Raw genomic sequence first — 1041691 nt, 5'->3', positions numbered from 1 at the left:
ACATTCTAGCTAAGCTAAGCTTCCTTCTGTTTCCCAAAAACTGAAAACACTTTCTCCAGTCCATTGAAATGGTATGTGTTTCTTCCTCAGAGCACAACTCCCCCAATTACATGATGTCTGATTTCATCAAAGTGTCCGTATACCAAGTGATGCTAACCTTACAGGCTTTTTTAATTTTCTTATAACTCTGCCTTTTTTTCAACCACTGAAAAGTCATTTTGTGAAGTATTGGAAAATTGCATACAATTTGGAAATATTTGTGCTTAAATGCTGCTTCTTTTAGCCAACTATCCAACTGAATGCTGATATGTGATCTGATGTTACAGTAAACACAAAACAAAAAAATTTAAAAACATTTAAAAAAACTGCCATTCGGGCTAGGTGCTTTGAAACCTAAGTCAAAGCTAAAGTGACAACAGACAGTACTATGGGTGACTGCCTGGGTAAAGAAATATGCAAAGAATACCAGGACACTTACACTTGGTGCTGTGACTCCGAGCGCCACAATGGACGAGTACAAGATGCCTTGTGCTACCAACAAGTGCAGAGCATGAAGTAGTGGACGCGAAGGAGGAAGCAAACTGGTAAACAAGTGTGGCAAAAGTACTGCCATCTGTTGACGGGAAGAAGAATGTGGGGCTACTAGTCAGACTGTTCACAATTTGAATTAGTGATTTACATTTAAAATGAAGAATGAAAAAGAAAGAAACATTACATAGAAAGTTACATTAAAAACGTTAAAAGAGCATTATGTGTGGTAAAGGAATATGTTGAACAGGGCAGTACAAAACTGTAGTAAAACTGAGTGGAAACTGCAATGTAAAATTTATGTATAAACTGTAAAATGCAATGAAACTGTTCCCTTTACACAAGTGGCATGCAAGTTTTAAATTTAGTGGGGATACATGTTTCACAGCACCTAGCCCAACTGGCAGTTTTTTAAAGGTTTCAAAATTTTTCTGGGTTTTTGTTTTTTGTGTGTATTGCTGTGTGTAAAAAAAAAGTTATCTTCTGTCTCTTGCTATTTTCAGTACAACACCTGAAGATGGGCGTATAAGAGCCCAAAAATGTTTGTGTGTTAAATTAAAGAACCTTAAAGCTGTAGTAGTATTTTGAACCTCTGGTATAATGCTCAGTTCTGGATATTCCTCTGACAGGATTGTTTGATTTGGTCATATGATGTGATTCATTGTGGCATCTTGATAGACCCCTGGTTTGCAAAGACCAGAATCCTTCTTTACTGAATCCAGTAGTGTCAAAGGCTTGGGGGTTGGGCAAAACATGCATTTGTCTTTGTGTAACTCCAGAACTCTACTGACGATGCACACTAACGATTTGAGGTCCCTTCCCCCCCCCCCCCCCTTCCTCTCTCTCTCTCTCTCTCTCTCTCTCTCTCTCTCTCCCCCCCCCCCCTCCCTCTCCCCTCCCCCTCTCCACCCCCCATCCCTCTCCACCACCACTGCCACCTGCACCACGGTACCACTAAAGGACACCAGTGAAATGAAAATAGGATGGCAAGCTGGGTGACAGCATATACAGAAAGCCTACATACATTTATTTGTATTTACTGCCTACAGTAATCACAACTCCCCTTGTGAAGGTATTTCCCCACACTGGCTCACGGGGTGTGATCTATCTCCAACTAGACAGTCTTCCAACTGAGCAAAAGGACCTGGAGACAACATTCCAAAGAAATGGGTATGGCAGCAAGCAAATAAGATGTGCCTTCAAACAGGTTGTACCTAGACAACAGCAGTGAAAAAAGAGGAGCTCAGATCCCTAGATCCCGTTTGTCAGCAATGTCTTCAGAAAAGTCAGCAGAATTTTGGAATGACAAAATGTTAAAATTCTTTTTTGCCATCCTTGAAGATCTTGACACCACAGTAGTCTAGTTGGAGTAAGCATGTCCCTGAAAGTTATAAGCACTGTTGTCAGCTTTCAGTAGCATAGCACTTACAGCTGCAGACGAAAGCAGCAGTCGTCTATACAACTGCAACAACAGTGAGGCGTTGCCATAGAGATGTTATGTTTACAAAATCATGTTATGTGATTGGTTGAGGTAGACATGCAAAGCTGCAGTGCCTACCCATTGCAACTGCAAGGAATAATTTTTTGCCAACTCAACTGTCGATTCGGTAAAGGATGACCCAGGCCTTTGCAAACTAGGAGTCTACCAAATCCCTTGCCAATGTGGCAAAGTGTTAGCAGAGTAATTTACGGGTGGTTTCTGATTGGAACAATTTATCAATACATTAAGCAAGTTACATGAATTACACACATAAAGCTCAATACACAGAATAAAATAAATCATAGCATCCGTGGTTGCCCATAACAACACAAAAGATATTCACACACCAGAGAGGCATAGATTCTAAAATCCCACACCCCCACTAGAATTATGCCTGCAAAAAAGATATGCACACACAACAAAAAAACTACATTCTCAGTCAAAAGTCTTGCAGTAGCAGATGATAGCGTGCCTTCGTCAGAGATTTTGTCATCATATCTGCCAGCATTTGGTCTGAAGGTATGTGCTCCACAGTAATTTGTGCTGATTCTATTTTTCCACTTGTGAAGTGGTGTCTTGTATCTATATGTCTGGTTTGACTGTTATAGCCACTAGTCTTAGACATATCAATTGCTGCCTTGTTGTCACATAATAGTTTGACAGTGTCTTTTTTGGGGTTTGGTGATATTTCATTGCATAGCCTTTGAAGCCATAGTGTCTCGTGACATGCTGAGGTCAGAGCCATATTCTGCCTCAGTTGTAGATAAGGCCACTGTTGGCTGTTTCTTGCACTGCCAAGATATCACTGCTCCTTGAGATTTAATGAGATGTCCAGTTGTTGATTTTCTGTCTACAGAATCTCCAGCCCAATCTGCATCACAGTAACCTACTATGTGGCAGTCCTCTGATTTAGAAAACAAAAGTTTCATATCCTTAGTACCTTTTAGATATCTGAAGATTCTTTTGACTGCTTGCCAGTGCAGTATGCCTGGATTATTGCAAAAACGACTAACAATTCCTATCGCAAATGCTAGGTCTGGCCTTGTTCCCAATTGAACATACATTAAACTACCCATTGCTTCATGTTAGGGTATGTTCTTCATCACTTCTTGCTCTTGTTCTGTCAGTTTTCATACACATCATGAGTGAACATCTGATTACTGTCCAGTGGTGTACATATGGGGTTACACTCTTTCATATTAAATCTGTTGAGAATTTGTTCCACATAGTGTGTCTGATCCACCCACAAATAATCTTCTTTGCAGTTCCTAGTAATTAGGATGCCTAAACTGTTTGTAACTTCACCCAGATCTTTCACTTAAATTTTTCTCTGTGTTTGTTTTTTAAAAAGCATCTCTGTCTTGTGAATTGTTAGTAAAAATGAGCATATAGTCCACATAACCAGCAGCTATTAAAATATCTGAACCTTGATTTTTATGATAGATACATGAATCAGCTGTTGACCTTTTTGAAGTTTAAATTCGATAGTGTACCATCTAATTTCAAGTTCCAGCCAGCTGCCACCTCGCTTCAATCCATATACTGCGTTTTTCAGTCTTTTTACATCATCTTTCACTGTCTTTGTAACTGGATCTACTTCTCGAACTTTCACATAAATCTCTTCATATAAGTCACCTTGTAAGAAAGCTGTGACAACATCTAAGTGATCAATGTCAAGATCATATTTAGCAGCCATAGAAAATAAATACCTTAATGAGTTATATCTTATGACTGGCGCATATGTTCCATCATAGTCCAGGCCTTGCTTCTGAGCACAAAGTTTTTTCACTAGCCGTGCTTTATAGCATACAATGAGACCTTTCATATCTTTCTTTCTTTTAAATGCCCATTTTGCTTTTAATGGCTTTTCATCTGAAGGTAAATCAGCGGACTCCCATGTGTGGTGCTCTTTGTGAGATTGTAACTTGTCTTTTATTGCCTTCAGCCAGTTTTCAGCGTTGTCTGACAACATCGCTTCTTCTAATGTCAAGGGATAGGAGTCAATTGACTGTTTAGAGATAAGTTACAAAGTCATGCAGTTTCTTTGGCTTTGGAATTCTCAATGACCTTCATATTTGCTGCAGTTGCTCATTATGATTAACTGGGTTGTCTGAACTTGTTTCGTCATTGCTGCTAGTATTCATTGAACTACTACTTGATGTTACACTCTCAGGTTTATGTTCAATTTCTTCTAATTCAGTTGTAGTTGCTTCATCTTGCTTCTTCTCTGTCAGTAGGAGAAACAGTCGACAGTTTGATTCAGTTCCCTCTTTACACTGTTTCGAAGTATCTTCATCAAAAATCACATCTCTCGTTTTTATGATTCTCTGACAGTTAGGTTCAAAAAGTCTGTATGCTTTTGAATCTTCACAGTATCCTTTTAAAATACAATCAACACTTTTTTTGTCCCATTTTCGTCTGTTGGCTCTTGGAATGTGAGCCTTACTTCCAAATATTTTAAGATGCTTAAGATTCGGCTTCTTGTTTGTCCAAGCTTCCTCTGGGGTCTTGTTCTTTAGTGCATTAGTCGGGGACCTGTTAATTAAATAAACAACAGTGGAGACTGTTTCTGCCCAGAATTTATTTGGCAAATTTGCTTCAAAGAGCAGGCATCTTGCTTTTTCTACTATTGTACAGTTGTAATGCTCAGCCACTCCATTTTGCTCTGTTGTATATGGTGCTGTAGTCTGATGTCGGATTCCTTCCTTTCTGAAAAATGTTATCAGATTATCATTCACATATTCTGCACCATTATCGGTGTGTAGAGTGCAGATCCTTTTTCCAGTTTGCCTTTCTACTAGATTTTTGAATTCTTGTATCAGTTGTGCTAACTGACGTTTATTTCTGAGGAAATATACAAATACTTTCCTGGAATAATCATCAGTTAGAGTAAGAAAGTATTTGGCTCCTCCAGTTGACCTAGTTTGCATCGGCCCACACAAATCTGAATGAACTAGCTCGAGAATTTCTGTGGTTCTTGAGCTAGATCATGGAAAAGGAAGTGTTGTTTGTTTTCCCTCTAAGCAAATTGCACAGGGAGTATTTATTGTTCCCTTATATGAAATTCCACTAGCCAGGCCATTACAAAGTGCATCCATAGCTTCAGAATGTAGATGTCCTAGTCTTTTATGCCACAAGTCTGCACTATTTGCCTGCAATACGGATTTTGCATCAAAATTTTGATCGTATGTTTGGTCTAGTTGGTACATTCTATTTGCTAATGACACAGTAGCAACCACATTTTTGCATGCGTCGTAAATACGACAACCTTGTTTGTCAAATAAAATCAAATGACCTTTTTCTACTATTTTACTAACAGAAAGTAGATACCGGTATGTGCTTAGCTGAGGCACATACAGAATATCCTCTACTTTTATTCTAGCTTTCTTGTTACCAGTGAGAACATATACAAATGAAGGTCCTATACCTTTTACGGGTAAGTTTTCATTATTTGCTATTAAAACTTGCGAGCCTGTCAATGCTTCAACACTTCTTTCATTACAAGGATATTTAGACAAGTGCGCTGATGCACCTGAGTCTACGTACCATTTTGTCCGTGTATCTGTACCTGCTGCAGCTGCTGTTGTGAGAAATGTCTGGTAGCTGGCTGTCTTGGCCGAAGTTGTTTCATCGTTTTTCTTCTTGCTGGAACAGTTTCTAGCCAGATGCCTGTACTTGTTGCAGTTATAGCACCTAGGAACCTTTTTGAATATCACATTGCTCTTTTTCTTGTTGACTCACAGAGCAGTATCGCTAATCAGTTGTTTATTACAATCTTCATCATTTATTTCTTGCAGTAGTTCATTTTTTATGGAGTCTCCTGTGATCAGCACATTTGAATTTTCTAAGTTCATAACCATAGGCTTACATTCATCTGGTAATCCTGCAAGCAGAATACACCCAATCCATTCTTCTTTAACTTCAAAATTCAAGCCATTTAATTTTTGTGATGCAGAAATTATCTTTGACACATACTCTTCAACTGACGAACAATTCTCCAGTCTGGTTGACAGAACGTTTTTAATAACCATATCCTTCTTAAGAAACTAAAATCTTCGTAGACTTGTTTTAGCTTGTCCCATGCTTCTTTTGTTGTAGATGTATGTTGCAAGTGAACATATATCGATGGGTGGACGGAGAGTATAATTTTGGCTCTTGCTGTACAAACTTTAGTTGCATCCTGTACTTCACCACTGACGCATCCCCACAATTGTGTATGTTCTAAATATGTTTGCATAGCAAACTGCCAGGTACTGTAGTTATCTTTCCCATCAGTTTTTCGATTGTAGGCAGCGAATTGGTATTTACTGGCACCATGATTTTAGCGATTATGTCATTTCAAATTACCGTGTGCTGCTGCTAATTTTCCCGAGCCGGTGATCTCATACTTTTTTTAGAATATTAAGCTGATTTATAATTCTGGGCCCATAACCTGTTAGCAGAGTAATTTACGAGCGGTTTCCGATTGGAACAATTTATTAATACATTAAGCAAGATCCATGATTACACACACAAAGCTCAATACATGGAATAAAATAAATAGTAGCATCCGTTGTTGCCCATAGCAACAAAAAAGATATTCACACACCAGGGAGGCATGGATTCTAAAATCCCACACAAAGCATACATTGGAGAAACAGTACAGTATTGGAAAAACTCTATGCACAATAGAAGAGAGGTCCCTGACCACAGATGCCACATTGAAATTTGCTGGACCACCAAATCAGTACTAGCCAACCATAATGTAAAAACTGGCTGTATTATAGGTCATAACAAAACCAACATATTTGGACAATCTTCTTCGTTCTGGGATTGCATGATTAAGGAGGCCACTGAAATTTGATTCCAAGATGATTTGCTTAACAGAGAAATACAATCCTGCACTGATCCAAGAAAAAGAAAACCATTCCCTTACAGTGAGATCCACATCTAATGATGGTAGCATGGGCCCTAGAGACCACAGTTCGCAGTTGGATGTCACCACCCACACCACCACCACCACCACCACCACCACCACCACCACCTACACAGATAGCAACGAGAGCAGAATGATGGAGGGGATAACGGACCATGTCTACAGGACACCAGTGATATCAAAGCAGCAGTCACCAAGAGCCAGCTGAAGATTGCAACGAGTCTGTTTACTGAAATATGAAGAACTTGGGACATGGCCTGGTTGGACACCCAAGAATTCTACAGTTGAATGGTGATGGAAATAGCTTCTGAAGGAACTCCTACAGTTCATACGTGTTTCTGTTATTCTGCTGGGAGTTTTTATCAAACTTTTCCTCATATAACATATACTTTGGTTTATATAAAAGCATTTCTCTTATATTGCCTCACCTATTTTTGCTATAAAATAATATTTAATGTGAGCTGGATGGAAATTAAAAGGAATGACATAAAGTTAACTTTAGTAAGATCGGAGACTTTCAAAATCATTATATTTAAAACCATGAAAATTGCTAAAATATTTCCTACATAGGTTGGATAGTTTTCAATATTGGCAGCCTTTATAATATATATGTAAAATCAAGAAACAGTCTTCTCAACAATAACTTGATAGTCTTATTGCTTCACGGCATGGACTTGGCTGCACAAGTCTTTGTTGGCTTTTGTTTCTATACCGTAAATCAAATAGGTGAGAGAGAGTAAGCAATTTGAAAAGGGTTATTTTCAAAATTTCTGTTAAACTGAACAAATGAATTCTACAAAGCAAATTCAATGAAAGCATTTTGCTTGTTATGCACATTCTCCAGTAACATCACATTTCCAAAGCTGTTATTCTCTTGCCTGAACTGTTTATCATCAACCATACAAGGCTACACTCCAGACAGATCCTTTCATAAAATACTTCATAACATTTAAATTTATATTCAGTGCTAACAAGTTTATCTTTTTTAGAAATACTTTTCATCCTATTGCCTGTCTGAAATTTTTTCCCCCTCTACTTGGGTCATTGTCACTTATTTTGCTACCCAAATAACAAGACTCATCTTCCATTTTTATTGTCTCATTTCCTAATCTAATACCCCTTCATAACCAGTAAATTATGATCTGAGTTCATATCTGCCCGTTGAAAGTATCTTACAGCTTAAAATCTTGTTTCAAAATCCTTATCAATGTACAGGGTGTCCCACATAAAACCAGTATGCCCCCCTGCGGGTCCGGGGTAAGAATAGGCCCGAGGTATTCCTGCCTGTCGTAAGAGGTGACTAAAAGGAGTCCCTCCCCCTCAAGGGGGTAGTTAGCGCCTGCGTCCGGAGACGGACGGTTCCACGACCTCTATTTGCGGTCATTTTGCTTTTTCACTTCTCGTTTCTTCCTTCCTTTGGTTGGTTCCTTTCTTTGCTCTTCTCCACCTCACTGTCTTCCTTACTCTTTCCCCTGCATAATCTCCTTGCCTTCTCATTGCCTTCTTCTCCTTGCCTTCTCATTGCCTTCTTCTCCTTGCCTTCTCTGGTCTCCGCCTCGGCGTTTGAGACACTGTCCTCTCTCTCTCTCTCTCTCTCTCTCTCTCTCTCTCTCTCTCTCTCTCTCTCTCTCTCTCTCCTTTTTCCTCTTCTGCCTTCCTCCCTGTGCGCGCCTGAAGGCCGACCCACGTGTTCGCACGCGTAGCCGGTGACGGGGTAACGCGTAATTCCCCGCCCTGGGTAGACATGTAAGGCACGCGCGTACCCCCTGGTAAAGGCCAGGCCCGGGGAGGGGTGATTGCCTGAGCTGATACCTTCTGACCATGCCGATTGGTCCCTCTGTCTGTTTCTCGGGAGGTGTGACCTGAGGTGTAAACATTCACCTAAGGCGGGAGTGCCCTCTGAGAGGGTCCCCACAAGGAAGGAGCGTGCCATCGGAGACGCTGGCAATCATGGGGGATTCCTCCGCAATGGATTTCACTCCATCTCTCTCGACTTCTGCCCAAAAACGGAAACGTGACCAGCTACCAGTGACAAAAGTACTACCGCCTGCCCCACAGTTCCTCATCGTTTCTCGATCTGAGGACGGAAAGGATTTTTCCTCTGTCAACCCTTTCGTTATCCAGAAGGGCGTCGATGCCATAGCCGTATCTGTCAAATCTTGTACCAGGTTGCGTAACGGTACCTTATTACTCGAAACTGAGAGCGCCTTTCAGGCACAAAAACTGCTTCGGGCCACACTCCTGTACACATTCCCTGTCCGGGTGGAGGCTCACCGAACTTTGAATTCGTCTCGTGGTGTGGTCTATACTAGATCCCTCGACAGCTTGACTGACGAGGAGATTCAATCTTTCCTCGCTGAGCAGAGCGTGACGGGTGTCCATAGGGTCATGAAAAAGGTCAACAATGACCTTGTACCGACCCGGACACTTTTCTTGACCTTCGATAGTGTTCAGCTGCCATCGCGCATCAAAGCGGGCTACGAGGTTATTTCTGTTCGCCCCTATGTCCCGACACCTACGCGCTGCTACCAGTGTCAGCGTTTGAATCACACTCGCCAGTCTTGTTCCAATGCGGCTAAATGTGTCACTTGTGGCAGGGATGCCCATGAGGGTGACTGTCCACCTCCGTCTCCTCGTTGTGTGAACTGTCAGGGTGACCATGCCGCATCCTCCCGCGACTGTCCTGTCTATAAGGAAGAACGCTGTATCCAAGAAATTCGGGTCAAAGAGAAAGTGTCCACCTCGGCTGCTCGCAAGCTATTGGCTAGTAGGAAGCCCACGCTGTTCCCAGCGGGGAAATACAGTACTGTCCTCGCCTCTCCTCGGACTACCAGGGAGATGGCAACCCAGACATGCGATCTGACCTTCAGCACCACGGTCGTCCGTTCGGCCAGTGCTAAGATCGCGCGGTCGACGTCTCCTCTTCCTCCCATCACCCCACAGACACCAGCCCCTTCATCAGCTTCTGCTAAGACGAAGACCCAGAAGTCAGATGCACGGGCCTTCAAGAAGGAACCGTCCCGTGCAGACTTCCTACGTACCTCGACCTCCCAGCCTTCGACCGGTACTTCCACCAAACGACCTTCCAAGAAGGCTAATAGGAAGCACAGTTCTCCTTCTCCGCCACGGCGCATTTCTTCTCCTGCGCCACCCAGCGGTTGCCGCCCCAGGCCGTCATCCGTTTCGCCTGGCCGCACCGCTGGTAGCCGAACATCTGGCCGTTCACCGGCGGAGGAAGCTCCCCCTCCCGGCCATCTTCCCAAGATGGCCGATGAACCTATAGACCCAATGGACGCTGACTGTCCGCCTACTGATAGCGGCGGCAGTGCTCGCTCGAAGCCAGGCCCTCAGCGGCCTTCGAGGTGACCCCTTCTTTCATCTTCCCTTTTTTTTTTTCTTTTTTCTTACGATGGCACTTATTCACTGGAATATTCGCAGCATTCGCTCCAACCGAGAGGACTTGAAGTTGCTGCTCCGCTTGCACCGTCCGCTCGTCGTAGCCCTCCAGGAAACGAAGCTACGCCCATGCGATCAAATTGCCTTGGCACACTACACCTCTGTGCGTTTTGACCTACCCCCTGTGGTAGGTATCCCAGCTCATGGAGGGGTTATGTTGCTGGTCCGGGATGATATTTACTACGATCCCATCACGTTGCACACCGGCCTGCAGGCAGTTGCCATCCGCATTACTCCCCCCACTTTTCCATTTTCCATTTGTACCGTTTACACTCCATCGTCGTCTGCCGTTACCAGGGCAGACATGATGCAACTTATTGCTCAGCTACCTGCACCATTTTTGTTAACTGGAGACTTCAATGCCCACCATCCCCTTTGGGGCTCTCCAGCATCCTGCCCGAGGGGCTCCCTGTTAGCAGACCTTTTCAACCAGCTCAATCTTGTCTGCCTCAATACTGGCACCCCTACTTTTCTTTCGGACACATCTCACACCTATTCCCATTTAGATCTCTCTATATGTACTCCCCAACTTGCACGCCGGTTCGAGTGGTATGCACTTTCTGATACATATTCGAGCGACCACTTCCCATGTGTTATCCATCTCCTGCAGCATACCCCCTCTCCGTGCTCATCTAGTTGGAACATCTCCAAAGCAGACTGGGGGCTCTTCTCTTCCAGGGCGACCTTTCAGGATCAAACATTCCCAAGCTGTGATAGTCAGGTCACACACCTCACGGAAGTCATTCTCACTGCTGCTGAATATTCCATCCCTCACCCTACTTCTTCTCCACGTCGCGTACCGGTCCCCTGGTGGACCGCAGCATGTAGAGACGCTTTACGTGCTCGTCGACGTGCTTTACGCACCTTTAAACGCCACCCTACAGTGGCGAATTGTATCAATTATAAACGATTACGTGCACAGTGTCGTCGTATTATTAAAGAAAGCAAGAAAGCCAGCTGGGCTGCTTTCACAAGCACCTTCAACAGTTTTACTCCTTCTTCTGTTGTCTGGGGTAGCCTGCGCCGGCTATCTGGCACTAAGGTCCACTCACCAGTTTCTGGCTTGACGGTCGTGAATTACGTCCTTGTGGCCCCTGAGGCTGTCTCCAATGCCTTCGGCCGCTTTTTCGCAGAGGTTTCGAGCTCCGCTCATTACCACCCTGCCTTCCTCCCCCGCAAACAGGCGGAGGAGGCTAGGCCACCTAACTTCCGCTCCTCGAATCGTGAAAGTTATAATGCCCCATTCACCATGTGGGAACTCGAAAACGCACTTGGCCGATCACGGTCCTCCGCTCCAGGGCCTGATTCTATTCATATTCAGATGCTGAAGAACCTTTCTCCTGCGGGTAAAGGTTTTCTTCTTCGTACTTACAATCGCATCTGGATTGAGGGACATGTTCCCGCATGCTGGCGCGAGTCTATTGTTGTCCCGATTCCTAAGCCGGGGAAGGACAAGCACTTGCCTTCCAGTTATCGACCCATCTCGCTTACCAGCTGTGTCTGTAAAGTGATGGAGCGAATGGTTAACTCTCGATTGGTTTGGCTGCTCGAGTCTCGACGCCTCCTTACCAATGTACAATGTGGATTTCGTAGGCGCCGGTCTGCTGTTGACCATCTGGTTACCTTGTCGACCTTCATTATGAATAACTTCTTGCGGAAGCGCCCAGCCGCGGCTGTGTTCTTTGATTTGGAGAAGGCTTACGACACCTGTTGGAGGGCGGGCATTCTCCGCACCATGCATACATGGGGCCTTCGCGGTTGCCTCCCTCTTTTTATTCGTTCCTTTTTAATGGATCGACAGTTCAGGGTACGTGTGGGTTCTGTCCTGTCAGACACCTTTCGCCAGGAGAATGGGGTGCCACAGGGCTCAGTTTTCAGCGTCGCTCTCTTCGCCATAGCGATCAATCCAATAATGGATTGCCTCCCAGCTGATGTATCAGGCTCCCTTTTCGTGGACGATTTTACCATCTATTGCAGCGCGCAGTGTACGTGTTTCCTGGAGCGCTGTCTTCAGCGTTCTCTTGACCGTCTTTACTCCTGGAGTGTCGCCAATGGCTTCCGTTTTTCTGCCGAGAAGACGGTCTGTATTAACTTCTGGCGCTACAAAGAGTTTCTCCCACCGTCCTTACGACTCGGTCCCGTTGCTCTCCCATTCGTGGAGACAACAAAATTTTTAGGTCTTACATTTGACAGGAAACTTAGTTGGTCTCCACATGTGTCTTATTTGGCTGCCCGTTGTACCCGTTCTCTCAATGTCCTCCGTGTTCTCAGTGGTATGTCGTGGGGAGCGGATCGAACCGTCCTACTTCGCCTATATCGGTCGATCGTCCGCTCCAAGCTGGATTATGGGAGCTTCGTATACTCCTCTGCACGGCCATCCATCTTACGCCGCCTCAACTCCATACAACATCGGGGTTTACGACTTGCTATCGGAGCGTTTTATACTAGTCCCGTCGAGAGTCTTCATGCTGACGCTGGTGAGTTGCCACTCACCTACCGGCGCGATATACTGCTTTGTCGGTATGCCTGTCGGCTACTGGCAATGCCCGACCACCCGTCTTATCGCTCCTTTTTTGATGACTCTCTCGACAGTCAATACGGGTTGTATGTCTCCGCCCTGCTACCCCCTGGAGTTCGCTTTCGTCGCCTCCTTCAACACCTTAATTTTTCACTCCCTGCCACCTTTCGAGTGGGCGAGAGCCACACGCCACCTTGGCTCCAGGCTCAGGTTCGCGTCCACCTTGACGTCTGCTCGCTCTCGAAGGAGGTTACCCCCGGTTCAGTCTACCACTTCCGTTTTGTTGAACTTCGTTCGAAGTTCATTAATATGACCTTCATTTATACAGATGGCTCTAAGACCAATGACGGGGTCGGGTGTTCTTTTATTGTCGGGGCACAAAGTTTCCAATATCGGCTCCATGGCCATTGTTCGGTCTTCACAGCTGAGCTCTTTGCCCTCTACCAGGCTGTCCTTTACATCTGCCGCCACCGACATTCTGCATATGTCATCTGCTCCGATTCCCTGAGCGCTATCCAGAGCCTCGGTGATCCGTACCCGGTTCACCCTTTCGTGCACCGGATCCAACGCTCTCTTCAGCAGCTGGTGGATGTCGGTTCTCCGGTTAGCTTTATGTGGGTTCCTGGCCATGTCGGTATCCCTGGGAACGAAGCTGCAGATGCCGCGGCCAAGGCTGCGGTCCTCCAGCCTCGGACAGCTTCTTGTTGTGTCCCTTCGTCAGATTGTAGCAGGGTAATTTGTCGGCGCATTGTATCGCTGTGGCATGCCGATTGGGCTCCACTTCCAGACAACAAGCTTCGGGCCTTGAAAGCTCTTCCCGTGGCTTGGACGTCCTCCTCATGCCCTTCTTGGTGGGAGGAGGTAGTTTTGGCCCGGTTGCGAATTGGCCACTGCCGGTTCAGCCATCGCCATCTGCTGACGGCTGCGCCGGCGCCGTTCTGCCCATGTGGGCAATTGCTGACGGTCCGCCACATTTTAACGTCGTGTCCGGATTTTAACACCCTGCGTCTCGATCTTGGCCTGCCATGTACTGTAGAAGCCATTTTAGCGGATGACCCACGAGCGGCTGCTCGCGTTCTTCGTTTTATCAATTTGACAACCCTCTCAAAGGACATTTGATTATGCTGTTTTCTTTTTTAATCCTATGCCTGTCAGTATGTCTTTCATCGTGTTTTCCGTTTCGTTGCTGTTTTAAACTTGTGACTCGCGGTGCATTCCTAAAGTAGTCTGGGCGCTAATGACTGTTGACGTTGTGCGCCCTAAAAAAAAAAAAAAAAAAAAAAAAAAAAAAAAAAAAAAAAAAAAAAAACACCAGTATGCCTCAAGTAGCCTGCCGGTTAATCACCTCTAATAGAGTTACTTGTGAAGTGGCAATATTGTCTCAAAAGCAGGCTACACTGCAGAGTTTTGGAAAACTGAGTGCAGCTGTGTGTTCGTGGGTCACTGTTGTGAGAAGCTCATATTGTTGAATTGTTACAGAAATGGGGCAGTTTGCCTTAGAACAGCAAATTGGTATTGTAGAGTGTTACATGAAGACAGGCTACATCATGAAATGTAAATAAATGCTCCAAGCGAAGTATCCTGGTAGGGAACTCCCCATGACCAGCAGTATTCAGGATCTGCACAAGAAATGAAAGGCTGTTGGGTCCATTCATAATGTGCAGAGAAATTGCAACCGACGTTGGGGAACCCCTGAAACTATAGATAGAATTGGCATGGTCATTATGAGAAGTCCCCGCAAGTTCGAAGGGAGTTCACCACAGGAAATGGTGTATCTTGTACATCATACTGAAAGATATGGAATTAAAAGCCTATCACGTTAGTGTGGTGCAAGAGTTGAACTTTTAAGATTGAGGGTAAAAAGTTCTGTATTGTAACTGGCTGTTAACATCAGATGCTAACGATTGTTTTGATACCTTGCTTTACTTCATGTCAAATGAGGCATGGTTTCATTTGTCAGGTTATGTAAACTCCCAGAATTGCAGATACTGGTTGTAGGACAACCCACATATTCTGCATGAATAACCTCTCGACCCAGAGAAAATAGGTGTTAGGTGTAGATTGCACACAGTGTGCACATTATTGGCTCCACATTTTTCAATTACTCCTTAAACAGTGCTGGATATCTAGAAATCTTTGACTCTTTTTACTAGATGCAAAAAAGCTGTATGCAGTATTCCAACAAGATGGAGCAACCACTCACACATCCAACCAAAGTATGGCCCACACCACTAACATGTTCCCTGAAGACAGACTTGTCAGTAGAGGCCTCTGGCTCTCAAGATCCACGGACTTAACATCATATGATTTTTATTTGTGAGGCACACTAAAAAGCAAAGTATATACTGACAATCCCCATACAATAGACAATTTTAAATGGAATGTTACTAGAGAAATTAACATCACCACACTTGCAGAATTATCACACGGAGTCAGCAATGAACACACACTGACTATTCTAAGTAAGAATAACCACAACCAGAATCGAACTGGCACACTAGGGATGCAGAGAAGCATTACATTTCTCAGCTGTATGGGTTTTTGTGAAGGTGCACTTGTATACTATTGCTGTGTTATTAGAGTGAGAAGAAAAGCGCAGGCTTAAGGTGGCATGTTAATAAGGTGAGAAACTGATTGAAATTGTAAGGGTCAGAGGAGTTAGATACTGGAAAATAACACAGATGAAAAGCCAAATATTACTGGCCAAGCAAGCAGAATTATTGTCCATCTACACATATGATCCCAAAGAAACTGTTCAGTGTACAGCAGAAGGTACTTTGTACCAATATTAGCAACTTTCTGCCCTAATCCATTGGCATGTGAAGCAAAGGAAAATATTACCATCTTCGTGCCTTGGTATGGTCCCTTGTCTCTCTTATCTTTACACTAGATATATGGATGGAGACAGAAGAATTCTTGCACAGAATTCTTGAGTACAGGTCCCTAAATTTACTTGAAAAGGTTTCACGAAAACAAAATCACCTTTCTTCCAAATGTTCTCATTAAATGCTGAAGTGACATGTCATAGAATACCTCCTAATACCGTGTTGGACCTCCTTTTCCTCAGTGTAGTACAGCAACTAGATGTGGCATGGACTCGAAAGTCATTGGAAGTCCCTGCAGAAACACTGAGCTATGCTGACTATATAGCTGACTGTAATTGTGTAAGTGAGCTGGTGCAGGATTTTGTGCATGAACTGACATTTCGAATATGTCCCATAAATATTCAATGGGATCCATGTCGGGCACTCAAATTGTCCAGAATGTTCTTCAAACTAATAGCAAACAATTGTGGCCCAATGACATAGCGCATTCTCAGTCACAAAAATTCCATCATTGTTTGTGAACATGAAGTAATTACCAGTCAGTGATCAGTTCACGTGGACTAGAGGACCCAGTCTATTCCATGTAAATACAGCCCCCACATCATTATGGAACCACCACTAGCTTCCACAGTGCCTTGGGTCCATGGCTTCGTGGAGTCTGCACCACATTCAAACCCCACCATCAGCTCTAATGAAATGAAATTGGGACTCTTGACCAGCTGCAGTTTTCCTGCCGTGTAGGGTGCAACATATACATGGTCATGAGCCCAAGAGGTGTTCCAGACTATCTCATGCTGTTGGCAAAGGCATTCGCATTGGTCGTCTGCAGCCATAGCTCATTAATGCCAAATTTTGCCACACTGTCCTAAAGGATATGTTCAATGTATGTGCCACACACAGTGTTGCTCATCTGTTTGCACTGACAACTCTATGCAAATGCTGCTGTTCTCGGTTGTTAAGCGAAGGCTACTGGCCACTGCATTGTCCATGATGAGGGGTAATGCCTCAAATGTGTGTTCCCTGCACACTCATGACTGTGGATCTTGAAATATTGAATTCCCTAATGATTTCCAAAATGGAATGTCCCACGCATCTAGCTCCAACTACCATTCTGCATTGAAAGTCTGTTAATTCCCATCATACAGCCATAATCACACCAGAAACCTTTTCACATGAATCACCCGAGTACAAATGACAGAGATACCAATGCATTGCCCTGTTAAACCTTGTGTACTTGATACTACTGCCATCTGTATATGTGCCTAGCACTGTCCCATGACTTTTGTTACTTTAATGTAAATGTTTTTTATTTATATTACAATTAATATTGTTAATTTGTAAATATTATTAGTGTTGCCTTTAATTTAGCTTTAAGTTGTATATTGCCATACTAGCGATTTAAGAATGAAAGGAAAAAAACAGTATCTATATTATGAAAAGGATAGACTGCTACTCACCATATAGCAGATATGTTGAGCTGCAGATAGGCACAACAAAAAGACTGTCAAACAAGTAAGCTTTTGGACAGAAGCTTACTTGTTTGGCAGTCTTTTCATTGTGCCTTTCTGTGACTCAACATCTCCACTACATGGCAAGTAGCACTGTCAAACAAGTAAGCTTTCGGCCAAAAGCTTACTTGCCTGACAGACTTTTCATTGTACCTACCTGTGACTCAACATCTCTGCTACATGGTGAGTAGCAAGCTATCCTTTTCATAATATTGTCATTATTCCATCTTGGATTTTCCATTATTTAAAAAAGAGTAACTGATAGAAGAAAAAAAGTGTCATCTATTCCCAATGGATATCATTCTACATCTACCACATACCCACTATAAAATGAATAGAAGATTGTTCTGCCCATTGTATCACACATGATATTTCTTCCCATGTTCCATTTGTATATAGAGCCTGGAAAGAATGACTGCATAAATGCTTCTCATGATTAGACTAATCTTTTCTTCATGGCCCTTACAGGATTGTAGTATATTCATACATTTCTCTCTTAATGCTAGTTCCTGCAACTTTGTAAGCAATTTATTGCAGGATCATTGGTGTTTTCCTCGAAGCATCTGCCAGTTTAGATTTATAAGTATTTCCATTGTATTCTTCTATGAATCAACCTAACCTGTGAGTACTTGTGCTGTTGTCCTTTCCATATGTTTTGTAACCGAAAATTGTCCTACTTGGTATGACACCCATGCACTTGAGCAGTATTTTAGAGTATGTCACATGGGTGTCTTATAAGTAATGTCCTTTGTAGAATTACTGCATTTTCCAACAAGTTACCAATGAACTGAAGTCTGTCACCTGTTTTATCTATTACTGAGCCTACACTATTATTTCATTTTATACCACCACAGATTGTTATACCCAGATATTTATACAAAATGGCTGATTCCAGTTGTGACTGTTAGATATTGCAGAAATAGGAATACTAAATTTTTGCAATTTATGAACTACACAGTTTTTTTTAAACATTTGAGGCAAGTTTCAATTATTTGCACCATTTTGAAATCTTAACATTTGGCCAGATATTGGTGCAATTGTCTTCAGATAGTACTTCATTATTGAGTCTATGCTTTTTAGAAGTCAAGAAATACTGCATCTACTTGAGCCTTGAGCCATAGATGTCAGGACATCATGCGAGACAAGCAAAGGTGATATTTTGCATGAACAATGTTTTTGAAAACCATACTAGTTGGTGTGAAAAAGGTCTTTCCATTTGAGATAAGCCATTACCTTTGAGCTCAGAATATGTTCTAAGATTCTACAATGAATGGATGTCAGTGATATGGGACAGTTTATAGATCACTTCTGATACCCTGTTTGTAGAGGAGTGTGTCCTGTGTTTTCTACCAGATATTAAGCCCAGTTTTTTATTCAAGTGATTTGCTGCTGTTGTCTTCAGTTCAAATACTGGTCTGATACATGTCTCCATGCTAGTATATCCTGTACAAATCTCAGCGTCTGTGCAACCTACACCCATTAGACCTTGCTAACTGTACTCATCCCTTGGTCTCTTCCTACAATTTTTATCCCCCCCTCCCCCCATTAGTTCATTAATTACTCAATCTACTCATTTAACATTCAGAAGCTCCTGTTCCCTTATTTTTGACAATGAGATGTATGCATGTTGGAGGATTCTGCAGTCTGATGTGTGCTGAAGCAAAATCTTTTGCAGTATCACTTGAAAATGCAGTATAAAAATAAATACTTTCTACAATCAACAGTGAATATGATGTTCTTTAAATAATTCTACATGACTATGAACCCGACAATGAGAAGTTTTCTCTTCTTGTCTGAATTTCTTATTGTTTATGTTTCACTTCCATACAAGGCTATACTCCAAATACTTTGAGAAATGACTTCCTATACATTCATTAATATTCAACATTAACCAATTACTCTTTTTTTCCAAAACACTTTTATTGCTCTAGCCAGTCTGCATTTTATATCCTCTCTACTTCAGCCTCATCAGTTATTTTGCTGCCTAAATAGCACTTATGATACAGCTATCTGTATTGTTGAAGCATGCAAACCATCCCTCCTTGGCTTGGTCCAAGGTCCGTGGTTCATGGTACATTATGGTTGAAACGGGAGCTAACTCAGCTGCAAAAATCTGTATAGAACCTGATACGGATTCCATCTAATCCTAGGGCCTACGTGTTTCAGTTGCTTTTAAATACCACTGACACTAATATCCCCATTACTCATCTTATCAAGAGTGCGAGAATTTAACTGATACAGTACTTCTGGATCTTCCTTTCTAAAGTAACAGTTGAAAATAGAATTCAGCACTTCTGCTTATTTTTGCAATCCTCAGTTTCAGTTCATGTCGTGCATGAGTTTCTGGACACTTACTTTAGCACCACTAACAGCCTTAACATATAACTAGATTTTTTTTAGAAGTTTTTTAAAGGTAGCACTCATTGCCCTTTTGACAGACAACTGTGTTTCATTCAGCATTTTCTACGATTTCCCAAATACGCTCCAGCAAATACTGGGGTGTTTTCCTTTGAAAGCGCTGGCTGAGCTTTTTTTTTCATTCATAACGAAAACAATCCAATCATGTGCTCTATCTCTAACAACCCTGTTGATGGGACATTAAACTCTAATCTTCCTTCTTTCTTTACAGTGACTGGGAGAGTCCCTCCATTCATGAACTTTTCTGCTATGTACATACAGGGGGTGGACAAAAATATGGAAACACCAAAAATACAACACATTACCACACCTAATATGGTGTAGAAAAACTGTTGGCTTTCAAAATAGCTTCCAGTCACCTCACAATGGATAAATACAGGTCACTTGTGGTTACCAAGGGAATCTTATCACTTGCTCTTCTCTCCAAAGTATGCTCAATAATACTGAGAGCTGGGTACTGTGGTGGCCAGGGGAGATGTTACAGTTCAGCCTTGTGCTCTCGAGATCAGTCCTGGATGATGTGAGCTGTGTGAACAGGGGCCATATTGTCTTTGAACACGGCATCACTATTTGGAAACAAAGATTTTACCATGGGATGGACCTGATCAGTCAAAATGATCAAATAATACATGGCAGTAATGTGACCTTGCAGAGTAACCATGGGTCTCATGGAACACCATGCTTCCTTCATGTTGTTTTGGTTCCGATGGTGTTCATGAGTGCAACATTCAGTTGTGCAGTGACTTTTGCAGCTGTCGTTCTCTCATTGTTCATCACAATCCTTTTCAATAATCATCTATCACAATCACTTCACACACACATTTGTCTCCATTGTGACTTAGTGGATGATGGTTTTCTGCTTTCCATGTATGCGGTATAAATCTTCCATACTATGCCTCTTGAAACACCAAAACTTCAGCTAACCCTGTTATGGAAACACCCACCATATGAGCACCAACAATTTGCCCACATTTGAATTCTTACCTCCAACATAATGTACCTCGACTGACACTTTGAACATGTTAAGGGCACTGCACAGTTATCATTCGTGGTCAAACACAACAGTGTAACCTGCAGGTTTGGCTAGCATCTGCATTTATGTTCAAGGATACATTTCTTATGTTGTTTCCATATTTTTGTCCAATCCCTGTATTTATACAATGCTTGTTCAATTGTTCTTATAGACTTGTAATTCTCCATAGCAAACTTTTTCAAGTCCCTGTTTGTGAAATGACTCTACAGTCTCTTTATCTAGTTTACTGAACATGTAAATCTGAAACTTTCTGGCAGATTAAAACAGAGTGCTGGACCAGGATTCGAAACTAGGATCTTTGCCTTTCTCAGGCAAGTGCTGTACAGGCTGAACTATCCAGGCACAACTCATGACCCACACTCACAGCTGTACTTCAGCCAGTATCTTGCCTCTCACCTTCCAAACTTCACATATGTTCTCCTGCATACCTTGCTGCACTAGCACTCATTGAAATAATGATATTGTGGGGACATGGCTTAGACACAGCTTGGCAGATTGTTTTCATTCTTGGAACCTATAAGTCTTTGTGTTAGTTGCGCTTTGTACTTTGATGATAATTGTTGGAACAGCTGCCACATGATCACTGACAACATTTTGTGTGTATACACATCTATGCTTCGTAACCCTCCTTATGGTGTATCCATTTGTGTACCGCTGTCACTCCCCTCCCCCCCTCCCCCAAAATTTTCCTGTTCCATTTGTGAATAGCGTGTGGGAACAGCAATTGTTGGTAAGCCCCCATGTGAGCTCAAAGATCTCTAATCTTGCTTGCCAGGTACTTTTGTGAGATATTCTCATATACAGGAGCAAGCAATACGAGCTGTGGGTATAAAACGGGACTGATGCTGTCACAAAGTAAGTTTGCAAACGCCAAAGATGAACGACTAATAGCTGTGAAGTGTGAAGTCTTCTCAGTCAAATGCAGCAACTCTGGTGTCTATAGACAGAGCAGCTTGGCTGTGGCGTTTGTATGTGTAAGAACTGTTATTTTGCTTTGTCAGAAAACTTATAAGTGTAATACCAGAGAAATGAATTGTCTTGAAGTTGCACATGGAACACGGAGAAACTGCTATTGAAACTTATTGTTTACTAAAAGACATGTATGGTGAAAATTGTTTATCACATACACAAGTGTTTCCAAGGTAGCCGAGTAGATGCTGAAGATGAGTCACACCCGGAGCACCCTTCAACTCAAATGAATGAAAGTATCAAAAAAGTAGGTAATCAGATTCAATCTGACCATTGATTGAGTATTTGATTGATTGCTGAAACTGTAGGAACTGACAAAGAATGCATGAGGCAAATTATACGTAAACAACTTAACATGAGAAACTGGAGCCAAAAATTCTCACGATTGAACAAAAAGAAACTCGTGAAAATGTTTGTACTGGCACTTTGAAAACCACTGAAAATGATCCTAATTTCTTGAAGGGAATGATAACATGTGAAAAATCTTGGTTTTTCACTTATTACGCAGAACAGCGCCAATCCGTGCATTGCAAAGGCCCAACTTCATTGAGAACAAAAAACCTCGAGTGAACAAATCAAGTTTCAATGCAATATTTATGGAATTTGGTATCTCCACTGGATGTCTGAAGGTCAAACTATTAATCAACATTGGTACCTTGCTCAACTCAAAGAGAATATAATAAAAAAACAGCCTGAACTGCAGAAGAACAAGTCGTGGGTTCTGCATCAAGATAATGCACCAGCTCATACTCTTTGTTAAGGGGATAGACCAGGGTGACATTCAATTTTGGAATCAATATTCATTATTTTTTTCAATAAAATAACAAATTACAAAACTGACTTTAGTGTACACTCATAAGATGGCTTTGTAAAATAATAATAATAATAATAATAATAATAATTTGCACCCAGACAGAGCTGTACTGTGGTGGTCCTGCGTCCTTGGCAGAACTGCCAGGGCTGGGTCGCCCCCTGCCCCCTTGCCATACAACCAACCATAAAAATATCTTTCTGCAATTTTTTCTACATAGATTTGGGCTATGTTGTAACTTGTAATGTAGGTTTGAAAAAAATTAAGTGTTATTGAAAAGCATTTTTAAATGACCTGTGTATTAGGGCAGTCAAATGAATACAAGACAGATAGACAAAAAAGGAAGTAAACTGTTTAATATTTCAAAATTAATGACCATAACTGTTAATACATTTACCTCCCACTGTGAAATGTGGCTGGACCCACATAGTGCCACGACCGTTTTGACTACGCTGCAGAAGTTTCTTTAGTAAGCTCTTACACATCCTCCGTACAGTTTCGATCTCTCCCCATGCCATTTCCACATTTTTGGAGCCCTAAAGAAAGGTGTGTGGCCGTTGATTTGCTTTGGATGAAGAGATGCATGGCTAGGTGCAACCATGATTCCATAGACAACCACAAACATTTTTCCATGGAGCCATTGACTGTCGTCTCTCAGAGTGGGATAAATTTATTAAGTAATAGTGATTACTTTTGAAATAATAAATAGTTTATGTACTCTTTTTCCCACCTGTCTTGTTTTCATTTGACTGCCCCTTATATTAGTGTTGTAAAAAGAAGAAACAAGCTGGAGGCTGTAAAATTAAAACCACTGAAGAGATCGTAATATCATAATGCCACTGCCTATGGAAGAAGCTGTGGTCCCTGCACAAGGGCCGAGGCCCCTAACTTGCCATTGGAGGGAAACAAGCACACACCCACGTAATGACAGAGTGAGTACTTGCACACTTCACCTGTCCACTGGACTCAGCAGTGTGTGATGAGATTCTGTTGGCTTCAAAAGAAGAGCAAATGAGTGTCAGGTTTCTTTACAAAAGAAGGAGTGTGGAGAATGGATATTCAGTGAAGAATGACACATATGTATGAAGTGCACTGTATGTCCATTGCAATCATCAAGTCATAATACAAGCAACTTGAGGAACAATTGATGTTGTTAGCTAGTGATGGACAATCTAGAACATTACATTGCATTGCCTTTACCATCATCCAGCAGGTGGATGCCCTCATTATTGAAGAACAGGATGGTATTGTGGCAGCCATTGTTCCAGAAGTGCAGGTGAGTGTGGGAACTGCAGGGGACATTTTCAGTGCTCTCTGTTGACTTGTGCCATTCTTTGATGCATTTCCACTCTCAGTAAATGCACTACATACCTTTGTTCTTTCTTGGAAGCTTCCATTTCTCTGTTTTCAGGACTACTGAGTGCAGTGGATGCTCGATGCATGCACTAGCTCATGCTGTCGTCACATGGGTGTGTGCTCAAATACCTGTAGCAGTGAGTTTGGTGCCTCAGCACTCTTACAGCAACCACACCTTTTGACATAGGCAGTGGCATTACAATCCCTTTACTGGTTTTCAGTTTACAACCTTCAGCTCATTTCTTTTCAAATGGCTCTAATAGATGAAACTATGCAGATAACCATAACACAGGAGCAACCAGAACAGAGGACTATCTATGAAGAGACCTGACTAACTTGTGGTTCATGGAGAGGGGTAGCAGCCTTTTCAGTAATTGCAGGGAAAACAGTGTATGTGACTGACAGATCTGACCTTGTAACATCAACCAAAACGGCCTTGCTGTACTGGTACTGTGAATGGCTGAATGCAAGGGGAAACTACAGCCATTCCTTTTTTCTGAGGACATGCTGTTCTTCTGTGGTTAAATGATGACGGCATCCTCTTGGGTAAAATCTTTCAGAGATAGAATAGTACAACATTCAGATCTCTGAATGGGAGTGCTCTAGACCTATAACTGTAACTACATGACTGTGCTGCATTTTATACATAAGTGCCTTGCAGAGGGTTCATTGAACCACTTTCAAGCTATTCTGCTACTGTTACACTCCTGAACAGTGCACGGAAAAAACAAACATAAAATCTTTCCATCGAGCATTGATTTCCCTTATTTTATTACGATTGTTATTTCTCCCTATGTAGGTGGGTACAAACAAGATACATATATCAAACAAGAGTCCTGGAACCTGTACAGAAAATTGGAATACAGATCAACATAAACATCAGTTCTCCCCTTTTTAATGCTCATGAAAACCACACATTGCATGTTGTACCATCATACAACGAGACCTTCAGAGGTGGTGGTCAAGATTGCTGTACACTCCGGTACTTCTAATAGCCAGTAGCACGTCTATTGATGCATGCCTGTATTCATCATGGCATACTATCTACAAGTTCATCAAGACACTGTTGGTCCAAATTGCCCAACTTCTCAATGTTGATTCTGTGTACATCCCTCAGAGTGGTTGGTGGGTCACGTCATCCATAAACAGCCCTTTTCAATCTATCCCAGGCATGTTCGATAGGGTTCATGTCTGGAGAACATGCTGGCCACTCTGGTCAAGCGATGTCGTTGTCCTGAAAGAAGTCATTCACAAGATGTGCACGATGGGGGCGCGAACTGTCATCCATGAAGACGAATGCCTTGCTAATATGTTGCTGATATTATTGCACTCTTGGGCGGCGTGAGCGAGGCATGTCATGAACAGTTCTTGTCTCTCTGTATCTCCTCCATATCCGAACAACATCGCTTTGGTTCACTCCAAGATGCCTGGACACTTCCCTTCTTGAGAGCCCTTCCTGGCACAAAGTAACAATGTGGACATGATCTAACTGCAATATTGACCGTCTAGGCATGGTTGAACCACAGACAACATGAGCCGTGTACCTCCTTCCGGTGGAATGACTGGAACTGATCAGCTGTCAGACCCCCTCCATCTAATAAGTGCTGCTCATGCATGGTTGTTTACATCTTTGGGCGGGTTTAGTGACATCTCTGAACAGTCAAAGGGACTGTGTCTGTGATACGATATGCACAGTCAACATCTATCTTCAGAAGTTCTGAGCACCGGGATGATGCAAAACCTTTTTTGATGTGTATATTTTCACATCGGAGGAGAAAGTCACTAATTCAAATTTTGAAAAGATATCGCAACAAAGAAAAAACATTTTTTTTAAACTGAGAAATGGTGGCGCAATGATTAGGACACCGGCTTAAACCTGCTTCTGGCCATCCTGATTTGGGTTTCCCATGTTTTTTCTAGTACACTTCAGGCAAGTGCTAGAATGTTTCCTTTGAAAGGGCATGGCCGATTTCCTTCCCCATCCTTTTCTAATCTGAGCTTATGCTCCATCTCTAATGACCTCATTGTTGACAGGTCATTAAACACTCATATCTTCCTCCTCCTTTCTTTTGATGATTTGTCACCCCAACTCGTGTAACATAGTCATGACACTTTCTCCCCTATTTGGCAATAAGATGAAATGAGCTGCCATCCTTTGGACTCTTTCAATGTCATTCATCAGTCCTACGTGATACGGATCCCATACCAGACAGCCATACTCGAAGAGGTCATACAAGTGTAGTACCCTGATATTTTATGAGGCAGATTGTGGAATGTTAGATCCATTACTCAGGTAGCTAGGTTAGAGAATTTAAAAAGGGAAATGTATAGTTTGAAGAGAGATACAATGGAAATTAGCGAAGTGAAGCAGCAGGAGAATTATGTGCAGAGCATAATTTAGTCATTGCCAGCACTTGTTCAAGAATCTTGTAAGACATTTGTATATGTGAAGAGACCTGGGGACACAATACATTACATAATGGTAAGACAGAGACTTAGAAACTAGATTTTAAGCTGTAAGAAATTTCCAATGACAGGTGGGGATTCTGACAATAATGTATTTGTTTTGAACTGTACACTAAAGCTGAAGAATATATTAGGACATTAAGTTGAAGCAACCAGAGGCTGTTGAGAATTTCAGAGGGAGCATTAGACAACATTTGGCTGACACGGGGGGAATGAATAGTATAGGACATGATCGGGTAGCTTTAAGAGATGAAACAGTGTAGGCAGCAGGTAATTGCATAGGTAAAAGACAAGACCTAGTAGTAATCTTTGTATATCATGGGAGATGATGAAAAGAACAAATATAAAATAGCAGCAAAAGAAACAGGTGAAAGGGAATACAGACATCCAAAAATTGATATTGATAGGAAGTGCTTAAATATTAAGGAAGTGGTAGAGAATAAATGTAGAGACATGGATAAGTAGAGGAAAGATATGTGCTGCCTACAAGAAAATTAATGGTACCTTGGAGACTCAGCTGTATGAACATCAAGAACTCATATAGCAAAACTGAGCTAAGTGAAGAATGGAAAGGTGAAATATTGGAGGAATATACATAGGATCTGTAGAAAGGAAATGAACTTGTTGACAGTATTTTAGAAGAGGAACGGGAAGTAGATGAAGATAAGATTCGAGATATGATACTGGGATATGAATTTGACAGAGTACTGAAAGAGAAGTGGAGTTGTGGACTAACGACATTCCCTCAGAATTTCTGAGATTTTTTGGGAGAGCCAGCCATGATGGAATTATTCTAACTGGTGTGCAAGACATATGACTCAGGTTAAATATACCCAGGCTTCAGGAAGAATGTAATAATTAAAATCCCTGACAGGTGTGAATACTACAAGGGTCAGCTGATGGAGTTGCCAGGCTATGCAAGTGGCAGTGGCGATGAGGCATGTAGTTCTGCAGCTAGTGGAGGCAGTGCCTAGTAGCTGTAGACCAAATGAACTACATCAGGTCAGTGACAATTGTGAAGTACCTCTCAGAGATAGCTGTAGAATGATGACAGATACTACCTAGCTGTAGTGGCAGTGTATATGATCACTCAGCCACCCCTTGTTTGACAGGACATTATTCATGATGACAAAGGCTCTGGAACCGGTGCAGCACTGGGCTCGGTTTTGGTGTAATCTAGGTCACCACTATGATGTTTGTGCCCCTGTACTATGCTGCACTGACGATACTCCAGACCCCAGAATCAGCAGACAGTGGGGATCCCATGAAGGAAAACCTGAAGGGACATGGAACAAAAGTCAAGCAGATCATAGAAACTTAATCTGTATAAGTATTAACAATAAACTGTCACTGTATTGCTTAACGCTATTCATGCACATTTCAGCCAAATTTAAGCAAGTAAATTAGAATTAAAGCATCTGCATTCAGAAAAACTGCTGTCTCTGCATTTATGTTAAATGACTGCTGTTTATCTTCTGTTGGTAGCTTACTATTTACTCCCTGACTTTTTGCAGGGCATCTTCTTACTTGATCACTGCATCAGACTTTCAACATGCTCCAAAGGCTGTTAATCATTTCATTTCTGTCTTCCACGTTGTTTTATGTTTTGCACCCACATAGAGATGCACTCTAAACATAGCTTTACATGAATATTTCTCTGGTCTCGGTGTTTATATTTTTCAGTGTTAGCAGTTTCTTTTCATTGAAAGTCCTTGTTACTATGTTGTTATTGCAACTTCCTTCTTCATCTGTTCATTTTCCAAGATGGCAAAATTTGTACATCTCTTCTAGAACGTCTAGTCAAAGTTTAATATTTAGCTCTCTACCATGTCCAATTGCTGAAGCAGGGTGTATACGTGGACGAGGAAAAAAAATTCCGGGATTTTTCCCGGTTAAAAATACACTTTCTCCTTGATGAAAATACACTTTCTTAAGTAACGCCATATTCTTCCTCGGAAATGTAAAACTTATCAATTATTTCAATGGTTGTGGTTTTATATACCGGCGTAGAATTTCCCTGCACTTTAGAAAACTCAGGGGAAAAAACATCTTTTGAAAAGTTGTCTGATGTGGAGCAACATGTACACCGCATATTTTCATATTACGAAAGTATAAATTCGAACTCGAGATTGCGATGCGCCTTTTGAAGCCAGTCGCAGCTCATGTCAAGCGATCCCGCCAGCCGATGACAGAGGATATTCAGAGCATAGGACACGTGATGTAGTCAGCCAATAGCAACATCACTGTTAAGTAGCGCGAACACACAAATAGGAAAAGGTAATGGTTTAACTTAATATACATAGTGTTGCCTCTACCTGGCACTTAAGTGTGAATTGCAGAGTATCCATGTAGATGTATAATATTGGTCTGTAAGATTAATAAGCTGCAAGAGAAGCTAAGCTTTCACACATAATGTTGATATTTTTTGTGCGTGTTACGCTTTAAGATACATCATACAAATGTGCTAGTAAAACGACATAAATGTCTGATCTTCTGGGCTCGAAAATGTTCTAAATGGTCGTCCTCAAAGATTTGATTTTTGAATGAGAGTCAAACGCTCTGTGATTTAAGTAATTCATCGGACATCACAGCGTTCATCTTGCGTAAAACGACCATTCGGAATATTTTACCGCGACCTGTTAGAAACAGATTCGCTTCAGCAGTTGCCACAGCGTCGCCGCGCTTGCGCAGTTACGATGGCGTAGGAAGCCCGTATGTTCATACGTCTAAAACGTTAAAACATCTTACATTATGTCATAAAAGAAACAAGACATTAGAGGGTACTCCAAGAGCATGGGAATTTTGTGGACCATACTAAAATGCACAATTCGGCTTAAAGTGCACATTCGTATGTCCAGATTCAGATGTAAATTTTCTTGGAGTACCAGTATTGTGTTCTCATGTCTGGTTCTTTATTATGGCATAATGACATGCGTGCTAGATGATGAAAACGTGGACTTGAAATACAGCAAACAGTTAAAACTAGCCAATAGTGTGGAATTAAACACTTCGTTTCAATAAATTGACTGCCTCAGCGGAAAAGATTAATAAAAGTCAAATTTCTTTAAAAAAACCGACAAAAATAACTTCATTGTTCTGCAAGGCGATTAACGCTTGACTGTCAGAAAGGTGGAAACAAAATAAAATCTGAAACTAATAACATATTTTGATGATGATGATGATGTCCCATACTCTGAGGAACGTAGGGGACGATGCAGGAGACCCTTCAATAATTATGTGAATGTATTTTAATTCACTTGATAGCTCCCGGCCACAGAAATCGGTTTTGTTTTCATTTGACGTGAGAACAAGAAACGAAGAGGAAACAACAAAACCACTTAACGTAAACACGGGCCATGTAGAGACTACCACCTCCCCACTACAACTCAGACTGCTCTGTGCATCACCTCCAGATCTACGTTATTTCCGAACCGCGGCTGTATTAGATAGTGGCGCTCCCCCTCCCTCGAGCGTTCGAGGCAGGATGCCAAAAATTTAAAAAATCGACTTTTCAAAAATATCTTCATTCTGTAGCTCACATCTTTTTGAAGAGTCTGATACATAAAACATATATGTTCGAGGGAACGTAAGACACGTTATTTGGTCGTAAGTGTGCCGAAGTGCAGTGCCACGCCTCTTCACACAGCATTGTTCCATCGCACGCCTCTGTATTTCGCTCGGTGGAACTCAAACGTGTAATTGTAATGGGTGCCATCAAACAATATTCAAGCCAGTGGAACTTAAAATCTGCTGTGGTGCCTCTCCTGCTCCCAGTCGGCCGGTTCGACAGCCTGCCCCTCTCTTAAAATCTTGCAATTAATAGTGAATGGGATTATTTGTAATCGGGAGAACAAGAACTCTTCAGAAAATTTGCACTTTTTACTGCCTATTATCTAATAACTTGCTGTTTTGTGTGACATAAAATTAAATGTAGGATACATAAAACGAGTAAAGACAAGAGACAAGCACGACAGTATACATTTCTTCAATCTTTTTTTTAGCTTTTTTTTTCTCTCTCTAATCTTGCCACAGCTTTATGTGGCGTACTTTCCTTTCTGGGAAAGAATCTATTAGGCCCTACCTCATCAAAGTTCGTGAACGTTTTGCTACATAAAAAAACGAAATGTTGTTTTCTAATACTAGAAAAGCTGTTAATACAAATAGTACCCAAGACTGGTGTGGTTTTCCGATCTGATTACGTGTATTTGGTCACTGTCTGCTAGATAAAACGAAATAAGCCCGCTTAATATTGCAACAATTGTTACACACACCAAATAAACGAGACTGTTTTGTCATAAATCGTCATTTTTATAACACAACAGAATATAATTCACGAAGTACCAATATCATATGCCTATTAGGCCTACTAAAAGCAAAAAGTCTTATGTTAGGAAATACTCTCTAGCTTCTGAAGCATGAGATCGAAGAGTAGCAGTACGAAATTTTTGTATAAATTCGGAATCGTCATATTCTTCCGAAATTTGTGTGAGTCCCCGTTTCTTCTCCTTCCTCTGTCTAACAATCAATCTTGTCATCACTAATTCTGTAACTATTCCCGCCAGTGTCAAAACTCTGGTTAACTTCACTAACCCTGCCACAATCACCGGTTCAGTATCCCGCATTTATTCTCCGATTAGGCGTTATTACCTGTTCGTACAACGCGTTTTCCGCGCTACTCCCAGAATAGAACTTTAGCGGCTGCTAGGCGGGGACTGTATAACTGGCCCTTAGTAGTGTAGCGGTCTGGCCAAAAATTTCCTGTCAAAATTTCATTCTCTTGGATACACGGAGAAGACAATACGCAATACGTATTCCTGTTAGTCGTTTATTTCCACTCTGTTAGTCTGAATCTATGGATTTCGCTAGTAATTATAACAACGCTGATCATTTGCAAACCCAGTCAACCACAAACTGCGATTGGCATTCACCCGTTCAGCTTTATTCTGCTCAGCTCGTATAGACCTGTCCACTTTTGTCTGCAGGTAAATTTACTTCTAGATGCGACGGGGATTCCCCTGCCAGAGACATCACGTACACTATGAACGCATTCAACAATCAACTTATGATTCATTCAGAAATCAACTTACAATTTGTTCAAAAACCAACAGGGATGCGTTCAAAATCATATGAGTAAATAGACCAACGTACTCTGGATGCTAGGCGCTTTGTGAAACAATGTCTTTTTCCTCAATAATATGAATTTCCCCGCCGAAACGCCTGGGGCAGATACCCCGGTTTGCCCCCGCCCCCCTCCCCCTACTTCCGGGCCTGTTGCGCATACGTGAATCTGACGGCTTAGGCGCACCAGTGAAATTTTTCCGGATAGCATCTGGCTGCTTGCTGCTTTTGCTTATACAGCTAACTGCCACACTTCTGTAGCCAGAAGCGGGAGAAAGTACTACCACAGTCTATGTTAGACTGTGGTACTACTCATACGCGACTAAACTGCACATGCGCATAAGCTCGCTCGCAACCACTCAAAGGAATCTAATGTAAACAGTTGTGACGTCACGCTCATCGGAGGAAATTTGTTGTTATGAAGCATTGCATTGCCTTGATAAAGCCTTTGACACATTTTGCTGTTGGCAGACGCTTGTATGAGCACTGTGTTTTGTTGTTGTATATGGTGCATTTCCTTTGCAACTTAAGTTTTATTTTGGTTCTTTTTTTTCTCTCGTTCTTCTTTCATTGCTGCAGTATTATTCTGCAGTAGCGAGATACAGTAGTATTATTTGTTATAGTATTGGTTCTTGCCAGTCAGTTACAAAAATTTAACTGAAGACTAAAACAATGAAAAATTCCCGGGATTTTCCCAGTTTTCTCCCGGATGAAAAAATTCCCGTGTTTTTCCCGTATCTCCTGGTTGTCCCGGGTCGTATACACCCTGTGAAGACATCATTACTTTAGTTTTCTTTTTGTTTGTGTGCATATTGTAACTATCAGCTAGAATGTGTTCCACTCCATTAAGCACCTAAATCTATTGCTGCTCAGTTTCTGGACTTAGTGCTATATCATCAGCAAATTGTATCATGCTGAGCTACAGTCTATGACCTTTACATGACAATGGGGGTGGCCTGATTTTGGCCTCATTCTATTAGCGCTGACTATTTGGATCTAATTTGCACAAGATAAAGAATTACGCTTTTATGTTTAAGACTTAAGTAACAGTTTTTTTTTGTTTTTTTTTTTTTTAAGCCCTCTCCAAATCCATGAATGTGATGTATATTTTGTTGTTTTCCCTCCCTTGCATCTATCCTCTATTAATTCCCCCTCAAATGCTTCTACTTCTTGTAAAACCACACTGGTCCTCTTGTAATTCACCTTCAGTGTTCCATTACACTCTTGCAAAAGTAAATTACATATAAATCCACTCTTGTTTTCTTCAGAAGTGTATTTGTTATATTATTTTTAAAATTTCATGGAACTTCCCCAGTTATATTCAAAAGCTTGTACAGCTCTTTCTCTGTCCTTTGACCTATGCTGCCAAGATTTCTATTGTTATTTCACCAATATCTGAGCAACTGATTCTTCTGAGTTCGTACATACGAGGATGGTTTGAAAAGTTCTCGGAACAGAGTAGAAAAAAAGTACTTACATCAATGAAACTTTATTTTCCAATGTAGTCTCCTTGTAGATTAATGCACGTGGTCCAACGATGTTCCAGTGCCTTGATCCCATCTCGAAAGTGAGTTTCCTCTAGGCCTGCAAAATAGTTGTCAACTCTGGCTATCAATTCTTCGTTCGAAGTGAATCCTTGTCCACCAAGAAAAATTTTCAGTTTTAGGAAGAAATGGAAGTCTAACGGAGCCATATCAGGTGAATAAAGCGGGTGTGGCAACAATTCATACCTTAGTGTAATTTTGCCATGGCAATGACCTAAACATAAGCAATGACAGCAGTAAAATATTTCAATTTGCTGAAGATTCGAGTGTCCTAATTACAGGAAACTCAGAAGAAACTGTTGTAAAAAACATAAGAGAAGCCACTGACAGGCTAACATGTTACTTTGATAACAATGACTTAATAATAGACACTGGAAAAACTGTAGCTATGGACATACACACAGCACAAACAAAAAATCTGATATCACCCAATCTAGAGCTATATGGACAGACAATTACCAAAACAGCCTGTGCCAAATTTCTTGGACTTCATCTACAAGACAACTTGAAATGGAAAGCACATATTGAGCAAATGAACAAAAAATTAAGTACTTCTTGTTTTGTGTTACATACCGTACATTAAAAAATTGCACCAGCTACAACACTCTTCAGTGTGTATATTATGCAGTTGTACACTCTCACCTCCGTTGTGGGATTATGTTCTGGGGAAATTCTGGAGATGCCATCAAAACATTCGAAATTAAAAAAAAAATTATAAGAATAACAGAAGGGGTAGATAATCGCAAATCATGTTTAAAAAAGGTGATCCTGCTACTTCCTTGCAAATATATACTTGTAAATATAATGTACTTAAAGCAAAACTTACATACAAAAAGATCCATCATCACTCAAATTCACACAATACACAACTATGATACAAGACAAAAATTGGATGTATGTGTTCAAACAAACACAAAGTTATTTCAAAACGGTCTTATCCATCCTAATATCAAACTATACAATGCCTTACCGGATACCATTAAACACATACAAAACATTGCTCACTTCAAATCTAAATTGAAGTCATACTGATTTTGTACAAAGGTATATTATATGTAAAACTGATAATATTAACATAAAAATCCAAATATCTCTTGCACATTGTGCAGCTGTAGATGAAATTGGATCAATAAATCAAATAAATAAAAAAAACATGCATGCTGGCACACATCGAGTCGCGACACCCATTTTGCAGTTAATTTTTCATTTCTAATTCTTCAGATAAAATGTGATATACCCTTTCAGATGGAAATGATCATACGGCATTGTTGGCCAGGAGGCCCTATTCATGGAAGATCGGCCGCCGTATTGCAATTCCTTTTTATGTGATGCCACGTCGGCGACTTGCGAGTCAGTGATGATGAAAATGATGAGTGTCACACAACACCCACTCCCCTGCCAGGAATCGAACGCGGGCCCCCGGCGTGGTATGCGGTAACGCTACCGCTACGCTACGGAGGCGGACACCCTTTCAGATGACATTCGGCAAGCACGAGCACTTTCACACACTTTCAGTCGGGGATCTTCCACGACCATTTTGTGCAATTTTGCAATGATTTCTGGAGTAGTGACACATCTTGGCTGACCACTGCACAGATCATCATCAAAGATCTCCCGACCAAATTTAAATTCATTTATCCACTTGGCAAGAGTTGAATATGAAGGAACGGAGCCCCCAGTGCATTCTGGAAATTGGCATGAATGTCCTTTGCTTTCATACCTTTCTTTACAAAGTACTTAATCACTGCTTGAATCTTGAATTGTTTTTTTCCCATCTTCATAAATCACTATGCGGGAACAACAACAAAGCAATGTAACCACCACAGCTCTCTTCCAAGAGCACTGATGTGACACATGTTTACATACAGGCCACAGTCCAGTGAATATCACATGAACAACTCATTGTGCTAGCGCTGGCCTCTGGTGGTGATTCCGAGAACTGTTCAAATCACCCTCGTAGCTTACTGAAGTAAGTATTGAAGTAAATACCATCATCTTGTTACACTGTGTCCTCATTTCCATTGGCCTAATTTGTCTCTGGTGACTATAATGTTTCTCCAGAGATTATTACCTTCTGTCTTTTTATATCTATTCTCTATCGATTCTTCTTTGGCTTTTTGTACATTTCTGGTTACTTTAATTTCTAAGTGATCTTTATTGCTGCTTCCATTTAGAACATTCTTTTATTTTCACTTTTTATTTATTACTTCCAGTGCTAGTATCTTATCTGTTATACAGCTATCTGTTTCCTGCCTTTTCCAATCCCAGTACATTTTTGGTGTGTGTGTGTACACACAGCATTTTCTGTCCAACAGAGTACGCCACAATCTGGGAGATTCTTGGATGAATAAGTAAAGAAATTTAATATGTCAACAAAAAAGCGAGTTGTATAAACTTTGTGATTTGTGACACCAAGCACTGTTTAAATTGTGGATTATATGCAGGTGTGATGTGGCAGCTGAAATTAGTTATTTGAAATACCTACATCAACGAATATAATAAGTTTCTAAAACCTAGGAGGAGTGGCATGTCAGTAGATGATATTTACAGGTCAGCTGTTGGCTTGGCATAGCAAACAGCATTTTCATCTCCGAGTGATATTTTGACTATAAATGTGTTTGTGGCCCCCGATATATCCCTGGCTGAAATCTATTTTCGGATTCAACATTGGGTTTGCAAGCTGTGGCGCCACATTAGTTGCGTGTGTGATCCCGGCTTTAAGTCCCTTATTTTTTGCATTTATCCCTTATTTTCACTTCTGTTATACACTATTATCTCTTACCTCCAGTTTAAAGAGTTGGCAACCCTATTTCGTTACCGAATTTGTATCGGGATCACGACACCTAGAGGCCTGAACACATTAAACTGGATTCATGCATGCAACAAAAGCGTTGCTCCAGCTAGGGCATACTACAGTTGCATGTGTGAACTCCCAGTTTTCTTTGGGGACTTAAGATATGCTATGTTTAAGTTTCTCTCTCTCTCTCTCTCTCTCTCTCTCTCTGTGTGTGTGTGTGTGTGTGTGTGTGCGTGTGTGTGCGATTGTTATTTCTTTTATATGTTTGTCGCCTATGATTTGTCCCTGAGAGAAATATTTTCGGGTCCAACACAGCGTTTTGTGTTCCTAGTATTTAACTCTTGTCACGGCTCTAATGCCATAACCTGTACTTTAACAGTAGTACCCACCCATATAATTTCAGTGGCCACTATGTTGAAAGCTGTGCAACTACGTAGAATTCTTGGCATCGTGTGTCAGTGGAAGCTCATAGTGCCACTACAGAAAGCCACAAGATGTGACGTCACATTAGTCATGCGTGTGAACGCAGGTTAGCAATACCGTGGCAACAGAGACATCTATCGGTGACTTTGGGAGTCCAGTGTGCCTTTCCTGCTAGGACTAGACATTAGTCTAACAAGCCTATAGACGACCAATTTTATTGCTCAATATTTCTGGACGTGCAGTAATATTGAATGAGTGTGGGTTATGTTGAGAGATTGTGCAGTGATACCGAGCCGATCAAAAACATTTTAAATGTTGTTATTGTGGTCTTCAGTCCTGAGACTGGTTTGATGCAGCTCTCCATGCTACTCTATCCTGTGCAAGCTCCTTCATCTCCCAGTACCTACTGCAGCCTACATCCTTCTGAATCTGCTTAGTGTATTCATCTCTTGGTCTCCCTCTACGATTTTTACCCTCCACACTGCCCTCCAGTACCAAATTGGTGATCCCTTGATGCCTCAGAACATGTCCTACCAACTGATCCCTTCTTCTAGTCAAGTTCTGTCACAAACTCCTCTTCTCCCCAATTCTATTCAATACCTCCTCATTAGTTATGTGATCTACCCATCTAATCTTCAGCATTCTTCTGTAGCACCACATTTCAAAAGCTTCTATTTTCTTCTTGTCTAAACTATTTATCGTCCATGTTTCTCTTCCATACATGACTACACTCCATACAAATACTTTCAGAAACGACTTCCTGACACTTAAATCAATACTCGATGTTAACAAATTTTCTCTTCTTCAGAAACGCTTTCTTTGCCATTGCCAGTCTACATTTTATATCCTCTCTACTTCGACCATCATCAGTTATTTTACTCCCCAAATAGCAAAACTCCTTTACTACTTTAAGTGTCTCATTTCCTAATCTAATTCCCTCAGCATCACCTGATTTAATTCGACTACATTCAATTATCCTCGTTTTTCTTTTGTTGAAGTTCATCTTATACCCTCCTTTCAAGACACTATCCATTCCGTTCAACTGCTCTTCCAAGTCCTTTGCTGTCTCTGACAGAATTACAATGTCATCGGCAAACCTCTAAAGTTTTTATTTCTTCTCCATGGATTTTAATACCTACTCCCAAATTTTCTTTTGTTTTCTTTACTGCTTGCTCAATATACAGATTGAATAGCATTTGGGAGAGGCTACAACCCTGTCTCACTCCCTTCCCAACCACTGCTTCCCTTTCATGTCCCTCGACTCTTATAACTGCCATCTGGTTTCTGTACAAATTGTAAATAGCCTTTCGCTCCCTGTATTTTACCCCTGCCACCTTTAGAATTTGAAAGAGAGTATTCCAGTCAACATTGTCAAAAGCTTTCTCTAAGTCTACAAATGCTAGAAACGTAGGTTTGCCTTTCCTTAATCTTTCTTCTATGATATGTTGTAGGGTCAGTATTGCCTCACGTGTTCCAACATTTCTACGGAATCCAAACTGATCTTCCCCGAGGACAGCTTCTACCAGTTTTTCCATTCGTCTGTCAAGAATTCGCGTTAGTATTTTGCAGCTGTGACTTATTAAACTGATAGTTCGGTAATTTTAACATCTGTCAACACCTGCTTTCTTTGGGATTGGAATTACTATATTCTTCTTGAAGTCTGAGGGAATTTCGCCTGTGTCATACATCTTGCTCACCAGATGGTAGAGTTTTGTTAGGTCTGGCTCTCCCAAGGCTGTCAGTAGTTCTAATGGAATGTTGTCTACTCCCGGGGCCTTGTTTCGACTTAGGTCTTTCAGTGCTCTGTCAAGCTCTTCACGCAGTATCATATCTCCCATTTCATCTTCATGTACCTGCTCTTCCATTTCCATAATATTGTCCTCAAGAACATCACCCCTGTATAGACCCTCTATATACTCCTTCCACCTTTCTGCTTTCCCTTCTTTGCTTAGAACTGGGATTCCATCTGAGCTCTTGATATTCATGCTAGTGGTTCTCTTTTCTCCAAAGGTCTCTCTAATTTTCCTGTAGGCAGTATCTATCTTACCCCTAGTGAGATAAGCCTCTACATCCTTACATTTGTCCTCTAGCCATCCCTGCTTAGCCATTTTGTACTTCCTGTCGATCTCATTTTTGAGCGTTTGTATTCCTTTTTGCTGCTTCACTTACTGCATTTTTGTATTTTCTCCGTTCATCAATTAGATTCAGTGTCTCTTCTGTTACCCATTTCTACTAGCCCTCGTCTTTTTACCTAATTAATCCTCTGCTGCCTTCACTATTTCATTCCTGTTCCCTTATGCTTTCCCTGAAACTCTGTACAACCTCTGGTTCTTTCGGTTTATCCAGACCCCATCTCCTTAAATCTATCTGAAACCTTTTAGTATCTCCAGGGTTCTTCCATGTATACAACCTTCTTTCATGATTCTTGAACCAAGTGTTAGCTATGATTAAGTTATGCTCTGTGCAAAATTCTACCAGACGGCTTCCTCTTTCATTTCTTACCCCCAATCCATATTCACCTACTACGTTTCCTTCTCTTCCTTTTCCTACTATCGAATTCCAGTCACCCATGACTATTAAATTTTAGTCTCCCTTCACTACCTGAATAATTTCTTTTATCTCATCATACATTTCATCAATTTCTTCATCATCTTCAGAGCTAGTTGGCATATAAACTTGTACTACTGTAGTAGGCGTGGGCTTCGTCTCTATCTTTTAAATACACACATCAAAAAAAGTTTTGCATCACCCCAGTTCCTAGAACTCCTGAAGACAGACATTGACTGTGGATATTGTATTACAGACACAGTCCATTTGTGTGTTCAGAGAAGTCACTAAACCCCCCAAACATGTAAACAACCATACATGAGCACCGCCTATTGGAGGAAGGGGTCCGACAGTCGTTCCACCAGGAAGGAGGTACACCGCTCATGTTACCTGTAGTTCAATAATGACTAGACTGTCAGTACCGCGGTTCGATCGCTTCCGCATTGTTACTTTGTGCCAGGAAGGGCTCTCAACAAGGGAAGTGTCCAGGCATCTCTGAGTGAACAAAAGTGATGTTGTTCGGAAATGCAGGACATACAGAGAGACAGGAACTGTCGATTACATGCCTCGCTCAGGCCGCGCAAGGGCTACTACTGCAGCAGATGGACGCTACCAATGGATTACGACTCGGAGGAAACCTGACAGCAACGCCACCATGTTGAGTAGTGCTTTTTGTGCAGCCACAGGACATCGTGTTAGGACTCTAAACTGTGCACAATAGGCTGCATGATGCACAACTTCACTCCTGACGTCCATGGCGAGGTCCATCTTTGCAACAACGACACCATGCAGCACGGTACAGTGAGGCCCAGCAACATGTCGAATGGACCACTCAAGATTGGCATCACGTTCTCTTCATCGATGAGTGTCGCATATACCTTCAACCCGACAATCATCAAAGACATGTTTGGAGGCAACCTGTTCAGGCTCAACGCCTTAGACACCCAGTCCAGTGAGTGCAGCAAGGTGGAGGTTCCCTGCTGTTTTGGGGTGGCATTATGTGGGGCTGACATTCACCGCAGGTGGTCATTGAAGGCGCCGTTAACAGCTGTACAATACATGAATGCCAGCTTCCGACCAATAGTGCAACCATATCGGAAGCATATTGGCGAGGTATTCATCTTCATGGAGGGCAATTCGCACCCTCATTATGCATATCTTGTGAATGACTTCCTTCAGGATAACGACATCGCTCGACTATAGTGGCCAGATTGTTCTGCAGACATGAGCCCTATCGAATATGCCTGGGATAGATTGAAAAGTGCTAATTATGGACGACGTGACCCACCAATCACTCTGAGGGATCTACGCCGAATCGCCATTAAGTTGTGGGGCAATCTGGACCAACAGTGCCTTGATGAACTTGTGAATAGTATTCCATGGCGAATACAGGCATGCATCAGTGCAACAGGACGTGCTATTGGGTATTAGAGGTACCAGTGTGTACAGCAATCTGGACCACCACCTCTGAAGGTCTCGCTGCATGGTGCTACAACATGCAAAGTGTGGTTTTCATGAGCAATAAGAAGGGCAGAAATGATGTTTATGTCGATCTCTATTTCAGTTTCTGTACAGGTTCCGAAACCGAAGTGATGCAAAACTTTTTTCATGTGTGTATATTGCTCTACCTGAGAAATATTAAGCCAGGTTTCAACAGGCATGAATTTCTTAAGGCGCTTGTCTGCTAGCAAGTGACTTCGCAAGTACCTTCAGAAAGTGCTCGCTGAGGAATTTGCATTAGAAGAGACATGACTTGTACTTTTCATACTGGAGAAGACTGTAACATTTGCTGATTGGAACTACCCTAGATTTCGGGCTATGGTACAGATCAGTCTGTCATCACAACCAAAATTTCAGGAGGGGGAGGGGGGCAATATTAGACTCTAGCTAAACATTTACATACTGTATCTTCTTTCCGTTTCATAATCAACATCTAAACGACATCAAAAGGTAATGCCAAGATAAAAATCTATGTGTTGCTTATTTATCCACCAGTGTATTTCACTACAGTTTACCACAACAGATCGTACTAAATGACGCCTTCTGAAGATATCTTAAAAGTAGTTTATGTTAGCTTCGCTGCATGCTGAATGTTTTTGGTATTTTAGTTTCCAAGCTTCAAATGTTTACTGTTTTGTTGGCTCAAAATCCAGCGTTTATTAGTTCACGTGAAGAACAGTGATGTGAAGTCACGGATCTTGTGCTGCGATTGGCTGAAATGGGCAATCCAAAGAACAGTGTATATGTCATATTTATACCACAGTCTAACATAACAGTCGCGACACTCTCTGCTGTAACAATTGTTACTATTTGACAGCTGGAGCGACGATCTAAGTGAAGAGAAAGGAGAACTTAAAAGCGTCGTAAGTATTACGTTTGTTTTGCATCCCTTTCCTACATGATTTACGAAATATTTAATTTTTTTGCCTCCAAAAGTTTGTATAATATCAGAAGACATAGATGTTTCAAAATTTGATTCTGGAATACGTGCAAGTAGGGATAAAAAGCACGAATCCAGTGGCAAGTTACAGTACATTCATGAAGAAACACTTATGACGTTGGATAGAACTGCAGCTCACCACATTGATATCAACAGAATATAAACACATAGATTCGCACATAAGAAGCACAGACTTGTACCTCTACATACAAAAGCGATCGACACCCCATCTGTCGTTCCGTAGCCCTACGGTGTTTTAGTCATTGTCGCCTGTTGCCACAAGTACGACCTTCATCTTTATGTTATTGTAAGCCCGACAAGCAACAGCCAAATAGTGGGAGAAATATACTGTGTGTGTATACCCGAAGTCCTCACAGCCAATAATACTGTAATAAGTGTTGTCATATGTTAAATTTGCCATTAGAGACTTTTTATCCAATGACATATGCGCTATTTTATCAGTATCAGAGAAATGCTGTACCTTCTGCTTCAAAAGGTGGAATATATTGTCACTTATCCCATATTTTATTTGTATGCCTTCCACATACCTCTGTAATGTACCCACTGATGGAAACATAAAACATTCTGACAAAACCTGTATGCTTGAGTGCTATAATACAATAAACTTAGAGCACACACCTTATTTTCGTCTTTACATCTTGCAGATGGTATGCTAATCTGTGTTAACAACAAGTCAAGGGCATCTTTTTTTAAAATATCAATATCCTATAGTCTTCAAAATTTGTTTGTCCTTTTTCACCTGATCCTTATGATACAGTTTTTGCTGCTGTCTGTACTTAAAATGATAGGCACTCTCCTTGTCCCGTGACAGTTTTGCACGAAGTCTATCGATCTGCACATTCTGATACTCCACACGCTTTTTCTAGACACGAATACCTGCGCTTAATTTAACCCTGTTCAAAGCAGGCCGGTGTCGACGATCCAGATGTATCTGGCACTGATATATGGAGAGTTGAACTGGCTGCTTCTGCGCCACAGGAGTGTTTTACAGGTTTATACGGATTGTCGAACCTTTGTGGCAGTTTCCTCTTCATCGTCAGTTGCGGTGGCTTATTTAGAATCTGAAACAATGTAGTTAACTGCGTTCCACACGAGTTTATTCTTGTCTTCATTTATAAACTGGTTTTGTTCGACGTGTAGCGGACAAAATTTAACATTATTATAAGGGTAAACAAGGTCTTTTTTTCGTAAGATCTTCTCGTCTGCTATTCACTAGCCATTGTCTCCTCCTACAACAAAACATTAATCATCAATACACATGTAGTTTGCAAGTGAATCCTGACGATACAGTTTAGTAACATAATGGTATATACCTCTCAGGGTCCTTAGGAAACTTGAAATGGAAATGCCGTGTGGCAAGGGCCTCCCGTCGGGTAGACCGTTCGCCTGGTGCAAGTCTTTCGAGTTGACGCCACTTCGGCGACTTGCGTGTCGATGGGGATGAAATGATGATGAAAGACACACAACACCCAGTCATCACGAGGCAGAGAAAATCCCTGGCCCCGCCAGGAATCGAACCCGGGACCCTGTGCGCGGGAAGCGAGAACGCTACCGCAAGACCACGGGCTGCGGACTAGGAAACTTGAAAAAAAAAAGACAGATCTTGTATCTTCTTCTTTTTGATGCTGCAATCTATTGCGCTACGCTACGCTCCCATTTGTAATCTCACTGTACAAACAAAATAAACAACTACTATTCGTCTTCACGATTCCGCCGATTTCAACAGTTTAACTCACTGGCCGCTTGGCACGCAGCTGGCGCAGTAGGTGACAAAATCGAGACAAAGAGTCACGACTGTTCCGTTAGATTGTGTTTATATTTGTGTATTGCAAAAATATGCATTTTAAGTGACAAAGTGCACTCACCTACTCAGCTGCATTGTACATTGCTCTTTTGAAATCGCGTGTATACACTTGCTTGGATTTACACAAATTTTGTTCTTGATTAATTTTTGCTTTGGGTCTGGGCGCACCAAGTTCATTTCCTTTCATTCTAACCGCAGTTCCCAAATTTTATCAGAGAAATTGCACAGTGAATTCATATTGTATTGTTTTCGAACTTGTTGTATGTTTCTGTTAATCACAAGAACGCTATACTCACTAAGCCTATGCATAATACACTCACATAAAGAAATTTGTTAATAATGCACATTACCCAAAGTCAGCAAGAAAGGAAACTAAAGTAATGGGACATATTTCATTCAGAAGATATGTTTTGCGCACTGTTTCCTTTAATTATTTATGAATCTGTTGCTAGGTGGTGATATTAAATGCGCAACGAAGTTGACACTTGGTGCACTGGCTGATGGAAGCGGCTGATTTATGTTACCGTGCTCTTATGCACTCTGGCGAGTCTTTTCAAATTTATTCCAATGATGGATAGAATAGCCAATGGCAGGAACAACAAACTGTCTAAAACACTACAAGAAAAAAGTATTAAACGTTGATTGATGACGCAGTTAAGCATAATAGGGATATACAGAGACATAGATTCGATAGTGAAGTTTCAGTAACTCTGGTCATTCCCTTTTGATGTAAACAGTGGAAATATCTGAGACTTTATAGTTACAAATAGGCCAGACCTTATCGACAATGTCAGTATAGAAACGAGGATTAGCGATCATGATGTTGTTATAGCAACTACAGTTACAAAAGGTAATAAATCAGTCAAGAAGGCTAGGAGAGTGTTTCTGCTAGAAGGATCAAATAATCTATTGTTACCATTTCAATTACAGAGCAAACTGACATCACTTAGTTCCAGTACGTTAGACGTAGCGGAATTGTACTCAAAGTTTAAGCAGATTGTAAGTTGTGGTTTGGCGAATTATGTGCCTAGTAAGTGGATTAAGTATGGGAAATACTCACCATGTTTTAATAACGAGATTCAGGAAATGCTGAGGAACCAGAGGGTGTTGCACTCTCCGTTCAAAAGAGAAGGCACAAATGATGACATGCAAAGGTTACCAGAGATTCATGCGTCTCTGAAAACATCTATGCCCACAGCATACAATTATTAACACTGTCATATTTTAGCAAAAGATGTGGTAGAGAACCTGAGAAAATTCCAGTCCTATGTAAAATCGCTAAGTGGGTCTAAGACTTCCATCGAGTCACTTGTTGACCAGTCTGGTGTGACAGTTCAAGATAGCAAAACGAAAGTCAAAGTTTTGAATTTCACGTTCAGGAAATTGTTCATGCATGAGAATCCTCCAAACATACTGTAGTTTGACCATCAAACAGACTTTCGTATGGACGACATAGTAATAACCATCCCTGGCGTAGAGAAACAACTGAAGGAGTTGAAAAATAAGTCACCAGGTCCATATGTAATTCCAATTCGGGTTTCAAAAGAGTTCGCTACGGCATTGGCCTCTTACTTGAATCTCTAGCCCAGTGCAAATTCCCAAGCGACTGGCAAAAAGTGCAAGTGACTCTTGTGCATTAGAAGGACAAGAGAAAGCATCCGCAAAATTACCAATCAATATCCCTGAAATTGGTTTGCTACAGAATCTTTGAACATATACTCAGTTCGAATATAATAAACTTTCTTGAGACAGAGAAGCTTATATGTACGTATCAGCACGGTTTTAGGGGGCATTATTCATGCGAAATTCAGTTTGCCCTTTCCTCACATAATATACTGCGAACTGTGAATTAAAGGTAACAGGCAGATATCTTATTTCTAGATTTCTGGAAAGCGGTTGGCGCTGTGCCCCATTGCAGGCCTTTAAAGAAGGTATGAGCACATGGGATAGATTCACAGATATGTGAGTGGCTTCAGACTTACTAAGTATGATGCCCTCGATGGCGAGTGTTCATTAGAGACAAGGATAATGTCAGGAGTGCCACAGGGAAGTGTGATAGGACTGCTATTATTCTCTACATACATAAATGATTTGGTGCACAGGGTGGGCAACAATCTGCAGTTGTTTGCTGAAGATACTGTGGTGTGTGGTAAGGTGTCGAAGTTGAGCGACTGTAGGGGGATACAGACACAATTTCTAGTTGATGTGATGAATGGCAGCTAGCACTAAATGTAGAAAAATGTAAGTTAATGTGGATGAGCAGGAAAAACAAACCTGTAATATTTGGATACAACATTAGTAGTGTCCTGCTTGACAAGGTCACATTGTTTATAATATCTGGGTGTAGTGTTGGAAAGTGATATGAAATGGAACGACCATGTGAGGATTATGCCCCCTCAGGAGACCCCACCTTAACGAAACTCTGTCTGTGTGGGTGAGAGGGTTTGTGTGATCCAGTGAAATGGAGGGCTATACTGGCGGTAGTCTAACTACTGGCAGGGCCTTGCAAGCTGGACAGGTCTCCATAGAGGATCCAGACAAAGTGTGTCTCACAACATCCCACCTACTGTCCTGCCCCGCCCCATCCTGCCCCACTCCACCCTGCCCCGCCCCATCCTCTCTCTTCCTTTCCTTTGCCTCTCTGTGATTGGGTGGCTGCAGGCACAGTCCCTTTTTGTGGACAGAAGATCCTTGGACACCAGAACAACAGTGATGCACATAGGCCTTACTGCGAAGGGATGGATTGTGTAGTTGGAATGAAGACAAGCTGTCTAACGGCTAAGGCTCTGAAATAAAACCTTATCAGGTGTCCAGGCCATGAGGTGGCAGCCCCACCAAGACACTCGGGGGCTGTGAGCTGATAACCCGAACCATTAAAAAACACATATCACAGAAACTAAAAGGAGAAACAGCTGGACGAATCTAAAGAATATGACCTTTGGCCTGAAAGGAAAACCCATATTGTCTTTTGGTATGTAAGGACGTTGAGAGGGGCAGGAAGGCTAAGACAGGTCGAAAAAGAGATGGAGAACTACCGACTAGATGTAGTGGGACTAAGCGAAATAAGGGGGCCAGAATCTGGGTAATTCCAAATGCAAAATGGTGGAGTGCTGCTGTATGCGGGTCAGACAGGTCAGGACATGATGCATAGGTTTGGTATAGGGCTCTTACTATCTAAAAGCAGCAAGAGGAGCTTAATGGAGTGGAAACCAGTCTTAGAACGGATAATAGCTGTACACTTTAAAGCAAATGTGAGATATGTCACTGTAATTCAATGTTATGCACCTACTGAAATAGCTAAAGGAAAATTAAGAGAGGCATTTTATACAGACCTTAATGGAGTCCTTAGACAAATAAATTCTAGTGACATAAAAATTTTAATTAGTGACCTAAATGCAAAGGTTGGTTCAGAAAATGAAGGGCTTGAAAGTATCATAGGTATGCATGGCATGGAGATCAGAAATGTAAATGATAGAAATGTGTGCTGAACATGACCTAGTCATTGGAGGCACATTGTTTCCATATTATAGCTGCCATAAGATAATGTGGGTTTCTTGAGACCACAATACTGAAAATCAAATAGACCGCAAGCTTCGACACTCTCTGTTAGATGTCAGAAATAGAAGAGGAGCAGATGTTGGAAGTGATCACCACCTAGTTTTGGCGAAATTCAGACTGAAGATAGTGGAAAACAGAACCAAGCTCAATCAGGGGAGCAATAAAATAGATGTGGCAAAACATTTGCCCTAGAACTACAAAATAGATTCCAGGTTCTCTCTGAAGAAAACTTTATCGAAGAAGATATTGAAACAGGTCAGCAAAAAATCAGGGACAGTTATTTAGATGTGGGAGAAAAAAATCTTAGGATTTAAGGCACATCAAAGGAAGGAATGGATCTCCTATGCTACATGGAATGAAATCAGCCACAGGAAAGAACTAAAACTTAAATCTTTCTAAGACAAGAGCGCAGAAGAGCGAAGTGCATAAAGAATACACGGAGGCGAACAAAAAAGTGAAAATATGGCTATGTCGAGATATAAGGAAATGGATAGTTGAGCAAGCAAAATTAGCGGAAGAGGCAGCAAGACAAGGAAATATGAAAGAGCTGTTCAATATAACCAAATGGTTGTTAATGAAGAAATTCAAACATGAAGGACCAGTGAAGAACAAAGGTGGAGTTATGCTCACAAGTCAACAGGAGCGGCTACAGAGATGGGAAGAACACTTCAAGGAACTCTTAAATTATGAAGGCAACCAAGAGGATCAGGTAAAAGATGATCCAGAGGAAGTCGAAGGAGATCAAGATATAAATGTGCAGTGCCCCACAATGGGCGAAATTAAGATTGATTTGAAAACCCTAAAGAGCGCAAAGGCTCCAGGCCTAGGCAACATAGCACTGGAGCTCTTAAAAGCCAATATTGAAAGTACTGTTAAAATGCTCTATCCCTTGCTGAAGCATATTTGGCTTGAAGAGCTATCTCCAAAGGAGTGGAAAAACGGTTTGGTGGTTAAGCTCACAAACAAGGGAAATTTTTTCAGACTGTAACAACTGCCATGGTATTACACTGTTGTCGGTGCCCAGCAAGATCCTCACCAGAATTATTTTAAATAGAATTAAAGAATCTCTTGAAGATCGACTGCATAAAGAATGGAACCGCTCGGCCACCAGAGGCATAACACAGATGCACTCGCCTCATACTAACCAGGAGTTATGGCAAATATAAAACAGAGATACCAAGAGCTCGCAAAAAAAGAATTATAGAGACAGCCTGCCGGAGTGGCCGTGCGGTTCGAGGCGCTACAGTCTGGAACCGAGCGACCGCTACGGTCGCAGGTTCGAATCCTGCCTCAGGCATGGATGTGTGTGATGTCCTTAGGTTAGTTACGTTTAATTAGTTCTAAGTTCTAGGCGACTGATGACCTCAGAAGTTAAGTCGCATAGTGCTCAGAGCCATTTGAACCTTTTTTTTTATAGAGACACTGGTGTATAAACATCATTGTTAAGTTATTTATTTCTCAACTGACACATACAACATTTCAAACGCTTTGAAAGAGTTCTGCAATAACGTGAGTCTCAGCAAGTTCACACTGTTCGGTAAAATAACTTTTAATGCATTTCGTCACTTCAAATAATTCTGTGTTACTCTGTTAAAAATAAATAATTATAAAGAATTGCTGAATGCCAGTAAGTTGTTCGTATCACACTGTTTAAGGACATTTTGCCACTTTAGAAAATGTTTATTTACTTGGTTGAAGACTAAGCCCATTACTCTCACATGACGCTATGTTTCCATGTACATAAACAAACGGTCCAGGTGTGTACTCTCGAACGACCCAGAGCAAAATGAGAGCAGATCCACGTTTCGGCAGTTGCTGAAGCTCATAGCCGATGGTGGGGGGAGCGACATCGCGCAAGAAAGTAGAACGCAAACTCGTTGGGTAAAAAACAAGCATCAAATGATTTGCCTACCGACCGACCGACGAAATTTCGCTGTCGGGATGTTGGGCGCATAGAGCCACCCAATAGCCGACCCCTCACTACTACTCCAGCCAACAAACAGTACCATTTACAGCGCTGCCGTGTAAACCGCCCGACATTTCGAGTTTTGCACTGCACACAAAATTAAATACTGTTCTGATACATGTGACAGGATGAGAGGAAAGCGAGATTTTAAGGAGAGAGTTTCTGAAGTAATGTAAGGTTTACAGAAGTTTATGTGACATGTCATGTGAGGAGTATAGCAATATCGATGCAAGAAATGAAGCACTTTTTTTCATTTTTTAAAGATTTGTAATGGTTTCAGGTGGCATACAGAAAGAACAAAAGTCCATCGACATTCTGTATTTCTGTTTTTAGATTTTATTTCCGATACTTATTGTTAATGAAATCTAAAAACCGAAATATTGACATTCAATGGACGTTAGTTCATAGCATAAGTTACAAGCGCTATTAAAAGTCCAGTCCATATCCAAGCCCTCTGCGATGAAGAACAAAAGGTAAGATATTTTAGTTTACTTCAAACACTTCAAGCTAAATGCTTCATCTCATATGTATCTGTTGTTGTATTTATTGAATGATATTCGCCATAACCGTGTGTAGTCTTTCTTCTTCAAAGCTGAAATTAGTTTCTTGAACTCACAGGTCATCTTTTATGCTAATATATAAACATATTAATAATGTTTACATGAAAGTCTTCTGTTTTATTCATTTTACTCTATCAGTATGTATTTCCTAAGTCAAGTATGAATCACATCACAGGTCTCAAGAATCATTTTAGTTAGTAATTGTGGGGTACAACAGCCATGAATTTGAGGTCCTCTAAATTTCAGCCACTGGCTACAAATGGTAGCTAACAGCCTGTAATAACAGCTTATAGCCTCTTTCATAACTATACATTTTCGTTAAGAATTGTTTCATGATGTTCAGCAGCTCTGGACTACAAGATTCATTTATTCTTAAATAATTACGAAAATCATAGGTTCCCTGCTTTTCAAGTGACAGAAAGTAGGTAAATTCTTTGCTTGCATTAGCCATATCTTTGCCCAAAGCTTCCTCTCAGGTCTTTTTTGCCTTGTTTTCTGTAAAGCAGCCAAGGCAATCCCCGATTTTTCTGTGTAAAACGAAGTATGATCCCATAGAACATAACCTCAAGAAACATAATATAAACAGTTCACAACAGGGTGGCGCTGTAATCTGTAAATCAGTTTCGATCAGTCTACTCTTAAGTTGTCACACACTGGACATGTGTCAGTTCTGGGGTATCCAAATTTGTGCTGTAGTTAGACACAAAAATAAGATGATGATGTTGGTATGACACAAGATTTGAAGAATTTTTCTATGGGTATAACAGGTGTAACTTTTTAATATAAAGTAGTTCTGGTAAATATAATCATTTGCTATCGTGAATACTACAATTAGGTTTGTGGCTTTTCAGTGATTGTACGTGTTTATGTTGATCCACTTTAGATACAGTTTCTACTTTAAGTTTATTAGATCTAGTGTTATGTTTTCCTCTAATCTGCACATGTGATTGGCTTGTAGTAGCCAATGACTTTTTAAGAGTGATAGAACATCTGCTGGTGATGCCAAAAGTACTAGCTGACATATCTGAACATCCAGTGTTTGTTCATATCTATTCACATGCACCTCACGGATCTTCTTTGATCACGGGTTTTACACTTATGAGCTCAATCCAGACAATTTTGTGTAGCACAAGAAGCCATTTGACTGAATTCCTTCATTAAAATATTCCTTTCTATTAATGGAACATTCTGAAAACATCTCATTTGTAAGCATTTACAATCATCACCTCTAATGTGATTTGAAGACTTAAGCCCGGTCCACACGCAACGATCTGTCTGCGCAGACATCGGCGCAGATATCTGTACATGCAAAAGATCGCTGCAAATGTGGTGTGTTCACACGACACAAACCCCAATCTACTACTCGCCCGCCATCTGTCGGTGTAGAAATGAAATATCAGTGGCAAGCGACTACGCTCCCCGTAAACGTCGAAATTTAATTCAGTTATTTTGAAATATAGAAATGGAGGAAGTTCTGTTGTGGTCTGTGTTCGCAACTTGTGTTGCAAAAAAACATTCAGACCAACCGCAGGAAACAGAGAAAGCGGTCAAAATGGTGTGGACAGTGGCTGCTAAAGCGAAAGCAGTTTTCTCACGTAAATTTACTGCGAGAGTTGCAGGGCGAACCAGTTTTGTTTTACTTTACATCGTGTTCCATTTCCTCGCACATTGACACTCCAATTTCATCTTCAATTGTATTCCTGCTTGGTCTTGGCGTTTCTTGATCACTAAGAAAGACAAGCAGATCAAAATACCATAACGTTGGCTGGTATACTTGATCTACTCCTACACCAGATCTTCTAGATTTCTGAACTTTGGATAACTCTTTTCGGTAAACAATTCGCTGACAGACTTAATTCACTTGACTTGCCTTCATGAACTCATCCTTCAGGAAAGCGTAAATAGCTTCACATCTGTTGGGTATTATTTCACTCATTGCTTGTTTCGATATTGCAGATGAAAATTCCAAATCCTTGTAGCTCCTTCCTGTTGCTAGGAATCTTAATGTTACCGCCAGCCGTTCATGAGGAGAAATTGCCCTTCTCACACAAGTATTTTTTCTCATAATATGAGGGGTTACAAGCTTTAAGAGATAATTATAAGTTTCGACATCCATCCGCAAATAATTTCGCCAATTCGCAACGAAATTATTTTTTTATTATCGTTTCTCTGCTTGCCGAGGCGTCAACTGCCCGCAGTTTTTCAATTAGAGCATTGTATGCTGCTGTCTTTTTGTCTCGGTCACTATATTCTTTACTTTTAATCTTCCACAAACTTGGGTGGTTTCTGTATATTTCGATGAATTCACTTACAAACTCTCGACAACACTGACGAGTATTAGCCATTTTAATGCTCTGTGCGTACAAATACAAACACTAGACTGAGCAAACAGCTGTTTCGCACCAGATTTGCGGCGATCTCCTGTCCACACGCTCCAACTTGTCTGCGCAGATGTGGTTTGAACCTACAGATTTGAGAGGTTTCGCTCAAACCTCCAATTCCAACTTCCAGGTTTGCACACACCTCAGGTTGGTGCAAATCTTCTGTCCACACGCAACGATCTGTCTGCGCACATGTGATGTGCGCAGACATTTGCGCAGACAGATCGTTGCGTGTGGACGGGCCTTTAGAAGTATGCCCCAACACATTTCTTTTCCTTGTTCTTGTATTCTGCACAGGACTGGAATTTCACATTTATTCTGTAACATACCTGATGCCTACATTTCACTTCAGAAATAATTTTATGTACAATATTGCCCAACTTACCAAACTTTATCTCTTTTTACTTACTATCGCCTGGGGATGCCCAATGTGGTACATTTTTATATCGGTCTTTGCTTTATTACTAAATAATGTAACAGTTCGAATTTTGTGTACAGTATATGAATGACTGGCAAGTACTGTTGCAAAGCCGATTCTTGAAAATTAGGTCTTCATCGTTTTTTCTCAGCATTGCATGGATCTTAATCGTCTTTCTCAAGTACATCAAAACTTTATTACAGATTTTCGAGCACCTCCAACTTTTGTAAAGCCTTTCCACATTATAGTACTTCCTTTAATATATAAAATAGCATTATGAACTCAATTTTAATTTTGATGGACATTAATCATTATTCCCACGTGCATTTTACACACACACACACACACACACACACACACACACACACACACACTCTTAGGCGCCCAAGAAACTGGTATGTGTATTCAAATAAAGAGATACGTAAACAGGCAGAATACAGCGCTGCGGTAGGTAATGCGTATAAGACAACAAGTTTCTGGTGCACTTGTTAGATCGGTTACTGCTACTACAATGGCAGTTTGTCAAGATTTAAGTGAGTTTTAACGTAGTGTTACAGGCGGCGCACGAGCGATGGGACACAGCATCATCGAGGTAGCGATGAAATGGAGATTTTCCCGTACCGCCATTTCACAAGTGTACCATGAATATCAGGAAAGCGGTAAAACATCAAATCTCCGACATTGCTGCAGCCAGAAAAATTTCTGTAAGAACAGAACCAACGACGACGAATAAAATTGTTCAATGTGACAGAAGTGCAGCCCTTCTGCAAATTGCTGCAGAATTCAGTGTTGGGCCACCAACAAGTGTCAGCGTGTGAACATTGTCGATATGGGCTTTCAGAGCTTAAGGACCACTCGTGTACCCTTGATAACCATATGTCACAAAGCTTTACGCCTCGCGTGGGCTCATAAACACCAACATTGAACTGTAAACATGTTGTGTAATCCAACAAGTCTCATGTCAAATTGTATCGAGCAGATGGACGTGTACGGGAACGGAGACAACCTCATGAATCCATGGACCTTGCCTGCCGACAGGGGACCGTTCAAGCTGGTGGAGACTGCAATGGTGTGGGGCGTGTGCAGCTGGAGTGATATGGAACCCCTGATATGTCTAGATACGACTCTGACAGGTGACACATACGTAAGCATCATGTCTGGTCACCCACATGCATTCATGTCCATTGTGCATCCCGACCGACTTGGGCAATTCCAGGACAACAATGTGACATCCCAGACATCCACAATTGCTACAGAGTGGCTCCGGGAACACTCTTCTGAGTTTAAACACTTCCACTGGCCACCAAACTCCCCAGACATGAACCTTATTGAGCATATCTGGGATGCCTTGCAATGTGTGTTCTCCACCCTCTTGTACTCTTGCAGATTTATGGGGAGCCCTGCACGATTCATGGTGTCAGTTCCCCCAGCACTACTTCAGACATGTGTTGCGGCACTTCTGTGTGCTTGCAGGGGCCCTACACGATATTAAGCAGGTGTAACACTTTCTTTGACTCTTCAATGCATATATACATCTTATTGTACACACTTATGTTCGTGATTGTATCTGACAAGTGAACTGAACCAAATTTGAATTTCTGTGTGATGGCCAAATGAATTAATAAAAGCAATAGTTGCATAGCATCCCAGTATTATTATTGGACTGTCACAGAGCTTGGTGTAAAATGATGCAGGTTATTCCTGAAAAACTGACATACAAGAGTCTTGACAAGAAATACTCTAGAAAAAGAATCGAATTCGCTACTGCTAAAAAGATGCAATAATATGTTGTGAAAACCAAGTGTGAAACTACAATCTATTAATTAAATGTTCATCTACATGCATGTCTACATCGATACACTGCAAATCACACTAAAGTGCTTGGCAGAGGGTTCATCAGTCCAGAGACTGGTTTGATGCAGCTCTCTGTGCTACTCTAGCCTGTGCAAGCTTCTTCGTCTCCCAGTACCTACTGCAACCTACATCCTTCTGAATCTGTTTAGTGTATTCATCTCTTGGTCTTCCTCTACGATTTTTACCGTCCACACTGCCCTACAATAATAAATTGATGATCCCTTGATGCCTCAGAATATGCCCTACCAGCTGATCCCTTCTTCTACTCCAGTAGTGCCACAAATTTCTCATCTCTTCAATTCTATTCAATACCAATTCTACCCATCTAATCCTCAGCATTCTTTTGCAACACCACATTTCGAAATCTTCTATTCTCTTCTTGTCTAAACTATTTGTCGTTCATGTTTCACTTGCATACATGGCTACAATCCATACAAATACTTTCAGAAACGATTTCCTGACACTTAAATCTATACTTGATGTTAACGAATTTCTCTACTTCAGAAACACTTTCCTTGACATTGCCAGTCTACAATTTATATACTCTCTGCTTCGACCATCATCAGTTATCTTGCTTCCCAAATAGCAAAACTCATTTACTACTTTAAGCGTCTCATTTCCTAATCTAATTCCTGCAGCATCACCCGATTTAATTCGACTACATACCATTATTCTCGTTTTGCTTTTGTTGATGTTCATCTTATACCCTCCTTTCAAGACGATGTCTCTTTTCTGCAAAGGTCTCTAATTTTCCTGTAGGCAGTATCTATCTTACCCCTCGTGAGATAAGCCTCTACATCGTTACATTTGTCCTCCAGCCATCCCTGCTTAGCCATTTTGCACTTCCTGTCGATCTCATTTTTGAGATGTTTGTATATCTTTTTTCCTGCTTCACTTACTACATTTTTGTATTTTGTCCTTTCATCCATTAAATTCTGTTACCCAAGGATTTCTACTAGCTCTCGTCTTTTTACCTACTTGATCCTCTGCTGCCTTCACTATTTCATTAGTCAAAGCTACCCATTCTTCTTCTACTGTATTTCTTTCCCCCATTCCTGTCAACTGTTCCCTTATGCTCTCCCTGAAACTCTTTACAAACTCTTCTTCAGTTTTAAACTACAGTTCATAACCATCAGATTGTGGTCAGAGTCCACATCTGCCCCTGGAAATGTCTTACTATTTAAAACTTGGTTCCTAAATCTCTGTCTAAACATTATATAATCTATCTGAAACCTTATAATATCTCCAGGGTTCTTCCATGTATACAAAATTCTTTCATGATTCTTGAACCAAGTGTTAGCTATGATTACGTTATGTTCTGCGCAAAACCTTACCATGTGGCTTCCTCTTTCATTACTTACTCCCATTACATATTCACCTAATACGTTTCCTTCTCTTCCTTTTCCTGCTATCGAGTTCCAGTCACCCATGGCTATTAAATTTTTGTCTCCCTTCACAACCTGAATAATTTCTTTTTATCTCATCATACATTTCATCACTTTCTTCATCATCTGCCGAGCTAGTTGGCATATAAATTTGTATTACTGTAGTAAGCATGGGCTTCGTGTCTATCTTGGCCACAATAATGCGTTCACTATGCTGTTTGTAGTAGCTTACCTGCACTCATATTTTTTTATTCATTATTAAACCTACTCCTCCATTACCCCTATTTGATTTTGTATTTATAACCCTGTACTCACCTGACCAAAAGTCTTGTTCCTCCTGCCACCGAACTTCACTAATTCCCACTATATATAACTTTAACATATCCATTTACCTTTTTAAATTTTCTAACCTACCTGCCTGATTAAGGGATCTGACATTCCACACTCCAATCCGTAGAACGCCATTTTTATTGAAACTACCTGGCAGATTAAAACTGTGTGCCCGACCGAGACTCGAACTCGGGACCTTTGCCTTTCACGGGCAAGTGCTCTACCAACTGAGCTACCGAAGCATGACTCACGCCCGGTACTCACAGCTTTACTTCTGCCAGTAAAGCTGTGAGTACCGGGCGTGAGTCATGCTTCGGTAGCTCAGTTGGTAGAGCACTTGCCCGCGAAAGGCAAAGGTCCCGAGTTCGAGTCTCGGTTGGGCACACAGTTTTAATCTGCCAGGAAGTTTCATATCAGCGCACACTCCGCTGCAGAGTGAAAATCTCATTCTGGCCATTTTTATTTCTCCTGATAACGACGTCCTCCTGAGTAGTCCCCGCCAGGAGATCTGAATGGGGGACTATTTTACCTCCAGAATACTTTACCCAAGAGGACGCTATCATCATTTAATTATTGCATGGGGGCTTAATTATCAAAGAAAAAGAATGCAAATAATTTTAATTTTAGTAGCTGTCTGTCCGGTTACACAGTCTCGTAAATGGTTGGCCCTGACTAGTTTTAGTACGCAATCTGACTGCATAGAATAACAATAAAGAATGAAAGAAAATTTCCGTTAACACAATTAATTAATGAAGTCCCCAGCAACTATAAAACCTACGAAACCAAAGCACAAGTGGAACTGTTCTCTGTGTGGAAGTATGATTCAACATACACATCTGGCACGGTTCTTCTTCAATAAGACAAGAAATTTTAAATACCATTTATACTGAAGTAATTTAAAAAATAGAAATACTATAATTGCGCAAGAAAACCAGAATTACACTCTAATACAAGAACACAAGCCAGATGCTTTGTTGACTGAACCTGTAATGACGCATTATTTAAGACATTGAAATAATAAAAAGAAATGGGAATTTTTTACCTTCATATATATTGACGAAAAGCACTCTGATCATTACAATATCTCCATTCGAACAACATCCGCTGTCTAGCCCATCAAACAACTGCATAAAACATGGAACAAGCACTCCCTATTACAACATCTCAACACCGACTCACTACTACCACATCTCGATAAGCACTCTCCACCACGACTTCTCGACAAGAACTGCCAGTGGAGGCGGCTGAATAATACTCTTTGACGCAATCTCTGGCGCTGTGGCTCAGTGTAGCCACCTTTCGTATGCCCTTCCTGCACGGGCCAGAATTTGATGGTATTTTTGCCAGCATTGGTGGTGAAAATACCACCAAATTCGTCCACAAAAATACAGACAAAAATAAAAGCGTAAATATCACATAATTAGATATAATTTTGGCTTTGCACTGACCTTTCAAAAACCTAATATATAAAATACAGTAAGCAATACAAATTCTTTCATATATGTGACTTTACATAATAGTTTACACAATACACAAAAATCAGTTTATACAAATGTTCACATAAAATCTTGTCAATATATCACAGGTGCAAACACCAACGAGTGACATTATTTCAGTAGAAACAGTTCCATCAGTGGCACCCAGCAATGTTGAACAGGTGCAGACACCAACAAGTGACATCATTCAGCAGAAGCAGTTCCATCACTGGCACCCAGTAATGTTGAGCAGGTGCAGACACCAACAAGTGACATCATTTCAGTAGAAGCAGCCCATCAGTGGCACCCAGCATTGTGGAACAGGTGCAGGCAGCAACAAGTGACAACATTTCAGTAGAAGCAGTTCCATCTGTGGCACCCAGTAATGTTGAACAGGTGCAGACACCAACAAGTGACATCATTCAGCAGAAACAGTTCCATTAGTGGCACCCAGCAATGTTGAGTAGGTGCAGACACCAATAAGTGACAACATTTCAGTAGAAGCAGTTCCATCTGTGCCACCCAGTAATGTTGAACAGGTGCAGACAGCAAGAAGTAACATCATTTCAGTAGAAACAGTTCCAACAGTGGCACCCAGCAATGTTGAGTAGGTGCAGACACCGACAAGTGACATCATTTCAACAGAAGCAGTTCCATCAGTTGCACCCAGCAATGTTGAACAGGTGCAGACACCAACAAGTGACATTATGTCAGTAGAAGCAGTTCCATTAGTGGCACCCAGCAATGTTGAACAGGTGCAGACACCAACAAGTGACATTATCTCAGTAGAAGCAGTCCATTAGTGGCACCCAGTAATGTTGAGCAGGTGCAGACAGCAGTCCATAATATTCACTATCACTAATCACACTGTTCATCAGCAGAAATTAAACATTTCTAAGTGTCACACATCAATGTTGAACAGGTGCAGGTGTGAACAACAGTTTGAATGCACACACAATTGCTTTTACAAAATTATTATCAATGCTCTTACACTAAACATACAAATTATAATAAACACACAAATGATATCAGATAATTGTCATATTAAATATTACAAATACACAAATATCAGTAAACCTATAATATTTATGGGTGTCAGCGCAAGCCACAACAAACAAGTAAAATAATATTTAGGAGATAGGTCGGTACCAATTATTTGGGATTAGGAAAGGAAACCACACAAAACACAATCACTCATTTTTCATCCACATTTAAGTACTACTGTGTAATTGAATAGTGTTAACTGTGTAAATGCAATTCTGTCCAAAATTTTATGTTCAACTTGTGTATCAAGTAGTAGTGGCAGCAATGTATAACAGTCAATAATAGTTAGTCAACGTCATAGTCATCATGTCAAGACCAATGTTTGCCAAGCCAAATCAAAATGTACGGTTGCTGAACAACTGTCAGTGAGCCAAAATATGCAAATACTTCCTCTCTCCAAAAAAAAAAAGTATATACTGCTTAGTGATTTAACAAAGTGTGTGTGTAGACAATCTTCCTTCTACTTGAGTGTTCTAGTCTGCCATCTTCATCCTCCTTGTTCCGTATAAACCAACAAAAAAAATATGCTCGTCGCTTACTTTACCTCTTATCCACCAAAACTCCAATAATCATCAGCATCACATAATCTCAATACTTCAATAATACCTCTTACGTCTATACATATAAACATCATCAATATCATTTACCTTATCTCTTGTCCACCAAAACTGCAATAATCATCAACTTCACATAATTTCAATACCTCAATAATACTTCTTCAATACGTCGATACATATAAACCTTATCACCAATATCATTTCACTTCCATAACAACTCTTTCCTCTAGTCAGTCTCCTCAAACAAGTACACATAAAATCCTATTGCAAACTTCAGTTCATCATCCCATACACTCCGAAGACATAATGTCCACACACAACCTCTGTGCAATCCTTCTGACCCAAATCTTCTACTCATTATGAATCATAAAATACATTTTGGTTACCTTGTCCATCATTAAATAAAAGAAATTCATACATGACCTCTAACAGCCTTCAGTTTGAATAACTTTCAGTAAGTAGGTCCGAGTACGTAGTATGAAAGATCACATAAGACTTTGAGCGAATAAATCGTAATATTTCACAGTGTGTACACCACTTCAAGAATCATGGCAAAACAGAAGCAAACATGTGGAGTATTTTTTGTGTCAAGTGTCACTTGCTATTTCAATTGCTCACGAAGAATGCAGTGTAATAACTGTCAATGGTCTAAACCTAGTGTTGGTATGTCATGTCGTTAGCTTCCTTCCTAGTAACATAAATGTATACAACTTTCATAAAACCTCCAGCTCATGTGACTTCAATGAAGTTTCTTGTACTAATGTCGTTCGTAGAATTATAACAGTTCATTTTCTTATCTTAAAATATAAGGCACTGAGCGTAAGCAAAACATGCAATAGCGAGTGAATGTATCAGTAGAGAACAGAATGTCAAGCACAATCCCTACCACGAGGCTCTGCCAAGCAAACAATCTATAATTAATACCATAGTGTGACCTAAACTCTATGTTCGTACACAGTATATCAGCATTTCTATATATCAAATTAAAGAGTAGTTATGACAACAAACAGAAATGTATAATATGCAATCCATACGCAAAGCAGCAAATATATATCTTACATAATAAACAGGTCATTATCATCATATCAGCATAAGCAAATAAATGATCGTATGTAATCTTAATAAGTTAACACGAAGGCGCAAGCAGATAAATCACAAAGTATAACTTACATGCATAACCACAGCCAGCACAGTTAATCAGGTGACAATTATAATTTAAATAAATAAGCACAGCAGGCACATAATAAAAAAAAGTGACATCAGTGAAAAAGCAGTGCAGCCAAGCGATGCATAATATCCATAAGTAACAATCCTGTTCATTAATCAAACATTGTCAACATCAGCAAATGTACGCAAGCACGTCGCCTCACAAGTAATTTCATAGAACATGAGATTTAGCACAAAGTATGAATCACGTAATCGCGAGCAGCAAATTACGTCTAAAGTACGTACCTAAGTGGAAATATGTTACCTGAAAAATAAACTCAATTAATAGTTACCTTCTTAGTTTATTAGTTTCTTCTTCGAAATTACATTCTTCCTGAAAATTTTCTCGATAGCAAGTCCTCTTAACGTCGGACACACACAGACTTTACCTGAAGTTCTTAAATATTTTATACAACCGTATCCTTCATATATATTGACGAAAAGCACTCTGATCATTACAATATCTCCATTCGAACAACATCTGCTGTCTAGCCCATCAAACAACTACATAAAACATGGAACAAGCACTCCCTATTACAACATCTCAACACCGACTCACTACTACCACATCTCGATAAGTACTGTCCACCACGACTTCTCGACAAGAACTGCCAGTGGAGGCGGCTCAATAATACTCTTTGGCGCAATCTCTGGCGCTGTGGCTCAGTGTAGCCACCTTTCATTATACAGTAAAGATGCATGCCGTCGGGAAAAATTAGGGCTGTAGTTTCCCCTTGCTGTCAGCCGTTCGCAGTACCACAACAGCAAGGCCGTTTTGGTTAGTGTTACAGGGTCAGATCAGTTAATCATCCGAACTGTTGCCCCTGCAACTACTGAAAAGGCTGCTGCCCCTCTTCAGGAACCACACGTTTGTCTGGCCTCTCAACAGATACCCCTCCGTTGTGGTTGCACCTACGGTACGGCTATCTGTGTCATTGAGGCACACAAGCCTCCCCACCAATGGCAAGGTCCGTGATTCATGGGTGGAGAAGGGGGGGGGATACAGGGATATAAATTCAAAATGAAGTAGTAGTAATGCAGGAGTAGGTTTAATAATGAATAGGGAAACAGGAATGTGGGTAAGCCACTACAAACAGCAAAGTGAAAGCATTATTGTTACCAAGATAGATACGAAGCCCACGCCAACTATAGTAGTAGAAGTTTATATGCCAACTAGCTCCGCAGATGACGAAGAAATTGATGATATATATGACGAGACAAAAAAAAATTATTCAGATAGTGAAGGGAGACAGAAATTTAATAGTCATGGGTGACTGGAACTCGATAGCATGAAAAGGAAGAGAAGGAAACGTAGCAGGTGAATATGGAGTGGGAGTAAGTAATGAAAGAGGAAGCCACCTGGTAGAATTTGGCGAAGAACGTAACTTAATCATAGCTAACACTTGGTTCAAGAATCATGAAACGAGGTTGTATACATGGAAGAAGCCTGGAGATACTGGGAGGTCTCAGATAGATTATACAATGGTAAGACAGAGATTCAGGAACGAGGTTTTAAATTGTAAGACATTTCCAAGGGCAGATGTGGACTCTGACCACAATCTATTGGTTATGAACTGTAGATTAAAACGGAAGAAACTGCAAAAAGGTGGGAATTTGAGAGATGGGACCTGGATAAACTGAAAGAACCAGAGGTTGTAGAGAGCTTCAGGGAGAGTATTAGGGAATCATTGACAACAATGGGGGAAAGCAATACAGTAGAAGGAGAATGGGTAGCTTTGAGAGATGAAATAGTGAAGGTAGCAGAGGATAAAGTAGATAAAAAGACAAGGGCTAATACAAATCTCTCACTAGGGGTAAGATAGATACTGCCTACAGGAAAATTAGAGAGACCTTTGGAGAAAAGAGAACCACTTGCATGAAAATCAAGAGCTCAGATGGAATCCCAGTTCTAAGCAAAGAAGGGAAAGCAGAAAGGTAGAAGGAGTATATAGAGGGTCTATACAGGGTCGATGTTCTTGAGGACAATACTATGGAAATGGAAGAGGAGGTACATGAAGATGAAATGGGAGATATGATACTGCGTGAAGAGTTGACAGAGCACTGAAAGACCTAAGTCGAAACAAGGCCCCGGGAGTAGACAACATTCCATTAGAACTACTGACAGCCTTGGGAGAGCCAGGCCTAACAAAACTCTACCATCTGGTGAGCAAGATGTATGACACAGGCGAAATTCCCTCAGACGTCAAGAAGAATATAGTAATTCCAATCCCAAAGAAAGCAGGTGTTGACAGATGTTAAAATTACCGAACTATCAGTTTAATAAGTCACACCTGCAAAATACTAACATGATTCTTTTCAGACAAATGGAAAAACTGGTAGAAGCTGACCTTGGGGAAGATCAGTTTGGATTCCGTACAAATGTTCGAATACATGATGTAATACTGACCCTACGACTTATCTTAGAAGAAATATTAAGAAAAGGCAAACCTACGTTTCTAGCATTTGTAGACTTAGAGAAAGCTTTTGACAATGTTGAATGGAATACTCTTTTTCAAATTCTGATGGTGACAGGGGTAAAATACAGGGAGCGAAAGGTTATTTACAATTTGTAAAGAAAGTAGATGGCAGTTATAAGAGTCGAGGGGCATGAAAGGGAAGCAGTGGTTGGGAAGGGAGTGAGATAGGGTTGTAGCCTCTCCCCGATGCTATTCAATTTGTATATTGAGCAAGCAGTAAAGGGTAAAGGAAACAAAAGGAAAAAACAAAGTAGGAATTAAAATCCATGGAGAAGAAATAAAAACTTTAAGGTTCGCCGATGACATTGTAATTCTCTCAGAGACAGCAAAGGACTTGGAAGAGCAGATGAATGGAATGGACAGTGTCTTGAAAGGAGGGTATAAGATGAACATCAACAAAAGCAAAACGAGGATAATTGAATGTAGTCGAATTAAGGAAATGAGACACTTAAAGTAGTAAAGGAGTTTTGCTATTTGGGGAGCAAAACAACTGATGATGGTCGAAGTAGAGAGGATACAAAATGTAGACTGGCAATGGCAAGGAAAGCGTTTCTGAAGAAGAGAAAATTTGTTAGCATCGAGTATTGATTTAAGTGTCAGGAAGTCGTTTCTGAAAGTATTTGTATGGAGTGTAGCCATGTATGGAAGAGAAACATGGACGATAAATATATTCGACAAAAAGAGAATAGAAGCTTTCGAAATGTGGTGCTACAGAAGAATGCTGAAGATTAGATGGGTAGATCACGTAACTAATGAGGAGGTATTGAATAGAATTGGGAAGAAGAGGAGTTTGTGGCAGAACTTGACTAGAAGAAGGGATCAGTTGGTAGGACATGTTCTGAGGCATCAAGAAATCACAAATTTAGTAGTGGAGAGCATCGTGGAGAGTAAAAATCGTAGAGGGAGACCAAGAGATCAATACACTAAGCAGATTAAGAGGGATGTAGGCTGCAGAAGATACTGGGAGATGAAGAAGTTTGCACAGGATAGAGTAGCATGGAGAGCTGCATCAAACCAGTCTCAGAACTGAAGACCATAACAACAACAACAACAACAACAACCCTGTATTCACCTGACCAGAAGTCCTGTTCCTCCTGCCACCGAACGTCACTAGTTCCCACTAATTCTAACTTTAACCTATCCATTTCCCTTTTTAAATTTTCTGACCTACTTGCCCGATTAAGGGATCTGACATTCAATGCTTCAATCCCTAGAACATCAGTTTTCTTTCTCCTGATAACAACATCCTCCTGAGTAGTTCCCGCTCGGAGATCTGAATTTTACCTCTGGAATATTTTACCCAAGAGGACGCCATCATCATTTAAGGGGGTAGGACGTCAAACGAGCCGACTTGGAGCAGGAGAAGCACCACAGGACGTTTTATTTTCTACTGTCTATACTTTTAGAAATAAATTCATAAAACGTTTGTCAGCATGACCAGGAAGGATTTAGGATTCACACTCATAGCAGTGGAAGTGTAAAAATATAACAAAATAATATTTTTTTTAGATATGAAATTTCATCATTTTTTCACTTACTGTTGGCTGCATTTGTTGCTATATGTACATTTTTCTTCACGAGTAAGAGAGATTCTTTGACGAATTTTCCACAGCATACAAACCGTAGTTACAGGTGTATGAAACTCTAGAATTTTCGAAATGTATTAAAAACTATGGTAAAAATTGAGATAATTAGCTACAAAATTTGATATTTTTCTAAACATAAAGTTTAAAACGTAACAGCTCATTTATTTTTTTTCATAAATTAAATGGATTCTAGAGTTTTAGACACCTGTAAGTATGGTTTGTATGCTGTGCAAAATTCATCGAACAGTCTCTCTTACTTATGAAGAAAAGTGTACCTATGGCAACAAATGCAGCCAATAGTAAGTGAAAAATTGATGAAATTTCACATGTAAAAAAAATTATTTTGTTATGTTTTTGAACTTCCGCTGCTACGAGTGTGAATCCTGAATCCTTCCTGGTCATGCTGACAAAGTTTTATGAATTTACTTGTAAAAGTACCGACAGCTGAAATTAAAATGTCTTCTGGTTCGTCTCCTGCTGCAAGTCAGCCGATTTGACGTCCTACCCCCTTAACCATACAGTAAAGCTGCATACCCTCAGGAAAAACTATGGCTGTAGTTTCCCCTTGTTTTCAGCCATTCGCAGTACCAGCACAGCAAAGCCATTTTGGTTAGTGTTACAAGGCCAGATCAGTCAATCATCCTGACTGTTGCCCCTGCAACTACTGAAAAGGCTTCTGCCCCTCTTCAGGAACCACACGCTTGTCTGGCCTCTCAACAGATACACCTCCATTGTGGTTGCACCTACGGTATGGGTATCTGTATCGCTGAGGCACACAAGCCTCCCCCCCAACGGCAAGGTACCTGGTTCATGGGGGGGGGAGGGGGGAGGAACCTTCACTGTAATTCTCTATTATTCCAATCTTGTGCAGTGTGCGGAAAAAGCGAACACATATATCTTTCCTTGTGAGCTCTGATTTGCCTTCTTTTGTTATGATGATCTTTTCTCCCTATGTAGGTTGTCGTCAACAAAATATTTTCGCATCTGGAGGAGAAAATTGGTGATTGAAACTTCATGAGAAGATTTTGCCGCAACGAAAAACGCTTTGGTTTACTGATGTCCACCCCAAAACCTGTATCGTTTCAGTAAAACTCTCTCCCCAATTTTGAGATAATACAAAACGTGCTGCTCTTCTTTGAACTTTCTCGATTACTCTGTCAATCCTATCTGTAAGGCTCAAATGGTTCAAATGGCTCTGAGCACTATGGGACTATCTGTAAGGATCCCCCATTCCATACAGCAGTATTTTAAAAGAGGATTGTTTATTAAAATATATGTGAAACACTTGTTTGAGAAGCATGTACGTGTTATGAAGGCAAGGCTATCCCTTATACAGGATCTAGGCTACTGAGATCATTGTTTTATTCACAATGCCCTTTTTTGCATTAATTAGTACAGGAAGTATTATTTTAAATTCTCATTAATACCCTCAGAACTGCCTACTGGTGACATATAGCGAATTTCAAATTGCTAGAACATGCTTTCAGTTATGAATTTCCTTTTTTGCTATTATTAGTCACGCACTGTATGGCACTTCATTAGTATGATTTAAAAGTAATAAGATGTGTAAACGACAATAAAACTGATACACAGGCAGTTTAATAAAACAAGAACTCAGTTGTGTATGGAGATATACTTCCATACAGCCCTATTCCTTCGAAATTTCAAGAATGTTTCACTTTGTTGACATCCAAAAGTCATTTATGGGCGAGCAAAAAAATGTAGGTAAGTTTTTTTGCAAATGTTAACATTAAACATGTAGTACACATAATGTGATAGTTGAAAAAGTAGCTGGTAAGAATCAGTGCCAGTAAACAAACAAGACTTGTTTTAGAGTTCTAGCTTCAGCAACTATCGACGCAAATATAGTAGAAGTCTGTTTAAATAGATTACAAAAGCATCTTTTTCATATGATATACTTCTCTTCTTCATTATTTGAAATTTGTAAACAAAAGGAGGTTACATTTACGTCATATAACTGGATGAAATGCGCATTAAGACCACAAAAATGTTTTAAAATGCCTTCCTGCCAATGCTATTAGCGTAAACATTGTACATTTACTATTTAAAACAACTGTCCTTCGCACATAGCTCAAATTACGAACAAAAAGCAATTACCGAACGAGGTGGCGCAGTGGTTAGCACACTGGACTGGCATTCGGGTCACGATGGTTCAATCCCGCACCCGGCCACCCTGATTTAGGTTTTCTGTGATTCCCTAAATGGCTTCGGGCAAATGCCAGGATGGTTCCTTTGAAAGGACATGTCCAACTTCCTTGCCTATCCTTCCCTGATCTGATGAGACTGATTACCTCGCAGTTTTGTCTCCTTCCCCCCCCCCCCCAAATGAACCCAACCTCCAACAAAAAACAATCGTAAAAATCTCCAAGTAAACAATACTCTGCTAAATAAAGTTAAAACACGATGTGCCCCTGGGATCCATAATAGGGCACCTGTCGTTATTAATGATTGTTGATCACATAGGTTCTGGTGGGCACACTTTGCAGTTTGCAATTGATACAACTTCTTTTTCAGAAATGGAGTGTCTATTTCAGGCTGTGCAACAAGCAGAAATCCCATTCAGTGAGGCCAAGGCTTCCTTCATCATGAACAAGATGAAAATTAGTGAAGACAAAACACAGAGGTTGATATGCAGCTGTAGTGATTGTTTCGTACGTTTGGTGTGTGTACAGGGTATTAATTATTGAACTATACGAAAAAAGTAAATTAGTTACCAACTACAGCATGCACACACTTTATTCAACATGTAGACGATACTAAGATATTCGGATTTAGGTTATGACATGTTCGATATGCCTGCCATCATTGGCGATGATGTGGCGCAAACGAATAGCGAAATTCTGCATTACCCACTGAAGTGTCGGAATGTTGATTCTGTCGGTGATCTCCTGAATGTCTGTTTTCAGTTCAACAATGGTTATGGAGTTATTACTGTATACCATGTCTTTAATATAGCACCACAAAAACGAGTCGCATGTGGTCAGATCCGGAGAATATGGTGACCAATAGAGACCCATGCCAGTGGCCTCTGTGTACCCCAGGACCAGAGTGTTGTCCTCAAAATGTTCTGATAGGACATCAAACATCCTCCTGCTTTGATGGGGTCGAGCCTACGTCTTGAATGAACCACATCTCGTCGAAATCGAGGTCACTTTGGATAATGGGGTTCTCATCTTTCAAAACCTTCACATACCATTTGGTAGTCGCTATGCCATCAAGGAATATCACCAATTATTCCGTGACTGGACATTGCAAACCACGTAGTCACCTGTTGAGGGTGAAGAGGCTTCTCGATAGTGAAATTCGGATTCTCAGTCCCCGAAATGCAGCAATTTTGCTTATTAACGAACCCATCCAAAAGAAGGTGGGCTTTGTTGCTAGTACCTATCATCACATGCGGCCAGCCGTGCAGTTTGAACGTCCTAACTCAAGCTGTTGAGAAAATATGACGATTTTATTCCATATAGTTCAATAATTGTCACCCTGTATGTGTGTGTGTGTGTGTGTGTGTGTGTGTGTGTGTATACTAGTGCTGTTAATACTACATTGTAAGATCACACAAGGCCACACACATCATATTCACTACAACTTCTTATCATGGGCGAGTATCATTATTTTTGATATTGTTAAGACTTTCTGTATTTTCAGAAATACGTTAAAAGATACATATGTATCCATCCACATCGTTCTCAGATGAAGATTCGGACCAGAGTAAGATAATTATGAAAATCTACTTCTATTGTTTTCATTGTTCTCCAAACATAGATTACCCTGAGATATCGATACTGCTTCTCATATACATCACAGTAACATAATCAATATTGTTACATATTCTTTTGCACATGGGGTAACAGTTCATTTAAACATTTTGTGGCAACCATTAATCCCCCCTGGGATCAGTACACAGCCTAAGTGACACTGGTCACTGGGTGACAGCAGCTGTTAAGCTTCTGAGCTTTTTCATTGATCCTATGTTAATCTGCCAACAGTAAACTATGTATGTATGTTCCAAATTCTCACTGGCTCTGTACCTCTTGTAGAAACTAAAACGTGTTATATCACAACAGAAATTACTAACAGCATACTGTGCAATGCTCCACAGCCACATCAGCTATGGGCTGTTACAGTGGGGTCATTCTGCAGGTTGCAAGCATTTACGTTTCTTGCAAAAGAAAGCAATGAGGATTATTACCTCAAACAAAAAACTGACCACTGTAAACCAGTTTTTCCAGATTAGCCAATGTATTTTCAGTTGCCTTGTCACGTAAAGACAGATCATGAGATCTACAGAAAGAGAAATGAAGTTCACCAACATAGCACTCACTATGGAGACGGTATAGACAGGTCAAGATGTCGATTAACAGTGACACAGAATAGCTTTCCAAAGGTGGGCCCAAAATTATTTAATGCTCTTCCTAATGATATTCAGTCAGTACCTATCGAATAATACAGAACTAAAATCTTGGGTATGTTAAAAGAACAACCTTTGTACAGCATTGAAGAATACTTCTCCGGTGACAGAACACTGTTTACTTGAGCTGCAACTTAGTACCAATGAAAATAGCAGCAATTCTGCTATTTTACTATGATGTGTTCTGATATTGACTGACTTATTATTGTAAAGTATGGGGTGATTATAATTAAAGTTAAACATTCAAAATGTTGTAGAGATAGCACCACTGGGCAGAATGACGTCAAATTGCAACGGAATATTATCGGAGAAGGGGGTGAACGCATAACAGAAGAAAATAATAGTGTTAAAATGGATAAATAGATGGCGCTGAATGTGTTGTAATATGTAAATGAAAACACCTGACATGCACACGAGCCACTGAAGTTGCTATAAGCACACTGGATACAAGGCTTTTCCTCATTTCGTATCTGTGACATTCGCCATGACTGTCTCAATGAACGATCGCGCTCTGCTTGTAAAGCTGTATTACAAGACTGATGACTGCAGAAGTTCCAGACACTGAAGGATCTGTAAAAGGATCTGGAGAAAATGATTCGGAAATGTGAAAAGATGGGTTCTTTTACTTTGCAACCTGGTAGAGGGAGGAAACGAACTGATTCGACGTCACTGGACTCAGTGGCCACAGCAATGCAGGAGGAGACGAGTGATGTGTGCAAACGTGTTGTGTATGGAGAATTGTCCAAACATTGGACTTACCTGTGAGCGCAGTGCGTAAAATCCTACGAAACATCCTTCTTTGCTATCCATTCTAAGCAGCTCGTGGTCATGCGGTAGCATTCTCGCTTCCCACACCCGGGTTCCTGGGTTCGATTCCCAGCGGGGTCAGGGATTTTCTCTGCCTCGTGATGACTGGGTGTTGTGTGATGTCCTTAGGTTAGTTAGGTTTAAGTAGTTCTAGGGGACTGATGACCATAGATGTTAAGTCCCATAGTGCTCAGAGCCATTTGAACCATTTTTTTTATCCATTCAAAATCACCCATGTGCACAATTTTCTTCCTGTTGACTTCGCAGTGAGAGAGACCTTTGCTTTAGAATGTCTTGCTTGCATGGAAGTGAACAATGATTGGCCATGGAAGATTTTGTGGACAGACGAAGCCCACTTTCATGTGACAGGATATTTCAGTACACAGTATTGTCGAATATGGTCAAAGGAAAATTCATACGCAAATCAACAAGTACCACTTCATCCTGAAAATGTCCCATTCATCATAGGGCCATATTTTCACGAAGAGACAGGTGTTTCCAGTCCTGTTACCTGTACCATCACGGGAAGCGCTATGAGTGTCTTTTGTGCAACCACGTCATTCCAGCCCTCCAATAGCGTGGATGGGATCATTTTTATGCAAGATGGCGCATCTCTGCACATTGCAGATCTAGCTAAGCAGCTGCTGAAGCGCCATTTAGGAAATACTAGAATTATCAGCTCCCATTTCCCTACAGCCTGGCCATCCTGATCTTAATCCATGTAACATCTGACTATGGGGTTATCTGAAAGTTGTTGTGTTCAGTGTTCTGACTGCAAACTCAGCTGCATTGGAGGCACACATTGCGCAAGAGATTCTGAACGTGATCCCGGGACATGCTGTTTCTCGATTTCGACTTGTTGCAGAAATCGGTGGACAGCATATTGAACATGTTTTGCGCCAGTCAAACAGAAATTAATAATCCGATTTGAGTTTGATTGATGCTTTTCATGCGGTTTTTGGCCTCAGGGCAATTAAAAACCGATGTGATTGATGCTTTTTATACATTTTTAGCCTCAGGACAATTAAAAACCGATTTTTCCCATTCGATGTGATATGACCTTGCCATGGTGGATGGACTTACGTAACTAACAGTATCAGAACTGTTCACTCATGCTCACTGAGTAGTACAGTTCCTTTAATGTCAAACGTACTCCTTAGGTATTGTTGTATGATTCATTCATCATTTGTAGTCGACCACTATTAAATTACGATGCATACAGCGCCATCTATTGCTACATTTTGTAACTATTTATTTTTCTTCTCCCATACGTTTTCCATTGCAATTTGATGTCATTCTGACCACTGGCGTTATTTCTACAGCGGTTTGACAGTTTATTTTATAATAATCACTCTTTATTATGTATCATATTTCTTAACTTTATGTTTAACAGTACCCATTTTAGTATCATAGATTAAACTGCAATATTGTATTCATTTTATTGTAGTAATATTATTGTAAACTTGACGCCATCTATCCAGCCATGGCTCGAATGATGTAGAATTGGTAATAAAGTAATAATGTTTTGGGTCGTCGAATTTGGTGGCTTCAGTATACTCTTGCATCCTGCCCCACCTTTGCCCTTACATGCCCGTTATCATTTCCGCATGCCTGAGGTAGAAACGCTGCTTACGCGACTTTATTCATTGTGCAGCTTTTAGCCGAAGTGCTTATAATGACACTGACAAGAAAAAGATGGACCCACAGAGGTTTGATGTGGAAATGAGGATCTTGTAGTAATCGTCTGGGAACATCAAATACTTTAAAAAGGGAGTTATCTGTAGAGGACAACATTTCGCTCAAAAATCATTTTCGAATGAGTAAAATCAGTTTTTAAATCTTTTTGCCTCTGTACAAAAGTATATACAGGTATGTGAGATGTTATGCCAACTCACATTATAATTACACATAACGTACTGATTGTATTCTCACGAGCACTGTTTCTAAGTTTTTGTGTTATCTACAATATATTGAAGATACATCAGAAAGTTGGTTTCTTATATCATTAGAGGACCTGTAAATGTACGTTTGTTTCACCAGTACTGTACTTAATTTTGTAACCAAACTTTGTATTGCAGAGCAGAACAGTCATTCCTCAACGATTGGGCCAATATGAAGACTGTTACATTTTTGTAGGTTTAACCGCTAAAGCCACAAATAAATTTCCATTTCATGATAATATTTACAGTCAAAGACTAAAGCGAGAAATTACCATCATCATACTGATTTAAAAAGCACTTTTCAGTACTGACTGTTCTGCAGTAATCCAGACAGTAGCAAGTTCACACTCTCAGTTTCAATATTTTTTACTCCATTTTGGAACATAAAATGATGGTGTGTTACTCTATTACAAATAACAGGTAAGAGATTGCAGAATGCTAGAATGAAATTCCTGTTGTACTGTTAAGGAACATTTTGCCAGTTTGGAAAGCATTGGTTTGTTTTCGGCATGACACTAACTTTCCCTGCACGTAAACAAATGCTTTTAGATCTGTGTTGTCGGAGAAACGGGAGCAGAATGAAAGGCTGTGAGGAGTTCCTCCTACTGGCAGTTCCTGAAGCTTATACGTGATGCTGGGTGAAGCGACATCATGCAAGAAAAGAGGAACAGCTTTCAACTTTCGTGAATTATGCATGACAAGAAAGGGTGCAAATACGTTGTTTCCACACGTAAGGTGACTTATACAAGTGATGGTAGAGGGATGTTCTTGTAAGAATTTCATACCTGTGGAAACCTGGCTTTATACTGTCTGTGTGCAGTATCGATACATTCCTTGCCGATCTCTCATGTCTCTGGGCTTCAGTTTTCGCTGGAATGTTCATATAAAATGGATTCAAATTAAGAAGAAAGATCATACCAGAACCAGAAAATTAAGATACTCTTTAAAAAATATATTTTTTAAGAACGAAACTGCGAATTTTTTCGCTACCTCTTCTAATTTTTCAATCAAATTCTTTCCTTTTGCTTGTAATAACGTAGACCGATTACCACAGCAGCGGTGGGTCGATCATCCGACATTTCATATCAGATTAAAAAAGTATAAAAACTCTGTAAAAATCGAGCTTATAAATGTAGTAGAGGGCAAGTAATTTACTTCTCTCATGTCGTACTGTTCAGACTGCTATCTGTCGTCATTTATTATAAATTTTAACGAAATAAATAACGAAACGAAACATTTTATAGTAAATCACGAACAAAAACAATTGATATCAAACACGAAAACCATGATGAATCGAAATATGGAGTACTGCTCACGGCTGTGTAATGGGATTCGTGAGGAGATGAGCTGGTGAGTGACGTGATCAGCAACGGACGGATGAGTCAGCCGTCAAAACTTTCCTCCAGAGAAATCTTGACGGTTCCATGACGTGACGTGACGGCTAGTGTGGATGCCGCCATTTGAAATACATTGCTGAATTTGACTTTTCATACTTTCCCGACGGATCTGTTGCAAATACGCTTCTCGGGTTTGGATATTGCTGAATGTTTTGAGGGGACGGAACGTAATATGACGTGATGTGACGTGACGGCCGGTGTGGATTGCCGTTTACTGATATGCCTATCTTAATTTCTATCACCCTACAACTACAGTACTAGTTGCGTTTCTTTTCTAAAAGTTGAAATTTGTTTACTTTTTACCTCACAAAATTCGAATCGTTGACTGGTTTACGTAATTGTATTGTGAAGGCTAGACGTAACCAATGTCATATCTTCGCTGAAATTGTTTGGTTTGGTGTAATCAGGAGTTCGAATACAATACAAAAGAAGATTCTGTTTAACTCAGGTTTGACGTTGCAAATTAGAAGTGATTGCATTTGAGGTCTATTTGTGATTTGTTAGCGAACCGTTATACACAGGTTTGTGGTTGCGTAAGACATTTTTATATATTTTTTTTGTGGAATTAGTGGATAACATGTAGCCCTCTGTCGATCGTTTCATAGTACTATGTTTCCAAGCGGTCAATCTGTTTACCCGGACAACGGTCTCTACTGTCTAGAAAACGAATGGCTGGTAGAAGAAAGTAACATATAGCAATTTAAGTGGCACAACCGTTGAAAACGTCATTAGCATCCTGCGAAATACCTTTCCTAATTATTACAACTTTACAGCGGAAAAGCTTGAATCAAAGTACCTAAATAGCAGTTAATGTTGACTTCGAGCTTAGAGATAAAGTAATGGCTAACACAATGTGGCCTCATTCCGGAGAACGGCCCAATGTTCCTGTGGAATAGACTGTTCTGTACGAACAGGCACCAGAGCATTTAAGCTTAAAGGCAGTAAGCTGCGTAACTGCAAGACCAGGAATTCTGATATTCGCAGGTAATACGAATATTTCATCAAAACGTTCAGTATGCTTCAAAGGCCGAGAAGATAAAAGTCTTACTTGCTGCAGAGGTACCAAATATATTCATAATGACTGACCTGGGATGACTGAAAAATGAAATAAAGTAAGTTATAACGGAATGTCATATTTGTGAAGAACTGAGTATAAAAGTGGTACGGTAGAATTGTGTGTGGATAGCAGTATAAGTAATGTGTTTCATGACCAACCACAAACTGTAGAGAAAACGTGTTTTGAAGCAACAGCAGTTCAAACAAATTTTCATAAGGACGAACGTCTAATGTTGGGTATATATTGCTCTCCAAGCTCTAGGATAAAAGATTTACTAATTGAACTTGGTGTACCCACTTCAGAAATCTGTTAAAGAATTCCCATGTTTAATAGTGGCTGGTGATCTCTAATTATACATACTTTGAAACAGAGCAGCTGTACAAAAAGTGTTGATGATGATGTAAATACATGTAATATAAAGCTGCTTGTGAATGGCCCAGCTAGAAACACTGAAACATCATACAATAGGAGATCATGTTTTTACAATTATATCTTTAAATAAACTGAAAGTACGCACAATGGAAGATCTAGGATGGAATAATGACAGTCGAATGAAAGGAATAGTTACTACTCACCGTACAATGGAGATGCTCAATCACAGACAGGCACAACAAAAAGAATGTCAAACAAAGCTTTCTGCCAATTAAGCAGAGACTGTGTGTGTGTGTGTGTGTGTGTGTGTGTGTGTGTGTTTGTTTGTTTTTGATGAAGGCCTGTTTGGCCAAAGCTTGCTATTGTGCCTATCTGTGACTCAGAATCTCTGCTATATGATGAGTAGCAGCTATCCTTTTCGTAATATTGTCAAATCCTAGACACAGTAAGACAGCTACCATGAATGCTAGAGAAGATTTGAAAGATATAGCAAATGTGATAGTGAAGTAGACTGAAATGAAATTTACAGATATCAGGAGAAAGAATATAACAAGATAAGGCAAATAAAATCGAGATTATATCAGCATCAAACAGGGAGCTTCATCAAATATTTCTAAGGGAGTCTGGTCACACACAAATACAATCAAGAATGCATCAGATACGACAAACTGTGAACATAATACTTACAGCACAAAGGAAAGGAATGATTCACATGAGGTATGTTCCACTGTAAACCAGTATTATGTAAATTAGTTCAGAAGCTAATGAAACAAATGAAGCATTTGCTAAAAAGGGTATAGCTTCACCATAAATAACAGAATTTCTATTCCTATTTGGAACAGATGAAACAGAAGGTACTGCCAGATAATGGAAAAACGAAGACACAGATGGCATAGATAGAATATCTGCATTAAATAATCATACACTGCTCACGGTACCTAGTTAAGCCTCTGACATTACTAGTAAACTTGGTGATGGAGAAGGGACCATTGCTACATCTCTGTAAAAGAGTAAATTTACAAAGTCAGTCATACCAGGGATCCTAGAAACTAGACCTATAATAATTATACCCACTGGCTCAGAAATTGTAGAAATAGTTATAAGACTATAGTAATAAAATTCATACAAAAACAAAGTATCCTGGATGAAACATAGCATCGATTTAGGAAAGACAAGTATACAAAAGCAGCACTGGCACTTTTCATGACACGCATAGTCAGAGCTTTGGAAAACAAAAAGAATTTTTAGTGCCTTTCTTCATCTCTCAAAAGTCTGTGGTTGTGTTTGCCATTCTATTCTGTTAGACAAACTGCGTAGATATGGTATCAGGGGGAATGCTGCCAGTCTAACAATATCATTTATAAAAAAAAAAAAAAAAAAAAAAACACGGTGAACAAAGTGTAGAAATAAGTACAATATAAGCAATGAGATTGAAACTTTTCAATCTAATTTTCCAATGGTGAAGTATGCGATAGCACAAGGCTCAGTACTCGATCCCCTAATAATTTTTATATTGTATGTAAATGACGTGGTAAAAGAAAATGTGATCATGTATGCAAATGATACATCCCTCATTTTAAGTAGTAACTCAGTAAATGATTTAGAAACAGGGACTACTGTGGCCATAGAAAGGGCAAATGAATATTTAAGTGAAAACAATCTGTTTGTAAATCAAAAGAAAATAGTCCAATGGAAATACTTGCAAAGAAAACAAAAAATGAAGAGAAACTAAATATAAGACTTAGGGGCACAAAGCTAACAGAAGGTGACAGTTGCAAGTTCCTATGATGGACTGTGGACAGACTTATGATTAGGGAAAGTCATATAGAAAAGATCAGCTCAAAATGAGGAGCAATGTATTTTTAACGAAGAAAATGTGCCACACATTTGATATAGATACACTGTAGACCAAATTCACCCAAATTTATCATACTGTATAATAATATACTATGTGATAAAAAGTATCTGGACACCCCCAAAAAACATACGTTTTTCATATTAGGTGCGTTGTGCTGCCACCTACTGCGAAGTACTCCATATCAGTGACCTCAGTAGCCATTAAGACATTGTCAGACAGCAGAATGGGGCGCTCTGCGGAAGTCACGGATTTCGAACGTGGTCAGGTTATTGGGTGTCATTTGTGTCAGACGTCTGCACGCAAGACTTCCACACTCCTGAACATCCCTAGGTCCACTGTTTCCAGTGTGATAGTGAAGTGGAAATGTGAAGGGATATGTACCTGACCTCCTCTGTTGACTGACAGAGACTGCTGACAGTTGAAGAGGGTCGTAATGTGTAACAGGTAAACATTTACCCAGACCATCTCACAGGAATTCCAAACTGCATTAGGATCCACTGCAAGTATTATGACAATTAGGTGGGAGGTGCGAAAACTTGGATTTTATGGTCTAGCGGCTTCTCATAAGCCAAACATCACGCCGGTAAATGCCAAACGACGCCTCGCTTGGTGTAAGGAGCATAAACAGTGGACAATTGAACAGTGCAAAAATGTTGTGTGTAGTGATGAATCACGGTAAAATTCGAAGGCGGTGGTGGTATGGTGTGATCGTGTTTTTCATGGAGGAGGCTTACAACCCCTGTTATTTTGCATGGCACTATCACAGCACAGGCCTACATTGATGCTTTAAGCACCTTCTTGCTTCCCACTGTTGAAGAGCAATTAGGGAATGGCAATTGCATCTTTCAACACAATCAAGCACTTGTTCATAATGCATGGCCTGTGGCAGAGTGGTTACACGACAATAACATCCCTATAATGGACTGGCCTGCACAGAGTCCTGACCTGAATCCTATAGAACACCTTTGGGATGTTTTGGAACACAGACTTCGCACCAGGCCTCACCAGCCAACATCAGTACCTCTCCTCAGTGCAGCACACCGTGAAGAACGGGCTGCCATTCCCCAAGAAATCTTCAGTACCTGATTGAATGTATGCACGTGAGAGTGGAAGCTGTCATCAAGGCTAAGGGTAGGCCAACACCATATTGAAATCCAGCATTACCAATGGAGGGTGCCACAAACTTGTAAGACATTTTCCGCCAGGTGTCCGGATACTTTTGGTCACATAATGTGTGTGGGGTAGGGCAGTAATTGTGTGTATGAGCAGACTGCATAAAAAAGGGGGGGGAGGGGGAGATGGTATCATATGTATGGGAAGGCAACATCTCCAGAACCATGCTACATAAACTTGTGTGAATGAAACATATTTGCTTGTCCTTTGATCACTGTTTAGAACTTTGCTCAGCACAATACTACTACACAGAAGTGTACATGAAAAGACAGTTGGATATTGTAACAATATTATGAGAAGGAAAGTTGCTACTCACCATATAGCAGAGATGCTGAGTCACAGCCTTCGTCAACAATAGATACACACACTCATGCAATCGCAACACACGCGCATGACTACAGTCTCAGGCAACTGAAACTGCCCTGCGAGCAGTAGCACCGGTGCGTGATAGGAGTGGAAACTGAGTGGGGGTAATGAGGGGGCTGGGGTGGGGAAGGATAGTATTGTGGGGGTGGCGGACAGTGAAGCGCTGCAGGTTAGATTGTGGGCAGAGGAGAGGTGGGGGGGGGGGCAGCGATAAAAGAGAGAAATAAAAAGACTGGGTGTGGTGGTGGAATGATGACTGTAGGGCTGGAATGGGAACAAAGAAGGAGCTGAATGGGTGAGGACAGTGACTCGTCGTTGTGGCTATCTGCAACTCAGCATCTCTGGTATATGGTGAGTAGCAACATTCCTTAATATTGCTACATTCCGTCCTGGATTTTCCACAGATGAACACTGAACGTAGGTTAATGTTATTGCAGTATGATTTCCATGCAGAAATAAACAAAGCAACACAAGAAATCCTTTGCTTGGCCTATACAAATTAAGTAATATATTCATCCTGACAGTCTTCATTAAATCAAGTGTAGATGATTGTATCACTGTCATCTTCAGTTGTGAATGTAAAAGTAACATAATCAGCATGTTCATGTTGTGTATTAAACTTACTCGGTTTTTAATACTTCGCTTCAGGTTTTGGAATGAATAGCATTGGAGAAACTTGTAATGATTTAAAGAAGGAGTATGATGCCTGCTTCTTGACATGGTTCTCAGAGAAGTTTTTAAAGGGTGAAACAAATGATGACATGTGTGCCCCATATTTCAAAGTGTATCAGGAATGTGTGAAGGTACAGTAGCTTCATGTGCCTATGATTATAGTATAGATGTATCTTTGTATAATTAAATGTTGTTGAGCATTTATCTTGCTATGGTGGTATGTGAGGACTTGTCATTCCAGGGTCAGAGGTTGTATATAATTACTTGCATGGGCATTCTTGATCTCCTTGGTGTGTCAACCACTGTTCAAAGTACACTGGGTGTGCAGTTGCTAACACGGGATTCAGTGCAAAACTAAGCCAATAACACTTAACCATGTTGAAAATATTGTAATTATTTTTTATTTCGGTTGATTACACTCTCAACAGCTGTTGGCTGTCTGAAAACCTGATGTTTTCAAAATAAATCAAATCTTTCTTTTTGATGCTATGCTCTTCCATCAGTGTTTTGTGTCCCAGCTGCACATGTCAAGTATGTGTGACATAGCACTGCAAGATAAGGTACTGTTTCCCAGATGATGTATTGGTGGCCACATTCACATGTGCTGCAATATGTTCCTGGTAGTGGGTACCTTGCTGAGTCAAGTGTAACTTTCATCTTTGATGGTGGTTGGAACAGAGTTTTACTGTAGTATTTTTCCAGCAACCTTATGATATTACCTTGATGTATGCAGTAGATGATTCTGTCTTTAATATGTGAGTGAGTGAAGATGGGTGTGTCCTTGTCATGTGGTATCTTTTACACCCTGATTCATAATTGTGCACCCAGGATTTGTTTCGTATAAAAGTTTGATTGAGAAATTCATCTCATGGCCCAATTTCTCTTACTAAACCTGGTAGTACAGTGGTTACAGCAGAGGAAAAGCACCCAGATGTATTTCCTTGGTTTTTCCAAGATCAGTCTTGACCTATTAAAGTTTATGCTTCATCTCTAATGAATCATTGTCAAAGGGGCGTTAAACACTACCTTCCTTCCATCCTCAAAGTACTCCTCAGAAGTGACGCTTTTCATTAATTGGCTTCTTTTCTTATTTTGATTTGGTCTTGTGTGTAGTGAGATGTGTGCAGGTAACTAAAAAATTAATTTCTGATTGGATGGTAATACCTGTATATAAATGCATTGTTCCTTGGTGTCAGGCACAGTATATAGTTAACTATTGTGTTATCAGCAGTTAATTTTGTGTTACCCAGATTTTCTTCTTTTCAGAAAGCAATTAAGGATCATAATATAGATCTGAAGGAGATTGAAAAAAACCATCTTGGTTCTAATGAAGAACAGAAGGTTCCACCACCAAAAAATAGCTGACACATAATGAGGAGCCTCTGCAGTTTACTTTCTCCTTGTTCTGTTCTGCAGTGGGTGCCACAGCGTAAGATACAATTTGGCTGTAGCAACGAGATTGCTGAGAGCCAATGGCATAGTGATGTTACAGACGTTTGAGATATACAGGTTAAATTATAAGGAAGCTGTATTAATGTCTTTACCTTTCACTTTGCAGTAAATATTGTGTAGAATGTTTTAGCATTTTTGATCATATACCAATATATGTTTAAAAAGGCAGCGAGTTATACATGCAATCATGCCACAAAATACTCCATATTGTTTTCAGTGTGATTGTTATGCAGAAGCAAACTCAGAACGTAATTATCACAAAGGATCTCCCAAAATAAATTATCTTTTTGCAGTCAGCTTTGAGAGTTAATATCAGATACCTATAAAATTTGCTTCCGTCATATAGATATAGTCGCTTTTGCTGTTTTGTAAATAATAAGGGTGTATGTGCTATCATCAGTATCAATTTTCCTAATAAGATGATTTTTCTATCAAAGCAGCATCTGTGCACTTTTGGTCTGCTACAAAATTCTGTTTCATATATTTGTGTGCTAATACCTCAATACATAGTTTTTCGTAGTCATTTCATATGTAAGAAATGGAGGTAGTATGATTAGACTGAAGCTGTTCCTGGTAATGGAAACTTATTTATGATATGCAGATGTTTACTCATGTTGAGGAAATGGGACCATAAAGCTTTCTATTATGAACCACTGCACATGCTGGGTTGCTTTCGGTAGCATATCTTCTGCTTCGGCTGTATCTGTTTCCAACAGTCCTTTATTAATGTCACTGTAATTCTGTGGGCCACATTAATTCATGCAATTTTTCTTTTATTTATTTTAAATGTATATAAAAAGTGTTCAGTAGAATTAGACAGTAATTCATTGTTACCTAGATGTGTAGTAATAGATTTATTTTTACAAATATAAATATGTAGATGTGTATTGCAAGTGCTTAAAAACTTTGTTTTTCCTTCTTCAATGAGCTGTGATATGTATATATGCTTTACACTTTCTTGGAACAGTTACACCAAAAAGAATAAAATAAATTAGCCAATTGTGTTGTGTGGACTTCCACTTTATTTATTGAAAGAAGACTTATTCATTAAATTGTTGAAGACTTTTTTCCCCCCCACAGAAAGACCTTTATTTGTGCCCATGTGATAAATAACATTTCAAATTACCATGTAAGCTATATGTGTAGATAAAACAAATGTTCCTGCCCTACAGTTTTTATGCAGTAAAGCTGCAGTGTGATAATTTGGAGAATCATACCTCAAGAATGTGCCTCAATTTCTTTTTGTGTGTGTGTGTGTGTGTGTGTGTGTGTGTTCCCCCCCCCCCCCCCCCCCCAACTATTGTTAGACTTAGGATGTAAAATTTCAGAACCATACTTCCAAGTCAACATTTGAATTCTGCAGTTCAGCTACCAACACAGCCTATGAGTATAGAGATGGGCCAAACAGTTATTCTGTAGTAACTTATCACAGTTTCAGTTATTTTTAAGTTATAAATAACTATCAAGTTATTTTTCACTTCTGAATTCGGTCGGGGTTACAGTTAAATAACAATGTAGGTGGAAACCATCAGTTTAGTTATCAATATAACTGTGGGTAGGGTGAAATGGCAGGAATGTGTGAATCATGACAACTTCAGCTAATTAACTGTGGGTACATTTTATTTGATGTTTGAACAATTATTAGTGTTTCACATTATATGTATGTAGGGTATCGGTCACTATTAGAAATATCCTCACAGCTGCAACAGAAAGTGTACCGAACTTCGCCACAGCACTGTTTACGTAATATGTAAGCTGAATACTGTAGATTAAATTCAAAGTTTAATTTCTTGTGATGTTCACTTAACAGAATAAGTGCACGTACAGCCTTGTAATACGACACAAATATATACATCATTTGTAATTCATTTACTCCTGTACAAGATAGTCCTATTGGGGAAAGTGTGAGTATGCTAATCCAAGTTTTGAGATTTGGAAAACTGCTAGATTTCTCCAGCTACAGCATGTGCATAACGTATGAAGACATGCAGATCGAAATGGTTGAGTGTTAAATTTCAGGGATTAGTAGGAGACATAAATATAAAAAAAAAACTTATACATTCATTCTATTATGTCATAAGGGATCATATTTTGGGGTAACGCAAACAGCAAAAGTTTTTAGCATGTAAAAAAAAAAAACTTTGTGGCATAAATTCAAGAACATCGTATTCTAACCACTGCTTCCTAGTATATTTATTCCTTAATGAAATTTGTTGCAAGTACTTCCAACCAATAGCTCGATACATTATATCAATACTAGGAATAAGAACAACAATCTACATAAAGACCTAAAATCACTTACCTTGGTCCAAAAAGGGGTCTAATATCCAGGAATACATGTTTTCAATAAATTTGCCACCAAGTTAGCAACCAAGCACTGTTCGAAGAGTTTGAAAGACTTTGATAGGCAACTCCTACTCTATTTAACATCGTAACAGGGACTGTTAGACCCACTTAAGCAAAAATTCTGCAATATGTCCGTTTTGACAGCACTTGGTTACAACAGTTAAGATCAGGTATTCTGTATATGATAAATTTATTAAAAGTGTATAACTATGTTTTATTCTGGTTACCTGTAGAGATAGCCTGTTAACTGCCAGAGAAAGAGAACTGTGAGCGAATAACAGTAACTGCCAGAGGAAAATACCTACCTCCGACAGTTATTTTGACGATTGAATTCCTTATGTACTACTCGCCCCAAACTAAATTGACCTCTGACATTGTTTGTGCTGTAAGTAGCGAAGGTGCACAAAATAGTACATAGTTTTCTATCAACAGATGGCACAGTCTCATAGTTATTTCCATGGCGTATAGAACGCCCTTCAAATGGACTATCCCTCTCCTTCATAGCCAGATCTGATGAGTTGACATGAAAGCGTAGTACAATCTTCAGTCAACAGATGGCACAAGACACTGTTGGCAGTTATTGCAATAACTGCCAATATCAGAGAAGCAATTATCTCAATAACCAGTTATTTCTATTAGTTCCGTTAATTTTTGCCACCTCTATTCGAGTACCAGATGGAACTGAATTGTGTGTGGGGCATGTCTAGCCATATAATCATTATTTCTTTATAGACAACTTTCCCTGGAAATCTGCTTCATTTTTGATTGGACAAAATGTATGCAGCTCCTGTGAAAGTTATTCATATGATGTAAACCTATTCTGATTTACCTCTATAAAGCCACCCAGCCTTGACACTTGCTGCTTTGGATATCTTCTTGCTGACTCAAAAATTAAACCAATCTGTAATTTGTTCAAATGTGTGTGAAATCTTATGGGACTTAACTGCTAAGGTCATCAGTCCCTAAGCTTGCACACTACTTAACCTAAATTATCCTTAGGACAAACACACACACCCATGCCCGAGGGAGGACTCGAACCTCCGCTGGGATCAGCCGCACAGTCCATGACTTCAGCGCCCTAGACCGCGCGGCAATTTGTTCCCTGTTTGATTTTTTTAATAGCATGCAGATAATAAAATGGCTCTGAGCACTATGCGACTTAACTTCTGAGATCATCAGTCGCCTAGAACTTAGAACTAATTAAACCTAACTAACCTAAGGACATCACACACATCCATGCCCGAGGCAGGATTCGAACCTGCGACCGTAGCGGTCACGCGGTTCCAGACTGAAGCGCCTTTAACCGCACGGCCACACCGGCCGGCTGCCGATAATACCATTTTACCATACGGAAAGGGGGGGGGGGGGAGTATTATACTTGGGTTAAAATAACTGACAGACTGCAGTGGCGGGGAGCAATATTGACAAGGCGGCACAGGATGCATGTAGTGCTCTATAAAGAACTAAACTGGCTAGCAGCTCGCCTTTTCCATATGACTCCCTGAAGTGTCAATCAATATAGAACGTCATGGCTGCTTTTAGTCCAGCTTCCTAGTGTCGTATATAAGTAAACAAGATGTGCTGGCTACATGTCACATAGATCCTTGAGCTGGCATTGTTGCTGAGTTTGGACCAATCCTACTTGCTCTCAGGCTTAGCAACTTGCAACGGCTCATATATATATATATATATATATATAGGGAAACATTCCACATAGGAAAAATATATCTAAAAAACAAAGATGATGTGACTTACCAAATGAAAGTGCTGGCAGGTCGACAGACACACAAAAAAACACAAAATTCAAGCTTTCCCAACAAACTGTTGCCTCATCAGGAAAGAGGGAAGGAGAGGGAAAGACGAAAGGATGTGGGTTTTAAGGGAGAGGGTAAGGAGTCATTCCAATCCCGGGAGCGGAAAGACTAACCTTAGGGGGAAAAAAGGACGGGTATACACTCGCGCGCACACACACACACACACACACACACACACATACATACAGACACAAGCAGACATTTATTTTTATATATATATATATATATATATATATATATATATATATATATATATATATATATATATATGTCCTTTTTTCCCCCTAAGGTAAGTCTTTCCACTCCCGGGACTGGAATGACTCCTTACCCTCTCCCTTAAAACCCACATCCTTTCGTCTTTCCCTCTTTCCTGATGAGGCAACAGTTTGATGCGAAAGCTTGAATTTTGTGTGTCTGTCGACCTGCCAGCACTTTCATTTGGTAAGTCACATCATCTTTGTTTTTACACTACCTGACTCATGAAATGGCACCAAGTACACATGCACTCAGAACATGTAGCTGAGTGGGGGTCCTTGTCAAACAAGTTGGGACTTCTATTTTATTCACAAATCGAGGAAATGGTGCAGATTGTGGCACACATTGAAGCAAACAATGCTTGCAGTCAGGGTTCAGAGATTATACATGGATCAAGCCATTGACTGTGGAAATGACCAGTCTTACTTGAACTTTCAACAAAGGTCACAATCTGCAGTATTATTCTCAGAACTGATTGTGCTACAAACCCTCTCACCCCTCATCGTTCTGATTTGAATGAGTAGCTTGGAGTGTAAACTTTGAAATTTCATGGCATGCTGGACTGCAACTTGCACAAAGGGCTAAGAAATGTATTCTCCCTAAATATGGCAGGGGTATATTACTCACCTCAGAATGCTACCTTTGTGGGTAACTTTGTGTGGGGATGCACACACAGAGGTTTTTGGATTATCTGACTCTGCATACAGTACAGATAATTATTACAGCTGTAGGAGAACCTGCAGTACTGAAGTGTTAATAACACACAAAGAAGTGGGCTTAATAACAAGTTACCCAGCTGGAAGATGCCGATGTCTGGGAAAACATCAAAGCATGAAGGGGATCCACAGTAAAGTTCACATAGTCCACAGCTGTCACAGTGCCTTAGTTTACCACGAGTCCTACAGGATGCCCATGTGAAATGGCCTTCAGAGCATAATGTTATACCCATCTACCGGTAACTCTGGCATACTGTATATTTCAAGGAGCCATTTACCTGAACAATGGGGTATTCGGACCATCAAACTGTTCCAACAAGAAACATGATTCATTCAACATGGCAACAATCCCACTGATCCGTGGTCCAGTCCTATTAATCAAGTGGCCACAACAGTCTCAATTAGCATGGGAACACACACACAGTCACCCATGTTCGACAATGGGTGCCGAGTGGTGTGATCTGGAATACTTACAACTGCATCTACGGCTTCAAATCTGCCACCTATTCTCCTTCAGTGGGCATGCCTCTGACCTGCACATTCTGTAATGCATGGATATCCAACACCTTTTAACCCACTCATGGTTTCACCATCCTCTACCCACTCTACAGATGTTCACAACAGACAAGAAAACAGCTGACTACTTTTTACATTTGTCTGCTGGGCCATAACAATTTGTCCTTCATGGGTGTTACTTGTGTCAGTGAATGGTTCAAATGGCTCTGAGCACTATGGGACTTAACATCTGTGGTCATCAGTCCCCTAGAACTTAGAACTACTTAAACCTCACTAACCTAAGGACATCACACACATCCATGCCCGAGGCAGGATTCGAACCCGCGACCGTAGCAGTCGCGCGGTTCCGGACTGAGCGCCTAGAACCGCGAGACCACCGCGGCCGGCTGTGTCAGTGAATTTCCCCATTTGTGGTCAATGTCTTCACAGGAAAAATTCCCCATTTGTCTTGCCTATGTTTACACGCATTTCTACCGTGTACATGTGCCAACCCCACCAGGCCATAACATTGTGCACTTGCTGTTGAACCTTAGTGCATTTTTTGAGCTCAGACAAAATGACATCCTCAGTGCCAACTCGCATGGATTCCGAAAACATCAGTCCTTCAAAATCTGTCTTGCATTTTGCTCACACCGCATTCTGGAAACCATGGATCAACAGTCAGGTGGATGCTGTATTTTTAGTTTGTTAAAACATTGCTGGAAGTATGGCCATACAGTATATCAAAATTTGCTACAGGTTTGAAGGTTTCTTGGTTTAGATGATGCAGCATGTAATCTTGGATGCAGAGTCATTGACTGCAGTAAATTTTGGCATTCCTCAGGCAAGTTATAAGGGGCCAAGCTGTTCATTATTAATGACCTGGTGGTCAAAGTTAATAATAACTTCAGACTTGCCGATTACTTTCATACATCAGTTCCTTGAGGGGGGGAAAAAAAGCTCCTTGAGAAGAAGACAAATCTGGCATAAACAGGGTGAAGTGGTAGGAGTCCACTGGTGCCATTATTGCTGGAAAATGGAAGGGCAGAATGGAAGTATTCTGTCAACAAAGCATGTGTTAGATGCTGTTTCATTGGGCAGAGGCTGATCGGCAAATGAAAATCTGAAACTAGCAGTCATTATTGAACATAACTTAAGGAAACAAGGTACAGAAATTCCATACCAAATGGGCAGTTATTTCTCACCATAAAAAAGGTATTTAGTGGTACTACAAAATCATCTTTGGATTTCTATAGAAACATCAATGATAACTGCTTTAATATTGTGTTGGGAACTAGCTATAAATGATGTGAAATAAGAACTTCTGGGCAGAAATTACAAAACAGGCCTACCCCTGTGACTATCCCATTGCAGTGAGATCTGTCCTATGCACCCTTCTATCACCAGCTTTTTTCGGTCTCGGCATTTCTTCAGAGTAACTATTCCTTTCTTCAGTCCCTTTAGTTTTCTATGTATCTTAATTTCTCATCTGGAAATTATCCCCCATACATATACAGGAGGAGGAGATTAGTGTTTAACGTCCCGTCGACAACGAGGTCATTAGAGACGGAGCGCAAGCTCGGGTGAGGGAAGGATGGGGAAGGAAATCGGCCGTGCCCTTTCAAAGGAACCATCCCGGCATTTGCCTGAAGCGATTTAGGGAAATCACGGAAAACCTATATCAGGATGGCCGGAGATGGGTTTGAACCGTCGTCCTCCCAAATGCGAGTCCAGTGTGCTAACATACATATACAGTGTACTTAGGTTTCCACTCTTAACTCTTGCACAATATTGTGTCAGTAATCTGTGTCTTGCTCGTTACCATATCTTTCACCTATAAGCTATCAGGTTTTCAAACCTCAGATGATGCAATCCCAACAATGAGCTTTTCCTTCTCATCTCATCCAGCAAGTTTCCCCTGACTCAGGGTTTTGGGCAACTATTCCAAACTCTCCCCAGTTCCTAAATCTTGCCAGTCCTTTTTCTTCATCCATCTTCCTTCCCCTTCAACCCTTCTGCCACAACGTTGTATAAGGGTGTTTTCATGCCAATGCATGGTGAGTAGATTTTTAATCTCTCCAGTTACATTACATTTTTAAAAACATTTGTTTGGAGTGTCAACTAAATAAAAATTGTTACAAGGTTCTAACAGTCAAAGGTGGCACAATCTCATGGACCAATTTAGGAAGTACAGAACACTGTGCTTTAAAGTTACACAAGAAGCAGGCAACAGAAATACGCAAGTGCCAAACTTGCGCCAGGATTGTTACTTTATTTCACTCTCTTAGAAAAATCCACATCTTTGGAATTAGTGAAGAAGATAGTCACACACACACTCTGTAGCCAACAACAAATAGCTTGGATCAGGCAGTTATTCACAAATGCTCTTATTATTTATGATTTTTACACTATGTTATCAAAAATATCCACATTATCTCACATTAATATGGAGTGTGTCCACCCTTTGCCTTTATGACACTAACCTGTCTGCAGATGCTTTCAGTGAGGTGTCTGAGGGGCTGGAGGAATGACAACCTAGTCTTCTTCAGAAATCAGAGTAGGTATTGATGGACACTGGGGTCTGGAGGGAAGTCCATTGTTCTAACTCATCCCAAAAGTGTTCCCTTGGATTCACATCAGGACTCTGGGCTGGGCTGGGCTGGGCAGTCCATTTCAGGAGTGTTATTGCCCACAAACCATTGCCTCACAAATGCTGCTTTATGACAGTGCATAGTCAAGCTGATATAATCATTGTTTCCAAATTGTTCCTTTATTGTAAGCAGTACACAATGCCATAGAACTTGATATCATCTTCCAGACTTATTCATTTTCTTCAGTGCAATAAGGGAATCACACCTTAACCACAAATAGCGTCTCCATGCTGCACCAGCACCTCAGCCTGTATTTCATCCATCATGGCAGGTAACATTCCAGGCATTTGCCAAATGCCAACCATTGCCTTGGATTGCAATAGGATGTAGTGGGATTTCCATTTTAGCGGCCTCCTCCATTAATTGATCAGCCAGCTTGTTCCTCAAAATCCCAACATAAGTTGGGGTCCACCTATTCCTAATACCATGAAGGGCAGTGAGAAGACTGATTGTGGCTGAAACCATTTAGTTCTGAGGTTAGCATTGGCTTGTGGCATGTAGACTGCTTAGAGAACAATGACAGATTAAGAAATTTCCATCAAATCGAGTGCAAATATAACAAAGGCCTTGGGTAATGGCCTATGATGCTGCTATAAAAATAGTGAACTACACAGTACACATTTTTCATGACTCCTAGAATGTGTGAGGGTACAGCAAATGTTATTGACGACCTTTGAGCCATCAGCACAGATGACTTTTGGACCAGGAAATTTGCCAAGACCAGATGAGTAAATGCTGACACACAAAGGAGGTCTACTGTTTCCTTCGGTCTGTAAGACAGGTCCCGGCAATCTACATGAGGGATGGGAGATGGCTGCAAAGATGACCCGACAAAGGTTCACTGGAGGAAGGCACTGGGTAGTGAGGCACTGTTGGTTTGCTGAATGGGTCAGAGAAAGGTAAGCCTCTGCTGTGGGATGCCAGTTGAGTAATACTCTTACAGGGGGAGAGGAACTGACATCTTCAATGCAGTTGTAGCAGGCACAAAGGAGGGTCCCAGTCACAAATTGATAGATTTGGATATTATCAAGTTGTGCGACACCCAATTCCACCCTGCACCAGGACCGACTTTGCTATGCACCCACACACACTTCCTGAAGTCTTCACCTCCCCAATTCTGTCATCCCTCTCACAGTTTGCTCCCCCACATCATCATTGTGCACTCCACCTTCCCAACCATCATCTGCAGTTCTTCCCACACCCTGTTTCCATGCGAAAACATTTGGACGGAGTGTGCATATACATGCGACTCTGTGCCTGATTATCTTCCTTTATTCAGTGTACAATGACGATGTTTAGAAGCAAATTGTGAGTGGGATGAAAAAATTGCTAAAGTGAAGACTGCGAGGAAGAGTGGACAGGATCAGCGAAGTTAAAAAGAGTACTGGGCAGGATGGAAGTGGGTGCCCAACAACTTGTTTGCCATTCAGATACATCACATTGTGATGTGTGTGCACATGCATTCCGACATGCACACTCATTCGTTCTAAATGGTGCAGATAATTTCCATTACCTTAACATACGTGTTTATTCTTGAACTGTTGATTTTAAATTATACGAAAAGTTAGGTGACACGATAGTCACACGTAAGACACCTCTCGCTGAAACATAACTGGGGTCATTTCAGCCTTAACTTAGTCACCACTGATAATATTTTTCTTTACTATTAACAGTCTAATGAGAGGAATTATTATTTTCCTCTCAGACATCTGTGAATTTAAGGATTACAGCTTGCCATTTGTATCTTTCTTGATCAGACGCTTAACATGCCTGTAACACATAAGCTATTCAGTAACTCCATTACTTTACTACTTTCCTAAATTTCATCTCTATTGCAAATAACGCTAACTGGAGTTAGTTATTTCTAACAATGTGTAATTTTGCGCAAGGGAATATATGTGTGCTTTTGTATAAATGTGGATGGACTGCTAAATATTATATATAAAGGAGGAGGCACATTCTCACAAACATGCCTCTTTTTACACAAGTCGGACAACAGCTACTTGCAGAACAGTAAATGTATTATAAGGCAGTAGTCCTTCTTCACTCCACAGAAAGGTCTGATGCAGCCCTCCATGCTACTCTATCCTGTGCAAGCTGCTTCATCTCCCAGTACCTACTGCAACCTACATCCTTCTGAATCTGCTTAGTGTATTCATCTCTTGGTCTCCCTCTACGATTTTTACCCCCACACTGCCCTCCAATACTAAATTGGTGATCCCTTGATGCCTCAGAACATGTCCTATCAACTGATCCCTTCTTCTACTTAAGTTGTACTACAAATTCCTCTTCTCCCCAATTCTATACAGTACCTCTTCATTGCTTACATGATCTTCAAATCTAATCTGCAGCATTCTTCTGTAGCACCACATTTCAAAAGCTTCTATTCTCTTCTTGTCCAAACTATTTATTGTCCATGTTTCACTTCCATACATGGCTACACTCCAAACACTTTCAGAAAAGACTTCCTGACAATTCTATACTCAGTGTTAAATTTCTCTTCTTCAAAAACACTTTCCCTACCATGGCCAGTCTACATTTTATATCCTGTTTACTTCAACCATCATCAGTTATTTTGCTCCCTAAATAGCAAAAGTCATCTACTACTTTAAGTGTACCATTTCCTAATCAAATTCCCTCAGCATCACCTGATTTAATTAGACTATTTCATTATCCTCGTTTTGCTTTTGTTGATGTTCATCTTATATCCTCATTTCAAGACACTGTCCATTGTGTTCAGCTGCTCTTCCAGGTTCTTTGCTGTCTAACAGAATTACAATGTCATCAGCAAACCTCAGACTATTTCTCCTTTGTGGGTTTTAATCCCTTCTTCAAATTTTCCTTTTGTTTCCTTCACTGCTTGTTCAATATACAAAGTGAATAACATCGGGGATAGGCTACAACCCTGTCTCACTCCCTTCCCAACCACTGCTTCCCTTTCATGTCATTCAACTCTTATAACTGCCATCTGGTTTCTGTACAAATTGTAAATAGCTTTTCGCTCCCTGTATTTGATCCCTGCCATCTTCAGAATTTGAAAGAGTATTCCAATCAACATTGCCAAAAGCCTTCTCTATGTCTACAGATGCTAGAAACATAGGTTTGCCTTTCATTAACCAATCTTCTAAGATAAGTCGTAGGGTCAGTATTGCATCATGTATTAGAACATTTCTACAGAATCCAAACTGATCTTCCCCAGGGTCAGCTTCTACCAGTTTTTCCATGTGTCTGCAAAGAATCATTTTAGTATTTTGAAGCCATGACTTATTAAACTGATAGTTCGGTAATTTTCACACCTGTCGACACCTATCTTTGGGATTGGAGTTGTTATATTCTTGAAGTCTGAGGGTATTTAGCCTGTCTCATACATCTTTCTCACCAGATGGTAAAGCTTTATCAGGGCTGGCTCTCTCAAGGCTCTAATGAAATGTTTTCTACTCCTGGGGCCTTGTTTCGACTTAGTTCTTTCAGTGCTCTGTCAAACTCTTCACGCAGTAACGTACCTCCCATTTCATCTTCATTTCTTCAATTTCCATAATATCGCCCTCAAGTGCATCTCCCTTATATAGACCCTCTGTATACTCCTTCCACCTTTCTGCTTTCCATTCTTTGCTTAGAACTGGTTCTCCATCTGAGCTCTTGATATTCATACACATGGTTCTTTTCTCCAAAGGTGTGTCTAATTTTCCTATAGGCAATATTTATCTTACCCCTAGTGATATACGCCTCTACATCCTTACATTTGTCCTCTAGCCATACCTGTTCAGCCATTTTGCACTTCCTGTCAACCTCATTTTTGAGACATTTGTATTCCTTTTCGCCTACTTCATTTACTGCAGTTTTATATTTTCTCCATTCATCAATTATGTTCTATACCTCTTCTGTTACCCACGAGTTCTACTAGCCCTCTTCTTTTTACCTACTTGATCCTCTGCTGCCTTTAAAATTTCATCTTTCAAAGCTACCCATTCTCGTCCATCATTCCTTAATGCTTTCTCTGAAACACTCAACAAATTCTGGTTCTTTCAGTTTATCCAGATCCCATCTCCTTAAATCCCCACCTTTTTGCATTTTCTTCAGTTTTAATCATAACGAATAGATTGCAGTCAGAGTGCACATCTGCGCCTGAAATGTCTTAAAATTTAAAACCTGGTTCCAAAATCTATCTCCCCATTATATAATATCTATCTGAAACCTTACCGTGTCTCCATGCCTCTTCCATGTCTAAAACCATCTTTCATGATTTTTAAACCAAGTGTTAGCTATGATTAAGTTACACTCTGTGCAAAATTCAACCAGGTGGCTTCCTCTTTCATTCCTTATCCCCATTCCATATTCACCTACAACTTTTCCTTCTATCAAACTCCAGTCCCCCCCCCCCCCCCCATGACTTAAAATTTTCGTCTCCCTTCACTATCTGAATAATTTCTTTTATCTCTTCATACATTTCTTAAATCTCTTCGTTGTCTGCAGAGCTAGTTGGCATATAAACTTTCACTACTGTGGTAGGTGTGGGCTTCATGTATATCTAGGTTACAATAATGCATTCACTATGCTGTTTTTAGTAGCTTACCTGCACTCCTATTTTTTTATTCATTACTAAACCTATTCCTGCATTACCCTTATTTGATTTTTTATTTATAACCTTGTATTCACCCGACCAGAAATCTTGTTCCTCCTGCCACCGAACTTCACTAATTCCTACGATATCTAACTTTAACCTATCCATTTCCCTTTTTAAATTTTCTAAGCTCCTGCCTGATTAAGGGATCTGAGCTTCACACTCCAATCCATAGAACACCAGTTTTCTTTCTCCTGGTAATGATGTCCTCCTGCGTAGTCCCCGCCCGGAGATCCCAATGGGGGCCTATTTTACCTCCGGAATGTTTTACCCAAGAGGACGCCATCGCCATTTAACCATACAGTGAAGCTGTATGTCCTCAGGAAAAATTGCAGCTGTAGTTTCCCCTTGCTTTCAGCTGTTTGCAGTACCAGGACAGTAAGGCTATTTTGGTTAATGTTACAAGGCCAGATCAGTAGTACAACCATTTAAAAATGGTGAAATGTGAGATTGCATCTGGAAAATTAGAATATTTCACAATATGTGGCCTAAGAGCTCACTTGTTCTGAACACATGAAGTAGTACCATCACAGCTGATCATCAGTTACCTGTTGAAATCCTTCAGGGAGAAAAACTAATTCTGGTAAGCTTCAAGCATTAACACAGTTGTGTTATGGGTCAACACATACATAGTAATCATAAAATTTTAAAAAATACTATGAGACTAATCTGATAAGAACTGATTAAAACTCTTTAAAAATCACAGTGGTTTCTAATTACATACAAGGCTACAATTTTTGATTTCAGCTGCAGTACGTAGATTCATCTTCTTTGCAGGGGAAAATACACCGGAGCAGTATTATCTCTGTGCAACACATAAGTAAAATTTGATAAACATGTTATGTGGATTATCCAAACCAAATGCACCTCACATATCACTTCTGGGAAATTTTCATGTAAATCACCAATCAAAAAGCTGATACAATAAAAAATGAACTTCACTTTACTTGTGTGTATTGACTGTCTTAATAAGGATACACATGCTTAATTCATCACAGTCTCACTTCTCAACTATATTATATTAGCATAAAAAATTTTCTTTGAAGATATGCATCCAACAAATGCACAACAGTCTGCAGTCCACAACTGTGTTTGGAGCGGTAAAAGTAGCACAGAATGAATGCACCTTCTTCAGCTTTGGTGCTCATTTGCCACAAGAAAACTTCTGCAAACTTTCCAAAAATGCGATGTATGTATTGTGTTCATAAGCCGTGCTGAATTCTGATAACTTTTCCACAAATTCATTGGAGATACCTTTCTCCTCCAAAAGAGTCATCAGCAAGTCATATAGATACTGAAACAAAAAGTCACCATGTATCAGAAACCAACACTGAAATTAAAAGTAATAATTACAGACATTATTCCAAATAATAATGGTATCAAGTATTTATCTGACAAAGGCCTTGTTGGCCAAAAGCTCGCTTTCTGACAGTCTTTCTTGTGCCTATCTGCAACTCAGCATCTCGGTTATATGTTGAGTAGCAACTATATTTTTCATAATGTTGTTACCACATGTAATTGCATATTTAACTACAACAGCAAAAGCCATTTGTGGGGCTTTCTTCTGGATTTTGAATTAAAATCAAGAAAGAAACTCTACAGATGTACAAACAAAGCTAGGCATTAAGGCCATAAATCAACACAACAGGTCTTGGGGGGGGGGGGGGGACAACTCAAGAGTGGAACAACTATGGGTTGCATATCAACCCTGTACAGATGCAATTTAAAAAGGGGCCTACTCACTCCAGCATATATATTACAGGCAGCCAGACTACATCAAGCACATCTACGATGGGGGGAGGGGGTGTAAGGCAGGACTATCAGAACAGTCAAGAGCACACACACAAAAGGGTTTATGTTTTACAAGCTTTTGGAGCCAGTGGCTCCTCCTCCTGGCAGAAGAATTGAAGGGGAAGGAAGAGGCATGAAAGAAAAGGACTGGATAAGTTTAAAAAAAGGGATAAATTTCAGAAAAGTCACCCAGAACCATGGGTCTGGGGAGACTTATCAGAGGGGATAAGAAGGAAAGACCGAATGTTGTGGATTGCATTGGATGAGATTTGAAAACCTGAGCTTAAAGGTGGAAGACCGGATAATATGCAAGACAGAGGTTACCAGTAAAACATTGTGCACAAGTGAATAAGAGTGAAAAGCCAAGTGCATTGTACATAACAGAGGTGGGAGGGGGCGGTGAAAACAAGACTGGTAAGACATTGAAAGATGTAGATAACTGAAACAGAGAAGATATGAAGACATGCAGCGACAGAATAAATTAATGTACATTAAGGCCAGAGAGAAACTGGTGTCTAGGGCAAGAATCCAAATGGCACTTGTGGTGAAAGAGGCACCGAGGTCTGACTGTCATGTTGTATGGCATGCTCTGCAACAGGGTATTGTGTACTGCCTGTATACACCCTCTGCCTATGCCCATTCATCCAGACTGATAACTGGGTGATAGTATGCCAATGTAAAAGGCCAAACAATGTTTACATAACAGCTGGCATATGCCATGTATTGTTTCACATGTGGCTCTCCCTTTGATAGTATGTTTTTCCAGTTACAGAGCTGAAATAGGTGGTGCTAGGAAGATGCAAAGAGCAAGCCTTGCAGCGGGGACGATCACAGGGCATGAGCCATAGCGTAGGATATGGGTGCAGAAGAAGCATAGGATCTGACAAGGATATTGCGAAGATTGGGAGAGTGACAAGCTATTCTGTGTGTGATGGGCAAAATCTCAGATAAAACAGATCTCATTTCAGGGCATTATTTTAGGAAGTCATGACATTGTCAAAATAGCTGATTAATACATTCAAGAACAGGATAATATTGGGTGACAAGTGGTGTGCTCCAAAGTTGCTTTGCTGAGAGATCAGCAGTACCAGGACTGGAATTGATGGCCCAGGAAATTTGCTTTTAAACTAGGCTATTGGGATAATTACATTCGGTAAAGGCTTAAGTGAGAGTGGTGGTGGTGTATTGCTGTAAAGAGTTTGCATCCGAACAAATAGATTTGCCTCTAATGCCAAGGTTGTATGGGAGGGAATGTTTGACATGGAAAGGATGGCAACTGGAATCTCTAAATACCTTCTCACAATTAAATTTCTCATGGTCCTATTCTGAATCGGGTTGACAGAAGCGTCCGATCCCACGCGTCGTCTTTGACCCGTGACGTAAGGGTGTTGTGTGTGACGTCATGACGGCGCGGAGTTTGGTTTGAGTGTGGCTGTCTCCAGTTCTGTTTTATCTTACTTTATTTACTTTTCTGATCTGTTCGTTCTATCTTGTGAGATTTTTTTTAAATTTAAAAACACTTATTACTTATTTTAATTATCTGTTTCCTCCAATTTCTGTTTTAGTTTATTATATTTATCTTTCTGATCTGTTCGTTCTATCCCGTGATATTTTTTTTTAAAGACAAAAAACACTAATCAGCTACTGAAGCATCTTTATCTTCTATGGGTTGCAGGGGTTACGACCCCTGGGGAGGTGGGTGGGTATTCATGCATGGCTGTCTTCACTTACACGTTGTAGCTACGCAAGGCGTCTAAATTTGTTTATATTTAGTTTGCCCCCACCCAAAACACCCCATTTCCCGCACTTGTCCCGTTAGTGTCATTAGGCTTCTTGTGGAAAGTGTGCGTGTTTGTTTTTGTTTCCGCCACATTTGTGACGCCATGGGTCAAAGCAGACGGACGGGATCGGATGCTTCCATATTTCCTCTGAATCCCATGCCACTTTCCTTGATGTTGATCTCATCCTCACCAAAGACCAGTTACACACTTCTGCCCACATCAAATCTACTAACAATAGTACTTACATTTTGACAGTTGTTACAATACTGGTGTAATGCCCCCCCCCCCCCCCCCCACACACACACACAAGAATTTATGAAAATTTGCCAGTAATTTCACATCACTTACTATCTGCTTTCATTCAACTGGTTTTATGTTATAAAATTATTACTGTACTGTTATTAGAAAATCCCATAAATTACTTACGCCATCTAGTATTTCTCCAGATACAGCATAGGTTTTCTCAGACCATTCTCCTTCATACAATGTAACTTCATCAATTGCAAAAATATCATCTGCAAAAACAAAGATGATACAAGTCGATGTCAATCAAAATATAGACAAGCACATTAATAATCAGTAAAGTACATGATTTCATTTAAATTAATTTACAACAAGAATAGAAATAATGCAGAATTTTTTTCATTCAGGACAAACTGCAACACAATGGTGTATTAAACACTGATGTTGGCCCCACCTAATGGATTAAAACTTAATTTCAGATTTCATTGGCACACAAACTAGGAGCCAAGTCATTAGATATGCTGAAATCTATTAGATGGTAGAACAATGACAAAACATAATTAAGACAATTTCCAAGTACATTGCACCTGTGGTTTTTATCACTTAAGTCTGCCATTATTGGTGAACAATATTTAAGAAGTTAAGTTGCAAACTAATACTAGGCATTATTAGGGATGGGCATAAAACTTTAACTGGATCCTTCTATAGCCCACCAGAGAGACTCGTCTCACGATGTAACCAAAAACTTTACAGAAAAGCACAGTTCACTTATACGTAAGCTCCCCACTCATACTGTAATCATTGGCGGAGAATAATCATCCCACAGTCAACTGGGAAAATTACAGTTTAGTTTGTGGTGGTACAGTGCTAAATAGCTTCTCTGAAAACTACCTAGAACAGATAGATAGGAACCACACTTACAATGGAAATATATTGGGTCTAATGGCAACAAACAGACCTGACCTCTTGAGGATGTGCACATCGGAACTGGTATCAGTGACCATGACGCAGTTGTGGCAACAATGGTTACCAAAGTACAAAGGACAACTAAAACAAGCACAAAGATACATATGTTTAATAAACCAGATAAAAACTCAGTAGCGTCATATCTCAATGTGGAATTTTTCGGCACACGGCAGGAGCAAGTAAAGGAACTCTGGCACAATGCGTTGACTTCAATGGCTACTGTAGCAGAATACTGCCAAGCGATCTTTCATAGAACCCAAAGATATTCTAGTCATGCATAAAGGTTGTTTGTGGCACCAAAGTCAGCATTCAGTCCCTAGAGACAGACAGGAACTGAAATTGAGGATGGTAAAGCACAAGCTGGAATGCTTAATTCTGTTTTCAAATGTTCCTTTACAGAGGAAAACCCATGAGAATTGACCCAATTTAATCCTCTTGCCACCGAAAAGATGAATGAAGTAAGTATTAGTATAACAGGTGTTGAGAAACAACTGAAATCATTAAAAATTAACAAATCTCCAAGGGCCAATGGAATACTTGTCAGATTCTATCCCAAGTTTGAGGCTGAGTTAGCCCCTTGTCCGACTGAATTCTTGTCAGATTCTACACTGAGTTTGCAGCTGAGTTAGCCCCTCTTTCTAACTATAAACTATCTTAGACCCCTTTAACCTGTCTACAAGAAGGGTAGTAGAAGTGATCCACAAAACTACTGTCCACTGTACTGGAATCAATTTGTTGACGCATCTTAGAACATATTCTGAGCTCAAGCATAATGAGGTATTTTGAACAGAATGACCACCTTAATGCCAACCCGGCATGAATTTCTAAAACACCATTCATGTGAAACCCAACTCGCACTTTTCTCACACATTTTGATTATGGCAATCAGAGTATTTCTTGATTTCTGAGAAACATTTGACTCAGTACCACACCTAGGTTTATTGTCAAAAGTACAGTCATATGTGGTATCAAATGAAATTTGTGACTGGACTGAGGATTTTTTGGCAGGGAGGACGCAACATGCTATCTTGGGTGGAGAGTCATCAGATGTAGAAATCACGTCTGCCCCAAATCTACGGTTAAGTACTATCTGAAAGAAGCTGCACAAATATTCTGTCAGATATTGGTAATCCAATACCTGGTTGAACACCTTGTAGGAATATGAAATGGAATGGAATGACAACATAGGTTCAATCCAGGGTAAAGAAGGTGAGACTTCGGTACATTGGTAGAATACTAGGGAAGTGCAATCATTCTACAGAGTTGATTGCTTGCAAATCTCTTGCGTGACCCGTTCTAGAATATTGCTCCTTTGTGTGGGACTCGTACTAGATAGGACTAACATGAGACATTGAATGTAGACAGAGAAGGGCAGCTCAAATACTCACATGTTTAATCCATGGGAGAGTATCACAGAGAGACTGAAGGAAATGAACTGGAGCACTCTTTACAATAGTGTACATGAACTATCCCAAGAAAGACAAAGCTTCAAGAACCAGCTTTAAATGATTAATAATACACTGCAAGGCCCTACGTATAACTCACGTAGGGTTTTGAAGTTAGAATAATTACTGCACACACACACACACACACACACACACACACACACACACACACACACACACACACACAGGCATTCACACACACAGGCATTCACACAACCATTCTTCCCACTCTCCGAACACGAATGGAATGGGAAGAAACCCTAATGACTGGTACAATGGGGCATACCATCTGCCATGCACCTCACGCTTGTTTGCAGGGTACAGATGTAGAACGAACCCTCTAATGGCTCAAATGGTAGAGCCGTGTTTATGACAGGCAAATATTGGAGATCCTCATTTATGCCCAGGTCATATTTTAATTAGCGAGTAGGGTTAGGATTACACATTTTCAATACAACAGGGAAAATTTCATTGTAAGATCATTGGTTGCTGACTTACATAGCAGCAGCATGTCAATTGCCACTGTTTGGTTTGCTTATTGTGAATCAAAGGTGGTCACGAGAGTACAGAAATGAAAATTTTAATAATAAAAATGGGAACTCCAGGTTAGGAGGACAGATTGCTACTCAGTGTAAAGATGACCAGTTGAGTTGGACACAGGCACAACAAATACTGTTACACATTAACAGTCTTCCACTAACACCTTCTTCAGCAAAGAAAACACATGCACATGCACATTAACACAAAACAAGCACACCTTACACATGCTCCACTACCACTGGTAGCTCTGTTCCATTCAGAGCCAAAAGCTATTATCTGTAAGTCTTTTCACTGTGCCTGTGATGATCTTTACAGTGAGTAGCAATCTAACCTTTTCATAATATTGTTAAAATTATAATTAACATGTGGTACTAAATGTTCTTTGTCACAAAGAAGTGTCAGCTTCTGCAAATCTCTGCCTGAACCACGTAAATACTGTTTTAACATCCTTTGCGGTTACGTTTGGCATAGCAGCACACAAGAAAACCATTGACTGTTGATTTAGTTGTGGTTACATACTGATTTGCAGCATAAAACATCTATGTTAGGGGAAAGGGTGACAAGTGGTGAAATCAACAAAAGTTATTGCATGAAAGTAAGTATAATACCTGTTATGGCATTTATTTTAAGCAAGACCGATTTTGAAAAGTGTTTTGTCAGCCATTTTTAAGATGTAATGAGTCAAAACAGATCAGTAGTTTCAATATTTCCTGCAACATGTTCAATGGAGGAAAATAATTACACCTTGCTCTAACAGTATACTGAAATGAATCGGTTATTTAAGTAGAGTGTGTTCATGTACTGATTCTCCTCCAAGTATGATTGTAAGCATAATTATCTGCAGACTTTTGAGTCAGTTCTAAGAAAGGATAATTTGCAGATGAACTAGTAAAAACCAGTTACTTTCCCGGTGTAAGTCCAAACACAGGCCAAGGCTAGCAACATTCCTTTTCAAAAAAACAGCCATCAAACAATAGTTTCAAGTAATGAATGAGACGTGAAAAAAAATGTATTTAGAGAACACACATTGAAACAATCAGTGTTCTTTGCACATTATTTGTGGTTATTTTGCCTCAAAAGTTGCCTTAAATTGTTGCCATATTTCATATTTTCCTTTCCTTGGAAATTTGTGGTAACTGACTGACCTGTAACCTAGCTGAAGGCCTAGATGAGCTTATTTGTTTCAAAATGTGTGATGAAGCAATTATGGGTTCTTCATGGGAGATACAAAGGGCTTTTCAGAGAAATTTTGTCTGAATACGGATTGAAACGAGAAAAATAATAATGTCTCAAAATAAAAATCGATGTCCCAGAACATTAATTTCGAGAATTGAAATGGAATTTGCAGTTCAATAAGTTCCATTACAGGAAGGGACTTTCAAAAAAGTGCTCAGAACCTTTATTTCCATGTGTTACTAGTACTTCCATACTGATAATGGCTAAAGAGGAATATTTGATACAAGTATTTGACTATGACCAGTGATGTACGAAACATGCAACAAATGCTGTAAGGGACGTGGCAACTGTATTGTGATATCACTGATTTCTCTCAGTCTAAACTACAGATAAGTTTGTCACTACAACATTTTTTTCCCCTTCTTCCCTCTCCACTGGAGTCACCAACTTGCAAACCTACAAATCAGTCTCAACAATTTTTTTTTCCATCAACTACTAACAAAACTGAATATACTCTCACAGCAGCATAAATACTAAGATATTGGTCAAAACTGAAGAATCTCGTCATATATTCCTCTTGTCCCAGATACTCAATACAAGCACACAACACACTTGTAAACCATCCTCGTGAGATGCAAGTAAAGCTTTTTCCTCCATATCACTCCTCCCCCCAAAAAGTAGTCTATGGTTGGTTGGTGTTGGGGAAGGAGACCAGACAGCAAGGTCATCGGTCTCATCGGATTAGGGAAGGACGGGGAAGGAAGTCGGCCGTGTCCTTTGAAAGGAACCATCCCGGCATTTGCCTGGAGCGATTTAGGGAAATCACGGAAAACCTAAATCAGGATGGCCGGACACGGGATTGAACCGTCGTCCTCCCGAATGCGAGTCCAGTGTCTAACCACTGCGCCACCTCGCTCGGTAAAGTAGTCTATGTTGTGGGCAAAGTTTATTTCTTATACTCTCAGAACCTCGCCCTGCACACAATCAGGAAAAGCTCAATAAATACTTCTGATTTATTATACTCTCAGAAATAGTTGTACAACATCTGGGATTTGTGAGAGCACTGCAGCTGATACATGGTAACCGACAATCTGCATTTATAAAATGCATGCTGTTGTATCAAAAGGGAACCAATATGTATGTGGTTTGCGACTGCCTGATGGAGTTGGAAGGTTTGCAGGATGATGCGAAATGGTCAAAAAGAAGATACGATCACATTTAAGGTAGGGACAGCATTTAATGAACATAGTATCTGACTTCTAAATACATAACTTTCAGATAGTCATTATCCAGTAATGAATAGGAATTATTTCACTACCATAGTAACACTGCCTACCGCAGACATAGTTGTTAACAGATGAGACTGGTATGTCTGTATCATAAAATTTCATTTCAACCAATCCAGGCTTATCGTCTGGGATCAATCGAGTAACTATAGTTGAGGAGGGAATAGTGAGGTGGAATGGCTTAACCAAGTTATTAAAACAGTTATCTAACAGATGAAAAACTATCATCATATTTGCACAAACCAGTACCTTTATTAAAGCAGTACTATGGCGATTTATTCAGGTTACACTATGTTCACTTACTATAGCCCTCTTCAGAGTCTTGTTGGCCAGATGTAAAAGAGCATGTGAAGCCAAGGGTCTTTGATCCACGACGTATATCCACCTCAAAGGTTGGCTTTGATTTCATTTCCCCAAACTCTGGTTTATCCATATTAGGATTTACTTCTGGTTCAGTATCAGCGTCCACTGTGTGATTTATATTGAAATTTACTTCAATTCTGAAAAAAAAAAACAACGAAATACATTACCATTCTGCAATCTAAACCCTCAATAAACAATATTTTACACGATATAACATTACTGACTCTTCATCACCCAGTTTTTTGGTCATTGTTACTTCAGATTCATCCAATTTAACTTTAAAACCATCTATTTCTGTGGGGATTGTCTTCAACTTCTGCGCTTTCCTCTCGTTTGCTATTTCTTCTGTAAGAAACTCCACAAGCTCTTTCTCTCCTATAAGGAAATGATGGTTTTGGAGATTAGTTCATAATTCAAAGGCAACTATCTTGCACAGTTGCTCCAGTAATCAATTTATTACACCGTCCTTAGAATTATGGTTGAACAGAAAAGTGTGAATTTATTCCACAAATAGGTTAAATAATTACAAGTAACCGAATTCTTCAACTTCTTAGCCGTGCCTCTAAGGAATCTTTTAACTGACTGAAAATGTGTGACGCATCTTAAAGTGATGATTTATGGAAAGTACATTACACTTTTGTATATTCGAACGTGCAAAAACGAATTTCCATTTCATGTAACTTCTAAATATATACCTTTCGTATGTAGCCTTTGCATTCCACAACCACAACTGCATAAATTACTGTGTGGAGTTTGTTTGTAGTTGGCAAGTAAACCCGTCCCGTCGGTAGAACCACCAGAACGCATATACCACAGCGTTCTTGTAAACTGCCTCGTGTTTGCATTCAAGACGCCACATGACCGTTTCACTGGATTCAAAAGATATTTATACGAAGAGAATCCAGAAGCCGCTTTCAAAATTCCATTCATTTTCATATTTTATTTTCAGACTGTAACTGAAGATATAACTACTTCTAATCTGCGCGATTTATCCGCACCTCTCATTAGCCGGCCGCCTACCACAACCACAAGCTCCAGCCAAAGTGTCTTCGTATCAAATCCATCGCAATGCTCTTGCCAACTGCACATTCGCTCTTGGCTTCCCAAGTGGGTTCCTATCAGTGGCGCCAACATGTGATTATTTTTTTCGACAAACCAACACCTAAAAATCCGTCAAAATGAAATATCTCCACATCTTCTTGCAAAAATAAAGAAAAAATTCTATTTATTTCAAAACATTATACTCATTACTTTGTTTATGCAATGAGCAAACATTTTAAAATCGATCAAAATCAGATATGTCCTTATTATTTTCTTGTAAATAAATAGACGAAATTAAATTTTATTTTAAACATTATACTCATACCTAGTTTACGAGACGGACAACCACTTAAAAATCCGCCCAACTCACCCAGAACATCAAATATATATTATTATATAACTACATCACATTTTAATAGAACAGTAACAAACAAATTTAAATACGCTCCATTAAATTTCGGGCATGCAACCGCACACATTCAGGTTCTACTTCTAATACTGTGGCTGTATAGCGTCCAGTCGTCTTCAGAATGAGCCGACAGACAGATATCTGAACAGTACACAGCCGAAATATTTGAAAAAGAACCCGGTATCATGCGCAGAACGCCCGAAATTTAAAGCAGCAGTCATTGCGCCACGAAAACGTAAATGTACACAAATTTAAAGATATTTATCACCTATGTTGACTAAAGTAATAACAGTTCATCCGCATTGTACTCCGCCTCTTCTTCAGTTGATGTGTTGGATTGTTGGTCTCCTCGGTACGCAACCATTGTGCCAATTTGTTTCAAAGCATACTCTGGCAAGACGTATTTATGACAGCACAGTGAGAATTGCTCTTACCATACTGGTTTTAAGTCTAGTCCTGAGGAAGGTTTTCACATTGTTTAGTATTCTAAATCCTCTTTCGACCTCAGCAATTGACCAAGGCAACATCAAAAGCTTCATTTCGGAAATGAATTTTAGGAACTAGCGTCTTTATATGATTCGATCTCTTGTCAAAGTTCTACAGTATTGTCGACATTTTTCCATTGAGCAGTAGCTAATTTTGACCACTAAAAATCAGTTTTTGTCAGTTCTGTGCTAGCATGATTATACTTTCTTTCACCATCCTCAAACACTGTTCTGGAGCAATTAGACACACTCTTTGCAAAACCTTGACATTGTTCTGCAGTCGCCTCTGGAGCTTCTCTGCAAAGCAAATCAGAAAATTTTCGCATCTACCGCGAAAACTTTTCCGCTTTCTGCGTTAATTTTATGTTCTTTCAACATATTCACCAATGAAACCTCTACTTCATGCCCAAGATAAATATTGGGGATTTGTATTTTGTAACATCTACCGTTAGCAAATCCTCCTTATAACTAGGAACAACAATCCGCTTTGTAAGACCTACAATAAGAAGAACTAAGCCTTGCAGTAGCTTTGAATGGTCTGCTGTACTTGACTGGAATGATTTATTGACCTTTTGAGGTGGCCTAAGAAACAGAAGATAAAGCTTATAGATGGCATCAGAGTACATACTATACAACAGTTCAGCTGTGTAGCACTCCGTCTGACATCTGGATAATTCAAAATTTGTCTGTAGTTCAAGCCTCTGACTTAAAATGCGACTACCAGCAACGTCGATCGATAGCCACCTTGTGTCTGATTAGTGTATAATTTTAAGGGGTTCGGCTCCATCATTTATTTCTTTAAACAATTTCCTATACATTGCTTGTCGAGAAGAGGATTCAGAAAACCAAGAATAAGTTTCACATATTAACAACTCAAGATTCCCTGGTAGCATTTGGACAGCAAAGGACCCTGCTAACTGGACTGACGGACAAACATGGTGGATCAGTACAAGATTAGGGACCTCACATTTCAGTTCCTGGTAAACCCCATTGTTAACACTCATCATTACTAAGGCATTATCTGTACCAATTTCTCTCATATGTTTAATGTCTAGAGCATAATCTGAAAGTAATAACTTTACTGCAGTAACAATACATACAGCTTTCCCCTAGTCTACTTCAAGAATTCCTAAAAAGGTGGAAATATCTCTACTGTTGTTCTGAAAAATATACAATGCACACAGCCAACAATTTGGTGACGGAAATGTCTGTTGGTTCATCTGTAAGGAGACTGAAATGTCCATTACTAACATTGTTTTGTAGTTCTGACTTAAAAGTGCCGAAAGAGAATGTTCCTGATCAAAGCACTACTCTTCCTACGGTGTAGCTGTAAAAGAGATTCATGGTTAGCACTTTGAAAAAATACCTGCTTAGATCTGAAAGATGGTCAACGGTTCTAATTGCACAGTGATTAACTACAAACAATGCATGAGCAGCTTAAACAGCTGCACGTTCATATGTATATTTGATGGACTGAAATGGCAATGTTGACTATCGTGTAAATGAAAAAGGTTCGGCTGCTTTTAAATGTTTCTTAGTTTTTGCACGCAGATCTAATTCTAAAAAAATGCATATTCACGTTGCATTGGCAATACTTAACACCGCACCTACTAGGTTCCTCAGGCACCTCTAACAACCGATTCTTTAACTGTTTATCACTGAAAGACTCTTTTCTAAAATATCAAACATACCACTTGACATTCTTTGCAATCATGTTCAGTCAGTCGTAAAAACAAACAAACACAGCACTAGACACTAGTTGTTAAATACACAGTAGCTCACTACAAGACTGTAGTCTGTATCCTGGTACGCAGCTCCCCAGTTGTGATTGGTAACAGTCGGCAACAGCAGGGAGAATTCGTGCCCTAGTGATTAGCAGATGTTCATTGCCAACAGCACACCCTACCACTAGCCAGTGTTGACTGCACTGTCGTGTCGTTTGTTGCTGACCTGAGTTGTCTGTCGTTGCCTGTCTTTTGTTGCGCTATATTCATTGTGATTTTTACGAAAATTAGTGATGAAGACCTTGCTGGCTCATCAAGGGACTATTTTATACTACATTTTGGAGAAAGCCAGATATCAGGAGCTCATGGAAGCTCAAAGCACAGGTTTCTGTTGCCTGCACTGATTACTTATAGTAGAAAGTGGTGGAGCTTGTTCCCCCCGCCCCCTCCCTCCTCCCCACGCAACCCATCACTTCACGCAGCATATCTTCTCCGCTCTGTCCTCTGCCCACAAACTACAATCGACAGATGCCAAGTCACAATTCGCGAGAAGTACCGTACACTAATGTCTTCCGCTCACTATACACGGCATTAACCCATAGAGCAAAGCATATTTTTCTTAGTGAGCTGCTGGTGCTAGAGGCATATACCATATATTTAAAGCCAGTTTGAATCTTGGTGGTGGATGATACTTTCACTGCCAGTATTTGGCCAGCCAGAGGAGGAGAGATTGTAGTTTAAACTTCCTGATCGCCAGTTTTTGTGCCAATGCCATGGATTAAATTCCAAACCTCTCCACAATCTCTCATGAAGAGAGACACGTGACACTCTTGATGGTGATTAGTCCATCAGATGGGATTGTTAAACTCAGTGGCCCCCTTGATGCTTTTCAAGAGAATTACACTGTGTGCCAGCACCGAGTTTCAACTTTTCTCTCCTCATTCATAAAAACAAACACGCCACCACACAGTACCAGCACTCATAACAGTCATCCCCTATGTACAAAAACATGCTCGAAACTTTGTAACAGGTCGGAGGAGGGCAACGGCAAACCACCTCCACTCGGACCCTTGCCAGGATGGCGTTTCAGGATTCCTGCTTCTGCTCCCAACGCTCAGTTCATGAGTATGGGTCTCTTACTTGCCATTGTATCTTTGCTTACTACAGGAATTAGAGCCATTTGTCACTGCATTGTGTTTGCTTTGCTCAGTTTGCCCTTCAGCAGAGATGTTTGATATTATTAGTTAAAAAATGGCCATGCACATTGCTCAATAGGAAGGAAATCTAAGGAGTTAATTTCAGTTCAGTTTTCGGTTATATCCTACATATATTTAATTTGAATGAACAAATCAGAAATACAGCCCGTTTTTGTAACACACTGAGAGAAACTTAGAGTTTTAGTGCAATACATCCATGGCACAGTCTTGCAAGTGCACAAAGATTTGCATTTGTAATAGTTTTATCAAAGAAAATATTTTTTTAAAAATTAAATGCAACAGAAAAATCCGTCAAAAAAGGCCCAGATGTAGACATGTCCTATTTGCGCTCGTAAATAGTATAGCATGGCAAAATACTTGTTTGGGGAGAGATATTTTACCAAGTAAACAGCTGATTGCGACGATTCCTGGTAACAAGTAGGAGTTACAAAGACTTCGAATTTTCGACAGCAGTGTACAAGAGAGCAACATTAAGCAAAGTACAAGGTGTTTATAAATTAGTAATACTAAAGTAACCTTTAATTGTGGAAAGGGTAAATATCTTACAGAAATATCTCATACAACACTCAGTGCCGTACATCTTCAAGTTTTACCCCCCCGTCAAACACTCTTAGTTCCCGAGGTTCCCGTTAGGTGACATACGTGAATAAGTTATTCCAGTACTTATCATGGAGTCGTATAAGGGTGCAGAGTATGCGCAGTGTTGTGTATAGCTTCATTAATCCAAATCCATTACTACAGTTCAGAGACAGTTCAAGACTTAATATCACAAGCCACCACCTCAAAGACAAGCAGCTATTAATTGGTACAATCGTTCCACAGAAACTGGCTTTGTATCACGTAGGATGCTGGGTCAGGGTCAGCCAGCAATCTCGGATGCAGCAACTGAATAATTTCGGCAGTCTTACATTCAAAGCCCACGTTAATCAACGAAAAAATGCCAGCTTAGAATTGAATAAGCCTAGTGTTACAATGTGGAAAATATTATGGAAACGCCTGTCATTCAAACTCTACAAACTATAACTGTTGTATGCCTTAAGAGAAAGTGACAGAGAAAAATGAGCTGAGTTTTGTGTAGAAATATTTAACAAAATGCAGACTGAAGATGATTTTCTTAATAAAATTGTGTTCAGTGATGAAGCCACCTCCCATACGTGCAGTGAAGCGAATCGACATAGTGTTTGGATATGGGATGAGCAGAAACAATGTCATGTAATGTAATATGCGCAGGACTCACCTGAGGTAAACGTTTTAAGTGATGTGAGCTGTAACAAGATTTATGGTCCTTCCATTTTTGCTGTGTCAAATGTAACTGTCATATCGTACCTGGATATGCATGAACATTATGTAATGCCTCAGCTGCAACAGGATAAGGACACAGAAATTATTTTCCAATAAAATGGCGCGCCACCATATTATCATCATGAAGTAGTTGCGCATCTCCATTGGCATGTATCGACTTGGACTGGAAGTGGTGGAACAATGTCCTGGCCGCTACAGTCATCTGATTTAACCCCAATGGACATCAGTGTATGGGGTTACATTACAGAGAAAATGTTTGTTCGCTGCTTCTGGGAAACATTGACAAGATGCATCAATGGATAACACAAGCAGTTGCCACCATACAACAAGACTTATTTCATAGGATTTGGCACAGAACTGATAACAGATGGGATATTTTGATGTTGCAAAAGGCAGCCACGTTGAACATTTGTAAATAAAACTTGAAGATATACTCCATTCAGCGGTGTATCAAACATTTCTGTAAGACATTTGCCCTTTTCACAATTCAACGTTGCTTATGAGAACTAATTTACAAACATTCTGTAATACCTGATTCATTGGAGGCTATGTACACTTTCCTGCAGAAGGATTTCATGAAGACAAGTGAATTACCTCAATTATGCAGCAAATAAATTCTGAAATATTACAGATAACATTTTTTAAATTTAGATTTCTTTTGAAATTCACATATTCTGATAAATTATAGGTGTGCTCAATGAGGTATCCTTTACTTTGTTTCAGAGTATAAGGGGATTTCAGTTCACTGTCTAAAGTCTACCAACAATCTGTTATAAACTCTCACACCAGAATATAAAATTCCATTCTGCCTTGTAGATAAGGATTCATAGACTATTGGAAAGTTTTACATTAATTATTGTGTTAGTGAACTATACAGTTTACCTTTAATTGACTCTTTGTTATGAACGAAATATCCCATTGGGGAGTAAATGTATCAACATGAATGTGTATGAATCCCTGTGCTCTTGGAGACAACACTGCAAGATATTCCTTCATCAACTGAACACTATATGCTGACTCTACTCTTCTATAGAATAAATATGTTTATTTTATTTATCCTACCACAAAAGTTTACGATGTAGTATAGCATTAAGCAAATTTAATTTTATTTAAGTCTCCAAAGATTTTAAACATTAGTTTCTCCCTAATCATGGGGCCAACTGCTCTTGTTTCGAATATTAACGATTAATTAACAATCGCTTTTTTTTATCTAGATCACTGTAAACCTTTGCCTAAACTTTCCTCAAACGTATGTAACTGCTGTATATTTCAATAAATTCAGCAGTGACTCCCCTAAAGCACTGACACATATTAAACATTTTAGATTACACAGTATACACACAGACGAAAAACATTAGCCCGAACAAACAGCTGACTCAAATATGTTTCACATGCCACATTTGTAGCAATCTCCTGTTCCATACTATGCCTATGGAGATGCGAATTGCGTCCATAGATTTGAGCTACTTTGTTCAAACTTCCAATCCCAACTTCCAGGGTTGCACACAACTCATATCGGCACACATCTCCTGCCTGCATGCTACATTCTGTGACACATATAGTTGCTAGTGTACCAGCCCTCGAGACTTCATCACTTGCCATATGTACTTTAAATTAAGAGCAAACTGTTCATTTTGTATTAAAGGCTATCCACATGAACTGAATAAGCCTAGTGTTACAGTGTGGAATATATTATGGAAACGCCTGTCATTCAAACTCTACAAACTATAACTGTTGTATGCCTTAAGAGAAAGTGACAGAGAAAAATGGATCAGAAATTTGTACAGATGGATATGTTCACAATATGTCATGCATATGTTTAAAAAAGTGAAAACAAAGGGATGAAAGTAAGAAGGTTGAAGTTGTGAAGAAATTTGTCATTTTGACATACAAAGGGCATGTATAAGAAAGAACTGACAAATTCTTCCAGAAAACATATCAGAATGAAGAGCAAATGGTGCACAGATTAAGGCACAAATCAAACTTGACAGAAAAGAACAAATGTAATAATTGTGAGTTGACAGTATTAAACATGCATTATGTTCTAAATATTGAATATCAAACTCTTTTAAAGTTATAATAAAAATAATTTATAAATTTTAATATACAGGGTGTTACAAAAAGGCATGGCCAAACTTTCAGGAAACATTCCTCACACACAAAGAAAGAAAATATGTGTTGTGGACATGTGTCCGGAAACGCTTACTTTCCATGTTAGAGCTCATTTTATTACTTCTCTTGAAATCACATTAATCATGGAATGGAAAAACACAGCAACAGAATGTACCAGCGTGACTTCAAACACTTTGTTACTGGAAATATTCAAATTGTCCTCCGTTAGCGAGGATAGATGCATCCACCCTCCATTGCATGGAATCCCTGATGTGCTGATGCAGCCCTGGAGAATGGCGTATTGTAACACAGCCGTCCACAATACGAGCACGACGAGCCTCTACATTTGGTACTGGGGTTGCGTAGATAAGAGCTTTCAAATGCCCCCACAAATGAAAGTCAACAGGGTTGAGGTCAGGAGAGCGTGAAGGCCATGGAATTGGCCCGCCTCTACCATACCATCGGTCACCGAATCTGTTGTTGAGAAGTGTCCGAACACTTCGACTGAAATGTGCAGGAGCTCCATCGTGCATGAACCACATGTTGTGCCGTACTTGTAAAGGCACATGTTCTAGCAGCACAGGTAGAGTATCCCGTATGAAATCATGATAACGTGCTCCATTGAGCGTAGGTGTAAGAACATACTGACGAAACTAAAATGAGCTCTAACATGGAAATTAAGCGTTTCCGGACACATGTCCACATAACATCTTTTCTTTATTTATGTGTGAGGAATGTTTCCCGGAAGTTTGGCCATACCTTTTTGTAACACCCTGTATATGGAAATCTCAGAAGTCCCCATCACTGTTTGATATGCAATAATTAAGAATGTTTATACATGAATTAATTTAGTATTTTATTTTAAATGTACTGGTATGGGCAGAGGTCACTCTTTAATGTTGTAGGCGTTTGCAACAATCAAATTTCGTTTAAAATCTTAATATAAAGTGACAATATACAAGTGTGATTATAGTAAATGACAGTCAACTGACTGTTCCATTAGGACAGGACGACATCTGGTACATTGGACAAATTTTGCATTGTAATTAGATTACAAAATTTTTTAAGCTTTGTAAGCACAGAATTAGAACCCAGTTGTAATTTTTTTTTGTTTAACAGGTATGAAGATGGGCAACTTTACCCAAATCTGATCATTTTGAAATTAAAAAACAGTAATCAACGGACAAAAAATATGCTTATTTTGTACAAGAAAGCGTTGCAGATAACTCCCTTTGAAAGATTTGTCCATTTTTGATTATCTTATTTAATCTTCTTGCGAAAATAATGAGATTAAAAAAGCCACAGGATTACAATAAAGATATGCCAGCCCACTCCAAATACCTTCCTTCTTACCATATGTAATCAGAAAAAAATTACTTTATAACACATGGCATGCATTTGAATAAAAGGGGAAAATCACTATGCTATCTGAGAATTAATTCTAAAAATGAGAGCAATTATGGTATTACACTGATGACACAAAAGAAGACCTGAACACCATCATGTACAACTAAGGTCAGCAGAGTAACAGAAAGCCTTCCCCTACATTTTATTCAAACAGTAGCAACAATACTAGAACATGCAGTTACATAATCTACAGAGGAAATTGTTAAGATAGCATCTCAGCACCACCAGCAGCAGTGGAAAACTCAGAAGTAATGTCTGCATAGGTAGAGCAAACTGTAACACAATATACAGTTTTTGACGAGAAAGCTGGTCAATACCCAGCTGCCAAAAGCAACTTCAGTCGTGTACTTCCGACAGTAACAAGCTTATCCACTTCTCAGAATCCAAAGGCCGACCATCTTTATGAATTGGCTACTCTGTAGGTTGCAGAAGTTGCCACAGGAAGTGTTATTCTGCTTTATCTGTTCTGTTGTTGTGTCTGTTCATGGTATAGTGGTAAGCAGTCAATGCACTATCGAAGCTTCGTAGATATCTTTCACTTCCTAACCTAACACTAACAGCAAACGATTTTTCAAAAAAAAAAAAAAAAGTGACAAAGGGACTCGAAGCTGATAGTTCAGGGACAACAATATCTGCACAAAAGGCTTTCCCTTGTGAGATGAAGAATACTGGAAAAATTTATTAGAAAAATATAGGTTGGTGTGTAAGTCCCAGCTTTGTTTGTTGGAAATACATTCAGTACTCTTCACTTTTATTTAAGGTTTAGTATTACTCTTGCTGTGACATCATGAATACGTACATTTGAAGCTAATGAGGAGTGTAGTTTAAGTGTTACAAAATGTAGCATCGAAAGCAAAATGTTTATCATTTTCGACGTTCAATTCGCACTTGGATTAGATAAAGGTGTCACTGAGGTGACAAAAGTAATAGGATAACTCGTAATGTCAATTGGGATCTCCTCTTGCATGGCGTAGTGCGACAGCTCGATGTGGCATGGACTCAACAAGTCGTCTAAAGTGCCCTGCAGAAACACTGAGCCATGTTGCCTCTATAGTCATCGATAATTACGAAAGTGTACCCGATGCAGGATTCTGTGCACGAACTGACCTCTCATTTAACTCCCATAAACGTTCAATGGAATTCATGTTGCGCTATCAGGGTGGCCCAATCACTCACTCGAATTGTGCAGAATGTTCTTCAAACCAATTGCAAACAACTGTGGCTTGGTGTCATGATGCACTGTCATCCATAAAAATTCAATCTCTGTTTGGGAACATGAAGTCCATGATTGGCCAATAATGGTCTCCAAGTAGCTGAAAATAACCATTTTCAATCAATGATTGATTCAGTTGGACCGAAGGATCCAGTTGTTTCCATGTAAACACAGTTCACATCATTATGGAGTCACCACCAACTTCCACAGTGCATTGTTAACAACTTGGGCCCATAACTTCATGGGATCTGCACCACACTGACCAGGTAACGATTTTACGTCTAGGGTCCAACCGATATAATCACAAGCCCACGAGAGGCGCTGCAGGCGATCTCATACTGTTCGCAAAGGCATCTGCAACAGTCGTCTGCTGCCATTGCCCATTAACCCTAAATTTCGATGCACTGTCCTAACAGATATGTTCGTCATACATCTTACAATGAATGATCTCTGCGGTTTTTCAAGCAACGCTGCTTGTCTGTTAGCACTGACAACTCTATGCAGAGGTCATTGCTCTCGGTTGTTAAGTGAAGGCTGTCAGCTGCTGCATTGTCCATGGTGAAAGGTAATGTCTGATATTTAGTATTCTTGGCACACTCTTGACACTGTGGATCTCGCAATATTCAATCCCAAAACGATTTTTGAAACTGAAAATCACATTCATCTAGCCCCAACTACCATTATGTACTCAAAGTCTGTTAATTCCCCCTGTGCAGACATAATGGCGTCGGACACCTTTTCTGCTTGACTGCAAATGTCAGCTCCGCCAATTTGCTGCCCTTTTCTTCGTCTACATCTACATCTAACTCTACAAACCACCGTGAACTGCATTGCAGAGGGTACATCCCATTGTACCAGTTATTAGGGTTTCTTCCCACTCCATTCATGTGTGGAATGCAGTAAGAATAATTATTTGAATGATTCTGTGCTTGCAGTAATTAATGCAATCTTATCCTCATGATCCCTATATGAGCGATACATTGGGAGTTGTAGTATAATATTCCTAAAGGCAGCACTTAAAGTTATTTTGTTAATAGACTTTCTTGGGATAGTTTATGTCTATCTTCAGGAGTCTGCCATATCAGTTCCTTGAGTACTCCTGTGACACTCTCCCATGGATTATACAAACCTTTTACTATTTGTGCTGCTCTTCTCTGTATATGTTCAATATCACCTGTTAATCCTAACTGGTATGGGCCCAACACACTTGAGCAGTATTCCAGAACCAGCTGCACGAGTGATTTTTAATATTGTCCACTAGGCCATTTATATACAAAATGAGCAGCAAGGGTCCCAACATACTTCCCTGCGGCACACCCGAAGTTGCATCTATGTCTGACAATGATTCTCCATTCAAGATAACATGCTGTATCTTCCCTACCAAAAGTCCTCAATCAAGTCACAAATTTCACTTGATGCACCATATGATCATACTTTTGACAATAAGTTTAGATGTGGTACTAACTCATATGCTTTTTGGAAATCGAGAAATTCTGCCTTGATCCAAAGTTGTCAGTATGTTATGGGAGAAAAGTGTGATGGTGTTTCAGATGATCAATGTTTTCGGAATCCTTGCTGGTTGAAATGGTGGAGGTCATTCTGTTCAAGATACATCATTATGATTGAGCTCAGAATATGTTCTAAGAATCTACAACCAATCGATGTAAAGGCTATAGGATGGTAGGTTTTGTATCACTTCTACTATCCTCCTTATAGACAAATGTGATTTGGGATTTTTTCCATGAACTGGGCACAGTTTTCAGTTCAAGGGATCTACTAAATTTATAGTTAGGAGAGGGGCGAACTCAGCCGCAAATATAGTGTAGTATTTGACAAGGATTCCATCAGGCCCTGGAGCTTTGTTCAATTTTACCGATTTCAGCTGTTTCTCAAAACCACTGACACTAATACTTACTTCATTCATCGTTTCAGTGGTATGAAGATTAAATTGCAGCAATTCTCCTGGGTTTTCCTTTGTAAAGGAACATTTCGAAACGGAATTAAGCATTTCAGTTTCTGCTTTACTACTCTCAAGAGTCAGTTGCTGTCTCATTCTCTAGGGACTGGACACTAACTTTGGTGCATCTAACAGCCTTTACATACAACCAGAATTTCTTTGTGTTCTGTGAAAGATCACTTGACAATATTCTGCCACAGTAGTCACAGAAGACATTGCATAATGCTCTCTTGACAGCCAAATGTATTTCATTCAGCACCTCTCTACCTGTATACCCATACCTTGCTTTACATCTATTATGCAGTAATTTCTGTTTCTTTGTACCAAGAAAGTTCCCTCCAATTATGAACTGTTCTACTGGGTGCATATCTGTCCAGTGCATGATCAACTATTCTTTTAAACTTGAGCCATAGTTCCTCTACATGCTCCTGCCCTGTGCTGAAAGCTTTAAGTTCGTCATTGAGATATGACGCTACTGATTTTTGTTGAGTTGTCCTTTGTTCTTCGACAATCATTGTTGCCACAACTGCGTCATGGTCACTGATACAATTTTCGATGAAGGCATCCTCAAAAAGATCAGGTATATTTTTTTCCATTAGATGCAGCGTATTGCTATCGTGACTGGAGCTCCTAACTGGCACTTGTCTACACTTTATGTACATGATACTACCGCCATCTGTATTTGGGGATATCGCTATCCCATGGCTTTTGTCACCTCAGTGTACGAAGCTAATGAAAATAGTTTTTCCATTTCAAATAGGAACACTGAGATTTGATGAAGAAAACTTTTAGGATGCCGCCATGTTCAATGTTAATGTATTCAACAATCTACAGTTGTGGTGAATAGCGACCATTTAACCTTTGAGCAACATTTCCATTCAATGAGCAAGGTTGAAAAGTAAAGGAAGCAGAAATGGAAGGAAGGTTAGGGTTAAATGTCATGTCGACAACAAGGTCACAAGAGATGGAGCACAAATACAGATCGAGAAGGTTGGGGAAGGACACTGGCCAAGACTTTGAAAGGAAACATCCTAGCATTTGCCTTAAGAGATTTAGGTATATGATGGAAACCTGGAATAGGATGACCAAATAGGGATTTGGACCACCATATTCATGTAAAAACAGCCAGGTGCAGGGGTTACTGCATGATCAGTTTCAAAGCAACGATAATCAGTGGATGACTATATACGCATTATTGCTAGAACAATATCGCTTGACTCATCAAGCATGCCTGTGAAATATCTTTACTATTCATGTGAAATAGTGCCATGAATTAACTTAATGTTTTATGTTATGGACTGTTGCCAGGGTATGTCTATCACATTTGGCATTTATCAGCGACAAGTAAGATGTCTTGTGTCACAATATAAGAAAAACGACCAAAAGGACCACAGTAAGTGTTACTACTGTTTAATAGTATCAGTACCTATTCAGCTGATTTCACAACATAAATTATCTAGCAGCGTGGTTGGAAAGTCGCCCTTCACCATACATATTCTTCTGTTCTTGTGTCCGTATTGTTTGTCTTTCTCACTCCTTATCAGACAAGCATCAAGGAAATTCACCTCTGTACACAAATTCACATCCAAGTTCACTTTATGACATCTCTAAGTGTGAACCAGGCGTGGAATTACATAAACGTTTGTTTTAGCTTATGTAACAGAATGTATTGTTGATGATTAACTTGTCTCCTGACATAATTAACGAGAAATGCACAGTGCATCTGGGGGATGGGGCCAAGGTTGCGGTGCTGACAATATACAGACTGCTTCTAGGTATAGAAAAGAACTATATAAACGATATTAAATACCAACCGAAGGGCTCATTGTGCTGAGTTATTAAAAATGCTAGAAGTTCTAACTTTACTGTGTGAATATGCCTTTCAGAATATTATGTACAGTCGTGGACAAAACGAGCGAGACCCCTCGCCTTTTCGTTATGCTGATCCGCACGGCTTTAAAGTCTGCTACACAGCATAACAGGCAAGGCGACGAAGTGCTACCAACATACTATGCGCAGGCGTGAAATTGACAAACTATCTGAACTTTTTTAGACTGTATTCCATAATTTCTAAGACTATATTAATGCTGATTAGTGTGTTAAATACAACACGTAAACATAAGACAGAACTGAAAGAAGAAACGCTAATTTGTATGAAACGGACGAATAAAAATGAATTTCAGCTTATCCAGATAACAGACCAAGAACCCCAGACCGTTACGAATTAGCAAAATATTATCCGCATTCGCCCGCGAAACGGTCTGTGTCAACGTTCAGACCAGTCATACTGGATTACCATTGCTGACCTACCATGAAAGTGTGCAAATTTAGCAATGCGTGAAGATTCATAACGAAATTCACTTAAACATCATTCAGTGCCACACTTAAGTCAATTCCATTATTGACAGAAGCGGAAAAAGGAGGCAGTATCATGTATGAAATTCTACAAGAGTGTCATATTGACATCCACAGAGCGCCAGTACAGAATAAAGGTAGCGATAAATCGTATTGGGTGCGCGAGAATTTCTTAAAATTGCTTTACTGATATTCTACCTGCCTCCATAGAGATTAGAACCGAAAACAAACCAGACCTTCCTTTCACTATGCTAGCAGACAACCTAGGCAAACAGCCCTCTATTATTACCCCAGACATGAACAAGCCGGCAATTTCGCAATAAAAATCTGCAGTTTCTGTTGCATAGAGCTTTCTGGACTCAAAAACATGAATTTTCTTCCTTTATGTCACCACTTATGCGACAATCATTCGGGATGATTATCGAAATAACAAATTACTGTTATTAGAGAGTAAATTTTGTAGGATAATTCTGCACCACCCCAGGAAATAAACGGCTACATAGCTGCCAAACGTATTCTGCATTGTTTCGAATTCTCCACTAGACTCGCCACAGCCAGAAAACGTTCATTAGCAGAAGTGTTTCTTAAGCTAGCTAGCAATGAGAATGTTCGTACTTCTAAAACGCGGTGGCATTAATACTGGGATGTGAATTACCACGTGTATAGGCAAATACATTCTATTTGCATTCCTGTAAACGTGATTTGGATCGAAAACGTAGCTACGACTAATATGCTTATGTATCGACAGCAACTAGAACATTTCGAATAAAGAGTAGCGGGTGTTATTTATGCGGCCCTCATCTTCAGTGTTTTCGTTGTTAGGATTTCGTCACCTAAACCGGTAAAAACGGAACCCTACTAGTCTCACTTTCTTGACCGTCTATCGGTCTACCCAACCCTTAAAACCCGTTTACCTCCAGAACGGGTGGACATAATAAGCGGAAATGTATCGCACTTCTTGCTGTAACCGGTCCCTTGCTGGTGTAAAAAAGTGAGCTTCTATGTCAACGCAATCAAAAGATACGACGGTTTATGTAAAGAAAATTTACGCGAAAGGTCAAAAAATGGCTTCAAGAACTATGCGACCTAACTGCTTAGGTCATCAGCCCCTAGACCTAGAACTACTTAAACCTAGCTAGCCTAAGGGCATCACAGACATCTATGCCCGAGGTAGAATTCCAACCTGCGACTGAAGCAGCCGTGCGGTTCGTCACTGAAGCGCCTGGAACCGCTCGGCCACCGCAACGCGGCGAAACCCTACTCACCTCATGTATAATGATAATATATACTGTCTAGTGAGGATAAACTGTATTCTCCAGCAACTCAGATCGTTTGATCACGGAACTTTTACGAAGCTACATTCAAACTTTGTCGAAGTCGTCTGCAATATCCATTACAAACACCCTAGGAACTTCGTATGCGATATCCACTTCTGAATACGCTGGCAGATAATGCAGTACTATAACAAGTAGGTGGGAACTTATTGTTATTGGTCCATGCATGACACTTTATTTCAATATCACTTTAACGCGCCTAGGTGTTCGTATATGGCTGAAATTAATGAACAAAAAGTAAATAAACAGTAAACAACTTCGATGTTCAGATCAAGTGAAAGTCACATGTCGTAATTACAACATAATTTCGTTGTTACATCTACATGACTACATCAACAGGATTTCTTTGCAATCCGGACTTACGTGCCTGGCAGAAGGTTCGGATTATTTCTCTACCGTCCCACTCATTAACAGTGTGCGGGAAAAGGGACTACTTAAATCTTTTCTTGCGAGCCTTGAATTACATTATTACTATGGTTTCTTCTTGTGTAAGTACCCTAGGAAATAATGTTTTGGCATTCAGAACATATGCTGGTGATTGAAATTTCGTGAAAAGATCTCGTGGCAACGAAAAACGCATATGTTTTCATGAATGTTACCCCAACTCGATTATCAAATCTGGGATCCTCTCTCCCCTATTTCGTGACATTACAAAGCGTGCTACCGTTCCTTGGACGTTTTTGCGTGCACAGTCAATCACGTCTGTCAAGGATATTATAGCAGTGGACGGACAAACGTAGTGTAGGCAGTGTTTTCAGTTGGCCTGTTGCGTATTCTTAGTGTGCGGCCAATAAAACGCAGTCATTCGTTTGCCTTCCCCACAAAAGTATGTTTTCGATCTTTCCAGTTTAAGTTTTACTGGGTACTGAGATGAACTGACAGTGCTTCCACTTGTGTTTTGTCATGTAACCGAAAGTTAATTATTGTTATTGGACGCAGCTTTCGTGTTCAATGTATTCCTCAGTCAACAACAGTAGACTCCTCGTACACCACACATAACTGTTTCAAAGTATTAAATTGTTACTGATCTTACCATGTTGCAGTGGTCATCTTAACTTGCCGTTTTGAAAAAAAGGAAAATATTTTAGCGAAATGTAGCAACTAAGAAGCGGAGTATCCAAACAAACAAACGTTTCCGGTTTAAGTAGTTGCAGTAGGTCTACTACACAGTAACGTAAATTAGGAGCAAAGTCCATAAGTAGATCCTCATCAGGAAAACCAGCCCTCATAATGCAAAGTGCAACTACAACAAAGAAAGTTTCCAAACATGTCAATGAGTAGTCGAGGAAAGTGGACGCATTCTGTCTACTGAATCCCAACGCACGCAATTTACGAGGGGGCACGCCAAGTGTCAGACCCCGATCTTGCTTTTAACTACGCTCATTGAAAGAGGGGACAAAATAAGCTTAAACTCTACCGCTTCTGAGAAAACGACGGTCAAAGTGTTCAATGCGTTGTTGCTATAGTGTAGATACCGCTTAGCGGTTAAGGATTCAACTGAAGCGGTGGCTCTGCGGCTACCATAGCGACTTCGGAACTTTGCGCTGCGAGTTCGAAACCCGGTTTTTCCTTTTTTCCCCCCTCACTCTCTGAATTATCTACGAATGTTTATTCCAATTTATGATGAAACACTGTTGTCGTTATTCGTCAGTTAATTTACTGTGTAAAGAAATAAGTTAAAAAGGGAACACACAGTGCGTAGTGGGGCGATCACTCTGTTGTAGAAATAATTCAGAAGCCAAGATCGCTTAAATACTGTCTACTGGATAACCGGTTTCAACACACTAAAGGTGCCATTATCGGATCTAAATGTAGATTAACATTGATAAACCATTTGGATATAACGATACATGAGGCAGACGAGATGATTTTATATCAGCTTGTCTCATTCGTTTATTATTTTTTTAATTCATTAATTACACATAAAGTTAATTGTCGAGTAATGACAACATTATTTCAACATAAATTAGAAAAAAAACATTCGAAGATAATTCTGATAGAGAGGCAGGAAAATAAAATAATTAAAAAACCCAATATGGTCTCGAACACGGGAATCAATGCTAAGAAGGAACGACGGTAGCCACTGAGCCACCGCTTCAATTGCGTTCTCGGCTGCAGAAGGTATCTACACTAGAGCAACAGCGCGTTGATAACTTTGGCCGTCGTTTTCTCGGAAACGATCGAGTGTCTGCAGATAAGCCGAAACACAAGTTCGCTTATTTTGTCCTCTCCTTCACTGACAAGGGGAGGCCGCCAATTGTGAAATTCAGATTCGATTCATACTGCGCATAATAAAAGCTCATGGCCAGAGGTGTAATGTGGCAAAGCACCAAGATGCACTTCTCAGCCGTTGTCGAGAAAATCGAGTTAGAAGAAACCGCTGCGGTGAAATACTCTCTACGATTCATAATTTTCTACAGCGTCGTGGCGCAGCGGTAAGCGCTCGAGTTCGTAATCCGAAGGTCGGCGGATCGAATCTCGCTCCATGCAACTTTTTTTTTTAGTATTTGTTTTTTGTAATTCAAATGTGTGTATAAACACACACACACACACACACACACACACACACACACACACATATATATATATATATATATATATATAATTCCCGGCAACAGGTTGCAACAATTATGCATATAATAAGTTGTTGAAAGTCGTTTGTCGTGGAAAAACTGGCGACTTCGAACATCATTATGTTTTCCGCAAACAAATTTGTATTTCACAAATGTTATTAATTGTCTTCATAATGTTAACCACGTATACTTAGCGGAAGACGTAGAAACGATATTCCGAAACGAATACGTATAGCGTAAGTCAAACGTTCGAATTAGAATAGAAACCCCACGAACACAAATTTGCTGTGGCAGGTATGAAATATAAACTCCGTTAATCGCTCGTTACACTTGAAGGACAGATGTTGAATGGGCCGAAACGAGCCGCCGCATAACAGCGTAGTTGCCTGCTAACTTCGAAAGAAGGTAGATGCGGTCCCTAGCACAACTTATAACACCGTCGAAAATCAGTGCGGACGTGAGAGCTTTGGTACACCCTGTTAAACAAACGGTAAAATGGAGGCGGTACAATTGGAGAGCGATCCGCCTTCACCAACATGCATAAGCAATTCATTAATAGTTTATATATATATATATATATATATATATATATATATATATATATATATATATATATTTGAATTACAAAAAAATAATAATAATAAAAAAATGTTGCATGGTGTGAGATTCGATCCGGCGACCTTCGGATTACGAACTCGAGCGCTGACCGCTGCGCCACGACGCTGTAGAAAATTATTAATCGTAGAGAGTATTTCACCGCAACGGTTTCTTCTAACTGTCGATTTTCTCGACAACAGCTGAGAAGTGCATCTTGGTGCTTTGCCACATTACACCTCTGGCCATGAGCTTTTATCATGCGCAGTATGAATCGAATCTGAATTTCACATTTGGCGGCCTCCCCTTGTGAGCAAAGTTTCGGGACAATCAGCCTATGACACTTGGCGAGTTCCCCTCGCTCGTCGAGTCGCTTCTTACGCCCGGCGAGAATTATGTATGCCTCCGAGTAAACTGCGCCACCTGGAAACACGGCGAGCGGGGATAAACACGTTTTCCTTCTTATAAGGCAACCCTCTACAGATAAAATTCATGAAGTGTTCTTCAGGTTGCCTCAGATATTTCAGAAATGTTTCTTGCGTCAGGCCTGCCGCATATGCAAAACGTAAACATTTCATTTCATGTAATATTTGTCAGGATAAGACATGACAAGAGTGGACCAGTCCCTTCTGAGAAAAATTAGAGATTTTAAGTTGCTCCACTATGTAATGACACGGGTATGGGCTTGCGATCTCTCTTTTATGCCATCGATTTCCGTGTTACACATACTTGGCCACTGCGTTGTGGCTGCCATCGTGGAGGAGGCAGTCTGTTTCCTGCCAGCGCTGTTTCCGCAGCCAATATTAACCGCGACGAATCATTCAGTCAACGCTAAATGGCCCATCTGGCTGAGGGAGACAAGGGCGCTATAATAGAACTCCATGCAGAGGGATCTTCAAATGCCGACATAGCAAGAACTATGGGTCTTCACAAGTCGACGGTAGCCAGGTGGATCAGACGAAAGGAAGAGAGTGGTAACTTGAATGGGAGGCCTCATGGCCGTCGCCGCAAAACAACAGCAGCTCAGGATCAGCAGATACGCCGTTTCAGTGAGAACCACCCATTTGTCAACGCACGACAAATTCAGCAAACTTTGGGTCTCAATGTTAGCAGTAAGACCGTCACTCCTCGTGTAAGGGAAGGTGGACTGAGAGCAAGAAGCGCTGCTGTGAAAGAGACATTGACTGTTTCCCAAAGAGAAGCTTGCCTTGCTTTTGCTACTGAAAATGGCGACAAACCTCTCCAGTTTTGGAGGCGAGTGATTTTCAAATGGTTCAAATGGCTCTGAGCACTATGGGACTCAACTGCTGAGGTCATTAGTCCCCTAGAACTTAGAACTAGTTAAACCTAACTAACCTAAGGACATCACAAACATCCATGCCCGAGGCAGGATTCGAACCTGCGACCGTAGCGGTCTTGCGGTTCCAGACTGCAGCGCCTTTAACCGCACGGCCACTTCGGCCGGCTGAGTGATTTTCACGCACCAAAAAGTTTTCTCTACGGCATCATCCGGAAAAGTACTAGTTTACCGGCCTAAATGTGCTAGGTATAATCGAAAATATATTTACAGTTGCCGAAGGAGTGGCAGGTTGTCGGTGCCGGCCGGTGTGGCCGTGCGGTTCGAGGCGCTTCAGTCTGGAACCGCGTGACCGCTACGGTCGCAGGTTCGAATCCTGCCTCGCGCATGGATGTGTGTGATGTCCTTAGGTTAGTTAGGTTTAAGTAGTTCTACGTTCTAGGGGACTGATGACCACAGATGTTAAGTCCCACAGTGCTCAGAGCCATTTGTAGTCGGTAACGGTATGGGCGTGGATATCGGCCGAAGGGTGTGGGCTGCTGTGGGAAGTGGAAGGAAGATTCGATGCGCGCAATTACATATCAATTCTGGAGAACGTGATGTTGCCTGCTGTGGCAGCAAGATTTGGCGATGATCAGATCATGTTCCAACAAGATCGCTCGTCTATTCATATGGCACGTGTGGTTAAGAGGCGGGTCGACGACCATAGTAATATTACTGTAACGGAATGGCCACCTAAAGGAGCTGACACGAATCCCATTGAGAATATCTGGGCAGAAATGGTCAGAGTAATACGAGAAAAGGGCAGTCACCGTCGACTCGCCGACAGCTTTCTGATGTGATTCATGACGCTTGGAATGAGTTACTTGAATCTCCTAGTTATGTGGCTCGAGTTGTGGGCTCAATGCCCAACAGACTTCGAGCTGTTGTGGAAGCCAAAGGAGGCTTCACCAATCAGCTGTTTCAAGCTTTGTTTCTTTCTTCGTCACAGTTTATAGATCAGGAACCTAATCCAACTGCCTTTAATTTTATTTTCACGGATGACATTGAGACAGTAAATAACAAGAGAAATAAGAAAACTCTCAGAATCAATATAGAGAATTCAAGTATCATGTGAATTCAAAAGTTTGCTATAATAGCGATTAATTGCTTTTTACAGACCCCTTCATGCCTACGTTTTCCGTCAGACAGACAATGTTTGAAACTAGGACTAACGAGGTAAAAAAATTTTCCACAAATTGTCAAATTGGAAGTCGGAGAGCCAGTTACATAAATTACGATGACAACAAACGTTTTTCAAGTAAACTGATCACAGGAGGCATCCAACGCATTTATTGTGAGTTACATGCACAGTATGTAAACTGGCAACGCCACCAACGCACAATACCACTAACAAGGGAACATCCCCATCGCACCGCCCTCAGATTTAGTTATAAGTTGATACAGGGGATAGGCCTTGAAAAACTGAACACAGATCAATCGAGAAAACAGGAAGAAGTTGTGTGGAAGTATGAAAAAAATAAGCAAAATATACAAACTGAGTAGTCCATGCGCAAGATAGGCAACATCAAGGATAGGGTGAGCTCAGGAGCGCCGTGATCCCGTGGTTAGCGCACGCAGCTGCGGAACGAGAGGTCCTTCCGTCAAATTTTCCCAGGAGTGAAAAGTTTAATTTTTATTTTCAGACAATTATTATCTGTCCGTCCGTCCGTCCGATGCGAGGTAACCGCGCCGTAGTATGATGACGCTACACCTAAAAAACATCGAAAGACATGACGTCAGTCGACTATAGCGCACGGAAGAGAGAGTATTCCTGCTAATGAGGCTCCCTGGCTGGCAGTTAACTGTTCGCTACTTTGGACGAGAGTGCATTAAATACGTGCGATGCATTGCGTGGGCAATATGAATCCAGCAAATATAGCTCGTGACTCCAATAACAATGTCAATCAACTTATAACTAAATCTGAGGGCGGTGCGATGGGGATGTTCCCTTGTTAGTGGTATTGTGTGTTGGTGGCGTTGCCAGTTTACATACTGTGCATGTAACTCACAATAAATGCGTTGGATTCCTCCTGTGATCAGTTTACTTGAAAAACGTTTGTTGTCATCGTAATTTGTGTAACTGTCTCTCCGACTTCCAATTTGACAATTTGTGGAAAAATTGTTTACCTTCTTAGTCCTAGTTTCAAACATTGTCTGATAGAAAATGTAGGCATGAAGGAGTCTGTAAAAGCAATTAATCGCTATTATAGCAAACTTTTGAATCCACTGGACACTTGAATTCTATATATTGATTCTGAGAGTTTTGTTATTTCTCTTGTTATTTACTGTCCCAAAGTCATCCGTGAGAATAAAATTAAAGGCAGTTGGATTAGGTTCCTGATCTATAAACTGTGATTTAATATTCTGCGCTGCTAAATAAATTTTGAAGGTTGTATTCTTTACGTAAAACAGAGTATCGATGTCAGTCCTAGGATTGACGATAAACTTCAGAAATACAATTACGGAAAAGTGACATATCGATTACGGCTACTCACCATCAACAATAGTTGTTACCCATTGTTTAGTATTTGCTATTTTACCGTCGTTACCCTTTAGAGGCCAACCTGATCTTTCCACAGTGCCATTTTTACTTGCTTCTTAATATGTCCTATAACTACAGATTTGTTGAAAATATGAACTGTTAAATACGCTATTCCACAAATTAAAAACTTCCAGTTATTCTTCATATCTTGAAACTTACTACCGTTGACTTTCACTGAAGGAAAGATACGTAATAATAAAATGAAATCAAAGATTAGAATGTCGAAGCATAGTGTGAATGGTTAAAATGAAATGAACTAAAAATCATCTTCTTGTCTAAAACACTTTACTCTTCCAGAGAACTTCGGTACCTCTCAAAATTTTTTCAGCTCTGATGTTTAGCCACATGTGGAAAAATAGCGGGTCTCATGATGCAGCACTGTTTAGCCGTCACAAAATAAAGCCTCAAAAATCAGTAAATAAAACTATTCTTGTACAGTTGCTCCGAATCGCATATACCAACCGCCCTTTGCTGCGACAACTACTCAAAGGCTATTGGGTATTTGATTTTGTTCTGCTTTTTCGGGCCTCCTTACCTCTCCTTCTAGCCCAACCTTTGTTCTGCAATTACGTCTTCATCGGGGAGCTTCTCCTCAACATTTTTATTTTGTGCTGAACTGTTTTGTACCCTTCTTGCATACACACGTGTGTCACGTATTTTATAGAGACTGAATGAATATATAAGGTGAGTATTTCTTCTCTTATCAAATTAAATATTACATATCTTGCTGTGAATTAATTTGTTTGTCCCCATTCCACTTATTGCGTTTCCTTGAAATTATATAAAACATAAGTCTGTAAAAAAAAATCGCGTATAGCCTCCTTTGGCTTCCACAACAGCTGGAAGTCTGTTGGGCATTGAGCCCACAACTCGAGCCACAGAACTAGGAGATTCAAGTAACTCATTCCAAGCTTCATGAATTTGCTGATTTGTCGTGCGTTGACAAATGGGTGGTTCTCACTGAAACGGCGTATCTGCTGATCCTGAGCTTGCGTTGTTTTGCGGCGACGGCCATGAGGCCTCCCATTCAAGTTACCACTCTCTTCCTTTCGTCTGATCCACCTGGCTACCGTCGACTTGTGAAGACCCATAGTTCTCGCTATGTCGGCATTTGAAGATCCCTCTGCATGGAGTATTATAGCGCCCTTGTCTGCCTCAGCCAGATTGGCCATTTAGCGTTGACTGAATGATTCGTCGCGGTTAATATTGGCTGCGGAAACAGCGCTGGCAGGAAACAGACTGCCTCCTCCAAGATGGCAGCCGCAACGCAGTGGCCAAGTATGTGTAACACGGAAATCGATGGCATAAAAGACAGATCGCAAGCTCGTGCCCGTGTCATTACATAGTGGAGCAACTTAGAATCTCTAATTTTTCTCAGAAGTGACTGGTCCACTCTTGTCATGTCTTATCCTGATAAATATTACATGAAATGAAATGTTTACGTTTTGCATATGCGGCAGGCCTGAGGCAAGAAACATTTCTGAAATATCTGAGGCAACCTGAAGAACACTTCGTGAATATTATCTGTAGAAGGTTGCCTTATAAGAAGGAAAACGTGTTTATCCCCGCTCGCCGTGTTTCCAGGTGGCGCAGTTTACTCGGAGGCATACATAATTCTCGCCGGGCGTAAGAAGCGACTCGACGAGCGAGGGGAACTCGCCAAATGTCATAGGCTGATTGTCCCGAAACTTTGCTCAGTGAAGGAGAGGACAAAATAAGCGAACATGTGTTTCGGCTTATCTGCAGACACTCGACCGTTTCCGAGAAAACGACGGTCAAAGTTATCAACGCGCTGTTGCTCTAGTGTAGATACCTTCTGCAGCCGAGAACGCAATTGAAGCGGTGGCTACCGTCGTTCCTTCTTAACACTGATTCCCGTGTTCGATACCATATTGGGTTTTTTAATTATTTTATTTTCCTGCCTCTCTATCAGAATTATCTACGAATGTTTTTTTCTAAGTTATGTTGAAATAATGTTGTCATTATTCGCCAATTAACTTTATGTGTAATTAATGAATTAAAAAGTAATAAACGAATGAGACAAGCTGATCTAACATCATCTGGGCTGCCTCATGTATCGTTATAACCAAATATTTTATAAATGTTAATCTACATTCAGATCCGATGATGGCACCTTTAGTGTGTTGAAACCGGTTATCCAGTAAACAATATTTAAGCGATCTTGGCTTCTGAATTATTTCTACAACAGAGTGATCGCCCCACTACGCACTGTGTGTTCCCTTTTTAACTTATTTCTTTACACAGTAAATTAACTGACGAATAACGACAACAGTGTTTCAACATAAATTGGAATAAACATTCGTAAATAATTCAGAGAGTGAGGGGAAAAAAAAGAAAAACCGGGTTTCGAACTCGCAGCGCAAAGTTCAGAAATCGCTATGGTAGCCGCAGAGCCACCGCTCCAGTTGAATGCTTACCCGCTAAGAGGTGTCTACACTATAGTAACAGCGCATTGAAAACTTTGACCGTCGTTTTCTCAGAAGCGGTAGAGTGTAAGCAGATAAGCCGAGACACGTGTTCGCTTATTTTGTCCCCGCTTTCACTGAGCGAAGTTTCAGCAAGATCGGGGTATTTCCTCGGGAACACAGGAAGAAACCATAGTAATAATGTAATTCAAGGCTCGCAAGAAAAGATTTAAGTGGTCCTTTTTCCCGCACACTGTTAATGAGTGGGACGGTAGAGAAATAACCCTAACCTTCTGCCAGGCACGTAAGTCCGGATTGCCAAGAAATCCTGTTGATGTAGTCATGTAGATGTAACGACGAAATTATGTTTTAATTACGACATGTGACTTTCATTTGATTGAAACATCGAAGTTGTTTGCTGTTTCAAAATGGTTCAAATGCCTCTGAGCACTATGGGACTCAACTGCTGTGGTCATAAGTCCCCTAGAACTTAGAACTACTTAAACCTAACTAACCTAAGGACATCACACACATCCATGCCCCAGGCAGGATTCGAACCAGCGACCGTAGCAGTCGCACGGTTCCGGACTGCGCGCCTAGAACCGCGAGCCCACCGCGGCCGGCTCGTTTGTTGTTTATTTACTTTTTGTTCAATAGTTTCAGGCATATACAAACACCTAGGCGCGTTAAATTGATATTGAAATAAAGTGTCATGCGTGGACCAATAACAATAAATTCCCACCTACTTGTTATAGTACTGCAGTATCTGCCAGCGTCTTCAGAAGTGGATATCGCATACGAAGTTCCTAGGGTGTTTGTAATGGATATTGCAGACGACTTCGACAAAGTTTGAATGTAGCTTCGTAAAAGTTTCGTGAGCAAACGATCTGAGTTGCTGGCGAATACAGTTTATCCTCACTAGACAGTATATATTATCATTATACATGAGGTGAGTAGGGTTTCGCCGCGTTGCGGTGGCCGAGCGGTTCCAGGCGCTTCAGTGACGAACCGCACGGCTGCTTCAGTCGCAGGTTGGAATTCTACCTCGGGCATAGATGTCTGTGATGCCCTTAGGCTAGCTAGGTTTAAGTAGTTCTAGGTCTAGGGGCTGATGACCTAAGCAGTTAGGTCGCATAGTTCTTGAAGCCATTTTTTGACCTTTCGCGTAAATTTTCTTTACATAAACCGTCGTATCTTTTGATTGCGTTGACATAGAAGCTCACTTTTTTACACCAGCATGGGACCGGTTACAGCAAGAAGTGCGATACATTTCCGCTTATTATGTCCACCCGTTCTGGAGGTAAACGGGTTTTAAGGGTTGGGTAGACCGATAGACGGTCAAGAAAGTGAGACTAGTAGGGTTCCGTTTTTACCGGTTTAGGTGACGAAATCCTAACAACGAAAACACTGAAGATGAGGGCCGCATAAATAACACCCGCTACTCTTTATTCGAAATGTTCTAGTTGCTGTCGATACATAAGCATATTAGTCGTAGCTACGTTTTCGATCCAAATCACGTTTACAGGAATGCAAATAGAATGTATTTGCCTATACACGTGGTAATTCACATCCCAGTATTAATGCCACCGCGTTTTAGAAGTACGAACATTCTCATTGCTAGCTAGCTTAAGAAACACTTCTGCTAATGAACGTTTTCTGGCTGTGGCGAGTCTAGTGGAGAATTCGAAACAATGCAGAATACGTTTGGCAGCTATGTAGCCGTTTATTTCCTGGGGTGGTGCAGAATTATCCTACAAAATTTACTCTCTAATAACAGTAATTTGTTATTTCGATAAACATCCCGAATGATTGTCACATAAGTGGTGACATAAAGGAAGAAAATTCATGTTTTTGAGTCCAGAAAGCTCTATGCAACAGAAACTGCAGATTTTCATTTCGAAATTGCCTGCTTGTTCATGTCTGGGGTAATAATAGAGGGCTGTTTGCCTAGGTTGTCTGCTAGCATAGTGAAAGGAAGGTCTGGTTTGTTTTCGGTTCTAATCTCTGTGGAGGCAGGTAGAATATCAGTAAAGCAATTTTAAGAAATTCTCGCGCACCCAATACGTTTTATCGCTACCTTTATTCTGTACTGGCGCCCTGTGCATGTCAATATGACACTCTTGTAGAATTTCATACATGTTACTGCCTACTTTTTCCGCTTCTGTCAATAATGGAATTGACTTAAGTGTGGCACTGAATGATTTTTAACTGAATTTCGTTATGAATCTTCACGCATTGCTAAATTTGCACACTTTCATGGTAGGTCAGCAACGGTAATCCAGTATGACTGGTCTGAACGTTGACACAGACCGTTTCGCGGCCGAATGCGGATAATATTTTGCTACTTCGTAACGATCTGGGGTTCTTTGTCTTACTGAAACAGTTAAGTCATCTCGATAAGTTGAAATTCATTTTTATTTGTCCAGTTCATACCAATTATCGTTTGTTCTTTCAGTTCTGTCTTATATTTACGTGTTGTATTTAACACACTAATCAGCATTAATATAGTCTTACAAATTATGGAATACAGTCTAAAAAAGTTCAGATAGTTTGTCAATTTCACGCCTGCGCATAGTATGTTGGTAGCACTTCGTCGCCTTGCCTGTTATGCTGTGTAGCAGACTTTAAAGCCGTGCGGATCAGCATAACGAAAAGGCGAGGGGTCTCGCTCGTTTTGTCCACGACTGTACATAAGGAAAAATCTTCAGCTTTATCTCACAAATAGCTCCATATATAACTAATGTACCACACTGAGTAACTACTTGCACATAATCAGGAAAACAATTGAGGTTTATAGTTTTCAAAGTCGACATCTGAAATTTTGTCTCGAAAATAAGGTACAACCATTCCTATTTACTTTTCTTGAAATATATCTAAAAACATCAGTGTACTCTCCAAAACCCTTCTTCTCTTTTATAAAATGAGCATTGAAATTCAGAGTTATTTCCAAAACTCGACCCGTTATCTTAAGATAAGGTTCGAAAATGACACATGCTGTTAGTTCCAAAGTCAGACATTTGCATTTACATCCTGAACCTCAGTAGCATGTAATTTTACAGAACATGGCATCTTTTCACATGAGTTTTGCGGTTTTAAAGTACATGATGTTTATTTTACACAAGCTTCTAACACTACACCTTTATCACAAGCTTTTTACTGGAGGGAAAGTTAACAGTGCAGCATTAGCTCAATGTCATATTATTATGCTGCGTTATCACCACATCTGCACTTGCCTTTCGTTTCTCAAAGTGACTTGGTGAGTTATCCTCAGCTTATAAAATGGAATCTCATGCACAAGAGGTGTCACCAGTAGAGACCTGGAAGGACGAGAGTCCATGATACCATTAAATGGACAAAATACAGAAAACAAATAAATAGAAAAGTGACAGGTATTTTGTATTATTGTATTTTTTGATACCACTAAATGGACAAAAACCAGAAACCAAATAGAAAGGTAAGTGCCAGTTATTTTGTATTATTGTATTTTTTGTACTGTTTACTTATGACTGCTACACTGCATGTTTGTGTATGTTCTAATTGTGTTTTTATTCATTATTATAGGCATTCAGCGAAAAGCTGTCCCAGAGCTCCAATCTGTAATCATAAAACAGACGCTTTCCAATGCAGTCTCTTATCCCTACATGATATACAGCATTTTTATGAAGTGTTTCATAGTGTTCCTAAAAAGATGATTCTGAAATATACAGCAGGTGATCATCTAAGAAGACAGAAGAGAGACATTATAGGTAAGAAAAAGCGTTTTGTAAAAGGAGCAGTGGGACATTCACAAACCTATCACTTGTTGACTCTTTGTGCTGGCACACTTTCTCATAAGTCTTGCAGTCAAAGGCTCAGATAGTGCTTGTCTGCAAGTGGTATTTAGAAACTGGGCTATCACCAGTACAAAAAAGAGGAGGTGATATATATAGCAAGAAATATGATATCAAAATGGTGGTTATGAAACATTTCATCGAACAGTTAGGTAATGCAAGCGAATTCCATTACTGGAGAGGTCAGATTAAAAACCACAGTACTTGCAAAGTGGTCTCAATATTGTGAAACTCTAGAGAACGTTTAATGAATTGGTTGCTCCTGATGTTAGAGTACACAAGGCTTATTTCCAACATTAGTTTTATGAATTACAATGCAGGCATTGGAAGTCCATCAACTGATGTTTGTTCTTTCTGTTTGATGCTGAAAGAAAAGTAAAGCACTGTAAAACACCCCAAGACAAATTAGAAGTGATAACTATGCAAAGACTATTTAAGTTAAGAGCCTAAGCTTTCTACATTTTACGAAAGGAAGAGACTGATGAACTCATTCTTAGATATGATTACTAAAAAAAATTGGTATTGCCAAATATTTTTGATCAGACTGCTTATTACTCCTGGCAATTGTGCTTGTAAAATTTCACTATTTGTATTGATTCATCTCATGGTCACCAATATAGTAACAATACTTTCATGTATGTTTGGTTAGAATCATGTTGCTCTGAAGCATCCAACAAAATTGCTTTGCACTTTATCACTGATATCATGATGATTTTCAGGTATGTAATTACAAACCTGAAAATCTTCATAAAGGAAGTTAATTAAAATGAAATTAATTAAAAATTAAAATAAAACTAATTTAATTAATTTGTCAAAAAACGGTTGCATTAAAAACATACCAAGTTCACTCAATGTAGGTACCCACTTGCTACTACCTACTTAAGTCTATTACACTTCTGAGCACACTTGAATTAATATTATTTTGACAATGTTTTGATTGCTAATGATATTCTATATTTTATTTATGAAGATTTTCACATGGGTAGATATTTACTCAATTTGAATAATATTATCTTCTTCGAAATTATTGAAATATATAGGAAGAATATTAACAAAATTTCAAAAAAGTAGAAAAAACCCCCACATTGCCATCCACACAACGTGTGTGAGTTTTGGACTCCTCTGACCCTATGTACATGGCGCTAGATGGAGACTAACTTGCAAATTAACAGAAGCACTCCATTTATTTGGACTGCTATTAAGTAGATAGGTGAGGGTGTTGGTTGCTTTGGCCAAATGGCAGCACTCTCTATACACTAAGTTCTGCTGACCTCCGGCAATGAACAGTCCCTTCGGTCAGTGCATGTAGCATAGTTTGGCTGAAACAAAGAGTCTCGAATGTTATATATATAACTGGTGCCAGAGAGACAAACGTGGTGCAAATTAAGTCTTTTCATCAGTTTATTTTCAGTGGAAATAAATTATTTTCTTGAGAGTATTTTATTTTACTTGAAGAGGCTAAATGTAGACAAGATGTAATGTCAATTATAGTACTAAATTAACATTTAGAAAAGAATAATTTGTGTTTAAAACCAGGATGTTCCCCTACTAATTTAAATGGATCTTACCTCAACAATATCTGTTGAGAGATTTTTGCACCACTATAGCTCGGACTCTTTCAGAGGCGCCAAATTTAAAGTGTGTGAAATTTGTTTTTGTTATAACTTCTTTATTTTTAGAGATAAATAAATACTGATTGCATTTTTGGATAGAATCCTTGCCTCTGAAAAACCACAAGCTGCAGTACAAGGAGGTAAGATGGATTGTGTTGTGTGCAGGCGCAAGGGGCAAAATTCTCTTTTGATAATTTCTCCGCTAATTATTCACCAATTTAAAAAATTCAAAATGCTAACTTAATCTATATGGACTATCCCAAAAAATATAATGAATAAAATCGGATATCATCTTCTAGTTAAAAATTTTCAGTAAGTATTCTGTCTTGAGAATCCCATGAAAAATTTTTCTTGCCGTACATGACTATATAGAGAAGTATGTCTTTTGGTACCTCATTAAATGTCCCCACCAGTTTCATCATTGTCTTTTGACTGGTAACCATATTTTTTCCATGTATCATGTTAGTCACGTATATAGGATAATTTGTTATGAAATTAAAAGGATTTGTATCAAAATCTCCTTTCAGTTGAGTAACTCGTTTAAAATCGAGAAAAGCATAATAAGTTTCCAGAGTCTATGCTTGGCCACATATTCTCTGGATCCCGCCTTTTATTACATGGCACCTAGGTCGTCTTGGGACGCAATACACAAGAAAATGAAGTGCAGCACTGAATTATTGAACGATGCTGACGTGCTTTTTTTCTTTGTGCAAGGGATCCTTGGGGAATTTGCCAATCTGTGCATAGGTACATGTAGGCAAATAACCTGCAGATGGGTGACAGGTTGAACACATCCCTTGATTCGAGTTATGTAATGTAACTGGATGTAAATAACTTACATGTGCACGCATTGCAGCAATCACTGCCAATTAGTGGGTTTTTATGGGTGCTGGAAGATGAATGCAAGGGATTAGTTGGAAAAATCATGGGGGGGGGGGGGTATGGCAGCTGATTCTGGTGTAGTGTATGTGGTGGAGGCAGAACTCAAATACCCTATTAGTTTGCATGATGCACTCGCCAATTTGCCACTATGTCCACTGATTCCATGAGGAGGCTCCATGCCAAAACTGACGACAATGCTGGGGAATAAGTGGAGATACATATTCATTATCGTTATCTCCAGCAGTGTCTCAGCTTGGGTATGGAGCTGGTTAGAATCACCCAGGCTATCTCCTTTAAGCAGACCCCCTGGCGGAAGGAGCACATTGATCTGACTATTAGACAGAGAGCTTCTGCGACGTGGCTTTGAAAAATATTTTTACAAATTAATCAATCATTCAATGTTCGGTAAAACAATGGAGAATTTGAGGTAGTGACTTGAAATTTTGAGTAGAACCGAATGGGGTGGACGTTATGGGGTAAGAAAACGCATTGCCAGACCAAATTTTAAGTGGGTCACCAATTTCAGTAAGAACTTTGCTGCTGTGGAGATGGTGAAGACTGCAGTAGAGTTAACGAAACCTATTTATGTGGTGATGCGCGTACTCGACCTATCCAAACTCCACATTTAACACTTTCGTTAAGAGATCGCGAAAACTCATTTCACAGATCCTAAATTACTTTATATGAATACAAATAGCTTCATCTATTAGGTGAAGAACAGTGATCCAGATGAAGTAATGAGGTACCATGGCAATGAATTCGACACGTCGTCATACACGGCCGATAATCCTTATGGAATTGTTCCACAGCACAAGAAGGTTATCGACCTTATGCAGGACGAGGCGAATGGATTGTTGATTGTAGAATTTATAGGTGTGCAATCAAAAATGTATGAGTATCACACATTGGAAGGTGCCACCCAGAGGCAGGCTAAGGGTGTGTGTTGTATGGCATCGAGAGCCCTCTCTATTGAAGACTATTTGCAATGCCTGTACAGCGATGTTTGCAGTGCTGCACTGCAGCCACCGCTTATGGTTCGGCATGTCGCCTCATGATGATAAAAAGGTTATTTTTGATGACAGGATTTAAAATCTTCCATTCTCACACTACTCACTTGTAGCGAGAGAAGGGATGGGGAACTCTGATTGAGTGAGACTGAGAGAACGAGAGAGAGAGAGAGAGAGAGAGAGAGAGAGAGAGAGAGAGAGAGAGGGAGAGGGGGAGAGAGAGTGTGTGCCAGCAGAGTAGTAGTATGGACCTTTTAGCATAGTGTAAGTAATTTTGTATGTATGTGTGTGTGTTGCGTAAATATTTATGTATAGTATTCATGTGTTTACATACATACACATAGACCATGCGAGGAAAAAAATAAAATAAAAAAGTAAAAGGAAGAATGTATGTGTATGCACCACATTTTTTGTGAAAGAAAAAAGTTTTAAAAACATAAACAAAAAACATTATAAAAGCATAAAGAGAAAAAATATTCGTACATTTATTTATTTGTTCATGCACAACATATGTGTGGTCTGTAAATATATATATATATATATATGCACCATGTGCGTCTTGTAAATAGAATAGTTTTTCACCTGCCACTAGCCATCCAAGTCAGAGTAGTTTTTAAGAGTATATATATATATATATATATATATATATATATATATATATATCAGTCCATCAGAAGTATTGTAAAAGCTATGCTACTGGGGCTGTGTAATTCAGGTATAGTAAAAAAAGTATCTCAACTTCAGTTTTTAGCGTAGATTTATAAAAAAAAAATCCGACCAGTGTTACTGTTGTAGCATGTAAGTTAAAAATATCTCTGCATTGGAATAGCAGAGTCAATTTGTACCTAAAGAATAGTCCTGTGCTTCAGGAAAATCACAGACATAGCTTCTCATTAAAACTGTAGACTGTCAAAGTGGGAACAGGGTTGAAAAACATATAGGTTGTGAGGTAAAAATTCATTTGTTTCTCATCCAACTTAAACATAATTTTACGTTTTCGTAAGCAGACACAGCAACACTATTTTCACACATCTTCTTCTTCCTCTTCTTCTTCTTGAGTCAATGGAGAGCAGGACACCTGTCGAATTCCAGATCTTGAATAGTAGCAATCTTGAAGATTCGACATATCCATTAGCTCTTCCTCTTCCCCTTCACATAGATGGTGGTATCTGTTTGGTCGCATAATTGAAGTGACGTCAGCATATCTTTATAGGGTATCCAGGATCATCCCAGTGAACTCCATGGTAGAAATGTGTTAACCACTTTGCACTATTCTTTGTCTTATCACACTTCACATACTTCAAAGACCTTGACGAGATTGTCTCTATTATTCCTGCATCTTCTGTGTACACTATGAATGCAAAATCTTTAAATATGAACTGTCTACGCTCTCCATCATAGAAACCCTTATCGTCTGCAATGATGTTCGCACCTTGAGATGTCATTGTGCAATGCTCTAGGTATGGAGCAGCACCTGTTCATTTATACAGCTCGTTGCACAACACCGGTGGGCGGGCAGTAGTTGATCACATGTTCATGCAGAACTACAGCATACACGGCAGTGTGTTCTGGGAAATTTGTCGAAGATTCAAACTCAATTCATAGGTCCAGACTTAATTATCTCATTCTGTTTCGAGCAGTCTCTAACGATGATTGGCGATAGTTCCTTGAACTTCTGTGGACTGAGTAAACACCCCCCTCCTTCTTCTTCACCACTTTTACAGCAAGAAGCACGAAACCTCACATACATGTCATATGCTAGACTGTACACATTTTCCTCCCATTGTAGGTTTAAATTGTCATATGGGTAAAATTCTGAATTCAGGTAGACTTTGGCACTAGTTAACTTACAGTTGTCGAACACAGTGGAATCATTTCCTATATTCTCTCTTCTATTAGTCTGAAACGCAATTATGATGAATATATGTGTCTCTAGCTGCAAAGAGTTTTAATAGCCCATGTTTGCCTGCTTGTAGTTGGTAGCACTGTGTAATTGAAAATCTCCCACGAGCAAAATGTTAGTGATAGAAATGTATCGGAATTCAGAACTTTTAAAGCTTCAAACGCTCCTCATCTGACACACTGATGTGAGGCATTTTCCACATTATCTTGCTGATTGTGATCACATTGCCCTCTTGAGCTCCTTGAATGTGTGAGTTGTTATCCGTCGCACTCTGTACCAGAACGATTCCCTGTTTAGCATTCATAACAATCTACCTCATGTCCTCAAAGTAGCCCATAAGAATTTTTAGAGGTATGCATGAAGTAAATCGCTTGAACTCTGCAACTATTCTATCCTCCGGATCTTCTATGAACCATCTCGCATTTCGAAAACCATTCAGATCCGTGGATGATGCAGAGACATATGTTTTAAGGATTGATGTTATGCCAACATTGGGTGCATGATCGATCTCAGATCCACTGAGTTCATAGCATATCTCTTGAAACAGGAATGCTAGAGCGTCATGTGTAAGCTTGGATACCACTGTATTGCTGCCGTCAGTTTTCTTCAATGACCCCTCTAATTATGTGAACTCTTGCATGGAAGCGCCAGCACGTCTTGGTGCTGGACGACAATCCTAATTTCATGATTCTTGTTAAATGTGATTCAAGCATTAAGGTTTACGTGAGAAGTATTCCTGATGTATAATTTGCTCATCATACCCTACTGGATTGGTTATATTGAGTGAGGACGTCATTACAAGGTTTCAAGTCAACTGATTTAAGAAACTTCTAATTCGCAAATATTATCACTTTGCGGTTTGGCAGCGAAGTGACGTGCTGTGGATTGCGCGCACTTGTTTTATATCATATGCCCATCCTGCCTTAGACGTAATTGTACAATGATGACCTCACCACGAAAGTCAACAAGTTGATTATTCTCTTACACAATACGCAACTCCAAATAGTTCAGTGTGTGAACTGTCGTTGGATTGCATTTGTAGGAGTCTCAATAATCTTATACCATGTTGCAACTGAGTGAAGAAACTGTATGAATCAGACTGTCATGGAAATAGGAGTTCGTTGCAATGTTACACTCGACTCAGATTGTGGTGATGGGAAGTATGTCTACAGTCTGATCTGACTTGTAAAGTGTACTAGGATCCTTCTTCGAAACCTGCCCTTTTGTGAAACCCAGTAGGCGCCCTGTTGAACTTTTCTGCTTAAAGTCAATCGTTGCATTTACAGTCCTTCTTTCAGGTTTAAGTGTGTTGATGTTTGCACATAGCTGAATACCTTTTCCAGACTGTTTTAAGACTTTGTTTAAATCGTATTGTCGTATGGACCTGGTTCTATTTCCACAATGTTTTTTTCACCATTAATATGCAGATGCAGTTTGTTGTTAGTGTCAGTGATCTTGGGATGCTGTTGTACATTTCTAGTCCAATCAATGCAGTACTCCATTCACCAATGCTCAAATCAATTGGCGGGGAATAATTTGCATGCAATATAGATGATTGTTCTTTTTGCGACAAAGTGTATGACATTGTATCTTAACCTCAACTGATGAAGGAATGTTTAGAGCTCCTCCTTTATATCCTGCTCCTTTTTCTTCTTCTTCTTCTTCTTCCTCTTCTTCTTTGTAAACGTCAAGAGAAACATGAGGTATAGATGTCAGCAGTCGTGTGTATTAATGTCCTGATAGCACCGAAAGTTGCAGAACACATGTCTTCCACGAGTTAAGTATCGTATTTCATCTGGCGGTTGCAGGTCACCAAATGAGTCGAAATAGTGGATGGTATCCACATTTTTCATAACATATGAAACTCAGTGGGTGCCAGGACCTCCGGCAACATCTAACTTCACAATACCACATTCAACAGTTTTGCACATCTTTTGTCTTCGGTAGTGCACCACAATAAACACACCATGGAATCATGGAATGTTGGATTTTCTTATAACAAACTTAAGAAGATCTGTATTTGTGAGTGGTTGATCTGGTAGGACCGCTAATGGACATTTTTTTAAATTTATGAACGGATCAAGCCCTTTCCTGTACGGTTTCTAGTATAAGACCTTTTCCGATGGCTGCGGCTTCCATCATGCAGTTACGTCTTCTGGCATCTTCTAACTGCACTTGGGAGTTTATCGCGTTCTTGACTGTTTAAGCAATAGCTGTAGCACTATAAGCGAGGGACCCTACCGCTGAGTGCGCGGAGAGGGCTGGGATGAAGAATGGAAGAAAACCACCAGATGTCTTGGGTACTGATAGAACTCGAGGTGCCTTACTGATCCTCCTCCTCTTCTTCTTCTTCTTCTTCCCACGCCGTTCTGCTTCAGAGCGTTTTTAGCTGCATACATCACTGACAGGATACAGTTCTTCAAACGGCTCTACTTCCCACACTTCTCCTTCTTGCTTAGTGCACAACGAGCAGCATTCATAAATCACTTGGAATTCGATACTCTTAAACCCAACTTTATTTTTCCACACATGATTTTATCAACTGCAAATGCTGCAAAGCGTTGAAATATACCAATATCCTTTCTTCTGTGTATCACCTTAGCTGTATCAGCTAAAATCCATCTGCAATGTGACAGCTTGAGAGATCTTTATTTGCAGGGTATTCATGGTCGTGTTCCATACATGCTTTGTCGAGCAGATTAACCCCCTTATCACCTCGTGCCAAGTGTTTCTAAAGCTTTGTTCCAGGTCCACAGTATTTATATCCCGGAATGTGTAATTCCACTGGCAGTTTGTCTAGAACACCACCATCTCCTCTACTCCATTTCCTAGCATGCATCTTATGCTACTGCGGTGGTTGTGGACTGTGCGCCCCCATTATATAGCAAATCGTTAGCATTAATGCAAATGTTTTGTGCTGCAGGAAAATCAAGCCATTTTACTAGCGTTCTGTTTCCCCGACATCTTATGACTCTCTCCACAAGAAACACATCCGGTTTGAGCTTTTCTGCAACTCCTCAGTGCAGGAGCAGCCTGGAGTTTCTTCGTCTTTACTATCCTTCAAGGTATAAGTTCTCGATCTTTTCAGTTGAGTCGGTTACTTTCATACAGATTTCATGAACTAACTCATTTAATGCATTGACCATACTCAGAAGAGTCTGATAATATGTCTGTAGTTCACTGAGCATACCTCTAACTTTTTGCACAGTACTTTGAATTTTTGCATCCATGTACAAGTGAATGTTCTGTCAGTGTACATCTTTTCTGTATGCTTGAGAGCTAGACATGCACGCTAATTTCTCCATGGTGCAGCGTATACTGATGTGCTCACCTCCCTTACCAGGCTATACAGGGTGCTCCATTGATCATGACCAGGCCAAATATCTCACGAAATAACGTCAAACAAAGAAACCACAAAGAACGAAACTTGTCTAGCTTGAAGGGGGGAAAACAGATGGCGCTATGGTTGGCCCGCTAGATGGTGCTGCCATAGATCAAACAGATATCAACTGCGTTTTTTTAAATATGAACCCGCATTTTTTATTACATATTCGTGTAGTATGTAAGGAAATATGAATGTTTTAGTTGGACCACTTTTTTCCCTTCCATTTGTGGTAGATGGCGCTGTAACAGTCAAAAACATATGGCTCACAATTTTAGATGAACAGTTGGTAACAGGTAGATTTTTTAAATTAAAATACAGAACGTAGGTACGTTTGAACATTTTATTTCGGTTGTTCCAATGTACCTTTGTGAACTTATCAATTCTGAGAATGCATGCTGTTACAGCGTGATTACCTGTAAATACAACATTAATGCAATAAATGCTCAAAATGATGTCCGTCAACCTCAATGCATTTGGTAATACGTGTAACGACATTCCTCTCAACAGCGAGTATTTCGCCTTCGGTACTGTTCGCACATGCATTGACAATGCACTGATGCATGTTGTCAGGCGTTGTTGGTGGATCACGATAGCAAATATTCTTCAACTTTCCCCACAGAAAGAAATCCGGGGATGTCAGATCTGGTGAACGTGCGGGCTGTGGTATGGTGCTTCGACGACCAATCCACCTGTCATGAAATATGCTATTCAATAGCACTTCAACTGCATGCGAGCTATGTGCCGGATATCCATGTTGGAAATACATCGCCATTGTCATGCAGTGAAACATCTTTTAGTGACATTGGTAGAACATTTCATAGGAAATCAGCATACATTGCACCATTTAGATTGCCATCGATAAAATGGGGGCCAATTATCCTTCCTCCCACAATGCCGCACCATACATTAACCCGCCAAGGTCGCTGATGTTCCACCTATGGAACATCAGCGACTTTGCCCAATAGTGCAAATTATGTAGGTTTACGTTACCGCTATTGGTGAATGACGCTTCGTCGCTAAATAGAACGCGTGCAAAAAATCTGTCATCGTCCCGTAATTTCTCTTGTGCCCAATGGCAGAACTGTACACGACGTTCAAAGTCGTCGCCAAGCAATTCCTGGTGCATAGAAACATGGTACGGGTGCAATAGATGTTGATGTAGCATTCTCAACACCGACGTTTTTGAGATTCCCGGTTCTCGCGCAATTTGTCTGCTACTGATGTGCGGATTAGTCGCGACAGTACCTAAAACGCCTACTTCGGCATCATCATTTGTTGCAGATCGTGGTTGACGTTTCACATGTGGCTGAACACTTCCAGTTTCCTTAAATAATCTAATTATCCTGCGAACGGTCCGGACACTTGGATGATGTCGTCCAGGATACCGATCAGAATACATAGCACACGCCCGTTGGGCATTTTGATCACAATAGCCATACATCAACACGATATCGACCTTTTCCGCAATTGGTAAGCAGACCATTTTAACACGGGTAATGTATCCCGAAGCAAATACAGTCCCCACTGGCGGAATGTTACGTGATACTACGTACTTATACGTTTGTGACTACTGCAGCGCCATCTACCACAAAGCGAAAAAAGTGGCCCAACTAAAACATTCATATTTCTTCACATACTACACGAATATGTAATAAAAATGGGGGTTCCTATTTTAAAAAACGCAGTTGATATCCGTTTGACCTATGGCAGCGCCATCTAATGGGCGAACCATAGCGCCATCTGGTTTCCCCCTTCAAGCTAGACGAGTTTCGTTCTTTGTAGTTTTTTCGTTTGATGCTTATTTCGTGAGATATTTGGCCGGTCACTATCAATGGACCACCCTACATTTACAGAATATATTTGAAAGTACGGCCTGTACCTACTGTCATTCAGTTTTCGTGTTTTATCAATAACGAGAAACCCATTCTGTGAATGATTCCAGCAATCAGTTCATATATTTACAAAATCACTGAACGGCATGTCAGTTCCTACATGTGCTTAGTAAATGTGTTTTAAATTGAGATTGTCTTGTTTGAAGGCTATAATGAGGTATGCGTTTCCCTAACCAACTGTTTCAGGATTCTAGAATATGTTTGGCTTAGACAAAATACATCAGCACCCATATGACAACCGAAACAGAAATATTTTCGACTTTGGTCTTGGTTTTCCACAGTAACATAGTCAAATATGAAGACAGTGTTGGGCTTTGCTTTTTCTGGTGAGGGGATATCATCGCTTTCACTGAATGTCCTGTATGTGACACCCTTTAAACCGTGCAATATCTCCTGTACTAGCTGATACTTGGACTGAAACAGTGTATTTGAGAATACACAAACATGTTCAAATCAGACTTCATCTACGTGTGTAGCAACGCCATGAGGACATTAGCCTTGCCACAATTGGGTGGACCGACAAAAACTTCTCGTATATTATCAGGAAGGAGTATTCCGTTCTTCTTCTTCAGGTCTTCTTTTGCGTCTTCACAGGACCAGTCACCGACAACAAAGTCCTTATGATGAGGATGTTTCACCCACCACTACTGCCAAGTAGTTGGCATATATGAAGAAGTACACTTGAAGGGACGGTAATAGTATGTGTAGCCACTAAAGCTCCATCACTTAACCAACTGAGCCATATTGGTTACACAGAGAAATCAGCTATGTGTATTTTACCCATGAAGAGTAACTTCTTCATTCATTTTGTCACTGACTGGTGAGGAGATGTTGGGGCAACTGTCTGCTGCTGCATCATTATAGGTGTAACATTGAAATATCATGATATTAATAAGTGAGGTACTTGGACTAGAATGAGAGAGGTATGAAATAAAACACAAAAAGTTTGTGATTATATGTACATAGATTTTTATTTAAATATCGTACATTGGATGTAGTATTTAAAAAAAATCATCAGACTCTTTCTTTAATATCTTCTTTGCACCTGTACAGTATTTCTCAAACAAAGCTTCTTGGTATGCAATAAATTCCACGCGTAACTCCCTCAAGCAAGTAGATGCCTCACACTACTCGTGTATTTCACACGCACATTTAATCTGTTTCTGTTTTGGTGCTGTGTTCATGTGCAAATAAAGGTACGCTCCAAATCATCAGCTTGTACACTATGCACATTTAGGAAGTTTACAATATCATTATTTGAAGAGTCTATGCTTGTCAACCAACGACTCAATCTCTCCAAAGCAAGACGTAGTGCAGTATCCAAATCGTATAAGTTCATAACTGAGGCATGCCATAGATAAATACACTTGTCACCCGATTTCACACATAGAGCTGAGTCACCATACACTGTTCTAATAGATAATATCACACCAGTAAGGCGAATGTCTGGCAGGGTACAAATTGGATAATACTCTGTAGTCATCTGCTGATTGATGTAGCACTCTGAACGACATATTTCGTCCCAGTCGAACTCAGACATAGGCCCTTTAACACCCTTCGATGCATTTTCAATTTTTATTCTCGCATGCAAGCCCCAATCATGATGTGCTGCCGTACCCATGTTTACAAGTTTCATTCCACTGAGAGTGAAACTGAGTGTAGAATTGAGAAGCATAGGTACACTTGATACCTTCTTATCTGTATCATTTGCACTCTATGCCTGCACTAGCACAGGGATATTCTGCTGGGATGGGCCGTATGTCAGTGACCAGTACAGTCCTCCTACTTGCTGTTGTTTAGGACCACGAGCAGCATTCAATGTATTGGGATCAGACTGCGTGTCCTCATCGCAAAAATCGATGAATGGGACACGATAACAGCTCCTTGTCCTGCTCCAGAAAGTGGGTTATGTGTGCTACAAGATCCCAGGTGGTAGATACAGGTTCAGACATGCTGGAGGTTGTTGCTACTGCAGGTCTTGACAAGATGGCAGCCAAGGTTGCTGCAGGTCCGGAGGCAGCAGAAGTCGTCATGTTGGCTCTCGCACCTGCAGGCTTGGACGTATCGAGGGCTTCTCCTGAACAAAGAGGAAGAAGCATTACATATGGACCAAGAAGTGAAAACAACCAATAATAATAATGCTGTCTGCAGACAAAGATGTGGTATGGGATACTTATTTTTCTGTTCCTTCCTGTCCTGCAGGGCTGTGCTGGATCGGGACTGTTGTTGACGCTTTATGGTTCTTCTTCTTCTTCTTCTGCTGCAGTTGGCTGGCTGTGCAAGACTGAGGCCACAGAGCTGCTGAGCTTGCTCTATACCCTCTCCAATGATGTTACCAGACACTGCCATGCTACTGGCTGAAGTCTAATACATGACTAGGTTCAGTGGTCCTTTTGGTTCCTGCCATTTTTCCGCAGAATACCATCTTGGATTACATCATGGCAGGGACCACAGCACCCTCTGATTGCGGTAGTGTGTACTAGATCAGTTGGACTCCAGACCTCATGGTGAACACACTGAATGGAGCTACTGCCTATGACAACTCAAATGTTTAAATAAAAAATGCATGCAAAATAAAGACTTACGTTCATCCTATCCAGCAGCCCAGCACAGGCTGAGTCGTTTTCCCACCAATTCCAGGGAAGAGTTAGTGGTTGGATGACTTAGGTTAGTGCCCAAGTGATCTTTTTCCCACCAAAATTTTCCCTCCATTTTCTGGGTGGGAGGGGAGCGGGTTAGGCTAGTGGAGGTTTTACGCCAAAGTTTGAACTTTCTGTGATGACGTCACTGTGATGTTGCCACATCTATCTATCTATCCGCCACCTTTAATAAATTTGGCATCAATGAGAGTGGGGTGATGTGCTTGTTGCCCCACTACTCCCATATGGGTGATGTTGTTTTTTAGTAGTGGTAAGTTCCTGTGGGCGAAACTGCTGTGGTCATCGGTGCCTAGGCTTACACACTAGTTAATCTAACTTAAACTAACTTATGCTAAGGACAACACACACACCCAAGGGAGGATTCGAGTCTCCGACAGTGGGAGACATGCGAACTGTGGGAAAGCGCCCCAGACTGCGTGGCTACCTTGAATGGCAGTAATGTCTTTCCAACCGTTTCGCCTGCAGGAGCTTTGTTGATTATCATATAGTGCCAGACACCTGTGCTTTGTAACACTTGTTTCAGAGAGTCTTTGCAGGATGCAGCACCTTCTGGAAGTGCTGACTTGAAAACTTAAACAGCAAATAATTTCCTACAAGTGAAGAGAATCATGACACATAGCTGGTGTGAGTGTAGCTATATCGTAATTTTTTCCGATGCTGTACGTATATAAACTCTAACTGCACTTCTTGTCTGAACAGTGTATATTTTGCATTGTAATGTTACTGTGGCTTATGTTCCGGTATGTCCAGAGAAAATGGCTGTGTGTCCTGTCGTGAGGGTGGTATAGATTCAGCACATCGATATCTGTAAGCGTATGAGAGAAATTTTATGTGGAAAATTATGTGCGCTTTAGATATTGAGATTCGTTCCAGAACCGTGGCCGTTAAGAGGAGGTTTTTCCTGTACATTGCTCAGTGTCAGACTGCACCAGCAACTGTAATATTTAATTGTAGTTACACTGATAAATATATGGCTGGTTGCCAATATTCTTGTGATTCTGGAGATAGCCATAGGAAACATAGCAGCCAGCAAGCAGGTTGGGGCCAGAAACAGTATCTCAGTGGATCTTTTTTCCAGGTTGTGGCTTGCCCATCCTTTGTACACTGATTCAGAGATGCCGAGAAAGCTTCCAGCTTAGGACAATTTGGCTCATGCCTTCCCCTGGACAGTTGAATAGTGAACTAATACCCAGTTTGCGTTGAGTTGCCTTCGGAACTGCGTGTGTCGCGTATATACTCCATGGGAATTTGAGAAGATTCAATATAATAAGTGTTTGTGCTTGGAATATTTGTAGCATTCGAGCTCCTACCACTCAGGTTCTCGTCGGTTGGGGACTCCCCACAGCCGGCAGGCTTCCCTCTGCCTGGCACGCGCTTCTGTAGCTTTGGTCATGGCCCGTGTTTATGGTCAGTCTCTAGTGCTGACGCTCTACTACAGCATGGTGCATGTGGGTGTCCTGGATGTGAGTATGTGGGATGTAAGAGTATTTTCAACTATCTCAGTCGTCTAGCCGTGAATGGATGTTGTTTCTCAATACATCGCGGCGGTATTTGTTGATGTTGTTATTATCCTATCACACGGTAAACCCTTTCCTCCCTCCTTCTTCGTCCTGGTGTTGTTGAGAGAACCAGTCAAATTAGGAATTCTATAGTACTTTTAAAAATGAAAATATACTTAGAAGATCTGTAGTGGTCAGGAATTCTATAACCAATTTCGAATAGTTTTAAACTGTGTGGAGCAAATTGTTCGAATGCCATATTAACGATTTAATTAATACTTCCCATGGCATGTCTTCTGAAGCAACATTTGTGACATCATCAAGATGTGATGCAGTTCGTGAAATGCAATACAAGAAAAGTGCACTGGATGGCTGGGGCAGTTAAGAGTCCATGTCGGAAGTAAATATCTTATGCTAGTTCCTCAGTCATCTGCAAAGCAAATTACAGCTCCCTCTCTCTTTGTATGTAGTGATCTTTATTAAAAGTGTATTCAAGTCAGCTGGCTACTAGTTTTGTGTCATCGTGTGTTTGAGATAACTACCGCGTCTGCCTTATATTCCCTATATCACGATCACATGAGCAGAAATTGATTGCTTATTAACTTCAGCCATATTACTGAATCGATTCTCAGTCAGGCATTTGCGTTCGAAGGAAGGTGTCAAGCATGCGTCGGTATTCCACAGGGGTTTGGTTCAAATGGCTCTGAGAACTATGCGACTTAACTTCTGAGGTCATCAGTCGCCTAGAACTTAGAACTAATTAAACCTAACTAACCTAAGGACATCACACACATCCATGCCCGAGGCACGATTCGAACCTGCGACCGTAGCGATCGTTCGGTTCCAGACTGGAGCGCCCAGAACCGCACGGCCACTCCGGTCGGCCGCAGGGGTTTACTGGCTAAATGGTGCTCTGTTTGCAGTTTAGTCAGAGCACAACCTACAGCATGTGCAGGCCCGGCATTGACAGGCGACAGGACGAGAGAGAGAGAGAGAGAGAGAGCAGGTGTTTCGACAGGAATTGCTCTGGTAAAAATGTCGTGTGACTAGGGCCTCCCGTCGGGTAGGCCATCCGGCGGGTGCAAGTCTTTCGATTTGGCGCCACTTCGGCGACTTGCGCGTCGATGAGGATGAAATGATGGTGATTAGGACAACACAACCCCCAGTCCCTGATCAGAGAAAATTTCCGACCCAGCCGGGAATCGAACTCGGGCCCTGAGGATTGACATTCTGTCGCCCTGAGTACTTAGCTACCGGGGGCGGACACTGCTCAGGTGTCAAGTATGAAATGGTTGCCGCCACCTGGTGCTTTTATTCGGGAATTAGCGTGACATCCAGTCTGTCAGCAGCGCGGCCCGAGCAGGCACTGTTGGACATCGGCGAGTGGCACAGCTTCTGATGGGCATATCGTTTCACACGGGAGGGCAGTGCACCCTGATTCCGGGTGGCCTGTGTGGGTGGTGTCCTGTGTGGGCCAGTGAACTGCGCCTGCTTCACGACTAAACGATTTTTAACATTGTAATTACATGTGATGACTGTTTCATGACGGTATTCTATGTGTGGTCGGAATAAAAAATGCGTTCGCTTTAATTATTTCTTTTCGATGTACTTTACAGGAGCTGCATCTTCCCAAACAGTAGAGAATGATGAGCAAGTGAGATACAGCCCCTGCAAACCGCATTTTTAAAATAATTAAAGAATACACCTTCTGCTTTGTAACTGAATTTCCTGTCATAAGATCCTCTCTCTCCACCACAGAGCCGCCAATTTCCAAGTAGGGGAGGGAGAGAGGGGAGGGGAGGGTTGGGGGTTTACAAGAGGGGGGGTTGATTAATTGATCAATTTAATTAAGTAGTCAATCAAATTGATAGTGTGGGAGGGGGCTATTTGAATAACTCTGGTCTGAAAGTGTACCTTATAGCAGCTCCACCTTCTTTGTTTTTTAGTTTGTTGTCCTCAGTGTCGATGTACTGCATTGCTACACTCTTTGAAAAATGTGGTTTGGAAGTAAACACTGACTACTTTGAATGATGTAGCCTACAGATGCACATTTGCGTTTCACATTTGTTTACTTTCACTTTCCACAGCCCCCCATATACGCATTTAATATGGACACTGCACTATTGTTTAACTTTCAATAAGCCTCATTAATAGTTTTCAGGCGAACATCGACATACTGCTACAATAGTTCACTATTGAACATCTACGAGCAGTAAAAACCTAACCACAAAGTTCACAGTTCTTGAAGAATAGAAAGATATGTATGGAGCAGACTCTGTCGTTGATTCAACACACTGCCTATTGGTGTAACACTTATTTCACAGTTAAGCTGATGCATTGTTGTCTTTATAACCAACACTGGTTCCTTGTCTGGAACTCGGCCATGGACTGACGTCTCAGGACCTGAAATTGGGCCTTTATATATAATCACAATACTAGGAGCAGAAACTACACATTGTTTGAGATTTAATTTACAGAAATTACAATTAAAACTTAAGTCATTAAATTAACTGAATACATCGAAAAATTAGTTCATTGTAACAGTTTCTTCTACTACAAGGTTTAGGCTGAATTATTAGTTTAAATGATGAGATTAACATATATCACCACATAAACAATACTTTTAAAAAACTGTTAATTACTTTGGAATTAATGAAGGGCTAGTTTTGTTAACATGTTTTCGAATAGAGCCAAATAGATAATTTAAGATTACTAGGATGAAATACTTCAAGATTACTAGTATTTCGTCTTCCAAACGTTTATAATTAGTATAGACTTTATATTTGTTTATACATCAACAACAGAATTTAAGTTATGAAACAATTACTGATTTCGCCCTATAAAAAAGATACTAACTAGTAATAGTCAAAATAAATTAGAAAATCAATTATGTACATAAAACTAAGCACAAAATTAGATCTGGTGTTATATTCTTTAAGACTAAGGGCCAACCTTTCTCTTTTAAGAAAATGCAGATTATATTCGCGTAAGTTAATGGTAAACAGTTTAAATCGGGAAAATAAGGAATTTTAAGGAGGCAGATGTCAAAACAAGAGGGAAGGTAAAAATATGTCAACTTGCTTCGTCACAACCTGCATTAGCAAGGGGGACGGGGGAGGGTTGGGGGTCTCTTCAGCAACTGGGAAAAGGATGGGGAGGAGGAGAAGTGGGGGAACAATAGGTTAAGGACCTGTCAGTCAAAAGGGAGGATTATCCACAGGGAGTCATAACCCAATTAGCAGAAAAAATAGATTAAGGATCTGTCAGTGGCAAGAAAACAACATATTTGCCCCTGAATGTATACCTGCACCTGATGTAGGCAACCTGCAGTAATAAAATGCACCAGCAGCCCTGTTGCCCCCCTACTTATATCAATACTTTGCTCAACTCTAGTTATTCAACAAAAATAAGTGTTCATTTAGCTTACCACTTAGTCCTCAAATATTCTGCTGCAATAAGGATAACTGATTTTGTCCACTGGCTGCATTACAACTGGATGAACCTAATTTTCCTGTCAATTTTAATATCTCTAGCTTCAATCAAAACCCGTCTGCTCAAATTGTGTAAATTAAAATTTGCTTTCTTGCTGCCTATTTTATCAATACGAATGTCATTTTCAGCATGTCTCTGAACATCTTTTGTTTCCGCACTTCCTACCTGAAAAAACTTTTGTTCAGTCGCTTATAACCACTGATACTTTACTACTTGTGATAGTGCACCCCTTAAGTTATTTGCTATTAGCCCAGACAGTATTCCCTTCTCTCTCCTGCTGAGGTGAACGCCATGCCTAGTATAGTCCTATCTGCTGATAAATTCAACAAGAGCCACACCAATATGAGACCCCATACCTGATCGAAGTAACCATTCGCCCTCTAAATTAACTCTTCTAACATAAGAGTTGGAATGAGGCCAATTATGGTTCCTCAGAAGAGACACAAGGCCAACACCAATATGTCTCATTGCCGAAACTATCTTTACCAGGTCTCTCTCAGTTGAATAATTAGAGTTCCTGTCTATGCTGTTCCCCAGCCCAACCACTTTTACCACTGTGTCTTCCTTTCTGAAGCCTTTACAAAGTGAAACTACATTCTCTTATCACCGCACCCAGACTTGCACTAGATCTTTTTTTTAAAAAAAGAAAACCTTGTGACCTGGTAACCTGACCCTAGTTCATCATGCAACATTTGGCCAACGCCTCTACCGTGTGACCTATTTAACAACAAAACTTTCTTCTCTTTCACAACTTTTTCTGTCTTCTTACTTTTTAAAACTTTGTTGTGTCTTGTCTGCTTTACATCTACTTGTGGATCATCAGTTTCCAACTGTGACAACAGACCAGACATGTTTTCCTCATTCATAACAACACTGTCTGGGGAAATCCTGTTACTATTTCTTCTATAACCTGTTGTTACTTCCCATCTCTCATTACCTTTCTCCCCTTTACCTTTTCAGATCTTGTTTTGATTTATCTAGTTCCACCTGAAAGGCAGCTATCTGTTCCATTATCTTCCTATCTCTACTGCAAATTCTACATAACCAAAGAGCCTTGTTTTTTCTCCAACTCGTGCACTGCTACAATCGCCCACATGAAAGAAACTGCAACAACCCTCACACCAAACCCCAGAAGTAACAATTCTGTGGCAAGTCATACACTTCCCACTCATGGCAAACAAATTTTAGCTTTAGTCTAAGATAAACAAGAATAACTTCCCGTACTACTTAATTAATATACTAAATTCTCTAGAAAGTTTAAGGCTAAAGTTCGGATACTAATTCGAAACTTCTGGAGAAACAGGAACCATTAAACCTGTTTTGTTTGTGTGATGAAGCTAAAGTAAACAAAGAACTGAACCTACACTATATGAACCTTTCAGTTATTTTGGAGCTTTTCACTTTGGATATCAAATGGATAGCAGGTAAGAATACACAACAACACAAACTCTACGTTATTAAAATAATTACGTAACTTACAGTATATGATAACATAAACAAATCCTGTTGCAAAATTCGCGCTTATGAAATGTTTTCTTTTCCTGGAAAATACGCAAAAAATGTGAAAACTTCAACTGATAGCTTACAATAGGTATCAATTGACTTATTTACGATGTAATATTGCCTTAATTAATTGTTATTAATCAATTAAACACTTATCTTTATGAGCCCTGAATGTACACCAGATATTTTGTTAATTGAAATCTGACTTTTCCTACTAAATGCGATACTCACCAGATACGTCCTCATGTTTGTACCGCTCTACCCTGCTGGTGGTGCTGCAGGTAACCTACCACATGGGCAAGGAAAACCACCTTGTGGGACTGCCATCACGGTTTATCAACCAAGCTCCACAACCTGGACTAGCACTCTGGATGTGGTCCAGTCCTGGAAGGTGTTAGTGACTTGCAATCACACTTCCCTTCCCACCACACCACAGTCTTCTACTAGACGTAATCACCGACTCTCTTCATCTGGTTTAAGTTGCACACAGTGTACATTCAGTTCATAGCAGTGCAAGTTCCATAGAATGGCTACTGCTGATTTACCTAAGAGCTACTTCATATTATGCTGCACCTGCCACGTGATTAAATGCTTCCCTGAAGGTAAGAATCATCGTTATTATGCACTTTGCAACACTAGTTTGTTCACTGTTTTCACAGACTAGTTCTGTTGCAAAGTTTTGTTTATTTGCATACAAAGCTCTTGTACTATGGCTTTCTCTGTAAATCTTTAAGGGGACGGTCCCTGAATGCCATGGGAAACCTTGTAAAAACTGTTTTCTAAACAGTGTGACTCAAAGAGTAAGATTTGTAATATAATGCTTACCATCTTTTAAGACATCTTTTGGAAACATTATTATGTATGAACCACAGCTTTAACTCTCACCTTTTTTTAAACTGTATTTTTTTGTTGCAATGAAAATAATTCATGATAATTATTTATGTACATCATAGGTACACATTAGTGAAAATACAAACAAAATAGAAGCTTTATCTTCTTCCTGTCAGTTCTTTATACTATTATCTTTGAAGCAGACTACTGAAAAGATGGTTCTGTCATAAACTCTGGCAGAAACAAACTTTAAGTATGATTATAAAAATTTTTGGAAATGAATTCAGGGTTTTTCTTCAAAGAAGATTTTATTTTCAAAGTTACATCTCAAGAGTAGTCTACTTTTTAGTTAAGCATGTTTTAAGATAGTATACCAAATTTCAGCTCTCTATATTTAATAGTTTTCAGCCAAAGTGTATCAAAGCATGAAATAATTTAACTATTGGGAAATTCAAGTATTTCTATTATCCTTGCATGGCACCAATGCATCCCAGGTCTTGTTTCCTGTTCTTTCCTCCTCTTTTTCACACTTCTCCTTATTATTATTGCTTCTTTGGTGGTTTCCAACACTGATTTTTCTGCTTCAAAGGGTCTCCTTCAGTGAATGGCTATTAGAGCTCTATGCACTTTTAGTCCACCAGTCACTCCCATCAGTTCCATACATTAAGCATTGACACTGCACTGTAACTGAAACACAAAACAGCATCTAGCACACCGATTTTCAAAGTATTTAGTCCTACTAGAACAGTTTTTGGTATCTATTCCCATACACAATTGTTGAAACTTTCATTTAGATTTTGAGTCCTAGTATGTAAACATTTCTCTAATAATCTTGTGTCACTAAGACCCTATATATAGGTTTTATAACATCCATTATAGCAAATGGCAAAGAATGTTTATGGTTTTAGGTCTCACCTTGAGTAACAACCCTCTGGTTGCCACACCATGAATCATTGCTCGCTGGTGAGAGTGCATGACATGGGTTGTCTATCATCTGTGGATTATTTATGAAAGAATGTAGCGCACACTGCCTTTTTCATTCCCTCAAGGTCATTTTTTTATTATGTCTTCTAATGCACTTACCATCAGTTAATTTTTTTCTCTTCAAATACCTCTTCAAGTTCCTCAGTCCTGTACCTAATCTTTTCTGGACATATCCAACACATTCCATTTTCTCCAATTTTTGTGTCAGCATGAGGTTTGGATTCACAAACTTTTTGGTACCCTTTTGAGTCTCCATCTTCTAAGTAAGTTGCATACATCGCATCGTATTTCTCCACGGACCTACGAAATAGCTTCACAACACCTTCAGATTCCATCCCTCCACTAAAAGTAATCAAACGTTTATGATTTTCAGTTTCACTAGTGCAGCCATGATAGTTCTTGATAATACATTCCACATCAATGACATCACCATTGTTCATGGAGGTAGCTACATACATGTATTGCTGTCAATCATGCCTACACTTTCCGAAAACCATTTTTGATAGTATCATTTGCTACTTCTTCTAAAGTCTGTAGAATAACTTTGCTCTACCTTTCAAATCTTGTAGAGGCAGGTAAGTCCATAAGAGAAGAGAAAATTTGTGTACTTCTGTACCCAATGCCTATACACCTCACAGCATAAGCAAGTTTAATATTTTTGTTATACACTCTCTGTTTAGTTATGCAAGAAGTATACCACATCTGCATAAATCACAAAAATTACAAACAATTCTCGATTTTGAAGCACAACCTCTTCTATCATGCATCCCCTCAATTACCTTCACATCACTATTACCACATTCCTTCACTGCATATCTTTATTTATTGGTTCAGATAGAGCAGACAGTTCGATAATAACAAACCTGAATCAGTAGTTGTCGTTTCAGTTCTAGGTTCAAAGCACTTGGAGCAGTTGAAGCTGATTCAAGTGTTGTATCGCTTTGTATTTCCATGTCAGCGAAGTTTATACGTTTGGTGAACCGATTCCTGTAAAATTCACTTTGTTTAACACCAAAATTCTTAATTCGTACCATTGCTTTCAAGTGGAGTAAGAAACTCACAGACACAATAAGAAACTCACTTCACTGTAAACGAAATATTCGTGCCAAAACAACAGCAAACAATGACTACACTCTCTGATTAAAGGAAAGATTAGCATCTATAAAACATTTGCAGGTTATCCAACTTAAGTGATTAAAAAGTCATAAAAACGAAAAAAATGAAAGCAAAACCTTATCTTTAAAGTTTTCTTTAATTTTTGTAGTTTCTGTGGTGCCTTTTTCTGGAAGTAAACTTTTTCTCATTCATATACTACAGAGAATTTTTTACGACAAAAATTAAAAAATCCAATTTTTGACAGTCATTCACTTACAAGGCCCCTTAAGTAGCAATGACTTTGGTATTCTTTGTGTTATTCGTTTACAATTACATACAGTGTACTGTGTCAACTTACACTGATATTAAAGCTATGCATTTAATCTAACGTTCAGAATTGCTAGTTTGTTCGCTGTGTGCAGAATTGTTTGATACAACATCACTTTACACTACTAGTTTAATATTTACATTGGAACATGGTTGTACATGAACATTAATTATATCAGTTTTTGCAGTATCTTTGGAAATTCGCAATGCGAACTATGTTTGGCCATCATTTTATGTGCTGTGCAGCTGTGCTTTACATGTATGTGTTCTGTTTGCATATTGAACCTAGTTTATTTCTTTATTCCAAGGAAAATCCAGTTGAAGGGCCATTGCCAATGTTATACCACTGAAATGAGAATGCACACAAATTACTCTACAATGCAAAACTAATGTATGAGGACATCAGTAAGTGCCAAAATCAGCACATAGTTTAAGCGCAAAATAGATGACCTGAGCCCACTTGCCTGCTGGATAATGCATTGATACATGACATCATCCTATAAAAAATATGTACTTCAGTATTTATGCACATGGGTACATATACTATTATTCAATACTTTTATCTTGAGCCTGTGGGAGATGTCCTTCTGACATTAATAGTGCTCAGTTATTTACAACTAACCACATACTTTGGAGCCAAAGCATAAATGAATAATCTTAAAAATAACACACTATCTCCAAATTCTGGTTAGAAAACTTTGCTACCATTTTCAATTTATGACGTAAGACGTCTTTATAAGACAGGTTTTGGCTTTAGAAGAAAAATGGAGTTCTAGCAAAGTCAGTTTTAATGCGCTTTAAATGCATTTCATCTTTCCTTTACAATATCCATATAATTGCTTTGAGACTTCTCCTCTCACAACTAATTCCTCTATGTACATGAAAATAGAAATGAAATATCTACACACACACACACACACACACACACATATATATATATATACATATATATATATATATATATATATATATATATATATATATATATATATATATATATATATATATATGAGGTGTTCAAAAAGTCTCTCTGCAGTGCCGTATGATTGTTAGTCACGCTGCAGTGAATATACGTAAATGAAACTCAGTGAAACACAAGTTATTAATTTCTTGAATATTCATTTTTACTTACAAATTTTCACACTAAATGTTGAAAGTGTCCCTCCTGTTGTTGAATACACAATTCAATTCGTCTAATCATGTTTCCAAACACAAGCTGTAACATTTCTTCTGTAACAGAAGCAGTGAAAGTGGATATTGCAGTTTTCAATTCATCGATGGATTTTGGACGGTTTTTAGAGACAGTTGCTTTCGCTGCACCCCAGAAGAAAGAGTCAGGTGGTGTTAGGTCAGGCGATTGTCGAGGCCGAAGTCCCTCACTGCAGTATCGTCGTGCGTTGATTGTTTCGTTTTAAAATATGGGACCCACAATCCGACGTTTAGAAATTGCAGTCCAAACTCCTATTTTCACAGAATTAAGTGGTTCCTCACGAATACACAATGGATCTGCAGTACTCTACATAAGAGAATCTTGCGAGTTTATGTACCCGGATAAATGAAACCACACCTCATCAGTGAAAAACTTTTCATTAAGAATATCCCTTCCATTTTGTTGAACGAAAGTTTTGAACCATTGACAATAATGCAGTCTCTTGCCATGATCAGTATTTTTCAGTTCTTGCATGACTGTCACTTTGTATGGGAAAAGTTCTAATTTTTTCGTTACAGCTGTGTAGGCCACACTAACATCGATTTCCTGGGCGAGTTTTCTTACTGACTTGTTCGGACTCATCGACATAGTATCGTAAATATCGAGTAGTTTATCCTCAGACAAAAAGCTAGGACGACCACTTCTCGGTGCATCTGTCACTCAACCCGTACTTCGAAATTTGTTAATCATATCTCACACAGTATCGCGATTTGGGAGTGTCGTCTCCGGGAAAACTGAATTAAATGTTTGACGAACTGAAACTGTGTATTTACCGCCAGCTTTGAACACTTGTTCGACTAAAAACACACGTTCTTCAATGGTTAGCATTTTAACAGTGACAAAAACAAAACAAACGAACAAAGGAACTAAACTTAAACGTTCACATCAACACATAACGACACACCAACGATACTACTGCCACTGGCTGAGATAAACGAAACAGTGGTATGTTGGGAGAGTCCACTTGAAGGGAAGTAACCCAGGCAAGCGAACAGTCATATGGCACTTGCAGCTAACAATCATATGACACTGCGGAGAGACTTTTTGAACACATTGTACAATACAAATGTCATATTTATGAAATAAATTTCTTGAGATATTTGTGCGGATATACAGCCCTAATTTTATTTTATAGCATGTTTCTACTATTCCCTGTTCTAGCATTGTCTTAATTTCTTTTTTATGTCCTCTTTCTTGGTCCAGGGAACTGAGTAGGTTGTGTGACGATACGTCTCATGAAGCTTAACTTGCACGTGATATATGTATCCTTTTACCGCAAAGACTTGTAGGCATAGATCATTTCTCTGCTGCTTACGTAAGTAATCTGATTCTAAAATCTTGTCTGGTAATGATGCTTGTTGTTGTTGTCAACATTAGCACACTTGGTTAGAAGCAACTGAGCTTCCACTTGTCAGTAGAGGTTCAATCCTGACAAACTCGATTTTCACTCGCTGGTAGAATTTGCAATGGCGAGCTTTTGTTTTGAGTGAATCCAGTTTACAGTTTCTCCATCAACTGTAATACAGTATTTGCCTACCGAGAAGTCGATTTTTGCACCATTCTCTTGAAAAAATCCTTCGCCAATACTGCAGTTGACTGACAATTACTCAACCACCAGGATAGTGCAGTAAAATGCTCCATTTCCTGTCAATATTCAATGTTTTCAACTGTGTCTGCCAACAAATATTCTTCGACATGGTGCCCATTGCATCAATAATTCGACAATTCTGCACTGGTAATGTTTGAGGTGTACCCTGCTCAAATATTCGTTTAAACAAATTATAAGAAATAACTTTGCAGATGGACCGGTGTCAATTATTACTACCTACTTCAGCTTCAATTGTGGATTGTACCAGTGTATTGTTTTCCTCTCTGCAGGAAGTTTCTCCAGAGAATAATTAATAACATTTATCAACACTGTTATTATAACCGATTAGATTGATCTGTTTTTTATATTGCCCCTACACTATTCCACGACCACTATCTGAGGGCTTGACATGATTGAAATTAGTTTGTTGGCAAGCTACTTGTAATTGAAAGAGTTTCATGATGATTTCTCCATTGGCAAAAGATTCTGCAATAGTCCCCCATCCAGATCTCTGGGAGGGGATTGCCAAGGGGGAGATAACCACGAGAAAAAGATTGAATAACCAACAAGAGGGTAACGTTCTACAGGTCAGGGAATGGAATGTCAGTCGCTTGACGTGGTATGGAAGCTTGAAAACTTGAAAAGGGAAATGCAAAGGCTCAATCTAGATGTAGTGGGCATCAGTGAAGTGAAATGGAAAGAAGACAAGGATTTCTGGTCAGACGAGTGTGGGATAATACCAACAGCAGCGAATATGGTGTAATGGGAGTAGAAATCGTTATGAATAGGAACACAGGGCAGAGAGTGTGTTACTGTGAACAGTTCAGTGATAGGGTTGTTTTTATCAGAATCGAAAGCTAACCAACACCAACGATGTTAGTTCAGGTATACATGCCGACACTGCAAGCTGAAGATGAAGAGAAAGTCTATGAGGATATTTAAATGGTAATACAGTACGTAAAGGGAATGCTAATCTAGTAGTCGTGGGGGACTGGAATGCAGTTGTAAGGGAAGGACTAGAAGAAAAGGTTGCAGGAGAATATGCGCTTGCTACAAGGAATTTAGAGGGGAGAAAGACTAATTGAGTTCTGTAATAAATTTCAGCTAGTAATAACGAATACTCTGTTCTAGAATCACAAGAGGAGGAGGTATACTTATAAAAGGATGGGCGATACGGGAAAATTTCAGTTGGATTACATCATGGTCAGGCAGAGATTCCAAAATCAGATACTGGTTTGTAGGGCATACCCAGGAGTAGGTATAGACTCAGATCATAATGTAACAGTGATAAAGAGTAGGCTGAAATTTAAGAGATGAGTCCAGAAGAATCAATACACAAAGAAGCGGGATATGAAAGTACCAAGAAATGACAAGATATGCTTGAAGTTCTCTAAGGCTACAGATACAGCAATAAAGAATTGTCCAGTAGGCCAGCGTTTCCCAACGTGTGGTCTGCGGACCCCTTAGGGGTCCGCCAGCTCTTTCTAGGGGGTCCGTAGACACCTTTCACCAAATCGTGTAAAATAATGAGTAAAATTATTGAATAAAAATGTGAAAATCAAATTCATCACTATTTTTTTTTCGTATGAAAAACATGTGTACTTTTACTTCAGGTCGTGTTCCCAAGCAGCCTTTGCAGTTCCTAAGTGAGAGCGCATACACAGTTTAGTGCTGGAGAATGCGGCTTCTCTGATCGACTGTTTCGCAACAATACGGGGGTCGTTTGTACTCGGGCTCACGGCGCTAGATGCGCTGAAATCTTTTACGCTTACTCGGAGCGAGGTTTGTCGGCCAATCATAGCGCTCGCTGGCACGTATGCGGCCCCAGGCATCATTAAATGTAAAACTTGCTTTGTCAGTGCACTACCTATTTCATAAGTCGATATTTGACCGGTTTATTACTTCTAACATGGGTCGGTGGCTGAAGTAAGAATCATTGAAGAAGTGTGCAGTTTCTCCATCGCCTTTACAACAAGGGAAGTTTCCAGTTGAAATGAATGAGGGGGGGGGGGGAGGCGACCAAAGGAAGAACAACCACAAGAAGCTCCACAGCCGGATTTATTATGTGTAAACGCTGCAAGTACTCCATTTGTTGAAATATCCTGTGGAAGTGGAATAACCAAGAAGCTAACCATAACGAAAGATATTTAGAAATGGGCTTTAAGGAGACAAAGGAGGGTAAAGCTCAGTGTGTAATTTGTGCGCGAGTCCTTCCGAACAGTTCAATGGTTCCAGTTAAATTGCGACGTCATTTTGAAGGTACTCACCCGGATTTCCAGACTAAAGACATCGATTTTTTTCAAAAGGAAGAGTGCTGAACTAGCTGCTTCTCAGCATTGCATGAAAACTCATGCAAAAACAGTTAATGAAAATTCATTAAAAGCTTATTTCTTGGTTAGTTATCGAGTGACAAAAACAGGCAAAGCTCATACCATTGCTGAAAATCTCATAAAGCCGTGTGTTAATGATATTATTTCTTGCATGCTAGACGAAAAGGCAGCAAAGCTTGTATCTTCGGTACCATTATCAAACAATACTGTCAAGAGACGCATTGTTGACATGTCAAATGATGTGAAAGACACTCTTGTTTCTAGCATCCAACACAATTCATTTTCTCTGCAGATAGATGAATCGACTGATGTTGCAGGATTTGCGATTTTATTGGCTTTTGTCCGTTATGAATATTCTGGATGTTTTGAGGAGGACCTCTTATTGTGCAGAACACTACCTGCCAACACAACAGGTGCTGAAATATTCCTTCTATTGTATGATTTTTTGAGGACTACCGAAGTTTCATGGTCTAATTGCATAGATGTGTCCACAGATGGTGCAAAAGCCATGACGGGCCCTACAGTTGGAGCAATAACGAAAATAAAAGAAAACGCCAAGAATTGCAGCAGTAGTCGTTGTGCTTTCCACAGATATGCTTTAGCTACAAATGCCTGTTTAGTTCAACAAAGTTTTAGACGAATCCATTCAAATCATTAACTATATAAAATCAACGCTGTTGAAGTCAAGACGTTTCACAATACTGTATGAAGATATGAAAAGCCTTCATCGTTCCCTGCTTCTGCACATAGAAGTGAGGTGGCTCTCACGTGTGAACATGGCACTTGTATTAAGAAGCTTTCAGTTCCCATGGATTTCGCTCTGAAATTTAAAGTTACTGTGATTTTGACTGACTAGGTGTCCGCCATGGACTTTCGACTGAAGAAGGGGTCCGCCAGCTGAAAATGTTGGGAAGCCCTGCAGTAGGCTATACAGTTGAAGAGGAATAGACACCTGTAAGAAGGGCAATCATAGAAGTTGGAAAGAAAAATATAGGCACAAGAAAGGTAACCGCAAAGAAACCATGGGTAACTGAAGAAATATTTCGGCTGATCGATGAAAGAATAAAGTACAAAAACGTTGAGGGACATTCAGGAATACAGGAATACAAGTCACTAATGAATGAAATGCATAGAAAGTGCAGGGAAGCAAAGACGAAACAGCTGCATAAATTGAAGAAATCGAAAAAGAAATGATTGTCGGAAGGATTGGTTCAGCAAACAGAAAATTCAAAATAAGCTTCGGTGAAATTAAAAGCAAGTGTTCTAACATATCAGTAAATTAACCTATTATGCCTATTTTCATTTACTGCTTTCATATGGCATCATGTTTTGCGGTAATTCGTCATTAAGAGAGAAAGTATTCACTGCACAAAAGCGTGTAATCAGAATAATAACTGGAGCCCACCCAAGATCATCTTTCAGGCATTTATTTAAGCAACATGGGGTATTCACAGTAACTTCGCAATACATATATTCCCTTGTGAAATTTGTCATTAATAACCCATCCCAGTTCAAAAATAACATCGAGGTGCATAGCCACAACATTAGAAGAAAGGATGATCTTCACTATTCTGGATTAAATCTCACTTTGGCACAGAAATGGGTGAATTATGCTGCTAGAAAAATATTTGGTCATTTGCCAAATAGTATTAAAAGTCTGCCAGATAGCCCACCAACATTTAAAAGCAAATGAAAAGAATTTCTGAATGACAACTCCTTCTACTCAATAGATGAATTCTTAAATATGGAGAAGTAACTGTAAAAAAAAAGACATTGTGTAAAGCAAAGTTATGTTAAAGTGACACGTTCCACATCATTACGAAGTGTTGTATACATGATCTATGGAACAAGGATTAATGTATGCATGTATGTACATTAAGAGTGGAATGAGAATTCCACTGTTGAATACAGAGGAGAGAGCGAAGAGGTGGGAAGAGTACATTGAAGGCCTCTATGAGGGGAGGTTTGTCTGATGTGATAGAACAAGAAACAGCAGTCGATATTGAAGAGATAGCGGATCCAGTATTAGAATCAGAATTTAAGAGAGCTTTGGAAGACTTAAGATCCAATAAGGCAGAAGACATAGCTAACATTTAATCAGAATTTTAAAAATCGTTGGAGAAGTGCAACAAAACGACTATTCACATTGGTGAGTAGATTGTATGAGTCTGGCGATGCAGCATCTGACTTTTGGAAAAATATCATCCACACAATTCTGAATAGTGCAAGACCCGACAAGTGCGAGGATTATCGCACAATCAGCTTAGCAGCTCATGCTTCCAAACTGCTTACAAGAATAATATACAAAAGAATGAAAAAGAAAAGTGAGGATGTGTTAGATGATGGATCAGTTGGGCTTTAGGAAAGATAAAGGCACCACAGAAGCAATTTTGACGTTGTGGTTGATAATGGAAGCAAGACTAAATAAAAATCAAGACACGTTCATAGGATATGTCGTCCTGGAATGGCGCAAGATGTTCGAAATTCTGAGGCAAATAGGTGTAAGCTACAGGCGGAGACAGGTAATACACAATATGTACAAGAGCCAAGAGGAAACAATAGGAGTGAACGACCAAGAACGAAGTGCTCGGATAAAAATAGTGTAATACAGGGTTGTTGTCTTTTGCCCCTACTGTTTAATCTCTTCTCTGTATTCAACAGTGGAATTCCCCGAATGAGATATTCACTCTGCAGCGGAGTGTGCGCTGTTATGAAACTTTCCTGGCAGATGAAAACTGTGTGCCGGACCGAGACTCGAACTTCCGAGTTCGAGTCTCGGTCCAGTACACAGTTTTAATCTGCCGGGAAAGCTTCAGTGGAATTCCCGTTGTACTCTTAACGTTACAACACTTGCTTTTAATTTCACCCAAGGTTATTTTGAATTTTCGGTACACTGAGTCAGTCCTTCCGACAATCATTTTTTTTCGATTTTTTCACATTTATGCAGCCGTTTCATCTTTGCTTCACTGCACGTTCTACTATTTTCATTCGTCAGTGTCTTGTATTCCTGAATTACCCTGAACGTTTTAGTACTTTATTCTTTCATCGATCAGCGGACGTATTTCTTCTGGTGCCCATGGTTTCTTCGCAGTTACCTTCTTTGTGCCTATGTTTTTCTTTCCAACTTCAGTGATTGTCCTTCATACAGGTGTCCATTCCTCTTCAGCTGTACTGCCTACTGGACTATTCTTTATTGCTGTATCTGTAGCCCCAGAGAACTTCAAAGTACCTCGTTATTCCTCGGTACTTCTGTGTCCCACTTCTTTGTGTATTGACTCTTCCCGACTAATCTCTTAAATTTCGGAGGATGCTAAGTTCACCGGACTTGGATACGATGTGACGTCATTATGACGTATACACGCTACATCGAAAACGATAGAAACCGTATATCGACTATTCGACCTTTGTGAACTTTCGAGAGATTGTGACAGGGTAGTGCTGTGCTCTGCGCCATTCGTCTAAATGTGTTTTGCGTTCCTTGCGTTTAAATCGTGTATTGTACTGTGTTTGTGTCCTGTGCGTTGTTTTTCGTTTGCTCGTCTCTAATTATGTGTTCAGCATTCGAGAGACTAATGAGAGGAAACCTTACCACCATGGAATGCTTTGACAGTAACATACCACCATGGAATGCTTTGACACTGCATTCAATCATTTCATACGTCAATCAGTACTAGACATTAACCTTTGCTTAAGATTACATTGAGAAATCCACTTCCCCTCGTATTTCATCTCCGGTTGACGATTTTTCTTCAACAATGCCTCACATTTTTCTTTTTAAGTTCGAAATTCAGTAATTCTACACATCAGTCATTACTGGACACTAAGGTACTTGTCTCTGCGGTCCGAGTGTAAAATTACTTGGAATTATGGTTGATAAAAGACTATCTTGGGATGGACATATAAATTACTTAGCTAACAAACTTGCATGAGTTCTCTTTCAGCTATATAAATTAAGAAAAAAAGTCGGCAAGAGTATGCTGCTACAATCTAATATGTAATGACAAGACCAATTGTATGAAACCATACTAAAATGTTGATAATAAATAAATGTTATTTTCGGCGTAAGCATCCAATACAACAATCACACAATCTAATCTGGTCGGGACATAAGAAGACTTCATTTTTTTACGTGAAGTTTTCAAGGCCACGGTCACGAATATTTCTATTAGTATCCAGCTCTTTTATTTTGGCGAAATACATATACGCTGCCACACTGAGCTGTTTTCAGAATCGCACGTATCAAAACAAACCACTAGCTAACGACAGTTTAGAATCTCGAACGTTCGTAAAAGTCGATAGGTGTGTTAATCGACTAAAGCGTATATACGTCATAATGACGTCACATCATATCCAGGTTGGGTGAACTTAGCATCCTCCTTAAATTTCAGCCTGCTCTTTATCACTACTACCGTTATGATCTGAGTCTATATCTCGATTCGATTAGATTAGTTTTTCGTTCCATAGATCCGTACTGAGGAGAGCCTCGTGGATGTGGAACATGTCAATTTTTTTTAAAAATGACATAACAATACTAAGAGTATAAATATACACAATACATCATTTGTTTCTATTAAAAAATTCATCAATGGAGTAGAAGGAGTTGGCCACTAGTAAGTCTTTCAGGCTCCTTTTAAACTGATCTTTACTTGTAACTAAATTTTTTATGTTTGCTGGCAAATTATTGAAAATGAGTGTTCCTGAGTAGTGGACCCCTTTTTGAACTAAAGTAAGTGTTTTAAGTCCTTGTGCAGATCAGTTTTGTTCCTGGTATTGTATGTATGAACTGAGCTGTTTGTTGGAAAAAGAGATATATTATTTAGGACAAATTTCATTAAGGAGTAAATATACTGAGAGGCAGTAGTTAGTATAACCAGTTCTTTGAACAGGTTTCTACAGGACGTCCGTGAATTTACTCCACAAATAATACGTATTACACGCTTTTGGACTCTGAAAACTTTTGTTTGACTTGAAGAGTTACCCCAAAATATTATACCATATGACATTACGGAATCAAAGTATGCAAGCCTTTTCATTTATATGTCGCCTATGTCTCCTAACACTTGGATTGCAAATACAGATTTGTTAAGGCGTTTCTGCAGTTCTGTGGTGTGCTTCTAGTCAATCATTTGGATAATGTCTGTTTTTGACTACAGCATTTAGCAACTGTCAAAAGATTCGTTTGATCTTTTATCGACGACCCGTAATCAGAATTAAATTTGTTTTCCTTAAATATAACATCCACACATAGTAAAAGTGATCTGATAATTAGTCAAAATAGATAGGAATACAACTGTCACTGTCCAAATGCGTCCGCCGTCTTGTATTAGGAAAACATGAATGCAAAATTAGTCCGTAGACTCAGCTTTTAGACGCCTGAAGTTACTGTCATATTAGAGTATTGAAATATTTGATATAGAGTACTTTTTTGAACTGTGTTTATTGCAATATCGCTGAACTACATTTCTATTCACGCTGTGTCCTTGAAAATGATCACCAATTTTTTGTTGTTAAGTTGGCAGTTGATGTATGCAGTAAGCATTGTCTCGTTGTATTGATATTGAAACATAAGATGGCGTATTGGTGTGGATAATAGTCAAACTGTTGTAATGTGTTCGTCAGTCTAATATTGATTACATTGTTTCGTGTTTCGGTTAAAGTGTACATTTGTGTATGAGGTAAGACGAATATTTTTTGTGACTTCTGTTACGTGAAAGGTAATTTGGTGTTGCCAGTGTTTGTAATGTTAAGAAAGTGTGTTGTTGAAAATAGCAAGAAGTTATGTGCGGAACAATTTTGCCAGACAGTGTCAGCCGAATTTTGCAAAGAATACATTAGTGTCTTATTGCAGAAGTTTGTGTTGTGCAATGTTGTTCGGAAACGAACTGTTAGACTTTTAATATGGAATAGTTGTATGCCAAGTGGACCTAATTTGAAAGAAATTTTAAACAGACATTACTTACAGGATGTAACTACACAATGCCAACTTTGAATAGAAGTTTCAGGAAATTAAAGGTTTTGATACGCTTTCAGTGATGGGGCTGCAAAAATATCAACCGAGCTTTCCGTCAGTGTTGGAGAAATTACAGAGGGCTTACGATAAAACTAGTAGTAATGTAATGCCGAGGTTATTTTGGTTAGGTGTACAGCTTATCGTGCTCTATACGCTGTCAAAATCTCAGTGCTCTGCTATTCACAATTTTCCTACAAAATAATGTCAAAATTAACGAAGGAAACACTTGCAACATTTCAACTTTTCTTAACAGCAATTTTATAGCTAGGTTCTTCTCAATGCTTTGCATACTGTCACAGTCTAGTCCAGTGGTAGACAACCTTTTTCATCTACCACTCACTTTTGTATCTCTGTAGCAAAATTTCCTTTCTGCCCATAGGTTCCAAGTAATGGTGATTTTACAAGGTAGGGAAGTAAGTTCATAAAGTTTACAAAACAGTTACAGCGAGCTAAAGCATATAATAATACTAATAGTAAATTGTCACGTACTTTGTCAAAATTTTGTGAAAACATGCAGAATTCTTTCTTAAAGACCCTACCAACTATTACCCACCATGAAAGCTGGAACACCCACTAGTGGGTGCTATGAACCAGATTGAATACCACTGGTGTAGTCCAGTGCTGATCATTAAATCTTTCCTTTATCTACATCTACACCTATACCGTGCAAACCAATTGAAGTGCATGGCAGAGGGTATGTCCCATTGTACCAGTTATTAGGGTTTTGTCTCTTTCCTTTCATGTATCGGGCGCAGGAAGAATGATCGTTTCAATGCCTATGCTATATTTAGTCTAATCTTGCGCTTGTGATTCCCTGTTAGTGGGCACTAGGTACCAGATTGAGTACCACTGGCTCAGTCCTTTGCTCTTCATTAAGTTTGCTTTATCTACATCTACAGCCATACTCTACAAAGTGCGTGGCAGAAGATACATTTCATTGTAACAGTTATTAGGTTTTCTTCCCATTCCATTCACACATATCTGGTGCATCCCTGCCTACAAATTTCATTGTGTTTTAGAAGATGTGGTAATCTTGAGTTTGATGCATTCCACAGTTTCTGTAGGTTGAGGAGAATGACAAATCATTGTGAATCTCATTCTGGCTCATTTATCATAATTTTTAGCGTGATTTGTTTTTGTAAAACGATTGCAACAATGCTTTGCAAACTCAAAACTGATGGACGCAAATTATTTGATGTGTTATAAGGTCATGGCCAAAGATAAAATTACATATCCCCCCCCCCCCAAATCCCCCAAAATTGGTTGTGGCGACAGACTAATGTGTAGCACAGCTAGAGACCTAGATTATACTGGAAGGTGACAATTTGGTTGTGAGTTGGCGAAGCCAGTGAATTTTAAAGCGGAAAATCTGGTTGTGGGAGCAAATTAACCAGTAGTGAAGCTAATGGTTCTGTCTGTGGCCAGAGTGTAATTTTCAGTCACCTTTTAACACAAGACAAGTATTATAGTTAGAAACTGAAAGGGAAAAAAGTTTATCGTTTACTATATTATTGCTGTTCATGCAGTTAAATATCAGCATCAGTCATGACATTTTAATTTATTACTTCTGAACTACTGACACTATTCACAACATAGTTTGCAAACTGTATCCAGGTATACCACTGAATGTACTTGCAAAATTGTATCACTGTAGGACACACAATTCAGGAGATATGAAGTCATAAACTTTGAGATGGGTGAAAGACTTGATTTTGTGTAAAATGGAGCACAGCTGATCCAGACTATATTCTGTAGTGTTTGATGATTATAACACTGAGTTACTTCCAGCAAACTCCAATCATAATTTCAAACATTTTCTAAACTTTTTCTCATTTACATGCTTAAAGTCAAACATTTAACACATTAAATGATTTGTAAACTAATCAGATGTTTGAAGCTGTTTTATACAATTTTGCCGATGATACAAGTATAGCTATCACACCCAACAGACAAGAATTAACTGGTGAAATTGTAAATGATGTTTTTCAGAAAATCATTAAGTGGTTCTCTGCAAATTGGCTCTCTTTAAACTTTGACAAAACACAGTATATAGGGCCTACAGTTCCACACAGTAAATGGAATGGCATAATTGATAAATATAGACTTCGACCAGAAATCGGTATCTAAGGTAGAATATTCAAAATTTCTAGGTGTATGCATTGATGAGGGATTGAACTGGAAAAAACACATCAAGGATCTGCTGAAACGTTTGAGTTCAGCTACTTATGCTATTAGGGTCATAGCAAATTTTGGCGATATACATCTGAGTAAATTAAATTAACATGCCTATTTTCATTCTCTGCTTTCGTATGGCATCATATTCTTGGGTAACTCATCATTGAGTAAAAGTGTTCATTGCACAAAAGCGTGTAATCAGAATAATTGCTGGAGCTCATCCAAGATCATCCTGCAGACACTTATTTAAAGAGTTAGAGATCTTCATTGTAGCCTCACAATATATATATTCACTTATGAAATTTGTTATTAACAATCCAAATGAATGCAAAAGTAATAGCAGTGTACATGGCTACAACACTAGGAGAAAGGATGATCTTCACTACTCAAGGTTAAATCTAACTTTGGCTCAGAAGGGGGTAAATTATGCTGCCACGAAAGTTTTTGGTCACTTACCTAATAGCATCAGAAAGTCTGACAGATAGCCATATAGCATTTAAAAGGAAATTAAAAGAATTTCTTAATGGCAACTCCTTGTACTCATTAGATGAATTTTTTGATATAGTAAGTGGGTAATTTCCCCAACCACCACAAAAGTCATGTAATATTTTGTGTAATGTAATATCTTGTATAGACACCTTTTATTAACCTGACATGCTCCACATCATTACGAAGTGTCGTATTCATGATCTATGGAACAAGTACTAATCTATTCTATACATGAGAGTTTGATTGTTATAGGTGGTTTATTATAATTAGGCTGGCTTGTGCTAATAACACTTTGAAGCTGTGTAGTAAACAAAACAAAGTAGTACTTATTGGCTGCTAGATTCTATTAAAGTGGCAATAAATGGTTCTGTGTCTCCTTGGGAACTAATACTGTCTTGGTGGCAGCCTTCCCAGTGACTCGCTGCCACCAACAATTAAACTTGGAGCATATTGGCCATTGTTTATCTGTAAATGAGTGATTGGAAGTTGTGCATTTCTACAGTTATCTGTAGGTGAACATTACCATATTCCCATTTTAGAATTATTTCCACTGTCATAATTTATTGTTTGTAATAAGAATGGATATAAAGTAGAAATATTAGCAAATATACAAAATTACAAAACCTGAAGAAACTAAAATTTACCAAACATTGAATATAACTAATTTATGTAAGCCTTAGTTATATTTTCAAACTCATTTTGCAGTGTATGTGTGGTCGGAAAAAAAGCACACTAACAATTTGCATGCCAAAAAAATCTGCTTTTGCAAATGAAACAAAAATATGGTCAAACTTACTGGTTTCTGTTAAAAGCCAACATCAAATTGGCCAAAACTGACTCTCACCGAAAGCCGTGAATCTTTTGTACATTGGGCACAAGTTTTACTTAATATAGTTTCATTATGTAGGCAATGTAAATTTCTTTCAAATTGGATCATTCCTCAATAGGTCCACTTTGTATGGACTCACCCTATGAACAGAATGAAAAAACTGTGCATTTACTCTTATTGAAGGCAGGTTGTGTGTGTGTGTGTGTGTGTGTGTGTATGTGTGTGTTTTAATTGTAGCTCTGGTAAAATTTCTATTTTACAGTCAGTATGGCGATACCGCCATATATTTTGGGGCCACATCCATGGGCCACGATGATGGCCCAGCAGCAAGCGGCACATGCTCAGCTAGCAGCTGCTGCACAGGCCCAGGCAGCTCATGTGCAGGCAGCACATGTTCAAGCTGCTCACGCTCAGGCTGCCCATGCCCAGGCAGCACACGCCCATGCACAGGCAGCACACGCTCATGCTCATGCGCAAGCTGCCGCACAGGCACAAGCTGCCCAGGCTGCGCAGCAAGCAGCACAAATGCAGGCAGCAGCAGCAGTTCAACAACAAGTCCATCCACAGGTTCACCATCATCCTCCACCTCCTGTGGTTCCACCCCCACATAAGCAAATTGAAATTATAACAGAGGAAAAACTGCAAGAAAAAGGTAAGTATTTGCTGTTAATTGCTTTGGTATCTTAGTAATGCATTCTTCAATGTGTGTTATGTACTTGTCATAACATTGTCAAGTGTACAGTTAAAATTGTTCTCTGAATTGTTATTATATTAAACAATAAGGTGGTGTCAATGTTGCATTACGATTAAATTGTAAGTAGGTGACTTACTGCTCCTGTGTGAAATCTTCCCTGGAGTAGTGTGCTATTATGGATCGCTGGAAGTTGCAGATTCCTCAGTGAGAATTGGGCATTGAAATTGTAACCATCACATTTTGTATGGTGGATAGGAGACTACATCATGATGCTGTTACTGATTCTTCTACCTGTTCCATTTGTTGGTGATACATGCATAGCATCTGCCTTTTATTAGAGTATGAATCCTGATTGGGTGTGTGATTTTATAATTTTGGTCATTGTGTGGTGCATATTTTGGAAAAGCGTAACATTGACTAATCATATTGCCTTGTTGGATATTTTACTGGATTTTTTTGAACATCTGTGTAATGCTCTGATGGCTGCCAGCCTCACAAAAGCTGCAGCTTATTTTGTACCAATGAGCTGTGTATTGAACACACCAGATTTCTGTGGTTTACTCTAATTTTACATTCACATTGTAAATTAGTTTGTGCATATAGTTAGATTCTGAAAATTTCAAAGTGTTTTCTTTCCAAAAATAAAAAAAAAGATATATGTTATGAGCTACTAAGTCCTAACCACCACCTTTTAGTGTCCCTGGTACTCTCACTAATATAACATAGTTTTTTGATCAAATATCACCCTGATATACTATTATATATACATCCATTTGAATATCGCAGGATCATCTGCTTTGTTTTTGAATCTTTCAGCATTGAGTTTCTTATCTTTTTTAGGCTGTCAGTCATGGTTTAATCTTAATTTTTTACAAATCTTGTGGAATTAGTAATTTTCTGTAGACTATGTTTGGTAAAATCTAATAGGACCAGTACTGTTGTGTATTTTGTTGAGCAAACAATAATTGTTGCACTTTCCACTAAGTCTGATAGGAGTAACGAATGACACCTGGTTTTAATTACTTGAAGGAAGAAAGAAGCAGATAATCATAGTTCTTCGTGACAATAAATTTAAACACTTAATTTCTCATATCTCAATTTAATTATGGTCTTGTGGTGTGTAGTATGTCAGGATGGGGGGGGGGGGGGGGGATGTGATCACCAATCTGTGACTGGTGCTGTAGACCTAAACATATTTGAAAAAGTTATGACTCGCCACCAAAAGCTGCTCATAAAAAAATTTTCTTAATTATACAACCAGTTTCAGTCCACAGACCGTCATCAGGTATCATAAAAGAGTTAGAACAATGTACAATTTGATATAAAAACAATGCCGTCAAAAATATAAAATTCCTAATTTGTCAGTATTGGCTAATACTAATATAAAATACATTGTCAGTATTAAAGATTTACCAGACACAATGTAACATGAAGGAGAGCAGTAGCGCAGTGGTTAGACACTGGACTCGCATTCGGGAGGACGATGGTTCAATCCCGCGTCCGGCCATCCTGATTTAGGTTTTTCGTGATTTCCCTAAATCGCTCACAGGCAAATGCCGGGATGGTTCCTTTGAAAGGGCACGGCCGACTTCCTTCCCTAATCCGATGAGACCGATGACCTTGCTGTCTGGTCTCCTTCCCCAAACAACCCCAAGGAGAGCAGTATGTGGTACATTTTTACTAATGATGACGTAACTCGGTTTTTTGGCAGTGTGAAACTGCACTTACGGTGTCCACGGCTCTTGCATTGTGTTCGGTAATTCGTTTCTATAGGCAGAAGATGCAAATGGATTACAATTGTTTTCGGTATGGACTATGGGAGGAATTGTAGGTCTGCTGACAGACCAGTAGTATAGGCCGAAGCTTAGGTTAGGATGGAATGTGACAGTTCACTTGTGAGTTGGTGAAGTGACCAAATGTCAGTATGAAAGGACAGTTGCCACGATTGATTTGCTTCGTAGCATTGCCCGAGATAAGTGTTTGTCACTGCAGGAACCTACCTGTATTTTGCTGAAAATTTGGATGATGTGGTTAGATTCTGACGTAATAGAACAAAATACCAGTTTACTTTATTTATTAACTGTAAGAAATTACCGATGAACATTGTCATTGGCTACTGACAACCAAGTTACAGAACAAGATTGTCACTCTGCAACGGAGTGTGCACTAATATGAAACTTCATGGCAGATGAAAACTGTGTGCTGGACTGAGGCTCACTTAGTTCTGCAAGGTATGCAGGAGAGCTTCTGTGAAGTTTGGATGGTAGGAGACGAGGTACTGGCAGAATTAAAGGTGTGAGGCCGGGTCTTGAGTCATGCTTGGGTAGCTCAGATGGTAGAGCACTTGCCTGCGAAAGGCAAAGGTTTCGAGTTTGTCTCGGTCCGGCACACAGTTTTAATCTGTCAGGAAGTTTCATAACCAAATTACAATTCATCACATTCAGTTCCTGTTGTTCATCATACATGTTCTTACCAACATTGGCACGTAACACACAACAGCTGTGGATACGTTACGTGCAATTCTTCAGGCTTTCTCGGCAATATGTTGACATGTTGAATACTTAGGTCTTCTACCAGTTGTTCGTGTCATTCTCGCACAGTATTTAGATGGCGTGACTTGCTATCTGCTTTAGGTGCTCCCTGAGACTTTCTTAGTCTCGGGGAGCACCTGAGGAAGACAGCAAGTCATGCTGTAGAAATATCGTGTGAGAACAATGGGATCAACTGGCAGAATACATAATTATTCAACTGTAAGTGTGGTTTCACTGGAATTTTTATTAAGCTCTCGTGTCAACCAAACAACTCAGGTGAACTGCAGTAGTGAAAAATGCTGTAATGTTACCTTTTCTTGCATTTAGTTGAATAAATAATTTTATTCTAAATATTTCTGAGCAGGTAAGCCTTAAGTAAATAGATTAATAGGTTTTCCAGACAGTATTCTTTGGGCTTCTCCTTCACTGCCTATTTATGCAATCCTTTACCCCTCTTATTTCAGAGCACAGGGAAAATCAAATGCTGTCCCATGTCCCTTCTCTGACGTTCCGATAGCCTCTCGTATTTGCCTGTTCATGCATCAATTGGTTATTGATTGAGTGTTCATTTTTATTGTGCCACAGCTCAAAAATGGCAGCAGCTCCAATCAAAAAGATTCTCTGAGAAGCGGAAATTTGGTTTTGTTGATGCACAGAAGGAAGATATGCCTCCAGAGCACATTAGGAAAATAATTCGTGACCATGGCGATATGAGTAGCCGCAAGTACAGACATGACAAGAGGGTGTATTTAGGGTAGGTACTCTAAATATTGTGCATCGGTACATTTTAAATGAGGAAATTATTTCTCTAATTGTTTTTATATAATTGCAGAGCTTTGAAATACATGCCACATGCAGTCATGAAGCTACTAGAAAATATGCCAATGCCCTGGGAGCAGATTAGAGATGTGAAAGTGTTATATCACATAACAGGAGCCATAACATTTGTAAATGAAATTCCGTGGGTAATTGAACCAGTGTACATAGCACAGTGGGGGTAAGTAGTAATTATATACAGGTATTGTTGTCATGCTTTGTAACTCTGTAATACTACATTAATTTGATTCAGTGGCGATGGTATGATGATAATTGTGTTATGTCCAACATCGTGTACAAATCAACCTGTTTTTATCAGAACAATGTGGATTATGATGCGTCGGGAGAAGAGAGACCGTCGACATTTCAAGAGAATGCGGTTTCCTCCGTTTGACGATGAAGAGCCTCCATTAGATTATGCTGACAATGTGCTAGATGTTGAACCATTAGAAGCTATACAGATTGAGTTAGACATTGAAGAGGATGCTGCTGTGTACAAATGGTTTTATGATCACAAGCCTCTGGTTGGAACTAAGTAAGTATTATGGATACTTTTGGAATTGGTTTTATTTTGCATCTTATAGATCATCCATTAATGAACCCTATTTTCTATCCTATGGTAGGCATGTGAATGGCCCGACATACAGGCGTTGGAATCTAACTTTACCACAGATGGCAACATTGTATCGCCTGGCTAACCAACTGCTGACAGACTTGGTCGATACAAACTTTTTTTATTTATTTGATCATAAGTCATTTTTTACCGCAAAGGCTCTAAATATGGCAATTCCTGGTGGCCCTAAATTTGAGCCATTAATAAAGGATTCTAATCCAGCGTAAGTATTTGTTATCAAAATGTAAAAGTTGTAGTGTGTTTTCACAGAATTTATTTGTGCTTATTAAACTTAGAAACCGTACATCATCATCATTTTTACACTGTTTATTGTGTTTTTCATGGTTAACAGTGACGAGGATTGGAATGAGTTCAATGACATAAATAAAATAATCATTCGACAACCCATTCGTACAGAATACAGGATTGCATTTCCATATCTCTACAATAACATGCCACATTATGTTCACTTGTCATGGTAAGTACCACATTATACTGAATTTTTAAATTTAGTGTGGCACGCAACTGAAGTCATGTTAAACTAAAATAAATATGCCAGTTGGAAAGAAGGAATAAGTTTCCTTTTCATGTGCTGTAAAGAATTTATGTTAAGAGTTTATTTTACAGTTACTTGAAATGTCTTTCCTGTCCTATATTTAAATTTTTGGGATGTAAGTACTGGCCAGCTATTGTCTCTCTGTAATTTTAGCAGTTTTCGTAGTTGAATTCTCATTAATCTTATGGTTAATTTGATCCAGAAGACTGATAATTATCTCCCATTACCTAACACATACAAAATTAAGGGCTGATGCAGAAGTTTTGCTTCACATACTTTCTCATTGTCAGAATTTTTCAGTTTGTCACTAATTGATTGTTTTAAATGATCATGGGAAATTCTGCAGCTGTAATAGACAGTATCATAAATGCAAAATTTTTCCTTTCTGGTGTATTGTTGTATAAAACCTGAGTTTCAGAAAGGTTGTTCTGAGTTAGTAGTATTTTGTCACGTCATGGCAGTGTTGTTATGTCACAAATACATGTCTGTCACATAGTATTTATCTTCTATTTTCTTACTTAATTGTTCACTTAACTAGATTAGAGAGTGCCTTCTCTATTGTTGTCTTTCATGGCCATGTAACACATTGTCATGTGACCAGCAGCAGCCACAGCAGGTGGCTCTCCTGTGCTGGCATGGCAATCAACATATTTTTAACCTCAGCCCAATTTAATTTTTACACCTGCTTTGTGTTTGGCAAATTGAGTTATCATTTTAAATTTTGTTAACATTTACCATGTTACCTGGACTTAAGGTTCTGTGATATCATTCTGTGGCTGATCACAAATTACCTGCAAATGGTAATTCCTTTGTGTTGTCTTGGTATTCAACCTGATTTGAGTGCCCAGCTAAAAATTAATAGCTCCAGCAAAATTATATCATTTATTACACCAATTGCAAGTGCTTACTTAGTGTTTCGTAATGTCTCAACTACATAAAAAATGATAGAATTCGTGACATTCTTAAATTAAGGGTGTTCACTTGCAGTACGCTTACGGAAGAAAGCAAACATTTCATTCAGTAAATGGTGTAAATTTGAAATGTTACATATATTGCTGACAATTATTAATTTTGGGCTATCTTCTTACAACAGTATAAAACAAATTTTTTTTCTTGCCATATGTATTTAACCCTTGTTATTTGCAACGCATCTTTGGTGGCATGGAATATGTACATATTCGTGTTTAAACTATTTCAATTTATATTGTGGGCTAAATTTATTGATGTTACGAGCAGTTCTGGCACTTTCTGCTTATCTATGATGTAGTGATAGCATACATTTCTACTTACAAATTATGTAGATGCTGGTCTCCATTTATTCTTTCTCTTGTTTTGCAGCTGTTCATTGTCTCCTTATTGCCACACAAAATTTTGTTTTCACAGCACTAGGAACTGAGCATTTGTTAACTTGATTCTGAGATATCTGTAATGTCCAGTATTCTTTTTATTCATATAATCTCTGTCACCTTATGATGTTAAATATATGTTTGTGGTGGTGTTTCCTCGTGTGTCCACAACTATTGTTTTTTTAATATAAATTTTTCTTGTAAAATGTACATGAATTTCCATGGGAGAGGGAGGTTGGTTGATCTGCTGCTGTGATGAGGCCTGTGCTTCTGGATATTAGAAGGATGTAGAAGACAGTTTTGTCAAATATTATAGTTCTTACAAAGAAAGGTTGGTGATACTCATTATGAAAATCGATTTGATGGGTATGTTCCCACACAAGTTTTAGAGGCATATGTAAGCAATATATGTCTGTACTAGCAGTGTGGTAGAATAATTGTGACTGTTATTGATTACTGTTTGGAGGAATTGAGTAATCGCTGAGGTCACATACATACAATTCTTAGGAGATTCTTCCTGTAGTTGTCATGAATATTCCTTTTTTAATTACTATTTTTTAATCTCTTTGCAGGTATCATACACCTAATGTTGTGTACATTAAAACTGAAGATCCTGATCTACCAGCATTCTATTTCGACCCTCTCATTAATCCAATTTCACATAGACATTCAATGAAGGTAAGTGTACTAGTTTAAAGCCGGTATTACCCTATCTAATTTCTTTGTCAGAGATTTGATCAAAGATATGATCAAATATTTGTCAATATTTATTTGACAAAGATCTTTGATGTGGCGCTAAAAAGGTGTATTACACCGTCATCATATTTTTCGTCAAACTTCAAGATGGCTGACAACAACTTGTTATTAGCTGCAGCAGTTGCTTTTTCCACAATTGCATTGTGTGCACATGTGGAAGAGAAGCAGGGGGAAAAAAGGAAATGTGCCTGGGTGAAGCCGTGGGTTTTACGACGAGATGATAAAAGCATTCAACAGAACTTGTTACGTGAGCATGTAGTGGAGTATGTCAAGTTGTACATAAATTAAGAATGGATGATCATACATTTCAGTATTTGCTCAGTGAAATGTATCCTCATATCACAGAGCACAATACTCACTTAAGAACTGCTATATCTGCTTCGACAGGCTCACTGTAACACTCAGATTCCTTGCTGGAGGAGGGGGTCGGGTCGGGTCTGGTCAGGTCTGGTCTGGTCTCCAATCTTCTTAATCTATTTTTTTATTTGGGGTAACTCACATTGTAAAGCACCTCATCAGCTTCATACATCTCTGTTAATTTTGTAGTTGTTGCTACACACCAATTGTATTTACCGACCATGTTTATAAACACACTACAGATGACAGAACGCTGCAGCAACGCTAGTGCTCCACGTGGTAACATGTCACATTGCAATGAACAGAAGACAGGTGACTCTTATGATCAAACCTACAGCGAGGCCCTAGATTTGACCAAATTTATTTGACGACAGACGAGATTTGACAAAGTGCCCTATTACGCCATCAAACTACTTTGACAAAAATATTTTACATATCAACTTTGACAAAGAAATTGTAGAGTGTAATACTGGCTTAAGGGAGTTCCGGTAGCATCATATTTCTTTTCTAGTCTAATGTTATTGGCTTATCAGCAGCTGCATAAATTTTATGAAATTTGTATATTGTTAGTGGTACTTCAACCAAGATTGTCTTAATAACATTTTATGGGCAAGTTTGTAGAGGGTGAAGTTGTATGTTGGTCGTTAGTCATGTACCTCCTTGGCAGTGTTATTAAAAAGGTTTATCTAAAATTATTGTTTGATTTTATATTGTTATATTTCAGTTAATACTGAATTTAAAATATGAAGCATATGAAAGAGGGTAGTTTGATGTTCCAGCATTGGTATTTGATAGCAGTTGAGGTGTGTGTCAATATTGACAATCAGTGTTATCTGCTGATGACAACTACTGTTGAATATTTGATGAAACAATTGACTGTTCTTTGAGCTGACCTTTCTTTAGTAGGTAATTTGGATATCATTGTCTTATTACGCTGTCAATCTGAAATGGTATAATTAATTTTTGTGCAGAGGATGCACATACCTTGAAGGAAAATGGTACACTGGCAGAGAAAGTATAAGTGACAGCGTTCTTTGTGAATTTGAAGCTGTTAGTTGTAGAAAAAATGCTATGGAATGTGTTCACTCCCGTGGAAACTATGCCATGAAATTTTTTGCTCATCTGAGTCTGTAATGTGCTGTAGTGTGATTAGGTGCTAGAGTTGAATGCTACTGCCCCATGAACATCCATTCTATACAATTTACTGAAATATATTCATCATCAAAAAGTGAAAGGAACACAAGAATGCAGATGGGGAGAGAAAATTGATGACCATTTCAGTAAAATTTTTGCGCATTGATTTCATATTGTGTTGGTTTTAGCCTTACACTATGCTGCTGTTATTCGCAGAGATAACAACAGTTACTAGAACTCGGGCACAAAACACTCATAGAAAGAAACAAAGTGAAAACAATAATGGGACATGGGACATCTTTCACACCTCTGTCATACATTCGTGAAACTCTCACTATGACACACACACACACACACACACACACACACACACACACACACACGAATTTTAGCATTGATTACATTAGGCATTGCCAGTGATGGAATATATTTAAAATATGTTATAAGCTTAAAATATGTAATCGTATGGACCATGGACCTTGCCGTTGGTGGGGAGGCTTGCATGCCTCAGCGATACAGATAGCTGTACCGTAGGTGAAACCACAACGGAGGGGTATCTGTTGAGAGGCCAGACGAACGTGTGGTTCTGAAGGAGGGCAGCAGCCTTTTCAGTAGCTGCAGGGGCAACAGTCTGGATGATTGACTGATCTGGCCTTGTAACACTAACCAAAATGGCCTTGCTGTGCTGGTACTGCGAACGGCTGAAAGCAAAGGGAAACTACGGCCGTAATTTTTCCCGAGGGCATGCAGCTTTACTGTATGGGTAAATGATGATGGCGTCCTCTTGGCTAAAATATTCCGGAGGTAAAATAGTCCCCCATTTGGATCTCCGGGTGGGTACTACTCAGGAGGAAGTCGTTACCAGGAGAAAGAAAACTGGCATTCTACGGATCAGAGCGTGGAATGTCAGATCCCTTAAGCGGGCAGGTAGGTTAGAAAATTTAAAAAGGTAAATGGATAGGTTAAAGTTAGATATAGTGGGAATTAATGAAGTTGGTGGCAGGAGGAACAAGACTTTTGGTCTGGTGAATACAGGGGTATAAATACAAAATCAAATAGGAGTAATGCAGGAGTAGGTTTAATAATGAATAGGAATGTGGGTAAGCTACTACAAACAGCATAGTGATGCATTATTGTGATCAAGATAGATACGAAGCCCACGCCTACCACATAGTTTATATGCCAACTAGCTCCACAGATGACAAAGAGATTGATTCAATAGTGAAGGGAGATGAAAATTTAATTGTCTTGGGTGACTGGAACTCGATAGTAGGAAAAGGGAGAGAGGGAAATGTAGTAGGTGAATATGGAATGGGATTAAGGAATGAAAGAGGAAGCTGCCTGGTAGAATTTTGCACAGAGCATAAGTTAATGGGTAGCTTTGAGGAATGAAATAGTGAAGGCAGCAGAAGATCAAGTAGGTAAAAAGACGAGGGCTAGTAGAAATCCTTCGTTAACAGAAGAAATATTGAATTTAATTGATGAAAGGAGAAAATATAAAAATGCAGTAATGAAGCAGGCAGAAAGGAATGCAAACGTCTCAAAAATGAGATCAACAGGAAGTGCGAAATGGCTAAGCAGGGATGGCTAGTGGACAAATGTAGGGATGTAGAGGTGCATATTACTAGGGGTAAGATAGATACTGCCTACAGGAAAATTAGAGAGACCTTTGGAGAAAAGAGAAGTACTTGCATGAATATCAAGAGCTCAGATGGAAAACCAGTTTGAAGCAAAGAAGGGAAAGCAGAAAGGTGGAAGGAGTATATAAAAGGTCTATAGAAGGGCGATGTTCTTGAGGACAATATTATAGAAATGCAATAGGATGTAGGTGAAGACGAAATAGGAGATATGGTACTGCGTGAAGAGTTTGACAGAGCACTGAAAGACCTAAGTCGAAACAAGGCCCCGGGAATAGACATCATTCCCTTAGAAATACTGACAGCCTTTGGAGAGCCAGGCCTCACAAAACTCTACCATCTAGTGAGCAAGATGTATGAGACAGGGGAAATACCCTCAGACTTCAAGAATATAATAATTCCAATCCCAAAGAAAGCTGGTGTTGACAGATGTGAAAATTGCCGAACTATTAGTTTAATACGCCACGGCTGCAAAATACTAACACAAATTCATTACAGACGAATGGAAAAATTTGCAGAGGCTGACCTCTTGGAAGATCAGTTTGCATTCCATAGAAATGTTGGAACACGTGAAGCAGTACTGACCCTACGACTTATCTTAGAAAATAGATTAAGGAAAGGCAAACCTACGTTTCTAGCATTTGTAGACTTAGAGAAAGCTTTTGACAGTGTTGACTGGAATACTCTCTTTCAAATTCTGAAGGTGGCAGGGGTAAAATACAGGGAATGAAATGCTATTTACAATTTGTACAGAAACCAGATGGCAGTTATAAGAGTAGAGGGGCATGAAAGGGAAGCAGTGGCTGGGAAGGGAGTGAGAGAGGGTTGTAGCCTATCCTCGATGTTATTCAATCTGTATATTGAGCAAGCAGTGAAGGAAACAAAAGAAAAATTCGGAGTAGAAATTAAAATCCATGGAGAAGAAATAAAAGCTTTGAGGTTTGCTGATGACATTGTAGTTCTGTCAGAGACAGCAAAGGACATGGAAAAGCAGCTGAACGGAATGGACAGTGTCTTGAAAGGAGTATATAAGATGAACATCAACAAAAGCAAAATGAGGATAATGGAATGTAGTCGAATTATGTCAGGTGATGCTGAGGGTATTAGATTAGGAAATGAGACGCTTAAAGTAGTAAAGTAGTTTTGCTATTTGGGGAGCAAAATAACTGATGATGGTCGAAGTAGAGAGGATATAAAATGTAGACTGGCACGGAAAGCGTTTCTGAAGAAGAGAACTTTTTTAACATCGTGTATAGATTTAAGTGTCAGGAAGTCGTTCCTGAAAGTTTTTGTATGGAGTGTAGCCTTGTGTGGAAGTGAAACGTGGACGGTAAATAGTTGAGACAAGAAGAGAATAGAAGCTTTCGAAATGTGTTACAGAAGAATGCTGAAGATTAGATGGGTAGATCACATAACTAATGAGGAGGTATTGAATAGGATTGGAGAGAAGAGGAGTTTGTGGCACAACTTGACTAGAAGAAGGGATTGGTTGGTAGGGCATATTCTGAGACATCAAGGGATCACCAATTTAGTGTTGGAGGGAAGTGTGGAGGGTAAAAATCATATAGGGAGACCAAGAGATGAATACACTAAACAGATTCAGAAGGATGTAGGCTGCAGTAGGAACTGGGAGATGAAGATGCTTTGCACAGGATAGAGTAGCATGGAGAGCTGCATCAAACCAGTCTCTGGACTGAAGACCATAACAACAACAATGACATCAGAAATAGATTGCTTAATGGGTTACTAAAAGTTAATTTTCATTCATTGTGAAACCTGCTACAGTGCTACAATATATGTATTTAATTGAACGAAATATGTTGTATGAAGGAAAAAAAAAACTGCATTATTATGAGGCCAAAGATGAATACTTGAGGTATTACTAATTTTTAATGCAGTTGCAGACAGTCATACAAAAAAAATTAATTAGTAGCAGTAATTAATACTTCACTGTAAGAAGTCTTCACTGTTTGACATAAATGGCCTGTTTTCAGCAAGATTTATAAGGTAGGGTTCTATAATTGTGTCCCTGCTAATTTCTCTACTGTAATCTTCATGCTGCAGTTTTTCTGCATGCTCCATGCAAGCTGCCCATGCAGATATTGAGATGCTGTCTATTGCCTTGTGTGTAAGTCTCTCAACATATGCAATTCTAAATACAGCTTCGTGAATATCGTCTGAATGACCCCCAGACTAATAGCATAGGCTTCAGCTGTCTGCTCCTGGTATTTGGTAACAGTGCAACAAGTGCCTTGTACCAGAGTGGATTCAGTGGAAAACTGTCTTTCGAAGTATTGATACACACGAAATATTCTTCCTCTTGTTCATTTGTGCAACACATGGTGTAATTTCTTACCATCATTCATAATGAACAGTATGAGGGCAAAATAATCACTCAGCATGGAACGCTATGACTGAAATAAACCGCATGCTTTAAGAACACAGATTGCCACGTGCAGAATGAAGGCAAGAATGTCGCTGATGCTCGATTGGCTGAGAGTCACATTGTACATTTCCGCATGCTTCTGTGTATCTGACCTTGACCCACCTCTATAGCTGGACTCCATTTTAGTACACTGAGAGACATTTACAAACTCATTTCTAGAGCAGATGGATTTGCCTAGTCCAGAAACAAAAAACCATTTACAACAGTATCAAAACATTAATACTAAACATCAGTTAATTACATGTTAAAGCATAATATAGAGACATACTTAATAGCGAAGTTTCAGCCACTCTGTTCATTCGTTTTGCTGTAAGCAGCAGAATCGTGTGGGAGTTGGTAAGGACACCATTAGGCTCGTAACGGCTGTACTCTATAGAAGCTATGCTCCCGCACCCCTACTACATAGAGCTAACTGGTATTCGCAAGTCAAATCCGTAAGACTACAACCTACCTGTTCAAAAAAGTAACTTGATATTAACAGTTCCAGAAATGTTTAGCGTTATTATTCATGTGTGAAATGTTCAAAATGTGTCGTGATAATTTGTTATGTAATATGTAGCCGCAGCATGATTTTAGGCATCATGCTTTAACCTCTTACTGTTGTAGAATCAACATGGGATGTCCTGAAAGAATGTTTCATAGCACAATCTCATGAGAAATTAGGCACTACAAAACCCAGTTGACATAAAATTGATTGCCAGACAGGGCCATGGGCTTATAGTTGAAGAAAGCTGTGTGTTTTAAAAGGTAGCAATATCAAAAGTTTCTTTCTTTAAATACAGATGAAATTGGACGGATTACTGGGAAATTAGGAGTGTAGCAAAGAAAACATTTGTAACAGCAAAATTAGGCCACTTCAGCAAAGTTGGTGATAAACCTGGAAACATCAGCTAGAGAGTAAGAAATCTACAGACTTGCGAAGCAGTGTCGGCAGCAGACAGAGAGAAATTTTGTGGGATCAGTGATGAAGACAAACTTGCGTTCAGTAGGTAGAAAACAGTGAAGCAGTGGTGGCAATATTTCGGAAAATTTGCCTTGAGGGATTTCGAAGTGCTCCAATTCCAGTGTCGCGGCATCTGTGCAGGGTCCCATTAGACTACACCAATCGCCAAGGATGAGGTGGTTGAGGGAGGGGGGGGGGGGTGTAAAATGGAAAGGCAATGTAACCAGATGATTGACCTGAAAATCTGTGAAAATTAAAGCATTGGTATTTGGCTGAATGGTTATCAGATTTCGCCAACAAAATTGTTAAAGAGGGAACAATTGCAGCTGATCCGACATGTAATCAAACAGTTCCAATTTGTAAGCAGAAGGGTAGCCTAGCTGAATGCAGCAACTATCACCCAGTACGGCTTCTATCACTCACAGTGAAGGTCTTTGAATGCACCACTGATAAAAGGATCTGACTAATAGGGTGATCAGACATTTCTGCCATGATCCGAAGAGCCAGGTACAATAAGCTGCTGGATTATTAGGCGATTTTTCTGTTTTGGTAGGAGTATCTTAGGGACCTGCTCTGTTGCCTTCTTTTCATCATAGTCATGGGTACAGTCACAAGATATCTACAGGAAACTGCACCTTGGATGTACCTGTCAAGTGAAAGCTTGAAATGATCTGCGTGTGGAAGTAGATTTGTTACTGTACATAAAGAAAATACAGTACCACATCACAGATCTAAATTACTTGGATACCATCAGAATTAGTGATGCTGACCTCCCAACAGCAAGGACTTTTTAAGTACATAGGCTCCACATTTGCTGCTGATGGAAATCTCTGTGGAGAAACCTCTTACTGCCGGAGTAGCTTGTGGTTCAAGTGGTGTTCTTTGAACTCTGCACTCTGTGACAGGAAGATTCCAGACAGGCTCAAGTCAAAAGTATACAGATCTTTAATCTGTTTAGTTCCATTGTATGGTGCCGAATGATGGCCTTTAACAAAAGAAGTGGGATGACAACTTGCCGCCATGGAAATATAAATGCTCAAGTGGACATCTATATCAATACTGCACAGTCATGCCACAAATGGCGAAGTTTGAGATTTATATGGAGCAGTACCAATGATAGGAAGGATGAGAGAAAGCAGTGTGCAATGCAAGAGCATGTTCTTAGAACATATGCAACAACAGTGGCAAAGAATGGCTTTAGTTGAGTGTAAATGGTAAACAGCCATTAGGAACACGTAGACAGTGATGGCTTTGACATGCCTCACGAATATATCAAGGTGTGAGGTGGCCAGCATCCTGATTTAATGCAAGATCAGATAAAATCGCGACAACCAAAAATGCGGATTCTGCCATAATGTGGGACAAATGCTGTAGAAGAGGAGGAGGGAGAAGAAGAATAAGATTACAAAATGAAAGGAAGTTTTTGTTTCTTCAGACTCAGGGCCAGAAACAAAGGAGATGAAATAAACTATTTATCAGTAAAAATTGCCAGTCAACCATAAGTTGAAGGTGAATGCAAAATTGTGAGAAAATAAGTAAGAAGTTGAGAATCACATTTCAGGACCTTTGTTCGACATTGACGCCTCTTTGGCAATGTGTGATTGTTTTAAAGTGACAGGTCTAAGCCACTCTTTCTGTACACAAGATGTGATGAGAAAGATTGCATTTAAGCATGAGGTACTTGTTTAGGGGCTTGCTCTAAATCCTCAGACTAATTTGTCTGCATTCAGGTAGTCTCTTATCTGGTTAAGTGCAGTAAATGTATTCAGTTCTAAATTGCAATTGGTTCAATAATTTTATTAGCTCATATATACTCATTCGTCCTCTGCTTGTTTCTTTTATCTTACCTATTAACTCGATAGTCATCATAACACTAGATTCTAATGCAGTCTAGAGCTTTTTCAGAAATAAGCTTCTTAATAAGAGTTACATTTAATGTGTGATAGGCAACAGAACCCTTACCGGATGATGATGAGGAGTTTGAACTACCGGAAGAAGTGCAGCCATTCCTTCAAGAGACACCATTGTACACAGACAACACAGCAAATGGTATTGCTCTCTTGTGGGCACCACGACCATTTAATATACGATCAGGTAATATTAATTTCTAGTCTGGTTTCAAGAAGCTGTCAAAAACTGTTCTGTGACTTACTTTCTCTAATGGATTAAAATTAAAATTAAATAATTACAAAATTTATTAGCAACTACAGACTAGTTGCACTGATATTTATTATATAATTTGCAGGAAGAACACGTAGAGCAATTGATGTGCCTTTGGTTAAATCGTGGTATCGTGAACATTGCCCACCAGGACAACCGGTAAAAGTCAGAGTCAGTTACCAGAAGTTATTGAAATACTTTGTACTTAATGCTTTGAAGCATCGACCACCAAAACCACAAAAGAAAAGGCAAGATAATCCTTATCTGTAAAAACCATTTTCATTTTAGCATTAGCCTTTTTTTAACCTTTGACATAAACAAGCTTGTTTTTAGTAATGATGACAACCATTGTATTACTTTCATTTTATCACATAAATCTCATAACAGTGTTTTTAGATTTTTACAGCCCATCTTATTGAGAAAGTTTTATTGTTGAAAAGATCTAGTTGTAATCACCATATTTTGGGGTATTGGAAGTTAATCCATTGTAGAGCTAATTTTGTGTGTGTGTGTGTGTGTGTGTGTGTGTGTGTGTGTGTGTGTGAGAGAGAGAGAGAGAGAGAGAGAGAGAGAGAGAGAGAGAGAGAGTGTCTTACATTGCTTGGCCATCAGTATGCAGCAAAATGTTGTATAAAATTAAGTTTGGTTTGAAGAATTGTGAGATTACATATTAGTAATTTTAAAAATTGTAGTATTTTGATTATAAAATTTTACACATGTATCTCATTGTTGAAAGGGAGGAAAATTCTGATTAGTTATGAAGGGAGGGGAAAAAAAATTGACCTTTACAATTAAAGAAGTGTGGTTTTAAACAGATGATTGCTGATACTACTTGGCCTAATCAGTTTGTTAACACACTGGATTTCCCTTTGAGAGGACTGGGGTTAAAGTTGCCATCCAGATTCACATTTCCGTGGTTTTTCTAATTGGCCCAAGAGAAATTTTGTATATCTTTATTTGTTTTATTAACATAGCTTATTTCCATTCTTGAACCCTTTGAGAGGACTGGGGTTAAAGTTGCCATCCAGATTCACATTTCCGTGGTTTTTCTAATTGGCCCAAGAGAAATTTTGTATATCTTTATTTGTTTTATTAACATAGCTTATTTCCATTCTTGAACTTAACCAATCTGAGCTTGTGTTTATGTGCCTAAACCAATATGCGCATGTGTTTTTGTCTAATGACCTTACAGTCAACTGGTAACTGAGCTGCTTCAGTTTCACAATCTTGTACAATCAAGCCAAAACTGAATTGCTTCCTTAAACAGCTCCACTGGATGAGCAGCATATTTTAATATGATTTATCACTCAGTTGTTCTGGGTTTTTAGTTTAAAAAGGAAACTGAATAAATAAAGGACACCTATGAAACAATTGTGCCTTTACAATGTTGCCGTTCCTGTATTATTCCAAATTATTATGCAATGTTCCTTCAAACATGCATGCATGCAATAAGAGGGAAATCTGGGTTCGAGTCCCAGTCTGACACAAATTTTCATTGTTGTCATTCCATTATACAGCTGATGGTTGTCCATATTCACAGTTGCAAATATGTCATGTAATTGTGCATTTCATGTTAAATAATACCTTGGAACAGAATGAGTGAGAATGTATAGATTAAATTAAAGAATGTATATTCATTGTGGAATTTTTATTTGATTATTTCCATTTACTTGGGAATCATTCATAGTGTACAAAAAAAGCATATACAGAGATGCAAGTATACATGTACTTCTGTAGCAAGAATTCAGAGAGTACAAACACATCTGTTACATGAGAAATTTAATGATAGAAAATGTAACTTTTATGGTTATGTAAGGTTGATATGTTTTCCTTCCACCTTTTCTCTAAATGGGGTTAGAGGTTTCAATTGTATGTACTTGTTTCGGTAATTAGTGTGTATGTAAATCTTATAGACATGGAACAGTTAAATTGATACTTTTACTAAACAACTTTTCACTGTGAAAATGCTAGCAATATTGTATGATTAACATATTTCTGTTCCTGTACCTCGTTTTTCAGATATCTTTTCAGATCCTTCAAGTCCACAAAATTCTTTCAGACAACAACACTTGATTGGGTTGAAGCTGGTTTACAAGTTTGTCGCCAGGGATATAATATGCTCAACCTCCTAATCCACCGAAAAAATCTGAACTATCTTCACTTGGATTATAATTTCAATCTCAAACCTGTCAAAACATTGACGACAAAAGAGAGAAAAAAGTCCAGATTCGGAAATGGTAAGTGTGTGAAATGAAGGCAGCACTAACATTTTATTACTTTGTAATATGTTGCAGTTAAGCTGGCTATCTTATATTTTTTAATGGTAGTAAAAACATCTGTGCCTTTGAAGTTTTTTATGTGTTTGTTTGTTTACAGCATTCCATTTATGCCGAGAAATACTAAGGTTGACTAAATTGATAGTGGACTCTCACGTTCAGTATCGTCTAAATAATGTTGATGCATTCCAGTTGGCGGATGGCATACAATACATATTTGCACATGTTGGCCAGTTAACGGGAATGTACAGGTATAAATATAAACTCATGAGACAAATAAGAATGTGTAAAGACTTGAAACATCTGATCTACTACAGGTTCAACACTGTAAGTTCCACTTCTCTTATGTTGTATATTTATTAGTGAAGTGTCGTCTTTTCTGTTGCGTGGATTTAAAATGTACAGTGGCTGTAAAATAGTAGAAAGTTTTGCTGTATTATAACAGTGTGATTACATCATACAATGCAGTGATTGTAGTGACATAGTCTAACAATAAATGACTGTGATAAACTAGACTTCAGTAGAATTTACAAGCAGAAAAGTCTTAACCATCAAAAACCGTATTCCTTCAAGTAGCAACAGAGGCAAGGTAAACAGATATGAAGTGCTGGGAGGGTGGATGGGTGGGAAAATTAATCTGATTTGATTATGGCAATTAGGGAGACTCATATATGAAGCATTCTCCTTTATGTTGTCAGATATATATCTTCAGGAGCTTTTATGTGTGTCAAAAGCATCAAATTTCAACATACAAGATACATACAATTATTGAACTACACGAAAAATGGAAATTAATTACAAACTACAGTGTGCACAAACTTTGTTCAACATGTTTACATCATTACAGATATTTGGATTTAGGTTATGACATGTTCGATATGCCTACCATCATTGGCGATGATGTGGGGCTGACAAAATTCTGCATGACCCACTGAAGTGTTGAAACATTGATGCTGTCAATGACCTCCTGAATGGCTGTTTTCAGATCAGCAATGGTTTTTGGGGTTATTGTTGTACACCTTTTCTTTAATGTAGCCCCACAAGGAGGGGTCTCATGTGTTAGGGTCCGGAGAATACGGCGGCACATCGAGGCCCATGCCAGTGACCTCTAGATACACCAGAGCCAGAATGCGGTCCCCGAACTGCCCCTCTAGAACATCAAACACAGCCCTGCTTCAATGGGGTCAAGCTCCATCTTGCATGAACCACATCTTGTCGAAATTAGGGTCACTTTGGGTAATTGGTGATGAAATCATCTTCCATAGCCTTCATGTACCATTTGGTAGTCACTGTTCCATCAAGGAATATTGCACCAATTATTCCATGATGGGACATTGCACACCACACTCACTCATTGAGGGTGAAGAGACTTCTTGATTGTAAAATGCCGATGACCAGTATCCCAAATGCGCCAATTTTGCTCATTGGAGAACCCATACAAATTAAAGTGGGCTTAGTCGCTAAACCAGACCATATGTGCATACTAATAGCCCTGCGGCCAACCGTGCAGTTTGAACATCCTAGCGCAAACCGTTCACAAGTTAAGACGATTTTCTTTCATATAGTTCAATAATTGTCACCCTGTACATGTAAATACATAATAGCACTTGTCAACTAATTGCCAATTTAAAATTTAAAGACAAATGTTACATCTTGCAGGAGTAGTCTGAAGTGCTACTTGTATTCCATTAAATGTCTTTAAGAATGTAGCAAGGCAATATGCCGCCCCCCCCTCCCTATTACTTCTTGATTCAGTGTTACTGTGCAAATATAGTGTGGGAAATTACTTGTGTTCTGGTGTATTTTGAAATGACCATGATTATACAATTTATAATACTTGAAACTAAAGAAGAAAATATTGCAAAAGTATGTTACATTACCTTATTTTTTCAGAAATTATAAGGCATAATGGTATGTAAGTACTCACAAATCTTGCAATGCTTCGCAGTTGCTAAATATATATGGGAGTTGGATACACATCCTAATCCCCTTGTTCCTGATCTCTCTGTCCATCTCTTCTCCCCTGTTTCTATTTATCTCCACCTTCCCCCACCCCCCTACCTCTATCAGCTCCTCACCTCCCTTCCATTTCCCTTTCCTCCTTCCCCCGACCTTGAGCCTTGTTTATTGTTGTAGCCAATTAAACCCTGATTGGAAATTGAAGTTCCTTAAAAATAAATGCATGAATTGGTTGGGACCATTGTTATATGGGTATGAGAGACCTCTCCTACTGCTGGGTCTATGCAGATAATAGTATCAGTGGCAATATTTCAAGTAGTTTTAAATGTAAAGAGAAAAAAATTATAGCCCAAGTACGTCTGAATGTTTATTAGTGTCTTGTATAAAATTTTGAAGTCAGTCAGTCAAGAACTTTTTGAGACTTTTGCTAAAAATTTTCCATAGCCTCTGTTTGCCCTAAAGTTTATTAAAATGTCACAAACTCAACCTTTATTAGAGTATTGTGTAAAGAGTGTGTGTGTGTGTGTGTGTGTGTGTGTGTGTGTGTGTGTGTGTGTTTTGGGGGGGAGGTACAGTCATTTTCCACTTCAAGGTTAAATTTACTTTTCATTAGCAATCAAAAATTGCTTGGCAGTGGAAGGGGGTCACTTTAATTACAAACAACACACAGTGCTCTTAAAACTGCAACACATTAGTTTCCATGCAGTGTCATGGAAACTGGGCCTATAGTCTGATGTAGTGCATCTTTATTGCGTCATGCAATGTTCTAGAATTATCCAGAAAGTGAGTTTACTTAGACTTCTAAATATATTTGAAAATATACAATAATGATGTAACCACTTCTTAAAATATTTTGTCATTGGGGGTGTTTGTGTGGGCTCAACTTTCATATTCATATTCGTATTTTAAAAATATGCTGCTTGTGGTTGCCATTGCTGTTTGATTTCCATTTGCACCTCTTTATTGATATGAAAGTGTTAATTTCATTACTTTTGAATACATTATGGGCACAGCAGTGATCAATGTCTTATAAATAATTACTATTAAAAACAGTCTTGATCACGATTTATTATCGTGATCAAGACTGTTTTTAATAGTAATTATGTTAATTTCATGTTTATGCTATGATGAGTAGCGTAGGGGTCCTGAAATCAGCCGTTCTGTGGGCTGACATTTCATTTGGTTGTGCAGTAATGTATCTGAGATCATTTCTGCAGCCATATGGATTGGACTGACGCTAAGCTGAGCTGAAAATTGTACAAAATACAGTTACTGTAGACTACAAAGAACACCGTAATATATTTATTATTTAGCAAAAAAAAAAAATTGTCGTGTTCAGTTGACAGTTTCCATGTCATTATTAACGTCTTCTTGCCTTTGGAAAGCCACACTCATCACTTTATCTGATATATAGGCACTGTTGTTAGAAAGCAAAGAGCCTTAGTGAAGTTAAGAAACCCTTTTGGAATTGTTTAGGAAGGTGAAGGACTGTACACATGTAGGAATTGCATTTTATCAAACTTACTCTAGAGTTGCATTCTCCTTGTGCAGGCTGTATTGGGAGTGTATCGACTTCTGTAATGGTGGCTAATGTGAGGTTGTTGGCTGCTGTTAGGGCATTTTTGACTTAGAGGCACAAATTTTGTGTGGACTGATTTGTGGTACAAGAGTAATGCGTTTATATTATGACAGTCAGTAGATGAAGCTGGTAACTATGTAAATGTTCACCTCAATCAATTTATTGAAATTTTCTGGATTTCAAACCAGTGTTTTGCATGCCTTCCATTCAAATTTCATCACCCTGGTGGGATGTCTAATTTACTGGTAATCAAGAGCTGGTCTTTTACATGCATCAGGATTTGGACACACTACAGAAAAGGGAGTGTAATTCCATGCTCATAAAGAATCTGTTGTCCATAATGTGCTACTGCATCTTTTCATCTGCAGCAACATTATCACAAAAGACCGGAAATAGCCAATGAACTCATAGACCCCCCCCTTATCATTGCAAGTCCTGTTGTTTTTAGGGGGTTTGGGGAGCTTACTTTGTGGGTAAAATGTGCAAAACTAACTATTTAGATTAACCTTAAAGATACAAGTGGGTAATAAAGTTGAAGAATTTGTGGCTCATGTTGTCTTTCCACTCCAAGGTAGGTACTAAATGTAACAAATTAGATAGAAGTTTAGAACCAGAGAAATAAAAAGCAGGAATGAAGAAAATCTTTACATTTTCCAGTGGAGACGTGTTAAAGGTGACACAATGACACAATACTGGGGGTGTTTTAATGAGATATTTATAACATAAAGTTTCTTGCATGAAAATGTATTGATGAAGAGCAGTATTATATGAAATTTCCAAAGAGATTAAAACTGCATACTGGATAGGACTTTATTTTTATGTTCTTACATCCTTAGCTAGCTAGCTGAGGTTCCTGACCTACCTTCACAGCTTCAGTTTTGCCGGCTTTTCTCTCCTAATGAAGCTGTGGGGGGAATATCACGAGTATTAACTGGATTGCTCAGTCATGTGAATATAGCTCATGAAAGCCAAGATTTTGGTTTCAAGTCTCAATCCAATCAGCAGGAACTTTCTACAGTGCATAGTGGAAGATTCATTCTAGAAGTAAATTTTCTAATTACGATTGAAATAAAAAAAATATTTTATACAATGATATGTGATAGTATTTTATGTTCACTATTTTTGTTACTTAACATTCTTATATTGAACTTGAGTGAGAACTTTTCTGTACATTGCCAATGATGACATGAACAGATTACAGAATACAGGCTAAAATGTCAGCTTGTAACCCAACTCAGCTGGTTTGAGAATCATCTCCCCTGGTTGGATAGATATTTACACTGCTGAGGCACTGTTATTTAGTTGTTGCAAGTTTACGGTGCTTATAGTTAGTGTGTTGTAAATATTACAGTTCATACTCAGCTACAAAAAAGATTAATGTGTTTTTGTATATTTTAAAATTTTACAGGGTCCTGTTGGGAAGGGACCTGGATGTGGATTTTGGGCACCAGGATGGCGTGTATGGTTGTTCTTTATGCGTGGTATAACACCTCTGCTGGAGCGTTGGTTGGGAAACCTGCTCTCCAGGCAGTTCGAGGGTAGACATTCTAAAGGTGTTGCCAAAACTGTCACAAAGCAAAGAGTTGAAAGCCACTTTGATCTTGAACTGCGTGCATCTGTGAGTTCTTTGTCTACTTCCTGTTATTATTATTATTATTATTATTATTATTATTATTGCTATGATGAGTAGCGTAGGGGTCCAGAATTCAGCTGTTCTGTGGGCTGACATTTCATTTGGTTGTGCAGAAATGCATCTGAGATTGTTTCTGCAGCCATTTGGAGTGGACTGACGCTAAGCTGAGCTGATATTGTGTGAAATACAGCTATCATAGAAAACAAAGAAGACTGTTTAATCATAATGTGAATATTCTGTTGAATGGTAGAAAGTTAGGATTTGTTTTTAATAAGTTGTATTATTTCTGAGCTCATGACTGGCAGGTTCTTTAATGTTGTACACAATCCTTGATGGCTTGTGGATTAAATATTTGTGTAGATAAATGCATCACAGTGTGATTCAGTGTAATTTGGCATTGTAGTTCTGCCAAGGGGTTATTAAAATCAGGGTTTTTCATAAACTGAAGTGTTTGGCATCTAGAGAAATAATCATCTTGATATCTTGTATATGATAATTACAGCAGTTTATTAATGATGTGCATGTTTATAATGTCTGCTTTTGTGCAAACTACCTCATTTTTTCCTGTAAATTTAAAAGTCTAATCTATATTATTGAGGAGTAAACCTTGTTTCACAAAGCGCCTAGTATCCAGCGCATGTTGGTCTCTGGATTATTCATATGATCTTGAAATGCACCCCTGTTGATTTTCTTTTTTTAACATTTTTGAGCACATTCTAAATTGATTTCTGAATGAATCAGAAGTTGATTTTTCAGTGCATGCATAGTGTACGTGATGTGTGTGCCAGAGGAATCCCAGTTTCATCTAGAAATAAACTTTCTTGCAAACAAAAGGGGATGGGGCTATACGAGCTGAGCGGAATAAAGCTGAATGGGTGAATGCCAATCACTGTTCGTCATGTGGTTGACTGCATTTGCGAATGATCAGCTTTCTTATAATTACTAGCGAAATCCATATATTCAGACTACCAGAGTGGAAATAAACGACAAACAGGAATAACATATCTATGTATTTTCTTCTTGGTGTATCCAAGAAAATGAAATTTTGACAGAAAAGATTTGGCCAGATCGCTATACTAGGAAGGGTCAATTGCACAGTCCCCGGCTAGCAGCCGCTGAAGTTCAGTTCTGGGAGTAGTGCGGGAAATGCGTTGTATGAACACGTAATAACGCCTAACTGGAGAATAAATGCGAAATAACTAAACCGGTGATTGTGGCAGGATTAGTGAAGTTAACCAGCGAATAAGTCTTGACACTGGCAGGAATAGTTACAGAATTAGTGATGACAAGATTGTTTGTTAGAACAAGGAAGGAGAAGAAACGAGGACATCACACAAATTATCGAAGAATGGACGATTCCAAATTTATACAAAATTTTCATACTACTGCTTTTCGATATCATGCTTGGCTTCTGGAGCATACGAATAAAATGTGAAAGTATTTCCTAACATAAAGTTTTTTGCTTTTAATAAGCCTAATAGGCATTTGATATTGGTACTTCATGAATTATATTCTGTCATGCTATGAAAATGATCATTTGTGCCAAAACAATCTCGTTTATTTGGCGTGTGTTAAAATTGCTGCAATATTAGACAGGCCTGTTTTGTTTCATCTAGCAGACAGTGACAGAGTAGACGTAATCAAATCGAGAAATCACACCAGTCTTGGGGTACTATTCGTATATGGCACTCTCTGGCAATTGCTGAAATTGACCTATTTCTAACAGGTTGAGGGAAAAGTATTTTGAATGGTAGTTTGAAAAGTGTTGAGCATAGTTTACATGACGACATTGGGTTGTGTCACTTGTTGCATGGAATGAGTTACATGCAAATGGCGACACCAGTACACTTCAGTTTTGTCATTTTGTGAGTTCCTGAGTCATGTCTGAAATGAAAATTTCAGCAATTGCATGTTGCACTAGTTGTGATGGAGTTAAAGCTTGTTGTGTACAATCGCTGCATAAGAAAAAATAAGAAACGTGTTCTGTTTCGTGACTGGATGAAGAAAAGACGTCAGCTCTGTTGCTCAGCAACCTTGCTGAAATAATTTATAATTGAAGACCCAAGAAGATCTTTTAATTATCATAGAATGTCACCAGAACCGTTCATGTTTCTTCTAAATAGAGTTAATCATGCCATAAGGAAAAATACTGTAATGCCTGAAGCACTGTCACCAGAACTGAAATTACATATCACATTGCGTGCATTACAATCGAGAATACTTGGCATGCTAGAAGATGCAGTTTTAGTTGGTGGTGATGCTTTTTCATTAACACCAATAATTATTAACAGTAACAGCAATAATTATTTGAAGCAGGCTGCATTAAGAAGAGAATGGTTTTCAAACTACTGTCTTGAAGATAGATCTGTAGTGGCAATATTTCAAAATTCAAACATATGTAAATGGGGAGCGCTGCTGCGACATTTTGAGTAAATGAATATTGAATAAAGAATGCAGCTTCTTGATTTAAGTAGCCTTCCCTCCTGTCAACAATAATTGTTTTAAAAAAAGTCAGCCAACTAGAACGATGGGATTTTAGTCTTGTAGACGAGAGCATTTCAACAGCTGGAATTGTATTTGCTTGTATTTTTCTTAATTCAGTTATATATGTGCTCCTAATTGAATAAATTTTTCCCTGCAGCTCAGATATTGTGAAACCATCTATTTTCTGATCTCACATGACGGTCTCAGGAGCAGCAATATGTTGCTTATTTTTGTAATCAGCATTGCTGAAATCCCACAAACACCTATGCAAAGCATACATATAAAAAAAGTGAACATTATCGTCCGTTCCCCACTTCATATTTCAGTTTGTCCACACACTACGAACACAAGTAACCTCAAAATTCATGCAACTAGTGTTGCCAAAGCTGGAACATGCCGAAAGTGTTTAGTTTCACCAAGTTGGCCAAACCTGCGGCACATATGTGCAGTGGCCGGTAGCGCAGTTGCTTGCAACCTAGTGTCGTAGTGTAAACTAGGCTTTAGTTATGAAGTAAGTTTCCTTTTAAGCAAGATGAACTATGTGCGAGAATGTACAATGAATTTTGTGTTACAGAGCGTCTGACTCTCATTCAAAAATAAACTCTTCAAGGACGAGCCATTTAGAAGAATTTCGAGCCCAGAAGATCAGACATTTATGTTGTTATTAAACATTTCACTGACACATTTGTGTCATGTATCTTAAAGTGGAACACGCAAAAAAGATCAAAAGAAAGCTTAGTTTCTCTTGCAGCTTATTAATCTATAGGTAGTGGGGAGTGAGCGTAGTAATTATGACAATAAATAATCACTTGCACTCCGGTCGCTTACTATGAATACTTTTATTCTCGGTGCATATACACAATGTGTGTAGCATAGAGCGCGTACTACAGAGAAATGATCTGGCAAAGATACAGTTGTTCTCGCTGCGATAGGGTAGCGATATTATTGGGGGGTGAGCCAGTGGTTCTACGTCTCCACAAATCTTCGAGACCAATATTATACGTGAAATCTTCTCTTTCCTTATACCAACTGTATATTAATGTAAACCATGAATTTTTCTTATTTGTGTGTTCGCGCTACTTGACAGTGATGTTGTTATTGGCTGACTGCATCATGTGTTGTATACTCTGAATATCAGCCGGTGAGATCACATGGCAATTAGCTGTGACTGGCTTACAAAAGCGCATTGCAATCTCGATTTCAATCTTTCAGAAAGTAACATGTGGTGTCTGGTGGAATTCGCATTTATACCTTCATAATCCGAGAAATTCTATGCCGCTGTATAAAACCATAGCCATTCAAAGGACTGATAACTTTTACAGTCCCGAGGTAAAGTGTACTGTCACTTAACATGGAAAAGGTGTATTTTCAAGGTGAAAGGATATCAATGATAACATTGCTATCCTGAATGAGAGTGAAGAAGAATTACATGATCTGCTAAACGGAATGAACAGTCTAATCAGTACAGAGTATGGACTGAGAGTAAATTGAAGAAAGATGAAGGTAGTGAGAAGTAGTAGAAATGAGAACATCTAGAAACTTGAACTTCAGTATTGATGGTCATGAAGCAGATGAAGTTAAGGAATTCTGCTACCTAGGCAGTAAAATAACCAATGACAGACTGAGCAAGGAGGACATCAAAAGCAGACTAGGAGTGCAAATATCAGCCTTAATCTGAGGAAGAAATTTCTGAGAATGTACGCCTGGAGTACAGCATTGTATGGTAGTGAAACATGAACTGTGGGAAAAGTGGAACAGAAGAGAGAGTTGAAGCATTTGAGATGTGGTGCTACAGATGAATGTTGAAAATTATGTTGACTGATAAGGTAAGGAATGATGAGGTTCTGCACAGACTTGAAAGGAAAGTAATATGTGGAAAACACTGATAAAGAGAAGGGACAGGATGATAGGACATTGGTTAAGACAGGGATTCCCAATCTTTTCACCTGTTGGACCCCTTCTTCAGTCAAACATCCATGGCGGACCCCTAGTCAGTCAAGAGCACAGTAACTTTAAATTTCAAAGTGAAACCCATAGGAACTGAAAGCTTCTTAAGTGCCATGTTTCCAATTGCTGCCCCCCCCCCCCCCCCCCCCCCCCCGAAGTATCAGAAATTAACGATCCAATTTGAATTCCCACTGTATCCAGATACTTACTAGTGGATTTACTCCCTTTGTTCAACACACTATAGCCTGATTAAAATTACTTGGTAATTGACATCTCACACGTTGGAGCTGCCTTCCTCGAAGAGCAATCAACGTCGCATCCAAACTGTTTGCTGTTGACAAGCTGCCCCTTGTGGCCTGTTCACTTCTACTGTTTGGCTACTGTTGTGTGAGGAGCATGCATATTTCGTAACAGTCGTGTGTGTGTGTTTTTAACTTCCACTAAGGACAACACACACACACACACACACACACACACACACACACACACACACACGCCCGACGGAGGACTCGAACCTCCGGCGGGAGCGGCCGCGCAATCCATGACTACATGGCGCCTTAGACTGCTCGGCCATTCCGCGCGGCTGTGTAAGAAAAGAGGCAGACCCATGATTCGGGATACAAACACATCTCGAAAGGAAAGAGGCCAAGGAATTGCCTTTAAAGGACTATTGTGACATCTGTTGTGCAGTGTGTGAGAATACATTCACCCAGTTTACATGAGTTTCCAAAACCGGATTTCGTAAGCCGATGTCCCAGTTCCGGTTTTGGTTGGTCAGGTAAACACTTCAAAATCGATTCTGGAAATCTGCTTTTATAAAGCCATTTTCCAGTTCCACAATCTGTTTTCGTGCCCATGTAAACAGCTCGGAAAGTCTAGTTATTTTTACGTCTTTGCGTATCTTCTGAACAGGAGCTGTAAGTCCATAGCCAGCAGCTAGCAGGCGGCGTTGTAACAGTGTACTGTCAGTTGGTAGCTGGCAACTGGCAGGCGGCGTGGCAACAGTTCAGCCACAGCTAACTTCAACTACTACTTGAACACTATATCGTGGCAGTCAGCTTCGACTGTAAACAAATTAGGAAAACAAACAAACAGACTCTCTTATTTCTATATAAGAAGACAAAGCATTTCACAGAACGTAGGACTTTTTTTCTCAAAGGAAACAATTCTGGTAGAGGAGGTCATTATCACATAACAAATCCGGCTGTGGAGCTTCTTGTGATTGTTCTTCCTTTGGTCGTCATCCCTCCTCATTCATTTCAACTGGAAACTTCCCTTGTTGTGAAGGCGATGGAGAAACTGCACCCTTCTTCAATGATCCTGACTTCAGCCACCGATCCATGTTAGAAGTAATAAACTGATCAAAAATCGACTTATGAAAGAGGTAGTGCACTGACAAAGCAAGTTTAACATTTAATCATGCCTGGGGCCGCATACGTGCCAGCGAGCGCTGTGATTGGTCGACAAAGATTGCTCCACGCATGTGCAACAGGTTTCAGCGCATCTAGCGCCGTGAGCCGGCGCACAAACGACCCCTGTATTGTTGCGAATCAGTCGATCAGAGAAGCCGCATTCTGTGGCACTAAACTGTGTATGCATGAATTTGATTTTCACGTTTTTATTCAATAATTTTACTCATTATTTTACACGATTTGGTGAAAGGTGGCCGCGGACCCTCTAGAATGAGCCGGCGTACCCCTAAGGGGTCCGCGGACCACACGTTGGGAAGCCCTGGGTTAAGATATGAGGGAATGACTTCCATGGTACTAGACAGAGCTTTAGAGGGCAAAAACTGTAGAGGAAGACAGACTGGAATACATCCAGCAAATAATTGAAGATGTAGGTTGCAAGTGCTACTCTGAGATGAAGAGGTTAGCACAGGAAAGGAATTCGTGGCGGGCTGCATCAAACCAGTCAGAACACTGATGACCAAAAAATTAAAAGAATGTGTTCAGGTCTGGAGAATGTGGTGGTCAATCGAGGCCCATGCCAGTGGCCTCTGGGTACCCCAGAGCCAAAATGCATGAACCCATGTTGTTGAAATCAGGGTCACTTTGAATAATGGAGATGAAATCATCTTCCAAAACCTTCATGTACTGTTTGGTAGTCACCGTGACATCAAGGGGTATAGCACCAATTCTTCCATGACTGGAAGTTGCACACCACACAGTCACCCATTGAGAGTGAAGAGACTTCTCAATTGCAAAATGTGGATTCTCAGTCCTCCAAATGCATTAACTTTGCTTATTGGTGAACCCATCCAAATGAAAGAGGGCTTTGTCGCTAAACCAAACCATGAATGCGCATACTAATTCCCTTCATGCCCCGCGGCCAACCGTGCGGTTTGAACAGCCTAGTGCAAACCATTCAGAAACTATGACGATTTTATTTCGTATAGTTCAATAATAGTCACCCTGTACTTTAATTTCAATTGCTACCTGTCATCAGGAGATTTGAGTTGTAAATTGTTACGACACGAGTGTGTTATTCATCTGCTCAGAGTAACGCTGCTGAGAAACCATGGCGAGAATTGGCCATAAATTTCTTAATAAAACAGTGGTAATAGGAAGAGTTTCAGTTTAGTAACAGTAGATTCTCAAACGCATGCTTATACATAGCTCCCGGGGACAAAGTTTTATCATTACATTGTACTAAACATTGTGTAAGAACTGTCCTTAGCAGTTAGTTAGTGCACTCTTGATAGCAACATCTCAGATCTCCTGACAACAGACAGCACTTAATTTAAGAGTATTTAAATATAAGGGCAATAATGAGAGAACACAAGTGTTTGGTGTTGAAAGATTTGTTGAAAAATGTCAAATATTTTTCCTCATCAAATGTGACAAGAAATGGGAAATTTGAAAATAAATATTTATCTTACAAGGCCGTTCCTTAAGCATTATTCAGATGGTTGGATTTAATGCCTCTGAATCACTTTTAACTCTCCTAGGAGTCATATTGTTAGATAAATGAGGCTCTTTCATGGCTTACAAATATGGTTCAAAACACAGGGCAGTTGTTGTCATAATGCAGAAATGAGTGATTTCTCTGATGACAAATAAGGGCATAAACATTGACTTTCGAGCCATGGGTGGAAGCATTTCTGAAATGGTTATATTTGTGACTTTTTTGTGTGCTGCCATGGTTAAAGTATAATCTGCATAGCAAAATGACACTAGCCAAAACTGGCGCCGAGACAACTGTGGTGTCTCATGGGCCATAGATGATCAGTCGACTGCAACTGTGAAGATGTGTACAAGTGGATAGATATGTGACTATTGAGCATATGACTGCCCAGATGAACCAAGGGGCTACCAGCAGTATCTCCTCGATGAATGTTGCTGCTTTTGGATCTTCACAGCAGGCTCCTGGCTCATCCACCCATGCTTGACTGCTGTTCATCGGCGACAAAGGCTGGAATTTGCTTGCCAGCACAACAACTGGATATCCATAGGTTGAATTTCCAGATGAATCATGTTTTATGCTCCTTCAGTCAGGTGGCCGTTGATGTGTATGTCGTGCAACATGTGAAAGCAAGCACCCTGCAACTATTGTTAGAAGGGTCCAGACCAGAAGAGGGAGCGTTATGGTCTGGGTTTTTTTTCCCCATCCCCTAGGTGATCTCATCATTCTAGTTGGTACAGTGGATCAACACAAGTATGCATGTATCCTTGGGGACTGTGTCGTCCTGTATGTGCAGTTTGTTTTTCCTTGATATGATGGCATTTACCAGCAGAACAATGCAACAAGTCACAAAGCTTGAAGCGTACATGCCTGGTCTGAGTAGCATAAGTTTACTTTACTTCCCTGTCCACCAAACTCCCTGGATTTAAACCCAATCAAGAAACTGTGGGACAACCTCGATCTGGCTGGTTGCATCATTGATCCTAAACTGAGGAAACTAGTGCAACAGGTCGTAACACTGGGGTCAGCATGACTCCACATCCCTGTTGGTACTTTCCAAAACCTCATTGACACTCTTCCTGCATGTCTCACAACAGTCTGCACTGTTATTCAGGCTTTTCACAGGGGTTACATTAAGGGGGGTAGGATGTCAAACGGGCCGACTTGTAGCAGGAGAGTTACCACAGGACATTTTAATTTCTACTGTCTATACTTTTACAAATAAATTCATAAAACTTTGTCACCATGACCAGGAAGGATTGAGGACTCACACTTATCGCAGTGGAAGTTCAAAAACATAGCAAAATACCTTTTTTTACATGTGAAATTTCATCATTTTTTCATTTATTACTGGCTGCTTTTGTTGCTGTAGTTACAGGTGTATAAAACTCTAGAATTTTCCAAATCTATTAAAAAACTGTGGAAAAATTGAGATAATTAACTATAAAACTTGAATTTTTTCTAAACATGAAGTTTAAAATGTAACTGTTCATTCATTTTTTCATAAATTAAATAACTTCTAGAGTTTCATACACCTGTAACTATGGTTTGTATGCTGTGCAAAAGTCATCGAAGAATCTCTCTTACTTAGGAAGAAAAGTGTACCTATAGCAACAAATGCAGCCAGTAGTAAGTGGAAAAAATGATGAAATTTCACATGTAAAAAAAAAGTGTTTTGTTAAGTTTTTGAGCTTCCACTGCTATGAGTATGAATCCTGAATCCTTCCTGGTCATGCTGTTAAAGTTTTATGAATTTATTTGTAAAAGTATAGACAGAGGAAATTAAAATGTCCTGTGGTGCCTCTCCTGTTCCAAGTCGGCCCGTTTGATGTCCTACCCCCCTTAATGTGACTGTGCAGTGTAATAAACCTCAAGTGGCAGGTATAAGAGAAAAGCTGGAATATTTTACAAAATGGTATATTTTCTATGTATTTCTTAGAACATGGGGTCGCACCGTTTTTAGAATGTACGAAGCAGTTGCCCTTTATTAATTATGAATGTCTAAAAATACTATTTTTAATAAGATAGTTGTGTCGTTTGATCCAGATCCTTCAAATTTCTCATTCTTTCTGCTCTGTGGAATACAATTAATTGGCAGTTGTCTTTTCATTTTGACACATTGAACTGTTGCAGAATCAAAATAAAAGATTCAAATATTAATTTTGATATGGCTGTAACTGCAGTGTTAAGGTGGATGGCATATTCTATGTTACTGAAACAAATGATTTTGTTCCTTGAAAGTTACAAAAATGGTATTAATATCAGAGAATGAGTGTTAAAAATATTTGGTTGAGGGTAACCCAGTTTAGTGCATTGGAAATTGAACCATTTCCTTCGTATTTCAAGATATGTATTTATATTTAAATAACTATTGCATGCGTACATATATCAGCAAATTCTTATTGCTGCTGTATTTTATATTAGATTTTGAAAGTTATATTACACTTGTATAGTTTTTTGCCTTGATCGGCACCAGTAGATTGTATCAAGTTAAATGCAAACATCACAAGCTGTACCTATAACTTTGACATGTAATCTATGGTTATTTATCACTGACGATATATGTGGCTCTAGCATATGACACATTGTCAAGTTATGTTCCAAACTTGACAGTGCAGTTCTGTACACCGGGGCTACATATGTACACGGTGATAAACAACCGTGAACTCTAGTTCAAAATTTTATACATACGATATTCACTACTGAAAAAATTTCAAAAGTTCTGCCAGATGATAACCTCAAGGTTGGAACAAATTGAAAAATAATAAAACTAAGAAATTAATGGCTTGTGGTTTTGCTTTTTAAAAATCCAACAGAATTTCTTTTATGAAAGCTGGTAGCTGTTTGGCGCAATTTTAAGGTTATTTAAATGCAATGTTATAACTGTTAATGACTTCTTTTACTTCACTCAGGTGATGCACGATATTGTTGACATGATGCCCGAAGGAATTAAGCAGAATAAAGCCAGAACCATACTTCAGCATCTGTCGGAAGCATGGAGATGTTGGAAGGCCAATATACCATGGAAGGTCAGTTAATATGACAAACTTAATCTGCCATTATTCAGAATGAATGACATAGTCATTTTTGGGGAAGAGTTCCTTGCAAAGAATTCTGTAATGAAAGCAGTGTGTGATGCTCCATCTAGAACCTCTCTGCTCAACTGGGCATTCTGATTACAGCCTCACACTACATTTCTCTCGTGGGATGTTTGTTTGTCAACACTCACAGTTCTAAAATTAACATTCATAAATAAAAGACTAGAAAGAGAAATGACTTAACAGTTCAAGGTGTTTATAAATGAATATCAGGGTTTTAACGCTTTATAATATTTATTATATTAAACTTACAGTTATAAATGACATGTCAAATGAAAGAGCAACTCACAGTTTTTCCAAGAACCATATAAATGTTCAATGTGAGCACCATTTGTCACACGGCACACGTCAAGTCTATGGCAGAGATAAGTGACTGTAGCAACAGCTGCTTCAATCCGGTTTCTTAATTCATGGAGGTCTTCTGGTAGCGGAGGCACGTACACACGATCTTGATGAAGCCCCAAAGGAAAAAATCGCATGGCGTTAGGTCGGATGAACGTGGAGGCCATGCAAAGCAAGCCCTGTCATTGGGCCTCTTGCGGCCTATCCAGCACTTGGGCACAGTGAAGTTCAACCAATGTGTAGTGGATTGCAGCGGAAATATTGCGCGCTGCGCATGCGCGCTGGTGCCAAACACAACTGTTTGAGTTGCTCTTTCATGTGACATATCATTTATAACTGTAAGTTTAATGTAATAAATATTATAAAGCATTAAAACCCCGATATTCATTTATAAACACCCTGTATTTATCACATAGTCTTGTTGTAATACAGAAAGGAGTGACACATCCAGCCATGAAAATGCAGTTGAACATTAACAACAGTAGGTTGTAGTGCAAGATCAACTACGAGTCAAAGTTGAAGTTGATTTATTTGAGACATGACCGTTTTCAGGCTGGAGCCCATCTTCAGGTAATTATACATTCATTTACCTGTTTCCATATTCAGTGTTGGAGTTCAGCGTGTAGTAAAACCCAGATTACAGGTTGTTGATTAAATACACACAACTGAAAGAACAAGAAGTGTCGAAATAATTTGTTAAAAATGTTAGCATACTTGTATATAAGTGGAGTATCCAAATTGTAATTACACATTCGTCACATTTTTTACGATATTCCTTTTTATGAACGTTATTGTTAGAAGTGAAATAATATTGTGGCAGTTCTAGCAGTTCAGTGAGGGAATGTATCCCAGCCTTGGATAATTTTTTTATGCTATAATGGAGTGTTTTTAATTATCTGAATTATGTCATGAATAGGTTTGTTGGTGTAGAAGTTTATTATGTCCATGGAAGCAAATTTTGCACTCTCTGGTAATGGTATGTCTTTGACATCATCTATAAAATCATAGCTATCTTCATTTCATAAGTATAAAAAATACTGTGAATGTCTTTAAGCTTCCCAGCAACAAAATACGCAGGACCATTTATTGAGTTAATCATATGATGTAGAGGACAAACTGGTTTATGGATTTTTGGCTGCAAACATGCATTTAGTGCAGCTGGGTTCATGACAAGGCGTTGTAGGACATTGAAGTCAGATGACAGGAAATCATAAAAGCTGGGCTTGAAATTTGGGTATGGAGTTAATCTGTTTTTCATGTGTATTGTTTATGTAAAAATTCCAGAGTTTTGCTGATATATTAAATGTAAATAACTGCTGAGTTCCCTTCATCAGCTTTCATTGCCAGAGCTTTATTTGGGGATAGTTTTCTATTAATATTCCTGAGCAGTTTGGAGTCAGTTTTTTCACAGTTGTGTTTTTTTGTTTTGTAAATTTTTGTGTGTGATATTCTTAATTTTAAGAGAATACTAATATGCTCGTACTGTTCATTTTAGCTGAGCCACGTGCCACTTTAGAGCAGTCAGTTAAATTCTTGATACTGTTATTATTGAGCAGCAGTAGTGGAATATTTTGTTTGAGACCTTTCTCAAGTAACTCAGATTTATCTTTCTTAAATGTGATGTTGGCGGAGTTTTATCACCCTGTCATAGAAAATTTGTTCTGGTTGTTGTCTTTCATCAGAATTGAAAGCAAGTAATTTCTGATTATGTCTAGTTAGCACAACTAATTGTTCTTTGCTCACCTGCTTGCTAATTTTATCTAGAGTATACATGAATTGTGTGTGTGTGTGTGTGTCAACGAGTTGCTTAGTGTGAAATGCAGCCTGACTATTTGCTTGGTAAAGGAAACTCTGCTTTTGTGTAATGAGATTTTAGTCAGATAATTTCACATATTGTAATAAATGAAAAGCACCAGTTTGCTTTTGTTCTACAATATTACTTTTATTGTTAACCGGTTTTCGGCTTAAAAGGCCATCTTCAGACATTCACACTTTGTCTTTGCAATTTTGGCTGAGCGAGTGTGGTTCCTAACATTAATTTTAATGTAATTAAGTATTACTTTAGACAAAAGACAGTTTTTGCTAAATTTGATTGTTTGAATGGTTATAATCATCTTGATTTTAATGTTCTGAAAACAGTGACAGTTCATAATGCCTGACTAGGCAACATTAAGTGAATTTTATCCATAATGCGTATTGTTGAACTTCATGATTGTTCTTGTATAGGGTGTAGAATAATTGAAGGTGATTTATTTAAGAGACAAATGATGTCAGGCTTGTGCTCATATTCAGATGATTACACATTCATTCTCAAGTTTCCACATTCATTACATGGTATTGACTAAATAGACACAAGTGAAAAAATTTGAACCACTTGAAGTTTGGCACAAGCCTGAAACGAGTGTGTCTTAAATAAATTGCATTCAGTTGTGATGAATAGTAGATCGTATTCTACATCCTATAAAGAAACAGGGTTAAGGATAAAATTCACTTAAACAACAGTGTTTCTTATTCTTTATTACACTCGTGTATATAGTAATCGTGCTGGTATATTTTAAAAGTTTACTATAATTGTAAAACTGACTTACTCCACATCAGAAGGACCTTGTCACAGTTCTAATACATGGAACATGCAAATAACTGAATAGAAAAGTTTCAATTTACTTTCTTGATGCTGGCTAAAATATTTGTAACAGTGTTGTTATTAATTGTGTGTTTTCAGATATCTTTCAAAATAACAAGTGCTGAGATCAACTGACTGTTACATTATTTATAAAATATGATATTTTTTTCTTCTAGGTTCCTGGGCTTCCTACACCAATTGAGAATATGATTTTACGTTATGTTAAAATGAAAGCTGACTGGTGGACTAATACTGCACATTACAATAGAGAACGTATTAGGCGTGGAGCTACAGTTGATAAAACAGTTTGTAAAAAGAATCTTGGTAGACTTACAAGACTTTACTTAAAAGCTGAACAAGAAAGACAACACAACTATCTGAAGGTGAATGCATTTTCCACTTTCCTTATTATAATTCCAACATTTTATAACACTTTTTAATTCACTTAATTACATTTTAGGATGGGCCATATATATCTCCTGAGGAAGCTGTTGCTATATACACAACAACAGTGCACTGGTTAGAGTCCCGAAGATTTGCCCCAATTCCATTTCCACCATTGTCATACAAACACGATACAAAGCTGCTGATATTGTCTCTTGAAAGGTTGAAGGAAGCTTACAGGTAATTCATAACTTTTTATAGAATTGTATAATACATGTTCAATAATCAAAATTGTCAGTGTTATTACAATAATTATAGTATGTTTTAACAAACTTTCTGCAAGCAGGAAAGCTAGAGAATGCAAAACAGAGATGAAAAGGAACATATTAGATGCCCTCAGTTTGTGTGAAATGAGATGGGGAGAGAATTGGGAGATAGAAAGTGGAGACTATAAACTCTTTTACTTAGGGGAAATCAAGAGTGGTGAAAACAGAGTAGGAATATTGATAGGGCAAAAGTTGAAAAATAAGGTAATGAAGGTACAATATATTGATGGAAGACTGTTAATGATACGACTGAGGGGTAGTTCAAAAGATTTGGTGTTAATACAGGTATATATGCCAACCAGCCAGCATAGAGATGGGGAAGTCGAAGAATATTATCTGAAAATACAAGAACTCATCAGTAAAGAAAATAGAAATGCCTGCATTGTCATAATGGGGGACTGGAATGCAGTGATGGGTGAAGGAAGAGATTAAAATGCAGTAGGAAAATTTGGATTAGGAATAAGAAATGAGAGAGGTGAACGACTAATTAGTGTCTGTAGAGAAAATTCATTGGCAGTGGGTAACACATTATTTGAACACCACAAAAGGAGATGTTACACATGGATATCAAATTTGAATAGGGAAAGATATCAGTTGGACTACATCCTGATACAAAAAAAGGTTTAGGAACTGTTTGAAGAATGCTAAAGCTGATATAAATTCAGACCACAACCTAGTAATGGGAGATATGCAAGTGAAGTTGAAAAGAGGGAAGGGCTCATGGACTCTGCCAAAGAAGTACTAGGAATTAGAGTATCCCAAAGCACCAGGAAAAGGTGGAAGAGCGGAGAAAGTGGAAAAGTGTAGAAAATGAAGAAGGCAAAAAGAAATACAAGAAACTGAATAATGAATTAAGAAGAGAAACTGAAGAAGCGAGGGAAAAATGGATGAAACAGAAATGCGACAAAATAGAGAAAATGGAGAAAGGGGGGAAAGTATGAAATGATGTCTAGACTGGCTAGTGAGATAGTTTTGAATGTATGCGACAAAATAGAGAAAATGGAGAAAGGGGGGAAAGTATGAAATGATGTCTAGAGTGGCTAGTGAGATAGTTTTGAATGTAAAAGAAAGAGGAATAACATGGAAATAGAAAGAACGGATGGTACTCTAGCAGAACAACCACATGAGGTTTCGAACAGATGGCAAGAATATATTGAATGTCTGTATAAGGCGGATGAAATGCAAAGCGAAATTAAGGTTGAAGAGGAGCAATATGTGCCGGAAGATGGAAAGGAATTCACAATCTTGGAAGCAGAAGTAGAAAAGGTGCTGAAGGAGATGAAGAATAGGAAGGCATGTGGAATTGATGATTTACCATCAGAACTGTTGAAGAGTCCGGGAATCTAGGCAAGAAAAGAAATAGTCTACCTCTAGCGAGATATATGACAAAGGGGAATGGCCTGAGGACTTCCTTGCAACAGTTTTGATACCAATAGAGAAAAAGTAAAACACTAAAAAATGTGAAGAGCATCGGACCATCAGTCGTATTTCTCATGCAGCTGAAGTCTTGCTGAGAGTGTTGAATAGAAGGCTATATGCCAAGCTGGATAGAGGGATTGCAGAGGAGCAGTTCAGATTTAGAAGAGGAAAAGGAACACGAGATGCTATTGGCCTTATAAGAACTGGAGGGGAAAGATATATGGAAAAAGATAGAGAAACCTTTGTTGTTTTTATAGATTTAGGAAAGGCTTTTGACAGAGTTCAGTGGAACAAGCTGATGGATATTTTGAAGAGGAAAGGAGTAGATTGGAAACAGAGACGACTGGTACAGAATCTATATTTACATCAGAAAGTAAGGATAAGGATTGGAAATGAAATGTCAGAAGGACGTAGCATTCGACAAGGTGTTAGACAAGGTTGTTGCCTTTCCCCACTGTTGTTTAACGCATACCTTGGAGAGATTATTGCAAAAGGCTTACATGGGAAAAGAGGAACATGTATTGGTGGAAAGGGAATAGAATTTATAAGATTTGCTGATGACATGGTATTAGTGGCAGAAAGTGAGTGGATAGTGAATAACATGCTGAAAGATCTGAATTAAGCTTGTGTGGAATGTGGGATGCAAATAAACACAGTGAAAACAAACAGTATGATCATCAGTACAAGACACAGACTGTCCAATATTAAAATAGGACAATCTACCATTAGCCAGGTAAGTGCATTTAAATATCTTGGAAGCACAATAACTGAAGACTTGAGATGTCACCATGAAGTGAAAACTCGAATTGCAAAGGTCTAAGGAAAAGGCTTGGCAAAAGTTTTGTCATGAGGCAGAAACATGGACACTCAGACGAGAGGATGAAAAAAGGTTAGAAGCATTGGAGATGTGGATGTAGAGGAGCATGGAGAGAATAAGCTGGATGGAAAGATTGAGTAATGAAAGAGTATTGGAAAGGGTTGGTGAGAGAAGATGTCTGCTGAAGGTTGTAAGAGAAAGGAAAAAGAACTGGTTGGGACATTATTGAGAAGGGAGTGCTTGCTAGCAGATGCTTTGGAAGGATTGGTTTGTGGGAGAAGACTGAGAGGAAGAAGGAGATACAAGATGATAGACAACATAAAGGGAAGAGGAAATTATGCAGACCTGAACAGGATGGCAGAAGACCAGACAGCCTGGAGAACTACCGTGTGAAAACCTCCCTTTTGGCAGAACACTGATGGTAATTAACAAACTGTGCAGGTCTACAGTGTGATGTTAAGGAAACTTAATGAATTGCACTCAGTGAAATCTTTAATGTAACTTGTTTTTTGAATAAGTTTTAAATGTGTTCCGTTAACAATCACGAGAATTGATTTACGTCATGAAATTCAGGTTGTTGACCTAGTTCCTTATAGACTTGTTCACGTGGTTCATTGATGCCCAAGATGTTAAAACCACATAGTAAATTGATGCTCCAAAATTTGTGTAAACTTGTGCACTAAAAATTCTAGAAACATGCCCTAAATTCAGAAAATATGTAATGCAATATGAGGAATATACATTAAAATGACATAAACAGGCACTCAAAGGAACAAACCAGGACCAAGTAGAAATTTCTTACAGACTCAATTTTGTTAGCCGTTTCAATCATAAAAGGTACTAGTTTCATCTTGCTAATGGCTATTTGTTGTATGTGTTGCCGTACATTAGTAAATATTTTTCCAAAATCTCTGAAATAAATGTCTTTCTCTTGATTTGAAAGATGTTTGAAATTATCGCCTGTTTGTATCAAACAATGGAAACTCCATGTAGGAATATCAACATTTTAGAAAAAGACAGATTGCTACTTACCATAAAGAAGAGACGCTGTTTGTATGTCATTGCATAACAGTCATTGTAGTCATTGCACAAAGATGTTGTCTGGAACACCCAAGTTAAAGACCATTTTGCGAGAGAAATATTCATACTCTTCGATAGTATGACTGGATCTCAGATGATTTGCTTTTTGTGTTACAACCATACTCTGAAGAATAACTTCTTCCTGAATGTAGGCCGCAATAATTCTTTTGGTTTGAAATAATGAAAAGTAGTATATTTTCTGTACTTTACAAATTTGTAATATTGTATTAAGAATACAGAAAATTCCTTTTGATATACACTGGTGGGAAAAAAACCAGAACACTGAGCAGGAGTTGTGCGACATATATTGTGGATGACTGTTTACTCTTTCAGAATACATTTTGGTAAAATTTCAGATGTTTTGAGTTCTTTAGGCACTTACGCACGTGCATTTTTTAACAAATTTTCATGTAGCATAGAATTACTTTAATCATTGTTTTTCGGTTAATTATTGCCATGTAATGTTTTTTTTTCCAATGTATAATTTTAATTTATTTTATAGGGTGTAATATGCTTACATGTACATATTTCCAGTGTAACATTGTGTACTTGCATCAGTTGTAGGGAAATATTGCATGTAAAAAATCAGTGTGTGTGTTCTTGAGGAAGGAAATGAATGATTTCAGTATGATACTACACAATTCATATTAGTCATTCAATTATTGTAATTTTTACAACGGAATTTCAAATAACGCAATGGAGTCATAGATCTTAATCGCTGAATCACTGAGTGGCGGGATCTTCTTGAGATTGTTGGCTGTTGGTTGGTTGTGACAATAGTCAGCACAATTTGTATGGCAATTGCAGCAGGATACTGTTGTCAGAATGTTGAGTCACTTGTATGCTCAGCATGAAACAAAAGTAAAAAGACATTAATTAAGCCTATGTTTTACATATTTTAACACACAAATGCAAGTATTTGAATATCCTTTAAATAATTTTTAATACATATTAAATTACTACTAAATCTTCTCACTCGTGACCTGCCTCGGTGGAAATTATAGCAGTGTAAGAACTCCTGTATCTTGTCACTGTGCAACATGTGCTAAGTCTTGCGTAAGTTGAGGCAAAATGAGGACACATCCCAGGCAAACAATGTACAACGTTTTTATTGAAAAGGACATAAATAAAAAAGCTTCTCGTTTGGAGACAAGTTAATCACCACAATTTTGTGATTAGTGCTGTATTTTATAATAAAAGTCCAGCTTATGTTGAAGACCTTAATGATGAAACAGTCAAAATTAATGTTCACTCCAAAGTAGAACAAAATAATGTAGTTTTAGTGCCGCTACCCAGTCTTTGGACATTGACAGCCATGGGCCAGTAGCCGCTAGTGTGGCGACATATTGGACCCAATAACAGACATAGCAATTTATTGCGGAGCAAGGATAACAGAGCGTAGCAGTAAACAGCAGCGCACAGTGGTAACCGTGTAGCAAGTGGGGCGATTTCACCACACCAAGCCAAGTCTCATGTTATGGCTACGTGACTAGGCATCAGGCTTTAGCGAAGCAAGTGGGCACCGGAGGATATAAATGAGAGTGGATTTTAAGGCAGGGATGAATTCTCATTGCTGGAAATGAGTAATGTCGGGACACCAGAGCTACACCAGACAGCAGGATGACTGTGATCACCCAGCAGTAGCCGTGGGCTTGAAACTGGCCCTAAGTTCTTCAAGGGACTTGGTGCCACTGCTCTGTTGGCCTGCTGTCTGTGCCTGCCACCACCAGTGCTGAGTTCCTGGTGGGACACGATGCCACAGCGCTAGCTGTCTTCTGACCCCTATCTGAGGGCAGTAGGCAGAACCCAGCACACATCAGACTCCACACGCCAATACCGTGGCCTCGTGCATAGTCGAGGAACCATTCTCTGAGTGGAATGCTGTCCCAGAACGGCACATAGCTGTGCTGATGTTAGGAGCTGTGGCATCCAAAGGTTGCTGGCCTCAGTAATACTGGGCACCAGCTCATCAGCTGCAAGTGGAAGCTGGTGCCTGTTTATCAGCACCAGCCGGGAACAATGGGGAAAAGCATGGCTGCCTCACTACCTCATGCATTGAAGTGACTCAAAGTGATTTGTAACTGTTAACAGTATTTCACCAGAGCCTACTGGCTTGTCACCACAGTTCACTCATTCCTCAACAAACACAGCTGATAGCAACTTTTTGACATCTCTGATGCAGAGGCCAAGTCCTAGCAATAGTGAAGGCAGGAACTGGCGACTCTTCAGTAACTGTGGTGTGGCATTGTACTTAGTGAAGGTTTCGATTGAGGCTCTGATTGTGGAACTGCAGGTGTAGTAGGCGCCCGGCCCAGAACTTTTCGGAATGTGCCTTGGAGCAGCTTTGTGATGCACTAAATGCCCAGGCCAAGTAGAGATACTAAAGGAACTATTTGCAATTGCGTGGCCTGTGGAGGCAAACAGGTCTATGAGGTCAGTGACTTATGGCTGGCACTCACAATGCTACCTGCTGGCCTAAGTAATGTGCATGGTTGAACTCTGTTGTCTGCAGATGTAACCCTTGAAGGTTAGACCACTTGCTATACCAATACTGTGAGAAGGGTTGCCAGTTTGTAGGGCATACAGTCCCTACACAGCATCCCTCCTCCTCTCAAAGGATGAGGTGGTGTAGTAATTCTTGATATTTGAGGACCCTGAACCTTCTTCGTTGGCTACCTTTGGAAGAGGTGACCCCAGCTGGCTGAGGCATCTGGCCAAACAAAGTATCTGTGAGCGGGTGCTGCCTGTTGCTTTGGCAGGTTTAGCATGGCACTGCCATGTTGGCAATATTTGCATTGATGACTTGCCAATACATGAGTTGATGTGTCAGCCTCCTCGTGAGCACAAATCCCCAGTGGCACTAATGTAGGAGGGTCAGAATGTGGTGCCACAAGGCCAATGGGATCGCGATGGAGAAATCATGTCACCTGTGCCAGAATGCTTGGACTTCCTGATGAGCCAACAGTTTCCAGACCTTCAGCCACCAGTGCACCAGATGGAGTAATACCCAAGTAACAGAGTCCTCCAAGTAAAGGCGGGCTATGGCTTCTTCCACTTCTGTTTCTATGTGGCAACAGACCTCTGGTTCCGAATCTAATTGTTTCTTGCCCTAATGGTAACATGGGTTGAATGAATGTCAGTGTCGGCACATTGAAGTGTTGACTGATACCTGATGTCCCATAAGTACCTAGACAAAAAACAATGCCCATCTCTGGAGATGACACTCCAGTTTGGTCAGAATGTTGGAGACTGCCTTGAATAACAGTAAAAAGGGTTTTATGGGTAGTCAGTAATGTGAACCATCATTCATACATGTTATCATGGGATTTGATGAGTGCTAACACAATAGCCGGAGCTGCCTCTTGAATTTGGCTGTTGCATTGCAACTGCATTAGAGTTCTGGATATGAGTGCAACAGGACATTCCAGACCATCTACTTTGTAAGATAACACTGCGCCCAAGCCGTAGTCAGAAGTGTCAGCTGCTCATTTAGAGGCATGTTAGACGGAGCAGGGATTACTTGATATATCTGGAGGCTCTATTGCAGGTGGTACCGTATTTACTCGAATCTAAGCTGCACCTGAAAAATGAGACTCGAAATCAAGGAAAAAAAAATTTCCCGAATCTAAGCCGCACCTGAAATTTGAGACTCGAAATTCAAGGGCGGAGAAAAGTTTTAGGCCGCACCTCCAAATCGAAACAAAGTTTGTCCATTGTAATATGAGACACAATTTAGGCCGAATGAATGACTATATAGCTACAGTAGTTTGGTTTGAGTCGTAAGTTTAGCAGTTAAGCTTTACCAGGTAGCCATTGCTATGCGTCAGGCGATCCGTCCATATTTATACGGGTACCCTTCCTTTTACACGTGCTTCGTCTCGTTTGAATTGATTGCTTATTTTTCTTTGATCTGATAAGTGCCATTCTCTTTGTTATAGGTGTTTACGTCACTCTAAGCTGAAGATGCATTACTGTACTGTGTCATGCATTGTTTGTCACGTTTTGATATTGAGTGTTTACAGCCTGTCACCGCTCGCGCCATGGCTTGCTTTTGTGCATGCTACCACCGCTTACAATTAAAAAACGAGAGGAATCGTCTCATTAGCGAAACAATGGCAAGAGACTGCTATTTGTTGTTACTTACACTGCTGCTTTCTTTGATAATGATCAACAAGAACCAAATAATAGACTGCGTATGATAGAACATGTTCTAAACGAGAGTTAGGCGAAAATTTTTCTCCGTTTGAAAATCTTTGCGGCCGCTTCTTTAGTATGTCAAATTCTGCACAGAAATTAGAGTCGTCTTAGATTTAAAAATCTAGTCAATTGCGGTGCTTCATTTCTGACTGTATCGTTACTAGGCATAAGACTAATACGAATATAAACATGACATGATATGTATATTCTTTCGCGTTTGCTGTTGTCTCACTCTAGTTTCGTAGTTTATTAGGCAGACAGGATTTAAATGAGATAGCAGCAAACACGAAAGAATACATGGCAAAATGTTTATATTCGTATTATACTTATAGTGAAGAGAATATTGCATGTGATTAATAAAAGTTCATATTAGCAACCATCTCTTCTCATAGGTAGGAAAAAATTCAGAACGTAGAGTTGGCCATATTGACAAACATCGCAAACAGTCTTTCCAGTCGTATTTTTGTTTGTAGTACATTGAAATGCTGCTACATTCGAAGATTAACAATACAGAATTTGTATTTACTTCGTTGGATAATGCATGAAAATGCAGTGGTCGAAAATTGAGGCGGAGAAAAAAGTTTATCTTCCACCTTTTTATTATTATTATTATTATTATTATTATTATTATTATTTACTGACGCAGAGGTTTTGGCGCCAGTATCTATCTTTGTGCCTGCAAAGCATGCCTGTGTAGCGCTACATATATTCTACGGCAGAAGTTAGTTGTGGCGGCACCTACCAACATTTTTCAGAACTTCCACGTACTTTGCACTCTATTCTAAGCCGCAGGCTGTTTTTTGGCTTACAAAAAAAAAAAAAGGGGGGGGGGGCTTAGATTCAAGTAAATATGGTAGTCCAATTCCAATTCACGTTTCTGTGTAACAACTGATGGAATGGTTCCACTATTGCCATGGCATGTGCAGTGAACTACCGATAATAAATAAGTTGACCGAGCACATGTTGTAGTTGCTTTATGTCCGTTCAGACAGTAAGTTGTTGGATGGCTTGGTCATATTGTGCTGTAGGTCGTATTCCTGAAGTACTGACAAGGGGAACCCCATCGCAACCCACTCAGAATTAGTGGTAAGATGGCACAGTGGATAGCCCGTCAAAAACTGAACACGGATACAGCTTGAAAACTGGAATAAGGTATACTGAACTGTGGAAAAAAAGGCAAAATAAAAACAACTAACAGTCCAAGCTCAAGATGAACATCATCAGGTGAATTTGAGTTACCACGGCTTGATGGTTATGTGGTGAGGGGTGTTGGACTGCGAAAGGGGAGATCAATGTACAAATCTTTCTAGTGCCGTGTTGCCCCTCCCCCCAAACCCAAAAAATTAAAAATAAAATTTAATGAACTGTCCATCCTGTCATTGACGTATCTGTTCACTCTATTCAAATTTGTGCCTGTGTCGTGTGTAACGTCTGTTTGCAACAGTGAGGTGTAAGGAAGGTACCACCAGCCATACATCCCTTTTATTTGTACAACATTTTATGACTTTTGTATTCCTTTTTGGAAGTTTTGACTCTTGAATTCCTTTGTTGTAATATAGTTCACACTCATTTTGTTGTATATTTTCACTTTTCTTGCCCGCTCTCACTATACATCATATTTACGTGTGGCAGTAATATATTCTTAATACATGATTCATATTCTACAATCAATTTATAGTATGACAATTGCTGATACTATACGAAGAGAACAGACATGTCAATGACCAGATGGAAAGTTTGTAATTTTGTGAAGAAAAAAAAAGCACGAGTGAGATTTGAACACAGATCTCCTGCTTTGCAGTTAAATACCATGACTACAGAACCACGACATTGTGATTGTTGCAGTTCGCTCGATGTTTCACTCTTTGAGGTTGGGCCATTCACTGTTTCTATTTTGCTTCTTTTTTCACGGTTCAGTACATCTTCTTCCTGATTTCATGCTTGATCTGTGTTCAGGTGTTGACAGACTGTCCACTGGGCCATTTTACCACCAAATCTGAAGGGAGTGTGATGGGGAGTTTCCCTTATGAGAACATGACCAAGATATACCACCTAATGGATGAAAATTCGCATTTGTCCATGTTACCCTTAAAATTATCTCGTTGGAGAGCAGCAAAAGGTGCATCAAGGTTGTCCACTAACTCCAGGGCATCTATACAGTGATGAGAATGTTGTCCAGCTAGTTTGCTGCGCTAGGCACTTCCCCCATACCTGTTCAAAGTACCATTGAAAAATAGCCAGAGCGGCAATACCGAAATATAGCTGTCGTAGTGGATGGCTTGTTAATGCCCAGATTGTTCCATGATGCCATGTCCAGAGGAAGCTAACAGTAAGCTTCCTGCAAATTAGCCTTGGTGAAAATCTTGGCTCCTGCAAGCTGTACCATAATATTATCCACTTTTGGTATTGGTTAGCTGTCAGTGATGGACTGCGCATTGATCGAGGCCTTGAAATCACCACAAATGTAAAGTGACCCACAATAATGGTGGGGGGTAGTAGCTCACTGACTGTTAGTGACTGCGATGAGAATGCCTTCCTCTTGGAGGTGTTAGAGTTCAGACCGCAGTTTATCTTTGGGCACGAATGCAACATCTTAGCTTTAAAGAAGTGGACTGTGGCTGTTGGAAGCAGGGCGACATGAGCTTCAAAACCAATGATGCCAATAGTAGGATGGAAAAAAATGCTGACTCTTACTTGGAGCAAGTAGGAGGTAGCCGTTGATGGCTGAATGCTGCTGGAGAAGCTCCAAAACAAGGATGTTGGTAGCTTCTTAAGTTTGTTTTTTTTTTTTTTAAATACAGATGCATGCCATGAAGACAGTGTTGTTGTTGTTGTTGTTGTTGTTGTTGTGGTGGTGGTCTTCAGTCCTGAGACTGGTTTGATGCAGCTCTCCATGCTACTCTATCCTGTGCAAGCTTCTTCATCTCCCAGTACCTACTGCAACCTACATCCTTCTGAATCTGCTTGGTGTATTCATCTCTTGTTCTCCCTCTACGATTTTTACCCTCCACACAGCCTTTCAATACTAAATAGGTGATCCCTTGATGCCTCAGAACATGTCCTACCAACCGATCCCTTCTTCTAGTCAAATTGTGCCACAAACTTCTCTTCTCCCCAATCCTATTCAACACCACCTCATTAGTTATGTAATCTACCCATCTAATCTTCGGCATTCGTCTGTAGCACCACATTTCGAAAGCTTCTATTCTCTTCTTGTCCAAACTATTTATCGTCCATGTTTCACTTCCATACATGGCTACACTCCATACAAATACTTTCAGAAAAGACTTCCTGACACTTAAATCTATACTCGATGTTAACAAATTTCTCTTCTTCAGCAACGCTTTCCTTGCCATTGCCAGTCTACATTTTATATCCTCCCTACTTAGACCATCATCAGTTATTTTGCTCCCCAAATAGCAAAACTCCTTTACTACTTTAAGTGTCTCATTTCCTAATCTAATAACCTCAGCATCACCTGAATTAATTAGACTACATTCCATTATCCTCATTTTGCTTTTGTTAATGTTCATCTTACATCCTCCTCTCAAGACACTATCCATTCTGTTCAACTGCTCTTCAAAGTCCTTTGCTGTCTCTGACAGAATTACAATGTCATCAGCGAACCTCAAAGTTTTTATTTCTTCTCAATGGATTTAAATACCTACTCTGAATTTTTCTTTTGTTTCCTTCACTGCTTGCTCAATATACAGATTGAATAACATCGGGGAGAGGCTACAACCCTGTCTCACTCCCTTCCCAACCACTGCTTCCCTTTCATGCCCCTCTACTCTTATAACTGCCATTTGGTTTCTGTACAAATTGTAAATAGCCGTTTGCTCCCTGTATTTTACCCCTGCCACCTTCAGAATTTGAAAGAGAGTATTCCAGTCAACATTGTCAAAAGCTTTCTCTAAGTCTACAAATGCTAGAAACGTAGGTTCGCTTTTCGTTAATCTAGCTTCTAAGATATGTCGTGGGGTCAGTATTGCCTCACGTGTTCCAATATTTCTTCAGAATCCAAACTTATCTTCCCCTAGGTCGGCTTCTACTGGTTTTTCCATTTGTCTGTAAAGAATTCGCGTTAGTATTTTGCAACCGTGACTTATTAAACTGATAGTTCGGTAATTTTCACATCTGTCAACACCTGCTTTCTTCGGGATTGGAATTATTATATTCTTCTTGAAGTCTGAGTGTATTTCGCCTGTCTCATACATCTTGCTCACTAGATGGTAGAGTTTTGTTAGGTCTGGCTCTCCCAAGGCTGTCAGTATTTCTAAGGGAATGATGTCTATTCCCGGGGCCTTGTTGCGACTTAGGTCTTTCAGTGCTCTGTCAAACTCTTCACGCAGTATCATATCTCCTATTTCATCTTCACCTACATCTTCTTGCATTTCTATAATATTGTCCTCAAGAACATCGCCCTTCTATAGACCTTTTATATACTCCTTCCACCTTTCTGCTTTCCCTTCTTTGCTTCAAACTGGTTTTCCATCTGAGCTCTTGATATTCATGCAAGTGCTTCTCTTTTCTCCAAAGGTCTCTCTAATTTTCCTGTAGGCAGTATCTATCTTACCCCTAGTGATATGCACCTCTACATCCTTACATTTGCCCACTAGCCATCCCTGCTTAGCCATTTCGCACTTCCTGTCGATCTCATTTTTGAGACGTTTGTATTCCTTTTTGCCTGCTTCATTACTGCATTTTTATATTTTCTCCTTTCATCAATTAAATTCAATATTTCTTCTGTTAACGAAGGATTTCTACTAGCCCTCATCTTTTTACCTACTTGATCCTCTGCTGCCTTCACTACTTCATCCCTCAAAGCTACCCATTCTTCATCTACTGTATTGCTTTCCCCCAGTCCTGCCATTTGTTCTCTTACACTCTCCCTGAAACTCTGTACAACCTGTGGTTTAGTCAGTTTATCCAGATCCCATCTCCTTAAATTCCCACCTTTTTGCAGTTTCTTCAGTTTTAATCTACAGTTCATAACCAATAGATTGTGTCAGAGTCCACATCTGATCTCCAGGGTTCTTCCATGTATACAACCTTCTTTCATGATTTTTGAACCAAGTGTTAGCTATGATTAAGTTGTGCTCTGTGCAAAATTCTACCAGGCAGCTTCCTCTTTCATTTCTTAGCCCCAATCCATATTCACCTACTACGTTTCCTTTTCTCCCTTTTCCTACTACCAAATTCCAGTCACCCATGACTATTAAATTTTCGTCACCCTTCACTATCTGAATAATTTCTTTTATTCCATCATACATTTCTTCAATTTCTTCGTCATCTGCAGAGCTAGTTGGCATATAAACTTATACTACTGTAGTAGGCATGGGCTTCGTATCTATCTTGGCCGCAGTAATGCGTTCACTATGCTGTTTCTAGTAGCTTACCCGCATTCCTATTTTCCTATTCATTATTAAACCTGCTCCTGCATTACCCCTATTTGATTTTGTGTTTATAACCGTGTAGTCACCTGACCAGAAGTCTTGTTCCTCCTGCCACCGAACTTCACTAATTCCCACTATATCTAACTTTAACCTATCCATTTCCCTTTTTAAATTTTCTAACCTACCTGCCCGATTAAGGGATCTGACATTCCAAGCTCCGATCTGTAGAACGCCAGTTTTCTTTCTCCCGATAACGACGTCCTCTTGAGTAGTCCCCGCCCGGAGATCCAAATGGGGGACTATTTTACCTCCGGAATGTTTTACCCAAGAGGACGCCATCATCATTAACCATACAGCAAAGCTGCATGTCCTCGGGAAAAATAACGGCTGTAGTTCCCCCTTGCTTTCAACCGTTCGCAGTACCAGCACAGCGAGGCTGTTTTGATAGTGTTACAAGGTCAGATCAGTCAATCATCCAGACTGTTGCCCCTGCAACTACTGAAAAGGCTGCTGCCCCTCTGCAGGAATCACACATTTGTCTGGCCTCTCAACAGATACCCCTCTGTTGTGGTTGCACCTACGGTACGGCTATCTGTATCGCTGAGGCACGCGAGCCTCCCCACCAACGGCAAGGTCCATGGTTCATGGGGGGGAGGGAAGACAGTGTAACAATACTGAATGCGAGTTGTTAATTGTCCTTTCACTTCCATAATATCATTCTGGAGAATTCTTGTAGCTGAATGAGTCTGAATGATGATAAGTCTCCCAAATTACGATAGGCTTGGAAGAACTCATACTGGTCTGGAAATCCACTGGTATGGAGTTGACAGTGAGGTTAAAAAGTTGACCACATATGGGAAACATAGTGTGAACATGTAAAATGTTCTGGCCACAGGCATCGCGCACATCCGCAACTCCCTAGGAGGGGGGTCGATGCAGGCCTAATGTACATTCATTTTGAGGGAAAATTGGCAAACTTCCGCCTTGTGTCCTGTCTTGCTGCAGGAAGAATATTTAACGTGGCGACAACAATACTGTTGCTGTGAGTGGGTGATAAAACAGCTGCTGCATGAGGTTAACTGCTGCAGGTGGCGCACAGAGGGCTTGCCAGCCCCAGAAAGCAGAATGTAGTGCAGACAATAGTTGTGTTTGTGCTGAACGACGAGAAGGGCAGGCTGCAAGGGTTGTGTAATGTTGCCTGTTCGAAATACCTAGTCATGGGGAGGTAGCACTCTAATGCATGGTCCTTTAATTTCAGATCATTATGAAGTTCTTAGTCTGGTGAACGTACAAGAATCATGTCTCGTGACAAGGGAAGTTGTGGAGGACTGTTTATGTTGAGATTAATACACTGGAACATTGCAGTTTGATTGTTCACTGAAACACTACAGTTTGGCTATTCATCCTCTGTAAGTGTCCTCTAAGCTTGTGGCAAATAAGTAATTTATGGTAGGCCACTGCAATTTGTACTTCTGAGTCAAAATATGCTAGTAAACAAGTCTTTAAGCGATCGTATGTGAGGGCATTAGGCTCCAATTCAGGATTAAGCTGCTGTAGTAAATGGTAAAATTCCAAGCCTTCATAGGCAAGGAAGAACACTTGTTGCTGCATATCATTTGTTGTAACATGGGCTGGGAAGTGTTGTTCCAGTTTGGCCATGTAGTTCACCCAGGGCTTGATCTTCCAGTCAAACGCATGGAATGGTGGCAGTGCACTCCTAAATCCTTTAACCAGTGAGTTGATATGGGACAGCTGGTTCTACAGCTCCAGGTTGGATATGGTGATTGCCACCATCTTGTCTGCCATTGCGTGCATGGCATGTCCTATTCTCTGGAGTAGCAGCAACGCTTGGGCAGTAAGACCGAAGGGCTGGGTATGGTGAGTCAAAAAATCACTTTCAAGTTTTTCACAACGTAGGAGTCACACACACCAGACACTGTCTACTTGGATCATAAAATGCACGAAAGTTTTAGTTCATAGAAAAGTTTCTTGTCACCACTTGCTAAGTCTTGTGGTGGTTGAGACACAAGGAGAACACAGCCAAGGTAAACAATGTATAACAGTTTTATTGAAAAGTACGGATACCAAAAGCCTCCTATTTTGGAGAAAAGTTAACCATTACAAAATTGTGATTAGCACTAAATTTTTAAGTCCAATGTAGGTTGAAGGTCGTACTTCTGAAACAGTCAAAGTTAATGTTCACTTGGAAGGAGAACAAAAAAGCGTAGTGAAGATGATGGGTAGTACCATGTTCCTAGACATCTTCTATTTGGAGGCCAGTTCCCAGTGATAGTGAAAGCAAGTGCTGAGGGTTCTGATGATCAGTAGTGTTTGATGTGCCACAGCATCATATGAAGTAAAGGTTCTGATTGAGACTCTGGTTATGAAACAGCAGAGGCAGTTGGCACCTGGCCCATAGCTTGATAGAATGTTCCTTGGAGTGGCTTTGTGCCTAAATACCCAGACCATGTAGAGGTACTAGAGGAAATTTTGGTGATCATGTGACCTGTGGAGGCAGACAGGTCTGCGAGACCATTGACCTCTAGCAGCAATTGCACTGCTGCCTGCTGGCCTAGGCAGATTGCGTGATTGAGCTCCGTCATCTGCCAATGTAACCTCTTCAAGATTAGGCTACTTGGGATATCATTGGTGTGGTAAGGGTTGCCAGTCCGCAGGGTGTACAGCCCATTCATAGCAACTCAAAGTTTATTTTTGAATTTTCAGAATGACGTTTTGGGGCCTGTGCATAAATCTTAAAAACCTGTAATGTTTATGTGTTTGTTATATTCTGAATTTCTATGTGAATGCATTGGTCCTTTTTGTCAACTTTGTGTTGTATGTGGACATAGAAGAGTCCCATTTTACACCTACTAAAGTTAATAAAAGTTGCTGCACAGGGATGACATTGTGGGTCTTGCATTGAGCACAGAGCTACAGATGCATATACTAGCACTATTTTGCTTCATTGAACACCACCAAAATACATTAAACAGTTACGAGAAAAATAGCAAAAAAGTGGTATTTTGTAGTGTGTTTCATCAGAGAAGGAAGAATCTTTGTTAATTGAAGAATTTCAGGGTTTATTTGTATTTGATTGCCATGCAGTTCCTCTTGAAATAAATGATGACTAACTGACAACCTCAGCTGCTGACAGGTGTTGTTGTTATACCTCGATGTGGACAGCTGAAAATGTGTGCCCCGACCGGGACTCGAACCCGGGACCTCCTGCTTACATGGCAGACGCTCTATCAAATTCTGAAGGTGGCAGGGGTAAAATACAGGGAGTGAAAAGCTATTTACAATTTGTACAGAACAGTCGAGGGACATGAAAGGGAAGCAGTGGTTGGGAAGGGAGTGAGACAGGGTTGTAGCCTCTCTCCGATGCTATTCAATCTGTATATTGAGCAAGCAGTAAAGGAAACAAAAGAAAAATTTGGATTAGGTATTAAAATCCATGGAGAAGAAATAAAAACTTTGAGGTTCGCCGATGACATTCTAATTCTGTCAGAGACAGCAAAGGACTTGGAAGAGCAGTTGAACGGAATGGACAGTGTCTTGAAAGGAAGATATAAGATTAACATCAACAAAAGCAAAATGAGGATAATGGAATGTAGTTGAATTAACTCAGGTGATGCTGAGGGAATTAGATTAGGAAATGAGACACTTAAAGTAGTAAAGTAGTTTTGCTATTTGGGGAGCAAAATAACTGATGATGGTCGAAGCAGAGAGGATATAAAATGTAGACTGGCAATGGGAAGGAAAGTGTTTCTGAAGAAGAGAAATTGTTAACATCGAGTATAGATTTAAGTGTCAGGACGTTGTTTCTGAAAGTATTTGTATGGAGTGTATGGAAGTGAAACATGGACGATAAATAGTTTGGACAAGAAGAGAATAGTAGCTTTCAAAATGTGGTGCTACATAAGAATGCTGAAGATTAGATTGGTAGATCACATAACTAATGAGGAGGTATTGAATAGAATTGGGGAGAAGAGGAGCTTGTGGCACAACTTGACAAGAAGAAGGGACCAGTTGGTAGGACATGTTCTGAGACATCAAGGGATCACAAATTTAGCATTGGAGGGCAATGTGGAGGGAAAAAATCGTAGAGAGAGACAAAGAGATGAATACACTAAGCAGATTCAGAAGGATGTAGGTTGCAGTAAGTACTGGGAGATGAAGAAACTTGCACAGGATAGAGTAGCATGGAGAGCTGCATCAAACCAGTCTCAGGACTGAAGACCACAACAACATTTCTCTTTTAGGAAAAGGACACAAAACATACATTAAATGAGTGCTCCTAACACGTTTTAGTTCCATGCAGACCGTAGTTGAAAAGTGCTCTTAGTGACATCACATGCAACTTGCTGTGATAAACATTTTCGTTATACAACATTTCTACTGGAGGAGTGGGGGACGCCGTAACGCATATCAGGATAGGCAACGTGCCATGTTACGTTACTCATAATTAAGGCTCTCAAAGAATGTTATGCCAGTTTTTATTGTGCTATTTCTACACAAGAAGTCTATGTAGCTAAGTATTTGTAATCAAATCTTAATCCATGGCTGGGCAGTATTTATTTATTTTTGTTTGTTTCAGTGTGAAGTCTCGCTTGAATCAGAGCCAACGTGAGGAACTCGGTTTGATTGAACAAGCATATGACAATCCCCATGAGGCACTGTCTAGAATAAAACGACACTTGTTAACACAGAGGGCTTTTAAAGAGGTGAGACATTGATTTCCTACTTTATCAGAGGGATGAACAGCTATCTGTTTTTTGATAATTTGGAAGCACATTAATAGTAGTTATTTTATTACTATGTTGACTAATTTCTATGTTATTGCCTAGAAAATGAACAGAATCTGCTAGGATAAGACTGTGAGTTAACTAGGTCACTCCTGCATAAATATGAAGTTGCAGAAAACTTTGTAGACTGCCTTGAGAAGGAATGTGAATATTTGGAAGTTGAGTTTGAGTGTAAAAGACTGAATGGTCATGTGTAAGAAATGGAATAGGGCAGATGTAATGAAGTTACAGAGAAAAGAAGTTAGTGTTTGTGGAAGGACATATGTAATGAAGTTACAGAGAAAAGAAGTTAGCATTTGTCCAATGACATATGTAGAGAAAGTGATAGCACAAGTCAGCTAATTGAAGAAATATTACAAAATATGACAATGTATGTATTAATTACCTGAAATTAGTACCCATGCTGTAGAGGTCAGTGAGTATTAGAAGACTTACGTTTTTCCGGAAATAAGAGAACAAAATTATCACAATTGGAATATAAAGTAAAAGTACAGTGAATGGAAGACTTTGCAAGATGAAGTAAACAGTAAATTTGAAGATTGGCTTGGGTATCAGTGTTGTATTAGATGAATTCGTACTGGAAGCATTATGCTTTCTTTTCATTGTGACCTACAACCTATTTTGTCAAGATAAAAATCCTTACTCTGTTTCATGTGCAAGAGTATTGCCCTACGTGAGACATTAAATAGCAAAAATGAATGGTTTTGGCAAAGCTGTGAATTTTCATTACTAATATGACATGTGACCAGTTGATTAACAAAGCTTATTTAGTAAGTTTTGGGCAAGGTGGAGGGAAGACTCTTCCGTTATGGCGATTGTTGCTTAGTTTCTGCATCATAGCCATAAATCCGAGCAGTTGTTTAATTTCCGTGCAGCCACAAACCCGATGTTGTTTCTGATCATTATGAAACAATCTGGGCACAAACTTTAGTGCAGTCCTTCTCATTTTCAATTCTTCTGATAGAATATGTTTATATGTACCACACTGTATGCACAAGGTGATGTCTGGTCGATCTTTCAGAGTCAGGTCATTCACTTTCCGAACATACTCTTGTATGGTACCATGCATATCCAGCCAGAACTGCCTTCATTATTAGTCAATGTTCATCCAATTGTGAAACATATTTCCTAGATGTAAATCTTTTGCTTCAAGCATTGTTTCCAAAACTTGCTTTAACATTAAATATGTTTCTGTAGCGATTTTCACAAGCTTGGAACAACTTTATGCGGAGATTTTAGGTCAGCTGTTGCAAACTTGTGGAAATGCAACATTGGAAATATACTCACCAGCAGCTAACCAAATCATTCAGCTCAGAGACTTGTGACATTGTTTCAGAGCTCTTGTGTTGGAAGACACCTAGCACTTTTTCAGTGTACTCACAACAATTTGAGTGCAACATTCGAACTTCAGGAGCTTCTGTATACCACCTTGTAATTTGCAGACTTTGTCCGGAGAGGAACTAAACTTATATTCTAAGAAATTGGTTTAAATAGTAAAGTATTTGTGGCAGAAATAAACACAGAAGTAAGTAAAATATTTTTGTTCCAGGTTGGTATAGAATTCATGGATCTCTACAGTCACTTGGTACCTGTTTATGATGTGGAACCCTTAGAGAAAATAACTGATGCTTACCTAGACCAGTACCTCTGGTATGAAGCTGATAAGAGAAGATTATTCCCACCGTGGGTGAAGCCGTCAGACACTGAGCCACCACCCCTCCTTGTCTATAAGTGGTGCCAGGGTATGTTTGCAGGTTTTTGGTGGAATCAGTATTTTAATTTCTATTTGCTAGAACTTTTTTTTTTATGTTTGCACCAGGTATACAGTATAATCCCGCTTTTACGTTCCCAGAATTAATGCTTTCTCGCTGTTTACACCATTTTTTTTTATCGTTCTCATCCAGTTTCCTATGTACATGATGTTAATTCACACCCAATTTGGCGTTAACATATTTATAATTTTCTGGTGATTTATGCTTTATGAAAAAATGTTCATCAAGAAATGGACTGACGTAATTCACATTAAATTACGCTGGTATGGCATTGGCCGTCAAGTAGTGTTTAAAAACTTTACATGGTTAAATTTCTTGACATCAGGGTGCTCTTCTCAGCAGATCTGAACTGGAAACTGGTAAGTCAGAACAATTTGTGCTTCATCTCCTGCCGCTACCATGAGCTTCTCGGCGTGGTGGCTAATAGAAGTAACTAGGTTCATTCGAATAAAAGTATAATGACCAATCAAAACCATTTCCAAACTGTCTGTAGTATGCTTGCGCAGCTTCGTAATTGTTGTGATTGTCTTGATCTGTGTTATTTGAACCATATTTAATGTGTTTCATTGTTTGGTCACGTTTAGCACTAGTTGACACATTTCTATACCTTGCTACCGAGCGAGGTGGCGCAGTGGTTAGCACGCTGGACTCGCATTCGGGAGGACGATGGTTCAATCCCGTCTCCAGCCATCCTGATTTAGGTTTTCCGTGATTTCCGTAAATCGTTTCAGGCAAATGCCGGGATGGTTCCTTTGAAAGGGCACGGCCGATTTCCTTCCCCATCCTTCGCTAACCCGAGCTTGCGCTCCGTCTCTAATGACCTTGTTGTCGACGGGACGTTAAACAACACTAACCGTACCTTCCTGCAAATGGCTTTGATTTAAATACAGCACCAGTTAGGTATTTTTATTCGTACTTAGCAACATGTGTTCCGAAAGTTTGTTCTCATTGTCAGGTGCAAATGTTAACACAAGTATTTTTGCGATGTTTTGCACACAAACATTGTGAGTGATAGTGTGCGTGTGTGTGGTTTTGTATATAATTGAGGAGGCACAGTACCTAATAACCTCAAAAAGATGATTACAGTGCAAGAGACGCTGAACAACACACATGCAGGTATCACACAAAATACTTAAATAAATATTTGCAGTTGACAACAAGAATAAATTCTCGAAATATGTAGTGCTGAGCATGAAAAAATACATAACTGGTGTAATCATTCATTATTTATGTAATGAATGTCATTGCAGCCTTTCCAGAAACATCTATCCTTTACATAACTTTAAATGCTTAAAACTTTATTTCCTGCATTTTACACCATTTTTTGTAATCCCTTTAAAAGCGTAAAAGTGGGGTTTCACTGTATTTGGTATTGGATTCTTATACAAATGAATGGTTAGGATTCTGTCATATTATATTCTGTTATTTCTAACTCAAAAGAATACCATATATTTAAGTATGCTTAAAATTTATTTCATAATTAAGAAGGTTTGACACGAGTCGTTTTGTCAGAACAAAGTCGTTCTAGTAATTGTAGTTATTTTACTCAGTGATTTCTCTTTATTGTGTTATAGAGTTTGTTCTTGGATTTTAAGATATGACCATGAAACTAATTGTATGTATCTTGTAGGAATCAACAATCTGCAGGATGTTTGGGATGTCACTGAAGGAGAATGTAATGTACTACTGGAATCAAAGTTTGAGAAAATGTATGAGAAAATAGATTTGACACTCCTTAACAGGCTGTTGAGACTAATCGTTGATCACAATATTGCTGATTATATGACAGCAAAAAATAATGTTGTCATTAATTATAAGGTTGGTTACACAAAATTTATTTAAATACAATAGTTAATCTATACAACTATATAAGTTTATTTTTCATAACTTCAAGTAACAGTGTAAAAAATTATGATGTTTTTCATGTAGTTTAACAAGCAGTGATGATGCCTGTGGCATTATTAACAGTATATAAAAATTCCTCTAGAGACTTAAATTCTCTATTGAAAATTTATTTTTATTTTTGGGAAAAAATTTATCATTGCTGTGGCAGGTGTGTTTGATTTGTAAACTGTTGTGATTAATCACTCCTTGTAATGTATACTGGGTGGTTGTGATTAAACTACAGCTACCGTTAAAGCATTAATGTGGAACAAATTTACTCAGAAAAAATTAGTTCACATTTTGGCCACCAGGTGCAAATATGGCACTGTGAATGCAAGGAAGATGTATAGAAATGTTTCTATGCATAATGAATTAGAAACAGCAGAAAAGGTAAAACAAGTGGGAATGCCATAATGTTTGTTTTGTTATTAACCTCTGCTTACATAATTTGTTAAAATTGAGCATTGGAGACGTTGACGAGATGCTGCATCCGTAAAACAATGTGATCAACAGTTGCTCGCATCAGTTCTAATGGTGTCTGAGGAATGTTTTCCTGTTTATTGGCCTTCAGATCAGGTAGAGACCAAACATATCCTTGGTAAGCATGTTCTTTTAGATATCCTCAGAGCCAAAAGTCTCGTGGATTCAATTCAGGTGATCTTGCAGGCTGTGCATCTGGAAAACCTCTTGAGATAATGCATTCATGAAAGGTTGCATTAAGCAGATCTTACACTGAACAAGTGGCACGAAATGTTGCCCCACTTTCCATGAAAACAGTGATTTCCACAAAGTTGTGCTTTTCTAAAGCAGGAAGTGACAGGGAAATGTCAGTAATGTGCATATGTCACGCTACAGTTGACAGGCCTTCTGGGTATATTCGCTTCAAAGAAGAATGGGCCAAGAATAAAGAGGCATGTGAATCCACACCACACAGTCCCAAACAAAGAGTGCAGTGGCTCTTCGCGCACAATGCACGTTTCCCAAATTTGGCAGTTCTGTGTATTCACAGCACCCTGTAGTGTAAAATGTGCCTCATCACTCTGTAGACTATTGCCTGGTCGTGTCATCAACTTTGGTCTCTGTCAGAAACCAAGGAGCAAATTCAGAACATTGCTGTGAATTGTGAGGTTTCAGCTGGAGCACAGTCTAGATCTTGTACTGGTACCAGTGTAAAATAGACCACAAAACTTTCTGTACTGTTGCTCATGGGATAGACAATTCTCATGACACTGCACAAGCACTGGTACTTAAACTACCTGGGTTATGTGCTGCATGGTAATTTACAGGTATAGCAACTCATCAATAACTTCCCGTGAGATAGGACACCTTCCTCTTGCAGGTGCCACCCTAAGCCCACCATCCTTTTCAAATTTCAGTATTGTATTCTGTAAACCATTTAATGACATTGGGCAACCCCTCAGCCCTTTCAGTCAGCAATACTCTCTCAGTGCATAACTGTATTTGGTACCTTTCACATAAAACAGTTTTCACCTCAGTGCACAGTATCTATTCTCAATAGCCATGCTGTTCAAGTTATGGCTTGTCAGATGACAGTGTGAATGTTGTACCATCATACAACCAGTATATGGTGCGTGATTCACACCCTGTGGCAAAAATTGTAACTAATCGGTTTCGCATTAATGCATTAGCATACCAAGTTTCGATCTCCATGAGTAGCTACCCTTATTAATTATAACTGCCCTGTACTTCTGTGTAACTAGGGGGGGGGGTAGCAATGTGACCCATGTCCTCTTTGAGGGTGGTAGACAACATTAAACTTTTGACAGTAATGTGTGACTCAGTCTTAATTAACTAGGATTTTTCAGTTTCCAAGCTCTACATAAATCTTTCCAAGTCATGTGGTATTAATTAAATTAAAATCAATTGAAGCATTAATATTTTGCTATTATTTTTCTAGGATATGAATCATACCAACAGTTATGGCATAATAAGAGGGCTTCAGTTTGCTTCATTTATAGTCCAATATTATGGGCTTGTGTTGGACTTGCTGGTGTTAGGGCTTCAGAGAGCTTCTGAGATGGCAGGACCTCCACAAATGCCAAATGATTTCCTCACATTTCAGGATGTTGCAACAGAATGTGCACATCCCATCAGGCTGTATTGCCGTTATGTTGACAGGATTCACATATTTTTCAGGTAAGATTTTAAGTTTACAGAAGCTGAAATTACTTAAATTGTTACTGGTTTAGTAAGTTGTGGATAGTTCATTCTGACTGTTTGAGCTGATAACTTCATTGAATCTAGCTTTATGTAAATTTGAGAAATGTACTTTCCACTTTACTTTCAGAGGTAATTTTTAATGAAAATAATCAATTTTTAAAATTTAATTTAATTGGATAAATAAAAAATCTATTCACAAAGCAGCAGCTGGAGAACTCGCTATAAAGGTATAAAAATTTGCAAGCTTCCAAGCAGTGCCTCCTGCTTCTGGTAGAAGGGCTGAAGGGGAACATCTGGTAAGACTCCCCTGACCCTTGGTTCTGGGTGACTTCCCCAAACTCTCCTCATTTCCTATATTTCATCAGTCCTTTTTATTCACTCCTCTTCCTTCCCCTTCAACTCTTCTGCCAGAAGATGAAGCCACTGCCTCCAAAACCTTACACATTTCTGTGCCTTTGTACGGGTGCTCTCCTGTTGCTGCTTTGTGAATAGATATTACATCTATCCAATTATGTTATAGAAGTAATTTGTTGACAGAGTGATGCACACGTTTTTAGAGATTTCTATCCCTTGTCCCTCCATCCACCTGTAAGTTATTGGTACAGGAAAGGAATCACGATTGTTGTAGTTGTATATTTTGGCAAAAAATGGCATCAAAGAAAGGAATGCGAAGAGAGTTTATAAACTACCGTAGGAGAAAAATAAACAACTATTTAACGTGGAGATGATTTTGTAGCTTCACCTTTTACATAAACTTAGGTCATTATATTGTTCACCAACCCTGAGAGTCACAATTTGAACAATTTAAGGCACGTGCCTGACCCCCCCCCCTCCCCCTCCCTCCCTCCGGGTCGCTCGCTCGCTCACGCCCCCCCCCCCCCCCCCCACACACACACACACGCAGAGAGAGAGAGAGAGAGAGAGAGAGAGAGAGAGAGAGAGAGATTCTCTTTGCGTGCTCCCATTCCTGTGTTTCTCTCCTTATGATGTTTTGTCTTAACAAAATTCTCTCCTGACCCAAGATATTGTGTACTAATGTTTACTTCTTATTTTGAATTAAATTTAAAACATGAAATTGATGTTGCATGTAAGTATATGATATAGGTATAGGAATAGATATAGAAGTGTATTCATGTAAAAATGTGCTGTTGGAAAATTAGTATGGGGGAGAGAGTCTTGTATTTGAAGAAGCTGTTACCTTATTCTGAGTAGGGTTATGAACTTGTAGAATTAGAATTCTATGCTAACAGTTTACGTAAAATTTTCTTAGTTACTTTACTTTCCAGAGTAGTCTTGAATGTAAAACTGTAACTTCAACGCAAAATATTTGATCATGTGAACATTCGCAACTGAGGAACACATTTATAGAATAAAAATCTGCTTCAGTTAGCAGTAATTTTCTTAATTTATTCCACAACTGGTTCCAAAGCTTAAAGCTTCATCTTCATGTGCCACCAAATAATCATGGTAACAAAAACGTGTGACGGTCAGACCAGTCAGTCGTGGGGGATCACACCCATGTCAAACAAATGCATGGGAGCGAAAGACCAGGAACTACAGTGCCAGCCAGTCCAATTTATAAATATAACTTCAGTAATTGGGTGTTGAATTTTCTTAACAAATTTGGCGAATTCTTACTTTCTGAAAGTGCAGTGATGATGATAGGAACAATTAAAGTAATCCTAATTTTCAGAAGTAAGTGTTGTGTATTCTGGGAGAAAAGAGGGGCAGGTCACTCAAGCTTAAAGAGAGGATCACAGCTGTTCTGAAGAAAGTGAATTTGTTTAATATGTATATTTATAGGTCTTACAGTGTCCAGTGCCTATTGTACTTTACTATGTTGTAAACTTTTCATAAATAAAATGTACAGTTGACATTCTCTCATTGCACAGAAAAATTGCAATTTTAATTTTTTTCTTTTGTCTCAAAATGTGAAAAATATAATTCCAGGTTCAGTGCTGAAGAAGCTAGAGATCTTATACAGAGATATTTGACAGAGCATCCAGATCCAAATAACGAAAATATTGTAGGATACAATAACAAGAAATGTTGGCCCCGTGATGCAAGAATGAGACTTATGAAGCATGATGTCAATCTGTGAGTATGACATAGTAAAAATATTTAACTGTGATTGATGTCTTCAGTTTATTTATTATGGCATTTTGTTTGTGTTTAAGTGGCCGAGCTGTTTTCTGGGACATCAAGAATCGTCTTCCACGTTCTACGACGACAATTCAGTGGGAGAACAGCTTTGTTAGTGTTTATTCCAAGGATAATCCAAATTTACTTTTTAACATGAGTGGGTTTGAATGCAGAATTTTACCAAAGGTGAGTATGTTTTGTGGTTGTGATTTTAAATAATTAACATTTTGTTGTATACATAGTTACGATAATGTTAGATTACAAAAGTTTTGAGACTATAGAACAGCCTGTTCTAATGCTGTCCCATAGGTTTGTGGTGCCCCTCAGGTTGCCCTCAGGCAGGCACAACTAGCATAGATTCATAAGTTAATCACCAGATGGTCCTGTTTCATGTGTTTTATGCAAGTGCTAAACACACCTCTGTGCACTCAACCAGTGCATTACAATTAAATACACTAGAGCGGGCTACCTGAGTGCCTGTCTGCACAACAGCTATTTGTCCACCTCTGTCTGTAGACAACCAGGTGTCTGTGAGTGGGCAATTGAGCTGGAACAGCCTATACTATAGAGACTGAAATTCTGGGCCGTAGACTTCATATATGTTTAAATTTCTATTTCCATTTCATTTTAGCAATATCTGAGATAAAATTTTGTTTTATAATGCAAATAGCAGTCATTTCAGAGAAATAAATATTTTGTGGTGCTATAGTGTACTGATAAAAGTAGTCATTTCTAATGATGTCAGAATGAGAATTGATAATATTCATTTATTATAGTGCCGAACAACCCACGAAGAATTTACACATCGGGATGGTGTGTGGAACCTACAGAATGAAGTAACGAAAGAAAGAACAGCTCAGTGCTTTTTAAGAGTTGATGAAGAATCGTTGCAACGTTTCCATAACAGAGTCAGGCAGATATTAATGGCTAGTGGATCAACAACATTTACCAAGGTAGGTTGAGTATGTACAAAAATGAATGCATTTTCATGGATGTGTATCAGAAAACATTAGCAAATGTTATACGAGAAAAATGTAATGTTCTAGTTGTGTTGAGAAAGCTTACTAGTGCTCTATTTATCAGTATAATAACATTATTATTTTGTTTACTTGGTCATTTTTCCAAAAATGTTTAAAACTTGGAAAGGGATTTCCACTTACATAAAAGGTAAAAATTCTTCAGAAAATAGCTATTCTCAAATTCCTTGCAGAGAGACAGCTATTTTTAAGGATAGCAGTTGTATCTAGTTAATTCAGCATTTGGTTTTTAAGCTGTAGCACAACTGTGTTTACAGACAAAAATTATTGGATTTCAGGTCTGCCTATTATCCTGTCGGTTGTTTGCTTAGGCTGACCAGGAATCTGATGATTTTTATCTCGTAGTGAATGTCAGATCATTGTGGTTCTGGAAATGAAATGTCCTTTATAGAGGCCATAGTGAATAAAATTCTTAAGGCAAGTGAGATGATATATGATCTGCCATATCTTGTCAGTTTTTCCTAAAGAAAAACCTTGAAAAATGTTTGTATCCTATTACACTTACTGGAATGACGAGTAATAATTTAAACAATTAATAGTAAAATAGGGAGAATAGAATTGCAGGTTCAGTTTTTGTAAATATGTTAAGCATACCATTCTTCAGGGTTGGTGAGTAATTCATAAATGAAACATGGTATCCACATCCACAGCAGCAACTAATTGTTTTATTCCACTACTAGTACAGGCAGCAGTTGTATTTCATAAAATTATATAATGTAATAGTTACACATCAAATTCTGAAATAGCGTTTGCTATAGTACAACAATAATGTTGCATTGTTGTGAGATGATAAAATTGTGTTGCTAAGATTTCGGAGATTATGAAAAACCCAAACCACATTATCAGTCAACTCATACAAATCCTTAGGTATAACAATTTGTGGGGACATGAGGTAGAATAATCACATAGGCTCCGTTGACGGTAAAGCAGATGGCAGACTTCAGTTTATGGGTAGAATGATGGGAAAATGAAAAGCCTTCAGAGGAGAGTGATTAAATAACTCGTGAGCAATCAATTGTAGAGTATTGCTAAAGTGTGTGGGGCCCTTACCAGATAGGGCTGATAGGGCGGGACTGGCAGTATGAATGGTCACAGCTTCATTTGATCTGTGAGAGGGTATAATGGAAAAGCCTGAACTGACACTCTCTTGATGATAGATATCAGCTGTCCCAAAAAAGCCTGCTTAAAAAGTTTCAAGAACCACTGTAAGTGAGGAATGTGCAGCTGCCTTTCCATATAGCTCCCATAGGGATCACAACTGCCCACCCCCCACCCGAAGAAACCTGGAACTTGCCATTGGTGGAGAGGATTGTCTACCTCAGCGATGCAGATAGCTGTACTGTAGGTGCAATGACAACAGAGGGGTATCTGTTAAGAGGCAAGACAAATGTGGGGTTCCTGAAGAGGGGCAGCAGCCTTTACAGTAGTTGCTGGGGCAACAGTCGGGATGATTGACTGAACTTTCGTAACATCAACCAAAACAGCATTGCTGTGCTGGTACTAAGAATGGTTGAAAGCAAGGATAAATTACAGCCATCATTTTTCCTGGGGGTATGCAGCTTTTCTGTGTGGTTAAATGATGATGATGTCCTCTTGGGTAAAATATTCTGGAGGTAAAATAATCCCCCATACGGGCCTCCGGGTGGGAACTACTCAAGAGGACGTCATTATCAGGAGAAACAAAACTGGCGTTCTACGGATCGGAGCTTGGAATGTGAGAGCCCTTAATCAGATAGGTAGGTTAGAAAATTTAAAAAGGGAAATGGATAGTTTAAAATTAGATATTGTGGGAATTAGTTAAGTTCGGTGGCAGGAGGAACAGGATTTGTGGTCAGATGAATACAGGTTTATAAATACAAAATCAAATAAGGGTAATGCAGGAGTAGCTTTAATAATGAATAAAAAAAAGTGCATAAGCTACTGTGGACAGCATAGTGAAAACATTATTGTAGCCAAGACAGGCATGAAACCCACACCCACTACAGTAGTACAATTTTATATGCCAACAAGCTCCGCAGATGGTGAAGAGATTAAAGAAATGCATTACGAGATAAAAGAAATGTTTCATGTAGTTAAGGGAGATGAAAATTTAATAGTCATGGGGGACAGGAATTCGATGTTAGGAAAAGGAATAGAAGGGAAAGTAGAAGCTGAATATGGACTGGTGGTAAGGAATGAAAGAGGAAACCGCCTGGTAGAATGTTGCACAGAACATAATGTAATCAATGCTAACATTTGGTTTAAGAATCAGGAAAAATTGTATATGTGGAAGAGACCTGGAGACACTGGAAGGTTTGAGATTGATTATGTAATGGTAAGACAGAGATTTAGGAACCAGGTTTTAAATTGTAAGACATTTCCTGCGGCAGATGTGGACTCTGACCACAATTTACTGATTATGAACTATAGATTGAAACTGCGGAAAGGTAGGAATTTATGGAGATGGGACCTGGATAAACTGAAAGAAATAAAAGTTGTAGAGTGTTTCAGAGGGAGCATTAGGGATCGAATGACAAGGACAGGGGAAAGTAATACAGTAGAAGAATGAGTAGCTTTGAGAGATGAAATAGTGAATGCAGCAGAGAAAACAAGTACGTAAAATGATGAGGGCTAGTAGAAATCCTTGGGTAACAGAAGAGATATTGAATTTAATTGATTAAAGTAGAAAATATAAAAATGCAGTAAATGAAGCAGGCGAAAAGGAATAAAAGCATCTCAAAAATGAGATTGACAGCAAGTGCAAAATGGCTAAGTGGGAATAGTTAGAGAACAAATATAAGGATGTAGAAACATTTATCGCAAGGGGTAAGATAGATGCTGCCTACAGAAAAATAAGAGAACCACCTGTGTGAATACCAAAGAGCTCAGATGGTGAACTCAGTCTCAAGCAAAAAAGGGAAAACCAAAAGGTGGAATGAGTATGTAGAGGGTCTATACAAGGGCGATGCACTTAAAAACAATATTATGGAAAGTGAAGAGGCCGTAGATGAACATGAGATGGGAGATATGATATGGTGTGAAGAATTGGACAGACCACTGAAAGAAAGACCTAAGTAGAAACAAGGCCTTGGGATTAGACAACATTCCGTTAGAACTACTGATAGCCTTGGGAGAGCCAGCCATGACCAAAATCTTCCATCTGGTGGTCAAGATCTATGAGACAGGCGAAATACTCTCGGACTTCAAGAAGAATATAGGAATTCAAATTCCAAAGAAAGCAAGTGTTGGCAGGTTTGAAAATTACTGAACTATCATTTTAATAAGTCACCGTTGCAAAATACTAACACGAATTCTTTACAGATGAATGGAAAAACTGGTATAAGCTGGCCATGGGGAAGATCAGTTTGTATACCGTAAAAATGTTGGAACATGCGGGACAATACTGTCCGCATGACTTATCTTAGAAGCTAGATTAAAAAAAGGCAAACCTACGTTTATAGCATTTGTAGACTTGGAGAAAGCTTTTGACAGTGCTGACTGGAGTACTGTCTTTCAAATTCTGAAGGTGGCAGGGATAAAATACAGGGAGTGACAGGCTATAGCCAATTTGTAGAGAGACCAGATGGCAGTTAAGAGAGTCGAGGCGCACGATTGGGAAGCAATGATTGAGAAGGGAGTGAGACAGGATTGTAGCCTATCCCTTGTGTTACTTAATCTATACATTGAACAAGCACTAAAGAAAACCAAAGAAGAAATAAAAACCTTGAGATTTGCCAGTGACATTTTAGTTTTATTACAGGCAGCAAAGGACTTTTAAGAACAGTTGAACGGAATGGACAGTGTCTTGAAAGGTGGATATAAGATGAACATCAATAAAAGCAAAACGAGGATAATTGAATGTAGTTAGATTAAATCAGGTGTTGCTGAGGGAATTTGATTAGCATGGAGAGCTGCATCAAACCAGTGTTTGGACTGAAGACGACAACAACAACAACAACAACTACAACAGAGATCACAAAAAATGAAACTAATTAATTATCTTAAGTGAACATAGTGCTCAATTTTTGAGTTACCAAATTTTAAAACCTTAAGTTGAAATGTACCGTTCCTGTGTTGTGTGTGTGTGTGTGTGTGTGTGTGTGTGTAAAAATTGGTGTAATTAATTATGCAGGGTTAATATGTCAACATAAATATTCAATTTTTGACAATATGATGTAATTGTATGGATAAAAAATTTACTCGCCAAGTCGCGGCAGGAGAAAATGTATCTTAAAGTTAAGGAAATTTGCAAGCTTTCAGAGCCAGTGGCTCTTTCTTCTGATAGAAGGGTTGAAGCGGGAGGACGAAGGCTGAAAGGAAAAGACTGGCAAGGTTTAGCAAGTGGGGGTGGGGGGTTGCTGGACAACTTCCTGTAACTCTCCCCATTTCCTGAGCCTTGCCAGACCTTTACCTTCATTCCTCTTCCTTCCTGTTGAACCCATCTGCCAGAAGAAAGATTAGCTGACTCTGAAAGCTCTTTAATTTTGGTGTATGTTTTCTCCTGCCACCACTTAGTGAGTAGATTTTTTATCAATCCAATCCTATTATAATTATGCAGGGTGTTATGGATAATGACTAATTACATAAACTGTATTTGACACTGACTCATTTCACCTTTTCATTTATAATCTGTACACAGATTGTGAACAAATGGAACACAGCATTGATTGGGCTTATGACATACTTCAGAGAAGCAGTAGTAAACACTCAGGAGCTGCTTGATCTTCTTGTGAAATGTGAAAATAAAATTCAGACCCGTATAAAAATTGGTCTCAACTCAAAAATGCCTTCAAGGTTTCCCCCTGTTGTGTTCTACACTCCAAAGGAGTTGGGTGGCCTTGGAATGCTGTCCATGGGGCATGTTCTGATACCACAGGTAAGCATTATCTCTCAGCACTGATGTATTACAAGAATTTCACAACCTACAGGATTTTGCAAACTTTGCTAAAAATAGTGGACTGGATGAATGAGAAATTGCTGTTGCAGTTTTAAATGTGGATATGCAACCAATTGATGAATGGAACATAGACGTGTAACAGTGCTACTTACATACTTTCTATTTTTTTGTATATTGTTAAATAATTTAGGTTTCATAAAATAAAGAAAGGCAATGACACACCTATAGTGAATCAATGCTTGGAGCATAGAAACACATAACAGAAAACAGCAGCTACACTAGCTTTCAAGCACTAGCTCTTTTTCTAGTAATAGTACACACTTAACCACAAATACACCCAAATGCAAGCCTTGCTTTGGCCATGTGTGTGTGTGTGTGTGTGTGTGTGTGTGTGTGCGTGTGCGTGTGCGTGCGTGCGTGCGTGCGTGCGCGCACGCGCTCATGAATGTGTGTGCTTTTGCTAGAAAAAGAGCTGTTGCGAATGTTGTTTCCTGTTGTGTTTCTATGCTTCCACTCATCATCCACAATAGGTGAGTGGTTGCCTTTCCTATATTTTTTTTATTTATGAGTATTTATATCATGTTCCATGTGTCCGTATAGTAACGAGTTCACAATGGATGTGTAATGTGTCAAAATTGTTTACATGAATATTAAATTACAATTTGACTCGGCAGATTATTTATTTCACTCCTCAGTAGTGACATGTTTATAACAGTTAACAGATGTGGTGGTTGTCCTACTACATGGCAGTCAGTTCAGTGATAGTTTCAATAAAAATGCATGCAAGGGCTGTTCAAAAAGTATTGAACTTTTATTTACAAAATCAATCTTTATTCAGGTACAATTGTTGTGACCCTAGTCACCTTCAGAATAGTCCCCTATAGCATCTGCAAACATTTCCCAATGCTGCTGCCATAGTGGGAAGCATCGGTGGTAAGCCTCTTTTGGTATGGTGCACAGCTGCTCCGTCAAATTCTGCACAATGTCTTTCCTGTTTCGCAATCTGGTCCTTTCAGAATCTTTTACAGTTTAGGAAAAGCCAGAAGTCACTCATTGCTAGGTCACGAGACTAGTGTGGCGGACAAACCATATCTGTGTCGTGTTTGGCCAAAAAACTCAGAACTAATTGAGAATGATTAGTAGGTGTGTTACCTTAGTGAAGAGACCAACAGCTTGCTGCCTTTGAGTCTGGGCATTCACATCTCACTGCTTCATAAAAGCAAAACAGAATCTCTTGGTAGTATTCCTTATTGACATCAGTACCTTCTGAGGCATACTTGTGATGGCCCGCACCATGGAGTCGAAAACAAGACAGTCAGCATGTTGTTGTTGTGGTCTTCAGTCCTGAGACTGCTTTTGATGCAGCTCTCCATGCTACTCTATCCTGTGCAAGCTTCTTCATCTCCCAGTACCTACTGCAACCTACATCCTTTTGAATCTGCTTAGTGTACTGATCTCTTGGTCTCCCTCTACGATTTTTAGCCTCCACGCTGCCCTCCAATACTAATTTGGTGATCCCTTGATGCCTCAGAACATGTCCTACCAATCGATCCCTTCTTCTAGTCAAGTTGAGCCACAAACTTCTCTTCTCCCCAATCCTATTCAATACCTCCTCATTAGTTATGTGATCTACCCATCTAATCTTCAGAATTCTTCTGTAGCACCACATTTAAAAAGCTTCTATTCTCTTCTTGTCCAAACTAGTTATTGTCCATTTTCACTTCCATACATGGCTACACTCCATACAAATACTTTCAGAAAAGACTTCCTGACACTTAAATCTATACTCGATGTTAACAAATTTCTCTTCTTCAGCAACGCTTTCCTTGCCATTGCCAGTCTACATTTTATATCCTCCCTACTTAGACCATCATCAGTTATTTTGCTCCCCAAATAGCAAAACTCCTTTACTACTTTAAGTGTCTCATTTCCTAATCTAATAACCTCAGCATCACCTGAATTAATTAGACTACATTCCATTATCCTCATTTTGCTTTTGTTAATGTTCATCTTACATCCTCCTTTCAAGACACTATCCATTCTGTTCAACTGCTCTTCAAAGTCCTTTGCTGTCTCTGACAGAATTACAATGTCATCAGCGAACCTCAAAGTTTTTATTTCTTCTCCATGGATTTTAATACCTACACTGAATTTTTCTTTTGTTTCTTTCACTGCTTGCTCAATATAAAGATTGAATAACATCGGTGATAGGCTACAACCCTGTCTTACTCCCTTCCCGACCACTGCTTCCCTTTCATGCCCCTCGACTATTATAACTGCCATATGGTTTCTGTACAAATTGTAAATAGCCTTTCGCTCCCTGTATTTTACCCCTGCCACCTTCAGAATTTGAAAGAGAGTATTCCAGTCAACATTGTCAAAAGCTTTCTCTAAGTCTACAAATGCTAGAAACGTTGGTTTGCCTTTCCTTAATCTAGCTTTCAAGATAAGTCATAGGGTCTGTATTGCCTCACGTGTTGCAACATTTCTACAGAATCCAAACTGATCTTCCCCGAGGTCGGCTTCTACTAGCTTTTCCATTCGTCTGTAAAGAATTCGCGTTAGTATTTTGCAACCGTGACTTATTAAACTGATAGTTCGGTAATTTTCACATCTGTCAACACCTGCTTTCTTTGGGATTGGAATTATTATATTCTTCTTGAAGTCTGAGGGAATTTCGCCTGTCTCATACATCTTGCTCACCAGATGGTAGAGTTTTGTCAGGACTGGCTCTCCCAAGGCTGTCAGTAGTTCTAATGGAATGAGGTCTACTCCTGGGGCCTTGTTTCGACTTAGGTCTTTCAGTGCTCTGTCAAACTCTTCACGCAGTATCATATCTCCCATTTCATCTTCATCTACCTCCTCTTCCATTTCCATAATATTGTCCTCAAGAATATCGCCCCTGTATAGACCCTCTATATATTCCTTCCACCTTTCTGCTTTCCCTTCTTTGCTTAGAACTGGGTTTCCATCTGAGCTCTTGATATTCATGCAAGTGGTTCTCTTTTCTCCAAAGGTCTCTTTAATTTTCCTGTAAGCAGTATCTATCTTACCCCTCATGAGATAAGCCTCTACATCCTTACATTTGTCCTCTAGCCATCCCTGCTTAGCCAATTTGCGCTTCCTGTTGTTCTCATTTTTGAGACGTTTGTATTCCTTTTTGCCTGCTTCATTACTGCATTTTTATATTTTCTCCTTTCATCAATTAAATTCAATATTTCTTCTGTTAACGAAGGATTTCTACTAGCCCTCATCTTTTTACCTACTTGATCCTCTGCTGCCTTCACTACTTCATCCCTCAAAGCTACCCATTCTTCCTCTACTGTATTGCTTTCCCCCAGTCCTGCCATTTGTTCCCTTACACTCTCCCTGAAACTCTGTAGAACCTGTGGTTTAGTCAGTTTATCCAGATCCCATCTCCTTAAATTCCCACCTTTTTGCAGTTTCTTCAGTTTTAATCTACAGTTCATAACCAATAGATTGTGGTCAGAGTCCACATCTGCCCCTGCAAATGTCTTACAATTTAAAACCTGGTTCCTAAATATCTGTCTTACCATTATATAATCTATCTGAAACCTGTCAGTATCTCCAGGGTTCTTCCATGAATACAACCTTCTTTCATGATTCTTGAACCAAGTGTTAGCTATGATTAAGTTGTGCTCTGTGCAAAATTCTACCAAGCGGCTTCCTCTTTCATTTCTTAGTCCCAATCCATATTCACCTACTACGTTTCCCTCTCTCCCTTTTCCTACTACCGAATTCCAGTCTCCCATCACTATTAAATTTTCGTCTCCCTTCATTATCTGAATAATTTCTTTTATTTCATCATAAATTTCTTCAATTTTTTCGTAATCTGCAGAACTAGTTGGCATATAAACTTGTACTACTGTAGTAGGCGTGGGCTTCGTGTCTATCTTGGTGACAATAATGCGTTCACTATGCTGTTTGTAGTAGCTTACCCGCACTCCTATTTTCCTATTCATTATTAAAGCTACTCCTGCATTACCCCTATTTGATTTTGTATTTATGATCCTGTATTCGCCTGACCAAAAGTCTTGTCCCACTATATCTAACTTCAACCTATCCATTTCCCTTTTTAAATTTTCTAACCTACCTGCCCTATTAAGGGATCTGACATTCCACGCTCCGATCCGTAGAATGCCAGTTTCCTTTCTCCTGATGACGACGTCCTCTTGAGTAGTCCCCGCCCGGATATCCGAATGGGGGACTATTTTACCTCCGGAATATTTTACCCAAGAGGACACCATCATCATTTAACCATACAGTAAAGCTGCATGCCGACGGGAAAAATTATGGCTGTAGTTTCCCCTTGCTTTCAGCATAATTTTCACATTTCTGCATACCTGCCTCAGTTTTTTGGGTCTTGACTATGGTGGATGCTTCCACTGCAATGACTGGAACTTTGTTCCTAGTTCATACCTACAAACCCTGGACTCATTACCAGTGATCACTGTGTTAAGAAAGTTGGTCACAGTGTCTAGCATGTCCTGTTTGAACAAAGTTTCTTATGTTCAGTTGTTAGCTGAGATCCTCCTGAGGTTCAACTGTTTTGTTAAAATGGTGTGAGTGGATCCATTACTAATTTCAACCGTCAAGTGAGTGCGCCTATGTATAAAGTGCACCAACCACAAATAGAATGGTTTTGCACGGTTCCGTTGTTGTTTCACAGTTGCAAGCCCATATTTATTCCTTCAGTATTAGTTGAGCAAACAATGATAAATTGTTTTGTCATACGTCCAAGTGAGCAGCAGTAACACAAAATACAAAACTAGCTAGGCAAGAAAATATTATTAATCGGTGCAAAAAAATGACCCAGATCATGAGCTAACAGCACAATCCCACAATGGGGCAGTTGTCTCCGAAATACACTCCTGGAAATGGAAAAAAGAACACACCATACTTGCTCCGGACACTGCGAGAGGGCTGTACAAGCAATGATCACACGCACGGCACAGCGGACACACCAGGAACCGCGGTGTTGGCCGTTGAATGGCGCTAGCTGCGCAGCATTTGTGCACCGCCGCCGTCAGTGTCAGCCAGTTTGCCGTGGCATACGGAGCTCCATCGCAGTCTTTAACACTGGTAGCATGCCGCGACAGCGTGGACGTGAACCGTATGTGCAGTTGACGGACTTTGAGCGAGGGCGTATAGTGGGCATGCGGGAGGCTGGGTGGACGTACCGCCGAATTGCTCAACACGTGGGGCGTGAGGTCTCCACAGTACATCGATGTTGTCTCCAGTGGTCGGCGGAAGGTGCACGTGCCCGTCGACCTGGGACCGGACCGCAGCGACGCACGGATGCACGCCAAGACCGTAGGATCCTACGCAGTGCCGTAGGGGACCGCACCGCCACTTCCCAGCAAATTAGGGACACTGTTGCTCCTGGGGTATCGGCGAGGACCATTCGCAACCGTCTCCATGAAGCCGGGCTACGGTCCCGCACACCGTTAGGCCGTCTTCCGCTCACGCCCCAACATCGTGCAGCCCGCCTCCAGTGGTGTCGCGACAGGCGTGAATGGAGGGACGAATGGAGACATGTCGTCTTCAGCGATGAGAGTCGCTTCTGCCTTGGTGCCAATGATGGTCGTATGCGTGTTTGGCGCCGTGCAGGTGAGCGCCACAATCAGGACTGCATACGACCGAGGCACACAGGGCCAACACCCGGCATCATGGTGTGGGGAGCGATCTCCTACACTGGCCGTACAGCAATGGTGATCGTCGAGGGGACACTGAATAGTGCACGGTACATCCAAACCGTCATCGAACCCATCGTTCTACCATTCCTAGACCGGCAAGGGAACTTGCTGTTCCAACAGGACAATGCACGTCCGCATGTATCCCGTGCCACCGAACGTGCTCTAGAAGGTGTAAGTCAACTACCCTGGCCAGCAAGATCTCCGGATCTGTCCCCCATTGAGCATGTTTGGGACTGGATGAAGCGTCGTCTCACGCGGTCTGCACGTCCAGCACGAACGCTGGTCCAACTGAGGCGCCAGGTGGAAATGGCATGGCAAGCCGTTCCACAGGACTACATCCAGCATCTTTACGATCGTCTCCATGGGAGAATAGCAGCCTGCATTGCTGCGAAAGGTGGATATACACTGTACTAGAGCCGACATTGTGCATGCTCTGTTGCCTGTGTCTATGTGCCTGTGGTTCTGTCAGTGTGATCATGTGATGTATCTGACCCCAGGACTGTGTCAATAAAGTTTCCCCTTCCTGGGACAATGAATTCACGGTGTTCTTATTTCAATTTCCAGGAGTGTAGTTAGTAATTGAATAAGTGGTTGGCTGGGATCTTAAGTAACTGCAGTATTTAATGCTTTGAATGGGCCATTACTGTCTCGGTAACACCTGTCCAAGGCAACAGAATGATATGATGGAAGTTTATTTCATTATTGTTTAATAAAACAGTGCTTAAGCTCAAATTATGTAAGTTTATTCTATTGTTGTCTAATGAAACTAATATTAAACTGTGATTTTGCTTGTACATGTTTATCTTGGTAACATAAAAGCTGCTAATCTTTACACCATGTGCTTGCTCGTGTTATGAAAAACAGCATGTGCACTCATGGGTTAACATTGTCAGCAAGTTTTGTGATCATGATTTGTCTATCCTGCATCACCAAGGTCCTTACATGATCAATAAAAACTCATTAGCAGATGTTGTGGACCTACCTAAAAGTGCTTCTCTCTTCATTAATGAATATCCATTTTTGAAGTGTTTGTACCACTCCTTTATCCATTGTTTCGTCTCCAAACACTTGTCAAATCTTGTGTAGTGTTCTACTTGAGAATCGTCTAGCTTAAAACAAAATTTGATGCACTGTGTGTGCCTACAAAGGTAGAGCGCGTAAGAACACCAGCACCATTGTTGGTTTCAACAGTAAAAAATGTTGGATACTTTTTGAACAGCCCTTATATACACACGCTGCGCAACACCTAAATGAATGGAATCTAACATTATCTACATAAAATACCTATATTAATATTTAATCAGTTATCATCTTCACTCTTCAGTAGTAATATGTCCAGAACAGTTTGGCAGGCACAGTCATTTTCATACTATTGGCATAGCTGGGCATAAGACAGTTAATCCATTAATCAATAATCAACAAAGTTAACTCTGAGTAGCAGATTAATTTTTAAGGTAATTTAAAAAAAATTAATGGACTGTTTAACTTGCATGAACTTTTGTGTGTCTGTTAATCATTGCTTAGGTACCTAATATTTGTCAAAAATGATGCCGCACCACCTGCCTAAATCATGTTCTAACATGTTCGGGTCATGTTGGTGTCTGGGTTATTGTTGTTTGTTTATTGACTTCCCGTTAAGTACTACATTTTTTTAGTAGATTGACTGTGGAAACTAGATCATGGAATCGGGTTGTAGCTCTACAGCTGATGAAAATCAATGGCCACATTTAAGTGATTACGTTAATTTTGTGTCCGGATCAGGAGAACAAATACTTTTCCACTGTAAACTGTGCTTGCCAAAAAAATCAACAATTGGGCTCATACTTCAAGCCTTAACAAATTAAAACAGCTCATAGGGAGGCCACATGAATTTCAGTATGTATTGTTTAAAGAAATAGTATCAGCAGTGGCTGGCCAAGGAAAGCCGAAAAGAGAAATGAAACTAGTCCATTCAGTTATCGACAGTGTAGCTAGTAGCAGTAATCCAATTAAAATAATATGACAGAGAAGCACTGGAGAGTGTTTTGGCATTGCAGTGATTGGCAGTGGTGTCTCTCAAGCTGGAGCAGGTAATATGTTTGATTCACTTGCTCATTTCACTACATCCACAACATAAAGTTTACTCTCATGAGTTAATGATTAACTTTAGCTTCTGATAAATCTACTGTGAAGTATCAGTTTAACATTTAACGACGTTAACATTTTTAGTAATGGATTAATGATAAGTGAAGTTAATTTTTTGATTAATATTGCCCTGCTATAACTATCGGGCAGTTAACGTCAACAATTCATATATGATAAAAATATGTATCAGCCCTACACAAAGAATGATCAAAATAGCTTATTCTATTTGCAACGCTTGTATTAACTTTTGACAATTGTCAAACTGTTTAGCTATATCTTATCTTAGGTAATCTTCTTTCACAAATTCCTCAAGAAATAATAACGAGTGAATCAAGAGAAACTGATGTACCGTATTTACTCGAGTCTAAGCCGCACTCGAATCTAAGCCGCACCTGAAAAATGAGACTCGAAATCAAGGAAAAAAATTTTCCCGAATCTAAGCCGCACCTGAAATTTGAGACTCGAAATTCAAGGGGAGAGAAAAGTTTTAGGCCGCGTCTCCAAATCGAAACAAAGTTGGTCCACTGTAATATGAGACAATTTAGGTCGAATGAATGACGATACAGCTACAGTAGTTTGGTTCGAGTCGTAAGCTTAGCAGTTAAGCTTTACCAGGTAGCCATTGCTATGCGTCAGGCGCTCCGTCCGTATTTATACGGGTACCCTTCCTTTTTCACATGCTTCGCCTGCATTGAATTGATTGCTTATTTTTCTTTGATCTGATAAGCACAGTTTTCTTTGTTATAGGTGTTTACGTCACTCTACGCTGAAAATGCATTACTGTACTGTGTCATGCATTGTTTGTCGTACTCTGATACTGCGTGTTTACGGCCTGTCGCCGCTCGCGGCATGGCTTGCTTTTGTGCACGCCACCGCCGCTTACAATAATAAAAAAAAAGAGAGAGGAATCGTCTCATTAGCGAAACAATGGCAAGAGACAGCTACTCGTTGTTACTTACACTGCTGCTTTCTTTGATAATGATCAACAAGAACCAAATAATAGACTGCGTATGATAGAAGATGTTCTGAACGAGAGTTTAGCGAAAATTTTTCTCCGTTTGAAAATCTTTGCAGGCGCCTCTTTAGTACATTACATTCTGCACAGAAATTAGTCATCTTAGATTTAAAAATCTAGTCAATTGCCTCGCTTCATTTCTTACTGTATCACTGTTTAGCATAAGAATAATACGAATATAAACATGACATGATATGTATATTCTTCCGCGTTTGCTGTTGTCTCACTCTAGTTTTGTGGTTTATTACGCAGACAGGATTTAAATGAGATAGCGGCAAAAATGGTTCAAATGGCTCTGAGCACTATGGGACTTAACATCTGCGGTCATCAGTCCCCTAGAACTTAGAACTACTTAAACCTAACTAACCTAAGGACATCACACACATCCATGCCCGAGGCAGGATTCGAACCTGCGACCGTAGCAGTCGCGCGGTTCCGGACTGCGCGACTAGAACCGCTAGACCACCGCGGCCGGCAGATAACAGCAAACACGAAACAATACATGGCAAAATGTTTATATTCGTATTATTCTTATGGTGACGAGAATACTGCATGTGATTCACAATTTATAAAAGTTCCTATTAGCAACCATCTCTTCTCACAGATAGGAAAAAATTTAGAACGTAGAGTTGGCCATATTGACAAACATCCTAAACATTCTTGCCAGTCGGGTTTTCGTAGTACATTGAAATGCTGCTACATTCGAAGATGAACAATACGGAATTTGTGTTTACTTCGTTGGATAATGTATGAAAATGCAGTGGTCGAAACTCGGCGCGGAGAAAAAAAGCTTGTCTTACACCTTTTTTTAATTTATTTACGGGCGCAGAGGTTTTGGCGCCAGTATTTATCTTTGTGCCTACAAAGCATGCGCTACATATATTCGATGGCAGAACTAAGTTGTGGCGGCACCCACCGACATTTTTAAGAACTTCCGCTAGCTTTGCACTCGATTCTAAGCCGCAGGCGGTTTTTTGGATTACAAAAACCGGAAAAAAAGTGCGGCTTAGATTCGAGTAAATACGGTAGTTCAGTTTTGAAGGGAGTCACTATTCTGTAAGGTTTTGATCTCAGTGGGAAGAAGGTGAAACCCTTTTGCATCTGCGTACTGGACAGCTCTCTGCAGCAGGCACAGATTGTTTAATTGATAGTGTATGCCATTATTGTTGCAGTGTCATGCATGTGAACTGCTGAATTGTTTACAAAGAGAACAGGGTTCTCTATTAAGAGAACGTTAGAAGAAAAGATGTATTGACAAGCAGTAGTAAGTATTCCCAGCTGCCTAAGTTGTTCGCGACAGGACTGTGGTGGCTTTTTTTCTGGGTTGGGGGGGGGGGGGGGGAGTAAGAAGAGTGTTCCCCAGATAGTAGCAAAATAAGCTGCATTATGACCATTTGTCTCCAATACGAGAAAGCATTCGTAATGTGAAAATAAATAAATATATAAAAATAAAAAATGTTGTTGTAATTTGAATTTAAGCTATTGGTTCTCTTTTTGTTTATTTCTAGTCGGATTTGAGATGGTCTAAGCAGACTGATGTTGGAATTACACATTTCCGTTCTGGAATGAGCCATGATGAAGACCAACTTATCCCTAATTTATACAGATACATCCAGCCTTGGGAGTCTGAATTTATTGATTCACAGCGAGTGTGGGCTGAATATGCATTGAAGAGACAGGAAGCAAATGCCCAGAACAGAAGGCTTACTCTTGAGGATCTTGAAGACAGTTGGGATAGAGGAATTCCTCGCATAAATACTCTTTTCCAGAAAGATAGGCATACTCTTGCTTATGACAAAGGCTGGAGAATAAGAACTGAATTCAAGCAGTACCAGGTAAGAATGTTAACAGTAAAAAGTTACAAACTTCAAAATGATAATATTATAATGTGTCACACAATGCTGATTGCAATAAACATTTTTCTAGGTTTTGAAGCAAAACCCATTTTGGTGGACACATCAGCGGCATGATGGTAAATTGTGGAATCTAAATAACTACCGGACTGATATGATTCAAGCTTTGGGGGGAGTTGAAGGAATCTTGGAACATACACTTTTCAAGGGCACTTACTTCCCAACATGGGAAGGTCTTTTTTGGTAAGTAATACTGAACGGTGGATCTCGGTTTTGTTGAATACTGAAAATTTACTGGATAGATCAGTGGTTTATAGCTTTTGTTGCCTTTGTCTCATTCAGGGAAAAGGCTTCAGGATTTGAAGAATCCATGAAGTACAAAAAACTAACAAATGCCCAGAGATCTGGTCTCAACCAGATACCAAATCGACGATTCACACTCTGGTGGTCACCCACAATCAACAGGGCAAATGTTTATGTTGGTTTCCAGGTGAGTTAATGGTTCAGATGTATGTGGTAAATATTTATTGTTAAAAGTTTGGTATTCTATTTTATCTTGGAATTCTTTTTTAGGTCCAACTTGATTTGACTGGAATTTTCATGCATGGCAAAATTCCAACATTGAAGATTTCACTTATTCAAATCTTCCGTGCTCACTTGTGGCAGAAGGTCCACGAGTCCATTGTTATGGATCTTTGTCAGGTAATTGTTAATTCTTTTTAGTCTTGGTAGCTGTCACATTTTTCTGTACTATTGGAAATCATGTGGGAAATAACATCACCCTTTCAACTGCGAAGTCTGAGTGTTGTTACTGATCTGCAGTAACTTACCCAGGTCAGTGGTTTAGCGCTCCATATGTGTAACATCAGTATAAATGACCAATCTGTTAACAGTACCATCTTTTATTATATAGACTGATAATGCCATCAAGGCATAAAGAACTAGGAAATATAATATAGTAATAAAAAAATCTAATTCCCTCACAAGCATTCTTCCGAGCTATCTACGTACACCATGTAATCAAAAGTATCCGGACACCTGACTGAAAATGACTTAAAAGTTCATGGTGCCCTCCATCGGTAATGCTGGATTTCAATATAGTGTTGGCCCACCCTTAGCCTTGATGACAGCTTCTACTCTCGCAAGCATACGTTCAGTCAGGTGCTGGAAGGTTTCTTGGGGAATGACAGCCCATTCTTCACGGAGTGCTGCACGTAGGAGAGGTATCGATGTCAGTCGGTGAGGCCTGGTATGAAGCCTGCGTTCCAAAACATCCCAGAGGTGTTCTATAGGATTCAGGTCAGGACTCTGTGCAGGCCAGTCCATTACAGGGATGTTACTGTCGTGTAACCACTCCACCACAGGCCGTGCATTATGAACATCGTGTTGAAAGAGCAATCGCCATCCCCAAATCGCTCTTCAAAAGTGGGAAGCAAGAAGGTGCTTAAAACATCATTGTAGGCCTGTGTTGTGATAGTGCCACACAAAACAGGGGTGCAAGCCCCTTCCATGAAAAACACGACCACACCATAACACCACCGCCTCTGAATTTTACTGTTGGCACCACACATGCTGGCAGGTGACGTTCCCCGGGCATTTGCCACACCAACACTTTGCCATTGGTTTTCCACATTGTGTACCATTATTCGTCACTCCACACATCGTTTTTCTACTATTCGATCGTCCAATGTTTACGCTCCTTACACCAAGCAAGGTGTCATTTGGCATTTACCACCGTGATGTGTGGCCTATGGGCAGCCCCTTGACCATGAAATTCAAGTTTTCTCACCTCCCGTCTAACTGTCAGAGTACTTGCAGTGGATCCTGATGCAGTTTGGAAAACCTGTGTGATGGTCTGGATAGATGTCTGCCTATTACACATTATGACCTCCTTCATCTGTAGGCAGTCTCTGTCGGTCAACAAACAAGATCTCCTGTATGATTTTGAGCTGTATGTGTCCCTTCACATTTCCACTTCATTATTACATCAGAAACAGTGGACCTAGGGGTGTTTAGGAGTGTGGAAATTTCATGTGCAGATGTATGACACAAGTGTCACCCAATCAGCTGACCACGTTCGAAGTCCGTGAGTTCTGCGGAGTGCCCCTTTCTGCTCTCTCACGATGGGTGACTACTGAGGTGGCTGATATGGAGTACCTAGGCAGTAGGTGGCAGCACATTGCACCTAATATGAAAAACGTATGTTTTTGGGGGTTTCCGGATACTTTTGATCACATAGTGTACAAGTACTTTCCAATAGCATGGACTGATTGAAGACTAGCATAATCTTATTTCTCAGAAGTTCTTCACACTGTGTTATGCAGTACAGAAGCATTGTTTGGAATCTATCAGGCTATTTCATACTGAGGATGTTGATATTTGTTACTAGGTGGTATCTCAGATTTTTCTACTTCACCATAGCTCATGTCTCTCGGAAGTCAAGATATCCACACTAGTGTTCCAGTAGAATTTTTGGTGTCACTTGCTTTCAATTCAGGAAATACCTTCAACATTTGCTCAATAGATTTTGTGTGGTGGTTGCCAAGGTCTAAAAAAGAGCCCTTTTCGTAATTCATCCTTTCTTAAAGGGAATTGGAACGCCCTATCCCGACAATGCTAAATTTAGTGACTTAGCTTCCCTGTATTTCAGGAACCACTGTAGCCATTGACATGAAACTTTTACAGGACATTGAACTGTGTGTTCTGAGTCTACTGAACTACATTAATTGCATTTGAGCCACTGCTTTTTAAAATACAATTTTTAACTACACAGTTAAAATATTGGGTACTTTTAGGATATGTATGTAATTACCCCCTGAAAATTTGAACACTCTACTCGAAGTGGTTTCTGAGATTTAGGGAAAAATGCAACAGAAAATTTAAATTTTCAGGAATGGCTTCTAAAGTTTCAAAAGACTGTAACTCACTTAATATATGCTTTTTTTTTTTAATTTTTAGTCACTCAGAAGCTCCATGCACCATACTGTATATCATCCTCTTGATATTTTTCCAAGTTTTTTCTTCTTTCTGGACTGGCCAACTGTGGTGCAAACTCTGCTTTATCAATGCGAATCTTGTCCATCTATTCAAGTTCTGTGATGCAGTTTGCTCCAGGATTAGTTCCTGTATGCTGTAGCACTTTCGCTCTACCAGTGTTGCCATCATTAAAAGCAATAACAGCATCACTGACACCCCCCCCCCCCCCCCACTTTAGTGTCTTCATTCCAACTAAAACCTTTTTTGGTGAGTGAGTAAATGTAACATTATTGAACAGCTCATTGGTATTTTGAGTCTGACCATGCAGACACCTCTGAGTAATTCATGATTTGCCAGATTTCTGCAAATAGCTTTTGTGATATCTGTGACTGCTGCTGGGATGGAATGTTTATGGCTGTATGAACTGTTTGAGTATTGGGCTTTGTGGTAATTGCACCACGAGTCAGGTCCAGGAGGGCAAAGGTGGTATACTGGTTCTTCATCAGTTGACAGTCTGTGGAAGAAGGTAGCCCATACTGTCTGCTTCATTTTCCTCAAATCCTCACTATTATTTCTAATGGCCATCCCATAATACTGCTGTAGTTCATCAATCATTTTGTCTATCAGCCTGCTTTGTATGGTTTTACCATCAGAAAGTTCCTTGCCTCTCAAACTTTGTTTCAACTTCCTCAACTTGGTGCCCATCCTCTTCTGGACATTACAAATACAAACAAGCAATTTAACCTTTATAACACAGCAGTCCACAACCTTCCATATAAAAAAAATTAACGATTTTAATAGATCTTGAAATAATGCACATAAAATTTTTAACGTTTTCAATCGGTGTCTATTATATTTTAAAAAATAAAATAAAGTACTTCCCATGTGGGTTTATAAGTGATATATATAACATTTTATTCAGAAAATTGTAAATTTTGTAATGAGATAAAAATCTGAAAATGTCGAAAAAAAATATTTTTTTTCCCCGTTCTAACTCCCCTTAAGTTATGCTATTAATACTGCGCATTCTGTGAAATTTGGTGAGATTGGATAAGTTCCAGTTGTCTATCGAATATCGGCCATTACCTTTTGATTAATACATTTGAAGGCATTTATAAATCATTGCACATGTGATCTGTCATCATAAATTTAATACCATTAAAAATTACAACTAAACCTTGGACATAAGTTGTGCATCCAGAAGATACTCAAATTAACTGTGAAGAATTGGGCTTGAAATGTTAACATTGTGATGCTCTTGGGCATTTGATTCAGTCTTGTGCTAATAATGCATATTTTTCTTTGTAACATTTGTTATCACTCCTGTCAGATTTCCTATATTCACAAAGTTAATTTGCACTCATTTATGGATTAATGTAGTTATAATTTTCCCCATGATTTACATTTTATGGAATGATGCTTGTGGCAAAAAAGTGATCCAATTGACATAAAATGACACTGGCATGGGGTTGGCTTTAAAGTACTGTTTGCATACTTGAGGCAGTTAAGTTTTGGACACCTAGGCGCTCTGCTCAGTAGATCTGAATCAGGCAGTTGGTAAAAGGGGAGTAATTTATACCTTTCCTCCTGCCGCTGCCAATTTCGACTTGGCGTGGTGGCTGATGAGAATAATTAGGTTTGTTCGAGTAACTGTATCATCACTGATCACAACCATTTACAAACTGTGTCTACTGGTGTGTGCAGTGCAGCTTCATGATCATCATAACATGTTTGCATTTCTCGAACGCATGTTTAGAGTTCGACCACTTGTAGCACTAGTTGAAACCTCTGCTCTCATTGTGTTGCTCAAATGTTTGTGATTTAAATAATGAAACACGGCACCAGTTACTTATCTTTCCATGTTTAACACAACATGTTTCGAGAATTTATTCTTATTGTCAACTGCAAATGTTTATGTAAGTATTTTTTGTGATGTTTCTAAACAAACTGTTAAGAGTGATGGTTTGTGTGTGTGGTTTTCTGCATAATAGAGGAGGCATAGTGTACCGTATAACAGTGACGCATGATTACAGCGCAAGAGGGGCAAAACGACCAACACACACAGACATAACACAAAATAGTTCTGTAAATATATGCGCTTGACAGTAAAAATAAATTCTCCCAATGTGTCGTGATAAGCCTGAAAACATTTGTAACTGATGCAGTGTTGCATCATTTAAATGATAAATAACATAGTTGTAGGCTCTCCAGAAACATTCATTATGAGAAATGAAATTAAGTCAAACGTTTCTACTTCCCGTGCAGTTACCAGTTCTAGTTCCATCAGTGGCTAAGCATAGTACAAAATTCAGATGAGTTTCATTAGATAATAAACAAGTCCTCGGCAAGTATTTTGATGCCTATTATGTACATATATCATACATAAACTACGAAAGTGGGAGAGGGAATTGTATATGTAATTTCTATTGTTTAAAAAGTTATTTCCCACATTTTACATTTTCCTCACATTTTATGCCATTTTTTAAAGTATACACTGGAATCCCACTTCCACACTTTTCAATATAATAAATGAAATAAAGTGGTAATTATAATGTTTTATTTGTTGATATTTTGATAGTTTGTTTTTGAATAATTGTAGTTTGTCAGGTGTATTCACTATTCATGCTGATGTGCAGGCAAATCATTTGATAATGGTGCTGTGCAATCATGTTAGCCTTGAGCTATCTATGTGAACATTATAATATTACACACTTACCTTTTGGATTTCAAATTTTAAGTCCTCGCCAATCCATGTTTAGCTCTTATTGCCAACAGCACTGTGCAAAAGGCTACCTAAAATTAATACGTTTACAGTGGGCATGATACTAATTGTGAAGTAGATTGTATTTTCCTGCAATCAAAATATGTTACATAATATACATTTAACAAGTTCTTCTCGGATGCTTTCCTGTCAACAGAGCCACTTGGAGAGCTGTTCGGTTTTTGTTAACTTGATAAATATTCTCAGCTTTTCCATATTTGTGTACATCATGTGTTCTGTTTCAAAGTAAGCTAATATTTTTGTATGCAATAATTCCTTTAACTTTTGATAATTCATGCTGTGGTGTATCATGTTTATCTTAGAGTATGTAACAAGTTTTATAGTCAGTACATAGTTGAGTTGAACAATATCACTTAAGAACTTAAGCTTATTTAATATTAATTTTAATAAGTTCAGCTATATGCATGAATGTCAGGAAGTACATGTGAGTGATAAGACAATTTCTTACTGTCTCCTAAGTATCTTTCATCTTGTAATAGCTTGTACTTTGTGAAACTTGTTTTAGTAGCACAGTTTTAACTTACTTGCATTATAAATAATTTGTTATATGCAGGTATTTGATCAAGAGCTCGATGCATTAGAAATTGAGACTGTTCAGAAGGAGACTATTCATCCTCGTAAGTCTTACAAGATGAATTCATCTTGCGCTGATATTCTGCTCTTTGCTGCATACAAATGGAATGTTTCAAGGCCATCGCTTCTTGCTGATTCAAAGTAAGAATGATTCGTTTTTAATTTAACATGTACATATTTCTGAATCACTGAGTGTCCTTGTATGTACATTATATTTTTAATTTTTAGAGATACGATGGACAATACAACAACTCAGAAGTACTGGATTGATGTCCAGCTGCGGTGGGGTGATTACGACTCGCATGATATTGAAAGATACGCCCGTGCAAAGTTCTTGGATTACACAACTGACAACATGTCAATATATCCCTCACCTACAGGGTTATTGATTGCAATTGACTTGGCATACAATCTCCACAGGTATATTATTATTTTCTTTTATTGTACAATTAAAGTGAAACAGGCTGTTATTTTAGACGGTAAAGAAAGATTATAGTTATCTACACATATTTATAAGAAAAGGATCATATAAAAAGCTAAAAATTTGTAATTTTCTTCAGCGCCTATGGAAACTGGTACCCAGGATGCAAGCCTCTGATACAGCAGGCTATGGCCAAAATTATGAAAGCAAACCCTGCCCTTTATGTACTACGGGAGCGTATCAGAAAAGCACTTCAGTTGTATTCATCAGAACCCACAGAGCCATACTTGTCATCGCAGAATTATGGAGAGCTCTTCTCAAACCAGATCATTTGGTGAGTGATGTTACTACTGTTGTACTAGTACAACAATAAATGCAATACTTAACATCGTTATCCACTGATATTAACTTTATGATCAGCACACCTGATTTCATATGAGTGGGCACGCCGCAGCATTTACAGAATGATTTTGCCTTCACATAATTTCTATTTTTAGGCAAACCAGGGGATAAAATTGAAGTAAAACGGCTTGTCATTCAAATAACTTCCGGACTGAATTCCCGGAAGTTATTTGAAAGTTGTATACGCCAGGAGAAACTCAGGCTTGTCATTATTAATTATTTATTTTGTAAATAAACAAGGAAGTAACTGTAAAAATAGGCAAAAAGCAGCCACATTAAAGTGGTTTACATCAATAAAAAGTTTCAGTCAGAACAAATCTCCATCTCCTGGTCACTAGTGTCACAGGAGAAATGTAATGTTCTGATGAGAATGCCTTTTCCAGACATTGTTTACACAGTTTTTGCATGATGTCAGTTGCAACAAATCCAAAGACATTAAAGCGAGCAATAAAGTTAATTACAAATTTTTGGTAAAACTCATTAAGAGGTGCCAATTTATCTGTAGATTTTCATTCAATTCTGGTTTCGATATTCTCAAACCTAATTGCTCTAAGAAGAAGTGGTTTGTTTGGTTTGTGGGGTGCTCAACTGCGCAGTCATCAGTGCAAGAAGGGGAAGGGGGAATTGTTTATAATTGAAAAGTGTCCATAAGGTAATCCTACCAGTACCATTAAATGCCCACTGCTCACTTCAATTTTGCGTACTTTGCTTTCTTTATGCCAATTAAAACCAGTGCCCCAAAAAAGAACATAAATGTCTTCTACTGTAGGGCCTTTACAATCTTTAGCTCTAATACAGTTGTTATCGCTGTGTTTTCCCAAATCCCACCTGTTTATATAAGCTGTGGTGTCTTGTCATGTTTTCAGTGATAAATAGATAAAATGCATATAAATATGTATGTGCATTTTCAGCAGTCCCTTTCGGACCACGAAAAATTCCTGTAATGCTTTTACCACTTTTTTCTTGCGGTTAGTGACTGTGTAATCCATAAATTTCCATTGTCTTTTCCAGTATAAAATGTGTAGTTATCTGCTGTAACATTATGTGCAGCAATTTCCTTAATGTCATCTACCACCTGTGACTGTTCAGATTCACTATTGTGGTTGACAGGTTCAATAATACCCTGTTCCAAATTTCCACTCGTTTCTGTAGGATCACTTCAGGATCCCCCACAGTATCACTTTCCCTGCAAATAAATATACCCATAACATAACCAATTAAAACAAAGTTTGGGTAAATATGTGCAACAAATTGTAAACATATAAAGTTGAGGAAATACTTATGACTAGGAACTTGATGGCTTCCGCAGAGGCAAATTTGGAGTTAACAGTGATGTTGCAACTAAACAGTGCCCAGATCTGTTGGACTGGGACTGCAGTGTTGCCGATGAGAAGTGACAGTTGCAGTACGCTCATACATGTGCTTTGTGTTTCAAGAAAGTATGTCTCTTGCTTGCCTATGCAGAATTTGTCACTACCACCGTCAGCTATGACAGCCTGCAACAAGTGGAATAAAAGTTCACCAAATAACGAACTATGATCACGTGTAGTGCTCACATTGCTTACGACATTCACAGCTTTGCACTCGTAACACTACTGAACACTTATTGATTGTCGGAGAATGTGTGACGTAGGTGCACAGAAAAAGTCTAAACTCTTATTGATTGGCGACTCCATGGCGTGTTGTGTGCACCACGACCAAATAGTGGATAGAATTGGAAGGAAAATCAGCATTGGCCGTATTTTGTTGTTTTATTGTCAGCAAACTCGATTTTCGGTCACTTAGTGACCATCCTCAGTGCTGTAATATACAATTAAAATTGGTAGGCACTGGTATCAAGCTCTAACGACAAGCTTAGAGCGATCACATAAACTTATATTACAGCACTGAGGATGGTCACTAAGTGACCAAAAATAGATTTTGCTGACAATAAAACAACAAACTACGGCCAATGCTGATTTTCCTTCCAAGTCTAAACTCGGTCGCCATCAAAACTGACGGATAACAAATAACAAAATATTGAACTAAATTTTTCATATTACCAATTTTTTATTTTATTTATTTATTTTCAATTTAGAACATTGCTTGTATATGTAATGTCCTTAGCAGCTAAGCTTCATCGAGTCAAATATAAAATTTTAACATTCAACAAACATCACATTTAAGAAAACTGACTGCCAGGATTATGATTGTGCTCCCTTCAAATAGGTATAGGGTGAGAAATTTCTGAAATATAACAAACTGGTTTGTCAGTTTGAATACCTTAAAAAATCAGGAGCATGGAAACTGCTACACACCCACTACCGGACCCCAGACCAATCAACAGAGCGAACAGTGACATGGCCACTTCTCCTTTTATTGTCAGCAGAATTTGTCGCTTACCACCGTCAGCTATGACAGCCTGCAACAAGTGGAATAAAAGTTCACCAAATAACGAACTATGATCACGTGTAGTGCTCACACTGAATGTTTCTCAATTTTTGCAGCTGTGTTTATGTGATACAATTGTTCATTGTTCTGCCATAATGAGTATTTGCATTACCTTTGACCCATACATAACCTGTTAAGATTCAGTGGTTAATGTCCAGGGAAATGGAAAAACTATGATCATCTAGGTTGTCTTCAACCCAGTGACATTGTATTTGACTGCTGTGAAATCACATTTAATACAGATCGGCTATTATGATTGTTTTACACATCATCTATTACAATGCATATAGTAGAGCTAAACAGTCTTATGAGTGTAGAGCAATAACATATTTTTACACTGCCACGCACTTTCTCTTCTTTTTCCTTCATGACTACAGCACATTGTCTGATTGTCTGATGCAATATGGTGAATAATGTTAAGTATATTGACTGAAGCAATTAGTTAAGTTTGTACCTTTTCTCAATAGCTCCACACTTTCCTATTTAGTGGTGCACTGTGCTGCTAGAGATGTCAGTGGGAGTTTTTGTAGCACATTAGATACTCATTTACTTTCTTCATAGACTTCTAAGTAGTGAATGTATGTTAAATGTACTTGGCACATGAAGTATGTATAAATTAAACAATGTGGAAGTTAATTGTGTTCAGTTGCAATCATCTGTTGACGTTTTAATTGGCAATACATGTACAGGGTGTATCATAATTAATGGCGTAAACACACACAGTTGAAAGTACGCGATACTATAAGCAAAAAAGTCTGAGTAAACATAGGGTTGAAAATGCATACCTTAAGAGCTACGAGCAATTTTTGATCTTAGATACTGTGAAGCAAATATCTTCTACTGCAAGCTCTTTGCTATCCACATTTTGGGAAGTAGTAGTATGGACCAAAACAAGGAAAAAAGTCGCATAAACATTTGCTCTAAAAAGCATACCTTAACTTATGAGCAATTGTTCATTAGAAGAGTTGTGTTTCCAAGTAGTGAAGATGAGCATGTGCTCGTAGCTCTTAAGGTGTGCATTTTAGAGCACATGTTTACTGGACATTTTTTTCTTGTTTTGGTCCATACTACTACTTCCCAAAATGTGGAAAGCAAAGAGCTTGCAGTAGAAGAGATTTGTTACACAGTATAGAAGATAAAAAATTGCTCATAGCTCTTAAGGTATTTATTTTCAACCCTATGTTTACTTAGACCCTTTGCTTCTAGTATCGTGTACTTTCAACTGCATGCGTTTACGCCATTAATTATGATACACCCTGTATATGTAGCACAACATATTGCTTAAGGAGACAACAGATCATCAAAATGGGATGCAAATAACATTTGATCTAAAATTCATTTTTACAGGTTTGTTGATGACACTAACGTGTATCGTGTAACCATTCACAAGACATTTGAAGGCAATTTAACAACAAAGCCAATCAATGGGGCAATTTTCATATTTAATCCCCGCACAGGCCAGTTGTTCCTGAAAATAATTCATACATCAGTTTGGGCAGGGCAGAAACGATTGGGCCAGTTGGCAAAATGGAAGACTGCTGAAGAAGTTGCTGCTCTTATTCGATCATTACCTGTTGAAGAGCAGCCAAAGCAAATTATTGTTACTAGGAAGGGAATGTTGGATCCCCTTGAGGTAAAAAGAGGATAAAAGCTTTCTAAGAATTATAGTTCAGCTTATATAGTTGAATGTGTTGACTCAGACTTTAACTTCTTTGTAGGTACACTTATTGGATTTTCCAAACATAGTAATCAAAGGTTCTGAGCTGCAGCTACCATTTCAAGCATGCCTTAAAGTAGAGAAATTTGGTGATTTAATCTTGAAGGCAACAGAACCTCAGATGGTTTTATTTAATTTGTATGATGACTGGTTAAAAACTATTTCATCGTATACTGTAAGTACACAGTGTAATTTTTTGATATGAAAATAACATGATTTATGATCATTCTCAGTTTTGTACTAAATTGTGATGATACTGATATGCTATTTCAACTTCAGGCGTTTTCACGGTTGATTTTGATCCTTCGAGCTCTTCATGTCAACACTGAAAGAACAAAGGTCATTTTGAAACCAGACAAAACTACTATTACAGAACCTCATCATATTTGGCCAACCCTCACTGATGAAGAATGGATAAAGGTTGAAGTACAGCTGAAGGATCTAATCTTGGCAGATTATGGCAAGAAAAACAAGTAAGCTCTGAAGTGTTAATTTTCCTAATACTTGTATCTTCAAAAATTATCTGACACCGTTAATAATTTTCAATTTTTTTTGTATCAATGATCTCAGATCTTTGCCTGCCAGACTTTCTAAATATTCTCCATTTTCCTATGTAGCGTGAATGTTGCGTCTCTCACACAGTCTGAAATTAGAGACATAATTTTGGGCATGGAAATCAGTGCACCTTCAGCTCAGCGACAACAGATAGCAGAGATTGAAAAACAAACTAAAGAGCAGTCTCAGCTGACAGCGACGACGACACGCACTGTAAATAAACATGGAGATGAGATCATCACATCGACCACCTCAAACTATGAAACCCAGACCTTCAGGTATCTGAGAAATTTTTAAAATATTATGGAAAGGATAGATCGCTGCTAAACTGTAAAGATGACACATTGATTTGCAGACAGGCACAATGAAAAGTAGGTTACACATTCAGCTTTTGGCCCAAGGCTTCAACCAAAGGGAAACAAATACATTCATACAGCAAGCACATGTCAGGCACGTATGACCGCTATCTCTGGCCGGACTGCAACTGTATAATGTAGACAGAAGCAGAAATGTGGGGAGAGCCGTGTAAGGGGGAGGGATAGCAGGGTATGGGTGTGGAGAGAAGTTGGTGCAGTCTGGCAGTGTGTGTTGGGTCTTAGATGGTGGCAAGAGAAGGTTACTAAGTGTAGCATTGGGAGGTTATGGGAAAGGGAGGGGGAAAGGGAGTGGAAAAGAAGAGGAACAGAGATGGGGAAAAGACCGGTGGGTGCATTGGCAAAGAGTGACACATAATGAGGATGAAGGGATATTAATTGGGAGGAAATAATAGGACAAAATGGGGTGGAAATCATTGGTGGAGAATGTGGAGGTAGTAGGTTACCACAGGTTGAGGCCAGGATGATTTCATGAGCAGAGAATGTTGTGTAACGATAACTCCCACCTGTGCAGTTCAGAAAAGCTGGTGGTGGAGGGCAGGAGCCAGATGGCTCGTGTTGTGAAGCAGCCATTAAAATCAAGTATGCTATGTTCAGCTGCATGTTGTGCCACAGTATGGTCCACTTTGTTCTTGGCCAAATTTGGTGGTGGCCATTCATCGTAGTGGACCATAACATGAATACAAAAAGCTGTGCAATGATTGCAACAGAACTGCTATATGACACAGCTGCTTTCACAGCTGCCCCAGCCTCTGATGGGGTAAGATACACATGTGACACAACTGGAATGGGAAGTACTGGGTGGGTGGATTGGGCTGGTATTGCACCAGGGTTTCCCACAGGACCAAGGGCTGAGATCAAGAGTAGCATAGGGCGTACTAGGGTGTTGGAATCCTCATTTCTTCACAACCTTAACACAGTGTCTCCCATCCGCTTCACCTGGTCCTCCTCAACTCAGTGTGTCACCTTCCTGGATGTTGATTTCCTTGTCTGTATGATTGCCCACATCCACATCCCTATCCGCATTAAACCCACTAACAACCAACAGTATCTGAATTTTGACAGTGCTGCCATTCATTCCATACTGAAAGATCCCTCCCATACAGTCTGGCCACCTGGGGCAGCATATCAGCATGTGACAAGAACTTCCTTATCTGGTGTGCTGAAGGTCTCACAAAGGCCTTCACACACACACACACACACACACACACACACACACACACACAGGCCCTCAGAATGTGTCTGCAAACATATTCTCATGCCATATCTCCACATACCTCAATCCTCTCACCACTCCAAAGAATCAGATACAAAGGAGCACCCCCTTCATCACCAAATACCACCCCAGGCTGGAACAAGTGAACCAGATCGATTGTCAGGTCTTCGATTATCTATCGTCATGCCCTTAAATGTGGGACATAATACTCAAAATCCTTCCCCCTTCTTAAAATGATGTTTGGTCGCCCACTCAACTGCCACGTCATTCTGATCCATCCCTATGCCACTCCCAGTCTAAATCCCTTGCCATAGAGATCATATCCCTGTGGGAAACTGGAAAACCCAGGTACAAGTCCTACCCAATCCACCCACCCAGCACTTTCTATTCCAGTCCTCTCACTGGCTTATGCTACACAATCAGAGTTCAGACCACTTGTAAAAGTAGCCATGTCTTGCTCTGCTGCAGTCATACCACAATTTTTTGTATTGGTGTGACTTCAAACCAGCTGTCCACCAGAATGCATGATCACCACCAGAATGTGGCCAAGAGCAAAGTAGACCAGCTTGTAGCACAACATGCAGCTGAACATAAGATGATTGATTTCAATGGCTACTTCACACCTTCCACCACTAGCTTTTCTGAACAGCGCAAGATGGGAGTTATCCTTACAACATATTTGCCACTCCCAAAATCACCCCGGCCTCAACATACAGTAATGTATTGTCCCCATACCCTTCATCCAGCGATTTCCGACCCCTCTATCGTATCAGTTCCTCTCAGTTCACTTCCTCTTGCACTTATTGTGCACTGCTCTCTGCCAGTGCACCTACCCATTTTTCCCCCTCTGTGTTCCTCTCCTTTCTCGCTCCCTGTTCCCACTTCCGCCCCCACAGCTTCCCGTCACTGTGCCTGGCTGTCTTGTTTTGTCGCCATCTAGTCCCTGCATGCTCCACCAGGCTGCACTGATTTCTCCCCCACAACCGTACCCTGCTATCCCTCTCTCTTCTTCACTCACTCCAGATTGCTGCTTCCATTGAAGCCACACAGTTGCATTCTGGCTGGAGCAGCCCAAGTTAGGTCATGTTTGCGTGATATGTACTTGCATGTGTGTGTGTGTGTGTGTGTGTGTGTGTGTGTGTGTGTGTGTGTGTGTGTGTTTCTCCTTTCGCAAGAATGCTTTGGCTGGAATCTCAATGTGTAACAGTCCTTTTGTTGTGCCTGCATTTATGGTGAGTAGCCATCTACACTTTTCATAATATTGTTGATACTCCAAACTGGACTTTCCATTTTATGAGAAATCTTTATTTTATACTCATCCAAAGATAATTGTGATATGATGGATTAGTTATTAGACGACTTTTTACTACATTTGTAAATTTGTGTCGTATACAACCTAATTTATCACCATTTCAGCTCAAAGACTGAATGGAGAGTGCGAGCAATATCAGCAACCAACCTGCATTTGCGTACAAATCACATTTATGTTTCATCAGATGATATAAAAGAAACTGGATATACATACATTCTTCCAAAGAATGTTCTGAAGAAATTTGTTACAATCTCAGACTTGCGAGCTCAGGTAGGTGACCATATTCTGCAGTGTATAATCAGTATGAAGTATTAATCTATTTTTCAGCAAGTGTGTGTTAATGTTTCTTAACGTAATTTATGCTGATAATCTCGTCATTTTTGTTTTGTTGTTCTTCAGGTTATGTCATATTTTACTGGATAAAATCCGCTCCAACTGTAATAGCCTGATCTTTCTCTATGACAGTCATCCTTTTTGAAGACGATAAAACTTACGGTGTTGAGTGAATGTCAACACTGGAGAGGAGGGGAGAGCAGATACTTGTTTTTAAAATGATCCTCATTATGGACCTGATTATAAGACAATCCTAAATATGAGATGAAATGGGGGCGGCAGGGGGGCAGACACCCTGAGGAAATTTTATTTTTAACGTATTCTATCAAATGAGACTTACAAATTATATTATTGATAGATAGTATATACTTGAAAAAGTTAATGTTATACATATTTCAGATTTCTGCTATTTATTATGTAAAAGAGAAAGGGCAACTTTTAAACTATAGTGGACTGATGTTTGGAGCATAGAAACATGTGACAGGAAACAACATTCACACTAACTTTTGAACTCGTTCTGCTAGTAAATCCATATGCAACACACACACACACATACACACACATCCAAACATACACACCCACGGTGCCTGGGCTAATGGTGGGGGGAGGTGGTAGGGAAGGATGCACAAGGCAAGGAGAGGGTAGCAGGATAGAGTGAGACATGTTTTTTGACAGACGACTCAGTTGCTACACAATGATGAAAGGAGTTCAGAGGGTAGACCATATAAGAGATGTACACTGAGGGAGAGAGGGAAAAGGGAGGAAGGAAAAAAACTGGGAAAGGTGGAAATGAAAAGGGAGTTGGAGAGGGTGGGAAAGCGGGGGTAGAAAGAGGGTGCCTTCATGGGGAGGAAGAAGAGATGGTAGAAGGCAGTATACAATCGGGACACGATAGCCGTGCTGTGTACAGAAGAGGGAATGGGAAAGGTGAGTTGAAGCAGTGGGAAACAGGTTAGTGAAGATTTAGTCCAGAGGGATTGCAAGAGTGCAAGATATACTGACGAGACAGTTCCCGTCTGTGTAGTTCAGAGAAACTTGTGCTGCAAGGTAGTATCCAAGTACCTGCATAGGGAAGCAGCTATTGAAGTGATCTGTGTTTTGGTGTGCAGCATGCTTGACAGTTGGATGATCTAGTTTGCAGTTCACTACGGTTTAGCGGTAGCTTTTCATGTGAGTAGATGGTTACCCATATCGAATTCTTTTTAGCAGTTGCAGCATAGATGATGCATAACATTGCTGTTTTCACACTTGGCCCTGCCTTTCAATGGGAAGAAATATCTGTGACTGGTATGCAGTAGGAGATGATGGGTGAATGTATGGAACAAGCCTTACACCTGGGCCGATGACAAGGGAATGAGCCTAGGCATGCATAATTCGGAGCACGATAGGAACAAGGACGGGCAAAGATATTCTGTAGTTCGGATGTGTGGTGAAACACTGCTTTGGATGATGTGGATAGGATATCCCAAATCTCAGGGCACAATGAGAGGTCATCAAAGCTCCATCGAAGGATGTAGTTGAGCTTTTCAATGCCAGGGTGATACGGGATGATGGGGGGGGGGGAGCACTGTTCATCGGCTGTTCACGGGTTTACTGGTGTCAGGGCATGGGAGATCTGTTTATGGAATAGCTAGGTAGCGTGTTGTCGGTCAGTAAAGGCTCCAACCATGATCCCCTTCCACCCAGTCATCCCCTGGTAATCTTTCAGGAATTCCTCACTTCTAACCTGGCCTCACCTTCATTTCCCAAATCCCTCCCATTAAGTCCATCATGACACCTATGAAAGACACAGATGTCCGTAACCTGAAAATCAAATGAGACCTTATCGTCCTTCCCACGGACAAAGGTTCCTCCACAGTGCTCATGAATCATAGTGACTATGTGGTTAATGGTCTCCGTCAATTCGCAGAAGTCCAACATGACCTCAAGCTGCTCCTCACTCAACCTCTTAGGTTCTTCCAGAAACCTGACACCTGGACCAATCTCTGTGTCCACACCATCAACTTCCTGCACTCCTACCTTTGGCCAACTCCCCAAATCCAACCCCATTGGTCTCTGTATTGGTTGTCCCACTGTAGCTGGTTACAGAGCTCCCACAGAATGAACTTCTGCCTGTCTCTCCATAGTTCTCCAATCACCACCAGACTGTTGGTCACTGCAGATGTGACACAATTGTATATCAACGTCCCCCATGCCAATGGCATTGTCGCCATGGAACACAACCTTTCCCATCATTATCCTGATAAAAAACCCACCACCTCTTTCCTAATCTTCTTCCTCAACCACACCCTCACCCACATTTATTTCATGTATTGAAGGCCCTCTTGTTCTGTCCTGCCCGGTGTTGCTCTGCACCTGTCTCCCCTTCGCTTTGCCCTTCCCCCCGCCCTGTGGCTTCTACAAGATTGCTCAACACCGTACTTTCGCCCCCCCCCCCCCCTTCCTGCTGTCTCCCCGTGTGCCCCCTACCCCATGACCCCCCCCCATATCCCCTTGCACTGTCACGGCCCTCCCTTGCTGTCTCCCCCTGCCGCCCCCCCCCCCCACCATCATACCCCTCTCCTGGTTGGTCTCAGCATCAATAGTTGAGTCTGTGAATGTAAGATTACATTGTATTTTTCATAAGATTATGTTGTATTTTTTGATTGAGCAATATGGGGAAAAAACTTGTCCTATAATCGGGTAAATATGGTATACTGCTAACATCGAAATCCATGCTTACATTGAGAGAGAGGCTTTGTACAGTGCCAAACATCAAATCCCAAGCTCTCAGTTTCATTACCCGGTTGATCTCTCTCTCTCTTTTTTTTTTTTTTTCTGCGGTTCGGCGTCTATGTTAACTGGCTGGATAAGCCAGTCCAAAGGTCAGAGGCAATGGTATACTACCTCCAACAAGTACATGTGTAGCACTGTAGTGTTCAAAATAGTCTTCAGATTGATGACAACTATACTTCCTAAGTCAAATAATATAGTATTATGGAGATGCTATGTCTTTCTTCATGTGTTCATTTTTCAATGGATTAGGGACAAATGTGTTAAGCAATGAAATTAAATTTTGTTGTTGATGTAAGTAACACATCATGAAAGGAGAAAGTTTTGAATATTATGAAACTCTGATAAAGTTTCTTATTTATGTTAATCTGTCCCTATGATTGAAATTGTATCAGACTTGCATAATCCAGCATGTATATAACAAATTTTACCTTTATTTGTATTTCAGATTGCTGGATATCTGTATGGAATTAGTCCTCCAGATAACCCACAGGTGAAAGAGATTCGCTGCATTGTTATGCCGCCGCAGTGGGGTACTCACCAGACAGTTCATCTTCCAAATATGTTACCACAGCATCAGTACTTGAAGGAGATGGAGCCTTTGGGATGGATACATACTCAACCTAATGAATTGCCACAGCTGTCACCACAAGATATAACAACACATGCCAAGGTTATGGCAGATAATACCTCATGGGATGGAGAGAAAACTATCATAATAACTTGCAGTTTCACACCTGGCTCTTGTTCCCTAACTGCATATAAACTGACACCAAGGTACTTCATGTTGACATAGTGAACTCTCTGTAAAGTCTTAATTGCTATTGTTGCAAAACATGAAAATTTGTATTCTTACTCTGCTAGGTACATTTCAACATTAACTTAGACCTTCAAATTTGAGGACTGTGATACCTTTTCATTAGCATTTATTTTTCCTTTTCTTTTTTCTCCTATGATTAATTAGTATGTGATACTTTACTTCCAGTGGTTATGAGTGGGGTCGCTTGAACACAGATAAAGGTAATAATCCGAAAGGGTACTTACCAAGCCACTATGAGAAAGTTCAAATGCTGTTGTCAGATCGCTTTCTGGGATTCTTTATGGTCCCCACACAGGGATCTTGGAACTACAATTTCATGGGTGAGTAGAGACATATGTAGTGATTGCTTGCAGTTATTACTTGTTTCTAAGAGTTATTGCCTTTTCTTCACAAAAAGACAGAATGGGTATCACTCTCCATAAATGAAAAATCAGTGAATGATCTATTGCGTATCTCATTTTGTCTTCAGCTAATTCATGAACAACAGTGAGCATTTGTATTAAAGATCCTTTTGGTTGCTAAAGCTGGGGTGAAAGCTGGGGTGTGGTGAGTGCTTCCAAGTATCTGCAACTAGAAGCAGCTCTGGGCATGCTTCATGTAAATGCCATGCAATATTGGTTGAATGCTGTTGGTCACACAGAATAAGATGTGGATCCAAAATTTTCAGGGTTAAATTTAAGATGTGCTATGTGCTGATGGGATGCTTGGCTGTTACTTTGGAAGGTTTGGGAATACTTACTGCATCTCTGTTGTTTCAGTTTGCTCAGGTTTGTTGGATTCTGTCTGAGTCTGCCTCTGTTTCCATAGATGCGAGTGTGACTTCATTGGATTATAGCACACAAACTAACACCACTCCAACAGAATATGCGTACAGTTAGCAAAAAGACACTCCCAAGGACACTCCCAAGAATGAAAGTGCTTAAGAAATCAACCAACATGTAGCAGAACTAGAATCTTATCACAGAATGTTGTTCTTATATTAAAGCAGGAAGATGGTACATTCGAAACAGTCTCACTTTTTACACTGACTAGCCAGAGAAACTGGTACACCTCCTAATATCGTTATAGGGTGTCCGTGAGCATGCAGAAGTACCACAGCATGACATGGCATGGACTTGACTAATGTCTGAAGTAGTGCTGGAGGGAACTGACAGCATGAATCCTGCAGGGCTGTCCATGAACTTGTAAGAATGCGAGGAGGTGGAGATCTCTTCTGAACAGCCCATTGCAAGCCATCCCTGATATGTTCAGTAATGTTCATGTCTGGGGAGTTTGGTGGCAAGCAGAATGTCCTGTTGGAATTGCCCAAGTCTGTCAGAATGTACAATGGACATGAATGGATGCAGGTGATCAGACAGCATGCTTACGTATGTGTCACCTGTCAGAGTCATATCTAGAAGTATCCGGGGTACCATATCACTCCACCTGCACACGCCCTCACCATTACAGAGCTTCCACCTGCTTGAACAGTCCCCTGCTGACATGCAGGGTCTATGGATTCATGAGGTCGTCTCCATAACCATCCCGTCCATTCCCTTGATACAATTTAAAATGAGACTCGTCCAATGAGGCAACATGTTTCCATTCATCAGCAGTCCAGTGTCAGTGTTGATGGACCCAGGTGAGGTGTAAAGCTTTTTGTCATGCAGTCATCAAGGGAAACAAGTGGGCCTTCGGCTTTGAAAGCCCATATCAATGATTTGTTGCTGATGGTCCAGCATTGAAATCTGCAGCAGTTTCCAGAAGGGTTGCACTTTTGTCACATTGAACAATTCTCTTCAGTCGTTGTTGGTCCCTTTCTTGCAGGATCTTTTACCGTGCCACATCGATTTCGGGGATTTGATGTTTTACAGGATTCCTGATACTCGCGGTACACCCGTGAAAAGGTCATACGGGAAAATCCTCACGTCTTCACTACCTCGGAGATGCTGTGTCCCATCACTCATGCACCAGCTATAACACCATGTTCAGACTCACTTAATTCTTGATAACCTGCCATTGTAGCAGCAATAACCAATCTAACAACTGCACCAGACACTTATTGTCTTGTATAGGTATTGCCGACTGTAGTACCATATTCCCTGTTTACATATCTCCGTATTTGAAAATGCATGCCTATACCAGTTTCTTTGGTGCTTCAGTGTGTATTCCAAAGCTTTGGAAATTATAGCAGGAACCATTAGCCTTTTAAACATTAAAATGGTTTATCCAGCACGACAATGAAATACTAGGTATGTACTCTTTGGGAAAAATAATCAGAAACACTGCTCATTTTATTTGTACTAACTACACCCAGCCACGTGTTGCTGCGGCCCAGTCCAGCAAACACTGTATATAAGTACATACAAAGTGGTCAGAAACAGTCTGAGCAGGTTTTAAGGGTGTTGCAGGGCAGGTTGTGCCAAGGAATAGGTTTTAAGAGTGTTGCAGGACAGGTTGTGCCCTAAAACAAAAAGCAGTCTCCTACATTATCATCTGCACCGTGAGGAAAACTTGATACTAATTTATCGAGTAGTTCGCTTGAATTTGCATGCACAATAGCCTGATGGGCTAACTTATGCTAATTAACTCAGAAATGGCAAAAGCTATTGAATTTTTTTTCTTAACAGTTATTTCTCAGCACAACTTATCCTGCAACACCCTTACACAAGCTATTAAGACTGTTACTGATGTGTGTGTGTGTGTGTGTGTGTGTGTGTGTGTGTGTGTGTGTGTGTGTGTGTGCGCGCGCGCACGCACGTCCGAAAGAACAGGCACCATATCCATATAACTATATAGTTCTGGCAACATTGGCCATGACCTCCTCCTCCTGTGTGGACGCACACACATTCCCCGAACTGTTACGGGACTTGATAAGAATGTCTTCCACGAGTAATGAGTGTGTTGGGGTGGGACACTATGAATGTAGTGTGCGGACATAGAAGGTGAGAATGTGGGTGTCGTGGGAGGCTTGCGTGAGATTGTCCTTGCAGTTGCACTATCCTCAGTGGCTCAGATGGATAGAGCGTCTGCCATGTAAGCAGGAGATCCTGGGTTCGAGTCCCGGTCGGGACACACACACACACACACACACACACACACACACACACACACACACACACACACACATATATATATATATATATATATATATATGATGTGACTTACCGAACGAAAGCGCTGGCAGGTCAATAGACACACACACAAAATTCAAGCTTTCGCAACAAACTGTTGCCTCATCAGGAAAGAGGGAAGGAGAGGGAAAGACGAAAGGATGTGGGTTTTAAGGGAGAGGGTAAGGAGTCATTCCAATCCCGGGAGCGGAAAGACTTACCTTAGGGGGAAAAAAGGACGGGTATACACTCGCGCGCACACACACATATCCATCCACACATATACAGACACAAGCAGACATCTCACAAGCAGACATATTTAAAGACAAAGGATATGTGTGTGTGTGCGAGTGTATACCCGTCCTTTTTTCCCCCTAAGGTAAGTCTTTCCGCTCCCGGGATTGGAATGACTCCTTACCCTCTCCCTTAAAACCCACATCCTTTCGTCTTTCCCTCTCCTTCCCTCTTTCCTGATGAGGCAACAGTTTGTTGCGAAAGCTTGAATTTTGTGTGTGTGTTTGTGTTTGTTTGTGTGTCTATCGACCTGCCAGCGCTTTCGTTCGGTAAGTCACATTATCTTTGTTTTTACATATATTTTTCCCACGTGGAATGTTTCCCTCTATTATATATATATACCCTCCACCTCAAAAAACTATCCAATCTCCTGGTTTCCCACCTCCGGAAAGGCAACTCACTCACCCTTCACAACCTTTCCAACAAACCTCACCCTCCTCTCATTGCACACAAACCCAGTCTCTCCCATCTACTCAATCTCCCACTTCCAGCCCCACTCCCTCCAAAACCTCAAAATTCCAATCAACACAATCTGGAACCACAACACCCTAATTCAGTAGTTAACCTTTCCTCCAAACCTCTCTCCCAATCCGAAACCTCTGTCCTATCCAAAGGCCTCACCTTCAGCCCCACTCCCAGATTCAACCAAACAGCCCTCGTCAAAGATTTACTGTCCTACACTCGTACTCTCTGCTGGAAGTATCACTTTGCCACGAAGAAAAATGATCCTAACCCCACTCCTAATGATCCAACTCCCCAAGACACTATCCAAATTGAACCCTGCCTGGAACAGTTTCGTCCTCCGTCACAGCGGGACCCACCTCCTCTTCCTCAAAATCACCCTCTCCAAACCTTCCAGGAATTTCTGACTTCCAGCCTTGCCTCTCAATCCTTCTTAAAAAACCTTAATCCTACTCCCAGCATCACCACTGCTGAAGCCCAAGCTATCCGTGATCTGAAGGCTGACCGATCCATCGTCATTCTTCCGGCGGACAAGGGTTCCACGACCGTGGTACTTGATCGTTGGGAGTATGTGGCTGAGGGGCTGCGTCAGCTTTCAGACAACACCACATACAAAGTTTACCAAGGTAATCCCATTCCTGATGTCCAGGCGGAGCTTCAAGGAATACTCAGAACCTTAGGCCTCCTACAAAACCTTTCACCTGAATCCATCAACCTCCTGACGCCACCGACACCCCGCACCCCTACCTTCTACCTTCTTCCCAAAATTCATAAACCCAACCATCCCGGCCGCCCCATTGTAGCTGGTTACCAAGCCCCCACAGAGTGTATCTCTGCCTGCGTAGATCAACACCTTCAACCCATTACATGTAGTCTCCCATCCTTCATCAAAGACACCAACCACTTTCTCGAACGCCTGGAATCCTTACCCAATCTGTTACCCCCGGAAACCATCCTTGTAACCATTGATGCCACTTCCTTATACACAAATATTCCACACGTCCAGGGCCTCGCTGCGATGGAGCACTTCCTTTCACGCCGATCACCTGCCACCCTACCTAAAACCTCTTTCCTCATTACCTTAGCCAGCTTCATCCTGACCCATAACTTCTTCACTTTTGAAGGCCAGACATACCAACAATTAAAGGGAACAGCCATGGGTACCAGGATGGCCCCTCGTACGCCAACCTATTCATGGGTCACTTAGAGGAAGCCTTCTTGGTTACCCAGGCCTGCCAACCCAAAGTTTGGTACAGATTTATTGATGACATCTTCATGATCTGGACTCACAGTGAAGAAGAACTCCAGAATTTCCTCTCCAACCTCAACTCCTTTGGTTCCATCAGATTCACCTGGTCCTACTCCAAATCCCACGCCACTTTCCTTGACGTTGACCTCCATCTGTCCAATGGCCAGCTTCACATGTCCGTCCACATCAAACCCACCAACAAGCAACAGTACCTGCATTATGACAGCTGCCACCCATTCCACATCAAACGGTCCCTTCCCTACAGCCTAGGTGTTCGTGGCAAACGAATCTGCTCCAGCCCGGAATCCCTGAACCATTACACCAACAACCTGACAACAGCTTTCGCATCCCGTAACTACCCTCCCGACCTGGTACAGAAGCAAATAACCAGAGCCACTTCCTCATCCCCTCAAACCCAGAACCGCCCACAGAAGAACCACAAAAGTGCCCCACTTGTGACAGGATACTTTCCGGGACTGGACCAGACTCTAAATGTGGCTCTCCAGCAGGGATACGACTTCCTCAAATCCTGCCCTGAAATGAGATCCATCCTTCATGAAATCCTCCCCACTCCACCAAGAGTGTCTTTCCGCCGTCCACCTAACCTTCGCAACCTGTTAGTCCCGGAAGGTGTACACGATCAAAGGCAGAGCCGCGTGTGAAAGCACCCATGTGATTTACCAACTGACCTGCCTACACTGTGATGCATTCTATGTGGGAATGACCAGCAACAAACTGTCCATTTGCATGAATGGACACAGGCAGACAGTGTTTGTTGGTAATGAGGATCACCCTGTGGCTAAACATGCCTTGGTGCACGACCAGCACATTTTGGCACAGTGTTACACCGTCCGGGTTATCTAGATACTTTCCACTAACACCAACCTGTCAGAACTCCGGAGATGGGAACTTGCTCTTCAATATATCCTCTCTTCCCATTACCCACCAGGCCTCAATCTCCGCTAATTTCAAGTTGCCGCCACACATATCTCACCTGTCATTCAACATCATCTTTGCCTCTTCACTTCCGCCTCGACTGACATCTCTGCCCAAACTCTTTGTCTTTAAATATGTCTGCTTGTGTCTGTATATGTGTGGATGGATATGTGTGTGTGTGCGAGTGTACAGGTATACCCGTCCTTTTTTCCCCTTAAGGTAAGTCTTTCCGCTCCCGGGATTGGAATGACTCCTTACCCTCTCCCTTAAAACCCACATCCTTTCGTCTTTCCCTCTCCTTCCCTCTTTCCTGATGAGGCAACAGTTTGTTGCAAAAGCTTGAATTTTGTGTGTGTGTTTGTTTGTGTGTCTGTCGACCTGCCAGCACTTTCATTTGGTAAGCCACTCATTTGGTAAGTCACATCATCTTTGTTTTTAGATATATTTTTCCTACGTGGAATGTTTCCCTCTATAAAACAGAGATGATGTGACTTACCAAATGAAAGTGCTGGCAGGTCGAACAAACACAAACATACACACAAAATTCAAGCTTTCGCAACAAACTGTTGCCTCATCAGGAAAGAGGGAAGGAGAGGGAAAGACGAAAGGATGTGGGTTTTAAGGGAGAGGGTAAGGAGTCATTCCAATCCCGGGAGCGGAAAGACTTACCTTAGGCGGAAAAAAGGACGGGTATACACTCGCGCACACACACACACACATCCATCTACACATATACAGACACAAGCAGACATATTTAAAGACCGTATTACGGTAAAAAGGGGAAGGTGAATACAAAGTGAGACTACTGGTAAAAACAGAAAGAGAAAATAAGACGACAGGAAAGATTTCGAAATGCAACAGCGACAATAACAAACGTAATTGTTTAAATATGTCTGCTTGTGTCTGTATATGTGTGGATGGATGTGTGTGTGTGTGTGTGTGTGTGTGTGTGTGTGTGTGTGCGCGCGAGTGTATACCCGTCCTTTTTTCCCCCTAAGGTAAGTCTTTACGCTCCCGGGATTGGAATGACTCCTTACCCTCTCCCTTAAAACCCACATCCTTTCGTCTTTCCCTCTCCTTCCCTCTTTCCTGATGAGGCAACAGTTTGTTGCGAAAGCTTGAATTTTGTGTGTATGTTTGTGTTTGTTTGTGTGTCTGTCGACCTGCCAGCACTTTCGTTTGGTAAGTCACATCATCTTTGTTTTTAGATACATTTTTCCTATGTGGAATGTTTCCCTCTATTATAATCATATATATATAATGAAAGTGCTGGCAGGTCGACAGACACACAAACATACACACAAAATTCAGTGGCTAGAAAAAAACCGGACTAGTACTGGTGAAACAATAAAACGAATGCTATAAGGCTGAAAGTCGCGTGGCCTGTCACGTGACTCTCGCTCCGCCTACTGCTCGAGTTTCATCTGCCTCCTGCACTCAGTCTGCCCGTGGCATCTGTTTTAAGTAGTTGACGTTTTGTCTGTGCGTCGGAAAATGTTGAGTGTACAGAAAGAACAGCGTGTTAACATCAAATTTTGTTTCAAACTAGGAAAATCTGCAAGTGAAACGTTTGTAATGTTACAACAAGTGTACGGCGATGATTGTTTATCGCGAACACAAGTGTTTGAGTGGTTTAAACGATTTAAAGATGGCCGCGAAGACACCAGTGATGACACTCGCACTGGCAGACCATTGTATATGGACCCCGGGACACGTTGGGATTGCGGGAAACGAACACGTCGACAAGTTAGCTAAAGAAGCTACCCGCAAACTGCCGTTGGAGATCGGCCTCCCGGCCACTGATCTCCGATCGGTGTTACGCCGTCGGGTCTTTGGAATGTGGGCAGACGAATGGCGCACTCTGTCTGTACCCAACAAGCTGCGGCGTGTAAAGGAGACCACGACCGTGTGGGGTTCCTCCATGCGGGCCTCTCGCAGGGATTCTGTTATTCTCTGTAGGCTCCGCATTGGTCACTCCTGGCTGACGCATGGTCATCTGCTGCGTCGAGAGGACCCCCCTCGTTGTCGTTGTGGTGCAACCATGACGGTGGCCCATCTGTTGTTGGAATGTCGTCTTTTAACCGCTCTCAGGCGTGCTTTTAATCTCCAGGGTGATTTATCGTCTCTTTTAGGTGACAATGTCTCTATGGCAGATCGGGTTTTAAGTTTTATTCGCGCAAGCGGCTTTTATAGGTCCATTTAATTTTATTATATCACCCTCTTTTGTGCTGTATCTTTTACTTTTTGTGTTGTAATTCGACTCCACCCTAATCTTTTAGGCTGGAGGTTTTAACGTGTTGCAGAGTGGCTGGCTCATCCTATTATTTTCGTGATCAGCCAGCCACAGTCCTCTGCTGTGCAGTTTTAATTCCTTCTGCCTTTCTTCTCTGCGTTGTTTTTGTTGCTGTGCTCCGTTTTCCATGTTTCTTTATTATTGACCTTGGGGATTTTCTTCCCCTGGCATTTTATTTTGTGCTTAGAATGAATAATGGATGGTTTCCCTGTGCTCTGTGTGTTTATGAAACAAGGGACCGATGACCTCTGCAGTTTGGTCCCTTTCATCCTCAAACCAACCAACCAACCAACCAGCAGACCATTGTCAGCAAAAACTGATGCAAACATTGAAAAAATCGGTAAACTTGTTCGACAAGATCGCCGTTTAACAATCAGAGCAGTGTCTGAGTTAACAGGAGTTGACAAAGAAAGTGTTAGGCAGATTCTTCATGAAAGTTTCAACATGAACAAAGTGTGTTCAAAAATGGTTCCAAAGTGTCTCACAATTGAACAGAAGGAACGCCGAAGAATGATTTGTTCTGACATCCTGGAAAACATTGAAAGTGATCCCACCTTCTTACAAAATGTTATTACTTGCGATGAATCGTGGTTTTTTACTTACAATCCCGAAACTAAACGCCAATCGATGCATTGGAAAACTCCTGGTTCTCCACGACAAAAAAAAGCACGAATGTCAAAATCGAAATTCAAGGCAGTGATGATTGTTTTTTTTTTTTTTTTTACATCAAAGGGATTGTGCACATTGATTGGGTACCAGAGGGACAAACAGTGAATCAGCATTACTACATTAGCGTCCTGGCTACCCTACGTGAGCGAGTACGAAGAAAACGGAACGATTTGTGGAGAAAAAAGTCCTGGATCCTTCACCAAGACAATGCCCCAGCTCACAGTGCGTTGTCAGTGAAGACGTTTTTGGCAAAACACAACATTCCCATCTTAGATCATCCACCCTACTCACCTGATTTGGGCCCCTGTGACTTTTTTCTTTTCCCTAAAGTCAAGTCAGCTTTGAAAGGAACTAGATTTGAGACTGTTGAAGCAGTAAAAGAAAAAGCGACGGAAGTAATGTATGGACTTACCGAAAATGATCTGCAGCATTGCTATGAACAGTGGAAAATTCGTATGGAGCGGTGTAGAGACCGAGGAGGAGAGTACATTGAAGGAGATAACATGAAATTGTAAATAATTGTACATAAATGTTTTTTCCAGCATCAGTCCGGTTTTTTTCTAGCTGCAACATTCCACGTAGGAAAAATATATCTAAAAACAAAGATGATGTGACTTACCAAATGAAAGTCCTGGCAGGTCGACAGACACGCAAACAAACACAAACATACACACAAAATTCAAGCTTTCGCAACAAACTGTTGCCTCATCAGGAAAGAGGGAAGGAGAGGGAAAGACGAAAGGATGTGAGTTTTAAGGGAGAGGGTAAGGAGTCATTCCAATCCCGGGAGCGGAAAGACTTACCTTAGGGGGGAAAAAGGACGGGTATACACTCGCGCACACACACACACACACACATATCCATCCACACATATACAGACACAAGCAGACACATTTAAAGACAATTAAATGTGTCTGCTTGTGTCTGTATATGTGGATGGATATGTGTGTGTGTGCGAGTGTATACCCGTCCTTTTTTCCCCCCTAAAGTAAGTCTTTCCGCTCCCGGGATTGGAATGATTCCTTACCCTCTCCCTTAAAACCCACATCCTTTCGTCTTTCCCTCTCCTTCCCTCTTTCCTGATGAGGCAACAGTTTGTTGCGAAAACTTGAATTTTGTGTGTATGTTTGTGTTTGTTTGTGTGTCTGTCGACCTGCCAGGACTTTCATTTGGTAAGTCACTATATACATACCTGTCAGCAGCTGAAGGTATTAATATAATTGTAATTTCGTTCTAGACAACTGCATGTCATCAATGGTGCCTGTGTTCTTTCGGACATGTCCGAGTATATAATTCTCTGACCATCCTGTGTACCCTGTGCTCTTCGCCAATGGAGGACGTCTCCCTCCTAACACCTGCCCACGAATGGGATTGCCGGTTGGCATGGATCTCACTTCCCTCCATCTCCACTCACTGGGCTGCATCCCATGTCTTTCCTCTCATACCCCCTCCCAGCACCAGATGGTGCCTAGACTCCAGATTAGGACTGATATATTCCAGGGTCCTAAGGTCTCTGTTGCTCCTATGGTTTACTGGCATCTTGTATGTGCCATCTTTGCAGAGTTCCCGGGTGCCGCCATGTTTTACAGTGGTGGTTCTAAGACTATTGATAAGGTGCGATACGCTTTCACATCTCCTACTGGCTTCGAGCATTATGTAGTATGTTCACAGCAGAGCTTCTAGCCATTCACAGGGCCCTCCTTTTTTTTTCCTCAGGCCTTTCTCCACAGTGTTTTCATTTGTTCAGATTCCACGAGCAGCCTTCAGGCTATCGATCAATGCTACTCTCGTCACCCTTTGATCTCTGCTGTCCATGGTCTCTCTGCCCTTGAGCATGCTACCTGTTCAGTCTTCTGTCTCTGGGTCCCAAGTCATGTGGGCATCCCAGGGAATGAATTGGCTGACCGTTTGACCAGAGAAGCAGATACTTACCCCCTTTTCCTTTCACGATTCCAGCTGTGGATATGCGGATCTACGTCAAATCTCTCTTTGCCCAATAGTGGAATGCCATCTGGAGCACTACTGCTCATAATAATAAACTCTGCACAATCAAGGAGTCTACTGCAGTTTGACACCCGTCTTTCCGCTCCTCTCAGAAGTCCAATGTTTTATGTCATTTATGCATTGGTCATACCCGGCTCACCTGTTGTTTCCTCCTACATAACAACCCACCTCCACAATGTGGTTTTGGAGCCAGACTGACAATATCTCGCATATTGGTGGAATGTCCCCTTCTTTTGGCCCTTCATGTTAAGTATAGTCTTCCCAATTCCTTAAATTTAATATTAGCAGACAATCCAAGGATGGTTGACCTGGTTCTCGGTTTCCTCTGTGAAAAGTGGCTGTTATAAGGTTCTCCTTTAGTCTTGGAGCAGGGGCAGGTTGGTTGTGGTTAGGACTTCTTTTGCAGTCTTCTCGGTCTGTGACCCCATGACTGCCCCCCTTTTTTTCAGTTTTTAGATTTGGTCTCACCTTTTATGCTTTTACTGTGTGTGTTTAATGTTCATTAGTTTATGATTTGACTCCCCTGACTGGGTCTGTCCACTTTTAGCAGACCCTCTTTCTTCTGTAACTCCCTTTGGAATTGCAGGACTGATGACCTCACAGTTTGGTTCCATACCCCTCTCAATTAATCATTCAACCCAAGCCATCACAGAGCTGTTCACCTTTTCCATAAACATAGGCCTAGTTACAGGTTTTTCTTCACTCCTTTCCACACAGAAACATGTACAAAATTTCATGCAGATGATATAGTTCGGTGGTTTTAAAAGTTTATCGTGATTCAGCGTCTTTAATGCAACTGTCTGTGAGGCAAGATTTTGAAGTTGACATTTATTTATTTATTTTTTAATATCATAGATTGTTCAAGAACCAACGTATGTTTTTTCGTAGACTTTGTCAATCTGATTAATGATGACAAGCTTTCTGGTTTCATAAGCATAACATGTTTACTTTTCACTTCCACTTTATTTTGAGAGGTGCTTTAATGAGAAAATGTTCTCTCAGCAATATGCAGCACTACTGTAATTGTGATATAGAACAGCACCAATCGCAATAACACTTTAAAACACCACTTTTTAATCGCTGTAAACAACTGGTGCACAACAGAAGCTGTCTGACAGATGACTGAAACAATTTTTGGCTTTACATGACTTAAAATTGTGGACCAGTACTGAGTACGACCGAATTCTGCCAAACACATCTGAAATATGTAATATGTATCTAACAATGTTGGATTATTGAAGGTATCAGACAGTTGGATACCAGACTAACAGACATTCACTGAATAAAGGTGTCATGTACTGTGAATTGCTTCCTGGGAATGTGCCAAAAACTGCTGCTATTTATTACCAACTACTCAGATGCCAAGCAACCACAATTTAAAAATTAAGGAAAAAACTGTATCGACTTCTGATTAAAAATGGTAATACACGTTAATATGTTAGAATATGATAGCAGCTCCTCCTCTCTCTCTCTCTCTCTCTCTCTCTCTCTCTCTCTCTCCCTCTCCCTCTCCTCCCTCTTCCCCCCTCCCTCTTCCCCCCTCCCTCTTCCCCCCTCCCTCTTCCCCCCTCCCTCTCTCCCCCCTCCCTTTTTTTTTTAACCACTCATTTAGTGTTGCAAGAGATGTGTGGATAAGGAAGGAGAATATATTACTTATTATTTCCTGTGTGATGTTCATAAAAAATAATTTATTATACAAGCAAAGAGAACTTTTCCATTTAGTAAAACTTCTTACAGCTACATCATCGCTCTAAATTTAACTATTTTCTCCTTCATTTTAATTTTTTTCTATAAAACTTTGGTCCTACATTTTATTATTATTGTTTTTTTTTTTTTTTTTTTTTTCCTTCAGAGTATCACTTCAGACTGCATTTCAAGAATTATTCATTCTCATGTCATTGAATTGTGTATACTTTTCTTTTACAGATAATGTAAGCATTCAGCCTTCATAATCATGTGAAATGAAATGATCCATTTGTGCAGTCTTTGTACATTATCTTCACCTGCCTCTATACATTATGATACATAGATGTTAAACAACGAAGTACCTTAATTGATTACATTATTTATGATATCACAAGACGTACTCGGTAGTCACTGTTGTTGATTCACAAATTCTTATCCATTGAACATAAAGCCAAACTAACATGCAAAGAATGTGTATGATATGGATTCACTAACTATTTACACTTGACGTTAATAAATTTACTCTGCCACAACTTCAAAAGACTCATTTCACTCAAATCTACGTTCTCTAAAAGCTATGTTTGGTTCTCGCTTTCAGGTGTTCGCCATGATCCCAACATGAAATATGAACTGCAGTTATGCAATCCGAAAGAATTTTACCACGAGGTGCACCGACCGGCTCATTTCCTCAATTTTTCCTCTCTTGAAGATGGGGACGGTGTTGGTGCAGATCGTGAGGATGTTTATGCTTAAATAATTTCAGTAACTGACAAATGTATATAGTGTAAATAAGACACTGTTGTGTGCACTTCAGAGAGCTCAAGATGTACATATATATAATCGTGTGCTATAACATATTTTTTGTAAGAACACGGCTTCCTCCCAGAAGTATGTCATTTCATAAATACTGGGTGGATGGAGTTTTTTCAACTCTCCAGTTTTTATTTCTTTTCCTTTCATAAATACTTGTTAATGCTTACTGCAAGCAAAATATTTTCTGTAATTACAGACAGGCAGAAGTCCTATATTTAGATTTTTATAATTTTTAAACGAGACGAAGTCAGTTACGGTTTCTCTGGGTAAGAGATATGCATGTGGCAATTGAATGAACCTAACTCTCAGTGGTAACTAAGTAAATTCTACTGGAATGAAAATAATAAGAATTAAATAATAGCCTGTCAATTCCTGCTACTGAGGGGAGAATTGTAAGAGATGTTACAGTGTGAACATGGAGTGGCATGTAATGTTTTCGAAACATTTGTGGTATTTGTGTACACATGCATGTGTCAGAAAAATCTGTTACTAATTGTGTTCACACATTCACTACTGCCATGTAGAAAACTGTGTGTGTGTGTGTGTGTGTGTGTGTGTGTGTGTGTGTTAATAATTTGACTGGCTCCTGTGGTAGTCAGTTTGTCAGGAAAATTAAAATATTGTTACGTGTTGTGTTATTATCAGACTTTTTACACTTTACGGTATAGCGTAATTAAACATATTGTCTCTGATGTATTACTGTGCCCTTTGTAAATTATAAAATAAACAGTGTACCTGAAGGTTTAATTTTTGTGTTTTTATTGTTCCCAAACAAATTTTAGCTTGTTTTATTCGGACAGTGATAGAGATCTTTGTAACATTAATTGTTTTATTGCTGTTGGCACATAATCAGTTTACAGGGAAACGAATATTTTGTCCATAAGGGGTGGCATTATGAGCGCCGCTTTTGATAAATACTAGCAAATAAAAATTTCTGAGTCAGTCATGTGTTTATTTTGCCACAATGCATTTTGATGGTTCGTGCAATCATCTTCAGGTGGGGAAATTGTTTATTTACAGGGCTAATGTTGTTGAAGAGTACAGACGTAATGTGCAGTGGAGAGGGCATACATCGGACAGCAATATTTACCACTCTACTATCCCTAAAAAGACGCAAAATAAGCTGCCCTTAGTCTGCTACTATGGAGGGACATCTGTTCTCTTCACCAACAACAGATATGTAAATAAACAATTCTCCACCTGAAGAGGATGGTGTGAACCATTCAAACATGTAGAGGCCAAATAAACAAGTGGCTGATGCAGAAACTGTTTGTTGTATCTACAGTCATTCCTTCACTGACTGTCAAAGTAGATAGGCAGCAGTGTAGAAATCTTTGTTTTGAGTTGCTATGACAACACTATAACCAGCCATTTTGATTGATAAAATTGTTTCACTTGTCATTTATTTTTTAATTTTCTACTGTAATTGAGAAACTTTACCTGAATGCATCATTATCTCAGATGTATGACTTGGTTTCACAGAAATTCTCATGCCTTTATATAATTTGTCCTTACTCAGATTTTTTTAAATAAAATGTAGGTGACATCCTTCTGGCAAATAGTATTCCCGAAAACTATATTATGCATGTGTCTTGGATGTAACATTGTCAGAAAGAATTTTATTAAGTGCTTTTTATTGGTAGACTATTTTGTTACCTGTTGCTCCTCTTAAGATGATGGCTAGTGAAGTGGAATGGGTGATTGACATGGTAGGGGAGTCAATAGCAATAAGAAAATTGTGATTGTCATAATCCTGCTTATATGTTAAAGTTACACAATTAGTGAGAGGAGTGAAGCTAACCATTTATCATAGTTGAGTGACTGACAGGTTCATTAACAAGACTGAAACATGGTGTATACAACCCGGGACAACCGGGAGATCCAGGAAAGCCCGGAAATTTTTTTTAATCCGGGAGAAAACTGGGAATTTTTTAGATTTCAGAATTTTTTTAGTTTTCAGTTAAATTTTTGTTAGTTTTCAGTTAAATTTTTGTTATTTTGAGTGGTAAGAAATAATACTCCAACAAAGGATATTACTGTATCCTTCTACTGCAGAATAATACTGCTATAATAAAACATGAACGATAGGAAAAAACTAAAATAAAACTTAAGTTGCAAAGGAAATGCACCATGTACAACAACAAAACACAGTGCTCATACAAGCATCTGCCAGCAGCAAAATGTGTCAAAGGCTTTAGGAAGACTATGCAATGCTTCATAAGAGAGAATTGCCTCCGATGAGCGTGACATCACAACTGTTTACATTAGAACCGTGCGAGCGGACCCATGCGCATGTGCAGTTGAGTCGCACATTTATAGTACCTTCTGCCACTTATGGCTACAAAAGTGAGGCTGTCTGCTGTATAAGCAGTAGCAGCAAGCTGCTACCCAAAAAAAAGTTACTGGCACGCGCAAGCTGCCATATTCACTGCGAGCGAACCAGGGTATCTGCCCCAGGCGGCAATTTCAGTCAAGCATTAATTGCCTTGCAGAACAATGAAGTTATTTTTGTCGGTTTGCTAAAGAAATGTGGTTTTTATTAATCTTTTCCGCTGAGGCAGTCAATTTATTTGTAACAAAGTGTTTAATTCCACACTATTGTCTAGTTTCAACTGTTCTCTGCATTTCAAAAGAGCATGTTTTCATCTTCTAGCGAGTATGGCATTATGCCATAATAAAGAACCAAAAATGAAATGATACGTACTGGTACTCCAAGAAAATTTACAACCGAATTTGAACATATGAATGTGCACCTTAAATCGAATTATTCGTTTTAGTATGGTTCATGAAATTCTGATGCTCTTTGAATATCCTCTGATGTCTTGTTTCTTTTATGACATAATGTAAGATCTTTCAATGTTTTACATGTACGAACATACGGGCTTCCTGCGTGATCTTAGCTGCGAAAGTGCGGTGACGCCTATTATCTGACGCTCTCTGGCAACTGCTGAAACGAACCTCTTTCTGACAGGTTGCGGGAAAATATTGCAAATGATTGATCGAAAAGCATTACTTTCTAAGTAAATTTCCTTACATTTAAAAATCAACTCTTTGAGGAGGATCATTTAGAAATTATTTCGAGCGCAGAAGATGAGACATTTATGTTGTTATTAAAAATTTTACTGGCACATATATGTGATGTATCTTAAAGTGTAACATATGCAAAGATGATCAACATTATATGTGAAAGTTTAGCTTCTCTTGCAGCTTATTAATCGTTGATACCAATATTATGTGTGAAAGCTTTGCTTTTCTTGTAGCAACACTGTGGCATTTATTTTTGGAGCATGTGCACATGTTCCTGACATTGCAGCTTAATCAATGTGTGGCATAGAGTGGTCAGCAGAATTATGTGAAAAGTTTGGAAGAGGGAGGGTCAATGAAATTCGTGTCTTGATATATAAGTGAACAGTCTCTTTCTCAGTTTGATTTCCGTAGTTAATACTTAAGAGAAGTCTGTAAGCTAAATCAGGCACCTTATGCTGCTCAACTTTGTGTCATCTTCTTAAGATTTTGTCTTGATCAAATCATAATACACTGTTGTGGAACTTAACATCATTTTCTAGTGAAGCCATACTCCTGGCTAGTATCGTGCCTGAACTGAAGGAGACTGGGGTAATTGCCATGAGAACAGCATTGAGTTCTGAATGTGAATTCACCTATTTCAGCAATCATGAAGACCTAAAATCATTATTATTCACTAATGAGCCAAAACATAATGACCACCTGCTTAATAGTATGTTGGTCCACCTTCGGAATGAAGTACAGCAGTGAAATTGCTGTGCACATGTTTGACAAGTTCTTTGCAACTTTCCAGAGGTATGTGGCACCAGAAGTGTATTAACAGGTTGTGCAATTCATGTAAATTATAAGCCAGTGGTTTATGGGCATGGAGCTGGTGCCAGTTGTGTTCTACCAGGTTCATAACAGGTGAACTTGGTGACAGACAGTCACCATGAATTCGCTATTGTGTTCCTCAAACCACTGTAGCTTATCGCCTGCTCATGGCTTCACCATCCTTCCATCCTAGATGCTCACAACAGTAGCACGTGAACAGCTGACCGCATCACAATTCCCAAGATGGTCATTCCTGGGCACTGAGCAAGAAAAATCTGCCCTTTGTGGCTTGGATGGTTATCGCACTGGAAGATGCCATCTCCACAAGGGAAGACAGCAATTACAAAGGCATGCAGGTGTGCTAGTGCGTGTGATTACTACTACTGCTCCATGGAAGCCCAGGTGAATGTCACCACATAGCATAATACTGCCCCTACCACGGCGTGGTGCATGTTTGAAGCTGCCAGTCATCTGAATGACTGTGTATCTGGACATAATTAACAATCTGGTGTAACAATAACTGATTTGTTTGCATTAATCCATGGTCTAATCTCAATGATCCTATGCCTACTGCAGTCATAATTGATGAAATTGTTGGGGTGGTATGAGAAAACACATGGGTTGTCTGCTGTGGAGACGCACTTTCAACAATGTGCACTGAACAGTATGCTCTGAAACACTAGTGCCTGCTACAGCGCTGTACTGTATCGTAAAATGTACCACAGATCATGGCCTATCTGGCTTTACATAGCAAGCAAGCCCCCGACATCCATATTCTTTGATGAGATGTGGACATCCAGCAGCTTGTCGCCTACTCATGGCTTCACCACCCTTCCATCACTTGCATAGATGCTCACAACAGTAGCACGTGAACAGCTGAGCGTGTCACAGTGTCCAAGATGATCATTCCTGGGCACTGAGCGAGAAAAATCTGCCCTTTGTTAAAGTTGCTTATGTTAGTCGATTTCCTCATTTGTGGCCCATGCCATTGCTTGAATGGTTTCCCATTCATTTGTGACCTGCTTGTGTACATTCCATACATCATGAGCCCAAAGAGATACCAGGCAGCATTTAATCTGTTGGTGGGTGGTGATCATAATGTTTATTCTACAATATTTCCTTGAGGCAATTGCTTGACATCATTGGTTGGTGGCTATTTGTTACTGCTGTTTAGTAGCAACTCGACAATGTCGAGCAGTTCCGTTGAAATATTGTGGGTTTCCCAAAACGCGATCCAGTGGCAGACCTGAAAGTTATTACATATCTACCAAGAAAGCTGGGAGAATTACATCTAAAGTGCTGTTAACGAAGACTGTGTAATTAGTGATGGGACAGCAGGCTGATTTTGACAAGTCATTTGCTTTTTTCATTTGGTCAGTTCTTTCAGTCGAATGAAATTAATTTGTGGGCCCATGTCAGCTATGTAAATTTTTTTCATTCACTCTCGGGTCTTGAGTTTCACTTACATACTTTTTCAGCCTTTATGGTTACACTTGAACCATAACTAGGGTGGACAACATATAAGAAGCAAATAGTGTATACTTCAAGGTGAGGTGAATAAAATGCATTAGTTTGTCGGGAAAAAAGTCTTTTATGTGATCAGGAACTCTCAGCAGATCATTACTGGATGCTGTAGGAGCTGCGAACACCAACAGGTGGGCTGAGAGCCACTTCATTTGAGATTGCTACTTATATTAACCCCCCTTCGCTGCTAGATCTCCTCCGCCTCGAGCAACTTGTGCGCAGAACAAGAGTGCAGTCGGTCTCCAGGTCTGCCAGGAGAGCAGATGAACACCGGAGGTACTAAGTGCCTGCTGTTAACAGGCAGTTGTAGCCAGTGGACCATAAGCATCACCTCTCCACGGCTCCTACTGCCACGGGTGGAAACGCAGGTGATGTGACATGTATCTTGTCACACCCAGTGATCCAGACAGGTGTGAGCATGGTGTCACTGTTTACAGTAACAGATTAACTGTGAAACAAGATACGAATGTAAATAGCACTTCATCACCGTGGAATACTAATACTTTGCAAAGGTTGTAAAATGGAAACTTGTTTGTGTGCACGATTATGATTTGTATGTACGTAGCTGCTAACAGAATTTTATGATTTACCTTCCATACAAATAAATCGCGGAATAAAGAATTTAAGGGTTGCATTCAAATGGTTCTCAATGCTCATTATCACACCTTTTCATAAAATGGAATGTAAATGGCCACTAAAACTTGCTAATGTTCCTTTCTTCTTCATGTGCGCTTAGGGAACTTTCATGCTCAGCTTCGTAGCTAAGTTACATGTGACTTGCATCTAGAACTGCTTAATCCACAGTAATATATTAATGTTTTAAATGATGAAAAGAAGAACTAGTCTACTTAGTATGTAAGGAAATGAACATGTGTAATTTTTGTTTTAAATTTGGTGTACCCCTGCTGTGCACTACTACTGTAGTTCAACTAATGAAAGTACTACAGACTGGTTTCATTTAGAAAAATGAATGGATAATTCAGCCAACCAAAACATTAAAGAGTGATTGCAGTTGAAAGAGCAAATACATATTTCAACCGATACATAGAACTGCAACTGAGATAGTATATTGTTTTCCAACCACTGACTGAATCAGTTGTTTCCATTTACTTGTTCCCATCACTACAGATAATGTTGGCTGAAGCTACAAGTAATGTGCTCAACCATTAAGAAAGGGTGTTGGTGAAGATTTGCAGTACACCTTAATTTCATTCTTCAGACCAAAGATCCATATCATCTCTTGATAGTGTATATAGGAAAATGCCTTGTCACACTCTTATTCCACTGTAACATTTGTTAATACTAACCGATAAACATCTGTAGCAAAACTAACAGGAGAAATTTGAATTTGTCACTACTGTACATGTATAGACAACACTAAATGTGCACAGAAACAAATGTGACTTGTTCAGTTGGAGTTTCACATTGTGAAACTTTCATAGTGTCCTGTGTACACTCAGGATCTTGTATTCAAGAATGCTGAGAAGGCTTGTGTATGGTTGTCAGTAGTTAACTCTAGTTTTCTGGGAATGGAAATAATTTTGTTAGTGCTACACTGGGAGAACTCTCACTGTTTTGCTGTACATATGACAAGTCAGATTTTTCTTGCTTATCATGATTCCACGCAGGTAAATTTTTGAGGCACTTTGGCTAAAACAAAGTAAGTTCCTTTTGCAGCAGAAAACTGATATTATACAGTGGTAGTTATTACACTGATAACCGCATCAATAATCTTTGTTTTTTAAAAACTTTGGTAACCCCCATCATTCTTAGTGCGAAACTGTCCCAAAAAAAGAGGAAAGTGAAAATACACTATCCATATGATGGTACACACGAGCAATTTTATTTCTGAAACTCAGAGCAGAGTTTAGTATTATGGCCAAATTTGGTTTGTAACTAGCAATTGACAGATGTAAGACAAGAGGAGAGGAATCTACACTCTCTTTTACAATATGATGATAAACCTGAAAGTAATGGCTGTTCATGTAGTAATGTAATGCGGTGGTTGGTTGTGAACTTAGATGTAGCATGTGACAAGTGTTGCATGTTTGATTTTGTCTGTGCATCAACTGAAATTTGTCGTAATGGCTATTTGTTAGCCACACATGGACATCTGAAAAACTCACCATTCCTGTGATACCTGTTTATGTGGTGGTTGTTTCCAGTTAGCAGTCCATCACAACCTACACTATAATCCTATTTTCTCTATGCGGAGTTGAGAGAATAATGTCTTCATATTAAGACACATTACATATCTTGTGTATCAAATTGACTAAGTGTATTCAGTTAATTAAGAGTTGCATGGTTAACAATATTCTGGTTTATGTGACTATGTATACTCATTTTGCGAAGTCCGCAACTCATGGTCTAGTGGCTAGCGTTGCTGCCTCTGGATCACGGGGTCCCGGGTTCGATTCTTGGCTGAATTGGGGATTTTCTCTGCACGGGGTCTGGGCGTTTGTGTTGTCCTCATCATCATCATTCATGTCAGTGGTTAGATTGGACTGTGTAAAAATTGGGACTTTGTAAGGGTGTTGATGGTTGCACAGTTGAGCGCCCCACAAACCAAATATCATCATCATTATTATTTTGTGAAAGTTCTGTGGTCAAATGTTTGGTATATCTGTGTAACTTAGTCATGTATTTGCAGACACATTTTATATTCAATAAAATTTGTCTAGGCATGTGACTGAATTGTTGGGTTGTTTTATAGACCAATGTTGTGGGACTATGTTGCGTGTAGCTTTTATCAAGCTGGTGAAAATGCAGACACAAACTCAACAAAAAATTTCATGATCAAAAAGAGAACATCATTTCCTACCTATGTTTTCTAGTTCTACAAATACATATCACACAAGGAAACTTCATATTAAAATATTTCATCTTGTAATACGGCTATTAGCTGTTGGGGTGGTGCAATTTTAGAACAAATAGCTGCTAAATATGTATGCAATTTGAGTATTTGTAGTGGTAATGATGTCTATTAGTAGTGCAGAGTTCATTGGAATAGTTTACTGAACAACAATAAGTTAAAATTTGGAGTGGTACTAGATAAAACTTTAACTGTGGTAAAAGCTAGATTGAGGGGAAAATTTGTTAAATAATAGAGGAAAGTTGTGGCGAACATAATCTGTTCATTTCACTTGAGTTTGGTTGGAAAAAATTAAAAAAATAGTTTTCAAAACAGAACGGTTACATGATCTAAATGGTAGATCCACTATTGACTCAGCCAACTGCAGAAAGAGTTAGCCTCCATAGTTTGGGCTTTCTGGGTATGGAAATATTGTAGGTAGCTAGGAATTATTACAAAAGGTTACTTTGTTTACTTTAAACCATGTGAAAGATTGGATGGATGGATAAATGTGGAAGCACTGGACAAAGGTTGTTGCCATGAATACATCTGAGAAGGAAGGAGTGGAAGGACAGATCACTGTTCAAACATCTACAAAGTTTTCAGAAATGATGTTCAAAATTAGATGCTTTATTTGATCAAAAAATTACAAATGGTTCCCCGGTTTAAAAATGGCCAGGCAGAAATTAAAGACGAGCCTCATTGAGGACGTTTTTCGATGTGTACCAACGGCACTCATGTCAGGAACATAAATGAAATTGTGCAAGCCAATTGATGACTGACTGGTTGAGAGATTGCAGAAGAGTGTAAAATTTTGGTTGGATCATGTCGTAAATCCTAACGCTGCATCTTGGAATGCATCGCATTGCTGCCAAGTTCGTCCCATGGCTCATGAGTCAAGACCAGAAAAACCTTTGCCTCGCAATCTGTGAAGAGCTTTTAGATCGCACAAATAAGAACAAGATGTTGCTTAAGAGAATCATAACTGGTGATAAGACATGGGTCTATGATTTATGATGTTGAGACCAAGGTTCAATCTTCACAGTGGGTTGGGAAAGGTTCCCCAATACTAAAGAAAGTTTGTCAGATCAGGTCAGAGTCATGCTGATGGTTTTCTTTGAGTTTGAAGGATTAGTTTATCAATAATTCATGTCACAGGGATAAACTGGCAATTGATGATACTATAGGAACATGTTGCGACACCTGCGAGAAAATGTGAGAAGGAAACTTCCGACAATTCATGGCTCTTGCATAATGATAATGCACTGCACTTTCATCCCTGTTGGTGCATCACTATTGCACAAAAAACGAAATCGCTGTCTGCCTCATCCTCCGTACTCTCCAGGTGTGGCCCAAGTGGACTTTTTTTTTTTCTTCCAAAGTTGAAAACCACTTTAAAAATATAAAGATTTCCAACACTAGATGAGATAAAAGAAAATTCGTAAATGGCACTTCATGTGATCCTAAAAGAGGCATACCAAGATTACTTCCAGAAGTGAGAACAGTGTTAAGAGCAGTGTGTCAATTATGGAGCAGAGTATTTTGAAGGATACCATGCACAACAAGAAAAGGTAAGCATAGAAATATTTTGTGGACAAAGTTCCGGAATTTTTTGTACAGACCTTGTATTTAGTTACAATGACTGTGATATTATTTAAGAAAAATTTCTGTCTATTAAGCCCTCACTTAATACTGCAGTACAGGAGCAAGCTGAAAAGCTCCAAATCCATTCAGCAAGGTGAGTTATGAAGTAGTAACACATTACAGTTCATCTAGTTTGTGAGCTGATGTTAATTATAGGATTCAAGGATCTGGAAACAGGGGAGTCAAGTTGGGAAAAAAATTAAATAACTTCAAATGGGCTGTAGTACCATTATCAAAAGTGTGTCAGAAAAAGCAGAGACCAAATTATGAGAGGCACTGGGAAGTGATTTACAATTGCATTGTTTTATAGACACCACTGAAACTACAGATACCACCTCTTGTAGGACAACAGACTGATTATAGTACACCACGGACTGATTATAGTAAACCTTGTGGATGCTAAATGCCAGTTGTTAACAGTGTGTATAGTGAAAGGACAGTGCTTGTTTGTTGTAAGAGGCAGCTACGGACAAGATAGAAAGTGACTATAGTGGGAAAAGATGGACAGTATGGTTTTTGTGGAAGGAGTAGTCAAAACAAGAGATATTCATAAATGTTTAACTGTGGTGTGTGGTCAAGAATTCCTGCACAAATGATTATTTACATCTAGATTGCTGGATTTGCTAGTAGAAGGGAATCTGCATGCAAGAAGATGAGTATTGGTCGTTGGTCAACATCGCAGTCTCCACAGAACATTGAGGTCGTGTTTCAATTGATTATAGCCGATAGGTGCACGACTTTTGATGCAGAATTCAACAAAGATGATTGGGAAAGTGATTGAAAGGAGTGTTACTCCAGCATGACCCAACATCAGCAATGCCCCAACTGCAAAGTTGACATCACTAGGGTTCATTGTTGTGCCACATTCACCATGCTCACCAGGTCTTGTTCCAGCTGATTATGCTTTATTTGATAACATGAAGGATGTGCTGTGAGGTAAGAGTTCAGCAACATCAAATAACTGCAGGCTGCTGTCCACAAGTGGATGTGTGGTATCCCCAAACAATGGCTCCGTGGTGACATTGCCAAGCAGATGGCAGGGGTGTGTTGTCTGCTGGAGGGAGGGGGGGGGGGCAGAGGGAGTATATTGAGAGGTCACATGTACATAGACACATGTTCACTAATAAATAAGGTACAAAAAATTACTATGGAGGAACAGAGTAGGGAGGCAATTCAAGTGTGGTCTTTATTGTGAACAAGGGGAAAAGTATACCTTCCCAGTTTGAATGCAAAGTTGCCTCCATACTCTGTATACTGTATAATTTTACTGTCCAGTTAACATTTGAATTTATCTGCTGAAGCAACTATGCTCCTTCTAATTTGAATGAGATATGGCATATGTGAATATTAGCAGTGAAACTCTTTCTAAAAGCACTCGGAAAAGTAGGCTACATGTGCAGCAAAATCAGCTACAACATCTGGTTTCAGCTCCGTCTTATTGTAAACAAAGCCTAAAGTTCTTGAAACTACTAGTCCTGCCAGACATAACCTTCACTTTAAACATAGTTCATTATTTTAAAAGATTATCTGTGATAATTGACACTAATTTGTACTGTTATGCTCCTCATTTATTGAGATATTGAATACTGCAACAACTAATTATGTACACTTATGTAACAAATCCTTGCTTTTGTATCTCTGTAGACAAAAAAGTTAAGCATACAAACCACACAGTTAAATAACGTCATTTGCAAACAACTCTTTTTGAACCAGTTATGAAATATTAGAGGTATTGTGCCATATACGATTTAACATATGAATGAGACAGAAAGACTACTACTAGATATAAATTCTTTTGTAGAACATCTGAAGTAATCTTATCTCAGTGAAGTACTATCACCACAATTTTGGAACATTTTTATCCAGTTCTGCAAAAGTATAAGTATTTTTGTATCCATGGGGGGCCATCAACAGTCATTTGTGGAAAAACATAAAAAATAAATAAATTTAGAAATTTATTATTTTTTACCTTTATACAAAAACTATAATAGAACAAAAGTTGTACACTTTATTTAGATGTGCTTGTTTAATTATTTCATAATAATATGATCAATCACTTTAATGTATCTTGTAAATAACTTAAAATACTGGCAATTCAAACATGAACATATTTAACTCTATAAATAAAAATCGGAGATCTCTCTCTCTCTCTCTCTCTCTCTCTCTCTCTCTCTCTCTCTCTCTCTCTAACACACACACACACAAACAAGTTCCTTATATTGTCTTAGGTAACCGTACCTACACATGCCATAAACTTGTATTTTCATCAATATTTCTAAATTAAAAACTCATGCCTTCTATGCATTTAAAATGTTTTGCAAAATAAGGAACAGTTTCACTGACTAGTATTTCAATAATGTCATGTTGGAATGACACTTTGTTTAGAACAGAAAGAAATTGGTAGCTTGTACCCAAATTTTTATTACACTGAAATGACAGTTTTTAACTTACTAAACAAGCACAGAATTACATTGATTAGCTGGTAAAAGTGTCATCTTAGATGATTGCTGACAATGAATGTTGATCAACAAGCTGTAATAGTGGTAAAATACAAGCAGCTTGCCAGACTGCATACATACACACAACTGCAGTGTCATATATACATTAATATTTTTCACTATGTGACTTTTTGCCAGTTACATTTCTGAATTATATGTTTCTTAAAATAGTTTGCATTTAGCTCTACATATCATAAACTTTGTTGTTTTTCAATTTATAAGTCCAGCATTTGTAACTGCTTTTTCTCATTCGCTTGTGACTGCTGATAGCTGTTGTTGTACCTTTCTTTGCTTAACTTAATACACTTTAGCATGAAATGTGAATACATGTCACAAAAATGCAATGCTGCTGAAAAGCCCTGTGAATTACCGTTAGACCCAAGTACTTTGCTTCATAAAATACATATGTAAAAGATACTTGGTTACACACACACACACACACACACACACACACACACACACATATATATATATTGCCTTTCACCTTAAGCATAATTAATTTGTACATTACATGCACCTGCTTGGTTCGTAAAGGGATTTTGTATAGCATTTGTCAGCATTAGCATACATCTTTTACTTCTATGTTTTATCTTTGAATAATGCAGTGTATTAGGAAAATAGATTTGACTGTTGAATGATCGTTGCAAATTATCAGCAGTGATGAATACACAAATGGTGCACAATAGATGCTTCATAAACATTAACACATGTAAATAAGTCAGTGTTCCTGTTTACAACTGCATGCACATAAATATAAGAATGTTTATTTTGTTTCTCTACAAATGCAGACAGGTCATAATCCCAATATTATCGCAAACACTGTAGTGATAGTAACTGATAGTGGAGTCCTTAGATCTTTTCCTCCATATGAAGGGAGGAATAATTAATGATCTACTTGGATTTACAATGAATGAATGAATTTCCCTGTAGAGGTAGTTATAACTTGCTGTACTCCTTTCATAATTAAAAGAAAAGAAAATTAATTTCAATCCTTAAGCAAGATTTTAAGTGTTTAGGATTAATAAATTTTCATTTAGTGATTTCAATTTGTACAATTATTGTTGAAACAAAAAATTAACATTTGTGAGGAATGTTTCACAATTTATGCATGGATTCTTTTATTGACCAACAGTTTGTTTTTCCTTACTTAGAGAATTAGTTTCTCCACTTTTTCACAGTCGCCTTTCTTACAAGAACCTGTCAGTAGCAACATTTCATCATTGCAAAAATCCCAGAATTGCAAATATAGGCACCACTGCAATTATTTATTCAGCCTTTTACTTTCAGGGCACATCACTGTCATCGGAGATGGGTGTAATAGCTGTGATTTTTACATCTCCATTGCTGTTGTCTGTAACTTTATTGTTCAGTACTCCATGTGACAAGCGAGATGGGCTGGCTCTTGTTGAGTAGGTCACGACAGTTGACTTGCTGAGTTTAGTTGAAGCCCTCTTTGGACAGAATTTTTCCATAAGCATACGACGAATACGGTCTTTCCAGACGAATATAACAAATATGAGCACACCCTGCAGTGTGTTGCAGATGTCAGTTACATACCACACGTATTCAGGGCCACCAACCAACCCTGATATTACTTCCATTGACCAATTCACACCCATGACGAGGAAAAGCTTCAGGTACAAATTAAACCTGGGGAAGAAGCACATGAAGGTCAGTCTTATTACAATAAATAAATATCATTTACAGTGTAAAGAACTACTCTGTTTAACTGGTTTAACAGAACACAGTTTAATGAAACATTAGTCTTGACAATAAATATAATTACATTGATGGATGATAGTAGTGAACACATAACAACAACTTTTGAACCAAGTTCCTTTCTCCTGATTATTATTTTAGTACACACACTTTAGGTTTTGTTTACATACATTGTAAACAAATTAATTCATCCATTTTTGTTTACGAAGGCACATATTACACTGTCAAAGATCTTTGAGAAATATTTTATCAAATCTAGACCACACTAATTTTTATAAAAGGTTTCATAACAGTACCCCAGTATGCCATCAGAAACATTATAAAACATCTTATAAAAGATATTTGACAATGTTTCTTTAGACCTACCCAGATAGCCATGCCTACTGATGCATCGCTTCTGGCATTCAGGGAGGTGAGTCTGCACCATATTGAATCCACCTCATGGATTAAAAATGAGGCGGGTGAGCTGGCCAGCCTGGATATGACTTTTAGGGAGTTTCTCACATCTAGCAAGGTACATACTGGGCTGGTTCCGATGTTCCACTTCATATATGAGCTTCTCAGACATTTAGAAACCATTTCCACACTTGCAAATGAGCTTATTCTAGATGCCGAGAGTTGAGGTACACAGATTCTGCCCTGGGGGGAAGTGATGGCATCAGGAAGAGCATTAGGCCACTGTCATTAACATTGCCACAATCCATGTAACAATGCCAAAAGATAAGGAAGAAGAAGAAGAAGAAGAAGAAGAAGAAGAAGATGATGATTATTATTTGACAACGTGCTTTTACAGCACAACATGGGCTTATGAATTTGTTAGCTTGGTTCTCTCTCTCTCTCTCTCTCTCTCTCTCTCTCTCTCTCTCACACACACACACACACACACAATGAATAATGATGATGACAGAGAAAATCTCTGATCCAGCCAGGAATTAAATCCGGTTGGCATTCAGCCACATTGACCTTGCAGCTACTGAGATGTACAGGTTGGGTTAGCAACATTTGTGGGTTTAGACCTGCTCTTTGTTTACGTGTGTTTTATGATGACTGTACAATATCTTGTTAACAGTATTGTCTCTTCCACAAATTCTCATATAGGCAAATATTATACTTGAATATTTACTATATAGGCTGCAAAAATTCATCTGTTCTGTGGCCTTCCTCTTTAACAAGTAATTTTCTCTGTATGGGGCATTGTGTATATGGCGAAGGATTGTGCACTGTAATGTAGTCTTTTGCCCCAGAACTTGATGTTGCAGATGGGGAAGCATTTGATACTAAATTCTTTTTTTATAGAAGACTCATTTATCATTGCATGCTGCTTGTAGTTATATAGTTGTCCTGTGTCTATAGACTGATGTGAGATACGCAAACTAAACACCAGTGCCCACGAATCAATCTCCAAGCTTTTGTTCCCCACCAAATACATATGAGTGCAACACAAATGACATTCAAATCAATCATCATAATTGTCATGGGGTAATGCTCTTAATGAACTTGATTGCTCTTGTTTCTAGCCTCATTTCAGGCTTATATACGGGTGAGGCACACACACGCATATTAAAATGGTTCTGTGATAGTACAGTTCATAGTTGTATGGTGTACGATTGGCGGTACTGTTCCTTCTTGAAAGATGCATTATGGGTAAAGATTATTGGGGGATTTTTGTGACAAACTGCTTTCTGTGGTGCATATAACATTCCATAACATTGATTACGAGCTGCTGATTGCACCTCTACATCTGCATGATTACTCTGCAATTCACAATTAAGTGCCTGGCAGAGGGGTCATTGAATCACCTTCAAGCTATTTCTTTACTGTTCCAATCTTGAAAAGAGCGTAGAAAAAATGAACACTTAAATCTTTCTACGTGATCTCTGATTTCTCTTATTTTATTTTGATGATCGTTCCTCCTCATGTAGGTGGGCACCAACAAAATATTTTCACACTCTGAGGAGAAAGTTTGTGATTGAAATTTCATGAGAAGATCTTGCCTTTGTTTTAATGATTGCCACGCCAATTACGTATCATCAAATTCATGATAGCACAAAATGAGCTGCCCTTCTTTGAACTTTTTCAGTGTCCCCCATTGATCCTATCTGATGATTGCTAAATGTGGAGCTATTGTATTAGCATACTCTTCTGGCTGGTAAACCATCAGGACCAGAAGCCTTGCCTTTATTAAGTGATTTAAGCTGATTTGCTGTACCAAAGATATCTGTTTGTAAGTTACTCATGTTGGCAGTTGTTCTTGGTTCAAATTCTGGAATATTTACTTCATCTTTAAAGGTGCTCATAAAATGTTAAGTCTCTCCTTAACTGTGCATGTCTGTCCATCTGTCCTCTCTTTTAGTCTCTACCCACATCCTTCTCACTTAATACCATTAACTTCTGAATAAAGACACCGCATCTTAACCTTTTGACACTACATGCTCTACAATGATTTCTTCTTTAGGCTGACATTTATTTTAACACTGGTAAATAAAATACATTTTTCTCTTAATCATTTATGCTTATTGACTTAACACTAATGAAGAAATATAATTACACCCACCTCTGTCTGTTGTCATCATCATGTCGTCTTGAATCAGTGCCTTTCAGCATAGCTGTTTCTCTTTTGAGCTGTGCAATTCTGATGGCAGTTAAAATGAACAAGATAATGTTACACAGAACCAGCACCCCAACAGGTCCATAAAAGTATGCCAGGATTGTAATGTCTGCAAATTGAAACAAACGTTTTACAGTTCATTCACTAGGTCAAGTTGTTGAACACTGCTATTATCAAACAGTTACAATGGTTGAAAAATGAATGTGTAATACATTAAATCCCAAATGAAAATAGGCAAGACTTGATGTGTTAATTATAACAAATTATTCCCAAATAATTATGTAGTACATACGATGAGGGATGAGCTAAACTAAATGATTATGTTTCCTCACATGATCATCAGTTATGGCAGAGGTAGCCAGATGTAAATTGTAATTTAATGTTTAAACCATTTGTTCCATTGTCAACCAGGCTGATAAATCTCTTCCCACAGAAGTTATTACTCCACTTATAGGACTTAAGTCACGTCTAATTCCAAGCAGCTCTCGTTCATTGCAAAACTGTTTCCAGGACAGTTTTTATTCAGTCTGCCAAATGAGTGAAAGTTCACACATGAGAATATTTATGTTGTGTGTCCTTGGAATCCTCGCAAATGGAGCTATTATTTTTAGTGCCAATAAATTTATAAACTGGTGAGGGGTACATGTCATGTATTTGGCCACAACACTTACAATGTTCTAAAGCCGAAATGTTTCCTAATATGGGTATATGTTTCCATTTTTTTAATACAAGAAAATTATGGAAATTGCTTAATGGTGAATGAAAATATATGTTATTAGGGACTATAGTGGTACAGTAGCCCACTTATATTTATGAGATGAATATTAATCATTTTTTATCAGCTAGAAATGTAAGAACAATTATTCAGCATCTCAAAAGTCCCCTCTCTAAAATATTTTGGCATCTGATTTGTTTTCATTGCATTGTTCATGTTATAAATGACCATACAACTCAAAGGAAGAAATAAGCTGTGTTTCATTTGTGAGAAATTATTAAATATAATGTGCAAGTTATCAGAAATGTTTACTATCTGCCAGTATTCATTATACTACAGCTGTACTTTCACTCGCTTTTAAAATACATTTTGCTATAAAACACTGTTTTTACTGTTTCTGTATTGGCTACTGGCACACAGCCTGCAGTTTACTCATCTCCGACTTTTGCCACTTAGTTTTATGAACAGTTTTTCTGCATAACAGAACCTAGTATTTCCTAAAAACTTTTACAGACATTTAGGGAGTTGAAGGATGACTAGTTCTTAGAATTCCTCTTGTTGTGACACTCAGATCATGTCATGAGTTCTTCCTGTCCATTGCATTAAGCAGATTCAATCTGTGATTAGTTTTTCTCCAGATTTTTCAGAATATCGGAAACTCCTATGATATTGGTGTCTCATGATGTATTATCTTACAATTCGAGTGTCAAATTGTGGATTGAACCTTGAATTCGTACTGCACATCTTGGTAGCTGTATATTAAGACTGATTGTGATTTGATTAAAATTTAATATTCTTTTGTAACAATACATCAGATACCTGAAAATGATAGCATATTATGAGAAATTTTACTTCAATCCTTTCTCTTCAAGACTTTTTTTCACATGATTAATCACAATAAATGAATGCTTATGGGGATGAAAACAGCATTATTAACTTCATTTTCATCACTAAAACTACAATGAGTAACTGAAAGAGCATAACTTGCAATGACGGAGTAACAATTTGCTTAATTTTCTTAGGGTGGAACTAATGTTCACCAACCAGCTGCATAACTTGTAGCACCTGTTGTCATTCTACATATTGAAAATTACTATTAAATTGGCTGTTTATTGAATGACTGTGCTGCCTTCGGCATGGTAACACTCCTTGAAGATAATTTCTACAGCATGGATCTCCATTACTTGCTGGTATGTATGTTACTATGCTTGCTTTTATGGGAGGTTCTTGTAAGGAAAGACAAGTAATCACTTAAAATGAGCACTGTGTGATGTAACTGACACTCTCTGCTGCTTCACTGACAATCTTCTCTCCCATTATGAAGTTTTACTAATGATTCTTGATCACAAAAAATACTGACTTACGTTTCTTCAAACAATTTCAGAGCTCCTCTGAGAATAGCTACACTTTCTCTTAGTGATAAACTGACCCAGTATAAGAGTCCCTTGTGCCCATTAGAAAAATTCAGTATGTATTTTGTGAAAAAGTGGTGTTTTAATTTTATCATAACATTGTAATTTGTAGTTAAGCCAACTAAATTTTTATATCTTTCAAGTATGGCTGCTTTCTTCATGACCAACCCACAAAACAGTTCTTTCATTACCAGTCTATCAGTCCCCATCGAAAATGGTACACATTATCATCTTGAGTGCATATTTAATCAGTTTTCATGCAAAAAAGTAAATGATGCTCAAATTGTTGAGAATTAATACCCCCTCTAGGTGATTGTTGTTCATTAAATTACCCTGATATCAGCTAATGTATTTTTCATAACTTCATTTTGCTTGACTCAGACAACCAGACTGAATATTCTGCGTATCTGATGAAACAGTAGTAATACCTACCATCAGGAAACCAACATCTCTTCACACCAAACTGTGGTCTCAGTAAACCATCAGGAATGTCATTGTGGAACTGCATAACAAGTGTCACACTCAGCAAAATTAGAGGGCAGCCCCATGAGTATATAGAATAGATGATGAATTTCTTGTGCTCCCTTTCTCTGGCTGTCCCACGCAATGACCGGAATCCACTGCAAAACAGGAACAGAAACATAAGTAAACCCGATTTTTATATTAAAAAAACTGGACAGCCACTCACTCACAGCTCAATGGAATGGTGAATTATATTTAGGCACACATAAAGCTATAACATAGCATCTTAAAAAAACACACACACACATTTTATTTTATTTTTATGTATGAATTTGGCCAGCTATGGACCGCATACAACTTAAGACTTATGGTGTTTCTTTTTCTTCCATTCTTCCCAGTACTTCTTCATTTTCTCGCCAACTGCTCGTCTCTGCTTATCTGTCCACACTCACGTGGGTCCAGGTTTTGGCTCATCTTCTTCATAGTTTGCATTTTCTATCAGTAGCCTGAAGTGATTCCTGTCACGTTATTTCTTCTGTAACACCTATTTTGTTGGCATCTTTCTTTACTGCTTCTATCCGTCCTACAGTTTTTTTCAGCTTACTAATGTAATTAAAAATTTTCTTTGTAATCCGTGTTTCTTCCATTCTTTTTAAATATTCATAAAATTTTAGCTGTCTCTTCCTCATTGTATCTGTGATCTTTTCTGTATTTTTGTATAAGTCTTCATTTCTCCTTTTAATCTACCTATTTTCCTTGTTTTTCTCAGGACCTAGAATTTTTCTTAGTATTTTTCTCTCTCTTTTTTCTAGTTCTCTTAATTCACCTTTCTTATTCAATGTTAGGCACTCTGATCCACACGTTACTTGTGTCCTAATAACTGAATTATAATGTCTAATCTTTGCCTGTATGGATATTGATTTCTTATTGTAGTAGTTTTGTGTTAATTTATATGAAAATCCTAACTTTTTTATTCTTTCTTTATTTGTTGTGTTATCCAGTCCATTGGCTTGGATCCACTCCCCCAGGTATTTGAATTTATCAACTCTCTTAATTTTTCCATACTTTGTTTTCATATACTTTTCTGTATTATGTTTGTGTTCTATATACTCGGTTTTTTCATAGGATATTTTAAGCCCAGTCTTTTCAGCAATCTTGTGCAACAGATCAAGCATAACTATTGCGTATGTTCGGTTTTCAGTTATCAATGCCATATCATCTGCAAAGGCTAAACATTTCACTTCAAATTTGTTCTTTCCTTGGCCTTATACCCTTTGTGCCTCTGTTTTTTAATGTGCTTTCCCATGTTTTTACTATTTTATCTAAAACCAAGTGAAAGAGAATTGGGGACAGTCCATCTCCTTGCCGAACTCCTGTTTTGATTTTGAATGGTTCAGAAATTTCGCCTTGAAACTTAATTCTTGATGTTGTATCTGTGAGTGTTTGTTCAACAAGTCTTCTGGTGTTTCCATCTACCCCTGATTCATAAAGTATCTGTAATAGTGTCTGTCAGTCAACTGAGTTGTAGGCCTTCTTGAAGTCTACGAAAGTAACTACTGTATTTTTATTTTGTATAGCTCTCACTCTAAAAATTGTTTTTAAATTAAGAATCTGTTGTGCACGTGATCTACCTTTTATAAATCCTGCTTGATGATCTCCTTTATTATCCTGCTTGTTCCTCTATTCTATTTAAAAGTGCTTTAGAAAGTATTTTGTATGTCACTGGTAACAAGGATATGCCCCTATAGTTGTTGGTGTCTGTTTTATCTCCTTTTTTATGGAGAGGATGGATCAATGCTTGTTTCCACATTTCTGCTACTATCCCATCCTCTCCTGGTGCTTTGTTATTCTTCAATGCTTTGATAATCTTTTCTATTTCTTCTACTGTAGGTGGTTCCGATGGTGGATTTCCATGTTGTGGTTTTTGAAATTGTAATCTATCATTAGGCTCCTCACAATTTAATAGATTTTCAAAGTATTCAGCTAAAATTTGACAGTTCTCTTTATTTCTTAAAACCATTTTTTCATTTTTATCTTTAAAATGTAAAATTGATGACTGGAACCCCATTAAAACTTCTCTGAAAGTCTTATATAAGTCTCTAGCGTTGTTCCTTTTAAAGTCTGAATACATTTCTTCAAATCCGTCTTTGTCATATTTTCTTTTCACTGATCTGATGATTTTTGCTGTCTTTTTTCCTTTCTTCTTTAAATCCTTCCCGGTATTCATGTTTCTTATTACTGTTCCATTGCTTCCATGCCTTTAGTCGATTGTCAATTGCTTCATCACACAGCTCGTTCCACCATCTGTCTCTTGGTATTCTTCGTGGTTGTCCCGTTTCTTTAAGTGTTTCTTTTATTTCGTCCCAATCATCCATTTTTCTTGTGTTTAGTATAGCACAGAATTTGTCCTGATTTTGCATGAGAAATTTAGGGTTTACTCTCAGAAATCTTCTTGGTTTTGGTTTAAGTTTGTTCGGTTGGAACATGGTCTTTATTTCAGTCAGATAATGGTCTGAGTCTATGTTTAGGCCCTTCCTCACTCTGACATCCAAGATTTCCTTGTAGCTGCGAGTCGTTATTGCTTCATGATCAAACTGATATTCACCTTGATTTAGATTAGGTGATACCCACATTTTTTATTTTCTTGCAAGTTTCCTGAAACATGTCGACATAAGTTTTAGATTAAATTGTTTACAGAAATCTGTGAGTCTTTCCCCGTTTCTGTTGGTTCTTGCATGTGCTGGATAATCTCCAACTACTGATTTAAATTTTATTTCTTTGCCAACTTGTGCATTAAAGTCACCCAGTATAATTTTTATGTGTTATATGTACACTACAGGCCATTAAAACTGCTACACGAAGATGACGTGCTACAGACGCGAAATTTAACCGACAGGAAGAAGATGCTGTGATTTGCAACTGGTTAGCTTTTCAGAGCATTCACACCAGGTTGGCGCCGGTGGCGACACCTACAACGTGCTGACATGAGGAAAGTTTCCAACTGATTTCTCATACACAAACAGCAGTTGACCAGCGTTGCCTGGTGAAACGTTGTTTTGATGCCTCATATAAGGAGGAGAAATGCGTGCCATCATGTTTCCGACTTTGATAAAGGTCGGATTGTAGCCTATCGCGATTGCGGTTTATCGTATCGTGACATTGCTGCTCCCGTTGGTTGAGTTCCAATGACTGTTAGCAGAATATGGAATTGGTGGGTTCAGAAGGGTAATACAGAATGCCGTGCTAGATCCAAATGGCCTCGTATCACTAGCAGTCGAGATGACAGGCATCTTATTCGCATAGCTGTAACGGATTGTGCAGCCACGTCTCGATCCCTGAGTCAACAGATGTGGACGTTTGCAAGACAACAACCATCTGCATGAACAGTTCAATGACGTTTGCAGCAGCATGGACTATCAGCTTGGAGACCATGGCTGCGGTTACCCTTGATGCTGCATCACAGACAGGAGTGCCTGTGATGGTGTACTCAATGATGAATCTGGGTGCACGAATGGCAAAACGTCATTTTTTCTGATAAATCCAGGTTCTGTTTACAGCATCATGATGGTCACATCCGTGTTTGGCAATATCGCGGTAAACGCACATTGGAAGCGTTTATTCGTCATCGCCATACTGGCGTATCACCCGGCGTGATGGTATGGGGTGCCATTGGTTACACGTCTCGGTCACCTCTTGTTCGCGTTGACGGCACTTTGAACAGTGGACGTTACATTTCAGATGTGTTACGACCCGTGGCTCTACCCTTCATTCGATCCCTGCGAAACCCTACATTTCAGCAGGATAATGCACGACCGCATGTTGCAGGTCCTGTACGGGCCTTTCTGGATACAGAAAATGTTCGACTGCTGCCCTGGCCAGCACATTCTCCAGATCTCTCACCAATTGAAAATATCTGGTCAATGGTGGCTGAGCCACTGGCTCGTCACAATACACCAGTCACTACTCTTGATTAACTGTGGTATCGTGTTGAAGCTGCATGGGCAGCTGTATGTGTACACGCCATCCAAGCTCTGTTTGACTCAATGCCCAGGCATATCAAGGCCGTTATTACGGCCAGAGGTGGTTGATTTCTCAGGATCTATGCACCCAAATTGCGTGAAAATGTAATCACATGTCAGTTGTAGTATAATATATATGTCCAATTAATACCCATTTATCATCTGCATTTCTTCTTGGTGTAGCAATTTTAATGGCCAGTAGTGTATACAAGGCTCAAAAATGTTTATATGCACTACTATTTAAGCTAATGATGTGACATTAGTTCTTCTGCACCCCTTTCTGTGTACAGAGCCATACATTCCTCAAACTTTTACCAGATGTTGTGTGTTCTGTACATAATAACATAAAATTGTTGTAATAATTGGAGCACTAGCAATGAAATATGGTACTGATTTGCTTGGTATGTTATGAAGATGTTGTATGCCAGTTCTTTCATTGCCATGAACAATTAAGACACATTCTCATTTGTGTGCAAATATGTCATCAGTATTTCTACAATATTGCTCAGGGATTTTTTCTTGGGGAGGTATTGCATCATGTTATTCCACTAATGCAATGCTTGTTGAAGACCACTGGGAGCCCAGGTAATTGTGCTGTGTGGTCATGGACAAATTAATAGTTGGGAAGGTTTGCCTAAGAATGTGCATGACATCTCATAGATGTCCACAGGGGTTGGTACACCAAGAGGAAGCACTTATCCTAGGCACTTATATTCCACATGAATCTGAAATAGAAACTATTTATTGCAGAATTTCCATGCATTTCTAGAATTATAGTCCGTTTTCGATTAAGCCAAAGGATCAACTGGCATTATATAGCCAATAGTGAATTCTGTGTCTTTAGCATTCACTACGTATACTTAGGTTTGTTTCCTCCTCACAACATTCATGAGAATTTATGCAACCTACTTTGTCACAAACTAGGTTTTGACACTGTCCTATAGTCAAGGCAACCTTTACAGGTCATTGTCAAATACAGTCATCAATTTTTTCAATGTCACTTCTGTGTCTCTTGGCAATTCTTGGAGCACTCCTCTTTTCTCTCATCAGCACAACATAAATATGGCTATTTTATACGTACATTTGACCGAGTCCTAAGAGATCCCCCCCCCCCCCCCCCCCCACAGACACACACACAAAATTTATCATCACAGCAGAGCAGCATAGTTATTTATTTAAATATTCTGTTGGTTCTTTTATGCGTGTTAAAGAATATATAAATGTAGATTACATCAAACATAGTACAGTTATTTTACAAACACAATTTCAGGAAAAATAAATAAATACAAGTAAAATGTAACAGAAGCAAAGTGATAAAAGACATCATACAAGGATTAATATATGTTGCACAATACCTAACAAACACACTGTAAAAATATATGCATAAAAGGTCTATATTTATCTGTTGAAAAATTCATCTAAGAATAAAAAAATTTTTCAAGTTAATATGTCTTTAATTTATTTTTAAATAATGCAATATTATTATGTTGATCTTTGATGTAGCTTGCCAGTAAATTTGATATTGTAATAGTAGAATGCTGTACACCTTTCTGTACCTGAGTCAGATTTTTGATTGATTGGTTGGTTGGTTTGGGGGAGGGGACCAAACAGCAAGGTCATCAGTTCCATTGGATTAGGGATTGATGAGGAAGGAAATCAGCCATGCCCTTTCATTAGGAACCATCCTGGCATTTGCCTGAAGCGATTTAGGGAAATCGCGGAAAACCTAAATCAGGATGGCTGGATGCAAGTATTAACCTTTGTCCTCCCTAATGTGAGTGCAATGTGCTAATCGCTGCACCACCTTTCTCAGTCACATTTTTAATTTTCTTGTATAGTGGTAATGGTACATTTAATTGGTTCCTTAGTGCACAGGATTGTCATCTATGAAACAAATAATCAAATAAATACACTCCTGGAAATTGAAATAAGAACACCGTGAATTCATTGTCCCAGGAAGGGGAAACTTTATTGACACATTCCTGGGGTCAGATACATCACATGATCACACTGACAGAACCACAGGCACATAGACACAGGCAACAGAGCATGCACAATGTCGGCACTAGTACAGTGTATATCCACCTTTCGCAGCAATGCAGGCTGCTATTCTCCCATGGAGACGATCGTAGAGATGCTGGATGTAGTCCTGTGGAACGGCTTGCCATGCCATTTCCACCTGGCGCCTCAGTTGTACCAGCGTTCGTGCTGGACGTGCAGACCGCGTGAGACGACGCTTCATCCAGTCCCAAACATGCTCAATGGGGGACAGATCCGGAGATCTTGCTGGCCAGGGTAGTTGACTTACACCTTCTAGAGCACGTTGGGTGGCACGGGATACATGCAGACGTGCATTGTCCTGTTGGAACAGCAAGTTCCCTTGCCGGTCTAGGAATGGTAGAACGATGGGTTCGATGACGGTTTGGATGTACCGTGCACTATTCAGTGTCCCCTCGACGATCACCAGTGGTGTACGGCCAGTGTAGGAGATCGCTCCCCACACCATGATGCCGGGTGTTGGCCCTGTGTGCCTCGGTCGTATGCAGTCCTGATTGTGGCGCTCACCTGCACGGCGCCAAACACGCATACGACCATCATTGGCACCAAGGCAGAAGCGACTCTCATCGCTGAAGACGACACGTCTCCATTCGTCCCTCCATTCACGCCTGTCGCGACACCACTGGAGGCGGGCTGCACGATGTTGGGGCGTGAGCGGAAGACGGCCTAACGGTGTGCGGGACCGTAGCCCAGCTTCATGGAGACGGTTGCGAATGGTCCTCGCCGATACCCCAGGAGCAACAGTGTCCCTAATTTGCTGGGAAGTGGCGGTGCGGTCCCCTACGGCACTGCGTAGGATCCTACGGTCTTGGCGTGCATCCGTGCGTCGCTGCGGTCCGGTCCCAGGTCGACGGGCACGTGCACCTTCCGCCGACCACTGGCGACAACATCGATGTACTGTGGAGACCTCACGCCCCACGTGTTGAGCAATTCGGTGGTACGTCCACCCGGCCTCCCGCATGCCCACTATACGCCCTCGCTCAAAGTCCGTCAACTGCACATACGGTTCACGTCCACGCTGTCGCGGCATGCTACCAGTGTTAAAGACTGCCGATGGAGCTCCGTATGCCACGGCAAACTGGCTGACACTGACGGCGGCGGTGCACAAATGCTGCGCAGCTAGCGCCATTCGACGGCCAACACCGCGGTTCCTGGTGTGTCCGCTGTGCTGTGCGTGTGATCATTGCTTGTACAGCCCTCTCGCAGTGTCCAGAGCAAGTATGGTGGGTCTGACACACCGGTGTCAATGTGTTCTTTTTTCCATTTCCAGGAGTGTATCTTGGAAAATGGTACTAAGTATCCCAAGTTCCTTAAAGAGATTATGACAGGAGGGTCTCAGAGGTACTCTGCACATAAATCACACAATGTTCTACTGCAGAAAGAAATTTTTTTATGTATGTGAATTGCCCCAGAAGACAATTCCATGACAAAGAATAGACTGGAAGTACCCAAAGTATATGGACTTTGTGACACTGATATCTCCAAATTGTGAAATTTTCATAGTGGAAAAAGTAGCCGAAGACAATCTTTTTTATGGCCTGGGAGAACATGATTTCCTTAGCCAGCCCTACTGCCTATGTGGAGGCCTAAGGATTTGGTGTAGTGTACCGTTTATATTTGCTGACTGTCATGTACAACAGATATCCTCTATGGAAACTTGCAAATATAGTTGAATTGCATGTAATTGCTCAGGTTTTACTGTTAGTGAGTTTACTTTGAATTAAGGAATTGTGAAAGTAATTTGTTGGTAGCAGTCTCTAGATCAGTGCACTGTTTGTTGTTTATCACAATGCTAGTATTGTCAGAAACCTTAGTGACCTTGCATGTTTTGTTTTATAGTATGACCTTTCCTTGTCTGAACTGACAGTTCAGTACATCTGTGTCAAACTACTAACAATGGTTATAATATATATTGGCAGTGCACTATGGATTGACCAATGATCATTGAGTATCATACCATCATTGTGTGTGCTGCTTATTTTTAGGTATGAAGTTTTTTGACATATTCATGTATACTCTCCAAAATACGGAAAAGTCACCCAGAACCCCAGGTCAAGGGAGACTTACTGGACAGGATGAGAAGGAGCCTTTCCTGACCCCTGACCCAGGGTTCTGGCTCCAAAAGCTTGCAAGCTGTAATACCTTTTTATATGTGCATTCTCCTGCCATTGCTTGGCGAGTAGATTTATTATTTATTCAGTTAATTATAATTTCAAAAATTGATTTTATATTTTAAAAAATTGATTATTTTTGTTGTTATACTAGTAAACACTAAGAAAAATATGTATACATTTTAGGGATGAAAGTAATTTTTCTGCACACAACAATATGAAAAGGATAGATTGCTACTCACTGCATAGAGCAGGTGTTGAGCGGCAGACAGGCACAATGAAAAAGACTCCAATACTATATTATCAAGCTGTTGTCCATAGTCACACACAGACAAAACAAAACACCTGTCTACATCTGATGAAAAACTCAGTCCAATAGCTGAATATTATTTAATGGTCTTCTTTATTGTGCCCATCTGCCACTCAAGACCACCACTACATGGTGAGTAGCATTCTGTCCTTTTCATATGTTTTGTTATTCAATCGTAGATTTTCCATTTTTTGAACTCATAAACTCAGCCATATAAGAATGACAATTTTATAATCTTATTCTCTCAGGTAGAAAGTAGCAGCCATGTAATGAAGCATAGCCAAAAAACTTGAAGATCAGTGGAGCACTTCTGTCAGTGGAGCACTTCCTTCAGTGCGAGGTTAGATGTCAACACAATAATGCAGACTGGTATAAAATGTGTGTCCTCTTTAGTGTTTTAAAATAATCCAGGAGATATGGTGAAAAATGAAGGTATTATTCTACAAGGACAAACTTGAACACAAGCATTTATTAAGATGTCCTGAAACCAAATGCTTGTTTGTTCATTTCATAGACCATATGTGGCCCCATTGATACATTTCCCTTTCTGAAAACAAAATAAATAATTCCTGGGGATTGTTACAGAGTCTCTAGAACCATGTGAGTTCATCAAGTTCCAGTACGTGGTCTTTGAAGATGTATTAAGGCATGCAACTTGGATCTTTATAGACGTGAAGGCAAGTCTTAAAAAAAGACTACCCTCTGTGTTACTTTCTTGTAGTTTTTAGTAATCCTTGAAATAGCTGGTTCATCATTCATTTAGCAACTGATAAACATGTTGGACTTATGTAGGTTTATTTCCTTGGAAATGGTAGGGAATAAGAAAGAAATAGGACCTCTGATCGGAATACTTGACATGCCACATCATTCATTTGCTTCTTTGAATGCAGGAGTGATGATTTTCAGCCCTTGTCATATACATTTTGCACATTTAAGGCTGCTATTTATGCTTCTTGGTGAAACCATGTTCCATTGGTAAGCCAGGTGAAATTTGAAGTTTAAAGATTGTGGTCCATGTACATCCTCCAACTAGCTACTGGTATGATTCAGAACACAGAACTGTGAACAATGAATGGAAAGAAGATTATGATTTAGGATTTCATCACCAATGAAGTCATCAGAGCTGGAGCAAAAGCTTAAACCAGACAACTATAGGGCAGGTAACTGGTTGACCTCTTTTAAAAGAAACCATCCCAGAATTTGCCAGAAGTATGGTAATGGACAGAAACAGTAAAACCTAAATCTGAATGAGCAGACGAGGACTTGTGCACATTTATTTCAGATGAGCAATATCTTAATCAATGCACCACCTAATTCAGTACCAAGATACAGAAATCACAAGAAGAATCCATGTACTTGCTGAAGGATGGTGCAGTTTTAAGTTGTTACTCATGCTGTATATTAATTTTCACACCATTAAGTAAATTACATAAGTTTCACAGACAATGATTTTGGACCTTCAGGAAGGAAAATCTTCACACTTAAAAAAGGAAAGTTGTGAATTTCGTTTCTACTAGAATATGTAAATTTATATACCTTCACCTGTGCATACATTTAACATAGTCACTGCATAGATTTGAAACACAAAACATGGTAAAGTGAAACTTCAATTTTACATTCTGATTTTACATTTTTCATGATTCTACACCATAAATTCTTAACCCCTGTGAAAAACCCACAACATAAATGCTAAAAATTCCTTGATTTTACATTTTTTCTTAGTAAGGTTTACCTTGATTCTAAGTTCTTATTCAACATCTCGCTTGGCTTCATCCCATTTTCTTCCTTTTGACATTCAATGTGACTGAATGAGTTATAAGTGGCACAAAACACAAATGGTTTGCAACATGGGTGGTGGCAGAGTTAAGGGAATATTTTAGGCTGTTGTGGAGAGGGGAGACATGAGGGAGGAAACACTGACATAATCCACAATCAGTGTTGCCTACACAACTTTCAACATTTAGCTTCACCACCAATTATGATACAACTACTGCTAGGTTGCAGCGGTAATGGAAAAAAAAAGACAGTCGACGCAAAGTGTTCTGGACCAAGTCAATAAATGACAAAGGGGCCCAGACACCATCTTTTCTTGTGCTACTTATAAGCCAGTCTCATCTTTTTGCATGTATTTCTGATGTACTGTATTCAGCAACAATATCAATCATCAACCTTTTAAATTCAAACACTGAGTCCCAAAAATATGCTTGGTCATAAATGAAGAAACATTGCCCATTTCTGGTTAGTGAACTCTTATTGTACAGCCACCACACCACATTAACACATGTAAAATGAGCTCACCCTCTGGTTGTGTAGAGAGGAGGTGTGGCCCTTCAATGACCGGAATGCGGGTGGGTATGAAAGCATTTTGTGAAGTGCTGAAAATATACTTTTCATGCAGATGATGTGCTATGACAGAGATGTCACATGGAAATAGAACAAAGGTTTTGCAATAGCACATTTTAAAGACTTCCATTTTCAAATCTGACATGATACAGTTGCAACAACTACATACACTACTCAGGTGTATACTTTGCACCACACACTGTAGATTGTAAAGATTGAAAGCAGTGATAGAGGGCATGAAGCAAAATTGTAGCACCTGAGTTTTCTTTCAAATTTACAGTTTACACAGTGTATAGAAATTCACCGTGCCCACTTCTAATAAGCTTGTAACATCAGTTGCGGAAGTAAACTCATTTTTTTATGTCTCTGTTTCTCTCATCAAGCCTAAAATAACACTTTAACAGTTGTGAGCATATGAAGTGTGGCTTGTAAGAAAAAATTAAACAATAACTGCAATGGTGACAAAATTTATCATTAAGCACATGTCCACATTTATGCTTATGGTTAACAACCACTTAGCTGCTGTGATGTTTTTGCTTAATTAAACATGTTCATCAATTTTTGCCTTTTTCTGGCTGAGCACAAAGGATGATCTCTCAAAAACATGTGTTTTGAACATATAATTTGTGGTCACAGCATGTCGCAGAACAACTTGATTGCCTTGTACCCAAACACAAATTTCAATTTTTTAATGTGTTTTTACTTGCTGTTACACATCTGTGATTTTTTTAAGAACATGAAATCCATCACCACAAATTATTGTATATTGTACATTTAATTTCCTTCACTTATGAAGGTTTTATTCAAAGTATTGGAGAGAATTGCAATTTTTAATCATATATGCCAAGTACAGGTATTTTTGCATATATTTTGGGGGTTTTAACATTTTCCTCAATTCTGCATTTTCATCAATTTTTCGTTTTTAAAATCAAGACCACACAAAAACGTAAGATAGGGGTTTTCAATGTATCTGCATGGCAGTCATCAGCTTATTTGCTCCTTATGATAAGGAACTCTTAAATAAATGGTGGTCCATGGTACTAACAGCATCCATAGCATGAGAGAAATGCAGCAACTATCTTCCTCAGCATCTTGCTGGTGAACACAATTTCTTTCAAAATGTTTATATCTGTGAAATGTAGGAGTGCAAAAAACTGCAATTTCAGACATGAAAAGGATGTAGATTTTATAACCCCACAGCATGTCCAATAGTGCCACTTGTGGATTCATTAGAATCTTAACTTGTTAGACAAGTCTCAGAACATTTCGTGATGATATTCAGTACATACTGATCCCAAAAAAGAAGAAATCTTGATAAAAATGGCCTGACTGGATCCTCATACCCCACTGTCTTCTTTTCAGTAATTATGTGGAATAGTTTAATTATTAGTTTTTGGCAGACATTCATTCAGCACATATTATTATTCATTTATTTATGAATATGACACAGAATTAATTCAATCATACATTCGATACATCCTGTTATAAGGAAGAATCCTCAGAGATATAGAATCGAAGTATGCATCACCAAAGAGAGGCAAATGCTATTTGTAAAACTTTTTTGTCACTGAGCGTAGTGGAGTTTTGTTATGCTGTTGGTTTGTATGTTTCTACAAGCATGATGAAGTAGGTGTTATTATTAATAATGAACATGTCAGTAGGCATTTTCTTAATTTTTTTGTATAGCAACACTTTGTGATTAAACCTTAGTCTATTCCCTCCTTTGCACCCTGACCCCCCCCCCCCCCTCCTCTTCCTTCCACTTCATTCCTTTCGCTCATGGCAGTAAGCGTAGTGGGCTAAACTTGCTTCCTCTGTACCCACCACCATTTGGCTTTAGTGATCAGGTACAATCTGACACATAATGTGTGCGGTAATCACATGGTTAATTTCTTATTTGTTTGTAGCTAAATGTTTATAATGTTGGTATGCACTGAAATCCCCATGCCACAGTGCTGATGTCCTCAGAGAAAAAAATAAATAAAAATTAAGTGGCAGACTTTCTTTGAAGAACCAGGAATTGCAAGAAAGCTGGAATCCCTAGTACCCAAAGTCTGGTATATAACAATTGAGATGTTGGTGGAAAAAGTGAAAATTAGTCACGGATCAGTTTTTGACATTTAGCACAATGTTTTAAGCAAGGCAAATAATGACAGCCACTGGGTTCCACAACTGCTGACATGCATTCAAAATGTCTGCCAAACCGAGGCAACAGTTGCTATGTTGCAACTGTGTCAGGCCAATTCAGATGAATTCTCTAGCTGCCTAATCACCATGGATGAATGATGGATGTATTACTATGACCCTGAGACATAGGAGAAAAGCAAGGAGTGAAAACATGTGGATTCACCATTGCCGAAAAAAGGTGAAACCCCATCCATCATTGGCCAAGGTGACACTGAGTACTTTTTGACACTGACATGGTGTACTGCTAACAGATTATGCTCTTAAGGGGCAAATTGTCAGAGGAACATGGCCAAAATCTGCTGAAGTTACAGGAGGCAGTCAAGATGAAGTGTCGTACAAAGCTGTCCAAGGAGGTGTTTTTATACATTTTAATACCCCAGTTCACTGTGCACAGGACACACTCACACATGCTGCTCCTTCGGGCTATCAAATTTTGCCTCACCTCACACATTCTTCTAATCTTCCTCTTTTGTACAATCAAGAAACCATTGAATGGCAAGCATTTCCAGAGTTATAGAGAGGTGGAATGTTTTCTGAAATGCTGAAATGCATACTTTACTCCTGAGATCTTCACCAAGTCATCCATCATTGAGAAAAATGTTACATTGTAGGGTTAATGTGTGGAGAAGGACTAAGTTTCATGGTTGCTGCTTGATCTTTTTTGAGGTGGTAGGTAAAACTTTGTGACTTACCCTCAAATGATGAATTAATTCTGTAGATTATGTTAATGACCGTAGTTAAATGTGGCTAGTATACTTCACCACACTGCTTCCTGTAATGCTCACAGTGTGGCCCTACTGAACAATCCTACAGTCACTAAGGAAGAGGCTTCCCTCAGAATTGGTATAATGCAGTGGACCTTTTGTGTTACTTTCAAGTAATCACGAAAGATCTTGCAGATGTTACACAAAATAATTTTATTGTGAATTTGTGCCATGAATAAAGAGTTTACTTCAACCTGGGAATCATCATTCACTACTACATGCATCACCCAACAAAGGTCCTAACAGTGGTGATGAAGAATTTAATATTGGTGAAAGGGATAAAAACAGGACTTAACAGTGAGAATGAGGATAGAAACATGCCTTATGCTACACTTTTGTCTCATTACAAGAGACATTGCCTTATTAGTCAGGTTGCATACTTTGCTTGAGTCATGACTTCATGCTTTGTGTACATCTCCTGCACTTCTGTGAACTGCATGGACTTGAATCTCATGGGTGTGTTTGCTATTCCAACTGCGTTTCTAGGGGGTCACTGATGATGATGAAACAATGTCACATGGGATGGTTCATCATTGCTGTAAGTGTCTGTGGAAAAATAATGCAACGAGGGATGACTTGTCACGGGTATGAGACTTAGCATCAGTACCTCCCCTGGCTCCAGTGCCTTCACTGGCTCTTGTGCCATCTCCTCGTCTCGTCCAGTGCCTGTCCGCCACACACCTCCAGCCTTGACTGATACTGCTCTGCACATTGCAGCCACGATCAGCGTTTCTCTCAAGACTGGCATTGCCTGGAAGTACAGTGGCAATTAGGTATGAGTCCGCATGCTGCAGCTCCGGGGTCATCAGCCATTGTCGTCCCGCCCAGCCATTACATACCCTCCCATCGGCCCTTTGCTCCCCTGCCATTTCGTGCCTTTGCCGTGAAGATGTAGTCACGACTGACTCTTCTCATGAGGGTTTCACAGCCGAGAACGCATCACTGGTTCCTCAGATGCCCCTCCAGTCTCACTGCACCTGACCTCACCCACTACCCACTCTCCGCCCCCTCTGGCCGTAAGCCTAACACTGCTTTTGTTGTCCTGCACCTGTACCATGAGGGTGCAGCCACGGCTATTGTCCCTTGTGAGGGTGTAGCACTGCTTCTTCTGGTGCCAAGGGCCCCCAAGTACATTCCCTCCCATCGTGCCTCGAGCTGCGTGTCCATGACAACTAGCCACGGTCAACTCTCTGCTCATAGCACCATGATTTAGTTTCCATTCAACCACTCCCATTTCCTAGCTGCGCTCGATGCTGCTCATTTTCCACACCTTTGCCTTGGTGCAGCTGTGGCTGGTCTCATTCCAGGCTGGCAGTACATCTTCACTAATTCAGAATGTACAATTTGCAGTCCCAGTCTCATCTCCCAAGTCCACTACAGCTGAAACCAATACTGTTCTCCCACAGGAAAGCCCACCATTGTGCACAGCTGCATTCAGCTGCTGCAGTCGTGGTCAACTTAATTCTCTCATGGACAGCGCAGCACTACGTGCCTCTGCTTCGCTGCACCATACATTCTTCTTTGCAGTGTAGATTCCTCTTCTTCCTGGGCGCTTCTGTGCCGTGGCCCTCCCTGGCCAGGTTCTTCCAGTTCCCTTCTGCAGCCCACATTTAGCAACAACCTTTTCCACTGCCCTAGTCTCTCCTCTTCTTGGACCTTTCTTTTCTTTTTGTAGTATCTCTCCTGCTCTCACAGCCAGTGACTACTGTTCACAGGTACGTCAGTGCCCAATGCTGCTACATCTGTTGTTGTCAGTGCCACACTGCTGGAGTAGCATTGGTTGAACCCTGTCTCCCAGTGTTCCAGCACCTATATCACCACTGCTGCCATTCTGTGGCAACTAGCGCCTTCGTGCCTCATAAGGAGTCACCATTGGGTCACCAGACCTGCCTCCATGGGCCACTGGGCAGCTCACATCTGGCTGCAATTTACACTAATGATAATTCTCCTATATTTTCTCTTCACAGTACTGCCAGGCCAGCCACAACCTGGACAGTGTCTGCTTCACAACTTTGGTCCAGTGTTCCTGGGATGGGGTTGCACCTGCTCTGGACACGCTGTTCTGTTCAAATTCTCACATCACCCAAGGGAAGCTCCAATGCAGAATTTGTGTCCTCAGCCAAGTTGGCTTCACCAAATTCTCAAGACGTTAGGGGTTTTCAAATCAGGTTTTCAAATCAGCTGTAGGCTGACTATGTTACTCTTGCAGCACAATGTCTTTGCCCTGTGCATTGCTTACCTTTGGCCTGCAGGTGTCTGTCCTCCAAAGACTATTTATAAATACCACAGGTTCTTTGCATATTGTGGACACAATACAGTCTACAAACAGTCTGTTGATACTCTGCTTATTACAGGCGCCGCTAGGGGGCACCAGCCATTCTTCTGAGCTGCGCATTTATCTGGAAAATGGTGGCAGTGCCATAGAGGAAACATGTACCATCCACTCGCCATGTGGTTGTGGACATACTTCCACCTGCTGGATATTTAAGGAGAAGCACAGCCTCCAGAGGCAGCATTCAGTTGCTCACTCAGTCCCGGGCCAGGGACAGGCTACATCGTGTAGCCTCTCAATTGGAACTCACCGAGACCAGCTCCAGACTCTCTGTTCTACATCGCACCATCTCTGTACTGCTTTACAGTATATCACACAGCACAGCCCTCCTGGATGCCATTCCTCCACCCACTCGGGATGAGGCTTCCCTCGGAATTTGTATCAGGCCAGTGGACTTTGTTTTTGTCACTTTTAAGTGATCACAATCAATCTTCCACTGGTTATCCAACCGATGTTTTGAATGAAGGGTTCTTTGTTTCAACCAGGGAATCATCATTCACTACAGTGTGCTTCAGTCAAGTGTCTTAACAGTGGTGATGAAGGATTTGACAACGACATTCCCTTTCACAATTAAGAGAGGCTGCAAATTAATGTCCTACAGACTAAAAGGCACCACTATAAAAGGAAAAGGCTGCTGCTTTTACTAATTATACCATTCAGCCACTGTTCATCTACTACAGCATACTTAAGAATGCCAAAGCCTGTTACTGTAAAATTATTCAAATAATGAAACTCAAGAAATAGGTAGAAACTAGACTTTGGTACAACAAATACAGCATAATCTGAAAATTGGAAAAGCCACACTCTAGATTAGACTAAATGCTTTTGTTCAACTTCAGTAAGCATGTTTACAGCTATAGGTTATTTAAGCATGAATAAATTCAGTCTGCATTTCCCGTGACCACTGAGTGACATCCCAATAATGTACTGTAGAGAACTCTTTAAACAGCTTCATATATTGAAAGCTGTTCATGACACACATACTCATTACTGTCCTTCGTATTGTGTTTCTTTAAAATAAACATAAATATCCCTTCCCACCATGTTAACACATATTTCAAGTTTAAGGAACAAATTATTTAGAAAATTTACAGACTATATAAGACTTTATTTTGATTTAATCATTCTGCAGATTTCAAATTCCAATGTTTCTATGAACATATCAAATTTTCTTCTTTTAAATGATGAATATAGTACTGCAAGGCTTTACCTGAATGTCCAAAAGATGTCGAAGCACATTACATTGAGCCAGAAGAAACTTGCCAGGAATGAAAAGTAGATGATGAAGGCTGTAACAAGGAAAGAACAGTGCCGTTAAAACACTCAAAATGACTTCCACCCAGAGTAAAAGAAATCTATAATTTACATTGAAAAAGCAAATCAGCATTTCCTTGATTTAATTTTCAATGGTTGTCAGTATTTAACTTTGAACAAACTTTCAGTCAGAAATGGCAGGTGTTTCAGATATTTCAGATGGTTTGCATCAGATGGACATGTCATTTGAGAAGAAGTTTTTATAAACTATAGTATCCTGGCAGAGTACAAAATTTTTCATTTTCTATAGGATATTGTGCAGTACAATCCTTGATGTCATGAAGAGTAGCATCAACGAATGTACTTCTTAAGCCAATTAAAAAGAGTCTGTGGTCTATTGAAATTCATAGGGGAAACGTTTCTCATGTGAGTGAGCATATGGTCGTGGGTCTTTTGCTTTCTGCGCTCAGATTTCCTTATTGTCCTGTCTCACTGCCAAGAAGCATCACATGACGTGTAGCAGACACTACTTCAAGGGTCGTTTCATGTTCTTTAATCAATAAAAAGTGAAGAGACTATAGACATAGAGAAATAGATAATCAGTATTTATATCAGACAGTGGCAAACGTATTCCTGTAAATTAGTTATACTACACATATCTGTGGCCAAAATGAATCTGTTGCTTTAACACTGTATTGTGCATTGACTCTGAAGTAGTCAGTTTGAACCATGGAGGAAAAAATCATCATCAAAATTTATCCTATTACTTGGTGTGAGTACATACAGTTTCCATTACCAGTATTGTCCTGATAATAGCATTTACGCACTTCATACTGTAAGCCAATTTGGTTATACAACTATTCCCATCTGGTTTTTACAGGTTCACAGACATACATTTACATCTTATAAACATTCAAGAAGCGGGGCAGTCCTGACCATAAGCAGCACGTCATACGACATTAATGCGATTTTGACTTCTATGACGTTTACTGTTCCTATAAAATGCAAAGAACGAGTGAGGAATTTGATGACTGGTATTGATTGGTTAATTGATTTGGGGGACAGGAACAAACATCAACATCATCGGTCCCATCGGGTTAGAGAAGGATGGGGAAGAAAGTCGGCCGTGAGGTTTCGAAGGAACTATCCTGGCATCTGCCTGAAGCGATTTAGGGAAACCTAAATCAGGATGGCCGAACGCAGGTTTGAACCGTCATCCTCCCAAATGCGAGTCCAGTGTGCTAACCACTGCGCCACCTCGCTCGGGGCTCGTATTATAACATGCAGAAAACCAAAGATAACGGCAAAACATCTTCATTCACCTGTTAGCTAAGTTATAAGCAAATGATGTTATTAACTAACAAAAGAAATTTGATGAGAAATGGACGAGCAGTGTTGTTGACAAACGCAAAACACAACGGCAGAAATTTGCTTTTTTACATTAAAGAGGAAGGGTGTGCGGTCTTTTCTTATGGATAAAACTTACATGCCAGTAATAACGATCAACTTCGATAACAAATACCGCATACGGTAGAGTAGTTCGTAACAAATAACGTCTCGAGTGTATTAGATAAAATGTGACACCTGTCCGAAACCGTACATTCATCAAACGAACAGATCTTCTGATGCCCTGGTTAAAGAACAGTGCAGTTGGAACACTGAAAATGACTTCCAATCAGAGTAAAAGAAATCTCTATCAAAAGGCAAATCAGTATTTCCTTGACTTAATTTGTAATAGTTGTTTGTATTTTACAGTAATGAAACAGCATTTGGTTCTCATTTTAAAAAATCCAAACATAAAGTCGGCTGCATAGGTTCACGTCTAGGGCCTGTCATTATGTTCTTGAGGAGGCCATTTGGAGAGCTTGAAAATGTTATTAATTAAAATACTATCCGTAGGTGCAGGTGAACAAAGCGATTTCCATAACAAAAACGTTGTAGAAGTATTTTATGACCTGTTGGGATGCTTCTTCTCCCTGTTTTTTGCACTTCCCTTTGTTGGATTTCCGTTTTCTGCCTACTCACACTTTGATTTAATAGTTGTTTCATTACAGTTATTTCGCGTGCATTTGTGATCACAACTACCAGTTCGCCAATCGCGAATCGATTCTGCAGGCTTGATTCTACTGTACTTTTTGTTTATCTACACTTGTAGTTACATATTTCTCACTTGTTTTCACTTTGAGACGGCTTTCTCTCCCTACCAATTTTATATTGTGGATTTTTTTAAATCGAATATTTGCGATTTAAGAGTTACCAACTTTGTGTTATCACGTATTTAACAGAACGAAGGTATGTCCACATTTTGATGGCCTTTCCTAGATTGTTCAGTTGACAGGTCATTGTATATTGTACATTCATGTATAGAAGTTAGTTTGGTCTGATTGCCATGCAGCAGGCCTGGTTTCGATTCCTGGCCGGGTCTGAATTTTTTTCCACTCGGGGACTGGGTTGTCATCATCACCATTTCATCATGATCGACATACAAGTCGTCCATTGTGTCGTCAGCTGAAAAGACTTGCAACTCGGCGGTCCAACTTCCCCAAGTGGGGACTCCTGGCCATCAATGTCATACGATCATTTAATTTAAGTTTCCTAGTATTTTACTATCCTTATTTTTCTTTCTTTTTAAACAGATTCTCGGATTATGATTTTGGAAGAAGCCCTAACTGCTGGTGACGCTATTTGTAGGGCCCGAGGCTGAGAAATGCCGTAACAGGATTTTTGTAGTTTAGGGTACTTTTATGCTGCAGCCGCCCTGCTGACACATTGCTTTTCGCAGGGAGTCTTGTGGCTGTCACAATGTAGCATTCTGCTTGCACATCGCTGCTTGCTGGTCGCGTAGGCCGTAGGCATTTCGCTTCTCGCCGAGGATGTTTACCGCGCATCTGTAAACATGGCTAGTTCAGTAGATCAGCTGCAGTGCGTCAACTAAAACAATACTGTCAGCATCATGTGAGGACGTAATAGTGGTCTTTCAAGTCAAACATGTAGTTATTAAAAAGAAGAAACAAGAAGAGATATGAATCCAACGTTTGAACGTATACGGTCCACACTGCAGATACTTTCAAATTTTCTGTCAAGAGCTCAAAAATTATTCGGAACACTTATTCAAACAGTTTATTTTAAATAATATTAGACCAGAATAGTTAAAGAAGTGAAGATTCGACCCAACATTATAAACGTATTTTCTGTGGAAGACTGATCTGTAGGCCAACCCACACTGGAGTAATAATTCGTCAGTTTTCATCTACATCTACTTCATGTACTACACCTGCCACTTACAGATTTTTGTGCTGATATTCTATCGAAAAAAAAGAAAACGATAAATTAGCTGAAACAGAGAAACTAATTTCAAAAAATTATTACTCCTAAAGTTATCCATCATGAAGAGCTTGTGATAATCTCTACGCCAAGTGTCACAGATAGCTCCGCGTTCAAAAACAGGCTGAAATACGTGCCTTTTCAAAATGATTCAAATGGCTCTGAGCACTATGGGACTTAACATCTGAGGTCATCAGTCCCCTAGAACTTAAAACTACTTAAACCTGCAACCGTAGCAATCGCGCGGTTCCGAACTGAAGGGCCTAGAACCGCTCGGCCACAACGGCCGGCGCCTTTTCAAAATGGTAATTTGCACATCTTATTCTTGTAATTAAAAGCTCACAACAAGCACTACCGTCTGTGTATGGAGGTTTCATTAATATAGGATACTGTGAAAAAACAGTCTACAGTGGACATTGCTTACAAAACACCATCTTGGAATATTCCTCAAGTGTGTGGCATCCATACGAAATAGCGGATATGAAAAGTGTAGAGGGAAGGACAACATCAATAGTCGCATGTTTGTTACAGCCACGAGACTGTCACGGAACTGCAGGAAAAGCTGACGTGGGAGAGGCTTGAAGGAGACGAGAACCATTTCTCATAACGTAACAAAGCTTCAAGTATCAGTAACAAACAAGGAATCTAGGCATATACTACAGCTCCCTACATATCGATCTTGCAGTGATCGCAAGGACAATATTAATCTAATTACGGCTTGTACAGTGGTATTAACACTGAAGCTCCAAAGTAACTGGTATAGGCAGGCGTATTCAAGAACAGAGATATGTAAACAGGCAGAATACGGTGCTGCCGTTGGCAACGCCTATGTAAGTGTTTGACGTAGTTGTTAGATCGGTTACTGCTGCTTCAGTGGTATGTTATCAAGATTTAAGTGAGTTTTAATGTGGTGTTATAGTCAGCACACGAGCGATGGGACACAGCATCTCCGAGGTAGCAATGAAGTGGGGATTTTCCCGTGCAACCATTTCACGAGTGTACCGTGAATATCAGGAACTCGGTAAAACATCAAATCTCCGACATCGATGCGGCCGGGAAAAGATCCTGCAAGAACAGGACCTAAAACAAGTGAAGAGACTCGTTCAACGTGACGCAAATTGCTGCAGATTTCAGTGTCGGGCCATCAACAAGTGTCAGCGTGCGAGCCACTGAACGAAACATCATCGATATGGGCTTTCGGAGCCGAAGGCCGACCTGTGTACCCTTGATGACTGCAAGACAGAAAGTGGGCCTCAACACCGGTATTGGACTGTTGATGAATGGAAACATGTTACCTGGTCGGACGAGTCTCGTTTCAAATTGCGTCGAGCGGATGGACGTGTACGGGTATGGAGACAACCTGATGAATCCATGGACCCTTCATGTCACCAGGGGACTTTTCTAGCTGGTGGAGGCTCTGTAATGGGGGTGGTGTGTGCATTTGGAGTGATATGGGACCCCAGATACGTCTAGATACGAGTCTGACAGGTGACACGTACGTAAGCATCCTGTCTGATGACCTGCATCCATTCATGTCCATAGTGCATTCCGACGGGCTTGGTCAATTCCAGCAGGACAATGCGACTCCCCGTACGTCCAGAATTGCTACAGAGTGGCTCCAGTACGAACACTCTTCTGAGTTTAAACACTTCCGCTGGCCACCAAACTCCCCAGACATGAACATGCTATGCCTTGCAACGTGGTGGGAAGAGATCTGAACCCCATCGTACTCTTACGGATTTATGGACAGCCTTGCACGATTCATGGTGTCAGTTCCCTGAAGCACTACTTCAGACATTAGTCGAGTCCATGATATTAGGCAGGTATACCAGTTCCTTTAGCTCTTCAGTGTAAAAAGTCACTTCTCGTTCGCCTCATAACTAATATGTGGACAATGGGAAGTACCTTCTGCCACGCGCTTCACAGTAGTTCGCAGAGTATGGAGGTCTGGAAGCTATGTACACTGTGCGAGAAACTGCGCTCCGAGGAAGAGCCAAACACGGCACTGACTGAGTGACCCTAGGTAAGACAACAAGTGTTTGGCTTAGTTGTTAGATCAGTTACTGCTACATCAGTGGTAGAATATTAAGATTTAAGTGAGTTTTAATGTGGTGTTATAGTCATCTGCTGGCAAGGTATGTAGTGAACAGCGGGGTGAGCAGCGATGGTGCAGGTTAAATGGGCCAGTTACACTCAGTGAGCGCGTTTCATCGTCGCCGGGCCGAAATGTTATCAATACCATTGTTCTGATCTGGGATTGTTTGATCATTAAGAATTTCCTGAAAAACGCATTTGTTAGGTCTTCAAATATTGCTAAAACACATATCTGGACCTTCTAGCAGTCAAAGTGGAATCACCCTAGAATCAACAAGACGAGCCATAACAACTTCGACGAAATCTACGTGGGAATCCATTCAAGATAAGTGCCAAAATTAACGACTTTTTTACAGTGACTTCATTATTTCCATTCTGACGATACCATCCACATTCAATAACTTTGTTGTTGCCCGATAAAGCGAACATATGCTACGTGAGCAACATTATTAATCTGATTTCTAACCTACGTTGCAAGTGGTGGTATTGTTAGAGTAGGCTACCGCAAACATTTTTCCAAGAAGGCATTGATCATCTTGTCTCGCAGTGGGATAAATGTATCAACAGATGTGGTGAATACTTTTCAAATAATAAATAGTTTACTCACGTTTTTCTATTTGTCTTGTTTTAAATTCACTGCCACTTATAGATACCTGCGTCACCAGCAAAAAGTCTGAAGCTGCTATTAATACTGTGTGCGGGTCATTAATGTTCTACACGCACAGCAAGGTTCTCAACGTAATTCCCTGGCGCTCACGTACAGTTACTTCTGCACCTGTCTATGACTCTCCATCCAATATAACATGTTGCGTGCAGGCTGTCAATAAATTCTCAGTCCAGTCACTTTTGTTTTGTGTCTCTTACCATCGTTCTTGCCTAAATAGAAGAAGACCGGGAAAATAAACTTATAAAAAGGTCTTACGATCATATAAAATATATCGTAGTGAAGAGATGGAGTATGTTACAGGGGCTTGATATAAATTGTTGTTCCAATCTGGGTATATGGCAGCAGTGCCAGATGAGAGAAGGGCGTACCCGTCGATGACACGGTTCCCGTTTTTCCCTTATCAGCAACAATGACAGCGGCGTCATTCCGCTTTACAAGCAACACCACTCAGCGCTTACGAAACCAACGACGCGCGGTTGTCACAGAGGACGCCGGACTGCGCCACATAATTTATCCGGCGGTGCGATCCGTCACGGGAAGACAGCGTCACGCGACACACAGCGACAGCTCTGATAACGCTACACTTGTACTGGCAAAATTAACCATATGCGCAGCCCCAACAAGAAATGGACCAAGGCGTCTAATGTGGAAGTATCTCGTTTTTCTGCAACAGCTTTGCGAATTTTGATCTGGTTCCGAGCGCTGTCTTAGGCGTGGCGTGGACGTCTGGTGCCGTAGGGTCGGGGACGTGGCGCGGTCGGGACGTGAGTCATTCGCAGTGAAGAGGCCCTGTCAGAGAGACGTGGGACGGTCGTGCTACGAATGGATCACAACATGTCATCTTCCTCAGACGAAGCTATTGGTCCACTGCACGTCTCTTAAGTCGTTAACGTTGAACAGCGATCAAGATATTGGGTACATCCGTTATGGGTGAAAAAAGGAAAGAAATGTGGCACATTCTACGTAATGAAGGAACTGAACATGTATCCCGAGCGTTCCAGCATTTTCAGAGAATGTCTCAAAAGTGTTTCTACATTACGTTAGTTAAAGTGAAGGACAGCATTCGGAGAAAAACAACGAAACTGGAATGTTGTGATCAGAATACTTATTTTTCATAATACGAGGGTGAGTCAAATAAAAACCTTAAATATTTTTTAAAATATTATTTATTGTGCAGAAGTGGTACACAACTGTATCACTTTTCAACATAATCTCCCCCACACTTAATGCAAGTCCTCCAGCGCTTACAAAATGCATAAATTCCGTAAGAAAAAAATTCTTTTGGCAGTCCACTCAACCACTCGTGCATCGCGTGGCGTACCTCTTCATCAGAACGGAACTTCTTTCCTCCCATTGCATCTTTGAGTGGTCCAAACATATGGAAATCACTTGGGGCAAGGTCTGGTGAGTATGGTGGATGAGGAAGACACTCGAAATGCAGGCCTGTGATTGTTGCAACTGTTGTACGGGCAGTGTGGGGCCTTGCATTGTCATGTTGCAAAAGGACACCTGCTGACAGCAATTTAGGAGATCTGTGTTTGATGCAATGGTGACAGTAGTCCCTCTAGGCATGTAATGCCCCAAAATGACGCCTTTTTCGTCCGAAACGAGAGTCAGCATAACCTTCCCTGCTGATGGTTCTGCTCGAAACTTCTTTGGTTTTGGTGATGAGGAATGGCGCCATTCCTTGCTCGATCTCTTCGTTTCCGGTTGGTGGAAGTGAACCCAGGTTTCGTCCCCAGTAACGATTCTTGCAAGGAAGCCAACACCTTCTCGTTCAAAGCGCCGAAGAAGTTCTTCACAAGCATCAACACGTCGTTCTCTCATTTCAGGAGTCTGCTGCCATGGCACCCATCTTGCAGACACTTTGTGAAACTGGAGCAAATCATGCCCAATGTGGTGTGCTGACCCATGACTAATCTGTAAAGATGCTGCAATGTCATTCAGTGTCACTCAGCGGTTTTCCTTCACTGTGCCTTCAAACTGCTGCAATGTTCTGTGGAGTCACAACTCGTTGTGCCTGACCTGGACGAGGAGCGTCTTCACTGAAGTCACACCATTTGCGAACTTCCTACTCCATTCGTAGACTTGCTGCTGTGACAAACATGTATCACTGTGCTGAACCTTCATTCGTCGATGAATTTCAATAGGTTTCACACCTTCACTATGCAATAACCGAATAATAGAACGCTGTTCTTCTCTGGTGCAAGTCGCAAGTGGGGCGGCCACCTTTATACTGATACTGCGACAATATGTGTGCATCTGCACTATTATGCCACCTACAGCCCATTCTGCACGCTGTTTGTAGCAAGCTTACCAACTTACAGGTTAGCGGCGCGAAATTTCGATTTATTATTACAAATTTAAGGTTTTCATTTGAACGTAAGCCTACACATTGCTGATTTTTGTGGTAGATGTTCAAAATATTACAACTCTTTTGCCGTAGACTTCAAATTCCTCGTTACAGGGCATAGTTCCCTATCATGTGATAGACATTTTGCCCTTGTAGAGAGGGTCAAAATATCCTTCCACACCGGAATACTTGATTTCAGTCATTGACAACGCCAAGGACAACGTATCCTTCTGTGAGAGATGGATGCAGACGATTTCACGGATTTTTACGCACTATAACAAGGCTTTCACAGAGGCTCATTCAGAATAACTGCGTTTCGTTACACAATTCATCATTTTTTTCGCACATCGGATGACTCCGGATTAATGAAAACAGTAGCGCACCACTTAGGCTTCTCTGCCAAGCGTCCCTCGTCGGCAGACGAACGTGTCGCGGACCACGAAGCGACGCGTCGCCGCCACGCCATCTCTGTGTAAAATAGTTGTTATTGAGAAAAATAAACAATTGATCTGTCGCACAACACAATGGCCAGTGTATTGTCATCAGCGGAGGACAATGCGCGCGACAGGAATGCACAAGGTACCCATCTGTGCCTTGTGCGCCTAGTTAAAAAAACATTGTCACGAAAGTAGATCTGCCTTTGTCAGCAGTACATTTCAACAAATTAAATATATCTAATCATGACACTCTTTTAGGATCTTCCTATTTTCGTAATAATACCGACCATTTTCTTCACTTGTGTAGTCTGTTGAATAATTAGTTTATTAATGCTGATAATGTGCATGCAACAATTTAAATGCTTTTTCTCATCACGGCGAACCAATTAAAACTTTGTTATTTGTGACTGCTTTTCGACTCTTTCTAGCTTGCAGTGAAAATGTGATGTTCACATGCGTCTAGTAAAGTGTGTCAAAAAAATGGTTCAAATGGCTCTGAGCACTGTGGGACTCAACATCTGAGGTCATCAGTCCCCTAGAACTTAGAACTACTTAAACCTAACTAACCTAAGGACAACACAAACATCCATGCCCGAGGCAGGATTCGAACCTGCGACCGTAGCGGTCGCGCGGTTCCAGACTGTAGCGCCAGAACCGCTCGGCCACCAGCGGCCGGCAATACGTAACATGTGGTCGGGCCAGTCAGTGCAAGAATTCCAATCATTGCATGTTGGCGGACTGTCGCACGCATGGAACGCCAACCATTACTATGTGGAGGGCCACGCCGGAGGTTTGGAAGCGCTTTTTTTTTTTTTTTATCGAACATTGAACTAACTGGAGTTCGTGAAAGAGAGAGCTATCTTGAAATCCGGTACTTAATTGTGGCAAAGAATATCAAATTAAATTAAAGCTGTTGTAATACGACGCAATAAGTAGACGGAAAAATAGCAATTACCGTTAGATTGTTGGGACTGTCAGCAGTCCGATACGTAGTGGCAGTCGACACGATGAGTGCTAAGCTGTAACTACATGCGCCGATCACAAAGAACGCAGAGAAGCTCAGCCTCCAAACGAAAAGGTATATGTTAATGAAGTGGTGCTTACATTACTGCAATTATAAATTATTACCTTCACAAAGAATTTAGATTTTTCGGTAAAACTCTTGGCGTGTTATCCAGAACTGTGATCGCAACTGTCATCAGAACGCTAGTGCGATTTCGTATATTTTCTGTATAGGAAAATGGGCCCCTCATTATTGCAATTAGCACATAAACTATTAATTACATAAATATATGAATAAGATTTTCTGTAGAGCTCTTGGGGAACTATTAAGGATTGTGATCACAATTTTATTTTCGCAAATTGGCGAACAATTTTTTCACAACATTAAAATTTTCCCGATTACTGGTGTTTTCTTCGCGATACTCTGCAGAACTATTCAAATTTAGTAAAGAGAACTCTAGAACTATAGCATATCTACCAAGAACTCTGAAAAAAATGTATATTTCTCGGAAGTCGGGCGCCAACTTCACAAGACTAGCTGCCCAACGTCCATCGATCGTAGGTAGAAGGCTTGTGGACAGCATCTAATGCACCCACTGTGGGGTTCTTTTTCTCAGAACGACAGTCACTGAAAGGAAAATCCCAAAAGAGCAGATAGGTACATTTTTCACAGTTCGATGGACCAGTCGGGTAAAGGAAGTGAACTAAAAAGCTAGCTTGGAAATTAGTGGAGGGAATGGTTGTTTTGCAAGTGCGCGCCTGCCCTTCGACCGCAGCGCCGCGGTGGCGGAGCGCGCGACCACTTCCTGCGGCAGCCTCCCGCGGAAGCAGCCGTTGCACCGTGCGTACTCGGAATCTGCAGGCAGTGTTGCGTGCCCAGTAAAACGCATAGCCGTGCTGACGTTTCGGACCGGAAATTAACGTTACCTTACTCTGGTTCCCAGTTCGTGAAGAATGAAACCACTGTTCTACCTGCGCCTGTTCTACCGTTCTGAAAGATGTGTGCTATACTCGTACTTGCCTAATTCCATATCACTTGGTTACTCTCTCATTTCGCTCTCTTTCTTTGTTGTTTCTTGTTTTTTTTTTTAATTTTTTTCCTATTCTCTGCTGGAATTTCCTTATATTTTTATAAGCTCTGAAAGAGCTGAATACAGTAAGCAGGTTGAAAATGATGTAAACTGCAGCAGGTTATACGGAGATGAAGCTTGCGCGGAGTAGAGTAGTGTGGGGAGCTACATCAAACCAACCTTCGAACTGAAAACGACAATAACAACATTGTTATATTCGTGATTGTCACTGTTTAAATAGTCTGCTATTCCTTGCCCATTACGTTAGTTAAAAAAAAAAAAAAGAAAACGAGAGTCTCCATCATGTAAAAACCTTGTGAAGGTAGAATACCTAAACACTGAAACAGGGGCTTACAGAAGTTTCTAGGTTTACATCCTTCATGATTCTAATGGCCTTTTTTGTATTGTAAAAACTAGTTTAGCTGCTGTCAAATTGCACCAAATATGACCCCATATTCAAGGTGGGGAAGGAAGTAGGCATAGTAGGTACTCTTAATTGTTGTTTTCGCATGACATCCGTATTTTAAATGACATTTTTACATTTTCCATCACCAGCTCAGTGACAGAGTGAATAAGTACGCTCTGTCAGAAGGCTAGTCATGCACTTACATCTGAAACTGAAATGTTAGGTACACCCCTAGCAGGCATAAAGCAAGGTATTGAAAGTTGTTTCATGCTTCACAAATTGGGAACCATTGTAGGTGGAAACAGTTACTTTCTTCTGTTAAAATTTTCTTCTTTGTATTAGTCTCTGTGGAAAGTATGCTGTACACTAACAGTATTCTCGTGGGAAAAGATAACACCCAGAGCTACCAAAGGAATAATGAATATGTGACGGAATCATATAGGCCACCCTTCGCAGTCATTTACATCGTAAATTGCACTGCCATTGTACGCTAAGAAAAATGCATTATTCGAAAAGCAAAAAAGATTGGGTGAGTCATTATCACAGAGACGTGCTGTACACAGAATGATCATACATATGGTAGTAATCTAGATTTCGCTTTTAGAATGAGTAAATATTAATGTTTTTAACGGTGCTGGTTTGGAGATGTCAATTAACTACTTTTCCCGGTGATACATACGCGTAGAAAAATATGACAGTTTCGTGTCATACGCCAAACGTTAACAGAAAAATGTTTAAGAAATTTGAAGATTTTTTTATTTGGTTAGACAAATAACTATACAGCGGTAAGGTAATTTATGACACAGAGTAATAATTACGTTTAAAATGTGTCTATAAATTTATTTAAAATTATCCCTAATGTGCCGGTAGCGCATGGTATGGTCTTGTACTAATTTTGTGAGAAACTCTTCAAACCCGTAACTTGACGATTTACGTTACAACAAATGTTGCCTACTGTTTAATCTTGAGTATACTTCTACAAGAACAGCAATCATACGCCTTCTTCCTGTCAGGCGAAAGTTCTTGAGCACTGAAATGTAATTAGCACCGTTAATAGCAGTCAGTCGTTTTAGTATACTCGCTAACATGTTTAGTGCGTGGAGATAACGGAGGGATCAAAATGACGAAAAGTACACACATTTTATAGCTGCGAATGTACAATCAAATTCTAGTCGATCGTAGGATTCCGCTTCAGATGTTGATCTATCGTTGCAGACAGGCGTGTACAGCAACTACTCACGCGATGCCTCTTTCCAGATTGAAACGTTGACGCAGCCAGGTGTTTCACTTTCTAGACACTCCCGAACCTGCACCAACACTTTGTGAACGTCCTCGGCACAGCCTGAAGACAGCTGTCCGAGCTGTCGCGTCGTAATCAGTTTCCTCCTCCTTCCTGTTCAGCGTTAAGTTGCGCCGCGTCAGAGTTCTCTATAATGAAGGGGAAATCTCACGCCCATAGCTCGGCAATTATTTTATTTTAATACTGATGCCGGATGCAGTTACTTCCGTTACATTCGTCAGTAGCGCCAAGGGAGGAAAACTGTGCATACCTCCAGTCAGTAAATAGTGTGTATCTGGTTCTGCCTGTGTTCTTATTTTAACTGTATCGTCTTTTCGTGGGTGGAAAATAGGGAACTAGCCATGTGCCTACACGAGAGTGCAACACCGCCTAGAAACTGCACTCAGACTGCGCGGGTCAGAGCAAAGGTCTCTTGTCTGTAGAGGAAACACAGATGAGACATTAGTGAGAAGACAGCTATTGAAAAATGGTTCAAATGGCTCTGAGCACTATGGGACTCAACTGCTGAGGTCATTAGTCCCCTAGAACTTAGAACTAGTTAAACCTAACTAACCTAAGGACATCACAAACATCCATGCCCGAGGCAGGATTCGAACCTGCGACCGTAGCGGTCTTGCGGTTCCAGACTGCAGCGCCTTTAACCGCACGGCCACTTCGGCCGGCACAGCTATTGAACTAATGATGATCATTTTTCCTTAAACATTGAATTCACACGGCCATAAACAATAAAAGGGAAACTAACTGATAGAACTATTGGGAGAGACATGCTGTTATGAAGACTACAAAACGTGTTACGATCTTCAGCGACTCACAAAAAAAGTGAAGCGCCCAGAAGAAGAGGATGAAACTGAATTCTGGTTTCGCAGGACAGAGCGGATCAGGTTGTGGAAAGGGGCCAAGGTTAATTACTGTTAGTTATACAAGAACACATACAACTTTATTCCTCACACCAATGCACAGCTTTCTCTTTAAAACAACAAAGCTCAATTCACGGCTGAGGGCCCAAGTAACTTCTCCTGAATAAGTTTAAATGACTGCTTTTAAAACACCAGGATTTAGAGTAACGGCTGAAGGCCTTACTTAAGCAAAATTGCAATATCTTCTCGGCTAAAGGCCGAAATAATATTTCAGATCGGCTAAGGAAATTCTTTAAAAGCCAAGCATTTACAAATTTCAGCTAAAGGCCATAATAAGGAAATTCAAAATAATTCTTCGGCTGAAAGCCCAAATAAAAAATATCTTTGAAACTTTACTGACAAGGATTTACATATTAAAGCCACAGGTTCTGAAACAAACGCGGCTGAAGGCCTAAATACAGAGCAACAAGAATTTTAAATGAAACACGGCTGAAGGCCTAATATTAAAATAGTTGTCATGAAGGTCGGCTGAAGGCCATTTACTTAACATAAACAGACAATATTAATACACGGCTGAAGGCCTGGCGCAGTACCTGCGACCAAATAAAATGACAGTCACAAACAACAAACAGTGGTACTCAGAAGTGTTCCAAGGGTCGGCCTGGGGAGGAAACTCTAACCACAGTTTAGGTAAGACAGGGAGCCAAGATTAACACTGAACAGTCGGGTGACAACACGACCTAGGGACGACTGAGGAACCAACCAACAGCCAAATCAATTCCCTTCCACCTGACACACTCGCTGCTCTGCTTCAACCAACCGACTGATTACTCCAGTATGCAGACAGCATTCATCTGCTCAGTGGAAATCACAAAAGCTACACACGGTTCCACATAAACACACTTCCACAAGAACCCGAACAATCGAAAAAACAATCACTGTGGAACAACAAGGACGAATCAGTTCGACACACAGAGTTTCCACGAGCGGTCAGCGACCAAATAAACGTCGTCCGATGAGACGACCGAATGAACGACCAACCCACGTCGTTCCCACTCAAGTTACGTTTGTCGGCAACGGTCGGGCGAGCCTTGGCTGTCCGAAGCTGACTGCAGCTCCAACCCGACTCAACTCCATGTCTTTTCGGAACTCGGAGACACGGCGACCCAGGCACACTGGCTTGGACCCATCCATACAGAGGTGGCTCTTGCCCATTGGCCACGACATCTATGCACAAGGAAGGAACCAAAAAGAAACCGACCCACGTCCGGCACGATGATCAAGTGGCGAGGCCCAGAAACAGTCAAAAGATCAAATACACGTCACCCGATGAGACGACCAACCGAACGACCTACCAACGGTCGTCCCGCTCCAATCTCCTTCCGTCGGACAGTTCATGTGTGTCGCCAGCGGTCGGCGAGCACTGGCTGTCCACACTTCACTGGCGCTCCGTCGCCGACTCACTGCTGCTGCTGCGACCTGACTTCACTGCTGCTGCGCTCCGACTGAGCTCCCGACTGAACCCCAGACACACGATGAAATACTATCGGTCGCTCCAGAGATGGTACGACAGTGGACTTATCGATAAGCACTGCTGCTGCCACTCACGGGCAGGTAAGGCAGAAAGTTAGTGACGGCAGTAAATGGAATAAGAAAACGAGGCGGCAGTACCGTAAGAGAAGATGACAAACAATAAACGGGATGAACACGAGATGCGCACGGCTCAGAAACGAAATGAAACTTCATGGGTTGGAGTGTATATCATTTTACGAGTGTTTCACTGATTGAAAAATTGATTCAAATTTGCTAATAACTTGGCAGTATGAGCCCACTTATCATTATGATGTTGCATCCGCTCTGGCCTGGATGCATGCAGTGATTCTGTGCGGAAAAGCGTGTGATAAAGTCGTTGTATCCTCTCCTGTGGCAAACTGGCCCACAACTGTAGTAACTGGTCCTCGATTTTGTCACTAGGACAGAGCTGACTTCCGAGCAGGTCTCGCACATGTTCTATCGGTGACAGATCCCTCAATCTTGCTGGCCACACGAGTACCTCGACATCACGCAAATAGTTCATAGCGGCACGTTCCAGATGGGGACGAGTGTTGTCCTGTTCAGAAAAGGCACCACGACTATGTAGCCTGAGAGCTAACACATGAGGGTGTTCGGGACGTACCGTGTTGCCATCGGAGTTCTCTCAGTCAGTACCAGCTGCGACTTGAAGTCATATCCGAGAGCTCTCCATTGTGGCCCACGAGAAATACGGGCACCGCAACGAACGTGTGACGTCACTCTAGTCGCCTTGTTCGCCATACTTCTTGAACGCTCAGCAGTACGCGCTGCATCCTCCTCTGGGTCTCACTCTACACACCATGGTGCCAGGAGTAACCGTTACGCCTCTCAAAGACATTGGAAGGACGGGACCTCTCCCCATGTCGCCGCCACACTCTGTGACGACGGTCATCTGAGGTAGTGCAGGAACGCGAGTCATCACTGAACGTAATGAGACGCCGTTCATCAACATTCCATGTTCCTGGTCATTGCACTGCTCCAAACGCAGCCACTTGTGTTATGGTGTTTACAGCAGCCTACGCTTAAGACGGTAATTCCCACGTCCGGCTGCTGCTAGTGTCTGACCGATGGCGCAGCTCGTGGTCGTGCGGTAGCGTTCTCGCTTCCCGCGCCCGGGTTCCCGGGTTCGCTTCCAGGCGGGGTCAGGGATTTTCTCTGCCTCGTGATGACTGGGTGTTATGTGATGTCCTTAGGTTAGTTAGGTTTAAGTAGTTCTAAGTTCTAGGGGACTGATGACCATAGATGTTAAGTCCCATAGTGCTCAGAGCCAATGACTAAGGATGTTGGAGGAAGTCCATTACTTGTCCTGGGATAGCAGATGTGAAGCGGTTACAACGTGCTTGATGCACAATACGGCTGGCCTCCCTTGTGACGGGCTGACGGAGTCGGAAAATTGACGACGAGTATGCCTATCTTCTCGTTCCCACGCATTTCGACATCGGGCTGCTGTCACATCTGAATGTCGCACAACGCTTAACTTGCCGCTCTGTAGATCTATGTCAGCTGAGATCTGCTGGCTGACTGACTTACTAAACGAACGGACGGTTCTCTTCAAAACAAAATAATAGAGGAATTACTGCGCTACAGACTCAAGGATTTTACACTTACAAAAACGTGAGATTAACCCAAAAAAAAATAAAAAAATAAAAATAAAAACACGAAATTTAATAATATATTTCACGAAAACATAGAAAAAGATAAACACTTAACTTGCAGCTCTGTAGATATACACTGAAGCGCCAAAGAAACTGGTTTAGGCATGCGTATTGAAATAAAGAGATATATAAAAAGGCAGAATACGGTGCTGCGGTCGACAACGCCTATATACGACAAGTGTCTGGAGCAGCTGTTAGATCGGTTACTGCTGCTACAACGGCATGTTATAAAGACTTAAGTGAGTTTGAGCGTGTGGTAATAGTCGGTGAACGACGAACAGCATTTCCGAGGTAGCAATGAAGTGGGGATTTTCCCGTACTAACATTTCACGAGCGTAACGTGAATATCAGGAATCGGGTAAAATATCAAATTTCCGACATCGCTGCGGCCGGAGAAAGATCCTGCAAGAACGGGACCAACGACGACTGAAGAGAATCGTTCAACGGGACAGAAGTGCAACGCTTCCGCCAGTTGCTGCAGATTTCAGTGTTGGGCCATCAACAAGTGTCAGCGTGCGAATCATTCAACGAAACATCATCGATATGGGCATTCGGAGCCGAAGGCGCGCTCATGTATCCTTGATGACTGCACGATACAAAGCTCGTGAGCACCGGCATTGGATTGTTGCCTGATCTCGTTTCGAATTGAATCCAGCGGATGGACCTGTACGGATATGAAGACAACCTCATGAATCCATGAATCCTATTCAGGCTGATGGGGGCTCTGTAATGGTGTGAGGCGTGTGCAGCTGGAGTGATATGGGACCCCTGATACGTCTAGATACAACTCTGACAGGTGACAAGTACATAAGCATCCTGTCTGATCACCTGCATCCGTTCGGGTCCATTGTGCATTCCGACGGACTTGGGCAATTCCAGCAAGACAATGCGACATCCCACACGTCCAGGATTGCTACAGAGTGACTCCAGGCACACTCTTCTGAGTTTAAACACTCCAGCTGGACACCAAACTCCCCAGGCATGAACATTATTGAGCATGTTCGGGATGCCTTGCAATGTGCTGTTCAGAAGAGATCTGCACCCCTCGTACTCTAACGGGTTTATGGACAGCCCAGCAGGATTCATGGTGTCAGTTCCCTCCAGCACGACTTCAGACATTAGTCGAGTCCATGCCACGTCGTGTTGCGGCGTCCGCACCTCGTGGTCGTGCGGTAGCGTTCTCGCTTCCCACGCCCGGGTTCCCGGGTTCGATTCCCGGCGGGGTCAGGGATTTTCTCTGCCTCGTGATGACTGGGTGTTGTGTGATGTCCTTAGGTTAGTTAGGTTTAAGTAGTTCTAAGTTCTAGGGGACTGATGACCATAGATGTTAAGTCCCATAGTGCTCAGAGCCATTTTTTTGTCGTGTTGCGGCACTCCTGCGTCCTCGCGGAGGCCCTCCACGATATTATGCAGGTGTACCAATTTGTTTGGCTCTTCAGTGCATGCCAGCTGAGAGCTGCTGTCTGACAGGCTTACTAAACGAACGGACGGTTCTCTTTAAAACAAAACAAATGAGGAATTACTGCGCTACAGACAGAATAAATTTGCACTTACAAAAATATGAGATTAAACCTCTTAAACAGAAAAATCCACACGAAACTTAATAAATATACTTCTTGAAAACACAGAAAAAGATAAACACGTAACTTGCTGCTCTTTAGATATGTGTCAGCCTGGACATAGTGCGATCCGACCAGCCGGCCAAATGAGCCTCTTTCAAACACCTGTGAGGTGCTGATAACGCTGGTTTGCAGGAGTACGTGGCATCTCAGGGGCGTTCAAAATGCTGACTCGACGTCTGACACTGTTCACGCCCCTTATATACTCTACCAGGCCTGCTAACAGTACTAAACACGAACAACACTAATGCATACAGGTAGGAGTCCTATCGGTCACAGAGAAATGCAAGTGAAATCATTTACATATCCATCAATGGTGTCTGCGTGTACGAAGTTACACTGACATCTGACCATGTCTGCTAGGTGCTACACTTGTTCTTTCAGAGAATGTGGTTAGCTGTCCGGTCGCGAATATTGTCCAGGAAGATCGAGTGTTGGTATGTCTCACTGTGCGCTCGAATCTCTCTAATTTTACCTTCAAGGTCTTTTCGTGAGATGGTATGTAGGAGAAAGCAATATATTGGTTGACTCTTCTACATAGTTGCATTCGGAATCTCGACAGGAAACCACAGCTTCATGCAGAACGCTTCTCTCGCTGCGTCTGCCGCTGGAGTTGGGTGAGCGTCTCCAAGACGCTTTCGTGCTTACTAAATGAACCTGGAACGAAATGTGCTCTTCTTTAGATCTTTTCTATTTCCAGTACCAATCCTACCTGGTATAGATCCCCGACTAGCCGGCCGGTGTGGCCGTGCGGTTCTAGGCGCTTCAGTCTGGAACCGCGTGACCGCTACGGTCGCAGGTTCGAATCCTGCCTCGGGCATGGATGTGTGTGATGTCCTTAGGTTAGTTAGGTTTAAGTAGTTCTAAGTTCTAGGGGACTGATGACCACAGATGTTAAGTCCCATAGTGCTCAGAGCCATTTGAACCATTTTTGATCCCCGACTGACGAACAATATTCAAGTATTGGCCGAACGAGGGTTTTGTGAGCTACTTTCCTTTGTTGGTGGGCTAACTTCCCAAGGATTCTTCCAATGAATCTCAATTTGGTATCTACCTTTCCTGCTATTACTTTTATGTGGTTTTACTATTTTAAATCGCTCCGTAACCATACTGTCGTATATTTAATGGACGGGACTGCCTCCTGTGAGTGTTCGGCAATTGTGTAAACGTAGAATAGACCAGTGTCGCAACTGCAGCATATCAATGACCGGATTGATGGCTGGAGCTGTTGAAGATGGTTGGTCTCGAAAGGAGCGACTCCCCAAGAAGAGACACCTTGTTGGGGTCGGGCGGATCCAAACTCCAGAGCTGTATCTGCAGGAGAACAGTGTTGGGGAGCGCAGCGACAGGTTGTACGGTAACGATCCCCAGAGTGCTCAGTTCGCCCTGCTTAACCACGCCCTCGGCGACCTCATTCAGCGCTAATGTAATAAGCGGCTTGTCCGCCCACGTGCGCCTCATCTCCTGGGACTGCCCACCTCGCCTAATTGGTAGCGGCATCGCCTCCACCATTAAGTCACGGCAACAAATCGTTAAAGCCTCTAATATCTTCCTGTCTTGGCATTCGCTGACCATTTATGAATGCTTTTAAACTGAGTACGCAGTTTTGCGACTGAGCGACCAGACTGTTTGACAAGGAACCCCTTGAGTGCGGGCTCGCTAAATGCCAATGATGTTTATGACATTCGACACTCCACATATTGTCTGCCATGCAAAGGCAATATTGGCTGCTAATAGTAACAGGGGGTAGGGCAGGAGGTATCCAATGGTGATCATAGCATGAGGCTACGGAGCGTAACTGAACTGCTTAGTCGACAAGTAACTCATAAGAGTGCTACAGTGCTAGTAGTGTTGAAACAAAGCAGAGTAATAGCAACGATAAACGAAGGAAATACAGAGGGGTCCAAAAAAATGTATCCACTGTTTAAAAGTCCATAACTGGCAAACTAATTGACGGAGTTGTCTCATATTTGGTAGTGTAATAGTTTGTAGTTCCGGCAATCGCCACACAAGCGTTGTATTGCATTGTTTTGTTTTGTCAGATGACAGTCGCCAGATAGTCAGTGTTTTGTTTTTAGTTGCACTTAGTTACTCGAGTAAACATGGCTGGCGCAAGGCTTACATTCGATGAAAGGACGTCAGTTTTGAAGTGGTATTTTAAATACGAAAACATTAATGAGGTTCAACGGCAATGGCGAAATGAGTATCAAACAGAGCCACCGACACGTTTGACGATTCGTCGCATTCGAGACAAATTTGAAGCCGAAGGCTGTGTTAAAGATGTACACAAACAACGATATGGACGACCTGTAACAGTAAAAAGTCCAGCTAAGTCCCGTCGTGTGTTACAACAATTCACTCGCTCACCACGGAAGTCTGTGAGACAGTGTGCCCGTGAAACTGGAATGAGTCGTTCAAGTGTTCGGCGAATTTTGAAGACAGCAAAGTGGAATTGCTACATCCCACGATTGCTACATGCAATGAACGTGACAACCCAGATCGTAGAATGGAGTACTGCGAGTGGTTTACTAACATGGTGCGCAACGATGATGAGTTTGCGGAGATGATTGTGTGGTCTGATGAGGCACAGTTCAAACTCAATGGTACAGTAAATCGCCACAATTGCATCTACTGGGCCGCCGACAATTATAACGTCCATGTAGACAAAGCCTTGAATTTGCCAGGAGTAAATGTGTGGTGTGGGTTGTTTTACCTGGGCTTGATTGGGCCATTCTTCTTTGACGGCACAGTTACCGGTGAGGTGTACCTTCAGAAGCTTCAGACATCCATTTTACCGGCCAACCGAGACTTGTATGGAGACGGAAGAGTTTACTTTCAACAAGATGGTGCCCAGCCCTCTACCAAAACCGTGTTACGTCATATCTCGACGAAAATCTACCAGGAAGATGGATAGGCCATAGAGGTGCTGTGGAGTATCCATCAGGTTCCCCAGACTTAACTCCTCTGGACTTTTACCTGTGGGGAACACTAAAGGACGTCGTTTATCAACAAAAGCCACGCACATTGGGCGAACTTCGAGAATCCATCGTACATTCATCTGCAAATATCCAACTGAACACGTTGCAGTCAGTAGTTCGTGCTGCAGTTCGGCGGCATCGTTTGTGTGTGGATGTTAATGGTGACCATTTCGAACACCTACAGTGATATCTTTAAGTTGGACTTTAAGCTACACTTTCACAAAAAATGAGACAACTCCGTTAATTAGTTTGCAAGTTATGGACTTTAAAACAGTGGATACATTTTTTGGACCCCTCTGTATTGCATTATATCTACAGCACCAGCTGCCGAAGTTGACATTTCGTCAGAAAACAACTCAAGGCAGATTAAATATAAGTGTTTCTGCAAGATGAGTCTGTGGAATGTGTGGTGTCATACATGCTCGACTGTCCAGACAATGTACATGAGGAATACAATGACGACAATACGTGCTTAAGAGTGAAAGTGATTCTCAAGAAGGTGTCGAGTCATGCAGTCCATCATCCTTGACTGACAGGGAGCCACAAATCCCGCCTCCAGTGAAACGTAGTAAAGGACAGTCGTTAGCCAACGAGCCGCTACTAAACATAATTACATTCGTGGAAGATGATCAGCAGCATAGTAAAAAAACCATTATGAACAGATTTCGAGTAAGTCCTCAGCAATATGACCGTGCAGTGCATAAGAAAAACTACGGATATTCAAGGGTGGACTAGGCACAGTTGTTGCAAAAAGTGGTGTTTGCGCGATACAATTTACAGGATGTGCATGATACTGACCTACTACGTTATAGGCATCGAACTGCGAGCGACATAGATTACAGTGATTTCAAGGGAAGCAGTGGATGACTGTATAATTACAAACAATGCTACAGAATTCGAATAGGTAAGATAACAGAATTTCAGACAAAGCGTCACCTAGACGGTGCACAGCAAACTGCAGAATCGGCCCGAAAATTTTTAGATGGGATAAACAAACGTATCCCGTCGTTCAGTACGAAATTAGTTTCCAACTCCGACCATTCGGGATTTGAAGAAAGGAAACCTGGAAATAATACGTATCAAGAGAGCTGTATCAAGATCAACTAACAACAGTGCCTTAACGCATTCGTATACAATTATGTCGAATGTTAAATGTGGATGGTAAATTGGCTGGAAAGTTATTTATTGTGCTGTAAGAAGTTAGAGGTGTTCTGCGCCCCACGATTGCTTCTCGTGTGCATGATACTGCAAGGGCAGTTGGGAATATTTACGTCACAGCAAGCAACAATGGGAAAATGAGCGCAAGAGAACTAGAACAATGGTATGAGCAATGCTTTTGGCCAATAGCTGGTCAAAATAACTTGCTTCTGCTGGATTCCTGATCTGTGTATAAAAATCATACTGCCTTAGAGCAAACTATCCTCGTGAAAAGTGTGTGTCATTGTAATTCGCACCACCTGGCACCACTGGACAATTCAGCCTCAGGGACGTTTGTTTTTTCCGTGCCTATAAAACATATTATCGGACTATCTGCAGTTACACTTTAAAAAATAGCCGGTTTCACGACAGACTGTTTCACGTTCGGTTGCATGTCATCACATTCCATCAGTTATCACCCCGTTACACCAATATGATTCTACATGCATTCTGTAAGAGGGCATATCTAGGTGAATATCCTGCACGCTTTGCAATTTCCAGGGCGTTCTCCTTCGATCTTGTTAGTACGAACCTCTGTGATCACTGTGGGGCGCCGTTTTTGGCTGGCTCTGAGCACTATGGGACTTAACAGCTGTGGTCATCAGTCGTCTAGAACTTAGAACTACTTAAACCTAACTAACCTAAGGACATCACACACATCCATGCCCGAGGCAGGATTCGAACCTGCGACCGTAGCAGTCGCACGGTTCCGGACTGCGCGCCTAGAACCGCGAGACCACCGCGGCCGGCGCGCCGTTTTTCATTCGACGTTCATGGTGCCGGTTAGGGGTTTATTTTGAACATTTCTTGAACGCCAATGACGTCCCGGACACAAATTTTCTGTCGCCCTGCTGATGCATATGGTGAGTCATTACCAGCTAATATTTTTTCTATCATTATTGTTAACAAAACGCTTTCAATTGAGTCTTACTAAAGATTGAACTTGAAACTTCGCGCTCAAGGTCTTCCTTGTTAGGTGTGTGGTATAAAGCATGTGTGTAGTGGGTAGACTATTCGAGGAAGATGACATTCATACATTCGTTTCACAAGCTGTAACCTCCACAACATTGTGTCAAGCGTTAATGATAGTATCTGAAATAGAAAGATAATATAATTGTTGGTAACATACTTAATGAAATCACGTCTTACGAAGTAGTGGTGATAGTAATGTTCTTTTAACAGTAATTTATTTTTGGCGTTGAAACACAGTTGAACGAACCCATTGTTTTTACTTCGCAGAAATTTATATGTTACACTTCATGGGGTAATTATCTCCTCGCTGAGAGACTGTGACTTAGGGGGATAATGTGGTCAGTGCCATCGCAACAGTGTCCCATGTTCGTTGCCCAGATTTCAGGACACATTTTCTAGGCATCTCGATGCCCAGGCTTGCTGGCCCACCAGCCTTCGCCGTTTAATTCGCCAATCGGATTCGATCCCGGGTTGGCTCGCTTCCCCGAATCCCGGAACGGCGCATTCACGTGCTCGGCTGTCTGGGAGGGTCCGCTTCATTACACAGCTGGGGCTGAGGCACTGCCGTTACAGTGTAAGTCAGAGGAAAAAAAATACATATTGATACTCATCCGACCTTCTGAGGAGGGTAGTACTTCGAATTTTTGTAAATTGAATAATAATCATGTCGAAACGTCCAGTGGGTTCAAAAAATTGTAGTTTTAGGTTGTCTTAAATGAATTTATTTCATACAACTGGTTTGCTCGCGAAAAATTACAGACAACTCGCTAAAATTCTGTACAGCTTGCTGTTAAATGTTATCATCATTGTGAGCTCTAGTGAATTCCCTGTCTTCTTCCCTGCCATAATATTGTCTCCCTTCCGTATGGTTCAGAGCCTACTGTCTTGCGGCATTTGTTCTTTCTGTTTCAATTAGTATGCTACCGTAATAATAGTAATAATACTAATAGCAATAAAACAAACGACATATACGGTGAAATTGCGAAGAGCGTCTAGTTAGGTGTATAGGTGTCGGGAGTGACTGAAATCCTTGTCTATTAGCATGAATGAATAGAGTCAACAACTATCTGCTATCAGTCGTCTTGGGTGTGGATTTTAGGCAGGTTTATGTCCTCGCTCATGCAAATTTGCGTAGCTGATCACTCTTGTCCTGAGGGATTTTTGAAGAGGGACGCTAGGAGAACTCTCTTAGTTAGCAGCATGGGTAAAGGCATCAAGTTTAGAGCTGTGCTCTGTTAAGAAAACTAAAATCTGTCTTTAACTGACAATCTGAGTAGTAAAGAGCAGCCTTACGAATCGGGTTAGCTACGGAGCTGGCAATAGGAACTGGTTGATGGTACAAAATAATCTATGGAAGAATGACTCAATGTCACATAATGGGATGGATGAACTCTTGTGATCAATAAAGTAGTTCTATTTAATCCGGTCATTACTCTGCGTTTCGCGACCCAGTGGAAATGGTGAGGTGTGATACTGGAGTTTGACTGCTGTTGCGTTACAGGGAATACACTCCTGGAAATGGAAAAAAGAACACATTGACACCGGTGTGTCAGACCCACCATACTTGCTCCGGACACTGCGAGAGGGCTGTACAAGCAATGATCACACGCACGGCACAGCGGACACACCAGGAACCGCGGTGTTGGCCGTCGAATGGCGCTAGCTGCGCAGCATTTGTGCACCGCCGCCGTCAGTGTCAGCCAGTTTGCCGTGGCATACGGAGCTCCATCGCAGTCTTTAACACTGGTAGCATGCCGCGACAGCGTGGACGTGAACCGTATGTGCAGTTGACGGACTTTGAGCGAGGGCGTATAGTGGGCATGCGGGAGGCCGGGTGGACGTACCGCCGAATTGCTCAACACGTGGGGCGTGAGGTCTCCACAGTACATCGATGTTGTCGCCAGTGGTCGGCGGAAGGTGCACGTGCCCGTCGACCTGGGACCGGACCGCAGCGACGCACGGATGCACGCCAAGACCGTAGGATCCTACGCAGTGCCGTAGGGGACCGCACCGCCACTTCCCAGCAAATTAGGGACACTGTTGCTCCTGGGGTATCGGCGAGGACCATTCGCAACCGTCTCCATGAAGCTGGGCTACGCTCCCGCACACCGTTAGGCCGTCTTCCGCTCACGCCCCAACATCGTGCAGCCCGCCTCCAGTGGTGTCGCGACAGGCGTGAATGGAGGGACGAATGGAGACGTGTCGTCTTCAGCGATGAGAGTCGCTTCTGCCTTGGTGCCAATGATGGTCGTATGCGTGTTTGGCGCCGTGCAGGTGAGCGCCACAATCAGGACTGCATACGACCGAGGCACACAGGGCCAACACCCGGCATCATGGTGTGCGGAGCGATCTCCTACACTGGCCGTACACCACTGGTTATCGTCGAGGGGACACTGAATAGTGCACGGTACATCCAAACCGTCATCGAACCCATCGTTCTACCATTCCTAGACCGGCAAGGGAACTTGCTGTTCCAACAGGACAATGCACGTCCGCATGTATCCCGTGCCACCCAACGTGCTCTAGAAGGTGTAAGTCAACTACCCTGTCCAGCAAGATCTCCGGATCTGTCCCCCATTGAGCATGTTTGGGACTGGATGAAGCGTCGTCTCACGCGGTCTGCACGTCCAGCACGAACGCTGGTCCAACTGAGGCGCCAGGTGGAAATGGCATGGCAAGCCGTTCCACAGGACTACATCCAGCATCTCTACGATCGTCTCCATGGGAGAATAGCAGCCTGCATTGCTGCGAAAGGTGGATATACACTGTACTAGTGCCGACATTGTGCATGCTCTGTTGCCTGTGTCTATGTGCCTGTGGTTCTGTCAGTGTGATCATGTGATGTATCTGACCCCAGGAATGTGTCAATAAAGTTTCCCCTTCCTGGGACAATGAATTCACGGTGTTCTTATTTCAATTTCCAGGAGTGTAGAAGTGAAAAGTGGAGGCATTCATTTTGTACGTACGCGATCTTCCTACAACCTCTGTTGTTAGCAATAACATTCATGCTAACTTACTCACTGGCTTCCAGCTTCATTCCGCAAGCCACCCGTAACGGAATTCCTACATAACAGTTGGGGACGTTTCGCATTATTTCTTCCGTCTTGGATCCGCATGACGTTGTACGGACTATTAGGGCATTAGACGCAAGGTTTGTATGTAAACCTGTCTTCTGTTTTTAATTAAGATGCGAAGAATGTCAAGAGCTTTTCATGTGAACTCAAAACATATCGAAGGAAGGAAGAAAGACCGGGTTTAACGCTTCGTATAGACCGCGGTCCTTAGAGACAGAGCATACGCCCGGATTGTGTCAAGGGTGGGGAAGGAAATCGGCGTGCCCTGTCAAAGGAACCGTCCCGGCATTTGCCTGGAGCGATTTAGGGAAATCACGGGAAAGCTAAATCTGGATGGCCAGACGCAGGTTTATACCGTCGTCCTCCCGAATGCGAGTCCAGTGTGCTAACCACTGCGCCATCTCCCTCGACAAAACACATCGACCCTGTTACGCCACATTTAGGTTGTTCAGACAGCCATCTAAAATAAAGTACTTTTCATTTTGAATTTCTTATGTGTACTGCAATCATTGTGTTTTGCATCCTTAAATATTGGCATTTTGAGTTACTTTTTATCATTAAACTTCTGTTGTACTTCTTTATTGTTAATGTATTCTAGCCAACAATTTCTGCTACAGAATAAAAGCTTTCCATAGACTCCCTGAAGTTTCAAAAACACTTCCTAGTCTCGGAAGAAGGTTTCCGACAAGAGACAATACGTAACATGACTAGTACTTGCTGTTTAGCCAAGACTAAAACTTATTTCATGTATGGAAGTATTCAACTACTACATATACTTCCCTCAGTGTCATTCAATAGCATTTGTGTAGAGAAATGTTACGATAAAGGCTTGTTTGTATCTCAAGGGAAACGGTTTGCGAAAAATAGGAAGGAAATGTGCACAAAGTGAAGGCGGAAATAGCATGAACTTTCAAACGTAGCGGCGGCGGATTTGGAAAATTAATAACTGTCAAAAATGTCAGTTTCGATACGTACCATTACAAAATCAGTTCTTACCCTTAACAAACGTGTTGAAGAGAGGGAGAACTGACACCCTCTCCCAATATTCTGCAGCCCCTGGTAACTCCATACTGGGAGAGAAAAAGAGGAATTAATCTTAGTATTCTGTTTTCAGATGTACTATAGGAATATTCAGGATCTCGGTCCTTTATACAAAGAAGAAGACTTTACAGGGTGACAATTAATGTGCAAATTGCATATACACGAGATGTGTGGGAGGAAACAGTAAAATTCTTGCTTCGTCCGGAATGCCCGCTATTGACACTTAAAAAGAGTGGCTCTATGATTAACAAATCAAATTTTTATCATTTTGGTTAAAGCAATTTCGCAAGGACCTCAGAATGAGGACTAGGGCGGAGGAGGATTTTGTTATCGTACAAATCGTTAGATTTTTTCAATGAAGTTTAGTTGGTAAGTCCTGGTGACTGCACATTACAGACTTTTTCAGCAATGTGAAGGCGTTCTCAGAGAAAAAAATGTGGTAAAAGAACCGTATAAATGATAATTATGTTATTAATCCGTAATGAGTCACCAGGGACCATGAGTCCCTTGTGCCAAAATACTCGTAAAATATCACTGAACAACGTCCAAAATTTCATTCACCCTGCACATAAAAACGGGTATTATCATCCAGACAATGCTTGTGTGCACCGTGCTCTCAGCTACTTTAAATTTTTTGTTGAGTTTAAGATGCTGTAGACGATTGAATTTTCACGCGGGCAACAGCGGCAGTATCCAACAGAAAACCAACTAGAAGTCCAGTTTTTGGACGACACTGTCATATTTGAGTATGCCAATGGAACCTCTGCGTCTTAGTCCACATCAGTTACACTGTTTAGCTAATTAACAACGAAATCGACATCCATACTTTACGTAACTCGCGCTTAACGAACGTAACGAATTATCGTGTAACTCGGTGAAGAGGTTTGCTTATACGAGCTGCGTCCAGTAAGTATGTTTGGTAACTAAAACAAAACGAGTAAATCTACATCTACATAGAGACGCCGAAAGCCACCGTTTGGCGGCCGTTCGGTTCTAGGCGCAACAGTCTGGAACCGCGCGGCCGCTACGGTCGCAGGTTCGAATCCTGCCTAGGGCATGGATGCGTGTGATATCCTTAGGTTAGTTAGGTTTAAGTAGTTCTAAGTTCTAGGGGACTGATGACCTCGGAAGTTAAGCCCGGAGTGCTCAGAGCCATTTTTGAGCCACCGTGTGGCACATGGAGAAGCGTACCCCGTACCAGTACTAGTCGTTTCCTTTCCTGTATCACTAGCAAATAGAGAGAGGGAAAGACAACTGTCTATACGCTTCCGTATGAGCTCTAATTTCTCGTATCTTATCTTCGCGGTCCTTACGTGCACTGTATGTTGGCGGCAGTAGAATTTTTCTGCAGTCAGCATCAAATGCCGGATCTCTAAATTTTCTCAATAGTGTTCCTCGAAAACTACGTCGCCTTTCCGCCAGTAATTCCTATTTAAGTTCCCCAACCATCTCCGTAACGTTTGCGTGTTGCTCGAACTTACCAGTAACAAATCTAGCAACTCACCTCTGATTGCTGCAATGTCTTCCTTTAATCCGACCTGGTACGGATCCCAAACACTCGAACAGTACTCAAGAATAGGTCACACCAGCGTCCTATATGCGGTCTCCTTTACAGATGAAGCATACTTTTGTAAAATTCTCTCAATAAATCGAATTCGACGATTCGCCTTCCCTACGAGAATTGTTATGTGCACGTTCCATTTCATATCGCTTTCCATAGATATTTAATCGACGTGATTGTGTCAAGCAGGACACTACTAATTGTCTATCCAAACGTTAGGAGTTTGTTTTTCTTACTCATCCGCATTAGATTACCAAAAAATGGTTCAAATGGCTCTGAGCACTCTGGGACTTAACATCTGAGGTCATCAGTCCCCTTGAACTTAGAACTACTTAAACCTAACTAACCTAAGGACATCACACACATCCATGCCCGAGGCAGGATTCGAACCTGCGACCTTAGCAGTCGCGCGGTTCCGGACTGAAGCGCCTAGAACGGCTCGGCCACCGCGGCCGGCATTAGATTACATTTTTCTATATTTAGAGCTAGCTGCTATTCATCACACCAACTAGAAATTTTGTCTACGTCCTCTAGTATCCTTCGACACCTTACCGTACACCACAGCATCATCAGCAAACAACGGAAGATTGCTGCCCAGCCCGTCCGCCAATCACTTATGTACATAGAGAACAACAGTGGTCCTATCACACTTCCCTGCGGCGCTCCTGACGATACACTTGTGTCTAACGAACATTCGCCGCCGTGGAAAACTTATTGAAGTCTATAACTTAAGAAGACACACTGAGTTGGACCCGGATACAGGAAGGTAGAGGAAAACTATTTACGGCAAAAGAACTACTAATCTTATAATGTCTCTTTGCAAAGTTTCCACCATTTTGTGGGCACTTGTCATGGCAAGGCACAAGTTTGTGTATGCCTTCTTCATAAAACGTTACCGCCTGCGCATTAGGTCACAAGTTCTTTGATATTGCCATCGTTGTTGAATTTTTGACTATCAAGGAATGTTTTCAGGAGCAAAAAGAGATGGAAGTCCTAGGGGCTGGATTAGGGCTTTATAGAAAAACAAATACGAGCGGAACTTACTTTCAGGACGTACCTTACATTTTGTCATCAAATGACTCCGAGCGACTTCTACGAGTCGCGCACGACTTTTTCTTTTAAGATGGTGAGTAAGTAGCTACTTCCTGCTCGCCCTTCGGTCAAGGTAACCGATGATAATGGCGACTGCAAGCTAAGGGGAATTTTTGCAACGGCCGGACGCAGCGATTTTCGTGACAACTCGGACGTGCAGCTGGACGTGACGCGCCGTGCTACCTCGTCACGCTTCCGCGGCGCCGTCTGCTGCCAGCCTCCGATTCCACGAAAGTGCGTCACCGGAGCGATGCGTACCCCCTGCGGTCGCCGTGCGTGCCGCTGCCGTTAGAACAGCTCACGGAGGACACGCTTTGTCCAGCGGTACGCTCAAGCTTCTACCCAGATGCCTTCTTCCAATTGGGCTTCCAAACAAACTGTGCAGTGCTTTCGTACGAACCCTCCTAGATCACCTTCGGTGAAATAGGGACGCAGGGAGCGAAGCAAAGGTTTCTAAAATATCCTGAGCACGTCAAAGCCTATGAAAAAAAAAAAACCTTAAGATAAGTCGGAGATGGAATCTACGAGTAGTAACCACAAAATTTTAATTCTCGTTGTTTGATGTCGCTCTCCACGCTACTCTATCCTTTGCAGGCGTCTTTATCTCTGAAAAACTACTGCAGCCTATTTCCATTTGAACTTGCTTGCTTACGAGGTAGCCGCGGGGTCTAAGACGCTTTGTCATGGTCCGCGCGGCTCCCCCCGTCGGAGGTTCGAGTCCTCCCTTGGGCATGGGTGTGTGTGTTCTCCTTAGCGTAGGTTAGTTTAAGTTTGGCTAGGCAGTGTGTAGGCTTAGGGACCGATAACCTCAGCAGTTTGGTCCCATAAGACCTCACCACAATTTCCAATTTTTTTTTTTTTTTTTTTTTTTTGCTTACGAGATGTGTGAGAGAAGTAATGAGACTGATTATTTATCTACCAAAGTTTTATTTTTTTCAGACACCAATATTGTGCCCTTCACAGCAGTTGTCTTTCGCAGCTATACACCCCGGCGGAGTCGTTCCAAGTCTTGGTAGAAGCGCTGAAAGGCTTCAACTGATAGGGCCTTTACCATGTTGGTCGCATTCTTTTGAATGTTCCCCAGAGTCCCAAAAGGACGTTCTTTCAAGACTTTTTCAATTTTGGGGAGTCACGAGGACTCAGATCAGGTGAACTGGGGGGCGGGGAAGCTGTGGAACAACAAGAATGTCTCTTGAGGTCAAAAATTCTCTGAGGGAAGCGGCGATGCGAATAAAGCGTTGTCGTGAAACAGCATCTACTTGTCTGCAATGACTGGTCTCACTGGATGCACCCTTTATGAAACACCTGGGCGAGAGTTTGTCTTGGAGGATCAATCTCACAAGAGCACGCACACATTCAACTTTTTTTGAAGTTGAAGGTCTCTGTGAGCAAGGTTCATCTGGTCTCGGCCTACCAAAAACAATTTGTCCCAGCGAAAAACTTTGCTGTTGATAAGGGTTATTCCCCAAAGGCCTGTTTCAACTTTTCAAAGATCACACTCGCGGATTCCCAGATGTAACACAAAACTTGATCGCATACCGTTGCTCTAAATTTCGCTGTTCCATTTCCGTAACACACAACAAAAACACAACTTCACTGATGGCTGTACGTAGCTCAAGCTCGAACTGAGTGTGTGAAAGAGATGAACACACTGGTCTACATAAGTAGAACAACACAGCACTGCCACGCTGCTCGCAGTGTTGCCAATCTCATTACTTTCCTCACACACTTTTTTCTCGTATTCGTTCCTCGGTCTTTGTCTACAACTTTTAGTCCCCCTCTCCCCTCCCCGCCGCAACACACACACACACACACAAACACACACACATTATGTACGAAAGTGATGAATCATTCACACCCCTGATCCCTTGTTTTACTCAACTTTGCCATAAATTGCGTTATTCCCTAGTTCGATTCAGTATCTCTTCATTAGTTACTCGATCCACCTATTTAATCTTCAATATTCTTCTGTATAACCACATTTCAAAAGCTTTTGCCCTAATTATCTTCTTGACTGAACGACTCATTGTCCATGTTTCACTTTTGAGAAAGGCTACACTAGGGACGAAAGACTTATACTTAAATTTTGTATTAGATATTAACATATTCTTCTATTTCAGAAATGCTTTTGGTGCTATAGCCAGTATACATTTTGTATCCTCTCTTCTTCGGCCATCATCAATTTTGGCGCCCAAACAGCAAATTTTACCTAATACTTTTAGAGTTGGGAAGCAGAATTAGGACAAATTGTATGGTAAGAAATGGAAATAGCTGTGAAGAAGATGAATGGGAGGAAAGCCCCAGAACCTGATGAAGTATCAGTGTACATGATAAGAGCAGCAGGTCCAGTAGGAATGCAGAGGCTGTATAGAGGACTGTCAAGCGTGTGGAGAAATAGTACACTACCCGACGACTGGAGAAGAGGAGACATTGTTCCCATCTTCAAAAAAGGCATAAAAGACCTTGTAAAAACTACAGAGGAATAACCCTTAGGAGTCATACAGCCAAGATTTTTGAAAGAATTTTACTAAATCGAATAAGTGAAAAGATAGAAAAGGAGCTGAGTGAAGAACAGCATGGGTTTAGGAAAGGAAGAAGCACGATCGACCTGATATTTTCCATCTGTCAACTGATGGAAAATAGTTGGGAATATAACAAATGGGTGATAATGGTTTTCATAGACAAAGAAAAGGCATATGACTCAGTTAAAAGGGAAAGACTCTGGGAAGAAATGAAGAAGATAGGTATAGAAGATGGATACAGTAATGTAATAAAGACAATGTACAGAGGACACAATTGTAGAATTAGAACACCACTGGGGAACTTTGAGTACTTCGAAATAAGACAAGGACTTAAACAAGGAAGTATTATATCTCCAGTGTTTTTTAATGTTGTGATGAAGGGAATCAATAGGTCAGTTAAAGATACAGTAAAAGAAAAAGACAAAAAGATGATTTTTGCAGATATGGTAATATGGGACGATAAAAAGGTAGATGTACAGGTACAACTTGATGCGTAGAAGGATTAAAAATAAATAAAGGTAAGAGTGAAGTAATGGTATTTGGAAGAGACAAAGGGATGAAAGCGAATATTACTTTGAATGGAGAACCCCTCAAAGTGGTAGACAGTTTCACCTATTTAGGGAGTGACATATCTAGTAATGGAAGAATAACCAACTACACTCCTGGAAATGGAAAAAAGAACACCATGAATTCATTGTCCCAGGAAGGGGAAACTTTATTGACACATTCCTGGGGTCAGATACATCACATGATCACACTGACAGAACCACAGGCACATAGACACAGGCAACAGAGCATGCACAATGTCGGCACTAGTACAGTGTATATCCACCTTTCGCAGCAATGCAGGCTGCTATTCTCCCATGGAGACGATCGTAGAGATGCTGGATGTAGTCCTGTGGAACGGCTTGCCATGCCATTTCCACCTGGCGCCTCAGTTGGACCAGCGTTCGTGCTGGACGTGCAGACCGCGTGAGACGACGCTTCATCCAGTCCCAAACATGCTCAATGGGGGACAGATCCGGAGATCTTGCTGGCCAGGGTAGTTGACTTACACCTTCTAGAGCACGTTGGGTGGCACGGGATACATGCGGACGTGCATTGTCCTGTTGGAACAGCAAGTTCCCTTGCCGGCCTAGGAATGGTAGAACGATGGGTTCGATGACGGCTTGGATGTACCGTGCACTATTCAGTGTCCCCTCTACGATCACCAGTGGTGTACGGCCAGTGTAGGAGATCGCTCCCCACACCATGATGCCGGGTGTTGGCCCTGTGTGCCTCGGTCGTATGCAGTCCTGATTGTGGCACTCACCTACACGGCGCCAAACACGCATACGACCATCATTGGCACCAAGGCAGAAGCGACTCTCATCGCTGAAGACGACACGTCTCCATTCGTCCCTCCATTCACGCCTGTCGCGACACCACTGGAGGCGGGCTGCATGATGTTGGGGCGTGAGCGGAAGACGGCTTAACGGTGTGCGGGACCGTAGCCCAGCTTCATGGAGACGGTTGCGAATGGTCCTCGCCGATACCCCAGGAGCAACAGTGTCCCTAATTTGCTGGGAAGTGGCGGTGCGGTCCCCTACGGCACTGCGTAGGATCCTACGGTCTTGGCGTGCATCCGTGCGTCGCTGCGGTCCGGTCCCAGGTCGACGGGCACGTGCACCTTCCGCCGACCACTGGCGACAACATCGATGTACTGTGGAGACCTCACGCCCCACGTGTTGAGCAATTCGGCGGTACGTCCACCCGGCCTCCCGCATGCCCACTATACGCCCTCGCTCAAAGTCCGTCAACTGCACATACGGTTCACGTCCACGCTGTCGCGGCATGCTACCAGTGTTAAAGACTGCGATGGAGCTCCGTATGCCACGGCAAACTGGCTGACACTGACGGCGGCGGTGCACAAATGCTGCGCAGCTAGCGCCATTCGACGGCCAACACCGCGGTTCCTGGTGTGTCCGCTGTGCCGTGCGTGTGATCATTGCTTGTACAGCCCTCTCGCAGTGTCCGGAGCAAGTATGGTGGGTCTGACACACCGGTGTCAATGTGTTCTTTTTTCCATTTCCAGGAGTGTAAATTAATTAGAGGTTACAGAAGGGAGGAAATTTCTGCCAAACAATAGAACACCTGATTTAGAATAAGGAAGTTTCAGAAAAAGCAAAACTCCTTATGTTTAAGAGTTATTACTTCCCTATTGTCACCTATGGAGGAGAAACATGGACAATGACAGAAAGGGACTGGAGCAGACTGGAGGCAGGGGAAATGAAATTTCCCAGAGCAGTTAAGGGGAAAACAAGAATGGACAGAGTAAGGAATGTAGATTTTAGAAAGGATCTTAAACAAGAAAGTATGAGAGAAAAAAGCGAAGAAAAGAGATTAAGATGGTGTGGGCATGTTAAGAATGTTATGGAAGAACTAAAGATGGATGGAAAAAGATCTAGAGGGCGCCCAAGAGCACGGTGGAATACGGGAGTGAGAATATCTGTGGAAAGGAGAGGTGTGGCCTGGCAGCAAGTGGAGGAAGAAAAGTGGTGGGAGGACCGAGCCAAATGGAGAGGACTCATCAGCACCCAGACCCGGCAGTAGCTGGAGCGGTATCCGGATGCAACAACAACAACTTTTAGAGTCTAATTTCCTAATCTAATTCCCTCAGTAGTGTCTGATTTAATTCGACTATGTACCATTATCTCTGTTTTCCTGATGTTGATGTCTGTCTTGTAACCTCCATTCCGATCAACTGGTAATCCACGTCCTTTGCTCTGGCTGACAGAAGTACGGTGTCATTGGCAAACAGCAATCTCCGCGCCACAATACCGTAGCACACAGCTAGATGAGCAAAAACAAAATGACGCAGCCCATTGACAAAGTGGAGTATCGTGTGGTAGTTCGTTTTCTGCTCTTGAAGAGGGACAACTCTGCAAAGATCTATGCTGAGTTCAGAGAAGTGTACGGCAACAATGCACCATAATATGCCCTGGTATTTAGTAGGTATGGGAAAAACCTGTCGTTTAAAACCAATACCGGTATTTTAGTTATGAATAATTGGTATTTTCGGTATTTATTTGCTCTCGGTTATAGCAGGCTTTTTTTCATTTTTTACTAATAATCGGTTAAAAATCCGGCATATCAATTTTCCATAGCAGCAGTAATAAAATGTTTTGTTTTTAAATAAAAGTTTTTCAAAAAATGAATAATCTATATTCGTAAAATTTCCACTGCTTTGAAATACTGGGTTACTATAGAAAATTGGAAAAAGCTAGAAACGAGAAATAAACATATGAAATAAGTATCGGTACAGCGCTGCTAAGACAGCAATGTACTTTCTGCCGCGCGACGTGAACTATTACACGGTACGCGTGTACGTGCAGTGTGCAGTACTTAGCTGCTCTGGTCTATACGGTAGTTTCTCGTAGTCGTCCTCGGATATCGGTAGCATTGTAAAATGCTATCATCTCTAGTTTAGAAGTGTTTTACAAAGTGCGGTAGCAATTAAGTACAATGCTCCATTTGCTTTAAAAGAATGAAAACGGGAGGATGCACAACAACCTTACATCATTTAAGGTCAAAACATCCAAAGTGTTCCCTGGAAGAGAAGGTAAAATTAATTGATACACCTATAATTTTATTGATTTTCTATAAACTTGGGCTAGTAACTGAACCTTTAATTTTGTGATTACTTCAGACTGAAAAATTGATACCATCCAAAAGTGATGATGCAGGAAAGACATCTACTTGTGATCTTTCGCTCTCGCCATCGCCGCAGCCGTCTCTTTCATCTTCGTCATATCTGCTGGAAACACTGAGATCGATTTCTACCACAGCCTTACCCAATATCGATCGAAATCTCCTACTCATTCACGTTCATTACATTTCTCAATCTTTGTTTGAATTGTACGTCTACTACAGAAAAGAAACCGGTTATTTTGAGCGGATTCATGTTTTACTGGAGACGAAAGAACAGGTATAACCGAAAACTGGTTGTTTCATCGATAACCGCATCCCTAGTGTTTAGGTGGCGCAGACGCTTCCAGTGTGCAAAACAAGTCTGAATGACGAATAACGAAGTGGAATCGCAGGATAAGTGCCAAAGCCATTTTCCAGAAAACGACCGTTCTGCCCCGTACCTGCCGATACTGCGTCGTTTGGCGAGATATTTTGATGTTTCCACCTCGTGAGATGGCTCTTCAGTGACTGAGCTTTGCGTAGCACTGACTTTCTGTCCATACAAGAGAGGGCGCTGCTGAGATACAAGCACGCGATTTCTCTCCAGTATTAACCACATTTTGCTTGATCACTTTTACAAACAGTTTCCAGGTTATGATTCATTCGAAACATTATTTCCGGATGTTATACTTTTCACAAACGCTACTCCAGATATGGGTGTTAATCAAAGATAACGATCACGGTGAAAAGCCGTTTACTCCCACAAGAAATATGCTGAAGGTTGTTACCGAAACTCGATAGACTACTGCACTTAGTATTCGTTTGCTGGGCACGGGCTTGGCGACCCCGGGGTTCGTGAGCTGGGGACTGGCAAGCGGCGCCAGTCCTCTGTCATCGTAAGCTTCAGCGACCACCGTGCGGCGCGGCGGTGGAACGTTGTGTGTCACAGGGAACGGGGATCTTGGCTTGACTGCCCAGATAGCGAGGATGGAATGAACGGCAACCTCTGGGGGACTTGATGCTCCTCACTTGTACAAGGCTTACCTAGGCACGTGGGGCTCTGTCTAGGTGGACCTGTATTTCCCTAGCTCCTCGTAGAACCAAGATGGATCCTTAGAAATATGCCCTACCTCCTCCCAGCGGAAAGGGTGAGCCGCTGGAAGGTGACAACACCCTGTCTAACAAGAGCGCTTGGGTAGCCAATCCTCATGACTCAGCCACTTGTTGAAGAACACATGCTGTTTCTCAGAATGTGGTCCTAATAGTTAAAAGAAAACAGGTCAGTAGCAACAAAATTTCACCATTTTATATACAACAAGGATTGGAGGACATTATTGGAACATTAAAATCTGTCAAGCACTGGCGAAATGGGACCCTGTTGGTCGAAACGTCAAGTTACCAACAAGAGAAGAACCTCGAAAAAGCTCAAGGTTTCGGGGAATACGCTATTGAAACTGAACTGTACAACACCTTGAACTACAGGAAAGGTGTTGTGACTTGCAGAGATCTGGTTGTCATTCCTCGAGAAGGACTGAAAGCTGAATGGTCCCAGGAAGGTTCTGTTGACGTGCAAAAGTGTGGGTGGCAATCTAATGAAATTAGACTCGTTTATATTGACTTTTAGCAGCACGAAACTTCCAGAGCACGTTAAGGTTGGCTTCCTTTGCCTTAGCATGTAGCCTTACTTCTCGAACTCAATGTGCTGTTTTAAGTGCCAGCGCTTTGGATACACTATTGTCGGATGTAAGGGAGAAGCCACTTGTGACAAATGTAGGCAGGCTGCCCATCCATGAAGGAGTTGGTTATTCGTCTCCTGTGAAGAGTGTCAACTACTTAGGGATCACCCTGTCTGGATTAGGGACTCCAGTGTCTTTCTCGAATAAAGGAAGGTACAGGAAGTAAAAACAATTAAACATCTCGTATGGAGAGGCCAAAAAGATCTATAAGGCCACGCAGCCCCGGACATTTGCTACCTCTACATCTACATCTACATTTATACTCCGCAAGCCACCCAACGGTGTGTGGCGGACGGCACTTTACGTGCCACTGTCATTACCTCCGTTTTCTGTTCCAGTCGCGTATGGTTCGCGGGAAGAATGACTGTCTGAAAGCCTCTGTGCGCGCTCGAATCTCTCTAATTTTACATTCGTGATCTCCTCGGGAGGTATAAGTAGGGGGAAGCAATATATTCGACACCGCATCCAGAAACGCATCCTCTCGAAACCTGGCGAGCAAGCTACACCGCGATGCAGAGCGCCTCTCTTGCAGAATCTGCCACTTGAGTTTGCTAAACATCTCCATAACGCATCACGGTTACCAAATAACCCTGTGACGAAACGCGCCGCTCTTCTTTGGATCTTCTCTATCTCCTCCGTCAACCCGATCTGGTACGGATCCCACACTGATGAGCAATACTCAAGTATAGGTCGAACGAGTGTTTTGTAAGCCACATCCTTTGTTGATGGACTACATTTTCTAAAGACTCTCCCAATGAATCTCAACCTGGTACCCGCCTTACCAACAATTAATTTTATATGATCATTCCACTTCAAATCGTTCCGCACGCATACTCCCAGATATTTTACAGAAGTAACTGCTACCAGTGTTTGTTCCGCTATCATATAATCATACAGTAAAGGATCCTTCTTTCTATGTATTCGCAATACATTACATTTGTCTATGTTAAGGGTCAGTTGCCACTCCCTGCACCAAGTGCCTATCCGCTGCAGATCTTCCTGCATTTCGCTACAATTTTCTAATGCTGCAACTTCTCTGTATACTACAACATCATCCGCGAAAAGCCGCATGGAACTTCCGACACTATCTACTAGGTCATTTATATATACTGTGAAAAGCATTGGTCCCATAACACTCCCTTGTGGCACGCCAGAGGTTACTTTAACGTCTGTAGACGTCTCTCCATTGATAACAGTATGCTGTGTTCTGTTTGCTAAAAACTCTTCAATCCAGCCACACAGCTGGTCTGATATTCCGTAGGCTCTTACTTTGTTTATCAGGCGACAGTGCGGAACTGTATCGAATGCCTTCCGGAAGTCAAGGAAAATAGCATCTACCTGGGAGCCTGTATCTAATATTTTCTGGGTCTCATGAACAAATAAAGCGAGTTGGGTCTCACACGATCGCTTTTTACGGAATCCATGTTGATTCCTACAGAGTAGATTCTGGGTTTCCAAAAACGTCATGATACTCGAGCAAAAAACATGTTCTAAAATTCTATAACAGATCGACGTCAGAGATATAGGTCTATAGTTTTGCGCATCTGCTCGACGACCCTTCTTGAAGACTGGGACTACCTGTGCTCTTTTCCAATCATTTGGAACCTTCCGTTCCTCTAGAGACTTGCGTTACACGGCTGTTAGAAGGGGGGAAAGTTCTTTCGCGTACCCTGTGTAGAATCGAATTGGTATCCCGTCAGGTCCAGTGGACTTTCCTATGTTGAGTGATTCTAGTTGCTTTTGTATTCCTTGGACACTTATTTCGATGTCAGCCATTTTTTCGCTTGTGCGAGGATTTAGAGAAGGAACTGCAGTGCGGTCTTCCTCTGTGAAACAGCTTTGGAAAAAGGTGTTTAGTATTTCAGCTTTACGCGTGTCATCTTCTATTTGAATGCCATCATCATCCCGGAGTGTCTGGATATGCTGTTTCGAGCCACTTACTGATTTAACGTAAGACCAGAACTTCCTAGGATTTTCTGTCAAGTCGGTACATAGAATTTTACTTTCGAATTCACTGAACGCTTCACGCATAGCCCTCCTTACGCTAACTTTGACATCGTTTAGCTTCTGTTTGTCTGAGAGGTTTTGGCAGCGTTTAAACTTGCAGTGAAGCTCTCTTTGCTTTTGCAGTAGTTTCCTAACTTTGTTGTTGAACCACGGTGGGTTTTTCCCGTCCCTCACAGTTTTACTCGGCACGTACCTGTCTAAAACGCATTTTACGATTGCCTTGAACTTTTTCCATAAACACTCAACATTGTCAGTGTCGGAACAGAAATTCTCGTTTTGATCTGTTAGGTAGTCTGAAATCTGCCTTCTATTACTCTTGCTAAACAGATAAACCTTCCTCCCTTTTTTATATTCCTATTAACTTCCATATTCAGGGACGAGTACCTAAAACGGATGCTGCAATACAAACGGAAGTTGCCAGTGTCAGCACTAGTACCTGCGTCTGCCAGTGCGCTTGTTCTTTTGCAGTTATTTCGAAGCCCATACCTCCACCCAGGACTTTAGACAAGGCTGTGGTTTCAGCTGTTGCGGAGCTCCCTGCCCATCCAAAGGTTTAGCCTGGTACACAGTCCAGTGCTGCTACTACCACAGCCCACTCAGGGCAAAAGATCCAAGATAAAGCGTCAACCACTGACATAGCCGAGAGGTAACTGTCCGATGATGTTGAACTCATCCTCTCTGATGTATCTTTTGGTTCTTCATTAGAGCTAATGGAACTTGATGTCGGACTGGGACAATCATCTCGCCCTAAAGCTGAGCCTCCTCATGTGGTAGGCTCCTCCCCGAGGCAGATAGACAGGGTGAAAGCGCAACCTCCGTGATAAATGAATCCATCCTCCAGTGGAACGTTAATGGGTTCAGGACACATGTGAAGGAACTGAAGCTCCTAGGACAGGAACACCCAGTGTTTATCCGTATGTAGGAACCGCATTTTAAACGCCTAACGCCCCTGTCCTACAAGTCTATGCAGTCTATCACAAGTATAACCTGTTTGGGGAAAGGGTCAAGGAAGACGTTGCTGTGTTTGTAAATAACGCACAGCACTCCGTTGCTCTCCCCCTGGCTTCTGACCTGCAAACAGTTGCAGCTGAAATTCACACATGTTGGAGGATCAAAGTTTGCTTGATATATTTACCTCCGTCTTGTGCAGTAGACTCTGGGGTTCTCACAGATCTTATGGAATAGCTCTACCAGCCATTTCTCCTCTTGGAAGACTTCAATGTTCATCGTGTCTTGTGTGGCTCGACCTCCACTTGCTCTCAGGGTCGGATTGTGAAAGGCCTCATGATGTCCCAGAAGATGTGCACCCTAAACACTGGTACAGCATGAAATCGTTGATGACCCACTCCGCAGTAACCCGCTGGATGGAGGATTGCTTCAACAGAACCCACAAAAATGGTTGGTCAACAGGGCTAATTGGACGCTGTTTATCCAACTGGCTGTATCTGAACATCACAACAGCGTCCAGGAATAGGTGGACCACATCATACGAGTGATCAATCGTGCCATTAACTTATCCATCCCAAAGTCATCAGGTCATCTTACGAGGCGACCTGTACCTTAGTGGACAGATGAGTACCGTTCAGCAATCTGGAACAGGCGTGCGGCTCTTCGACGATTTAAATGCCGCCCTTCAGCAGACAACCTCATAGTCTTTCCAGTCGCGAGAGCCAAGGTTCGACGCGTAATTAAGGAGAGCAAGGAAAGATCATGGCAAGCGTTCCTGGACTCTATAAACTGTTCCACTTGTTCTAAGAAAGTAAGGGAAGCCATCCGGAGGAATTCTAGTAAGCACAGTCGTTTACCAATAGGAGCAGTACTGAAACAGGGGTGTCTCCAAAACACACCTGGAGAATTGCTCACTCGCTAGCAGCGAATTTTTCAAACATACTGCCAATGCAAGTCAGGATCCGGCGTTTCGTCACTACCGTGCGACTGTTGAGAGGGGAAAGTTGTACTTCAGACCCAACTATCCTGAGTCCTACTATTCCCTTTCTCGACGTGGGAGCTGGAATTGGCACTGTCCGAGACTCGTGACACTGCACCCGGCCACGAACAAATCTAGTACTACATGCTTCGACATTTGCCAGCGACGTCCAAGGAAATCGTCCTCGAATGTTTTAATCTTATATGGCATACAGGCAACTTCCCCGGCTCGTGGGGGAGGCAATTCTGATACCTCTCCTCAAACCAGGAGAAGACCGCACATCTCCCAGTAGTTACAGGAGAATCGCTTTAACGAGCTGGAGCGAATGGTTAACCGTCGTCTGGTCTGGTTGTCAGAGACCAGGCAACTCGTTAGCTGCTCTCAGTGTGGATTCCAGAGATTTCGGTCCACTGTCGACAATCTGACCCTGCTAGAGGTGGCTGTTCATCAGTCTTTCCTGCGTAAACATCACTTTATTTTTATCTTCTTTGATATCAATAAGATACATGACACTACTTGGAGACACAGTATTCTCGTGCAACTGCATCCAAGCTGCTTTCCTAACCACTTCCTTATCTTCATACGGTCTTTCCTGTCTCAGTGGTCTTTTAGGAGCCGAGTTGGTGACATGCGTCAGATCGAATTGAGCAGGAGAATGGTGTCCCTCAGGGCAATGTTTTAAGTGTTACCCTCTTTGCCATAGCCATAAACAATACCACGTCTATGGTAAGGAGTCCTGTACAGTGCTCCTTATTTGTGGACAATTTTGTTGTTTTCTGTTCCTCCTCCAGTCTTGCAACAGCAAGCCGTCAGTTGTAACTTACAGTGTGGTGGTTAGAGGAGTGGGCTGTAAACATGGGATTTCAGTTGTCTGCAGATAAGTGTATGTGTGTGTTCATTTTAATTGTTCTCGTTCTTTTTTTTAATTGACCTAATTTACGTATGTGGAACACCATCCTACATTTTACAGACTCACTGAGGTTTCTGGGCCTCATTTTTGACTCCAAATTGTCGTGGCTGCCACACACGAGAGAGCTGAAAGCCAAATCTCTCAAGGCAGTAAACATAATAAATTGTCTTAGCCACAGGTCTTCGGGAGTGGACAGGGCGCGCTTGGACTAAGGGTACTGCAACTACTGCGGAAGGAGGTGTCTGGATGCCTGGGCATGCGGCACTTGCACGGAACGAAACGGCGGATCTAGCAGCCAAAGATGCTTGTCGTGATCCTCAGGTCTTTCAGTGTGCCATCCCCCTCACTGTCGGTGGAAGGATGAGTGGCTGGAAGTGACAGAGAATAAGCTCCGTTTAACAAAGCCCACAACGCGGTCCGTGGCGTACCTCCTTCCAGCCACGTCGACGTGACGAGGCCCTCCTTACTTGTCATCGCATGGACCACAGTCCTATGACGCATCGGTTCTTGCTCCGGCGAGACGACTCTCCAATGTGTGTTGCTTGTGGCGTACAGTTAACAGCGCGCCACATTTTATTGGGTTATGTTTTATTTTTCGACCAGCGGGCCGCGGCAGATTTGCCGACGGACCTGCCTTCTCTTTTAAGTAATGTTCAAACGAATATGGTACGAGTTTTAAAGTTTTGTGAATTATCCAACATTTTTTCCAAGATCTTAGGTCGATGGGTTTAACGTGTTAACAGGGTAATTGTCTCACCCTTGTTTTTTGTAAATGATCAGCCAGTTACACTTGCTTGTGCCTTTCTTTTCACAAGCAAAGGCAAGTGGTGATGAGCTATCTTTTATAATTTGTTGAAGCCGAAACGAAGTTCGGTATTACTCGCTACATTTAAGAGAACTAGGCTGGTCACTGCTACCGCATGTAGGCAAGGGGGATAGGAAAGAGAAGCCGCAGATGGAAGAACGATGCAGACGACCTGCTTGCAACACGAGCACTTCCTTACAAACACTAACCGGCCTCGACGCTACGAGCTGCGTATTTGTGCGCTACGAACGACAGCCCTGGTGCACCCCAAGGCCAGAACACCATTAGTGCATAGAGAATGCCAAAACTCCAATCAAAGCTCAACTTAATGTCAAACGACTACACGGCAGACACACGAGATTACTCTAGCAACTAATAAAACCATATATGTATATACGAGGGTTGGAACTTCAATAGAGGCAACTATTTATTTACAGCTCGTACAAAATAGATACGTGTTTCAAAGTTTTACTGACCTTCAAAGTGGTCACCAGCATTGCGTATAACCCGTTTCCAGCGATGTGGAAGTCATAGGATACTCTTAGCAGTGCCAGTTGTGTTGACAGTTCGAGCGGCACGGTCTGTTGTCCGAAGAATTTGTAGCAGTTCTGAAGCGAATGCCGTGAAGTGTTTCCTTCAGTTTAGGTTCAAATGGCTCTGAACACTATGGGGTTTAACATATATGGTCGTCAGTCCCCTAGAACTTAGAACTACTTAAACCTAACTAACCTAAGGACATCAGTTTAGGAATCGAGTTGAACTCACGAGGTCTTAAATCAGGGGAGTGCAGTAGGTGATACAGCACTTAGCAGCCCCATCAGTCAAACAAATCAGTAACAGCTTGTACTGTACGTGCTTGAGCATTGTCCGGGCAAAATGATGGTCAAGTCCTGCAGAAAGTATCATCACTTCTGTTTCTAAGCTGGTCGTAAGTTGTGCCAAAAACGAACAGCATAGAGACAGAAGTGATGACACTTTATCCAGGACCTTACCATCATTTTGCCCGGACAGTGCTCAATCACATACAGTACAAGCTGTTACTGATTTGTTTGAATGATGTGGCTGCTAAGAGCTATACCACCTACTGGACTCCCCTGAGTAAAGCCATCGATTTCTAAACTGGAGGAAACACTTCACGGCATTCGCTTCAGAACTGTTACAGATTCGTCGGACAATAGACCGCACCGCTAGAACTGTCAACACAACTGGCACTGCTAAGAGTATCTTACGACTTCCTCACCACTGGCTACGGGTTATACACAATGCTGGTTACTACTTTGAAGGTCAGTAAAACTTTGAAACACGTATTTGTTTTGTACGAGCTGTAAATAAATAGTTATTACTATTAAAGTTTCAACCCTCGTATATTGCTCTGATATAAGCAATGTCCAAAGATATTCCTCAGTATTGCGGTAATTCAGAATATATTATACATGCGGTGTTCTGAATGCACATATTGAATATACGAGGTCTATTGAGAAAATAACTGAACTTTATAATTAATTTTACAGATAATTGGTCCCTGTCCCCTTCAAAGTACTCCCCTCTCCTGTTCACAGCCTTTTACCAGCTGTATTTCCATTTCGCGAAACAGTCCACGATAACTTCATTCTATAAGATATTTAAGGTCTCTGATGGACTTGCTTTGATGTCGTCGATACTCTGAAAACGGCTTCCTTTCAGCACCGATTTTAATTTCGGAGGTAAGAAGAAATCGCAAGGACCCAGGTCTGGCGGCTAAGCAGGTTGCGAAAGGACAGTCATCTGGATTTGGGCACAAAACTGACGAACTGATAAAGCTTAGAGTGCGGCAGCATTATCGTGGTGCAACAACCATGCTTTTTCTCGCCATAGTTTTGGTCTCTTTTTGCAGATTTTTTTTAATAGTTGCAAAACGTCTTGATAGTACACACGGTTCACTGTTACACCTTACCTGAAAGTGTGAGTCATCATTTCTCCTGTGCAAATAATTTGTTAATATGGGAAAAAACTAAATTTTAGTGTAGTTTGGAATTCACGTTAATATTTAGGTTGGGTAAGCCATTGCTAAGATCCGATGAAGGGAACATCATACTTAGAGTTTTAAAACTACCGTAGGCTACCCTAGACTATCACAAGTAGGCGCAGACTGCGATAGGTTTGGTCAGTTAATATCGTAACCTCGTCACCTGTACATTAGGTTTGTTGCATACCTATCGGGCGTTAAGTCATTTCGACTGCTTTGTGTATGCGATCAGTTTCTTGCTATTTTCCCATAGGAACCTGAAGCGATGAACCGTCTAGAAACTGAGTGAGGATATTAAAGGGCCGCATAACCTACGGAACACACATTATTATCCTCCTGTCTGTCACTTGCAAATAAACAGTATTTATAGCAAAACTGAAGTTGTTAATATTTAATTCAAGTTTTATTCTAAAATTGTTGATTTGTAACGTGAAAATAGGGACGATGTAATAAAAATAAAAAATACATTTATTATATAGTGCTAGAAAACACAATTCTTCAAAAAAAGGAAAAATTAAAGAAAACGCAAAACAAAAACATATCTTGTATGTAAAACATGGTTCTGTTGTTCATAAACAATCATATCAATAACAACAGGAAACTCTTGTCTTTGATGATGATGAAGAACGTTCTATTGAGTGCCAAAAATAACAACAATAATATAGATATTTTATGTTTGTGCATGTAAACTAATTGTATCAAAAATAATTCTTTCGGTTTCATGGAAGCGCAGCAGCTATGGAATAATTTACTTTTTATTACATATGAAATGGAATTTATGTTTTGTAAGCATATGGAATTCACTAGCACTGGGCGATGTGCGGTTTTAATTATGTGCAAAGAAAACAAACAAACAAGAAACAAAGAGAAGTCGTCGGCTCCTAATTTGTCTGTCAGACATTCATTTATATTTCTTTCCCTGCCAGTGCTACCAATGCTACCGTTAATTCTACCACTTACTGCGTCATTTACGCATTGTACGCAAACGACCGTGCCTTAGTTTAGGTAGGGCGCAAGTCTAATTACACCACATTCAAGAGGACCGTGCCTAGCGGAAAACTGCAAGTTCAGACCAACCTTCGGGCTGAGGACAACTTAAAGTATCCTTAAGCGTTCTGGGTTTCTTGTCATATCAAACATGTTACAGTGTAGCTGAATATCGGTGGGGTGACAGTCAGTAGTGTAGAAGATGACTGTTGTCGTGTAAAGTTCAGCCCATGTCACAAGTTTAGTGCGTGACAGCTCGCTACTTGGAAGAAGACCGGAGCTTGCTTATTACCATCACCATCTCTTATCTTCCAGGGTGGAAATGCGACAGTGCCGTCACCATGGGGGCCACATCAGTTTCGTAAAAAACTCTTGCCGGAGCAAAAAGGCCTTTCTGTTAGTGGTTGCAACCCCAACTGGGTTAGCACATCGTGACACTCCCTCCCCTATTTCGCGATAATACAAAATTACATGCTCTTTTTTGTACTTTTTCGATGCCGTTTGTGAGTCATATCTGATAAGGGTCTAATACCGCGCAGAAATGCTGCATACGGTTACTGTCAAGCATAGTATAGGCAGTCTTTTCGTAGACTTGTTGCATCTTCTAAGTGTTCTGCCAATAAGAACGCAGTCTTTGGTTCGCATTTTCTATGTGATGGTTCCATTTTAAGTTGTTCGTAATTATAATCCCCAAATATTTAGCTGAATCGGCAACCGTTATATTTGAGTGATTAAACGTGTAATCGAAACTTATAGGAATTTGTGTAGTATTCAAGTGGAAGACCTCACTCTTTTGTTGTTTGAGATCAGTTGCCACTTTTTACACCACGCAGATATCTTGTCTAAATCATTTGACAGTTCGTTTTGATCTTCTGAAGATATAACTAGACAGTAAACGACAGCGTGATCTGCAAGTAATCTAAGAGGGCTACTCAGATTGTCTCCTAAATCGATTATAAATATTAAGAACAGTAGAGGGCGCAAATACTTCTTTGAGGAACCTCAGACATTACTACGGTTTCACTGCATGGCTCCCCGTTATTTACCGTGAACTGTGGTCTTTTTGACAGGGAATCGTGAATCCAGTCGCACAACTGAAACGATATTCCATAGGCACACAATGATTTGAAGCCGCCTGTGAAAAAAGGCGCCAAAAATCTTCTTGAAACCTAGAAATATGGAGTCAACTTCAGAACCCCAGTCGATAGCACTAATTGCTTCAGAATAAAACAGTGTTCCGGACCGGGACATGAACATGAGATCTTTGCCTTTTGACAAGGTTCGCAGGAGAACTTCTGTGAAATTCTGAAGGTAGGAGAGAGGTACTGGAAGAAGAGTAAAACTGTGAGGAGGGAGGAGGGTCGTGAGCTGTGCTTGGAGAGCGCAGTTGGTAGAGCACTTGCCCACGAAAGGAAAAGGTCGCAGGTTCAAGTCCCGGCTAGATGCATAGTTTTAATCTGTGGGGAAGTTTCAAATCAGCACACACATTCCGCTGTAGAGTGACAATTGATCCTGAGAACAAGAAATTGAATATCCGTTTCCGAGCAACACTGCCTTATTTCAGAGGATGTATTTTATCTGTATTAGGACTTTTTCATATTCCCCGTTCCATTCATGTTTTATGTGCGGGAAGAATGCTTGCTAAAATATCTGTGTGCGTTCTATAATTTGTCTTGACCTCGCGATACCTACAGGAGCGGTAAGAAGGGGGTTATAGAATATTCATAGATACATTATTTAAAGGTGGTTCTTGAAACTTTGAAAGTGATTTCTCTTTAGACTTTACGTCTATCTTCAACCATTTGCCCGTTCAGTTTTTTCACTTCTCCGTGACACCCTCCCATGGGTTGAATAAACCTGTGACTGTTCGTTTTGCCCTTCTCTAAATACGTGGTAAGGGTTCCACACATCCGAGCTGTGGTCTAGGATGCGTCAAACGAGTATTTTGCAAGCGATCTACTTTGTAGAGTGACTACATTTCCCTACTATTGTACCAACGAACCACAGTCTGTCACCTACTTTACCTATGACTGAGCCTGTGTGATCGTACTTCATTGTAGATAACTGCATCATCTGCGAAAAGTCTGGGGCTACAATTAATCTTCAACATGGACATCAAGGTTCCCAACACGTTTCACTAGTGCACACCTGAAAGTCCTTTCACATCTGTCGATGACTCTGCTCCCAAGACAACATTCTGCGTCCTCCCAACGAAAAAGTCCTCAATCCAGCCACAAATTTCCTTTGATGCCCCATATGATCGTACTTTTGATTATAATGGTCCTCTACCATCTGTATAACGTCAGTCCACCTCCGTAGCTGAGTGGTATTAACACTGAGTGGTATTAACATTGGTGGTTAAATCTTTGCCGAGGGTAGAGTCGAGGAAATTTAACAAAATCTTTTTTTTACGAAGTTGTTTTGAATCAGGCTATGCAATGCACGCCAAAATAGAATTTCAGCTTGTGACGGGAACTGCTGCGGAATGCCTTAGCATTCCCTTGACCTTGCATAAGGAACCTGGAATAGACAATGAAGATCGGAAAGTGTTAAAATGCATTTTCAAGATTAATGGAGGTACAGACCAAGACTACAGGAAAAGTCCGCAAGGATGCACAGATAATGGCACGTATGTCACAGAAGTAAATGTTACAAAAGCTAAATCAGGCCTTTGGATGCATGACAAAATATTGCAGTGAAGTAGACATGACTTCACAATGGCTACTTATAAGACAGCTGTGGATTACATAAAGAAACCTCGAGTACTGAATTTACTGGTTGCAAGGAAAGGTGTGACATCTACTTGATTGAATTACTTCATCAGACAGCCCAAGCCAGTGGAATCGTAATTATCATTTTGTGTACCTGCTTTCACTTTGTCGATGATCTTAATTTAATAGGGTTGTATTAAAGTGCAAATGTGAAACGAAGTCTTTCGACGCCAACCCCTGCTAGCAAGGAGGGAAGGAGCAGAATATGTAAAGAAACAACCGTAAGTAACTTGCAGACCAACTTTATAAACAAAGCGCTGTTTTCAACCTAAAACGACCAAAAATGTACAGACGTATGTATCCAATTTGCAGAATAACCACGGAAGATGCTTTATAAATAAAAGTTTAACGCGTCTGGTGTAATTATTTTTAATTATATTGCAGTCAGCTCAAGACAGATAACCTATAGTAAGAGATCATAATTTATTTTGTCGGTAACTTGATGACTCATAATAGGCTGGTTAACTTATGACTATGTGCACAGCATGCCAAATATTTTATGATTTTTGCTTTGCAACTTGCCAAGCTATTAAAACTTGAATTCACCATACCATATAATTCTATAAAAGTAAAGGCGCTTGCAACAAGTCTCACTATTCCAGTATAATAGGTTATTAGAAAAATATTTACTATTACATTTAACAGTTTGATTGTTATTTTGGCGGATTTTGCTTGTTATGCACACAAATTTTCTGTAATATCGAAAGTAATGTAAGTAAGCACGATTCCAGGTCACGAAAGCTGACAACGGGTAGAAAAGAGCCGTAGTGCCTCCAATGACGCCATTGAGGGGGGGGGGGGGGATGGCACGACGGCGGTCGATCTGTGCCAGTAAGGAGCTCACGTTATCGTCTGTACAATACTGACCGTGAAGATTTAGAACACCCGACATCTGTGAAGAACGTTCGGATCATTGACAATGGACGAAACCAAATTGGAGGGAAGTGTTGTTGCCGTCGAGCGGAGCGCGCGGCTGCCCGTACCTGCGGTGAGGCAGAAGGCCATGCTCACGTATCCCAAACTGATCTGGACGGCTGCGAGCAGCGCGTAGGCAACGAAGAGGGCGGCCACGTAGCACATGAGCGCCGTGCCCACCCGGTTGCGGAGCTCCTCGAAGAGCGCGTACACGACGAACGTGGCGGCCAGAAAGGGCAGCGACAGCACCGTGCCCGCCGGGTAGAAGAAGAGCGCGTCCTTCTCCTCCAGAGGGCACTCCGTCTCGGGGAAGCACAGGTACAGTGTCAGGTTGCCGCCCACCGTCTCGTCCAAGCAGTAGTCGCTCGCCGGCACCATGAACGACTCGAACGTCAGCGTGCCGTTGTCTAGCATCTCGAACGCGTCGTCGACTTCGTACCGGTTGCAGGGGCACGCCGTGCCGTACAGGACGAACATATCCCGCAGCGGTGCCTGCGTCTTGTCGGCTATCAGGGACAGCAGCGTCTCGACAGCGCCGGGGACGCGCTCCTTACCGTCAACGACTTCCGTATTATTCTCAGAGAGTTCCGTTGAAATGTTCGCAAGAGATTCTTTCAGTTCGTCGACAAGATCACCGACTCCTGCACTATCTGCGGCGGCGGAGGTCGGGTAAACATTACTCAGTTCAGTCGACAGCGCCCTCACGGCTTCTCGCAGTCGGACAGTCGACAGCTGCCCGTCGGCTGTCGTGGAGAGGCGCCTCTTACCAGAATCGGCATCGGGAGCGGCAGGAAGACACTTTAGTAATGCGCTCGAAACGTTCCTGATCACTTCATCTGTTCGGACACCTCCCGAGCTATCCAATGGCGTGCTAAGATTGCCGCCGGAACTGTTCTGCAACCGCTCCACGAGTGAAACCAGTTTCGGAACGAACGCATCCAGTCTGGCCAGATGTTTGTCGGAAGACTGGCGATCCTGAGCGGGCGTCAGAGGGAGGCGGCTGGATGTGGAGTTGCTGGATACTGGGACGCAGTCGCCCCATATGTCGGAGACGTACCCCGCGGGGCAGCACTTGCGAATGCAGCCGCGCTGCAGGCAGGGGCACGCCCTGGAGCCGTCGCTCCACAGCAGCGCCTCGAACGACGACCCGTCGGGCATTGTGAGTGTGCGGTTGGAGCCGCGCACTGGCGCGGACAGCCCGACCGGGCACGGCTGGTCGGCTGCGGCGGCGGTGGTCGTCGCGAGCGCCAGCAAGAAAGCGACCTGTAGCCGCAGCGTCATGGCCGCTGTGAGGAGTCGAGACGCACTGACCAGGCGGCTGGGCCGCACCGCTCTCTGGGCCCCGGCGCTGCTCCCACCTCCAGCCACCCGGCCGCCGGCCGTCCACTTCCCGTCCCGCCGTGATTGCCGAGAAGCCACCGATTTATCGTAGCCGACTCACGTCTGCTGCCGCTGTTGCAAATCGCGCAAGGCGGCAGCTGCTGCGATTTTGCCGGTGTTAAAGGTCGGTCCGTCACTGACACGCTGGTTTGTCCGTTACCAATCATTACGTTCACATGACGGAAAGCCGACGCGCGTTTTCGAATCGCGCGTTTAAACAGCTAACATTCGACTTACAGCCGCTCACATGAGTGCTCGAAGTCTTTAGACGCAGGCAAGCCAGCACGACAAACGCGCGTTGACGCGCTGTTACAAAGATACACTGAGGTTACTAAAGTATGGGATAGCGATAGGAACATATACAGATGGCAGTAGTATCGCCTACACAAGGTATAAAACGGAAAGGCTTTGGCGGAGCTGTCATTTGTACTCAGATGAAAATGGTTCAAATGGCTCTGAACACTATGGGACTTAACATCTGAGGTCATCAGTCCCCTAGATCTTCGAACTACTTAAACCTAACTAACCTAAGGACATCACACACATCCATGCCTGAGGCAGGATTCGAACCTGCGGCCGTACCAATCGCGCGGTTCCGGACTAAAGCGCCTAGAACCGCTCGGCCACCGCGGCCGGCTACTCAGATGATTCATGTGGAAAGGTTTCTGATGTAATTATGGCCGCACGATGGGACTTAACAGCTTCTGAACGTGGAATGATTGCTAGAGCTAGAAGCATGGAACATTCTATTTTGGAAATCGTTAGGAATTTCAATATTCCGAGATCCACAGTTTCAAGAGCGTGCCGAGAACACAAAAATTCAGGCGTTATCTCTCACCACGGAATCGCAGTGGCTGACGGACTTCATTTAACGACCGAGAGCATCGGCGTTTGCGTAGAGTTATCAGTGATAACACACTATCAACGCTGAGTGAAATAACCCCAGAAATCAATGTGAGATGTATGACGAACGTATCCTTTAGGACAGTGCGGCCCATCAATGTGAGATGTATGACGAACGTATCCTTTAGGACAGTGCGGCCCAATTTGACGCCAGTCTATGTGACCGAGCGTTTCTAGGCGCTTAGGTCTGGAACCGCGCGGCCGCTACGGTCGCAGGTTCGAATCCTGCCTCGGGCGTGGATGTGTGTGATGTCCGTAGTTTAGATAGGTTTAAATAGTTCTAAGTTCTAGGGGACTGATGACCTCAGAAGTTAAGTCCCACAGTGCTCAGAGCCATTTGAACCATTTTGAACCCAATTTGGCGTCGGTGGGCTATGTCAGCAGACGACCGACGCGAGTGCTTTGCTAACAGCACGAGACAGCCTGCAGTGCCTCTCCTACGCTCGTGACCATATTGGTTGGACCCTAGACGACAAGAAAACTGTGGCCTGACCAGGTAGACCCTATTTCAGTTGGTAAGAGCTGATGGTAGGGTTCGAGCGTGGTGCAGATCGCACAAAGCCATGGACCCAAGTTGTCAACAAGGTACTTTGCAAGCTGTTGATTGCTCCATAGCGGTGTGGTCTGTGTTTATATGGAATGCACTGGGTCCTCTGGTCAAACTAAACCGATCATTGACTTGAAATGGTTATGTTCGGCTACTTGGGGATCATTTGCAGTCTTTGATGGACTTCATGTTCCCAAACAACGATGGAATTTTTATGGATGACAATGCGCCACGTCACCGGGCCATTGTTAAACGCGATTGTTTTGAAGAACGTTCTGGACAATTCAAGCGAATGATTTGGCCACCCAGATCGCCCGACATGAGTGCCATTGAACATTTATGGGACATAATCGACAGGTCAGTTCGTGCAATTATGGACTTTCGCAATTATGGACGGCCATAGAGGCAGCTTGGCTCAGTATTTTTGCACGTGATTTCCATCGACTGGTTGGGTCCATGCCACGTCGAGTTGCTGTACTACGCCGAGGAGAAAGTGGTCTGACACGATATTGGGAAATATCCCATGGCTTTTGCCACCTCAATGCACAATGCGCCCTTGTGATGATCATTTGACCGCGCGCTTCCGTTGTGACCATACGTATTTTTTGTGTGGTTTTGTTACTTTTGTTTGCTGGACGCTGCGAAAAAATAGTGAAACCGAAGTCGACAATATTGGCATCGATCTGCTTGTACTAAATGACAAAGTAGAAAAATGGCCTGGAATTTGGAATATAGAGTCGCAATCTTATATAAATAAAATTTTGAGATGGCGAGCCTGGGAAGAATTTGTTTTGAACGACTGTGAGGGAACACTCTCAAAAAACCATAGGTAAGAAAAACTTTATCGTTAACAAGTACACTTTCGTTCGTATCATACGGTTTGCATATTCAAGTGTATCTTCATTAACAAAATAGCTGGTGAATTAAGTCCGAACGTTATCCGCTGATGAAGTGGGTGTTTCATTTTAGGTAGCATTTATACGATGGCTATTCGGAAATTAAGGAACGATAGGTCTCGAAATGGAAACCACAGTGAAAATCAAAACTGTTTTATTTGAAACTGTTAGCTACAACTTCCAGCTACTTATCTCCACAGTCGCCGATCCGACTCAGACGTTTGTCGTAGCGTTGTACCAACTTTCCAGTAGCCTCGTTATAGAAGGCAGCCGCCAATGCTTTCCACCAATTCTCTAAGTTGGCCTAAAGCTCGTTGTCTTGTGCCGAAATGTTGTCTTCATAGCCAGCGGTTCATGTGATCAGAGATGAAACTCAGAGGGAGGCAATTACGGGCTGTGTTGTGGGTAATAAAACATTTCCAATTGAAAACGATGAAGGAGCATCTTCATTGCTCCTGTGGAATGCGGCTGAGAATTGTCTTGAAGAAGAAAACGCGCGAGAGTTATGTAATGTGGCTGCATAGCTTCAGGCGATATTTCTCACCAGGCCCTCGTATTTGGCGGGAGATACTATTGTTCTAGGTTTCTTTAAGTGCTCCCTGTGTGCTCAGAACTAAAAAGAACGACGTAACGTGATCGACGGGCAAACTAGAGACACTGCTCAACACACCTGTGCAAAACTTCATCAGGTTTCACTGTGGTTTCCATTTCGCGACCGATCGTTCCTTACTTTCCGAATAACCCTCGTACTTGTCAGATTTTCTTCTAAGATGTCTTCGTGTTTAAATCCATCTCCGTAGTGAAGTACAGTAATCGCTTTTACAATGTGTTCGGCACAATCCAAACTGATATCTAATGGGCGATGTACAATTCTCCACTTATTACATGCCTTACCAAAAATATACGTGCTAAAGTTAGCCGATAATCAAATAATAGTTCGTTCGTAAGTCGGGTGCTTCACACTGTAGATTTTTCCGTCGGCACAAATAAAAAATGGTTCAAATGGCTCTGAGCACTATGGGACTTAACATCTGAGGTCATCAGTCCCCTAGAACTTAGAACTACTTAAATCTAACTAACCTAAGGACAGCACACACATCCATGCCCGAGGTAGGATTCGAACCTGCGACCGTAGTGGTCACGAGGTTCCAGACAAGCGCCAAGAACCGCTCGGCCACACCGGCCGGCTTGGCACAAATAACTCGTCACCTACGATCACGCAAAGAAGTTCCATGTCGTGGTATTCTGTTAACGTTTTTTTTTTTTTTTTTTTGGGTATGTCCTAAGATTTTCCAGTCTGTCCTTCATATACAACGGAATATCTTAAAATTTCTGAGTCGTTGTCTTCTCCATAAGTGCGAATGTCTACACACGTAAGGCGATAGTCAGACTCACTTAGCTGCAACACCACTAGGGAAAAATGTTTGTAAGTGAAGAAGTATGAGTAAAATATTCTGCATTTTATATTCTGACATATTTACCATCGAGAGCTCCGATGCAATGACGATACAGCGTTAACCTTAGGTAGATGAGTTCGGCCGGTGTACATCGGCATGTTTCACTAAAGTCTTTAGAGAGTGAAGAGTCTCCTCTGTCACTGAAATTCAGGATTTTATTAGGTAGAGTAATTAGACGAAACTTCGAGAGGAAAAGACAGGTAAAGTTCTTGGTTATTACGCTTTTAAATAAGTGATTACATCAACACCCATCTCCTTATATCTTCAAATAAACTCTAGTACCTTTGTACACTGCTCTGCAAAACTTGACGACGAGATAGATAATGTAACATGACATCTTAAAAAGAGAAAAAATGAATGAAAGTGGGGGAGCATGTTGTCAGAGGTCTCCCAGTCGTGCACAGAAACCTGGACGTCAGGCGTGACTACAGCGGCAAACGGGGCTGGCACCGCGACACGAGACAGTTGAAAGAACAGGAAAAGACGCTGTGTGTGTGTGTGTGGGTGTGTGTTTGTGTGTGTGTGTTTGTGTGTGTCAGCCAGCGATCAGTTACGGTGCACTGCTTTGTTCTTTACATTATGATCCGGAGAGGAAATCTGGATCGCCCGACACGTGGAAGAACCATTAGGAAACTAGGAAGAGGACTAAGTGTGACGAATGTGGCCCAGGAGTTTGGTATTCTTCACACCATTGTTTCACGTGCAAGACGAGCGTTCCTTACCACAGGCACTGCTGTCGTAGGAGAGGAGATGGTCAGTCACGGTGAAATACAGCAGCGGATGACCATCACATTGTGCAATAGGCAAGAAGGGCCCCACGTCAAAGAGCGGGTGCAATTGCAACCATACTTAACAGGACTGCAAGGCATCCAATCTTACATTCCACTGTGGAAAGGCGACTACATTGGGGTGGTTTCTTTGCCCGATGACCATTACCTTGTGTTCTGACGACAACACCACATCAGCGGCACCGTTTGCGATGGTGACAAGACCAAATGGACCGGACCAGCGAGGAATTGGGTCGCGTGCTCTTCTCGGAGAAGCAGATTCAGTCTCAGGAGTGATTTTGATCTTACCCTCATATGGCGAGAGTTGGAACACGTTACGCACCCAGGAACATAGTCGAACCCGTTAGCTTTTCTGGCCAAGATGTTACAGAGTGGGGAGACATAATGTTGCGTGGGCGTACTGACCTCCAACTTTTGTAACACGATACGCTCACCGGGCGACGTTATTGTGGCACTGTACTCCTTCCAGATGCGCGTCTTTTCAGGGGTGCGTTCGGCCCTGCCTGCACGACCTCATCGAACTGCCTTGAAACGAGAGGGTATTCAGCGAATGGACCGGCCTGCGCCTTTCTCCACTCAGATGCAATTGAGGATTTGTGGAGAGACGCATAGAAGCACATCCACATGCACCGACGACCAGCTGGCAGATGCCGACTGCGCTGGTGGAGGTATGGAACGCCCACCTCAAGAACTCCTCACCAACCTTGTGATCAGTGGGGAAGTACGTTGCAGATCATGCACTGCCGCCAGCGACGATCACACACCGCATTAAGAACCACACTTCGTTTCAGCAGCTGTCTGCCGTCACAAGGAGGAAACACAATGCATTCGTCGCGATCGTGAGTTGTTAGGCCTACATTATTTTCGAATCCGTGACGTGGACTGCTAGGATAGCGACACGATCATTCGGAAAGTACGAAAATACCATTTATCTTTATGATAAAATGATTAAATTACACGGAAAGAGCGACAAGCGGATAATAAATGTTCTGCAGTATACGAAAGATTCTTTCGGTTTTCGTTCAGTGTGCTCCGTAGGAGTCAGAAAAGCCAAATACAGAATGCATGTTTGAAAAAGAATTAATATGTATTGGATTAGTATTAATTATACAGACTCTGTGCTAAATAACTCTCAAGGGTGCCGAACAAATAAAAAAAGAAGGTGTTTTCATTTGCAAACTAATGCAATGTAGAAGCAGTTGGCTATCAGTAAATGCTCAAGGCCCCTCTGGAAAAGTTGTTTGTTAATAACTACCGGTAAATTTTGTGGTTGCCGACAAATTACGGAAAAATGTGTGCTTCTCGCCGGCCGAAGTGGCCGTGCGGTTAAAGGCGCTGCAGTCTGGAACCGCAAGACTGCTACGGTCGCAGGTTCGAATCCTGCCTCAGGCATGGATGTTTGTGATGTCCTTAGGTTAGTTAGGTTTAACTAGTTCTAAGTTCTAGGGGACTAATGACCTCAGCAGTCGAGTCCCATAGTGCTCAGAGCCATTTGAACCATTTTGTGTGCTTCTCAATAACTGACACCTTTTTGGGAGAAAAGGTAGTGCCCTCGAGTCTTTATCTAAACTTTTATTATTCCTACAATTTATTTTTTAACTGAGCCGATGGCTACAAAAATGACCATATTAAATATGAGAAATTTTATTACGGAATAAATTACCAGACACTCTGAGAAACAGCAGTTACGACAGCCGGTTCTTTGAACAGACTATCGCAGGACGTTCTTCTGGGTACAGCGTGGAAACTCACTCCTGTGGCAGTAACCTATTTAATATATCGTGCGTGCTGCCTGTGGGGAATGTGGTCAACCTGGGACGCTGGGCAGGCGAGATAGCCTTCAGAGCAGGAAGGAGCGGGAGGGGAAGAGCTGAGGGGAGAGCAGGAGGGAACAGGTTTCGACCAGACATCTCTCGCCTGCAGAGCACCACAGTCAAATAATATTATCCTAGAAAGGCGCTTACACACATCAAACATAACTGACGGGTGGCTGTCGGATAGTGGTTTTGTATTTGCAACTGAGCAGACAACTGAGCTCTAATTATCAAATACTTTATTTTTGCAACTGAGCTCTAATTATCAAATACTTTATTATATTTAAATGCGAACATTTTAGTTTAGGCTTTACCGTGACTGTTATTGACAGTAAATGAAACAACAAGCTTACTGTTACCAGTCACTGTTTATTTACCTCCACGACGATGGTTCAAATGGCTCTGAGCACTATGGGACTCAACATCTGTGGTCATAAGTCCCGTAGAACTTAGAACTACTTAAACCTAACTAACCTAAGGACATGACACACATCCATGCCCGAGGCAGGATTCGAACCTGCGACCGTAGCGGTCGCGCGGTTCCGGACTGTGCGCCTAGAACCTCCACGACGAGCTTCAAAGGTTTAAATCTCCACCATCAGGTGGATTTACATTTGTTAGTACGACGTGTATGTATGTTGTGTTATATATATATATATATATATATATATATATATATATATATATATATATATATATATATATATATTTTAAGGAGCTTATGGCACTGTCTCCAGTGGTCACAGGTTCCTTTCACTGTCGTAACACATCACTGCTATATTTTGTAAACAAATACATACTTGTTTACAAAATGTGACAGTGAAAGGAACCTGCGACCACTGGAGACAATGCCATAAGGTCCTTCAAAAAAAAAATCGTAATACAACACACACATACGCACATGCCATATTAACAAATGTAAATCCGCCTCATCTGATGATGGAGGTTTAAACCTTTCAAACGCGGAGATAAATAAACAGTGACTGATAACAGTAAACTTGTTGTTTCATGTAACTTTATTATGTTTTGGTCTATCATGACTGTAGTTCTGTAAGCGGCAGTCAAATGAAGATGAGACAGATGGAAAAAAGTAAGTAAACTGTTTATTATTTGAAAAATAATCCCTGTAACTGTTGACACATTTACCCCGCTGTGAGACAAGATGGTCAGTGCCTTCATGGAAAAATGTTTGCGTTCGTCTACGAAATCATCATCGTATCCAGATGTGCACCTCTTCGTCCGAAGAAAATAGATGGCCACGTATGTAGTTCTTCAGGGCACCAAAAACATGAAAATCGCAAGGGGAGAGATCGGGACTGTACGGAGGACGAGTAAGGGCTTCCCAGCGAAACATTTGCAATGCTCTCGAACGAAACTTGGCTACATGTGGGGGCCCCACATGTTTCGACTACACTGTAGAAGCTCCACTGGGAAACCCTTATACATCTTCCATACAAACGTCCGCCCCCGGTAGCTGAGTGGTCGCCAGCACGGTAGCTCAGCGTGTTCGGTCAGAGGGTTAGCAGCCCTCTGTAATAAAAAAACTGAGCTTATCGATCAACAACGAACCTAAACGGCTGTATTACGACGTCCGCCCCGAGCAGATGCAACGAACAAAAGCGAACAAAATGAGATTTAAGAAAAAAAAATGGAAATCTTCGTGCATTCTGAGATTATATAAAAAAAAAGTGGTCAGCGTGACAGACTGTCAATCCTAAGGGCCCGGGTTCGATTCCCGGCTGGGTCGGAGATTTTCTCCGCTCAGGGACTGGGTGTTGTGTTGTCCTAATCATCATCATTTCATCCCCATCGACGCGCAGGTCGCCGAAGTGGCGTCAAATCGAAAGACCTGCACCAGGCGAACGGTCTACCCGACGGGAGGCCCTAGCCACACGACATTTCCATTTTTCCATACAGACCAGACCCCTCCCCATGCGATTTATAAATTTTTAGTGCCATGAGGAGAGATATTCGTGGCCGTTGATGTGCTTCGGACGAAGAGGTGCAAACCTGGTTACTATCATTGCTCTATAGACAACCGCAAACATTTTTCCATGAAGGCGTTGACCGTTTTGTCTCCCAGTGTAAGAAATGTGTTATGTTTGAAATAATAAATAGTTCATTTCTTTTTTTTACAGCTGTCTCGTTTTCATTTGACTGTCCTTTGTAGCCGACCGAGCTGGCCGAGCGGTTTTAGGCGCTACAGTCTGGAACCGCGCGACCGCTACGGTCGCAGATTCGAATCCTGCCTCGGGCATGGATGTGAGTGATGTTCTTAGGTTAGTTAGGTTTAAGTAGTTCTAAGTTCTAGGGGACTGATGACCTCAGATGTTAAGTCGCTTAGTGCTCAGAGCTATTTGAACCATATGTCCTTTGTTAATGTTATTCGATGCATTTAGAGGTTTGGAACTTACCTTCAAGCATTATTCACAACCAGAGCTTAGGTAAGTTGACTAACGCAGTTTGAAGCGCCATGTCACGGATTGCGCAGCCACTCCCGCCGGAGGTTCGAGTCCTCCTTCGGGCATGGATGTGTGTGTTGTACTTAGCATAAGTTACTTTAATTGAGTTTAACTTGTGTGTAAGTCTAGGAACCGATGACCTCAGCAGTTTAGTCCCTTAGGACACGTTCGAACACTTATTTTGACTAACGCTCAACGTACGTAGTGCTGTCGATAAAACTGTTAATATGATGGAAGTACCAATGTGTGGGTCAGAGACTTGGACTCTAAACGAAGCAGGAGGACTGAAGCAGCAGAGACGAGACACCTAAGACCACTAGCTTGTTACAAAGTCATAGATCGAAAAAAGGATAGTGAGAGTGGAAATGAACTAGGCGTGAGAACCACACTTCAGAATATAGAGGAGTGCACCAAGAAATGGCATGAACAAATTCAAAGGATACCGGAATATCTAAATTAATAACCAAATATACACCTCAATGGAAAAAAAAGTTGGACATCCGAATAAGAGATGGAAAGATCAGATGCAGTCTGTTTGAAACTGGAACAGGCAAGGGTACCTAAACCAAAACTGGATATATTATGGATAGAGCTGAACTATATAATATGAAGATAGTAATACACTGAAAGACCAAAGAAACTGATACACCTGCCTGGTACGGGGTAGCGCCCTCGTGAGCACGCAGAAGCGCGCAACACGACGTGGTATGGACTCGACTAATGTCTGAAGTAGTGTTGGAGGGAACTGACACCATGAAGCCTGCAGGGCTGATCATAAATCCGTAAGTGTACGACGCTGTGGAGATCTCTTCTGAACAGCGTGTTGTAAAGCATACCAGATATGCTCAATAATCTTCAGGTCTGGGGAGTTTGGTGACCAGCGGAAGTGTTTAAATTCAGAAGAGTGTTCCTGGAGCCACTTTGTAGCACTTCTGGACTTGTGGGATGTCGCATGTCCTGCTGGAATTCCCCAAGTCCGTCGTAATGCCTAATGGACATGAATGGATGCAGGTGATCAGGCAGAACGCATACGTACGTGACACCTGTCAGTGTCGTATCTAGACGTGTCAGGAGTCCCATATCACTCCAACTGTACACGCCCCACACCATTATAGAGCCTCCACCAACTTAAACAGTCCCCTGCTAACATGAAGGGTCCATGAATTCATGAGGTTGTGTCCATACCCGTACACGTCCAACCGCTCACTACTATTTGAAACGAGACTCGTCCGACTAGGCAACATGTTTACAGTCATCAATTGACAATTGAACAATGTCGGTGTTGACGGGCCCAGGCGAGACGTAAAGCCTTGTGCCGTGTGTCATCAATGGTACACGAGTGGGCCTTCGGCCCCGAAAGCCCCTTCGACGGAGTTTCGTTGAATGGCTCGCACTCTGACACTTGTTGATAGCCCAGCATCGAAAGCTGCAGCAATTTGCGGAAGGGTTGCACTTGGGTCACGTTGAACGATTCTCTTCAGCCGTCGCTGGTCCCGTTCTTGCAGAATCTTTTTCCGGCCACAGCGATGTCGGACGTTTGATGTTTTACCGGATTCCTGATATTCACGGTACGCTCGTGAAATGGTTGTACAGGAAAATCCCCACTTCATCGCTACTTCGCTCGTGCGCCGACTTAAATCTTGATAACCCGCCACTGTAACAGCGTAACCGATTTAACAACAGCGCCAGACACTTGTCTTATATAGGCTTTGCCGATAGCAGCGCCATATTCTACCTGTTTATATACGTATCTCTGTACTTAAATACGCATGCCTGAACCAGTTTCTTTGGCACTTCAGTGTATATTTAAAGCTGTACTAATTAGTACAATGTGTAATCAGTGTCTAGATAAACATCAAGCCAAAGCAACTACATCGTGTGTGAGCACGACTCAAACACACTCGGTATTTATAACAATATTAACTTGTCGTTTATTTTTCAGTTCAAATGGTTCAAATGGCTCTGAGCACTATGGGACTCAACTGCTGAGGTCATTAGTCCCCTAGAACTTAGAACTAGTTAAACCTAACTAACCTAAGGACATCACAAACATCCATGCCCGAGGCAGGATTCGAACCTGCGACCGTAGCGGTCTTGCGGTTCCAGACTGCAGCGCCTTTAACCGCACGGCCACTGCGGCCGGCTATTTTTCAGTTGCAGGTGAACATATTTTTATGCAGTATGACTAGCTCCGATCTCTCTGGATCATCTTCAGATCCATGTATTCGCGTCAGTATTCTGTCCCGATACGGACAGGGCGGAATGCTGACGCAACCACGCAGATCTGAAGATAATCCAGGGAGATCGGAACTAGTCTCACCGTTTAAAAAGAATGAGACTTAAAAATATGGACAGGTAAAAAATATCTAATTCGTAAACGGTCTAATGGATACAAGATTCAGTACTACAATGGGATTGAATCCATAGAAATGTTTCTTACGTCCTGTATCCCGTCCCCCATTCTTGAAGTTAGCTGCAAGCAACACGTAATATAGAAAGTTTGGAAAGTAGGAGACGAGGTACTGTCGGAAGTAAAACTGTGAGGACGGGGCGTGAGTCGTGCTTGGGTAGCTCAGATGGTTGAGCACTTGCCCGCGAAAGGCAAAGGTCCCGAGTTCGAGTCTCGGTCTGGCACACAGTTTTAATCTGCCAGGAAGTTTCAACACGTAATATAAGTCGGGGAAACTCCCACATGCCACGTGCGTAATTAGCCAGGGAATCTTCAAGAAAACTGTCCACGGTGGTGTTTATTCTATGAAATAATCTGCAACGGCGCACAAGATTAGAGGCACACGAACGGATCGCCTCAAGCAACACAACGGTAACACAGAGAATACTCCCGTGGTATTCGACTGAACAGTCCCTTATTTAATCGTCACATGTGACCAGGACACAGAATGCCGACAACGTTACAGCAACACATGGTGGATTCGAGATGGAAGCGGAAACTTAACGCGGAAACAGATGTTCACCTATCCCAACAACCAGACGTGGCGAGCCCCCTGAGACGTCCACAGCAGGAAAGTAAACATCAACAGATTCAGGAAGCCGCACGCCAGGCAACAACACTGGAACAGCTGAGTGCAACCACAACAGTTGTTACTGAATCATGTAAAGAGGAAAGTAAATTGGAAGTACGTGCGGAAACATAGACTCAACGAAACACGCTGTAACGGCAGCGAAGGGAAGGAGCAGTAACCAGAAGGATACAAAACCTCAAGATGCTGCGAAGGCACCAAGCGGGAAGTCAAACCCAATCGAAATGTAGGACATAGAAAAAATAAGAAGGAAGATGATAATGATGATGATGTTGGTTTGTGGGGCGCTCAACATCGAGGTCATCAGCGCCCGTACAAGTTCACAATCTTTTCAGTTCCAATCTCGCCACTCCCCGAATGATAATGAGAGGATAAGGACAACACAAACACCCAGTCCCCGTACGGAGAAAATCCCCGATCAGGCCGGGAATAAGAAGGAAGCGGAGAGTGAATATAAAATGATGAGAAAGGAGAAACAGAAAGTGAGCCTGTTAGAAACGATTCCGGTCAAGAAAATTAGATTGGGGTATAAGGAGGAAATTCAAAACCGAAGAAAAATCTTGCAATGAACGATACGATAGTGGTGACTCTCCTCACGCTTGGATGTTACTATGAACGTAGATGAACGACAGGAACAATCGATGGCAGCAACACATAAGTAAAACGCAAAAACAATTTAGTCTGTTCAGAGAGCTTTCGTTAACGGACATGTGCATACTGTAGTATAAAATGGCGACTGTCAACATCAACCGAATTCAGTCAGACGTAAAATTAAAATGCTTAATCCATTATTTATATCTCGCAGATGTATACGTAGCTCTTATCCAAGAAGTGACCATGCTAAAGATTTCAGATTTATTTGATTTTGATGCGATATTTAATGTTGGTGAAGAATGTGGAACAGTGATTCTATACGTGAAGCGCATACTTTGTACAGTTCAAGGATGCCTGTAGTCGGGAAGAGGCATTGCTGTCCTGATAGAGGATTTGTTCCACCTCAACATATTTACTCCAGCGGGTACAAATGCTAGGAGAGCGAGAAGTGGATAATTTCGAGACGGAACAAGAGTCCTTCTTATTAGTGGACGTCAAAATACGAGGTGTGGCTAGAAAAAAAACCGGACTAGTATTGGTGAAACAATAAAACGAATGCAATAAGGCTGAAAGTCGCGTGGCCTGTCACGTGACTCTCGCTCCGCCTACTGCTCGAGTTTCATCTGCCTCCTGCACTCAGTCTGCCCGTGGCGTCTGTTTTAAGTAGTTGACGTTTTGTCTGTGCGTCGGAAAATGTTGAGTGTACAGAAAGAACAGCGTGTTAACATCAAATTTTGTTTCAAACTAGGAAAATCTGCAAGTGAAACGTTTGTAATGTTACAACAAGTGTACGGCGATGATTGTTTATCGCGAACACAAGTGTTTGAGTGGTTTAAACGATTTAAAGATGGCCGCGAAGACACCAGTGATGACACTCGCACTGGCAGACCATTGACAGCAAAAACTGATGCAAACATTGAAAAAATCGGTAAACTTGTTCGACAAGATCACCGTTTAACAATCAGAGCAGTGTCTGAGTTAACAGGAATTGACAAGGAAAGTGTCGAACAAGTTTACCGATTTTTTCAATGTTTGCATCAGTTTTTGCTGACAATGGTCTGCCAGTGCGAGTGTCATCACTGGTGTCTTCGCGGCCATCTTTAAATCGTTTAAACCACTCAAACACTTGTGTTCGCGATAAACAATCATCGCCGTACACTTGTTGTAACATTACAAACGTTTCACTTGCAGATTTTCCTAGTTTGAAACAAAATTTGATGTTAACACGCTGTTCTTTCTGTACACTCAACATTTTCCGACGCACAGACAAAACGTCAACTACTTAAAATAGACGCCACGGGCAGACTGAGTGCAGGAGGCAGATGAAACTCGAGCAGTAGGCGGAGCGAGAGTCACGTGACAGGCCACGCGACTTTCAGCCTTATTGCATTCGTTTTATTGTTTCACCAGTACTAGTCCGGGTTTTTTCTAGCCACACCTCGTATAATACTAGGGCGTGGTAAGGAAAGAAGGCCAGGACCCAAACCATAACTTCTGCCCAGAGTTAAAAACTTTAATGGGTGGCTTAGACCTCAAAGACGCCTCGATCCATACACACCCTAAGCTTACACGCTACACGTACGTGAGAAACCAGTCCGCCAGGAGGCTAGATGGAATCAGTATCCGCAAAGGCATGTTAAATACATTAGAATATAGTGAGATATGATTACTGAACTTTTCTGACCGTTGCGTTTTACGCATACCACACAGAAAACTTTTAAGGGCGTGGTGTGTTGTAATTGAACATGTCGGTACTCGATAACAATACGTGTTTAAATAGTTGGGGCAGATAACGAGAACGAGTGCTGTGGTGGACGAACTGGGCAAAGCCGCAAATATAGAAACGCATCACCCGGTTTGCACGGAATAAAGAGAAATACTCTGGAACAATACTTTACAGTTTTACGAAAACTATACAATCAGCCGGCTGCTATAACGGACAACCTAAGAGAATTAAAACACAAATAACAGCACGAATACGCGAAACTTTATCTGGGATTTAAGTACGGGCTGCAGGTATTGATGACATCAGCCATGAAACTGCATCCGTCTATCGTATAATAAGAGAAACAAAAAAGGTCAAACAAAAAATGATAAAGCTTGTAGATGATGGCGGACAAAGCACGATCAAGGAATACGTTGTCAACTGTTATAAAGATCTTTACTTAACACCGAAAGTAGAAGAGGCATCGGCAGATTACTTTTCGCACAGTATTACGTCGTGTCTTAACTCATGTGATAACGAAGAACTAATCACTAGGATAAAAAATGAGGACGTCAAACGTATCATTGACGCTCCCAAGAAGAAAGCTGGTAGATTAGCTGGATTACCTTTCGAAATTTACGAACAGTTTTGGTGTATCGTAGGAGAAGAACTCACCGAGACGTACAATGAATTCTTAGTAAATCACATCTTCCCCTCACAATTCACGGAGTAAATGATAGTTCTCATACCACAGATTTCCAAGAGTAATGGGTGAAAATTTCCTTCCTCTTACGTTAAAATTCTCATGCGCCTTGTAAAATATAGAATCAGACAAATATTCCGTAAAGTAATTGCTCCGTACCAGGCCAGTGCATCTACAGGGCGGTCAAAAATAAATCTTTTAGCCGAGTATAGAGATGTTATACATTTAACATGGATATGCAATCCAAGATCAGTAATAGCTTTTGTAGATTTTAATAAAAACTTTGGCAGAGTTTATCACCAATTTTTAGTTCAGACAACGGAGAAAACGGGTTCTAGTGAGCCAATCAAAAATTTAATAAATAGCTGCGTAACCGGCAGAGGATCGAGCCCGAAGATCAATGGATAACTGATAGCCGATGTCGATTAAGCAAGGAATACGTCGGGATGCTCCCTGTCAATGTCGCTGTTCGCCATAGTAATAGATCTTTACTGAATGAACTGCGTAGTCCCCTACAAGGCCGTTAGGCACTTAATATTTAAGCAGTATGCCAAGATTACGCGGTTGATGTGAGTGTAATCGTCAGCTCCGGAGAAGATTTTGACGCAGTTAGGTGAATAATAACAAAATATGCAGATGTAAACGGAGCCAAACTCAGATCCAACAAATCAAAACTAATGCACCTATGTTTTCAAACAGTATAGGTTGACCAAACCTGGCTAGAGGGCAATAAAGAGTTTAAACGTTTAGGTATCACGTTGGCCCGGAATCCGAAGGGCTTGATCAAAACGAATTGGGAAATGAAACATACCGCACTATGGCATACGGTCAAAGGGCACACTATAATGAAGTCTAGCCGAATACAGAGAGTCACCTTCCTCCATACGTACGTATTTAACAGAATTGCCACATGGCTGCGATGCTTTCCATTACAACGAATATAGCAGAATAAAATATTAGCCATCGCTTGTTGCTACAGTGTGACAATTACTGAATTGTATGAAAAAAAAAGTAAATTAGTTACAAACTGCAGACACTTTATTCAACATGTAAACATCTCTACAGATATTCCTATTTAGGTTATGACATGTTGTATATGCCTGCTATCATTGGCGATGACATGGCGCAGACGAATAGTGAAATTCTGCATGACCCGCTGAAGTGTCGGAACGTCGATGCTGTCGATGACCTCCTGAATGGCTGCTTACAGCTCACCAATGGTTTTGGAGTTATTGCTGTGCACCTTGTCTTTAATATAGCCCCACAAAAAGGAGTCGCATGTGTTCAAATCCGGAGAATATCGCGGCCAATCAAGGCCAATGCCGGTGGCCTTTGTGTATCCTAGAGCCTTTGTGTATCCTCCAGGACATCAAACACACTCCTGCATCGATGGGGTCGAGCTCCGTCTTGCGTGAACCACATCTTGTCGAAATCAGGGTCACTTTGGATAATTAGCATGGAATAATCTTCCGAAACCTTCATGTACCGTTCGGTAGTCACCGTGTCATCAAGGAACAGCACACCGATTATTCCGTGACCGTACATTGCACACTGCACAGTTGCCCGTTGAGGGTGAAGAGACTTCTCGATGGTGAAATGCGGATTCTCAGTCCCCCAAATGCGCGAATTTTGCTCATTGACAAACACATGCTAGTGAAAGTGGGCATCGTCACTAAACCAAACCATATACACTTCAAAGTCCTGTTCGTCAATTCTATAAACAATAGTGTTGGCGAAACACAATCGCTGTTCAATGACCCTGGGGCTTAATGGCTGATGGGTTTGAATTCTGTATGGGGGGTGATGCAGGTCTTCAACAACATTTCGTCGCAGTTTCTCCCGGTTGATACCCACCTGTTGTGCAGCTCTTCTGATCGATTTGCTGGGGCTGGTTTTCAGGCGTTTTTACCCTTTTTGGACGACCGACATTGCCAACACTGCCATCACGAACACTACTCTTTCTCTCAAACTTGTAAATCAAATTCTTGATTGTTACCACTCTTGGACCGGTTGCCGTCAGCTTGAACTCTGTTGCAAACTTCCATTGAGCCGCATTGAGCTGTTAATGCTCTCGCACTCGGCCTTCAAATGCGCTATACGCTCAGGCACGCTGTACCATGACATTTTCACGCCAAAATGGCTGACAACAATAAGCCGCGTGCGCATGCGCATACTGATTCCCATCATGCCCCACGACCACCGTGCAGTTTGAACGTCCTAACGCAAACAGTTTAGAAGTTATGACGATTTCATTTCATATAGTTCAATAACTGTCACCCTGCATATCTGGAAAACGGATATAAAGTCAGCTACAAGATAACAGTCTTAGGGCGACTCAAAAGCATTCAATCACAATGTACAGCAATCGTCATTAAGAGAAGAGCTAGAATACTGCAAGTCAACCAGCAAAGCATTAAAAAAAAATTATTAGCTCTAGTTTAGTTTCCAACGACAGGACTCTACTAATGAACAACGACCACATCAACTCAGGATTGGAATATTATTCATCGATTATTTCACGAAAATCAGTTACATGCCAAACAGCCCACGACAGCTTAATACCAGCCAGATTTACAGTCTCATCCCAAATTCACGGACGATTAAATACATCGAAGAGCAGCACCCTCACAGGAATGGAAATTCATGTGGGACAATATTAACAATTCCACACTAAGTTCTAGTGTGAGTGCACTATGGTACGACGTAGTAAACTAAGTAGTTTCCAGGAGAAAATAATTTGTAACATAAATCGCAAGCCGAACCCGTGACCCGCGGAAAGCATCACCACGTCGCTACGATAGGACACACTTTCATACGTGGAGTGGCTGTAATTAAATTTTCGCTACTTGAGCCAGCGTAGCCGGAAAACTATGTTCGTATGCGTACCCTACTTTATAGCAATGGTGTTCAGACTGTGTGCTGCAGGATTTGCGTTGTTAGAAGTGTTAGTGCCATGACTTGCCGTTAGGCGCCGTACTGATACGGCGACGTATGGCTGAAACACAAGCATCAGTGTACATTACAGGTGCAGACTGTCAAAATGGGTTAGACAAGGTGAGCAAGCCCGTAACACTTTTTTATCAAAGCAAAAGCAACAGTGCTGCTGCCCTTCGCAAGTAACGGCGCATTAAAGGAATACGTAGAGGTTCTTCTTCCGCACCGGCGTTGAAGAACGTGATTCGGAAGTTCGGATTAACTGGTGATTTGGGAATTGCTGCAGGGAGAGGTCGACACGCGATTGCGTTACAAATTGTTGAAGAAGTTACTGTTGCCATGGCTGGGAATGCTGGACGCAGTGTGCGATCTTCAGGCAATGGCCGAGCTGTGTCACTACAGCTGAATGTTGCATGGCCATCGTGGGTGCAGATGGTTGTCACGCTGAGCAACGTTTCAAATTTGGAATGTAAACATGGTTCGCAATTAACAGATGTTACCCTCTCACTTGGAAATTAAAAGTTGTTTTCTTTCAGTGGTTTAATCGTTATTTGTCTTCCACATGTCCTTACAAATGTTTCCACAAAGTTGCATTGCCCTACGACAACTTGTTTTTCATGGGGAGTTCTCTCAAGTACCGAAAGTTTAATTATAACCGCCATGTACAGTGTTCGGAATCACATATGGAAGTAATATAGCAAAAAATTGGCAGTCATTAATAGGACATCGGAGACATCGATAATGGTGGAAGATATTATACGAAAACCCGACTGGAAATTATACCCTACTACAAAGAATAACATTTACATCTGCATCGTAGGTCAGTATGTTTATTATGTGATGACAAAAGAAGAGCTGACATCTTGGAGGGTCACCACGTACAGCCAAACATCCGAAATACCACAATGGTTTCGGAAATATTCTTTGTTTTGCTATCACAAAAGGGAGAACATGGTTTTCTTATTACTTAGATCAAAAAGAACTGGTCAATTGCATTACATAAGAATTGGGTGATGGAGTTTACTTCATAGAGTCATGACAACTATTACAATTTTAGTTTCTAAGTTATTTATTTGATAAAACAGCAAGAACTATATTTTGTGCAACCTATCTATGTTAAGCTATACTGACTTAAATAATGTAGTCTACGGAATGGATGACAAGGGACTCATTATTAAGTCATTGGTTATCTATTTAACATAAATAAGATTTTTAATTTGAAAGGACACTCAATTTATTTTATACAAAGGATGAAGGCAACTTCTAAAGAGATGTCTTTGGAAGGAAAATATTGAAAAACTTAAATGAATGCCTTATAAATCAAAGAATAACATCCTCTTAAGAAGAAAATGTTTTGATTTTAAGAAAGAGAAGTATTCATTTAATTTTAAGAAGAATAATTTAGTTAATTGAAGAAAATACGAATATAGGTAAAGGCCGCTAGCCGATTAAGCCGATATCTGGCGAGCGCAAGGACGGGCTGTAGGGGTGGGTGGAGGCCCGAGAGATAGGGGTGGAAAAGACAAAATAAATAAGAAATAATAATCGGTAGAACATTCGACTGGAGATAGACAAGTCCCCATTTCAAACCCAGGTGGTTTGATATTCCCTAAATGTCACGTATCGTGCGGTATTTACGTAGTTTCGCTTCAGACGTCGTGTAGCTCGGACGTGTTCTACCTCCGCAACGCCGTAGCGTTTGGAAGCCGCGAATATTGGTTTATCACTCTGTGTCCTGTATAGATGTTCAGTGTCTACTCACTGTCGTTCTGTTATAGCCGTTCTGTGTTCTTTGTCAGTGATTTAGGACGTTTCGTAGTTACAATAATGTCAAGAATGTTTCCCAAGAAAGGCACATTATGTTTGGAATTCGACAAGACAACACGAAATGTTAAAAAAAAAAATAGGTCACTAACGTACGCCAGTGAGAAAGCGTCGACTCGGAGGTAAGTTGGTTCGTGTTATGGCGGTAGATGAAATCATGACTGCTAGTATTTTGCCGGAAATGGGTGGAGAAGTGGTGGCATAAAGTCCCTGATCACCGATCTTTGCGCCAGTGTCCTGGATTAAATTCCAAGCCTCTCCGCAGTGTGTCACGAAGTGGGGGCTAAGTGACATTGTTGGTGGCGATCCGTCCGTCAAATGGGGAGCTTAACCTCAGTGGTCCCCTTGGTGCTATTCAAGAGGAGCCGGCTATGTGGCTCTCTCTTCTCTCAGTGTCATCGTACAACGCAAACATAACACTACACTATACATGCAAGCGTTACACTCGTCTGCTCTCTGCTCTCCGCCCGATACAGGCCATGAACGCCCAACGTTACCGACCGGCCGCTGTGTAATCCTCAGCCCACAGGCGTCACTCGACGGTTCAATTCCGCGTCCGGCCATCCTGATTTAGGTTTTCCGTGATTTCCCTAAATCGCTCCAGGCAAATGCCGGGATGGTTCTTTTGAAAGGGCACGGCCGACTTCCTTCCCCGTCCTTCCCTAATCCGATGAGACTGATGACCTCGCTGTCTGGTCTCCTTCCCAAAGAACCCAACCCAACAGGCGTCACTGGATGTGGATATGGAGGGCCATGTGGTCAGCACACCGCTCTCCCGGCCGTATGTCACTTTCCCAGACCGGAGGAGCTACTTCTCAATCAAGTAGCTCCTCAGTTTGCCTCACAAGGGCTGAGTGCACCCCGCTTGCCAACAGCGTTCGGCAGACCGGATGGTCAGCCATCCAAGTTCTAGCCCAGCCCGACAGCGCATAACTTCGGTGATCTGACGGGAACCGGTGTTACCACTGCGGCAAGGCCGTTGGCATTACACTCGTATACACTCCACAAATACACATACGACACAACTCTCACAAGGAAAGGGATCAGTGGCACAGAGGAAGAACATTCCTTTCGACAGGTGGCTGAACCTACCCCGTGGGGTATACTAGCCAACGGTGTCACATCGCCTTCACATTTTTTAGTGCATTACAAATACCAAATAATAAGTTAAATGAATAGTCATAATTTTTTCGTCAAACAAAATGCGTTTCGCGGACAAACACGTACATGAGGTTGCAACATATTGCCCTCCGCCGTGTGAAGCCATTTACGAATTATTTTGTTGCGAGAAATAGTCTCTGCTAATTGTTTGGCAATCATACGTGACGACAAATGGTTGGTTCAAATGGCTCTGAGCACTATTGGACTTAACATCTACGGTCATCAGTCCCCTAGAACTTAGAACTACTTAAACCTAACTAACCTAAGGACAGCACACAACACCCAGCCATCACGAGGCAGAGAAAATCCCTGACCCCGCCGGGAATCGAACCCGGGAACCCGGGCGTGGGAAGCGAGAACGCTACCGCACGACCACGAGATGCGGGCGTGTGACGACAAATGCAAGTTTCTTCCTGCGGAAGGTGACCTACTACAGGCATGTAGTTACACAGCGCCGACGGCCTCGAGACGGTTTGCAGAGAGAAACGGCCAGAACAGAAAGGGAAAAGCCCATGCAGAGTGGACCGTCCACTTTCTACACTGAAGGCCCTGTTCACAAACTACCGCCAGTGACGAGCGGGATAGATATTGCGAAAAATATGAATCTGCTTGTACGCATGCGAGTAGTGTCCTCGCTCCATGTTGTGCCTGGGATTTCTAACAGATCTTTCGCAATTCTGAAATGAGCTCGGCTTTCCTCTCTGAAGACGATATAAAGCTTATACAAACTTTTCAGAGGAAGTATTTAGCATATTGCGCAATGTGAATGCGCAATCCCAAGTGGGACAGCGGAGAAACTTTCGAAGCGTACTTGTGAGAAGCAGTCTGCTAGCTCCAGAGAGTGCTGATCGCTGTCCTTTTAAGTACACTTATATTTGTGAAAAATGCAACTACCAGAAACAAAAACCCGACTAAATACAAATATGGAGATGAGTATAAGTGCGTATCAGCAATCAGTGATTAATATTGCAGAGAGGGAGCTTAAGCATGTGCCTAGCAGGGTCTCTCTTGTGTGGCTGGACAGGTTAGTCTTACACCGACCTCAATCTATGAAAATCATCAAAGGAATTTGCAATGTAAAAGCAAGTATCATCATCAAGGGTTCACTCGGTGAGGGACAGGGGAGGGAATCTGCATCTGAAAGCTGTACTCCCCCACCTCCCCCCCCCCTTTTTTTTTTTTACAGAAACCGATCTCCCATGCTATTCCGCCACGCAGGCAGCTCTATTAGCGCAGCATCAGTTTCAAGAAAGCCAGAACATTTAATGCATGCTGACTAGTAATAATTGATGCCATTTTCCATGACTTCCGGAAGGCGTTCGATACAGTTCCGCCGGCCGCGGTGGTCTAGCGGTTCTAGGCGCTCAGTCAGGAACCGCGCGACTGCTACGGTCGCAGGTTCGAATCCTGCCTCGGGCATGAATGTGTGTGATGTCCTTAGGTTAGTTAGGTTTAAGTAGTTCTAAGTTCTAGGGGACTTATGACCACAGATGTTGAGTCCCATAGTGCTCAGAGCCATTTTTTGATACAGTTCCGCACTGTCGCCTTATAAACAAAGTAAGAGCCTACGGAATATCAGACCAGCTGCGTGGCTGGATTGAAGAGTTTTTAGCAGACAGAACACAGCATGTTGCTCTCAATGGAGAGACGTCTACAGACGTTAAAGTAACCTCTGGCGTACCACGGGGGAGTGTAATGGAACCATTGCTTTTCACAACATATATAAATGATCTAGTAGATAGTGTCGGAAGTTCCATGCAGCTTTTCGCGGATGATGCTGTAGTATAAAGAGAAGTTGCAGCATTAGAAAATTGTAGCGAAATGCAGGAAGATCTGCAGCGGATAGGCACTTGGTGCAGGGAGTGGCAACTGACCCTTAACATAGACAAATGTAATGTATTGCGAATACATAGAAAGAAGGATCCTTTATTGTATGATTATATGATAGCAGACAAACACTGGTAGCAATTACTTCTGTAAAATATCTGGGAGTAAGCGTACGAAACGATTTGAAGTGGAATGATCATACAAAATTAATTGTTGGTAAGGCGGGTGCCCGGTTGAGATTCATTGGGAGAGTCCTTAGAAAATGTAGTCCATCAACATAGGAGGTGGCTTACAAAACACTCGTTCGACCTATACTTGAGTATTGCCCATCAGTGTGGAATCCGTACCAGGTCGGGTTGACGGAGGAGATAGAGAAGATCCAAAGAAGAGCGGCGCGTTTCGTCACAGGGTTATTTGGTAAGCGTGAGAGCGTTACGGAGATGTTTAGCAAACTCAAGTGGCAGACTCTGCAAGAGAGGCGCTCTGCATCGCGGATTAGCTTGCTTGTTGTTGGGTTGTTTTTGGGGAAGGAGACCAGACAGCGAGGTCATCGGTCTCATCGGATTAGGGAAGGAAGTCGGCCGTGCCCTTTCAGAGGAAACATCCCGGCATTTGCCTGGAATGATTTAGGGAAATCACGGAAAACCTAAATCAGGATGGCCGGACGTGGGATTGAACCGTCGTCCTCCCGAATGCGAGTCCAGTGTCTAACCACGGTGTGGCTTGCTGTCCAGGTTTCGATAGGGTGTGTTTCTGGATGAGGTATCGAATATATTGCTTCCTCCTACTTATACCTCCCGAAGAGATCACGAATGTAAAATTGGAGAGATTCGAGCGCGTACGGAGGCTTTCCGGCAGTCGTTCTTCCCGCGAACCATACGCGACTGGAACAGGAAAGGGAGGTAATGAATGTGGCAAGTAAGGTGCCCTCCGCCACACACCGTTGGGTTGCTTGCGGAGTATAAATGTAGATGTAGATGTAGATGTAACTATAGCCATTTGCCGTTTAATCTCAAAACCATTTCGGCTTTCACCGCTATTTTACTTGCAATTCCATATGCCCGATGGTTGTGGGTTCTAAAAGCTTTCAGTGTCATTATACCTTCATTACGTGTTTATTTTTCTCATGTTACCAGTCAAAGACAAAAACTAGTAAAAATGTGAATATGGAATTTATTCGCATGCTTCTATATGTTACCTGCCTGACAGCGAAGTAATATATATAAATCTCTCACAAAATTCGTGGTATGCCTTCCAATATCGCGTCGGACCTCCTTTTGCTCGGCGTAGTTCAACATCTCAACGTGGCATGGGCTGAACAAGTCGTTGGAAGTCCCCTGTTGGAATATTAAGCCAAGTTACCGTATTTGCGAAAGTGTTGCCATTGCAGGATTTTGTGCGCGAACTGACCTCTCGATTATGTCCCACAAATGTTCGAAAGAATCCGTGTCGGGCGACGTTCGCTCGAATTGTCCAGAATGTTCTTCGAACCAATCGCGAATAATTGTTGGCCGATCACTTGATATCGTTATTTGGGAACACGAAGTCCATGAATGGCTGCAACAAGTCTCCAACTAGCCTATACTAGCCGTCGCCTTTGAGAAGTGATGTAATGTACGACTAATGACGTAATGTTCGACTAGTGACGTAATGTTTGACTAGTGCCGTAATTTTTGACTCATGATGTAATGATAATGGCTGCAGCGAAGTCAATTCTTGGTGCGTATTTTGAATTGCTTTTCCTTATAGAGGTATTTGTGGTCACATTTCCATTGAATTCGATAGAAATTATTTTTTAATCGGTGTTGCACATGAGAAACAAAATACTGTTTCTTTCGACAGGAATTTTATTAGTTCACTATTTTATAATTGCAGTAAATAGTTTTATTTTTTTAAATTCGTATCGTACGTCATGGCGTCCATTACACCTGTATATCTTGTTACGACATTCGATTCTTTTGGTTTTAAATAAATCGTTAAAGTTTTTGGTAAAGCGCACGGTTCAGGCCACTAGTTGGCTTTGACCAGTGGCGTTCTGTATGACGTTATTAGTTTACGACACGAAGGAAGAAAGAAGCCTTTCATTACATGTTATGTGTGGTTGTCTATCTACTTATCCCAAATATTTCGTGATTTACGAGGGTGTGGTTACGCAGGAACCTAAGAGCACAGCTTAAATTGTTGCTTGAGAAACGAGTAGCGATCGTATTTGGTTCTCACAAATATTTGGCTGTCTGTCTCCGAATGTGGCACTATTTCAGAAGTTAAGTTTATACAGGAACCTAAGAACACAGCATAAATTGTTGCGAATGAAACGATTAGTGATCATATCTACAATCTTGATTGTTACAAATATTTTGCTGTTTTTTCCGAATGTGATGTCGTCGGCGTATTTGAAATTGGTCGTTTTTGTAAGAGACGTGCTGTTAACAGTGACGGACTCTTGTGGTGGTTGTTTGTGTTTGTGATTTGGTTTGTAGCAATAGTTCGGCTGAATGGGATCGAGTCTGTGATTGATAGTTACTGATTATTTATTTGTTTTTGATTTATGAGCCCTTAATTTTTTTGTAGTTTGCTGTTGGTTTTAGATTTAATGTTGCTTGTTTGTCGTTTGTTTGTAAGGAGTTCTGCCTTGAAGTTGTGTTTGAATATTTTGTTTTTTGTAGTACTGTTTTTGTGTGTGTAATTTGTACTATGTGTTTCGGCCAGCCTTGATTAATAAGGAATTATCTGAGTTGTCTGCAGTTTGTAAGTGCGTTTTATGATTTATTTTATTCACTATGAGATTGTAGTTTGTTGTAAAAGCGAAATTCCTTTGAAATTAGGGTTTTTAGAATTTGGGTTTGATTAATTTTACACTCCTGGAAATTGAAATAAGAACACCGTGAATTCATTGTCCCAGGAAGGGGAAACTTTATTGACACATTCCTGGGGTCAGATACATCACATGATCACACTGGCAGAACCACAGGCACATAGACACAGGCAACAGAGCATGCACAATGTCGGCACTAGTACAGTGTATATCCACCTTTCGCAGCAATGCAGGCTGCTATTCTCCCATGGAGACGATCGTAGAGATGCTGGATGTAGTCCTGTGGAACGGCTTGCCATGCCATTTCCACCTGGCGCCTCAGTTGGACCAGCGTTCGTGCTGGACGTGCAGACCGCGTGAGACGATGCTTCATCCAGTCCCAAACATGCTCAATGGGGGACAGATCCGGAGATCTTGCTGGCCAGGGTAGTTGACTTACACCTTCTAGAGCACGTTGGGTGGCACGGGATACATGCGGACGTGCATTGTCCTGTTGGAACAGCAAGTTCCCTTGCCGGTCTAGGAATGGTAGAACGATGGGTTCGATGACGGTTTGGATGTACCGTGCACTATTCAGTGTCCCCTCGACGATCACCAGTGGTGTACGGCCAGTGTAGGAGATCGCTCCCCACACCATGATGCCGGGTGTTGGCCCTGTGTGCCTCGGTCGTATGCAGTCCTGATTGTGGCGCTCACCTGCACGGCGCCAAACACGCGTACGACCATCATTGGCACCAAGGCAGAAGCGACTCTCATCGCTGAAGACGACACGTCTCCATTCGTCCCTCCATTCACGCCTGTCGCGACACCACTGGAGGCGGGCTGCACGATGTTGGGGCGTGAGCGGAAGACGGCCTAACGGTGTGCGGGACCGTAGCCCAGCTTCATGGAGACGGTTGCGAATGGTCCTCGCCGATACCCCAGGAGCAACAGTGTCCCTAATTTGCTGGGAAGTGGCGGTGCGGTCCCCTACGGCACTGCGTAGGATCCTACGGTCTTGGCGTGCATCCGTGCGTCGCTGCGGTCCGGTCCCAGGTCGACGGGCACGTGCACCTTCCGCCGACCACTGGCGACAACATCGATGTACTGTGGAGACCTCACGCCCCACGTGTTGAGCAATTCGGCGGTACGTCCACCCGGCCTCCCGCATGCCCACTATACGCCCTCGCTCAAAGTCCGTCAACTGAACATACGGTTCACGTCCACGCTGTCGCGGCATGCTACCAGTGTTAAAGACTGCGATGGAGCTCCGTATGCCACGGCAAACTGGCTGACACTGACGGCGGCGGTGCACAAATGCTGCGCAGCTAGCGCCATTCGACGGCCAACACCGCGGTTCCTGGTGTGTCCGCTGTGCCGTGCGTGTGATCATTGCTTGTACAGCCCTCTCGCAGTGTCCGGAGCAAGTATGGTGGGTCTGACACACCGGTGTCAATGTGTTCTTTTTTCCATTTCCAGGAGTGTATTTGGGGTGCGCTTTCGTATCGACGTCTGCGTTTGAGCTATATAGGTCTAGTGAAAATTGTGATACTGATAATTATGGTTATGAGTGGAATTTTTAGTATCGCTGTCTTCTTTGAGGTCAAGTGAATTATTCGAGTCCAGTTCCGTGTTTTTTTATTTTTTGTTCGCTTTATTCCGCAGGAATATGTGTGTCTTATTTTTCGATTATGTGGTTGTCTTGGAATGATGTTAGCCTGTTTTAGTATTTATAGTTTGTCCCGGCCCAAAAACCCCTAATTCCCTAGATTGTCCCGTCAGTTTCATTTCATTAGGTGACTGAATTACACTCCTGGAAATTGAAATAAGAACACCGTGAATTCATTGTCCCAGGAAGGGGAAACTTTATTGACACATTCCTGGGGTCAGATACATCACATGATCACACTGACACAACCACAGGCACATAGACACAGGCAACAGAGCATGCACAATGTCGGCACTAGTACAGTGTATATCCACCTTTCGCAGCAATGCAGGCTGCTATTCTCCCACGGAGACGATCGTAGAGATGATGGATGTAGTCCTGTGGAACGGCTTGCCATGCCATTTCCACCTGGCGCCTCAGTTGGACCAGCGTTCGTGCTGGACGTGCAGACCGCGTGAGACGACGCTTCATCCAGTCCCAAACATGCTCAATGGGGGACAGATCCGGAGATCTTGCTGGCCAGGGTAGTTGACTTACACCTTCTAGAGCACGTTGGGTGGCACGGGATACATGCGGACGTGCATTGTCCTGTTGGAACAGCAAGTTCCCTTGCCGGTCTAGGAATGGTAGAACGATGGGTTCGATGACGGTTTGGATGTACCGTGCACTATTCAGTGTCCCCTCGACGATCACCAGTGGTGTACGGCCAGTGTAGGAGATCGCTCCCCACACCATGATGCCGGGTGTTGGCCCTGTGTGCCTCGGTCGTATGCAGTCCTGATTGTGGCGCTCACCTGCACGGCGCCAAACACGCATACGACCATCATTGGCACCAAGGCAGAAGCGACTCTCATCGCTGAAGACGACACGTCTCCATTCGTCCCTCCATTCACGCCTGTCGCGACACCACTGGAGGCGGGCTGCACGATGTTGGGGCGTGAGCGGAAGACGGCCTAACGGTGTGCGGGACCGTAGCCCAGCTTCATGGAGACGGTTGCGAATGGTCCTCGCCGATACCCCAGGAGCAACAGTGTCCCTAATTTGCTGGGAAGTGGCGGTGCGGTCCCCTACGGCACTGCGTAGGATCCTACGGTCTTGGCGTGCATCCGTGCGTCGCTGCGGTCCGGTCCCAGGTCGACGGGCACGTGCACCTTCCGCCGACCACTGGCGACAACATCGATGTACTGTGGAGACCTCACGCCCCACGTGTTGAGCAATTCGGCGGTACGTCCACCCGGCCTCCCGCATGCCCACTATACGCCCTCGCTCCAAGTCCGTCAACTGCACATACGGTTCACGTCCACGCTGTCGCGGCATGCTACCAGTGTTAAAGACTGCGATGGAGCTCCGTATGCCACGGCAAACTGGCTGACACTGACGGCGGCGGTGCACAAATGCTGCGCAGCTAGCGCCATTCGACGGCCAACACCGCGGTTCCTGGTGTGTGCGCTGTGCCGTGCGTGTGATCATTGCTTGTACAGCCCTCTCGCAGTGTCCGGAGCAAGTATGGTGGGTCTGACACACCGGTGTCAATGTGTTCTTTTTTCCATTTCCAGGAGTGTATTTCGCATGTTTCTTATGCTCGTTTGCGATCGTAATGGTGGTCGCTATGTAAGTAGGCTGTTTGTTTTCTTATTGGCAACGTTACGTAGCGCTCTGTATGAAAATCACTGGCTGTGCTGTGTGCAGTCTGTGGCTAGTTTGCATTGTTGTCTGCCATTGTAGTGTTGGGCAGCGGCAGCTGGATGTTAACAGCGCGTAGCGTTGCGCAGTTGGAGGTGAGCCGCCAGCAGTGGTGGATGTGGGGAGAGAAATGGCAGAGTTTTGAAATTTGTAAGACTGGATGTCATTAACTGCTATGTATATTATGAGTTTTCAACACTATTAAGGTAAATACATTGTTTGTTCTCTATTAAAATCTTTCATATGCTAACTATCCCTATCAGTAGTTAGTGCCTTCCGTAGTTAGAATCTTTTATTTAGTTGGCAGTAGTGGCGCTCGCTGTGTTGCAGTAGTTCGAGTAACCAAGATTTTTGTGAGATAAGCGATTTGTGAAACGTATAGGTTAATGTTAGTCAGGGCCATTCTTTTGTAGGGATTTCTGAAAGTCAGATTGCGTTGCGCTAAAAATATTGTGTGTCAGTTTAAGCACAGTCCTGTATAATTGTTTAAAGGGGACGTGCAGCTATTTTGAAACATGTAATCGGACTGTTATTAAATGTTATCTGTAGTTGTCTTAGTAACTGGTGTAAACTATGCTCTTTATTCAAAATATGTCATGAGTAACAGTGTAGTGGTAGAATCGGCCCGTACGCTAATCACAACGTCTTTCTTAGTCAACAGTTTCAATGTACTACTGATAGCCCCACATATTAGTAAATGCATACCGCAGTCTTCACTTTTGCTATACAGCTAAAGTATACTTTGCTATACCAGCCTCGTTTGATTTACGATAAATTGTTTTTTTAAAATTCGTGATGAGTTTTGTGGTACCCATTATCTCTCTTTTACTCTGTTTTTATTTAATTTTAGATGCGGTAAGCCTTTTTTTTTCTGTGGCGCCGATTTTACTTTTTTTCGGAACGCTTCTACTGACAGCAGTCCGATGAAGGTAAGGCCTTAAGGATTCCCTATGCTAGATATTAGCTGTTGACGAAAGAACCCATTGAACAAGTCTGTATGTTTTCTCCCAGAGAGTGAGTTCTATTCATATCTTTAACACTTTGAGTATAACGGATCGGGTGTGGGACGGACGCGCATCCTAAATCCCGAGGGATACTTGTCTGCTCCCACGCACCAAATGATCGTATTGTTTCCCCCAACTTACTTTGCTACTGTCAGTCCTACTGCTGCTCATTAGTATTTTCAGTCATTTCTCTATCTCTATTACGCATCTCTCGACTAGAGAGAATTATTTATTCGTTGCTAACTCACCATGCATCGGGTCGGCAAGGAATCAGACGGAGTGATTCCAGCCGCGGATGACCCCTGGGGCAGTTCTCGACTGCTCCCTGCACTGCAGACCGGTTCCATCACTGTACTTGTACCTTTTTTAAAATATTTCTCTTCTCTGGCTTCAATATTGATTTCATTGCGTCGATTTTACCATTCCTACAACGCAGTTCGATCAAATTTCTGGCTGAATCCATTAATTCCAGACGGAATTTGGACGAGGGACTGACCGATGATCTCGCTGTTTAGTCTTTTAACCCCCCTCTCTTTTTTCCAACCAATCGGTAGATCTTGGCTAAATTGTGAACATACTAATGGAAAATAAAAATTCTGAAAAATCTGTAGGAGTTAAGATAGCAATGAACGTAATGCGTATAAACAGCCAGTCAGATGTTTTATCCGTGTACTCCGTCAGTACTCAACTCGCGACGTAGTAGGACATGAAGCATGATCTGTTACCGACACGTCGGGGGCGGTCATACAAATATCACCCGACACTGCAGATGCAAGTTACTCAGGACGGTAGTTCCGTGGGTCAGTGAAGAACCAGGCAGAAATATAGCGATTAACACGGACATCGGTGACGGGAGGTAACGGGGCGCACTTGAGATGAAATACTGCCCGGACGAGAGGTAATCGCAGCAGAGTACAGCGTAGTGCATTTCTCCTTTCGCCCACGGCAGCAAACATGTTGCGGCCGGAAGGCCGCTAGAAGAAAGGTAGGCCGTTTACGGGCTACGCTTGGTGTGTAACACACAACGGAAGCGGACGGCGCCATCTTGTTCCTGCCCTATCAGATGGAGTCAGTTTGTGGTTTCCTCTCCGACACCTTACGACAGATATAATTGAAGGCGCCTGCTCAAAAATATACGTCTCGGGTTAGGCTTAGCTGTATACACACGGCCTAAAGGGAACCAGGGACTATCAGATATACCCGATTTTACAATATTGCGCGTGCCGGAAGATTTAACGGATATTTCGACGAGCTACTGTTACAGAATTGTTGCGCGCTCTTTAAAAAAAACCAGACATATGTAGTTTCTCGGCAACATTCACTTTCTCAGTTTATTATTAAATAATGAGGGCGAGTCTACAGTGCAGTGCATGACATAACTAACTAAATAGCCCGTAAATTGAAAACCTACTGTACAAACCAATTGTATTTCACTTATTAGGAAACAGAGGCTGCTCCTGTACCTGTATAGTGCGTTACTCACGTATCGAAATTTGAGTTGTGCACATTCTAGAATCATATATTAATGTGCATAATCAGAACATTTATCAGACCTGCTAAGACTCAATACGATCACCTAAAAGAATTAAATGTCTAGAACTTAAATTTGCTTTCGTTTTGTTATGTTACTGGCATCGGTTGTGTTAAACCATATTTTCATTGTGCACGAGTAGACTACAGTCTGGCATGGTAGATTAGTTTTAACGATGATTCTGGCTCCACAAGTTCGTAACTGCATGGGATATTCTTAATTCTTCCTCTCTCCCACCTCCAAAATAATAGTGTGTGGGCTGCATTAAGTAAATTCGTTGTCCTTTGCTATCTATAAACCTCCAAAGTAATCCTGTAAAACTTGCGAAGCCTTATTAAGAAATAAGAAATTAGACAAAAAGGTATTCTGAGATTGCAGTCAGTATTCCCTCCTGTAAGAATGCAGTCTCTGGTGACGGTAACGTTGAATAAAATTTTGTCAGGCTGCCAACCGCGTCAAGTGGTTACAACGTCACGAGCTTTCGACCAGGTCTTCCCTGGTTACTGTCAGGCGGAATGACCAGTGACGCGGCTGTAAGCCCCAGAGAATTTAACTACACATTCCCTTTCGTTTCTTGTGCACTAAGCCTCGCACCGGTCTTCTTTTTTGTCTGAGTCAGTCGTCATGGACACAAAAGTGCTTAGAATGGAGCACTATCTATTGTTTTTAATAATGCGAGGACAGCTGATATGGAAACTATCGGCGAGAAAAGATTGTAGACATTAGTGCGCTTTTGCTAGAAAAAGTAGACGTTCAGCGGGCTTGTGATGTCAAGGTCAATAGAAATGGAGTGCTAAATACAGGGTTATTACAAATGATTGAAGCGATTTCATAAATTCACTGCAGCTTCATTCATTGACATATGGTCACGACACACTATAGATACGTAGAAAAACTCATAAAGTTTTGTTCGGCTGAAGCCGCACTTCAGGTTTCTGCCGCCAGAGCGCTCGAGAGCGCAGTGAGACAAAATGGCGACAGGAGCCGAGAAAGCGTATGTCGTGCTTGAAATGCACTCACATCAGTCAGTCATAACAGTGCAACGACACTTCAGGACGAAGTTCAACAAAGATCCACCAACTGCTAACTCCATTCGGCGATGGTATGCGCAGTTTAAAGCTTCTGGATGCCTCTCTAAGGGGAAATCAACGGGTCGGCCTGCAGTGAGCGAAGAAACGGTTGAACGCGTGCGGGCAAGTTTCACGCGTAGCCCGCGGAAATCGACGAACAAAGCAAGCAGGGAGCTAAACGTACCACAGCCGACGGTTTGGAAAATCTTACGGAAAAGGCTAAAGCAGAAGCCTTGCCGTTTACAATTGCTACAAGCCCTGACATCCGATGACAAAGTCAAACGCTTTGAATTTTCGGCGCGGTTGCAACAGCTCATGGAAGAGGATGCGTTCAGTGCGAAACTTGTTTTCAGTGATGAAGCAATATTTTTTCTTAATGGTGAAGTGAACAGACACAATGTGCGAATCTGGGCGGTAGAGACTCCTCACGCATTCGTGCAGCAAATTCGCAGTTCACCAAAAGTTAACATGTTTTGTGCAATCTCACGGTTTAAAGTTTACAGCCCCTTTTTCTTCTGCGAAAAAAACGTTACAGGACACGTGTATCTGGACATGCTGGAAAATTGGCTTCTGCCACAACTGGAGACCGACAGCGCCGACTTCATCTTTCAACAGGATGATGCTCCACCGCACTTCCATCATGATGTTCGGCATTTCTTAAACAGGAGATTGGAAAACCGATGGATGGGTCGTGGTGGAGATCATGATCAGCAATTCATGTCATGGCCTCCACGCTCTCCCTACTTAACCCCATGCGATTTCTTTCTGTGGGGTTATGTGAAAGATTCAGTGTTTAAACCTCCTCTACCAAGAAACGTGCCAAAACTGCGAGCTCGCATCAACGATGCTTTCAAACTCATTGATGGGGACATTCTGCGCCGAGTGTGGGAGGAACTTGATTATCGGCTTGATGTCTGACGAATCACTAAAGGGGCATATATAGAACATTTGTGAATGCCTAAAAAAACTTTTTGAGTTTTTGTATGTGTGTGCAAAGCAATGTGAAAATAACTCAAATAATAAAGTTGTTGTAGAGCTGTGAAATCGCTTCAATCATTTGTAATAACCCTGCATATTATACTGCTATACTGAAAGGATTCTAAGATGCCTTCAGAGAGCACCACCCCAGCATTCGTGATAGGAAGTTGCAGTATCTTTAAACCGCGTGATCGGACGAGGATTTCAACCTAGCTTATTACTAACGCAAATCGAAAGTCTTCTACATATACATCATTAGTCTGAAAATCAGAACAAAGTTCATGGTAGAGCGCACTCTTCATTGCACCATACACTAAGGTTTCTTGCTGTTACGCTCACGGATGTCCGCCCCCAGTAGCTGAGTGGTGCCGGCACGGTAGCTCAGCGTGTTCGGTGAGAGGGTTAGCTGCCCTCCGTAATAAATAAAGTGAGTGAATGGATCAATAACGAACTTCAATGGGCGTCAGGTGACGTCCGCCACGAACAATTGAAACGAATAAAATAAGATATAAAAAAAAAGTGCGACAGAATGTCAATCCTAAGGGCCCGGGTTCGATTCCCGGCTGGGTCGGGGATTTTCTCCGCTGAGGGACTGGGTGTTGCGTTGTCCTAATCATCATCATTTCATCCTCAATGACGCGCAAGTCGCCGAAGTGGCGTCAAATTGCAAGACTTGCACCAGGCGAACGGTCTACCCGACGGGAGGCCCTAGTCACACGACATTATTTTATTACGCTCACGGATGAAGTGTGACCCTCGCGATTCTTAACTTAGTGATACCTCACCCGGATGTACGGCTAAGTCTACCCATTAAATTTCGTATATTTGTTGAAGGCCGCCACGTCTGTGTTCACTGTATGCAAATAAACATCTGAGACAGCTGTATATCGGGCAACGCCCCTTCAACATGACGTTTGTCCTTTCAGAATATTTATCGCTGCGGCGCTATCAACAGCAGGCGAGTGAGAGTGAAGCACTTAGCTGAAAAGCAGTCGGAGTAGTGGTTCGGAGAAGCGGCTTGTGCAGCAGCGGTACTGCGCACACCATATGGTGCTTTACGTGCTGCGATTCCGCTGTTTCCGCTGGAAATTTCGAGATCCAGTGTTCGTCACTCGCGCTGTTGAAATTCTGTGCCACATTTGTTGCACGTGATACCGGCACAGTAAGGATTGGAGCAATGTTCGATCGTGGTTTGTCAGCACTGTACAAAGAAGTATACCCTGAGACCCTGCAATTGCGATGTAGTATTCTTTTTCTACTTCTAATGTGCGACGTGGTTTTAGCGACACAGAGCAACTGATTCGGGAGAACTGGAGTTCAAATCCTTCTCCAGCTGTCTGTGGTTTCCCTGGATAGTTTGGACCTACCGTACTGGGCGCTGGCTTCGACCAGTGACGTAATACGTGCGCAAACTGAGATACGACAGAACACTAATAATACTTATTTTGCTTCTCTATTAGTTTTTGGTGACAGACTGATCTGTAGAGTGGCCAGAGGCCAACGTTAGATTGAGTAGTTAGCTTGTGAGTAGTTGACATATGAATTTGATATCATGAAAATAACTATAATTATTATTATGACACGTATTTTAAACATATTGGATTGGTATGATTGTTTAATGTTCGCGAGTCATACGGGTGATATTGATAGATTCAATATTTCCGTTTCTCTAAATCGCCGCAGATTTATTTGGGGCTCATTGTCTCTAATAACGTTGACGCCAACAAGATTTAAACTCCAGCTGTTCACCTTCCCCTGCTTCTATTTTTCCTAGAAGAGTTAATGGAACGATATGTAGCTCTTTAAATTTCTCCCCTCGAGTCTAGTAAATTCATGCACCGGTTAACTGATATGCCCAAATGAGATACACCAGAGTACATGCACAGAAAGATACTGAAGATAGCAGTTTTGAGATATACTGAAAAAACTGTATAATCTTGAACGGTATCATTGCCTAGCGTTATAGTTACTCCCACATGCTCCTCTGGAAGCATGCAGTTGCCGGCCGAAGTGGCCGAGCGGTTCTAGGCGCTACAGTCTGGAACCGCGCGACCGCTACGGTTGCAGGTTCGAATCCTGCCTGGGGCATGGATGTGTGTGATGTCCTTAGGTTAGTTAGGTTTAAGTAGTTCTAAGTTCTAGGGGACTGATGACCTCCGAAGTTAAGTCCCATAGTGCTCAGAGCCATTTGAACCATTTTTGAAGCATGCAGTCTTATAACAAAATCTGTAATCATAGAATACAGCAAATAATAGAAAACGGTAATAGAAAGTGACTGACATATCCCCTTTTTGATTTAAACAACATTCATTCTATCATAAGTATCGTTTAACTTAAAAAATAGCATTTTTCGAAGCAGAATATTCTTTTTAATAATTTGAAAATGATCATATACAATCTTATTACTTGCATAAACATTCATAATTGAACAATAAGTATCAAAATAGACAAAATAATGGAAATCTGTATTTTTTTTAGCGTCTTGGCTTCTAACATGGGAATGTTAATTCCAAATTCTTCAATTAATAAACAAACCTGTTTATTTTGACGAACACATATGTTCATAAGCTTATTACTCTTTGCCATTGACCCTAATTCTACTTCCAGATTAATTGTCTTCCTCTACATCTACATATCTATATCTACATATATACTCCGCTAGCCACCGAGCGGTGTGTGGCGGAGGGCACTATTCGATCCAAGGTCATATTCGCGGATCGCGAGAGGGAAAAACGACTGTCTGAACGCCTCAGTACGGGCTCTAATCTCCATTACCTTTGAATGGTGATCATTGCGTGATTTGAAAGTTTGAGATAATAACATATGCTCTACATCCACGGCGAATATCGGATTTTGGAATTTAGTGAACAGCCCATTCCGTTTATCGCGTCGTCTATCTGCAAGTGTGTCCCACTTCAAACTTTCTATGAGATTTGTAACGCTCTCGCGATGGATAAATATACCAGCCACGAATCTTGCCGCTCTTCTTTGGGCCTTCTTAATCTCTTGAATCAGACCCAACTGGTAAGGGTCCCATACAGATGAGCAATACTCCAAGACTGAACGATTTAAGTATTGTAAGCAATTTCCTTTCTTGAAGGACTGCACGCTTCAGGATTCTACCAATAAACCGCAATCTAGAGTTCGCCTTACCCGTTACTTGTGTAATCTGATGGTTCCATTTGAGATCATTTCGTATAGTCACACCCAGATACTTGAAGGATGTTACCGCTTCCAAAACTGGGCATTTATCTTGTACTTGTACATTAATGGGAATTTTCGCTTTGTTATACGCAGTAGGTTACACTTACTAATACCGAAAGATAACTGCCAGTCATTACACCACTCATTTATTTTCTGCAAATCCTCATTGGTTTGTTCACAACTTTCGTTTGATACTACTTTCCTGTAGATTACAGCATCATTGGCAAACAGTCTAATGCCGCTGTCAATATCATGAACCAGATCAGTTATGTAAATCGTAAAAAGCAGTCACCTTATTAACAACACATTTCTTTAGAATGTTATCAAAATACTCAAGAAATTGCAAAGGAATAACGTCAGTCATGCGTGAAACATCTTGTAGTTTCATAGGTTTCAGAGGAATGACGCCCATATATGCTCTCAGCACATTGTGAAAATGTGGCTCCAAATGGTTCAAATGGCTCTGAGCACTATGGGACTTAACATCTGAGATCATCAGTCCCCTATAACTTAGAACTACTTAAACCTAACTAACCTAAGGACATCACACACATCCATGCCCGAGGCAGGATTCGAACCTGCGACCGTAGCGGTCGCGCGGTCCCAGACTGAAGCGCCGAGAACCGCTCGGCCATTTCGGCCGGCGAAAATGTGGGACTATTCCAGTCTCAACCAGAGGAAATTGATACTTCACCATTCCACTGCTACTGACCGAAACAGAGCGCATGTTGACTGAATAGTGTACACACATATTTTTTATTGTGTAACAGTCTATTTTTGTCCTTTCACAGTTATAGACGTTTTAAAAATGAATCTAGATGTTTAAGAAATGCGTCTTGTGTGCACAGTGCAACATGCGTGTATTTCCTTGCTTTCTGTAGTACTGTGAATCATTGGTGGGGAGTATACTCTGTGTTCTGTTTCCTTTTTCGTAATCCCAGACTTGCACAGTGCAACATGCGTGTATTTCCTTGCTTTCTGTAGTACTGTGAATCATTGGTGGGGAGTATACTCTGTGTTCTGTTTCCTTTTTCGTAATCCCAGACTTGCAAAATCCCTTCACAGCATGAATATCCACAGGCTTGAGAACGTGTGAAAAACGTTTGATAATCTACCACTATGAACTTAAGTGTACCAAAACTGAACGATTGTGCGATTCCTCTTCTTTCCTGTACAGGTATCTGAAGATTCAAAGTTTTCCCACTAGGTGTCTCATCTGTCCTTATGAAATCCATAAGGAGAGAAAGAACTGCGTTAGGACCCTTCCTTGCGGTTACCGTTCATCGCACATATAGAAGAAAGCTTTATTATTATAAACTCTATGAATACCAATATAAATAAGCATGGCTGCCGCAAATAGAACATTTGAGTTACCGATTTGTTTCTTCCTTCTAAATTCATGTAAATAGTCTTCGGACTGATCTGACGGTTTACTGGATCCCGCTACAGTGCTGCCATCACGCCTCAAGTGCTTTCGTGCAATACAGGGACTAATCTCCGTGACAAGTCCTCTTTCTGCACGAAACGAAATTTCAACGCTAATTTAAACAGGGAAAAAAATCGCTGAACAAGTCCCATTTTAGAACCAACAGATGCAGAACCGTGTCAAAATAACAACTACAATAATAACTCATTTACCCCAAAAATGATGACCCGTTTTTTATCTCAACGCCTCAACTGATGCCTGAATTATTATTGCATGTGCACCACGAGTTTCGTTGCAAATCTTACAAGTAGCTGTTTAAAGTTCCAGTCAAAGATTTTCGGGACGATTTGTACAGGGTTAGGGATCTGTATGGGACTGGGAGACATATTTTATACTTTTTAGTCCGACGTAAAAACGTGGGATATTAATTTTATTTAAACAATTATTCTTCTGTGTAACATTTCCTTTGTTACAGATGAGTACTAAATGACATAACGGAGAAGATGAAAGAGCCCTGTCTTCTAAGGGGGAAAACCAAGATTAACATCACCATTCCACTGACCGATAATTCCCAATATTGTGACAATCCTAGTCCACAGGGAACTAAGCAGATGTTTTTAATTTAATGCAGTATTTTCCCACATAGTCTGGTGGTCAGAAGGTGACTTTTCTTCTACCAAGTTATTTCTTCTACTACAAGGATCCGAAACGCCAACCTCCGGATAAGTTCCATAACTCTAACGCGATGCAGTGACATCGGCTACAATGGCAGGTTATAAATCTCTGTTGTTTTTCTAAAAATGAACGTCCGTGTTCGCTAAGTGTTCACAATTGAAAAGCCTGACTAATAAAAAGCAGGATGCAACAAAGTACTTGCTATAAAAATACTTACAAAATTTTCTGACTTTTATTGTGATTTAATGTTGCGGAAGTACGGGTATAAAAATTTGCTGGCCATGCCTTTTCACGGTCCCAGTATTACTGAAAATAAAACAACAATATTGCTGTTACATTAATTTTCAGTCCGCCTACACAATCAGTTGTCTGGAAATATCTTCCACTCCTCCTTAACATTTGATTGGTTGTAGTGGATCGTTTGTCGATAGAAGATCGAAGGAGTACTGCAGTAATTTGCCTAGCATATATTATATTTTCAAAAACCGAGTTGATATTCGTGCGACGCTGGCGAATAAAATCGATAATGCATATTCTTATGTATGGCTGAGGTCGTATATTACTACAGTCTCTGACAGATATTCTGAAATTTTCCCCAGAATAGTTGAAGCATTTTTCTGGGTATGCCGTCACGTAAAAGTTCCTTCTCATACGCCACACTAATAATAGGACACAGTAAGTAGGTCACTGTGTTGATGACATGTATACCTTTGGTAAGAAATCATCATACTGACCTGTAAACAATACAAAATTGTTAAGGCTTTCGTGGCCACTTGTTGACAAACTGTCTTTTGGCTTCTGTCTCGGGTTCTTCGGCCGACGTTCGTCTGATGAGAGGCAGAAGCCAATAGGCAGTTTGTCAACAAGTGGCCACGAAAGCCTTAACAATTTTGTATTTAAACAATACTCTTTATGCGCCAAAGATATTGAATGATTTCTCGGTTTACCTATTGATTGCAAATGGGTTAGATATACTTCTTATTTCATGGATCCATAGTGAGGAAACACTCAAGGATGTAGTACATGTCAAAAATACTGCATACAGAAGTTAGTTGGAGCAGTCTTTTAATTTGAGCGAGCTACGAATTCTTGAATTTGTTTCATTTTAGGCTCAATTAACATCCACAAACTGTTCAGAAAAAAAGGCATGGGTAATAGCTAAGTCTAGACGTACGAAAAGGTAAGCAGAAAAAAGCCACTGCACAGTTCCACGTACCAATGTGAATTAGAGAAAAAAATTGGCTTCTACACTCCTGGAAATTGAAATAAGAACACCGTGAATTCATTGTCCCAGGAAGGGGAAACTTTATTGACACATTCCTGGGGTCAGATACATCACATGATCACACTGACAGAACCACAGGCACATAGACACAGGCAACAGAGCATGCACAATGTCGGCACTAGTACAGTGTATATCCACCTTTCGCAGCAATGCAGGCAGCTATTCTCCCATGGAGACGATCGTAGAGATGCTGGATGTAGTCCTGTGGAACGGCTTGCCATGCCATTTCCACCTGGCGCCTCAGTTGGACCAGTGTTCGTGCTGGACGTGCAGACCGCGTGAGACGACGCTTCATCCAGTCCCAAACATGCTCAATGGGGGACAGATCCGGAGATCTTGCTGGCCAGGGTAGTTGACTTACACCTTCTAGAGCACGTTGGGTGGCACGGGATACATGCGGACGTGCATTGTCCTGTTGGAACAGCAAGTTCCCTTGCCGGTCTAGGAATGGTAGAACGATGGGTTCGATGACGGTTTGGATGTACCGTGCACTATTCAGTGTCCCCTCGACGATCACCAGTGGTGTACGGCCAGTGTAGGAGATCGCTCCCCACACCATGATGCCGGGTGTTGGCCCTGTGTGCCTCGGTCGTATGCAGTCCTGATTGTGGCGCTCACCTGCACGGCGCCAAACACGCATACGACCATCATTGGCACCAAGGCAGAAGCGACTCTCATCGCTGAAGACGACACGTCTCCATTCGTCCCTCCATTCACGCCTGTCGCGACACCACTGGAGGCGGGCTGCACGATGTTGGGGCGTGAGCGGAAGACGGCCTAACGGTGTGCGGGACCGTAGCCCAGCTTCATGGAGACGGTTGCGAATGGTCCTCGCCGATACCCCAGGAGCAACAGTGTCCCTAATTTGCTGGGAAGTGGCGGTGCGGTCCCCTACAGCCGGCCGAAGTGGCCGTGCGGTTAAAGGCGCTGCAGTCTGGAACCGCAGGACCGCTACGGTCGCAGGTTCGAATCCTGCCTCGGGCATGGATGTTTGTGATGTCCTTAGGTTAGTTAGGTTTAACTAGTTCTAAGTTCTAGGGGACTAATGACCTCAGCAGTTGAGTCCCATAGTGCTCAGAGCCATTTGAACCATTTTTTGGTCCCCTACAGCACTGTGTAGGATCCTACGGTCTTGGCGTGCATCCGTGCGTCGCTGCGGTCCGGTCCCAGGTCGACGGGCACGTGCACCTTCCGCCGACCACTGGCGACAACATCGATGTACTGTGGAGACCTCACGCCCCACGTGTTGAGCAATTCGGCGGTACGTCCACCCGGCCTCCCGCATGCCCACTATACGCCCTCGCTCAAAGTCCGTCAACTGCACATACGGTTCACGTCCACGCTGTCGCGGCATGCTACCAGTGTTAAAGACTGCTTTGGAGCTCCGTATGCCACGGCAAACTGGCTGACACTGACGGCGGCGGTGCACAAATGCTGCGCAGCTAGCGCCATTCGACGGCCAACACCGCGGTTCCTGGTGTGTCCGCTGTGCCGTGCGTGTGATCATTGCTTGTACAGCCCTCTCGCAGTGTCCGGAGCAAGTATGGTGGGTCTGACACACCGGTGTCAATGTGTTCTTTTTTCCATTTCCAGGAGTGTAAAAACGCTGCTAATGCAAATGTCAAGACGCACACTTCACACCGATGTCGTGAAGACCGTTGTTCAATGTAAGTAACGTGATTTGTCATTTCCTTGATTTTCTATTAAGCGCGTAACGTACGCCTACTGCAAAAATATGTTTGTCTGCTATGTCTTGCTGGATATGCCAGTGGACTGACATTTTCTTGACACGTAATTTAGCACGCTATTTTGGATTAAGTCTTCAGTCAACATAAAGAACTTAGGCAAACGTGATACTGTCGCTTCATGTTACGTAATAATGACTTGGAATGTAATACTAATTACTACCTAATACTTTTCCAGATTAGGGATTAATCAATCTTTCTCAGAGGCGGCACAAATGTCCTGTCAGATCATAAGCAAAATTTCACTCTGATGTACAGTCTGATGTAAGATTGGTAACTATCTGTTAGTATAAAAAAATAATGTGCAGTCCACTAAATTTAAATTTCAGTTGCTCTGAATGACAGTTGAGGATAGTGAGGAGCTTGTCTTCAACTAAAGAAGATAGTTTATAAATTTCTTTCTTGTAATACACAAGGAGTTTAAAAATATAATGTTGCTCAAAACTATAAGAAAAGGTCCGGTAATTATATGTCCGGAACCAAATGCCTGTTGAGAATGGGCTATTTAACTTGTGAGAAGTAATGTATAGTATAGCCCTTCCGGCTAGCCGTGCGGTCTAACACGCTGCTTCCCGAGCGGGAAGGCGAGCCGGTCCCTGGCACGAATCCGCCTGGCGGATTAGTGTCGAGGTCCGGTGTGCCGGCCAGCCTGTGGATGGTTTTTAAGGCGGTTTTCCATCTGCCTCGGCGAATACGGGCTGGATTCCCTTGTCCAGCCCCAGTTACACTATGTCGCCGATTGCTGCGCAAACACCGTCCCACGTACGTGTATACCGTAATTATTATACCACACAAACATTTGGGGCCTTAAGTTTTCTAAAGGGATGTTTAACAATAAACTGGTAGCCAAGATCGCAAGAATTCTTTTTATTCCATGATTACCGGTTTCGGCGAAACTAAAGCCGCCATCATCGGATCTTAGGACACACACAGGTTACAACATCAAGGCAGGCAATGGTGATATTAATAGTTGCTTACAATACGCATGCTTTACAAAATTGTCATACGTAGCACATAGGCGTCCAAGAGAGATGACATTCTAAATGTTAAGTGTCCCCATCACACACAAGCGCAAGCTAGGTACCTACAAAAATGTAACGTGATAAAAAGGGGTAATAATCACACGAATTGCAAAACTAAATGGAAAGAATTCTGTCTCTTCGGGTGATAATATTACAGACTCCTTCTGTTAAGAGTCTGCATCTTTTGAGTAAACTGATTTTCCGAAAACGGATAGTCTCTCTAAATATCTTAAGAGCAAGAATATACGTAATGTTTTGCTAACAAGGTTTATCTCGCGTTGCACTCCATTAGGCTCTAGTGCTGCCTTATCTGCTACGTGCTTTACCGCTAGTCAAGTGGATAATTCGCGATTCCAGTTTCCGCCCAGTTTATCCAATTACGCTCTATTTTTGTGTAGTGTGTGACATAACTACCGTTATCTTTTGATTTTAATGCGCAAAAGAGCGATTGCACTACGCGGTCTGCTACTGACCCGTCCCTGAAGACTTGCTACCAGGCAATATGGGATCCGAGGAAATAAGCAAGCTGACATGATAGTAAAGGACGCATGCAAAGACTGTAAAGCACTACACCTTACTGTCCCCTTAAGTTCTGTTACTTTGGTGTTGAGGAGGAAGGTTATGTGTCAATAGGAAAATGTGTTATTTAAAAAACAACTTAAGGCTTGTGCAGACTGCAGTTTTACAGCGTTCCAGACGCACAGGTGGAAATAAGCAGGTTTAACACGACTGAGAATAAGGCGCTGTCTGATAGGACCCACCAGTGAGCACTGCTCGTGGCTTACCAGTTTCGATGTTTCACATCTTAGTTCACTGGAGTTTATATTGGTTTGTCCACTGTTTTGAATAACAATGAGAAGAGTGTGGAACGGGTTTTAAGAATCTGTGTGTTGTGCAGACTCCTGCCCAATAACTGGGTAGAGCGAGCGAGGTGGCGCAGTGGTTAGCAGACTGGACTCGCATTCGGGAGGACGACGGTTCAATCCCGCGTCCGGCCATCCTGATTTAGGTTTTCCGTGATTTCCCTAAATCACTCCAGGCAAATGCCGGGATGGTTCCTCTGAAAGGGTACGGCCGACTTCCTTCCCCATCCTTCCCTAATCCGATGAGACCGATGACCTCGCTGTCTGGTCTCCTTCCCCAAAAACAACAACAATTACTGGGTAGGTTATTTTAATATGTTTCACAGTGGCAGGTTCATCCTTTTTTTTATCGTCGATCAAGGCAACCGAGATTGTCTGATTCAGTTTTACAACTTTAACTGCGATCAATTTCTCTTTTATTACACACTTTGACACTGCGCCTCTGGTTTTTATTTAAGGACTTAACATCCATGTGTTGAACTGTTAACCAACATTGACGTGTTGAACCGTTGTGGCCGTTTCCTAGTTTTATTGCGGTCGGGCAGCCAGCCACGTGTCATAGGAAATAACTTTTAGCACTTCTTTCAGCTTGTTCTCGCTTTATTTAGTATTTTAGGTCATTAATACATCATACTTTTATTTAAGCATAGTGAAAGTGCATGAACGGGTACAAGGGCATTCGCCACTGACTATGGTGCATTTTCGTAGCGTTTTTCAAGTTTCTAATGTGTGTCCATGAAACATTGTCCCAAGAAGATAGCTTGATTTGATTTGATCTGACGTTATCAGGGAAGCAAGAAAAAAAAACATTTGTCAAGCCAGCTGTTGCCCGCACCGAAACAGAGATTATTGTGTGTCCCTAGTAAAGCCAACCAATTCCCTTGGACAGTGCAAGGAGATCCCTTAAGAGTGTTCTGCTAGACACAGTTTCTTCAGGCATGGTTGATCCTAATATTCTGTGTCTTTTAATCTCCAGTGCCTCGCATACGAAGATCAAATGTGATGCAGTTTCCTCGCCCACACCGCAGGTCCTACATTTGGCGTCTTCTTCTATTATCCCCGTTGTATGTAGGTGTTTTTTTGACATTCCCATGGCCTGTAAATAGTCCAACCATGAGTTTCATTTCTCCCCTCTTCAAGCCCAGGATTGAAAGACTTCTCTTAGAAAATAGCTTACAACGAAAGACTTTATTCTCACTACGCATTTAGTTCATATTCTACAAAGCTGCTGTCAACCAAGCCGTCGGAAACTTCGAAACCAATATGATCATCATCTGAAATGTCTTTGGCTGTTTAATACACAGGCTGTAACAAGTACATCAGGTCGTAAAGTTCGTGTAGTGTTTGTGGGAAGACAGTTCGACGCCGAGAAGAAACAACCAGTATACTGATGTGTGTACATATTAAGGTATCACATATAAACATACTGCATTTATACCAGTTACACCCTGTATATATTAAAGTGTGTGATAGTGAAGTTGACGATAGACCGTCAATATCCAGTTTAGGGTCCGCCTCTGTAGCTGTACAGTCAGCGCAGCGGACGGGTAAGCGGCGTGGCCCGGGTTCGATTACCGACCTGGTCTGAGGTATTCTCCGGTAGGAGATTGGGTGTTATGTTGTCCTTACATACATGTCACCATAACTGACAATTTCTGTTGAGATAGCTGTACGGGAGTTAAAAAAAATTGTGTAGGTGTCTGGTGCTATCTTTGGTTCGCTAGTTGCGCGCTTCAGTGGTTGTGCGGTGGTAGCTATTGTGGATGTGGAGATATGAGTGAGTGAAGTGGATGCCAACATATCGTGCTGGTCACCAGGACACCTTCTCTCTCTCTTTCAAATGTGTGTATTTTTAAGGGAACCATTCAAGACCGTTCTATATGTTCTCGACGTTGTATGAATATTCTCGAATGTTTTCGAACAGTCTAGAATTTTCTCGAATCTTCTAGACTACCACTGTCAAACGGAACAAATGACACTGATCTACGTTCCTGAAAAATCGTCTTAGCCTATGAGTTGTGGGACGTAATAAACAAAGGGGAACAACTTATCGAAAAATTATATCCGCTTACGGATAGCAACAACGTAAACAAAGAATGGTTGTGTGAACGAAAAAACTTTAAAAGGTCCCAGTTTCCGTTAAGATTAGTGTACACTATGACTGGCAATAAACATAATGACAGACATTCCAGTTTCAGAAAACATATTAGTAGGATAGCAGTACAGTCGGTGAAGCATCACATCCAGAAGTATTTCAGGGATTGTAAAAAGAGCAGGCGTAACTAGCTGTATAATATCTGTTGGGGACTATAGCGAAGGGTATAACACCGAATGGATAAAATTCTCTCCAAAAATGAAAGTGCCGTTACTTTTTGAAAAGGTTAGGCAGCCATTCTGAAACGCTACAGCCTAACTGTCGCCCACAATTCCCAGAGATCAGAGGTACGCACATATTTTTGTGTGGGATCCAATGTACTTAACATGATCGATCTCACGTGTCCTTTGTCTGAGGGGAAGGGGGGGGGCGGCAGAGGGAGAAGAGGAGGGGGGCGGTGGGAGCATAGGCACCCATTCTGACAATTCGGAAACGATGCTGTAGTGCATTGTGTTTATATCGGTGCAGATCGCCAGCGGAGAACAAAGGTATCCAAATAGTCCAATTGTAGCTTTCTGTTTCGCTCGCTGGTGAGACGTGGGAGACAGACCAGGGGCACAGTTTCATTCCTTACATACAGGACGATTCTTATTAACGTTTAAAAATCTCCGAAGCGGTGTTGATGATGCTGAGACAAGTAATTTAATATAAGACACATGGGGCTGCAAATGTCGGGAAATACTCCAAAAGTGGATGACAAATGAACATGTGACGTCACCCGATGACATACCTCGCCGAAGGTACAGCGGTTGGGCGTATCTGCCTGTCGCAGTAGATCATCCCAACCCAAGTCAAATATACACGTCAGTGTGTTCTGGGCCTATGTGCGCAACTTTCGCACGTGAGGCTCACGATTCGAATCTTGCTTCTGGCAGGTAGTATTTTTGTCATTGCATTAGGCAGTTACGTATTTACATTGAGGTAAGATTCATTATTTTATATGTCAGTCTTGCGGTCTCCACTGGTTTACTGCAAAGCACAGTACAGCAGAAACGTACTGTATTGCGTCACAAGTAAAAATGAGTATAAGCTTCCAAATTTCGTAGTTACCAGTACACGACCTGCGTTTTCGTTACTAAATCATCATCATTTTCGTGGGCCTTTGTCCCACTTCAACGTGGGGTTGGCCTTGTTACTATGGATTTACCGATGTTAATGTCGGAGGGTGGCCAGATGCCCTTCCTGTCGCCCCCCTTACCCTCTGGGATGGAATGAGTGTACTCCAGCTGTCTAGTGTAAGCCATGAAATAGTGCGAACGTTTTCAGATGTCTGCGAGTCGTTTTACTGAGGCGGGACATAGGGACCAGCCCGGTATTCACCTAGTGGGATGTGGGAAACCGCCTAAAAATCGCATTCAGGCTGGCCGGCACACCGGCTCTCGACCTTAATCTGCCGGGGCCGGCACGTCTATTGGAATACAGGAAGCAGCGCATTAGCGACCGCGGCTAACCTGGCGGGTCGTTTCCGTTAAAAAAAAGAAAAGAAAAGAAAGGACAAAAGAAAAGAAATATAAAATAAAAACATCTTTGCTTGGTTACAGTGGGGACAGTAATTTTATTACTTCTACGTTTACAATAGACCACATTTACTAAAGCGTTCATAATTTGCAGCGACGTACTGCTCCCTGCCGGAGAGTGCAGGATCGATAGGCCCAAGTACGTCATCTGCTGATGTCACTTGTTCAACATTCGTCATCCGCTTTTGGGGTAATTCCCGACATTTTCGGCCCAATGTGTCTTAAATTAATTGTCATAGCGATGTCTAAGCGACTTCGAGTGTTTTTAAACGTTAATAAGAATCGCCCTGCACATACCCACACGGGAATAAAAAAATGGTTCAAATGGCTCTGAGCACTATGGGACTTAACATCTATGGTCATCAGTCCCCTAGAACTTAGAACTACTTAAACCTAACTAACCTAAGGACATCACACACAACACCCAGCCATTACGAGGCAGAGAAAATCTCTGACCCCGCCGGGAATCCAACCCGGGAACCCGGGCGTGGGAAGCGAGAACGCTACCGCACGACCACGAGATGCGGGCACACGCGGGAATACCATTCGACAATTCGAGCACCATTGGTGATGTACTTGGCAGTCAGACTCAAAACCGCCCGTGTACAGACGCTCAGAACTATTGGAAGGTACAAATTATTTGCTGTGAGCGAGTATTACTCCTACAGAGGCAAGACAAATTCCTTCCAAACTAGGTATGACAAACAAATAAGAAGCGAACAGCAAATATGTGGAACACACACTGGTCACGCAACCTAATTCTAAAAGCACTTCATCAGAAATATTGGTCGAAACTCGAGCCATCCTACACAGCAGGGTGTTACAATAAATGTGCATCAAGAGTCTGCAACGAGAGCATTGTATTCCTAAGCACACGTGTAGCAGATGAACACCCATCTAAAGGACTACGAACCTTTTGCTAAACGTACCCAGTTGCTGCAACGGTGTGTGCTGATACTTAGCTGCAAGACACAGTTGGTTTTCGCAGCTGACGTCAGAAACGCAGGCCTGGAGCACAACGTGTAAACAAGTATAAAGTTAAGCGGCTTTGACAGAAGTTTTGGGGCACCGCTGTAAAATATATCCGTGTGTTGCTCCAGACCAAACATTTACCCCTTCTGGCTATTTATGAAGTTTTGACCGCTCGACAAACCGCAGAAATGCCAATTGGCTAATATCAGCTGGGAGTCGTTGACGTGCTCGCCTCTGAATTGCCTTGCGTAGCCCTCACCGTAGCGCAGATACTGAATGTCTGCGTCACATGAGCCACTGCCGCCTAGGGTCACGCTTCAGATTAGTTCGTGCTCTTCACTTCCGCTATTTGTAAAAGATTTTTCCTGTTTTCACCAGGTGTGAGAAGATGCTGTACCTGTGCGAAATTTATAATCTGTTTACTTTCTACAAGCTGGTTTTTATTTACCAGCCCGGCTAACCGCAAGTGTCAGCATACCGCTTTCTGGATTCGGGCGTCCAACCTGGATCGAATCCGCCCGATGGATTAATGACGAAGGCCGGCATTCCCGCCACCCTGGATGTGGTTTTTAGGCGATTTCTCACATCCGAATATTTAGATACAGGGGTGGTTGCAAAGTCCCGCCTTAGTTACACGTTTTGTAAACATTTAGAAACCTTTCGCACTCTTACACATGGATAACACTACACTCAGACTGTTGGGGTACACATATCTCTGCTTGGTTGGATGGTTTGTGGGGGTTGAAGGAACCAGACTACAAAGGCCATCGGTCCCACACATATCTCTCCTAGGGATAACGGGATAGGGACAGAAAAGGGCCGGCCGGAGTGGCCCTGCGGTTCTAGGCGCTACAGTCTGGAACCGAGCGACCGCTACGGTCGCAGGTTCGAATCCTGCCTCGGGCATGGATGTGTGTGATGTCTTAGGTTAGTTAGGTTTCATTAGTTCTAAGTTCTAGGCAACTGATGACCTCAGAAGTTAAGTCGCGTAGTGCTCAGAGCCATTTGAACCAGTTGACAGAAAAGGCATCCGGCAGCTCCCTAAATTAACCTTGCCAAATCCATTAGTAACCTTGCTGACCCCGCGTAGATGTACGGCAAAGGCACAAGAGACAGATGGTATTTGTTTGCCAACGGCGTACCCGTTGTCGGAGTTACATGATGTACAATCAGTGTAAGAGATATTCGGAAACTTGATAGATTCCATACGAGTGTGTGCGGCGGAGAATCTTTGCTAACTTATGACCAATTCGCAGACTGGCAGTTTTGCATCGTGACGTTTATTTTGTAAAAGAATTACAAAGGAGTATCGTAAACGTACAAGGCAGGCATACTGTGTGACGAATAACGGGAACTCTCAACAGTCGACAATTCATGGCGTCTCCAGGTGAAAATAACTGGGATAATGCTAACGAAGTGCAGGATAAGTCGGAACTATACCGACCAATTTTCAGAGATTCATCCGAGTTATTTGTTGATAGTTTTGATGCAAAACATTAATTTGCAGTCGACTCTCGACAATTCGAAGTTCAAGAGAACTAATAAAAAGTTCAGATAACTGAGAGTTCTATTTAAAGCGAGTCTGACTGATCAAGGTGCAGTCAGAAAAAAGTCTAAATATGAGTAAAAGTTTAAAAAATTATATTGACAATTCAGTAACATACTTAATCATTTACGAAGTGAAGCAGAAAGTACAACTGTAACTCATAGTTACTTTTTAACAGCTTTTATATTTTTATTTATTTTAGTATTTCAAAAGAGAAGTACACACACATTTCCAAGAAAACGTAAGGAAACTTAATTTCATTCATTTCCCCATGCTGAAATAAATATGCCATCAGCGCCTGCATTTACTCAAACATAATCTTAAAAACCGAAGTCAAATCTTTTTTATAAAAAAAAATTAGTGAGCCACTCGTCACTTATGGCGAACCCTTCAATGCCGAGACTACTCTGCGTTCGTTTCCTCACTGCTTACGGTACTTTTCAACAATCTTATCTTTTGGCTTAACGACGGTCGACAACTTGGGTGAGAAAATCCCGAAACCTTTCATCGCATATTTCTTTTCATTCCACACACTACGAGCATACTAACTTACTTTTTTCTCCACGAATGTCGAAAGCCTGCATTTCGTTATACATTGTGGTAAGCTATCGATTGTTTAGAAAACAAAGGAGTGTCACGAAGAGTTGAATGTCGAAACATTTACCTGTACGATTCGAATTACCGAGAGTTAGATATCCGCTGAATTCGAATTATAATGTGTTTGGAATGCAGTCTATCATTATAATTGGTTCGATGTATCGAGTCTACCAAAACACGTATGATTTCTTCGAGATATTGATTTATTTTAGAGGGACTTGACAACGAGAACAATTTATCGGAAAATTCGAATTATCGAAGTACGAATTGAAATGGACTGTTTACGAATTTACAGAAATAATTGTTTGGCTTCAGTAGTCTTTCACGCTGGGTATCAACAAACAACAATGATTTCGAAAAACATTTCTCCCGCCAGTTGCGAAGAGGGAGTTGCAGTTCGAGTCTTTTGTGAAAAAGGATTTAGAATGGCTCCAGTACATGATGAGTTATGCTAGTTTTTGTTGAAAGCCCACCATATACGACCCAGAATATACAGAGTAAAAAAAACAAAAACTGGTTTTCTAATACTGTATATTTGTTTTAACTTACTTCTCTTTAATATAGTTTTATCTTCCTTTCCCAATTAACACCATCAGCGCCCAAACCATTTCCTCAGTTTGGTTCAAAAATGGCTCTGAGCACTATGGGACTTAACATCTGAGGTCATCAGTCCCCTAGAACTTAAAACTACTTAAACCTAACCTAAGGACAGCACACACATCCATGCCCGAGGCAGGATTCGAGCCTGCGACCGTAGCGGTCTCGCGGTTCCAGACTGAAGCGCCTAGAACCGCTCGGCCACACCGGCCCGCCCTCAGTTTGGGAAAGAGTACTTTATTTCAGTGTGGAAACCAATCCGTCTGTTCTGTCCAGCACCCATCGCCTGAATCACGCCATTATCTGCAGAAACGTTTCCAACCCCTGCACTCCGTCAACTTTGGAAACAAGAGGGAGAAAGTTGGTGCGGTGTCTGCTTACTATAGACGAACTCGCACAACGCGCCTGATGCACTACAATAGTTTTTATGTTCCAAGCGCGGGCAAGCGTTGTCACCCGGTAAACACATTCTCCCTGGCTGCGTTACTTGCAGTCTACGTTGAAGGACGGATGTGCTATTTTTTATCTCTCGCAGTAGATGTCATCACTGATACAATAATCTCGAGAATAAAACTTATATCTAAAATTCGTTTGCTATACTTTTCTACGTGTATATTCTGAAAACAACTGTGACGTGCGGGGCAAAGGTTACGGTCATTATAACAGTTATAAGGGTTTTGCCTTTCCATTCACGTGTGGAGCGAGGGAAGAATTACTGTTTAAATGGTTTTGTGCGTGCTGTAATTAATCTAATTTTGTCGTCACGAACCCTTTGTGAACGATATGTAGGGGGGGGGGGGGTTATAGTATATTTCTAGAATCATCACTCAAAGCCAGTTCTCAAGACTTCGTAAGTAGTTTGCCACGGGATAGTTATATTCAAGAGCCTGCCAGTTCAATTTTTTTCAATACCTCTCTCATGCTCTCCTGCGAGTCAAACAAATAAGAGACCATTCGTGCTGCCCTTCTCTTTATACGTTCTATAGCCCCTGTTAATCCTGTTTGATAGTGGCTCTACATGTTCTAGCGATCTTTCTCTTTTGCAAAGAGAATAATCGTATGGTTCAGTGGTGTTTTACTCCTGTACTTATCTATTTTCTCCCAGTGTTCGTCTACGCTATGTCTGGTTTTCTTCTGGTTTTAGTCACCCGTTGCACTATGAACATTTAAAATTGTATTCACGTTTGTACATTTGAATGTTAACGAGGACATCCTCACGTTAACTGGGCCGCAGCTCCCCATTGAGTCAATTATTCTATTAGAAATGATGAGACCACTGCCGAAAGTGTGTGACCCTTTAATATCATGCTATTGGATATGCTCTCCAAAAGAATGTTTTTTTTTTCTTTCTTTATTGTCATTTCATTCTCCTCGCCCCACAAGGACGTGTGTTGGGCTGTCAGCGAATACAATTCGGCGCACTTCACCTGTATGAAAACAAAAAGGTTTGAAACATAGTATAAAACTGGACATGCCAGTTGCCAAAATGAACGTTTGACATAATAAAAAGGCATGGATTCCGTTACATAATTTAAAATATAAAAGGCGGATTAGTTGATTTAATTAAAAGACTGACACAGATGAAGTGGCAACAGAATGTTTCACGAAAGATAAAAGACAAAGGGACAGGAGCATAAGTTAAAAGCAGTAAAATGTCAGTGTGAAGTAATGAGTGGACCTAGACTGCCAGGAAGAGGGGTATCGTGGGGATGTAACAGTTGGGGAAGTGCTTAAGAGGCTGTCTGTGCGAGCGGATGGATGGAGGAGGAATTTGGGAGAGTGAAGAGGCATGCTATACCAGAACGTGAGGATCAGAGTTGATAGGAAGGATAAATGGAGGGAGAGAGGGCATCATCCGGGAGGGGGAGTTGACGGAAGCCACCTTGGGAAAGGAGATGGAGGGTGTAGAGATGGAGGGTAGGGGGGACACAACGGTGAAGACGTGGCAGGGGGCGGGGATGGGAGAGGAGAGGAGCAACCAGGGGGTGAGGGGGTTCAAGACGGCGGGAGGTGTAGAGGATGCGGATATGTTCGAGGAATAGGAGCAGATGGGGGAAAGGAATGAGATCATAGAGGATCCGCGTGGGGGACGGGAGGCGGATACGGAAGGCGAGGCATAGTGCATAAAAAAAGACTGCGTGGACAAGTAGTATGTTTGTATAGGATCATCGCTGGATACATTACGAGTACAGGATTGTTAATAACCTGATATAAGTTATGAAAGAAAAACTAAAGCGCTGTGGCTGTCACACTGAGATTACATTTTTCTGTTTAACGGAAAATAATCGCAGGTGCTAACGCAGTTTGTACTTAATATTTCACTATTCGCGAATATCTCAGCGAAGGAGTAGGCGTAACAGGAAGAGGACGCAAAGTTCTTGCGCGTCCCCGTCACAGCGCCATCTATTTCGGCGCGTGTTTAGCGCACAGTGACGACGTCGTGTTTGGAGGCTCTTTCCTCAGCTGACGAGCTACTGGACGTCATTTTCGGTCGCATTCCCTTGGTGCTGTATGGTGATTTTTGTATTACGTAATATCTCATCAGAAAACTAGTACAGAAAACGACAAGAACATATTCTTAGTTTTTTTAATTACAGAAGTATTCTGCTCGTGTATGACTAGTGATGATGGGCTTTCTATATCACCAGTTTCAGAGTACGTTGGGAATGTGCGAAGTGCAATTAAATAAGAACAAACAATGTTTCTTCTCCTATTCACCCGAAGAGCCGAGCGTGTTAACGTGGCAATTCGGAGATACGAGCCGCGCCGGATCGAATCTGCCTCACGGATTAACGACGAGGGCTGACGAGCAGGGCAGCATGGATTTGGTGTTTACGCGGTTTCCCACACCCAGATAAGTAAAGCGGAGTTAGTAAGCACGTTTCGCCTCAGATATATGCTACGCAAACGTTAGAAAACGTTCACCCACTTGAACATGAGATCTACTTTAGATGCATACTTGGGGCACATACCGGGTGATTAAAATGTAGCTACTCGCGGAGGTACAGTGTGGTTTGTAAGTACTGTATGGCAGCGAAACTTCGTAGATATGCTAATGCGCCAATGCGTAATCTATTTACGCTGTAAATAAAAAAAATAGTTTCAATTTTGGCCACCAGGTGCAAATCTGGCGCTGTACAGGATATTGTCGACGTCTCCGGTACTCATACTGGACAAATTGTGTAAGCGGCGGTTAGTAATAAAATCATCATTATGCTTCTCTCGCTTGTTTCACCTTTTCTGCTCACATCCCTATCCTGATTCATTATATAGAGAAACATTTCTACGTTTTCTTGCACTGACAGCGACAACTTTACGCCTGGTGGCAAAAATCGGAACTAATTTTTTCCAGCGTAAATCGGTTACTCATTTGCGCATTAGAAGGCCTACCAAGTTTCGCTGCCATACAACGATTGCAGCCCACACTGTATCTCTGTGAGTAGCTGCACTTTAATTACAACCACCCAATATATACCGTTCCGGGTGGAGTGGTGGCGTCAGAAAAGGCGTCCGGCCACCCAGCCTGTCGTTAACATTGCCATAACCAATATAGCAAGGGCGATCTTATTCAGAAATGGGAACAGGCAAGTTACAATTAGAAGAAAGAATTTTCCTTATGCTTCTCTCCTGCGCGGCGCCAATAAAGTTTCTTGGAAACATAGGTAGTGGTGCTTTCAGTTTATTGGTGCCTAATGTAATGGCGGCCGACAAAGCCTGATATAAAGAGTTACACTCATTGTGTCAACGGCCTTGCCAAAGATCGCGCAGAAGCGGACATAGGTTCATAGGTTTGCCCTTGGTGCAAAAATAGCTAGTATAAGGTGGAAGAATTAGCAATGATCATCGGCTTTAGGGTGCAAAATGCAATGGAAACCACTGCATTAAAGACACTCAATGTGTATTCTGTGGGCTTGTGACGTGTAACTGAAGAAGTTCCACAATGATTCTCTACTAGCAAAATATTCTGGATTAACTCCCATTCTGATCTCAGTAAGGGGACTGCTTAGGTGGACGTAACCATGAGAAAAAGACTGAATAACCAGCGAAAGGGTAGCATTATTATACTGCATGGTTATGTCAGAAGTTTGAGCGTCGTAAGGAAGCTAGAAAATTAGTAACATAAAATGTAAAGGCTCAGCCCAAATAGAGTGTGGGTCTGTGAAGTGGAATGGAAAGAAGATAAGGATTTCTTGTTGGCGGTATATAAGGTTATATCAACAACAGCAGAAAACAGTAGACCGGGAGTAGGATTCGGTACTAACAGTAACTGTGAATAGTTTAGTGACAGAGTTGTTCTCATCAGAATTGACAATATGCCAACTCCAACAACAATAGTTCAGGTGTACAGCATTTGTGGACATAATAAGCAGGAGATGAAGAGATAGAGAATATATGTGAGGGTACTAAACGAGTAATTCAGTGTGTTAAGGGAGACGATAATCTAATGATGATAGGGGATTGGAACGCGGTTCAAAAATGGTTCAAATGGCTCTGAGCACTATGGGACTTAACATCTATGTTCATCAGTCCCCTAGAACCTAGAACTACTTAAACCTAACTAACCTAAGGACATCACACAACACCCAGCCATCACGAGGCAGAGAAAATCCCTGACCCCGCCGGGAATCGAACCCGGGAACCCTGGCGTGGGAAGCGAGAACGCTACCGCACGACCACGAGATGCGGGCTTGGAACGCGGTAGTAGGGTAGGAACAGAAGTTAGAATTATGGGAGAATATGGGTTTAGTAGTAGGAATGAGAAAGGAGAAACATTAATTTAGTTCTTCAATAAATTTCACCTCGTAACAGCGGATACAGTGTTCAAAAAGAGGAGGTATACCAAAAGAAGGCTCCAAGAGACAGGGAAATTCCAGCTGGATTGCATCATGACCAGACTGATTCCGAAATGAGCTATTGGATTGTTAGGTGTACCCAGGAGCAGATATACACTCAGGTTACAATTTAGTATTGAAGAAGAATAGACTGAAGTTTAAGAGAATCGTCCGGAAGAAGCAATGAGGAAAGATATGTGATTCTGAAGTACTGCCAAATGATGAAGTGCGTTTGAAATTCCAAAAGACTGTAGATGCAGCGATAATGAGTACCACATTAGGTAGTTCAGTTCACGAAGAATGGACATCTCGAGAAGGGCGATCGCAGAAGTTAGTCAAGAAGTCTTGGGTAATAGAATACATACTTTAACTGATTGAAGAAAGAAAGAAGTACACAAATTTTCAGGGAAAGACAGTAATATAGTAGTATAAGTCACTTAGGAATAGAATAAATAGGAAGTACAGTGAAGCCAACGCTAAACTGTCGTAGGAAAAGTGCGAAGAAATCGAAAAAGGAGTAATCATGGGAAGAACTGCTTCAGCACACTGAAAGTCAAAACAACCTCCGGAGAAATCAAAAGCATGGACGTCTACGTTAAGAGTGCAATGGGAAATCCACTGTTAAACGCTGACAAGAGAGTGGATAGGTGGAAGAATACATTGAGGACCTCTGTGATAGGGAGGAAGTGTATTGTTGTGATAAAGTCAGTCACTATGGAAGACATAGGCGATACAGTATTTGAACCAGAGTTCAACAGAGCTTTGGAAGTCTTGCGATCAAATAAGGCAGAATGACATTTCAAAATGGTATGTAGAATCCATCAGACTGGAGAGATAACATCAGACGTGGGGAAAAATATCATGCACACAGTCCCGATGATAGCAAGGACAGATAAGTATAAAATTATCGCAGTATTAGCTTTACAGCTTTTGCATTCAAGTTGTTAAGAAGAAGAATATACAGAAGAATGGAAAAGAAAGATAAGGATCTGTTAGATGACGATCAATGCGGATTTCGAAAAGTTAAAGGCACCAGAGAGGTAGTTTTAACATTGCGCTTGATAATCGAAGTAGGACTTAAGAAAAAAATCAAGACATTTTTATAGGACTTGGCGACCTAGAAAAACCATTCGACACAATAAAATAGCACAAAACGTTCGAAATTCTAACAAAAGCTGGAGTAAGCTGTTGGAAAGAAAGGTAATATGCAATATGTATAAGAACCAAGAGAGAGCAATAAGAATGGAAGACCAAGGACAAGTGCTTGGATTAAAAAGGTTGTAAGACAGGGAGACAGTCTTTCATCCTTCCCGTTCAATCTATACATCGAAGAGCAATGGCAGAAGTACAGGATAGGTTCAAGTATGGGTTAAAAATTCAGAGTGAAATGATATGAATGATGGCATTGCCTTCTTCAGTGAAAGTGAAGAAAAATTACAGGAGATGTTGAATGAAATGAAGAGTCTAATGTGTACAGAATATGGATTGAGAGTAAGCCGAAGAAAGACAAAAGTGACGGGAAGTAGAAGAAATGGCATTATCAATAAACTTAATAGCAAAACTGGACAGCAGGAAGTAGATGAAGTTCAGGAATTCTCCTACCTTGGAAGCAAAATAACATGTGACGGGCGAGTAAAGGACATAAAAAGCAGACTAACAAAGGCGAAGAGTGCAAGAAATCTACTAGTAGCAAACATTGGCCTTAATTTTAGGAAGAAATTTGTGAGAACGTACGTTTGGAGCAAGGAATGGCATGTTAGTGACCATGGATTGTGGAAAAACCGAAAAAGAAGAGAACTGAAACGTTTAAGATGCAGAGCTATAGAAGGAAGTTAAAAATTAGGTGGACTAATAAGATAAGGGATGACGAGAATCCGCCATAGAATCGTCGAAGACACAAACATATGGAAAACACTGACAAGAGAAGGAACAGGATGATAGGACATGTATTAAGACACCCCATGGAATACCTTCCGTGGTACTAGAGGGAGCTGTAGAGGGTAAAACCATAGGGAAGATAGAAATCGGAATACATTCAACAAATAACTGAGGACGTAGTATCCATGTCTACGTTAAGTGTGGTCAGAAGTTTAGTGATAAAAAAAACTCTTTTTTAAAAATATAACTTTGACTACTTCTCAAGCATACATGCCTGGCTCGTCTCTAGCAGAAAAATCTGAAAAGCCGTCCAATCGGAGGACATATTAAAATATCATTACATTTTATTTTATAGAGATTACATTTTATTTTATAGAGAAGGCTAGTCACTTTAAAAAATTTTAAATGACGTCATACATTTCTCGAGTTACCACATCAGATAGGTATCTGGTCCCCAAGGAAGCTAAAAGTTGCCATCTTGCCGGCAAATAAAACTCACATAGTTAAAATATGAGGTAAAGGGTGTATACCACCGATAGGTCACCCCAATGGCAGTGGTTAAATCACTGGACTCGCATTTGGGAGGACCAGGTTGTAGATCCCCGTCCAGCCATCCACATTTTGATTTTCCATGATTTCTCAGAATTGCTTAAAGTAAATGCCGGGCTGTTTCCTTTGATCTGACACAATCAATTTCGTCGCCCACCCTTCACATATCAGACTTAGTGCTCCATCTATAGTGACTTCTATGTCGATGGGATTTAAACCCTTTATTTCCCAGGCGTCGTAAGACTAAGTGCCTTCTTTCGGATCGACTGGTAAAGGTTCGCGACAGTCTGTTTGTTATCTCGGTTGACAGGAATTTATTATTCTTTACTTTCATTGTTTTCCTACTGATGCAAGACCTTCCTACTTTACAGCAATTGTGAGAAATGGATTAAGGAGGATTAGCAGCAACTGAAACACACGTGGGTGTGCACCAAAGGACAATAACAAATCAAAGTACGATTCGCATACATCCATAAACGCAAACTAGTCTGTTTCAACTAGAGAGAATACGAATTTGATAGACAGGAAGATTTAGGTATGCAGTTCACCTCAAATATTTCCGGAAATGGTTTAGATACCGTAACTTCGTTCTCATTCGGATGAACTGTGAGGATGTCCTCACTAAACAAGGTTTGGTTTCTTTTATTGCTCTATCTATAAAGATCATACATTCATTTATAAGAGTTAGAAAGTCTGCCAAAACGTACATTCTTATTCCTATAATCTTGGTGTTAGATGAGAGCACGAACAAAAATTATATGTCGACAGACACGTTTACTGGTGAAGGAATCCATGTATCAAGGGGCAGCGTCCAATAAGGCTGATTTTTAGCAGCATTCCATCATACCTAAGTGGCTGGAAAGAGACGCGGGCGTTGAGTGGTTTCAGTAGCCACAGCTTACGATTCCTCACCTTCAGCCCCTCTTCTCGCCTGGACCACAACGGCAACGGTGCTGGGATATCTGCATATTTTGTCACGGAGTCTCCACTACAAGTATCACTAGCTGCTTTGTAAATCAAGGGATACCCAACGATCACTAACATCACCGTGTAGTAGACGGTCCAATCACATGCGACCACCACCTATGTTCGACGTCAACGTGCAATAACAGCGCACAGACGGTAGATGGCAGCATTAGCAGTGGAGGGCATATAAAGCGTGTCCGGGGGACGCGGAAAACAATGCAGTCGTTTTCGTAATGCGGAAACGGAGCGATTTATCTGACATCCAAAACGGCGTGGTCATTGGCTTTCGGGCAAGAGATGGTAGCGTTTAGGAATCGGTTAAGTCTGTGCTACCGTAGATATACAGGGTGTTACAAAAAGGTACGGCCAAACTTTCAGGAAACATTCCTCACACACAAATAAAGATAAGATTTTATGTGGACATGTGTCCGGAAACGCTTACTTTCCATGTTAGAGCTCATTTTATTACTTCTCTTCAAATCATATTAATCATGGAATGGAAAGACACAGCAACAGAACGTACCAGCGTGACTTCAAACACTTTGTTATAGGAAATGTTCAAAATGTCCTCCGTTAGCGAGGATACATGCATCCACCCTTCGTCGCATGGAATCCCTGATGCGCTGATGCAGCCCTGGAGAATGGCGTATTGTATCACAGCCGTCCACAATACGAGCACGAAGAGTCTCTACATTTGGTACCGGGGTTGCGTAGACAAGAGCTTTCAAATGCCCCATAAATGAAAGTCAAGACGGTTGAGGTCAGGAGAGCATGGAGGCCATGGAATTGGTCCGCCTCTACCAATCCATCGGTCACCGAATCTGTTGTTGAGAAGCGTGCGAACACTTCGACTGAAATGTGCAGGAGCTCCATTGTGCATGAACCACATGTTGTGTCGTACTTGTAAAGGCACATATTCTAGCAGCACATGTAGACTATCCCGTATGAAATCATGATAACGTGCTCCACTGAGAGTAGGTGGAAGAAACTAAAATGAGCTCTAACATGGAAAGTAATCGTTTCCGGACACATGTCCACACAACATATTTTCTTTCTTTGTGTGTGAGGAATGTTTCCTGAAAGTTTGGCCGTACCTTTTTGTAACACCCTGTATGACGCTATCCAAAACTGGCGCCGAGGCAGCTATGGCGCAGCACGGCCCATTGTTGACAGGAGTGTACGATGGCTGTGAAGTCTTGTACTGGTGAAAAGACGTGGAACTGTTGAGCAGTTGATGGTCCAGGTGCTACCAAGGGCTACCAACATTGTTTCCTCAACGACCGTTCAGCGAGCGTTGCTGCTTATGGGCCTCCGCAGCAGGCGCGTGGCTCATGCTCACTGCTGTTCATCGGCGACGAAGGCTGAAATTTGCACGCCATCACCGCAACTGTACGTGCACTGGATAGCGGCAGGTGGTCTTTTCATTGGACAGACGGCCGTTCGCGGACGGCGTAAAACGTTTGAAAGCAAACACCTTGCAGCAATCGTTGGAAGGGTCCGAGCCGGAGGAGGGAGCGTTATGATCTGGGGAATGTTTTGTGGCATTGCCTGGCTGATCTCATCGTAGCTGGGTACGGCACTAGAGTCAGCAAGTCTCCACATTCCCCCATGCCTGTTGGTACCTTCCGGAACTTCATCGGCTCTCTTCCTGCACGTCTCGTAGCTGTACGTTCAGCAAACGGTGCCTATTCAGGCTTCTGATAGGTGGTCACATAAGTGCGAGTGGTCAGTATATAACATTACTGCAGCGTCCATTTAAAATTTTACGGAGCGTAGACCTATGAACGTATTCTGTGTTTTTTTTAATCGCAAACTAAGGATTAATCTGGGCCTTCTCAAGAAGCATAACAATCGTAGTGGTGAACTGTTTTCCTTTCGCTTATGGACTGCCTTTTGATCCACATCCAAGGCCGCTACCCACATTGGTCCGGATTCCTAACAGTTTTGTTGCACGGAGATGACATACAAAAATATGCTTCATTGGAAAGCGGTATGGTCTCCTGGCGAAACCGTCCATGCCTTACGAGCATAAGTCTGCATGATATTCACTACATGTATCCTGCCTCGGGCATGGATGTGTGTGATGTCCTTAAGTTAGTTAGGTTTAAGTAGTTCTAAGTTCTAGGGGACTGATGACCTCCGATGTTAAGTCCCATAGTGCTCAGAGCCATTTTAACTAGACGCAGTACATTACGTAAATACGACAACGTAATTTAAGTTGTTCGACCACCGTCCTCCATACATAACTGTAATAAGGCGAGTAAAATGAAAACGATACAGATAGGAAAAAGTAAGTTAAAACGGTGCAAATGGCTCTGAGCATTATGGGACTTAACTGCTGAGGTCATCAGTCCCCTAGAACTTAGAACTACTTAAACCTAACTAACCTAAGAATATCACACACATGCATGCCCAAGGCAGGATTCGAACATGCGACCGTAGAGGTCGTGCGGTTCCAGACTGAAGCGCCTAGAACCGCTCGGCCACTCCGGCCAGCAGAAAAAGTAAAAGCACTCCGTCTTCAGGCCAAAAGTGGCCCATCGGGACCATCCGACCGCCGTGTCGTCCTCAGGTGAAAATGCGGATAGGAGGGGCGTGTGGTCAGCACACCGCTCTCCCGGTCATGATGATGATTTTCTTTGACTGCAGCCGCTACTTTTCGGTCGAGTAGCTCCTCCCCGAAAAATGGCAACAGCGCATGGCGGCCTGGATGGTCTCCCATCCAAGTGCCGGCCACGCCCGACAGCGCTTAACTTCGGTGATCTCACGGGAACCACTGTATCCACTGCGGCAAGGCCGTTGCCTTAGCAGAAAAAGTAAGTAAATTGCTTATTATTTCAGGGACAGTCACCATATGCATTAATAAATTTATCCCACTGTGAGACAAGACGGTCAGTGCCTTTATGAAAAAATGTTTGCTGTTGCTTACGGAACCACGATTGTACCTAGTGTGCACCTTTTCGTCCGAAGCAAATCGATGGCCACGAATGTCTTCCTTCAGAGCCCCACAAATAAGGAAATCGCATGTCGAGAGATGGAAACCGTATGGAGGATGTGTAAGGGCTTCCCAGTGAAACCTCTGAAACCTGGTCGAAACACCCTTGTCAGCGTGTGGATGGGCATTATGCTGCAACAGATTAATGCCGCCCGTCACCATACCTGGATGTTTGGACTTGAATCCGCGCCTCAGATTTTGCAAAGTGTGTGCCCAATCATAAGTTTACAAGGTTGTTTCGACTACGCTGCAGAAGTTTCACTGGGAAATCCTCCTTAGAATTCCGAACTCTCGCCAACTGATTTCCATATTTCTGGAGCCCTAAAAAAATACATTCGTGGCCGTCGATTTGCTGAGGACAAAGAGGAGCATGGCTGCGTACAATCTTGTTTCCGTAAGCAACCACAAGCATTTTTCCATGAAGGCATTGACCATCTTCTGTCACAGAGGAATAAATGAGCTAACACTTATGACTATAACTTTTGAAAGAATAGACAGTTTACTTACTATTTTTCTACCGGTTCGTTTTCATTTGACGGTCCCTTATATTGCGCTCTATTCGCTTCTTAGCTTTGATGTCGGATGACAGTGTTATCAATAAGCGCACGTGCGGCGTAATAAAGAACAGATGTGCGCGGCGATTTGCGATAGTGCTTCCCTCTTTCTCTACACGTGTCGGTATTGATACTAAACGGCAGTTTTGCCAACTTTTGGACGACTTCATTTTTGTGCACACTGATCCCAATTTCCTCTGCATCCTCATGACATGGAGAGAGATTCACTACCGTGTAAGGTCACAGTATCTTGCTCGGTACATTTTACTGGTTTAGTGTCTCATATCTACAGCTACATAATACTCTGCAACCCACAGTGAAATGCATGGCAGAGAGTACGTAACATGGTACCATGGGGATTCTTTCCCCTTCGAATCGCGCAATGAGCATGGGAAGAATTACTGCTCAAATGCCTCTGTGCATGCTGTAATTACCCTGATTTTGTCTTCACGGTTCTTATGGGAGCGATACGTAGGCAGATGAAGAATATATCCAGATTCATCACTGGTTCTTCAAATGTTGCAAGTTTTCGAGGGATAATTTCCGTATGTTTTCAAGAGCATACCAACACAGGTTTTTCCACATTTCCGTGACACTCTCTCGTGAGTCAAGCCTTTCGTGGCTCCCTCCTTTGTATACGTTTAAAATCCCCTTTTAGTTCTGTTTGGTACACGTCCTAGAGTTGAGCAGTGTTCTAGGGGTTGTCGCACGAATGATTTTTATTAATCTCCTTTGTAGACTGTCTGCATTTGTCCAATATCCTACCAATGAATCTAAGTATGCCACTTGCCTTACCTACGACTGATATCATGTGATCATCCCATTTGATAGACCTACTAGCTGACTTCATTAACTGTAACTGTCAGTCATTAACATTATAGTCACAGGATGTGTAAGGGTACCGTTGTCGACACCCTCGCCAAATAATCGAATATTAACACTTTTTTGCAGCGGATATCATATAGCTGGCCTTCTGGTAGCTTCCAGAACATAACCCATTAGACCACATACAGCTTGGCAGATGCGTGAGAAGCAAGAATGGTCTGGGATGAGCGGACAGTGATGACAGCCCGGGTGCGGTTCCAGTGTAGGTCGATTAATGCTAAGGTGAAGAAATATCCGTATGATTAAGCTTCTGAGTAGTTCAGGGAACAGAGGAAATAAAACTATAAATGTGGAAGAAGGTTTCTCAAGTTTATCGCAAGGAATCGGAACTTATGAGTAGAAGTGAAATATTGAATATTATATTTGTTGCCACCATTAATTGCCGACTGTGTATTTCAACTAAAACGAAGTGACCGTTGATATTATCGCATCTGGGAGAAAGTTACATTGTCAATCAAGTAGTCAGATAATCTTTCAGAACGTAAATTTCAAGTTTACTTTTACTTTGGAGCTAGACGGAGTGAGAGTTGTGAAGTTGCATATGAGACTGCATAGGGAACATTCACTTGCCTTGATAGTTAATAAACATTGTTCCCTTTGACCGACGTTTATCATTTCAAGAACATCACTAAATTTAGATCCCTATAATCTCAGGAAGCAGTGCGTGGGTTGGTTTCAGGGACATGGTATATACAACAACCGCCTAGATATTACATGAACCGCTAACAATTTTCTCTTATTTGTACGATAGCCTAGAGACTTGTTAAATAAATAAAGCGGGCGGTTACGGTAGTACGGTACGTTTTTTTCGTTTTGTGAAATGCTCAATTTTCCATTTCTGTTCATTTAATGAAAGTTGCCAACCTTTACACCTCTTTGAAAATCTTATCAAGATATATTGAATATTTTAGTAGCTTGTTTCAGGCTGTACTTGTTAACAGGAGACATTTTTGGTTCTCGCACAGGTGGAGAGATCCGAACCAACGGCTTTGCCCAGCCTTTACTAAGAAAGAGTAACGAAGTATCTAATTAATTTTAAATTTAAGCACAGAGTCGAACTGTAGAAGAGATTACGAACCGATTGATCGAAATCACAGTTTGATTACGTGCAAAATTAATGAGGAGGTACATTCTATAGGCAAATTTCCCTCACAAAAAATATTCCTCGCAGTTCTAAACCGACAGATGTGTTGCCAAGGAAAAGAAGCACAGGATGAGAACGTCCGGAAAATACTTAAATAACAAGAAATCAGTTTACAAGTATTACAATATTCGCAAGATGGCTTGTTCGTTAAAAATGAAAAGTTGATGTAGTGCAGAGTAGAATGCTTTTTGGAAGTCAAGAAATACTGCATCTACCTGATTTCCTTACTCCATTACTTTCAGGAAATGACACGAGAAAACTTCAAGTTGTGTTTCACATGTTCGATGTTTTCGAAATCCATGCATGAAGAAGGTCATACTGTTCGAGACACCTCACTACGTTTTAGCTCAGTATTTGTTCCAGGATTCTGACGACAGATGGACGTCAATGGAATAGGACGTTGTTTTGTGGGTCACTTCTGTTACCCTTCCTGCATACAAGAGTGCAGGAGCTGCGCGTACTTTTTTTCTCTCTAATGTCTCTAACGCACTGCCGATTGACTGCCAGCAGCCACGTTGAGAGCAACCAGGACACATTGAAGAAAGTATGGGCGGTTATGCGCTTGGTTGCCACAACGAACGTCTCGCCGGATGCCTGGATTACATGTGCGACCAAGGAGTGGGGCAACCAAGGCGGTGGCTTGAAGCAGCTGAAGCGGATGCATTCAGTTTAGGAAGCAGGTGATGACCTGAGTGTTTGTGAGTTGTATTCGGAAGATGAAGTCTGAGACAGAGCACTTTATCACCGAAATCGAATGTCGTGGGTTGATACGGGACGCCTGTTCTATTGAATGAACATTCAATCGGGAGGTGCAAAGGATGTAGTTGGAGAAAATAGTTGATATCTATGGGATCGAGGAACGGGGTGATAAGAGAAAAGCGAACTAAATAAGCAACGCTTTTAATGAAGAAGCAATTTCTGATTTTTATTTGAGAGTCATATCCACATTTTCCTAATGTGGGTATGACTAAACTACAGGGTGTTTCAAAATGAATTTATAGATTTTAAGGCTTTGTAGCATTTACCACATTGAACTTACAGTTTTAAATAATACATCAAATGAAACAGCAACTCAAATATTTGTTTGTATACCAGTGAGCAAAGGGAAGAGTATGCGACGACCAAAAGTGACTGAAGAACGTGTTGAACGAGTGAGAGTTTTTCACTCGTAATCCCAAGAAATCAGTTCGGAAGGCTAGTCGTGAACTAGCAGTTCCAGTGACGTCTATGGGGAGATTTCTAAGAGACACTTACAAGTTACAACGACGTCCTTATCGTTTGCAGCTGTTGGAAGCTTTAAAGCCTACAGACTACAGTTTACGTACCAATTTTGTGAACGAAGTGTTGCTAATGACGATGAAGGATTCCTGTATCGTGTCGTCTTCAGTGATAAACCAACATTTCACGTAAGTGGAAATGTGAACATACAAATGGGAGCATCTGGGGGTTAGAAAATCCCCACGAGACGGCACAGCTGCAACGAGACTCTCCTAAATTGAATGTTTTTTGTGCCATAACCCGGCGGAAACTTTAAGAGCCTTTTTTTTCGATGAAGCAACTACAACTGGCGTTTCTTATCTTTGAAGCGCTAAAACTATGTCTCTTTCCTCAACTGGAAGAAGCTGAAACACACAAATTTATTAGGCAGCAAGATTATGCACCGCCTCACTGACATAACTCAGTAGACGGTAGGTGAAACGCCGTTGTACCTGACTGCTGGAATGGTCGCAAGGGGCGGGATGGTAAAGCTTGTTTTGCAAGACCTTCAAGTCCACACACGATCTGAGGCCATGCGATTTTTACCTTTGGGGATTCATAAAGGATAATGTGTATGTGCCTCCGCAACCAACTGATCTATTCGACTTTAGAAACAGTATTGTTGCAACAATTATTCCAGACAGACTGATCAAGGTATGGGAAAGACTCGCCCGGCGAGTCAATGTGTGACGAATGATGCTCACATTTCTTGTAAGAAAGACTGTTTGGGTTGCTCTTTCATTTGATGTATTACTTGTAATTGTAAGTTGAATGTAATAAATACTACAAAGCATTAAAACCAGTATATTCATTTTGATACACCCTCTATTTATGTTTAGTTTAATTTTTATTTGAAATAGTAATTATCAATTCTTCGCTGTTTTAGAACCACACAGTTCTTGACATAACTTTCATTGTTTCACTTCTTTGCAACAAAATTAAATTAATAACAGACATCAAAACTGCACGATGTTCTGGTTCAGAAAATTGTGATGGCCCTTTATTTTATTCGCCCACTTCGTGAGGCGTTTATGAGATGCAAAGTAACCAGAATTACGACCTTCAAGGCTTTGTCACTATATCTCAGTAAATTCATCCAACAAACGAATGTACTAGATCCATCCTGGCTTACCACTTTACAACTTTTGAATATTATATAGATTTGTCCTGATTTTATAGACCATTATAATGTTTTAATAGCAACAAACTGCCCTTTGTCAGTTGGTTCATTTTGTGAAATCATCTGCAGTTATTAGGATTAAAGACAAAATATGATACGGGAACCAGGAGGTAAACATTTTTTTAAAATGTTTTGACTGACGAAATAAGTTTTCATTTAGAAGTTATGAACTTCTGATAACGCACACAACCCTCAGAAGCATAAAAATGAAAAACAAAACATGTTTCGTAGAATGAAACATAAATCTGCAAAATCTTTTCTTCTGGTTAGATGCAGTTTCTGAAATGGATCATTTAGCATTCCATCTATTGACCTTACTGGTATTCTCACGTAAATGAAAAAAACTTGCTGTGATTTTTTATGAGGTCATTATTGAAAAACTGTAATTGTTTTGTTCTTACCGCAGAGGATGCACCGATTTTTTTTCCTGCTTCTATTTGGTGTATTCGTGTTTGTCCGCCAGTGCGCAATAGCCTAATAGGGCGTTATTGGGCGCTTTCGACTATGTACCGCAGCGCATGGGAACCAGACGAAGAAATGCGCGGTCGGCTGTCGTGAATGAACATGAATCACACATGCGACTGCGACAAATCGTGGAGGCCCGCCTCCGGTTTCGTGAGTTATTGGATTAGGAGATGTTTTAAAACGAAAAATAATGCCCGACGGCGAAGAAGCTCATTATCTGATCAAAAGTATCCGGACACCTGTTAGTGGACATTAATATGAGCTTTGACCACCCTTCGCCTTTATTGCGGCTTGAACTCTGATGGGGACATTTTCAGTAAGATGTGAGAATGTCTGTGGAGAAATGGCAGCCCATTCTTACCCAAGACCCGAACAAGAAAATATAGTGACGCTGGACACTGAGCCCTAGAACGAACCCGTCGTTCTGACTCATATCAAAGGTGTTCCATCGTGCTCAGGTCAGGTCCCTGGGCAAGCCAGTTCATTTCACGAATGTTATTGTCTACAGACCATTACCTCAAATACGCAGGTTTATGACAGGTTGCACTGCTATGCTTACACAATCATGGTCAGCGAACTGTTCCTACATTGCACGCAGCACACAACGTTGTAAAATGTGCTCATAGCCTTTTGTATCCAGCGTTTCTTTAAACTCAGTAAGTTGTCCACACCCTAGCCAAGAAAAAAACCGCAATGCCGTAACACCACCTCCTCCGTACTTCACTCCTGGCACTACACATGATGGCAGATGACGTTCTCCATGCATCCACCAAACCAGACCCTTTCATCGGATATTCACAGGGTGTGGCGTGATTCATCTGTCCAGATCACTCGTTTCCAATCATACACTGTCCATTTGTGTCGCTCTATACACCACCTCAACCGTCGCTTATCTTGATCACAGAAATGTGTGGGTTATGAGGAGCTGTTCGGTCTTTGTTTCCCATTCTTCTTAATTCGCTATGCACAATCATTGTGCTAGCTAGACTGTTGGTAGCTGTTTGGTACTCACTAATGAATACTTCCGCTGATTTCACGCGAATTTTTACAATCACCTTCCGCAATGGTCGACGGAATGTGTCTTTATACGGTTAGGAATACAGACGCATCGTAAATGTTAAGTTCTTTCACACACACACACACACACGCACACACACACACACACACACACACACACACACACACACACATATATATGGTCTTTGCATTGTAAGGTATCTAGATTTCTCATACATGCGTAAGTTCTTTAAAGCACTCGCATCAACAGGGGTCACTCCTCGTGTTGTTACCTTAACAACTGTTTCATAAAACCATAGTGAAATCACTTCTGTGCTAGTATTGGAATCATGACCTGTTATATGTGGTTTTATAAACATTTCATGACTCTGATGGTTTTTAATTAATCCAGTGGAAAGTTGTATCGCATTTAAGTCTAGTGTATGGCTTTTTGCAAGTAATTCCACATGATTACCTTGATCAACTTGACAACTTATTCGTTTTATCCTGTGTGTACATAGTTCGTTTGTTTTTGTTGGTACAGTATAGTTTTCCTGTGAAAATAGTCGCTACGACTGAAACTGGTAGAAACTAAAGAATAAATTGTTACAGGTGATGGAAATTCTTCAAAGCTTCCACATTTGTTTGTCATTCTACTCTTCGCGACTCTCAACGATGCATAATGTATCACACTACATAAATCACTTCTAAAAACCATTGCATGAGAAGTGCAAATGTTTGACTCTCACAAAAAGTAAGATATTTAGGCAGTGGAATGTGGAGTGCAAAGGAAAGGAAGATTCGAAAACTTGCGATATCCCGCCATTCACGCTGTCGACAGTCATGAAGCAGAACGATCGAACTCCTGAAAACGTATCGTACGGAGGGATGAGGTGCTAAATTATCGCATGTTGAAGAAAGCTTGTCCAAATGACTTACTCGAAGTAAGTATACTTTTAAAAAAAGCGAAGTCATTCGCTGTTAGTCTCGGTAGTGAATATTCGCTGAAGCAGAAAAAGATCACTGATTTCTTCGCAAAGCCAGACTGAATGTATCGGAAATTTGTATGTGCCTTTCCTCTGCAATCATAAAATAAATAAAAGTTAATTAAACTGGTAAAAATAAATTTTCTAATGAGTTAAAGTTGTTGTCGTGTAAATAAATACGAGTGTTATTGAAAATACGTGAGATTTATTAACTTTATTTTACGAAAGAATACCCTTCCTCTCCCATCAAACTTTCGTTAGACAGAATTTTTAATTATTCGAACTTTTACAGACATTCCCTTAATTTCGAATTATCGAGGATCGATTTCGAGCCCTTGCTTAGTATGGTCGAGGCTTTAGCAGTCTTCTGTAACAAACATTTTATCAGCTGTTTTGTTTATGGTTCATGTTTCATTTATATATAAACCCTTCACTTCGTTAAAATACTTCCATCATCAGTAATCGAATACTGCGCTTATAACTGTAGATTTACAATGCCTGCCAAAAAACCCGAAGCATCCATAAGATATCGCCTGGTATCATTGTAAGTTCAATCGGCATGGGCGGGTGCGTAAATTGTTAGTGAGACAAGTAAAACGGCCACCCATGTCCATTAGTGTTGTCCGTGTTTGGTGTTGTTACCACGCCTATTCGGGTAAATGAGGTACGTGAACAGCGTCGGATGTTGACTGAGCACTGTGACGGACGCAGAGATGTCACGTACTGATGTGATACTGCATTACCACCACCTGCAGAATTTGAAAGACGACTCGTTGTGGGTCTCTATTTGGCCGGCTGGACGAATCGTGCAATTTGGATGTGGCGATGGTCCGATTTCGAACTGCATGGGAATGCTAGTTGGGCATGCTCGTTGTCTAGATTCTGGTCCGTCACGTCTGACCACCGTAAGGGTTGGGTTGGGTTCTTTTGAGGGAGGAGGCCAGACAGCTAGGTCATTGGTCTCATCAGATTAGGGAAGGACGGGGAAGGAAGTTGAGCCGGCCGGAGTGGCCGAGCGGTTCTAGGTGCTACAGTCTGGAACCGCGCGACCGCTTCGGTCGCAGGTTCGAATCGTGCCTCAGGCATGGATGTGTGTGATGTCCTTAGGTTAGTCAAGTTTAAGTAGTTCTAAGTTCTAGGGGACTCATGACCTCAGCAGTTAAGTCCCTTAGTGCTCAGAGCCATTTGAATCATTTTTGAAGGAAGTCGGCCGTGCCTTTCCAAACCATCCCGGCATTTGCCTGGAGCGATTTAAGGAAATCACGGAAAACCTAAATCAGGATGGCCGGACGCGGGATTGAACCGTCGTCCTCCCGAATGCGAGTCCGGTGTGCTAACCACTGCGCCACCTCGCTCGGTGCCCACCATAAGGGAGGGTTGCGCTGTTGTGTACCAATTAAATCCTAACCCATTCACAACTGCGCCTGCCCTGCGAGAACAAGTAATGCATTCGCTGCTACACCTGTGCCATCCCGTACCATTGGTCGGAGGCTAGCAGCAACCCTATTACGGAATTACTGAGCTATACGTAGGCTGCCGTTAACACCGCAAACGGCTGCGTATGGAGAGGTGCCGAAACAAGGAAGCATCGAGTGCAGATGAACGGCGTCGCACTGTGCTCAGCGACGAATCACAATTCTGCACTGCCTCGTATGACCATAGTCGACAGGTATATGGGCGACCTGGTGAGAGGTTTCATTGTTCCAGTGTTTCAGAAAGGCACGTCGTGTTACTCCTGGCGTGATGGTGTGGGAGACACCGGATATGACTCCAGGTCATGGCAGGTAGTGAATGAGCGAACTCTGACGACACAGTGGTACGTCACGGGTATGCGGGATTCCAGAGCCCTTTTGCGACCGTCTAGTCAGTATATCGGATGGGAGGTTTACAGGCGGACACTAAACTATAGGTTGGTTTTCGCATCGTCTGAGTGCACCGGAAGTTCCCATGCGCGGGCCCGCCCTCAGAGAGCACAGACGCGTCCCGTGGCCTTTGTCAGTGCTGGGACAATAAGGGCGTCCCGGCAGATAGCGCGCTACGTCCAGATAAGCGCTCTCCGGCTGGCGGATGAACGCACTCCACTCCAGACGGCGATGCCAGCCGGCTTAAGGCCACCAGTGTTTGTTTTCCTCGCGAGAAAAAGCTGCTCCGTAGCACACGTGTCCGCCCAAGTGCTCGCCCAGAATTTGCGTCTCCGTTTTCAGAAAATGTTGTTCTCCAAATGGGCAGATATTAACGGAGCTGTGACTAGTTGTCACCTAATTCAACAACTCGATTTCCACTTGTCAGCCATTACTAGTCGCAGCAAGCAACGTGACAACCACATTAAAGACTAGCTGAACAACCTGCGTTGTACGTGTTACTAGCTTCACTATTATTTTCCTCAACCTTTAAGGCAATCTTATCCGCATCCCTCATTTTCTGCATCTGCACTCGCCACCAAATCCGTAGAATAGTTGAAGGAAGTAAGAATGTAAGATTTGAGAGATACTCACTGTTTAACAACTCGTCACAATTGTGTCTTCAATAGTAACTACAAAAACATTTTGTTCGACCTCTTGCCTAGGTCATTTAGGAATGGAGCACTTGCTCAGTAGGTCGACGTTATTGAAAGATGTTGGCTGTGAGCCGGGTGTGGATCAAGGATTTGATTCAGACTGGAGGTGGTGGTGGAGGGGGAGGGGCAGGGGGATGATTGCAGTTTGATATTGTCTCCACTAGCCTCGCCCTCAGCGAATATAGCGTGCCGTCACCTTTAATTTTAACGTGCTCCAGATAACAAGACCCACGTTCGATGTGTGGTGCAGCTAGCGAATTTTATTTGGTGGAAGGACTGAAAGGGGTGCACTCAGCCCCACGATGCCAGTTGAGGTTCTGCTTTACCGAGTAGTAGCAGCTAAAGGTTCACGAAAACTGACAATGGTCGGGAGAGTGGTGTACCCCATCCCCCATAGTACCTCATCCAATGACGCCATTGGGCGATCATGACATGGCGGTAGGTCGGTACCGATGGACCAACCAGGGCCTGTGGACGGAGTTTGCGTCTACAGATAACATATAATAATAATATTTATTTTATTAATATTAATATTATGTTAATAATATTAATACAGTAGAAGATATAAAATGTTTTAACATCAGTGCTTAGATGCGACGCACTAAATAAAGCCCGCAACATCACAGATGACACGGAAGAGGAAGGGGCAACAACAGTGGGTAGAGGAGGCGAGGGGAGGGGGCTCCATTGCGAAGGGCCACTGCACTGTAGAGGAGGTGCAGTTCGACAGGTGAAGTTTACGCACAGATCTATATTTTGTGTAACTTCTGATCTACAAGAAGCGAGCCTGCAATCACTCTCATTAACTCTGTACGTCAGTATGACCAATAATTCGACAAATACAGATGTTCAAAATCTATAGTTTCTAACTAGATATCTAAAAAAGAAATAATTGCATGAATAAATTTACCTTTTCCAACTTAAATTTGATGACTTCGCATACAATTGCACCTGCCTATGTATGAAGAAATTTCTCTGCGGCTATGCTGTAACAGACTGTGATGCTGTCCTGTGTGCTTGTAAAGAGATAGCGATGAGAATGATTGGAAGTACGCATGTCAGCAGCCCAAAGCCATCTGAGAAGGCCAAACCTTCGGAACAAAGAGATGTACTCGTCCATTGTTCAAAATGAGACTGCATTTCTGCGTGTGGCTCAAGCTATTTTGTGTGATCTCTGCATTACTCTAGCTCAACTCCAAGGAAATCGCAGTTCAGAGAAGTGCATCATTTGACATGCATTTGTGCGAAAATTTAAGAAATACGTATATCATGTAATTGTTTTAAAAGCTGTAATGCTAAAAGCTCTAAGAACTTTTGACAGTGCGATATTTTAAACTACGCAAAATCGAAGTGTGCACTCACCATTACCAGCATTTCACTTAGCACTACGGGTGTAATGCAGTCCTGCAGACTACGGTGTGAAATTAGGGGACAGTCGTTTCCTCCTACGTTCTGAAAAATCAGTCTTCCTGTTGCTTTTTCTTTCAAGGGAAATTCCCTATCACTCCCCCCCCCCCCCTCCTCAGATTTTGTGGTAAGAGGACTCAGTGGACAATCCGTCAAAAGCTGCACACAAATCAAGCATGAAAACAGGAAGAAGCTGTACTAAACTGTGAAAAAAAGCAAAATAGAAACAGTGAACGGTCTATGCTAGGAAGCCCAACATGGAGGAGGTGCAAACAGCAATGGCGTTGTGGTTAAGTGCTCACGATATTGGACTGCCAAACGGGCGAGCCGTGTTTAAACCTCCCTCGTGCCAAAAACATTCTTTTCGTCTTATTCCAATTTGTGTCTGTGTCATGGTGTAACGTCCGTTTGCAACAGCGAGCTGTAATGGAGGGACCTATAATGGCAGTTGACGCTGCACAACTACTCGATTAGCAACCGAAAGGACCGGCCGGGGTCACCAAGCGGTTCTAGGCGCTACAGTCTGGAACCGCGCGACCCCTACGGTCGTAGGTTCGAATCATGCCTCGGGCATGGATATGTGTGATGTCCTTAGATTAGTTAGGTTTAAGTAGTTCTAAGTTCTAGGGGACTGATGACCTCCGAAGTTAAGTCCCATAGTGCTCAGAGCCATTTGAGCCAACCGAAAGGAAGTGGCTTTCGAATGGGAACTGCAAATGTTTGATGACAAGGCGACAAATCAACCGAATCCTCCACCGGAGAACACGCCAGGTGTGTCATACACGGTATTAGTGACAGTACGTGTGTTATACGATACGAATCTCCTACCGACGCACCTAATTTGTACACCTGGTAAGTGAGTGAGATAAGCCTCCTTGCCCAATTTAGATGTTCGTATGAATCTGAATGTGATCACTCCAAAGGAAATGATGAAAAAACAATAGTTTGTCACAAAAGCTGCAACAAATGAACGCAACATTTCACAATCACACAGTTTCTCTGTGCTCTGTCAAAACATATGTTTCTAACGTATCTGAAGTCCGTTTTGGAAGTTTTGACTCTTGAATTCCTTTCTTGAAAGATAGTTCACACCTGTTTGCTGTTTTCGTTTCTGTGAGACGTCTATATGGTACCACGCCTGCTCTCACTATTCGTCACGTTTCTTGCGACGGTATTCTTAATACATGGCTCATATTCTACAGGGTGTTACAGAAAGGTACGGCCAAACTTTCAGGAAACATTCCTTACACACAAAGAAAGAAAATATGTTATGTGTACATGTGTCCGGAAACGCTTACTTTCCATGTTAGAGCTCTTTTTATTACTTATCTTCAAATCACATTAATCATGGAATGGAAACACACGACAACAGAACGTACCAGCGTGACTTCAAACACTTTGTTACAGGAAATGTTCAAAATGTCCTCCGTTAGCGAGGATACATGCATCCACCCTCCGTCACATGGAATCCCTGGTAAGCTGATGCAGCCCTGAAGAATGGCGTATTGTATCACAGCCGTCCACAATACGAGCACGAAGAGTCTCTACATTTGGTACCGGGGTTGCGTAGACAAGAGCTTTCAAATGCCCCCATAAATGAAAGTCAAGACGGTTGAGGTCAGGAGAGCGTGGAGGCCATGGAATTGGTCCGCCTCTACCAATCCATCAGTCACCGAATCTGTTGTTGAGAAGCGTACGAACACTTCGACTGAAATGTGCAGGAGCTCCATCGTGCATGAACCACATGTTGTGTCGTACTTGTAAAGGCACATGTTCTAGCAGCACAGGTAGACTATCCCGTATGAAATCATGATAACGTGCTCCATTGAGCGTAGGTGGAAGAACATGGGGCCCAATCAAGACATCACCAACAATGCCTGCCCAAACGTTGACAGAAAATCTGTGTTGACGAAGTGATTGCAGAATTGCGTGCGGATTCTCGTCAGCCCACACATGTTGATTGTGAAAATTTACAATTTGATCACTTTGGAATGAAGCCTCATCCGTAAAGAGAACATTTGCACTGAAATGAGGATTGACACATTGTTGGATGAACCATTCGCAGAAGTGTACCCGTGGAGGCCAATCAGCTGCTGATAGTGCCTGCACACGTTGTACATGGTACGGAAACAACTGGTTCTCCCGTAGCACTCTCCATACAGTGACGTGGTCAACGTTACCTTGTACAGCAGCAACTTCTCTGACGCTGACATTAGGGTTATCGTCAACTGCACGAAGAATTGCCTCGTCCATTGCAGGTGTCCTCGTCGATCTTGGTCTTCCACAGTTGCGAGTCATAGGCTGGAATGTTCCGTGCTCCCTAAGACGCCGATGAATTGCTTCGTTCTGGAAATCTGTCTCGATACAAACGTACCGCGCCACGGCTATTGCCCCGTGCTAATACATAAATCAAATGGGCATCTGCCAACTCCGCATTTGTAAACATTGCACTGACTGCAAAATCACGTTCGTGATGAACACTAACCTGTTGATGCTACGTACTGATGTGCTTGATACTAGTACTGTAGAGCAATGAGTCGCATGTCAACACAAGCACCGAGGTCAACATTACCTTCCTTCAATTAGGCCAACTGGCGGTGAATCGAGGAAGTACAGTACATACTGACGAAACTAAAATGAGCTCTAACATGGAAATTAAGCGTTTCCGGCCACATGTCCACATAACATCTTTTCTTTATTTGTGTGTGAGGAATGTTTCCTGAAAGTTTGGCCGTACCTTTTTGTAACACCCTGTATAATGAATGTGTAGCATGACAACTGCCAAGACTACAGAAAGAGAAAAGACATTTCAATGACCGAACGGACAGTCCACAACGTTGTGAAAAAATAAAGATAAATATAAACGGCACGAGGAAGTTTCGAATCTGGATCACCCACTATGCAGTCCAACACGGTGACCACTTAACCACGACGCCGCGGCTATTCATGTGCGCCCTTTGTTACACTTGTAAAGTTTCAACCATTCACTGTTTTTTATTTTGGTTTCTAAGCAGTCCAGTACACCTTTTTCCTGTTGTCATGCTTGATCTGTGTTCAGCTTTTGACGGGCTGTCCAATGGGCCATCTATCACCAAATCCGAGGCGGATGCAATGGGGAGTTTCCGTTGTTAGCGGAGGGTTCTGTCTTGCCCTACGTAACTTCCTACGGTTTGTTGACTTCACCTGTCGACCCAGTGAACGTATGGGATTTGTTGTTGACAACAAGTATGCCCATTCCGTCTTCGTGGACCAGCAACAGGAAAAGGAACTCTGTTAAAGACAGCTGTAATTTTGCAGAATTTCTTTTCATTTTCGAATCTCCTTAGTTTTCCTGCTTCTTTATTCTTCGAAAGTCAGCTGATAAATTTGTAAACTAACTTATGTAAAAATATAAACACTTTTAGTATAATGTTCTTTGGGTGGGGGAGGGAGTGGGGGGCGGGGGAGGGAGCATGACCCGCATGACCACCCACTTCGATCCGCGCCTGCAGTGAGCTCAATGAATGGATCGGTAAGACATCCACTGAAAGAGACAAGGGAAAACCACACAATTCCTCAATAGGGATGATGGCTTGACCTCCACCTCTCATGCATCCGAGTCCAGTGCTACGGGCTTTTTCGTGCAACTTCACGCCAGAGCGAATGGTAACTAGGCAATACAGATTAATTTTAGAGAAACAGAGGAGTAGACACTAGGCAAATGAAACGGGGATAACGATCTGTTGAAGACTTTCATAAGTATGTAACCAGTTAAACTGACAGTATGACACTTCCAGAGAGCTAACCAAGGTTGAGTTATAAGAAAACACGCCTACTCGCCGAGAGAACTGATAAATAAACAGGGACGTGTGCTGAGAAACACTGTGTCGACGGAGTCCTCTTTTTCGTCAACAGCATGGGCGTTTGATAAGTTAGTGATTGACATGGGACAATGCTCAAATTACATGTTTAATTTTGGCTCGATTATCTGACGTATGACGTCTTATCTTCAATACGCGTTTGGAGATGACGCAGGAGAGTCCAAGTAAATATTGGAGGCTCGACGCAACGGCCGATGAAAAGTGCAGTTGTCCGTTAGTTCTAACCTGATGCACAGGAGTAGTCGTAGTAGAAAATTTACTCTGGTGGATGTGTTCCGAAGAAGTTCAATGCTATTCCATCAAGAGGAAAAATCATAATGGAGATTAGCACGCAGTGATAGGCATAGACTATCTAAAACAGAGTAAAAAAACAAAACAAAAAAAGATTGTAAGTCCATATTAAGCCCCTATGAAGAAGTTTGAAATTTTACATCTGTCGACATTGAGTTCATAATAGACGGAGTAGCGGCTAACTTATATAGTGACTCGAGAGAGAGCTTATTGGAGCTTTCCCCTCAAATGAAAAGACGAAAGACTTAAACCTTTCGGCAGCGTTCTCGCTTCCCGCGCCCGGGTTCCCGGGTTCGATTCCCGGCGGGGTCAGAGATTTTCTCTGCCTCGTGATGATTGGGTGTTGTGTGATGTCCTTAGGTTAGTTAGGTTTAAGTAGTTCTAACTTCTAGGGGACTGATGGCCATAGCTGTTAAGTCCCATAGTGCTCAGAGCCATTTGAACTTAAACCTTTATGGCAGGACAAGGATACGAAATGCGAAGCTCTTGAATACAAATCTAATTTCTTAACAACAGCGCCACCACGCACTGCACACGTTTTACTAAGTGAAAACAGCTTATTTAGTGAAGTAAAACATTCTCTTTCACCAGTACAATGTGCCCTGTTACCCCCAACACCAATCAGTGGCGGATACAGAAAAACCTCAAGGAGGGGACGCTAAAGATATTTTGAGCTACCTTTACTTTTACCGTAATAAAAAATAATCAAGTCGCATGGAAAGTTTAAGGAAATTAAATTTTAACTGATTATACACATATACAAGACAATGCCATCTTATGAAATAAAAAAGCTGCAGTTGTGGTTCTCTTCTTTAAATGATGAATTCTCTGCTCCTGTTCTTCCTGGCAAATTTGTGAATTACATCGTCAATAGGACAATCAATCTCATGGTGAGTGTTCAACAGAGCTAAGCCATTAAGTCGATTCTCCTTCATTGTCGACCTCAGCCGTGTCTTTGTACGCCGCAATGTTGAAAAACTTCTTTCTACTGTGTCAATAGATGCAGGTAGACGAGCAAATATTTTGTACAGCGTGTATACAGTAGGATAGTCAGATCTAGGACAAAAACAGACAACGCTTGCATAGCAGAATAACGATCATTAAGGGCGTTTATGCTCGTTTGCTTGTATTGAAGAATCTCTTCCATTAGTCTCTTTTTAATCACAAAACAGTAGAATATTCGTGACTTTTTTCGAACAAATGCCAGACAGAATAACATATCGAGATGATTAGAACGGCCGCGACTTTTCTCGTAGGTATGTGTTAGCTATATATGTGCCAGACAGGAACGTATAAAATACGATGGCGCGGACGCGCGTGCTACACAGGAAAGTACAACTACTCGATAACTCGATTCAGTCGAGTCGACTGACGAAAGAAACGGACGAATAGCGTGCGGACTGACTGGCGGGGGCGGCGCGGGTGGCAATGCAGGCGGCCCCGCCAAATGTATCCGCCACTGCCTCCAATACCAGCTCGCTAATCGCGATACCAGCTGCTACCTAGTTCCCCCAATTCTTTCGAGTTTGTCCCGCACTTCTGTTACCTAGATACAAAAAAATAACATTGTGGAAGGTTCATGTCCAATATAAACATTACAAATCTTCTCAGAGCTCGAGAAGTCGTATGATTCGGAAGTCTGCAGTAACTTAGGAAAGCGGTAGAAAATATGACAACTGAGGCGAAAAAGGTCATAGTATAGCGGTATGCACATATGTAGATGGCGGTAGTATCGCGTACACAAAGTATAAAAGGCCAGCGCATTGACGGAGCTGTCATTTGTACTTAGGTGATTCATGTGAAAGATGTTTCCGACGTGATTGTGGCCGCACGACGAGAATTAACAGACTTTGATGACGGTATGGTAATTGGAGCTGGCCGCATGGGACATTTCATTTCGTAAATCGTTACAAAATTCAGTATTCCGAGATTCCAAGTGTCATGAGTGTGCCGAGAATACCAGATATCAGGCGTTATTTCTTACCACGGACAACGCAGTGGCCAAAAGCCTTCACTTACCAAAAGAGAGCAGGGGCGTTTGCGAAGAGTTGTCAGTGCTAACAGACAAACAACAGTGCGTGAAATAACGGCAGAAATCACTGTGGGTCGTACGATCAGTTAGAACAGTGCGTCGAAATTTGGCGTTCATGGGCTGTGGAAGCGAGTGCCGTTGCTAACAACACGACGTTGCCTGAAGTGCCTCTCCTGGGCTCGTGACCATTCCGTTGGACTCAAGACACCTGAAAAACCGTGGCCTGGTCTGAAGAGTCCCGATTTCAGTTGGTAAGAGCTGATGGGAGGGGTCGAGTGTGTCGCAGACTTCTCGAAGCCACGAAACAAGTTGTGAACAAGGCAGTGCTCAAGTTGGTGGTGGTTCCACAATGGCATGGGCTGTGTTTACGGGGAATGTTGTGGGTTCTCTGCTCCAACTGAACCGATCATTGACTACAAAAAGTTATGTTTGGCTACTTAGAGATCATTTGCAGCTACTTACGGACTTTACGCTCGCAGACAATGGTGGCCTTTTTATGGACTACAATGCGTCATGTCACCGGGCAATAACTGCTCTTGACTGACTTGAAGAACATTACGGACAGTTCGAGCAAATGATTTGGCCACCCAGGTCGCCCGACGTGAATCCAATTCGAACATTTATGGGACTTAATCGAGAGGTCAGTTCGTGCACGAAATCCTGCTACGGCAACACTTTCGCAATTATGGACGACTACATTTCTGCAGGGGACTTCCAGCGACTTGTTGAGTTCATGCCGCGTCGAGTTGCTGCACTAACACCGGGCAAAGGGGGGTCAGACACGATATTAGCAGTATCCCACTACCTTTGTGACCTCGATTTACTTCGCTAAAAGAAAACTATGATGAGAAATGAGTATACTTTTAATGAGAATTTTTTTCTTCCATTTAAAAAACCAATGCCGTTCCAGCTGCCTCCGTAAATGTGTAGAGGTAATGCCGTGGAACCAGTACCCTCTGGCAGATCAGATGTGGTGCACTCTTTAAGAGCCGTCGGCAAACAGAGCTGGTGACGTAGGCCGGCGCTCCTGGATAATGATATTAAGCTGCTGCTGTCCGTCAAGCCGGCTTATGTGTCCAAATTAGCTCGACGTCCACTGATGGCAGCATATGGGCAGATCTGACAGGTCTGTCAGTGGCGAGCCGATATTAAAGGGGGGTGGAAGGGCACACTCCCATCGCGTCAGGAGAAATAACCTTCCACACTTCCTTATCGCAGCCACCAAGACCACTGAAGCTGAGTTATTGGGCTCTATATACTTCGACGACATTTTTGTGACAGCACAGAAACGACACTTTGGCTGCAGAACACTGTTACTTGTTTTGTTTATGTTAGAGAAAGAACATTTACCGCAGGAAGTACTGCGATTTTCCTTAGCAGTATTTGTACCTTCTCTTTGACATATTCCATTTACATATTTATGTTATTCATTCAGGCTTTACGAAAGTTTATTTGGAAAAGAGAAGCTGAAACTTCCCGGCAGATTAAAACTGTGTACCGGAGAAGGCCAATTTTAATCTGCCAGGAAGTTTCAAAATCAACGCATAATCCGTTGCAAGGAAAAATTCATTCTGGAAAAAAATTATTGCTTCTTGGTTTAAGGTCAATTTGGGTTTTAGGAGGTAACATAATTACTTTCGAATGTCATATTATCGAAGGAGTTTAATGAATTACTGTTTATATTCTTTTATTTTCTTATGATAAAATCAGAAAACCATTTCAAAAGGCAGTAATCGCTTTCGTCCAGCCAGTGGTCATCATCAGACCGTCTGTATGCAATGAAAAAGGAGACAACCGCCGGCCGGTGTGGCCGTGTGGTTCTAGGCGCTTCAGTCTGGAATCGCGTGACCGCTACGATCGCAGGTTCGAATCCTGCCTCGGGCATGGATGTGTGTGCTGTCCTTATGTTAGTTAGGTTTAAGTAGTTCTAAGTTCTAGGGGACTGATGACCAGCCATAGTGCTCAGAGCCATTTGAACCATTTTGAAGGAGACAACCATGAAATCTGCCATGTAACTACTGGGTGGCGCAGTTAAAGTAGCCTGCCTCGTCCTTGCATGCGAAAGCAATATTTCGGCTTCTGAAATAAACAGCTACAACAATGGTCAGTTTTGTGCAATAGTCGATTGTTAGCATCCTTGTGTCAGCATTTTAGTTCATGTGATCATTGAAGTTAGACTCTTCTATTTCTTGTCTGCAAAATGAATTTCTCGATAGAAGAAGGAATTGGAATTTTGGAAGCAAATTTGAACACAGGTTCGACTAAGGAACTCGCAAAATTTTCGGGGTTAAGTATACGGATTCAGGATAGAAGCATAGAAGGCAAAACAGTCTTTATATAAAAATTGGCTACCTACGGACCTGTGCATGTGTAAAACGACAACGAATTCCTTCAGTTTCCCCACCAGAAATTATTGGAGATATTCGCCGAAGAATTATTCAGAGCACAATAAAATCTTCCCACAAATTGGCCCAAGAGATCCATATAAGTAGGAGGAACTGACAGCGGATATTGAAAAGTCTTAAGTTGAAGCCACATCAGTAATTACTGAAGAATGGCAGTCAGAAACGTGTAGATTACTGCACGCGGCGTTCGAATAACATCAGCGATGGTTCGTTAGACTCCTTCTACTACAGGGATTTTCTCTGCCTCGTGATGGCTGGGTGTTGTGTGTGATGTCCTTTGGTTAGTTAGGTTTAAGTAGTTCTAAGTTCTAGGGGACTGATGACCTCAGAAGTTAAGTCCCATAGTGCTCAGAGCCATTTGAACCATCCTTCTACTACATCATGAGTGACAAAGCATGGTTTCATCTTTACGGCCATGTGTATTCACAGAACACGTGGTACAGGGTAACGGGCTACCATAACAGTGTGTGTCAGCAAACGTTCCGTGATGAAACAATCGACGATGTAACAGGAACGCGCATCACTGGACCTATATTTTTTGACACTATCGTCAACGCGGTTGCGTATATGGAAAATTTTGACATATTTCGCGCTCATCTCACTGAATATGAAAGACAATACAGCTTCTTCCACCAGGACAACGCAACATGCCACATGTCTAAGGTATCCCTGGAGCGAGTCCTTGATGTCTTTACTGCGGAACGAACTGTCAGCAAACATTTATGGTCACCACGTTCGCCGGATCAAACAAAGTGTAATTTTTTCCTGTGTGGACACTTGAAGAGCAAGACGTGTGAAACAAATACACACACAATACGGGAACCAAAACACATCAGATGTGAAGTTTTATCGGAATTTTACTCCGGGTGTATCTCAATATGCAATAGACGTGCAAGCTGTGTATTGGTGTTGTGGGGGGTCACTTTTAACATCTTCTATAAATGTATTTTTCATTGTATTTTTCTTTGTGAATAAACAGTAAGCCCGTTTCAGCTCTTCGTTTCTGTAATTTCAGTGCATTTCCCTTATATTTACACTGGCTATTTTTATCCGCGCCACTATCTACGTAATCTTAAAATAAGAATAAAATTATATTTAAAAAAACAAGTTGCTCTTATTACAATTTTATTCTTGTTGTATCATTATGTAAACAGTTATTCTGCAGATTTTATAGCTTCTGCAATGATTCCTCGACTCCTCTTTTTTCCTAGTGTCAGTCTAAAGAGCATCTCACTGAATATGAAAGACAATACAGCTTCTTCCACCAAGACAACGCAACATGCATGCCACATGTCTAAGGTATCCCTGGAGAGTTAAAATAAAGCAAATAGTTCACTAGTTCGTAAAACGCGTTTATGGTTGTTATCAAAAGAAAATAAAAGAAAATACTTGAAGAGTGATAGTATATACCATGTTGGAGGGGCAAAATTAGGGAAACGTAAGCTTATTCTTAAAATGAAACGTTGCTGTTTAAAACTACCAGTTAGGTTAAAACAACGGTCGAGATCGCAATAACATTCGTTTATTATTACCATTTTCGGCGTATGTTAAGGCCATCCTCAAATATTTTGGGCCTATGGCTGGTGCTGGCTGCTACTCGTTTTTCCACGTGGTGGTATCATGAGAAAAGACCGAGCCGTAGGGGGCCCAAAATATCTGAGGATGGCTTTAACATAAGCCGAAACAGTTCATAATAAACGATCTCGACTGTTGTTAGTATAGCACCAGATCGCTGCGCTCCACGGTCAATGTTGTCTAAATTTATAAAACTAGAAGACCTACGAATAACAATCAAGCGGAAAAATTCAACAGACGAATTGCATTTTTCTATGCTACCCATTCGAAAAGGGCTCAGAGAGGTAGAGGGAGAGGGAGAGAGAGAGAGAGAGAGAGAGAGAGAGAGAGAGAGAGAGAGAGAGAGAGAGATGACAACTGCACATATTTTTTGACTTACTATTCGATGTATGTATTAAGGCTTATGACTGAAATTTTCTATTTATCTTGTACAAAAAGGTAAAACAATGGATTTTTGGAACAACTGCAAATGTTGCCTTCTGTTATCGAAATGTTAAAGTCTTATGATTGAAATTTTCTATTTATCTTGTACAAAAAGGTAAAACAATGGATTTTTGGAACAACTGCAAATGTTGCCTTCTGTTATAGAGATGTTAAGCAAATACTGACAACCTGATTAATATGAATGACAATATCACGATGATAATCAGTAATGTTCGTACTAAAACTTCAACTCTCTGTTTGGAACGGTAGAAATACACTACGTGATTAAAAGTAACCGGACACCTGGCTGAAAATGATTTAAAAGTTCGTGGCACCCTCCATCGGTAATGCTGGAATTCACTATGGTGTTGGACCACCCTTAGCTTTGATGACAGCTTCCACTCTCGCAGGAATACGTTCGATCAGGTGCTGGAAGGTTTCTTTGGAAATTGCAGCCCATTTTGCACGGAGTGCTGCACTGAGGAGAGATATCGATGTCGGTCGGTGAGGCCTGGCACGAAGTCGGCGTTCTAAAACATTCCAAAAGTGTTCTGTAGGATTCAGGAAAGGACTCTGTTTAGGCCAATCCATTACAGGGATGTTATTGTCGTGTAACCACTTTGCCACAGGCCGTGTGTTATGAACAGGTGCATGATCGTGTTGAAAGATGCATTCGCCATCCCCGAACTGCTTTTCATCAGTGGGAAACAAGAAGGTGCTTAAAACATTAATGTAGGCCTGTGCTGTGATAGTGCCACGCAAAACAACAAGGGGTCCAAGCCTCCTCCATGAAAAACACGACTATATCATAACACCACCGCCTCCGAATTTTACTGTTGGCGCAACACATGTTGGTAGATGACGTTCACCGGGCATTCGCCATACCCACACCCTACCATTGGATCGCCTCATTGTGTACCGTGATTCGTCACTCCACACAACGTTTTTCCACTGTTCAGTCGTCCAATGTTTACGCTCCTTACACCAAGCGAGGCGTCGTTTGACATTTACCGGCTGATGTGTGGCTTATGAGCAGTCGCTCGACCGTGAAATCCAAGTTTTCTCATCTCCCGCCTAACCGTCATAGTACTTGCAGTTTGGAATTCCTGTGTGATGGTCTGAGTAGATGTCTGCCTATTACACATTAGACCCTCTTCAACTGTCGGCGGTCTCTGTCAGTCAACAGACGAGATCGGCCTGTACGCTCTTGTGCTGTACGTGTCCCTTCACGTTTCCACTTCGCTATCACATCGGAAACAGTGAACCTAGGGATGTTTAGGAATGTGGAGATCTCGCGTGCAGACGTATGACCCAAGTGACACCCAATCAGCTGGCAACGTTCGAAGTCCATGAGTTCCGCGGAGCCCCCCATACTGCTCTCTCACGATATCATATGTCTACTGAGGTCGCTGATATGGACTACCTGGCGGTAGGTGGCAGCACAATGCACCTAACATTAAAAACGTATGCTTTTGGGGGTGCCCGTGTACTTTTGATGATATAGTGTATACGGTGCATGGTATATAAGTATGCATAACTGTGTATAAATATGTGTGAATAAATTTGAATAGCTGTTTTCGGTATTGTGTGAACTTCACGCTATCAAATCTGACGAGAGTGACAAAGATTGTTGTCCTGGTTGTTCAAGTCTCGCGGGTTCCTCACGTGCTCGTTTCGTGGTGCCGCAGATGGTTACGTTGTCGGAGATATGGAGTTCCCTTGCATCCATCACTGAATGGATGCTTCTGAGCTACTCTAGGAAAGCTGAGACTGCGCACTCTGCCGCGGCACTTGGGGCCGGGTAAGAGCAGTAAGCCTCAGCGGCCAACGCCTTGGCACGTTCTCTGCGAGGAGTGCATCCCACACACAATATCAGGCTTCTCTGTGACAATGACGGCACGCGGTAAATAACAGTGCTTCTCACAATCACAATGTTTGCCACTGCTTTTTAAACATTCTCATTTCTCGAGTGAATTATCGAAGTGGGTTGTGGTATTCGATTTACGACATATTAATGTAGTTCAAACAATACATCAGTATAACACAGAGAAAACCTTCCGCAATAAGAAGTTAAAATCAAATTATGTTGGTCATATATACACTCCTGGAAATTGAAATAAGAACACCGTGAATTCATTGTCCCAGGAAGGGGAAACTTTATTGACACATTCCTGGGGTCAGATACATCACATGATCACACTGACAGAACCACAGGCACATAGACACAGGCAACAGAGCATGCACAATGTCGGCACTAGTACAGTGTATATCCACCTTTCGCAGCAATGCAGGCTGCTATTCTCCCATGGAGACGATCGTAGAGATGCTGGATGTAGTCCTGTGGAACGGCTTGCCATGCCATTTCCACCTGGCGCCTCAGTTGGACCAGCGTTCGTGCTGGACGTGCAGACCGCGTGAGACGACGCTTCATCCAGTCCCAAACATGCTCAATGGGGGACAGATCCGGAGATCTTGCTGGCCAGGGTAGTTGACTTACACCTTCTAGAGCACGTTGGGTGGCACGGGATACATGCGGACGTGCATTGTCCTGTTGGAACAGCAAGTTCCCTTGCCGGTCTAGGAATGGTAGAACGATGGGTTCGATGACGGTTTGGATGTACCGTGCACTATTTAGTGTCCCCTCGACGATCACCAGTGGTGTACGGCCAGTGTAGGAGATCGCTCCCCACACCATGATGCCGGGTGTTGGCCCTGTGTGCCTCGGTCGTATGCAGTCCTGATTGTGGCGCTTACCTGCACGGCGCCAAACACGCATACGACCATCATTGGCACCAAGGCAGAAGCGACTCTCATCGCTGAAGACGACACGTCTCCATTCGTCCCTCCATTCACGCCTGTCGCGACACCACTGGAGGCGGGCTGCACGATGTTGGGGTGTGAGCGGAAGACGGCCTAACGGTGTGCGGGACCGTAGCCCAGCTTCATGGAGACGGTTGCGAATGGTCCTCGCCGATACCCCAGGAGCAACAGTGTCCCTAATTTGCTGGGAAGTGGCGGTGCGGTCCCCTACGGAACTGCGTAGGATCCTACGGTCTTGGCGTGCATCCGTGCGTCGCTGCCGTCCGGTCCCAGGTCGACGGGCACGTGCACCTTCCGCCGACCACTGGCGACAACATCGATGTACTGTGGAGACCTCACGCCCCACGTGTTGAGCAATTCGGCGGTACGTCCACCCGGCCTCCCGCATGCCCACTATACGCCCTCGCTCAAAGTCCGTCAACTGCACATACGGTTCACGTCCACGCTGTCGCGGCATGCTACCAGTGTTAAAGACTGCGATGGAGCTCCGTATGCCACGGCAAACTGGCTGACACTGACGGCGGCGGTGCACAAATGCTGCGCAGCTAGCGCCATTCGACGGCCAACACCGCGGTTCCTGGTGTGTCCGCTGTGCCGTGCGTGTGATCATTGCTTGTACAGCCCTCTCGCAGTGTCCGGAGCAAGTATGGTGGGTCTGACACACCGGTGTCAATGTGTTCTTTTTTCCATTTCCAGGAGTGTATATACATTATATTCTTGTTGATACAAATCTACACTGGTATTGCCTCCTTTTTTTCTTTTTTTCATTTTGTAATATTAATTCCTTGCTTAGTGCAATAATTTGATGGGTATGTTGGTAGGGCTTACGTTTCGCATCAACATTTTCTCAACAGTGTAATTCATTGTATTTCAGCACAATAAAAGATTTTAGTAAAAAGAAATCACCTGCTTCTGTAGCTTAATAGTACACTAGATTAAGAGACTAGAGGCTGAGCCGGCGGAGAAACGAGCATCAGCTAGCCTGAGTGCACGTTTTAGGCTCTTTTCCACGCTCTATTCGGCAAATGGTTGCCCGATCGTCAATCTCCGTCTCAGAAAATTTGATACATCGGCTGTGAAAATAGGTTGAAATTGCTCTGAGCACTGCGGGACTTAACATCTGAGGTCATCAGTCCCCTAGAACTTAGAACTACTTAAACCTAACTAACCTAAGGACGTCACACACAGCTATGCCCGAAGCAGGATTCGAACCTGCGACCGTAGCGGTCGCGCGGTTCCAGACTGGAGCGCCTAGAACCGCTCGTCCTCAGCGGCCGGTGTGAAAATAGGATAACACACAGATCAACGTTTACAAGATGTACAGTTGTTATTGTAGTTGTGGTGTTACTGATGAGGCACGCGGCAGCGCAGTCATTAGCAGAACACTGTACTATTTTTGACGTTTTTCTACGTTCGACCTCCAATGGGAATCTAAAATTACCGAGCCTGGAGGATATGGGCGGGGAGTGCAGATAGGTGGTGTTAGGTGGGAGTATGGGTCAGTTGAGGAGCCTACAGACATAGTCTGCACATGGGTGATAAACACTGTGTTTGGCTGGCGCAGGGGTTAAGTCTAGGAAGCAGATGATCCCCGGTTCGAGTCCCGGTCCGGCAAACATTTTCAGTCATGGGCACTGATTCCACGTAATGTCCCGATGCAACTGATATCATTAGTTCCTTTCCTTTCTCGCCCTCCACGTTAAATTTACGTAACTGTTTATACGTCTTGAGGCATTGTAACTCAAAGTGCAAAATTACGCAAACTGTATGCATACAGTATTTGAGAACGAGAACACTTAGCGACTTCCGACAAACATTACATATAATTTCAAACCTTTTAGAACCTTTCTTCGCCTCTCTCTCTCTCTCTCTCTCTCTCTCTCTCTCTCTCTCTCTCTCTCTCCCTCCCTCTCCCTCTCTCTCTCACTCTCTCTCTCTCTCTAACACACACACACACACACACACACACACACACACAAAATAATTAATAGGAAAATGTGTATTGAAGCTTCTACATCTGGCAAGACTTTTATTACTTCTTTGCTTCTAAATCTATTCGCAATACATTTTGCTGCAATATCTACATGTAACACTGAATTTACCTGTATAATTACACGACACTTAGGTCAAGAGCTGTGACGTCATAAACATAGACTTGATTGGAAAGCTAGATTGTCGTAAAACGGAGCAGACATTTCTCAGATTCATTTGTAACTTAATCAGACGTTTGAAGCTGTTTTATACATGGAAGTCTGATCTTTAAAAAATCGGCTTACGGGTTACTGTTGCTAGGCTAAAACGATCGCCAACTACCGCAGCACGAGCGATGTCTTCCGTTCCTAATAGTTTCGTCGACAATGCAACTTTGGTATGTAAACTTCCTTGCTATTAAGAATCATGGAAGTGTGGGAATTTTGATTCGTAGTCGCAACATCATTTCATAAGCAGAACAATGAAACTGCTGAATAATTCAGTGAAAACTGATTATCGTTATTTGCAGACGTTTACTCGCGTTAGCTGATGCGGGTCAGTCGATTGCACACGGTTTAGCTGAAAGCACGGAAATAGCGCTCAGGGTGCTCCGTACATGCTCCTGACAGATGGGTGTGTTCTCCTCAGAGCTGTCAAACACGGTCTAATTAAAACACCGAGGGCAGGTGGAATACGTGCTCTAGAAGTGCTGAGGAGGGGGAGAGGCACTGAAACCTTCACATTTGTTCGTCTGACGATTTAGCCTAACAAGCGGTAGCGCAGATGGAACGTGTTCCACCCCGTAAATATGTAGGTCCTTTTGACATGTATTGTATACACAGCTGACAGTATAAGGTGCAAACAGAGTGGCTCAATCATCTCGTCCATCTTCAGAATGGGAGAAGTACGCCCGAGCCCACGGACTATCATATACCTCCCGCTCTCGGCTTAGATCTGAAAGTCATATGCAAGATAGAGATTTCATCATAGGCAGCAACAAACTATGCGGCTCTTTATCTAATGGTTTAATAGCCGTGTTAGAAAATTGCTCCGTAAACAAAGAGAGCTTCATATCAGGTTAAAGGGAGGTCGAAACCTAGTTGATAAACAAAAGCTGAATGAGGCGAAAATGAGAGTAAGCAGAACAATGACTTTGAAAGTAAAACTTTGTCAACCGATCTGAGTAAAAACCATAAGAGGTTATGATCTTATATATCAGTTCGGAATCATATATTCCTTCTCTCAGAGACCATACTGCACCGAAACGGAAGATAACAGAGAGAAGGTAATGGCACTGGATTCGGTCTCCCGAAATTGTTTCACAGCGGAAGATCATAAACAGCCCCTTCTTTCAATCATCGTATGAACGTCGAAATGGAAGATACTGAAATAACCGATCACCGAACAGAAAAGCAACTTCAATTGCTGAGTAGTGGAAAGGCGTCAGATCAGATGACGTACCTGTAAGATTCTACAAAGATTTTGCGAAAGAATTTTCTCCTCTTCTAGCAGTAGTTGATCGTAGACAGTTGGAGCAATGAAGGGTACTTATCAACTGGAAAGGAGCGCAGATCTTTCCCGTTTTCAAGACGGGCCGCAGAACAAATGCACACAATTATAGACCTACATCGTTGACGCCAGTCTGTTATAGAATTATTGAACATGTTGTATGCTCAAGAACTATGACTTTTTTGGAGACGGAAAATCTCCTCTACAAAAATGAACATGGATTCCACAAACACAGATTCTGCGAAACTCATTTCGCTCTGTTCCTCCAAGAGATTCAGAGCGCTGTAGACAACGGCGCTCAGGTTGACGCAGTGGTCCTAGGTTTCAGTAAGGTATTTGACACCGTCCCACACTACCGTTCAGTGGAAAAAAAAGAGATTATCGGGTATCTGACCAGATCTGCGACTGGATTGAAAACTTCCTTGCAGGTGGAACACAACACATCGCTCTAAACGGAACAAAATCGACAGATGTGAAGGTAATTTCCGTACTATACCATGTAAGTGTCATAGGGCCGTTATTGTTTACAGTTCATATAAATGATGTAATAGAAAGCGTCAGATGATCTTTAACACTGTTCGCATATGATGCAGTAGTCTATAACAAAGTAGCAACGCCAGAAGAGAGTTTAGATTTGCATAATGTCACACAGACGATTGATGAATGGTGTAGGTATCATTTCGATACACTTTCTACTCAATAACCTGTTCTACGGGTAGCAGATGGAGTCAGGACGGGGAACCCTTTGTCACCTTTTATAGTCAATCTTTTTAAACCATTGAAGCTGCAGCCTTCCCGCTTGCAATTGCTACAAGCCCTGCCTCTCGAGACAAAGTCAGACGCCTAGAATTTTCTACACAGTTGCAACAGCTCAGAGAAGAGGATGGGGTTTGCGAGCAACTCACCTTCAGTGATGAAGCAACACTTTTTGTAAAAGGCGCAGTGAACAGGCACAACGTGCGAATCTGGAAGACAGAGAATCCCCACGCTATCACACAGCGCATTCGATATTTATCAAAAGGTAATGTGTCGTGTGCAATCTCACGGTTTAAAAATTATGGGTCCCTTTTGTTCTGCGAAAAGGCTGTTACAGGAACAGTGTATCTGGTCATGCTGAAAAAATGGCTCAGGCCACAACTGGACCTCATCTGCCAACAGGCTGGTGCTCCAACCATCTACCAACAGTATGGTGGTTACGCCTCCTCTATCATCAAACCTACCAGAACTGCGAATTCGCATCAAACAGTGCTTTTGAATATATTGATAGGGACACGCTGTGCCGAACGTGGGAAGAACTTGACTATCGACTGAATATCTGCAGAATCAATATGGGAGCACATGCAGAACATTTGTAATATGTCAAAAATAAACTTTTTGAGTTTTTTAATGTGTGCACAAAGCCCCGTGAAATCACTTCAGTGATTTGCAATAACCGTGACTTCTATTCACTGTGGAGGTGGAAAATGATGGCTACCTTCCCTTCCTTGACATGTTGGTCGGGAGGAAGGCTGATGGTACGTTAGGACATATCTTCTACGAGGTGCGGCTAGAAAAAAACCGGACTGATGCTGGAAAAAACATTTATTTACAATTATTTACAATTTCATGTTATCTCCTTCAATGTACTCTCCTCCTCGGTCTCTACACCGCTCCATACCAATTTTCCACTGTTCATAGCAATGCTGCAGATCATTTTCGGTAAGTCCATACATTACTTCCGTCGCTTTTTCTTTTACTGCTTCAACAGTCTCAAATCTAGTTCCTTTCAAAGCTGACTTGACTTTAGGGAAAAGAAAAAAGTCACAGGGGGCCAAATCAGGTGAGTAGGGTGGATGATCTAAGATGGGAATGTTGTGTTTTGCCAAAAACGTCTTCACTGACAATGCACTGTGAGCTGGGGCATTGTCTTGGTGAAGGATCCATGACTTTTTTCTCCACAAATCGTTCCGTTTTCTTCGTACTCGCTCACGTAGGGTAGCCAGGACGCTAATGTAGTAATGCTGATTCACTGTTTGACCCTCTGGTACCCAATCACTGTGCACAATCCCTTTGATGTCAAAAAAAAAACAATCATCATTGCCTTGAATTTCGATTTTGACATTCGTGCTTTTTTTTGTCGTGGAGAACTAGGAGTTTTCCAATGCATCGATTGGCGTTTAGTTTCGGGATCGTAAGTAAAAAACCACGATTCATCGCAAGTAATAACATTTTGTAAGAAGGTGGGATCACTTTCAATGTTTTCCAGGATGTCAGAACAAATCATTCTTCGGCGTTCCTTCTGTTCAATTGTGAGACACTTTGGAACCATTTTTGAACACACTTTGTTCATGTTGAAACTTTCATGAAGAATCTGCCTAACACTTTCCTTGTCAACTCCTGTTAACTCAGACACTGCTCTGATTGTTAAACGGCGATCTTGTCGAACAAGTTTACCGATTTTTTCAATGTTTGCATCAGTTTTTGCTGACAATGGTCTGTCAGTGCGAGTGTCATCACTGGTGTGTTCGCGGCCATCTTTAAATAGTTTAAACTACTCAAACACTTGTGTTCGCGATAAACAATCATCGCCGTACACTTGTTGTAACATTGCAAACGTTTCACTTGCAGATTTTCCTAGTTTGAAACAAAATTTGATGTTAACACGCTGTTCTTTCTGTACACTCAACATTTTCCGACGCACAGACAAAACGTCAACTACTTAAAACAGACGGCACGGGCAGACTGAGTGCAGGAGGCAGATGAAACTCGAGCAGTAGGCGGAGCGACAGTCACGTGACAGGCCACGCGACTTTCAGCCTTATTTCATTCGTTTTATTGTTTCACCAGTACTAGTCCGGTTTTTTTTCTAGCCACACCTCGTATATGAAGCCAACTCACTCTGATTTGTATCTTCAAGCTGACAGATGTCACCATTCGGCTCAGTGCAAAGGGGTAGTTAGTACCTTGCTTCATAGCGCCCAAGTCATAGGCAGACCTTTTAAGATCGTCAGGTGATTTAGCCCATCTCAAAGTCAGAATGGTTATAATGAAAGACTTGCCAGGCGCGTTGCGCTATTGACGAACTGTGAATCGGTCGAATGATGAAAATGTGGAACCTGCGTCTGCAATCTTTTTGTCTTACCCAGCTTGCGTTTCCAATAGGATTGGCTATATTCTGCTGAAGCATGCTATGAAGTTTGTTTGTCGGCCACCATTTGAGTTTAGTGCCATTTTAAGGTCTATAAAGGACAATCTTGCTTTCCATAAGGCATATGTCTGCCGCATCCCTTGGGGTCGTTGCACCACACATTCGTCAGACCATCAGGCCCGTAGCGGAGCGATGTACGGAGTGTAAGCGTCACACAGGCCTTCGACAGCCGAACAAATCTGTTGTTGAAAAACCCTACCTTTGTAACGGTCATCTTCCGGAAAATAACATCGCACAAATTCTGGTGTCCTCTTACAAATACTGGGAAAATTTGTGTTAAGTTCCTATGGGACCAAACTGCTGAAGTCATCGGTCCCTAGGCTTACACACTACTTAATCTAATTTAGACTAAATTACACTAAGAACAACACACACGCCCAGGCCCGAGGGAGAACTTGAACCTCCCAAGGGGGGAGTCGCGCGAACCGTAACAAGCCGCAATAGATAGCGCGGCTCCAGATATTGGGATAGGGTTATTAAGGAAGCACTTGAGATTAAAGTAACAAGCGACCTTAGAAATACACTTAGGTGACAAAAGTCATGGGATACCTTCTAATATCCTGTCAGATCTCCTTTTGCCCCAGACCTCCTTTTGCCCGGCGTAGAAAAGTAACTCGACATGGCATGAGCTCATGTTGCCTCTATAGCCGTTACAATTGCGCAAGAGTTGCCGTTGCAAGATTTTATTAATGATCTGATCCATCGATTATGTCCCATAAATGTTCGATGGGATTCGTGTCGGATGACCTGGGTGGCCAATTCGCACGAACTGTCCAGAACATTATTCAAACGAATCGCGAAAACAGTGGCCTGGCGACATAGCGCATTATCACCCATAAAAATTCCATTGTTGATTAGAAACATAAAGTCCATGAATGGCTGCAAATGGTCTCCAAGCAGCCTAATATAACCGAGGACCCATTCCATTCCACGCAAACACAGCCCACACCAATATGGAGCCGCCACCAGCTCAAACAGTTCTGGTGTCCTCTTACAAATACTGGGAAATGGCTCCATGGGATCAGCGCCACACTCTAACCCTACCATTTCTTACCAACTGAAATCGAGAAACTTATAAGGCCACGCTTTATCAGTTGTATACGTCACGAGCACAGGAGAGGCGCTACAGGCGATGTCACGCTGTCAGCAAAGGTACTCCTGTCGGTCCTCTGCTGCCACAGCCCATTAACGCCAATTTCGCCGCAGTATCATAACGGATACGTCCGTCGTACGTCCCACATTGATTTCTGCGGTTATGTCACACAATGTTACTTGTCTGTTAGCACTGACAACTCTAAGCAAACGCCGCTGCTCTCGGTCGTTAAGTGAAGGCCGTCGGCCACCGCGTTGTCCGTGGTGAGAGATAATGCTGAAATTTGGTATTCTCGGCGGTCTCTTGACACTGTGGATCTCGGAATATTGAATTCCCTAACGATTTCCGAAATGGAGTGCCCCACGCGTCTATCTGCAACAACCATTTCGCGTTCAAAGTCTGCTAATTCCCGTCGTGCGGCCATAACCACATCGGAAACCTTTTCACGTGAGTCACCTGGGTACAAATGACAGCTCCGCCAATGCACCGCCCTTTTATACCTTAGGTACTCAATGCATAGGTTATGGAAAGGCAAAACTACGTTTAATAGCATTTGTATACTTAGGGAAAGCTTTTGACAATGTTGACTGGCATATTCTCTTTGAATTTCTGAAAGCAGCGGGGTAAAATATAGGGAGTGAAACAGTCTTTACTTGAACAGACACCAAATGGCAGTAAGAAGAGTTGAGGAACATGAAAAGGATGCATTGGTTGAGAAGGGAGTGCGACGGGTTTGTAGCCTATTCCCAATGTTGGTCAATTTGTACAGTGAGAAAAGCAGCATCAGAAAGGAAAGAAATATTTGGAGCAGGAATTAAAACTCAGTGAGAATAAATAAAAACTTTGAGGCTTGCTCATGACATTACAATTTTATCAGAGACTGCAAAGGACCTGGAAGAGCAGTTACACGGAATGGACAGTATCTTGAAATGAGGATATAAGATGAACAACAACAAAAGCAAGACGATGATAATGGAATGTAGTTCAATTAAATCAGTTGATATGAAGGAATTAGCATAGGAAACGAGAAACTTAAAGTACTGGATGAGTTTCGTTATTTGTGCAGCAAAATAACTGATGATGGCCGAAGTAGAGAGAACATAAAATGCGAACTGGCAAGGACAAGAGAAGCTTTTCTGAAGAAGAGAAATTTGTTAACACCGAATATAGATTTAAGCATTAGGAATCCTTTTCTGAAGGTATTTGTCTGGAATGTAGCCATGTTCGTAAGTGAAACGTGGACGATAAACAGTTTAGACACGAAGAGAATAGAAACTTTGAAATGTGGTGCTACAGTAGAATGTTGAAGATTGGATGGGTAGATCACGTAACTAATTTGAAGATACTCAATAGAATTGGGAGACAAGAAATGCGTGGCACAACTTGATTAAAGAAAGGGATTGTTTGATAGGACACATTCTGAGACGCCATGGGATCACCAGTATAGCACTGGATAGCAATGTGGGGGTAAAAGTCGTAGAGCGAGACTCAGAAGGATGTAGGTTGCAGTAGTTATTCGGAGATGAAGAGGCTTGTACAGGATGGAGTAGCATGGAGTGCTGTATCAAGCCAGACTTTGAACAGAAGACCACAATAACATCGCGATACCACCGCCATCGGTATATCTGCATATCGCTCACTGTCACCTCAGTGTAGTGATGGAAGTTTCTTAAATTTTGGTTGGAATTTTGCTCTCTCTCTCTCTCTCGTTAAACAAGAGCAAGATCGAGTTACTGCTACTTGTTCAACCACTGGTAATTAATTTTCTAACTAGTGACTTTGGTCATATTTGGTTGTGTGGTGGCGTCAATTGTTTAGGGTGTGAGTGTTGGTTTTCTTCTTATGCTCATTATGGTTCTTGGGTGGAGAGGTTTTAAATTTACTGCCATAGTGCTCTCTCGTTGCACTTGTGACTTGAAAATGACAGGGTGTGCACCTGTTGAAATATCGGCGCTTGTTAAAGACATCACCAGACTGGATTCCCACAAGTTATCTAAACTGTTAAAGAGATTTCCATGTATGAATTTCTTATGTGAGCGGTATCTCGACCATATGAACAGTGATTTCCAATACTGCGACTTGAGATTTTCCCATGATTTGTGATAGCAGATTTTCGGGTGGCCGTCCAAGTTTATTCAGGTTTTCTGTGCCTCAATTAGGCGACCTCTTCATTAGGTTCTGCGGATAATGGTCGAAGTGCTCACTCTCTGAAATCCAACAAAAGAGTGAGGTATTCTCGGCGGTATGTTGAGAACAAACAAGACGCAGAATTCAGAAGGAAGTGTGTGTGGGGCGGGGGGAGGGTGGAGGGGGTAGAGTGGAGTAGAGAGAGGCGTATGCGTTCCAGGTACTGTGCCATTTCAACACTTTAATCTGGGGAGGCATCCGAGAATAATATTCTTCGATGAACAAGAAACCAGATATAAAATTGCCGATCTGTTATCAATTTGTTAAAGTTGTAAAATTAATGGTACGGTCTATCTCAGTCGCCCCGGATCGCGCTCTTCAGACGTATGGAACTTCTTACATCTTGCAGTTTTCAAACACAATGTAAAAGCAACAAATCCGCCGGTTTACTTTCGATGATTTACGAACAGTTTGCAGTGCAACGGGAATATGCGTCCCATGGAAGCATAAATCTGTGCAGCACATCGGCACGTTATTTAATAACCACAGCACACGACGCGATGTGTTACGCCAATCTGTCTGGAGTAGAGAGAAAAGCCGAAGCAGGCCACGAGGAAGTTGTCAGGGATGGCGCGAAGTGTTGGGCGAAGCATTTCGGCCTCTCTGGCTGCGGATGGTACCTCTCTTTCAGTGGTCGCGGAGAAAACAAACTTCCTGGTCCGTCGCAGCACTAAGCGTCCCCCGCAAAGCGCAACGTCGAGCGCGAACTGCAGCCACGCGTATCATGAAAACAGATTACACTTCCTTCGCGGTGCGTCTTCTCTTGTCTCGGAGGCGTGTAGTGACATAATGTATAATTTATGTATGGCTATTTCTAGTTCCTCTTTCGTCGAGGGTAAAAATATGGAAATCAGTCTTTCCCTTTCCTTCTGAAACACGGTTTTAGCGTATGTAGGCGTATATATTTCTTCAAGTGCTGTATAATGGTTCAACTCACATGTTACGTACCGCCAACAGTGTGTAACGACTGGATCAAAGAGATCACAGTGGAAGAATGTAGTAACGGGGTCCCACAAGGATGAGTATTAGCTCTATTACTTTTCTCATTATATGTTAATAATGTGTCGACTATTATCTTCCTTCGCAAATATCATTCATGAGTTGACAGCCTTCAGTTATACCTATATGCAAGCCCACCAAATCTGCTCACAGCCGTCCAGTAGGTAAATACTGACTTACTTGCTATATCAGAAAGGACGCAGAACATACGTTAGAAACTTAACTCATCTAAAACGCAAGCACTGTTATTCGCTCACAAAAGACTTATTACTCCTCAGTTCAGAGAATCTTTTTCATCCTTAATCCTAAACAGCACAGAAATCACTTTTTCTTCTTCCACAATGAATTTGGGATAATTCTGGACCGTTACATGGACTGGACTGAACACACAACTGCAGTATGTAAGAAGATGCCAGCATATCTTCATTCACTACAGAAATAGAAAAAAAGTATTTCTTCTCGATCTTAAAAAGAAACTCGTAGAGTAATTAATACCATCCATCCTTGATTATGGTCATCCTATTCTCCAAGGGTTCTCGTATGAGAGCTCACATTGGGCGGAACTGGCGATGAATGCTTGTGTGCTATACTGTTTCGACCATAACACTCCTGCCTATAAACAATTATCATGGCCGATAAGCGTAGACATTATTATACAATGTATTTGCTACATAGACTTCTCAATCTTTCACCCCTTGCTATTTAACTTCAACCCTTACACTACCATCTGGACAACACAGCAGAAATACTCGTTCTCAACAAATTAAAATTCTCCCACTACACTACACGACTCTGCCGCGTTGTCTAAATCATTTTCTGCATGAGGAGCCAGACTTTGGAGCAATCTTCCTTAAACTACTAGAGAAACTGAAATCGTTTCAAACTTCACCAGAAACCTAATGGTCCACCTTCTATCACAATAGCTATCTCTTCTTGCAGCTCACTCTCATCAGCCCTCCTTCCCCACCACTTTCCCTCCCCTTACAGAGTTCTCTGCTGAAATTCTCTTCTTTCCCAGCAACCATGGTCACCTTAATTTCAGTCCTCTCCTCTTTCATTATCCATCCCACTTCGTGACATACCAAACAAGGCTTCAAAAGTGCTAAACTAAGTATCATTCATAATGACTCCGTTATTTTGTTATTATTAGTCGTATTATAATTATTATTGCAAATTATTGCTTTTTATTAGTAAAGCAAATTATTATTATTGAGTTTGTTATGTAAAAACTAATTAATATCATTTTAATTCCTCCATTATTTTATTATCATTATTAATGTTACTATTATTATTGCCAATTATTATTTTTATTAAAAATGAAAATTATTATTATTGTGACTTTTGTAATGTTGCGTTGTTCCTGGTCAGATGTAAGAGACAGCCTCAAGACCTAACATGGTAAAGCTAAACGAGCAGTCAACAAATACATAAATGTTCAAATGTGTGTGAAATCTTTTGGGACTTAACTGCTAAGGTCATCAGTCCCTAAGCTTACACACTACTTAACCTAAATTATCCTAAGGACAAACGCACACATCCATGCCCGAGGGAGGACTCGAACCTCCGCCGGGACCAGCCGCAAGGCCCATGACTGCAGCGCCTTGACCGCTCGGCTAATCCCGCGCGGCAATACATAAATAAATAAATGTGTACACATTGCTTAAAGTGTAAGAAGTCTCGGCTCATTAGTATTTCAGTTTTGCTTTGCTGTTTTTGTTTTCACTTTCATTATTTGTTTAATATTCACTATTTTAATTCCGTTTCCTCACGTCTGTGTTCTTTCTTGCGCTCACATAAGATCATGCAAGACTTAAATTTATTGACAATGGTCTGGGGAAATGCAATGCATCTGTAAAGGAAATTGCTTACAAAACGGCAGTGCGAGCAGTTCTAGAATACGGTCCCAGTGTTTGGAGTCCTTGTTAAGCACGCATGACAACAGACATCGTACAAATAAGAGATGCGTTGCTGTGACCGTATTAGGTCGCTATAGCTCATACCAGAATGTAACAGTGGGGGAACTTAATTGCGAATCCTTGGAAGAAAGAGGACGCAATTCGCTTGAAAGTCTGTTGGGAAAATTTAGAGAGCCAGGTCTGTTCGGACTGTGTTTGTGTGTTTATTTATTAAGCTACCACCTTCGTATATCTCGCTTAATCATCATGAGAACAGCATAAGAGAGATTAGAGCATGTACAGGGACATATAGACAGTCTTTTTTTCCCTTCGTCAAAACGCTAATGAAATAGATAGAAAATATATAACTTTCGTAGGATGTACTCTCAGCCATGCACAATACAATGATTATCTGTAGATGTAGATATAACTCGCAGCAACACAACTTTTATTACATTTGGGCACTTTGATTTAAGGAAACCATTGCAAACAAAATTATTTTTAAAGCGGGATTTTAGTGCTCAATCGATAGGGCGGTCCCATACTAGTCTAGTCTTGGTATCGACGTGTATTAACCGGTACAGAAAAACAGGAAGAATAGCCAGTACGCCAGCAGTGGCAGCACTGCCCTGGCTCGCACTGACTGCTGCCGCGCCGGCCGCTGTGGCCGAGCGGTTCTAGGCGCTTCAGTTCGGAGCCGCTCTGCTGCTACGGTGGCAGGTTCGAATTCTGCCTCGGGCATGGATGTGTGGCATGTCCTTAGGTTAGTTACGTTTAGGTAGTTCTAAGTCTAGGGGACTGATGACCTCAGATGTTAAGTCCCATAGTGCTCAGAGCCATTTGAACCATTTGAACTGCTGCCGCCGTGCAGCAGCGCTGCTCATTCGCTGCTGGAGTACTGGTTATTCTACGTGTTTTGCTGTCCCTGTTAATATATATCAATAAAACGAATATTGAACCACGCTAATATGGGACCGCCCTATCGAATGGGCACGTAAAATTTCGCTTTCAAAATAATTTTGTTCGTAACAGGAAACAAACCGATGGTTTCCGTCGAGAGTGGGCGTCGTAGGAAATACATGATGAACAGTGTTTGTTTGGACTGACTCCAGCTGAACATTCAAAAAACGAATTTGCAAACATTTTCCGAGAAACACCAGAGAAAATGTGCGACATTAAGGAGGGATATCCGATATTTATTGGGTGAGGCGCCTAATTTTTGAGGTTTCACACCCCAGTCGGTAAAAACAGAACCCTTACAGCATCACTTGGTTGCCCGTCTGTCTGTCCGCCTGTTAAGACTCTTTTTTTCTCAGGAACGGGTGGAAGCATCAAGTTTAAATATATGCCAAATACTGATTTCTGCGGTCCCTTTGCGTTGTAAAAAATTTAAGCTCCAAAGACAAAGTATTCAAAAGTTACTGCCATTTATATTACTAGCGAACTCACTCATCATAACCCAAACATGAGCTGTGTATGATTCAAATGGCTCTAAGCAGTATGGGACTTAACATCTGAGGTCATCAGTACCCTAGACTTAGAACTACTTAAACCTAACTAACCTAAGGACATCACATACATCCATGCCCGAGGCAGGATTCAAGCCTGCAACTGTAGCAGCAGCGCGGGTTCAAACTGAAGCGCCTAGAACCGCTCGGCCACAGCGGCCGGCGAACTGTATATACACTTAATTAACTTTGTACGGAGCCCTAAGAGTGCGAGATCTACTCTCACGTGTCCGGGTTTTTTCAGCTTATATTGCTTTTGAACCGTTAAAGACATTTGTAATCGATTTCCAACCAGAGGAACAGTGACCAAGGATTCATGAAACAAATATCAATACTTTCTCGCAACTTCATTAATAACAGAGACAAGCAGAGCTCAATGATGAAAATGCACGGACATAAGTGTTTTGTACACCTACCAAGAAAAGACGGAGTAAAAATATGTCGAATATAGAGATTTTTGTGCTGTTGTTGGGACCGTTGAAAGGCACGCTCCCCAAAGAAAGTTGCGGCGCCGAGGCAACAGGTACATGCTATTTATGTTAACTCTCAACGGAAAACTATGTCATCGAGACAAACGATACAGCGTCAATTTTATCATGGCGTTTGGGGGGTTAACCGAAATGCAGTGGCATAACTGTCTCCCTATCAGGTTTGTTATGGGGGAATGATGCAGTCTGTCTGTTGCTTGTAAGACAGCCACAAAGGCGAATCGCTAGTAACGCCTAAACCATTTTCGGGAGTAAAGTGCCCGTTACTAATGAGAAATTGGTCTACATGCTCTTAATTTATGATGCATGTTACACAAATGTATCAGAAGTAACACAACCTTTCGTAGAACGGTTCGCCTGTAGATATTGTCCTCTCGTTCTGTCTTCGTTGACACAGCTCGGGAGAATGGAAGTTTTGCCCGCAAAAAACGTATACTGAGGGAGACTGCTACCAATGAAGCTGCAGAAGTAGCAAAGCTTGCAGCTTCTGCAATAAATCCGCATGCCAATTCTCATCAAACAGGAAGGGAGGTTGGTATCTCCAAAGACGTGTTCTGCGTGCTCTTCACAGACATAAATTTCGCCCGTTCTCTACATCAGAAGCTAAATTGCAACGATTTTCAACATTTTTTGTGTACTGTTAGTAGGGTCTCACGAAAGACAATAATTTTGTGTAGGTGGTTTGTTTACTGACGAGGTCACGTTCACAAACCAAGGGAACGTAAATTTCAGAAACATCCTCTATCGGTCAAAGGAAAAATCGCAATGGCTTCGTCAGGTGTTGAAACAACAACACTAGTGTCAGTGTTTGGTATGGCATAATTATACAGCACGAGAACGGTCTTACTTCGTTGATCATAGGTTCAACTGGGAAAAATACGAACTTTTATTGATAAGTGATTTACCCGTGTTACTAGATATTGAGCCCTTGAGAATTCTTCAAATAATGTGGTTCCAACACGACTGATGTCCTGCCCATAATTCTTCAGTAACAAGAAATACAATAAACCGCTTATGAAAAATACCAGATTCCGCCTTGATTCAGAATCTACTTTACACTAAACGCCCTCTAACTGGCTATGAGAGTCAGCTCAGCAGTCGGTGGAAGGTAAAGCCTGGCATCTGCTGTACGCTCATGCCCAGTATAGCACTGCGGTCTTCAAACCAACCTTTTTATGACATAATTATTCTTGAGGTACGATATTTTAGATTCTAAGTAAAGAAACGACAATATGTGTTGACGGATGACGGCACTGAGAAGACTGGAACTTTAGGTGCTACAATTTTTATTTTTTACGGATTCGAAAATCGAAAACAGAAAAGTAAGATGTACTGAATGACGCGTCTCGTTGACAATGTGATCGTTAGAGACGAAGCACAGACTCGACGGTGAGAGAAGTCGGGTGTGTCACTTTCAGAGGGACCGTGCTGTCATTCATCTTATGCTTTTTAGAAGTTTATGAGTTTAATACTGCTCCTCCTGAATACGAACAGATCTTATTTAATGTCTGTGCTCAGATGTTAGCAAGATCGTGTATCACATGTTACTGGAGTAAATGCAAAAAGGCTATTGTGGGAATATCGAATAACAAAGTTTAAACAGTAGAAAGACAGAATACTGGAGATAATCTCTATTTTCTCGTAAAATTGTTTCAGTAACGACAAATAAAATTAATTTCACTCTTTCGTTTCGTCCAAATTTAACGCTCCTTTTACTGTTTATATCCATGTTGGATGGGGCATACCCCATTGTAAGAAACGAAAGCTTCAGAGATAAAAATTTACCGTTGTGTTTATCCTGTGTCTATTCTCGGACACAAGTTGCGTCACACAGACCGAACACATTTGCAAGAGGCTTCGTATGTTATCGAGACATAATTCCCCACTCTCAGATGCGGAATTGTGAAATGAATGGAAATGGTACTTAAGTGATGTTTACTTTGAGCTTACAACCACGTATCACCTAAAACGTGGAGGGACTGCGACACTCATTCTCCGAAATAATAGCAGTCACAGTCTTCGATTAGCGATATCTTTACAACACCCACGAGGTTAGATAGTGTTGTGGTTTTATCGGAAACTGAATATGCGGCAATGACCGTGCTGGCAGCTCTCCCTTAACCCTGCGACTGAATCCTCGTGATCTCGAGTGCTGTACTTCTGACTCACTCAGTCAGAATGCTTTATTTTAGTGCAACATGAAACGGACCATCAGTGCAGAAAGGCACAAAGCTACAAGCCAATATTGCCCGTTTGTTCTTTAATTTTCGGCTAGATTGTTGCAAGTGTAATAATTACCAAATACACAGCAAATCAATAAGGATCTTGCAACAGGAACACATCTACATCTATACTCTGCTAGCCCCCTTACGGTGCGTGGAGGAGAGTACTTTGTCTATCAATGTCAATTTCCCCCCTTTGCTGTACCAGTAGCGAATGGTCCGCGGGAAAAACAGTTGTTGGTAGCCTATGTGTAAGCTCGAATCCCGCTAATTTTACCTTCATGGTCTTTTCGCGAGGTATACGTAGGAATAAGAAATATATGTGTTGATTCTTTTAGGAACATACGACCTCGGAACTTTAACAATAAATCACACCGTGATGCAGGACGCCTCTTTTGCAACGTCTACCAGTGGAGTTGTTTGAGCTCTTCCGTAACGTTTTCGCGCTTCCTAAATGAAACTGAGGTTAAAATTTGTAGAGTAAGACAGAGATAGACTACATCCACCAGATAATTGAGGACGTAGATTGCAACTACTACGCTGAGATAAAAAGGTTGGCAGAGGAGAGGAATTCGTGGTGGACCGCATCAAACGAGTCAGCGGACAGTGGTGGGGTACCAACGTGAGTGTTGACCGCCATACGGCGCGACAACCGGGAATGATGTCCGCCCCTGGTAGCTGAGTGGTGCGGCACGGTAGCTCAGCGTGTTCGGATCAACAAGCTACCTGAACGAGTGTCATCGGACGTCCGCCACGAACAAATTCAACGAACAATATAGAAAAACAAGTGGCCAGCGCAACGGAATGTCATACCTAATGGACCGGGTTCGATTCTCGACTGGATCGGAGATTTTCTCCACTCAGGGGCTGGGTGTTGTGTTGTCCTTATCATCATCATTTCACCCTGTCGACACGCAAGTCGTCGAAGTGGCGTCAACTCGAAGGACTTGCACCAGGCGAACGGTCTACCCGACGGGAGGCCCTAGCCACACGGCATTTCCATTTTTACTGGGAGTGGTGATCTTGGGGACTGTTCCATTTCAGAGCAGGAGCTCTCTGGTTGTCATCCGCAGCAACCTTACACCACGGCGGTGCGTCGACGATATTCTACGCCCCGTTTTGTTGCCCTTCATGGCAAGTGATCCTGGGCTTACTTTTCAGCAAGATAATGCCAACCCGCACACGGCGAGAGTTTCTTCTGCTTGTCATCGGCTTTCCAAACCCTACCCTGGCCAGCATGGTCGCTGGATGTCTCCCCACTTGAGAAATTTCGTAGCGTTAATGACAAGATCCTCCAACCCGCTCGGGAATTCGACGATCCAACGCGCCAGTTGGACACTATTGAGCACGATATACATCAGGACGACATCCAACAACTCTGTCAATCTACACTAAGCTGAACAACTGCTTGCATAATGGCCATGCGGGACCAAAGCGTTACTGACTTGCAGAATTTGTAAACCTCTTTTTCTTGAATAAATCATCCATTTAAAAAAAAAATTGTAACCGTTTGTTATCTGTATATGTACGTCACATGTGCCGATTTCCGCCTCATTCGGATAATTCCTCCGTGGTGCGACGTTTTTTGTTTTAGCGTGCATATATAATAATATAATTAATAAAGAGAGAAAGGAAGCCCACAGGAAGAGAATGAAGCAAATGTGGGCACAAATAAAGGCAAATGCCCACCTCTAAGTACTTTCCGTTTATTCGCAAATAATAATAATAATAATGTAATTAATCGTCAGTAAAACCTAACTGCTTTGTTAATGGCTTTTGCCTCACGCCTAATATGGATACAGTGCATTACCCCATGCAGTACATTCAGAAGACTTATCGATTTGTGATGTAATCGGTATTCCAAGAAGAGAACTGTAATAAAGAGGTCTACTATCAAGTGTGTATTACACAAAGAGATAAGATACATTGATGCACCATGTCCAGCATTTAAAGAATAGATTCACGTGCTCATCATGGACTAGGTTAGGGTTGAGAGAGCATGAAGTACTCTGTCTTCACAAACTTTAGTCATTTCTGCAGTGATGCGAGACGTAGCTATACAGCATTTTTAAACATAGTGCAGTTTTACACATGGCTAAATAATTGTGAATATAGAAGTTAAAAAGCCTTAGTTAAATAATAGCGACTTTTCCTTGTAATTTTCCAAATGAAACTTTCTCTACGGGACAGAAGGAGTTTGCCTTTAAAGCTACTTTTTCGATCTGTCAACTGTTTTAAGTCGTATGCGAAATAAGATTTTTGTCACTCCATCCTTCACTCTTTTCTGTGCCAAAACTCTGTTTCAGTCAAGACTAATGAATCGTTGTTGTCGTACTAATGATCCCTTGTTAATCCCTATGAATTATTCACATGTTCAAATGTGTGTGAAATCTTATGGGACTTGCTAAGGTCATCAGTCCTTAAGCTTACACACCACTTAACCTAAATTATCCTAAGGACAAACACACACACCAGTGCCCGAGGGAGGACTCGAACCTCCGCCGGGACCAGCCGCACAGTCCATGACTGCAGTGCCTGGGACCGCTCGGCTAATCCGGCGCGGCAGTTTCCTACAAAGGATATACATACTGTGATGATGTATTTAAAATGCCCTCTTCTTAAACAGGTGTCTACAAAATTTTCGCAAGTTCAGCCCCACGGTATTCTAACACCACAGTCTTGTGCAACGTAATCTATCTTCATTAATGATGAATCTCGCGTAACATTACTCCATACGACATTGATACATTTCAGCAGACAACCTACGAAGCACTTTTTTTCCCTCTAAGACTCAGAGTGACAACAAGAATAAAAATTGCTGCGAAGTTTGTCTGAAAAGCGCTATAACGTATTGTTTCAATCTTAAATTCTTCATGTAAAAATTTGGAAGATTCGTGATACCTACCAATGCTCGAATTTCGAAGATTCAGAGTGACAAGAAGAATAAAAGATATTGATAGAGGTTGTCTGAAAAGCTCTGGAAATTATGTTCCAAGCTCAAATTCTACACATAGAATAGCGAGACAACCGTCGTGCCTATAACTATCAATAGTGTTGTCTAACGTGATATCTACGTGGCTTTCGCGTTGCAGAGCACAGAGTATATATTTCTACTTTTTTACTCGTTCCCTTGTAAATCCCAAGACTGATCATCAGTCCTCATAATGCGTGTCGGCTAATGGTTTACACCGTCTCACTCCCCAAATGCTCCGCTCGCGGCCGGATAATTTCACAGCGCTGTAAGTGATCAATTACGCACTTCCCAGCTCGAGATCGATGGCTTGCCCCTAATCGCACTGCAGAGTGACGCGTTTGGTTTGGAGATTAAAAGCAAACAAGCTGTAAACACGGTGTTGTGGATTTTATCGCTGGGCTGTTTGATTCCCGAAGTTTTCGGCGTAGCGCAGAGACCCGAAGAGAGGTTGCTTGTGATGAGTGTGCGACTGAGTAAATTTACTTTTGTAGATTAATCCTTATCACGGGATTAGTTTGGTAAACTTGTGTACAACTGTTTTCGTTAGACTTCATCAGTCTAGTGCGAAATTCACAATTGAAATAGGAGTCAGTCAAGCAAATTCCAGCAGCCTTGTAGGATTCATGAACTGGGGTTAATTTCAAACTGAACTGTGGCTTTCGTAGCAAGATACTGGTTTGAATGACGGCCGTTAGAGCCCAAACCGGTAATCTCTCACAAGTCCATAAACGCGATTGAGACAATTATGAACCAAGCAGTATTTTTCAAAGTAGATCGTGTGCTCTAGTTTAACAATGACAAATATAATTCAAAAGAAGGTGGTTCAGGTATGTTCTATTAACACGTATTGGTTCTTCATCTTCTTAGTTCAAGGATCTGTAACCTTCCTCCGGGATTGCTGAGGATAGGTTTGGTGATGTGGAATCTTCTTGTCGGATTCTTATTTCGATTACGGAAGTCTCACCATCCTGACGTCTAATGGAGGATACCTACTTTACACCCTAGTAAGTTATTTGTCTCTGTATTCACCAAAAGCCGGCCGGGTTGGCCGAGCGGCTCTAGGCGCTTCAGTCTGGAACCGTGCGACCACTACGGTCGCAGGTTCGAATCGTGCCTCGGGCATGAATGTGTGTGATGTCCTTAGGTTAGTTAGGTTTAAGTAGTTCTAAGTTCTAGGGGACTGATGACCTCAGATGTTAAGTCCCACAGTGCTCAGAGCCATTTGAAACATATTAACCAAAATCTGCTAGCCAGTCTATATAGTGTCTATCTCCTAAGAGTGTTTCGGCACATATCTGCAATTTCATTTTTGCAGGGTGTAGCTGGAGTCAACCCAACTGCTTTCATACGAAACCCAGCGTTCATTGAGAACGTCGGTGTGTTTTCCTTTACAAACAAAATGATTTTTAAAATGGAATTTTGTTTCTAACGGGAAACATACCGAGGCTTTCTATCGACGCTGGGCGTCGTACGAAAGACGCGATTAGGGGAATTTGTTTGGACTGACATCAGCTACATGTTCCAAAATTTGAAAATATTTGCCGAAACACCAGAGTAAACGGGCCTGACGACCCATAGGGTAGATACACTGATCGGCCAGAAGATTATGATAACATACCTAATAGCCGGTATGTCCAACTCTGGCTCGGATTACAGCGGCTAAGCGCCATTATGGAAGCAATGAGGCCTAGGTTGGTCGCTGGACGAAGTTGGCACCACATCTGTACTCACGAGTCACCTAATTTCCTTAAATTCCAGGGAGGGGGGAGATGAGCACTGACGCCACGTTCAGTCACATCACAGATGCATTCGATGGGGTTCGGCTTTGGCGAGCTGGGGAGCCAGCACATCAATTGGAACTCGGCACTGTGTTCCTCCAACTACTCCAAATGTTCAAACGTTCAAATATGTGTGAAATCTTATGGGACTTAACTGCTAAGGTCATCAGTCCCTAAGCTTACACACTACTTAACCTAAATTATCCTAAGAACAAACACACACCCATGCCCCAGGGAGGATTCGAACCTCCGCCGGGACCAGCCGCCCAACTACTCCATCACACTCTTGCTCTTGTGACATGGCGCGTTATTTTGTTGAAAAATCCCACTACTATTGAGAAACAAGTTCATCATGAATAGGTGTACGGGTCTGCACTGGGCCCACGGATATCCGCGTGAATGTTCCACATAGCGTAATGGAGCCGCTGCCAGCTTGTCTCCGTCCCGCAGTACTGGTGTCAAGGAGCTGTTTCCCTGGAAGACGATGGAGTCGCGCCCTCCTACCGGCATGATGAAGAAGGTATCGGGTTCATCAGACCATGCTACGCTCTGCCACTGCCAGTGCCGATGGTCACGTGCCCATTCCAGACGGAGTTTCCGATGTCGTGATGTTAACGTTGGCACATTCATGCGTCGTCGGCTGCAGAGGCCCATCGTTAGGAACATTCGGTACACTGTGTGTTCAGACACTTGCACTCCGCCCGGCATTAAAGTCTGATGTTAGTTCCGCCACAGTTCGCCACCTGTCTTGTTTTAGCAGAGTGCCCGGCCTACGACGTGGTGTCACCATGGTTTCACCACATGTTGAAGACACTCACCACAGCTCTCCTCGAACACCCGAAAAGTCATGCAGTTTCCGAAATGCTCATGCCGAGCCTCTGGGCCATCACAATCTGCCTTCGGTCAGATAGATCGCATGCCTTCCCTTTCTACACACGGACAGCACGCTATCTGATACTACAGGGTGGTACATTGATCGTGACCGGGCCAAATATCTCACGAAATAAGCGTCAAACGAAAAAACTACAAAGAGCGAAACCGCTTAGCTTGAAGCGGGAAACCAGATGGCGCTATGGTTGGCCCGCTAGATGCCGCTGCGATAGGTCAAACGGATATCAACTGCGTTTTTTAAATAGGAACCCCCATTTTTTATTGCATATTCGTGTAGTATGTAAAGAAATATGAAGGTTTTAGTTGGACCACTTTTTGCGCTTTGTGATAGATGGCGCTGTAATAGTCACAAACATATGGCTCACAATTTTAGACGAACAGTTGGTAACAGGTAGGTTTTTTAAATTAAAATACCGAATGTAAGCACATTTGAACATTTTATTTCGGTTGTACCAATGTGATACACGTACCTTTATACCTTTGTGAACTTATCATTTCTGAGAACGCATGCTGTTACAGCGTGATTACCTGTAAATACCACATTAATGCAATAAATGCTCAAAATGACGTCCGTCAACCTCAATTCATTTGGCAATACGTGTAACGACATTCCTCTCAACAGCGAGTAGTTCGCCTTCCGTAATGTTCACACATGCATTGACAATGCGCTGACGCATGTTGTCAGGCGTTGTCGGTGGATCACGATAGCAAATATCCTTCAACTTTCCCCACAGAAAGAAATCTGGGAAGGTCAGAGCCGGTGAACGTGCGGTGCTTCGACGACCAATCCACCTGTCATGAAATATGCTATTCAATACCGCTTCAACCACACGCGAGCTATTTGCCGGACATCAATGATGTTGGAAGTACATCGCCATTCTGTCATGCAGTGAAACATCTTGTAGTAACATCGGTAGAACATTACGTAGGAAATCAGCATACATTGCACCATTTAGATTGCCATCGATAAAATGGGGGCCAATTATCCTTCCTCCCATAATACCGCACCATACATTAACCAGCCAAGGTCACTGATGTTCCACTTGTCGCGGCCATCGTGGATTTTCCGTTGCCCAATAGTGCATATTATGCCGGTTTACGTTACCACTGTAGGTGAATGACGCTTCGTCGCTAAATAGAACGCGTGCAAAAAATCTGTCATCGTCCCGTAATTTCTCTTGTCCCCAGTGGCAGAACTGTACACTACGTTCAAAATCGTCGCCATGCAATTCCTGGTGCATAGAAATATGGTACGGGTGCAATCGATGTTGATGTAGCATTCTCAACACCGATGTTTTTTATCATTCCCGATTCTCGCGCAATTTGTCTGCTACTGATGTGCGGATTAGCCGCGACAGCAGCTAAAACACCTACTTGGTGGTTCAGATGGCTGTGAGCACTATGGGATTTAACATCGGAGGTCATCAGTCCAGTAGAACCTAGAACTACTTAAACCTAACTAACTTAAGAACATCACACACATCCATGCCCGAGGCAGGATTCGAACCTGCTACCGTAGCGGTCACGCGGTTCCAGACTGAAGCGCCTAGAACCGCTCGGCCACTCCGGCCGGCCACACCTACTTGGGCATCATCATTTGTTGCAGGTCGTGGTTGGCGTTTCACATGTGGCTGAACACTTCGTGTTTCCTTAAATAACGTAAATATTCGGCGAACGGTCCGGACACTTGGATGATGTCGTCCGGGATACCGAACAGCATACATAGTACACGCCCGTTGGGCATTTTGATTACAACAGGCATACATCAACACGGTATCGACCTTTCCCGCAATTGGTAAAAAGTGAATTTCAACACGGGTAATGTATCACGAAGCAAATACCGTCCGCACTGGCGGAATGTTACGTGATACCACGTACTTACAAAGCGAAAAAAGTGGTTCAACTAAAACATTCATGTTTCTTTACGTACTACACTTACATGTAATAAAAATGGGGGTTCCTATTTAAAAAAACGCAGTTGATAGTTTGACCAATGGCAGCGCCATATATCGGGCCAACCATAGCGCCATCTGGTTTCCCCCTTCAAGCTAGACGAGTTTCGTTCTTTGTAGTTTTTTCGTTTGATGCTTGTTTCGTGAGATATTTGGCCCTTGTCAATGGACCATCCTGTATATGCACCGCGCGTGGGTCTGACTAGCAGTCATTCCTCGCCAGGTAACGCTACTGTCGCCTGGACGGGTTTATATCGATAGTAGGTCGGTGGTGATAATGTTCTGGCTCATCAATGTACAGGGTCTGTCATAACTGACTGCGAAAACTGACACGTGGAAGTAGATGATGACAGAAGCAAAAACGTTCCAGTAACCTGTTTGTGAGGAAATGCGACTGTTTCATTACGTCCCTGGATTTAGTATGAAATATTGATCAAGGTAGTACAAAGCTATTTCAGATCTAAACTTTTCGATTAAGTTCTCATCTAGTTAGGTGTTTGAAATAATTCGTAGCTGACTGAAGAAACTACTGCAGTATTGCATTCAAATGTGAGGACGACACGTGAAAATCTCTTTCAATAAGTACAGTAAATTGCAACATGTAATGTGTTGAAGTAGTATTGTATGTATTGTTAAAGTAGGCCATGGGTGAAATTTGAGCCAAATCACATGGGGGCTTAATCCAAAAGTTCGAATTTTGTTCTAATTAGGACAATATATGCATTATAAATACTGGCTATGAAGATGGTTTTTAGTTTCTCCAATGCACAATCGGCTTCGGGACTCCGGAGGCGTCTGTTGACGTAGCAAAATTTTCGAAAAATTACTTTACACAGCTCATATACAACATAACAGCGTACTACATGTTATAAGTTGTCAAACATACGGTCATAAGATCTGATTAAAGTTCTTGTGCTGAAGTTATATTGCACAGAAAAGTACAGTTCCCATAGTCAAGAGCAAATATTAATTGATGAATTTATATACTGTAACATGTGGAGTTGCTGTATGATTTATTTTTAATTGTACAATCGGTTTCAGTCACAGATCATTTTCCAACAAACATTTTTATTAGTAGCAGGTATTGCATGTTGTTGTTGCGGTCTTTAGTCCGAAGTCCGGCTTCATGCGGCTCTCAGTGCTACTCTTTTCTGTGCAAAACCCTTCATCTCCGAGTAACTACTGCAACTTACATCCTTTTGAATCTGCTTACCGTATTCATCTCTTGCTCCCCGTCTACAATGTTTACAGCCCACACTTCCCTCCAATACGAAATTGGTAATCATTGGTGTCTCAGAATGTTTCCTGTCAACCGATCCCTTCTTCTAGTCAGGTTGTGCCACAAACTTTTTTTCTCCCCCACTGTGGTCAGTACCACCTCATTAGTTACCTGATCTATTCATTTAACCGTCAACATTCTTCTGCAGCACATTTTAAAAGCTTCTACACGCTTCCTGTCTAAACTGTTTACAGTCCATATTTAACTTTCATACATGGCTACACCGCCTACGAATACTTTCAGAAAAAACTTCCTAACGCTTAAATCTACATTCGATGTTAACAAATTTCTCTTCTTCAGAAACGCTTTTCTTACCATTGTCAGTCTACATTTTATATCCTCTCTACTTCGTCCATCTACTACCTTTAGTATCTCTTTTCCTAATTTTATTCTCGCCGTACCATTTAATGTAATTCGACTACATTCCATTACCCTTATTTTGCTTCTTTTGATGTTCATATTATATCTTTCTTTCAAGATCCTGACGCCAGCCGGGGTGGCCGAGCGGTTCTAGGTGCTACAGTCTGGAACCGCGCGACCGCTACGGTCGCAGGTTCGAATCCTGCCTCGGGCATGGATGTGTGTGATGTCCGTAGGTTAGTTAGGTTTAAGTAGTTCTAAGTTCTAGGGGACTGACGACCTCAGAAGTTAAGTCCCATAGTGCTCAGAGCCATTTGAACCAAGATCCTGACAAATCATTAAAATGCTTTCCCAAGCAGAATGACAGAATTACAATGTCATTAGCAAACCTCAAAGTTTTTATTTCTTCTCTCTGAAATTTAATTGCTAATCCAGATTTTTTTGGTTTCCTTTACTGTTTGCTCCGTGTACAGATCAATGATACTGGGAATAGGCTACAATCCTGTCTCACACCCATTTCAACCACTGCTTCCCCTCAACTTTTATAACCGCCATCTGGTTTATGTTCAAGCTATAAACAGGCTTTCGGTCCTTGTATTTTATCCCTGCTACCTTCAGCTGGCGATTCCTTAGTGGTACTGCAATGTTCCTCTGTTTTACAGATCAGTGTCTTAAGAGCGAAGAGAACTACGAAGGGCTCACTCTCGCCTTAGAAGCTGTTGTCATTGTGCGTTTATAAGGAGCTCCATGTTTAGTGGAGTGACCTTCGACGTGACTCTGCAGTCATTCAACAGAGTAGACCAAAATGCTGAAAAAACGTTTCAACGTAGTAAGGCGCGAAAGCAACTCACGTTGAGCAGTTGCTATTCTAACTGCGGAAAAAACTAGTACGAGAACAACATCGCTGCCAAGGTTCGCGAAGCAGTGGTGGGTGAGTTAAAGGCGTGGGAGAGGGGTGTACTGCCGACAGGCTTGTTAACAGCGAGCCGGCGGTTCTAGAGAAGTAAGCAAACAGATGCTCGCGGATCAGAAACACTAGCTACTCGCTGTGCTTAAGAGTGACCCAGCCAACAACTGCTCAGAACGCTGATGTTCGCTAGTAATCTTAAATCGCTTCGCTACGAATCTTTACCGCAGAGTATCAGGCCGTGACTCTAATGGTTGAATGCTCTTTTTGTTCCACCAAATGCTTTCCCTTCGTTTTGTAACCGCTGACCTTACGTTACCCTGCGCAGCTTTGAGTTTCAGCTGGCTATCTGAGTGTGTATTGATATTAGCTCAGCTCGTCTGGTCTGCATGGGATGAAACCCTGCGATAAGTTTGAAAATAAAAAATACAAACATTTTTGTTTCAACATTCATCCCACAGTGCGCAACACATTTGGTCTAGCGAAATATTTTTTTAGCTTACCATGAAAAAAATTTAGATAATGCTCCACTCTGCCACCGTCTCGTTACCCCAAAAACTGTGCCAAAAACTAGGCGGTTTAGGTAAGTAATGCGCTGTTATATCGAACTGTATACTTTCGTAAGACGAAACTTTAATTCTGAAAATCGGTAGTTAGGGACTTTTCTTCTGTCATCCAATCGCATCACCGACAAAGGACTTTCCATAAACGTATTTCTAGCGGTAAATTATTACACTGACTATGTTTATTTCAATATTTACTTAGTATTATGTTTTACTATTTCATGGATAAAGTTTACGGTGACAGATTGACCTGTGGCGAAGCCCTTACGTGGTGTGTGTTAGGATGATGATGAAGTTCCATACTCCGTGACAGAGCGTAGGGGAACGATGCGGGCGAACCGCACCGCCGTACTAGACAAAGTCCTAGTGGAGGTGGTTTGCCATTGCCTTCCTCCGATGAATGATGATGATGAAGGCGACACAACACCCAGTCATCTCGAGACAGGGAAAATCTCTGACCACGACGGGAATCGATCCCGGGACCCCGTGCTCGGTAAGCGAGAACACTACCACGAGACCACGAGCAGCGGACTGTGTTAGGACAGAAAGCGATAATATGGTTGTGAATTGGTGAAACCAACGAATGTAATATGGCAAGAAGCTATTTATGGGAAAGATTATTGTGAGGCTGTTCCTCCAGCACGAAATAATTTTTTCCAGCTAACATATGTGACAAAAAAGTGACATGTACGCTGGGCTGTGGCTGGCTGAAAGAGAAAAGATCGGCACACGCTATATTGGATTACAACTTTGTAAAACTAAAGTTGCGTATTTGATGGCTTTCTTATTTTGAATAAAGTACTATAAAAATATGCAGTTTCGTTGCAACGTCGCATTAAGTATCTATAAAAAATTCATTGTTTTTGACACAGTTTGCAGGAAATATGTTGTTAATGTTGCACAGTACTCGTTTAGAGAAGAGACGAACTCGTTATTCGACAAAAGTTTTTTCATCCTAGTTAATTTCGTAACGTTGAGAAACGGGTCGCGGGGGGCCAAACATCGAGAACCCTTTCGAAGTGCTGATTGTGTGGACATTACATCAGACAAATTATTCTGATGCAAGAGCATTTCTTTGGGTGATAATATTGGTCGTTTGTGTTTGTTCAACCACGTAGAAATTCTGTTATCCCGTGATAACAGCTCTTGACTGCTGTTGCAGAGTACCCTTGCATTTCAGTTTCTATCTAGGCCTAATGCTGCTTTTTCAACATACAAATGCTTCATCACTCGACCATACTTTCCTTTATCCGTTTCTACGAAACCTGTGACACCGATTACTTAAGATTGCTGACATCAAACACCTGCATGTTCTAGTAGTCAGAAAGTTAAAGCGATTACAGGAAACACGCTTACCTACAGTCAAAGCACTTTCTGCCATTTTGTGTCTACGAAATGGCATATTTGGTTTATCCAGTCTACCATCGTATTTTAGTATTCACTAATTGATCCATTTTCTTATTAGTTTTTGAATAATTTAAGCTGATAGGAAACTGGAGATGTAACATTTGTAGTTGTTTGAGGTATGCAGAAAGTTAGTAGCTACTAGTGCAGTCGTTACTATGTAATAGACGTTACTACTAGCTGTATTCTATAATAATTATTTATTTAATTATAATTTAATAAACATCATTCTGAAAAACCTTACTAACAGTCTTCCTACTGTTACGGAATCGCCGGCCAGGGTGGCCGAGCGGTTCTAGGCGCTACAGTGTGGAGCCGCGCGACCGCTACGGTCGCAGGTTCGAATCCTGCCTCGGGCATGGATGTGTGTGATGTCCTTAGGTTAGTTAGGTTTAAGTAGTTCTAAGTTCTAGGGGACTGATTGTAAGTAGGCTAGTTAGGTTTTTTTATTGGTAACGCCACCTCAGTATGAAAATCACCGGCTGTGCCGTGTGCAGTCTGTGGCTGCTTTGCATTGTTGTAATACTCAACCATTGTAGTGTTAGGCAGCTGGCTGTGAACAGCGCGTAGCGCTGGGCAGTTGGAGGTGAGCCGCCAGCAGTGGTGGATGTGGGGAGAGAGATGGCGGAGTTTTGTAATTTGTCATGATATCAAGGTAAATACATTGTTTGTTCTCTATTAATATCTTTCATTTGCTAACTATCCCTATCAGTAGTTAGTGCCTTCCATAGTTTGAATCTTTTATTTAGCTGGCAGTAGTGGCGCTCGCTGTATTGCAGTAGCTTGAGCAGCGAAGATTTTTGGTGAGGTAAGTGATTTGTGAGACGTATAGTTTAATGTTAGTCAGGGCCATTCTCTTGTAGAGAATTTTGAAAGTCAGATTGCGTTGCGCTAAAAAATATTGTGTGTCAGGTTAAGCACAGTCGTGTAAAATTGTTAAAAGGGGACGTTTCATATGTCGACCCTTAGCCTAGGATATCTCACTGGAATCTTCTGATTTTTTCTTATAGTTTGTGTAATTAGTGTAGCTTTTGTTTATTGCTAGCGCGTAATTGTAGAGAGAATTTCCATTGTAGTTGTAGTTTTTCATTGTTGTACAGTAAAACAGTTGTGGTATGCATGTAGATTTGCACCAAGTATTTCGCAGCTGCAATTAACTAGATATTATTTTCAGTGTTATGTTAATGTGTTCTCTTATTTTTGCTCTTGAAATTGTGTTTTTCTGTGTTGTCGTGTGAAATATTGTGACAATAATGGCGTGTGAAAAACGTAACACTAGGCTCCAAAGTAAATTGAGAAATGACAGCGAAGACGAAAGCAGTATGTTAGCGCCGCAGAGTAATGAATTAACTAATGTTAATAGTAGTAATTTGGTAATTGCGCATAGGGAAATGGAGCGGGTTTCAAACAATGGCGTAGACAGTGAAACAAATAGTGAGCAGGGAAGCATTATCGATCGATCGGTCGGCGACAGCTCGCCTCAGGAATCCGAAATGACAGGAAACAATCTCGGAAATGCTGTGGATTCAGGATTTGGGTCCTCACCGTTTTCTCAAATGAGTCAAGACACATTTTCTGCTTGTCAAAATGTGAATGTTGCCGGTGAAAATGCACTGCAAAAAAGCATAGAGAAACAGATTCCAGACACTAATACATTATTATTGCAATTAATGCAACAAATGGGACAAAATCTTCAAAAGTTAGACACAATGGAACAACACCAGAGACAAACACAGCAACAGTTAGACACAGTGGAACAAAATCTTAAAAAGTTAGACACAGTGGAACAAAATCTTAAAAAGTTAGACACCACACTTGAACAAACACGTGAAGATTTAACTACTGAGTTACATCACATTGAATCGAAATGTCAAAAAGTCTGTAATGACGTAAAAACACAAATTTGTGAGCATTTCCAACCTATTTTTTCGCGTCATGAAAATGCACTACAGAATCACGAAGCAGCCATAAAAGAACTGCAAACTACTGTTCATGAAAATCATGAGACCTTGCAAGCTAAATTTGACTCAGTTGCATCTACCGATTCGGTTAAGCAACTTGCAAAAACTCAGGAAAACTTGAAGGACACAGTAGATTCGATTTCAACACAAATGGACACTCTGAAACTTGGTTCAGAAAAACACACTGAGGAAATGTGTTCACTATCGGAGAAAGTAGGCGAACTTTCGGATCAGGTCACTAACTTATCTACAAAGGTAGATGATGATCTGAATGACACAAGACCTGTAGTCTTCACTGACACAGAAGAGTATGAACAAATTAGAAAATTCAAACAAAATCAAAATCAAATTAATACGCAACACCAAAGAGAAATCCGCGAAGTACAAGATCAGCTGACACAGGTAATACAAGAATTACGTATTTCAGAGGACACTCGCTCCCCAACACGGGAAGAGGGACATAGAAATACGGAACAACCACAAAATAATAACACAGGACACTTCGGAAATTATGAAAGAAATTGGCAAGGCACACCGAATTTTGAGATGGAACCGCCGACACGACGTAATAATGACCGATATGCGACTCGCCGACATGATGACTTTGACTATAAGCTGTTCATTACTACACGTAAATTCAAAACGTTTAAAAATTCTGCCAACGACATTCATCCACAAGCGTGGCTCCATCAATTCTCTCATTGTTTTCCCCCCAACTGGTCATTAGAACACAGATTAGAATTTATGTGTGGCTATTTAGAGAATGAACCAGCTGTAAGAATGCGTTCGGTCATTCACGATTGTCATAGTGAAGGAGAATTTTACCATGCCTTCCTCTCAGCATATTGGTCTCAAGCCACACAAGACCGAGTAAAACATGGCATCATAATGATGAAACATTTCGAACAATCTGAATTCTCCAGTCTTGTGAAATATTTTGAAGACATGTTGCACAAGAATCAGTACCTGTCAAACCCATACAGCCCCTCAGAACTCATCCGCATTTGCTTAATCAAACTGCCTGAACATTTGCGACATATTATTTTGGCAGGACGTTGCAAAGACGACCTTGAAGCATTTCAAGGACTCTTACAAGAACTGGAAATTGACACTGACAATCGCGGAACGCACGAGCACAACAATTACAGATCACATCCGTCGCAATTCCGCGAAGAAAGAAATAATAACTGGACGCGACAAGGCTATTCTCACAACACGAATCGTGACCGAAACAGACACCACCAGTATAACAATCGTTGGCAGAGTAGTAATAATTACAGGGAAAGATCACCTCTCCGCGGTAATGACTATCACAGAGACAATCAGAGAAACAGACAATATGGGAACCAAAACAATTATTATTACGAGGGACAGAATAACTTTAGACGCAATGGTCCAGCGCGCAGTTACGATTCAGGGAGAAATTCTCCACCACTTAACCGACAAGAAAGAAACCACAGAAACTACCGACATGACGACAGACGATGTGATCGTAACGACAGACCTGAATTGCATCAGAACTGGCGGGATTTAAACAGGGCAGGGCCGTCTCGTCACGGTGAATTTGTAGAAGTTAGGTCTCCAAACCCCAATAACGACGCGCGCCAACAAAGAGACAATAGGCAGTGACTCATACAGCTGGCAGCCACGAAACGCACGTGTGACACTAACGACGCAGCTGCCGTAGCAAGTAATTACGTAAAAATGGAAGACATTAGGGACATCTTACTCCAAGAACACGACGTAAAACATAACAACATTGCATATCCTGTGATTCACATTACAGTAAATGACGTAAAATTTACGGCAGTACTTGACTCTGGCAGTCCCATTTCAGTAATTAGTGAAACAGCTTTTAGAAAATGCAGCATATCGAACGATTGCCCCACACTTCCGTTACGTAAGATTAAATTACAAGGTGCAATCTTTGGAAAAAGTGTAGATGTACGCCAACAAACCTACTTAGAATTCTTTTGTCAAAGCCACAGCTTCTCTATGAACTTTCTTATTGTTCCATTATTGTCGACGGAAATTATACTGGGAGTAGACTTTTTGAATAAATACAAAGCAATCTTAAGCTTTCACGATGCTGAAATGAGTTTAGAAAAAGAAGGTGTCAGTAGCTTTGAATTTTGAAGATTGGCTCTCAAACTATGACGAAGAAATTAATCGGCTTTACCTCCTGTTAGACAACAGTTCGGAATTTTCGACGGAACTTGACACTAACAATCACTCTGCAAGTACTGACAGGGGTGATATCGACGGCGCATTTGATACTAATGAGTTAATTCAGAATAAAATTCAAACAATTGAGAATTGTAATGACAATGATAGGCAAGACCTTTTTGAGATTTTACAAGCACATTCCACAGTTTTTACTCATAAAACAGGAACAATCAAGGGATTTCAATACCAATTTCGTGTTCGTGAGCATACTAAATTTTGTGTTAGACCATACGTAATTCCGGCGCATTATAGGGACCGTGTTAGAACAGAAATACAATCTATGCTTGACGAAGGCATTATTGAGCCTGCAGTAAGCTCATATAACAATCCATTACATGTTGTTGAGAAGAAAAATGGATCAATCAGGCTTGTCTTAGATTCGAGACAAATTAATACTGTCATTATTCCTGAAACAGACAGGCCGCAAACGTTGGAAGAACTTCTTCAAAATTTCAATGGTGTAAATGTGTTGTCTTCCATTGATCTCAGATCCAGCTTTTATCAGATCGAACTTCATCCAGAATGTAGAAAATACACAGCTTTCCTTTGTTTCGGCGTTTCTTATCAGTTTCGGAAACTTCCTTTTGGTTTGAACATTTCTTCAGCAGCATTCATTCGCGGGCTAAATTCCATATTACCTGAGTTCTTAAAACGTCACATCACCTTATATGTGGACGATATTCTAATAGCAGAAGCTTCATGGGAACAACATAATCGCATCCTCAACAGTTTGTTACGTATTTTTGCAGAATCTGGAATTACAGTTAACTTGGAAAAGTCTGAATTCGGTAGGTCAAAGGTGAGGTTTTTGGGACATATTATTTCTTCTGAAGGCATTCAGCCGGATCCTGAAAAGTTAGAAGCAATCAGAGCCATTCCAGTTCCATCCACAAAAAGACAAGTCCGCAGTTTTCTAGGTCTCGTAAATTTTTACCGTCGTTTTCTGAATATGCAAATCCTTGTTACACCAAAACTTTGTTCTCTCACTGGAAAAAATACTATTTGGAACTGGGATGAACAAGCACAGTTGGAATTCAATTCTTTGAAAGAATCGCTACTTAAAGCGCCAATTCTAGCTCATCCAGATCTGTCACAAGATTTCTGCCTTAGCACGGATTCTTCTAAAGTCGGTCTTGGTGCCCATTTATTTCAAGAAGCCACAGAAAATGACACTACTGTTCAGAAAACCATTGCTTTTGCTAGCCGAGTGCTAACAAAATCTGAAAAAAATTATTCCGTTACTGAATTAGAAGCTTTAGCTATCGTTTGGGCATTTAACAAATTCCGTTTCTTTCTTTCTGGTAAGCACGTAAAAGTATACAGTGATCATCGTGCATTACAATTTCTTATGTCCTCAAAATTAAATCATGACAGGTTAAAACGTTGGGCATTGTTTCTGCAAGAATTCCGCTTCACAATAGTCTACATTCCCGGCAAGGAGAACATTGTTGCGGACGCACTGTCACGCGCACCGGCTGGGCTTGAGAAAAGTAACACAGAAGGCAACCTCGAGAAAAATTTCAGTATTCTTTACATTCAGAAAGTCGCCTTTGAAAACTTCATCACCACATCTTTAAAGGACATTGCTCATGAACAAGATAAAGATCCGATTTGGAAAGACATCAAAAGCAAATGGCATGAAAAGACACACACACAGATTCGGCATTATTATCTGATTAGAAACAACATACTGTTCAAACGCTGCACTGTTGATGACAAGCTATGGGTACTTTGCATTCCTGACGATTTTGTTAATAAGCTCATTTGGTACATTCATTTCAGCTACGCACATTTTGGTCCACGAAAATGTTATCATATTCTTCGAACGACTTGTTATTTTAACAATATGGAAAAGAGAATTCGAAGAGTCTTGTCTATTTGTAAACTTTGTCAAAAGGCGAAACCATCTACTGTCTCACATCGTGCTCCGTTGTTTCCTATTATTCCTTCTAAATTAAAAGAATTTGCTGCAGTTGATCTATTGGGACCCCTTGTCAGAACATCGAATGGATTTTCGTACGTTCTAGTTGCTGTTGAACTTACTTCCAAATTTGTTTCTTTCACTCCGTTACGTAAAGCCACTGGACGATCTGTATCCAACGCCTTTGTTAAAAATTTCTTACGTGAAGTTGGACACGTTAGTAAAGTCATTTCAGATAACGGACCGCAATTCAGATCTGCTGTTTGGTCACGCATGCTTCGCAACCATAAAATCAAACCTGTTTTTATTTCATTGTACTCACCACATTGTAACCCCTCCGAACGGATTATGAAAGAAATCAATAAGATTTGCAGACTTTATTGTCACAGAAAGCATCAGCATTGGGACAGATATTTACACTTATTTCAAAACGTGCTGAATGAAATGCCTCATGACTCCACTGCTTTACCACCTACTCTTGTGCTGAAGAATGAAAAACCACCGAACAGAATCAGAGAGCTTGTACCTTTCCCGAATACACGTAAACTTCGACACAAAGACATAATTGATCTGGCTCTTAAAAATATAAAATCTGCAGCAGACAAAAGGAGAAAACTACACGGAAAAGCAAATGCAAAGAAATTGTATATTGGTCAGAAAGTTCTCATTAAAGCTCATTCATTGTCACATAAGAAGAAACACTTGAGTCACAAATTCTTTCTAGTTTACAATGGACCTTACAGAATCCGACGTATACCACATGATAATTGCGTTGAAGTTGAAACTCTGCGTACTAGGAAGAGTAAAGGTTTACACCATATTTCACATGTAAAACCGTTTATTGAAAGATAATCTGCTTTTTTTAATGCAACATTTTGGTTTACTTGCAAATACATTATGGATTCAAGGTGCTTTCTGAGAGATACCAGGTGACACAGTGGTTAGTTTATTTGACAGCTACACGACTATATCACGACGCTACTAATGTGTGACACAATTTACCTTGTTGCTTTTGCGGTGTATCTGTTTTATATCTGCACAGTTTTTCTGAATTCTTCTGGAAAGTAAAACATGTTTTAGTAGTAACTTTTGTGGTATAGCTACAATGAGACAGCCTTTTTCGTAGCACAACAATACGTTACAGTACAGTACTTTCTTCATCACAACAATAAGCGTAATAACTACGATATCTATACACAAAGCATTTCACTTTTGTGTATCATGAGGTAAGTACATTGACTTTAGCAGAACTTTGCTTACAGAGGACGATAACTACGACAGTTTCATAGAATTATCTTACAACATGACGCACAGTTTAGCGCTACAGGACACGTATTTGAGTGATTAATTTTATACTTAAAACATTTATTTTTAAAGATTTTTTTTTACTAAGAAAGTTTTCCGTGATACATTTCATTCCATTGCTGTAATCTATAACACCTGAGGGTATAATTACATTAATCCTCAGGGGGGTACACGCTTACTTTGTGTACCATGTGTTTGGCACGCACAAGGAGCCCTAGCTAATATGGTATTTGCTTATACAACTTTACACATCGGTACCATATTTCTCTAACACAGAATTACACAGCTATCTGATTATTTACCTGAGAGAGACAAACATTTATTTTGCTACATCAGTGACAGATGTTTACGTAATTACACAGTTGGATAACTTCACACTTATGAAACTGTATTTTGTCTGTACTTTGTAAACTGTTCATATTTTTTTGGAACCATTGTGATACTATGAGAGCTTTGAATGATGTATTTGGTATGGGATCATGATTTTAAAGTACGTTTGAGGTAGATGACACTACTGAAATGAGCAGAGAATTTTTTTTAGGTTTTGAAACTATTGGAGGAAGCTACGACGATTTTGAGATTTGACTGAGGTTTTATGATGTTATTATTACGACGACGATGTGTATTATGCTGCTGAGGTATGTTTATGATTAATAAGCTAATGTTATATGAAGAATTTGATTATGCTAGGTATCTAATGATGAAGTATTGAAGAAGCGTCGACGAATTTATATATGTGTAATAAGGTAAGGAATAATGAATAGTGATTAGGGCACTCTGATTTGTGGAAAAGGTTGTTGGAAACCAAGATCGTACTTTAAGAGTTATGAAATGTGTGTAAATGCGTGAATGTATCACAATGCCGACGAAAATTTTTTTGGACACTGCTATATCAATAAGATTTTGTTTCTACAGACTGGTAACGCAAATTCTCACCCTGTGAATTTTTGTAATATAAGACTGCCATTGTAGTGAAAACTGCTGTCGTAAATATTTCCGTACGAAAGTTAAGTGACCACCTGCACGTAATGCGTCGCGGGCACACAGCTGAGTCAGACGCCTGAAAAAAAAAAAAAAAAAGGGGCCATTATTGCGAGCCCCTTTTTCAGCGGCACAGGTAAAAAAAAAAAAAAGGGAGGCCATTACCCTTCCTTTGTAGAGAGCATCGCAAAAACGACAGGGTCGAACTTGAAAACGATGAGAAACATTTCACGGCTATTGTCGTGCTAATTGAGAGAAATGCCATATGGCTAGTGAATGACGTTTCACGCCTTGCTTTGCCCATTTTGTTTAATATCTAGTTTCTAGCTGCACTGCAGCATTGGTAAAAATAAAATTTTATAGATGTATTAATGTAAATATTTTCTGTCTACAGATCGAGTAAATAAAAAAAAAACGAAGGAGCATAAAAAAAATATTTCACTTCACAGGAATTGCATACGGAATTTTCTTTTCAACTACTGGGTAATTTTTTTTGGTAGAATAACTTTTTGTGGTGCACCACTTTAATTACTTAGACATTAAGATGTGATTATACATTTCCCTTATCTGCATTGTTGTCTTTACTGTAATATTTTTCTGCTTGAGCGTTGTCACGTTTAGATATAATTTATTGCTTTTGCTTCTGCTGTTTGCCAGGCATAATGTTACTGAATTTGACTTTGTATTACGCTGTTAAGCCAGTTTTACTAATGATTATTTTATTGTTTGCTGCGCATTGCCTCATATTAGTTGTAATGTTGAATTGCTTGGTAATTTAGATTTACTGTAGCTTGCTTTGCCAGTTTGAAATTTTTGTCATTGATGTTGATTGTTTTATGTGCTGCTGCATTGCCTCGTCCCTTAGTTTAATATCTGAGCTGAGTAGATTTAAGTTAGCTTAAGATGGGGTAGCCTATATAAGAAACTAACTATGATGGATTGGAAGAAATGCATTGCGAAGCTTAAAGAAAATGCTGTGGCCACAAAAAGCAATTTGAAAGAGGATATGAACAAAAAAGTAGGGTTTAGAGACAACAGGTTTAGGTAGGATTTTCTTGGAAACAAATGATGAAGTAAGATAATGGAAAATAAATAATGAGGTGAGAAATATGTGAACATATATATACAGAAAGCATGCTTGAATAGGATTTTTTTGGTGGAAACAAATGTGGAAATAAGACGAAAGATCTATGGAATGAAGTTTTGGGTTGGACTGCAGTACCAAAAGTTACACTGAAAACGAACCCTGTCCTTTCCATTGTGTTATCCCCCTATGTGTTTGTGTACTCTTGTGTATTTGTTTTCTTCCTGTCTCTGTGTACTGTTTCATAGAATTTTTTTCTCTTCTAATACTAAGTTACATTCACTATGATGAGGAATACTGTTATCCTCAAATATAAATTGCATTAATAATATGTTATTTACCTTGTAAATATGTTTAGACATTTATCTGTTCTCTGTTAATGCTTAGGTGTGAAGTTGATGTTTCAAAGGTTATTCTGATCTTTTATGTATGTACTTATGTCATTATTTTTGTAACACTGATGTATCTGTCATTTCGATTATTTTGTAAAGCCTGTACTACAAATGTTCTCTGTATTGTTATGTTTTTTTAATGATGTATTTTGTACCTTTGTAATTGTATTCTTATGTTATAAAATTGTAATTGACAGCAGTTCATCAAATTAAGTAACTTGTAAGTTACATTTCACTGCACACGTTTCTCTTGGTCATAGTATATGGACAATATGTGAGAAGTAGGGACTGTTAGTGTTTGCACGTGTGTTAATAATTCAGCAAGGGACTGGATAACAGCATTGCTGGTTCTGAGGACAATTCCAAAAACTTTGTGAGTGCACAAGTGGTGGTTATGGACTTGCTAAATTATCCGCAAGACTCTTCAATGGTGATTGTGCACCTGCACAGTCACAACAGATGGCTGCTGGCCATCTCTACAAGGACTACAGTGGGTCTGCGTCTTTGCTGACTCACCAATACCATTATCTCTACAAGGACTACAGTGGGTCTGCGTCTTTGGTGGCCCACCAATACCGTAATCTCTACCAGGACTACAGTGGGTCTGCTCTGTGATGACCTACACACCAATACTCTTCAAAACTTCGACTGACTCTGTTGTGGGTTTGCTCTGTTGTGGCCCATTACCTGTCAGCATGTCAAGAGTCAGCACTGTCTTTCCGTTGGAAGGACAACACTACTTCTTCAAGACTGCATGGAAATCCACTACGTCTGTGTGCATTTTCTTTTACTGCTCAGACTTTGAGAAAAACACTGCAATGTGATGAATGATCAGGACTGTCTTTATGGACTGTGAGAAAAAATTTTAGCTTTTGACCAACATTGTATCAATAAGTGTGTGCATTTGATTTCTTTGTTATTGTAATTACGATTATGAAAAATTTTAACAAATATGTGTTGCCCACTGCCCAACAAAATTTGTAAAATTTTTTGTGGGGAGCATGGGGGCTATGTAAGTAGGCTAGTTAGGTTTTTTTATTGGTAACGCCACCTCAGTATGAAAATCACCGGCTGTGCCGTGTGCAGTCTGTGGCTGCTTTGCATTGTTGTAATACTCAACCATTGTAGTGTTAGGCAGCTGGCTGTGAACAGCGCGTAGCGCTGGGCAGTTGGAGGTGAGCCGCCAGCAGTGGTGGATGTGGGGAGAGAGATGGCGGAGTTTTGTAATTTGTCATGATATCAAGGTAAATACATTGTTTGTTCTCTATTAATATCTTTCATTTGCTAACTATCCCTATCAGTAGTTAGTGCCTTCCATAGTTTGAATCTTTTATTTAGCTGGCAGTAGTGGCGCTCGCTGTATTGCAGTAGCTTGAGCAGCGAAGATTTTTGGTGAGGTAAGTGATTTGTGAGACGTATAGTTTAATGTTAGTCAGGGCCATTCTCTTGTAGAGAATTTTGAAAGTCAGATTGCGTTGCGCTAAAAAATATTGTGTGTCAGGTTAAGCACAGTCGAGTATAAATAATTGAAAGGGGACGTTTCATGATGACCTCAGAAGTTAAGTCCTATAGTGGTCAGAGCCATTTGAACCGTTTTTTTGTTACGGAATCAGACGAGCGCCGTCCTCGGGTGTGAATTGCAACTGCAGTGTTCGCGTCAATACTTACTTATTATTAGACGGGAACGCCAGCAGCATTGGTTACGTAAGCCTATCAGGCAGTATTATAAAGCAAGTCGGTTAGTGACATTTAAATAGCACCAAATATGTCATACCACACCCTGAAGAAATCTACGTCTACTACACTAATGGCCATTAAAATTGCTACACCACGAAGATGACGTGCTACAGACGCGAAATTTAACCGACAGGAAGAAGATGCTGTGATATGCAAATGATTAGCTTGTCAGAGCATTCACACAAGGTTGGCGCCGGTGGCGACACTTGCAACGTGCTGACATGAGGACAGTTTCCAACCGATTTCTCATACACAAACAGCAGTTGACCGGCGTTGCCTGGTAAAACGTTGTTGTGATGCCTCGTGTAAGGAGGAGAAATGCGTACCATCACGTTTCCGACTTTGATAAAGGTCGGATTGTAGCCTATCGCGATTGTGGTTTATCGTATCGCGACATTGCTGCTCGCGTTGGTCGAGATCCGATGACTGTTAGCAGAATATGGAATCGGTGGGTTCAGGAGGGTAATACGGAACGCCGTGCTGGATCCCTACGGCCTCGTATCACTAGCAGTCGAGATGACAGGCATCTTATCCGCACGGCTGTAACGGATCGTGCAGCCACGTCTCGATCCCTGAGTGACCAGATGGGGACGTTTGCAAGACAACAACCATCTGCACGAACAGTTCGACGACGTTTGCAGCAGCATGGACTATCAGCTCGGAAACCATGGCTGCGGTTACCCTTTACGCTGCATCACAGGCAGGAGCGCCTGCGATAGTGTACTCAACGACGAACCTGGGTGCACGAATGGCAAAACGTCATTTTTCGGATGAATGCAGGTTCTGTGTACAGCATCATGATTGTCGCATCCGTGTTTGGCGACATCGCGGTGAACGCACATTGGAAGCGTGTATTCGTCATCGCCATAGTGGCGTATCACCCGGCGTGATGGTATGGGGTGCCATTGGTTACACGTCTCGGTCACCTCTTGTTCGCATTGATGGCACTCTGAACAGTGGACGTTACATTTCAGATGTGTTACGACCCGTGGCTCTACCCTACATTCGATCCCTGCGAAACCCTACATTTCACTGGATAATGCACGACCGCATGTTGCAGGTCCTGTACGGGCCTTTCTGGATACAGAAAATGTTCGACTGCTGCCTTGGCCAACACATTCTCCAGATCTCTCACCAATTGAAAACGTCTGGTCAATGGTGGCCGAGCAACTGGCCCATCACAATACGCCAGACACTACTCTCGATGAACTTTGGTATCGTGTTGAAGCTACATGGGCAGCTGTACCTGTACACGCCATTCATGCTCTGTTTGACTCAATGCCTAGGCGTATCAAGGCCGTTATTATGGCCAGAGGTGGTTGTTCTGGGTACTGATTCTCAGGATCTGTGCACCCAGATTGCGTGAAAATGTAATCACATGTCAGTTCTAGTATAATATTTTTGTCCAATGAATACCCGTTTACCATCTGCATTTCTTCTTGGTGTAGCAATTGTAATGGCCAGTAGTATATTTATATTCCGCGAGCGACAATTGCAACATATGGTACAGTCGTCCCCCCTCCCCCTCCCCCACACCCCCCGCCTTTTGTTACCTTCGCAAATGGCGCTTGGTAAGAACTGTCGGTAACCCTGCATATGAGAGAATGTCTCTGGTTTCCCCCTCAGGATCATGTCGCGAGATGTATGCGGGAGGAAGTAATACGTTGCCTGAGTCTCTTTGGAATTTTAGCAGTTAACTCCGCCGTGATAAACAGTATCCGAAGTTCGATGAGATTGCCTGAACGTTTTCGAGGTTACTAAGCAACACGCGCTGCTCTCCTTTCGATCTTCTCCGTCTCCTCTATTAAACCTACATCTGCATTTATAATCCACAAGCCGTTTTATAGTGTGTGGTGGAGAGTACTTTATGTACCATTATCTGTACACCCCTTCCCCTCTTTCCTGTTCTAGTCGGGGACAGTCCGCGGGAAAACAATAGTTCGTAAGCCGCGTGGGCCCGAAACCTTCTAATTTTACCCTCATGGTCCTTTCGTAAGATATACGTAGGAAGGAACAAAATATTGACTGAGTCTTCGAGGAATTTACGCTCTCGGCTTATTAACAGTAAACTGGAATGTGATACTGAACGCCCCTCTTGCAGCGTCTGCCACTGGGGTTGGCTTAATATTTGCGTAACGCTTTCACACTTACTAAGTGAACCTGTAACGAAACGCGCTGCTCTTCTTTAGATATTCTCTATTTACTCTATCAATCCTGTCTGGTGCGGATTCCAGACTGTTGAGCAACACTCAAGTATAGGTCGAACGAGGGTTTTGTGAGCTACATTCTTTGTGGATGGACTAAACTTCCTGAGGATTCATCAATGAATCTCAGTCTGGCATTTGCATTACTTGCAGTTAGTTTCATGTGGCCGTTCCACTTTAAATCATTCCATATGTATACTCCTATATATTTTTATGAGTGTAGCTACTTCCACTGACTGTTATGTAGTCATGTAATCATACAATAATGGTTCTTCACACTTCCGTCGTTGTCCATTAGGTCATTTACATAAGTAGTGAAGTGGTCTTCTTATACACCTTTGGAGTACGCCAGAAGTGACTTTTACGACTGAAGATTTAACTTCGTTGAGAATAACAATTTTGTGTTCCATTTGCTATATACTCTTGAATCCTATAACAAATCAGGTCTGATATTCCGTGCACTGGAATTTCTACTGTTATCTGGGTCCTGTGGACGAACAGAGAGCGCTGTTTCACATTAGCATTGTTTTCTGAATCCATGTTGATTCCTACAGAAGAAATTTTCGGTCTCCGGTAATGTCATAACAAGCGAGCATAAAACATGTTCCAAAATTCTACAACAGACCGACGGCAGAGTGGTGCGTCTGTTGAAGGACCATTCCTGAAAATGACCTGCGCTTACCTGGTAAGTGTCTCCGACGGATGAGCGAGTCTGAAGAGTCAATCGAGCGAATGTTTTGTAAGCATCTACAAATGGTTGAAATTGCTCTGAGCACTGCGGGACTTAACATCTGAGGTCATCAGCCCCCTAGAACTTAGAACCACTTAAACCTAACTAACCTAAGGACATCACACATATCCATGTCCGAGGCAGGATTCGAGCCTGCGACCGTAGCAGTCGCGCTGTTCCGGACTGAAGCGCCTAGAACCGCTTGGCCACAGCGGCCGGCTGGAAGCCTCTTCTTAAATTTCCTAGGGACCCTTACGTCTGCGTTCACAGCTGAGTGGTTGCGTGTTTGAATGTCACGCCGAGGATTTGAGTGCTATTCCCCGGTACTGACAGGGAGTTTTTCTTGGTGAGAGGACTGGAACTGAATGCAGAGCAGTCACTTAGATGAGTAGCTACCTGGTTCGGAAACCTGACAACGCCTGCGCGAGTTACATGTTAACGAAATATTCATCAAAACCGTGTCCAAAAGACGCCTTTGGTTGGTTATGATATTCCGGGCTCCCTGTAGTGTAGGAGTTGAGACCATTTAGTCTTGCAGATCAGTGTGGCTGCCGACTAACAATAGTATAATTACGTCAAGTGGTGAAATAGTGCACACCACACCTCTTCTGTTGCACGAGTTATAAGAAATTAAAATAATTTAAACTTAAAATTCTCCATTTTTCTATGACAGATAAAATAGCAATTTCTCGACACGCAAAATCACAAAGCACGTCTACGCATACAAAGGGTGTCCACGCAGATCTCTGATATAAAACTGATTACAGCAGTAAAGTAATTTTTGAGAACATTTGTCTTACTGAAAACAGCGGTCTAGCTGAAACACTTTAAAAGTGGATTAAAAAGTCTTGTCCGCAATAAAATGTTTATTTGCAATTTTTACCGGTTTCAGACATAAGGTGACCATCTTCAGACCATTTGCGATTGTGGCAGGTGTCGTGACTCCACGAACGGCAACTGCCCCGTTCACCGTCAGCGACTACCATCATGGCATAAATGATCTGAAGATGGTCACGTTCTGACCGAAACGATTGCAAATAAATATTTTATTGCTGTCAAGACTGTTTTTAATCCAGTTTTAAACTGAAGTATTATAAGGGTCATCTTGGCAAGAGTCTACTGGGGTACACTTGTATGTGGCACCCGAATATTATAATAATACCAATGTAAACTAAAATTAAACTATTATATTATAAACGATGTATGTCTCTGATAGGCTTCATAAAGCGGATCACTGACTGTAAGCGACCGCAGAGCCAAAGATATTGCTTCTGGTCTGCAATTGTAGTGTTGGAGTAGAGAGCGCTTGGCGCACTATAGTGGTGAGCTGTCTGTGAGCGAAAGAGGATATGGTTCAAATGGCTCTGAGCACTATGGGACTCAACTGCTGTGGTCATAAGTCCCCTAGAACTTAGAACTACTTAAACCTAACTAACCTAAGGACATCACACACATCCATGCCCGAGGCAGGATTCGAACCTGCGACCGTAGCGGTCGTGCGGTTCCAGACTGTAGCGCCTTTAACCGCTCGGCCACTCCGGCCGGCCGAAAGAGGATAGAGTAGCCAGTTTTGGCGGTGTGCTATGTGAAGCCACCAAATGTTAGATTTTAATATAGGAGTTATGAATACATGTATTATTGGAAATAGAAACGTGGGAGCGGAAGTCTTCACGCCAGCAAGGTAAAGCTATTAAATAATTATAACTTTCGTTTTCCCAGTGCGTTAGGGTAGATGAGATAGGTGATAATTTGTAATTGTTGAGTAATCCCAGAATGTACGTAAACTGATTTGATGTAAAGACTAGTTAGATATTTCCCTTTTGTAATGTTTCTAAGACTTGTTAACACATGTATTGTAATTTCACGATTTGTATTTATGCTTTTTTAATGAGGTTAGATAATAATTGCTGTATAAATCTCATTGTTTGAGAATCAGTTACTAAAAATGATGTAATTTTCCTGAGTACCCTAATTTCAGTTGTCAGATGTTTTGAAAAGCCAAACTTAACTTGGAATACAATTTCACTAAAAAAGTCAGTGTTTGTAATTCACCATATGTTTTTCAAAGACGTTGAATTTTCCTTAAATCTTTCCATTTGTCAGCCAAAAGAATCTCACGTACATTTGAAAGTATTACGACCAGCATTGCACACCGTTGAGCCTACAGCTAGTATATTTTATTTTTTCATGAGAGGCCTGAGTATAACGCGTTCCACCGTTGCTGCTTTAGAGGTGAGACAATTTAATTTATTTGTTATGTGCAAAGGGAACAAAGTTACCCGTTTCGAACAGGGCCAGAGGATACATTGCCTAAGGGGCTGAATGCATTTTGCAGTGACTGTATTTCCTTATTGGTATTGGGAATTGCATTGCCCAGTCAGTTCGTATAGAGTTTATGCTAACAATAACACAGAGTAAGTACACCACTTGCAGTTACAACAAGCAACGCGATAACTCGAGTTTAGTATCCATTCCTCAGTTCCTTGCTTTCATTCAACGCAATCATTCAAAGAATGAAAGTTAAAGAACGTTGCAATCTTAACTCCAAACCAAAGGTCTGGCTTTCACTGAAGCATTCTCCTTGAGACACTGCTCTCTTAACATTGTGGCTTGGATTAAGTCTGGGAGAAAAAGGGAGTAGTTGAAACGTGCGCCCACCAGGAACGCCTGCTCGCGTAGAGCAATTAGCTTTCTATTTCCGCGAAAAACAGATGTAAGATTTGAGACCAAGCCTAGTAAACAGTCCATTCTGCGCCGAGGATGGTGAAAGCATCGAGGATGGTCAAAGACATCATCCATGCGCTATCTCTTCCCTCCAGGGTTTTTTATCCTTCATAACACCCCTCTATCTTTCTCTTCCGAAAGCAAAAATATTTAGCTGGTGTCTACATACGTAGAGAGAAATGATCATTGTAATAAAATAAGACAAATCAGACCTCGCGCGGAAATATTTAAGTGTTCGTTTTTCCCCGCGTGCTGTTGGAGAGTGGAACGGTAGAGTTGTAGTATTAAGACGGTTCGATGAACTCTCTGCCTGGGACTTATGTGTGAATTGCTGAGTAGCCGTGTAATTGTAGATTTAGACGTACTGGTTGGTTTGGGGAAGGAGACCAGACAGCGTGGTCCATCGGTCTCATCGGATTAGGGAAGGATTGTGAAGGAAATCGGCCGTGCCCTTTCAGAGGAACCATCCCGGCATTTGCCTGGAATGATTTAGGGAAATCACGGAAAACCTAAATCAGGATGGCCGGACGCGGGATTGAACCGTCGTCCTCCCGAATGCGAGTCCAGTGTCTAACCACTGCGCCACCCCGCTCGGTTTTTTTAGACGTATTGTGCAATTCCATCAGGATGCTTGAGTGGTTGTGTACATTACTTGCATCGTTGATAATCTTGATAGTATTTACGATATGTTACTATGTGATTCCCCGATTCACTTTCTGTGTTGCCACAGAACGAGACGACAAAATCTCTGACGACACATTTTGCGAGCTACGTGGGGCAGCGCAGAACGCGTTCCGAGAATGGGTGTATCGGGCTTACACTTTCCGAGAATGGTTGTCTCGGGCTGTCCGAGAGTGTAAACAATCACCGTAGCTGTCAAGGCATCTGCACCTGAGCCTACCCACTTCCTGGTATGACTCACCCAGTCTTTCTTGGTCCCCCTTGTTACTGACAGCTGTCATCACGTAAATGGCTGCCAATCGTTTACCAAGTCGGAGGAGAGCCCATTTCTGCAGTCTTCCCAGGAAAAGTTGCGAGCTTCATGCATAAGAACAGGCTTGGGATGCATAGTGTCCTACACAGGTGATTCGGTTCATTGGTTGGTTACTAGGAAACTGCCGATAGTTTACAAAAGAGGGACTGTGTTGAAATACTGCTGCAACGTGTCGCATCCGGATCACGGGAACCCATCTGTTTCGACAAGCATGCACAAAGAAGAGAAGCGCGAGCGGTCACAGGCTATTTTTTATAATTTTGGATAGGACAGACATGAAAGAAATTTTAATAAGGACATCTAATATCTCGCAAAAATGTGCAGTACTTAGAAAATTCCAATAAACTTTCAGGTCTCTTGAAATATTCTTCGACTTCTTGCTGTTTCATGTCGTAGTGAGCGTGAAGATAAGATTAGCATGTTAGTAAGCCGGCCGGAGCGGCTGTGCGGTTCTAGGCGCTACAGTCTGGAACCGGGCGACCGCTACAATCGCAGGTTCGAATCCTGTCTCGGGCATGGATGTGTGTGATGTCCTTAGGTTAGTTAGGTTTAATTAGTTCTAAGTTCTAGGCGACTGATGACCTCAGAAGTTAAGTCGCACAGTGCTCAGAGCCATTTGAATCATTTAGCATGTTAGTAGCTATTCCTTCCAACTGAATTGGATGGACCCTTGTCAAACAGCATAATAAAAAGTGCTCTCTGCTAGACAGATTACGGCGGTTCGCAAATTATAAAAAAAACACTGCGCAACAGAATTAAAGAATCACTTTTTCGAAACGACGTAATTCCCGCCCATTGCGAAGCTTAAGTTTGAAATTTGGCTCAAATGTGCGTGCAACCTTCCTCAGCAATAGTGCAAAAACGTGGCGTCCTCTGACGTCACCTACGCGGTCGACGACCATTCAGACTGCAAGAGGTGGGTACCAAATTTCACCACAATTCTGCACAAGGCGATTGGAAGGCTGTCACACCACCTGCTACCCAAATTGCAACCCTTCCTTTCACACCTATGCGATGTTGGTCGGAACTGCGACGACCGGCGTTGAAATCAAGCAGTTTTCTTATGAGTGGTCAAGGAAAACACACCGCCACTCAGAATTGGCACGGGAAGGGCGCAGGGGGTGGCTATCACCACTTCCTAAAACATATAAAATTTTATAACATGTGCATTTTTTTTAGTATATTAGCAGCACTAATTTTACATCCACTGCTGAGTAAAGGCCTTCTGTGGAATTGTCCGCATGTAATACACCGAATGGGTTTAAAGAACAAGTTCGTAGTCAGGCCACCATTAAAAATATATGAACCCTTGAAAGTATTTAAGTCCATTAGTACAACTCTACTCAAACAGGTGGTCTGTTGGAGCACTCAGAGTGGAAATAGTGTTTCTCACTACTAGGGGACAGAGGAGGTGGCGTGTAGTCGTTGACCACGAGTTTATACAGATTGTAAACGATACCTGTTCACAATATACCACAGTGGTAACGAAAGAAGAAAGGCTTTTGTAAGTGTTACACACAGCCCGTTACGTTTGCTATTCGAACTAAACATAACTCATGAAAGCACAGCAGTTTCGTAGTAAGAAAGACAGAAAAACAAAACAATTTAATTGTTATTTTTTGCGATTAAAATTCACCGAATTTGAGGTAAAATTTACGAAAACGTCAATTTTACGTTTTCTAAGTGCAAGAATAAGGGGTTTTAATAGTGAAGCGCGATTTTAGCCAAACTCGCGCTGCGCACACACGCCGAAGCCGAGGTGATTTTTGTTGGTCAATTAGAGGTTGTTTCCCGGCTTGGTACACCACAAGTGCGCTATAACTATTTCTTCGTCTCGACTTCACCTACACCACTGCGGTACGTTGTAAACAGTTAAAATGCTCTGGACTACAACAAATCTCTCTGCAATGCTCTTGGAATGGGTATTAAGGTACGTTCTGACTTATTCAATCAGTTACGCAATATTGTCAAATAAGTATTAAGTGTTCTTGAACGAAAAGAGTTCCGAAAACTTGAAATGAGAAAACACCAGATTTCTCGAGATTGTATCGCATACACGGTTATCTGTCGTGCATCTCTGCCAGACAAGACGTCGTGGCTCTCGTGCTCTTTTTGAAATACACCTTTGTTTTCCATTTCCTGTTTTACAGTAAATTATTAGCTCAAAAAAATAATCACTTCTATGTATATCGGACTTAACAACAAATCTAACACTCTCATGAATGCGACATGCAGCATAAGCCCACCAGGCTCATGTGAAATCGAGCATTGCAGCACGTCAAATAAAATACGGCTGATCGATGTCACGCGAGAAACTGTAACGATGACGCGAACTACAAAGATGGTACAAATCGGTTAAGATAAGTTTGAAAAATCGCCTGCACTGGCCAGTATCAAAAATTAGTCCTGCAGCTATTTCGACTAAACTACTTCCTTGTTGGACAGCCCTCTTGGATAGTATTGACACCTTCTATAGAAATGTTTATTTACCCACCTCACTTTTAGTAGTGGTAGGACAATCAGTAAGTTCTTTCAATGAATCTCAGTCTGGTATCTGCCTTTACTACGACTAGTTTTAGGTGCTTGATACAATTTAAATCTCTCCGTAACCACACTCCAATGAATGTGACTGTCCAGTGATTGCTGGGCAATGATGTCATCAAGCAATAACCGGACTTTCTGCCTCTTTCCCACTGTGTTACATTCTTTACATCTAGTATTGAAAGTTCCTGCACCAAGCGTCGATCCTCCGAAGATCTTCCTGCAGTTCAGTATAATTTCTTAGCCTTACGACTCATCTGTGTATATACAACAGCATCATCGGGATACTTCCATACTGGGCTTCCAAATTTATCCACCAGATCATTTATTTCTATAACGAACATTAAAGACAGGATAAAATTCCCTTACAATAATCTACTTTAACATCTGCGGATTTCGTCCCGCTATGAAGGACACGTCCATTTTCATCTATTAGGGAGTTTCGAATACAGTCACAAATCAGATCCGAGTTGAGTAATCTCGTATTTTGTTTTTTAAGCGCCAGTGCGGAACTGTCGAATACCTTCCGGAGTCAAGGAACAAACTGGTTCAGATGGATCTGAGCACTATGGGACTTAACATATGAGGTCATCAGTCCCCTAGAACTTAGAACTACTTAAACCTAACTACGCTAAGGACATCACACACATCCATGCCCGAGCAGGATTCGAATCTGCGATCGTAGCGGTCGCGCCGTTCCAGCTTGAAGTGCCTAGAACAGCTCAGCCACTCCGGCCGGCAGTCAAGGAACACAGTAACAACATGTGCGCAGTTATCTACGGACCTCTGGATCTCATAGAGGAACAGAGTTAGCTCAATTACAAAACTCATTATGTATGGAATCCTTGTTGACTCGTGCAGAGGTTTTCGGTCGCCAGAAAGCTCGCAATATGCGGGCATAAAACGCATTCAAAAATTCTATAACAGGCTGACGTAAGCGATAAAGGCCTACACTTGTGTGCGTTTGCTGGACGACCCTTCAAGAAAACGAGAATGATCTGCGCATCTCGAATCACTTGCAACGCTTCGTTCCTCCAGTGGTCTAAGATCGACTGTAGGTGAAAGAGGAGGAAGTTCATTCATTTTGCCTAAGTACACATATACCATATGATACCACCGTCTTTCCTCCGTGTAGCTACCGGTTTCAGCTAATTTCCTGTCCCACGATCATTTCTGCCGATGTCATTTTGATGTTCGTGAGACGACAGAACGGAGTAACCGCGGCACGATCTTTCCAAGAAGAACAATTTCTGCCTTCTCTGTCATTTGTTTCGGTGCAATGAAAGTGCGATTCCAGCATCGGTTTTTCTGTTTTTTATTGGAATTACGTACATTAGTAAATAACTTTGAGCTCTTTCATGACTGTAATCACGAATGTTAAAACATCTTAAGTTATTGTGGCGCATCATCTTCAATAAGACTCTTCCCAATTTATGGGCGACTTTGGGGAAGCCTTTTTTAGATGCATTCTTTCCTTCATTGTACTCAACAAGACGCAGTACGAGAACTTACTGAATTAACTCTGATATCACTGCCTGCAAATAGTCCCTACGGATGTCCATCTTATGGCTTCATGCCCTTCTGAGCCTATCTGATGTAGATGACCTACGCAATTACTCGAGAAAGCTCGCATTCATCCCACCACCACGAAACTCATACAGACTGCGCAGCTTGATGCCGTTTTTGTCGCATCTTTATTAATTTTAAACGAGCAGCAAGATGGATTATGTTTGCTGTCAGGAGTAATTAGCAAGCGTCTTAATATAGTCGGCGAGGATTTGTTTGATCGGTACAGGAAAAGCGCCCGCAGCGATGAAAGCTTGCGTAATGGGAGAATGGCAAACAATATATTTTAGGCCTCGTTAAAAAATTAAAATTAAAGCTTTTTTATGTTAAGTATCGTCCATATACTGCAGTCGACGCATACACAAGTTGCAGTATGTTGCTTATGCAGATGGATTATTATGACTAATGGATTTTCATTTTAAGACAGTATAATTTTTGACAGAATTACCGGCGTGATCCACTTTTCTCTACATACATACATTTCAGCTTGAAGTAAGGCTCACAACCACGTGTGATGTTCGAAAATGACTGTTGTCTACGGATTAGATATTCAGAAGGAAAGGAGAGAAGGTGGAGGAAACTGGACCAGAAAGTTGCTATACGCCTGTATGCCATAGACAAAATTTGCATATGCAAAAAACAACACTGTATTTTTCTTAACTTTTTCAAGGAATAGTAGCCATTAAAGTACAGTGCATTTCGCCTGAACTCATTATTTAGTTCTCCGAGTTTCAGTGTCTTCAAGTTTGTACTTTTTCCCCAGTTTAGAATAATTGTTTTCAGTGCCTGTCGCAAAGGATTACATGGTTGAAATATAAATAATATAAATAATAAAAATTCATATGTGATTGAATTATTTTTTAAAATGTTTGCGTTTTGTTTATTTCGTTTGGCAAATAGGCCTACGAAAATAGCAAATCGGTCAACAAAGGTATGTTTGTGTATGAGTCCATAAAAATACTCTACGACAGAAATAAAACGACGCATCACTAAAGAATTAGCTGAATGGGACGAAAATCGGTAGGTGTGATGCACATGTACAGACAAACAAATGATGACAGGTTCAATAACAGCTGTATGATTTATTCAAGAGAAAAAGATTCACAAACTGTCAGTGAGGCGTTGATCCACTTTTGGCCTTCATGCAAGCAATTTTTCAGCTTGGTGTTGATTGCTGTGTTTGATGGATGTCCTCCTGAAGAATATCGTATCAAATTATGGCTAATTGGGACGTCAGGTCTTCAAGACCCCGAGCTAGTTGGCAGGCTCTGCCCATAATGCTCCAAACGTTCTCAATTGGAGCGATCTTGCTGGCCAAAGTAGGGTTTTGGTAGCATGAATACAAGCAGTAGAAATTCTCGCCGAGTGCGGAAGGGCATTATCTTGCTGAAAAATGAATCCAGGATGACTTGCCATGAAGGGTAACAGTTAGGTAATTCGAAGCGGGACTTATTACTGAAGACAATTCTAGTCTAGTTAATGAGATTCGAGGCTGAAGATGTCTCTGGAGACGCCTCAGACAACAGTGGGGTACCAACTGGACTGTCGCCCGCCGTACGTCTCAACAACCGGGAGTGATGGTCTGGGTGCCATTTCATTGAATCGTCAAAATCGCGAGCTGGCAGGAGGGACCTTTCCATAATGCTCCAAATGTTCCTTGCTGGTAATGTATGGTACCGCAAACACGAAGATAAGCAGCAGGAACTCTCACCGTTTGGGGCATTATCTTGCTGGAATGCAACCCGAAGATGGCTTGCCCTGAAGGGTAACAAAACGGGGCGTAGAATATCGCCGACGTACCATTGTGCTGTAATGGTGCCGCGGACGACAACCCAAGATGGTGCTGCTATGAAAAGAAATGGCGCCCCACACCATCACTCCTGGTTGTCGGGTAAAAACTGTGAGGTTGGTAACCCACCACTCTCTGCGACGTCTCCAGAGTCCGGATACGTCTTTGGCCTGGAGTCTCATTGACTGGAGTAGAATTGTCTTCAGTGATGAGACCCACTTCGAACGGAGTCCCGATAACCAGCCAAGACATGTCTGGAGACGCCCCGAACGGTGGTGAAATACCAACCTGACTGTCGCCTGTCATACAGCCGATATTTTGCCCCCAGTTTTGTTGTCCTTCCTGGCAAGCCATCCCGGGTTTATATTTCAGCAAGATAACGGCAACCCGCACACCGCGAGAGTTTCTACTGTTTGTCTTCATGCTTGCCGAACCCTGCCTTGAGAGCAAGGTCGCCAGATCTCTCCCCAATTGAGAACGGTTGGAACATTATCGGCAGGGCCTTCCAGCCAGCGCAGGATTTTGACGATCTAACGCGCTAATTGAACAGAATTTGGCACGATATCCCTCGGTAGGACATCCAGTAACTCTATCAATCAATACGAAGCCATGTAACTGCTTTATTGAGGGCCAGAAGTCTACCAATGCTTTATTCACTTGCTCAATTTGTGAAGCCCTTTCTCTTGAATAAATCATCGAATTTTTCTGAAATTTATTTGTCTGTGGATGTGCATCACGTCTACCGATTTCCGTGACCATCGGATAATTTCTTCGTGCTGTATTGTTATTTTTGTCTTAGAGTGTAATAAATGATTTTTAAATTTTAGTGTTTTATCGAGATATCTTTTGATTTCTGAATATGCGCGGTAACGTAGAACTTAAAGCTGTGGGTGCACACAGAAATATTTCAGGAAACTATCGTTTGTTATGTGTTTAATTAAACTATCAAGAGCAGAAGTTAAATGTATTTCCACGCAACAAAAGAACCAAATGTAACTAAAGAGTCACAAAAAAGTTAGATTTTTTGCGTATATGTCTTGATTGAGATTTTTTTTCTATATAGTTATCCGTAGTTCGCTCCTAATTTTCGCTTCTTTCGCAGCTGCTGAGGTGCCTGGGCTGTGCAGAGAATGGCTGTGCAGAGAATCATCATCATAAAAAGCCAATGCTGTAGGACCTGAATACGCTTTGCCCTCTTTGCAGTTACGGTGTAAACAATTTTACCATTGCAGCGGCTTGTACTTTAAACCACATTAGCCAGGATTTTGCAAGAAAATATCGTTCTTTAGTTGGTATTGTAAAACTTGCAGTAATCTCTACGTATGTGCCAGACGTCGTATTTAGAACTTCTAACTGGCTTGGTAAAGAAAGATTTAAGTCTTCTTCCAGTTGGTGATAGCTTATAGTGGATTATTTCACACTGCGAAAGGAATTGTGTCTCTTTTCTTGTGCTGATTTTATTTTGGTTAGAACTTCATTATGCGTGAGGAAGGATAGGGAGACGATAATACCGGTAAAGCTGTCGCAATCTGACGTTATCCTTATCGCCTTTGGGAATGACACTATCGGGTTCTTTAAGTAAGTACCGGATGAGATCACAGCGTCCACGAAATCTTTCTGTCGACCGATAATCGCACTAACGCTTAACTGCCTCGTATTTTTAGTAGTAGTGTTGCACGGATTAGACATTGCAATGGAAGCTATGGCTACTTAAGCGTAGGTGCCTATGGTAGTTGTCACTTTCAGTATCAGTCTTCTCCGTGTGTGTGTGGCCAGGTCATGGTGTTGAGCCTACGGTGTGATAGCCATTCCAGACGGGCTTCAACAAAGTGATGATATATATGTCGTTTGTCTGATGAAGTGCAGTTATGAGCCGGCCGAAGTGGCCGTGCGGTTAAAGGCGCTGCAGTCTGGAACCGCAAGACCGCTACGGTCGCAGGTTCGAATCCTGCCTCGGGCATGGATGTTTGTGATGTCCTTAGGTTAGTTAGGTTTAACTAGTTCTAAGTTCTAGTGGACTAATGGCCTCAGCAGTTGAGTCCTATAGTGCTCAGAGCCATTTGAACCATTTTTTTTGCAGTTATGATATTGTCCAGAAGGAAAGTCAGCCAACTTGACAATTCCAAAAACAAGCAAAAAATATTTTTGCACTTTCCTTTATGCCCACACAACGAGTAATTTTACATACGGCAACATGGTCAGGCAGGTAAGCTTTGTAGCTCCGCCTGTACGAGGAGAAAAAATTGATACTCTGATTATAGAACGGATTCTTAGACGCAGAAGAGTATGGAAATGATCGATGATAGTTGTCTTCTATAATTTGCAATACGTAGAGCCTATCTGAATTACGAAAAATCTTGTGTTGCAGTTAAAACCGTGCTGATCCCAGCAAACACTGTTTCTTAATACTATCCACTTTAAGCGCGAGAGGAAGTGATTGTTAAGTCAGTCGTCATCTTTATTCAGCAGACAACACACTAAAAGTAATGTTAACACACATTTATGCGTTTTGAGAGCCACGCTTTCATCATTTGTCTGTCTGTGTTTAAATATTCACTCAGAAATAGTTGAACATGCAAAGTAACACAAAATACAGTCATTCGGACAAAACGTCTTCGACTTACTTTTAAATTTCCAACTTGAGTCCCTGTGGTCCGCCATATTACGGAAAAATTTACGAGAAATTGACGAATATATTTAAACAACGCAATGTGAATTTAGCATTACCAACGAAAAACTTAGTCAAATATACTTGCAAACATCGCGTTGGGAATGATTAAAGTAAGTGAAACAAGCGAGAGTTTATAAAATACAATAGGCGTCATGTGACGCTATATGTATCGGACAGACGGGAAGATATTGTCACGAGATCTAAAGAATCCAGGTCTAAAGATCTTCAGACAACGTAATTATGGAAACTCAGCAGCAGGCAAACATGTATATGAGACAGGCCGTCCACTAAAAGCCATTGAAGAGGATCGAGAGCTGTTCCAAGAAGAAAAGAAAACTTGATCTCCTTGAAGTACTGGAAGCAGAAATTCACTAGGTCAGATTTAAAAACATGCCTAGTTTGGAACGGGAGATAAGCAAGCATTGAGAAGGGACGCCTATACCGAGCGAGGTGGCACGGTGTTTAGCACACTGGATTCACACTCGGGAGGACGACGGATCAAACCAGCATCCAGCCATCCAAATTTAGATTTTCCATAATTTCCCTAAATCGCTCTAGGCAAATGCCGGGACGGTTCCTTTAAAAGTACACGGCCAATTTCCTTCCCCATCCTTGACACCCTCTGAGCATGTATTCCGTCTCTAATGACCTCGACGTCGACGGGACGTTGAACCTAATCTACCTGACACGCGTATAATACTAAAAAAGAAATCAACGGATGGCTAATATAAATAACCACTTCAATATAACCACGTATTCTTATGTCTGGAATGAATAGGAACGTTGATAACTGGTTGTACTGAAATGACGTGGTGTACTTAGGGTTCACTAGACAAACAATAGTACTGGAAGGCAGGTAGTGTAATAGATGACTATCAGACGCGAACGGAGACACTACTGAAGAAAAGAAGGCACGCTGGTAAACGAGCGGTAGTCTGATGTGACAGAGCAGAATGACACGAGTTAGAAATTATAAAGTAAGACAAAAGACTTTTTGTCGAGTGACTTTTTCTATGACCGCTACTTTCCGTGAGCAAGTACGTCTCACTGACGATTTAAACGTGATTGTATGACTCTCTAAACGATTAACTGTGCATTTAATTGCATTATTGTGTGTTGTGTGATGACTAAATACACTCAAGCGCCAAAGAAAATGGTCCACCTGCCTAATAAATCCGTAGGAGTACGAGGGTGGAGATCTCTTCTGAACAGCACGTTGCAAAGCGTCCCAGATATAATCTTCATGTCTGGGGAGTTTGGTGGCCAGCAGAAGTGTTTGAACTCAGAAGAGTTTTCCTGGAGCCACTCTGTAGCAGTTCTGGGGGTGTGGGATGTCGCGTTGTCCTGCTGGAAGTGTCCAAGTCCGTTGGAATGCGCAATGGACATGAATGGAAGCAGGTGATCAGACAGGATGCTTGTGTACTTGTCACCTGTCAGAGTCCTATGTAGACGTATCAGGGGTCCTATATCACTGCAACTGCACATGCCTTACACCATTACAGAGCTTCCACTAGCTTTAACAGTTCCCTGCTGACATGCAGGGTCCATGGATTCATGAGGTTGTCTCCGTAGCCGTATACGTCCAGGCGCTCGATACAATTTGAAACGAGACTCGTCCGACCAGGCAATATATTTGCCTCCATCAACAGTCCATTGTCGGTGTTGACGGGCTCAGGCGAGGCGTAAAGCTTCCTGTCGTGCAGTCATCAAGGGTAAACGAGTGGGCCTTTGGCTCCGAAAGCCCATATCGGTGGTGTTTCGTTGAGTGGCTTTCAATCTGCCACTTGTTGATGACGAAGCATTCAAAACTGCAGCAATTTGCGGAAGGGTTGCACTTGAGTCACGTTGAACGATTCTCTTCAGTCGTCGTAGGTCCCTTTCTTGCAGGATCTTTCTCCGGCCGCAACGATGTCGGAAATTTGATGTGTTACCGGATTCCTTGATACTTGAGAATAATGGGTAATGGGCTTCATTGATAGTTCTGTGATCTCTAAAGCCTTTTCGGTAGTCTCGGGATACAGTCTGTCAATTTAAATGTTTGTTAATCAATTTAGAAAAGAGATAAAATTACGTAAGATACTGAACTTTTACGAGTATTAATATCTCTGACTGTGACTCCTAATTAAGGGAAGTTGTTATTGCAGATAAAATGAATTGTATTACGGAAACGGCTAGGTTAATCGAAGATTTTTGTATTTTAAAATTCAGAAGATGAATTATACAGTTACAATAATCCAAGAGTTGTGCAGAAAGTGAACTAAACAGTTATTAATACCAGAGAAACATTTAAAGATCGATATAGTAGCGACGGCGATTTGTTTCTCGAAAGTCGCAACTTTTTGGGCAACGTTGATTTAACGTGAGCAGCAGTAGGAAGATCTGCGGGTTTTCTTTATTTGAGAGAAAAGGATTTGCAAGACTGAATTGAGTCTGTTATTTGAGGAAGCTACATCATATTGAAGACTAATTTTTATGCGTCAGCCCTGTTTCTGAGTTGTGGAGACATATATATTTCCATGGCTGGCGGCCCAGAGTCTAATCAAGAAGTAACAGCTATAAACAAGTCCTTATCCATTTAGAACATCATTGCCGTGGAAGATTTTATGGTTATCTTTTTGTAACGAAGAAACGGGGACTGAGTCATAGATATGAAAACTCACGTCTATGGCTGGCACATTCTGTGTTGGTTCGCAACGATACTTCATTGTAGCTGTGTGTGTCTGATAGCAAGTACTGACACGACCAGTTATCCATGTGTCAATGCAATAGTTAGAATCTGCCAGGAAGCTTCAGCGCTCAGATGAGCATGTTTCAGGTGCTGCGAAGTGCCGGCCGCGGTGGTCTCGCGGTTCTAGGCGCGCAGTCCGGAACCGTGCGACTGCTAGGTCGCAGGTTCGAATCCTGCCTCGGGCATGGATGTGTGTGATGTCCTTAGGTTAGTTAGGTTTAAGTAGTTCTAAGTTCTAGGGGACTAATGACCACAGCAGTTGTGTCCCATAGTGCTCAGAGCCATTTGAACCATTTGCTGCGAAGTCTCGAATGCGTATCGTATGGCGAGGAATGAGTTTGTAAGCTGATCTACTCGTCAATACAAAAAATGATTGCCGTACGCATCGACTTCGGTCGCTCTAAGTCGAAAAATAATGCGCGACCGTCTGCATTTGCGGTCGGTGCATTTTACTGCTACCTACGATTCATAACTGTCAACGATAAACTCCGGTTAGTTCCTCGTTATAAATAACACTTTTTTTCTAAAAAAAAGGGGGGGCGTGCTTTATTTGTCCATTTGACACAGTGCTCCCTGATTAATTCAGTGCGATATTCGCTTTAATGCTATGTTAGAAGACAAAGACACGAAGAGTACTGACTCCACTAGCGAGTGAGTAGCACTGCTGCATAGTTGTAGCAGACGGCGCGGCGCTGGCCTGCATCCGAGACGGTGCATCTCAGACAAGGAAGATGTAGCGAACAAGTGCTCAGTAATCTTAGGGTGTATTTTGTTATCGACCGAGAGCAAGCCACATAGCCGAAGTATTAACACAGCCCAGTGCAGTATCGCTGTGAAGCCGTTTTCGCAAGATTCCAGGTGTTTCCGTTACCAGATACCTAACAGGACAATTCCTACTGGATTTTGCTATGCTCTACTCGACGGCTATTGAAATATTTGTTATCTTCGTGTTTTGCTGTCCCTGTTAACACATATCGTTCAACCGATATCACACTACACTAATGTGAAACTGTCCTACTCAATTTCACTCTAGCTAAGATTTTTTTGGTTTGTAGCAAGAAATAAACCAAAATTTTTTCATTGACAGTGAGCCTCGCAATAAACTCACGATGAGATCATTTCTTATCTGTTAGTAATCAGACATGCTGCAGTCTTCGAGTTACCACGTTCCTCCTTTGTAACGGCAGTCTTGTCACGAACGAGGACAACGCCTCAACGCGCACTAAGTTACTGACGTTATTACCCGTCTCACGACTGCCGGTGCCATAATGGCTTATTTTATTACACACGAAATAGCAGTGCCTGTGTTATTGAGAAAGACAATGCAATGTTTTTTCGGACATGCATGCATTTCCGAAGAAACATTGTAGTGACTACTGCCTTCATTAAATACACAAAATGTATGCGCGGTTACGAATATGAACCACCTTCGGCTGTATATTGGGATGATGACATGGAAATTTTGTGCCGAACCGGGACTCGAACCCGATTTCCCGCTTTGCGCGAGCGGTCACCTTGACCGCTTCGGCTATCCGTGCACGAATAACGGCCAGATCCAAACTTCCCTATGTCTTCGTCCATTGTCACAACCTTCGCTCGTTTATTACGTATATTCCTTTCCAGGAAGGACATATTTATTGATAGTCGAGGGCCTGGTATTTGCGAATAAACACGAAATAGCAATTCCTGTGTTATTAAGAAATAATGAACTTTGCATTGTCTTTCTTAATAACACAGACATTGCTACTTCGTATTCATTCGCCATACCAGGCCCTCAATACCAGGCTCTCAATAAATATACCTTTCCTGAACTGAACGGGAATATACCGGGTGATCAAAAGGTCGGTATAAATTTGAAAACTTAATAAACCACGGAATAATGTAGATAGAGAGGTAAAAATTGACAGACATGCTTGGAATGACATGGGGTTTGATTAGAACAAAAAAAAAAAAACCAATTATTGCTAGACGCGTGAAAGATCTCTTGCGCGCGTCGTTTGGTGATGATCGTGTGCTCAGCCGCCACTTTCGTCATGCTTGGCCTCCCAGGTCCCCAGACCTCAGTCCGTGCGATTATTGGCTTTGGGGTTACCTGAAGTCGCAAGTGTATCGTGTTCGACCGACATCTCTAGGGATGCTGAAAGACAACATCCGAAGCCAATGCCTCACCATAACTCCGGACGTGCTTTACAGTGCTGTTCACAACATTATTCCTCGACTACAGCTATTGTTGAGGAATGATGGTGGACATATTAAGCATTTCCTGTGAAGAACATCATTTTTGCTTTGTCTTACTTTGTTATGCTAATTATTGCTATTCTGATCAGATGAAGCGCCATCTGTCGGACTCTCTATCTAGTTATTCCGTGATTTATTCAGTTTTCAAATTTATACTGACTTTTTGATCACCCGGTATGTAACACACGAGTCCAGGTATGAAGCGTGGACGACGACATAAGGAAGTTTGGGATGACTGAAGTGATTAAGGCGACCTTTCACGTTAAGCGGGAAATCCGGGTTAGAGTCTTGGTCATCCCAATACACAGCCGAAGATAGTTTACATTCCAAATTGCGAATGCATTTCCTGTACTTTATTGCAGTTGAATCGCACTGGGCGACATTCTCGTTTCAGAGCTACTGTTTTTATACCAGTTGTATACAAGAGTACTTATGAAAAATTTTTCAGCGTCTTGGACCTGTGCTTGTAACAACCGTTTCAAAATGACGTAACAGCCAAAAATTTGCGAACAGTGAAATGTCGAAGGCGGAAAAGTTGACATTTCAAAGCATACAAGGTGTAAGCGATAACAGTTTACAACATACCACAGTGGTGTAGGGGAATTTGAGATGAACATTTTGACATAAAGCACTTGTGGGCCATCAAGCCGGGGAGCAAATCAAATTGGTCTACAAAAGCTAACCTAAGCTACAGCCCATGCGAGCCGTGCAGGATTTTTAATATCTACTCGCTTTCTTTCGCCAAGGGCTTAGTCGTGCACTTACAGGTTGTAAAACTGAAGTTCGTGTCAATTTCACCTCACAATTTTGTCAGTTTAATAGCGTAAAACTAACTATGGAATCGTTTTACCTCTTTGGCCTTATTTCTACGAGACAACTGTGCTTTTAAGGGTTAAGTTTGGACGGATTTGGAATCGTAGTTAGTTTCTGCTTAACTGGTTCTAAAGTCGTTTCCTTTCACTGCCCTATTAATGTTAACGAAAGCCGGTTGCAAAAGAGGGCGAGAGGACATTAAAAATTTCGCGCGGCGCGCATGAGCTGTAGCTAAAGTGGCTTTTCTAGGCTAGTTATTGCTTCCAGTTAGAGGCTGTTTCGGGGACCAATAGACCACAAGTGTCGTATACCAAACTGTTCGTCTTGACTTAGCTACAACACTGTAATACGTTGTAACACAGGCACTGCTATTTCGTATGTAATGAAATAAGCCATTATGGCACCGGCAGTCGTGAGACAGGTAATAACGTCAGTAACTTAGTGCGCGTTGAGGCGTTGTCCTCGTTCGTGACAAGACTGCCGTTACAATACGTTGTAAACAGTAATCGTTGGTACCGTGTACGAACACCTCAACTCCCCGAGAAGCTGGATTTTGGCCTTAATGAAGTAACACGTTCATTAATTCTCAGGTAATTTGATACTGACTCAACAACAAAGTTACAGACTTTGGATGTTCGATCTATGACGTTCAATACCATACTTGAAACCGCGTTTTATTGGCAGGATGCAACAGATCTACTAAAGAGGCTGCCTCCACTATCCTTGTCCGTTCTCTTTTGGAGTACTGCTGCGCAGTGTGGGATGCTAACCACATAGGATTAATGGAATACAGCGAGAAGGTTCAAAGAAGGGCAGCACGTTTTGTATTATGGAGAAACAGTGGGGAGAGTGTCACTGACATGATATAGGATTTCGGGTGAACATAATTAAAATAGAGGCATTTTTTGTTGCGGCGGAATCTTCTCACGAAATTTCGATCACCAATTTCTCCTCCGAATACGAAAAATTTTTTTTGGCGCCGATCTACATAGGGAGAAACGATCATCGTAATAGAATAAGGGAAATCAGAGCTCGCACGGAAAGATTATTGTGAAAGTGGTTCGATGAACTCTCTACCAGGCACTTAAGTGTGATCTACAGAGTACCGATGTAGATGAAGATGTGGAACTTAAGCACCAACCTAATAGGTGTCCGCTCCCGGTAGCTGAGTGGTCAGCGCGACAGAATGTGAATCCTACGGGCCCGGGTTCGATTCCCGGCTGGGTCGGCGATATTCTCCGCTCAGGGACTGGGTGTTGTGTTGTCCTAATCATAATCATTTCATCCTCATCGCCCGCATCTCGTGGTCGTGCGGTAGCGTTCTCGCTTCCCACGCCCGGGTTCCCGGGTTCGATTCGCGGCGGGGTCAGGGATTTTCTCTGCCTCGTGATGGCTGGGTGTTGTATGCTGTCCTTAGGTTAGTTAGGTTTAAGTAGTTCTAAGTTCTAGGGGACTGATGACCATAGATGTTAAGTCCCATAGTGCTCAGAGCCATTTGAACCATTCATCCTCATCGACACGCAAGTCGCCGAAGTGGCGTCAAATGGAAAGAGTTGCACCCGGCGAACGGTCTACCCGACGGGAGGTTCAGTCACACGACATTTATTATTAACCTAATAGGTTACGGATCGAATGGTGGGGTGGGCGCGAGTGTTACCTGCGGCGGAGCAGAGAGTGCCGGAGACGTGGTTCGTGAAGAGCTGGACGGCGGCGAGCGCCAGGTAGGAGACGGTGGTGCTGGCCACGTAGCTCATCACGTTCCAGCCGTGCAGCTTGCGGCGGCGGGGTACGAGAGCGTGCAGCGCGAACGTGGCCAGCAGGAACGGCACCGACGCCAGCAGCAGCGCGCCGCGGACCACTTCTGCCGGCGCCACCACCGGTTCGGGCAGGAAGCACCCGATGGCGCCCACCTCGGCCGAGTCGTCAAAGAACTCGAGGCAGTAACGCGACGCGTCGAAGCGCTCGGCGGTCGCGTTCACCAGCAGCTCGCCGCTCGACAGCAGCGAGAAGGCGTCCTCCGGGTAGCGGTCGGGCCGCAGCCGAAAGCGGCCGTGGCGGCACGGCTCGCCCACCAGCGTCGCGAAGTGCGGCGGCCCGGCGGGCGCCGCGAACGCCAGGTCCGGCGCGAGGGCGTCGTGGACCGTCAGCTGCCGCCAGGCCGCCGCCGCCTCCGGCGGTTCCCGGTCGCAGCGGCGGGCGGACGCGTTGAACGCCTGCCCCGTGGGACAGCACTTGCGCAGGCAGGGCCGCAGCACGCACAGGCAGCCGCGCCACACGTCGCCGCTCTCTCTCCACGCGTAACCGGGAGGGTAGGCGACGCGCGAGTCCTCGTCCCACACGGTGCCGTCCGCGAGCGAGGTGGTGCGGTTGAAGGCCACGGAGAGCTCCGCGGCGCAGCGGGCGGCGGCGACCGCCAGGGGGCGGGCGAGGAGCGCGCAGAGCACCAGCAGCGACGGCGAGCGCATGGCGAGCCGCACTGCGGGCCACGCCTCCGCCTCCGCCTGCGCCGCCGCCGGTCTTCTCGGGACCTGCTCGGTCGCCGTCCAGGGCTAATCTGTCCCTCCGGAGGCGAGGCGAGGCGGCAGATGCGCCGACGCTCTCCGCGCCACTGCGCGCTCGCTCGTTCGCCCGCCCCGCCGTGGGCGTCAGCGCGTGTGCGTGTCACTGGCAAAATAATCTTCGCCGGCGCCCCCTCCCGCTACGGTCGCTCGCCGCTGAAAGACGCGTTCTGGGTCGCGCAACGCCCGCGTCCGTCGTACGCCTTCTGCACGCAACCACTGCTACCGGTCTCGTGTCTCGGCTACTGTATACGCTCGTTTGATGCCCGATACCGCTTAATCTTATCTGTCGTTACAAAAAGAACCGTTCGGCGCATTTAATTGCTTTTACAAACCTCTTCTTTTCTCGCTTTCTATCCGTCTTATCGAGAAACACAATGCGAAGCGAAGACGCTACACTCGTACCTTGGAGGATCGGGATTCGAAACCCCGTTCGACAGTGTAAGAGCGTTGTCTTCCACGAATGGAATCGTTTAATACGACAGATTTTTGGGTATAAAATCATCGCAGTTTGTTTTCGTCCTATTGGAGGTAACAGGTTTTGCATGTAAGAACCATTATTATACCAATATGCCGACCCATACGAGGAGCAGGCCTTCGGAGCCGCTGGGCTAATATCATGGCTCTAAGCACTATGGGACTTAACATCTGAGGTCATCAGCCCCTAGTCTTAGAACTACTTAAACCTAACGACATCACACACATCCATGCCCGAAGCAGAATTCGAACCAGCGACCGTAGCAGCAGCGCGGTTCCGGACTGAAGCTCCTAGAAGCGCTCACTAATATCATAGCTGGCCGGAGTGGCCGTGCGGTTCTAGGCGCTACAGTCCGGAACCGCGTGACCGCTACGGTCGCACGTTCGAATCCTGCTTCGGGCATTGATGTGTGTGATGTCCTTAGGTTTAAGTAGTTCTAAGCTCTAGGAGACTGATGACCACAGATGTTAAGTCCCATAGTGCTCAGAACCATTTGAATTATTTTGAACTAATATCATAAAGTACCCGTCACCAACTGGTCAACCGGTTTCTCCGGTTCCTGATGTGCCCTGGATCCTTGATCTGATGATGGTTGTTATAACCAAAACCGATTATCACAATTAGAACGAAAATAAACAGCTATTTAAAGCTACATTTCATTTTTAAATAAAGTACAATCGCTAAAGTTCCACCATGTCGCCAAAACTTCTTTCTCTGGTATGGTGCCTCGTAATATTGTAAAATAATAGTCACTGAATAAAATCAGGTGGTTGCAGTGGTCTTCTTCCCGATATACAACCAGTGTACGCTATATGACGCCTGATCCAGGCTAATATTATCTAGCGCTAGAATAAGAACCGTTAGGAGCATTTAATTGCTTTTATAATCCTCGTACCTTCTCGTTTTCTATCCACCTTATCGGGAAACACCAAGCGAAGCGATGACGCCGCATTGGCATTCTGGAAGAGCGGGGATCAAAACCTCGTTCGAGCGTGTAAGAGCGTAGGCTTCCGCGGCCAGTCACTTAAAATGCGCGTACACACTACACCCTCGCTTCCCACGCCCGGGTTCCCGGGTTCGATTCCCGGCGGGGTCAGGGATTTTCTCTGCCTCGTGATGGCTGGGTGTTGTGTGCTGTCCTTAGGTTAGTTAGGTTTAAGTAGTTCTAAGTTCTAGGGGACTTATGACCGCAGCAGTTGAGTCCCATAGTGCTCAGAGCCATTTGAACCATTTTTACACACTACACCAGCGAAGGACAACGAACGACAGACACTGGGTTCGGCCGAACGGTGGTCGCCAATGCGTTGGCGTTCGGCTTCTCATCCTCACCAAACTATGAGCTTGGGGCCAAGGGATTCGGCAATTTAGAATTGCAGTTGGCTCTGATAAGTTGCCGAAACTGCTTCTGTTTTGTTATTGATACAAAGTAGTGTTTGAATTATAGTATTATGAGGTAAGAAGAGGATCTAGCAGTCGTCGCATGTGCAGCAATTATTTTGCTGCAAAAAGCTGATCATCAGAAGAAGAAAAAGCAAAAACGACTCTGGTGGACGACCTGCCTTTCAAAAGATAGGAAGCAATGTGATGGGATAAAATTAATGTCTGATCTTAAAGCTGACTTGGAATGTGGGCTATTTCATTTTTTCCCCCAATGAAAGCTGCAGATTTCTAATTGTTATTCAATTACGTAGGCCCTAAAATTTCCTAAGATGACACCTCTTTTCGGAGAACTGTACCTGCCTCAGAAAGATTAATGAACGCTCCCAGTTTTGTTTATTTCTCTTTGTTTTTCAGGGTGAATATATGAATAAAAAACGCCATTTTCTTTTTCACATTCTGCACATTTCTTTCTAACGGCTCACTTACTTTCCTCCAAGCATCTAATCATTTCAATTTCTTTTTATAATCGCAGTTCGTAAGGGGCCATAAACATCCCCTTTCACGATACACCTCTGTAAGCTTTAATGGTTCAAATTCAAATGGCTCTGAGCACTATGGTACTTAACATCTGAGGTCATCAGTCCCCTAGACTTAGAATTACTTAAACCTAACTAATATAAGGACATCACACACATCCATGCCCGAGGCAGGATTCGAACCTGCGACCGTAGCTGTCACGCGGTTCCAGACTGTAGCGCCTAGAACCGCTCGGCCACTTCTGCCGGCAAGCTTTAATGCTCTCTCCATTTTCCACTCGAATATTTTTAAACACAGTAAATGGTTCCAATGGCTCTAGGCACTATGGGACTTAACATCGGAGGTCATCAGTTCCCTAGACTTAGAACTGCTTAAACCTAAGGACATCACACACATCCATGCCCGAGGCAGGATTCGAAACTGCGACCGTAGCAGCAGCGCAGTTCCGAACTGAAGCGCCTAGAACCACTTGGCCACAGCGGCCGGCGACACAGTAAATACACGCCGTTAGCGAGAGCAGGCAATGCTTGCAGGGGAAACAGCGACTGTTGAAATCAAGTTTTTCAGAACAGCCACAAGTTGCACTCACTATATTTTCGTGACCCGTTTCCCTCTTTAACAACCAACTACTGTTTTTTTAACTGTAAATTCCTGAGTTTCTAATGGTGCTCTTGTTAAATTAAAGATTGAAACCGGTCAATAAGACGTATTAAGTGTGACATGTTGCTGTTTTGAAAATCTTAAATACACACTTTCTAGACACATAGTAAATCGCTACTGAACCAGCGAACATTTGTCCCGGCGTTCATACTAGAAGAGGGCTCCCAAGGCCAACCAGCCGCCAACGCTTTGATGTTACCGCCAGCAGACCGAACCGCAACCGAGGCCAACCATTTCGTTGGCTCCGATTTGCCGCCCGCACATACTAAGCAAATATTGGTCAACGAAGCAGGTGGCTGTCGTTCGTTGGCCTTCATTGGGCTAGTGTGTACCCGCCTTAACACAAAAGATTTTCAGGTATAAAACTACAGCAATTTAATATCTTTTCTACGGGAGCTAACAGGTTTCGGTTGCAAGAACCATTATTATACCAACATTCCAGCCCATATGAGAAGCTGGCCCTAGGAGCGGCTGTGCAATACCAAAGGTACCCGTCAACAACTGGTCAACCGGTTTCACCAGTTCCTCATGTATTCTGGAGTCTTGATCTGATGATGGTTGTTATAATCTAAATCGGTTACCACTATTAGAACGAAACTAAATAGCCACTTAGACAGATACTATTTATTTTCACAGAGAATACAGTCGTTGAAATTTCAACATATTGCCAAATTTTTTTTTGCTTATGGTGCATCGTAATATTGTAAAATCACTGAATAAAAACGTCATTTCGGCTGTGGTTGCAGTGCTCTTCTTCACGATATCCAAAATTAGCAGTGCCCCTGGTCTGCGATTCACAGCAGTGGACAGACAAGTCATGTTTGAATTGTTGGTAATTAAATGCTTTGCTGCGAATTTAGGTTACAGATGCTAAGTTATATTTTTCATATGACCATGAATATTTTACAGTAAGGGTATGTAAAACGACAAGGTAGTGGTGATAAGCCGGACCCTAACTTTTCGAGGTTGGAATTTCGATCAAATACGCGGCTTATTTTCGGACCAATACGGAGCTCTGTGTAGTAAGTGATCGCTTAGGTTTTTTTCGGCGTGACTGATTAATGCTGTGCCTCCGTGTGTTCAGTCGAGTTATTGTTTTCGTTTTCTGCACAATATTTCGATGACCGACCCAGCTGTCTTCTGTAAGTGCTGAGAGTTTTGAGTTGCGCGTACTCGCTGCCTGGACTTCAGCCGCAATGTGAACTACTGTTGGTCACGCGCTGCCATTTACAGCTCAGCTCGACTCCCGACGGCCACTACAACCTTTGACGTTTTTTTTTTTTTTTTTTTTTTTCAGTGCCTGCACTGATGTCCCACGAAAGGCACAGTCTCTCAGCGTTCCAGCTCTGGTGGATGTTCTGTCGGAAAACATAATGAACGTGGACAGTTGTTTCAATTTAACCAAGATTTGTCATACGGTGCTCAGTTTATTAAGCACTTGCCAGACATCACATCTACCAGACCTGCGAAACGCTCAAAGAATGTGTGTTCCATGGAATATCAGTGCGGACTCTAAGAAACAAAAGAGCATTAAGGGATGTAGTGAACGTCGGGAGTGAACTTACCTATAAATAGGGGCTCGTGGCGAACAACTGTCTACAGCCTGGTTGGAATCCAGGTAGCGGGTACGCATAATAACAGTTTTCGACATCTGAACAAGCCGACTGAGCGGCCGTGGAAATATTGAGCGTAAAATGAAAGCAATAGTTCGACTGAACAACCGGAAGCACACCACCAATCAGTTATCCCGGAAAAAAACTTAGAGATCAACTAAAGGCGCACGAGTAGACGAAAAGCTCCAGCGTTGTTTCGATATACTGATGACTCAAAATTTATGACCATCTACTTCATGGTATGTTGGTCCACTTTGCTTGTTTTGTTTTGTTTTAGAGCGCAAAACTGTAGAGCACGAAGACAAAGAGAGGAGTTAAAAACGATTACACGTCAATCCCAAACAACTGAAGACAAGACAGCTAAAAACAGAGACATGGAGAAAGGTCTATAAAATGCGCCATAGAGAAACGGAGGTCCAGAACAAAAAAATTAAATGGCCTTCGCCATGTTGCTACGACGGATAAAAAATCCCGGTCGACAGCCAGCGCGTCGTTCGCTAAAAATGCCGATAACTCAGACGACAAACACAAACGGGAACGTAAATGGTTAAAAAAAGGGCATTCCGTCAGGAAATGGCGGACAGTTAAAAGTTGTGCGCAATGTGCACAAAGTGGTGAGAGAGCACCAACTTAACAAATGGCGATGGCTAAAAAGGCAGTGTCCAATACGCAACCTAGTTAAGATGACCTCATCCGTGCAGAAGGGCCGAGAGCAGGTCGTCCAAGCCGCTTAATGACACGGAGCTTGTTCCCATAAAGGGAGAACCAGTGGCGATGCCAAAGTGACACCACCCCCTGACAGACGGCAACACAGAGATCACCGGAGGGAATATAAGAATTAGTGAGCTGAGGTACGAGGACTGCGTGGCACGGATTCGTCAAGCCGTTAGTAGGTTTCCGGAGGTTATAGAGCCTCAGATGTCTAAGCACAGGTCACGCGATTCACGCAAATTACAGGCTGGCGATCTATGGGCGCGGATCGGATGCCCGATTGCGTCCCAGATGTGTTTCACCACGTTCAAATCAGTCGAATCTGCTGGCCAAGACATCAACCTGAATTCTCCATCGTGCTCCTCAAACCATAGTAGCGCGATTCTGGCCTTGTGGTACCGTTATTCTGTTGAAATATGCCGTCGACGTCAGAGACGACATCAAGCATGAAGGGATGCAGCTGGTCCGCAATAATGTCCACAGTTGTCATGGTACCTCGGAGTCAGGTCCTTTGGAAGCCCCGGTCAGTACCCCCCATCAAATAATATTTTCACCCACTAGTCGGCGTCCACTGCGCGCTGCGTGTTTCGAGCCACCGTTCGCCTTGCATGGCGGAGTATCCGAACCATAGACCTGGTGTAATAAGAAACGTTTGCATTGAAATACGATCCAACCATGAAGACCCCGTGGCCACTGCACTCGTGATTGACGATGTTGTTATCTCATGATGGGAACGGGTAGGGGTCTTCTGATTCGGAGCTTTTTGTTCAGCGCTCTGAAACACTTATGCCTGCGTCAGCATCTTACTCTGTCGTCAGATCTGCCACAGATTGCCGCCTGTCCTGCTTTACGGTGTTCTGTGTCGAGGCATGGACATCCAACACCGCATTGCCTCCACGTGGGATTACCGTCTTTCAGACATTTCCCACAGATGCTCGCGACAGTAGCACGCAAACAGCCGAATAGATTCGCCGTTTCAGAGATGCTAGTTTCCAGGTGACAGGCCATAGCAATCCGCCCTTAGTCAAAGTCGCGTTTGCGATCCGTATCGTCGCTGGTATGGTACTCATTAGTCTCTGCTCCGGTTATGAACCTCCATTACTGCGCCAGAAGCAGCAACGCCACCAGGCGCAATCAATCTCTGTGTGGGCAGTAGTCATGTCGTTTTGACTCAGTAGTAAATACACACAACTATTCGCTTCAGTCAAGCACCGTCTGTTGCTGGGTACATGAAATAATTACGCGAATCATACGCGAGAAGACAAATATCAGAAACCGTTATTACCAAACTTCTGAAAACATGCGATCTCTGTTCGAAAGAGTTCACACGCTGAACCCTTGCTGGAGGAGTTCCTGAGTGTTACTCATCAGTTTTGCTGTCCAAAGCATGTGGGAATGACTTGAACAACGAAGGTGGATTACATTTTAACGCCCCGTCTGTATTTCCGTGTTTACGTTCAAATGGCTCTAAGCACTATGGGGCTTAACATCTGAGGTCTTCAGTGCCCTACACTTACAACTACCTAAACCTAACCTAAGAACATCACACACATCCATGCCCGGGGCAGGATTCGAACCTGCGACCGTAGCAGCAGCGCGGTTCCGAACTGAAGCGCCTAGAACCGCTCAGCGACAACGGCCGGCCCGTGTTTAGGGATAGATCATTTACCCTATTGTACGAGAATGGGCGAGGGAGGGGTTAGGCGTTGTTGAAGAAACCGTTTCGACATTCGCTCAGTGAATCACCGAAACCATGGAACACAGAAGGTCCGACGGCGAATTAAATCCTGAACCACTCGAATATGAGTTTATAAAGAACTGGAGAGAGGGGGAGAGGTGGAGGGGCTCCACCTCTTGTGCAAAAAAAAAAAAAAAAAGGGGGAGAGAGAGATTGAGGAAAAGCTTCAGAAAAAGAGCTGACCTCTCACTACAGTGAGAGGCACTGGAAGAAAATTCGTGATGTGTGTGTCTATTATTTAGATTTGATGGCTTAAATAAACTTAGCAGTCGACAGCTAGAGCATTTGACACACGGTAAGAAAATTAGGAAAAGCATACGATAATGTACAAAGTATTGTTTCACTGCGGATGAACAGACAGCAGAATAGGAAATAAAAGAAAATAAACTGACACAGCGTGTTTCCAGACAATCGTTCCAGATCTCCTGGAACTGCTTACAAACAGTAAATATAAACGCGCGTTTAAACGTGCGTGCAGCTCGCGACATTTGCGATCGGTCACTGACGACATATTTTCGTGCATACGGCGCAGATAAGATATCTAGGGCGTGTTTGGTCGAACGCTGAGATAACTTCCTTCGGTGTTTCTTTGTCCGGAGAACATATTCGATAGCGAGAGAAGTGCATGTGGCTGTGAAACGCAAACCAGTTTACACGTTGCTTCATTCGAAATGTAATGCCGATAATGCAATGCATTTTCCACTGAAACGTGGTTGCTCATCCTGACGGGCGTCAGTTATGTGCGCAGCTGTCTCACGGGAGACACTGCTCTTTATGATGTAATTTGTTATTCCCGATAAAATGCTGTCAAACACTTTATTTTAACCTGGCTGGGTGACACAGGTTGGTCTGTGACTTCAAGTAGCGCCATAATCGTAAGTTACAAGACACACACTACGGTTTGAAGTCAACGGAGGCCATTAGTGCGAAAAAGACTGTAAGGATACCTGTTATGGTCAGGTATCGTCTTAGTAGTTGTAGCACTAGGCATGCTATCTTTGGGGGCGTTCTCCCTACTTGAATGTTACACCGTAGAATACTTCTCTATCTTGTATAGAGAGAATTAAAAATGATGAATGTGGCTCACTAGTGACATAAATCGACTGCAGTGTACTGACTATGAAATATGCAGTGAATTAGCAAGAGACTGCTTGCACTGGCTGATGCAAAGGGATTTTCCACAACTACAGGGTGGTGATTTTTGTGGAAAACCTGTAGTTCTCAGTGAATTAAATTTTACTTGTAAAAATCAGGGAAATCTCAGAATTCTGTGCTTTTAACCTAACATGGGGATTTAATTTCATAGAGTTTTATGTCACAAATTTTAAAATACTTAATACTTCAAAGTGTGTTACATATTTGAATAGTAGTCTGCATAAATTATCTAAGTTTAAAAACTGCGGCTAAACTACAGCCGAGAGGTGACCTTTATGAGATGCTAGCCCTCTCTCCACCCCACCGCTCACCATTAATTTTTCAGGAGCTTCTATGACATTTTTTTTGTCCCCATGCATTTTTTTCCAAGTTTGAGTGGACACCCTGAACTAAAAGTAACATCTCTGTTACTCAGGTGCGGAAACTATGTGCATGTACGCCTTCATTACTTGATAAGTACCCTTAATCAATACACGAGATGTTCAGTAAGTTAGCATTCATTATTGGCAACAACAGTTTCTCCAGTTGTAAGATTTATCATTATTCTTCTGATTGAACATTCAGCAGATATCACGTGAAAATGATCTTGGAGGTGAAACCTGGTCAAATCTTTTAGCTAAAAAGTTTCCTATTCTACCTGTGTTATTGCCATTAATTCCGGTTCTTCTTGAAATTTCATTGTGTGTCCCATATATATATATATATATATATATATATATATATATATATATATATTGCACGTGCTTCTAAAAAGACTATTGCTTCAATCTTTTCATTACAGGTTGTGCTAACGAACTCAATGCTGGTCCCTATCCACATCCAATTTACCGCACTGAACAACAGAATCGCAAATCAACATTTTCACATCCAGAGTCCTGATCATGCAGCATCTCAAATTAACTCTTTATCTCGTAAAGATAACATTACCTCATCTTGATAAAACGTTTCACTCGAGTGAATACCATTAGCCTAAATGCAAAACATTTATCATGAGAATTCACCACATCCTAAACCGTAGTCTCTCACAGCAAGGGTCAGACTGATCAGCAACAGCAAACAAGTACCTTAGAAACTAAATTCCTTGGCAATGAATTCTTCATTCTTTTATGTCATTCTACGCATTTCTGTCAAAATAATTGCCACCCCCCCCCCCCTCTCCTTGCCGGCAATACCTTTCGAAGTATAGACGTTTCACAGTTTCCATCACTACTGAGTAACCCTGTGTATTGAGAACCGTACCGTCACCGTTCACGCTTCCACACTTTAAATAACTTTCATCTACAGCATTTCTTATGATGCACATCATCATATTGACTTTTGCCTTTCAAAAAACCTTGTAAAGCGGAGCGATGCGATGGAGCCCTTTGACTCTGGGTTCTTAGTAAACTGGAAGTCGAATTCAAACTCCTGCCCAGCCGCACTGTTGCTCTTTCGCTATTATCTATAAATTCTCGGGATACTCCATCTCCGTTCTGCATTTATCTTTCTCTGCAGTACCATATTAGCGCACAGGACAAAAAATTAGTCACCTACCTCCCCCCCTACCTTCACACTCCCAAGGAATATCACGCTAATAGCATGTAGCATCGTCTCTAGCTATGATAATGCCCCAGTTCGGCAAGTAAGAGACTTCCACAAGTTTCTTCAGGTATGCCGGATCCACCTGAGGCCACTCACTGGTGATCACTAGATCCTGCACCACTACCAAACTGCGGAGGTAATCCACAAACTCACCACAAGACTATACAGAAACTCCAGACATTCTGAATCTGGGGCACTACGACCACAACCATAGATGGAAACATAAAAGACCAAAAGACATACTTGTAAGGACATAACATCTATGGCCAAGCATACGCAAACATAACGGCACAGGCGAGCCCCTGTTAATCAGACGCCATTACTGGATATCCAGCTGAAATACACTGCCGAATAACTGGCACCACACAGGGAAGCCGTACTGTACACTGCATGCAAACAAGCTCCACACATCCGCCGGCCGAAGTGGCCGTGCGGTTAAAGGCGCTGCAGTCTGGAACCGCAAGACCGCTACGGTCGCAGGTTCGAATCCTGCCTCGGGCATGGATGTTTGTGATGTCCTTAGGTTAGTTAGGTTTAACTAGTTCTAAGTTCTAGGGGACTAATGACCTCAGCAGTTGAGTCCCATAGTGCTCAGAGCCATTTTTTTCCACACATCCCCCACACAGTGAGATGATCTATGGCCGATCTCCCACTACTGTATAACGATCTTGATTGTTCCAGGAATGTAGCAGCTGCAGCAACTGGAACACATTGCCATCGCTGTCACGGTAATGATGCATGATACCTATACTAACAAATCCAACCTTGCATGAGCTATCGCATCTAGTAAGCCACTACTGCTCTTACTACCCATCCCAGTGTCGCAGAGGTTTTTTTCCCACGGCACGAGCCATGGCACTTTTTTCCCTCTGCTCTTCAAATCGCTACCCTCACTCGCGTTTCGTCCACTATCTATCACCTGATGGACCGTGTTAATGCGTAGTACTACCCAGACGCACGGACATCACAGCCCAGCATCCTGTGATCTACTTACTAGATAACTAACATGTTTTACGGAGGTGACAGTAGAACTTCTGGTTTGGTCACCACGTTGGTGCGGGCGTGGAGGGGCCCCATCTCTATTTAAAACCAAACTGCGGAGATGTTGATTGCTACGATTCACGCGCTGTTCCAAGTAGTCCCAGACGTTGTTGGATTTGGAATAACTGAAACCAACTGAAACTACAATACTTTAGAGGTAAATGACAGTGCCAGTGTGTTGTGTTGTGTGTGTGTGTGTGTGTGTGTGTGTGTGTGTGAGAGAGAGAGAGAGAGAGAGAGAGAGAGAGAGAGATGAAGCTTCAAATTGATTGCATTTCGCTTCCAGCTGAGAGAGTAGCGTGACATTTGTAACAGCGCTGCTGGCTAAGTAATTGTTCCGTCCACGACTGTCAATAAGTCTCCTAACCTAAGAGCGCCCGTGAAGAGTAGAATCACATTAGATAGGTCAGTCACCATAAAATTCTGAAATTGATTCGCGAGTGACAGGGGCGCCTGTTAAGTAATTGACCTGTATCCGTTGTCGGGTGACTTAGATATTCGTGACATTGTTCGTTCTCCTGTTTCATTAGAAGTCGTCATTTTAGTTTACCGTGTGCCTAGTACGAAGAACCATAGAAAGTATTTGCTGTCTACATCACACTTTGTGTAATTGCTGCCGGACTATGGATCATTTCTCTTAATGAATGTGACGACGCACTCGGGTAACAGCAATTCGAACCGTAAACATTATTGAATGGATAAGTCGTAACACAACAACAAAATTGCAATTTTTGGGAGAGGGAGAAGTAGTCATATGGAAATGACTTCAAATCGGGTATGAAATTGCGTAGTCTTGCTGAGTTAGTGGTATATTTATTTCTGCATCTCGAAATCATCTCTCTTTAAACATTAAAGGACATATGATGTATTATAGCTTTTTTCTCTCTACCACCGAAAGTTAATTACGAAGCTAATATACAAGACGACCATCATGATAAGAAATGTGTCGTCTGTACAATATTTAAGAAGAGAAATAAATTAAAGTTCAGATTTTATGTCCCATTGATTTTGAAATCATTAGAGACGAATGACAAGTACAGAAAATAGCAAATAGGGAGAAGGAAATTGTTTATGATTCTGTATAAGGAAGAATTTCACCATTTTGAGCCATTTATGGTAACCACTGGACACCTAAATCAGGATGATCCGGATGCGAATTGAACCACGTTCGGCTAGTTTCTTAAAGGGCCCTCATACCTTCTGTAACATTGTCAAACCGTCCATATACTGAGCGTCGGAGTGAACGCAATGACATAGTGTCAATACTAGAAATGCTGACGAGCGGTATTGATGGTCGCAGGTTCGAATCCTACCTCGGGCATGGATGTTTGTGATGTCCTCAGGCTAGTTAGGTCTAAGTAGTTCTAAGTCTAGGGGACTGATGACCTCAGATGTTAAGTCCCATAGTGCTTAGAGCCATTTGAACCATTTGGTATTGATGGCCCTTAAAATATTCCCAGTTTTGTCAATACATATTGAACATGCGAGGTCAAGTATTGACGGTTTAACGATATTCTCCGTTCACATCGTAACAAAGCATCATGAACCAGTCACCACGGCGTTTGTGTGTACTGTTTACTATACAGATATAGGCTCTCTACTGTTTACACTGATGGACCAAAACACTATAACCACCTGATTAATAGCTTCTCTGTCCGTCTTTGGAACGAAATACATAATTGATTCTACGTATCGAAGAACCGACAGTTGGTTGGTAGGTTTTTTGAGGTATGTAGTTTTAGATGTCTACGCGTAGGTCGTGTAATACGCTTAAATGATGGGCCGCTGATTTGCGCACGCGGTAATGGCGCCCGATAGCGATCCAGTTGTGTTCCTTAGGATTTACAGCAGGCGAATTTGGTCGCCGAGACATCAACGTTAGTTCACTATAATGCTTACCAAACCACCGCAGCACGGTCCTCTTCCGAGACATAAGCAATTATATTGCAAAGATGACATCGCCGTCTGGGAAGACGTCAAGAATGAAGGGATGCAGGCGATACGCAGCTCATGGCGTGTCTTCGATAACTACCACAAGTCCCATGCAAGGACATGAGAATGTCTCCCATAGCATAATACTGCTGCCACCAGCCTGCGACCGTCGCGCGCTGCACGTTTCGAGCCGCCGTTCACTTCTGTGACGGCGTTTGTGGAGACGACGGTCGATCTAGTGTAGCTAAAATACGATTTACTCGAAGAGCCGACACGTTTCCATTGATTGACGGTTGAATCCCGATGATCCCATGCCCACTGCAATCGTAATTTGTTGGGTCAACGTGTGAACTCGCAGGGGTGGTCTGCTGCGGAGCTCCATTTTCAACAATGTACGATGAACGGTGTGCTCCGAAACATTATTGCGCGCACCAGCATTGTACTCTTTTGCACATATGTCACAGATCACCATCTATCCTACTTTACAGAGCAGACAAGCCTCCGAACCCCACGTCCTGCGAAGAGTCGTGGACGTCCAAACATTAGCGCCTAGTGGTAGCTTCACTGTCCTTCTACCTCCTTCCCGTAGATGCTCACGACAGTACGACGTGAACATTCATCCAGATTCACCGTTTTCGAGATACTCGTTCAGAGGCTCTGCGTAATAATAATCTGCCCTTTGTCAGAGACGCTTATCTCAATGGATTTCCCTTTTGCAGCCCATAACTACGCTAGGGCGATCCCCCGTCCGTGTCTGCTGCGCTTACATACTTTTGTTGTCTCAGGACTGAAGACCACAACAACAACCACGTCACACGCCCGCAGTTCCACCAGACGGCATTCAACGTCGTAGTGCGCAGTGGCCATAATGTTTTGGCTTATCAGTGTATGTTTTCAATTCGCTTTTGTTCATATCATACCTCAGATCCGATTTTTCAAGTAGTTTTTTAACAAAAAACCATTTTAATAGGACTATGCAATTGTAATCATTGAACAGTCCATTTTAGGATTGTCAGTTAATGAAACTCTATGACATGGCTTACGTTACTGATTTGAAAACATAGCGTAGGTTGGTGAATTATGTAGCAGTTTGAAAAAAACGCTTTTATTTAGAAAAATACGTTAAAAATCCGCAATGACGGGTAGAAAGCCTGAGAAACGCATATCAGTTTCACCAAATCATCACAAAACTTTAAAAAAAATGTTTTACATCAACTGCATTAACGTAGCCTTGCTAGGAAGACATATTTCTTCACAGGTTACCATACAGTTTTGCTAATTGTGTCTGCTGATATTACAGATCTAAATTTCAAGCATCGAAGTGCCAGGATGTCTCTAGATATTTCGAAGTTACTCCTACTCTCTCGTCGACGACGACTGAGCCCTCATACTGTACTTTCTTCCCTATTTTGTTACATATCGACATTAATAATTTATAGTACGATGCAGGACTGATCCGCAAATACTTAGATCAAAAAAAGTTTTGCGTCACCCCGGTTCCAAGAAATCTTGAAGATAGACGTTGACTGTGGATATTGTATCACAGACACAGTCCCTTTGACTGTTCAGAGATGTCACTAAACCTGCCCAAAAATGTAAACAACCAGGCATGAGCAGCGCCTATTAGACGGAGGAAGTCCGACAGCCGATCGGTTCCAGTCATACGCCAGGAAGGAGGTACACGGCTCGTGTGTTCAACCATGCCTAGACGGTCAATACTGCGGTTCGGTCGCATCCGCATTGTTACTTTGTGCCAGGAAGGGTTCTCAACAAGGTAAGTGTCCAGGAGTCTCGGAGTGAACCAAAGCTATGTTGTACGAAAATGGAGGAGACACAGAGAGACAGGAACTGTCGATTACATGCATCGCTCAGGCCGCCCAAGGGCTACTACTGCAGTGGATAACCGCTACCTACGGATTATGGCTCGGAGGATCCCTGACAGCAACGCCACCAAGTTGAATATCGCTTTTCGTGCAGCTACGGGACGTCGTGTTACGACTCAAACTGTGCGCAATAGGCTGCATGATGCAACTTCACTACCGACGTCCATGGCGAGGTCCACCTTTGCAACCACGACACCATGCAGCGCGGTACAGATGGGCCCAACAACATGCCGAATGGACCGCTCAGGAATGGCATCACGTTCTCTTTACCGATGAGTGTTGCATATGCCTTCAACCAGACAGTCGTCGGAGACGTGTTTGGAGGCAACCCAGTCAGGCTGAACGCCTTAGACACACTGTCCAGCGAGTGCAGCAAGGTGGAGGTTCCCTGCTGTTTTGGGGTGGCATTTTTTGGGGCTTACGTGCGCCGCTGGTGGTCATGGAAGGCGCCATAACGGCTGTACGATACGTGAATGCCGTCCTCCGACGCACAGTGCAACCATATCGGCAGCATACTGTCGAGGCATTCGTCTTCATGGAGACAATTCGCGTCCCCATCGTGCACATCTTGTGAATGACTTCCTTCAGGATAACGACATCGCTCGACTAGAGTGGCCAGAATTTTCTCCAGACATGAACCCTATCGAACATGTTTGGGATTGATTGAAAAGGGCTGTTTATGAACGACGTGACCCACCAACCACTCTGAGAAATCTACGCCGAATCGCCGTTGAGGAGTGGGACAATCTGGACCAACAGTGCCTTGATGAACTTGTGGATAGTACGCCACGACGAATAAGGCATGCATCAATGCAAGAGGACGTGTTACTGGATATTAGAGGTAACGGTGTGTACAGCTATCGGGACCACCACCTCTGAAGGTCTCACTGTATGGTGGTACAACATGCAATGTGTGGTTTTCATGAGCAATAAAAAGGGTGGAAATGATGTTTTCGTTGATCTCTATTCCAATTTTCTGGACGGCTGCGGAACTCTCGGAACCGAGTTGATGCAAAACTTTTTTTGATGTGTGTAGTTTATGAAATCTTTCACGAACGTGATTCCCATTTTAGTCAGTAAATTAATATACGACACGTCGCTCCCCTTTTACAGGCATTTTCTAATCGATTTTCTGTGATTAGTTGCTTCCTAACGTTACAGCTAATATAAATGAAGCACGCGCTTTCTTTAGGGTGTTTGACAGCTTAACCTTGTAAAATAGCATTCTCAACTGAAAACACTGACAATAATGTTGATGGTGTGTGGTGCGCTTCTATACAGGCTGTGTCACCTCAAACTTGCACTGCAAATATTGCGAGAATGGAAAATCCTATTGATGTGCGTTTTTCACAGAACGGATTGGCAGCCAGGGCCTCGTATTTTTAGAAGATAAACAGATTGTAATAGTCCAGAATGAAATTTTCACTCTGCAGCGAAGTGTGCGCTGATATGAAACTTCCTGGCAGATTAACTGTGTGCCGGACCGAGACTCGAACTCGGGACCTTTGCCTTTCGCGGGCAAGTGCTCTACCAACTGAGCTACCCAAGCACAACTCACGCCCCGTCCTCACAGCTTTACTTCTGCCAGTACCTCGTCTCCTACCTTCCAAACTTTACAGAAGCTCTCCTGCGAGCTTCTAGCCGGCACGGTAACTCAGCGTGTTCGGTCAGAGGGTTAGCTGCCCTCTGCAACAAAAAAAATGGATAAACCACGAACTGAATCGGGTGTCTTCCGACGTCCGCCCCGAGAAAAAAAAAAAAAAAAAAAGTTGGTAGAGCACTTTCCCGCGAAAGGCAAAGGTCCCGAGTTCGAGTCTCGGTCCGGCACACAGTTTTAATATGTCAGGAAGTTTCAGATTGTAATAGTATTCAGAAACTTTACTTTTTGTGCAAACATACCCTTTTTTTAATGGAACAATACCTATTGACATTAAGAAAATAAAAGTAGGGAAAATTAGAATGTCAGTGGTTTTTGTTGCAAGATCTTAGTGCGAGTCGTTTACGAGATACCGTACTTTGAAATGTTTCCACACCTACAATTGTTTGTGCCATTCAACCTACGTAATTGCTAGGCACGACGTTTATGTTTGCTTACAGAGCGCTTTTGTATTCCTTGAATCTATTGCGACTTACTAGTTGATATTTGACAATCCAAGCTGTAGGTGGTGAGTGGACAATGGGATTTACCAATGCAGAAAAACCTGATATGCACATGGGGCATGCAGAGTGTAAGAAGAACGCAGTTCGCTCTTGTACGGTGTAGACAGCAAGTTATCCCAATAGACGTCAGCCATTTCTGCAGTTTTTTATCAACCTTTCAAACCAATTACGTGAAAGTGATACAGTAAGACCCAGACAACGTAACAGAAGAAAACAAGTGGCGATAGAAGACGAGGAAATTAACGTTGTCGCTGCTGTTACAGTTGGTCCGCACGTTAGCTTTCGCGCAATCGCACGAGGAAGTGACGGTAGTCGGGCAAGTATCCACGGAAAAAAAAAAAGGCTCTGAGCACTATGGGACTTAACTTCTGAGGTCATCAGTCCTCTAGAACTGAGAACTACTTAAACCTAACTAACCTAAGGACATCACACACATACATGCCCGAGGCAGGATTCGAACCTGCGACCGTAGCGGTCGCGCGGTTCCAGACTGTAGCGCCTAGAACCGCTCGGCCACTCCGGCCGGCACAAGTGTCCACGCATTCTCCATCAACATAGGTTCCATCCCTATCATATTTTTTCCCCTCAAGAGCTGCATGGAAACGATCATGAGAATCGTGTTAGCTTCTGTACATGGGCATTAAGACAGGATACCCCAGATGAATCATGTACACTATGTGATCAAAACTATCTGGTCATCCCAAAAAAACATACGTTTTCCATATTAGGTGCATTGTGCTGCCATCTACCGTCATGTACTTCATATTTGCGACCTCAGTAGTCATTAGCCATCGTGAGAGAGCAGACTGGGGCGCCCCGCGGAACTCACGGACTTCGAACGTGGTCAGGTGATTGGGAGTCACTGTGTCATAGTCTGTACGCGAGATTTCTACACTCCTAAACATCCCTAGGTCCACTGTTTCCCATGTGATAGTGAAGTGGAAACCTGAAAGGACACGTACAGTACAAAAGCGTACAGGCCGATCTCGTCAGTTGACTGACAGAGACCGCCGTCAGTTGAAGAAGGTCGTAATGTGTAACAGGTAGACGTCTATCCAGACCGTCACACAGGGATTCCAAACTGCATCAGGATCCACTGCACGTACTATGACGGTTAGGCGGGAGGTGAGAAAACTTGGATTTCATGGTCGAGCGGCTGTTCATATGACACGCATCACGCCGGGAAATGCCAGACGATGCCTCGCTTGGTGTACGGAGCGTAAACATTGGACGATTGAACAGCGGAAAAACGTCGTGTGTAGTGACGAATCACGGTACACAATGTGACGATCCGATGGCAGGGTGTGGGTATGGCGAATGCCCGGTGAACTTCATCTACCAGCGTGTGTAGTGCCAACAGTAAAATTCGGAGGCGGTGGTGTTATGGTGTGATCGTTTTTTCATGGAGGGGGCTTGGACTTCTTGTTTGTTTTGCGTGCCACTATCACAGCACAGGCCTACATTGACGTTTTAAGCACATTCTTGCTTCCTACTGTTGAAGACCAATTCGGGGATGGCGATTGCATCTTTCAACACGACCGTGCACTTGTTCATAATGTACGCCTGTGGCGGAGTGGTTACATGATAACATCCGTGTGATGAACTGGCCTGCACAGAGTCCTGATCTGCATCCTACAGAACACCTTTGGGATGTTTTGGAACGGCGACTTCGTGCCAGGCCTCACCGACCGACATCGATACCTCTCCTCAGTGCAGCATTCCGTGAAGAATGGACTGTCATACCCCAAGACGCATTACAGCACCTGATTGAATGTATGTCTGCGAGAGTGAAAGCTGTCATCAAGGCTAAGAGTGGGCCAACACCATATTACATTCCAGCATTACCGATGGAGGGCGCCACGAACTTTTAAGTCATTTTCAGCCAGGTGTCCGGATGCTTTTGATCACCCAGTGTATCTTGTTTAGTGATGAAGAGACATTTATCAATCATGGCCAGGTAAACCGCGGAAACATGCATTATTGGTCTGTGAACAACCCCTATTGACTTCGTCAGGTGGACCGTCAGGGTTCATGGAGTGTGAACGTGTGATGTGGGATAGTGAACATCGGCACATAGGCCCGTTTTTCATAGACGGAATACTGGACGCACACAGGTGTTGCAGCTTCCTAACAGACCATATTCCACGGATGCTACAAGACGTTCTCTGCAGACTGGGAGGAACCTGTGGCACCAACATGACGGCTGCCCAGCCCATAACGCCCGAAGTACTGCAGCATGTCTTCACGAATTGTTTCCAAATTGTTGGATTGGACGCAGAGGACCTGTACCTTGGCCGGCCTATTCCCCTGATTTCACGACTGTAGGATTTTTTTTCTGTGGGGAAAGCTGAAAGACGCTGTCTTCAAGAACATACTAACTACATCCCATGCTACGAAATGACGTATTATGCAGCCTGCTGGGACATCTCCGCTGAAATGCTTGCACGTATGTAGCAGTCGTTCCACACCAGACTAGAAGCGTGCATTGCCGCTGCCTGTGGTCATTTCGAATACTGACTGTGATGGTCAGTTGCCTCGTTACTGGTCAGAATCCACAAAACTAGCGTATCCACTTGTTTTATAGTGTGTGCCATCACAAGTGTCAGTGAGGGAAGTTTTCAGAACACGATATCTCGTAAACGACACACAACGTTCAAAAAGTGTGTTTGCAAAAAAAAATACACTGTATAAGTATTACTACAATCGTTTCATTGGCTAACAATACGGACCCCCGACTAACAGTCCACTGTGTGAAAACTGCACATCATCTGCAGTTTCCATTTCTGCGATATTTGTGTTGCAAGTTTTATGTGGTTCGCCCTGTATACTGACGGTTTCATAAGTTAGCACTGTCGATAAATATTGAATGCGTGGAGGCCACTTAAGCCACTAATCCACCTCAATCAGTACAACACTTACACGTACATGATTCATATGGTGTCAGAACACTTCGTTGACGATGTTTTGGAATGACAGAAGAAATTTAAAAAACCGCACTCCCTTTTTGTGACAATAATTAGGCGCTTAAATAGCTGTGGAGCTGCTCTAAATTGGTATTCAAACCACTCTATGAAGTACAGAGTGCTATTTTAAAAGTGTCTTCCACGTACACAAGTGCGCACGTGGCATTTGCATTTTGATGATCTTTTAACGATATCAAGACACGTAGGAGTTCTACAGTTATCCGCTGGAGCTTCAACAATATGCGCATCTAGTTCTTTCGGAGTACCTAGGATGTGTAGTTCGCCGAGCGTTTCCATTCTTCCTCAACATGAAAACAATGAGTATGGCGTCAATCACTGGAACTGGGGCCACCCGTGAAGATCCCACGGCCTCAACTCCACAGTATCACGAACTACGTCCCTGCTCATATTCCAAGGAGGTATGACGGGAGAAAGATTCATTTGACAAATTTTGTCACACGAAGTTTGTGTTTTTACCTGCTCTCTAAACGTTGAAAGGTTGAAAACGGTCTTCGTGAATCTGTATATAGTGACAAGCAGAAAAGCAGCGCATTTCCCTTGAAGCGTTGATCTTGTATAAAATGTGCTACCATAGATTTTATTTATTTACATAGTTTATTAGTTTTATAGATGTATGCTGTCATCTTATCTCAGTGAGGGGTACTAATATACTGTTGATACCTTCTATAACAAAACAAATGTCCTGAGAAACCGATGTCTTTGTTACTAATAGTTTAAAATACATTATTGTAATATGTAAATTTCCATACTATACCCGAAGTATAATTCGATAAACTTTTTTGTGCGTTCGTAGTGAGTGATTCCCGCAAGGTGAATGGTAGGCAAATCTGTTTAGAGATAGCGTTGATGTCAATAAAATTTTGTCTTTGTTGTGGCTGGCTCTGAGCACTACGGGACTTAACTACTGAGGTCATCAGTCCCCTAGAACTTAGAACTACTTAAACCTAACTAACCTAAGGACATCACACACATCCATGCCCGAGGCAGGATTCGAACCTGCGACCGTGGCGGTCGCGCGGTTCTAGACTGTAGCGCCTAGAACCGCTCGGGCACTCCGACCGGCTTGTCTTTTTTGTGTTGCTACATATTTCGCAATAGCGCATGTCAAGTGTCAACTTGACACGCGGAGCAGAGTTGTTTATACGGCTTTTTGAAGTAGTGGAGCTGTGTGCCTTTGAGTCAAATACAAAAAAAAGGGAACCGTATCGTCATGAAGTTCTTTGTTTTAAATGCTTCATCGTCAAAGAAAATTCATCCAAAGCTGGTGAAGGTTTATAAGTAGGCTGTACCTTCATTTTAAAGAGTAACGAATTGGACGATAGATACCAATCGTTGCCTCGGTTGAGGATGACTCACGTGAAGGTCGTCGCAAAACCTCAAACTCAGATGAAACATGTAGATAATGTATGGCACTGGCGATCGGCGATAAAAGCTATATGAAAACAGCTACTTATACAGGCATATGAACAAGAAGATTGTGGTACGTTTCGTATAAACAATTAACTGTAAGAAGACGAGTGGAGCATTTCTTGAATGCAAATGAGAAAAATCATTTTTATGCAGTGTTTGAAAACAAGCTTATTCTGTGCACCGATCTAATGTGGATGATCAACGGGCTCACCATTTCTCCCCCCCCCTCCCCCCCTCCCCCCCCCCCCCAAAAAAAAAGAACAGGCCCAAATCAATCCGTAGAATTTGGTTGCCTTGAAAAAAAAAGAATGGAAAACCGATTTTATAGGCTGGAAAGGTTTCGGTTAGTGTTTTCCGTGGCATGAAAGAGGCTCTTCTTATCGATCATGTTGCACAGGATAAAATATTTATTGGTGAATTCTACGGAAGTTCACTGAATCAACCGCACTAAAAAAAGAAATATGCGAAAAGAGCACTGGATTAGAAAACGAAAAAAAGAAACAAAAATCTTTCATAAGGTACATGCATCTGCCCACAAAAGTGCTTTGCCGGTAGTAAATCTAAGGGATTTGATATACGGATGATTGTAGCACCGAACCCATTCAGCGTTTTTTCTGGTTATTTGATGTTCACTCATTCCCACAACTACAGCAATGAAGAGGTTACAGTGCCACCCAGAATCACACTACACAGATGGAATCAACACATTTGAGAAATGCTGGATGGTTGCATTTTTATAAATCTGTCTACGTCGAAACATAAGGCCATTTTTGACCTGAAAACTGCCAGACTGGGAACGTTTTATACTTGTCTTAATTAGTTTCTTATTTTGACATTTGGTTTATACCTTTCACCATACTGACAGTTGTTAACTTGTACGGAACGTAGGAAGTTGTAGATAGCGCAATTTAAATTAATTTTGCGGTCATTAGTGACAAAACATGGAATTTTTAGATATGTGATCTGACAGTGATTCAATTTAACCACTGGCCCGTGAGAGTGCTATCTTATCTGTTGCAATTTCTCAATAGAGGAACTTGATATCCAGATGTCCCGAAGAGAGAAGGAAGCCTCGACAAATATGTCAAAGTGTTTTACTGAGCGCAACGCACTTATCACTCTGTGAGCATGTTGTGTAACAATTTCCAATCATCATTCCTAAAAAAAAAAAAAATCACTTTGACGTCAGTCTACAGGGTGTTCGGAAATTTCAGTTACAAACTTCTAGAATTTGCAGAGGGGAGTAAGTACATAGTATTCCAATAGGAACTCATCTCCGGAACGTCATACAACGACGTTACGGAGCGACCAAGTAAAATATGTATATACAGGCTGATCCTGTGATGATGTTACAAACATCCTAGGATGATGGAGAAGTATAAATTTGTCAATTCGAGGTAAGGGTCCCTGTACCGGAAACGAACGAGTTAAAAATTATACTCGAAAACCTCTCTGATACCTGTGACAGTGGAGTACGTGTACTGGTGCTGTTGTTGTTAAGACTGTAGGGTAGGCAACTTTCATAAGTAGTAGTGTGGACCAAAACAAAAAAGACCAGTAAAGATGAGCTCTAAAATGCATACCTTAAGAGGTATAAGCACTTGTTCAATAAAAGAGGTGTGTTCCACAGTAGCGAAGATGAACAAATACTCATACCTCCTCAGGTACCCATTTTACAACCCATGTTTACTGGAAATTTTGTCCTTATTTTGCCGGCCGGAGTGTCCGTGCGGTTGTAGGCGCTGCAGTCTGGAGCCGAGCGACCGCTACGGTCTCAGGTTCGAATCCTGCCTCGGGCATGGATGTGTGTGATGTCCTTAGGTTAGTTAGGTTTAATTCGTTCTAAGTTCTAGGCGACTGATGACTTCAGAAGTTAAGTCGCATAGTGCTCAGAGCCATTTGAACCATTTTTTTTTGTCCTTGTTTTGGTCCATACCATCATCTCTGAAACATATCAGAACGGGGTCCGATTATCACTTTCGACTCGATCGTTTCCGGTACAGGGAATCTTACCTCAAGTCGATACATTTATCCTTCTCTATCATCCTAGAAAGTTTGTAACATCATCACGGGACCACCCTGCATAATTTGCGTACATTTATAGGCGCCGGTGCCTATAACTTCGACGCTCTGTAGCGTTGTTGGATGACGTTTCAAGACATGGGTTCCTATTCAGAAAATTATGTACTCACTCTCCTGTAGAAGCCCTACAAGTTTGTAACGGGAATTTCCGAACACTCTGTAGATTTACTAAATGGTTAAATCGGTTCATGGACCACGGACCCAGTTAAAGGCTGCCTATCTAACTTCCGTAGCTTTACTCTGTCGTTTTCCTTCCTATTCTTTTCTCAGTCGTCTTCTCTGATTTTAGGCTCTCCAGTTCGCTGGTAGATCCGTAGTTTCCGTACGTAGTTGCTGTAGTTGTTCATTGTTATTGACCAAATTGAAATCTTTAACATGCTGTTATAATCTAGTTATTAAAGGATGTAATCTTATGTTAAAAGGCTTAAGGCAGTGAGACAAATATGTGTACCTGTCTTGAGGTAGTGCAACTAACAGCGCGCATATTACCCCCAGGTTATATTCGTCCACTGCTTGAGAATGAGGTCACTTTGTGACTTCCAAAATACAATTTCAAACCTCCGATACTTCACTCCTTTACGAAACTTTTTCTTGTTGGCACTCCCGGTCCCCGTCCACTTTTCCCACAAATAATGAAAGGAAAAAGTTTATCTTTTACTTCATTTTCGCTGCTCGTGCATTAAAACTTGAACATTACGTATGGCGTTTTAATTTATTACTTATTTACTACCTGCTATATTCGTAACATATTATGCAGACAGTATCCTCATACACGACTGAATGTACCTGCAAAATTATATCATTGTACGACTCATAGTTCAGGGGACAATACATCGTAAACATTGAGATGCGTGAAACACCAGCTTATGCTTAAAACGGAGCGCATATTCTGATACATCACTCGTCCGTTGTTTGAGAATGAGAGCGCATAGCGAATTCCAACGAACGTTACACATAATTTCAACACTTTACTAAAGTCTTTCTCTTTTACATGTTTCACGTTAAATATTTAACACATTAACTCTTTCACAAACTAATGAGATACCTGAAGCTGTTTTATACATGGGAGTTAGATTCCTTAAAAAAATCGGGTTGAAGTGTTTATTGTATATTGATTAACCTCTTGGTGAAACAAGCAAAGCAAGAGGAATTTTTGTCCGCATATTATCTTCACTTTCTGGTAGCGACGCTTTTGTATGCATCGAAAAATCACCCTGTCTAATTACTGGCATGAAATATTTCTCAAAATACGATTCTTAGTCGATACAGACATTTATGCTGTGGCACACCGACGAACTAATCAAATTCTAAAGTGAATGAACTCGGTTTTGCGCGACTTGATCGTTCTGTATACTTGACTTGTCTCCTCTCCTTCCTCACCCATCACCCCTCACGCTAAAGCAACATCGGAGCCCAAATTTTATATCGAAGTAGGTGCCCAAAGATCGTAAGTAATTTCATACTGAACGGCAATTGGACCACATTGAAACTGGATTGAGAGGTACATGATTTTACGTTATCTGAAAACAATATATTATAGTCCCAGTGGACACTCAGTGGAAAAGCAACCGGCGAACCAGGACCAAATTTGGCGACGTTCGTTCATACCGACCATCACAGGTAGAGCACAGGGAAGCGCTAAACACAAGCGAGAAATAATAAGCGCTTAAGGGCGCAGAAAGAATACTGTCGCGGCCTGCCCCGTGTCACGTACGTCGTAAACGCTGTCCGCTAACATAGCTGCAGAATTAATGGCCGGATGTCGGCTTTACGATCGCTGTCCTGCCCGGGTCCCTAGATATTTTCACGTCTTCCTCACAAATCACCCGTGAAGTGCGTTGCACCTGCTGGAAACACAGGCGGCAGTGATCGGTTGCAGTCTTGACTGATGAGGTACGATGATTTGGATCGGTGTTTCTTAGGTTCGCATGAGGCAGCCAATCGTATAGGCATGCATTATTTTGTCTCGAGGTACGTTTTCGTTTTTCTAACCGAGTTCACCATTTCATTTTGTGCTCAATATTTCGATGATGACGTAGTCTTCCTCAGGTGCTTGGAGCATTAGTTCAGTTGGAGTCTAGCCAGGGATCATAGGTTGACGACGTCAGCCGGCGAACTGTTATAACTAGAGGTCTGCGCAGATGCGAATATTCCCACTTATATCCGGGATATCCGCAGTAATAACTACTTTGCGGATAAAGCTTAAAGGATAGGATATTATGATTTTCGTCTATTTGGATTACATAAGATCGATAGTAGTAAGTACTGCTGTTTTAAGTCACCATTGTTATCCAGCGGAACGAGAGTGCCACTACGTTGACTGGAATGCACATCGTCATGAAGAGGGTAGATGTATTCTTGATATTTTGAAGAGCTGTTCAAGTATACCATAACTGTCGGTGTAAACGCATATACACCGAAGCGTCAAAGAAACTGGTATACGCATGTGTAGTCAAATACAAGGATATGTAAACGGGCAGAATACAGCGCTGCGGTCGGCAACGCCTATATATCTGGCGCAGTTGTTAGATCGGTTACTGCTGCTACAATGGCAGGTTATCAAGATTTAAGTGAGTTTGAACGTGATGTTATAGCCGGCGCACGAGCGGCGGGACACAGCATCTCCGAGGTAGCGATGAAGTGAGGATTTTTCCGTACGACCATCTCATGAGCTTACCGTGAATATCAGGAATACGGCAAAACATCGAGACTGAAGAGAATCGTTCAACGTGACTGAAGTGCAACCCTTCCGCAAACTTCTGCACATTTCAATGCTGGGCCATCAACAAGTGTCAGTGTGCAAACCATTCAACGAAACATCATCGATATGGGCTTGATGGCGAAGGGCCACTCGTGTACCCTTGATGACTGCACGACACAAAGCTTTACGCCTCGTCAACACCGACATTGGACTGTTGATGACTGCAAACATGTCGCCTGGTCGGACGAGCCTCGTTTCAAATTGTATCGAGCGGGAGGACGTGTACGGGTATAGAGACAACCTCATGAATCCATGGACCCTGCTTGTCAGCGGGGGACTATTCAAGCTAGTGAAGGCTCTGTGACGGTGTGGGGCGTGCGCAGTTGGAGAGATATGAGGCCCCTGATACGTCTACATACCAAGGACTTGGGCAATTCCAGCAGGACAATGCGACGCCCCACACGTCCAGAATTGCTATAGAGTGGCTTCAGAAACGCTCTTCTGAGTTTAAATACTTCCGCTGGTCACCAAACTCCCCAGACATGAACATCTGGAATGCCTTGCAACGTGCTGTTCAGAAGAGCTCTCCACCCCATCGTACTCTTAGGGATTTATGGGCAGCCCTGCAGAATTCAAGATGTCAATTCCCTCCAGCACTACATACTACGTCGTGTTGCGGCACTTTTGCGTGCACGCGGGGGTCCTACACGAAATTCGGCAGGTGTACCAGTTTCTTTGGCTCTTCAGTGTAGTTGAAAGTGCACGATACCTAATTTATCCTAATGCCCGAGGGAGGACTCGAACCTCCGCCGGGACCAGCCGCACAGTCCATGACTGCAGCGCCGGAGACCGCTCGGCTAATCCCGCGCGGTACATATTTTGTGAGATGTGTTTTCTGGTACACTCTGAGTGGATGGAAAAAGTAGTGAAAAGTCTTTGGACAATAACATTAACTTGCTATGAAAACACCATACTCGTCCGGGTGACAACAGGTTGATGACAAGCTGGCTGTCACTTAACACAAAGCTTTTACCGACATCCAAGAAATCAAATTCCTGTTAGTAGTATCGAATGTTCTGTAATGTTATATCTTCGCAGTCTTTACATAATACCTAGATTCGTATGTACGAGCGTCACTGATCTCGGTTTCGCCGGCCGCAGTGGTCTAGCGGTTCTGGCGTTGCAGTCCGGAACCGCGGGACTGCTACGGTCGCAGGTTCGAATCCTGCCTCGGGCATGGGTGTGTGTGATGTCCTTAGGTTAGTTAGGTTTAAGTAGTTCTAAGTTCTAGGGGACTTATGACCTAAGATGTTGAGTCCCATAGTGCTCAGAGCCATTTGATCTCGGTTTCACAGATCTTGCTTGCTTTCATCCCGTCTTGGCCTATCGGAAGTGAGTCAAGGCGGTCCACTGGCGATGAAGCTACTTCGCTGACTGCTGTTGCGTCCCGCAACCTGGATACTAGAACTAGAGCAAGAGTTCTGCTGGGTATCCGTGCCAGTCCTGTGATACGTAACAGAACGCTTCCTGTTTACGGCACGTGTACCTCCCCGAGACGTGAATCGGACCACAGTATGTTTACGGAGACATCGTTAAGAGTCGGAACCCACGTTAACAATCTACTAGACGAGAATCGAAGAGCTGCTAACGATTTCGGACTCACAGGGCACGTCAGAAATAAAAACTTACGTCTTTAAGCATTTTCTGGAATTTCAGCCCTAAAGGGTGTGAAATAGTGGGTGAAAGTTATTTTTAATGAATCACTATTTTAAAAAAAACCTACTAAAGCATTTTTGAAGCTGCATCTATGAGAACTGGTTTTTGACTTCTCGGTTAGAAGTAAAAAAATGTGTATTTCAGTGTTCTTGGAAATTCAGTCCCTAAGAAGGTGAAATACGGAATGAAAATTTTTATGGAAATATTTCGTTATCTCGAAATAAAGAAATTTGTGTTGGGGGATAAAAGTTTCTGTTGAAAAATCACCACAAGCATTCAAAAGACAGGATAAACCTTAGACTGCAGCTATCATAATCGCTTTTGGTGGTACATTCGGTAAAGACTATGCTTCTACGGGCTTAATCAAACCATACAGTCTACGCGAGCGAAGCAGCGGTCACGAAGATAATTTAGCTGTTTACAATTGTACTATAGAATGTGAGATTTACTGAACTGATGAGATTGAAAATATATTCTCAACTGAATTATAAGGATACTCAGTAGATTCATTAACATCGCTATGAACATCTATATCACTAATAGTATAATTATTACGACAAAAATATTTCTTTATAAAAATAAATTCGTGTTTATTAAAAAAGGCATTTGTTTAAGTGACTTTTCAGTTCCCGTTAACCGCTCACGGCGATCATATGACCTTGCTCTGACGTCTCGAGGCAGTAAGGTATCTGTGTGGTGCTATGACAATAAGAAGCCTTTTACATTTCCCACAATATCTCGTTAGTGAATAAAGCTGTCTAAAAATGGCTTTCCGAGCCTCAAGAGCTCAAGATTCGCTTCTGGCGATAGGAAGTAGGAATTAAGATATCGAAATAATCGGCATGCCGCGAAATCGAACTCACACCAGACTAACGAAATCCTTTAAAAGTCTTGAGTGATTTTGCCACGTGTTTGACCGGGCGCCTCTCGGAATCTGACGCGAGAGAGCGCGTGCTTTGAGAGGGGAATGCAGACAATTCCTATTGACTTTCCACCGCAAAAAAATCACCCGAATAACCCATAGAAAATAAATGCGGCTACATCTCTTACGATTATAAGAGGCTCCACAGTATTAAAAGGAAGACATTAAAAGCTGTTAGATTTGCAACTTTCAATGTTTAATTGCCACTTTGACTATTTAATATTAGTATTAATATTAGTTACTACAGCTTTACTGCAAAGATGCAATTCTGTACCTGGTTTACAGATTGCGAACAACATAAGTAATGTTAACTGAATTTTCCATCGATTCTCTGTAGAACAACACTATAATAAATGAGAAACACCAGTTTGCTTTTGTTCTACAGTATTACTTTTATTGTGTTAACCGGTTTTCGGCTTACAAGGCCATTTTCAGACATCTACTGAGTATTGTCACCAAAGAATTTACAATGTTTGTAAACAACATTGGAAGAGAAGTTACACCTCTAGATTGAAGCAGAGACATACAGTAAGCAACGTCTTTGACACTGTGGTAATACACTGAGAAAGTAAAAAATTGAACAGTAGATAAAAATGGAGTAGACAGGAAAAAAATTTAATACAAAATAGGAACAGCATACCTACATAAGTTTCTATTAAAAAACAAAAATAGTAAAATAAAATTAGTGCTTGACAAGGCTACTTCAGGAGGTATAAAACATGGAGAGTGATACACATACCAATTAAAAGAAGGATCAGTTATCAATGTAACTACAGAATACATAAGGAATTTAACCAATATCAATAAGATAAACAGAAATAAATAAATAAATGCACTAGTGCAGTACCACCACACTCTCAAAGATTGCATTTACTGTATGTTCCCTCAAACTCCTCCATTTTCCTGCTTTTGTTTATTTATTTCTGTTTATCTTATTGATATTGCTTAAGTTCCTTATGTATTCTGTAGTTACATTGATACTTGTTTCTTCTTTTAACTGATTTGTGTATCACTCTCCATATTTTATACCTCCTGAAGTAGCCTTGTCAAGCAATAATTTTATTTTATTTTATTATTTTCTTTTATTAATAGAAACTGTTATGTAGGCATGCTGTTCCTATTCTGAGTTTAAGTTTTTTCCTGTCTACTGCATTTTTATCTACTGTTCAAGTTTTTACTTTTTCAGGGCATTACCACACTGTCAAATATGTTATTTACTGTATGTCTCTGTTTCGATCTAGAGGTGTAACTTTTCATCCAATGTTGTTTAAAAATATTGTAACTTCTTTGGTGACAGTACTCAGTAAATGCCTGAAGATGGCCTTGTAAGCCGAAAACCGGTTAACGAAATAAAAGTAATACTGTAGAACAAAAGAAAACTAGTGCTTTTCATTTAACATAAGTTATCTTTGGCTCAATCTATGAGGTGTTCATTCCCGCCTCGCTGGGAATGCTGGGTCGCGTATTTGAATAAGCACTCTTTGTCCAGGCGTACTTGAAGTAAGACTTGTTATTGGAGTCGGCGCGGGTTGCTGTTAGCTGTGTAGCTAGGTGATAAGACGCAGTTTGGCTGCGTGCAAGAAGAGCACATTTGCAATATGATTTTGTTAATGATTCACAGCGAGCATATGGATCACGTATAATTATTTTCTCGATTTGCATCGCGAAGTTACCGAACCTTTCATGATTTCGATGTGTGTCTCACATGTAGAAATCCGTGATTTGTGAGGAGAGTATGTTTTGAGGTACTGTACAGAATCTGTTTGCTATTAATTCATCTGAATGGGAGAACAGTCAATTTCGTCGCACTCCCTATCAGTGAACATCTGTCAGTATTGCGCTTGCTTTGGTCGATTTCCTTACGCGTTGGAATTATATGTCAAATGTATTTTCTGAGCACTAATTTTACCATGATACCGCGATTTATTTACTTTTATGAAGTCAGTTATATGAATTTACTTTCAAATATTCATTCAAATCAAGTTTTCCTCACCAGCCGCTTTCCTATTCCGAAGATTTCTGCTGGTTGCACTCAGCAGTCAGCATACGACTACCCATGCGAAACGAGCTATTGCATTCAAAACTACTGAAACTCTGTAGATTTCTCACTGCAATTAACGTGAAAACAAGCATCAACTGTACTTCTCGTTCTGTGCTTGATTTTTCATCGTGAAAGATAAGTGTCGGCGTTGACGCAGCACGCAGAGCCGCATGTATTATTGTTCTGGAGAAACTGTGTCTATTTGAGGCATTGAATTTCTGATCTGTTATAATAGACTGACTCCATATGCCCACAGCACTAAAACGCTTTATAAGCCACGTTACATTACACAATTTCATGTTTCGTGAGAAATTGGCTGCGATAACTCAGATTCACGTATTTCATTTTTTGTTGTTATTGTTGTGGTCTTCAGTCCGAAGACTGGTTTGATGCAGCTCTCCATGCTACTCTATGATGTGCAAGTCTCTTCATCTCTGTGTAACTACTGCAACCTAGGTACTCCACAACCCGCTTACTGTATCAATTTTTTGGTATCCCTGTAAGATGGCTCTGAGCACTATGGGACTTAACAAAAAAAAATGGCTCTGAGCACTATGGGACTTAACTTCTGTGGTCATCAGTCCCGTAGAACTTAGAACTACTTAAACCTAACTAACCTAAGGACATCACACATATCCATGCCCGAGGCAGGATTCGAACCTGCGACCGTAGGGGACTTAACGTCTGAGGTCATCAGTCCCCTAGAACTTGGAAGTACTTAAACCTAACTAGCCTAAGGACATCATACACATCCATGCCCGAGACAAGATTCGAACCTGCGACCGTAGCGGTCGCGCGGTTCCAAACTGAAGCGCCTAGAGCCGCTCGGCCACACCTGCCGGCTATATAGGTCCTTTAGCATATAGCAGACAAGGCAAATGGTCTACCTATGCTGGGGTACCTTTATTACCATTTGCATTATTTGCTATGCTTGTTCTATGTACGTATATATAACTGTATTCAGTCATTAACGAAGACTGATGGCTTGAGAATGGACGCAAGTCCGAAACTAGTCACTATCAACAGATAAAGAAGACTTCCTAGTGCAACCTACGACGGTATTCCAACTCTTCCTTTATATCTACATCTCCCCGTAATCCAGTACCTACTACACTCCCCTACAAACTCCCCCACCCCCTCTACCGCTGCCCCGCGTACTCCAACGACCTCTGCATTTCAAAGTGTTATTGCTGTAGCTGTTGTATCAGCAGCCACCGTGTCATACGATGGACAAGGTGATGACAGGCGGGTGATAGATAACAGGTGTTTGCGACAGTGCTGTGTTTCTTGTGCAATTAATTGTAGTGTAATACACAAAACATGAGCAACGGCGTGTACGCAACGGCTGACGACAAAGCCCGCCACCAATTCCACAATACTATCGAAGCTTAGTGACGATTCAGAGGAGTGAATCATCTGAGCAGAACACATATTACAGATGAGACAGCTGTAGTATGGTAGGGTAAAGTTGCGTTTATGAAATGCGACGCTAAGTGGTGTAATAGTGAACTAAATAGTGTTGCGAGTGAGCAAAAATAGTGAGCGGACCGCTGGCTGCCGTGACAGTGAAGTAGTCAACAAGTGAGTTTTTAGACTGCTTTCATTACATTCTCTCGCTCATTTGTAAGACATTTCAGAGAAGAATATGATGTTAAAAGAATTGTTTTGTATCATGCCTATTTTCAATATACTCTGACATTCGTGAGGAGGAAGGGGAGATTAGTGTTTAACGTCGTGTCAAGAACGAGTTCATCAGAGACGGAACACAAGCTCAGATTAGGGAAACATGGGGAGGGGAATCGGCCGTGCCCTTTCATTCCGGCATTTGCCTGAAGCGATGTGGGGAAATCGCGGAAAATTTAAATCAGAATGGCAGCACGTGTGTTTGAATGCTCGTCGTCCCAACTGCGAGTCCAGTGTACTAACCACTACGCCATCTCGCTCGGTCTCTGACAGTTATTGGAGCATAATCAGACGGTAGAAAATGTTGAAATTATGCCCGTAGTTCTGGTTTGAAACGGTAGAGGTCTCAACGCCTATGTCGTACCTGTGGAGAATTCGTTAATCGTACCGATACGACTTAGGCGTTGATGTAAATTACATACCAACTAAAAATTGTTTGTTTTAGCTGATCAATATGACGAAGAGTTCGTACAATAAGTGGAAGTCGGAGGATATGGACGAAGCTTTACTGAACCATTGGAGTGATGAAACTGGGTTTAATGAACCGCGTCCTCATTTAAAGGTTTGAATAAAACATCAAAATTTGAAAGACCTAATGATATGACAGCAGAGATCGAAAATGAATTAGCACAGCGTATAATAAATTTATAGTCTAGTATCCTCGGAGTAACTACTGCTGAATTAAGGAAACTTGCTTACTAAATTGATAGAAATATCATCTACCGCATCGCTTGAATAAAGAAAAAAAGATGGCTGGTAAAAACTGGTCTGACAGGTTTATGAAAGATCATCCCACTTTGTCCTTGCGAGTTCGCGAATCAATATCGATAACACGAAGGAAGTAGTTTAATAAAGACCGTGTTAATGACTTTTTTGATAAATGTGAGGAAACATTAGATGGACATAAGTTTACTGCTGACCAAATGTATAACGTGGATGAAGCACCGTTAGCCAAAGCTCGCAACCGTCTAAATTAATAGCCCGAAAAGGGCAAAACCAAGTGGGTGCAATTACAAGCGGAGAAAGGGTTCTTAAAACAATATGTCGATAGTAGGCAATGAAAACCTCGTAACTAGTAATTTCTTTATCAAAGAGAGATTTGAAAGTGCATGGATTTCTCATAAGTGTCAATAATTAGGCTGTCTGTATCACTTTATATAATTTTTAAGAAATCGTTTTTACTTTTCCTGTAAAAATTTAGCAAAATGCAGTTACGAGGTCTTCATTGCCTACCATCGATGGGTATGTGCAATGAATACAGCAGGCGAATTGATACTTCCGGTGTTAATATTCAAGCACAACAAAATGAGCTCCACCAAACACAGTATTTGGTTGCTCGACGAAAGCATGGATAACATCAAAATTATTTGCTCGATGGCTAGAACATTTCATAAAGCGTACAAAAGTAGAAAAACGGGACGAGAATTCTACTTTAAATGGACGGACATAGCACACACACCAAAAATTAATTTCCTGCTTACACGACACGTAGTCAACAGACATTGGGCGTTACATTCTTTTAAACTCTAACCACATCTACAATGAAGCGGTATCTTCGTGGCTACGTCCAAATCCAGGCAGTGTCATAAAACAGGCTAACATTGCAGAAATCCTGGGTAATGCGTACCCCAGATCAGTTTGTCTGGACATACCACTAGACGGTTTTAAGGTAACAGGCTTGTGACCAAGAGATAGAAATGTCGTCAATGAAGTGGACTTTGTACCTATTACTGTACACACTGTTGACCAATCAGACCAAGAATCTCCAGACGGAACCGAAGCAATAACGCGAAAATCTGGGAGGCCGCCGGACATTGTAACACAACTCAATGATCAGTGTGCACCTTCTACAGTGTCACAAGACTGTGGCCGGCCGGGGTGGCCGAGCGGTTCTAGGCACTACAGTCTGGAACCGGTCGACCTCTGCGGTCGCAGGTTCGAATCCTGCCTCGGGCATGGATGTGTGTGATGTCCTTAGGTTAGTTAGGTTTAAGTAGTTCTAAGTTCTAGGGGACTGATGACCTTAGAAGTTGAGTCCCATAGTGCTGAGAGCCATTTGAACAAGACTGTGGACTCGAAAACAGTGTTGCCATGGTCAGCAAATAAAGTCTTAACTGAACAATTTATCTCGCATCCCGTGTATAACAAGAGTTATCAAGAAAAATACGAAACGATCTAAACCATCAATGGAACTAACATTAAGTCCTTATAGAAGCAAAAGAAAACGCAAATAGAAAGAAGAAACCTGTGCACAGAATAAAAGATTAAGGATAGAGTGATGATGATGTTTGGTCTGTGGAGGGCTCAACTGCGCGGTCATCAGCATCCATACAAAGTCCCAATTTGTACCCAGTCCAATTGTTTTACACAGCCATGCCACGAATGATGATGATTATGATGATGATGATGAAATGATGAGGACAACACAAACATCCAGTCCCCAGACAGAGAAAAATCCCCAACCCGGCCGGGAATCGAATCTGGACCCTGTGATACAGAGGCAGCAACGCTGGACCCTTTTTCCTTTTTTTTTTTTTTTTTTTTTAATCTCATTTTGCTCGACATTGTTTGTTGGATTTGTTCGGTGCGGACGTCCCATGATACCCATTCAGGTTCATCAATGATCCATACACTCAGGTTTTTGATTGCAGAGGACAACTATCCCTCTGACCGAACACGCTGAGCTACCGTGCCGGCAAACCACTAGACCACGAACGACGGACAGGTCAGAGTGTACTGGTTATGTCAACTGTGTAAGGAAGATGGAGAAGAAGACACGATTCAGTGCGTGTAAAGGTCTGGTACATACACTATGCGACACCTGCGTTCAACCCAACTGTTTTGCGATATGTCAATTAAGCAGTTTAATTTGTTAATACGAGGGTGAGTCAAATGAAAACCTTAAATTTGTAATAAATCGAAATTTCGCGTCGTTATTCTGTAAGTTGGTAAGCGTGCTGCAAACAGCGTGCAGAATGGGCTGTAGATGGCAGCATAGTGCAGATGCACTGATACCGTCGCAGTATCAGTATAAAGGTGGCCGCCTCACTTGCGACTTGCACCAGGGAAGAACAGCGTTCTGTTATTCGGTTTTTGGGTGGTGAGGGTGTGAAACCTATTGAAATTCATCGACGAATGAAGGTTCAGTACATTGGTGCATGTTTGTCACAGCAGCAAGTCTACGAATGGAGTAGGAAGTTCGCAAATGGTGTGACTTCAATGGAAGATGCTCCTCGGCCAGGTCAGGCACAACGAGTTGTGACTCCACAGAACATTGCAACAGTTGAAGCCATAGTGAAGGAAAACCGCCGAGTGACACTGAATGACATTGCTGCATGTTTACAGATTAGTCATGGGTCAGCACACCACATTGTGCATAATGTGCTCCAGTTTCACAAAGTGTCTGCAAGATGGGTGCCACGGAAGCTGACTCCTGAAATGAGAGAACGACGTGTTGATGCTTGTGAAGAACTTCTTCGGCGCTTTGAACGAGAAAGTGATGGCTTCCTTGCAAGAATCGTTACTGGGGACGAAACCTGGATTCACTTCCACCAACCAGAAACGAAGAGAGTGAGCAAGGAATGGCGCCATTCCTCATTACCAAAACCAAAGAAGTTTCGAAAAGAACCATCAGCAGGGAAGGTTATGCTGACTCTCTTTTGGGACGAAAAAGGCGTCATTTTGGAGCATTACATGCCTAGAGGGACCACTGTCACCAGTGCATCATACAGAGATCTCCTAAAAAATCATCTGCGGCCTGCAATCAGATCAGGGCGACGTGGATTGCTGTCAGTAGGTGTCCTTTTGCAACATGACAATGCAAGGCCCCACACTGCCCGGGCAACAGTTGCAACACTCACATACCTGCATTTTGAGTGTCTTCCTCATCCACCATACTCATCAGACCTTGCCCCAAGTGATTTCCATACGTTTTGACCACTCAAAGACGCAATGGGAGGAAAGAAGTTCCGTTCTGATGAAGAGGTACGCCACGCGGTGCATGAGTGGTTGAGCGGACTACCAAAAGAATTTTTTTCTAAAGGAATTTATGCACTTTGTAAGCGCTGGAGGACTTGCATTGAGCGTGGGGGAAATTATGTTGAAAAGTGATAAAGCTTTGTACCACTTCTGCACAATAAACAATATTTTTAAAAAATTAAGATTTTCATTTGACTCACCCTCGTATTTCATATTCTATTTCTTACTTTTAATTTCATTATCTGTAACTACAGAAGTAATGTTACGTTTATAGTTCGAAATTTGTTTTTGTGATAGTTCGTTGCATTATTCCATGGATTTATAATGTCGTTGCTGACTTCTTATCCCACGTTACGACTTAGCTATAGGAAGTGCGGATTAAAAAACCAGACATCTTAGTCGTACCGAATATACAGTTTTGGAAAAAAGATGAAAACTCATTTTGAGAAAATATTTTTGTTTTTGTGTTGAATCTTGTTGATAGCTTAAACAAAAAAGATTCAGTGAATGCAAACAAATTGTGTTACTTAAATTCCCCTATCAAATACAGTAGTTTTCACTTAAAGGGTACGACTTCAGCAATATTACCTGCTTAAATTCACCGAATACTACGTTCTTTACCTTTATCTAGGGGAATATACAATATTTTTCTAACTAAATTCTCACTAAGCTTCTCCGGAACCTATTTTTGGATCGAATTTTCAGAAAGAGAAATTACAAAATCGCAAATGTCGATTTTTATATGCGCCTTTCTGCTCTGGCAACAGCATAGAGCTTCTTCGAAAAAAAAATGGATATTGTAATTATCTCACCAACTTACTGTCAGAGGAAAGTAACCGTGATTTCGGGTATAAACGTCTTAAGTTCTCGGCTTTTTTGTCATTAAGAACACAACCTCGACCCACAGTTGTAGAAGTGTTTTTATGTGCTTTGACATCTACACTGTCTGATCAAGAGCATCCGAACGCCTTACATAATGCAGAATTGATCACTAGATTTTCACCAGAGGCGGACCCGCCAATATGAAAGGAGGCGGGGAGTATTGTGACATCAATAGAGCAGCACATACAGCACAATACAGGGTATAAATTTTAAGTAGACAAACCAGAATAAATCGAAAAATAAGCTTCACACGAAAAAAATGTGTAGAATCCAAAGTTGAGTATTTTCGAGGGGGACATTTGCTGGTGCTTAAATTAGACCGCCACCCCAGCCCCCTGGGGGTGGGGAGAAGGAAACTTTAAAATTTCAAATGGGAACTCCCATTTTTATTGCAGAATCAGATTCTACATAAAAAACTGCATACATTTTGTGTTAAACATTTGTTTCGATTCTTGGTAGTTGGCGCTGTAATTCAATAAAATTCATGTTCTCATTTTTGTGTGGAAAATGGTTATGGCTAAATAAAAAATACTTATTTACTTCGTAAATTTTGATTCGCTAAAACTAAAACTCTCCCTCTCTCCCCATAGGGTGGGGTTTGAGAGAGAGGAATTAGAGTTTTACAAATGTTGACCCACATATTAATTTTGACATATACAAGAGCTAAGAAGTAACAGTAAGAATGGGAGACTAAGAGAAGTGCTCAGATTAAAAATGGTGTATTTCAGGGATGGAGTCTTTCGCCCCTGCTGTTCAGTGTATACATCGACGAAACAATGAAGCAAATAAAAAAGAAGTTCACAAGTGGGATAAAAATTCAGGGTGAAAGGACACCAATGATAATATTCACTGGTGATCTCCTGTGGAAGTGAAGAAGAAATACAGGACTTACTGAATAGAATGAGCAGTGTACTGAGCACAAAATATGGACTGAGAGTTAACCAAAAAAAGACGAAAATATCGATGAGTAGCAGAAACGATATTTGCGACGAATTTAATATCAAACTGAAGACGGAGGGAAATACTTCTTCTACCTAGTAAGCAAAATAAAGCATAATGCTATTTTGTCAAAAAAATGGCATTTTTAGCCCGTGGCTGTGTGCAAAATATAGGTTGACTCTTACACAGAAGATTACAGCAACCAGCCACTTTTTACAATGCTATTTATTTATTTAAACAGCGCTGTTACCGGTTTCGAACCGATAGGTTCATCTTCAGACGGCTAGTTCACGTTTTACATTACATTTCGTGTTTTGTTTGCCCACTTGACTGAAGTTCCTTGGGGTGGTGATGATGCAGGATGATAAGTAACCTGCACTGGAACGTAATGGTGCGGATTCTTCATTGTAAGTAACCGAAACATCTTCCATTTAATAATAATAATTTGTTTACATCACATAAAATCGTCGCGAGACACAATTACAATTAAAAAGACGTTGTCTCACACCTTGTTTTGGTTATAGGGCATCACCACCCAAGGAAGTTTCGTCAAGTCAAGTCAAGTGGGGAAACAAAACACGAAATGTAATGTAAAACGTGAACTAGCCGTCTGAAGATGAACCTATCGGTTCAAAACCGGTAACGACGTTATTTAAATAAATAGCATTGTAAAAAGTAGCTGTTTGCTGTAATCTTCTGTGTAAGAGTCAACCTATACAAAAAAATCATGACGAACGAAGCAAGGAAAACATGAAAAGCAGACTAGTACAGGAAAAGAGGGCATTTCTGGCCAAAAAAGTCTACTAGTATCAAATATCGGTCACAATTTGAGAAAGATTTTTTTCTGAGACTGTACGTTTTCAGTACATCATAGTATGTAAACGAATAATGGGCTGTGGGAAAACCGAAACAGAAGAGAGTCGAAGTGTTTGAGTTGCAGTTCTACAGAAGGATGCTAAAGATTAAGTTAACTTACAAGATAAAAAAAGGATTGTCCGGAAAATGCTCGAGAGAGGTGATAGGAAGAGATGACAGGATGATAAGACGTGCTAAGACGTCACGTCACAAGTGCCATGGTTTTAGAGGGAGCATTAGAGAGCAAAATTTGTTTCAGAAGACGAATACTGGGATATGTAGAAGAAATAATAGTGGATGTTCGATATTACACCAGTGATTTGCGATATAACTTTTTTTTTTTAGTTTCACAGTCCACTAAAACCTTTGTTGGCGTATTTTTCATTTAACGTAAAAATAGCAAAGGCATAATTCACAATTTATTAACCCACGGAAAGGATCCCTAGCCGTATTATGTACGTGCACACGATTCATAAGATTCGAAGTGTTTTTCTAGATTTCAGTGTAGTTGATACAGAAGATGTCGGAGATGGTTAGAGCATAGAAGTATTCCGTCGTAATATATTTACTCGGTATATGGAAGTAGACTCAGGAATTAAATCCGTACTGCACGCATCATTTATCAGTAACCTTGCATACTGTCGTTTAGCCTATGCAGATTCATCGCCTACTGTACAGGTAGAGGGACGTCTAATTTAAATAAACAACGGCAGTTTGGGCTTCTGATTTGTCGCAGAAATCCTATTGGCAACCAAGTAATGTCATTTCCACCTGGCCACACTATATTTTGGCACCTATTGTTAAAGAATATCACGGGCGAAGTAGTTTTTGAGCTTGTTTCTTTGCAGCTTGCCCACCTGGCCCTCTACAAAACCACTTTCTTCCCCAACAAGCCACAGAAAGCAATCACACATTGCTCTACAAACCCTCCTGCCTGCTTTCTAGTGGCGTCGCAAAAGGTAGAAGCAACGTCAAACCCCCGTCCACCATCCGACTTTACGTAATCTGCGGTTTCACTACATCACTTTAAGCACTTGCTGGGACGATTCCTTAGAAGAGGAAGCGACCCAGTTTCATTCCCCATCATTTATAGGCTTGAGTTCTGGCTCCAATGACCTTATCACCGGCCGGAAATTAAAATCTAATCATCCTTCCCTCTACTGCGCCGCCTGTAATGAAATCGATGTCAGCAATGGCATGAGTCTCGTTTATTGCTGTGGAATCGATTCATAATTTGTTTGTACAGTTGTGTTGTCCAAAGAGTTGCGAGCGGTAATGCTGTGTTCTGGTGAATAACCTCTACATTTGGTTAACGTCAAATGTTAATTAATTTTATAGCTGAATCATGGCAATAATTCAAAACAATATAATATGTTTATCATCATAATTGATTAAAGAAAACCAAAATGTAGCGTACATTACCGACGGAGTATTTGCAGCAACCAACTACTGATTAAATTTGTAAAGTGTACAACGGCCGCCTGCAGGTCTCTGGCTCCTGGGATCACACATTTAGGTCCTGAATGTCTGGTATGAGACGATTAGCTGCCTTTCCATTCTTTCCACTCAAAGCAAAAGGTAAAACAACAATTTTGAATCACTCTCACGCTTATTGGAACGACACTTGAAAGTTAATGTTAGCACAAACCGACACGAGTCGTCCTGCTACAGCTTGGCTAGACGCTATGGTAGTTGGTATAGAACGCCTTCACTTCCTGAATCATCGAAGTGCTAAATACCTCATGAACCAAGTAATTATTAAGTCCACGACAAGGTACAGACAACAATGCAGAGTTATTAAAAGTAAATATTACAGAACTCTTTTTGTAAAAGTCTGTCAGTAACTACTATGAGCTCAAGTTTCATTTTACCATTTACAGAGAAAGCAGTTCCATCTGGCATGAAACAAGACAGTACTGCAACGAGTCGAAGGAGTAATCTCTGGCTCTCTTATTTCTGTTATGATAAAAGGACCTGACCAGTTACGGGGCTTAGCACTAGCTGTCACTAGGAGTGGCCAAAATGACTGACAGATCACGACGCGAATCATTTCTTACCCCTAATCGCTATCGACTGCTTTCACATCAGTCTATGAAAGATACACATCGGGATTATATAAAGTTCTCATATCGTTTACGCAATGTTAATCTAAATTTGCACTTTCCGTAGAAGGTGTAAAAGCACTCGAAATGGTGAAAGGTAGTGAAAGAAGTTTGAAAACCTAAACAGTAACAGCTTCTGCAAAATGTGTTATTTGATGATAATTGCACATTTTTCAGTGGTGAAGGCCAATCAAGTAGATACTCGTCAGCCAGCTTTGGAAACAATGAGTGGATTATTGCAATGCTGTCCTGGACAAAGTGCTAAGGGAGACAATTTGCCGTTACCTTCATCCGACAGGCTACTAAATGGCAGGGGTGTATCCGTATCGTGTGGCAGAGTGGTTGTGTAGTACGACGTTGTGTTTTTGTTGTTATGAGTAACGAAATGAAGAGAGGGAGAGGGTGAAACCCATGCCGAACCCATCTCGTATAACGCCAAACGGGTTCTGTGAGTGTCGCGTTCCCTTCCGACGGATGGATCACCGTCAACAGTGGCACATGGTCTCACTATATGAGGCACTATGGAGAAATCTGGGATTAGCTCTGGACGCTGGTGGTAGGGATAAGGAATGTACATCGACCAGATAGCGGCAATGAATATTTCTTCTAACACCATGAACTCTGCTACAGGGCATCCAAAAGCAGATTAGTAACAAAAATGTAGTAAAAATGAAAAAGCTCTAGTTCACATTTGAGTACTACGTTGTTAAGTTCTCAAGCGTGCCCCAGCGAAAGAAATATTGGTGATTGAATGCATCGCATCTGATTTTCCGCAGGTCCTGTTGGGAATCACAGACAATAAAAGGAGTAACCTCCATTCGTACATAAATGGTGCAGTGTGCCATGAATATACACTGGTATCCAAAATTAAAGGAACAAACGGAAATTTTGCAAGGATGCGTTTATTTTGCTACAAAACAGCATAAACAGGTGTTAGAAAAGTAGAAACTATGTAAAGAATACAGAACGTAAACAACTGCAACATGCATAACGGCGGACATAAATGTTCTTCGTTTTTTCCAACTTAAGATTTGCACACGCTTTCAGACAACTGGTTAATGGGCTCAGTATGGGGTATGACCACCTCTGGCACCAACACAGGCCTCAAAACGACGGGGCATGCTGTCGATTATGTCATCAATCTCATGTTGAGGCACTAACGCGTATCCTTCCTGTAGAGCGGCTCGTAAGTCTTGGAGAGTGGTTGGTGGACTCTGACGTGATGAAGCCCGTCTCCCTAATGCATCTCAGGCATGCTCTATGGTATTCAAATTGAAATAACGAGCAGACGACGCCCTGCGTTCAATACCTTCCGTTTCCAAGAAAACGTCAACCACCCGTGCTCTATGAGGTCGTGTGTTGTCGTCCATCAATACGAAGCCCGCAGCAACTCGCAACAACTCCACATGATATCCCAAGATCCCGTCACGATACCTGACAGTTGTTAAACTTTGCCGGCTCGCCTGTACAATTTCATGAAGAGATGTTAGAGTGGTCAACATAGTCCCTGCCCATACCATTGCGGATCGGTATCGGTCTGTTTTCACATTGTTTTGGTCCCGAAATCGTGTTCCACGTTCCCTCCAGATGCGAATCCGTCGAGAACCACTCTCCAGACCGAACCAGGACTCATCTGTGAAAAGAAAATTGGCCCACAGTGCGACCGTCAGGTGACATTTTGGCGACTCCATTCTAGCCGTTCCCTTCTGTGAAGACGCGTCAGAGGTACACGTACAGCAGGTCTCCGACACTGAGGGCCACTCTGCCGAAGCCTTCAGTGCTCCGGTTGCGTCGATACAACACGCTCAGTGAATATTGAGAGTTCAAATTCCAGTTGCGGTACTAAGGCGTACCGTCGTGCCCTTACAGCCAAATAACGATCCTCTCTTTCTGATGTCACACGTGGTCGGCCCTGCCCTACCCTTCGGGATACAGCTTCGGTCTCTATAAACTATAGCCACATCCGAGAAACAACAGAGTGATTCACTTTCAGCCATCAGGCCTCGTCAATTTGCGATTGTCCTGCTTCCATTTTTCCTATGGCTCTCCATTGCAGAGTGCCTGGGTAGGCGTCTCCGTACTGCACCGTCTGTGACTGTATATACATCGATCGTGGATGGGGGACTACCCGGCAAACACTACCCCTTTGATAGGTGTCCTGACGTTATCGTTGGCGTGGTTGTCCGTTGAGTGGAATGCCATTTTTCGTGTAGAACACGGTCGTATGGACATCTGTTGACAGTTTGTATGATTATATCGTGAATTAGACACGGACGGAGAAACTGGTTTGTTGCTTTAATTTTGGAGACCAGTGTATATACGATTGTACAAGGAAAAGAGCTTGAAGATAATATTATGGGAAGAAAAGTGCAAGAGGATGAAAAGTAGATGGGGGCATGATACAGCAAGAAGAATTCGTTAGAATCGTGAAAGACCTAAGTTGAAACAAGGCACCAGGAGTAGACATTCTCCCAGAATTATTGAGATCCTTGGGAAAACAAAACTTGCTGTGCAAGATATGAGAGATAAGCGATACACCCACAGGCATCAAAAATAACCTAATAATCCCAATTCCCAAGAAGGCAGCTGCTGACAGATGTGAATATTTCATAATCATTAGTTTAATAAATCATGATTACAAAGTGCTGCCACGAACTAATTAGAGAACAACGGAAAGACTGACAGAAGATGATTTCGGGGTATGTCAGTTTGGATTCCCGAGAAATGAAGGAACAGAGCATGCAATACTGACGGGCTATCCTCGAAGATAGACTGAAGAAAGGCAAACTTACGTCTATAGCATTTGTAGATTTGAAGAAAACATTTGATAATGTTGCCTAGAATACATTCTGACATTCTGAAGGTAGGAGGGATAAAATAAAGGGAGGGAAGAAACCAGACTGCAGTTCTAAGATCTTAAGGAGACGAAAGGGAAGTACTAGATGAGAAGGGAGTGAATCAGGATTGTAGCCTATCCCCTATGTTATTGAGACTGTACAGTAAGCAAGCAATAAAGAAAGCCAAGTAAAAGGTTCGAAACGGGATTTGAAGCTTTTCCTTGGTTTTCTTTATTGCTTGTTTAATGTACAGATTCAATAAACTGCACTAACACCTAATCTTCCTGCAGAGCGGCTCGTAAGTCTTGGAGAGTGGTTGGTGAATTCCGACGTGATGCAGCCTGGGAGAAGATATAAAAAAAGTTCAGGGAGAAGATATAAAAACTTTGCCGTTTGTTGGTGACATCGTAATCCTGTCACAGACGGCAAAAGGTTTGGAAGATTGGGTGAAAAAACTGGATAGCGTCTTGGAAAAAGGTATCAACAAAAATAAAACAAGGGCGATGGAGACTAGTCGAATTAAATTGATCAATGGTGAGCAGTCATATTAGGACTTGACACTAAATGTAGCAGATGCGTTTTGCTGTTCGGAAAACAAATTAACTGACGATGGACGAAGTAGAGACGATATAAATGCAGACTGGCAACAGAAAGAAAAGCATTTCTGAAACAGAAACTTGTCAGCATTGAATATACGAGGGCCGTTCAGAAAGTAACCTCCGGTTGATTTAAAAAAATACACCAAGTTAAATAAAAATACACTCCTGGAAATGGAAAAAAGAACACATTGACACCGGTGTGTCAGACCCACCATACTTGCTCCGGACACTGCGAGAGGGCTGTACAAGCAATGATCACACGCACGGCACAGCGGACACACCAGGAACCGCGGTGTTGGCCGTCGAATGGCGCTAGCTGCGCAGCATTTGTGCACCGCCGCCGTCAGTGTCAGCCAGTTTGCCGTGGCATACGGAGCTCCATCGCAGTCTTTAACACTGGTAGCATGCCGCGACAGCGTGGACGTGAACCGTATGTGCAGTTGACGGACTTTGAGCGAGGGCGTATAGTGGGCATGCGGGAGGCCGGGTGGACGTACCGCCGAATTGCTCAACACGTGGGGCGTGAGGTCTCCACAGTACATCGATGTTGTCGCCAGTGGTCGGCGGAAGGTGCACGTGCCCGTCGACCTGGGACCGGACCGCAGCGACGCAAGGATGCACGCCAAGACCGTAGGATCCTACGCAGTGCCGTAGGGGACCGCACCGCCACTTCCCAGCAAATTAGGGACACTGTTGCTCCTGGGGTATCGGCGAGGACCATTCGCAACCGTCTCCATGAAGCTGGGCTACAGTCCCGCACACCGTTAGGCCGTCTTCCGCTCACGCCCCAACATCGTGCAGCCCGCCTCCAGTGGTGTCGCGACAGGCGTGAATGGAGGGACGAATGGAGACGTGTCGTCTTCAGCGATGAGAGTCGCTTCTGCCTTGGTGCCAATGATGGTCGTATGCGTGTTTGGCGCCGTGCAGGTGAGCGCCACAATCAGGACTGCATACGACCGAGGCACACAGGGCCAACACCCGGCATCATGGTGTGGGGAGCGATCTCCTACACCGGCCGTACACCACTGGTGATCGTCGAGGGGACACTGAATAGTGCACGGTACATCCAAACCGTCATCGAACCCATCGTTCTACCATTCCTAGACCGGCAAGGGAACTTGCTGTTCCAACAGGACAATGCACGTCCGCATGTATCCCGTGCCACCCAACGTGCTCTAGAAGGTGTAAGTCAACTACCCTGGCCAGCAAGATCTCCGGATCTGTCCCCCATTGAGCATGTTTGGGACTGGATGAAGCGTCGTCTCACGCGGTCTGCACGTCCAGCACGAACGCTGGTCCAACTGAGGCGCCAGGTGGAAATGGCATGGCAAGCCGTTCCACAGGACTACATCCAGCATCTCTACGATCGTCTCCATGGGAGAATAGCAGCCTGCATTGCTGCGAAAGGTGGATATACACTGTACTAGTGCCGACATTGTGCATGCTCTGTTGCCTGTGTCTATGTGCCTGTGGTTCTGTCAGTGTGATCATGTGATGTATCTGACCCCAGGAATGTGTCAATAAAGTTTCCCCTTCCTGGGACAATGAATTCACGGTGTTCTTATTTCAATTTCCAGGAGTGTATTTTAATATATACATCTTACAACTACATCTTTGCACTATTTTTCTACATAGTCTCCATAGCGATTGAGGCACTTATCGTATCTCTTCACAAGCTTTGAAATTCCTTCTGCATAAAAATCACCCGCTTGTGCCTGGAGCCAGCCTGTGACCGCATCTTTGAGCTCTTCGTCGTCATCAAACCACTGTGACCCGAGCCATTTCTTCAAATGCATGAAGAGGTGATAATCACTTGGCGCCAGGTCTGGGCTGTAAGGTGGATGGTTGATAACGTCCCACTTGAAGGACTCAAGAAGGGCCGTTGTTCTGCGAGCAGAGTGAGGACGGGCGTTATCGTGCAAAAAAACGATACCGGAAGTCAGCATACCACGGCGTTTGTTCTGTATAGCCCGTCGTAACTTTTTTATTGTTTCACAGTACACGTCTTGATTAATGGTCGTACCACGTTCCATGAATTCAACCAACAACACCCCTTTGGCATCCCAAAACACCGTTGCCATCAGTTTTCTGGCAGAAAAATCTTGCGAGGCTTTTCTTGGTTTGGTAGGCGAATTTGAATGTGCCCACATCTTTGATTGTTCTTTTGTCTCAGGGTTCACGTACTTAATCCAGGTTTCGTCACCGGTCACGATTCTGTTTAACAATGGTTCTCCTTCGTCCTCATAACGTGACAGAAAGTCTAATGCAGAGGCCATTCTTTGAGTTTTGTGGTGGTCGGTAAGAATTTTGGCCACCCATCGTGCACAGAACTTACGGTAACCCAATCTTGCTGTCACTATCTCGTACAAGAGAGTCTTAGAAATCTGTGGAAAACCAGTAGACAACTCCGACATTGAGAAACGTCGATTTTCACGAACTTTTGCATCAACTGTCTGAACGAGTTCGTCAGTCACCAATGATGGCCTACCACTCCTCTCTTCATCATGAACGTTTTCTCGTCCACTTTTAAATAAACGTACCCATTCACGGACAACTCCTTCACTCATAACTCTTGGTCCGTACACGGCACAAAGCTCACGATGAATAGCTGCTGCAGAATGTCCTTTGGCTGTAAAAAACCTTATGACAGCACGCACTTCACATTTGGCGGGGTTTTCTATTGCAGCACACATTTCAAACTGCCACAAAAACTAAACTAGCGCAGGTACGACGTTCACTCGACCACGGCTTGATGCCGACTGACCTGTTGAGTGCGTGAACGCACAGATGGCGTCGCTACTCCCCCCACAACCCGCACTGTGACCAATCGGAGGTTACTTTCTGAACCGCCCTCGTACATTCGAGTGTCACTCAGAAAGCATTTTTAAAAGTACTTGTCTGGAGTGTAGCGTTGTGCGGAAGTAAAACGTCGAATTTAAACAGTTCATACAAGAAGAGAACAGAGTTTTTGAAATGTAGTGGAACGGAAGTATCCCTAAGATTACAGTAGATCAGTTAGTTGATGAAGAAGTACTGAATGGAACTGAGAAAAGAAAGTTATGGCACAACTTCTCTAAGAGAAGGGATCATTTAATAGGTCATATATCCTGGGTCATCAAGACACCAGAGAATCGTCAATCTGGACGTGTAGGGAGGAGTAGGAGCTAAAAATTGTAGGAGGAGACGAAGGTTTGACTACAGTGAGCAGGTATACACGGATGTTGGTGTCAGTAATTGCGCAGAGATGAAGAGCCTTGCACAGGATATACTAGCATGGAGAGCTGCATCAAACCAGTCTTCGAACTGAAAACCACGACATGTCACGATTGTGATAAATATTGTCTATCCATTCTGCGCAGCACAACTTCCTCTTGCGTAGGATGACGTTTATCTCCGATCGCGCCCGGGTGGCTTAATTCATAACCTGTGCCTGCTTGTGACAACGGCCCACCTGTTGGACCAGCCTGGTTGGACACCGCCTCTACATCTGTTGCTGTGACGTCAGCGCTCCGTGTTCCCGACACGCAACACGTTCCGGGGTGCAGCACACTCATGTAATGCTCTCCGTATCATCTGCTTGGCGAGATAACTGCACACAGCGCAGCGATAGCAAAGCCGTATTGATGCATACGATTTCTGTGATTAACACAGCAGCTCTGGGGATAATGGCGAAATCTGTGCTCACCGCTGTATTATTGGCTCTTATTATATTCATCAAATCGCCCAGTTTATCCGGATTCCACCCGGTTCCTTTATGCTCTATTGCAGCCCCCGGTTGCAAATTTATAAAACAGTAGAAAACTGTCGAGTTTTAGACTTCCACGTCAGACAATGTAGTCAAGTATATGCTGGCAGTGCTTCAGAAAAACAATGTCACAAAAGTGTGTTGCATTTGGCTGTGATAAACACCGATGTCAGCTTTGGCGGACTAGAACGATCTGGTTCCAACAATGTTTTCAGTAAACTGAAGAAAGAATTAAAGAATTGGGAGACAACATAACAGGAAGTGGCTGTTTGTACCACGCTGAACATAATGCTGGTAGAATTGCTTCAGACAGTCTGAAGATTGTTGTGAAGTTCTTGCCCAGAAAGTAGTCTCATTTTTCAGTTTATACTGTGTGAGCCCAAAAGCGAAACAATACTTTCAAATAGTAAGACAAGGCATCTCTAACTTATGCGTGCAATTGAAATAATTTTGTAGATGTACGAGGCTCATAAATCTTACTTCATGTCTGAATATAATGTTCCCTTTACAAGTAGGCTTTTTCAGGAAAATCCTCTGGCTGGAGGACATCTATGGTTTCTTTATAGTGTCTCCAGTTATCTGCGCAAACAATTATTGCGCACTGAAGGTGAGAAAAAGACACCAGTGGAAGTGTATTCTGTCCTGAGTGATACTCTGTCAAGTCTCCAAGTCGGGGCTAAAAATAACTTCGCTCGCCTAAGGTAAGAGATGTCATCTCTAAACGTGAGAGTGGCCGGCTTGTTAATGTGTTGAGAAAAGATATGATCCCTTTTTAATTTGTTTATAGTGTGACATAAGGAAATGTATCAGGCAGTACGATGAATCAGCTGTGTTCAATTGGTTAACACTTAGCAAAGGACGTATTTGGGAAAGTGTGGAAAATGCTGTAACCTATTTGAGAAAAGAAATGTTCCTGTGGGTAATAGTGAATTGGTCGATGAATTAAACTGCCTTAAAATGTTTCTAAATGGACATATCAAATCAGAAACAAGCTCAACATTATTAGAGAAAACCGTATCTGACAGAAGGTGTGATCTGATGAACAATCGTTCTGAAGATGAACATTCAGAACTTCTAAAAATTGTGCAATACTTTTTTCAATCCCTGCCCACAATGCAGCTTTGGAAAGGATATTCTCCTTGTTAAATATACATTGGATTGACGAATAGAATTTGTTGATCGTCAGTTATAACTTTAAAGATCTCAGTTGTTCACGCTACTATGATAGCGTCAAATCCAAGAAAGAATTACTTAAGAAGATTCGAGGAAGCGAGATATGAAACTAGAAATGTATGTGAAGTTGAAATATGTTCATATTGCGAACATCTCTCTACGGTGCTATTAATATTAACGACAACCTCACAGTACGTTTATTCACTTATGAAATTTGTTATCAATAATGCATCTCAGTTTGAGAAGGAAAAATGATCTGCATTGTCCTTTAATGAATTTAACTTTGACACAGAAATGGATGAAACATGCTGCCATAACGTGCGTGGTGGTTACTTTTGAATGGAAACATTCCATGGTCCCGTTGCAGAGGGTGTTAGATTTTCATTTGACTTCCCTCAAAGTTAAAAAATTAATACCCTTCTGCTCCAACAGCGATAGTGCTTTATTAATGCTTACTATAATCATCCTGTTAAAATCCTTATCTTCGCGGTAAACATGTTTTGTTATGAAATAAGTTGTAGGAAATGTCCATAATTACGACAACAGATGACATATGGCCTTCGTCATGCTTCCTTGAGATGGATGTCGGTGAAGAAACAATTACGCTGTGACGAGCAAATTACTGGGCCAATGATGTGAAAAGTATGGTTCAAAAATGGTTCAAATGGCCCTGAGCACTATGGGACTTAACAGCTATGGTCATCAGTCCCATAGAACTTAGAACTACTTAAATCTAACTAACCTAAGGACATCACACAACACCCAGTCGTGAAAAGTATGAATGATTGCAAAGTTACCTATAAAAAAAGTAAAAACATTTCTTTTGAGAACCATCTCACAGGTGAAATTTCATTTAAAGACGTAAAACATGAATACAACGGAAGTTTCAAGTATACTACCGATGTCTCTGGATTAATGTCACAAAGAGCTATCAATGTTATATTAATATCTAATTTGGTAGCCAGCACGCATGCATAAAAGCGAATTACAGCGTCCTTTAAACAGAGACTTTCCACATCGTTGCGATATGCCTGTGATAATGTAACTAGGTAACTATCCAAACTGCTCTGTTACTTTTTTCTACGCCATGTATTCCTTGTTTCCAACTGCTGAATTTCCGATTTACCTGTTGTTCAGAATTCACTGAGCTGTGTAATGTGTTCCAGACATATATTTTATCAAACAATTCCTTTGTGTAAATGTGGTTTCTTCTGTAAACATTTGCCCTCTTCTGATAAACTAGCTTCGCAAGAGCAGAGTCGTTCGAGAGTGTGAATACCGAAGTTGATCGCGCCTGAAAGCTTCTGCGTGTTGAGCGTATATAGAGTTTTGGGCAGCATTCACGTTGTATATTGTAGGAGTATATTCCATATTTGTCGTGGAAGGAAATGGAGATGCCTTTACTGTGAATGACTTGTTGCAGGTTGTTTTTTGAGTAAAAGCTTACTCTCATGTTTGAGCTGTGTGTGTGGGTAGAGGAGGGGGGTTACGGGCGAGAGGGCGTGAGTGTATACCTGTTTTTGTTCCTGCTCTTAGGTTTCTTTGTTTTCTGCCTGAAAATTTGTGAACGAGAGAGGGATTATAAGCGCTGTTATTTGCTACTGTTTTAATAATATTATTTTCTTTTAGTTTCTCTGCTTCATCATGTGGGATATTATACAATAAATGATTTAAATACATCATCGATTTAATGGCTGGTGTGTGTTTCACACGTCATCTAACCATACAGCTACGGGACCCTCATTGTGTCAGATATTGAAAACATAGACACATAGCTTTTTTCTGATGTTGTGGGGTTGATAAAGCAGTCTGTACACTAATGGGCAACGAATAGTGGAGAGTTTGGAGAAGAAGGGGGTGAGGGAGCTCAGTAAGGATCAAACAGCGTAGAACTGGGCTGATAATTACAGCAGTAGGTATGACGCTGAGACCGTCTCGCTGCTTCGTGAAGCTGACTTAGCGGCTTCTAGTCAAGCCTCGGGCATGTCTACGAGTTCTAAGTGTGCTACTACTGTTGTCTGCTAAATACACTAGCCCGTAATTTAGAGGACACAGCGAATACAAAGTTCTACGGCTGAAGACTTGCAGAATTGGAGATGTCCTCCCCCATTCTTTCCCAGTCCTTGCTATCCTGCCTTTGATGAAACATAAATTCTGATTGTTTTTTACTTTAATCTGAAAGTAGTATGTAACTCTGACTCGAACGATTGTTGACATTAATGATAATCTTATATACACACATCAAAAATTTTTTTGCATCACCTCGGTTCCGAGAGTTCCGGAACCTGTACAGAAAATTGGAATAGAGGTCAACATAAACATTATTTCCGCTCTTTTCATTGCTCATGAAATCCACACATTGCATGTTGTACCACCATACAGTGAGACCTTCAGAGGTGATGATCCAGATTGCTGTACACACAGGTACCTCTTATAACCAGTAGCTGACCTCTAGCATTGATGCATGCCTGTATTCGTCGTGGCATACCATCCACAACTTCATCAAGGCACTGTTGGTCCAGATTGTCCCATTCCTCAACGGCGATTCGGCGTAGATGCTTCAGAGTGGTTGGTGGAGCACGTCGTCCATAAACAGCCCTTTTCAGTCTATCCCAGGCATGTCGACAGGGTTCATGTCTGGATAAAATTCTGGCCACTCTAGTCGAGCGATGTCGTTATCCTGAAGGAAGTCATTCACAAGATGTGCACGATGGGGATGCGAATGGTCGTCCATGAAGACGAATGCCTCGCCAATATGCTGCCGATATGGTTGCACTTTCGGTCGGAGGATGGCATTCACATATCGTACAGCCGCTAAGGCGCCTTCCATGACCACCAGTAACTGACGTCGGCCCAAAACAGCAGGGAACCTCCACCTTGCTGCACTCGCTGGACATTGTATATAAGGCGTTCAGTCTGACCAGGTTGCCTCCAAACAGGTCTCCGACGATTGTCTGGTTGAAGGCATATGCGACACTCATCGGTGAAGAGAACGTGATGCTAATCCTGAGCGGACTATTCAGCATGTTGTTGGGCCTATCTGTACCGCGCTGCATGGTGTCGTGGTTGCAAAGATGGACCTTGCCATGGACGTCGGCAGTTAAGTTGGGCATCATGCAGCCTTTTGAGCACAGTTTGAGTCGGCCTGCACGAAAAGCATTATTCAACATGGTGGGGTTGCTGTCAGGCTTCGCCGCGCGGAATTAGCCAAGCGGTCTAGGGCGCTGCAGTCATGGACTGTGCGGCTCCGGCCGCGGTGGTCTAGCGGTTCTAGGCGCTCAGTCCGGAACCGCGGGACTGCTACGGTCGCAGGTTCGAATCCTGCCTCGGGCATGGATGTGTGTGATGTCCTTAGGTTAGTTAGGTTTACGTAGTTCTAAGTTCTAGGGGACTAATGACCACAGACGTTAAGTCCCATAGTGCTCAGAGCCATTTGAACCATTTGAACTGTGCGGCTGGTCCCGGCGGAGGTTCGAGTCCTCTCTCGGGCATGGGTGTGTGTGTTTGTCCTTAGGACAATTTAGGTTAAGTAGTGTGTAAGCTTAGGGACTGATGACTTTATCAGTTAAGCCCCATAAGATTTCACACATCTTTTTTTTTTGTCAGGATTCCTCCAAGCCATAATCTGTAGTAGCGGTCATCCACTGCAGTAGTAGCCCTTGGGCAGCCTGAGCGAGGCATGTCATCGACAGTTCCTGTCTCTTTGTATCTCCTCCATGCCCGAACAACATCGCTTTGGTTCACTCCGAGACACCTGAACACTTCCCTTACTGAGAGCTCTTCTTGGCACAAAGTAACGATGCGGCCGCGATCGAACCGCGGTATTGACCGTCTAGGCATGGTTGAACTATAGACAACACGAGCCGTGTACCTCCTTCCTGGTGGAATGACTGGAAATGATGGGCTGTCGGACCTCCCCCGTCTAATAGGCGCTCATGCATGGTTGTTTACATCATTGAGCGGGTTTAGTGACGTCTTTGAAGAGTCAAAGGGACTGCGTCTGTGATACAGTAACCACAGTCAACGTCTATTTTCAGGAGTTCTGGGAACCGGGGTGATGCAATACTTTTTTTGATGCATGTAACTGTAGGGTGCGTGGACGGTAAGAAAATTGTAATGCCATAAGCATAACGTCATCAAACGCAAATAAGATAAGGCATAGCGCTCACATTATGTCTTTCTTCTCATGAAATGAGCTACAAGTGATTAATAAAAAAACGCTTCAAATGCTTCTCTTTGGGGACGAAGTAAACAAACAAAGCTTAGTCTCAAGGAAAGTTATATTTTAGTGTAGATATTATGTACTTAAAGCTCATTTATGCATTGTGGATCTGGAAGAACTCCCTCGCTGATATTCACTTAAAAATTACCCGCCACCATAGCCGAGGTCACTAAAACACGCCTGCGCGGTGGCGCTCGAGTGGGATGCAAGCCGGTTCGAATCCTGATGGTGAAAACTGTCATTGCCAGTATTTGGCCGTCAAGGAAGGAGATGTGGTGACGGTGGCGTAAGGTTTGAAATCACCAGCCTCTGCACTAATGCCCTGGATTAAATTCTAAATCTCTCCGTAGTAACTCACGAAGTGAGGACATGTACCCTTAACACTCTTGATGACGGTTCGTCAGTCGGATGGTTACTTTAAGCTCGGGTGGCCCCAATGGCTCGCGTATCCGTAAGGAAAGAGGCCAATGTCCGCAGAGGAAAGACACCCTTCGCGACAGACGGCACCCAAGAAATTGCACTTTAGAGAAATTTGGCTTCTGAAAAGCACTCGTCCGAAAATTTGAGAAGTACATATGTCATGCAGTCAGTTTAAGAGTTATAACAGCAACAGACTCTCACAACTTCGATAACGCTGTAGTTTATACGATATAAACTCTTAATGTGCGCTCACCATTATTAGGCTTCCAGTAGGCATGATTACGTACACATCTCTGCAGACTACTGAAGTGCGAGTGTCTAATTATGAGAGGACTGCTGACACTGTCTGTCGTTTCTGCCTGTATTCGGGAAGTCATTTTTTACTTTTTGCTTCTTAATAGTGAGATTTCTCTTTCTGTCTTCCCTTACTCAAATTCCGGTGGTTTATAAAAGCTTGACGCGATGTCAGTAGTCTTATATACTCGCACTTTCTCTGTTTCATGATCCTGCCGGAGAGCCACGCGCGTTAGCACACCGCTTTCGGGATTTAGGGACAAGCGCAGACACCTGTTCGGACCCGACCGACGGATTAACGATGAGGGACGTTGTGCCGACCAGCCTGGGTGGGGTTTTTTGGCGGTCTCTCTATCCGATTATGTGAACACCGGCCTGGTACCCGTGTCCTACCTCAGTTACGGGATTCGCAAACAAAAGAAGAAGAAGATATTCAGCCTCTGCTTGCGACGTCGGCATCTATACCTGAACTATTGTTGTTTAACAGCTCTGTCACTGATCTGTCCACGGTAACTCACTCTCTACCCTACCCCCTACTCTTAACGAATCCTGCACACGACATAACATTTTCTGCTGCTGTTGCCGTTATCCCACATTCATCTGACCAGAAATCCTTATTTCGTTTCCATTTCACTTCGGCGACGCCCAGTATATGTAGATTGAGTCTTTTCATTTCCCTTTTCAGATTTTGTAGCTTCCCTACTACGATCAAACCTCTGACATTCTTCATTCCAACTCGTAGAACGTTACCCTTTCGTTGTTTATTCAGTCTTTTTCTGATGAACTAAGGAAGATTTGACTTAACCGTCCCGTCGACATCGAGGTCATTAGAGATGGAGTGCAAGCTCGGAATGTTTCAAGGATGGGGAAGGAAATCGGCACTTCCCTTTAAAAGGAACCATCCCGGCATTTGCCTGGAGCGATTTTCGGAAATCACAAAAAAAACTAAATCTGGACGGCGTAACGCTGATTTCATCCGACGTCATCGCGATTGCGAGTCCAGTATGCTAACCACTATGGCACCTCTCTAGCTTTTCTGATGGTCACGTCCCTCATGGCTGTCGTCTGACTAGTTGTGGGCTTGATACTGGAAGTTACGGAATCCAGCTGCACTCTGTTTTGTTGGTTGCACATGCTGGTGTATCGAGCTTAGTAAGTTGTAGTGTTTCCATTTGAAGACTCCGTTGGTCTATGTCATTGTGGTTCGTACGTTGATGGCAGATTACGCTTGGGGCTTGAAGATGACGCTTCTTGGCGTCGAAACTTGTAGCATGTTTTGAATAAACGACAATGGAGTACGATACAGCTGTTGGTTTCAATGATCATTATTCAAGTAATCTTGCACTCGGTGACGATAAGATCGGAAGGGTTTCTTCACATAAATATTTAGTGTCTCAGATCAAAGATAACTGAGACTTTTGTGACGAAATTCGCTGCTGAATTGAACAGGCCAGAATTCCTTTCCAGACGTTCTGACTAGCTGTGATGTCAGTATTACACTTCGTACTCGACTACTTCGATGCTGTGAGTTCAGTATTCTACTCTGTGAGTTGAGTTTTGTACACTTACGGCATTATTAGGTAAGGAATTGGAGGCATCTAAAATTTAGGCCTATCGAAGAATTTTAAGGATATTATGGACGGATCAAGTCACAAATGTGGCTATACTGCGGTAGATGAACAGTAATTTCGAAATTCTCAGTACCATGAAGAAAAGCAAACTCGAACACTTTGGTCATATTGTGCAACGACAGTTGCTACCTGTTACAGCTGTACTTCAAGGAAAGATTGATGGCAGACGTAGTCCATGACGTAGAAGATTATCCTGGCTAAATAACTTAATCAATGGTCTCGATTGAGCACAGAATTGTTGTTCAGAAAAGCCATGGACAAACAGCACAGCATGCTACAGTACATCAATGTTGTTGGAGGGCGAACCACATAAAGAAAAGTTAGCTTCTCACACATGACCTCTGCGAACGAACTATTAATCAGGCGGAAGACGCAGAACAGTTTAGGCTCTGTTTTCTCGCTTGGATATAATTCAGGTGGATACGAAATTTACTTCTCTGGGAAACTAGCTCCATCTTCATGTGAGTTACTGAAATCCCAGGCCAGTGAAAACGTAGAACGTGAATAACTACTAAACCCTGAACTGCTGCACTAAACTGAACGTTCATAAAGAATGCAGTCGAAATATAGTGGACTGAAAACAAATACCAAAAGAAAGTGTTTCTAAGAATGCCCCTAATAAGAGCAAAATCATTTATAGGGTACCTCCCGCAGAACAGTGGAACCCTCATTTAACCAGACACGTTGGGATATTGGATTATCGAAAATTAGGATAGTCTGGAAATTTAGAAAAAAAATTAGAATGACATCGGTTAAAATGCCATTGACAAAGACGTTAAATTAATTTTCACATAGACGCACAAATTACGCAGAATTTTCGCACAATAAAGAAGAAAGAGACACATTGAGCTTAATGTGCTGAAATAACTAGTAAATTTCTTTTGAGGCAGATTCGTACTTCGTTTATCACTCTGAGTTTCAACAGCGTTATACAGGGTGAGTCATCGAACGTTACCGCTGGATATATTTCGTAAACCACATCAAATACTGACGAATCGATTCCACAGACCGAACGTGAGGAGAGGGGCTAGTGTAATTGGTTAATACAAACCATAAAAAAATTCACGGAAGTATGCTTTTTAACACAAACCTACGTTTTTTAAAATGGAACCCCGTTAGTTTTGTTAGAACATCTGAACATATAAACAAATAAGTAATCCGTGCCGTTTGTTGCATTGTAAAATGTTAATTACATCCGGAGATATTGTAACCTAAAGTTGACGCTTGAGTACCACTCCTCCGCTGTTCGATCTTGTGTATCGGAGAGCACCGAATTACGTAGGGATCCAAAGGGAACGGTGATGGACCTTAGGTACAGAAGAGACTGGAACAGCACATTACGTCCACATGCTAACACCTTTTTATTGGTCTTTTTCACTGACGCACATGTACATTACCATGAGGGGTGAGGTAAACGTACACACGTGGTTTCCGTTTTCAATTACGAAGTGGAATAGAGTGTGTCCCACTGGAAACGCGTCGACGTATGTGGTATCAGCATGATGGTGCATCTGCACATTCCGCAATTAACACTAGGCTGACCCTTGACAGGATGTTCGACGGGCGTTTCATAGGACGTGGAGGACGCATAAATTGGCCAGCCCGTTCTCCTGATCTTACACCTCTGGACTTCTTTCTGTGGGGTACGTTAAAGGAGAATGTGTACCGTGATGTGCCTACAACCACAGAGGATATGAAACAACGTATTGTGGCAGCCTGCGGCGACTTTATACCAGATGTACTGCGGCGTGTACGACATTCATTACGCCAGAGATTGCAATTGTGTGCAGCAACTCTATTGGCCTGACATGTCGGGACACACTCTATTCCACACCGTAATTGAAAACGGAAACCACGTATGTACGTGTACCTCACCCCTCGTGGTAATGTACATGTGCGTCAGTGAAAAAGACCAATAAAAAGGTGTTAGCATGTGGACGTAATGTGCTGTTCCTGTCTCTTCTGTATGTAAGGTCCATCACCGTTCCCTTTGGATCCCTACGTAATTCGGTGCTCTCCGATACACAAGATCGAACAGCGGAGGAGTGGTACTCAAGCGTCAACTTTAGGTTACAATATCTCCGGATGTAATTAACATTTTACATTGCAACAAACGGCACTGATTACGTATTTGTTTATATGTTCAGATGTGCTAACAAAACTAACGAGGTTCCATTTAAAAAAAACGTAGGTTTGTGTGTTAAAAAACATACTTCCGTGAATTTTTTTATGGTTTGTATTAACCAATTACACTAGCCCCTCTCCTCACGTTCGGTCTGTGGAATCGATTCGTCAGTATTTGATGTGATTTACGAAATATATCCAGCGGTAATGTTAGGTGACTCACCCTGTATAGTTCAGCCGAAGTTTTTTTCGTCTGACGTTCCAAATTAACGTCTTTATCCGTTGAGCTGCGTTAGTGCCTCTATACATGTCATAATGTCTTCAAATTTAGCGCCAACTTAGTCAGATAATCCATAACTATCGTCATTGTTTGCAGGTGAACAAAAGGTGATAATTTTGTCCTCAGGAGTCATTATTTTGAAACGAAAGTCTTCAGTTTATTTCTCCATTTTGATACCGTTGAAATTCCTGCACCATATTCGGGAACAATTTTTTGCAACGGTTCTCCTTTATCCACTATATGCAGTGCATTTAGCTTTTTGCTCGTGGACACCATCACATTCTTTGATATCATTTTACGGTCGCAAGAAACTCGGTAATTCAGTACTGTGCAACTCAGTGGTGTCTACATCTACATGATTACTCTGCAATTCACATTTAAGTGCTTGGCAGAGGGTTCATCGAACCACAATCATACTATCTCTCTACCATTCCACTCCCGAACAGCGCGCGGGAAAAACGAACACCTAAACCTTTCTGTTCGAGCTCTGATTTCTCTTATTTTATTTTGATGAGCATTCCTACCTATGTAGGTTGGGCTCAACAAAATATTTTCGCATTCAGAAGAGAAAGTTGGTGACTGAAATTTCGTAAATAGATCTCGCCGCGACGAAAAACGTCTTTGCTTTAATAACTTCCATCCCAACTCGCGTATCGTATCTGCCACACTCTCTCCCCTACTACGTGATAATACAAAACGAGTTGCCTTTTTGGCACCCTTTCGATGTCCTCCGTCAATCCCACCTGGTAAGGATCCCACACCGCGCAGCAATATTCTAACAGAGGACGAACGAGTGTAGTGTAAGCTGTCTCTTTAGTGGACTTGTTGCATCTTCTAAGTGTCCTGCCAATGAAACGCAACCTTTGGCTCGTCTTCCCCACGATATTGTCTATGTGGTCTTTCCAACTGAAGTTGTTCGTAATTTTAACACCCAGATACTTAGTTGAATTGACAGCCTTGAGAATTGTGCTATTTATCGAGTAATCGAATTCCAATGGATTTCTTTCGGAACTCATGAGGATCACCTCACCCTTTTCGTTATTTAGCGTCAACTGCCACCTGCCACACCATACAGCAATCTTTTCTAAATCGCTTTGCAACTGATACTGGTCTTCGGATGACCTTACTAGACGGTAAATTACAGCATCATCTGCGAACAACCTAAGAGAACTGCTCAGATTGTCACCCATGTCATATATATAGATTAGGAACAGCAGAGGTCCCAGGACGCTTCCCTGGGGAACACCTGATACCACTTCCGTTTTACTCGATGATTTTCCGTCTATTACTACGAGCTGCGACCTTCCTGACAGGAAATCACGAATCCAGTCACACAACTGAGACGATACCCCGTAGGCCCGCAGCTTGATTAGAAGTCGCTTGTGAGGAACGGTGTCAAAAGCTTTCCGGAAATCTAGAAATACGGAATCAACTTGAAATCCCCTGTAGATAGCGGCCATTACTTCGTGCGAATAAAGAGCTAGCTAGCTGCGTTGCACTAGAAAGATGTTCTCTGAAACCATGCTGATTACGTATCAATAGATCGTTCCCTTAGAGGTGATTCATAATGTTTGAATACAGTATATGCTCCAAAACCCTACTGCAAACCGACGTCAATGATATAGGTCTGTAGTTCGATGGATTACTCCTACTACCCTTCTTAAACACTGGTGCGACCTGCGCAATTTTCCAATCTGTAGGTACAGATCTATCGGTGAGCGAGCGGCTGTATATGATTGCTAAGTAGGGAGCTACTGTATCAGTGTAATCTGAAAGGAACGTAATCGGTATACAATCTGGACCTGAAGACTTGCCCGTATCAAGCGATTTGAGTTCCTTCGCAACCCCTAAGGTATCTACTTCTAAGAAACTCATGCTAGCAGCTGTTCGTGTTTCAAATTCTGGAATATTCCATTCGTCTTCCCTGGTGAAGGAATCTTGGAAAACTGCGTTCAATAACTCCGCTTTAGCGGCACAGTCGTCGGTAACAGTACCATCGGCACTGCGCAACGAAGGTATTGACTGCGTCTTGCCGCTTGTGTACTTTACATACGACCAGAATTACTTCGGATTTTCTACCAAATTTCGAGACAATGTTTCGTTGTGGAACCTATTAAAGGCATCTCGCATTGATGTGCGTGCCAAATTTCGCGCGTCTGTAAATTTTAGCCAATCTTCAGGATTTCGCGTTCTTCTGAACTTTGCATGCTTTTTCCGTTGCGTCTGCAACAGCGTTCGGACCTGTTTTGTGTACCATGGGGGATCAGTTCCATCTCTTATCAGTTTATGAGTTATGAATCTCTCAACTGCTGTTGCTACTATATCTTTGAATTTTAGCCACATCTCGTCTACATTTGCATAGTCAGTTCGGAAGGAATGGAGATTGTCTATTAGGAAGGCTTCTAGTGACACTTTATCCGCTTTTTTAAATCTAATTATTTTCCGTTTGTTTCTGGTGGATTTGGAAGAAACGGTATTGAGCCCTAGCTACAACGACCTTGTGATCACTAATCCCTGTATCAGTCATGATGCTCTCTATTAGCTCTGGATTGTTTGTGGCTAAGACGTCAAGTGTGTTTTCGCAACCATTTACAATTCGCGTGGGTTCGTGGACTAACTGCTCGAAATAATTTTCGGCGAAAGCATTTAGGACAATCTCCGAAGATGTTTTCTGCCTACCACCGGTTTTGAACAAGTATTTTTGCCAACATATCGAGGGAAGGTTGAAGTCCCCACCAACTATAACTGTATGAGTGGGGTATTTATTTGTTAAGAGACTCAAATTTTCTCTGAACTGTTCAGCAACTATATCATCGGAGTCTGGGGGTCGGTAGAAGGAGCCAATTATTAACTTAGTTCGGCTGTTAAGTATAACCTCCACCCATACCAATTCACTTGTTAACTGAAACTGTCCCTACTTACAGAATATTAAATACTGTAGAGTTGCTTAACTTAAACACCGATCCGGATGAACCGGAGATGCGGATTGCTGAGTACCGGGTTAACGAGATACCACTGTCGTTTGTTTTTACATTAATTCAGATGTATAGATAGGAATCTTCTGAAGATAGTTTTATAGTTGCCTAAATATTCTTTCCTAACAGTTTGCTGACGTAACAGTTCGCATCGGTGACTCATTTAACACTGAAGAGTTTTACTGCCGTACTGAGAACTGCGCCACTTGCAGCTGGCCGCTGGCGTGAGCGCGACCCGAAGCAATTGCTGGTTTGCCCGCAAGAGCGCAGCAGCGGCCGTTCGCAGTTTGTCGCCAAAGCGGCCTGCGTTAGCACCTCTCTCAGACCTCATGTGCTCACTGCTGGGGCCACAGGAGTGAGAGCGCTTTGTCGTCTGCGACCTCGGGCTGCCGAACATCTATGAAGCGAAAACGCTCGTCTCAAACGCTTAAAGTGGCCAATAATACTTCCAAAAATATTTCGTTATTTCTCAGACCAAATTACGTCCTCAACGCACAGCAAAACGAATGCAAGCAATTCACCTTCACGCTTTCAATAAACAGGTACAAAAAACGTGTCAAAAATGTAACAGGACTCACAGATATATTAGCGGACTCTATAATAAATTCGAAATGATCACCAGAATATTCGGAAAAAAGTTAACTTCGCGATCAGGCCCAAGGGACCACGCGGTGTTGACTCTCTCTCCTGTGTAATGCATCATTTGGATGCTGTATATAGAGACATGGAGTCAGCACACCGCTTTTCGGCCATTGTCAGCTTTCCAGACTGGAGCCGCTACTTCTCACCAAAGTATTTCCTCAGTTGGCCTCACGAGGTTGTGCGTTCTTATTCCAGTCCTTCCATTAAGGAACACCTCCCCCCGGTACTGGGAATTTAAGCCAGACTTTCCGCATAAAAATATGTTGTCCGTTCAGTTATGGAGGTGGACTTCACAATACGTAGTCGCTCGTATCTGACGACGTAAATTCTACTGTAAAAAGCATACGGTAAATTTGGAGACTGGTCAAACGCAGTAACTGATTTGTATTACACCATTGTTTACAAGTGTTCTGCCACATCAAAGAGCCGTTCCATCAGAGAGTGCGTAAGCAATGTAAAACAACTGCTAACGTCTACTAGGACCAGGGAATTTGAACTGCCTTTGATCATAAGCAATCGAAGAAAGAAGGGAAACAAATCTTAAAAAATTAAGGAAAACTAGCTAACTCGCTTGGATGTGGACATGGAAGAAGCCAGTTGAAGTCTTGTTAAAGGAACTCATCCCAACATTAACTTGAGATTATTAATGTAGGCTACGGAAATGTAAAGCACAGCTAAACGAATGCAAGAAATTCTGTGTTGACCTTCACGCTTTCAATAAACAGGTACAGAAAACATATCAACAATGTAACAGGACTCACAGATATATTAGTGGACTCTAAAAGTTCGAAATGATCACCAGAATATTCGGTTTTGAATTTCGCCTCTCCAGAATATGAATCACTGAGCGGAACCGCGCATGAGGAACAGTTTTCACATAGGAGGAGCAACAATGATGACGAAAGGTGAGAATCTGGCTCTGTGACACTAAGCAAGTGGTTTAACTACCCTTGACGTCGAAGACTGTGCGGTTAGAATATTTACTTATAACTACGGTTGGCACCAAATCTACCTCACAAACGGGGCAGTTCTCTTAAAATTGTAGCGAAATGCAGGAAGATCTGCAGCGAATAGGCACTTGGTGCAGGGAGTGGCAACTGACCCTTAACATAGACAAATGTAATGTATTGCGAATACATAGAAAGAAGGATCCTTTATTGTATGATTATATGCTAGCGGAACAAACACTGGTAGCAGTTACTTCTGTAAAATACACTCCTGGAAATTGAAATAAGAACACCGTGAATTCATTGTCCCAGGAAGGGGAAACTTTATTGACACATTCCTGGGGTCAGATACATCACATGATCACACTGACAGAACCACAGGCACATAGACACAGGCAACAGAGCATGCACAATGTCGGCACTAGTACAGTGTATATCCACCTTTCGCAGCAATGCAGGCTGCTATTCTCCCATGGAGACGATCGTAGAGATGCTGGATGTAGTCCTGTGGAACGGCTTGCCATGCCATTTCCACCTGGCGCCTCAGTTGGACCAGCGTTCGTGCTGGACGTCCAGACCGCGTGAGACGACGCTTCATCCAGTCCCAAACATGCTCAATGGGGGACAGATCCGGAGATCTTGCTGGCCAGGGTAGTTGACTTACACCTTCTAGAGCACGTTGGGTGGCACGGGATACATGCGGACGTGCATTGTCCTGTTGGAACAGCAAGTTCCCTTGCCGGTCTAGGAATGGTAGAACGATGGGTTCGATGACGGTTTGGATGTACCGTGCACTATTCAGTGTCCCCTCGACGATCACCAGTGGTGTACGGCCAGTGTAGGAGATCGCTCCCCACACCATGATGCCGGGTGTTGGCCCTGTGTGCCTCGGTCGTATGCAGTCCTGATTGTGGCGCTCACCTGCACGGCGCCAAACACGCATACGACCATCATTGGCACCAAGGCAGAAGCGACTCTCATCGCTGAAGACGACACGTCTCCATTCGTCCCTCCATTCACGCCTGTCGCGACACCACTGGAGGCGGGCTGCACGATGTTGGGGCGTGAGCGGAAGACGGCCTAACGGTGTGCGGGATCGTAGCCCAGCTTCATGGAGACGGTTGCGAATGGTCCTCGCCGATACCCCAGGAGCAACAGTGTCCCTAATTTGCTGGGAAGTGGCGGTGCGGTCCCCTACGGCACTGCGTAGGATCCTACGGTCTTGGCGTGCATCCGTGCGTCGCTGCGGTCCGGTCCCAGGTCGACGGGCACGTGCACCTTCCGCCGACCACTGGCGACAACATCGATGTACTGTGGAGACCTCACGCCCCACGTGTTGAGCAATTCGGCGGTACGTCCACCCGGCCTCCCGCATGCCCACTATACGCCCTCGCTCAAAGTCCGTCAACTGCACATACGGTTCACGTCCACGCTGTCGCGGCATGCTACCAGTGTTAAAGACTGCGATGGAGCTCCGTATGCCACGGCAAACTGGCTGACACTGACGGCGGCGGTGCACAAATGCTGCGCAGCTAGCGCCATTCGGCGGCCTACACCGCGGTTCCTGGTGTGTCCGCTGTGCCGTGCGTGTGATCATTGCTTGTACAGCCCTCTCGCAGTGTCCGGAGCAAGTATGGTGGGTCTGACACACCGGTGTCAATGTGTTCTTTTTTCCATTTCCAGGAGTGTATGTGGGAGTATGCGTGCGGAACGATTTGAAGTGGAATGATCATATAAAATTAATTGTTGGTAAGGCGGGTATCAGGTTGAGATTCATTGGGAGAGTCCTTAGAAAATGTAGTCCATCAACAAAGGAGGTGGCTTACAAAACACTCGTTCGGCCTATACTTGAGTATTGCTCAACAGTGTGGGATCTGTACCAGATCGGGTTGACGGAGGAGATAGAGAAGATCCAAAGAAGAGCGGCGCGTTTCGTCACAGGGTTATTTGGTAACCGTGATAGCGTTACGGAGATGTTCAACAAACTCAAGTGGCAGACTCTGCAAGAGAGGCGCTCTGCATCGTGGTGTAGCTTGCTCGCCAGGTTTCGAGAGGATGCTTTTCTGGATGAGATATCGAATATATTGCTTCCCCCTACTTATATCTCCCGAGGAGATCACGAATGTAAAATTAGAGAGATTCGAGCGCGCACGGAGGCTTTCAGACAGTCGTTCTTCCCGCGAACCATACGCGACTGGAACAGAAAAGGGAGGTAATGACAGTTGCACGTAAAGTGCCCTCCGCCACACACCGTTGGGTGGCTTGCGGAGTATAAATGTAAATGTAGATGTAAAATGACTAAAATGAGCGTAATTTGGGAAGTAGAAAGAGGACCAAAGGGAACACATCTCATAAGCATAAAAAAGTGAATTAATTAACGGAAATATTTTCTTGGCTTTGTGATGACTACCGTCTGTAGCTATACCAAAATCTCCCTCTTCGAATGATCATCGCATGTTTGTTTGGCAGTGTCGCGCTGGCACTGATTTCCCAATTGCTGTTGATTTTGTTCTGCGCAAAGTCGTATTTTTTGCTGCTTTGGAATCATTAAAAAGTCTGGAGCGTAGACTAGAAGTACAGTTAACTGATTTCAATACGAAGTTTAAGTGTACGGTAGCACATTGCTAATTCCACTGCTGTTACTAATTTGCCCTGTTTAAATGAATTTGAAACAAAATAATTGTCCAATTTTAAGTTCTTGGAGGGTTCACATTTGAATTATGTTTAATGCTTGCTAAATGATCCTTAATACCTGCTCCTCCCCCACGTGCAACGGAAACATAACACAAATTATACATTCTACTTCATGGTCACTTCTCCCTCATTTTATGAAGAACCATTCTTTTGATTATGTTCCTTGGAATGAGCACTTCCTCTTTGGCAGTTTGAGTTCAGTGGAAACAATCATACTTTAATAACAAATTAACCGCGATACTATTCAGACAGAGAAACATAGAACCATGCAGCTGCAAAGTGTAAACTGAACTGACATAACGGACAATAATGGAAACTCAGCAGTAACACTCATTAAGGGACTCAGTCAGCTGCGATAATAACAGATTTCGTTATGTAGCCTAACAGAGAGACTTGAAATATAGATACACGCAAAAATTAGGAAAAAAAATAGATAGCATGAAATATTTCTCCAAAATCCGGGACAACCTGCCGTCCTGAAAGTATTTTTCGGGTCACCAATTTCTTTAATCTGAAACCGAGACATCTACCAATCCTGCTTATAACTAAAATAAAAGGACGGAAAAAGTTGGACCTCGAGATCTTGCACTGCGCTTGTTAGTTCCTAGTCTACGTAAGGTACGTTTCGTAAGCAGCCATTCTTGCTTCAAGTGTCATGAGTGTTTTGTTACGGTGGACGCTAATTTCGATAATTTGCAGGTAATACTAGAAGAAATTTGAGGCATGCAGATCCATGCACCGCTACGGTGAATGATCAATACTTCGTTCTTCTTTTAGGATAAGGACACACCTACAGAGAGCATGTTCGTGCCGCTGCTCCTGTCACAGACGACGATGTGTTATCAGTTACGGCTCTTATCAGTAGGCACGTAAGCAGTGAACTATCTCGCTCAGACCGTGTCGATCAAGGCAGCAGAAATGTCTGTGCGTGTGTGGCCAAGTCGACGAGCCCAGACAAAGGATAGAAGACGCAGACGACGTCTCCGTAGACAAACGATCCACAGCACGGAATTACAGTCACATGACACTAGCGCCAGAAATCGCCTACGCGCTGAACATATAAATCAGTCGTCAAACGAATCTCTACATGAGGCTGACCAACCTTCGAAAAATTGTGGCACAATAACGAAAGCGAGGGAAGAGTTAGAAACTACACTGGTGTGCAAGACTTTATGACAACAATAATTTTGCATGATTTGCCACTGCCAAGTAATACAGCTCGATGGACCGGTGAGTGTACCGTGTTAAAGGATTTGGAGTTGGTAACGACCATGCCCTCCCTCTATGAACCATGGACCTTGCCGTTGATGGGGAGGCTTGCGTGCCTCAGCGATACAGATAACCGCGCTGTAGGTGCAACCACAACGGAGGGGTATCTGTTGAGAGGCCAGCCAAACGTGTGGTTCCTGACGAGGGGCAGCACCCTTTTCAGTTGTTGCTGACTGATCTGACCTTGTAACACTAACCAAAACGGCCTTGCTGTGCTGATACTGCGAACGGCTGAAAGCAAGGGGAAACTACAGCCGTAATTTTTCCCGATGGCATGCAGCTTTACTGTATGGTTAAATGATGATGGCGTCCTCTAAGGTAAAATATTCCGGAGGTAAAATAGTCCCCCATTCGTATCTCCGTGCAGGGACAACTCAGGAGGACATCGTTATCAGGAGAAAGAAAACTGGCGTTCCACGGATCGGAGCGTGGAATGTCAGATCCCTTAATCGGGCAGGTAGGTTAGAAAATTTAAAAAGGTAAATGAATAGGTAAAAGTTAGATATAGTGGGAATTAGTGAAGTTCGGTGGCAGGAGGTACAAGACTTCTGGTCAGGTGAATACATGGTTGTAAATACAGAATCAAATAGGGGTAATGAAGGAGAGGGTTTAATAATGAATAAAAAAATAGGAATGCGGGTAAGCTACTACAAACAGCATAGTGAACGCATTGTTGTGGCCAAGATAGACACGAAGCCCACGCCTACCACAGTAGTGCAAGTTTATGTGCCAACTAGCTCCGCAGATGACGAAGAGATTGATGAAATCTATGATGAGATGTAAGAAATTATTCATATAGTGAAGGGAAAAGAAAATTTAATAATCATGGGTGACTGGAATTCGATAGTAGGAAAAGGAAGAGAAGGAAACGTAGTAGGTGAATATGGATGGGGCTAAGAAATGAAAGAGGAAGCCGCCTGGTAGAATTTTGCACAGAGAATAACTTATTCATAGCTAACACTTGCTTCAAGAATCATGAAGGAAGGTTGTATACATGGAAGAGGCCTGGAGATACTGACAGGCTTCAGATAGATTCTATAATGGTAAGACAGAGATTTAGAAACCAGGTTTTAAATTGAAAAACATTTCCAGGGGCAGATGTGGACTCTGACCACAATCTATTGATTATGAACTGTACATTAAAACTGAAGAAACTGCAAAAAGGAGGGAATTTAAGGGGATGGGACCTGGATAAACTGACTAATCCTGAGGTTGTAGAGAGTTTCAGGAAGGGCATTAGCGAACGACTGACAGGAATGGGGAAAAGAAGTACAGTAGAAGAAGAATGGGTAGCTTTGAGAGATGAAATAGTGAAGGCAGCAAAGGATCAAGTAGGTAAAAAGACGAGGGCTAGTAGAAATCCTTGGGTAACAAAAGATATATTGAATTTAATTGATGAAAGGAGAAAATGTAAAAATGCAGTAAATGAAACAGGCAAAAAGGATTACAAATGTCTCAAAAATGAGATCGACAGGAAGTGTAAAATGGCTAAGCATGGATGGCTAGATGACAAATGTAAGGATGTAGACGCATATCTCACTAGGTATGAGATAGATACTGCCTACAGGAAAATTACAGAGACCTTTGGAGAAAAGAGAACCACCTGTATGAATATGAAGAGCGCAGATGGAAACCCAGTTCTAAGCAAAGAAGAGAAAGCAGAAAGGTGGAAGGAGTATATAGAGGGTCTATACAAGGGCGATGTTCTTGAGGACAATATCATGGAAATGGAAGAGGATGTAGATGAAGATGAAATGGGAGATATGATATTGCGTGAAGAGTTTGACAGAGCACTGAAAGACCTAAGTCAAGACAAGGTCCCTGGAGTAGACAACATTCCATTGAGACGACTGATAGCCTAGGGAGAGCCATCCCTGACGAAACTCTACCATCTGGTGAGCAAGATGTATGAGACAGGCGAAATACCCTCAGACTTCAAGAATAATATAAAAATTCCAATCCCAAAGAAAGCAGATGTTGACAGATGTGAAAATTACCGAACTATCAGTTTAATAAGTCAAGGCTGCAAAAGACTAACCCAAATTCTTTACAGACGAATGGAAAAACTGGTAGAAGCCGACCTCGGGGAAGATCAGTTTGGATTCCGTAGAAATACTGGAACACATGAGGCAATACTGACCTTACGACTTATCTTAGAAGAAAGATTAAGGAAAGGCAAACCTACGTTTCTAGCATTTGTAGAATTAGAGAAAGCTTTTGACAATGTTGACTGGAATACTCTCTTTCAAATTCTGAAGGTGGCAGGGGTAAAATACTGGGAGCGAAAGGCTATTTGCAGTTTTTACAGAAATCAGATGGCAGTTATGAGTCGAGGAGCATGAAAGGGATTCAGTGGTTGGGAAGGGAGTGGGACAGGGTTGTAGCCTCTCCCCGATATTATTCAATCTGTATATTGAGCAAGCAGTAAAGGAAATAAAAGAAAAGTTCGGAGTAGGAATTTAATCCATGTAGAAGAAATAAAAACTTTGATGTTCGCCGATGACACTGTAATTCTATCAGAGGCAGCAAAGGGTCTGGAAGAGCAGTTGAACAGAATGGACAGTGTCATGAAAGGCGGATATGAGATGAGCGTCAAAAAAAGCAAAACGAGCATAATGAAATGTAGTCGGGTGATGCTGAGGGAATTAGATTAGGAAATAAGACGCTTAAAGTAGTAAAGGAGTATTGCTATTTGGGGAGCAAAATAACTAATGATGGTCGAAGTAGAGAGGATATAAAATGTAGACTGGCAATGGCAAGGAAAGCGTTTCTGAAGAAGAGAAATTTGTTAACATCGAGTATAGATTTTATTTAAGTGTCAGGAAGTCTTTTCTCAAAGTATTTGTATGGAGTGTAGCCATGTATGGAAGTGAAACGTGGACGATAAATAGTTTGGACAAGAAGAGAATAGAAGCTTTCGAAATGTGGTGCTACAGAAGAATGCTGAAGATTAGATGGGTAGAATAGATCACATAACTAATGAAGAGGTATTGAATAGGATTGGGGAGAAGAGAAGTTTGTGGCACAACTTGACTAGAAGAAGGGATCGGTTGGTAGGACATGTTCTGAGGTATCAAGGGATCACCAATTTAGTATTGGAGGGCATCGTGGAAGGTAAAAATCGTAGAAGGGGACCAGGAGATGAATACACTAAGCAGGTTCAAAAGGATGTAGGTTGCAGTAGGTACTGGGAGATGAAGAAGCGAGAGCTGCATCAAACCAGTCTCAAGACTAAAGACCACAACAACAACAACACAGAATATATACAGTATTAAGTAATACAAAATAGTTGAACTCGTAACTTACGCATTTTTGTGTACCAAGACAGTTACTTTTGATACAAGTACAGTTTACATGCACAAAATTAAAAAAAAAAAAACATAATTATTGTTTTTTGTACTCAGCAGAACATTCTTTATCATGATCGAAGACAAGAGTTTTCTGTTGTTATTGATAAATGTGAAAGTTGTTTATGAATAACTGGAACATGTGTTACATAAGTTTGACGAAGTATTGAAGGGAGATTTGATATGTTTTTGTTGTGCCATATTTTTTATTTTACCTTTTTGTTCAGCAAAATTAAGTTTTGTAGCGCTATATGATAAATCTGTATTGTTTCTTTACTTTTACTGTAACATTCCTCTGCTTTAAGTTACGAATCAACAATTTTCAATTAAAACGTGAATTAAACATTCACTCTTACAGTTTTGCTATAAATGCCGTTTATACATACAGGGGATAACTACGCAGGGCAAATATGTTCTGTAGGTTACCCGGCCCTTTATATATCGTCACACAGCTTCTAGACGGTTCATTGCTTCCGTTTTTGGGGGGAATCTATTAAGACACTGATCGTACTCGTAAAGAAAGCGATCGTTATGAAGTAACGCCCAACAGGTATGCAACGCACCTAATACACTCCTGGAAATTGAAATAAGAACACCGTGAATTCATTGTCCCAGGAAGGGGAAACTTTATTGACACATTCCTGGGGTCAGATACATCACATGATCACACTGACAGAACCACAGGCACATAGACACAGGCAACAGAGCATGCACAATGTCGGCACTAGTACAGTGTATATCCACCTTTCGCAGCAATGCAGGCTGCTATTCTCCCATGGAGACGATCGTAGAGATGCTGGATGTAGTCCTGTGGAACGGCTTGCCATGCCATTTCCACCTGGCGCCTCAGTTGGACCAGCGTTCGTGCTGGACGTGCAGACCGCGTGAGACGACGCTTCATCCAGTCCCAAACATGCTCAATGGGGGACAGATCCGGAGATCTTGCTGGCCAGGGTAGTTGACTTACACCTTCTAGAGCACGTTGGGTGGCACGGGATACATGCGGACGTGCATTGTCCTGTTGGAACAGCAAGTTCCCTTGCCGGTCTAGGAATGGTAGAACGATGGGTTCGATGACGGTTTGGATGTACCGTGCACTATTCAGTGTCCCCTCGACGATCACCAGTGGTGTACGGCCAGTGTAGGAGATCGCTCCCCACACCATGATGCCGGGTGTTGGCCCTGTGTGCCTCGGTCGTATGCAGTCCTGATTGTGGCGCTCACCTGTACGGCGCCAAACACGCATACGACCATCATTGGCACCAAGGCAGAAGCGACTCTCATCGCTGAAGACGACACGTCTCCATTCGTCCCTCCATTCACGCCTGTCGCGACACCACTGGAGGCGGGCTGCACGATGTTGGGGCGTGAGCGGAAGACGGCCTAACGGTGTGCGGGATCGTAGCCCAGCTTCATGGAGACGGTTGCGAATGGTCCTCGCCGATACCCCAGGAGCAACAGTGTCCCTAATTTGCTGGGAAGTGGCGGTGCGGTCCCCTACGGCACTGCGTAGGATCCTACGGTCTTGGCGTGCATCCGTGCGTCGCTGCGGTCCGGTCCCAGGTCGACGGGCACGTGCACCTTCCGCCGACCACTGGCGACAACATCGATGTACTGTGGAGACCTCACGCCCCACGTGTTGAGCAATTCGGCGGTACGTCCACCCGGCCTCCCGCATGCCCACTATACGCCCTCGCTCAAAGTCCGTCAACTGCACATACGGTTCACGTCCACGCTGTCGCGGCATGCTACCAGTGTTAAAGACTGCGATGGAGCTCCGTATGCCACGGCAAACTGGCTGACACTGACGGCGGCGGTGCACAAATGCTGCGCAGCTAGCGCCATTCGGCGGCCTACACCGCGGTTCCTGGTGTGTCCGCTGTGCCGTGCGTGTGATCATTGCTTGTACAGCCCTCTCGCAGTGTCCGGAGCAAGTATGGTGGGTCTGACACACCGGTGTCAATGTGTTCTTTTTTCCATTTCCAGGAGTGTAATTTGTTAATAGGGAAAAAACTTAATTTTTGGTGTCGCTTGGAATCCACGTTAATATTTAGGTCCCCCAATGATTGGTTAGGTAAGTCAGTGCTAAGATCCAATGAAGGGAACATCATACCCAGAATTTCAAACTACCGTGGGCTACCCTAGACTATCATAAGTAGGCGCATGCCCACTATACGCCCTCGTTCAAAGTCCGTCAACTGCACATACGGTTCACGTCCACGCTGTCGCGGCATGCTACCAGTGTTAAAGACTGCGATGGAGCTCCGTATGCCACGGCAAACTGGCTGACACTGACGGCGGCGGTGCACAAATGCTGCGCAGCTAGCGCCATTCGACGGCCAACACCGTGGTTCCTGGTGTGTCCACTGTGCCGTGCGTGTGATCATTGCTTGTACAGCCCTCTCGCAGTGTCCGGAGGAAGTATGGTGGGTCTGACACACCGGTGTCAATGTGTTCTTTTTTCCATTTCCAGGAGTGTATATAGGTAACGTGGGCGCGACCTGAACTGACCAAAGCTGCTAGAAAAACTACTATACTCTACGCTCACTTATGATAGTCTACGCTAGGTTACGGTAGTTTTACAACTCTAGGGAGTTCTGATGATGCGCTTCATAATAGAGGAAAGACTTAGAACACGTTCATAGTATCTTCCGGCTATAAGAAGAATTTGGCAATGTAAAATGGTTCAAGATGTTTGAAATCCTTAAAAAATAAGTACAAGCTGTAAGCAAAGAAGATAGCATACAATCTTTTTATTTCCCGTTCTTTGATGTTGTTTATTTCTAGTTCGTAATAAATATCATTATTTGTTATTATTATTATTATATGTATTTAAATTTCATTGTACGGCTTTCTACATTAGTCTTCTGACCAGTGAAGATAATGTGCACCTTCCATTTTATTTTTACATTCTTTATTTATATCAGTAATAATTAAAGTTTGAACTAGTCATTCTTCCCGAAAAATGCCTTCCCATCAGAATCTGATTTTTAGTTTTCAGAATTTACCTATTTTTAATTATTCTGCTGATTAGAATACCTCTTTGGTAATTTTCGCACTTGATGGTAATCTATTCATAATATCAAATTTCAAAAACGTAAATTTTGAAAAACTTCATCTGTATTCTTGAAAAATATTTTTTGAGCGTAAATAAATCTGTGATTAGTATGATGTTATTAAGCATAAAAAACCTTCCCAAATTTTCAGCTGTGATCCAGAAAATACTTTTTTCTCCTTACGTACAAGGATATGTAGACACGGTAAACGCTGACTGCGTTTAAACTATAGGAAGATTTGAGGACTGACGACGAAGTCTGGGCTGAACACGGTTGGAAGGCAACAATTTAGTCTCCCATCGCTGACTCTATAAAGAATCGAACTCTCATGTATAAAACAACTTAAAATGTCTGATTACTTTACAGCTGAGTTAATGTGTTAAATATTTGATGTTCAGCATGTAGTACTTTCATGGTTGAGGATGCAGCACTGTAATATGTTGATTTTATTTCTTTCGGATTATGAAAATATTGCAGCCACATTAAGCAGTATATGTGGATACTATCTGGAAAATGATTTGCGTACAGAGTTGGTAGTGCAGAAGTAAAAAATAAAAACGTCATGTCTACCGATGTGGTTATACTACATGAATAGTTCTAAATGGTTAAAATGGCTCTAAGCATAATGGGACTTAACATCTGAGATCATCAGTCCCCTAGAGCTACTTAAACCTAGCTAACCTAAGGACATCATACACATCCATGCCCGAGGCAGGATTCGAACCTGCGACCGTAGCAGCAGCGCGGTTCCGGACTGAAGCGCCTAGAAGCGCTTGGCCACAGCGGCCGGATACTTGAATAGCGAAAATGTGGTAACGAATAAACTTTTTTTCCTTTCATTTGTTTGAGAGAGTATCAGCGAGAAAAAGCTTCGAAAAGGTTTGAAATTATGTGTAGTTTGTTAGAAGTGGCTACATGTTCTCTCTTTACGTACTATACGAATACAGAGTGAGTGATCTGTGTGCGGTGAATTGGGCTGCCTCAAGACGTATACACAGTCTGCAACCTAAAATACTTTACTTACTGTGTGAACCGCCGCCCTCTTACACGAGTGACCGACAATGAATTTTGACAGTTCTTCCGTGATCTTCGAGCAAAAACAAACAACAACAACAGCAAAAGAAGTCATAGAATGAACTTCGTAGTTGTCTGGGCTGGTGCGACGAATATGAACACTTATTTCGAGAAAATGAAAAGTATTACAACCGCGGTCGGTTAATTTATGTCATGGCATGCAGGAGACAAGAGAAACGACAGTGCTGCCAACTATGAAGTAACAACTTTTCCTTTAAAACTTATCTATTATTTTGCAGTTTCAGATTCACTCTCATTTTTATGGCACGGTTAGTTTCGATCGCAGTTGTTCACCTTCAGATCTATGTACCAGCGTAAGCAATTCGTCGAATCTACGTGGGACTTTCACCTAAGTATTGTAACACGTCTTTTCTGAAAGCAGGTTACTTTCATTCAGGATTCGAATATTCATATTATTCCTCCCTCTTCTGGCTACAAAAGCCTATTTTTCAACATAATCTCCGTTCAATGCGACGGTCTTCGCCACCTTACTAGGACTGCCCGTTTGTCCACTTGGTACTACTCTATTATTCAACTTCTGTGGCAACGTCTTGCTGCATGAATAACCTTCCCAGCATGAATGTACTGTTTCCCGCGGATTGCATTCTTCAGTGGGCCAAACAAATGGAAGACGGGTGGCGCGAGATCCGGGATGTAGAGTGGATGAGGCACAACAACCCAATCAAGTTTTGTGAGCTCGTCTATGGTGCGCAGACTTATGTGAGGCCTAGTGTTGTCATGAAAAAAGGAGAAGTTCGTTTGCATTTATGTGGCTACAAACACGTTGAAGTCAGTTCTTCAATTTATTGAGGGCAGCACAATACACTTCAGTGTTGGTCGCTGCATCATGAGGGAGGATATCAAACAGAACTTCTTCTTCGGAGGAGAGATGGTGTGGCGCCACTCCGTGGATTACAATTTTGTTTCCGATTCGAACTGCTAAACCCATGTTTCATCGCCTGTGACGATGTTCGACAAAAAATTGTGACGATCAGTCTCGTAACGCGCAAGCAACTCCGCGCATGTACAGGGTGGCGCATGAAATGTGTTACCAATTGTTTGTTTCACAATTTACGACGCACATTAGATATCCCGCTGGGATCTCTACAGCAGTACTAGCAGATCTTGGAAAAACAAACGAGTTACGAAATGACGTGTAATTCACGATACTGCCGCTAGGAGACTAGTAGGCAGCAATGGCTGACAATGGAAGATGGACGACACAGCAACGATCGGCAATTGTGTTACTTTCTCATGAAACGAAAAGCCTTGTTGTGACTCAGAGGCGTTTTCGACAACAGTTTAACACATGATGGATCCCTTGCAAAGAAGACCATCCACAGGTTGTACGATAAATTTGTACAGGAAGGAACAGTATTGGAAGCGAAGTGACCTCGGCCTAAGCCTGTTTGTTCGCCAGAGAATATTGAAGGGGGACGAGTTGCTGTACAGAGAAGTCCCGGGAAATCGTGTAGAAAGGCAGCAGTGCAACTGGGAATATCCAGACGCTCCGTTCAACGCATTCTTAAAAGTGACCTCCATATGTACCCTACAAGATTACCTATGCACAGAAACTCACTGAAGAACACAAGCAGCAGAGACTACTGTTTGCTCAGTGGGCGGAGGATAGGGAAGAAACTCTCAACAACGTTTGGTTTTCAGACGAGGCGCATTTTCATTTAGACGATGTGGTTAACAAACAAAATGTACGCTTTTGGGCCACTGAAAACCCACAAGTGCTTCATGAACAACATTATGCTCCGAGGATTACAGCGTGAGCCGGCCGGATTGGCCGAGCGGTTCTAGGCGCTACAGTCTGGAACCACCCGACCGCTACAGTCGCAGGTTCGAATCCTGCCTCGGGCATGGATGTGTGTGATGTCCTTAGGTTAGTTAGGTTTAAGTAGTTCTAAGTTCTAGGGGACTGATGACCACAGCAGTTAAGTCCCATAGTGCTCAGAGCCATTTGGAACATTTTTTTTTTATTACAGCGTGAGCAGCAATTTCCAGTCACGGACTTATTGGACCCTTTTTCTTCGAAGAAACTGTGAACAGCGAGCGTTATTTGAGCATGCTTCGCAATAGCTTCATTCCACAGCTTCTTGTTACTGCCTTGCCCTTCAACACGCAGTGGTTCATGCAAGATGGAGCAAGGCCACATACTGCAAACACTGTGTTGGAGTTTTTACACGAGCATTCCGACATGCGGATCATTGCACTCAGGTTTCCAGGTCGCTTCAATGACGGACAAAATTGGCCCCCCAATAGTCCAGACCTCAATCCATGTTACTTTTTCCTTTGGGGGTCCCTAAAGGAAAAAATTTTCCCAAAACGTCCACGTGATTTAATGGAGTTCAGAAGACTTATTCTTCAAGCTTGCAGTGAAATTACGGAAGACATGTGCCGTAGGGTAATCACTAACTTCAGTGTTCGTTTGAAGGAAGTTAGGAAACGAAATGGTGGACATATTGAGCATGTGCCGAGTTAGAACAAATCTCCATGGACGGCTCTTCATTGTAGTATATGTTCCTTTCATATTATATTGACAATAAAGTTTATATTCAAAAACAAAATGGTAACACATTTCGTGCGCCACTCTGTAGTTCACGCTGCTCTTAGTGATCTGTTAGACGACGAAGAACCCAGTGGGCACACACCTTTGAGTGCTCCAGCTGGTGGGCGAGTGTGTCAGCACCACAAAGAGAGGCGTCCAGTTGTGCTGCGAGGTGTCTTATTGTGATCCGTCGGTCACGGGGAATGAGAGTGTTTGCCGGTTCCAACAGTGCAGGAGTCACGCATGTGTGCAACCTTATTCCGACGATGGCAGACGTTTCCCCAAGGACTCATCGTGCTTCGGTTCAGTGTCAGGCTTCCGTAGACATCTTGCAAGCGCCTATGAATATCTGCGATACTCTAGTTTTCCGTCAAAGGAAACTCGATGACAGCTTTCTGCTTGGAACGCACCTACGTTACAAACGTCATTTTGAAGACTACGTATAGCGTGACCGGCCGCAGTGGCCATGCGGTTCTAGGCGCTACAGTCTGGGGACTGATGACCGAAGAAGTTAAGTCCCTTAGTGCTCAGAGCCATTTTAACTACGTATAGCGCCGCTACCTGTCGGAACTTCATGAAATATAGGGGCTAGAATGGGAATATTTCAGCCGCACCGGATTAGCCGAGCGGTCTGAGTCGCTGCAGTCATGGACTGTGCAGCTGAACCTGGCGGAGGTTCGAGTCCTCCCTAGGGCATGGGTGTGTGTGTTTGTCCTTAGTGTAATTTAGGTTAAGTAGTGTGTAAGCTTAGAGACTGATGACCTTTGCAGTTAAGTCCCATAAGATTTCACACACATTTTTTTGAATATTTCACGACCTTCCCAACGAATTCCGCATTTTATGAGTCGAAACTAGGCTAGAAAAAAAGATGTGTTGCCTTACTTATAGAACGCCCTATTTGGAACTAAACATCATAATACAGTGTACAGTTCTGTCATAGATTCGAAGAGGATCAACTTTGATCGGAACTAATCATGTCATAAAAATGAATTTTCATCTGAGACAGCAAAATAATAAATACATTTTAAATATCAGTGTACCCACGGAACCTCTCGCGACGAACGTTTCGACAATATCGAATAACCAAGGAGAAGGGAACCGAGGAAAGCTGAAACTTACATCTGTCGACGGCGGTAACAGTTTGACAGAACAGTGGTCACATATCCCGTATCTAGGTTCAGCCATACCGGTTTAATTTTGTGCTGTTTTTGTGACGCACATAGCCTCGCGCAATTATTCCCCAGTTAGTGATCACGCTGATCAGCTGAACCTCATTTCCATTGACTTCATTATCGCAGAGACATATTACTGTAAGAAACCACAGCACGAAGGGCATAACATAAAATAAAAACCTTAGGAATGCATGTCGCACAGTAACATTTGTTATAGAAGGAGTTACTTCGCTTTTCCTGGTGCAAGTCTGCTGGCACCTATTCAAAGGAAACTTCGTCTTATTTGCAGTTATCATTTTGCACAAGTATTTATAACTTCCACCAACCAGCGACTACTTTTTAATATTCTTCTCAGGTTCAAATGGTTCAAATGGCTCTAAGCACTATGGGACTTAACATTTGAGGTCATCAATCTCTTAGACTTAGAACTACTTAAACCTAACAAACCTAACGACATCACACACATCTATGCCCGAGGCAGGATTCGAACCTGCGACCATAGCAGCAGCGCAGTTCCGAACGAGGCGCCTAGAACCGCTCGGTCACAGCGGCCGGCTCTTCTCAGGTCTGCAACCGGATTATTACTAGTTATTACACCGGAAAAGCCTACGTAGTCAGAGCAACTACCTTAACCTGTTGGTCCTTGTCGCCAGACTGCACTTCAAATTTCCGCTGCCGTCTAGGTCCGGAGCGCCTTCCTGGTATGCATTAGCGATCTGTTGAGGAGGCCGTGTTTACGTGACGACTAAAACAGCGCGCGCCGCCAGATCCAAGTCACCGACCGAAAACAGATTGGTGCAGACGGGCATTTCCCGCCCTCGCAAGCAAACACGGCGCTGAGATAGGTGAAAGCTATCCAAAGGCAACAGCTGGTCTAAAAGCGGAGCATAAACCACACGACAACGGGCGCAGGCCAACGTATCCAGGCGTGCACCACGACCCAGTTTGCCGCAGGCGACCGAATTTTGCGTTCAGCACATCGTGCACCTACGACGTCCTCTTTGGGTAACGCGAGAAGTTCTTACACGTGGGGATTACTACGGTACCCAATACACCATCACATGCATTGTTCTAACAATGTGGTATACACGGTGTCCCATTCATCTTGACAACACTAAATAGTCTGTCCAGATGCAAATTACAAAATGTTTCAACCAAATGTTCTTTAACTGTCAGGGGAACATCAATCAGCATGATTGCCTTAGTTGTAGCTTTGTTTTTTACAAAGATACGAACAGCGGTACGACTTTTTTAAATGGCACCCTGTATTTTTTATTCAGTAATTCATTTCCTCTCCTAAGGACCTATTCAAAAACGTATCACAGTGTACCATTCACTGAAACACAACGTTATTTATTACATAAGATAACATTGCTTTGAACCCGGGAACACAAACTCGTCCACTTGCTGGAGCTGTCAGAAAACAAATGGAAACCAAGTAAAAACATAACACAAAATTGACTATGACTCTCCTGTACCATTGCTCAGGAGTAGAACATTCAAAGTGGTGACCATGAACGCCGATCACCGGCGCACTCGTTGAATGAAAGAATTATTTACTGCTTCCAGTGTTGCCTGCTGAAGAGAATTACAAGCAGGCACGATACTTTCCTGTATGTCCTCTCGAGTTGTTGGAATATCGCGATATGCTGAAAGAAAAAAGTCCAGAGGATTTAAATCAAGAGACCTAGCAGGCCAAGTAACTGTTCCTCCCCGACCAATCCATCTGGCAGGGTACCTTCAGTTCAGAACACGACGTGCACGTAAGGCATTATGTGCTGGACATCCATCGTGTTGATACCAAATAAGCATTCTCGTTCTTAGCGGCACTTCATCCAGAAGAGGTGGAAGAATTCGTCTGAGGAAGTTGGCATACGCTGTGCCATTGATGAAATAATGGCCAATAATTGTAGTACCAAGCATCCCACACCAGTCGTTAACTCTTGTTCCACCTGTCTAAGCCATCGTAGGTTGTCGCTGAACCACTAATGCATGTTCCTTGCAATTACTTCACATGTGGATTCATAGCAACGGAAGCGAGAACAGTAACTTCGGCAGCTTCGTCTGTGCGAGTGCTACAGCGATTCTGTTGTCGTGGGTTGAAATTTCCCGTTTCCTGAAGCGTCGCAACAAGACGATAAAACATCCATCGGGAAGATGGGTTCTTGTCAGAATATCGCTCTCTGTACAGTGCCGCTGCCTGCGTAGCATTTCGCCTGCCTTCAACAACAACAACACCAACAATAAAAGAAACTTTACGTCGTTGCATTTTGTAGGAAAGCCTTTACTGTATGCCTACTCTACACAACGGTATTTAAAAGGACTAAACTACTGTACTGAATGTACCCGTACATAAGAAAACAGTACTGCAATTACTGTTCTGCTAACTTACATTCCCCATAGATGAGTAGCATTTCTGCGTTCTCTTCGTTGGTGTACATTCTACCACATAACTCTTCAACTGACGATGGTTGACAGAATGACGGGTATGCATTCTACTTGTGTTTAGATTTGTCCTCTGTTAACGTCAGCACGTGTATGTGTTCCATTACCCCGAGTACCTGCACAAAGCTCTGGGAGCGTCAACGTAAATGTTGTGTTATGTAATTAATAACGCTGTGTTTCAGTGAATGGTACACTGTGATACGTTTTTGAATAGGTCTTTAGGAGAGGAAATGGATACTCAATAAAAAATACAGTGTGCCTTTTAAAAAAGTCATACCGATGTTTATACCTTTATAAAAAACGAAGCTACAACGAAACCAATCACGCTGATTGTTGTCCCCCTGATGGCTAAAGAACATTTGCTTGAAACATTTTGTGATTTGCATCTGGACAAACAGTTATTTAGGGTGGTCAAGATAAATGGGACACTCTGTATATACAGGGTGAAAAGTATTTAAACCGACAAAATCTGGGAGGTTGTAGGGGACATCAAAACAAACATTTTTCCCTAAAGTAATTTTTTCCTATGAGGAGTATTTAAACCGGTAGAGGAAGATTCCTCTGGCGGCAAATTAATTAATCCAATAAACACTTGTCCATTTTTATGAGCAAGAGACAACAAATTAACACAACCCAATTTCAATTACAGTATATTTTCAAAAATGCCTCCATTGACACGTAAACAAAGGACACACCGTCTGAATTGTTCCAGCTGCTGCTACTATCCGGGCAACCAGATCCTCTTCTGATGTAACAGGAGTTGCGTAAACAAGGTTGCGCATCTCTCCCACACAAAAAAGTCCAGAGGGGACAAATCTGGGGATCGAGCAGGCCATAGTACAGGACCACCTCTGCCAATCCACGTTTCTGGGAACCGTCGGTCCAGGAATCGACGCACACGACGACTGAAATGTTCCGGCGCCCCGTCATGTTGGAACCACATGCGTTGTCTTGTAGGGAGCGGGACGTCTTCCAGCAATTCTGGCAATGTTCTGGCGAGAAAAATTGTAATAGTGCCTGCCATTTAATGGCCTAGGTAGCAAATACTGCCCAATTAAACAGTCCCCAACAACACCGACCCATACATTAACGAAGAACCGCACTTGATGAGCGCTAGTAACTGTGGCATGTGGATTATTCTCACTCCAAACATGCGAATTGTGCATGTTGAAGACTCCATCACGCCCGAACGTTGCTTCATCTTTAAACAACACAGAGGATGGAAATGTAGGATGCATTTCACTGTTCCAGGTACCACTGCGAAAACTGTGCTCTGGGTGGATAATCAACTGGTTCCAGGTTGTGGACACGCTGTAAGTGAAATGGACGTAACAATTGCTCTCGAAGGACAGTTCTTACATTCGTCTGATTCGTCCCCATGTTACGTGCAATTGCACGAGTGCTGATTGAACGATTCCGCTCCACATGCTGCAAGACAGCTTCCTCAAATTGCAGCGTTCTTACCGTGCGACGGCGTCCCTGTCCAGGTAATCTGCTAAATGACCCGGTCTTACGCAGACATTGGTGCCCAGCAGCAAAGGTCGTACAGTATGATGCGGGATACGGCGATTAGGATATTGTTGTTGTAAACCCGCTGTGTAGCTCGTCCGTTGTGGTGCGCTACGTAGTACGCACCAACCATATCAGTGTACTCACTCCAGGTGTATCGCTCCATTAGTAACCAGAGACAATGCACTACTACACTGGTGGATAGCAGTTGCTTACAACTGAAGAGCGTAATATGCCCTCAAACAACTGAAGATCGTAATACGACCTCCACCGGTTTAAATAATCCTCATAGGAAAAAATAACATTAGGGAAAAATATTTGTTTTGATGTCCCCGACAACCTCCCAGAGTTTGTCGGTTTAAATACTTTTCACCCTGTTTATTTTTTAAAGCAACTAGTTCTATGCCCGCAGCTTCGCCCGCGTACTCGTGTGTCACATGTAAGGATGAATGTCCTAAAACTTGCACTGCAAATATTTCGATTATGAAAGACGCAACTGATACGCGGATTTCACAGATTGGAATGGTAGGCAGGGGCCCGCCTTTCCAGACCATACATTTTGTTATGAGTTTCAAATGTTTAGTTATTTAGAGAAGTACAAATATTTCAGTGGAACAATGCCTATTTACAGCAACACAACCAAAGTAGACCGAATTAGAATGTCAATGATATTTGATGCAGAAGGCCAGTGCATGTAGTTTACGAGGTATTGTAGTTTGAACATTGTAAACACCGACAATTGTTTACTCCATGTGGTACTACAACCGAATGTGAATTTCACATGGGTGCTTATGTGCAGCCTTAAACAGATGTTGATAGGTCTCCGGAGGTGTATTGTTCAGTGGGACCATGTCTAGGCCAAACGAAAGACAGAAGTGAATAGAGTACCTTTGTTTGGTCTGACACGTAAAGAACCAGTGTACCCTCAAAGTCTGTGCTCAAAATGACCACCACTAGTGTCAGTACAAGCCTGCAGTCTGCCATGCAATGGCTGCATCAGACATTCTAGCATTTAAGAGGAAATTGTAGCGTAGGCAGCAATATTATGCTGTTTTATATCATCTGTATTGTTTGAAGAGGGTGAAGCGGTTGTTGGGGCTGAAGAGTTTGACGTCTATTGGGATATCTTTCGTCGTACATGGTATACGAACGAACGGCATATTTCTTACATTCACCATAAACCATGAGTATATCCCTTTTTCCGCATTGCGAAAGACCATTTTCTTAGCACGTCCTACTACGTCCACTGTCACACAATAACTGACAGGACAGTCACAATGCAATTGCATTGTACACGCAGCGCAATGTAAACAAACATAAAGGCGTCGCCCAGCATCTAAACAATAGGATGGAAAAAACAGTTGCCGGCTTTAACAATGTTCACAGTACGATAACTTGTAAATTACTTGCACTAGCTACCTGCAACGAACACCACTGACATTTCATTTACGCTGCTTTTGGGTTTTTACAGTCAATAGACATTGACCTGTCTAAAAATCTGTAACTGTTATAAATAGCTGCACTTTCATCACGTCTCAACATCTGTGCATTGGTTGCAAATACGCGCCGTTTGCCTACAATTCAGCTCTGTGAAAACCGCATATCAATAGTGCCTTCCATGTGGTGCAAGTGTTAGGCGAGTCACAGTATATTTACATTTCACAAATATTTAGGAGGATGGTTTGTAAAATCCGCGGAATCACCACCAGTTTTCACAGCTAGCACGACGAGGTTTCTGCGTAATAATAAGTCAGCCTTTATGAGTAAATACATGACGAGTCAGTGGTCTTGGTCGAGGGATCTGTGGTGCGGACGTCTGTTTGTTATTGTTCTCGTATTGTGATTTGCGAAGGTGAAAAAACGTCCAAATTCAAATAGTCTTTAAATACTTCGCAAAGCAACGAGTGAAAGCAAAGTAAATAGATGCTGATTTTCAGAACACATGAGGAACCATACTCCTTCGTGTTCAAATGTTTCCAAATGACCAAATGAGATTACATTTGTTCGGGACAATTTATATGTCGATCCGCTTAGCTGTCGGCCAACATGTGCCTTTACCCCAGAAATTATAGCGAAAGTGCATCATACAGTTAAGAGGTTCGCCAATTGAAAGTTCGAGAAACTGTCGAAGCTGTAGGGATGTCATTTGAACGGGAATGTCACAATTTAACTGTGGAACTGCATCTGCTAGATGGGTGTTTTAATTTTTGACGCAGCATCTGAACGGAAATGTCCGACAAAGTTTGACCCGTTTTCAGAGCAATCAACAAGGACAAGGTTTTGAGCACCGGTTTGTGACCACAGATTAAACTTGCGACCACCATTACATCCCAGAGACAAAATAAGTCAGAGCACTGGAAACATGTTGATCCACCACCATCGCTACCACCACTACCATCACCAACTCCAAAGAAAGCAAAGGCAATACAGTCGGTCGCAGAGGTCATGATGTCAGATTTCTGGGATGCGAATGCTATTCTTCTGCGAGATTATCCTCCCACTGGTCCAAACATTTCGGGACAATACTAAGCTAACCTCCTGGACCAACAACACCAAAAGACACGAGAAAAAAGACCACTTTTGGCAAGGAAGAAAATAATATTTCATCAAGACAATGCGCGCCCATACGTGGTGTCGTTTCCACGGCAAAAATAAATGAAAAAAAGTGTGAATTGCTGCCACACTCGCCTTATTCGGATGATTTCTGTGAAAACCGCATATCAATAGTGCCTTCCATACGGTGCAAGTGTTAGGCGAGTCACAGTGTATTTACATTTCACAAATATTTAGGAGGATGGTTTGTAAAATCCGCGGAATCACCACCAGTTTTCACAGCTATCTATTTTCTAAGCTCAAAATTTTCCTCAGTGGAAAAGAGGACTGACAGCTAAAGTTTCTCGGAATGGGATCAAGGCATTGGAATATCGCTGGACTAAGTGCATTAGTGTAGATGGACATTACACTGAAAATTAAAAGAGTAGGTCGTTTCTTTCTATTCCAGACCGCGAATTTTCTGATCTAACGTCGTAACATATTTAATATGCATTTGTACACATATTGCATCCGTATCTCTAGTGAATTTCACCCTACAGTTCCATTTGAAACCTGAGGAAAACTTTAATTCTGCCAGTAACTGCTTGCTGTTTCGAGAAAAAGGATTTAATTCGACTTCATTCCATTATCCTCGTTTCACTTTTGTTGATGTTCATCTTATATCCTCCTTTCGAGACACTGTCCATTCCGTTCGGCTGCTCTTCCAGGTCCTTTGCTGTCTCTGACAGAATTACACTGTCATCGGCGAATCTCAAAGTTTTTATTTCTTCTCCATTGATTTTGATTCCTACTCCAAATTTTTCTTTTGTTACCTTTACTGCTTTCTCAATATACAGATTGAATAACATCGGGGAGAGGCTACAACGCTGTTTCACTCCCTTCCCAACCACTGCTTCCCTTTCCTGCCCCTCGACTCTTATAATGGCCATCTGGTTTCTGTATAACTTGTAAATAGCCTTTCGCTCCCTGTATTTTACACCTGCCGCCTGCAGAATTTGAAAGACACCATTCCAGTCAACATTGTCAAAAGCTTTCTCTAAGTCTACAAATGCTAGAAACGTAGGTTTGCCTTTCCTTAATCTATTTTCTAAGATAAGTCGTAGGGTCAGCATTGCCTCACGTGTTCCAACATTTCTACGGAATCCAAACTGATCTTCCCCGAGGTCGGCTTCTAACAGTTTTTCCATTCGTCTGTAAAGAATTCGTATGAGTATTTTGCAGCCGTGGCTTGTTAAACTGATAGTTCGGTAATTTTCACATCCGTCAACCCCTGCTTTCTTTGGGATTGTAATTATTATATTCTTCTTGAAATCTGAGGGTATTTCGCCGGTCTCATACATTCTGCTCACCGCATGGTAGAGTTTTGTCAGGGCTGGCTCTCCCAAGGCTATCAGTAGTTATAATGGAATGTTGTCTACTCCCGGGGCCTTGTTTCGACTTAGGTCTTTCGGTGCTCCATCAAACTCTTCACGCAGTATCATATCTCTCATTTCATCTTCATCTACATCCTCTTCCACTTCCATAACATTTTCCTCAAGAACATCGCCCTTGTATAGACCCTCTATATACTCCTTCCACCTTTCTGCTTTCCCTTCTTTGCTTAGAAATGGGTTTCCATCTGAGCTCTTGATATTCATGCAAGTGGTTCTCTTCTCTCCAAAGGTTTCAATAATTTTCCTGAAGGCAGTATCTATCTTACCAATAGTGATATACGCCTCTACATCCTTACATTTGTCCTCTAGCCATCCCTGCTTAGCCATTTTGCACTTCCTGTCGATCTCATTTTTGAGACATTTGTATTCCTTTTTGCCTGCTTCATTTACTGCATTTTTATATTTCCTCCTTTCATCAATTAAATTCAGTACATCTTCTGTTACCCAAGGATTTCTATTAGCCCTCGTCTTTTTACCTACTTGATCCTGTGCTGCCTTCACTATTTCATCTCTCAAAGCTACCCATTCTTCTTCTAATGTATTTCTTTCCCCCATTCTTGTCATTCGTTCCCTAATGCTCTCCCTGAAACTCTCTACAACCTCTGGTTCCGTCAATTTATCCAGGTCCCATCTCCTTAAATTACCATCTTGTTGCAATTTCTTCAGTTTTAATCTACATTTCATAACCAATAGATTGTGGTCAGAGTCCACATCTGCCCCTGGAAATGTCTTACAATTTAAAACCTGGTTCCTAAATCTCTATCTTGCCATTATATAATCTATCTGAAACCTTTCGGTATCTCCAGGCTTCTTCCATGTATACAACCTTCTTTTATGATTCTTGAACCAAGTGTTAGCTATGATTAAGTTAAGCTCTGCACAAAATTCTACCAGCGGCTTCCTCTTTTGATCCTTACCCCCATTCCATATTCACCTACTACGTTCCCTTCTCTCCCTTTTCCTACTCTCGAATTCCAGCCACCCATGACTATTAAATTTTCGTCTCCCTTCACTATCTGAATAATTTCTTTTATCTCATCATACATTTCATCAATCTCTTCGTCATCTGCGGAGCTAGTCGGCATATAAACTTGTACTACTGTGGTAGGCGTGGGCTTCGTGTCTATCTTGGCCACAATAATGCGTTCGCTGTGCTGTTTGTACTAGGTTACCCGCATTCCTATTTTTTTTTATTCATTATTAAACCTACTCCTGGATTACCCCTATTTGATTTTGTATTTATAACACTGTATTCACCTAACCAGAAGTTTTGTTCCTCCTGCCACCGAACTTCAGTAATTCCCACTATATCTAACTTTAACCTATCCATTTCCCTTTTTAAATTTTCTAACCTACCTGCCCGATTAAGGGATCTGACATTCCACGCTCCGATCCGTGGAACGCCAGTTTTCTTTCTCCTGATAACGACGTCCTCTTGAGTAGTCCCCGCCCGGAGATCCGAATGGGGGTGCCGGCCGAAGTGGCCGTGCGGTTAAAGGCGCTGCAGTCTGGAACCGCAAGACCGCTACGGTCGCAGGTTCGAATCCTGCCTCGGGCATGGATGTTTGTGATGTCCTTAGGTTATTTAGGTTTAACTAGTTCTAAGTTCTAGGGGACTAATGACCTCAGCAGTTGAGTCCCATAGTGCTCAGAGCCATTTGAACCATTTTTTGAATCCGAATGGGGGAATATTTTTCCTCCGGAATATTTTACCCAAGAGGACGCCATCATCATTTAACCATACGGTAAAGGTACATGCCCTCGGGAAAAATTACGGCTGTAGTTTCCCCTTGCTTTCAGCCGTTCACAGTACTAGCACAGCAAGGCCGTTTTGGTTAGTGGCTCAAATGGCTCTGAGCACTATGGGACTTAACAGCTGAGGTCATCAGTCCCCTAGAACTTAGAACTAATTAAACCTAACTAACCTAAGGACATCACACACATCCATGCTCGCGGCAGGATTCGAACCTGCGACCGTAGCGGTCGCGCGGTTCCAGACTGAGGCGCCTAGAACGCTGCGCCACCACGGCCGGCCTTTGGTTAGTGTTACAAGGTCAGATCAGTCAATCATCCAGACTGTTGCCCCTGCAACTACTGAAAAGTCTGCTGCCCCTCTTCAGGAACCACACGTTTGTCTGGCCTCTCAGCAGACACCCCTCCGTTGTGGTTGCACCTACGGTACGGCTATTAGGGAAATCACGGAAAACCTAAATCAGGATGGCCGGACGCGGGATTGAACCGTCGTCCTCCCGAATGCGAGTCCAGTGTCTAACCACTGCGCCACCTCGCTCGGTATTGAGTTTGTGATCCTTCGTGATCAAAGAGATTACTTTTGCGGTACGGAAAGGCCACGAAGCATCGAAAGTGCGTTCCCGGCCAACGCGTTGAATTCTGCTTAGTCGTTTTCCTGTTTTTCTCGGTGAATGTTCCGGGTTAGTGGGCGTCATCTTGTTCGGTAAAAAGAGACGTCAGAGCAGAGTTTGGCGCCATTTGCTGCGGCAGTGGTGGGTTCAGATGAAGGACTTGGCTAAGTTTAATTTATACACATAAATGGTGTTTGTTTCCGTACAAATTTGAGTGTGGTTTAGTGTGAGATTCCATATTGACAATGAAATGTATTACTGTTTTGCTGTTGCGGTGGTGGGCGGGAGTTGTTACTACTCATTTGGAGCCTTGAATTGAACAGTTATCGGTGAGCAGATCCCAGTCAGTGTTCGGACCTCGGAATCTTTCCAGAGAGTATGTAGATAGCTACAGAGGTTTTCATTATTGACTTGGAGTAGTATGACGTTTAACCCTGTCTCGAGAGTCAGAGCGTGGTTGGTGGCCCTTACTTAAAATGATTTTTAGATATGTAGCAGTGCAGAAAAGCACTCCACGTCTGCCAATAAATGTTTCCGGTTAAATCTATGGAACAATACGCCAAATCATCTGTCTCGCGTGCGGCACATGTCCAGCAGTGTGTTTATTCTGGCCGTGTGTGACTTCGTGGGACGTTTCGGGAACTCCGAGGCACGAACGAAAGGAATGTTCCACGGAGAGAGGGGTTGGAGAGAGGGGGCGGGGGGGGGGGGGGGACAGGAAGGTCCGATACTGGCAGATAGACCACCACTCCCGAACAGCCCCAAGGGAGGCAGCCAGAATAGAAAGGCCGTGTGAACAGTCTGACTGGTACTGGTGCGAGAGTGCAACAAAAATGTTGAGAAAGGTTAACTGTCAGACGCCCGGAAGAAGATGCGAGAGCATGCCTCGAAAAGTCTAAGAACCGTCTTTCGAGGCAGTAAAGCATGAATATTCTTAAGAGCTTACTCCTGAAAGTTTGAATATTCTATGTTTTTTATATTATTTGATGCACTAAGCATTCTTACAGATGTATAGTAGCGGTTTTTTCAACCTATCTTCTAATGTAGTCTTAGGGTCAGTATTGCTACCCGTGTTTCTACAAAAAAAATGGTTCAAATGGCTCTGAGCACTATGGGACTCAACTGCTGAGGTCATTAGTCCCCTAGAACTTAGAACTAGTTAAACCTAACTAACCTAAGGACATCACACACATCCATGCCCGAGGCAGGATTCGAACCTGCGACCGTAGCGGTCTCGCGGTTCCAGACTGCAGCGCCAGAACCGCGCGGCCACTTCGGCCGGCGTGTTTCTACACTTCTGCGGGATTCAAACTGATCTTCACCGAGGTCTACCAGTTTTTCAATTCTTAAACTGATGGTTCGGTAGCATTCACACTGGTCAACACCTACCTTATTTAGAATTCGAATTATTACATTCTTCTTTGGGTCTGAGGGTATTTCGCCTGTCTCGTACACAGACAATCTACCGTGTCGACTATGAAAAAATCATCTAAGAATTCGCCTCATTTGACATTAGAAGAGCCAGAGGGAAAACTAAGGCTGGCTCCTTGGACAGGAATTTGAGGCCAGCTGCTCCCACCTACGAGTAAAATGTTTTAACGACTGAAACAGTTCTCTTGGTCCAGCCACAAGCAAGATTGTTTTTAGATCTCTGGACGTTGGGAACTGTTCAAAGTCCCTCACTTTTTCACTTTTTCGGCGTGTGTGTAGCTGAGATTCCTGAAGTAACTTTGTGTCGAGCGGTGTGTTCGAATGAGCAGAGCGCCTGATTTTAACAGTGTCATTCATAAACGTGGTTTATTCTTCACTACGTTTTCTAAAATATTTTCTCTGTCTACTTCATAAATACGATTTCACTCCTTTCCCCCACATTGGACGCAAAGAGTAATATGAGAAAAAAAATTGTCAGTCTTTGAAACCTGTCTCATTTGGATCTAGAACAATGAATTCCACTCCGCAGTGCTGCAAGTCGGATGAAATTGCAACTTGTTTTGGTTGCTACAAAAAGCAGCGTAAGTTTCAATACAAATCCGAGGAGTAGGAAGTGGGCAACTAGGTAACTCCAGTAGCTCCGGTTAGTAGGTGACAGGTGAACTGCCGGGCAGCACAGCCTTTGCAGGGCGGGCACCTTGATTGGCGGTGATCTTCTCGTGTGATTCCGCATTCTGCGGATTGCATGACCTGAATTCCGCCAGCGCTTGTCAGGACATCTGCACGATGTCCCCAGTTCCTTTTATACCATGGCTGTCACGTGTGTCACACTTAAGTTCCCTGAATTTCAGAGTTGCAGCTTACAGTATCTATAAAGTGCGTGTCCGCCTGCTACCCTGGTTCTCAGCCTTTCTGAGTACAATCATTTATTACCTAGTACACCCCCCCCCCTTTCCCACCCTCCATCATCAAACACTTTAGGCTGTTCAAATATTATTTATTGCGACTGTATTTTCGACACATGGTTCATTCTCAAGCATTCTGAAAGCAGTCAGCCACCAAATAAAATATACGTAATTATAAAATTGAGAAACGTTGAAAAACCAAAATTTCAAAGCCTCTCACTTGGGGTGTTGCAACCCACTCAATAACATAAACCTGTGACATGCATGAAGATAGTTCCTAGCAGTGTAAAATCAAATGCATGCGGAGGTATAAATTTATGCGCTGTTCCATACACTTTGCGAGCACAAGTTAGAAAGCTGATCAAATAACAGTAGATATGATAAATTGTTAAGTAAAAATCTCTATTAGCAAGCATGGTAGATGGACTAAAATAGCGGCAAAGATACAAACATATGGAGAGCCTGAGCCGTAGAGTCCAAAGATGCTAGTGTATAGTGCCGATATGTTTGCAAAATGTATGCGCAGAAAGAACGAAAGTGACAGTAAGATGTGCTAAATAAAAACGGAACCAACAAATTATGCTAAGAATGCAAATTAAAAGTTGGTAAAAAGATGAGGTGACAATCAAGTCATACTAAAACAATACTCATAAAATACAAGTATAGAAGAGGGCCGGCCGGAGTGGCCGTGCGGTTCTAGGCGCTACATTCTGGAACCGAGCGACCGCTACGGTCGCAGGTTCGAATCCTGCCTCGGGCATGGATGTGTGTGATGTCCTTAGGTTGGTTAGGTTTAATTAGTTCTAAGTTCTAGGCGACTGATGACCTCAGAAGTTAAGTCGCATAGTGCTCAGAGCCATTTGAACCATTTTTATAGAGGAGGGTCTGAAAGCAGCGGCCCGCAAATGCAAAAAAGAAGTCAGCATTACTGCCTAACTATACTTCAGAAGGAAAAAGATTTTTTTTTGAACTCCTTCATTTTTTAAATCATGAAATATAATGATATTCAGTTTCTGAACGTGTTTTATAAACCACCAACTAATGAGCCAATGAGACAATTGGTACTGCTTATTTCTAACAACTTTTATTTTGTAAAATGATGAAGCAGGTCTCAGTGCACCACTGTCAAGGCCTCCTGCTTACAAAAGACAGTCAGAGCATCACTTGTTACAAAACATGCTTCCTATGCGCACCCACCATTCAAAATCAACCACGCTAAAATGTGTGCTCTATTCTTGTTTGTAAATCGCTTGATTATTGGTCTTCTTCCTTCGGAACTGGCATAAACGGGAAGACTTTCGGCTGGCAATGCTTTGAGTCTGACCTTTGCCACTAATAATAGTAATAATTATAATAACAATGATGATAATAATTCTGTGCTGGGCCTACACAGTGTAGTAGCCATTACATTGATACTGTAATAATGAATGTGCTGTCAGTTCGTTTTCCTATTGTTGCGATGAGAATAATGAAGTAATTTCTGATCTATTGAGGGAGCTACCTACAACACGGACAAGGCTTTTTCATGAGATATTCAGGCATGTGTGATGTATAGGTCTGAGTTTTAGTGTCACAGATGCATGGTACAAAGTACATGAGTAGAGGGCGTAGTATACGAGGATGATATTCACTCATTCATTTCACAAGCTGTAAACCACACCACACTGTACCCCGCGTTAATGCTAATTTTAAAAAAATGTAATTATTGGTATATTGTGCAATCAGTATTGGTAGTGATAATCGTAATGATCTTTTTTAAAAAAACTTAGTTTCGTGATCGAAATGCAACTGAACTTTTTGGTTCTTGTCCCTCAGAAAATTTCATTTTACACCTGAGGGAGATTACTGCGAGGTTGGGAACCAGTAGTCTACTACGATAAGCTAGATGCTGAATGGTGGTACAAAAGACTACTTAAATCATCGACTTAGAAAAATGTGCTCACGTAATAGCTGTACTAGCCTAAAATTAAAAAGTTAATTAGTTTGTACTATTAAACCGCAAATCTGGAGAAATAACGTAAAACGTATATTTTTTAAAAATATTTTGAACATGGCTGCGCTTCAGCAACGATTAGAGGTCAGTAAATGAATCCAAAGCAGCCAACCAGTAGCTTTATTCAACCTTTGACCACGATTTCGACTGATGTAAACCCATACTTCTGAAGAAGAATGGTTTACAGCTGTCGAAACCATGATTAAAGGCTGAATATAACCATCTTTTGTTGCAACTGGTTGGGTGCTTTGGATTCATTTACGCATCTACATCTGTACTCCACGAGGAATACGGATATTGCCTGATGTGCCACTGCGGTTCCCTCACTTATTGCTTTACTTGTGAATGGTGGTCGGAAGTTTGACTGCTGACAATGCACACCTGAGAATTGGAATTTTTATCATTCCGTCATTGTCATTCCGCACCATATATGTGCGAGGAAGCCACATCTATATTACTAGTTGTGTGTTATGTATCTAACGTTTTCCTGAGGCAATAAAGATTTTCTTGTCAATATTTCATATAAATTAAAGACAGAATTTAAAAATTTAAAATGCTGTCGTAATGTATTCATTGAGACATCTAGTCTTACGTCAAAGGTAACAAAATTCAAACTGTATTAATGTTTTGAGGCAGCATAACTCAGAGCGCGGAAATTACCCAGAATATATTCATCAAAAAATGGTTCAAATGGCTCTGAGCACTATGGGACTTAACTTCTAAGGTCATCAGTCCCCTAGAACTCAGAACTACTTAAACCTAACTAACCTAAGGACATCACACACATCCATGCCCGAGGCAGGATTCGAACCTGCGACCGTAGCGGTCGCGCGGTTCCAGACTGTAGCGCCTTTAACCGCTTGGCCACCACGGCCGGCATATATTCATCCAGTGTTTGAAAATGAGAGCACGTAGTGGCTTCCAATTAACGTTATACATAATTTCAAACCTTTTCGAAACGTTTTCCACTGACAAGTTCAACAAGGTAACGAGAAGTTTTTTCGTTTATTACATTTTCGCTATTCCTTAAGTTAAACTTCAGCGTCAGGCAAGACGTTTTCATTTATTACTTCTTTACTACCAACTCTATTGGCAGACCATTTTGCAAACAGTATCTGCATATACCACTCAATGTATTTGCAAAATGATATCATTGTACGACACATAGCTCAGGAGATATAACGTTATAACCATTTAGATGCGTCAAAAACTATCTTTCTTGAAACAGAGCGCAAATTGGCTATACTATACTCATCTATTGTTTAATAATGAGAACACTTAGCGACTTACAACAAACTTCAAATATAATTTCAGCCCTTTTCTAAATTGTTTTATTAGTTTATGGTGAATAATCTGAAACTAATAAAACAAACATAATTAATATTTTGCACCTGCAACCATAAAGGTTTTATTATTTTATTCAAGCCTGTAATTTTCAGTAACTGTATTATATATTTATCAGAATAAAATATACTCATCAGTTGTAGACACATTTTTATTACGCGTTACCGGTTTCGACGAATTAATTTGTCATCTTCAGAAGCTTAGTAATGGTTTAGCAGATGTTCAATGTCTTCTTAACAGAAGCGTAATGCCGTGATATGTCCAGAAATGTACGCACTGTATGAGATTATTCTGAAACACATAAAGGTCTTACATTCCTTAACGTCAACGATTTAACACATTAACTCATTTGGAAAATTATCAGATGTTGTAGCTGTTTTATACATGAGAGTTCCATTCTTTTAAGAATCATGGATCAGGGCTTACTGGTATTATCTAATTCTTCCGGAAATTCAACTGTTAACTCTTTATTGTTGTGTACTTCAGTTTAAGGTCATGCAAATGATATCAATTCAGATTTCACCTTATTACCAGGTCAGCATCAAATGACATGTTTGAAAATACGGAAAAAAGGAGATAGCAATATACTAGGAAACTAAATTACAAATCGAACTAGCTTCTCTATACGCATCTACAAGTACTTGAGTATGTTACCTAGTAACTCGTCAACTAGAGGGACGAGAGAAGAGCTCACATTGTGAACATATCTGCACTCTAATTGTTGGAACGAAAGGTGACACAACCAAGTAACATATAAAGTTGGTAAATTTTAAATCCAAAATATAAGATTAAAAATATCCACAATATACAGTCGGTTGTAGGAGAAAGCTTTCTAAAAGAGAAAGCTAGTAACCGTAAATTAACTAGTAGTGTAGATAAGATTGGCGTGCAGTGGAAAAAGACCAGATGACGCCTTTGTGTGGACTAGCAAACTGTTTGTTGGAGGTCACAAGTGTACTCTAAACAGGTAAAATAAAACAACTATTAAATCAAGCTACTATCAGGCAAGTGCGAGCCAGCATAAAAGGAAATCCCAACAAAGGAAAAGGCAATATTTTGAGCGGAAATTCCCTTTCGGGGAGTTCTGCCATCTGGTCAAGTCTATTTATTTGACGGTACTTCCGCGATTTGCGTGGCAATGATGATGACATGATGATGAGGACAACGCAACACTCAGTCCCCGAGCGGAGGAAATTTCCGTGCCGGCTGGGAATCGAAGCCAACATAACATTCAGCCACGCTCAGCCGCGGAGACGAATCGACGTCATAGCAGATCATAAACCAACATGCCTAGTCTGTCTTAGCAGTAAACGTCTTTGTGGGGGACAACGTTTTCATTTCTGCGATGCTTACCAAACAAAACCGTGAAGACACTTGTTTCTCTTCTTTGGATCCTTTGTCTCCTTCACTATTCCTTCCTGCTAAGGATCGTACACTAACGACTGATATTCAAGACTCAATCGAACGAAAGTTTTGTAAGCTACCTTCTTCGTGACTGAATTACATGTCCTTAGTAGCCGGCCGCTGGGACCGAGCGGTTCTAGGCGCTTCAGTGCGGAACCACGCTGCTGCTACGGTCGCATGTTCGAATCCTGACTCGGCATGGATGTGTGTGATGTCCTTAGGTTAGTTAGGTTTAAGTAGTTCTAAGTCTAGAGGACTGATGACCTCAGGTGTTAGAGCCATTTGAACCATTTGTCCTTAGTAGTCCTGCAATTAATCTGGCTGAGGCATCTGCAGTTAGTTTTATGTGGTTCTTTCACTTCAAATAGCGCCGGACGGCTATTGCTAGTTCTTTGACAATTGCGACTGTCTCCAATGATTTATCATGAAACGTGTATGTAAACAATGGGCCTGTCACCCTATTTATGCGTAATACGCCACATGTGTTTATTTTGATAGCCAAGTGGCAGTCAGCTTTCTGGCTTTGCTACTCGCGTACATACAACGACACCAACCGCGAATGACTTCACGAACTTTCAAGCTTTTATGCATGTAGTGGACAGTAATGGCACTCTGGCCATTGAGGTAGTTCTATAGACTCATCCTCATGTCTTTGACAACGTTCCCAGGATTGTGTGTGGATTTGTTTACGAATTTCAAGTGAAAACCCACAATACTTTTGTTCGTAGACATTTCAGCATTCCATTCATTTTTAGGGACAAAGTAAAACAGGAAATTTAATCTATGCTCCAACACGGCATAAACGAAACACACATAGCCCTCATAACAGCCCATTACATGTTGTTCCAAAAAAGGGCGGTTCTCTAAGGCTTGTTAGATTGGAGACTAATTAATGACACCATAATAATAGAAACAGACATACCGGAAACATTACATGAGTTGCTCCAAAAATTTTATGGGGTCATCGTATTCTCTAGACTCGATTTAAAATCCAGGATTTTGGCAGATCGAATTACACTCCAACTGTCGCAAATGTATAGCCTTTTTATGCTTCGGAATTTGTTATCAATTTTATAAACAATTTTTCGGTCTTAATATTTCATTGAGGTACGCCTAAGTTACTTCACAATTATTCGCTTTATTTAGAGGTTTAGAAACTCTAACAGTCGGTACCATTTTTCACCAAAAGTAACTGACAAAATCTGGTTTGTGGCGCAACAGATGTACAGGAAACGAGTAACAAGTAACAATTTTTTAAAACTTTGTACGGTGGGTTGAATCTTTAAACGAGTTACGGCCCTAAAGACGGTCGTCATTTGCAACTAAAGCGTCCCATGGCAAGAAGCGTATGATTCATAAAGCAGTCGCTCCTTGAGCTACCGTTTCCACATTCTGTGCCCGCATCTCGTGCTCGTGCGGTAGCGTTCTCGCTTCCCACGCCCGGGTTCCCTGGTTCGATTCCCGGCGGGGTCAGGTATTTTCTCTGCCTCGTGATGGCTGGGTGTTGTGTGCTGTCCTTAGGTTAGTTAGGTTTAAGTCGTTCTAAGTTCTAGGGGACTGATGACCATAGATGTTAAGTCCCATAGTGCTCAGAGCCATTTGAACCATTTTTCCACATTCTGCCAGATTCTACACTCCTGGAAATGGAAAAAAGAACACATTGACACCGGTGTGTCAGACCCACCATACTTGCTCCGGACACTGCGAGAGGGCTGTACAAGCAATGATCACACGCACGGCACAGCGGACACACCAGGAACCGCGGTGTTGGCCGTCGAATGGCGCTAGCTGCGCAGCATTTGTGCACCGCCGCCGTCAGTGTCAGCCAGTTTGCCGTGGCATACGGAGCTCCATCGCAGTCTTTTAACACTGGTAGCATGCCGCGACAGCGTGGACGTGAACCGTATGTGCAGTTGACGGACTTTGAGCGAGGGCGTATAGTGGGCATGCGGGAGGCCGGGTGGACGTACCGCCGAATTGCTCAACACGTGGGGCGTGAGGTCTCCACAGTACATCGATGTTGTCGCCAGTGGTCGGCGGAAGGTGCACGTGCCCGTCGACCTGGGACCGGACCGCAGCGACGCACGGATGCACGCCAAGACCGTAGGATCCTACGCAGTGCCGTAGGGGACCGCACCGCCACTTCCCAGCAAATTAGGGACACTGTTGCTCCTGGGGTATCGGCGAGGACCATTCGCAACCGTCTCCATGAAGCTGGGCTACGGTCCCGCACACCGTTAGGCCGTCTTCCGCTCACGCCCCAACATCGTGCAGCCCGCCTCCAGTGGTGTCGCGACAGGCGTGAATGGAGGGACGAATGGAGACGTGTCGTCTTCAGCGATGAGAGTCGCTTCTGCCTTGGTGCCAATGATGGTCGTATGCGTGTTTGGCGCCGTGCAGGTGAGCGCCACAATCAGGACTGCATACGACCGAGGCACACAGGGCCAACACCCGGCATCATGGTGTGGGGAGCGATCTCCTACACTGGCCGTACACCACTGGTGATCGTCGAGGGGACACTGAATAGTGCACGGTACATCCAAACCGTCATCGAACCCATCGTTCTACCATTCCTAGACCGGCAAGGGAACTTGCTGTTCCAACAGGACAATGCACGTCCGCATGTATCCCGTGCCACCCAACGTGCTCTAGAAGGTGTAAGTCAACTACCCTGGCCAGCAAGATCTCCGGATCTGTCCCCCATTGAGCATGTTTGGGACTGGATGAAGCGTCGTCTCACGCGGTCTGCACGTCCAGCACGAACGCTGGTCCAACTGAGGCGCCAGGTGGAAATGGCATGGCAAGCCGTTCCACAGGACTACATCCAGCATCTCTACGATCGTCTCCATGGGAGAATAGCAGCCTGCATTGCTGCGAAAGGTGGATATACACTGTACTAGTGCCGACATTGTGCATGCTCTGTTGCCTGTGTCTATGTGCCTGTGGTTCTGTCAGTGTGATCATGTGATGTATCTGACCCCAGGAATGTGTCAATAAAGTTTCCCCTTCCTGGGACAATGAATTCACGGTGTTCTTATTTCAATTTCCAGGAGTGTATTTTTCAGTATGTTGTCAGCTAAAACAGCAATATTTGGTCGGGCATAACTGTTACAGTGGGGGTTCTAACAATAAAATAATTTGAAGGACTACCAGTTCAGAGTTTACAGGCAGTGATAATGTGCAATCGATCCCCTGTGAACCGAGATACGCCCATATGTTACACACAGCGTCATTCGAGACGCCGCCTGCGTGCCTGACATCGCGGCCCGCAGCGTGCCCTACGACCAGCGCGTGCCCACAGCTGCTCAGCCGCTCACAGTCCTCCGACCCCTGCATCGTTGCATCAACTCTGGCAAGTATATCTGACGAATGGCCGAGAATGACGTTACGTACTGTTTCTTTCGTACGCAACGGCTACGGAAGTTATTACCTTTTGAACATCTTTACAATTTCGTCCGGAAAAATTTCTTTTTCTGCAGCGATCTTTCAGTTGTCTCACTTCTAAAAGAAGACTTCAACATTTTTGTTTTGTTTTATGAAAAGGAAAAGGAGAATCAGAAGAAGACAGAGGGGGTCGATCAATATGTACTGCTTGTAATACTTCGGATTTGCTAACACTTTCTAACTCACAACGGGACCTTTCGAACTGGTCTTCTCCAATTTTCTTCGTAGCATTTTCAGTGGCCGGACATCAGTTTCCAACTCCCCAAACAACACGAAAATATCGCCTTTGAAGAGCAGATGATTTCTGGGCGCTCTTAAGTGTAAAGGCGACGGTCTTGCCGCAGTGGATGCACCGGTTCCCGTCAGATCACCGAAGTTAAGCGCTGTTGGGCGTGGCCGGCACTTGGATGGGTGACCATCCGGGCCGCCATGCACTGTTACCATTTATTGGGATGCACTCAGCCTCGTGATGCCAATTGAGGAGCTACTCGACCAAATAGTAGCAGTTCCGGTCAAAGAAAACCATCGTAACGATAGGGAGAACGGTGTGCTGACCCCATGCCCCTCCTATCTGCATCCTCTTCTGAGGATAACACGGCGGTCGGATGGTCCCGATGGGCCACTTGTGGCCTGAAGACAGAGTGCTTAAATGTAAAACAACTGCAGCTTGTTAAAAAAATTCGTTGGTAGCTCATTGCGGAGCGTAATCGGTCTGTACTTATAAAGTCACTCCTTCGAACCTTGCTGTAATAGAGTCGGTGACAGGAGATCCCTGACAGCTTCAGTGGGCTTCGCGCATCCCCCATAACAAGTCACGAAAGCCGAGTTGAAGACTGACAATGGCGCCGTCGGCCCTCCTACCGATCTTTTGCCTATTCTGCTAGAATATCACACTTTTTTATTCCAAATTTATTAACAAACGGAAATTTTGATGAAAAAATTATCATAGAACCATCATGTTTAAATAAAATTGCCTGTTCCTTAAACGGCAAGTATGTACGTCAAAAACACTGTTCGGTTTCTAGAAATAAAAAAGAATTTGATTTTATGTTTGATGTTTCGCATTGTTTTCAGCAGATTTTAATTTATAGTAAATACTCAAGTTTTCAATATGATTCCGTATTTGTTAATTAAAATTTTTATTTGCTTATAATTACTCACTCGAGAAAGTAAAAAAGCAAGCTACTAACAAGATTCAAAACAGCGCTTTCGAATTAGAAACGGAATACTCCATGCACAGAGCTACCGACAAACATGTTAATAACAAAGGGCTAGAAAAGAGAGATAGGATGTGGCAGACAGGCAGCACTCTCTTCGCTGCTGCGCTGTAGTATGGGACGCAGCATTTTGTGTCGCCATTCTGCAGTATTGTTCTGAAAGCGATTGAGTTGGAGTACGGTTTTCTAAACTACGTAACTGGTGCCTGTCGCGTGATCAGGGTATAAGGCGCTCTCACGTATCTCGAAGAAACCATTTAGGATGGATGACCGTAATGTTTTCATATAATCTATAACTGAGCTCTATTTTGTGTACATTGATGTATTTGTTCATTTCTGTAACAAAGCTTGTTCATCCGAGTTCTTCTTGCCATTACCTTAAGCGACATGACGGTCTTAGAATTTTATGACGATACAGCATCTTGACAAAGGCTTGCAGCACATTCTGCATCATTTCCGATACGTCGGAGTATAAGATCGTAAGTTTTTGTTCTGATCGTAAACATACAAGCAGTTTTGGATGGAAGGTAGCGCGAACTGTGTCTTTTTTGTCTTATTGTAAAATAATTTATTGAGTTGTTGGAAGTCCCTATATGCATTACACCAATCCTGTTTTTGATGCTATCTATTAAATTTTGAATTAAATATGCTTTCACATCGGAAAATATGGATTACAGACAGAAAGGCCGACCTATAATTTAATGTGAATAGATAGGTACTAGTTTTAAATTCTTTGAATTATAATGGGAGACCTCTGTGCGCAAAGTAAAAAATACAGTATGCAGTTTGGGAAACAATCTCGGTATCTTGTTGCACATGGGCAGTCGTTTTACGATTTGGATTTTTATATTGAGCAAATGTCAAAGTGATCCAGGAGAGATATAGTTTAGCTGAGTGGTGTCTCAAGTATTAATTTCATATCTGACTGGCTGCTTAGGTAGGTCTTACTGTACCTGATCCACGAGTCAGAGTTTCTGTATTCCCCCCATGTAATACATAGTTTATTTCAAATTCAAATACAAATTGAACGACACGCTACTTATAGTTTACGAGTATATAAAAGCAAACTTTCCCTAGAAAGTTCGTCTCCCAAATCTCTCTTATATTTATCTCTTTGATTTTCGAATATTTCTGTACTTACGCGCATGAAATGGTGTATTAAATTACACGAAGACTGATGCAGACCGCGTCCTCTCGTTGTGAATGCCACGCAAAGTCAATATTTGTATGTATTTCAGTCACTGGTGAAAGACGATGTACCGTAAAGTGTTCGTCTGCTGTAATCACGGGTAATTTCATTTCCGCCTATAACTGCTGATGTCCTTAGGTTAGTTAGGTTTAAGTAGTTCTAAGTTCTAGTCCCAATAGCGCTCAGAGCCATTTTTATAACTGCTGACCATTAACAGTTGTATGTTATTGTGTGGTTTCTTGAGTATTATCTACCACTACCCTACATCAAGCACTTTTATTTTGAAAAAGTAAAACATAGCGCAGAGTTGTTCAATTTTCCTCAGTGTCGGCGCAGTGTCACCTCTCTATGGTATTTTATCCCTTGTTTTTAATAAGCTACAAAATATTTGACTTTTCAGCCCTCGGAAACCATATGATCTTCAAAGACGATTTCATCGTATTGTGTAGAGAACTGCGTCGTACTGTTCTGGAAATCGACATCCAGGAGCTGACTTTCGAGTCCTAAAAATATGAAGAAAATCAGAGAGGGCCACTCCGAGGGGTTCCCTTGTCAGCCTGAAAGAAATACAAATCGAGCCCTGAAAGTTAGCCAGACCAGGCGGACTGGCGCGCTAGGTAAGGGAATGACTTAATGCGAGATCATGTGCACAATCTGACCAAAAGTATCTGGATACCCCATGTAATGCGGAATTGACTACTAGATGTCACGAGAGGTGGTTCCGCCAGTATAAGAGGAGGGGAGGGGGGGGGGGGGTCGTTGTGTGGTCATTAGAAAAGCGATGACAACAGAAAGGGTCGGTCGAGACAACTCAGTGACTTCTAGCGTGGAACAGTCACAGGATGTCACCTGTGTAACAAATTCATCAGTATCATTTCAACCCTTCTAAAGCTCGGTGACGTAATTGTGAAGCGAAAAGGCGAAGGAACAAACACACAGTTAAACCAAGACCAGGCTGACATCTGTACTAACGGACAGGGGCCGTCGAGGAGTGCAGAGGGTGGTTGTAAAAACTTGCATGAAATCAGCGAAAGGAATAACTCTTGAGTTCCAAAGTGCTAGCAGCAGTTCAACTGGGGCACAGGCTGTGCAGATGGAGTTAAAAATAATGAGGTGCTTATGCTACAATGCTAAGCGGACTGGTGTGATGTAAAGAGCGATGTCTCGGCACAATGCATAACTGGAAACCAGTGATTTCGAGTTACGAATCACACAATCCGATGGAAGCCTTTGGGTTTGGTGAATGTCTTGAGAACGTTACCTGCCATTATGGGCGGTGCCAGGTGTGAAGTACGAAAGAGGTGGCGTTACAATACAGAGGATTCCGGGAGACAAGGTACTGGCAGAGGATGGGTCGTGAGTCGTGCTTATGTAGCTCAACTGGTAGAGCACATGTCCATGAAAGGCAAAGGTCCCGAGTTCGAGTCTCGATGGGGCACACAGTTTTAATCTGCCAGAAAGTTTCAGTATGGAGGTGTTTTCCGTGGGTATGGTGTAGCCCCGTTACTGCGCTTAAGAAAACGCTAAAAGCGGAAGAGTATGAAAGTATTTTACAGCACTGAGTACAATGGAGGAACTTTCGCAGAACGATGTTTGATTTACCAACATGACAATGCTCTCTGTCATGAAGCACCAACTGTCAGGTAATGGTTTGTGGACAATAACATTCCTGAAATGCACTGGCCTGCCGGGAGTCTCGACCTGAAGCCAATGGAACACTTTTTGGATGAGTTAGAACGCCGACTTTGCTCTCGATACCAGCATCCTACATCCAGCTTTCTCTGGTTTCTGCTTCTCGAGGAAGAATGGGCTGCCATTTTTCCACGGACTGAAAGTGTTCTCAGCAAAGCTGTCATGAAGGTGAACGATGAACACATCTCACATTAATGTCCATTACTGTTGGGATATATTTCATCAGATAATGGCTTGGGTAACCTATTTGGTAACGTTTAACCCGCAGAAGGGCTCCCCTGCTTTTCGCGCTTCTTGTTAACGGAAGAGAGGGAAGCAGGGTGTGCCATGTATCTATGAATCGTGTGAACTTTATTCTGTGTGTAATAGTATTTTAATTGTTCGTTTCTCCTGATTTGCTGACGCACAAATTGGAGATAGCCCAACATTTACCTAAAAACTACACTGCAGGTGTAACAAGACAACTGTCGTCAGTCAGACACGTGAATTCGATTCTGGTCCAGCTCAGTTTCGTCTCGGACGATATCTCGCTGCACGTTAAGCTGCAGCTAAAAAGTATTCCGGGTACTAAACTCATCTAATTAGTAAATTGTCTCGACGGGAAAAATTCTCAAAGCTCTAATCATCCTGGATTTCTACGCTGTTATAGCACTTCCGAATTAATGATTACGTGCAAGAACACAATTTACGTTTTTTCTTTCCCAAGTATGTAACACCACAGTTGTGGCACGTTAGTGGCTGCCTGGTTACTTCTTCTCAGGCTTCACTTTCTGTTTCGTGTGTTTTTTTTCTTTTTTTTTTTATACATTTCACTCACAAGTCTACACAATGCCATTTTTGTAGTGGTCCTGCTCTGAGCCATGTTAAATGGTTTGCTAGTTATTTTCCGATATGTCATTTTATTTTAGGTGATTTACGTTGCACTAGTTCACAGTTATATTGGATACAGATTTCATAACATGGTTATGCAGCGTAAATTAATCTGTTTGGTCAAGTAAGAGACTTTAAGTCATAACGACGTGCGAGTTGATCCACCTGGTGATTCGAAAATAAAGTGACAGGTCTAGAAATGTTAAAATGACGCATTAACGACGGTATTAACCTATACAACTGACATAACTGTGACTGCAGAAAAAGAGGTCGGAAAACTAAGAATACTGCGTGTTAAAATGGCATTTGTTACTCTGTTGCCAACGACGGAATCTTTTACTGAACGCCTGGCAAATAGTTCGGAGCTAGTGACACTAGTATGAGAATAGCTTGGTGTGTACGAAGTTGCTATTATGTCATCCAACATGTGGAAAAGAACAAATGCGCTGAGATATCACGAGTTACGCATCCTGCGTTTGAGTCACTCAGATAAGTGCAAAGATCACAGTCACGCGCTGCGCTGAACTATTCCACTAAGCGAGAGCGAATGACAGCTGTCTAGTTCAGTATTTTTAATCAGTGCATACCACAATACATAAGTTGAGAATCACATTCCTATGACTTTGGAGACCTTTTTTCAGTTCTCATGGCACTTACATCACACGTCTTCATGGAGTGACAGAATTTGGAATACTTCCGGCCGATCTTAAATCACAGCAGGTGTGAAACAAGAATTTATGTTTCACAACTGCACACTTCTATTTGTGCTGAGTGGCGGACATAAGCTGGTGAAGATATATATTATATTAGTCATTTATTAAAATGGAAATAAAGTCACAATGTCAGTTCTATTCTGAGAACTAATTCTCTTTTGAAATCTTACGAGATCTCGTAGGAAAGTCAGGTGAAATGTTGGTTTGGAAATAATGCGCAGGGTATGCGCTCAGACTTGAGGCCAAGGACCACTACTAATGGTTGCATTTCCGGAAACCCGATGTAAGTGGTCGTGAAAGTTTCAACTGTGTATGAATTAGTTACCTAAGACAAAGTGTTATCATAACATACAATAGAGCGTGGTCTGAAACAATCTGAAAAACTTGTAACGGTGTTTCAAGGTATGTTGTGCTGAGAAAGAATTGTTAAGAAAATATTCGGTAAGTTGCGCCATATCCAAGTCAATTACCATTGAAGTTGGCCAATCAGGCCTTTGCGCGTGCAGATTCAATCGGCTCGCAGATGCAATTAGCGTCAGTTGTTCTCAAAAGCGTAGGTGGCAGCACACGAGATTGCTCAGCCTTTGGCTCGGATTCGATCCTTACTGCTGTCCTGTGTCCAATATTTGTATCGCTCTCTTGCTTGGTTTTGGGAAACCGAACGAAGAAAACGTTTGGCAACACTATCTCGGATGGACCGCTGAATTTTCTCACGCAATTGCCGGACTGGCTAACTTCGATGCTAATTAACTTGGAAACGGCGCAATTAACCGAATTTTTTCCTTAACAATTCTTTCTCATCGCAACATACCCAGCAACACCCGTACAAGCTTTTCAGGTTATTTCTGACCACCGTGTATATCATCAGAGGCAGCATCAAGAATCAAACCATTTTTTTGTTTGTCCCAATCTCAAAAGTCTCAATTTAACCAAATTTTCTTCGATCGTCAGACTATCTTTTTCCGAATATTTGCATATAATTCAAGAATACCCTTGTATTCTAGCTTTCTTTATTCTCAAAACATCCCCCCCCCCCATTACTTTTTTCATTTTACAAGTTCCTCATTCAGATTAAATATCTTTATTTGTCTTACGATATCTCCATTTTCACTCCCAAGTTGTCATTTGAGTAGTCACTTGTAGGGCTATCTAACCACTCTCTCAAGGAATCTGTTTCTCTGGTGTTTAGTTCTGTTGATGTCCAACACAAAAAAAAACTGAAACGTTGTTGACAATGCCGTTACTTTGTAGAATTTAAGTAATTTTTCCCGTCTGCAGCGTCTAAAGTTTCTCTTGTTTAGGAGTACGTATACTTATATTTTGGGCTCTTACTACTGATATCATTGGATATGCGTGTAATTTTATACACACACTACAACTATAGTATATATTATAGTCACATTTAAACTGTTCTTTGTGCACGTTTTGTAAGCATGTACAACATGTACAATGCCCGTTGAACATTGGCCTCCGATCCAGAAAAGGTAGGCTATTATAATCGTCAAAGAGCTACGTACTAAACCAGAAAGTTGCTTTATCGTGTAGGTAAGTTCCTTCATCTAAGAATGTCAGTGTCAAGATAAATGTTAGAGTCAACGATACTGGTTAATTTTGTTTTAGCATTCAAATCTGGTTCGAGAGACAACCGAATCTACATGACAAAGTTAAGAATTACCCAAAAATAATATTGTTCCTTAATTTTTCTATTGATTTATAATAGTGCTAGATTACTTAATTTTATCAGTTATTGACTGGAAGAAAACTTCATTATTCGATAAAAATCATTTTTAAAAGAATGCGAGAAAACACATTTGTGTAGCTATGCTGAAGCCTTTGATACTATCAAAAAAATGGAGCTCGTATCATTGGCGGTTAGCGTGTTTGTTGGAAGTATTATCAAAGATATAAAAGTCATTTTGTTTTGGCCCGCGAAGAGAAGGAATATTGCTCACATTATAACTGACTGTGAAGTCATCACTTTCAAATATGTTGACCCTACGGCTCACACACTTGCGAAATGTAGATTACGCGATAGCTACACTCCACTAAGAGCTGGGGAAGATCCTTCATTGTTTAATGAAATGTTATGACATGTCTGAGGACGTGTAGAGAGCTGTATTGTTCCAGAAAAGTTTAGTTTTACATTTCCATAGTTAACAGGCCAAAAGAATCTACTCATGGTTTATTGAAAACGTAGGCACCAGATCGATGATGATGAAATTAAGAGCAAAAAATGAATATTCAATTTCCTGTGACTCCCTTGATGAAAGTGTACACTACTGTTTCTCTTATTGGACGTCTCTTGGACAGGAACATTGTATATACAGAGAAATTTATTTGATCTAGCCAAAATCAAGAGACATGATAGAATAAGTTCTGGATTACACATGGAGTTTGGACTCCCCATAGCCACTTCATAAAGTTTTATTAGTTTACGAGGCCCACACGCTGCACATAACGAAGCTCCACTGGGTGTAGGGCCTGTATCTTGACTAAAAGGAAACATCCGAGAGAGTTATACTCTGCTACATAATAAACAATGGACATGATTAGGATTATATCTGTCCAGATATGTGACTTATGAGGGCCTACTGGCAAACAGAAATCTATGTTGTCACCAATAAGCAGAAGTCTTCGCAAGCCAACCGGCGAAACGAGATAACATTTTCATTGTTCTCTACATGACTTGGAAAGTAGAAATACCTGTAGGTTTCTGGCAGTGTTGCTGGACGACGTAGTCATACGCACAGATGTGGTACTGTTTTACAGGTGCGAAAAGAATGCGACTTATATGTGATCAACAGTTTATGTGCGCGCAGCCAGTGCACCTGCGAATGTGTAGGAGGGAAGTTGCAACAGTTCTTAGGAAGAAGAGCACCTATGAATCAAGGTTACTAATAAGTTGCCTTTATACGTTTTAGGGAGGAACAAAGAAGTGTCTTTCACCTTTCTCTAAAACCACTTTCAGAATTGTCTTTAGGAAGGACGTAAACATTAAATAAAATTATTTTTCAAACCTAGTTAGGGTCTGTATATAATTGAAAGCTTTCAATGAAATTGAGAGCTAAAAATGACGATCTGTCTAACATTTGAGATTTCATTTAACTCTAACGTGACAACCGCTTTAATTGTAATTTGCACATTTCTTATTTATCTTCTAGTAATTATAAAAGCTCCAATGATTAAAAGTTAGTCAGCAGTTAGATAGTAGGGAAAATTACGGTTTCTCTTAGGACCCACACATTCTACTTCTGACGGTGCAGGAAGCTTTCTGGATTTAGTTAGACGCTGCTGATACAATTTTTAAAACAATAACTGTTGTTTCCGATTTCAATACTATTATCGTATCGTTGTTCTGCACGCGCTCTATTTTGCCTCGTGGATCTAGTGAACATAGTTGTAATGTGAACTGTTACCCACACGACAGTTTTTCAACATTATGAGGTGACACGTGCAGTGTAGTGGTTTGCGTGGCATTTCGATGCACCCATGGATACCGTTATCAGAGTCTAGTAGCGACTGTTACAGTTATAAAGACTGTTTCCCTATCTTTACCGATAACTATTTCCGATTTTTAGTCGCTTTTCTTTTATTGTATTCTGTTAAACATGGATTTTGAAGTCTGCTGCTTTTCTTTAATTGTATTCTGTTAACCATGGAGTTTGAAGTCTATCAGGTAACGTTTTCGTAACAGAAGAGCAAGTTTCCGCACACTCGACTTGTTGATGAGGAACAGAAACGTTTGTACTAGCAAAAAAACGTAAAATGTCTCGGCATAATCTTGTATGAGCCTCCAAACTGGGAAGAACTAACTGTTACGGCATGCAAGTAATGTCTCTCTCGCTTACATGCAACCCATAGATTTAGAAAAATATTTCCACTTCAAATTAATTAAGTGTTCAGTCATGCAAAATCCTTACTACAGTGATATGGTTCGACACGACACAAATAGTGAAAACTCCAAACGACTGGAGTGAGCTATGGACTGCTTGTTTAAGATATCTGTTTAACATTCGGTTGTTTGATACTTTCTATACCCACGCTGGATACCACGGGACAGGCGGTGAGGTTTACACACGCTCTGTTTTTTTTTTTTTTTAATTTTCAAGTTGCTGGTGTTCTCGGTGCCCCTTCTCACATATCGAATACGTATAATTATTCACTAACTACGTACCATATCGGATACGTCTAACGTCTTGGCTGTATCTTTGCGTGACACCAAATGCTTCTCGTTCTTTCTCCATTTCTGCTTTGCGACTATGGAACAAATTACCCTATAACCAGCTTCTTCCAAAACCACTCTGCATTCAAGAGGGGATTACAGTTGCATCCGTTTCCATCAACATAGTTTGCTTCTCGGCATATAACAACTATTTTGCTTTTGTGCAGCAGTGACTCAGTTTACTATTTGACATAAGATACTATCTGTGCTTCTTTCATTTGTATCTACTTCTGTTTTCTTCCTCCCATTTGATCCGCTAATCTTACCCTGCAGTTTCTCGCCCTTCCTCTGACCAGTATAACGAATCAACTTTCTCTAAGATCACCTTTTCTTTTATAGAGATAACCGATACCATTATACTATCCATTCTTGCATAGCTTAAAATTATCTAAGCTGTTTCATTAAAGAATTCATATGGTTTTGTATACGATGTATTATATTTCAGGCTAAAATGTATGAAAAGAAATTAATGTATTACAATCGATATGTACTAACAGTTAAAATTACTCTTCTTTTTAAAATATTTGATATTAAGAAATTTCTGGCACGCTTAAAATCTATTTTATTAATTGCACAATCTAACGCTAATTATTAAATCTATTTCTAGATAGATTTATAAAATAATGATATGATTTGGCGAAGAAAGTTTGTAAACTGTTTTGTTTTGTAAACTCTTTGGAAGTTGGAGGTACGGCAGAATGTAAGTAGTGGTGGTTGATGGAAGCAGACGTTTTCTAAGTTTGTCACCAACTATGTAATCATCCTTCCCCCATGAACCATGGATCTTGCCGTTGGTGGGGAGGCTTGCGTGCCACGGCGATATAGATGGCCGTACCGTAGGTGCAACCACAACGGAGGGGTATCTGTTGAGAGGCCAGACAAACATGTGGTTCCTGAAGAGGGGCAGCAGCCTTTTCAGTAGTTGCAGGGGCAACAGTCTGGATGATTGACTGATCTGGCCTTGTAACATTAACCAAAACGGCCTTGCTGTGCTGGTACTGCGAACGGCTGAAAGCAAGGGGAAACTACAGCCGTAATTTTTCCCGAGGACATGCAGCTTTACTGTATGATTAAATGATGATGGCGTCCTCTTGGGTAAAATATTACGGAGGTAAAATAGTCCCCCATTCGGATCTCCGGGCGAGGACTACTCAAGAGGACGTCGTTATCAGGAGAAAGAAAACTGGCATTCTACGGATCGGAGCGTGGAATGTCAGATCCCTTAATCGGGCAGGTAGGTTAGAAAATTTAAAAAGGGAAATGGATAGGTTAAAGTTAGATATAGTGGGAATTAGTGAAGTTCGGCGGCAGGAGGAACAAGACTTTTGGTCAGGTGATTACAGGGTTATAAATACAAAATCAAATAGGGGTAATGCAGGAGTAGGTTTAATAATGAATAAAAAATAGGAGTGCGGGTTAGCTACTACAAACAGCATAGTGAACGCATTATTGTGGCCAAGATAGACACAAAGCCCATGCCTACTACAGTAGTACAAGTTTATATGCCAACTAGCTCTGCAGATGATGAAGAAATTGATGAAATGTATGACGAGATAAAAGAAATTATTCAGGTAGTGAAGGGAGACGAAAATTTAATAGTCATGGGTGACTGGAATTCGTCAGTAGGAAAAGGGAGAGATGGAAATATGGATTGGGGGGGGGGGGGTAGAAATGAAAGAGGAAGCCGCCTTGTAGAATTTTCAAGAATCATAAGAGAAGGTTGTATACCTGGAAGAATCCTGGAGATACTAAAAGGTATCAGATAGATTATACAATGGTAAGACAGAGATTTAGGAACCAGGTTTTAAATTATAAGACATTTCCAGGGGCAGATGTGGATTCTGACCACAATCTATTGGTTATGAACTGTAGATTAAAACTGAAGAAACTGCAAAAAGGTGGGAATTTAAGGAGATGGGACCTGGATAAACTGAAAGAACCAGAGGTTGTAGAGAGTTTCAGGGAGAGCATAAGGGAACAATTGACAGGAATGGGGGAAAGAAATACAGTAGAAGAAGAATGGGTAGCTCTGAGGGATGAAGTAGTGAAGGCAGCAGAGGATCAAGTAGGTACAAAGACGAGGGCTAATAGAAATCCTTGGGTAACAGAAGAAATATTGAATTTTATTGATGAAAGGAGAAAATATAAAAATGCAGTAAATGAAGCAGGCAAAAAGGAATACAAACGTCTCAAAAATGAGATCGACAGGAAGTGCAAAATGGCTAAGCAGGGATGGCTAGAGGACAAATGTAAGGATGTAGAGGCTTGTCTCACTTGGGGTAAGATAGATACTGCCTACAGGAAAATTAAAGAGACCTTTGGAGAGAAGAAAACCACTTGTATGAATATGAAGAGCGCAGATGGCAACCCAGTTCTAAGCAAAGAAGGGAAGGCAGAAAGGTGGAAGGAGTATATAGAGGATTTATACAAGGGCGATGTACTTGAGGACAATATTATGGAAATGGAAGAGGATGTAGATGTAGATGAAATGGGAGATAAGATACTGCGTGAAGAGTTTGACAGAGCACTGAAAGACCTGAGTCGAAACAAGGCCCCGGGAGTAGACAACATTCCATTAGAACTACTGATGGCCTTGGGAGAGCCAGTCATGACAAAACTCTACCATCTGGTGAGCAAGATGTATGAGACAGGCGAAATACCCTCAGATTTCAAGAAGAATATAATAATTCCAATCCCAAAGAAAGCAGGTGTTGACAGATGTGAAAATTACCGAACTATCAGTTTAATAAGTCACAGCTGCAAAATACTAACGCGAATTCTTTACAGACGAATGGAAAAACTGGTAGTAGCGGACCTCGGGGAAGATCAGTTTGGATTCCGTAGAAATGTTGGAACACGTGAGGCAATACTAACCTTACGACTTATCTTAGAAGAAAGATTAAGAAAAGGCAAACCTACGTTTCTAGCATTTGTAGACTTAGAAAAGCTTTTGACAACGTTAACTGGAATACTCTCTTTCAAATTCTGAAGGTGGCAGGGGTAAAATACAAGGAGCGAAAGGCTATTTACAATTTGTACAGAAACCAGATGGCAGTTATAAGAGTCGAGGGGCATGAAAGGGAAGCAGTGGTTGGGAAAGGAGTGAGACAGGGATGTAGCCTCTCCCCGGTGTTATTCAATCTGTATATTGAGCAAGCAGTAAAGGAAACAAAAGAAAAATTCGGAGTAGGTATTAAAATCCATGGAGAAGAAATAAAAACTTTAAGGTTCGCCGATGACATTGTAATTCTGTCAGAGACAGCAAAGGACTTGGAAGAGCAGTTGAACGGAATGGACAGTGTCTTGAAAGGAGGATATAAGATGAACATCAACAAAAGCAAAACGAGGATAATGGAATGTAGTCGAATTAAATCGGGTGATGCTGAGGGGATTAGATTAGGAAATGAGACACTTAAAGTAGTAAAGGAGTTTTGCTATTTAGGGAGTAAAATAACTGATGATGGTCGGAGTAGAGAGGATATAAAATGTAGACTGGCAATGGCAAGGAAAGCGTTTCTGAAGAAGAGAAATTTGTTAACATCGAGTATAGATTTAAGTGTCAGGAAGTCGTTTCTGAAAATATTTGTATGGAGTGTAGCCATGTATGGAAGTGAAACATGGACGATAACCAGTATGGACAAGAAGAGAATAGAAGCTTTCGAAATGTGGTGCTACAGAAGAATGCTGAAGATAAGGTGGGTAGATCACGTAACTAATGAGGAGGTATCGAATAGGATTGGGGAGAAGAGAAGTTTGTGGCACAACTTGACTAGAAGAAGGGATCGGTTGGTAGGACATGTTTTGAGGCATCAAGGGACCACAAATTTAGCATTGGAGGGCAGCGTGGAGGGTAAAAATCGTAGAGGGAGAGCAAGAGATCAATACACTAAGCAGATTCAGAAGGATGTAGGTTGCAGTAGGTACTGGGAGATGAAGAAGCTTGCACAGGTTGGAGTAGCATGGAGAGCTGCATCAAACCAGTCTCAGGACTGAAGACCACAACAACAACAACATGTAATCATCGGTTTTTTTGAATGTGGAAAATGTAAAAACGGTGTGATGTTGAAAGATGTGATAAAAGAGTAAAATTCAAGAATAATACAGGCAAATCTTATTTAGTTATTTAGTCATCAAGAACCTACAAAATCTTAATTTCAGCTGGAAGAGTCTACCCCTAGACAAGACTTTGAGCCATCGACAACAACAACGAGATAATGAAATAGGTCAAAAGTCATTCTTTTGTATATCTTACGCCTCTCGAAGCTTTCAAAATTTGTGCAAAGACAGAACATTAATAGCGATGTGTGGGAGGGTAAGATTACACCAATCAACTTCTTCTCCACATTTGATTCCTTCACTGTTGGCATAGTTTTGTTAGATGCTATCACTTATATTCTAAAAGAACGTAAAGAGGAATCTGCTTTGCAGAATGTTAATAAGACTGGAATTTCTTTAATTCCATATATTCATTACGATACAAGGTGTCACGCCTAAAGAGCCGTCAGGCGCATGTTTTCTGGTGTTCCGGAAAAAAAAATCTTGCAATATCCTTTTTGAAATGTGTAGCTGCAGTCATCCCAAACAAATACTGCTTATCACGTCTTTGATGCGACGCCCAGTACCGACGGAAAGCGTCGGTTTGTTTCCCGACATATCAGAATGACTTTTAAAGCGGAACTTTGCGTCCATTCGATAGAGCGGCTCGAAATTAGTGCGATATTCGTTTTAGCGATACGCGCTATTAAGAGGGACAGTGAAACACCAAGAATACTACTCCGGCAGCGACTCGAGTGCCGCCCAGGCTCACACAGACTACTACGGTCGAGCAGCAGTGCTACCCTGATGTTTCACTGTCTCTGTTAATAAATCGTATCTTTAAAACGAATCCCGCACTTATTTCGGCTGCTCTGTTGGGTGGCACTTAAAATTGCGCTTTGAAAATCATTTCGTGTGTTGCGGGAAACAAACCGACGATTTCCGTCGATACTGGGCATCGAACGAAACACGTGACGAGCGGTATTTGTTTCGGATGTCCCCAGCTGCACACTGCAAAACGTAAATTGCAAATATCTGCCGAATTTTAGAGAGAAAATGAGACTCTGGGAGGGACACTTGGTATACAGGGTGAACGTTAATAAAAACGACAAACTGCAGGAACGGTGTGCTGACTGGAAATGGAGGAAAACAGATCCCTTGAACGTATGTCTGTAAATGCATCGTTGCCACGGTAGATGGCCCTGACGAATGACAGTTCCTCTGACCACGTGCTGTGCGTTACTTGTGTGTCACAGGCTGCGTGACTGACGCAGCGTAGCGTACTGTAAGCAGCTAAATGGTACAGTATTCATGTCGGGAACGAGCCGAGATGGTGTTTGTATACGGCGAAAACGATCGAGAGGCAGCACGGCTATATAGAAAAAAAAAATAGTTCCCTCACAGACACCAACCACATCATATAACTTTTCAAGCCCTTTTTGGGCGCTTATGTTGCCATGGGTCCTTTCCGATGGACGAACGTACAGGAAGGCGGCAGACTGTGCGTACACCAGATTTGGAGGACCGGATTCTACAGGATATTGAGACGAACCCTAGTACAAGCTCCAGGCAAGTGGCCGGTCAACAGGGCATAAGTCAAAGTACGATTGCGTGTATCCTGCATGACAGCCGCTACTATCCCTATTACCTGCAACACGCAAGGAAGACACGGCAAGTGGTCCGAGGAACTGTCACTCGTCAGCGCCATCTACCGTGGCAGCGATGTATTTCCGGACACATTTTCATAGGAGCTCTTTCCCTCCATTTCCGGTCAGGAATCCGTGCCTGCAGTTTGTCGGTTTTACAAATGTTCATCCTACAGGTACAGGGTGTCCCAAAAATACCCACAAGCTTTAGGGACAGGTCCCTCACACCGAAAAAAAATCTATCTTATAAACATGGTCTCCAAAATGCATACCTTAAGACCTATGAGCACTTGTTCATCTTCGATTCTAAGGAATAGATTCCTTTTGCTACAAGGACTTTGCTTTCCATATTTTCGGAGGAGGCAGTATAGGCCAAATCAAGAAAAAAATGTCCAGTAAACATGGGGTCTAAAATGCATACTTTAAGAGTTGTGAGCAGTTGTTCATCTTGGTTAGTGTGAAAAACATCTTTTCTACTGAACAAATGCTAATAGCTCTTATGGCACACGTTTTAGAGCATATGTTTACTAGACTTTTTTCTAGTTTTTGCTGTATGAAACCTGTCCCTGCCGGCAGGGGTGTCCGAGCGGTTCTAGGCGCTTCAGTCTGGAACCGCGCGACTGCTACGGTCGCAGGTTCGAATCCTGCCTCGGGCATGGATGTGTGTGATGTCCTTAGGTCAGTTAGGTTTAAGTTCTAAGTTCTAGGGGACTGATACCTCAGATGTTAAGTCCCGTTGTGCTCAAAGCCATTTGAACCAGTAGGGGTTGTCAAGCAGATACGATTCAGTTTGTATACGAAATCAATTCTATTATCAATTAAATTCTTTATATCTTTTGGTAGTGTGTTAATGATTTTTATGACTTAATACCTCATTCCTTTCAGTGCGGCACTAAATGGTTCAAATGGCTCTGAGCACTATGGGACTCAACTGCTGAGGTCATTAGTCCCCTAGAACTTAGAACTAGTTAAACCTAACTAACCTAAGGACATCACAAACATCCATGCCCGAGGCAGGATTCGAACCTGCGACCGTAGCGGTCTCGCGGTTCCAGACTGCAGCGCCTTTAACCGCACGGCCACTTCGGCCGGCAGTGCGGCACTAAGACTGAGAGGTAGCTAATCTAAATCATTTCTCCTCGAAATGTAGTATTTATGATCGTTACTTTTATTTTCAAACTGTGTGATGGGAGCAAGTGTACCATCAATGTTATTAGCATACACAACTGTTTAAAGAGCTATTTACAAGAGCGTCTAAAGTGGGCATTACATATTATCATTGGTGTACGATTCTGTGGAACATGTTTTTTTCTTCGATGACGAGTTATCCCGCAGTATGTCGCGATAACCAATTAATGAATAAAATGCAGTCAAGTTTTTGACATTGTGTGCTGTACATATTGTAATAGCGACTCACTACGGATTGTTGAAATGGCTCTAAGCACTATGGGACTTAACATCTGAGGTCATCAGTCCCCTAGACTTAGAACTACTTAAACCTAACTAAGCTAAGGACAACACACACATCCATGCCCGAAGCAGGATTCGAACCTGCGACCGTAGCAGCAGCGCGGTTCCGTACTGAAGCTCCTAGAACCGCTCGGCCACAGCGGCCGGCCACTACGGATGTTTTGTGAGATGTGAGAGGAAGTCTGAAGGCCGTAATCTTGTCTGATGAAGTAAATGCACAAATAAATAACCGAGCTGCCCGTGAAACTGGATTCTTAGGGCTGTATCGGCACCACCGTATGCGGCAAAATACTCCTGTAAAAGAAGTCAGCCGGCCGGTGTGGCCGGGCGGTTCTAGGAACTTCAGTCTGGAACCGCGTGACCGCTACGGTCGCAGGTTCGAATCCTGCCTCGGGCATGGATGTGTGTGATGTCCTTAGGTTAGTTAGGTTTAAGTAGTTATCAGTTCTAGGGGACTGATGACCACAGATGTTAAGTCCCGTAGTGCTCAGAGCCATTTGAACCCTTTTTGAAAGAAGTCAGTTACTTAAGTTTCCTTTCTGACAATCGGACCCTTCCATAAGTGCGAGCAGTGAAGCAGAAGGTAGGCTGGGTGCTGCAGGACAGCTTCGGATGTCTGCTCCGGCGGTTGCGGACCACTCAGGAGAGGCGAGGAGCGCGCGGTTGACAGGCGGCTATCCATGTGACGCCGCGCGAGAGCAGCTCGGCTCAGCCCTCGGGCCTGCTGAGTGTGCGGCGGCTGCGACGCGCTGAATCAGTCGGCGGCGCGTAACGCGATGCGGCCGCGGAGTCGCCGTTTTTTCTGCCTGTTGTGTGGCCGCCGGCACCGCCAGCGCCTCTCCGGCTTTTTGCCACGGCCGCTCTCCCGCCTGTGGCCTGACACAAAGCCGCTCCGCGCACTTCCGTGGAAGCCGTCGCCAGGCCAAAGCTCAGAGAAGCAGTTCAACACACTCACTATCCACTCTACACTAATTCTCGAGAAAATACACTACTGGCCATTAAAATTGCTACAACAAGAAGAAATGCAGATGATAAACAGGTATTCATTGGACAAATATATTATACTAGAACTGACATGTGATTACATTTTCACGCAATTTGGGCGCATAGTTCCTGAGAAATCAGTACCCAGAACAAGTACCTCTGGCCGTAATAACGGCCTTGATACGCCTGGGCATTGAGTCAAACAGAGCTTGGATGGCGTGTACAGGTACAGCTGCCCATGCAGCTTCGACACGATACCACAGTTCGTCAAGAGTAGTGACTGGCGTATTGTGACGAGCCAGTTGCTCGACCACCATTGACCAGACGTTTTCAATTGGTGGGAGATCTGGAGAATGTGCTGGCCAGGGCAGCAGTCGAACATTTTCTCTATCCAGAAAGGCCCGCACAGGACCTGCAACATGCGGTCGTGCATTATCCTGCTGAAATGTAGGGTTTCGCAGGGATCGAATGAAGGGTATAGTCACGGGTCGTAACACATCTGAAACGTAACGTCCACTATTCAAAGTGCCGTCAATGCGAACAAGAGGTGACGGAGACGTGTAACCAATGGCATACCATACCATTACGCATGGTGATACGCCAGTATGGCGATGACGAATACACGCTTCCAATGAGCGTTCACCGCGATGTCGCCAAACACGGATGCGACCATCATGATGCTGTAAAAAGAACCTGGACTCATCCGAAGAAATGACGTTTTGCCATTCGTGCACTCAGGTCTGTCGTTGAGTACACCATCGCAGGCGCTCCTGTCTGTGATGCAGCATCAAGGGTATCCGCAGCCATGGTCTCCGAGCTGATAGTCCATGTTGCTGCAAAAGTCGTCGAGCTGTTCGCGCAGATAGTTGTTGTCTTGCAAACGTACCCATCTGTTGCCTCAGGGATCGAGACGTGGCTGCACGATCCGTTACAGCCGTGCGGATAAGATGCCTGTCATCTCGACTGCTAGTGATACGAGGCCGTTGGGATCCAGCACGGCGTTCCGTATTACCCTCCTGAACCCACCGATTCCATATTCTGCTAACAGTTGGTGGATCTCGACCAACGTGAGCAGCAATGTCGCGATACGATCAACCGCAATCACGATAGGCTACAATCCGACCTTTATCAAAGTCGGAAACTTGATGGTACGCATTTCTCCTCCTTACACGAGGCATCACAGGCAACGCCGGTCAACTGATGTTTGTGTATGAGAAATCGGTTGAAAACTTTCCTCATGTCAGCACGTTGTAGGTGTCGCCACCGGCGCCAACCTTGTGTGAATGCTCTGAAAAGCTAATCATTTGCATCTCACAGCATCTTTTTCCTGTCGGTTAAATTTCACATATGTAGCAAGTCATGTTCGTGGTGTAGCATTTTTAGTGGCCAGTAGTGTAGTTGCAAATAGTCTCTATCCACTCTACATCAATTCTCGCGAAAATAGTTGCAAATAGTCACCAGTCTCATTCATTGACCGTGCCGTGTGTCCGCGCGGCCAGAGGCGTCATGTCACGGATTGCGCGGCAACTTCCGCCGGAGGTTCGAGTCCTCACTCGGGCACGGATGTGTGCGTTGTTCTTAGCGTAGGTTAGTTTAAGTAGTGTGTAAGTCTGGGGACCGATGACCTCAGCAATCTGGTCCCTTAGAAATTAAAACACACTTCCATTAATCTTCCTACTGTCCGATTAAGTATTGCATCGCTATCACCAAGCCTATTTATTTAAATCAATGGTTGTCAAACTTTTTTGCTCAACAGCCAAATATTGACGTTGTGGGACGGCATCTTGGGCCTCATACGCATGTATCCATCTTGTTATTAACTGGTAACCTACGTAGCTGTTTCAGAAGAAGTCGCTGACTTCTCTACTCTGCCTAAAATGTACCTAATTTCTCTAAATACGGAACGTTTCGATTCTATCTGTTATTCGGAGGAAGCAGGGGATGTCATCGGATCTAAGCCTGCTTATTAGGTGATTCTTCACATTTATCTATGCACGTGCAAAAATTTTGATGTCTAGGGCATACGCAGAGGCTGTTACGTATTTTTCAAATGCATGGCACGCAGCTGCCAAATTTAACAGCTGCCAACTTTAGTAGCTGCATGTCATACATTAAAAAATGGTGGTAATTAATTTCATGTTTCATTGTTCATTTATATGATTTCTGTCGTAGAAGGTTGTACGATTAAGTTTTCAAGTGACACACACAGATTTTATTTGTGTGTATGGCTGTACCATGGTGATTTACTTTTAATTAATTACCATAATAGCTAGAACTTAATTTGAAAAGTGCTTCTATCAGTCTCCGATATTGGTAATGCTACTACTGAAATATTAAATTATCCAGCAAAAACATACATGCGAGTGAAGTTTCCCACACCTTTATCGTCAAAAACATAACGTGTGTTGATACGTGACTACGTCATCATGTTCTTGTTTAACTACCGTTGGGCTACTGTTTCTACTGGCTTCCACCAGGTTTGTGTATAGTAACATGACATGCCAACGCAGTCATATACCTACATACTTGGAAAAGTTTTATTCAGAACGCAAACTTTCTTTTTACAAATCGAACATACTAAACTTTTACTATACAAAGCGTACAGTAAATCATTACAAGTGGACCGTCGATTTTATTTAGTGGTGTACAGTTACATATGAGTGGTCATATGGGAACGGTATGCAGTAGAGAGCTAATGAAGTAAATCTGCAATGTCAAAATGCAACGATAAATTTCGACTTTGTTTTGAATACGCAAGAAGTGGAATAAATAAACCTTCTAAATGAATCACAGTTTGGGTTCTATTGTACTAAAACTACAGGATCACCAAAAGTTCAATACCCCCAACATTCCACCAAATAAGCTGCAACCATCAAGGAAAAGAAATGTAGCCTATGACTGGTTCCAGTCATACCTAGCAGACAAAGTGCAATCCAAAATCACAACCGAAGTACAAAAACATAGGAGTTCTTCAGGGTAGCGTTTTATGACCAGTACTTTTGCTGATACACATCAGTGACTTTCTCAACAGTGTTAATCGTGGAGAAAAATTTTCTTTGTTGATGACACCGATACTATAGTCATTGAGAAAACAACCTTATGAGCCCCCAGTAGACTAGCCACAGAAATGGCGCGATAAGTTGGCCGCTGGCCCCTTAGTACTAATTATTGAAGTCGGCACCGTATGGAATATTTCATTACGACTGTTCTTTGATTCGTATTGCTGCTACTCTCAGTGACCCCAAAGCTGTCACACTGAACATGTGATGTTGTGCTTCTGTGTGAGCGGATCATTACTTGATAATAACAATAACTGTGTTATATTTAAATGTCTTACGCGATATGAGACTCGATCGCAAAAGCTTGATAAATGTTTTGAATGTAATTTTTCTTCTGCTCACTGCATTGTAATACAACAGCCTTAACTTAATTTCATATTCCTTGCTAAAAATATGAACCACCTTTGAAGATGACGTCTGTGTAATGCGCTTTCACGAATCCATGTCAAAATTTATATCATGGCAGCTGCTTGGCACGTTCGCGAACATCCGTGATTTGTCGGTACAGGAAGAGAAACAACATTCTCTCTCACAGGCCATCCAACCCCGTAGGAGCTGTGCTACTGATCCCTCTTCTCTGAGGTAACCGACCAACTTTACTCAGTTCACGGCCAAATGAACTAACGTCAATTAAAATTAAGCACGTTTTCAAATATTAGTGTCTCTGCAAGTGTTTTTTTTTATTTTTTTATACCGAGCATGAAAACCGCACTCCTAAGAAGTTATGAATGTTAGTTGACGTTTTTGGATTCGGCTGTTAGTTGCTACATGCATATTAATACAACATGTGGTCGAGAACCGCGGGCCGCACCAATACTCAATTCGGGACGTATGCGTCCCGCAGTCCGCAGTTTGACGAACACTGGTTTAAATGAATAAGACATAGGCGAGTTGTGCACACGATGTTTTCGGGAAAACTGTGACATTGTCTGGCAGGAGAAGGAAAAACAAGCTATTTTAGTAAAAGGCTCAAAATTCTGCGAATGCTTTGACTGCATACTGATTACTGTTCGCTTATGCAATCAAAGCTCCCCATAGCCTGTTCCCTATTTTGAAATCTCATTGTCTTTTATTCGTGGCAACCTGCAACCATGTGACACAGATATCGAAGGATGACTGCAATACCTAAATTACTATCGCAGAATAAATTGAACCATTATTTGCTGAGTGGTTGGGTGCCCGCCATTTGACAGAAGTCCGAATATTTTCGATGGATAAAAACAAAGCAATGCCAATTCTTTTTTTTTAACTAGTGTTTGTGAAACGAACTTCTACTTTCACTGTCGGATATTTTGAAACGGAATTGTTCAAAACAGCATTAGTCATTTTGGAGATCATATTGCTCTTCTAACAAAATAACACAGTCACACACAGACACTCACCTACCCATCTACACACACACACACACACACACACACACACACACACACACACACACAAAATAGCGAGAAGGAAAACAGTGTTATACTTGTTTTCCCCAACTGAATTTATGTATTCGTTCCACTCCAATATCATTTCTTAACGTTACACTTACAGGTATACACTGTATTCAATCGATCTCAACAGACTGAAAGCATATCACTAATGATTTAACCGAATAATGACGGGTTTTTTCATCGTTTTTCTATTAATTACACCTTGTATTTATAATTTGTAAAGTGAACTGCCATTTGCTATTAAAGCGGATGGTTTTTCATAAGCATTTCAGACACATCTTCCTCAGCGATATAACTGTTCTGTAGGTATGTAACAATACTGTCAGATATTAATATGTAGGCTGCTCATTACGTCAGACGTTTCCCCTGCATCTGTCAGAACATTAGCAGTATTCACACACTTGACAGTGCCTACATTTAGTAGTGCTGTATCTCGAGGCGCATTTCGAAAGTAAGCGACTCTTGGTCAAATGGAATCTCAAGATAAGACGATTAGCTCGCGCATGCGCAGTAGTTTGAGGTGAGGTGCTGTGCATGGAACTTCAGTAGTGTCGTTTGTGGTTTGTTACTTTCTTCTGTGTGACAGCTGCAATTGACAACTGTGAAGTCTTATCACCGATGGTAATTTTCGATGCAGGAGGACAGTGGTGTTAAAATTCTTTTGTCTAAACTATAAATTACATAGACGTACAATTGCTGGAAGAAAAGTGTGATGATACGGACAGAAATTTGACACTGTTAAGCTATGCAGTTGTGCTCGCCAAATTTTGGGGAATCTGGAAAAATTATCACCCCGCTTATCGCAATATACAGTAAGAGCTGTAATGTGCAATCTTTACGGAGATAAGAAACTGGTGTTCAGGAGATTGCATTTATGACGTAGGTGCCGCTACGACTGATATAATTTCGATTGTTTGTGTTTTAGTCCTGACAAGTGGCCAGTGACTGCCAGCTCTTCCTGCGATACAAAAAGTGTCCGGTTGAAACGATGTAAGGAGTAAATGTTCTAGAAGTTCATTTTATTGACTGCATTTATATCTACTTATACTCCACGAGCTATCGTACAGTGTGTGAACAGACTGCATGCTGTACATGTGTCGCTTCCCAGTCTATTTTCTGTTTCATAATGGAAATGGGGACGAACGACCGCCGAAATTTCCGTAATTTTACGATCGTAATCACGACGATATGCCTGTTAATTGACCTTGGAACACTGGTGGGGGTATTATGGTGCATTGGTAAAGGTAGTGAACTCGTATTTAGTGTGGACAGGGCTCAAATTCCCATTCTGCCATCTTGATTTCGGTTATCCACTAATACCCGGAATCACCTTAAGCGAATGCTGGGATAGTTCCTGTAACGAGCTCAAGGCCTGTCCTCTACCCAGGGTTGGGCGCTATCTTTAACGGCCTCGATGACGTCGGTGTGCTGAACTCTAACCTTCGTTTTCATCTTGGAACGTCCGCTGGAAACGTGATGACTGAGCCCTTGCATGATAAACAAATCTTTCTTGTAGCGTTTCTCATTAGAATATCTCGAGTATTTATGTGGCACTAATTTTTCTTATGCTATTAGCTTCTCAGCAGCCGACACTGCCAGCTCACGCTGCATTGGTGACAGTGTCACTGGAAGCAACTGACTCTAGTCTCGGTAGCGGAAGTAGCAGTGCCAAGTTGCACCGATGCACCGCCGTAGACTCCACACTAAAGCCTGCGTCCCACTATTATTTTTTTTGGTAAGTCAGTTGAAATGCCGGAGGAAGGCACGGGGAAACTCAATAAGATCATGCCTAGTAAAGCTCCACTGTGTTCAGATCTTGGGGTTCAGGTACACTTCCTGAGTAGACTACGCCGGCCGAAGTGGCCGTGCGGTTAAAGGCGCTGCAGTCTGGAACCGCAAGACCGCTACGGTCGCAGGTTCGAATCCTGCCTCGGGCATGGATGTTTATGATGTCCTTAGGTTAGTTAGGTTTAACTAGTTCTAAGTTCTAGGGGACTAATGACCTCAGCAGTTGAGTCCCATAGTGCTCAGAGCCATTTGAACCATTTTGAACCTGAGTAGACTACGTGTTAATAATCTTTGTTAAACTGCAAATTCTGCCACAGTGTGTCAATGGAGGGAGGGATTTAGGAAATCAGTCTAAACTTTTCTTTCAGAATGAAGCTATATCGTTCCACACTGAAGCGACGAATGAAAATTTGTACCAAGGTCGGGATTCGAACCCGGTTCTCCCGCTCACTAAGCATATGCACTAACCACTACGCCACTCAGGCACAGCGGCTTTGTACAACTGTACGGACTACCCTAGCAAGCCTCCCTCCTCATTCCAAATTCCCATTTTCTTAATTACTCCAGAATCTCTGCAAGTAAAATAGTGAAACTGTTGAAAAGCTTTATATGGATGGCCAGAATTGGTCTAGAACCCAGTCGTCCAGCATATGAATCCAATGCAATGTTTCGGTACTATGCTGTGACGGTGTCCACACTGTTGTATGTCGATATACTTATGGGATATGGACTTTCAGTTCGGAACCCTCATCCCCGTTCCCACACAAGAGCTGTTCCAGAGGAATAGTGTGTGTGTTGGAATCAGGGTTCTTCCTGCTCTTTCATTCTCTGTCATCAACAATATAAACACAACGCTACACAGCATACACTCATTTTAGTTACCTACACGAAACCGTTCTCTTAAGACAGCACACTCCCAGATTACAAAGGAAAGGTGCAAATTGTTTGTGGAGGAAGGAAATCTTTCCGATTTCGCACTACAAGCCCTTCGGGAATTATTTCAGTAGCAGTATGACAGGTTACGGCTTTCCTCCTCACTTGAGGTATCGGCTCTTAGTTCTGAAATGGGCGTCGGTAGCGTTAGGGGACAGTCGTGCTCTATCGGCCAGCTTTCAGAACAGGCTAGTATTGTTCTCTTTCCGCTTGCAAATGGCAGAATTGTGCACTGAGCAGAAGTAAGTTGTGTATCCATGTACACTGGAGTCGGATATCTTCTTCCTCTCTTCAGTGCTTTGTCTGCTCTGCGTGCTTAATGGTGTTGCTGTAGCTCTTAGCGCACGGAAGATATTTCGAGGCCTGTGGTACCCGTCTCTAAGGAAAACAACGTACAATATGACTGCATCTTATTGCACGTTTGTCTTGCGGTATCGGCCACCCGATCGTTTTTAGTATCGGCCAAAAGTAGTTTCAGTTTTTTAACGATTTTTCTCCTTCTTACTTCGTTTCAGATTGAAATGGTGGAACACAAGAGAAAAGTAAGAGGAAAATGGAATCAAGAGTGCATGAAAATGGCTGTGAGAAAGGTTATGTCTAACAAAATAACCACAGGGAGGCACCTGAAGCGTTTCAACGATTAGAAAAGGAAAATATCAACACCGAAGAGAAGAGATTAAAAGCAGAAAAAAATAAAGTCTGAAAAGGAGTTACAGAAACTGAACTTGAGTGGGGTGTTCCAAAATAAAACAAGGACGCAAAGGGTGGCCATGGAAAGCCAATTACAAAGCGGCAAACAAAACTGGAACGTACTGGAAATAATGGGTCAACAGAAGAGACTGAAAAGTGCGTTATGAGTCTGGTGTCAGTTGAAGAAGACTGGGTGCTGTGTTCCAAGTGGAGAGTTTGGCACATATTAGATGTGTGGATCAGGAGAATATTTTGTATTTTATTTGCGATCTCTGTAAAACACTGAGCTAAACATTGGTGAACTGAGCTGAAATACTAAGAATAAGTTCCCTCGCTTATGTATTCTATTATTATTCAACAAGAATCAGTGCAGTGTACCATTCAACTAATAATATCACAGAAAAGACAATGGCCGATCCTGCGAGACACTTTCTACGAGCCTTGTAACTGTAGTTCTTTTAGTTTCGATGTAGTTAAGTAGTATAAATGAAAAATATATATCATTACGCTCTTGTATTCATAGAACATGTTTTGAGGTAACACCGAGCGAGGTGGCGCAGTGGTTATCACACTAGACTCGCATTCGGGAGGACGACGGTTCAATCCCGCGTCCGGCCATCCTGATTTAGGTTTCCGTGATTTCCCTAAATCACTCCAGGCGAATGCCGGGATGGTTCCTTTCAAAGAGCACTGCCGTCTTAATTCCCCATCCTTCCCTAATCCGATGAGACAGATGACCTCGCTGTCTGGTCTCCTCCCCCAAAACAACCCAACAACCCCTCTTGAGGTAACAGAATAGGGTAATTTCCAAGAATGATCGCCTATCGAAGTGGTGGGGTCCAAGCGATACATATCGAACGTGGGAACCTAAATCGATCATGCGACTCTGGTGGCGGGCGTTGTGATCAGTTATATGTGATCGTCATTTTTATCTGTTTCCCGTCGTTCCCTTAGTTGCTGTAAATTACATACCTCCGCGAATTATTTATGAATTGCTAAGGAGTCCCAGACGATTTATGTGGTTAGTGAGTGGGATGTCTGGTGCTCTTCATGTTTCTTCGGCGGACTGTCTCACGTGGAAAAATCTAATTGCATGTTTATCCAGTGTAGAAAATTGTTCGACATTCTGTCGCAAACATGGATTACTACTGGACGAGGAAAGAATGGACCGTATAGACTGTGGCGGTGCGAAGTGTGTAAAACTTCGTAAGAACAGTTTCGATGCTGAAATACCTTTTACAATTTCATTGTGGACAGTGCGGAAAACGAACGAGTATCAGGAAGAATACATGGTTCGACTCTTGCAAATTATCCATCCAGACCACCGTAATGGACTTTCACATGATTCCAACACCGACGACGAGTAGGGTAAGTCGTCTCCTTTGCAATTACAAGTATTTTTGTAACGCTCTTCAATGGTTCAAATGTCTCTGAGCACTATGGGACTTAAGTGCTGAGGTCATCAGTCCCCTAGAACCTAGAACTATTTAAACCTAACTAACATAAGGACATCACACCCATCCATGGCCAACCGGTGTGGCCGAGTGGTTCTAGGCGCTACAGTCAGGAACTACGCGACCGCTACGGTCGCAGGTTCGAATCCTGCCTCGGGCATGGATGTGTGTGATGTCCTTAGGTTAGTTAGGTTTAAGTAGCTCTAAGTTCTAGGGAACTGATGACCTCAGAAGTTAAGTCCCATAGTGGTCAGAGCCATTTGAAACATTTGAACCCATCCATGCCCGAGGCAGGATTCGAACCTGCGACCGTAGCGGTCGCGCGGTTCCCGACTGTAGCGCCTAGAACCGCTGGGCCATTCCGGCCGGCTTTGTCATTGCTGTAGGAGACCATCATAAACATACTCATAACGCCCGCCACCAGAATCGCATAATCGATTTACGATCGCACGTTCGATATGTATCGTTCGGACCACGCCACTTCGATAGCCAATCATTCTTGGAAATTGCCCAGAATAGTGTATTAATGTCCCGATTAACCACCACAGTTACTCAGTAAAGGCCAAATATTTATGTCGGCCGACACTGTTTGACTCTCCCCCGTTAGTAGCAACAAAAGAAATATACGTGGTAATCAGAAGTTGAGATTGACCTGCAGCGAAGCACGGGGCGCCGTCGGCGACGTCGAAGATCTGCGAGGTGCCGCTGGCGACGTAGCCGACGAAGAGGACGGCGGTGTAGCTCATGAGGCACAGGCCGCTGACGTTACGCAGCCGGCGGACGGACGCGTAAACGAAGAAGGTAGCGAGCACGAACAGGCTGGAGACGAGCATCAGCCCGCCGTACAGGGCGAAGCTGGCGGGGACGACGAACGGCACGTCGACCGCCGACTCGCACACGTAGGTGCGCACGCGGCCGTCGGGGAACACCTCCGCCAGGCAGAAGGCCGCCGGGCCCAGCACGCTGCCGTCCGCGGGGAAGTGCAGCTCGCCCGTGGTCAGCACGTAGTGCTCTTCCGCCGGGTCCGTTTCGGGCTCCAGCGGGTAGTAACCTTCCGGGCAGGGGTGCTCGTCCGATACGGGGACGGAGGCGTTCTCGGCCGGGGCGTAGGAGCCGTTGCGGTGGCGGTGGTGCAGCGCCGGCCGGAAGTCGGCGGAGGCGTTGTCGGGCGCGGAGAAGCAGTCGGCGGCGCCCTGGTCCAGCCAGGCGCCCCGCGGGCAGCAGCGGTGCAGGCACTGGCCCACGGAGCAGGTGGCGGCCAGCAGGAGCAGCAGCAGCGGCAGCGCGGCGTCCGTGCCCATGGCGGCGGCGAGCGTGACTGGCGGCGCGCCGTGCGGGCGTGGTTGCTGTCCGCCGCGTCGCGACTAATTATAAAGCACGCGCCTCTGCACGGCGTCGCACGCACGCGGCCTCAGCTCGCTGGCGCGGTTATCGACGGCGACGCGACAGCCGCACTTTGTCCGCCCGCGCGTCTCGGCCCCGAGATTAAGACTGGCGGCCGAGCGAAGGCTGAGAGCTCCGTATCTGAGCAGGTGAAGAGGCGGCCGCTGCCACTGCCGCCAACACTGTGGGCTGTGCGCCCCGCGCTCACGGCCGCGCCGCCGTGCCGCGTCTGCGAATCTTCACCTCTCTCCTCACAGTCCAAACATCTCGCTCCTTTTGCTTCCACGCGTGACCGAAAGCCGTCTAGCCCTCGTGTTCTCCTTTGGCGTGACGTACGCCGTCACTTATCGAGTCTGCTTTTATTCTCCTTCTTCAGGTTTTAAGCTACGATGAAACGTTTCGTGGCGCTCTGCGCGTAGGGCGGAAAGGTTGGAGCGTCCCTCCGTCACACACACACACACACACACACACGCAGATTAGAGACATACACAAGAGGATAGTTAAAACTGCCAAGTCATTGCAGTAAAAAACCTCATCTTTCTCCTTGGTTACTCACGGACTCTCACTGCAGGAAAGCGAGGCCACTGTCGAATATTTGTTCTTCATCCACCCAAGTAAACGTACGTGGTGTATCAGTGGACGTATAAAGTCTTCAAAATCTATTCTAGTTTCACTGCGCGAATAGTTTAACAGAAGAAAATGCCGAAATAGCTGGTTAAAAAAACTAGTCGTATAAGACTGTGGCTGCCAGAGTTTCCGCACTATACGACAGATAGAAAAATTATTTTCTGCCAAACATGCAACAAAGTGGTTATCTGTTTTGTTCTTATGCTTCTTAGTTTTTCCTACCGATTCAGAATCCCGAATTTCGTCTCACATGTTTCGACACCAGAGCATTTGTGAAGCAGATTGCTTTGTAAATATTGTTTAAGATTATACTAAGAGGCATCAGGACTCAACTGTTCACTTTTATTCCAATTTTTATGTAGCTGAGTTCAATTGAGATATGAAGGAAAAGTAAGCAATGTGAAAATGTCATACACATAGGACAAAGCATAAACGTTTTTAAAATGACGCATCAGGTTTTGATTGTTTCAAAGATCCGTTCAGTGACAGGACAGTTGGAAAACTAAAACTGCTAAAATGTGTTGTATGTTCTTGATTTTATTTTTTTATTTGGCTAAAATTAAGTACCTGTGTACCTTAAAAATGCCAAATGCTTTTTATATGCACTTCTATATAGCGTCTTCTTTCTTTTTTGTATTAGGTTTAGAATGATAAAAAAGTACCACTTAACTTAGCATTTAAATGGAGCGCTACACAAGGCTATGCAGAACGAAAATCAAAATTACAGCAAACGCTTTTATCAAAGACATCTGATGAATTTAAGATAAAGGACCAATCCAGCAATGTCTTGTGTCATCGCGTCTTGCTACTGTGGCAGCAAACATCCGTTTTGAAAACTAGAAAACCCTGAATGAGGTTTCCACTCTGCAGCGGAGTGTGCGCTAATATAAAACTTCCTGGTAGATTAAAACTGTGTGCCGGACCGAGACTCGAACTCGGGACCTTTGCCTTTCGCGGGCAAGTGCTTTACCATCTGAGATAACCAAGCACGACTCACGCCCCGTCGCCACAGCTTCAATTCTGCCAGTACCTCGTCTCCTACTCTTCCAAACTTTACAGAAGCTCTCCTGCATATCAGCGCACACTCCGCTGCAGAGTGAAAATCTCATTCTGGAAACATCCTCCAGGCTGTGGCTAAGCCATGTCTCCGCAATATAATTTCTTTCAGGCGTACTAGTTCTGCAAGACTCGCAGAAGAGCTTCTGTAAATTTTGGAAGGTAGGAGACGAGGTACTGGCAGAAGTGAAGCTGTGAGGACGGGGCGTGAGTCGTGCTTGGGTAGCTCATATGGTAGAGCACTTGCCCGCGAAAGGCAAAGGTCCCGAGTTCGAGTCTCTGTCCGGCACACAGTAGAAAACCCTGTTTTCAAAGGTTTTCTTGGTAAGTACTCCCATCAGTCTGTTCCTGTGGAGTCAACGTTGCAAAAAAAATTAAGTGGATTCAACTTACACTGACGCATTGCACAGAATCCGAGAAGATATTGGGGAATCTTGCATACGGATTTCTGCCGCTGAAACTACTGACAGTCTTGGCCGATACGTTGCAAATGTGATTGTAGACAAGGTGGACCGAGATGTGCCATCCAGGGCTTACTTAATATGTTCAAAACAACTCCCGAACGCTACGGTCGCAGGTTCAAATCCTGCCTCGGGCAGCAGTCTTGAGTATAACCGGAGTATGCTGCCTCTGTTACTTCAGTAGAACAATTACTAAAAGGTCCCACAATCCAACGGGACTTGGCTTATATTAGAGCCAGTCACACATTTATTGCAAGAATTATCCACGAACTAGAAGGCTCGGGGTGATATATCTACGGGAACATTTCTTTGCTGAAGGAAGTTAAAACGAAAATTAATGTAGCGCCCTGTGAAGTGTGAAAAAAAGTACGAGGGAAAATGCAAAAAAGTTTTGCAGCAGAGCAGCGGCCTGAGGAACATGTACGCAGCAACACACATACTTAGCGGAAAATCCAGCTCCCCTTATTGCGCCATTCCTGTCCGACATGTGCAGCAAGTGAAGACATCCGTTGATGCAGAAAGTTATTTTTCGGCATATAAATTTACTGAAGGTTGTATACCTGGAAGAATCCTGGAGGTACTAAAAGGTATCAGATAGATTATATAATGGTAAGACAGAGATTTAGGAACCAGGTTTTAAATTGTAAGACATTTCCAGGGGCAGATGTGGATTCTGACCACAATCTATTGGTTATGAACTGCAGATTGAAACTGAAGAAACTGCAAAAAGGTGGGAATTTAAGGAGATGGGACCTGGATAAACTGAAAGAACCAGAGGTTGTAGAGAGTTTCAGGGAGAGCATAAGGGAACAATTGACAGGAATGGGGGAAAGAAATGCAGTAGAAGAAGAATGGGTAGCTCTGAGGGATGAAGTAGTGAAGGCAGCAGAGGATCAAGTAGGTACAAAGACGAGGGCTAATAGAAATCCTTGGGTAACAGAAGAAATATTGAATTTAATTGATGAAAGGAGAAAATATAAAAATGCAGTAAATGAAGCAGGCAAAAAGGAATACAAACGTCTCAAAAATGAGATCGACAGGAAGTGCAAAATGGCTAAGCAGGGATGGCTAGAGGACAAATGTAAGGATGTAGAGGCTTGTCTCACTAGGGGTAAGATAGATACTGCCTACAGGAAAATTAAAGAGACCTTTGGAGAGAAGGGAACCACTTGTATGAATATCAAGAGCTCAGATGGCAACACAGTTCTAAGCAAAGGAGGGAAGGCAGAAAGGTGGAAGGAGTATATAGAGGGTTTATACAAGGGCGATGTACTTGAGGACAATATTATGGAAATGGAAGAGGATGTAGATGAAGATGAAATGGGAGATAAGATACTGCGTGAAGAGTTTGACAGAGCACTGAAAGACCTGAGTCGAAACAAGGCCCCGGGAGTAGACAACATTCTATTAGAACTACTGATGGCCTTGGGAGAGCCAGTCATGACAAAACTCTACCATCTGGTGAGCAAGATGTATGAGACAGGCGAAATACCCACAGACTTCAAGAAGAATATAATAATTCCAATCCCAAAGAAAGCAGGCGTTGACAGATGTGAAAATTACCGAACTATCAGTTTAATAAGTCACAGCTGCAAAATACTAACGTGAATTCTTTACAGACGAATGGAAAAACTGGTAGAAGCGGACCTCGGGGAAGATCAGTTTGGATTCCGTAGAAATGTTGGAACACGTGAGGCAATACTAACCTTACGACTTATATTAGAAGAAAGATTAAGAAAAGGCAAACCTACGTTTCTAGCATTTGTAGACTTAGAGAAAGCTTTTGACAACGTTAACTGGAATACTCTCTTTCAAATTCTGAAGGTGGCAGGGGTAAAATACAAGGAGCGAAAGGCTATTTACAATTTGTACAGAAACCAGATGGCAGTTATAAGAGTCGAGGGGCATGAAAGGGAAGCAGTGGTTGGGAAAGGAGTGAGACGGGGTTGTAGCCTCTCCCCGGTGTCATTCAATCTGTATATTGAGCAAGCAGTAAAGGCAACAAATGAAAAATTCGGAGTAGGTATTAAAATCCATGGAGAAGAAATAAAAACTTTAAGGTTCGCCGATGACATTGTAATTCTGTCAGAGACAGCAAAGGACTTGGAAGAGCAGTTGAACGGAATGGACAGTGTCTTGAAAGGAGGATATAAGATGAACATCAACAAAAGCAAAACGAGGATAATGGAATGTAGTCAAATTAAATCGGGTGATGCTGAGGGGATTAGATTAGGAAATGAGACACTTAAAGTAGTAAAGGAGTTTTGCTATTTAGGGAGTAAAATAACTGATGATGGTCGAAGTAGAGAGGATATAAAATGTAGACTGGCAATGGCAAGGAAAGCGTTTCTGAAGAAGAGAAATTTGTTAACATCGAGTATAGATTTAAGTGTCAGGAAGTCGTTTCTGAAAGTATTTGTATGGAGTGTAGCCATGTATGGAAGTGAAACATGGACGATAAATAGTTTGGACAAGAAGAGAATAGAAGCTTTCGAAATGTGGTGCTACAGAAGAATGCTGAAGATAAGGTGGGTAGATCACGTAACTAATGAGTAGGTATTGTATAGGATTGGGGAGAAGAGAAGTTTGTGGCACAACTTGACTAGAAGAAGGGATCGGTTGGTAGGACATGTTCTGAGGTATCAAGGGATCACAAATTTAGCATTGGAGGGCAGCGTGGAGGGTAAAAATCGTAGAGGGAGAGCAAGAGATCAATACACTAAGCAGAATCAGAAGGATGTAGGTTGCAGTAGGTACTGGGAGATGATGAAGCTTGCACAGGATAGAGTAGCATGGAGAGCTGCATCAAACCAGTCTCAGGACTGAAGACCACAACAACAACAACAAATTTACTGACCGATAAGCACCATAGCTTTTGTTGGAAAACATAGACAAAGTTTTAGTTATTTACTGTGAAGCCGAGTATGGTCAGAATGATTGAAACCGCTGATTTATGCGGCATTTATTAAATTACATTTTACACGTATTTCAACGTGTGGCTATGTGTGTTTTATGCTATATTTTTATTTTAGGAAAAATAAAAAAGGTGGGAATCACTTTGAACGTTAAAGTAGTATAATATTTACTGCGTTGCGCAGCTGAGCTTAGTTTCACTTTCCTTGTTTTTAGTGAATAATAATTGCTCAGATGTTAACACTGAGTATCTTACATTATTGTTGGTATTTTTAAGTAATACTTTTTAGAGTCTATTTTAGGTTTTATATATTCTACATGAAATGATAAAAGAGCCTCTTTTAGATGCCTAAAATGCACTGTGTAGGAGCTAAACATTCGCGGTCTGCCCATCACAGTCGTCCACACGACACTGATACACACTTGACCAGAAGGAAGGAACCAGACACGACGTCCAGGAAGGCAGTACACTATTCCTGCTACTACCCAACTCTCATTTCTTGAGTATGGGGCTGATTTTATAAGGAGCTACAGCTACATACTGAACGTATTAATATTGGGGAATATAAAGCAGACGGCGCGAATGTATTCTTCTGTCTGGAAAGAAGACTGCTTCAGATGGACGCTACAAGGAAAGAATCAAATGTAGATTGGTCCAAGCGGAGGATGCTTCCTTTAACAGTAGGGCTCCACTGGTTTTCAAATTGAAACGCAATAGGGAATAAAGTTCCTGAATGTTTTAAATCGATCGCACAACATTGTTTGTTCGTGAAAAAGAGGACAAGACTAGAGAAAACTTTTGTTGTTGTTGCTTTTATGGTCCTCATCCCAGAGACAGACTTGATGTAGCTCTCTACGCTAGTCTTTCCTCTGCAAGCCTCTTGATAGCTGCACAACTACTGCATCCTACATCCATTTATTCTATTCAACCATTGCTCTCATTCTACAGTTCTTACTCCCCCAGTTTTTCCTTACATTACAAAACTGACGATTCCCCGATACTTCAGGATGTGTGCTATCAAGCGATCCCTACTTTTGGTCAATTAGTTCCATCAGTTTTCCTCAATTCGATCATCACCTTCTCATTAGTTCTACCCGCATCTGTTTTTGAACGTTCCTCTGTAGCATCACGTTTCAAAAGCTTCAATTCTCTTCTTGTCTGAACTGCTTGTCATCCACGTACCAGCCTACACTCCAGACTAATACCTTCAGAAGAAATTTGATGACACTTAAATACCAGCCTACACTCCAGACTAATACCTTCAGAAGAAATTTGATGACACTTAAATTTATGTTGCATATTAAGAAATTTTTATTTTTCAGAAAAGAGTCGAAAATTAAGTTGTCAGATACGGTGGGGAAAGAAGAGATGACAGAATAAGGGAGGACACACTCCTACGGAAATTCCTTACCACAAGGAAGTGCCGTTTAGTGTGTGCCCTGTTACTTCGTCCAGGAATGTCTGATAAACTTCTCGTACTTCTCGATGTGCAGATAGCCACCTTGCGAGACATGAGAGTAATGATGTAAACATAGATCTGAAGATGTCAACAAAGAATCGCCGAAACCGGTCATCTATATGAATAAATGATTTTAGCGATCTTGGCAGCTGAGAATTTATTCAGTGTACCTGAGAGTGAGGTACGCCGGATCAGAACCCCGCGCACGGTACACCGGCCACAGTGCTGTAGCAACGAGGACGAACGTTTCAAATTTGGTATCCAGTTAGAACACGTTTATTAAAAAAGGGATGTTCAATAAAGAAAACACGTGCAGTGTTTAGTGGAGCCATCTATCGTCGCCTGAGAAAACAACGTGCTGGGCTCTACAGATATCCGCATTGTCGTTCTTCGAGCTCCCACAGTTTAATTGGAGCAGTGAAAGAAAGTGGCCGTGAATTTTTGGGGTCTATAAAACTTCAACATGTATGAGTTTCATGAGCAGCGTTTCGCGATAATTTCGTGTTTTTCCAAGGAACGAAAATGTTGCAGCGACATTTCACGAAGTCAAAAAAATGGTTTAAATGGCTATGAGCACTGTGGGACTTAACTGCTGAGGTCATCAGTCCCCTAGAACTTAGAACTACTTAAACCTAACTAACCTAAGGACATCACACACATCCATGCAGGATTCGAACCTGCGACCGTAGCGGTCGCGCGGTTCCAGATTGTAGCGACTAGAACCGCTTGGCCACCATTTTGATGAATTTGCCACGTCCTGTCGAGACAGGTTTCGTTGGCACAAGACATCTCAAGATGGCCGCTAAAGTTATGGACTGCAAGGAGGAGAATGTGTGCCTTTTAGGCATGACGGAAACAACAATCAATACTGGAGTCTTCTTTATTCCCCGTGGTCCACGTCTCACTATCTGAAAACTTGCACATTATCTGGAAACAGCAATTGGAAGTATTCATACTCTACTAAAGGAAGATTTGCGCATGCCCACAGTATACGCATCCTGGATACTGCAATTCCTTACTCCGGAGCAAAAAAATAATCTTCTCGATGTGTATCGTTATTGGAAACAGTGCGCTTACGATGAAGGGATGCATGATGGCAAACATCATCACAGAACATGAAACGTGGGTGTGTTGTTATAACCCAGAAATGAAACGGAGTAGTACAGAGTGGTTGCAACATGGGCAACAACGCCCCAAAAAAGCACGTATGCTCAAGTTTGTGAATAAGGTCATGAACATCACATTCACCGATTACAAATGCATGATGTATATTCATGCTGTTTCACTAGGTACTACAGTCGCTGCAGCATACTACTGACAGTTCCTGAACCGGATTATGTTGACTTTCCAGCGGAAAAAAAAGGTGGTGAACAATGGAATTTTCAGCATGATAGTGACAGTTCTGACGTTGCCCAACTTAAACACAGTTTTTGACCAGAAACGGCATTTATGCTGTGCCCCATTCACTTTATAGTGCACACTTGATACAGGGTGAGTCTCCTTTATACGCCACTACCGAAAATGACCTTACGGAATGTCGTTTTGATAATGAACCCTGGCAGTGAAAACCTTAAGTACGTAACAAAGAACGGCCTTCATCACGTCTTCCGGTAGGAAACGAAGATGGGACAAGTACATCGCACTGGGTGAGGGGTGTATTCAACGTAACAAATTTGAATTTCTAGGCTTCTGAAATAAAGTTATTACTCGTAGTAAATGAGTATCAATCTTACCAACCTTCGTACACTCCTGGAAATGGAAAAAAGAACACATTGACACCGGTGTGTCAGACCCACCATACTTGCTCCGGACACTGCGAGAGGGCTGTACAAGCAATGATCACACGCACGGCACAGCGGACACACCAGGAACCGTGGTGTTGGCCGTCGAATGGCGCTAGCTGCGCAGCATTTGTGCACCGCCGCCGTCAGTGTCAGCCAGTTTGCCGTGGCATACGGAGCTCCATCGCAGTCTTTAACACTGGTAGCATGCCGCGACAGCGTGGACGTGAACCGTATGTGCAGTTGACGGACTTTGAGCGAGGGCGTATAGTGGGCATGCGGGAGGCCTGGTGGACGTACCGCCGAATTGCTCAACACGTGGGGCGTGAGGTCTCCACAGTACATCGATGTTGTCGCCAGTGGTCGGCGGAAGGTGCACGTGCCCGTCGACCTGGGACCGGACCGCAGCGACGCACGGATGCATGCCAAGACCGTAGGATCCTACGCAGTGCCGTAGGGGACCGCACCGCCACTTCCCAGCAAATTAGGGACACTGTTGCTCCTGGGGTATCGGCGAGGACCATTCGCAACCGTCTCCATGAAGCTGGGCTACGGTCCCGCACACCGTTAGGCCGTCTTCCGCTCACGCCCCAACATCGTGCAGCCCGCCTCCAGTGGTGTCGCGACAGGCGTGAATGGAGGGACGAATGGAGACGTGTCGTCTTCAGCGATGAGAGTCGCTTCTGCCTTGGTGCCAATGATGGTCGTATGCGTGTTTGCCGCCGTGCAGGTGAGCGCCACAATCAGGACTGCATACGACCGAGACACACAGGGCCAACACCCGGCATCATGGCGTGGGGAGCGATCTCCTACACTGGCCGTACACCACTGGTGATCGTCGAGGGGACACTGAATAGTGCACGGTACATCCAAACCGTCATCGAACCCATCGTTCTACCATTCCTAGACCGGCAAGGGAACTTGCTGTTCCAACAGGACAATGCACGTCCGCATGTATCCCGTGCCACCCAACGTGCTCTAGAAGGTGTAAGTCAACTACCCTGGCCAGCAAGATCTCCGGATCTGTCCCCCATTGAGCATGTTTGGGACTGGATGAAGCGTCGTCTCACGCGGTCTGCACGTCCAGCACGAACGCTGGTCCAACTGAGGCGCCAGGTGGAAATGGCATGGCAAGCCGTTCCACAGGACTACATCCAGCATCTCTACGATCGTCTCCATGGGAGAATAGCAGCTTGCATTGCTGCGAAAGGTGGATATACACTGTACTAGTGGCGACATTGTGCATGCTCTGTTGCCTGTGTCTATGTGCCTGTGGTTCTGTCAGTGTGATCATGTGATGTATCTGACTCCAGGAATGTGTCAATAAAGTTTCCCCTTCCTGGGACAATGAATTCACGGTGTTCTTATTTCAATTTCCAGGAGTGTATTTAATAGTCTTAAGGGACAGTCACAGTCGGGGATTTGCTTTTATATCTATAGATTGTGTCGTAAGCATTTGAGTTAGGCCGATGATACAAGTAACCGGTTGGTTGCCTCTGCACGCAGGTGGGAAACTCTCACACAAGTTCACCGATTCAGACAAACGAAACCAAATTCAGCTCGTAATTGAATGTTCCATCCATAGTACGTCGTAGGTGTTTGGAAGAACAACGGATATGTGTACGTTAAATTATACTTGTACCAGGACGAGTTCGTGTAACGTGTTTTTTTATCTAATATGGTGCCATATTGAAAAAGGTGAATCAGAGCGGAAGCGTGTTGACGGCTGCCCACAAGAGCTGAACGCGTTCGCTACACAGTACGGTCTGTAATGTGAAACAGGCTGCCGGAAATACTCAGCATCCCTGCTGCTGAGTGGCCAGCTGCTGCGCTGCAGACACGAGCAGGAGTACTGATGAAAGTGTTTGTTTGTATTTCATGTCTCGCGAAGTCCGTAACCCCACTCTTCGCTGCCATCCTCAGGGTGAAGGGACATGCTACGCGCTATACGCTTTTAAGTCATATTTTCTTGCTCATGGCTGGAATATATTTTTCATGAATACAGTGCGTGACGAAGTGCTTTCAAGCGCGGATGGACAGAAACTTAAGTTAATGGTCGTTGGCTTAAGAGCTAGACGCCGACAAACTGAAAAAAGGAATGGATATTGACGAAATAGCAGCTACTTCAGACTTTAGCTTTTCTGTGACATTATCAAGCGAACTTTTCTGTTTTCTACATATGTCGCCTTCTCGTATTGCACTATATCAGAACGTTAGCTTAGGAGGTACTGATCTGAGTCCGACTGAGATATAAATTGCGCTCATCATACACCAAACTGATGGATATACAGTAGGTATAGTGTGCACTCATACAATGATAAGTCAAAGTATTATGACCATCTGATTAATAGGATGCTGGTGCACACTTGGAACGCTTTATTCCAGCGACTCCCCGTGAAGTGCACTCGACAAGTCTTTGGTAGGGTTCCGGAGATATGTGACAACAGACGTCTACGCACAGGTCACGCAATTTCCGTCGTGCTGATGGTTTGCGGCGCGGAGCTGGAGCACGGTAGCATCCCGGATGGGTTCCATCAGGTTCAGTTTATACGTATTTCATGGGAAATGCAACAACCTGAGTTCACCTCAGGTTCAGATTAGGTGAATTTTCTGTGAAATGTATCAAGGAGTTCACCGTGATCTACACTGAAGAGCCAAAGAAACTGGTACAGCTGCCTGATATAGTACAGGGCCCCCCGCGAGCATACAGAAGTGCCGCAACACGGCGTGGCATGGACTCGACTAATGTCTGAAGTAGTGCTGGAGGGAACTGACACCATGAATCCTGCAGGGAAGTACATAAATCCGCAAGAGTACGAGGGGCTGGAGATCTCTACTGAACAGCAAGTTGCAAGACATCGCAGATATGCTCAATAATGTTCATGTCTGGGAAGTTTGGTGGCCAGTGGAAGTGTTTAAACTAAGAGTAGTGTTCCTGGAGCCACCGTGTAGCAATTATGGACGTGCGGGTGTCGCAATGTCCTCTTGGAATTGCCCAAGTCCTCGGAATGCACAATGGACATGAATGGACGCAGGTGATCAGACAGGATGCTTACGTACGTGTCACCTGTCAGAGTCGTACCTAGACGTATCACGGGTCCCACATCATTCGAACTGCACAAGCTCCACATCATTACAGAGCCTCCACCTGCTAGAATAGTCCGCTGCTGACATATAGGGTTCACGGATTCATGAGGTTGTATCCATACCTGCACAATACATACGCTCGATACAATTTGAAACGAGACTCGTCCGACCAGGCAACATGTTTCCAGTCACCAACAGTCCAATGTCGGTGTTGACGGACCCAGGCGAGACGTAAAGCTTTCTGTCGTGCAGTCATCAAGGATACACGAGTGGGTCTTCAGCTCCGAAAGCCCATATAGATGACACTTGTTGATGGCCAAACATTGAAATCTGCAGCAATTTTCGGAAGGGTTGCATTTCAGTCACGTTGAACGATTCTCTTTAGTCGTCGTTGGTCCCGTTCTTGCAGGATCTTTTTGCGGCCGCAGCGATGTCGGAGATTTGATGTTTTGCCGGATTCTTGATATTCACGATACACTCGTGAAATGGTAGTACGGGAAAATCCTCACTTCATCGCTACCTCGGAGATGCTGAGTCCATTGCACCTACGCCGACTGTAACATCACGTTCAAACACACTTAAATCTTGATAACCTGCCGTTGTAGCAGCAGTAACCGATCTAACAACTGCACCAGACACTTGTCTTATACGAGTATAAGCGCTGCCGACCGCGGCGACGTATTCTGCCTGTTTACATATATCTGTATTTGAATACGCATGTGTATACCATTTGGCGCTTCAGTGTATAAGGTTGGCCTTGTGGCAGGGACAGTTACCTTGCTGAAAGGTGCCACACCGTCGATGAAGACACCAAGCAAAAAGTGATGCAAATGGACTGCAATAATGTTCACGCAGACCACAGCTGTCGCGACGATTTCGATTACTACAATAGGACCCGTGGAAGTCCAGGTGAATGTCCCACCCCATATGGCAACACGGTCCCCAGCAGCCAGCATCTGTGGTGCAGGGCACGTTTAGAACAGCTGTTCCCCTGGATGACACGACCACTGACCCGTGTAACAACAAACGTGATTTCATTCTACCAAGGGACACGTTTCCATTGATCCAACGTGCAATTTCGATGATTCGGTGCCCACTGCGGTCGTACTTGGCGATGTCGTTGGGTCAAAATGGGAATAAGCAAGGATCTTCTGTTGCGGAAGCCCGTTTTGAATTATGTACATTGAACGGTGCGCTCTGAAACACTTGTGCTTGCACCAGCTTCGTAATCTGGCGCCAGCTTTGCCACACATCGCCCGCTTATCCAGCTTCATAACGTGTGCAGGTCTCCGATCTCCACGCTCCGTGATGAGGCATGGTTGGCCAACACCTGTCGCGTGCTCGTTGTTTCACCGACCTTCAGCCACTTCCCATAAATGCTCGCGACAGCAGCACGTGAATAGCCGCCCAACTTCGCCGTTTCCGAGATGCTCCTTCCCATGGGACGTACCACAACAATCTGGCCTTTGTCAAAGTCGCTTATTTCGACGGATGGCACCATTTTCGTTGTGTAGTGTGCGGTGTGGGATCCGCATCAAGTGGGACTGACGGTGACATCGAAAAAGTACAAAGAAGGACGGCTCGTTTTGTCTTATCGCGAAATAGGGGAGATAGTGCCAGAGACATGAGACGTGAATTGGAGAGGCAATCATTAAAACAAAGGCGTTTTTCGTTGCGACGGGATCTTCTCATGAAATTTCAGTCACCAGTTTTCTCCTCCGATTGCGAAAACATTCTGTTGGCACCCACTTACATAGAGAGAAATTATCACGATAAAATAAGAGAAATCAGGGCTCGTTTTTCCCGCGCGCCCTTTCGAGAGTGGAATGGTAGAGAGACAGCTTGAAGTTGGTTCATTAAACCCTATGCTAGACCCTTTATTGTGAATAGCACGGTAATCACGTAGACGTAGATGCAGACGAAAGTGTGTGTTGAGTGATCGTGACGGACGGTCGCTGAAGAGGATTGTGACGAAAAATTGGAGGACGACAACAGCAAAAGTCACTGCAGAACTCGCGAACGCTGTCAGCACCAAAATAATATGAAGGGACTTGCAGGGCGAGCTTGCATTCGGAAAACACCTAATAGTGATGTCAATGCCCACAATAGAAAACGTGATGCCGAAGCCATAAAACCTAGACCATGTGGCACTTGAAGAAGCTCATTTCGTCGAGTGAGTCTTGTTTCGCACTGTTCCAACTTCTAGCGAAGTTTACATTCTAAGAGTGAAATAAAGCGGGATTTCTGTGATCATTTGGGCAGTCACATCGTGGAATTCAGCGGACGCCATGAGTACTCTGCAAGGTCGTATTTCTGTCAAGGACGATGTGACCATTTTCATCGGTCAGGTTCATCCCATGGTACAATCTTATTTCTCCAGTGATGATTATGTATTCTAAGTCAGGGCCCCTATTCACATAGCTCGCACCGTCCAGGACTTGTTTTGTGAGCACGAGGATGAATTGTCGCCACTAAAATCACCAGATCGCAATACGATTAAGCGTTTGTGGTCTAATTTTGGGAGAAGAGTGAGTGATTGCTATCCACCTTCATCATCGTTTCCTGGTCTTGCCAATATTTTGCAGGTAGAATGGTATAAGATTCTCTTTATAACCATTCAGGTCCTGCGGTTCTAGGCGCTACAGTCTGGAACCGCGCGACCGCTATGGTCGCAGGTTCGAATCCTGCCTCGGGCATGGATGTGTGTGACGTCCTTAGGTTAGTTAGGTTTAAGTAGTTCTAATTTCTAGGGGACTGATGACCTCACAAGTTAAGTCCCATAGTGCTGGGAGCCATTTGAACCATTCCTTTGAAAGGGCACGGCCGACTTCTTCCTCGTCCTTCCCTAATCCGACGAGACAGATGACCTTGCAGTTTGGTCTCTTCCAGCAAACAACCCAACCAAACCCCTCCCCCAAATCTCCAGGGGAACGAAGTGATCAATAAGGAAAAATAATTAAAACTGTATTCGGAACTAGAACTCGAGAAGTGTAAGATGAATTCTGCCAACAGCTCTCGGCTGTAGCTAAACAGTTTCCTCCCGAATTCTCCCACCCTCTAGTGCTAATTCAGCAAGATGTAAAGGAGGAGCTCTGAGAAGTTTGGAAAGTAGGGGAAAATGGCTCTGAGCACTATGGGACTCAACATCTGTGGTTATAAGTCCCCTAGAACTTAGATCTACTTAAACCTAACTAACTTAAGGCCATCACACACATCCATGCCCGAGGCAGGATTCGAACCTGCGACCGTAGCAGTCGCGCGGTTCCTGACTGAGCGCCTAGAACCGCTAGACCACCGCGGCCGGCCAAAGTAGGAGAAAGTTGATGGTAGTTGAGTTCTCCGAACATGAATATTCAGGCTCAGGTCTTGGTCTAAAATAGAATTGAAATCCGTGAGAAAGTTTCGATGCAAACGTTAACTGATTACAGTGCTATTTTCAAGCTGGTCTTGGCTATAACTATCTGCAATACGCCTTTTGAAGCTATACGCATGACGCTGCTGTTCGTAGTTTGTTACCTGATTGCTATTCTCGAAGAACGTATTATTTATGATATATTCTAACAGTGTAGAGGATGGTCATTGCTGATAGTTTTATGTCGTCGATGTGCAACAGGGAATGAAAATTGTAAAAAGGAAACGTAATGGGGAGAACTGATTCGGACAATGGTGTTTGTAGTAGTCGTGTGGTGGATGGTCTCGGCTGAAGATATGAAACTTATATGGAGAATTCAGGTGAGCTGGGAATATACACGACAGCAAAGTCGTCAATCTGATTTTAATTCGAACCAAGGGTCCTCTTCATGACTGGGCCGTATTGAGCTACAGTGGCTCGCTGCAAGTTCTTGCCATTTAATTACGTCTGTAAACAACCTACAGGTAACGCAAGCGCATTCCTTTCACAGAGCAGAGCTGTTTCCTCTAGGAATATGTTTACACTAGCAGACGCACTTTGTCTAATATGAAAATAAAATTATCTTCTGCTGACGTCCTTAGCGCAGATGGAAAACCTGACACGTTGTAATTAATTTATGTCAGCGTGGATGTTTGTACCTGGCAGTGCTTCCAGCACCCGGAAATTGTTACAGTATTGGCAAGGAAGCATACACCGCACAAGGAAAGTGCAAGAGCTCTGCGGAAAATCCAGCGACCGCTCGAGACCGTCAGTATATAAATAGTTCCTAGTGTTTTCAGGTATGCGGTGTTTCAGGGATATTAAATAACTCTTGCGTCAAGATGTTGCTCAGAAAGACGCGATGGGACAAGCTGCTGCATAGGTTCGGAACCTTGCTTGTTCTACGTGTTCTTCATTTTCCTTACCTACGGGCCATTGCGGTAAGGCAGCAGAAAACGGCATTTAGACAAATGACTTGCAGACTGAAAAGCATAGCAGCATTGGAATCTTTTTGCAAGAGACGTTTGCTAGCAGACATCATGTGGCCTGCAACTTTACTTCACTGATCCTGAGATTTTTGCGACTATTGACATAGCACTTCCATATTTAAACACACACAACTCACGTTCGAGGTAGACAGATATCCTATGATTCTGTCGTATCAGACAGTCTTACTGTGACATATAAAATTACATGTTCTTACAACCATTAAGCAATATTTAATTCTATTACTGTTGAAAAGAGTCTTTGCACTGAAATTGTGTATTTTACGACCGAAGATGAACGCCAGCTACTCGGCGAAAGCCTACTCATAAATATTCAAGAATTAATACTTAGAGATGAATCTAGGAATGTACTACAGTCCGCTACATATCGCTGCCATAGGGACCACAAAGACAAGGTTAGACTACGTGCAGTGCACATAGAAGCATTAAGAAGCGGTTACTCCCGCGCTCCACACGAGAATGAAACATGCACTTGACAGTGGTTTGCAGAGTGTGGATGTACATACTGAATGAAGATGTAGAATAAGGGGACTTTCTTGTCTTCTCTGCCATAACCGAGCTTGTGTACAGTCTTTAATGATCACGTAGGCCGCTATACAGTGTGTAACAGAAATATGTTTTAAAATTTTGTGAGACTGTAGAGGATGAAATTTTGAACGTTTTGGTATCAGGAACCTATAGCTGGAAATGCGAAATAAAGCTTCTGCTGCCACCATTGGGCTGTAGAAAGTCCACGCACTAACTGTACGAGAAAGTGAGATTCTGGGTGCACTTTTAGGGTGGAATTCTTGGGGATCGCTTATTGGACCACACGCCTAAGAGATTGTTTGAATGGTATATGGTGTTTGAACTTCCTGGACAATGCCTTGCCTGAACTTCTGGAGGACGTTGCAGCTGTGCAATCGCTGGTGCAGGGCATATCTCACAAAGAACTTTAGGTAGAAAGTAACTGGGAGGCGATGTCCATTCTTTGACCCACGCGCTCCCCTGACAACGCTCCACTTGACATTTTCCTCTGTGGTTATGTGAGGTCCTCTGTCTACTCAACACCAGTAGGAACCGTACCTGGGCATACTGAGAGCATCTTTACAGCGTTTGATACTATAAGAGGAGAGCACGGAATCTTACAGAGAATCATACAAAACATGGTTCGTCGTTGTACGCAATCTAATGAAGCTGATGTCGTCATATTCAACATTTACTTTGCTATAGTTGAAGCGATAGAGTCGGTTTACAGAATTTGGCTGTACTCTACCGTCAATAAACGTTTTCCAAACTACAGTGCTGTGGTGAATTTTATCCATAGTGGATGCTGTTGAACTCCGTGACTGTCCCTTTATAGAATGTAGAAAAATTTCCTCTACCAGTCACAATAAAAGATTATGTATTCTTCACACGACCGGTTTCGGGCTTGTTCCCATCCTCAGGTGTTTATACATTCATGTGCATGTTATATTGCTCGAGATCAATATAGATGAAGCACCCTTATTATAATTATGCTGTGGTGACAGTTTTTCCCCTCAGTTGCAAATCTGTTATATTTTCATGCCCATGTTTCAGTTTCTTTTTTTAATTTAGCTGCATATTTCACTACTGTGTCGTGCACTCGTGGATATACACTGTGTTTACATACAAAAATTTTTATAATTATAATAAGGATGCTTCATCTATATTGATCTCGAGCAATATAAACATGTACATGAATGAATAAACACCTGAGGACGGGCACAAGCCTGAAAGCGGTCCTGTGACGAATAAATAATCTTTTATTGTGACTGGTTGCGCAAATTTTTCTGCACAGTACTATAGTGTTTCATTTTGTCTATCGCATGCGTAGAAAGTGCGTAGTGATGTAGATTTTTTATTTCACATTTCAGAAAATAGGTTCCTTATATCAAAACGTCCAAAATTTGATCCTCTACAATCTCCCAAATTTTTAAAATGCGCCGCGCGGAGTGGCCGCGCGGTTGGAGGTACCATGTCACGGATTGCGCGGCCCCTCCCGCCGGAGGTTCCAGTCCTCCCTCGGGCATGGGTGTGTATGTTGTTCTTAGCGTAAGTTAGTTGAAGTAGTGTGTAAGTCTAGGGACCGATGACCTCAGCAGTTAGGTTCCATAGGAATTCACTCACAACTGAACATTTAAAATGTCATTCTGTTACGCCCCGTATACATGTAAAAGTACACAGTCCCACAGTGACTCTTGTCTGAAGACTGCCGGATAATGAACAGCAGCAAGGCAACCGTTACCATTCCGAAGCGGCTGGAGGGACGTTGCTGCAACTACAGTGCGTGAAATGAAAACTTAAAACAGTGCGAAACGGCAAGAATGTCTTTAAGTAACCGAATTCACGCCCCGGTTAGTCATTCCGATTTTTACGTGGTTTATCTAGACAGCATAGTAGTTAAGAAGTGCTCTGTGACGTTGAAGACATTTTAGAAAAGTAATTCCCTTCAAACATACTTTGGAGAAAAGAAGGCCCACAGTATTCATTGCTGCTCATTTCTTATGATGCTTGTACAGTGGTACAGAAATAAAAGGGAGTACAAATCGATAACATTAAAATGCATTGCAGAGAACACTATAAACTAATATGTGCTAAGCAAGGTTTTGAGCGTTGGGAAAGAAACACCATGGTTCAGTAGCTGTGTTACGAAGTTGCTACTAAAGCAAAGAGTTAAGCGAACTCAAAAGTCTACAGATAAAAGCACAACGAAGCCAAAACGATTGTGCAGTGTTCAGTGAATTCGAAAGTAAATTTTGACGAACGGTCTGACTCAACATCAGAATAAGAGACAGTAAGCGGATCTACATCATCAATTTACTCATTGACACAGTGACCACATGGGCAACGAAACGGAATATGACCCACAAAAGGCTGAAATACTTATTTCGGTACACCGAAATTGTATCACCGAACGAGATCGTAACAGTTTCTCCTTTGAATCCTCGATCGAACCTCCAATTCGTTTACACTAAGATAAATGATGGGGCAACAGAAAATCAAAAATACTACACAGTCGGAAAGTATCTGGATCGAGTGAGATACACGAGAGATTCTACTGAGACCATGCGAAAGAACTTGCTCCCCTTCTAGAAGCAGTTTATGTAGATCACTGGACCAACGAAGGTTATCTAGCGACTGGAAAAACCGCACATCAATCCCATTTTCTAGGAGATTCGTAAAACTGATGCATATTATTATGTATATCGCTAACGTCTTTCTGTTGTGGAATCATGGAATATGTTTTATGCCAAGAAAATCTGCACTACAAAAATCGACATGGATTCCGCAAACAGATGTCATGCGAAACTCAGCTCGCTATATTGTCCGTGAGATCCAGAGCGCAGTGGACAAAGGCGCTCGGGTTGATGCCGTTTTCCTTGATTTCCACAAGGCATTCTATAAAGTTTCGCGCTATCGAGCTATCAAGCTTACCGAATATCGGAACAGATTGGTGACTGGAAACAGGACTTCCTACGAGGAAACAGGAATCAACACGCCGTTCAAACCGGAGCAAAATCTGCAAATGTAAAGACGGGATCGCTTAGTCGGCGCGAGAGCGTTGTGGGGATGCTCTCCAGTGGCAGACGCTGTATGAGAGGTGTTGTGCATCGCGAAGTGGTTTACTGTTGAATTTTCGAGAGTATACGTTCCAAGAACGAGTAGCTAAATATTACATGCTCCCAAAAACGTCTCACAAATGCCCACCAAGAGAAAATGAAAAAAAAAAAAATAGAGCTCATACCGACGTTTCCGAACGATGTTCTCCTGCGCGAATGGAACAGAAAAGGCGTAAATAATTGTGATACAAAAAGTAACCTCCATCACACACTAGATGGTGGCTTGCAGTGTGTGAATGTAGATCTAGATATTTCTCGTTATACTGGGTACCCGCACTAATGTGTCTCGTTTCTTAGCACTTTTAGGGTACCCAATAACACACAGTACAAACTTCCTCGGTGCCTCATGCTGTTTTATGCTTCTATAAGATCCCTTACCCGCCAAGAGTGTGTACGGACCAGTCGTTGAAGACATGGATGCAGTTAAAATTCCTGTACACATCGTTCGGAAACAAGATCAGGATTAACGTTCGGTGGAGGACGTGCTCGTTAGGGACAGAGCGGGCGCTCGGAACAGGGGACATTGGGGGAAAGGAAATCGACCGACGCCTTATCAGAAAAACCACGCCGCCACATGCTCCAAATCATAGAAACCCTAAATCTATGTTATTCGTCTTAGTACTCCGCCACCTTGCTCGGAGAGTACACTTTGTACCACGCGAGACAGTGTTAATATGGTACCTTTTAGAGAACGTATTAATATTTGCCTTATGTTGCTTCTTGGATTCCCCCATTTGTTCATAGGTGGGAGGGTTTGCCTCACCTTCATTGACACTTCAAATTTAAGCTCGCGCCATTTCATGAGACAAGTTTGTAGTGGTTCTAAATGGAGAACATCCAAGTTTTTCGACAATCGTTCGAATGCAGCGATCATCAGTGTTAGATTCGTCAGATGTGAAACTTGTTGCAGCCATCAATGTTTCAGACATCCTTCGAAGACGAAACTTATCCTAATTTTGTCACGAAAAGAAAACTACACATTTTATCAGTGGGCTCGAAAATATTTTGTTGCGGTTATATACACCGTCAGCCGTGAAATAGGTTCATCAGAAATTTAACACTTCAGCGAGCGGTTGAAAAGACTGCAGTGACGTCTTACGTGAATGACAAAACAAAACAAAAAGTTTGTCACCACTTCGAGGTAGCTAGAGAGCGGATTTTCCTGAACCGCGTACAGGGAAATTCCAGTTCAACTGGCTGTGGTTTTTGACGCTCGCCATCCTGCTGACAGGGAAATCTCTTCACATTGTGGTTTCTAGTTAGTTGACGGTGCACCTGTCGGCGAGTTCCCATTGCGAAGTTGTGGTCAATACAGTGTCTCATATAGAGAGCTGTTAATACACCAATGCAGCAAAAAGACAATCTGCATGAGACCCTCTTTCCAACATCAAATGGACATGGAGAATTAAGACCGGCGAACGCATTAATGGATATCCAGGACATTCAGGCCCTGCATAGATCCCTGCTCCGATGCCGCTGTCTTCGTCAGTCATTGTCCGTTTTGTTTTTCTTGAATCATCAGTCTTCTGGCTAGTTTGACGCAGTTCGTCTGCTGTGCCAGTCTCTTTATCTCAGAGTAGCACTTGCAACTTACGTCCTTAATTATTTGCTGGATGTGTTTCAATGTCAATCTTCGTCTACTATTTTTACCCTCTACAGCTCCCTCTAGTACCATGGAAATTATTCCCTTATGTCTTCACGGATGTCCTATCATCCTGTCCCTGCTTCTTGTCCGTGTTCACCATATAATTCAGTCCTGAGCGACTTTGCGCAAGGCCTCCTCATTCCTTACCTTATCAGTCCACCTAATTTTCAACATTCTTCTTTAGCATCACATCTCAAATGCTTTCTTCTGTTCCAGTTTTCCGACAGTCCATGTTTCACTGCTGTGGTCCAAACGTACATTCTCACAAATTTCTTCCTCACATTAACGCCTATGTTTGTTACTAATAGACTTCTCTTGTTCAGGAATGCCCTTTTTGGCAACGCTAGATTGCTTTCGATGTCCTCCTTGCTCCGTCCATCCTAGATTATTTTGCTGTCTACGTAGAAGAATTACTTAATTTCTTCTACTTCGAGACCACCAATCCTGATGTTAAGTTTCTCGCTGTTCTCGTTTCTGCTACTTCTCATTATTTTCGGATTTCTTCGATTTACTTTCGATCCATACTCTGTACTCTCTACTCATTAGACTGTTTATTCCATGCAGTAGACCGTGTAATTCTTCTTAATTTTCACTCAGGATAGAAATGTCATCAGCGAATCGTATCATTGGTATCCTTTCACCTTGAATTTTAATTCCACACCTGAACACTTTTTTAATTTCCATCATTGCTTCTTCGATGCATAGATTGACCAGTAGGGGCGAAAAGCTACACCACTGTCTTACACCCTTTTTAATCGAAGCACTTCGTTCTTGGTCTTCCATTCTTACTATTCTCTCTTGGCTCTTGTACGTGTTGTATATTACCCGTCTTTCCCTATAGTGTATACCTATTTTCCCAGAATGTCGAACATCTTGCACAATTTGACATTGTCGAACGCATTTGCCTAGTCGACATATCCTATGAACGAGTCTTGATTTTTCTTTAGTCTTGCTTCCATTATCAACCGCAACGTCAAAATTGCCTCTCTGGTGCCTTTATCTCTCCTAAAGCCAAACAGATCGTCAGGTAACGCATCCTCAATTTTCTTTTCCATTCTTCTGTATATCATTATTTTCAGCAACTTTGATGTATGAACTGTTCAGTTGATTGTGCTATAATTCTCACACTTGTCAGCTCCTATAGGAACATATTTCATGGCCAAGCTAGTTTTCTGAAACATTTCTTTGCATAAATCAATACAATGTTCTGTTGTTCGCTTTTATTTTCAGTAGATCTAGTTCCGCTTTAAACCTCCACTTAATAGCAATAGCTACTTACCGTATGTACATTCGGGAATGTGTCTCAAAATACATTCAGCCTCCAGGAAACGGAGGTCGGTCTTTTACCTTTCCGGAGATAGCCAATTCGAATCCTGGCAGTGGAAATAATTGTATTCATTAATATTTGGCTAGCAACGGGAAGAAGTTTGTAGAGCTCCTGATCTCCACGCTTTGTATCAACGCTAGGAGATGAATTCCAGATCTCTTCGCCGTGCGTGCTGGAGTGAGGGCATGGAACATCATTATGGTTAGAGAAGGTAATGCCAGATGTGCCATCTAATAAACTCAGAGGAGTCCACACCGGGGATGTGACCATCAAATACCTCGGATTTGCCGATGATACAGTGCTACTTTCTGGGTCGCAAGAAGTATTAGGGGAAATGGCTGTCATTCTGGAAACAACAGCGAGGAAAATTGGACTTCAAATCAATAGTGACAAGACGGAATACATGGTTCTACACCGTAGACATACTGAAACTCAAGAACCACTTCCACCCTTACAGACAACTGAAGGTTCTTATCGTCAAGTCGGGGAGGTCAAATATCTGGGCGCAGTATTCAGAGATGAACCATCTAGTAAAATGAAAATACAGGCCAGACTACAGGCAGGTAATCGCTGTTACCATGGCCTGAATACTCTCCTCAAAACCAAAAGTTTGTCAAGGCAGTTCAAAATAAGCATCTACAAAACACTCCTACAGCCAGTAATACTATATGAATGTGCCACCTGGAGTACAACCAAGCAAGATCTGAACAGACTGTTGATATTTGAAAGGAAAGTCCTTCGAAAGATTTTTGCACCAGTTTACGATAATAAGAGTGGGAAATGGAGGATTCGTCACAATACGGAGTTGTATGATATTTACAAAGAGCCGAAAATCGTGGCTACAACGAAGACACGACGACTCCGGTGGGCTGGGCATGTTGCCTGAATGCAGGAGAACCGATGGCCGAAAACTGTACTCAACACCAAACCTACCGGCAGAAGGCCCTTAGGAAGACCTAGAAGTAGATGGAGTGACTACGTATCCAAAGACCTTCAGAGAGTGGGACTGCTGGAAGGACGGCAGAAAGGAGCTGCTGAAGACAGGGTGAAGTAGAGGCAATCTCTCATAGCAGCGCAAGGTCCAGTGGGCCTGATCACATAAAAAAGAAACCTCGTGGTATGGGGGCGTTAAGCTCGGCGACCCTTTGATGATAATCGAGAGAAGTAGGCGATGAGTCGATATCGCGTTACGTTCATTCCCTCTCAACGTTATCAACAACACACACACAAACGGCCAGCCACGGTGGTCTCGCGGTTCTAGGCGCTCAGTCCGGAACCGTGCGACTGCTACGGTCGCAGGTTCGAATTTTGCGTCGGGCATGGATGTGTATGATATCCTTAGGTTAATTAGGTTTAAGTAGTTCTAAGTTCTAGGGGACTGATGACCACAGTTGTTAAGTCCCATAGTGCTCAGAGCCATTTGAACCATTTTGAACACACAAACGCGACACTAAAACAACATGCATCCAGTGTAGCCACTTGCACTCAACATCCACACTTTAAACAAAACACTTGCAGTTCGCGAAGAAAAGTTTGCCAGAAAGCGCGAAGAAAGAAAATTTCCCAGTTAGGTGGCTGAACCTACTCCTATACGTATTCGAGCCAGTAACTCCGACGTCTTGTGTTACTGCTGTCTCGCTCAAAATAAAAAATGCGTATAGTCATATTTACGTTGGATAGATAGTCACTCGTATAAATATTTCCCCATACAAATCGAGGGACACTAAAAATATCGTCCATGACTAATTTTGGACGAAGGCGGCACCATGGTGAGAGTCCTGTAGTTTTGCTAATCCGTTCTTTCAGTATTCCATTTAAATCGAAACAACCACATCCGAAAGAAAGAGGAGAAGGAATCAGTGTATAAAAAATGCCCCTCATTATTGCGACAAAGCATCGATAATCTGCATCTTCATCAGTATTCTGCATGCCATCTTATGGAATGTACGGAATGTACTTCTGGTAACATCATCTTTTCTCCGCTTCCCTGTTCCATTCACGAATGGTGCGTGAGAAAAATGGCAGTTGTGTGGCATCTAATTTCTCGTCGTGATCATTTTGCGAGAATTATGTAGGAGTAAATAATACGTTGCCCGACTCTTATGCGAACGAACGGTCTCGAAATTTCAACAATGAACCTCTTCGTGATGCACAACGCTCTCTTGTAACAACTACAACTGGAATTCGTCGAGCATCTCCGTAACGCCCTTCCATCGAGTAAACGATCCCGTGACGAAACGCGCCTCTCTTTGTTAGATCTTCTCTGTCCCGTCTTTTAATCCTACTTGGTATGGGTCTCAGATCGATCAACAGTACTCAAGAATCGAACGAACAAGTGCTTTGTAAGCCACACCTTTCGTGGATGAAATACATTTCCTTATGAGTCTCCCAATGAGACCGCTTTTTCTACAGTATGTTTTATGTGGTCATTAAGCGTTAGGTCTCTCCAGATGGTTACTACTAGGTAGTTACTATTCCAGTGATTTGTCACAAATAATGCAATCGAACACTAGTGGATTTCTTCACCTACTAACGCGCATCACGCTACATTTTCTTACGTTCGGGGGTCAACTCCTCAGCAGGTCCTCCTACCTTTCGCTACTGTCTGCTGACATTGCAACTTTCCTATAGACAACAGCATCGTCCGTGAATGCCCTCACAGAGCCTCCAACTTTATCCACACGACCTTTGATCCAAATTGCAAATAGCAGAAGCCCTATCTTCTCCATCAACCAGTGCCTCAACGCCACACAAAGTACAATCACAACGGAGGGTGTCTGTAGAGAGACCAGACAAACATGTGACTCCTGAAAAGGGGCAGCACTCTTTTCGGTAGATGCACGAACAACGGTCAGGACGACTGACTGATCTGCCCTTGTAACATTAGGCAACAAGGTCTCACTGTGCTGGTACTGCGAACGGATGAAAGCAATGGGAAATTACAGCCGTATTATTGCCAAAGGCATTTACCTACTGTGTGGTTAAATAATCATGGCATTTTCTTGGGTAAAATATCCCGGAGGTAAAATAGTCCCCTTTCGGATCTCCGCGCGGGGATTGCACCGGAGGATTTCATCGTCAGGAAAAAGAAAACTGGCATTGTAAAGATTTCATAGGTAGGCTAGAGATTAGGGAAATGGACAGGTTTAAGTTATAATGATCAGCTTTAAGTTATAATGGTTTAAGCTACAATGGGAATTAATTAAATGCGGTGGCAGGAACAATGGGACTTCTGGTCAGCTGAATACAGAGTTATCATGTAGGTGTAATGCAGCAATGCAAGGGTAGGACTAATAAAAAGTAAGAAAATAAGAATGCGGGGAAGTTTCTATGAAACGTCTCGTCGTAGCCAACGTCTTGTCGTAGCCAAATACGAACAAAGCTATCACCCCTCACAATAATACAAATTTATATGCCAACTAGCTTCGCAGATGATGAGGAATAATGCATGATGAGATAAAAGAAATTATTCAGATAGTTATGGGAGAAGAAAATTTAATTGTGATTTGGGATTGGAATTCGATAACAGGAAAAGGAAGAGCAGGAAGAATGGTAGGAGAACATGGGCTGGGGGAAAGGAATAAAAGAGGAAGTCGTCTCGTAGAATTTTGCACAGAGCGTAATTTAATCGTCGTTAACACTTGGTTCAAAAATCATCAAAGAAGTTTGTGTACGTGAAAGAGACCTGGAACAATCGAAGGTCTCATACTGATTGCATAATGGCACGCCAAAGATTTCGAAGCCAGACTTTAAACTGTAAAACATTTTCAGGGGCAGACGTGGACTCGATTATAATATATTGATTATGAAATGCAGATTTAAACTAACGGGACTATAAAAGGTTGGACATTGAGGAGACGAGACGTGAACAAATTGAAGAAGTAGTTAAAGGGTTTCCGAGGTAGCATTAGAGAATGATTGACTGAAGCAGGGGAAAGGAATACAACAGAAGATGAATAGGTAGCTTTTAAAGATGAAATAGCAAAGGAAGCAGAGGGTCAAATAGGCAAAAGAAAAAGACAGTAGAAATCCTTGAATAACACACGGGATTTTGAATCTAATTGACGAAAGGAGAAAACATAAAATTTCAGAAATAGAAGAAGGCAAAAGGAAATGTAGACGTCTAAAGAATGAAATTGACAGGGTGGGCAAAATGGCAAAGCAACAACGGCTAGACGAGAAACGCGAGGATCTAGAGGTATACATAACTAGAGGAAATATAGATACCTGCTACGGGAAAATTTAAGAAACGTTTGGAGAAAGGAGACGCAGCGGTATATCGAGAGCACAGACGGAAAACCGCTATTAACTAAATAAGGGAAAGCTCGAAGTTTGAAGGATTGTACAAAAGAGCTATACAAAGGAAACGAACTAGAAGACTATACAATAGAAAGAAAAGAGGAAGTAGATGAGGATGTGCTAGGAGACATGATACTTCGAGAAGGGTTTGAGAAAGAACTGAGAGATCTAAGTCGAAACAAGACCCCTGGAATAGTCGAGATAACCTCACAATTACCGAGGGTCTTGTGAGAGCAAGGATGACAAGTTGTACCATCTGGTGTGTAGGATATAGGAGACAGGCGAAATGCCCTCAGGCTTCAAGAAGAATGTAATACACCCAAGTCCAAAGAAGGCAGCTGTTGACAGGTATGGACATTACCGAGCAATTAGTTTAATAAGTTCAAATTGTTCAAATGGCTCTGAGCACTGTGGGACTTAACTTCTGAGGTCATCAGTCCCCTAGAACTTAGAACTACTTAAACCTAACTAACCTAAGGACAGCACACACATCCACGCCCGAGACAGGATTCGAACCTGCGACCGTAGCGGTCGCGCGGTTCCAGACTGTAGCGCGTAGAACCGCTCGGCCACCCCGGCCGGCCGTTTAATAAGTCTTGGTTTGCAAAATACTGATACGAATTATTTTCGGAAGAATAGAAACTGGCAGAAGCCAAAGTCGGGGAAGATGAGCTTCGGTTCTGGGTAAATGTAGGAACATACGGGGCAGTATTGACCCCACGACTTAGAAGATATGGCGAGATGATGTACATTCATTGAATTGTTAAATGGTTTTATGATGTTGAAAGTGCCTACCTGTATTTGTTTATACGTCTACACAAAACTTGTTAGTGGATTAACCATATACTTGCCTAAATCGGTTAAAGGAATATTTTTTGTATAAACGACCGTGACGTAATAAATGATTGTCAGACACTAAAAAGGTCACATGCTTCCAATTTGCAATACGGTTCAATCAAATCTTTCCATGCAACACAACCGCAAGTTGTGAGGGTTCAAATTCAAATGGCTCTGAGCACTATGGTACTTAACATCTATAGTTGTGAGGGATCCCCAATGACATTTGGATACACAGATGCATCTGTATTATCAGCCATCAATATAACCTGAATTTACACGATACTTAATTTGGGTTGTAGGACATTTTGTAATTCTGACGCAGGCTTTGTTTGACACCATGGAAATGACATCACCAACCACTAGAATAAAAGAAGAGACTCAACTGAAGGAGGCCTCTTTTGGCTGTAGCAGCACCTATGTGGGCGGTTGTTGTGGTGAGAATCTTGGCAGACGCTTTAGCAGATGATAGAAGTACGTATGTTTACAAGATGGCGCTTCATTGTTTTTGCCTAGGGTGAAGGTGGCAACACTGACTCACAGGGGCAGCAGTATAGTTCGATCGTGTTGTGGATCGATGTCGTATCGTTTATGAACAGATTATTAATAAACCAAGATAATCGAAGTTATTTGCGTTATTTGTTCTACGGACATTAGGCCATGGTACAACGCACGCAAAGAACGTGCTGGACGAGTTATTAGATTATTCGAAGTGTTTGTTTGTTATTTATAAAGCTAGAAGATCGCTTCAAACGTACATACCAAGTAGTTGACCTGCACCCTAGACAAAAAACGACTACAAGCTAAGTGTATCCATGGGAGTTGTAGATTCGGATCTCTACATCAATAGTGGGGGCTTGAGAGTTAATGCCATTAAAATGAACAATAAGTAGATGTCAGACTGTAGAACATATTTTAACCAAATGACCAGCGTACTCACCACAGGCGACGCACGCGCTGTCGCTGATGACGTCACTGAGTATCTGCGTGACAGAGAGCAAGAGGTACGCAACGAACATGCTGGACGCATGCGACGCAACAGTGCGGCCGTGGAGCGTCCACAGCTGGGGAAGCACCGCATACGTGACCGCAGTCGCCAGCAGGAACGGCGTCGACGCCATCGTCGTTACGATGTAGATGATCTGCGACGCGTTCAGCTTCACCTCGTGCCCTTCCCAACAGAGCCCGGCCACGAGCTCCTCGCCCGTTTCGCTGACGAGCGTCTCTAAGCAGAAACGTCTCGGCTCCACCATGCCGTCCTCCAGAACCGTACGAAGTCTACCAGTCGCCGACACTTCCACTACCTCCTCCGGCATCAGCGGTATATAAACTTTACAGGGCAGCATCGTTGTACTCTCGTAGTCCCTGAGAGAATAATTACCGCCCGGTCCGGTTACGACGGGCTCGAAAGCCCCGTCGTACTCGAAGCACTCGTAAGACTCGTGATACTCGTCGAACCGGTGTGCTTCCCCGGGAGGACAACACTTGACGAGCTGCGGGCGTACCGGCCGGGAGCAGCCGCAGGTAATATTGTTATCTTCCGTCTTGGACCAATGGAGCCCTCGGGGGTAGACGGTCCCAGTCTCCATGTCCACCATGTCGCCCTCCTCAGTTTCCTGTGGCCGCGCCATCTCCACCGGTTTGTCCAGACACGCAGGATCTCGGCCGGGAGGTTCGGCACAAGGCGCAGCTGAACTGGCGCTCAGAAGTGCTTGGCATATGGCCAGCACAACCGCGGCGCGCACCATCTCCATTACTCTCCAGCTGCACTGCACTGCACTGCACCGAATGATTCACTGCCCTGGTCGGCCTGCTACACAGCGACAATATGATCCAGCTAGGCTTGGGCTGAATCACTGTACACACTGTTATCGGTCTGCTGTATAAAGTTCTCGGTACTCCAGTGAGGAGCCAGATCGCTGACCGCTGAGTTGGCTACGGTGTGCGCAGCGGGACACGCGCCGTCGGACTGTGGGGCAGGCTGTGTCTGCTCGCGGAACCCAACGATTGCGGTTGCGGAAACGGCTGGCAGCCTTCTGACTTCCCCCTTTCCTCTGTCCGGTGTGATTCCCCGGTCGCGATGAATCCTTACAGGATGCGCTTGCACCCAGTCGTCCTTATCGTCCCGTATCTCACACAGTTCCGCTGCACAGTCCGAGTGTAATACGGGCCGGCGTATTGGAAAAGAGCGTCCCCACCGAAATCATCAAAGATCACAGGTTTCCGAGACTGGGAGAGGTAATGGATTCTGGTATCTCACTATCCCACCTTTCGATAGGTCACCATCAACGTTTGCTGCGTAATATCGACTGGAGTAGCACAAAGAGATTCTGGTCATACATAAAGCACACCAGTGGCAAGATGCAATCGATACCTTCACTGTGCAATAACAACGGTGAAGTCACTGATGAAAGTGCCACTAAAGCATAGTTATTAAACACGGTTTTCCGAAATTCCTTCACCAAAGAAGACGAAGTAAATATTCCTGAATTCCAATCAAGAACAACTGCCAAGATGAGAAACATAGAAGTAGATATCCTCGGAGTAACGAAGCAGCTTAAATCACTTAATAAAGGCAAGGCCTCTGGTCCAGATTGTATACCAGTCAGGTTCCTCTCAGAGTATGCTGATAAAATAGCTCCATATTTAGCAATTATATACACCCACTCGCTCTCAGAAAGATCCGTACCTAAATGCTGGAAAATTGCTCAAGTCACACCAATACCCAAAAAGGGAAGTAGGAGTAATCCGCTGAATTACAGGCCTATACCACTAACGTCGATTTGCAGTAGGGTTTTGGAACATATACTGTATTCGAACATTATGAAGTACGTCGAAGAAAACGATTTATTGACACATAGTCAGCACGGTTTCAGAAAATATCGTTCTTGTGAAACACAACTAGCTCTTTATACTCATGAAGTAATAAGTGTCAAATTGATTCCATATTTTTAGATATCCAGAAGGCTTTGGACACCCTTCCTCACAAGCGTCTTCTAATCAAACTGCGTGCCTACAGAGTATCGCCTCAGCTGTGCGACTGGATTCGCGATTTCCTGTCAGAAAGGTCACAGTTCGTAGTAATAGACGGAAAGTCAGCGAGTAAAGCAGAAGTAATATCCGGCGTTCCCCAAGGAAGTGTTACAGGCCCTCTATTGTTCCTGATCTATATTGACGACATAGGAGACAATCTGAGTAGCCATCTTAGACTGTTTGCAGATAATGCTGTCATTTACCGTCTTGTAAAGTCATCAGATGATCAAAACGACTTGCAAAATGATTTAGAAATTTGTATGGTTTGATAAGTGGCAATCGACCCTGAATAAGGACAAGTGTGAAGTTATTCTCATTAGTCCTAAAAGATATCAGCTAAATTTCGATTACGCGATAAGTCACGCAAATCTGAAGGCTGTAAATTCAACTAAACACTTAGGGACTACAATTACAAATAACCTAAATTGGAACGATCACGTAGATAATATTGTGGGTAGAGCAAACCAAAGACTGCGATTCATTGGCAGAACACTTAGAAGGTGCAACCGGTCTACTAAAGAGGCTGCTTACACCACGCTTGTCTGCCCTATTCTGGACTATTGCTGTGCGGAGTGGGATCCGCATCAGGTGGGACTGACGGATGACATTGGAAAAGTACAAAGAAGGGCAGCTCGTTTTGTATTATCGCGAAATAGGAGAGATAGTGTCACAGACATGATACGTGAATTGGAGTGGCAATCATTAAGCTAATGAGATCAAAAAGGAAATGACCATCTCAAAACAAATTGCAAAAACCAACTCTTTCGACACACGACAGGTAGATATCATTTTTGGTAAAGTGCAACAATCACAAAGTACTCTACTAATAGGTAATCCAAAATATATGAAGATGACATATATGGGAAACATATCAGATAGAGTTACTAATTTATTAAAAAATTCTGGAATAACAATAGCATTTACAACTGACAATACTTTACAACAAAAATTAAGACATACCGTAAGTAAAGATAATGGAAAATTTACCAGATCAGGAGTGTACAAGATCCAATGTAGAGACTATGAGAAAATATATATCGGCCAAACAGGTCGAAATTTTGCAGTAAGGTACAAAGAACATAGGTCGGGTACCTCACGAACAAAGTCTGTATTCGGCCATCATATAACATTCATTAATCATGCTGAGGGGACAGTAGAGCAGAATTTACAAGTTCTTCATTATGCAGATAAAGGCTTACTTATGAATATCTTAGAAGAAATCGAGATATATGCTCATTTGAAAACCAAATCATCAATGCTGCTCAATGAACAATTAGATTTTCGCGAAAAATATTTTTACGACCTTCTTGACGAAATTTTATAATAAAAGCACCTACTCTTTTGTTTTAAAATATAAGACTAGTTATACCCATGGCAAAAGCTATGTATGTAAAATATGCTGTACAACATATAAAAAATTTTTATTAAATTGACATTGATTATTATAAAAACTATTAGATCGATGAGTTCTAAAAATTTAATCAGCGGTCTCATGAGTTATTCAGACATACATAATGCGGAACGTACTCTTGGCTGCTACCCTACTGCTATAAAGAATATTGCTATGAAAACTACAGTTAAAGTAAGACGATTCTGCAGCATCCAACAAAGATGCAATTGTGATGTAGGCGACTCGGTATAATCGATATATACCACAACTCCAAGGACTTTCACATCTTTGATGTAACTGACACTGTAATAGTGTTAAGGTTGCCCATAGAGGGCACAACTATTACACATCGTAGTTTACTGTTTTTATCTAAAATATAAATAAGCTGTACACATACTAACTATCTGTTAATCAGACATTTAAATGAATCAGTTTTATGTTATTAGTGTATTTCCTACTTTTATACTTTGACGATGGCGTCATATTATGAACGCTGATTGGCAGTTGTGAAGTAGTGTGACAGGAAGTAGGCGGAGCCTCTGCATATTTAAGCTCGTGCTCAGCACTCATAACCATCAGTTGACTTCGTAGCAGCTGAGGAGAGCTCCGCCTACCATCCTAAGGGAGCCATGGGTATAATTAATTTTATTTTATCTTGTTAAATTTTGACGTCATTAGACACTTTCATTTTATTGAGAGATTGGTTTCTAGTATTTCCTAAAATTAATCCACAGGTCTGATGATGGTTATGTAAAAATAACCGAATCCGGTTACCTATATCATTGAAACATAAATGGTGTGATCAAGACTGAACTTTAGTCAAAATATAAAACAAAGACATTTTTCGTTGCGACGACATCTTCTCATGAAATTTCAATCACCAGTTTACTCCTCCGATTGCGAAAACATTCTGTTGGCGCCCACCTACATAGGGAGAAATGATCATCACGATAAAACAAGAGAAATCAGGGCTCGCACAGAAGAATTTAAGTGCTCGTTTCTTCCCGCTTGCCGTTCGAGAGTGGAACGGTAGAGAGACAGCTTGAAGGTGGTTCATTGAACCCTCTGCCAGGCATTTTATTGTGAATAGCAGAGTAATCACGTAGATGTAGACAGTTGGAAACAACGTTTCAGTTTAACGTCACATCTCCATAGGGAGAAGAACCTGGTTTTGGTCTCTGTTTACCCCATCTTTCAATCGGTTCTCCTCCTCATTCACTGTGTAATGTCAACTGGAGTAGCACGAAATGTGGAAGCAAGGTTTCAGTTTAACGTTACATCGCCCCATTCGGAGAGGAAATAAGTTGCGGCCTCTCACCATCCCATCCCTATGAGGTTCCTCTCCACATTCATTTATACTCCGCAAATCACCTTAAGGTGTGTGGTGGACGGTAACATTATGTTTTGTTCTCTTCCCTCTTTCATTCGCGAAAGGTGTGTGGGAAACATGACTGTCCGGTAAGTTTCTGTATGAGCTATAATTTCTTTGATTTTATTGTTGTCGTCATTTCGAGACACGTAGGAAATAGATTAGGTAATGAGACACAAATAGTGGTAGATGAGTAGATTTAGGCAGCAAAATAACTGATGATGGGAAGGGTAGAGAGGATATAAAATACAGACTGGCTACAACAGCACGAAAAGGATTTATGAAAATGAACACTGTAAGGACGTCTACTATAAATTTATGTTTCAAGAATTTTTTCTAACGGTATTTGTCTGGAGTGTAGGCTTCTACAAAAATGAAAGGTGTTCAGACAAGAACAGAATAGCAGCTTTTGTAGTGTGGTACTACAGAAGACTACTAAAGGTTAGACGGTTAGGTCGAATGACTAATAAGGACGTGTTGATCGAAAGAGGGAAAAATGAAATTTGTGTCACAACTTGATTAAAAGAAGCGATAGGTTGATAGGACACTGCCTGAAACATGAAGGAATTATACATTTGGTAATGGAGGTAAGTGGGGGTTGGGCGTGGTAAAAATTGTAGGAGGAGACCAACGAATGAGTAATATATGCTGATTCAAATGGGCACAGGTTGTAGCAGCTACGCAGAGATGATGAGGCTTGCACAGGGCAGAGCAGCGCGGAGAGCTCCATCATGCGTCTTTCTACTTAAGACCACAGCTTCAACAACAGCAACAACAACAATAATAATTTGGGAGGGAGTAATATGTTTCCCGACTCTTCCCGGAACGTACTATCTCGGAATTTCAACAGTAAAAATCTCCTTGGTCTACGACACCTCTACTGCATCGTCTGCCACTGGAGCTTGTTGAGCACCTCCGTGACTCTCTCGCGAAACTGTTCGTTGGATATTCTCTATCTCTTTTATCAACCCAACCTGGTAAGGGGCCCAGAGAGATAAGCAGTACTCAAGAATCATTCGAACAAGTATTTCGTAACCGCTTCTTTCCTGTATGAATAACATGTCGCTAAGATTCTTCTGTCAGCTTGGCATTTGAGTTTCTTACGGTTTGTTTCGTCTGTTCTTTCCACCTTTCCTCCCAAATTATTATTGTTGTTGTTGCTGTTGTTGAAGCTGTGGTCTTAAGTAGAAAGACGCATGATGGAGCTCTCCGCGCTGCTCTACCCTGTGCAAGCCTCATCATCTCTGCGTAGCTGCTACAACCTGTGCCCATTTGAATCAGCATATATTACTCATCCGTTGGTCTCCTCCTACCTTATATATATATATATATATATATATATATATATATATATATATATATATATATATATATATATGAATGACCTTTCAATTAACATTCATCAAACGGAATTGGCACTCTCTGCATACGATGCTAGTGTCACAATAAATACTGTTAGAGAGAAAGCAACAGAATAGTTTATTAACGATGTTTCTCACATGATTATCGAGTGGTTCTCTGAAAATGGACTCTCCTCAAATACTGAGAAATCACACTGCATTCAGTTCTGTACAACAAATAGTCATACCATCAATTTGATGTAGCACATGAACAGGAGTCAGTAGAAAGGGGAAAATGCTCTGAATTTTTAGGTGTATATACTGATGAAAACTTCAACCGGAAGAAGCATATTACTGAGCCGTTCATACAATTAAGGTCAGATATCTTTCCTCTTCGTATAATTACTAGTCTTCGAAACAAATATATCAACATCCTGACATATGTTGCGCATTTGCACTCAGCAACGACTTAGGAATAGTTTTCTGGGGCAAGTCTTTTCTTAGGAAGAAAGTATTGATTACAAAAAAGCGAGCATAGAATATGTGGTATTCACCCGCCGTCGTCATGTAGGTACCTTTTCAATAAGGTAGGCATTTTTACTGCATCATCACAATACATATATTCGCTAATGAAATGCGTCGTAAATAATAGATCAGAATTTGAGAAGAACAGTGATGTCGATACTTACAACGCTGGAGGCAAAAATGACCTTTATTACCCATTACTAAGGCTGTCAGTGGCACAGAAAAGTGTACAATACGCAGCGACAAAAATTTTTGATCACTTGCCCACTAACATAAAATGTCCGACAGGAAGCGAAGCAAGTTTTAAATCTAACCTAAAATCATTTCCTCTGGACAACTCCTTATGTACCATAGACGAATTTTTATTTAGGTACTGGTAGCCTATATAAAAAATCTAGTTTATTTCATGGTAGGACAAAACAAATAAGTTGTTCATTAACTTTAGCAGTATTCACTTATACATACCTTGTAAACTGAATCGTTCCACATCATTCCGATAAAAGTATCGTTCATCTGTAGAACATGTAACTAAAAAGTATCTGCAATGAAGTCCTGAATCCAGTTGCAAATCTCCTACGATACTCGCTAAGCTCGACACTAGACCACGGTACGAAACTGTATGAAACGCCCGTGTGAGGTCAAAGATCACGACATCAATCAGGGCGTCGATGTCTGCAACGCACTGGACCTCCTCAACGAACAGAGTGAGCTGGGTTAGCAAGATCTTGTTTGCAGAATCCGCGAAACTGATGTAGAACGGAGGAGAACGCAAGGTTTCAGTTTGTCACGTCTCCATCGAGATAACTAAAGATCCTAGTTGTGGACTGCAGAGAGGAAAAGCGTTGTGGTCTCTTGTCATCCAATGTCTCATTCTGTTCCCATTCATATTTCCTGGTCGCGCGAAGTGGCCGTGCGGTTTGAGGCGCCATGTCACGGATTGCGCGGCCCCTCCCGCCGGAGGTTCGAGTCCTTCCTCGGGCATGGGTGTGTGTGTTGTTCTTAGTTTAAGTAATGTGTAAGTCTAGGGACCGATGACTTCAGCAGGTTGGTCCTTTAGTAATTCACACACACAAATTTCCTGTATAATATCGACTGCCGTCTCCACCGAGGTAATTTAAGATCACAGTTGTGCAATATCAGGAGAGGAAATGGATTGCAATCTTCTTAAAGAAACCCTCATTCCTCAGACGACTAAGTTGCTCATTTTTGGCAGAGTTCTAGGTTCTAGTCCCGGTCCGACACATAGTAAACCATTTCCGTAAGTCTGCGGCCTTGTGAAATATTTATTCTGAAAACGACGCCTAAGCTGTGACACAGACAGTTCACCCAGATGTACTGTAAGGAAAGCCTTATTTAGACTAGACGCTTTTTGTTGTATTTTAAAGCATCTTCAGTGGTCACTGTAGCAACGTGTTTTTTCTTACTAATCTGTTTGCCAAGCAAAACTACATTTTTGCAGTGACCACTAGAAATGATTTAAAATAAAGCGAAATGCATCTTCTCTTAATAGACTTTTATTACAGTCGCAAAAGACGTTATACGGGGTGGTCAGAAACAGTCTTAAAAGCTTCTAAAGATGTTGCAGGGTAGGTTGTGCTGAGAAATTATAGCTAAGAAAAAAATTCGATACGCTGCTCCGTTTCCGATTTAATTAGCATTGAAGTTATCCAATGAGGCCGTTGCGCGTACAAATTTAAGCGGCTCCCGCAGGGACGGTGTCGGCAAACGTATTGTTCTGTTGGTTTCTTAAAACCGAACAAGAGAGCGATATAAAGACTGGACATGGAACGGTAGCAAGGATCGAACCCGAGCCAAAGGCCTGAGCAGTCTTGTTAGCTATCATTTACGCTATGAGAACAACTGATACTAATTTTATCCGGCGGGCCGCTTGAATACGCGCATGCTACGGTCTGATTGGCTAACTTCAACGCTAATTAACTCGGAAACCACGCAAAGTATCGAATTTTTTCTTAATAATTATTGCCCAGCACAACCTGCACTGCTACACACTAACAAGCTTATCAGATTGTTTCTGACCATTGTGTATATCCCACATTACTCGTAAAAAAAATACAACATCAAGTAGTTTAGAGTTTAACTTCCAGTCGACATGGACTTCTTTACAGCACCAGCTGAGATGGGCGAGGATAGGAGAGGAAATGAAATGTGACCTTGTTGAAGAGACAATGCGTTCTCGTATTTCTCAGTTGGTAAGGGCATTAATTGCGGGTGGCATGGTGTGGGGTTGTCATACCGACGCAACACAATTCAGTCTGTCAGCGAGGTTCGTAACAGCGTCCACTGCTGCAAAGTGGAAAGATCAGTTTGTTAACAACCACTGGTCTGTGTATAAGTCATTCATCCGACCTTTCCTTCTCCCAAAAGTGCTCGTCGAGGAAAGAATGCCGGAAAGATAAAAATATTCTTGGCTTTCCAGTCGCGTAAAGTGGTCATATATCTCTTCCGCCTAGTGCTCCTCGGCCACTCTTAAAGTCTCAATCTTTCCCCTTTCGTACCCGTTTTGCACGTAGACGGTCTGTGGTGCACCCAATGGAACGGGGGTACGGGGAATGTTCCATAAGTAATGTAACACTTCTTTTTCTGCCAATTTCGGTTTAAATAATGCGAAATTTTTTTGGGACATCGTGAAATATTCCTGCGTCAGCCTCTACAGTTTTATGAAGTTCCGATAGGTAATGGCGCCATACGCAGTCTTCAAACTGACATAAGGAATGTGCGTTCCAAGCAGAGAGCTGTCGTTGTGTTCCTTTTGGCGGAAAACCAGAGCATCACAGATAATCCTAGCAGAATGAACAAAAGCACAGTGAGTCGTTGCGGGAGGCGTCTGTCATCCTCATATCACGGTTCCACAAACACGTCCGATCTCCCGCGTGCCGTCCGACCGTACACAAGTGTGACTCCTGCAGTGTTGGAACGTGCCGACACTCTCATTCGAAGCGATCGACAGATCATAATGAAATACCTCGCTGCTCGGCTGGACGCCACTGTTAGTGGTGCTGACACACTGGTCCACCAGTTGGGGTACTCAAAAGGTGTGCGCCCATTGGGTCCCTCGCCATCTAACGGAATACCATAAAGAGCAACGAAGCCAAAGCCTTGCAGACAAACAAAAATTACGCGAAGCGAAATGTAGTGTGAGGAGGGCTATGCGAGAGGCGTTCAATGAATTCGAAAGTAAAGTTCTATGTACTGACTTGGCAGAAAATCCTAAGAAATTTTGGTCTTATGTCAAAGTGGTAGGTGGATCAAAATAAAATGTCCAGACACTCTGTGACCAAAATGGTACTGAAACAGAGGATGACACACTAAAGGCCGAAATACTAAATGTCTTTTTCCAAAGCTGTTTCACAGAGGAAGACGGCACTGTAGTTCCTTCTCTAGATTGTCGCACAGATGACAGAATGGTAGATATCGAAATAGACGACAGAGGGATAGAGAAACAATTAAAATCGCTCAAAAGAGGAAAGGCCGCTGGACCTGATGGGATACCAGTTCTATTTTACACAGAGTACGCGAAGGAACTTTCCCCCCTTCTTGCAGCGGTGTACCGTAGGTCTCTAGAAGGGCGTAGCGTTCCAAAGGATTGGAAAAGGGCACAGGTCATCCCCGTTTTCAAGAAGGGACGTCGAACAGATGTGCAGAACTATAGACCTATATCTCTAACGTCGATCAGTTGTAGAATTTTGGAACACGTATTATGTTCGAGTATAATGACTTTCCTGGAGACTAGAAATCTACTCTGTAGGAATCAGCATGGGTTTCGAAAAAGACGGTCGTGTGAAACCCAGCTCGCGCTATTCGTCCACGAGACTCAGAGGGCCATAGACACGGGTTCCCAGGGAGATGCCGTGTTTCTTGACTTCCGCAAGGCATTCGATACAGTTCCCCACAGTCGTTTAATGAACAAAGTAGGAGCATATGGACTATCAGACCAATTGTGTGATTGGATTGAGGAGTTCCTAGATAACAGAACGCAGCATGTCATTCTCAGTGGAGAGAAGTCTTCCGAAGTAAGAGTGATTTCAGATGTGCCACAGGGGAGTGTCGTGGGACCGTTGCTGTTCACAATATACATAAATGAACTGGTGGATGACATCGGAAGTTCACTGAGGCTTTTTGCAGATGATGCTGTGGTGTATCGAGAGGTTGTAACAATGGAAAATTGTACTGAAATGCAGGAGGATCTGCAGCGAATTGACGCATGGTGCAGGGAATGGCAATTGAATCTCAATGTAGACAAGTGTAATGTGCTGCGAATACATAGAAAGATAGATCCCTTATCATTTAGCTACAAAATAGCAGGTCAGCAACTGGAAGCAGTTAATTCCATAAATTATCTGGGAGAACGCATTAGGAGTGATTTGAAATGGAATGATAATATAAAGCTGATCGTCGGTAAAGCAGATGCCAGACTGAGATTCATTGGAAGAATCCTAAGGAAATGCAATCCGAAAACAAAGGAAGTAGATTACAGTACGCTTGTTCGCCCACTGCTTGGATACTGCTCAGCGGTGTGGGATCCGTACCAGATAGGGTTGATAGAAGAGATAGAGAAGATCCAACGGAGAGCAGCGCGCTTCGTTACAGGATCATTTAGTAATCGCGAAAGCGTTACGGAGATGATAGATAAACTCCAGTGGAAGACTCTGCAGGAGAGACGCTCAGTAGCTCGGTACGGGCTTTTGTTGAAGTTTCGAGAACATACCTTCACCGAAGAGTCCAGCAGTATATTGCTCCCTCCTACGTATATCTCGCGAAGAGACCATGAGGATAAAATCAGAGATTAGAGCCCACACAGAAGAACACAGACAATCCTTGTTTCCACAAACAATACGAGACTGGAATAGAAGGGAGAACCAATAGAGGTACTCAGGTACCCTCCGCCACACACCGTCAGGTGGCTTGCGGAGTATGGATGTAGATGTAGATGTAGAAGTATCTGTACGGAACTGATTACGCGTTACGTGGCTGATGGTGCCAATTTTTTGTTGAACATCGTCAACATGGTTTCATCTCTTCAATCGAGAAACACAACGGAAATCCATGGAGTGGCACCACACCACCTCTCTTCCAGAGAAAAAGTTCAAAACCACACCGTCAGCCGGTAAAGTCATGGCGATGGTCTTCCAAACCTCTGAAGGGGTTATTCTGCTTGACATCCTCCCTCATGGTGCAACGATCAACGCTGAAGTGTACTGGGCTTCCCTCAGTAAATTGGAGAAACGACTTAGCATGTTCGTCGCCGTAAAACGACAAACGAACTTCTCCATGATAACGCAAGGCCTCACATAAGTCTGTGCACCCGAGAGGAGCTCACAAGACGTCATTGGACTGTTCTTACTCATCCACTATACAGCCCGGATCTCACACCTTCAGACTTCCATGTCTTTGGTCCAATGAAGGATGTGCTCCGCGGGAAGCAGTATGTGGTTGACGGTGAGATTACTGACGCAGCAAGATGATACCTCTGACGTTGGCCAGTAGAATGGTATCATGCGGGCAGACAGGTCCTCTCAGCACGGAACGGAGATTATGTTGAAAAACAGGGTCCTGCAGCCAAAAGAGTGAGAAATAATAAAGTGTGTTGGAAACCTGAATAAAACCAACTTGCTTTCAGAAAAAAATGTTGCGTTACTTATTGAACGACCCTCCTAATCTATTGCGAGCTGAGACAGGACGACATGGAGCTGAAGCTTCCTACCGTTGCCGGCTGGTTGTACTGAGTATCAGTCGTCTTGACGACGTCAGAATGTTCTCGGTATCACATGAACTCTGGTCATTACAAAATGTCTGGAATGAAACTTCACGAGCCCTGCGGAACAAACTTCGGCACGCAGTGTTCAAGATAATTAGAAGACGATTTAAACGGCCTATCGAAGGACTTTCCCAGCGCGGAGTGACCGCGTGATTCGAGGCGCCATGTCACGGACTGCGGGGCCCCTCCCTCTGGAGGTTCGAGTCCTCCCTCAGGCATGGGTGTGTGTGTTGTTCTTAGCGTTAAGTTAGTTTAAGTAGTGTGTAAGTCTAGGGACCGGTGACCTCAGCAGTTTGGTCACTTAGGAATTCACACACACATTTGAACATTTTTGAAGGACTTTCATATTACTGTAACACGTCATATGGTCACGTCCGTCGGCATATTCTGGTCAGTCCGTGAAAGCGAGCTCCCAGTTTTCAGTGTCTAGGACTGAAGTGTGGTGGTGAGGATGGAAGTGGGGGGGGGGGGGGGAGGTTGAGGGGGACTATTTTCCAGACCGTAGGTAAAGGATCATTTTCTCCAAAAAATCACACTAAATGGGTGGCGGTCTGGGCTGACCACAGTGTCTTCAAAGGCGAGTGGTTCCATAGAATGTCTTGCGTTTTGTAACACCCTTTAGGAAATAAACTTGAAAAGCCGTGACAGAAAGCAGTTTTTTACTGAATTCTGTTAGTGGTTTTGGAGGTATCGTCAACTTCATCCGCAAACACTTTAAATATAACATATTAACTACCCGATCCGCCTTCGCACTGGTGCCGGGTGGACGTCTTTACTGACGTAGCGATAATAAAGAATATACAATAACTTTCCCCGTGAATCAGTCAATCTATTAGTGAAAACAATAGTACCTGAGGTTAGTCTTTGGTAATTTGATTTTATTAATTATCCTTTGCTAATTGCAAGAAATACTTGTAAAGTATGTACACAAACCTCCCTCGTCAATCAGTGTACCTATTAGTGAAAGTCGCATCAAAATCCCTACAGTTTTTCCTAACATGAATCTTCACACACACAGCAAAACGTGGCGGAGGACTTTAATGTTTCTTATGTATAGAAGACACTATAGATTCTGGGCCGACCGCGGTGGCTGAGCGGTTCTAGGCGCTACAGTCTGGAACCGCGCGACCGCTACGGTCGCAGGTTCGAATCCTGCCTCGGGCATGGATGTGTGTGATGTCCTTAGGTTACTTAGGTTTAAGTAGTTCTAAGATCTAGGGGACTGATGACCACAGCAGTTGAGTCCCATAGTGCTCAGAGCCATTTGAACCATAGATTCTGGTAATAATAATTTCGTGTGGTCCAGTGGCCTTGTAGAATTCTTTCAATTGGAAGCCACTTCAACATACTGCATGTCCCCAGTTATCCAACTTGCAATGGGGACCTACAGTGTAACATGTGATTCGAATCACGTGCCACTCCTGGCGAATCTCTACATTACAGAGAGACTAATGCATGTTTCGACTGGGATTCGATCCCGCTAACTTACGAGGGTAAGTCAACTGTTATCTGTAATTTAGTTATATTTTTGTTTATTTTGGTAGTACTGTTGTTTTATTTTGATGACACATGCTTTATTTATTTGTTGTTATATCTTTGCAATTTTCAAGCTACTAGGTCAGTTTCGTTATCGCTGCCGTGCTGCTAATCATGGCTGCTCCTCTGTCTATTTGCACCAAAGAAGAGCAACGTTCAGCGATCCGTTTTTTGTGGCAGAAAGGCGTATCAGGGGCCGGAATTCATCGAAGACTTTCGGTACAGTACGGGAACAGTGTTTTCCTACAACGGAGTGTCTATGAATGGATTGAAAAATCCCGAAATCGTCGCACAAGTGTTACGCACGATGAAAGACCCGGACCACCGTTTACCGTCACAAATGAAGAAACCGTTATGTGTTCACGTGAAATGATTCTCTTAGACAGACAATTAAGTATTGACGAAGTGGCACATCGTCTGAAAATTAGTCACGGTTCTGCCTACGGAATCATCCACAACTGTTTTGTTGTTATATATTTGCAATTTTCTAGCTGCTAGGTTAGTTTGTCCAAGATGGTTCCCAAAACAACTCACACAGTTGCATAAACAAACCCGCTTGGACATCTGCAAAAAACATTTGGATCGCTATGGTAACGAAGGGGACAACTTCTTAGGCAGGATCATTACTGGTGACGAGCCAGAGAGTAAACGGCAGAGTATGGAATAGAAACATCCAAATTCGCCGTGCAAGAAAAAGTTCAAGACCCAACCGTCCGCAGGAAAACTGATGCTTACGGTTTTTTGGGACGCACAAGGTCCATTACTGGCACATTATGGAGAAAGGGGCACAACAACAAACAGTGTACGTTACAGTGAAATGCTTACTGCCAGGCTAATGCCTGCAATTCGAAGCAAACGCCGACGATTGCTGTCAAAAGGTGCTGTGTCATTGCACGACAATGCCCGTCCGCATACTGCTGACCACACTGCTGAAACGATCCAGAAACTCAAATTTGATGTATTGGATCATCCTCCATATAATTCCGATCTTGCCCCCTTCTGACTATCCCTTGTTTGGTCAACCACGGACGAAGCAGTGAAAGAAGTGGTGCATTCCTGGTTCGCAGCTCAACCTATAACTTCTATTATGAGGGCATCAGTAAGCGTGTACAACGATGGACCAAGTGCGTTGAAACGCAAGGAGACTATGTCACTTTGCGGATAATAATTGACTTACACTCGTAGATTGAGCCTTAGCATTTCCATTTTCTAGCTTCCCCACTACGTTCAAACTTCCGGCTTTCCAAGCCCCGACTCGTAGAACGTTATCCTTTCGTTGGTTATTAAATCTTTTTTCTCATGGTCACCTCCCATTTGGTAGTCCCTCCCGGGGATCCGGATCGAGGACTAGTCCGGAATCTTTTGCCAACGAAGAGATCATTATGACAGTTTTTCAATTACAGGCCATATACGAGGGCCGTTCAGAAAGTAACCTCCGGTTGATTTAAAAAAATACACCAAGTTAAATAAAAATATTTTAATATATACATTTTACAACTACATCTTTGCACTATTTTTCTACATAGTCTCCATAGCGATTGAGGCACTTATCGTATCTCTTCACAAGCTTTGAAATTCCTTCTGCATAAAAATCACCCGCTTGTGCCTGGAGCCAGCCTGTGACCGCATCTTTGAGCTCTTCGTCGTCATCAAACCGCTGTGACCCGAGCCATTTCTTCAAATGCATGAAGAGGTGATAATCACTTGGCGCCAGGTCTGGGCTGTAAGGTAAATGGTTGATAACGTCCCACTTGAAGGACTCGAGAAGGGCCGTTGTTCTGCGAGCAGAGTGAGGACGGGCGTTATCGTGCAAAAAAACGATACCGGAAGTCAGCATACCACGGCGTTTGTTATGTATAGCCCGTCGTAACTTTTTTATTGTTTCACAGTACACGTCTTGATTAATGGTCGTACCACGTTCCATGAATTCAACCAACAACACCCCTTTGGCATCCCAAAACACCGTTGCCATCAGTTTTCTGGCAGAAAAATCTTGCGAGGCTTTTCTTGGTTTGGTAGGCGAATTTGAATGTGCCCACATCTTTGATTGTTCTTTTGTCTCAGGGTTCACGTACTTAATCCAGGTTTCGTCACCGGTCACGATTCTGTTTAACAATGGTTCTCCTTCGTCCTCATAACGTGACAGAAAGTCTAATGCAGAGGCCATTCTTTGAGTTTTGTGGTGGTCGGTAAGAATTTTGGGCACCCATCGTGCACAGAACTTACGGTAACCCAATCTTGCTGTCACTATCTCGTACAAGAGAGTCTTAGAAATCTGTGGAAAACCAGTAGACAACTCCGACATTGAGAAACGTCGATTTTCACGAACTTTTGCATCAACTGTCTGAACGAGTTCGTCAGTCACCAATGATGGTCAACCACTCCTCTCTTCATCATGAACGTTTTCTCGTCCACTTTTAAATAAACGTACCCATTCACGGACAACTCCTTCACTCATAACTCTTGGTCCGTACACGGCACAAAGCTGACGATGAATAGCTGCTGCAGAATATCCTTTGGCTGTAAAAAACCTTATGACAGCACGCACTTCACATTTGGCGGGGTTTTCTATTGCAGCACACATTTCAAACTGCCACAAAAACTAAACTAGCGCAAGTACGACGTTCACTCGACCACGGCTTGATGCCGACTGACCTGTTGAGTGCGTGAACGCACAGATGGCGTCGCTACTCCCCCCACAACCCGCACTGTGACCAATTGGAGGTTACTTTCTGAACCGCCCTCGTAGATCATTGCTGGTTTTTCCGTCTTTAAGGACAATCTCCCACCCCAAGGGAAAGAGAGTGCCCTGAACCTCTATCCGTTCCTCCCCTCTCTCTGAGAAGGTCGTTGACTCTATGAGGGTGACTACTTATGCCGCAAGTTCAAAAAAATGGTTCAAATGGCGCTGAACACTATGGGGCTCAACTGCTGTGGTCATCAGTCCCCTAGAACTTAGAAATACTTAAACCTAACTAACCTTAGGATATCACACACATCCATGCCCGAGGCAGGATTCGAACCTGCGACTGTAGCGGTCACGCGGTTCCAGACTGTAGCGCATATAACCGCACGTATGCCGCAAGCCTCCGGCCGCTATTGATGATGATTTTTATTCAAAATTTAAGCGGTGGTGGGCTTTGAAGCTGGGTCCGAAGACTTCTTGACTGCTTGTGAAAGATGCTACCCCTAGACGACGGGTGACATGCCGTCAGAAACTAAGAAATGTGACCTTTCTGACAGGTTCGAATCCAGTCGCACAACTGAAGCGGTACTCCGTAGGCACGCAATTTAATTAGAAGTTCCTTGTGAGAAACATTATCAAAAGCTTTCTGATAATTTATAAGAATGTAATCAATTTGCGATCCCTTGTCGACAGCACCCATTGCTTCATGTGGATAAAAAGCTAGTTTCATTTCACAAGAACGATACTTTCTGAATACGTGTTGGCTATTTGTGAATAATTCGTTTTCTTCGAGGTGATCCATAACTTTCGGAAGCAGTTTTGTTCCAAAATCCTACTGCAAATTGACGTCAGTGATTTGGATCTGTAATTCAGCGGATTACTCTTATCTCTTTTCTAGAGTATAGGTGTGACGTGTGCTAGTTACCAGTATTTAGGTACGAATATTTCGTCGAGCGAGCGACTGTGTGTGATTGCTAAGTGTGGAGATATTCTGTCACCGTACTGTGAAAGGATTGGTATACAATCTGAACCGGAGTCCTTACCTTTACTGAGTGATATAAGCTGCTTCGCTATCCGAGGATATCTACTTCTAAGTTACTCATGTTGGCAGTTATTCTTCATTCGAACTTGGAATATTGTAGATGTCTGACGATATTTATTGGCCACCTGAACTATCGATACAACAAGTAAGATGAGAGATTTTGGACATCTGAAACAACGCTACATCTGTACAAATCTGAGTGAGGTCCCTTCATCCGCACGCACAATACCTCTCACACACACACACACAGACAGACAGAGCGTTATTATACACAGTGACGTGGCCAGGACAGATTTTTCGTGCCTCTTTTTCTATGGTGTGCAAATAAAATTAATTTCTGTACAAATCAGTTTTGAATCGAATACGTATATCTACGCGTGTAGCCTAAGCTACCCGTGAGCCGCAGTCGCTGTTGTGCAGCGTCCTCGAGGAGCGTTACGTTCTCTTTGCACAATGAGTTAGCGTGTCCTGTGTCTCACGCAGCCGTCCGCGGTAAACGCCGTCGCCAATGGACATTTCAGCCGTCGAGTATCACCCCTATAAAGCCTCTAAAATACCTACGTAAAGGCGAGTAAACAGCTAGAATCGAAAATATTATTAATGACTTATGAGGCATCACCAGCAACTCAGCAAATGTAACACACCGACAATTAATATGTAACGCCTGAAATGGAGAAAGTTACAAACCACACAGTTTCCAGTTATGACCTGAAAGTACAGCTCAATTGTCTCTCGCTCTGCCCTATTGCCGCCGCTTGACACGCAGTGCGAAATACACTACTGGCCATTAAAATTGCTACACCACGAAGATTACGTGCTACAGACGCGAAATTTAACCGACAGGAAGAAGATGCTGTGATATGCAAATGATTGGCTTTACAGAGCATTCACACAAGGTTGGCGCCGGTGGCGACACCTACAACGTGCTGACATGAGGAAAGTTTTCAACCGAATTCTCATACACAAACAGCAGTTGACCGGCGTTGCCTGGTGAAACGTTGTTGTGATACCTCGTGTAAGGAGGAGAAATGCGTACCATCACGTTTCCGACTTTGATAAAGGTCGGATTGTAGCCTATCGCGATTGCGGTTTATCGTATTGCGACATTGCTGCTCACGTTGGTCGAGATCCAATGACTGTTAGCAGAATATGGAGTCGGTGGGTTCAGGAGGTTAATACGGAACGCAGTGCTGGATCCCAACGGCCTCGTATCACTAGCAGTCGAGATGACAGGCATCTTATCCGCATGGCTGTAACGGATCGTGCAGCCACATCTCGATCCCTGAGTCAACAGATGGGGACTTTTGCAAGACAACAACCATCTGCACGAACAGTTCGACGACGTTTGCAGCAGCATGGACTATCAGCTCGGAGACCATGGCTGCGGTTACCCTTGACGCTGCATCACAGGACCGCCTGCGATGGTGTACTCAACGACGAACCTGGATGCGCGAATGGCACAACGTCATTTTTCGGATGAAACAGGTTCTGTTTACAGCATCATGATGGTCGCATCCGTGTTTGGCGATATGCCGGCGAACGCAAGCTGGAAGCGTGTATTCGTCATCGCCATACTGGCGTATCACCCGGCGTGATGGTATGGGGTGCCTTTGGTTACACGTCTCGGTCACCTCTTGTTCGCATTGACGGCACTTTGAACCGTGGACGATACATTTCAGATGTGTTACGACCCGTGGCTCTACCCTTCATTCGATCCCTGCGAAACCCTACATTTCAGGAGGATAATGCACGACCGCATGTTGCAGGTCCTGTACGGGCCTTTCTGGATACAGAAAATGTTGGACTGCTGCCCTGGCCAGCACATTCTCCAGATCTGTCATCAATTGGAAACGTCTGATCAATGGTGGCCGAGCAACTGGCTCGTCACAATAAGCCAGTCACTACTCTTGATGAACTGTGGTATCGTGTTGAAGCTGCATGGGCAGCTGACGTGTGCACGACATCCAAGCTCTGTTTGACTCAATGTCCAGGCGTATCAAGGCCGTTATTACGGCCAGAGGTGGTTGTTCTGGTTACTGATTTCTCAGTATCTATGCACCCAAACTGCGTGAAAATGTAATCACATGTCAGTTCTAGTATAATATATTTGTCCAAAGAATACCCGTTTATCATCTGAATTTCTTCTTGGTGTAGCAATTTTAATAGCCAGTAGTGTATTATTATTGGTGCGTGAGGCAACACCAGCACCTCAGCAAATGTAACACACCGACCATTAATATGTAACGCCTGAAATGGAGAAAGTTATAAACCACATAGTTTGCAGTTATGACCTGTAAGTAGAGCTCTTAAACATGGGCGCGCACCAATTGTCTCTCGCTCTGCCCTATTGCCGCTGCTTGACGCGCAGTGCGAAATAACTGTACAATGGATAATTTAAGAAATTTGTGAAATACTGTTTGACATTGGTAACATGCTTTGTTCATTGTGTCAGAGTCTGCGGTTTTTAAAGTGTACATGGTACCAGAGATCTCTTTGCTTTGAACATTTTTATGTAGCGATTCACGTGTGCAGTGTAAATGAATGAAACGAATGAGTGTGTCACTAAACAAGTTGCGTAGCGCTACTTATACATTTAGATGGCTGTTGTATTTTATTCGCTTTGGATTTTGAAGCTGGTACTGGTGAAATGAAGTACATTGACAAGAGATTAGCTATTCGTCAACGCGCTTTTCGTGATTAAATTGTACCAACGAAGAGCCTTAACTTCATTGTACAATAATTCTTCACTTGCTGACGATTATTTGTTCTGCTTTTGAGGCACGTATATAACTGCTGAATATCAATACGACAATGTTGTTAAAGTAATTTCGAACATATATAATCGTGAGGTTGACGTATTATGTGCTCATATTACTTACTATTTGTCGCGTAGAACAACATGTGTTATCCAGCAAGATTTCAAAAGACGTTGGAGAGACATGTCCACCTACTCTTCCCTCGGCTTCAAAACTCCTTCGAATAAGAATTATAAATGGGAGATTATCTGCAGGCTTCATTTCCATGAATTGAGTTTTCTCGTAGGAGATTTGTCAGCTTTCTGTGAGCTCCTCCGGGGAAATTTTAGATTACCATCTACTGTTTGTTAAAATCGCAAAATCGTCTGCAAAAGCCAGACTCTTCACTTTAATTCTCTGCTCTTTTCTTGAACCGAGCTAGAATCCCTTGTTTTTCCTATTTCCATGCCTTTACAAATTTTTGCAGAACTCTTTTAAATAGGGGGGGGGGGGGGGGAACTAGTCCATCTCGTTGGCGAACATTAGTGTGGATTTTAAATTTCTCCCATAAAAAAATTAAGTTAGAAGGTTGCATCCGTTAATGTCTGTTGGGTGATTACCCTTGTTTTCCTGTCACTTTCGAATTCCTCTAAAGTACTGAATAAGGTTTGGCTCTCTATCGAATGCTTAGGCTTTTTGAAGTCTTCTTGTTTGTAAAATTGTCTGTAGATTCTAATCTGTTCTATAGCAGATCGCCCTTTTCGAAATCCTTCCTGATACGCTCCCTCCATACACAGGTTATCTTAACTAAGAGTCGTCAGGCGCATTTTCTCTGGTGTTTCAGCAGATATTTGCAATTTCGTTTCTGAGTTGCGTAGCTGGAGTCAGCCCAAACAAATAATGCTCATCATGTCTTTCATGCGACACCTTGTGTCGACAGAAAGCGTCAATCCGTTTACCGTTACAAACAAAATTACTTTTAAAGCGGAATTTTCGTGACAGTTCAAATTCAAATGGTTCAAATGGCTCTGAGCACTATGGGACTCAACTGCTGTGGTCATAAGTCCCCTAGAACTTAGAACTACTTAAACCTAACTAACCTAAGGACAGCACACAACACCCAGCCATCACGAGGCAGAGAAAATCCCTGACCCCGCCGGGAATCGAAACCGGGAACCCGGGCGTGGGAAGCGAGAACGCTACCGCACGACCACGAGATGCGGGCCGTGACAGTTCGATAAATCACTCCCAGATTAGTCTAGTGTAACTTTCGATTTATCCATATGTATTATCGGGGACAGTAGAACTCTAACAATAACCAGTACTCCAACAGCGGCAGCACTGGCCTGGTCTGTGCTGACTGCTACCGCCAAGCATGCAGCGCTACAGGGTCGCTGCTAGAGTACTGGTTATTGTTACAGTTCTACTGTCCCCGATAATACATATCGATAAAACAAACATCACGCCAGTCTAATTTGGTACCTCTCTCTCTCTCTCTCTCTCTCTCTCTCTCTATATATATATATATATATATATATATATATATATATATATATATATATATATATATATATATATATATATCCTACTGACAGGACACTCCCAGGGATACGGAAAGAAGTCAAAGTCGTACATCTAATATATATTCAGTACTGTGGAATGGCTGGTGCTTTTTGATATGTATTATTAAAATGTAATATGTACTATGCAACAACCAAAAGCGTTAATTTTGTTAATCAAGGTGAAGATATTCTTCTCTCAGAAAGAATTCGCGAAAATCGATTTTTTTTTACTTTGCGCTTAAACCACAATATATAATGTACAAACACCTACGATTATGAACACATGTATGACTAAGCGTCCATGTATCTCACCTGATTCTTGCTAGGGGTAAATCCATCCAATATTTTAACTTTCGCATGAGAATATCATTATTCATTTAATGAAGAGTGGCTTATCAAAGGGGGTGGAAGAGAAGACAGAGTGTTAGGACACCCTATTGCTTTTGGGTGAGAAACTGTTCCTATAAGATCGAAGAGTCAGTAATTGTTAATGGCACGAGGATGTGGAAGGCAATGGAAACTATTGCATTAAAGACAACACATAAGGGTAACCTATAAACGCTCAATAATCAACGAAAAGGTAACAGCTTACCAGACAGAGTGGGGAATGTCAGAAGTCTGAATGTGTAGGGAAGCTAGAAAATCATAACAGGGAAATGCAATGGCACAGTCTAGATATGAGTGTTACTGGAGTGAAATAGAAGGAATATAAGGATTTCTGGCCAAACGAACATAGGATATTAGCAATAGCAGCAGGAAACAATGTAGGATCGGTCATAAATACGAGGATAGAGCGGAGACTGAGTTTCAGTGAACAGTTCAAAAACAGAATTATTCTTAACAGGAAACCAACGTGAACAACAATAGTGTATGTCTACCTGCTGACGCCACAACAGATGTAGCGATAGGAAAATTATATAGCCTATTGAACAGATAATACAATAAGTAAAGGATGATAAATACAATAATTATCAGGGATTGGAACGTTGTAGTAGGAGAGAAAATAAAAGAAAGAGTTTTGGCTGAATATGGCCTCAGTACTAGTACTGAGAGAGGAGAAAGACTAAGTCATGCAATAAATTTGAGTCAGTAATAGCAAAATTACTGCTCAGAATTCACAAGACGAGCGTTTTTTTAAAATCTGTAGATACTGCGATAGTCAACACCACATAGCAGATTCAGTTGAAGAGTAAGTGCCCTCTAAAAAGTACTGCCTCAGAATTTCGGCATACAAATTTGGTAGAAGGAAAATAACTGCGAAGAAACCTTTGGTAGCACAAGAAATACCACAATACTCGACAAAACAAGGTATTATAAAATGTTCAAGAAAATTAAGGAACAGAGAATTACAAGTCACTTTGGAATGAAATAAATAACAAGTGCAGTGAAGCCAAGGTGAAATAGTTGCAGGACGAATGTGAAGAAATCGAAAAAGTTATTGTCATTGACAGGACTGATTCAGCATATAGAAAAGTCATATCAGCGTTTGGTGAAATTAACAGCAAGGGCGGCTACCCTGAGAGTGCAAAGGCAATTCCACTGTCAAGCACAGAGGAGAAAGACTATATTAAAGAACTCAATTAGGAGAAGAATTGTTCATTGACAAAAGAAGCAATGGGAGTCGATATGGAAGAGCTAAAAGTTTCCTTTAACAGTCGACTCGAACTCTGAAAGGCTTAAGATTCAATAAGGTGTAAGGCATATATAACGCTCCTTCGTCATGTCTTGAATTATTGGGGAAGTGGCTACCAAACTCTATACAGATTGATTTGTAGATTGTACAGGACTGAATATATACGATCAGACTTGCGGTAAAATATCATACAGCCCCTAACATAGCAAGGACAGATAATTGCGAAAACTATGGTATTGTCAGATAAACAGCTCAGGTATCAAAATTTGTGGCAAGAATGATATATAGAAAAATGGGTAAAAATGAGGATATGTTAGGTGACGATCAGTGCTGGCGTAAGCTGTAGCCAGCACATTGGTCGACAAAGAGGTTGCAAGAAGATCGGTAATAGGCAGTGAATCAAGTGCGCCTATCAGGAGAGAGGCCAAAGACAGACTCGCAAGCAACGCGCTGACAACGCCCCCTCGACCACAAGTATTTAGATTGCCGCTGGGGACCGGAGGGCTCAGGCAGTCACAGACAGTCAGCCCAGTTGCAGACAGACCCAGTCTCAGTCTCAGTCACTATTGTAGTTTGCGTTGTCAGTTCATGTCACCGGCTATGAGAGTGCAATGTTTATAGCGAGACTTGTACTTCACCAGCAGTGAGGCTAACGTGGACTATTACAGAAGAACTTGTATCACAACAACTTACTTAAAGATAAGAAGCTTGTTGTTCTTATAAATAAAGAACCCTGTTAATAAATTGTGCAGTCGTGTTGCAGGAAGAGGATGCTAGCCACCAAACAACATCCTCTCCTTGCTTCTCATAGTGTCAACGAAGACACAAAACGATCGGTTTTTAAGAATGGGAAAGGCGTCGTAGAGGCAGTTTTGACATTGTGTTTCATAATGGAAATAAGCTTTACGAAAAATTTAGACACTTTCATAGGGTTTGTCAACTTAGATAAGCGTTCGACAGTATAAAACGGTTCAATATGTTCGAAATTCTCAGAAGCATAGGTGTAAACTAGGTGATGACAGGTAATATACAATATGTACCAGAACTAATATGGAGTAGTAAAGATGGAACATCAACATTTAAAAGGGTGTGAGGTATGGTTGCAGTCTTTCTCCCCTACTGTTCAGTGTCTACATTCTAGAATCAATTACGGAAATAAAAGAGAGAATCAAGAGTGGGATTAAAATTCAGGATGAAGGAATAACAGTGATAATTGTCGCTAATGTCATTGCTATCCTAAGTGAAAGCGAGGAAGTATTATGGAGCATAATGAAATGGATCGTCAACTGAGCACAAAATAGAGACTGAGAATAGAACACATCCGCCTTAAAAGCGGAGTGCCAGTGGCTGATAGTAGCAATCTGGCCGCACACAGTGACGGCCGTATCTGGAGATGCACAGCATAGGGGTCACCTCGCACTGTTTCTAGTTCTCATCTGGCGTCTTGTAAGATGTCCCCCTCACGGCAGAAGATAACGCTCGGTCTTGGCTTCGTTTACGAAGTGCTGCTACAATGGTTTTGGTTATAGGAAAATGAGGATCTACTTTTCAGTAAAGAGCACTTCAACACGATTTGAGAAATGCGTTGTTTTATACTGTCCTGTAAGTTTTGGCACAGCACCGTTACCACATCAAATGACTACACATCCTGTCTCTTGAGTAAATCGCTGCTACACAAATTCAATAGACTTACCACCAATTAATCTTGAACATTCCGAGCAGTGAACAGAAATCTGCACACTACAGCTCATGTTATAATAAAGCTTTACACTCGCGACTGCAACTAGCTGTACCGTCACATATGCTCCCGCTTTCGACAACGGCCAGCACTCATCTTTACTAAAGCACCATCGTAATTTTATTAACACTATCAGTGAAAAAATTAATACAGTTTGCAAACTTCTTAATAGTGACGTTACATATGCGACCGCACTCGGCAACTGCCACCAACCAAGTTTTATAACAACCCAATTACTCGTATTACATACGCAACCATTCACTTTGGCCGTCGCCACCTAACTTCTACTAGCAATGACGATGGAGTATCTGCCTCAAACGTTTCGGCCAACCAGGCGCCGGTAAAATGCTCCCTACCTTATAGGGTCGGCTACACTCAGCCAATAGGAAGCGAACGTGCAATCTCCAGGTGGATTATGACGCTATAACTCACCATCAAGACGCCTCAACTTCGTAATATGCTCCCGACAGAAGAGCTTGTAACGCCGGAAATGCATATCCTCCTATTTCCATCTATTGTACTCTAATTTTTTTCCTTGTTTTGTTACCTCAAGATATGACATTTCTGTGTCTTTATATATTGTAATTGTTTTACTATTTATATATATATATATATATATATATATATATATATATATATATATATATCGATGTATAATTGGTTTGTTTTGTAAATATTGTAAATATTATTTGTGTTTTACACTGGGTCTTGCCTAGGGAAAACTATCGAACGAATACATCGATAGGTCGTGTGAAGAACGAAAGTGTTTAGGATCTTTGGTAGGGTTAACTCTGCCGCGTGGAGCGCGGGCAGAGCAGAGGGTCTGGCTGGAGTAGTGCAGTGGAGCAGGTGTGTTGTGTGAAGCTCCCTCGAGTTGCCGCGCGTTCGGGGTTTGGCAGCATGTAATTGCGCTCGACTTGCTATGTTAGTTTCTGACACGGTGTCGCGGACGGGAAGCATTAGCTGGCGCACATCAAGAGCCCGTTTCGCCCGGTGACAGTGTCGAGAAGAAGGCGCGCCAACATCCAGCTTCTGCAACAGCGACGGCCGACAATGAGCGACTGTCGCCACCTCCTCGATCGACGACTTCAAACCTTTAATCAACCAACAAGGAAGACTGGAAGCACGTAAAGTTTTAGAACTGTATGGCAGATCTCAGCTTTTAAAATTGTTGCATCACAAAATTACAACAACTTAGCATGAACCTTTGTTGCTCATTGTCCCAATTGCATTACCAAGCAGGGTCCCTTCCTTTTCCGGAATGAACCCGAGTGTTGTTGAAATTCAAACGCCAGCATCATTCGATTTCACTGCTTTAATTTCAAAGTTCAGTTAAGGTATTCATAGCTGGTTACAATATTTAGATTACACAAGCACAAATTAAGAGTGCGAGTTTTGTTACCGTATTTTAGCTTACCTGTGACTGCAGCTCAGCTTGGTACGTACTAAATTTTACAATTGTTAATTGTTCAGAATCATTTAGTTCAAGTTCAAAGTTAAATCTCTTATTTCTAAATTGCGTGGATTCAAGTAGCTTTTGAAATGATTGTTGAGGTAGCCCAAGACTAACCGTATTTTACTGAATTTCGATGTGCTTCAGAAACAAAGCTCACTATTAATTTCAGTCACTAAATTAACTTTCAATTTTCCGGTTTTATTAATTCTTTTGCTAAATTAAGTCAGAGTGTAGCGAAATGTATTACTTCTGACAAACTTTCAGTTTTCACACTACACGTGTCAACCTTCAGTTGCCACGCTTCTAGTGCTAATTATATGTGTAATAACCTTTCTTTTTCAGTTACTATAGTAATTGTCCATAGGACTGGCGACCGTAATTTCCCCCAAATCTCAAATATCTAATTACCGCTAGTTAAATGTTAACGTAACGGCCGCACATGTACTTTCTTTATTAACTTTACCCCTTTTCAAAATTAATTTCCACCAGTTTCATTTGCATTTTTCCTTTCATTTAGATGTAACCCTTTCCTCCCTCTTTACCGACAGATTAACTTCGGTGACGATTGCTTTTCCCAAATTTCCATTAGGTACACGCGGTTTAATTTTTCACTGTCATTAAGGTCGATAAGTGAGGGGGAGGTTACAAGCTTGCTACATGCTGCACAAAATTACAATTTGATTAAACTAATTTGCCATAAATGTTAAATGAATAAACCGCAAACACACCAAAGGAATGAGGGGTAGGAGAAATGACATTAGTGAGATTCTTACTTTAAAAACTGATAACCACGAAGTAGACGAATGCCGGCCGGAGTGGCCGAGCGGTTCTAGGCGCTACAGTCTGGAACTGCGCGACCGCTACGGTCGCAGGTTAGAATCCTGCCTCGGGCATGGATGTGTGTGATGTCCGTAGGTTAGTTAGGTTTAAGTAGTTCTAAGTTCTAGGGGACTGATGACCTCAGAAGTTAAGTCCCATAGTGCTCAGAGCCATTTGAAGTAGACGAAGTTAAGGACATTGGAAGCGAAAGGAACATGAAAAGCAGACAAGCACAGAGAGAAAGAGTATGCCTCGCCAAAATAAGTCTTCTAGCGTCAAACATCGGTCTTAAGTCGATGAAAAAATTTCTGAAAATTTGCTTTTGGTATACAGTATTGTATGGAAGTGAATCATGGGCTGTGTGGAAAGTCGGAAAAGAAGAGAATGTAAGAGTTTGAGATATTGTGCTCTAGAATGACGTTGAGAATTAGGGGGACTGATAACATAAGGAATGAGGACGTTCTCAATATAACTGGCGAAGAAAGAAATATGTGGGAAACATTGACGAGAAGAAGGGTAGGATGATTCGATATGTGTTAAAACGTTAGGGAATAAGTTCTGTCGTAATAGTGGGAGCTGCAGAACATAAAATCTGTAGAGGAGGCAGAGATTCGAATATATCCAACAATGGTAGTTAGGTTGCATGTGCTGATCTGAGATGAAGAGGTTTGCGCAGGGTAGTGGGGGACTGCACCAAATCAGTCAGAAGACTGACAAAGAAAAAAGATTACGGAATAAAGTGCTAAGATTTCCAAGGATTGTTGTTGTTGTTGTGGTCTTCAGTCCTGAGACTGGTTTGATGCAGCTCTCCACGCCACTCTATCCTGTGCAGCCTTCTTCATCTCCCAATACGTACTGCAGCCTACATCCTTCTGAATCTGCTTAGTGTATTCATCTCTTCTCTTGGTCTCCCTCTACGATTTTTATCCTCCACGCTGTCCTCCAATGCTAAATTGGTGATCCCTTGATGCCTCAGAACATGTCCTACCAACCGATCCCTTCTTCTAGTCAAGTTGTGCCACAAACTCCTTTTCTCCCCAATCCTATTCAATACCTCCTCATTCGTTATGTGATCTACCCATCTAATCTTCAGCATTCTTCTGTAGCACCACATTTCAAAAGCTTCTATTCTCGTCTTGTCCAAACTAGTTATCGTCCATGTTTCACTTCCACACATGGCTACACTCCATACATATACTTTCAGAAACGACTTCCTGACACTTAAATCTATACTCGATGTTAACAAATTTCTCTTCTTCAGAAACGATTTCCTTGCCATTGCCAGTCTACATTTTATATCCTCTCTACTTCGACCATCATCAGTTATTTTTCTCCCCAAATAGCAAAACTCCTTTACTACTTTAAGTGTCTCATTTCCTAATCTAATTCCCTCAGCATCACCTGACTTAATTCGACTACATTCCATTATCCTCATTTTGCTTTTGTTGATGTTAATCTTATATCCTCCTTTCAAGACACTGTCCATTCCGTTCAACTGCTCTTCCAAGTACTTTGCTGTCTCTGACAGAATTACAATGTCATCGGCGAACTTCAAAGTTTTTATTTCTTCTCCATGGCTTTTGATACCTACTCCGAACTTTTCTTTTGTTTCCTTCACTGCTTGCTCAATATACAGATTGAATAACATCGGGGATAGACTACAACGCTGTCTCACTCCCTTCCCAACCGCTGCTTCCCTTTCATGCCCCTAGACTCTTATAACTGCCATCTGGTTTCTGTACAAATTGTAAATAGCCTTTCGCTCCCTGTATTTTACCCCCGCCACCTTCAGAATTTGAAAGAGAGTATTCCAGTCAACATTGTCAAAAGCTTTCTCTGAAGTCTACAAATGCAAGAAACGTAGGTTTGCCTTTTCTTAATCTAGCTTCTAAAATAAGTCGTAGGGTCTGTATTGCCTCACGTGTTCCGATATTTGTACGGAATCCAAACTGATCTTCCCCGAGGTCGGCTTCTACCAGTTTTTCCATTCGTCTGTAAAGAATTCGCGTTAGTTTTTTGCAGCCGTGACTTATTAAACTGATAGTTCGGTAATTTTCACATCGGTCAACGCCTATTTTCTTTGGCATTTGAATTATTATGTTCTTCTTGAAGTCTGAGGGTATTTCGCCTGTCTCATACATCTTGCTCACCAGATGGTAGAGTTTTGCCGGGACTGGCTCTCCCAAGGCTGTCAGTAGTTCTAATGGAATGTTGTCTACTCCCGGGGCCATGTTTCGACTTAGGTCTTTCAGTGCTCTGTCAAACTCTTCACGCAGTATCATATCTCCCATTTCATCTTCATCTACATCCTCTTCCATTTCTATAACATTGCCCTCAAGTACATCTCCCTTGTATAGACCCTCTATATACTCCTTCCACCTTTCTACTTTCCCTTCTTTGCTTAGAACTGGGTTTCCATCTGAGCTCTTGATATTCATACAAATTGTTCTCTTTCCTCCAAAGGTCTCTTTAGTTTTCCTGTAGGCAGTATCTGTCTTACTCCTACTGAGATAAGCCTCTACATCCTTATATTTGCCTACTTCATTTACTGCATTTTTATATTTTCTCCTTTCGTCAATTACATTCAATATTTCTTCTGTCACCCAAGGATTTCTACTAGCCCTCATCTTTTTACCTATTAGATCCTCTGCTGCCTTCGATACTTCATCCCTCAAAGCATTCTTCTTCTACTGTATTTCTTTCCCCAATTGCTGTCAATTGTTGCCCTATGCTCTCCCTGAAACTCTGTACAACCTCTGGTTCTTTCAGTTTGTCCAGGTCCCATCTCCTTAAATTCCCACCTTTTTTCAGTTTCTTCAGTTTTAATCTACAGGTCATAACCAATACATTGTGGTCAGAGTCCACATCTGCCCCTGGAAATGTCTTACAATTTAAAACCCGGTTCCTAAATCTCTCTTACCATTATATAATCTATCTGAAATCTGTCAGTATCTCCAGGCTTCTTCCATGTATAAAACCTTATTTTATGATTCTTGAACCAAGTGTTAGCTATGATGAAGTTATGCTCTGTGCAAAATTCTACCAGGCGGCTTCCTCTTTCATTTCTTAGCCCTAATCCATATTCACCTACTACGTTTCCTTCTCTCCCTTTTCCTACTACCGAATTCCAGTCACCCATGACTATTAAATTTTCATCTCCCTTCACTACCTGAATAATCTCTTTTATCTCATCATACATTTCTTCAACTTCTTCGTCATCTGCGGAGCTACTTGGCGTATAGACTCGTATTACTGTCGTAGGCGTGGGCTTCGTGTCTACCTTGGCCACAGCCGGCCGAAGTGGCCGTGCGGTTAAAGGCGCTGCAGTCTGGAACCGCAAGACCGCTACGGTCGCAGGTTCGAATCCTGCCTCGGACATGGATGTTTGTGATGTCCTTAGGTTAGTTAGGTTTAACTAGTTCTAAGTTCTAGGGGACTAATGACCTCAGCAGTTGAGTCCCATAGTGCTCAGAGCCATTTGAACCATTTATCTTGGCCACAACAATGCGTTCGCTGTGCTGTTTGTAGTAGCTTATCCGCATTCCTAAGGTTTTATTCATTATTAAACCTACTCCTGCATTACCCCTATTTGATTTTGTATTTATAACCCTGTAATCACCTGACCAAAAGTCTTGTTCCTCCTGCCACCGAACTTCACTAATTCCCACTATATCTAACTTTAACCTATCCATTTCCCTTTCTAAATTTTCTAACCTACCTGCCCGATTAAGTGATCTGACATTCCACGCTCCGATCCGTAGAACGCCAGTTATCTTTCTCCTGATAACGATGTCCTCTTGAGTAGTCCCCGCCCGGAGATCCGAATGGGCGACTATTTTACCTCCGGAATATTTTACCGAAGAGGACGCCATCATCATTTATCCATACAGTAAAGCTGCATGCCCTCGGGAAAAATTACGGCTGTAGTTTCCCCTTGCTTTCAACCGTTCGCAGTACCAGCACAGCAAGGCTGTTTTGGTTAGTGTTACAAGGCCAGATCAGTCAATCATCCAGATTGTTGCCCCTGCAACGAAGGATAATAATCTCTAATTTATTAGTCCCAGTAAATTGTGTTATTCTTGAAGAATCAAGTTTCTCAAGATCGCTAGTTGTTCTTTTTATTACTATGATTGGTTTCACCAGATGTTCGCTGTCATCATTGTATCTTGTGACATTATTAGACCCATTGACGACAGCGTGCATCTGCCGAAACCGCCCATAGTAGTAAAAAGAACTGTTAGCGTTCTTGCCAAACTTAATTCTTCAAGAATAACATAACTTTCAGATTGCCCCCACTCTGATACAATGTCAAACCTATATACCAATGAACTGTCTTTTGACGTGAGTATAGCCTGTTCAGTAGACTTCGTAGATTTATACTGGGAAACATAATACTGACAGGTATGACAAGACCATAGATATACAACACGTTAGTGTTTCTCTTCGGTCAATGCTAAGCCGGTCGGTGTGGCCGAGCGGTTCTAGGCGCTTCAGTCTGGAACCGCGCTACCGCTACGGTCGCAGGTTCGAATCCTGCCTCGGGCATGGATGTGTGTGATGTCCTTAGGTTAGTTAGGTTTAAGTAGTTCTAAGTTCTAGGGGACTCATGGCCACAGCAGTTAAGTCCCATAGTGCTCAGAGCCATTTTTGGTCAATGCGAAACACGCGATTCGTAGTCGACAGCGGAATTTAACAAAGTACTTTGAGTCGTCCGGGGAAACACAAGCGGCAGTGGATCTCCTTTCGGGAAAGAGGAGTTACGACATTTACGTGAGGCGGCGAGGATGTGGGTTATGCAGTCAGCGATTGTTGATCCATTGCATTTATCGCAACCGCAACGCGGATGTGACGTGCTGTCAAAGGAGTTTCTCACACTTGGTCGGAGTGACACTTGTAGAGAGACGGAATGTATTGACATTTCTACGGAGCCCAGGAGACTGTAGGTGATGGACAGGTGTTCCAGATTTAGAATACACTGGCTTGTCCGCCGCTACCTGCGACGTATTCTAGGGGAGACCAAAACCCATTTCTGCACGAAGTTGCCTGTCCTCGAATCAGTTCTTAGTGTACACAACTTTCTTTCCTAGTTCAGTACTGCAGTTGACCTCTGACAGGCAAGTAGAGTTCTGTGTTTTAGTGCGAGATAATGGAGTTCACGAAGACCACCAAAGGGAAGCCTTCAGTGATTTACAACAGACATCAGTATATGGTGGACTATACAAACAAACAAGAAGTAACATACTGCCATTGTGTAAAGTTCAAAAAGAATAAATGCAAAGGAAGATTATCTACAAGAAATAACGCAGTTTTGTATTCCAGATGACGTAGCAAATAAAGTGTGAAACATTTTGTCAGCACAAAGAAGCGAGCAAAAGAAACAGACGCTACAGTTTCATCAGTTTACGCTGAAGGAGTAGAGCAGCTCATCAATCGATGGTAACATCGTTACCATCACAGAGAAGTACGAAGCGGTCGTTACATCAAATGGCTCTGAGCACTATGGGACTTAACATCTGAGGTCATCAGTCCCCTAGAACTTAGAACTACTTAAACCTAACTAACCTAAGGACATCATACACATCCGTGCCCGAAGCAGGATTCGAACCTGCGACCGTAGCGGTCGGACGGTTCCAGACTGTAGCGCCTAGAACCGCTCGGCCACTCCGGCCGGCCGATCGTTACATCACATTAGGCGAAAATATATGGGAACTGCCCAAGACCTCACCGATTCTGGAGGACTATTCTTCCAGAAAATAATTTACTGATGAACGATGACAGCAATTTTTGTTTACTTGCAGATGATGACAGGGGCCCGAACGACGGAATACTGCTGTTTGCCAGCGAAAAGGGAAAAGCGTGTTTGTGAAACTGCAAATCATTCTTTGTGAATGGAATGTTCAAGAGTTCGAGCAAGCAGTTTGGACAGTTGTTTGTACTCCTCGCAGGCCCTAATAGTTCTTGGGAGGAAACGAATACTATTCCAGTTGTTGACGCTTTTCTGCCAAATAAAAAACAAGAATCGTATGAACGTTTCTTTCAAGCTATTAAAACTAACGTGCCCGGATGGAATCCACCATCTGTGATTATGGACCTCGAAATTGTCACTGTCCATGCAGCTAACAGGTTGTTTCCTGGTGTTGCATTACGGATTGCAGTTATAATTTTATTCAATGTTTGTGAAAACAAGTTGTGTTGCCTCGTTCCTGCCCATAAGGAAAACGAAGAAATACGCTGTCACATAAGAATGTGTTCTGCTCTAGCACATCTTCTCCTGGAAATGTTGGCCGATGGTTGGTTGTGTATTCAGGAGAGCACGCCTGAAAACCAAAAGCTTCAGGACTTTCATGAGTATTTTTTGCCGGCCGAAGTGGCCGAGCGGTTCTAGGCGCTTCAGTCTGGAACCGCGCGACCGCTAATGTCGCAGGTTCGAATCCTGCCTCGGGCATGGATGTGTGTGATGTCCTTAGGTTAGTTCGGTTTAAGTAGTTCTAAGTTCTAGGGGGCTGATGATCTCAGAAGTTAAGTCCCATTGTGCTCAGAGCCATTTTTTAGTATTTTTTGGGCCACTGGTTCGACACCGAACATACGCCAAGAGAGATGTGGAATTACAATGGAAGGCGCCATCGCACTAATGAAGTCTCTGAAGAATGCAACCGAAGAATAAATACCTCAACATCAACAGTTCATCCGACTGTTTACTAATTAGTGAAAAATCTTCGAGAAGACGCAGAGTGCCACGGCCACCACTTTGACGGACTAATTTGAAACTTTTCTGGGAAAAGAAGAAAAGAGGTCAGCAGTGCAGACTGAAGAAACGATTGCAAAGACTCTAAAGAAATCCCAAACTAATGGGAACTTAAAAGCTTGTCTGACTTGTGTAACCTACACACAGAAGTTACATTGACGAAGGAAACGTCACAGTCATTGGAAAATTTGTAAATATTGAAAAGTAGTTTAATGTAAAACCTGGCAATCTTCTATATATTGTAAATGTATTTTATGGGGCACAGAAAGACAACCTTCTGGTGTTGTTTTCTGGCAACGACATAAAGTCGGTTAAATATCTGTTGAAATTTGTAAAACATTCCCTAATGAATACTGACAAGACTATCTCAAAGGCCAGGCCTTTTCTAGGGAGGTCAGACAACAAATTTTGGTTTCGGAAACGCATCTTCCTGCGTTAGAAGATGAACAAACCGGCATGAAATTAGTAAAATGAAAATAAATTATCATAAAAAAGTGACTGGTCGCAGTTTTGCAACCTCTCAGCATGTGTTAAAACCAATTTCTAGTAACGCGTATCGTAAGGGAGCAAGACCGCTGACACGCTCGCGGTAAAATGGGACGATCAGACTTCAGCAGCGTAGCACGGCCGACTGGTAGCACAGGAGGAGTGCAAACGATCTGCTGTCTTCAGAGGAATGACGATACTTAGGTTCGGCGTAGTCTTAGATTCGAACGTACAGATATACGGTGCAGGGCTTAAGGAAAGACTCCACCCAAAAATGTAACTTTTTTACTACTTTGCCGATAGCAACAAAATTTTAAAATCGTGTCTATTTTTTAAAGAGATCGCAAACCCAAGTTTTGAAGTCCATAACTTCACAGGTTTTCGAATTTCGAATTTTTAATACGATTTTAATGGTACTCTTGAAAACCAACATTCGGTCTCGCACCACCATTTTCACATGCAAGATTTTGTAGGTACAGCCACAAGACGTAGTTCAGCGGTTCTGAGCATTCATTTCATAAGAAATATTAACAATTTTTTTTCATTGTTTATCTGAAATTTCAGCCTTAAATTTTCTTTAACTATTGGTACATAAATATGACGATAAAAATAAACGAACTAAATTTTCGAGTATATTAATGCATAGAAGTATGCAAACGCATCAAGACTACTTCCTTCCAAAATTTCATTCTGAATGGTTAATATTTATGGTAAAAGCAGTTGACATTATGCTTGTTGTTGTTGTTGTGGTCTTCAGTCCTGAGACTGGTTTGATGCAGCTCTCCATGCTACTCTATCCTGTGCAAGCTTCTTCATCTCCCAGTACCTACTGCAACCTACATCCTTCTGAATCTGCTTAGTGTATTCATCTCTTGGTCTCCCTCTACGATTTTTACCCTCCACGCTGCCCTCCAATACTAAATTGGTGATCCCCCGATGCCTCAGAACATGTCCTACCAACCGATCCCTTCTTCTGGTCAAGTTGTGCCACAAACTCCTCTTCTCCCCAATCCTATTCAATACTTCCTCATTAGTTATGTGATCTACCCATCTAGTCTTCAGCATTCTTCAGTAGCACCACATTTCGAAAGCTTCTATTCTCTTCTGGTCCAAACTATTTATCGTCCATGTTTCACTTCCATACGCGACGCTCCATACAAATACTTTCAGAAACGACTTCCTGACACTTAAATCTATACTCGATGTTAACAAATTTCTCTTCTTCAGAAACACCTTCCTTGCCATTGCCAGTCTACATTTTCTATCCTCTCTACTTCGACCATCATCAGTTACTCTGCTCCCCAAATAGCAAAACTCCTTTACTACTTTAAGTGTCTCATTACCTGATCTAATTCCCTCAGCATCACCCGACTTAATTCGGCTACATTCCATTATCCTCGTTTTGCTTTTGTTGATGTTCGTCGTATATCCTCCTTTCAAGACGCTATCCATTCCATTCAACTGCTCTTCCAAGTCCTTTGCTGTCTCTGACAGAATTACAATGTCATCGGCGAACCTCAAAGTTTTTATTTCTTCTCCATGGATTTTAATACCTACTCCGAATTTTTCTTTGGTTTCCTTTACTGCTTGCTCAATATACAGATTGAATAACATCGGGGAGAGGCTACAACCCTGTCTTACTCCCTTCCCAACCACTGCTTCCCTTTCATGTCCCTCGACTCTTATAACTGCCATCTGGTTTCTGTACAAATTGTAAATAGCCTTTCTCTCTCTGCATTTTACCCCTGCCACGTTTAGAATTTGAAAGAGAGTATTCCAGTCAACATTGTCAAAAGCTTTCTCTAAGTCTACAAATGCTAGAAACGTAGGTTTGCCTTTCCTTAATCTTTCTTCTAAGATAAGTCGTAAGGTCATTATTGCCTCACGTGTTCCAGTGTTTCTACGGAATCCAAACTGATCTTCCCCGAGGTTGGCTTCTATTAGTTTTTCCATTCGTCTGTAAAGAATTCGTGTTAGTATTTTGCAGCTGTGACTTATTGAACTGATAGTTCGGTAATTTTCACATCTGTCAACACCTGCTTTCTTTGGGATTGGAATTATTATATTGTTCTTGAAGTCTGAGGGTATTCCGCCTGTTTCATACATCTTGCTCACCAGATGGTAGAGATTTGTCAGGACTGGCTCTCCCAAGGCCATCAGTAGTTCTAATGGAATGTTGTCTACTCCGGGCGCCTTGTTTCGACTCAGGTCTTTCAGTGCTCTGTCAAACTCTTCACGCAGTATCGTATCTCCCATTTCATCTTCATCTACATCCTCTTCCATTTCCATAATATTGTCCTCAAGAACATCGCCCTTGTATAGACCCTCTATATACTACTTCCACCTTTCTGCTTTCCCTTCTTTGCTTAGAACTGGGTTTCCATCTGAGCCCTTGATATTCATACAAGTGGTTCTCTTTTCTCCAAAGGTCTCTTTAATTTTCCTGTAGGCAGTATCTATCTTACCCCTAGTGAGATAAGCCTCTACATCCTTACATTTGTCCTCTAGCTATGCCTGCTTAGTTATTTTGCACTTCCTGTCGATCTCATTTTTGAGACGTTTGTATTCCTTTTTGCCTGCTTCATTTACTGCATTTTTATATTTTCTCCTTTCATCAATTAAATTCAATATTTCTTCTGTCACCCAAGGATTTCTACTAGCCCTCGTCTTTTTACCTACTTGAGCCTCTGCTGCCTTCACTACTTCATCCCTCAAATCTACCCATTCTTCTTCTACTGTATTTCTTTCCCCCATTCCTGTCAATTGTCCCCTCATGCTCTCCCTGAAACTCTGTACAACGTCTGGTTCTTTCAGTTTATCCAGGTCCCATCTCCTTAAGTTCCCACCTTTTTGCAGTTTCTTCAGTTTTAATCTACAGGTCATAACCAATACATTGTGGTCAGAGTCCACAACTGCCCCTGGAAATGTCTTTCAATTTAAAACCTGGTTCCTAAATCTCTGTCTTACCATTATAGAATCTGTCTGATACCTTTTAGTATCTCCAGGGTTCTTCCATGTATACAACCTTCTATCATGATTCTTAAACCAAGTGTTAGCTATGATTAAGTTGTACTCTGTGCAAAATTCTACCAGGCGGCTTCCTCTTTCATTTCTTAGCCCCAATCCACATTCACCTACTACGTTTCCTTCTCTCCCTTTTCCTACTACCGAATTCCAGTCACCCATGACTATTAAATTTTCATCTGCCTTCACTACCTGAATAATCTCTTTTATCTCATCATACATTTCTTCAATTTCTTCGTCATATGCGGAGCTAGTTGGCATATAGACTCGTATTACTGTCGTCGGTGTGGGCTTCGTATCTATCTTGGCCACAACAATGCGTTCACTATGCTGTTTGTAGTAGCTTACCCGTTTTCCTATTTTACTATTCATTATTAAACCTTCTCCTGCATTACCCCTAATTGATTTTGTGTTTATAACCCTGTAGTCACCTGACCAGAAGTCTTGTTCCTCCTGCCACCGAACTTCACTAATTCCCACTACATCTAACTTTAACCTATTCATTTCCCTTTTTAAATTTTCTAACCTACCTGCCCGATTAAGGGATCTGACATTCCACGCTCCGATCCGTAGAACGCCAGTTTTCTTTCTCCTGATAACGACGTCCTCTTGAGTAGTCCCCGCCCGGAGATCCGAATGGGGGACTATTTTACCTCCGGAATATTTTACCCAAGAGGACGCCATCATCATTTAATCATATAGTAAAGCTGCATGCCCTCGGGAAAAATTACGGCCGTAGTTTCCCCTTGCTTTCAGCCGTTCGCAGTACCAGCACAGCAAGGGCATTTTGGTTCGTGTTACAAGGCCAGATCAGTCAATCATCCAGACTGTTGCCCTTGTAACTACTGAAAAGGCTGCGGCCTCTCTTCAGGACCACACGTTTGTCTGGCCTCTCAACAGATACCCCTCCGTTGTGGTTGCACCTACGGTACGGCTATCTGTATCGCTGAGTTACGCAAGCCTCCCCACCAACGGTAAGGTCCATGGTTCGTGGGGGGAGGACATTATGCTTAGAAAAACAAAATTACGGTAAAATAGATTTTAACATTTTATCAAAAAGTGAATGTTACTGCAACACATATACCCATTAAAATTTACCGACACCATAACATGTTCCCTTCCTGCTTCTACGAGGATTCTTCTTGCAATTTCAAGATCACAGTAGCCTTTTTCTTGAAAAAATTTGGAAATTTGTGGTAAGGTCATCGGTCGCTAAGCTTACACACTACTGACTTAAACTAACTTACGCTAAGGACGACACACACACCCATGCCCGAGGGAGGACTCGAACCTCCGACGGGGAAAGCCGCGCGGACCGTGCAAGACGCCGCAGACCGCTCGGCTACCCCGCGCGGCTAGCCTTTTTCTTGAATTTTCTGAATAAAAATCTATTCACACCTTTCTTGAGGAGGTGCAGTACTGCTTGTAAGTACCTTCTTGGAGCTTTTTGATTGCACTAAACAGGACTTCAGTGTATTTCTTAAATTTATATTTACAGAGTCAACAAGCAAACTAATTGATTTCTGACTGGCTGCGAACCGTTTCGCTTCAGTTTTCCTGCAAATCTTGCAACTTGTTTTTCCCAAATTGGGTTCAAATGGTTCTGAGCACTATGGGACTTAACATCTTTGGTCATCAGTTCCCTAGAACTTAGAACCACTTAAACCTAACTAACCTAATCACATCACACACATCCATGACCGAGGCAGGATTCGAACCTGCGACCGTAGCGGTCGCGCGGCTCCGGACTGAGCGCCTAGAACCGCGAGACCACCGCGGCCGGCCCCAAATTGAGTTTATGCCAAGTTTTGATAAAGATGGTTCTGTTTGATGGTGAGATAAATAAAAAATTCACTTTGCACATTTCAGTGTGCCACAACCCCTTACGCAGTCTGTATTTCAAACATTTCTTAGATGTACTTGTAATTCGAATAAAGTTAAAACACTCTAAAGATGTGAAATAGCCATTAACTTATTTTAAAAAAATGAAGTTTTATGGTTGTGTGCCTTTAAAATGGAGAGTACCCGTTTTTAAAGGGATGAGAAGTAGCATGATGGCTTAAAGCAGTCAGAGATGTGCGGTGGTGGCTTGATATGCTTGGTGTTCTATTAATGTGCTTCAAAACTTTGAATACAATGAGAAAAAACTGCTTTTAAGCGATATGACTGAAGAAAGTATTCATCATATGGAAGCAGAGAATAAACGTCTCAATAATTTTCCCAAAACCGAGCGAGGTGGCGCAGTGGTTAGACACTGGACTCGCATTCGGGAGGACGACGGTTCAATCCCGCGTCCGGCCATCCTGATTTAGGTTTTCCGTGATTTCCCTAAATCGCTCCAGGCAAATGCCGGGATGGTTCCTTTCAAAGGGCACGGCCGACTTCCTTCCCTAATCCGATGAGACCGATGACCTCGCTGTCTGGTCTCCTTCCCCAAACAACCAACCAATTTTCCCAACAGTTGCACTATGAAAATATATTTTTATTTTCAGGAGGAACACTGAATGAATCGATCTGCAGTTAGGTCAAATCAGCATACTGTTACCTTACTGCTTTTCAGCTTGTAAGTGGTTGCACAGTTTCACTGATTTTCGGGTTACATTGACAGTGTGGAAATTAGGCCAAGGTTAGAACTGATACGCGTACTGTGTGACGTTATCGTGATCAGTTTTATAGCAAAGTCTCACAGACTTCTGTTTCCTCGACGTAAATTTTCACGACCCCTCAAGTCTGCAGCGACGATTATGTCGATGTTTAGACTTACGTGCACATGCTGCTTTTTTACGCAATGAAGAGAACGAAGCCCATCCACAGAAGCTCACCGGCAGGATTCAGCTTAGCATGTCTTCCAATTAGCATTACTCGAAACGCGGTCCCAGACACTGATTCTTTAGTGAAAAGCAAATTAACTAATATTCATCGACATTCCGTGTTTTTAACTTTAACATTTAAATGAAATGGTAACGAAATGAAATGTCGTGTGGCTAGTGCCTCCCGGCGGGTAGACCGTTCGCCTGGTGCAGGTCTTTCGAGTTGACGCCATTTCGGCGACCTGCGCGTCGATGGGGATGAAATGATGATGATTAGCACAACACAACACCCAGTCCCTGAGCAGAGAAAATCTCCGACCCAGCCGGGAATCGAACCCGGGACCTTAGGATTGACATTCCGTCACGCTGACCATTCAGCTACCGGGGCCGGACAGGTAACGAAATATAAATATGTCAATTTCAATTTCGTTGAAAAGCAGCAATCATCATAAGGCTGCAACAGTCGTAAGAAGTACCATGTTTCTTACTGAGCTGCTCCCCGTTCTTTGCATCATCAAAATATTAAAAGAGGTGCTGAATTTCATTGCCAGCTCTCATTAATAATAAAATAAATTTGCCACGAAAGGCGTTAATGAACCACACTGAAGCGATACGTTATTGCTCAATGCTGTGGAGTGAGCCTCAGCCAGCTCGCACGAGCAGTTGTGATAGCCTGCTAGACTTCTTATTGTTAGTGTGCCTATACCTGTGAAAAGCCGGTTAGCCTGGCAAGAGCCCCAGGCTCCGTACAAGTGTCCCTCAGTGCAAGTGTTCCAGCCCCTTGCCAAGGTGCCACTGCGGCTCCCTTTGGGTTGCACCGCTTTAGGTGTGTGGAAGTTGCACGCATTAGATGCGATGAAACCGTAATCTTTCAAATGGATGCGGAACGGAATGTTTTGTGTTTCAAAATCCAAATAAAGAACGTGCAAAGGAATCTTTCAGTCATCTGACAATGATGCTGGTCAGTCTATACTAACAGTCGGTCATGCATCACATGGCGTGCTGCATGGAGGTGCATCTACATGGCTCATGGCACCCAGTCCCTATCGCAGGCTCTCTATCTAACTTCTTCCAGGCGCAACTAAAATTTTGTTTTCAGTATCTAGGATGCTGCAGTGGCTGTAATTTTTGCAATCTTTGCCACAGAGAGTTTTATACTTGAACATATGCCCAGAGGTAACAAATGGGTAGAATAAACTTCTGCCGGCCGGGGTGGCCGAGCGGTTCTAGGCGCTACAGTCTGGAACTGCGCGACCGTTACGACCGCAGGTTCGAATCCTGCATCGAGCATGGTGGTTTGTGATGTCCTTAGGTTAGTTAGGTTTAAGTAGCTCTAAGTTGTAGGGGACTGATGACCTCAGAAGTTAAGTTCCATAGTGCTCAGAGCCATTTGAACCATTTTTGAATAAACTTCTCCGACAACCAGAGTCGATGTTATGTGCAGATGATGTCACTTGCTTTTAGCCGTGCAGGCATTTCTCATCGCTGATCTGTTGACGGTGATAGCGTGAAGACTTGTTTTCGTGATGATGTCTTTCCATGACGTTAACTCTGACTGACAAAGAGATTTGTTCCACTCATGTGTTCAGGTCTTCATGGATACAGGACACCATTTGGGAAAGTCCACAAAAATTATAGCCGCTTCTCATCCACTCACCTTAAAAATAATTCGTATATTATCGGTCGAATTCAAAATGCAGACAGAATTTACTCATTAAAAGGTTTAACACAGGAAGACAAGTATTGCAGTTAAGAAACTGTGTATATGTCTTGACACAACTCAGCGTGCACAAAACCCTAGTGTTTGAGAATGAGAGCATTTAGCGGTTTGCAACATACTTTACACATAATATCAGAACTTTTCTCACTCACATACTTAACGTTAAATACACTCAAAAAATAAAATTAAAAAAAAAAGACGTGCCATGAAGGAATTATCCGAATGGGAAGGAAATCGGTAGATGTCATGTACATGTGTGACAAACAAATGATTACATTTTCTTTTTTTTGAAGTTTGGCACGAGATCCCTAGGGTGGACATCCAGCGACTCTATCAATCAATATCAAGCTGAATAACTGCTTGCATAAGGACCAGAGGTGGACCAACGCGGTACTGACTTGTCCAATTCGTGAAACTCTATCTCTTTCCATCCATTTTGGGTAATTCCTTCCTGGCACGTCTTTTTTTTTTCTTTTTTGTTAGAGTGCACCTGCAACTAGCAGTAGGGTAGGCGATGATAATGTTTAAATCGGCACGTAACGGCGTTATCGAATTTCGCGTGCTATGATACGCGGTGCAAACAAACGATGTACTATGCACTACTCGATTTGACTGTTTACTTTTCCAGCCGGTACGTTAGCACACCAGCTCTGTCTCGGCAGGACCGTTGTGACACGGGGACAAAGAGGGGTGTTGCTACGATTATCAGGGTAGTCGATGGCAGCACTGTGCCTGCTGTTCGAAACGTACGTGGCTCTTTAGACCACTCGTTAGAAGGCTGAGTGAATAGTACGGAGCTTGACAGTGCCAATAGCATCACTGAAACACGTGTAGAAAAGAAGTCCTAAATCAAGAACTGGCAATTATATAATGGCACAGGGATTGGCGGAGTATGGTAAGGGCCGCCGCGTGTGTTGTTCTTCCCCGGAAAGTGGAGCAGTTGCGAATGAAACGCTTCACTGGCAGCCGCGGTCTTTCTTAGCCGGACACTGCCTTATCTCGCGCATTTCGCGCCGTCACCACTCACAGGGGGAAGTCCTGTACCCGGAACATACAGTCACCTATTACTGCCAGGTATGGCAGCTAAAAAGGTTATACAGAGACCTCGCATACCGCATACGGTTTACGACTCAACACAGTTTCTAATATGCTCTATTGTACCATAATTTAGGGAGGTGCGCCATTTAAATTGACCATAAATCAAACATCATAAGAGCAGAAAATGCAGTAATAGTCCGCAGCTCGTGGTCGTGCGGTAGCGTTCTCGCTTCTCGCGCCCGGGTTCCCGGGTTCGATTCCCGGCGGGGTCAGGGATTTTCTCTGCCTCGTAATGACTGGGTGTTGTGTGATGTCCTTAGGTTAGTTAGGTTTAAGTAGTTCTAAGTTCTAGGGGACTGATGACCATAGATGTTAAGTCCCATAGTGCTCAGAGCCATTTGAACCATTTTCTTGCAGTAATATTACGAGTAACATTGAAAGTGATAGCTAGACTGTTGATGAAGAGGCTTGCACAGGACAGACTGTCATGGAGAACTGCTCCAAACCACTCTTGGGAAGACCCCACCACCATCAGAAAAACAACAACAACAAACGTGAAAGCGGTGACTGTGCTTGAAGTGAAGAGTAGCCTTACCCACGAAGCACTTAGTGCCCAAAAGAAGAAACCTGTCTCAGATATACCTTTAACATTTGATCACAAGCGTTTCCAGGTCGTAAAAACTAGTATATTGTCGTACGTAATTACTACAAGTAGATTGATAACGTATAACGTAAAAAAATCTACTCAATATTCATATATGTCCGTGCAACGTATATGGCTTGTGTTAGTTTTTATTCACATTCATGGTATAATTAAAATGGTTCAAATGGCTATGACCACTATGGGACTTAACTTCTGAGGTCAACAGTCCCCTAGAACTTAGAACTACTTAAACCTAACTAACCTAAGGACATCACACACATCCATGCCCGAGGCAGGGTCGAACTTGCGACCGTAGCGGTCGCGCGGTTCCAGACTGTAGCGCCTAGAACCGCTCGACCAGCCTGGCCGGCATGGTATAATTATAAATATTTACTAACCATGTAATTTGATCTTGGCTGAATCTTTTTGAACTCCGTGGCCGTTAATGATTGTTGGTCACGAAAACAACTAGCCATAAGTACTTTTAACAAACTGTATTCCAATTGCATTACCGGTTTTGGGCTATCATGAACACCTTCAGAGGACTTCTCTAATTATAGTAATACTTTGGTTAGAAACATGGCACTCCCTCAAACAGTTTGCGTTAATGGACAGCACCGAGCGAGGTGGCGCAGTGGTTAGCACACTGGACTCGGACTCGGGAGGACGACGGTTCAATCCCGCGTCCGGCCATCCTGATTTAGGTTTTTCATTATTTCCCTAAATCACTCCAGGCAAATGCCGGGATGGTTCCTTTGAAAGGGCACGGACGACTTCCTTCCCTAATCCGAGCTTGTGCTCCGTCTCTAATGACCTCGTTGTCGAAGGGACGTTAAACACTAATGTCCTCCTCCCTAATGGACAGCGTTTCGCATTGGTTTAGTCCTTACACATCTTCATATTGATGGACAAAATGTTGAGGTTTAAAGAGCGTACATATACTAAACAAATACTATCAACAGCCAGATTCTATGTACGTATATCCACCTCCTGCAGCAGTGATGCCACAAATCAGCTCGTCAGTCTTCCTCAGTTTATTTATTTATGCAGTTTTTTTACTTCATGAGCTTTTGCAGAGAAATGCACACCCAGTATACTCTTCCGGAGGAATTTTGGATCAGTCGGTGTATGCACAGAGTATACCAGACCACTGAGCTGCAACGAGAACACTGAATCCACTATTGACATTATCACTTTCCAAACAGTTTCGACCATAGCGTGTCAACGTTGTTGTGTCACATAGCGCAATGGAGCAACATCTCTAACCCAAGTTTCAAGACATTCTCCAGAATGTTTTGAAGAAGGCAAAAGTGTGTGAGACCAAAAACAACGACCCTGGGATGCCTGTCCCGACTTACTTGAAATGAAAATTGCTGACAGTTCTCTCTCGGAAACAATCATCACGGATGATGAGAGTAGGCGTTGTCAGTACGAACCTAGCGCAGATCGACAAAGTATGTCCTGATGGCAGAACTGATGCGTTCGAAGCATTTAACTTCTGCTATGAGTAGAGCGGCTTCAGGCTCTGCTTGTAGATAGGACACTTCGGCCTCTGTATGCAACAGAGTCACTTCGCATCTTACACTGGGTAGAGACGCTTCCGGTTTAGAAATCAGCTGGAACAATTTACGGTAATGACGCTCCAGACACAGGAAACTTGGCCCAACAGATATCTCGATGATGCAGCAGCGGCTGGCGCACAGGCGCACTTAGCGAGCCGTCACCACAACCAGCAGCCAGCGCACTCACACTCCAGCGATGGTCAGATTTGTGGGCAGCTACGGCGCCGTAGGTCGCGATGAATTTAATCATCCTCCCATCCGTTTCACGGTTAGGTTCTACCTGGCCACTGGGGCTGGCACAGTAACACAAGAACTTTACACTTTTTCGAGGATGCATGCAACTGCTGTTGTGTCACGGATTTGAGTCAGTTAATAATTTAATATGTTAGAGAGATGAACTTAGCATCAGCCTGCTTCCCTTCCTGAACTTTGCCAACTACACTCACGGGAAAAAAAGTAGCAGCACCAAGAAGGAGTCGTGCGACGTAAACGAAAGTTGGCAGACGTGTTTCTACATCTGAAAGATGACGTATATTAAAATTTCGTGCCAGTCACATAAGAGTGGCGTTAGTAGTGCCACTACGAGCATTCAAATCAGGTTTGCTTTAAATACGGTGTAACGGTCGTGAGCGTTAGTTACCTCTGATGCTGGACGTGGTTACTCAAGAACGGCTTTAAGGCGATAAAGACGTCATAATCAGTACCTCACTGGGTTTGAACGAGGTCGTGTAACAGGACTGCGACAAGCTGGATGTTCCTTCTGTGTCATTGCAGAAAGACTTGACGGGAATGTGGCCATTGTACACGATTGCTGGCAGCGGTGGTCGCAAGAAGACCGAACTCCGGACGTCCACATGGCACTACCGGGGGAGGACCATCGTGTTTGGCGTATGGGTATGGCGCATCGTACTGCATCTGCAGCAGCTGGCACCGCAGTGACACAATGAACTGTTACAAATTGGTTACTTCAAGCACAGCTCTGGAGCAGACGCCCTTTAGTGTACACTCCACTGACCCCAAACTACCACCATTTGCAACTTCGGTGGTGTCAACTCACTAGAGGGCAGGCTGGAGGTATGTTGTGTTTTCTGATGAAAGCTGGTTCTGCGTCGGTTCCAGTGATGGCCGTGTTCTGGTAAGAAGGAGGCCAGTTGAGGGCCTGCAGCCAACCTGACTACGTGGTAGACGCACTGGACCTACACCTGGAGTTGTGGCCTGAGGTGCGATTTAGTATGACAGCAGGAGCACTCTCGTGGTTATCCCATGCAACCTGATTGTAAATTTTGTACGTCAGTCTGGTGATTCGACCTGTTGTGCTGCGGTTCATGAACGGCACTCGAGGGGGTATTTTGGTCCACATATCGCTGAACAACATTGTAACCCAACATTTTGGCATGGCCTACTCGATTATCAGACCTGTCTTCAGTCGAGCACATATGGGACATCATGGGACGACAACTCCAGCGTCATCCACTACCAGCATCAACCACCCCTTTATTGACCGATAAAGTGCAACAGGCATCAAACTCCATCCCACAAACTGACATCCGGCACCTGTAGAATACAATGCGTGCACATTTGCATGCTTGTATTCGGCATTCTGACTGTTACAACGGTTGTTAATGTGCCAGAATTTCATGTTTGCAATGACTTACCTCGCGCTTACATTAACCTGTGATCTTGCATAGTTTATCATTTAAATATACAACCTAAATAAATGTATTCTCGAAATTTCCTTCTTCTACATTAATTTTGTCAGATACAGCAAAGGACTTGGAAGAGCAGTTGAACGGAATGGACAGTGTCTTGAAAGGAGGATATAAGATGAACATCAACAAAAGCAAAACGAGGATAATGGAATGTAGTCGAATTATGTCGGGTGATGCTGAGGGAATTAGATTAGGAAATGAGACACTTAAAGTAGTAAAGGAGTTTTGCTATTTGGGGAGCAAAATAACTGATGATGGTCGAAGTAGAGAAGATATCAGATGTAGACTGGCAATGGCAAGGAAAGCGTTTCTGAAGAAGAGAAATTTGTTAACATTGAGTATAGATTTAAGTGTAACGATGTTGTTTCTGAAAGTATTTGTATGGAGTGTAGCCATGTATGGAAGTGAAACATGGACGATAACCAGTTTGGACAAGAAGAGAATAGAAGCTTTCGAAATGTGGTGCTACAGAAGAATGCTGAAGATTAGATGAGTAGATCACATAACTAATGAGGAGGTATTGAACAGAATTGGGGAGAAGAGGAGTTTGTGGCACAACTTGACTAGAAGGAGGGATCGGTTGGTAGAACACTTTCTGAGGCATCAAGGGATCACCAATTTAGTATTGGAGGGCAGCGTGAAGGGTAAAATCGTAGAAGGAGACCAAAAGATGACTACACTAAGCAGATTCAGAAGGATGTAGGTTGCAGTAGATACTGGGAGATGAAGAAGTTTGCACAAAGTAGAGTGGCATGGAGAGCTGCATCAAACCAGTCTCAGGACTGAAGACCACAACAACAACAACATTAATTATGTTTGATGTTGAGATTTTTTTTCCCGTCATTGTGTAAGTCGCTTCAATTTTCTTTTGTTTTGCGGTTATTATTATTATTATTGCAACTGGAGTAACTTTCACTGAATTACTTGGCAATGTTTCTAACTAAATCAGCTCGTGGCAATAAACTCAGTGATTTAAAGTATCTCTAAATTTTATTTCATAGCTAATCATCCAGTCATTAATTGAGGAAATCATATGATTATCCCGATCCATTGATCCATTGCTGGGCCGAAAATAAGCGTTTATTAACTCTGTTGCGTAAAGTTTAATTAACGTAGTTCCTTGGGGAGAGATCTAGATAGGCAACTAATTAACATCATTTCTCACTCTCTTTAATACACGGGGGGCAGGGGAGGGCGGGAGAGGAATGTCCCTAGGGTAGAAAGTGTCACGCTTATAGAAAGCGATTTGTGCTCGCAATCATTTTGGAAAAAAAAAATCCGTTTATTGTTACAGCGAGATCTTTTCATGAAATTACAATTTCCAACTTTTCCTCCGAACACGAAAATATTTTGTTGTGTTCTACTTATATAGTGAGAAATGACCATGGTAATAAAAACCTGAGCTCAGAGGAAAGAATGACGTGTTTTCGCACACGCTTCTCAAGAACGGAACGCTAGAGAAATAGTCTGGAAGAAGTGATCCCCTGCCAAGCACTTCACTGTGAATTGGAGAGTTGTCGTGTTGTTATAGATGTAGCTGTAGACGTGTGCTCAATCAAATATGGGCCATCGCACAGAGAACGTTTATTGCTTGCTTCAAGTACGGAGGCATATGTGGTTGGTACAGTCGCGGGAAATGAACTCGCTCGCTCTTCCCACATCAACCGCAGAGCCATGAGACGTACACGTTTGTGAAAAGAGCTATAATTGACGATTGCAAGCCAACATTAGGGTCTACTCAACAGGCAAGTATCGTGGCAGCATGATCATGACTATAGCAGATATCGTAGACAGATGTGGCCGTTTGAAAGAGGTATACGTCGTTTGCATACTGTAACAGCGTAACAAGAGGTGGCAGAGAAGGTTCAGTATCACCAGCACACACTGTAAACAGTATTAGGCCTTGCGAAGTTCTGCTTGGATCCACAATCTCATTTCTCAAATATTTGCCCATCGAGAATGAAGCAGTCCAAAGATAGTAATGATAAAGGTATCTAGAAATCTTTGAGTGAAAAGATTATGCATTAGCATAAGAATCTGCAGATTATGACAAGCAGCTGAGATAGTGTAGTAGACTCCAATAAGGAAGCTGCGCGAAAAGAACGTGGGCAAGATGACAGTTGTCAATACAGCCATGATTATCGTCCATTTCGTTTTCTGAAGCCATTTTAAGTAATAGCCAGGTAGTAGTTTTGTTCTGGCCACCATTCCAGCGGTCTTTTAAAATCCTTAGCAGAGTTTTGCTGATGCAAAAGATTCCGGAAATTGGTTTATAAGACACTACGTGATCGCGCCCTCGAGTATTAATGGAGAGTTCCTACAAACTTCTTTAGTTTCACTTCATATCTTTAAATGAAAATGTTTTATACTGCAAAATGCTTGAGTCATTTCAACGAAACGAGAGATGTGGATCACTTAACCATCAACGAACAACTTCGCATTAGATCAACTACCCCTTGCATCTTTTTCAAATTTCCCATGGAATCGTTACAAGTATGAACGCTTGGCAACAGACTTGCGGCCACAATTTCCTGCTTTTTCAAAGAAATTTATCGGCCTTATCAATTTCAAATTGTAAAACAACTCTGGAAATTCCTGGGGCTGTGAGTGTTGGGACTCATGACACCTACCCAACAAACCAGACTTTAGACCAGAGGGTTCCAAACTTTGTGAAGCTATTGCCCTCGATTGACTCAAATAGCAGTCAGTACAACAAAAAATGTTAGCACCTAACGAAATTTCAGGCTGAAAATTTTTCTTGTTATTCTTGAACACACCTAATTTTAAGATAAATAATATTTAAACAAATAAAACAAATTTTTCTAGGTATTTTATAAAGTTAAGAAAGTTTTAATGAGACAGCTGTAGCTCCTTATTTTTAGGATCTTTTTATATTCGGTTATATGTGAGCTAAGGTGAGTGGGAGAGTATTCTTGAACCTGGACTGAAGTTGAGAAGTCACGAAAATCTAAATCTGGGATAGCCGGATGAGGATTTTAACAATCGTTCTTCCGGATGCGCATCTAACCACCCAGACACCTCGCTTTTTCACATTCTTAAGGTGACAAAAATACTGATGGCACGTTATCAGTAACCACCGCCTTATAAACTTTATGACTACCGTAAAATCACCACAATGGTTTGGAAGACTGAACAGTCATAAGAAAATGACCTGGACTGTCATATATAAGAATCTTACCTGCAGGTGAAAATTGCTTGGATAGTGTGTACATTCAGTGAACTGACTGATTGCGCATTCCTTCATTACCAAAGTTGTCTAGCAGTTGTCTCCTAATTACATGCCACATAAATTAGTCCTATGATTTTATGCCTTCGTTACAATGCGTTTTGATATCAATCAACATATAAAGCATCTTTTACTGGGAATATTAATCAGATCTTTGTAGGAAGCCAATAAAAAATAAAATAAAAATACGATACTAATTCATCGGCTTTCACCAATGACGTAATGTTGGTGTGTGTCGTTACGTCACTTCTGAGTGGGTGTTTTGAATTGGAGGTCTTTGCCATATTTTCGTTAGTTTTGAGAGAAATTATATTTGTAATTTCTGCCGTTCATGAGAAACAAAATACTATCACTTCTGTTTCGACGATAAGTATAATATTTAAACAAAGCGTCTAGCAACCAGAGCATGTTGGGCTATCGGTGGGCTATCGTTTTCGAACATATTTGAACACATTCTAAGTTGATTTCTGAACAAATCATAAATTTATTTTCGAATGCGTGCGTACTGTACGTGATGTCTGTGCCGGGGAAATCCCAGTCACATCTAGAAATAAAAAACTTTCCGGCAGACAAAAGGGGACGGGGCTATACGAGCTGAGCCGAATAAACCCGAACGGGTGGATGACCGTCTAACCGGTCGACTAGAAGCAGGAAGCACCCCAAGACATATTAATTTCCACTGTCCTGAATTTAGGTCTGATGGCTTCCAAAACAAAATATACAGTGAGTGCGATAGAAGAATGCCGTGTGAAGAGGTGTGGCACTGCGTTTTGGCACACTTAAGGCCAAATAATATGTCTTACATTTCCTCGGCTGTATGTTTTATGCATCAAATTCTTCAGAAAGATGTGCGCTATAAAATGAACATATTTTTTAAAAATCAATTTTTTTTAAATTTTGACGTCCTGTCTGAAACGCTCAAGTTGGGGGGAGGGGCCACTATCAAGTTTTTGCTCCGGTTCGGAAAAATCGTAGATCCGGGACTGGCTTTATCAGTATTTTTTTCTTTACGGTGAATATTTTTTTTTAAATTAGCGTTGTTAATCATAGACATCAATTTATTCGTGGGACTTCTTTACGAGACTGGTTTCATATTCGTTAAAGTTCTTGTGGGGTAAACGTTTCGATGGACTACTAACACAAAGATAATTACATTTGTACCTGCGTGTCGCACTCTCCACTTGTACTAATACTGCTACAGGGCATTTTCCGATACTAGCCAAGATATATTTACGTGAATAATTTTTTAGTTCGTAATCTCTGTCCTGATGCCCATTAGCTGTAGAGCACATTCTTACGATGCTAGATTCAATTTCTTTACAAGAAATGTAGTAGTTGTAATTCTAAATATTCTTTCTCGATGTAATGGATTCTCGTAATTAGAACGGTCTGTGTTGTTTATGTTTCAACCTTATTGTCGCTATGTTGTTCATTCACATCGTTTGTCACATGTTCGCAACGTCACTGGTCAAAGCCGAATGCTAGCACCATAATTTCCTCCCTGTCCCGCTAAACTACAGTTATTCCTACTCCAAGTAAGTCATGACTTATAATGAGAGGAGACGGCGCTACAGACTTACACGCTGCAGCTTGCTTTGAAAGCGGCTCCATGTTAGACGCGCCAAAAAATTAGCAGACCACTATTTACGATCGCTTCTTGTTCTTAACTTCTATGGAGTGGTCATGCCTTGTGTTTTAAACAGAAAATGTTACAGTGCTTTCGTGGGTAACACTGGGTTAGGAAGGCTTTTCAGATGTTCAGGTCGTAAACACATATTTGATCCAGTAATGCCACATATTTTGGCTAGTAAATGTAGTTTTCTATTTGTTATAAGTTTCGAAAACTAATAAGAGAAATATTTTGATGTGAAATGGCTACATTGCCCTTAATACGGACTGACGAAACTGATGTTCCGTCTACGTATTCTTCTCGAAAGTGCCGAGAACATATTTTGCCATGTGTGTTCGGTTTCCAGTCTTTCCTTCTCACAGCGTTCATTCAGAGCGCTTTTTGAGTTCGAATGATAGAAAGTCTAAAGTCAAATGATAGAAATAAGACTACTAGACCTAAAGAAAACAGCGTAACGAAAATTCGTGTAGAGTAGATGAAGGTAAAATGTGCCCAGGGGTGCAAGAGTACACATCAAGTTTTCAGGTATCTAAAGCAGAGGTTCAGTATTCTCCACTAGGCAGCGCCTACGTAATAATCTTTTCAGCTCTGTTCTGGAGTCTCGTGGCAGTCGGCCGCTTACAGTAAGTCACTTTTGTACGTTTTCGATGTAAACTTTTTATAGTTTTGATTGCGTGCTAGGTGAACCCAAATCTATTTAAAAATTACCTATACTCAGTAGTGGAACTGATGGCTATAAGCTTCCAATATACTTCTTAATCTCCATGACTTTAGTTGTGTGTGTTGTCTGTAGACTGGCGAAATCGAAAATACCAGAATGCAGTAAAAGTATGCAGGTCTACTGGGGTAGAATTTCACAGAGCGTACATTTATCCCATCAAGAAAATATTTGCTAACAATCTGTACTTTTGCTTGTGTAATCCCTTCTAGCGTATTCATGCGTTTTTTCTTGGTTTCTATTTATTTTATAAGCCTCAGTATTCCCCTTGGAGAACTTACATTAATTTCCATTCCTGTAGTTTTTCTTTCGTTGGATAGAGGTTTCTTCAAACATACCTACATCTCAAACGCAATTCGTATGTAACCACATGTTGCATAGCGGCTTTTTATTTATATTTTTTTTTCAAGAAACCGACCGAGAACATCAACTCGAAGCGGTTAACAGAGGCACTCTTCTATTAGCTCTTGACGTTTTTGAAAATAGGAGCTCAATAAGACAAGCATCCAAAATTATCGGGTTTTCAAAGGCTGCCTCAAGCAAACGTCTGGAAACCGGCAAAGGTAGTGAGCACTCGGCCGATTTAAAAAGAATTTTCATTTGAGAAAGAACAGCCAGTACTGCAGCATTGCATCGTCCTTGACAAACATTTTTCTAGCCGTACTCTTAGGCCTATCATTAGGACATTTACTTTTTTCAACTCGCCGAAAATAAAGAGCTCGTAATTTGTTCTCCATGTATTTACTTGCAATCCTTTACATCTTCTTCAGTTGGGGGTAAAAGTACAAACTGCATACTCTTGCCCCATGCCTACGTAGTCTTAACCCACAACATGAGGTAAGAGCAAGTAACAAAATTTTTTAGGAAAACTTTTATTACACCTCTGTTAATAATTGGATGACAGTGAAACTTTTCCACAATGTTACCAATATGTCAAACTAGGTGTTTCAAGCGTAATTGAAATAATATTTTGTTTTAAATATACAGTAAAACCAAAAATGCATACTTTTACTCCTACCTACGCTGTTCAAAAGAAAATTTTGCTTTAACTAGTCTACTTTTGAATGAAATGTGCTTCCTTTACATTTTAGACCATAATCAGAATGAGTAGTATCTCCATAAGTGACGAAAGCTGCCATATTTTATCAAAAAACTTCCATCGGAAGCTAATGTTTAGGGTAATTAACTTGGCGGACATCGGCTTCAAGTTTGTGACTTCATGACAGCTTCCCTTATTATACCTCCATGGAGTACGACGCACGGTCCTTTTATCTGTGATTGCCACATTCAGTTGTCACGTAACGATGCTCTTGTAAAAACGCGAAGGTCGTTTCTTGATCCAATCAACAATATTTTGCTAATATCGGGAAATTATTTCTAATTTTATTTGTTGTTTGTTCTATCAAGCACCTACAGAAAAATTCTATTAACGAGCCCGTTTCCTTTTAACTCCTCAGAAAATTTAATTTCACGCTCGATGAGGCAATTACCTCCAGGTGGGGAACGACTACACTTGACAGTATGTAGTCATTAATGTCGAGTAAACTGGAATATTCCAGACGTGTACCAATGTCGATTTCTTATTTCTTATTGTGTTATGAGTACGAATTTTATGGTATACCACCACTGTGTATCCTGTGTTCTATTTTCGTCTTGTTTACTGGTTTTCGTATACTCTGATTGGAAATCTTGTTTTATGTCGAATCAGTCATTTGTTAATCATGTGTTAAATCGTCCCACAACGTAACTTAAAATAATTGCTGGCAGCTATCAACAGCCAAGATCACTTAAACATTTCTTTATTTAAAACAACCGGTTTCGACAGACCTTGCTAACGTCTTCAGTTTTTTTTTTTTTTTGCGAAAGGTGTTCATATTAAATTGGTCCGCACGCCAAGTTGTCATGTGCATAAAAGTCTGCTCATGACAAAAAGTTTGCCATGACTTAAATAGTTACAAAACATAACGCACCTCGTGCAAATGGCCATGCCCCTGTATGTATCGCGTTGTGTTTTTAAATATTTTAGTTATGAGACACCTTTTACAATAAACTGATTTTTATGCACATGACAAATTGGCGTGAGTTCCAACGTAATATGAACACGTTTCATAACATAAAGATTTTTGAGGACCTGGAGATGTCAGCAAAGTCTGTCGAAACCGGTTGTTTAAAAAAAATATTTACGCCATTTTGGCTCTTGAATGTTGTTAGCAAGTAAAACAGATAGCTCCTTCACTCTTCTCAAAATGAGAAAATTCAGTGATTTAACATAATGTCTAACACGAATCGTCAAAATCAATTGTGATACAACATTTATTGTGTTTGGACGGCTCTACGGGACATTCGAAAAGCCAATAAATATAAAAAGAAAGCATAGCAGATCGGCTGTACGTACCGAGAGTTACGCATTCAGTGTCATTCATAAACCTGCTGGCTATCTGCGTCGAGCCGAGGGACACGTAGGAGAGTAGTAGGCTGAGCGAGTAGCAGCAGACGATGTAGCCGTGCATGTTCCGCAGCCGCGGCAGCACCACGTGCACCAGCGCCGTCACCAGGATGAACGGCGTCGACGCCAGCATTATCGAAGAAAATATGATGAACTTGGGCTTGAGCCCCGGCTCCCGACCGTCCCAGCACACGAGCGCCACCTGCTGGGCGCCACCGTCGAGGCTGTTTTCCAGGCAGAAGCGCCGCGCCTCCACCACGTACGCTCCCAGCATCCTCGTGTGTAGCTGGCCGTCCGCGGTCACCCCCACGTAGTCCGAGCTGTTTACCGGTACGATGTTCACGCACTCTGTCATGGCCACCTCGTCGTAGTCGTTCAGCGAGACGTTGCCGCCTGCGCCCGTTATCACCGGCCGAAATTCTAAACTCGATTTTGCGCACGCGTTGTCCTCGAGGGCGTAGCCGCGCGGGCAGCACTTGGCGATCTGAGTGCGCGGGCAGGCACAGACAGTGCTGTTGTCGCCCACGTCGTACCAGAAGTACCGCCCCTGCGCGTCGCCGTCTGGACTACCGCTGGGGTGGAGGACCACCACCGGTGGACTGGAACACGCAGTATCGCGAACTGGAAGTTCCGCGCATTTCGGAGGTGAACCGCCTGCTCTGCAGGAACACAGGGTGGCCAGAGCGACCGCAACAGACAGCAGCTGGCGCATCTCTGCCGGAACATGCGAAGGCGGCCGGTGCTGTGCTGCCTGGGAGCGGGCGGAGGTGCGTCTCTACGGCCCGGCACCGAGCGGTAAGCGCGGGCGTGTTGCTGAAGGTCACGTGAGTGCCCCCCGGTGCCACGACTCGGCTCTCGCGAACAGGAAGCCCGCCGATGCGGCTGCCTTTTCTCAGGGCCGCCGAGTTGCCAGAACCGGTCCTTCACACAGCAGTCGGCGCGAGCCCACCTGATCCACCGTCTGGTACAGGTCAACGTCTCGCCAGTGATGATCTACGCCTAACTGTGTGAACGCAAGGTGGGTGGCGGAGGCTACTAATCTTGTGAAGTAGTCCTGAACATATTTATCGAAAACTGTCCTGAGCAATCAGTTCTACACCTTTTGCAGTATATGTGGAGTAGCGTACAGGTAGCCATCTAAATGTGAGGGATAGTTAAAGGTAAGGGAACACAATATAGTAATATATGTTGTTGTTGTGGTCTTCAGTCCTGAGACTGGTTTGATGCAGTTCTCCATGCTACTCTATCCTGTGCAAGCTTCCTCATCTCCCAGTACTTAATGCAACCTACATCCTTCTGAATCTGTTTAGTGAATTAATCTCTTGGTCTCCATCTACAATTTTTACCCTCCACGCCTCCCTCCAATACTAAATTGGCGATCCCTTGATGCCCCAGAACATGTCCTACCAACCGATCCCTTCTTCTAGTCAAGGTCTGCCACAAATTTCTCTTCTCTCCAATTCTATTCAATACCTCCTCATTAGTTATGTGCTCTACCCATCTAATCTTCAGCAATCTTCTGTAGCACCACATTTCGAAAACTTCTATTCTCTTCTTGTCCAAACTATTTATCGTCCACGTTTCACTTCCATACATGGCTACACTCCATACAAATACTTTCAGAAACGACTTCCTGACACTTAAATCTATACTCGATGTTAACAAATTTCTCTTCTTCAGAAACGCTTTCCTTGCTATTGCCAGTCTACATTTTATATCCTCTCTACTTCGACCATCATCAGTTATTTTGCTCCCCAAAGAGCAAAAGGCATTTACTACTTTAAGTGTCTCATTTCCAAATCTACCACCCTCAGCATCACCCGATTTAATTCGACTAAATTCCATATAGCCCCTCTGAATGAAATTCAGTGGTCAGTATAGAAAAAAATTAAGTCAAATAACATTAAACAGATTGTCATGAAATTTTACGTGCATGTAATTTTATACGTAATAGTCCACTGCTGTCATCAATGAAGTGGATTATGATATATATTACAAATAGGTATATAAAACGACATTTATTCCAATCCAACATTGTCAAAATTTCAAACCATACGGTCAAAAACTTTCGGAGATTTGTTGCTAGAAAAATTTCACAGTTTATACATAAGTACGAACGTAAATATTTGTTTCTTCTAAATCTCAAATCTCTGAAAGTTTTTTTACGGATTGCTCTGAAATTTTGACACAACAATGATTTCGTATACTCACGTACTTATTGGAACGCTATCTGGTATATACGAAATAAAAGGAAACACTATAAAAGTGTAAGTGTTGGTTTGTTCAAAATCGTTAATCTCCGAAAGTTATTGAAAGATTGCTTTGAAATTTTAACACGGCGTTGAAAGGGATCAACACTGGTACAGAAAGAACTAGCCTGTGAGGGTGTCTTTAAAACCTGGTGCGAAGAATATTCTACGCATAAACCGTGTAGATCCAAAAATAGTACTCTAGTACTCCTACTACCTCTACATATAAAGTTAGGCCTAATGAAACAGTTTGTAAAGGCTTTGCCTATAGATGGACTATGTTTTAAGTATCTCTGTCAAACGTTTCCGCGTCTTTCAAAAGCTAAACTAAAAGAAGGCATCTTTGTCGGAGCTGACATTAGAAAATTGACGTTTGATGTTAGCTTTGAATCCACAGTGACCCTAAATGAGAAAGAAGCATGGGTATCATTCAAGCAAGTCGTTACAAAGTTCTTAGGGCATGAAAAAGACCCAGAATATGTTTCTATTATAGCTACAATGTTAAAGAAGTATAAAACTTTAGGATGTTTAATGAGCCTGAAAGTTCACTTTTTGAACAATCACCTTGATTACTTCCCAGACAGTATGGGAGATGTTACCGAGGAGCAAGGAGAGCGTTTTCACAAGGACATTAAAATGATGGAAAAACGCTACCAAGGCCGCTGAAACACCAACATGATGGGGGACTACTGTTGGTCACTTCACCGAGAAGTTCAGCGAGCGACTCATCATAGAGAAAGCTACAGAAGAACCTTCAAAGAAAACCATTTCCAGCAGACAAGTGAAACCTCTATTAACACATATCATTGTTTTAAGTAGCTTACTGTACATACAAACCATGCTTATGTTCTAACAAAGCGTTTCACTAATTTCCCCGTGCACCATATAGCATAGGTTTTTTATGCTACATAATAAAAAGCATATTGCTCGAAAACTATGGGTGATACAAAAAAATTAAGGCTAGATTTGGATTCCGCTCATGAAAATCTATACAGATCAGCTATCAAAGTAAAAAAAGTTTTTCGAAAAAAAATTTTCTTTGGCCTGTGTTATTTAACATACGTATATTACAAAGGACGTTCAAAAAGTTTTGTACAGTTGTCTCTAATTTTTTTATTTTTTGCAGGAGAAGAATGAAATTTTATCAACACTCTTGGAACAATTAGCTATAAGTTGGTATATAAAGGTATTTTCTTTTATATACAGGTGAGACATAATGAACTGTGAAGTAGATGTCAGGTTGCGACAACGGTCAGTGATGGTGTTACTCTTCAAGACCGGCGATGACTCTGCCACATCGATTCACAGGAAGCTACTCCCTGTTTATGGTGAGGACACAATGGATCGCAGCAGTATCCAGCGGTGGTTGCAGAGTTTTAAAGAAGGTGATTTCTCTCTACTGGAGAATTCACGATGCGGTAGACCATCGACGGCAGTGATTGATGTGAATAAGGAGACCATTGATCAAATCATCCAAAATGACAGATGTGTGACGACACGACAGCTTGCTGAAATGACTCGTTTGTCATTGGGCAGTGTGGTATCACTGGTGCAGTCACTAGGGCACAGAAAAATCTGTGCACGTTGGGTGCCTAGATTATTGACAAGAGAAATGATAACGATGAGGAAGAATGGGTGCGAGGGTCTCATGAAGACCTTTACTGAAGAGTGGAAACAGTGTTTTGACAGCGTCATTACCCAGGATGAAACAAGGTCGTTTTTGTCCGAACCTGAGAGCAAAACCCAATCCATGGAGTGGCATCATCTGGGTTCCCCTCGGAAGAAGAAACCAAGATTTTCACGAACAGCAGGCCGAAAGGTGATGGCCACCTTCTTCCGGGATCAGTGTGATGTCATTGTCATTGACTTTTTGGAAACTGGCTCCATAATTAACCCTGGACCGTTACTATTTGTCACTGGACAAGCTGCGACTTGCCAGCAAGACCTACAGACCACAGCTTCAGCGTCAGCTCATTATACTACACCATGACAATGCCAAACCCCACACAGCCTTTATGACACAGGAGAAAATCAGGAAGATGGGTTGGAAAATTGTTCCTCATCCTCCCTACAGTCTGGACTTGGCTCCGTCTGATTTTTACCGCTTTGGTCCTCTGAAGGCCCACCTGCGCGGTAAAACATTTGATAGTAAGAAAGACCTTATTTCTTGTGTCAAGCGATGGTGTAAAAAGTCAATCCCCAGAATTTTACCAAAGTGCATTTACATCATGGGAAGAACATTGGGCCAGATGCGTCTCTGCTGATGGAGGCTGCATTGAGTGGGCTTAATGTATAGCTAAATTTTCCAAGTATGTTCACAAAAAATTTCGTTCTCCTCCTCTAAAAATTGAAGAATTAGAGGCGAATGTGCAAAACTTTTTGAACGCCCTTTGTATTAATACATATAGTATATAATTTATATATGTAATATATAAAGGGACTATATTGTTACCAAAAATCTCAAAATGTACCTTTCCAATTACTTCAAATTTTTACACGTTACTGTAATAAATGTAGAGTATATACTTTTTAATTATGATCAGAATATTACTACAGAATCGGAATTAGCGATAATAATAAACAGAGGGGTGGGAGGAAATGGACATAGGAAACGTGAAGAAGGAGCTAGACAGAGAGAGAGGGAGCAGGAGGAAATGGAGAGAGAGGGGGGAAGAGAAGATGGACACAGAGAGGGCAAAGGAGGAGGGAGAGATAGCACCACATTTCGAAAATTTCTATTCTCTTTTTGTCTAAATTGTTTATTGTCTTCGTTTTACTTCCATACATGGCTACACTCCAGACAAATACCTTCAGAAGAGACTTGATAACACTTAAATACACTCCTGGAAATTGAAATAAGAACACCGTGAATTCATTGTCCCAGGAAGGGGAAACTTTATTGACACATTCCTGGGGTCAGATACATCACATGATCACACTGACAGAACCACAGGCACATAGACACAGGCAACAGAGCATGCACAATGTCGGCACTAGTACAGTGTATATCCACCTTTCGCAGCAATGCAGGCTGCTATTCTCCCATGGAGACGATCGTAGAGATGCTGGATGTAGTCCTGTGGAACGGCTTGCCATGCCATTTCCACCTGGCGCCTCAGTTGGACCAGCGTTCGTGCTGGACGTTCAGACCGCGTGAGACGACGCTTCATCCAGTCCCAAACATGCTCAATGAGGGACAGATCCGGAGATCTTGCTGGCCAGGGTAGTTGACTTACACCTTCTAGAGCACGTTGGGTGGCACGGGATACGTGCGGACGTGCATTGTCCTGTTGGAACAGCAAGTTCCCTTGCCGGTCTAGGAATGGTAGAACGATGGGTTCGATGACGGTTTGGATGTACCGTGCACTATTCAGTGTCCCCTCGACGATCACCAGTGGTGTACGGCCATGATGCCGGGTGTTGGCCCTGTGTGCCTCGGTCGTATGCAGTCCTGATTGTGGCGCTCACCTGCACGGCGCCAAACACGCATACGACCATCATTGGCACCAAGGCAGAAGCGACTCTCATCGCTGAAGACGACACGTCTCCATTCGTCCCTCCATTCACGCCTGTCGCGACACCACTGGAGGCGGGCTGCATGATGTTGGGGCGTGAGCGGAAGACGGCCTAACGGTGTGCGGGACCGTAGCCCAGCTTCATGGAGACGGTTGCGAATGGTCCTCGCCGATACCCCAGGAGCAACAGTGTCCCTAATTTGCTGGGAAGTGGCGGTGCGGTCCCCTACGGCACTGCGTAGGATCCTACGGTCTTGGCGTGCATCCGTGCGTCGCTGCGGTCCGGTCCCAGGTCGACGGGCACGTGCACCTTCCGCCGACCACTGGCGACAACATCGATGTACTGTGGAGACCTCACGCCCCACGTGTTGAGCAATTCGGCGGTACGTCCACCCGGCCTCCCACATGCCCACTATACGCCCTCGCTCAAAGTCCGTCAACTGCACATACGGTTCACGTCCACGCTGTCGCGGCATGCTACCAGTGTTAAAGACTGCGATGGAGCTCCGTATGCCACGGCAAACTGGCTGACACTGACGGCGGCGGTGCACAAATGCTGCGCAGCTAGCGCCATTCGACGGCCAACACCGCGGTTCCTGGTGTGTCCGCTGTGCCGTGTGTGTGATCATTGCTTGTACAGCCCTCTCGCAGTGTCCGGAGCAAGTATGGTGGGTCTGACACACCGGTGTCAATGTGTTCTTTTTTCCATTTCCAGGAGTGTATATACTTGTCGTTCGTAAATTTCCGTTCTTCAGAAATGCTTTTCTTGTCAGTACCAGTCTACCTTTTACATCCTCTCTACCTCGGTTATCATCCGCTGTTTTGCTGCTAAATAGCAAATCTCATCTACTACTTTAAGTATCTCGTTTCCTAATCTAATACCCTTAGCGTCACCTGGTTTAATCCAATGCATTACATTATCCTTACTTTCTTTCAAGACAGCGTCCATTCGAATCAACTGCTTTTCCTAGTCCTTTGCTGTCTCTGTCAGAATTACAATGTCAAACTCAAAGTTTTTGTTTCTTCTTCCTGAACTTTAAATCCTACTCCAAATTTTTCCTTGGTTTCCGTTATTGCTTGTTCAATGTACACATTGATTAACACCGGGGATAAGCTACAACCCTGTCTCACTCTTTCTTAATCATTACTTCCCTTTCATTTCCCTCGACCCTTATAGCTACCCTCTGGTTTCTGTGAAAATTGTAAATAGCCTTTCGTTCCTTGTTTTTTACCGCTGCTACCTTCGGAATTTCAAAGAGAGTATTCCAGCGAACACTGTCAATACTTTCTGTAAGCCTACAAATGTTATAAACGTAGGTTTGCATTTTCATAACCTATCTTCTAAGATAAGCAACAGGGTCAGTTTTGCCTTGTGTTGTAATATTTTTGGCTTTATAGCCATCACATTCGGCTACAATAAACTCTTCATAGAGCAGTTGAAAAGGCAGCAGTGGGAAGGTGACGCAATGTGGTGTGAGGTACCGAAGACATATGGCTTGTTCGGTACGGATATCATGAGAAAGACAGTCTAAATTGTGGTCCTTCTCCGCAATTGGATGGTGCGTTCGGAAGTTGGACGCCAAAATGATTATCTTCTGTTATTGATATTAGAAAAACTAAACAGTGTATAGAAGCTTTTGAAGTGTGGTGCTACAGAAGAATGCTGAAGATCAGATGGGTAGATCAAGTAACCAATGAGGAGGTAGGGAACAGAATTGGGGAGAAGAGGAATTTGTGGCAAAACTTGACTAGAAGAAGGGATCGGTTGATAGGACAGGTTCTGAGGTATTGGAGGGAGGCGTGGAGGGTAACAATCTTAGAGGGAGACCAAGACATGAATACACTAAGCAGATTCAGAAGGATGTAGGTTGCAGTAGTTACTCGGAGACGAAGAAGCTTGCACAGGATAGAGTAGCATGGAGAGCTGCATCAAACCAGTCTCTGGACTGAAGACCATAACAACAACATGCTAATAAGAAGGATGAGGACCGCCTTCTCACACTGTTAGCCACTGACTGCGTAAGCAGAATTCTTCGAAATAATTGTATACAGGACACATTTTTTAATTCAGAACAACGCAAAATGGGCGCATCTGATTACCTCTACACTGCCAGAGTCTATAGTGTATATAGGCGAAAGTGGAAGAACTGTAAAAGAAGATATTAAATTGCATGAGCACCACACACGTTTAAAACAAAGTGTGAAGTTTGCTTTAGTGGAACATCATTAGATCTGTGATCAAAATATACACTCCTGGAAATTGAAATAAGAACACCGTGAATTCATTGTCCCAGGAAGGGGAAACTTTATTGACACATTCCTGGGGTCAGATACATCACATGATCACACTGACAGAACCACAGGCACATAGACACAGGCAACAGAGCATGCACAATGTCGGCACTAGTACAGTGTATATCCACCTTTCGCAGCAATGCAGGCTGCTATTCTCCCATGGAGACGATCGTAGAGATGCTGGATGTAGTCCTGTGGAACGGCTTGCCATGCCATTTCCACCTGGCGCCTCAGTTGGACCAGCGTTCGTGCTGGACGTGCAGACCGCGTGAGACGACGCTTCATCCAGTCCCAAACATGCTCAATGGGGGACAGATCCGGAGATCTTACTGGCCAGGGTAGTTGACTTACACCTTCTAGAGCACGTTGGGTGGCACGGGATACATGCGGACGTGCATTGTCCTGTTGGAACAGCAAGTTCCCTTGCCGGTCTAGGAATGGTAGAACGATGGGTTCGATGACGGTTTGGATGTACCGTGCACTATTCAGTGTCCCCTCGACGATCACCAGTGGTGTACGGCCAGTGTAGGAGATCACTCCCCACACCATGATGCCGGGTGTTGGCCCTGTGTGCCTCGGTCGTATGCAGTCTTGATTGTGGCGCTCACCTGCACGGCGCCAAACACGCATACGACCATCATTGGCACCAAGGCAGAAGCGACTCTCATCGCTGAAGACGACACGTCTCCATTCATCCCTCCATTCACGCCTGTCGCGACACCACTGGAGGCGGGCTGCACGATGTTGGGGCGTGAGCGGAAGACGGCCTAACGGTGTGCGGGACCGTAGCCCAGCTTCATGGAGACGGTTGCGAATGGTCCTCGCCGATACCCCAGGAGCAACAGTGTCCCTAATTTGCTGGGAAGTGGCGGTGCGGTCCCCTACGGCACTGCGTAGGATCCTACGGTCTTGGCGTGCATCCGTGCGTCGCTGCGGTCCGGTCCCAGGTCGACGGGCACGTGCACCTTCCGCCGACCACTGGCGACAACATCGATGTACTGTGGAGACCTCACGCCCCACGTGTTGAGCAATTCGGCGGTACGTCCACCCGGCCTCCCACATGCCCACTATACGCCCTCGCTCAAAGTCCGTCAACTGCACATACGGTTCACGTCCACGCTGTCGCGGCATGCTACCAGTGTTAAAGACTGCGATGGAGCTCCGTATGCCACGGCAAACTGGCTGACACTGACGGCGGCGGTGCACAAATGCTGCGCAGCTAGCGCCATTCGACGGCCAACACCGCGGTTCCTGGTGTGTCCGCTGTGCCGTGCGTGTGATCATTGCTTGTACAGCCCTCTCGCAGTGTCCGGAGCAAGTATGGTGGGTCTGACACACCGGTGTCAATGTGTTCTTTTTTCAATTTCCAGGAGTGTAGATTTCAAAGTAATGATTGCTAGCCAAGGAAACAACATTTATAAAAGTAAAGTCTGAAAAGCTCTTGAGATTTCTAAGAATGAATTTAATGTCAATAGAGAAGACGGTTACAGGCTTCCGGCTTTGTGGCTTCCCGTCATCGAGGAAGGAAATACGCAGCCACGGTGCGCGAGGCTTTCAAACAACGATCAGAAGTCCGCCTCTGCGGTAGGACAATAATATTTTGCTAAACATTTCCGCTCTCGCACACCTATCTAGTGGTGATGAACCACCAATAGTAGCTGGAAGAATTCCACCCAATAGCCCCACTGCTCCATAATAAACACAGGAAAACTGCCTTTTATAAGTGAAAGCGAAAATGATCTTTGTCAGTGTTCAGTGTTTAAAAAACATTGTCAAAACTTTTCGAACTGTTCGTCTAAAAGTAAGAAATAGATTAGAGAAACGCTTCACGCGCCGGTGGATGATGCTCGAAATGACGTACAGCGAATGAGGTGCCGAATAAGAATTGGAAGTTCAGTGTTTAACTTGGAATTATAGAATTTTTAAAGAGTACCAGAGGGCATTTGTCTGGCCATGTTACGTACACCGTGCAGTCTGCTTTTGTGTGGCCTCGCCATAATTCTATCATCTAAGCCCGTACGTGTAAAAAAAATTTCAACAATGTTTCAGTCTCAAACTACATGATTTCGTGTATCATTCAAAGGCGCATCATATTGTCTTCTAATCTAGTTTATTTCTTACTTTTGGAAAGATGATTTCACAAAACATTTAAACGTCTTTTATCAACTTTTTTTTGTTTTCAAGTTTTGTCCAGAAAACAAGGAATATGATATAATGAAATATCAATCGGTATTCGCTCTGTGGGAAGCGACTGATGGCCCCTTTTCACTTTGTTTAGATTACCTCGTGATACTGTCTGATGTTGATAAAAGCGTTGAATAACGTCAGAAGACGATTTTCAGCGAATGAGAAGTCTATGAAAACAGACGAAACTTCTTCAATACCATTTTGCTACACTTGGCTTGCGAAGGAATGTGATGACTGATCAGTGATTGACAGCATCTTGCACATAATTTTTCATCATCATCAACAGAACATATTGTTATTTGCCAGCAGCTTACAAATCCTACTACTATCTGCACGCCACACCAAAAAATATGGAAACATCTTGCGATCGTAAACACAGAAAGAATGGGTCATTGCTGCCAAGAATTGTCTCACTACCCTTTCACGTAATTCTGCGTTGCTGGACCATCTTTTCTCTTCTCGGTCCTACTCATCCGCATTAACTTATATTTTTTCTAGGTTTATAACTAGCTGCCATTCATCGCACCAACTATAAATTTTGTCTAGATCATCTTGTATCCTCTACAGTCACCCAACTTCGACATCTTACCGTACACCACAGCATCATCAGAAAAAAAAGGCAGACTGCTGCACACCCTGTCCGCCAAATCAATTATCTGTATAGCGCATATCAGCGGTCCTGACGTGCTTCCCAGGGGCACTCCTGACGACACCCTAGTCTCTGATGAACACTCATTGTCATTGAGGACAACATAGTGGGTTCTGTACTTTAAGATGTCTTAGAGCCACTCACATATCTTTGAATCTATTCCATATGCTCAAACCTTCTTTAACCGCCTGCAGTGGGGCTCCGTATCAAATACAAGGTGTTTATAAATGAATTCGGGGTTTCAACAGTTTATAATATTTATTACATTAAACTTACAGTTATAAATGATATGTCAAATGAACGAGCAACTCAAACAGTTTTACCAGGAACCTTATAAGTGTTCAATGTGAGCACTGGCATAGCGAAGTACGCGATTGGTTGAACTTTATTGCACCGAAGCGATGGATAGGCCGCAAGGGGCCCAATGACAGGGCTTGCTTTGCACGGCCTCCACGTTCACCCGACCTAACGCCGTGCGATTTTTTTCCTTTGGGGCTTCATCAAGGATCGTGTGTACGTGCCTCCGCTACCAGCAGATCTCCCTGAATTAAGAAACCGGATTGAAGCAGCTGTTGCTACAATCACTGAAGACATACTTATCAACGTTTGGGAAGAACTCGGCTATAGACTTGATGTGTGCCGTGTGACAAATGGTGCTCACATTGAACATTTAAAAGCTTCTTGGTAAAACTGTTTCAGTTGCTCTTTCATTTGACATACCATTTATAACTGTAAGTTTAATATAATAAAGATTATAAAGTGTTAAAACCTTAATATTCATTTATAAACACTCTGTACATGCAGTCTCCTTTACAGATCAGCCACACTTTCCCAGATTCCCCCAATAACCGGAAGTCAACCATTCGCCTTTCCTACAACAGTCCTCACATTCTCGTTCCATTTCATATTGCATTGCAACGTTACGTCCAGCTATTTAAACAGACAAAATGGGGGTAAAATTAGGTGAGTAGGTTGAATAATCACTATGTATTCAGTCAGATTTGACGAAAAAGGAAATTTGTAGCACAACTTGATTAAAAGAAGGGGTTAGATTGACATGAGATACCTAGTGAATCACGGAATAGTCATTTTGGTAATGGGAGGAAGTGAGAGGAATAAAAATTGTAGAGGGAAATGAACATAAGAATACACATAGCAAGACATTTTCGAATGAATCTACGTTGCAGTAGTTAGGCGGAGAAGAAGGGGCTTGCAGAAGGTAGACTAGCATGGAGAGACACAATGAATCAGTCTTCGGACAGAAAACTAGTGCAGACAACAAATATGAAGGGAACGGAGGAAATGACAGCGATACCAGCAGTATCCTGCGTGACACGCCGTGACTTGGCTTGTGGCGTAACTGTAGATGTTGCTGTACGTGACAAGGACTGTCCGAAGTCCACAGCAAGGCTACCAACTACTCTACTTTTAACTTCGTGATCATTACTCAGGGCGTACACTAGAGGAAGAGACATGTTGCTTGACATGCACTCCTGAAAATGGAAAAAAGAACACATTGACACCGGTGTGTCAGACCCACCATACTTGCTCCGGACACTGCGAGAGGGCTGTACAAGCAATGATCACACGCACGGCACAGCGGACACACCAGGAACCGCGGTGTTGGCCGTCGAATGGCGCTAGCTGCGCAGCATTTGTGCACCGCCGCCGTCAGTGTCAGCCAGTTTGCCGTGGCATACGGAGCTCCATCACAGTCTTTAACACTGGTAGCATGCCGCGACAGCGTGGACGTGAACCGTATGTACAGTTGACGGACTTTGAGCGATGGCGTATAGTGGGCATGCGGGAGGCCGGGTGGACGTACCGCCGAATTGCTCAACACGTGGGGCGTGAGGTCTCCACAGTACATCGATGTTGTCGCCAGTGGTCGGCGGAAGGTGCACGTGCCCGTCGACCTGGGACCGGACCGCAGCGACACACGGATGCACGCCAAGACCGTAGGATCCTATGCAGTGCCGTAGGGGACCACACCGCCACTTCCCAGCAAATTAGGGACACTGTTGCTCCTGGGGTATCGGCGAGGACCATTCGCAACCGTCTCCATGAAGCTGGGCTACGGTCCCGCACACCGTTAGGCCGTCTTCCGCTCACGCCCCAACATCGTGCAGCCCGCCTCCAGTGGTGTCGCGACAGGCGTGAATGGAGGGACGAATGGAGACGTGTCGTCTTCAGCGATGAGAGTCGCTTCTGCTTTGGTGCCAATGATGGTCGTATGCGTGTTTGGCGCCGTACAGGTGAGCGCCACAATCAGGACTGCATACGACCGAGGCACACAGGGACAACACCCGGCATCATGGTGTGGGGAGCGATCTCCTACACTGGCCGTACACCACTGGTGATCGTCGAGGGGACACTGAATAGTGCACGGTACATCCAAACCGTCATCGAACCCATCGTTCTACCATTCCTAGACCGGCAAGGGAACTTGCTGTTCCAACAGGACAATGCACGTCCGCATGTATCCCGTGCCACCCAACGTGCTCTAGAAGGTGTAAGTCAACTACCCTGGCCAGCAAGATCTCCGGATCTGTCCCCCATTGAGCATGTTTGGGACTGGATGAAGCGTCGTCTCACGCGGTCTGCACGTCCAGCACGAACGCTGGTCCAACTGAGGCGCCAGGTGGAAATGGCATGGCAAGCCGTTCCACAGGACTACATCCAGCATCTCTACGATCGTCTCCATGGGAGAATAGCAGCCTGCATTGCTGCGAAAGGTGGATATACACTGTACTAGTGCCGACATTGTGCATGCTCTGTTGCCTGTGTCTATGTGCCTGTGGTTCTGTCAGTGTGATCATGTGATGTATCTGACCCCAGGAATGTGTCAATAAAGTTTCCCCTTCCTGGGACAATGAATTCACGGTGTTCTTATTTCAATTTCCAGGAGTGTACATCTAATACATAAGCAGAACCTAATTCCAACAGCGTAACTACACCAGTGTACGTGTGCTACGGTTTCTGACTAATCATCGCGTTTTTGTTTGTTAAATCAGGTTTATTCTTATGATGAACAGAGTATAGTCGACCAGAATATTGTTGCACCTGGGAGCGAGGGCGCTTCGGTCGGATTGTCGTGAGTTTTTATCGTGATATTTCACGAGGACACGCTGAACCACTTGATAGTATATAGTATGTGATCAAAAGTATCCGGACACCTCTCGTTTTTCATATTAGGTGCATTGTGCTGCCACCTTCTGTCAGGTACTCCATATCAGCGACCTCAACAGTCATTAGACATTGTGAGAGAGCAGAATGGGGCTCTCCGCGGAACTCCGGACTTCGAACTTGGTCAGGTGATTGGGTGTCACTTGTGTCATACGTCTGTACGCGAGATTTCCACACTCCTAGACATCCCTAGATCCACTGTTTCCGATGTGATAGTGAAGTGGAAACGTGAAGGGACACGTACAGCACAATAGCGTACAGGCCGACCTCGTCTGTTGACTGACAGAGACCGCCGACAGTTGAAGAGGGTCGTAATGTGTAATAGGCAGACATCTATCCAGACCATCACACAGGAATTCCAAACTTCATCAGGGTCCACTGCAAGAACTATGACAGTTAGGTGGAAGGTGATAAAACTTGGATTTCATGGTCGGGCGGCTGCTCATGAGCCACATATCACGCCGGTAAATGCCAAACGACGCCTCGCTTGGCGTAAGGAGCGTAAACATTGGACGATTGAACAATAGAAAAACGTTGTGTGGAGTGACGAATCACGGTACACAATGTGACGATCCGATGGCAGGGTGTAGGTATGGCGAATGCCCGGTGAACGTCATCTGCCAGAGTGTATAATGCCAACCGTAAAATTCGGAGGCGGTGGTATTATGGTGCGGTCGTGTTTTTCACGGAGGGGGCTTGCACTCCTTGTTGTTTTGCGTGGCATTATCACAGCACAGGCCTACATTGACGTTTTAAGCACCTTCTTGTTCCTATTGCTGAAGAGCAATTCGGGGATGGCGAATGCATCTTTCAACACGATCAAGCACCTGTTCATATTGCGCGGCCTATGGCGGAGTGGTTACACTACTAATACATCACTGTAATGGACTTCCCTGCACAGAGTTTTGACCTGAATCCTATAGAACAGCTTTGGGGATGTTTTGGGACGCCGACTTCGTGCCAGGTCTTACTGACCGACATCGATACCTCTCTCTCCTCACTGCAGCACTCCGTGAAGAATGGGCTGCCATTCCCCAAGAAACCTTCCAGCACCTGACTGACCGTATGCCTGCGAGAGTGGATGCTGTCATCAAGGTAGTCCGACACCATATTAAATTCCAGCATTACCGATGGAGGGCACCACGAACCTGTAAGTCATTTTCAGCCAGGTGTCCGGATACTTTCGATCACGTGGTGTATGTACAACTGTCTTGAAATTATTCACAATGCGATGCGTTTTTCCTTAGCCACCACTGTACTTGTTTACTGTAACGTCACCGCGTGTTTCTGGTAACGGTCACGGGAGGCCAAGTGCAATAATATCGCGGTCGGGTCCTACCGTTGGCAGGAGACTCCGACTAGTGTTTTGAGTGGTGACGTTGCCTGCCGGCTCGTGTGGTGACTCCGGAGGTAGACGAACATGGGGGTATTGTTGCCTAAGAGCTGGCCAGAAGTCTGCTTTTCAAATGCGAGTTATTCCCGGAATGCAAAACTTCCTGCGTAGTCTAACAGAAGAGGCATTGCTGAGGCGTTGTGTTGGTTGGTTGGTTGGTTTTGGGGAAGGAGACCAGACAGCGTGGTCATCGGTCTCATCGGATTAGGAAAGGATGGGGAAGGAAGTCGGCCGTGCCCTTTCAGAGGAACCATCCCGGCATTTGCCTGGAGTGATTTAGGGAAATCACGAAAAACCTAAATCAGGATGGCCGGACGCGGGATTGAACCGTCGTCCTCCCGAATGCGAGTCCAGTGTCTAACCACTGCGCCACCTCGCTCGGTGGCGTTGTGTTATTTAGTTATTGTGCCCTGACACGCGGTAGATCTAGTCTGTACTTATGTCTCGCACGCAATGCATCTGAAGCTACTCTACTGGCCTGAAATCACTCTACGTTTCTGAATGTGTTTAAGTGTGGCTTTGCTTGAAGCGTCGTGAAAAGTAATATGAATCCCGAAAATCCGTGTACGTAACGTTATTTCTAATTATTTTCTTGCACATTGTTTACTATTTTACTAGTAATAGGCTTTTGTTATAGTTCAGGTGTTTCCCTGCATATTTATTAATACAGTTTGGTAGAAAAATCATTCTTATAGGCCTACCGTAAATTTAAATACCCGCCGAATACCTCAGTTTCATTTTCTACGACATTTTACATTAATGAGTTGCCAGCTTTAAAAAATGTCATCTCCGAAATGAATTCTGAAATATTGTTTTTATCCTAGACCCTTCGAATGTCAAAGTTAACCCAAAAAAATGCCTCTATGACCTTATGAAGAGAAGTTATGAAAGAGCATTTGTAAAAAGATTGTATTTTGTGAAAAATTATGTATTATCCGATCCTACCTTAGTTTTTGAAGAAAAGAAAGGCTTTAAACATAAACTGTCTTATATAAAGAAAAGATGGCTTGCTTCCCAAGCTTGAAAGTACTTCCTTAAAAATAACCATAAATCGACATAACTGGAAGCAAAGTACCATTAAAGTTCCATGATCCAAAACTCGAGTTCGTAGGCCATCAAAATAATTCGTAGAGTTAAGTAAACACAGTAAATCACGTAAGACACAGCTTCTAAGAAACAATTTTGGAGCCAAGAAATTAGCGTGTGTCAGCCAAATGAAGCTCCGCTGATCTGGAAATGTTGATAATTCCAAAGTGGTTAAAGATATTACTTCATCTCCTACATGTGGAGCTAAATACAGACAAGCATTAGATCGGAGTCGAAGAGACTTCCAAACAAAAGAACGACTTTGGCACATCCAAGCGTTGTCAACCTTCATGGAAGCCTCGCTGACAAGGAAACAATACGAAATAATCCGAACAGGTGATAATAAGATCCATCGCTGTTACAGTACCATTCAAGAGGCTAGGAAGCAGTGTTGTTCTGCGACTGAATCCATCAGATGACTGCCACATGGGCAGAGATTCAACTTGCTTAATCACACATGTGTGCGATTAATATAATATTTGGAAGAGGTTTTAAATGCTATTCCAAATGATGGTGTAAACTCAGTGGAACTTATCTACAAATGGGGTTGTGATGGTTCATAGCAAATTGAGTTTAAACAAAAATTTGAAAACAACCATGATTCCGATGTGAACATATTTCAGTCATCGTTAGTGCCTCTCCAACTCGAAAAAGACCTAATTGTCTGGAAAAATCCTACCAGTCATCTCTTCGCTATGGAAGACTGGGATGCAACATCTGAATAATACATAATATCGTAGGTAAGAAATCTAATAAAAATACTATAATTTTTGTTTTATTTCATGTTGCAAAGTATGTAAATACATTATCACCCTGCAAACACACTCTCTATGAGTCTCACAGTACAGAAAATAGCAAATACTAATTTTTCGAACTTTTTTCGTTAAATACCCTCATGTGAGACGCCTGCGGTACTGGAGTGCGGCACCCCACCAGTTTCAGCTGTGTTGCAGTCGAAGCTTCTAGATACAGCTTCCCTACACCCGAGGGAAAAGATGTTGGAGGCATCCTGATGTTGGAAGAAAATCCTGTAGCTACAACTTGCCGAAACGTCTCACTTCAGATTTTCCTCTGCAGCTAGTCAAAGACCGAGATAGCTTCGGTAACCGATCGCTTAGTACAGAATATCTTTGCAGTATGCTTATGATGCAGTAATACAACGAAGGAAGAATAGTTATGAAGTTTGCCGTTGTGATTGACAACTTTCAACGTTCGCCGCGACGCACATCATCGCGCTCCTAACGTCATCGACTGCAGTTCGTTGAGAATCTGCGTGATAGTCTTAAGCTGTCTAAACAAATCTATGACGTATTCCCCAATTCTTCTTTCAAATTTTTCTCTCATTTTCATTAATGCAACTTACTGAGGGTCCCAGACTAACGAATAACACTCAAGAATTGATCGAATAAACGTTTTTTTTGTTTGACAATTCCTTGTATGAGTCTCATGTACTTAGGATTATACCAGTAAATCAAAGTTCACGCCGCGCGGGGTGCCTGCGTGGTCTAGGGCGCCTTGTCACGGTCCGCGCGGCTCCCCCCTTCGGAGGTTCGAGTCCTCCCTCGGGCATGGGTATTAATGTTGTCCTTAGCGTAAGTTAGTTTAAGTTGGATTAAGTAGTGCGTAAGCTTAGGGGCCGATGACCTCCGCTGTTTGGTCCCCTAAGATTTTACCACAAATTTCCAAAATTTTCAAAGTCCGCCATTTACCTTCCCCACATACTGATTTACATGGTTGGTGCATCTATCTACAACCGTTCCGGACAGACACTGCTACGTACTACAAGGTTGTGACCGGTTCCAGAGACTGGTCGGTGGTCGTGTAGTCAAACAACGTTGGATCTTATTTATGTTGACAGTTAGCTGCCAACCTTTTCTCCAGTTACTGATGATTTGGAAGTCCCTCTGCACTTGCTGACAAGTTTCGAATGGTGTCATCTCCGTATGTCGTCTGTGACCAATCTCATAGAGATGAAGACGTTACCTGCCAGGTCGTTTATAGTGAAGAGTGTCCCATGAAACCTGCATGATTTCCTAATGTAATTGAAAAAACTACAAGATATAGATACTTGCGGTATGCGGCATCGTGTAAAGCAAATCAAAGAGTGTTGTGTACATTTTTAAGCGATTTCATTCTTTTTTTTTTTTTTTGTTTCAGCTGCTAAGTAATTGCCAGAAATAACTGCGCTTCAACAGAGAGCCCAATGCGTGGTTAGTAAACGAAAACTGTTGACTTTTTAAGAACTGCAGATACGAATGCTGTGCCAGTTAACCTTCTGAAGTCTGTGGGCGGCTGCTCCAGAGAAAACTATATTTCCTACACAGTTGGGATTTTACTCCACGCGGTCCAACATCTTAACAGCAAATTCGTGGTGAAGCTACAGACTGTTCCGCTTCAGTGCTTCTACAATGTGAACTTTGTAAGCGTGCAAGTGAATTCGTTTATGCATCGCCTTGTGAACTATTGAGCGAGGGAGTTTAAAATTAATCCTTAGAAAAAAAACACTAAACTTTTTAGTTGCTTTACATGAGGCCGCAAACAACAAGTATAAATGTCTCACATTTTTTTTTTTTTTTAAATTGTGTTTGAAAACCAAGGAAGTTTCATGTGGGCTCCTTTCTTTTATCGTGAACAGCACTGTTTTATGGTATGCAAGACGCTACATTCGGTTCTGATAATAAGAACTCATTATGAACGACACATTGAGTTTTGTCTGGTAGGAAACCCTCAATACATTCGCATAAGAATTCGAAGCTCCTTACGCAAGAATTTTGTTTACTAGGTGACTATAAGGAACTATACCGAATGTTTTCCTTAGGTCCAGTAACACAGCGTCGGCCGTCTACTGCCTTCTGAGTCTCAAGAACGAACAAAGCACTTAGGATTTCACACGATCGATAAGCAAACCATGTTAATTTCTACATAATAGTTGTTCTACTTCAAGAAACGTTATCATATGCAAGCACAATACGTTTCCGTAATTCTACAAGAAGTCGACGTCAGGTACGAGGCTATATTCTGCGCGTCAGTCTCGTGGCCTTTCTTAGAGAAGGCGCCTTTTCCATGATCCGTTGTTCCAGCGACCTTCGATGAACTGATTTTGTAAGAGGGACTAGCTTTTCCGCGTATTCAGTATAAACTGTAAGAGCTGTAAGAGGCATCCATTAGAGTCAGGTGGTCTTTATACTATCGACCGATTAGAGTTGAATTTCAAATTCGCGCTCACTTTTTTTTTTTTTTTTTTTTTTTTTTTTTTTTTTTTTTTTTTTTTTTTTTTTGCTGTGGTCTTCAGTCCGAAGACTGCGTTGATGCACCTCGCAACGCTGGTCTATCATGTGCAAGCCTCTCCATCTCTGCACAAGTACTGCAGCCTACACCACTTTCAACCTCCTTACTGTAGTCTTGCATTGGTCTCCCCCTACCATTTTTTAGCCCCATACTCCCTGCATTACTAAACTGGAGGCACCTCAACGCCTCGGAATGTCTCGTATCTACCGATCCCTTTTTTACTCAAGTTTCTTTGCTCACCATTTCGACTGAGTACTTCCGCACTACTTATTCGATATACCCATCCAATGAACAGTAATCTTCAATATCATTAAATTAAAAAAAGAAAAAAAAACCTTCTACTCTCCTCTTTTCTTAACTGTTTATCGACCACAGTTCACTTTTGTACGAGGCTGCACTCCAAAGAAATAGTTTCAAAAAAGACTGTAACATTTCGATTTATGATAGATGTTGACAAATTTCTCATTTTCACATATGCCTTTCATTTTATTCCCAATCCGCATTTTATATCGCATCCACCTACGTCATCATCACTTTGCTATTCAAACAAATAAACTCACCTACTACGTTTAGTGTCTCAGTTCCCAATGGAATGGTCTCAGCAGCAACTAATTTAAGTCGACTACATTCCATTAGCCTTGTACTACTTTTGTTGACGTTGTGTCTTTTCAAGATACTATCCATAGCCCTGAACTTCTCTTCCAAGACTTGTTCTTCGTGAAGTTGAATTCCCTTTCCAACATTCTTCTTGGCTTCTATCACAGCTTGTTCAATGGACAGATTGAATAACATCGGGCATAGGCTAAAACCTTGTTTCACTCCCTACTCATCTGTTTCTCTTTCACGTCTTCTACTTTTACAACTGCAGTTTGTATTGTACATAACATTTCGCTTTCTGTATTTTATCCGCACAACTTTCACTGTTCCAAACTGTTTTTTCCAGTCAACATTGTCAAAGGATTCTCAGAATCTACAAATGCTATACTCCTTATTTCCCCTTGCCTCAATCTATCTTCTACGATACGTCGAAGGGTCAGTGTTGCCTCGCGTGTTCCCACAGTCCTCTGGAACTCAAAATGTTTTTTCCTGAGGTCGGCTTGCCCTAGTCTTTCCATTTTTATATAGATAATTCGTGTCACTATTTGCCATTCATGACTCATTAAACTGATGGTTCAGTAACATTCACATTCGTCAGGATCGCCCTTCCGTTCAGTCGGAATTGTTCAATTTTCCATGAAGTCTGAAAGTATTTTGCCTCTCTCTTGTATCTTGCATACCATATGGAATAGTTTTGCCTGGCTGGCTCTCCCATCGATCTCAATGATTCTGAGGTAATACTGTTTATTTCAGGGTTCTTGTATAGACTTAGGTCTCCATCTCTTAAAAAATGATGTGTAACTATTTATTTTAGAGGAAACACCCTCCTAGTTAATTTATTTGTCCTTTGATTTATCGTGATATGTTACTGATTTTTTGTGAAGTTAGTTTTTACGTTTAGCTTTCAAAAAAAAAAAAATACAAAAGAGATATAATAAGCAAAATAATGAATTTCGTAGGTTGCCAATTACGTATTATATCTGGTTTTATCGAGCGCCAGGCTCCCTACAAATTACTGTAAATGCAATAGCGTAGTATTACTCAGCTCTAGTTCACTATCACAGAAAATAGACAAGTTTTAATAAAATTATTTCACTGGATTCCTTCAATTAACCTCACTCAAAATTTTTACATAATTTCTTCCGCTCCGGCTATCAGACATTGTGCTGTGAAAAAATATTTTTAAATGTACCGCGTAATGGCGGCTAATTGTTAATAGTCAGAGATCACTGTTACTCGCTCCGCAGCAGCTGGAAACATGCTAAATAATTTTCATTAAATATTCTTTTCATAAGATAAATGTGACGTAGGTTCTCGAAATAACACACGGATATCACTTTATACTAATGTATTCTTACTAGGACACAGTTTACACCATTAAATATTTGCAATTACGTTACGACAGAAACAAATGCTAGCGCAGCACAATAGCTTGCGTATCTTATTCCAGCTAACACCAGAACGAACAGAACAAAACAGACTAGACAGAAGAATGAACATTGCATTGTGTTTTATACTCTTACAAAGATGATAATACTTCTTTTAATTACTTACACATTATAATCTCATGCAATAAAAATAATGTCTTTTCTGCATCTATCGATCTATATTGTATATTTTTAAGTTAGTGTTATTACCTTTCGCAGATAAATCGATGTTTGCAATTCATTTTGAGTCACATACAGTCATTTTTATTTATGTTTCACCTCGATAATGGTGAATATTGAAAAAGGGACACTACATCTCTCAGTGCTGTGTCAAATTCTTCTCGCAGTATCATATGTTTCAGCTCATATTCATCTACTTCCTTTTGCCTTTCTGTAATAGTAGCGAACCCAGCAATGCTTCGGAATTCCTCTCCTACACATACACTCACACACGGTGCCCTTCCACTCCTCTCTCCTCTCCCCCCCCCCCCCCCCCGCCCGCCCACCCTCTCTCTCTCACCGAGCTTGAGCCTTGTTTATTGTTGTTGCAAATTTAGAATGCTTAGTAGTATTCTAATCATAAGCTGAAAAGCCGTAAATAACGGGTGTCCGGGAAGAAAGAACGACTTTGAATTTTGCGCCATTTTGTCACATGACGGTTGGCAGCCGTGGTTTTTCCGTTTGCGATCCTTCCCATTAGTAGCCTGATAGACGTTGTGTGGTGAGTATTGTTGCTTGATGTTTATTGTCATCATGGAACAGATGGTGACTGAGCAACTTATTCAAGTGCTAAAAAGTTATTATAAAAGCAGCGAACGTCTCACAGCAACCGTTTGTGAGTTACGTGTGACACTTGAACGTAATGTTGTTCCAACTGAACCATCAGTTCCGAAGCTGAGAAGGAAGTTTGAGACCACGGGTTCTGTTTCGGACGTTAAGAAAACAGGACGACCACGTTCTGTTGGAACACAGGAAAACATTGCTGTCGTGCGTCACAATGGACCGTAAGCCCCAGAAAACCGGTTCGATGAAGAGCTTAAGGATGGAATTTATTACCAAGTTCACTACATGAAATCCTTTAAAAAGATCTAAAAATGGATGCGCACAAGATTCAACTTACACAAGAGTTGAAACCTGCAGATCATGGAAAGAGATATCGATTTGCTTAATGGGTCTTGACTCGACAAGCGGAAAACAAGAACTTAACAAAAAGAACAGTTTTATCATATGAGGCGTACTTCCACCTCAGTGGGTACATCAATAAGCGGAACTGCAGAATTTGGGGTAACGAAAACCCGGTAGAGACTGTGGAAGATGAACGACTGGCGTGGGTTCTGGGCAGGAAGAGTGACCGGCCCGTACTATTTTGAAAATGAAGAGGGCACTGCCGTCACTGTGGACGGCAACCGTTACCGAAACATGTTTTCTGATTGGTTTCAACAATATGGTACGACATGTCACACATCCCGTGAAACGATCGCTCTGCTGAATAAAATAATATCTAAAAAAATTATCTCATTGCGTGATAGCCAGGAATGGACTGTCGGATCATGCGACCTAACGCCTTGTGACCTTTTTTGTGGGGATTTGTGAAATCAAAAATGTACGTGAGCAAACTACAAACACTACACCAACTGAAGAATGAAATTAAAAAGATAATTAACGGCATCCCATCACATGTTTGTGAACGCGTCAGCGAGGACTTCAATGAATGCATTGCTCGCTGCCGTGCGGCCTTGGGTGGTCATTTGGATGATATAAGTTTTCGTACATAAATGGGAGGAGTTATGGTCCCGGCGGAGGTTCGAGTCCTCCCTCGGGCATGGGTGTGTGTGTTTGTCCTTAGGATAATTTAGGTTAAGTAGTGTGTAAGCTTAGGGACTGATGACCGTAGCAGTTAAGTCCCATAAGATTTCACACACATTTGACCATTTTTTTTGGAGACGTTACTTAATATGTTTGTAAAAAAAATTACATTTTCAATAAATTTATATGTTCTATAGTAGTTTAATATTCATCCCTACTTCCCAGACATCCTCTATAGCTTTCCTGTTGTCTGTGAAGACCGACTGCAAGGAAGAAAACAAAACATACATTGTAGTGGATACAATTTTTACAAACAGCATAAAAAGTTTTGCATCATCCTGGTTCCCAGGGTTCCTGAAGAAAGACGTTGCCTGTGGATATTGTATCACAGACACAGTCCCTCTGACTGTTCAGAGATGTCACCAAACCCACCCAAAGATGTAAACAACCACGCATGAGCAGCGCCTGTTAGCCGGATGGGGTCCGACAGCTGATCAGTTCCAGTCATTTCACCAGGAAGGAGGTACACGGCTCGGGTTGTCTATGGTTCAGCCATGACTAGACGGTCAATACCGCGGTTCGACCGCGTCCGCATTTTTACTTTGTGCCAAGGAGGGCTCTCAACAAGCGAAATGTCCAGGCCTCTCGGAGTGAACTAAAGTGATGTTGTTGGGACATGGAGGAGATGCAGAGAGACAGGAACTGTCGATACATGTCTCACTCTGTCCGCCCTAGGGCTACTACTGCAGTGGATGACGGCTACCTACGGATTATGGCTCGGAGGAACCCTGACAGCAACGCCACCATGTTGAATAATGCTTTTCGTGCAGCCACAGGACGTCGTGTTACGACTCAAACTGTGCGCAATAGGCTGTATAATGCGCAACTTCTTTCCCAACGTCCATGGCGAAGTCCATCTTTGCAATCACGACACCTTGCATCGCGGTACAGATGGGCCCAATAACATTCCGAATCATATCGTTCTGTTCACCGATGAGTGTTGCATATGCCTTCATCCAGACAATCGTCGGAGACGTGTTTGGAGGCAAGGCGGCCAATCTGAATGCCTTAAACACACTGTCCAGCGAGTGCAACAAGGTGGAGGTTCCCTGCTGTTTTGGGGTGGCATTATGTGGGGCCGACGTACGCCGCTGGTGGTTATGGAAGGTGCCGTAACGGCTATACGATACGTGAATGCCATCTTCCGACCGATAGTGCAACCATATCGGCAGCATATTGGCGAGGCATTCGTCTTCATGGACAATTCGCGCCCCAATCGTGCACATCTTGTGAATGACTTCCTTCAGGATAACGACATCGCTCGACTAGAGTGGCCAGCATGTTCTCCCTGTCGAACATGCCTGGGATAGTGTGTTTATGGACGGCGTGATCCACCAAGCACTTTGAGGAATCTACGCCGAATCGCCGTTAAGGAGTAGGGCAATTTGGATCAACAGTGCCTTGATGAACTTGTGGATAGTATGCCAAGATGCATACAGGTATGCCTCAATGCATGAGGACATGCTACTGGATATTTGAGGTACCGGTGTGTACAGCAATTTGAACCACCACCTCTGAAGGCCTTGCTATATGGTGGTACAACATGCAATGTGTGGTTTTCATGAGCAATAAAACGGGATGAAATAATATTTACGTGGATCTCTATTCCAATTTTCTGTACAGGTTCCGGAACTTTCTGAACCGAGGTGATGTAAAACTTTTTTTGATGTGTGTATTTTAAAATATTATACATGGATACAATTTCTCTAATGGTTTAAATCCCCTACTATCGTAGTTAAAACTGACTGTGAGAAAGAAAGCAAAGCCGCGCTCATTCACAGCAGAGCAAAGCACAGCACTTTCTTTGTAGCTGTCTATTTTAACAGAAAATCTGTACATTGTTGGCGAAGCGTTCTCGGGCTTCCAGCCGGGTGGCGGTGTCTTCAAACTGCGACGTTTCGACGAGTGACATAATCATCATCTTCTGGCTGGAAGCCCGAGAACTCTTCGTCAGCTGTATACGCCGGGAAAGCATACATTCACATTTACTGTACATTGTTGTTTGAAAAATATATAGCCTATCTCCGTCTGAATGTTTATTAGAGTATCCTGCAAAAAACTGAAGTAAATTGGTTAATAGCTTTTAGAGATTTTTGCTAACAACATTTCTCTATCGCACATTATATAGACATATTATATACAGGGTGTTCATTTTAATTGAGAACATGGAAATATTTCGACAACTATAAATCAAATGAAAAAGTTATAATTCCAATACGTTTTTTCGGAGGGGGACATCCAACGATACAAAGTTCGACCCGCCACCCCACCCCGTGCGTGGGTGGCGGGGTCCAAATTTGAAATCTTCCATGGGACCGTTTTTTATTGCAGATTACGATTCTATGGCAAAATCTACATACGTTTTGTCTGAAGTATTTTCTTCGTTTCGTCACAGATGGCATGTAATCGGATTAATATGAACAGGCACACAATCGTAATTTACGACATGTTACTCAATATCCATTAATATCCAGTGGCACGTGGGACCTCACCCCAGTGTTGCGAGGGTATGACAGGCCAGTATATCATAACTTCTAATTGGAAACTCCATTCGTAACGTTGTATTCCTCCGACATAACGAACAGTGGACTACTCGATGCGCCACTGCGGCCTTGGCTCGAGGCGAACGCTACTCTACATTTTCAATTAGAGTACAAATAAGTATTCAGACGTAATACTGCCAGCGTCAATACATTTAGTGACCCTCTTTTTAAATGAACGTACAAAGGATATAAGCAAATCTGCGGGGAAGTCAGGACAGGCGGTTCTGAGACGCTCGACCATCTCTTCATGGCCTGTTGTCTGATGCTGGTACACCTTATCTTTTAAATATCCCCACAGAAAAAAATCCTTGCCACTTTCAATTTTCCCTTCTTTCCTTATTACTGGCTTGCCATCCGAGTTCTCAATGTTTGTGCTAGTGCTTCTTCTGCTTCAAAGATTTTACGCCATCTATTTTTCCCATAGTCAAACAAGTTTCAAGAACTTTGTATTTCTGCTCTTTATATTCCTGCTTTGACCCATGGCGCTTGTTGAGAATTTTTTTGACGTCTATGCTCCCTTTTGGCTGCTTCATTTGCTGTATTTATGTATTTTCTCCTTTCGTAAATTAATTCAGTGTCTCGTGTGTGATCCAGGGGTTTCCACTGGGTCTTGTCTTTATGCCTCTTCTCTGCTTCCCTAGTTGTTTCCAACGTGTGCTGAATAAGACTGGCATCGCACGCTCCTGAAGTCAGCCTTCAATGCCCTGATCACAAGCCACGCAGGATTACAGATCGTCCCAACCAATACCTCCAGGCTGCACAAGAGCCCCCTCCTCCTACCCTCCCCCCACCCCCCCCCCCCACCCAATCCCCTGATACTAGAAACTGGGTCTGGCACTCACAACAGTGAACACGACGCAACGAACACGTCCAGGAAATGATACGTTGCAACGAAAAACAAGAACCTACATCTCTGAAATAAATGTGGGTGTTTCATGGAGATGTGCATCGTTGAATCAAGACCTACAAGTTTTCCGTGAATTTCCACTTTCTTGGCGCATCCTCTTGATATAAAGTTTTGGGTACGATGATGAGGGTGACACTCGTCGAAACGTGCCACCTAATTGGAAACCCGAGAGCTTTTCACCTCCAGAAGTTATGTCGGTCCTTAAGGCCGACGTAGTGTGAACGTCTGCATAACAGTAATAAGGAATGTAGCTGCTCGTCTCACTGAAGTGGAGGCAGGTAGCGAGTGAGAATCTTCGCCGTCGAAAAGAAAGCACAGTGTGCCTTGTCGCACGAGAAAATTAGAAAAGATCAGTTGAATTCAACGTCAGGATCGTGCTGATCAAAATGTACTTCACCCACTTTCAAAAGTCTTCCGCTCCGTGAACTTCAATTTCAGCAGACAGGAAGTGTTGAATCACAACGGAGAAACCTCTGAAAACATGGGTCGCACAGGCGCCTTTGTAAAAAATACTAAAGAATCCTGTCATATTGCGACAAGAAAACACGATACGTGAAAATTTTGGATTAAAATATCGTACACAAATGCTTAACTCTACGGTGTTTGCAGACTGCTCTTGCTTCAAGGTCTTCAGCCAAATAATCACCAACATCGGAACTAGTTTGCCGAAACTATGAAGCAATTATTCGGGAATGACTTGTCTGCGCTAAAAATCTTTTCTATAAAAATGACATACCACGTCTGTGGAAAACCGAAGAATCACAGTTCTAGAGTTTTCAGGTCTGATAAACCGCATGCCTATAGCGTGCACGAATATTATAGCTTATTAATGATTATTACTCTTTCTGATTAAAATTCAGATAAGTTAAAATTTAGCGTCTCGTCGACATCCAGATTATTGGGGACGTAACCATAATTCGAATTGTATAAATGTGTGGGACATATCGGCCGCGTCGTTGTTTGTAGTAGTAGTCCCAGTATTCGCCAGTGGCGGTTTAGGAAATCCACAGGAAACCTGAATTGGAATCACTGGTCGACAGTCTTAGCCCTGCTCCTCTTGAAATGAATTCCGTTAGATTTGTTCGAGCGAAAGACGCCGTCATCACTTTTAGATAGCAACAGCATACATTGTACGCATACACTGTACTCATCGGAGGCACTATATGTAACAGTTCTTTAGAGAGTGGGTATTCAGAAACGAATATTAGATTAAATTCTGTAATACGAAATGACACAAGAGCCAAAAAACGGTAGTTGTATTTCGAAGTAATAGTTAGTTAAAATTTTACAAAGGGTAGATATTTGAAATAGAGTAACCAAAAGTAGTACAAAGGGAACCCAAGGAAGACATAACAGAGTTGCGTTTTCTTTTGAAGATAATATATAAACCAATGCGCAGCACTGTTAGCTTTCTTGAGTCTTCGTTTTCAGTGGTGCATGTTCGCAGTCTTCCGTGGTAGTAGGAAGTTGGGGATTATAAGCATAATTAAATACATTCTGATAACTGGATTAGACACTGGGGTGGCGGATAGTAGATTATTTGAGATATTGGGACAGAAAATAGTTCGACCTTATCATATTAATATCTTTGCCGATCGTTGTCAGGGCGATTCTGCTAACAAACGAGACGTGTGACCTAGTGCCCGTGAAAAAGACTAAATTTGTGCTGAACAGACATTGAAAGAACTCGAACTTAAAATTAATATCGCGTCGTGAGAATTAAGAAGCTTAGACATTGTAAATCCAGAGACATATTAATGGTGAAGGACAGTTGGATGGGAAATCATATCTTTGGTGATAGGAACGCGAAGGAATGCGGTACGGACTGACTGTTATTATACCGAAACGATACACACTAGGATCAACTCCTTCTTCATTGATTCCCCAGTACCATCTCTCATTAAATTAAGAAGTGAATTGTGTCAATAAAACCAAATATATACGAGACTTTCTCCGTGTTTTCTAAATCCCAAAAATTAGTTAGTACATAGACAATTATTTCTGTGAATATTCAAGGGTTACTGAGAAAAGCTGATCAACCTATTACAAATAGATAATAGTATTTAATGAAGGCATATTGACTACGAAGGTAACTAAATCAAATTATTTGGGAAGCAAAAATTAGAAAAATAGACTGGAACCCGATTGAAAATCACTGTCTTTGGATACGTCGTGGTTGAAAGTGTATGAAATATCTCTGGAAATAGAAAACGAGATCAATTTTCAACTGCTAGTTCACACAATTAGATTCACAATATATATATATAAACTTGTGGGAGGGGACGTCGAAGCGATATCAGTGCAGTTGCGACGACGGTGGTGTGCGGGCATATACAGCACCTGGTAATTCAGATGTCCGACTACTTGCTACCTAGACGACTGCATACTAGAAGCGTAGTCGTGTTCTGTGCTGCCAGAGCGGACGCAAGGTTTCCTCGAAGTGGTTATTAAACGCCACCGGGCATCACAGCGTGACAACGCAGAGATGGCAGCAGTTGCCAGGCTACGTATCGTCTGGGCAGTAACGCTAGCGTGAGCACATGCGCTGCGCATGAGTAAATGATGATCTTGGATGTAAGGCTCTCAAGAGCATGGTCATCAGCCCCCTTAATGGATATCAACATGCACACCCCGTGGGTTGAATGATGTCTGTTTTCACAAGCGAACTTGATCCAACAATTCTTCAGAAAACCCATTAACAGATTTCTTCATAATGTCTGGTTATGTCGACATAAATACACTATCCGATAAAAATTATTCTAACATCCCTTCGCAGTGCGGAACAGACCATTAGATGTCAGAAGAGGCGGAGCCGCCAGTATAGATGGAAGCAAGGAGTACTACGTTGTCAGTAAAGAAGCAATAATCAGTATGAGTCCGTCAGGAGAGCTCAGTGACTTTAAACGTGGACTAGTCATTGGATGTTACCTGAGTAAGTAAACCACCAAAGACATTTAGATTCTTCTAAAGCTGCCAAAGTGGACTGTTAGTGATGTAATCGTGAAGTGGAAACGGGAAGAAACAACCACAGCTGAACAACGACCAGGCATACCTCGTGTACCGACGGACAGGGACGGTCGAGCTTTGTGGAGTTGTTGTGAAGCAGTCGCATGAGATCAGCAGAAGAAATCATTCCTGAGTCCTATGCTAAGCGACACCCGAGGAGGTGCAAAGAGCGGCGCCACTGAACGGTGGCTGACTGGAAACGACTGGTTTGGATTGGCGAATCACACTGTGGAAATCAAATGGAAGGGTTTGGGTTTGGCGAATGCCTTGAGAACGTTACTGCCATCACGTATAATGCCAACAGTCAAGTGCAGAGGAAGTGGTGTTCAGGTACGAGGGTGTTTTTCGTGGTTAGGGTATGGTTCCCTTATTGCCCTTAAGAAAACGCTGAACGCGGAAGGATATGAATAGGTTTTACAGCGTTGTGTACAGCGTAGAGTAGAGGAACAGTTCGGAGACGATCTGGTTTCAGCGTAACAGTGCATCCTGTCATAAGGTAACATCTGTGAGGCAATGATTTATTTGTTGACAATAACATCCCTGAAATGGACTGATCTGCCCAGAGTCCCCACTTGAACCCGATGTAACAACTTTGATGTGAGATACAACATCGCTCCAGACCCCAGCTCCAACATTACTACACTACTGGCCATTAAAATTGCTATACCAAGAAGAAATGCAGATGATAAACGGGTATTCATTGGACAAATATATTATACTAGAACTGACATGTGATTACATTTCCACGCAATTTGGGTGCATAGGTCCTGAGATATCAGTACCCAGAACAACCACCTCTGGCCGTAATAACGGCCTTGATACGCCTGGATATTGAGTCAAACAGAGCTTGTATGGCGTGTACAGGTACAGCTGCCCATGCAGCTTCAATACGATACCACAGTTCATCAAGAGTAGTGACTGGCGTATTGTGACGAGCCAGTTGCTCGGCCACGGTTGACCAGACGTTTTCAGTTGGTGAGAGATCTGGAGAATGTGCTGGCCAGGGCAACAGTCGAACATTTTCTGTATCCAGAAAGGCCAGTACAGGACCTGCAACACGCGGTCGTGCATTATCCTCCTGAAATGTAGGGTTTCGCAGAGATCGAATGAAGGGTAGAGCCATGGGTCGTAACACATCTGAAATGTAACGTCCACTGTTGAAAGTGCCGTCAATGCGAACAAGAGGTGACCGAGATGTGTAACCAATGGCACCCCATACCATCACGCCGGGTGATATGCCAGTATGGCGTTGACGAATACACGCTTCCAATGTGCGTTCACCGCGATGTCGCCAAACACGGATAACGGATGCGACCATCATGATGCTGTAAACAGAACCTGGATTCATCCGAAAAAATGACGTTTTGCCATTCGTGCACCGAGGTTCGTCGTTGAGTACACCATCGCAGGCGCTCCTGTCTGTGATGCAGCGTCAAGGGTAACAGCGTCCATGGTCTCCGAGCTGAAGGTCCATGCTGCTGCAAACGTCGTCGAACTGTTCGTGCAGATGGTTGTTGTCTTGCAAACGTCCCCATCTGCTGACTCAGGTATCGAGACGTTACAGCCATGCGGATAAGATGCCTGTCATCTCGACTGCTAGTGATACGAGGCCGTTGGGAACCAGCACGGCGTTCCGTATTACCCTCCTGAACCCACCGATTCCATGTTCTGCTAACAGTCATTGGATCTCGACCAACGCGAGCAGCAATGTCGCGATACGATAAACCGCACTCGCGATAGGCTACAATCCGACCTTTATCAAAGTCGGAAACGTGATGGCCCGCATTTCTCTTCCTTACACGAGGCATCACAAACACGTTTCGCCAGACAACGCCGGTCAACTGCTGTTTGTGTATGAGAAATCGGTTGGAAACTTTCCTCATGTCAGCACGTTGTAGGTGTCGCCACCGGCGGCAACCTTGTGTGAATGCTCTGAAAAGCTAATCATTTGCATATCACAGCATCTTCTTCCTGTCGATTAAATTTCGCTTCTGTAGCACGTCATCCTCGTAGTGTAGCAATTTTAATGGCCAGTAGTGTACCTTCTCTGGTTTCGGCTGTTGAGGACGAATGGGCTGCTATTCCTCCACAGACAGCCCGATATTTCATTAAAAGTGTCCCCAGCAGAGCTCAAGCCGTGATAAGGGCGAAGTGTGTATACATCCGGCATTAGTGTCCACATTTGGTGCCAGATACTTTGGATCAGGGAACGTATATGGACACACGTACGTCTGGAAAAAGTCTTGATTACACACTGTTCGTTACAAAGGGGGGGGGGGGGGGGCTGACTACTTAAATAAAAAACAAGAGGCAAGCCAGTCACCAAGAGTTTCCACTGAGAGCTACCCCTTTCCACTACTTTAGCTAGGAGGTCTGACAATACGAAATTTTAAAATACGTATTAGTGTTGACGCTCTCAGCTAGGACGGTGGGTAGCCAAGCAACTGAGACCTTTATATCAGATTATGAAACACCTGTAATTAAAATACACTGTATGGAAAGTGATATTCCACAGGCTTCACATATTGATGGATCATCCTGCCAGAGCAGGAAACTGTTTGTCTATGGAAAATGTCCCATTGTTAACTTCCCTTGCCACGCCTGGGTGGTCGATTTGACTGAGCGTTCGTTGTTTATCCCCTTCGATAACTAATTTGCCACTGGCGAATAATCATACTGTCCAGCAACGGGATGATAGCGGGGAAGGAGACGGAACACTCGATTGGACTGTCTCCCTTATACGCTTCTTTGCATGCTTTTTAGGCAGCATCATTTCCCCACATACCGGTGTGTCCCAGTACCCAGTAACATGCCACCTCTTTGCCTGGTTTTTGGATCTGCCGAATGGCATCCAGAACAGTTTGAACCTTTTTTTTTAAATGTCAATCTTTGTGGAGCCCTGGATGACGAACAAAGAAATGAAATACCGTTCACAATCCTAAATAACATTGTTCTTGTATCAGAATCTTCATTGGGCAATTCCGTATGGAGCAATCATTGATCTGACGAGTAGCAGTGGGTAGAAAATACTACTATAGTTGCTACAACTGGCCAGAATAAATATCGTGTATGACGAAATCCCAGCGAGGACACAGAGTGCACAATCTACGGTGAAGCAGTCTGACCGCCACAGTAAAATTACAGTTAATGTACTTCAAAATTTTCAGTGGCGCTTCCTAATCCAATGAACTGGCTTTCTTTAGGAGTAAAGTGTAAATGGCCAATTCTAATTATTAAGAACAGAGCATCATTCATTTTTGATATGTGTGTGTGTCAAATAGCAAGTCTAGAATGGCTAAATCTAACGGTAGCGATTCTGTGGCTCAAAATGGTTCAAATGGCTCTGAGCACTATGGGACTCAACTGCTGTGGTGATAAGTCCCCTAGAATTTAGAACTACTTAAACCTAACTAACCTAAGTACATCACACACATCCATGCCCGAGGCAGGATTCGAACCTGCGACCGTAGCGGTCGCGCGGTTCCAGACTGTAGCGCCTTTAACCGCTCGGCCACTTCGGCCGGCAGCGATTCTGTGATTGTTAGAAGAAGTGATTCAAATTTTGACGTTGTGTGCCTTAACGTACTAACTCCTTTAATAATAACGAGCTTTTAAATTAAATTGCAAGTAATATTCGATCCTAAATTTCACTCTGTAGACACGAAATGTAGTTATGAGTAATCCTGGCAAAAGATTAACGACGTGTTAATGCTACTTCTGCTAGAAATAAAGGCAGACTACCAGACAAAGGTGGCAGAAATGATGTGAGAAAATCTGGCAGTGAAGAAAGGAATTCAGACAAGTGATCAAAACTTAGACGCTCATTTGCAAGAATTAAAGGACTTTAGAATCCTAGATTAACTCTCGCAATGCCAGGAAAAGGGGGAGGGGGGGATGCGATATGCACATCTTTTGAAAATATTGTGATCTAGTCAATGCTTTACTAAAAAAAGAACTGGAGCTCCCTATTTCCGAAGAATTTTGTGTGTTATTCTGATAATTCGATAAATATCTTAACAGAACGTGACAGAATCGGGTAGCAAAAAGTCACTCATCCCAATCAGGAAGAGACAGGCGCTGTACAGGGTGATTCCGTGATGATGTTACAAACTTTCAGGGATGATGGAGAAGGGTAAATGCATCAGTTTTAGGTAAGGGGCCTTTGTCTGGAAAGGATCAGGTCGATAGTTATGAGCGCAACTCATTCTGATACCTACGAAGGTGGAGCTCTTCTGCTGGAAGCTCTTTGATTTCCATATTTTGAAAGTTGTTAGCATGGACCAAAACAAGGAAAAAGTTCCAGTAAACACTGGCTCTAATATGCATACCTTGGTTATGAGCACTTGTTCAGAGACGTGTTTCAGGGTATCGGAAACACGTATCGGAGCCCCCTCACAAACTATGGAAAGGAAAGAGGAGACGTTCACTGTGAGAGGCACCAGAACAATGTTCACTTACAAGTATATTGGGTTGGTGCAAAAGTTCGTAGCGATTTTCCATAAATTTAATAACCACAACAGACTCACATAACAGAGATTTCCGTCCTCAATAATATGTTATCCTTCGCTATTAACAACTGTCTGCCAAAGCTAGGGGAACTTTTCGATTTCACGACTGTAGAAATCGGGTGATTTTGAGGCGAAGAATTCGTTCATCCTGAAGGTTGTTCAATAGAGAGCGGAGAAAGTGAAAATGTGAGGGCGCAAGATCAGCTGAATACGGTGGATGCGGAATGACTTCCCAACCCAACTCCTTTACAGTGTCTTTTGTCAGTCTAGCAGAATGCGGGCTGGCGCTATCGTGGAGTAGCATCACTTCACACAGTCTCCCTTGTCGTTGTTCTTGGAATGCGTTTGCAAGAGTTCTCAGTTGTTGACAATAAATGTCATTAGTTATGGTTACAGCTCGGGGAAGCAATTTGTAGTACATCACACTGTTGCTGTTCCACCAGACTCGTATTATCTTTTGTGGAAGCGCGCAGGTCTTTCTACGAGGAGTTGCTACTCTGTTTTGGCTCGACCATACCTTTCTTTTCCTTATGTTAGAATAAACATGCCATTTCCAATCACCAATAACCATGCAGGATAGGAATGATCGGTGCCGTTCACGAGCGAATTGATGACTAGCAAGCAGAGATGCACATATGGGCACCAGCTAATGTTTGTGATTTTAGCTCAGAGCATGCAGTACCCATAGAACCGATTTTTGAACCTTCCCCATTGCATGCAAATATCACACGGTGGTGGAATGATCATATTTCATCGCGTCTACAAGTGAGTGACGTGAATTAATGCGTTTAAACGATCTTGATGAGCCGGCTCCTGGTGGCCGAGCGGTTCTAGGAGCTTTAGTCTGGAAGCGCATGACCGCTACGGTCGCAGGTTCGAATCCTGCCTCGGGCATGGGTGTGTATGATGTCCTTAGGTTAGTTAGGTTTAAGTAGTTCTAAGTTCTGGGGGCTGGTGACCTGAGATGTTCAGTTCCATAGTGCTCAGAGCCATTTGATCTTCATGAAACCATAAACGTATTGCTGAACGTGGAGGGTCACTAATGTCAAAATGATCCTCCTTAAAACAAGAAAACCACTTTCTTACTGTGCTCTGTCCAATGGCATTATCCCCATACACGGCGCAAATGTTTCTAGCTGCCTTCGCCGCTGTCGCCCCTCTATTGAACTCAAACAGAAGGATATATCGTAAATGTTCCGATTTCGCCAGTTGGCACTGCATTTTCTAGCGTCCACAGCTCCACTCACTATTTCCACATGACAAAAAGACAATATATAATCACAAATAGCAACGGTAACGGCAAATGAAAAACGACAATGCATAAATAAACCAATAAGAACAGGAATACTAACAAACAAAATAAAAACTCTACGAGCTTATGCACCAACCTAATAACTTTCGACTCGGTCGTCTCCGGCCCAGGGTCCCTTTCCTCCAGCTCATACAGTTGCCCTTCTCAGTGATCCCTGAAAGATTGCAACATCACCATGGAATCACTCTGCAGATTTGTTGTTATCTCGTGGTCCGCATTGTATTTTGTGAATTATTGTTATTTTTGGGGGGCGTTATGTGACGAACGCACAAATAGTATTTGTGATCCTAAATACCACTGTTCTTATATCAGAATATTTATTATTCATTTCCTTATGTAGCAGCCATTTCACAAGGGGCAGCAGAGAAGACAATACTGCTACTATTGTCACTATGGACCAGAAGATACGTCATACACAGAAGCATGTAAGCATTAATTATTCCCAAGCAACATCCACGACAATAATATTTGACAGAACAAAGAATATCCTCTGCCTTATAAAATGATTCACGGAATATAGCTGTATATCAGGCGTGTCCAACCCGCGGCAGGCTGGAAGCCTGCGCCCCAAAGCAAGTATCGGTGCGCCCCAAGAAGTGGGCATCTGTCACACGATTGGTGAAAAAAAGTTAGGATAAATTGAATGTTTTCAATTTGAAACACCCGCAATAGATTAGATACTGTTCTCCTATTGCTCCATTCTGTTTTTGCCTCTTTTTTGCCTCTCTCTCTCTCTCTCTCTCTCTCTTTCTTTCTCCCCTTTCAGCATTTTTTCAGTGTTAAGTATGTTATGAGCAGCCCAAAAAGGCTCGTCTTCTTTCAGTGTGGTCCAGTTAAGCTAAAAGGTTCGACACCCCTACTGCAGGTGTAGACGTAGATGCAAATACAGTGAGTATGATAGCGCCATTCACATGCTCTGGAGACAGTGCTGTCTAAGAGTGGCAGTAGCGGAAGCGACTTTAAAAATGTTTGGTCGATTCTGAGCGAGCGACGTCTTGGAGGCCAGGGATTCGGTTACAGAGAGAACAGAGCCACACGGCGGGCCAAACGCAAACCTGCGTACTCAGAGCGAAATGCCAAGGTCGACAGAGTCTGAGTGGGAGTATAAACGAGAGGAATTTTCTGAGAATAGCAACAACACACCCAGCGTCTGATTAAAATACAGGGAGAGACGCAAAACCAATAAGTCGAGACAAACAGGAAAATGCAAGAGGAAGTAACATATACCTTTACTAGGAACACGATTGACGCAAGTCGTGACAAAATAAAAAAAGGGTGGATATAATCACTGTAGAGGCTATGAGGAATGGGAACAGCCTGTTTATCATCTTCTTCGAGAGATGCTGCTGATGCTGGGCTAATAGCTCCTAATCAAATGCACAGCTGTATTATCTTTGACACTGTTTCCAGCCGAGATGACAATTACATTTTTCATTCAGCGTTTTGACGACTGAACTAATTATGTTCTTTGGGTGCATCGGAGTACCTGACGAAGACGATATGGTCAGTCGTTGACGTTCTGTGGGTAAAATGGAGCAGACACTGGGAAACATATCCTCAGCCGATCACGCCTATTTCAGTGCATCCAACCACATGCCTACAGCGAGAAAGAATGGGAAGAAACACTAAGGTAAAGAAGCCATCAGTGCTGTAAGTGGCAGTCAAACGGAAACGAAACAGATGGAAAAAAGAACTAAGCTGTTTATTGTTTCAAAAGTAATCAATGTGGAGGACACTATTGAGGCTTACTGTATCTAAACCTACTTTTACGGCTACAGCTGCATTCCGTGAATCATTCTATAGGGCAGAGGGTATTTTTTATGTTGTAAAATATCAGCGTCACAGACGTTATTCCACTATCACACAAGACGGTCAGTGCCTTCCTGAAAAAATGTTTGGGGTTGTCTACGAAACCATGATTGTACTCTGGCGTGCATCTCTTTTTCAGACGCAAATCGACGGACACGAATTTCTTTCTTCAGGGCTCCACAAACATGGGAATCGCTTAGGGAGAGATATGGACTATACAGAAGATTTGCAGGAGCTTAGCAGCGAAAGTTCTGCAGCGTTGTCAAATAACTTTAGCAGCGTGTGGGCCCGACCATTCGTGGCCGTCGATTTGCTTCGTAGGAACAGGTACACGCCTGGGTAAAATCATGATTTCGTAGGCAACCGCAAACATTTTTCCAGGAACGCACTGACCGTCTTGGCTCACCTTGGGATAAACGTATGTACAGTTACGGCGATTACTTTGGAAATAATAAACAGCCGATTCAACTTTTGTCATCTGTCTCGTTTTTGACTTCCCCTTACATAATCAGCAATCTATTCCTTAGTCACTCCAGAGGCATTGCACTACAGAGTACGCAACGTTTTCGTTTGACTCAACATTAGAATGTGATTTCAAATACATACAGGGTGATTCAAAAAGAATACCACAACTTTAGGAATTTAAAACTCTGCAACGACAAAAGGCAGAGCTAAGCACTATCTGTCGGCGAATTAAGGGAGCTATAAAGTTTCATTTAGTTGTACATTTGTTCGCTTGAGGCGCTGTTGACTAGGCGTCAGCGTCAGTTGATGCTAAGATGGCGACCGCTCAACAGAAAGCTTTTTGTGTTATTGAGTACGGCAGAAGTGAATCGACGACAGTTGTTCAGCGTGCATTTCGAACGAAGTATGGTGTTAAACCTCCTGATAGGTGGTGTATTAAACGTTGGTATAAACAGTTTACAGAGAATGGGTGTTTGTGCAAAGGGAAAAGTTCTGGACGGCCGAGAACGAGTGATGAAAATGTAGCACGCATCCAGCAAGCATTTGTTCGCAGCCCAGGAAAATCGACTCGCAGAGCTAGCAGAGAGCTGCAAATTCCACAATCAACTGTATGGAGAGTCCTACGATAAAGGTTAGTTATGAAACCTGAACGTCAACTACCCGAGGCGATGGATCGGCCACCAGGCAGCCCGTGACAGAGCACTTCATCACTGGCCTCCAAGAAGCCCTGATCTTACCCCCTGCGATTTTTTCTTATGGGGGTATGTTAAGGATCTGGTGTTTCGGCCACCTTTCCCAGCCACCATTGATGATTTGAAACGAGAAATAACAGCAGCTATCCAAACTGTTACGCCTGATATGCTACAGAGAGTGTGGAACGAGTTGGAGTATCGGGTTGATATTGCTCGTGTGTCTGGAGGGGGCCATATTGAACATCTCTGAACTTGTTTTTGAGTGAAAAAAAACCTTTTTAAATACTCTTTGTAATGGTGTATAACAGAAGGTTACATTATGTTTCTTTCATTAAATACACATTTTTAAAGTTGTGGTATTCTTTTTGAATCACCCTGTATAATATTCGTCTGTGTGGTTTAATTATCAACAAGAGGCTAAGTAAATTGCAACACCAATTAATATTATGAACTAATAATGGACTTTTTAAGAGATTGTAACGAACAATAATAATTTTCAACTGCTACGTATCCTGTCTGAAGTTAAGAGCTGCCGAGTTGTGTAACACTTGGAAGGGTGAACATCTTGTCTGTCGAGCGCTGTTGGCAAGAGGGGTGCACTCAGCCCTTGAGAGGCAAATTGAGGAGCTACTTGACTGAGAAGTAGTGCCTCCAGTCTCGTAAACTGACACGGCTGGGAGAGTGGTGTGCTCATCACGTGCCCCTACATCTCAGCATCCAGTGATGCCTGTGGTCTGAGGATGACACGGTGGTCGGTCGGTACCGTTGGGCCTCCTTGACCTGTTCAGGCTAAGTTAAGTTTAGTTTTATGAGCTCTGTGTGTATGCAGGTCGTTCAGAATGTAAAGCATCATCAGCCAGAACATTATGACCACTTACCTAACACTTTGGCACGGACAGCAGCTACGACGCATCTTGGCACAGAAGCAATGAGGCCTTGGTACTTCGCCAGAGGGAACTGGCACCGGATCTGCAAGCGCAAGTCACTTCCCGTAAATTCCAGGTAGGGATGGTGAGCTCTGACGCCTTATTGAATCATATCCCAGATGTGTTCGATAGGGTTCAGATCTGGCGTCTTGGAGGGCCAACACATCAATTGAAACTCGCCCATGTTTCCTCAAACCACTCCATCACACTCCTGGCCTTGTGACATGGTGCATTATCTTGCTGAAAAATGCCACTGCCTTTGGGAAACGTGATCGTCATGAACGGGCGTACGTAATTTGCAAACAGTGTACGATACTGCTGGGCTATCATGGTGCCTTCCACGAGCTACACTGGGCCCATGGATGTCTACGTGCATATTCCCCAGAGAATAATGAAGCCGCCGCCAGCTTTCCTCCATTCCGCAGTACAGGTGCCAAAGCGCTGTTTCCCTCGAAAGCAATGGATTCGTGCCCTCTCATCAGTCGTAGTTGTCGATGCTGTGGTGTTGACATTGTCACATGCGTGGGTCGTCGGCTGCCCGTCGCTAGGAGTGTTCGGTGCACTCTGCGTTCAGACACACTTGTACTCTGACAAGCATTAAGGTCTGACGTCAGTTCCGCCACAGTTCGCCGCCGATTCTGTTTTACCAGTCTGCCAGCCTACGACGTCCAACATCTGTAATGAGGGGTGACCCCCCAACCCCACGACGTCTGGACCTGGTTTACGTTGGTTTCGCCACGTGTTGAGACACTCACCACAACAGTCCTCAAACACCTGAAAAGTCGTGCAGTTTCCGAAATACTTGTGCATAGGCTCTGGGCCAACACAATCTGACTAGCAGTCATTTCTCACCAGGTGACGCTGCTATCACCTGAACGGGTTTGTATCGATAGTAGGTCGGTGGTCATTATGTTCTGGCTGATAAGTGTACTTTCTCACTGTGATACCTCATTGATATTCGTGCAAATAAGACCGTCCGCACGTTACAACACTGCCGGCGTCACAGCAGTGAGTGAGATCGGACAGATTTCGATGTTCTATTGATGACAGCTTCTTCGCTAAGTGACTAACAGTGCATTTATCCACTGTCCAGTGTCCGTAGAAATTCTGTAAATGCCTATGAATATTTGTGACGATTTGGTTTTCCGACAAGAGAAATTAAGTAATTGCTCTTTGCTTGAAGTGCACATCAGCTGCAGATGCCTCACCATTCTTCTGCTCCGCGGCATATAAAACGGGTACCATCTGGGCAGGAGGAGGGGAGGGTTTCCGCCTTGTGCTGTGTAATTCGGGTGTCGCCGTTCTATCCCGTATCGATTTACCCGTACATATTTTAAATTTTCAGCAGCCACTTTCTTGCTGCAGGAGGATGCAGTTTCTGATTGCCTACCTCATAATGCAACTTTAACTCTGCGATTCGGCACATAATTTAAACTCAAATTTCGCAGATTCCGACACTAAATTCACGAACTTCGACGTAAAAATTAACTGATTTTGACGCAAATCGCTGCTTTCGGCACAAAGTTCTCCGATTTAAACCCATAGCTTGCATGATTTCAAACCTGTGCAACAACTGCATTTAACGATCGTTGGTTTGCTAATAGTACAATTGGGATAGGAATTTACAGTTGGATAAGTCAGTTCCTCGAACAATATTTCCACCTGTTACATGCATCTTGGATCATTAGAGTATAAAAGAAGCTTCGACAACTGCAGCTGATCAGTATTCTGCATCACAGGAGAAAGTAAAATGGGGTCATCTTATTGAGGTGCTCATGGAGTGAGATTTCATAAGAATCAGTAAGCATAAAGGTGTATCTAAGATAACTAAAGTCAGCACATTCATCTACGATGTGTAAACTAACACTGTAATGCACTACAGATCCACCATTGTCCATGAGTATTTTTAGTGTATAAAATGACTGGTGTTGACAGCTAACATTGTGTTGATGGAAGTTTCTTTCTCGGTAGATATTAGAAAGAAGTAATGCTCCTGAAAACACTTTATAAGTGGTCTGGCTGTGTGAGGAATCTGTACTGCTGTTGGACGCTAAAGAAATCAACCTCACACCTGGTATGGTAATGATTTAGAGTGTAGATATTGTTGTACAATAATCTTTACATTTGTTTAAAATAGTTTTGATAACACCGAGATTAATTTTTAACTTGTTTTTTGAATCTACATCTGAATCACCTAATTCTTTTTCCAACCAGTAATTATTCAATTACAAAAAAGACATGTTCTCGAATTCTAATATAAGAAGAGAATAAGAAAAACGTGAGTAATCAGGTAACATTCACGCCAACCACTGTCCTCCAGGCAAAAATACGTAATAAATTATATACATATGTATAGTCCAGGAGAGTTGGACGTCTGGGTCAGACAGACCAGTGGCACATTTTACAAATGCGCCGCTACAGAGCAGCTCGCACTATTTGCAAGAAAGCGCTCTTGTGACCAACATATATACACACACACTGAAGCGCCAAAGAAACTGCTATAGGCATGCATATTGAAATACAGAGATATGTAAACAGGCAGAATAAGGCGATGCGGGCGGCAAAGCCTATATAAGACAACAAGTGTCTGGTGCAGTTGCTAGGTCGATTACTGCTGTTAATGGCAGCAGGTTATCAAGATTTAAGTGAGTTTGAGCGTGGTGTTATAGTCGGCGCACGAGCGATGGGACACAGCATCACCGAGGCAGCGATGAAGTGGGGTTTTTCCCGTACAATCATTTCAAGAGTGTACCGTGAATATCAGGAATCCGGTAGAACATCAAATCTCCGACATCGCTGTGGCCGGAAAAAGATCCTGCAAGCAAGGGACCAACGACAACTGAAGAGAATTGTTCAACGTGACATAAGTGCAACCCTTCTCGCAAACTGCTACAGATTTCAGTGCAGGGCCATCAACAGGTGACAGTGTGCGAACCATTCAAGGGAACATCATCAATATGGGCTTTCGGAGCCGAAGGCCCACTTGTGTACCCTCGATGACTGCACGACACAAAGCTTTACGCCTAGCCTGAGCCCTACAACACGGACATTGGACTGTTGATGACTGGAAACATGTTGCCTGGTCGGGCGAGTCTCATTTCAAATTGTATCGAGCAGATGAACGTATACGGGTATGGAGAAAACTTCATGAATCCACGGACCCTGCATGTCAGCAGGAGACTGTTGAAGCTGGTGGAGGCTCTGTAAAACCATGGACACTCTTCTGAGTTTAAACACTTCCGCTGGCCACCGAACTTCCCGGACATGAACACTATTGAGCATATCTATGATGCCTTGCAACATGCTGTTCAGAAGAGATCTCCACCCCTCGTACTCTTACGGATTTATGGAGAGCGTTGCAGAATTCATGGCGTTAATTCCCTCCAGCACTACTTCAGACATAAATCGAGTCGATGCCACGTCGTGTTGCGGCACTTCCGCGTGCCTGCGGTGACCCTATACGATATTAAATGGCTCTGAGCACTATGGGACTTAACTGCTGAGGTCATCAGTACCCTAGAACTTAGAACTACTTAAACCTAACTAACCTAAGGACATCACACACATCCGTGCCCGAGGCAGGATTCAAACCTGCGACTGTAGGGGTCGCGCGCGCTGCAATTCCAAGAGCAGTTGTTATTCCTCCTTGTTGGATCTAGTGCTGCGAACGTTCCATTGGAGGAGAGCCATGAAGGGGAACACGGGAGGAGGGAAAAAATGAATGGTTGTCACCTCGGTGGTCGCCGAGTGCCAGTGATCATAGACTCACTGTTAGAGGGCACAGACGCTCGAGGATCCTGTTTCATGTGATGTACAGTGGCGTCGGCATTATCCCTCAACAGGCCTGTGGATTACAGGGCAGAAAAACGGTTGGCGAGGCACACTGGAGAAACAGAGGTCGGTCGGGTGAGAGTATCATGCAGTGACACCGATGAAGAAGGCCTCCAAGTCAGTGAAGGAAAAGACTGTTTGCTTTTGTTTGATTTCTTGGAGCCTTTGCGGTTGGCAGACGAAGACTCAGATGTCTGTGGGCTGGAGGGACGTAAAAAGTGTTTGCAGGAGTATCCCTTCTGTCCTTTCCGGCCTGCCGGTTGTGTAGCAGGTGATTTTGCCTCTGAAGGCGAAGAGCTGGTGGCTTGTTGCACAGCTGACGGAGGAGGTGGGGATGCTACCTTGACACTGAGCGATTTTACAAGCGCGGTGCTTAATTTGAGGTCGCAAGTCTGTGTGGCCATGTCCTTCATGGAATGAGTTGTAGCAAGAATGGTGCTGTAAGTGACAGATGGTAAAAAGCAGAGCTTTCGACTAGCCGACAACTTGCGAGCGACAGGGTAAGGTGCTTTTTTGTCCTGGACGGCCTGCTCATCGAGATACACCGGACATTCTTGGGATGAGGCTGCATGGTCGCCATTGCAATTGATACAGTGGGGAGAAGGAAGGGGGAATCCGCCCTCATTGTTATCCCTGCCACAAGTAACGCATTTAGCCGTGTTTCGACACGACATTCTATGTTGTTGTAACACTGACACTGGTATCAGCGCTTCGGGTTTGGAATGTATGGTCGGACTGTAATGACTTCATAGCCTGCTTTGATCTTTGATGGAAGCACTACTCTATCAAACGCGAGAAAAAGAGTGCGTGTAGGCACTAAGGTTGTGTCAATCTTTTTTCATTACATGGTAGACTGCAGTGACATCTTGATCAGAGAGGTGCGTTTGGATTTCTCCCTCAGTCAGACCATCGAGCAGCCTTGTGAATATAGCGCCGCTTGAATAATTCAGCGTTTGATGGACCTCGACACAGACAGGATAGCCGTAGAGGAGCGAAGCTGCCAGCAGTTGTTGGATTTGAGAAACAATATTGGTCACCAAAAGTAAAGTGCCATTACGTAAAAGGGAGCAGGATTTCAGAGGGCCAGCAATTGCATCCACACCTTTCTGAATAATAAACGGGTTAACTGTAGCAACGGACTAGCCTTCTTCAGTATATGATACTTCAAGGAACTGAGGTGCAGCTGGGAGAGTCTTGTAATCTTTAGCCTCATTCTGTTTACGTGTAGTAGATGTAGACTGAGACTGTATTTGGCTCATTGCCAGAAAATCCCCTACCATTGCCAGCTTCTCCGATGGTGTGCTCCTTTAAACTGGGCGCACCTGCCTTAGGTGATTGATCATACCTCAAGTCACACCTCTCGAACTCCTGACAGTGAGCCGGCCGAAGAGGCCGTGCGGTTAAAGGCGCTGCAGTCTGCAACCGCAAGACCGCTACGGTCGCAGGTTCGAATCCTGCCTCGGGCATGGATGTTTGTGATGTCCTTAGGTTAGTTAGGTTTAACTAGTTCTAAGTTCTAGGGGACTAATGACCTCAGCAGTTGAGTCCCATAGTGCTCAGAGCCATTTGAACCATTTTTGAACTCCTGACAGTGGGACCAATTGGCAATATTGGGAGGTAACAGCTCAGGCAATCACCCCTCCTTGGTCTTGGCTTGTACCAGGGGGTACATGAGAACCCTACCTGTCGACCCGGGGCTGGGAATTACGCGTTGCGTCAGATGTGTGTGCCGCCATTCAGGAGCGCACAGGGAGGAGGAAGAAGAAACAAAGAGAAACCTCAAACGCCGGAGGAAGAATAGGAGATGGAGAACGAAGGTGGGACTATTCTGATGTCAGGCAACTAAAACTTCAGAACACATTCCCAAAATATCCCAGACATGTTCCCCAAGGGAGGGAAAAAGGAATAGCAGGACACACATGCATCACGGAATGTAATTGGGGGTGACTAGAGGGTGGTGGAGGTAGAGTGGGTATGGGGGGAGGGGATGACTTTGGGGGAAGGGGTAGATCTGCCAACGATGCAGACTGTGCTGGAATCGGCAGAATACCCATACCGACCCATTCGTTGACATTGCTTCATAACATTTTCAAGTGAATATCATAAAGACCTTAGATGGCTGTGAATTATGAATACAGTATAGTTTAGTGACTATTTATCTGCTGATCTATGTAACATCAAGTTCAGTCACAGTACAAAGGCATCAAAGAAAAACAAATGCATGATTTATAGATTACATAATATCTGACTCAGGTATTAGACTTACCTTGAAGAAATAAACGTCACTTTCTTGTACTCTGTGGCAGCTAGCTAAGCTTCATTGAGAAGCCTTCTGACTGAGCTCTTACATTTGGAAAACGCTTTTAACAACTGATCCTCATGACAATATTTAAGTGATAGACGATCCTAACAGCATTCATGAATTATCACCTTTTAAGTGCACTTTGGAGTAATTGCATCCACCCCACAAAAAATGATGCTGAACAAGGCACAGGAATAATAAATAAAAAACACTTTTCTGATGTTGTGATACTTCTCAGAATTGCAGGATACTGTTTCCTGTTCTGGCAAACAGTATAGGAAGATTAAGTTACTGATACAAAGTAATAGAACATAAAATTATTTATTTAAAATGAAATTTCGATAACAATATTTGAAACGTATTATGTTACAACAAGCAAGTGTCCACCAGCCTGTCCAATGCATCCAGTCACTTCTCGAAATTAGACATAATTATTTTTTCTTGATGCTGCTTCTTTTACTTAGCAATTACTCAAATACATGGTTTTAAATGTGGACGTTGTCGAGTCTAGTAGGGTAAGCTTATTCCTTCATGTAACCTCAAAACAGGTGATCATGGGCGATGAGATTGGGAGACAGATTCAGCTAATCTAAACGAAACATAATGTATGCCATGATAAATACACGTAATGTCTCCTGCTGTGACACTATCTTGTTGAAACGTCTTTTTTCGGATTTACGACGATCCACGATAACATCGAACAATGGCGTCCTCCAGTATGGTGAAGAAAAACAACCTGATAGTAAATTCAGAAAAGTTTTGAGAAATCGAGCAAAATTTTCCAAATAACTACAGGTTGGGAACTAAGCTATCAAAGACGACTATGCGTAACTATGCGCATTTGAACTAACTTGTCCCAGCAACAGATAATTGATGCTAAAGAGCGCAGTTATTAATTAAATTATCTGAAGAGAATGGTTTAAATGAAAGCTAGGCAAACTTTAAATTCTTGATTTAAATAATGAAAGACTGCACCAGCTACTTCTTTTTTCAGGGTTAGCACATCTGTTTCGAGACTTTATTCTCGTTTGTTCACATAAACATTTTTGTGATATTTTCATGTGTGGTTTTCTGTCTCTCTTGCATTGCGGTTGTCATTTGAACTTACAGAAAATAGAAAATCTCAAAAAATAAATCTCGGAATGTTTTTTATAAGCTAATGTTAGCGATAATATTTTTGTGTGTCTACTTACAAGTACACTGAGGTGCCAAGTGATGAGATAACTTCTAATATCGTGTCGGAACTCTTTTCGTGCTGCGTAGTGCAACAGCCCAACGTGGCATGGACTCAAGTCGTAGGAAGTCCCCTGCAGAAACATCGACCCACGCTGCCACTAGAGCCGTCCATAATTGCGTAGGTGTTGTCGGTGCAGCATTTTGTGCGCGAACTGGCCTCTCGATTCTGTCCCATAAATGTTCGTTGGGATGTCGGGCGATGTGGATAGTCAAATCATTCGCTCAAACTGTCGAGAATGATCTTCAAACCTATAGCGAACATGGCACCTTGTCATCCATAAAAATTCCATCTTTGTTTGGGAACATGAAATGGCTGCAAATGGTCCCGAAACAGCTGAACATGGCCATTTCCAGTCAATGATCCGTTCAGTTGGACCAGGGCCCCCAGTCCGTTGCTTGTAAACGCAGCCCACACCATTATGGAGCCAACACCAGCTTGCACGATACCTTGTTGACAACAGGGGTCCACGGTCTCGTGGGTGTACACCACACTCGAACCCTACCCTCAGTTCTTACCAACTCAAATCTGGAATCATCTGACCAGGCCACCGTTTTCCAGTCTTTTAGGCTCCGAAAGATATGGTCACGAGCCCAGGAGAAGCACTGCAAGCGATGTCGTACTGTTAGCAAAGGCACTTGCGTCAGTCGTCTGCTGCCATAGCACATTACCGCCAGATTTTGCCACACTGTTCTAAGAGACACGTTCGACGTACGTCCCACATTCATTTCTGTGGTTATTTCACGCTGCGTTGACTGTTAGCAGTGACAACTCGATGCAAACGGAGCTGCTGTCGATCGTCAACTTTGGGCCGTCGGCCACTGCGTTGTCCGTGGTGACAGGTAATGCCTGAAATTTGGTATTCTCGGCACACACTTAACACTGTTGATCTCGGAGTATTGAATTCCCTAACGATTTACGAAATGGAATGTCCAATGCATCTAGCTCCAACTACCATTCCGCGTTCAAAGTTAGTTGATTCCCGTCGTGCGGCCACAATCTCGCCGGAAACCTTTTCACATTAATCATCTGAGTACAAAGGACAGTTCTGCCAATGCACTGCCTTTTATACCTTGTGCGCGCGATACTATTGCCGTCTGTATATGTGCATATCGCTATCCCAGGGTGTTACAAAAAGGTACGGCCAAACTTTCAGGAAACATTCCTCACACACAAATAAAGAAAAGATGTTATGTGGACATGTGTCCGGAAACGCTTTCTTTCCATGTTAAAGCTCATTTTAGTTTCGTCAGTATGTACTGTACTTCCTCGATTCACCCCCAGTTGGCCCAGTTGAAGGAAGGTAATGTTGACTTCGGTGCTTGTGTTGACATGCGACTCATTGCTCTACAGTACTAGCATCAAGCACATCAGTACGTAGCATCAACAGGTTAGTGTTCATCACGAACGTGGTTTTGCAGTCAGTGCAATGTTTACAAATGCGGAGTTGGCAGATGCCCATTTGATGTATGGATTAGCACAGGGCAATAGCCGTGGCGCGGTACGTTTGTATCGAGACAGATTTGCAGAACGAAGGTGTTCCGACAGGAAGACGTTCGAAGCAATTGATCGGCGTCTTACGGAGCACGGAACATTCCAGCCTATGACTCGCGACTGGGGAAGACCTAGAACGACGAGGACACCTGCAATGGACGAGGCAATTCTTCGTGCAGTTGACGATAACCCTAATGTCAGCGTCAGAGAAGTTGCTGCTGTACAAGGTAACGTTGACCACGTCACTGTATGGAGAGTGCTACGGGAGAACCAGTTGTTTCCGTACCATGTACAGCGTGTGCAGGCCCTATCAGCAGCTGATTGGCCTCCACGGGTACACTTCTGCGAATGGTTCATCCAACAATGTGTCAATCCTCATTTCAGTGCAAATGTTCTCTTTACGGGTGAGGCTTCATTCCAACGTGATCAAATTGGAAATTTTCACAATAAACATGTGTGGGCTGATGAGAATCCGCACGCAATTGTGCAATCACGTCATCAACACAGATTTTCTGTGAACGTTTGGGCAGGCATTGTTGGTGATGTCTTGATTGGGCCCCATGTTCTTCCACCTACGCTCAATGGAGCACGTTATCATGATTTCATACGGGATACTCTACCTGTGCTGCTAGAACATGTGCCTTTACAAGTACGACACAACATGTGGTTCATGCTCGATAGAGCTCCTGCACATTTCAGTCAAAGTGTTCGCACGCTTCTCAACAACAGATTCGGTGACCGATGGATTGGTAGAGGCGGACCAATTCCATGGCCTCCACGCTCTCCTGACCTCAACCCTCTTGACTTTCATTTATGGGGGCATTTGAAAGCTCTTGTCTACGCAACTCCGGTACCAAATGTAGAGACTCTTCGTGCTCGTATTGTGGACGGCTGTGATACAATACGCCATTCTCCAGGGCTGCATTAGCGCATCAGGGATTCCATGCGACGGAAGGTGGATGCATGTATCCTCGCTAACGGAGGACATTTTGAACATTTCCTGTAACAAAGTGTTTGAAGTCACGCTGGTACGTTCTGTTGCTGTGTGTTTCCATTCCATGATTAATGTGATTTGAAGAGAAGTAATAAAATGAGCTCTAACATGGAAAGTAAGCGTTTCCGGACACATGTCCACATAACATATTTTCTTTCTTTGTGTGTGAGGAATGTTTCCTGAAAGTTTGGCCGTACCTTTTTAGGATCTGCAGCCCTTTCTTCCTTTCCGTGTTTGCAATTAAATTATTGGATATAAGCTCCACCTCTAATGCAAAACATGTTTCGGCACCTATGTGCGATCATCAGTAGGTTTTGTTTAATGACAACTGAAAAAAAGTGAACATATTTTAGGTTGTAGCGATATAATAAAGTAAATATTATATTAGTATCGATTACATTTCTATTTTGTTGTAAATGTTGATGTTTTAGCTTTTAACGATCTAACAAAGTAAATATTATATTAGTATCGATTACATTTCTATTTTGTTGTAGATGTTGATAGACGTTGAGTATAGTTTTTTTAAATTCCTGTCTATGGCTGGTTTCGTTAAATGAGAATTTTTTGTGATGTTTTGTTGGTAAATCCTGAATATTAAATCAACAACGCTATAAGTAACGCACCGCCTTTAACAGAAACAGTAATACAGTGAGGTAGTCAACGTGTGGTACTGTGAAGCGCAATGTCTTTAATAGTGAAATATAATTGCCACATGTTTTAATTTTTGCTCATAGAGCACAACAACCACAACATAACTGAGAAGCAGCTTAACCGGACCAAACCTCACTGCTAGACTAGGATTACCAGACGTCCCGTATTTTACAGGATCGTCCCTTATTTCCTGAAGTGTCCCGTTTTGCCGAAATAAATATATACGAGCCGTAGGGTGTATTGCCTATTAGATGTAGACGCATATTGACCAGTTTTTCATTAACTGTTCCGTAAATTTTTCACTGTCTAAAAAGACAGTGAAAAATGTAGCATAACCAAATGGAGAAGAAACAAATGTGGTCATGCCGAACTGAACGAGGCACGATTTTTGAATTCCTTTGGTTAGTAATACGTTATACTTTCACATGGCGAGCAGTTTGTCGGTTTCGCTTTCTTTGAGCTTTGCCTATTGCTTCAGGTCACCTCATTTAGAAGTGTGATTTTAGTATGTTAGAGTCACAGAATACGTTACAAGATGTAATATATTGCAAACTTTTCACAGAAATGCCAAAAAGATAGTGTTTATTTACTGGCGAAACTGAAGCTGAGTTTCAATCTATGAAATTAGTACAGCAAAGCGAGAAATTATGTTGCACGTTGTGTAAAAGTACTTTTTCAATCGACCTTGCATGTCGAACTGATGTTGAGCAATAGATTAATGTGAAGAAACACAAGTTAGCTGTCTCAAGCAAATCTTCGGCACAAAATATGACGTCTCTAGTTACAAAACATGAGAATAGTGACGTTACAAATGATGAAGAAAAGCATCTTGCTAGAATTCCATCAATGAAAGGTGCCCATTCCTTCAGGCCAGTGGACGACACTGAGGACGTGAACCACGTTAAAGACGTATGTCAACAGAACAACCGTGAATTAAAACCTTAGGTGTGTTGGAGAAAAATTGTCTACGATTTTTAACTTCCTTGCATCTCATGATATCTGCCGCAAAAATTTGCAGCTCGTCACTGGGTTTGTGCTAGCACTAACTGACACTAACACTACTACAGAAAGTGTGTTCTCTATCACAAATTCTTTGTGGACTAACAGAAGGAATAGGTCTAGTGTGGAAACTGTTAAGAAAATAATTAGAGTTATTAAGAATCATTTACAGGATGCTTCATGTGTTGATTTTTATGAGTTTATATTTGAAAATATCAAACTCCTAAATGACAAACATTCTTCTGCAATATATAACTGAGAATTAGAAATAAGTACAGTAAGCGATGGAAGTAATAAACATTGTCTGCCCTTAAAGACTTCGTAATACTGAAGTAGTGTATTATGTTTGGGCAACGGCCTTGCCGCAGTGGATGCACCGGTTCCCGTGAGATCACCCGAGTTAAGCGCTGTCGGGCGAGGTCGGCGCTTGGATGGGTGACCATCGGGGCCGCCATGCTCTGTTGCCATTTTTCGGTGTGCACTCAGCCTCGTGATGCCAATTGAGGAGCTACTCGACCGAATAGTAGCGGCTCCGGTCGAAGAAAACCATTGTAACGACCGGGAGAGCGGAGTGCTGACCCCACGCCCCTCCTATCCGCATCCTCCTCCGAGGATGACACGGCGGTCGGATGGTCCCGATGGGCCACTTGTGGCCTGTAGACGGAGTGGTGGTGGTATTATGTTTGCATATCACAAATAAAAAACAACAGAATATTTACTCGAATAGTAATGCAAGGTATTTCGATTTCTTTTAGTTCAAGTTTTAAGGAGAAGGCGCTATGATGTATGTACCTGTAGCATAAGCCAAATACTTTAACCCAAATCTGCTATATAGATATAGTATTAACGAAAGTTTCCACAAAATGCCGATTCATTTGAACTTCTAATGTCTGTCCAATATTTTGATTTCGGTCATATCACTTATACGACCAGTGCTTACATATGCCTCTGAAGCCTGGACATTAACAACTAAAGATATTGAAACACTGGATGCATTTGAAAGAAAGGTACTTACACGAATTATCGGCCCAATCTGTGAAAGAGGAAGATGGAGGAGGAGATACAACCACGAGTTGTATACAATATACAAAGACCAACCCATCAGAAGGATAGTGAAATCATCCAGACTGAGGTAGGCGGGACATGTGGCTCGCATGAATGATACAGAAGTACCAAAAAGAATATTACAAGGAAAGCCAGGTGGGCAGAGAGGACGTGCTCGACCAAGAGCCAGATGGGAAGATGGAGTAATCGAAGATCTTAGGAAGATGGAGAGCATTGGCAAAGACCGAGAGAGATGGAAGGAAATTGTAGAAGAGGCCAAGGCTCATCATGAGCTGTAGAGCCAAGAAAGAAGAAGAAGAAGGGCACTCTGAGCTAGAAACATGCAAAAACGTTCTCTTACTGCACAATCCGTCGTCTCCTTCCAGCTCCGAACTTACCAGGTTGCTTTGGTGCACCCTGTCTAGCAGACCACGTTATGCCAGCGGCTTTGAAAGAAAGTCAATAGGAAAGTGAGCGGTACTCACGCACGACGAAGCAGATGGTGCCCCAGAGGCCGGGCGCCATGTTGAGGAGCGCGATGGTGGCGTAGCCGAAGAAGAGCGCGGCCACGTGGCTCATCAGCGCCTTGCCGTGCAGTGACGCGCGCAGCCGGCAGCTGGCGTACGCGAAGAAGGTGGCTGCGAGGAAGGCGCACGACACCACCATGCAGATGCTGGTCACCACGAACATGGCGACGCGGCCGCCCTCCTCCGGCGGTGGCGGCTGCTCCATGTCCGACGTGCACAGCAGCGCCGACAGCGAGCCGTTCCACGTCTGCCACAACATTTACGGGTGTATTTCCAAATACAGCACTGAGTCGGGCTAAATGAAACGAGTTTGATAACTCCGGGAAAGGGGAGGTACAGGGTGCGTGGCGGTGACTTCGTTATTTGAAACATGGATTTGACTGGAGGGATAGACGGCTAATTAGAAATTTATGTTTGAACTAGAGAGCAAGAGTAAGAATAGGAGGTGTGATGAGTGAAGAGATGTACGACAAGGTTGTTGTTTATCACCAACCCTGTTCAACATACACTACTGGCCATTGAAATTGCTACACCAAGATGAAACGCAGATGATAAACGGGTATTCATTGGACAAATATATTATACTAGAACTGACATGTGATTACATTTTCAAGCAATTTGGGTGCATAGATCCTGAGAAATCAGTACCCAGAACAACCACCTCTGGCCGTAATAACGGCCTTGATACGCCTGGATATTGAGTCAAACAGAGCTTGGATGGCGTATAAAGGTACAGCTGCCCATGCAGTTTCCACACCATACCACAGTTCATCAAGAGTAGTGACTGGCGAATTGTGACGAGCCAGTTGCTCGGCCACCATTGACCAGACGTTTTCATTTGGTGAGAGATCTGGAGAATGTGCTGGCCAGGGCAGCAGTTGAACATTTTCTGTATCCAGGAAGCCCCGTACAGGACCTGCAACATGCGGTCGTGCATTATCCTCCTGAAATGTAGGGTTTCGCAGGGAGGGTAGAGCCACGGGTCGTAACACATCTGAAATGTAACGTCCACTGTTGAAAGTGCCGTCAATGCGAACAAGAGGTGACCGAGACGTGTAACCAATGGCACCCCATCCCATCACGCCGGGTGATACGCCAGTATGGCGATGACGAATACACGCTTTCAATGTCCGTTCACCGCGATGTCGCCAAACACGGATGCGACCATCATGATGCTGTAAACAGAACCTGGATTCATCCGAAAAAATGACGTTTTGCCATTCGTGCACCCAGGTTCGTCCTTGAGTACACCATCACAGGCGCTTCTGTCTGTGATGCTGGGTCAAGGCTAACCGCAGCCATGGTCTCCGAGCTGATAGTCCATGCTGCTGCAAACGTCGTCGAACTGTTCGTGCAGATGGTTGTTGTCTTGCAAATGTCCCCATCTGTTGACTCAGGGATCGAGACGTGGCTGCACGATCCGTTACAGCCATGCGGATAAGATGCCTGTCATCTCGACTGCTAGTGATACGAGGCTGTTGGGATCCAGCACGGCGTTCCGTATTACCCTCCTGAACCCACCGATTCCATATTCTGCTAACAGTCATTGGATCTCGACCAACGCGAGCAGCAATGTCGCGATACGATAAACCGCAATCGCGATAGGCTACAATCCGATCTATATCACAGTTGGAAACGTGATGGTACGCATTTTTCCTCCTTACACGAGGGATCACAACAGCGTTTCACCAGGCAACGCCGGTCAACTGCTGTTTGTGTATGAGAAATCGGTTGGAAACTTTCCTCATGTCAGCACGTTGTAGGTGTCGCCACCGGCGGCAACCTTGTGTGAACGCTCTGTAAAGCCAATCATTTGCATATCACAGCATCTTCTTCCTGTCGGTTAAATTTCGCGTCTGTAGCACGTCATCTTCGTAGTGTAGCAATTTTAATGGCCAGTAGTGTATATCTGGAGGAAATTATAAATGAAAGTTTTGATGGAAGTAGAGGAGCTTGTATAGGGGGTCAGAAAGCGGAGTGTATAAGATTTGCAGACGACATGGTTGTGATGGCAGAGAGTGCAAGAGAAATGGAACAAATGTTAGATGATCTAAACACAACATTAAAGGAATATGGAATGAAGATTAACAAGAAGGAAACGAAAAGTATGGTAACTGGAGGAAAGGGGAAAAATGCCGTATGAAAATAGGGGGAGAAGGAATAGAGCAAATGAATAACTTCAATTACTTGGGAAGTGTAATTTTGGATGATATGTATTGCTCAATAGATATTAGGAAAAGAACTGTAATGGCAAAAGAAGGATTCAAGAGGAAACAGAAATTACTTTGTGGACTGCTAAACAAAGATCTGAGGAAAAGACCTGACAAATGTTACATCTGGAGCGTTGCACTATATGGTGCGGAGACCTGGACATTGAGGAAGGAAGATGAAAGAAGACTGGAGGCACTAGAGATGTGGATATGGAGAAGAATGGAAAAGGTGAAATGGGAAGTCCGAGTAAGGAATGAAGAAGTATTAAGAAGAGTTGGAGAAGAAAGAAACATGCTGAAATTTATCAGAAAGAGAAAACGGAACTGGATTGGACATTGTTTGAGGAGGACTGTTTATTGAAGGAAGGAATAGAAGGAATGGTGGAGGGAAAAAGGGGAAGAGGAAAAAGAAGATATCAAATGCTGGACAATATAAAAGGAGACAAACACTCAGAAATGAAAAGACTGGCTGTGGACAGACAAAAGTGGAACAGGCTTAACCCAAGACAAGACCTGCCGTAAGGCAGAATACCATACTACTACTACTACTACTTATTGTTGTGTGTGGGAGGGGGGGGGGTTGAGCGCATTCAATATAGGCATAGCGGTTACAGCTAAAACAACTGGTTTTCGGTTATATGTTTTTTTTTCAGGCCAGTTTAACGTGACTGTTAAAACCGCTAAAAATAACCTGTTCCTGAAATAATTAATTTTCGGTTTTTTGTTCCCATTATTTCCGGCTATAAAAGTAGAAATCGAACAATGATAGAAAAATTTCGACGCTGTTCCAAGGTACATAGAACGAAAATATTAAATTAAATGGGCTGTCCACCGTTCACTGCTATTCTCGAAAAGTGGTAAGCGGTTGTATGCTGGAAAAAAGCACCAGTATTCTCGTAGTTTTTTGACTCTCTGCTCAAAAATCACGTCGTAATCAGGGATAATATCAATATTTTGGCATTACGAATAATCAGTACTAAGGTTGAAAACTGAGGGTAAAGAAGTCTATTTTTCGTGTTAATTTGACCGTTTTCAAGGGCTTCAAGCAGAAAGGAATATTATGGAGACACTGGCAGTAGATCAGCTACTTCCTATTTTTATCGTATTATTATGAATGAATTGTTAAGTTTCTGATTTATTACTCTTACCATAATGTCCTTTCTGTTCTATTATTTCATTAAAATGGCAGACAAAGTTTTACTCTTTCAAAGGAAATGAACCATTGTACTTCACAGTTACGTCACTTCGTAAAAATATTTGCAGCTTACGGTTGGTGCCATTCTGCAATACAATGGATGTCCGGCGGCGACAGCCAGAAACTACCGTAAAGGCCAGCTGGAGGCACGTCTTTCATACTGGGCGCGCACGTGTATAGAGTTTAACCCACGGCACACAGCAACAGGGATTATTGTCTCAGAAGCGGTGTACCAATTCTTATGCCATGTGTTTGTTGCATGGTTCTCCCGGCAATTGTTATTAAAACAGCACGGATAGCTTTTCACATTTTCTATAATAACACAATATTTCAAAACAACACAAATTTTACATATAAAAATTAATTCTTTTTCAAGAAAGGTTTATTTAAAAACGAAAATTTTTAGCACAGTTGCTATGACCAACTGATATTTCGGTCTTTTCAATCGTTTATTAGAAAAAATAAAAAACACCTGTTCTTACCGGGACCAAATAACGAAAAATACTGGGTGTTTGGACTAAAATATGGTATCGGTTTTAACTTGTCGGTTTTTCCCATGCCTAATTCGAAATAGGGATGGGAAAAACCGACACCAGCATTATACTTCTGAATGACCGGTAGTTTTTGGTATTTATTTGGTCTCGTTTACATCAGATTTTTTCATTTTTTACAAACAACCGGGTAAAACGACAGGCATATCAATTTTCCACAGCAGCAATGCTAAAATTTCTGATTTCTAAATAAAACTTTTTAAAAAACGCTTAATATTTATTCGTAAAATTTCGATTGCTTTGAAATATTGAAGTATTATAGAAACTGGGAAAAGGGATCCACATAATTTTATTAGCAACGCCCACACTTCAGAAACTAGCAACAAAGACATGGCAAGAGAAACGCTACAGGACTGCAGAGGCAATAACGTACCCATTGCGGTGTGATGTGACCTATTAGACGGTACGTGTTTTGTACGTGCAATGTGGTAGTTTCTCGCTGTCGTCCCCACACATCAGTTGTACTGCAGAATGATACCATTACTAGTTTCGAAGTACTTTACAAGGTGCGTTATCAATGAAGTATAATCTTCCGTTTGTTTCAAAAAATTAAAAAGGGGAGGTGGCAGAACAGACTTGCGACATCATAGAAGACCCGTGGTCTAGGGATAGCGTCTTTGATTCATAATCAAAAACGTCTTCGGTCCCGGGTTCGATTCCCGCCACTACCTAAATTTTGATAAATAATCAGCATTGGCGACCGAAGACTTCCGGCATAAGAAGTCAGCCTCATTCTGCCAACGGCCTTGTCAAAGAGGGTGGAGGAGCGGATAGAGGTTCAGGGCACTCTCTTGTCCTAGGGGTGGGAAATTGCCCCTAAAGGCGGAAGAATCAGCAATGATCAACGACGTGAGGATGCAGAAGGCAATGGAAACCACTGCATTAAAGACACGTAACGTGTATCCACAGGACATGTGGCCTGTAATTGAAGAAGTATCATGATGATCTCTCCATTGGCAAAAGATTCCGGAATAGTCCCCCATTCGGATCTCCGGGAGGGGACTGCCAAGGGGGAGGTTACCATGAGAAAAAGATTGACTTATCAACGAAAGGATAACGTTCTGCGAGTCGGGGCGTGGAATGTCAGAAGCTTGAACGTGGTAGGGAAACTAGAAAATCTGAAAAGGGAAATGCAAAGGTTCAATCTAGATATAGTAGGGGTCAGTGAAGTGAAGTGGAAGGAAGACAAGGATTTCTGGTCAGATGAGTATCGTGTAATATCAACAGCAGCAGAAAATGTTATAACAGGTGTAGGATTCGTTATGAATAGGAAGGTAGGGCAGAGGGTGTGTTACTGTGAACAGTCCAGTGACCAGGTTGTTCTAATCAGAATCGACAGCAGACAAACACCGACAACGATAGTTCAGGTATACATGCCGACGTCGCAAGCTGAAGATGAACAGATAGAGAAAGTGTATGAGGATATTGAAAGGGTAATGCAGTATGTAAAGGGGGACGAAAATCTAATAGTCATGGGCGACTGGAATGCAGTTGTAGGGGAAGGAGTAGAAGAAAAGGTTACAGGAGAATATGGGCTTGGGACAAGGAATGAAAGAGGAGAAAGACTAATTGAGTTCTGTAACAAGTTTCAGCTAGTAATAGCGAATACCCTGTTCAAGAATCACAAGAGGAGGAGGTATACTTGGAAAAGGCCAGGAGATACGGGAAGATTTCAATTAGATTACATCATGGTCAGACAGAGATTCCGAAATCAGATACTGGATTTTAAGGCGTACCCAGGAGCAGATACAGACTCGGATCACAATATAGAAGTGATGAAGAGTAGGCTGAAGTTCAAGACATTAGTCAGGAAGAATCAATACGCAAAGAAGTGGGATACGGAAGTACTAAGGAATGACGAGATACGTTTGAAGTTCTCTAACGCTATAGATACAGCAATAAGGAATAGCGCAGTAGGCAGTACAGTTGAAGAGGAATGGACATCTCTAAAAAGGGCCATCACAGAAGTTGGGAAGGAAAACATAGGTACAAAGAAGGTAGCTGCGAAGAAACCATGGGTAACAGAAGAAATACTTCAGTTGATTGATGAAAGGAGGAAGTACAAACATGTTCCGGAAAATCAGGAATACAGAAATGCAAGTCGCTGAGGAATGAAATAAATAGGAAGCGCAGGGAAGCTAAGACGAAATGGCTGCAGGAAAAAAGTGAAGACATCGAAAAAGATATGATTGTCGGAAGGACAGACTCAGCATACAGGAAAGTCAAAACAACCTTTGGTGACATTAAAAGCAACGGTGGTAACATTAAGAGTGCAACGGGAATTCCACTGTTAAATGCAGAGGAGAGAGCAGATAGGTGGAAAGAACACATTGAAAGCCTCTATGAGGGTGAAGATTTGTCTGATGTGATAGAAGAAGAAACAGGAATCGATTTAGAAGAGATAGGGGATCCAGTATTAGAATCGAAATTTAAAAGAGCTTACGGTCAAATAAGGCAGAAGGGATAGATAACATTCCATCAGAATTTCTAAAATCATTGGGGGAAGTGGCAACAAAACAACTATTCACGTTGGTGTGTAGAATATATGAGTCTGGCGACATACCATCTGACTTTCGGAAAAGCATCATCCACACAATTCCGAAGACGGCAAGAGCTGACAAGTGCGAGAATTATCGCACAATCAGCTTAACAGCTCATGCATTGAAGCTGCTTACAAGAATAATATACAGAAGAATGGAAAAGAAAATTGAGAATGCGCTAGGTGACGATCAGTTTGGCTTTAGGAAAAGTAAAGGGACGAGAGAGGCAATTCTGACGTTACGGCTAATAATGGAAGCAAGGCTAAAGAAAAATCAAGACACTTTCATAGGATTTGTCGACCTGGAAAAAGCGTTCGACAATATAAAATGGTGCAAGCTGTTCGAGATTCTGAAAAAAGTAGGGGTAAGCTATAGGGAGAGACGGGTCATATACAATATGTACAACAACCAAGAGCCGGCCGCGGTGGTCTCGCGGTTCTAGGCGCACAGTCCGGAACCGTGCGACTGCTACGGTCGCAGGTTCGAATCCTGCCTCGGGCATGGATGTGTGTGATGTCCTTAGGTTAGTTAGGTTTAAGTAGTTCTAAGTTCTTGGGGACTAATGACCACAGCAGTTGAGTCCCATAGTGCTCAGAGCCATTTGAACCATTTTGAGCCAACAACCAAGAGGGAATAATAAGAGTGGACGATCAAGAACGAAGTGCTCGTATTAAGAAGGGTGTAAGACAAGGCTGTAGCCTTTCGCCCCTACTCTTCAATCTGTACATCGAGGAAGCAATGATGGAAATAAAAGAAAGGTTCAGGAGTGAAATTAAAATACAAGGTGAAAGGATATCAATGATACAATTCGCTGATGACATTGCTATCCTGAGTGAAAGTGAAGAAGAATTAAATGATCTGCAGAACGGAATGAACAGTCTAATGAGTACACAGTATGGTTTGAGAGTAAATGGGAGAAAGACGAAGGTAATGAGAAATAGTAGAAATGAGAACAGCGAGAAACTTAACATCAGGATTGATGGTCACGAAGTCAATGAAGTTAAGGAATTCTGCTACCTAGGCAGTAAAATAACCAATGACGGACGGAGCAAGAAGGACATTAAAAGCAGACTCGCTATGGCAAAAAAGGCATTTCTGGCCAAGAGAAGTCTACTAATACTAATATCAAATACCGGCCTTAATTTGAGGAAGAAATTTCTGAGGATGTACGTCTGGAGTACAGCATTGTATGGTAGTGGAACATGGACTGTGGGAAAACCGGAACAGAAGAGAATCGAAGCATTTGAGATGTGGTGCTATAGACGAATGTTGAAAATTAGGTGGACTAATAAGGTAAGGAATGAGGAGGTTCTACGCAGAATCGGAGAGGAAAGGAATATTTGGAAAACACTGATAAGGAGAAGGGACAGGACATCTGATAGGACATCTGCTAAGACATGAGGGAATCACTTCCATGGTACTAGAGGGAGCTGTAGAGGGCAAAAACTGTAGAGGAAGACAGATTGGAATACGTCAAGCAAATAATTGAGGACGTATGTTGCAAGTGCTACTCTGAGATGAAGAGGTTGCACAGGAAAGGAATTCGTGGCGGGCCGCATCAAACCAGTCAGTAGACTGGAAAAAAAAAAAAAAAAAAAAAAAAAAGAGAGAGAGAGAGAGAGAGAGAAACGACATCCACCGCGTTCTTTGCAAGACAAGGCAAAACTGATTGATATACCTGGAGTATAAAGGGAGTAGGATTCCTCGTGCATAGGATGGCAGGGTAGAGAGTGAGTTAACCATGAACAGATCAATGATAGCGCTGTTCTCATCAGAATCGACAGCAAACCAACATCAGGTATATATGCCGACGTCTCATGTGGAAAACGAACAATAGAGAAAGTATGTAAGGATATTGAACGGGTAATTCAGTATATAAAGGAAAATAAAAATCTAATAGTCACGGGGGATTGGAATGCGATTGCAGGAAAACGAATAGAATAAAGGTTTACGAGACAATATGGGCTCGGACTAGGAATAAGACAGGAGAAGGACTAACTGAGTTCTGCCATAAATTTCAGCTAGAAATAGCGAATACTCTGTTTAAGAATCACAAGAGAAGGAAGTATGCTTTGAAAAGGCCAGGAGATATGGAGAGATTTCTATTAGATTACACCATGAAAAACGAAAGTAATGAGAAGTAGCAAAAATGAAAATAACGAGAAACTTAACATCAGGATTGGTGCTCACTAAGTAGATGAATTAAGGAATTCTGCTACCAAGTCCGCAAAATAACTCATGACGAACGAAGCAAGAAGAATACAAAAAGCAATCTCCGCAGTGACAAAAAATGCATTCCTGGCCAAGAGAAGTCTACTAGTATTAAACATAGGCCTTAGTTTGTAAAATAAATTTCTGAGAATGTATGTTTGGAGCACGGGAAAGAAGAGAATCGAAGCATTTGAGATGTGACGCTACAGAAGAATGGTGAAAATTAGATGGACGCTAAGGTAAAGAATGAGGGTTCAAAAAAATGGGTTCAAATGGCTCTGAGCACTATGGGACTCAACTGCTGTGGTCATAAGTCCCCTAGAACTTAGAACTACTTAAACCTAACTAACCTAAGGACAGCACACAACACCCAGCCATCACGAGGAAAAGAATGAGGGGATCTCCGCAGACTCGGCGAGGGAAGCAATATGTGGGAAACACTGACAAGAAGGGACAGGATGGCAGGACATCTGTTAAGACATCAGGGAATAACTCTAGAGGGAGCTGTAGAGGATAAAAACTTTAGAGGAAGACGGAGTCTGGAATACATTCAACAAACGAATGAAGACATTTGTTACATGTGCTACTCTGAGATAAAGAGGTTGGCAAAGGAGAGGAATTCGTGGCGGACCGCATCAAACCAGTGAAAAGACTGATTACTCAAAAGAAAAAAACTGGGCGAAAAGTTAATACCATCCAAAAGTGACGATGAAGGGAATTCATTAGCTTGTGATCTTTCGCTCTCACTGTCGCCGCAACCGTCTCTTTCGCCATGGCAATGTTTGCTGGAGACAATAAGATCAATTTCTGCCTCAGACTGAGCGCCATATCGATCTTCATCTACTACTCCTACACCGTCATTAGAATGGTCGAATCCTTTTTGAATTCTGCATTTATTGCTGGCAATAATAACAATAAAAAAACCGAAAATCGGTTATTTCAGTAACCGGTTGGGTTCGAGCGGTTTTAACAGTCAGCTTAAACTGGTGGCGAAAAGGACCGATGTAAACGAAAACCGGTTGTCTTAGCGTAATCGCCATCTCTAATTAGAAAAGGCGGGACCTAACTTTTTTTTACGACTAATTTAGTGCAGATCGTGCAGTGGACGAGAGAAAATCGCGAGTTGCCGTGGTGACTTAATTTTCCAATGGCCGTTCGGTCATCGCAATCAAGTTTAATATTGCGCATGCATTGCTCCTGAACGAAAATCGGTTGTTATGTGAGTGGACACGTTTGTGGATGCTGGCAGTGTGCAGAAAAAGAAACAAGAACCTTCAAGACCCACCAGGACACCAGAAAACGTCGAGAAAGTAAGGCTGGCGATTTGGAATGCGCTCCGGCGATCTGCACCCATACATGCAGCTGCTCTTGCAATTTATGATTATTCATAAGGGTTTAAAATTTCATTTACACAAACTGGCCGCCATGCACACTCTCAACCCAAGCACTTTTGTTTCACGAAAAAATGATGTTGAAGCCTTGATCTAAAACCTGCCTCGTGATGCCCTTGTGTTCTTCAGTGACGAGGCACATTTTCATTTGTCTGGATGCGTGAATAAACAAAACATATGATAAACGAGTAGCACGATCCCCTGAGAAATTCGTGAGCAGCACCTGCATCCAGAACATCCAGAATGTGCGACTGTTTGGTGTGCATTATCCAAAATTGGCATGATTTTTCAAAGAGAACGATAGTGCAGTCACAGTCACTGCTGTGTGTTATCTTTCGGTGACTGATAATTTTTTCTTCCCGAAGTTGAAGAAATGGACGAGTGAGATAGCTGGTTGATACACAACTGCGCCACGGCTCACATGTCGCAAACGTCAATGACAATCTTGCCCCAATACCTCACCGATTGTCTTTATCTCCTTGAGGGCCGAACTTCAGTGGTCAGTACACTCGCCAGATTTAGCCTCCTGCGAATTTTTCTTATGTGGTTATCGTAAATACTTGGTGTATACCAATCGTCCACGGACCTACGTTGTAGAACAATTCATGCAGCTCTTGCCAACAGAGACAGAGAAATGATGGACCAAGTGGACCGAAATTTCCGATTTCGACTCTCCGAATGGACTGAGCAGAATGGAGACCACGTTCAAGATATCATTTTCAAAATCTAGTGGAATAAAATTTTAAATGTATCTCTACGTAAAGAAAAGAGAATGAAACTCATACCTCCAACACTTTCTATTTTATGATTTGTTTTTTTACAATAACGAAGTTCTCTCATCCACGCTGTGAGTGCTATAAGAAAGTGTTGGCGTATGCCAATACACAGCCTTCACTGAGCGATGAGGATGGCGGCAGAAGGAAGAACGCAGTGTCTTTACCTGTGTGCATTGTAGAATGTAAACAAGGAAACAAAGATATTGGATTCAGTGGGCGTAAATCAACGACAAATTCACACAAGGACGTTGGGAAGATAATGCGACATTTGCGTTTACGGTAGAGGAAAGTACGAGAGGATGTATGCACTGGAAGGAAGAAAGGAAAGAAAAGGATGAAGGAAGGTAGGAAAAGGAACGGAAGGAAAGAAACAAGTGAAAGAAACGAAGGAAGGACAAGAAAAGATGTAAGGAACGACTATTCTTCCTGTAGACAACAGCATTATCGACGAACATTCTGACTGTACTGCTGACCTTACCAGATGTCCGATAAATCACTACTGCATATTGAGAACGTTAGCGATCCTGTTGCGCTTCCTTGAGGCACGTCCGATGCTGCTTTCGTATTTTCTTTTTTTTTTTTTTAACATTCAGCTTTCAATATAAAATTCAGGGTTTCATTAGTCACATATCAAACAGCCAATCTGCGTAGATTCTCCGTATTATCATATCTTGGTTAGTAGTGGTCAAAGATTTGGCACACTGTCTAACGCCTTTCGGAAATCTAAAAAGATGGAATCTGCCAGTTCCCCTGCACCTGCAAGATATTATGAATGAATAAGTATGGAAGATTAGGGTTTAAAGTCCTGTCGACATCAAGGTCATTAAAGCTCTGGCCAGGAAATCGGCCGTGCCTTTTCAAAGGCACTATACCGACATGTGCCTGGAGTGATTGAGGAAAATCGTGGACAACCTAAATCTGTGTAGTTGCTCGAGGATTTGAATGTCGTCTTCCCGAATTCGAGTCCAGTTGTAACTGGTTTATTGTATGTACACCTACTACTACTAATAGTTTAGGATTCTGAAAAAAATATTAAGTCTGCATGTATTTCTTTTATTCTGTTAACGTTGCTTTTCTTGTATTGTAACAGCTTTGTGTATACAGATCTGATGTAATGTGTTATGCCAAACATAGAGTAGAAATATCTCTGGTCTGAATATTCAGATACGCAGAACTGATCTTGTGTTATCAACATACATTGCAGCAGTGATCAAATGATCTCGGAACGTTTATTCGGGACGTTTGTCCGTAATGCGTCCTATAAATTTTCCATGTCATAATATCGATAATACAGACAGATTCCCTTCGCTGGTGCTGTGGATTTCGTACAGGCTGTCTGTAACACCACAGCAATGTGCATTTGATACACGCAATAAACTGTTTCTTAGCTTTGAAGAGCACCATCACGTCACCTCACATCAGTTCGCCTATCCCAGTACCGAACGGCGAAAGTGAGGTTATGAGTCACTACGCATGATAAAAAATGTCCGAGTGTAATATTAGAACTGTGGAACTAACAAAGACAACGTTTATTAATGGCCAAAGCAAACTTCATAATGTATGTTCTTGATTAATTTTGTTTGACCTCGTGCTGAGAAGCGAACATTTCAAAAAAATCTCTATTTATTTGACATGGAAAATATATACACACACATCTAACAATATCTATAAAGAATAAATGGGGCCTGTTTACCTTATCCATTGTGGTTTATTTTTCTTACGTAACTAAAACCGTCATAAATAACTGTATTTTTCTCATTCGTTAAAGCTGACTTTTTCACTTAAAAAGTTATGAATTGAGATATCTGACCTCACTTTTGTAAGAACACTCAATGGAAAAAATATCCAAGTCGTCATGGAGCACTAGCAATTAGCACCGAAAACAAAGAGTAATCATAAAATGTAGGTTAAGAAGATAAAAAAGGGCAAAATCCACTATATAACTCGTGTAAGCGCGGCGAAAATAGGTTAACTTCCGATATTAGCAGACGACGATGCCTTCGAAACTTTCTTCCCGAGAAATCTTGGCGTGCCATGACGTAACTATCCGATCTGTTGACGACTTGTGTTAATGCCGCCATTTGAAATGCATTGTGGAATGTTTTGACATGACATGACATGTAAAATGGTGACCATTGCCATTAATCAAACATCGTCCCTGCATCAGATGACAATTCCAGCTAAATATTGACAGCATGCGCAGAACACAATGCTCACTCCAGAGATATTTCTACTCTATGACACTAAATCAATCCTGTTGTTTATTTGTAGTATTCATTCTATTTATGTGTATTATTTAGTCGTAATTTTAAGAGCTTTGGCCTGTAAGTAAATCAATATCCGTGTATAACGTTATGAAGGGGGGCAGTTGAAGAGCTATGGTGGGCTTGTTGTGTTGCAACTTCGAGTTAGTTGAATACTACTAGATAAAAAGACTGTCGTCATTTGAGACAGTGCACTTTCTATGGACTGGTTTAGTAAGCTCAAAACTGTATCGAGATCTTTGAGAGGATCGAGCTTCTAAACAGTTTAATGTCGATGATGTGAGAAATAAACTGCTACATCACGCCAGGGTTGATATTCGGCCAGCCGTCCCCTGTTGCTTCTAGAAATCTTTATTCTTAATAATTAATTAACTCGATTGGTCCTATCCCGTTCCGCTTAAGAAACAGTGAAAGTTAATTTAAGGCATATTCTGAAAAACCATCGATGAACGAGACAGCAGAGAGTCGGCACCAGAGATCTTGCAGCAGTCGACTCAAGAGGGAAACTGAAGATGCAGATCTCTGCAATCATAATGTCGACCGTCAACTGATGTTTCATTGCTGCTGGCGTTCTGGGTGTAAATACAAACAAATTCCAATAGACAAATACGCAGTGTCTTACATAGGTTCAAGCCAGATTTCAATTTATCCTATGCGATCAAAAGTATCCGGACACCTGGCTGAAAATGACTTAAAAGTTCGTGGCGTCCTCCATCGGTAATACTGGAATTCAATATGGTGTCGCCCACCCTTAGCGTTAATGACAGCTTCCACTCTCCAGGCATTCGTTCAATCATGTGCTGGAATGTTTCTTGGGGAATGATAGCCCACTCTTCACGGAGTGCTGCGCTGAGGAGAGGTATCGATGCCTGTCGGAGAGGCCTGGCACGAAGTCGGCGTTCCAAAACATCCCAAATGTTTTATATAGGATTCACGTCAGGACGTTATACAGGAAAGTCCATTACAGGGATGTTATTGTCGTGTAACCGCTCCGCCACAGACCGTGCATTATGAACAGGTGCTTGATTGTGTTGAAAGATGCATTCGCCATCCCCGAATTGCCCTTCAGCAATAGGAACAAGAAGGTACTTAAAACATCAATGTAGGCCTGTACAGTGATAATGCCACGCAAAACAACAAGAAGTGCAAGCCCACTATATGAAAAATACGACCACACCGTAACACCACCGCCTCCGAATTTTACTGTTGGCACTGCAGTCGCTGGCAGAAGACGTTCACCGGGCATTCGCCATAACCACACCCTGCCATCGGATCGCCACATTGTGTACCGTGATTCGTCACATCATACAACGTTTTTCCACTGTTCAATCGTCCAATGTTTACGCTCCTTACACCAAGCGAGGCGTCGTTTTGCATTTACTGGCGTGAAATGTGGCTAATGATCAACCGCTCGACCATGAAGTCCAAGTTTTCTCACCTCCCACCGAACTGTCATAGTACTTGCAGTGGCTCCCGATGCAGTTTGGAATTTCTGTGTAATGGTCTGGATAGGTGTCTGTGTATTACACATTACGACCCTCTTCAACTGTCAGCGGTCTCTGTCCTGTCACGTTTCCACTTCACTATCACATCGGAAGCAGTGGACCTAGGGGTGCTTAGGAGTGTGGACATCTCGCGTACAGATGTATGACACAAGTGGCACCCAACCACCTGGTAACGTTCGAAGTCCGTGAGTTCCGCGGAGCGCCCCATTCTGCTGTCTCACGATGTCTAAATACTACTGAAGTCGCTGATATGGAGTACCTGGCAGTAAATGACAGCACAATGCACCTAATATGAAAAACGTATGTTTTTGGGGGTGTCCAGATACTTTTGATCACATAGTGTGTCTTCCAACAGTTCTCCTCCAGCAACATCACAAATAAACATTAATTACATTTGTGCTTTTAAGGACTATTTCAATGCAAGAGCTGCACACAGTTGCCGCATAAAAAAGTGTGTTGATACAATGGGTATGTTGAGGACACAAGTTCTCTATTAGTTTTCCAATTAGTGGTAATACCAAAGCCATAATTTAACTAATGATACTTCGAGGACTCTTGGGATAAGGATTGAACAATTTTGCTCTGTTAATACTGTGAACTCACGTTATTAAAGATAATCTGCTGAAAAAATAGAGGCATTTGTAATGTTAACAACGAGTTGAAGCTGAAATTTTCACAGCTTTCGAGCCTTGTCATCATTCATTCCTCAGTGCCGACATTATCCAAAGTCCAAATGCCTAATAATTAAAGTTTCCCACCAAGGACATTCGGAGTGCAACAGATCTAAGCTGCTAACAGTAATAAGCTAACACTCATAGGACAGAAACAACTAGTTGGATTAAATGGGTAAGTATATGGTGTTTTAATCTAACGGTTTACGAGGTGCTTTGGTGAACGTTTTGCAACAGAACCGTTACCGGTTACGTGCAGTAAGGATCTTTCAGATATTACAAACTAATTGACAAGTTGGGGGAAGGTATCAGCTTCGTATTCACTTGTAGAACACTGAGAATGTGATTATAGAACACGTAGCCCAATGACAGTCCCTTCTTAATCGAACAGAAGTGGAAAACTCGGACTCATTGAAACGACAGAAGGAAAAGTTAGGACCGTTTGACCGTGTGCAAACCACTGCATCACCTCTCTCGGTTATGTGTGAATAAAGCAAACTGTGTTTCACATGAATTATTTTACCTAAAGCTGCACCTATTCTTTTACAGAAGCCAGGTACGTGAGTTTTCTTTCGATATTCTCCCTTCAGCCTTTTTTTTTTTTAGCTTGGGTGCAGTAGTTAATTTTCTGAATACAACTATTAATCCGGATGGTTTTTTTAGTCTTTCATTATCGCTTGGTGCATATTTATCTACACCGATGTTTATATTCTCTTTGAGATTCAACTATGGTTATTTTTCGATTGTCGATTTGAACTAAGTCCTTGATCATTTCATCTTCTGAGCACTATCTGATAACTTCGATGTCGGCGTAACTTTAAAAATTAATAACTTCATACTCGAGAGGAGCGGGAGTCAATATAGGTTTAGGCTACCCGCGGTTTTCCTAATGCTGGGATGTCTTCCTTCTGCACGAACACAACCACTTCGTTCACTCATCTTCCTCTTCCTCCTCCTCCTCCTCCAATTGAACTAGAGCTTCGTCTGTGCTGATCTAGATGTCAGCAATGAGCTTTCACTTTCTTCCGTTCCTTCGTTACGTTTATCGTGCCGCAGCTACAGGCGAACACATTAATATCAAGTTTTGCCTACAAAGTCAAAGCCTTCATTCCTGTGTAGACGGTAACCGATTTTTGTTCGTCTGATACTTTTCTCATTAGAATTTTGTGAAGATGAGGTTACTGGATGCAACTAATGTCGCCGACTGCACGTCAAAATCCTTATCAGATGCTTTCCTGATATCGCGCTCTGGGTAAAGATTGTATTATTGTTGTTCGTAATGCTGGGGTCATAAAAGTCTCGTTTTTGGTACTAATGAACAACTCTATTTGTGAAATTTGTTGTTTCCTTCAGTTCGAAAACAGGTTTGGTGCAGCTCTCTACGCTACTGTATCCTGTGCAAGCCTCTTCATCTCCTAAAAACTACTGCAACCCACTTCAATTTGATCCTGCTTTCTGTATGTGGCTCTCTATCTCCCTCTGTAATTCCTCTTCCGTCTTCCCCCCCCCCCCCCACACACACACACACGCACTCTTCCCTCAAACCTCAAATACTAAACTGACGATCCCTTGATGTCTCAAAATGTGTCATATGAACCTATCCCTTCGTTTAGTAAAGGTATGCCACAAATTTCTACGCTCCCCAACTTTGTTCACCACCACCTCGTTAGTTAGCGACCTAAGTAGTGGTATAAAGCAGGCACAGACCCACATTGCACTGTTGCCAGATTCATAGAAGATGGCGGATCCAAGATGGTAGCCAAAGATGTGGCAACGTCGCAGTGACATCATGGCGGGAGGTTCAAATTTTGATAGGAAAAGGGGTCAACTGGGCTACATCCAATAACCTAACACCTCCCCTCTACCCTCCCCTCTCTTCCCCTCCCCCATGTGGAAACTGGCAGGAAAAGGACTCAGTCTGTGCTGGACTGCCGGATAGAATGGATGCAAGTCATTATTTTGTATGCCTTGCTCCCCTGTCCTCCCCTCTCCATCTATCAGTAAACTGGCGGGAAAAGGGCTCAGACTGTGCTGGCCTGCTGGATAGGATGGACATAAGTATGCATTGATCATTTAAACAATTTGAGTTATAATAGGCAGTAGCTCCATCCAGTGTGTTCACCATGAGGTCTGAAGTCCAACTGACCAAGTATGCAAGACCAGCACCAGAGGGAACTGTCGGCCTTCACCCTCGCCCTTTCTGTGATGTAATCCAAGATAGTGGTCTCGGGAAAAAATGGCAGGGAAAGGTCTGTGTCTAGCTGCTGGGCTGGTAGGACAGACGTAATTGTTTACTGTGTTCAATGGATCAGATGTCTGTGTTGGAGAAGGAGGAGTTTAAGAGGTATATTAGTTGTAATCATGCACCTGAGGACTGTGTTGATAGAGTGATATTTGGTGAAGACAAATACACTTCATGAAATAATGAAGATGCAGCAGGATGAGGCCAAGTTACACTTCACAACTCATACTGATAAGTGCGTGTGCTTTAACTGTAGATCATTTGATAAGAGACCGGACAGTTTTCTGAAGAGCAAGAGGCAAGATGTCCACTACAGTGCGCTTGCTCGCTGCCCCCAGAGGCCATGCTCCGGCTTACTGCACGGCCACACAGTAGCTGCAGAAGGGACCAAGTACTTCCTGTCGCATTGGAAATCCCTGCGCCCTTCCTCCTTCCCATCCCCAGTGCATTAATACCCTTTGTCGTTGAACACGAACTGCCTCCATCTGGTATTGGGAATATAGTAACGTGTCACAGGAGCTAAAAGTGCCACTGCACAAAGAGAGAGAGAGGGGGGGGGGGGGAGGGGGAGCTTTGTAGACGATGCGAGAATATTTAAACTATTGCGCCTTTTATTCCGAGGAATACCACCATCGCCACTCTTGAATGCGGACCGTAAAACGATCACGACACACCTGTGAAACCGTGTATCTGGGACACTTCGCACCCTTTTGTGGGAAATACCTTTGTCTTTCAGCACTGCCTGCTTCAGATGTTACAAAACCCAACTGAATATGTCTCTAAATTTGCTTTCAAAATAGATCGCTGCACAGTAATTTGCGTCAATTTTGCGACGTACACTGTCACACTCGAACATGGACTCTAAAACGATCGCTGCACACTTGTAAAACTTCCGTGAGACACTTCACGCGCTTTTGTGGGAAACGGATCCCGAAACCAGTATCAACTGCAATATCTGATTTTACACACCAAAACGACAATATTTGGAAGTCGAAATAAATATCTCTGTAGCTTTAAACAGGACGCTTACCACTTTTCGAGTTTCAGCTGCTTGTCTGAAGACACTGCCAGAAAGAGAAATACACTCCTGGAAATGGAAAAAAGAACACATTGACACCGGTGTGTCAGACCCACCATACTTGCTCCGGACCCTGCGAGAGGGCTGTACAAGCAATGATCACACGCACGGCACAGCGGACACACCAGGAACCGCGGTGTTGGCCGTCGAATGGCGCTAGCTGCGCAGCATTTGTGCACCGCCGCCGTCAGTGTCAGCCAGTTTGCCGTGGCATACGGAGCTCCATCGCAGTCTTTAACACTGGTAGCATGCCGCGACAGCGTGGACGTGAACCGTATGTGCAGTTGACGGACTTTGAGCGAGGGCGTATAGTGGGCATGCGGGAGGCCGGGTGGACGTACCGCCGAATTGCTCAACACGTGGGGCGTGAGGTCTCCACAGTACATCGATGTTGTCGCCAGTGGTCGGCGGAAGGTGCACGTGCCCGTCGACCTGGGACCGGACCGCAGCGACGCACGGATGCACGCCAAGACCGTAGGATCCTACGCAGTGCCGTAGGGGACCGCACCGCCACTTCCCAGCAAATTAGGGACACTGTTGCTCCTGGGGTATCGGCGAGGACCATTCGCAACCGTCTCCATGAAGCTGGGCTACGGTCCCGCACACCGTTAGGCCGTCTTCCGCTCACGCCCCAACATCGTGCAGCCCGCCTCCAGTGGTGTCGCGACAGGCGTGAATGGAGGGACGAATGGAGACGTGTCGTCTTCAGCGATGAGAGTCGCTTCTGCCTTGGTGCCAATGATTGTCGTATGCGTGTTTGGCGCCGTGCAGGTGAGCGCCACAATCAGGACTGCATACGACCGAGGCACACAGGGCCAACACCCGGCATCATGGTGTGGGGAGCGATCTCCTACACTGGCCGTACACCACTGGTGATCGTCGAGGGGACACTGAATAGTGCACGGTACATCCAAACCGTCATCTAACCCATCGTTCTACCATTCCTAGACCGGCAAGGGAACTTGCTGTTCCAACAGGACAATGCACGTCCGCATGTATCCCGTGCCACCCAACGTGCTCTAGAAGGTGTAAGTCAACTACCCTGGCCAGCAAGATCTCCGGATCTGTCCCCCATTGAGCATGTTTGGGACTGGATGAAGCGTCGTCTCACGCGGTCTGCACGTCCAGCACGAACGCTGGTCCAACTGAGACGCCAGGTGGAAATGGCATGGCAAGCCGTTCCACAGGACTACATCCAGCATCTCTACGATCGTCTCCATGGGAGAATAGCAGCCTGCATTGCTGCGAAAGGTGGATATACACTGTACTAGTGCCGACATTGTGCATGCTCTGTTGCCTGTGTCTATGTGCCTGTGGTTCTGTCAGTGTGATCATGTGATGTATCTGACCCCAGGAATGTGTCAATAAAGTTTCCCCTTCCTGGGACAATGAATTCACGGTGTTCTTATTTCAATTTCCAGGAGTGTATTTCTGAGTCGTAAAGCTGCTGTGGTGTTCATCACTTTTCTGAAATGGTAAGTGGGCGTAGTTATATGTTTACTGCTGCTGCAGTCAGGGACGTTATTTTCCTCACTTCTCGAAGCACACACTGGTGTCCAAGCACAGATGGGAAAATCAGAACAATTCGAAGTACTGTTCTACAGACGAGAAAAATGGCTGGAACTTGCCATGGATTTTCTGTGTCCTACAGCTACTTGTCTGGAGATGCTCTAAAGCCACAATGGCGTATGAGGGAGAGCATCCCGCCAGAGATGGATAGTCTGCTTGGACATATCTCTGAACACTGGAACAAAGAAGACATCACATACTGTGATGTCACAGAACTTTCTATAGATACCCTGGCTATGTCTTGTTGGGACCGGTCTGTGGAGGCTCCTATGCCCCGCACAAAGGAGTCTTGTGAAAGGAGCATTCTGGTTGGCTCTTACTGAATTTTCCCACTCAAATGGTTCAAATGGCTCTGAGCACTATGGGACTTAACTTCTGAGGTCATCAGTCCCCTAGAACTTAGAACTACTTAAACCTAACTAACCTAAGGACATCACACACATCCATGCGCGAGGCAGGATTAGAACCTGCGACCGTAGCGGTCGCGTGGTTCCAGACTGAAGTGCCTAGAACCGCTCGGCCACACCAGCCGGCGAATTTTCCCACTAAACTACTGTTGCTGCTGGTGTGGGAGCACTGTCCGCCATTTTCTGCAGACAGACAAATTATAAGACTTTCAGCGGCAAAATTATTTTGTGCAGATCGAAAAAAACATACAGAAATCATTTTGCACTACAGATCGAAATAAACATACAGCAGTCATATTGCACTGACAATTAAACCCTGAAAAAATGGTCTACAAGTCATTAAATATGGAAACTATCGCCAAAGACACTTCCTCAGTTACGCTGCTCTGTTACTATCGAGGAAAGCTTGAATTTTTCTGTGTGAAACCAATCTCCAACCAGGCAATATCAGCGCACACCATATAAATGTCGTAAACACAATTTGTATCCTGCACCTTACAGAATCATCACTTCTACATCCTGCATACAGCTGTCGACCACCAGACACTCTTACATATACCACGAAGAGAGATCCCAAAGAAACATTATCACATGAACAGTAAACAGTCCTCGCAGGGCTAGATATTCCCCACAAGGGCAATCGGCCATCCACCATGGCCAACGGTCACGAATCAACTGCTCCCGCACACTCTGCCATGATGCACGATCTGGGTGGCTTCCACGAACAATGGTCACTCTACAAACTGATGCACAAAGGCTGGGCTGGTTCCCCTCGGCGCAAAAGCGTTACTGTTTCCGAACCCAACCCGCTTGGTTGCTTGATGCCATGCCTTCTACAGCCATCTCCAGACACTGTGATAACAAGAACTTACGTATTTATACATGGTCTGCCAGAATATCCTACTATTTACGCGATAGTTCTCGATATCAAGCACATAGCAGTATGCTACCAATCACTTGCACAAAATAATACCGAAAAATAAAGAGTGGTAATTATATCTCTAGAAACCCGAAACTTTAGCGAGGTGGGATGTGCTGCAAACCTGTGAATAACTAGAAACTTATCTCGTCTTCGGAGATCTTTACGCGAAATCTCGAAAACGGAGGAAACTGGTAGTTCCACCATACTTTTTTTTTAACGAATTCTGATGTCAGTGATGTAACTGATTCCAAATCATCCTCCTACTTTACAAACTCAACTAAGGTGTTTTCTCATGTCTAGAGAACCAGCAAACATCTCTTCCACCTGTCCTTACCCATCTAGACGCACACAACACACACCACAATCGATGTTCTCTCAACCAAATAAAGACGGGAAATGTGCAGAAGAAGTCAACCAGACAGTTTACATGGGAGGGAATATCTGTCCAGCACAAACATACGTCCATATAGAATCCCTTCCCATCCAGTCCGGATGGAAACTAGCCACAATTAAATGCTACCACTGCAGCCTCCTTCCCCCATGAACCATGGACCTTGCCGTTGGTGGGGAGGCTTGCGTGCCTCAGCGATACAGATGGCCGTACCGTAGGTGCAACCACAACGGAGGGGTATCTGTTGAGAGGCCAGACAAACATGTGGTTCCTGAAGAGGGGCAGCAGCCTTTTCAGTAGTTGCAGGGGCAACAGTCTGGATGATTGACTGATCTGGCCTTGTAACATTAACCAAAACGGCCTTGCTGTGCTGGTACTGCGAACGGCCGAAAGCAAGGGGAAACTACAGCCGTAATTTTTCCCGAGGACATGCAGCTTTACTGTATGATTAAATGATGATGGCGTCCTCTTGGGTAAAATATTCCGGAGGTAAAATAGTCCCCCATTCGGATCTCCGGGCGGGGACTACTCAAGAGGACGTCGTTATCAGGAGATAGAAAACTGGCATTCTACGGATCGGAGCGTGGAATGTCAGATCCCTTAATCGGGCAGGTAGGTTAGAAAATTTAGAAAGGGAAATGGATAGGTTAAAGTTAGATATAGTGGGAATTAGCGAAATTCTGTGGCAGGAGGAACAAGACTTTTGGTCAGGTGATTACAGGGTTATAAATACAAAATCAAATAGGGTTAATGCAGGAGTAGGTTTAATAATGAATAAAAAAATAGGAGTGCGGGTTAGCTACTACATACAGCATAGTGAACGCATTATTGTGGCCAAGATAGACACAAAGCCCATGCCTACTACAGTAGTACAAGTTTATATGCCAACTAGCTCTGCAGATGATGAAGAAATTGATGAAATGTATGACGAGATAAAAGAAATTATTCAGGTAGTGAAGGGAGACGAAAATTTAATAGTCATGGGTGACTGGAATTCGTCAGTAGGAAAAGGGAGAGAAGGAAACATAGTAGGTGAATATGGATTGGGGGGAAGAAATGAAAGAGGAAGCCACCTTGTAGAATTTTGCACAGAGCATAACTTAATCATAGCTAACACTTGGTTCAAGAATCATAAAAGAAGGTTGTATACCTGGAAGAATCCTGGAGATACTAAAAGGTATCAGATAGATTATATAATGGTAAGACAGAGATTTAGGAACCAGGTTTTAAATTGTAAGACATTTCCAGGGGCAGATGTGGATTCTGACCACAATCTATTGGTTATGAACTGCAGATTGAAACTGAAGAAACTGCAAAAAGGTGAGAATTTAAGGAGATGGGACCTGGATAAACTGAAAGAACCACAGGTTGTAGAGAGTTTCAGGGAGAGCATAAGGGAACAATTGACAGGAACGGGGGAAAGAAATACAGTAGAAGAAGAATGGGTAGCTCTGAGGGATGAAGTAGTGAAGGCAGCAGACGATCAAGTAGGTAAAAAGACGAGGGCTAATAGAAATCCTTGGGTAACAGAAGAAATATTGAATTTAATTGATGAAAGGAGAAAATATAAAAATGCAGTAAATGAAGCAGGCAAAAGGGAATACAAACGTCTCAAAAATGAGATCGACAGAAAGTGCAAAATGGCTAAGCAGGGATGGCTAGAGGACAAATGTAAGGATGTAGAGGCTTGTCTCACTAGGGGTAAGATAGATACTGCCTACAGGAAAATTAAAGAGACCTTTGGAGAGAAGAAAACCACTTGTATGAATATCAAGAGCTCAGATGGCAACCCAGTTCTAAGCAAAGAAGGGAAGACAGAAAGGTGGAAGGAGTATATAGAGGGTTTATACAAGGGCGATGTACTTGAGGACAATATTATGGAAATGGAAGAGGATGTAGATGAAGATGAAATGGGAGATAAGATATTGCGTGAAGAGTTTGACAGAGCACTGAAAGACCTGAGTCGAAACAAGGCCCCGGGAGCAGACAACATTCCATTAGAACTACTGATGGCCTTGGGAGAGCCAGTCATGACAAAACTCTACCATCTGGTGAGCAAGATGTATGAGACAGGCGAAATACCCACAGACTTCAAGAAGAATATAATAATTCCAATACCAAAGAAAGGAGGTGTTGACAGATGTGAAAATTACCGAACTATCAGTTTAATAAGTCACAGCTGCAAAATACTAACGCGAATTCTTTACAGACGAATGGAAAAACTGGTAGAAGCGGACCTCGGGGAAGATCAGTTTGGATTCCGTAGAAATGTTGGAACACGTGAGGCAATACTAACCTTACGACTTATCTTAGAAGAAAGATTAAGAAAAGGCAAACCTACGTTTCTAGCATTTGTAGACTTAGAGAAAGCTTTTGACAACGTTAACTGGAACACCCTCTTTCAAATTCTGAAGGTGGCAGGGGTAAAATACAGGGAGCGAAAGGCTATTTACAATTTGTACAGAAACCAGATGGCAGTTATAAGAGTCGAGGGGCATGAAAGGGAAGCAGTGGTTGGGAAAGGAGTGAGACAGGGTTGTAGCCTCTCCCCGATGTTATTCAAACTGTATATTGAGCAAGCAGTAAAGGAAACAAAAGAAAAATTCGGAGTATGTATTAAAATTCATGGAGAAGAAGTAAAAACTTTGAGGTTCGCCGATGACATTGTAATTCTGTCAGAGACAGCAAAGGACTTGGAAGAGCAGTTGAACGGAATGGACAGTGTCTTGAAAGGAGGATATAAGATGAACATCAACAAAAGCAAAACGAGGATAATGGAATGTAGTCAAATTAAATCGGGTGATGCTGAGGGAATTAGATTAGGAAATGAGACACTTAAAGTAGTAAAGGAGTTTTGCTATTTAGGGAGTAAAATAACTGATGATGGTCGAAGTAGAGAGGATATAAAATGTAGACTGGCAATGGCAAGGAAATCGTTTCTGAAGAAGAGAAATTTGTTAACATCGAGTATAGATTTAAGTGTCAGGAAGTCGTTTCTGAAAGTATTTGTATGGAGTGTAGCCATGTATGGAAGTGAAACATGGACGATAACCAGTTTGGACAAGAAGAGAATAGAAGCTTTCGAAATGTGGTGCTACAGAAGAATGCTGAACATAAGGTGGGTAGATCACGTAACTAATGAGGAGGTATTGAATAGGATTGGGGAGAAGAGAAGTTTGTGGCACAACTTGACTAGAAGAAGGGATCGGTTGGTAGGACATGTTTTGAGGCATCAAGGGATCACAAATTTAGCATTGGAGGGTAGCGTGGAGGGTAAAAATCGTAGAGGGAGACCAAGAGATCAATACACTAAGCAGATTCAGAAGGATGTAGGTTGCAGTAGGTACTGGGAGATGAAGAAGCTTGCACAGGATAGAGTAGCATGGAGAGCTGCGTCAAACCAGTCTCAGGATTGAAGACCACAACAACAACAACAACTGCAGCCTCAAACTGATGACATTCAACAATGAGCGAAGTATCGCAGATACCGCCTCCTGACAACTATGGCTCTGGAAATATAAATATCTATATCCTTCCTATGACTGGACATAATTTTCCAGGTATTAAAAATCTTTCTTCTCCCTTGTGGCTATGTGCAGGACATTGTCTTCTTCTTTGTACAGGTCGGAACATACACATGTACTTTATAAGCTTGCTGATCATAGCGAATCTATCAGATATCCCCTACTAAGTAGAATACTTTATCAATAACTAAATGCTGATGATACCAAACAATATTGAACAGGCACCGATGACTTCGCAGTTTGATCCCTTCCCCCCTCTTTTAAAAGTGGTTCTAATGGCTCTGAGCTTTATGGGACTTAACATATGAGGTCATCAGTCCCCTAGAACTTAGAGCTACTTAAACCTAACTAACCTAAGGACATCCCACACATCCATGCCATAGGGAGGATTCGAACCTGCGACCGTAGCAGTCGCGCGGTTGCGGACTGAAGCGCCTAGAACAGCTCGGCCACCGCGGCCGTCTCCTCTTTTAAACCAACCAACCAACCAATATTGAACGTAGATCAGCGATGGATGGACATACCTCTTTTTTTTCTTGTGAGTGATGCCAGTGTGTCTTAGGAACAGAGACGTAATCGTCTTATAAGCGACCAGCTATTAAGAAATCATTATTTCAAAGCCTATGTTACTGTCACAGCACACACAAGTATCGCTAACGAACTCCATGTTACAAACTATACAGGCTTTATAAATCGATGCCTGGTATTGCTTCCGAATCAAGTGGTCTTCCACACAAGTACCGCAACACTGAATATAGATCGTGATCGCTGGGCTGTGTATTAACAGACTGAAAGTGCGGAGTGCACGTCGCCGGCGCTGTCAGCTCGTAGTCAAATCACCGAACTTAGAAAGTGATTCGGCTAAGGGACGTGGTATGAAGCCGTTATTTGCAACTCCCTAATTCCGCCGCTAGATGTTTCGCCAGGATTTGTAACGTATTCTATCTCAGTGTCATGTCAGAGGTTCTGCTATATATCCACTGGGTTATATGTGAGGGAGGCTAATGGTTGACTGAGAATGATCACATACAGTAGATGGTGTGCTATGCGACGAATCACTCAAAAAATGCAACGCTACATTGAGATCGTAAGAACTGTATACTGGCTTTTCCGATCTACAATATTATGCTTTCTGGTAGAAAAGCTGTCTGCAATTTGGAATCAAGTCTGTCCATTGAAACACATACCTGCACTGATCTGGTGGAGATGTCTTAATGATTACAGCCACTAGTGAACCACATTCATGGCACTCTCATATCTTGATGTGAGTCACTTTTTTCAGACCTGCCTGCTACAATAAAAGTCCAGTGTGGCTTTTTTAGGCAGCCGCGATGCATCTTGTAACTGTTCTTCAGTCTCTGCCCCGCACTCCCTGCTCAAAAAATGGCTGAAATGGCTCTGAACACTATGGGACTTAACATCTGAGGTCATCAGTCCCCTAGAACTGAGAACTACTTAAACCTAACTAACCTAAGGATATCACACAACACCCAGTCATCAGGAGGCAGAGAAAATCCCTGACCCCGCCGGGAATCGAACCCGGGAACCCGGGCGCGCGAAGCGAGAACGCTACCGCACGACCACGAGCTGCGGACGCACTCCCTGCAGCTTTGTACATGCGATCGTTCCAATTTAAGTCGGAATTCAGCAGAAATCTAAGAGCGCTGTATCTACCACCTTCTGAAACTCACGCAGAAAAATGGTGAGCTGAATTAAAGCGATAGGACAGCGTTTTGACCATTCAGTGCAAATGGGAACATGTTATCGTTGCTCCGACAACAATGTACGATGTGTAAGGTCGACGTCAAACGAAACTTTTTCCTGCAACACTGAGGTAGTAGTAGAAAAGGACGAACGGGAACTGGAAGGAGGACGAGAATTTTGTTACTGTTTTGTGGTGCATCTCAAAATACATACAGATACGGTGATCTCTCTGTTCCTCGGGGTACATTGACATCTTGTCACCCAAACATTCCCTCTATTATCATAATTTTATACCATCCAACGGAGAATAAAAAACTACAAACTATAAAATCTATGCTAACGTCAACCAGTAGTGAACTCGATAAGATTTTACGACGTCCCTGTCTTCTGATATACACTCCTGGAAATGGAAAAAAGAACACATTGACACCGGTGTGTCAGACCCACCATACTTGCTCCGGACACTGCGAGAGGGCTATACAAGCAATGATCACACGCACGGCACAGCGGACACACCAGGAACCGCGGTGTTGGCCGTCGAATGGCGCTAGCTGCGCAGCATTTGTGCACCGCCGCCGTCAGTGTCAGCCAGTTTGCCGTGGCATACGGAGCTCCATCGCAGTCTTTAACACTGGTAGCATGCCGCGACAGCGTGGACGTGAACCGTATGTGCAGTTGACGGACTTTGAGCGAGGGCGTATAGTGGGCATGCGGGAGGCCGGGTGGACGTACCGCCGAATTGCTCAACACGTGGGGCGTGAGGTCTCCACAGTACATCGATGTTGTCGCCAGTGGTCGGCGGAAGGTGCACGTGCCCGTCGACCTGGGACCGGACCGCAGCGACGCACGGATGCATGCCAAGACCGTAGGATCCTACGCAGTGCCGTAGGGGACCGCACCGCCACTTCCCAGCAAATTAGGGACACTGTTGCTCCTGGGGTATCGGCGAGGACCATTCGCAACCGTCTCCATGAAGCTGGGCTACGGTCCCGCACACCGTTAGGCCGTCTTCCGCTCACGCCCCAACATCGTGCAGCCCGCCTCCAGTGGTGTCGCGACAGGCGTGAATGGAGGGACGAATGGAGACGTGTCGTCTTCAGCGATGAGAGTCGCTTCTGCCTTGGTGCCAATGATGGTCGTATGCGTGTTTGGCGCCGTGCAGGTGAGCGCCACAATCAGGACTGCATACGACCGAGGCACACAGGGCCAACACCCGGCATCATGGTGTGGGGAGCGATCTCCTACACTGGCCGTACACCACTGGTGATCGTCGAGGGGACACTGAATAGTGCACGGTACATCCAAACCGTCATCGAACCCATCGTTCTACCATTCCTAGACCGGCAAGGGAACTTGCTGTTCCAACAGGACAATGCACGTCCGCATGTATCCCGTGCCACCCAACGTGCTCTAGAAGGTGTAAGTCAACTACCCTGGCCAGCAAGATCTCCGGATCTGTCCCCCATTGAGCATGTTTGGGACTGGATGAAGCGTCGTCTCACGCGGTCTGCACGTCCAGCACGAACGCTGGTCCAACTGAGGCGCCAGGTGGAAATGGCATGGCAAGCCGTTCCACAGGACTACATCCAGCATCTCTACGATCGTCTCCATGGGAGAATAGCAGCCTGCATTGCTGCGAAAGGTGGATATACACTGTACTAGTGCCGACATTGTGCATGCTCTTTTGCCTGTGTCTATGTGCCTGTGGTTCTGTCAGTGTGTTCATGTGATGTATCTGACCCCAGGAATGTGTCAATAAAGTTTCCCCTTCCCGGGACAATGAATTCACTGTGTTCTTATTTCAATTATCAGGAGTGTACATATCAAAAATAAATACCATCTGTGTTCTGGCCTCGAGCATATGTGCTGACCCCCATTAAATATATAGGTATTGATCCACTCAGTGATCGAAGTCGCCTGCACAGACCAATGTAAAGAGTCATCGCCTGTACTATAGGAGTATCATATCCCACAATAATCAGTCGCAAGAGAGGGTCCCTGAGTTGTTGTTTGATACATTTTTTATTTTATTTTATTTTATTTTTGCTGTAACAAGTCCAAGCAGCACATGACACAGCTTTGTACACCGCCATACATTTTGTTTCCTCCACCATGACTTCGAGGTCTGTGTCAGATTCTTAACTGACATTAACGCATTTCAATACATTGGCTCTCACCGAAAGCTGGACATCTCATGGTTTCTGTTGTGCTGCTGCTCTCACAACACACACACTGGATGATTTTAAGTAAAATATAGTAACAACATATGGGAAATGGAAGAGTTTTTCGCCGTTGTGGAGCATTCCCAAAGAGCTGTCCGAAGGTGGTTTGACAGCCTATACATTTAAACTCATCTGTCACAGTGACGGGATACCAGATGGCTCAGTGTTCCATTTCAATTGATTCCTCATATCGCAGTTATGTCTGCCATCACTGTTTCAGTGCTGGCCATAACTGGAAGTATTTCCTCTCTGCCAAGATTCTTTCTCCATCTCAAACAAGCGATGTCAATCAATCATTATGTGTTAATCAACAGTGTACCAATGGACGAATGGTATGGAAAAGACACCATCGATGTACTACAATAAGCATCAGAGCTGATAGTGCAATCAATTTCAGCACTTTTACCAGTTTTCTATGTTGACCAGCCGGCCTTTGTGGCCAAGCGGTTCTGGGCGCTTCAGTCCGGAACTCCGCGTGCTACGGTCGCAGTATCGAATCCTGCCTCGGGCATGGATGTGTGTGATGTCCTTAGGTTAGTTAGGTTTAAGTAGTTCTAAGTTCTAGGGGACTGATGACCTCAGATGTTAAGTCCCATAGTGCTCAGAGCCATTTGAACCATTTTTATGTTGACCAATGATGCGGCAGCATGCTTCCCATATTCTGTATTATCGCTATACTGTCCCTCCTCTACTTTGCGAGTGCAATTGAGTATGCAGATAGATGACTGTGCAGTACGTTCATTCACTGTTAATTCTCGACCGCCGGCCGGAGTGGCCAAGCGGTTCTAGGCGCTCCAGTCTGGAACCGCGCGACTGCAACGGTCGCAGGTTCGAATCCTGCTTCGGGCATGAATGTGTGTGATGTCCTTAGGTTAGTTAGGTTTAAGTAGTTCTAAGTTCTAGAGCACTGATGACTTAAGATGTTAAGTCTCATAGTGCTCAGAGCCATTTGAACAATTTGAGCCAATTCTCGACCCGTGTCCATAACTGCTGTTCCAAGAGCACAAGATTTCTCCAGATGCGTGAACGTCGGGGAGGTTAGCATCCCTTGCAACAATGTAACACGGCGTAGCATGGACTCGACTAATATCTGACGTAGTGCTGGAGAGAACTGACACCATGAATCCTGTAGAGCTGTCCATAAATCCGTAAGAGTACAAGGTGGTGACGATCTGTTCTGCACAGCACGCTGTAAGGCATCCAAGATATGCTCAATAATGTTCATGTCTGGGGCGTTTGGTGGCCAGCGGAAGCGTTTAAACTCAGAAGAATGTTCCTGGAGCCACTCTGTAGCAATTGTGGAGGTGTGGGGTGTCGCATTGTCCTGCTGGAATTGTCCATGTCCGTCGGAATGCACAATGGACATGAATGGATGCAGGTGATCAGACAGGATATTACCTGTCAGAGTCTTATGTAGACGTATCAAGGTGTTCCATATCACTCAAACTGCACACGTCACACATCAGTACAGAGCCTCCACCATCTCGAACAGTTACCTGTTGATATGCAGGGTCCATAGATTCATGAGGTTGTCTCCATACCCGTACATGTCCATCCGCTCGATATATTTTAAACGAGACTTGTCCTACCAGGCAATATGTTTCCAATCATCAACAGTCGAATGTCGATGTTGACGTGCCCAGGAGAGGCGTAAAGCTTTGTGTCGTGCATTCATCAAGGATACACGAGTGGACCTTCGCCTCCGAAAGCCCACATCGATGATGGCCCAGCATTGAAATCTGCAGCAATCTGCGGAAGTGCTGCACTTCTGTCACGTTGAACGATTCTCTTCAGTCGGCGTTGGTCCCGTGCTTGCAGGATCTTTAGCTAGTCGCAGCGATGTCACAGATTTGATGTTTTACCAGGTTCATGATATTCACGGTACACTCGTGAAATGGTCTTACAGGAAAATCCCCAATTCATAGCTACCGCGGAAATGCTGCGTCCATAACTCGTGCGCTGACTATAGCACCACGTTCAAACTCACTTAAATGTTGATAACCTGCCATTGTAGCAGCAGTTACCGATCTAACAACTGCGCCACACACTTGATGTCTTACAGAGGCGTTTCCGGCCACAACGCCGTATTCTGCCTGTTTACATATCTCTGTATTTAAATCCGCATGTCTATACCAGTTTCTTTGGCGCTTCAGTGTAAAAGCACATATAGTGCATCAAGGGGAAGCGTTGTTAGCTGACCGATTTTCTGCAAATTTTTACACAGAACTCTAAAGAACGTTTGGACGGACATAAGCTACGACGATTGCCCCGAAAATAATGCAGTGCATTTTTTTCTTCAACAACTCTTTATTGAACATAATAAGAATGCTGTTTTACCTACACACCCTATTTTTCTACATACTCTCCATCCCGTTCTATGGCCTTCCCCCAGCACGAAACAGGGGTCGGTACCAATCCCTGTCCTGGAGGCGCAACCAGTGCTTCACGGTGAATCACCTCCTCATCGTCTTCAAAATGTCTTCCATTAATGGCATCCTTTAACATATCCGTCCTCGCGAATGACAACATGAGCTCGCTGCAACATGTCAGTGAGAAATTCAACGACGGCACGTTGCTCGTAACGTACATCATCTGCAGACGTTATTTTAAACTGTTCTGCAGCTACGTTATGTGTAGAAAGTGACGGAAAGTTTGTGCTCTCACTCAAGAGACTTCAAATAATACATACGTAACGTTTCCCCATTCGTAGCATTGTTTTCAGCTGAGAAAAAAAATGCGGTGCATTACTTTCTGGGTAACACTCGTACATACTTTATAATACGTATGGAACAAAAAAATGTGTGTGATACATGCAGGGGAAACATTGTTAGTAAAAATGTCGAAATGTTCTTCACAGATTCATTTCCTATTTTTACACGATACTTTCGGGCAGGCAAAGGTACTTACTTTTAAGTACACAGTAAATATAATACGTAAAATTGAAACGCTTTTAGCAAAAATCTCAAAAAGTTCTTCAGCTATTTGTTTCAAAGTTTTACACGATGCTCTAACAAATAGACGGACATAGTACTTAGATATCAGAGCATTTAAACCATCATTTGTCTGATAATTTAAACTCTCTGATATCTAAGTTATATAAATGTGTGTGTGTGGTTTTTTTTAACAAAAACTGTATACACAACAGTGTGCTGTTTTCAGAATGAGATTTTCACTCTGCAGCGGAGTGTGCGCTGATATGAGGTACTGGCAGAAGTAAAGCTATGAGGATGGGGCGTGAGTCGTGATGGGGAGGTCAGTTGGTAGAGCACTTGCCCACGAAAGGCAAAGGTCTCGAGTTCGAGACTCGATCCGGCACACAGTTTTAATCTGCCAGGAAGTTTAAAAAAAAAGAAATGGTTCAAATGGCTCTGAGCACTATGGGACTTAACATCTGTGGTCATCAGTCCCCTAGAACTTAGAACTACTTAAACCTAACTAACCTAAGGACATCACACACATCCATGCCCGAATCAGGATTCGAACCTGCGACCGTAGCAGTCGCGCGGTTCCGGACTGAGCGCCTAGAACCGCTAGACCACCGCGGCCGGCAGGAAGTTTCAGTGTGCTGTTTTGTTTTCTCTGTTGCAGCAAGAGGAAAGAGGAATGTTGAATTTATGTCTTATCGACTTACGATTAGAATACTGCTGTGGTGTGGAATATAAGTCATCCGAAACTTCACCACCCTACCAGCTACATATTAAAATTATGACAAATACTGCCACTGAAACTGGTACATTTACTAATCGAGCAGCTATAGAGGTCTCTCCTGTACATTTAAATGATCCCAACGGATTTTCTCATTTATTGTAAACGACTTCCTTTCGAGGTTTCGTTTGCAATAACAATGAACAAGGCTCAAGGTGAGAGAGAAGGAGATAGACAGAGAGAGGGAGGGGGAGGAAGTGGACAGAGAGAGGGGAAGAAGGAGATGGACAGAGAGAGGGAGGGAGAGGAAGTGGACAGAGAGAGGGGAAGACGGAGATGGACAGAGAGAGGGAGGGGGAGGAAATGGACAGAGAGAAGGGAAGAAAGAAATGGACAGAGAGAGGGAGGTGGAGGAAGTGGACAGAGAGAGGGGAAGAAGGAGATGTACAGAGAGAGGGAGGGGGAGGAAGTGGACAGAGAGAGGGGAAGGAGGAGATGGACAGAGAGAGGGTGGGGGAGGAAGTGGACAGAGGGAGGGGAAGAAGGAGATGGACAGAGAGAGGGAGGGGGAGGAAGTGGACAGAGAGAGGGGAAGAAGGAGATGGACAGAGAGAGGGAGGGGGAGGAAGTGGACAGAGAGAGGGGAAGAAGGAGATGGACAGAAAGTGGGAGGGGGAGGAAGTGGACAGTGAGAGGGGAAGGAGGAGATGGACAGAGAGAGGGAGGGGGAGGAAGTGGACAGAGAGAGGGCAAGAAGAAGTTGGACAGAGAGAGGGAGGGGGAGGAAGTGGACAGAGAGAGGGGAAGAAGGAGATGGACAGAGCGAGGGAGGGGGAGGAAGTGGACAGAGAGAGGGGAAGAAGGAGATGGACAGAGAGATGGGTGAGTAGGGGACAGAGAGAGATTGCAGGGTAGGAGGAGATGGGCAGAAGGAGAAGATGGAAAAAGAGAGGAAATTGACAAAGAGAGAGGGAGGAGGAGATGAACAGAGAGAGAGGGCGGGGAGAAGGCGAATGGGACATATAAACGATTCCCATATTTCTAGCAATTGCAAAGCATTGCCTAGTTAGCTAACACAATTATAAAAACAGTGGCACCCTCCAATTTTACAGTGATTAGCATTGTGAAGCGTGTTTTGTAGAACTAGAATGGAAAATAGAATAACTTACCATTATATTAAATGACCATTTTGATTTAAATACATCGGGCAAATTTATTACACAGGTATACTCAAGTCACTTGCCCTTTAATATAATCTAACTCCTCTACATACCATTTATAACAAGAGTTATGGTAACTGACAACTTTTCTATACAAACATCGAGACTACAAAACAGTACTGTGTAAATACAACGCAGTTAAACTATAAAACTAATAATGAAAATGGAACTGAGGACTAGTAAATAAAAAACGAACTGTAGTAGCGCACTGGAAAGATGTACACAACCCGCTTGCTCACATGGTTCAAATGGCTCTGAGCACTATGGGACTCAGCATCTGAGGTCATCAGTCCCCTAGAACTTAGAACTACATAAACCTAACTAACCTAAGGACAACACACACAACCATGCCCGAGGCAGGATTCGAACCTGCGAAGGTAGGAGTCGCGCGATTCCGGACTGAAGTGCCTAGAACCGCTCGGCCACCGCGGCCGGCAACAACCGATTTGCCCTCAGTGAAAAATGAAATATATTTTGTGAAGTAACCTGCAATTCCCAAGGAAAGCGTTTCGAAACAAGCTTAATAAACTACAATTTCCTTTTTTTTTTAATTTATATTTTACAAGTATTTGTGGAGATACAGAGATCAACTGACACGGCTGCTAAACGTGGGAATTGATTTTCTATAGCATATTTTATGGACAGAGAGGCATTTGTAATATTTTTTGAAATTTTCCATTTTTTCCGTTTTCTACCATTCCTCAGTTACTTCAAAATTCATGGAGGTATGTTCCGTCTTTGCAACTAAAGGAAAGGCAATTTGTTTTTTGCCATGCACGTTTTGCTTCTTTGTTTATGAAGCTTCTTCAGTGACCTTAATACACTGTTGTTTTTTATATATATGATAATGCATTATGTAGTAGTCACAAGGATGTTACTGTGTTACGCTTTCTCATGCTGTTCTTTGTTTTCCAGATAGAAACAACTTTTGGACCACGACTTTCGTGAGGGTAAATTATACGAGGGTGTTACCTACGATTTAGAAAGTTGCTGGTCCATGTTTGTGGTCCTGGAAATGTGTTTACTCGGTCTCCACCCTCCAGATGGTCAATTTTCGGCGTTTTTTTCATCCACATTGATTACAACATTTCACTTGCACTTCTCGTTGTGTGTTAAACGTCGCCGGCCGCGGTGGTCTAGCGGTTCTAGGCGCTCAGTCCGGAACCGCGCGACTGCTACGGTCGCAGGTTCGAATCCTGCCTCGGGCATGGATGTGTGTGATGTCCTTAGGTTAGTTAGGTTTAAGTAGTTCTAAGTTCTAGGGGACTGATGACCACAGATGTTAAGTCCCATAGTGCTCAGAGCCATTTGAACCATTTTTTGTTAAACGTCTATGAGGATGTGTAATGCGTAGTTTTGTCAACTGTCGCTCTGCGTTTATCTTTCCTCTACTGTTTGTGTTATATATGTGTGGTTTCCTTTGTGTTGTGTGTTTGTGTGTGTGTGAAAGAGAGAAAAAATGGTTCAAATGGTTCTGAGCACTATGGGACTTAACATCTGAGGTCATCAGTCCCCTAGAACTTAGAACTACTTAAACCTAACTAACCTAAGAACATCACATACATCCACATCCGAGACAGGATTCGAACCTGCGACCGTAGCAGCCGCGTGCTTCCGGACTGAAGCGCCTAGAACCGCTCGACCACAGCGGCCGGCCAAAGATTTGGTATAAAGAACATAAAGAAGCAGGAAATATGAAAGTAGCCAGTCATTCTTTGCTGAACACCTGATAAAACATTGACATGAATCATCCAACATGGAACAGAACATGAAAATTATTAGAGTGAACAATCAGCACAAAAGACTCCTGAACGTACAGGAAAACTACCATACACGAGGATTCCTCGCAATGAAAAAGAAACAAAATTGATGAAAAAATCAATAAAAGCAATAACTCAGAGATCGTGTTAGCCACTAAAACTATAACAAAGAGAAAAATAAAACAGAACCATAATATATAATTAATCAATCTCCTATCTCCCTCCCTCCCTCCTCCCTCCACTCTCTCTCTCTCTCTCCCTCCCTCTCTCTCTCTCTCTCTCTCTCAAAGGAAAAAATGTTAAACCACACATAACACACAGACAATAGACGAAAGTTGACCACACAGTGACAGTTGACAACATTACACGCTGTGAACACACACACACACATTCAACACACAGTGAAAAGTGCAAGTGAAGTGTTGTAATGAATGAGGACGAAAAAATGCCGAAAATGGGCCATCTGGAGGGTGGATACCGAGTAAACACATCTCCAGAACGACACACACGGACTAGCAACATTGGAAATCGTAACATCAAACGATAATTTAATCTCACGAAACTTGTGCTGCAAAAGTTGTTTGTAGCCTAGAAAACAAAGACTAACACGAGAAAACGTAACTTAGTAACATTTTTGTAACTACTACATAATGCATTATCATATACAGAGGTGTACAAAATTAAAGCAACAAACGGAAATCTGGCAAGGTTGCGTTTATTTTACCACAAAACAGTATAAATAGGTGATAGTAAAGTAGAAACTATTCAAAGAATACAGAACATAAACAACTTCAACATGCATAACGGTAGACAAAAATTTTCTTCGTTTTTTCCAACTTAACTGATTCGCACACATATTCCGACAACTGGTACAGGGTGTGACCACCTCTGACAGTAATACAGGTTTGGAAACAATGGGGCACACTGTGAACGTCATCAATCTCATGTTGAGGCATTAACGCCCATTCTTCGTGCAGAACTGCTCGCAAGTCTTGGAAGTGGTTGGTAGTTGTTGACGCGATGCAACACGTCTCCCTAGTGCATCCCACACATGCTCTATGGGATTCAAAACGGAAGAGCGAACAGGTCACTCCATTCGTGCAGTATCTTCCGTTTCCAAGGGAACATCAATCTCTATGAGGTCGAGCATTATTGTTATTCGATACGGTCTGTGCTCACAGCACCTCGCAACAAACGCACGTGAGGTCCCATAGTTTCGTCACTATACCTGACAGCAGTTAAACCTTGACAGTTCCCCCGTAAACTTTCATAAAGGAACGTTCGAGTGGCCAACATAATCCCTGCCCACACAATTAGGGATCCTCCTCGATATCGGTCTTTTTACACAATGGTTGGGTCCCAAAATCGTGTTCCAACGTGTCCAGACGCGAATCGGCTGTGAATCACTCTCCAAACCAAATTGGGACTTACCTGTGCTGTTCGATCGTCCGGGTGGTATGTTGACGACTCCACTGTAGACATTCACTTCTGTGAAGACGCATCAGAAGTGCTCATACAGCAGGTCTCCGACAGCAAAAGTCACACTGCTGAAGCTTTCTGTATACCGTTTGCCTCGATACAAAACTTTCAGTGGGTGCTGCGAGGTCAGATGCCAGTTGCTGTGCAGTACTAAGGCAATATGGTCGTGCACTTACAGTCAAAAAAAGGTCCTCTCATTCTGATGCCACACACGATCGGTCCTGCCTTGGTCTTCAGGATACAATTTGGGTCTTCATAAGCTGTCGCCACATCCGAGAAATAACAGAACGATTCACACTAAGCCATCGGGCCACATCAGCTTGCGACTGTCTCGCATTCATTCTACCCATGGTCCAGCACGGCAGAGTGTGTGGTAGGCATCTTCTCTGTGCCATATTGCACCGTCTGTGATTGTGTACACAGCGACAGTCGATGTGGGACTATCCAGCAAACACTACCCCGTGCCCTGACGTCATCGTTGGCGTTGTCCATTGACTGGAATGCCATCTTCCGTGTAGAACACGATCGTACGGACAGCTGTTGAAGGTTTGTATGATTATATTGTGAATTATACACAGTACGGGGAAATAGCTGTTCGTTGCTTTAATTTTGGATACTAGTATATACAAAAAGAAACATGTATTACAGGCCACTGAGGATGATTCATAGATAAAAGATGCGAAACGCGTATGGCAAAAAACAAACTGTCTTTCATTTAGTTGCAAAGACGGAACATACCTCCATGAATGATAGAAAATGCTTGACAAATCGCTCGTGTGTGGTGTGGCGAGCGACGGATCGCTGTCATTCGTCACTCGCGTGTGCGGGCCCTTCACAACATAGCTCGTCTTGCGACGTCATCTGACCACTTTGCCTTAAGATCATGGCCCGAAGTCCATAAACCTGAGAAAGCCATCGACGTTCCAGGCATCAGAAATAAAATTCCTTTGGTCAGCCATCCAGAAGACTAAGATGGATAAGTTAAGGAATGAGGAGCTGAAGACGAAATCAAGACTGCCCTTTTAGACAGAATTTGCACATCCAGGCTAAGGTGATACGGACATGTAATAAGGTTGGAGAATAAAAGAGTAGCCTAATTAAACTTGGAAAGAGAAGCGGAAGGAAAATTTCATGTAGAAGCCCCACAACACGTTGGTTGGATATGGTCAAGGAATGTCTTTCTGTCAGACGAAGGACAATGGATGATGTCCTCCGTGTCAGATTATACATGGGCAGAAAAAAGTGGAAGAGGCTCGTTAGCGTCATCCAGGAAACTGGAACTGTACTATAATGGGGATGAGGTGCACTAACAACAACAAAAATAAATGTTAATGATCACTCCGTACAAGAATCACAAGAGGAGAAGTTATACTTGGAAAAGGCCAGGAGATACGGAAAGATTTCGGTTAGATTACATCATGGTCAGTTAGAGATTCCGAAATCAGATACTCGATCGTGCGGCATATCTCTGAGCAGAAACAGATTTAGATCACAATTTATTAGAGACGAAGAAGACTGAATTTTAAGAGACCAGTCAGGAAGAAACAATACCCAAAGAAGTGGGATACGGAAGTACTAACGAATGAAGAGATAATCTTGATGTTCTCTGAGGCTACAGATACTGCCATAAGGAACAGATCAGAAGGCAGCTCAGTTGAAGAGGAATGGACATCTCTAAAAAGCGCAGTCACTGAAATTGGAAAGAAAAAGATAGGTACATGTAACGTAACTGCGAAGAAACCATGGGTAACGGAAGATATAGTTCAGTTGATCGACGAAAGTAGGAACCACAATAATGTTCGGGGGAATTCAGAAATACATAAATACAAGTCACTTCGGAATCAAATAAACAGGAAGCGCAAGAAAGCTAAGGCGAAACAGCTGCATGAAAAATGTTAGGAAAACGAAAAAGAAATGATTGTCGCAAAAAGCCGGCCTGTGTGGCCGTGCGGTTCTGGGCGCTTCAGTCTGGAACCGCGTGACCGCTACGGTCGCAGGTTCGAATCCTGCCTCGGGCATGGATGTGTGTGATGTCCTTAGGTTAGTTAGGTTTAAGTAGTTCTAAGTTCTAGGGGACTGATGACCACAGCTGTTAAGTCCCATAGTGCTCAGAGCCATTTGAACCATTGTCGCAAAAGACTGACTCAGCATCTAGAAAAGTCAAAACAACTTTCGGTGGAATTAAAAGCAAGGGTGTTAACATTAAGAGTGCAGTAGGAATTCTACTGTTAAATGCAGTGGAGAGAGAGGATAAGTGGAAAGAGTACATTGGAGACCTTTACGAGGGGGAAGACTTGTCTGGCGACGGTGATAGAAGAGATAGGAGATCCAGTATTAGAATCAGAATTTAAAAGAGTTTTGAAAGACTTAAGATCGAATAACGCAGTAGGCATAGATAACATTTCATCAGAATCTCTAAAATCATTGGGGAACTGGCAACAAAATGACTATTCACGTAGGTGGGTAGAACATATGTGTCTGGCGGTACACTATCAGACTTTCGGAAAAACATCATGCACACAATTCCGAAGATTTCAAAAGCCGACAAGTGCGAGAATTATCCAACAATGAGCTTAACAGCTCATTCATTCAAGTTGCTGACAACAATAACACACAGATGAATGGAAGGGAAAATTGAGGATGTGTCAGATGACATCCGTCGCATTATGAAAGGTAAAGGCACCAGAGAAGCAATTCTGCGGTTGATAATGGAAGCAAGAGTAAAGAAAACTCAAGACACGTTTATAGGAGTTGTCGATCTGCAAAAAGCGTTCGACAATCTAAGATGTTCGAAACTTTGAGAAAATAGGGTAAGCTATAGGCAGAGACGGGTAATATACAACATGTACAAGAGCCAAGAGGGGCTAATAAGATGACCAAGAACGAAGTGCTCGGATTAAAAAGGGTGTAAGACAGGGATGCAGTCCCTAGTGTTCAATCTTTACATCGAAGCAGCAATGAAGGAAATAAATGAAAGGTTCAAGAGTCGTATGAAAGTTCAAAGTGAAAGGATATCAATGATACACTGCTGTCCTCAGCGAAAGAGGGCAAATGGGAGGAAGACGAAAGTAATAAGAAGTAGCAGAAATGACAACTGCGAGAAATTTAACATCAGGATTGATGGTCACGAAACAGATGAAGTTCAGGAATTCTGCTACCTAGGCAGTAACATAACCCATGAGGGACGGGGCAGGGAGGATGTATTAAGCCGCCTAGCATGGGCAAAAAGGGAATTCCTGGCCAAAAGAAGACTACCAGTCTAGGTCTTAATCGAGGGAAAAGTTTTTGAGAACGTGCGTGTGGGGCACAGCATTGCATGGTAATGAAGCATGGACTATGGGAAAACCGGAACAGAAAGAATCGAAGAATTTGAGATTTGATGCTACAGAAGAATGTTGAAAGTTATGTGGATTGATAACGTGAGGAATGAGGAGAATTGGCGAGTAAAGGAATATAAGGAAAACACTGACAAGAAGAAGGGACGAATCGTAGGACATCTGTCAAGACATCAGGGAATAATTTTCAAGGTACTAGAGGGATCTGCAGAGGGTAAAATACGTAGAGGAAAGCAGAGGTTGGAATACTTGCAGGAAATAAATCAATACGTAAGTTGCAAGAGGTACTCTTTGATGAAGAGGTTGGCGCAGGAGAGTAATTTATTGTGGACGGCGTCAAACCGGTCAGAAGACTAATGACTTAAAAAGAAAGTTTCCGAAACCAACTAAAAGCAGTAAATGAAATCCAAAATACACCGGCAATTTTACTAACAAAATAATTTGTAGTGTGATGGTTCTTTTTATGTGATTTTTCTAGTGTATCTTAAATTTTATGATTTTTTGTATTTCTCATAATACCGCAACTCCGTTGTTGTTGTTGTTGTTGTTGTTGTGCTCTTATGTCCAGATATTGGTTTGATGCAGGTCCCCACGCTACTCTATCCTGTACAAGCTTCTTCACCTCCAAATAACTACTGCGACCTACATTCTTCTGAATCTGCTTAGTGAATTCATCTCTTGGTCTACCTCAACTATTTTACCCCTCCACGATTCCCTCCAATACTAAATTGGTGATCCGTTGATGCCTGCCGCTCGGGGTAGCCACGCGGTCAAAGACGCCTCGTCGTGGTCCGTGCGGCTCGCCCCGTCGGAGGTTCGAGTCCTCCCTCGGGCATGGCTGTGTGTTTTGTCCATAGCGTAAGTTAGTTTAAGTTAGATTAAGTAGTGTATAGGCTTAGGGACCGATGACCTAAGCAGTTTGGTCCCATAAGGCCTTACCACAAATTTCCAATTTTTTTCCTTGATGCCTCAGAACGTGTCCTACCAACCAGTCCCTTCCTTTAGTCAGGTTGTGCCACAATTTCCTCTTCTCCCCAATTCTATTCACTACCTCATTAGATGCGTGATCCACCCATCTAATCTTCAGCATTCTTCTGTAGCACCATCATGTTTCAATTCGATACATGGCTACACTCCATACAAATACTTTCAGAAAACACTTCGTGACACTTAAATCTATACTCGAAGTTAACAAACTTCTCTTCTTCACAAACGCTTTCCTTGCCATAGCCAGTCTACATTTTATATCCTCTATACTTTGACCATCATCAGTTATTTTGCTCCCCAAATACCGAAACTCATCTACTACTTCAAGTGTCGCATTTCCTAATTTAATTCCCTCAGCATCACCTATTCTACTGCATTTCATTATCCTCGTTTTGCTTTTGTTGATGTTCCTTACAAGACACTATCCATTTCGTTCAACTGTTTTTCCAGGTCCATTGCTGTCTCTGATAGAATTACAATGTCGTCGGCAAATCTTAAAGTTTTTATTTCTTCTCCATGGATTTTAATTACTACTCCAAATTTTTCTTTTGTTTCCTTTACTGCTTGCTCAGTACACAAACTGAATAACATCGGGGATAGACTACAACCCTGTCTCACTCCCTTCCTAAGCACTGCTTTCCTTTCATGTCCCTAGACTCTTATAACTGCCATCTGGTTTCTGTACAAATTGTAAATAGCCTTTCAGTCACTGTCTTTTACCCCTGGCACCTTCAGAATTTGAAACAGAGTATTCCAGTCAACATTTTCAAAAGCTAAGTCTACAAATGCCAGAAACGTAGGTTTGCCTTTCCTTAATCTATCTTCTAAGATAAGTCGTAGGGTCAGTATTGCCTCGTGTGTTCCAACATTTTTGCGGAATCCAAACTGATCTTCCTCAAGTTCGGTTTCTACCAGTTTTTCCAAATGTCTGTAAAGAATTCGTGTTAGTATTTTGCAGTAATGACTTATTAAACTGATAGTTCGATAATTTTCACACCTGTCTACACATGATTTCTTTGGGATTGGAATTATTATATTCTTCTTGAGGTCTGAGGGTATTTCGCCTGTCTCATACATATTGGTCACCAGATAGTAGACGTTTGTCACGGCTGTCTCTCCCAAGGCTATCAGTAGCTCTGATGGAATGTTGTCTATTCCTGGGGCCTTTTTTTACTTTGGTCTTCCAGTGCTTAGTCAAATTCTTCACGCAGTATCATATCTCCCATCTCATATTCATCTACATCCTCTTCCATTTCCATAATATTGTCCTCAAGTACATCGCCCTTGTATAGACCCTCTATATACTCCTTCCGCCTTTCTGCTTTCCCTTCTTTGCTCAGAACTGGGTAACCATTTGAGCTCTTGATATTCATGCAGGTGGTTCTCTTTTCTCCAAAGGTCTCTTTAATTTTTCTGTGGGCTGTATTTATCTTACCCCTAGTGAGATAAACCTCTATATCCTTACATTTGTCCTCTAGCCATCCCTGCTTAGCCATTTTGCACTTCCTGTCAATCTCATTTTTGAGACGTTTGTATTCCTTTTCGCTTGCTTCATTTACTGCATTTTTATATTTTCTCCTTTCATCAATTAAATTCAATATCTCTTCTGTTATCTAAGGATTTCTACTAGCCCTCGTGTATTTATCTACTTGATTCTCTGCAACCTTCACAGTTTCATCCCTCAAAGCTACCCATTCTTTTTCTACTGTGTTTCTTTCCCCCGTGTTTGTCAATCGTTCCCTAATGCTCTCTCTGAAACTCTCTACAACCTCTGGTTCTTTCAGTTTATCCGGGTCCCATCTCCTTTTTTCCAGTTTATTCAGTTTTAATCTACAGTTCATCAGCAATAAATTGTGGTCAGAGTCCACATCTGCCCCTGGAAATGCCTTCCAATTTATAACCTGGTTCCTAAATCTCTGTCGTACCATTATGCAATCTGTCTGAAATCTTCCAGTATCCCCAGGCCTCTTCCATGTGTATAACCTCCTTTCATGATTCTTAAACCATGTGTTAGCTATGATTAAGTTATGCTCTGTGCAAAATTCTACCAGGCGGCTTCCACTTTCATTCCTTACCCCCATTCTATATTCACCTACTACTTTTCCTTCTCTTCCTTTTCTTACTATCAAATTTCATCCCACACGGCTATTAAATTTCCGTTTCCCTTCTCTATCTGAATAATTTCTTTTATCTCGTCATACATTTCTTCAATTTCTTCGTCATCTGCGGAGCTAGTTGGCATATATAGTTGTACTACTGCGTTAGGCGTGGGCTTCGTGTCTGTCTTGGCTACAATAATACGTTTACCCTTGCAGTATGTTTTAAAAGAAGAATAGATCAACATTGTAGTAAGCAAAGAGTTCTTTCTGATAAGATCCGTAACTAAGAGATATCGAAAGTGAATGAGCTGGCATACCGCAAGGCAGTACTGGGAGACGTTGTAGGGGGCGTGGGTCTCATTGAAAGCATATATTGTGCCACTGTCGAGGATGTCGATCTCTTCGAACGAGGCCTCGATGAAGCCTTCAGGGCACGGCGGACTGCCAAACACTCGCCGCAGGTCCTCAGGTACCAACACCACGCCTTCCACGTCACCCTCTCCACCACTCCCTTCTGGCGACGGCTCGCACTCCGTGCTACCCTCAACTATCGTCCAGCCATCTCGGCAGCACCTGTTGACAAGAGATGAGAGCGTAATTTTAAACGTTGCGTCAACTAAAATGTTCTCCAGCCTGCGATTAGCCTCACTACGAAGAAAGAAACCTTCTTAGTTTAACTCATGACAATCGCCTTCGAAAATCACAACCAAAAAATCTATTGCATTACACTCCCCACAGAATGCAAACCTGTGCAACAGCTCTGCAAGAGTCCATGGCTGTCTCGAAATACACCGAGTCCATACCAACTCCAGCAGAACCACAATATTTCAGTCAGTCAGCACTGTTTATCTTCGATGATGATAGAAGTTGAAGAAATGAATTAAAATTTGTGCCACGAATGGAACTTAAACCCAGGTCTCACGTTTACTAGGCAAATGTGCTAACAATTACTTCACCAAAGCAGTATGGCTAACATAGCTGCACGGAGCCCCCTAGTCCAGTGCCCTCACTAAAACAAACTTCAATTCAAGCCTTCAGCCCATTTTTCCCTTCTTAAATCGTCTGTATTGCCGAGACTTTCTGGTACAGGAATAGCACCCCATCTTTACACGTAATGGGAAAATCTTGCTTGTACCTCAGTCGTATGTGATCTGTTGATGTGATGGAACTACGTTTCCCTTGAGACATGGAGTATCCATTTTTTCTTCACTAATGATAAAAGCTGAATAAATGAAATAAAATTTGTGCCACAGCCTGGACTTGAACCCAAGTGTCCTGCTTCAAGTCCACGCCGTGGCATACATTTTAATTCATTTCTTTAGCTTCTACCATTATTGAAGGTAAAGTTGAGACTCGTGTGACACAAGGAAAATGAAAATCCATCAGATCAGTAGTCAGCACTGTGATTACAGACTAGCTTTTGTTTCAATAATAAGCATTCCCATTAATTTGCTACTTTTTCTTCTAATTACATTTCTCTGTTGACTGCTATCTCCTAGCAGGACCGTTTGTTAATATTCTCTGCATACTAGTGTTCAGACAAACTTGACATGCTCGTCTAGCTTAACGCACAATGCGCCAACAAGGGAACTATCTAATCCGACGTGTGGGAACCTGCCCTGAAGGTTTTCTTACAGGATGAATATACCAAAAGAAACACAATGTCAAAATTTAACCGCTAAGACACACTGCAAATTTTTTTGTCAACAAATGATGAAATTTGCCAAATTCCTGGCTCGCCAGATGCCTGCAGAAATGTCTACCCCGCTGCAGCTGTAGCAGACAGTGCGTGCCCAGCACGCCTGGGCACATATCCTTGGTTGACGGCACTTCGGTAAATCTATAACAATGCACAACACGATTTTAATTTGTAAAGCGAATTTCAGTTTCCATTGATAATTTCTCCCGATACAATTGTTCACTTATTATTGCCTATAATTTGTAACTCATTTCATACCCCTAATAATTAGCAGTTTTCTTTGCGGCATAGCCAAGTGTTAACAAGGGAATTATTTTTCTTTGTGATTTCTTCGTATGTGCTTGTTAACAGCGTCTGTCTTCCTGCAGCTTACAGAATTTCACAGCAATTTGTGATCCAACTGATATTTTAAGCCTTGCAAAGATTAAATATGAAGAGTTTGGTATGCAATCAAAATCACCTCCTTCTCCTGGACCTCATCGTCATCATCATCATCAGCCAATTCAATCATTAGATGATGTGGCCTCTTCGAGTCGTGAATTCAGGTAGGCTTTCAGCAGTCTTCTACAAGTGGGACGGTCTTGGGCAGTTCTCTGCCAGGTGTTACCAGCGATCTTCTTGATGTCTTTGTCCCATCTGTCTGGTGGTCTTCCTCTAGGCCTCCGGTGCTCTCTCGGACTCCACTCCAGTACTAGCTTCGTCCATCTGTTGTCTTTTCTTCTTGCGACGTGGCCAGCCCACTGCCATTTCAAGGAACCTACTGTCTCTAAGATGTCATTAACCTTGGTCACAGACCGGATGTCATCTGCCCTTTTCCTGTCCTTTCTTGTATAGCCCAGCATTGATCTCTCCATGGCTCTCTGTGCTGTCCTAAGTTTCCCTTTTGTAAATGAGTTCAGTGTGCATGTCTCGCAGCCATACGTCATCACAGGAAGAATGCATTGATCAAATACTGCTTCCTTCAAATTTACTGGCATTTTTGATCTGAATACTTTTGAATTCTTCCCAAACGCTTGCCAGCCAAGCTTGATGCGTCGATAGATTTCTGGTCTTATGTCTCCCTTCATATTTATAATCTGGCCAAGGTAGACATATTCACTGACCTCTTCTAGTAGACTGTCCTTGACTTGTTAGTTTCTTGGACATTCACCAAAATGGCGTTGACATTTAATTATAAATTGCACAAACATTACAGAGGAAACAGTAAATAGTCGATTCCGTGAACTGTGGTTCGAATGATGATTGCTGCGCTAATTGAAGTCCAGAACAAAATATAGTACCTTCCGAGCCAACAGAAAAATTTACAATAATAGTTTTCAGTGAGAAAGAAAAGGCTATAAACTTCTTAGTAAAACGAAGGCGGGAGAAAACGCTTATACATAAGCAGTGTCCCAAAACTGGTTCAAAAAATGGCTCTTAGCACTATGGGACTTAACATCTGAGGTCATCAGTCCCCCAGAACTTAGAACTACTTAAACCTAACTAACCTAAGGACATCACACACATCCTTGCCCGAGGCAGCATTCGAACCTGCGACCGTACCGGTCGCGCGGTTCCAGACTGAAGCGCCTAGAACCGCTCGGCCACAGCGGGCAGCTCCAAAACTGGTTTCGTTTTGTAAAATCTAAACATGAATTGTATAAATGGAAGAAAGATTCACACAAAATACAAAATATGTGACAAAATGAAACTCGCAAAATTTAGAATGAAGAACTATTCGAAAGATTTAGAACTGTTCTTGACAGTCCATGGACCATTACCGAGGGAGACCTATTAGACGGGGTGCTCTGATTTGCAAGTGAGATGAACATTACTGATTTACAGTGTTTTTCGACCTGATTAAACAGGTTCAGGAACTTACACAGAAAAGGAAGTAGCAAAATTTCGAAGTTTACCTGAATTAAACGTGTAGAGGAGATGTCATTAATGGGCAATACTATAGAGAAATTCATAGCTGATGTGAAGATGAAGCTTGTTGTTATCCGCGAAAATGCTGCGTATAAAACCAGTCAGGTTTCGTGCAAACCACACTTTATCATTTCGAGCGAGAAAAAGATAGTGCTACATGCGCAGTCGATGGATGTTGTGACACATTCGTATACAACAATGCCACTCATAAATACCAGTGGATTACTGTTTCAAAAGCTTTATATATGTCTTCAGGAACGTCAAGGTAAATTAGTTAAAAAAATTAAAAAGGACTGTTTATGTACAAAAATATAATCGAAGAACCAAAATCTGGAAAAATGGGAAAGAATGATTTTCAATGTTACATCCGAAACATTTTTCTTACCATTTACAGAAAATAACTCATTACTTTTGTTGGACTCTTGACCTGGACATGACACCTCTGTCTTTAGGAGAACAACGAAAAGACTATTAATATAATCTGGACTCCACCCGGAACTAATAGCGTTAGTTAGTCCCTTAATAATCCTTTTTTCAACAGTCTAAAGCATTTTTCAAAACGTTTTCGGGTATGTCCGTTAGCTCTTTGTCATTTCAGTTTTATCAGCAGAACAGTGTTGTTGAACTTGAGTCATTCCTGCATTGTAAGTTAAAACATCAGATTTTACGAATTTGATCAAGTATCCCTGGTATACTGCACAATATGCAGAACAACGGCCACCGCCATTTTTACTGCATTCCATTTCTTTATAAATAAAGCTAGTAATTATTGTGAAGTGTTTAAATACATTAGTTTTTCTTTTATCAAGAGTGCCTGGTGTAAGGAAAATGTTTGTTGTCGTCTCCAACAAACACTTCGCATTTTTGTGAGGACTACAGCGAATAAACAAGGAACTGTTTCATTGCTAGTAAAAAGATGTTATTCAAACATTATCGTAAGAACTGTGCTAGAGGAATTGTTATAACATATTTCACGTCAACAAATTAAAGTACCGATTAATGGAAGTCGTCTGTAAAGCAACATGTTACACTGCCTAGATTTTCTAGTCACTTGTGTATCAGATACATCTGCTACAGCTTATCCGTCGATGTGGACTGTAAGTACGTGAGACATTTTTTGTATGGTTTAAGTGTTAAAAATTTACGTGTGTGTATTTCGGACTTCGCGTTACGTGGCGCTACGTTCTCTTGTCATCTATGCGTCTGCTTATGCCCTGAATCGCATGCTAGACACGAAGGGCTCTACAAACTGCTGTTGTAAGCGGTACTTCATGCAGTAGGAATGTAACGTACATTTTAAAAATTACTTGCAGCGCGTCTTAGCAGCTAAAATTTTGGCTGTGTAGGTTTTGACAAGATGGAATAGACGATTCCCTTGTAAGTTGCGAGACAGGGAGGTTAGTCAGACCGGATCAAAACCGTAAGGCGATACAAAAACCTTTGATCTGGTACACCAGCCATCATCTGTCTGGTTTTAAGCGGTTTTCCCCTTATGTTTAGGCGAATGCTGTGCTGGTCGTTTAATCTCCGCCTACGAAAACACGATACAGAGGACATCATGCTGCTGGATAAAAGTTAGAAAATATAGAGAGAGAGAGTGTGAGAGAGAGAGAAAGAGAGAGAGAGAGAGAGAGAGAGAGAGCTGACCAGCCTATGATATTAAGAAATAATCATCCTTCGTAGCAGTGTTATTTTTTTTATAATTTCCCAATGACGCGTTTCATCTTCATTCAGGCATCTTCGGATTGGCCTTTTCATAGTAGTGGCGTGAACCCATTTAGTGAGACTGGATTGCCAAGAAAATATCAAACAACTTACTGATAATTAGGTGCGATGGGATACCGCGCATAAAATATCCCAGCAGGTAAATACCCCTTGTCAAAGGATTTAAAAACATTGCGGGTGTCCTATAAAATAGAATAAAACACAAGATGACCGAAAGGTTTTTTTTTTTAGTATGTAATCCGTTTTGTTCCCAAAACTGCCATGTGGCGCAGTCCAATGCAAACCAAACTGGTTCAGGCCTTCAGTAAAGCTTTACATCATAAACATGCCGGGGTTGTAGCGCATATTCTGGTTGCACACATTACAAAGGGTATGAAAACACGCCAGGCCCCTGAGGCTAGTGTACGCAGCTCTCAGCAAATGGCGTCTGCACGCTGTGAGCTACGTTAGTGTTCAATTGCTAAATCTTTCCGTAACAACAAACCATGACAGTTATTATAGATGGCTGGTGTTCTAAAAATTTCTAATAAAATATTTACATTAACATCCAAAATAATCAGAGTGAATAACAATTAAAAACTACAGTATATATAAATACACTGCTATAACACGTAAGCTTAAAAGTACATAGCGAAGCTCTGAATAACACCACAAACCCCCTACTGATACCTCCTCCTACTGCATCAGCCTCACCTCAGTGTTTAGCAAAGTCTTCGAATCCATCCGCTCCCAACGCATCCACCTACTTCCTGTAAACCAGTGCGGCTTCTGTCCCATTGTCTCCTCTAACGACCAGCCCCTGCATCTCGCCCACCTCCTATCCCACGAATTCAACTCCTGCAAACCCGCTATTTTTGTCTTCCTCAACCTAGAAAAAGCCCACGACCGTGTATGCCCTCATTTTCAAACACCAAACATACGCACTTCCAATTAACTATGCAGGCTTTATTGCATCTTTCCTGTCTAATCGCCGATTCTCTGTCACTATTAACAATAGCAATTTCTGTACCTTCGGTCCCACAGCAGGAGTGCCCCAAGGCTGTAGCCTCTCTCCTCTCCTTTATCTCCTCTACACTGGTGATATGCCCAAACCACCTCCACCAGTCCACCTCCTTCAGTATGCTGATGACACCGCTTTCCTCGCCTTCGACCCTACACTCCAGAAATCCCAATGATCCCTCCAAATCCGCATCAATCAGTTTACATCCTGATGTAACCAAAGGCTCCTCAAGATCAAACCCTCCAAAACCCAGGCAATAATTATAGGACGAGCCACCCCCACCTTCCGCCGCCATGACTTCTACTATACCATTTACAACTGTCCTATCCAGCTAACTAACACACTAAAATATCTTGGACTGATGCTCGACCAGCAACTAACGTGGAAATCTCACCTGCTAACTATCCAAAGAAAGTCCACAATAGACTAAAACTACTTACTATTCGCCACACCTACAACACCCTTATCTGACCCATCCTCTGCTATGCAAATGTTGCATGGATCTCTGTCCCAACGAAGTTCTAGAAGTCTCTCCAACTCCTTGAACACCATGTAGTCCGTCTTGCTTTCTGCATCCGTTTACCTTCCTCCACCTGAATCATATACCTTCTCATCAAATTCCCACCCCTCATAAGTTACATCGAACACCTCTGCATCTCCTATACTGTCCACAAACTAGATTCAGTCATTCCATGTCTCCTGCCATGCCTTCACAAACACATCCATCTGTCCCTTCACCCACACACACTCCACATCCCATCCCAATGCAACTTCAACCAACTCCCTCCCCCACACAATGAGATTCGTCCTGATATTTATCCCTCCTACTAACTTTAACTTTTCCCCCTATCCCATTCAACATCAGGCCTCCTTTCCCTCTCCATCCACCCCCATCCCTTTCCTCCTGCAACTGCTACCCTACCCACTCGACACACTACTTCTCACCCTCTGTCTTTCCCACCATCTGTATTTCCCACTATCCACCTCAGCTCCTACGTCTCACCTCTATAATTTTTCCTATCTAACAGACCCCTGTCTTTCTACCCACACCCCTCAACCCTATGGAACACACTCTCTCCAGCAATATCTCTCACCCTTGTTCAGATCCTTCACATTTTAAACAAAGAGCAGTGAAAAAATGGCTCTGAGCTCTATGGGACTCAACTGCTGAGGTCATTAGGCCCCTAGAACTTAGAACTAGTTAAACCTAACTAACCTAAGGACATCACAAACATCCATGCCCGAGGCAGGATTCGAACCAGCGACAGTAGCGGTCTTGCGGTTCCAGACTGCAGCGCCTTTAACCGCACGGCCACTTCGGCCGGCAAGAGCAGTGCATCAGTGTTTTTATCAGAAGAATTTGACCTTCCTGTGATGTGTTTTTAAAACGTACATAATTTCCATTTTTAACTGTCCATTTTGGTTTTTTAATTTAAAATAGAAAACAGCCCCAAATTTGGATTATATTTCTCATTGTAAATCTTTTGTTTTAATTCGCTTGGCTGAAGAGCAGAGAACTGCACCGCTGGGAGCCCGCCCCTCCCCCACCCATCTGGGGCGAGGTGGATGAAATAACAATAAAGAGACAGACTCTGAATGCTAATTTTGAGAGTTCCAAGTAGTATTATAGCTAACAACATCGTGTATACCCGAATCACTCTAAAACTAGAATCTGCATCCCTCGCCCCCCCCCCTCCCTCCCGCCCCGCCCCCGCCCCCGCTCCTGATGCATGAGATCATGCCTGTCATTACTGACTAACGGATCAAACACTATGTTTGGATGCCAAGCAAGTGTGGCATTCTAAGTCGTGAAATATACTTCAGTTGGATTCTAATACATGCAAATACAAACATCTCTTACACGTGTGAGACTGGTTCTGATGTATCTTCCTACTACAGTTGCACAAGGATGCTCTGTGAGAGTTTTAGGAATTTGGTGTTGAACCTACGGCCTGCAAGGTAAGCAGTTACCATCTCATGCATGCAGAGTTCAGAAGAGTGCAGCAGTACGGACAGTGATATAATCAGACAATGATCTCAATGTCGGTTCCACTACACCCCCTGTAAAGGAAATGTTATCGCTAACAGAAATTAGTGTACAGATTCAGACGTAACTATATGTCTGCAAAAATGAAAATCTGAGATTTTCGTTATTAAGGTTTATTTTCACTCTAAGTATGACTTCATGATATAGCAATGTTAGCAAAATTACATACACAACAACGAAGCAACATTCTAATTATTGTAAGGTTGTTTTATGGTAAGATGGTTGATAGTCATGTCCGAGAGTGGATAAAAATACAAACGATTTAAAAACAATTGGCGCCAGAGATATCAATTACGCAGAAATGCACAATGAAAATACCCAAATTGAATGGGGTCAGTAAAGAGCAATCAAAAATAAGTACGCAATTAAACCAATTCAACAATCCATAGTATAAAACACTCTAGAGTGGCTGATCAATCCTTTTCGTTAGATTGGATATCTTGCATTCCTGCTTCCATAGATTCCAACAAAGAATTGGTTATGGGTACGGAACAAGACATTGCCCATGCCTGGGTGTCGATAAAAATAAAAAAAATTAAATACAATTGGGGCCAGATATATCAATTATGCTAAAATGCACAACGAAAATATCCAAAATTGGATGGGGTCGGTAAAGAGCAATCAGAAAGAAGTACACAATTAAAACAATTCATAACTCTACAGTGGTTGATCCGTCCTTTTCGTTAGGTCGGACATCTCGCGTTTCTGCTTCAATTAAGTCTGACAATCTTCAATATGTTTAACTATAGGTCATAGCTGAATACACGAAAGTTGGGAGAGACGGAGACGACTGCAATTCTGAGTGTCAATTGAATATTACTTGCTGGTGTGGTGCGAGTGCGTATGTGTTTACCTTGTGTCGGCGGCAGCAGTGGCGGCTGTCTGCGTGAGCTGTAACCTGAGAATCTATTCTAAATCTCTCTCGACTGTTAAACACCAGTCGGGTACATTTCCTACTTCTTCGATGAAGCCGATACTCCTACTTATTCCCTAGCTAAGTTAATTGGCATGGTACAAGCTATTTGGTTGGAATAGCGCGTACGTCGTTGCCCTCAAATCACTCGCAAGTGTTAACTACCAGTGCTCAATGGGATTGTCCTGACCAGGAGACTTTGCAGTTTGACTCCTTACGAGTTAAGATGAGCCCGTGAACAAGTGTTCACATAATGACTCTCGCAATCGCCTCAGTGTGGCGCGAGTCGCCTTGCTCAAACACTCGACGATTTTCTGCAAGAAATTACTTTGGCTGCAATTTGCCTATATCAAAGCTCGTGGCCACGTGTTTTCATTCTGGCCAGTCATGGCATTCGTACTTGTTATAACTCCACCCAGTAGAGTTCTTGTAGCCTATCAAAGGCGTCGTTTCTTTCATAGGACAGAGTTTAACTTCTGTTATGTAATACTGAGATAAACAGCTTTTTCTTTCATGCGAGTTTTAACGCAAGTGGCTACAGTGAGTCACCAATGTTTTGAATTGGGTTTCTCTGGATGTTTATCTGTGATCTCCAGCTGTAGTCCCGTAGAAAGGCTTTCCGAAGAGTTGTCGTTAAAAGCAGGAACAAGGGCTCCTTTTGCCCGCGGCCTAGGTAGTGGCTGCGGCGTCTCATTGTGTCCGATAGGTATTCCGTGGTGAGGGCTCCAGCCACGCGAGACGGCATGCCGTTGTAAAATTCTCCTTTCCCCCAGATCTACATCTCGTAGCTCGAGTCGGTAAAATTACTTGGGGGCAATTACTAGCGTGAGTGTTAGTGGTCTGTATTCACAAAATGCTGGCTTATTTATTAGATCTGCATATTAATAAAATTCGTTCAGTTTCGTGTAACTACATAATGTGACATACCAAGTTAACCGGAATTGTTTCAGGAATTCATTGTAAGGTGTGTTATTTGTTTGACACCTTACACACACAATGTATTATACAATCACATCAATGTTAAAACTACCAGTGTAAATTATATAGCATCCTATGTAAAACACAGAAGTCTCTATATGTTTCAAACTTGTCTTCAAGTATGATATCTTCCATGTCAAACAATAGCTACACTGACCTCAGAAGCTGTGTATTACAATTTAAAAAGTCATTTGTTTATTTTTTATTTATTTTACTTCATTTTATAGCCTGACAGCAAATATTGTATAATATGCCTATTTTCTATTTTCCATTATATTTCTACATTCACTTTAATTAAAACAAAAAGGGCACTGTGGTTAAAAATTCGGAAAAATATTATATCTATTACTACTGCTAACATTAGAATCATCACGATCAGTATTACTTCTACTACATCTACATACACTGATGAGCCAGAAGATTGTGACCACCACCCACCTCGAGACAGAATGCCACCTTATAGTGTTGCAGGAATGTGATGCAGAACAGGGACCAATGAGGAACCATATGCTGGAATCCCTGGTGAAGCTATTTTCAGACTACCTCAGTAGGCGGACCTACATAATTCACATTATCAATGGCGAGTCATCTATCAGACAAGTCCTTGATGGAGTGCTACAAGAATCGTGTAAAGGGTCTGCGCCTTTTTTTTTTTTTTTGCCGATCTTCCTACATCACCACTGGTAACAAAACACATCTGTTCTGACGACACTACACTCATGTCGAAAAGGAGAGCCGCGCAGGGTAGCCGAGCGGTCTGGGGCGCCTTGCACGGTTCGCGCTGCACCCCCTAATCGGAGGTTCGGGTCCTCCCTCGGGGCATGGGTGTGTGTGTCGTCCTTAGTGTAAGTTAGTTTAAGTTATATTAAGTAGTGTGTAACCTTAGGGACCGATGACCTTAGCAGTTTGGTCCCAAAAGACCTTACCACAAATTTCCAATTTCGAAAAGGAGATGGCCAGAAGTAATCCAACAAAGACTACATGACACCCGCAGGGATTTGGACAAATGTGCAGCTAATTGGCGTATGGAGGTCAACGCCACAAAGAGCCAGGCACTCTTATCAGTAATAAACACTGGAAAAATCATGTTAATTAATACCTCTTTCTTCTGATGCCTAACTGCTAACTAAGCTGGGCATAATCCTTGATCGACAACTAACTTGGAGAAATCATGTAGGAGAAGTTCATAAGAAGAGTACAAACGTCTTGGCTGTTCTGTATACAGTGATACATGAAACTTCAACACTTTCTGTAAAGTGTGGCCTGATAGTATACAGCATATTCATAAGACCCGCCGTGTCCGTGGCATCATAGTGAAGACTCATCTTGAAAAGCTTTCTTGATATATGCAGCACTGTAGTCAGAAAACAAGAGTTTCTTTGAATTCCTTTACTAAATTTCGTTGTGCCGTGTTCAGTTAAAGTAGAGAAGAAGGAAAAACATCTAACTTTAAATGTAATTTTCCAGCAAGATTTGAATATATCGCATCAGTTTCACTAGGACGCCGCTAGTGAGGCACTGACATGAACATTCTCTGATTGCGGTAATTGTGGCTAAGGCAAAAAGGAGAGATTTCTCACAAAGTAAAAGATAAAAAAAACTTGTAATTTACTAGTAGAGTAGCTTTCTTGCAGTCGAAATAGCAGAATAAAATGCCATGGCTTGTTTATCAAGTACCTAGAAACTTGACGACTAGCTAGTTACATGAAGCAGCTGAAGAAAAACTCGTGCTCTGAAGATTTCACGAACGTACTGAATAACTTTACAAACAGACGCGTGGTTCCCAAAACAACATTATCCGTCGCCTCGGACAGGAAACATACAGATAGACTATTATAAGTGGTCCTTGGCCCTACTAGAAGAAGTGGAATGAGACAAACAGAAAAGCACTGGCACCTAGCAGACATATAATGACACCTGTAATTTTCAGCGCCGAAGCAGCAGAACAGCAAGCAATACCATCAAGAAAAACACGGCACACAATGAAGAGGAAAAGTCGTAGAAAAGAAGCTGCAGTGAAGAATCATTCTAGCGACGATACGGACCGCAAATGGGGGAAATCCACTGACATAAAAGTCTTTGACAAAGGGCAGAATATTATCTCCAAGCGCTTGGGAACGAGCATCTCGGAATCGACGAAGCTGGTCGTCCGTTTGTGCGCTACTGTCGTGAGTATCCATGGAAAATGACCGAAGGATGGTGAACACACATGTGGGTTACAAGGTGTTGGGCATCCACGCCTCGTCACAGAGTAGGTAGGTGGGAACCTTGCGTGCTCTGTAATGCAGGATAGGAAGCGATCTGTGGCAGGTATGACGCAGAGTAGCATGCTGATGCAGTACAAGTGTTTCGAAGCACCGCGTTCAGAGCACATTGTCTAACACTGGGCAGCGCAGCACGTGGCCGTTTCATGTTCCCTTGTTGGGCTAGTCAGCATTACGATTGCTGTGGCCACAGGATAATGGAGATTGGATTGCGTATCAACGGAAACGTTTCGCCTCGTCGGATAAATCACGTTCCTATTGCACGTTGTCGATGGTCACGTCTGGATTTGCCGACATCCAGGCGAACGCCTGTACGCCTCGGACGCAGTCCATAGGGGACAGTATTATATTATGGGGAACATTCACCTGGGATTTATTGAGATTTGTAGCAATTTAGGAAGGTGCTTTGACAGCTGTGGACTATGTGAACTTACTAAGACCACTTGCATCCCTTCACGCTTAATGTCTTCCATGACGGCATGGCAACTTCCAGCAGGATAGCAGTCCATTCCACAAGGCCAGAATCGTGCACGAAGGTGAACTCACATTGATGTTTCTACCATTAAACTGGGCTGACCAGAACCCAACGGAAAACATCTGGAACACTAGTGGGGGCTCACTCCAAGACAACAAACCACCAGTCCGTGATAGACACCTCACGTCACATTTGCCCAGAAACCTACCAAGGACGTGTCCAATCCATGCCATGCAGAGCTGCTGCTGTATGGGGTTCCAAAGGTGGACGAACATACTATTAAGTAGGTTGATAGGTATTTGTGGCTCCTCAGCGTATGTCGCTTTTCACCATTATTTCCTCTGCTCCTATAATGATGTATAGACGTAGAAAGCTAAACGTTTTTCTATCAGAGATACTCACAGTTACTGAGTGGCACCCCAGTCTGTAGTTCACTGCCAGCTCCGTGGGCTTTGCAGAAAACGCTGTTTGTGTGAATATTCTCTGCACATTCCAATTTAAATAGCAGCCGTCTTCTGTACACTTTTCTTCTGCGCTCATTGGTTGCACGGTAAATGTAAAATGCCATCCAGGCAGCTGGATAGTCGACGCACTTCCAAGACTAGCGCTGAATTATCCTATTCGGCTCACTAGATATTTACTTGTAATTTTGAGGAAATATTCTGAACAATTCTTGCATAATAAGTGATCCTAAGTCAGAAAATTTAGTTTTTCGACTGCAAGAAGGCTATTCTACAAGTAAATTACAATATCTCTGATCTTTTATTTTGTGCGAAATCTGTCTCTTTTAGCCTTAGCCAATTACGTACGTGTAACCGGTCAGAGTCGTATCTAGACGCAGCAGTGGCCCCACATCACTCCAACTGCACACGCCCCACACCATCCCATAACCTTCGCCAGCTTAAACAGTCCCCTGCTGACATGCAGGGTCCATGGAGGTGTCTCAATACCCGTACAAGTCCATCCGCTCGATACAATTTGAAACGAGACTCCTCTGACCAGGCAACATGTCTCCAGTCATCAACAATCCAGTGTCGGTATTTACGGGCCCAGGCGAGGCGTCAAGCTTTGTGTCGTGCAGTCATCAAGGGTACACGAAAGCCAATATCGATGATGTTTCGTTGAATGGTTGGCACTTGTTGATGGCCGAGCAATGAAATCTGTAACAATTTGCGGAAGGGTTGCACTTCCGTCGCTTTGAACGATTCTCTTCAGTCGTCGTTGGTCCCGTTCTTGCAGGATCTTTTTCCGATGTCGGAGATTTGATGTTTTACCAGATTCCTGATATTCACGGTACACTAGTGAAATGGTCATACGGGAAAATCCCCAGTTCATCGCTACCTCGGAGATGCTTCGTCCCATCACTCGTGCGCACGTTCAAACCCGCTTAAATCTTGATAACCTGCCACTGTAGGAGCAGTAACCGATCTAACAACTGCGCCAGACACTTGTCTTATATAGGCTTTGCCGACCGCAGAGCCGTATTGTTCAAATGTGTGTGGGATCTTATGGGACTTAACTGCTAAGGTCATCAGTCCCGAAGCTTACACACTACTTAACCTAAATTATCCTAAGGACAAACACACACACACCCATGCCCGGGGGAGGACTCGAACCTCCGCCGGGACCAGCCGCACAGTCCATGACTGCAGCGCCTAAGCCCGCCGCGCTAATCCCGCGCGGCGCAGGGCCGTATTTTGCCTGTTTACATATATCTGTATTTGAATAGGCATGCCTATAGTAGTTTCTTTGGTGCTTGGGCGTAAATGAAATGTCGAGCTGAGCCGAATACTTCCGGGAACAAACGAGCAAAGCCGACACGCGGCTCGCACACCCGGCTCGCTCGAAGTTTGGGCGGCCCTGGATAAGGAGATAGAGAAAATGTAAACCAAGCAAGAGCGTCGTGTTTCGTTTCGAGATACGTTAACAAGGCCGAAAGAATCAGAATTTGGAAATTTGTGGTAAGTTGTATGGGACCAAACTGCTGAGGTCACCGGTCCCTAAAAAGAGTCAGAGATATGCTCATTTAACACTAGCGGCTGGCTGTACAAGAGAGGCACTGAGTTTCACGGATAGGTTTAATGTTATAAGTCTGAATGAGTTGAACAGTACATTATTCCGCCAACATAGGTTATACGAAATGATCAAATGTGAAAATCAAACTGAAGCCAACGCAAAGGCTTACCCACATTCGTTTTTCCCGCACACCATTCACGAATGGAACGGCGTAATGAGAGGTGGAAGAGGGAAGATGGTAAGGTTTCCAAAACACCGTCCGCCACGCACGAGAAGGTGGCTTGCGCAAGGTAGATATAGACGTAGATGCTGAAAAAGCGGCCTGTGACTTCGACGAGGCATACCGAACACCGATCTTACGCTTCCACGTCATTTTTCAGCTCCTTACTATGTGAGTCTGACCCTGTTAAGTCTTCACATCACACAACAGACGATGCCGTTGGTCATCTGTAGACGGCAAAAATGGTAGGGGAAGTCGGAGAATAGAGTGTATGCAAGAAATAATTGAGAACATTCAGTGTAAGTGCAATTCTAAGATAAAGATGTTGGTACAGCACAGAAAATCGTGGCTGGGCGCATAAAACCTATCGATGAATAAAGATAAAAAGAAGTCATTCTGTATTTACTGTGATTTTTATACTCTCTAAGGTGATTTTTATACGCTCGAAGGTTTAAAAGTTTAAAATAGTATTTAAAATTAGGAATTAATGTACTACACCTAGGAGAGTCCTCCTGCGAGGGCGTTCAAAAGGTAATGCGTCACACTTTTTTTCTGAAAGCGGATTGCTTTTATTCAGGATTCCAATATACCATATTATATCCCGCTATTTTGGCTACAAAACTGTTGTTTTCACGATAATCTCCGTTCAATGCGACGTCTTTGTACCACCTTACTGGGAGGGCCTGTATGCCCGTATGGTACCTACCACTCTACTGGTCCACATCTAACCGAACGTCTTGCTGCATGAACAACCTCACCATCATCCACTTACTGCTTCCTGTGGAGTGCATCCTTCATTGGACCAAAGAGATGGAAGTCGGAAGGTGTGATATCCGGGCTTTAGGGTGAATGAGGATGAATAGTCCAATGATGTATTGTAAGCTTCTCTCGGGTGCACAGACTTGTACGAGACCTTGTGTTGTCGTGGGGAAGGGGCAGTTATTTTGCATTTTTATGGGTAGCACAATACACTTCTGAGTTGATCGTTGCATCATGAGATGAGTTGATCGTTGCAGAGGACATCAAATAGAACAACGCCTTCAGTCTCTCAGAAGACTGTCGCCATGTTTTACAGCTGAGGCTGCGGTTTTGAACTTTTACTTCAGAGGAGGCGTGATGTGTAGCCGCTTCACAGACTGCCGATTTGTTTCCAGTTAGATCTGATGAACCGATGTTTCATCGCCTGTGACGATGTTCGACAAAAAAATTGTTGTGGTTTTCTGTTAGGTATCGAGGAAACCAGAGTACCCCGACTGGTGGACGAGTGTGTCAGCATTACCGACAGGGACGTCAGGTTGTGCAGCAAGGTGTTTGTTTGTGGTCCGAATATCACCTCGAATGATTGTCTCCGCACGTTCCAACATTGCAGCGGTCACTGCTGTGTGCGATCGGCCGGTCGCGGGGGATCGGACAGCTTTGCGCACCCCTGTTGCGATGATGACAGACGCCTCGCCCAACAACTCAGCATGCTTTCGTTCACTTGCAGGGTCTCCGTAGACTTTCTATAAGCGCCTATATATATCTGCGATGCTCTAGTTTTCCGCCAAAAGAAACTCAATGTCAGCTCTCTGTTTCGAACGCACCTCCGTTACAGATACCATTTTGAAGGCTACATACGAGATGCGAGAGTAAAGTAATGAGACTGATTTTCTTTGCAATATGTGGCAACCCTGCAGGCTTGCGTAGGCACAATATCTTTGACCTTGGTCTATAAGCTGCTTCTAGTCCAAGCGGCACATCGATGCAATTGCTCAGTCGTGAGTTGTGCTGTAATAAGTTAACAAGTGTTTGTGTCTCTCGTCACGGAAATGGAACCGCATAATATTGCGCAACGGTATGCCATTTCTTTTTGGGTTAAATTGGGTGAAAACGCGACGACAACTTACAGTAAGCTTCAGAAGGTTTTTGGAGAGGAGTTTATGTCAAGAGCTCAAGTTTTTCGTTGGCATAAAATGTTTAGTGAAGGTAGAACGAATGTTGAAGATGAAGACCGTAGTGGACGACCACCAGCCTCACGGACAGAACTCGTACGATCTGATCGAAGATTATCCGTGAAAATGATTGCAGAAGAACTGAACATCAATCGGGAAACGGTTCGTCTAATAATAACTGAAGATCTTGGTATGAGAAAGAATTGTGCAAAAATGGTCCCCAAAAATCTCACACCGCAACAGCGAGAAACACGGAAAATTTGGCAGCTGATCTGTTAGAGCAAACGGAAATCAATCCAGAACTGCTGAGCTGTTTTGTCACTGGTGATGAAATTTGGTTTTTTCAGTACGATCCAGAGACAAAATACCAAAGTTCGCAATGGTGCTCAAAGGGATCACCCAGACCAAAAATAGCTCTCATGTCAAAGTCAAAAGTGAAATGCATGGTTGTGTGCTTCTTTGATTCCAAGGGAATTGTTCATAAAGAGTGGGTGCCTCCTGGACAAACAGTTAACTAATATCACTACAAAGAAATTTTACAAAGACTTCGTAAAAGAGTTCTTCGTGTCCGTGCCAACATTGCTGGTAATTGGATTCTGCATCACGATAATGCGCCTGCCCATACTGCTCTGTCAGTACAGCAATCTTTAACCTCAAAACAAATTTCAGTACCACCACAGCCATCTTATTCACCAGATATCGCTCTGTGCGACTTTTTCTATTTCCAAGAGTCAAAACGGCGGTCAAGGGACACCATTTTCAAACAACACAAGATGTCCAAAAAGCTGTGACGAGGGTCTTCGAGGATATTACAGAAGGTGAGTACCAGAAATGTTACCATCAATTTTAGAAGCACTGCAAAAAGGGTGTGCAATCAGAAGGGAATTTCTTTGAAGGAGACAACACTAAACTTGACTAAAACGGTAAGCAACTTTTTTTTTCACATCAGTCTCATTACTTTATTGTCGCGCCTCGTAAAGCGCCGCCACCTATCGGAACTTCATGAAATCACAGGGGTTGAAGCGGTAATATTTCACCATGTCCCACAATAAATTTCTCTTTTTTTTTAACAATAATTGGCCGAGAAAAAACTGTGTTTCACTACTTATTGAACGCCCGTCGTATATACAGGGTGTTTCAAAAATGACCGGTATATTTGAAACGGCAATAAAAACTAAACGAGCAGCGATAGAAATACACCGTTTGTTGCAATATGCTTGGGACAACAGTACATTTTCAGGCAGACAAACTTTCGAAATTACAGTAGTTACAATTTTCAACAACAGATGGCGCTGCGGTCTGGGAAACTCTATAGTACGATATTTTCCACACATCCACCATGCGTAGCAATAATATGGCGTAGTCTCTGAATGAAATTACCCGAAACCTTTTACAACGAGCCTGGCGGAATGGCTTCACATGCAGATGAGAAGTACTGCTTCAGCTGTTCAATGGTTTCTGGATTCTGGCGGTACACCTGGTCTTTCAAGTGTCCCCATAGAAAGAAGTCACAGGGGTTCATGTCTGGCGAATAGGGAGGCCAATCCACGCCGCCTCCTGTATGTTTCGGATAGCCCAAAGCAATCACACGATCATCGAAATATTCATTCAGGAAATTAAAGACGTCGGCCGTGCGATGTGGCCGGGCACCATCTTGCATAAACCACGAGGTGTTCGCAGTGTCGTCTAAGGCAGTTTGTACCGCCACAAATTCGAAGAATGTCCAGATAGCGTGATGCAGTAATCGTTTCGGATCTGAAAAATGGGCCAATGATTCCTTTGGAAGAAATGGCGGCCCAGACCAGTACTTTTTGAGGATGCAGGGACGATGGGACTGCAACATGGGGCTTTTCGGTTCCCCATATGCGCCAGTTCTGTTTATTGACGAAGCCGTCCAGGTAAAAATAAGCTTCGTCAGTAAACCAAATGCTGCCCACATGCATATCGCCGTCATCAATCCTGTGCACTATATCGTTAGCGAATGTCTCTCGTGCAGCAATGGTAGCGGCGCTGAGGGGTTGCCGCGTTTGAATTTTGTATGGATAGAGTTGTAAACTCTGGCGCATGAGACGATACGTGGACGTTGGCGTCATTTGGACCGCAGCTGCAACACGGCGAACGGAAACCCGAGGCCGCTGTTGGATCACCTGCTGCACTAGCTGCGCGTTGCACTCTGTGGTTGCCGTACGCGGTCGCCCTACCTTTTCCAGCACGTTCATCCGTCACGTTCCCAGTCCGTTGAAATTTTTCACACAGATCCTTTATTGTATCGCTTTTCGGTCCTTTGGTTACATTAAACCTCTGTTGAAAACTTCGTCTTGTTGCAACAACACTGTGTTCTAGGCGGTGGAATTCCAACACCAGAAAAATCCTCTGTTCTAAGGAATACACCATATTGTCTACAGCACACTTGCACGTTGTGAACAGCACACGCTTACAGCAGAAAGACGACATACAGAATGGCGCACCCACAGACTGCGTTGTCTTCTATATCTTTCACATCACTTGCAGCGCCATGTGTTGTTGAAAATTGTAGCTACTGTAATTTCGAAAGTTTGTCCGCCTGAAAATGTACTGTTGTCCCAAGCATATTGCAACAAACGGTGTATTTCTATCGCTGCTCGTTTAGTTTTTATTGCCGTTTCAAATATACCGGTCATTTTTGAAACACCCTGTAGGTGATAGTAAGTGCTAGGTGGATACTGACATGCGCAGACAGGGCTGGAGGTGGCAGTAGCAGGCCCGCCAGTCGGATCCGCTGCGCCAGTAGAGGCCCGGCGGGTATCGCACGCCGCTGTCCACGTCCACAAGCCACGGCTCCCCACCCTGGAGCTCCGGGCTCGACTCCAGTCTGCCGTTCTCCACCGTCACGCTCAGCGCCGGCTCGCACGCTGCGGCGGGAAATACTGTCAGTACCATCCAAACTACAGAGGATTAGAATGCAGTAGAACAAAACAAAGTATAAACAGAGAGATAAATAATAAATTAGAACAAACTGAATATGAGGCTGAATCGTATTGTTGAGAACCGGCCTAATCGCTCATAAACGCGCTACGTTACTTGTTTCCTATCATTGCTTGTACGACAAGAAGCCGTTCTTTAGCGGATGGACGTGTGCCTTAACTCCGGGCATGGTACATTGACTGACGAAAAATTTGAAGCATCCAGAAGACATGTCGGATCTCAGCGTAATTTCGTAATCGTAGACGCCAATTTGTACTCGGCTCTGTAGAAGACTAACAGCCTGTTAGGGTATCCAGCACCACGTCAGTAGAGGCACTGTGTATTGTGCTCTGCGTCTTTCCAAGAGAGATAACTATCAAATATCGAGCTGCAGCCTACTGGCTGAAGACGGGAGGATCCGATAAGGTCAGGAAAATTACAGGAAAACATATCCAACTGAAACGGCAGCTATGATCTTAGCAGGTGTGCAACTGGTATCGAGAGTAGGATCAAAGTGGTGAGGGGCCTAGGTTGTATATCTCTGTCCCCAACGTCAGGGAGCGGCTAAGAATGAAACATGCCAACCCCATTGTTCGCTGTGAGCGGCACAGCCACTTACATACAAATGTACGAGGAATAACCACAGAGGCACTACAAGAAACACTCAGGGATGCAGAGAAATGGCAACTATTAAACAAACATACAGATCGAATCTCCAAAATCGAACACGCTATCTATAATGAGACCATATCGACATCGAGTTAGACGGCAGCGAGACGAATGGGCTGGTGTGGATGAAGACTCCAGCACAACGGACTCTTCTGACACTAACACCAACCGCGAGGCGAACGAAGAGTAACATGCACATGACATTAAATAATGAAATAGTAACACAGGCAAATTGGGATAGAAAAATTTTAACCCGTCAGCAAGATATGTCGTGACCATTTGTTGTACTAGGCGTCACGTTAAACCTGTAACCAGATTACATTAACACAGAAAAACTGTATGGGAAGTACTGTAGCTAAATAAAAGACATTAGTATAAAATCACTAGCAAAAGTTAGTTATTAGAACTGTTAAGCGAGAAGTGACTCGTGACGTCAGACGCGCCAACTATATCGTATAACAAAGCACCTAACAATGGGATGCGTTGCCCAGGGACGTCGGGGTCATTGAGACGTTTCGAGGCCAACTCCCTCAGAAGCGCCTGTGAAGAGATATTCCTAATCTTTCCTACCCTCTTTTGTTCTTTTTTTAATTAATTACTTTGTTGTACCATGCGTCACATTAAACCTGTAACCAGATTACATTAACACAGAAAAACTGTATGGGAAGTACTGTAGCTAATTAAAGGACATTTGTATAAAATCACTAGCAAATGTTAGTTATTAGAACTGTTAAGCGAGAAGTGACCCGTGACGTCAGACGCGCCAACTATATCGTATAACAAAGCACCTAACAATGGGATGCGTTGCCCAGGGACGTCGGGCTCATTGAGACGTTTCGAGGGCAACTCCCTCACAAGCGCCTGTGAAGAGATATTCCTAATCTTTCCTACCCTCTTTTGTTCTTTTTTTAATTAATTAATTTGTTGTACCAGGCGTCACGTTAAACCTGTAACCACATTACATTAACACAGAAAAACTGTATGGGAAGTACTGTAGCTAATTAAAAGAAATTAGTATAAAATCACTAGCAAAAGTTAGTTATTAGAACTGTTAAGCGAGAAGTGACTCGTGACGTCAGACGCGCCAACTATATCGTATAACAAAGCACCTAACAATGGGATGCGTTGCCCAGGGACGTCGGGGTCATTGAGACGTTTCGAGGGCAACTCCCTCACAAGCGCCTGTGAAGAGATATTCCTAATCTTTCCTACCCTCTTTTGTTCTTTTTTTAATTAATTAATTTGTTGTACCAGGCGTCACGTTAAACCTGTAACCAGATTACATTAACACAGAAAAACTGTATGGGAAGTACTGTAGCTAATTAAAAGACATTAGTATAAAATCACTAGCAAAAGTTAGTTATTAGAACTGTTAAGCGAGAAGTGACTCGTGACGTAAGACGTGCCAACTATATCGTATAACAAAGTACCTAACAATGGGATGCGTTGCCCCGGGACGTCGGGCTCATTGAGACGTTTCGAGGCCAACTCCCTCACAAGCACCTATGAAGAGATATTCCTAATCTTTCCTACCCTCGTTTGTTCTTTTTTTAATTAATTAATTTGTTGTACCAGACGTCACGTTAAACCTGTAACCAGATTACATTAACACAGAAAAACTGTATGGGAAGTACTGTAGATAATTAAAAGACATTAGTATAAAATCACTAGCAAAAGTTAGTTATTAGAACTGTTAAGCGAGAAGTGACTAGTGACGTCAGACGCGCCAACTATATCGTATAACAAAGTACCTAACAGTGGGATGCGTTGCCCAGGGACGTCGGGCTTATTGAGACGTTTCGAGGCCAACTCCCTCACAAGCGCCTGTGAAGAGATATTCCTAATCTTTCCTACCTTCTTTTGTTCTTTTTTTAGTTAATTAATTTGTTGTACCAGGCGTCACGTTAAACCTGTAACCAGATTACATTAACACAGAAAAACTGTATGGGAAGTACTGTAGCTAATTAAAAGACATTAGTATAAAATCACTAGCAAAAGTTAGTTATTAGAACTGTTAAGCGAGAAGTGACTCATGACGTAAGACGTGCCAACTATATCGTATAACAAAGTACCTAACAATGGGATGCGTTGCCCAGAGACGTTGGGCTCCTTGAGACGTTTCGAGGCCAACTCCCTCACAAGCGCCTGTGAAGAGATATTCCTAATCTTTCCTACCCTCTTTTGTTCTTTTTTTAATTAATTAATTTGTTGTACCAGGCGTCACGTTAAACCTGTAACCAGATTACATTAACACAGAAAAACTGTATGGGAAGTACTGTAGCTAATTAAAAGACATTAGTATAAAATCACTAGCAAAAGTTAGTTATTAGAACTGTTAAGCGAGAAGTGACTCGTACCGTCAGACGCGCCAACTATATCGCATAACAAAGTACCTAACAATGGGATGCGTTGCCCAGGGACGTCGGGCTCATTGAGACGTTTCGAGGCCAACTCCCTCACAAGCGCCTGTGAAGAGATATTCCTAATCTTTCCTACCCTCTTTTGTTCTTTTTTTAATTAATTAATTTGTTGTACCAGGCGTCACGTTAAACCTGTAACCACATTACATTAACACAGAAAAACTGTATGGGAAGTACTGTAGCTAATTAAAAGACATTAGTATAAAATCACTAGCAAAAGTTAGTTATTAGAACTGTTAAGCGAGAAGTGACTCATGACGTAAGACGTGCCAACTATATTGTATAACAAAGTACCTAACAATGGGATGCGTTGCCCAGGGACGTCGGGCTCCTTGAGACGTTTCGAGGCCAACTCCCTCACAAGCGCCTGTGAAGAGATATTCCTAATCTTTCCTACCCTCTTTTGTTCTTTTTTTAATTAATTAATTTGTTGTACCAGGCGTCACGTAAAACCTGTAACCAGATTACATTAACACAGAAAAACTGTATGGGAAGTACTGTAGCTAATTAAAAGACATTAGTATAAAATCACTAGCAAAAGTTAGTTATTAGAACTGTTAAGCGAGAAGTGACTCGTGACGTAAGACGTGCCAACTATATCGTATAACAAAGTACCTAACAATGGGATGCGTTGCCCAGGGACGTCGGGCTCATTGAGACGTTTCGAGGCCAACTCCCTCACAAGCGCCTGTGAAGAGATATTCCTAATCTTTCCTACCCTCTTTTGTTCTTTTTTTAATTAATTAATTTGTTGTACCATGCGTCACGTTAAACCTGTAACCAGATTACATTAACACAGAAAAACTGTATGAGAAGTACTGTAGCTAATTAAAAGACATTAGTATAAAATCACTAGCAACAGTTAGTTATTAGAACTGTTAAGCGAGAAGTGACTCATGACGTAAGACGTGCCAACTATATTGTATAACAAAGTACCTAACAATGGGATGCGTTGCCCAGGGACGTCGGGGTCATTGAGACGTTTCGAGGGCAACTCCCTGACAAGCGCCTGTGAAGAGATATTCCTAATCTTTCCTACCCTCTTTTGTTCTTTTTTTAATTAATTAATTTGTTGTACCAGGTGTCACGTTAAACCTGTAACCAGATTACATTAACACAGAAAAACTGTATGGGAAGTACTGTAGCTAATTAAAAGACATTAGTATAAAATCACTAGCAAAAGTTAGTTATTAGAACTGTTAAGCGAGAAGTGACTCGTGACGTCAGACGCGCCAACTATATCGTATAGCAAAGTACCTAACAATGGGATGCGTTGCCCAGGGACATCGGGGTCATTGAGACGTTTCAGGCCAACTCCCTCACAAGCGCCTGTGAAGAGATATTCCTAATCTTTCCTACCCTCTTTTGTTCTTTTTTTGATTAATTAATTTGTTGTAGCAGGCGTCACGTTAAACCTGTAACCAGATTACATTAACACAGAAAAACTGTATGGGAAGTACTGTAGCTAATTAAAAGACATTAGTATAAAATCACTAGCAAAAGTTAGTTATTAGAACTGTTAAGCGAGAAGTGACTCGTGACGTAAGACGTGCCAACTATATCGTATAACAAAGTACCTAACAATGGGATGCGTTGCCCAGGGACGTCGGGCTCATTGAGACGTTTCGAGGCCAACTCCCTCACAAGCGCCTGTGAAGAGATATTCCTAATCTTTCCTACCCTCTTTTGTTCTTTTTTTAATTAATTAATTTGTTGTACCAGGCGTCACGTTAAACCTGTAACCAGATTACATTAACACAGAAAAACTGTATGGGAAGTACTGTAGCTAATTAAAAGACATTAGTATAAAATCACTAGCAAAAGTTAGTTATTAGAACTGTTAAGCGAGAAGTGACTCGTGACGTCAGACGCGCCAACTATATCGTATAACAAAGTACCTAACAATGGGATGCGTTGCCCAGGGACGTCGGGGTCATTGAGACGTTTCGAGGCCAACTCCCTCACAAGCGCCTGTGAAGAGATATTCCTAATCTCTCCTACCCTCTTTTGTTCTTTTTTTGATTAATTAATTTGTTGTAGCAGGCGTCACGTTAAACCTGTAACCAGATTACGTTAACACAGAAAAACTGTATGGGAAGTACTGTAGCTAATTAAAAGACATTAGTATAAAATCACTAGCAAAAGTTAGTTATTAGAACTGTTAAGCGAGAAGTGAGTCGTGACGTCAGACGCGCCAACTATATCGTATAACAAGGTACCTAACAATGGGATGCGTTGCCCAGGGACGTCGGGCTCATTGAGACGTTTCGAGACCAACTCCCTCACAAGCGCCTGTGAAGAGATATTCCTAATCTTTCCTACCCTCTTTTGTTCTTTTTTTAATTAATTAATTTGTTGTACCAGGTGTCACGTTCAACCTGTAACCAGATTACATTAACACAGAAAAACTGTATGGGAAGTAATGTAGATAATTAAAAGACATTAGTATAAAATCACTAGCAAAAGTTAGTTATTAGAACTGTTAAGCGAGAAGTGACTAGTGACGTCAGACGCGCCAACTATATCGTATAACAAAGTACCTAACAGTGGGATGCGTTGCCCAGGGACGTCGGGCTTATTGAGACGTTTCGAGGCCAACTCCCTCACAAGCGCCTGTGAAGAGATATTCCTAATCTTTCCTACCTTCTTTTGTTCTTTTTTTAATTAATTAATTTGTTGTACCAGGTGTCACGTTAAACCTGTAACCAGATTACATTAACACAGAAAAACTGTATGGGAAGTACTGTAGCTAATTAAAAGACATTAGTATAAAATCACTAGCAAAAGTTAGTTATTAGTAGTGTTAAGCGAGAAGTGACTCGTGACGTCAGACGCGCCAACTATATCGTATAACAAAGCACCTAACAATGGGATGCGTTGCTCAGGGACGTCGGGGTCCTTGAGACGTTTCGAGGCCAACTCCCTCACAAGCGCCTGTGAAGAGATATTCCTAATCTTTCCTACCCTCTTTTGTTCTTTTTTTAATTAATTAATTTGTTGTACCATGCGTCACGTTAAACCTGTAACCAGATTACATTAACACAGGAAAACTGTATGAGAAGTACTGTAGCTAATTAAAAGACATTAGTATAAAATCACTAGCAAAAGTTAGTTATTAGAACTGTTAAGCGAGAAGTGAGTCGTGACGTCAGACGCGCCAACTATATCGTATAACAAAGTACCTAACAATGGGATGCGTTGCCCAGGGACGTCGGGCTCATTGAGACGTTTCGAGGCCAACTCCCTCACAAGCGCCTGTGAAGAGATATTCCTAATCTTTCCTACCCTCTTTTGTTCTTTTTTTAATTAATTAATTTGTTGTACCAGGTGTCACGTTAAACCTGTAACCAGATTACATTAACACAGAAAAACTGTATGGGAAGTACTGTAGCTAATTAAAAGACATTAGTATAAAATCACTAGCAAAAGTTAGTTATTAGAACTGTTAAGTGAGAAGTGACTCGTGACGTCAGACGCGCCAACTATATCGTATAACAAAGTACCTAACAGTGGGATGCGTTGCCCAGGGACGTCGGGCTCATTGAGACGTTTCGAGGCCAACTCCCTCACAAGCGCCTGTGAAGAGATATTCCTAATCTTTCCTACCCTCTTTTGTTCTTTTTTTAATTAATTAATTTGTTGTACCAGGCGTCACGTTAAACCTGTAACCAGATTACATTAACACAGAAAAACTGTATGGGAAGTACTGTAGCTAATTAAAAGACATTAGTATAAAATCACTAGCAAAAGTTAGTTATTAGAACTGTTAAGCGAGAAGTGACTCGTGACGTAAGACGTGCCAACTATATCGTATAACAAAGTACCTAACAATGGGATGCGTTGCCCAGGGACGTCGGGCTCATTGAGACGTTTCGAGGCTAACTCCCTCACAAGCACCTGTGAAGAGATATTCCTAATCTTTCCTACCCTCTTTTGTTCTTTTTTTAATTAATTAATTTGTTGTACCAGACGTCACGTTAAACCTGTAACCAGATTACATTAACACAGAAAAACTGTATGGGAAGTAATGTAGATAATTAAAAGACATTAGTATAAAATCACTAGCAAAAGTTAGTTATTAGAACTGTTAAGCGAGAAGTGACTCGTGACGTCAGACGCGCCAACTATATCGTATAACAAAGTACCTAACAGTGGGATGCGTTGCCCAGGGACGTCGGGCTTATTGAGACGTTTCGAGGCCAACTCCCTCACAAGCGCCTGTGAAGAGATATTCCTAATCTTTCCTACCTTCTTTTGTTCTTTTTTTAATTAATTAATTTGTTGTACCAGGTGTCACGTTAAACCTGTAACCAGATTACATTAACACAGAAAAACTGTATGGGAAGTACTGTAGCTAATTAAAAGACATTAGTATAAAATCACTAGCAAAAGTTAGTTATTAGAAGTGTTAAGCGAGAAGTGACTCGTGACGTCAGACGCGCCAACTATATCGTATAACAAAGCACCTAACAATGGGATGCGTTGCTCAGGGACGTCGGGGTCCTTGAGACTTTTCGAGGCCAACTCCCTCACAAGCGCCTGTGAAGAGATATTCCTAATCTTTCCTACCCTCTTTTGTTCTTTTTTTAATTAATTAATTTGTTGTACCATGCGTCACGTTAAACCTGTAACCAGATTACATTAACACAGGAAAACTGTATGAGAAGTACTGTAGCTAATTAAAAGACATTAGTATAAAATCACTAGCAAAAGTTAGTTATTAGAACTGTTAAGCGAGAAGTGACTCATGACGTAAGACGTGCCAACTATATCGTATAACAAAGTACCTAACAATGGGATGCGTTGCCCAGGGACGTCGGGCTCATTGAGACGTTTCGAGGCCAACTCCCTCACAAGCGCCTGTGAAGAGATATTCCTAATCTTTCCTACCCTCTTTTGTTCTTTTTTTAATTAATTAATTTGTTGTACCAGGCGTCACGTAAAACCTGTAACCAGATTACATTAACACAGAAAAACTGTATGGGAAGTACTGTAGCTAATTAAAAGACATTAGTATAAAATCACTAGCAAAAGTTAGTTATTAGAACTGTTAAGCGAGAAGTGACTCGTGACGTAAGACGTGCCAACTATATTGTATAACAAAGTACCTAACAATGGGATGCGTTGCCCAGGGACGTCGGGCTCATGGAGACGTTTCGAGGGCAACTCCCTCACAAGCGCCTGTGAAGAGATATTCCTGATCTTTCCTACCCTCTTTTGTTCTTTTTTTAATTAATTAATTTGTTGTACCAGGCGTCACGTTAAACCTGTAACCACATTACATTAACACAGAAAAACTGTATGGGAAGTACTGTAGCTAATTAAAAGACATTAGTATAAAATCACTAGCAAAAGTTAGTTATTAGAACTGTTAAGCGAGAAGTGACTCATGACGTAAGACGTGCCAACTATATCATATAACAAAGTACCTAACAATGGGATGCGTTGCCCAGGGACGTCGGGCTCCTTGAGACGTTTCGAGGCCAACTCCCTCACAAGCGCCTGTGAAGAGATATTCCTAATCTTTCCTACCCTCTTTTGTTCTTTTTTTAATTAATTAATTTGTTGTACCAGGCGTCATGTTAAACCTGTAACCAGATTACATTAACACAGAAAAACTGTATGGGAAGTACTGTAGCTAATTAAAAGACATTAGTATAAAATCACTAGCAAAAGTTAGTTATTAGAACTGTTAAGCGAGAAGTGACTCGTACCGTCAGACGCGCCAACTATATCGTATAACAAAGTACCTAACAGTGGGATGCGTTGCCCAGGGACGTCGGGCTCATTGAGACGTTTCGAGGCCAACTCCCTCACAAGCGCCTGTGAAGAGATATTCCTAATCTTTCCTACCCTCTTTTGTTCTTTTTTTAATTAATTAATTTGTTGTACCAGGCGTCACGTAAAACCTGTAACCAGATTACATTAACACAGAAAAACTGTATGGGAAGTACTGTAGCTAATTAAAAGAAATTAGTATAAAATCACTAGCAAAAGTTAGTTATTAGAACTGTTAAGCGAGAAGTGACTCGTGACGTAAGACGTGCCAACTATATCGCATAACAAAGTACCTAACAATGGGATGCGTTGCCCAGGGACATCGGGCTCATTGAGACGTTTCGAGGCCAACTCCCTCACAAGCGCCTGTGAAGAGATATTCCTAATCTTTCCTACCCTCTTTTGTTCTTTTTTTAATTAATTAATTTGTTGTACCAGGTGTCACGTTAAACCTGTAACCAGATTACATTAACACAGAAAACTTGTATGGGAAGTACTGTAGCTAATTAAAAGACATTAGTATAAAATCACTAGCAAAAGTTAGTTATTAGAACTGTTAAGCGAGAAGTGACTCGTGACGTCAGACGTGCCAACTATATCGTGTAACAAAGTACCTAACAATGGGATGCGTTGCCCAGGGACGTCGGGCTCATTGAGACGTTTCGAGGCCAACTCCCTCACAAGCGCCTGTGAAGAGATATTCCTAATCTTTCCTACCCTCTTTCGTTCTTTTTTTAATTAATTAATTTGTTGTACCAGGTGTCACGTTAAACCTGTAACCAGATTACATTAACACAGAAAAACTGTATGGGAAGTACTGTAGCTAATTAAAAGACATTAGTATAAAATCACTAGCAAAAGTTAGTTATTTGAACTGTTAAGTGAGAAGTGACTCGTGACGTCAGACGCGCCAACTATATCGTATAACAAAGTACCTAACAGTGGGATGCATTGCCCAGGGACGTCGGGCTCATTGAGACGTTTCGAGGCCAACTCCCTCACAAGCGCCTGTGAAGAGATATTCCTAATCTTTCCTACCCTCTTTTGTTCTTTTTTTAATTAATTAATTTGTTGTACCAGGCGTCACGTTAAACCTGTAACCAGATTACATTAACACAGAAAAACTGTATGGGAAGTACTGTAGCTAATTAAAAGACATTAGTATAAAATCACTAGCAAAAGTTAGTTATTAGAACTGTTAAGCGAGAAGTGACTCGTGACGTAAGACGTGCCAACTATATCGTATAACAAAGTACCTAACAATGGGATGCGTTGCCCAGGGACGTCGGGTTCATTGAGATGTTTCGAGGCCAACTCACTCACAAGCACCTGTGAAGAGATATTCCTAATCTTTCCTACCCTCTTTTGTTCTTTTTTTAATTAATTAATTTGTTGTACCAGACGTCACGTTAAACCTGTAACCAGATTACATTAACACAGAAAAACTGTATGGGAAGTACTGTAGCTAATTAAAAGACATTAGTATAAAATCACTAGCAAAAGTTAGTTATTAGAACTGTTAAGCGAGAAGTGACTAGTGACGTCAGACGCGCCAACTATATCGTATAACAAAGTACCTAACAGTGGGATGCGTTGCCCAGGGACGTCGGGCTTATTGAGACGTTTCGAGGCCAACTCCCTCACAAGCGCCTGTGAAGAGATATTCCTAATCTTTCCTACCCTCTTTTGTTCTTTTTTTAATTAATTAATTTGTTGTACCAGGTGTCACGTTAAACCTGTAACCAGATTACATTAACACAGAAAAACTGTATGGGAAGTACTGTAGCTAATTAAAAGACATTAGTATAAAATCACTAGCAAAAGTTAGTTATTAGAACTGTTAAGCGAGAAGTGACTCGTGACGTAAGACGTGCCAACTATATCGTATAACAAAGTACCTAACAATGGGATGCGTTGCCCAGGGACGTCGGGCTCATTGAGACGTTTCGAGGCCAACTCCCTCACAAGCGCCTGTGAAGAGATATTCCTAATCTTTCCTACCCTCTTTTGTTCTTTTTTTAATTAATTATTTTGTTGTAGCAGGCGTCACGTTAAACCTGTAACCAGATTACATTAACACAGAAAAACTGTATGGGAAGTACTGTAGCTAATTAAAAGACATTAGTATAAAATCACTAGCAAAAGTTAGTTATTAGAACTGTTAAGCGAGAAGTGACTCGTGACGTCAGACGCGCCAACTATATTGTATAACAAAGTACCTAACAATGGGATGCGTTGCCCAGGGACGTCGGGCTCATGGAGACGTTTCGAGGGCAACTCCCTCACAAGCGCCTGTGAAGAGATATTCCTGATCTTTCCTACCCTCTTTTGTTCTTTTTTTGATTAATTAATTTGTTGTAGCAGGCGTCACGTTAAACCTGTAACCAGATTACGTTAACACAGAAAAACTGTATGGGAAGTACTGTAGCTAATTAAAAGACATTAGTATAAAATCACTAGCAAAAGTTAGTTATTAGAACTGTTAAGCGAGAAGTGACTCGTGACGTAAGACGTGCCAACTATATCGTATAACAAAGTACCTAACAATGGGATGCGTTGCCCAGGGACGTCGGGCTCATTGAGACGTTTCGAGGCCAACTCCCTCACAAGCGCCTGTGAAGAGATATTCCTAATCTTTCCTACCCTCTTTTGTTCTTTTTTTAATTAATTAATTTGTTGTACCAGGCGTCACGTTAAACCTGTAACCAGATTACATTAACACAGAAAAACTGTATGGGAAGTACTGTAGCTAATTAAAAGACATTAGTATAAAATCACTAGCAAAAGTTAGTTATTAGAACTGTTAAGCGAGAAGTGACTCGTGACGTCAGACGCGCCAACTATATCGTATAACAAAGTACCTAACAATGGGATGCGTTGCCCAGGGACGTCGGGGTCATTGAGACGTTTTGAGGGCAACTCCCTCACAAGCGCCTGTGAAGAGATATTCCTAATCTCTCCTACCCTCTTTTGTTCTTTTTTTGATTAATTAATTTGTTGTAGCAGGCGTCACGTTAAACCTGTAACCAGATTACGTTAACACAGAAAAACTGTATGGTAAGTAGTGTAGCTAATTAAAAGACATTAGTATAAAATCACTAGCAAAAGTTAGTTATTAGAACTGTTAAGCGAGAAGTGACTCGTGACGTAAGACATGCCAACTATATCGTATAACAAAGTACCTAACAATGGGATACGTTGCCCAGGAGGTCGGGCTCATTGAGACGTTTCGAGGCCAACTCCCTCACAAGCGCCTGTGAAGAGATATTCGTAATCTTTCCTACCCTCTTTTGTTCTTTTTTTAATTAATTAATTTGTTGTAGCAGGCGTCACGTTAAACCTGTAACCAGATTACATTAACACAGAAAAACTGTATGGGAAGTACTGTAGCTAATTAAAAGACATTAGTATAAAATCACTAGCAAAAGTTAGTTATTAGAACTGTTAAGCGAGAAGTGACTCGTGACGTAAGACGTGCCAACTATATCGTATAACAAAGTACCTAACAATGGGATGCGTTGCCCAGGGACGTCGGGCTCATTGAGACGTTTCGAGGCCAACTCCCTCACAAGCGCCTGTGAAGAGATATTCCTAATCTTTCCTACCCTCTTTTGTTCTTTTTGTAATTAATTAATTTGTTGTACCATGCGTCACGTTAAACCTGTAACCAGATTACATTAACACAGAAAAACTGTATGGGTAGTACTGTAGCTAATTAAAAGACATTAGTATAAAATCACTAGCAAAAGTTAGTTATTAGAACTGTTAAGCGAGAAGTGACTCGTGACGTCAGACGCGCCAACTATACCGTATAACAAAGTACCTAACAATGGGATGCGTTGCCCAGGGACGTCGGGGTCATTGAGACGTTTCGAGGCCAACTCCCTCACAAGCGCCTGTGAAGAGATATTCCTAATCTTTCCTACCCTCTTTCGTTCTTTTTTTAATTAATTAATTTGTTGTACCAGGTGTCACGTTAAACCTGTAACCAGATTACATTACCACAGAAAAACTGTATGGGAAGTACTGTAGCTAATTAAAAGACATTAGTATAAAATCACTAGCAAAAGTTAGTTATTAGAACTGTTAAGTGAGAAGTGACTCGTGACGTAAGACGCGCCAACTATATCGTATAACAAAGTACCTAACAGTGGGATGCGTTGCCCAGGGACGTCGGGCTCATTGAGACGTTTCGAGGCCAACTCCCTCACAAGCGCCTGTGAAGAGATATTCCTAATCTTTCCTACCCTCTTTTGTTCTTTTTTTAATTAATTAATTTGTTGTACCAGGCGTCACGTTAAACCTGTAACCAGATTACATTAACACAGAAAAACTGTATGGGAAGTACTGTAGCTAATTAAAAGACATTAGTATAAAATCACTAGCAAAAGTTAGTTATTAGAACTGTTAAGCGAGAAGTGACTCGTGACGTAAGACGTGCCAACTATATCGTATAACAAAGTACCTAACAATGGGATGCGTTGCCCAGGGACGTCGGGCTCATTGAGACGTTTCGAGGCCAACTCCCTCACAAGCGCCTGTGAAGAGATATTCCTAATCTTTCCTACCCTCTTTTGTTCTTTTTTTAATTAATTAATTTGTTGTACCAGGCGTCACATTAAACCTGTAACCAGATTACATTAACACAGAAAAACTGTATGGGAAGTACTGTAGCTAATTAAAAGACATTAGTATAAAATCACTAGCAAAAGTTAGTTATTAGAACTGTTAAGCGAGAAGTGACTCATGACGTCAGACGTGCCAACTATATCGTATAACAAAGTACCTAACAATGGGATGCGTTGCCCAGGGACGTCGGGGTCATTGAGACGTTTTGAGGGCAACTCCCTCACAAGCGCCTGTGAAGAGATATTCCTAATCTCTCCTACCCTCTTTTGTTCTTTTTTTGATTAATTAATTTGTTGTAGCAGGCGTCACGTTAAACCTGTAACCAGATTACGTTAACACAGAAAAACTGTATGGGAAGTACTGTAGCTAATTAAAAGACATTAGTATAAAATCACTAGCAAAAGTTAGTTATTAGAACTGTTAAGCGAGAAGTGACTCGTGACGTAAGACATGCCAACTATATCGTATAACAAAGTACCTAACAATGGGATACGTTGCCCAGGGACGTCGGGCTCATTGAGACGTTTCGAGGCCAACTCCCTCACAAGCGCCTGTGAAGAGATATTCGTAATCTCTCCTACCCTCTTTTGTTCTTTTTTTAATTAATTAATTTGTTGTAGCAGGCGTCACGTTAAACCTGTAACCAGATTACATTAACACAGAAAAACTGTATGGGAAGTACTGTAGCTAATTAAAAGACATTAGTATAAAATCACTAGCAAAAGTTAGTTATTAGAACTGTTAAGCGAGAAGTGACTCGTGACGTAAGACGTGCCAACTATATCGTATAACAAAGTACCTAACAATGGGATGCGTTGCCCAGGGACGTCGGGCTCATTGAGACGTTTCGAGGCCAACTCCCTCACAAGCGCCTGTGAAGAGATATTCCTAATCTTTCCTACCCTCTTTTGTTCTTTTTTTAATTAATTAATTTGTTGTACCATGCGTCACGTTAAACCTGTTACCAGATTACATTAACACAGAAAAACTGTATGGGTAGTACTGTAGCTAATTAAAAGACATTAGTATAAAATCACTAGCAAAAGTTAGTTATTAGAACTGTTAAGCGAGAAGTGACTCGTGACGTCAGACACGCCAACTATATCGTATAACAAAGTACCTAACAATGGGATGCGTTGCCCAGGGACGTCGGGCTCATTGAGACGTTTCGAGGCCAACTCCCTCACAAGCGCCTGTGAAGAGATATTCCTAATCTTTTCTACCCTCTTTTGTTCTTTTTTTAATTAATTAATTTGTTGTACCAGGTGTCACATTAAACCTGTAACCAGATTACATTAACACAGAAAACGTGTATGGGAAGTACTGTAGCTAATTAAAAGACATTAGTATAAAATCACTAGCAAAAGTTAGTTATTAGAACTGTTAAGCGAGAAGTGACTCGTGACGTCAGACGTGCCAACTATATCGTGTAACAAAGTACCTAACAATGGGATGCGTTGCCCAGGGACGTCGGGGTCATTGAGACGTTTCGAGGCCAACTCCCTCACAAGCGCCTGTGAAGAGATATTCCTAATCTTTCCTACCCTCTTTCGTTCTTTTTTTAATTAATTAATTTGTTGTACCAGGTGTCACGTTAAACCTGTAACCAGATTACATTAACACAGAAAAACTGTATGGGAAGTACTGTAGCTAATTAAAAGACATTAGTATAAAATCACTAGCAAAAGTTAGTTATTAGAACTGTTAAGTGAGAAGTGACTCGTGACGTAAGACGCGCCAACTATATCGTATAACAAAGTACCTAACAGTGGGATGCGTTGCCCAGGGACGTCGGGCTCATTGAGACGTTTCGAGGCCAACTCCCTCACAAGCGCCTGTGAAGAGATATTCCTAATCTTTCCTACCCTCTTTTGTTCTTTTTTTAATTAATTAATTTGTTGTACCAGGCGTCACGTTAAACCTGTAACCAGATTACATTAACACAGAAAAACTGTATGGGAAGTACTGTAGCTAATTAAAAGACATTAGTATAAAATCACTAGCAAAAGTTAGTTATTAGAACTGTTAAGCGAGAAGTGACTCGCGACGTAAGACGTGCCAACTATATCGTATAACAAAGTACCTAACAATGGGATGCGTTGCCCAGGGACGTCGGGCTCATTGAGACGTTTCGAGGCCAACTCCCTCACAAGCACCTGTGAAGAGATATTCCTAATCTTTCCTACCCTCTTTTGTTCTTTTTTTAATTAATTAATTTGTTGTACCAGACGTCACGTTAAACCTGTAACCAGATTACATTAACACAGAAAAACTGTATGGGAAGTACTGTAGCTAATTAAAAGACATTAGCATAAAATCACTAGCAAAAGTTAGTTATTAGAACTGTTAAGCGAGAAGTGACTCGTGACGTCAGACGCGCCAACTATATCGTATAACAAAGTACCTAACAGTGGGATGCGTTGCCCAGGGACGTCGGGCTTATTGAGACGTTTCGAGGCCAACTCCCTCACAAGCGCCTGTGAAGAGATATTCCTAATCTTTCCTACCCTCTTTTGTTCTTTTTTTAATTAATTAATTTGTTGTACCAGGTGTCACGTTAAACCTGTAACCAGATTACATTAACACAGAAAAACTGTATGGGAAGTACTGTAGCTAATTAAAAGACATTAGTATAAAATCACTAGCAAAAGTTAGTTATTAGAACTGTTAAGCGAGAAGTGACTCGTGACGTAAGACGTGCCAACTATATCGTATAACAAAGTACCTAACAATGGGATGCGTTGCCCAGGGACGTCGGGCGCATTGAGACGTTTCGAGGCCAACTCCCTCACAAGCGCCTGTGAAGAGATATTCCTAATCTTTCCTACCCTCTTTTGTTCTCTTTTTAATTAATTAATTTGTTGTACCAGGCGTCACGTAAAACCTGTAACCAGATTACATTAACACAGAAAAACTGTATGGGAAGTACTGTAGCTAATTAAAAGACATTAGTATAAAATCACTAGCAAAAGTTAGTTATTAGAACTGTTAAGCGAGAAGTGACTCGTACCGTCAGACGCGCCAACTATATCGTATAACAAAGTACCTAACAGTGGGATGCGTTGCCCAGGGACGTCGGTCTCATTGAGACGTTTCGAGGCCAACTCCCTCACAAGCGCCTGTGAAGAGATATTCCTAATCTTTCCTACCCTCTTTTGTTCTTTTTTTAATTAATTAATTTGTTGTACCAGGCGTCACGTTAAACCTGTAACCAGATTACATTAACACAGAAAAACTGTATGAGAAGTACTGTAGCTAATTAAAAGACATTAGTATAAAATCACTAGCAAAAGTTAGTTATTAGAACTGTTAAGCGAGAAGTGACTCGTGACGTAAGACGTGCCAACTATATCGTATAACAAAGTACCTAACAATGGGATGCGTTGCCCAGGGACGTCGGGCTCATTGAGACGTTTCGAGGGCAACTCCCTCACAAGCGCCTGTGAAGAGATATTCCTAATCTTTCCTACCCTCTTTTGTTCTTTTTTTAATTAATTAATTTGTTGTACCAGGCGTCACGTAAAACCTGTAACCAGATTACATTAACACAGAAAAACTGTATGGGAAGTACTGTAGCTAATTAAAAGACATTAGTATAAAATCACTAGCAAAAGTTAGTTATTAGAACTGTTAAGCGAGAAGTGACTCGTGACGTCAGACGTGCCAACTATATCGTATAACAAAGTACCTAACAATGGGATGCGTTGCCCAGGGACGTCGGGCTCATTGAGACGTTTCGAGGCCAACTCCCTCACAAGCGCCTGTGAAGAGATATTCCTAATCTTTCCTACCCTCTTTTGTTCTTTTTTTAATTAATTAATTTGTTGTACCAGGCGTCACGTAAAACCTGTAACCAGATTACATTAACACAGAAAAACTGTATGGGAAGTACTGTAGCTAATTAAAAGACATTAGTATAAAATCACTAGCAAAAGTTAGTTATTAGAACTGTTAAGCGAGAAGTGACTCGTGACGTAAGACGTGCCAACTATATCGCATAACAAAGTACCTAACAATGGGATGCGTTGCCCAGGGACATCGGGCTCATTGAGACGTTTCGAGGCCAACTCCCTCACAAGCGCCTGTGAAGAGATATTCCTAATCTTTCCTACCCTCTTTTGTTCTTTTTTTAATTAATTAATTTGTTGTAGCAGGCGTCACGTTAAACCTGTAACCAGATTACATTAACACAGAAAAACTGTATGGGAAGTACTGTAGGTAATTAAAAGACATTAGTATAAAATCACTAGCAAAAGTTAGTTATTAGAACTGTTAAGCGAGAAGTGACTCATGACGTAAGACGTGCCAACTATATCGTATAACAAAGTACCTAACAATGGGATGCGTTGCCCAGGGACGTCGGGCTCCTTGAGACGTTTCGAGGCCAACTCCCTAACAAGCGCCTGTGAAGAGATATTCCTAATCTTTCCTACCCTCTTTTGTTCTTTTTTTAATTAATTAATTTGTTGTAGCAGGCGTCACGTTAAACCTGTAACCAGATTACATTAACACAGAAAAACTGTATGGGAAGTACTGTAGCTAATTAAAAGACATTAGTATAAAATCACTAGCAAAAGTTAGTTATTAGAACTGTTAAGCGAGAAGTGACTCATGACGTAAGACGTGCCAACTATATCGTACAACAAAGTACCTAACAATGGGATGCGTTGCCCAGGGACGTCGGGCTCATTGAGACGTTTCGAGGGCAACTCCCTCACAAGCGCCTGTGAAGAGATATTCGTAATCTTTCCTACCCTCTTTTGTTCTTTTTTTAATTAATTAATTTGTTGTACCAGGCGTCACGTAAAACCTGTAACCAGATTACATTAACACAGAAAAACTGTATGGGAAGTACTGTAGCTAATTAAAAGACATTAGTATAAAATCACTAGCAAAAGTTAGTTATTAGAACTGTTAAGCGAGAAGTGACTCGTGACGTAAGACGTGCCAACTATATCGTATAACAAAGTACCTAACAATGGGATGCGTTGCCCAGGGACGTCGGGCTCATTGAGACGTTTCGAGGCCAACTCCCTCACAAGCGCCTGTGAAGAGATATTCCTAATCTTTCCTACCCTCTTTTGTTCTTTTTTTAATTAATTAATTTGTTGTACCAGGTGTCACGTAAAACCTGTAACCAGATTACATTAACACAGAAAAACTGTATGGGAAGTACTGTAGCTAATTAAAAGACATTAGTATAAAATCACTAGCAAAAGTTAGTTATTAGAACTGTTAAGCGAGAAGTGACTCGTGACGTAAGACGTGCCAACTATATCGCATAACAAAGTACCTAACAATGGGATGCGTTGCCCAGGGACGTCGGGCTCATTGAGACGTTTCGAGGCCAACTCCCTCACAAGCGCCTGTGAAGAGATATTCCTAATCTTTCCTACCCTCTTTTGTTCTTTTTTTAATTAATTAATTTGTTGTACCAGGCGTCACGTTAAACCTGTAACCAGATTACATTAACACAGAAAAACTGTATGGGAAGTACTGTAGCTAATTAAAAGACATTAGTATAAAATCACTAGCAAAAGTTAGTTATTAGAACTGTTAAGCGAGAAGTGACTCATGACGTAAGACGTGCCAACTATATCGTATAACAAAGTACCTAACAATGGGATGCGTTGCCCAGGGACGTCGGGCTCCTTGAGACGTTTCGAGGCCAACTCACTCACAAGCGCCTGTGAAGAGATATTCGTAATCTTTCCTACCCTCTTTTGTTCTTTTTTTAATTAATTAATTTGTTGTAGCAGGCGTCACGTTAAACCTGTAACCACATTACATTAACACAGAAAAACTGTATGGGAAGTACTGTAGCTAATTAAAAGACATTAGTATAAAATCACTAGCAAAAGTTAGTTATTAGAACTGTTAAGCGAGAAGTGACTCGTACCGTCAGACGCGCCAACTATATCGTATAACAAAGTACCTAACAGTGGGATGCGTTGCCCAGGGACGTCGGGCTCATTGAGACGTTTCGAGGCCAACTCCCTCACAAGCGCCTGTGAAGAGATATTCCTAATCTTTCCTACCCTCTTTTGTTCTTTTTTTAATTAATTAATTTGTTGTACCAGGCGTCACGTTAAACCTGTAACCAGATTACATTAACACAGAAAAACTGTATGGGAAGTACTGTAGCTAATTAAAAGACATTAGTATAAAATCACTAGCAAAAGTTAGTTATTAGAACTGTTAAGCGAGAAGTGACTCGTGACGTCAGACGTGCCAACTATATCGTATAACAAAGTACCTAACAATGGGATGCGTTGCCCAGGGACGTCGGGGTCATTGAGACGTTTTGAGGGCAACTCCCTCACAAGCGCCTGTGAAGAGATATTCCTAATCTTTCCTACCCTCTTTTGTTCTTTTTTTAATTAATTAATTTGTTGTACCAGGCGTCACGTTAAACCTGTAACCAGATTACATTAACACAGAAAAACTGTATGGGAAGTACTGTAGCTAATTAAAAGACATTAGTATAAAATCACTAGCAAAAGTTAGTTATTAGAACTGTTAAGCGAGAAGTGACTCGTGACGTCAGACGCGCCACCTATATCGTATAACAAAGTACCTAACAATGGGATGCGTTGCCCAGGGACGTCGGGCTCATTGAGACGTTTCGAGGCCAACTCCCTCACAAGCGCCTGTGAAGAGATATTCGTAATCTTTCCTACCCTCTTTTGTTCTTTTTTTAATTAAAACTTTTATAGTTTTCCATTTCGATATTTCATGTATTATAGTTTCAAGAAGCAATCACAGATGTACCTCATACAAAAAAGGATCAAAGATCCCCATGCAGCCCCACCTCCACATGGTTGCTGCATGGGCAGCGGTGCCCCGTAGCACAATTCTGCTGCGTGGCGGTTGCCCTGGCTGAGTGGAGCACTACATCCCGCACAAAATATATCACGCGGCAGGCCCTAGCTGCCTAAATGCAGCTTTTAAAAAAATGCAACTTTCTTACCAGGGCTGGTAGGGTATATAATGGGTGTGACCAGTGTCACATGCTGAGTAATTACTGTCACATCACAGAGACGCCGTGTATCAAATCACAGAAACTCCGCGTACCCGTATGAGACAGCGTTATCAGCCCCAAAAAGACTTTGAACGAGGCCTCAATGCAGTTGTCCATTTGGCCAGCAGATCGAGTCGTGCACTACCCAGATTTGTGGGACACTCGGATGTTACAGTGGCTCGATGTTGACCTGATTACCATTTTGGCGCGCAACTTCCGAACGCAGCACCCAATCGCGGAAAAGGACCTCAGTTTAGGCGGTCTTTCTCACGATATCCGTACCGAACAAACCTTCTGTTGTCGGTACCTCACACCACATTACGTCATCTTGCAACAGCTGTCTTCTCAACTCCTCTAAAAAGAGCTTCTTGTAACCGAATATGATGACTGCAAAGGCAAAAATATTATAACCCCATCAATCAAATTTGGTTTCTTTGTTTCCCTGCAATGTATCAACGTGTTGCTGGTCTACACTGACAGTCGTTTCAACAGCTGAAAGCAAATCCGTAGTTTTTATTGCCTTCGAACGTATTAAGGCATCCTGAAAGTGTATGTTCTTGACGCTTAGATCGAGCAACGATCATCTGGCGAATTTTTTAACGTGCTTAGTTGGTAGTAAGTGCTTATCGATTTTTGTTATGATTATGTCACTCTTAATTTAATCATAGCTAACACTTGGTTCAAGAATCATAAAAGAAGGTTGTATACCTGGAAGAATCCTGGAGATACTAAAAGGTATCAGATAGATTATGTAATGGTAAGACAGAGATTTAGGAACCAGGTTTTAAATTGTAAGACATTTCCAGGGGCAGATGTGGACTCTGACCACAATGTATTGGTTATGACCTGTAGATTAAAACTGAAGAAACTGCAAAAAGGTGGGAACTTAAGGAGATGGGACCTGGATAAACTGAAAGAACCAGATGTTGTAGAGAGTTACAGGGAGAGCATAAGGGAACAATTGACAGGAATGGGGGAAAGAAATACAGTAGAAGAAGAATGGGTAGCTCTGAGGGATGAAGTAGTGAAGGCAGCAGACGATCAAGTAGGTAAAAAGGCGAGGGCTAACAGAAATCCTTGGCTAACAGAAGAAATATTGAATTTAATTGATGAAAGGAGAAAATATAAAAATGCAGTGAATGAAGCAGGCAAAAAGGAATACAAACGTCTCAAAAATGAGATCGACAGGAAGTGCAAAATGGCTAAGCAGGGATGGCTAGAGGGCAAATGTAAAGATATAGAGGCTTGTCTCACTAGGGGTAAGATAGATACTGCCTACAGGAAAATTAAAGACACCTTTGGAGAGAAGAGAACCACTTGTATGAATATCAAGAGCTCAGATGGCAACCCAGTTCTAAGCAAAGAAGGGAAGGCAGAAAGGTGGAAGGAGTATATAGAAGGTTTATACAAGGGCGATGTACTTGAGGACAATATTATGGAAATGGAAGAGGATGTAGACGAAGACGAAATGGGAGATAGGATACTGCGTGAAGAGTTTGACAGAGCACTGAAAGACCTGAGTCGAAACAAGGCCCCGGGAGTAGACAACATTCCATTAGAACTACTGATGGCCTTGGGAGAGCCAGTCATGACAAAACTCTACTATCTGGTGAGCAAGATGTATGAGACAGGCGAAATACCCTCAGACTTCAAGAAGAATATAATAATTCCAATACCAAAGAAAGCAGGTGTTGACAGATGTGAAAATTACCGAACTATCAGTTTAATAAGTCACAGCTGCAAAATACTAACGCGAATTCTTTACAGACGAATGGAAAAACTGGTAGAAGCGGACTTCCGGAAAGATGAGTTTGGATTTCGTAGAAATGTTGGAACACGTGAGGCAATACTAACCTTACGACGTATCTTAGAAGAAAGATTAAGAAAAGGCAAACCTATGTTTCTAGCATTTGTAGACTTAGAGAAAGCTTTTGACAATGTTAACTGGAATACTCTCTTTCAAATTCTGAAGGTGGCAGGGGTAAAATACAGGGAGCGAAAGGCTATTTACAATTTGTACAGAAACCAGGTGGCAGTTACAAGAGTCGAGGGGCATGAAAGGGAAGCAGTGGTTGGGAAAGGAGTGAGGCAGGGTTGTAGCCTCTCCCCGATGTTATTCAACCTGTATATTGAGCAAGCAGTAAAGGAAACAAAAGAAAAATTCGGAGTAGGTATTAAAATTCATGGAGAAGAAGTAAAAACTTTGAGGTTTGCCGATGACATTGTAATTCTGTCAGAGACAGCAAAGGACTTGGAAGAGCAGTTGAACGGAATGGACAGTGTCTTGAAAGGAGGATATAAGATGAACATCAACAAAAGCAAAACGAGGATAATGGAATGCAGTTAAATGAAATCGGGTGATGCTGAGGGAATTAGATTAGGAAATGAGACACTTAAAGTAGTAAAGGAGTTTTGCTATTTAGGGAGTAAAATAACTGATGATGGTCGAAGTAGAGAGGATATAAAATGTAGACTGGCAATGGCAAGGAAATCGTTTCTGAAGAAGAGAAATTTGTTAACATCGGGTATAGATTTAAGTGTCAGGAAGTCGTTTCTGAAAGTATTTGTATGGAGTGTAGCCATGTATGGAAGTGAAACATGGACGATAACTGGTTTGGACAAGAAGAGAATAGAAGCTTTCGAAATGTGGTGCTACAGAAGAATGCTGAAGATAAGGTGGGTAGATCGCGTAACTAATGAGGAGGTATTGAATAGGATTGGGGAGAAGAGAAGTTTGTGGCACAACTTGACTAGAAGAAGGGATCGGTTGGTAGGACATGTTTTGGGGCATCAAGGGATCACAAATTTAGCATTGGAGGGCAGTGTGGAGAGTAAAAATCGTAGAGGGAGACCAAGAGATGAATAAACTAAGCAGATTCAGAAGGATGTAGGCTGCAGTAGGTACTGGGAGATCAAGAAGATTGCACAGGATAGAGTAGCATGGAGAGCTGCATCAAACCAGTCTCAGGACTGAAGAGCACAACAACAATATGTCACTCTTCAGATTCTGTCCAATAGTCTGCATAGGTCGCATGTTAGATAATATTAAAGGATGACAATTACTGAGCTATATGAAACAAAATCGTCATAACTTCTGATCAGCTTGCGTTAGGACGTCAAAACTGCACGGTTGACTGCGGGCATGATGGGTATTAGTATGGTTTGGTTTAGCGACGAAGCCTGCTATCATTTGCATGGGTTCGTCAATAAGCAAAATTGGCGCATTTGGGGGACTGAGAATTCACATTTCGAGAAGTCTCTTCACCCTCAGTGGGTCACTGTGTGATGTGCAATGTCCAGTCACGGAATAATCGGTGTGATATACCTTGATGGCACGGTGACTACCGAAGGGTACGTGAAGGTTTTGGAAGATGATTTCGTCCCCATTGTCTGAAGTGACCCTGATTTTGACAAGACGTGGTTCACGCAAGATGGAGCTCGACCCCATCGAAGCAGGAGAGTGTTTGATGTCGTGGAGGAGCACTTCGTGGGCCGCATTCTGGCTCTGGGGTACCCAGAGGCCACTGGCATGGGCCTCGATTGGCCGCTATATTCTCCGGATATGAAAACGTGCGACTCCTTTTTGTGAGGCCATATAAAAGACAAGATATCCAGTAAATCTCAAAACCGTTCCTGAGCTGAAAACAGCCGTTCAGGAGGTCATGGACAGCATCGATGTTCCGACACTTCAGCGGGTCATGCGGAATTTTGCTATTCGTGTGCGCCACATCATCGCCAATGATGTGGGCATATCGAACCTGTCGTAACCTAAATCCGAATATCTGTAGTGACGTTTACATGTTGAATAAAGTGTGTGAACGCCGTAGATTGTAACTACTTTAAGTTTTATTCATATAGTTCAATAATTGTCATGCTGTATATTCGACAACTAGTTGCTGGAATTAATTTATGCTGCTTGCAACTTACTTTCCTACGCCAATTTCACAAGTAGCCATTTCTATAGACCGCAGAATGCCACACTCATCTGCCAGATCTACAATATCTGCGGCTGTTGGCATGGATGATGCACTAGCAAGAGAATTTATATTTTTATTAATCACTGGACGCAGCTGCAATAATCTTTCAGTGATATAGAGCTTTGCATTCCATCTAATCATATAACTGAGAAGTTATTCCATAAGCACGTAATTTCGCTACAAGCCGCTTGTGTGGTACAGTGTCAAAAGCCTTTTGGAAATCTAGAACTACGGAATCAATCTGAAATCCCTTGTCAATAGCAGTCAACATTTCGTCTGTGTAAAGAGCTAGTTGTGTTTCACAAGAACGATGTCTTCTAACTCCTTGTTGACTGTGTGTCGATAGACTGTTCTGTTGGAGTTGATTCATAATGTTCGAACGCAATATATGTTCCAAAATCCTGCTGCATATCGACGTTAATGATATGGGTCTCTGATTTAGTGGATTACTCCTACTACCTTTCTTGAACGTTGGTGTGACCTGTGGAACTTTCCACTCTTGGGTACGGATCTTACGCCGAGCGAGCGGTTGTATATGATTGTTACGTATGGAGCTATTGCATCAGCACACTCTCAAAGGAACCCGAAAATTTGCTTTTATTAAGTGATTTAACTTGCTGCTCCGAGAATATCTACTTCTAAGTTACTCATGTTGGCAGCTCTTCTTGATTCGAATTCTGGAATATTTACTTCGTCTTCCTTGGGCAGAACTATCGCCGATAGTATTTCCATTGCTATCGCGCAGAGAAGGCGTTGATTGTGTCTTGCCGCTCGCATACTTTACATACGACCAGAATGTCTTTCGATTTTCTGACAGGTTTAGAGACAAAGTTTCGTTGTGGAAATTATTGTAAGCATCTCACATTGACGTCGCGCTAAATTGCGAGCTTCTGTAAAAATCGACAATCTTGGAGATTTTGCGTTCGTTTAAATTTGGCATGCTTTTTACGTTGTTTCTGCAACAGTGTTCTAACCCGCTTTGTGTACCAAGAGGGATCAGCTCCGTCGTTTGTTAATTTATTTGCTATAAATCTCTCAATTACTGGCGATACAATTTCAATTTAAACATCTTGTCTACACTTACATTGTTAATCTGGAAGGAGTGGATATTGTCTCTCAGAAAGACGTCAAGTGAATTTTTATCTGCTTTTTATGATAGGTATTTCTTAGTTTATTTTCGGAGGATTTGGGGGTTACAATATTCAGTCTCGCTACGACAACCTTGTGTTCACTAATCACTGAATACGTTTTGATGCTCGTCACTATCTCAGGAATATTTGTTGCTAAGAGGTCCAGTGTGTTTTCACAACCGTTTACTATTCGCGTGGGCTCATTAACTAACTGCTTGAAATAATTTTCACAGAATGCGTTCAGCACAATTTCGGATGATGTTTTATGCGTACCTCCAAATTTAAACACGTATTTTTGCCACCATATCAAGGGTAAATTTAAGTCACCACCGACTATAATTGTAAGAGTCGGGTACGTGTTTGAAATTAAACTCAAGTTTTCTTTGAACCTTTCAGCAACTGTATCATCTGTGTTGGGAGGTCGGTAAAAGACTCAATTATTAATTTATTCCGGTTGCCAAGAATGACATCTGCCCATACTAACTCATAGGAATTACCTGCTTCAGTTTCGCTTCAAGATAAACTACTTGTAACAGCAACAAACACGCCACCGCCAACTGTATTGAGCCTATCCTTTCGGAAAACCGTTAGGTTTTTCGCAAAAACTTCGGCTGAACTTATCTCCGGCTTTAGTCAGCTTTCAGTGCCTATAACGATTTGATCATCAGTGCTTTCCATTACCGCTTGGAGTTTTGGTATTTTCCCAACACAGCTACGACAATTTACAACTGTTAAACCGATGGTTCCTGTATCTACCTTCTTCCTAAGTTCGACCTGCACCCTTTAAGGGTGAAGCCCTTTTTGTATTTCCCCGACATCCTCTAACCTAAAAAACCGCCCAGTCCACGCCACACAGCCTGTGCTACCCATGTAGCCGCCTCCTGCGTGTAGTGGACTCCTGACACATTCAGCGGATCCCTAAACGTCGAGGAATCTGCAGCCTACGCGGTCGCAGAACTGGCTGAGCCTTAGATTCAGACCCTCCAGTGGTACTGATACACAAACTATTCTTCGCCATACACCGAAAAGTTAACTTGCGCAGTGTAGATGTAGATGTAGGAAGTGTTGCGTATCACAAAAATTTAAAATTGAAGTCTTTAAGACTGTCGTGCGGACCTCTTGTAAATGCCGCAGACATTATTGTTCGTGTGTGGCGAGTGATACAAATTAAGTCGGCATTCAGCCCTCAAACCCCTCGTGACAAAATTCTCTACGATGCCCAGTCAAACGCATGCTACTACAGTTGACAAAATCGCTAAGACCTTTAAACGAATCGTTAATGGAATTTTGATACTTTGAACGGAGTACGATTTCGCGGAAACCGATTTCAGCCCTATCTCTCTTCCTTTTTTTACTTTCCGTCGCCAGTCGCTGGTTGTTGCGCTCCTGGAGCTGGGGAAATCGTTTTCGTATAACGTTATTCATTAAGGATATATTGTGGGGAAGCGTACAAGATCTCTTCAGATCCACAGCGTCTGATAAATAGTGTATTGATTCGTGACGTCTTAGCAAGGTGAAGCACCACTGTAGGTATTCTAGCGGGAAATTCTGGTTTCACTCATTACTGAAAGTATCATTTTAAGATGACTGAGTTATGAAGATATTGTAAGTAGCTAAGAAGTGTACACACAAACCAATTAGCCAATAATATTGTTTGAAGTTTTCATTTTAAGGCTGATTGTTTGGTACAGTATTGTATTTGAGGCTAATAAACTGCCGGGCAAAATACAACACCCTCAAGGACAGAGTCACTTTATTGACAAGTAATGTGACGGATACTTCATCATTGTAGGAGTATATAGCAACAAAGCCCAAATGGAACACACGTGACAGCACAGGGCGCCAAACAGTTCCGTCAATACATCCCCGTCCCCTATGTCGGGAATGCAGGCGTATATTCTCGCATGCAAACTATTATAAAAGTCCAGAATGCATCCCGCGGAAGATTAACACAAGCACCTTGCACCGTCTTCTCGACCAGACCCTCATGTGTTCGGTTGGCGAGACATCTGTCGAACTTGCGGGCCAGGGCAGTTGCTGTACACCACGAAGAGCACGTTGCGTCGTGGCAGCCGTATGTGGGCGTGCATCGTCTTGCTGCAGAAGCACGTCACCTGCCTGTCGAAGAAATGACAGTAGCCTGTTCAATGTAGCGGGCACTACTCACTTTTACCGTGCAGAAGACCCTACACGACCGCTAGATGTAACTGATGATCCCACACACCGTGGAATCTGGGGTACGACTTGAATGTCGTGGGCGAAAGCACTCCGGAATAGGCTGCTCATTAAGGCTACGCCGTACACGTGTACTTCCATCATTATCATAGAGACAGAACGTAACCTCATTACTGAAGACAACAAGGGGCCATTCCACTCTCCAGTTGATTCTTTCACGACACCAGAGTAACTGTACCTGGCGGAGTCGTGGTGTCAATGGCCAGGGGCACACACGATCTTAGTCGCTCTGGAAGCAGACAGTTCTCGATGGTCGCTGGTGATACAGCAGATGGAACTTGTGCCCAGTCATGTCAGGTCGGCCACCACCGCTCACGTAATGCTCGACATTGATGTACGCCTGTACTATGCAGAGGTCCAGAACCTGGTCTACAGGTGTGAGAATGTTTCACACACCACTGCTGAAAGCGCTGGACACGCCACTGATACACTGTGTCCAACATGGTTCAGCAGTCCGTCGATACATCCACTCAGCTTCCTGCAGACGCACAATTCGACTCTGATGAAATGGAAATTTGTGGTAAGTACTATGGGACCAAACTGTGAGTCCCTAGGCTTAAACACTACTTAAACTAACTTACACTAAGGACACCACACACACCCATTCCCAAGAGAGGACTCTAACCTCCGACGGGAGGAGGGGGGGGGGGCGCGAACCGTGGCAAGGCGCGTAAGACCGCACGGCTAACCCGCGCGGCTCTGATCAAATGGCTGAAGTTGTTCAACAGCAGTACTACTCATCGGTGGAGCAGGATGAATGTTGCGAACATTGTTCAACTCTAAACTCAACACATTTACTGCCTGAAGATTCAAAACAGAGAGAGCAGAGACAATTCTCCTGAGCGCCATCTGATCGCCGATGACCGTGAGAAATGAGAAATGAATCACTAACACTACACAATCTCTCAGCGTGTACGTATTATACACTCGTGCCACAGAACACAGTCTTGGGGGTGTTCCTTCTTTTTTTTGGTATTGTACAAGTAAAATTTGCTGGGTTGTTGCATTTATTTTGTTGTTTTGCATTTGCCTAACAAACTTAATTGCCTAAACTTACAACGCGTTGTTTTTAAAATTAAAATACTGATCTTTGCATGGACATAATCTTCTCTTTTGGTATTTTTTAAAATCTGGGTGTTCACAGCGATGTTAATCAAAAAAAAAAAATGTTCAAATGTGTGTGAAATCTTATGGGACTTAACTGTTAAGGTCATCAGTCCCTAAGCTTACACACTACTTAACCTAAATTATACTAAGGACAAACACACACACCCATGCCCGAGGGAGGACCCGAACCTCCGCTGGGACCAGCCGCACAGTCCATGACTGCAGCGCCTGGGACCGCTCGGCTAATCCCGCGCGGCGATGTTAATCAGTCGGGTTGAGTACCTTGCTGAGTACAGTTCTTATTCGTTTTTTTTAATGTCATTATTTCATTAAGTCATAAACTGTAGTAGTCCACCGCTGGTAGCTGAGTGGTCAGCGCGACGGAATGTTGTACCTAACGACCCGGGTTTGATTTCCGACTGGGTCGGAGACTTCCTCCGCTCAGGGACTGGATATTGTGTTGTCCTTATCATCATCATTTCATCCCCATCGACACGCAAGTCGCCGAAGTGGCGTCAACTCGAAAAACTTGCACCAGGTGACCGGTCTCCCCCAACGGGAGGCCCTAGCCACACGGCATTTCGATTTATAAACTGTAGTAAAATACAATTCAATAACAAGCGTCAGTAGCTGCGTTACACACTTTTGTTACATCTTGCTATTTTTTCTGGTTTTTTGTCTCTAAATTTTCTTTCGCAAGACCTGCAACAAAAGCTCAACCTAGTGACCCAATGATCATAAATACTGCGTTATAAGCTACACAACCTTGTTTGGAATTAAATTTTTCAGTGCTCTGTTAAATTCGTCTCACAGTGTCGCAACCTATATCTCAAAAGGTAAGCATAGACCCAAAATGTCACTGAAGTTCCTCACTTTTCACACAGTTGTAGTACATCCTTAGGTGTAATGAATGTTATTTCAGTGTGATACACTTAGTGAGCGTCTCCAAGACTGTTGGTAACTTGCTAGGGCGCCAGCCGTCGGGCAATGGCTCAGTTTAACCAGCCAAGGAGGAAGCCCAGAAGTCTGCCCATACTGCATTCGAAACATGTCGGTTTCTTATTTTTCCAGTTTTCCGACACACTAGTGCCACTGCAACGAATCATGTTTCCTAGGGAAGCAACTATAATTATTATTATAATTATTGAATTACGTTCATGGCGAGGTATAATCAAGATATAGTAAGAAACCGTGATGAAATAATCATTTTTCTATTGATACATTCACACGGATTGTATAAGGACGGGAATGGAATCGATCATGGACTTGCTGAAGGTCTCGTTCGATCATTAGCACGAAATGACACTACGTAAATAAATGTAATATATTGCGCATACATAAAGACAAGAAATCACAACTATACAATTGCACTGTTGATGACAAATTCCCGGAAGCAGTAAGCACCCTAAAATATCTAGGAGTATCCATCCGTAACGGCCTTAACAGGAATAACGATGCAAAACAAATAATAGGAAAAGCAGATGCGAGACTGAGATTGAAAGGAAGAATCTTAATAAATGAAATACATTCAACAAAGAAGTGACTTGTTCAACCGATTCTTGAGTATTGTTCATCTATATGAGATCCCTACCAGTTAGGACTGATAGAAGAGACAGAGAAGATCCAACGAAGAGTGGCGAATTTCGTCACGGGATCGCTTAGTCGCCGCCGGAGCGTTACAGACATGCTCAACAAACTCCTCTGGCACACATACGAGAGAGGCGTTGTGCATCACGGAGAGGTTTGCCATTGAAATTCCGGGGAGTGTCGGGCACCATATTAAATCCATCTCGTGAAACTGTCGCAACGAGAAAATTCGATAAATTAGGTAGAGCTATAACATAGGCTTAGCGGCAATCATTCTTCACGCGCGCCATTCACGAACGGAATAGGGGAAAGGGGCAGGGGAAATCAGTGACACCAGAAGCGCCCTCTGCCACACACTGTCAGGTGGCTCGTGGAGAACTGATGTAGACATATAGTTCGGAAAACTTGGGGACTGGTCGGAGATACAGATACTACACCCCCAAATATGAATCTTTTCTCTTTATCAAAGCCCCTTTTCTCGACAGAGAACATTATTGATACCTTTTCTTATACTGGCTGCACAATTCCAAGTTTTAGTCTTTGCCTGAGTATTCGACAGCCAGGAACATATATGCAGTCCTGTGAACACTGCTGTCGTCATCCTGGAAGATAGGAATGTCCACAGTCAACTCATCATCAAGATGTAAAAGAAGGGAGCACGCTTAGACACTGAACATGTCGAAATAAACATTCTGGTTCATTTTTAGTGTAACTTGAATGAGTGGACGCAAGTCATGTAACCCCAAAACCTCACAGTGTCACCAAACATCATCCACATACTATGAGTAAAACATCTCTTTGGGCCTTTCGTGCACTGGATGGCTTGCATAATTTGAAAAGAGGTAAAATCGCGAGTCCTGGGACGACATTCCACGCCTGCAGTCAGCTACAGTCGAGTGTCTGTGATGTTTGGTCCACTGAAAACGTGCAGTTCTATATGCTGCTATCAGCAACGGCTTTTTGCGAGGTACCATACACTAAATGTCCATTATGTGCAGTTCCCTGGGCACAGTTCGATCGGAAAGTGGTTCATATGGACTTACACCAAATCTTGTCGGGTTTCAAACAGTCCGTCAATAACAGTGCGTGAACTCCTATTCAGTACCTCTTGATTAGAGTCTTTTTGCTTTAGAAACTTGCGAGAAGTAGGTCATTTCAGGTTGAAACTTTGGGCAGTTTGCGTCTATACACCAACAAAGTACGCAACTTTATTAACGCAGTGCTCGTGGGTGAATACGTCGAAACACGATAGCTGCCTTCTACCAAGGTTGCCCAGAAAATAATGCACCGCATTTTTTTCTCAGCCGAAAACAATGCTACGAATGCGAAACGTTACGTACCTATTATTTGAAATCTCCTGAGTGAGCGCGTCAAGTTTCCACCACTTCCGACAGATAGCGTAGCTGCAGGACAGCTTCAAAATGGCGTCTGCAGTTGATGTACTTTACACGCAACGTGCCGTCATTGAATTTCTCACTGCAGAGAAAGAAACTGCGGGGAATATTCGCAAATGCTTATGCAAAGTCTATGGAGCGTCTGCTATCGACGGAAGTGCAGTTAGTTGCCGGGCATGGAGAATGAGGTCATCAGATGGCGGTTCGGCGGAGCTCCACGATTTTCGTCAGTCAGGGAGACCATCCACAGCTGTCACACCTGACATGTTACAGCTAGCTGACGTCATTCATTAAAGGATGCCATTAGCGGAAGACATTTTGAGGACGATGAGGAGGTGATTCACACAGTGAAGCGCTGGCTCCGCCACCAGGACAAGTATTGTTTTGCATTGGAGGAAGGCCATAGAACGAGATGGAGATGACGTGGAAAAATAGAGTGTGCAGACAAAACAGCATTGTTTCGTGTGTGTAATTCTCATTATGTTCAATAAAGAATTGTTGAAGGAAAAAAATGCGGTGCATTAATTTCCGGGCAACCCTCGTATCATTCTCCTCATCGATCCACCTCACTGCATTGATTACATGCCTGGTCTGTACACACCATTTCACTACCATGAATTACGTTAGTGACGGAGTGTCGCACGAGTGGCTGGTACCAGTTCTACATCATCTGTAGCGTTCCTAAGCGACAAGTGTGCTCTTTGAAGTGGGTGACTGATATTTTATCCGGTGATCTTACTAGTCTCACAGCATCGAGGAACAGCATCAGTGGAGGCTGGAGTGTAGAAAAGCATACATCAAACTGTAGTTTTTGACTAGGTCTATTCCACAGTACTGCTCTGGCATTAGCACTACTTACTCCTTATAAAATTCGAGGTGTGTGAGGAAAAAAGTAATGGCACTGATTTTTTTATCTACCGAGGTTTTAGTTTTTTTCAAACAACAACATCGTCCCTTTCAAAGTAGTTCCCTTCTCAACATCGGTGGAGTCGTTGTTCCCAATTTTGGTAGCAGCGGTGAAAAGCTTCTGCTGGTAGGCCTGTAACATGTGAGTCACATTCATCTTCTCCAGTATACAAAAATTACGTTTTTTAAAGAAAATTTTCAGTCTCAGGAAAAGAGAAAAGTCACAAGGACTAAGATCGGGTGAGGAGGGGGCTGTCGAAAAACAGAAATGCGTTTTGAGGTCAAAAATTCTGTGATGGAAGTGGCCGAGTGACACGTGTCATGTTGCCACGATGCAGCATTCACTTGTCTGCAATATCCGGTCCCACTCAATTCACATTTTTCCTGGGCCCTTCAAGAATGTCTTTGTAAAACACTTGAGGAACTATCTCACAACAAAACGCACACGATTATCGTTTTCATCAGTTTTCGAAGGTGAAGGTCTCCGTGAGCGAGGTTCATCTTCATCGTGTTCTCGGCCTAAAATGATACGTGCCAGCAAAAAACTTGTCCTCTTCATAAGGAATGTTCCCTGTAGGCCTGTTTCAACGTTTCAAAGGTCACATTCGCGGATTCCCCGAGTTTAACACAAAATTTAATGGCATAGTGTTGCTCTAAATTCCGCTGTCCATTTTCGTAAAACACAACAAAAACATAACTTCACTGATGGCGCTCTCAAAAATCGCGTGATATCTTCACGGAACTGAAAATCGGACTGAGTATCTGGAACGGATGAACACACCGGTCTACACAAGAAGAACAACACAGCGTTGTCAGATCGCTCGCTTTATTTCCAGCCTCATTACTTTTCTCACCCATCTCGTAGTCCTGACAGCAGAAATTTAAAGAATTCATAGCTGTGCTGCGAGTATCGTTAATTAGTCAGCATGGTCCAAACATTATGAGAATGTAACACGGATGGCGAGGGAACTGACGGTGATGTTCTCGCCTAACTCTATGGAAAAAATTCACAAAGGCGGTACTATAGCGAGTACGGAGCAAGTCTGCTGACTCCAACTCAAATCTCGCGCAAGAACTATGAGAATAAGACAAGAGAAATTAGAGAGTCACTTTGCCCTCGCTACGTACACGAATATAAAAGGACGGAAAGTCACTAATATTGATATTAAACACCCTCCACCAGGGCTTAATTTCAGCCGGAGCGCACTGGAACGGTGTTCTGGCATCGATTTTTTTTCCCTCACAGGAACAAGTCGGAACAGAAGACTTAAAATAGTAATGAATATGAACTTAAATCAATCCACTTCTAACGCAACTCAATTAGAAGAACGCAAATTACATTTATAGCATTTACTAAACCTTTAACTCTGTGTCTTATGTCTGATCGTGTTTTTCCCAAATCTTCGGGAAGCTGGAATTATGCGTGACCCCGATGGGCTAGGAATATGTTCACCGTCATTCATCGCTAAATGCTTTAGCAAGTAATACTGGACTCACGTTCGCTGAGCACCTACATTGAAGCAGACAACGTTGCGGATGGCAAGAGGTGAAAACATGACGTCATAGCGATGAAGAGTACCCCGACTTCTGCCGATATGTATCGAGGAGAACCAGGGAGCTAAGCGACACTTCTCCAGGTGTAGACGGTAGCACCTGCTGTTTGTGGTTTTATTGTTTCGATTATAAAATGTTATGTTCTAAATACCCGAATTTCAGAACAGTATTTTGTAAAATAATGATTTCCTGTTTTAAGTTTTGTCACAAGTTTTCAAAAACGAAATTTGTCACTTTTATGACGGTGGAGAGGGGGGGGGGGGGGGAGAAGGAGGAGGAGCTTGTAAGGTTGAAGAGGTGCGCTCCGCGCCTAAAATTTTAGAAATTAAGCTCTGCTCCCCATCAAGCATTGCACTATGAATTACGATGTACACACGTGGGTGAATAGATCTGCATTAACTCCCCGCCAAATAAACGTAATCGTTCCGTTTCATATCCTCCCTCACTCCACGCTGCCAGTGATTTTACTCTTGGAACAATAATATTGTAGTCCAACATCACTATTATTCAACGATTCGTTAGTGTAAATTTCTACATTGCTGCAAAAGCTCTCAAGTGGGAAATCTTGTGAAGTAATCCGCAGTATGAAAATTCAGTGTTGCTAAATCCACTGTTATAAGTCTGACGCTGTATGTAATGTTTCTCAGCATGTAGGTATAACACAATATGAGTGGTAGTGATGATATCACACTTTCTTGCGGTGCATTTCGGTGTTTCTGAATGGTTTATAACTCAGAAAAACCTGCTGTCTTCTGCTTGTTGGAAATTTTAAACCAGTTGAAACTGATGAATTCGGTGTGTAATGATAATAATTTCGAACGTCACGAAATATGGTTTTAACCAAGTTACCTCGACTCACGGCTTTAAGAGATGCGAAGATCGAACGATGGTTTTTATTTCGGAATCCATGCAAGAAAGCTCTATTGTACAAGGTAGATCGTGAAGTCAGAACTCAGACTATGTTTTGGAATTTTCTGTCGTCTCATAAACAGTAGCATTTGGTATAATTTCGAAGGAGTAGTCATTTTCAGACACACTTCGGAAGTAGGGTCGCTTGGAACGTACGGACGAACCGCTACATCTCTGTTGGCGTAATGGCTTCTCTCTGCAGTGTAATCAGTACAGCTGCAGACAGCGGAAAGTAGGAATGATACGGTAATTATCATTGAGTTCAAAGCTTAAGTGGCTCAATGGGCCTCATAGGGTAACATAGTTTAGACTGAGACAAACAAGTACAATGTGCGTTCGCTGTGCAATTGGAAGGTGTAGCTCGTGAGTTAAAAAGAGCCGTTCTCAATTCATTGGACACAACATGAAACTATCTACACACAATAACTATTTCTAGTAGCGATGATAATTATACTTTGCAGAACAGACAAAAAACAAACTCTATGAAAAACTTTTAGAAGCTGTCTTGAGGTGTTGGCTCAGTATCTGAGAATATTTAATATTAAGTAGATGTATTTCATCTTTCACCTAGCTTTCTGTTGATTACGTGATTCTTCTTTTTTCCTCTCGTGTTGGCACTGACCTTTGTTTTCACAAGTGGTTACTCTTGGAAGAGGATAGCCCGATTCCAAATCTATATTTGAATGCATACTCCGCAAGCACCGCATGGTGCGTGAGAAAGAGTACCATGTACCACTATTGGTCATTTGTTTTCCTGTTACATTCGCAAGTAACGCGAGGGAAACCGACTGTCTGTATCCCTTTGGAGTCCTCACTTGAAATGTGCTTTAGCGACAATAGACTCGATCTGCAGTTAGCTTTAAATATAGGTGTTCTAAATTTTCCCGATAGTGCTCCGCGAAAATAATGTCGTATTCCTTTAAGAGATTCCCACCTGAGTACACAAAGATTTTCTGTAATATTCACGTGTCGATCGAACCTACCAATAACAAATCTAGCGCCGGCCGAAGTGGCCGTGCGGTTAAAGGCGCTGCAGTCTGGAGCCGCAAGACCGCAACGGTCGCAGGTTCGAATCCTGCCTCGGGCATGGATGTTTGTGATGTCCTTAGGTTAGTTAGGTTTAAGTAGTTCTAAGTTCTAGGGGACTAATGACCTCAGCAGTTGAGTCCCATAGTGCTCAGAGCCATTTTGAACAAATCTAGCAGCCCGTCTCTGACTTGTTTAGATATCTTCCTCTTATCCGACCTGATTAGGATCCCAAGAATGGATCGCACTAGTATTTTACACGCGATCATCTTTTACAGTCGAACCATACTTTCCTAAAATTCTTCCAATAAACCCACCTATATGCCTTCCTTACTGCAATTCTTATGGGCTTTCCTATTTTATATCGCTTTCAACGTTACGCCTATATGTTTAATCGACACTACTATGTCAAGCAGCACACTGCTAATGCTGTATTCGAGCATTGCGGGATTTCTGCTTCTAATCATCTGCGTTAACTTGCAGTTTTCTAGATTTTGAGCAAGCTGACAGTCATCACATCAACCACAAATTTTGCCTAAGTCATCTTGTATCCTCCTACAGCCACTCAGCGATGACACCTTCCCGTACAACACAGTATTAACAGAAAATAGCCGCAGATTGCTGCCCAGCCTGTCCGTTAGACTATTTATGTATCCAGCGAACAAGAAGATCCTATCACACTTGCCTGGAACATTCCTTTGATGAACGCTCGCCGTTGGGGACAAAGTACTGGAATCTATTACTTAATAAGCCTTCGAGCCACTTAAATATCTGGGAATCTATTCCGACCGCTACGGTCGCAGGTTCGAATCCTGCCTCGGGCATGGATGTGTGTGATGTCTTTAGGTTAGCTAGGTTTAAGTAGTTCTAAGTTCTAGGGACTGATGACCTCAAAAGTTAAGTCCCATAGTGCTCAGAGCCATTTGAATCATTTTTTAACCTATTCCGTATGGTCGTACCTTCGTTAAGTTTACAGTGGGGCAAAACGTCGAATGCTTTCGAGAAATCTGGGAATATGGAGTCTGCCTGGTAGCCTTCATCTGTGGTACGTTGATTACAATGTGAGAGAAGAGCAAGCTGAATGTCGCACGCGTAATGCATTCTAAAACGTGCTGATTTGTGTGCAGAAGCTTTCCTGTCTGAAGGAAATTTACTATATTCGAACTGAGAGTATGTTCAAGAATTGTGAAGCCTGGATCGAGGCGTTTCGAAAAAAAATTGTTTACGAAATGCTACACGTCAGTGGCCATAGCCGTGTTTACTAGGACAGCTGTATCCACTAATGATCAATCCCAATCTTCTGCTATGCGAGAACAGTGTTCCGTAAACTGTGTTCCACGGAAATTTGGGCTCCCTCAGATCAGTTAGCCGGTCCATGTGGCCGAGCGGTTCTAGGCGCTTCAGTCCGGAACCGCGCTGCTGCTACGGTCGCAGGTTCGTATCCTGCATCGAGCATGGATGTGTGTGATGTCCTTAGGTTAGTTAGGTATAAGTAGTTCTAAGTCTAGGGGACTGATGACCTCGGAAGTTAAGTCCCATAGTGCTTACAGCCATTTGAACCATTTGAGATCACTTACGGAATTTGCATACTTAGGTGGCATTTTTATAATGTCAAGAAAGTAACACAAAAAGGTGAACTTTTCATGGTCGGGGTTCACAGTCACATAGAATTTTTTTTACAGAACATCATATTCGCTGTTGAGTGTAGAAATTTCATAATTGAATTTTCCAGTGGTACTGCAAAAGCTAAAAGAATACAAAACCGAAGCAGAGAGTGTATAAACATAGCTGCATACACATTTCTTATAGAGAAAAGTATACTACAAAAATGGTGTAAATAATACATCACTTATACACTACTGGCCATTAAAATTGCTACACCACGAAGATGACGTGCTACAGACGGTGGCGACACCTTCAACATGCTGACATGAGGAAAGTTTCCAACCGATTTCTCATACACATACAGCAGTTGACCGACATTGCCTGGTGAAACGTTGTTGTGATGCCTCGTGTAAGGAGAAGAAATGCGTATCATCACGTTTCCGACTTTGATAAAGGTTGGATTGTAGCCTATCGCGATTGCGGTTTATCGTGCTGGATCCCAACGGCCTCGTATCACTAGCAGTCGAGATGACAGGCATCTTATCCGCATGGCTGTAACGTCTCGATACCTGAGTCAACAGATGGGGACGTTTGCAAGACAACAACCATCTGCACGAACAGTTCGACGAAGTTTGCAGCAGCATGGACCTTCAGCTCGGAGACCATGGATGCGGTTACCCTTGACGCTGCATCACAGACAGGAGCGCCTGCGATGGTGTACTCAACGACGAACCTGGGTGCACGAATGGCAAAACTTCATTTTTTCGGATGAATTCAGGTTCTGTTTACAGCATCGTGATGGTCGCATCCGTGTTTGGCGACATCGTGGTGAACGCACATTGAAAGCGTGTATTCGTCATCGCCATACTGGCGTATCACCCGGCGTGATGGTATGGAGTGTCATTGATTACACGTCTCGATCACCTGTTGCTCGCATTGACGGCACTTTGAACAGTGGACGTTACATTTCAGATGTGTTACGACCCGTGGCTCTACCCTTCATTCGATCCTTGCGAAACCCTACATTTCAGCAGGATAATGCACGACCGCATGTTGCAGGTCCTGTACGGGCCTTTCTGGATACAGAAAATGTTCGACTGCTGCCCTGGCCAGCACATTCTCCAGATCTCTTACCAAATGAAAACGTGTGGTCGATGGTGGCCGAGCAACTGGCTCGTCACAATACGCCAGTCACTACTCTTGATGAACTGTGGTATCGTGTTGAAGCTGCATGGGCAGCTGTACCTGTACACGCCATCCAAGCTCTGTTTGACTCAATGGCCAGGCGTATCAAGGCCGTAATTACGGCCAGAGGTGGTTGTTCTGGGTACTGATTTCTCAGGATCTATGCACCCAAACTGCGTGAAAATGTAATCACATGTCAGTTCTAGTATAATATATTTGTCCAATGAATACCCGTTTAAAATCTGCATTTCTTCTTGGTGTAGCAATTTTAATGGCTAGCAGTTTATTTGGCTTCAACGTATGTCGGACTTGTGATGTATTGTCCAAATTTGTTGTGCTGGACTGTTGGCTGTATCACTGGCGAGCATTTTGCGCCTTCTACATTTATTACAGGTTGTAATGTAGACGCAAAGTAATGTGAGTTCTGTTCCGATTTTCTGTATAAGTACCCAAGTCAGTAAGAGACGTTTTGAACAGATAACATATGCATTGTTATGCAACTCTGTTATCACTGAATCGCCACAGAAACTGGTATAGGCATGCGTCTTCAAATACAGAGGTATGTCAACAAGTAGAAACGGCGCTGCGGTCGGCAGCGCTTATATAAGACAACAAGTGTCTGGCGCAGTTGTTAGATCGGTTACTGCTGCTGGAAGGGCAGGTTGTCAAGATTTCACTCAGTTTGAACGAGCTGTTACAGTCGGCGCATGAGTGATGGGACACAGCATCTCCGAGTTAGAGATGAAGTAGGGACAACTTTCCTGTACGACCATTTCACGAGTGTGCCTTGAATATCAGGAACCGGGTAAAACATCAAATCTCTGACATCACTGCGGCCGGAAAAAGATCCTGCAAGAACGGGACCAACGGCGACTGAAGAGAATCGTGCAGCGTGACACAAATGCAACCCTTCCGCAAATTGGTGCAGATTTCAATGCTGAGCCATCAACAAGTGTGAGCGTCCGAACCATTCAACGAAATGTCATCGATACGGGCTTCTGGTGCCGAAATTAATGTACCCTTGATCACTGTACGACACAAAACTTTACGCCTCGCCTGGGCCCGTCGACACTGACATTGCACTGTTGATGACTGGAAACATGTTACCTTGTTTGACGAATCTCGTTTCAAATTGTATCGAGCAGATGGACGTGTACGGGGAATGGAGACAACTTCATGAATCTGTGGACCCTGCATGTTCAAGCTATTGGAGGTTCTGTAAAGGTGTGGAGCGTGTGCAGTTGGAGTGATATGGGGCCACAGATACGTCTAGATACGACACTGACAAATGACATGTACGTAAGCACCCTGTCTGATAACCTGCATCCATTCATGTCCATTGTGCATTCCGATGGACTTGGGGAATTTCCAGCAGAACAATGCGACACCCCACACGTGCAGAACTGCTACAGAGTGGCTCCAGGAACACTTTTCTGAGTTTAAACACTTCCGCTGGCCACAAAACTCCCCAGACATGAACATTATTGAGCATATCTGGGATCCCTTGCAACGCGCTCTTCAGGAAAGGTCACCACCCTCTCGTACTCTTACGGATTTATGGACAGCCCTGCAGGATTGATGGTGTCGATTCCCTGCAGTACTACTTCAGACATTAGTCGGGTCCATGCCACGTCGTGTAGGCTCGCGGGGGCCTACACGATATATTAGGTAGGTGTACCAGTTTCTTTGGCTCTTGAGATTAAATGAAGTATCCTCTCCGTTTCCATGCACTTTATGATTATATCATCACGTAGAAAGTTTCATGTTGTCAGCAGATGTAGAAAGATGTTATGTTATTCTTGCAGCTGTTATCGTTGGTATGTATTACCTCTGATTAGGGCACAGACAGTCTGATTTGTGAATGTATTTTCACACCAACTACCTTAGTTCTGATGTAAACAGTGTGTTAGAACATTGATTTGTAACGATTTATGTGAAGGATGCTCACATTGGTAACATTTCATGTAGTTTACATCATCTCACGATGTACAGAGCTTCGCTCTCGTCTGATGTTACTGCATCTCTACAGTGAAAAGCCTTATTTTTGACGATGACATGTACACAGTCGGAGGATTTTAAAGTCTGACATGTGCTGAAGCAAAATGTAGGTGTTGTATCATTTTCACCATTTTTGTAATGTACTACTCTTTACATGCATGTATTAGCAGTTCTTTATATACACGCTGTGCTTCATTTTTGTATTTTTTTGTAGTACCACCTGCAAATGGTCCAAAAACCAAAATTGCAATTCTGAAATAATTTCCACAAACAATGGCGAATATGTTTTTTTTTTTAACGAAGTTAACGTCTTTTCCTCCACTAGGAAAGTAGCACCGAAGGCATTGGGAGACATCTATCTCCATACTTGACGTAGAGAGCTACCAATAATTATCTGACATTGACTAATACTCCGCAGAGAAGCACTTGATACATGTTGGTTCAGTGTTTTTGCAATCGAATCTAGTAACTCGTGACGTTTTGGTTTGTTGTATCAGTCCTGGGTTTCTTCCACCAGAACACAGCAGAATTTGTCACCAAACATGACGACAGGTAATGGGAAAGTTTATGTTATTCTTTGTTTCATTAGCATCAAACATACAGACAATGAAACGTCACTTCAGAACAAGACTTCGTGCACATGTACTGAGGCCCAACTCAGTTCATCTTACAATCACAGGACATCTCGTCAAGGGGAAAGCAGTAGGTTGGCTGACAATGGCAAGAACTAAATAAAATGTATTCGCAATTGCGAATGAGTACAACCATCAGCTGTAGAATGGGATGAAAATTTGTGCCGGATCGGGACTCGAACCCGGATGTCCCGTTTATCGCCAGCTGTCACCTTGCTATCTGGCTGTCCATGCATGATTCAAGCCCAGACACAAACTTCCATATGTCGTCAACCACGCGTCTACAAATTTTACTCGTACGTCCATTATGTGTACTCCCATACAGGTGAGACACTTTACTTGAAAGTTGTTTGCCCGGTGTTGGTGGATAAATACGATGTTGCTATGCTTATGTTATTCTGAATTACGATGAAAAATTCCTTTGGACATGTATGCAGTATTGTATATCGTATGATAAGAAATGGTTGAGTGCCTGTGGTGGATTCTTCTACGTAGCCCACAGAGGTCATCGCTTGCACGGACAGCTCTTCCGACGCTTTTGAAATGTGCGCCTCAAGCGAGCACAGCAATTTCGTGCACAGGTGTGGTTTCATACGAAAGCGCACGTGTAAATTCGCAAAGTAAGAAATGGCAGAAACACGCTGTCGACTCTACTCACAACATGAATCTGTCTAATCGTTGTAGTTGAGTTTATGCAGAATACGGTTGCAGATGCACAAAAGACCAGCTTTCGTCTGTAGCGCTGGGCGAGTTTATTCGTTTGTTGAGATGGGGAGGCCGATATTGTTTGCACACTTCCGGCCGGTAACGACGTGCTACGGTGACACAATGGAGGCGCACGCCCTACATCTTTCTCAAACGATTTTACAGAAACTATTCGGTACAAAAATTGCATTTTTGCGTTACTCATAGTCTTATATGTCGGCTTCATGATGACATGGGCATGTCCTTTCGTTAAAGCTCATGTTACTTGTGATATTTGGCACTGCAAAAATCTCGAAAAAGTTTGCAACGAAAAACAGCGGCACTACGTTTTTGAGTTTGGTGCATATTACATCATACGTTGCTGCGTATAAAATTTAGATAACATACTAAATTTCTCTTTAGACATGAGTAGATGTCTATCTGTTGCCAATCTCGAGAAAATTGATTTTATGGTGCACACACATTTGCGATCGAGAGCGCCAACGATAAAGCCGGAATGAAATATACACAACAGTCCTAATATTTTATAAACGGTTTGAAATATCGAAATGAAATTTTGCAAATGATTGCACACAAAGAGGAGAGTATTTTGGCATATGGGTATTATGCAAAACTTCATTATCTGCCGTGTTATTCCATTAACTATAGACCTGTTCGATGAAAGAATGTAATTTTTAAGGGCCACCGATAGGTGGTAAAACAAGAAATGTTGCGAGTTTTGGAACAAAAGACATTACACGTTTATTTTTGTACGGAGGATGTCCTTTTCCATAAGCTATTGACCTTATCTTTCCCCAATTCCTCACTTAATAAACTTAATAGACCACTATTTCAGAATTCCCGTACAACCGCGTCTGCACAATATATGTTATGTAAACTGTGTTTCGGCAAAATAAACAAATTTTAACATGGCACAAATTTATAGATTGTATTCAGAATTCACAAACTCGACGTTTTTCTGAAAGTTATGAATGGTTAACAAGCCAGTCAATAATAAATCGCTGCTTTTGTTGCATTTTCAGCAGAATTCTTTTCGAGTACTAACCAAAGTAGAGGTGACAGAAGATCTTTTTGTGTGGTCACCAATCAGGTGTGGACATGAAGGGGCTCCACTTAGTATTTACAAAAGATGCGAGCGTAAGCTTCATTATAGAAGGGCAGTTACCCTCCAGCGCCCGGCACTTCACTTTGTAAGTAGGCTGTTTAGGTTTTTATGTTGGTAACGCCACGTAGCGCTCTATATGAAAATCAGTGACTGTGCTGTGTGAAGGCTGTGGTTGGTTTGCATTGTTGGAGTATATGCTATTGTAGTGTTGGGCAGTTGGCTGTTAACAGTGCATAGCGTTGCGCAGTTGGAGGTGAGCCGCCAGCAGTGGTGGATGTGGGGAGAGAGATGGCGGAATTTTGAGAGCGGACGATCCGGACGTGTGTCCATCAGAAAGAGTAAATTTGTAATATTGGATATCATGGACTGATATATATATTATGACTTTTGAACTCTATTAAGGTAAATACATTGCTTGTTCTCTATCAAAATCTTTCATTTGCTAACTATGCCTATCAGTAGTTAGTGCCTTCAGTAGTTTGAATCTTTTATTTAGCTGGCAGTAGTGGCGCTCGCTGTATTGCAGTAGTTCGAGTAACGAAGATTTTTGTGAGGTAAGTGATTTGTTAAAGGTATAGGTTAATGTTAGTCAGGGCCATTCTTTTGTAGGGATTATTGAAAGTCAGATTGCGTTGCGCTAAAAGTATTGTGTGTCAGTTTAGTGTTGAAAAGAATAGATAAAGAGCGAAATGTCTGAGTACGTTCAGTTCTGCTCAGCTGTTTGAAAATCAAATAATTTAAGAGGTTTATCAGCACTGTAATTCATTAATTTTGCTAAGGGAACGTTTCAACTTACTGCGCCAGCCTGCAATACCTGCCACTCCCGCTCTCCCCATGCGTGCCTTGACGATTGAACATCTACCGGCCATATTATTCTGTACAAATTCTACTCAGTGGTGTTACAGAGGTTAACATATCTTGGAGAAGCGATAGTCTGGAAAAATTCACAGAATTATATTGTAGTTATCCATGTTTGTGGGGGATAAAATCTGACGATCACGGACACACATATCTGAAACAACCGAATGTGCAGCTGTTGGCATTACTGTACATGGGAAGTTGGAGAAGACGGACAGCACTGAGGTTGTTTATGCGAAAAATTTTGGTACGCTACAGTCTCTTTTGAGTAAATGATTCTTGAACCAACTTACGCCTTATTCAATTCTGTCCGAAAACTAACGGATGTAGCCGGCCGAAGTGGCCGTGCGGTTAAAGGCGCTGCAGTCTGGAACCGCAAGACCGCTACGGTCGCAGGTTCGAATCCTGCCTCGGGCATGGATGTTTGTGATGTCCTTAGGTTAGTTAGGCTTAACTAGTTCTAAGTTCTAGGGGACTAATGACCTCAGCAGTTGAGTCCCATAGTGCTCAGAGCCATTTGAACCATTTGAACTAACGGATGTACTAATTGCCAACAAGCTACCCGACACACAATTTCGGTATCGTGTCCAGTTTTACAACTCCAGGAGTGCTTGCAGGCCTTTCCAAAAACATGTAACACCAGTGAAATATAACAGGCAGAAAATAATCAAGAATTGTTCTTTTTCGTTTTACGACTAAAGGACTTTTGCAACTTTAAGAAATTATGCGCAGTTCACCTACAAGCTTAAACATTTCTACAATCTAAAGTACAAATCATTAGCTATTGAAAATTGTGTTCATTATTTTGGTAAACATGTGCAGTTTTTTTAAATCAATGAGCATTATTTACTTCCAGTTGTTTAATGTTTGCCGCCCGGAGTAGTTTGGTTAAGTAGTGTGTAGGCTTAGGGACCGATGACCTCAGCAGTTTGGTCCCTTAAGAATTCACACACATTTTTGCTTAAATTTTGATCAAAGGTTCGAACAGAACACGAACAAGACTCCCTATGAATTACACGAAGGCCGGCCGTTGTGACCGAGCGGTTCTAGGCGCTTGAGTCCGGAGCCGCGCTGCTGCTACTGTCGCAGGTTCGAGTCCTGCCTCGGGCATGTATTTGTGTGATGTCCTTAGGTTACTTAGGTTTAATAGTTCTAAGTCTAGGAGACTGATAACCTCACATGTTAAATCCCTACATTTGAACCATTTTGATTTGAATTACACGATGGATTTTTGTCTGAATTTTCAGAGCCAAACGAGGAGTCGTAAATGTACGAATGGGGCATCAAACTGTAGAGCGTTGGGTTCAGTTTTGCAAAGGATATATTTAATTGCCTGAAATTAATCGGAGTAATTAAGAAAAAGCTTAGTGATTTGAGGAAAAATTGAAATATTTCACGAACAGCTGTTGCTAGCTATGTAAATCAAGTGTCAAAAAGTTCATGTCTTGAATATATAGCAATTTTGTGCATAAAAGGTTAGATTCGTGTAAAAATTGTGTTTTCTTTCTTGCTGAAAAAATAAAATAAATATCAAATTACAGCGTAAACTGAAATTTCCCAGCTCTTTCTTGATCTGTTTAAATGTATTATATTTAATGCTTTTCGAACAAAACTTATAATAATAAAAAAATTGAAAAAATGGTAATATGTTTTGTGAAATTACACTCTAAGACAATAAAAACGACGCACCACGAAGGAATTATTCAGATGAGACTGGAATCGCTAGATGTAATGTACAAATTATTATAATATATTATTTGTAAAGTAATCAGACGTTTGAAACTGTTTCATACATCAGCGTTCAGTTCTTTAACATATTGGAATGGTGATGGGAGGGGGGAGTACTGGTCTTGTCTTACCCTACCCTACTTACATCTCAATGTTTGTGAATTCTTAGAGATGATTGTGGCAAACCTATGGATCGGTCTTTGTGGGAACCGTTATCAGAAATGCATGTGATGATCACCACGGTCATCTGACTTAACCTCATGCGATTTAATTATGCGGACTTAAGTGAAAGATTCAATCTTGTTGCCACTTTAAACCAGCGGACCTGCTGGAACTAAGGCCTCGCATCAGCAGTGTCTTCAAACAGACTCATACGAATGGACTATGCAATGAACTTGATTAACAAACTAAATATGTGCAGAATCAGAAAATAGGACCAAAAGCAGAATTTAGAACAAACGCTTCATCGACTTCTCTGTGAGACTGCAAAGCTCCGCAACGTTATCAAAAAATAAAAATCAAATGCATGGTACAGTATTGCAACTGCTTCAAACATTTGCAGTAATCCTGTATGTCAGGATAACAAGTGCTAGATAATGACCAGCCCACTATTTGGTACAGAAAACGAATCAAGAAGGCACCGGCACCAGGGTCACACGCTGTTATAATCGATACCCTGTGTTGGAAAATTGTTTTTGAAGGGAACATCCTGCCACCAACCACATCGCTCTTAGGCTTACAGATTACGAGCATGTAACAAAACAGCTTGCTCGGAGAGAAGCTCCATCCCCATTTTTAAGTTAATATAGGTATGAAGTTTGCGCTCAAAGAGGGCTGTCCTCTTTGTCCAAGTAGAAAATGAGGTTCCCATGCGTTTTCCTTGCAACAAACCTTATGCCTCATTATTGTACTCATTTTACAAAGCCAGCATTGGCAGAACTACGTGGCAACCCAGATATCATTCACAGGGCGAGCACTAGCGTCCCCCCCGCCCCCCTTGCCACTTCATCTACATCTACACGGATACACTACAATTCACATTCAAGTGCCTGGTGGAGGGTTTATCGAACCACCTTCACAGTTCTCTATTATTCGAATCTCGTATAGCGCGCGGAAAGAATGAACACCTATATCTTTCCGTACGAGCTCTGATTTCCCTTATTTTATCGTGGTGATCATTCCTCCCTATGTAGGTCGGTGTCAACAAAATATTTTCGCATTCGGAGGAGAAAGTTGGTGATTGGAATTTCGTGAGAAGATTCCATCGCAACGAGAAACGCCTTTGTTTTAATGATTTCCAGCCCAAATCCTGTATCATTTCTGTGACACTCTCTCCCATATTTAGCGATAATACAAAACGAGCTGCCTTTCTTTGAACTTTTTCGATGTACTCCATCAGTCCTATCTGGTATGGATCCCACAGGATCTGGTAAGTATCCCCCGTGTCTTCCCGTCGCTGCCTATATGCGAATGGGACAACCAGCTAAAGCCAATGGGACGACTTGGTGGCAAGCCACAATAAGTATCCTTTTGCCTTTTACTTCGATCTACCTCTTGGTGCAGCTGTTCGAAGCCGCATCCAGTATCCAAAGCTCTCGTCAAACACAGTAGCACAACATCCACTGCGCCCTTGACAGATCATCTGGAGTAAATCTGAAGTAACTGCAGCCTACATCACTTCCTCCTGTCACCCGTACGCAGCCATAACTGCTATAGCGAGCTAAGGCACACTGTAGACAAAATATGCAATGGGAAACTGCTGCCAGAGAAATTGAAATGCAATATCGTCGTTTGTTAACAAAATTTCTTTCCTTTTGTATTTTAATCACTAGGAACTCTTGTGTCTTCTATCTCTCGATGAAAAGCTGAGGAGTGAACAAATGCTAGGAGTCGCAAGATGAATATGAATGGCTCATAACGTAAAAACACAGGGTGCTTGCTGTGTCGACATACTCCGACACCAGCCTAGGATATACAGCAACACTGTATGAGTAATTCCCTGGAAGTAAAGGCATTGAGCGCAGCTGTTCGCAGTTTTTATCTGTCTAGCGAACCGTCTGTCGTAACAGAACTTCCGTGGCCGATGTAGTTTAACAGATTTAGGCAATACAACCGATCTGGAACGGAAACTCTTCGTCGCAAAATTTGTGGTCGATATGTGAAAATCTCATATCATACATAGAGTAACAAATCGTACCCTCATGAAGAAAACCCTCTGCATTGTCAATGGCATAGCCCTGTATGCGTTGCAGTTCGAAGAAGTCTGTGTGTGACTCAGATTACGTGCTCCGTTTCAAAATCGACAGCCAGTTCAACGTGAAAGTGTCGATCGCTCTCCAGCTTTGAAAAAGCCAATGAATGCTTACCAGTAGTAGTAGAAGTACTAGTAGTGTCCGCCCCAATAGCTGAAAGGATAGCGCGTTGGAATGCTATGCACGGGGGCTCGGGTTCGATTCCCAGCTGCAATGGGAGATTTTCTCCCCTCAGAGACTAGGTGTTATGTTGTCTCCATCATCATTTCATCCTCGTCACCTGCGCGCAAGTCGCCAAATGTGGCGTCGCCCTCAATAACACTTGCACTTGGCGGTCGAACTTTCCGACTGGGAACTCCCAGCCATTGACACCATACGCTCTTTTCCATTTTTCCAGTACTAGTAGTACGGTAGCCAGATGAGGAGAGAATTATTAATATGAGTACCGATTCTCAACATTAGGGTAAAGCTACATATCCCCTTACGACAATTATATTCGTGTACTCCACCATTAGACAATGGTAAAGCGCTATCGAGAGTTTCCGACTAGAGTTCCCGACTACTGTTATAACCTTAGCCAATTTTCCCTTACTCACTATCGGTTTCTACTTACTACAGTGTGGTACAAATATGGAGGAAATAAAGGATTTAACGGTCACTTAAAATCGTAGTGTAAGAGAAAGGCACAATTAAGTGACGCATATACACTATCCATGTACTGGGGAACTGATCGCCAGTGTCACAACAGGCGGACACGCCAGCATAGGAGGAGACGGGTAGTATTGTGTTGCCAGCAGAACAGCTGTAACAGCAGAACGGGTCGTTTAGGAGAGCCCAGTGATATTGAACGTGGACAAGCCGTTAGACCTCGCCTAAGATCCGTCAGTGAAGTTTCAATCCTGCTAAAGCCGCCGGAGATACTGTGAAGCGGAAACGCGAAGGAACAACCACACCTAAACCAAGAGCAGGTAGACCTCATGTTCTGACAGACAGGGACCGTCGACAATGCGGAGCGCGGTTGTAAAAGAATCGCATGAAATCAGCGGAATGGATCACTCAATGCTAATTAATGTTGGTAGGGAGTTTACAGTGATCAGGCAGCACCTCATAAACCGCATATTCCTGTGGTCAGTGCTAGTAAGGCTTGGTTTGGTGTAAAAAGCGACGCCACTGGACGGTGGATGACTGGAAACGAGTGATTTGGAGTGACAAATCAAGCTGTAACTTGTGGCAATCCGACTGAAGGGTTTGGGTCTGGTGAATGCTAGCAGATCGTTACTTATCGTCATGTATACTAAAGTACGAAGGACGTGGTGTTACGGTAGGCGAGCGTTTTTCGTGGTTGCCATTTGTGCACGAATATTCAGACAGCACTTTGAAAGTGCCCCAAGAGGAGTTTAAAACGTCTTACAGGAGAAGAGAGGACATATTCCATATTAATGCCCACCAGTAGCTGTAGGGATTCATTTGTTCAGACAGTGTACACTGATTTCCTACATAAAAACCCCTTGCACTTACTACCACAAGGTCATACTGTTTTATGATCAGTTTGAGTACTGGTTTGATGTACCTCTCAGCGCTAGTCTGTCCCATGCAAGCCTTTTCATCTCTGCATAACTGCCGCAACCTACATCATTTTGAATCTACCTACTGTAGTCAAGCCTCGATATGTCTCTACAATTTCCATCTCTCTTGGCCTCCCTCCCCCCCCTCCCCCCCCCCACCCTCGGTACCCGCCCGCAGACAAACAAACATTTCTATCGATTACCAAAATGAAGATTCCCCAATTCGATTCAGGACCTTCTCATCAGTTATTCTATCTCTCCATTTACAAGTATTCTTCAGCTTTCTTCTGTGGTACTGTACATTTGAAAATTTTCTATTCTCCTGTTGTCTATGTTTGCATTCTGTACAACTACACTACAGACAAAAACATTCATTAAATAATTATGTACATTTAAATTTATGCGCGATATTAACCCATTTCTCTTTCTCAGGAATAGTTCTCTAACTATCGATGTATTTCATATCCTCTCTATGTTTACTCTACATCAGTGCTTCGCAAGCCACTTCATGGAGTGTGTGGCAGAAGGTACCTTTGGTGCCATTAAGATTTCCTTCCTCCTACGTTCCATTCGCGAATGGCGCGTTGTAAGAACGACTGTCTATAAATTTCATATGAGCTCTGTATTTCTCCGACTTTTTCATCGAGGTCATTTCGCGAGTCATATGCGGAAGGCAGTAACGTGCTGCCCATCTCTTATTCGAACGTAAGCTCTCGGAATTTCAATAGTAATCCTCTCCGTGATACGCAAGGCCTCCCTTGTAGCGATTTACTCTGGTATTTGCTGAGCATATGCGTAAGACTCTCGAGCTCCACGAAACTTGCCGCTCTTGGTTCCATATTCTCTATCTCTGCCATCGTCCCTTATTTTGCTATCCAGATAACCACACTCATCAGTTAACTGTACTGCCACATTTCCTAACCTAGTTCCCTCAGTATCGCCTGATTTGTCTCGACTACAATCCACTACCGTTGTTTCAATGTTGTCGATACTCATGTTATAACACCTGTTCAAGAGACTTCCACCCCATTCAACACATCGCTAACAGAATTGTAATATCAACGGCAAACGTTAAGTTTTTAATTTCTTTTCCGTGAACTTTACTTACCTTTGCAAATTTCTTTTACAGTTTGTGCAATTTAATAAGAAAGGGGATAGGACAGAGCCCTGTCTAACTCTCTTCTCAACTGCATCACTTACATGTTCTTCCACTGTTATGATTGCAGTCTGGTTTCCGTACAGGTTTTAGACAACCTTTCGCTCCCTGTGCCTTATTTCTTCTACCTTGAGCATTTCAAAGAGTGTTTTCCAGTCTACATTGTGAAAAGCTTTCTGCAAATGTTATAGAGGTAGGTTTGCCTATCTTCAGTCTGTCTTCTAAAATAAGTCGTCAGGTCAGTATTTCCTCGCCAGTTCCTACATTTCTCAAGATCTCAAACTGATCTTCCCTGAGATCGGCTTCTACCATTCTTTCCATTCTTCTGTAATAATTCACGTTAATATTTTGCAACCACTATTTATTAAACTGATGGTTTGATAACCTACACGTCTGTCAGCGCTGTCTTCCTTGTGATTGCAATTATTACATTGTCTTGAAATCTTAGGGCTCTTCGCCAGTCTTGTATATTTTGAATATCAGGTGGAATAGTTTTGTCATGGCTAGCTCTCCCAAAGATCTCAATAATTCCGAAGAAACGTCGTTTAGTACAAGGACCTCGTTTCGACGTAAACCTTTCTTTAGGTCTTTCTCTGTCACATTTTGCCTGCAGTATCGTATCTCCCATCTCAGTTTCGTCTACTTCCTCCTTCCCGTAATATTGACTTGAATTTTGTTTCCTTTGTATAGCTCTCCTATAAATTCCTTCCACCTTCCAGCCTTCCCTTTCTTCCTTAGTATTGGCTTGCAAACGGAGTTGTTAATGTTCATGTGGCTCCTTCTCTTTCCTCCAAAGGTCTCTACATTTTTCCTGAAGTCGGTATTTGTCTTTCCCAAGGTCATTTATTTTTGTACAGCTTTGTATTTATCCTCTAGCCATATGCTATTTGCTATTGAGGAGTTTCTGTCAGCTTTTAGATTATGTGTTCCGTTTTTCCTACATTTGCCTGCATTTTTATATTTTCAATCAGTTTATTTGATCACATATTTTCGAGACAATTGTTGCACACTTATCAGCCAGAACATTATGACAACCGACGTACTGTCGATATAAACCTGTTCATGCGATAGCAGCGTCACCTGGCGAGTAATAACTGGTATTCAGACACACGAACGGTGCATGTAGTATTAGTGAGCGCTCTGTCCGTGTGTACGCTATCTATCTGAGTTTGACCGACGTCAGAATGTGATGGTCCGCAGGCTCGGCACTAGCATTTCGGAAACTGCAGGACCTATCTGGTGTTGTGACGAGTGTCTTCAACAAGGTGAAATCACGTCCAGATGTCATGGGGTTGGGCGGCCACCCCACATTACAAATGTCGGACGTCGTAGGCTGGATAGACTGGTAAAACGGGACAGGCGAGGAACTGTGGCTCAAATAACATCAGACTTTAATGCTGGCCAGAGTGCAAATGTTTCGAAACACGCAGTGTACCGAACAACCCTAACTATGGACCTCAGCAGCCGATGACCCATGCATGTGTCAATGTTAACACCACGATGTCGGAAACTACGGCTGAAATGTGCACGTGACCATCGGCACTAGACGTTGGCGCAGTGGCAGAGAGCTGTATGGTCTGATGAATCCCGATACGTTCTTCATCATGAGGTGGGATGGCGCAAATCCGTCGCCTTCCGAGGGAAGGGGGACACACTGACGGCGGATAGATTATGCACTATGGAACATTCATGTGGGCATCCGAGGGTCCAGTTGAGCTTGTGTAAGGCACCATGGCAACCAAGGAGTACCGTACACTGGTTGCAGACCACGTACAACCCTTCATGACGATCATGTTTCCCGACAACAGTGGCATTTTTTGACAAGATAATGCGCCATGTCACAAGGGAGGGAGGGTTATGGAGTGATTGGTCAACACAGTGGCGAGTACCATCGGTGACGTGCTGCCGCTTCCCCCCCCCCCTCCCAATTCACCAGATATGGTCCCGATCGAACACATCTGGAAAGTGACTGAACGTGGCATCAAACCTCATCACCACTCTCCCTGTAATTTGCGGTAATTAGGTAAATCTCTTGTGTGTGTGTGTGTGTGTGTGTGTGTCTGTGTGTGTGTGCAGATGTGGTGCCAACTCCCTCCAGCGACCAACAACGCCTCATTGCTTCCATGCTACGACGCGTTGCCGCTGTTATTGGTGCCAATTGTGGACATACCGGCTACTACATAGGTGGTTATAATGTTCTGACTGATCATTGTATAGGCAGCATAGACCTGGTGCCTGTCCTAATACTGGATCCTTGATGTTTCGGTTGATATTTCTAATTTAGTTTTTGTAATGTTTAATAGAGGCAGTCCAAACAAATATTGCACATATCATGCTTCATGCGTCGTCCAATGTCAACAGAAGGCGTCGATAAGTTTCTCGTTCGAAAGAAAACGTTTTTATACTGGGATTTTGGGTGTCCATTCGATAGAATGGTCCAAAATTACTACTGTGAGGTATTCGATTTAACGATATGTGTGAAATCAGACATTGGAACAGGAATGGCCGTAGCAGACACTCATCGCGGTGGGAAGCGACACACGGTACAGCGAGTAGGGTAAGGAAAACGTAGACAACAAATACATTAAATCTATTCGCAATTTCGAATATTGATAACCATTAGGTGCAGAATGGAACGACAACAATGAAAATTTGAACCGGATCGGGACTCGAACCCGGATTTCCCGCTTATTGCGAGCTGTGGCCTTACTGTTTGACTATCCGTGCACGACACACAGGCAGACGCAAACTTTCATACGTCTTCAGCCATGCGTCTACAACCTGTAATCGTACATACGTACATTGTGTATATTCCCGTATAGGTGAGACATTTTACTTGAAAGTCTCCTTGCCCGGTGTCGACGGGTAAATACTATTTTGCAGTGCCTGTGTTATTGTGATTTAGGATGCAAATTTCCTTTGCATATGCATGTTTTGTTGGATGAGTTGTTGCCCAGCCCATTTTTGCAGTAGGAAGCTTCGTGATTGGCTGCTTCATTTTTATGGCGTTAAATACTGAACTGTGAATGGAAGAGCCATATATGCGTGTATAGTGTGGCGTAATTGATTACTCCTCTAATCGGCTGTTTCACCTTTCTCAACCTTTTTCCAAGAAATCAAATAGAAATGGCGGAAAGTGGGGGGAGGAAAAGGAGTGTGTTAGGAATGGTGGGGGGGGGGTAGATGGGAGGGAGAGAAGGGGGAGGAGGGGGAGGGTGTGGTAGGGGAGGGTGAGGGAAAGAATGGGGAGGAGAGAAGGGTTTATGGGGGAAGTGAAGGTGGAATTTGGTCCGAAGTCCCTCCTACGGATAAGTGCCAACTTTGGAGAAATGGAATGTGCATGTTAAAATAGTTTGCATATCTTCAATCACGGATGTTCTCCAGTAAAATATTTTCCAAATAAATTTTTGTTAGCAGAAGCATACCTACCTCGATTTTTTGTTAAAACACGCTGATCTTGAAAGTTTAGAGTTAATTAAAGCAGCTGCACACCATATTTATCCAATGATATTTTCTGTCGATAATCAGTTGTCACAAAATACATAAACAGTTCAGCATTACTGTTGGATTATTCGCCAACAGTGATGTTTACAGGAAAGCATCGTTGTTGCGCGATCGTATGGAAAAGCACAAAGATCTGGACAAAGTTTGCACTTAGCATAATCACAAATGGTAGGCTACCTTATATGAGTAAAATTGCCCGATAACCCTTACAACAAAGAGAAACCCCCAATAATTACCAATTATACAATCGGTAGCCAACACCCGGAGTACATCATATCGTTTAGATATTTAGCGATAATAAAGTTTCAGAGCAGCGATATGAAATGGGACTAACACGTAACTCTGAAATGGCTACGGTACAGTTCTAAAACTACCGTAGACTATCATAAGTAAAGCGTAAACTACAGTCGTTTTCGAAGTAGCCTTAGTCAGTTAAGACTGTGTCTGCGTTACCTCAATGTTAGGTGTGTTGCATACCTCTTGGGCGTTACCTCATTTCGATCACTGTGTTTGCGTATGCGATCGGTGTCTTACTCCCCTTGAAACTGGAAGCGGTGAACCTGCAGGACATTTTTGTTCTACATAGTTAGCCTCCCGTCCGTTTCTTATAAATAGCGTTCATAGGAAAATTGAAACTTTCAATGTTTAATTGCGGTTTTATTCGAAAATTGTTGATTTTTAACATGAAACAGAGTGATGTTGTAGCAGAAATAAAAGAAAATACAGATTAATCATACTGCACTAGAAACACAGTTTTCTAAAAAAAAAAAAATAGGAAAGTTAAAGAAAACGCAAAACGAAAACCCTATCAAACATCGCTAGAATACTTCCTCAAGCTTATATGAAACATGTTTCTGTTATTCATAAACAACTTTCGCACTTATCGATAATAACAGAAAACTATTGTCTTTGATCATGATGATGAACGTTCTGTTGAGTACAAAATAACTACAATAATTATATAGATTTTTTATGTTTGTGTGTGCAAAATGTACTTCCACCATAGTTTATTAATTGCTTCGGTTACATAAAACCACAGAAGTTACGCGATCAACTAAATGTTATTATTTATAAAATGGAATAATAGTTTTGTAAGGATATGAAACACAGTGGAATAACACTGAACATATATGGTTCTTATTACGTGAAAACAAACAAAAACAAAGAGAAGTCGTCGGTTCCCAGTTTCTCTCTCACACATCCATTTAAGTTTCTTTCCCTACCAACGCTACCAACATTACAGTTAATCCTACCACTGACCACCTCATTTATGTACTGTACCAAAACTAGTGAACCACAGTTTTGGTAGAGCGCAACTCCAGGCAAAGGCGAAGGGAAGACTTATTTGGAAGGATTCTAGGAAGCTGCAGTGGAACTGTAAAAGATAACGCATACAATACGCTAGTGCCGCCAGCACTACGGTGTTGAACTAGTGTCTGGAGTCTTTATCAAGAAATCACGATAACAGACATCGAATGAATTCAAATATGCGGTAGTATGATCGTAATTGGTCGACGTAAACAGAGATGCTCGGAAAACGTTTTTGGAAGAACGGCAACGTTGTTCTCTTGAAAACCTATTGCTTATATTTAAAGAACCGGTATTGGAAATTTGTGGTATGTTCCTATGGGACCAAACCGCTGAGGTCATCGGTCCCTAGGGTTACACACTACTTAATCTAACTTAGACTAACTTAAAGGACAACACACAAACCCATGCCCGAGGGAGGACTCTAACCTCCGACGGGGAAGCCGCCCGAACCGTGGCAAGACGCCTCATACTTCGCGGCTACCCCAAGTGGCTAAAGAACTGGTATTTCAGGAAGACTGCGCGTCAGTTCTACTGCCCCATCTCTATATCTCGCGTAGAGATCATGAGAACAAAATAGAGACATACAGACAGCCATTTTTCATTTTTTCGCACTTAATATACAGCTGCAATAGCACAGGAAATCACTACTAAAGGTACAAGGTATCTTCGAAACGTCGTGTACAGTCGTTATAAACAGGATGATTTTATTGAATGGCGACAGACAGCAAACTAAGAGGATAAGGAATAAAATTGGTCTTATGGACAAATGGCCGGAACTGTGTTCCGAGGGAGGAACACCCACCTGAAGGTGGGTTTGACAGTAACTCCGGTATCAGCAACGGCAGATTGCTTGTTCTGCATGGGGTAAGACAGAGGGCCTCGTGAAACATTCTCCTCGCCATCTGCCACTATCCGTGCCGCTTACGACGCCTGCTGGCCTTGTTACCGACGGACTTGTCTCCGCAGTAACGGATTTTCCGCCTGTTCGTCGCACAGGCTACCACGGTGCTTGGACTTCATCCATCCCGTTCACAGATGAGGCTACCTTTACGAGGGGCAATATCGCCAGCCTTCACAACATAAAAATGTGGGCTATGGCGGATCCCCATAATGTGATGGTAGCAGCCTATCAGTACCTGTTAACCATCAGTGCATGGGCGGGGATTGCTGGTGACCGCCTCGTAGTCTGGTCATTCTTCTACAACGCCTCAAACGTAGGGATTGGAAAAACCGACTGGTCACAACAGATACCGGCATGTTAGTTCCGAATTACCAAAATTTTTCGGAATTTGTTCAGTCTCTGTTATAACAGGGTTTTTTCATCAAGCGGATAAAGAACCGAAATATCAGGTAGCCGTAGCGGCATCGCTAACATTTATGTTTTCTCAATAAACCTTCTTTAAAAAACGAGTAATTTTCATTCCTAAAATTTCCATTGCTTTGAAATATTGCGTTGTTATAGAAAGCGGGAAAGGCGCTCAGCGCTGTTTTAATAACAATGCTGACAGAAACGAGCAACTAACACATAACATAAGAATTAGTACAACATTGCTGAGACAATGTCCCTGCTACCATGTGGCCTGGCCTGTTTGATGGTACAAGCAGTGTGCGATACTTGCCCTATCTGCTCCATACGGTAATTTCTCGCTGTTGTCGTCGGACACTTGTTGTATTATTTAGAATAGCACCATCCTTAGTGTGGAAGTAGAGCGGTATCAATGAAGTGTAACTCTCCATTTCCTTTAAAAGTTTAAGAACGGGAGGAACCACAGCAGACTCGAGACATCATACACTGAAGAGCCAAAGAAACTGGTACACCTGCCTAAATCTTGTAGGGCCCCGGCGAGCACGCAGAAGTGCCGCAACACGACGTGGCATGCACTCGACTAATGTCTGAAGTAGTGCTGCAAGGATTCGACACAATGAATGCTGCACGGCTCTCCATAAATCCGTAAGAGTACGAGAGGGTGGAGACCTCTTCTGAAGAGCACGTTGCAAGGCATCCCGGATATGCTCAATAATGTTCATGCCTGGGGAGTTTGGTTGTCAGCGGAAGTATTTAAACTAAGGAGAGTGTTCCTGGAGCCACGCTGTAGCAATTCTGGTCGTGTGGGGTGTCTCATTGTCCTGCTTGAATCGTTCAAGTCCATCGGAATGAACAATGGGCACGAATGGATGCAGCTGATCAGACAGGGTGCTTATCTAAGTGTCACCTGTCAGAATCGTATCTGGACCTATCAGGGGTCCCATATCACTCCAACGGCACACGCCCCACACCATGACAGAGCCTTCACCAGCTCGAACACTCCCCTGCTGACATGCGTCCATGGATACACGAGGTTGTCTCCATACTAGTACACGTCCATCCCCTCGATACAATTTGAAACGATACTCGTCCAAGCAGACAGCATGTTTCCAGTCATAAACAGTCCAATGTCGTTGTTGACTGGCCCAGGTGAGGCGTAAAGCTTTGTGTCGTGCAGTCATCAAGGATGCACGAGTAGGCCTTCGGCTCCGAAAGCCTATATCCATGATGTTTCGTTGAATGGTTCGCACGCTGACACGTGTTGATGGCCCAGCATTAAAATCTACAGCAATTTGCGAAGGGTTACACTTCTGTCAAATTGAACGATTCTCTTCACTCGTCGTTGGTTTCGGTCTTGCAGGATCTTTTTCCGGCCGCAGCGATGTCGGGGATTTGACGTTTTACCGGATTCACAAGCTGCGACATAGTCGCGAATACAAACAGTGATCCAGGTACTGTCAAATGTTTTTTATTCCAGTCTTTGATCGCAATATAAAGTGCATCAACGATGACCGGTTTCAATTAGTAATGAACATCTTCAGATCTGTTCTACACCACGTCCTAATGTGATAAAGCCGTGATGGCATCGTAAAAACACATAAATACACTCAGAAAAGCATCGTCACGTAGATCTAAAATATGGTATAAAATAGACCACATCGTCCACGCAGTCATTTTGCAACTGGCGTTACTGCACAGAACATACTGACTTAATGGCTTAGCCCTGTTGAACACTCACTCTGACATTGATTGTCCTATTGACGATGTAATTAACCAATTTAAGAGGAAGAATAGGCTCATAGAATTCATCATTTAAGGAAGAGAACCACAATTGTAACTTTTTTATATCATAAGATGGCATTGTCTTGTATATGCGTACAGTCGGTTTAAATAAAACCTTCTTAAACTTTGCATGTGACTTGATTATTTTTATTACGGTAAAAGTAAAGGTAGCCCAAGATATCTTTATCGCCCCCTGAGGTTTCTCTGTATCCCCCATTGCTTGACTGTGGAACTAAAGTCCTAGTACAGACGGAACGTTCCCATTTGCCTGGTGGTTTTCGTGTGTGCTTTCAACCACTCAAACCAACACTGTCAAACATCTCTTACCTCCACCATCATGTAAGTGTATCATCCTTGGAACTCATTTCTGGCCTAATGTCCATATGAGCTCATTGGCTCCTTATCCTGTCACGGCTCTTTTCCTGCAGTTTCTCAAATGTTCAAATGTGTGTGAAATCTTATGGGACTTAACTGCTAAGGTCATCAGTCCCTAAGCTTACACACTACTTAACCTAAATTATCCTAGGGACAAACACACACACCCATGCCCGAGGGAGGACTCGAACCTCCGCCGGGACCAGCCGCACAGTCCATGACTGCAGCGCCTAAGACCGCTCGGCTAATCCCGCGCGGCTGCAGTTTCTCCCCATTTAGCGAAATCACTGTATGATACGACATAGTAAGAAATATTTTTCTATCCGGGGAAATACAATTGGGTGACAAAAGTCGTGCGATACCTCCTAATGCCTTGTCGTTCTTCAGACCAATCGCAAATAATTGTGGCCTGGTGACATGACGCATTGCCATCCATACAAATTATATCGTTGTCTGGGAACATGAAGTTCATCAATGATTGATCTCCAAGTAGCTGAACATAAACATTCCCAGTCAATGAGTGATTCAGTTGTACCAGAAGACCCAATCCATTTAATGTAAACACAGCCCACACCAACCACCACCTTGCATAGTGCCTTGTTCACAACTTGGGTCCATGGCGTCATGGAGATTGCGCCACTCTCGAAACGTACTATCAGCTCTTACCAACTGAAATCGGGACTCATCTAAGCAGGCTGCGGTTTCTCGGTCGCCTGGGTGCAACCGATATGTCACGAGTTTAGGAGAGGCGCTACATCGGATGTCGTGCTGTTAGCAAAGGCACCCGCGTCGGTGGTCTGTTGCCACATCTCATTAACGCCAAATTTCGCCGCACTGTCCTAACGGATACAAACAGTTCCTCTTATGGGACAGACGCAACTGTGCAGGTCCATTTTGAAAAATGGAAGAAACCGCCAGGTAATGGATTAATCCACGATATTTTATTGGGTATACGATCGCTTTCGAAATACTTAAAGTTCCATTATCTGGTGTAAAATTGTAATAAGAAAAATATTCTGTTACACCCGAATGGGAGGGGATCCTCAAGTCTGAAATATCAGATAAGGAAGTACATAGCTAAAATTTGTAAATTATAACAAATTAAAAGAGAACAGGACCTTAATTTATGGAGGCAGCAAGAAAAAGTGTGACAAATTATGTAGCAAACTTTATACATTCTATGGAGAGATTTCTTTCTCTGTCCAGTATCATATTAATGAGACCTTGCCATATTTAGACTTAAAGATCACCTTAAATGGCGTCAAGGTAGAGTTTGACATTTATAGAAAAGAGTCTACTAGTGATTTAGTTATGAATGTAGCATCGAACAACCCATTTAAATAGAACACTGCTGCCTCCCGGTCCCTCCTAAACAGATTAAATAATGTTGTCGCCACACCAGAGGCATATGAAAGTGACTTCGGTGTAACAAGTATATTACCGCGCTAATGGGTGTCCTGGGTCTATGATTGAGAAACTAAATACAAAAATATTAGTGGAGCGTGGGAGCGCATGGAAGGGAATCATTCTGGAGCCAGTAGAAAAAAATAAAAAGAATAAATATTATGGATACCTATCAGAGAGGATTGGAAAGAAACTTATGTCAGCGAACATAGCTCCGGCGTTTTTCATATTAAAAAATTTGGGCAGTAGATTAAGGAACCTTGAAGTCTTCAAAAAGGATGTTTCTTCTATCCGGGAGTATATCATATTGAGTGCGATAAAAGTCAGTTGTGTAAGAGGCATACAGGTAGGAATACTTATAAGAGATTTAAAGAACATAAAGACTTTACCCAATTCCAGTTCAGCTCTGACAATGCATTTGATTGACAACCAGCATTAGCCGCAGCGGGTTAGCGATTACATTCTGGAAGAAATTGAAATCTTAAGAAGTCTTCATTTCCATCCTCTCGATACAATGAATGAACGAACAAATCTATAAAACAAAAATATTTTTGTTCATTATGACATTACCAATGCAGATTAAGGTGTCCATATAACATAATAGTTTTCCTTGTGTTTAAATATGCGGGTCCTCTTCCCTCTTATTGCTGTGATGGTTTCTTCTCTTTTCTGCTGTTGCTTCCTGCTTTTCCACTTTAAACAATTCATCAATCTCATGTCTGTTTGGTACCGCTCCTGCGCTTGCATCGTGTGCGGCTTCCGTACTCACGGCTAGTTTTTATAATTACATAGTTTTTCTGTTTGTGTTCCCTGTTGAGCAGCACTGGTCAACGGTTGTTATGGAATTTTTGTAAGTAATTCTACGAAATATGTGAGTTCTCCTCCTCCCCCGTTTTACTGCATTTTACATGTCTTATTCTTTTGGTAACATTTGGTGTCCGTTCATGATGTCAATTTTTTTCGGATTTTCTTAGCTCCCTTTTAACCTTTTCACAAGGAACCTTTGGGTCCATGTTAAGCCTGGGATGAGGATGATCTTAGATGACTAAGTAAGCTTATTTGTAAATAAGGTCCTGTTCCCTTTTAATTTGTTTCGATTAATAAATTTTACCCGCATAGTTCCTTATCTGTTATTTCAGATCTGAGATCCCCTCCGATTCGGATGTAACAGAATATTTTTCTTATTACAGTTTTACACCAGATGATGGAACCTCAAGTATTCCGAAACGGGTACACAATAAAAGATTGTGGATTAAGCAACTTCTCTGCGGATTCTTCATTTTTCTTAATAGGTGCTTTCGTCGTACGTCCCTCATTCATCTCTGTGATTATTTCACGCAGTGTTACTTGGCTGTTAGAACAGAGAACTCTACGAAACGCCGCTGCTATCGGTCGTGAAGTGAAGGCCGTCGGCCACTGTGTTGTCCATGGTGAGAGGTAATACCTGAAATTTGGTATTCAAAAATGGTTCAAATGGCTCTGAGCACTATGGGGCTTAGCATCTGAGGTCATCGGTCCCCTAGACTTAGAACTACTTAAACCTAACTAACAGAAGGACAGCACAGATATCCATGCCCGAGGCAGCATTCGAACCTGCGACCGTAGCTGTCGCGTGGTTCCAGACTGAAGCGCCTAGAACCGCTCGGTCACAACGGCCGGCGAAATTTGGTAATCTCTGCACACTCTGCACACTGTGGGTCTCGGAATATTGAATTTTCTAACGATTTTCGAAATGGAATGTTCCATGCGTCTTGCACCAGCTACCTTTCCTCATTCAACTCCCGTCGGAAAACTTTTCACGTAAACCACTTGTGTACAATTGACAGCTCCGCCAATGCACTGCCCTTTTCTACCTTGCGTACGCGATATTACCGCCGTCTGTACGTGCACATATTGGTATCCCACTAATTTTGTCGTCTCAGTGGAAATCTATCACATAGAACACCAGCATTAATACGCTGAACACAAACTGGCAAGTCAACTGTTATTAGAAAGCTAGGCTAGACGTATGAGATCTTTAGATGAGACGTTTTCAGTTATTTTCTAAGCTGCACGTTGACAATCAAGCAGAGTTAAAGGAATCGAACTAATCACCACGTATCTAGAATTTCTTACTTAACTCTTTCACTTCAAATAGTTTTTCCATGTAGTAGAAATTGCTGATTGCTTTTCACCTATACGAACAGCCAGAAATAATACTGAAATGGTGACCAGTGTCACTGAGACACCTTAACATTGTTTTTCAAATCGATCTTTGCCGTGCTTTGGCTCCAAAATTTTATCGAAGAAACAAATGCAATGATATAATTGTTTATAGGTCTGGAAAGAAATGGTAGTAAAAATGTTTTTGAACCAGGGATTCTCCTGTCGCTCTTGCGGCGGATTCAATGACACACGAGCCGGATCTTTGTGGCTCACGACGGAAATTCGCGTCGCCGAGATAAGACACTCGCGGTTAGCTGTGAGTACAAATGCTGAGAATTTACAAGAAATGAAATGCAGCCACTGTCTACAAAGATCAAGTTGTAAACTAGGGAATATAACATTGGCAATGTTGTTCTTGTGACCCACACTTAAGGTTGGTACGACAAAGTTCTCTGTTCCTATCGCTTGCAAGGGTTTAAAAGTAATACCTCCGACTTTTTATGTGAAAACTCTTGAGGCTTTTTAAATAAAACAAACGTTATAAACATTCTACATCATTATTCTTCGTGTCTACATATTTGTAGCGCTCTACCGCTAGATGGCTCCAAATTACAACCTATTTGTAACATAACTTTGTCGGTGCCTGAGAAACAGTCTGTTGTAATCGAGTTTCGAATTCGAGTAGTTCGTCCACACATAGAGCGCCCTCTTCTTCGGCTTAACATCGCCAGACCAAACAAGGGCGCTGGTACATCTGCACCATTCCGACGGCTTGCGTTCCCTGTCATCAATCATTCTCCGTATAGTCCCGACTTCGCCCCATCCGATTTTCATCTGCTTCCCAAACGCAAAGAACACTTTCGGGTACTTTCCTTTGATAGTGCTGCAGCAGCACAAGCAGAGGTGGGGTTGTCGCTCCGCCAACAAAGTCAAAAACACTCTACAGTGATGCATCGACAGGCTGGTCTCTCGTCGGGAGAAATATATTCGTCGCCAGGGTAATTATATTGAGAGATAAATGTGCAGGCGCGAAGAAATTAGATTTAGAATGTTAATAAGGTCTGTTTTATTTAAAAACCTTTAAGAGTTTTCTCGTAAAAATTTCTGATGCATCAAGTTTCAGCACGCCCTCGTATATCTCTACTCCGCAGACTGCCGTCATATTCCATTCGCCGTACGCGTCAGGAAAGGAAATCCGTACTGTGCTGAATCAGCCCGATCCCTCTAACTTGAGCACCGTTGCCACTGCGGCATACAAGAGTTTGAGAGAAAAGTAGGTTTTTTTGACTTTTTTCGGACAGTGTGCTCGTGACATTCAGCCACTAAGGTACTCGCGGTGCAGGACGTTTCTCATAACAGTTCAGAGAAGATTTCTGTGACACTCTCACGTTGAGTAAACTAACGCGTCACGAATCGTAGAGCTCTTCTTTGAATCATTTTCATGTTTAACATTAACCCAGTTCGGTAAGAGTAGCAGACCGACCAACTGTACTCAAGATCTAGCCGCATCTGCCTTTCCCAGTGCTAGATTTACAAGATCGTTCAAGTTTAAAATTTCTCCACACAGAAAGTCTTAGACTCTAGAAGGTTCCAACTATTGCAGTAAAAAAAAAGGGGGGGAGGGGGGGGGGAGCGCCGAGAAGACATGGTCGGATGTCAGTGAAACTCGTACACATACTCACAATTGGCAGATATGAAGATGATGAGAGTTGCAACTCTCTGTGACAGGTGGAACAGCTTCCACAGTCTGTTAGTGCTGTTTGTGCATAGTATTGTTACTAAGCTTGGTAGGATATACACTACAAAAGTATCCGCACACCCCTAAAAACATACGTTTTTCATGTTAGGTGCACTGTGCTGCCACCTACTTCCAGGTACTCCATATCAGCGACCTCAGTAGTCATTAGACATCATGAGAGAGCAGAATGGGGTGCTCCGTGGAACTCACGGACTTCGAATGCGGTCAGGTGATTGGGAGTCACTTGTGTCATACGCCAGTACGCAAGATTTCCACACTCCTAAACATCCCCAAGTCCACTGTTTACGATGTGATAGTGAAGTGGAAACGTGAAGGGACACGTACAGCACAAAAGCGTACAGGCCGACCTCGTCTGTTGACTGACAGAGACCGCCGGCAGTTGAAGAGGGTCGTAATGTGTAATAGGCAGATATCTATCTAGACCATCACACAGGAATTCCAAACTGCATCAGGATCCACTGCAAATACTAAACAGTTATGCGGAAGGCGGCGCGGGATTAGCCGAGCGGGCTAAGGCACTGCAGTCATGGACTGTGCGGCTGGTCCCGGCGGAGGTTCGAGTCCTCCCTCGGGCATGGGTGTGTGTGTTTGTCCTTAGGATAATTTAGGTTAAGTAGTGTGTAAGCTTAGGGACTGATGACCTTAGCAGTTAAATCCCATAAGATTTCACACACATTTGAATATTTGAACAGTTATGCGGAAGGTGAGAAAACTTGGATTTCATGCTCGAGCGGCTGCTCATAAGCCGCACATCACGACGGTAAATGCCAAACGATGCGTCGCTTGGTGTAAGGAGCGTGAACAATGGACGATTTAACAGTGGAAAAACCTTGTGTGGAGTGACGAATCACGGTATACAATGTGGCGATCCGATGTCAGGGTGTGGGTATGGCGAATGCCCGGTGAACATCTGCCAGCGAGTATAGTGCCAACAGGAAAATTCGGAGGCGGTAGTGTTATGGTGTGGTCGTGTCTTTCATGGAGGGGGCTTGGACCTCTTATTGTTTTCCGTGGCATTATCACAGCACAGCCTACATTGATGTTTTGAGCACCTTCTTGCTTCCCACTGTTGAAGAGCAATTCGGGGATGGCGATTGCATCTTTCAACACGATCGAGCACCTGTTCATAATGTACGGCCTATGGCGGAGTGGTTGCACGGTAGTAACATCCCTGTAATGGACTGGCCTGCACAGAGTCCTGACCTAGATCCTAGAGAACACCTTTGGGATGTTTTGGAACGCCGACTTCATGCCAGGCCTCACCGACCGACATCGATACCTCTCCTCAGTGCAGCACTCCGTGAAGAATGGGCTGCCATTAACCAAGAAACCTTCCCGCTCCTGACTGAATGTATACCTGCGAGAGAGGAAGCTGTCATCAAGGGTGGGCAAACAGCATATTGAATTCCAGCGTTACCGATGGAGGGCACCACGAACTTTTAAGTCATTTTCAGCCATGTCTCCGGATACTTTTGATCAAGTAGTGTATAAACAGCGGAAACAAGTCAGATGTTGAGTGATCAATGCGATGGACATGGAGGTACTGCGTTCTCATATAAGAAAGCGTTATCTGCACCTCACAGAGTTTGAAAGAGGTCTCACTGTGAGCCTCCATTTGGCGAGCTGGTCGAATCGTGCAGTACCTAGATTTGTTGGGTATTCGGATGTGACAGTGATTCAATGTTGGACTCACGAGAATGTGAGGGCAGACATACTCGTCGTCAAGGTTCTAGTCGACCACGTGGTAGCGATTAAGGGAACTCCGACTTCACAGTGGTACATCACGGATATCATGCATCCTCATGTATTACCTCTCATTACACTGTAAAATGTTTGTCCAACACGATACGTTTCTCTATGAACTGTCTGCGTGATTTTGAGGTACTCGCATGGCCAGCAAGATTGCCGGATCTGACCGCAATAGAATCTTCGTGGGACCAGCTCGAACGTCAATTTCGTCCGTGTGCCAGTGTCCAGGAGGCAAAGCATCAGTACAACATTTATGGCTCAGCCTGCCTCAGGAGAGGAAAGAACGGCTTTATGACATCCTTCCCAACTGAATCAATGCGTGAACCCAGGCCAGAGCGGCTGCGGCGTCGTATTGTCACGTGTGCTCATATAACCAATGTCTCTGTAAATTTTACTCGATTTGTAATCTTTGAAATATGACATAAACCTCTCAACTCATTAAATTTCATTTCGTTTTCTCTACCCCTTCTGGGTCCTTCACTCTTTTTGTGGGGCAGTGTAAACGTGCATCAGGCACTGATCGTCTGCAGGTCTTCCTGCATTCGGTCACCAGTTTCTAACGACGTCACCTCCCGGTCCGTAACTGCGTCGTCAGCGACCAGACTCACTGGGCTACCGGCCATACACGCTACGTCATTAACGTAAGATCGCCGGACAAAATATTCATCACTCCCTCAAAAGAGCACAGTTCACTGGTCGCTGTGCAACGCTGCAGGAGGTGTAGCTCTGGTACCAGGCCGCCGCCAGTTAAGACTCCTGTTACCTGAGCTACACTGTCTGCTATATTTTCCCCGAAGTGTAGGATATTCATTCTTGTTTAAATATGAGTCACGATGCGAATGGCGATTTTTAATTAAATGTATTGAAGAATTCATCGCGAATATTGATGACTGCTCAGCTGTGAAGTGCACCAACCATTAAAAAATGGTTTTCGCTTGTTTAGATTTTCAAGAGACCCCGAACGGAGAAAGCGATGGACCATAAATTGCCGCAGAGACAAATGGGAACCAGGACGTGGCGCTCAATTGTGTGTTGCAAGTAAAGGCTAAAAATAGTAGAAACAAACATAAAACCAATTATATACAACTGCGTTAGTTCCCCCAATCGAAAACTATATTAAATAGTTCGTCTCAAAATTTTTCGATTCCCGAGATATTTTCGGAATTGTTAAAGCAGAGAGAATGTTTATTGCGATTTATTTATACGTCGTTACCATAAACATACATACACAAACTGAATAATACTTAACCCTACTTCTGATGTAGGTACAATAGGATGAGTGATAATAGAGATAATTTTACTTCGGATTGGTCATTGTGGGGGAACCTGGACAAGTAACATAACCTTCAAAGCATAAACTTTTGACCGCAACTAAACAAGTAACAAATTTTCTCTCTTATTTTTGTGTTAATGATGAAGGCGTTTAACAACAGCGTGAATTCCAGGTACACAAAATTGACAGTTGGTATTAGGGAGTGTAGTGGTACTTCAATTACGTTATCATTACGGCACCTCACCTGAACTTCTCGATACCAGTAATATTCTACTGTATTTCTGTAAAGTAGTTAACATATCTCTGAGACAACATTCAGATTTGATTTCATTAATGTAGAGGTATTTTGATACATCGATATGTTTATATTGCAATGATATTATTCTTATGTGTATTATTTCTTTTGTCGCTATGATCTTTGATGTACTTGTAACTCTGATTTTTGGGCGCGCAAGCAGTTAGTTAGTTGTTAGAGAGTCGGACCTTGAGAAGGTCAAGTCTTGGACGTCATGTTGGAAAGACGCATATTGTAGCCAGTTTATAAAATGTGAACTTTAACAGTGAGGAAGATGTTTTCAAGTATGTTTCGTATTGTGAAGTGATGTTTTGTGTGTTACGTGATACTGCAACAAAAGTAATAAAAAAGATGTATAACTTAAATTCGGAGTGCCGATTATTTTTTTACGTCACCATTGTCCTGCAAAAGTGTAATCTTCAAGGATGGTTTGTGAAACATATCTATAAAACTTTTGAATATCGCATAATAAAACCTAGGCCTCCTTGCATCCGAGCTTGGAATCATCACCACCTAGATTTTCGACGATTGAGCCATGATTTTACAACGAGACCAGCGTGGGAAATACGAAAAGATGAGTGCCTAGTTTATTTATTATTACATGAAATGACTTTATTAACTGTGCTCTAATGACACCTGCCACATAATAACTTTGTTGTTGCCCGAAAATGCAGTATTTAGCAGCGTGAGCAACACCACAATCATTATTAAATTTTTACCTTTGTTGTGGTAGGGTTGTTAGAGGAGGGAGTGAGGGAGTGGTTACTCAAACCTCCCTGCTGTGGGAGAACTAATTTAATGAATAAAAAATAACAAAAAAATTTAGTTTTGGGCACTAGGCCTATATGAACATACTTTACGGTTGATTTCATGCACGGTACATAGGGGCTTCATAGCGGTACGGCCTTCCAATTTTCACTGTGGTTAGGTTCACGCTATAAGAAGGGGATATTAGGTACTAGCTCTCCAGGATTACATTTTCAATAAAGCCCTTGTTGTGGCATACAATTCAGCATATTGCATGGGAACTTTGCCTCTAGCGCTGACGTAAAAACAGCAGTGAAGTGCTACTCTGTTGTATGGAATCAGCGCAATGACATGGGTTGGCATAGACTCGTAATAGAATGACAGTAAGGAACTACCATGTTATTCGCTCCTTTGACTACACCGTCAATGAAGTTGCCCGATTTGTTGGTGTATCAACGCCACTTCTGAAGTGTACCACTCGCAGCCATCTAATGTGACGTAAGGACAGTGAATGTAAAAAGATCCTTACCAACAGGGGTCGAAGACTAGTGTTACGCCTTACCAATGAGAATCGATTTCAAATACAACAGAAACTGCTGCTGTCAGCGAATGCATGTCCATTCAGATGCGTTTCAGTTTCCAGCAAACGTTACGAAGGGAACTGCACGCGGGTGCAAAAATCATTTGAGTGCAGCGGCAATTAAAATTGCACGTCAACATCAAAATTGGACAGTACCGGGCTGGAAGCGTGTAGTAATGTCCGACGAGTCGTGATTTTGCCCGTTTTCAAATGATGCAAGGCGTCGAGTGTACCGAATACCCAGGTAATTGGTTAGTTACATGTTTCACAAATGACATTCACGATACGCCTTATGGGATCGAACGCTGTACAAACGTAGAACACATTTGTCTTTCAAACAATTGAAGAAAAAAAAACTAATACCGACCGTAGTGTTCGTTTAGCACGTGACTTCCATCTAATGTCCTATGGTGGCTTTATTGTTATAGACTGAATGCACTCCGGGCGGAAATTTTGCGACAAGAGGAATTTTCCCGGGCCGCGATTGAAAAACTGGAGCTCTCTGCAGCCACAGTTTGGGATGTTATTTGATGTCAACCTATAGTAGATGTTTGCCCATTAGTTTTTCGGCCGTGGCATAACGTCCTACTATTGCTAGGTAGGTTATAGTTGAATCATTTTATGTGTTTTTCAGTTTCTAAATTTTCTCAAATTTCTTAATTGCTTAATGGAGTACGTTACAATTGTTGTTCTACATCTGATTACAGATACACCTGATGATGAGGCTAAGACACCCAATGTACCACAAACAAAAAATTATCCGAAATGAAAAAGTCTTAATATAGCTTTATGTTGCCCATTTACGGTTTTTTTTCTGTAGAAATGAATAAGTATTTATGTTGAAAAGAGTTTCAGGATCGCATAGAAGTTGTTAAGGGAAAACATCTTTAATTATGATCTGAAGACACTTTCGCTATCTGTCAGATATTTTATTTCCTTGCGTGGATTGCCAAAGGCCTTTATAGCTGCGTACTTCATCCCTTTCTGTGCTAAAGTTAGGTTCATTAAAGGGTAAAACAGATCAAGTTTCCATCTAGCGTTGTGAACAACCAAATTACTCTAAAACTTAGATGGATTCTTGATAGCAAGTTTCATAAGCGAATGAATGTACTGTGGCGCTGTGGTTAATATTCCCAGTTACTTAAAGAGATAAGAGCCAGATTTGCACGTTCAATAAGTAATGCAACGCATTTTTTTCTCGGCCAGTTTCGGTAGAAAAAATGTGGAATTTGTAGTGGGATGTCGTGGAATATTCCCGCTTCAGCCTCTACAGTTTCATGAAGTTCCGATAGGTGGCGGCACTATACGCAGCCTTCAAAACGGCGCCTGTAACGGAGATGCATTCCAAGCAGAGAGCTATTCAGTTTCTCTTGGCGGAAAACCAGAGCTTCTTAGGTACTCTTAGGCGATTGCTGAAAGTCTACGGAGACCTGGCAGTGAAGAACCGCGCGGCGAGTCGTTGGGCGTGGCGTCTGTCATAATCGCAACAAGGTCCGATATCCCGGCCGGTCGCACACAGCTGTAACTTTGAAACTACTTTATTTTAATATGTGTGTCTATACTTAAATTGCTGAATGACTGAGAAGATGAAACTTCTACGTTATTTGATTCTGAAACAGCTGAGTAAAATTGAACATACTGAGCCTATTTTCTCTGTACTTTTTCTTATGTCAACACTGACCCACAATATTCTAGCGCAACGCAATCTGGCTGCTTAAAAAAAATAGCCTGACGTCAAATAATTAATTCAAAAGGATAGCCCTGAATAAAAATAAATCCTAATTATCTATACATTTCATTAAGCACTTACCTCTCAAAAATCTTCATTACGCGAACTACTGCAATACAGCGAGCGTCAATACTGCCAGCTAAATAAAAGATTCTAACTACTAAAGCCACTAACTACCAATAGGCATGTGGTTAACAAAGGAAAGATTTTGGTGCAAACCAAATAATGTATTTTTTTCACCTTAATAATGTGACATCCAGTCAGACACGAATATAAATCGTCATTGACATCTAGTACAAAAGTATATAATCATGAATAATATTCAATCTCCATGTCGAAGATGTACAGATTGTTAGCCTACGCTAACACTTCAGACCTCTACCCTCCATCAATGCTAAATTCTCACATCTAACATCCATCGCTGCTGGCTGTTCACCTCCAACTGCCCAACTGTATAGAAACCTGAGAGTATCCGTGAGACAACAACGAGGACGAAATGAAAAGAGCCCGTACGGTAGCAAATGACCCGCCGAGCTACTCTGCAGCGCCCTTGAATCTGCAGACCTTCGCGCTGCACATTACACTGCCTCTACTGGCGGCTAACTTCCAACTGCCCAACACTACTGGCGATTAACTTCCAACAACGAGTCCAACCAGCCACAGAGTCTCTTATAAAGAAATCGCAGTCAGAGATCTAATGCAAAGCGCTACACGGCGCTGTCAACACACAAGCAGCCCACTTACAACTCTTGCAGTGCTGGAACGTGCGGTCACTCTCATTAGAGGCAGCCGACGAATCGCAATCAGACATCTCGCTGCACAACTGGACTTCTCTGTTGGTAGTGCTGATAAATTCATCCGCCAGTCGTGGTACTCAAAGGTGTGTGGCTACTCGGTTCCTCGCCACCTAAGACCATAAATAGCAACGACTGTCCATCTGTGCGGAATTGCTTCCGCGTTTCGTGGATGTTCGTGACAATTTTTTGTTGAACACTGTCAGCTAGATCCGGAAACAATAATGAGATTCATGAAGTGGCACCACACCACCTCCCCTCCGAACAAAAAGTTCAAAGTCGCGCCCTCAGCAGTTAAAGTCATGGCGACTGTCTTCTGGGAGTCTAAAGATGTTATTCTGTTTGATATCCTCCCTCACGGTGCAACGATCAACTCCGAAGTGTACTGTGCTACCCTCAGGAAACTGAAGAAACGTCTTGAGTGTGTTCGCCGCCACAAAAATGCAAACGAATTTCTCCTTCTCGGTGACAATGCGAGGCCTCACACAAGTCTGCGCGCTCGAGAAGAGGTCACTAAACCTCACTGAACTGTTCTTCCCCGTCCACCTTACATCCCGGATCTCACACCTTCCGATTTCCACCCGCGTGGCCCAATGAAGAACGCGTTCCGGGGGAAGCAGTACGTGGATGATGGGGAGTTCATTGCTGCAGCGAGACGTTGGCTCCGACGTCAGCTAGTAGAGTGGAACCACACGGGCATACAGGCCCTCCCAGTAAGGTCGCGTGAAGTAATCTCTTGAAAGTAGATTGTGTTGAAAATGGCCAGGTGCGAATAGGATTCAGGCACTGAGAAATAGGATAATGAAGCCAAAAGAGTCAAGAATAATATGATGAATTGGAACGCCGAATAAAACGAAACTGCTTTCAGAAAAAAAGTGTTGCATAACTTATGGAAAGCCCATCGTATTTGAGGGATGACGATAGTTTTGTTGGAATTTCTGCCAAGGCCATAATTATGACTGATATTGAAGACAATGTCTATCTTTCATATCAGAGCTTTGATACAATCAGATATTAAATCTGTAAAATGTTTGCCGAAAGCCATTTACTGACACAAGACGAAGTAAACACACGGATACAAAGACGCTAATAGCAGACGAGTCGTCATGAGGGATTCCGCAGTTCGTGATCCAGTCATGGCATGGGAGAGACTTACCACGACGGTCAACTGTCAGGCTGTATAGAAGCCTGGTAGTGTCCGTGAGACAACAACGAGGATGAAATGCAAAGAGCCCGCACGGTAACAAATGACCCGCCGAGCTACTCTGCAGCGCCCTTGAATCTGCAGACCTTCACGCGGCACGACATTACACTGCCCTCCAAAAAGGCTGCAGGGGGAAGTCGTGGCCGCCTAGCTTCCCTGTTGGAGTTACGTAGTGATGATCGCTGACTGCTTCCACATATCAATCTGACACCGGCCGCGATGCAACATAACCTACATTTCTTGAAACTAAAAGACGGACACAACTATGGTAAAGAAGGGACCCTTGCTGCACTGTACATGCAGTGGGTTAGTTACGCATGTGGTCTTACATCCGAAAATTTTATGGGTTAACAATTATTCGCTTTTTTGTTTTGTTCGAAACTTTGGCAAAAGTACATTGAGCAACAAAATTAAAGGATCACTTTTTCGAAACCCCGTAACTATATAGCATTCCAAAGTACAAGTTTTAAATTTGGCTCAAAGGTACCGACAATCTTCCTCAGTAATGTTGCAAAACCGTGGCCGACATGTGATGTCGCCCTCGGGCTCAGCGACGCTTCAAGCGGCGAGGTGTCGACACATGCGAGAAAAAGGTCACAATTCAGTTCATGTGAGCTTTAAGGTGGCTTAATGATATCACGTTGGCACCTAATCTCACCAAAATTCTACCCAAAGCCACCGTAGGCGTGTCACATAATAGGAAGGTCGTCACATCCCCTGTTACCCACATTTCACCTCTTCTTTTGCTGCCGCTGCGATGGAGTTCAGAACCGCGACACCTAGTGTCGAGCCGGCCGAAGTGGCCGTGCGGTTAAAGGCGCTGCAGTCTGGAACCGCAAGACCGCTACGGTCGCAGGTTCGAATCCTGCCTCGGGCATGGATGTTTGTGATGTCCTTAGGTTAGTTAGGTTTAACTAGTTCTAAGTTCTAGGGGACTAATGACCTCAGTAGTTGAGTCCCATAGTGCTCAGAGCCATTTCAACCTAGTGTCGAAATCACACGGTTTTCTTGTGGGTGGCCGAGGGAACCATTTCGATCAGAAATGCCCCAGGGAGTGGCATAAAGGACGTCAGGGAAACCATCCGTTCCGTTGCGTATTGATTCCCACACATTTCGCTGTAAGAAATGCAATTCGAAACAGCGAAAGAGTTCCATACTTTTTCAGCGCCTGTGTTCCTCGGCCTCCTGTGGCGTGATGGCGGGGAGGGGTTGGTGTTTCATTATCATATGTGAATAAAGCGGCAAAGGGTCCCTGTAAGACACCCTAATTCGGTATTACCCACGCGTTTTCGTTGAGCACTTTAAAAATGTACCAGTCAGAAACTTTGTTCAGCCATGTGGCTGCTCTATGCCTGAGGGTCAGGCAACTCCTTCGACTTCCCTTAGGTACGGGGTGTCTACTTTCAGGCGCTACAGCAGCTGCGATAATAAACGTGTTGAAGTTTCCGATAAGTACATTTTTAAAGTGCTCAGCGAAGGTGGATGCTTGGCACCGCACGTGTTACATAACTGTGGAGTGGGGGAAGGGGGGCAGGGGGGGGGGGTTCTTAGAGGGATCCTTTGCCGCTTTATTCGCGCAAATGATAATGTAGCAGACGCCAATCCCTCAATCCCTCGTGATCACGCCACAGAAGCGCTGAAAAGGCAGAATATCCGTTCGCTGCTTTCATCAAATGGTTTTGAAAGGTCCATGGTAATTCTAGCCAGTACATCAAACCAAAAACTGCGGTCGCATTACACTTCAAAGGGGTCATATCGCGTTCAGTGAGGTGGCAGCCCCAAGATGTCCTTAGAATAAGTTTGAAACGCCAAGGGGTAGCAGTTCTCGAGAGCTCGAGAGCGGAATGTGTGGGAATCAACGCCCTAAGGGAAAGGTTGGTTTTACTGAAGCGCTTTATGCCACTCCCTGAGGCCACTTCATATCGATTCTGAACGACGGTGTGTCTGAAACGTTTAGCTCTGCCACCCAATGCTGGATGTCGCGGTTCTGACCTCCATCGCAGAGACAGCAGAAGGATGAGTGAAGTGTGGGTAACAAGGGGTTTGACGACCTTCCCACCGTGTGACACGCCCACGGTGGCGTCAGGCAGAATAGTGGCGAAATTAGGTCCAAACGTGACATCATTACCCCCCCCCCCCCCCTCCCCACTCTTTAAAGCTCACATGAACGTTTGATCTTTAATTTTGTTGCGCAGTGTAGTAGCAAAGTAGTGAAGCCGAGACCATCACATCCAGTGGTAAAGTTATATCATGTCTAAGGAACCATTCATTTCTGCAATTCTAGTGGAATAGAAATTGTACCTGGTGTATCAAAAAATAGCAACAAAAAGAAGGAAAAGGAAAGCAACTCTTAACAGCCGCAGAATCAAGCAAGCGAATTGCGCACCTGTGAGTGGGACGATGGTGTATTTCAGTACTGCTCGAGGTACAACATACCCAGGTTGCCTTAATTTTTCCCCTTCGCTTTTTATTCCTTCAGTGAATCGGATAATCATATCGCCAGCAACGAGTTCAAATTAGTGACCCATTTTTACTTGTTTGCCTGAATATAGGAATGTGATTTTAGAGGTGTAAAGGCGTAAGTCAAATTTCCGCAGCGTCAACTTGACACCATATTTTTTTGCATCCGCGCATTGCTTCGTTGACAGAGGGCCGGCACTGCTACTCCAGATCAAAGACAATTGAGACATTATTAAAAGGGCACAAGTCAATTTAACAAATTTAACTTATTTAAAGACCACCAAGTTCTCCTAGCAGACAGTGAAAGCGCTTTACAAGAAAATGTGTTCAAATCGAAAATCGTTTTACAAAATTATCAAATGGTTGTATAAGTAAAAAAAAAATGGTGGTAATGGAAGGGGATCATATAAAAAGAACAAAAACAGCGATAAACAACAAAATTATATAACACGTAATTTCGTTTACATACACTGACTGAAAAAATAGCGACGTCAAAATGCAATTAATGTAGAGTAATGAAATTTTGGGAGTACATTTGTATAGGTAAAATATTTAGGTGATAAACATTGCATTATCATAGGTTAATGTAAGCAATAGATACGCCAATGCAAATATGGAATGTTGGTACATAAATAACCGTTGTAATCGCTAGAACGCGTGATGCAAGCATGCAAACGTGCATGCACTGTGTTGTACAGGTGCTGGATGTCAGTTTGTGGGATGGAGTTTCAAGCCTGTTGCACTTGGTCGGTGAATACAAGGATAGTTAACGCTGGCTGTCAATGATGCTAGAGCTGTCGTCCGATGATATCCTATATGTGATCGATTGGAGACAGATTTGTTGATCGAACAGGCCAAGGCAACTTTTCGACACTCGGTAGAACAAGTTCGGTTACAATAACAGTATGTGGATGAGTGTTATCCTGTTGGGAAACATTCCCTGGAGTACTGTTCATGAACTGCACACAACAGGTCAAATCACCAGATTGACATATAAATTTGCAGTCTGGGTGAGTGGGATAACAACGATAGTGCTCCTGCTGTCTTACGAAATCGCATGCCATGTCATAACTTCAGGTGTAGGTCCAGTATGCCTAGCACGTAGACAGGTTCGTTGCTGGCCCTCAACTGACCTCCTCCTAACTGATACACGGTCATCGAGGCAGAACCAGCTTTCATTAGAAAAGACAACAGACCTCCACCCTGCCCTCTAATGAGTTCTCGCTTGACACCACTGAAGTCCCAAACGGTGGTGGTTTGGGGACAGTACAATGTAAGCTACAAGGCACCTGGCACGGAGGTGTCCTTAAAGTAATCGATTTGTAAGAATTCTTTGTGTCACTGTGGTTGCAACTGCAGTTCATATTGCTGCTGCATATCCAGTACAATGCACCTGAGGCTTGCGCCCAACACAATAGTCTTCCCTCTCGGTAGCGTGACGTGACCGTCCGGAGCCCGGTCTTCTTATGAGCATACATCCTCGAGACCACCGCTGCCAGCAGTCATGTAAAGTAGCTACATTCCTGCCAAGTCTTTCTGCAATATCACAGAAGGAATATCCAGCTTCTCGCGGCCCTATTACATGACCTCGATTAAACTCAATGAGGTGTTGATAATGGCGTCATCGTCACCTTAAAGGCATTCTTGACTAACATCAATTCACCACGTAATTCACCAGGTAACTAACGCTCATGACCGTTACAGCATGTAATTAAATCAAACTTGATTTGCATCCTCAGAGTGATGTTACTAGCTCTACTCTTATGCAACTGGCGCGAAATATGAATAGACGTCATCTTTCAGATGTAGAAACACACCTACAAACTTTTATTCATGTAGCACAACTTCTTCCTTGTGGGCCACTTTTTCCGTCGGTGTATAGCGGGACAGAGATGTCAACACACAAAACTAACTCAGATGTGGTTCAAAATTTGCAGAAATATAATGCTAGGTACTGAGCAGTGGCTGGGTTGCTGGCGTCGCCTTTCGAATTCCTGGCGCCGCTAGCTCGATCTGTCGTGTGATGTCCCTCTGGTTTGAGGCCGCTGACATCTTTGCTCGAGATTGTTGACGGCGACGAGGTTTCTTGTGGCGTGGCGAGTTGGGGAGTGGTAACGGAGAGGGACGACGGTGTGAGGGCTCTGCCCGGCGAGTAAGGCGAGCACTTGCGCAAGCGTCTTGGGCACGGGGTAGCTGAAAATGGCTCTGAGCACTATGCGACTTAACTTCTGAGGTTATCAGTCGCCTAGAACTTAGAACTACTCGCCTAAACCTAACTAACCTAAGGACATCACACACATCCGTGCCCGCGGCAGGATTCGAACCTGCGACTGTAGCGCCCAGAACCGCACGGCCACTGCGGCCGGCTTGGGCACGGAGTATGGTGAGTGGTTGGTGGGCATATTTGTGAGCCGATTTGAATCCGTGGCTGACTTCGGGTGGCGTCATCATGCGTAGTCTGGCTAGCCAGCTGTGGGACGTGGCACACCTATGAGAGAGTTGAAGCTATTTTCGCTGTGCTGAACTCTAGGCCCCCCTTGGAAACGGCAAGCTTGGATTCGATTCGTGACTTTCTGTTAGTTATGGATTTTGAGGTCTTGACGGTTATTTTCTTATTGATACCTACAGGCCTGTTGCGATCATTGCGATTTTTAGCTGATGTACTTCACTACCAGTTGATTCCTTGAACTGTGGCTATTGTTTGCTTATCCTGAGTCAATATTGGCCTTGGTTGTTTATCTTAAGCTGTGTCACCCGATGGTGTTTCCTGAGCCGGAGCGATAAACGTGTTTCTTCTATGCTGTGGCCGAATCCCCCCCCCCCCCCCCCCCAACCAAGATGGTTAGGTTTTAGCCGATCTCCTTGGCAAACGTCTTTGAACACCAGATAATTAACTTTCTCTTGTAGTACGGCCGGGTACTGGTTTCGAGATACCTTCGGGCACTGCAGACGTCATCGCTCTGTTAATTATATTGGCTTATGAGGTTCCTTGGTCTCAACATTTACGATTGCTGAGGCTATATAACTCGGTTTAGCGGTCTAGTTTTCTTTCGGGCGTTTCGCCGTCGTCCTTAGCTCGTGGTCGCGCGGTAGCGTTCTCGCTTCCCGCGCCCGGGTTCCCGGGTTCGATTCCCGGCGCGGTCAGGGATTTTCTCTGCCACGTGATGACTGGGTGTTGTGTGATGTCCTTAGGTTAGTTAGGTTTAAGTAGTTCTAAGTTCTAGGGGACTGATGACCATAGATGTTAAGTCCCATAGTGCTCAGAGCCATTTGAACCATTTTTTTTGTTTCGCCGTCGTTGTAGAGGCGGTATCTTGCAGTGACCCGGGTATACTGTTTGACTAGTTATTGTTGCTTTTGCGTAATTAACCTTGCTGTGTTAATGTTTCTTTTACCAGTCTGTATCAAACGAGAAAGGCCTTGGAAGGCCGGTCCTCTCGTTGTAACCTTTCTTGGCCTTCCTACTTTGTGTAGTTTTATGCTCCTTGCTTGTAAGCCTTCTAGTGCACCCCTTCTGAGGAGGCAAATCAAACTCTTGTTTACTTAACTGAAGCTGTTATTACTGAAGGCCTGCCTGTTTTCTATTTGATAATTTTATTTAACTGAAGCTGTTGTTGAAGGCCTGCCTGATCCCTTATAATTAAATTAAGAGCTATTTCATAATTTGGGTTAGCTGAAACTCTTATTAATCAAGGCCTACCTGTTTTAATTGCCCTGTTATTGAGATCTGACATCTTACTCAATCTGTGTTGTAATTAACTGCAATTGCGATTGCCAAAAGCCTATCTGTTTCATAGGTATTCTAGGTCAACAAGATAGCAACAGAGAATTACACACGATGGTACATGGGCCCCAACCTTTCGCTTTGCATCCCTTTATCCATAATTGTAGGTTTCAGGTATCTTGGTAGAATATGAGGAAAGAGATAACACTAAAACTACACAACGTGGGGGCTATGACTGGTCTTATGTATGGTAATTATAAATGGATCCTAAAAAAAGTAGACTTACGAAGAAGCTGAGTTGAGGTTTCTGAGGTCATTTCTTCGACTTAACGCTAAGAGACAGAGTTCGTAGTGAAGATTTAGGACAACAATTAGATGATAAAAACCAAACGAGATTAGAGAACACCAAAAAATGGTATGCGACCATAGATAACAGCACTCATTTAACACTTAGTATTAAACGGCTACAATAGATTAATCAGTTTATTTGTAGCAGTATGTCATACGTCTGTTCGCAGTGGGGATGCAAATTTGTTTGCAGCTGAAAAGCTGTACCCCAACAGTGGAAGTATCTTAGATCCAGCCAGTGAACCCCTCCAATGTGTAAAACATCTTTAAACTTCTGTTTAGTTTACAGATGGGTTAGTGTGCAATATTTGACTTTCGTCATGTAAGTGAGAAAATTTAAAAAAAAGTTTGAAATTATGTTTTGTTGGAAGTAGCTAAGTGTTCTCATTACACAGGGGAAACTTGATTTTCTTTTTTTGATTACGACACTTGTTTGACATTGGCTTTGTTCACCAGAATCCAAGAATATCATTTTTGTTCCATCACATATAGTTTTTTTATAATTTTGGTATTTGTAATGCAAATGTCATTAAAAACGAAATATACCAAATGGAAGAAGAACGAATTTTGATTTAAAGCAAACAGCCAATTAGAAGAAAGTAATTTTGCATTACAGTGTCTTTTCAGATACATGTTACTCGGCTAGTTTGAGTACATAGAAGAGTTTTCAGTGGACTATTTTATTTTGGGTTATTTGTTAAGCTGGAACCATACAGAGGAGATAGTATCTGAAGACTCCAGATAATTTTGTTATATTTGTGGACGTTTTATGATCATCCCACAGAGACAGAACATGACCTCATTTGTTAAAAGTGTTTGTTTTGCTTATTTTAGAGTGGAACTAGGGGATCAGTATGAATCATGGGCCCCTCACAGAGTATGAAGGGTTTTTGTTTCGAAGTTAAGAAAATGTTCAAAGGGGAAATGCAAGTTCCTTAGTTCTGTAGTTCCAATGTTGTGGTGTTGACCAAAGAACCACCTAGATGATTGTAACTTCTGCATCTGCAAACTAAAAGGCTTCAACATGAAAAACAAAGGAGTGATTTATTCTACATCTACATCTACATGGATACTCTAAAAATCACATTTAAGTGCCTGGCAGAGGGCTCATCGAACCACCTTCACACTTCTCTATTATTCCAATCTCGTATAGCGCACGTAAAGATTAAACATCTATATCTTTCCGTGCGAGCTCTGATTTCCCTTATTTTATCATGGTCATCGTTTCTCCCTATGTAGGTCCTGTTTCTAAGAACAAAGAATACTGACAGGAAAAGCTTGTTATATTCTCAGAAAATTTTGCTACCACTATTGCTTGTTAAATTGGGCCTAATGAGGCAATTTAAAAAGGCTTTGGATAAAAAGGCAGTGGTTTTAAATACCTATCCAACAAGCTGCCTTTGCTCTTGGAGGTAAAAGTCAAAGAGGGTATATTTGTAGGGCCGTAGATCAGGTAACTAAGTAAAGATAAAAAGTTTTGAAGACTGCATGACTCCTCAAGAAAAGGAAGCTTGGATTGGTTTCGAAGAAGTGGTTAAGATGTTCTTGTGAAATAAGAATTATTCAAACTATGTGGAATACGTGAACAACATGCTAGTAAAATTTAAGGCCTTAGGGTGCAACATAATTCAGAAGGTACACTTCACTCATTCACATTTAGACAAGTTTCCAATGCGTGGCAATGATCGAAGAACAGGGTGAGAGGTTTCACCTATACATTAAAGGCATGGAAAGGAGGAATCAGAGGTGATGGAGTGCATCCATGATGGCCGACTATTGTTGATTGCTGCAACTTGAGATTCCTGCACAATACCACAAGAAGTTTTTCATTCAAACGGCAGCAGTTCTTTTGACTTGTTCAAGTAACTGAATGAAAGGATTGAGTTTGGCGTTTTTTCTATGAATTTTATGTGTTAGAATAAGTCTTAAGTTGGGGTAATTGTTTTTTTCATTTTTGTGCACTGAATTCTGTCTTCTACGAAAATAGTGCAGGAGAATATGTATTTAATTCGCGTTTAGTACATTATATGGGTCTTATATCTCACATGAAATGAAGAACTGCACTTTTAAAGCATGTTGTAAAGTACTGAATTAAGTACTGTGTTTAAGAATCTTGATGTGATACATGAAAATGGAATTCTATTGATTGAAATGGAAAAGCCCCTGAGGCTAGGGCCTCCTGTCGGGTAGAAAGTTCGCCTGGTGCAAGTCTTCCGAATTGACACCACTTCGGCGACTTCCGTGTCGATGGCGACGAAACGACGATGATAAGGACACCACAACACCCAGTCCCTGAGCGGAGAGAATCTCCGGCCCAGCCGGGAATCGAACCCGGGCCCTGAGGAATGACATTCCGTCGCGCTGAACTCTATTGATCGATCATCGCTCATCAACACACAAAATAAGGTACTGGATGTCAGAAATGTTTCAAAAATTTTTTTGTTGGCCTCTGTTATCAAATAATGGATGAGTACAGTCTGGGTAATTTGCGAGCTTTCTACGCACCTCAATGTTTATGACGTCATATCTCCTGAACTGTGTGTCGTACAATGAAATAATTTCGCAGGAACATTCAGTTATATGTCTGGATACTGTATGCAAAATATATTGGAAATACAGTTGGTAATAAAGAAGTAATAAATTATAACGTCATGTCTGGTGCGCCCGTTTTAATGCAAGAAATGGACAAATATAGTAAACGATAAAATTGTTTCCTTTTCATCTTTTTTTGGGGTTTGTCAGCGAGAAAAAGTTTCGTAACTGTTGGAAGTTACGTGTAAAGTTTGTTGCAAATCACAAAGCTCTCTCATTCTCGAATACTGGATGAATATACTCGTGGTCTGGACATTTGCACGTGGTGAGTTCCTCAGCCTAAAGACCTACAAACAGTTTCTAAGCCGGCCGGGGTGGCCGAGCGGTTCTAGGCGTTACAGTCTGGAACCGCGCGACCGCTACGGTCGCAGGTTCGAATCCTGCCTCGGGCATGGGTGTGCGTGATGTCCTTAGGTTAGTTAGGTTTAAGTAGTTCTAAGTTCTAGGGGACTGGTGACCTCAGAAGTTAAGTCCCATAGTGCTCAGAGCCATTTGAACAGTTTCTAATTGCGATACATGTCTTGCTGTGTTGAACCTTAAACATAACTGTAAAGTAGGTAATGACAGCAATTTAAATTTTTTAATTCGGCCCATAATCATACGAAATATTGAAAACCAAATTTTTGTTACCCCTGAAAGCCGTTAGATAGGTAATCTGCAACTTGGATTGGGTGGCATGAACTGGGTCAGCCCTTTAGTGGTAGAGATAAGCCCAGATGTAAACAGAAGAGACCCAGAAACGTTTCCGATTTAATTACGCATTTTCCTCGCATACGAATAACTTAAAGAAAAGATCTAAGTCTGACAAAAATACAAAATCTGTAGTCCCCTTGTAGATCATCACATTTAATCGAATAACATTCCAACATTCTAGTACCTTCAGTGAAATATGTTTTGTCTGACTGTGCAATATGAGCATCTGTATCAGCCTCCTCATCTATCGCTCAGCCATTTCTTCAAGGTTAGGAAAAAAGCAGTCACTGGGAGCCACACATTGCGATTACAGCGGATATAGAAGCACTTCAAAAATCTAGATCAGACAGTGTTGTAATAACGATCAGAAATTTGTATGAGCGCACGTTAAATAATGGAAGATAACTTCCCTTTTTGCAAGATACGAACGTTTCGCCTTGATAATATCCTTCAGTTTGCCCGGCAGTGAAGAGAAATGCTCCCCATATGGTTCTGCCCGTACGGAAGCGAACAGCAGCTCATGAGAACTCCAGAATACGATGGCCATAAGTTCTACTGTAGGTCGAATTATTCTACTTCCTTTGATGCGCGGCTACTTTGGTTATCCCGCGCTTTCGATTTCTCTTTCGTGTCTAGCTTGCGATCATGGGGCTCCGCAGAAATTTTTCCCAACAAGGTACAAGAATCTAAAATTGTCACTTTTGATATAATCCGTTACGTTAAACTGAAATGTGTCAGCCCTCATGAAAAATTTGTTGTATCTCAAAAAATAGATAATTATCCGCTTGATATGTTGTGCGACACTGTTTAACAATCGTTAATGAACAGAGAATTGTTGGACAGGAACAATCAAGGCAATGATGGACGACATCACATAGAAGTGACGTGATATATTTGTAACGAAAAACAGGATAACAGACATAAATAACGTTCATGTTCGACGCAGGTCACAACATAAACATCGATAACGAAGTCTCTGTAAGGAATCTGCCCTCCTGGGACATTAATACTCATTTTGCACCTGTGACTCATGGTGGCTCTCAAACTGTTACAGGGCGGTTTTCGGTTCTTTCACAATTCGGGGAGAGGGCATTCATTGAGAAACACGCCTGCTAAAAATATCCCAGGCATGCTCTATAAGGGTTTAGGCCCCGGGAGTACGCAGGCCATTCCATACGTTCGATATCTCGCTTTGAACTGTGTCCGACAACTCAGTAGCCCTGTCGAGCGAGCATTCTCGTCCACAAACAGAAGATCGGTACCCGCCGGCACCCCTAAACAGACGGACATGATCCACAGTAATCTCCCTGCAATATCGCCGTGATGTAACGGCACCTCGTGCAAAGATAAGCAGCGGTGTTCGACCATTGTGCATAATGCCTGCCCACACCGTAACGCCTAGACCATACCGATGGTGATCATGAACAATCTGCGGTGTGTAACGTGTTCCCCTCTCTCTCCACTCTAACTGGTGGCTAGAATCACTTGCCTCAGCGAAGCGGGATTCGTCACAGAAAACCACTCTTAACCACTGTTCATGACCCCAACCAACACGCTCATCCCAACTAGCTCTTATTCGACGATGCCACTGTCGAGGTGGGATGCTTCTTACAAGTTTCTGAGCATACAAACCAGCCTGATTCAATCGCTGTGAAATGGTTCCGGGAGAGACACGTGTACCGGTAGCGGCTGCAAGGTCTGCAGCGATCAGCTCAGGAGTGGGATGTCTTTTTTTCCCCGCTAGGGCTACGTATCGACCCTCGTGCGATGTTGTGGTCCGTCAACCTACAGCGGCCCCTTTTAACTGCGAGATGTCACTTTTGGACACACCCCTTACTTTGGTCACAGTGACACTTCGACCAGCTTCGAACCGCCCAACTACTCGTCCACGACGACTGTAAGCACTCAGACGAAGTCCTGCAGGTTTGTTATCGAAAAAAATGGTTCAAATGCCTCTGAGCACTATGGGACTTAACATCTGTGGTCATCAGTCCCCTAGAACTTAGAACTACTTAAACCTAACTAACATAAGGACATCACACACATCCATGCCCGAGGCAGGATTCGAACCTGCGACCGTAGCACTCGCGCGGTTCCGGACTGCGCGCCTAGAACCGCTAGACCACCGCGGCCGGCTTTTTTATCGAACCACACGGAATGTCGCTCTACTCGGTTCCACAACAACCTTCGTCAAACACCGTACTGCACGAACTGTCGAATGCATTCACAGCACAGGCTTCGTTGCGATTAACACGGCCCCGCCTTCTACATTTCTTGATTACACTGTGGAACAATGAAAATATAAATCGAATGAAAATAGCCAATTCGTATCAATTCTAATGTGATGATCACGGATATCACAAAGACAATTCAAAATTAGCTCTAGTTTTCCTTTTACACTGTTTTATTACGGTGAGATGATTATATACGGATTTTAAAATTAAATATTATAATGGTTTGTCAAAGTCATAATAACTAGTAACAATGCAGAATGAGATTTTCACTCTGCAGCGGAGTGTGCGCTGATATGAAACTTCCTGGCAGATTAAAACTGTGTGCCCGACCGAGACTCGAACTCGGGACCTTTGCCTTTCGCGGGCAAGTGTTCGCAGGAGAGCTTCTGTAAAGTTTGGAAGGTGGGAGACGAGATACTGGCAGAAGTAAAGCTGTGAGTAGCGGGCGTGAGTCGTGCTTCGGTAGCTCAGTTGGTAGAGCACTTGCCCGCGAAAGGCAAAGGTCCCGAGTTCGAGTCTCGGTCGGGCACACAGTTTTAATCTGCCAGGAAGTTTCATATCAGCGCACACTCCGCTGCAGAGTGAAAATCTCATTCTGGAAACATGCCCCAGGCTGTGGCTAAGCCATGTCTCCGCAATATCCTTTCTTTCAGGACTGCTAGTTCTGCTAGGTTCGCAGGAGAGCTTCTGTAAAGTTTGGAAGGTGGGAGACGAGATACTGGCAGAAGTAAAGCTGTGAGTACCGGGCGTGAGTCGTGCTTCGGTAGCTCAGTTGGTAGAGCACTTGCCCGCGAAAGGCAAAGGTCCCGAGTTCGAGTCTCGGTCGGGCACACAGTTTTAATCTGCCAGGAAGTTTCATATCAGCGCACACTCCGCTGCAGAGTGAAAATCTCATTCTGGAAACATGCCCCAGGCTGTGGCTAAGCCATGTCTCCGCAATATCCTTTCTTTCAGGAGTGCTAGTTCTGCAAGGTTCGCAGGAGAGCTTCTGTAAAGTTTGGAAGGTGGGAGACGAGATACTGGCAGAAGTAAAGCTGTGAGTACCGGGCGTGAGTCGTGCTTCGGTAGCTCAGCTGGTAGAGCACTTGCCCGCGAAAGGCAAAGGTCCCGAGTTCGAGTCTCGGTCGGGCACACAGTTTTAATCTGCCAGGAAGTTTCACTAGTAACAATGGATTATATTACTGTGCCTGGTCTTACTTGTGTGCAATATTTTGGATATAAAAATTTTGATACCAATTTCACCGATCAAAGTCTCCCTCCTCTTCAACTTCAATGACTTTATTAAAGCATGTAATAATTTTTGCACATTTGTTTCCAGATTAACTACCAGTTGTTCAAGTTGACTGCTATTGAAGTGAACAAAAATGTCACGAGTTTGTGTTAACAATGCTGTCACATTTTGCTATGTGTGTGTGGAGAGGTGACATTTGCTTCACAAAAACAGCAAATAACGCCATTGATTAAAAAAAAGCTTACAGTTGCTATTTTGGGTGCAAAATAGGTGCTCAGGATAAATCCTGGGCGCCACATGTGATCTGGAACACTTCTGCAAGCAACCTCAGGAATTGGATGCATGGGAAAGGACGTTCAATGCCCTTTGCAGTGCTCATGATCTGGCATGAGCCAACTAACCACGTCAGTGACTGCTACTTTTGTATGATTCCTCCTATCACGAATGGAATACCTAAGAGGAAGAAGCGGACAGTGATCTATCCTAACATTCCCTCCGCTATACGTTCAGTTCTACATGGGGAAGGATTGTCAATACCTGTACCACCGACAGAGTACGAGATTACTTCTGATGGGGATTCTGAACGTCCTGAACCATGTACATCACAAGATTCAGAGCTTCTTCCAAATACATCATCAACTGATGATCCACAAAAATTGTCTAAAATGAATTAAGTGATATCATTAGAGATTTGCAGCTCTCTAAAGCTAAGGCTGAGATTTTAGCAATAAGATAGCAGCAGCAAAATTTTCTGGAAAGCAATGTAAATTTTTCATTCTGCCGCAGAAGAGAGCAACAATTCACTCCTTTTTTATAACATGCACATGCAAGATAACCTTTGGCATGTGTAGACATAAGTGGTCTAATGAAGGCTCTCAAAATTAATTACAGCCCTGATGAGTGGAGACTGTTGATTCGTCAAAGTTGAGCTTAAAAGTAGTGCTTTTACATATTGGTAATGAGCTTCCTTCTATTCCAGTTGGGCATAGTGTGTATATGAAAGAGTCATGCAAAATAATGAAAATTTTACTAGAAGCCATCAAGTATAATGACTCTCAATAGCAGATTTGTGGTGACTTGAAAGTGGTTGCACTGCTATTAGGTATGCAGTTAGGGTATACTAATTATCGCTGCTTTCTCTGTGAATGGGATAGCCGAGCTCGTCCATCTCATTACAGTTAACATGAATGGCCCACCAGAAAATCTTTTCAACCAGGTATAAAGAACATTAAGAGTGAACCTCTAGTAGATCCTAAAAAGATTCTGCTCCCGCCCTTGCACATCAAGTTGGGTATCATGAAAAACTTTATTAACGGAATGAACAAAGATAGTTACAAGTTTTAGTACTTAAGACAAAAACTCCCTTACTTGAATGATGCCAAAGTAAAGGAAGGCATCTTTGTAGGCCCACAGTTTCGAGAGCTTTTTGGAGACCATATTTTTGATGGAATCCTACAAGGTGATGAGAAGCATGCGTGGGAATGTTTTAAGACAGTCTGTTTACAGCTCTTAGGGAACCAACGAGCAATAAATTACAAGGAGATTGTAGATAACATGTTGTCATCTTATGAAAAACTTGGTTGCGACATGTAATTGAAAATGCATTTCCTACATAGTCATCTTGACTTCTTCGCCAAAGATTGTGGTGCAGTAAGTGATGAACAAGGGGAGCGATTTCATCAAGAAATTGCCACATTTGAGAAGAGGTTTGCTGGAAAGTGGAGCCCTACTATTTTAGCAGGTTACTGCTGGACTGTCATAACGGATGCACCAGAGTATGTGTATAAATGTCAAGCCACGCGAAAACGGCCATCTTCTGAATTATCTCTGAACAAAATATGTAATTGTACATACTGTACATATGGACATTTAACATTTGTAATCCTTTATACACATATGTTTAAAGGGTACAGTACCGCCCGACTTTGAAAATAGGTACAACATACTTCATTATTTTTGTCAGAACAACACATTTTTTTTGTAAAATAACTCAATTTCAATTAATACAGCGAAGCCGGATACCAGTGTGGGAAAGAAAGACAATTTATTTATTTAACTGATCACATGTGCACTCCCACAAAGTAAATCCCTACATCGAGTTTGGTGAGATCTGTGAAATGAATGAATGTATGGTCGTCTGGTAACTGCAGATAGTGAATGTGAATATATGATCATCTTTGAGACGATCCTTTGGCCACCTTTGGTGGAACCAAAGAGATGAAACTTACCGGAGCTTTGAGCGCCTGAAATGTGGCTGACCAATACGGTAGCAAGGTGCTCCCCCACTTCGACAGAGGTTCGAGAGAACCTGAAGAACGGCCATGTTTCAGCACTCTGCCGCTGGATCTTGTGCTGTTAAGACCTGTCTTAGTTGTGCTCCGTAAAGACAAAAGAGTGGAGACATGGTATGCATGTGGAATATTTAAGAGTAGTTTGAAATAATAATTTCTCTATTTCAGGAACTTTTGTGGGGAGAATTAAATGTCAGGCAGGTAATATTAATGGGATTGTAGTAATCTTCGGAAGTGACCAACGGTCACAATGAAACCACGTGTAGCAATAAGTTGAAATACTTCCGTGTGCTTAAGTTAAGCTGAATTACTAGCGTGTGTACTATAAGTTGAAATATTTAAGAAATAGCGTGTGCAGGACTTGAAATTAGAGGCGAGTACTTCCACGAGGTGAGTACTGTGTGAGTCTCAATCTGTGTATGAGACAAAGGATAAAGAAAAGTACTCGTCCATGGTATCAGTTGAGGACTCGTGTGTGTGATGAATATGTTCTTAATATTACTTTGCGAGATATGTTTCCGTGTGACGCTTGATTCAAACTATAATACTCTGAGAGAGATACAAGGTGAGTCAGCCGTCTATCCAGCAACGCCACTTGGCTTGCATTGCACAGGAAGACGTGCATATATCTCCAGAGTTCATAGTAGGAAAGTAGAATTACGAAGTGGGGCAGTGTCGTGTGAAACTGGGATAAATATTAATTTGAAGTGGGAAAGCTGAAAGTGATAATGTTGTGACTATTGCCTGTGTTGTATTTCATGTTGTAGTGTGGTGTATGTCATGTAATTTAAGTATGTGTGGTTTGCATGGGAGAGTAGCAAGGTAGTTTCAGAGGTAGTGGGTTATGCGTGTTCCTTTTGTACTGCTCGGTCTGGAGGAAAGTTTCGTGATGATGATTGTGAGAGTCGAAGTGTTAGAAATAATAAAAGATCCACCATCCTATCCAGAAAGTGCACTGTAGCGTTAAATAATTACGAGACCATAAGATAGAGATTCACCAATGTAAAGCCATGCCCACTGGGCGGAATTTCTCATGTGTTATTGTTGTAGGTTATAGAATTTGTGTGTTTAGGTTATAGCATTTATCGGAATAAATAAGATAGTGAAAAGAAAAAGATTGGTGACCTTTTCCTTCGAATTGTATGTTGTCATGATATCCAGAATTTATAATGTGTGCGCCACTCATATTCAGTGCGATGGCCACGTGTTGATAAAAGCCGTTAAATAAAAGACAAAAAGAAAATGTGGTATTGCCAGTGCGTAGTCAACAGTCAGAGTTCTGTAAATTACTGATAGTCAGATGTGCGTTTCCGTTGCGTATTATTCACACAGGAGGATAATTTGTAACTTAATTGTGAGTACGAGAGTTCATGTTACTCGATAAATAAGAATGAATCCACTCGCTTGGCAGACCACTCATCTTGCAGGCCTGACTGCTTGATGCCACAGTATGAGCAAGGCATGTGGGTGCCTCTCAATGTGACCAGTTAATTTATATATTTTCTTTTGGGCTTTAAATACTTCTGGTACAATGTAAACTTACAAAGTATTTTCATTCATGTAATATTCTACTTTTGTACTTCCAGGGTCCGCCCCCGGTAGCTGAGTGGTCAGCACTACAGAATGTCAATGCTAAGGGCCGGTTGGCCTTTGTAATAAAAAACTGAGTGGAACGATCAACAAAACGAACTTGACCGGATGTCATGTGACGTCCGCAACGACCAAACACATCAATCAACAACGAACAAAATGAAAAAAAAAGGCTCGGGTTCGATTCCCGGCTGGGTCGGAGATTTTCTCCGCTCAGGGACTGGGTGTTGGGTTGTCCTAATCATCATCATTTCATTGTCATCGACGCGCAAGTCGCCGAAGTGGCGTCAACTCGAAAGACTTGCACCAGGCGAACGGTCTACCCGACGGGAGGCCCTTGTCACACGACATTTTTTTTTAATTTGTATTTCCAGAATGGCACTGATATTTATCAACGCATAACACATAACATAATTCAAGTAATTATTCACTTAAAATTTGTTTACGCTGAATCTTGGAACATGAATGCATATTTAGTGAGTTATTTATACAAAAATGTAGATTACTTTAAAAAAAACTAGAGCTAAATATTTATGTAGATGATAATTTTGTATAATTTTATACTGAAATAAACATAACTAACTCAAAATCATGCAATTTACACACTTTCACTTCAAATTTGTTGTTCAGTGTTATTTAAGTGAATGACGTTTTCCAGCCCTACCATCGTTTTTTATTGATGTATAAGGCTTTTCATTTGCAAAAACAAATTTTTTAAAAGTAAGAACACAGCACTGGCATATAGGACCCTAGACAGTATCAAGAAACCTTTTGAAATTAGTTGTAACAGTAATTATGACTTATGTGACTCATAAACGGAGTGTATTATTCCGATTATTGCAGTTTGGTAATTTAAAACGAGCAGCCAGCCAGCAGTATTTCAATGAAGGTAAAAATGGAAATGAGCGTATGGCATCGTCGGCCGCCAAGTGCAAGTCTTATTTCATTCGACGTCACATAGGGCGACTAGCACGGCGTTGATGAGGAGGAAATGATGACAACACTACACCCAGTCCCCGAGCGGAGAAAATCTCCAACCCGGCCGGGAATCGAACCCGGGCCCGCTTGCATTTGTTCGATATTGTTCGTCGCATTTGTTCGGTGCGGATGTTCCATGACACCCGTTCAAGTTCAGTGTTGAGCCGTTGACTCAGTTTTTTTATTACAGAGGGCAGATAACCCGCTGAGCGAACACGCTGAGCTTCCGTGCCGGCTGTTAAGCAGGCGGACTCAATCAAGGTATCTGGTTACTTAATGTTTGCGACACTGAGCATGAGCGGCTTTCCGCGTAGACCCTGCTGAACACAGCGGTTAGTTGGCGACGGCAATAGCAACGCTTCCTCCCCGGGCCGTCAACAACGAAGGTAAAGTGTGACGCTATTGACAACTGTTTCTCTTTTAATGTTACAAACTCGGTGTTTTTGCTAAGTATTTTAATTATTTTTTATTGTAAATTATTGTAATAGCTATTACGTTCTTACTTTGACGTTTTACTGGGTTCTTTTTTTAGCTTGGGGATGGCCTTAGCCCCAATACATTTTATCATAGACGCTCGCGCATTCTTGAAAAGAAGTTTTAAATATCTGGATATAAATGTTGGGAACAGTTTCATCCGGTTTAAATAGAACGTTTAATTTTTGGCTTTAATAAGACACACACCTTATCGCTTTTATTTGTCCGTTTCTTGGCATGCTTAAATTTCGATAAGTTCTTTTATTCCTTTGTATAGAGTGAAGCATCTGAAGATACAAATTTAATTTGCGTAACTAGTCGTGTTCTCCAAAAAAGGATTCTAACAGTCGAAGCGGTCTTGTTTATTCAAAACCTCTACATTTTTTTCTGCTGTGATTGGTCGGGTGTTCCGAAGCAATTATCGGTTGCTCCGTAACAACTGGTAGTTCATCCGTAGCAATTAACAGTTGTTCCTTAGCAAGTGTCAGTATTTCCTTAGCAAGTGTCAGTTGTTCCTTTGCAATTGTGAAGCAATGTAGGAATCTTCGCACTTTTGCTGAACCAATCCCTTTCTGCAGCTCCGTAAGTGCTGCACAAGGGAGTGACAGAGAAAAGATTGCAGACACTATTTCGGCGCGGTTCTTTAAAGTTCCGCAACGATTTTCTTGCAGAAGAGCGCCGAAATGGCTGTGGTACCGAGCAGTCACCAAAATTTAGCGTGAACGAAATCGCGCTCGGCAACGTTTAATCTGCAGACAATCAATGCTCTAAATTCTTGAGATTCCTCTCACGAATAAAAAACTCTACCCATATCCCAGTAGGGGGCAAGTGCCCCCCACCGCATACGCCTGTGTGTTAAATTATGGATTCATCTGATTTTATGAAACTGTTATGTTCATTCGATATTGTTAATGATCGATAGTCAACAAACGTTGCACCAATTGAACGGGAAGTTAGATGTACACAAAACTGTGTATGTAATGTCGAGGAGACGACGTATCGAGATCTCTTCAATCTCCACGAGCACACCTACCTACAAACAGCTTTCACTGCATGCGGCACTGGAAAATTTTTCACAATCTTGTCGGTTGCACAGGTATTTGCGCGTCCTTGTTACTCTTCACCAACAATGGACGTAGTCATTCCTAAATTCTGCGGATCTATTCGTAAACGGAGTAGTATCTTAAATATTAACACTTGATTAGATACGAAGCCTCCAAGAACGAACAGTTCGTAAGTGCATCTCCATTCGAAGGAGTAGAGCGAGCAATGTTAGGTCTAGCCCATCATAGAGTCTCTGTTATTTTCAGCCAGTTAGCAAGCGAGCAGTTAGGGGACGGAGAGGTTTGCCATTCGGGTATAAGTTGGAGGGGCTTACAGTCCTGGTCTTTACCTGCCAACTACGGAAGGCCTCTCACAAACCTTGGTCATAACTGGCGGACTGGAACTATTTTAAATAATTTAATTTATTTGTAGGACAATAACCTTCATTTTCAAGACAAAAATTAAAATATTGTGTATCTATGTTACGTATGTTATATATGTGACTATATATTACTGTACGGAGTGATGTCAGCTATAAAACCACGTGTTACATAAATAAATTTTTAAAAAATGCCTGCGACATTTGTTCAGTTGACACATCTCACATCATAACGATGATCATGACTACTAACAAAGTAAGAGGTGATTAGCCAACTAACTCTCTCCAGCCATTATCTCCTCCATCGCCCACCCTCCCGACTCCTCAACTGAACAGACTAACTAGTTGGCAAGGGAGAGAGCCGCGTCTCGTCGATCGCGCGCCGATCCCTCAGGACGAGAGAATGCCTTCCGCGAGCCGGTGGTGTTTGCAAATCTCCACTTTCAAGTCGTCGTGTCCGCGTCTTTCCCGACACTGCCAGTACGTAAACGGCCTCCAGACGTTCAGTATTTATTAACAATACTGTATTGTCAGTTCTACAGTACACCGAAGTCGCCATCGTACCACCAACAATTGAGTCCGTATTTCCATTTGAAAACGCAATTTCTAGACGCCAAGATGTCGAAGAATGATTAATCGTTCGTTGCTATTTTATTTACTACTACTGTCAGAAACAAAAGAAAATTGGATACGCGACTGGTCGAGTTGCTCACTAAAATCCGATTTTCTTACAATTTACGAAAAATTATTAATGAGATCACACGACAGAATAGAGAAATAACAAGCGTTAATTAGAAAGAAAATAGCAGTTGCAAAAAGGATGAGAGTAACTGAAGCCTCTGACGCCAGGAAGACCGTTTGAGTGATGTATAGTACTTTGTCAGCAAACGCCAGGTGTATAATTGTCATGAAGACATGCAAAACAATTGTGTCTGTCCTGTAATAATATTTTTAGTTAATTAAAGAAAATAATGAAAAAAATATTTTGTGTTTTGTGATTATTATTTCATATGGCATGAAGATCAATAATATATAAATATAAAGAAATAGGGATGAAAATCTTAAATAAACGCAGATTTAGATTTTGATCATTACATAATTAAATACTGCTACAGTTGCATGTGAGCTTCCTTAGTCGATCGTGATTTTGTGTGACTGGCATACATGCAGACCACCAGTTATTGTATATATATTCGAAATGGAAACAATTTCCCATGGTTGCAATATGGAATGCTGCTGTGATTTAATTCGACAAGCTGAAACGCTCTTTCAATATTACAAATGAAACCATGTTCCTGAGAATCATTTATCAACAACATTCTGAAGTAATAAACATTATTATTGCACACAATTACGCCATCTATGAATTTTGTATTAAAATATTATTCAAAAAATTCAGTCCGAGGAACTATGATTTTGTTTTGACTCAGATGTGTAGTACGAAGACAGGCATGGATGCAGATACTGCTATTTCAGACATATTCCGAGGCCAAACAATAGTTTTTGCTTGTTTATGGACTACAAAAAGCGGACTATTCTTTGAACAAATTGCCTTTTTCGAGTTAAATAGCACCACGCCCTGCCCTTGCTTCGGAGACAAAGTAAGCAAAGGAACTTGTATTTCCACCAGTGCAACGTTCACACAGCTCTTGAAGGGCTGTGGTGTCGGGCAAAGTACGGAGCGAGGGGTGGAGGACAGAACAGCTATCAGTCCCTTCGGACCAGACATATCCTTCTGCGAACCGGTTGTGTCGACAGATCTTCTGTCCAAATCTGTATGTCCGCGTATCTCTGGACACCAATCCAGTTGCGTGTGGTTCTTCAGCACTCGACAGCAGAACGGGGTTGATTAACGGATCCGAGAAAGCAGACACTACGGAATCCCACTTTCTGCGACGTTGCTGGTGTTCCGGAACTAGGCTTTTTTCGCTACGTCACCATTGACCACAGAGAGGAGGAGTCGAATTCTGCCGTTGAAAAAATGAGTATCGAGAGAATTAGGACGATGGACATACCCTCCTCCTCAGACGCCGAAGCCATGTAGATCGCGACAGCTGCCAGGATGACGGCACGAGCTGGTAGCATGCACCACATCGTGGAGACGGCTGCGTTCTGAGTCACTGAGAGCGGCCGGCGTCTTAATGTGGCTGCAGGAAGGAGCCCTGTAGCCGCAACTTCCCGCTCCGCTCTCAGTATCAGCTGCTCAAGAAAAGGGGGCGCCAAATCAGTCCCGGGTGCAAGGGCAGCTCGGGTCGCCGATAACATCGGCCGATAGCTTAGTTACTCTGCATCCCATCTCCTTCATCAGTTTCTCGCCATTAAAACGACGCCGAATGCTTGTGAATGGGCTATGTCTGCCTGGAGAAGAACGTGCAAGCACCATACACCCTTTCCTCAGTTACTGGAACAAGACACTAATATGAGAATGAAGGGAGAAACGTTTTATTACATACTCGAGATGGTTCGCAGTGACATCATGAAATGTAATTCAACGGAAGACTGATCGTAAATATACGGTTACTCCTCTCTCCGTGCCCCTCCCCCTCCCCCCTTCACACCAATCTCTCTCTCTCTCCCTCTATCTCTGCCTCTTCCTCTTCTTTGTGAGTTATCTGTCTTCTGACTAGTTTGATGCAGCCCGCCACGAATTCCTCATTTCTCTCCTGTTCCAACCTTTCCATCTCAGAGTAGCTCTTACAACATACTTCCTCAGTATTTGCTCATGTACAAATATTTTAATCTCTGTCTTGCTCTACAGTTTTTTGCCCTCTACAGCTCCCTCTAGAGGTTATTCTCTGAGGGGTCCTACGCTCCTCTACCTTCTCCTTGTCAGTGTTTTACATTTATTTTCCTTTCTTCGCCGTTTCTGCGCAGAACCTGCACTTTCCGTATCTTATCAGTCCACCTAACTTCCAACATTATTCTGTAGCACCACATCTCAGACACTTCAATTCTCTTCTGCTCCAACTTTCCCGCAATCTGATGTTGAGATCGGTTGCACTGAGACTGAGTACGTAATGGCGCACTGATAAAAAAAAATCGGTCGTCTTCGGCCGATGTCAGTTCTCGACGAAATCCGCTGATGTCGATGCCAGCAGAACTCCAGCCTAACGGCTACACCCACCTACCAGACCGCGTTTCAATCCTCCCCACAAATGGAGCCCGCTATCTCACAGGATATGACCTGTATAAAGCGTAACTAACCACAATAGTAAGCCACCCACATGCCTCTATGCAGGCACATTGTCAAGAAATACACTACTGGCCATTAAAATTGCTACACCAAGAAGAAATACAGATAATAAACGGGTATTCATTGGACAAATATATTATACTAGAACTGACATGTGATTACATTTTCACCCAATTCGGGTGCATAGATCCTGATAAATGTCTGGCGTCATAATCCGGGCCTGACGTCACTTCTCCGATCGACTCGCAGCCAACACTGCACCGCGTGCGTGAGCCGACAAGTGTTTGGAATCAACATTCATCCCCAGAACATTGTGTCGCTCATATATCATGGCGATAAAGGGCAAATCTGTGCCAAGGAGCCGGCCAGGGTGGCCGAGCGGTTCTAGGCGCTACAGTCTGGAACCGCGCGAGCGCTACGGTCGCAGGTTCGAATCCAGCCCCGGGCATGGATGTGTGTGATGTCCTTAGGTTAGTTAGGTGTAAGTAGTTCTAAGTTCTAGGGGACTGATGAGCTCAGATGTTAAGTCCCATAGTGCTCAGAGCCATTTGAACCATTTTTGAGCAAATGGCGTCTCCCGTGCGATAACACAATATTGTGCAGTAATCATGGGGCACCTCCATGGGAGGGTCCTTTGTCTAGTGCCTACGGACCTCTGACGGCCTGAGAATAAACACTGAGAAGACAAGTACGGAAAATTTTTGGCGGGACGCCGTTTGATGTGCGGAGCTCGGAATCTTCGGGAACTGCGATGTGACATAGGGCGGCACTTGCAAGTTGTTGGAAAGAGGAGTTCGGATAGGCCACCATTCGGAATCTCCCAAAAGAATCGGCGCCGAACCTTCCAGATCGAGATTGTTAGGAGGTTGCAGAGTGGCGAAATAAAGTACGTGGTCTCAGTTTTGGCAGGCTCACACCGAGAAAGGGCAGGAGATTACACTATTTGACACTTTCTTGCTGAGAACCATAGGAAGCACTTCTTCCCTGGGAGCCACAACGGCCGGCCACGCCATTTGCGTGAGTGGTCTGTCGTTCGGAGAAACCTCTGTGTTCACATTCGTCAAGTGGCGAGGGCAGGGCGAGTTCACCGAACTCAGCACGCAGATGTAGTCTTTCCCACGCGTGGCTAAATTTGTGAAAGATGGACGCCATCTATGCCACGGTGAATGCGACAGCGGGCGGCCGCTCACGCGACTCAGGTGGCAGGCGTTACCCTACCCCAGCGCCCGTCCAGTTATCCACCTACGGCAGACCAAGGCGGACAGAAATTCTAAGAGCGACGTTTTCACTCTCCGTTAACTACCAGAATGAATTAAGCATGCACTTTAAAATTAAAAGAAATTAAAGAGAATCCTCTATAATCATCACCCACCCTCACGTTCAACACCGCTCTTTTGCATATACATAGGAATTTATTGATTAATTAAACGAACCTTACCGATGGATTAGGTGCGCTGAGTAAAAAGGAGAATGAAACACGAGGCTGGCTACGGCCTGACGCGTTTCACAGTTTTTAAGCTACAAAACATGTATAGGCGATTGCGATAAACTAGAGATTTTGCTATTTCCCAAAGAAAAAATTATGGTTTAGTAAAGTCCAGCGAGCAAGGGGACCATAGGTTTATTGAGATGAAACATTCCCCAAAACACTCTTCCAGAATATGCATAGTGTTGCTAGATGCATGTGCAGTAGTGTCATCTTGTTGGAACCACGAGTGGTTGACTTCGTATTCCCTTACCTGGTAAATGAAATCATGGGTCATAAAATAACAACATTCACTAATCAAGATTTCCCAAAAACTAAAGGACCAGTAATGCCCTGTCTCGATATTATTACCCACACTACAGCTTCCTGATAGTACAACGGGGTTTCAAGCGCAGCACGACGATTCTCCGTTGACCCAGTCGTGTCTATTGTGTGTTAACATGGTCAGTGAGGTGGAACCAGGCCTCTTCTGTACAGAAGGTGACGCGAGCAATATAAGGGGTATTCCTCTCAAAAGATGTAAACCATTTGCAGTAACAGAGTTGATTTTTATGATCCGCATCTTTCATTCATGCACTGCTTTCAGTTTGTACGGGAACAATTTCATTGTTTGCCTAACAGCTTTGTGCGCGACTGAAAGCCCAATCTATTTTTCTTATACCTATTTTTGCATTATTTTACTAGATTCTGCTACATCGAGTCATAAATATCAAACAACTTCGTTCGTTTAGTTTACGAGGTCTTACAGTTCGTTCGACATCTAACGCTGAGTCTGTCTCTGGAAATTTCACAAGAAGTCGCATTACGATGAGGTACAGCTGTTTCCAGGAATTTTTAGCAAATTCCTCTTGCACTAAATCTGCGGGTTTATCGCCTTGTCGAAATACATGTTCAAGAAGAAAAATACGTTCCTGTGATGAAAGCGCAATAATTTAAAAACAAATTGATTTCTAAACACTACACATCGCGTTCAATAACTTTCAAAAATGGTTCAAATGGCTCTGAGCACTATGGGACTCAACATCTTAGGCCATAAGTCCCCTAGAACTTAGAACTACTTAAACCTAACTAACCTAAGGACATCACAGACACCCATGCCCGAGGCAGGATTCGAACCTGCGACCGTAGCAGTCCTGCGGTTCCGGACTGCAGCGCCAGAACCGCACGGCCACCGCGGCCGGCTCAATTTAAATAAACAGTCAAATGTTACGCCACAGTAGAACGAATTTTAAAAAACGCAATCGTTTATTTACGAAAAAACAGTTCTGCCAACTTGTACTGTCCTGTGTCAACTTTTCAACTTTGTTTCGAACTTTCAACGTAATGTACGTCCATAGTCTGTAATCAAGTGCACAGATACTTTCCGAATGCACTGTATATATTAGTATCATAAGTTCACACACACACACACACACTACATATGTTTTTCCCTGCCGCTGACCTTGACAGTGAGAGAGCTGTATTTCGCCCCACATGTGGTTAACAGAGAGAGACTGTATGCATCTAAAATGTACGAGTATCTTCTTCCTGTAATGTTCGTAATTGTATTGCCTATATATTTATTAATACGACTATATATCTCTGTGGCTTTCTGTAATGTCTGTAATTGTATTGCATAAATATCTTCTAATACAAGCTGTGCATAATGTAACACATCAAGAAAATAATTTAATTGCCTTATCACAATAACTTAATGAATGAACTGACTAAAAAACCTGGAAAATTATGCGGTTAAAAAATCAAGTGAATTACAGCTCTGTTAGTAATGTAGTGTTGACGGAAGAAGGTGTATTATTATCGCTTTAAAGATCGTATGACAGGTTCACCACACATGTAGAATATAAGCCTACAGATGCGTATGTTGTAACCTCCAAGAGGAGTGGTTGTGGTGATGGAAAGGAGGTGAACAAGTTGAATCTTCCAGGGGGCTGGTTCAGATCATTCACTAGAGGAGTAGTGAATGTGACGAGGGGGTGAACAAGTTGAATCTTGCATGGGGCTGGTTCAGATCATTCACTAGAGGAGTAGTGGTTGTGAGGAGGGGGTGAACAAGTTGGATCTTGCTGGAGGCTGGTTCAGATCATTCACTAGAAGAGTAGTGGTTGTGAGGAGGGGGTGAACAAGTTGAATCTTGCAGGGGGCTGGTTCAGATCATTCACTAGAGGAGTAGTGGTTGTGAGGAGGGGGTGAACAAGTTGGATCTTGCTGGAGGCTGGTTCAGATCATTCACTAGAGGAGTGGTGGATGTGCGGAGGGGGTGAACAAGTTGAATCTTGCATGGGGCTGGTTCAGATCATTCACTAGAGGAGTAGTGGATGTGAGGAGGGGGTGAACAAGTTTGATCTTGCTGGAGGCTGGTTCAGATCATTCACTAGAGGAGTGGCGGATGTGAGGAGGGGGTGAACAAGTTGAATCTTGCATGGGGCTGGTTCAGATCATTCACTAGAGGAGTAGTGGATGTGAGGAGGGGGTGAACAAGTTGAATCTTGCAGGGGGCTGGTTCAGATCATTCACTAGAGGAGTAGTGGTTGTGAGGAGGGGGTGAAGAAGTTGAAACTTGCATGGGGCTTCAAACCAATCAATAGAGAAGCGGTGGTAGTGTGAGTGATGAACAAGTCGAAAACTGTAGCGTGGTTGTTCAAACCAGTCATTCAGCTGCCCCAGCTAGCTCCAAGCTCCCACAAGTGGGGTCCCAGTCTTTCAGAGCTTACAGACATATTAAATCTTCCTATTTTTATGTCAAGTGTGTCGATAGTATTGTTGTTCACATCATTATATCCCATGCGCTATTACAATCCCCATTGTCACGTTAATTTTGATTTTAATTGCCTGTATTATACAACAGTACGTCCACTCTTGTGCAGCCTACATAGTGAAAGTATAGTTTTTCTCAATTCATCAGTATCTCTTATTGTTTTGTACATCATGTAATCTTCACCTATTCTCCATTTTGGTTCTTTGATGCTTAACAATAATTGCTGATTTTTAGTCTATTGAGAACCTGAAATTTTTCTTTTTGTTAAGTTTGAAACTGTACACTTCATTAATAATCAATACAAACTAAGTGAAGAGTTACTTTTAAAAATCCACACAATGTTAAAGAGCTATCTGCTTTGACTGCATTCATAACCTCGAAATCACGCATAGCTCTGATCAGAGAATAACGGTAACCAATAAAAGAGTAAAAATAATTTTTGTAGTATGTCTATTAATTACAGCTTCTGCAGCTTAATTGTTACGGTTATTGGATACTAGCATAGAGGGTGGTGGCAGATTAGAAAATGCGTACGTAATCAGTCATTGACATCCAAAGTGCCGAAGTAACATCAAAGCGAAATGATTTTTCTCATTATCATTCTGTGCGTCTTAACTGTAAATTGGAATTGTGATCGGGACTGACTCACAAAATAAGTACTGACGTAATTATATTACAATATACTTGCTTTTCTTCAATTTCTTCTTTTTTTGGAGGGGGGGGGGGAGGGAGGAATGTCAGATCTTCATCTGGGCTGTCAATTTGACTACGATGTAATATTGTAAACTAAAATATATTTCTCGTTCGAACGTCTGAATTCGCACGCAGAAAGAGTCAAATATGTTATAACGTAGAAAAATGCATCTTTTACGTATTGCGGAAGTAAGAAATGTGAAGCAATGTTCCGTCCTCTTGATTCACTGTTTTTCGAGTGAATGTAAATTGCTTTTACATTCAGTTCGCAGATGAAATTATGGCAGCCTGTACATTGTTACGACAGACCTACAAAGGTCAGCGTTTCCCACTTGACAGATGATGTTACAGTGCCAGCTGCCTAGGATGTGGTTAGGTAACAGGAAGTTTCATCACCGCCTCTGACAATCATCCGCTTAACAGTCATTCATGAAGGAACAGCTAGAGTTTCGACACAAGTCCTCTGTGATAGTGACGGCACTCTTGGTGCTTCGACATCTTCTGCGATGGGTAAAAAGAACGAAATAAGAGGAGTAGGTAAAACTACTCAATTTGTTCTTATTCATGGACCTACTTTATTTTGTGGTGCGAGGTTAAATTTTTCTTTAATGAAAGTTTCTTCTTCTTCCAGTTTGGGTAACGGATGGCTAACTGTAGCTTTCGTTGCTTGTAACAATGCAGGAAGAGCCGGTTTAGAATCCTTTGAAAGTCGGGAAATCTTAGCTTACCGTACTATACCTGTTTCTGAGGTTATTATTGCTAGTGAGGGTTCCTACCTATTTCCGCACGGGAGTTTGTCTTTGTCTTGTCGTAGACGTTGTAAGATAAATTCTGATTGTAGCGTTCACTTATGGGTGAAGGCCAGCAGAAAAATGATCTCGAAATAATGTTCAGGAAGTGACAATAGAACGTTGCTCCTGGTTCCTCGGTCATTCCGCTCCGCATCTGCTAGATTAAGGGGCTTGAATGTGACAGTTCACACAACTATCGCTGTTTCGCATTCAGTTGAAGTGTGTGAAGGCGGCTGACGAGTTTAGTATTATCGTCTCCGACGAATGCTCATCTTAAAAGTGGCAGAATTCTTGCTGTATGCAGCAGTGTACGGATAAGCTGACTCTCGCTTCCTGGTGACATGCGCTGTCATTGCTTGTCGTTCCAATTCCTGTCTCAGTGACTATTGCCGTCAGACTCTGATACCTACTGTAGGTATCTCAAATGAAGATTAGAATTTAACGTCTCATGGACGTCGAGGTTATCAGAGTCGGAATACCAATTTAGATTAGGAAAAGACGTTAAAAGAAAATCTGCCACGGCCTTACTGTAGGAACCATCCTGACATCCACCTCAAATAACATATGGAAATTGCGGATAAGCTAAGTGACGAGGATTTACATCCGCTCCTGGCAGATATGATCGCAGTGTTAATCATTGTACGGTTAACAATTATTTTCCTTATACTTTAAAAAGAATACCTGAAAAAGAAAAAGATCAAAAACTGTCTTCTATTATGATCAAAAATGCTCTTTCACTGCCAAAAATTTTTTAAATTGACCGATTTTGAAAGTTGGTGAGGTATGACACATGTTTACCACTAACATAACTAGCTCATTGTTTGCATCTGTATCTAGAATTCCCAAAATTAAATTTTTGTCTATAGCGTGATTTATCAGGATGGCAAATATGGAAAAAATGTTACAAATCAGTACAAATACACATTTATTCTCAGGACAATTAGAAAGATGAAACATAGCACACAAATTTCCAACATAAAGTTTCAAGATGGCTTTGACACATACATAAAGTTTTTCCTACATTCTACGACGTATGCTGCAGCATATACGTCCCACTAAACACAAGTTATGTAAAAACCAGCACATTTCCCGAGGAATGTAGTAATGTGTCGACGCAGTGCCTTGTTGTTGTTGTTGTGGTCTTCAGTCCTGAGACTGGTTTGATGCAGCTCTCCATGCTACTCTATCATGTGCAAGCTTCTTCATCTCCCAGTACCTACTGCAACCTACATCCTTCTGAATCTGCTTAGCGTATTCATCTCTTGGTCTCCCTCTACGATTTTTACCCTCCACGCTGCCCTCCAACGCTAAATTTGTGATCCCTTGATGCCTCAGGACATGTCCTACCAACCGATCCCTTCTTCTAGTCAAGTTGTGCCACAAACTTCTCTTCTCCCCAATCCTATTCAGTACCTCCTCATTAGTTACGTGATCTACCCACCTTATCTTCAACATTCTTCTGTAGCACCACATTTCGAAAGCTTCTATTCTCTTCTTGTCCAAACTAGTTATCGTCCATGTTTCACTTCCATACATGGCTACACTCCATACAAATACTTTCAGAAACGACTTCCTGACACTTAAATCTATACTCGATGTTAACAAATTTCTCTTCTTCAGAAACGATTTCCTTGCCATTGCCAGTCTACATTTTATATCCTCTCTACTTCGACCATCATCAGTTATTTTACTCCCTAAATAGCAAAACTCCTTTACTACTTTAAGTGTCTCATTTCCTAATCTAATTCCCTCAGCATCACCAGATTTAATTTGACTACATTCCATTATCCTCGTTTTGCTTTTGTTGATGTTCATCTTATATCCTCCTTTCAAGACACTGTCCATTCCGTTCAACTGCTCTTCCAAGTCCATTGCTGTCTCTGATGGAATTACAATGTCATCGGCAAACCTCAAAGTTTTTACTTCTTCTCCATGAATTTTAATACCTACTCCGAATTTTTCTTTTGTTTCCTTTACTGCTTGCTCAATTTACAGATTGAATAACATCGGGGAGAGGCTACAATCCTGTCTCACTCCTTTCCCAACCACTGCTTCCCTTTCATGCCCCTCGACTCTTATAACTGCCATCTGGTTTCTGTACAAATTGTAAATAGCCTTTCGCTCCCTGTATTTTACCCCTGCCACCTTCAGAATTTGAAAGAGAGTATTCCAGTTAACATTGTCAAAAGCTTTCTCTAAGTCTACAAATGCTAGAAACGTAGGTTTGCCTTTTCTTAATCTAGCTTCTAAGATAAGTCGTAAGGTTAGTATTGCCTCACGTGTTCCAGCATTTCTACGGAATCCAAACTGATCTTCCCCGAGGTCCGCTTCTACCAGTTTTCCATTCGTCTGTAAAGAATTCGCGTTAGTATTTTGCAACTGTGACTTATTAAACTGATAGTTCGGTAATTTTCACATCTGTCAACACCTGCTTTCTTTGGGATTGGAATTATTATATTCTTCTTGAAGTCTGAGGGTATTTTGCCTGTCTCATACATCTTGCTCACCAGATAGTAGAGTTTTGTCATGACTGGCTCTCCCAAGGCCATCAGTAGTTCTAATGGAATTTTGTCTACTCCCGGGGCCTTGTTTCGACTCAGGTCTTTCAGTGCTCTGTCAAACTCTTCACGCTGTATCTTATCTCCCATTTCGTCTTCATCTACATCCTCTTCCATTTCCATAATATTGTCCTCAATTACATCGCCCAACCCTCTATATACTCCTTCCACCTTTCTGCCTTCCCTTCTTTGCTTAGAACTGGGTTGCCATCTGAGCTCTTGATATTCATACAAGTGGTTCTCTTCTCTCCAAAGGTCTCTTTAATTTTCCCGTAGGCAGTATCTATCAAGCCCCTAGTGAGACAGGCCTCTACATCCTTACATTTGTCCTCTAGCCATCCCTGCTTAGCCATTTTGCACTTCCTGTCGATCTCATTTTTGAGACGTTTGTATTCCTTTTTGCCTGCTTCATTTACTGCATTTTTATATTTTCTCCTTCCATCAATTAAATTCAATATTTCTTCTGTTACCCAAGGATTTCTATTAGCCCTCGTCTTTTTACCTACTTGCTCCTCTGCTGCCTTCACTACTTCATCCCTCAGAGCTACCCATTCTTCTTCTACTGTATTTCTTTCCCCCATTCCTGTCAATTGTTCCCTTATGCTCTCCCTGAAACTCTCTACAACTTCTGGTTCTTTCAATTTATCCAGGTCCCATCTCCTTAAATTCTCACCTTTTTGCAGTTTCTTCAGTTTCAATCTGCAGTTCATAACCAATAGATTGTGGTCAGAATACACATCTGCCCCTGGAAATGTCTTACAATTTAAAAACTGGTTCCTAAATCTCTGTCTTAGCATTATATAATCTATCTGATACCTTTTAGTATCTCCAGGATTCTTCCAGGTATACAACGTTCTTTTATGATTCTTGAACCAAGTGTTAGCTATGACTAAGTTATGCTCTGTGCAAAATTCTACAAGGCGGCTTCCTCTTTCATTTCTTCCCCCCCATCCATATTCACCTACTATGTTTCCTTCTCTCCCTTTTCCTACTGACGAATTCCAGTCACCCATGACTATTAAATTTTCGTCTCCCTTCACTACCTGAATAATTTCTTTTATCTCGGCATACATTTCATCAATTTCTTCATCATCTGCAGAGCTAGTTGGCATATAAACTTGTACTACTGTAGTAGGCATGGGCTTTGTGTCTATCTTGGCCACAATAATGCGTTCACTATGCTGTTTGTAGTAGCTAACCCGCACTCCTATTTTTTTATTCATTATTAAACCTACTCCTGCATTACGCCTATTTGATTTTGTATTTATAACCCTGTAATCACCTGACCAAAAGTCTTGTTCCTCCTGCCACCGAACTTCACTAATTCCCGCTATATCTAACTTTAACCTATCCATTTCCCTTTTTAGATTTTCTAATCTACCTGCCCGATTAAGGGATCTGACATTCCACGCTCCGATCCGTAGAACGCCATTTTCTTTCTCCTGATAACGACGTCCTCTTGAGTAGTCCCCGCCCGGAGATCCGAATGGGGGACTATTTTACCTCCGGAATGTTTTACCCAAGAGGACGCCATCATCATTTAATCATACAGTAAAGCTGCATGTCCTCGGGAAAAATTACGGCTGTAGTTTCCCCTTGCTTTCAGCCGTTCGCAGTACCCGCACAGCAAGGCCGTTTTGGTTAATGTTACAAGGCCAGATCAGTCAATCATCCAGACTGTTGCCCCTGCAACTACTGAAAAGGCTGCTGCCCTTCTTCAGGAACCACATGTTTGTCTGGCCTCTCAACAGACACCCCTCCGTTGTGGTTGCACCTACGGTACGGCCATCTGTATTGCTGAGGCACGCAAGCCTCCCCACCAACGGCAAGGTCCATGGTTCATGGGGGCAGTGCCTATGATGAACAAAAAACAACGATTAGGTGTTTCAGACAGTCTTAGAACGGAGAAGATGCTGATTTCGTCGGATTTCCGTGAAACAGATGCACTGTGTGAGCCAGATGAGTACATTCGCCCTACCTGAACGCTCACACATTTCTTTTTGTATATCCACGCAATGGTCTCACTACTCCAAGCAGCAAAGCGCAATAATGAATTTTCTCTTGCCTCAAATATTTTCATTCTGGTTCCGAATTATTATTAATTTTTCTTCATATTTTCTTTTTATTTCATCTTTATCTCTTTATAATTGTTTCAAAGGCTGCTTTTCGTTTACTTTATGTTCCTTGAGCGATCGCTCGACCATCAAGAAAGACAAGATAAGGCAAACAATTAGTACAACGAAAACAATCACAATTACATACAGTAGGCGTTATTTACTATGTGCGCGGGCGAGATCGTCAGTATGAGCTGGCTTCCACTTGCGTGAACTCAAATATTTCAAAATGTTCTTGCCACAATGAAGATTGTAATCTCAGACTGGTGTTGGGAGCGGCGTACCGAAGACGTAGGCCGATTTAAAAATGTGCTATGCGTACTGCCATGTGGTAATCTCTCTATGCTGTATGTGTGATTTGAAAAATTCGGACTTTTTCTCCGAATTATTTCAGGTTCCGAGCACACAATACGCAAAAATGAATGTTGCAAATTAATAATGAAATTTCTCCAATGGCGAATACGTGGCACATCGAAGTTTTGCGCCCTGCCTGCTTAAACTGCGGTAGCTAAAAGTAGAAAAGCAAGTGCGAACAGCCAGGCTTCTCCTAGCTGCTCCCTAAAAAAAAACTGAAGGCTGTGCCTTCTTTTATTACTCAAGCATTTACACACGAAATTGTTGCCATATCTGTCTATACAAATATTGATACGCACATACGAAAAATATATATATTTTTCTTATAAAGGGGTGTTGCAAATGGTGTCATCGAAGTTAAGCGCTCTCGGACTGGGTCAGTACTTGGATGGGTGACCATCCGGTCTGCCAAACGCTGTTGGCAAGCGGGGTGCACTCAGCCCTTGTGAGGAAAACTGAGGAGCTACTTAAGAAGTAGCGGCTCCGGTCTCGTAAACTAACTGCGGCCGGGAGAGCTGTGTGCTGACCACATGCGCCTCCATATCCGCATTCAGTGACGCCTGTGGGCTGAGGATGACACAGCGGTCGGTCGGTACCGTTGGGCCTTTATGGCTTGTTCGGGGGGAGTTTAGTTTAGTTTTACAAAATATGATACTGCGACGTAGGGATGCAACACAAGCATCAGCGTTAATTACACTTGCAGACAACGAACATGGGTCTGGACAAGATGAGCAGGGCTTTACTCGTAAAGTTGTTTTACCAAAACAACAGCAATAGTGTATCGACGCATTAAAGTAGTACGGAGTGATCCTCTTTCCGTACAGGGACTGAGGCACATTTTTCGGAAGTTCGAATCCAAAATGCTTCAAATGGCTCTAAGCACTATGGGACTTAACATCTGAAGTCATCAGTCCCCTAGACTCAGAACTACTTAATCCTAACTAACCTAAGGACATCACACATCTCCATGGCGGAGGCAGGATTCGAACCTGCGACCGCAGCAGCCGTGTGGTTCCAGACTGAAGAGCCTAGAACAGCTCGGCCACCGCGGCCGGCTAGTTCGAATTAATTGGCGGTTTGAGAATCGTTCCTGGGAGAGCTTGACGGCCAATTGCGCCACAAATATCATTGAAGAAGTTTCTGTCGCCATGGCTGAGAATGCTGGACGCAGTGTGCTTTCTTCAAGCAGTGCACGAGATGTGTCACGACATTTACATCCATGGTGCACCGTTCGAAAAGATTTGTAGACAATTATGAAATGGTATCTCTAATGCTCGTCCAGGCTCTCATAGATGCAAATGGTCATCACATTGAGCAACATCTGTAACCTGGATCTTAAACATGGTTCGCAGTTAATGAATGTTACCTTATCATTTGGAAATTAAAATGTTTTTCTTTCAATGGATTATTTGCTCTGCGGGATGTCTTTACAAATGTTTCCATAACATTTCATTGCCATACGATCTCTCGTTTCTCATGGGGGCCCTCTCAAGTAGCGAAGGTTTAATATATACATTTGTACTGGTAAAAAATAAAACTCCCACGTTGACCAACTACCTCTTATTACATGTTTTATTAATTAAGGTAAATGTTATTTCTCAGTTTATGATTTCTTGCAAGAAAAGAAACTAAAGCAATGTGCCACGCGCAAATCTGAACTTAAGATACTGAAAAAGCGAAAGATATTTAAATGTTTTAACTTACAATTTGTAAAACTGGCCAAAACTTTGAAAGGTTTTTGTTGTACGTCCCTCTTCTCTACCTTTCCCTGATGTTTGTGTCCTTAGTGGAGTGCCACCCACGTAATTTGAAGGGGCGAAACGAGTTGCTGGTGGGTTATGCAACTTCAAAAAAAAGTAGTGATGGTGAAGAAACAGTTTTTGTAAACAGTAACGAGAAGATTCATTTGGAAAAATTCTCTTTCACACTGGAATTGATGGTAGTTGTCAACGGAAGCAAATTTGTGGGATACTATGTTCTGTTTTCACAGTTTCCTCCCAATTTCTCGCAAAAACATACCCACGACATACATTAATCGTCTCTCATTAGTTCAGTTGAAAGCGAGCTGTAAGTGACTCAACATCTTTTTCCACGTCTCAAAATCTGCAGCTCCGAATTTTTTTTTTTTTTTTTTTTTTTTTTGAGAATACCAGTGCGCACCATCACTCACACACACACACAGACACACACACAGCCTGACGATTCTTAAGGCTCATGGGTGCTCCCCCTCGGCTGTCATTCACAGTTCTGCATCGCATAACTTGGGGTAGTATGTCGTATAATTCAGGGCATTGTATCATATAATACTGTACAGAACCCATGTTGCATAATCCGGGCTACCACATTATATTATACCGTGCATACATTGGCATGTGAGTGATACCTGAAGGGACAACATCCAGCAGCCCTTTACTTTTAGGAGGCGTAAATAGAGTTTTCAACAAAATGGAGATGTGTGATTATCTAACATCAAACCATGGTTTCTGCATGCGAGGGTACTATCAAGGAAATGACAAGGTGATTGTAAACAACAATAACACAGTTTGAATAGACTCTTTAATGTGCATGAGCTCCAGTTGTAGAATACAAGACGTATAACACATGTATACATCAAGTCGCAGTTCCTGGAAAGAAAATACATATATAGATTTTATAAAGTACACTGATATGTGTCCACAAAAACTTTTACATCTTCCATTACCTGACTCGAAGCTGTGATTTATAAATGCAGAATGGCTGTCTAAGTGTATTAAACACAAACAAATAGTACTCGTGTCAGCTCCAATGCACTCTGCTCAAATGGTTCAAATGGCTCTAAGCGCTATGGGACTTAACATCTGAGGTCATCAGTCCCCTAGACTTAGAACTACGTAAACCTAACTAACCTAAGGACATCACACACATCCATGCCCGAGGCAGGATTCGAACCTGCGACCGCAGCAGCCGCGTGGTTCCGGACTGAAGTGCCTAGAATCGCTCGGCCACCGCGGCCGGCAATGCACTCTGTGCCAGTTGTTGCAATACCACGGTAGACGTCTTTTACGGGTGCCCAAAGAAAAAAAAGCCCAGAGAAGATGATTCAGGAGACCGGGCAGACCCATTCCAGTTTCCCCATGGGCAGTCCGTCTGGCAGGATTCTTGCGGTTTAGAACGCGACAAGCGCATAAGGCATTATGTTGAGCCCGCATCTCGTGGTCGTGCGGTAGCGTTCTCGCTTCCCACGCCCGGGTTCCCGGGTTCGATTCCCGGCGGGGTCAGGGATTTTCTCTGCCTCGTGATGGCTGGGTGTTGTGTGCTGTCCTTAAGTTAGTTAGATTTAAGTAGTTCTAAGTTCTAGGGGACTGATGACCATAGATGTTAAGTCCAATAGTGCTCAGAGCCATTTGAACCATTTGAACCATTATGTTGAGGAACTAGCACTGCATAACCATTCCGATTCTTAGTGGCACGAGAAGAGGAAGAATTCGCGTGAGAAAGTTAGTCTATGCCTTGCCATTTAGGTTACTGTACATGAAAAAGAGGCCATTACATATACCAAGCACCCTGCACCAGACTTAAACTCTCCCCCGATACTGATGTTCCAACCGTTTAAGGCATTGTGGGTGTTCTGTGAACCAATAATGCATGTTATTTGTATTTACCTATTGTTTGTTTGAGAGGGAACAGACATTGGTAAAAATAACATTGAAGAATAAGCTCCGATTAGCGAAGATTTGCTGCTGCGCCCATTAAGAGGTCTGTACACGATTCTGAAATAATTCCCACGCAGTTCTTGGCGACGTATATCAGGAAGTGATGTACACTGGTTTTGGGAGTTCTAGTCTCCCGTTCAAGCGGGATCCATTTGAACCGAAGTGAAAACAGTACCTTCGGTGACTTCGTTTGTGCGAGTTCTGCAACAACTGTTTCGCATTGGGTTGAAATTTTCCTTCTCCAGAAGAGTCACAACAAGACGCGAAAATATCTGTCGGTCAGGTTGGTTGTTGACTGGTTACCGCTTTCTGTAGCTTTCCCATGCCTGCGTGGCATTAGCCTACCTTCAACCACAATAAGAGAAAAGCAGTCATGATGCAGTTTTTAATCACGTATTACCTTTCCTCTACACAAGATGCCGTTTATAAGTAGGCTACTATAGTGCAATACTTCATGTGCCCGTATTGTAAGTAAGAAAATATTATCGTAATTACTGTTTTGCTTCCATTCTCCATAAATGAGTAGAATTTATACATTCTTTTCAGCGGTGTAGCTTTTATACGTTATTTTCGTTGGTGCACGCTGTACTCACACTAATTTTCTGCTGAAGAAGGTAGGCTGAATGACCCATGGATGTAAAATAATGGGAGTTATGATGTCACAGACTTGAATCCGACGTCCCCCAAACTTCAGCTTCTGGTGGAAGTGTCTTCACCAAAAATGCTTTCGTCATTTAGGGTTGTGCTAATCATTCTGATTATAATCTAAAGTGTAAAATAATCATATTTCATTCGTAAGTGAACTCGCTCCAGCAATATTTTCTTTTATATACACGAATGTTAGTTGCGCTGCTTACTTTTACTATAGTGCTTTTATTTCTGATTTTTGACGTTAGATTTCCAACCAATCCAACTTGTAAAGGACTCAGAGTGAAGGCTGTGAGAAGGTTAGAATGGAAACCGATCAAACATGGCCAAATTATCTTCCGAGCATTTCCGAGAAGAGAACATGGACGAAAATCGGTTTCATCGGTCCGTATTAAGAAAAATGATGGGTTGTGAAAGCAGCCTTTTCATGTCACATCCTCTTCTCTTGATAATTCGAAACATAATAAAGTTACATTATCGGCTTGTCTTGAGTCCAGCGCTCGCAGCTCGTGGTCGTGCGGTAGCGTTCTCGCTTCCCACGCCCGGGTTCCCGGGTTCGATTCCCGGCGGGGTCAGGGATTTTCTCTGCCTCGTGATGGCTGGGTGTTGTGTGATGTCCTTAGGTTAGTTAGGTTTAAGTAGTTCTAAGTTCTAGGGGACTGATGACCATAGATGTTAAGTCCCATAGTGCTCAGAGCCTTGAGTCCATCAAAACGCCTGAAAATATCTTCGTGACACTATGTTAGCCACGAAACCAATGTAACATTTAGTATTTAAAATAACTGATGCGTCAACACAACAAAAATTAACCCTAAAGCGGAGAAAATGTTAGCGTTACTATTAAACCCTCGTAAATTTTGCTACTCCATATTTTATTGAAAGTCCTAATTTATAGCTTATGCAATTACAATTGTATACAAAATGTCCTGTTTTATACCCTATGACAACTTTACTATTAAAACGTTATTGGAAAAGAAACCAAAAGTTATGTACACAGTCTTCCGCTTTTTTTTTTTTTTTTTTTTTTTTTTTTTGACAGGATGTAAGCACATGCAGTGTAAACACGATGTCTATAAGCGAGATGTCAACTGAATCAACGAGAATACCAGACTGCTTTAGACTGTTATTATAATCTGAGCACGACCTAGGTCAGTGTTCCATGGTCACCAAGGGACTATTCTTCCGATTCCTCGTTTTCTTCATTTGCAGCATGAAAATCTGGGTCTACATCACTGTCATCTGTACCCGCAACTTTATCTTCTTCAAAAAAAAATCCTCTTCTTCGCTAAATTGTCCATTTCGTGTGCCGGTATCAGCTTCTTCAAGCAAATCACCCAGTACATTACAGCCAAAATCAAACTCCGCACCATCCATACTTTCCTAGTTTCAGTATCACTGAAGAGGGCCAATGTGATATTAACGAACATTTTTCTAAATGTGACGGCTTGATATTTCATCTAAGATGACACACTAAGATAAATTCTAAGCGATAAAACAAATATACCCGTCCGCAGCTCGTGGTCGTGCGGTAGCGTTCTCGCTTCCCACGCCCGGGTCCCCGGGTTCGATTCCCGGCGGGGTCAGGGATTTTCTCTGCCTCGTGATGACTGGGTGTTGTGTGATGTCCTTAGGTTAGTTAGGTTTCAGTAGTTGTAAGTTCTAGGGGACTGATGACCATAGCTGTTAAGTCCCATAGTGCTCAGAGCCATTTGAACAAATATACCGACTAAGAGAACACAGGCATACCATTACTAAACATTCGTAATACCTACAACAAGAGCATCAGTGTCAGCAAGTCGCCGGAGTCGGGCAATAAATAATCCACCCATTATTAACACAATATTTGCCATAAAGGTACTCAAGAACATCCGTCCAGATTGGCGAGAACCGCGAAGAGATACCAACAGTAGTTAGCTAATGTTTTGGGACATCTAAAATGGCGGTACCAGCTTCCAAACAACCTACAGCATAAGCTGTTCGCGCATCTCCCCTTATTGTACCTCCACGCAATGACGGGTTTCCATTTCTGTATGTTTCCATTTGCTTATTGTCAATTGTAAGTGGACAGGAGAGTCGAAGTCCGTTTTTAATTACCTCGTGTTTACGTGAGTGTTACACTGTGATACCCTCGTCTTGAGGAGAAGTGAATTACTAAATAAAAAATATAACATGCTATGTAAGAACAACGCTCTATGACCATATCTTTATAATGAACAAAGTTACAAGAAATACCAGTCGTGTTAGTGTAATGTCCTCCTGGTAGCCAAACAACAAGTGCTTGATACATTTTGTTTTTTAATTTTAGTTTTGAGCAAATAGTTATTTGGAAAGAAAAACCCTGAATAATGCGCAATCGCGGAAGATGCCCAGATGCTGACTACTCGAAACCTATGCTAGAAAACATACAACAGTGAAACCTGCAGATGTTAGAAGAGCGCTTTAGTAAACGTAAGTCTCATTTTTTCAGGATACAAGAGAGAGACACACTGCTGTGATGACTGATGGAAGTCAAAGCGAAACACGCGTCCGTCCGCGACAAGAGGGCATGACGGCGCAGCCGGCAAGAGCCAGCCAGGCAGGTGGAGGCCGGCAAAGTTCGAGGTCGCCGCCATCAGGACGCTTCGTAAGGCACCAAGGACGCGGGACTGCCCCGCGCAAAGGGGGACCGACACGCTGTGTAGACAGCAGGTTACGTACACTGCAGCTAGTTCTGTATAGCGTGAGCAGAGCGAACGGTGTCTGGCCTAAGGGCTCCGAAGCTTTCCACTGCGTTCTCGAGGCAGAAAATGCCTCCAGTCTGTGATCCATCGTTTATGAGGCATTGTTCCCCACAGCATCGGGGAGGAAACCAGTATGTAGGAAACACTGACTAGAAGAAGGGACGATGTCAGAGAGTAACTTCCGTGATACAAGAGGGAGCCGTATAGGTGAAGCGAGGAGCCTTCTGTAAGCGATACAACATTTTTTTTTTTTTCTGAAAGCAGGTTGGTTTTATTCAGGATTCCAATGCATCACATTGTTTTCCAATCTTTGGCTACAAAACCTTATTTTTTTAAGATGATCTCCGTTTAATGCGATGGCCTTACGCCACCTTTCTGGGAGGGCCTTTATGCCCGTATGGTACCAATATAGTGCTCGACGTCAGAGCCAACGTCTTGCTCAACAACTTCTGTATCATCCACGTACTGAGTCCCGCGGAGTGCATCCTTCATTGGGCCAGGCAAGTAAGTAATTGAACCCAGTACGTTGTCCTCGATGGTGAGTGTTCATCGGAGGTGAGGGTATCATCTGGAGTGCCTCAGGGAAGTGTCGTAGGTCCGCTGTTGTTTTCTATCTGTATAAATGATCTTTTGGATAGGGTGGATAGCAATGTGCGGCTGTTTGTTGATGATGCTGTGGTGTACGGGAAGGTGGCGTCGTTGAGTGACTGTAGGAGGATACAAGTTGATTGTGATTGGTGTAAAGAATGGCAGCTAACTCAAAATATAGATAAATGTAAATTAATGCAGATGAATAGGAAAAAGAATCCCGTAATGTTTTAATACTCCATTAGTAGTATAGCGCTTGACACAGTCACGTCGATTAAATATTTGGGCGTAACATTGCAGAGCGATATGAAATGAGACAAGCGTGTAATGGCAGTTGTGGGGAAGGCGGATAGTCGTCTTCGGTTCATTGGTAGAATTTTGGAAAGATGTGGTTCATCTGTAAAGGAGACCGCTTATAAAACACTAATACGACCTATTCTTGAGTACTGCTCGAGCGTTTGGCATCCCTATCAGGTCGGATTGAGGGAGGACATAGAAGCAATTCAGAGGCGGGTTGCTAGATTTGTTACTGGTAGGTCTGATCATCACGCGAGTGTTACGGAAATGCTTCAGGAACTCGGGTGGGAGTCTCTGGAGGAAAGGAAGCGTTCTTTTCGTGAATCGCTACTGAGGAAATTTAGAGAACCAGCATTTGAGGCTGACTGTAGTACAATTTTCTGCCGCCAACTTATATTTCGCGGAAAGACCACAAAGATAAGATAAGAGAGATTAGGGCTCGTACAGAGGCATATAGGCAGTCATTTTTCCCTCGTTCTGTTTGGGAGTGGAACAGGGAGAGAAGATGCTAGTTGTAGTACGAGGTACCCTCCGCCACGCACCGTATGGTGGATTGCGGAGTATGTATGTAGATGTAGATTAAGTAAGTCGAAAGGTGTGAGTTCCGGGTTGTAGGGTGGATGATGAAGAACAGTCCAACGAAGTTTTGTGAGCTCCTCTCGGGTGCGAAGACTTGTGCGAATCCTTACTTTGTTACGGAGATGGAGAATTTCGTCCTCATTTTTTGTGGCGACGAACACGCTGAATAGTTTCCTCAGTTTCCTACGATAAGCGCAATACATCTCAGAGTTAATCGTTGCACCGCGTGGGAGGAAATCAAACAGAATAACGTCTACAGTGTCCCAGCATACCGTCACCATGACTTTATCGGCTTAGGGGGCGGCTTTAAACTTCTTCGGAGGAGGAGAGGTGACGCTACTCTATGGATCCCGTTTTGCTTCGGTTCGAAGTGACGAACCCACGTTTCATTGCATGTGATGATGTTCGATAAAAAATTGTCCCTCAGCCTCGTAACACGGAAGCAATTCCTTCGTCGTTGTTCACTGTTATGCGGCGAGGAACCAGCTGGCACACACTTTTGAATACCTCAGCTGGCGGACAAAAGTGACTGCACTACCAACAGAGACATCCAGTTGTGCGGCGAGGTGTTTGGTTATTTTCCATCAGTCACCTCGCATGAGGGTGTCCGCACGTTCCAACATTGCAGGAATCATCGCTGTATACTGGAGATCGCGCCGGTTTGCGCGTCCTTGTTGCGACACCCCGCCCAACGACTCATCGAGCTTTTGTTCACTGACAGTTCACCATAGACATTCTGCAAGCGCCTACGAATATCTGCGATGCTCTGGCTTTCCGGAAAAAGAAACTCAGTGACAGCTCTCTGCTTGGAACGCACCTCCCTTAAGGACGTCATTTTAGAGGCTACGTACAGCACCACCACCTACCGGAACTTCATGAAACTATAAGGCTGAGGTGGGAATATTGCACGATGTCCCACAAGAAATTTCGCATTTTGTCCATCGAAATTAGCCTAAAAAAACGTGTTGCATTACTTTTTGAATGGTCCTCGTATTGAGACTGAGAAGCTTATGTCCACGAATCAGCATGGTTTTAGAAAACATCACTCGAGCGAAACTCAGCTTGTCCTTTTCTCACATTATACATTGCAAACTATGGATGTTGGGCAACAGGCAGATTCCATATTTTTAGGTTTGCAGAAAGCATTTGACACGGTGTCCCATTGCAGTCTGTTAACGAAGGTACAAGCATGCGGAATAGGTTCCCAGATATGTGAGTGGCTCGAAGACATCGTAAGTAATAGAACCTAGTATGTTGTCGTCGACAGCGAGTGTTCATCAGAGGCAGGATATCGTCAGGAGTGGCCCAGGGAAGTGTGGTAGGACCGCTTTTTTTCTCCATATACATAAACAATTTGGCGAACAGGGTGAGCAGCAATCTACGACTGTTTGGATGATGCTGTGGTGTACGATAAAATGTAAAAGTTGAGTGACTGTAGGAGGATAAGAGATGACAGATAAAATTTCTAGTTGGCATGACGAATGGCAGCTAGCTCCAAATGTAGAAAAATGTAAGTCACTGCGGATGAGTAGATAGACCAAACCCATAATGTTCAGATACAGCATTAGTAGTGGCCTGCTTAACACAGTCACGTTATTTAAATATCTGGGCATAACACTGCAAAATCATATGAAATTGAACGAGCATGTGAGGACTGTGGTGGGGAAGGCGAATGGTCGACTTCGATTTATTGGGAGAATTTAAGGAAAGTGTGGTTTATCTGTAAATGAGACCGTATATAGGGTGTGGGTCTGTCCTATTCTTTAGTACTGCTTGTGTGTTTGGGATCTGCATCATTTCGGATTAAAGGAAGACATCAAAGCAATTCAGAGGCAGGCTGCTAGACTTATTACCAGTAGGTTTGAACAATATGTTCTTATGGATTTACTTCTGGAACACAAATGGGAATCTCTGGAGAGAAGGCAATATTCTTTTTCCGGAACACTACTGTGAGAATATATAGGACTGGCATTTGAAATTGACTCCAGAACGATTCTACTCCCACAGGCATACATTGCACGTAAGGACCTCGAAGATAAGATACGAAAAATTCAGACTCATATGGAGGCATACAGTCAGTCGTTTTCCCCTCGCTCTATTTACGAGTGGAACAGGAAATGAAATGACCAGTAGGCATACAGGATGAAAGAGAATAGGAGAGGCGACACTTTCCATTGTTGCCAGATGTATCCAAAATGGCGGCGATGACGTCACCCAAGATGGCAACAGTGTAACACGTCGTCCGTGACGTCATCCAAGGCGGAGGATTTTTGCGGGAAAATAGATCACTTGGCCAACTCCACTAACCTAACCCCCTCCCCTCCTACCTCCCCTCCCTTCCACCAGAAAATGGTGGGAAGTTCAAATTTCATCAAGACAATGCAACAAACCTATAGTAACCTAAGAAAATGGGGGGAAAATAGGTCAATTGGGCTACTTCCACTAACCAAAGTCACCCGACTGCCACCTCTTCCTAGGGATTTGCGGGAAGAGGACTCAGCCTATGCTGGACATAAGTCTTTATTTTTCATGCATGCAGTTCAGCCATCCAGTGTATTCACCACGAGGTCCAGAGTCCCACTGACCTAGTACACACTACCACCACTGTTGTTCGTTCCATGACATAATCCAAGATGGCAGTCTGGGATGGGGGGAAATGGCGGGAAACAGTGTGGTCGCCATGGGGTCTGGAGTCCAACCGTCCTAATACACAGTACTGCCACCAGAGGGCGCTGTCATCCATTCCATGATGTAATCCAAGATGGTGGGGGAAAATGGAGAGAAACAATGTGGTTGCCATGGGGTCCAGAGTCCAACTGACCTAGTTCACAGTACTGCCACCACAGGGTGCTGTCGTCCATTCAGTGACGTAATCCAAGATGGCAGGTGGACGTGGAGAGAAACAGTGTAGTTGCCATGGGGTCTGGAGTCCAAGTGACCTAGTACACACTATGACCACCAGAGACCACTGTCGTCCATTCCATGATGTAACCCAAGATGGCTGTCTGGAGGGGAAAAACTGACTCAGCTTGCTCTGGTCTGCTGGAGAGAGGAAGGAGTGTACTTTATTTATTTTGAAACAATTTATTTGAGAATGGATTTTAAATAGTATATTTATCACACTGATACAAAAAACACACTCTGACATGCTTGGGGACACGCCACACAGCCTACAAACCTGTAAAATACTTGTAAATTACTGAAATAATGCCCTGCCGACATGCAAACAATTCCTAAATTACCTAAACAATTTCAGTACACAGCACACAGACATGCAAACTCCTCCTAATAATCAAGTACACTGATGTGCAGACACGAAATCAACTCATAAACTATCCAAATAACACACAGCAATGCCTAAAGACCTGCTCACAAAATAATGCAATCAATGTGTGTAGGCACCACCTGCCACCCCCTGTCCAATTGACCACACAGGAGGCTACCACACACGCCGTCAGAAGTCAGGATGCACCAGCAGCTGCCAAGCCATGCACAGGTGGCCATTTGGGTTCCTCAAGCATGGGTGGTGACATCCCTTTCATACTTGACACCTGAGAAATTCCTCTCAAAATACGTAATCACCTAGGCACTTGCTGACGAGACCGGACGGCAGCGAAGACCTATTTGCAGAGCACAGATGCTCCAAGGGCGTACACACGTCGACACCGCTGCACGCTACTGCCGGACATAAGCAAGTGTGAGCCATCACTCTCACACTGCTGCCGACAGCATGTCAGAGTCACCTCCACAGTTAAAGTTCTTCAAGTGTTATACTGACATCACATGTGTGTCTAAATAAGTGCCAAGTTATCCTCTGGGCCGAGCATGCGAGTGTTCACCACTGCTGGTGTGATCCCTCTCTCTACTGGCAGTCCAGCAAAGACCTAATTGCTGAGAGACTCACCCTTGCAGACACTGCAGAAATACGTTCCAGAATAGCACAGGCTGCTTTCTCCCTAGCAATTCTAATGGGACATGTGTGATGTGTGGCTGATGCATCACTGTGCATAGCTACATACCATGGCAAGCGCATGTAGCAACGTTCTCAATGTTATACTGAAGCCACATGGCTATCGAAAATAAGAACAAAGTCGAACTCTCCGAAATTGTATAGTGGGCCAGAAATACTTAACGTGCGCTTTTGTAGGAGCTTTCGTGATGTCTCGGCTTCTATGCACGGAAATTCTTGCCCTAACAGAACCTGTTAACGAAAATAGTGCATAATAATTTCCAATGCATTCTTCCTCGCGATCCTAACGTGGTATGCTGTCCGTCATGTGTTACCCTTCCTGCTTTCAACATACACAAACGTTCTCGTTGTAGAGACTCCTATATCCCAGCGCAAAGGATGGCTTGTGAATGGAATGTGCTTTATAATTCGCTCTTATCAACTTTACCTGCTGAATTACTGATGTCGTCAGTGTGGAAGCACAGTCATCCTTTTCTTTTTCTTTCTGCAGACGAGGCTTTCAGTGGCAAAAAAACTATTTTACACAGATCGCCATATTGCACTGACAATTAAACTTGGAAAGTGCCCCTACGTATTGTCAAATACTGAAAAACTCTTACTCAATTACACTGCTCTCCCACTGAGGGCAGGAGCTTGAATATTAGAGTGCAAAACCGATCTCCGACTTAGAAATATACACTCCTGGAAATTGAAATAAGAACACCGTGAATTCATTGTCCCAGGAAAGGGAAACTTTATTGACACATTCCTGGGGTCAGATACATCACATGATCACACTGACAGAACCACAGGCACATAGACACAGGCAGCAGAGCATGCACAATGTCGGCACTAGTACAGTGTATATCCACCTTTCGCAGCAATGCAGGCTGCTATTCTCCCATGGAGACGATCGTAGAGATGCTGGATGTAGTCCTGTGGAACGGCTTGCCATGCCATTTCCACCTGGCGCCTCAGTTGGACCAGCGTTCGTGCCGGACGTGCAGACCGCGTGAGACGACGCTTCATCCAGTCCCAAACATGCTCAATGGGGGACAGATCCGGAGATCTTGCTGGCCAGGGTAGTTGACTTACACCTTCTAGAGCACGTTGGGTGGCACGGGATACATGCGGACGTGCATTGTCCTGTTGGAACAGCAAGTTCCCTTGCCGGTCTAGGAATGGTAGAACGATGGGTTCGATGACGGTTTGGATGTACCGTGCACTATTCAGTGTCCCCTCGACGATCACCAGTGGTGTACGGCCAGTGTAGGAGATCGCTCCCCACACCATGATGCCGGGTGTTGGCCCTGTGTGCCTCGGTCGTATGCAGTCCTGATTGTGGCGCTCACCTGCACGGCGCCAAACACGCATACGACCATCATTGGCACCAAGGCAGAAGCGACTCTCATCGCTGAAGACGACACGTCTCCATTCGTCCCTCCATTCATGCCCGTCGCGACACCACTGGAGGAGGGCTGCGCGATGTTGGGGCGTGAGCGGAAGACGGCCTAACGGTGTGCGGGACCGTAGCCCAGCTTCATGGAGACGGTTGCGAATGGTCCTCGCCGATACCCCAGGAGCAACGGTGTCCCTAATTTGCTGGGAAGTGGCGGTGCGGTCGCCTACGGCACTGCGTAGGATCCTACGGTCTTGGTGTGCATCCGTGCGTCGCTGCGGTCCGGTCCCAGGTCGACGGGCACGTGCACCTTCCGCCGACCACTGGCGACAACATCGATGTACTGTGGAGACCTCACGCCCCACGTGTTGAGCAGTTCGGCGGTACGCCCACCCGGCCTCCCGCATGCCCACTATACGCCATCGCTCAAAGTCCGTCAACTGCACATATGGTTCACGTCCACGCTGTCGCGGCATGCTACCAGTGTTAAAGACTGCGGTGGAGCTCCGTATGCCACGGCAAACTGGCTGACACTGACGGCGGCGGTGCACAAATGCTGCGCAGCTAGCGCCATTCGACAGCCAACACCACGGTTCCTGGTGTGTCCGCTGTGCCGTGCGTGTGATCATTGCTTGTACAGCCCTCTCGCAGTGTCCGGAGCAAGTATGGTGGGTCTGACACACCGGTGTCAATGTGTTCTTTTTTCCATTTCCAGGAGTGTAGTACCACGTACCATGTCGATGTAGTAAACATATAATTTGTATCCTGCACCACACAAAATCAGCCCTTTTACATCATTTGTACATATACCGCAAAGACAGACAGCACCGTATACACTCCTCACAGCACTAGATATTTCCCTGTGAGGTCAGCAGTCATCCACCCCCGACAGGTGACCAGAGCGCCCTCAGCGGACCGAAGTCACTTTCACAACTGTTCACAAATTCGGGCTCATTCCCCCTTTGCACAAATGCCTTACTGTTTCTGGTCCGAACCTGCTTCCTTGCTTGCTTTTCTACACCCATCTCCAGACTCTGTGATTACAAGAACACATGTGTTTTCGCACGGTTTGCCATACCACTTTTGCAGTACTTACCGATATCAAGCACACAGCAGTATCCCGCCAACCACTCACGCAACGTTATTCCGAAAATATAGATTGGAAATTATTTCTCTACAAACCCCAAACTTTAGCGCGGTGGAGCTTGCTCTAGATCACTAAGTAACTAGAAACTTATCCCATCTGTGAAGACCTTTAGGTGAAAAGAACTCTCAAAAACATGGAGTAAACTGATATTTCCACTCGCTAAAATCGACGTCGCTGATGTAAGAGATTTTAAACCATCCCTAAAATTTACAATGTCAAATAACGTGTTTCTCATGTCTAGAGAACCAGCAAAAGTGTCTCCCACCTGCTAGATACATACACCACAATCTATGTTCTCTCAACTAAACGAAGACATGAAATGTGAAGAAGCAGTCAACTGAACAATTTACATGAAACGTGTAATGATTCTTTATTTAAGTGACCATTACGGCACTCCAACCCCAGTTCTCGATACCAGCAATATCCTACAACTTTTCTGCGAAGTAACAGACATATTTTTGTGACGATATTCACATTTGGTTTTATCCGATGTATCGATATATTACAGTGATATGGTTCTTGTGTGTATTTTTTTCTGTGAGACGGTCATAACCTTTGACTTACTTGTAACCGTTTTGGCGCGAATATGCACAGAGCAGTCTTTGTTTCACTTTGCAGAAGTTAAGTTGTTATTTCGCAAATACACCTCCATATTCAATCTTCTCAATTTTCCACACAATCACAAAAGCTAGTCAACACATACTAAATATTCGGCCATCTAGAGGATAATACAGTTAATACATTCCTACACTGTATTCGGACAGCTCCTACCATTAACGGAAAACTAGAATCATCCCCGCACAGGTCATCAGCGCTGCACGCCAAGCACACACAGGTAGAATCATCGTCCTAAGAAATGGAAATGGAAATGAGCACTTGACGTCAGTGGCCGGGAGGCCCCTTGCAGGGCAGGTCTGGCCGCCTTGGTGCAGGTCTCATTACATTCGACGCCACATTGCGCGGCCTGTGCGCCGGATGGGGATGAATTGATGATGAAGACAACACAACACCTAGTCTCTGAGCAAGAGAAAATCCCCGACCCAGCCGGGAATCGAACCCAGGCCCGCAGTACGGCAATCCGCCATGCTGACCACTCAGCTATCGGGGCGGACGTCAAAGAAATCGGTCACATATACACTCCTGGAAATTGAAATAAGAACACCGTGAATTCATTGTCCCAGGAAGGGGAAACTTTATTGACACATTCCTGGGGTCAGATACATCACATGATCACACTGACAGAACCACAGGCACATAGACACAGGCAGCAGAACATGCACAATGTCGGCACTAGTACAGTGTATATCCACCTTTCGCAGCAATGCAGGCTGCTATTCTCGCATGGAGACGATCGTAGAGATGCTGGATGTAGTCCTGTGGAACGGCTTGCCATGCCATTTCCACCTGGCGCCTCAGTTGGACCAGCGTTCGTGCTGGACGTGCAGACCGCGTGAGACGACGCTTCATCCAGTCCCAAACATGCTCAATGGGGGACAGATCCGGAGATCTTGCTGGCCAGGGTAGTTGACTTACACCTTCTAGAGCACGTTGGGTGGCACGGGATACATGCGGACGTGCATTGTCCTGTTGGAACAGCAAGTTCCCTTGCCGGTCTAGGAATGGTAGAACGATGGGTTCGATGACGGTTTGGATGTACCGTGCACTATTCAGTGTCCCCTCGACGATCACCAGTGGTGTACGGCCAGTGTAGGAGATCGCTCCCCACACCATGATGCCGGGTGTTGGCCCTGTGTGCCTCGGTCGTATGCAGTCCTGATTGTGGCGCTCACCTGCACGGCGCCAAACACGCATACGACCATCATTGGCGCCAAGGCAGAAGCGACTCTCATCGCTGAAGACGACACGTCTCCATTCGTCCCTCCATTCACGCCTGTCGCGACACCACTGGAGGCGGGCTGCACGATGTTGGGGCGTGAGCGGAAGACGGCCTAACGGTGTGCGGGACCGTAGCCCAGCTTCATGGAGACGGTTGCGAATGGTCCTCGCCGATACCCCAGGAGCAACGGTGTCCTTAATTTTCTGGGAAGTGGCGGTGCGGTCCCCTACGGCACTGCGTAGGATCCTACGGTCTTGGCGTGCATCCGTGCGTCGCTGCGGTCCGGTCCCAGGTCGACGGGCACGTGCACCTTCCGCCGACCACTGGCGACAACATCGATGTACTGTGGAGACCTCACGCCCCACGTGTTGAGCAATTCGGCGGTACGTCCACCCGGTCTCCCGCATGCCCACTATACGCCCTCGCTCAAAGTCCGTCAACTGCACATACGGTTCACGTCCACGCTGTCGCGGCATGCTACCAGTGTTAAAGACTGCGATGGAGCTCCGTATGCCACGGCAAACTGGCTGACACTGACGGCGGCGGTGCACAAATGCTGCGCAGCTAGCGCCATTCGACGGCCAACACCGCGGTTCCTGGTGTGTCCGCTGTGCCGTGCGTGTGATCATTGCTTGTACAGCCCTCTCGCAGTGTCCGGAGCAAGTATGGTGGGTCTGACACACCGGTGTCAATGTGTTCTTTTTTCCATTTCCAGGAGTGTATAAATCCACATATGGCATTATGTACGAATCATGTGGTTTTTTCAGACAAATACCTAGACAGTGATCATAGAAGTGTATATTATCAGACCAGCAGTCCGGTTACATGTAGCCCACTATGGAACCTCGTCATAAAATTGCTGAATTTTTAAAGTGATTCGGCTAAGGAACGTAGTATCGAACCGCTATTTGCAGGCCCACCCACCACCACCACTAGATATTTCTCCAGTATTTGTAACATATTCTGTCTTGATACCATGGCAGAGGTTCTACAATATAGGCGATGACTGATTCAGAAGGATCATAAACATTAGTAGATGGTGTGCTGACTGAGGTCGTAAGAAATGTACACTAGCTTTTTAGATCTCTAGTGTTACGCCATCTGTTACAAATTATGTCTATGATTTGGAATCAAGTCTTTCCGTTCAATCACCTGCATTGGATCCAATGGAGAAGTCCTCTAATGATTACAGTCACTAGCAAATCATATTTCTGGCACTCTCGTATCTCGAAACGAGCCACCTCTCGCGAACCTGTCTGCTACAGTAAAATTCCAACATGGTTTTAGGTAGCTCCTATGCATCTTGGAACTACCCCTCAGACTCTGCATTACCATCCCTGCAGCTTTGCGCATGTGATTGTTCCAATGTAAGTTGGAACTGAGAATAAGTCAGAGAAAGCTATATCTACTACCTTCTGCAACCTGTGTGGAAACAGGCGAAGCTGAGTTACTGCGACAGAACTGCAACATGAGGTAGTAATAAAGACAGTATGGGAACTGGGGGAAGGACGTGGATTTTGCTACTGCATTGTGGTGCTTTCCGAAACTACAGATCCACATCCCTCAGGGTCCATTCATCATTGTTGTTCTGTTCCATCCACCAGAGGAAAATTACGAAGTATAAAAGCTCCACTAACTTCATCCGATAGAGAAGTCAATCAGATTTTACCGCATCTCTCTCCTCCCATATATCGAAAACACGCACGCGTGCCGGCTCCAAGCACATGTGACAGTCCTATTAAATATACTGTTATTGATCCACTCCACAGATCAGTTTAAAGTTTCATCACCTATACTGCAGGGGGATGACCGTATCCCACAGACTATACTATTAAGTCGCAAGAGACTTTCCCTGTGAACCTGTGTCGTTGTTTGAAACATTGTTTTTTTCTGCTGTAACACGCTTTGTACACTGCCACACATTTTGTTTTTCCACCACGACTTCGAGGTCTGTGTGTTCTAAACTGACATTAACATGTTCCGATCCATTGCCTCTTGCAGAAAACTAGACATTGCAAAGTGTAAATCATGTTGTTACTGGATGATTTTAAATAAAAGACAGTTAGAACATAATGAAACTGGAAGAGTTTGGCACCATTCGGAGAGTTTCCAAACTGCTGTCCAAAGTGATTGACGACCTCTACATCTAAACTCGTCTGTCACAGTGAAGGAATAGCTGATGGCTCCACATTCCATTTCGACTGGTTCCTCATATTGCAGTCATGTACGCGATCACTGTTTCGGTGCTATCCGTCCCCAGATGTCCCTCCACCAAATCTCTTTCTCCAACTCAAACAAGCGATGACATTCACTCATTATGTGGTAACCAACAGCGTACCAGTGGATGAATGGGGTGGAAAAGACATCCCTGATGTAATGCAATAATAAGTATTACAGTTTATAGTGTGAACAGTTTTACCAATGTTACAGTAATTTCAACACTGACCAGTGATGTGACAGCATGTTTCCCAATTTCAGTATCATAGCTAAACTACCCCCCTCCCCCACTTTGCAAGTGTCATTGTGAATGTGGATAGATGACTGTGCAGTATGTCCATGCATTGTTAATTCTCAGACACATCCATCGTCAAAGTATATCAGACAGCGCTCTTCATATTTCTAACATTTCAAGCATAGTGCTTAATTTACGATCTATGTCTATGCTGGTGGGAGTCACAGAGCATTCTCACAGTCTTAGGGTAAAATTAGAGACTGAAAGACCCCCCTCACACAACCCACCCCGCAGCACCGTTACCGATTTAATCTGCAATCGACCAGAAGTAGACCGCTACATTCCACGTCTCGTGAATGAATGGAGCTTGCCTAGTCCTCGCCCATCCAAGTGCGCAAGATCTCTCGAGAGGAGGTTAGCATGCCTTGTCGATGTATAGTAACAGATTTGAAAGTGTTGTGATGTGATAACAGTCGGTGAAGAAGAACACGAAACTGATGATTTTTATGCGCAATGGAGCTCCAGGCGAATGGAGTTCGAAGCATTTTTACGTAACTCAATCAAGCTATCAATTTTAAAGTATTGTTCCAGAGTCTAGGATCAGTACCTGGAAGGTATTGGTAAGAGAGAACATAAACACATGCACTCCTAAGGCTACAACGCCCCACACATAAAATGAGCTATAATATTAGATCGCTTGCGTTTCCATCCTATCAGTCATATGGAATGTGGCACTGTTAATATTCCAATGTAAGAAATATATATTTCAAGTGCATGACATACATCCTTCTTCCCGGTTTCTGTACGATGAACTATGTTATTGAATCGAAAAACGAAAAAACAGCTTTTTTAAAACATTGGCTCTTTGTGATATGAGCACAATATAGCTTTCCAGAGATGTATAGCGTCCACTGTTCACATCTGATCACGCTTCAGAAATTATATTACGCCTGCATCAGCCCTATGTAAAATTATGGTTCGTAACGGGGAATACCTCTTACAAGGAAACAGATAAACGCATAGCAGCAGCGTCCGACGTGTGACAATTACAAATCATCCCGCCACTAACTCTGTAAACAGCACATCTGTCAAGCAGATGTATACACCGGGGATTGCAGTGTCTCACAAACTCATATCGCTAACTTAATTATGAAACTGAAGTATCGCTTTTATACTTAACATGCGACAGGGGGATGGAATACATCGCACGAATCATACTTCGTTTAGAGAAATTTGTCACATTTCATCACACATGAGATGGAAGTCCTCTGTTGACCGACTGGTTTGCCATTAACGATTGCAAGTAGACAGTGCTTTAAATCACATACAGAACACATGGCTGTATACGAGTCAAATTCAGGCTATGTCATGCGAATGATGCATCCTGACAGAACAGTGGAAAAATTGACCTACAGCAGCTGCCCCTTCTTTAGAATGCATCATCAGTCTGGCATTAAATCGTACCTCGTTACAGCTCCGTCGCAATCGATCACCCCGTCCGCTCTCTGTCATCCTTTAAAGCAGATGCATGTAAGTTTAAAGGCGGATGGTTCTCTGCATTCCTGAAAAGCGTCAAATTCAGCAGTCATCTCGCGTGTATCACTGGTACCTAAATATACATACAGTACAATGCTGCCTCGATGGAAAAAAAATTCACTGCTTCCCTGATTTCCTTCGCTTCCATGTCGACGTTTCCTCGGATTTCTCTTGCTGCTGCATACTTGTTCCCAGTACAAATTGTTCTGTGCAAACGAGAAGATATGCAAGTACTTCCTCAATTTCCTTGCATTTCGATGTATATTTGGTCAATTTACACCATTTTTCGTAATTCTATCGATTTTATGCCAGATCTATCCATGCGATCATGACATAACCTCTCGTTCTTTGTTCTAAAATTGCTTGTAAATGTAGCACAGCTGCCAACACCTAGCCCAAATACACTGATCAGGAGATGTAGTGTAGCACAGTACTCGATTGTGCCCAGTCACCTCCACATTTGGAGAGCGTTCACTGGTGTGCTGTTGGTTACCACATAATGATTAACTGACATCGCTTGTTTGAGTTAGAGGAAGATATTTGGTGGAGGCACAACACCTTCTTGGGACGGATAGGACCGAGACGTGATCGCGTACATGACTGCAATATGATGAACCAGTCGAAATGGAACACAGGTCATCACCTATTCTGTCACTGTGACAGTTGAGTTTAAATTTAGAGGTCGTCAATCCCTTTCGGACAGCAGTTTGGAAACTCTTCCCAATGGTGCCAAACTCTTCCAGTTTCCTAACGTTGTAACTGTCTTTTATTTAAAATCATCTAGTGTGTGCAGCGTGTTATGGTAGGCGCAGTAACAACATGATTTACACTGTGCAATGTCTAGTTTTCTGCAAGAGGCAATGGATCAGAACGTGTCAATGTCAGTTTAGAACCTGACACAGACCTTGAAATCGTGATGGAAAAACAAAATGTATGGTGGTGTACAAAGCATGTTACAGCAGAAAAAAACAATATTTTAAACAACGACACAGGTTCACAGGGAGCATCTCTTGCGACTTACAGTATAGTGTGTGAGATACGGTCATCCCCCTACAGTATAGGTGATGAAACTTTAAACTGGTCTGTGCAGTGGATCAATACCAGTATATTTAATAGGATCGTCACATGTGCTCGGAGCCGGCACACATGCGGTATTTGTTTTCGATATATGGGAGGAGACAGATGCGGTAAAATCTGATTGAGTTCTCTATCGGATGAAGTTAGTGGAGCTTTTATACTTCGTAATTTTCCTCTGGTGGATGGAACAGTACAACGATGATAGACTATTGGGGTGATGGAAGTGAATGGACCCTGAGGAGCTATGACCATTCGTTCATCTTCGCTAATGTGAAACACATCTCCACTACTAACCAAGTGTTCACAGCTGTTAAGGTACGCACTTTAGAGCCCACATTTATTGGAATTTTTTTCTCGTTTTTGTCCACACTATCGCCACTGAAAGTTACCAACGCTTCACTCTTCTCAACACAAGAACCGGTACTTGTATTCAACTGTCAGACGTATCAGAACGGTTTCGTTTATAACTTTCGACTCGCTCGTTTCCGATACAGGGATCCTTACTTCAAATTAATACATTTATCGTTCTCCATCATCCTAGAAAGACTGTAACATCATCACGGAATCAAAACGTGTACATGTACATTTACAGACGCCCGTGCCTATAACTTTGACGTTCTGTAGTCACGTTTGATGACGTTTCCGAGCATGGATTACTATTTAAAATACGATGTACTCACTCCCCTCTACAAGTCCTAGAAGTCTGTAACGGGAATGCCCGACCACCCTGTATATAAATGACCTTGTGGATAACATCGGAGCCGGCCGGGGTGGCTGAGCGGTTCTAAGCGCTACAGTCTGGGGCCGCGCGACCGCTACGGTCGCAGGATCGAGTCCTGCCTCGGGCATGGATGTGTGTGATGTCCTTAGGTTAGTTAGGTTTAAGCAGTTCTAAGTTCTAGGGGACTGACGACCTCAGATGTTAAGTCCCATAGTGCTCAGAGCCATTTGAACCATTTGATAACATCGGAAGTTCAATGAGGCTTTTTGCGGATGATGCTGTAGTATATCGAAAGGTTGTAACAATGGAAAATTGTACTGAAATGCAGGAGGATCTGCAACGAATTGACGCATAGTGTAGGGAATGGCAATTGAATCTCAATGTAGACAAGTGTAATGTGCTACGAATACATAGAAAGATTCTTTATCATTTAGCTACAATATAACAGGTCAGTAGCTGGAAGCAGTTAATTCCACAAATTATCTGGGAGTAGGCATTAGGAGTGATTTAAAATGGAATGGCCATATAAAATTAATCGTCGGTACAGCAGGTGCCAGACTGAGATTCATTGGAAGAATCCTAAGGAAATGCAGTCCGAAAACAAAGGAAGTAGGTTACAGTATACTTGTTTGCCCACTGCTTGAATACTGCTCACCAGTGTGGGATCCTTACCAGATAGGGTTGATAGAAGAGATAGAGAAGATCCAACGGAGAGAAGTGCGCTCCGTTACAGGATCATTTAGTAATCGCGAAAGCGTGACGGAGATGATAGATAAACTCCAGTGGAAGACCCTGCAAGAGAGACGCTCAGTAGCTCGGTACGGGCTTTTGTTGAAGTTTCGAGAACATACTTTCACCGAGGAGTCAAGCAGTATATTGCTCCCTCCTACGTATATCTCGCGAAGAGACCATGAGCATAAAATCAGAGAGATTAGAGCCCACACAGAGGCATACCGACAATCGTTCTTTCCACGAACAATACGAGACGAATAGAAGGGAGAATCGATAGAGGTACTCAAGGTACCCTCCGCCACACACCGTCAGGTGGCTTGCGGTGTATGGATGTAGAGGTAGATGTAGATGTAGATGCAGATGTTCTGTATGATAGTTCGCCACTGTCGTCGGCGGGCATCCGTTGTACACTCCTGGAAATTGAAATAAGAACACCGTGAATTCATTGTCCCAGAAAGGGGAAACTTTATTGACACATTCCTGGGGTCAGATACATCACATGATCACACTGACAGAACCACAGGCACATAGACACAGGCAACAGAGCATGCACAATGTCGGCACTAGTACAGTGTATATCCACCTTTCGCAGCAATGCAGGCTGCTATTCTCCCATGGAGACGATCGTAGAGATGCTGGATGTAGTCCTGTGGAACGGCTTGCCATGCCATTTCCACCTGGCGCCTCAGTTGGACCAGCGTTCGTGCCGGACGTGCAGACCGCGTGAGACGACGCTTCATCCAGTCCCAAACATGCTCAATGGGGGACAGATCCGGAGATCTTGCTGGCCAGGGTAGTTGACTTACACCTTCTAGAGCACGTTGGGTGGCACGGGATACATGCGGACGTGCATTGTCCTGTTGGAACAGCAAGTTCCCTTGCCGGTCTAGGAATGGTAGAACGATGGGTTCGATGACGGTTTGGATGTACCGTGCACTATTCAGTGTCCCCTCGACGATCACCAGTGGTGTACGGCCAGTGTAGGAGATCGCTCCCCACACCATGATGCCGGGTGTTGGCCCTGTGTGCCTCGGTCGTATGCAGTCCTGATTGTGGCGCTCACCTGCACGGCGCCAAACACGCATACGACCATCATTGGCACCAAGGCAGAAGCGACTCTCATCGCTGAAGACGACACGTCTCCATTCGTCCCTCCATTCACGCCTGTCGCGACACCACTGGAGGCGGGCTGCACGATGTTGGGGCGTGAGCGGAAGACGGCCTAACGGTGTGCGGGACCGTAGCCCAGCTTCATGGAGGCGGTTGCGAATGGTCCTCGCCGATACCCCAGGAGCAACGGTGTCCCTAATTTGCTGGGAAGTGGCGGTGCGGTCCCCTACGGCACTGCGTAGGATCCTACGGTCTTGGTGTGCATCCGTGCGTCGCTGCGGTCCGGTCCCAGGTCGACGGGCACGTGCACCTTCCGCCGACCACTGGCGACAACATCGATGTACTGTGGAGACCTCACGCCCCACGTGTTGAGCAATTCGGCGGTACGTCCACCCGGCCTCCCGCATGCCCACTATACGCCCTCGCTCAAAGTCCGTCAACTGCACATACGGTTCACGTCCACGCTGTCGCGGCATGCTACCAGTGTTAAAGACTGCGATGGAGCTCCGTATGCCACGGCAAACTGGCTGACACTGACGGCGGCGGTGCACAAATGCTGCGCAGCTAGCGCCATTCGACAGCCAACACAGCGGTTCCTGGTGTGTCCGCTGTGCCGTGCGTGTGATCATTGCTTGTACAGCCCTCTCGCAGTGTCCGGAGCAAGTATGGTGGGTCTGACACACCGGTGTCAATGTGTTCTTTTTTCCATTTCCAGGAGTGTATATCGGGATGGCACCAACTCCAGTCTGGAAACGTTTCACGAAGGGACATAGCAATGAAGTACAATGCTTCATTTTCTTTAAAAGATTTAACATTTGTCGGCCCGTTCTATGAAGTAATGAACGAGAAAGGAAGTTACGATAACACTAATAAATTAAAAACTTAGCCACTATTAACTCACAGTGTACAATAAAAATAGGAAATAGCTGAGCTGCTGCTTATGTCTACATGAAACGCCTTTATCTGCTTGCACTCCCTGAAAATGGAAAAATTATCACGAAAAGCAGAGATTTTTCAATCTCAGTTTTCGGACTTTCGCACTGACTTCGTAGAGCCCAAATAGTGGTATGACCCCCGATTAAAATATGGTTTTTGAGCAGAGTTTCAAAAAATTAGAATCGCTAAGAGAATACCGCTTCGTACTTTTGAGAAAAGCAGCGAATGGTGGGTGGACTAAGTTTTCCTTTATTTTCCTTTTTAATATTTTGATTCTACGTATCTTGAAACACAGAGAGTCAAAATTTTTCAGGTTTAGATAGAGTTCTACGTCTGTTACAGGAAATATTAGGAATAAAAAACCAAAAATCGGTTATTTCGGAAACCAATTTTTTCAAGCGGCTTTAACAGTCAGGTTAAACTGACGTGGAAGAAAAGAACAATATACGCGAAAACCGATTGTTTCAGCGATAACCGCCATCCCTAATACGCCGGCCAGCCAATGTGCGGTTTTAGGTGGCTTTCCACACTCCTTTAAGCGAATTCTGGGGCCGGTCTCCAAACTCCGCTTCATAAAATACATAACAGCTAAAATATAACAACACACGAAGTTTACATGGTTCTCGTAAAGGAGCACGCGACTTACTCTCACTTATCTATAAACCACCATCCCGGAGCTTGGTTCCGGTCACAGATTGCACTTCTGACTGCTTCCAGAGGCATGTAAAATTTGATTTTCAGTATTTCGTGTAATTACGGGCCGTCACAACCTAGCCATTAAGAAATACACTCCTGGAAATTGAAATAAGAACACCGTGAATTCATTGTCCCAGGAAGGGGAAACTTTATTGACACATTCCTGGGGTCAGATACATCACATGATCACACTGACAGAACCACAGGCACATAGACACAGGCAACAGAGCATGCACAATGTCGGCACTAGTACAGTGTATATCCACCTTTCGCAGCAATGCAGGCTGCTATTCTCCCATGGAGACGATCGTAGAGATGCTGGATGTAGTCCTGTGGAACGGCTTGCCATGCCATTTCCACCTGGCGCCTCAGTTGGACCAGCGTTCGTGCTGGACGTGCAGACCGCGTGAGACGACGCTTCATCCAGTCCCAAACATGCTCAATGGGGGACAGATCCGGAGACCTTGCTGGCCAGGGTAGTTGACTTACACCTTCTAGAGCACGTTGGGTGGCACGGTATACATGCGGACGTGCATTGTCCTGTTGGAACAGCAAGTTCCCTTGCCGGTCTAGGAATGGTAGAACGATGGGTTCGATGACGGTTTGGATGTACCGTGCACTATTCAGTGTCCCCTCGACGATCACCAGTGGTGTACGGCCAGTGTAGGAGATCGCTCCCCACACCATGATGCCGGGTGTTGGCCCTGTGTGCCTCGGTCGTATGCAGTCCTGATTGTGGCGCTCACCTGCACGGCGCCAAACACACATACGACCATCATTGGCACCAAGGCAGAAGCGACTCTCATCGCTGAAGACGACACGTCTCCATTCGTCCCTCCATTCACGCCTGTCGCGACACCACTGGAGGCGGGCTGCACGATGTTGGGGCGTGAGCGGAAGACGGCCTAACGGTGTGCGGGACCGTAGCCCAGCTTCATGGAGACGGTTGCGAATGGTCCTCGCCGATACCCCAGGAGCAACAGCGTCCCTAATTTGCTGGGAAGTGGCGGTGCGGTCCCCTACGGCACTGCGTAGGATCCTACGGTCTTGGCGTGCATCCGTGCGTCGCTGCGGTCCGATCCCAGGTAGACGGGCACGTGCACCTTCCGCCGACCACTGGCGACAACATCGATGTACTGTGGAGACCTCACGCCCCACGTGTTGAGCAATTCGGCGGTACGTCCACCCGGCCTCCCGCATGCCCACTATACGCCCTCGCTCAAAGTCCGTCAACTGCACATACGGTTCACGTCCACGCTGTCGCGGCATGCTACCAGTGTTAAAGACTGCGATGGAGCTCCGTATGCCACGGCAAACTGGCTGACACTGACGGCGGCGGTGCACAAATGCTGCGCAGCTAGCGCCATTCGACGGCCAACACCGCGATTCCTGGTGTGTCCGCTGTGCCGTGCGTGTGATCATTGCTTGTACAGCCCTCTCGCAGTGTCCGGAGCAAGTATGGTGGGTCTGACACACCGGTGTCAATGTGTTCTTTTTTCCATTTCCAGGAGTGTATAATGTAATGTTAAACGTTTAACAAAGAAAGAAAAGTATTACGGTTAGAAACTGTGTTCGCCCAATATTTGAGAACCGAAAGCACTTAGCGCCTTCCACCAAACTTAACACATAATTTTAAACCTTTACGAAACTGTTTCCCGCTAACACCCCCTCAAAATATTGACAGCAAAAAAGTTTATCGCTAACTGTGTTTTCGCAGTTTATGTTCTCAAACTCCAGCATCAGACATGGCTGATTATTTTATTACTTCTTTATTACCGACTCTATTTGCAACACAGTTTGCAGACAGTATCCATATATAACACTGAATGTAAATGCAAAATTATATCATTGTACGACACATAGTTGAGGAGACATGACATCAAAAACATTATAATGCGAGGAAAACTACCTTACCTTTCAAATGAAGTGCAAAATGCCCGGTGCTTCATAAAGAGAGCACTAAGCGATTTTCAACTATCTTTAAGCATAATTTTAAATCTCTCCTAAATGCTTACTCGTTTACATGCTCGAAATCATATATTCAATACATTAATTCATTTGTAACCAGACGCTTGAAGTCATTTTATAAATGCGAGTTCGATTGTTGAAAAATCGGGGATTTACTGGTGTTAACTGACTGACGACGATGGTGACGAACTTGAAAAAGAAAACGTTGTAAATTTGTCAAATCATGAAAACAACGGACGTCGTACGACAGGATAAATTGTAGAAAAGAGATAGGTACGCAGCCTAGTACGATTTCCCAGGATAGCGAAGAATGAGGTATTTCGATCCGTCACTTGATGAGGAGACGGACCATAATCATAAAAGCTATAAGGCCTGCTATGAGAACAGCATCACCTTCAGTGTGCGTGAAGTCAAAAATAAGTTTTTTTTGCATTGCAGTTTTAGTCTTTGGACAGAAAATTGAAGCTATCGTGAAATTTACATGCTTACATTTTAAATATAGTAAATCTTACTGAGAACAATGAACAAACAAAATGTTCAGCATACGTCCCAACGGACTTTGACAACACTTGTTTGTTCTTTGGCATGGACTACGGGTGCGCAACAGACGGCCTCCGGGAATGATCCGATGATCGAGACCGCGATTGGTTTTTCAATCCAGCCTGAGAAAGAAATTCGCGGGAGAGAAAGCGACGCGTTTGCTTTCGACTCTTCCAGGGAACCTTTTTCGGGTATTTTCACGATATATAAATAAATGTGAACATCTGAAGATGAAGGTGAACGTAAATAAATGTACTCTCAAAAACGCTTGTTTTGAGGCATGGCGTGACGTGTCGGGAAAGAGTTGCAAAAATAAAAACCATACTCGGAGAGGGAGTTTATTTAGCTGGAGATGCCATTGATTTTAGATCTATGTCCACTATCTGCAACCGAGCGAGGTGGCGCAGTGGATAGCACACTGGACTCGCATTCGGGAGGACGACGGTTCAATCCCGTCTCCGGCCATCCTGATTTAGGTTTTCCGTGATTTCCCTAAATCGTTTCAGGCAAATGCCGGAATGGTTCCTTTGAAAGGGCACGGCCGATTTCCTTCCCAATCCTTCCCTAACCCGAGCTTGCGCTCCGTCTCTAATGACCTCGTTGTCGACGGGACGTTAAACACTAACCACCACCACCACCACTATCTGCAATGTCACAGTATTCGTTTTAAAAGCGTAAGACTACATACTGTACTTTACACGATGTGAGCTGAGATCTGTCGGTAAAATATTCGTTGTACCAAGCATAAGAATCGTATGTGAAGAAAACACGATAGTATTACTTAATGCAGCAAATGAGTGTTCATATTTATTCAGTCACTGATTTTAAATAAATGAGCCGTCATTACAGTAGTTGAGCTGTTAAGGATGGCAACACTTCAGGCAGACATGTAGTGTGTTACTACTTGAGGAGCAAGTGACCTGTGTAAATTTCTTCCACAATCTGAGTAGCAGGAATGCCTCTTTTTTGGCAGCGACATCCCTTGATGGTTGTGTGTGTGTACTCTTTCCAAAGCAGGTTTCAACCACCCATGGATGTACCTAAAGAATTGTCAACAAAGGTAGGAAGTGAGGTAAGACTGGTTCTATGCTGCTTAGTCTGTATCCACACACCGAGGTGAACACACTTGTAGGAGGCAACTCTTCCTTCACTTCAGTGACTGCTGTCCTATCCTGTCTTACCACGTATCTGTATACAAGTTTCTCAGCAGCCATATACTTATAGATCGATCGGAGGCAATTCTTCTGGCAGCAGCTGTAGGACAGTTTCCCGCCAATTTCGAGTGGTATTGTGGACTTGGGAACATGGCATGGTAATCATATACACACACGATACGGAAAAGGGGAAAAAAAAAACATTTCGAATGTACTTAGTCGAGCGCCACACACCAAGACAAGCACCTTTGGTTCACTCAGTCCGGAGTAGTGGAATAGAACAAAGTTGTCTCCTACACTGTGGTTCGACTGCCCACTTCAAAAAACGCGAACAGCTCCAGCACGTGTAATCGTCACTATGAGTTGCAAAATGCATCTTCAGTCTAGCCCACTGCATCACAAATATTTGCTGAAAAGTTTTCCCCCATGCTTGTCCATTGTCACCTCCTTCCGTTCGTAGTGTAGGAGGCTATGGCCACAGTCCTCAGCTTTTATGCTCACAGATAATACGCTTATTGAACTTTTCTCTGTCAATACCAATGTCTCGTCAACTGAACACATTTCCCATCATGAATAAAGACAGTATCTTCCATTCCTGCCTTCCCCCTCCCCCTCAGTTTGCAAGTGGGGGGAGAGGAAGAAGAAGTGGGGAAGGAAGGGAGGGGGTGGAGGAGTGGAGAAGTGGAGGAGGTGGGAGGAGGAGGGATTTTCTGGAGGTGGGAAAGTGCCTCAGAATTGAACTGGGAAGAGGATGAGAAAAAAAGTGTCCCAAGATCGGCATCCCTTTTCCCAGAGGGTGGGGCGGAGGAGGGGGTGCGGAAGTGGTTGGGGGGTTTCTAAGAAGAACACAGTATCCACAAAGGTTCACAAAGCAACCCACACCAGGGAGTCATAAACTAATTAGCATAACAATGGGTTAAGGGGAGGTGGAAGGGGATAATTTGCCATTTAATATGTGCTTGCCCCTGAATGTATACAACTTGCATAAACAAAATGCGCCAGAGCGAACTTTACCCCAGCAGTACTGAGGTTAACCAATGTTGACTCCTTTCCGGTCGCTATAAACTTTAGCTAATAGACCCCACTCAGTTTGATGGGTCTAACCAGAGGCAGGATAGTCACACGTCACCTTAGCACATGCTGTGCCCCCCCTCACTTCAGGTTCCCAAATGTAAGCCAGCCATTTTCTTCTAACTAAAAAAATAATGTTCAAAATGGTTCAAATGGCTCTGAGCACTATGGGACTCAACTGCTGAGGTCATTAGTTCCCTAGAACTTAGAACTAGTTAAACCTAACTAACCTAAGGACATCACAAACATCCATGCCCGAGGCAGGATTCGAACCTGCGACCGTAGCGGTCTTGCGGTTCCAGACTGCAGCGCCTTTAACCGCACGGCCACTTCGGCCGGCTAAAAAATAATGTTCAATATTATAGGCACATGATGACGCCCTTTTTTAAAAGCACTGGAAGCATATGTCATAGTCATAATTCTCCTTTATTAAACAACATTTTACATATTACAAATTGATGATTCATATTTTCTGCATCACTCTGATCTGCTGTGTGTTATTATGAACATGCACCACAGTACTGTTGATTGACTTTGTTTACTTTTCATTGTTAATGTAGTGTGCCTATAAATCACTGGAAACCATATTTAGGCTTACCAGCTGAATGGACTTGGAGCGACTTGGGATCTAATTAAGACGCATTTGCCTCCCCCATCTTCAACCTTAACACGTTACTGCATAGCCACATGAGCAGGTAAACAATTTTCATGTTTCGAAAACTACGGGATGTCATCTATTTACGGAGCTTGTCTAAAGAGTGGTTCTTCATTTGTATGTAAATGGAGTTAAAATAAATCAGCTGTGGTGGACAGTTTCAAGGTTTTCAGTGGCGTTTATTATTTTGATAAGGTAACAGTTTAAAAAAGAGAGTTAGTGCGTAAATCAATGAAATAAAAATTATCTTTAAATTTTATATGGTAGTAAAATAATACGTTTAAAAGCTATCAGTACACATTGGTGAGGAGCCCCACACATCACAACATGGGCATTGGGTCTAACGTGTCAATAAATAAGCGAATTTGAAACACTTGACATTTGAAACACACGACATTTCAGCGATCGTTAACTCAGATGATCACTTCTGCTCTTGGGCACAAAACTTCTAAATGCATTGTTCTCTGCTAGCTAACGTTGCAAGCGATCAAAAATAAATCAGTGCTACTCGCTGTCGTCCGATTTCTGCAGATTCAGCTACTCCAATCAGCCGCTTCGCCGGAAGACTTATTAGAGTGCATTTGTTAGAAACTGTGAGCCACGAGTCAAAAGAATAGTGTGGTGAAGAAATGTGCAACAGTATACGGTCCTTGCACTGTGAAATAAAGTGCTCTACAGATAATGTAAGGCTATGATCGAGATAAGTTAGTCGACCGCAGTTGTGAGTATCGCTGCTGTTAATTAACGACGAGTACGGAATTGTTCATTTTCATCAAAACTCACATACAATACGCTTTCACATTCCGACATTTCACCGACGCGAGGACTTAAATTAGTCCAGGAAACTCATCATACGACAAATACACTGACTCAATTTTTTTCGTTCTCGGGAAGTGGAAATGTAAATTATTTCATTGAGGCAAGTTTCAGAAACATATAGTCAACAGGTTACAAACAAATGAAAGTCGGTCTAACAGACACCAGCGTATTACGTACGCAACGGTGAAGCACCATGTAACGCTTAACAATTATGTCGTACGTCCTCTAAGCAGTCGCCGATGTTGGAATCGCCCACTGCTGTGAGAAAATCAAAAATAATCCCAAAATTGAGTTACCAACATCTCTTACGTATATGACGGAATTTGAAACGAAAATAAAAACAAAAGAAGACATTAGTCAATTAGTCGACCACAATATTTTTGCACCTGAGAGTGGCAGCGCTTCAAATATGGCTCTGAGCACTATGGGACTTAACAGCTGAGGTCATCAGTCCCCTGGAACTTAGAGCTACTTAAACCTAACTAACCTAAGGACATTACACACATCCATGCCCGGGGCAGGATTCGAACCTGCGACCGTAGCCGTCGCGCGGTTCCAGACGAGCGCCTAGAACTGCTCGGTCACCAAGGCCGGCGACAGAGCTTCAGTCAACTTATCGTGAGGTAGCACTTAATCGGGGTTGATAGTGTACCCGCACAACTGACGTGAAAGTATTGACAGTGAGATGTATTTTTCTCAGTCTCCACTGTACCTGTTTACCGTAATGTAGTCGCGTGTTTCCGATAACGTCCAAGTGCAATAATATCGCGGTTGTGTAGTAGGCCTACTGCACTCTTGGCCAAATATGAGACTGAAAATCAAGTCCACGCTGGTTACTACGAGTATAAAACCGAGGACCAGTCGAATCGTGATATTACAGTGTGTAGCTCCAAGGTCTGTGATTACAAAACGAAAACGGTAAAAAATTATTCTACACGAAGCAGTTATGATAAAATATCACGAACAGAAACTAGAACTGTACATTTCGATCTTCAGTAGCCTCTAAACAAACAGATTTGAATATGAGAGTCCAAGGATTTAAAAAAAATGTTGTTTTACATATAGCGCCATGACATATAACGCGATCAGATAGTGACTCTGTTACCTCCAAAATCCCAGAACGTTTACGAACATGTAGCTACCGCGGAACTAGAAGGAACAGTGCAATCTTCTTCGGGAGGTTTACATACGTCGCAGTGAAAATTTCGACTTGAACAGCGTGTTTAAAAACGTTGGTTATGACTCAGGAGCGGATTCTGTTCGACTCTACCCAACACACATCAAAAAAAGTTTTGCATTACCCCAGTTCCTAGAATTCCTGAAGACAGACGTTGACTGTGGATATTGTATCACAGACACAGTCCCTTTGACTATTCACAGATGTCACTAAGCCCGCCCAAAGATGTTAACAAATGGTTCACATGGCTCTGAGCAAATGGCAGCGGTCGCGCGGTTCCAGACTGTAGCGCCTAGAACCGCGCGGCCACTCCGTCCGGCAAAGATGTAAACAACCTTGCATGAGCAGCCCCTATTAGACGGAGGGGGTCCGACAGCCGATCAGTTGCAGAGATTCCACCAGGAAGGAGGTACACGGGTAGTGTTGTCTGTAGTTCAACCATGCCTAGACGGTCAATACCACGATTCGATCACGTCCATATTGTTACTTTGTGCTAGGAAGGGCTCTCAACAAGGGAAGTGTCCAGGCGTCCGGGAGTGAACCAAAGCGATGTTGTTCGGACGTGGAGGAGATACAGAAAGACAGGTACTGTCGATGACACGCCTCGCTCAGGCCGCCCAAGGTCTACTACTGCAGTGTATGACCGCTAACTACATATTATGTCTCAGAGGAACCCTGACAGCAACGTCACCATGTTGAATAATGCTTTTCGTGCAGGCCGACTCAAGCTGTGCGCAGTAGCCTGCATGATGCCAACGTCACTCCCGACGTCCATGGCGAGGTCCATCTTTGCAACCACGACACAATGCAGCGCGGTACAGATGGGCCCAACAACATGCCGAATGGACCGCTCAGGATTGGCATCACGTTCTCTTCACCGATGAATGTCGCATATGCCTAAAACCAGACAATCGTCGGACACGTGTTTGGAGACAACCCGGCCAGGCTGAAGGCCTTAGACACACTGTGCAGCGAGTGCAGCAAGGTGGAGGTTCCCTGCTGTTCTGGGCTGGCATTACGGGGGGCCGACGTACGCCGCTGGTGGTCATGGTAGGCGCCGTAACGGCTGCACGTTACGTGAATGCCATCCTCTGACCGATAGTGCAACGCCGGCCGAAGTGGCGGTGCGGTTCTAGGCGCTGCAGTCTGGAGCCGCGAGACCGCTATGGTCGCAGGTTCGAATCCTGCCTCGGGCATGACTGTGTGTGATGTCCTTAGGATAGTTAGGTTTAACTAGTTCTAAGTTCTAGGGGACTAATGACCTTAGAAGTTGAGTCCCATAGTGCTCAGAGCCATTTGAACCATTTGATAGTGCAACCATATCGGCAGCATATTGGCGAGGCATTCATCTTCATGGACGACAGTTAGCGCCCCCATCGTGCACATCTCGTGAATCACTTCCTTAGGATAAGGACATCTCTCGACTGGTCAGCATGTTCTCCAGAAATGAACCCTATCGAACATGCCTGAAATAGATTGAAAAGGGCTACAAATCTCTGAGGTATCTATGCCGAATCGCCGTTGAGGGGTGGGACAATCTGGACCAACAGCGCCTTGATGAACTTGTGGATAGAATGCCACGACGAATACAGGCATGCATCAATGCAAGAGAACGTGCTACTGGGTATTAGAGGTACAGAAGTGTACATCAATCTGGACCACAACCTCTGAAGGTCTCGCTGTATGGTGGTACAACATATAATGTGTGGTTTTCATGAGCAATAAAAAGGGCGGAGATGATGTTTATGTTGATCTCTATTCCAGTTTTCTGTTCAGGTTCCGGAACTCTTGGAACCGAGGTGATGCAAAACTTTTTTTGATGTGTGTATTTTCATTGGCTGCAATTTAAATGACCAAATTTTTAATGCTTGAAAGTGTTGAGAAGGACTCTAGTGATGAAAAGAGGGAAGACGGTGTGGTCGACAATGAGGTCATTAGAGCCGGTATATACGCTCGGATTCCAGTGAATCACGTAAGGTAATAGAATTGGCTGTGGACGCGGTATGTAGCTGCTGTCCTTACGTAGGGATAGGATAAATCTTCAGTTTTCCGCAATTTGTTACTGTAATATTAGCAAAGGGAAAAGTTTGGCGGCAATAACAGAATTGTAAAGTCCAATATGTGTGTGACAGCTGAGATGTTGAGGTTCTCGCCATCGTGCTCTTGGAAGAGTCTAGGTCTCCTTGTGTGTACGAGGAAAGTGTGTATAAAACAACTGCAGAGAGCACAACAAACTTTCACTTTTAAAAGAGAAATTCTTGCTATCAAAAAACTCCAGAGCAAATTAAATGATACACTAATAATAAAACGATGTATAAGCAGAAACTAAAGGAATGCACCTGGTTGCTGAACTAAATTTATTTGGGGTGTTGCTCGTCAAGATTCTGTGCGAAAAGCTCTGACGACTGACCGTGAACTTGGTCTGTATGATGAGAGAGCACCTACAGAACTACACACAGATGCCAGCAGGTATGGGATCGGTGCTGTTCTGGTACAAATTTCGGATGGAAAAGAGACGGTTATAGCCTATGCTTCTATGACACAAAAGCCGAGAGAAACTACTCAACTACAGAAAGAGAATGTCTTGCTGTGATCAGGGCCACGTGCAAATTTCGACAGTATCTCTATGGAAGGCCATTCACAGTCGTTACAGACCATCATTCACTTTGTTGGTTGACAGGTCTTAAGGATCCCACAGGATGAGTCGCCAGGTGGGCAATGCGTCTTCAAGAGTATGACATTACCATAGTGTACAAAAGTGGAAGAAAACACCAAGATACCGACTGTCTCTCAAGAAACCCTGTGAAAGACAATCAAGACTTTGATGAAGATAGTGACTGTCTCACTGCACTCCAGGATCTCTCTGCTGAGCGGAAGAAGGACGCCAAGATATCTCAAATTATGCTTGCCTTAAATCGGCCAGAGGATGTGAAAGGACAATTTAAGGTAGTTAATGGATTAATTTGGAAGAAAAATTTTGATTCGTTTGAAAAGAGGTGGCTACCAGCGATTCCTAAACACATGCGCTTAGATGTTCTACAGAAATTCCATGACACATCTGAGGCCGGACATTTAGGATTTATTAAGACATACGATAGAATCCGCAAGAGATTTTTCTAGCCTGGTTTATTTAGTAGTGTCCGTCACTATGTGTCACACTGTCGAGAGTGCCAGAGGAGAAAGGCAGTTCCTCAGAAACCACCTGGCCGAGTCATACCAAATCCACCGGCCGAAACGCCTTTCCAGCGTGTTGGTATTGACTTCTTCGGACGATTTCCAACGTCTGCTAGTGGCAATAGATGGATTATTGTTTTCACTGATTATCGGACACGCTATGCCATTACAAAAGCCGTGAAAACAGTCGAAGCATCCGAGGTAGCCAAATTCATCGTGGAGGACATTGTATTAAAGCACGGTGCCCCAAGGATCGAGGGAAAGTTTTTCAATCGAATCTTGTGACAGTTATAAACCCTCGGTGCAACATTACTCATCACATTACGACTGCCTACCATGCGCAAACTAACAGGGTTACTGAATGCCTTAACAAGACCTTGGCCGACATGCTATCATTGTTCGTCAATGTTGAGCAGAGCAACTGGGATGAGTTGTTACCTTTCCTGAAGTTTGCCTACAACACGGCCTGGTGACCTCGTCTGCATCTTCACTCCTGTTCGGAAGGTTGGTCTCTCTGAGAAGCTCCTCAGGCGCTACTTTGGACCTTACAAGTTTGTAAGACAGTTGTCTGACGTTACTTATGAAATTGAAGATTTCGACCCCGACACAAGACGACGAAGGATCAGATACGGACCACGCCCTTCGAATGAAGCCCTATAAGGATCCTGCAAAACAGGGTAAATTCGAAGCTCCAGCGACAGGCAACAAGCGGAAGGGTGACGAAGAGCGTAGCGGCAAAAGAAGTTTTAAGAAGATATCGCCAGGGCGAGAATCAGTCATCGGGAGTCGGAGTATGTAGGATCGATGACTCGTTCCCGGACTAGGACGACGTAACACCGAGACGCTGTGTTGCAGGCAGCAATGTCGCAGAAGAGGCTGAGTAGCACTATGGTGTAGTGGTTCTGATACTAAACAGTTGCATGGAGGGCCCTGAGTTCAAAACTCACCTGGACTGTACAATTTTAATTTCTATATTCGGTTCGAGTACATTCTAGAAGTATCCGCAAATGTCGAGGATCATTGTAGTGCGATGTTCTGTAGCTGTGTATATACTGTATGTTTTCTGGCCAGAGACAGTTCGCTCCGTGCTCTTGTATGTGCAAGTGCTGAATAAACCTTCGTTAAGTGAAATTATTGCTCGTCATTCATCTAATTACACCTTCTTCTAAGTGACAATATTGCTCCAAAAGTTGGACCATTATGGAATACGGAGAGTAGCTCACAGTTAGTTCACTTCTTACTTCAATAACAGTCAGAAGAAGGTTGTTATCCTCAGTGTCGAGAATGACTATGATGTGTGGTCTGAGTGGGGCACGGTCAATTGGTGTGTGTGTGGGGGGGGGGGGAGGGGGGGGGGGGAGCACCAGGGATCAGTGCTGGGGCCACTCCTGTTCCTTATTCATATAAATGATTTGCCCCCCAGCACTGCAGGTGATTCTAAAATATTTCTGTTTGCTGATGACTCTACTTTGGTAGTAAAGGATGTTGTGTGCAACACTGGCACTGTTTCAAATAGTGCATTGCTTGATAAGTTCTTGGATTGTAGAAAATAAACTAATGTTAAATCACAGTAAGACTCAGTCTTTTACCTTTTCTAACAGTTTCTAACAGTTCAACAAAATCCGAAGTTACAATTTCGCAGAGTGGGCATATGATTAGTGAAACTGAACAGTTTAAATTCCTAGGTGTTCAGAAAGATAGTAAACTATCATGGAAAGCCCACGTTCAGGATCTTGTTCAAAGGCTTAATGCTACCATTTTTACTATTCGAATGGTATCTGAAGGAAGTGACAATTCGACACAAAAAGTAGTCTACTTTGCTTATTTTCATTCGCTTAAGACGTATGGATTATATATTGGGGCAACTCTTCCCGTTCTCAAAGGATATTTTTGCCTCAGAAACGGGCGGTTCGGGCAATAAGTGGTGTAAGTTCGCGAATCTCTTGTTGACAGCTGTTCACTACTCTGGGTATTCTGATATTGGTCTGTCAATATATATATATATATTCTTTACTGTCGTTTCTTGCCAACAATATCGGCTTATTCCCAAGAATTAGCAGCTTTCACTCAGTTAATACTAGGCAGAAATTCAATCTGCATTTGGATCGCACATCCTTGACTCTTGTGCGGAAAGGTGTGCAGTGTACTGCTGCATTCCATTTTCAATTAGCTACCACTAGAATTTAAAGATCTTAGCAGAAATCCACGCGCTTTCAAATCGAAACTGAAGAGTTTCCTCACGGACCACTCTTTCTATTCTGTCGAGGAGTTCCTTCTAAAATTAAACTGATTCCTGTGTTACATTGCTGACTGCGTTTACCATAAACTTATGGCTTGTCTTTTTTTGGGTTCATAAACATTTTGTTTCATGTTATTACTCTTATGTTGTAATTTAATGTACTGACGTGCTCCACGACCTTGGAGATTTGCTTCTCAATTTGGTCCTACGGAACTAGACGCCTAAAATAAAATATACAGTTATCATAGTCATAACGATCGGCTTACATTATAGTGCGATTAAAACTACTTTGTTCTTGACAAGTATCCGAGCACGTGGTCGTGAGAGAGCGCGGGCCAGTCACACGCTGCGAGTCAGCACCCGTCATTCTACTTACTTGCCATTCTACTTACTTGCCATTCTTACCCGTTAGCGCTCAGTAGCTGTTAACACCTGGTCTCGTGCGGATCGTGTCGTGTGAACTGCGTTGTTTTAGGATCTGCTTTTCGTCTGTTCCATTACGTGTGTGTGACAAATTACTGTAGTGGCTTGTCCGCACAAAATGCCCGCAAATAAAAAGCTGGGACGTCCTAAAATCCACAGTCCGAAATCATCGTTGAAGAAAGTCGGACAAGGAGTAGCATTTCAAGGACAATCACGCCAATATGTCTGCAAAGTAAGATAGTATTTTGAGATGGCAAGAGAATGGAGGGCCTCTTATTTCCATTAATAAGGTAGTCGAGAGGATTGTGGCGGCATTAAAAGTAAGCAGAACAACCGTTATAAACATAGACAAGGACCAAAATGAATAACTGGATACACGTTTAGGACCATCAAATCTTAATTTAGAACGGTCAAGTCTAGGGAAGAAAAGATGCGTCGAGGAACGTGTGACAAACCTTGATTCTTTCGAACAGGATACGATTCGCAGACATTTGTATGCTTGTTTTCACGGTAGAGAGTATCCAAAGTTACGAAAACTGCATGTAACACTTAAAGCAATGAACTTTTCGTTGGCAGTGAGTCATCTCTTCGGTTGGTATTATTAACATGGGACTTAATTACAAAAAATACCTGGTCGTAAGGTACTCTTGGAACGACGAGATACTGCTCCACGGCAATGCCGGTTTTTGCGGCAGGTAAAGGACAGAGATTTAGATAACAATGAGCGTATGGCATTGGTGGCCGGGAGACCGCTCGCGGGGCGGTTCGGCCGCCGCTCCACAAGTTCTTTAACGCCACTACGGCGACTTGCGAGTGAATGAGGATGAGATGATGATGAAAGACACACAACACCCAGTCATCTCGAGGCAGAGAAAATCCCTGACCCTGCGGAAAGCGAGAACGCTACCGCAAGACCACGAGTCGCGGACAGTGATTTAGATGATTTAGTGTTGATAGATGAAACGTGGTTGAATTCTGGTCATACGCTGAAGACTGTATCTGTTGGCAAAGGAAGCTGAATTATTATTGTTTGTGCAGGTACAGCCCGTGGATCTGCTCCTGGCTGTTTACACATTTTCAGGTGAAAGAAAACCCGGGATTTTCGTGAGGAAATGAACCACACCACCTTTTTGCGATAATCTGAAAATTCTCTGTTACCGAATTTGGAGAAACCGTCGTACATTATTGTTGATAATATGCCATAACACACTGCTGCAAAGGACAAATCCCCAACGACATCTTCTAGAAAAGGAGAAATCGAACAGTGGTTATGAAATGGTTCAAATGGCTCTGAGCACTATGGGACTCAACATCTTAGGTCATAAGTCCCCTAGAACTTAGAACTACTTAAACCTAACTAACCTAAGGACATCACACACACCCATGCCCGAGGCAGGATTCGAACCTGCGACCGTAGCAGTCCCGCGGTTCCGGACTGCAGCGCCAGAACCGCTAGACCACCGCGGCCGGCAGTGGTTATGACAGAATAATATAAAAATCGATGACAGAATGAAGAAAGTGGAACTATTAGAACCGGACTCACAACGTAAGCCGTGATACCCCACATATGTTGTAGACGAAGTTGCCAACAAGCATGGACATTCTGTAATTAGATTACCGTCCTATCACTGTCACTTTAATGCTATAGAACTCATTGGGCCCCAAATCAAAGGGTACATAGCACTTGAAAACAAGAAATTCACGCTTTCAAAAGTGGAAAGACTTTTACATGAGGCTAGTTCTGAAATAATTGTGGAAAACTGGAATAATGTTGTAGCACATGCACATATTCAGGAAGCACGGAAGGACAAATGCACATTGGAAGGTAGGGTTTCCGAATTAATTATTGCCATCGGGGAGTCATTTGAAAGTTCCTACGACACAGATACAAGCGGAATTTTCGGAAACAAAACATGTCAAGTGATGGTAAGTTGCAACAGAATTTGTACCTGTTGGTGGTGGTAGTGGTGGTTTCGTTGTCTTGGTATTTTGAATTTTACGATTTGTTGCGAAATTCGTGGCACAAGATACAAATTTAACAGTAACCCTCCTAGAGCGGCGGTATATGTACTGCTGTCCCCCGCCCCGCGTAAGGTACACTATGTGATCAAAAGTATCAAGACACCCCCAAAAACATACGTTTTACATAGTAGGTGCATTGTGCTGCCGCCTACTGCCAGGTACTCCATATCAGCGACCTCTGTAGTAATTAGATATCACGAGAGAGCAGAATGGGGCGCTCTGCGGAACTCACGGACTTCGAACGTGGTCAGGTGATTGGGAGTCACTGTGTCATACGTCTGTACGAGAGGCTTCCACACTCCTAAACATCCCTAGGTCCACTGATTCCGATGTGACAGTGAAGTGGAAACGTGAAGGGACACGTACAGCACAAAAGCGTAAAGGTCGACCCCGTCTGTTGACTGACAGCGACTGTCGACAGTTGAAGAGGGTCTTAATGTGTAATAGGCAGACATCTTGAAACACGTATGTTGTGCGGCAGCGATGCTGAGACATTGTAGAATCTCTGACCAGAGCAGTTGCGCTCGACTCGCAGTAGCGAGCAGTCAGTCAGTCTGCAGTAGTCAGTCCTCAGTAGTGCTTGGAGTCGGTTGCTAGCAGTAGCGGAGAGCAGTCGGCGGGCGTCGGCATCGCAATGGTCGAGATTCAGGACGAGGTATAATTTATTTAAATAAATAATCATGCAGCTTTGCGCTCATCAGATAATGTAACGAACACTCTTTGTAATTTAACTTTCAAAAATCGCCCCCAATAATAATTTTGATTTAAAAGCAATTTTAGAGACAATCATTCAAATTTCCTTCCATTTCCTTTTAACAAAGATTTTCAAAAGGTACTTCCAATGCTTTTCGTGCAAGCGCCAGAGAACAATAAGAGCAGAATTTTGACATGCAGTTTCACTAAGGTAAGAAATTTATTCTCGTTTCGCACAGGGCAAACACCGACTTTTCGGTTGAATTGAGTTTAGGTTATCATTACAGTTTCATTATCATGGGATTAGCGTTCATTATTTAATGGGAACTTGTACTTGAGTCAGATAGCGAGCTTTCATTTAATTGTCTTTGCCATTAATATTCTTGTGGGAGTTTACACTTAGCTGTGGCTCCATTACTAATAAAGATAGTCTTTTTAAATTTTCCGTGGGGAGGTTACACTTGGCGACACCCAGTCCAGGATCGTATTTCGTGAGAATCTTTTGAAAACAGTCAGATATCTGCTCTTATTGCTTAAATATAATTATAATTTGGCGCTACGCTTTTACTAATTTGTGACCTTCTTTCCTCAGATCATCGGCAATTCGTTGCTTTGTTGTATTTGTGTATTGATTTTGCATTGTGTTTATTTGTTTTGTGATTAATTGTGACTATTGTGAAAATGCCGCGAAAGACAGTGAATAGTGTATCGCGAGGCATTATGAATGAATTTACCGACTTAAACACTGTGACTGATAGTAATTGTGACAATCCTGCGTTCACTGACAATCAGTGCGTTCCAACCACTAATGACGATTTTTATCTTACTGATGAACAAACGAACTCAATTGTCTCCCCTGTTAATTTGACGACAATTGATGACGCGGGGCGTTCTGTTGGAATGAGCGCTGCCCAGGTTAACACACCCGGTTTGAAAAATTCAAGTAACGTGCAGAGAAATTTTTCTAATGAAAACGGACAATGTACTGAAAGTGCGACGGATTTATTTAATTCCGAAACAGTGACTGACAGGGTACGTTCGACTGATAAACCTTTTTGTAAATCTCAGAATAACCAATTGGTTACAGAAAACGCGACAATTGCAAATACACCGTCAAACAGTACAGAGAATAGAGCACGTAATGCTACTGAGGCTCAAATTATAGCATTTTTGCAACAAATGTTTAAACAACTTAATGAAAGTTTCGACAACCATTTCAAACAACTTAATGAAAGTTTCGATAAGCATTCCAAACAACTTAAAGAAACAATTAATGAAAGTTTCAATCTGACGAACGAAAAACAAGACAACCTTAACGAACGGAACAAACAAGTTAGTGAACAGAGTACAGCTGTTACCGTGCAATGTCAGGACATTAAAGAACCATTACGTGTGAATACTAAGGCTTGTGCTAAAAACAGTAATAAAGAAGTTGGCACTGTTGCACAAGAATTAAATAGTGCACGTGTAGGCACAACAGAATCACATAAAGACGAAATTAATGCAGTCACTGAACAATGCCCTAAAAACGCAGTACAGATACGCGACGAGTTTAATTTAGAGTCACTGGAAGTTAAACACACTCTGAATACGGAAGTCGATAGTAAAAGTGAACCACATAACAACCAAAATGACGAGAGTATTAAAGTAACAGAATTGAAAACTATTGCCGTCACCAATACGTTACAGGATCCGCCACATTGCGAGCATTTGTCAGAGTCACGCAGCGCGTATAATGTGAGCAATTTACAGAGATTACGCGACTTAAAATTCGAAAAGCTACGCAAGTTGAAGTACGAAGTGACACAGACAAACAAATTCTCGCACAAACCTGAACGTTTTCTTAAATTCAGTGACGAGAACGTACATTACGAGCAATTTGCATTTGTAAAAAAATCTAAGGAACATAATAATGACAGAGTACAGATACACGATTTGAACTGTATACGACAATTTATTTTTGTACTTTCACCAGCTTGGTCTGTAACAGTGAAACAAACTTTGAACCTGATACGACAATTTGCTTTTGTATTTTCATCAGCATTGAGTGTACTACAGAAACGACAATTAGCATTGAGACAGCAATTTATTTCTGAAATTTTACCGCTATTGCCTGTAACGCTAAAGCTAAAATTTATTTGCAGTGCGTAACAGACCTCAGGGGATTCATTACGCTTTAATGAATATGTGCCGTAGCGAGCATAGGGCCCCGAGCTGTAGTAGTGCTGTTTCATCTTTAGTTTTCTGCACTGCTGCCTTCTCTTCTACTATCCTTTATATCTATCAAAATAGCTCTTTAACTATTGCTCTACTTAGAATTAAGAAATATGTAATGAAAACCCGATAAGACAACTTTTACCGAATGTGACAATTTTCATTAGGCACTCCAGAACTACCAGCGTAATTTTAATATCAGATAAAATTTTAATCATCAGTACGTACAAAATTTTCATTGACAGCAAACGCATTTTTTTTGGTAACAATAGACGTTTTCCACCACAACAGCATGAAAGTCAGCCGCTTAGCATACCTAACCAACAATGCAGTCTACAAGGTCAACCAAGCTTTAATGTTTCGCCGCGTACATGTATAGTCCCTGATACAACAAATGGTAGCGTACAGCAGCAGGAATAACTACGTACAGAAACACAATATTTCGACTCGTATCGCAATGCGCCGTATAGAAGTGACTATTATGACAGACGTAAAATTAACGAGCACAATTTTCAGCGTACATTTCATTACAGTCGATCTTTTCAGCAGCAAGAATGTCAGCAACAACATATAATCATGAATGAAACAGACAATAGGTGTCATCTATAGCGTAACATGTCAGTAAGAAATAACAGAGCAGTTTAAATAGTCAAAATACCACAACATCGTCCCGTAAATAACAGCACGTATGACAGAATTTGACCAGACACAGTACAGGTAGCCTATTCCAGTAACGTAAGCAATACTTATTGACACGCAGAATTTTGTTCACGAGAATGTTATTTGAAATATGCTTTGTTGAATGCTCCACTTTTATCGCACCCAGATCTTACCAGAAATTTTTCTATTGCCACCGACAGTTCTAACACAGCTTTAGGCGTACACATTTTTCAGGAAATTGAAGAAGATGGCTCAATAGTAATTAAAAACATCGCATTTGCAAGCTGTATTTTGTCACTTGCTGAACGAAATTATTCTGTTACAGAATTGGAAACATTATGTGTTGTATGGGCTTTTACGAGATTTCGGCACTTTCTTTATGGCAGACATACCACCGTTTACACAGACCACAGAGCTATACAATTTTTACTTTCAGCTAAATTCACACACGACAGACTAAGCAGATGGAAGCTATATTTACAGGAATTTAATTTTACGATTGTTCACATTCCCGGCACACAAAATGTTATAGCAGACGCACTTTCGCGTTCTCTCAGCAACAATCAGCAAGACGTAGCAACCAACTTCTGCAAAGCAAATTTCAGCGTCATGTACATTCAACAAGTTGCATTTGAAAATTTTATTTCATCGTCATTACAGGACATAGCACGAGAGCAAAGCAAAGACAATGTGTGGAAAGAAATTAAACACCTGTGGCAAGATAAGAATAATGTTACGATTAGGAACCACTACACTGTACGCAATGACATTCAGTTTCGCCGCTCTCATCCGGACAGCAACAATTGGTTATTATGCATTCCTGACGAACTGATTAACAAATTAATATGGTACACGCATTTAAGTTACGCACATTACGGAGCAAGAAAATGTTTTCTTATACTGAGACAGAACTGTTATTTTACAAACATGGAAAAACGTATACGACGAGTTTTAGCGTCATGCAAAATTTGCCAGAAAGCTAAGTCTGACACCACTTCACACATTCCTCCATTATATCCCATTGAACCTGTTAAATTAAGACATATGGCCGCAGTAGACATTTTTGGTCCAATTCCGAGAACTAATAGAGGTTTTTGCTACATCTTTGTCGCTGTTGAACTCACTTCAAAATTTGTTACCTTCACTCCGTTACGCAAAGCTACTGCTAAAACTGTTTCGAAAGCATTTGTAAAGCATTTCTTATTTCATGTAGGGCATGTGATGAAAGTAATTTCTGACAATGGATCACAATTTCGTTCTGTCATATGGACACGCATGTTACGAGCTAGAAACATTTCTCCGATTTATATATCCAAGTACCACGCTTCTTCGAACCCTTGTGAACGATTAATGAAAGAAATTGGCAAACTGTGTAGAATATACTGCCACAAAAGACATGTTAATTGGGACACACACGTACACTCATTTCAAGATGTAATTAATTCCATTCCAAATGAATCCACTATGCTACCTCCGTCTGTTATACTGAAAAACGTTGAACCACCAAACAAAATCAAAGAATTAGTAACATTTCCTACATCTCGTCGATTACGACACCACGAAATAATTGACATTGCGCTGAACAACATCAAACGTGCCGCAGAGCGCCGGAGAAGACAGCAAAAACAGGTTTGTAGACACCGAGACTTTCACGTTGGACAGAAGATATTAGTACGTACACACTATTTATCCAGCAAATTAAAAGGTAAGTGCAGTAAATTTGAACTTCTATACGCAGGTCCATATCGGATTCGCAGCATTCCTCACCCCAATGTTGTACACGTCGAAACTCTGAGAACCAGAAAATCGAAAGGCAACCATCATGTGTCAAACATTAAACCCTTTATCGAATGAAACCACTTTACGATGTAACATGCTATGAGGCCGTTTACACATTTTATGACCACTTATGCAATTATATTCACATGACTAATTACTGATGATTATCGTATTTTTTCTTGGCAAGTGCCCGGCAAGGTAAGGTTAGCAGGTCGCTTTTCTTGTCGTTACACATCAGACCGTGCATTTTTTCAGATGAACTTACACATTTTATGAATAATTATGCAATTCTCTATAATGACGCATTAATTTTATCAAATTCTCTCTCCATTGAAGTCTTTAATTATCGCATCTATTAACTACACTACATATAAGCTGAACACAACGAATGTCACATTTTGTCTTTCTTATGTATGTACGATTGTTTTCATGTTTTGTTTGTATGCACTGTGAACTAGTTAAGGTATAACACACACCATTTGACTTTGACATTTTGCCTTGTGATATCTCAACATCGTGACTGTTTTACATTTTCCTTTTTTGCTGCTGCATTACGATATTCTCTGTACACTTTTTGCCTTTAAACACTGTCTGTGCTTTGAGATATTACGTTTTCTGTCATGTTATGTTGTATGCTTAATTGAGTCACCATTAACCAGTCACTATTTAATGGGTATATGATTTAAATGCAAGACATTAATCTTTGTTCATCAATTTCAGAAATAAATGATGCGTACAGGAAATGAATTAAACAGAAGTGGGAATTTCACCTATGGAATAAACGAAAGAAGATGCAATAAGCTAATGAGGACGAGTAAATGGATCAGAATTAACAAGCATTAACCAGAATATATTATACACATCGCAGAATAGCAGTCTTAACTAATTTTTTCTTTCAGAATACAAAGCGATTGATGCAAGCTGTCAGACAGAACTACACATTTTAGTTTTAAGTGATGAAATATGCTAGGGATTAGGAATAGTTGTGTGATGAATAATGAAATGATTTTTGCAGATGATAATGAATGCTGATAATGAACAATGATGAAGAATATGGTACTATGAATAATGAAGTTTTTGTTTACAGGTGATGATAATGATGGAGTTATGATGATATGAATAATGAAGTTTTTCTTTACAGATGAGGATAATGTTGAAGTTATGTATTTATGCTATGTAGTTATTTAAGTATTTGTTGCAGTTTACTTTGACAGCAGGTGTTATATTGCGTAGTAGGATGACTGAAGGTTTTGGAAAGGACAGCTATGGAACACATTTTTTATACACATTTCACTACCTGTTAATTCGAAGTTCACTACTTTTCAGCATAGTCTGCGTTTCTTCTTTCAGCTCAATAATCCATTTTGTATTTTTCTTTCAGGAGAAGCTTTTTATGATAGTTACTAAACTTGTTACTTATTATACCTGTTCTAGTACTTGCATTTTTCTTACCCACTTGTGTCTATCATTTATAAATGTGATAACCTTGCTACAGCTGACTCATGACGAATGACGTTACACAATCTTTTCATTTATAGGAACAACCTAGAAGCAATTTTTTCTCTTATTTCTTCTTGCTTTCCCTTATAATTACCCAAAGCAATGCATTGCTAGCAGAAAAAACAAAATGTATTAACAGTCCCAGATAATGTCACTAGTTTATGATAATTCTGAATAACACTGATCAGCTCTGAATAGTATGTCACTTGAATAATGACTTCTTAATGATACCTAAACATAATTGCCACTATCTATTGTAATGAGAGTACTTATTATGCCCATGCTTATTAATGCTACTAATGTTTTGTACTATTCAATACTTGCTGGCCACTGAGTGCCCATAATTAATGTAACTTATAATGCCCATGCTTATTAATGCTATGACTGTAATTAACTGATTTTTCTAATAATGATTTCTTAATGATATGAAGAATACTGAATGATGAATAATGTTTTATACTATTCAATACTTGCTGGCCACTGAGTGCCCATAATTAATGTAATTACTTATTATGCCCATGATTATTAAGGCTATGACTGTAATTAACTGATTTTTAATAATGATTTCTTAATGATATGAAGAATACTGAATGATGAATAATGTTTTATACTATTCAATACTTGCTGGCCACTGAGTGCCAATAATTAATGTAACTTAACGTTTTGTTAGTGTTTTCAATGATGACTTCCCATATTAATACTGAATGATGATAAATATTTTGTACTAATCGAAAGTTGCTAGGCCACTGAGTGTTAATAGTTACTTGTAAATATGTCATTTGAATGAGGAAAAATGTTTTGTAATACTCAATACTTGATGGCGATTGATTACCACTCTTGTCTTTAAATTAATTAATGAACATTTTTCTGTAATACTACATTCATGGTACAGAAATGTTCAATGACTAGAGTATGGATACCGCAAACTACTTATGTAATCACTAATCAAGACTTGTGTGTTAGTTAATGTCCTTCACCTTCTGACCTAACTACCTGAAATTATTGTAACATCCATTTGTCTTGTCCATCCTCATTATCATGGAGCACTATATTTGGTTTTTGCACTAATTCTACGTTGGTGTGCCGCCTCTTAAAAGCGTGGTGTTGACACGACATGCTGTCCACCACTGTAGGCGAAGAAACTACTTATGTAATCACTAATCAAGACTTTGTTATGGAGCACTGTGTGCCGCCTCTTAAGAGCGTGGTGTTGACACGACATGCTGTCCACCACCGTAACCGATGAAGACGTTATTCTGGTCCCACTGTTTGGTGTACCTGGTATACTGCCAAATGATAGTATGGAATACTACTACGACGTTTCACTGTCTTGATAAGCTGATAAATACTTCTGGGAACGGAACTGCAGATTGTATCACTTAGTTGTGATTCTGTGGAAAGATATGGACTTTCAGTGCAGCTATGTGCAAACTAAAGTGCTACAACCATGATGCAATCCTTCCTTTCCTATCCTAATAGTGAAAATCATTTTTTACTAACACCATTTATGTTCATGGCATATACATTTTTTCTCGATTTGTTGAACTCTAGTGCGAGTACACTTGTGTCACTTGTCGACATGATTTTTGCCATTTGTTGTCAAAATACTAAAGACATTTTCGATTTGTTTTGAAGTGCAGTATGTGTGCACTCTTGTCATCTATATACTTTTTGTGATTTGATGATTTTTTCTACTCTTGCGTTTATTTGTTATAAAAATGTTCAAAAGTTTTCAGTGCATGTGCACTTATGTGAATATGTTTTCAACTGAACTACAGTGCCTGTGCACTCTTCTCAATTTTCGATATGATTTGTGTTCATTCTGTATACCTTTTATGATTTATGTCATTTGTTACTCTTGTATATACATTTCGTCTTTTACTGATATGTTCTCCACTGCAGTGCATGTGCACTCATGACACTTGTCAACATGATTTTTTTTTTTTTTTGCCTGTTATGAAACTGCTAAAGAATTTTTCAGTGTGTGTACACTTTGTTATCTGTCAAATAATTTGTATATACATTTTTCCTGATTTGTTTTGTACTTATATTTTGTCTTGTCTGTAATGTTTTGTAATCGGTGCATGCGCACAACATTTAATTCATGTGATACATCTAAATATTTTGTTAATTAAAGGAAAAATTTGTTACGATGGCAAGTCCAAATGACTCACCATCGCTGCCAAATTTTTGCCCCCCCAGTGGAGGGTTATGAAACACGTATGTTGTGCGGCAGCGATGCTGAGACATTGTAGAATCTCTGACCAGAGCAGTTGCGCTCGACTCGCAGTAGCGAGCAGTCAGTCAGTCTGCAGTAGTCAGTCCTCAGTAGTGCTTGGAGTCGGTTGCTAGCAGTAGCGGAGAGCAGTCGGCGGGCGTCGGCATCGCAATGGTCGAGATTCAGGACGAGGTATAATTTATTTAAATAAATAATCATGCAGCTTTGCGCTCATCAGATAATGTAACGAACACTCTTTGTAATTTAACTTTCAAAAATCGCCCCCAATAATAATTTTGATTTAAAAGCAATTTTAGAGACAATCATTCAAATTTCCTTCCATTTCCTTTTAACAAAGATTTTCAAAAGGTACTTCCAATGCTTTTCGTGCAAGCGCCAGAGAACAATAAGAGCAGAATTTTGACATGCAGTTTCACTAAGGTAAGAAATTTATTCTCGTTTCGCACAGGGCAAACACCGACTTTTCGGTTGAATTGAGTTTAGGTTATCATTACAGTTTCATTATCATGGGATTAGCGTTCATTATTTAATGGGAACTTGTACTTGAGTCAGATAGCGAGCTTTCATTTAATTGTCTTTGCCATTAATATTCTTGTGGGAGTTTACACTTAGCTGTGGCTCCATTACTAATAAAGATAGTCTTTTTAAATTTTCCGTGGGGAGGTTACAATCTATCCAGACCATCACACAGGAATTCCAAACTGCATCCGCATCCACTGCAAATACTATGACAGTTAGGCGGGAGGTGAGAAAACTTGGATTTCATGGTCGAGCGGCTGCTCATAAGCCACACATCACGTCGGTAAATCCTAAACGACGCCTCGCTTGGTGTAAGGAGCGTAAACATTGGACGACTGAACAATGAAAAACATTGTGTGGAGTGACGAATCACGGAATACAATGTAGCGATCCGATGGCAGGGTGTAGGTATGGTGAATTCCCGGTGAACGTCATCTGCCAGCGTGTGTAGCGCTAAAAGTAAAATTCGGAAGCGGTGGTGTTATGGTGTGGTCGTGTTTTTCATGGAGGTGGTTTGCACCCCTTGTTGTTTTCCGTGGCACTATCACAGCACAGGCCTATATTGATGTTTTAGGCACCTTATTGCTTCCCACTGTTGAAGAGCAATTCGGGGATGGTGATTGCATCTTTCAACATGATCGAGCACTGTTCATAATGCACTGCCTGTGGTGGAGTGGTTACACGACAATAACATCGCTGTAATGGACTGGTCTGTACAGAGTCTTGACCTGAATCCTAAAGAACACCTTTGGGATGTTTTGGAATGCCGACTTCGTGCCAGGCCTCATCGACTGACATTGATACTTCTCCTCAGTGCAGCACTCCGTGAAGAATGGGCTGCCATTCCCCAAGAAACCTTCCAGCACCTGACTAACGTATGCCTGCGAGAGTTGAGGCTGTCATCAAGGCTAAGGGTGGGCCAACACCATATTAAATTCCGGCATTATCGATGGAGGATGCCACGAACTTGTAAGTCATTTTCAGCCAGGTATCCGGATACTTTTGATCACATAATGTATATCAGATTTTCAACGGTACTGTGCTAGCAGAAGCCTGCGCACAGCGGCATCTGGCAACATTGCACAGCCGCTCAGCCAGCTGTCAAGTACAAAGTAGTTTTAATCGCACTGTAGATAAACTTCGAATGACGTACTGGTGGTAAGTTCCCATGAGACCAAACTGTTGAGGTCATCGGTTCCTAAACTGACACACTACTTAATCTAACTTAAACTAACTTACGCTAAGGACGACACACACATCCGTGCCCGAGGGTAGACTCGAACCACCGATTGGGGGAGCCGCGGTAACCCTGGTAAGGCGCCCTAGAGCGCACGGCTACCCCGGGCGGCATCACACGACATTGCGTGGAGGCGAATTTGGAAGTCTGCAATTCCTGGGTCACTACACGCATAAATATTAACCAAGAAGACGACGTTCTCGCATATTGCAATGATTAGCGTCTGATATTGATGCGTAGAAGGTCGGAGGTTCAAATATAGTGATTTTGTATAATTTCTAAATCTAATCAAACGAGTTTGCTTATTGTTTTATTCATTTAATTGGTTCAAACGTATTTTTTTGTATTTCTAATTCTTTGACACATCATTTTTATCATCGTATTGACTTTTTTATTTGCTCTTATTTTTTTCCTATCACTCGTTTTTCGTTTGGAATCTGCCTGCGTCGCCCATAATGTGCAACGAAGTGCCAACGGAGACTGCTCGTCAGTTGGTAACATGGCAGCTCGTGTAGCCAGTGTAAGGATTGTTTCAGGTAACCAATGATAGAGAGAAATTAAAGTTTGCTTTTAGTGCTGAAACTAATTTTTTCTGTCTCGAATTTGCTCGTAGAGGTTATTTTAATCGCTGTGACTATCCTGTGCGAGGTTCTTCATCTCCAAATAGCCACTGCAACCTACATCTTTCTGAATCTGCTTTCTGTATTCATCTTTTACTCTGCCTCTACGATTTTTAAACCCCACACTTCCCTCCAGTACTAGATGTCTCAAAATGAGTTCTTTCAACCGATCCCTTCTATTGGTCAAGTGGCACCACAAATTTCTTGTCTCCCCAATTCTTTTCAGAACCCCAACATTAGTTACATGAACTACCCATCTACTCTTCAACGTTTTTCTGTAGCATCACATTTCGAAAGTTACTATTCTCTTTTTGTCTGAACTATTTATCTTCCATGTTTCACTTCTGTACATGGACAGACTCCAGACAAATACTTTCAGAAACGACTTCATAACAATTAAATCTAGATCTGATGTTAACAAATTCCTCTTCTTCACATATGCTCTTCTTTCCATTGCCATTCTACATTTTGTATCCTCTCTATTTCGGCCATCATCAGTTATTTTACTGCCCAAATAGCCGCCGGAGTGGCCGCGTGGTTTGAGGCGCCATGTCATGGACTGCGCGGCCCCTCCCGCCGGAGGTTCGAGTCCTTCCTCGGGCATGGATGAATGTGTTGCTCTTAGCAGAAGTTACTTTAAGTTAGTTTAAGTAGTGTATAAGTCTAGGGACATTTGACCTCAGCAGTTTGGTCCCATAGGAATTCACACACATTTGATTTTGAAGTGCCCAAATAGCAAAAATCATCAACTACTTCAAGTGTCTCGTTTCCTAATACAATTCCCTCAACATCATCTGATTTAATTCGAAAACATTCCATTATCCTTGTTTTGTTTTTGTTTATGTTCATCTTATACCCTCCTTTCGAGACAATGACCATTCTGTTCAACTGCTGTTCCAAGTCCTTTGCTGTCTCTGACAGAATTGCAGTGTCATCGGCAAACTTCAAGGTTTATATTTCTTTTCATTGAACTTTAATCCCTACTCCAAACATTTCTTTGATTTTGTTTACTGCTTGTCCAATTTACAGATTGTATAACATCGGGGATGGCTACAAGTCTGTCTCATTTCATTCTCAGCCACTGCTTTCCAACATGCCCCTCGACTCTTATACTTGCCATCTGATTTCTGAACAAGTTGTAAATAGCCTTTTGCTCCATGTATTTTACCCCTGCTAACTTCAGAATTTCAAAGGACGTTTACCAGTCAGCATTTTCAAAAGCTTTCTCTAAGTATACAAATGCTATAAATCTAGGTTTGCCTTTCCTTAATCTATCTTCTACGATAAGTCGTAGGATCAGTATCGTCTTGTGCGTTCCCACATTTCTCTAGGATCTCAACAGGGTCTCTCCCAAGGTCAGCTTCTACCAGTTTTTCTATTTTCTGTAGAAAATTCTTCTTGGTGTTTTGCAGCCTTGTCTTGTTAAACTGATGGTTCGATAATTTTCATACCTGTCAGCAACTGCTTCCTTTGGAATTAGAATTATGACAGTCTTCTTAAAGTCTGACGGTATTTCACCTATGTCATGGATCTACCACACCAGATGGAAGAGCTTTTTCACGGCTGCCTCTCCCACGGGTAATAGTAGTTCTGACTGAATATCGTCTACTCTCGAGGCCTTGTTTCGACTTACATCTTTCAAAATTCTGTCAAATTCTTCTCGCAGTATCATATCTCCCATCTCCTCCTCATCTATGCCCACTTCCGTTTCTACAATCTTGCCTTCTAGTTTATCTCCCTTGTATAGATCCTCAGTACACATTTTCCACCATTCACCTTCCCCAGCTTATGTTAGAACTGGTTTTTCAATTTGAGCTCTGTATTTTTGATTTTCCTGCTGGCGGTATCTACCTGTCCCCTAGTGAAATATGCTTCTAAATTCTTTCATTTTTCCTCTGGCCTTTCCTATTTATCCATTTTGCACTTCTTGTCGATATCATTCTTTAAACATTTGTATTCCATTCCAACTGCTTCATTTGGTGCATTTTTACACTTTCTCCTTTCATCAATTCAATTTAATATCTCCTGTGTTATCCAAGGATTTGTACTAGGCCTTATCTTATTACCTATTTATCCTCTGCTGCCTTCACTATTTCTTCTCTTAAAGCTACCCACCCATCTTCTACTGTATTCCTTTCCCCTGTTCTAGTCAACCATTGTCTAATGCTCCCTCTGGAACTCTCAACAGACTCTGGTTCTTTCTACATCTACATCTATACTCTGAAAACCAGCGTGAGGTGCTTGGCAGAACGTATGTCCCATTTTACCAGTTATTACGGTTTCCTCCTGTTCCATTCACGTATGGATGGCGGGAAGAATGACTGAATACCTCTGTGTGCAAAAATTATTCTAGTCTTACCGTCAAGACCCCTATGCGAGTGATACATAGGAGATTGTAGTATATTCCTAGAGTAATTATTCGAAGCCGGCACTTCAAACTTTTTTAATAGACTTTCTCGGGATAGTTAATGTCTATCTTCAAAGTTCAGCTTCTTGAGTGACACTCTCCCTAGGGTTAAACGAACCAGTGACCGTCCATGCTTCTCATTTCTGTGTATGTTCAATACCCCCTGTTAGTTCTATCTGGTATGGATTCAACACACCTGAGCAATATTCTAGAACCGATTGCACGGGTGATTTGTAAGCAATCTTCTTTGTAAACTGATTGCACTTCCCCAGTATTCTACCAATAAACCGAAGTCTACCACCAGCTTTACCAACAGCGAACCTATGTGATAATTTCATTTCGTGTCCCTACAAAGTGTTACACCGAGGTATTTGCATAAGTTGGCCATTGCCAACAGTGACACACTGATATTTATAGTCATAAGTTACTCGTTTTTTCGTTTTGTGATGTGCCAAATTTTACATTTCTGAACATTTAGAGCAAGTTGCCAATCTCTGCACCCTGTTGAAATCTTATCAAAATATGACTGAATATTTATGCGGCTTCTTCCAGATAGTACTTCATTATAGATAACTGCATCATCTGCTAAACTCCTGGTTTTATTATTAATATTGTCTGCACCTCCCCCCATGAACCATGGACCTTGCCGTTGGTGGGGAGGCTTGCGTGCCTCAGCGATACTGATGGCCGTACCGTAGGTGCAACCACAATGGAGGGGTATCTGTTGAGAGGCCAGACAAACATGTGGTTCCTGAAGAGGGGCAGCAGCCTTTTCAGTAGTTGCAGGGGCAACAGTCTGGATGATTGACTGATCTGTCCTTGTAACATTAACCAAAACGGCCTTGCTCTGCTGGTACTGCGAACAGCTGAAAGCAAGGGGAAACTACAGCCGTAATTTTTCCCGAGGACATGCAGCTTTACTGTATGATTAAATGATGATGGCGTCCTCTTGGGTAAAATATTCCGGAGGTAAAATAGTCCCCCATTCGGATCTCCGGGCGGGGACTACTCAAGAGGATGTCGTTATCAGGAGAAAGAAAACTGGCGTTCTACGGATCGGAGCGTGGAATGTCAGATCCCTTAATCGGGCAGGTAGGTTAGAAAATTTAAAAAGGTAAATGGATAGGTTAAAGTTAGATATAGTGGGAATTAGTGAAGTTCGGTGGCAGGAGGAACAAGACTTTTGGTCAGGTGATTACAGGGTTATAAATACAAAATCAAATAGGGGTAATGCAGGAGTAGGTTTAATAATGAATAAAAAAATAGGAGTGCGGGTTAGCTACTACAAACAGCATAGTGAACGCATTATTGTGGCCAAGATAGACACAAAGCCCATGCCTACTACAGTAGTACAAGTTTATATGCCAACTAGCTCTGCAGATGATGAAGAAACTGATGAAATGTATGACGAGATAAAAGAAATTATTCAGGTAGTGAAGGGAGACGAAAATTTAATAGTCATGGGTGACTGGAATTCGTCAGTAGGAAAAGGGAGAGAAGGAAACATAGTAGGTGAATATGGATTGGGGGGAAGAAATGAAAGAGGAAGCCGCCTTGTAGAATTTTGCACAGAGCATAACTTAATCATAGCTAACACTTGGTTCAAGAATCATAAAAGAAGGTTGTATACCTGGAAGAATCCTGGAGATACTAATAGGTATCAGATAGATTATATAATGGTAAGACAGAGATTTAGGAACCAGGTTTTAAATTGTAAGACATTTCCAGGGGCAGATGTGGATTCTGAACACAATCTATTGGTTATGGACTGCAGATTGAAACTGAAGAAACTGCAAAAAGGTGGGAATTTAAGGAGATGGGACCTGGATAAACTGAAAGAACCAGAGGTTGTAGAGAGTTTCAGGGAGAGCATAAGGGAACAATTGATAGGAATGGAGAAAAGAAATACAGTAGAAGAAGAATGGGTAGCTCTGAGGGATGAAGTAGTGAAGGCAGCAGAGGATCAAGTAGGTAAAAAGACGAGGGCTAATAGAAATCCTTGGGTAACAGAAGAAATATTGAATTTAATTGATGAAAGGAGAAAATATAAAAATGCAGTAAATGAAGCAGGCAAAAAGGAATACAAACGTCTCAAAAATGAGATCGACAGGAAGTGCAAAATGGCTAAGCAGGGATGGCTAGAGGACAAATGTAAGGATGTAGAGGCTTGTCTCACTAGGGGTAAGATAGATACTGCCTACAGGAAAATTAAAGAGACCTTTGGAGAGAAGAGAACCACTTGTATGAATATCAAGAGCTCAGATGGCAACCCAGTTCTAAGCAAAGAAGGGAAGGCAGAAAGGTGGAAGGAGTGTATAGAGGGTTTATACAAGGGCGATGTACTTGAGGACAATATTATGGAAATGGAAGAGGATGTAGATGGAGATGAAATGGGAGATAAGATACTGCGTGAAGAGTTTGACAGAGCACTGAAAGACCTGAGTCGAAACAAGGCCCCCGGAGTAGGCAACATTCCATTAGAACTACTGATGGCCTTGGGAGAACCAGTCATGACAAAACTCTACCATCTGGTGAGAAAGATGTATGAGACAGACGAAATACCCACAGACTTCAAGAAGAATATAATAATTCCAATCCAAAAGAAAGCAGGTGTTGACAGATGTGAAAATTACCGAACTATCAGTTTAATAAGTCACAGCTGCAAAATACTAACGCGAATTCTTTACAGACGAATGGAAAAACTGGTAGAAGCGGACCTCGGGGAAGATCAGTTTGGATTCCGTAGAAATGTTGGAACACGTGAGAAAGCTTTTGACAACGTTAACTGGAATACTCTCTTTCAAATTCTGAAGGTGGCAGGGGTAAAATACAGGGAGCGAAAGGCTATTTACAATTTGTACAGAACCCAGATGGCAGTTATAAGAGTCGAGGGGCATGAAAGGGAAGCAGTGGTTGGGAAAGGAGTGAGACAGGGTTGTAGCCTATCCCCGGTGTTATTCAATCTGTATATTGAGCAAGCAGTAAAGGAAACAAAAGAAAAATTCGGAGTAGGTATTAAAATTCATGGAGAAGAAGTAAAAACTTTGAGGTTCGCCGATGACATTGTAATTCTGTCAGAGACAGCAAAGGACTTGGAAGAGCAGTTGAACGGAATGGACAGTGTCTTGAAAGGAGGATATAAGATGAACATCAACAAAAGCAAAACGAGGATAATGGAATGTAGTCAAATTAAATCGGGTGATGCTGAGGGAATTAGATTAGGAAATGAGACACTTAAAGTAGTAAAGGAGTTTTGCTATTTAGGGAGTAAAATAACTGATGATGGTCGAAGTAGAGAGGATATAAAATGTAGACTGGCAATGGCAAGGAAATCGTTTCTGAAGAAGAGAAATTTGTTAACATCGAGTATAGATTTAAGTGTTAGGAAGTCGTTTGTGAAAGTATTTGTATGGAGTGTAGCCATGTATGGAAGTGAAACATAGACGATAACCAGTTTGGACAAGAAGAGAATAGAAGCTTTCGAAATGTGGTGCTACAGAAGAATGCTGAAGATAAGGTGGGTAGATCACGTAACTAATGGGGAGGTATTGAATAGGATTGGGGACAAGAGAAGTTTGTGGCACAACTTGACTAGAAGAAGGGATCGATTGGTAGAACATGTTTTGAGGCATCAAGGGACCACCAATTTAGTATTGGAGGGCAGCGTGGAGGGTAAAAATCGTAGAGGGAGACCAAGAGATGAATACACTAAGCAGATTCAGAAGGATGTAGGTTGTAGTAGGTACTGGGAGATGAAGAAGCTTGCACAGGATAGAGTAGCATGGAGAGCTGCATCAAACCAGTCTCAGGACTGAAGACCACAACAACAAGAACATTGTCTGCAAGATAATTAGTATACAACATGAACAGCAAGGGCCCCAACATACTTCCCTTGGTCAATCCCCAAGTTACTTCTACATTTGGCAATGACTATCCATCCTAGACATCATGCTGTGTCCTCCATACCAAAAAGCCCTCAATCCAGTCACAAATTTCACTTGATGCTCCATATGATCGTACTTTTAGCAATAAGTGTAGCTGCAGTACTGACTTTCAACTTATCCAGGTCCCATATCCTTGATTTCCTGCCTTTTTCCTGTTTCTTAAGTTTTAATCTACGGTTCATAACCAACAAATTGTGGTCAGAGGTGACATCTGCCCCTGGAAATATCTTACAATTTAAAATCTGGTTCCTAAATCTCTGTCTTACCATTATACTATCAATCTGAAACCCTCCAACGCCTCCAGGTCTTTTCCACGTATACAATCTTCTTGTACGATTATTAAACCAAATGTTAGCGATGATTAAATTATGCTCTGTGCAAAATTCTACCAGGCAGCTTCGTCTTTCATTCTATTCCCTTAGTCCATATCCACCTACTATTTTTCCTTCTCTTCCTTTTCGTACTAGCGAGTTCCAGTCCCCCCATGACTAATAAATTTGCGTCTCCCTTAATTATCTGAATAAATTATTTTGTCTCCTCATACATTTCTTCAATTTCTCCATTATCTGCAGAACAGGATGACATGTAAACTTGTACTACTGTGGTAGGTGTGGGCTTCGTGTCTATCTCGGCTATGACAATGCGTTCACTATGCTGTCCATAGTAGCTCATCCGCATTCCTATTTTCTTATTCATTATTAAACCAATCCCTGCATTACCCCCACTTGATTTTGTATTTATAACACTGTATTCACCTGACCAGAAGTCCCGATGCTCCTGTCACCAATATTCACTAATTCCCACTACCTATTCGATTCTCTTTATAAATTCTCTAATCTACCTGCCCAATTAAGGGTCAAAAATGACTCTGAGCACTATGGGACATAACTTCTGAGGCACAATTAAGGGATCTAACCTTCCACCCTCCGATATGTGAATGCCAGTTGTGATGACAGCCTCCTGAATAGTCTCCACATGGAGATCCAAATGAGGGACTATTTTACAGCCGGAATACTTTAGCCAAGTGGACGCCATCATCATTTAACTATACAGTAGAGCTGCAAGCCCTTGGGAAGAATTACAACTGTAATTTCCTCTTGCTTTCAGCCGTTCAGAGTACGAGCACAGCAAGGCTGCTTTGGTTGACGTTACGAGGCCAGTTCAGTCAATCATCCAGACTGTTGCACCTGCAACTGCTGAGAAGGCTGCTGCCCCTCTCCAGGAACCGCACATCTGTCTGGCCTCTCAGCAGCTACCACTCCATTGTGGTTGCGCCTGTGGTCGGCTATCTGTATTGTTGTATATGTCTTCAGAATTGTAAAAAAATAACTTTGCAGGTTGTCAACAGAAAAAATTGCTTTGTAAATGAACTAACTGAAGGATTAAAAAATAGCATTGTGAGTTATTTTCCATAACAAAAAAAGTTTTTAAATAAACTAACAACAGAAAAAACTATTAATAAAGATCAAGCAATAGTGTTAACAAACTGCATTGCAAAAATTGTTATTAATAAACCGTTAGTTAATTCATTATGTCATTGTTATTATTTTTATAACATATCTGGACGTTTCCCTATTATGCACAGACCTCTACAAAAAGCGTCGACTAGAGCAGTTCTGTCCTTGGTCAATTAATATCAGCTGTAGACAAAGCATCTCACGTTTCCGTGGTGGCTGCTTCCAACATTGCTCCATGCTACACATTAATAGTATTTGTTAAATGTCCCGACGTGTTTGTGTGTCACCTATAACCGAACGGTAGCCGGTAGCTGATTGACAACGCTGTAGCGACAAGTGACAGAGGACAACTGTCAAGCAGTTTTAATCAGATTATAATGCCATTATTTATTGTATCATTTGTAATGTGGAATCTTTTCTCTGTAAGAACTAGGGCAACAGCAATATATAAAGCTACAAATATCAACAGCTGCGAACGAACTACTTGGATTCTGGAGGGGGGGGGGGGGCAGGTTTCAGCGGCTGGAAGGGGCGCCATCTGTAAGTAAAAGACGCCGTGAACAGAAACGTAAAAGACAGGAAAGATAGATGTATACATTAGGACATGAAGTTGTGTGATTTTAACTGTTGATTTTATGTCTTTAAAATGGTATTAATGTCAGATTATATTTTTTGTTGCGCAATTTATAGCATGTAGGTATATATATCTCCGGTATTTAATATACCTTTTGGAAACAGAAAATGGCTACAAGACAATAACCTTGTATTTTCGAAAAGATTACATTTTAAGATTTGAACATTCTAGACATGTTAAGATAAAAACAATTTAGAATGTAGATATTTTCATTATTACATATACTATCTTATGAAAAGTATCCAGACATATATCAATGGACATTATTATGGATGTGTCCACTCTTCGACTTTATGACGCTTTGAACTGTGCTGGGAAAACTTTCAATGAGGTGTCTGAAAGTCTGTAGAGGAATGGCGGCACATTCTTCCTCACGAATCGAAATTAGAGAAGGTAGTATGTTGGAAGCTAATGTCTGGACCGAATCCAACGCTCTATCTCATCTCTCCATTGGGTTTATGAATGTTATTGTCTGTAATCATTGTCTCACAGATGATGATTTCAAATAAGGTACGTCAAACAGAAAGCAATCATTAGTTCATGAATCGTAAGCTTTGAATATGTCCTTACAGAAATTGTCACTGCACAAAATACTTATATGTTAAAGTTACACCTTGCTACGTCTCAATGTCTTTCTTCTTATCCTTGGTTTTTTACATTTCTGTCGTCATATGATCAAAGCAAGTCCAACAGCGAAAATGCACTTGCTCTCTGAAGAAACATTTTCTTCGAATCTCATTGTCGGTAGCGAAAAGGTCGCTACTACTGAATCACAGATGAAAATACTCATTCAGCATTATTTTATTAATTCGCAGCGAGAAAGGTGGTAAACAGGGTTCTGACACAGGCAAAAATTGTTGTTGGTATCTTGTTTCTTTGCGCGTGGGATCTACGTAGAAAAATCCGGAATTCTTTGACGGGAAGACCAGCATAATAGTTAATAAGCGTTCAGAACTCCACTGAGCGAGGTGCAGCAGTGCGAAGACACTGGATTCTTATGCGAGAGAACAGCGGCTCCAACACCCTTTCTCTGATCCATGCTTGCTTAACCCTTCTAATGCCGAGTATTTTTTGTTACACTGAGTACCATTGGGGTCTTTAGTGACCCCAACGGAATTTATTTCTTATTAAGTATAGTTTTAATAATGGTAGATAAAATCATGTTCCTTATTTTTTTCACAATCTAAAACATGATGTCAGTGACATTAAATTAAATTAAAATGCATATTTTTTAAAATTATTTATTTCCGTAAAATTTTCAAACGATTCTCATGAAACTATAAACATTTTTGATTAAATTCCGAATTTACACTTATGACGCATTACATTTAAAGAAATAAACTGCAGAGTGGTTTTTACACGCAGAACATCCACATTTTGAACATTTATCAGTGAATTTTCTATTCTCAGACTTTTACAATACGGACATCTTCCTCTTTTTTTTTGTCTGTACTGTTGATGGAAGTACTGGGGAAATAATTTTTTCTGGCTTTCTTCCGACGAGCTGCTTTCTGAATTCTATGATAAATGCCTGTCTCTTGTAGTTGATCCTTTCTGCCCAGTCTGGGGTAAGATGTAGCCATATGATAAATGCATTCAGTGTACTGATATCAATCATGTTGTAAAATAATACCATTCGCCACCTTCTCCTCATCCTTTTTGTGTGTACGTTCTAACCAGCTTGTCCATGGTATCTACTGCTGATTTTGTTTTATTATAATCCAGAATCATTACTGGCTTGCATTCTTCACGATCTTCCACTTCCTTCCTTGAATGCATTGTACTGAGCAAAGTTACAACTTTTCCCTTTTTCGGACAATATGGAACAATTGAAGCATGCTCTTGGAATCCAAAAATAGATGAATATTTGACTCGACCTTTGGTCTGAGTGAAAGCTTGTGGTAGTTTTCTTTTATTTTATCTAATTGTTCCTAAGAGTGTGAGATTGATTTTCAGAAGTTCTCTCGCCAAACTAAGGCTAGTGAAAAAATTGTCAGTTGTTACATTTCTGCCATTGTTTTCTAAGCCTTTCACCATATCTAAAGCAACTCTCTTCCCTCGACCAACTTCACGAGATTCATTTTTTATCGACCAGTGTAAACTTGGAGATTGAGAATGAAAGACGTTGCACTATCACATACAGCCCATAATTTCAACCCATATTTTCCTGATTTTGAAGGAATATATTGCCGAAATGGACATCTACCACGAAATGCCACAAGTTGTTCATCAATTGTTACGTTGCTGTGAGGAACATATGCTTCTTGAAATGTGTGTACCCACATTTCAAATATTTCTCTAATGGGAGTCAGCTTGTCAGGAGCACGGTTGTGACGTCTCACATCTTCGTCATCAAATCGGATGCACCTTGAAATTTGCATAAAGCGATTTCTAGCCATTGCTTCACTAAAAATTGGCCTACCATCCTCTTTGTTCCACAGATGTGTAACTGCTTCATTATGGGCCTTGTAAGCACCTCCTCGGATCAAGACACCGATAAAGCACTTCAGTTCAATGGCTTCCACTGGTTTCCATTTACTACCGTAAACAATACTACCCTCTTTGTTAGTCCACTTTAGAATTACATCAACAATGTTTCTCCTAAGAAACAACTGAAAAGCTGATTCTATGGAGTCTACATTTTTCACTGTGAATTTCTTGGACCTGGCTTTACTCGCATTATGTTCCATCTCCCTTCGCTTCCACGAGCTCTTCTAAACTCGTGTTTGTGCCACAATTATTTTTTGTTTTTAGATCTACACAAAATAAAAAAAATAATAAAAAATACAAAGGGTATATCTTGGCGCTATACCCTAACGCACATTTACAAAAATACAATGTGTATTTACATATAACAGTCAGAAATATGTGTAAATTCCTGTTCAGGCTGGACAACTGCGCTGTCCAAATCTTCTTCTGAACTTCCGTCTGATTGAGGAATACTCTCTTCTAAGACTTCAATTTCTCCATTGCTGCATGATACATCAGAAACTATATTGCTGATATCACTATTTGATTCTCCAGATAGAGGATTATCCTGCAATAATATTCCAAGCACTTCGTCTTCGGAAAGGTGACGAGACATTTTCCACTAGATGCAACACACACACAATAGTAGTCTCCACTTGTATGGAACAAATAACTATCGGCTTATAAAGTATTGGCAACAATCACACGTTACAACAATATTTACAAGAATAAAACAAAGGAAATACAGCAACAGTTACGGATTCAATGCAGCATTATTGGGTGATAATACCGGAAGAGAGAAATGGGGTCGCATTTAACCCCAATGGTATTCAGTGGTTCTCTCTTGATTTTCTGCAAAACTAAATATTTTCAAAAAGCTATATTAATATATTACGAACCTACTACTTAATTCAGGAAAAGTCTGAATTTTTCATAATTTTTAGGAATAGGAAATATGGTATATTTTACATAAAATTACGGCCTGGGGTCATTATAGACCCCACGGTATTAGGAGGGTTAAATGTAATTTAGAACTTGTCGAGGTATAAAATTTACATTAACGTTTTGAGAAGCGGTTTACGCTAAGTCTCACCAAACATGGTAGTCATAGTTTGCCGTACGTGAATTTATTTAATATTCTTTCGTCGATATACAACTTACAAAAAATGTGGAACGCTTCACGATTTTGCGTGTCATCCTTGCGCAGGGGCCATGCTAATCTTCTCTGTATCGTTCCAATTTTAGTATATGTACCGCCGAAGCGAGTACGTCAGGTGTTGGGAAACTTTCGGTATATATAGTTGGTAAGAGACTTCAAAACTTCATTGTACAAGTGCTTTAATAGTGTGATCGTCAATATGTTATTTATTGAAATAAAAAGAAACACCTTCATTTCATTTGAAGTTATGAGTTCTTCTGCGCCCACTGCAGTACAGAATCTTATGTTTTCAAATTCTTTTATTCTGTTTCCCTTATTTTCGTTTCAGTGTTGGGCCCGTTTATTGGCAGGCGGTGGCGCTTGCCACGCCATCTCGTAACGTCAAGCGACACTACGTCCTCCCCTCTCCCCGAAACCCAAGATCACGTAAGAACCTACGTGATCTGGGCCGAAACGTTGACAACTACTAAACTTGCTACTTCGTGCTGCCATCTGTTGGTTGAAATTGGCACCGCATCTCGCTGTGACGATATTTGATGAATTTCTGTCAGAGAGAACGATACAGCAGATAAAACGTTTGACTTAGCGTATTCTCTATCATTACCGTACAAATAAATACTCCATGAATTTTCCTCGGGAGGATGATGCACACAACCAAAGTAACTGACACTAGCGATGTAGTGCCTATACATTCTGTGTACCAACTCGTCTACTGCTGCAGTATTCTGGATTACTGATTCAAAATGTCATATCGCTATCTTGCAAGAAATTCGGCACATCTTGAAAGCCACTAGCTTAGAGAAAAGCTCACTTAAAGATAGCAACCATAGTTTAACTGAAAATTACTTACCTCCTTGAAATCGCACCAGTAAAATCTTTTACTTTGTACCTAGTACATACTTTTGTATAGATTTTTTCCGAACACTTCTCTAAAAACAAAACTTCAGTTTTAGTTAATGGAATCTGACTTGCGACATATAAAATATAAATTTTGGCTCTTATATTTATAACAGATAAATAATAAATAATTTAAAAAATAAATAATGACAAGGAGAAATTTAATATAAAAATACAACATAACAGTGCACAAAATTATTTTAGTAAAAAAATTAATACAGTCAGTTCTTTTGGTTTGTTTCATATGTTACATAAAATTAGGCAGTTCATAAAAATTACTCCACAAGTTATTATATAAATCTAAATAATATTTTAGAACTATATCTTTATCTATTAACTGCAATAATCCAATCTTTTTAGCATCTGCTATACTTTTCCTAATAGTATAGCCTTTCACCAGACACAGCTTCTGGTTGTCACTTTCTGATGATTACTGTCAGATAGTTTTACTATTATTAGTTAATAATACTACTTTAAAACCTTGTGCATTAACTTGTTTGGTTTATCTTGGTTAACCCTTAAAAATGTTAATGTAAGAAATCTTGATGGTTTCTTTGTCAATATTCCTTTTATTGATCTCAATTCTTTTTTTTCGACCTTATAAGCTCACATAATTATCAGGAACACTGATATGACCAGATTTTAGAGCTTTTCTGCTTCTCAATATTAGAATGTATATGTCTCCCTCGTCTTGGGTGTGCCCAGAGATCCACTTGAAAGTCAAAATAGCTTTACGGTACACAGTAATAATGGTTTTATTTTTATTTTGACGAGAGCAGTTGTCCGAATAAAAAATGGTGCAGTTGTTCTAAGTAACGCAATACACAGGAAGTGATTTCAACAGAACCTCGGTGTGCCTCTCCTTCGTGCCATACGTGGCAGTTAAATAAATTGGGGTTAAGTTGAAAAATAGTAAATGTTCGGTTTGGAAACACAGTAAAACGTTGAGGCACCACCCTGAGGGCATGGTAACATAGCTTGTAAGTCATACACTGCTGGTATATTAGTAGATTTCTTACCTTTCTCTTTCTCAGTTCGTGATAGATCCTTTCCTTTTAAATGGTTCTCATTTTGCACTAGGTTTAGTTTTTCTTCATTAGGTGCATTTTCAAGTTTGATGCATAGCTCTCATTGATCCTTCTACAGAGTGAAAAATATCAGATTAAATTCTTTGTTAAAAATTGTTTAATACAAAAGGTAATTAACATACTACAAGTTTTCTTCTTTCTACAGCTTTCTATAATCTCTATAAAGATCACTTACCTCCTTCAATGGGTTCTTTAGAAGTTCTGACACGACAGTATTTATAAGAGTCTTCAGAATTGGTCTAATATGTTTTCTGGTGCTTTCTTTTATTTCTGTTGACACACTTGCATGATCAGCATGTTTTGCCCTTACATCAGTGGAAATCTCTTTGAGCAGAAATTCTCTTTTCCACAACAATTCTAACCATTCGTCCACTTACGTCTAAAGTAGCAATAAAAAACTGTTTACAAGCCCTTGCTTCTTCACCTTTATTATCAAAATAAAAGGCAGGGTTAAGACGACGACGACCATCTTCCTTCTGACAGCAGTAGCTTGGCTGCACAGTTGTCATGTTGGCAGTGATGAAATCACGTTGCCTCTGTAAGTCTGCCATTTTCCAGTACTCCTGAAAAATATTTTGTCTCTTTTCATCATAAAACTTTTTTGAACGTCTAAACCGGCACTTTTCCCCACATGAAGGCATCATTTTTCGAGCCTCTCTCATTACCATAGTCCCTTCAATTGTTGCATCGTCGTTTGTTATTTTCTTTAAAGTCCCGCAGGTTTTACCACAGTTCCTTCTGAGCTTGTTTTTGTTTTTGCCATTTTTTAACATTAAAATTAGGACCAGCATCTATGTCGTCGGAATCAAAATCTTTAAAACGTTCATTTCCAATACTCTTTAAAAAAACTGGAGTTACTGTTTTCATTTGGATCACTACTATCGTTTTCAGCAGATGTATATGTGTGAGGTTGTTCTCACTCTCCTCACTAGAATCACTCAAAACCCTTTTGCCTTGGAAACCCTCGATGTCATCACAGCGTATCGGAACAGCTGTAACAAACAAAATAATCATTTACCTGTTATGGGAATTGCATGAAATGTACTTAACATAATCCACGCGTTATTATTGCCCACAACCGACCTTGAGAAATGGTTTGGACGTTGAAGCTGTCAAATTGTAGCGCTTTGTACATTTTGTTTCACAGCTAACTTAGAGGACCTCTTGAACTAGATGACACTGTTGTAACTAAAAAAGATTCGTCTCTGTTTATGTACTTTTTTGTTCAAGGGTGGCACAAGTCAAAATATTACACGATGTCATTACAGTCTCGAACAAAAATTATGAATAACTTTTGAGAAGAGTGGCACAAATCAAAAAAAGACAGGAAAGGAAATAGTATCCAATCTCATATAGTAAGCAAAACTGTCATATTTCAAAATAATACATTATGTAGCATACAAATATAATGAGCGTACTAACTTTCTTATGTAGGACACTGGCACAATTCAGAATGTGACGTTCTTCTTCCATCAGATTTAATGATTTTATGGAACTTTTTGAAATGCGACAGTCTTCAAGCAAGATCCACGTGAGCGCAGTCCGAACTTGGCTGAGCTACTGACAATGTGACACTGTTTCTCCAATTCTTAGAGAAGTTTTGTTAATGCACCATTGACATAACTGCTCTTTGGTGGCCGAATACACCAGTTACGTTTGTGACACTCTTCCACATAAAACTATTCCTCTTTTTCGTTTTGATCACGACATGAGCGAATTGGAATTTTTCAAGTTATGCCGGTTTTCTTCCAAGCTAGCGATATCCTTGGTACAGAAAAACGATAGTGTACGTTATGTGTGCCGTTCGACAACCCTTTTTCACGCGCATGAATTCTTCCACGAATCTATGCATTAAATATTTTATTTATTTATTTGTCAAATTGATTAGATGCACTTCGAACAAGTCCTATGTTATACAAAATCTGAAGTTTTTGCAAACAGTTTGAAGAACACACAATTTTGAATTTTTATTTCCTTATTAGCTTAATTTGTACAGCAAATGATAGGTTTGAGTAATGCACGAGGATGAGGAGATTTGCGAAGTACAATCACGCCATAAATACACATACGAACTAACAAATTATGAAAGTGCTTCTCGAAAGTATTGCTAGGTAAGTCTCTCAGTGATGCTGACATCTTGTTATATAGTTTCATTACTGTGCGTCTAAAACTAATTTGGAGTTTGCACAGTCACTTTACGTCTTGTTTCATGGGAATGGTTAACTATTCTGCAGTGTAATGTACATCTTTTATGAGGAAAGAAGACGTGTTTCCATACAAAGGGAAGCTATAGTCAAGATGTTTAGATCTTTAAAGTGCTTTCGACGTGATTCTCGGCCAGTAATTCCAGTAACAGCTCTTATAGCTTTCTTCTGCCACATGAACATTGTTTGAGCACCTGGAGAGTTGCCCCATACTTTTAGTGCATACTGCAGAACACTGCTGGGTGCGTTAGCTCTTTATAGTGATATGAGTATGTCAAAAATTTCTTGCAGGCATTGGGTGAACAAACAAATGTTAGTATTTGAACCTGGTGTAAGGTTTCACACCATATTACTGTCAGTGCTTTATGTACGAGTGTTCTATCAAAACACACGTCGGTAACTATTCTGACGACTCTTACTTTTCTTCAAGATAATTTATACACTTTAAACCAACTCATAATTTCCGTGTACGAGATCTCTGTGAGGACAGTGTTATTGTTTCAGCCTGCGGAAGTATTGCGACTCCTATTCGTTGCTCGCCGGCACGTAAAATGTATCAAGGAAAAAATGTTTTTTTTTTTTTTTTTTTTACTCGTCTAATAATATCAGATGTTGTGATATGGGTACTTTTTATTTTGGATAAAAACTGTGGTAAAGACTTAATTTGTCATACTGCCACGGAAACAAGGAATACAGTACCCGATCGGTAATTGTTGCTTACTGGAGAAACATCCATACCGATGCGTGATTTCCTGTAGAGAGCAACAAACGCAGTCTTCAACATTGTTATAAATACTATATCTAATCTCCAAATGTCCCAACGAATGTTAGTCATCATCAGAGCTGTACCAACGTGGTCCAGCGTCATTTGCGGAACTGCCCTTCCCCCCCCCCCCTTTAAAATTGCCTTTCTGCAATTTTTTCTGTACAAATTTAGATCATTTAGCAACTTTTATAATTTCGTAATTAGGTTTAATAAAAATGAGGCATTATTGAATAGTATTACTTAAATGAGCTATATTGATGAGTAAAGACGAAGGCTCCATGTGAAGACATGTTTTTATAGGGTGATTGCCTACAACTCAAACTTAGTTACTAGCTATCCATTACATTATTTTCTGAATCCACATATGCATACTTTTTCCGTTCACATTCTGACCTTTTTGGGAATACAATATGTATAATGCAGATATAATGCGTTTTAGTTTAATAACGCATGTTTTAATGGTTTTGAGGAGAGACCTCAGTTTCTTCGATTTTTATGGTCCTCATTTTTGCTTGAGGACTCAGATTTGAAGAAAGAAAGAAAAAGCGGGTTGGGGGGGAGGGGGGGGGGGGCTAACAGGAATAGAATGTTAAGATTCTCACAACCACATACATCAAAAAAGTTTTGAATCACCTCGATTCCGAGAGTGCCGGAACCTGCACAGAAAACTGAAAAGAGATCAACATCATTTTCGCCCTTTTTATTGCTCATGAAAACCACACATTGCATTTTGTATCACCATTCAGCGAGACCTGCAGAGGTGGTGGTCCATATTGCTGTACACACCAGTACCTCTAATATCCAGTAGCACGTCCTCTTGCATTGACGCATGGCTGTATTCATCGTGACATACTATCCACAAATTCATCAAGGTACTGTTGATCCAGATTGTCCCACCCCTCAACGTCGATTCGGCGTAGATCCTTCAGAGTTTTGTAGCCCTTTTCAATCGATCCCGGTCATGTTCGATGGGGTTCATGTCTGGAGAACACGCTGGCCACTCCAGTCGAGAGATGTCGTTATCCTGAAGGAAGTCATTCACAAGGTGTGCACGATGGGGGCGAGCATTGTCGTCCATGAAGACGAATGCCTCGCCAATATGCTGCCGATATGGTTGCACTATCGGTTGGAGGATGGCATTCACGTATCGTACAGCCGTTACGACGCTTTCCACGACCACCAGTGGCGCACGTCGGCCCCCCATAATGGCGCCCCAAAGCAGCAAGGAACCTTCAACTTGCTGCACTCGATGAACTGTGTGTCTAAGACGTTCAGCCTGACCGTGTTGCCTCCAAACACATCTCCGACGATTGTCTGGTTGAAGGCATATGCGACACTCATCGGTGAAGAGAACGTGATGACAGCCCTGAGCGGTCCATTCGGCATGTTGCTGGGCCCATCTGTACAGCGCTGCATGGTGTCGTGGTTGCAAAGTTGGACCCCGCCATAGACGTCGGGAGTTAAGTTGCGCATCATGCGGCCTATTGCGCACAGTTTGAGTCGTAACACGACGTCTTGTGGCTGCACGAAAAGCATTATTCAACATGGTGGCGTTGTTTCAGGGTTCCTCCAAGCCATAATCCGTAGGCAGCGGTCATCCACTGCGTTAGTAGCGCTTGGGCTGCCTGAGCGAGGCCTCCATGTCCGAACAACATCGCTTTGTTTCACTCCGATATGCCTGAACACTTCCCTTGTTGACAGCCCTTCCTGGCACAAAGCAACAATGCGGACACGATCGAACCGCAGTATTGACCGTCTAAAAAAATGTTCAAATGTGTGTGAAATCTTATGGGACTTAACTGCTAAGGTCATCAGTCCCTAAGCTTACACACTACGTAACCCAAATTATCCTAAGGACAAACATACACGCCCATGCCCGAGGGAGGACTCGAACCTCCGCCGGGACCAGCCGCACAGTCCATGACTGCAGCGCCAAGACCGCTCGGCTGACCCCGCGCGGCATTGACCATCTAGGCATGGTTGAACTACAGACAACACGAGCCGTGTACCTCCTCCCTGGAATGACTGGAACTGATCGGCTGTTGGTCCCCCGCCGACTAATAGGCGCTGCTCAGGGTTGTTTAATCTTTGGGTGGGTTTAGTGACATCTCTGAACAGTCAAAGGGACTGTGTCTGTGATTCAACATCCACGGTCAGCGTCTATCTCCAGGAGTTCTGGGAACCGGGCTGAAGCAAAACTTTTTTTGATGTGTGTATATGAATTTCCCAGAATTTTGCCGACAACCCTTTGCAGAGCGTGTGTTATAAACGGATTTATTTATGCACAACTATCGGGAAGTCTTTGATTTCTCGACAACGGGAATTTAGCCAGTCTCCAAGGGCAAGAACGTATTGGCCCGCCGTCAGCCGCGGTGGGCGACAGCCGTTCCTGGCCCCCCAACCGCCACATTGTGCGACACGCGGTTCTGCGATTTCCGCGGGCGACAGCAAACTGGCCCGCCGAAAGGTCCGTTTGTCCGTATTGCGGGTCCCGTTCCCATTTCAATTCGAACAGGCGAAAGGACGGATTTTTTCCAGGATTTTAGAAATATTAAACCAAAATGATTGTGTCTGCAGAAGGTGCTATGGCCATTTGGCTCTTAGTACGTCGTTTGAAGAAGGAAAAACGCCACAGAAACAGGAAAACATATACTGGGTGTAGCCTTTCCTGCAGAAAAGAAATACCAGTGGTACTTTTGTCGCCTTTTACAAGGAGTAAAGAAACGAGGAGGATATTTTTTTTTAATTACAGTAGAATGTCAACATCCACATTTGACAATTACTTTCCAAAATTAGAGGATATTTGGCAATAAACTTACACTCATGTGTAGACCCTGTAGAATAGCTGCTGGAGACAATCAGGTAAGCATGTTACTATTCTATTTGAGTATTCTGATATGATAAGGTTTCATATAATTAAGTACATAGATCAAAAATAAGAACATTTTCATTGAATCCTAATACTAATTGTTTTACACTATTACACATGTTAAATTGTTCAGAATGGTCACTTGCATGGGAATGATCCTACATATGAGGTGTAGCGGCACTGTTGGTCGAATAGAGGTTAGAGTGGGTGTGGTTTATCGTGACCACCGGGAGGCTTGTATTCAATTGTTCAGTTGCGATAATGCAGTGGACACGTGAGGAGCGCTCATTTTGTGTTGCAGTGTATTTCTCGAATTCCCACTCGATCATTGCAGTGCAGCGTGCTTTTCGTTTGTGGGGTAAACGCATTCAGAACAACAGGGGATGTGTTATCTGTACAAAGAGGATCTGAGAGAAGTTTTGCAACACCACAATATGTTGAACGAGTTAGAGCAGCAGTACTGCAATCTCCGAAACTCTCAGCTCGAAAACACGCACTTGCTCTTAGTATTTCAAGACGTTCTCTACATCGACTTCTTCATAATGAATTGAATTTTCACCCGTATAAAATGTGCGTGGTCCAACAATTGTCAGTACGGGATTATGTAACACGAAGAACATCTTGTGAAGACATGCTTGCGATCACACCCCGTGACGTAAATCTGTTCTTTTCTGATGAGGCACATTTTCACCTCAGGGTGTGTGTAAACAAACAGAATATGCGGTAATGGAGCGACACGAACCCCAGGCAAATTCACCAGAGACCCCTGCACTCAGACCACGTCACTGTATGGTGCGCCATATCGCTAGTAGGCATCATTGGCCCGTACTTTTTCCAGGAAAATCGTCGTGCTGTAACTGTGAATTCGGATCGTTACTTAACTACGCTGTAAAAGTTTTTCCATTCGGCTTTCGAGGCAATACAATTACAGGATATCTGGTTTCAACAAGACTGTGCCACTGCACAGACAGTGGGCATTACCACGGATTTTTTAGGCAAACATTTCCTGGAGGGCTTACCTCTCGGATGGCGGGTCTCAACTGGCCCGCACTATCACCGGTCACCGGACTTAGCCTCATGCGATTTTTTTTCTTTGGGTTTACCTGAAGTCAACGGTGTATTGCAACCACCCCAACACCCTGGAATAACTATAGAACAATATTGAGGTTGAAACTGCAAGCATACCAGAAGACATGCTTTAAAGAGTACGTGAGAATTTCAGAAAACGACTGCGGGAGTTTTTGGATTGTGAAGGTATACTTTTGGCAGATATTTTGTTTAAACCATGTAATTAGAAACAATTAGAAACTTCCGTTATTGTCCAATATGAGAAAAATAAAAATGTAAGTTTCTAAGTGTTCATTTTTTTTAAATTTATTTCATTCCCAAATCAGCAATTTACCGCGCTCCACCATGTATTTGGGTAGCTAGTTTATGGCTAGCCAGTATTTATGAACTGGTATTGCATAGATACACTATGTGATCAAAAGAATCCGGACACCTGGCTGAAAATGACTTACAAGTTCGTGGCGCACTCGATCGGTAATGCTGGAATTCAATGTAGTGTTGGCCCACCCTTAGCCTTGGTGACAGCTTCCACTCTTGCAGACTTATGTTCAGTCAGGTACTGAAAGGTTTCTTGCGGAATGGCAGCCCATTCTTCAAGGCGCGCTACACTGAGGAGAGGTATCGATGTCGGTCGGTATGACCTGGCACGAAATCGGAGTTCCAAAACATCGCAAAGGTGTTCTGTAGGATTCAAGTCAGGACTCTGTGCAGTCCAGTCCATTACAGGGATGTTATTGCTGTGCAACCACTCCGCCACAGGCCGTGCATTATGAACAGGTGCTCGATCGTGTTGAAAAATGTAATCGCGATACCCAAATTGCTCTTCAACAGTGGGTTGTCATTCCGCAAGTAACCTTCCAGCACCTAACTGAACGTATGCCTGCGACAGTGAAAGCTGTCATCAAGGCTAAGGATGTGCCAACACCACATTGAAAACACCACCGCCTCTGAATTTTACTATTGGCACTATACACGCTGGCAGATGACGTTCACCGGGCACTCACCATACCCACACCGTGCCATCGGATCGCTACATTGTGTACCGTGATCCGTGACTTCACGTGTGGTGTCACCGCTAGACACCACACTTGCTAGGTGGTAGCTTTAAATCGGCCGCGGTCCATTAGTACATGTCGGACCCGCGTGTCGCCACTGTGTGATCGCAGACCGAGCGCCACCACATGGCAGGTCTAGAGAGACGTACGAGCACTCGCCCCAGTTGTACGACGACGTTGCTAGCGACTACACTGACGAAGCCTTTCTCTCATTTGCCGAGAGACAGTTAGAATAGCCTTCAGCTAAGTCCATGGCTACGACCTAGCAAGGCGCCATTAGTTACTTCGTGAATCTAAAGAGTCTCACTTGTATCATCAAGAATGCTGTATACCAAAGGACGATATAAAAGTTAAGTGTTCTAGTAGCTACGTTCTTTTCTTTATCATATTCATCACGTATCCTGTTCCAGACTTCGCGCCAGTCGGCGTGTGTGTACGTGTGCCCTTTCGGCTACCCGTCTCTGTGGACTGGCTGCCTTGTCAGTCCACTACATCACGCAACGTTTTTCCACTGTTCAGTCGTCCTATGTTTACGTTCCTTACATCAAGCGAGGCGTTGTTTGGCATTTACCGGCGTGATGTGTGGCTTATGAGCAGTCGCTCGACCATGAAATCCACGTTTTCGCACCTCCCGCCTAACTGTCATAGTACTTGCAGTGGATGGTCTGGATAGATGTCTGCCTATCACACATCAAGACCCTCTTCAACTGTCGGCCTGAATGCTTTTGTGCTGTGTGTGTCCCTTCACCTTTTCACTTCACCATCACATCGGAAACAGTGAACCTAGGGATGTTTAGGAGTGTGGAAATTTCGCGTACAGACGTATGACACAAGTGACACCCAATCACCCGCCCACGTTCGAAGTCCGTGAGTTCCGTAGAGCGCCCCATTCTGCTTTCTCAAGATGTCTAATGACTACTGAGGTCGCTGATATGGAGTACCAGGCAGTAGGTGGCAGCACAATGCACCTAATATGAAAAACGTATGTTTTTGGGGGTGTCCAGACACTGTTGATCACAAAGTGTAGTTATGGCGTGAATGGCTCTGGTGACAAGAAGCCACCATCATCATTTTCATAATATTGATTTTGGTTATTGCCTTCGAATGCTGAGGTACTCGTTTAAAATAATTCAACAATGACAACAGAAAATGGTGGTCAGAGTCATTGTCGTTTCTTGTTAGACTTTCCTTCAGCACTCCAACAAGCTGTATGTCTATGTTCTCAGTTTCTGTATCATCAGGCTTTCTCTTTTCCGGTCTTGATGACCTGCGCTCAAAAGTTTCATTTGGTTCTTCAGTACGCTAAGGTTCTGTATCCTTCTGGCCTACTTCAGTTGAACTCAAACTGTCATCCGTATTATTTCTTGCAAGAAACATGAGCTGGTTGAAGCAGATGTACATAGATTTCCGTGTAGCACCCGACCCACTTTTCATATACTATCTCTCAGATTTTTCCATTTTGTTGCAACGACAGCCCTGAAAAGGAATGTGTTTTATGTTTTAGATACCTGGCTTCTGGGTGCTCTTTTGCTGCATTCACTATGCTTATCGCTTGAAAGGAACTACAGTCAGCAAAATTGTGCAACAAGTTTGTCAAGCGATATAGCTCAAGATGAAAGCAGAATTCCTTTCCCAACCGACGACAGAAGTTTGGTTGCATGTAGCTGAAAAATTTGAATCCAGAACAAATTTTTCTCTTGTTATAGGAGCTAAAGGTGGGAAACATATCCATGGAATAACCCTAGGCAGCACAGGATCGCTTTATTACAATTACAAAGGTTTTTTTCTCAACAGTTTTATTGGAACTTTGTCAGAACATTAAAATCATATATGATGATGTCGGGGCATATGGAAAATGTAGTGATTTGTCTATTTTCAAAGATTCGTTCTTGTACAAACAACTGATGGACGGCAATATAGGAATACCCAACTATGAGGAAGTAGAAGGTATTCAAGGCAAAATTTCTTATTTTGTTGTTGGTGACGAAGTATTCATCCTATCAGAACATGTCTGACGACACTAGGCAGGAAATAATTTAAGTAAAAACAAATGAATATTTAATTATTGACTCAGCAGAGCATGTGGATACAATGAGTGCACTTTTAGCGTTTTGGCTAAGAAATGGTGAATATGACATCGACCTCTAAATGTTAACATTAAACTTGGGGAAAAATTGTTAAACATTGTTGTATACTTCACATCTTTACACGTGAAAGACACAATGTTAATTTCGAGCAGACTTTATACGCGTCACAAGAAGGTTTGGAGGATGCTGAAAAAGGAACAACTTAGAGAGGCAAGTTATTCACAACAGAGATTACTTTGTAAATGTCAGTCCACCACAGTGGCAAGATAGATTCGCTTAACATCTTATGCGCCAGATTGACATACATGTAAAAAAATGTTACGATATTACAAAAATAAAAGCCAATCAAATTACCTTATTTCCATCTTGTGGCAGTTAGTTTCTTCCAGATACGTGTACCAACTCTTCTCGCAGTTTCTTCTTTAAAGTTCTATCACTATATTCGTTCATCTCCATATTCCAGACGGCTGGACGATTTTCCACATCGAAAATAAGTTTCTCTGTGTCGAAATCCATCAGAACGTGATCATGGCGGAAGTCGGGCGGGAAACGGGACAACGTGTGTGAGACAAGTCTGCCGCGCCGAGCAGTCGCATGGCCCCGCGGTTGTCGAGTTTCCGCGGGCGGCAGCGTCAGCCGCGCGCCCGCACGGTTAGGCTCGATTCACACGGTGGTCAACGTGGGTCACGCCAAAATATTCGTCCAATGCTTTCAAATGGCGAGGTTCACACGGTGGGCAACGTCACGTCAACGTCAGTTCGCCTGCCGGCCGGCATACTTCGAAAGAATAGTTTGACGTTGACGGTGTGGGTCACGTGATTGGCGAACTGCTTACGATTGGCTGTTACTTTTCTCTCTGTTCTGCGGTTGCTCGCATGGCACGAGTTTGATTCTGCTAGCAATATTCTCCACATCGAAAATATCTAATGAGTTTTTAGTTATAAAATGTTTTTATATAAGCATAAACGACGAGAAGTTAATCGAACTTGTTCGCCAAAATGTGGAGTTGTATGACATGAGCTGCAAAAAAATACAGCGACACTTTGTTTAAAGAAGAAATATGGAAGAAAATTGGATTGGTTATCGGCCGCCCAGGTAAATAACTGTATGAATATTATAGGCCTACTGCAGATTATATTTATTTTGTATGTAATATATTTAGATGATAACATCGCACCTGCGTGTATTTATGTATGTATGTACTCACGATTAGGAGGTGAAAACGCTTAGTAGAGGTTAGAGCCTTCCTGCTTTCCAATTTCACAATTATTCGCGAGTCGTGAAAGTTTATTTCGACCATGTTTATACGTAATACTTATCATTCCGAAGCAAATATGAGTATTCTACGCCACATAGTCATTTTGGCTAGTAGTTTACTTACGTATAGTATTTATTTACATACTTTCTGGTACTGAGTCTCACTCAACATTTCGTATGGATATAGCTTATTTAAGTACAACTGCCTTGCCAATTTCCGCTCTCTCCCCTCATCATCTAAAGCAATTGCAATCGTAGCAAGTTCATCAAGACTAAATTTAATGTCCGGCATCCTCTCTCGTGAACACTTCTGCGAGTTTCCAACAACGCGCCAAAACGTGGTTGAAGTTTTGCCGTCGCTTGACGTTCCGTCCAGTGTGAATGCAAGTGGAGTTTTGACGGTGTGCGACGTCACTGACGTTGCCCACCGTGTGAATCGAGCCTTAAACGGCAACCAGTGCCTTTCTTTCGTATTATACTACAAACATTGCCAACCGTCGCAGCACACGGCCAATGCGTTGTTACTTAGCCTTTTGAGGTGCCGCGGCTGACGTGACAATGACACAGGTGCACAGCGGTCTTGTGGAATTTGAACAAACCTCACAAGCAATCGTGATTCTTCCAAAATGAAAACATTCACTACACTGTCTTCACGGTTTGTGTGCGTGCGTGCGTGTGTGTGTGTGTGTGTGTGTGTGTGTGTGTGTGTGTCTGTGAACCTCATGAGTGCAGTTCTGTGTTATTCTGTTTATGTGCTTCTAATTCGCCTCCAATTACAAGTTCTGGAAGTGTGCTCTTTGCACAGCAGATAAAACGAATTAGATCAGATGGTGATGTTATATTGTGTGATTGTTGTAGTAAGGAGGTAAGCTATTCTTTTTCTGGAAAGTTTCTTGACACTTTTTCTGTGTAAAGAATTCATTTAGGTAATTAATTAAATAAGACTGCCAGTTTTTTTTTAATTCATTCGTCACTTCAGTCTGCATATATACATCATAGGTGTTTGAGACTTGAAAAGATCTCTGGTGCCATACAATTTCATTTCATTGAAGCACCTATGCCTGGGTTTCAGGCACAATGCCCCATTTTGTACGATGCTGAGGTGCTACTCCAATACAGTTGAAGAGCCTCTGCAATGCTGTTCGAGTTCAGGGGAAATACCAAGTGGGCTGAGGTGTGAATGGGAATTTGGATTGACAAGGGAAGCGTGCTAGGATGGTCCGCGCAGTTGTACAAAGCCACTGTGCCAGGGCGGCATCTGCCTAGTGAGCAGCAGACCTGGGTTTGAATCCTGGCATTGGTACAAATTTTCATTCGTCACTTTAATCTGGACATATGACTTTCATGCTTTCTGGCAGCGTAGTGTGATATTCCCGGCCGTGGTCGCCAGTTTTTTTTTTTTTTTTTTTTTTTTTTTTTTTTGCTAGAAGCTCGCCTTGGTGCATCTTGATACACGTGAAGTGGCATGTGGGACAAAAGTGGAGTGAGGTACAGGCAGCAGACGGTACAGTATGTACCATACCTGTGGGAGAGTCCGCCAATTGTACTGAGCCTGCTTCTGATTGGTCGGCACATTCGGGTGTTTAGCTCAGTTTTCAGTATGGCAATCTCTCATGGTTACCCTACGAGCCTACCGTTTTTGTTTATTAAATTTCACTAGTTTTGAGAAACATAAGAGTAACAATATTACAACTGAAGTGCTTCAGACACCTTCGGGTCGCTTTGGCGCGCCTGGGAGACGAAGTACTTCAACTGCGCTAGTCACTCTGTTTCGACTGTTCTTCAGAGCCGGACGTATATCTCTGTTTCGGGACAGACATGTCGTACTCTATATAGGAAGTTGTCAAAAAAGTTACTGTACTACTAAGAAAGCTATGAAGAGTGTGTAAGAAGTGATATTTTAAAATGTAAACAAACAGGATACGTTAGTGAGAGGTGTCGCCTACCGTCATTTTCAGTACTACAGATCTTGCCCTCTGTAGATACAGAAACCTGGGCAAGTACCATCCCACAAAAGAAAGCACAAACACAGGTTCAAGTTCGAGATGACAGCATAGCAGCCTCCGCCGAAGAAGATCCCACGACCGACGAGCTGTCTTCTGCGCTGGGGGCACGACAGGTTGGTGGGAAGAACGGTTAGAGACTCTTATCCAATCCCTACAGATCTCTCCAGCTTCCAGATCTGACTTCCAACATGAGAAAGTATAATCTATAGTAGGCTATATCACACTAAAAATGCTATTGATATGAGGATGAGTGAATACTCAAAATTGTTTGCTATTTGTAATGATGACCAGATAATGAGTCTATATAGTCGTATTTCAATCGTGTTCTCTGCTTACTGCAATAGCACATGGAACACTGAAATGATACAGTATATTTAAGTTAAATGTCCTCGATCTGGACAATAAAGAAGTCAAACGTCTTAGGTTCCATGCTGAACAATGAACCAGTTGAGGATATTTATACAAATTCTCGGATTAGATGCCAGGCTACAGCTCCCAAGGCCACTTGTCTGTTCCTTCTCTTCTGGCAATGATTTACAAATGTGAAAAACGCCAAATTGCACTGTGGGCCTGAGTCCACACTTTGCAGTAGGTCCCCTGCAACTGGCCGGATATGTCTACAACTGCATCTACATCCGTGTTCCGCAAGCCACCTTACGGTGTGTGGCGGAGGGTACTTTGTGTACCAGTGTCGCTTCACACTTTTCCTGTTCCAGTCACGTTTGGTTGGCGGAAACAACGGTTGCTGGTAAGCCACCGTGCGGGCTCGAATCCCTCTAATTTTAAATTGACGGACTTTAGGCGAGATATAGGTAAGAGGAAGCAATATATTGGTTGCCTCTTCTAGGAATATACTCTACGGAACGCCAACAGTATACCATGCCATCATGCACAGAGCTTCTGTTACAAGGCCTGCCACTGGAGTTGGCATCTCTGTGACATTTTCGTGCTTAAACCTGTAACGAAAACTGCTGCTCTTCTTTCGATCTTCTGAATCTCCTCTGTGTCTTACCTGGTACAGATCCCATACTGATGACCAACATTTAAATATTTGTGGATGAGTGTTTTGTAAGCTTAAGGGATGATCAAAAAAGTTTCCTCTTGAAGGCGTGCTACATCGTATATGCAACGTAGCGCGACTCCGACGTATACACAAGGGTGCGGCATTCGTGTATCTCCGATTTACGTGACGTAAATGCGGAAACGTGAACTATGGCGACATTATTACCAAATGCGCCCCTACAAGACCAACGTTCTATTCTTCTCTAGGCAGTCGAAGGACAAATAACGGTAGACATCATTAAGCTGCGTCCACAATGGATGCGCCGCACCATGCAGCATCGCACCGTGCACAAACACGCCGAGCAGAACTGCTCAGAAAGTCGCTGAACATCGCAGAACTATGCGTAATGAAGCAGAATGTTTGCAGGCGCGGAGCAATGTTCCGCCGTGCACGTACTAACTTCAATAACAATAGAAGAGGAGAGATGCCGTCCAAACAGCCGCGAACGAACGAACCGATCCCTTTGATGAACCGGAACTTCATCATTGTTGCACAGAGCGGCGCGGTTTGACGTCCTCACTTGTTGGTTTTGTACGACGCGGCGCAGCGCAGCGCAGCGCCGCACGGCCGGTTTGGTCGCGGCTTCGGAATAGTACTGCGCGACGCAGGAGAAATTACGGCGTGCAGTTAAGGTGAAATGTACGTGAAAACCGTGACAAGAAGTGTTGCTGCTTCATTATAACGCACGTCCCCACACCGCAAATGTCGTAAGGCACAAGTTACGCCAACTCTTCGCATGTGATTATACTGTGTTCCGTTTGGTAGAAACTTTTCAATCCAATCACACAGTTGCTCTGATACTCCGTACGCTCGCATTTTGTTCATTAGCCGGCAGTGCAGAACTGTATCGAATGCCTTAAGCCCGGTCCACACGCAACGAACGATCTGTCTGCGCAGACATCGGCGCAGATGTCTGTACATGCAAAAGATCGCTGCAAATTTGGTGTGTTCACACGACACAAACCCCAATCTACTACTACTCGCCCGCCATCTGTCGGTGTAGAAAAGAAATATCAGTGGCAAGCGACTACGCTCCCCGTAAACGTCAAAAATTTAATTCAGTTATTTTGAAATATAGAAATGGAGAAAGTTCTGTTGTGCTCTGCGTTCGCAAGTTGTGTTGCAAAAAACATTCAGACCAACCGCAGGAAACAGAGAAAGCGGTCAAAATGGTGTAGACAGTGGCTGCTAAAGCGAAAGCAGTTTTCTCACGTAAATTTACTGCGATATTTGTAGGGCGAACCTTAAGAAAGCCAAGCAGATCAAAATACCTTAACGTTGGCTGGTATATTTGATCTACTCCTACACCAGATCTTGATTTCTGAACTTTGGATAACTCTTTTCGGTAAACAGTTCGCAACAATTTTTTTTATTACTGTTTCTCTGTTTTCCGAGGCGTCAACTGCCCGCAATTTTTCAATTAGAGCATTGTATGGCGCTCTCTTTTTGTCTCGGTCACTATATTCTTTACTTTCAATCTTCCACAAACATGGGTGGTTTCTATATATTTCAATGAATTCACTAACAAACTCTCGAGAACACTGACGAGTATCAGCCATTTTAATGCCCTGTGCGCACAAATACAAACACTAGACTGAGCAAGCAGCTGTTTAGCGCCAGATTTGCGGCGATCTCCTGTCCACAAGCTCCAGCTTGTGGTTTGAACTCACAGATTTGAGAGGCTTCGATCGAACCTCCAACTCCAACTTCCAGGTTTGCACACACCTCAGGTTGGTGCAAATCTTCTGTCCACACGCAACGATCTGTCTGCGCAGATGTGATGTGCGCAGACAGATCATTGCGTGCGGACGGGCCTTTGGGTAGTGAAGGAGCACGGTACCTACCTGTTTTCCGGGTCTCGTGGACGAACACAGCGAGCTGGGTTTCACACAATCGTTGTTTCGGTACTCACATTGGTCCCTACAGAGGAGACCTTCGGTCTCCTGAAATGTTACAACACGCGATCATAGAACACGTTTCAAAATTCTACACAGACGCTTCTTGGAAACGAGAATGGCCTGTGCTTTTTTACAATAATTAGGAACGCTTCGCTCCTCTTGAGACCTACCAGTACATTGCTGCTAGAAGAGGGGCAAGCTCTTTCGTACACTCTGTGTAGATCCGAATTGATATCCCGTCAAGATCAGTGGCCTTTCCTCTGCTGGGTGATTTCAGTTGCTTTTATATCCCTTGGCCACTTATTTCGATATCTGCGATTTTGTCGTTCGTGTGACGATTTCAAGGAGAAACTAGAGTAAGATCTTCCTCTGTAAAACAATTCTGGAAAAAAATACGTTTAGTATTTCGGCCTTTTCTGTGTCATTCTCTGGTTGAATGTTGTTACATTCACAGGGTGTCGGGACGGATGGCTTCAATCCGTTTACTGTGTTTATGTAAGACCAGAACTTCTTAGGATTTTCTGTCAAGCTGTTAGGTAGAGTTTTACTATCGTATTAGTTGAACGCTTCACGCATAGCCCTGTTTACGCTAATTTTGGTTTCATTAAGTTTTGACTACGTTTAAATTTGCAGCGAATCTCTCTTTTCTTTCGTGGCAGTTTCCCAACACGATTATAGAACTACGGTGTGTCTTTGACACCCCTCACTTTTACACCCCTCACAATTTTGTTCGTGATATATTTGTGTAAAGCGTATTATACGATGATCTTGAACTTTGTCCTTTGATGCTGAACCTTGTCAGTGCTGGAGACGAAAGTTTCATGTTGACCAGTCAGGTAATCTCCACTCTGCCCATTGTCGCTGTCTCTGAACTTAATTGTATTCCTTCGTATAGCCGTATTCAGTGATGTTGCGGTCACACAATCACTTGATTCCCTGTTGTACGCTGACTTGAGTTGAAAAGTTCGGGTCTAATTATCATCAGCATGTCTAAGATGTTATCTTCAACAGCTTAGCAAAATTCCAGCAATACCGCAAGCGTCGTAGGGGACCGGACGGAAAGAACAATATGGTCTCGTTCTTATCTGACATAGTATTGTAATTAAAAACAAGAGTAATTAAAATTCCTAATTTAAACACAAGACAATTTTTCTTCGCAAGCTACACGTGACTCAAAAGTGCATTGCAGGGACTTCATCGTATAGTTAAATAATTGAACCCACTGGAGGTATTACAGTCAATCGACTGATAATTCTGAACTCCTTCCATCATCCGAATCCAAGACATACATTTCAGTACTGGAACCATCATCCACCACGTTGATAACGAGTCGATCAACAATAGAATCCACGAAGCTATCCGAGCGCCAAATTTTCTGCTCTTATTTTACGACGTGCCGT

The 1041691-nt window shown here is 42.2% G+C and overlaps 4 protein-coding genes, 2 non-coding genes and 2 pseudogenes across 12 annotated transcripts; 3 read left to right on the top strand and 5 right to left on the bottom strand.

The window, feature by feature from the left end:
* Nucleotides 1–55597: 55597 nt before the first annotated feature.
* Trnas-uga (transfer RNA serine (anticodon UGA)) lies at nucleotides 55598–55672 on the bottom strand. The gene has a single exon. It is a non-coding gene; the product is annotated as a tRNA-Ser (tRNA).
* A 17024-nt stretch (nucleotides 55673–72696) lies between these two features.
* On the top strand, nucleotides 72697–80285 carry LOC126191935 (TP53-regulated inhibitor of apoptosis 1-like). Of its 2 annotated transcripts, none has more exons than XM_049932565.1 (3): nucleotides 72697–72798; nucleotides 77825–77979; nucleotides 79115–80285. In XM_049932565.1, the coding sequence occupies exons 2-3, from the start codon at nucleotides 77833–77835 to the stop codon at nucleotides 79211–79213; spliced, it is 246 nt and encodes an 81-aa protein (XP_049788522.1). In that variant the 5' UTR covers nucleotides 72697–72798; nucleotides 77825–77832; the 3' UTR covers nucleotides 79214–80285. The 2 variants fall into 2 exon arrangements, with proteins under 2 accessions (XP_049788522.1, XP_049788521.1); XM_049932564.1 differs by having other exon boundaries at nucleotides 72716–72871; nucleotides 79115–80283.
* Nucleotides 80286–93118: 12833 nt separating this feature from the next.
* On the bottom strand, nucleotides 93119–102847 carry LOC126191919 (complement component 1 Q subcomponent-binding protein, mitochondrial). The gene is made up of 5 exons (XM_049932563.1): nucleotides 102485–102847; nucleotides 102014–102164; nucleotides 101730–101926; nucleotides 96197–96285; nucleotides 93119–93492 (listed from the first exon to the last, which is right to left on the bottom strand). The coding sequence occupies exons 1-5, from the start codon at nucleotides 102723–102725 to the stop codon at nucleotides 93343–93345; spliced, it is 828 nt and encodes a 275-aa protein (XP_049788520.1). The 5' UTR covers nucleotides 102726–102847; the 3' UTR covers nucleotides 93119–93342.
* Nucleotides 102848–165433: 62586 nt separating this feature from the next.
* On the top strand, nucleotides 165434–282140 carry LOC126191902 (pre-mRNA-processing-splicing factor 8). The gene is made up of 39 exons (XM_049932562.1): nucleotides 165434–165525; nucleotides 169616–170005; nucleotides 173164–173332; nucleotides 173411–173575; nucleotides 173714–173929; nucleotides 174018–174230; nucleotides 174360–174485; nucleotides 176482–176587; nucleotides 185129–185276; nucleotides 185428–185590; nucleotides 187362–187579; nucleotides 187719–187945; nucleotides 192565–192774; nucleotides 203037–203153; nucleotides 206364–206570; nucleotides 206648–206811; nucleotides 224404–224530; nucleotides 226161–226353; nucleotides 228014–228201; nucleotides 230186–230424; nucleotides 232399–232545; nucleotides 232626–232776; nucleotides 233367–233543; nucleotides 238246–238482; nucleotides 248868–249194; nucleotides 249286–249455; nucleotides 249555–249702; nucleotides 249786–249914; nucleotides 255524–255684; nucleotides 255772–255963; nucleotides 256104–256298; nucleotides 260144–260429; nucleotides 260515–260688; nucleotides 260793–260986; nucleotides 261131–261346; nucleotides 264075–264240; nucleotides 267524–267852; nucleotides 268061–268215; nucleotides 281179–282140. The coding sequence occupies exons 2-39, from the start codon at nucleotides 169621–169623 to the stop codon at nucleotides 281331–281333; spliced, it is 7290 nt and encodes a 2429-aa protein (XP_049788519.1). The 5' UTR covers nucleotides 165434–165525; nucleotides 169616–169620; the 3' UTR covers nucleotides 281334–282140.
* An 11051-nt stretch (nucleotides 282141–293191) lies between these two features.
* Nucleotides 293192–945332, bottom strand: LOC126191836 (G-protein coupled receptor Mth2-like). 6 transcript variants are annotated; one of them, XM_049932559.1, is made up of 8 exons: nucleotides 945216–945332; nucleotides 849839–850022; nucleotides 830273–830528; nucleotides 786016–786304; nucleotides 317998–318076; nucleotides 300634–300821; nucleotides 298021–298183; nucleotides 293192–295397 (listed from the first exon to the last, which is right to left on the bottom strand). In XM_049932559.1, the coding sequence occupies exons 1-8, from the start codon at nucleotides 945292–945294 to the stop codon at nucleotides 295031–295033; spliced, it is 1605 nt and encodes a 534-aa protein (XP_049788516.1). In that variant the 5' UTR covers nucleotides 945295–945332; the 3' UTR covers nucleotides 293192–295030. The 6 variants fall into 6 exon arrangements, with proteins under 6 accessions (XP_049788516.1, XP_049788515.1, XP_049788517.1 ...); XM_049932558.1 differs by having other exon boundaries at nucleotides 849839–850037; nucleotides 945216–945255; XM_049932560.1 differs by lacking the exons at nucleotides 786016–786304; nucleotides 830273–830528; nucleotides 849839–850022; nucleotides 945216–945332 and adding an exon at nucleotides 733025–733845.
* LOC126206551 (5S ribosomal RNA) lies at nucleotides 390478–390595 on the bottom strand (annotated as a pseudogene).
* LOC126210337 (5S ribosomal RNA) lies at nucleotides 620688–620805 on the top strand (annotated as a pseudogene).
* Nucleotides 945333–1022036: 76704 nt separating the features above from the next.
* On the bottom strand, nucleotides 1022037–1022143 carry LOC126205156 (U6 spliceosomal RNA). Its single transcript, XR_007540548.1, has one exon. It is a non-coding gene; the product is annotated as a U6 spliceosomal RNA (small nuclear RNA).
* Nucleotides 1022144–1041691: the final 19548 nt, after the last annotated feature.

Source organism: Schistocerca nitens, chromosome 1, assembly GCF_023898315.1.
Source record: "Schistocerca nitens isolate TAMUIC-IGC-003100 chromosome 1, iqSchNite1.1, whole genome shotgun sequence".
Classification (NCBI taxonomy): domain Eukaryota; kingdom Metazoa; phylum Arthropoda; class Insecta; order Orthoptera; family Acrididae; genus Schistocerca; species Schistocerca nitens.
The sequence above is the reverse complement of the archived record's forward strand: the minus strand, read 5'-3'. Positions and strand labels throughout refer to the sequence as shown.

Bases quoted from the DNA above. Each gene is read 5' to 3' on its own strand.
- LOC126191919 (XM_049932563.1), bottom strand. From the start codon at position 102,725: ATGAAAATGAATGGAATTTTGAAAGCGGCTTCTGGATTCTCTTCGTAT. The intron at 102,165-102,484 runs GTATATATTTAG...ATTTCCTTATAG, and splicing joins GCAAAGGCTACATACGAAAG to GAGAGAAAGAGCTTGTGGAG. The intron at 101,927-102,013 runs GTCAGTAATGTT...TTTTTTTTTCAG, and splicing joins AAAAAACTGGGTGATGAAGA to AATTGAAGTAAATTTCAATA.
- LOC126191902 (XM_049932562.1), top strand. From the start codon at position 169,621: ATGGCGATACCGCCATATATTTTGGGGCCACATCCATGGGCCACGATG. The intron at 173,576-173,713 runs GTAAGTAGTAAT...TGTTTTTATCAG, and splicing joins GTGTACATAGCACAGTGGGG to AACAATGTGGATTATGATGC. The intron at 233,544-238,245 runs GTAGGTTGAGTA...ATCTGTACACAG, and splicing joins GATCAACAACATTTACCAAG to ATTGTGAACAAATGGAACAC.
- LOC126191836 (XM_049932556.1), bottom strand. From the start codon at position 369,847: ATGACGCTGCGGCTACAGGTCGCTTTCTTGCTGGCGCTCGCGACGACC. The intron at 300,822-317,997 runs GTAAAGCCTTGC...CCTGTTTTGCAG, and splicing joins GACATCTTTTGGACATTCAG to TGGATTCCGGTCATTGCGTG. The intron at 295,398-298,020 runs GTGGGTGTAATT...CTTCTTCCCCAG, and splicing joins GATGATGACAACAGACAGAG to GTTTAATTTGTACCTGAAGC.
- LOC126191935 (XM_049932565.1), top strand. From the start codon at position 77,833: ATGAATAGCATTGGAGAAACTTGTAATGATTTAAAGAAGGAGTATGAT. The intron at 77,980-79,114 runs GTACAGTAGCTT...TCTTCTTTTCAG, and splicing joins TGTATCAGGAATGTGTGAAG to AAAGCAATTAAGGATCATAA.